Here is a 1,153,433-nt window from a genome sequence, read left to right as displayed (position 1 = left end):
CATGTGATAATCGTTTCAATGGCACATGCAAGTTCAGTCATCATGCTGCACACCTTAAACTTATACAAGTCTGTATGTGAATTATATCTCAATAAAATTGGTATAAAATTAAATAAAGAAGTAAATAAATAAAAAGACCAAAGGTAAATAAAATCCACTGCAGGGGACAGTATGCGGCACTGGATGATCTGTAGTGAGAAGCTCTTGGTTTCCTGCAGGGCTGGGTGGCAGCAGCACACAGGCCGTTCCTTCCTCTTACGGGAGAAGCTGAGCAAAGCCAAGCATGGCAGCTCTCGAGGTAGGAGCCTTCAGATGTGTGGGTCACCCACCCTCTGGAATTTGAGGTCTGTCCCGCATCATCAGGATGGGCCCTAAGTGTGGCAGAGATTAAAGGCACAGTCTTGGGAAGCAGCCCCACATTTTGCCATGTGTTCACTCTGGGACCTTGTGCATCTCTTTGTATTCACCTGCCGCTGAGAAGATGCTGTGGACAGTGCTAAGATACCCAGCACTGAGTCCCTGTTCTTTAGGAGCTAGGAGTCCATGAAGTTGTCTAGGATGCAACGTCAAGAGGGAACCGTCTTTTCTGGAAAGCCGTGTTCAGGAGGCATCAGGGAATATTTACTCTTTGCATTTAGAGTTTTTGGTCTTGCTAATGTTCATGGTGAGAACAAATAATGACTAAATCATTATTTTAATGCATATCTTTGGTTCATTTATTTTGTGTACCTGTTTCCTGGTTAGGGAGCAACATCGTTAAAGGCAGGAATATAATTTTTAAACCTGTTCTCAGGTCTTAAATTATTTTGAAATCATCTGAGAAATGTATGTTTAACATATTGAATAATCTGTTGAATATATATTCAATATATTGGGATACATGTTTCCTCCACTAAACTATTAATGTATGAAGGGTAGGGTATACATCTTATTCATCTTTGAAATCATAGCATCCTGTTATATAGTAGGAAATGGATAAATGTCAAACTGAGTCAGGTTTAGAAATGTGATATGTGATCTTAAGATCAATGGAAAGCACAGCTTTGGTTTGTGATTAAAGGAAAGCAGGGTCAGGTTAAATAGGTTTACTGTTTATAAAGAGTCACATTCCCACTGCCCAGGAGATGATCAAGGTGGCTTTTGTCCGATTATCTAAGAAGCTAGTTCTCCAGAGAAGAAAGAGAGCAAATACCATTTTGTTTCGTTGATCAGTTTTTTCTTGCCTGGCGAGAATGTTATTGCCTTGCCTGTTTGGTCGTTCATCTGCCACAGAAGAGAAGATTCGTACATACAGTGAGCTTCGGTGTCTCAGTGTATTTATTTCCACCTAATCTTTTTTCCTCCAAGATTTGAGTTGAAAGACTCCAGAATTATGTACCCAGTCACCATGCTGGCCTGAGTTTTCTGGTCTTCTTACCTGGTGTTTCTCTAAGAATCTGTACTCTTAGCTGGTTTCCAACTCTAGTTGCTAACAACATGTCAGGCAAATAAATGAAGCAACATATGTATTTCTTATGTGCCATGGAAGACTTACTTTGAATAAATAATAAAGCATGCAGAAGACAGCAAAAAGTTATGAAAGATTGTTTCCACAAGGCTTTCCAGCCCATCTGCTGTATAACAAAGTTCACCCAAGCCAGTTCTTTTGTCACCATGTATTGTTCTTCCCCACCCTCCTCAAAGAGTTCCATGTGGTTTCTACCAGTAAGTTCAGAAAAATGCTGACAAGTGACAGGAAGTTCAAGAAGACAGGATTGAAAATACTGTTACTCGGGGATGGTTTTGTTGTAACGCTCACTTTCTGCTGTTGTGTCTTTTCAGAAGAAACAGACTGTAAGAAGTTTCACTAACCTGAATTCCCTTAAATCTTGAATCATCAATTTCACATTCTTAATAGTGTATGTTTCCCATCACTTCATGGGAAATAGAGGGGAAACAGTGGAAACAGTGTCAGACTTTATTTTTGGGGGCTCCAAAATAACTGGGGATGCTGATTGCAGCCATGAAATTAAAAGACGCTTACTCCTTGGAAGGAAAGTTATGACCAACCTAGATAGTATATTAAAAAGAAGAGACATTACTTTGCCAACAAAGGTCCATCTAGTCAAGGCAATGGTTTTTCCCGTGGTCATGTATGGATGTGAGAGTTGGACTGTGAAGAAAGCTGATTGCTGAAGAATTGATGCTTTTGAACTATGGTGTTGGAGAAGACTCTTGAGAGTGCCTTGGACTGCAAGGAGATCCAACCAGTCCATCTTAAAGGAGATCAATCCTGGGTATTCATTGGAAGGACTGATGCTGAAGCTGAAACTGAAATACTTTGGCCACCTCATGCGACGAGTTGACTCACTGGAAAAGACTCTGATGCTGGGAGGGATTGGGGGCGGGAGGAGATGGGGACGACAGAGAATGAGATGGCTGGATGGCATCACTGACTCTGTGGACATGAGTTTGAGTGAACTCCGGGAGTGGGTGATGGACAGGGAGGCCTGGCGTGCTGTGATTCATGGGGTCACAAAGAGTCAGACTTGACTGGGTGACTGAACTGAACTGAACTGAATAGTGTATGTATATGTGTGAGTTAGACAAGGCTGTGGTCCATGTGATGAGATTGGTTAGTTTTCTGTGACTGTGGTTTTCAGTAGGTCTGCCCTCTGATGCAGAAGGATAAGAGGCTTATGGAAGCTTCCTGATGGGAGAGACTAACTGAGGGGGAAACTGGGTCTCCTTCCGATGGGAGGGGCCATGCTCAGTAAACCTTTAATCCAATTTTCTGTTGAAGGGTGGGACTGTGTTCCCTCCCTCTTATTTGACCTGAGGCCAAACTCTGGTGGAGGTAATGAGGATAATGGTGACCTCCTTCAAAAGTTTCCATGAACACACTGCTACACTCAGCTCCCCCAACCCTGCAGCAGGCCACTGCTGACCCACGCCTCTTCCGGAGACTCCTGGACACTCAGGGCAAGTCTGGTCAGTCTCTTGTGGGGTCACTGCTCCTTTCTCCTGGGTCCTGGTGCACAGGGCTCTGTTTGTGCCTCCAGGAGTCTGTTTCCCAGTCCTGTGTAATTCTGGCGGCTCTGTGGTGGGTTGATGGCGCCCTCCTCCTAGCGGGCTCGTGCCACACCCGGGTCTGCGCCCAGAGCCCTAGCGCTGCGGCAGCCACTGCCGGCGCCCCTGCAGAGCTGCGCTCATGCAACCCACTCAGGCTCTGCGGGGCTCTGCGTCCTGTCGCTCAAGGTGTGTGTGAGCCTCTGAGCATCCCTGGCGGGAAGAGGGCTTGATTCTAAACGGGATTTTGCCCCCCTGCAATCTTACCGGGGCTTCTCCTTTGCCCTTGCATGTGGGATATCTCCTCGCAGTCACTCCAGCACCACGCAGACACCACTCCAGCGCCTACCGTCTTGCTGGGGCTTCTTTGCCCTTGTCCGTGGGAAGTCTTCAACTGATGAGAAGGGGAGTGCTCTGCAGACTCAGCAATTAGACCGATTGTGGAATGCAGTGTGAGTCCAGGACAGGAAGGCAGTGTCTTGAGGGTCAAACGGCAGACTCAGGACTTTTGGAGTCAGCAGAAGCAAGCCCACCTAGATTCTAAGGCCCATCTCAATTCCTGGCTCAAACAGTATCTTGTTTGACTGAAAGGCTGGGTCAGGAGTTAACCTCCTGGTAATGTCTGTTGAAAAGCTAAAAGGTTGTCCTGAAGATCCTAGACAAGTCCCTAGATGATAGCTTATGGTGGACAGTGTCGGATTTGTGATCTTACAAGAAGATTTAACTTTGGGACCAGGGACCAGACTTAATCACTCAAGAGCTTTTGTATAGCAGAGTTTTATTAAAGTAAGAAAAGGGGCAGAGAAAGCTTCTGACACAGACATCTGAAGAGGGATGGAGAATGCCCCCCTCTATGGTGTTAGCAAGGGAGTTATATACTTTTTAAATTACTTTTAAATAAATGAGCCATAAACTATGAGCCATGCCACGTAGGGCCACTCAGGATGAACAGTTCATAGTGGAGAGTTCTGACAAAATGTGACCCACTGGAAAAGGGAATGGCAAACCACTTAAATATTCTTGCCTTGAGAATCCCGTGAACAGTATGAAAAGGTAAAAAGATACAACACTGAATGATGAAATCCACAGGTCAGTAGATGTCCGATATGCTACTGGAGATCAGTAGAGAAATAACTCAAGAAAGAATGACGAGACGGAGCCAAAGCAAAAACAACACACAGTTGTGGATGTGACTGGTAATGGAAGTAAAGTCTGATGCTGTAAAGAGTAATATTACATAGGAACATGAAATGTTAGGTCCATGAATCAAGGCAAATTGGAAGTGGTCAAATAGGAGATGGCAAGAATGAACATTGACATTTTAGGAATCAGCGAACTGAAATAGACTGGAATGGGTGAATTTAACTCAGATGACCATTATATCTACTACTGTGGGCAAGAATTCCTTAGAAAGAATGGAGTAGCCATACTAGTCAACAAAAGAGTCTGAAATGTAGTACTTGGATGCAATATCAAAAAAGACAGAATGATCTCTGTTCATTTCCAAAGCAAACCATTCAATATCACAGTAATCCAAGTCTATGCCCTGACCAGTAATGCTGAAGAAGCTGAAGTTGAATGGTTCTATAAAGACCTACAAGACCTTATAGAACTAACACCAAAAAAAAAAAAAAAGGATGTCCTTTTCATTATAGGGGATGAAGTCAAGAGATATCTGAAGTAGCAGACAAATTTGGCCTTGGAGTACAGAATGAAGCAGGGCAAAGGCTAATAGACTTTTGTGAAGAGAAGGCACTGGTCATAGCAGACACCCTCTTCCAACAACACAAGAGAAGATGCTACATATGGACATCACCAGATGGTCAACACCGAAATCAGACTGATTATATTCTTTGCAGCCAAAGATGGAGAAGCTCCATATACTCAGCAGAAACAAAGCTGGGAGCTGACTGTGGCTCAGATCATGAACCCCTTAATGCCACATTCAGACTTGAAGAAAGTAGGGAAAACCTCCAGACCATTCTGGTATGACCTAAATCCAATCCCTTACAATTATACAGTGGAAGTGACAAATAGATTCAAAGGATTAGATCTGATAGAGTGCCTGAAAAACTTTGGACGGATGTTCGTGACATTGTACAGGAGGCAGGAATAAAGACCATCCTCAAGGAAAAGAAATGCAAAACGGCAAAATGGTTGTCTGAGGAGACCTTACAAACACCTGTGAAAAGAAGAGAAGCAAAGGCAAAGGAGAAAAAGAAAGATATACCCATTTCAATGCAGAGTTCCAAAGAATAGCAAGGAGAGATAAGAAATCCTTCCTCAGTGATCAGTGAAAAGGAATAGAGGAAAACAATAGAATGGGGAAGACTAGAGATCGCTTCAAGAAAATTAGAGATACCAAGGGAACATTTCATGCAAAGATGGGCTCAATAAAGGACAGAAATGGTAGGGACCTAAGAGAAGCAGAAGATATTAAGAAGAGGTGGCAAGAATACACAGAAGAACTGTACAAAAAAGATCTTCATGATCCAGATAATCACAATGGTGTGATCACTCACCTAGAGCCAGACATCCTGGAATGCAAAGTTAAGTGGGCTTTAGGAAGCCTCACTATGAACAAAGCTAGTGGAGGTGATAGAATTCCAGGTGAGTTATTTCAAATCCTAAAAGATGGTGCTGTGAAAGTGCTGCGCTCAGTATACCAGCAAATTTGGAAAACTTAGCAGTGGCCTTAGGACTGGAAAAGGTCAGGTTTCATTCCAATCCCAAAGAAACACAATCCCAAAGAATGCTCAAACTACCCCACGATTGCACTCATCTCACATGCTAGTAAAGTAATGCTCAAAATTCTCTAAGCCAGGCTTCAACAGTATGTGAACTGTGAAATTCCAGATGTTCAAGCTGGCTTTAGAAAAAGCAGAAGAACCAGAGATCAAATTGCCAACATCTCTTAGATCATCTCAAAACCAAGAGATTTCCAGAAAATATCTTTCTGCTTGATTGACTATGCCAAAGCCTTTGATTGTGTGGATCACAATAAACTATGAAAATTTCTTAAAGAGTTGGGAATGCCAGACCACCTCACCTGCCTCTTGAGAAACGTGTATGCAGGTCAAGAAGCAACAGTTAAAATTGGACATGGAACAGCAGGCTGGTTACAAATCAGGAAAGGAGTATGTCAAGGCTGTATATCGTCACCCTGCTTATTTAACTACTATGCAGAGTACATCATATGAAACGCCAGGATGGATGAAGCACAAGCTGGAAATAAGATTGCCAGGAGAAATATCAATAACCTCAGGTATGCAGATGACACCACCTTTATGGCCAAAAGCACAGAGGAACTTAAGAGCCTCTTGATGAAAGTGAATAAGAAGAGAGTGAAAAAGCTGGCTTAAAACTCAACATTCTTACAACTAAGATCATGGCATCTGGTCCCATCACTTCATGGCAAATAGATGGGGAAACAGTGGAAACAGTGACAGACTGTATTTTGGGGGATTCCAAAATCACTGCATATAGTGACTCAGCCATGAAATTAAAAGACACTTACTCTTTGGAAGAAAAGTTATGACCAACCCGTGTAGCATATTAAAAAAGACACATTACTGACAAAGGTCCATCTAGTCAAGGCTATGGTTTTTCCAGTGATCGTGTATGGATGTGAGAGTTGGACTACCAAGAAAGCTGATCGCCGAAGAATTGATGCTTTTAAACTGTGGTGTTGGAGAAGACTCTTGAGAGTCCCTTGGACTGCAAGGAGATTCAACCAGTCCATCCTAAAGGAGATCTGTCCTGGGTGTTCATTGGAAGGACTGATATTGAAGTTGAAATCCAATACTTTGGACACCTGATGCGAAGAACTGACTCCTTTAGAAAACCCTGATGCTGTGCAAGATTGAAAACAGGAGGAGAAGGGGACAGCAGAGGATGAGATGGTTGGATGTCATCACTGACTCATTGGACCTGTGTTGAGTAAACTCCAGGAGTTGGTGATGGACAGGGAGGCCTGGCATGCTGCATTCCATGGGGTCACAAAGAATCAGACATAACTGAGTGACTGAACTGTGTGTGCGTGCATGGATGTTTAATTAATAGCTAAGTACAATAAAGTCCCTTGAGGGTTAATTGAAGTACAGATTTTAACTTTGTTTATAACACTTGTATCTTTCTAAATCAGGGGTTCACAAGTTTTTTCTGTAAAAGACCAAATAGTAAATATTTTGTCTGGGTGGGTTGTACCATCATCTCTGTTGCAGCCACTCCATAATATACTCGACCATGTGAAAACAAATAGACATAGTTGTGTTCTGATGAACTTTTAAAATTATTATTACAAAACCAGGTGGCAGCCTGAATGGGCCTATAAGCCTTATCTACTAATTTACTCATCCCTAGGAGAATCCCATGGATGGAGGAGCCTGGTGGGCTGCAGTCCATGGGGTCGCTAGGAGTCGGACATGACTGAGCGACTTCACTTTCACACATTGGAGAAGGAAATGGCAACCCACTCCAGTGTTCTTGCCTGGAGAATCCCAGGGACGGGGCAGCCTGGTGGGCTGCCGTCTATGGGGTCACACAGAGTCGGACATGACTGAAGTGACTTAGCAGCAGCAGCAGCAATCTAATGAAAGGTAAAGTGAATAAATATGGGAAGGAAGCCACCTGTCTACCCCACAACCAGTTCTCTCTATGTGAACACATTTACAAGCTAGTCCAACTTAAAGAAATATTTAAATTCCTAGAGTACAAGATGTTTTTCTCTCCGGGCCACATGTGCTTCAGTTGCCATTACTAAATAAGAAAATAATGTCTTTGTCACAGTGAAACTTCACCCCCACACACACACGCTCCCCCCCAGCACATGCTGCTCTTATACTCAGCTGCTCAGTGATAAACCTCACCAGGGAGAAGGGCCAGAGCGGTGCCACTGGGATGACTTAGCATCCTCAAGTCCCCGCCTGCAGCTCTTGAAAGAGCTCCAGGCTCAGCTGGCCTCCTGTTACTGTAGGTTAGCATGGGTATCACATTTCTAATGGATTAGCTGACTACTGGGAATGCAGAGGGGTTTTAAAGTCTCTTAACTTCTAAATGCAGCACATAAATGGAGTTCTATGAATATTTAATTTCAGTGCAAGACCTGAAGTTCTTTGCAATTAGTTTAACTGTTGCTTTCAGGGGAGAAAGAGAGAATGAATTTTCTTTGAGTGTTTTCAGATTCACCATGGACTCTGCTTTTCTCAGTTTGGAACTTTTCATGAGCTGGATCATGACCACTTTTATATAATAATCAGAATCCATTTCTTTTGAAGTACATATAGCACATGTCTTTTCTCAATCATTAGGGAAGAGATGGAGTTTTCAGGTACAATATCTCTTACATCTTTTGTTAGCAAGCTGCCTGGTGCATCTCGACAGGGCTCAGGGACTCCAGTTTGCCTAATGGACTAGTGGTTTCTGCAGCAAAATCCACTTGCCTATCTTTCCAGTCAAATAAGTAGCTTTTTAGAAACACAATCTGGCCTGAAATTCCACATGATCGCTTTTTGTCTTTTGAGAATAATGCCCTGGTCCATAGTAGGCCCTCGAAAAATGCTTGACTGAATAAATTCCGAGGTTTTAACCCTCATTCTTTCTCTAACAGTGTAATCTTGAGTAGGACTCTTAATATTTCTGAGTAAGAGTTTCTTCATATATAACGGAATAGATTTTATAAGGTGATTTTAGGTCCCTTAAGACTCTTAAATTTGATGCTTCTCTGGGCTCAACATTTTCCTAGGTTGAAATGCAGATTATGAGAACTCCCCAAAGTCTAGGAAGCCTAACATTAGTTAGGAAGGCAATGAGCACACGTAAATAGCTAGGAAAACAAAGGTATATCATGTAATCAACGATGCCTGATATTGTTTTCAGTAGAGATAGGTTATTGTGATTGTGGGACGACCTCATATAAAAGGAGAATCTGAAGTGGGCATGACTATAGAAAGCAGGCTACTGAAAAGAAGACATTTCCAGGACAGGCATTAAGGGGAAAAAGCTATTAAAACAACATATGGAAACCAGGAGAGGAGATGGTGTGTACTGAGACAACTGGGAACTTGTTCAGTTGCAACATTTAACTCCGGTGCTGCAGACAGGCTCTGCTTGTCTGCCTGTTTCCTCCCTCCTTCTCTCTTCCCTTTCTTTCAGTATGTGAAGGGTGGAAGAATCCTTCAGATTATTTTTATTTAGCAAATATCTTGGAGTACCTAGTGGATGCATGAACATAGGCCCTAATTTTTTCTTACCTCGACTGTTGAACTGTCTTCTCAACTCGTCCCCATCGTCCATCCCCAGTTTGCCCCTCCAAGCCCTCTACCCAGCCTGTGCCAAAGTAAGGAGCGTATCTAAAATTGCTGAAATACACATTGTATCCCGACATCTGAGGACACGGGGTAGGTACTTTCCGTTGGCATGAGCAGCCCTGCAAGCCTGGCTCTGTTGGTAACAGACTCAGGCCACGCTGTGGCCTTTCCCACGAGTGCATCAGGAAAGGCTGATCTCACTCAGCTCCCCAGAGTTGACCCATTGCTCCCCACACTACCTGGCCAAGTCCTACATCACCACTTCTTCATTTCCTCCTTTCCCCAGCAAAGCTAATGATTCCTTGTCCTGGCCACTCTCTGTGTTGCTTGGTTAGTGATATTCTATTTATCACACTCTGACATTATTTAGTTGTCGCAACTAGAAGGTAATTCCGTAAGAGGAAAGTTGCATCTTCCATTTTTTAATTTCAAGTATCCAGCAGTCTTTGCACATAACAGACAAGCAGTGAATGTTGAATCCAATTCTTCATATTGACGTGCAGAGTTTAAGAGAGAGCTCACATTGTTTCTCCTGTACATTGAATTTTTCTGTGTTTTAACAATGGTTTATCATTTGAGTTGTTTTTTTATCCCATTTGAGTCTCATTTTGAGCATATCTTTTCCTCTTGTCTATCAGCTAATGTCTGTCTGGCCCCATTATTAATTTTGAAAATAAATGTGCTAATATATTCAACATATGATGCCTTTTAACAATTTTCTGTAATTGGTACCATTACCATCTGCTGTCTTGTGGTGGTGGATTCTGGGAAATGTGTGTTGCCATCTGTGGGAGAGCCTTCACACATTAAAGCTGCTCTGCCCTTCTCCTTCAGGATGCACTTGCCGCAAGCACAGGGCAGCATCAGGCCTCACATGGCAACATCTGATGAGAAATACATCCTTCCATGTGTGGAACCGTGTGTTTCCCATACGTGTATAAATGCTTAGAACGTGTCTTTCCCAGTATCTTTGATTGTCTAGTACAGATAAATCTATTTTCCATAGGAGAACTGGAGATATATGACTATACCTTTTACACCCCCGACAGGCTTCACATGTGAGTAGAGGCTGAAAGCACTTTGCATCCGTGATTTATTCCAAGTTCGTGACCATCTGATGCACTTTGGTGATGGTCTTTGACATCAATAAAATGCGTATGTTGCCTCTTTACTACTTTTTATTTTAAATTATTTTGTTTCACTTTTATTCATTTACTTTCAGTTGACATAGGACTCCCGTGCTGCAGACAGCTTCTTCTTCTTTTCTGCCTCTTTCTTCCCTCCTTCTCTCTCTTCTTTGCTCTTCCCTTTATTGCAATATGTAAAGGGTGGGCGAACCCTTCAGATTATTTTTATTCAACAAATATCTTTGAGGACCTAGTGGATACATGAACACAAGCCCCAATCTTTCTTGCCGTGACTATTAAAATATCTTCTCAACTCGTACCCACTGTCCATCCCCAGTTTGCCCCTCCAAGTCCCTCTACCTAGCCTGTACCAAAGTAATGTACAGACAGATGTGAAAGCTGGACTATAAAGAAGGTTGGGCACTGAGGAATTGATACTTTCGAACTGTGGTGCTAAAGAAGTCCCTTGGACAGCAAGGAGATCAAACCAGTCAATCCTAAGGGAAATCAACCCTGAATATTCAATGAAAGGACTGATGCTGAAGCTCTAATACTTTGGCCACCTGATGCAAAGAGCCAACTCATTGTAAAAGACCCTGATGCTGGGAAGGATTGAGGGCAGGAGGAGAAGGGGATGACAGAGATGAGATGGATGGAAGGCATCACCAACTCAGTTGGCATGAGTTTGAGCAAATTCTGTGAGTAGTGAAGGAGAGGGAAGCCTGGCGTGCTGCAGTCCATGGATCACAAAGAGTCGGACATGACTGAGTGACTGAACAACAACAAATATATATTTTATAGCTTACTTTTCACAAGTAACATCATATTTGTAAATACAGATTAATATGATTTTCTTTAAAACTATCAAATAATATTCCATGGTATGTCTAACAGAGGCATCTGGCTGAGAGTTCAGTTCAGTTCAGTTCAGCTCAGTTCAGTCGCTCAGTAATGTCCAACTCTTTGCGACCCCATGAAACACAGCATGCCAGGCCTCCCTGTCCATCACCAACTCCCGGAGTTCACTCAAACTCATGTCCATCGAGTCGGTGATGCCATCCAGCCATCTCATCCTCTGTCGTCCCCATCACCTCCCACCCCCAATCGCTCCCAGCATCAGAGTCTTTTCCAGTGAGTCAACTCGTCACATGAGGTGGCCAAAGTATTAGACTTTCAGGTTTAGCATCAGTCCTTCCAATGAACACCCAGGATTGATCTCCTTTAGAATGGACTGGTTGGATCTCCTTGCAGTCCAAGGGACTCTCAAGAGGCTTCTCCAACACCACAGTTCAAAAGCATCAATTCTTCGGCGATCAGCTTTCTTCACAGTCCAACTCACACATCCATACATGACCATGGGAAAAACCATAGCCTTGACTAGATGGACCTTTGTTGGCAAAGTAATGTCTCTTCTTTTTAATATGCTATCTAGGTTGGTCATAACTTTCCTTCCAAGGAGTAAAAGTCTTTTAATTTCATGTCTGCAATGAGCATCTGCAGTGATTTTGGAGCCCAAAAAAATAAAGTCTGACATTGTTTCCACTGTTTCCCCATCTATTTCCCATGAAGTGATGGGACCGGATGCCATGATCTTTGTTTTCTGAATGTTGAGCTTCAAGCCAACCTTTTCACTCTCCTCTTTCACTTTCATCAAGAGGCCTTTGAGTTCCTCTTCACTTTCTGCCATAAGGGTGGTGTCATCTGCATATCTGAGGTTATTGATATTTCTCCCGGCAATCTTGATTCCAGCTTGTGCTTCTTCCAGCCCAGCGTTCCTCATGATGTACTCTGCATAGAAGTTAAATAAGCAGGGTGACAATATACAACCTTGATGTACTCCATTTCCTATTTGGAACCAGTCTGTTGTTCCATGTCCAGTTCTAACTGTTGCTTCCTGACCTGCATACAGGTTTCTCAAGAGGCAGGTCAGGTGGTCTGGGATTCCCATCTCTTTCAGAATGTTCCACAGTTTATTGTGATCCACACAGTCAAAGGCCTTGGCATAGTCAATGAAGCAGAAATAGATGTTTTTCTGGAACTCTCTTGCTTTCTCCGTGATCCAGCAGATGTTGGCAATTTGATCTCTGGTTCCTCTGCCTTTTCTAAAACCTGCTTGAACATCTGGAAGTTCACGGTTCACATGTTGCTGAAGCCTGGCTTGGAGAATTTTGAGCATGACTTTACTAGCGTGTGAGATGAGTGCAATTGTGTGGTAGTTTGAGCATTCTTTGGCATTGCCTTTCTTTGGGATTGGAATGAAGACTGACCTTTTCCAGTCCTGTGGCCACTGCTGAGTTTTCCAAATTTGCTGGCATATTGAGTGCAGCACTTTCACAGCATCATCTTTCAGGATTTGAAATAGCTCAATTGCAATTCCATCACCTCCACTAGCTTTGTTCGTAGTGATGCTCTCTAAGGTCTACTTGACTTCACATTCCAAGATGTCTGGTTCCACGTGATAACAAAGCTCCTCTAACTGGATTCAATTATATAGACACATTCAATTTCATTTACAAGAATACCGAAGGGTGGTGTTTTTAGAGTGGATTCAAGGGCTCCGCAGCATCACCCTGGGACCCAGGGACTCTTCCTCTTCCTACTCATCCTCACACATCAGCTCTTTCCCTCATACTTTGTGAATACTTCAGTCTTGGCATCTGCTCACGCTGCATTTAAGAGCAAGAGCAAAGGGCCAGGACAAAGTAGTTTCTCCTCCTATCAGGAAGCCGGGCCCTTACATCTTACTCACCAGAACTGGGTCAGTTCTGTACTAACTGCAAAGGACATGGGAACAGGGATGTAGAGCAAATGGGAGCCACATGGTTATCGCTGGATTAGATCTACAATGATAGATCATTGAGTCTCCACATATCACTGCAAATATAGCAGTTCTGGTTGTAAGGAAGAAGAAAGTGCTGACTGGTGGATGGGCGGCTTGGACAGTCTGTTGTAGAATGTGGTTATTTTCCAGGTTCATGGAATATCATTAGATATCCAGATGATATCTAATCTTTGCTGTCAAAAACAGTGCAAGAGTGAAAACTACTGTACCTGTTTCCTTGTTCATTTATGGGTTTGCGTTTCTTATGGAAAAAAAATTAAAGGAAATTGATGCAATAGCATATGATATATTTTAATTTGATTTTACCTGCCACAGTGTTTCTTAAATGGTTGTACGAGTTCATTTTCCTTCCAGCAGCATGTCACAATATCTGTTTCACATACCAAACTGAACTTCCTAGGGGATTGTTCAAGCCTCTGCCTTTGTTCACAGGGGCTCCCAGTAGTGGGGCATGTGCCAAGACTCCGTTCAATGTGTGTATTTTGTCATTTACCTGATGTGTAGGATTCACACACCAGTTCTAAATGTCTTTCGGAAGCAGTTATTCTGTGTGTAGCTGTAGATTCGGTGTGTCCAAGGGAGGAGATAAATTCAAGCCTCCCCTGTCACATCCTGATCAGAGCTCAAGGATTTCCAAGGTCATGGAGGCTGAGTACTATCATGTTGCACTAGGGTATTCTTCCCTCCTTGGAAGGACAGAAGCCCCCTTCTTCAGTTGTTGTTATTGCGGGTGTGTTTACACACAAAATTTATTTCAATTCACCAGGATATTTTTAATGGTAAAATATAATCTTATTTTTACTTTTTTCACAAAATAGGCACTTGTTTCTACACTGGTTATTCAATGCTAAATTATTTTCATTAAATTTTTAAATGACATCTTTGTCATAATCTTAATATTTGTGTACACAGCTGCTTTTTCAAACTCTCGTCTGATCCTGTAACCTGTTTTCCTACCTTTGTTCCTATGTCATATAGTTTTAAAAATTAATCACCCTTCAAATTAAGTTGGTGCAAAACTAATTGCAATTTTGCATTGTTGAATTTTACCATTTGGCATTGGAATACATTCTTAAATAATTGTGGTTATGTTGTACATCATTTTAATGCAAATTTCTCACTTTATGATTTTGCTAATGACTTATTACTTGCTGTTTGTTTTATATTTATTTTTAGACTATAGAAATGATGTTAGACAAAAAACAAATTAGAGCACATTTTTTATTTGAGTTCAAAATGGGTTGTAAAGCAGCGGAGACAGCACACAACATCAATGATGTGTTTGGCCCAGAAACTGCTAATAAACACAGTGGTACAAAATGCAGAAGTTTTGGGAAGGAGAAGGGAGCCTTGAGGATGAGGAGTAAGTGGCCAGCCACCCAATGAGAGCGATCATCAAAGCTGGTCCTCTTACAATCACAGGAAAAATGAAAGTGAAGTCGCTTAGTAGTGTCCGACTCTTTGCGACCCTGTGGTGTGTGGCCTACCAGACTCCTCCGTCAGTGGGAGTCTCCAGGCAAGAGTACTGGAGTGGGTTGCCATTTCCCTTTCCAGGGGATCTTCCCAACCCAGGGATCGAACCCGGGTCTCTTGCACTGGAGGCAGACGCTTTAACCTCTGAGCCACCAGGGAAGCCAATCACAGGAGACGTTGCCAAAGAACTCAGCGTCAAACATTCCACAGTCATTCAGCATTTGAAGCAAATTGCAAAGGTGAAAAAGCTCAGTAAGTGGGTGTCTCATGAGCTGACCACAAATCCAAAAAAATTGTTTTGAAGTGTCATCTTCTTACTGTATGCCACAGCAATGAAAACGTTGCCGTGAAGTGTAGCCATGGCAAAAGTGTGTTGATTGTAATGGTTCTTATTTTGTTTAATAACGATGTATTTGAGCAGCCTTCTAATGACTTAAAATTCAGTCTGAAACCGCAATTACTTTTGCACCAACCTTATAGCAGGTTCTATTATGACCAACCTTGATAGTATATTAAAAAGCAGAGACATTACTTTGCCAACCAAGGTCCGTCTAGTCAAGGCAATGGTTTTTCCCGTGGTCATGTATGGATGTGAGAGTTGGACTGTGAAGAAAGCTGATCGCCGAAGAATCGATGCTTTTGAACTGTGGTGTTGGAGAAGACTCTTGAGAGTCCCTTACACTGCAAGGAGATCCAACCAGTACATTCTAAAGGAGATCAATCCTGGATGTTCATTGGAGGGACTGATGCTAAAGCTGAAACTCCAATACTTTGGCCACCTCATGCGACGAGTTGACTCACTGGAAAAGACTCTGATGCTGGGAAAGGTTGGGGGCGGGAGGAGAAGGGGACGACGGAGAATGAGATGGCTGGATGGCATCACCAACTCTGTGGACATGAGTTTGAGTGTACTCCGGGAGTTGGTGATGGACAGGGAGGCCTGGCGTGCTGTGATTCATGGGGTCGCAGAGAGTCGGACACGACTGAGCGACTGAACTGAACTGAACTGAACTGATTCAGTAGAAACAATTTCCACTCATTATTTCTTTTAATATTGCTCAAATGTTCTTGCATCTTTTTCCCTCTGTCTGAATATTGTAATTACTTTGTTAAAATCTATTGAAAATAAAACAGTTTAAAAAAAATTATTGCCATTATTTCTTCTCCCATTTTCTACTTAGAGTTTTGTGGCTTTTTAAGACATGTTTGCTTATTTATATTTATTTTTGGTGTACTAGGCCTTCATTGCTGCTTGTGACCTGTCTCTAGTTGCAGTGAGCAGCAGCTGCTCTCTAGTTGCAGTACATGGGCTTCTCATTGTGGCAGCTTCTTTTCTTCTCCTGCTGCAGAGCATGGGCTCTAGGCGTGCGGGCTTCAGTAGTTGTGGTGTACAGACTTAGTTGCTTTGCGGCATGTGGAATCTTCTGGGACCATGGATCCATCTCCCATTCCCCACATTGGCAGGCAGAATCCCAACCACAGGACCACCAGAGAAGTCCAAAATAAAGCATTTTAATTTGCCTTTTTAAGGTATTACATACTTCCTGATGGGTTTATTCCCTGAGATTTTCTGCTTTTTCTCATTATAAAAGGTTGTTTTTCTCAAGAAGTTTTCTAATTGAATATGGTGAATACATGGGGGCTTCCCAGGTGGCACATTGGTAAAGAATCCACTATTGCCAGAGACACAAGAGAGGCAGGTTCAATCTCTGATAAGGGAAGATTCCCCTGGAGTAGGAAATGGCAACCTGCTCCAGTATTCTTGGCTGGAAAATTCCATGGACAGAGGAGCCTGGTGGGCTACAGTTCATGGGGTCCCAAAAGTCCAACGCAACCGAGCAATTGAGCATGCATGGTGAGTATATATGAAAACTGTTAATTTATGTAACTCAATTCTGAATCCATTCATCTTGCTGAAATCTATTCATATGTCTATAATTTTAAAGTTAATTCTATGGGCATGGATATGTTATCCTGACATAGAGGTTGATCCGTTTTACTTTTATAACTTTTTTCTTGTCTTACTGGAATTTCTGCCATATCCAATTCAGTGATGAATAAGTAGCAGAATTCTTATCTAGGTCTAGAATAAAATGGGATCACTTGTATTATTTAGCCATAATATTGTTGTTGTTCAATCTTTAAGTCACGTCTGACACTTGCAACCCCATGGACTGTAGCATGCCAGGTTCCTCTATCTTCCACTACCTCCTGGAGTTTGCTCAAATTCTTATCCATTGAGTCAGTGATGCTGACTAACCATCTGATCTTCTGCCACCCCTTTCTCCTTTTGCCTTCAATCTTTCCCAGCATCAAGGTCTTTTCCAAGGAGTCAACTCTTTGCCTAAGGTGGCCAAAGTACTGGAGCTTCAACTTCAGCAACAGTCCTTCCAATGAATATTCAGGGTTGGTTTCATTTAGGATTGACTAGTTTGATTTACTTGGTGTCCAAGGGACTCTTGAAAGTCTCCTCCAAGACCACAAATTGAAAGCAGCCATCTTTGGCACTCAGCCTTCTTTATGGTCCAACTCTCACATCTGTACATGACTACTGGAAAAATCATAGCTTTGACTATATCGACCTTTGTTGGCAAAGTAAAGTCTCTGCTTTTTAATATAGTATCTAGGTTTGTCATAGTTTGTCTTCCAAGGAGCAAGCATCTTTTAATTTCATGGTTGCAGTCTGTCTGCAGTGATTCAGGAGCCAAAGAAAAAATCTGTCATTCCTTCTTCTTTTTCCCCTTCTATTTGCAATGAAGTGATGTGACTAGATGCCCTGAGTATTGAGGATTGAGTTCTTTATGCCAGAGACTGTTCTAAGTAATTTACATGTAATCTCTCATTTATTTCTCAGTTGTCTCACCCATGAATAAATTAGGACACAAAATTGTCATATGACTTGCTCAAATTTACATAGTTGGTTAGTGCTGCTGCTGCAGCTAAGTCGCTTCAGTTGTGTCCGACTCTGTGCGACCCCATGGACTGTAGCCCACCAGGCTCCTCCGTCCCTGGGATTCTCCAGGCAATAACACTGGAGTGGGTTGCCATTTCCATCTCCAAGTTGGTTAGTAACAATATGTAGATTATATTAGTTAGATTTCAGTTATTCTGAAACCCCTAATTTATCTTCAAGTGCTCTTTTAGAATACAGCTGGATTAAATTGTTAATATTTCATTTAGTAGTTTTGAGTTTATGTTCATAAATGAGTTGAATTTCAGTTGCCTATACATCCAACCTGTGTAATCTGTTGTGTAGTTTTCTTTCTTCTCTCTTTTATAAGATTATGTATATGTGGATATAATGATATGTATGTGAAATAGATACTATGCTCATTCAAGTTTTGATGAAACCAGTATCTACATCTATGTGGGGCTATTGACCTTGAAAGGTAGAGTTTTGCTTCTTTTTATTGTTCTTTGCAAGCCAATAATAGTATATATAGTATATAATACATTTTTCTCATGTAATATTATTTGTTTAATATACTGGTTTAAAATGAAAATAATTTTTCTTTCTTTCTTTATAAAAAGTTTTATTCAAATAACCCTCTGCAAGTTTTTTGCTTCTTTCCCCCTTTAAACTTGGCTTCATTGTGTCTTTTCTTTTTTCCTCAAGTTGATGGCTTTCATCCTTACGAGGAAATCATAATTTCAAGTTTTCTTTTGCCTCTCTTTTAGTGAACTTTTAAGAAAAGTGACTTTCAACTTTAATAAATTTCACTTTTTATTTAGTGTGTATTTCACAACATTCTCTCATTAATTCCTTTCTCCTATTTTATTTAGTTTGTTTCCTTCCTTTTCAGGGACAGAGGAGAGATTTTTATGCATGAATTTCCATTTTCTTTCCACTGTGACATTTGAGAATAACTTAAAGCCCTCTTCTTTTTGGTGATCTAAGACAAAGTCCATTTTAGTCAATAAAATAGATGTCTTATGAAAATTGTATATTCTATTTTTGGAGCATAAATTATTATACATGTCTTTGTTAGTCTAGCCTCTTTATTATGTTTAAGTAGTCTATAGCACTCCCATTGTTTGGCTTATTTGATCTGTTGATTTCTTAGATAGGCAAGTTAAAATTTTCTGGTCTAGCTGTGCATTTGCCCACTTTCCCTTTCATCTTACTTCTTTTTGCTCTTAAAATACATGTCAGTATACACTTAAAGTTTCTAAGGTTCCATCTATTAGGTAGGTTATGCCTTGATCTTTAGGAAACATCTATCCAGTTTTCCCCATTTTGCTGATTTTAGCCTTGAACTCCCTACAGCATTGCTTCTCTGGGGATGTATTCTGTTTGTTTTTAAAAGGTGCTCACTCCTTGGAAGGAAAGTTATGAGCAACCTAGACAGCATGTTAAAAAGCAGAGACATTACTTTGTCAACAAAGGTCTGTCTAGTCAAGGCTATGGTTTTTCCAGTGGTCATGTACGGATGTGAGAGTTGGACTATAAAGAAACCTGAGTGCTGAAGAATTGATGCTTTTGAACTGTGGTGCTGGAGAAACTCTTTAGAGTCCCTTGGACTTCAAGGAGATCCAACCAGTCCATCCTAGAGGAGATCAGTCCTGGGTGTTCATTGGAAGGACTGACGTTGAAGCTGAAACTCCAATACCTGGGCCACCTGATGCGAAGAGTTGACTCATTGGAAAAGATCCTGATGCTAGGAAAGATTGAGGGCAGGAGGAGAAGGGGATGACAGAGAATGAGATAGTTGGATGGCATCACTGACTCACTGGACATGGGTTTGGTTGGACTCCGGGAATTGGTGATGGACAGGGAGGCCTGGCATGCTGCGATACATGGGGTCACAGAGTCGGACATGACTGAGTGACTGAACTGAACTGAACTGAAGGGTTACTTTTATTTATATGTGGTATCGCACACATAAATAAAATTTACCATCTTTAAACAGTATTAGATGCATTTGTATTGTTGTGATTACTTTCTTTTAGTGTAATGTCCTCAAAGTCCATGCATAGTTAACATATGTCAGAATTTCCTTCCTTTTAAAAGCTGAGTAATATTCTGTGTTTATGTTTAAACCATAGTTTGCATATTCATTCATCTGTCTATAGACACTTGGGTTGCTTCTGTGTTTTACTATTGTGAATAATGCTGCTGTAAACATGGTTGTGAAAATATTTCTTTGACCCCCTGCTTTCAGTTATTTTGAGTATGTACTCTCAAGTGAAATTGCTGGATCATATGGAAATTCTATTTTTAATTTTTTAGGATGTGAGGATACCACAGTGAAGAAAGCTAAAAAGATCCGTGCCTTCATGACTCCACGTTCTAGTGAAGGGAGAGAGATAATACATTAAAAAGTCAGTGGATATTTCACCAGGTGGAGATAGGTGCTCTGGAGGAAACTTTTAAAGGTTTTATTCATTCTCTGTGGCTGTGTAAGAAATTATCACTAACCTATCATCTTGAAATAAGACAAATTTATCACCTTTCCTTTGGTCAGGAGTCTAGCATGGCAAATCAAGGTGTCTGCTCTGGAATCTGAAGGGTGGGAGCCTCTTCTAAGCTCATTCAGGTTGTTGGCTAACTAAATTCAGTTCATTTCATTTATAGGACTAAGATCAGTGTTTCTTCACTGTATGCCTACCAAGGGTTGTCATCAGCTCCTAGAAGCCACTACCCATTTCCTGCCATGTAATCCCATTCACAGCCTGGCAGTTGCTTCTTTAAGATCAGCAGGAGAAAATCCCCTTGCAGTCCAGTGGTTAGAACTCCGAGCTCCCACTGCAGGGGGACAGAGGTTCAATCCCTGCTCAGGGAACTAAGATCTCACAAGCTTCATGGTGAAAAAAAACGTCAGCAGGAGAAGCTCTGTGCTGCTGTGAAGCTTTTTCTTTCTCTGTCTTTGACTTGTTAGACTCAGATTTAAAGGACTCACATGGAGAGGTCAGGTCCACCCAGATAATCTTCCTTCAGTTAAAATCCTCTGTGCTATAGAACAACCTAATCAAGGAAGTGAGACCCATCATTTTCACAGCTCTGGGAGGCACACACACTGTATGGAAGGCATATACACCAAGAGGTGGGGATCGTGAAGACCATCTTAGCATCATGCCCACCACACAGAATAAGGGAGTGGAGAGCATTGTGTCATTTTGTACAGGCTGGCAAGTGACATTTAAACACAAAGGTAAGATTTCTGGAGGAAGAGTTTTTTCTAGGATAAAGGGACAGCCAGCACCAATTCTCTGAAGCAAGAACATACTGAGGATACTTTAGAGACAGCAGGGAGGCCAGTATGGCTGGAGCAGAGTGACTAAGAGGGAGAGTTGGGGGAGAGGAGGTCAGCCTGGGAGGTCGAGATCAAGGAGGGCCTTGGAGGCCATCAAAAGAACTGTGGCTATTACTCCACACTGTTGTTTGTTTCCTTGTGTATTACCATAACTAAATGTATGCCTTTGAAAAAAAAATTTTAAGTTGAGATACATTTAGAAAACATTTGTGAACCCCAAACCTGAGTACGAGTGGATGAACAGAAAGAACAAAGGTTCATAGTCTTTGGTGGAAGCAGTTACGTATGTGGGTGTGGAGTGAGGGAGTGTACAAGCTCAGTGTTTTACAACAATTAACCAAAATTGTACACTTTCCTGTACTGAAGCTTCTAGAGGAAATAAAAATGTCAGGGCACATACACACACGTACACCCATAATATTCACAATACTTAATGACATTTTCAATTAGACTAAATATATGCCATTTTTAAATTTAAAGACTTGTAATTTCGATTTATGCAGACAAAATTCATGGCTTGCTTAATTTTAATCATGATTTACTGAAGATTATTTTGATTTTTTTCAATTTATGGGTTTGATCCTACAAAGTTGGGATTTACAATATGACAGGAGATGTGAGATCAGCTTCTTTAATTGAGCGACATATATTTCCTTTTATGATGGAAATATCTTCAGTACCTGCTTGTCTTCTGTACCTGCTTAGCCATCCCAGAGAAGAATAAAAAATAAAAATCTTCAAAATAAAATTAGCAAATCAAAGTTTCTGCCTGAAAGTGTTGCTGATGTATAACCTGCAGATCATTTCGCAGTCCTGGCAGTTCTCAGACTATGGAGATACAGATAGTTCCCATTTATCTTTCCTACTCACACAGCAACTTTCAAAGTGATATGTGCTGAAATTTCAGGCATTTCTCAGACACTTACCTGGATGTTTCAGGGCTGCTCTAAGATCTGACCATTTCTCCTTCTCTTCGAGTCTCTTGTCTGCCAGATCCCCTTCTTGCTGAGAGTCACCATCTGCTGCAGGTGCAGCAAACAGGAGCTTCGCTGAAACTTTTCTGTCAGTTTTATTCCAGCTTCCCAATGTTTGCTAGTTTACTTTTGAAGCAGTTTCCCCCTTGAAAGCTCCTCCTGTAAGCTCTAGCCTTCCCTTATGTTAGTATCTGCCAGTAAGGACCTACTGTACAGCACAGGGAACTGTACTCAATATCTTATAATAACCTGTAATGGAAGAGAAGGTTTTATATATATATATTTATTTATTTATTTATATGCATGTGTGGATGCTCAGTTGCTTCAGTCACATCCAACTTTTTGTGACCTTGTGGACTATAGCCCGCCAGGCTCCTCAGTCCCTGGGATTCTCAAGGCAAGAATACTGGAATGGGTTGCCATGCACTCCTCCAGGGGATCTTCTAGACTCAGGAATTGAACCCACATCTCCTGAAACTCCTGCATTGCAGGCAGTTTCCTTGCTGCTGAGCTACTGGGGAAACCCTAAAAATATATATACACGTATAACTGAATCGCACTGCTGTAAACCCAAAACTAATACAGCATTGTAAATCAACTATATTTCAATAAAATTCTTAAAACTGTGTCTGCAACCTCAAGGCAGCCATTCTGGAAGCAGCTTTCGCTACTTGCCTCCCATCAGCCATGAATGTGCCAGCAGAGGGTGAATGGCCTTCCATTGTCAAGTACAATCAATGCCTTCCCTATTATTTCAGTAGGAATGTTGAAGCCTGGAGGAGGGGATAGACTGGCAAAGGGTCAGAGAGTTAGAAAACAGCAGTTCCTCACCCCGTGAGCACAGAGCATCCCCAAGAAGCTGCTGTCACAGGATGAGTAGGATTGGTCAGCACTGTCCAGTCACAGGCAGCCGCTAGCTCCCTTACAGTAAATCCTCAGATGGGAGCTTGGTTCGTGAGGACCCTTTCCCATCGATTTTTCTTTTTCTCTCTCTCACTTTCTCTCATTTGTTCAGCACTTTTTGATCCTTCTGGTTACTTCTCCTACTTCTGGTTTTGAGATTTCTCCATTGAGCTGGGGGTACTATAGCTAAGAGGATGAAGAACATGTGTGATGATGTTGGAGGTAACACACACATAGATAACAGCAAGGACCTACTGTATAGCACAGGGATGATACTCAATATTCTCTGATAACTTACATGAGAAAAGAATCTGAAAGAAGATGGATATATATATAGGTACAACTGAAATACGTCTGCTGTACATCTGAAAGTAACACAAGTTTGTAAATCAACTCTAGTCCAATAAAATTTTTAAAACTTGTTGAAAAATAACTTAGTTTCACTACTTGCTAGCTCTAGCCTCAGAGTCCTCAACAATGACCTCACAAACAGTTGTCATAGAGATGGATTTCATAATGTTTACAAAATGTTAGACAATGACAGTACGTTCACTTTCGCCATCTTTTTTTACTCTGTGTTTTTTTTTGAAAGTTTGTCTATGTATGTTATATGCATATAAGTGTTAACACACAGATAAAGAGAACGGTGCTTCTTTGCAAGTTTACTTACTTCTTTTTCTTATATTCTTGTCTTCGAAGAGCCTACTCACTTCTTTCTTATTCCCTGGAAACTGAGGATAAGCAAACTCTCACTATATTATATCTGAAGGAGCAGAAGAGATGAAGAAAACTGTCCTTATGAGTAACTCTGGGTGGTGTTGTTTTACAGTTGCTCAGTTGTGTCTGACTCCTTGTTGACCCATGGACTGCGGCACGCAGGTTTCCTTGAGTTTACTCAAACTCATGTCCATTGAGATGAGTTTGTCCACTCAGATGTCCAACCATCTCACCCTCTGTCACCCCCTTCTCCTCCTGCCTTAAATCTTTCCCAGCATTAGAGTCTTTTTCAGTGAGTCGGCTCTTCACATCAGGTGGCCAAAGGATTGGAGCTTCAGTTTCAGCATTAGTCCTTCCAGTGAATATTCAGGGTTGATTTCCTTTAAGATTGACTGGATTGACCTTCTTGCTGTCCAAGGGACTCTCAAGAGTCTTCTCCAGCACCACAGTTCGAAAGTATTAATTCTTAGATGCTCAGCCTTCAACTTTGCATGAATCAGACCTAATTTGCAGGCAGAATGGTAAAATTGTATCAGTTCAATTCAGTCACTCAGTTATGTCCGACTCTTTACAACTCCATATATACATATATAGTATACTGTGTATCTACACACGCAGGTGAATTTACATTCTTATACCTAAACCTTAAACTCCATTTCTCATATTTGCAAGCATCGTCTCTAGTGTGAATTGGATTTGTGGCAGTACTAAAGAAAGAAAACAAGAAACTCAAATTTTTTTTCCCTTTGTTGAGGACTAAGATACGGTTGTGAAACACTTATAAAAATTTTAATTATACTTACAGAGTGAGATTCCATTAAAGGTGAATTTGCTAGTTCATATTAACTAACCCAGTTTTCTCCTCTATCCCTATATTAGTCTGCTCAGGCTACCATAGCTAGACATCTCGGTTTGAGTGGCTTAAACAAGTCACCCAGGACTGTGTTTCTCACAGCCGTGGAGGTTGAGAAGTCCAAGATCAGGATGCAGGCAAATTCTGTTCCCTGGTGAGGGTCCTCTTCCTGGCTTGCAGACAGCTGCCTTTTGGTGGTGTCCTCACTTGGTACAGATAAAAAGAGGAAGTAAGCTCTCTGGCCTCTCATATTGTGAAGATACTCATGGGGAACACACCCTCATGACCTCATCTGAATCTGATTACCTCTCAAAGGCCTTATCTCTAAATACAATGGTTAGTGGGGACTGGGGCTTCAACATATGAATTTGGGATGGAAACAATTCAATCCAGAACAGTCCCATAGTTGAAAACTGACTTTTCCCTAAAAATGACCCCAGGTTCTCAGCCTTCTGATTCTTTTTTATTTCTATCATGTTCATTTATTTATTGACTTAGTTTCTCAGGAATATGATCTTATAAAATAATCTCAAATATTTTGCTTTTGCTCCAGGATCACAAATATACCACTCTAGCCTACAATTCTCCAACTTTATGTTTAGACCTATTCATCTTTGTTTCAGTAGGATAGATGTATGGAGCAAAATGGGCTTCCCTGGTGACTCAGTGGTAAAGAATCCACCAGCAATGCAAGAGACATGGGTTCAATCCCTGGGTCAGGAAAATGCCCTGGAGAAGGAAATGGCAACCCGCTCCAGTATTCTTGTCTGGTGAGTCCCATGGACAGAAGATCCTGGTGCGCTACAGCCCATGGGACACAAAAGAGTCAGACGTGACTGAGTGACTCAGTCACCACCAAATCATGAAGCAAAATTTGATATATTAATTTTTCCACCAAAACACTGTTTTCTTTTTCTCTGTCAAGCTCATCAATACCACTGTTTTCACAGATTCATCATCTTGGAGATTGTTCCTTCCCTGTGAATTTCAGAATCATCTGCTTTGTATACTTACAGAAATCTGTTATAAAGGACGGACAGACAACGAAGTTCTACTGTATAGCACAAGGAACTGAACTCAATATCATGTGATAAACCACGAAGGAAAAGGTTGTGAGAGAGAATACACATGTATTCCTGAATCACTTTTCTCTATAGCAGAGATTAACACAACATTGTAAATCAACTATACTTCAATGAAAAGTTTTTTAATATATTAATTGATTCAAAGCCCTTTCTTCCAGTGCCTTCTGTTTCACACTATTATGCTAGTTTTCAGGGAAAGTACAGAAATAATGAAAACAATTGACTAAAATAAGGTTCAGCAAATTATAGCAAGCCACATCCTGCTCACTGCCTGATTTTGCAATTAAAGTTTTATTGGCACATACTTCTGTCCATTCTTTTCCAGATTGCCTATGGCTGCTTTTATCTTACAACAGCAGAGTCGAATGATGATTGCTACCAAGACTGTATGGCCCAAAAGACTATAATATTTACTATCTGGCCCGTAACAGGAAACAAAACAAAACCAAAAATAACTTTCCCTGCTCCTGACCTAAAAGATGATAGAATGTGTGTTTCTGTGTGTGTGTGTCTGTCTGTCTGTCTGTAATGGGTAAGATATAAATGTTTAAATGAACATATATGCTAATAGTTTTGAACTTTGATATACATGCCACCAAAAACACCCAACAGCTATTAGTTCCAAAATGATGTGATGATAAAGATGTAAGAGCAATTGATATTTGCTGCTAGGCTACACATTGAGTAACACTTCATAGAACAGCTCACATTTCAGTGGAAGATTTGAAAATTAGTGTAAGTTTAATGACAAGAGATTAGCAGAGGCAGTTTGTTTTCCAATAAATATTTACTGAATATCTACTGAATGGCTTGCCAGTTGGCACAGTGGTAAAGAATCCACCTGCCAATGCAGGAGGCATAAGAGATACAGGTTCGATCTCTGGGTTGGGAATATCCTCTGGCAGATGGCAACACACTCCAGTATTCTTACCTGGAAAGTTTCTATGGACAGAGGAGCCTGGCAGGACTGAGTGACTGAGCACACACATCTACTGAGATATTCACGTAGACCATAACTAGCATGAGAATCAGTCACTCCCTCGTGACTTGTGCAGGACCCAGCACAGCACCTTGCTCATGGTACATAAACAGTAAATACCTGTTATTTAACTAGCTGATGGAGGAGTGTGTAACAAATGCATGATAGCATTCTACAGCACACATGGTAAAAGTGCTGAGGAGGCATAAAGTCAGGCAGGATTTCTTGGAAAGTATGCATTGAAGGGTCATTGCCACTGAAGTGGTGTAGTAGGAGTACAGTTCCTGGGTGATGATTACAACTTTTTACTAAGATTCATTTGTTACTGCAGCCTTCATTCTCCGACACTCAAGTCCAGCTTTTCCATCTGTGACTTCTTTCATGGCTGGTAAGAGAGTACACTGTTTTCCTTAGAATGAAAACTACCCATCATCTGTGTCCTTTGAAGTGGGAACTCAATGAGTGGTATTAATATTAGAATGAGCTTGATGCCAATGATAAATGACTCTTGGTACTTTGCCATACTTTGCAGCATGGAAGCAGTAATTTTATAGAATTTTCCACTAATAAACTACTCCTTATGTCTTTGGCTGATGAGAATTCTTTTTTTTTTTTTTTCGGATACTGGGTCTAATTGAATTAGCTCATCACCGTAAGCTTATCCTAATAACTTTGATGATAGCTTTAAGATTTATGCCTTTGCAAAGCAGTCCATTTGCATGCTGTTAGTTACTCAGGACTTCTCAGTCTCCAGTCCAGAATTTTCTACTGAATGCCAAACCCACAGTTCTCCATATGGTAGACACATACACATCTCAGCTTCAATTTGCTCAAAGTTATTTTTTCTCATCTTTTCATTGAAATATAGTTGATTTAAAATTTTATATTTATTTCAGGTGTACAGCATATCAGCTCAGTATTTTTATAGCTTGTACTCTATTATAAAGTTATTATAAGATAATGGCAATATTTCCCTGTGCTCTCTGGTGTAATAGCTTTGTTATCTATGCTATACATGATTGTTTATATCTCTTAATCCCATCCCCCAAATTTGCTTCTTTTCCCTTTTCTCTCTACTTTGGTAACCAGTAGGTATTTTTTTTAATTAATTTATTTTAATTGGAGGATGATTACTTTACAGTATTGTGATGGATTTTGCCATACATCAGTATGAATCAGCCATAGGTATACATGTGTCCCCTTCAACCTGAACCCCCCCACCTCCCTCCCCACCCTATCCCTCTAGGTTGTCACAGAACAACTTTTCCCTATATCTGTGAGTCTGTTTCTCTTCTGCATTGACATTTATTTGTAATATTTTTTCAGATTCCACATATAAGTGATATAATACAATGTTTGTATTTCCCTGACTTATGTCACTAAACATTGTACTCTCTAGGTTCATCTGTGCTGCTGTAATGGCAGTATTTTATACTTTTTTATGGCTAAGTAACCTTTCATTGTATACACATGCCACATATTCTTTATCTGTTCCTTTGTTGATGAATACTTAGGTTGCTCCCATATCTTGGCAATTGTAAATGATGCTGCAGTGAATGTGGGGGTGCTTGTATCTTTTTGAATTATTGAGAGTTTTTTGGATATATACGTAGGAGTGAAATTGCTGAGTCATATTGTAATTCTGCTTTTAGTCTGTTGAGAAACCTTCAGACTTTTTTCACATGTTCAGTTCAGTCGCTCAGACATGTTCGACTCTTTGCGACCCCATATACTGCAGCATGCCAGGCCTCACTGTCCATCACCAACTCGCGGAATTTACTCAAACTCATGTCCACTGAGTCGGTGATGCCATCCAACCATCTCATCCTCTGTCATTCCCTTCTTCTCCCGCCTTCAATCTTTCCCAGCATCAGGGTCTTTTCAAATGAGCCAGCTCTTCACATCAGGTGGACAAAGTATTAGAGATTCAGCTTCGACATCAGTCCTGCCAGTGAACACTCAGGACTGATCTCCTTTAGGATGGACTGGTTGGGTCTCCTTGCAGTCCAAGGGACTCTCAAGAATCTTCTCCAACACCACAGTTCAAAACCATCAATGCTTCAGCACTCAGCTTTCCATATAGTCCAACTCTCAGATCTATACATGACCACTGGAAAAACTTCGCCTTCACTAGACGAAACTTTGTTGGCAGAGGAATGTCTCCACTTCTTAATATGCTGTCTAGGTTGGTCATAACTTTCCTTCCAAGGAGTAAGCATCTTTTAATTTCATGGCTGCAGTCACCATTTGAAGTGATTTTGGAGCCCCCCCAAAAAAGTCTGACACTGTTTTCACTGTTTCCTCATCTATCTCCCATGAAGTGATGGGACTGGATGCCGTGATCTTAGATTTCTGAATGTTGAGCTTTAAGCCAACCTTTTCACTCTCCTCCTTCACTTTCATCAAGAGGCTTTTGAGTTCCTCTTCACTTTCTGCCATAAGGGTGGTGTCATCTGCATATCTGAGGTTATTGATATTTCTCCTGGTAATCTTGATTCCAGCAAGTGCTTCTTCCAGCCCAGCATTTCTCATGATGAATTCTGCATATAAGTTAAATAATCAGGGTCACAATATACAGCCTTGATGTGCTCCTTTTCCTATTTGGAACCAGTCTGTTGTTCCAAGTCTAATTCCAACTGTTACTTCCTGACCTACATACAGATTTCTCAGGAGGCAGGTCAGGTGGTCTGGTATTTCCATCTCTTGAAGAATTTTCCATAGTTTATTGTGATTCACACAGTCAAAGTCTTTGGCATAGTCAATAAAGCAGAAATAGATGTTTTACTATTTCTTGCTTTTTCAATGATCCATCAGATGTTGGCAATTGATCTCTGATTTCTCTGCCTTTTCTAAATCCAGGTTGAACATCTGTAAGTTCTCAGTTCACGTATTGCTGAAGCCTGGCTTAGAGAATTTTGAGCATTACTTTACTAGTGTGTGAGATGAGTGCAATTGTGTATGTATGCAATTGTGTGTGTATGCAACTGTGAATGATCAAATGTAGTTTGACCATTCTTTGACATTGCCTCTCTTTTTTTTTTTTTGGTAATTAATTTATTTTTTATTGGAGGCAAATTATTTTACAATATTATATTGGTTGGTTTTGCCATACATTGACATGAAATTGCCCCGGGTTTACATAAGTTCCCCCTCCTGAACCCCCCTCCCACCTCCCTCCTCCCTCTATCCTCCCTCTGGGTCATCCCCGCATGCCAGCCCCGAGCATCCTATAACATGCATCGACCCTGAACTAGTGATTCGTTTCACATATCACAACATACGTGTTTCAATGCCATTCTCCGAAAACTGAAATTTGCAATGTGTTTATATCACTCACTGAATATATGGCATTTAAAAACAACATCATTACAGAAAGATAACAAAAATACAAAGTCTTAAAACTTACGGGATATGGAAAACATTATCCCATAGTATACATTTATGTAGTATACATAAAGTCTACTACATTTAAGGCCTTTAATGTAGTAGACTTTACATAAAAAGGAAAAACAATGAGTATACAAGTATACAGCCAGTTTAAGAGGTTAGCAAAATAAACAGAATAATCATAAAGAAAAGAAAGCAACTAACACATACCAGGTATTAATGCGTTAAAAATAAAGATAAAATTGAGAGGCCCAACAGAGTCAAAACTGCCTTAAAAAGCTTCTCTAAAAAGGGAAACATCAGGTAACAATAATCACCAAGAAAAATCTTGCAAATAAACAATATTCAAAATAGGAATCACTCATAGAAGCATTAAGAATATAAATAATAGAAACAACTTTATGCCTATACATTCAAAGATTAGTTGTCTCATATACACGGTTATCATTACCACCTTTCTAAATTCCATATATATGCGCTACTATACTGTATTGGTGTTTTTCTTTCTGGCTTATTTCACTCTGTATAATAGGCTCAGGTTTCATCCACCTCATTAGAACTGAGTCAAATGTATTTTTTTAATAGCTGAGTAATACTCCATTGTGTATATGTACCAAAGCTTTCTTATCCATTCGTCCACAGATGGACATGTACGTTGCTTCCATGTCCTGGCTATTATAAACAGTGCTGTGATGAACATTGGAGTACATGTGTCTCTTTCAATTCTGGTTTCTTTGGTGTGTATGCCCAGCAGTGGGATTGCTGGGTCGTATGGCAGTTCTATTTCCAGTTTTTTAAGGAATCTCCACACAGTTCTCCATAGAGGTTGTACTAGTTTGCATTCCCACCAACAGTGTAAGAGGGTTCCCTTTTCTCCACACCCTCTCCAGCATGTATTGCTTGTAGACGTTTGGATAGCAGCCTTTCTGACTGGTATGAAATAGTACCTTGTTGTGGTTTTGATTTGCATTTATCTGATTATGAGGGATGTTGAGCATCTTTTCATGTGTTTGTCAGCCATCTTTATGTCTTCTTTGGAGGAATGTCTGTTTAGTTCTTTGACCCATTTTTTGATTGGGTCGTTTATTTTTCTGGAATTGAGCTGCAGGAGTTGCTTGTATATTTTGGAGATTAATTCTTTGTCAATTGCTTCATTTGCTATTATTTTCTCCCATCCTGAAGCCTGTCTTTTCACCTTGCTTATAGTTTCCTTTGCTGTGCAGAAGCTTTTGATTTTAATTAGGTCCCATTTGTTTATTTTTGCTTTTATTTCCAGTATTCTGGGAGGTGGGTCATGGAGGATCCTGCTGTGATTTACGTCAGAGAGTGTTTTGCCTATGTTCTCCTCTAGTAGTTTTATAGTTTCTGGTCTTACATTTAGATCTTTAATATATTTTGAGTTTATTTTTGTGTATGGTGTTAAGGATTGTTCTAGTTTCATTCTTTTACAAGTGGCTGACCAGTTTTCCCAGCAGCACTTGTTAAAGAGACTGTCTTTTCTCCATTGAATATTCTTGCCTCCTTTGTCAAAGATAAGGTGTCCATCAGTTCAGTCAGTTCAATTCAGTCACTTAGTCGTGTCCGACTCTTTGCGACCCCATGAATCACAGCATGACAGGCCTCCCTGTCCATCACCAACTCCCAGAGTTCACTCAAACTCATGTCCATCGAGTCGGTGATGCCATCCAGCCATCTCATTCTCTGTCATCCCCTTCTCCTCCCGCCCCCAATCCCTCCCAGCGTCAGAGTATTTTCCAGTGAGTCAACTCTTCACATGAGGTGGCCAAAGTATTGAAGTTTCAGCTTTAGCATCAGTCCTTGCAATGAACACCCAGGACTGATCTCCTTTAGAATGGATTGGTTGGATCTCCTTGCAGTCCAAGGGACTCTCAAGAGTCTTCTCCAACACCACAGTTCAAAAGCATCAATATGTGCATGGATTTATCTCTGGGCTTTCTATTTTGTTCCACTGATCTATATTTCTGTCTTTATGCTAGTACCATACTGTCTTGATGACTGTGGCTTTGTAGTAGAGTCTGAAGTCCGGCAGGTTGATTCCCCCAGTTCCATTCTTCTTCCTTAAGATTGTTTTGGCTATTTGAGGTTTTTTTGTATTTCCATACAAATTGTAAAATTATTTGTTCTAGTTCTGTGAAAAATACTGCTGGTAACTTGATAGGGATTGCATTGAATCTATAAATTATTTTGGGTAATATACTCATTTTCACAATATTTATTCTTCCAATCCATGAAGATGGTATATTTCTCCATCTATGAGTGTCCTCTTTGATTTCTTTCACCAGTGTTTTATAGTTTTCTATATATAGGTCTTTTGTTCTTTTAGGTAGATATATTCCTAAGTATTTAATTCTTTTCATTGCATGGTGAATGGAATTGTTTCCTTGATTTCTCTATTTTCTCATTATTAGTGTATAGGAGTGTAAGGAATTTCTGTGTGTTAATTTTATATCCTGCAACTTTACTCTATTCATTGATTAGCTCTAATAATTTTCTGGTAGAATCTTTAGGGTTTTCTGTGTAGAGGATCATGTCATCTGCAAACAGTGAGAGTTTTACTTCTTCTTCTCCAATTTGGATTCCTTTTATGTCTTTTTCTGCTCTGATTGCTGTGGCCAAAACTTGCAAAACTATGTTGAATAGTAGTGGTGAGAGTGGGTACCCTTGCTTGTTCCCGACTTTAAGGGAAATGCTTTCAATTTTTCACCATTGAGGTTAATGTTTGCTGCGGGTTTGTCATGTATAGCTTTTATTATGTTGAGGTATGTTCCTTCTATTCCCGCCTTCTGGAGGGTTTTTATCATAAATGGATATTGAATTTTGTCAAAGGCTTTCTCTGCATCTATTGAGGTAATCATATGGTTTTTATTTTTCAGTTTGTTAATGTGGTGTATTACATTGATTGATTTGCGAATATAGAAGAATCCTTGCATTCCTGGGATAAAGTCAATGTGGTCATGATGTATGATCTTTTTAATGTGTTGTTGGATTCTGATTGCTAGAATTTTGTTAAGGATTTTTGCATCTATGTTCATCAGTGTTATTGGCCTGTAGTTTTCTTTTTTTGTGGCATCTTTGTCAGGTTTAGGGATTAGAGTGATGGTGGCCTCATAGAATAAGTTTGGAAGTTTACCCTCCTCTGCCATTTTCTGGAAGAGGTAAGGTAGGACAGGTGTTAGCTCTTCTCTAAATTTTTGGTGGAATTCAGCTGTGAATACGTCAGAACCTGGGCTTTTGTTTGCTGGAAGATTTCTGATTATAGTTTCAATTTCCATGCTTGTGATGGGTCTGTTATGGTTTTCTTTTTCTTCCTGGTTCAGTTTTGGAAAGTTATGCTTTTCTAAGAATTTATCCATTTCTTCCAAGTTGTCCATTTTATTGGCATATAATTGCTGATAGTAGTCTCTGATGATCCTTTGTTTTTCTGTGTTGTCGGTTGTGATCTCTCCATTTTCATTTTTAATTTTATTGATTTTGTTTTTCTCCCTTTGTTTCTCGATGAGTCTGGCTAGTGGTTTGTCAATTTTATTTACCCTCTCAAAGAACCAGCTTTTGGCTTTGTTGATTTTTGCTATGGTCTCTTTTGTTTCTTTTGCATTTATTTCTGCCCTGATTTTTAAGATTTCTTTCCTTCTACTAACCCTGAGGTTCTTCATTTCTTCCTTTTCTAGTTGCTTTAGGTGTTCAGTTCAGTTCAATCGCTCAGTTGTGTCCGATTCTTTGCAACCCCATGAATCACATGAATCACAGCACGCCAGGCCTGCCTGTCCATCACCAACTCCCGGAGTTCATTCAAACTCATGTCCATCGAGTCAGTGATGCTATCCAGCATCTCATTCTCTGTCATCCCCTTCTGCTCCTGCCCCCAATCCCTCCCAGCATCAGAGTCTTTTCCAGTGAGTCAACTCTTCGCATGAAGTGGCCAAAGTATTGGAGTGTCAGCTTTAGCATCCGTCCTTCCAATGAATACCCAGGATTGATTTCCTTCAGAATGGACTGGTTGGATCTCCATGCAGTCCAAGGGACTCTCAAGAGTCTTCTCCAGCACCACAGTTTCAAAAGCATCAATTCTTCGGCGATCAGCTTTCTGCACAGTAGAGTTAGATTATTTAGTTGACTTTTTTCTTGTTTCTTGAGGTGCACCTGTATTGCTATGAACCTTCCCCTTAGCACTGCTTTACAGTGTCCCACAGGTTTTGGGTTGTTGTGTTTTCATTTTCATTCGTTTCTATGCATATTTTGATTTCTTCTATGATTTGTTGGTTATTCACAGCGTGTTGTTCAACCTCCATATGTTGGCATTTTTAATAGTTTTTCTCCCGTAATTGAGATCTAATCTTACTGCATTGTGGTCAGAAAAGATGCTTAGAATGATTTCAATTTATTTGAATTTACCAAGGCTAGATTAATGGCCCAGGATGTGATCTATCCTGGAGAAGGTTCCGTGTGTGCTTGAGAAGAAGGTGAAATTCATTGTTTGGGGGTGGAATGTCCTATAGAGATCTATTAGGTCTAACTGGTCTATTGTATCATTTAACATTTGTGTTTCCTTAATTTTCTGTTTAGTTGATCTATCCATAGGTGTGAGTGGGGTATTAAAGTCTCCCACTATTATTGTGTTATTGTTAATTTCCCCTTTCACACTTGTTACCTTCTGTCTTACATATTGTGCTGCTCCTATGTTGGGTGTATATATATTTATAATTGTGATATCTTCTTCTTGGATTGATCCTTTGATCATTATGTACTGTCCTTCTTTGTCTCTTTTCACAGCCTTTGATTTAAAGTCTATTTTATCTGATATGAGTATTGCTACTCCTGCTTTCTTTTGGTCTCTATTTGCGTGAAATATCTTTTTCCAGCCCTTCACTTTCAGTCTGTATGTGTCCCTCATTTCGCGGTGGGTCTCTTGTAGACAACATATATAGGGGGCTTGTTTTTGTATCCATTCAGCTAGCCTTTGTCTTTTGGTTGGAGCATTGAACCCATCTACATTTAAGGTAATTATTGATATCAATTTGCATTGCCACTGACAGTGTAGAAGGCTTCCCTTTTCTCCACATCTTCACCAACATTTGTTGTCTGTGTTCTTTTTAACGATGACCATTCTGACTGATGTGAGGTGATACCTCATTGTGGTTTTAATTTGAATTTCTCTGACAGTTAACAATTGAGCATATTTTCACATGCCCATTGGCCATCTGTGTTTCCTCTTAGGAAAAATACATGTTTAGATCTTCTGCCCAATTTTTAATTGCACTGCTTTTTTGATATTGAGTTATACGAACTGTTTATATATTTGGGGTATTGACCCCTTGTCAGTCGTATCCTTTTAAAGTATTTTCTTCAATTCAGTAGGTTGTCTTTTCATTTTTTCAGTGGTTTCCTTTGCTGTGCAAGAGCTTTTAAGTTTAATTAGGTCCCATCTGTTTATTTTTGCTTTTATTTATTTGTTTTAGGAGACAGATCAAAAAAGAATATTGCTAGTATTTTTGTCAAGGAGCGCTCTGCCTGTATTTTCCTCTAGGATTTTTATGGTTTCTGGTCTTACATGTAGCTCTTTTGTCCATTTTAGTTTATTTTCATATAAGGTGTCACACCGAACCTCCCACGTGAGCTGCCCTCTTGCACATGCTCAGGGCCATTCTTTCAGTGTCTCCATCTTCTCTTCATCTCAGGCATTACTTTCTGTCTTCCAGATTTTATCTTAAAGTCAGTTCATCCAGTCTAAAGCCAACAGCTTCCTCTGCTTCGTCCAAGTCATGATAAGGCCTGCTATATATTCTCATTTTATTATGTCTTCCCCCTTTAAAACAATCAGTGATTTATGTGTTTATTCAAATGCTTATCTCCCTTGCTAATTATTAATCTCTATTAATTATTTTCTCATTGTTATGGCCCCAGCCTCTACAGAGTACCTGGCCCTCATTAAGAAGTGTGTAATGAATGGATGGATGGATGGATGCTTCATGATGGGCAGTTACTGTGAGCTCAATGTGGTTCCAGTTGCAGAGATAAGGAGATGATTAACTCCTGCCCTGGCATCACTCACTGTCTGGCATGGAAATTCCTCTTCAAACAGACAAACTAGCTTCCCTCTTGATGTTCATCTATTAGAAGAGTTGTAAGAATCTTTTCCATTCGTCTTATTGTCACTTTTATAGGCTAATTTCATTTTGGGGAATCAGCCCATTGCAGGCTCAGTCACTCTGGGGCTGTGGACGGTCCTCTGGGGATGTTCTATGTGATTCCAGCCTCCAGCCACTCATGCAGGAGCAATAGTGGGGGTGGGCTCATTGGGTGTGCGCTGAGCCAAGAATGAGCTGTAAAGTGACTTTTGGTGGAGAAGAAAGATAAGTTTGAGACACAGTTACTCAGATTTAGCTTTTGCTAGGTGGACTTTTTTTCATTTAGGAGAAAAGAGAGAGAAATATGAAGGGAAGGGGGAAGAGAAAGAAGGGAGGGGAGGAGGGCGGAAAGGGAAGGAAAGAGGGAGAGAAAGAAGGCTTTCACAAATTCCATTCCCTGAATCTATATGCTTGCTTGATTTTAAAAAATAAAGAGTAGGGGTTTTTTTTTTTGTTTGTTTTTGTTTTTTTGGTCATGTGGCTTGTGGATCTCAGTTCCCTGACCAAGAATTGAACCTGGGCCTGGCAGCATGGAAGCCTAACCACTGGGCTACTTAGGGAACTCCCAATAGTAGGATTTTAATTCAATAATAATTACTAGTAACATCTGGTGAGCATGACACTCTATTAGATGTTTTATTAACTTATTTATTTTTTGCATTTTTTAATGTGGACCACTTTTAAAGTCTTTATTGAATTTGTTACAATATTGCTTCCATTTAACATTTTGGTTTTCTGGCTGCAAGTAATCTGACGCTCTTAGCTCCCAGACCAGGGACTGAACCCGCAACCCCTCCATTGGAAGCTGAAGTTTTCATCGCTGGACCACCAGGAAAGTCCCTATTAACTTATTTAGCACCAGTAGCAATCTTATGAGGCGGTTTCTGTTACAAGTTCCACTTGGCCTTGGAGGGTGCTGAGGCACAGGGAGGGCAAATGGGAAAGCACACCCCCACCTGTCCCTTCTTGTCCACCCGCACAGGGCACTACTTGGGACACTGCAAGTCACCAAGTGCATGACAGTTTTCCCCTCCAAGCGATTTGGTGACGCCCGCTGGGTGTCCTATGTCTAACTCCGTTCTGACACTGTGTCCTTGTGAATAATGTCAGATTCTGCAGGTTAAAAGCTCAGTCCTGCAGGCCCGTCCCCCACCCCGCCACACACTTTGGATGCCAGTCCTAAGTCCACATTGTCACCTGTTCTTCTCGCCCACTGCTGAAGGTCAGAGGAGCCCATGGCCCCTCAAGCTCCGTTAGTTTGATAGAGATGCTCAGAGAACTCAGGAAAAGAGTTACATACTAGGTCAGTGATTCATTATAAAAGGATTTAATTTCAAAATGCAAATGAACGTCTGGATGGAAGAGATGTACAGGGCACGGTCCGTGGTGAGAGGCGTGAAGTCTCCACGTCCTCTCCTGGCGCCTGCATGTGTTCACCACCCGGAAGCTTCCTCGTCTGGGTTTGTGGGATTTGTCATGGAGGTTTCATCACACACACATGGTCCACCATCAACTCCATTTCCAGCCCCTCTCTGGAGAATGTGGGGTGGAGCTGAAAGTTCCAGGGCTCTCATCACACATTGGTCTTTCTGGTGACCCACCAGACTCACCTCATTAGAACAAGAGACATTGCTGTCACCCAGGAAATTCCAAGGGGTTTAGGAGCCCTGGTCAGGAACCAGGACCAGAAACCAACATATAGTTTCTATTATTCAACAACCCCTCCCCTATCCCCCCCACCCTCTGTCTCTGGCCATGGACCCCTCACAGCAAAATGATCTACAACTCACAAGATCCTGCCATGTTGTAGAACCTCATTTGGTCATTAATAATTAGTGCAATCCATCATCATATTGTGGAGAAGGCAATGGCAAGCCACTCCAGTACTCTTGCCTGGAAAATCCCATGGATGGAGGAGCCTGGTAGGCTGCAGTCCGTGGGGTCGCTAAGGGTTGGACACGACTGAGCGACTTCACTTTCACTTTTCACTTTCACGCATTGGAGAAGGAAATGGCAACCCACTCCAGTGTTCTTGCCTGGAGAATCCCAGGGATGGGGGAGCCTGGTGGGCTTCCGTCTATGGGGTCACACAGAGTCGGATACGACTGAAGTGACTTAGCAGCAGCAGCATCATCATATTGCGTGAAAACTGTCTCCCTGGAGGAGGCCACTTGGGTTGGCAGGCTTCTATTTGAGCTTTTCAGTTTCCAGAGAACACAAGCAGTCTCAGCTAACTTCATAATTTGAGACATTTTGTGTCCTTGATCTAGAGATGGTATCTTCCCTTACTTTGAGCCTCTTCTGCCACATTAATGTGGTTCAGTTTGTTCTTCTACCTTGGCTGCTACTCTTTCTACTCTGTTTATGCCGAAGTTTTACCACTTTGGGAAAGGGACACTGTGTTCAGCCACCTTGCTGGACTAGTTTGAAGACAGCAGTGCGAGTCTGTCAGCTAACTCATATCAGTCCACTCCCGTTGAGACAGGGTGAGTTCCCAGGGATGCAGAGTGGGTGGGCTGCTTTCACCATCAGACAGTGGTACTGCTGTTGCCCCAAACATGCAAACAGGGGGAAGCACCTCCCACCCTGTCAGGCCCTTAGAAATCCCTGCTGCTGCTGCTGCTAAGTCGCTTCAGTCGTGTCCAACTCTGTGCGACCCCATAGACGGCAGCCCACCAGGCTCCCCCGTCCCTGGGATTCTCCGGGCAAGAACACCGGAGTGGATTGCCATTCCCTTCTCCAAGGTTAAAAGACATAGTTGCAGTTTCTAAGGGCTTCCTAGGTGGCGCTAGTGGTAAAGAATCCACTTGCTAATGTAGGAGACATAAGAGACATGGATGAGATCCCTGGATCAGAAAGATCCCCTGGAGGAGGAAATGGCAACCCACTTGGCCAGTACTTTTGCCTGGGAAATCCCATGGACAGAGGATCCTGGCAGGCTGTGTAGTCCATGGAGCCACAGAGAGTCAGACACAGCTAAGCATGCACACATGCCAGCAGTCTCTTGCTTAGAAGCCATCGCTGTTTCTAGCACTTTTAGCTGCAGCCCTGGTTCTATGGCCACCCATCAAGCAGGGGAATATCTAACCGCTGAAGTGATGTGAGCAAGAAAGGAAAGAAAGTACAGTCTTTGTAGCGGCAGTCTCTCCTCTCGGCAGGAATTGCACCTACATACCAGCATCCTAAGAGTACAAGACCCTCCCAAAGTTAGAAAGCTGGGAGAGAGCTGAGCACAGCTCTGGCTTACCTGGTCCTTTCCCAAATAAGTGTGTGAAAACGAGTGAGAGAATGTGGAAGTTTCTCTGTTCTCACTCATGCTAACCTCAGGTGGCCTTGGCCTGCAGCAGCTTGAAGTGGAGCTTTGGTTTCCAGTCAGAGATTGAGGCTGGGTTGCAGCAGTGAGAGCACAAAATCCTAACCACTAGACCAGTGATCAGTGACAAGGCCCTGGCTGTTCGGTTGTGCACAAAAAGAATTCCCACAACGACAGAAAGTAGTGGAAACAAGTAAGGTGTTTATGAGGAGGGAAAGAAGAGTACATGTGGGTAGACACACTGGCAGACTCAGAGAGAAAGCTGTGCCCTCGTGATAGTTTACATCCTCATACGGGACATTTCTTCCGTACCTCCTTTGGCCGGTCATCTTGCTGTTCCTGCTTCTGAGTCTGTATTTGGTTTATCTCAGGATCCTCCCATGTGTGCACATGCCTCTCTCAGCCAAGATGGATTCTGTCACAAAGACCTGTGGGTAGTAAGCATCATGTAGCATCACTCCCTTTTTGGCAGGGCCCAGCCTCCTCTCTCTATCATCCTGCTATTCTTTCCTTGGAGTATCTACCCTGGATGGGGTGCGGGGGCATCTGCCTCCTGGCTCAATGCCAAAAACCCTCTTTCCAGTCACCAAGGTGATGAGTCATTGTACTTTGTCATGGACAGGGTTTCTTCTAGTACTCTCCTGAGAGGCTTCTTCGTCATGAAGCGGCGGTTCTCGGTGTCTGTGAGAGAGCCTCTGACGAGGGTGGGCCCCAGAACACAAGTGAGCCAGGAGTCACTGGTGCAGCCTTGCTGTTGTTACCACATGCATCTTCGTGCGCTTGTGTTGCACAGGGAGGCCAAACAAATCAAAACGTGGCAGTGTGGAGCAGAGAAAGGTTTACTGCAGGGCCAAACAAGGGGAAGGGATGGCTTGTGTTCAAAAACCTGGAACCCTCCAGTGGGTTTCAGCAAAGCATCTGTAAAGTCCAGGTGAGGTAGGGGGACTGCAGGATATGTGATTAGCCCTTGCACAGTTCTCTGATTGGTTGATGGTGAGGTCACAGGGGTTAATATATCAATCCTTAGGCTTCTGTAGGTCTAGAGGCAGCATGTTCATGGTCATCAAGGAGTTAATGTCTTCCAAATGGTGTTTTTTAGCATCCAAAAAACTCAGGAAATATGCATGAGATACTATCATCTGGGTACTTCACAGAGGAGCTAAAGCAGAGTATATAGGGGAGGGGTCTGCTCCAGGAAGGCCTCCTCAGGTCCTTCTGACTTACAGTCTAGGGAAAGCCCTCAGTGGGAACTGGGAAAGCCCCGGAGTGGCTGGCAAGGGCCCTAATGCAAGCCTGTAGAGCACACAGGACGTTCTGTCAGATCCCACCCTTTGAAGGCTTGCAGCTTGACATTAACAGTGGAATGAAGCACTCGAAAGCACTATGTTTTACGATTATTTTATAAAAGGGCCTCTGATAGGCAAAGCTCCCTCAGATACTTGATATTGACAAGTCTGAAAAAAGAAGTGTTGGAAAAATAAAGACAGTCCCCATGTCGGGGGAGCAACAATAAAAAAACAACCAAAAAAGCCCAATTTCCTCAGAGTAGCAAGTCTGTAGAGTCTGAACAACAGATGCCAGACACATCATTGAGGAATGTTACAAAAGCCAAATGCATCATCTTTTTAGATTCCACATATGAAGCAGAAACAGACTCAGAATTCAAAAGCAAATTTATGGTTTCCAAAGGGGATAGGTAAGGGGGAAGGATACACTAGGAGATATACACAGTACTATATATAAAATAGATAAACAATAGGCACTTACCGTACGGCACAGGGAACTCTACTCAGCATTCTATAATAACCTGTATGAGAGAAGAATCAGAAACAGTGTAGACATGTGTACACATTCAACTGAATCACTCTGCTGAACACCTGAAACTAACACAACTTTCAAATCAACTGTACCCTAATATAACATAAAAATTAAATTAAAAAACAAATATTATTTGTACAACTCCATGTTAAAAAAGAGCTTCCCTGATAGCTCAGCTGGTAAAAAATCCACCTGCAATGAAAGACAGCCTGGTTCGATTCCTGGGTCAGAAAGATCTGCTGGAGAAAGGGATAAGCTACCCACTCCAGTATTTTTGGGCTTCCCTTGAGGCTCAGCTGGCTCAGCTGGCTCAGCTGGTTAAGAATCCATCTGCAATGCAATGTTCGATCCCTGGGTTGGGAAGATTCCCTGGAGAAGGGAAAGGCTACCCACTCCAGTATACTGGCCTGGAGAATTCCATATCCATGGGGTTACAAAGAGTTGGACACGACTGAGTGACTTTCACTTCACTTCATGTTAAAAAAACAAACAAACAAACAGACAAAAGCCGAGACATCAGAGAAGAGGACATCGTCTGTTCCTTTGGGGAAGTGGGGTGTGGGAAGGACTTAAAAGTTTCTCCCCATGTCCTTCTGCAGCCTCCTTTCTTTGAGTGTCATAATTGCGATCCACTTAAAAGGATTGATGTGAAAGCAGCTTCTTAGACCACAGGGCAGTTTGTCTCTCTGTCTCAGCCTTTGTAAGTGAACAAAGTCACCACTTGTCCCACACAGGGAGCAGAGAGGGCCTTGAGCTGGGTTTGCTATCCATTCAGGCTCTGTTTTCTGCAACTTGTAAGTGGAATCTTTAGAACCACACAGCAGGAATCCTTTGTTTGGAGCATGGGGTAGGGAAAGGACTTTGAAAAACCTATTGAAACCCTGAGAGCTGTTGGGGAGAAACTGTTCTTTTTAGACTTCCTCATGGGTTGTAAGGGAAATAAACATGCACAGGAAGTCATTTAGCCTTTCTGTGAACTCCATATGGACATTTGCTCACCAAAAAGTTCATTGTGGTACTTAGGAAATGTATGTGTGTGGGTGTATATACATATATGTGTGTGTGTGTTTATGCACAGATAGGTTTACGTGTGTGAACATTTCCTAATCCTGCTGGACCACAGTGTTTATGATGTGATGCTAAAAATATTAACAATGGGGGGAAAATAGCCCAAAAAATATAGGTGTGTGTGCCTTTGGGAGTAGAAACTAGATATAGATAATGCATTTCTTTTTAATATTTATTGTATTTATAATTCATTTGGCAGAGCCTGGTGTTAGTTGTAGCATTCAGGATCTTAAATCTTAATTGTGGCATGTGGGATCTTTAGTTGCATCAGCTTAATTGTGGCATGTGGGAGCTAGTTCCCTAACCAGGGATCCTGGCCACTGCATTGGGAACACAGAGCCTCAGCCATTGAACTACCGGGGATGTTCCTTAATGAAACGAGTCTTGAACAGTGTGCTGAATGGTCTTTCTCATACGTGGTTTGTAGTGTTTTACATTAATTGCTTGACCTGGAATGTCATTATTATGTGTAATTTTCAGTTCACACTTTTTATTTGTATTTGTATGATTCTTGCTTTATGGTTTGAAGCAACTTTAAAATCTTCAGTGAAAGGTCACTGAATCTCTAAAGTCAACTGGAAATATTGACTAAAACAGTCAGAGGAGACAAACAATAAATGCATTTTATAGGAGAAAATGAAGGTGCACCGATGAGAGGCAAGCACGCCCATGCACTCAAAGTGACCATGTGGTTGTTAGAAAGAGAAACTGCCCAGATGAGTGAAGGCACAGGTGCTATCAGTGGGCTCCTGTGAAACACGTCATTGGCATTTTGGCTCAGACAGCCCTTGGTTTCTCGCTCCATCAGGGTCAGGTGGTCACTCAACTCTCCTTCTTTCCGCACATCTGCTTCTTTCACTTTGTGTGGTCAGTGAACATTTAATTGCAGTGTCTTCTCCAAATCACCAAACCAGGAAAGAAGGATTTAATCTGGACCCAGGAATACAGGATCAGGAGTGCAGCCAGGTTCTGAGAGAATGGCACCAAAAGCTATGAAGGTCACTCAGACCTGAAACAATCCTTCCACCTCCCTGAAGCAAGAGTGTCTCTTGTTTCTTTTCTCCATCACTCTGTAGACTTTCATTTCCCCTAGCCCTGCGCTCGCTTTCACAGTTTCTTTTCTCACTCTTCCCAGATGGGCTTTGACTCTTTTGTATTCATACAACTAAACTCCTGTTCTTCCTTCACGTCACTTAGTTCAACTGCCCAATGGAGATTCACAAGTCACTAGAAGGGATTTCTCATTTCCAGAAGTCATCTGATTGACCCAGATTGGGTCAAGGGACTGCTGGTCCAACTGGACTCCGGCTGGGGAGGCCACCTGTGATAACCGAGTCTACACAGGCATATGCTGTGTTCAGGAGGACCCATGGGAAGGCCAGCTGGGCTGCCATGCTGCTGAAACACATCTGCTGCACTCATTATTATTGGCCTCTCTGATCCTTTAGTTCATGCAGTATATTTCAAATATTTCAGTAGTGTTCTTTATAAAGGACACATTCTCCTTCAGACTAACTTGAGCTATATTTTAGGTTACCATGGAAATATACCAAAAGTAATTTCAGGGTAAATTTATTGATGGTATTCCTAGAATTACCTTGCAGTTTCTTCCAGTTGAGAAGCACATTCATTGATGGAGACTGTGCAGCTTTTAAATGTGGGCAGTTTGAGTTGGCTATTGTGTCACCATGGTAATTGAGCCTTGAGTTAACATGATGATGATGTCACCAGCAGGGAAAGATGATCTTATTCCAAAGAGTGGATAGTGCTCATGCCTGCATCTTATGCTCTTTTGGATTGTTGAGTGTCTATATATATTTAAATTAACTTATACCTATGATGGTTTATCTTAATCTCGCTTTCAGATAGAGTATGTGGTTCATCCCTAAGCCTTATTCTTTGGAGATGACAAGTTGTTAATCACATAACCAACCCTAATTCTGTATTGTTCGAACTTTTCATCCATAGCTCTGTATCTTTACTAGCAGTGTGTCCTTAGGGAAGTTGTCTAACCACTGTATATCCCCGTTTCTTCATCAGTAAAATGGGGATAACAACACCTTTGTCACTGGACTGTGCTGAGGATTTAGAGAGACAGTGCCTCAAAGACACACAATAGCAGATGTCAATAAACATTGCTATTGTGATCATTTCCCTTGTACTTACAATTCTTAGAGATGTGTTTATAGCAGCTTCCTCTGATGACTAATCAGATCCCCACAAACCCATCCCTGGCTCATCTCTGATTTCAGCTGCAATTGTGATGGACAGTTTTACTCACCAAGCACTGATAGCATCTTATCTGTCTTATTTACCTTATTTATTTTATTTATCTTATTTACCTGTGTGTCTCTCCACCTTCTGCCCCAGGCCCTTCTCTGCTGCCAAGAGAGCTCAGCCTTCTATGCCCAAACACAGCTTGAAGATGCTGGGGCTGATGATTTCCAGTGCAGCACAGAGGCCAGTCCACAAACACTCCAACATCTTTCTGTGGGTAATTCTCAGGAGCATTTTGAACCCTTCCCAGTGGTTCCAGCAGAATCCAGCACCTTTTACTTTATAATATGCATCTCAGCAACACACATCCATACAGATTTCTTATTCTCATTTTCTGACTCAGTCTCACTTCTTCTTTCCTCCCAATTCTTTATAACCCTCCAAACAAGCAAGCAAACAATGCTTGCCTTAGAATCTGTGTCAGAGAAAATCCAAACCAAGAGTGTAATGGTCAAGTAGTTGAGAGCATGGGTTATGGAGTCGCTTGTCTGGATTTGAATCTCAACCCAACTGCTTAGTAGTTATGTCACCTTAAGTTTTCAACTTACCTTCTTTCTGCCTCAGTTTCCTCACCTATAAAATGCAGATAATAGTAGGAACTGTCTCCTGACAGCAGCAGTAATACATGAGCTATAGCAGTGTAAACACTAAACACTGAAAGCGCGTCTCACGGGGGAGACATCGCGTGTGAGCCTTGAGTCTCCCTGTCTCCACCCAGCACTCATTCCGTCACGTCTGTAGATCTGGCGCTGCTCTTCCGCACGTCCTTATTGCATGTTTCCTACTGCACCTCCTTCCGCTCCTTCCTTCCTTTCTCCTCTTGTTTGCTGGTGCCGAGTACGTAGAAGAGCAGGTGCTCCCCAGAGCTCCCACCTTCCGGAAGCATGCCAGAGAGCCCTTCTTTTGTGCCGGGCCCCTTGATGTGCCGCAGACACCAGATGATTCTGCCAGCTCCCGGTTAGTCAGTCTCTCCATCCAGACTCTCTGCTCCTCTTTCTGGCTGCCTGCCTTTTGGCTGTCAGATGCTCCCTGGCTTTGCTCTCAGAGGCCGCGCCAAGGGGGAAAAGATAGCAGAACTCAGATTAACCAATTATGGGATCTAGAGAATTAGGATTTGGGGATCACTGGGCTTTAGTTTTCTGGGCCATCTCTGCCTTCGATTACCATAGAAAATTCAGAATCAGCCTTCTGCAATGGCAGTGTATTTTTCATTGATTAAGATCTAATTGGGACATAATAAAATGCACAGATATCAAGTGTTCAATTTGATGAGTTATGGCAAATGTATGAAGTCCCTCCAAAATAAGATGGTAAGCCTTTCTATCACCCGAGAAAATTACCTTATTCCCCTTTTTAATCAATTCCCCTCCACTCCCCAAGTAGCCACTTTCTTATTTATTTTTTAAATCACAGTATTGTATTAACTTCTGTTCTACAGCAAAGTCTCTCAGTCATACACTTATAAACATTATTTTTTAATATTCTTTTCCATTATGGATTATCACAGGGTATTGAACATAGTTCCAGGTACTAAACAGTAGGGCCTTATTGTTTATCCATCCTGTGTATACTAGTTTGCATCTGCTAATTCCAGACTCCCAATCCATTTCTACCCTATGCACCCCCCCACCTTGGCAGCCACAAGGCTGTTCTGTACGTCTGTGAGTCTGTTTTTGTTTCATAGATAAGTTCATTTGTGCCATATTTTAGATTGCATGTGTAAGTGATATTATACGGTATTTGTCATTCTCTTTCTAACTTACTTCGCTTAGTAAGATAATCTCTAGTTGCATCCATGTTGCTGCAGACGGCAATATTTTATTCTTTTTAAGTCTGAGTAGTATTCCATTGTATATATGTACCATCCATCTATCAGTGGACATTTAACTTGTTTCCATGTCTTGGCTATTGTGAATAGTGATACTATGAACATAAGTGTGCAGAGACCTTTCTGAATTACAGTGTTGTCTGGATATATACCCAGGAGTGGGATTGTTAGATCATAAGGTAATTCTGAGTTCTTCATAGTGGCTGTACCAACTTACATCCCCACCAGTGTAGGACGGTTCTCTTTGCTCCACACCCTCTCCAGCATTTGTTACTTGGGACTTTTAATGATGGCTACTCTGACCTGTATGAGGTGGTACCCCACTGTTCTTTGATGCCAATTTCTTATGTCTGTTACTATATATATTTTCCTTATCTTAGACTTCTCATACATGAAATCACAAGTAACTTTTCTTTAGCATGATCTTGAGACTCATTCATGTAGTTGTGTGGATTGGAAGATTATTCCTTTTTATCATTGGGTAGTATTCTACTATATAACTATACCATTAAAAAATCCATTTACCTGTTGATAGACACTTGAGTAAATTCCATCTCAGTGCTATTTTGAATACAGTTGCCATGGACCCTCTTTTTTTTTTTTTTGGCCATGCTGTGCAGCATGGCATGCAGAATCCTAGTTCCCTGACCAGGGGTCAAACCTGCACCATCTGTTGTAGTGAAAGCCTGGAATCTTAACCACTGGACCTCCAGGGAAGTCCCCAGGGTCACCCTTATAAAAGCATTTTTGTGTAAAAATATTGTCTTGGGATTAAATAACTGGGTGTTGAATTGCTGCACCTTAAAGTATTAGAAGTACATTTCAGTTCAGTCACTCATTCGTGTCCAACTCTTTGTGACCCCATGAACCACAGCACACCAGGCCTCCCTGTCCATCACCAACCCCCAAAGTCCACCCAAACCCATGTCCATCAAGTCAGTGATGCCATCCAACCGTCTCATCCTCTGCCGTCCCCTTCTCCTCCTGCCCTCAGTCTTTCCCAGCATCAGGGTCTTGTCAAATGAGTTAGCTCTTCGCATCAGGTGGCCAAAGTATTGGAGTTTCAGATTCAACATCAGTCCTTCCAGTGAACACCCAGGACTGATCTTCTCTAGGATGGACTGGTAGGATCTCCTTGCAGTCCAAGGGGCTCTCAAGAGTCTTCTCCAACACCACAGTTCAAAAACATCAATTTCTCAGCTTTCTTCACAGTCCAACTCTCACATCCACACATGACCATGGGAAAAACCATTGCCTTGACTAGATGGACCTTTGTTGGCAAAGTAATGTCTCTGCTTTTTAATATGCTTTCTAGGCTGGTCATAACTTTCCTTCCAAGGAGTAAGCGTCTTTTAATTTCATGGCTGCAATCACCATCTGCAGTGATTCTGGAGCCCAGAAAAATAAAGTCAGCCACTGTTTCCCCATCTATCTGCTATGAAGTGATGGGGCTGGATGCCGTGATCTTAGCTTTCTGAATGTTGAGCTTTAAGCCAACTTTTTCACTCTCCTCTTTCACTTTTATCAAGAGGCTCTTTAGTTCTTCTTCAATTTCTGCCATAAGGGTGGTGTCATCTGCATATCTGAGGTTATTGATACTTCTCCTGGTAATCTTGATGCCAGCTTGTGCTTCCTCAAGCCCAGCGTTTCTCATGATGCACTCTGCATAGAAGTTAAATAAGCAGGGTGACAATACACAGCCTTGATGTACTCCTTTTCCTATTTGGAACCAGTCTGTTGTTCCATGTCCAGTTCTAACTGTTGCTTCCTGACCTGCATATAGGTTTCTCAAGAGGCAGGTCAGGTGGTCTGCTATTTCCATTTCTTTCAGAATTTTCCACAGTTTATTGTTTAATTGTATTAAAGAAATCACTTCATGGGAAATAGATGGAAAAACAGTGGAAACAGTGTCAGACTTTATTTTTTTGGGCTCCAAAATCACTGCAGATGCTGATTGCAGCCAGGAAATTAAAAGACGCTTACTCCTTGGAAGGAAAGTTATGACCAACCTTGATAGCATATTAAAAAACAGAGACATTACTTTGCCAACAAAGGTCCGTCTAGTCAAGGCAATGGTTTTTCCCGTGGTCATGTGTGGATCTGAGAGTTGGACTGTGAAGAAAGCTGATCGCCGAAGAATTGATGCTTTTGAACTGTGGTGTTGGAGAAGACTCTTGAGAGTCCCTTGGACTGCAAGGAGATCCAACCAGTCCATTCTAAAGGAGATCAATCCTGGGTGTTCATTGGAGGGACTGATGCTAAAGCTGAAACTGCAATACTTTGGCCACCTCATGCGACGAGTTGACTCACTGGAAAAGACTCTGATGCTGGGAAAGATTGGGGGCTGGAGGAGAAGGGGACGACAGAGAATGAGATGGCTGGATGGCATCACCGACTCTGTGGACATGAGTTTGAGTGTACTCCGGGAGTTGGTGATGGACAGGGAGGCCTGGCGTGCTGTGATTCATGGGGTCGCGGAGAGTCGGACACGACTGAGCGACTGAACTGAACTGAACTGAACAATCAAGAGCAATACCATTTTACCCTTCCGCTGATAAAGTATGAGAGTTCTAGATCATCAATAACCTCATCAACACTTAGAGTTGTCAGTCTTGTTAGTTTCATCTTCTAGTAGGTATGAACTGGTATCATATGGCAGCTTCATTTTTATATTTTCCTGATTTTTAATTATTTGGAGCATCTTCTATTATGCTTACTCATTATCCCAACATATGTTTGTGTATTGTCCTTTCAAGTCTTTTATACTAGTTTAGTCCAGCCAATTTGACCAATATTTTTGGTGTCCTGCTCTTAGTTGTTTGAACGGAAAATGAGTCTCTGGGGTTCTCAGGCAGATATAGAGGGATTCATGGAGTGCTGTACTCAGCAGTAAATGGTGCTGCTGGTCTGCCTGATTTCTTGTCACTTACTTTCCAAAAACAAGTCAACAACATCCTGGAACTCTATACATGAGAACTTTCTTTTGGCCTCTGTGTGGGGCAGGCCCAAAAAGGCAGGGGATTAATGTTTCCAAGAACAACCCTCACTCAATGACAAATTGGAATTGTATGTTAAATATATCATCTTCCTTGCACTTTGGGTAAAATAACTCTGAAGTGTGGTTTACACTGTTTCCTAGGGCCTCTCAATTAACTTGAGCCTTAGTTCTCTACAACAATCTCTTACGCAATGATGGTAACTTATCAGCTCCTCCTTTCTCTGTCACATTTCCCATTCTCTGACTTAGTTTCTGTTAAATCACTTCCAAAATGAACTACTTGTACTCAAGTTCTTGCATTGTGATCTCTTCTAACACAGCTAAGACAAATTTCCCCAAAGATGCATATTAGGACATAAGAATTATATGTCGGATTAGAAGGGTTGATGATGTGCTTAAGAAGTTATGGCACTGATTTAATGGGTAGCCACCCAAAGGAAAGGACTAGATGAATATGACAGAAAGTCAGTCATGTAAGTGCCTAGTAGAAGCAGAAGTCCCTATAGGCTGGTGACTGAGGGTTTGAATAGGTTTTCTAGAAAAGGTAGAATCTGATAGGGTCATGGAAATGTGAGCTGAAAGGAGAGGAAGGCATTCTAGGAAGGAGGTATGTTACAACAATGGCATGGTTGTACAAATCATATTTGGATTTATAATGTACTTGGAGCCTAAGTGTATATGAAAAGGGACAAAAGTAAGATTTGCAGTGTTGATTATGATCAAATTAGAAAGAGTCTCAAAGGAAACACTAGCAATTTTGGACTTTGTCTCTTAGATAGTAGTCATTGAACACTTTTTTTCAGCAGGAAGTAACACAATAAAGTAGGTTTCTAGGAAAAAAAAAAAAAACAGTGATGTTTTGAACAGTTAATCAAGGCTAAAAGCAGAAGATTCTTGATGTCGTTTTAGTGATTCAGATATAAATTGATAAAACCCCAAAAGTGTGTAATGCTTATGGGAATGGAAAGGGCAATATCAATTCAAGAACTGTAAAGATTCAGTAGGATTTGGTGACACTGATGATGGAGCCACAGGACTGGAAAAGGTTAGTCTTCATTCCAATCCCAAAGAAAGGCAATGCCAAAGAATGCTCAAACTACCGCACAATTGCACTCATTTCACATGCTAATAAAGTCATGCTCAAAATTCTCCAAGCCAGGCTTCAGCAATATGTGAACTGTGAACTCCCAGATGTTCAAGCACATTTTAGAAAAGGCAGAGGCACCAGAGATCAAATTGCTGACATCTGCTGGATCATGGAGACAGCCAGAGAGCTCCAGAAAAACATCTATTTCTGCTTCATTGACTATGCCAAAGCCTTTGACTGTGTGGATCACAGTAAACTGTGGAAAATTCTGAAAGAGATAGGAATACCAGACCACCTGACCTGCTTCTTGAGGAACCTGTATGCAAGTCAGGAAGCAACAGTCAGAACTGTACATGGAATAACAGACTGGTTCCAAATAGGAAAAGGAGTATGTCAAGGTTGTATGCTGTCACCCTGCTTATTTAACTTATATGCAGAGTACATCATGAGGAACGCTGGGCTGGAAGAAGCACAAGCTGGAATCAAGATCGCTGGGAGAAATATCAATAACCTCAGATATGCAGATGAAACCATGCTTATGGCAGAAAGTGAAGAGGAACTCAAAGGCCTCTTGATGAAAGTGAAAGAGGAGAGTGAAAAGGTTGGCTTGAAGCTCAACATTCAGAAAACAAAGATCATGGCATCTGGTCCCATCACTTCATGGGAAATAAATGGGAAAACAGTGGAAACAGTGTCAGACCTTATTTTTTTGGGCTCCAAAATCACTTCAGCTGCTGATTGCAGCCATGAAATTAAAAGACGCTTACTCCTTGGAAGGAAAGTTATGACCAACCTAGATAGTGTATTAAAAAGCAGAGACATTACTTTGCCAACAAAGGTCCATCTCTAGTCAAGGGGTTTTCCCGTGGTCATGGATGGATGTGAGAGTTGGACTGTGAAGAAAACTGATCACCGAAGAATTGATGCTTTTGAACTGTGGTGTTGGAGAAGACTCTCGAGAGTCCCTTGGATTGCAAGGAGATCCAACCAGTCCATTCTAAAGGAGATCAATCCTGGGTGTTCATTGGAAGGACTGATGCTAAAGCTGAAACTCCAATACTTTAGCCACCTCATGCGACGAGTTGACTCACTGGAAAAGACTCTGATGCTGGGAGGGACTGGGGGCGGGAGGAGATGGGGACGACAGAGAATGAGATGGCTGGATGGCATCACCGACTCGATGGACATGAGTTTGAGTGAACTCCGGGAGTTGGTGATGGACAGGGAGGCCTGGCGTGCTGTAATTCACGGGGTCACAAAGAGTCGGACACGTCTGAGTGACTGAACTGAACTGATGATGGAACTGGGAAACAGATAAATGAGTCAACGTTGTTTTAAATCTTCAAGGCTATTGGTTTCAAAATAGTGCCAGAATATTAACAAAATTTAAGAAATTATAAAAGATCTTAGAGTAAAACAATAAGTTCATTTAAACACTGTAATTTCAACTTTAAGTCCCTTTGTGGTGATTTTTTAATAGTTATACCTTTATATCTAACAAATATTTTAAGATCTGGAGCTAGAATTTAGTAGAGAGTTGGTGCTGTTAAATGATATCTGAGAATCATCATTTTAAGCTGTTGACCATATATGAGATCACAAAGGAAGGAAGCTAAGAGAGTGAAGAATTAAGCCCCGGCAAAAGACCACATTTAGGGCAAGGAGAAAGAGAAGCGAGGTTGAGATGAGGTACAGCTAAAGGGGTTATGAAGGGTTGTGAAGTCAAAGGGAAAGATGATTGCAATGTTGAGGGGATAATCATGATTAGAGGCTTCAAAGATCAAATGGTTTAGAGGCTCCAAGGAGGATGAAAAGTCCTTGGAGCTATAGAAAAGGTAACACATGATCTTGACCTCATTAGGCTGTCAGCCAGGTTGGAGAGCTGAAATTTACAGAGAAAGGAGACAATACGAAACAACATAACCACCTTACAGTGTTTTAGTCACACTGTGATGACTATGTGAGAGCAGGAAAACAAGGGGTCAGCAAAAGACACAGGCATTAGCAATTTGACCAAGTCCAGGTGCAACTTGAGTGTAAGCTTTGCAAAAGAGAGAAATGAATATGTAGGAGGAAGACCCCATGCATAAAAATCACTGGGTAGAGACTTATGCTATTTGGGAGTTTAATTAAACTGAGAGATGAGGGTATTTACACACTTACATATGCATATATTGCCTGCTTCTCTTAATTTAAAAATCTCAGAACTAATCTAAATGTGAAAACAGATAAAGTAACTAAACATGTCTAGTCTTGAAAGAGCTACCTATAGAATCAAATGAGCCAGTGAAGGTGATTAATTCTAGGGTCCACAGATATGGAGCAGAAACCAAGACATTTTCAGGTCAAAGATAGTTTTGTTGGTGGGCTCATTTAGTCACTGAAGTGACTGTATATGTGGTAAAAAATAATTGGGAATTTTTATGTAAATATGGAGCATCTGTACCTAGAACCAACCAAGCACAACTATCTTAATTTTATAAACGTCCAGTACTACTGCTCCTGTAAGGGTTTGTTCTAAGGAGGTGTGTGTTAGACTATGCTTTTGTGCTTCTGCACCCAGCCATCTAGTTGAGCTATCTGTTACTGAACGCAAGTTTGTATGCCCCTTGCATGCTGCTGCTGCTGCTGCTAAGTCACTTCAGTCATGTCCGACTCTGTGTGACCCCATAGAGGGCAGCCCACCAGGCTCCCCCGTCCCTGGGATTCTCCAGGCAAGAACACTGGAGTGGGTTGCCATTTCCTTCTCCAATGTGTGAAAGTGGAAAGTGAAAATTGAAAGTGAAGTCGCTCAGTCATAGTAAGGCTCAATAAACCAGTCCCACTCGCTTTCCTCCTTTTCCCTTCTTTCTTTTTGATCTACCTAGTGATGCATGATCTCCATAATCTTTTCTGCTGGTCTAGCAGCCAGTGTTGTGTGGAGCCAACTGTTGCATCTGGAGATGTATTCTTGATCCATCCATGGAGAGAGATGTACTCCACATCCAGCTGCTTCTCTGCCATCTTTCAAGGCCAAACAAAGCAAAAAGCCAGAAGTTGGAGCAGAGAAATTTTATTGAAGGGCCATGCAAGATGACAGATGGTTCATACTTCAAAAGCCCCAAACCCTCAAAGGTTTTCAGCAAGACAATTTTAAAGGCAAGATGAGGGAAGGGCATGGCTAGTTGTTGCAGATTTATTGGTGTGGGAATCCTTTGTCCTTACAGATGTCCCCATAGGTCAGGTCATGATTCTCCAGTAAATCTCCAAAAAGACAAATGTTATTCTCTATTCTGTAACTTTTTCATCTCTACTTGAATGACATCTTAAAGACTGTAGCCCAGAGAATGGGCTGTCCTGTGTATTTCATGCTGTGGGCAACATTCTTTCACAAAATGTGCAGGGCCAGTATGACTGAGCACAGGAAAAGGAACAGATCTAATAGGGAGTCAAATTTGTTCTTCCCTATTACATTCTGAACACTTGGGTAGTGCACATGGTTAGGCTGATGGCTGGGATGAGACTGGGGACAGAGAGGCAAATATGTGTCTATCTTAAAAAACTAACTGGTCCTCTGATTTTTGCTTTAAGTATTTTCAGTTCAGTTCATTTCAGTCACTCAGTCATGTCCGCCTCTTTGCGACTCCATGAATTGCAGAACACCAGGCCTCCCTGTTCATCACCATCTCCCGGAGTTTACCCAAACTCATGTCCGTCAAGTCGGTGATGCCATCCAGCCATCTCATCCTCTGTCGTCCCCTTCTCCTCCTCCCCCCAATCCCTCCCAGCATCAGAGTCTTTTCCAGTGAGTCAACTCTTCCCTTGAGGTGGCCAAAGTATTGGAGTTTCAGCTTCAGCATCAGTCCTTCCAATGAATACCCAGGACTGATCTCCTTTAGAATGGACTGGTTGGATCTCCTTGCAGTCCAAGGGACTCTCAAGAGTCTTCTCCAACACCACAGTTAAAAAACATCAATTCTTCGGCGCTCAGCTTTCTTCACAGTCCAACTCTCACATCCATACATGACCACGGGAAAAACCATAGCCTTGACTAGACGGACCTTTGTTGGCAAAGTAATGTCTCTGCTTTTTAATATGCTATCTAGGTTGGTCATAACTTTCCTTTCAAAGAGTGAGTGTCTTTTAATTTCCTGGCTGCAATCAGCATCTGCAGTGATTTTGGAGCCCAAAAATATAAAATCTGACACTGTTTCTACTGTTTCCCCATCTATTTGCCATGAAGTGATGAGACCAGATGCCATGATCTTAGTTTTCTGAATGTTGAGCTTTAAGCCAACTTTTTCACTCTCCTCTTTCACTTTCATCAAGAGGCTTTTGAGTTCCTCTTCACTTTCTGCCATAAGGGTGGTTAAGTATTTTAAATCATCTATAAATAAATTATTTATTTAAATTTTCTTTTCCCTTGCCAGATATTTTGAAGCCATTGTGAAATAGTTCTGACTACTGTCCTTAAATTGCTGAGGTCCTTTAACGTTTTTTTAATTTTTTTTTATTTTAAGATGCTTAAGTCTGTCTTCAAAAATGTTGCTCCTCTAAGTATTTAATGGCATAACAACCTCATGCAATGGGAAATACAATCTTGGATAAAAATTTCTCCCCCCTAGGTTTCCTGAATATAAAGGCAATGAGATTAGCACATTTCCCAGTGATTGAGTTGGCATGTGCCCATAGATTTATAAATAGAATTTATTTGAAAGTTACTGTGCTACTTGGGTAAGTAGCTATTTCAATTTGAAGATAGAAAGTGTTCTGTGAAAAGGAACTATTATATGCTTTATACGCCATGGCCATCTGAGGACAAAGAAGGACAGAAGACACAAGTGAGTCCATTCTATCCCATATACAATTATGAACAATTGGATATATTTAACATTTGGCAATTTGATTGATATTTTCCTGTTCCTTTACTTTTAACTACTTTGGACTAGTTGGGGTAAATGATGATTTCAAATTTTAATCATTTTGCTGTTACTAGGTAGTATAATAGCGATGTGCTGGAATGTGTCCTGATTTCTGCTGATGTCTCCCATAGGAGAGCAATAGACTCATGGAATTTAAAGACCATTTGGAGTCAGGAACCAACCTGCACCTTGTTCCTACCTTTGTAAACTAAGATATTTGTTTACCACATTCAGATAAAAGTAATGGTGAATTTCTAAGGTGAACCTTGAGATGAAAGGACATTTATGTAATTGAAAATATCACCATTGCTGTCACCAGTGGAGTGTATCTTATTTTTGAAAGATGGAGTTACATGTTACGACTAGGAAAAATTGTTTTCAATAAGATTAATTTCAATGAGCTTTTGTGCTTTGAAATCCAGTCAAAATTCTAATAGTGAGAAAATACTTCTCTCCCAGTCAGAATACTATTTTATGCCTCCCCTTAAGAAATCAGGCATTTCCTTTAAGCAGCTAAATCCTGTGCCATGATTATGCATGGGAGTGTGCAGTGCTATACACTGCTGGCTTAGGTTCTATACAGAACTGTCTTTACATTTCATTTCTTTCTTTTTGATAGTCTAGCTCCACAGTGAGAGCCTATCAATCCAGTAAATCTCGAGTGACCATGAGCCCTGGCTTCAGCTCCCAATGGAACAGCAGCCAGCCAGCCTGGAATACATACTCCTTTCCAAGAGCAAGCTTGCACTATCAATCCCACTCCAGCTATACCTACTGCACTGGACACCCTGCTGTAAGTACTCCAGTCTTCTGTGTTTAGTAAATTGGATGCTTAAGCAGGTACATTTTGAATCCATAGTTGATATCTCTCTATTAAGTGAGCACTATTCCCAATGTTATGTCTTCTATAAAAAGAATATGCTACTATTGAGTAAAAGTGATGAGAAATGGAGAATGTCTTAAGCATTTAAATGACACACTTGGATGATCTTTGCTGAAAATTGGTGTCTTATTTAAAGTTATTTCTAGGTGAAATTGGTTGGCAGAATTTTCAGAGTGGTGTTGGTGTGAAGGCTGAATGTACATAGGTCTCTGGTTTTATCTTCTGACTTCCTCCTGGCTTTTCTTATGAATTTAGTTTGTTGTTTTTGCACTGGAGAGGGTGTCTTTCAAAGTGACAATCCCATCACTTGCCTGGTTAGTATAAACAAATACTAACAATTATAAATTCATTAGTAGGATATTTTTCCAGTTACTCCTACATAGAACTCTGAGGTTCTTGGCATAAATGACTCAAAAGGCAAGAGAAAGAAACATTTAGTGAAGAGAAATAAGCTCATGGAATTTGAGAATCTTTTAGAACAGAGTACCTGTTTCTGCCATTGTTTTCTGTGTCTCAATCCAGTTCTCATACACTAAGATTTTTGTTGTTGTAAGTTATACTTACATGCTTTGAAAAATTATGATGAATGCTGATTAGGAAGACATCTGTTTTCTGCTAAAAATGTAAGTACAAGACTCTTGGTGAATGAGAGACCTTTAAAAATAAGTCACGTCTGTTTAAAACGAGTATACTTATAGGCCGATATATATGAAGTTTATGGTAACTACAAGCCAAAAATCTACAATAGATGAATATAAAACTAAATAAAGAGAAAGGAACCCAAACTAAAACTGAAGAAAATCATCAAATCAGAAGGGGAGAAACTAAAAGAAGAAAGAACAGAAAAGAACTACAGAAATACCAGAAAATAAGTAATAATATTGCAATAAACACATGCCTCTCAATAATCACTTTAAATGTCAATGTACTAAATAATCTAAAAAAAAAATGAGTGTCTTAATGGATACAAATAAACAAACAGAGAAAAGACCTAAGTCCCATCTATATGCTACCTACAAGAAAAAGAGAAAGAAAAAAAAAAGTTCACTTCAGAGCTAAAGACACATAGAGACTAAAAGTGAAGGTATGAAAAATATATTCCATAAAATGGAAAAGAAAATAAAGTTAGGGTAACAACACTCATATCAGACCAAGTACAATTTAAAGCAAAATGTGTAAGAAGAGACAAAAAGGGCATTGCATAATGAAAAGTTGGGGGTCAATCCAATAAGAGTCTATCACATTCACAAGCATGTATGCACCTAATACAGGAGAAACAAAATACATAAAGCAAATAGTACAGACATAAAGGGGAAAATTGACTGTAACACAGTGATAGTAAGGAACTTTAACACCCAGCTTACGTGAATGGATAGATCATCTAAACACAAAGTCAATAAGGAAATGGCTGCTTTCAGTAACACATTAGACAAGGCAAACTTAATAGATATCTACTGGATATTCTATCCCCAAACAGCAGAATATACATGCTTTTCAAGTGTAAGTAGAATGTTCTTCAGGATAGATTACATGCTAAGACACAATTCGGTTCGGTTCGGTTCCGTCGCTCAGTCGTGACCGACTCTTTGCGACCCCGTGGACTGTAGCCTACGAGGCTTCTCTGTCCATGGGATTCTCCAGGCAAGAATACTGGAGTGGGTTACCATTTCCTTCTCCAGGGGATCTTCCTGACCCAGGGATCGAACCCAGGTCTCCCGCATTGGAGGCAGATGCTTTAACCTCTGAGCCACCAGGGAAGCCCTAAGACACAATAAACCACAATAAATTTAAGATTGAAATTATGTCAGGCATTGTTTCCAAAAACAAGGGTAGGAAACTAGAAATCAAATACAGGAAGAAAAGTGGGAACAGACATGTGGAGACTAAAAATCTTGCAATTAAAAACAATGGAGCCATGAAGAAATCAAAGAGGAAATCAAAATGTACCTTGAGCTGAATGACAATAACAGCATAACTTCCTAAAATCTATGGGATGCAGAAAAGCAGTTTTAAGACATAAAGATTATAACAAAGCAGACATATTCCCAAGAAATAAAAAAAATTCAAAGCAAACAACTGAACTTTCCATCTAAAGGAATTAGCAAAAAAAGAACAATCAGAGCACAAATTCAAAAGAAACAAGAAAATAATAAAGATCAGAGAGGAAACAAATGAAATAGTGGCAAAATTAATAAGCAAAGATCAATTAAACTAATAGCTGTCTTTTGAAAAAATAAACAGAATTGATGATCCAGGTTCATTAAGAAAAAATGTGAGTGCCCAAATAAAATTAAATATGAAAGAAGAGAATTTACAGGCAATATTGTTTTTGTTCAGTTGCTCAGTTGTGTCTGACTTTGCAACCCCATGGACTGCAGCATGCCAGGCCTCCATGTCCTTCACCATCACCCGAAACGTGCTCAAACTCATGTCCATTCAGTCAGTAGTGCCATCCAACCACCTTGTTGGCTTGTCCCTTTCTCTTCCTGCCTTCAGTCTTTCCCAGAATCAGGCTCTTTCTGATGAACCAGCTCTTTGCATTAGCTGGAAAACATACTGGAACTTCAGCTTCAGTGTTGGTCCTTCCAATGAATATTCAGGATTAATTTCCTTTGGGATGGATTGGTTGGATCTCCTTGCAGTCCAAGGGATTCTCAAGAGTCTTTTCCAACACCACAGTTCAAAAGTATAAATTCTTGGGCTCGCAGTCTTCTTTATGGTACAGCTCTCACAACCAGACATGGCTATTGAAAAAAACCATAGCTTTGACTGTATAGACCTTTGTTGTCAAAGTGATGTCTCTGCTTTTTAATACGCTGTCTAGGTTGGTCATAGCTTTTCTTCCAAAAGGCAAGAGTCTTTTAATTTCATCACTAGAGTCACCATCTGCAGTGATTTTGGAGCCCAAAAAAACAAAGTCTGTCACTGTTTCCATTGTTTCCCCATCTATTTGCCATGAATTGATGGGGCTGGATGCCATGATCTTAGTTTTATGAATGTTGAGTTTGAAGCCAGCTTTTTCATTCTCCTCTTTCATCTTTATCAAGAGGCTCTTTAGTTCCTCTTTGCTTTTGGCCATAAAGGTGGTGTCATCTGCATACCTGAGGTTATTGATATTTCTCCTGGCAATCTTGTTTCCAGCTTGTGCTTCATCCATCCTGGCATTTCCTATGATGTACTCGGCATAGTAGTTATAAGCAGGGCGACAACATACAGCCTTGATATACTCTTTTCCCAATTTGGAACAAGTCTGCCATTCCATGTCTGATTTTTTTTTTAAGTAATTAATTTATTTTTTATTGGAGGCAAATTATTTTACAATATTATATTGGTTGGTTTTGCCATATACTGACATGAATTCGCCCCGGGTTTACATAAGTTCCCCCTCCTGAACCCCCCTCCCACCTCCCTCCTCCCTTTATCCTCCCTCTGGGTCATCCCTGTCCGGTTTTAACTGTTGCTTCTTGGCCTGCATACAGGTTTCTCAAGAGGCAGGTGAGGTGGTCTGATATTCCCATCTCTTGAAGAATTTTTCATAGTTTGTTGTGATCCACACAGTCAAAGGCTTTAGCATAGTCCATCAAGCAGAAATAGATATTTTTCTGGAATTCTCTTACTTTTTCTATGATTCAGTCGATGTTGGTAATTTGATCTCTGGTTCCTCTGTCTTTTCTAAATCCAACTTGAACATCTGGAAGTTCACGGTTCACATATTGTTGAAGCCCTGCTTGGAGAATTTTGAGCATTATTTTGCTAGCATGTGAAATGAAAGCAATTGTGTGATAGTTTTAACATACTTACAGAAATATAAACAATCATAAGAGAATATTATAAACAATTATATTCCACCATATTGGACAACCTAGAAAAATGGAGAAACTCCTAGAAATATAGAATTTTCTAAAACTGTAGTTTAGTCACTATGTCATGTCTGACTCTGTGACCCCGTAGACTATAGCATGCCAGTATTCCCTGTCCTTCACTATCTCTCAGAATTTCCTCATATTCATGTCCATTGAGTTCATGAGGCTATATATAATTGTCTGACTCTCTGCCACCCCCTTCTCCTTTTACCTTCAATCTTTCCCAGCGTCATGTCTTTTCCAGTGAGTCAGTGCTTACATCAGGTAGCCAAAGTATTCTAAAACTGATTCTGGAAGCAATAGAAAAACAGAATAGACTGTTTACTAGTTTTGACATTGAATCAGTAATCAAAAAACTTCCAACAAACCAAAGTCCAGGACTGAAGAGTTTCACAGGGGAATTTTACTAAACAATTAAAAGAAGGGTTAATATCCTTTATTCTCAAATTGTGCCAAAAGTTGAAGAAGATTGAACATTTCCAAACTCATTCTACGAGGTCAGCGTTACTCTGAAATGAAAACTAGACAAACTACTAAAAAAAATAAATTTAGAAGCCAATATCCCTGATGCATATAGACATAAAAATCCTCAGCAAAATAGTAGCAAACCAAATTCAACAATCTATAAAAATTATCGTACATCATGGTTGAATGGGATGTATTCCAGAGATGTAAGGATAGTTCACTATCTGCAAATCAATCAATGTGATATGCCACATTAACAGAACTAAGAGTAGAAATCCCATGACCATTTCCATAGATACAGAAAAGGCATTTGATAGAATTCAACATCTATTCATGATAAAAGCTCTCAACAAAGTTATTGTAGAGGGAACATACCTCACCATAATAAAGACGATTCATGACAAAGTCACAGTTAACATTATCCTCAATGGTAAAAAGTTTTAAGGATTTTCTTCTAGGATTAGGAACAAGAAAAGGATATCCACTCTTGCCATTTCTATTTAATGTAGTATTGGAAGTTCTAGTCACATCATTCAGACAAGAAAAAGAAATAAAAGGCATCTAAGTTGGAAGAGAAGAAGGAAAACTTTCACTATTTCAAGATGACAAATATGTAAAAAACCCTAAAGTCTCCACCAAAATCTAGTAGAACTATTTATGAATTCAGTAAAGTTGCAGGATACATGATTACTATATAGAAATTTCTTTCATTTTTATATGCTAATAATGAATAATCAGAAAGAGAAATCAAGAAAACAATCACATTTACAAATGCATCAAAAATAAATAAATCAATCAATGCCTAGGAATGCATTTAACCAAGAAAATAAAAGACTTGTACTGTGAAAACTTTAAAATATTGATAAAGGAAATTCAAAACAATGCAAATAAATGAAAAGATACCCTGTGTTCATGGATTGGAAGTATTAGTACTGTTAACATGTCTAAACTACCCAAAGCAACTACAGAATTAATGTAATCCCTAACAAAATACCCATGAAAATTGTCATATTATAACTAATAATCCTAAAATTTCTATGGAATCATAAAAGACCCCCAAAAATCAAAGTAATCTTGAAAAAAAACAAAGCTACAGGGTATCATGTTCTGTAACAGATTATTCTACAAAATTCCAGTCATCAAAATAGTATGGTTTTGGCGTGAAAAACAATGTGTTGATCAATGGAACAGAATAAAGAATTCAGAATAAACCCACACAGATATGGTCAATTACTATATGACAAAGGAAGTGAGAATATACAATGGGGTAAAAGACCACTTGTCTTTAACAAGTGGTGCTAGGAAAACTGGACAACTATATGCAAAAGAATCAAATTGCACTTCTTTCTCACACCATATACAAAAATAAACTCGAAGTATATGAAAGACTTAAATGTAAGGCCTGAAACCGTAAAAATCCTAGAAGAAAACTTAGGTAGTATGGTCTTTGACATGTGTCTTAACAATATTTTGTGCATATGTCTACTTAGTCAAATGAAACAGAAGCAAAACTAAGTAAATGAAACTGCATGAAACTAAAAGGCTTTTGCATAGTGAAGAAATTATCAACAAAATGAAAAGACAACCTACCGAATGAGAGATGTTTGCAAAGTATATGTCTGATATGGGTTAATATCCAAAATATCTAAAGAACTCATACTACTCAATGCAAAAATAACATGATTTAAAATTTGGCAGAGGATCTGAATAGGCATTTTCTAAAGAACATTTACAGATGAAATTCTTTGGGGGTTCTGTACTTCCATTGCAAGGGGCTCAGGTTCCTTCTCTGTTTGGGGAACTAAGATCTCACATGCTGCATAGTGTGACCAAAGGGGAAAGAAAAGAATACATACAGATGGCTAATAGTTAACATGAAAAGGTATTCAATATCACAGATAATCAGATACATGCAAATCAAGACTACCATGAGCCATCACCTCACACCTGTCAGAATGGCATCATCAAAAATAACAAGTGTTGGTAAAGATGATGCGGAGAAAACTAAATCTTGTGCACTGTTGGTCAAAGTGTTAACTGGTGCAGCCACCATGAAAAACTGTGTGAAGTTTCTTCAAAAAAGTAAAAATAAAGCTGTCATATGATTCAGCCATATCATACCTGGGTATTTATTTAAAGAAAAGGAAAATGCTAATTTGAAAAAAATATATGCACCCTAATGTTCATATCAACCTTATTTACAATGGCTGAGATATGGAAACAACCCAACTCTTCACTAACATAAGATGTGAGATATATATACTTACACATATCCACAATGGATTATTACTCATCCATAAAGAATAAAACTTTGTCTTTGTGATAACACAGCTAGACTTGGAGAGTGTCATGCTTAGTGGAATAGGTCAGAGAAAGACAAATACTGTATGTTTTTTCTTATATGTAGAATCAAAAAAATAAAACGGAAACGTGCTCACAGATACAGAGAGAAAACTAGTGGCTATCAGACAGGAGAGGGATTAGGGGAGAAGCAAGATAGTTTAAGGGGATTAAGAGGTACAAACTGCTAGGTATGCAAGAGACGTTACAAGACGTAAGACACAGAGCAAGGACTGTTGACTATTTTATAATAACTTCATTTGGAGTGTGAAGTGAAGTGAAAGTCATTCAGTCATATCTGACTCTATAGTCTGTGGAATTCTCCGGGCCAGGATACTGAAGTGAGTAGCCGTTCCCTTCTCCAGGGGATCTTCCCAACCCAGGGATCGAACCCACGTCTCCTGCATTGCAGGTGGATTCTTTACCTGCTGAGCCACAACGGAAGCCCAGGAATAACGGACTGGGTAGCCTATCTCTTCTCCAGCAGATTTTCCCAACCCAGGAATTGAACCAGGGTCTCCTGCATTGCAGGCAGATTATTTACCAAGTGAGCTATCAGGAAAGCCCTATTTGGAGTATAATTTATTGAATCACTATGTTGTATACCTGAAACTTATATAATATTGTAAATTAACTATACTCCAATTTAAAAAAATTAAAGATCCTATATGTTTCTCACAATGACTCCTTTCAGTTCAGTTCAGTTCAGTCACTCAGTCATGTCTGACTCTTTGCGACCCCATGAATCACAGCACGCCAGGCCTCCCTGTCCATCACCAGCTCCCGGAGTTCACTCAAACTCATGTCCATCGAGTTGGTGATGCCATCCAGCCATCTCATTCTCTGTTGTCCCCTTCTCCTCCCGCCCCCAACCTTTCCCAGCATCAGAGTCTTTTCTAGTGAGTCAACTCGTCGCGTGAGGTGGCCAAAGTATTGCAGTTTCAGCTTTAGCATCACTCCTTCCAATGAACACCCAGGATTGATCTCCTTTAGAATGGACTGGTTGGATCTCCTTGCAGTCCAGCGGACTCTCAAGAGGCTTCTCCAGCACCACAGTTCAAAAGCATCAATTCTTCGGCAATCAGCCTTCTTCACAGTCCAACTCTCACATCCATACATGACCATTGGAAAAACCATAGCCTTGACTAGACAGACCTTTGTTGGCAAAGTAATGTCTCTGCTTTTTAATATGCTATCTAAGTTGGTCATAACTTTCCTTCCAAGGAGTAAGCGTCTTTTAATTTCCTGGCTGCAATCAGCATCTGCTGTGATTTTGGAGCCCCCAAAAATAAAGTCTGACACTGTTTCCACTGTTTCCCCATCTATCTGCTATGAAGTGATGGGGCTGGATGCCATGATCTTAGCTTTCTGAATGTTGAGCTTCAAGTCAACTTTTTCACTCTCCTCTTTCACTTTTATCAAGAGGCTTTTTAGTTCCTCTTCACTTTCTGTCGTAAGGGTGGTGTCATCTGCATATCTGAGGTTATTGATATTTCTCCCGGCAATCTTGATCATCAGTAAATGTAAACATGGATTCTTCAGTGCTCAGAAGGGTCATTGTGACTTCTGTGTTTTAGCTCTTCTTTTTGCATTTCAAGGTTATGGAATCATGAAGTGTCCCAGGATTCTAAATTGAGATAATTTGTCTCCAATATCATGACGTAAAGTCACTTAAGGGAAGACACAATGAATTCACTCATTATGTAAATTGGTATAACTTTGTTATAAGATGGTTTGGAAAAAAAATCAAAATTTAAATTGCACATAGCTTTGACTCAATAATTAAATTTTTGGCATTTCACTGGACATATACAAGATATGTATTCTTGAGAGTCCCTTGGATTGCAAGGAGATCCAACCAGTCCATTCTAAAGGAGATCAATCCTGGGTGTTCATTGGAAGAACTGATGCTAAAGCTGAAGCTCCAATACTTTGGCCACCTCATGTGAAGAGTTGACTCACAGGAATAGACTCTGATACTGGGAGGGACTGGGGCGGGAGGAGAAGGGGACGACAGAGAATGAGATGGCTAGATGGCATCACCAACTTGGTGGACATGAGTTTGAGTGAACTCCGGGAGTTGCTGATGGACAGGGAGGCCTGGTGTGCTGTGATTCATGGGGTCGTGGAGAGTCGGACACGACTGAGCGACTGAACTGAACTGAACTGATACAGGATATATTCCCAAGGATGATGCTTGCAATAATTTTTTACAAGTACTTGGAAAAAGAACCTGAACAAGCTTCATTCATTTTCATTCATCCATGCTTTCAAAAATGTGTGAAGGATGATTATGCAGTCATTGTATTCCATCATTCTTCTAGCTGAAAGAGGCTCAGCAGTGAAAGCAAAAGTCTTAATCTCAGGGGGCTTCCATTCTAGGGATTAGGGAAGCTGGCAGCTACATAAATAGACCTGTGAATTAATAAAAGGAAGCAAACCAGAAAATAATACAGCAAGGTTCAGTGTTATGTGGAAAACTCAAAATAGGTTGAGATGATGGAGAACAAGGTGGCTCCATGAGTTGTATTTTCAGCAGGTCGTCAATTGGGAGCCGGGTTTCCTCTGAGATCCAGATAAAACGTAACCTTAGTCTTGGCATTGCTTCCATGGATATGACATCAAAAGCACAGGAACCAAAGCTAAAACAAACAACTTGGGTTTCCCAAATTGAACTACTTCTGCAAAACAAACAAAAACAAATGTGAAAACAAACAAAACCCTGAAGAAAACAATCAATAGAATGAAGAAACAACATATTAAATTAGGGAATATTTTCAAATCATAATCTAATGAGGGGTTAATGTCCAGAATATATAAGGAACTCAAACAACTTAAATAACCCTGTTCAACAAATGAAGAATGGATCTGAATAGACATTTCTCCAAAGAAGACATAAAAATAACCAACAGATAGAGGAAAAGTTGGGGCTTCCAAGGTGGCACTAGTGGTAAAGGATCCCCCTGTCAGTGCAGGAGACACAAGAGATGAGGGTTTGATCCTTGGGTCAAGGACGATCCTCTGGAGAAGGAAATGGCAACCCGCTCCAGCATTGCCTGCAAATTTCCATGGACAGAGGAGCCTGGTGGGTTATAGTCTCCGGTGCCACAAAGAGTCGTGCAAGACTGAGCAACCGAGCACACACACAGAGACACAAAGGAGAAGGGTACTGAGCATCATTGGTCATCAGGGAGATGCGAATCAAAAGCACAGAGGGATAGTACTTCACACCTGTTAGAGTGGCTGTTACCAAAAAGAGAAGAGGTAAATGTTGGCAAGAACGTGGAGGAAAGGGAAACTTTGTACACTGTTGGTGGAAAAGTAAATCGGACCAGTCGTAATGGAAAGCAGTATGGTAATTCTCTGAAGTAATAACAATAGAGTTGCCCTATGCATGTATATCCAAATGAAATGACGTGCATAGTATTAATTAAATTTATTAGCAAAAGAAAGAAAGAAAGAAAGAGCTCTAACTACGCAGAGATCACCAAGAAGAGCACAGAGCACGCCAAACAGAGGAAACAGAGCCGAGGCCCTGAGCCAGGACTGAGCCTGAATGTCCTCCACCCAGAGAGGGCCGGTGTGCCCCGAGCTCGGTCTGTGAGGAGGGACGGAGGTCAGGCCCCAGAGAAAGGCAGCGGCCAGAGTCTGCGGCTCTTTGCAATGCAGAGGGGGTTTGTGTTTTATTTAAGTCCGGTGGAAAACCTTTGGGGTGTTGGAAGCAAGGAAATTAAATTACATGATTTAGTATATTATAGGTGGAGAAGGCAATGGCAAGCCACTCCAGTACTATTGCCTAGAAAAATCCCATGGATGGAGGAGCCTGGTGGGCTGCAGTCCATGGGGTCGCTAGGGGTCCGGCACGACTGAGCGACTTCACTTTCACTTTTCACTTTCACACATTGGAGAAGGAAATGGCAACCCACTCCAGTGTTCTTGCCTGGAGAATCCCAGGGACGGGGGAGCCTGGTGGGCCTCCGTCTATGGGGTCACACAGAGTCGGGCATGACTGAAGTGACTTAGCAGTATATTATAGGACTCGCGAAGAGTCAGACACGACTGAGCGACTTCACTTTCACTTTTCACCTTCATGCATTGGAGAAGGAAATGGCAACCCACTCCAGTGTTCTTGCCTGGAGAATCCCAGGGATGGGGGAGCCTGGTGGGCTGACATCTATGGGGTCACACAGAGTCGGACACAACTGAAGCGACTTAGCAGCAGCAGCAGGGCTGAGTTGCAGCAGGACTGAGTTGGGCTGCTGAGTGAAGAATTTCTGGTAACAGAAAAAGAAGGAAATCAGGAAGTCAGATTAGGGTAACATTACATATACACACATAGAAAAGCATGTGTGCATGTCTGTGTACAAGTGTGTGAGTTTACTTCTGTAAAACGGAATTGAAGACCTATAGTAAGAGGATGACTTTTTCTTATATATCCTTTGATTTGTTGGATCTTCAAAAATGTTTGCAACTTGTTTTCATAGTAACAAAAGACAAGTTGCATAAATATTACATAAACTTTTTTAGTAAATGGTTGCCTATCTAAATTGTCTCATTAGCTTTTCCCTTCAGTCATTATTTGTCAAGCCAAATTATAATAAATTCTAATTTAATGCAGCATTTCAAGTCATACTCTTATTGTCCTCAAGGCCATCTGTAAGTAGCTGACACTGAGCACTTCATATTTTTCCAACTCTGAACTGAGCACCTTTATGCATATTATATGCATATATGTATTCAAAATAGACCCAGGATGTAGTTACTAGTATTATCATTGTTTTAAGGATTAGTGAAATAAAGCCTAGGAAAATTAATATCTTGCCCAGAGTTACATAGCTAGTAGTGAGATTTGAGATTCAAATGTTGGCAGTCAGGTTTCCAACCTTCATTCTTATCCTTTATTTTGTATGTATTATATTCCTTGTCATTAAGTCCCTGTGTCTTTATTTACATGTTGAAAATGTTTCTGTGACTGTACCTCAGATACAACTCTTTTTAATCATTTAATTTAAATATACATGTACCTCTCAATACTCTTGAGAGATATACTTGTATCTGTAAGATATTCCATTGTAGGCCTGGAGTTTGGAATAAAGAAAATAGGTGTTATTCTGTCTTGGAAACCACTGGGATAATTACAGGATGTCTAGCCACTTTTTTGTACTTCAGAATCCAGAAACTGATACTTTCTTTTGTTACTCCACTGGGAGTAAAGTGAGTCAAATAAGTAGAAGAAAAAGATTAGAATATACTTTAAAAAAATAGTCATAGGTGTTGTACTTGTGATTTCAAGGATACACTAAGGATCGGTTTTAAAGCCTACTTGACATCCTCCCATTATTTCAACAGTTAAACTTTTCTTTTGCGTTTTCCTCCCTGCCTAATCAAACGGCACTGAACTCTTGACTCCAAGATCAGTGGCCATATAATTCTGCCACTGCTGTATAAAAGGAATTATGTTATCTGATAATAAACCAGATGGCCAATATAGGGAGACTTGGAAAGCTAGCTTATGATGACAACATACAAAAACGCTGACAGCCTCCTAACTTTAACTTGGGTCCCTATTGCAATCAAAATACTAGAGAAATCATTTGGGCTCCAAAATGTGACAGTGTATCCCACAGCTGCCATGTGTAAGATCCACAGGGGTTTTGTGGTTCAAACCACAGAAACAGAATTCCGGTCTGAAGAACTGCCCGTGATTTTCTTGAGTCATATAATTTAGTAGCCTTTAATGAAGCTGTAAATGTTCTGCCTGCCTTGTGAGAGTCTGGCCCTTTTTCCTAAGTTTCTGGTTTGATTGAAGATTTCCAGCTCTTCAGTGTCCTGGGTTTATGAGGGTGTCAGCCAATGCAATGTTTATGTAGTCAGTAGTTGCTTCACTCCTCTGCTACTGAGGAGTGCTGATACCCTCCGAGTGTCTGGTTAGTTAACTTGCTATCAGTAGCCCATAGAAATCTCAGAATACAACCAGGCCTCTTCCTGACTCAGTAAACCCTCTGTACACTGTACACCTTTCCTATGGCTGCCTAAACTAATTACCATAAGCATGAGGGCTTTAAACAACACAGGATTATTCTCTTACACTTCTGGAGGTTGGGAGTTAGAAATGGGTTTTCCTGAGCTGAAATCAGGTATTAGCAAGGCTGCACTCCCTCTGGAGCTTCTAGGGGCAAATCTATCCCTTGCTTTTTCCAACTTCTAGTAGTGTGTTCCTTGTATACCTTGGCTCTTGGGTTATTCTTTCATTTTTAAGGCCAGCATAATAGCATCTTTATAACTATTTCTCCTTCATCTTCAGTCTGCCTTTTCTGTAGTCAAATCTCTCTCTCTGCTTCTTTTCACAAAGATACTTGTGATTACACTTAAAGGCCCATCCAAATGATGCAATAATCTCCTCACCCAAAGATCATTAACTTAATGACATCTGCAAAGTTCTTTTGCCACATAAGGTAACACATCTTCCAGGAATCGGGTTTTGAACTTGTGGATGGACTATTATTCAACTACCACAATAATACTCCTCAGTCACTCAGTGGCAAATTCTGAGCCATTAGGTAATTAATCAGGGCTTCCAGAAGTTTATGAGACTTTTCATGAGGGATATAATGTGAGAGGGGATTTTTTAGGGATCAGTTCAGTTCAGTTGCTTAGTCATGCCCAACTCTTTGCGACCCCATGAACCGCAGCACGCCAGGCCTCTTGTCTATCACCAACTCCTGAAGTCCACCCAAACCCATATCCATTGAGTTGGTGATGCCATCCAACCATCTCATCCTCTGTCGTCCCCTTCTCCTCCTTCCCTCAGTCTTTCCCAGAATCAGGGACTTTTCCAATGAGTCAGCTCTTCGCATCAGCTGGCCAAAGTATTGGAGCTTCAGCTTTAGCATCAGTCCTTCCAATGAACACCCAGGACCGATCTCCTTTAGGATGGACTGGTTGGATCTCCTTGCAGTCCAAGGGACTCTCAAGAGTCTTCTCCAACACCACAGTTCAAAACCATCAATTCTTCGGTGCTCAGCTTTCTTCACAGTCCAACTCTCACATCCATACATGACCACTGGAAAAACAATAGCCTCAACTAGACAGACCTTTGTTGCCAAAGTAATCTCTCTGCTTTTTAATATGCTGTCTAGGTTGGTCATAACTTTCCTTCCAAGAAGTAAGCGTCTTTTGATTTCATGGCTGCAATCACCATCTGCAGTGATTTTGGAGCCCAGACAAATAAAGTCAGCCAATGTTTCCCCATCTATTTGCCATGAAACGATGGGACCAGATGCCATGATCTTACTTTTCTGAATGTTGAGCTTTAAGCCAACTTTTTCACTCTCCTCTTTCACTTTCATCAAGAGGCTTTTTAGTTCTTCTTCACTTTCTGCCATAAGGGTGGTGTCATCTGCATGTCTGAGGTTATTGATATTTCTCCCAGCAATCTTGATTCCAGCTTGTGCTTCTTTCGGTCCAGCATTTCTCATGATGTACTCTGCATATAAGTTAAATAAGCAGGGGGACAATATATAGCCTTGATGTACTCCTTTTCTTATTTTGAAACAGTCTGTTGTTCCATGTCCAGTTCTAACTGTTGCTTCCTGACCTGCATACAGGTTTCTCAAGAGGCAGGTCAGGTGGTCTGGTATTCCCATCTCTTTCAGAATGTTCCACAGTTTATTGTGATCCACACAGTCAAAGGCTTCGACATAGTCAATCAAGCAGAAATAGATGTTTTTCTAAAAGTCTTGCTTTTTCCATGTTCCAGCTTATGTTGGCAATTTGATCTCTGGTTCCTCTGCCTTTTCTAAAACCAGCTTGAACATCTGGAATTTCATGGTTCATGTATTGCTGAAGCCTGGCTTGGAGAATTTTGAGCATGACTTTACTAGCGTGTGAGATGAGTGCAATTGTGTGGTAGTTTGAGCATTCTTTGGCATTGCCTTTCTTTGGGATTGGAATGAAGACTGACCTTTTCCAGTCCTGTGGCCCCTGCTGAGTTTTCCAAATTTGCTGGCATATTGAGTGCAGCACTTTCACAGCATCATCTTTCAGGATTTGAAATAGCTCAACTGGAATTCCATCACCTCCACTAGCTTTGTTCATAGTGATGCTTCCAAAGGCCCTTTTGACTTCACGTTCCAGGATCTGGCTCTAGGTGAGTGATCACACCATCGTGATTATCTGAGTTGTGAAGGTCTTTTTTTATAATAAAGATCTAAAATTGTCATAGTCTATGGCAATTTAAAGTTATTGATACTCACTGGCATATATTTGTTCTGAATCCACTGTTTTTCTTCTTATAAAATGAGATGATAACCACTCTAATATATATCTTAAAAGAAAATGTGAAGACAAGATGATTAAAACTCTACTAAGATGTAATCCATAGCACTAGTGAAAAAATCATGCAAATGAAGAAAAAAGATCCAGATATCTAGAGTGGCCTCTTCAACTTGAGGTATAAAGTGGCAAAGAATAATATTCAAAATGTTCAACTTGTGTAATAATATAATTGACAATTATATGAAATATACCATACTCTTTTTATTGACTACAGATGTTTATGATATATCGTGTACATTTCTTACTTAATCATAATATTTCTACTGCATTTCATTTGTAAATTTATTCCAAGAATGTTCAAATAGTATATTGACTCAGGTGCTGGTTTTGATCTTTCATTTGATGCTTTTGTCAGCAGCTGAGTGATAACCCTGTTTGCTTTATGATTTGCCACAGGGAACTACATCAAATTTGTAACAACTTCCTACGACTTGAGGGCCATGAAGTGGCTGGGGATCATGTTCCTGGTAAAAGAAGGGGTTTCCTGGGCTACCCTTCACAGAAGCTCCCTGGGACCCCACCTCTGCTCCTCGCCTGCAGCTTTCTGTCCCCACACCTGTAATGGTGTCATTGGGGTGATGCTGGGCACATGGAGAGGAGAAGGGAAGTGGGAACAGATAAAAAGTGGACGAGATGTATCTGAACCACACTGCTGAGCCCAGGAGCCTGTGTATTATTCTTTGTGCCAACCACAAGGCAGTATGACCAGGTACAACCGAGCTAGTCATGGAGACAATGCAGAAAGGGCTAAAGAATAAAAGAGATAAAGTAAATTAAAAATAACAGCTGTGTGCTCAGAGGCTGACGCTGCCCGGAAGTCGTGAAGAGAAACTGCTAAGGTCCTGTCTCTCTTTCAAGAGAATACCAGACAGGTAGGAGAGGAAACGTGGGCAGCCTAGGCCTAGAGTAACCTTTCTAAAAAATTCTGCCAGGAAAAGGGTGGAGACCACAACACTGCCTGCTAGAAGACTCTCTCTTTGGATTGGGGGCAGGAGGAGAAGGGGACGAGACAATGAGATGGCTGGATGGCATCACCGACTCAATGGACATGAGTTTGAGTGAACTCCGGGAGTTGGTGATGGACAGGGAGGCCTGGCGTGCTGTGATTCATGGGGTCGCGGAGAGTCGGACACGACTGAGCGACTGAACTGAACTGAACTGACTGAACTGAGGGTTCCAGGAGGTTCCCTCTCTGGAAACTTTGTTTCTAAATACAAGAACAGCTGCCTTCCATCAGGAATTAACTTGTCAAATAAAATGAGGGTTTCACAAACTTATCAGAGAGGACATTAGCTCACATTGAAGGCATTTATTTTCTGTGTCCATGACACCCAGTTGTCTTACTAATTGTTCCTTGAACCCAGACCCACCCTGGACAGAGACAAGCATTTCTTTGGGAGATGTATAGAAGACATTAGAAAAGGTGCCAAGTCTCCTTTCTCCTAGACAAGGACTTTGTGTTCATGGCAACCCAGCAACTTTGGAAATAAATGGAAAACATTTCAAGGAGTACTGAAAATTGACAGTTTTCAGTCAAATAATGACCAGATCTTCAGCTTCCATGACTTTACTTTTGTAAACAGATTGCCCTGTAAATCACCCATATTCCAATAGCTGGGTTACCATCTAGCCTGATTTTCCTGGTTTATGTTTATTTCTTAGAGCTGTTATTAACTAGTGTTCCCTTTTGCTTTCAAAAATGTTCAAGTTGAGAAAATGTTATCTATGATCTCCCTATCACAGCCTAAAAAAAAGCATATTCCTTGCACATAATCTTACTTTGGTCTGTTCCCTCAGGATGTGAAAACTTCCCAGGAGGGTACCAGTGAAGGAGACTCCTCATGTGATGATTAATCAATCTTCTTAAAGCAGGGGGTCTTCTAGTGTTTCCCAGCTGTGTATGTGTCTCTGTGCTATTTTATTTAAACTCATAATGAAACTTCTAGATAACTTAAAAACGGGAAAAAGAGAACAGAAGTTTTCAAAATTCTTCTGGGAACATGTCACCAGAGTTTAAAGACTACTACTCAATACTATTTTTTTCTTTTTTTTCATATCATGGAGGTTGTTCACAGCAAGGAAAGCTATTCACAGCTCAGGACTCAGACCCTGGCCTTGTCCAGTTGTCCTAAAGGCCGAAAAATTGCCTCTCTCTACACATCTGTTTTGTTTTCACATTATATCACTTCGAAAGTGATCGGTCTCCCCACACTCATAAAATCTGCTGCAAGACTAAATATACAAAGCATATACAACATGGTTACCTTTATTGATGTTGGGGTAAAGATCTTTATCAATTAGAATACTCCTGCTGTAGATAACAGAGAATCCAAGTGGCAGTGAATTCAGGGAGGTGCGTGTTGACTGTCTTAGCACAAAGTCTGGAAGTAGATGTGTGTGCTTCTGTGCACCAAGATGGCTGCAATAACACATCATCCCGCATGCCTTTATTCAGTGTGACACTGCCATTCTCTTACCAAGAAGTGGGGCCCAAGTATCTTTGAACCTGAACTTTGTGACTCACTTTTACTCAACAGAACGTGGCAGAAGTGATGCTGCATGACTTCTAGATCAAGTTGCTCCTTCCAGATTGACTATTCTTCTCCTTTAGCCCAGGGGTATGTGCATACAGCTGGGAAAGAAAAGGGCATGCACTTTTACCTAGCTCCCTTAAAAAGCTTGGTTTCTGAATTCCCTCTGTCAGGACACCCTTTCTGTCTGACTCTGCAACCCCATGAACGGCAGCAAGCCAGCCTTCCCTGTCCTTCATCTCCCAGAGTTTGCTCAAAGTCATTTCTGTTGAGTTGTTGATGTCATCCAACCATCTCATCCTCTGTTGTCCCCTTCTCCTCCTGCTTTCAATCTTTCCAGCATCAGGGTCTTTTCTAATGAGTCTGCTCTTCACATCAGATAGCCAAAGTCCTGAAGCTTCAGCTTCAGCATCAGTCCTTCCAGTGAATATTCAGGATTGATTTCCTTTAGGATTGACTGGTTTGATCTCCTTGCAGTCCAAGGGACACTTGAGAGTCTTCTCCAACACCATAGTTTGAAAGCATTCATTATTTGGTGCTCAGCCTACTTTATGGTTCAACTCTCACATCCATACATGACTACTAGAAAATCTGTAGCTTTAACTATATGTACCTTTGTTGGCAAAATGATTTCTCTGCTTTTTAATTCACTGTCTAGATTTGTCATAGTTTTTCTTCTAAGAAGCAAATGTCTTTTAATTTTGTGGCTGCATTCATTGTCCACAGTGATTTTAGAAACCAAGAATATAAAATCTGCCACTGTTTCCACTTTTCCCCCATCTATTTGACATGAAGTGATGGGACCAGATGCCACGATCTTAGTTTTGAATGTTGAGTTTTAAGCCAGCTTTTTTTAACTCTCCTTTTTCACCCTCATCAAGAAGCTCTTTAGTTCCTCTTTGCTTTCTGCCACTAGGGTGGAATCATCTGCATATCTGAGGTTGTTGATATTTCTCTTGGCAACCTTGATTAGACTTTTGATTCATCCAGCCTGTCATTTTGCATGACGTACTCTGCACATAAGTTAACAAACCAGTCAGTTGTTTCATGTCCAGTTCTAACTGTTGCTTCTTGACCCACATACAGGTTTCTCAGCAGGCAGGTAAGGTGGTCTGGTATTCCCAGCTTTTTAAGAATTTTCCACAGGTTGCTGTGATCCACACAACAAAGGCTTTAGCATAGTCCGTTCCGTTCCGGTTCCGTTCAGTCGTTCAGTCGTGTCCGACTCTTTGCAACCCCATGGACTGTAGCCTACCAGGCTTCTCCGTCCATGGGATTCTCCAGGCAAGAATACTGGAGTGGTTTCCTTCTCCAGGGGATCTTCCATAGTCAATGAAACAGAATTAGATGTTTTTATGGAATTCCCTTGCTTTTTCTGTGATTCAGAGGATTTTGGTGATTTGATCTCTGGTTTTTCTGCTTTTTCTAAATTCAGCTATACATCTGGAAGCTTTCAGTTCATGTAAAACAAGATGGCTGTAGTTTTACATCACCGAAGCTTGAATGGTTTGTTGCTCAGAAATAGCAGCTGGAACAAGAGGTGTTTCCAAGTTGGTACCGCAGTCAGTCAGTACCATTAAGGATATAAGCTTTTTCTGTCTTTCTTCTCTGCTACCCTCAGACACAAGACAGCATCCACAATTCCAAACAGGTCACTTAATCTAGCAGCATCTCAGAAAGGAGTTGTCGTGGTCCAGGGGGCGTTGGAAAAGAATTTCCAGACATGAGACTGAACGAGAGGGAAATAAAGTTTATTGGAGAGGGAGACACTGTTAGAGCAGTGGGCCAGCTCAAGGGAGAACCAACGTTGAACCACTTTTATAGCCAGGGTACAAGGAGTGGGACAGGGGTCTTGCGGGTGGTTTGCTGATTGGATGAGGCAGTATACTGGGTGGGGGAAGAGTAGGGCAAATGCCTCCTCCCTGTGGGGTGGGAGGGGAGACAGGTTACACTGTTCCATGAATAGTTACAACGTGGGGGAGGGAAGGAGGATAGGGTCTGGTTTTTCCATTCCCGCATTCCAAGACCCTCCTCGGTTCAACCTGCTCTTTCGTCCTTGGGTCACCACATTCTAATTTTTTGCCCCCTTTTGATACCTGCTCATCTCTAACTCTCTACTTATTTCCCTTCTCAGGCGTTTGGGAAAGGGGCAATGGCCACTGGCTTCTTTAGGCTGTACTGGGGCATCGCGGGGCTCTGGGCTCCCTTTGCCTGTTCTCTGCCAGGATGCATTTACGGAGGGAGATGAGAGTCACGGAATGATAAGGAGGCTTGTTTCAGCGTTGTCGGGGTGTTGGCCAGGGAGTATTCTTGTCACACTACCACTTGGAGGTCTGTTGTATTCTAGAAGAAACAAACTTAACAAGAAAGTTAAAGATATATGGCCCAAAGATTAACAGAAATAGAAAAGCTGCTCAGGGGCTACCAGGAGAACCAGGACCAGATATTGGTTCATGACGTGTTTCTCTAGGTACGAGAAGATGCAAGAATTTGGGCTCATAAAATCTTTACCTGAAAACATCTGACTACCTGAAGGCCGGTTCTTCTGGGCTTTTCCCAGAGCGCAGGGTGCTTTGTTTCTGATCTCCATCCTGAGCTCCTTTCAGGGGGTGTTGAAGGTCAGCTGCTTGCAGTGGTCATGATGTAATCTTTGCAGAGGCAGCTGGCGAGTGCCGACTTCCAGTCCCTTCATAGCCCCATATTTGACCATGCTTTGGGGGCATTTCCTGGCCACCGTGTCCCGCGGTGCTGGGAACGGTCATTCCAGGTTTAATGATGATTCCATTGACAGGCCCATCGGTGTGCTGTTACTGGACCAGGCACTGCGAGCAGCAAAGGTCTCTGGACCATACCTGTGTTACCAGCCTCTTGGTCCAGGAAAATACTCCATCCTGTTGCTTCTTCCCATATCTAGAGTTACATTATTACAATCACTGATCTCGTATGGAACTGCACATCAGCCTTTTATCACAGGCTTAGTCACACATTTGGTAACATAAGAAACAGTCTTCTGAAGCAAGTGACACAGAAAATAGTACAGTGAGCAGTCATTAGTAAGGTCATAAGCAAGAACTTAAGTCAAGAACCTTCATTAGGTAGAGCCCAGTATACCCCAGGTCATCTGACTTCACTTGTTAAATGCCTATAGCCTGCTGTTAATCTCCTGGAGGTACATCATGGAACATCTGATCTTTATCTGAAAATTGGTTACTGAGATAAACTTTAGAAACAAACAGAGTGTCTTCTTTAATAACTTAATTAAATCTTTTAGCAATATAGCACAACAACAAGGAACTATCTCAGAAAGGAGTCTTAGTAAACACTGTCCCTTAATTAACAAAATTAGAAACTTAGTTTAACAATTAACAAAACTTAATATTTAGTGAGACATGATTTTTTCATTATGAGGGCATTAACCCTGTAGCCAGGGAAGGCTTTAACCCATCCAAAAAAAAAAAAAAAATGAGGTTTGTCAGGGAGCTGGGAAGAATCCAAGCAGCTGTCTTGGATATCCCATAGCCCTGACTCTGATTTACAGCTCTTGTTCACCCATTTTTAATTCCCCAATTTAGGAGTAGACTGTTGCCATGGTTTAAGGACATCGGGATAGCAAAAGTCTAACGATGAGGGCTTTTTTTTTTTGTAATTTCTAGGATATCTATATAAGTAACATCAGCCATATACTATAATCTGAGAAGACCCATCACTCCTCCAACAATACTTCCCATGTAATTTAACATGTCAAATGAACTTAGGTAGTTTAATATCTCTCTTTGGGATGTTTCAGGGGCTCTCTGAAGCATCCCAAAGTTAGCTAGAAGTCAAATGATTTAGGAAGTGTTTTCAGTAAATATCAAAAGTTTTTATAACGCTCAATCAGACAGGATCATGTAAGTCACTGTGAAACAATAGTTATTCACTCACTTAGCCAAAGTGAACAAAAGATTTCAAAGGTAAACATAGAACAGATCACTTCAGAGGTAAAGAAACTTAAAATCCATTATCAAAGTCAGTTCAACATCTCAAGAAAACTTGTATTTGTTTTCTTGTATTTGCCCAAAGGCAAACTCTTGCCTTTGGGTCCACTTTGCATAAAATCTCATCACTCTCTGCACCCATTCCTCTGTTCTCTCATCCTGAAACAGCCACGCGTAAGTCAGACCTAGTTCCCTTCCCTTCATAAAATGTAATTTCATTCCTCATACCTTCTTTACCGAAAACACACATCCTACTTTCCTTAAGCAACCAAGAACTGACCTTTATATTAGCATTCTATAGATTGGTGAACATAAATACCAGTGATAATTTCCTAAAAAACATTCTAGAGAACATCTCAGGATGGCATCAAACATTATTCATTAATAGTCCAAAATCTCTAGTTTCTCTGTAAGAGGAAGTTTGTGTTCAGTAATGAATGTTTCACAATCTTATTTTATTTGGAAATGACCTAGCTATTCAATAAATTTCCATCACTTAGTTTAACACAACTGTAGAAATTCAGGTTACCAAAATCTGGAGAGACTATTTTAGACAGACCATTTCTAAAGTATAATTATTCTTAATAGAGTTTATCTAAAAGCTCATATCTCATTTACATTTATGGAAGTTTCTTCACTTGAGGTACATGCTGCCAAACTTGTAACAGATATAATAATATAGCAATCAGTTCAGTTCAGTTCAGTCGCCCAGTCGTGTCTGACTCTTTGCGACCCCATGAATCGCAGCACGCCAGGCCTCCCTGTCCATCACCAACTCCCGGAGTTCACTCAAACTCATGTCCATCGAGTCGGTGATGCCATCCAGCCATCTCATTCTCTGTCGTCCCTGTCTCCTCCAGCCCCCAATACTTCCCAGCATCAGAGTCTTTTCCAGTGAGTCAACTCGTCGCATAAGGTGGCCAAAGTATTGCAGTTTCAGCTTTAGCATCAGTCCTTCCAATGAACATCCAGGATTGATCTCCTTTAGAATGGACTGGTTGGATTTCCTTGCAGTCCAAGGGACTCTCAAGAGTCTTCTCCAGCACCACAGTTCAAAAGCATCAATTCTTTTGCAATCAGCTTTCATCACAGTCCAACTCTCACATCCATACATGACCACTGGAAAAACCATAGCTTTGACTAGACGGACCTTTGTTGGCAATATTGAACTTATAATAAACCTTGGCAAAATGAGAACATTATGCTTAATGTTAACGACTCTTAGACATGTCTATATTAGATTAGCAAACAAAAATTAATACTGGATATTTAATATTGAATATTTCCCAGTTCACGTGAATCTGAAATTCATTTAGGTTAATTTCTTTGTATTTAGAATTGTCTGATTTGTAAGCACTTACTTTTCTTTAGGCCAATTAAAGTAGAACTCATTTGCAACTTCAGCAATATTATCAAAAAGACCAAATAACACACACTGAGACATATATAAATCAAGACAGACAGAGGTGTCATAGTTTTCTGCTTGAGATTTAAAACGTCTCTTTGACCCTTTTTCTTTTTTTTTCTTTTAGCTTGAAGTACTAATTTGCCCAAGGCTGATTTCTCAGACAAAGTGGACTGTGTATTTCAAGGACATGGAAAGGGTTAACTTCAAGCTTTTCCCTAGGCAGGCCTTTAAACAAGATAGCTGCTTTTAACTGCATATGCAAAAATAACCGGTTTTGCAATTTCCAAGAAAAAAAAAATTCACTTTAACCAGTTTTCTCTGGAGCCTAAAGAATATCATGGTCATACTCTGTCAAAAAGTTGTCTTTCCTTTCTATAGTCACAGTTTTATAGCTAAAATATAGACCAAATAGTGCTCAAATTAACTCTGATATCAGGGGCAGATCAGCTGATAAAAATCTTGGATTGTCCTTCTAGTGGTAAGTGAGGTCTTTGTCCCATCAGAAGAATCTGAAGGGTTTAGGGAATTTGCAGGAGTTGGGGAAACTGGGTCCTTCCCCACCCCGAGAAACAGGAGTAGTTAGAAGAGAATTCTTTAGGATGTTAGAAGAGTTTTTGATCCTTCAGGCTTTTGAATGTAGGACCTGGACCAAAGGGAGCCTCAGAATCCTTTCCTAGAGAGCATGTGGATATGAAAGGTCCAGTAGGGGCGGTCTAGGAAATCTGATGGAGAGACACAGAGGGGGACAGGAGATGGGAGGCACCTGAAAGACATGAGGCATGAGCCCCTCAAATCCAGATTCTGACTGAGGGCCATGAAGGACTGAACGTAAGGAAATTCTGAGTCCTTTCCCTGCTTTTGGCAAAAGCTCGTGTGCCATTCAGAGGCCCTTTTTTGGGGGTCCCCCAGTTTGTATTGGGGCCAGGCCTTTTGCAGGGTCAAATATTTCCTGTTTCTGAGAAAGGAGCCAAGGGGTGAGTCTGAGAGAGGCCCCCAGGGCGTACCAGAACCCACTCTTAGCCTACCTGCCATAGAGTGGGGGCACTGAGAGTCACCGGCTGACAGAAGGGTGTCCCTTTGTCCCAGTGAGCTCTCCGTGCGACTAATGGCACAAAAATGGCCCACCGTCCCAACAGCAGCATCTGACAGTGAGAGGTGACCCCTGAGAACCGTGCGGCCAGGGCACCAGGTGACCCGGGCAGAGAAAGACAGATTCCCGGGAGCAACGGGTGACTCACCATTCGGAGATTCCCTGAAACATGGAGGGCACCCTTGGGATGGCTCAGAGGCAACACCTCGGCTCCTGTAAATCAGTCCGGACTGAAAAGGGAGAGACGTGAAAGCGACAGGGAAGAAGGCTAAGGAATCCGCTTACAATCCTATGGGGAGGCGGGGGCCAGGGGATGGAGGTCTCTGTTTTGCTTCAACCACTGGGTGCCTGACATGGTGCACGGACGTTGTCTTGCTGGGGGTGGATGCCCTCGGGGCCTGATCCGTTCCGTGTCCCCCTTGTCCTCACACGGGAGTCTTCATGTGGCAGGTGCCCTAATGGCTTCTAAATACCTGACCCATACCCACACAATATTTCCTGGCCTAGTCCTCAGTTGGAAAGAAGACAGCGGAGAGACCCTCACCCATTCCAGCACCCTCACCCGGCAGCTACTGGGCGCAGTGAGCAGTGGGCCTTTGGAACACACCAGAGGGTGACCTGGCCAGAGTTGCTGCCACAGCGCTTGCCGGTTCTCAGAGGGTCCCTATGAGAAAGGAGAAGGGAGGAGGTGGGGAAGAGACCCCAAGTTTCCACTACGGGCCACCAAAAATGTTGAGGTCCAGGCACAGGCTGGAAAAGAATTTCTAGACATGAGACAGAATAAGAGGGAAATAAATTTATTAGAGTGGGAGACGCTGTTAGAGCCTCGGGCCAGCTCAAGGGAGAACCAGTGTTGAATGGGAGTTCTTCGTCCACTTTTATAGCCAGGGTACAAGGAGTGGGATAGGAGTCTTGTGGGTCATTTGCTGATTGGATGAGGCAGTATACTGGGTGGGGGAAGAGTAGGGCAAATGCCTCCTCCCTGTGGGGTGGGAGGGGAGACAGGTTACACTGTTCCATGAATGGTTACAACGTGGGGGAGGGAAGGACGAAAGGGTCTGGTTTTTCCATTCCCGCATTCCAAGACCCTCCTCGGTTCAACCTGCTCTTTTGTCCTTGGGACACCACAGGAGGGAAGTGAGCAGGGGCTTTCATCTTGCACCAGTTTTGTTGAGGAGGAAACTCTTCCCTAGAATTCCTTTGGTAGATTTGCCCTTGCATCTCATTGACCAGAACTAGTCTTCCTGTTCAATTTTAGACTAGTAAGGGCAAAGGAATACAGACTTCCCAACATGGGTCTAAACCATGAGCATTCTCAAGTCGTCTGGGACTCTCTAATCCCAAGCTCCCAACCTATCCGCATGACTACAATCATAGTTGAGAATCACTGGCTTGGAGCCTGACTACTTAGGTCTGGGGACCAATGTAAAGCATCACATGGGGACTTTAGTCTCCAGCTATGAAATAAGAATCTGTTTTATTTACATCCCTATTTTATATGTACACGAAAGTTTGAAAAGCACCTATTTAAACAAGCTATAATTTATCCCCTGAGGCTGGCATATCAACCCCTGGAGCTAAACAAAGTCAAGGTTCTATTGCAGAGAAAGAGGAAAATGACTGCTGGGAAAGCAGTCAGCAGTATCTGCTACAGAGGCCCAGACTCAGGTTGTCTAGCCTCCCCTGGCATGCCCTAAGGCATCTGCCTGGAAGATTAAGTCTCCTTAGAACACAGCTCTAAAAATCATACACGAAAGCCAACTCCTGCCTTTATTACAGTGTATAAAACCAAGCTTAAATCAACTGTGCTGCTTCTACTTCACTGTGAGGCTGGTGGGTGACTGCCATTTGCACCTGTCTCTTGGAATGTATTCTTGGTCTTACTAAACTCTCTTCCTTCTTGTGCATAATCATTCAGGGGCCTAAGTGTGCTTCTTCCTGACTATATAGTTTTGGTTGCCTAGTGTTTGTGCATGCTACCTAGAGCAGCTGTGTCTCATCCTTGACCCAACATCTTAAGCATTGAATGAGATCATCTTTTCATTCAACAAACATGAACTGAGCCCATTCTGCAAGCTAGACATTGTGGTGAATGGGATAGTGATAGAAGGAAGGGTAGAAAAGGAGGAAGAATACAAAGTGTCTTTATTTTCAAGATGCTTACAAGCTAGTGGGGAAGAGATCTGAGGAAGCAGACTGATCTTAGATAATGGTAGCAAAGTTCTAAACCAGTGGTTCTCAAATATTAATGCTAAATGTGGATCCTTGTAACACAGTAGGTTGAGGAAGCAGCTAAATGTTTGGACTCAGGAATCAGACTAGCTTGGATTCATACCCCAGCTCTATCACTTAGTAGCTGATGACCTCAGGCAAGCTTATTGAGCCTCTAAATCAACTTCCTTCTCTATAGACTAGGATGCTTAAAACCTACTTCATGAGATCATTGTGAGAATTTAATGAGATACATACATAGGTGTTTAGTGCAGGCTTATCCCTTATAAATCACTTCATAAATAGAAGCTATATGAAAATAGGAAAGAAATCAATGTTACTTTGGGGCATTCATAGAGGGCTTCCAGGCTCCCCATTTGTACTATTTGGATGGCTTCTTCTTTAAGACCTTGGTGCTCAAGGTTTGAATCAGGGAGAGCCTATCTGGTACATGTGTCTGTCTGCACATCTCAGCCTCTCTCCTTCCTTGGCTGTTGAATATTCTGCTTTAGTAAATCAAGACCAGGACAGCATCGTGACTTTGCCCAGGGTCTGGCATTTCTAGTGACGCAGAGATCAAAATGTCAGCTGTTTCATGTGGCTTTCTCCCCAAAGACGGTGTTTTCCAGATAAAGCTGAGCATCCTGATCTTTATTTTCTCTCGATATTTCCCAGAGCTGAGGAAATACATTTCATCTGGTGTATTTTATGTCCTTTTATTCAGTTCCCAACCTGTCCCAGCTGCCATGGTCTCCTTTCCCGTGGCCACACCTCTCTTCTAACCCCCTTACCCCACTATCATAACACATGGCTTGACCACTTAGTTCTGAGCATCAAGAACAGACATTCTGGGGAATGGATTCAGCCATCCATCTGGGTTTGGTTCATATCTCCTGCAGCAGAACTTGAATTCCTCAGACATTGTAGGGACTCTGGATGGACTCTGGGTGGGATCTCAGGCCCAAACTTACCTCCAGCATCTCTCAGGTTTGCGTGTTTGATTTTTTTAAAAAACAATTCCCTGCTTTGATAATGTTTTAAAATTAACATTGACATTGATTAAATGCAACATAGTATCACAGTAAATAGTAAAATTTAAAATCATCAACAAATCAGTTGGTTATAGAAAAACCTCCGTTTGAGATTTTAGTTGACTGGCCTCCTTCAGATTTGATTGTGAGTACTGGAGTGAGATTAAACTCTTAATAACAAGGAATAGGACACACAAATTTAAATATTGTAATGGGAAAAAAAGGTGATCAATTTCAGTTCAGTCGCTCAGTTGTGTCCGACTCTTTGCGACCCCATGAACCGCAGCACGTGAGGCCTCCCTGTCCATCACCAACTCCTGGAGTTCATCCAAACTGATGTCCATTGTGTTGGTGATGCCATCCAACCATCTCATCCTCTGTCGTCCCCTTCTCCTCCTGCCTTCAATCTTTCCCAGCATTGGGGTCTTTTCAAATGAGTCATTTCTTCCCATCAGGTGGCCAAAGTATTGGAGTTTCAGCTTCAACATCAGTCCTCCCAATGAACATCCAGGACTGATCTCCTTCAGAATGGACTGGTTGGATCTCCTCGCAGTCCGAGGGACTCTCAAGAGTCTTCTCCAACACACAATTCAAAAGCATCAATTCTTTGGCGCTCAGCTTTCTTCACAGTCCAACTCTCACATCCATACATGACCACTGGAAAAAAGATGATACCATTGGTACAAAAAAGAACAGGAGATGGAAAGATTTTGGTTTGCATTCTAAGTGCTGGGGCTGAGGAATCGCCAGACTTGTCTGTTTTCTGTTATTCATGTGAGCAAAGGAAAGTGAAGTCGCTCAGTTGTGTCCAACTCTTTGCGACCCCTTGGACCGTAACCTACCAGGCTCCTCTGTCCATGGGATTTTCCAGGCAAGAGTACTGGAGTGGGGTGCCATTTCCTTCTCCAAGGGATCTTCCCGGCCCAGCAATCGAACCCAGGTCTCCCGCATTGCAGGCAGACGCTTTACCATCTGAGCCACCTAAAACATAAACATGTTCAACTGAGACTTTGAAAGACACAAAGGCAAAATAGGCTTCCACTGTAATGAATTCCCCTGGAAAAAACAAATAATGATTTTAAACTTAAAAACAAAATGCTCTGATGAGTTCCCCTCACCCTTTCAGGAAATGCAAATATTCTGGATCTTAAGGCCAGGCTTTTCCCTGATCACAGGCAGTGAACTTGGATGGCTTTAGCGTTATTAGCCCAGCTCCTTGGAGCAGCTCCCTCATCATTTATGTATGAAGACCCATTAAGGCTGGGTCTTTTCTTTTCAATGACTAGATTAGCACAGCTACCGTGGGGATAAATATTCAAACTTTTGGGATGTGTCTTAAAGTGAAAATTCCAACTTTTTTCTTTCCTAAGCCTCGAAGATAGTCATTTGTCCTTTCAGACACTTTTTAGTTATGAATGCTCTCTCTCCTTCAGTAGCTCTACAAACATAGATGTGTATTTAAATATTAGTGGAGAAATAATCACAAAACATGTAACAAAATGCTCACTTCTAAATCCAACAGCTAGCTTCAGGAATAACATGTTACCAATATTTTTGAAGCTCCTTTAATTCATCTTCTTTGTAACCCTGGAAGAAACCATAATCCAGGATTTTAAGTATTTCCTTGCTTTTTTCATAGCTTTGCCCATTTAGGCACTTAAACATATCATTGCCTAATTTGGAACTTTATATAAATGTGAAATGTACTGCATGTGTTTTGCAATTTGTAAAATTTTTGTGCAACACTGTTTTTGAGATCCATTTACTGTCATTCGCTAGAGTTCATTCTGTTTCGTTGCTGGATTATGAAACTGTTTGAATGTGCAGTTACATTATCCTTTTACACGTTGATGAATACACGGGCTCTCTCTTGTTTTTACTACAATGAGCAATGCTGCCGAGTTCCCATCTCCTAGCTCACTTGTTGCCATACCAAGGCGTAGAGTTGCAGGGTTGTAGGGTGTGATATATTCAAGCTGCATATGCTATACCAGACGGCGGCTGTACCCCAACTTACATTGGAACATGAATCTTTCTTCTTTCCTCTTGTGTGAAAAAACTGTACTGCCTTTACTTTACTTTTCTAGTGAGATTTTTTTCCCTCATTATGTGTAGAATATCTTTCTATAACTAGATGATAATCTTTTGATAATTGTGTAAGTAGCTTCTTCTCTGTTTGATGCTTCTATTTCAGTTTTTATGGTATCCTTTTGTGACACTGTTCTTAATTTGAATGTGGCAAAATAATCAATCTTTTTTTTAAAAAATGGGTAGTACTTTTTTTGTGTTGTTTGAAAAATTCTTCTTTATCAAAAGCCAGACAAAGGCTGTCTCTTCTCTTCCCCTTCCCTCTTCTATGATAATTGGAACAAAGAAGTCAAATTTTATTTTATTTGTTTTAGGCTTTTTTCATTGGCCTTTTGAAGGATGGTTGATGCTAAAGCTGAAACTGCAATACTTTGGCCACCTCATGCGATGAGTTGACTCACTGGAAAATACTCTGATGCTGGGAAAGGTTGGGGGCAGGAGGAGAAGGGGACGACGGAGAATGAGATGGCTGGATGGCATCACCGACTCTGTGGACATGAGTTTGAGTGAACTCTGGGAGTTGGTGATGGACAGGGAGGCCTGGCGTGCTGTAATTCATGGGGTCGCGGAGAGTCGGACACGACTGAGCAACTGAACTGAACTGAGAGGGGTCACACATTCAGTGCAATGGGTTGCTGTGTACCCCACTCTAGTAGCTTCTGTTCTCAGCCTTTCTCTGAATGATCTATAGAGCCACCAACAAGTTCTCTTGGGAAGAACAAGGATGCATTTACTTGGGTCCCCTTGGGACCTCAAATTCTATCCCAGACAAGTCCATAAAGGAATTTCTTTGGAACACATGCACTGTTATCCCTGCAGGAATTATCTTGAGGTCAAAATAAACTTAACAGAGATGGAAGCTTGTTACACTTACAGTTCTTAACTTCCCACTTAGCAATGTATCATGACCATCCTTTCCTTGCTAGAAATAGAAAAGGAAAGCTAGGAAAGGACTAGAAAAGGAAATGTGTCTCCTTTTCTTTGTTGCATAAAATGTGATAACACGGCTTCATATGAAGTATCTGAATCTTGCCTATTGGGGTCATTCAAAGTATCAACATTGTTCTTCATTATCCTCAGAGTGAATATGTGGGTGTGTGTACACACACACAGCATGTACATGGGTGCGTGAGTACATACATCCCTATATAGCTGTAAGATTGCTTCCTGAGTATTGTTCAGAGAAACACAATTGCTGTGACTAATGATATTTTCTTTTACTATGTTGATTGCAAGGTTGCCTTCCCACCACACTCTAGCCAATATTGCCCATCAGACTCTTGTTAGTCTAAGTGAAAATAATATGCTATTTTTTTGTTGCATTTCTTTCATCACTGGAGAGGCCAAATATCTTTTGAATTGTTTATCAACCATTGATAATTTTATAATGAAGTTAGCTCCTTCCCTAAATAAAAACAGAATGATACTATAAACCAGAGTAACTGAAGAGATATTTACCATCTTACTGAATTGTATTTTCATCATAAAAGCAATAGAATTATATTTATATCTCCTGCAAATTGGTATTTTTGTGTAGCTGTTTGCACCTAACCTGAAACATCACTTAACGATGCCAAAAACTAATGCATTTGTTTGGGTTTGTTGCCTGAGAGCTTTTAATGTTTTAAGATAAGAAGAGATTTTCAAAACTCTTTCACCAGTGTTATCTTATCTGATTTGTCACATGTTAAATATTTTAAAATCAGCAGATATAAATGAAACAAAACAAAACACAGCAAAATACTTACTAATTTAGTACTGCAAAAGTTTTTCAACAGGCATTATATATTCAGGATTCTAAGCTCTGTTTCATAAATCAAGCTTTTAGTAAAAAATACTTGTAAATGTGAATGACAGAATCATAGAAAAGCATAAATAAACCCAGGAAAATTACAAAATTCAGAATATGAGGGGAGCATTTGGGAAGATACATGGGACTTCAGCTCTCCTGGTAATATGCTATTTCTGAAGCTGGGCAATGTGGACATCAGTATTTGCATATACGGCTTTTCTCATATTTTAAAAATATTTCTTAAAAATTAAAAGCTTAGTACTTGCCTTTTCCCAGCTCTGTAGTGGCACGTAAAAAAGGATTACCGCTCTAAAGCTTAATGATCACATCTGAGGGGTTTCACGTGCCAGGATATTTGGCAGTCATCTTGTGCAGGGACTTGGAGCCAAGGTACCGACTCTGAGTGGCCTGGATGGCGGTGCTCAGTCTGGCAGAGACCAGCATGCCAATGACAGCAATTACTAGAATTCTTTTAGTTCTCATGGCACCACAAGTAATAAAAGTTCTTAAAGGCATCTGCACAAAAGAATGAAAAATGGAAATGGTTCATGACTCAACAAATCTACCCTCAAACCCCACTGGTAAAACGTTTTTTAAAAATGAAACCAAATGTTTCTTCTCCTTCATTCATAGTTTGCATCTATTATAATTGAGATCTGAAGCTCATACCTTGTACTTCTTAAACTGAGACGATGAGTCTCTTAAATCAAGTCTTCTAGGTAAGCGTCATGGGCTTTGTGTGGTCACACATCTGAACCTCAGACTCACTTTGGAAGATAATAGCTTAAAGGCTGATGATTGTCACTTTGAGATTTAGTAATGAAAATGCACAGGAATATTTCATGAAGCGAAGCAGTCTTTTCATGGTGGGGGAGCTCTATTTCATTTCAAAAAATACAGCTTTAGTTGGCCAAGCAAGCTGTTGGTGGCAGGAAGGAGAGTGTAGCCTCAGGTGGGGGTGGGCTGTGTTTAATACCCACCCTTGGCCATGACACTGGGCTTTGCTGCTCTAAGCAGAGATGCCCCCGTGGAACCCTACACTAGAGCCGCCTCCGCACTGCTGTCAGGGCAGTTAACATTTACTGCACAATTCATTTAGATTTTTATGGGGCCTTCATATTCCCTTTATGACACCAAACAGGAAATGTCCGTGCAGGGGATGAGCAACACTTCTCACCAAACCTCTTTTAGCTTCTTTTTTATGTTAATATTCACTAAACCGCTAAGCCCAGGAGGTGTCGTTTCCTTAGCCACTAAGGTTGTACACCCCTCCCGGCGCTTCTAGCATCATCTGAATGGAACTTTTAATGGCAAGAGTGATGTTTTCTTCAGCCCACTTTGAGACAACATATGCAGGCACAGAGCCCCTACAGGATGGCATGGAATTTCACTAATGTAATTATTTTTCTTGTTTACCTGATACTTGTGACCCACTTATTGTGTACCTACTGTCTTAGCAGGCTTGGGCCGCCACAGCAAAATACCATAGGCTGGGTGGTTTGAACAACAGATGTTTACGTTTCACTCAAGAAGCTGGAGTTGGAAGTCTGAGATCAGGGTGCCAGCTGCTCGGATTCTGGTCAGAGCTATCTTCCAGACAGCCAGCTTCCCCTCTTGTGTGGTCACATGGCTTTTTCTTAATGACTGCTGAGAAAGAGAGGAGAAAGAGGGAGGGAGGGATGAAGGGAGAGAGGGAAGGAAGGAGAGAGATCTTTCTCTCCTGTTCTATTGGAGTGTAACTGACGGACGTGCTGTGTAGCTTCTGCTGCATGCTGACATGAATCAGCTATCTCTCTACTTGCATCCCTCCCTCTGGAGCCTCTGTCCCTCCCCATCCCTCCCCCTCCCCTCTAGGTCTGCACAGAGCACCAGGCTGCGCTCCCTGTGCTGGAAGCAGCTTCCTGCTAGCTGTCTGTTTTACGCATGGTGGATATATATTGTCAATCCCAGTCTCCCTGTCCTGCCCTTTCCTTCCCTCCACGTCCACATGTCTGTCCTCTGTGTCTGCATCTCTGTTCCTGTGCTGGAACTAGGTTCATCTGTACCATTTTTCTAGATTCCACATACATGTGTTAATATATGATATTTTTTTCTCAGAAGATGTCTCTGACTAACTTCACTCTGTGAGACAGATTCTAGGTTCTCCCAAGCCTCTACAAATGACCCAGTTTCATTCCTTTTAATGGCCGAGTTGTGTATATATTCCACATCTTCTTTATCCATTCCTTTGTTGATGGGCACTTAGGTTGCTTCCATGTCCTGGCTGCAAGAGTATCAATCCCTCATGGGCACTACCCTCATCACCTAATTATACCTAATTGCTCCAGGAGCCTCTGCATCCAGCTCACCAAGAATTAAGGAGAGAACAGAGAATTGCAGCTGGGAGGTCTCTGTGGGTCTAGCCTGGAAGGGCAAAGGTCACTGTCACCCCAACCAATTTGCTGGACGCTCAGTCACGTGGTCATGCTGGGAAATGTGGCCACATTTCTTGAAAAAAGAAAATACATGATTGACCATGAAACCGGTCTTTGCCAGAAGTGCTCAACATTAGACCAGACAGGTAAGGTTCTCACTTGTTTGGAGCATCCATTCGGTTTCAGCATACAGACAGCAGACATGTTTGTGGGTATGTGGGTAAGAATTACAGACAGTGGCAAATTCAGTGCAGAGGAGACCAAAGGAAATGGCCTTCAAGGCAAACAACCAAGGAAAGGGAGCTCTTCTAAGGAGCACACTGAGAGAAAGAATTTCTCTTGAGAGAAAATTCTGAAACCTGAATGTAGGGAAAGAGTCAGCGATGAAAACCCTAAAGAAAAGCTGTCCAGACAGAAACCAAATGGCAGAGGCAGAACAGGCTAAGTGTGTTTGAAGCTCAGGAAAAGACAGAGGCTCTGGATGAAGCTTATGGACAGATATTGGGGGTGAGGTGTGTGGAGAAAGGGAAAGCGGGGGACCACCTCACACAGAGCCTGGAGGTCTTCCCTGATTCTGAGAACAGAAGTCTTTGCTAAGCATTCTGGACACATTCTCTCATTTAATCATTTCTACAAATCTGGTAGGTGAATTTTATTGTTCTGTCTTTAAAAAAGTGGGGAAATGGAGCCTCAGGGAGTTCAAATAACTCCTGTAGAGTCCTAGAGCCATTGAAGAAGAGTCAGATTTATACCACAGCCTGGCTCCAAAACCACATTTCTGGTCACAATGGAACGATGTTTGCAACCAAGTTCTTAGTCAATGCTGAGGACTTTTTTCCTAGTTCATGCTTGAAATGATGTGGAACAATGTGTTCTGCCTTCTTAAAATTTCAGATAAATCAAAACCACTTAGATGGTTCCTAAACCAATGCATATTTAACAAAGAGACATAATATTTTTTATTTAAAACTTTCTATAGTATGTTTTGCTCTTACATTAAGAACTTTTAGTTCAGTTCAGTTCAGTCACTCAGTCGTGTCTGACTCTTTGCGACCCCATGAATCACAGCACACCAGGCCTCCCTGTCCATCACCAGCTCCCGGAGTTCACTCAAACTCATGTCCATCGAGTCAGTGATGCCATCCAGCCATCTCATTCTCTGTCGTCCCTGTCTCCTCCCACCCCCAATCCCTCCCAGCATCAGACTCTTTTCCAGTAAGTCAACTCATCGCTTGAGGTGGCCAAAGTATTGGAGTTTCAGCTTTAGCATTTAGTCATATCTAATTATCAATAATGAAATTATTGTGATGCAAGAAAACTTATGGACCTTAGTGTAAATTATTTAATATAAAAATATTACTTGCAAATGTTCTCCTCTCCTAAAATGTATGGCAACCTTATTCCAAATTTGTCCTAGGATCATCCAATGCACCATGCTTTTTTTCTTTGTCCTGCTAGCCAGCGTACTATTTTTAGCATTTATATTTGTTCAAAGTGCCCCTATTTTTGTTCTATTTTCTTGGCATCTAACTTCCCTTAAGTTAAGCTAAGTGTTCTGAAGCCTACCTTAATAGATTAAATCACTGTGAATCTATCTTTTCCTTAAAACCTAAGCCACTGAAAATCCTCAGCCAATTAAGGATGAAATATCACACAGATTCCTGTTCTAACCCTGTCATTCCATTTTTTTTTCAATGCCTTCTTGTTCCTTTCATTTTATTTCATGCTCATGGCATCTTTTGTCTGTCTAAGGAGGACAGGCACAAACTCACTCTTGAAACCTGGGAAATGAAAGGAATCCAACACAAGACGTGTAGGTAGAGAAGTTGGCCGCTGATTTTTCCTCCATAAGTGATGTGAGATTACTAAGAACAAGGGCCCTACAGTGTGTCGGAAACCTCTACTTGGGAAACTGAGTTGGTGGAACTTTGAAATTGTCACATGACATGTGCATCTCAGGGTAGCAAATTTTGTTCTTCCTCATTCACTAATACATTAATCATTTAAGAAAAGCGATGCTTTTTTTTTTTTTCTTTCTTTTCAGGATAGGTAGAATTCTGTAATTATTTTCAGGGGAGATTAAACGGATATAAACACTCCATATGTCTGAAAGAAGGAACTGAGTGACTTTTTTAGAAGAAAACTTAAGGCATTTAGACCAGGTAATCTCTACCAACATCCTGCTGTTTCCTCTTTAACATCCAGCTTTCCTATTGTGTCTTGTGAGGCTGACGCTGTACCAGGAGCAGAGAATACAGTGTCAAAAGACCTATTGTGTGTCTGGACTGCCATTTACTTGTTTCCTTATTCTGGGAAAATCATTTGTGAATTTTGACTTGTTATTCTCTGCCAACTAGGATAACATAGGTGAAAGCACTAAATGTTATAATATTATAATATTTAACCTACAAGATTATTACATTTAAAATTATATTTATATTAATATTTAAATAACATTATGTTTAAATAAAATATTTCAGTTCAGTTCAGTCGCTCAGTCGTGTCTGACTCTTTGCGACCCCATGAATCACAGCACGCCAGGCCTCCCTGTCCATCACCAGCTCCCAGAGTTCACTCAAACTCATGTCCACAGAGTCAGTGATGCCATCCAGCCATCTCATTCTCTGTCGTCCCCTTCTCCTCCCGCCCCCAACCTTTCCCAGCATCAGAGTCTTTTCCAGTGAGTCAACTCATCGCATGAGGTGGCCAAAGTATTGGAGTGTCAACTTTAGCATCAGTCCTTCCAATGAACACCCAGGACCACCTCCCAAAGTTTGCCCAAGTTCATATCCTTTGCCTCATTGTTGCCATCCAGCTATCTCATCCTCTGACACACTTCTTCTGCCCTCAGTTTTTCCCAGCATCAGAGAGTTTTCGAATGAGTCAGCTGTTCGCATCAGATGACCAAAATACTGGAGTTTCAGCTTCAGCATCAGTCATTCCAAGCAGTATTCAGAGTTGATTTCCCCTAAGATTGACTGGCTTGATCTCCTTGCTGTCCAAGGGAGGGCTCTCAGGAGGCTTCTCCAGCACCGTAGTTCAAAGGCGTCAATTCTTTGGCACTCCACCTTCTTTACAGTCCAGCTCTCACAACTGTACATGCCCGCTGGGGAGACCATAGCCTTGAGTGTATGGACCTTTGTCAGCAGAGTAATGTTTCTGCTTTTCAACACACTGTCTAGTTTTGTCATATCTTTTCTGCCAAAAAGCAATTGTCTTCCGATTTCATGACTGCAGTTACCATCCACAGTGATTTCAGAGCCCAGGAAGAGGAAATCTGTCACTACTTCCACCTTTCACCCTCTATTTGCCGTGAAGTAATGGGGCCAGATGCCATGATATCAGTCTTTTTAATGTTTAGTCTTAAGCTGGCTCTTTTACTCTCCTCCTTCACCCTCATCGGCAGTCTCTTTAGTTCCTTTGTGCTTTCTGCCATTAGGCCTGCATGTCTGAGGTTCTTGATGTCTCTCCCTCCTATCTTGATTCCAGCTTGTACCTCATCCAGCCTGACATTTCTCATGATGGTCTCAGTGTATAGATTAAACAAACAGGGTGACAGCAGACAGCCCTGTCATACTCCTTTCTCGATCTTGAACCAATCAGTTGTTCAATACAGGGTTCTAGCTGTTGTTTCGATCTGTATACAGGTTTCTCAGATGACAGCTAATGGTCTGGTATTCCTATTTCTCTAAGAGCTTTCCACAGTTTATGATCCACACAGTCAAAGGCTTTGGCATAGTCAGTGTAACAGAGGTAGATGTTTTTCTGGAATTCCCTAGCTTTCTGTATGATCCAGCGAACATAGAGATCTCTGATTCCTCTTCCTTTTCTAAACCCAGCTTGGACATCTGGAAGTTCTTGATTGGTATAATGCTGAAGCCTAGTATGCAAGATTTTAAGCATGACCTTACTGGCATGGGAGATGAGTGCAATTGTCTAATGGTTCGCACACTCTTTAGTACTACCCTTCTTGGGAATTGGGATGAAGACTGACCTTTTCCAGTCCTGTGGTCACTGCTGGGTCTTCCAGATTTGCTGACAAATTGAATGCATCCTTTAGGGTTTTGAATAGTTCTACAGGAATTCCATCACATATCCATTTTACAGGTATTCACGTCATTAAAGACAAAATCCTTAACTTTGATGGTTTGTCTTTTTAGCAGCCAGACTGATGTCTGTAAGACAATAAAAGTGGTTTGGAGTATGCAAAAAGGAAGCTCCTTTTAAAGTACCTTGGACAAGTGGATGAATTAGACGTCACGTGTTCTGGCAGCCTCTGATCCATCAGGCTGTTCTTCGTTTGCTCAGCTGTGTCTCTCCCCCTATGACCCCATGGACTGCAGCATGGCAGTCCCTGTTGTGATGTGTGCTCTTAGAGGGAAGGAACCGCTGAGTCAGAATGGTGAGTGCTGTACTCTAGCTGCTGTAGTCTAGGAGGTCACACAGGTGACAATCACTACGTAACTCTGCCTGAGAGCTGAGTGAAAAGGGAAAAGCTCCCTGCATAATGTGTGTAACTTTTCAGCTGTCAAGGTAGATAGAGAAAGTTCTCATCTGAAGATCATAAACTTGATGAGATAGAACGCCAGATACTTGACTGGAGCCGACAATGCATGAGGAAGTTTAGAAGTGATGTTATTTCAGAAACCAAACTTTATGAATCTTGCATATAAGCAAATGACAAGCTGGCTTTTAATTTACACAATGGACATGAATATTTAAGTATTCATAAAGACCAGTAGAGAAATAGAAAGTTATTCAGATGAAGTGAAATTTTAAGTGCAAAGAATGAATATATTTTATAGACTTATCTCCATGTGTAACAGACTTTGATGAATACAGTGTAGACCGCAGGTATGGACTCATTTATGCAGATTCTTATGGTACAGTGCATCAGAATTCTTAAAATACATTTAGCCCATGTTTAATAAAAACACCAAAATTTACGATTTTCTTTTGTGCCTCTGTCTTTCCATTTTTATCTTAGCCTATTTATATAAGATGGGCTATTCTTATCATTTGAGAGAAATTCTGTTATTCATTCAACTGTTGAGAGAAATCTTTCAATTCTAGGCAGTGCTCCTTTCCAGGCAAACTCCATAATCTTTTCAAATTAGAGGCCCATTTTTGCCCTCACCAGAGTAACAAACTTCTGTTTAAGCTAACGGTAAAGTGTCTGCTTGAATGCAAGGCACCTGGGTTCACTTCCTGGGCTGGGAAGGTCCCCTAAAGGAGGAAACGGCAACCCACTCCAGTATGCTTGCCTGGAGATTTCCATGGACAGAGGAGCCTAGTGGGCTACAGTGCATGGAGTCACAAAAAATCCAGACATGACTTAGTGACTAACACTTTCACTTTTGTAGATAAAAATATTGATAGTAAAAACTTCAACTTAAGTGCTTATTAATTATAAAGTCAGCCTCTTCATCTTCAAAATACAGCAAAATATTTGGGATTCTATTGCAATTGCTTTTCAGGAAGTCTCTTATTTTCCTTTTCTATCCCAAGTTTAGTATTTCACAGAGATCTAATGTAGACCTCCTGCTATGAGATAGAGATATAATGAGGTCCCTTTATCACTTCCAGGCATAAATTCCTTTGGATGGGTTCAACACAAGCACCATTCCAAACTCTAATATAGAAATGCTTTTGTTATTTGAATATTGCTTGAATACGCAAATCTATTTGTAATACATTTTATTAGTAACCTGATTTTAAAACAGCAACAATTATATTCTCCAGAATTACCACTTTCTTACCTCAGTGTTTTGCATTTGTTTCTTTGGCTAATCTGGTGTTAGACCTTTGAGAGTCCACAGGCAGAATCAGTTAATGTGAAAAAAAAGTACTGTGAGAGATTGCTAGAAAGAATTAACATGAAAAGACTTGACTCACTGAATGACTCATTTTCTAATACTCCTTTCCCGGAATTTAAATCCTGAACATTTTGGGATAGAGATAAGGAAGTTTTTGAGCTTGGCTCTATTTGAGGAGTTTAATTGACAGTGGACTGAATATATTTCTTTAAGATGAAAATTTTAAGTATTTTCTTTAAGCATAAAAATGGTCCAGGAGTCTACTTGCCCATGGAATTGTTATGATTAAATATAATGAGGATTTTTTTCTCCACAGAGTGAATAACCTCTTTCCCGTGTGTATATTGATATAAACTCTCAGTACGTTTGTTTTATGGTTTAGCACAGATGGTTTCTCCCTTGTTTGAGGCTGAAAAATGGATTTCCTTTTGACTCCCCTGGAGTTCTTTTTCTTTGATGGTTAGAGAGAAGGTGTTAGCGTTTCCTGCAAATCAAGCTTAAAGAAAACTAGGGCTATTCCTTTAAAACTTTTTTCATTTGTGTATATTTCATAAAAGAAATGCATAATAGTATCTGTTGTTAGCACATGTTAGAATTTATGTTTTCATGATAAGAACAATTCCCAAAGAGTCAAAGAAAGACAGACAATTTTATGAAAAATCACATGAAAACCTATTACATTAAAACAGGTGCTTGGCATTTATTGCACTGTTTATTTCACAAATTTTGTTAGTGTCAGTGTAACATTTGAAAGCATATTTTTAAAATCTGTTTATCACTTTTAGATAGAGATAATAAAACTAATCAAAATAAGTTGGCTGCAATCTGAAAATCTTTAGCAGTATGGTGCTAAATAATCCTCCATTTTATCCAAGCTATTCATAATTGCCAAGTATGTTTCTTGGTCAATATCATTTAGTCTGGCAAAAATATTCTGTAATCCATTTAAAGTCTTTACTTCATAATTATCAGGACAATACCATGAAGTACACAGTGTTATAGTCTCAGATACGATAGATGCAAAATAGCAAGAGGTTTAAGTGGCTCACCTTAGATGATCCATGATTTGGGGAAAAGGAATTAAGTAAATATTAGTTGATAATTTTTTGATTAGTTTTGCTTTTGTGTGTGTGTGTGTGGTGAGGGAAGGATGTGGAATTCTGTTTTGTGTGGTGTGGCATTTGAACAGATTTTCTCGTTCTTTGCTGTTTGTTGCCAAATGGGAACATTGTCTCTTTGGACTCATTGTGTCTGAAAGAACCTGATAATAATAGTTGGAGCAACAGCTAGCATTTCTTTAGTGCTAATTATGTTTGTCAATGAACAAAACTTTTTCAACATGACTTTAATTCTATTTGTTGCCAATGAGATATAGGCTATGATCAGCATTTAATAGATGAGGAAATCTAAGTTTAAAGACTAGAACATGACAAAGTGTCCTAAAACTGACATATATGAAAGATAGCATCACATGGTATGGTTTTTACCAATAGACTGTGTCACAAGAAGGATCTGGCTGAACTGGAAAACAAGAACAAATGCCTGGTTAACCGGGATTTTATAAAAACCCACTTCTAATCCTTTGAGTTACTGTTGGACAAATATAATTAAGATTAAAAGTAACTCATCAGATTAAGACTCTATGTTATAGCTTAATCCTTTGGGTAGGTTTTGATATTGCTTTAAGTACTGAGCTGTTAAAAAAAAAAATGTGGGGCTTCATAAATCTAGTGAATGGATAGTTCTGATTTGGGATTTGTTTATCAAAGAACCTGAGCAAACATCCACGTGGATCTCAGCTAAGCTGGCTGCCTCCTGGTGCCGGTACCTTTGCAGAAGCCCTCTTCCCGCGGCATGAGCTGCTTTCTCCATGCTTCCCACCTTGTCCTGCTAACCCCGCTCCTCCAAGCCTTTGTGCCCTACTTGCCTCCACTTCAGCTTCTGTTCATGCCTTTTCCCCTCTACTTACTGCCCTTGAAATGTCCTGCAAATCTTTAATGATTCTAAATGTAACTGATAGTGATTGGGGCGGGGTCTATGAAGTCCATAAGGCTAAGGTTTTTAAAGCCAACCCTGCTGCTGCTGCTAAGTCGCTTCAGTCGTGTCCGACTCTGTGTGACCCCATAGACGGCAGCCGACCAGGCTCTGCCGTCCCTGGGATTCTCCAGGCAAGAACACTGGAGTGGGTTGCCATTTCCTTCTCCAATGTGTGAAAGTGAAAAGTGAAAGTGAAGTCGCTTAGTCGTGTCCGACTAGTAGCGACCCCATGGACTGCAGCTTACCAGGCTCCTCCATTCATGGGATTTTCCAGGCAAAAATACTGGAGTAGCTTGCCATTGCCTTCTCCGAAAGCCAGCCCTAAAAGTGCTATAATTCAAAGGTGGAGGAGGAAAGGAATGAAAAGCTGCACTGTGAATTAAAACTTGATCTGCACGTGCTAAATGAACAGGCATCTGTGCTCTTTGTGTAGTTCTGTCCACCTCCTTCATCTTGTTCTCCTGCAGCTTCCCATCCATTCACCATGTGGCCTCCCAAGTCTCCTCCTCTGCCATCTTACAATTTTTGGATTTGAGGTACTTCTGCTCATTTTATTAAAGAGCAAAACAGTTTTGCCAAGAAATCCTATCTATCAATAGAAAGTAATGAGATTCTTCTGGGCATAATACACTGGGGCTTTCTGCTTCCACCATACATTGCTCATAAGCCACACATACTGTCTTTCCCAAGTTGGGTTGAATTTTATTTGCATTCACTCTGCCATAGATGAACTCTATCAGATTTTAAAATCAGAAGCCCCAGATGGATTCCCTGTGTGAATAATATTAAAACTCAAAAAATAAAAATGCAGTACTTCAAAATGGGAATAATGAAAAAAAATCATGTTTAATGCATTGGATAATTATTGAATTAATAGATTCCACCGATTTCACTTGGATTTGTCAGAGGACACAGCAAGTCAAAAGAAATCCAGCTTCATTCACCGAAGAACTCAAAGCTCTGGAATGTTGTTTAATTCTTCCTACTGTTTTGTTTCTTGTGTGCATTCCCACCACTTACATGTAATCTAACAGATTAATCCTCATACATATGTATCAGTGATAAAATTGGAAACACAAAATGTTAATCAAACTCTAATCTCTCTGAAATTCTTATTCCCTGAACTATGGGTAACAGTATCAATATTGCTGAAGGATGGCTGTTCTTATTACCTGTACATCCTTAAAGTGTTCCCCCTAAATGTCTCCCACCACTTTTCTCATTCCCAGATGACTAACATATGTTGCTGTATTTTTTTAAAAGTATGATTTCACTGATCTTAAAATACTGACTAAATAAAGAGAACCTGGAAATAGAAAAGTCATGATCTATGAAAGGAATGAATTAGAGTAACACGAAAGATTCCCCTCATCCCCATACGGTTCTAAGGTATAACCTGCTTCTGTTGATCAGTACAAGGAAAGATGCTACTCTAAGTACATAAATAGTAGATGTTTTGTGTAAATTCTGTGCCCTTCTCTGTAAAATAGTCCTGCCTTGATAAAAGTGATTAGTCACTGGCAGTTTTGCTTGACAGAATATAGCATGTAGATAAGCTACTGTGATCATCGCAATACGCATGTGATGAAATAGATGTAGTTTTTCTTCTTTCAAGAACTTCCCTCATCATAGGTGGCTGAACCCACTTCCTTTTTTTCTTTATCCATGAGCATGACTAGAACAGTGGATATCAAGGTGTTACTTTATCTCACTTTTTCAGTAAGTACTTCTTTTATTCGCAAGCTAAACATATAGACATAAACATAACACCTGCTACAAGAATTCAAGTTCTATGTGATCACTCACCTAGAGCCAGACATCCTGGAATGCGAAGTCAAGTGGACTTTAGGAAGCATCACTACAAACAAAGCTAGTGGAGGTGATGAAAATCCAGTTGAACTATTTCAAATCCTAAAAGATGATGCTTGTGCGAGTGCTACACTCAATATGCCAGCAAATTTGGAAAACTCAGCAGTGGCCACAGGACTGGAAAAGGTCAGTTTACATTCCAATCACAAAAAAAGGCAATGCCAAAGAATGCTCGAACTACAGCACAATTGCACTCATCTCACACACTAGTAAAGTAATGCTCAAAATTCTCCCAGCCAGGCTTCAACAGTACATGAACCGTGAACTTCCAGATGCTCAAGCTGGATTTAGAAAAGGCAGAGGAACATAAGATCAAATTGCCAACATCCATTGGATCATTGAAAAAGTAAGAGAGTTCCAGAAAAACATCTACTTCTGCTTTATTGACTATCCCAAAGCCTTTGACTGTGTGGATCACAACAAACTGTGGAAAATTCTTCAAGAGGTGGGAATATACCAGACCACCTTACCAGCCTCTTGAGAAATCTGTATACAGGTCAAGAAGCAGCACTTAGAACCAGACATAGAATAATAGACTGGTTCCAAATTGGGAAAGGAGTGCATCTGGGCTGTATATTGTCACCATGCTTATTTAACTTATATGCAGAGTACATCATGAGGAACGTTGGGCTGGAAGAAGCACAAGCTGGAATCAAGATTGCCGGGAGAAATATCAATAACCTTAGATATGCAGATGATACCACCCTTATGGCAGAAAGTGAAGAACTAAACACCTCTTGATGAAAGTGAAAGAGGAGAGTGAAAAAGTTGGCTTAAAACTCAAAAAAAAATGAAGATCATGGCATCTGGTCCCATCACTTCATGGCAAATAGATGGGGAAACAATGGAAACAGTGACAGACTTTATTTTCTTGGGCTCTAAAATCACTGCAGATGGTGACTACAGGCGTGAAATTAAAAGACACTTGCTTCTTGGAAGAAAAGCTCTGACAAACCTAGACAATAAATTAAAAAGCAAAGACATTACTTTGCCAATGAAGGTCCATCTAGTCAAAACTATGATTTTTCCCGTAGTCATGTAAGGATGTGAGAGTTGGACTATAAAGAAAGTTGATCACAGAAGAATTGATGTTTTGAACTATGATGTTGGAGAAGACTCTTAAGAGTCCCTTGGACTGCAAGGAAATCAAACCTGTCAATCCTAAAGGAAATCAGTCCCGAATATTCATTAGAAGGACTGATTTGAAGCTAAACCTCCAAAACTTTGACTACCTGATGCAAAAAAGTGACTTAGTGAAAAAGACCCTGATACTGGGAAAGACTGAAGGCAGGAGGAGGGTTTAACAGAGGACAGGATGGTTGGATGATATTGCTGACGATGGACATGAGTTTGAGTGAGCTCCAGTAGTTCATGATGGACAGGGAGGCCTGGCGTGCTGCAGTCCACGGGGTCACAAAGAGTCGGACATGACAGAGCAACTGAACTGAACTGAACTAGGAATTCAGATTCTAGTAGGGGAGAAAGATAAGAAAAAGATAGCAACACTCTGTACAACATAATAACGGTTAGAAAAGAGGTGTTTTTGTGGTACAATGGATACTCCAGGGAGAATATAGAGTCAACTTCCCTGGACAGACACTGGAGGCGGGGACCTGAATTTGACTCAATTGCCCAGGCCCCTGCATGGTGAGTACTTAAGGATTTATCCTAAAATTTTAACAAATTTCTAAGACTTTACATCCATACAAATAACCTCCATGTTCAACTATGTTCCTACTTGCTCAGTTTCTGTTTTATTTCATGTTAAGTGGAAGACTCAATTGCCCAGGCCCCTGCATTGTGAGTACTTAAGGATTTATCTTAAAATTTTAACAAATTTCTAAGACTTTACATCCATACAAATAAGCTCCATGTTCAACTATGCTCCTATTTGCTCAGTTTGTTTTATTTCATGTTAACTGGAATTGGAAATTCAGCTCCTTCATAACTTTCCTAAAACTGTTTAATCACGTGGCTTCAGTTTCTCTGACCATGAGTAAGTTCACTGAGTATTCACAGCCTTCTACCATCTTTCTAGTTTGCTCCATCTTCATTTGTTTTTCTCCCTCCTCTCTTCTTCCCTCCTTTCTTTCTTTCTGGCATCCAAAAACTCTGGCTCTCTTCAGTGTCTTTTTTTTTTTTTTTTTAATTTTGGCAGCAGCATTCTCTCTTTCAACCCTCACAGAACTCACCTAGCTCAACTGAGCTTGTAGAAACATTTTCTCAGTTCTCCTTCAAGCAAGAATTGCCACACCAGCTGCAAAAATAATGAAACTTGTATGACTAAAGGAAAGCTTCACTGCATGATGAGAACTTGGAGGAATGGATGAATGGGCTTGGGGCATTCCTAAATAAATAAATTCGATAATGCCTATTGATTGACACATAGTGTTCTAAACCTGTTAGCAATAATAGTTCACGGCATTTAGCGGGCCTGAGTGGCAGCACTCGTGCTGTTCCAATCTTGCTGAAAGCACAGAGTCCTCAGCTGATAAATGGTACACTAGGACTCACATTCAGAAACAGATCTGCGCCTGTGCTCCTGAAGATCATACTGTATCACACATGAAGCGAGCACAGGATGCTGTGTTCCATCTGATATCACTCTTGGTATATGGGATATCAATTCAAAAGTTGTAAGATTCATCCAAATAATAACACTAACCCTAACCCTAACCCTAGAGATTACTTAAGGTAACCTTTTAAAGGTTGACCTTTTAAAGGTAAAGAAATAAATAAAAGGTTTACCTTTTAAAGGTAAATAAATCCTTTAAAAGGCAAAAAAATTTTCAAGGGCTAAATTTGGCACTGTGGGACATCACTTGTGTATAATGGCCTAAACTAAGTAATTTATAAATATACTTCATCCATATAAAGGCCTAAGAATAAGTCACAAGTTGACACATTGCATCTCACATCTTTTGGCTAGAAGGTGGTCATGTGGCAGTATTTTCTTATAAAGGCAGGCTGAAAAATGAAGTTTTATCCTGATGATCATGTATCAACACAATTCAAATAGCAAATAAAAAGAGAACAGCTGTTGGGAGCAGCAACCTGTGCTAAAGATCATTAACTCTTCTTATTTATCCTTAAATTTGTTCAAGGTCCATTCCTTCTCTAAATAACTTTTCATGATACTTGAGTTGGAGAACAGTGTCAGTAGTCCTCAGAGATAGCAGATGCATCCTTGTTTCATCTCTGCAGAACATAGACGTGTGGGATCATTTGAGTGAGATCTTTAATTAGGATATGGGCATCTTTTGTGTTGGAAACAGCATCACAGGAGAACAGATGTGCTAACAGTGCTACAGATACAACCTCGTTCCCTGGCAAGGACTAGCCCATGGTTTTGCTCGAGTTAGGGACAGAAGTGCAGGATGACTGTTTTCTCAAGGAGATAAAGATATCAACCAGAACTTGACAAGCTGACAGTATTGAGAGGAAGGCTTTGGACTTTCAGCACTGTTGGGACACTAGTTGCTCATTCCTTTCCATTGGGTTCTGATCCAAGAGCTAGTAAGTAAATAAATCCTTTAAAAGGCAAAGAAAATTTTCAGGGGCTAAATTTGGCACTGTGGGACAGCAGCTGTGTGTCACTAATCAAGTGATGAATCCAGAGCTATAATTAATAATGTGTTCATTTACCAAGGTCAGATATTTGGAGGACCTGAACATATGATAGCATTAAATCCTTTGATTGCTTCAAAAGTGAATATTGGGTAGGTAGGTAGTGCTAGATAAAAAGTATCCTGATTGTGGTACTCTATGCTAGACATTATATTAGGCAGTGGAAGGAGATACAGTTGTGAGCAAAAAGAACAACTTTGCCATTGTGGATCTTACATCCTGGAGAGGGAAGAAAAGCAAATAAATAATGTTATTAAATAATATTATAGCAGCAAGTGTAACAAATGAATAATAATAACTAATATTTTAAGTAAAACAAAATATTAAGAGAGAATATTAATATTATATAGATAAATAGGTAATAAACATTTGAGCTGTCATGTGGCGGTGGTACGTGATCAGAAGAAAAATATATAGAAGGTAAGCATTATGGAGAAATGACATGGGATGTTTAGAGTGAGTGGTCAGAAAAGCCCCTCTGATCAGGCATGCTTAAATTAGGAGGACATTGCAATGCCAGGGTGGGTCAAGCAGAGGTCACAGCATGCGCAGTGGCCCTCAGTAGGGATGGGTGTCCTGAGAGCTGCTGGCCCTAGCAGAGTGAGCCTGAGGAGAGTGGTCAGACATAGGGTCTGAGATGTTTCTGGAATTCAGAGCTTGTAGAGACTGTGAAGCCAATGCGAAGACTCTGCCTTTCATCTGAAGCAAGGCTGTTGTTGACATCTGTCACCCTCCTTTGGCTACTCATTGCATATTTCTTATTTCACCAGCCAGTCCTTCATCTCAACAGTTTCTCGGTTGCTGGGTTAAGTTAGGCCTTCATCTCTGAAAGGTTTGAAAACGTTGAGTGATCAGTGTCTGTGCTTGCATGCTCTCCTAGAGTTTTCCAATAAGTTATACTATTGGATATGAAATGACTAAGAGATATTTCGGAAAATCTCCTTGCTTCTTTATGCACTCCTCCCTGCCCCCATTATATAACATCAACTTGAATTCCTCTGGGCAAATGACATCGGTTACCTAGACAATATTTTCATCGCCTTCACCTGCTGCTTCAGTGGCACCAGGGGCCCCAAATTGGCTGGTGATGGTGTCGGCTTCCTCTCCAATGGACCTCTTGTTGCATCGCCTTGACCATCTCTTGCCTTAGGAATTGAAACAACTAAACAAGCAGAGTAACATCTGAAGGAACAGAAAGCCAGTACCTTATGAGTGGAATATTAGTTGTAACAGTGACAGGACCCACTCTTCCTTTCACCATAGTATTCTGACTATGAGAGAAACAGCATGTCCCTGGTTTCAAAGCTATACTTCACCCTCTAGGTAAATGCTCTGAGTTTTTCGGGTGTTGTGGCCAACATGTGTCATATCTGAGCCTTCAATAGCTGACTGTACTGATCTGCTGGATCAGCTCCTTCTGGATAATGTATAGGTGGAAGGGCTTCCCTAGTAACTCAGATGGTAAAGCATCTGCCAGCAATGTGGGAGACCTGAGTTTGATCCCTGGGTCGGGAAGGTCCCCTCAAGAAGGAAATGGCAACCCACTCCAGTACTCTTGCCTGGAGAATTCCATGGACAGAAGAGCTTGGTGAGCTACAGTCCATGGGGTTGCAAAGAGTCAGAAACAACTGAGCGACTAACATACATATGTGGTAGGTTTAGAGTCCATGGGTCCAAAGCCATGGCTGGGCTTTTGCTGCAAAATGAGTTCTTTAGTCAGAAGTGATGTTGTGTGAGGTGGTCCTATTCTCAGAGGCATTGCAGAGTGGAAATGCATATCAATATGACAAGTGTTTGTGCCTATGAAGACACATGGCTGCCTCCACTGGGATGGGAGGATCCAGTTTCCAATCCAGTAGGCCTCTTGTTGCACCACCTTGACCACTTTGTCTCTTGGAACTGAAACAACTAAAGGAGTTGTTGGCTCCGCACGTGGTTGCTTGGTCTCCCTGTAGTTGGTGTCCTGTAGGAGGCTCTGTGTGGTGACTACTGCTCTCAGGTTATTGCTCAGTGATGGTGAGAGCCATACCAGCTTAGAAGAGGAAAGTCCGTGCTTCTGATCAAACGAGGACCTTCAGTCTCTGCTGCCTTGGCTGCTTTTTAAACAAACACACCAGGAAGTGCTACAATAGCTAGAGAAGGAGGCTGATTGGCCTCCACTGAGTGCATCTCCCCCTACTCCAGTACTCTTGCCTGGAAAATCCCATGGACGGAGGAGCCTGGTGGGCTGCAGTCCATGGGGTCACTAAGAGTCAGACACGACTGAGTGACTTCACTTTCACTTTTCACTTTCATGCACTGGAGAAGGAAATGGCAACCCACTCCAGTGTTCTTACCTGGAGAATCCCAGGGACGGGGGAGCCTGGTGGGCTTCCGTCTATCGGGTCGCACAGAGTCGGACACAACTGAAGCGACTTAGCAGCAGCAGCAGCAGGGCCTCCTCAGCTGTGGACGGCGTTTGGTTATAATTCATAGAGGACAAAAGTATCTTTGCATGTGCCTTTCTCATAGAGCTTTATTCATACCTTCTCCCCAGATTTCCTGGTCACCGGTCTTGAATTCTGTTCTTTCCAAGTCACTGAGCATTCAGCCAGACTCTCGGTCACTGCTGATGAATCCGAGTAGAGGCTTTTCTTGAGCAGATTATCTGTGAATCTAGAGAAGGAGACAAGAGAGTGTTCTGCTTAAAATTTCTCCAGCAGGATGTTTTCCTTTTATTTATGTCTTTAAAAAACTCTATGAGAATTCCCTGGTGGACTAGGGACTCCACCCTTCTGCTGCAAGGGGCCTAGGTTCAATTCCTGGTCAGGGAACTAAGATCCTGCAAGCCAGGATTTTATGAAAAATAAATACAATAAAATCATGAGACTAGATCAGCTCACCTAGAAAGTGAGTGTAGAAGAAGAAAATAGGTAGAAAGATAAGAAGTCTGTTGAATAAAAGTAAATGTTTACCTCTCATATTTAGACGTCAGAGATGGGGCTGGACCACTCAGAGGTGCTGAGAGGAAATACACAAGGATCTAGGAAGAAAACCAGAAGATACTGGGAGCCCAGTAATTAGGCAAAGAAAGTGTTATAAAGAGAAGGTATTGATAGACATCTGGAAATTTTGCTGAAAGGTAGAGTAGAGTAAGCATTGAGAACTGAATGTTGAATTTGCCAGTGACTTGAAAACGGCAGTTTCAGTGGGGTGGGGAGCCAGGGCCAAATAGCCTGATTGGAATAGATTCAAGAGAGAATGGGAGAGAGTCATCGCAGAGGGCAAATGTAGAAAGGTCTTTCAATGAGGGTTCTTGTAAAGAGTGTAAACTGGAGGGAGTCAAAACAGCATGCTTGTATGCTGGTGGAAATGATCGAACAAAAATGGAAAAAATTATGTCAGGAAAAAGGGGTGAATGAAGACAGGACATATGTAAGATTCAGAAAAGTGTTCTATAGTTAAAGGCCAAAGATGAGCCACAGTCAGGGTTCGTAAAAGGGAGGAAGGAGGGAGAAGTTTGAACTTAGCATACTTGGTCATTCTGCAAGAGGTGGGCTCAGAACGGTCCCCCCTCACCTCCACCTTCCCAACAAACACACACACACACACCCTCCATGAAGACACAAATACATTAACAGTGAAGAAGCGTGGGAAACAGGAAGGCCAGGTGGATGCTCATAAATATTCATCAGAATATTGTGTTGAAGTTCCCTGGCATTCTGTCCCCAGATAACAGTCATGTTTCAGAACCAAGTATTTTTAATCTTAAATTTCAAATTATCCCCAGACCTGAGGAAGACTCTGAGCAGTTTGAAAATATAATGTGCATTTCATGATTTAACAAAACAAACACAAAATCATTTAAAACTACAGATGCCATGGATGGCTTGTAGGGACAGCTGCTGTAACATTATTGAGTCAGGAAAAAGAATGTCTTGCTTCTGTATATCATAGGGTGGGATAATTTTTTTACCTGGAGTCACAAATACAGTTTGCATTTGTGACATAAGGGATAAGAAAACTTCTTTTTTAAAGGGACAGACAATACTATTTTAGGTATATGGATGCTATGATAACTGCCTCAACCACTCTGCTCTGCTAACTGCGTCACGTTGGCAAAGCTCTATGCCTCTCTGTGTCTTGGCGTTCTCATCTGTAAAGTAGGGATACTGATAGCACCTGCTTCACAGGTGCAAATTAAAAATGGTATCATATTTAACGCTTGGAACTGGATTTGGCAGAAGCCACTCTCTCAGCCCGTGACGGCCCTTATTGTAGTATACTATGCTGAGTCACACAGACGGCCCTTATTGTAGTATACTATGCTGAGTCACACAGACGGCCCTTATTGTAGTATACTATGCTGAGTCACACAGACGGCCCTTATTGTAGTATACTATGCTGAGTCACACTGCTGCTAAGTCACTTCAGTCGTGTCCGACTCTGTGTGACCCCACAGATGGAAGCCCACCAGGCTTCCCTGTCCCTGAGATTCTCCAGGCAAGAACACTGGAGTGGGTTGCCATTTCCTTCTCCAATGTGTGAAAGTGAAAAGGGAAAGTGAAGTCGCTCAGTCGTGTCGACCCTTAGCGACCCCACGGACTGCAGCCTACCAGGCTCCTCCATCCATGGGATTTTCTAGGCAAGAGTACTGGAGTGGCTTGCCATTGCTGAGTCACACAGACGGCCCTTATTGTAGTATACTATGCTGAGTCACACAGACGGCCCTTGTTGTAGTATACTATGCTGAGTCACACAGACGGCCCTTGTTGTAGTATACTATGCTGAGTCACACAGACGGCCCTTGTTGTAGTATACTATGCTGAGTCACACAGACGGCCCTTGTTGTAGTATACTATGCTGAGTCACACAGACGGCCCTTGTTGTAGTATACTATGCTGAGTCACACAGACGGCCCTTGTTGTAGTATACTATGCTGAGTCACACAGACGGCCCTTGTTGTAGTATACTATGCTGAGTCACACAGACGGCCCTTGTTGTAGTATACTTGCTGAGTCACACAGACGGCCCTTGTTGTAGTATACTATGCTGAGTCACACAGACGGCCCTTGTTGTAGTATACTATGCTGAGTCACACAGACGGCCCTTATTGTAGTATACTATGCTGAGTCACACAGACGGCCCTTGTTGTAGTATACTTGCTGAGTCACACAGACGGCCCTTGTTGTAGTATACTATGCTGAGTCACACAGACGGCCCTTGTTGTAGTATACTATGCTGAGTCACACAGACGGCCCTTATTGTAGTATACTATGCTGAGTCACACAGACGGCCCTTGTTGTAGTATACTTGCTGAGTCACACAGACGGCCCTTGTTGTAGTATACTTGCTGAGTCACACAGACGGCCCTTGTTGTAGTATACTATGCTGAGTCACACAGACGGCCCTTGTTGTAGTATACTATGCTGAGTCACACAGACGGCCCTTATTGTAGTATACTATGCTGAGTCACACAGACGGCCCTTGTTGTAGTATACTATGCTGAGTCACACACCTGCTCCTTTCTTCTATTGCCCATTTTCCAAAATCCACCAACATAAGGTGATTGTTTTTGTTATTTGCATGTTCTTATGTCCTTTATGGAAAAATAAGCAAACAAAAGTCTTTTCATTTTTCCCTCATTTTTATGCAAACTGTGCACAAAATATCATCTTACTTTTAAAAACTTAATGTGTCTTTAAAATCTTTATGTGTTAACAGTTAAATAGTGTCTTCATTTTTTGTACAGCTGGATAATATTCCATTTTACCCATACAACATAATCTATTTGTCCACTCCTCTATTTATGGACATCATATTTATTTCTAAATATTTGCTATGAATAAGCAATAACCTAGTACATATGCCAGTTTGACTGTGTAAATATACCTATAAGATAAATATCCAGGATTGAAATTGTTAGGTCAAAAGGTTGATGGCTTTGTAACTGCGGTAGACGTAGGTTAATATTTTAGCAAGGGGAGATAAGAAACCCTTCCTCAGTGATCAGTGCAAAAAATAGAGGAAAACAATAGAATGGGAAAGACTAGAGATCTCTTCAAGAAAATTAGAGATACCAAGGAAAAATTTCATGCAAAGATGGGCTTAATAAAGGACAGAAATGGTATAGACCTAACAGAAGCAGAAGATATTAAGAAGAGGTGGCAAGAACACACAGAAGAACTGTACAAAAAACATCTTTACAACCCAAATAATTACGATGGTGCAATCACTCACCTAGAGCCAGACATCCTGGAATATGAAGTCAAATGGGCCTTAGGAAGCATCACTATGAACAAAGCTAGTGGAGGTGATGGAATTCCAGTTGAGCTATTTCAAATCCTGAAAGGTGATGCTGTGAAAGTGCTCCATTCAATATGCCAGCAAATTTGGAAAACTCAGCAGTGGCCACAAAACTGGAAAAGGTCAGTTTTCATTCCAATCCCAAAGAAAGGCAATGTCAAAGAATGCTCAAACTACCACACAATTGCACTCATCTCATACACTAGTAAAGTCATGCTCAAAATTCGCCAAGCCAGGCTTCAGCAATACGTGAACCATGAACTTCCAGATGTTCAAGCTGGATTTAGAAGAGACAGAGGAACCAGAGATCAAATTGCCAACATCCGTTGGATCATGGAAAAAGCAAGAGAGTTCCAGAAAAACATCTATTTCTGCTTCATTGACTATGCCAAAGCCTTTGACTGTGTGGACACAATAAACTGTGGAAAATTCTGAAAGAGATGGGAATACCAGACCACCTGACCTGCCTCTTGAGAAATCTGTATGCAGGTCAGGAAGCAACAGTGAGAACTGGACATAGAACAACAGACTGGTTCCAAATAGGAAAAGGGGTACGTCAAGGCTGTATACTGTCACCCTGCTTATTTAACTTATATGCAGAATACATCATGAGGAACGCTGGGCTGGAAGAAGCACAAGCTGGAATCAAGATTGCCAGGAGAAATATCAATAACCTCAGATATGCAGATGACACCACCCTTATGGCAGAAAGTGAAGAGGAACTAAAGAGCCTCTTGATGACAGTTAAAGAGGAAAATGAAAAAGTTGTCTTAAAGCTCAACATTCAGAAAAGTAAGATCATGGCATCTGGTCCCATCACTTCATGGGAAATAGATGGGGAAACAGTGGAAACAGTGGCTGGCTTTATTTTCTGGGCTCCAAAATCACTGCGGATGCTGATTGCAGCCATGAAATTAAAAGACACTTACTACTTGGAGGGAAAGTTATGACCAACCTAGACAGCATATTAAAAAGCAGAGACATTACTTTGCCAACAAAGGTCCATCTACTCAAGGCTATGGTTTTTCCAGTGGTCATGTATGGACATGAGAGTTGGACTATAAAGAAAGCTGAACGCCAAAGAATTGATGCTTTTGAACTGTGGTGCTGGAAAAGACTCTTGAGAGTTCCTTGGACTGCAGGGATATCCATCCAGCCATTCTAAAGGAGATCAGTCCTGGGTGTTCATTGGAAGGACTGATGTTGACTGTGAAACTCCGATACTTTGGTACCTGATGAGAAGAGCTGAATCATTTGAAAAGACCCTGATGCTGGGAAAAAATGAGGGCAGGAGGAGAAGGGGATGACAGAGGATGAGATGGTTGGATGGCACAACCAACTCAATGGACATGAGTTTGGGTAGACTTCGGGTTTGGTGATGGAGAGGGAGGCCTGGCGTGCTGTCGTTCTTGGGTTTGCAAAGAGTCGGATATGATTGAGCAACTGAATGAAGCAGAACGAAATATTTCTAAGGTTGTCTAATTTATTAAGATCCTGGTGCTGGAGTCAAACTGTTATGGATTCACATCCCAGCTTCACCACTGCTGCGGCTATAACATGAGCATTTCCAGGTGCTTCACAGTGCCCCACCTGGAGCTTTGGCCATTTAGTTGGAATCAGAATCCAGTACTAAGTGGATAGTGGATTTTTTTTAAGTTATTTGACTGCACCAGGTCTTAATTGGGGCATGCAGGATCTTTGATCTTCATTCTGGCATGTGGTCTTTAGTTGTGACATGTGGAATCTAGTTCCCTGACCAGGGATCAAACCCGGCCCTCCTGAATAGGAGCACCAAGTCTTGGACACTGGACCACCAAGTCCCATGGAAGAAAGATATAAATATTGAATTTGGAGTTAGTTGTTTCAAATAGTTTGTCTATGAAATGAAGGAGAGAATGAAGGAGTTTGGGGCAATGGGTGAAAGGACTCTTTCAAAGGGGGAGAGATGTGAGCATATTTAAATTTTGATGGGCATGATTTGATTAAGAAGTATTGATTGAATTTACAGGAAAAAAGAAGCATAAGAGTTCATGAGAAGGAAGAGGGTGATAGGACGTGAAAGGAAGAATGGGCTCAGATGATGGGAAGAGCCTCCCTTGCAGTAACATGAGGAGTCACGAAGGTCAAAGACAAAGAAAGCTGTAGCGTCTACAATATTAGTAGAAAGTAGGGAGGGCTTTTCCATCTGGTCACTACAACTGTTTTCACCAAAGTAAAAGACAGTCATCTTTTGAGATTAAGGGAGAAAGGGGGGGGTGGAAGGATTAGGAGTGGATCTTTGAGAAGAATAGAAAAGGTTGAAGCTTCTTGCAGAGGATGAGAAGTTGAATTGGTAAAGAAATGGACCACAGTTGCCAATCAATTCTGTGCTCCTATTTGAATTTGGTGATGGTATATCCTCAATGGAACCTGGCTGTCTCTCTGTGGGAAATAAGCTGAGTTTAGTACTCAGGTGCATCACTTGTGTTAATTATTTGAGTTTCTAGGTAAGCAGCAAGTGGAGGTTATAGCTCACCAAGTGCATTTTTTTAAAAAATGAAGTGAAGAAAGCAATAGACTGGGGTGGGGGGGGGCGGGAAATGAAGGATTCAGGAGGGTGAGAGCAATTTAATAAGCAAACAGGAAGGAAAAATCGTAATAATAGCTGTTTTTAATATTAAAGCAACTATTTAAACGGGCTTCCCTGATGGCTCAGCCAGTAAAGAATCTGCCCACGGTGCAAAAGACACAGGAGTCTCGGGTTCGATCCCTGGAGGAGGAAATGACAACCCACTTCAGTATTTTTGCCTGGAAAATTCCATGGACAGAGAAGCCTGATGGGCTACAGTTCAAAGTGTCTCAGAGAGTCTGATAGGACTGAGTGCACACACAGTATTAAATGAGATAATGAGCACAAATCATGCAGCATCACCCACCACCTAGTTAGTACATTGTGATTGTGAAAGTCGCTCAGTCGTGTCCGACTCTTTGCGACCCCATGGACTATACAGTCCATGGAATTCTCCAGACCAGAATACTGGAGTGGGTAGCCCTTCCCTTCTCCAGGGGATCTTCCCAACCCAGGGATCGAACCCAGGCCTCCTGCATTGCAGGCAGACTGTTTCCCAGCTGAGCCATCAGGGAAGTTAGTACATGGTGATCAGTAAATGTTAGCCTCTGTCATAAACACAAACAGAATTATGGCCTACATTTGTCCAACCTAGTACTTCTCTTTGAGTCCAAAGAGTACAAGAATCTCAAAACAGAGGAAGGAGGAGAGTCTTCAAGTCAGCTGGTTATTTCAAAGGTATAAAATCAATCCACTTTATTTTTTTTTTTAAATCTGAAAAGGCAATGGGGCAGTTCACTTTTTGTTTTCTTTATTTCAATGGCAAACACGTTGCACCAGCTTTGAGAGTGATAAAAGAACAAGACAAATGAAATTTGACCTGGGCAACTCGTGCATTCCTGTGATTGCTTTAAGAAGCTGCCACAAATTGGGTATCTGATTTAAAGCAAGCAACCTTCCTCTCACCTCCTGTCTTTGGTAAGGTTGGCTTGTGGAATTGGACCTAGGCGGGGAGTAAAAGGGTGAACACATCAGGCCGTTTGAAGTTGCCAGAACTGGGATGTGTATTGATCAGCTTCAGTTATTTAATCCTCTTGTAATTCTGCTGTTCTGAAACAATGAGGCTCTGAGAGCAGGCTGTCTTGCTCGGGGTTCTCTTGTTTTCGGAAGACCAGTTAGAGGGTGTGGGAGGACAAACACACACCGCTAAATCCAAACAAGGAGAAGAACACACTGGAAATCATCTAATTTATTATCTTTATGAATGTAAAAGCATGGAAGAGAGCAGAATTTTTAGCAGTTCCAGATGAAATATTAAAATAATTCAGAGTGATTTGTTGTAAACTGTGCGACAGGTCAGCACATTTGAATCTCATTTGAATTCCACAGTGATTGTAGGAAGAGGTGTAAGCAGAATATCTTTGGTTAGCCCTGCGTGTCTTTTACTGGCAGCATGAAAAATAAAGCTAGTTAGCTCTACGCTGGCATAGAACTTCCGGTGGGCTGCTCTGAGATGCTCCGAGCTTTCAGTGGTTGTCTTTATCTTCCCTGTTGATTCATTTTTATTTCGTTCATTTTGTGTTCTTTCTTGTCTGTCTCACCTGCTAGAGGGCACGGCCTGTGTTCCTAGAATAGTGCCTGGAATATATTATTAGGTCCTCAAGATAAATATTAACTGAATGAATTAATGAGTGAATGACGAACGTCTAAATTGCGCTTTCACCACATAAGTAAATTCTGGGTTTTTTTCAAGAAGATATTTGATTGAAACTTGGTGTGAGAATTTACTACTTTCGAATCACCTTCACAGGGCGTCAGTTGAAGGAGATTTAGTGGGTAGCTCCAAGGTAGGTGTGTGCTTCCCTGGTGGCTCAGAGGATAAAGTGTCTGCCTGCAATGCAGGAGACCCGGGTTCGATCCCTGGGTTGGGAAGATCCCCTGGAGAAGGGAATGGCAACCCACTCCAGTATTCTTGCCTGGAGAATCCCATGGACAGAGGAGCCTGGTGGGCTATAGTCCACGGTGTCGCAAAGAGTCAGGGACACGACTGAGCAGGAAAAATCAATCAATCAAATCAATCCAAGGTAGGTGGGGCAGAGGACTGAACTGCAGTTGGTGGTGTAGAAAGCCTACCACCTGAGCTTGTTCGAGCGAGCACCATGGCCTGTCGTTCAGAGTTATGCTTGCTTGATCAGAGTGTTGGCTGACACTTTGCTGGAAAAAGTAAGGCTTCAAGTAAAAGAATCTGGTAGAATAATATTCCAATCACTATAAAAAAAATTTTTTTCCATTAATTGAACATGAGCTAGGAAAACACCCGATTTTCTTCTTTTAATTGTAGAGCTGCTGGCAAATTCTGATTTCAGGCCTCATGGTTATGCAATATACAAAAGTCTTTAAGAACATAATAAATAGTGTGCCTTAGAAAGAAGAGCCTCTTGACTTATTTCCTCATAGTTCTTTTTCTTTCTCCAGTGAGTTCTTGACTCTGTAAAGTATTACATTCTGATTTCTCAACATGAATAGCAGATATAATTCTGGATCTTGTTTTTTTGCTTATGTATGGGTAGTATTTATATTACACCTGGAGGATAGTTTTTTGTGCATTGTTCTTTTGAAAACTCTGAATAATCCATTCTTATAAATGACTTGGAAATGCCAATAAGAGTGGGAGAGGCTGGCAGGATAATGTTCCTTTTTAGGTGGAGATGAAGCTCTTTGATTAGGCAGGGTTGCCTTTCCCTGTTTTGGACTATGTTGTCTGCTGTCCTTGGCCCTGACTTTCTGTTTGCACTGGTACTGTGTGTCATGAGGCCTGGCTTGGGCGTGTCAGGGAGGGGACTAGAGAAGGGAGAGCGCACATCAGACAGTCCTGGTCTGACATGCAGCGTTTCCCTCCATCATCCTTATCTTCTTACTGTACTTCTGTGACTGCGCATTCTCCTGTTCCCAAAGCCGACACAAGACCTGCAGCTCCTATACTACAATGATATATTTTAATGGCACACCATTGTTATCTATTTAGGTATATGCCATGAACTAAAGAATGGAATCGTTTTCACTGAATGTCTAAATACATTTCCAAGACTTAGAGTCAATTGATTTAAAGGGACACTTGCATTCCTGATCTTCTTTGAGGTGACTTTCAAAGTCTAGCTCTAACTAGCATGTATGGGATGGATAAACAAGGTCCTGGGACTTCTCTGGCAGTCCAATGGTTAAGAATTTACCTTCCAATGCAGAAGGCACCAGTTCGCTCCCTGGTTGGAGAACTAAGATCCCACATGCCATGTGGCATGGCCAAAAAAGAACAACAAAAAAACGATGTTTTACTGTATAGTACAGATAAGTATATTCAATATCCTATGATAAACCAGAATGGAAAAGAATATGAAAAAGAAAGCATGTATGTATAACTGAGTCATTTTCTGTACAGCTGAAATTAAACACAACACTGTAAATCAGCTATACTTCAATAAAATTTAAAAAGGACAGTAACAAAGGCTAGCTCTTACTATACTTTGTATTTATATTCTTTTCTTTATCTTTCCAAACTCCTAGCATTTGCTTCCTAAATTTTACTCCTAGAATTGCTCAGAATGTTATTTTAAAAACACTGCTTCTGTTTTTAGGGGAATAATTTTCCTAGCAGATTTGTTATATTCATATGCTTGAACATATTCATAGAAAGGCAAAGTTTTGTAATATGAATAGTAATTTATTTTTATTTTTTATGAGGGCATAATCTACATGTAGTAAATACCATCCCTTGTAGTGTCCAGTTCTGTGAGTTTTGAAGTGGCTCAGTGGTAAAGAATCCAGCTGCCAATGCAGGAGATGCTGGTTCGATCTCTGGATCAGGAAGATCCCCTGGAGAGGAAATGGCAACTACTCCAGTATTCTAGTCTGGAAAATCATGTGGACAGAGGAGCCTGGCAGGCTACAGTCCATGGGTTCACAAAGAGTTGGACACGACTGAGCAGATGCACAGAGCCGTGAGTTTCGACAAGTATACACAGTGATGTAGTCACTGTCACCCCAGTTTCCCATGCCCCTCTGTAGACAATGCTGTGTGAACATGGTGTGCATGTATCTTTCTGTGTAGGTGTTTTGTTTTCTTCAAATAATTATCCAGATTTGTTGCATCATATGATAGTTCTATTTTTAATTTTCTGAGGAAACTCCATACTGTTTTCCATAATGGCTATACAAATTTATATTCCCACCAACAGTTCACAAGTGTTCCTTTTCCTCCACATCCTCATCAGCACTTATTATTTCTTGTCTTTTCGACAAATAGACATTATTACAGTGTAAGGTGATATCTCATTGTGGTTTTGGTGTCCTTTTTCCTGATGGTTAATGAACATCTTCTCATGTACCTGTTGGCCATCTGCATGTCTTCTTGGTGAAAATGTCTATTCAGATCTTCTGCCCTTTTTTAAATCATTTTTTTCTCCTTTCTTTTCTTGCTTTCTTTTTTTTGTTTCCTTTTTTGGTTTGTTTCCTTTCTTTGTTTGCGTGAGTAGTTTACATATTTTGAATATCAACCCCTTATCACACATATAATTTGAAAATATTTGCTCCTATTCCTCCCATAAAATGTAAGTTGCTTTTTATTTTGTTCCTGGCAGAAGCTTTTTTGTTTCAGATAGTCCTACTTGATTATTTTTGCCTTCATTGCCTTGTGTTTGCTGTCCAGTCCAAAAATTTGCCAAGACTGATGTCATGGAGTTTATGGTCTACGTTTCCTTCCAGGAGTTCTATGGTTTCCAGGCTTTCATTAAAGTCTTTCATTCATTTTGAGTTAATTTCTGATTCTGGTGTAAGACCGTGGTCCTGTCTCCTGCTTTGTTGTCATATTTTCCCAGCACCAATTATTGAAGAGACGTCCCTTTCCCCAGGGTGTACTCTTGCCTTCTGTGTCAAAAATTTTAAGGTATTACTAATTTTTCTTTTGTCTACCAGCATTCTGCTAAACCCTTTTTATATACCACTTCACCTAATTCTCAGAGAATGCTATGACATCTTCCTGAATATCCCGTTTTTCCTAATAAGGCGACTGAATACCTCTGAGGTTAGTAGGATTTCATGAGGTAACATAGAGATAAGACCTGGCCTTTGTTCAGGGCTGTCCTACCTCAAAGACCCTGTCCCTTTCTCTAGGCCTATAACAACTCTTCCAGCTTGACATTTTAAGTCAGAAACCCAGAGATATTGTGTTAAGTCAAATTGGTGTACTTAATTACCATTTTTTGAGGATTTTTAAGTGACTTGCAGACCTGTTATAAAACATCTGTGGACAGATTGCTCCATCAGATGAACTTTCCCAGCTGGAAGTGTCTTGCTGATGTTTTCATGGATCTGCTGTAAAACAATCTCTTATTTTCATAAGAGTCCCTGAGGCTTTTTCTTCCATGTTCATTTCTGTTAGGAAGTGGTACAAAGAGCTGCTGGGAAGATCAGAGGCTGCAGATTTAAGTTCGGCGGTCTTTCATCATTGCGAAAGGCTTTCTTTGTTGAGCAGTGTTTGGCTTTGATTTGCATCCATAGACGATGTGCACGCACACCTGGGTCCACATGCATGTCCATACACACGTGACTGGTCACACCCATGTGACCAGCACTCATGGCCTGATACCAAACTGTCCAGGGGCCAAGACTCCAGCTCCCAACGCAGAGGGCCCAGGTTCAATCCCTGGCGGGGGAACTAGAGCCTACACCATGCAAACTCTTAGTTACAACATGCTGCAACTAAGACCTGTAAAGCCAGATAACTAAATAAACATCTTTATCTCCCCAGGAAGCTCCCTCATCCCTTCTCTAGTCTAAAGAGACCCATCCCACCCTGAGCCCCCACATCACACATGTACATATTTAGAGGTGACGCAGTCTCTTCACTTCTGTCCCCATGGATAAGTTTGCCATGTTTTACTTGGTGAAAGTGGAATTATGTGGAATGCATTCTTGAAGTGTGGCTTCTTTCACTCAACATGATTTTGAAATTCACCCATGATCGTTTTCATTTATTATGTATTTGCTTTTTATTTTCATAGCTTTGCAGTAGTTCATTGTCTGAATCTCTTCCAGTCTCATTATCCATTTTTCTGTGGATAGATACTTTGAGTAAAGCCACTAAGAACATTCTTGCCAGAGTCTTTATGTGGACACAGGCACTCATTTTTCTTGAGTGTGTACCTAGGAATGGTGTTTTGGGGTTATAGGGTCAGGTTTACACTTTCAAGAAGTGATTTGGAATGCTGTTCAGCATGAAGGACAACAAAGCAAATAATTTAAATTAAGTGAAATAGTACTTTTGATTGGAGGAAGAGGAACTAGGGTTATTCAGTGTAGAAGATGTGGCTAAGAGGAGATTTCCTAATTTTCCTGAAATATAAAGGGTAATTTTAAGGGAGAAAGGAACATACTATCAATTTATATAAAGTACAATAAGAGAGAGAATGGGATTAAATTTCAACAAAAGAGTTCTTGGGCAGAATATTATCATAATTAACATAGAAATAGGTTATGTTTCCAGGGTGTCTTCAAACTGAATGCTCTCTCCTAGGGTAGGTCAGTTCAGTTCAGTCACTCAGTCGTGTCCGACTCTTTGTGACCCCATGGACTACAGCACGCCAGGCCTCCCTGTCCATCACCAACTCCCAGAGTTTACTCAAACTCATATCTATCAAGTTGGTGATGCCATCCAACAATCTCATCCTCTGTCATCCCCTTCTCTTCCCCCTTCAATCTTTCCCAGCATCAGGGTCTTTTCAGTTGAGTCAGTTCCTTGCATCAGGTGGCCAAAGTATTGGAATTTCAGCTTCAACATCAGTCCTTCCAATGAATATTCAGGACTGATCTCCTTTAGAATGGACTGGTTAGATCTCCTTGCAGTCCAAGGGACTCTCAAGAGTCTTCTCCAACACCACAGTCCAAAAGCATCAATTCTTCGGTGCTCAGCTTTCTTTATAGTCCAACTGTCACATCCTTACATGACTCTTGGAAAAACCATAGCTTTGACTAGATGGCAGAGAAGGAAATGGCAACCCACTCCAGTGCTCTTGCCTGGAAAATTCCTTGGACTGAGGAGCCTGGTAGGCTATAGTCCGTGGGGTCACAAAGAGTCAGGTACGACTGAGTGACTTTTTACTTTTACTTACTAATATACTATTATTGAGAAGGAACTGACAACCCACTCCAGTATTCTTGCCTAGAGAATCCTGTGGGTGGCGGAGCCTGGTGGGCTGCTGTACATAGGGTCGCACAGAGTCGGACACGACTGAAGCGACTTACTGTGTGTGCATGTGTGACTAGATGGACCTTTGTTGGCAAAGTAATGTCTCTGCTTTTTAATATGCTGTCTAGTTTGGTCAAAACTAGAAGTAGAAGGTGGTAGAAGGTGGATGGAAGCAAACTCTTCTGTAATTTCCTGAGTCCTTATTCTTGTTTTGTCTTCTGGAAGATGCAGTTTTCTTGCTAATGTTTCTTATGAGTAGGGTGACCTTTTTTTTTTTTTAATTCTTGAAACCTGAAAGCTCAGTTCTATACAGGAAAATGCTGGATTGGATCATATGCCAGGAAAAAGGCTTCCATCTGGACCCTCAGGTGACACTTGGACACATTTGCCAATAGTGAAGCTAGGAATGATTTCTGCTTCCAGTACAGTAGAGCAGCTTGTATCAGGCAATCTTTCTATTGATAACACTCACCACTGGGACTTAGACTGTAAAGAATCTACCTGCAATGCAAGAGATCTGGGTTCGATCTTTGGGTCAGGAAGATCCCATGGAAAAGGGAATGGCAACCCACTCTGGTATTCTTGCCTGGAGAATTCCGTGGACAAAGGAGCCTGGTGGGCCAAAGTCCATAGGGTCACAAAGAGTTGGACGTGACTGAGTGACTCACAGTTCACTTCACTTTTTTGCCTCTTGGCAAAATGTAAAGAACAACTAACAGAAAGCACTGAACAGAAAGGACTTTCCTGATGGTCCAGTGGTTTAGAATCTACCCTGCAATACAGGGGACTCAGGTCTGATCCCTGGTTAGGAAAGTAAAATCCCACATTCCTCAGAGCAACTAAGGCAGCACCCCACAACTAGAGAATGCGTGCACGCATGGCATGACACCACAAAAATCCCTTGTGCCGCAACTGAGACCCCATGCAGCAAATACACAAGTAAATAAATATTTAAAAAAAAAAAAAAAAGGAAGGAAGAAAGCATTGAACAAAGACACAAACCAGAAAAATTCTGGAATTGTTCTGAGGGGACTGTCCATTTTCTTGCCTTCTAGCTTGAGCAGGACTGTGTGATACACCATGGAGGGTGCCTAAAACTCCTGAAATTTTATTGAGGTTCTGTTTGGGACAGAGACTTAAAACTTGTGTAAGGTTTTGTGAGATTGGGATGCAGAAGCCACTTTCATTTCACTGCATAACCATTTGCAAACCCAGATTTAGAGTCCTTTTTCATTTTTCTGTATCTGACTACAATAACATAAAAAGTCAACACTATCCTCTATCAGACTGAAGCAGAGCCATGTTAACATACTTGTTGCCACTGTAAGAATTAGAAAACACCAATCTTAGGGAAGATGGTCTGCATGGAGGATTATAGGCCATCAAACTACAAAACTGTGTTTAGGGCCACTGCAGAGCACATCTTCAGGTGATGCTGTTGACTTTGTGTGTATATATTCAGATTCTTTGCCGTTATAGGTAACGATAAAATATTGAATGTAACTCCTTGTTCTATACAGTAGGTCTTTCTTGATTGTCTATTTTTTATGTGATAGTGTATATCTATTCATCCAAACTCTCACTTTCCCGTTTGCGCTTAGTTACTCAATTGTGTTCGACTCTTTGTGACCCCATGGACTGTGGCCCAACAGGCTCTTCTGTCCATGGATTCTCCAGGCAAGAGTACTGAAATGGGTTGTCATTCCCTTCTCCAGGGAATCTTCTGGACCCAATGATCGAACCCAGGTCTCGTGCATTTCAGGGAGATCCTTTACCATCTGAGCCACCAGGGAAACCCTAATTGATAACCACAAATTTGTTTTCTATGTCCGTGAATCTGTTTCTGGCTTTGTAAATGAGTTTAGTTGCATCGCGTTCAAATCCCTCATATGCATGATATCCTGTGATATTTGTCTCTCCTGACTTTTTCCACTTAGTGTCATAATCTCTAGGTCCATCTATAAAATGTCCTTCTTGGGCCATTGTTTGTGGTCCTTTTCTGCTAATCTCTGACTGAGAGGAAAACTATAACTCAGAAATCTCCCTGAAGTCACAGTTAGTCTTCAAGGGCATAAACATTTGAAACACATTTCAAATGCTATGGATGTATAGATTTTTTTATAGGACAACTTGTTGTCCTGGGACACTCGATGTCCTAAGATTCAATAAACCATCATCATTTTGGAAAATGGTTTTATCTAAGTTTCATTCTGAAAGAACACTTTTGTTTCATCTGTAAATGTAGCTGATTTTCTATCTGTGTATGTCCTTTGCAAAAAAATGTTGAGGTTGTACTCTCAGAATTTTGAGGAAGGTCATTTTCTTTCGGGTCGTGGGAACCCAAGGGGAAGTCACTTTGGCCTGCCTTACAAGGATATTGTGAGTTCTGCATGTTTTCTGTTGTTGCCCACAACAAATTGCCACAAACTTAAAGCAACACAAACCTTGTCGGTCCAAAGTCTGATGAGCGTCTCACCAGGCTGAAGTCAAGGAATTGCCATGACTCCATTCCTTCCGGGAGGCTCCATTTCCTGCTCATTTGAGCAGCTACTTGCAGGACTCAGTTCCTTACAGTTAGTTGTAGAAACTGTTTCCTTTCTATAGAAAGGAAACAGCTCAGAGCTCAGAGCTGTCCCCAGCTTCTAGAAATCTTCACATTCCTTGGCTCTTTTCCCATGCCTCCTTCTTCAAAGCTGCTGATGGCAAACTGAGTCCTTCTCAAGCCCTATTTCTGTGACTCCAGCTTTCCCCTCTTCTTCCACTTTTAAAGCCTCAACGTGATTAAAACATGCTCCCCTGGATAATCTAGTGAATTTCCTCGTCTCCAGCTTCTTAAACTTAATCACATCTGCCAAGTTTTCACCTTTGTCATCTAATGGAGCATTTTCACTGGGGCTTCCCAGGTGGCTCAGTGGTAAAGAATCTACCTGCCAATGAGGAGACACAGATTTGATCCCTGGGCAGGAAGATCCCCAGGAGAAGAAAATGGCAACCTGTCCAGTATTCTTGCCTGGAGAATCCCATGGACAGAAGAGGCTGGCAGACTATAGTCCAAGGGGTCACAAAAGAATTGGACACAAATGAGTGACTGGGCATGCATGCACATATTCACTGGTACCTGGAATTAGGATCTGGATATACGTAAGGGACAACAAACTTTGGAAAATTCTTAAAGAGATGGAAATACCAGACCACCTTACCTGCCTCCTAAGAAACCTGTATAAAGATCAAGAAGCAACAGTTAGAATGAGACATGGAACAACAGAATGGTTCCAAATTGGGAAAGGAGTACATCAAGACTGTATATTGTCACCCTGCTTACTTAACTTATATGCAAAGTATATCGTGCAAAATGCTGGGCTGGATGAAGCACAAGCTGGAATCAAGACTGCTGGGAGAAATATCAGTAACCTCAGATTTGCAAATGACACCACCCTTAATGGCAGAAATCAAAGAGATACTAAAGAACCTCTTCATGAAGGTGAAAGAAGAGAGTGAAAAAGCTGGCTTAAAATTCAGCATTCAAAAAATTAAGATCATGGCATCCGGTTCCATCACTTCATGGCAAGTAGATGGGGAGATAATGGAAACAGTAGCAGACTTTCTTTTCTTGGTTTCCAAAATCACTGTGAATGGTGACTCCAGCCATGAAATTAGAAGATGCTTGCTCCTTGGAAGGAAAGCTAAGACAATCCTAGACAACATATTAAAAAGTAGAGACATCGCTTTGCCGACAAAGTTCTGTATAGTCAAAGCTACCAGTAGTCATGTATGGATGTGAAAATTGAAAGGCTGAGCACTGAAGAATTCATGCTTTCGTACTGTGGTGTTGGAGAAAACTTCTGAGAGGCCCTTGGGCAGCAAGGAGATCAAACCAGTCAATTCTAAAGGAAATCAACCCTGAATATTCATTGGAAGGACTGATACTGAAGCTGAAGCTGCAATACTTTGCACCTGATGCAAAGAGCTACTCACTGGAAAAGACCCTCATGCTGGGAAAGATTGGAGGTAAAAGGGGAGGGGGCAACAGAGGATGAGACAGTGGGATGGCATCACTGACTCAGTGGGCTGAGTTTGAGCAAGCTCCAGGAGACAGACAGTGAAGGACAGGGAAGCCTAGTGTGCTGCTGTTCATGAGGTCGCAAAGAGTTGGACATGACTGAGTGACCGAACAGCAACAACAACATACATGGGGAAGGTAGGGGGTACATTATTTCCCTTCCAAAACCCTCAGACATTCTGCCCTAATTACATTCTTAGCTTAATTTATCTGGGAAACATTTAATGAACCTTGAGTGTGCAATAATATATATACAGATGAGTGCATTCTAACTCCTTCCTAGGTGCGAGGAACCAGAAACCAGAGTGATGCTTACAGATACACACTGAATTCATTATAAATGTCAATTTCCCTGGCCAACCTTCTTAAAAATAGAGACAATGGCTTTCATCACAGATCCCTAATTCCAGGCTGTCTATGTCATACATAACAAGCACTCAGCAAGTATTGCTGAATTTATTAATTCTAAAAATATAGATTATGCATTTACATAATGCCAAATATGTGTCAACTAAAAAAAACGTACAACCTAAAACTTGAAAGTTGTTTTTTATTCGGTGGATAAAACCGAGGACTTAAGCCTTGGACATAGCATCTCAGATCATATCACTCTGAGAGTCTGCTCCAAAGAGGCAAGGTGGAGAGTCGGGGCCTGGGGGAAGGCAGGGAGGGGCTAAGATATAAACAAAGATCAGGTAGTCAGAATGTCAAAAGATTACTGTTAATTAAAGAAAATCAGGCATCCCAAGTTAAGGAATTTAGCACTTTTCCACATATGGGAAGATGCAGGAGTCTAGGCTCACTGAAAGTGTTCCTTTGATATGCACCTCGGCTGTCTGGGCCAGTACCCTGTGCTCTCTCATCCTGATCTTTCTCGGGTTCACCGTGGGGTGAGGGGTGGCTGCAGTGTGTGGTGGTTTGATGGGGACACTATGTTTCTATCTTGAATTCCCTCATGGCTCACCTTTGGGGTGGTTGTAATGTGAGGGCTGGATGGCTGCAGTGCCCTTTGTTTACTGACATAGCCAGGAATATTTTTCATTGACATATGATTCTAGATGTTTAGTAGGTATTAGTGAAATAGATAAGCAGAATCTATGCCCTTGTGGAGCTTGCATTCTACTGGGCACAAAATATTTTAGTGAGGGCACACTCATCCTATTGCTCACGGGTGTAATGAACACAGAAATGGATAAGGCTGAGTAAATAAATTAACAACTAATTATCAGAGGTGGTGCTAGTGATAAGGAACCTGCCTGTCAATGAAGGAGACATAAGAGACCTGGGTTGCATCCCTGGGTCAGGAAGATCCCCTGGAGGAGGGCATGGCAGCCCACTCCAGTGTTCTCGCCTTGAGAATCCCATGGACAGAGGAGCCTGGCGGGCTACAGTCCAGGGTGTTGCAAAGAGTCAGACACGACTGAGGCAATTTAGCACACATCTACGTCTTACGAGTGTTGGTGGGCTTAAATGAAATAGTAAGATGAGATATCAGAGATTCTGAATGCCATGTCAGGGTGTTTACATCTTTTTTCATAGTTAAGGAAACAGGGAAATTTTTTAAGCAGTGGTAAATTGACAAGATCTGTTTTTTAGAAGGGCTTCCCAGGTGGCACTAGTGGTAAAGAACCCACCTGCCAATGCAGGAGACATAAGAGACGTGGGTTTGATCCCTGGGTCAGGAAGATCTCTTGGAGGAGGGCATGGCAACCTACTCCAGTATTCTTGCCTGGAGAACCCCATGGACAGAGGAACTTGGTGGGTTACAGTCCATGGGGTCACAAAGAGTCAGACATGACTGAAGTGACTTAGCAGCAGCAGCATTTTTTAGAAGCATTTGCTGGTAAAGTAGAAAATGGATCTGAGAATGGAAAGTGTAGAATGGGTTGCCAAAAGTTTGAACTGAAAAAATGACATTTGAAATAGAGCAGAGGGCATGGGCTCAAGAGATATTTACAAGACATAAATCTGGAGAAGGGAAGCTGGTCTGGTATATGGTATACAGGCTGCAACAAAGAACATACTTTTACAATCTATTTGAATATAGGTGATAGTAACTTTCCTTAAATTAGCTTAATGAACAATATTTTTTTCCTGTTAACATATTGTGCATACCCAGAGACACCTCCATGTAAAGTATTCCAACATTTTGTATCATACTACTAACATAATAATATATTGAGCATCTGTGAAACATATAGTATCCTTCAACTTTCAAACAGGGAACTTAATTATTCTTTTGGAAAGCAATAGAATTTATGTGCAGAGCCATCAGAACTGAAAGCTTGACATGGGGAATTCAGCAGTTGAAATGCAACCAAGAACACATCAGAGGTGACCTACATAAAGAAACTTAGTACGAATGATTCCTCCTTTGGGGAATCTACTTTTGTTCTTCCTTGTTCAACTGGGGAGAGGGGGAAAAAAAAAAAACCTGTCTGTAAAAATGCTGAGAAAGAAACTAGGATGGAGAATTCAGGAGCCCATTTGCATTGTGTCTGTGAGAATTTCCAATAGTTAGGTTTTAGAATGTATTGATTTCATCTGACTATGTTTCTTTCTTTAATGACTTTGCAACGATGGCTCTCTGGGGACTGTCTGGCCCATGTCCTGCGGGTGTGAAACCATCGATCAGGAAATATTCCTGCAGCAGGAAGAATCTGGAAGCATCCAGAAAATCCAGTGAAATCTTTGAAATGACAACCTGTCTCCTTACCCCTCTACTGACAGTTCAGAATCTTTTCACACTGAAAGAAAAAAGTGACCACATTTAATGGTGTATTTGCTGAGATACATACATGCACATACTCAAATGTATCAGTAAAATCCTCAGGAAGCATTGTTAAGTGGTAACCAAAAATTCAAACGCATAAAATGTTTGTTCATATCATTGAGCACTTGGGGATGACCGGAGATGCTTGGGATGGCCTGGCTCAGCTGGCTGACAGGGAGTGGTTTATTTGTTGGCTGTGTCGCGTCTTAGTTGTGGGTGGAGTTCTTCTCTAGTTGTGGCGCGAAGGCTCAGTAGTTGTGTGCAGGCTTAGTTGCTCCTCGGCATATGGAATCCTACTTCACCAGCCAGGGATCAAATCCCTGTCCCCTGCATTGCAAGGCAGATTCTTAACCTCTGAACCACCAGGGAAGTGCCTTTCTGGGAGTTTTAAGATCCAAGAATCAATTGCCAGTAGTCTTATGTCAAAATTAAATTTATTGCAGAATAAGAGATGGTGAAGTTTTAATATTTTCTATATAAAGCTGCACACACATACTGCTTAGGAAGTAAGCACACAGCATCTCAGGTTCTTCCAAGGCCACGGAGATATGCTGTACTCAGTAGCAATGGGCTGTCAGGAAGTTCTTTTCAGCTTCCAGCTTTGGAGTTGTGACACCTTAGAGCTGAAGCTGGGTTAGTCTAATCCCCTCCTTTACAGATGCATAACGGTCACCAGAGAACTTTCTAAATTCTGAGAACCTGAATAATGTCTGAGCTGGAATATAACTCAAATGTCTTCTTCTGTCTGAAACATGTCTATTCAGTTTTCTTGTATTTATTCAGTTTTCAACTAATGCTAATGTTTACAAGGGGGTAGAAAGGGTGGCATTTCAGGAACTCAAAGTCCAGAATGAAATTCAGGAATCCATCTGTCTTTCTCTAGTCTTTATCTCTTGTCCTATTCTCTCCTGCTGTCACTCTGGCTATTATGTCACTCTGGGAAGTTTTATTCAAATAGTCTGCATATCTAGGTTTTATTCCTCCCAAGTATCAAAACCCCTGGCCTTTTTCTTATCAAATAAAGATATTATGATAACCAGAGAGCTGACTTTTTTAAAGAATTGGAAATCCTTGAGGGAAAATTCCTGTATTTTTAAATTAAAAATTTAATATTTTATAAACACTTTATCTGTTTGCTGATCTTAATGCTCTAAGGAAGACAAACAGTCAAAACAAGCAAAATCAAAAGACTGCAAAGCACTGATTTTCTACAATTGAAAGGCGAGGGAGCTTGAAGAGTGAGGGTTATTTTTTTTTCTTTGCCTAAAACTTCTTATTATTGTTGTATAACCCATGAAGCTGTAATATTCCAAACATGTTAGAAAGTGAGATCAAAAAACAAACTGATTGCTCCAGGAAAATACTCAACTTACTTTTATAATTTAAGTCTTCTACTTTCACCACTTGCTTAAAATTTGTCTTAAAAGGCACAGTTCCTGAGAAAGTTGAGGAAGATTGAAGAAATGACATGATGTCATTTCTAAGTCCCAACATAATATGTTGAAAGAAATGTTGTTGAAATAGTTCTTGCAATTATTGCTGGATCAAGAAATTAAGAGCTAAATAGATCATGAACCACTTAAGGATAAGAGCCACGTCTTATTTAATTCTATTTAGTCTCTGGATTTTTACAGAGAACGTTCAACAGTTGCTGTCATCCTCAGCAACTGGCCATTGGCCCGTATTTCAGTGTAGTAATTGGAAAGAATGAGAAAGTACTATTTCTGACAGTTTTTCCACTGCCCTCGATTGTATGGACCAATTTTCCATAGACCACTCAATGACTTTGGATTTAAATGCTAAACCTTTAAATGGATTTAACAATACTCACTAACTATCAAGGATTGTTTCTAGGAATTAAAAATTATAGGAAAGAATTTTACAGAGAAAACTATGAAAAAAATTTAAGTAGCACTCGCATTCATTATAAAATATACTTTAACACACTTTGAAATTTTAGCCACGGTGTTATAATTCCAGTTCTCACTGAGTAATTATTTATAATTTTTCAGAAGGTATTATAGTTGAAAGGAAAAAAGAAAAGAAAACTTCTTTTCTCACCTTTCTTTAAAGTATGAAATAAAAGCAAAGTATTTCTGTATTCTAATTCATTTCTTAATTTATTTCTATCCCCTTTCATGATTATAATCAAGGAAAAGTGTGATGACTGTAAATGTCACTAAAGGATGTGTTGTGTGGAGTTGCCTAGCACGGCTGGAAAGTATATCCATTTTAGACATAGATTCAAATGCTAAATTGGCTCATATTAACCTTGAGTATTTGAGAATTGATGCTGAGTATTACATTTGAGAATTTGGACTACTGAAACTTAAAGGATATCCCCGAGTCTTCATTGCTCCTTACAAAATAACAAGATTTTCTTGAGGGTTAATTGAGAAAACAAATACAAGAATATCCAGCATTTTGTCTGGCATAAATATTTGCTCATTACATGTAAGTTTTCTTTCCCCAAATTAGCTAGGGGCATTTATTTCAAGCAAATGATTGACACTATGCATGGAAGAATCCACTTTCTGTGATCATTGAAATACATGTCTGTATATCATTTTCTGCTCACATTATGTCTGACTCTTCTCCCAAGGAATTCTCACTGATGGAAACTGGCTCCAACAGCTTGTTTAAGATGAGTGACACACACACAGTGTCATCTTTCATTGTCACTGTTACTGATTTCCTCATAGTTCCAAATAGTCTTCCACCTTGAATATAAAGTTCTTAAAGGGAGTGGACATTTTTTATGCACATTCTGTAGAGTGGTGACTCCCACATTTTAAATAGCAATAAGAGATTAAAGAACAGTTAAAGTTGGAAGAGGCTGGTAAAGGCTGTTAAGTGTTGGGAGTCCAGTAGCTAAGACTCAAAGCTCCCTGTACAGAGAGCCCATTAGGGAACTAGATCAAACATGGCACACTAAGTGTTCCCATGCAGAAAATAAAGATCCTGCATGCTGCAACTAAGACCTGGTGTAGCCAAATAAATAAATAAATATTCATCAACAACAGCAAAAAGATCTGTGCTAGTTAAAACCAAAAGCCACTTTTTTAACTAAGTGATCAGACTTAGCATCACCCATAATCAGATCCAAGTGCCTCTTGACTGATACTCTAGGAAGGGCAGGATATCACCTAGGTAGTAATCCTGCCAAAAAAGTTGCCTTCAACCCAATCATGAGGAAACAATCAAACAAATCCCTAATGAGGAGCTTGTAATGGGTTTGGACTGTTCAAAACCAAAAAATAAAAATTAAAAGTTTTATGTTCAATTAAAGGAGGCTACAGATACATGAGAACCAAGTAATCCTTCGCTACTGGAAGTTCAGTTTCCTTTTTTTTTTTTTAGTGCCCTAAGGGCTTCCCAGGTGGAGCTAGTGGTAAAGAACCTGTCTGCCAGTGCAGGAGACATAAGAGAAATGGGTTTGATCCCTGGGTCGGGAAGATCTCCTAGAGAAGGAAATGGCAACCCACTCCAGTATTCTTGCCTGGAGAATCCCATGGACAGAGGAGCCTGGCGGGCTACAGTCCATGGGGTCACACAGAGTCAGACACATCTGAAGTGACTTAGCACACTGAGGGCTTCCCTGGTGGTTCAGTGGTAAAGACTCTGCCTGCCAATGCAGGAGACTCTGGTTTGATGCCCAGGTCGGGAAGATCCCCTGGAAAAGGAAATGGCAAACTACTGCAGTATTCTTGCCTGAGTAAATTCCATGGACAGAGTCTGACGGGCTATAGCCCATGGGATCGGAAAAAGGGGTCACACTTAGTGACTAAACAATAACCAGGGCTACATGGAACAGTGTTTTTTGTTTTTTTTTTTTTTTGAGGAATATCAGGGAATTTGAATGGGGCTGTGTGTTAGCTTGGAATGTCACATGAAAGTAACAATTCTTAGGAGCAAATCATACACTCTACAGAAAGTCCTTGTTCTTCAGAGTTTTATGCTGAACAATCAAGAGGAAAAGTGGCATTTGCTGCCTCTTTTAAATGTTTCAGTAAAAATCTGCCTGTGTACGTGTGGGAGTTCAGAGAGAGAAAGTGAGGTAAGACAAAATAGATGTAGCAAAATATTGAGAAGGGTGAGCCTAGGGAAAGTAAAACGTGGATGTTTATAGAACTGTTCTTGTAACATTCCCAGAGGTTTGAAAGTTTTCAAACTAACACATTGGGGAATGAAACAAATATTTGTTTATGTTTTATACTGGTTAATATTCATGTATGGATGCTTTTCCAGAAAAGAAAGCTAATTCAAGTAAGGTCACAGAAATATGATGAAGAGTGGAGTGTGGTTCAGTCCCCATCTAACTGTCCAGTCGGACGCCACAGTCATTTTGAGGTTTTATACACAGAATGAATAAATGAGGTCCTGCTTTTGAACTGTGGTGTTGGAGAAGACTCTTGAGAGTCCCTTGTACCGCAAGGAGATCCAACCAGTCCATTCTAAAGGAGATCAGTCCTGGGTGTTCATTGGAAGGACTGATGCTAAAGCTGAAACTCCAATACTTTGGCCACCTCATACGAAGAGTTGACTCACTGGAAAAGACTCTGATGCTGGGAAAGGTTGGGGGCGGGAGGAGAAGGGGATGACAGAGAATGAGATGGCTGGATGGCATCACCGACTCTGTGGACATGAGTTTGAGTCAACTCCGGGAGTTGGTGATGGACAGGGAGGCCTGGCGTGCTGTGATTCATGGGGTCGTGGAGAGTCGGACACGACTGAGAAACTGAAATGAACTGAACTGAACTATATCGTATAGGGCATCCCAGGTGGCTTAGTGGTAAAGAATCTGCCTGCCAATGCAGGAGAGACAGGAGATGTGGGTTTGATCCCTGGTTGGGGAAGAGCCCCTGGAGGAGGAAATGGCAACCCATTCTAGTCTTCTTGCCTGGAAAAATTCCATGGACAGAGGAGCCTGGAAGGCAACAGTCCATGGGGTAGCAAAGAGTCGGACATGACTGAGAGAATGAGCATACACGAATGTGTGCACTATACAGCACAGAAGACTGTGTTCAGCATCCTGTGATAAACCATATTGGAAAAGAATGTTTAGTTTCGTTCTTCCCTTATCCTTTCCATCAGCACCCCATGTGCTGCCCCTTCTGACGGTGTTTAGGTGCCCTTCCTCCCCACCCCTATCCAACCATCACCAGCAGGGTCACCTGACAACAAAGGTGACCCTCTCTCCACTGTCACCTCCCTTAACCTGCTCCCCAAAATGCAGTCACAGCGATTTTCTAAAACTGTCAAGTACTTGGAACTTCCCTCGTGGTCCACAAGTTAAGACTCCATTCTTCCAGTGGTAGGGGCTCAGGTTTGATCTCTGGTTAAGGAACCAGGATCCTATGTGTGGTTTGGTGTAGCCAAAAAAAAAAAAAAAAACTTAATTTTTTTTTTAATTTAAAAAAAGAAAAAAATTGAAAACAAACAAAAAGCCACTGCAGTGTCTTTAGCAACTAGAATAGTCCCTGCCCCATGCAAGTTCTCAAGAAATAATGAATTAAAGAAAAATGAGTGTTCTGTAGATGATATGGTGCTCTATCTGTGAGAGTCCAGAATCTATGCTAAAAAAAAAAAGATCATGACATAGAGAATTAACCACATAGATGAAGCAAGAACCAAGTAACCAAACGTGACTCTGTGAGACTGTCAACATCAGGACATCTCCACTCCCCTGGCCGAAGCAGATGGGAAAACTTAACTGCCGTGGCCCTGCACCCGTGCCAGTGCCAAGCTGTAGGAGCTGAAACACCAGAGGAGCTCTTTGCTGATCGAAAAGTCTCCAAAAGTGAGGAAGAGGGTGGGACTGATATTTTTCTCCTCCTTGCTGTCCAGTCTGCAGCCAGATGGAAGCCAGGCAGAAGCCAGCAGGCCCAGGAACCTGGGAAACAGAGTCAGTGCACCAAGGCACTCCTCTTTTGGAGGCCTAGGGCCTGCAAGGGACCAACAGGAGAGCAGCCTGGTCGGGGACCTACCTGCATAGGAACCTTGCACTGAACAAGTGAAAACACATCAAACTCAGGAGCATTTGTTCTCCATCAGTGCAGCTCTTTCACGTTAATAGTGGAGGGGCCAGGATCACTTAAGAGTTTCCAAAATACCTGATACTGGGGAAAATGATATATCCGTTGTGTTTTTTCCAGAAGAGCAATTGACCCATTGCTTTTTTTTTTTTTTTAATATTTTTTAAATGCTTCCTTTATTTATTTTTAAACATTTATTTCTGTATGTATATGTGTGTATATATATAGACACATACAGCCAAACACAGGCTGCACGCGGTGTTAGTTGAGGCACACGGGATCTTTGATCTTTGTTGCAACATGCAGGGTTTCTTTTTTTATTGTTAGTTGCAGCATGCAGAATATTCTTTAGTTGTGTCATGTGGGATTTTCTTTTAGTTTTGGTATGTGAGCTCTTACTTGCAACATGTGGGATTGAGTTCCCTGAGCAGGAATTGAACCCAGGCCCCCAGAATTGGGAGTGTGGAATCTTAGCTACTGGACCACCAGAGAAGTCCTCCATTGTTTTAAATTTTGAGCTGCTTTCCTGAAAAGATATCTAGAGGTTAACGAAAATCATAGTTATCATCTTATTACAGAAATGTAACATGTTTTAAATCCTGTGTTTCCTGACTTGTTGAGTACCCTGTGGTGTTTTGGCCCACAGCTTTCTAAATCTAAGTAGGGTCATCATTAGCAAGTGAAAATCACCAGGTGGGGATTATACTTAATCATATATTGCATTTATTCCAATCCACTTGAATACTAGAATGTGTTTTTATTATAATTTGCAAGGATAAAAGTCAGTGATTGGAGGCCATGTGGATCCTGTCTGTTTCATGTCCTTAAAGCCCCTGGCCCAGCTGTGAGATGGGAAGGGACTAAAGCCAGTGGAGGCTCAGCCCCTTCTAAGAGTTTCACACCAGCTCTCCTCTTCCCTCCACACCTGCCTCCCCACCCAGCCCCCCAATTCTCACTGTCCCTTTACAGATGCCAAAAAAATAGAATATTCAGGGTCTCATTTCCTCCTCGTGCCATCTTTCCAGAAGCTACTCTCATCCCTCTCAAATATCATGAAAGAAAGCAAAATTCAGAAAACATCCCGAAGAAGCAGCTGTTTCAAGGCAAGGTGAAAGTGAAAGTTGCTCAGTCGTGTCCGGCTCTTTGCAACCCCATGGACTGTAGCCTGCCAGCTTCCTCTGTCCATGGACTTCTCCAGGCCAGAATACTGGAGTGGGTAGCCATTCCCTTCTGCAGGCGATCTCCCAAGCAGGGATTGAACTGAGGTCTCCAGCATTGCAGGTGGATTCTTTGCCAGCTGAGTGACCAGGAGAGCCCAAGCATACTGGAGTGGGTAGCCTATCTCTTCTCCAGGGGATCTTCCCTACCAGGAATCGAACCAGGATCTCCTGCATTGTAGGCAGGTTCTTTACCAGCTGAGCCACCAGGGAAGCCCCCAAGGCAAGGACATTTCTACAAAAAGAAATACATGAGTTTCTGTTTTGGGACTAAAACTGAATCTAGCCTCTGTACCCTGACACTGAATTAAATCTCAGAGTGAGAGAGTTTTGGGTGAAGCAGAAATGAATAGCTTTATCGCTTTGCCAGGCAAAGGGTGCCACAGCAGGCTCATGCTCCCAGAACTATGTGTCCTGACTTGGAGTGGGCAGGAAAGAGTTTTACAGGAATGGTTCAAGGTTGTGTGATCAACTAATGGACACTCTTCTGAATGGCTGGTGTTGAGGTAATCGGGAGTCAGCATCATCCATCTTCTGGTTTTGACCGGTCTGGGGTCCCAGGGCCCATGGGCCTCGTACAGTTACTTCTCCCACCTGGTGGGGGTTTCAGCACCTGCAAAACAACTCAAATATATTGTTCCTACTCATATCCCTTGAGGGGGAACCAGGACCTGACCCAAGGCTGCGCTGCTCCTTCTTGACTGCTCCTCCCTTGTCTCTGCAACTTCTCTCTTCCCTCATGAGGAACGATTCAGATCTGCCAGTTGGAAGGTCCTGACACTGGAAAGGTCCTGGAGGCTGAATAAAGCCCGTTTCCTGTAATCAAGAAATGGGGGCACAGGAAGGCTTTTGTGCCCAGAAGGCCTACGGGGTCCTGCTTAGTACCCTGTGATGTTATAAAGGACAAGCACAGAGTCTCCATAAGGGTCCACTTCCCCTGGCTCAATAAAGGAGGGATGGGCAGATAGAGGAGACACCACTGACAGGGGCCATTAATGTACATTTTAAAGTAATGGGGCGACTTGTATAAATCATGGAAGGAATGTCATACAAAATAGTGAATGAAATATTTATATATTCCCCTGAAGCTTAGCTTGTGTTCCAGAGGGCGCTTCTCCAGAGAGATGGATCTCCCCTTTGTTCTGAATCTATTTTTTCGCTTGCTCTGATACAGCTGTCAGCTTCACAATCTTTCTGAAGTTGATTAGATCAGAAAGCAGAGACGGCCCTGTCCAGCGTGACCAAAGCCAAACATCAAGGTTGTGGGGATTCCAGGCTTTCAGTCTGTATCCTGAAGTTGCTCTTGTTCTGCGGGCCTCTGGGTGGATCTCTGAATTTTAGTGCTGCTGCATTTGTATGTTATTTGTGTTCCAAACAGGACAGCAGGATGTGCATACACTTCCATAAAATCTAGCTTGAAATTGGCAGTCAGATTCATGGAGCTTGGTTATAATTATGTTCCCATCAATGCTTAGCTAAAAGCAGGACCTTGTTACCTTTGTTTTGCTTGTTTTAATAAAACCAAACATTTGACTTTAAGGAAGTAAGTTGTTACCTGTTGAGAACATCTTTGGACCTGCTGTTGGAATGATTTTTTATTTCTAAAACATAGGTGCAGGTGAACCTCCATGCAGATTCTTTTCTGTCTGAAAGTCAGATCTATACAAACTGCTAAAAAAATGAGATTTTATGCTAAATGATTTTCAACCACTATTTAATTTAACTTTCAAAATTAAAATTTCAAAATTAACAACTGCCCTGAGGAGGGCAGTTGTTCTCAGTGTCATCTCTCAGATATGGAGATTGAGGCTTACACATCTTCCCCACACCTTGTTTGGCTATCAGGATAGGTTCTGATCCAAGTCCATCTGAGCACAAAGCCACAGAGAGGGCAGCATTTTAGTGAGCATTACTCTCATTCATCCCATTCATGGATCATTGCCTTGTCATGGTGAAGGGTTTGTATGACTCAATGAACTTATGAGCCATGCCATGCAGGGCCACCCAAGATGGACAGATCATAGGGAAGGGTTCTGACAAGACATGGTCCACTGGAGGAGAGAATGGCAAACGTTCCAGTATTTTTGCCACGAGAACTCCCATGAACAATATGAAAAGGCAAAAAGATGTAATACCAGAAGATGAGTCCCCCAGGTCAGAAGGCATCCAGTATGCTACTGGGGAAGAGTAGAAGGCAATTACTAATAGCTTCAGAAAGAATGAAAAAGCTGGGCCAAAATGGAAATGCTAAGTTGTGATGTGTCTGCTCGTGAAAGTAAAGTCTGATGCTATAAAGAACAATATTGTATAAGAATGTGGAATATTAGGTCCATGAATCAAGGTAAATTGGGCATGGTCAAGCAGCAGATGAACTTCCCAGTTGGTCCTCATGCTAAAGAACCCACCTGCCAATTCAGGAGACATAAGAGACATGGATTTGATCCCTGGGGTGGGAAGATCCCCTGGAGAAGGAATGTATAATATTCTTACCTGGAGAATGCCATGGACAGAGGAGACTGGTGGGCTACAGTCCATGGGGTTGCAAAGAGTCAAACATAACTGAAGCAACTTAGCACTCATGCAAAAGCAGTAGATGGCAAAAGCAAACATCAACATCTTAGGAATCACTAAACTAAAATGGATGGGAATGGGTGATTTAATTCAGATGACCATTATATCCATTACTGTGGGCAAAAGTCCCTTAGAAGGAATGGAGTAGCCCTAATAGTCAACAAAAGAGTTGAAATGCATACTTGGGTGCAATTTCAAGAATGACAGTATGATCTCAGTTTGTTACCAAGACAAACCATTCACCATGATAGTAATCTGAGTCTGTGCCCCAACCACTAATGCTGAAGAAACTGAAGTTGACTGGTTCTATGAAGACCTACAAGACCTTCTAGAACTAACATTAAAAAAAAAAAAAAAAAGATGTACTTTTCATTGTAGGGGACTGGAAAGCAAAAGTAGTATCAAGAGATACCTGGATTAACAGGCAAGTTTGGCCTTGGAGTACAAAGTGAAGCAAGGGAAAGGCTAACAGAGTTTTGTCGAGAGAACACACTGGTCACAGCAAACACCCTCTTCCAACAACACAAGAGACAGTTCTACACATGGATGTCACCAGATGGTCAATGCTGAAATCAGATTGATTATATTCTTTGTAGCTGAACATGAAGAAGCTCTATACAGTCAGCAACAATAAAACCTGTATCTGACTGTGGCTCAGCTTCTTATTGAAAAATTCAGGCTTAAATTGAAGAAAGTAGGGAAAGCTACTAGGCCATTCAGACATGACCTAAATCAAATCCTTTGTGATTATATAGTGCAGGTGACAAACAGATTCAAAGGATTGAATCTGGTAGACAAATTGCCTTGAAGAACTATGGACACAGGTTTGTAACATTGTATAGGAGGTAGAGACCAAAACCATCCCAAAGAAAAAGAAATGCAATAAGTCAAAGCAGTTGTCTGAGGAGGCTTTACAATTAGCTGAGAAAAAAAGTGAAGCAAAAGGTAAGAGAGAAAGGGAAAAATATATCCCATTGAATGTAAAGTTCCAAATAATATGAAAGAGAGAGAAGAAGGCCTTCCTAAGTGAGCAATGCAAAAAAATAGAGGAAAACTATAGAATGGGAGAGATGACATATCTCTTCACAAAAACTGAGGCTATCAAGGGAACATTTCATGCAAGCATGGGCAGGATGAAGGACAGAAATTGTAAAGACCTAACAGAAGCAGAAGAGATTAAGAAGAGTTGTCAAGAATACACAGAAGAACTATACATAAAAGATCTTAATTCCTGGATAACCATGATGATGTGGTAACTGACCTAGAGCCAGACATCCTGGAGTGTGAAGTAAAGTGAGCCTTCAAAAGTATGACTATGAACAAAGCTAGTGCAGATGACAGAATTCCAGATGAGCTCGATAAAATCCTAAAATATTATGTCAGTAAAATGCTATCCTCAATATGTCAGCAAATTTGGAAAACTCAGCACTGGCCACCGGACTGGAAAAGGTCAGTTTTCATTTCAATCCCAAACAAGAGCAATGCCAAAGAGTGTTCAAACTACTGTACAATTGTGCTCATTTCACATGCTAGCAAGATTATGCTCAAAATCCCTTAAGTTAAGCTTCAGCAGTACATGAACGGAGAACTTCCAGATGTAAAAACTGGGTTTAGAAATGGCAGAGGAACCAGAGATCAAATAGCCGACAATTGTTGGATCATAGAGAAAGCAAAGGAATTCCACAAAAACATCTGCTTCATTGATAGAGCTAAAGCCTTTGACTATGTGGATCACAAGAACTGGAAAATTCTTAAAGAGACAGAAATGCCAGACCACCTTACCTGTCTCCTGAGGAATCTTTATACTAGTCAAGAAGCAGCAGTTAGAACTGGACATGAAACAACTGACTGGTTCATAGTTTGCAAAGGAGTATGATAAGGCTGTATATATATCCTTGTTTATTTAACTTTTATGCAGAATACTTCACGGGAAATGCCGGGGTGGATGAATCTCAAGCTGGAATCAAGATTGCCAGAAGAAATAACAATAACCTCTGATATGCAAATGATACCACTCTAATGCCAGAAAGTGAAGAGGAAACTAAAGAGCCTCTTGATGCGGGTAAAACAGGAGAGTGAAAAAGCTGGCTTGAAACTCAATTTTCAAAAAATTAAAATCACAGCATCTGGTTCCATTACTTCATGGAAAATAGAAGGGGAAACATTGGAAGCAGTCATAGATTTTATTTTCCTGAGCTCCAAAATTACTGCAGATGGTGACTTCTCCCATGAAATGAAAAGACATTTGTTCCTTGGAAGACAAGCTGTGACATATCTAGACATCGTATTAAAAAGCAGAGACATCACTTTGTTGACAAAGGCCTCTATAGTCAAAGCTATAGTCTTTTCAGTAGTCATGTATGGATGTGAGAATTCGTCCATAAAGAAGGCAGTACATGGAAGAATGAATATTTTCTAATTGTGATGCTAGAGAAGGTTCTTGATAGTCTCTTGGACAGCAGGGAGATGAAAGCAGTCAAACCTAAAGGAAATCAACCCTGAATATTCACTCCTAAAGAAAACCAAACCAGGCTTCAACAGTAGATGAACTGTGAACTTCAGATGTTCAAGCTGGATTTAGAAAAGGCAGAGGAACCAGAAATCAAATTGCCAACATCCGTTGGATCACTGAAAAAGCAAGAGAGCTCCAGAAAAACATCTACTTCTGCTTTATTGAATATGTCAAAGCCTTTGACTATGTGGGCCACAACTAACTATGGAAAATTCTTCAAGAGATGGGAGTACCAGACCACCTGACCTGCCTCTTGAGAAATCTGTATGCAGATCAGGAAGCAACAGTTAGAACTGGACATGAAACCCAGAGTGGTTCCAAATCGAGAAAGGGGTACATTGAGGCTATATATTGTCACCCTGCTTATTTAACTTCTATGCAGAGTACATCATGAGAAACGCTGGGCTGGAGGAAGCACAAGCTGGAATCAAGATTGCTGGGAGAAATATCAACCTCAGATATGCAGATGACACTACCCTTATGGCAGAAAGTAAAGAAGAACTGAAGAGCCTCTTGATGAAAGTGAATGAGGAGAGTGAAAAAGTTTGCTTACAACTCAACATTTAGAAAACTAAGATCATGGCATCTGGTCCCATAGCATCATGGCAAATAGATGGGGAAACAGTGGAAACAGTGACAGACTTTATTTTTGTGGGCTCCAAAATCACTGCCGATGGTGACTTCAGCCATGCAATTAAAAGACACTTGCTCCTTGGAAGAAATGTTCTGACCAACCTTGACAGCATATTAAAAAGCAGAGACATTACTTTGCCGACAAAGGTTCATTTAGTCAGAGTTATGGTTTTCCAGAAGTCATGTATGGATGTGAGAGTTGGACTATAAAGAAATCTAAGCACCGAAGAATTGATGCTTTTGAACTGTGGTGTTGGAGAAGACTCTTAAGAGTCCCTTGGACTGCAAGGAGATCCAACCAGTTCATCCTAAAGAAAATCAGTCCTGAATATTCATTGGAAGGACAGATGCTGAAACTGAAACTCCAATACCTTGGCCACATGATATGGAGAGCTGACTCATTTGAAAAGACCTTGATGCTGGGAAAGGTTGAAGGCAGGAGGAGAAGGGTACAACAGAGTATGAGATGGTTGGATGGCATCCCCGACCCAATGGACATGAGTTTGAGTAAACCCTGGGATGTGGTGATGTAAGGGAAGCCTGGTGTGCTGCAGTCCATGGCGTCACAAGGAGTCGGACATGACTGAACTGAACTGAAAGCAAGTCAACTCTGAATATTCATTGGAAGGACTGATGCTAAAGCTCCAATACTTTGGCCACCTGATGCAAAGAGCCCACTCCTTGGAAGAGACCCTAATGCTGGTAAAGATTGAAGGCAGGAGGAAAAGGGGGTGACAGAAGAAGAGATGGTTATATAGCATCACTGAGTCAATGGACATGAATCTGAGCAAACTGGAGATAGTGGTATGGGGAGCCTAGCATGCTTCATTCAGTCCATGGGATCACAAAGAATCAGACAAGACTTATCAACTGAAGAACAGCAACACTGTCCTTCACAAAGCTGTCTGTGGGTCATGTGACTATGGGTGCATCCCAGAATGCCTAGGGGCCTCTTTGATGGTTAACCATACTGCATACCAGCAGTTCCCCTAGTTTTTGATTTCTCCTCCATCTTTTACCTTGTTGGTTCTAACCAGTTTATCTTGTATCCTTGAGCCATGTCATTCTTTTCAAGGTTGTGCCCTGTGTCTTTCCTATCTCACTACCTCTTTCTAGGAATTTTGGTTAAGAATCCAGAGGCCAAATCCAGGTGCACAATTCCTTTAAACTGATATGATTGCAACAAAAATGAGTAGGGGATCCTGGGGGGTGGGTGGGTATCATATCCTAGATATTGACTATTTAAATGGCAGAATTCTCCCTATAATTGTAGAATCTGCCCCTTAGTTCATTCTGAGAATCTGACACTAGATTTCTGTTATAGCTCTGAAAAAAACTCAATTTAGAACCAACAAAATGACTTAAGAAAACACAGCATTTTTTTTTTTCCTGAAATGCTCAGAGACTATACCTTCTGTTTTGTAGTTTCCAGAGGCATCCTGACTGAATGGGATATGTATGAGTCCTTTTCATTTGCCAGGGGAAATAATTGAACAATTATGTAAATGCCTCAATGTATGTGACTGTTGTATTATTTTCTGTTTAGAGAAACTGGCTATTCAAATTGTTTTCTCTGCAGGAAAATGTTGTTTCCAATATGTGATATGTCTAAAGCACTCTTAAAAAACAATGGTACTCTTTCTGTCTTTGGGAATAGTTAAAGTGGGGTTTGGGGAAAGCAATGAGTTCTTTTCGAGAGACTGAATTCTAAATAAGGTGCAAGAGTACAAAATACCATGCAAAGTAAATCCAGTCTTTCAGGACCATTCTCTGGAGATTAGGGTTGGAGAAGTAAATGGAGAGAGAGTGAGCAACATTTCCTCCAATTTGTAACATTGGCTCAGTCCCATTTTAACTGTGGTAATTTATTCTTCATTGAACCATAGAGATTAATTAATCCTTTGTTTCTCTGGATTAATGAGTGATCAATATGCCAAAGGGAAGGAAAAAGAGAGAATGATTTCTTCTCAAGGAACAAAGCATTTCAGGTGGCCACGTCATCTTATCTTTTATGTTTACAAAGCACACCGCAACCCAGATAAAATGTGTGGCATCAAGGAGATTTGAGCTCTTAAAAAAAACCCAGAAACTAGGATATCCTTGGTTTGTGTATTTCAGGTAGATTTAAGCCAGTGGGACAAATACACTAAAATAACCAATGCATTGTGGCTGGACTCTGGTGGTCTACACTCTTCCCCTAAAACTTGTCAGTTTGACAAGTTCTTTGACACGTTTATAGAATAAGAAGTCAGTGCCTCTGAGAGTCCCTCCCTAACCCACAAAACCTAATTTTAACCATCCTCTTTTGCCACCAGCCAGCCCCTCTCACCCAGTGCTTCTTTACTTTCTTCATTGTGCTTCTTACTATTGGAAATTGTCTAGTTAGCCTGTTCATGTACCTGCTTTTTTGCCCATCCCACCCCCAAATGTAAGAGTAGGGACTTTGTCAATTTTGTTCCCCATTGTATTCACTGAGTCTAGCTGGGATTCTTGCACATAGCTGCCAAGTGATAAATATCTGAATGAATGAGTATCAGTGAGTGAATGAGTTTGTAATGGAATGGATTTGATCTCAAGTGGTTTATCTGAGCAAAACCAAAGATGGGAGAGATCAGGAAGGGCAACTTCAGTGGCTTAAAACCAAAGTGAGAGGTACTGAGAATGTCAAAGCACCTTAGGAAACTATACTCTGTCTCCAGAATACCATTCAGTTGAGTTCAGTCTCTCAGTCATGTCCAACTCTTTGCGACAGCATGGACTGCAGCAGGCCAGGCCGCCCTGTCTATCACCTGCTCCTGGAGTTTACTCAAACTCATGTCCATTAAATTGGTGATGCCATCCAACCATCTCATCCTCTGTCGTCCCCTTCTCCCGCCTTCTATCTTTCCCAGTATCAGGGTCTCTTCAAATGAGTCAGTTTTTCACATCAGTAGAAATGCCAAAGTATTGGAGTTTCTGATTCAGCATCAATCCTTCCAATGAATATTCAGGACTGATTTTCTTTAGGATGGACTGGTTGTAGTCCAGGGGATTCTCAAGAGTCTTCTCCAACACCACAGTTCAAAAGCATCAATTCTTTGGTGTTTAGATTTTTTTATAGTCCAACTCTCACATCCATACACAACTACTGGAAAAACCATGGCTTTGACTAGAGGGACCTTTGTTGGCAAAGTACTGTCCTGCTTTTTAATATGCTGTCTAGGTTGGTCATAACTTTTCTTACAAGGAGAAAGTGTCCTTTAATTGCATGGCTGCAGTCACTATCTACAGGGATTTTGGAGCCCACAAAAATAAAGTCTGTCACTGTTTCCCCATCTATTTGCCATGAAGTGATGGGACCCAGATGCCATGATCTTAGTTTTATGAATGCTGAGTTTTAAGCCAACTTTTTCACTCTCCTCTTCCATTTTCATTAAGAGGCTCTTTAGTTTTTCTTCACTTTCTGCCATAAGTATGGTGTCATCTTTCTATCTGAGGTTATTGATATTTCTCCAAGCAATCTTGATTCTAACTTGTGCTTCTTCCAGCCTAGTGTTTCTCATGATGTACTCTGCATATAAGTTAAATAAGCAAGGTGACAATATATAGCCTTTGACGTACTCCTTTTCTTGTTTGGAACCAGTTTGTTGTTCCATGTCCAGTTCTAACTGTTGCTACTTAATCTGCATACAGGTTTCTCAGGAGGCAGGTCAGGTGGTCTGGTATTTCTATCTCTTTCAGAATTTTCCAGTGTTACTTGTGGTCCACACAGTGAAAGGCTTTGGCATAGTCAATGAAGCAGAAATAGATGTTTTTCTGAAACTGTCTTGCTTTTTTGACAATCCAACAGATGTTGGCAATTTGATCTCTGGTTCTTCTGCCTTTTCTAAAACCAGCTTGAACATATGTAAGTTAACGGGTCACATAGGGTTGAAGACTGGCTTGAAGAATTTTGAGCATGACTTTGCTAGCAGGTGAGATGAGTGCAGTTGTGCAGCAGTCTGAACATTCTTTGGCTTTGCCTTTCTTTGGGATTGGAATGAAAACTGATCTTTTCCAGTCCTGTGACCACTGCTGAGTTTCCCAAATTTGCTGGCATATTGAGTGCAGCACTTTCACAGCATCATCTTTCAGGATTTGAAATAGCTCCACTGGAATTCCATCACCCCCACTAGCTTTGTTTGTAGTGATGCTTCCTAAGGCCCACTTGACTTCACATTCCAGGATGTCTGGCTCTATGGTAGTGATCACACCATCGTGATTATCTGGGTCATGGAGATGTTTTTTGTACAGTTCTTCTGTATATTCCTGCCACCTTTTCTTAATATCTTCTGCTTCTGTTAGATCCATACCATTTCTGTCCTTTATTGAGCCCATCTTTGCATGAAATGTTCCCTTGGTATCTCTAATTTTCTTGAAGAGATCTGTAGTCTTTCCCATTCTATTGTTTTCCTCTATTTCTTTGCATTGATTGCTGAGGAAGGCTTTTTTTTATCTATCCTTGCTATTCTTTGGAACTCTTCATTCAAATGGGTGTATCTTTCCTTTTCTCCTTTGCCTTTCACTTCTCTTGTTTTCATGGTATTTCTAAGGCCTCCTCAGACAACAATTTTGCCTTTTTGCATTTCTTTTTCTTGGGGATGGTCTTGATCCCTGCCTCCTGTACAATGTCACGAACCTCCATCCATACTTCTTCAGGCACTCTCTCTATCAGATCTTATCCCTTGAATCTATTTGTCAATTACACTGTACAGTCATAAGGGATTTGATTTAGGTCATCCCTGAATGGTCTAGTGGTTTTCCCTGCTTCTGCTGCTAAGTTGCTTCAGTCATGTCCAACTCTGTGCGACCCCACAGACTGCAGCCCACCAGGCTCCCAAACCCTGGGATTCTCCAGGCAAGAACACTGGAGTGGGTTGCCATTTCCTTCTCCAATGCGTGAAAATGAAAAGTGAAAGTCAAGTCACTCAGTTGTGTCCGACTGTTCACAACCCCATGGACTGCAGCCTTCCAGGCTCCTCCATCCATGGGATTCTCCAGGCAAGAGCACTGGATTGGGGTGCCATTGCCTTCTTCGGTGGTTTTCCCTACTTTATTTAATTTAAGTCTGATTGTAGCAATCAGGAGTTCATGATCTGAGCCACAGTCAGCTCCTGGTTTGATTTTGCTTACTGTGCAGAACTTTTCCATTTTTGGCTGCAAAGAATATAATCAATCTGGTTTCAGTATTGACCATCTGGTGATATCCATGTGTAGAGTCTTCTCTTGAGTTGTTGGAAGAGGGTGTTTGCTATGACCAGTGCGTTCTCCTGGCAAAACTCTATTAGCATTTGCCCTCCTTCATTCTGTTCTCCAAGGCCAAATTTGCCTGTTACTCCTGGTGTTTCTTGACTTCCTTCTTTTTCATTCCAGTTCTCTATAATGAAAAGGACATCTTTTGGGGTGTTAGTTCTAAAAGGTGTTGTAGCTGTTCAACTTCAGCTTCTTCAGTATTACTGGTAAGGGCATAGACTTGGATTACTGTGGTATTGAGTGGTTTGCCTTGGAAATGAACAGAGATCATTCTGCCAATTTTGAGATTGCGTCCAAGTCTGCGTTTTAGACTCTTTTCCTGACTATAAGGGCTACTCCATTTCTTCTAAGGGATTCCTGCCCACAGTAGCAGATCTAATGGTCATCTGAGTTAGATTCACCCATTCCAGTCCATTTTAGTTCACTGATTCCTAGAATGTCGATGTTCACTCTTACCATCTCCTGTCTGACCACGTCCAATTTGCCTGATACATGGACCTAGCAGTCTAGGTTCCTACACAATACTGCTCTTATGGCATCGGACTTTACTTCCATCACCAGTCACATCCACATCTGGGTGTTGTTTTTGCTTTGGCTCCATCTCTTATTCTTTCTGGAGTTATTTCTCTGCTCATCTCCAGCAGCATATCGGGCACCTACCGACCTGGGGAGTTCATCATTCAGTTTCATACCTTTTGCATTTTCATACTTCATGGGTTTCTCAAGGCAAGAATACTGATTGGTTTGCCATTCCCTTCTCCAGTGGACCACGTTTTGTCAGAACTCTTCACCATGACCTGTTCGTCTTGGGTGTCCCTACACGGCATGGCTCATAGTTTCATTGACTTAGACAAGGATGTGGTCCATGTGATCAGATTGGTTAGTTTTCTGTGATTGTGGTTTTCAGTCTGTCTGCCCTCTGATGGAGAAGCATAAGAGGCTTATGGAAGCTTCCTGATGGGGAAAATGGGTCTTGTTCTGATTGAATGGCCATGCTCAGTAAATCTTTAATCCAATTTTCTGTTTATGGCTGGGGCTGTGTTACCTCCCTGTTAGTTGACCTGAGGCCAAATTATGGTGGAGGTAATGAAGATAATGGTGAAGTCCTTCAAAAGGTCTTGTGCATGCAATGCTATACTCAGTGCCCCCAACCCTGCAGCAGGCCACCACCGACCTATACCTCTGCTGGAGACTCCTGGACACTTATGGGCAAGTCTGCGTCAGTCTCTTGAAGGGTCACTGCTCCTTTCTCCTGGGTCCTGTTGCATTCAAGGTTCTGTTTGTGCCCTCTAAGAGTCTGTTTCCCCAGTTCTATGTAAGTTCTGGCAGCTCTGTGGTGTGATTAATGGTGGCCTCCTCCTAGAGGGCTTATGCCATACCCAGGTCTGCTGCACCCAGAGCCCCTGCCCCTGCGGCAGGCCACTGCTGACCCGTCCCTCCTCAGGAGATGCTCACACACAGTCCGTCTCAGTCTCTGCGGGGTCTCTGTGTCCTGATATGCTCAAGGTTTTTTTGAGCCCTCTGAGCGTCTCTGGTGGGTATGGGGTTTGATTCTAAACGTGATTTCAGCCCTCCTGCCATCTTGCTGGGGCGTCCCCTTTGCCCTTGGACGTGGGGTATCTCCTCACAGTCACTCCAGTGCATACAGCTGCCTCTCCAGCGCCAGCACCATGTAGCCACCAGAATACCATAGGCTTCTACATCTCCTTGGATCAGGAGCATTCCTGCTAAACATTCCGTGAAGGCCCTGATGTGTTTATTGCTTGTCTAGTCTAAGCATATTCACATGCAGCTGAAGGGTGGCATTGCATGTTGGAGATCAGGGTGGGGTAGATGAAGGGCATGTCTAGAAGGATGCTTCTCTTAATTGTGAGAATCATCCCACTACTACTCAGGGTCTGCTGGTACCATATTAATTCCTGTTTGGCAGATTAACAGTACATACAAGACATACACTATAAAACTGCATTGTCAGCTTCCTAGGAATTCATCTGTAATCCAAAGATCTGGGATAGTCTTCCATTCTGCCTAACTTAGTTATACTTTGACAGTACTATTAATATTTGTATTTCCAACCTGGAAGGTAGGGATATAAAGTCTGTTAATATTTTAATTTTCAGTTTGAGCAGAGGTTTGTGTTATAAAACACATCAATGAAATATGAAAGGAGCATAAAGCAGTATCTGTGTACTTGTGTAATGTATTTCTAGTGTCAGAGATGTCTAATTAAGATATATTATCCATTGGCATCAAGACTGGCAAGGGATTCTATTACATCATATACATTTATGAGTAAGTGTGATATTGATCCCTTCAGTAAAGTTAAGAGTGGTCTCTCCATTGCCTTTTCTTTAAGCCACTCTCCTTTAGAATGTAAATTTATAAGTCTGTCTTCCAGGACGTTTTGAAAATATTAGATTCTTTATTAGAGTCAATATTAGAGTCATTTTATGTAGGTCTTTTTGTCACAGGCAACAGAGACTATCTGTTGTTATGGCTAATAAAATAGAAGCAATTTATTGAAATGATATTTAGGTTGGAAAACCAAAAACCTGTCAAAGGGAAGCTGAAACTGAGAGATCAAGGAACAAGAATTAATAAGGACTGTCTTCTGGGCATTATGGCAGTCAGGAAGAAATACCACACATTGTCCAGCATCATGTCACCTGAGACAAGCATGTTTGAGAAATGAATATGATTGGTTCAATTGAGTCAGTGATCAACCTTCCTGTAAGTAAGAGACCATATTTAATAAAAATTTTAAAATGAAAAGGCACTGTTTCCCAGAGAAAAATTAGCATTCTATTACCAAAGCAAACTAAAAAATTAAAAAATACAATAAATGGACAAGTAAAATACAAGTGTCCACTACAGTAACTAAGCTAGTCCCATCTCTTTCTCATATTTTTTCCCCAGAAGCATGAGAATTAGTCACTTGTGCTGATCACATCTTGAGCAATGACGGAATAAACTTGGATTAAATATTAGTGTTGATTAAGCTATAATAAGCCAGTTCATTAAAAAGATATATTAATTGATGGTGACAAGGTAGGAGAGTGGAAGGAAATTAATATTTGGAGAGAACGAGGCCCTGTACTAATTGGTTTTTGGGACCCTCTTACTTAGTATTCATCCTGAGCATAGAAGGAAGGTATTCATATCTTACTGATAGGGAAACTGGGGATCAGAGAGATTAAGCAACTTTTTTCCAAGGTCACATGCTTAATGACATGCAAATATGATGGTGCAGTGTATTACTAGAGATAGAGTTGCAAAGGAAAACAGCATGTAATTGTTAGTTGGCTTTGCTGATGGGAAGTTGCTGTTGTCTTGGATAATTAGTACATAACACTTCTCAGTGGGACCATCATGTTATCTTTAGACCTAATCAAACAGAAACATCTCTTTTTCTTCCAGTACTGTTAGGATTATGACTATCAGCACTAAATAGTGTTCTCTTTTCTTGCTAAACATCTCTTGCCAATTTTTATTTAAACCAGTCATCCTGTTTTTAACCCATTTGTCTTAGGTCCGATTTCCTAGAAGACCTTGAGGCCGGAGTTTGGGTTAAGTGATTTATGGCAGGAATGTTGTTCAGGAAACAACTACTTTAAAGACAGTGAGGGTGACAATAGGAGAGAATCTAGCAAGGATGTGTCAGGGTCGGAAGAGTAAGCCCTAACCTCATTGTCAGAGGACTCCAGAACTTAAGTCTCACTGTGAAGTCCTCATTCCTGACAGTGAGGAGTCACCTGTGGGCTGGGACACAAAACTGAGCACCCATGCACCTTTAGCAGATGACATGCAGAGAGCTGAGGCTGGGGTTACCAGTTCCGTATAAGGCATCTGGGCCAGCCGTGAACAGTCAACTCTCATTTGACATTCAGAGGTTGAGTCATGGCCTCTGGTCAAAGGGAGGACAGGTCTTGCTTGCTTTGTCCTTGAAACAAAAGTTTTCACTCCGCAGCAAACTTCCTTTCTGACAAAAGGAGCTTTTCGCCGAGTCTGCTTACGGGGTATGTGTCATTGGATACTTATGACAATGCTTAGCCATTGGCTGGGCTTGGACTGCTTTCATAACTGTCCTGGGATATGGCTTCACCAAGAGGACAGTGGAGGAACATCCATGCTGTGTAGCAGGAACTTCACTCACTGTTTGAGACTTGAACCCAACCGAAACTCAGACTGGCCCTTGAACCCACAGTATCTGTCTAGGAGGGGACATGAGCCCACTGTCTTTTGTTTAAAACTGCTAACCTGATATCAGGATTTACTGAAACTCACGTTTGTCTCATCACAGAAAGAATTTAGCATGAGGCAAAGCTCCAGGCAAAGAATGAGTTTATTTGCATAGGTCGCTTGTGAGAGATGTTAACAGAATTGGGCAGGCAAGAGACTGCAGCTCTAAGAACAGAGAGGGTTATGTTTTTATAGTCAAAGAAAAAGCGTGGAGGGGAGAAGACCACCTTCTTCCTCATTTTTAGGTAGATGTCAAGGTTTCTGTCATTAGTTCCCCCTTTGACTCTTACATGGTCTAACCAGGACTATCAGAGTGCTATTTAAATCATACATGTATTAGCAGAAGGGTGGTAACATACACTTAAATATGATAATTCATCTCAGGTTTTGATATAATGTCCCCTTTCACTGTGCTTCTTTCCCTTTTCACCTATATTCCTGTCTAGGCTACAGGCAGAAATGCTTCTCTTCAAGGACTATTAACTCCCTGACTTCATGTAACAAGATTCAGACCCCATATCTGTCGTCTTGTGTTTTAACTATCAGGGGTTGTGGCTTAAGTGTGTCTGGCACTTGGATGCACCTGGTCTTCTTTCAAAGTAGTGTAGATTGTTGCTAGGTTACTGGATTCTTGAGTGGTCATTAACTTACAACAGTCTCCTAAACTCCCTTAAAATTATCTTTCTGTCCTTAACCTCCTAGTAGGATTTCTAATCTGACCATTTAATTAAGCTATTCTACCCCTACCATGATTTACAGCTATAGTTAGTGCACCAGTAGTTTAACAATGAAATTTTGTATGGGAAAAAATAATATTCTTCTGTTTGGTTCCTAGTTCACCAGTATAGCTTACACATTTGTATCCTGCTTTTATGGCATAGGTAGATAGCTCTTATTCTGTTTCCCTTTTCCTTATCTGTCCCTCTTGAATGGAGTTTTGTGAGATGACATACTTTTGTGGTTTAACAAATGTTACACTATTTAGTATCATTTTAGTGGGTGAACACTGAGGCATTTTTGTAAAGTTTTATTGGAGTATATTTGCTTTACACTGTTGCATTAGTTTCTGCTGTACAGCAAAGTGTATCAGTCACATGTATACATATAACCCCTCTTTTTTTGGATCTCCTTTCCATTTACGTCACCACAGAGCAGTGAGTAGGCCTTCCTGAACTACACAGTAGGTTTTCATTAGTAATCTATTTTATACATAGAATCAATAGTGTATATAGGTTAATCCCAGTCTCCCAATTCCTCCTGCACCATCCCTGCTTTCTCCCCTTGGTATGTTTGTTGTCTACGTCTGTGTCTCTATTTCTGCTTTGAAAATAGGTTCACATGTACCATTTTTCTAGAGTCCACATATTCGTGTTAACATTTGATACTTGTTTGTCTCTTTCTGACTTCACTTTTAAGCATTCAAATTTTTAAGATGGTATAAATTGATATTTGCTGCTTTTGTCTATCTTTCCTTCAAAGGATAGTCCGTTTGCATTTATTTCGTTTTTTCCAAACAGATCTTTCTATGTTCTCCCTACACCTCCCTCCCTTTCTCCTTCCCTCGATCGCTGCCTTAGTTTAGACCCGTATCACTATCACTTCTTCTCTGGGCTACGTGCTTGTCAAAAGAGTGATGATGATTTATAGAGAAATAAAAACTACAAGTCTCTTTAACCTAGGAAGAGATGAAAGTTCAGTCGTTTCTCCTGATCCAGGGCCTTACTTTCCTGAATTTCAGTTACCCACAGTCAGCCATATCCCTAACCTAGCACATGGGAAGGTTCAGCAATAAGCAGCTCACCAGCTTTGCCTTGGGGGTGCTCTGAGCCTCGTGATGAATCTTGCGCCACCCTGTGCTGCCCCACGCAGTGTGTGAAGGCCCCTGCGCCCGCCTCTCCTGCCCTCAGTCACTTAGTCTTGGCTGCCAGATCCGCTGTCTCACTGTCGCAGTGCTTGGGATTTTCACCCACCTTTTCCTCGATAATGGCCCCAACGTGCAAGAGCAGTGATGCTGGCAGCTTGGGTTCTGCCAAAGAGAAGCCCTGAGAGGCTCCCTTTCAGTGAAGAGGTGAAAGCTCTCAGCTCTATAAGAAAAGGGAAAGAAATCATATGCCGAGGTGGCTAAATCTAGGGTAAGAACGAATTTTCTTGTGCAATTGTGAAGAAGGAAGAAGAAGAAATGTGTGTTAGTTTTGCTGTCGCACCACAAGCTGCAAAAGTTACGGCCACAGTGTATGGTGAGTGCCCCGTTAAGATGAGGAAGACCTTAACAGTGTACAATAACATATTTCGAGACAGAGACCACGCCCACGCAACTTTTAGTACAGTATTCACTGCAGGACTGAAGCTGAAGCTCCAACACTATGGCCACCTGATGAGAAGAGCGGCCTCATTGGAAAAGACCCTGATGCTGGGAAAGATTGAAGGCAGGAGGAGAAGGGGACGACAGAGGATGAGATGCTTGGATGGCATCACCGACTCAACGGACATGGGCTTGAGCAAACTCTGGGAGACACTGAAGGACAGGAAAGCCTGGTGTGCGGCAGTCCATCGGGTCACAAAGAGTCGGACACGACTGAGTGACTGAACAACTGCAATTGTTATGATTGTTCTAGTTTGTTATTAGTTATTGTTAATCTCCTGCTGTGCCTAATTTGTAAATTAAATTTTATCACAGTCATGTACACATAGGAAAATGACCCGAATCCATACAGGTTGTTGTATGACGTGCAGCTTCTGTGTCCACTGGGGGATCTTGAAACATATTCCTCATGATGGCGGGGGCGGGGGAGGTGGCAGACAGTGACTCCATTGACTACGTGGACATGGCTTCACTGGGTGAGATAAGGCTCAGAAAAGATCCGCTTGGGCGTAGAGAAAAGGTTCTCTTCAGAAAGGGGCCTGACACTCATTATAGGGCTGACGGATGGGTGAGCCTGGGCTGCCCAGGTGGCTCAGGGTTAGAGCCACCGGCTCCCAGTGCAGGAGACATAAGAGGCTCTGGTTCAGTGCCTGGGTGGGGAGGGTCCCCTGGAGGAGGGCATGGCAACCCACTCCAGTGTTCCTGCCTGGAGAATCCCAGGTCAGAGGAGCCTGGCAGGCTACAGTCCATGCGGTCACAAAGAGTTGGACATGACTGAAGTGACTTAACACGCACACACGTAGGAGCCCGTCTCTTCCCTGAGAACATATTCTGTCCTTTCTGCATGGAGTTACTGTCCTTTTCTCCTGGCCTTGCGTGTCATAGCATGTCTGTCTCTGTACCTGCCTGCTTAGCTACTGCCTACAAGAGACAGTGTAGCCCCAACACGCACTGCGTGCTTGTGAGCAGAATGAAGGACACCCTAGTCCCTGGGGACCTGGGGCTCCTCCGTCCTGAGGTCTGGGGACCTCTGTCCTCGCAGGAGCCACTCTTTATCCACACATTCTCTGTGCTGCACCAGAGTCCTCTTCATCAAACCCAATTTTTATATCTTTTTGCACCTCTTGAGTTTTTTCTTGTGTGTATGTGCCATACATTAAAGTCTTGAAAACGTCAAATGATGTCATTTTCTTACTTACATTTCACTGTAAGATCAAGTCCATCATGTAACTGATCATGAATTGTGCAGAATTCTGTGTGTGTATTTGTGTGTGTGTATATAAATATACTCACACACTCACAGCAGTTTGCCTCTTATATCCCGCTCTCCAAATGGCGCTTGAATCTGAGAACAAAGCGTGCTTCCTCAGCCCTCTGACCGTCGCCACGCGGCATTTTCTCTCTGATCGCGCCTCTTCTCTCCTGAGTGCCTGAGCCGGTCGCAGCCGTCTGCATGTCTTCGCGACTGAACTCTCATCCACCCGCTCAGTTCAGCTTTCCATGGCGTCACAGGCAGTGTTGTCGCTGTTTCTCCTGTGTCTCCATAGCACGTCTGTACGTGTGCATTTTACTATTTGTGTTTGCTTATTTACATATCTCTTTCTCCCCTGAGACTTTGAGGGCAAACTTATAAACACATTGGGGTCCCCAGTGTTCAACTCGCTGTTTTCACAGGATTATGGTGGCCAAACATCTTGTGAAAACCAGTAGAAATACTACACGCAGCTGAAACCTGAGGAAATAGCCCTTTACGCGGGACTCTCTCCAAGTACCCTGGGCAATTCCTTCATGAGTCATTTATTGAAGGCAGACTCTTAAGAGAAACCTGTAAGGGATGGAGTTGGAGGGAGGTATGGTTTCAGGAGTTCCTGTTCAGCCTGGCCCCAGGGGAGTCTCTAGTCATGAGTGAGTGCTGCCTGCCTTTACGCAAATAAGCTGGGCTTTTATATCTTTGGTCACCAGTCACCCCAGGAAGAGGGGTGGATGTAACCACCCAGCAACCCTGGGGAAGGTGCCTCCTGTAGACTGAAGGCAAAGCTCCAAAAAGGTGAGAGTGTGGGAACACAGGTTTGGTAAAGGAGATCCGGGGGGTACGCAGAAGCAGCATCAGCTGCATATACTCATCTGAATGCAGAGTTCCAAAGAATAGCAAGGAGAGGTAAGAAAGCCTTCCTAAGCGATCAATGCAAAGAAATAGACGAAAACAATAGAATGGGCACAATAAAGGACAGAAATGGTGTGGACCTAACAGAAGCAGAAGATATTAAGAAGAGGTGGCAAAATACACAGAAGAATATACAAAAGAGAACTTAATACCCAGATAACCATGGTGGTGTGATTACTCACCTAGAGCCAGACATCCTAGAGTACAAAATCAAGTGGGCCTTAGGAAACATAGTTACAAACAAAGCTGGTGGAGGTGATGGAATTCCAGCTGAGCCATTTCAAGTCCTAAAAGATGATGGCATGAAAGTTCTGCACTCAGTGTGCCAGTACATTCGGAAAACTCAGCAGTGCCACAGGACTGGAAAAGGTCAGTTTTCATTCCAATCCCAAAGAAAGGCAATGCCAAAGAATGTTCAGGCTACTGCACAATTGCACTCATCTCACACATCACCAAACTAATGCTCAAAATTCTCCAAGCCAGGCTTCAATAGTATGTAAACTGAGAACTTCCAGATGTTCAAGTTGGATTCAGAAAAGGCAGAGGAACCGGAGATCAAATTTCAACATCTGTTGGATCATACTGAAAACAAGAGAATTCCAGAGAAACATCTACTTCTGTCAAAGCCTTTGACTGTGTGGATCACAACAAACTGAAGAATTCTTCAAGAGATGGGAATATCAGACCACCTTACTTGCCTATTGAGAAATCTGTGTGAGGTCAAAAAACAACAGTTAGAACCAAACATGGAATAACGAACTGGCTCCAAATTGGGAAAGGAGTACGTCAAGGCTGTATATTCTCACCTTGCTTATTTAACTTTTATGCAGAGCACATCATGTGAAATGCCAGACTAGATGAAGTGCAAGCTTGAACCAAAATTTCTGGGAGAAATATCAGTAACCTCAAATATGCAGAAGACACCACACTTATGGCAGAAATTGAAGAGGAACTAAAGAACCTCTTGATGAAAGTAAAAGAGGAGTGTGAAAAAGCTAGCTTACAACTCAGCATTCAAAAAAATGAAGATCATGGCATCTGGTCCCATCACTTCATGGCAAATAGATGGGGAAACAATGGAAACAGTGACAGACTTTATTTTCTTGGGCTCCAGAATCACTGCAGATGGTGACTGCAGCCATGGAATTAAAAGACACTTGCTTCTTGGAAGAAAAGCTATAACAAACCTACACAGCATGTTAAAAAGCAGAGACATTACTTTGCCGACAAAGGTCCATCTAGTCAAAGCTGTGGTTTTTCCAGTAGTCATGTATGGATGTGAGCTGGACCATAAAGAAAGGTGAATGCTGAAGAATTGATGCTTTTAAACTGAGGTGTTGGAGAAGACTCTTGAGAGTCCCTTGGACTGCAAGATCAAACCAGTCAATCCTAAAGGCAATCAGTCCTGAATATTCATTGGAAGGACTGATGCTGAAGCTGAAGCTCCAATACTTTGGCCACCTGATGTGAAGACCTGACTCATTGGAAAAGACCCTGATGCTGGGAAAGATTGAAGGCAGGAGGAGAAGGGGACAACAAAGGATGAGATTGTTGAATGGCATCACTGACTCGATGGACATGAGTTTGAGCAGGGCTCGAGAGTTGGTGATGGACAGGGAGGCCTGATGTGCTGCACTCCATGGGGTCGCAAAGAGTCAGACACGACTGAGCAACTGAGTTGAACCGTTTCATACTCAAATATTTGATGAAAATCAAAGAGGGCAATAATTCACATGCGTTGAGATCACAACTTCTGCCAAATGCTGTGCTGAGTGGCTTAAGTGTGAGGCTTGGTCTAGCTTGGATTCTATTTAACCAACTTTCAGCTAGGGATAATATCGTACAACAGATCTGCTTACTGAGTTGGAAAACAATGTCTATTCTTGTATTTCATTGAATTCAAGAAGCATTGATTGTAAAACATGTCTTTGTTTTATGTTCTACTCTTCTACTAGGAAGGAAAACACAATAATTCCTATTAAGTTATAATACAGTACTTCCTTAGCTTCCTTTACATGGCACAGCCTGCTTTCAGAGATGTTCCAGTGTGAAAACAAAAATGCACATGAAATTTAGAACTACACAAATCTTGATAGCCAAATGGCAAGTAAGAAGAAATCTTCATTTCAACTCTTAAAGTAGTTAGATTATTAATTTAATCTCAAATTAATTCACAAATGGGTTATTTAAAATGACTTTAAAAGTAACATAGTCCATACAAGTCATTGTGAGAGTTACTGTTCTGGTAAGTGATCACAAGGATAGACTATTGATAGAATCTGCATATATTTTTCTGAAACTTACTTGTCAAGGACAAGTATATGATATTCTCATATATAATTATTGTATGTCATATATGAGAAGAGGTTATTAACAACATTTACCAAAGTTAGTCAGTGACTAGCCATTCCCTTCTCCAGGGATCTTCCCAACCCAGGGATCAAACCCAGGTCTCCCGCACTGCAGGAGGATTCTTTACCAGCTGAGCCACCAGGGAAGCCCAAGAACGCTGGAGTGGGTAACCTATCCCTTCTCCAGGGGATCTTCCTGACTCAGGAATCGAACTGGGGTCTCCTGCATTGCAGGTGGATTCTTCACCAGCTGAGCTACTAGGGAAGCAATGATTTGCTAGAATGATATGTACAGTATTGAAAATAGTTTTTTCTTGTGAATATATTAATATTTTAACTGAAATATAGTTGATTTTCAATGCTGTGTAATTTTCAGATATACAGCACAGTGATTCCATTTTATATACACATATATATGCTGCAAAAGAATCTGCCTGCAATGCAGGAGACTCAGGTTTGATCTCTGGGTCAGAAAAATCCCCTAGAGGAAGGAATGACTACCTTTCCAGTATTCTTGCCTGGAGAATCCCATGGACAGAGGAGCCTGGTGGGCTCCAGTCTCCGGGGCTGCAGAGAGTCGTACGCGGCTGACCCTGTGCTGACACAGCAGGACCCGGTGGTTTCTCTGTTATATACAGTAGTGTGTGCATGTTAACCTCAAACTCCTAATTCTGCCCTCCCCCCTTTCCCCTTTGCTAACTGTAAGTTTGTTTTCTATGTCTGTGAGTCTCGTTCTGTTTTGTAAATAAGCTCGTTTGTATCATTTTTTTTTTAGATTCCATATGTAAATGGTATCATATGATATTTGTCTTTCTCTGTCGGGCTCACTTCACTTAGTATGTTAATCTCTGAGTTCATCCATGTTGCTGTAACGGCATTATCTCATTCTTTTTATGACTGAGCAGTCTTCCAGTGTGTGTATATACGTATGCACATTTTCTTTATCCATTTATCTGCTGAAGGACCTTTAGGTTGCTTCCATGTCTTGGCTATTGTAAATAGGGCTGCTGTGAACATCGGGGTGCACGTGTCCTTTCCAATTATGGTTTTCTCTCCAGGTATATGCCCAGGAGTGTCACTGCAGAGTCATATGGTAGCTCAATTTTCAGTTTCTTAAGAAACCTCCATACTGTTCTCCCTAGTGTCTACACAGGTTTACGTTCCCACCAGCAATGTGGGAGGGTTCCACTTTTGCCACACTTTCTCCAGCATTTATTATTTGAAGACTTTTGGGTGATAGTCATCCAGACTGTTATGAGGTGATAGCTCATTGCAGTTTTGATTTGCATTTCTCTAATAATTAGTGATATTGAGCACCTTTTCATGTGCCGTTTGGCCATCTGTGTGTCTTCTTTGGATAAGAGTCTATTTAGATGTGCATATACTTTTTAATCTTCAGCATAAACCATAAAACCACGAGGCTTTTGACTTCAAAAGATGGGTGTCAAGCACATGACCTCATATGCTACACCATCTTCAGCCCTTGCATGTTACTTCCTTGGCACCTGTCTTACTTCAGGGGGTAAAAAGCCAAGGACAACACCCTTAATTCAGTAAAAACATGACTTTTTTGGCTGATGTAATGGGTCATTCTATTACAGATTGATGTTTTTCTAATTCTCCAATATTAGTGTGAACATTATAATATTAGTGTGAACATTATAAATATTAACAATGAATCATTTTTAAAATGAACCTCTTTAAGCAACAGCCAAATGAAATGAAACAGTCACCCTCATTATGGTTTGGTTCAGTTCGTTAGTTGAAATATGAGAGATTTCTTTATTTAGTCTGTGTTAAAAAGGGCTCATTGCCTTAGCCAGCTAGTTGTTATTACCAAAATTAAAAACTGTATCAATTATACGCAGCTATTCAATGAGGCTAGCATCAAAATTACTGTCCCTGCTGAGGACAAGATGATGTCTTTGGTTGAACTGCCAGATACAAAATAACAGCAAGAGATAAATCATTTTCTGGACCATTGTTAAAGGATTAGCAGTGGATCCCAAGTCTCTGTTGGCCAGACTTATTTTCTCCTTTACAGTTGGTATATGTTTGCTTGGTTTTCAGTTGTTATTATAGAGGAAATTGCTGCCATGTTAAATAGAGCTAAGAACAGCCGAGAAGACAAATCTCATTTATTATTTTCTGTTTTTTGGCTTGGTTTTATCTACCATTATCAGACAGTCAGCTTAGAGATATTTTACAAATTAACAAAATTTTCAATTGTTCATGTCTAAGATGATAAAAATAGTATTTAAAAGTGGATTTAAAGATAGGTTCAAATTCATTTGCAATCATTAATATTTTTAGGACTGAACGTGTAAGTCTCGAAAATTGTTTCTACCTGGGGTTAAGGCAGGAAGATTGGTATCAAAGAAAAACTTTTCATCTCATAGTTTTGTTCTCAGAAGTTTCAATTTTTCTCCCATCTAAGAAACAATATCTCAAAGAAAACCAAAAGGATAACCTTTTAAGAGAATGTGAGAGCATCTCTCTGCTGGACTCTTTGAGTTGGCTCAAGATAGAATTGTATTATAGGAAAATTGAATAGCTTTAGGTGTTATGAAATTGTGTCATCTCCCACCATCATGATTGATCAGAAACTACACCAAAGTCGGTGGGATTGGGAAAACCCATGGAAATAACCACAGAGCTTAGGTGTGTTTTATTGGGAGTTTGACTCAACAATGGTTTAAACAGGTATTCTTTAGTCATTCTTTAGTTTGAGTTCAGGAAATTTATTTTCCAGGCTAAGAAAAAGGATCAACATTATCCATTTTTCTTTTTATATTTTTTCTGGTTTTAAAAATAATAGAGAACATATCATCATTGACAGAATAAAAGAAATATCGCTTTATTTCTACTACCCTGAGATTTATTCATTCATTTGATGTATGATGTGCCAGGCCTTGGTCTGGGAAGTGAGGCCACAGCAATAAATGCAATCGTGGTTCCTACCCTCCCAGAGCTGACAGCGCTGTGTGGGGAGACAGCAACCAGAGCAAGGGGTGCACGTGTTAGAGGTGGTGACAGCGGTGAAGAAAAGGGAAGGGAGCTCTTCACACTGCCTGCAGATGCAGAGGGTGCCATCCGCATCCTGATTTGTGGGAATCTCATTTTCTGGAACGATGCCACAGGGCCGTAGGAAGGCGGGCTGAGGATCCGTGGTGCGCGTAGAGGGAGGAGCGGGGCTTGGGGCAGTGTAGAGTCGCTCCAAGGATGAAGTGAAAGCCTTGAGAGGGGTACTGTTTAAAGGAAGACGGTTCCAGGCTGCACGAGACCAGCCTATGGAAAGAGAAGAGGGTTTTGGCAAGTGTGAGGCCCAGGAGGGAAGCTGGAGTGATTGAACAAGAGTCAGACGAGGACAGCAGCTGGAGATGGGGTCTGGCAACCACTAGAGTGGCTCCTGCAAGGAGCCGAGCAGCAGCCCCTGGAGAGTTCCTAGCAGAGGCATCTGGCTTATGTTTCAGTGGTCACTCTAGATGCTGTGTGGAGAGCAGACGATGGGGCGTGGGGTGCCCAGGAGGGGAGTCAGGTAACCCATCAGGAGGTGGATGAAGGGATCTGATGAGGATGGTATGATCTGCGTGAAAATGATGGTGGTTCAGACCAGGGTGCAAGATAAAATTGAACCAGAATTAAAACACGTTATATTAGTTAGATAGTATTACAATTGTATGATGTGTCTCGTTTCTCTAAGTTGGAACTCACCTTTTATTTCATGTTAGAAAGATGACATTTTAGATCCACACTGTTTAAATTTCAACATACACAGCTCATCCTAGAAAATGAAGGCCTTTCCCAGAGGGAAGTAGGTGAAATAAGGGAAGTATTGACTAACCTGGACTTATAGGCACCACTTATTATGACAGAAAAAGATGCCTGTACAGGATTATTGACTTCTGCTTTGATCTAGGTTAAGCAAGAAGAACATAACCATTTAAGCTTCGTGTTGCCAACATACCCATCCAGCCACCAAGTCATTCTGCACATACAAATGGAATGCATATGATATATTAAACACTGTTCAAAGCTCAGAGGAACTGACAGTAAACTAAACATAAATCTAGCCTCATGGAATTTACTCTCTGCCTAGGAGAAAGACAATAAACACACATATACCATCTCAGGTGGTTATAAGTGCCTTTAACACCCATAAAGGTGGGTAACAGGGTGAAGTGAAGGTGCTGTGTTCTGTAAGATGGTTAAGAAAAACCTCTTTATGTGCAGAGAGCTTCAGAAGTGAGGGATTAAATCAAGTGACCATCCAGGGAAAGCCTGTTTCAGGCAGAGGCTCCGGGATGAGAGTCAGCTGGCGTATCAGCAGAAGGGCAGGGGGAACAGGGGAGCAGACAGCAGTGAGTGAGGTGGACCACACATCCTTCTGTGCCTGCCAGACCCCCAAGATCTTATAGATCTTGAGTATGTTTCTATCTTCCAAAGCTTCCTTTTAGACTAGAAATGCCCCCAAGGAGACTGAGACTTCAGGGTCATTCTCATTGCCATGTTCATTGAAGATTCATGGAGAACCAGCAAAGATTTGATTTAAGGAAAATAAAGTGTCTAGGTGGTGAATTAAGGAGGGATAACATTGTAAGCCACTCTAGTACTCTTGCCTAGAAAATCCCATGGATGGAGGAGCCTGGTAGGCTGCAGTCCATGGGGTCGCTAAGGGTCGGACACGACTGAGCGACTTCACTTTCACTTTTCACTTTCACACATTGGAGAAGGAAATGGCAACCCACTCCAGTGTTCTTGCCTGGAGAATCCCAGGGATGGGGGAGCCTGGTGGACTTCTGTCTATGGGGTCACACAGAGTCGGACACGACTGAAGTGACTTAGCAGCAGCAGCAGCAGCAACATTGTCAGAGAGAAGAGTGTGATACTGTGGGTGAGAGGGTACAAGTTAATTTGATATTGGAGACAGTTGTGTTTTGCCTGCCTACCTAATTAATTTCCCTTAGTTCCCTCTTTCTTTCCTGGAGGAAATTTTGGTTGCTAGTACATACTACAGGGGCTTCCCAAGTGGCGCTAGTGGTAAAGAACCTGCCAGCCAGTGCAGGAGGCATGAGTTGCAGGTTCGATCCCTGTGTTGGGAAGTTCCCTGGAAGGAGGCAACCTGCTCCAGTATTCTTGCCTGAAGAATCCCATGGACAGAGGAATCTGGTGGGCTATAGTCCATCAGGTCATAGGGTTGCAAAGAGTCAGACAGGACTGAAGCAACTCAGCATGCACACATGCACACACTCCATTCCTAAGGCACAGCTGTTTGCTCTGAGAAAATGATCTTCCTTCCAGGTTCAGGAGGGTAGTATGTCTTTTGCAGTTTGAGCAAATCATGTTAATTTCATTTTCATTCTGTCCAATAAAACATGAAGAAAAGACTGCTTAGGGCAGGAGCTTCTAATAAAGAGTATTTAAAAGATAGTATGAAAAGGTGGTTGATTCCAGATATAGCTGGGTGAATATAAGGTGGCTACTGCAGCCATCTTGTGACCATGAGGACAGTTATCAACGTGCTGAGGATGGTTTGCATGGTTATGTGATTAACCCTGGCACCATCCACTGATGGGGATTTCTTGCCTCGTGCTGCAGAAAAGAGTTCCAGGGTCCATACCAAAACGGAATAAACCCCAAGAATATATGTTATATACTTGTGATAACAAACATAAGAAACAACCTATGTATCTATCAATTTGTGCTTAGTTGCTCAGTTGTGTCTGGCTTTTTGTGACCCTGTGAATTGTAGTCTGTTAGGCTCCTTTGTCCATGAGATATTTTAGGTGAGAATACTGGAGTGGGTTGCCATTTCCTTCTCCAGGGGATCTTCCCGACCCAGGGATTGGTCATTCCTGACCCTACATTGCAGGCAGATTCTTTCCCTGCTGAGCCACCTATAAAGAATCATAAAATATTATAATTAAGAAAGTAAGTAAAAATCATGAAATAGTATAATTAAAAATATAATTAAAATTAATATTACATAAGAGTTGTTTTCAAAGAAAATGCTTACCATATGTTCTTGGAAGAAATAGACAAGAAAATATAAATACAATATTTTCTCCAGATGTCATATATATGGATGGAGACAGAAATGGACAGAGACAGAGAGAGATGGAGAGACATATATTTTCATTATCCATACAGAAAAAATCCAGAAGCAAATAGACCAAATACTAATAGCAATTGCCTCTGAGCAGTAGAACCAGTTGAGGTGAGATATGTAAATTTGTATTTATTTTTGAATAATTTTGCATTTCATCATTTTATAGTGACAAAGTAGAACTTTCATAGTCAGATAAAAAGTATTAATTTTACAAAAATCGAAGTAGATTCATGTGCCTTTGTTAGCCTTCTCTAATACAACTTTAAAGGAATTGTTTTTGGCTGCACTGTACAGCGTGAGGGATCTTAGTTCCCTGACCAGGGATTGAACCTATGTCACCCTGCATTGGGAGAATGGAGTCTTAACCCCTGGAAAGCCTGGGAAGTCCCTCTAATGCAACTTTTAAAGTGTAAGAGTCCTTCCCATGAACTGAGAGCCTCTTGGCCCCTCAGTCTAGCTTTGCCTCAATCTGGCTGCTACATCGGGCTCTTGCCTCCACTGAAGGCAGTTCAGTTCAGTTCAGCCGCTCAGTCATGTCTGACTCTTTGCAACCCCAATTTGAAGGCAAGGCAGGGGTCAAAGCACCAGTGCCTCCGAAACTGACGCGCATTCCTTGCACACTACCTTTCTGTGCCTCATATGCGCTAGCCCTAAGCGAGTGCAGCTCTCTGCCCTTGGGTTCCCTGACTGCCTGGACATATGATGGTGGCCTCTGGGCTCATCTGTTCCCCTCTTTGGTGAGGCCACTACACACTGACGATCCCCACAAAGCGCGATGGCAGTGACTGATCCTCCTGCATAACTCTTCCTCCAGCCCATGGGCCAGGGTAGCGTGAGACTAGTGCACGCGTGCAGATGGCATCAGCAAGCTCACTGCAGAGTCAAAATTAGGATGCAAGTCAGCTGGAGTCATTACGAAGGCTTGGGGCCTCTAAGCTAATTTACGGTGACCTGCGGAGGCTAAAATGAGGCAAAATCTGGACTGTTCCACCATTATGAGACTCTGGGAATGACTCCTGCGTCATTGGTGAGACAGGATATTTAGAGCTGAAATCTAATATTTCAAGAGACACATCAAGGCAGTCTTAGTGCTCCTCCGTATTTCCTGGCATCAACATTTCCTGTAACCTGTCAGCCTATATATGTTGGGGTGCATTGTTTATCTGACCTAGGGCAGGGAAAGGAAACAGAGGGTGGGGCCCCCAGCCTCCAGGATCTTAATGTCTGAGGTGGAGCTGATGTGATAGTACTAGACATAAAGTTTCTCAATAAATGTAATGTGCTTGAATCATCCTGAAACCATCCCCCCCACCCTGGTCCATGGAAAAACTGTCCTCCACAAAAGGGTCCCTGGTGCCCAAACGGCTGGGACTGCTGTCAATCATACGGCACGTGTGGGTGGCGTGACTGTCAGTGTAGGGCTGTCCCAAGTTGTCACCACCCAGGTTCCCCCCAGTTCAGCCCGAGGCAGGGGCTGGGGTGCAGAGAATGTGTCTGGGGGTGATTCCTCCCCCCAATCAGGAGGAGAGTGGAAGGAGGAACGTCCACAGGGTCATCAAGGTCACTGCTAACATGTTTGTAGGAAAAAAACAAAAACAAAAACTGAGGTTGGTCAGTGGGAATCCCTTTCCCTGAGGCATCCTGAGAAGGGACAGACAGCCTATAAATTATCTCCCTGGAGGCTGAAAGCAGGAATATGTGCCTACCAGCTCCTGTCCTCCAATACTCGGCACGGTCGTGGTGTTACCAGCTTGGTCCTGGGCTGCCCTGGCGCAGCCATTATGTGGACAGCCTGTGCCGGCAGGAACCACCCCCAGAGCTGAGGTGGCCATCACCATGTGACCTGGACCCCCAAGTGCCCAGGGTTTCATCAGGTGTGTGAGCCTGAAAGCAAACATGCCTTGCTTCACAACCCTTAGAAGTAGTGTTTTTTGGGTCAGAGCTTAGAAATTAGGTTTGACCTCTGCGGTCTGTATTTAATTCATTTGTTAAGTACCTATTATGTTTTTGGTGCTGGTGTAATAAAAATGGATGGGATAGTTTGTTTTTTTTTTTAAAAAAAACTCTATTGAATTTTTTATAATATTGCTTCTGTTTTGTATTTTGGTTCTTTGGCTGAGAAACTTGTGGGATCTTAAGCTCCCTGACCAGGGATCGAACCTGCACTCATTGCATTGGAAGGTGAAGTCTCAACCACCGGGCCTCCAGGGAAGTCCCTGAGATAGTTTGTAAGATAGTTTGGTGCAGGAGATAAGCTCTCAACAGTTAAACGTGTCACTTTCTCAAGTGAGGTGTGCATAGGCGCCTACTGTAGTTTCACTTAGAAAGTTGCTTTTGTTTTCCAAACTGAGCAAGACTCTCCAGAGAGAGGTTAAGGGTTGGGATATACATGTATTATGTGTGTATGTGTGTATAGATTTGCATAAAATTCTTTCTTTCAGAAGGGGAATGGTTATTTACTTCATGTTATTTATTTCTTCTTACTGTCAAATCTAGAAGCATGGAAAGATTCATGGAGTGCAAAATGATCACACAATAAACTGGTTTTAGTGAACGTGTATTTTTCTTCCAATTCAAGTTTATGCCTTAGATACTTTTGTATTTTTGGTTTCCCAGGAGTTACTTGCATCCACTGAAAAAATAAAGAGCATCCGTGAAGCGTATTCCTAGGTTAGAATTTGTATTCAGCCAAAGAAAACCTTTGCACCTGCCACTAAAATGTGTCCACTTCTGGGTGGAAAGCGCCAGCTGCTCCCCAGCCTCCGACGGCACGCCAGGCAGCTCAGGGCTGAGGGCGAGGCATCAGAGCCCAGGCAGATGAAACTGGTGGGGAAATTTCAAGTTGACAGAATGCAATTACCCACATTGAAATGAGGCCAGGGGCATATCAGGAGGCCCTTCCCATCTGTTGGGGAGAAGGATCACCAGATATTTAACAAGGGCAAGTGGTCAGGGTCTCAATTTTAGGAGTCATTTTAAAGGCAGGCACTTAAAGACTAAAGGAAAACTGTACCTGTTATAAAAATCGTATCTTTTCATTCAAAAATAAATAACATTAAAAAGTGACATCTTCCCCTACTCAAAATAAATAAATTAATTAATGGGGAAAAAAAGAAATGACACAAAGTCTTGAGAAAATCAACCGTTTCTTGCTCTGGGAGGATAGAAGTGTTTATGGATGGAGAAGTTGAAGTGCTTTTACATCAGCACCTCTTAGCAGCAACAATTGGTTATTCTGGAACTGACAAAAAGAGATTTCCCAAACCAAACATATTGAATCCAATACATTTATCCCCAGTCATAATGGACAGACCCGTCCATTACCAGCTTATGGAACAACACTGTATGAGCTTTCTAGGGGTTTTGACATAGCACTGTCTCTTTAACAAGAAACTAAACTCATTTTTAGCATTTCCAGAAAAAATGAATAAGCTGGGGCTGGACAGCAGCCTCTAACAGCTACAGTGTGATGGTTGCTCATCAGAACCATGGAATCCACAAGTCCATTCCAGTACCCGGGCTCCCTGCTTGTCTCCCCGTTCCAAGTAACATGTATATCTTCCTCCTGGAGAGAACAGAAGAGTCTGTCCCAGTCTCCAAGCCTCTATGAATGCAAACATTGACACAAGCTCCCTACACCCCTCATCAGATAGAGATGAGGGGTGAGGCATCCTGCACCAGATCTGGTTGATGGGAATCCATCACCCTGAGAGAAACTGGCTTCCCTGTTTTCCTCTTACTAATTTCTTCTCTTTATGGACCGAGAACTCAGCATTTCCAGCCTCAGGGAGGAATAATGGAGCGGCATCTCTGGGCCAGATGTCTCCTTTTCCAGCCACTGCTTTGCAGATATGTGCCTTCCCTGGGTTTCTTTGTGCCTCTTTCCAAAGAGAGGTGCCACAAGCCATCTCTGTACCCTCCCTGCAAGGGACTGTAGGATGGTGCACTGCTAACCCTGAAAAGCTCTCACTTCTCTTCCCCATTGGATGTAGAGAGGAAGGGAGCGATCACTCAGTAAGGGGTCATATTCAGCACTTAAAGAAAAATTTTCCTTTGTTGGATTGGCTCACTTTTAACTTTCTCTCATAAAGACAGCCATCTGGGGAGACGGGGAGATGGCCGAGGCTGGCGGCGGCTGAGGTAGTGAGCTGTTGTGTTTACTACCGCTTCCACCATGTGAGGGAAAACCCCACAGGCGGCCTGACACGCCGAGTTAGTTGCAATGTTTCTAAGTGTCACCACCCCTCCCCTCACCCCCAGCACACAAGGGAACCATCTACCTGTCACTGCAGCAGTTAAGGCAGGAGATCAGGGGTCCCAAACTCCCAGGGTCTTCACACTTTTCTCCACCCTGAAATTCTCCTAAGAAGAGTCTGCACTGACCAATGGCCTATCCCAGCCATCAATGAGCACTCTTCTTAAATTCAAAACTCTGAAGATGTGTGGGTAGGTATTCAATGCGTGCTCAGTCACTTTAGTTGTGTCTGACTCTGCAACCCCATGGACTGTAACCCATCAGGCTCCTTTGTCCATGGGATTCTCCAGGCAAGAACACTGGAGTGGGTTGCCATTTCCTCCTCCAGGAGATCTTCCTGGCCCAGGGATCGAACCTGTGTTTCATATCTCCTGCATTGCCAGGCAAGTTCATGGTTCTAGCTAAATTCTCACCTGAGCTTTAATCACTTTTTAAAACTAATTGGTAGAACAGATTTCTTAAATTCTACTTTTTTCTTTCTTGATAATTTATAATAGCATTTATCTCTCACAAAGGAAAACAGAATTTATTAGTAAATGTTGACCCAGAGCTCTGCAAAAGTTAAAAACTTGGCATTATTATTTAGAGGTTTAGCTTGTACTAATTACCTCTGAGTTTTACTAGCCCTATATAACAAGCTACCTTCTGCACATTTTATGTGAAAGCCTCTTTCCTGAAAGGATGAAAGTTGTCGGAGCAGGGAATGAATTAGGTGCTAAGTTTTATTTCTGACTAAATAATTCTCCTCCAGGTGGGGAAACTTTTCGTAGTTAAATTGCTAAAAATGAAGATTCTACACGACAAAAACAAATCTCCGAGCAGCAATTATTTGTCTGTGTTCTTAGCATTTATGAGTCTCAGTCAACAGTCAGTACATTTATGTTCCACCCATTACCTTCGGTCATAAACTTGCTTAAAGAAAAACGAATAATTATGCTTCCTGACTGCAGAAGGAGCATAAACAGCCAGAAGAGTCAAAGCCCCCGGGGAGATGGATGCACATCCCCACTTTCCGGGATTAAACTATTGATATTTTTGAGATACTGACTAAAGGGTCAGGCAGCCATTTGGCCTTAATTTAGTTCTACTCAGGGATGTCATCTCTAGAAGTCATAATCCACGTGGGACTGTCACAGAAGGCAAGCATGTGTACCCCGATGCACAGTGGGGCAAAACAAACTGGAATGTTTGGAGCCAAGAAAGGTTTATTTCAGGGTTATGCAACAAGAATGGGAGGAAACCCCAAACTGCCTGAAGGGTTTCAGCAAAGCTGCTTTTTAAAGGACAGGTGAGGGAGGGGTGTGGTTAGTGGTTGCAAAATTCTTAAAGTCAGAATCCTTTGGTTCTTGTGTCTGTCCTGGTAGGTCGAGTGATAATCTTCCAATAAACCTCCAACAAGGCAAGTGTTATTTTCTGATCTACAACTTTTTATATCTACATGAATAGAAAAGTGTTACACCCTTAAAGGTCAGACCCTTGAGAATGTACTGTCTTATCTATTTCAGGCTATAGGCAATATTCTTAACTTAAAGCAAAGTCAATAGGTTTGAGTTAAGGTTAAATACAAAGGTTAAAGTAAAAGACACAGATCCTGTGTGGAATACAATTTGTTCTTCTCCATGACAGGGATATTCTTAGACTTTCTCAGCTTGTAGGAATAGCTTGTTTAGTTCAGTTCAGTCGCTCAGTCATGTCAGATTCTTTGTGACCCCATGGACTGCAGCACTCCAGGCTTCCCTGCCCATCACCAACTCCTGGAGCTTGCTCAAAGTCATGTCCGACTCAATAGTCGGTGATGCCATCAAACCATCTCATCCTCTGTCATCCCCTTCTCCTCCTTCCTTCAATCTTTTCCAGCATCAGGGTCTTTTCCAGTGAGTCAGTTCTTCTCATCAGGTGGCCGAAGTATTGGAGCTTCAATTTCAGCATCAGTACTTCCAATGAATATTCAGGACTTATTTCCTTTAGGATGGACTGGTTGGATCTCCTTGCAGTCCAAAGGACTCTCAAGAGTCTTCTCCAGAACCACAGTTCAAAAACATCAATCCTTCAGTGCTGTTTTCCTTATAGTCCAACTCTCACATCCATACATGACTACTGGAAAAACCATAGCTGAGACTAGACGGACCTTTGTTGGCAAAGTAATGTCTCTTCTTTTTAATATGCTGTCTAAAAGACTGATGCTGGGAAGGATTAGGGGTGGGAGGAGAAGGGGACAACAGAAAATGAGATGGCTGGATAGCATCACCGACTCGATGGACATGAGTTTGAGTGAACTCCGGGAGTTGGTGATGGACAGGGAGGCCTGACGTGCTGTGATTCATGGGGTCGCAAACAGTCGGTCATGACTGAGCGACTGAACTGAACTGAATTGAGGTTGGTCATAACTTTTCTTCCAAGGAGTTAGCATCTTTTAATTTCATGGTTGCAGTCACCATCTGCAGTGATTTTGGAGTGCACAAAAATAAAGTTAGCCACTGTTTCCACTGTTTCCCCATCTATTTGCCATGAAGTGATGGGACCAGATGCCATGATCTTAGTTTTCTGAATGTTGAGCTTGAAGCCAACTTTTCACTCTCCTCGTTCACTTTCATCAAAAAGTTAATTCTTCTTCGCTTTCTGCCATAGGAGTGATGTCATCTACATATCTGAGGTTATTGATATTTCTCACAACAATCTTGATTCCAGCCTGTGATTCATCCAGTCCAGCATTTCTCATGATGTACTCTGATGCTGGGAAGGGTTGGGGACGGGAGGAGAAGGGGACGACTGAGGATGAGATGGCTGGATGGCATCACTGACTCTGTGGACTTGAGTCTGAGTAAACTCTGGGAGTTGGTGATAGACAGGGAGGCCTGGCGTGCTGTGATTCATGGGGTCACGGAGAGTCGGACACGACTGAGAGACTGAACTGAACTGAACTGAACTGAACTCTGCATATAAGTTAAATAAGCATGGTGACAATATACAGCCTTGATGTATTCCTTTCCCAATTTGGAGCCAGTCTTTTGTTGCATGTCCAATTCTAACTGTTGATTCTTGACCTGCATACGAATTTCTCAGGAGGCAGGTCAGGTGGTGTGGTATTCCCATCTCTTGAAGAATTTTCCACAGTTTGTGGTGAGCCATACCGTCAAAGGCTTTGTCATAGTCAATAAAACAGAAGTAGATGTTTTTCTGGAACTCACTAGCTTTTTCAGTGATCAAGTGGATGTTGTCAATTTGATCTCTGGTTCCTCTGCCTTTTCTAAATCCATCTTGAACGTCTGTAAGTTCACGTTTCACATACTGTTGAAGCCTGGCTTGGAGAATTATGAGCATTACTTTGCTAGTGTGTGAGATGAGTGCAATCATGCAATATTTTGAACATTCTTTGACATTGCCTTTCTTTGGGACTGGAATGAAAACTGACCTTTTCTAGTCCTGTAGCTACTGCTGAGTTTTCCAAATTTCCTGGCATATTGAGTACAGTACTTTCAGAGCATCATCTTTTAGGATTTGAAATAGCTCAACTGGACTTCCATCACTTTCACTAGCTTTGTTTGTAGTGATGTTTCCTAAAGCCCACTTGACTTCACATTCCAGGATGTCTGGCTCTAGGTGAGTGATCACCCCATCATGATTATCTGTGTCATGAAGTATTCTTGCCACCTCTTCTTAATATCTTCTGCTTCTGTTAGGTCCCTACCATTCTGTCCTTTATTGTGCCCATCTTTGCATGAAATGTTCCCTTGGTATCTCTAGTTTTCTTGAAGAGATCTCTAGTCTTTCCCATTCTATTGTTTTCCTCTATTTCTTTACATTTAGAATAGCTGAGTGTCACACAAAACCCATGATGCAGGTGGGATACCTCAGGTGTGATACTGGTGTGATCCAGCTGGTGTGATCCCATCCACCTTGGTGCAGCTTCTCTTAAAGTCAAAAAAGATGCAGTCTCAACTTAATTCAACAAGTGCATCCTGGCACTGTGGGATCTGAGTAAGACAGGGAACTTAAACAACCTCATTACAGCCTGCATTTAATACCTAAGAAAACTGGGACTCCAGCTAGAAAGTCCATTTCTCCAGTCAGTCACTCACAGCCCAGAAGCGCTGTGCATCCTCACTTATTCTTGGTACTCGTAAACCATCATCCCTGGGGTCAGGAAAGTGGCATTGGGTAGAGGGTAAGGAATAGACGAAGAAAAGAGAGTGTTAGGAAATTTGCAGGAATGTATACTTCCTTTGTAGTTCATGTGGGTTTCAGTATTCTTTGTAATTACAATCAGAAAAGACGTCAATAAAACGTTTTCACCACAGAAATGTGCAGATGGAAATGAAAGGACATGAAGCAATTGTGCATTTCCTAGATCAGCACTTTTCAAACTATCTCTAGTGTGAGAGTGGTTTTTTATTTCTAATTGACTAGCTGATATTTCTGCAAGTTACTAGAAAAATGAAATGCAAAATGCAGATTTTCAAACTACCAGCCCAAACTTCTCACTTCTTAGAGATGAGACACGATTCTTCAGACACATTCCTGTACAGTTGCTGGACACTCAGCTTGAGCCCTGGGCTTGCAGGTCGTAGACAAGGAGGCTTGGTGCATCAGCCCTTGTCTAGGGACCACACTTGGATAACCTTGTCCCTCATTGCCTTTTCCCTTGTATTTTGCACAGTGCTCTGATTTCTCTGAATTGTACCTTTTTGATATCAAGGATGGGGGTCTAGGCATGTGTTATTCTGGACAGGCACTTCTTGTGTTGAATAACAATTTTGGAAAAATAAATTAAATATGCCCTCACGTTAAAAAGAAACAAGTTCATAATTAGTTTTAAAAAAACAGTGATGCTGTATGGATTCATATTAGAACACTGTATGGATTCATACTGGGAACAGAACTGTGGTTTAAATCTTTTGAAGGGAGACTTAATTTGGGGACATGTCTGTTTCACTGGGTTTGAGTATAAAGAGGATTGAAAATATTAGGCATACCATTTGTCATTAAATCTAAACTCTCTATCAGTTCTTGTGTCCTCTGAAAGGCCTGTGAACTGTGTCAGTGCATCCCATTAGGAGTAGGTTTGTCAGATTTAAGAAATTAAAATACAGAACACCTAGCTAATTTGAATCTCAGATAAGCAATCAAAAATTTTTGTAAGTGTGACACAAATATGCCTTATGACATATCACATGTGATATTTGGGATATAGTCTTATTAAAAACGTACTCACCATTTGTCTGAAATTCAAATTGAAGTGGGGGTGTTGTATGTTACAGTGAAGTGAAGTGAAAGTAACTCGGTTGCGTCCGACTCTTTGGAACCCCATGGAAATGAGTCCATGAAATTCTCCAGGCCACAATACTGGAGTGAGTTGCTTTTCCCTTCTCCAGGGGATCTTGCCAAACCAGGGATCAAACCCAAGTCTCCCGCATTGCAGGTGGATTCTTTACCAACTGAGCCACAAGGGAAGCCCCGTATGTTATATGATAACTCTAATTAGCAGTAGCCTTTCGGCTTGGACTTCTGCAACTCTGGATTTTTCTAGGAAGAAGCATCAGTCCGGCCAATCAAATCTGTCCGTATCGACCCAACTTGCTTAGCTATTGGCAGCTGGAAAGTGGATGGTCAATACAAAGTGATGATCTTTTTTTAGAAAAATGTATTTCCCATGAAACAAATGAAACTGCTTACCTTTCTGTACTTTGAGGCTTTTAGTTTGGGATTTTCCAAAGCTCTGGCACCACTAATGGCAAAAGTCATTGCTGCCAATGTACTTTAAAATTTTTATTTTATTTTATATTGGAGTATAAATTTTTAATGGGCTTCCCTGCTAGCTCAGTGGTAAAGAACTCACCTGCCAATGCAGGAAGTGCAGGTTCGATCCCTGGGTCAGAAAGATCTCCTGGAAAAGGAAATGACAATGCACTCCACTATTCTTGCCTGGGAAATCTCATCGACAAAGGAACCTGGTGGGCTACAGTCCATGGGGTCGCAAAAGAGAGACGATTTAGCAACTAAACAGCAACATAATAGATTAACAATGTTGTGATAGTTTCAGGTGTACTGCAGTGATTGAGTTGTACATCTACATGGATCTATTCTGTTTCAAATTCTTTTCCCATTTATGCTATTACAGAATGTTGAGCAGTGTTCCCTGTACTTTTAAGAAGGGCCACTAGAATCTGCCAGCTATATCATGACCAAATTTTCTCAAAGGATTGGAAATAGTGACATTCTTTGTTTGGAAATATAAAGGGAGGCATAATGATAAACCAAAATAATAATAAAAAAGTCTTGATTTCTACATTATGCAAATAAGTTGGCAGAGATACATCAATATTTTTTATAAGTAAATTCAATAAGAAACTTAGAAGTACAAAGGCAGAACTTGTTGAAATTAAAAATAAAGTCTTAGATGTGAGGAAGGTTAATTTTGATCCTTTTGAATCTATATCCTCTGCCATTGGTTGCTGTTATTTTTTTCATTATTCTCATTGGATAAGATAATAGGTCTTTAGATCTTAAGTGAGAGTTTTGACTTTTTTAAATATAGAATTGATGCTTCTGGATTTAAAAAACTTAAACTTTTCTAAAATTAATGTCACAGGTAAGGAGTAAATGGCTCCTTAAAATACACATATACTTTATTTTGATATCGTCACTTGTGTTTGAAAATTTCCTGTCAACTAATAAAAATAGTCTTTAGGAATACACGCTTTTATAAACAATGTTTATTTCACTTAATGAAATATATGCTGACTTTAAGACAAATTGGAAAATGCCAACCTTTATCAAAAAGAAAAGTAAAATCACCAATAGCTCCACCAGAAAGGGAAAGTTTCATGGTTGTTATTTGATACATTTCTTCTGTTGTCTATGGGCTTATATTCCGTAGTTGACAACCTGCATATATAGTGTTCTGTTTTTTTCTGAATTTTGACTTTTCCTATTAGCTATTCAGATTAAGCATTTTCCATATTGTTAAAATGTTTTCTAAGAATCATTTCAATGGTTGAATCATACTTTATATTTTAATTTATTTAATCATCTAGTTGGACATTCAGGTTTCTCCAGTTACTTACTATTAAAATGCTAATGATGATCTGTTGTAGATTCTTAGAGCTGAAGCAACACTAGGTGAAAAGGATGGAGATTCTTAAGGCTCTACATTTTGTTAAGCTGTATTAGAAAGCATTATACAACATTTATTAAGAATGTATACTTCCTAACACCATACACCAAAATAAACTCAAAATGGATTAAAGATCTAAATGTAAGACCAGAAACTATAAAACTCCTAGAGGAGAACGTAGGCAAAACACTCTCCGACATAAATCACAGCAGGATCCTCCAAGACCCACCTCCCAGAATATTGGAAATAAAAGCAAAAATAAACAAATGGGACCTAATTAAAATCAAAAGCTTCTGCACAGCAAAGGAAACTCTAAGCAAGGTGAGAAGACAGCCTTCAGAATGGGAGAAAATAATAGCAAATGAAGCAACTGATAAAGGATTAATCTCCAAATTGTACAAGCAGCTCCTGCAGCTTAATTCCAGAAAACTAAGTGACCCAATCAAAAAATGGGCCAAAGAACTAAACAGACATTTCTCCAAAGAAGACATAAACATGGCTAATAAACACATGAAAAAATGCTCAACATCCCTCATCATCAGAGAGATGCAAATCAAAACCACAATGAGATACCATTTCACACCAGTCAGAATGGCTGCTATCCAAAAGTCTACATGCAATAAGTGCTGGAGAGGGTGTGGAGAGAAGGGAACCCTCTTACACTGTTGGTGGGAATGCAAACTAGTACAGCCACTATGGAGAACAGTGTGGAGATTCCTCAGAAAACTGGAAATAGAACTGCCATATGATCCAGCGATCGCACTCCTGGGCATACACACCGAGGAAACCAGAATTGAAAGAGACACATGTACTCCAATGTTCATTGCAGCACTGTTTATAATAGCCAGGACATGGAAGCAACCTAGATGTCCATCTGCAGACGAATGGATAAGAAAGCTTTGGTACATATACACAATGGAGTATTACTCAGCCATCAAAAAGAATGCATTTGAATCAGTTTTAATGAGGTGGATGAAATTGGAGCCAATTATACAGAGTGAAGTAAGCCAGAAAGAAGAACATCAATACCGTATATTAACGCATATATATGGAATTTAGAAAAATGGTAACCTGAACCCTGTATAAGAGACTGCAAAAGAGACATAGGCATTTAGAACAGTCTTTGGGACTCTGTGGGAGAGGGTGAAGGTGGAATGATTGGAGAGAATGGAATTGTAGCATGTATATTATCATAAGTGACCAGTCCAGGTTCGACGCATAAATTTTCCTCTGTTCATTTCTTTGCATTTGTGCTTTTTTAATAAAATTCTTTTTTAGAAAAAAAAAAAAAAAAAAAGAATGTATAAGAGTGTCTGTTTCATTGACCTTCACGGCTGCCATTTTTCCTTTCATTTTATTAATACAGTCTTCAGAGAAACACAAGTAGCCAGATGTGTATTTGCATGTATATATATATACATACATATATACATACATATATATGTATATATGTATGTATATATATATATATATAGGTAATCACTCACCTAGAGCCGGACATCCTGGAATGTGAAGTCAGGTGGGCCTTAGGAAGCATCACTACAAACAAAGATACTGGAGGTGATGGAATTCCAGTTGAGCTATTTCAAATCCTAAAAGACGATGCTGTGAAAGTGCTGCACTCAATATGCCAGCAAATTTGGAAAACTCAGTAGTGGCCACCAGACTAGAAAAGGTCAGTTTTCCTTCCAATCCCAAAGAAAGGCAATGCCAAAGAATGCTCAAACTATTGCACGATTGCACTCATCTCACACGCTAGCAAAGTAATGCTCATAATTCTCTAAACCAGGCTTCAAAGGTATGTGAAACATGAACTTCCAGATGTTCAAGTTGTATTTAGAAAAGCCTGAGGAACCAGAGATCAAATTTCCAACATCCATTGGATAATTGAAAAAGCTAGTGAGTTCCAGAAAAACATCTATTTCTGCTTTATTGATTATGCCAAAGCCTTTGACTGTGTGGATCACCACAAACTCTGGAAAATTCTTCAAGAGATGGGAATACCACACCACCTGACCTGCCTCTTGAGAAATCTGTATGCCGGTCAAGAAAAAACAGTTAGAACTGGACATGGAACAACAGACTGGTTCCAAATTGGGAAAGGAGTACGTCAAGGCTGTATATTATCACCTTGCTTATTTAACTTATATGCAGAGTACATCATGAGAAATGCTGGACTGGATGAAGCACAGGCTGGAATCAACATTGCCGGGAGAAATATCAATAACCTCAGATATGCAGATGACACTACCCTTATGGCAGAAAGTGAAGAAAAACTAAAGAGCCACTTGATGAAAGTGAAAAAGGGGAATGAAAAAGTTGGCTTAAAACTCAACATTCAGAAAACTAAGATCATGGCATCTGGTCCCATCACTTCTTGGCAAATAGATGGGGAAACAGTGGAAACAGTGACAGACTTTATTTTTGTGGGCTCCAAAATCACTGCAGATGGTGACTGCAGCCATGAAATTAAAAGACACTTAATCCTTGGAAGGAAAGTTATGACCAACCTAGACAGCATATTAAAAAGCAGAGACATTACTTTGCCAACAAAGGTCTGTCTAGTCAAGGCTATGGTTTTTCCAGTAGTCATATATGAATGTGAGAGTTGGACAAGAAAGAAAGCTGGGTGCCAAATAATTGATGTCTTTGAACTGTGGTGTTGGAGAAGACTTTTGAGAGTCCTTTGGACAGCTAGGAGATCCAGCCAGTCCATTCTAAAAGAGATCAGTCCTGAGTGCTCTTTGGAAGGACTGATATTGAAGCTGAAACTCCAATACTTTGGCCACCTGATGCAAAGAACTGACTCATTTGAAAAGACCCTGATGCTGGGAAAGATTGAAGGTGGGAGGAGAAGGGGACGAAAGAGGATGAGATGGTTGGATGGCATCACCGACTCAATGGACATGAGTTTGAGTAAGCTCTGGGAGTTGGTGATGGACAGGGAAGCCTGGCGTGCTGCAGTCCATGGGGTCATAAAGAGTCAGCCATGACTGAGTGACTGAACATATCATAATATATATATTTACATATATATATTATGAGATGGCATAGGTGTGTGTCTGTGTATTATATATATACATATATATGTATGTGTGCATGTATGAGTTGACTGGATGGTATCACTGATGCAATGGACATGAACTTGGGCAAACTCCGGGAGATGATGAGGAACAGGGAAGCCTGGCGTGCTGTAGTCCATGGGATTGCAAAGAGTCGGACAAAACTGGGCAACTGAAAAATAATATATACATATATATAAAGAGCTGACTAATTGGAAAAGACTCTAATGCTGGGAAACATTAAAAGCAAAAGGAAAAGAGAGTGGCAGAGGATGAGGTGGTTAAATAGCATCACCCACTCAATGGACATGAACCTGAGCAAACTCCGGGAGATAGTGAAGGACATAGAAGCTACTGATGTGCTGATATGCATGCAGTCCATGGCGTCTCAAAGGGTCAGACATGACTTAGCAACTGAACAACATCTCATAGAGAGAGAAAGCAATATATTTTAAGGGGTTGGCTCACATGCTTGTGGGATCTGGCCAAGCATGAAAGTCTAGAGTGGGCTGGGAAGCTGGAAATGCAGAGAAGAGCTGGTATTAAGTCTCCAATTCAGCTAGTCTGGAGACAGACTTCCTTGTTGAGGAACCTCAGTGTTTACTTTTAAAGTCTTCAGCCGATTGGATGAGGCCCACCCACATTATGGCGGGTAATCTGCTTTACTTATAGTCTACTGATTTAAGTGTTAATCACATCTCAAAGACACCTGACAACAACATCTAGATTGGTGTTGACCAAACAACTGGGTCTCATAATCTTGCCAAGTTGACACATATAACTGTATTAACAATCACAGCTGTCATCCAAGCAGATTTTATGCCATGTGTTAGACATACGTGCTCTTTCTTTCTGGTTTGCTAAGAAGGCATAACTGACTTATTTAGAGTGTTACTATATACCGTGCATTTTATGTTTTAAACACAAAGTTTTTCTCATCCAGTTTTGGAGTAAAGCATATAAGATTTCCATCAAAGACTCTGAGGAAAGAGCCTGAGTTTGAAGCTTATACAGAGATGAGACAAGAGTGTTCCTGTACTATGTGATAACTGGATGATGTGGGTCAGGTAGTTAAACCTGCTCTCTCTCAATTTTCTCAACTGTATAGTGTGAAAAGTCATACCCTATTCCCAGGTACTTGGTTTTGTTTTGTTTTTTTTATTGAGGAAACATTTATTGGCATTGCCTACAAAGTCTAGTATGTAGTTGGCCATCTGTATCTCAGTTCTTTTACCTCTTCACCATGTTTCTTTCTTAACTAGATAATCCAGCACCCAAGTGCCCACTCCAAGTGGTCAATGAAAAAACCCTTTCATTCTGAATGTTGAGTATGATAGAAATTTTCCTCCCATGGAGAGAGACAGGTTTGATCCCTGGGTGGGGAAGATCACCTGGAAGAGGAAAAATGGCAATCTACTCCAGTACTCCTGCTTGGAGAATCCCATGGACGGAGGAACCTGGTGGGTTGCAGTCAATGGGGTCACAAAGAGTTGGATGTGACTGAGAAACTGACACACACATATGTATTGATATGTGTGTGTGTGTGTGTGTGTGTGTGTGTGTATACTTTTTTCATATTCTTTTCCTTTATGATTTATCATGGGACCTTGAATATAGTTCCCTGTGCTGTACAGTAGGACCTTGCTGTTTATCCATCCTGTATATAATAGTAATCCAAAACTCCCAACCCACCCCTCCCTCACGCACTCCTCCTTGGCAGCCACAAGTCTGTTCTGTATCATAGAGTCTGTTTCTATGTCATAGAGAAGTTCATTGTGTCATATTTTAGATTCTGCATGTAAGTGATATCATAAGATATTTGCTTTTCTCTCTCTGATTTACTTCACTTAGTGTTATAATCTCTAGGTCCAACAATGTTGCTGCAAATGGAATTATTTCATTCTTTTTCATGGCTGAGTAATATTCCATTTATTGTATATGTATATATACACAAATACATACACCACATCCTCTGTATGTTTATTTGTTGATTGGCATTTAGGTTGCTTCCATGTCTTGACTATTGTGAATAGTGCTGTTATGAGCATAAGGGTGCATGTACTTTGAATTACAGCTTTGTCTGGATGTATGCCCCAGAGAGGGATTGCTAGATCAGTTTTTTGGGGAAACTTCATAATGTTTTCCATAATGGCCATACTAATTTACATCCCTACCAGCAGTGTAGGAGGATTCCCTATGAAACTTCAGTTTTTACTTTTTGTATATATGTCTCATTTCCCCATCTATGATTTCCTGTAGTATGATGCATTAACCACTGATAGATAAAGGAGATGTTTTCAGATAAACATTTATTCATTTATTTAATACACATTCATTAAGTTCCAAGGACTGTTTAGGTGCTGGGGATACAACAGTGAACAGATTAGATATATCCCTTCCCTTGCGGAGATTAGATATTAGTGGAGGGGATACTCAAACAAAGAAACCAATGAATATAGAATCAAGCTACAAGTAATGTGGGCTTAGGGTGGGCTGGGTGATGCTCTGGTAAGTTACTAGATCTCAGTAATATAATCTAGCCAAGGTTTACTTCTCACACACGACAAGTCAGTGGCTGGTCCAGGTGACTGTTCAAGGCAGCTGTTCTCAGTCGTCTGCAATGCTTCCTCCATATCAGCACTTGCTTGCCCCATTGAAGAGTGTACTGCAGAATCAACCAGCAAGCAGCAGTTCAGCTTTTATGAGTGTCACTTGTACTTTGTATTTTATTGTCCATAGCAAGTCACGTGACTATTCCTACTTTTAATGGAATGGAGAAATGTGAGACTTGCTAATCCTAGTGGTAAAGGAGATCCACACAGTATTGAATGATATGAAAAATATATGTTGAAAGGAGGTCCATAGTGTGCATTTTCTTAAAAGACAATAGAAGCAAAATAAGCATAAACTTTATGTATATCATTGCTTAGAATTCTCATAAAGTTCATATGGATTTCCGAAAAAAGTGAATCAACTTAAAAATCTGTAGTAAGTATTGTTTCAAACTGGTACCCAAATATGAGACAAAACAGTAAGGTTGTTAGTAAGGGGTTGATGTTTGATAGACAACTGATTTGTTAAATCTACTTGAGGACAAGGGCAATGAACTATATTTATACTGGCACAGTTTTCTTAGGCTTGGGCCTCAATAAAACTTTGTTGAAGTTAGTAATGTTCATTGTCTTAAATTGTTCTTGCTTTTCCAGTCAATTAACTATCTTGAACTATAGTCCATTATAATTTTGTCTTGAGTCTTGAAATTTTCTTCCACGGCCAATTGTGGAAGAAATTGTCTTTCTTCCAAAGACAGTAAAAATTGTCTTTATCCACATCAATATTTTTATATGCAATTATACTTTAAATTTGGACCACCCATACTTGAATGGTAGTCTCTTCCTTTTAATTTGTCTCAGACATTTTCTTAAATGTAAGATAAAGATTCAGTGGGAGAGAGGAAAGTTGTAATATTAATGTTGGAATTTGCAATTGAGGGTTTTGTCTTTAAAAAAAAAAAAACAACTTGTATGTTTCATACTTATTTGACAGCTGCTGGGATGGAGAAGTATTTCACAGACTTGAATAAAGACAGCAGGAAATGCCACAATGTTTTTCTTTTAAGCTTTACTTAAGGTCATGGATGCTTTTCTTAAAGATAGAAGAACAGAATACTCGCTTTCGAAGATAGTATGATTATGGTTTTTCCTTATATTTCTACTGTTCTCTTATTTTTAACTAAGTCTTTGTAATTTATAAAAATAAATCATCCAGAGAGAGGACCTAGTTCTTCACTGAGTGGCTAGGTCAAGGGCATACCAAGAGTCTGTGTCTGTACCCGATTGACCCTCATTTCAGTACCATCACTCTGCCTCTGACATGTGTCTGAAGCGTCCTCTCAATTCTCGTAGCCAAGAGGTTGTCTTAAATGAGTGTCTCTAGTCTGCACTGTGAATCATGCGCATCTGTAAGAGTCCACGCCCTTTGATGCAGTTTGCTGCTTTTGGATTTGTACAAAATTTGTTTGGTAGTTGGCAAATGGGACACAGCTGGCTTCTGATTTAGAGAGTGCTTTAAACTCGTTACCTCCTACCTTAACTTGATCATTTAAATGGAAAGTGCTGCAGCTCCAACAGAGCAGACATGATATAAAAAACTATTTCTGACATGACTATCTTGCCTCCCGAATTGCCATGGCTACTGGGATCTCTGACGGAAAATAAAACTAAAGAAATGAACAAAACACAGGTTTTAGCGTTCTCCCAAGGGCGAAACTGTCTTTACATTATTTAAGAAAAGCTTTAAATGTTCAATGAATGTTTTTAAGCTAATGACAATTGATGCCCAGAAAATACCAATAATCCAGTGGAATAGAATGGATTTTGGAAAGTGGCAATTTGTGTGGAAATTGCTCATAGTATTGACATGAGCTGGGAACTCTGCATATCAGCGATCTGTGCCTGCACTGGGAGGAGTTATCTATTTGGTCTTTTATTCGTAAATAAGTCCTTTCCCTTTAAGGAGCATCTGTGCGTTTTATTATGAATGAAAGAATACTGCTGTCCTTTGTCCAAAGTGGCCATGTTGGCGGAAGTCCTCTAGGATCCTGATCTCATGGGTCTTGCAGTGGGAGGAACCCCAGCCTGTCATTTAGGAGGCCATCATTCTGTAGTTGAAGATGGCGAGGTTTAGAATCTGCTAGAGTCCCAGCGGTAGTGTAAACTGTAGTAATTTAACTTTCCCACCAAATTCCACCAAGGCTTGTAGATCTGACTGCAGCCTCGTTCCCTTGTCTTTACTCTCACTTGCTCGCTTTCAGCCCCTGAACGATTTTTGGAACATTCCAAAGACACATGCTTGCTGCCAGCCTTTCTGTTCTTGCTGGTTTCTCAGCTTAAGATGCTCTTCCCTTAAGATGCTTACTGCATCTCTGTTTATGCAGGCTCTGTTTATTGAGCAGATCCAGTAAGTGCTGAGGTGTTGTCAGTGCTTCCCATGCTTGTCTTGGTGAATTCTCTTGATGACAGCATGAACTGGGCCGTGGCACTGCGTGTACGGGGCACCTTGTTCTCATCTCTGTAGCAGTGCATCCCCTGAACCCAGAGACGTACTTACAGATGGGTATGATTTGCCTTAGTGTTGTTCCTCACGTTTATCTTATTGGTGGTGCTAGTGGTAAAGACTCTGCCTGGCAATGGAGGAGGCCTTAGATCTGGGTTCAGTCCCTGGGTCGGGAAGATCCCCTGGAGGAAGGAATGGCAACCCACTCCAGTATTCTTGCCTGGGAAATCCCACAGACAGAGGAGCCTGGTAGGCTATAGTCCAGGAAAGGGTTGGAAAGAGTTGGGCACGACTGAAGCAACTTAGCATGCACACATTCATTCTTCAAACATGGGGCATCCCTTTGGTGCCAGATGCCATGCCAGTCTTTAAAAGATGAAGGTAAACAAAAATGATGAGACTCCTCTCCTTTCTTGCTTTCCCTGATGCTTCTAGAGCATCACAGAAAAAAAAAAAACAAACAGCAGTTCATAGGCAGCAACATTGGATAAACATAAAATTAGGGCAAATAACAGGTGCAATGGGGAAGCCAGGGTTCACGGAAAGCTACTGGGCAGGTGTTATCCATACTGCGACTAGAGGGTGGGCCAGAGGGTCTGGTGGAGGTTGGTCTCAGGAGAGGCCTCGGCAGAGGGGGTGATCAAAGGCCCTGAGGGCCCAGCCCAGTCCTGAAAGCCAGTGTCACTCAGGCATCAACAGCGGCAGGGTCTCCTATTTGCATCTGGAGAAGATGCTGGGTTTTCAAGTGACCTGAAAACTATACCAGAAGGCAGGACTCCATTGTCTGAGCAGTGAGATGCTGCAAGCGATTTTGAAATCAGTGGGATTTCTCTTTAGTACTTGCTTCTGTTGACTGTCTGCAGCCAGGTGAGTTGGAAGAAGTTCCATTTTCTAGATGAGACAAGTGAGGCCCAGAAGAGCATATAAACAGTGGCAGAGATTTAATTTTCTCAGTGACAGGGCTTCAGGGCTTTTACCCCTACTCTCCACCCTTTCCCCTTCCTTTCTATGGGCGTTCTTGCCCAAAGTCAAACATAAACTTCTGTATACACCATCCTGATTTTGATTTTGTCTCCAAAGACCCTGTGTGCACTCACAGGGCTCCCAGAAACCAGACCCCCGCGGGAAGCTCACTGCCCACAGGGAGGTAGGGCTTGTGAGTGGACGGACACCGGATTGTGTGTGGGACCACATCCTCTGATCTCCTTTTCTAGGAAGCTGGATTGGTACCAGGAATCTTTTATCTGAAAAGGCGACTCTGGGCTGGGGAGAAGAGAGCGGGCTTGACAAAGTCGAGAGGAGTTCAGCGCTGGTCTGTCTGCCCACGCTCTGGGCATGCGTGAGCCCTCAGCAAAACACAGCTGGCATGTCTAATTTTAGCTGTGCCTGCCTTGAAAAGGGACCCTTTAAGGAAATATATTTTCTCTGAAACAATTTGTATTATAATGTAGCAGCTGATAGACATATCAGAATACTACTTGCTATTGGTGGAGAAACACTCTGCCAAGTGATGATGATTTTTGTTCTTTTTTCTCTGTGTGTGTATGTGTGTGTGTGATGTTATCAGGAAAGTGAGCAAAGGACCCGTGAATCATAAAGAGATACACAGTAAGAGAAACATTGCTTTTATTTATTAAGATAATGATAAACCAAAGGTTTATCTTTTGATTTTTACAAAATGGATGTAAGGATCAGAAGGACTATATCTGCTATGATAAGTTGGCCATGGCGATCTGACGATGCCTGGCTTGTTAAGAGCGGTCCTGGAGTCGACTCCAACATTTCTTCAGTACTTAGCGTCCTCCATAACCTAAGTAAAAGGTTAGTTTCTAAAGCAGGTCTTGGATTCATTTGGCTTTAGTGTGTTCACAGGTTTTGAAAGCATCCGGGACACACTTTTTTCCATTCTCACCAGCGAGCTCAGTCCGTCTGCCTGGATTTTCCCCCTTTCTGTCCCTTCCTCCCTGCGTCCTCTGGTCCCTCCCAGGGTCTGCCGTGTTTTGTTTCGCAGTGTGGCTTACCTTGAAACTTGGCAAGCAGAGCGGAGAAGGCAGCTCTCGTGCGGGGTGGATGGAGGGACGGATAAGGAACCATCCACCGCCCACATTTGAGTTTCCTGGGTTCAGCGGCAGCGGCAGCAGCTTTGCTACAAAAGCCGCTTTGCTATTCGAGATAGCCAGCAGAGGGAATCGCAACTTTGCTGGCAGCAGGGGTTGAAGCAGCCTTTTTTTTTTCTTGGAGGAAAGACTGCAGCCTTCTGGACTGCGTACGCTGCTCCCTGGAGGGGCTCTCCGGGTCCCACCCACTGGCTGGAAGGAGGGGACGTGAATGAAAGGACAGGACAAGCCCCGAACACCATGTCACTCTGGGAGGGACACAGCAGCAACTGAGCTGTGCAAGGTTTTTTTTTTTTTTTCCTTTTCCCTTTTCTTTTTCTTTCTTTCTTTTTCTCCCCCTCCCTTTTTGTTTTTTTTCTTTTTCTTCTTTCTCTTTCTTTCTATTTTTTTTTCTTTTTCTTTAAGGTGGGGAAAGAGACACACAGGAGACAGGAAGCTGATCTGCAAGATTTCCGAGTTCTGCTAAAAGGACTTTGATTTTTTTTTTTCTTCCTTTACAAGCGCTGGCAATTGACATCACTACGGACAGCCCGGTAGAGAACAAACTGCCTCCTCCCAAGTGGACCCCAGGCGTGATCTGGGGAGACTGTGTGGGGTTTTTTCCTACGGATCCCCGCCTCTTTCTCTTTTTGGTGTGTTTCTTTTTAAAATTCTTGCTGTGTTGGAACTAGCGAGTGCTGGAAGACTCTCGGAAGCCTCATCAGTCATCGGGACTGTCAGGAATAGTGGTTCCAGAGGAAGCTCGGCCTGGGGCACATAGCCTGTCATCCAGTTCCCTGCCTCGGAGATAGCGATTCCAGCTACATGGGCAAACGCCTGGATCAGCCACAAATGTACCCCCAGTACACTTACTACTACCCTCATTACCTCCAAACCAAGGTATGGCGTGCCCCACAGCCTGGCAGCAGTGGGGCGTCCTTCTGCACTTGGGGTGGGAAGCAGACAGGCGTGTGAATTATGATTAACCGCCCCCTCCCCATATCCCCACCAGCCCTTCCTGCTTCTTTGAAATTAGTGACATAGCAATGGAGTTAATGAGACCGAGAAGGGGAGAAGAAGAAAGCGAGCCCAGAACTGGGGCTTCCTCTTTAAGCAGAGATAATAGTTGCCCTTGAGTTCCTTTGTTGTTGTTTGGCCATCTCGATGTTCCTGATGCCCGCCGAGCCCTCGGCAGATGGGCAGGGTTGTTAAAAGGAGATCATAACAGTGATGATCGGGCACGACAATACAATTTCAGGCGCTTTTCTGGTGAGCTGTTCTTTGTTTGTGGCTCTGAAAGGGTTCTTCCCACTGGATAGGACATGCCGGGGTTGGGGGGGACTCAAACTTTTAATCGTTAAGTGTAGATTGAAAGACAGGAGTGGGAAGGTATACAGCAGCTAACTCAAGTCTCAGAGTTTGTTTGGGCGCATTTTTGATTTTTCTATGGTCTCAAATATTTTATTTTATATTGAAGATGGTCAGAATGCCAGAGAGTACATTTAGGAGCTTCACCATAGATGTTCTTTACTTTTAGAAGCTTGGTGTTTCTGTGTTGGCTACCATCAGAAGGCCTGGGGCTTGAAAGGGGATGAAATAGAGTGATGATAATTAGACATGAATTGGTTAAATAGTTTAGGCTTTCCGTGTGTGCTCCAGCAACCGAGAGGGGGCCAGTGGTAAGCCCACGTCACTGAGCAGTGGGTCGTGCCAACCGTGAACTTTATCCTGCAGTTCAGACATGGTAGACTCTCAGGTGTGAAATCACTGCTCCAATTTGTCAATTACGTCGGACTTGATTTTGGGGGAGGGGTGGGGATGTTGCCTGTTTCCCCTTGAATGCATGGAGTGTATTTCTTCATGCATGATATTATTTTGCATTGCATTAGCCGTACTCTACTGGGCTCTTTATAATAAATAAACACGCAGGGAGTGAACAAGGAGTGCCTGAGTGATCTGAGCTGTCACCGGGTCTGGGTGCCCTGGTTAAGGTTTGGTGATCATGCCGTGGTTAACTCTCATTTACCCTCTCTCACCAAACAATGCCTATTTGTAAACCAAAGCAGGCAGCAGACTTTCAGTATTATATTAAAGATTGTTCTTTTTTCACCTTCCTTCCTCAGTCGCTCTATAATTTGCCCTGCCCCTGCAAGGTCGACTCACACTGCTTTTTGCCTTTGTGAGCGTTTAGTTTGGGCTGCTGCTGAAATAAATAGACCAGCCCTCCTGCTCCATCGGCTGGAGTTTTAACCCTTTGGGGGATTCCTTAAGGGAATGGCAAAGCAAGGACAAGTTACAAACAGGAAATTTATAGTCATTTCTCATCCCCCAAAGAAACAAAAACAACACACTCAAGGGTTGCATGAAAAATATCCAACATTCCATCCCTTTTAGTCATTTGGCTAAATTTTTCCAAATGTTTCAAAATTCATGCTTTCTTTTTTGGTTCTTATTTTCTACCATGAAGTCTATTCAGAAAAGAAACTTTGCATCAAAATGAATGGAATAAATGGAATAATGGCTTTTTGACTTAAGATTTCTTTTAACCTATTACTAGCAAGAAATGATGTCGGGCACCTTATGGTAAAGATACACAGCCTCACTGGGGGGAAGCATGTGTGTGCGTATGTGTGTGCATATGTGTTTGGGGTAAAAAGGAAACATGGGGTGTTGAGGAAAAGAGATCCAGAAAAACAGAGAGGGAGTTTACAAAAAGTAGTCTGATTTGGGATCTTTTGCAGTTTAGTGCTGTGTAGACAGGGAGCATCTGGATCTTGTTACTTTCAAGTGAGTCAAAGCCATCAACTTCTGGAACATTTTTAGAAAAGTTAGATCCATTAGGCGACCTCAGCTGATATTTGGGTAATCAGGTCAGGGTGGTAGAGTGTATAAGATCAGTTACTCTGGCTATCATGGTGGTTCATATTGATTATTACATTGTAAAATTCTGACAGAGCTGTGAAGTTGTCAAGTATTATTATGGTGGTTCTGAAATGATGGGCGTTAATGACATTCCTGGAAGCTGAAGATATGAAAATATGCCCTCTATGGGAACGTGGGCATTCAGGGAGGAGGAGGAATGGTCAATGTACAATATTTTAAAATATAGGAACTTTCCAGCGGTGTGAACGCAGTATAATAAAGTCTCATCATGCTCCAGTATAGTGTGAAAATAACTGGGCTATCTTAGTAGCACTTTTTTGCTCCCTTTTCACTTATGTCCAAAAATATAATCTATAGTAATTTGAAGGAATTGCATGCATCTTAGATTTATTTGGTAAACATAGGTGGAATTCCATAAAATCCACTGTCCTTCCTGCCTTAGCTTGTAGGAAGAATCCAATTTTAAAATCATCTCTATTTAAAATCACACTGATACATAAAGAACATTTATGCTTGATAAAATTAGAATTCTATGGTTGACAACAAAAATCATATTGTGGTGACACCATGCCTTAAAATATTCTCTAAATGCAGGTGCTTTTAACTCAGGCACAAAAGCCATTTGCTGACATTAGTTTTGGGTGGAAAATCTTCATGGGATTTTACAGAACTAAAATGTTTATTATTGTATTCATTTAGAAAATGCCAAAATACTGAGACTTCGTTTTCTACCTAAATATGTATGTCAGATGCAGCTACTATTCTCTTATGATAAAAGAAAATGAAAATGGATTTTGAAATAAATGCATTTGTCTTCCATTTCCTCAAATGCACTTAAAGTTGTAGAAAAAACTTGTGATACTTCCCCGCCTATTCTGTTCCACTTCTTATCTATCACATTAGAGTCAATCTCTTCACTTTGTTGCTTAGAAAAAAAGAAAGAAAGAAGATATTTATGCTTTTCTTTCTTTGAATAAATTTCCAGATGCTTAAAATGTTATATTAGAAAAACATGAGTCAATCAAACAAACGGAAAATCCATGGCTGACTTGTAGCTATACCTTACTCTCCCAGACCTACACTTAAAATTGTCACTTGTCAATTTTCTTTTTGACCAATTTTTTTTTCCTACCCAAAGAAGAAATTTCTAAAAAGAACATTACTTTTGTTTAGAAGTAATGAAGAAATCTTGGTGACATGTCACTATATTTAAATAAGAGACATAACTGGATTTCTAAAAATAAGTTTTAGGAAACCAAATTTGCTGTTGGAAGACCACCCAGAATAATTAAGTTTTAGAGAAAAGAGAACACAAAATTGTTTCTTAGCTGAATGATATGTAATGATGTGTGATTAAGTTGTCTTGTAATATTTCTCAAGGATTTTGTTACACCTTATTTCCAATAGCCAACCTGTTGCTCTTATCTTATGATCTAGGGTGAATTTCAGTCTGAATTTGAGGTACTTTGTGGGAGGGGGTTTCTTGGAAGAACAAGTTGAATGGGGCAAACTAAAATGAGTTAAAATATGGTCACAACTTGGTCAATCGATATTTTGTAGTTGAGAAATAGATATTTCTCTCATATGTGATATTTGGAAGACTTTAGTCATCATGAAACTTTAAAATTCATCCAGGGACACACGAAAAGTTTGTCTTTTCTTCCTTTTCCACACTTACACCAAATCACTACATTTCTCCCAGTTTAGTGCAGCTTCCCATCAGTCTGCCCCCTGACTTTGGCCATCTGCTTCCCGAGAAGACCTTGAAGAAAGGGGTTCAGACTGCAGTACCCTGACAAGGGTTCCCTAACTGGTGGGTCTCAGATTCTGCTCAGAGCCTGGTGTGAAGTTGGGGTCAGGTGGAAGAACAGTTCTCCACCAGCACACTGACTTTGAGCTGAATTTCCAGCCATCTGCAGCTGGACAGCTGCCCAGCTCTGAAAGTCTAGCTGGAGCCCAGTTGTGCCATGAAAAGAGCAGATGCTTGCAAGCACAAGGCTCAGGAGGTCGGCAGAGAGAGGGAGGCTCCTGTGGGGCCAAGATACTCTTACAGATGTGAATGTACAGATCCTGCAAAAGCAAAACAAAACAACCCTTCTTCACACATTCCTTGCACATGAAAACACAGAAAATCTTGCAGAGGGAGGGAAGGAGTTTAGAATTTCCTTCGTACTTCCTGTCCCAGATCTGCATTGATAGTTGGAGTTGGTAACTTGCCAGTTACCAACCAGTTTTGTACATTTCAGCCTTGAAAAATCCCAAGTACTGTTTTCCTTTGAGAGGCTGAAATGTACAAAACTGGTTTTCTAAAAATCTTCCAGCAAAAGAATTTTTAGGAATAGCTCCAAAAGTTTCTTTCACTGTAGGAGGGTGATACAATAGTGTGAAACGATGATCCATTGTGCCTCGTGTTAGAATGTATACTATTATAACTGGTTAAAAAGAATGTATACTATTGTAACTGGTTAAAAAGAATGTAAACTATTGTAATTGGTTTTAAATGAGAGAAACGGAATAAGAAGCTACCCTCTCTTTTCATTTTCTTTTTTTCTTTTACAAATCTTTGTTACTGTTGAAGTTCTTTTCTCTAGTGTAGTCATCGTTTTCACAACACTAAGTCTGGTGCCTACTGAAAGGAGTAGAAAGGTAAGAAAGTTCATGATTTTTTCTTTTCCGGAATAATCCCAGACTTAAAAGAAACACCATGTATATTGCTTTGAACAGTATCTTTCCAACACATTTTCCTTTCACTTTCTCTCAATTTGGAGAAAAGAAAAAACAGAATTTCAACTCAAAAATATTTCCATGAAGTAGTAAAATGTAGTTGAGTGTTGGAGGTAGAGGCCGTGTGAGGAAGAGGCCAAAGAGAAGGGAGGATGCACGTCATTTCAGGTCTCTCTGGCTCCAGGGATTCTGAAAAGCTTTGTTTTTGTACTAATATGATTTACACAATCCTTTCTGACATTATCAGTCTCTTTGGCAGAGAGAGGGCTCAGTCACAATGATACCCAGGCCAGATTCTAAGAAAACCAGGCTTTTCCTTTAAAAGAAAGTCTTTGGAGTGTTGGACTTCTTATTCAGAATAAATGGTTGATGTTTATCCAAAATTGGCTTCGAGTACTACATTAAAATTGTGTTTTGTAACAGTCTCATAAGCCACAGCTGTATGTGATTAAATAGTGTAATATCAAAAGCATGTGAAAAGAGACATTTTTATGCTATAGCTGTTCACAGCAAGAGTACAGATGGGGCTGAGGGGAGACGAGAGCAGAAACGCACTTGTGTGTTGTGATAAGTGTGTTGTTGAGGATATGAGTTATGATACGTGTGTGGAGGGTACGTGCTGCTATTTTTGGCAGCAGTGGGAAAAATGCTGAACTATTTTGGATGTGATTAAAAATATGCTCTTTGAAAATGGAAACTGACAAAATACCAACTTTAAATATGGAATGTCATTTCGTCGCAAAATGCATAGTTACTGAATAAATGTGAAAGCAATGCAAATGGAAAGATAAAAGTTATTCTCATGAAGCACACATTCAAAAAGCAAAAGTGAAGAAGTTTTCCTTTTCTGAAATAATAAATACTTCTCTTCTTCTTCTTTTTATTTTTTTGCTACTTTTAATATATGGAAATATTGTAAGAAAACCTGCAGGCCATTTATCCCTAAACAAAAGAGTGATAGCAAGGATCCTCAACTAAGAACAATATAGGTGGCAGTGTGATTCTTTTCTAAGATGTCTGAAAATATGAAGTTAGGGTATGAATATTAATCTTTTGTTGCTGGTGTCAAAAATTACATAGTCACACAAGGAGACACAACTTTTGCTTCTATTTCTTTAGCAGATATGTTACAGTGAAGAGGCTTTAGCTGTAAATTTTTTGAAAGAATGTGTGTTCATGGAAACTTTAATCTCTAGTCTTCTAGAGATTATCAAGCTACAGGACTACCAATACTAAAGATTACTAAATTAAGTGATCATTTTCAGGGCCTTGAAAAAGCCTGTAGAATTGGCTGTTGATTTTCATATGTCAAACATTCAAAAGCAGTTTTAAAAAGTCAAAAAGAGGGGTGGACCGAGATAAGTTGAAATCAGTTTTTTTTTTTCTTTTTCAAGGTGGTATTGGCAGAGAATTTGTTCACATAGCATTTTTTTTCTGTGTGGGTTTATTGATCAGGAAATACATAGCACATGGACTCATAACTGAATGCACTTTTGCTGTTCAGAACATCAACACTAAAGGTTCTAGAGAATGGAGAATGAATTTTAAGACATTCATCCTGCTTTTCTTTGGGGGAATTCTCTGATTTGTGTGTCAGTGAGTTGGTTTCTGGGACAAGTTCCCTGCGATCCCTTCTAGGGATCCCTTAGTGTCTGTGGCTCTTGCTTGGAGATCAATGAGGCTGCTTCAATGTGTTAGGCGTGTTTAGCAGATGAGCTCGGATTTGTGCCACTGATTTTTGTTCGGGTCCTCAGTGCTTTCTACAGAGCAGATCAACTGCTGCTTTGTCGACTCTGGAGACTTGGCACACATAATTACCTGCATCCTCCACCACATCTAAATCCAGTGAACCCAGAGAAACAGCCCCGTCACCATCACCCAGGAGTGGTTGGAGAGCAGTTCCCAGGGGTGGGGCCAGGCTACAGGCACTATTTAATCGCCCTTGTTGGCTTTGTAGTGGTTCAGGTTTTCTTTCTTGAGTGCGTAAGATTAGGCCGTATCCAAAGACTTGCTCTCTCCAGGGATCATGCATGTTTGGCTAAATCAGTTGATCTCATTAAGATCCTGACAGCCCTAGTTTCATGAATGAGTCTAGGAGCTCCTGTCCATGTGGAAATAACAATCGATAGAGGAAACGTTGTTTTGACTAGAGTTTGCCAGTCCCTGAATTTCTGAATAGTAGGCTTTAAAGCATGACGGGAAAAATGATTTAGTAATCAGAATGAATGGTATCGTAGGAAAAAAATCATAACTTCTCCAGGACACATAAACAAAAGCATTCTCTTTTCCTCTTCTCACTGGGTACCCTTCTGAGTCCTCCCCAAGTCCCTGTGAGCTGAATTAATGAAAATAAATGGAACCTTGAATTTTGTTTTTATGAATGACTGTGCTATGCTTAGTTGCACAGTCATATCCAACTCTTTTCGACCCCCTGGACTGTAGCCTGCCACACTCCTCTCTCTGTCCATGGGGATTCTCCAGCAAGAATACTGGAGTGAGTAACCTATCCCTTCTCCAGGGGATCTTCCTGACCCAGAAATTGAACCGGGGTCTCCTGCATTGCAGGCAGATTCTTTATCAGCTAAGCTACCAGGGAAGCCTTTATGAATGACTAAGAAATACCAAAATTAAGCTAGACTACATACACAGTCAAGGCAACTTTGATAATGTTCTTCCCTGTTGTGTGGAAAATAAGGTAAAACAGAAGAAAACTGAATCTTATGATATTCTAAATATTGGTGGTAATTGTTTTGGGCAACTGATTTTTAACTTGTTCTAGATGGTGCTTTCCCCTCATTATACTGTAGGGTTAAGACATTGGCATGTATTACCAGATGCAGGGGACCTTTTCATTGTCTCATCCCTAACTGGTGGTTTTCAAGCTGAGTATGGATCACATACAGAATTTAATGAGGATTTGGAAGGATTCTTCCTATTTTTATCTGGGGACTGCTGTCTATTTATCTTAGTCATATTTCTGATGGATGACAATTTAGTGAAAAGGAAAATGGAAAACAGAATGCTAACTATCTGGTTTTCTGGAACTACTGAAGATTTCTTGAAAGCGTTTTGTATGTAGGCGAGTCATATCTGAGGCTGTAATGATGTCTGTACACTGTTCAGTGATCCCCTCAAAACAGTCACAGAGATTGGATGGTGGCACCCTGAGTATCACTTAGAAATAAGATAACTTAAAATTCAAGAAAATATACTTCTTTTTTCTTCTTCTTTATTTTTTAATTTCTTTATTTTCCTCCCAAGCAAATAGTCCCAAACAGATTTGAGTGGATGAAGTATTTGAAGCAGTGTGCACAAGATTAGACAAAAACTGGAGACCATTTTCAAGGATAGCATACAAGGAAAACCTATGACATATCCATGATGTTGAATTTCTTCCTGAGAGATGAGAAAAATACTTTTTTTTTAGCATGGTGCTAGTCCCTTGAAGGGTTATGACACTCCTGGGTTAGTCTTGCTCTTGGCTTTGAGCCCGCAGGTGTCTTGTCAGACACACCAGTCAAGACTGTGCCTTCAGAAATAAGGATGCTGTGTTGTAATCTAGGTAACAGGGAAATCTGAAAAGAATAAATTTCTGTTGTTCTTTTCTTGATTTATTCCAAACAGTTAACAATTGAATCTAAACTCTATCATTCATCTGTTAGGAGACAACTGGGCTTGTGTTAGCAATAGGAAAATTTCCCTTTCTTGCCAGAAGGGGAAAATTTCTCTGTTTAACTTTGTTGATAAGTTAGAAAAAGATAAGGAAAAAGTGCAAGGGGAGAGTTCAGTGAACAGGGAAGAATTTTGATGTTTTTAAACAATTTTATTGAAGTATATTTGATTACATGTTTGTGTTACTCTCAACTGTATAGCAAAGTGGTTCAATTATACATAAATATTCTTTTTCACAGTGTTTTCCATTATGGTTTATCACAGGATATTAAATATAGTTCCCTGTGTTGTTTATCCACGAACAGGGAAGAATTTGTTTTCCAAGTCTAGAGATATCCTCTAAGAATGAGAGAAGTGAAGGGTCATTCGAAATTCTTCATATTCTCTGAACACATTAGGAAGCCCCCACTTCTCAACAGATATATTAAACATATTAAAGTGTACTCATATTCCACATCAAATTAGATTTTTTGCAATGAGATGTTGAACGAGTTTTTGTAGCTTTGCTGCTGAAACTGTCTAGGTGTAAGTAAATTAGTTTGTGTGTGCTCGTGAGTTTATGTGCCCTTATCATCTTGCATGTGCAGGTGTTCTTGCAAAATGGAAAAATCTAACCTACAGATAGATTTTCTTGAGGTACAAAGAAGGATTATTTTGGCCTCTACTAAATAGAACAATGAATAAAGTTGACAGTGCATTATGCTTTATAGAAACAATTGTTTGCTAATTCTGGTTTCACAGTTTTTGTTTGGAGGCAAGATATTTTTCTCATCTTGCCAGTGCTTTTGTGGGTCCTTAAAGTGTTCAGAGAATCTGAAAAGCTGGCCATATCTCTGCCTACTGTGACCTTTTGACATTCAAGATATCTCTGTATTTTAGTAATCCCAAATTTCCGGGGCGGGACATGTGTTTAAACAACACAGTCTATTGGAAAATGTCATTAACATTCTTTGGCTAAAATATGTCACAGGCAGACACATTGCATTGACCCTTGGCAGTGACTGCAATTGAGTGTTCCAGATCTGGGTGCTGGGTCACAGAGTTGTTTCATTATGTAGTTGGTGGAATTGTTTATCAATTGGAAAGAAAGAGAGCTTGACTGGTACAGGTGTTTCCATGGGCTCCCAGCTTAGGGTCCAAGCAGGAGGCAGGTCCCTGGCACAATAGTTATTTTATGGCATAATCTTTCTAAATAATCATAATATTTCTTCTTTCTCTAAATAGGATCGTGGGATTTTTACATGTATTGAAACGGCCACCTCCTCCTGTTCCCCAAGTCCATGGTCATTCACATTTAATGACTTCTTTTTAGTTTGCTTCCAGAGGCCCATGTCAGCCCAACAGCATCTATGTGCCTCTGAAAGCGGACATGCCTGCACAGATACGTGCCCCAGTCAGACCCCTCATGACCGTTACAAGTGAGGGGCATCCTGAAGACACTGCTTCTCTAGCCCTAAGCCACATATAATACTCCCTTCAATTTTATTCTGATTGTTATTGTTTTTAGTAATAAAAAACAACGACAATAAAACAGGTCCAGAACATGGCCTTCTCCCCTCACCTCGGTCAAGAAGGAGTTTTCTCTGGCTCTCCAGCCCCCTGCATATGCTCACACATGAAAACTCCCTCCCCTCCACAATCTTGAAGGACGAATTCTCATAATCACCCAATGTTTTGATTCTCCACCAAATTATTCATTTTTTCCTCTGGCATTCTAGCCAGACTCTCACCAAATTTCATCAGCAGATTCAACAAATAAGCTTAGATTTCTCACAAACATAAAACACACACATATTTCTGGAAGCTCTAAGAATTGCTACAGTAGTTCTGCTTTTCTCTGAGGCTAGATGATCACTGAGAAATATGGAGGGGCAAATAAGGAGATATACACCTGTTCTTTTCAGGTCTAGTAAATTTTTTTTGCTACCAGTGGATGGCAGAAAGGGATGAGTCTCATCAAAATATGGATCACTAATAATTTTCACTTTCTTTCAGAAATGTGGTATCTTCATCTGATCTAATAAGATATATTGAAAATATATTATGCAAGATAGATATAAATTCTTTGTTCTCCATTATTTGTGATAGATTTTTTTAAGAAATATCACTGATAGATTGACTCTAATTTCCCCCCAGTTATTTCATAATTATTGGTTATATCATGGAAATTCTAATGATCCTCAGAGCTTGTACTGATGAGGCTATCAACAGTTTGATAGAAAAAAAAATGTCAGTTTCATGATTTTAATTTTACAAGTGATTTATGAGAGGCACCAAGAAGATAAAACAGAAGAAGAAATAGAAAATAAAAGGCTGAAATTACCAAGCTCTAATTTATTTTTGGAAATTTCTGGAATCTATTTTCCTTTCCAAAGGCAAAGGGTAAGGGCTGTTTGACAAAGTAGGGATTGAAGAACCATCCTTGGGGGAGAAAAACACTTTAATATGACTATATTAATAGAATTAGACTTGGAGGAGTCATGTAGCTGAGATTTTTGGTGTCTTGTGAAAAAGTGAAAAATCAGTGCTTCTGAGGACAGCTTAGTGCTTTGTTCTGCCTGCACATATTAATGCACTTGGTAACATACAGCAGCTGCTTTTCTCGTTCTGATTTACTCATCACTCATGCCCACGGATGCCCTGGATAAAAGCCTTCTTGATGCTTTGGACTGGATAGAAGGGTGTTTTTTAGAAGGATTTTGGGATAAAATTTTTGCATGTATTCTGGAATTTCTGTATATAAACTGTTCACATAAAACATTTTTATCTGCTCAAAAATATAACCATGAGTGAAGTTATGTTGTCCTGTGTAGAAGGGATCTGGCTTTGAGTGGAGTAACCCAACAGCATAAGTGATAAAACCAGCAAAACTGTATTGGCATGAGAATCATACAATGCAGAGTGCTAAGCACATGGCATGATGTCTGAGGGCGATGATGTGCCCAGGGGTCCATGGAGCCACTGAATTGAAGATATGAGTGCAATGATGTTTCAGTATCCTGGCTATCAGCACATTTGTAGGTTACAGGGTAGGTCCTTTTGAAAGAGTGTCTAGACTTCAACATGGTCATTGAGGTTTAGATCAGTAGAGGTCCAAGAAAGACTGGCTGGTGCTGTTGCTGTTATTCATGGTCTGTCTCTTCTGCCAAGTTCCTTGTACTGCTTTCTCCATCCTTACTCCATGTCGGACGTCTGCCTGCAGTGACCTCATGTTTACACTGCATTCTCTCCGTTTCCCTACCTTTCCCAGCTCCTCCTCCCTGGGAAACTGCCCTTTCCTTTCTGTAGCACAGCTTCCAGTGCCCTTGCCCTTCACTTTCCCTCTCAGCCCTTTCCCCTCCTCAGCTTCTCTGGTGTGATCCGCCTTCCTGGCTCCCTACCTTTAACTCCAAAACTTCTGCTTCTTTGTGTTCTCTCTCCTCTTGGTTCCCTCTGATCATTTTCATTATTGCTTTCTGTGTTTTTTGGTTGTTGTTGTTTGTTTTTTCTATTTGTTTCCAAGGCAGTTGGATTGGATTTTGACTTCATTTTCCTGCTTGGTTGTACATTTATTTCTGGCTTTCAAATGTATCTTTGCTCATGAGGATCAGATTTGTGTCGGGGTTATTGTGTGAACGTCCTGAGGACTAGGATCACAGGGTCTTCATCTGTGCATGCCGCGCAGGATGCGGCAGAGTGCCTGGTGCAGGCTGCGTGGGCGACAGAAGGATTTTAGTGTGCGCTAACCCACGTCATTCAGCGTGTCTCATGTAGTCCTCTGTTGCTGAAGGAAGTGATTTTCAAAACCAGAGATGCTGAATGTTGCTTTCACCTCTGCAATGCTTTTATGTCAAAAGACATTTTGTGTACCAGAAGTAAGTCTTACTAAAGAGCCGCTTTTTATTCAATACTTATATCAGTTGATGTACCCTACTGCACCTTCTCCCCCTGAAACTTGGACTGTTGGCTGGAGATAGGTTGTATACCTAGCTAACGAACATACTGTGATGGCTAGCAGGTGAGCTGAATCAGAAGCTAGTAGAAAAGATGAGCAGAGAAGAGAAGGGAAGGGAAAAGCTGCCGCAGTGTGGCTTCCCAAGACACTGGCAAGAACATCAGAACATGTGCCAATTTGGAAGGGCAGACATGCATTTCAAAGACAGTGTAAGTAACCTAGCCAGTATTTGGAAATTGGGGATGAGTAAAAGCAAGGAGGTCAGGAGTAAATGGCAGTGGTGGTGGTTTGAGGGAACTGGAGAGGCCATTCCTGCCAAGAATATCCACTCATATATGTGGCTTCCTTCCTTGGGTTGGTGGAGAGTTAGATGTATCAGGAGATGAACTCAGCAGACGCAGCTAGGAGATGGGTTGAGTACTAGGCCCATCTTTTGCTCTATTTTTTTCCTTATTCAAGACAGATAAGGACTTTCCGGTGGCCCAGTGGTTAATACTCCATACTCTCATCTCAAGGGGCCTGGGTTCAATTCCTGGACAGGAAACTAAGATCCTGCATGCCACCCAGTGTGGCCAAAACAAAACAAGACAGATGATCTTGACTGTAATAGTCACCTGTTATCTCCCCATTCCATGTGAATATCCACAGCAACATTCTTTTTATAATTAACATTTTGAAAAGATAGCTTCAAAGATCAAGTAAGAATGACAAAATTCCTATTTTGGGGAAAAGAAAGCCCTAGTTTCCCTTTACAATTAACCAAGCAGGTATGAAGATATGTCTAAAGTAAGGATAAATGATATAAGATGGGATTCTGAGGTCAACTTCAAAGCCTTCCTCATTGACAAATCTATGGAAACAATAGCCCAGTTGTGGCTGCGAGAACAAACTGTGTTTTTGGTTTGGATGCTTCTTGATTTTTCCAAGTTGTACTGATTCTCTTACGTTTGTTTGGCAGGGTTTTTTTTTTTTCCCCCTCTCTTTTATGTCAAGGTTCTTATTACCATTTGTTGAAACAGTAGTTTCTATATATGTAATTTCCTCAACATGTGGTAAATTTTTCTATTGCAAAATAATCCTGCCTCATCATTTCTAGTGAAACAACTCAAGAAAAATAATGAAAATATTAACAGTCTTCTTCTGCACACCACATGATTCTGTGACGAGATCTCAGAAATAATGTATGCTAATTACAAAGTCATATGTGTTCTTGTATAGCTTTCCTTATGCTCATACAAACATACTATCTGATCTATGGTGTCTGAGATCAGACTGAGCAGGTTATTTTACTCCCTTTTCAATGATAAGCACAGGGCACTAAGCTTGTCTTTTTTTGTTGTTGTTGTTGTCAGGGCAGTTGTTTCTAACATGTTTGCATCACATTTTATGCAAGTGTTACCCATCAATGAGCATGGATTTTTTTGCCCCTGTTTTTCCATTCCGAATAATGCTACAATATATGTACAAGATATTCATTTCAAATACTGAAAATTAAGTCATTGATCTTCTGAGCAGGGTTGCTTCCTTTTAAACTCTGAAAAAAATGCCTTATTATACAAAGATTGATATCAGTGCTTAGATTCTTAACCTAAAGAATCTGCATCCCGTGGGATTGACCCACCCCTTTGTGTTGGGCTGAGAAGGTTTATTCAAGTTTACTGCTTTTGGTGAGAAGATGAACCTTCTGACTGATATTTCAGCTGAAAGGGAACCTTTCTCAATTGGCAGAAGCAGAAATGTCTCATTTTTTGGTGACACTCTCATGGGGATCCCAGCAGAGCTTAGGGTCAGCAGGGCTACCATCTCATTGCTTCTTGTCCATCCCATGAGGTCACTCTTATGTTTCCAGATTGATCTCATTTGTCTGCCACTCATATTCCAAGTTGAAAGAGCAACAGCAGGTGAGGAGCCCAAATCTTCCTAAGTGATTAGAATCCCACTGAAGCATTTTGGTACTTGAGCAGATATTTTTGTCCCCAAGGGTTTGAATATCAGGATTTTCTTTTTTATGTCATGATCTTGGGAATACTGGAAAATTGTATTTTTTGATAGCCTTCATCTACTGGACGGGTTTGGTATTACTTGACCATAAGGGGAAATATCATGGTTTATTAATTGAGCTGGAGAAGCTGACTCTGGAAAACGCTAATGAACCTTGGTGAAATATGATTGTATTTCTTTTCTTCCCATGTACTTGTCCAGTTTCTCATTGCCAATATCAATTTTAATTAAAGTTAAAATGTGGATATAAAAAAGCATAAAACAAAAGTTTACCTGCAGAACATCTCTGCTGGATTGATAGAGACATATTTACCAGCTGAAATCTGTCTGGAAGACAGTAGATCACAAAGCCTCAGCTGTTTGCTTTTCCTATAAAAAAAAGGTAGATCAAGGACATGCATTTCTAATTACAATTCTCTTTCATGGATTTTTATTTCTTAGAATTTAATTACATCCTACAAAATTTGATGGCCGAATTCCACATGCTTCTTGGGAAACTCAGGGAGTTTCCTAAACACAGACCTGCAAAAGTGAATTTTTTTCTCTTACTTTGTGTATGGGATAAGATGGAGAACTTAGTTCAGCACAGGAAGGCAAACTGAACATTTTCTCTTTCTACAACTAGAATACTGACCATTTTTTAATCCATGCTTAAAAATCAACAGTATGTCATACTTTATATATATTTGATGCAGGTAGAAACATTTCAACCAAGTCTGGAAAAAGAATTTAATAATCAGAAATGAACACAGCACTTTGGTTTGGTGAAAGGACTCTGAGTGGTCTGGGAAGCCTAAGTGTTTGATTCTAGGACTTAATACCATTTCCCTGGGATTCTCTTACCTTTTTATATTTCTGTTTCCTGCCATCTCTTCCCATGACAAGAATATTTTAGTTATTTGATAAGAAATGTCTTGACAGTCAGTATTATACTAGTAGTAATATGTTTCGGGGTTCTGCAAAGAATGCCGATATATTAACATATTATGAAGATGATAAAATATAAATAAGAACCATTAACTCCAAGAGATTGTTATTAGTGATAATGTAAGAAGAAGGGGACTGAGAGGCCTGAAATTGACTTGATCCATGATTATAATGGACCACAAATCCTTATGAGAGTTCAGATCAAGGCCTTTCATTGAAACATTTCTTTGTACATGCATTATGTTTCTCTGGCCTCCATCTCTGCCATCCGTTGGACTGAAATCATGTGGAGAGATTTGCTTTCAGTATTTCTCATACTTCTTCCATGATTTTTTTTATTGTGGTTTTGTTTTGGAAAGCAATGCAGATATTTTTCAGTGCTTCATAGAAAACTCACTGCACAGTCTGAGATGAATCTATGCAGAAATTGTCTGGTTTTTACATTGCTGTATTTCACAATACTTGCACTTTCCCCATTTACATTCCCTGGATGCATTTTGTCTCCCAAAGTAACTAAATTGGAGGAGGGAGGGGTTCTGTTTTCTTCCAGCCGGCTTATAGAGAACCAGCCCTGCTTTCTGAGAGCTGGAGCTCGTGTTTAGGAACACTTTGAGCGAGGCCTGCACTGGCTCTGGGTGTGGTGTTGGATTTTAACCAGATAATTTCCCAGACTCTTCCTTGTGGAATGAAGGAATTGAGGTTTCTTAGTTTCTCCAGTTTACACTGAGTTTTCAGATATCCTCAAACTCGCTCACAGAGAACATTTCTGAACTTATTTGTGCTTATTTGTTAATCTTCTTCCAACTGTAATAGCTTCTCTCTCCTACATCTGCATGCTGAAAACACAAGGACCATCTCAAAGGTCTTTCAGCTGAGTGGCCCTCAGTCCTTGCCCAGCATCTGGTAGGTGCTTGATAAGTGTCGACTAATGGCGTGGAAGTTGTTACATGTCCTGAACTCTAGTAACACTTACTGATGGACACTTTCTGGGCACTGAACCATTTTTATTTCTTTAGGTTTTCACAGAAAAATCAGCCCCCAGAGGAAAGAATCCTTGTCCTCTTCTTCCTCATCTTGCTTTCAGAACCTGCAGCAATGACCTGCACGTGGCAGTGCTGGTCAGTTTTCCATGAGGGAGGAACTGATGCTCTCATTCTCAAAACATCCTTTCATTGATGGTACAATCTTCTGAAAAGCTGAATGAAACTAGTCCGTATTTATCTGTGCTTCTGCTGCACTTTTTGTTGTTCCTTTTTAATTTCAAAATAATATTGTACTTTCAATTCCAAAGATACACAAAAACTAGGAAGGAAATGTAAAGGTGAAATTCTCCTCTGTGTTTAGCATTTTTTGTTGTTGTTGTTCTGTAAAGTATGTGCTTTATTCTTGCTCATTCTCATGTTTGCTCTCAAGTCAACATTGACTTAGTTAAAAAACAAGTGTCTGTTTACACCTGCGAGACCCACACCTCCATGTATGTTTGGTCTGAAGACTCTTTAGAAAAGAAGGAAATAAGATTTTTCAGTGTTTGTACATGGTCGAATTGTAATATAGCCCAGTGCTATACCAGTTTATTTCATATCTTACAGCTATTAAAGAGGGATTTGGAACACGGAAATTCTGCATGTGAAATCCAAGGTGTCAATCAATGCATGTTCATGGAGCGTTTCCTTAGGCTGGCTCTGTGTGGGGATAGGGGGGGTGCGGTTTGAGATCAACTGGGACCAGGGACATTTTACTGCAATACTTGCATCTGGAGTCTCCTTAAGCAACAGGATACGTAGAAACCATACGTGACTAAAAAATAATTGTGTGCATGTGCAGTTAGGACAGGAGAAGGAAATGGCAACCCACTCCAGTGTTCTTGCCTGGAGAATCCCAGGGACGGGGGAGCCTGGTGGGCTTCTGTCTAAGGGGTCACAAAGAGTCAGACACGACTGAAGTGACTCAGCAGCAGCAGCAGCAGCAGTTAGGACAAATTGCAAACAAGAAGACACAAAAAGACCACAAACTAGGGCCGTTTCTGAGGCTCTGGAAGCCAAAGCGGGGAACTGCACATGTTGCCTGCACACAGCACCACTGAGGGGTGGGCAGACCACCCAAACCACCTCTGCTGCCCCACTGAACCCCCGCCCTGTTGTTACCCTGCCTAAGGACCTGAGCAGGGGAGGGGGTGTGCGCTCCTGACTCTTGCTTCAGCTCCCTTGAGCCTGGGCCCTTGTGTTTAGTCACTGAGTCACGTCCAACTCTTTGCGACCCCATGACGCCTGCTAGGCGTCTCTGTCCATGGGATTCTCCAGGCAAGAATACTGGAGTGGGTTGCCATGCCCTCCTCCAGGGGAGCTTCCCGACCCAGGGATCAAACCAAGGTCTCGCATGTTGCAGGCGGATTCTTCACCATCTGAACCACCAGGGGTTGAGCCTGGGCCCAAGCCCCCTTAAAGCCTTGCCTGAAATTCTCCAATGGCCTCTCATCAATTTCTATTGATTAGAGAGTCTTAGGACCCAGGTCATAACAGTTAGTTCAAAAAGGTTTATACCATGATTGTTGCTCTTCAGACACTGATCTTTTTTTTAAGAAAACAGAGCTGACACATGGAATAAAACGAGGTAATTAGATGCTAAATTCTGTGGCGTTGACTTAAAGATAAAGGTCAAGGGAGAAGAGACTTTGGGATCAGTCTGAAGGAGAACAGAGGAATCGGGCATTTGGCTTATTGGCGAAGTTGGGGAAGGATGGGCAGGCATTTCTGCTGGAATTAGAGCAAGGACATAACAGAGGTGTGAGGTATGCCTAGGGAGAGACCAGAGAGCCAAGAGTCAAACTTTGCTGAAATAGAGAATTGGTGGGAGATGGAATTGGTTTGGTTCCCAGAGCTCAGTACTACTTCAAGCCTTTGAGGGCAGGGGAAAAAAAAAAAAGCGAACCATTGTTTAATCTTTGTACTGGGAGTAGATTTATAAGATTCATTCTCAAGGTGTAAACCATAAATGAATGATAGAATTAAAATTCCTTATTTTAAATATAATTCCGACTTTTTGACTACAGGTTTATTTATACATCTTCATTTAGCAAAATTCTACTATAATTTAAAGTAAAAAGCAAGTAAACATTCTTATAAAAGTTTGCAACATAATGTTACAAAGGTTTAACATTCTGGAAATAAAATAGGCTCCTACTATTCAATAGGACAAAAAGAAACCACTCCAATAATAAAAGGGACAAAAACTCACAAATGAAAAAAAAAAAAGATATAGCTAACAGGCATGCAAAATTATGTCACTAATAATTGAAGAAATGGTGACCAGTGAGAGAAAATAACAGTGAGAGATTATTTTACAAAAACATTTCTTAATAGCCTGGGTACATTGAGTCACAGAGAGATAGCGACTCCTAACACACTGTTCATACTCAGAGGAATATCAACTCAGTTTTTGGATCTCAGTTTGAAAGGATGTATCAAAAGTTTTAAGAATGTGCATACCTTGTTATACAGTAAGTTCAATGCAAGAAATAGCTGCGAAGGGGTTAAAGCATATTTGTACGTAGGTGCTGCATTGTTTTTAATAGGCAAGAAAATATTTGGAGTAGATTAAATAAATGTTGGTTTATCTTTACAAAAAACCTCTATGCAGCCGTGAAATCGATGCATACAGATGTATTGACTAGAGAAAATGGCATACTGTTAGGCTTTAAAAGGTATAAGACAGTGCTGTAATGTGATGCCAAACCTGCCTTTAAAATCTGTGTATGTCAATGTGTGCATGTTCATGCTTGTCCTATGTTTACCTGTTCCTAGAAAAACATAGAAATGATTTTTTTCTGTGTTTCTGAAGTGACACATATTCTTAAATACTTTTGAGAGTGAGCTGATGATCACTCAAATAATTAACACTGGATGTTCAGTTATTTCCAAGAAACAATGATGACAAGTGAAGAGGAAGCCACAGAAACTAGTAAGTATCTTGATGCGGTTAGCAGAAGGAAGCAATTACAAGTTGTTTCACTGGCAGTGAAGAAACCTACAGAGAAAGAAATGTTTGGATTGATTACTAGTATTTTGTAAGGGGCAGTGGTGCAGAAAGGTAGCACTTAGCATGTCAAGCTAAACCTGAGTGAGCATAGACGGGAAAGCACAAGCTACCAGGGACTAGGAGAAGGCCAGAGCAGTAGATGATGCAGAGAGGGCGGAGAATGATCTGAAAATAGGCACTCCTCCAGTTTGGGACCTAACTTTGGGGTGACAGCGGACCCCTAGGTGAAGACGTGCTGTGGGCAAGGAAGAGGAGCTGAGTGGGGAGTGAGTCCAACGGCAAACACAGGTCTAGGTGAGGTGACGCTTGCAGTGACACGTGTGAGTGTGACAAACGGGAGTGAGGACCCGCAGCGATGGCAGGGGGATGCTCAAGAGGGTCAGCGTCCTTCCCTCCTTCCACCCCGTCTGTGCCCTGCGCGGACTTCTGGCTTAAGATCGTCTTCAGTATGGTGAAGCTCTTGTTAGGCAAAGAATTCTTTACTATCAAGAGTATTTGAGGAATAAACCTCAGGGAGTTTAGAAAACTGGGCTTGCAGAAACTCAAACTATCTTAAAGTCTGAAATCATCTTTTCCGGGTTTCGATTTTATCCTCACACACAATTGTCCTTGGCCACTCACTTCTGATTTTGTTGCTGTGATCCTTTCGTGTGGACTCATTTTTGAAAAGTTGTATCTAGAGATAATGAGACAGTTGGGGATGTTTCATTTGTTTGTGGGCTTGCTTAAATTATTGGTTTTTATTTATTGGTTTATTTTCATTGTTCAACCAACTGATTGTTTTGTATGGGATTTCTTTCTCAAGTTGTCCTTTAGGGCACTGATTCTCAAACTTTTGCTTACATAAAAATCCTCTGGTGGGCCATTCTCCCTCCCTCCTCCCCTCCCTTCTCCTTTCTTTCTTTCAATTCAGACCCAATAGGTTTAGGGTAGGGCCCAAGCAATATTTCTCAAGGTCTTCAGAGTGAAGCTGATGCTGCTGGCCTGTAGACCACTCATTGAATAATACTGTTCTAGGAAACATGATTCTGAAGCTCACTTTCATTTTCCCTTTGCCAACTTTCACAAAAAGCCGTCTGACTACATCACCAAGTACTCTAGTGAAGTTTACTGATGGTGGCACTTCCTGATTCTTATACTCTATAGCCATTCATTCAGATTTAAATTTGCCTGTAATTTAAGTAATTCAAATTGTTTTTGTGCTCTCTTGACCCTTGTGCCTTCAGATATCCATGATATGATTGGAAAGAGACTTCAAGGGGAACACAGTGGGTTATCCCCAGGATCTTGGCCAAAAAAAAAAATAGTTTTCTTTCTGATACTTAAAATTAACTGATCTTCCCAGTACATACAGAAAAGCAATATTTATTCAAGTACGCATGGCTCTTTTGTTTAACCACTGATTTACCAAAGCTATCTAGAGAAAAAAGCTGTTACAGAAAGGAATAACAGTTGAGCACACGTGTGTTGCCTGTCCAGCGGGGAGGGACTTTGAATTCTGAAATCCAAGCATTCTTGCCAATACAGAAAGGATCTCTGCTATGTGACTCAACCTGGTCTGAGAAAAAAAAATCCCCTTTGTCTGTTTGTTTTTCCATTTTTAAGCTGCATTTTATCAGCAAACTTCCCATGTTTTTATTTCTGCAAAATGTGAATATGCTGATCATAATATGTGTATTATCTAAGATAAATTGGCCTTCTGGTTTGTACATTAGTTTCATGTGAGTTGAGTCAGGTTTCATCTGTCTCCAGAATTCTGATCATCCCTGTGTGTGCTGAAAAAGTCCAGTTCCTATATCTGCAAGGCTGGGGGAACAACCATGTTCTACCCTAAATTCACCGAGACAGCAAAATGGTGAGTCCTCTGAACAGCCAACACGCAGGCCTAAATGGAAACTTCTCAGCTTTCTTCTGAGCACTTTACTTCTGAGCAGTGCGTCTGTTCATTTACTAGGAAACAGATCAGGATAATTTCATAAAACTGAAAAGAACGTTGAAATCATTAGGGCTAGCCCTTTCATTTCATCCCTTCCGCTGGAGTCTGATTAGCTCTTAAACCAGGCAGTTGACAATATTTAAAGGCTAGGTTCACTGTCAAAATATTCCACTGCCTGTGGGGTGTTTCTGCTTTGTGGCGTCTTAGTCTGGAGTGTAGTGTTTGGCATTGGGTTTCGGTGCTCAAGTCTGAGCGAGAATCCATCAAACCTTAACCTCAAGGCCCTTTCCTGAGTTTAATTTAAGAAGCACATATTTGCATTAGAAAACCTGTCTGTTTTGCTTACCTTTGAAAGTGAACTTCCTTTCATTGAATTACTCTTTTTAACCTTTGTAGCACAGGATGACACTTTTTGATAGAAACCTCAAAGAATAAATCCTGTTGACGTGAATATATTCTTCAGAATGTACCAGAGGGAAAATATACATCAGAGTCCCAAATAAGGTTGAATGGATTGTGGACTTATTGTACTAGGTCTAGACACTTGAAATTATACTTTCAAATATGCATTAGTTGATAGAGGAGAACAGAGTCTTTTTTCTTTTCATAGGGACTCCATATTTATTTGCTTTTATGTTCTGTTATCATGTGAAAATATAGCTTCCCAGGTGGCACTGGTGGTAGAGAGCTCGCCTGCCAGTGCAGAAGACATAAGAGACATGGGTTCGATCTCTGGGTCAGAAAGGCCCCTGGAGGAACACATGGCAATCCACTCCAGTATTGTTGCCTGGAAAATCCCATGGACAGAGAAGTCTGGCCAGCTCCAGTCCATGGGGTTGCAAAGAGTTGGACACGACTGAAGCGACTTCGCATGCATAACAGGAAAAAGTGATCATAAACACTTGATTCAAATCATTCCCCATCATTTTGGGGTTTTGGTCTGTTTCCTGTCTATAAGAGCTGGATGGAAGGATTGGGAATAATGTTTGCCACTTGCCTAGTATATGGTAGTTGGTATGTACTTGAGTAATGGTAGCTATTCTTAAGGAGGATGTTTTAAAGCAAACTGGTATTTAGAATGGGTGGGGAGACTCCAAGCAGAGGCTCCAGGACAGTCTGTGGACTCACCGCCCGTTAGTGCGTTCTCCACCTTCTTCAGCTTCTTACAGTTGGACCCACGGAGACCAGAGCCCCACAGACAATCCTGCCCTGCTCTTGACTCGTTTAAGAGGGGTGTCACAGCTCTTGGCTCACCACTTGGCGGATACTGGAAATCAGCTGCTCACCCAGGTGTGGGCTGGGGTCAACTGACCGCAGCCCTGGCAGTGCCCTGGATTTCTACACAAGACCACCTCCGGTTAGAGTCTGCAGATTTGTGTGCTTCCCTCACCCACCCGCCAACTAGGTGTCCGGTTATTCTACCCAACCTTCCTGTCCTCCTAGGGTGCTGTGCGGTTCATGGGGAGGCTCTTGATCTCCAGCGAGTTTAGATGCATCCTCCTTATGGAAATCTCATCTTTTACTGCATCCCCGGGTCCCGGCCCTCCCTTACCTCACCTCTCAGATTCACAGATATGGCCTCTACTGACTTGACCTTATTTCCCCCCACCTAATGAACATCCACAGTGACTGCTTCTGGAAACACCCTCGGAGCTTGCCCTGTAGAAACCACCCTTATGACCAGCCGCCCACCTGTGACCTCATCCCCTCCCCCCTCCCCCTCACCTTTTCCTGTTCTGGCCACAGTGGCCTCATTTCTGTTGCTCCAGCACACCGAGGCCTTGGCAAAAGCTGTCCCCTTCGCCTCGCCTCTGCCCAGTCTGAACAGGAATGGTATATTCTCGCTGGTCAAGTCCTAGTTTAAACCCTTTTGCTGACCATCTAGTGTACAGGCATCCCCCAGTCAAGCTCCACTGCTTCACATTGCTTTTATTCCCATGACACACAGAGCTCTTACTGTTACTGGATGTTTTTCTTCTTTATTTTCTTCTTTCTTTACTCTCTGCCTTCTCTATTAATAATCTCTGCAAGAACACAGATCTGTTCTATCTTGTTCTCTGCTCTGTCCCCAGAACCTAGAACCAAGGGATACCACATAGAAGGTGCTCAATTAACATTTATTGAGTGAGTGACCAGTTGCCCATTAGGTTTCTTTTTATATCTGGCTCTATTTTCCCAGTGCCTCTGCTGGATTATATGCCAAGATCTTGTTTCCTTTGTCTGATGACAACAGTGTGCCTGTGTACCTCAGATACGTTGGCCAGCTTCACCATCCCATCCCTCTCAGCCAGCAAGACACTGAGCATTCATAGCAGTTTCTGCCACCTCCGTGGGCCCCTCCTCATGTTCCAGGAGGCACTGCCAGCTGACCGGAGCAGGAAATCCAAACACCGTGTCCCCTTGATTCTTAAAGTTGTTTCTGGGTTTCTACTCTACCAGAATTGGACTGATGGTACCTACCGTGGATTATCTGTGGCTTCCCAGGTGGCTCAGTGGATTGCCTGCCAATGCAGGAGACACAGGAGACCTGGGTTCCATCCCTGGGTCAGGAAGATACCCGGCAGGAGGAAATTGTAACCCGCTTCAGTATTCTCGCCTGGAACATACTGTGGACAGACAAACCTGGTGGGCTACAGTCCATGGGGTCACAAAGAGTCTGGTATGACTTACTGACTTATTATATAGCACAGTATATCCACATTCCTTTTAAGGAAACTGATTTTTCAGAAGAAGTTGTTTAGGGAAAGTTTGTTCTTTATTTTGAAACCACCCGAAGCTACCAAGGGAAAGATAAAATGCAGAGTTTGGGTCCTGTTAGAAGACACAGTGGTGCAAAGACAGCATGGACCTCAACAGACCAGGGGGTGTTCACCAGCTGATCTAAAAGCATGAGGGAGCAATGGCACACACGTGTGCACCCACATGTCTGTGTGTTGTTTGACACTTCTTTTCGCTCTCTATTCTGAAATTTGCATGGTGTGAACCATCAGATTTTGCCAGCCCAGCAACCCATTCTTCCTTGTTTTTTATGATTTCACCCCAACTTCTTATTGGGAAACCCATCTATTGGATATGGTTTTGTTCAAGTTACTTATCAAAGGGCCACAACATCTGAGTAAGGTGGACTCTTGACCCAGTCTAAGAACAGCAGATGTTTCCTGAGAAAACGCATCTTAATTTGTCTGTGTTGACTTTAGCTAACTGTCCATCAGTGTCTTCAACTTAGATTTTTGCAGCCTGTCTCGTCCCTGTCTTCTCAGACAGTTGCTTTTTTTATGTTTGACTTTTGTCAGTCAGATGTTTTTGCTTTGACTAATAATAATCAATCACTGTTCCTTGCAACCATGGAACCCTAACTCACGCAGAGTAAGTATTTAATGATTGTTGACTGATAGTAGGACAAAGACTTGATGTTTAATATTATGGGGAGATAGAGTAGAACCTCAGATTCCCCCTCCCTTCCTTCTGCATCTCTGCCTAAACCAGAGCCACATGATTGTGATTGAATGCTTACACAAGGAAGAAGCAGACATTACTTACAAAGGGTGAGCCTCTTCCTTACCAGAAGGGTCCATTCAGTTGATGAGACTAGAGTTCTGTCTCTTTGCTATACCGTCTCCCTTGTTTGGAATCTTCCTTAGCCCCAACTCCATCTTCCAAGTCCTGTTCACATCCTACCTCCTAGAAATACAGCTTCAGCGATGAAACCAAATCCCCCTTTCCCTGCCCTTCTCTCCTCCCTCCGCCCTCCATCAGGTCTCCTCTGCTCTGTAAAGGGTACAGTGCACAGCCATGGGCCTTTTGTCTTGCTGCTAGACAAAAGCCACATTTTAACCTAATCTGTTAAATAAAGAGGAAACGCACAATTAAGAGGAAACACATTCTTTCAAAAATATATTTGCTGCTCTACATGTTGACCTTGTTGAAAATAACTGCAGGTTCTGCTGCCACACTTTCCATTTCATTCATCAAACTCTGGCAGCATGAGAGCATCCTCTCCTCTTTCCCTGACTCGACGCCGCTCCCCAGGTGTCTCCACCTGTATCTGCTTCCTTCCCACGACTGGCCACGAAGCTGATCGATGTGCTTCATCGAAAGGAATCATAGGTGGAGGTCTGGAGGAAGGTCACTTTCTCTCCAGTGTCAGTATGTTTGCATTGCTCATAAGCAGTTGTGCATGCATGTTAGTCCTATTTTGAGGAATTCGTTTACAGCTGGGGCTGCTATGAGTAGGCATGTGAGTATCTGTAAAGTAGCTCCCAGTCTCTTCCACACTTCTTTGTGGTTTATACTGGGAGAGGGGTTTTCTGGGGTCAGAATTGTGCTGGGAAGGGGCAGAGAAATCCGGGAGGATCAGGGTTACTTGTCACAGCACGGTTTGCATTCCCCGGATGGTAATGCTTTTCAGTGCAAACGGGAAGCTTGAGCAGAACGGGGAACGGTTCCATTCTACACTTATTGACTCAGTGCCTGTCATGTCCTGGAGCTATGCTTGGTTCAAAGAGCTGTTTCACTGGAGAAGCCAGATTTTCATATTCCATTTCCAGAGTCTGTCGTGGAAAATATTCTATCAAAATTACATGAACAAAGGGGATGAATTACTAGATAAGACCTCACCCTACAATTTGGGAAAGAATTTAAGATGTGAGCTTATTGTCTTGTATGTGATATAGAATGGATTTAGTCCTACAGCAACCTGCTAGGGCCAGAGTTTAATGATTATGTCAATCTGGAACCATTGGTAAAAACATCACGGAGGATGGGTTCTTTGAGATGCAAACCATTGCATACAGGATGGGTCCTACTGGAGAGCACAGGGACCTGTATTCAACATCCTGTGATAAACTGCAATGGAAAAGGATATGAAAAACAGATACGTATGTATAACTGAATCATTTTGCTGTACACCCGAAACTACCACAACACTGTACATCAGCTGGACTTCAATAAAGTATGTTTTTTAGAACAGAATTGGTTAGAGACTTCCCTGGCAGTCCGGTGGTTAAGAATCCACCTTAGAGTGCAAGGGATGTGGGTTAGAGCCCTGGTCAGGGAACTAAGATTCCACACACCGCGGAGCAACTGAGCCCACATTCCTCAACTACTGAGCCCTCACGCCTCAACTAGAGAGTCCAGTGCTCTGCAACAAAAGAGTCCACATGATGCAGTGAAGACCCTATATGTCACAGCTAAGATCTGACACAGGCAAATTAAAAAAAAAATAAGAATGATGGAAAGAGATGGAAGAAAGAGAAATGATGGTGTGCTCACTCACCTAGAGCCAGACATTCTGGAATGTGAAGCCAAGTGGGCCTTCGGGAGCATCACTATGAACAAAGCTAGTGGAGGTGATGGAATTCCAGCTGAAAGTGAAGGTGAAAGTCGCTCAGTTGTGTCTGACTCTTTGCAACCCCATGGACTGTACAGTCCATGGAATTCTCCAGGCCAGAATACTGCAGTGGGTAGCCTTTCCCTTCTCCAGGGGATCTTCCCAAGCCAGGGATCAAACCCAGGTCTCCAGCATTGCAGGCTGATTCTTAACCAGCTAAGCCACAAGGGGAGCCCAGAATTCCAGTTGAGCTATTTTAAATCCTAAAAGATGATGCTATGAAAGTGTTGCACTCAATACGCCAGCAAATTTGGAACACGCAGTGGCCACAGTTCAGTTCAGTTCAGTTCAATCGCTCAGTCGTGTCCGACTCTCCGCGACCCCATGAATCACAGCACGCCAGGCCTCCCTGTCCATCACCAACTCCCGGAGTACACTCAAACTCATGTCCACAGAGTCGGTGATGCCATCCAGCCATCTCATTCTCTGTCGTCCCCTTCTCCTCCCGCCCCCAACCTTTCCCAGCATCAGAGTCTTTTCCAGTGAGTCAACTCGCCGCATGAGGTGGCCAAAGTATTGCAGTTTCAGCTTCAGCATCAGTCCCTCCAATAAACATCCAGGATTGATCTCCTTTAGAATGGACTGGTTGGATCTAATGCTCAAATTTCTCCAAGCTAGGCTTCCACAGTACATGCACTGAGAACTTCCAGATGTTCAAGCTGGATTCAGAAAAGGCAGAGGAACCAAAGATCAAATAGCCAACATCCGTTGGATTATCAAAAAAGCAAGAGTTCCAGAAAAACATCTACTTCTGCTTTATTGACTATGCCAAAGCCTTTGACTGTGTGGATCACAACAAACTGTAAAAAATTGTTAAAAAGATGGGGATACCAGAGCATCATACCTGCCTCCTGAGGAATCTGTATGCAGGTCAAGAAACAACAGTTAGAACCGGACATGGAACAACAGACTGGTTCCACATTGGGGAAGGAGTGTGACAAGGCTGCATTTTGTCACCCTGCTTATTTAACTTATATGCAGAGTACATCATGTGAAATGCTGGGCTGGATGAAGCACAAGCTGGAATCAAGATTGCTGGGAGAAATATCAGTAAAGATATTAGAAGTTGTCAATAAGCAAAAGTATTTAGTTAATGTGACAGAAAGTGTTAAGGTGTGATTACCCTTCTGTACACAAGGGATGTAGGCTCCAGAACGCCTGGAGGCATGCACGCCTGGAGTGCTCAAGGCTCTGACAGGGACTTAGTCCTCCATCTCTACAGTTTCCACATCCACAGGTTCAACCAACCGCACAGCTAATATTTTCTTTTAAGTTTCTTCCATCCAAGCTTGATTGAATACAGAGGGCCAACTGTATTTGAAGACAGGAAACAGTGCATTGCATTGAGTAATTTGAGGTCATTGTTGACCTTCAGGGAAATAGTTTCAGCCTGAGGGCAGGTGAAGAAGGCTTTGGAAATTTATTGGGAGTCACATTAGTATAGCCCACGCTTTCTAGAAGTTTAAGATTGAACACTGGGAGATAGGCAAGCCCTGCATGAAGGAGCTTTTGAAATCAAGAGGCTTGAGAGTATTTGTGGTTTAAGTGAAACGAGGAGGGAGTCGGGAGGTATTAGAGGTGTAAGAAAGTGTTAAGAGATGCCGTTCAACACACATCCTGAGACTTCCCTGGTGGTCCAGTTGTTAAGCTTCCCGACTTCCACTTTGTGGGGCGCGGGTTCGATCCCTGGTCAGGGAACTAAGATCCTGCATGCTTCATAGCCAAGAAAAAGAAGATTTCTTGAATTGAATAAAGATGAAAATGCTACATATCAACTTTTAAAAGTTATATGGGAAAAGTAACAAATCATACACACAGACACCCTGAATCCAGAGGGCAGATATGGCACAGATCAAGGGCACCAGTGGGACAGTTGGCCTTGGAGACCTAGTCCATAATCACTTCTTCCTCCAAGAAAGAACAGAGAGGGCAGATGAGGACAGAGATGAATGTTGCGCTTGGACCAAGTAGAAATAGATCGTGTCTGAAAACTTTAATCTCAGAAAAAGTAGGTCATCTTCTGTGAGCGAGCCAGGAGGGCCTGGGAGAGGTCACATCTGCAGAGGCAAAGGCAACGTTTTCTTCCTAGTAGAACTTCTCGCTTTACAGTTCCAATAATTGAGGAATTTTCAAACAGAGGGAACTGTTACTAAGAGCGCAGGAAACGCGTGTGGTGGAATTGGATCCTTTCCATGAAATCCTTAAAAAACAGTTGATTCCAAGAATTTAACCTTCTGTATTTTTTTAAGACGCCTTTATTTTCAGTGAAATTCTCAAAGCCATGATTACGAATGAGAGACTTAGAAACCATATTTGTGTCTGAATATTTTAATATTAAGATTTATTTTATGTCTGTTTGTGTTATGGGAAGATTTTTCTCTTCCTGGGGAAATGAAACAAAGGAAAGTCACAGGAACCGTCTCCCCCAGCCACACCTTCTCTCATTGTTCTTAGGCTCAACCTGGAGGGAAAATCCCTCAAGATAGACTGCTTGGAGTGAACTGACAAGCCGAAAATTTACGGTCGTGTGGCGTTTTCAGAAGCAGCATCTGGCATATTTGCTCATGTTTATGGCTCTGACAGTCCTGATATTCTATTTGTTTTATATAAATTAACTAGTGTTTTATCACACTGAGTTTTTCTATTACTAGATAAGAGTGAAGCAAAGCAAAACAAAGTATAAAACCTTTGACTTTGTACAGTGCAACTCCCAGTGAGTCCGAGTCTACGTCTGATGTTCTATCTCGATGGTGCCCCTGTGTTAAAAAGACTCCTGAGTGCTGCCATTTCTGTGGCCTAAGACACAGACATTTCTTTTCAAATCTCATCCCTGATTCTGTAGGCTAAGGAGGCTGCTGAATGTGGTCCTGGTTGATTAACAGAGCTAATAAGCAAAGCCAGACATTATCTGTTATGTGCAAACAGACTGGAGGTGCATTTGTTTGTTGGGTTCTCTTATTATCTCTTGAGAGCCTGGCCTGTTCTCTCACATGGCTCTTCTCTTAATTGAAATTGAGATCTCTGATCATTCTGGGTTGGAAGAATGTAATGACATTTTCTGTAGACTGGTTTCCAGACTCAGGAAGGAAGGACACAGGTAGGACAGAAAATTGGGCTGAGGTCTGAGTGTGATGGGCACCCCTGATTGACTGAGGAATGTGGGCTTGATATTCTAAATGTGTTTCTCCTATCACAATATATAAGCCATCGAAGGAAATTGATATTGAGCCAGAAGATTTGTGAAGCCAGGGAATAGGTGTGGTGTGCGGTGCTGGCTTCTCTGCTATTTTAGGCATTTGGGAAAGTTCGAGACTTATAGTTTTAGGCAACTGGAAACCCTAATAGAGTAAGAAGCCTGGGAACATGCAATGAAATGTCCATTTAGGAGCATTAGCTTGATGACAGTTTGTTTACTTGGCTAGTAGATGGCAAGGAAGGAGACATGAGAGGGCTTGTGTTGAATCAGAGTTTCCCGAAGTGTGTTCCCCAGTGCCCTTATGCCCTGAGGAGTACTTCAAATAAGACAGGACTCTCTGATTAAGCTGTTTGGCCATGGCTGCACAATTCATCAGCCGAGTCCACGGAGAAGTCAGTGTCCATCAATGTATGGCCGGCTCTGAGAAAGGCTGAAGGAAGGAAGCCTGTTGCAACTGGGCAAACCCACTCTTTCCTAAACTTGTTGACCTCATCATCTTGTGCAGAATAAGATCCCCAGGGTTATAGTCTAACAGTGGGGTCACATTCTAAATTATAAGGCAACGATCAGAAATTTAAAATCCTACGTCACCAGCTACTTTTTTCCTCTAGAATTCTATTTCTTTTTTTGAGCATAAGATAATTAACTTGTATTTAGGAAACCCATTTTTTGAACAGTATAAGCTCTATTTTTAGAAACCTGCTCTGCTCAACTTGGCAAGAGGTTCACTTACACAGAGACGTAAGGGAACCAAGGATGACCAGGGGAAGAGAAATTCCTCTCCCAGGACCAGAACTCATCCTCTGTTATGTGTTCATTATGGTCTGGCCATATGTAGCAAGTAACCACGAACGTAGATCACTAATCCATCCTCCCTCCTTCTGCTTCCTCTCTCTCTGCGTTTGCCTCTGTGTGCCTTTTCTGTCTCATGTCCTGTATATTCCACATCCTGTTTATTTCTGTCTCTTCATCTCCATCTCTCAAGCCCTTTCCCTCTCTCTCCGTGTTCTTCTTTCCCCCAAAATAGCACATTGACAAGCATGGAGCTGAGTGCCCGTGTGCTCTAACTCCCTGTGTTTCCTTTTTGCTACATGCTCTTCCCTGAAAACTATGGATCTTCTAGGTCATCCCGAGACGCCGTGCCTTTGATCTGCCGCCTCTCCTGGGCTCTGCTTTCCTGGACCCTTGCTCCCTCCACCCCCAGCCTGCCATCCTACAGCGTCATTCTCCTGATTCAGAACAGAGGCACCAGAGGGACAAGAGACCGCCTTTGTTCTCACCCCTTTGCAAATAATCTCCATGTTTCTCAACACTGACCTGGAAGGCATTTTCTCACCATCTGTGGATCCTATAATTAATGACTTTCTTGAAAGAATGTCCACATTTCTTATCTCGCTTGTTACACATATCATTTTTAAAACTTCGGAGCGACACGCTGGCATTTCACGTAAGGGTGGTCCCACAAATCAAGTGCAGGGTGACTGGTTTCATTTCTTTGCTGAAACATCTGGTCCTGTTTAGTGTATGACAAGCCAGAGGTAGGAAGCACGTAAAGGCCCTCATTCCTGATGTCTTCTCTTTCTGCAATTGCATTATGAAATTTAACTGCCTCCTGAAGAGAAACAAGGTTAATTCTATGGCCACAACATTAACCAAGCCTCATTTCTGTGTCTCGGCCTGCAAGCTCTGTGTGGCCAGTTTTTCCAGGCTCCAGTCTAGGCCCCCTGGCTGGAGCAAGGAAGGCTGGGGCACAGGTCACGGGCATCTGTGGGGACATGATTTACTTGAAACAATGTCACATTAAATGTCATGACGTTCATAAGGGAGATGTGAACTATCGCCACCTCCCGAATTTGCTAGACGCAAAGCAGTACTTTTCCCTGCAGGGATCCTAATACTCTCTCATGGGAGTATCTGTAGCTGCTGGCACGTAGACGTCAGGAAGACGGTATTTTGTCATTAATAGAAAGGCACGATGCCCATTAGAAGGAGAGCTTCTATCTTCAGAGTGAGAAGTGGGTAACAAGTGATGGGTTTATGGATGGACAGTGTGCTTAATATCCATCCAATCTCTTTAATAGAGATTCTCTTTTAAATGCCAGCCCCAAGTCTTGGTCCTACTCCTCCCTGCCCCAGAGTTTATTGGTTTATAGCTTTTGGCAAAAGGAAAATTCAGGATGAGTGGAGAACAGTCAGTAAAACCTAGAGGGGAGACCCTTGAACAAAGATGTGGAAGTCTCCTTTCTGTTCCTTCTTACTGTCATCTTGCTGCTTGTTCACTGACAAATTCTTTTCCTTTGTCTACTTGGGGTGGTGTAGCAGCAGCTACGTGAGGGTCATGATCATGGTAGAAGCTTACACAGTGGTAATAACAAACATTGTCTGTACCACTGACTCAGTAACAGGCCCTGCTCTAGGCATTTGACATTGTGGTTGTTTAGTCATTAAGTCAGGTCAGCTCTTTTGTGACTCCATGGACTGCAGCCCACCAGGCTCCCCTGCCCATGGAATTTCCCTGCCAAGAATATTGGAGTGGTTTGCCATTCCCTTCTCCAGAGGATCTTCCCAACCCAGGGATTGAACCTGGATCTCCTGCTTTACCACTTAACCATATTAACTCATTATTGTCCAGGGCATTTTTGCAGAGACTAGAAGAAAGCTGATCGCCAAAGAATTGATGCTTTTGAACTGTGGTGTTGGAGAAGACTCTTGAGAGTCCCTTGGACTGCAAGGAGATCCAACCAGTCCATTCTAAAGGAGATCAGTCCTGGGTGTTCATTGGAAGGACTGATGCTAAAGCTGAAACTCCAATACTTTGGCCACCTCATGCGACGAGTTGACTCACTGGAAAAGACTCTGATGCTGGGAAAGGTTGGGGGCGGGAGGAGAAGGGGACGACAGAGAATGAGATGGCTGGATGGCATCACCGACTCTGTGGACATGAGTTTGAGTGAACTCTGGGAGTTGGTGATGGACAGGGAGGCCTGGCGTGCTGTGATTCATGGGGTCGCAGAGAGTCAGACACGACTGAGCGACTGAACTGAACTGAACTGAACTGAATGCTAGTGGTTGGCAGTTTTTATTTTGGCCAGGCAAAAATTAATTCTGTTATTTCACTAACACTTTGTGAGTTATTATATTCAGTAGTTACACCTGAAATTCCTGTAAAGTCTTCTCCAGAGCCATGACTTTCATTCTCATTTTCCATACTAGAATCAATCACTAGGGTTTTTTGTCTTCTTGTTGGTCTAATATTCACATTGTCTGAATCAGAACTGATTCTGAAGAGCTGTCTGAGACACTAGTATATATGTTGCTCAGACAGAGAAAGAATCTGCATAGAATTCACCAAAAGTTTCTTCTTTACTCAAAATTTTCCAATTCATCACTTCTGAAAATTTTGCAGTAATAAATTTGTGTTTATAATGTACACAAAGTTGGAAGAAAAACCTAACAGACCAAAATGTGAATAATAGCAACAATCATAAGTCGTATAATGAATCCTTCATCAATTTTAAGCTCTAACAACTTCTCACAGTGATATTAATTGTTTCCCTCTCTAAACATGTGTTGATACATCTCCCGTCAGTGATGTAACTTGGTCCTCGCAGCAGACTCATTGCTGTGACATGGTACCCTACAAATTTGGACCTAGTGTGATGGGGGTTGGCTCCAGGATCCTTGGAGCTCTCAGCCAGCCAGCTAACTGGTCATCCTGTGATTCTCATAAGGATGCCTGCTCATATTTTTTTGGATTGCATATTTGGATCCCATTTAAAAGGATATGACAGGGGTTTACTATCTTATTGGTATCCTTAGCTTACAGTTGAGGAGACTAAGGTACAGAGTGTTTAAGTAGCTTTTCCAAGTTTACAGAGCTGCAAGGCAGGAGGTCCATTGGGTTGGGGCGGCTTCTGAGCCCATGTTTTCCACCACTAGGGCACAGCCTGAGATTTATTAAAGGTATCTAGGGATATAGTTGCTGCCTAAGGGTTGGGAGACCATGGCCCTGACCTTGGCCTCATTACAGATACCCTGTGTTTCAGCCCTGCGTTCTGCATTTCCAGAGTGCATGAGGGTGGAGGGAACCAGATGCCCACAAGCCCTGAGCTGGCCCAGTGAGGGGCCTCCACTTTGAACTCGAGTTTCATGTTATATCTCAGAATGAGTTTTATGAACTGGAGGGGTTATTTTAAACCTAACTCAATGATTACAAATGATGTCTTATGTTCCCTGTTTCTGAATTAGAGTCTTTCTTTCCTAAAGTGCCACAAAAGACATAGGTTTTACTTGGTAAAGTGATTTCTGTAGCTGTCATAGAAGATCAGCAAGAAATCTACCAACATAGCCTTGAATCCTCTATCTGCACTTGACTTTGGGGAATTCTGGACTGGGAAAAATTCTAAATGCCTTTAGTCAGAAATACAGAGCTTGAATGTTTATAGTCTGAAACTTTTAGCCCTAGGAGCAAGGCCATCTCTGGTCTAGAAACAGTCCTTGCTAAAATCTAACTTGAAGTTTGATTTGAAAGAGAAAACATATAAATTAGACTTTTTTGGCACCATAATAAAGCAATGTGGCAATATTTAATATAACCTTAAAATGTTCATAAGCCTTTGTCTAATTATCCTATAAGTAGGGAGGAGGCATTTATATTCTATCCATCCATCCATCATCTACATATCTGTTATCTATCTACCTTGCTAAGGAAAATATTCTAGTTAAACATAATTAAAAGTAGTCAAACAAGAATATATATAATAAAACACCAAAATGATCCTCACTCCAATTCTACTACCCATAAGTCAATCACTGTTTTTCCCCAGTTTTATTGAGGTATATATAAATTGTATGGATAGTGTGATATATAAAAATTATATATATATATATTTATGTATATATAGGTATATATTAAACATGTGTAAACTGAACTGATTACCATGATCAGGATGATTAATTTATCTATCATTTCACACAGTTCTATTTCTGTGTGTGTATGGTAAGAACATTTAAGATCTTCTTAGCAAATCCCAAGTATACAATACAGTATTATCTTTTATTCTGAACCATGCGATACTTGGAAATGAGGTTTGTGTAAATGGCTGTGTGAATTGAACTTTAATCCCTATGCACTCAAGACATGTTGATTGAATGAGTGAAAAATACTAACACCATAATCACTCATCTGTAGAAATGTTAGTGATTCTAACATGAACCATGAATATTGATGTATTGATACACCAAAATAAGATTTGTCTAAGATTCTAATTTGGTGAATGATTTTTGTGTTTTTATTGCTCCTTTGCTTACGTGCCAAATTTAGTTTATTCTTTGAGATTTGCTCTTTTTTTCATAATAACTTTTTTTATTAAAGGAACTTAGAAAAGATTTCATAACACAATTGATATAAGCCCTAAATCAAAATATAATAGGTCTAAAGATAGCCTATTCAGTTTGAGCATGGTAACATTGATTCTTATTTAGAAAGGTGTGGGTTGGTTACTAATATGTTTTTGGCTTATCTAAACTAAGTTGTGATACATCTAAAAGTGATACATTCAGAAAGCAAATGCAACATGATGAATTTTTACCTTTGTGTTTTAAAGGGTAAAATGGGGTGTCTGTTAGGATAACTACAGTAGCATGTTGAGTTTTGTTCATTCTGTCTCATTTAGGCTTTGTCTGAATCTAAAAGCTGTAGATGATGTTAGTGGAAAATCTCAACTGTTGTATGCTGGTGTAATAAGCTGCGTGTGTGTGCTAAGTCACTTCAATCGTGTCTGACTCTTTGCGACCCCTTGGCCTGTAGCCCACCAGGCTCCTCCATTCATGAGATTGTCCAGGCACGAATACTGGAGTGGGTTGCCATGCTCTCCTCCAGGAGATCTTTTGGACTCAGGGCTAGAACTCATGTCTCTTGCATCGCTTGCATTGGCAGGCGGATTCTTTACCACTAGCACCACCTGGGAAGCCCAATAAGCTGAGGAATGTGGAATGAATTTGCAACTGTTCAGAAGCCACAGAGACAACGCATATAAACTAAAGTTTATATTTGGGTAGAAAAGACAAGAATCAACAAATATGTATAATATACACACACAGAGAAATACCTGAAAATAAAGGAAGCTAGACATAAATAATTAAGGTATTTAAGAAATTAGGAAATGTGAAAGGACTTTGTGTTTATGTACTAAAGACTGGAGAAGGAATACTTCTCCCTAATGAATAAAAGGTCACAAGCATAGTGATGTCATATCACCTACACTACAGAGTTCATCTTCCAGAAACAGTGGAACTATGTTTTATTCACCTTAAGTTTTCTTCCTACAAGACCACACTTGTTCCCTCCACTCATGGAAAGAACAGCTAGTCTTATTACCCTCCAGTGGAAATGAGTAATGAGCCTTTTATCTGGAGTTTACAGGGTGACTTTAACTTCTTTATAGTTGAATTTCAGTGATGAATGAATATAGTATCTTATTTCATCTTAGTTAATTTTTTTCAAGAATTCCTTTTCCTGTTCTGATTTGTAGGTACATACAAGATAATAATGGGGAGGATCAAATTACCCTGTTTGGGATCCTGTTAAACACTTCTCCTTTGTCCTGAGAATCTTCAGCATTAATTTCTTGTTTTTTCTTCTGTTCATGTCAATCCAACTAGAAAAAACAGGCATTTGAGACATTCATAAACGTTTGGTGTCTTTATGAGATTGCAAGCAAAGCTTGTATTTTATACCATACTATCCCTCTTGGCTCGATTTGGCTTTTTCATTAGATTTGTAAAATAGTCAGGAATCTTGTGAATTAGGACTATAGGAAGTGAGGTTACTTGGGCATCAATTGCAAGTTGAAATGAAGATGCATAAAGATGCAGAAGATCCTAGCATGGGTACCAGAAACAGCACCGTTAGAAAAGGGAGATGTGCTGTGCAAGAAAGGTGGGTGGCCCTGCGTGTCAGCTGGCTGGCTGACATCACACTTTTTAAAAGCCCTCAAAAGACAAGGTGCTCATGGTTTCAGCCCCTCAAATATAAGAATCCCTTCCCATGAAATATGTCATCCCTTGGCATGGATTCACAATTATTTCTGAATAATTGCCTACAGATGATCATACAGAGTTTGTGACTTGCCCAGAGTCACAACAAACATAGGCAGTCACAGACCAGCCTCTTCCTTTGGACGTTTCACTACTTCATTCATCATTTGTCAAGTGCCAATGGTAGGCTATGTATGGTGCTGCATGCCAGGGATGCAAAGTTGAACAAGGCATGATCCCAAGCCTCCAGCGGCATACAGTGAGTAATAAATATGCAAGTTAATGACTGCATTAGAGTTTTCTCAATTCTCTAATAGAAGTAGGAACAGAATACTAGAAGAGCGTAAAGGCATCAAAATCAGGAATCAAGCAGAATATCCTGGAGAAACCTACATTTAGACTGAATGTTGAAGCACAGCTGGAATTTCTAGTTAAAGAAACCATGAGTTGGCCCTGAAACCTGTAAAAAGTGAAGAGACAGGAAAGTGTTCTAGATGTCTGAAGAATAGCAAACACTTTTGCTGGGCTTGAGCTGTGGGAGCTGAAGGTCAGGCTAGGTGTGGAAGCTGAGGGCAGTGCCAGAGGCCAGATCCCCAAAGGTTGGGATGCTCAGCTTGGGGACGCTCCCTTAACTGGGAACAGAGTGTGCAGGTTAAGGAAAGGGTCCACCCTGCCCCTTCCAGAGCATCATGGGGACCCTGGAGCCACAAAGCTCTTCCCTCACCTCATTCAGGGTATTTCCTCGGGGTCTGGGGTCTGACTTTCAAAGTAAAGGCAGATCTCTGTCTAAATAGAATTCACAGCCAACTGCTGAGAGAGAGCTCTTCCTTTCATTTCACTTTTATCTTCCTCTCAAGCTGAGCTCTGGGGGTCCACCCTGCCTGCCTGAATTTCCCTTGATCGATATTCATTTGACTGTATATGAAAAGGGGCAGAGATGCCATCAGGGAGGTGTAGGAGGTAATGACTCAGTCCCCATCAAATACTGTCCTCTGAAAAATACTCTGGCAGGCACGTGGTCAGAAAAATCAGTTTTGAGATTCTGAAGACTCAGGTTTTAAATCTGACACTGCCTATAACAATCTTTGAAATTGGATTCAAGTCAGTGAAGCTCTCTGGACTTCAGTCCCTTCTGTGTGAAAGAAACTGACTTGCCTCATTAAGTCCATGGATTTTGCTTTCTCAGATGAGACATCTGATTGTCTGTCTATATCGTCTTTGTACAAGATGCTAGGTAACAAAGAGATACTCTCATGCCAAGATTGGGCTTCAGCTGATTGTGGGCAGGAAGGGATGGGGGTTCCACAGAATAATGTTGTTGTTTAGTTGCTAAGTCATGTCTGACTCTTTTGCGACCCCATGGACTGTAGCCCACCGGGCTTCTCCGTCTGTGGGATCTCCCAGGCAAGAATACTGGAGTGCGTTGCCATTTCCCTCTCCAGGGGATCTTCCCAACCCAGCGATCAAACCCACATCTCCTTCAAGAGCAGGTGGGTTCTTTACATCTGAGCCACCAGGGAAGCCCACAGAATAATAGGACTTAGTAAAGTCAGAGTTCTGTGAAAGGTTCAGAATCCCTGGTTTTAACTCTTAAATATGAAACTCCTTAAAAAATGTTCTCAAGTTATGTCATGAAAAATGTTCTCTCCAAAGGTGAAAGGAGCCATTCATTGCTTAATAAACTGGATCATCTTCCTTCTTAGAAATATTCTATGGCATATAAATGGAGACATTTATACCATCACAGAGAAAAATTTACAGACATGCCATGCATCATTTGAAGATGCCTAATTCCTGGGAATAATAACCAGAGAGATTTTGGTTCACTTGTGAGGAAATATTTTTAAAAGAAACTTTTGATAACAGGTGAATTTTTCTGTTTTATTAGCTACTTCTTGTCAGGCATGATTTTGCTGCTTGGAAAATTTGGATTTATCTGAAATGAACTGGAGAAAGGATGTTATTTTCAGTTATGAATTAAGACTTTGAATAAATAACTGAATGGATTTTTTTTTTTAGTGGGAGACTTTTAAGAGATTCTGAAATGCCAGATAAAAATAGCCTTTCATAGAAAGGTGAGGTAAATATAATGTGACACAGTGAAAAGAATAGACTTTGAAGCAGAGAGGGTAGAATATAAACACGAAGGCTCTGGTGTTCTTTATTTCTAAGACCCTGGGAAAACCTTTGAGCTTTTTCCTCTGTCCTGAACTACCAGTATGTGTTGAAGAACAGATGAGTTAAGATATAAAATATTTAGCCAGTGCAGGTGCCAATGACCCCTAGATGTCCTATTCATGTCATAGGGCAGGAATCTGAAGAGAGAATTCCCTTGAGCTTTTCTCTCATTTACAACCTGAATAGCCACCAAACAGTCACTTGCCTTAAAAATTTTATTGCACAAGATAAAAGTTTCCCGAAATTTTTAATACAATAGCCCACTTCCTTGAATAAATGATCCTAAGAATTTCCTTATGAATTAAAAATAATCATTTTGACATTATTGTGTGGGGCAAAATGTAATGAAATAACATGACAATTTCTTGCTGTTTCCCATTTAAATAATGATGTACCCTGTTCAGTTACCTCAAAGTTAAAAAAAAAATTTTAATGTATAGAAAATATGAAAATATAGTAATAACTTGACCAAAACAGATTTCATATTGTAATAGGTTTCATAAGACTAAATTCTACAATTTTCACAAGTTGTTACTAAATGACGAGATAAGGGACATATTTTAGGTTGTGAGCTTAACTTGTAAATGCATATGTAGCTTTTGATTCCTTACAAATGAAGATCCAAATTGGAAATATATCAACCTGCATTATTTCTTCTTGCAGTTGACTATGAACCAGTAGATCCATCTTGGAACCAGTAGAGCCATCTTGATATATTAATATTATGTAAGATGAAAGCAAATTGTATCTCAGCAGCAATACTGATTCCATATGCTTCCTGCCATGTAACTAAGTTCCTTCATGGATACAAATAATCAGTTACATGGCTAGAAATGAAAGCAATTTATACATCTATCAAGGTCAAAACCACACACATACACACACAGGCTTGAAGTGTTCAGTTTATGGCAACAAATGCTGCAGCTTGAATCCTGCATCTTTGTCATATCTTTGTCAACTGTTCTATCCTACTCAGTAATGCTATATGATCTTGCATGATTTAAGGTAAAATAGCATGTTTAAAGCATTATTTTATTTATTGATTTTTAATAATTAGATATTACTATGGATCCTGTAGTGGTTTTAATTATAAGATTATCCAGGAACACATGATAAACCATGGAGTTTACAGTGATCAACCAAGTTTATAGTGATTTTGCCAGGTACCATCACTAGTGTTTTATAGCATTTTCTACAGGACATTCCATTTGTGAAGAGTTCTTCTTCCTTTTCTTCTTTGCTTTCCTTCCTTCCCTTCTTTCTTGCCTCCTTTCTTCTTCGAGTAAAGCAATATTTACTGTATCCTCACCAAGAGCCAGACATCATATAAGGCACCAGGGAAATGAGAAGTTAGAATTTCTAATCGAGGGAAAATGTTTCCTGTTTCTTTGCTTTTAATTTACCCAGGAGTTGTCTTTATTTACATATAAACATATGAATTCTAATTAAACTATAATCACATTGGGTACTTCACAATGCAGTAATATTTTGGAAATTTAATTAATGTAAGTTAAGCCTCCACATGCCATAATCAGAAAGTTCATTCTTTAAAACATAAAAGTAAAAGACAACAACAATAATGAAAGTTCGTTCTTTAACATTCAGATAGATCTAGTGAATTTAAGATGTACCTTTTATGCGTAGAAAATCTGAGTCTTTCGATTTCTTGATTACAGTTCTCTTAAACCACCCTGTCCAAATCAAGGCAGTTCCCTTGTTAATAATTTTTCATATGTGGGCAAAAATGGCCATACTCTAGCCACGGGTCTTTGTATTTCAGGAAATATGTCACATAAGTGAATCCCACTCTACACAAAGGATTTATAGATGGTTCCTTGGAGTTAATTTTCATGGACATTAGAAGGTACTTAAACCTCAAGCCAGGCAGAGGGTTTATAAATGATTGCCATAAGCTCTTTAGCTACTTAAGTTAAATAGAGTAGCACCCCTCTGCCCCTGAATGAAGAGTGTGCAGAATTGTTGGGACTACTTGGAACTCTGGAGCAGCCCATTGTTCAAAGATTATGTTTTTGATGTTTCTTGCTAAAAGTCATTCATTCTTCTAATAGGTGTTATTTAAGAGCATACAATGTGCCAAGAAGTAGACTTGGCATTGCTATGGAAACCATCAAATTCTAGTCTAATTTTTCAGAACCACACAGGAGTTGGTACTGGCAAGTCAAGAAGGACTGAGGCTCAGACTGGATGTCACTTATGAAATATCTGATTTTCAGTGTGCAAATATTTTATACACACACACACACACACACACAGGTGAACCCACACCTACGTGTGTGCGGATTCATACTCACCTACGTGTGTGTGTGCACTCAGTCATGTCCAACTCTTGGCAGCCCCATGGAATAACCCGCCAGGCTTCTCTGTCCACAGAATTTTCCAGGCAAAAATAGTGGAGTAGGTTGCCATTTCCTACTCCAAGGGGTCTTCCCGACCCAGGGCTCAAACCTGAGTCTCTTGTGTCTCTTGCATTGGCAGGCAGATTCTTTACCACTAGTACCACCTGGGAATCCCATATTCACCTATATATGGGTCAAAGTGATGATCAAATAGCAGATATACAACTGATATAGATATAGAAATTATTTTTATAAATAAATATACTGCAGTTGATTCTTTGTAATACACATGTGTGACACAACGGAATTTACAATAATCGCAGAATTGTAATTACCATTGTGAAGAAATCAAAACTGTACACTAGCTCATGTTACTGCCTTGATCTTTTGAATTTTTGGACAGAGCAGTGTTGATCTTTTGACAAACTAGGGGCTGGGGTAACTGAAAGTTGGAAAACGCTGAGATTTGAATCTTCTGCTTTTTTACATTGTACTGATCTTTACATGACCTGAAATGCGTGTTTAACTCCAGTGCTGAAGTCAAATCAAGGACAGAAGGAAATGAAAGTTGGAGGCCACTCGTAACATGTTTGTTATTTATTGGATCCCTTCTTCCTTTCTCTGCTGAAATGTGTGCCTCTTCTTAGCCGAGTGACTTTGAGATGAAATTTTTTAAGTCACTTTTTAGTGTCTCTTAACATCATTCACACCCTTCCTTGCCATTTCCCCCATGACTTTAAGCAGAGCAGCAATTTCAGGCATGAAATAAACTTTTTAAGGCATTATGCTGTTGGAGGCACTTTGGAAAAATGTGAATGAAGCCAACAAAATAGCACAGTCGGTCAGAGGTTACCCTTGTTCCAACAGGGTTCTAAGATGGGGCCTGTTTTTCTAGGGATTTGCCTGGTCTGTGTGGAAATAGTTTTGCTGTTTAAAAGAAAAAAGAAAAAAAATCAGTATCTTTAACAATACCTAGAGATTTTTTTTTAATTTTGTTTTTATTTTTAACTCTGGTCTTCATTAAGAAGACAAAGAAACTCAGTGGCGTGAGGATGATGTAGATTTTACCATGCGCTGAACTTAAATGCACTCACTTCCATAAAGCATGTCATGAGCGCTGCCTCCACCCTCTCATTGCCTCTGGGGGGCCTAGTGGGAAGCATTACTCACTGATGCTGAGCAAACAGCGTTTTGTTCTGGTCCGGGTTCTTTCTTCTTCTTCAGCCTCTCCTTTAGCCTTTTCTCTGTGAGCCGTTCTTGTGGGTTTCTTTTATTTTATTTTTTTAGAAAACTGAAACAGTGAATAACTTTTCAAAGGCTGCATGGCTTGTAAGTGAGTTACTAGTAGGATATGAACATATTAGTGGTTTTGGAGCCAATGAAACTGTGGAACTAGCGAGATGAGAACTTAAACTTCTGGTTCCATATGCCATACTTTATTATTATTGTTGTTATTTTTTATTTTTTATCAGGGTATAGTTCATTAAAAATATCGTGTTAGTTTCAGGTGTACAGCAAAATGGTTCGGTTACACGTGTATCTAAAGAACAGATGCTTGTGAGCACATTTTATTTAAAAATTATTTAATTAATTAATTTGTTTTATTTTTGTCTGTGCTGGCTCTTCGTTCCTGCGTGCGGGCTTTCTCCAGCTGCAGTGAGCTGGGGCCCCTTTCTCGTTGTGGAGTGCGGGCTTCTCATTGCCGTGGCGTCTCCTGCTGCAGAGCGCAGGCTCTGTGGCGGGCAGGCTCAATAGCTGTGGTGCACGGGGTTAGTTGCTCCGTGGCGTGTTGGATCCTCCTAGACCAGGGGTCGAACTCCTGTCCCCTACTTTGGGAGGTGGATTATTAACCACTGGACCGTCAGGCAAGTCCCTGTGAGCTTCTTATAAAGCCTCCCAACTATTTATAGCTTACGCAGAGTTTTGACTCATATGTTTCACTTTGACCTTTAGAGCCAGGTTTTCACATGCAGTTGGTTCTTTTTTAAAACGTTTGCGTTGGTCTGGAAGGCTCACTCTTATTGCTGGATAACCTGGAATGGCCATGTCCCGGGCTCTGTGGGCTGTATTTTTAGCCTTGGAGCATATTTCTCGTGTTGCCGTAGTGGGTGGGATGTTTGGACAGGAGGAGTGGCTTCCTTGCTCTGTTCTCCCGGCACCGTAGGACTCCCTGAAGTTTCCCACGAAGCCCCTCACCCGGCCCTGCAGCTGCATCACTCTCCTTCTAAGGTCTTTCCCCGCTTCTTTCTTGTATTCTCTCCTTTCCCTGCTTTCTCGTTCCTTTCTTTTGTCTTTCCTCGTCTGCCTGCCTGACGTCTTTCCTTCCTCTCGTTATGTCTTTCGTTTCCTTTTTTCTCTCTCTTATGCTCTTTCTTTTACTTTCATTTCTTATTAATTCTGAAAATGAGATCCCAGCTTATGGGACTTGACCCTGCGGATATACTTGCACACAGGTGAAAGGTTGCATACTAGTGATTATGAACAACAGCATGATTTGTAAGCAGAAAAGATGGCAAACAACTCGAAGGCCCATCAACGGAGGACATGTGGAGTAAACAATAAATGTCTGGCTAATGAAACTTTATGCAACTCTAAGAAAGAAAGTGCTCTGGAAGTATCTGCAAGACATTTTGTTAAGTGAGAAAAAAAAGTGCAGAACAATTCAGATTTTATATTTCCTTTTGTGAAAAAACATGGTTGTGGGGAATCAGATTCTACTTTTGCTTTTTTATTGTAACTAGTAAACACACAAAAAAATCTCTGTAGGAAATACAGGAAGCTACTCATAAGTGACAGGGGATGGGTCAGCTGGGGAGGAGTGAGGGGGGGACTTCATTAGTATGACTTTTTGTATATATTAAAATTTTTGGAACATGTTGCTACTGCTGCTGCTAAGTCACTTCAGTCATGTCTAACTCTGTGCGACCCCATAGACGGCAGCCCACCAGGCTCCTTTGTCCCTAGGATTCTCCAGGCAAGAACACTGGAGTGGGTTGCAGTTTCCTTCTCCAAAGCATGAAAAGTGAAAGTGAAGTCGCTCAGTCGTGTCTGACTCTTAGCAACCCCATGGGCTGTAGCCTACCAGGCTCCTCCATCCATGGGATTTCCCAGGCAAGAGTACTGGAGTGGGGTGCCATTGCCTTCTCCATTGGAACATGTTAGTTAATAACTAATTCCAAAAATAAAATCTAATAATGTAAACTTCAAAACCAAGGTAAGATTCAGTTGAATGAATCTTACTAACGACCCAGTAATGCTAAAAATGTAATAATAATAACAAATTACCATGTCTAGGACACATGTCCAAACTCATGGGTGCGCTGCTGGCCTCCTGGTTGCTTATGGCTTGAATCATGTAAAATTGCAATTTCCATAGACCAACTTCTATTAGCAACTTCATATATTTGAATAGAATGTTAATCTTAGTGAAGGCATCCAAAAGCTGCTTCCAGATCGCCTGTGCTGTGATGCCCCTAAAGTACGATTTCACTTCTCTTCTGTGCTCTTGACACCCTTGGAGTCTTCTTTCATCACTTTTGCTGGGCCACCTGGGTAGGACTCTGAGGTGGGACACTTCCTCTCTGGAATCCAATCCTCTTTGATCCAAGCTTTATGAACTTTGCACGTAGGTTAAGCCTTCATGATCTACCACTGGGATTATAGCCTTCTTCTGAAAAGTCACTCTAAATTCCAGGTTTTCCTTGTGGGGTCTAACGTTCTCACTGCTCCCACATTTGTCTTCCAACAGGTCAGTTTGGATCATGTTTCTCCTGAGTGAATTCATCCTGTGTTAGTCAGGGCTCTCTAAAGAAATAGAACCAATAGTATTTGGAGAAAAATTCATAAGAGGGATGTATCTATTATAGGAATTAGCTCAAGCAGTTTTGGAGGCCAAGAAGTCCTGGAGATGCAGGCAGGCCTGTAGGATGGTTCAGTCCAAATGTGAATACAGAGAATCAGGGAAGCCCATGATGTAATTCCCAGCTGGTGGAGAGACATGGAGGTCAAGGAGAGAGAGAGAGACTTTCCCCTTTTCCACCTCTTGTTCAATTCTGGACCTAAAGAATGGGATGATGTACACCTACATAGGTGAGGATGGATCTCCTTAGTCTGCTGAATCAGATGCTAATCTCTTCCAGAAACACCTGCACAGACACATCCTGACATGACATTTTACCGATTCTCTGGGCGTTCCTTCTTCCATGCAACTTGACCTATGAAATGAACCATCACTCATCCCATCTCTCCTCACTGTTCATAGAATAAGTACAAACTCAACTCCTTAGCAAGACATGCAACTCAGCCCCATTCTCACCTCTACCCAACTGATTGGTTTTCACAAACACTCTATACCTTTCTTTGCCCAGACTGCACTCCCCCGAAGGTCACGACTTTGAGGATGATGTTCTATTTACCAAAAAGAACCTTCTCCAACTCCTGTGCCTTTCAAACATCCACGTGAAGTTTCCACACAAATAAGTCTTCTCACTGTGGCTCTGACCCCAGTCATCCAAAATTAATTTTCTCCTATTTATATTCCCATGGTCCTGCATACCTACCCCTACTGTGAAGGTGCTTATTAGAGTGTATTCCAGATAATTGTTTATGATGTCCTGCTACTGACCAGTGAGTTTTTGACATCAGAGACCTAGGTCCTAGTTTACCCTGCACCTGCTCTGCTCAGCCCAGCATCTGGTCTGTAGTTTTACACTTAGTAAATATTAGCATCAGGGACAGCGGAGCCTGGTGGGCTGTCGTCTATGGGGTCGCACAGAGTCGGACACGACTGAAGCGACTTAGCAGCAGCAGCAGCAATGCTTTAGCCTTTCTCCAGGACTCCCTTTCTGTAAGGAAGAAGTTTTTTTTAATCTTTTTAAAAAAGATGGAGACTGACGTTCTGGATGATCTTTGGTATGAGGAAAGAAGTGCCTTTCCACTATGGCCTGAAGGTTCAAAGTCTAAGGCAAACTCTCCCATTCTTTGCTATTTGCAATAAGGTCAAGATTTAGTCTTGAATGTCATCTACAAACTCTGTTTGATCATCTCTTTTGCTTCATATTTGTGATGATTTTGATGATGATGAAAGCAGTGAAGTCATATGAATTGTGTTGAGTCTTCTTGGTAATTATGTCTTTTTGTCAACTGGTTATTCCTGTAGTTTTGAAGGCCTGTGTTAATATTGTAAAAATTCAGTTATTTCGAGACCATAAACAGAACTGAGTGTTCTCCAAAAAATAAGTCTAAAAATTCTAAGTGAAGAGTAAATGAGAAGTTTTCTTCCTCCTACTTCTCTCCCTCTTCCTTTTCCTTCATTTTCTATTACTTAATATTATTGTTATTGTTGTTTATTTTCTCTAATCTGGAAAAATAATAGCTTGTTAGCCTAGCCTGTCTAAGTGGGACTTTTACCTTTGTTAAAAAAAGAAAAAACATTAAGTAGCCCCTGTCCTAGGATGTGAATTCTTCCTTAGTGTGTGGGTCCCATTGATTGCACAGGTATATTAGTACATGATACTCAGGGTTGGAGAGTTTTACTGCCAGAGACTGTTCTGGTCACTGCATCTTTTTCTCACCCAAGGATTGGTTGGGTTCCCTGTTTCGTAGTTCATAATATTAATAAAAGCAAATATTTGTGTGTAACTCACTATTGCCTTTGCAGTTAATCAGAATTAGCACAAAAGAACTGTCTTTCATCGCTTGAGAGTGTTTTTGGAGGATGAGAGAGAGTCATGTCAGGGCCTCGGCTGATCCTGCTCCTGACACCAGTTGCGTCCTTATTCACTGTGTGCACACTGCTCACTGAACTCAGGGTAGGCAAGGTGCCAGCTAAGAGGCTGCAAGAAAACGCGAGCAGCCACAGGCACTGCAGACGTGTCTATTCTCTCCTGGTTGGCACAGCAGCTGAAGCAGCAGACATAACATAACACAGCATAACCACACGCAACCTTTCCCGGCTTTTCCACGTGAAGCTTATGTAGGCCAACCGCACAAAGTAACCCACAAGCCTGCGGCATCTCGTGACACGCATGCGCAGTGCCGTCAGCAAGCGCAGCGATTCCGTAATCATCCACAGTCACTGCTTCCATTACTTGGGGCGGGAGGGCCTAAGAGCTGGGGTGAGAGAGCACGACTGGGGCCATCTTGTTAACTTCCCCACATCCCTGCTTCTTGGCTTTTGGGTGCTTTCCTTCTTCTTTTATCAGTAAATGACTATTGATGAACAAAGAAGGGAGAAAGGCGTCAATATGCAGTGTTCTCCCTAGGAGGGATCTACTCGGATATGGTCTATTATAGCATCAGTCTGTCTCACCCATGTCCCTTACCCTGCAACTGCACTTCAGTGGTTTTCACAGTGCCTCTTCAGGTAAATCATGAGCACATTCAAATAGTTTCATTGTACCATGAAGTCTTTGGCTTATTGTCATAACATTTTTAAATGAGCAATTTTTTTTTTATATCAAAACCAGGTGTATATGAAAGTGGGCATGCCTTTGTCGAAAAGTCTGCAAGAATAGCAAGATCGTGATGGTTTGTTAGAAGTAGTTACAGGGATTACTGTGAATGTGAATAAGTACAAATGAAAATATAAAGTTATAAGTTTGACAAAAAATGGATATTTGGTATTATACTGTTCTTTTTAAAGTCTATCACCCCCCACCACTCAATTCTTTACCCCAGAATTAGGATTGATCCTTTGCTTTCCGCAGATTCCATGCAGTAGTTAGATGATTTAAGAACTCTGGAATCTGTCTTCCTTCTGCTCAACCTCTAGGGAAGTGTACTGGCAGCTAGTGCTAGCAGTGTGCCCACTGACTGGAAGGTACCCTCCCCTTTCTTCACGTGTTAGCATCTCTGTCTTTCTCATTTCAGCCGAGTCTCCCGTGCATCTGCTAGCCTTCCCTGCCCTCTTTGGCTTGGGCAGCTTCTCCAGCGTGGAGTTCAGAGCACTGCTTCCTTCCTAGCACTTGTCACAACTGCAAGTTCACAGCCTCAAGTTCACACTCATTTACATGATTATTTGATTCCTCAGTAGTCCAAAGCCTGTGAAGCTGAGGACAGTCTTCAACTGCTCATCATATCATCAGTTCCTAGTCTAGGGCTTTCCACATAATAGGCACTGAATCAATATTTTTGAAAAATGAAAGACAGTTCAGATCTAAAAAAACTCACTTTGGGTTTATCATTTGAGGTTTCTTTATCATATGTATGCTGAGTGATGATTTTATCAATTTTCTGAAATTCAGATCATTTCTTTACTCTGAAAAGTAACTTGATGTTTTCAATGCCAGTATATAGGTAATATAAGTATATTTTAAATTTTATTTTATTGAAGTATTCAGTTCAGTTCAGTTCGTTGATATACAATATTGTGTTAATTTCTGTTGGACAACAGAGTGATTCAAGTATTTATGTATGTTCATGCATACATAGTTGCTCAGTCATGTTCAACTCTGAAACACAATGGACTATAGCCCACAAGGCTCCTCTATCCTTGAGATTTCTTCAGGCAAGAATACTGGAGCGGGTTGCCATTTCCTACTCTAGGGGAACCTTCCCAACCCAGGGATCGAACCCACGTTTTATTTATATACGTGTGGTCATGTATGGATGTGAGAGTTGGACTGTGAAGAAAGCTGACTGCCGAAGAATTGATGCTTTTGAACTGTGGTGCTGGAGAAGACTCTTGAGAGTCCCTTGGACTGCAAGGAGATCCAACCAGTCCATTCTAAAGGAGATCAATCCTGGGTGTTCATTGGAAGGACTGATGCTAAAGCTGAAACTCCAATACTTTGGCCACCTCATGCGATGAGTTGACTCACTGGAAAAGACTCTGATGCTGGGAGGGATTGGGGGTGGGAGGAGACGGGGACGACAGAGAATGAGATGGCTGGATGGCATCACCGACTCAATGGACATGAGTTTGAGTGAACTCCGGGAGTTGGTGATGGACAGGGAGGCCTGGCGTGCTGTGATTCATGGGGTCGCAAAGAGTCGGACACGACAGCGACTGAACTGAACTGAACTGAATACATATTTTATATATATATATATATATATATATAATGCATATAATGTGGGCTTCCCAGGTGGTGCTGGTGGTAATGAAGCCGCCTGCAATGCAGGAGATGTGAGTCATGGGTTTGATCCCTGGGGAGATAGGCATGGCAGCCCACTCCAGTATTCTTGCCCTGAGAATCTCATGGACAGAGGAGCCTGGCAGGGTACTGTCCATAGGGTTGCAAAGAACTGGAGCAACTTAGCACAACACACACATGTGCACGCACACACATACAACATATATATATATATATATATATGTATATATTTCTTTTCCATTGTGATTTACCACATGATATTGAATGTAGTTCCTTATGCTACACAGTAGGACCTTATTCTTTAGCCGTTCTAGGTATTCTGGGGTTTTAATTCCAGAATATATTATATCTTTTCTCCCTACTATAAAATTACAATTTCTGCAAGTTTTTGAATATAACCCTTTTGGTTTCAGGGCATCATCACATCAACATCTTCATGAACCAATTACCAGTATAAGCATATGGGCTTTAAAATATATATACAATTCTCCAGAGCTCATAGTGTAATTAAAATTTGGAAGGGCAGGTGGCTGAGAGGTTTCAGTAATTTACTGTGTGGCTCTAAGATCAGAATCAAAAATTTAAAAATCACTGTGGATTCTATACTTAGCATTCATCCAATGAATATATACAATGAAAGCCGCAGAATTAGTTCCCAGCAAGAGGATTTAGAGAAAGATTTAGAATGAAACTGAAAGAAATAATTTATTGAGTTGTATCACAGCAGAGCATAGAGAAAGTGGGTAAAATGTAGAGAATCTTTTAGTCTCTGCTCTTCTTTTGGCCTGAGGCCACCACAGTGAGTTAAATAGGTAGATTTACCTTTGTCTCAATTCACTTGTTCAAAGAAAGTTGAGTGCTTCAGTGTGCTGAGCTCAGAGCCAGTGTCTTGGTGGGGAGCTGGTCCTTCCCTCTCTAATGGAATTTTAAAGTTTTGTTCCTAAAGAGACCATGATCAGATCTAGAAATTTGAACCCCTTCTCACATTCCCAGAATGCTTTAAAAGCGTATTCATTCCTCTGCCTTCCAGAACAGTCTGTCCTCTGCAACCCTTCTGATCTTTGTGAAATTCAGCTTGCCCTCTAGGACATGACTAGGCTCTGTCAGGACAGACTAGGTCTTCAGAGCTCTACGTATACATGAGAAACATCACACAGTGTTTGAACAAAGCATGGACTCAAAACTCAAAATTGTTACTTCAGGCTCCAAATACCTGAAGCTCAAATTCGCCATGATGTGGTATTTTGGTCTGTATTTCTCCAATATAAAAACCTGCCTTCCTGGATTCTCCCGGTTCTGTTTCCAGAGTGGGTGTTTGCTTCTAGGTGCTGGCCACGTTTATCATTCCAACAATGTGTGTCACTCAGTTGCTTCTGCCTCCCACCACCACTGTGCTGGATAAACTTTGGGATAAGTCATACTTAATAAGTGCTATTTTAAACTCAGTGGCTTTATCTAATTTATGAAATCATTTGGGTTGTAAGAGATCTCCAGTGAAACACACAGCTCATCTCCTTCCGTTGAAGAGGGGGATAGATTTTTATTGTCTATAAAATCCATTCTGGGTGAGTAACTATTCTCAGCCTTCATTATCTCCAGTGATAACAGTTCCACTGCCTCTTTGGCCAACTTCCCTATTGCTGAACTAGCCTTGCTTATTAATCCTGTAATGGTGCCTTCTGGTCTGTAAATATTGAAGCCTTGCTGAAGTTTCCCCTGCTAACCCTTTGCTCTCTGCCCATCCCATGGATGCTCCTAGAAGGGATGTAGTTACGGGGCACACAGCACCAAATGCCGTGTTGTACAGCCTTCTTCTGAGCCTGCTGGGATGGACGTTGTCAGTCCTTAGAAGAAGCAGCTGTGAAATCTGGCACCCAGGGTGGTGACTGAATGGTTGGTGCCACTGGCATGCAATTGCTTCACAGACGTGAATTTCACTGCCAGTGGTGTTCCACCCTTCCTGTGCGTTCTAACTGTAGCGTTAAATGAACACAAAGGTTTCGGGGCTATCCTGGCATGTTTGTGGTCATGCTGGGACAAGGACATTGGCTGGACCTGCCCTAGGAGAGTGTGGCCCAGGGATCATCCCAGGAAAGAATTGGACGTGGAAGCTGGATAAGGTGCTTCCTCTCTTATCTTTTTATCTGCTTGTGCTACCCAGGGCTGGCACTGAACCCACATCTCCTCGAATTCCTTTTTGCCATTTCTGAGCTCCCATCACCCGGACTCTGGAAGCTTCATTTGTGTGGGCCAGAGTTTAAAGACTTTGTTTAGCAGGCTGCCTTTGGGCTGCTGGAGGGCTGAGGTGCCTGGGAGTTCATTTCCCCTCTAGAGTGTGTGAAAGCCCCGCATCCTTGCTTTTAGTTGGGACAAGCCCTAACACGCAACCTGAAGTCCTCAGGTCTACAGTGGGATCAAACTGACTACTTCCTGTAGCATTTCCCTAGAGAAGTAGCCTTGCTTGGTTTCTCTCCCTTCCCCTGGCAGGTTTCCCCTGCTCCCTTGCCAGTTAATCCTGGGAGCACTTCTTCAATAAATCATGCCATCCTTCTCGTGTACTTTACTCCTGGGGAACCAGACTCAAGACAGCCATCGTTGTACTGCGATGAACTGAGAATGTGAAATCGGGCTCCTCCACCTAGCGTGGTGACTGGTCTGATGTCCATGCATGCTTTCCTTGTGATAAACCCACCTGATCCTGTCCCTGGAAATCACAGGTTTTGTTCTGAGATTGATAGAGGCTTCTCCATAATACAGAGGTTTACACTTTTTTTTTTTTAATTGCAAAGCTTGCATGGTATTCAAACCCAAAGTAGGTCCCCTTTCCTGGAGTTCTCCACAGGTGACACGTTCCTTGTGCTCCTTCTGAAGTCAACTTGTCCATGTGTTAGAGCTCAGGCTGCCCCACCTCCAGCCGTGGCAGCCTGTCTTCTCACTTGACTGTGAATTCTCTAGGGGTAGCTGGTTGTCAGAACTCCCGACAGGCAACTCATGGGGTGTCTTCTACTCTAAAGCTGCCCAACAGTTGTTTGCTGTCTTCTACTGATAAAAGAACTTACGTGTGTCCATGTTGGTGGTAAAGTCCCCATGAACGGGTTACTGATTTGCCACTTTTGTTTCCGTCGACTTAGCTCCTAAAACACTGTCTGACTTACCTCTTTTAAGTCTAATAAATTTTACAACCCCAATATGTTTTTAAAGTATCTTTGAGATTAATTTCTCATTTGAATGTTTTCTTCTCTGCAGTCACCCTCTGTGTTTTTTCAGGCTTCTAACTTTACTGACGCTTTCAGTGGCTAAGTGAAAGCTCTCTCTCTTGGTAAATGTCTCATTACATTTGAAAATATGTGGGTTATTTTCAAATATCTTTTGAAATCGATTTCTAATGTAATTCCACAGTGATGAGAGAACAGCCTCTATGATTTCAATATCTCTAGACTGCGAGATTTTTGCTCCTTGCTTTCTGTCCCTGGTTGTGTTCCAGTGTCCCCTGGTTTCTAGTCTGTGGGAACTTGAATAGAATTTGTATCTGCTCTTCTGTGAAAATTTCATAAATCTTAACTATGTTGAATTGGTTCATAGTGCTTTTCAGGTCTACTGTATCCTTCTATTTTTCTATTCATTCTATTAATTTTTGAGAGTTTGATACTGAAACTCTACTAAAATTTTATCTATTTAAAAGATAATTGTTATATATAGTGGAACTATAGGTAATGTTTTTCTGTATTTTCCAAGTTTCTTGTAAATGTGTGTTATCATACTTTCATAATTAAAAAAAATAAAAAAGAAATAAGAAAAGAAACACAGATAGTTGAAACTCAAAGAAAATTATAACCCCAATAAATAAATGTCAGAATATCATCATCATCAGGGGTCAGTGGCAAGGTAGGAGGAGTGTTGTATCTGTAAAAGCAGTAAGAACCAGTCATGACCCTTCTCTCACCTCCTTTGTTCTTTCCTGAGGTCTTTATCCACAAATAGAACTGTTTCTATCACAAATAGAACTTTCTCCCCCAATCTGTTTCCTCTCCCTTCTTCCATCTCTTTCTCAAATATTTTAGATATATTAACTGAGAAACATGCTTTATCTAGAAATGAATATCTTTCCAAGAATGAGAGCTGACTTGACCGCAGTGTTAATCTAGCCGGGGGCCACCAGGAACAGCTTGTCTGTTGGTGAATGTCCCAGAAGCTGCTGCTGAAGCTGAGAACAGCTCATCCTGTGGTGTCACTGCCCCTCTGCTCTCAGCTCCTAACCCTCACCCTACACGAACCAGTCAGTGAACTGCCCTCCTGTGTGTGTCTTGCACACAGTCGGAGCTCCATAAATGTTTTCCAAATGGATGTTGAATAAATAAAGCAAGGAGCACATGAACTTGGGACCTTACTTCTTGTAAGCTCAAAAAGCTATTTTTTTCTGAATACATAATTGATAATACTGAAAAATAAATAAGGAAGTTGTATTTACGTTGCATGATCCTGCAATCATTAGCAGGCTGACACTGAAATGAGAATTCAAAGTATAATTAAATCATGACATTGTTCTAGGATGACTTCATACCCTTGCTGTAGACTAGCATATGATTGTGCTTATTATTATCTTCTCAGCTATTATTTTAAATATGAAAAAATTCAGTAATGAAAAATAAATATTGAAGAAATTTAGTACCTGGGAAATCTAACCTTTTATTCAATGACTATGTATTTTTTTATTTGGGTGACATCCAATTACATTTATATATGTGTATGAATATGATAGTGAAAGTCACTCACGTCCAGCTCTTTGCAACCCCATGGATTATATAGCCCACAGGGTTACTCTGTCCATGGAATTCTCTAGGCAAGAATACTAGAGTGGGCCATTCCCTTCTCCAGGGGATCTTCCCCACCCAGTGATCAAACCCAAGTCTCCTGAATTGCAGGCGGGTTCTTTACCACCTGAGCCACTGGGGAAGCTGTGAAGTCGTGTGTGTATAGTAATATTTGCATATGTTGCTTTTACATCAGAGAGGAATTAAGGGAAATGGTCTTGGTAAAGGTGGTCTAAAAAAATGGTCAAAACTACAATTCGGACTATCTTTAAATCACTTGTCTGCCCCTTTCATAGCATGATACTACCTGGTAGATGATGTCCATTATTCTTACGTGTGATAGTGAGTGACCACTGGCATCCAAGGTATTCTCAAGATTTTCTGCCCAAGTGGAAGTCAGGACACGTAACATTCAGTGCTGGGGAGCACTATAGTGAAGCTACACTTAAGGCAAATTAGCAATGGCCCCTGTTCTTAGTTGGAAATTTCCCCTGTAATTGGTGTGGATGAGACTTAAAATATTCAACAGAGTGATGCGTGTGACTAGCTGTGTCTCACCAAATTGTCATTGAATAAGACATGCAACGTAAATACAACTTCCTTATTTATTTTTCAGTATTATCAATTAAGTATTCAGAAAAAATAGCTTTTTGAGCTTACAAGAAGTAAGGTCCCAAGTTCATGTGCTCCTTGCTTTATTTATTCAACATCCATTTGGAAAACATTTATGGAGCTCTGACTGTGTGCAAAGACATAGGGCTACATTAAAAACATACAAAATTCCACTACATGAAAAAAAAATTCCACTACATGAACCCATCTTTCTTGAACTCTAGACCATATTGGATAGAGGGGATTCAGAACAAAACACCTTTCAATCTGTTAGAAAATTGAACTCTTAAATTTATAGTGAAGCTACACTTAAGGCAAATTAGCAATGGCCCCTGTTCTTAGTTGGAAATTTCCCCCGTAATTGGTGTGGATGAGACTTAAAATATTCAACAGAGTGATGCATGTGACTAGCTGTGTCTCCACCAAATTGTCGTTGAATAAGAACAGAGAAGCAAAGTTGTCTTTGTTATCTTAGTATGACTAGGCTACAATTTTTGATAGTCTGACAACCCTGTCAACCCTGACAACCCTATTAGTTTTCATTTGTGTGAGGAAATACAGTTAAAGAGTAGTTACGAGGTCAGTGCTTCAAGAATCAGAGATTCGGGTTTGCATGTAGCCCCATGGCCTTAGGCAACTTGCATAAGTCTATGTCTGTTTTCTCATTTGAACAACAGCACTGAATTAGAGAGTTGGTATGAGAGTGAAAAAAAAAAGTGTCTCCATTTCTTAGCTTAGTACCTGACACCTAGCAAATGCTTATTAATGGAACTAGTTAGTGATATTTATAGTAGAGTCCTAGTTGTTGACGTATCTTTTTGTTTTTCTTACACATAATTATCTAAGCTTTTTACAATTCTTGTTTGCCATACAAATATAACTTAGCATTTTTAGTTCATATCAAGATTGAGCATAAAGGTGTCTTCAAGAATATGAGGAAATTAGGAGACTAGTCTGCTTGAATTATTTTCTATTCCCAATTTTGATATCATGCATTCTTAAAGTAATCTTTGGCATTGTTTAATAGTTTTTTTTTTTCCCCATCATTCGAGAATGTTTATAAAGACTTTCATGTCTCTATATTTTTAAGAAACAAAAAAGCAGTCTGTTTTTATATCCAGTTTAATAGCTTTTTTTTTTGCAGCTGTGAGACAGCAAATGATAAATCAAAAACTAATATTTCCAACTACTTCAAAAAATTAAAGTCTGTGGCAGACTAAATATGGGCTCAATGAGGCTTATGGATGATTTGTTCTAATTAGATATAAGGTAAATGTTCTTGCAATTGTGACTTTTATTAAAGTCAGAACATGTGGCTGTTCTGGCTTTCCTGCACTGGCCTTAAATAAAAAAATCATTTGAAAATATTTTGGGTCTGTTGTCGCTGAGACAATATGGCTTGGCAGTGTGTTGGTAACTTAATAAGCTCACCACATTTGTCATGCAGAAACTGTTCTTTATATGCAAAGCTGTCAGACAGATTGAGTATATAAGTCTTCTTCGCATGAAATAATATGATAAAACTCCAGTATCAAATTGAATGCTGTACTATCGTTTGGAGTCTTTCATGCATAGGGTGAAATTGTTTTACAATGGAAGCATTGTTTAATGACAAATATTCTTTTTGTAACATTCATCAGTTATGTTTTAATAGCAGGCATTATCTTTCTGACTATAGGTCTGCACTTCACGCTGTTAACATACGGGAGAGTGAGTCGGCTTCTAAGTTATGCTTGGCATTTTTTAAATGGTTGACGGCTGCAACGAGGCTACACTATGGGTGTTGTAGGTGTTTTCATTCTTCCTTTTTTGTCAGGTTTGTGACAGAGCCAACAATACTTGCCTCTTTCCTGGTTTTGATTTAATCCCCTACGAGAATGCTTACTAATATAATATTTCAAGGCTCAGCTCCCCACAGAGGAAAATGTGGAATGTACGCTTATAGGGCATGTGGCCCTGGACAGCAGGAGAATCAGTTAGCAGAAAGCATGGACACAGCCCATGGGGCAAATTCTAGGTCAGGCATTTGTCTTTTGTTCAGTGGTGGACGTCCTCAGAGAACCGGCCCACCCATGTCAGTTTCAAGGGGCTGGACATGAAAGAAATGACTCCAGATACACACATAGCAAATGTGTTTCAAGCAGTTCTGTGCCAAGCAAGTTCCTGTTACAGGGCGGCCCAGAGCCAGAGCTCTTCCAAGCACTCCAGGGCTACTTCATGGAGTTGGTATGCGGGAGAAACTTGTAACTCTGGGACTGCCCATCGTACAGAGCCTGTCACGTCTGATGTGTGAGCATTCCAGAGTGCAGCGGTGCAGCCAGCAGCTCGGAGATCAACAGGGAGACGTTTTCATGGGGGAGGGTTTAAACGGAGGCGGATCAGACTAAAGAACCCTGAAGTTCCCTCACTGTCTCCCTCCCTCCCAGCTTTTCTCTCTCTCTCTCCACCCCTCCCTGTCTCCCTCCCTCCTTCCCTTTCTCTCTAACTCCTTCCTCCTCTCTGATTTTGTGTTTTCTCCTTTTGTTTTATTTTTTTTGAAGGGAGCTCTGTCCTAAATGTATGAAAAATGATCATAAATATTCATGGACATTCTCAGGCCTGGGCTTGGCTAACCTGAATTTTTCAGTTGATCAGGCTGTCTGGTTTTTCTTAACAAAGGAAAACCAACTCTTTTGCATCCCATCACTGCACCATGAAGCCCTCCATCTGGAAGGAATTCTGCATCTTTAATAAATGTGTGTTCCCTATTCAAAAACCATCTAAAACTAGTGCTCCAACAAGTAGGAAAAAAATATTTTGACATTTTCTTCATGTCTTGTGGGGTAAGCACAGTTGGAAGCAGGCTTTCTGTTAATTTTCACAGGCTTAAGAGTTGATGTACTTTTGTGTACAACCATCGGCTCAAGGTTCATTTCTGATCCAAGATATAACATAGTGAGTATTTGTTATCAAGGCCCCACTCGAGTTAGCATAAGTCAACCTTCACATGAGTCTCTGATTCAGAGATCCAGAAATGATCAATTGAGGTCTGCTGACCTATGCCAATGCTGATTTTTCTTATGCAGCTGTAAAGTTCTACGTGAGGAACAGCACAGCCAGCCTGGGAGGTTTTGTTCACAGCCTGATCAACAAACAGTCCTGGACAGCAGTGACTTTGGTACCAAACCAACAAACAGGTGGCTTCTGGGGAAACTGAGCCCTTGTAAGAACAGTAGCCACGTCTCTAATTTAATTATTGACCATCACGAGTTAGGTATCATGAAAGGGAATTATATGTGGCTCAGATGGTAAACGTGTCTGCCTATAATGCGGGAGACCCAGGTTCAATCCCTGGGTCAGGAAGATCCCTGGAGAAGGAAAATGGCAACCCACTCCAGTATTCTTGCCTGGAAAATCCCATGGACGGAGGAGCCTGATAGGCTATATATAGTCCATGGGGTTGCAAAGAGTCAGACACGACTGAGCGACTTCACTTCACTTCACTTCTTCTCACTTAATCCTATAAAGATTAAATGATAGTATATTCAAGTAAATTAGTCACCAGAATGTTAGAAAAAAGAAACTCAGAAAGTTTAGCAAATTGTCAAAGGTAAACTGGCTGATAAACACTTGCCAAGACATTCAAACCCAGGCCAGACACCTTCCTCTTTGCCTTTGAGTTTACCCTTGGAAGAGGAAAAAAATGACAAAGTCTTTTGGGATAAATCCATTTTTTAAAGAAATAATTTTCTGTATTTTAGCTGTTTTTGGCTGTGCTGGGCCTCCGTTGCTGCGTGCAGGCTTTCTCTAGTTGCGGTGAGCAGGGGCTGCCCTCAAGTTGTGCTGCGTGGGCTTCTCATTGTGGTGGCTTCTCTTGTTGCAGAACATGGGCTCTCGAGCATGAGGGCTTCAGTAGTTGCAGTTCATGGCCTTAGTTGCTCCATAGCATGTGGGATCTTCCTGGACCAGGGTTTGAAGCGGTGTCCCCTGCATTGCAAGGCAGACTCCCAACCACTGGACCACCAGAGAAGTCCTGGTCAAATCCATTTTTATGTAATTAGAAAAAAAATGAAGCTCGTAATCTGTGTACCTTCTTCCTTTTTCCTAGTCTTCTAGTACTATTTGGTGTTTCAAAGTACAGAGTTTCAGGAAATCTGAAACTGTGCTTTTAAAAAATATTATCATGATAATTTCATGGTCACATGCTTGAAGTTCTAAAATTAACCCTGAAACAATAATATAAATAATATCTTTGATTATTTTTAACTCCCCTACACCTATCCTTTTTGTTGTTTTGTGGTGATGATGAAAGAAAATATTTCAGTTTAAAGTTCATAGGCATTTATAGGGATAGAGATGTTTACAAGTTAATGAAAACATTGTATCACAGGATTAATTTCCAGCATTCCAAAATATGATTCTCGGCATATCTGATTTAAAAAATGTTGAAAAATTACCCCCAGTAATCAACTGTTTCTTCTATCATAGAGAAACGGTCTCCGTGAGGCCCAAGCAGTCCATCATCTTTACGGACATACTAGGAAAAGTTCTGTTTCAGATTTCCACATGTGTTCTGATGTCATTCGTAGCTGCGCAGAACCTAGGACAGATGTGATGCTAAACCTGCCTCATAAACTTAAAACACAAGTACAAAGCGACCTCGCAACACTGATTGTCTCTACTGGCGCGTTGTGTTCCTAGGAGCAGAGTTAAAGGACATGTCTGCTAAGGGTTATCTTTCCAGATTGCATTTATGGTGCAAACTGGTATCTGGTGATTGTGTATTAGGAAAGCGATCTGAAAACAAACAGCTCCACTGGCACCCAGTGACCCAGGTTAGAATGGTGCCCATCCTGGGAATTTAGTTATTCTGCTCTGACCTTCCCATTTTTCAGATGAGAAAGCTGAAGCTGACGGCAAAAAGTGACAGGCCCAAGACCTAAGGCCCATCAGTGATGCACAGAGTGGGGCAAAATCCACACGTGTGGGCTGCACTCTTTCCTATGTGTCCTGGTTGGCTGTTTGCAGGCTGTTTTGAACAACCATCACATCTATTTTGTCTTTGATTTGCATTCTTTTATGTGCCAGCTATAAACTATCAATTCCAGCATCTTAAATATCATAAATAAGGCTTAACATGTTTTATACTTCATCTGTGGGTTATATAACAGCAAATAAAAGGTTTTGTACTCTGCAGATTGACGTCAACCGAAGCATACACACGAAAAAAGAGTAATTGGCTTGCCTCCCACCCAACAATATGTCCTTTGTAAAAACTATAGAATAGAATATCTCCTATAAAAGATTAGAGTGGTGATTCTCAGAGTGTGGTCCCTGGACCACGAAGTTCCTCTCTTTTATTTCCCTCTGTCCCTCCTCCCTCCTTCCTCCCTCCTTCCTTTTTTCTTTCTTATCACATTTAAGTACTTTAGTTTTGGGGTTTGCATACATTTTGTGTGTTCTTAGTCGCTCAGTCATGTCCAGCTCTTTGCAATTCCATGGACTATAGCCCACCAGCCTCCTCTGTCCATGGGAATTCTCCAGACTAGAATACTGGAGTGGGTTGCCATGCCCTCCTCCAGGGGATCTTCCCAACCCAGGGACTGAACCTCAGTCTCCCGCATTGCAGGCAGTTTCTTTACCATCTGAGCCACCAGGGAAGCCCATACATTAAGACCTTCTACATCAAGAGTTATTAAGCAGTCACCGTATCAGCTATTATTCTGGACTTCCCCAAAGCAGTTTAGATCCAGTTTTGTCACCCCTTTGTGAATGAGTGGAACAGCATCATCAGTTTCAATACAGTTCTTGGCCAGTGTTTCCTCTGTTAATTTCAAATGATCACATCTCCCATTTTTTTCAGCCACACTTGTCAGTAACTGGCATCTCTTTGGTAAGGCCCCCGCGAGACCAGCCATTGCAAACCTAGAGACTCCAGGATCCTCTCTCTCTTGCCCTTTCACCCTGCCCGAGACCCTCCTGGACAGGGGTGTGGAGTGGGATTAATTGGTTGGGAATACCTGCCGCTCGAGAGCCCAGGTTATAATTCTTCTGGAAGTGAGAAGGGAATCTAGACCTGACTCCCTTTCACCAGCCCTAGATGCACTTCATTATCCCTGTCTGGTGGAAGAAAGACGAAGGCAAATAGCACTTGCAAATGACACCATCTTGGGAGCAAGGGCTCTTGAGCATGTCTGATGAGAGACCAGTTGTTCTTTCTGTCCAGTTGCAGGTGCGGATGGGGGCACCTGGAAGTGTCTGCAGTTCTTCACAGATACAAAACTGCTGATCTTTCAGTGTCCAAAAATGGCCGGAGAGCGCTATGCAGCAGAGTCATGAATCATGATTATTAAGCATTTGCAGAAGAAAGCTGCATGGCTGTTCCTTAACTCCTGGCAGCTCCATGAAATACCTGGGTCTCACATAAATCTATCACTTTTTAAAAAAAGGACAGAAGGATGTTGTCAGTAAAGTCACATCTTTCTAGTGAGGGGGCCAGTGGTATTAAGTATGCAGTTTCTTCACAACTACAATTCCAAGAGTTCCTGCAAGAAGCTGTATCCAGAGTAGGACATACCTGACAGTCACAGGTGGCAGAAATTTCTGTTACAGAGAAAAGAAATTTAAAAAACAAAATTATTGATGTAGAGTTGATTTACAATGTTGTGTTAATTTCTGCTGTACAGCAAAGTGATATATATATATATATATATATATGGATTATATAAAGTGAATATATATATAAGGTAATGTATATATATATGATATAGATATATAGTGGTTTAGTCGTTAAGTCATGTCCGACTCTTGTGATCCCATGGACTGTAGCCTGCCATGGTCCTCTGTCCATGGAATTCTCTAGGCAAGATTATTTGAATTATACATGGAGATATATATATATATATATATATATATATATGGATTCTCTGGTGGCTCAGACAGTAAAGAATCTGCCTGCAATGCAGGAGACCCGTGTTTGATCCCTGATTCGGGAAGATCCCCTTATGCACGTTATTTTTCATATGCTTTTCCGTTCTGGTTTATCACAGGATGTTGAAGGTAGTTCCTTGTGCTGTTCAGAGGGACCTTGTTTATCCGTCCTGTATATAAGTCCTCATCTGCTAACCCCCATCTCCCAGTCCTTTTCCCCCCTGGCAACCACATGTCTGTTCTCTGTGTCTGTGAGTCTGCTGCTTTTCTGTAGAAAGGTACATTTCTGTTGTATTTTGGATTCCACATCAGATGATATCATATGATATTTGTCTTCCTTTTTCTGACTTACTTCACTTAGTTTGATCATCTCGAGGTCCATCTGTGTTGCTGCAAATGCCATTATGTCGTTTTTTTATATGGGTGAGTTGTACTCCATTGTGTATATATTCCACATTTTCCTGGTGAAATGACATAAAATAATTCGACATGACCAAACTGCTGGTTGACCTGGTTTTACATGTTTCAGATGATCTTTTTTTAAATGTTTTACCTTATATTAGAGTGAATTTGATTAATAACATTATGCTAATTTTAGTTGTACATATAGATGTATATATTCTTTTTCAAGTTCTTTTCCTGTTTAGATTGGGAGAGCATAATACTGGGCAGCAGCACAGGGAACTCTTGGTTATCCATTTTAAATGTAGCAGTGTGCGCATGTCAGTCCCAAACGCCCTAACTGTCCCTCACCCCCCCTTTCCCCAGGAACCACAAGCCTATCTTCTAAGGCTGTGAGTTCCTAAGTCATCTGTTCATGGACATTTAGATTGCTTCCATATCTCGACTATTGTAAATAGTGCTGCAATGAACATTTGGGTTTATCTATTTTTTCGAATTATAGTTTTGTCTGGATGTTTGCCCAAGATTGGGATTGACAAATCACATAGTAGCTCTATTTTTAGAATTTGAGAAAACTATGCTGTTTCTATAGTGCTACACCAATTTACATCCCCAGCAAGAGTGTAGGAGGGTTTCCTTTCAGATCAAAGAACTTATAATAAACTAGAGGAATACCTGAAGTAGAAATGCCTAAAGTGACAAGCTGTTGACTGCAAAGCACAAAATAGTGCAGAGTTCTGATTTCAGAGTATTCTCTCCAGTAGGGCAAGGGGCATATTGTGTTGGTTGCAGGAGGGAGGAAACCAAGAGCCCCTAAGAAGATGCCGACCGAGGGAGAAGGGGTGCAAAAGATGAGACAGAGCTGGATATAAACAGTCTCGTGTTTTTGTTGAGGACTGGTCTTTACTGACAGATTCTTTTTCTGTCAAGGCAGAGTTCTCCAATCATAGATGCCAATCATGCGTGCATGCTAAGTCGCTTCAGTCATGTCCATCTCTTCAGGCCTATGGACTGTAGCCCACCAGGCTTCTCTGTCCATGGGGTTCTTCAGGCAACAATACTGGAGTGGGTTGCCATGCCCTCCTCCAGGGGGTCTTCCCTACCCAGGGATCAAGCCCATGTCTCCTGCATTGCAGGTGGGTTCTTTACCACTAGTGCCACCGGGGAAGCCCAGGTGTCGTCAGGAATCTTCAAGCCCAACTAGGAAGAGATTTTAGCATTTTCTCTCTCTTCCCTCAGAACTGGTTAAATAATTTGAAGAGTTCAGTGAAAAATGATAATGTGAAGCTCTTTCTTCAAAAACTATCAAGGATTTCTAGATAGCAGCAGAAATATAAACCAAAGGTGCTGAGTGTGCTTCTGAGTCATAGCCTTGTGCACAAGTCTCGTGCCCGTGGATTTGTCTTCTTTTATTATTTTTTTCAAATTGTTTGTCATCTTTTTTGACCAATGTGCCTGACCACTGGAGTGTCATCTTAGAACAAAATGAAATTTTGTAAAGTCTTTTTTCAACATTGTGTATTCAAAGTTCCCTCTTGACTGAATGGAGGATCTTGAGAATGGAGAAATGTATTCTTTCAGCTCAGTTCAGTCACTCAGTCTTGTCCTACTCTTTGCGACCTCATGGACTCCAGCACACCAGGCCTCCCTGTCCATCACCAACCTCCGGAGTTTACTCAAACTCATGTCCACTGAGTTGGTGATGCCATCCAACCATTTCATCCTGTCGTCCCCCTTTTCCTCCTGCCTTCAATCTTTCCCAGCATCAAGGTCTTTTCAAATGAGTCAGTTCTTAGAATCAGGTGGCCAAAGTATTGGAGTTTCAGCTTCAGCATTAGTCCTTCCAATGAATATTCAGGACTGATCTCTTTTAGGATGGACTGGTTGGATCTCCTTGCAGTCCAAGGGACTCTCACGAGTCTTCTCCAACACCACAGTTCAAAAGCATCAATTCTTTGGCGCTCAGCTTTCTTTATAGTCCAACTCTCTCATCCATACATGACCATGGGAAAAACCATAGCTTTGACTACACGGACTTTTGTTGGCAAAATAATGTCTCTGCTTTTTAATATGCTATCTATATATTCTTTAATGGCCACATAAGTTGAAAGTTGAACATGTCTTAAAATCTATCCCCTCTTTACAGTCTTTCTAACATTAATTTCAAGTTTGTGCCAATGAGATTTGGCAAAATGCCAATTCCTTTCTTTTGTTCAAAAATCATGTCCTTAGAAGAGAGGACATGATTGAATCCTCTCTTCAGACAGACTGAATCTGTCTGAATCCATCCTATCATCAGCAAAGCTGGTTTTATCACAAAATCATCTTTAAGCAATTCTTCTTGTTGGTCGCTACCAAGTGTCTCAGTTTGTTTTATGTGCTTTCGTTTTGTTGTTGTTTTGATTTGACAAGGTAATTACATCACAGTGTTTCAGTGGTGTAACAGAAATGGTAGCAGATAAAGGGCATTTTGTGTTTTTGATCATCCTATTCCATTTTATATATTCTTTAAAAATTAGAATAAGCTAAATCCTTTTTGAATGGGTAAAGGGTTATCTTTATTTGATTTTTTAAATTCATATTTATCTGTTTATTGGTTTGCAACCTGGGAAATACTGTTGTCACAAGCTACACACCACCTTGCAGTGAATAGGAAGAGCTGACCACTGGCAATATTTCTATTGGTTTGTTAGAGAAAAATAAATAAGTTACCCATTCATCCATCCATCCTCCATTTGCAACACTCTTATACATATGCATGTATAAAGTAAATAAAGCAGCAAAGTCTTTCATCAATATATGTAATGAAAGTGATAACTAAGAGTGGCATAAGAGTGATACTAAGAAATACAAATAAAAATGTTTAAAATGGTTTCTCCCTTAGTTGCTAAAGTTCTGTGAAGTCGATTTTTCACTTTTGTGCAAGTAAGGACAGATTCAGGGAAATTGAATTATGTTGCCTATTTTCATACGTTGGAGAGTTCAAAATACAGGTCTATATTAATTTTAAAAGCCTTCTTGTTTCCGTACAAACAAAAACATTCTCAGTCTCAAACAAAACATTTTGAATTTTTCTAAGTATTTTTATTCTATGAACTCTCCTTACCTCTAGTCTTTCATATGAAGTAAGCCATGTAATAATTATTCAATTTGATCAACCAGATTATTGAAGCTCAAGAAGCTAGTATTTCTTGCTCAGTCAGGAGCCCATCAGAGACCAGGACCCTGTACAATGACCGGCTCTGGGTTCTTTTCCCTGGACCAGTCTGGCTTCTCCTATGGTCACTACTCTAGTAACAGCATACATTTATCCTCAATAGTTTATAATCCTTTATAAATCTCCACCTAGTTAACAAGTATAGAAGTATGATTTTCCATCTCCAACCATCTAAAATAACAATAATCTTCAAACAAGGAAGTGAACTAGTCATTTTCATTCTGAAAATGTGGAATTCAGCTCTTTATTTTAAGCACTATGCCAAACACTGCTAACTGGAATCCCTTTAACTGGATTAAAACCAGAGGCATTTTTTACCCCTTTCTATGGTACCTCACCTCTTTGTTTGGTAGGACTGTATCCCTGGGGATATGACTGGGGGAACTGGGGGTTCTATAGAAGGCTGAAGGATTTCAGTGCGGTAGGGTGATTCATTTTCACAATAATAATGTATAATAAATCGAGAAGAGACTCTGCTGAGTTTTGAGTCATTTCCTAGGATGGAGGTTTCACATGTGAGCAGAAAATAGATACTTGTGCTCTTTGCAAAGGACTTACTGGCTCGTCCACGGGGATTTGAGCCCTGGTTCTTTCTGCCACTTCTCAGGGGCATACAGCAAAGCTGCCCAATGTAAAATCAGCTTTGAAGGCAATTTCCAATGGATAGAAACTTGTGACTCTTCTATTGGTTGTATTATATTTTTAGCTGGTTGCTTTTTTAATTCAAAAATTAATTTTCCTTTTCTTTCCCCAGTGTTGTTTGCTAATCTGTAATTCTGTCTAGTTTCTATTTGCCTGAGGTATTGAAAGTTAAAAATCATTGGGAAAAAAAGTATCTTTTAAAGTTTATCTTTAAGGATCAGAGTATAATAAATAGCTAATCTAAGATTTAGATTACAGAAATGTAGTGGATCAGTTAACTGTGCCTGGATATTACCAAATGTGTGAGGAATTTATTGCCATAATTGTCAAAAATACAATAATATCAGGCCTTATGTTCTATTCATATTTTGACCAATTGCTTAGTTAGATAAATGTACATTAAAACCTACAAATTTGTATTTAATCAGGAAGTTTTCCCCACGTTATAGAAATAGCTCATGCATTTGAGGAAGAGTTGGAGATCAACCCCCCTGAGTCCCTTCTCATTGTAAAATTCTACTAAGTTTGTAAGATGAAGAAAGTGTTGAGAAGCCAGTAACAAACTTTTGTTAGGCTGATTTACTGGTGGAAAAAACTGATTTATTGGCTTGTGTTAAAGTGGGGACTGAAATTCTAATCAGATGAATTTTGTATATTATATGTTTAAGCTATTTTAAAAGCTGTGCTGTTAGGAAAGAATTTTAGTGCAGCTAGTTTCTTATAGCATGGCTATTCAGTAGGAGAACAATTTCTGAAAAGCTGAAAAGTCTGTATCTGTACTAGATTCAATAATGTGCCTCCATCCATGATTTTATCTAATAGAGTTATATATTTATATCTGTATATACACAATTTAAGAAAGAGCATGCATGAGTCCATCAGTGAGTCCAATAATCAGAGGTTATTGTTTCTGTTATGAGTGAACTATCTTTGGGAAATGGACCTGAATGATGCTGTATTGAGACTTCTTTTTCTCTTAAAAGATAGCCAGGTGCCTGAGGAAACCACGTGTTTTCTGCTTAAGCCTAAATACCAACGTTGATAAATGTAGTTAAGTCTAAATAAAACACTGTAACAGGCAAAGGAAAACAATGGTATTTAGAATCTGTGCTTAGTTTGAGTGAATAATTTGAGAAACTTTCAAAATAAAACTTATGATTTGAAAATTATTTTACACATCATTATAATTAATATGTTTAGTTTCTCTTAAGTAAATGGCTCATCTGTTCCCCTTACTTATGAGCAAGTTTTTATTTTGTATAAAATATCAAATCACGGAAAACTTTTCCTAACTTCCAAGGTACTTCCTGCGTTGGAATAGCACTTAGGTCTTGATAGGAGTGTTGATGAAAGCACCAGGGAAGTTCATTCTAACTCACTGCCTCTCAAAAACACCTCTATTTTTAATGGTTCCTTGACAAAACAAAAGCATCTGTTATAGAGGCATAAATTTGACTTCTCTGCTGCCTTTGATCCGACAGTTACCGGTGGTAAGTGGTAGAGCCCAGACCTGAACTGGGACCTCCACTCCAACCCCAGTTGGCTGTAATAGTAGCAGGTCCCTTTGTCTCCACTGTTCCTATTCTTTACTGCAAGGATGCATTGCTTTGGGGCAGCCCCACAGTGTAAGCCGCAATATTCCCATTTCACAGCGGTATGATTCCCAAACTCCTAATTTATCCCTTTCTCCCTCTTCCCCCTCCCCCACTGCTCTCCCCTTTGGTAACCGTAAATTTGTTTTCTGTGAGTCTACTTCTGTTTTTAAATAAGTTCATTTCTATCATTTTTCTAGATACCACATATAAATGATACCATGTGATATTTATCGTTGTTTGAAGTACTTCACTTAGTATGATTATCTCTAGGTCCATCCATGTTACTGCAATTGGAAAAGGAAATGGCAACCCACTCCAGTGTTCTTGCCTGGAGAATCCCAGGGACAGGGGAGCCTGGTGGGCTTACGTCTATGGGGTCACACAGAGTCGGACACGACTGAAGTGACTTAGCAGCAGCAGTAGCAGCATGTTACTGCAAATGGCATGATTTCATTCTTTTTTATGGTAGCCATCTTTTATTTTTGATGGCATGCCAGAAACCAAGAGCTGTCCTAGGCCCCAGGGAGGCTAAGCAGTTTTGACCATACAATGTGGTCAGTAGAGTTTTATCACATGGCAGTAGTTGGTTGATTCCTGGAAAGCATAGCTGCTGCTGCTGCTGCTAAGTCGCTTCAGTCGTGTCCGACTCTGTGCGACCCCTGCGAACAGCAGCCCACCAGGCTCCTCTGTCTACAGGATTCTCCAGGCAAGAATACTGGAGTGGGTTGCCATTTCCTTCTCCAGTGCAAGAAAGTGAAAAGTGAAAGTGAAGTCGCTCAGTCATGTCCGACTCCTAGTGACCCCATGGACTGCAGCCTACCAGGCTCCCCTGTCCCTGGGATTCTCCAGGCAAGAGTACTGAAGTGGGTTGCCATTGCCTTCTCCAGGAAAGCATAGCAGACACTCCTAAAAACTTACATTTCCCTTCATTAAACAACTAGAAATTGTCCTTGGTTTTACTTCAGTTCACCAGTCCCGAATCTTCTTTTGGAAATTGCTGACAAGAGAGCAAGTTTCCAACCAGAGCTACTATTTTTAATTTTGTAAAGACTGTAAATGGTATTCCCCTTGTTGAGGCTAATGTCTTAAATGCAGCCCCAATCAATTAGCTTTTATGTGCAACCACTCTACTGACTAGAAAGGTAACATTTTCTTTTATGTATGTTACCAATGCTTGGCACCTTTTCTGGAACTAACTTAAGCCAAAATTTTCATGTGTGTGGTTTCCTTTCTCTCTTTCCAAAAAGGATAATTTAAATTTTTCAACATGAAATCACAGAGAAAATGAGTAAAACAAATTATTTTGCCTTCTTTCCATAAGGGGCTTCTCACAGACATTCCAGTGACTACTGTCTCTGACTCCCAGCCCAGGACCTGAAGACTTCTCTTGAAGAACTTCAACTCCAACTAGAAGTCTTTTTTTTTTTTTGGCTGCAGTGGGTCTTCGTTGCAGTGTGTGGGCTTTTCTCTAGTTGTGGCAAGTGGGGGCTTCTCTTGCTGTGGAGCATGGGCTGTAGGGAACGCAGGCATCATAGGCTTAGCTGCCCAGAGCATGTGGGATCTTCCAGGACCAGTGATCGAACTTGTGTCCCCTGTATTTGCAGGCAGATTCTTAACCACTGGACCCCCAGGGAAGTCTCCAACCAGAGTCTTTTCAAAACAGTCTGTAGAATTGTTAATTTCCTGATGTGGAATTTCAGCCCTCCTGAAAATACAGTTTAGGCAGCTGTGATGGCAGCAGTGTCTGTCTTGCTTCATTGTTTTCCTGCCAGGATAGCTTCTTAGTTATGGTGGAAGCAAACTATTGCTTGGACCCTCCCGTCCATCAGGGCTTCTTTTACGTATTCACTCAGTTGTGTTCAGTTCTTTGCGACTCTTTGAACTGTAGCCCACCAGGCTCCTCTGTCCATAAAATTGTTTTCAGGCAAGGGTACTGGAGTGGGTTGCCATTTCCTACTCCAGGGGATCTTCGTGACCCAGAGATCAAACCTGTGTCTCCTACGTCTCCTGCATTGCAGGCAGATTCTTTACCCACTGAAACATCTGGGAAGACTTTTATGACTGTAAATGATCTCATGAACTGAAAGACAGTAATTTTCATTCTTTGTTCAATGATCCTACCTGTGAGAAGAAAAGAAGTATTGAGAATGATAAATTGTCCCCTGAAGTTGTGGGTTTATCTAATTCTATCACAGAAAGCTGTAGGTTTAAATTTTCTTGACTGAAGAATGTTTAGTAATAGGAAGTCCCACATTCTAACATTTTTGATGAAAGAGGGATATTTTTTTCTTTCTTTCCTTCTCTTTCACTTTTTGTTTTGGCTCTCCGTTATGATTGATCTACTAAAACCTTAGATTCTCCTCTTTCTTTGATGGGGATTCCACTAAAAGAATAAAGTGTCTTTCCCCAGAGGAGGCTCTTTCATTGGACCCAGCGCTTTCTGTCTGTGTTTTATTTGACTTGCCTGAATTTCTCATCCAAATATAAAGCTCATCATACTGTAAGGAAACTTACTAGAATATCCTTGGAAATGCATGTTATCAGGCATATGTGTGGGTTTGATGTTTTAAGGGACCGACTGGCAGTCCATGGCCAGAGGGGACCATTAAGGAAATGAGTTTGATGGAAGTCTTGACACAGAGGTTGACAGCAAAATTCAAATGATTAATTTGGAGTAAGAGAAGTGTTTCAAACTAATGAGAAACATGGTTTGGGCTTACCCGCAGACTGTACATATGGCTAGGGGAAACCAGCTTCTTAATACAGAGGGAGGAAAGTGATGACGAATGTTCAACTTGGGTCATTCTTTTATGGCAAGGATGCTACAAAATGAAAAAGTGTTAAGCTACCTTTATCTTGGCGGTTTTTCTGTGAGTCTTTGGGTCTTTGATTCAAGCCCATTTTGCAAATTTGCTGACTGGATGATGGGTACAAAAACAGAGAGAATATTTGCACCTAAAGAGTTGGCCCATATTAATATAAATTAATTCTCAGTCAAGAGGACCACATACTTACTCGCTGCTACTTTAGAGGAATCCAAACGCACAAAACTACTATCAGGAGACTGGGCACATAGTAGGGGCTGGATATCTGTGTGCGCCGAGGCAGCCAGCACAGCGCTTCTGAACGAAGCGAAAAGGCTATGGACGTTTTCCTTTCAGTTCCTATTTCGCTTCACTGGCCTTTTCTGTTCCGTGAGATCTAGCAAAGTCAGTTCCACCTTACACGTTCAGAACCCCTGAGCTTTCAAGGACCCATCGTGTGTGGATTGCTAATGAGCCTTAGGGGAACCACATTTTCAGGTTTCTTTACACACACAGCTTAGTTATAAATTGTCTGAGCTTCCAGAGAGGCTGGTGTTTGACACTGTGGGGCTGGAGCTTTTAGTGCAGGAAAAAAAGATTACCAGAAAGAACTTTTTAGGCGGCAAACATCTCAGTTGCTGTTGACTGGAACTTTGTAACAAAAAGTGTATGAGAAGTGAGTTCTTGCCAGACTTCAGGCTTTCCTGCTCTTTGTGTTCTGCAAAACCTCACTGTGGATTTTCAGTGAATGCCTTCGGCTACATGAAAAAGGAGTTTCTCCAAGAATGTGGGGAATTCCTTTGGTGCCCAAAAGGAAATATGAGGACTCTGGAGACTGATGAGAGAGACTGAAAATAGGGGTGCCGTAATCATCATGTCAGTTCCTGCCATTTATTTCATTTTCTTTTTAAAATAAGATCTGAAAGTGTTTGACAATTTTTTATGAAGCCTAAGTCAATTTTCTAGCACTTTCAAGTTGAATGTAAGTTCGTGTTCTTCAAGTGACAAATAAGTGTAGGTAAGTCCACTCACTCCGGGTCTGTAATTTTAAAAGATAATTAATAAATAGTTTCGATCTTTTACTTACAGGATGCAGACAAAAAATCATCAGAGAAAGAGTGGTCTAGGGATGTGTTTAATTTAATATAACTAAACACACTTGTAATCTTGTTAATTATAGTCTATTTGTATATTCTTGATAATTAAACTTATCTATGGTATGTGTGTGTGTGTGAGTGTCGGTGTGTGTTCATGATGGGGGAAAAATGGCCTCTTGGGAAGAATGGCATTTTGATGAATCACAGGAAATAGTAAATTATGTGGATTCCACATAGTTCCCAAGGCTGTGACCAGGATTTTACCTCTGAAATTCATGAACCAAGGTCTGAAGGGAGATTGCCTGGATTACAATTCAGATGTTTTACTTTGGGAGGAGTGCAGGGTGGGGACAGAATTAAATTTTCAGTTATTTCTCCAAACAAAACCTGATGTGACGGCCACCCTTAAGAGGGATAGAATGCATACTTTTGTGATAAAAATTTCTAACAGTGTGAAGCACAGAGCATTTATTTTAGATAACTGTGGGAAGCCAACCCATTTTAGATAATACTGGCTTTAAAAAAGTTTTGGTGGGTGATCATAATATTAGCATTTCAAGATAGAACCTAACTGCACAGTACAAGGCTGATCAAGTACATGAAATGGTAATGAATTCAGTAATAAGAGAACATTCCAGATCTGTGCATACTTGCTACACCTCAAGTTTCAGGGGCTCTTTATAAATAAAATGGAAACCTTATTTTTTTCCCTCAATATTCTTGTTTTCCTCTAATTTTAGTTCTCTTGGTTGCCTTGTCAATTAAGTTAATTAAGGCAGAAAATAATCCCCCCAAAGGGACATTGAACTAAAACATTTCAGGCAAAATCATTTCTAAGACTTTTAATCTAGTCAGGAAATATTAATAATATGCAAGTGGGGTTATACATAAAAGGAACACTATAAAATGCTGCATTGTTCCTGGTGCATATATTCAGACAAAACACTGCATTTACTGTCTCCAGAAAATGCAAGTTAACTGATGCACTTCATCAACAGGCTTTATTACAGCACTACTTATTTGTGGTGGCCCTTAGGCTGTGGGAACTTTTCACTTGACTCCACTCTTTTATAAAAGGTCAAGTTCTGAAAAAGAATGGATATATCTATGTGTACAGTGGAATCACTTCATTGTACGCCTGAAACTAACACAACATTGTAAATCAACTATACTCCAACATATTTAAATGTATTTATACATACAGATTGGTTTTTATAAAGCTAAAAAAAAAATCAAATCACTCTTTATTTTTTAAAAGGGGTATCACACAATAATGAAAATGTAGTTGAGTCTCAGTTTTTTATTAGTCAATTGAGTAGCAGTTGGAAAAAAAAATCTTAAATTCTCTAAGCTCCAATTTCCTCCTCGTTCAATGAGGTCACAGGGAGGCAGGATGGGTTTTGACATATTGAGGCTTTAGAATATACTGATCCCATCCAGTAATTAATCTTTAATAACAATGTAGATGCACTTTGATTGCATCCCTTCCTCCAGCCCAAGTCTGTAGCGGATGGACTCTTCAGAGTAAAGAAAGAGGCCCAGTGCTTCCGTCTGTGTTTTCTTCCAGAAGTCCTTTCTGCCCTGACCTGCTGGTGTCAGCATGAGAGGGAAGGGAGTGAGAAGGACAGAGAAGTCTCACTTAACCCCTGTCTTGAGACAGCTCTGCATTCTCTTCCCGAGACTTGGGAACATTCCCAGTATCTTCAAGGGCCTCCGCCATGAATGTTGGAAAGCCCAACTGTGACACTGATGATCAGTTCTGCTCCAGCCCCCTGCTTCCCGCTCAGCGCCTGGAGGTCCAGCTTGGACAGGAGGTAGAGATGCTTCCCCTAGCTCTGCCCCCCTCTCCTCTGGAACCCACAATTTGTCCAGGCATGACTGGCATCCTTGGCTCTGATCTCCGGTGGCTTCGGCCTAGAGCATCTTGAAGCAAGGTTTTGGTTTCCAGTCCGAGACTGAAGTCAGACCACACAGTGAGAGCACTGACTTCTAGCCGCTAGACCACCAGGGTCCAGTGGTCAGTGACAAAGCCCTGGCCCGGCAGCTGTGTTGAAATGAATTTCCACATGGAGATGGAAAGCGGTGAGGCAAGTGAAACGCTCATTATTAAGAGGAAAGGGGTGCGAGTGAACAGACATGGGCCGACTCAGAGAGACAGAGTGGCCCTCGTGGCAGTTTGACCCACTTTTATGGGAACTTTCTTCCAGGTTTCCTTTGACCAGTCGTCGTGCTCTGCCTGGTTCTGAGTCTGATTTGGTTTATCTCAGGGTCCTCCCAGATGTGTGCTCCTCTCATAGCCAACATGGATTCTCATGAAGAGGCTTATAGGTAGGTTGACAGCACCTACTATGAGGTGGTGCCCTGTCCGTTTTTGACTTCCAAGGAGCCTTTCTGCTGTGCAGTCAGGGAGGTCTCCATGACTTTGAAAATAAGGACTATGTGGTGTTTAAACTCATATCAGGACAGGGGCTCAGCACTTCTCCCTCCTGCTGTTTTGGGGTATCTGTCCACAGTGAGAAACCCCAGCTTCTTAGCTGGGATTCATTTATCTCCTGCCTTAGCTCCAACAAAATGAATGTGCAAGTCTGTCCCCAGGTCTCCCTCCGCCACCTTGACCCAGCACTCAAAGCAGCTTACCAGCTGCCCATTCTCTGGACTCTCTAAGGGGGGACCATGCACAGTCCCTGTGGCCCTGTCAACGCAGAGCCAAGACAGGCCTGCTTCTGAGGCTCCTCTCCCTGCTTGAGTTGAGAGGTTAGCAGAGAACTATTTTCTCCAAACACATTTTCTCACAAAATTTTCTTCCATTTCGGTTTCCTTGACCTGCATCACTTTTAACCCTCAGTATACATTTAAGGCCATCTAATTTGATGGTTGGTTGATGAGATGGTTGGACGATATCACCAACTTGATGGACATGGGTTTGAGCAAGCTCCGGGAGTTAGTGATGGACAGGGAAGTCTGGTGTGCTGCAGTCCATGGGGTCTCAAAGAGTCGGACACGACTGAGCAACTGAACCAAGCTGAACTGAACCAGCTTCCTGTCTTCCTGCTCTGACATTTTACAAATGTTATTGTAGTGTTTGCCTTACACCTTACCCAGCAGTCTGCTGTCTATTTCACCTTGGTGCCTCAGTTTTAAAAGAGTATATTCTTTTTCTTTAAATTTATTTTTACTGAAGTATGATTGATGAATAACGTTACATATAACAGGTACAATATAGTGGTTCACAATTTTGAAAGGTTTTACTCCATTTATAGTTATAAAATATTGGCTATCTTCTCCATGTTATACAATACATCCTTGCAGTTTGTTTTCTTTTTGTGTGTTTTTTTAATGTAATTTTTATTTTATTTTGGAGTATAGTTGATTTACAGTGTTGTGTTAGTTTTGGGTGTACAAAGTGATTCAGTTATGCTTATACATATATCCATTCTTTTTCAAATTCTAAAAAAATATAAGTTAACACAATATTACAAATACTCTAACTTCTGATAGCTTTCAAAATTTCTTATTCCATTCTGTCTTTGGAGTCCCTGTTTATTCATATAATTCTAACACTTCATTTCTAAACATTTTGAAAATAAAGTAATTTTTAAAAATTATCAGTATAAAACCATGGTTAAGAATTAAGGGATGAGTGTTCTTATTCATTAACACTGCTGATTATTTGTTGTGTTTTTTATAAATTGAGTAATCAGTTGTTTTAGGACTGAATCACTTTGAAGGTTACTAATTTATTTACAAATGTTTCCTGGTCTAGATTCATGGAACAGAAAATTTTATAGATAGGTTTCAATTAATTGACCACATATAAATTAATGGAAACTTAGTACTATCTTAAAATGTCTTCATTTGATGGAATTGCATTCAGCGAGCATCTTGTGTAAGCAGGGCCATGAAGATGCAAAGAACTAACAAAGCTCACACATGGTCTGTTCTAGGACAAGGGGATTGCCTGGGATGAGCCTTAAGCAGCATCACGCCTGTGGGGCAGCTTAGTCTCATTTGGATAGTAATCGATTATTTGGAGAATTAACTTTAAACATAATATTAAGTTTAGTGTTAAGGAATATAAAAAGAGAGCATCAGAAAAATGGTCCATAATCCACTGCACAAATAATGCCTTTTGACCAAAAAAAAAAAGCTAAAACAAAACTAAAATATACGTGCATGTTAAGAAAATTTTAATAGGATGAGAAGCTGTGAAAGGAAATGTGAGCGTCTTCTGTCCTGTGTCCTGTTACCTCTTTCCAAATCTCACTATGCACTTCTGACAGTCCTTGCCTGTGCTCCTGGAGAATGTAATGTGTATATATTTGTATTTGGGTGTGTGTATATAAGGTTATCATCAGAGACATGTAGAAACCAGCTGCTGCCTCTTTTCCTCATTTCTTCACCTTTTCTGTTTCTCCTACGTCTCCACCTCCTGTCATCTCCTTCTCCTTCTTGATAGCAATAGGCAATCCTTTTGTGGCTTTTTAAGGAACCTCTATACTGTTCTCCATAGTGGCTGCACAAATTTATGTTTCCACCAACAGTACAAGAGAGTTTCCTTTTCTCCACACCCTCTTTAGTATTTATTGCTTGCAGATTTTTTGTTTTTTTTGATGATGGTCATTCTGATCAGGTTGAGGTAATAACTCATGGTAAGTATACATCACTGGACCTGCATTTCTTGAGTATCATAAAGGGAAAATAAGTATATTAACACATGCATGTGAAATATAGAAAAATATACAGATGTATAGCACAGGGAACTCTTCTCAGTGTTCTGTGGCAGCCTGGAGGGGAGGGGAGCTTGGAGAGAATGGATGCTTGTGTATCTATGGCTGAGTCCCTCTGCTATGCTCCTGAAACTATCACAACGTTGTTAACTGGCTATGCTCCAATAGAAAATAAAAAGTTAAAAAATACATTTAAAAAACTTAGCATGTACAAACTCATTATTTTATATATGTGCTGTGCTTAGTTATTCAGTCTTGTTCGACACTTTGCAACCCCATACACTGTAGCCTACGAGGCTTCTCTGTCCATGTGGATTCTCCAGGCAAGAATACTGGAGTGGGTTGTGATGCCCTCTTCCAGCAGACCCCAATTAAAAAAAAAATAGTGTATTCCTTATTATCTGAGTACCAGAATATAGTCAATCTGTGCATTCTTCGTGACTGCTTGTATTGCTAATACAAACAAGGATGTGATGGACATTATTGTGCGTATATCTTTATGAACCTTGTGATAAATTCCTAAGTCTCAACACTGAGTCAAAGGAATGCTGAGTTTTCTGTTATTTCACAGATTGCCAACTTGACTGTAAGAAGTGATCCACACATTTGTACTTTAACCAGGAGCATCTGTTTTTTCTCATAACCACTCTAGCATTTTGACGGCTGAACTTCCAAATATTTTGCCAATCTGAATGGTAAAATATGCAACCTGAATTTTTTATACATTTCTTTCATTATAAAGGATCTTAGATCACCTTTATCCATCATTTGTATATTTTCCTAGCAATGTACTATTTTTCCAGATTTTTATTTTAGATTATATATCTTTTTATTGATGTTTCTGAGTTCTGTATAAATTAAGAAAGTAACGTATCTGACATAGCACATTCTCCTCAATTTCTTTTCTACGTTTTGATTTCATGGTATTGTTGCCATATAGAAGTTTAAAGTATGTATCTACAAAATCTAACATTTTTTCTCTTTTAAGCCTTCTAGGTTTTTAGAACTCCTTAAAATAGCTTTCACATTAAAAGATTATAAATAAATTCAATCATATTTTCTTCCAGACTTTTTGAATTTTTTTTCATATACTAGTATAAGGGATAGAATACAAAAACACACATGTACATATACATGCATATATTTATGTTTATGATATATATGCATGCTTACATACACATATTTTATATGTATAATTTAAAAATCCAGTCTACTGGGTCTATAGTCTACACGTTAATTATTGAATACTTCTTCTTTCCCCAGTGATTTGAAATTTAGTTGTACCATGAATTTTATTTCCATATGTTTTTGGTATATTTTTGAAATCTTCTAATTTCATTCTGTATAATGCAAATTAATTTTTCCCAAAAAACAAATGTAGTACTTATAATTTGGTAATTGTATATTATTAGGCTGATTCTCCTTTCTTAATCTCATTTCAAAAATTTTCAAGTTTTTATGTCTTTTCTTTGAGAGATAAACACTTTGTTCATTTTCACCAGCATACACACAATGTTTTATGGATATTTGGGGAGACCACTTTGTATCCATGTGTTAATTTTGAATGATTCATCCTTTTTATACTATCATGTCTTCTTTTCATGGCACCTCTATTTACTCGCCAAAATATGCCATGGTATGTAGTGGAATTTTAAGTTTTCTTCACGTGAGAGATATGGATTTATTTTAGATTTATACCAAGTAATTAATATTTCTGTTTACTATTAAAAATTGGTTTATCTTTTAATTGTTGTTTTCTACATTTAAATTATAGCTTTATATATCACACTCATGCAGAATTCTAGTGTTCTTAATATTCTTAATATATTTTTAAATTAATATTTCCTTGAAGCATAATCATATTACCTAAGATTAATGATAATTATCTCTTGATATCCTGTTTTTATCCTTTTTATTTATTTTATCTGATTACATTGTCTAATACCTACAAACTACAAAGAAGTATAAAATTATAGCACATTCTTGATATGTTTCTAATTAAATGTGACTAATTCTTTTTACCCTATGAACAGTGATGACGACGTTTGACTCTGTATGTAGTATGTGTGTGCACGTGTGCCCTTTTGTATTGGTATAAAGAAAGCAGATATTTCTATTGTTGAGGCTGTTTTAGCATCAATACTGGACTTGAACTGTGTGCCTTTTTTGTGTTCATTAAGGAGTATAGATTCATAGGAGCATTTATTTCTTAAGTGGCCACCAGTTTTTTGTTTTGCTTGACTGCATCTGGGCACTTTTCCTCTTCCTTCACTTACTATAATTAGGCTTGTGGGAAGGAAGATTTTGAAATCATGCTTCATTCTGCCATCTGAAACCAGCAGTCCTGGTGAGGATGCTTTAATTATTCATCGTGGAATCTCTGTATAGAAAATCAAATAGAGTTATGTAGTTTTCACTTGATGATTTTGCTAATGGGATTCTAATCTTCACAACTTAAGAAGCCCAAATAGCCAATAATATATTAAACAACACAATTATTTGTTGCCTGAAAGTTTCTACCAAAGGGCATGTGGACTTCAATGAGATACAATTATAAGCCAGGAAAAAAGATTAACACTTGTGTGTTAATACATATGCAGTTTTTTATTAGGAAAATCTCACTGATAAACATATGCAGACATATTTCCTAAGTTGTGGACCAGCTTCCCTGGTGACTCAGACAGTAAAGAACCTGCCTGCAATGCAGGGAACCCAGGTTTGATCCCTGAATTGACAAGATCCCCTGGAGAAAGATATGGCAGTCCACTCCAATATTCTTACGTGGAGAGTTCCATGGACAGAGGAGCCTGACAGGTTACAGCCCATGGGGTTGCAAAGATTTGGACAGGACTGAGCAACTAGCACTTTCACATACATTAATCAGGCTTTTTTTCAAAGTCCTTTAGAGGTAGATAAGTTCTTACTCTGGACTTTATGGCATTTAAAATCTGTCAACTGACACAGGTTAGTAAGAGACCGGAGGTTGAGCCATTAGGTCTAGTCTCCAGGAAAAGCGAGAGGGGTTTTCAGTTGTTTTTTGTGTGTTTTGTTTTTGGTTTTGAATTTTACTTAATGGCAAGTTTTCTTAGGAAATATCTTAAAGCTGTTCTTACCATTTATTGCTCAATCATTGACATTTTCCACTTTTGTTAGAGTTCTTATCCACACTCTAGAATTAGCAGATAAGCCCACATTTGAACACTCCCTTGCTCTCTTTCATCCCACATAGGTGCGTGTGAATGGTGCACATTTACATGTATGTGCGTGTTCATGGCTACAGGGACTTTGCCCACAGATAGTCACACCATAAGACAACTTTATTCATTTGTGGTGCGAAGTGGAACTCTGGAGCAGGCCATAGCCATGGTTCTCGCCGGCACACCGTCTCTGGCTGCCTTTCCCTCGGCATCTCTGTTTCTCGCTCTCTGTGTGTCTTGCTGACTCTGCTTCTCTTATTCTCTCTCACACAGAAGCAGTCGGCCAGGTGAAGCATGTGTTAGAGAAGCATAGGGTTGACTTTCTGTGTTGGCTTTTCTTAACCAAATTTCATCTTTTCAAAGTTTACTATGTGCTGTGTTGTGCCTAGTAGCTCAGTCAGGTATGACTCTTTGCAACCCCATGGACTGTAGCCCACCAGGCTCCTCTGTCCATGGGGATCCTCCAGGCAAGAATACTAGAATGGGTTGCCAGGCACTCCTCCAGAGGATCTTCCCAACCCAGGGATTGAACCCAGACCTCCCACACTGCAGGCAAATCCTTTACCCTTCTGAGCCACCAGAGGCATAAGAATAGGGGTGTATCTGTCTGTCTCCGTCTTTCATTCTCTCTCTGTCTGTATATATCAACTACACACGTTCTCAGGGATGTCCATGGAGTTAACACAAGATGCTGCTGTTGAGCGGTGACCGACTCTTCAGTCACACTTCTTCATCGCCAACATCATTGCCTCATCAACCTGGTGGAGCAGACACTGACCAAGAGGAAGTGCCCTTGGCGGTCACATGTCTTCCTGTTGCTTACATAGCGCTCGCTGTCTGCCAGGTTGTGTTCTAAGAACTTTACATCTATAAACGTACTTAATCCTCACAAAACTTCATGAGACAGATACTGTTTAACCACTCCATTTTCAGACATAACATTGATGCACAAGGCATTTAAGCAACTTGTCTAAGATGATACGGCTAGTAAGTGCGAATAAAATATGACCCAAACTGTTTAGTTCCAGAGCCCATACTTTTGCCCATGACAGCTCTGCATCAGTTTTCCTCTGTGCTGTATTTATTCGTTTTGTGGCCTGGGCTTCTGCTAGACTGCTCGTTCTCTGACTAAGGAAACAGTCTTTTCTGCCATTTTATTTCTGGTGTTACCACAATTCCCACCACGTATAGGGAATACATAATTGGTTTTGTTTTCAATTGAATTAAAGTTAAAAAGCTATCTCTATAATACCCTTTTTCTTATGCCTCTTAATAAAGAGCCTTCATAGTAAACTTTGAAAAGAAGAAATTTGATTCAGAAAAGCCAGGAGAGAAAGACAACCCCGCGTTTTTCTAACACGTGCTTCATCTGGCCAACTGCTTAATTCTCATTTGTCGTCAGTATGCTTAGAACGTCCATGACAAATGGCCATTCTCGTAACTGGAGCTTTCTAACCCCTTACTCATTCCTTTAGCCAAGCAACCTTGCTCTTACAGTAACATCTGCACATTAAAAAAATAAGATTTCTGGCCATCTTTTTTTTTTTTTTCTTTTTTTTGTTCCTTCTATTCCCACCTTCTGGAGGGTTTTGATCATAAATGGATGTTGAATTTTGTCAAAGGCTTTCTCTGCATCTATTGAAATAATCATATGGTTTTTATTTTTCAATTTGTTAATGTGGTGTATTACATTGATTGATTTACCAGTATTGAAGAATCCTTGCATTCCTGGGATAAAGCCCACTTGGTCATGATGTATGATCTTTTTAATGTATTGTTGGATTCTGATGGCTAGAATTTTGTTAAGGATTTTTGCATCTATGTTCATCAGTGATATTGGCCTGTAGTTCTCTTTTTTTGTGGCATCTTTGTCAGGTTTTGGGATTAGGGTGATGGTGGCCCCATAGAATGAGTTAGGAAGTTTACCTTCCTCTGCAATTTTCTGGAAGAGTTTGAGTAGAATAGGTGTTAGCTCTTCTCTAAATTTTTGGTAGAATTCAGCTGTAAAGCCATCTGGACCTGGGCTTTTGTTTGCTGGAAGATTTCTAGAAATCTGGCCATCTTCTGATGTCACATCCCAGAAAAAACATACTCCTTATTACAGCAATATTTAACCTTCTAAAGCATCAGTGACTACATACACCGTGTGCTCCTTTGTTTCTGACTTCAAGGGAAAAGTTTTGGATAACCGGCAATTACTTTTTTTTTTTCCCAAAGAAGAAATCCTGATTGAAATTACACTAAAAGAAAATTGATATAAAACAAAAAGCACAAATCTTATGTCTACAGTTCGGTGACTTTTGGTAAAAGTATTTAACCTTGGGTTTTCCTGGTGACTCAGAAGGTTAAGAATCTGCCTGCAATGCAGGAGACCCAGGTTTGGTCCCTGGGTTGGGAAGAGCTTCTGGAGAAGGGAATGGCAACCCACTCCAGTATTCTTGCCTGGAGAATTCCATGGACAGAGGAGCCTGGCGGGCTACAGTCCATAGGGTAGCATAGAGTCGGACATGACTGAGTGACTAACACACACACATGTATAACCTTAACTACCACCCCATTCTGGCTTCCCAAGTGACTCACTGGGTGAAGAATTCACTTGCAGTGCAGAAGACACAGGAGACGCAGGTTCCATCCTTGAGTCAGGAAGATCCCCTGGAAAAGGGCATAGCAACCCACTCCAGTATTCCTGTCTGGAGAATCCCATGGACAGAGGTGCCTGGAGGGCTACAGTCCATAGCGTTGCAAAGAGTTGGACACAACTGAAGCAACTCAGCCTGCAGGCGTGCGTGATGTCAGTCGACATAAGGGAAGTTCTTTCCTTCCAAAACCTTCACAGGTTCCTCCTTCCAGGCAATGCTCTGTATCCCACCCTTCTGCAGGCCCTGATACAATTTCTATCAGGATATCATAGTTCTGTATGTTCTTTCTTGAACTTTATGTGAACCTTGTAAACACAAAAGTTACTAAAAAGTCCTGTTAATCCTGATCACTTTTAGTTTTGAAAGGTCCACTTACTGGTTTCATGGAAGGTAAGTCATCCAGAGAGAAACACTGGTGAGGCAGGACCAGTGTTGAATTGAGCTGAATTCACAAGTCAAGTGATGTTGAACACAGACATGTAAGGGTGCTTCAAGATCATTCTTTTTATTTTTTAAAAACTTTTTATTTTGTGTTAGACTATAGCTGATTAACAATGTTGTGATAGTTTCAGGTGGATAGCAAAAGAGCTCAGCCATACATATATCTATTCTCCCCCAAACACCCCTCCCATCCAGGCTGCCACATAACATTGAGCAGAGTTCCCTGTGCTATAGAGTAGGTCCTTGTTGGTTACCCATTTTCAGTATAGCAGTGTGTACACATTGATACCAAACTCCCTACCCCTTTCCCCCATCCTTCACCTTGGCAACCGCAAGTTTGTTCTCTAAGTCTGTGAGTCTCTTTCTGCTTTGTAAATAAGTCCATTTGTATCATGTGTTTTTAGTCTAGATCATTCTTAAGAAGCAGGCCTTACACAACAGTTTCTCTCACCTTCTTTTGATTTCACAACTCTCTCCATAAAATAGTGATGAAAAATTCTATTTACTCTGTGTTACTGTCCTAGTGGCATATTTTGTGGGGCTCAGCTGTCAAGCAATTAGATCATAATTATCACTTAGGAGGATATTTCCTTAAGACAATTTATTGGGCTGAAAAGTCCTCTGGAAAAATAATAGTATCTCTTAGTTTCAGAGAGTTTGGTTAACCTTCATCCACCTGGCAAAACTAACCAAAATGTGGTCTTAATGATTCTCATTCTATTAAATAAGTATTCATGATTGTTCTAGCCATTATTGTTCTTACTAAATATGCATGTGAAAATATTTACAAATCACTGTGATTGTTAAGTGCATCAATTTTTCTCCATGACTTTCTCTTTAAACAGTAATTTGTACACATTCCTGTGATCAGTCTGAATTTTACATGGTGAATAATACTTACTGGGAAATACATATGTGTGTTTCAGTGAATGTGATTATGCATTCATACACCTAGTACCTCCTATGTGATAAGAAACCAATTTTCCCCCCCAAATAGAGCATTGATGATAGCACTTATAGTAGCAAGTTCCTTGGAGGACCAAATGAGATAACGTACTCAAGAAAAGATCAGTATTACTTTGTTGGAAATGTATGAAGAGGGCTGATCTTCTACGGGGTACAGCCTTTATAAGATCTTATACATGAGTGACTGCATACAAATACCCAGTTTCAAAAGGGGAAAAATAGTGTGTATGGTCACTGGTCACAATTTTAATCATATGGATACTTTCCAGATACTAAAGTTTATTTTCTATGTGGCACCATGTACAGTGTACTATGCAAATTATGTCGTATTTTTCGTGTAGCTTTAACCAGTTCAGTTCAGTCGTTAGTCGTGTCCGACACTTTGCGACCCCATGAACCGCAGCACTCCAGGCCTCCCTGTCCATCACCAACTCCCGGAGTTCACACAAACTCATGTCCATCGAGTCGGTGATGCCATCCAGCCATCTCATTCTCTGTCGTCCCCTTCTCCTCCTGACCCCAATCCCTCCCAGCATCAGAGTCTTTTCCAGTGAGTCAACTTGTCACATGAGGTGGCCAAAGTATTGGAGTTTCAGCTTCAGCATCAGTGCTTCCAATGAACACCCAGGATTGATCTCCTTTAGAATGGACTGGTTGGATCTCCTTGCAGTCCAAGGGACTCTCAAGAGTCTTCTCCAACACCACAGTTCAAAAGCGTAAATTCTTCGGCGAACAACATTCTTCACAGTCCAACTCTCACATCCATACATGACCTCTGGAAAAACCATAGCCTTGACTAGACGGACCTTTGCTGACAAATGGACCTTAATACTGACTTTAATATTTTGAAGACTTTATTCTTTCTTTATTGGCTGCATCAGTCTTAGTTGTGGTACACAGGATCTCTCATTGCAGGCTTTGCTGCAGTGCATAGTCGTCCCTCTAGTTGTGGCACATGGGCTTCAGAGTGCATGAGAGCAGTAGTTGCAGTGCGTGGGCTGAGTTGCCCTGCATCATGTGAAATCTTAGTTCCTGTACCAGGGATGGAACCTACATGCCCTGATCTGGAAGGTGGATGGATTCCTAACCACTGGACCACCAGGAAAGTCCCTAACCCTGACTTTTGAACTTACTCCCAGGTAGGGAATAATTCCATCCTATTTGCTGTCCATTGGTCCTTTGGGTGTAGTCCTGTTGGGCTTATCATTTCAACATCAATACTTTTTGAAATCCTACTATGTGAAAAATAATAAGTAAATGGTTCCCTTGCTTTTACATCCTGAGCCACGTAGAAACTCTGCCTCTCTCATCTGCCCCAGAAGACAAGTCTGTTCTAAACATATGATAATGGATTATAGAGAGTAGGATCTTATGTTCAGTGACTCAGTCCTGTCCAACTCTTTGTGACCCCATGGACTGTAGCCCACCAGGCTCCTCTGTCCATGGAATTTTCCAAGCAAGAATACTGGAGTGGTTGATACTTCCTATTCCAGGGAATCTTCCCAACCTAAGGATTGAATCTGTCACCTCTTGCGTCTCTTGCATTGGCAGGTGGATTCTTTATCATGAGTGCCACCTAGGAAGCCGTCAGCATCTAATTCTGATCTTGTTATGTCCTCATGCCCTGGCCTAAATCTCGGAATGCCTCATTATAATCCCTAAGGAGCTTACTACTTAATTCAGAAGGAGTGGGACAGGATACATTGAATTTGGAATACAGTTGGGCAGACATGAGCCTGGAAAGAATTAGGAACATACTGTTTCTTATTTGGATTTGCCTGCTTTGTGGACCAGGATCTTCATTGCAAATAATCACAAACACGTTAGCAAGGCCCGATTACTATATAAAGTCATCTGTACTGAGGTTCTCTAACCTCGGATTTTATGAGACATCAAGATGTGAAAAGAATGACTGAGGTTAATTTCAGTTCCAATTTAAAATAGCGGTTAATAAACTTTTTTCGTTATCAAATGGATAAAAATTTATAAGACTGGTATCAGTGTGGATGATGAGATCTAGGAATGTTTACCTTCATGGACAACTAAGTTTAAATCAGAAAAGTTCCTTTGGGTGGTCACTTGGAAATGTTCAGAATTTCTTGGGTCCAGAAGTTCTACTTCAAGAAACTATGTATATGTCGACAGAATGATATATGCACAGGGATGGCCTGTCTAGACATGTTGGGACCTACAAAAGGTCCAAAGTGGAGGCTGGGCTTCTTTAAATGTGATACAGCTATTCAATACATATAGAACTCTGAAAATCTCAGCTATGTTTTTTAATGAAGGAAAAAAAAAAAGCTAACCCAGCGAAACAGTGCACATAGAATAACCACATTATTATACAAAAATATATTTATAGGTATATGTCCATAAACACTTATTATAATTGCATAGAAGGGCTGATAAAGTGGAAAAGGATGAACTTGAAGGGACCTAGATGTTTAAGAGCTAGTTAGAAATGCCATGGAGGCAAGATGTTCCCGCAAATCTGACCTAGGATTTGTCGTGCTTCAAGAGGAAAATATGAATAGGCATTTAAAATAACTTGAATAGTTTAACTGGAGCTTGCTGGCCCCAGATGGCTTCATTTCTGGGGGATATATATATATATATGAATGTAGCTAGCAGCGGAGCAGCGTAGAAACTTCGGTTTTTTTCCCCCATCCATAATGGCTGCTTTGGAAGCAGCTGTGGGAGTCCTTTAGGAATCGCTAGATCTCTGCAGCCTTATTAGATGCACAGACATGTGTCTCCTGGTGAGAGTCTCATGCTGGGAAAGTCATTAGGATAATAAATTTTACTTCTCTGTGCGTTGGCTTTCTAAGCTTCAGGTGCATGTGCGTTTTATGCTTTTTCCATTTTCCTGTGGCTTTAAGTCCTGGGATTGCTGACCTATCCCTTCCTCCAAAGTTTTGCCAGCTTCATGAGTTCATGGAGTCACTGATGCTGAAAATAATTTGTGGAGTTCAGATTGCCATTGCCCTGCACAGTTCTCTTTATTCTCGATGCTGAGGAACTCAGTGAAAAATAAGATATAATTAATGAAAATAGACTTCACAAGGGATGTTAAGGAGGATGCCATAAAATGCTTTTTGATATTTTGTATTAGAGTCTGACCCCAGCTTCCATTAATACCACTATCAAGATCATCCGATAGTATTTATTTTGGATGGAAATGACTGCATTAAATTGCAGTTTTCAAACAGAGAGATTCTGGAAAAGGCCTTGCCATACTAAATGGCAGTTTCTATAAATGGAACAGTATTCGTGAGGGAGGCTTCAGAAAGCAATACTATGTAAATTCACCATTAAGGTTTGCTTTTTCAAAGGTTATCAAAAAGATTTAGGAAAGGTATACCGAATTGTATATATTCCTTTTATAATTTTAAGTAATTATCATTCAGTAAAGAAATTTAGCATAACAGCATTTCCCTGCCATTCAAGGAGAGATCAAACCCCTTCTCTGTATTAAAGAAGGAAAAAAATATGTATATGTGGTAGTAATATGTGGATCTTCAAAAATAATGCTAAGCTAAAATTGGAGAAAGAATATTTTGCTTAAATACAATAATATGAAACAAAAAGCATTTTATTTCTTTGTGTTAAATCTCTTTATATGGTCATTTCTTCCAGCCCATGTATTTAGAAAAGGCATCTCTTTGTTTTATGTATCTATGTGTTCCTTTATTTCACTTCCTGATGCCATATTACAGTCATGGACTTCCTTTCAAAACTTTTTCCTCCAATTCTGCCTTTAAATATGTGGACTATTTATTGCATTTTCTCTATTTCTGAATGTGAGGGTGTGTGAAAACCCCCCAAACGAAAAAGAACCACAAAAAGTTAACTGCTGACTGTCCCATTGACTACTTCCCTGTAGTTTACTTTTAAACTTCTTGAAGCCTTAACTTCCACAGACTTTTCTCCAGTTCTCAAACACTGTTTCCTTAAATTTTGTGAGCTGTGGGTGGTTCTTACTACATTACAGTTTTAGGAAATAGGACATGAAATCAGAGTTGAACCAACTTTCGGATTTAAGAACATGCTACACTGTCATATGCATCTAAATTTGGGACAGGTAAAGAAATCGCTCACTGTAAAAATGTAACAGAATTCAGGTTTATGTCTTTTAATAAAAAAATTAAATTAGAATTACAAAGGTGACATTTCTGCTGTGACTACCACGTAGATATTACTTAACCACATAGATCTTAAAGAAATACATTTCTTAAAAGCCTAGGGTTCTTACGAAAGTTGCCTCCAAATTTGTTTTTCTGAGTCCAGCTAGAAGGAATTTGGTATTTTGTGGGTCAAGAATTGTCTAAACACTCCACAGAGCAAACCAAGGACTTGGACAGAAATAAAATTAAGCTCATCGGCCTACAGTGTTTATCCTTTGTGAGGTGAGCTGTGATACTTGTTGATAACTTCCCTGTTGTTTCTGTGGCTTTAAAATGAAAATAGAAGTCAGTCTTTATTAGAAAATCATGTTGATCCTTGATCAAGTCATCAAAAGCAATTGTAAAGGTTAATTAGCAGCCCAGATGTCCAACAGTGGGGGAAATGTTTTGTAAAAAATAAAATGATGTTTGGAAACACATGGAAAAGCTGAAAAAGAATATACACTTGTATGTTTTTCTCTGGTGAAAATTGTGTAAAAACTATTCCTGAGTTGAATATACAATATTTACTTCATGGTTAATAATTTCATTTGGTATTCCAGTTTATGGATAAAGTTATAATTCAAAAAACTGAAGTTTATTCCAAGAAAAAATTCCACGAAAAATAATTTAATCCTAAAATGTAAGCATTCCATTACTTTACATCTATATGATGAAGTATTGAATCTCCACTAAAACTCATTTTCAAGAAAACCATCAATAACCTGAAAAACTATTGTGATATTTTCAGAAAGCAACATACAATGTGCGTGTGACAGAGAGATAAGTGACAGAGGGGAGGCAAGACAGAAAACAAACATTTAAGTAGATGCAGAAATGCAGTCTGTCAAAATAGTAACACTGCTAGAATCAACATCATTTATATTTTACAGAATTCTCTATATTCCATGTTTTCTGTTACAGACATTACTTTTATAATCAGGAAAACACAAAAAGTATTATTTAATCACCAACTAAACATAGGAAAATTTAAAAGAATGGCAGTCCACTCTAGTACTATTGCCTGGAAAATTCCATGGACAGAGGAGCCTGGTAGGCTACAATCTATGGGGTCGCAAAGAGTCGGACACGACTGAGCAACTTCACACACTCACTCATGTAACTTTTAAAACTTGTGGTTAAATTTGCTTGATAGGAATACAACCACGGTTTCTTTCCTTCTTTCTATATTTTCCTTTTTTTTTTTTTTCCTATAAGGGACATGTATTGCTCTTAGAAGAAAATATTTTTTTGTTTTGTTTTTCACAAAAGAGACAAATAATGTTTCCCCATTCTTAATCAATTATTTTGGTGAAACTAGAAAAATAAAGGACGGTAATGCACTTTCTCTACAACTAGATTATAACAATCAGGAAGGATAAGAGTGCACTTTATTATGTTTCTTCCTGTGTTGTAAGTCAATAAATGAAAAGAAGTATTGAGGATGATTTGTTAAAACATCCATAAACCAGTGTTCAAGATGTCTACTTGGATGGAAATTAGAGAGTCACTGTCACATCTTTCTTTTAGACTCTGAGACTACTTTGAGTTTGGAATTCATTGAGACTAATTCTTCAGACCCTGTGCTCCTCAGAAAATTGCAAAATGGTCTCTTTGTGTGTAGATTTCCAATACTAAGGTGGCCATCAGCTGAGTTAACTTTATTCAGCCTGAGCTAGCTTGCCATTATAAGTTAGAAAGAATCCTGACATTGTATCATTTGGCAAAAAGGATCACCAGGGTCCATGGAAGGATGCATAGGGTGAAGCTGGCTCAGCTTCTGTGGACAAGCAAGCCCTGTTGTTGACTTGCTCACTGGGAAGGATGGGCTTGTCTTTGCTGAAATGTGGAGAGCCAAACGAGCAGCTTGACCTGGGTTCACAGGAGGGATGCCTGGGGAACCGACCTGTCATCAGTTTTTCCTCAATGCCTGGCACACTGCCTGGCATTTAGTAGGTGCTCAGTAAATATTCTTGAAGGAGTTCATGAATTCTAACACTTCAATCTGAGCTATCTTTTAAGTCAGTACCGAAAATGGGGGCTCACCATGTGCGTGCATGCTCAGTCGCTTCAGACATCTCCGACTCTCTGTGACCCCATGTAGTCTGCCAGGCTCCTCTGTCCATGGGATTCTCCAGGCAAGAATACTGGAGTGGGTTGCCATGCCCACCTCCAGGGGATCTTCCCGACCCAGGGATCGAACCCACATCTCTTATGTCTCCGGCATTGGCAGTCTGGTTCTTTACCACTAGTGCCACCTGGGAAGCCCGCGGGTTTAGTAGAAGCTGTTAAAAAAGATAAAGCTTCATTTAAATTTAAATAGAACACAGCAAAAATACAAGGACCATTCTAAATTTATTGAGTCAGCAGTATCCCCGGTTTGTTTTAGTTTTTCCCAATCTCACAAGTCTTTGGATTCATTCCAATGAAACTTCTTAAGCCACTGACCTCAACATACACACAGAGAGTTTAAATATGGGGACAAGAGAGGGAGCAATGAAGAAAATGTCTTTGTATAAATTAAGGAAACTGTTGAAAAGTCCTTTCGACTTGTCCTGGTGATATTTGGGGCAGCGTCAAGGAAGGAGGGGTTTTCAGCAGAACCAGAAAAGTGTCCTTGCTTCCAGAGCTAAGTGGCAGGAAAGAGAGGACTATGGGAATCTAGAGTAGAATGGAGTATTGGTGCTGGAAATGAATGTAGCTGAAACGATTCTTTCTGTCCAATAGCAAGGTCCCCACTTGGTGACAGTGAGAATTGTAAAGGCAGCCATTCCTGTCACACCCCTATTGCAGCCCTGATTTACAGAGATAACCTTGCTCAGTAAAAACGCAGCTCTGTCTGAAACTTCAGTGCCAAACCTCCAGGGCTCTGGCTTAATTAATCTGGGGATACAAGGCAGGCCCATCTCCTCTTTCATATGTCATTTTCTTGAAGCCTACAATTAACGTCTCTCTAACAAATAATCCAGAGAAATGGCTTTGTGGTTTTCCTTTCATGCTTTTGGAGATGACGGACAGACAGGCCTTATGACATGTGGTTCTGGGAAGTCTTTTTAATTGACTTGTCTCCAGCTGCAAACAACTTGAGCAGCTAAATAGTCTGCTGTTTCCTCTGTTGCTTTTCTGATGGGCTTTTCTCAAGAGAGGGTGAGCACATTATGACATCATTTGTTGATTTCACCTGGGCATCAATTGAGCTAATTTGGAGTATTATCATAATTGATCCTGCATCTTGTGTCTTAAGTTAAAATTTACATAAACAAATATTTTATCAAACGTGCCCTTCAAGTTGGACATTCCCTTATCATGTTCAGTTCAGTCGCTCAGTTGTGTCTGACTCTTTGCGACCCCATGAACTACAGCACGCCAGGCCTCCCTGTCCATCACCAACTCTGGAGTTCACTCAAACTCATGTCCATCGAGTCGGTGATGCCATTCAGCCATTTCATCCTCTGTTCAGTTCAGTTCAGTCGCTCAGTCGTGTCCGACTCTCCGTGACCCCATGAATCACAGCACGCCAGGCCTCCCTGTCCATCACCAACTCCCGGAGTACACTCAAACTCATGTCCACAGAGTCGGTGATGCCATCCAGCCATCTCATTCTCCGTCGTCCCCTTCTCCTCCCGCCCCCAACCTTTCCCAGCATCAGAGTCTTTTCCAGTGAGTCAACTCGTCGCATGAGGTGGCCAAAGTATTGCAGTTTCAGCTTCAGCATCAGTCCCTCCAATGAACATCCAGGATTGATCTCCCTTAGAATGGACTGGTTGGATCTCCTTGTTAGGTAATCTATTTAAGGATTCCTGACTTCTTCTAGAGATACTGCTTTGGGTAATCTGTTGGACTTTGAAAATTTCCATATTTTATTTCTATACAAACTCAATGCCACATGCTCCTTGGATTTTACTACTTGGTTTTTAGGACATTTGCAGACCAGAACCTTTCTCTTGGTTAATGGTGATATAAACCTACATCTTCTACTTATGCAGTTCCTAGATTCAGACTGTCTAATAAATCACCAGAGGAGGAATAATTAAAAGCTTCTTTCAATTCTATTAGTAAATTACCAAGGATGACTGGGTGCTGCTTCTAGATGCATTATGATTTATACTATTAGCGTGGATTGTTTTGGTTTTCTAAAAATAATAAATGACCCAATGAATAGCATTTGGCTAGAGGCATACAAGAAAATAATCCATATTATATAGATTTGCTCAGTGGCATTTAAAAGACCTTGATTAGAATTCAGTCTGTGCTGGAGTGATGAGAATGCAGTTTACTGATGGCTGTTGAAGTCATTCTACGTGGCAGAGGCTGGAGGGAGTCACAAACAGAAACATTTCTTACCTCCAGTGGCTGCATCCAGCCATCTGGCATTTGAAAGAGAGAGATGAAAATGTCTGAATGTCACGATCCCTGAAACCATTTTCGAGTTTTGATTTTCATGTTACCTTTGTTGGCTCAGAGTGTCAGCAGTGAGCTGAATCGGCCTTCCCAAGACGCCATGTCCTCACAGCTCCTTAAGCAGAACGCTTGTGTTTTGTACGTGGAGCAGGAAGTGTCTTCTCTGACATACTGATTCACCTACACCCACGTTCCTCTCAAACACCCCAAGAATCATCACAACAGGCTTAGTATTTTGGGATTTGGAGGGTTTACTTAGATGGTGCAGGGATATGGACTGGGAGAAAGGCAGGTGCAAGGTGATAGTTTCAAATACTTCCATATTTCAGATGGCAACAGACATTTGATGGGTTTCGTCAATGGATTGGTGAAATGTAGGCTATGGTTTTTCCAGTGGTCATGTATGGATGTGAGAATTGGACTGTGAAGAAAGCTGATTGCCGAAGAATTGATGCTTTTGAACTGTGGTGCTGGAGAAGACTCTTGAAAGTCCCTTGGACTGCAAGGAGATCCAACCAGTTTATTCTAAAGGAGATCAATCCTAGGTGTTCATTGGAAGGACTGATGCTAAAGCTGAAACTCCAATACTTTGGCCACCTCATGCGAAGAGTTGACTCACTGGAAAAGACTCTGATGCTAGGAAGGATTGGGGGCCGGAGGAGAAGGGGACGACAGAGAATGAGATGGCTGGATGGCATCCATGACTCGATGGACATGAGTTTGAGTGAACTCCGGGAGTTGGTGATGGACAGGGAGGCCTGGCGTGCTGTGCTTCATGGGGTCGCAAAAAGTCGGACACGATTGAGCGACTGAACTGAACTGATGGTGTTGGAAAGCCAAAAAATTTGCTGGGCAAATTTATTCACCAGGATCAGGTTTAAATATCTCTCCATAGAATCATGTTGAAAACATGATTTCACACATACATACAGACATCATTGAACAAACATCTGGTCACCGCTGTTAGAGAACTGAGAGGTAATGTACACAAAAGCCACATTAAACTATGACCGATATTCTTAACTTTGTGTGTGTGTGTGTGCGCGCGCACGCGTGCGTGCACGTGCATGCGTCATACAGAAGGGTGGGCCTTCGACAGATCATTTTGCCATGGTGGGTTCAGGGAGGGCACTACATTTAATCTAGGTTCAGTAGGAAAGGTCTAGCATACAGGTAGAGATGATATTCTGAAGGAGAGAGAGAAAAGCCAGAAAAACTGACTAATCTAGAGTTGGGAGAATCAAGTACTGTTTCAATCAATTCCAAGTACAAAACGGTCTTTTTTAATTATTCTCCCATAGCCTCATCACCTTTAAAAGATTCCTTCTTTCATTCATTAATCCTTTAAGCATTCTATCTGATGTGCATATATCAGTGTTCTCTTTGGTGTGAGGGATTCAAAGATAAGCATACAAAATTACAAAATGAAAGACACTTCCCCAAAGAATATAGTAAGGAGATGGCACCACCGAAACAGTTATAATCTTCCAAAGATCACTGCTGGTACACAAAAGTGTATTAAACAGTTAAAGCGTGAAAGTTAGGCAAAATGTCACTTTCGTTTTGAGGGAAAAGATTAAATGTGTTGTTTAAAAACTTTATTAATTCTTGATTGTATATGTTTTTAATAGGATAACTAGCTAACAGGCTTTTATTTTTCTTTTCTGACAAAGAAGAAAATATCTAGTGAATAATCAAACAGGAATATTTCAGAAATTTAAGTTGTAAACTATTGAAAGAAAACAAAATTAAAATTGCCTTTGTTAGGAGCCAGAGTTCCCAATGTCTCCCTGAACTGATAAGCAGCAAAATAATTCTACTTGCTTTTTAAAATTAGTGATTTTGAACTGTTAAATTTCTGTTTCATACTCTGTTTTACTGTGGTTCCTCTAGTAATAATTGTCTCTGGGAGATGAAGAATATCTGTCTTTCTGATGGGAAAAGAGAAACCATTAATTGGCCTAGAATTACTATTGTGAAACATGAAAATAAAAGAGATTTATCTTCAAATTTACCCATCTATAAAATGGGAATGATAGTAGGATGTACCTCACAGCCTTACTGTGATGTTTCAATGAGAAAAAAAATGCACTTAAAGCAACAGAACAGTGCCCAGAATATAGTAAGAGCTCAATTATGTTCCTTCTGCTATTTTTGTTTATACATTAGCAAATATAATCTAAATTTAAAAAAACTAGCAGGTGACAGTCTAAGATATGGGCACACCTATGTCAACTTAAAAAAAGATTTACAACCTAAAAGTTGAGTTATGTTTTGTTCAGTGAAAATTTTTAGAACTTCAAGCCCAGGAAACAGCACCTCAAGTGACCTTGGGAGAACTGCTCCAAAGAGACAAGAGGAGGAGCCAGGTTATATAGAAGTTTTACCACAAAGGTCAGGTAGTTTTAACCTCAAAATATTATGATGAAAGAAAACCAGATATCCCAAGTTAAGGAATATAGGACTTTTCTATGTATAGAAAGGTGCAGGAGTCTGGGCTCACTGAATTAATTTCTTTCATATGCATCTCAGCTATCCTGGGCCAGTCTCCTGTTTTTTTCCCATCCCACGCTCCCTTGGGCTCACTATAGGGAGAGACTGCACTCTGATGACTGCTAGATGGCAGGTATTCTTCTCCTTCCTGAGGGCCCTTATGGCTCAGGAGCTCATATGGAAGGGCTGGAATCGCTGATAGTTGTGACATCCTTGTTTTCTAACATGGCAGAGAAAACTCCATTTCTCAGGCTTCTCCAGTGGCTCGGCGATAAAGAATCCACCTGCGATATAGAAGATTCAGGAGACACAGATCTGATCCCTGGGTTGGAAAGATCCCCTGGAGGAGGGCATGGCAACCCACTGCAGTTTTCTTGCCTGAGAATCCCATGGGCAGAGGAGCCTGGCGGGCTGCAGCCCACGGGATTGCAAAGTCAGATAAGACTGAGGCGACTGAGCGCGCATGGACTCCATTTCTCACCTAGCTTCCTCTGAATGTTTAATTCCATAAGTCAGACCTCTTGGACTTATTTTCTGGATCAGTGTCTGGGGTTTCTTCTGTTGGAATTTCTCTCTGGAGGCCATATGCCTGCAGTGGTGATGGCATGGCCCTTTGTGAGTTAATATTGAGTCTCTTCTGTTTAACCCAATGAATTCACAGCACTGCTAGTCTGGGTATAAACAGCTTCTGCAATTAGGCAAAAAAAAAAAAATGATAATGCTGGGTCATACCAAGAATGCTCTTTTCCCTAAAAGACATTCTGGCTTCCCAGTAATACCAGCTGGGTGTTCTCCCTAACCTCCTGGCTGCACATATGTGACGAATAATTGTGATTTAGTGGAAAAAAAAAAGTGAATGGGAATGGGACAAATTGAAGCAATTAGCTAAAAGATGTAAGAGAGAAAGGAGACTCAGACTTAGCTCCTGGACCTTGTGGGTAGGAAGCCCTGGTGCTGGTTAAAGTCATGGTAATGACCACTTACCCTGTTTGCAGACTGTTATCAGTGGTTAAGGGCCTTATGATTTTCGCTAGAGACTGGGAAGGAATGCTAACATATGAAACCAAGCAAAGAAGTGGCAAATAATTGAGCCTTGAGGGATCCTTTGGAGAGGGCCTGTCATTTAGGGGAATGCACTTTTGATATTCATCTAGCTGGTTTCTGAGCGCCTGTTAGCAGGAAATGAAATGCTAGATCTCCATGTTTGCAAAGGGGAGGAGAGGAGTGGGTAGTGTACTCAGAAGTGTAATCAAAGCCTTTTTAGCATTAAAAATGACTGAGGAATGTTTGGAGCTGGAGACACAATGATGCAAATCAAATGTTGTAATAGTATTATGCCCGGTGACCCTGGAAGCTTTAAACATTCTGCTTGGAAGTGGGTGGTCAGCATCAGAGCTTCTGACTCAGTGCAGGGAGGCAAGGAAACCTGGTTGCTATGCAGATGATGGGAAAGATGGTTCAGTACTGGGGTGAGGTGTGTGACCCTGGACTAGAGCCCTTCTGAATGTGCTTCATCCCAGTGTTACAAGCCTTCCAGAATGATCGAGGTCAGCAAGAACAAGACCCCAAGTTTGTGAAGGTGGGTCTCTACAACCCGAATCAAGATCCCTGCAGTCAATGTGAGTTGTTTTCTTCATTTTATTTTTCCCATGAGATATTTTAATCTGCAATGTTGTCAACTTCTGCTGTGCAGCAAAGTGATTCAGATATATGATGTTCTTTTCCATTATGGCTTATCACAGGAGATTCAATACAGTACCCTGTACTAACAGTAGACCTTGCTGTTTATCCATCCTGTATATAACCACTTTCATCTAGTGAGCTGCTTTATAATCAGAATATATCCATGAAGTTGTCAAAGACATCCGTGATGTCCTGCAGAGATCTCCTCCTGTTTTGAATTTTCCAGGAATTTTGCAAGATGGTTTTTAAACATAGTCATTCTTCTGCTATATGCATGTGTACTTAGTTCTTTGATCGTGTCCAACTCTGACCCCATGGACTGCAGCCCAACATGCTTCTCTGTCTATGGAGATTTTCCAGGCAAGAATACTGGAGTGGATTGTCATGCCCTCCTCCAGGGGATCTTCCCAACCCAGGGATCAAACCCAGGTCTCCTACATTGCAGGTGGATTCTTTACCATACTATAGAAACTTGTAATTAAATAAATTATATTTAAGAAAAACAACACTCAAAATTCACCTCTTCATAATGATTTTACTGGATTTTGGTATTATCTGGGCTATTGAGGTTCTTAGCATTTATTATATCCATATGGTTAAAATATCATAAAACAGGGTACAATGGCTCATTTCTCCTGACTCTGCATTTTGTGATGTGATGTTGGTAGCTTGAAATTGGCTTTCTGCTCACCACTTCAAAGGCCTTACTCCCAGCAGCCGGGCAGTTATTCTGAAAGATTCACAAAAGCGGTTGAAAAGACAAAGTGTGTATAAGGCAATGCCCTTTAGGTCTTCTGCCCATTTTTTGATTGGGTGGGTTTTTTTTTTTCCTTCCTTGTTTTGTCAAATCGTGGTGACAGGCTCACAGAGAGAACAGACTTGTAGTTGCCAAAGAGGGTATGGGGAAGGATGGGCTGGGAATTTGGGTTGGTAGATACAGACTATTACGTATAGAAAAGATGGACCACAAGTGCCTACTGTATAGCACAGGGAACTATAGTTAATGTCCTGGGATAAACCATAATGGAAAAGAATATGGAAAAGAATGCATGTATGTATGGTTGGGTCACTTTGCTGTCCAGCAGAAAGTAGCAAAACATTGTGGATCAACTATACTTCAGCTTTAAAAAATGCAATGCTATCTGCTAGCATCTGCCTCTCGGTCAGCCCTCCACTGGCTTCTCTCTTAGTGACTCCATTTCTTAATGTTTAAGGGCCAACTTCTGTTACCACGCAAAACCTCTGCCAGAAGACCCTGGATCCCACAGTGATCAGACCTGCTGAACTTAGATGGGACCATGGACGTGGGCAGAACTCAAGTTCTGGTTTCACTAGCCTGGAGTGAGGTTTGGAGAGTGGGACTCTGTAAGACTCCCGGGTGAAGCTCCTATGAAGGCAAGGTTGAAAACCACTAACTAGTCCAGGGAAACCACTAACTAGTCTTTGGGTATCCTCTTCCCCTGGTTACCCTGCTACCTTCCTATGTCACTTATGTTCACCTTCTTAGTCATTCTTCCCTCACCTCTGACTCGATGGTGCAGTTTCAGGATGGCACAAGCCCCAGAGAGGCTCATCACCAAACCAGAGAGGGTGTCTTTCCCAAAAGTTCCATTACAAGCTGCAGGGGAGGACTTGAATGACTGTGGCTTGGAGCCCATGCATTCACCTCACAAGCAATCACTGGACGATCATTCCCTGTCCTGTGATGGTCCTATACCAGGGCCAACCCCACAAAGACAGGTGCCAAGCACACCTGTGTACATCTGCTCCACTGGCTTGGGGTGGTCCGTGTTGGAATCATGTGTTAAAGGCTTCATTTAAATATATATATATATATTTATTTGTTTATTTTTGGCTGTGCTGGGTCTTCATTGCTGTTGAGTGGGTTTTCTCTAACTGTGACGAGTGGAAGCTACTCTTTATCACAGTAGGCAAGTGTTTTCATTGTGGTGGTTTATCTTGTTGCAGAGCATGGGCTCTAGGCACTCGGGCTTCAGTAGTGATGGCTCGCTGGCTCAGTCACTCTGAGGCATGTGGGATCCTTTCAGATTACAGGTCGGACCTGTGTCCCCTGCATTGGCAAGCGGGTTCTCAACCACTGGACCACCAGGGAAGTCTCTTAAGACTTCACTTACTAATCACTGAAAACATGGTGGTAGTCCTAAAATCGTTACCAGTTCGAGTCTAGTCTTCCGTGAGGATCTTACTAGAATGAAAATGATTCTTTTTGCATATATATTTGATTAATAATTAATGATATTAATAGATTAATATTATTTCAAATATTATAACGATAACACAAAGACATCTTGATTCTTCTTACTGAGCATTGGTGGCCAGGGAAAGTCAAAAGTTACAGTGGAAAAACTAAGATCTCATCTCTGATCTGTCTCTCACTCACTTTGCAGCCTTGAATGAGTCCCTAAACAGTTCTCTATCAACTGACTTGTCTGTGAAACAGAGATTAAAATACCTGTCTATTTATCTCACAGGGGTATTATGGGGATTAAATGAGATCATGTTGATGAGATAATTTTGAAAAGCATCTCAACCTACAGCTGTAAACGTATTATTCATATACTGGCTCACCAAATGGTATTAGCTGTTACAAGTAAAGACAGTAAACATGCAGATGCATGTGTTCAGATGATTATTTGTGACATAAATACATTTTCTCTGATACATATTCTTTCAGGTGCAGGTCTGATTTGGTTTCAGATTTCAGTCAGAATTTTATTGAAACTCTTATAATGATTTTTTTTCTAATTTTATCATTCTTAACTGGTAAGTATGTCATCAAAATTGAACCACAAATTTGAACCACAAAACTGAACCACAAATTAATATGAAATCAAAATGCAGGCATATAGGAATAGACAGAATGTACTTTCCAAATAACCTCATTTGGGATTTGGAATAAGATCACTCATTTATTTTATGATTTCTTTGAAGTGGGTTTGCTGGTTTAATACCTTCAACACCCATTTCTCAACTTAAGAGTATCTTCTTTGTCCTGCCTGCCGAGATACTTTCTCTCAGAGTGTTAGTCATTCAGTCATGTCCGACTCTTGTGACCCCATGGCTGTAGCCTGCCAGACTCCACTGTCCATGGAATTCTCCAGGCAAGAATACTGGAGTGGGCTGCCATTCCCTTCTCCAGGGGAGCTTCCTGACCCAGGGATTGAACCTGGTCTCCCACATTGCAGGCAGATTCTTTACCTTGTAAGTTACCAGGAAAGCTCACTATTTCTCAAGGTCAACCTCAAATCTGTAGCCTTTTTTGAATCACAGTGATAACAGATGACACCACCCTTATGGTAGAAAGTGAAGAGGAACTCAAAAACCTCTTGATGAGAGTGAAAAGGTTGGCTTGAAGCTCAACATTCAGAAAAAAAAGATCATGGCATCTGGTCCCATCACTTCATGGGAAATAGATGGGGAAACAGTGGAAATAGTGTCAGACTTTATTTTTTGGGGCTCCAAAATCACTGCAGATGCTGATTGCAGCCATGAAATTAAAAGACGCTTACTCCTTGGAAGGAAAGTTATGACCAACCTAGATAGCATATTAAAAAGCAGAGACATTACTTTGCCAACAAAGGTCCGTCTAGTCAAGGCTATGGTTTTTCCTATGGTCATGTATGGATGTGAGAGTTGGACTGTGAAGAAAGCTGAGCACCGAAGAATTGATGCTTTTGAACTGTGGTGCTGGAGAAGACTCTTGAGAGTCCATTGGATTGCAAGGAGATCCAACCAGTCCATTCTAAAAGAGATCAGTCCTGGGTGTTCATTGGAAGGACTGATGCTAAAGCTGAAACTGCAATACTTTGGCCACCTCATGCGACGAGTTGACTCACTGGAAAAGACTCTGATGCTGGGAGGGATTGGGGTCGGGAGGAGAAGGGGACGACAGAGAATGAGATGGCTGGATGGCATCACCGACTCGATGGACATGAGTTTGAGTGATCTCTGGGAGTTGGTGATGGACAGGGAGGCCTGGCGTGCTGTGATTCATGGGGTCGCAAAGAGTCGGACACAACTGAGCGACTGAACTGAACTGAACTGAAAATTCCTTGTGCCAATCTCTGTGTTTTTCTCTGGGTTTTCTGAGAATCTTTCTGTCTCACACACACATACGCACACAAGCTCACATACGGAGCACATGTCTGTTTTTACATGGTTTATTTATTCATCATTTCCCCCTAACACTTGAAAGCAGTGCCCCATGTATTTTTCCATCCCCTGGCACCTAAGAGTGCTGATATGTGCCCATAACCTAGTGAATACCGAATGACTGACTGAATCAGAAAATACATTTTTTGAGGGTGGAGAAAAGTTAGAGTTACAAGAAAAAAAAAAGATCAAAGAGAAATGTCTAAATTTTATTTCAGATTCATAGAGGTTTGTACCTCATCGATCAACAGGATTTTACTGAATTTTCACTACATGTCAGATATCGAGGTGCAGATTAGGGTTAGCAGTGACGACCACAGATCCTGTGTGATCCGCAGTGAGATAGATAAACACAGGATAAATTGTTTCAGTGTAGGGAAATTCATTCAGTTATCACGGAAGGACACGGAGGAGATGGACTTTCATCTGAGACCTGGGGAGGCAGGAGTAAGTTTCACAGGACCCCAGAAGGGAGCCTTTCTGACGAGAAGGAGTAAGAGAGAAGAGGCCAGAAAGAAGAGGGAACGGATGAGCCCCAGTCCTGAGTGGGCGCCCTGCCTCCCGGGACCTCTCAGGCAGACTGCAGAGGACAGGCACTGGGGATGAGCTGGGCTTTCAGGTGAGGAAAGGCGCCAGCACTGTGTGGGTGTGCAATAGATTTTTAAATTAAATTTTATTGCCGTATACTTGCTTCACAATGTTGTGTTAACGTCTACTGCGTGCAAAATGAATCAGCCGTACATATATGTATATCCCCCCCTTTTGGATTTCTCTCCCGTTTAGGTCACCGCAGAGCATTGAATAGAGTCCCCTATTATATACAGTATATTTTCACTAGTTGTCTATTTTATGCATATTTATCAATAATGTATATGTGTCAATCCCAATCTCCCAATTCCTCCCCCCTACCTCTTTCCCCCATGGTGTATATACCATGGAATATTACTCAGTCATAAAGCAGAGAAATTGGGTCATTTGTAGGGACATGGATGAACCTAGAGATCATCATACAGAGTGAAGTAAGTTAGAAAGAAAAAACAAATATAATATATTAATGCATATATGTGGAATCTAGAAAAATTGTATAGATGACCTTGTTTGCAAAACAGAAATAGAAACCTAGACATAGAAAATACCTTGTGTTTTAAGAAGCTATTATCTCATCATAAATATGGCTTCTTCTGACTAGTGGCAAGGGTTACTTATTTTCTACCATCTAATTTGTGGCTCTGCGCCTGGTAAAGCTTACAGGTGTCCAAGCCAGCCACACTCTGGATGAAAGTACACTAGAAATTGAAATCTCACACTGAGGGGCTCCTGTGTACTTGGTTCTGTTGTAGTTAATCTGGTGGCTTTGCTTTGTCAGCTCATTTCAGTCCTCACCACAAGCCTAGATTTTTGTCCCCTTTGCACAGATGAAGAGATGGAGGCAGAGAGGATAAGTAAACTGTCCACATCACACACGTTGGTAAGTAAGCCACAGAGCCAAGGTCGAAGGCAGGCAGTGAGACTCCAAATCTCATACTGAACACAGCACCGTGTGTCTGTGAGCTGCCTGTCTGAGGTCTGCAATGAGTACACGTGTGATCAGTGGTCCTGTCACCTTGGGCAGAGGGTTATGGGAGTTGTGTGGTCTTGCACATGACCTGAGTACAGTCCACACTATGCCTCCGTGACGGACTGGGAAGAAAATGGCCCTTCAGGTGGTCCCAGAAGCACAAATCTGAAGCATACGCTGCCCCGCCCTAGATGAAATACAGTGATAATCTCCCGTCTTTTGTCTCTCAATAACCCACATGGTACATCACGTGTGAAAGTGTTATTTGTCATCTGCCTTGTGGAAGCGCATCCTATTTCCTTCCTGTCCCTTGGGGCTCTAAGGAAGTAAGAGAAAAGTCCAGAAGGGGAAGAGGTCGTGTGACCCTCTGCTCTTCACCGACATGGGCACTCTGGTTTCCAGAGTGTGCCCATCACCTTCCTACAGCCCCTCTTGGAACTGAGAGGAGCGTGGCACTCTAAGTGCTGGATGCTCATCAAGGTCGTCTCTGGTCCCGGGGCCCAGGAGGCGGTGTTCAGTGGATGAGGGGTCTGTGCTGACTCTTCTCTACTGAGGCAGAAACTGGGAGCAGGCACAGCCTCCCTCCATGTTTAGAGGGACTGGGTATGAGTCTGGATGGATTCCTGAAATGCACCTCCATGGGGTGGGGGGCAGGGGGATGTGTTATTTTGAAAATAATAAGAAAGGAACCGGAATAGTAATGTTCTTAACGTCATACAGCAAATCAGTGCCCAGAAATCTTAATCTTTTAATCCAGTGTGATAACCCTTGAATCATACCCCCCCAAACCCCCCACCCCCACCGGCTTTAACTGGAGAGGTTCGTTTTGTTTCTGAGCAGATGACTCTCTGGGTCAGATATCAGACACGTGGTACCTGGGTGGAAGGAATGTGTTCATTTTAGTCTTAGATGTTGTGATTAAAGTTATGTTATGTGTTTGGTACTCTGTGTTGGCTGTGGAAACAGATTCCTTCCTGTTCCCTGAAAGAAAACAAAACAGTGCCCACAGCCTATGTGGGGAAATTCTTGTCCATCTTTCCATCCTAACTTCCTTCCTTCCTTCCCTCCTACATTTTTTTCCTTTCTGTCTCTCTTTTTTTCAACTGTGGAATTAGGAAAACTTGTGATTAAAAAAAATTCACAAGTGAATGTTGCCATTACACAAGCATTTCTTTGCAGTTTTGAATAAAATCACAGCCCCAATAAAGATGTTCTGAAGACTCACAATACTCTCAAAGTCCAGATGCTTCCACCAACAAGTCACACACAGAGGGAAATTGAAATTTTTAGAAGACATTTAATTATCATGTTATCTTTGAAAGACAACAATGCAAATTTCTTTTCAAGTAAACTACCTACTATGCCCATAGAACAGACATTTGCCTAGAGTGGCCTGCTTCATGGATAGTAAATGGAAACTAGTGCTGTGTGGTGCGTGGTGACATGAATGGTCTCACACTTATGATAGCATATGTGCAAAATCATAGACTTGTACTTTATTGATTTTTTCCCGAATGTGTATTCCTTCCTGCATCTTCAAGATTGCAAGTTAGCTGCTGCTTTATCTAAATTGCCTCGCTTAAGAGATTTGCCCTTTTTGTGTGAGGGAGAAGAAAGGACATATGAAAGATGTCCTCTGAAGTATTAAAAACCCTTCAATGAACCCTTGGGAGCACTAAAAATCAAACACGTTTCATCAGATGACTGCTGTGTTCACTGGCGTCTTGGAAACAGCACATTGTTTTGACTTGAGACAACACCTAAAGTACAGTCTCAGTGTGATCCATTAAAATACCTTTCCAATTTTAATATAGATTCTAGATGTGTGGTGATTCAGTTTTTTGTTTTTGTTTTTTAATTATGTCCCCTTTCTATTCTATCACCATTTAAACAAACTAATATAAACTTTTGCAATTTTAATAGACAGTTTAGATAGATATTCTGAATGTTATTATTATTCTCTTATTTCTTTTACTAACCCTCTTTAAGCAAATAAACAAAAAATGCGAAAGTGATAGTAACTCAGTCATGTCCATCTCTTTGTTGACCCCATGGACTATAGCCCACCAGGCCCCTCTGTCCATGGGATTTCCTAGGCAAGAATACTAAAGTAAGCAGTCATTCTCTTCTCCAGGAGATCTTCCCGACTCAGGGATAGAACCCAGGTCTTCTGCATTGCAGGCAGATTCTTTACCATCTGAGTCACCAGGGAAGCCTCATACAAAATCTAGGGTTAATCAATAATAGAAAAAGTCACACACACATTCATTATTAGATGATCCTTATGATGAAAAAGCAAAACAGAGTAGTTAATGTACAAAATGCAAAAGAGATTGGCTTAGTGAAGCTAACCTTCACCTCTCTTTAGGTCTCTAGGCTGCCATGGCATAGATGATGTATTCTGCCAAATTAACAATGCCTTAAATTTGGGGATGCTACTTGTAAAAGATGCTACTCATAAAGGGAAGCTGATCTCTGCCATGACAGCTGTTACATTCTGGTTTCACAGATGAGTCAAGGTTGTGTTTTAGTTTTGTGTGTTTCAGTGAGACATGAAACCATTAAGTGGGAGTAACCCTGTCTTAGGAACCGCACGTGTCCTCTCACAGCTCATGGTTCCCTCTGGAAGGCATCCCACTCCATCCTTCCCTGACTCTGGTCACCTACTCCTGGCTGTCTGTCTTAGCTGAAGATACTGACTCCTTTAAGATGGGGAAAGGCTGCAGAAAGTTATTTCAATGACACTAATGATTCTTTTATGACACTCTTAAATTGATTTGCCAAGAAGGATTCCTCTCAGCCTACAATGATTCTTTAAAAATCAATGTTGATGGCCAGTTACATTTATTGTGATTCCAAATGTTGTGTGTGGGTATGTGCCTGGGGGTCAAATGGTAGCATGACATTGTTAGCATAAAATATCTGATCCCATCTTGGACTGGGAGTTCCTTTGTGTCTGTTGACTTAATGAACTTCCCTACCCAGTGCCTAACTCAGTATCTGGTGGTGTACAATAGTAGGTAAGAACTTGTATAATCAGGAATCAACTACCCAAGTTCAAATTCTGGCTCTGCTGCTTGCTAGAGAATACTGGGATCAATGTTTGTAGTGTCTCAACTGCAAAGTGTGATCAATATTATTACTTACCTCCTAGAATCAAATAAGATAATGCAAATAGGGTACTTAGCCCAATACATGTTAATTTAACCATATAATATAGCTGTTACCCTGAGGTGGTTGGTTACTATGAAATTACAATGTCAAAAAATCTAAATGTGAGATGGAATTCTCACGTTGCCTGAAAAGTAAAAACACGTAAGCCAGAAAGACTCCAGATATGTTCAGTAACCCCTGTTAGGATCTGAAGGAGGGTCGTGAGTGATGCAGAGGCCCACAGCGACTGCTTTCTGCTCTGGAACGTTTGTTAAACCACCCAGGCCTTGAAACATAGAAGGAAGTTTTGCTATTGAGGACAATCTTTTGATATCTTAACCATGTTAACATACAAGTGTGATCCTGTTCCTGTGTCTGGAGTCTAAGTGGGAAAGTTTGGAAGGAGAGGGTCATTTCAGAGGTTAGCGCTAGGCGACCAGTGGGGGGTGTCCATCCCCGGCTGCTCAGCATCACCATCCTGCTGCAAAGGACTTTGAACATTCCTTAGTCTTGAGAGCCTGGAGGAGAGACATGCTTTCTTGCTGGCTCAGATTTCCTTGTTCTGGTTAAATGAAAAAGTATGAGCGTCCGTTCCTTGTCACCACAATTCCAGCCGTCGAAGGCAATGCTTGTGGAGCAGAGATATATGATCTGGTGACTTCTGAGGTTGAAAAAAAAAAGAAATGATGTGTTCGCCAAGGGGGAGGGGGTGCAGGAGGGATTGACTGGGAGGTCGGGGCTAGCAGATGCAAACTATTATATACAGGATGGATAAACAACAAGATCCTACTGTGTAGCACAGGAAACTATATTCAATATCCTGTGATAAGCCGTAATGGAAAAGAATGCAAAAGGAATGTCTATATATGTATGAGTGACTCACTTTGCTGTAGAGCAGAAACGAGCATGACACTGTACATCAACTCTACCTCGATAAAATATAAATAAATAAATATTTTAAAAACGTTGCAGAGCAAACCTCCCCATCTCTGACACGGGGCTTTCTACCTTCTGTGGGGCCAGAAAGGTCAAGGGAGAGGGCCCTAAGAGCAGATGGTTTTCAGTGAGTGCTCAGCCCAACCCACTCCAACTGTGAGCACAGAGCTCTGCCATTCAGAGGGACAGGTTCGGAAGATAGGCCCCTCAAGGAGAAAAGCGGGCTGGAGTGCTTGGTGTCTGCCCCTGAGCATGTGTTACAGTGACCACAGCAATGCCCAGACCGTCAGGGCTAACACGGTTGTGCACACCACCCTAGGCTGTCTGGTTCACACTTACACCCTTGTCCCTCAGAGCCTTATCCACTTCTCTTTCTGAGCCTGACCCAACTCCTTTTCGTTGTTCTCCAGAACTCCAGAGTCAGAGACAGCATCTCTCTAATCAAACTCTTCTTGGTCTTTCTTTCACTTTTTCCCTGAAACCCAGGTATCTCGGAAGCAGTGCTTCCCTTCAAACCGTCTCACACGGGGGCCCGCACCCCACTAGCTCCAGAGGGCCTTCCTTGATGCCACTGTCAGACCATTCTCTCCCCCTCTTCTGTAAACACCCCCACTTTCGAGTCTCGTGAGTCTTCAAACGGTGTCACCCACCTCCCATCCATCCTTCGGCCTTTTACCTTCCCTTCCAGGTCGCTCACACATCCCACGTGAGTCCTGCCATGTTCCTTGTGACCCTGGCCTCTCTGTTCTTGACTGCAGTGGTTCCTGCTCCGGTGAGATTCGTCTCTCTTCCTCCTTAACCACTCATCCAGCAGCCATCACCTGGACCTTTAGTCATTACCAACTTCCAAAATCCCTCCATAATCCCAATTCCGGTGGTCCTCCTCTTGGGTCACGTCTGTCTATTTTTCTGGCTCACAGTCTGGGGATTCTGATTCCAACGCTTCGAGCAGGATCTCATAGAATACCGAGCCAGTGCTTCAGCAGTTTTCCTTTCTTGCTCGTTTTCCTCATCCCCCCATCCTCTGCTTAGGTTTCGTGGGAAGTCTTTGTAACTCTAGTATGCAAGGATGCAAACTTCTTGCCCCACACTTCTCGCTTTGGATAACTCTGGTGAGATTCTAACCCTGGCCATGTCCAGCCGTCTCTCTTTTTTTGTTTTTGCTGTATGGGCTCTTGGTCGTGGCGTGCAGGGATTCTCCAGTTGTAGCACATAGGGACTTCTTGCGTTGTGGAGCACAGGCTCAGTAGCTGCAGCTCATGGGCTTAGTTGCCCGGAGGCATGTGGGATCTTCCTGGACCAGGGATTGGACCCATGTCCCTTGCATTGGCAGGTGAATTTTTAACGCCTGGACCAGTAGGGAAATCCCTTCTGTCTCTCTTTTAACGCTTGTGACCTGGCTGGAGAAAAACATTCTACCTGTTACCTGGTCTTACTTGAAATTCACAGCACCACCCCACCAAGCCATCCTTTAGTGCAGCTATGCAATATAGGATTTCTTGATTCCAGTCGATGTTCCCCCTCTCCTGGATAACTAGTGGGTGCATTTTATCTTTTCCTTGCTTATGTTTCACTGAAAACATAGAAGTGAAGTGAAAGCCGCTCAGTTGTGTCGGACTCTTATGCAACTCTGTGGACTGTAGCCTGCCAGGCTCCTCTGTCCATGGAACTCTACAGGGATTCTAAAGAATCCACCTGCAATACAGGAGACCTGGGTTCGATCTCTGGGTTAGGAAGATCCCCAGAAAAAGGAAATAGCCATCTACTCCAATATTCTGACCTGGCAAATTCCATGGACAGAGGAGCCTGGCAGGCTCGAGTCCACGGGGTCTCAAAGAGTCGGACGTGACTGAGCGACTTTCACTGTCACTTTATGCAAACACAGAAACAAACAAGCAAAAGAAAAATTTAAAAATGCTCCCACTATCATATCTTCTCAACACACAGACATGCTGTAGGGTTTCTCGTCTTAAGTCCATTTTGTTTTTAGTGACTGCCTAATCTCTCTGCTCAATTTTATTCATTATTTAAAATTTTTATTTATTTCATTTTTAAATTATTGTTTATTTCTTAACTAGATGGTTTTCTCTGCCTGATTTTGACTTTTTATCTGTTTATTTTTGTGGAGCATTTTTAAAGTCTTTATTGAATTAGTTATAATATTGCTTCTGTTTTATGTTTGGCCACAAGGCATGTAGGATCTTAGCTCCCTGACCAAGGATCAAACCCACAGCCCCTGCATTGGAAGGTGAAGTCTAAACCACTGAACCACTAGGGAAGTCCCTCTCTGCCCATTTTTAAAGCCAAACCCCATAAGAGTCAGATCTCTTCACTGGTCCACTCGCCAGCCTCCTACACTCCTGAAGCCACTCTCATCACGTGCTCATCGCCCCCACGGTGTCAGGGTCACTGAGCATGTCTTGTCGCCCCACCCATGAGCCATTTCCATCTCATTGTACTTTAACACTGGGCAACATTTGACACACTTGACTGACTCTTCCTTCTTAAAAGGAGGATTATTTGACACTCTTCTCCTTTTTGTCCTCACCAGCTCCCTACCTGCTTCTTCTATGCCTTCCTAGCTGAGTGTCTCCTATTTCCATACTGGAGGACTCCAGAGTGAAGTCCTGCAATCTCTGGATGCTTTGATTATGTCCTTAGTGAACTTATCAAAATTTTCATCTTTAAACATCATCTATATATTGATGATTCCCATATGTATCATCCTAAGCCTGGTTTGCAACTAAACAAAAGAATTTGTAGAAACCTGGAAACCAGCATCTCCATTTTTGATGTTAAATAGGAATTCCACAGTTAACCTGTTCAAAGCAAGTCATTCTTTGCCTCTCGAGCTTGCTTTATCTTTAGTCCTTCCAGCCTCCATAAAGGGCAGCTCTGTGCTTCTGCTTGACTCAGGCACAACCTTGGCTTCTCTTTCTGTCTCACATGGCACATGGACACAATCAATAAATATCAATGGCTGTGTCTGATCATTTCTCACCATTTTCATCTCTACAAACCCACTCCAAATCAGCATAATCCTTTGCCTATATTATTACAATAACTTTTGAACCAATGACCCTGTTTCTGCTCCTTTAAGATCTGTTCTTCACTTGTCGGCCAAAATAAAACTTTTTCAAATTTTGAATTTTTATTGGCATATAGTTACTTTACAATGTTTTGTTAGTTTCTACTGTACAGGAAAGTGCATCAGCCATACGTCTACATATATCTTCTTTCTTTTGGATTCCTTTCCCATTTAGGTCAGCACAGAGCACAGTTCCCTGTGCTATACAGTAGGTTCTCATTAATTGCTTATTTTATACATAGTAGTGTATCGGAGAAGGCAATGGCAAGCCACTCCAGTATTCTTGCCTAGAAAATCCCATGGATGGAGGAGCCTGGTAGGCTGCAATCTGTGGGGTCGCTAAGGGTGGGACACAACTGAGCGACTTCACTTTCACTTTTCACTTTCACACATTGGAGAAGGAAATGGCAGCCTGCTCCGGTGTTCTTGCCTGGAGAATCCCAGGGATGGGGGAGCCTGGTGGGCTTCCGTCTATGGGGTCACACAGAGTCGGACACGACTGAAGTGACTTAGCAGCAGCAGCAGTGTATAGGTGTCAGTCCCAGTCTCCCAACTCATCCCACCCACTCTGCTCTTCATCCTTTGTGTCCATATGTTTGTTCTCTGTAACTGTGTCTCTAATTTCTGCTTTGCAGGTAGGTTCATCGGTACCATTTTGCTAGATTTCACATATATATGTTAATATGTGATATTTATTTTTCTCTTTCTGACTTATTTCCATATGTATGGCAATCTCTTGGTCCATCCACAGTTCTGCAAATGACACAGTGTTGTTCCTTTTTCTTCCATTGTGTATATGTGCCACATCTTCTTTACCTATTCCTCTATTGCTGGGCATTTAGGTTGTCTCCATGTCCCGGTTATTGTAAACAGTTCTGTGATGAACATTGGAGTACATATATCTTTTTCAGAGTAGACCTTTTAAAATACATATCTGTTCATGTCATTTTTCTGCCCTGAACCTTCCAGAAGTTTCTCATCTCATTCAAAATAACAGCAGACTTTTTTTTTTTTTATAAACATCTATGAGGCTCTGTTACTTTTCCACCTTGCCTTCTCCTTGTCTTCTAATTAATGCATCTCAGCTACACTGGCCTCTTACCTACCCCTTGTGCTAAGGGGACCTCAGTCCCACCCCCACCTCCAGTGATGCTTATTTGTCCAGGTTTCTAACACAGTGTCCCCCTGCAGAGAGAACTTCCCCAACCGAACTATATACAACACACACGTATTCTTTGTTCCTTGCTGGATTTCTGGCCCCTGGAAGGGTGCGTGGCATGCAGCAGGTGCACAATAACAGTGTGTTGGATGAATAAGTAACAAATATTTGTGCATAGCTTTGATTTTTGTCTTTTTCGTCTTTTTCCAGTGAAGCTGAGTTTTTTTCTTTTTCTCAATATTTTTTTTATGTAACCGAGCTGGGTCTTACTTGTGGCATGCGGGAACTTTTAGTTGCAGGGATCTGTTACTAGTCCGTGACCAGGGGTGGAACCCAGGCCCCCTGAATTGACAGCAAAGAGCCTTAGCCACTGGACCACCAGGGAAGTTCCTGATTTTCTTGTCTTTTTCATCACCTCAGTATTTAACCACTACTTTTTTTTTCTTCCAGGAAGGCTAATTAAAAAATACTAGTTTGAGTGAACACCATTTTATGTCTCCTTCCTCATCTGCAAAGTGGTGAAATTTTTCTGCTACAACAAGATACCTTTGTTTTTTTTTTCCCTACAGAAAGAGCCTGCAGACTGAATGTCTCTTTCTTGTTTTGTTCGAAATATTTATTTCTTTGGCCGTATCGGGTGTTAGATGCTTACAGCATTGAGTCCTGTGAGATCTTTCATGTGGTTTGTGCACTCACTGTTGTGGTGTCTGGGCTCAGTATTTGCGGTGCTGGCTTAGTTGTTCTGAGGCATGTGGGATCTTGGTTCCAAAACCGTGAATCAAACCCGTGTCCCCTGCATTGCAATTCAGATTCCTAACCAAGGACCACCAGGGAAGTCCTTCCCTTTCTTTTAATGTGGACACATCATTAGACAATTTCGTGGTCAGAAAATTTGAGAGGAATTGCATTAAGGTGACATCAGTTCACTTCAATTCAGTTGCTCGGTCGAGTCCGACTCTTTGCGACCCCATGAATCGCAGCATGCCAGGCCTCCCTGTCCATCACCAGCTCCCGGAGATCACTCAAACTCATGTCCATCGAGTCGGTGATGCCATCCAGCCATCTCATTCTCTGTCGTCCCCTTCTCCTCCTAACCCCCAATCACTCCCAGCATCAGAGTCTTTTCCAATGAGTCAACTCTTCACATGAGGTGGCCAAAGTATTGGAGTTTCAGCTTTAGCATCAGTCCTTCCAATGAACACTCAGGACTGATCTCCTTTAGAATGGACTGGTTGGACCTCCTTGCAGTCCAAGGGACTCTCAAGAGTCTTCTCCAGCACCACAGTTCAAAAACATCAATTCTTCGGTGATCAGCTTTCTTCACAGTCCAACTCTCACATCCATACATGGCCACTGGAAAACCCATAGCCTTGACTAGACAGACCTTTGTTGGCAAAGTAATGTCTCTGCTTTTTAATATGCTATCTAGGTTGGTCATAGCTTTCCTTCCAAGAGGTAAGCGTCTTTTAATTTCATGGCTGCAATCACCATCTGCAGTGATTTTGAAGCCCAAAAAAATGAAGTCTGACACTGTGTCCACTGTTTCCCCTTCAATTTCCCATGAAGTGATGGGACCAGATGCCATGATCTTCGTTTTCTGAATGTTGAGCTTCAAGCAAACCTTTTCACTCTCCTCTTTCACTTTCATCAAGAGGCTCTTTAGGTCTTCTTCACTTTCTGCCATAAGGGTGGTGTCATCTGCATTTCTGAGGTTATTGATATTTCTCCTGGCAATCTTGATTCCAGCTGTGCTTCTTCCAGCCCAGCATTTCTCAAGATGTACTCTGCATAGAAGTTAAATAAGCAGGGTGACAATATACAACCTTGACGTACTCCTTTTCCTATTTGGAACCAGTCTGTTGTTCCATGTCCAGTTCTAACTGTTGCTTCCTGACCTGCATACAGGTTTCTCAAGAGGCAGGTCAGGTGGTCTGGTATTCCTATCTCTTTCAGAATTTTCCACAATTTATTGTGATCCACACAATAAAGTCAAAGGCTTTGGCATAGTCAATGAAGTAGAAATAGATGTTTTTCTGGAACTCTCCTGCTTTCTCCATGATCCAACGGATGTTGGCAATTTGACCTCTGGTTCCTCTGCCTTTTCTAAAACCTGCTTGAACATCTGGAAGTTCACGGTATTGCTGAAGCCTGGCTTGGAGAATTTTGAGCATGACTTTACTCGCGTGTGAGATGAGTGCAATTGTGCGATAGTTTGAGCATTCTTTGGCATTGCCTTTCTTTGGGATTGGGATGAAAACTGACCTTTTCCAGCCCTGTGGCCACTGCTGAGTTTTCCAAATTTGCTGGCATATTGAGTGCAGCACTTTCACAGCATCATCTTTCAGGATTTGAAATAGCTCCACTGGAATTCCATCACTACCACTAGCTTTGTTCGTAGTGATGCTTTCTAAGGCCCACTTGACTTCACATTCCAAGATGTCTGGCTCTAGGTGAGTGATCACACCATTGTGAATATCTTGGTCATGAAGATCTTTTTTGTATAATTCTTCTGTGTATTCTTACCACCTGTTCTTAATATCTTCTGCTTCTGTTACATCCGTACCATTTCTGTCCTTTATTGAGCCCATCTTTGCATGAAATATTCCCTTGGTATCTCTAATTTTCTTGAAGAAATCTCTAGTCTTTCCTAGTCTGTTTTTTTCCTTATTTCTTTGCATTGATCGCTGAGGAAGGCTTTCTTATCTCTCCTTGCTATTCTTTGGAACTCTGCATTCAGATGCTTATAACTTTCCTTTTCTCCTTTGCTTTTCACATTCTTCTTTTCACAGCTATTTGGAAGGCCTCCTCAGACAGCCATTTTACTCTTTTGCATGGGGATGGTCTTGGTCCCTGTCTCCTGTACAATGTCACAAACCTCCGTCCAGAGTTCAGTCAGGCACTCTATCAGATCTAGTTCCTTAAATCTATTTCTGACTTCCACTGTATAATCATAAGGGATTGGATTTAGGTCATATCTGAATGGTCTAGTGGTTTTCCCTACTTTCTTCAATTTAAGTCTGAGTTTGGCAATAAGGAGTTCATGGTCTGAGCCACAGTCAGCTCCTGGTCTTGTTTTTGCTAACTGTATAGAGCTTCTCCATCTTTGGCTGCAAAGAATATAATCAATCTGATTTCGGTGTTGACCATCTGGTAATGTCCATGTGTAGAGTCTTCTCTTGTGTTGTTGGAAGAGGGTGTTTGCTATGACCAGTGTGTTCTCTTGGCAAAACTCTATTAGCCTTTGCCCTGCTTCATTCCGTGCTCCAAGGCCAAATTTGCCTGTTACTCCAGGTGTTTCTTGACTTCCTACTTTTGCATCCCAGACCGCTATAATGAAAAGGACATCTTTTTTGGGTGTTAGTTCTAAAAGGTCTTGTAGGTCTTCATAGAACCGTTCAACTTCAGCTTCTTCAGGAGTGCTGGTTGGGGCATAGTCTTGGATTACTGTAATATTGAATGGTTTGCCTTGGAAACGAGCAGAGATCATTCTGTCATTTTTGAGATTGCATCCAAGTACTGCATTTCGGACTCTTTTGTTGACCATGATGGCTACTCCATCTTTTCTAACGGATTCCTGCTCACAGTAGTAGATATAATGGTCATCTGAGTTAAATTCACCCATCCCAGTCCATTTTAGTTCACTGATTCCTAGAATGTCTATGTTCACTCTTGCCATCTCCTGTTTGACCACTTCCAATTTGCCTTGATTCATGGACCTAACATTCCAGGTTCCTATGTGATATTGCTCTTTATAGCATCAGACCTTGCTTCTATCACCAGTCACATCCACAACTGGGTATTGTTTTTACTTTGTCTCCATCCCTTCATTCTTTTTGGAGTTATTTCTCCACTGATCTCCAGTACCATATTGGGTACCTATCGATCTGGGGAGTTCCTCTTTCAGTATGGTGTCATTTTGCCTTTTCATAATGTTCGTGGGATTCTCAAGGCAAGAATACTGAAGTGGTTTGCACTCCCTTCTCCAGTGGACCACATTCTGTCAGACCTCTCCACCGTGACCCGTCCATCTTGGGTGGCCCCACACGGCATGGCTTAGTTTCATTGAAGACAAGGCTGTGAGCCGTGTGATCAGATCGACTAGTTTTCTGTGATTATGATTTCAGTGTGTCTGCCCTCTGATGCCCTCTCGCAACACCTACCGTCTTATTTGGGTTTCTGTTACCTTGGACGTGGGGTATCTCTTCACAGCTGCTCCAGCAAAGCGCAGCCGCTGCTCCTCACCTTGGATGAGGGGTATCTCCTCACGGCTGCCCCTCCTGACCTTGAACGTGGAGTAGTTCCTCTCCAGCCCTCCTGCGCCCGCGCAGCCACCACCACTTGGACGTGGGGTACCTCCTCTTGGCTGCTGCCCCCACCTCAGGCGAGGGGTAGCTCCTCTTGGCTGCCGCCCCTGACCTTGGGCAAGGGGTAGTCTGTCGCAGCCGGCGTGCTTCTGCATGAACCTAAAACTTAAATCCTCTCTCAATTTTTTTTTTTAATATTTGAAAATGTTGTTTAATTGAATCCCTTTGGAGAATTATTCTGCCTCAGGGAAAGTAGTTATGTGATCACAACAGAATCAGTTTGACTCTCCCGCTTGATGAGAACAAAATTTTAAATGTGCAAAAAAATCAGCTCTCTGCTTTTCTTCCTCCCAGTGCCCAAAGATGCCCCCAGCATGGCTTCTTATTTCCCCTGTTTGCCCTCAGCGTGGCTTTTTATTTTGTGTTCCAACAGCATACTTCTGAGTATTCTGGAGCAGTGATTCAAATCTCTGAGAAGACAAGTTCACAGATTTAATAAGAAAAAAAAAAAATGAGGGAAATGTCACTCAAGGCACCGCAGAGCTCCTTGGCCCTGTGTTGGCTCTGCCTGTGCTCTGGTGTTGACGTACCAGAATGAGTGTTTCGTCACCGAGACAGAACTGCTGAGGGGTGTACACAGCCCTCTGAATGTCCTCAGATGTAATTTCTCTGCGGACCGACACAGGTCAGATAACCAGGCTGCAGGCCCCACTCCCTGTATTGACTCAGCATCTCTGGTCAAGTCAATGAATTTCATACTGAGTTGGATGGTGACAGATGCATCGAGTGAAGGCTTCTTGCTTCTGAAGTTCTCTGTAGTGACAGACACAGGGTGGGACTCAGAAGGTCCCACATGAAGTAAGAGACGCCACCCTCCGAGTTTTCGAGCAGTTGCCGCCTCCACTCTTGTCCACAAGTGAAGGATGTGGGATAGTTTTGTTTCTTGCTTTGGGGGGCTTCACCATGGGAAGTTGATCCATACTCGGTTACAGGCTCCAGAATTGCTCCCTGGGGAGAAGCTGGAAACTCAGGGCTCTGGCTGGTGGAAGGAGTGGAGGATTGCTGTTGAAATTGGTTGGCACACTCTCTTTGTTTACTTTCTCATGGTTTTGGTGTGTGTTTTTTTTTTAATAACTATTTAAAAAATTACTTATTTGGCTGTGCTGGGCCTTAGTTGCATCACACAAAATCTTTTTAGTTGAAGCATGGGGATCTTTAGTTGTGACATGCAGACTGTTAGTTGCAGCATGTGGGACCTAGTTTCCCAACTAGGAATCAAACCCAGGACCCCTGCATTGGAGGTGCAGAGTCTTAACAACTGGACCACCAGGGAAGTAATGCTTTGGTGGGTCTTGATGGGTAGTGAGATTGTAATGGAGGTTATAAGATTTTAGGGGACTCCTATAAAAAGGCACCTCAGTTCCACCTCTGCTAAAAAAAAAAGTTTTAATTTATACTTATACAATTATATCTCAGATTCTATTCTGAATGAATAATAAAGCTGTGGAGCTTTTTAAAATTCTCTTGAAAATTTAAAATTACAAAAATCCCTCTGCCCCTGTTTCTCCTGCCATTTTAGATAGGTTGTGGATTTCCAAATTCAGGATGAAATGTCATTCCTCTAAAATAAATTGTTCTAGGAAATACAGCTTTTACATGGTATTTCCCAAAACATGTTCTATTGCCACATATTCAAAGAGGTATGCTGTGATGTAATATAATTTCATAGTCAAATAAGCTTGCAAGACATTGCCTATTAATGTGTTTTATTAAATCTAAGATGCTGTTAATTGTAATCCAGACCACTTTTTAATGTTCTGCCAAGAAAAAAAATGAAATGCTACCAATTAAACAATGACTTGATTATAGAAGCATTTCCATATCAAAGGTTTTTCTGTAGGAAAAAAAATGTATGTTTTCAAGTTAAGGTAAACATAAATGTATGCAACCTTATGGAGAGACACAAAATACATTAGTTTGTCACAGTTGAGAGGCACTGCAGTAAAATTCTCTGCTGAAATCCTTTAAGCCATCTGAGTTTCTATCACATCACCCAACTTCATAATTTTGTTAAAAATTATCTGATGGCTTATTATCCAATATAAGCATGGCAGAGATAGATTGAAAGATTTGAATAAATAGTGAGAAAAATAGAAGAAAGACTACCTTGAAAGGAAATACATGCAACAAGTCCAGTAGGATGATTTTTAAGGATATGGAAAAAACATGAAGGGAAGCATGAATTTGGGCAAAAATATACCTTTGATTTTACTAACAGGAGTTCAACTAGAAAGAGGGCAGAAAGAAGGTTGTTTGAGTTTGTGCTTGGTGAGAGAATATGGGAGAGAGAAAGGTACTAAAGGTCTCATTGCAATTAATAAAATATTAGTTATGATGGTAGGATGCTTCTTGAAATGCTGTTTAAATCTGATGTCAGTTGGCGACCCAGTTATATTTGTAGCTGTTATATGGGCATGTTTGTAGGAGGAGAGATATGGTTCAGATCCTTGGAAAAAGATGTTCAGCTCTGCAGTTGCTGCTTCCTCAACTGTCAAGAGTGGAGGGGTGAATGAAGTCACGTAACTGCGGACCTCAGCATGCAACATGCTGAGTGACTCACACACGTCACATGGCCACACCTGTCCTTCTACAGCTCGTCAGACTCTCTACAGGAATCAAGATCCCCTGGAGGAGGGCATGGCAACCCTCCCCAGTATTCCTGTCTGGAGAACCCCCATGGACAGAGGAGCCTGGCAGGGCCACAGTTCAATCCATGGGGTCGCAAAGACTCGGACACAACTAAAGGCGTTATGCCGTTGCTGGCAGCTTAATATGAAGTATAACCATGAGACAGATGTTGAGCAGAATGAATGAGTCATACCTATGACAAATAGAATTAAACTGATAAAATATAGAGAAAAGTTAAGATTAGGTGGACCGTGAGATATAATCATGGAACATATGGTTTCCTAACAAATGGAAATGTGTATTTCCATATCTGGAATTACCTTTATTTTTCGCTCACTTGTTCCATCTCTGTTTCATCCATTTGGAAAGTAAAACTCATGAGAGTAGACTGTCTTTTTCATCGTTGAATCCTGGCTTTCTTATGTTAGTGCCTGGATTATAGGAGTCTCTCAATAAATATTTACAAAATACTTGCAAAGTGAATGAACAAACAGATGTCATTTAATATATCACACTTACTATGACTAATTAATAGTGTATCGTCTTTAAAGCTTGCAAACCTTCCTCTACTGGATAATATTCTTCTAGGTAACTTATGAAAATTACATATAATATATTTTAGACCTCAAGCCATGACCATCACCGTGGGGGAAATGTTATAGGTGTGCATTAATTGGCTTAATGTGATCTGTTATTACTACACATGTACACTGGCAAGGGTATCAGAAAAGGATCTGCTGTGACCTTCCCTCAGGTGGAAGAGGTCATGCTAGGCATCAGCAGTGCACAGTGCCATGGCATCTGCAGAGAAACCGCAAAGGGCCTTCTCTTTTCTTCCAAAGCTAATGATGTTTTTCTTCTTTTTTTGAAAGAGCCACTATTTCCACAGAGTCCTTAACAGCGAATAACCTTGTGATGGTTTATGCGTGAAAATTACACCACACAGGTGAAGCAACATCTCCAGTGAGCATGAAATGCTGTCTTGGCATCCCAAGGAGCCACATTTTTAGCATTAAATTTTGAATTGTAAACCTCCAATAAGTGCTCATATAAGAATATGTCACTTTGTATTCTAATGCAGCCTCACAAGAGGTGAGCCTTTTCAGAGTTTTCCTTTCTTTTTACAAAACCTGGAAGTTGATCTAAAATTTAGCATTTTTCAGTGACAATCCTCAAAGCAATCTTTTTTCAAAAAAAAAAAACACATGCATTTTATTTAACATTTTGCAAAACAGAAGATTTTCAATGGTAACTTATAATACAATATGTGGATTATATGTATCTCTCTCTGCTAAGTCACTTCAGTCATGTCCGACTCTGTGTGACCCCATAGACGGCAGTCCACCAGGCTCCCCCGTCCCTGGGATTCTCCAGGCAAGAACACTGGAGTGGGTTGCCATTTCCTTCTCCAATGTATGAAAGTGAAAAGTGAAAGTGAAGTCGCTCAGTCATGTCTGACTCATAGCGACCCCATGGACTGCAGCCTACCAGGCTCCTCCATCCATGGGATTTTCTAGGCAAGAGTACTGGAGTGGCTTGCCATTGCCTTCTCTGGGATTATATGTATAGATAGAGCCTATGTCTATGAGCTTTACTTGAAGCTCAGCTGGTAAAGAATCCGCCTGCAATGTGGGAGACATGGGTTTGATCCCTGGGTTGGGAAGATCCCCTGGAGAAGGAAAAGGCTACCCACTCCAGTAGTCTGGCTGGAGAATTCCATGGACTGTATAGTTCATGGGGTCGCAAAGAGTCGGACACGACTGAGCGCCTTTCAATTTTCACTTATGTGTAGTCATTCACTTAATATTAAGAGACTCACCTGTGACCCAGAAGCTATTATATTCTAAGAATTGAAAGATGCATGGGACTAGCCTCAAAGAAATTATATCCTTGATACAACGCCAACACATATACATATACAGCGTATAATACAGTAAGGAAAAGGATGGACCTTTTCAAATAATTGTGTCCGAGCAAATGACAAAGTTGAAGAATAAATAATTAAAGTAGGGATGATAAATTTGATATATATCCCAAATTCTATGCATGTACACACAGAATTAAGTTTAATTATGGAGAGCAAAAGCATCAGGATAGAGTAACAGTTATCTACCCAAATACCACTTAATATTTTCAGATTTAGCAAAACTAGGTTTATCATATAAAATGACATTATGAACCCTACTTGTCCTATTAAAATGTAAGTCGTCAGGTCATGTGACTTGGATGCCCCAAACCCTTTAATGATTCCCTCACACCCTCACATTGATGTCTAAGCCTCTCGAAGAGCTCTCCGCCTCTCCCCTCGCTGACTACACCTCCTGGCACCTTCCTGGTTCATCCACCAATGGCTGCCTTGCTGAGCCTCAAGCATGGCTTTGCCACAGTTCTCCCACACTGTCTATCCCTTGCCACGCCTGCACCTTCTGTCAATCCCAGCTTACTCGAAGACCACAATTTACCAGTTTACCCTTCAGTGGCTCAGAAACACATGCTTAAGAAGGAGGGGTGGTTGGATGAACAGAGAGGTCTAGGCTGAGAGAAGAGCAAATGGGGTAGAAAGTGACAGGTGCGAATGAGGAAAAGGCAGGGCTCTTGGACATTCTCTTACAACTCTTGTGCTACTCCTACAGCTTCTCTGTATTTGAAATTACTTCCAAAAAAATTCATTAAAAAAATAATGAGACACTCGCTTACCACGTGGGGCTGCAGTGGAGACTTCTAGGCTCCTCTGAAGGAGTTTATTTTCTTTACTAAATACCTAACTTGCAATCAGGCAGGGACTTCATCTCTTGGGAAAGGAAGATGTTGCATGCATAAAAATAGCACCACAGAGGTGTTTGATATGTTAATATTTTACTGCATTTTCATTTTTATTATTTATTATTAATGAAACGCAGTTGTCTTTGAAGCCTGCTGCGTGTTTAATAATGAAATTGTGCAAAGTTCATTTTCAAATGTGTGTGCCCCATATGTGTGAGGAACACAAATGCAATACTGCACTTGAAACCGCTTTATAAGGGAAGGACTGCTGACAGTGTAAACCAGCGGATGCTCCGTAAATGCCTAGCTGCACACACAGCGGCCAGGTGTCTTGGCACCGTCCAGGTTTGCCTGCTCTGAGTGCCCATTAATTAACCTTTGCCTCCGTGGTCTAAGGTATCCAGTTCCAGGCTCATGCTGTAGCATGAGTTACCATCATGTCCCCCTTGGGCCACACTTAAATGTACTTCAGTCCTGAGTATGTTTTTCCATGACCACCCTGGGCTCTTTGTGTGAATCAGTGAGCCCTCAGGCTGCGGCGGTGCTGTCACAAAGGCTGGCCTGGGTCTTCAGGGGTCCTGCGTTGAATGCTCGCCCACAGCTTTGACCACTCCTGCGCGGCGTGTGAAAGCGATCGTTGCCCTGGGCTAGTTTGGAAGGAGGGAGGCAGCCTAGCTTTAGTCCTCGAGAGAAGCGGGTGGTCACTAGGCAGCTGCACCCCCAGAGTCCTCTCCCTCCTTCCTTCATACCCTCCAAGTGCTCCACTCAGCTCTTCTCTTCCACGCTTTTCTTTATTTCAGTCACAAGAGAGCTACGAGCAGGCAATCCCATAGCCGCAGGGTCTAGCTCTGGGATCAGGGACAGAATAAGCAGAAGGAATGACTTCGTGATGACCACGTCCTCAGAGTGTGGTGGGAAAGGAAGGGTGTGGGAGCGGCTCTGAACTCTCCTCGTGAGTTCCCCTTTGGGGATTGCACACACCACTACTCCAGTGCTGTCAATGAGTGTGGGAAATCTGTAGGCTCAGATGGACCTGAATTTGTGTCCTCTGCGCCTCTATTCGGAGAAGGCAATGGCAAGCCACTCCAGTACTCTTGCCTTGAAAATTCCGTGGATGGAGGAGCCTGGTGGGCTGCAGTCCATGGGGTCGCTAAGAGTCGGAAACGACTGAGCGACTTCACTTTCCCTTTTCACTTTCACACATTGGAGAAGGAAATGGCAACCCACTCCAGTGTTCTTGCCTGGAGAATCCCAGGGACGGAGGAGCTTGGTGGGCTTCCGTCTATGGGATCGCACAGAGTTGACTGAAGCGACTTAGCAGCAGCAGCAGCTCCTCTATTAGCTGGGTGAGCTTCCTAAGCCAACTTCTCTGAACCCAAGCTCCTCATCGTCAAAGGGACGTCATGACAGTATCATTCAGAGGGTTCTGGTGGAGATAAAATGAGATGGCACACGTATCACAGATCCTGCCTTGGCTGACATGCTGTTGTTTTATTCTGCAGTGTTACCTCTTTAATTATTGAAGAGTTCACTCTCCAGCTCTAATAGCATTTTGGAGTTAGTGAAGGAGCTCACGGACAAGTGAGGCTCACCCTGCTCCCCTCTCTCCAATCCTCAAGACGAGGGCAGTGAGATCTCAGTGGCCAGCTCATCAACTGCACTTCCTAGAACCATGTGCCAGCTATGGGAGTAAACACGGTCTTCTTTTAACTGACAAAAACCAGACCCTGGGTTGGCAAGGGCCAGAATGATTTTTGTGATTTGAAAATTCTTCTGAATCAGAGATGAAAAGATCTTTCTCAGCTCTTCTGTGTTGGCAAAGTTCCAGAGAGAACACATGGCCATTGCCCACATGACAGTTTATAGCTAGAATTCTGAAAATGCTGTGAAGATGGGTATGCAGTAAAAGCCTGTGCTTAGTGCTTGAAAGACCCCTGCCTTCCAAGACTGTCATGTGCAAGTGTCAAGTGACCCGAGAAATGTTTACATAGCACAAATAAAGCCAGGAACTGTGGGTCTCCACCAGGCTGGTTTGTTTTTATGACGTGTCAACACGCAGGAGGACACTTGTAGGAGAGAATATGATTTAAGCTGTTGGAACTCAGCTTTGAAGAGGAGGGCTTTGCCATTTTTGTGGCAATTTTCTGCTGTACATCTGGGAATTGTTTGTTGAGAGTGTGAATCGCCATGTAAATCTCAGGCATTTCTGTTTTCCAGGCTCCCAGGCTGCTGGTACGAGGCAGTGTTTCTGGCTGAATGCCAGCTTTGGAAATTCACTTCTTCCCAGATCAAGCCTCTTTGCCCCTCCTAGGCCTGCCTCATCCCCTTTTCTTGTCCCTGGAAATCTGAACTTCCTTTCATAAATTACAAAGCATAATTATTTGGAACAAATATATAGACAAGGCCGAAATCTCAAATAGCTGTGGCCTTGCATTCATGTATCTCTGTATATATACATGCTGCTACTGCTGCTAAGTCACTTTAGTCGTGTCCGACTCTGTGTGACCCCATAGACGGAAGCCCACCAGGCTCCCCCATCCCTGGGATTCTCCAGGCGAAAACACTGGAGTGGGTTGCCATTTCCTTCTCCAATGTGTGAAAGTGAAAAGTGAAAGTGAAGTCGCTCAGTCGTGTCCGACCCTTAGCGACCCCACGGACTGCAGCCTACCACGCTCCTCTATCCATGGGATTTTCCAGGCAAGAGTACTGGAGTGGCTTGCCATTGCCTTCTCCGGTATATATACATATGTATGCATTAATTATGTATGTATGCGTGTGTGTATACACTGGAGCCTGGCATGCTCCAGTTCATGGGGTTACAAAGTATCAGACACAACTTAACACATAAATGTACACACACATTTGTACATATGGTCTCATCTCACAGGCTCAAATCAGTAATAATCTGGTAGTAAAGCACTTGTATTTGAAGGTGGGCTTAGATACAGTTTAACGAGTCTCCTGCTTAAGAAGTAAATGCTTTTGGTTGTAAGTAAAAGAATGTATATCAGGAGCTTTTAAAATTGAGGTTTGGCTCTTTTATAAAAGGAGGTTGAAAGAAACACCTGAGGAGTGAGGAGATGCTTAAAAGTTTCAGACACCCATAGCACAACTGGCTTTAGCCTCAGAGCCTCAAAATAGCTACAGAACTCCAGCCATCAGACCCTGATCACCTGAGTTATCTTGCAGTGACCTGGTTCAAGGCCTCACTTAAGCCAAGAGGAGAGGAACAAAAGCCAGAGATTTGTGCCAGCTGAGTCTATTACCTTGATTGGGAAAGTAAGATTCTTCCTGAATAGTTACTTGCTCCCCTGACTTCCAATTATACCTTGGCCAGAACTGTCCTGAAATCAGTCCCAGCTGGAAGGCTGCTAGTCAGGGAAAAAGATGGAATGAAGGGTGGGGACCTCGTCAGGTAACCGATTGTGTTTGCCACATGTCCCAAGACAAGAATGAAGAAGTATGTATGTGTGTGATTGTGTGTGTGTTCAGTCGCTTCAGTCATGTCTGACTCTTTGTGACCCTATGGAGTATAACCTACCAAGCTCCACTGTCCATGGAATTCTCCAGGCAAGAATACTGGAGTGGGTAGCCTTTTCCTTCTCCAGGGGATCTTCCCAACCCATTGCAGGCGGATTCTTTACTCGCTGAACCACAAGGGAAGCCCAAGATACTGGAGTGGGTAACCTATCCCTTCTCCAGCAGATCTTCCCGACCCAGGAATCAAACTGGGGTCTCCTGCATTGCAGGCTGATTCTTTACCAACTGAGCTATGAGGGAAGCCCATATGTTAATTTAAGAATATATATATATAAGAATGTTTGGGTATATGGATTATAAACGGGAAAAGAATTTGGGGGGGTTCCTATACATGCACCAGGTTATTATATTCAGGTTTCAAAGAAATAGAGCAAAAAGACAGAAAAATTTTTGACTACTCAGAAGCAGAAAAGTTGTATTGGGCTGTCCAAAATTTCGTTTAGGTTTTCCCTTAAGATGTTACAGAAAAACCCGAACGAACTTCTTGGGCAGCCCAATCCAAGCAGAACACTCAGCTCTAGGAATGATTAACTTTCTAAAAATGTCTAGTTTCCATCTCTTCTGGGGCGAAAATCTTGATAAACCTACTAAGTCAATGATATGTTGTCTGTAGTTAATTCTGAAGCAAATAGTGAATTCGAGGACTATTTATTGACTATTTTATTAAGTTTGAAACACTGTGCTAATGCCACGGGAATTCTGACACATGCTACAATACAGATGAACTTTGAGGACATTATGTTAAGTGACATAAGCCAGACACAAAAAGACAAATACCATATGAGTCCAGTATATAAGGTTCCTCGTGTAATCAAATTGATAGAGATGAAAAGTGGAATACTGGTCCCCAGGAGCTAGGAGGAAGGAGGATGGAAAGGTAGAATATAATTGATGCAATGTGTCAATTTGGGATGATAAAAAAGTTTGGGAGATGAATGGTTCTAGTGGCTGCTCAACAGTGTGAATATACACTTAAAGTGGTTAAAATGGTAAATTTTATGTTACATGTATTTTACCATAAAAAAATAAGACCGAAAAGTGGTGGGGGGTACAAAACTAAAGCTAAATGCCTTCTGTCAAGGAGCTTACAATCGATGAGCTTTTATTATCTGATACATCTAGATAATAGAATATTATTTGGTGCCAAAAAGAACTGAACTACCAAGACAGGAACAGACATGGAGGAACATTAAGTGCATATTGCTGATGAGAGAGCCGGCCTGAAAAGTCAGCTATACTCTGTGATTCCAACCACATGACATCTTGAAAAAAGCAAACTTCGAACATAGTAAAAAGATCAGTGGTTCCCAGGGGTTGAGAGGAAGGAGGAATGGACTGGTGGAGCACAGAGAATCTGGGGGCAGCGAACCTATTCTGTGTGATATTACAATGGCAAGCGTACAGCATCAGATATTTGTCAAAGCTCGTGGACTGTGGAGCAGCAAGAGCGAACCCACATGTAAACGATGGGCTGTGGGTGGCAATGACTCGCCGATGCAGGTGTACCGACGGTAACGACCCTTTCACTGCGGTGCGGGAGGTTGGTAACGGGGAAGGGGTGCATGTATAGGCCAGCTGGCACGTGGGGTTCCGTCCTTTCTGCTCAGTTTTGCTGTGGACCTAAAATTCTCTAAAGATAAAGTCTATTATAAATAATACACTGTACTAGATATAAATAAGTAAAATAGAGTTTCCTGAAACATCTATCACTCATTGTCAAAAATAGCCCATATTCATTACAAACTGCTAAAAGCGTTATCTTCTGCATTTAACACTGTTTCATCATATATTCCAGCAAGATTCCATCAAGTTACTGATAAGTTATAAACTAGTATGTGCACTTGTGTGAAAGAGACAGGAAGTCTGACTAGTGCCTTTGCCCTTACAGTATGTGCATTTTCAGACGAACATTTGTCGGGCCAGGAGGAGGGTTGCAGAACAAAGTATCTTTTCATCATTAGAAGGTATCTGATGCCCTCGTGGATGTAGAGTTACAGGAAGGAGGTAAATTACTTATGTTTACTTCTATTTATTTAAAACCCTGGGTAGAGTTTAAAAAGAAAAGATATAACCAGACTAGGCTGACTTTTAATTTAGACAGTGATAACCACTTTCGTGTCATAAAGGAGCATCAGTTGCTAAGTCATGTCTGACTCTTTGCAACCCCATGAACTGCAGCATGCTAGGTTTCCTTGTCCTTCGCTATCTCCCAGAGTTTGCTCAAACTCATGTCCATTGAGTCAGTGATACCATCCAACCATCTCATCCCCTGTTACCCCCTTCCCCTCTTGCCTTCAGTCTTTCCCAGCATCAGGGTCTTTTCTAATGAGTCAGCTGTTCAGGGGGCCAAAGTATTAGAGTTTCAGCTTCAGGATCAGTCCTTCCAGTGAATATTCAGGGTTGATTTCCTTTAGGACTGACTGCTTTGATCTCCTTTGCACTCCAAGGGACTCTCAAGAGTCTTCTCCAGCATCACAGTTCAAAACTACCAGTTCTTTAGTGCTCAGCCTTCTTTATAGTCTAGCTCTCAGATCTGTACATGACCACTGGAAAAACCATTGGAAAGATAAAGGAGCACAGATGTGTATAATGACATCATGGGAAGTTCTAAATGAAATTGGGGGGTAGAAATCTTTCCTTCTTCCATAAATGGTTTTTAAGTAAGACTGAACTTGAATTTAACCTTCCTTAAGCTTTGTTGAAGAGAGAAGCTCCTTTTACAGAAAACTTCAGTGCTGAGATTTTATTCTTCTGTGTGCTCAGACAGCCTGTATGACTCCTTTCTCTCTCCTGGTTATGGTATGATGGTTGATTTTTTTTAACTGGAAAAGGGGAAACTGGTTCAAATTAAAGAAAGACAACTTTGAACAGGGAATTCCAGAGTGAAGCATTTTAAACACCCAGCGCGTTAGTGGAGCTGCTACACTGTAATTTCGAGAAAAGCACAGACACCAGGCTGGTATGTGCTAGCTGTTGTATGGTAGCCACTTTCAGCGTGCTCCAGTTTCTGCCTCAGTGACGACGACTATGACAATGATGAAAAGGGCCCTGAATAATACACTGAAAACTGGACTTTTGGATATATATCCAAAAAAATAAAAGTAAATGCTACAGCCCTACAATCATGAAAAACAGGGGTGCAAGGAAACTAATTCTAATAAAGAAAGAACTTCTCTGGAATGTTATAAGCAAGAATTCAAGTTAGGACTGCAGGTTCCAGCAGAATCATGTATTAAGCCAAATACACAAGCAACTCAATGTGCCCATCTTTGAAATCACGCAGAATATTTCCAGGGATTTCTTCTTACTTATTTTTGTATTCCATGCAGACACTTTTGTTCAATAAACATTCCTTAAGTGAACAGATTAAGCAGTGATGTAGGTTTTTCTAATGTCGGAAACCAAAAATGTGAGTAACATAATATAGTAGTTGTGAGACGTGCTTTGACGATCTTTTTTGTTTTCTCATCATGACAGGCGTGAGTTAGCTAAATTGGTTTGATTTAGCAAAGTAGTCCTAAAGAGAAGGATAACTAATTAGAGATCAGAAGATTTTGGAAACCCCTCCTGTGTGACCTGTACTGACTTCAAAATGGAGCATCATTATGGATTTGGAGCTGAGCTTAACTTCTATAAATATATCTGGCACAGAGCTCTACACAGAGTTCGTAGCCTGTGGCACAGAACTTTGTGGTGGAAGATCGTCAAGCTGGGTCTAAGCATTCAGGTGGAGGCTGTGAAGACGGGTTTATTGCCCAAAGTGACCCCACAGCTCCGGAGGGGGAAAAGGCCCCTATGCTCTCACACAGTCGCTGTCTATGCTCTATTTACTGAGCGTTTAATGTGTGCAGGGCCCTGGGACAGTCAGAAAAGTCTAAGAGCATTCTTTAGTGTTTCACAGTAGGAGAATAAGAGGGAGCAGGGGTTGAGCTCTCGATCATAAATCAATCAGGTATGTCTTCAAGGAAAGTAAAAGACTGGAGTTAGAGATTCAAATAAACAGTCCCAGTGTTCACAGAAGCACATAGTAGCCGAGACATCGAAGCAACCTAGGCGCCATTGGCAGATGAGTGGGTAAGGAAGATGTGGTGTGAGATATATATAACGGAATGTTACTCAGCCATAGATAAGAACAAACAAGGTCATTTGTAGTGATGTGGATGGACCTAGAGTCCGTCATACAAAGTAAAGTAAGTCAGAAAGAGAAAAACAAATATCATATATTACTACATATATATGTGTGTGTGTGATCTGAAGGATGACACTGATTAACCTGGTTGTGGAGCAGGGACAGAGACACAGGCATAGAGGACAGACTTGTAGACACAGTGGAGGAAGGAGAGGGGGGATGAGCTGAGCGAGCAGCACTGACATGCATGCGCCCCCATGTGTGAAGCAGACAGCTCATGGGCACTGCTGGACAGCACAGGGAGCTCAGCTTGGTGCTCTGCGATGACCTAGAGGGTGGCCTGGCGTGGGAGAGAGGCTCAGAGGGAGGGTCATATGTGTAAACACCGCTGATTGACTTTGCTGTATAGCAGAAGCTAAGACAACTTTGTAAAGCAATTGTACTCCAGTATAAAAAGCAAAAAAACAAGCGTATCTCATCTCCTACTTTCCTATAGTTTGTTCAGAATTGCAGCTGTGTTTGAATATATCCCCTGTGCTGACAGGGAAGTGCCCAGCTGTGCCCAAGCTGAGGTTTAGGAGGAGAGGTTCAGAAAATGAGTCACATGACATGAATGGGTTCATTCCTTTTCCCCAAAGCTACTGGTCTCATGAATTTAAGGTACTTGTTTAGAGGGGTAGACTTGAAGCGTTTCTGTCAGCTTTAGGTTGAGGTGTGGCTGAAGGAAGTAAACATTGTGTGTATTCGACCAGCTCTGCTCTAGGAAGAAGTAGCAGAACCGCTCCAGTGGCTAGCCTTACCCATCCCATCACCTGGTTACATGAGCTGGGAGAAAACGGATCTAGGACTTGTAAGAACAGCACCTCCAACCCCTTGTGCGGGTCACAGGAAAGCCTAGACTTGGAGAAGCAATGGGATTTCTAGAAGGACATTCCAGGGCTGTTACAACTTTTTTCCCTGGGCAATATGATGATTGCTGGAAGGTGGATGAAACAATGAAATCCAACTGAAGCTGAGGAAAATCTTTTTTTTTTTACTTTTTTCTTTTTCTGTCATTGATAAAATGTGATTGCAGCTGTGAAATGAAAGACCTATACTGGTAAAGAAATAAGTTCCTTACTTCTAACCTTGAGAAAACTAATCAAACACATTTTACAAGGTATACAAATCCGACCTCAAATACAGAGTGATGTAGTTCCCAAACTGCTCAGTGATTTCTCTTTTCTCCCACCTGAAACTTCTGGATAATAGACATTTGCATTAGTTTTATGTTCATGTTCTCTTCCTACTGACATAAAGTTATACCTGAAAACAACATTCTTCTCGACTGGATTATGCAGTATTGTCATAGCCTGGATTTCAGTTGAGGCCAAGAAGATGTGCTGGAGACACTGACATCCTGGGAGTTGACATCCCCAAATCGAGATGCTGATTCCCAGCTGTGCTTTTGTGAGCATCCACGGTGAACATGGAGTTTTTGTTAATTTCCAAGCCATTGAAGCCCGAAGCTGTCATAAAGCATAAAACCAGACATTTGATTTTGTGAACTTATCACGCTTGTTGGAGAAGGCAATGGCAACCCACTCCAATACGCTTGCCTGTAAAATCCCATGGATGGAGGAGCCTGGTAGGCTGCAGTCCATGGGGTTGCTAAGAGTCAGACATGACTGAGCGACTTCACTTTCACTTTTCACTTTCATGAATTGGAGAAGGAAATGGCAACCCACTCCAGTGTTCTTGCCTGGAAACTCCCAGGTACCCACATTTGTAAGCATGTGGTCTCACCGTCTGTAACTTACCTTGCAGCATGCTGGACTTGGCTCGTAGACCGGCCTCTGCCCGCAGGCCATGGTTGGACCCACACGCATTTCTAGTGCTCTGCAGTTTGTTTTGGGGATGGTTATTCTCCCTCTCCAAAATCCTTTTTCCTACTTATTTCAATGTGTTTTATTTAAATTCCTACGATTCTGTCCTTTTTAGTTTTCTTTTTACTAGTTGCCATCTATCTAGCCTGTAGTCTAAATGGCCTCTGTTAGACTCCATGTAAACAAATGAGCATAGAACATGTTTCAGCAGAGGGTTGACAAACTCTATTTTTGCAGAATTGCTACTTAATTGTCACATCATCTGCAGGGTAGTGGCTCTTCAGATCAGCTACTTTGAATGAGGACATGACTGAGTCGCTGTGGACTTTCTAGTGACACAACCCCCACCCCATTTGCTCCTTGATGTCCCCCGAGGGCTCCAAATGGCATAAAGATGGTGCTGGCAGGCCAGCCCCGAGTGGTGGGACTTCAGTTTGCTCCGCTGACAGAGGTGGGAGTACTGAGTTACAAGTAGGTCAGCTCTGAAGATGGCAAAGCGTCCTATAACATGAGGTTGCTGACTGCCTCTTGTTTCCCAAAACCTGCAGTGAAAAACACACAGCCAAAGGTGGCAACAAAACCGTCACTCTAAAAGCTGTTAACTGTGTAGTCTTGGATAAACATTCAGCTGTGGAATGATTATAGAGCTAGGCTATCCCTGCACCCTCTCTGAATTGTAATGAACGATAATGAAAGTAGGAATGGAAGACAACATTTATCTAGACTTAAAAGTCACAATAATCATGGGTGAAGGATTGTACTTCTTCATTTTTGTGCCCAGAGTTTATGTTTTTAGAATGTGTTTTAAGCTCTAGGAGTGAAATCTTAAGTTTTTGTGAATTTTAAACAGTCATTTTTTAAAAAGAAAATTTGGTCTTAATGGGAAAGTTGGGTATTCTTCATGAACAAGTTATTTGAAAGTCCCCTTGCTGTTTCTACAATTCAAGACGGTCAAAACTTTCTTTGAGAAAACATAGACTGCAGGCAGGAAAATCACTGTTGGTGCTTCTCGTCACTGACTACCAGACTTTGTGCGTCGTCTTGCACCCACAGTAAAAAATATCACAGAAAATCTATTTGCCAAGTCTTATTTTTTAAAAATTCTTTTTTTCTTAAGCATCTCTAAGAAAAGAAAAAAAAAAATCACCAATACTTCTTACTCCATAAATCTTCTCATCCTTGTTTTATTGGTTTTGTGGCAAATCAGGGTATGTGATTTTCATACTGAGCCCCATTGATTTCTTTTTTTTATATATTGTAAGTGTGACTAAGCATATACGCACTCTTGGCCACATGTGGTCATCACATATTTTGAGTAAGGTAGGAACAGAGGGACTGTGTACTAATTAGATGAATGAGTCACGCATGAACACACACACACACAGACTTGCTTAAATACATCTTGCTTAACTCAATTGGCAAATTGTATGTCTATTGTTCAACTGTCTGCTTCACTTGTCACCAACATTTGTGGGGGAAATTTAAGGCCTTTCAGCTATATTTGAAGTCACTCAAAGTGTACCTGGTCAGCAACTGATTGATTTGGACTGTCTATTTTGTGGTTTGGGTTTTCCGAGTTTCCAGTTTTCAGAAGAGATGAAAACAACTTTGGAAATTATATGCCGTTTTTAAAGAGATGTGTTAGATTAGATTGATTAAAGCAGTACTTAAATGTCCTCACAAAAATTCTAAGGGAACAAAGACATAAATTTTTCCTGCTGCATATCCCAGTTGTTGAATTTTAAAAAAGAATGTAATTTCTAGACTATCTTCCAGTGAGAGGCAAATAAACACCAGACAATGTTTAGCAAACCTTCAAGTTACACTGTCAGTCATTGTGATGTTTGCCTAGAGGCAAATTAAAGTAAATATCTTTAGCGTATTTCTGAAGGAGTCATTCAGTCAGCATCGTGATCTGTTAAACAGTTGAGGCTCACAGTTATGCTATCTTCAAATTCACTCTGTTGAGCCTGACCTTAAGATAATGTAAGAAAGCAATTAGTTTTAAACAGTGGGACTGCCATCAGTGTGAAGGAAACAAATTACATGGTGGGGTGATATTTTAGTGATTTTTAAGGAGATTATTAAAAATGAAATCTGTGCTAAAAGCTGTGATTGTAATCCTTAAAGCTGACACAGAGCAATGCATTCTTTTCAGATAGTTATGCTCCCTCAGTGGCATGCTAAGCCCCTTTCTGTGTCCTAATGAAAGGTGGTCTGGCTCATTAAACCACATCACGACTCCCCCTGGATAATCAAGCCAAACATTTCTTATGCATGATTTGTTGAATTCAACCCCTTTGCCTTGTCACTCAATATTTTAGCAAATATTGATAGTGCATGCATCAGAAATGAAAACCTGGCTTCACATTCTGAACTGTTGCTGATAACCCTTAACTGGAGCTCTAACTGTGTTTAAAACTTATGGTTACCAAGGGGAAAGGTAGGGGAAGGGATAAACTAGGAGGTTGGAATTGAAAATTAGAGATACCAAGGGAACATTTCATGCAAGATGGGCTTGATAAAGGACAGAAAAGGTATGGACCTAACAGAAGCAGAAGTATTAAGAAGAGGTGGCAAGAATACACAGAAGAACTGTACAAAAAAATCTTCATGACCAATATAATCATGATGGCGTGATCATTGACCTAGAGCCAGACATCTTGGAAAGTGAAGTCAAGTGGGCCTTAAAAAGCATCACTACGAACAAAGCTAGTGGAGGTGATGGAATTCCAGTGGAGCTATTTCAAATCCTGAAAGATGATGCTGTGAAAGTGCTGCACTCAGTATGCCAGCAAATTTGGAAAACTCAGCAGTGGCCACAGGACTGGAAAAGGTCAGTCTTCATTCCAATCCCAAATAAAGGCAATGCCAAAGAATGCTCAAAACCGCACAATTGCACTCATCTCACATGCAAGTAAAGTCATGCTCAAAATTCTCCAAGACAGGCTTCAGCAATATGTGAATCGTGAACTTCCAGATGTTCAAGCAGGTTTTCGAAAAGGCAGAGGAACCAGAGATCAAATTGCCAACATCTGCTGGATCATGGAGAAAGCAAGGGAGTTCCAGAAAAACATCTATTTCTGCTTCATTGACTATGCCAAAGCCTTTGACTGTGTGGATCACAATAAACTGTGGAAAATTCTGAAAGAGATGGGAATACCAGATCACCTGACCTGCTTCTCGAGAAACCTGTATGCAGGTCAGGAAGCAACAGTTAGAACAGGACATGGAACAACAGACTGATTCCAAATAGGAAAAGGAGTACATCAAGGTTGTATATTGTCTCCCTGCTTATTTAACTTATATGCAGAGTACATCATGAGGAACGCTGGGCTGGAAGAAGCACAAGCTGGTATCAAGATTGCTGGGAGAAATATCAGTAACCTCAGATATGCAGATGACACCACCCTTGTGGCAGAAAGTGAAGAGGAACTCAAAAGTCTCTTGATGAAAGTGAAAGAGGAGAGTGAAAAAGTTGGCTTAAAGCTCAACATTCAGAAAACAAAGATCATGGCATCTGGTCCCGTCACTTCATGGGAAATAGATGGGGAAACAGTGGAAACAGTGTCAGACTTTATTTTTGGGGCTCCAAAATAACTGCGGATGCTGATTGCAGCCATGAAATTAAAAGACGCTTACTCCTTGGAAGGAAAGTTATGAACAGCCTAGATAGTATATTAAAAAGCAGAGACATTACTTTGCCAACCAAGGTCCGTCTAGTCAAGGCTATGGTTTTTCTAGTGGTCATGTATGGATGTGAGAATTGGACTGTGAAGAAAGCTGATCGCCGAAGAATTGATACTTTTGAACTGTGGTGCTGGAGAAGACTCTTGAGAGTCCCTTGGACTGCAAGGAGATCCAACCAGTCCATCCTAAAGGAGATCAATCCTGGGTATTCATTGGAAGGACTGATGCTAAAGCTGAAACTCCAATACTTTGGCCACCTCATGTGACGAGTTGACTCACTGGAAAAGACTCTGATGCTGGGAGGGATTGGGGTCAGGAGGAGAAGGGGACGACAGAGAATGAGATGGCTGGATGGCATTACCGACTCGATGGACATGAGTTTGAGTGAACTCCGGGAGTTGGTGATGGACAAGGAGGCCTGGCGTGCTGCGATTCATGTGGTTGCAAAGAGTCAGCTACGACTGAGTGACTGAACTGAACTGATCAATAAAAATAATCAACAAGGATATATTGTGTAGCATAGGAAATGGTACTCTGTATTCTATAACAACCTATAATGGAAAAGAATCTGATTAAGACTAGATATAAAGGATAGTATATGTAAAATTGAATCACTTTGCTCTACACCTGAAACTAACATATCATTGTAAATCAACTATAGTCCAAAATTATTAAGAAGTTAAAAAAAAAAAAGTCACATCTGTGTGCATTCACACACATACACACACTTATGGTTTACTCATTTTGTTTTATAAAAGTGAATTTCTACTTTTTGTTGACAGGATTAGCAAAATGTCATTCTCGTCTTTTGAAATTTCACTTCATTTATTTAAGTTGTGGAGCTATAGTTGAAATCAGCAGAATATTTAAATGTAAAGTTCAAATTTGCTGCTGTATTATAGTCACCTATATGCATGTTTCTGTTGCCAAGGAGGAAATGACCTTGATGTTGTAAGTGTTCTCACCATTTAAAAATCATATTTGTGAAAATCAGACACATGCTGATTTCACAGACAGTGTCTTGAGTGGAAGCTTTCACATGGAGAACTGTCTGGTACATTCTAAAACCAATGCAGATACTGGAGCAGTTCAAAAATAGTTTATGAGCAAGAACAATGCAAAGGATCAATAACAGTTACATCCTCTGGCTCAGTCCCAGAGACCCTTCTAAGTCATTTGCATCTGCTCCTTTCACTGAAGCAACCCAGCAGTCCTCAGAGGCAGATACTGTGTGTGCTACCCTCAGTTCTCAAATGTGGAAACTGGGGCTCAGAGAGATTTAAGAGCCTTTCCAGCATCGCATGACCTTGAGGAAGCTTGTACGTGAACCTCGGCGGCTTTCAGGCCCCATTCTCTACTACTGGCTCTGGGGTTAAACAGTAGGGGCAATTTTGCTTATCAGTATACTCAACATAATTTGATTAAAGTATTCATTATCAAATTATCTTAGTACAGACAGATACAGTATACCAGTTACAACTGAATTCACATATGCAGAATTAAAAGTTGTTATATAGGCCTATGTGATATCTGAGTGTGATTATGTTACATAGAGTCAAAGATCTCAGTCTAGGAAGATGCTTCTAGAGTCCCTATTTAACCAGCAGTTAAGCATTCCTACGGCCTCTTCCTCCTTCCTCATAAGACATAACTGAGTTAGAACTGGGCATTGAACTTGCTTTTGCGGCTAAAATAGCTCTTAGCACAGCCCTCTTTACAGTGGGTACAAATTCATGTCCTCAGAGTTAATCTGCATAAACCAATATCATGAAATCAGGTTGTTTGGATTTTCTGATATGTGTATAAATATTCTAACATGGGTAATAGTAGGATAATTCACATTATTAATGGAAATAAAATTAGTGAATAAATATTAATGTCTTTAAGAGACATTGCAGAACATAGAGAAAGCAGTTCTAATAGATGCCTTTTTGAAAATTGAGTAAATGGATACATATGTATGTCTGGCTGAATCCTTTCTCTGTTTACCTGAAATTATCACAACATTATTCATTGGCTATATGATAATACAAAATAAAAGTTTTAAAAAAAAGATTTTCATTAAAATTAACTCAAACTCACCTGTTGTTAAATTGTGACTAAAATCTGATTAGATTATAATCACTTTGTTTTCCTTCAAATTAAAAATATTTATATAGAAAAAATAAAATAATTAAATATTTCAGTTTAGTGTGTATCTGAATTGCAGATTTGTTTTGGCTTAAGTTAGTAATACTTTTATAACCCTAAACAGTTCTAACATACTTGTTTAACATTTTCCGTATAACTACCATGTTAATTAGCTCACTTGGTCAAAATTTGGCTCACATGACAAGGTGATACTGGGTTTTCTTCTCATATGGGTGAGAACAGTGCACTTAAGTGTAAGGATAGAGGCTCTGTAGCTAGGCTGCCCAGGGTGTGAGTGCCAGCCATGCACTTAATCTTTATATGCTTCCATTTCCTCATTTGGAAAATGCTTGGAACAATGCGTGCCACAGCACAAACGCTATAAAAATGATGGTTAAGGAAAAGCTCTCAGGCTTAAGAAGCAATCATAATCTCGTTGTTGGTACTAAATTAGTATAAAATAAACATTTGATAGGGCTTCGCAGGTGGTGCAGTAGTAAAGGAACTGCCTGCCAATGCAGGAGATGCAGGAGACCCAGGTTCAATCCTTGGGTCAAGAAGATCCCCTGGAGTGGGAAATAATAACCCAATCCAGTATTCTAATAAAGAAACATTACTTTGCTGACAAAGGTCCATATAGTCAAAGCTGTCATTTTTCCAGTAGTCATGTATGGATATGAGAGTTGACCATAAAGAAGACTGAACACCAAAGAATTGATGCTTTTGAACTGTGGTGTTGGAGAAATCTCTTGAGAGTCCCTTGAACTTCAAGGAGATCAAACTGGTCAGTCCTAAAGGAAATCAATCCTGAATATTCATTGGAAGGACTGATGCTGAGGCTGAAGCTCCAATCCTTTGCCACCTGATGTGAAGAGCTGACTCATTAGAAAAACCCTGATGCTGGGAAAGATTGAAGGCAGAGGGAGAAGAGGATAGTAGGATGAGATGGTTGGATGGCATCGCCGACTCAGTGGACATGAGTCTGAGCAAGCTCCCGGAGAGAGTGAAGGACAGGGAAACCTGGCATGCTGTAGTCCATGGAGTCACAAAGAGTTGGCCATGACTGTGTGACTGAACAACAAAACCGGTATTCTTGCCTGTAAAATTCCATGGATAGAAGAGCCTGGTGGGCTACAGTCCATGGGGTTGCAAAGAGTCGGACATGACTCAGCACACACACAAACATTTGATAATGGTGTTTTAATTACCCTGTAACTTTAGGGAACTGAGGTGTAAATAGATAAAATTTTTTATTCCCCAATGTCATCATATGCATTATATTTGTATTTCTTTTCTTTCTAAATAGTTGAATGAACTTACATCAGCAGATCCTAGCTCTTTTGAAAAGTACACATCTTGTTATATTGTGTAATCACTAACACAAAACAGTTATTGTTTTCTTCACAATATATGTAATAGAGTTGAAGACTCTATATCAAAAATGCTCAGCTGTAATGAGGCTGAGATAGAAGCCCTTTTCACAAAGGATGTTTTGTTATCTGGTGGATTTATATTAGACCAAGGCTGTCAACTGAAGTCCTTCCCTTGATGGTTGCAATGGTGCATAATTAGTTTGCTATTGCAATCTGATGGCTCACAACCTTTAATTCCAATATAGAATGAAGTAGACTCTTAGAGCTGGAAGGGACCTTGAGGTTACCCAGTTCAACTTGCTCATATTATAGATGAGAAAACAGCCTCTGACAGGTTAAATGTCACACAGCAAGTTAGTTAGCTGTCCATCAGGATACCAGGAAAAAGTTGCATTTCTGAGTGGTTATTTCAGGTATCTATTCCTGCAGAACAATCAGCAAGGGATAACCAAGTGGTTAAAAATGAGTCTGATGTATTGCTTATTAAGTTGTTGATTTATTGATTAAGGTCACGGTTCTTTGCATTGACCTGGCAGGCTTTCTGCTCCACGTAGTGCCAGCAAGGGTTAGTTGCACAGATCCATTTACACAGAGAGCTCTGTGGGGCCCCTCAGTTGGGGCACCTTGGTTCTCCTTTCCCTGGCCTCTTTCTCTACATGCTGTCTTGGCCTCCACTGAATCTCCATGGGCCCTCTTGTTTTTGTAGAATATTCCATGACTAAAATGGCACTTGTTTTTAAATTTTTTTTCTTTTTATTTTATTTCTTAATATTTATTTATTTGACTATGCCAGGTCTTAGTTGTAGCATGTAGGATCTAGTTCCCTGATTAGGAATTGAACCTGGGACCCCTGCTTTGGGAGCTTGGAGTCTTAGCCACTGGACCATCAGGGATGTCCCTTCAGCCCTAACTCTTTTGTGTTTTCTTCTGCTGGGCTGGGTCTTTGTTGACACAAGAGCTTTCATTGTTGTGGTGCATGGGGGCTTCTCTAGTTGTGGAGCACAAGTTCTAGAACATGCTGGCTCAGTATTTGAGCCATGCAAGCTCTCTAGTTGCCCTGTGGCATGAGTGATCTTAGTTCTTCAACCAGGGATTGAACCATGTCCCCTACATTGGAAGGTGGTTTCTTAACCACTGGAACACCAGGGAAATCCCTTCAGCCCTAACTCATAGCACAGTCTTTCTTTCAATGAGAACACATTATTGTCTTTAAAGCTTATCTGGATAAACCCACTTCAAGAAATGCTGGTGGAATAATTTCCCTACAGCATGGTGTCTGTGATACAAATCAGATCATCTCAGAGGAGTAAATCCCAATATGTAAGTGGCTATCAAAATGTAACTTGTGGATAGCCATTGGTCAAAGAAAAGTATTATGGTCCAGACCAGAGATAATGTGGGAGAGCATTATAGAGTGTAAATTATGGAAGATATGGCTCATTTAGAAGCTACCCATGAGCCCACTGACCAAAGTAGCAGATAATTTATGTGTTCAAGGTCGAAAGAGCAAGTTGTAAGAACACAGTATATTGAACACAGAACTGATGCTACTTTAATGGATGTCGTGCATTGGATGTCGTGCAGTGTTCAGTGCACAGTCAATGAGTACTGGAACATTGCTACAGTAGATGGGAGGATTAGGGTGAAACCTTGCAGCACATCATGAGCAACAGGAATATTCACACTGGCTTTGACAGTCAGTGCTTTTTTTTTGTTTTTTTAATTGAGATACAGTAGATTTACATTATTAGTTTCAGGTGTCTAGCATAGTGGTTATGTCCGCAGATTATACTCTGTGAACCCCGGGAGTTGGTGATGGACAGGGAGGCCTGGCGTGCTGTGATCCATGGGGTCACAAAGAGTTGGACACGACAGCGACTGAACGGAACGGAACGGAAAGGTTATCACCAGATAATGGCTGTATTTCCCGGTGTTACGCAGCATATCCCTGCGCCTATCTTTTCTGTACATAGTAGTTTGTGTCTCTTAGTCCCATACTGGGGTCTTGCCCTCCTCCCTTCTCTCACCCCCGTGGTAACAGAGTTTGTTCTCTGTAACTGTCAGTCTGTTTCTGCTTTGCTCTAAACTTGACTTTTATTTTTGTAGATTACACATGTGAATGATAGTTTACAGTATTTGTCTTCCTCTCTCTGACTCATTTCACTGAGCACAACATTCTCTAGGTGCATTCAGATTGCTGCAAATGGCAGAATTTCAATTCTGTTGAATATATGAACCACATCTCCTTTACCTGTTCACTGTTGATGAGTATGTAGATGGCTTCCAAATCTTAGCTGTTGTGACTAATGCTTTGAATATTGGGGTGCATGTATCTTTTCAGATTAGTGTTTTTGTTTTCTCCCAGATAGAGAGCCAGGAGTGGAATTGCTGAAGCATATGGAAGTTCTGTTTTCAGTTTTTGAGGAGCCTCCATACTGTTTTCCATAGTGGCTGCACCAATTTACATTTCCACTAATAGCACATGAGGACTCCCTTTTCTCTACAACCTCAACAACATTTGTTATTTGTAGACTTCTTGATGTCTGTTTTGACAGATGTGAGTTGATTTCATCATGGTTTTGATTTTCATTTCTCTAAATAATTAGCAGTGTTGTGCATCTTTTCACATGCCTGTTAGCCATCTGTATGTCTTTTCAGGTCTTTCACCAAATTTCTTTCTTCTGCCCATTTATGATTGGATTGTTCACTTTCTTTGATATTAAGTTGTGAGAGCTGTTTATATATTTTGGATATGAGCCACTCATTGGTCATGGTTGTTCAGTTGGTCAGTCATGTCCAACTCTTTGCAACCCTATGGACTGCAACTTGCCAGGCTTTTCTGTCCTTCACCATCTCCCAGAGCTTGCTCAAACTCATGTCCATTGAGTCAGTGATACCATCCAGCCATCTCATCTTCTGTCTTCCCCTTCTCCTCCTTCCTTCAATCTTTCCCAGCACCCCAGTATCATGGTCTGTTCCAGTGAGTCAGCTCTTGGCATCAGATGGTCAAAGGATTGGAGCTTCAGCCTCAGCATCAGTCCCTTCAATGAATATTCAGCATTAATTTCCTTTAGGATTGACTGGTTTGATCTCCTTGCCATCAAAGGGACTCTCAAGAGTCTTCTCCAACACCACAGTTCAAAAGCATCAGTTCTTCAGCACTCTGCCTTCTTTATGGTCCAACTCTCACATCCATACGTGACTCCTGGAAAAACTAGCTTTGACTACATGGACCTTTGTTGGCAAAATAATGTGTCTGCTTTTTAATATGCTGTCTAGGTTTGTTATAGCTTTTCCTCCAAGGAGCAAGCATCTTTAAATTTCATTGCTGCAGTCGCAATCTATACTGATTTTGGAACCCAAGAAAATAAAATCAGTCACTGTTTCCATTGTTTCCCCATCTATTTGCCATGAAGTGATGGGACCAGATGCCATGATGTTCATTTTTTGAATGTTGAGTTTTAAGCCAACTTTTTCACTCTTCTCTTTAACCTTCATCAAGAGGCTGTTTAGTTCCTTTTCGCTTTCTGCCATAAGGGTGGTGTCATTTGCATATCTGAAGTTACTGATACTTCTTCCGGCTATCTTGATTCCAGCTTGTGCTTCATCCAGCCCAGCATTTTGCATGAAGGTCATATCATTTGCAATTTTTTCTCTCCCATTCAGTAGTTTGTGTTTTGTTTGGTTGATGGGTTTTTTTTTTTTTTAGCTATGAAAATTTTAGGTGCTCAGTCATGTCCAAATTTTTGCAACCCCATGGACTATAGTCCACCAGGCTCCTTTGTCCATGGAATTCTTCAGGCAAGGATATGTGAGTATGTGAGTGGGTAGCCATTCCCTTCTCTGGGCATCTTCTTGGCCCAGGGATTGAACCTGGATCTCCTGCAATGCAGGTAGATTCTTTTCTGTCTCAGCCAGTATGGAAAGCTTATTTAGCTGTGAAAAAGTTTTTAATTAAGTTAGGCCCTATTTGCTTATTTTTATTTCTTTTGCCATAGGAGAATGAGTCAAGTAAATGTTGCTGCAATTTATGGCAAAGAATGTTCTGTCTTTACTTTTCTTCTAAGAGTTTTATGATTTCAAGCCTTATATTTATATTTTAATCCATTTTGAATTAATCTTTATATATAATATGAGAAAGTTTCCTTATCTCATTGTTTTACATGTAGTTGTCTAGTTTTCCAAGCATCACTTATTGAAGAGAATGTGTTTTCCCTATTGTATATTCTTGCCTCCTTTGTCATACAATTAATTGTCTGTAGGCGCGTGGGTTTACTTACGGGCTGTCTTTTCTATTCCATTGATATATGTGATATGTGTCTATTTTGTGTCAGTATCATAAATTTTGATTACTGTAGCTTTGTAGTATAGTCTGAGGAGTGGGAGGGTGATATCTTCAACTTTGTTCTTTTTTCTCAAGATTTCTCAGCAATTCAGGGCTTTCTGTAGTTATACTTGAATCTTAGAATTTTTTCCCCAGTTTTGTGGGAAAATTTATGGGTATTTTGATATAGGAGTTGCATTAAATTCATAGATGGGTTTGCACAGCATGGGCATTTTATCAATATTAGCTGATAGGCCCAGACCATGCGGCATCTCTCCATCTCTTTGTATCATGTTCAATTTCCTGCATCAGTGTTTCAGAGTTTTCAAAATATAGCTCTTTCCTATCCTTAGTTAAATTTATTCTCAAGTATTTTATTCTTTTTGATGTAATTTTAAATGGGATTGATAATTCATTTTTAGTGTATAGCATATCAAAAGATCAAAATATACTTCATCTTGTACCCTTCAACTTTGTTAAATTCATTTATCAGTTCTACCAGTTGTTTTTTTTTTGGTGGAGACTGTAGGGTTTCTATGTTATGCATCATGTCGTCTCCACATAGTGACAGGTGTGCTTTTTCCCTTTTAATTGGATGTTGCTGTTGTTGTTTGGTTGATCAGTCATGTCCTACTCTTTGTGATCCCATGGACTGTAGCCCTCCAGGCCCCCCTGTCCATGGGATTCTCCGGGCAAGAATACTGGAGTGGGTTGCCATTTCCTTCTCCAGGGAATCTTCCCCACCCAGGGATCAAACCCACAGATAATTTAATTTAGATACCTGTTATTTATTTTTCTTGTCTGGCTTTGAACCTAGAGTGAACTGCTACAGCAAGTAACTCAGAAGGGGAAAAAAGCACTGCCATCAAACTGTGCCCTGCTAACAAATTTTGCCCATCAGCATGCACACACATCAGTCATGAAGCCATGTCTTGCATGAGGCTTCTCTTGGCTGCTCTCAAGTCCTTGACACACACCTGTGTCACTGACAGCTAGTATGCAAATACAGGCTCCATTAGGCTGATCTATGCAAGGGAAGCCCATCTGTCAGTTCTGTGACACTTTCCATCTTGTATCCTCATGTGGGAATATGTCCTTGAGACACCCAGATGGATAGATTTGTGCTAGTGTCTGGAATCACCAACCTTGGAGGAAGTTGTCACTTCTACTTTTTTAAATGGACTTCAATACTTTATCTCATCGTTCTTCTGCTCCTAAAGCATAAAATTTTACAACTAAAATTTTAATGGATGTGAAAGTTTTCTATTCTAAATAAAAGGGACACATTTTTTCATTCATAGAAGAAGGAACATGATGAGCCCTCTGTTTGGGGAATCATCACTGGATGTTTTCCAATACTGTGTGTGGTCTGATATTCACAGGAGAGAACACACAATTTCACATTATCTGGAGCTTGTCAGTTGTTGCTGATAGCATTTGGAAGTTTTGGGAAAAGATAGTGACATGACATTATTTCAGGAGACCTGCCTATTAAAGACATTGATTTGAAATGGCTTCATGATTCCTATCCCCTTTCCTCTTAAAAAAAAAAAAAAAGGCACAATTACATGTAAGCACATGGAAAAAAAGGTCCACTTCCTTGTTTTGATGGTTTTATGAGCAGACTCAAGTCTCTTTCCCGTCTCAAGTTAAATCCCAAGAGAAAAGTTAGAAATGGCAACAACAGATTCAGTAAAGCAGCCATAACTTTGATCACTGATATCTTGTCATTTTAATCAGACTTCATTTATCCATCTGGTACACCAGAATGGTCCATTCCTGTTTCTTTCTAAATGGAGGTAGATTGGCATAAAAGTAGTAATGCCTCACCATACTGGGAAGAAAAATATTTCATAGAAATGTACAGTAAATTATAATCTAGAATCAGAAAGGTAAAGTTTCTTCTTTTTGAAAACTTAACAGTTCTGTGTCGGGTGATGTATGCAGATATGTGGAAGGTTTACAGCAGGACAGGACTGACACTTTTGATCATTTTGGCACCTAAATGGTTAATTTCATCAGATTTGGGTCCTGCTTTCCATGTTTCAGGAAATAGTCCAAAAGATGGACTGTTGTTATTGACAAGACTTCCAAACTAGTTATTATTCGCTAATAATGTTGTGTTAAAAGTCTGAGCAGAGTCTCTTGCCAGAGAGAGAGTAAAACTTTGATGCCCAACGGTGTTTGGATGAACAAGATAATTATCCCCTTGTCCATAGCAGATGCTCTGTTCTTCACTTGGGCAGTTTCCCTGTTCAGTGTGCAAATAATTTTCTTCACTGAAGTTGGTGGCTATTTGTGACAAATATAATTTCTTTTCCAGCAAAAAATGGCTCTTTTCCATCATCACTCACACATAGCAAGTGAATTGAGTTTTTATTATTTTAAGCATACACGCAAATCCGATATGAAGTAGAAAGATATATTTGCACATTCCATATACATCAAAGGATGTGATACTAAGAAAGAAATTATATACCAAACTAGTGGGGAAACTACATTGTAACAATTATTTCAATATTCTTATCAAAGTCAAAATTTTAAAAAATAAGTCTCAGTGTTGATAGGCAAATGAGTTAATTCAAATAAACATAAGTTCAATTTATAATAAAGACTTTTATTTACATGTATTTATAAAAATCTTATAAGCTCTCTCTATGTATTTTTGTAAATCAGAACTTGCTTGATATATAATGAGACCTAGAATATGGAGTTCACTCCTCTCACAGCTCTAACACAACTGTGTGACAGTCCTGACAGAACTGTGACAGTTCTGTTTGAAAAAATGAGTGTATTCTCCTTGGCCAGTGATGAGTAAATGTATTTCCATAGCCCACTGTGTTTTCTTCTCTTGGGGTAGCCCAGCTGCTATAACTCTGTCTGCAGGCACTGGGACAGTGGGTGTTTGGAAGAGAGTTGCAGAAGAAGACAGGAGGATTGTCTCTTTTCTAAGGTTCCTGCTTTTCTGTTCTTTTTTCTGTTCAGCAGTAGAAAGGCAGGTACAATCTCTCTTCAAGATGCCATGTTTTCACAACCACATAATACAAAATATATTTATCTCATAAACCTAAGAAGATAATTATGGGTTAGGTTTCTGGAGTATCCATGGATCTACCAAAAATAATCACTGTTGACAAAATTTTTGTGGTAAAATTCAACATCCAACAAATGACCAAGTACCAACTGAAAGACTCATCCTGAGTAAATATGTAAGTGTTGAGTGTCAGGATGTACCCCCATCCCACACCCTATCCTCAGCTTTCCCTGAGCCAAGGTCAGGGATAGCTACTGAAGCACAAATTTGGATAGAATATGAGGAAAAGTTCCCGTAGAACTGTAAACAGGTAGGAGTTAAATTGGCCTATGATACAGGTTTCTCAGAGGAGGAAGAATTTGAGTCAGGGTCTACAGGTTTGGAGTAGGAAATGGCTACCCACTCCAGTATTCTTGCCTGGGAAATCCCATGGACAGAGGAGCCTGGCAGGCTATAGTCCATGGGGTCGCGGAGAGTCAGACATGACTGAACACATACACATATACAGGTTTTGCTCCTACCAGTGGGAGCCAGAAAGAAGGCATCCCACATAGAACGAGAGACTCCACTTTCTCAAACACCAAGATTAGGTGAGGTGGTACAAAAAAAGGATAAGTGGCTTGTTTTGAACATTGACATTATTTCTTTCCTCTTCAAAGTTGCAGCTGAAAACTAAGGAGCAATCTAGTATAGTCTTCAGAAAACACCAGCCTATGATATAGAGTCCTATTCTAATTTGCTGCTTCTAATGTTGCACCTCGAGTGATAAATAACTCAGCCAATTGTGTGTAAATTTGGGACCTTCCTTCCCAGTGAATGACTGATAAGGAACCGAGGACATGGACATCATGCCTTTCACTTAGCTTTCCCCCTATAGGCTGCTCTTCTGTCCTCTCATTTCTTCTTCTTTTCTTAAATTAATTTTTATTGGAATATAATTACTTTACAATATTGTGATTGTTTCTGCTGCACAGCAGAGTGAATCATTTATATATGTATATGTACACCCTCTCTATTTTGAGATTCTTTCCCATATTGGTCATCACAGAGTATTGAGCAAAGTTCCCTGGGTTATATAGTAGGTTCTTATTAGTTATCTATTTTGTATATAGTAGTGTGTATATGTCAATCCCAGTCTCCCTATTTATCCCTCCTTTCCTTTCCCCCCTGGTAATTAATCGTAAGTTTCTTTTCTGCATCTGTGACTGTATTTCTGTTCGTTTGTACCTTATTTTAGATTCCACATGTAAGTGATGTCATATGATACTTGCTTCTATCTGCCTGATTTACTTGTCCTCTCATTTCTAATCACGTACTTGACACATCCATTCTTCCACACCCTGCCTCTGTGGGAATGAGCTTATATACATTCAGTGTACACTACCAACTCGGGGATATTGTTTTCTCTTTGTTGAGAGTTTTTTCAGGTATTTTGATAAGGTTGTTATTCACTTGCTCGTTCATGTCCAACTCTTCGTGACCCCATGGACTGCAGCACACCAGGCTTCTCTGTCTTTCACAGTCTCCCAGAGTTTGCTCAAATTCATGCCCATTCAGTTGATGATGCCATCCAGCCATCTCATCCTCTGTCACCCCCTTATTCTCTTGCCCTCAATCTTACCCATCATCAGGGTCTTTTCCAGTGAGTTGGCTCTTCTCATCAGGTGGCCAAAAGTACTGGAGCTTGAGCTTTAGCATCAGTCCTTCCAGTGAGTATTCAGGTTTGTTTTTGATTAGGTACCAGTGTTTATTGCTATCATTGTTGAATCATTTTTGTGGTTTCCGGGTTTATCCTTGTGTCTGGTTTTTGCAATACTTAAATACATACATAAAAAGATGGGACTGTAATCATGTACACAGGAATTATCTGGTTAAGAAAATTTTACAAAATATTACAGAAGAAATATATCCTTCTCATGAGATAGCTCAGACAAGGATGACACAGTTTTTCCATTATGTGTATATAGCTGAATCTGCTTCTCAGCTCACTTTCATTCTTTCTTTTTTTCTTATTATTTGTTGATTTTTTGAAGGGTCCACACACATGCAGGATTGGGGAACTAGTCCCCCAACAAGGGGTTGAACCTATGCTCCCTTCAGTGAAAGTGCAGAGTCTTAACCACTGGACTGCTAGCAAAGTCCCACTTTCATTCTTCAGAAATTACCACCATGATCTTTCAGTTTAAAAAAGTGAGTTTGAAACCAAAACAAAACATCATTCTCCCGCAAATAGTTTAATTACTGAGAAATGCTTTTTGGCAAAACACAGTTTCCAGCATCTTCCATCTCCCTGCTATTTATCCATATACTAGATTACCTCATTCATTCGTTCTGACAGAGGACTGTATTTGTATCATTGCCTGACAGATGTGTTACATGTTTTAGTATTAAAATATTCGACTCTGAGCTCAGGGCTGCATACTTGGGGGATGATGTTAAATCAGCCTCGGCACCCACCATTGCGATCACGCCAGATAACTCAGGGGAGAATGATAAGGGTATAAAGAGATCAATAAGGCAAGAGAATCCATGCTTTCAAAAGTAAGGCAAAATGGGAGAAAGGCTATCAATCAAGCATCAGGGTGTAAATAAAGCAAGAGCACGCCATGTTCACAACACCCTTAAACTACAGTGAACCATCACCCTGTGAGTAGTAAATTCCTCTTACATTTGCCTAACTCCTGCAATACAGGGCATGCTAAAATACAGCCATAAGACTCTCCAGCACATCGATCAGCCTGGCACTGCTCTCTCACGCCCCTTAATAGAATAAAATGGAGAGATGTCTGATGAAAGCAGACAAGGACAATCCCAGATCATTTTAATGTGAGCGGTCACAGTAGAGCAGTCTCCCTGCTTAAAGAAAATCTGTATAACTCAGTTCAGTTCAGTTCAGTCGCTCAGTCATATCCGACTCTTTGCAACCCCATGGACTACAGCACGCCAGGCCTCCCTGTCCATCACCAACTCCTGGAGTTTACTCAAACTCATATTCATTGAGTCGGTGATGCCATCCAACCATCTCATCCGCTGTTGTCCCCTTTTCCTCCTGCCCTCAATGTTTCCCAGCATCAGGGTCTTTTCAAATGAGTCAGTTCTTCTCATCAGGTGGCCAAAGTATCAGAGCTTCAGCTTCAGCATCAGCTCTTCCAATGAATATTCATGATTTCTTTTAGGATGGACTGGCATCTTTGTAAATATGAGTCATGCAAATACACTCCTGCCTGTTGAGCTGATGTCACCCAGTGGACCCTCATAAATGCCTGTCATGTTGGATTTGTTGGTGGAAAACCAGCAAACTCTAGAAACTGCAAATTGGAAATGACATCCTTTACTGAGTCATATGGAGAAGGAAATGGCAGCCCACTCCAGTGCTCTTGCCTGGAGAATCCCAGGGACGGGGGAGCCTGGTGGACTGCCATCTATGGGGTCACACAGAGTCAGACACGACTGGAGCGACTTTGCAGCAGCAGCAGCAGCATTGAGTCATAGGTACTCAGACATGCATCAAAAAGCAATCTTCTTCTTTTTTTTTCAAGCCTTGTATTATTCTGGATTTGCAAAACAGATATAAGATTATATATAATGTTTCCTTCACTTCATGGCAATTAGATGAGGAGGCAATAGAAACAATGACAGATTTTATTTACTTGGGCTACAATCGCTGTGGATGGTGACTGCAGCCGTGAAATTGAAAGACACTTGTTCCTTGGAAGAAAAGCAATGGCAAACCTAGACAGTGTATTAAAAGGCAGAGACATTATTTTACCGACAAGGTCCTTATAGTCAAAGCTATGGTCTTTCCAGTAGTCACGTTTGGATGTGAGCTGGACAATTAAAAGGCTGAGCTCCAAAGAATTGATGCTTTCGAACTGTGGTGCTGGAGAAGACTCTTGAGAGTCCGTTGGACAGCAAGGAGATCCCATCAGTCCATCCTAAAGGAAATCAGTCCTGAACATTCATTGGAAGGACTGATGCTGAGGCTGAAACTCCAATCCTTTGGCCACCTGATGTGAAGAGCTGACTCATTGGAAAAGACTCTGATGCTGGGAGAGATTGAAGGCAGGAAGAGAAGGGGATGACAGAGAATGAGATGGTTGGATGGCATCACTGATTCAATGGACATGAGTTTGAGCAAACTCTAAGAAATGGTGAAGGACAGCGAAGCCTGGCATGCTGCAGTCCATGGGGTCACAAAGAGTTGGACATGACTGAGTGACTGAACAACAAGAAAAATTTTAATCGGAGGATTTTAATAACAGCTGGTTAAGACTCTGTCCTTTCCCATGTCACCTGCCCCAGCCTCACTTCTCCCAAGTGGTGGTGGGCATTTTGGAATTCTGCTGAGGGGAAGAGTGTAGAGATGAATTTAGTCTGGATTTAGTGAGGTGCATGCATGTTTGTGTTACCACTAGCTGGCCTGTGGTAAGAATGGTTTCAAGAACCTCAGATTACCCGCTGTGTGATGTCCTGGACATTGTGGCCACACGGGCCACAAGATCCTAGTGTGGTAGGCAAGTTGCTTTGGGCACCCCACATTGCAAGTATATGGGAATGGGAAGAAAAAGACTTATTTGCAAGATTTGAAACCAAAAGATAAATCTATGCAAAATTCTTCCAAATTGTTGTCCCCAAATTTTCCATCCCAACCATTTATAAGTCACTACAATGAATGAATTGTGAGGCTGAAGACTTTGTCTTCTAGTGCAGGGGGTGTGTGTTCAGTCCAAGGTCAGGGAGCTCAGATCCCTCATGCCTCATGGCCCAAAGGCCAAAGTGAAACAGAGACAGTGTTGTAACAAATTCAATAAACACTTTTAAAATAGTTTCCTTCAAAAAAATCTTGAAAAAGATGGGGGAGGCCTTCAGTTCAGTTCAGTTCAGTCGCTCAGTCGTGTCCGACTCTTTGCTACCCCGTGAATCACAGCACACCAGGCTCCCTGTCCATCACCAACTCCTGGAGTTCACTCAAACTCATGTCCATCGGGTCAGTGATGCCATCCAAGGGGCGCTTAAGGAGGTGCTTATATCATGACAGTGGAGCCTGTATAAATGGATTTAAAACCCTTATAAAGACCCCATTTGAAAAGACCCTGATGCTGGGAAAGATTGAAGGCAGGAAGAGGAGGGGACGACAGAGAATGAGATGGTTGGATGGCATCACCAACTCAATGGACATGAATTTGAGTAAACTCCAGGAGTTGGTTATGGACAGGGAGGCCTTGCGTGCTACAGTCCATGGGGTCACAAAGAGTCGGACACGACTGAGCGCCTGAACTGACCTGAAAGACCCCACAGAACACCCTTTGCTCTTTTCCCTGTGAGGATACAGGATAATCTGGGAATTGGGAGAGTGTCTGCACTCCAATGTGCTGTCCTCTGATCTTGAACTTCCACCTTTCAAAACTGTGAGAAATAAATTCTGTTGTTTATAAAATACTTGGTCTATGGCAATTTGTGAAAGCAATAGAAATGGACTAACAGTTTTTGTTGCTTTCAACTTCTGTGTTCACCCTTTTTTACATTCTGCCATCTAGCTCTAGTCTATAATATCTTCATCCTCTAACTATCATAATTAAAGGATATCTTAGTGGTTTATATATTAGTGGAATACGCTAGTATTTCCTAATACTCTATATCCCAATCTAATTTTTAAAAGTTCTGTTTTCTTCATAACTGTATTTAAGAAATATATTTAAGCAGAAAGTTAAAACAGGTTCAAATCAGAGCTATCTGGTTCAAATCAAAACTGCAATAAAATATAAACAAAAGTCAGAGAGGTACGTATGTATGTATGTAACACTGTTCCATGTAGAGAGTTTTGGGAATTATAACTGGTTTCACTTTGTTTCACTTATTGTGAAAAGTTCACAAATGACCTTGAATGGAGAGGGATCATCTACCATGGATCAATACTCCATTGCCAGTAAAACCAATGTTAAACACAAATGGAGTTATTTTGTAGTGCAATATTTAAGTCCGTGCATGGTGTTCATTGGAGGGACTGATGCTAAAGCTGAAACTGCAATACTTTGGCCACCTCATGCAACGAGTTGACTCACTGGAAAAGACTCTGATGCTGGGAAAGGTTGGGGGCGGGAGGAGAAGGGGACAATGGAGAATGAGATGGCTGGATGGCATCACCGACTCTGTGGACATGAATTTGAGTGAACTCCGGGAGTTGGTGATGGACAGGGAGGCCTGGCGTGCTGTGATTCATGGGGTCGCAGAGAGTCGGACACGACTGAGCGACTGAACTGAACTGAACTGATGCTCTGTCACTCAGCTGTGACTCCTCAGATTGTAGCCTATCAGTCTCCCCTGTCCTTAGAATTTTCCAGGCAAGAATACTGGAGTGGGTTGTCGTTTACTCCTCCAGGGGATTTTCCCAACCCAGGGATTGAACCTGTGTCTCTTGGGTCTCCTGCATTAGTAGGCAGAATCTTTACCCATGAACCACCTGGGAAACCCAATATATAAGATGTGTTCTAATTCACAGGAAGGCCACCCATTGAAATAAAAATTTGTATAATGAACAAATTTGAAATGTCAGTGATCATCTTTCTGAATTTTCCCAGTTCCTCTGTCTTTTACGAAAAAGAATCTGTAAGATTAGATAGAGATAGGACATGAGGATATTGACTGGTCAGTAAAATAATGTGTCAGCGATAAGCCTAATTTTCATTCCATTCGTAACAAGCTTTATCTTTATTTGACCTCAGGATACTTACGAAAAGCAGCTCAAAGTAGATGGCACACGTGGAGTCACCCTCATTTTCAGTCTTCTAATTACAAGGAAGCAAATGCAAAGCATGCATCTTCTTGTCTTTACCTCTGTGCTCAAACAAGATGGTAGTAAGTGTGCACAGTGGGAACTGGCGGCCAAGATGAGAGGTGTGACTGGCTGTCTTTCTCAAATTGCTAACGAAGGACACGAACTGGCCTTGCCAGATGCCTTGGCACCGATCAAAATTAATGATTAGTGGAATCCAAGTAAATGAAAGGAAGCCTGTTTTTGCACATAGCACAGCCAGTCACTCAGGGTGAGTGGCCAGTCAGCAATGTCGAATACTGTACTAAGTCACCCCTTGGTACCCAGCGGGATGGGTTCCAGGGCCCCCTACAGATACCAGAATCCACAGATTCTAAAGTTCCTTGGATGGTGTGGAAGTGGTGTGGTGCACAGCCCTCCTCTGCGTCTGTGGGCTCTGCAGCCTGGGACATGGAAAGCAGGCTGCGCCTCAGACAGTGCGTCTTGGCCAGTGGTGGATGTGTTAGGGGCTCATTCTTCCGTTTTCCTAAACTGGGGGTCTTTAAGCATTAAGCAGGGGTTCTGTCACTGTGATGTAATCTACACTTTGGGCATCTTTACTTTCCACTGTTGAAATCAAAACCCAGCACCAGTGCATGTTGACTTTCCCTGGTTAAAAAATATCCCTTTGCCAAAACTTGTCTTAAATGTGGGCATAAGTCATTTGGCTAAAAGTCACCACAGTGGGAGAGAAAATTCCATGTGCTTAAGTAACTTCTCTCATTTTATTTTACTTCTATTATTATGAAAGTAATTTTCTCTTATTTCTATAAACCACTAGAAAAAGCAATCAAATTAATTCATTTATTGTCTTTGAGAACTCTGGTTATAAAATTGACCATTTCATAGTTCTATTCATTCCAATACTTAAAATGATCACCTGAGTAGTAAAAGAGTTTTTTTTTAATTTATTATGAGAAGTGTAATTTACAATAAAAGAAACAGATGTCCTCATAAGAATTAGCATCGGTACTCTTTCCTCTTATACTCTGATAGATATAAACATAGACCACATTCTGGTATATATCAACTTTCCTATCTTTTATTTACTTTCTGTCCTGCAATTACATATGTTCAGAACTCTATGTTAACTTTACCTCCCTGAAATGTTTCTCTATTATTTTTTTCTTTTTAACACTTGAAGAGTGATTGTCACTAGATATATCTTATCTTTTAAAATATCTTCTCATAATAATATTTAGTTTTATATAATATTATTGCATTTACATGGTGAATTCTCCTGTTCTGTGCTACATATGTAGCACAGATATAATTTATACTGATTATCTAAGAATTAGAACCCTTTGGTCTTTCTTTGGTGTAATATAAGTTTTCTCTAAATAGGCCCCCTCTTCAAGTCGAAATTCTAGACAGAAATTTTAAAGCTAGTCACTTCAGGAATTCTTTGTATACAAAGAAATAGCTTATTTGCAAAACTCTGAGGAGCTGTAATTCTGTTTTATAAATGTGAACAAATTGTTTATGCATTACCTGCCAAAGTTTTGGGTTCTCTGTGATGTTGGTTATAAGCAGAAGTGGTGTTGTGACGCATATGTGTTTTATCTTATGTATATAAGTTAATATGTAAAGCTGGCTTATTAAAATGTTTAACTCCACAAACTGATGATGAGACCCATTTACTGAATTAAGGCATACTTGGGAATTACAGATACTGTGATTTCAATGAGGCGCATTTCCACTGCTGCTGTAGTGCTGTGCCTTTTCCTTTGGTGATGGATGTTGTCTTAGTTTGATGTTGTGACATTTGGTTGTCTCTCTTTTGGTGCTGCATAAAATGTAGTCAAATTTAATGGAATTAACAATCTGCCCTTAAAGAACAGAAATGGGTCCTGAATGACCATCAAGAAGTAATGACTTAAAAATACTTACTTTTCTTACTTTTCAAAGAGTTCTCTGTCAGCTAAGGAGAGGCAGATTCTCTTTGAGTCCATCATTCTCTGAGGAAGTCCTATGTTTCTGTCCCGTTACATCATTAGATCATGGAGGTTCGCTAAACGTGTCTGCCCACGCTGCCCACACACCCTCCTAGGCTGTCCTCTGGTCCTCGGTGCTGAGACTAAACCAGTGTCCTCCCAGGATATTCCCAGCCCCTTGATTACATGCACAGAAGCCCCCTTCTTTGTTTATGTCTTCTAGGATGTCGGGCATTTTGTCTGTGGTCACATCTGTTTGTGACGCAGTGGGGTCCTGGCTTTGGCTAGAACTACTTGTGAGAGCTGGTGACTAAGTTCTCAGAAATCTTGCCGGCCAGTTGTTGAACTGTCAGTAGGTGAAAGTAAGGCAAATAGAATAACGCATGTGAACAAAATCAGAAAAGCTACACACTGGGGCTTCTTAAAACTGTTTTTTCCTTAAGAATATCGGCATAGTACAAAATTGGAGTCAGTTTATGTTTTGATCCCCACTCCAGCACATTTACCTTCTACTGAATAGGTCAAGAATTGTGGCTTCTTTTGGAGAAGCGAAGCAATGGTTACTCTTCAAAAACTCTTCAGTGACCCTTTAGAAAAAGGCTTTTATCTCTGCCAGGTTACACAGTGTTCTTCAAACTGAAGCAAAACAAAACAAAATCATTCTCTGGAATATTGGAGATGTGTAGTAAGTACTTTGGAATGTATAAATGTATGATGACCCCATTTGTATACAATAAGCTATTTGCTCCAGTTACCCTAGGGCACATATCATAGTTGTTCGAAATTAAGGAGATAATTAAATGGAAATAAGCAGTTTAAGCAATTGTTTACCCACACAGTCTTCTTGCAGGGCAACAATTTTTTAAATCCTAATTATTTTTAGTGTTAGATGCTATGAAATTGGTATAGTTTATTTTGTGTATATAAAATTCCTTGTAAGAGGCTGAACATTTATTAGTTAGTGTGTTATTTAAACCCACACGGTTTTTTTCCCCACTGGCAATGAGATAGATCTTATTTTAATGAGCACTTTCACAATTTGTAGATATTTTCTCACAATTTGTATATTCCAAGAACAACTTCCCTTGTGAAAGTTTATCTTAAAAAAATTCCTTTGAGGGTTGTGTCATCAGTTTATCTGAAGGCAGTTATTATCGGTAGCTGAAATAGTACTAACTGAACTTGGTGTCTCATTGAAGAATGACACTTCTTGGTTTCTCACTGAGAGACTTTCAGTTTGGCCAGCATCCGTGGACTTTTTACTTTGCATTGGAAGATTTTATTTTTTTATTTTATTTTATTTTTTGGTAATTAATTTATTTTTTATTGGAGGCAAATAATTTTACAATATTATATTGGTTGGTTTTGCCATACATTGACATGAATTCACCCCGGGTTTACATAAGTTCCCCCACCTGAATCCCCCTCCCACCTCCCTCCTCCCTTTATCCTCCCTCTGGGTCATCCCCGCATGCCAGCCCCAAGCATCCTATAACATGCATTGACCCTGAACTAGTGATTCGTTTCACATATGACAACATACGTGTTTCAATGCCATTCTCCCAAATCATCCCACCCTCACCCTCTCCCACAGAGTCCCAAAGACTGTTCTATACATCTGTGTCTCTTTTGCTGTCTCGCATACAGGGTTATCATTTGCATCTTTCTAAATTCCATATATATGCGTTAGTATACTGTATTGGTGTTTTTCTTTCTGGCTTACTTCACTCTGTATAATAGGCTCCAGTTTCATCCACCTCATTAGAACTGATTCAAATGTATTCTTTTTAATGGCTGAATAATACTTCATTGTGTATATGTACCAAAGCTTTCTTATCCATTCGTCTGCAGATGGACATCTAGGTTGCTTCCATGTCCTGGCTATTATAAACAGTGCTGCAATGAACATTGGAGTACATGTGTCTCTTTCAATTCTGGTTTCCTCGGTGTGTATGCCCAGGAGTGCAATTGCTGGATCATATGGCAGTTCTATTTCCAGTTTTTTGAGGAATCTCCACACTGTTCTCCATAGTGGCTGTACTAGTTTGCATTCCCACCAACAGTGTAAGAGGGTTCCTTTCTCTCCACATCCTCTCCAGCATTTATTGCATGTAGACAGCTCCTGCAGCTCAATTCCAGAAAAATAAATGACCCAATCAAAAAATGGGCCAAAGAACTAAACAGACATTTCTCCAAAGAAGACATAAAGATGGCTAACAAACACATGAAAAAATGCTTAACATCCCTCATAATCAGAGAGATGCAAATCAAAACCACAATGAGATACCATTTCACACCAGTCAGAATGGCTGCTATCCAAAAGTCTACATGCATTGGAAGATTTTAAATCAGGCAAACCCAAGCTCACTAGACCGTTCAAGAGAGCACCCAGTATAGACGATGACTGCTCATGACAACAGCGCATTGAGTGAAAGTGCTACAGGATTGATGTAAAAATACTAGCTAGCCCCTGAGAGGGTTTACTATGTTCTGAGTTTTATTCTTAGTACTTTCCACATAATCACTCATTTCACCTGTTTAACAGTCTTCTAAGGTAGTTATTATCCCCAGTTTTACAGATGAAGAGACTGAAGCGAAAGCAGTTAGGTGATTTTCCCAAGGTCATCCGGACAATGAGGGGTACAACAGGAATGAAACCTGGGAGGTGCGGTCCAAGACCTAGGGGCTTGGTGGCTGTGTGTGACAGTGACATTTCCTCCTTCATCTTTGGAGAGTCTCCCAGTCAAGGGCAGATACCCTCTGTTTGCCAGTCTCCGAAGTTTTCATCACTTATTTGAAAAGGGCAAGAGTAATTTGGAAAAAGAAAAGCAGTCCTGTCTTATGATTCAGAATAGTTCTTTCTCTTGGTCGTGGAGAATACCTCTGCACAAAAAATCTCCAGTAATCACACAACAAAGAAGATGCATCAACTATTGGATTTGGTTTTGGAAATTCTCTAAGGCACAAGGTGGATTGACCGAAAATTCACTGTGGAAAGTAATCCTTGTAGAGGTTTATGGTGATGAGAAATAGAAGTTTGAGTGTGTAATATCTCATAGATTTCTGGTTGAAAAATTACAATAAATGGGATAATGATGTAAATGTCTAATATTCATTTTTATTATCAGGTCATTTTTTTCTTGAACTTGAGCATTCATTTATTCTCATACTTACCATCTCACGGCCCCAAATGCTATAAATATTGAAATTATATTCATAGCAAATTATCTGCAAGTGTTTCTTCCAATTTTTATAACGTAGCAATTACTTTGCAGGTATTAATTGCTGTCACATTTTTGATCTGTACTCTAGCTTTGTCTTCTTGAGGAAATTATTGTGTTTTATAGTCTAAATTTGTTAGATTTAGGACTTTCAAAGTGTAGGTTCTGTTCACATTTAATTTTGCTTCATCAATAAAACATGAATGAATTGGCTAATAAAACAAGACAATTATTTTATGTCATGGAGTATAAGTTTTTGTTTATGAATTTGCTGAATTGCCTCAGTAGTTCACTGTACGAAAGCATTCTCACTTTTCATCTTGGTCCAGTCTACAGACAAATAAAATCGGTCGGATAGCAGACATCATGGGGTAGGGGCGCTGTTTTGTGGGGGATATGAACATAAAGTAAATGATGTCATATTGAAAATGCAAAATTTCCTTTGCAGACATGAAGCTTGACTGCCAAAACCAGAGACCTTTATTCTGTACCAGCAGTTTCCCTCAATTGCTCTCTTGTCTCTCTTGTCTTGGTATTTAGCAGTTTTGCAATACAGATGACACTTCATTTTTATTAGTTAAAAGTAGATAAAATACATCTTGTCCTTCCTACAGATTATATTTGACTTCCTGGAAATTTCTTTTAATGATGTCCACTATTAGGTCAGGGGAGGGATTAGTTGAAAGAGAGATTTTATATGCCAAAATCTAGACCCAATCATGACGGAGAAAAAACTGAAATGTGGTCTGTACTGAAAAGAGATCAATGACTCTTTTAAAAGTATGAGGAGCAACATAGAATCTGTGGCCTTTATTTCGCTCGGAGCGTTGTGGGAGTCAGAGCCTTGGAATTTCAAGGATGATCTCCACCAGCATGTGCAGAACTTCCTGCCCTGACAGTGATGGGCTGCGCCTGCCTTTTTGACATACGCTTAGTACCAGTGGCTCTGACCATTGGATGTGTGGGTAGAATGATGGAGAAACTGATTTTTTTCTTTCATTTTATTTGAATTATCTTTCCGTTTAAATAGCTACATGTGACTAGTGGCTGCTGTCTGGACGACACATATCTGGAATGAGCTGGATGAACACTGCCCAGCTTCAGGTCCTGGACCTGCTGCAGAGTAACTGCACAGCCTTGGAAAGCCCTGTTATCTCACAAGCCTCAGTATTCCCAGCTCCAATGTGAGCATAATAATAGGATCTACCTCTAAGAAATCTGTGTGCTTGTATGCTCACTCACTCAGTCATGTCCAATTCTTTTGTGACCCCATGGACTGTAACTCCCAGGCTCCTCTGTCCATGGTATTCTCCAGGCAAGAATATTGGAGTGGGTTGCCATTTCCTCCTCTAGGGTCTCTTCCGGGCCAGGGTTCGATTCGATGTATCCTGTACCTCCTGCATTGAAAGGTGGATTCATTTACCACTAAGCCACCTGGGAAAGCCCCCCTAAAAGTTCTTACGTGGTTCAGTAAAACACTGAATGTAAAGCTCTTTGAGCTGTGCCTGGCATATAATACACAGTCAGTGAACATTAGCCTTTGCTATTCTCGTTTCTTATTTTATGACCTTTTGTAGATTTTAAGAATGTAGAAAATGAAAACGAGAGAGAAATTAAATAGGTCTAAAGCAATAAGCAAAAAAAACTCTATGACATGGGATGGAATTTTAGGTTTTACTGGAGGAATATGTGAGATGTAGAGAAGGTAATTATAGGATGACTGTATATTACAATTTGCTTTGGATGGTTTCAGTTTATACATTGTGACCTAGTTTAATCCTAAGATCTCATTCTTTTATTCTCAAAACTGTCCCTAATTAAAAAAAAAAATTTTAAGTGTCCCGAAGGTGTTTGTAAGATATATTTTAGAGCCACCCTAGAATAAGATATGGGAATGCAGCCCAGTTATTCCAGGTGAAGGGAAGAAGACAAAATAAGGCAGAGATACACATGTGACTATGGCATAGCATGACTGGTCCCTGAAAGTAGGAAATAGAAGGAAATAGAATCAGGAGTGGGCTGCAGGGACTTTATGGAGGTGGGATGGGAGCTTGGACAAGGAAAGGAGATAGGACTTACATGATATTTGGTGATTATTGCATTGCTCTCAATTCATCACAGATCTACTTTCAGAAAAACTAAACCCCAATTTAATTGGCCAAAACCATTTTGATGTGTCAGAAAAGCCTTATGCCATTTGATGTTCTTGATTGGCCTTCTGTAATCGGCAACAATTTGTGTCAGACACCATTTGAAACAAAATGCTTTCTTGTTATTACTGATTAGCTGCCAGTCACCCGATCAGTAATGTGATTGGTTAATATGGAAGTTAGTCATTTCATGGAAAAATGGCTTGTTTTGTTTCATGACGGAAACTTTGAACGTGTTGATTGAGTTGCAGTAAAGAACTAGGTCAGCATGTTTTATAGCAGGTGTTCAAGCTATGTCTGTTGGTCTCTATTTTATTTAGAACGGCATGCATGAGAATGCTAGAAAATAAATTCTTGGCAGTATCGCCAATTGTGATTTCAGGGAAACAGGGTATATTAAGTGTGAGACATAGAATATAAAAATGAAGGAAAATGTCAAAATTAGAGATTATCGAGGAAAAACTAAAAATTTAAGTAAACATATAAGGCACAAGAGCAAGTCCCTTCCCTCCTCTGTCTCTAATTTCTTTCTGAATTGAGGAACTGGCCACTGTCACTCCCAAAATTCTCCATCAGCAGCTGATAAGGACCTGTTTTAGATTTTCATTCTTTTCCCAGTGATTCTAGCCCATCATGAAAGCAGAGGTTTGAGTTTATCGCCGAAGTATTCCCCAGAGAGTATAGAGGTACCATACAGGGATTAGTCACTCTCAGCATTTCCAGGGAATTCTAATTATTACTGATAAATGTGTAACTTATGGACATTGTAATCTCTACCTGAGGAACCAATCATGGCTCAACTTTTGCAGGAGGAACCAACCATTATCAGTATTGGAATCATGAGCTGTCTGGGTTATTTTCAAAATGAAGACTTGAAGTGTGTCGTAATTGTGTTTCTTTTTCCTTGAAAAGATCAAGAGTTGGCCACATTAAAAGAGGGGTTGGGGCAGAGACCAGATGCTATTGGCATTTGGAGAGCTGAGCAATCTTTATAAATGGCTGTTCCGTTGTTCATAGCAGTTACTCATCTCTAGTTTGTAAATTTATTAATGAAACTCATTTATAGCTGCTTGAAGTGAACAGTTACTACTTTGCTTGTGTTTCCAAGTACCATGAATTTTAAAATGTCACTTAATATTGAACCCTCTGAATGGAGTTCGATGACTTCAGACTGTTTATAAATAGCACAGAGCAATCTTCTATGATGCAATCTGTGGGAGTGTTCACACATTACTAATATTTAGAGCAAAAGTGAATCTCATCCGAACAGAATTTTAATCAAACCTCGGTGAAAAGTGGAAGTGTTAGTTGCTCAGTCATGTCCGACTCTTTGTGACCCTGTGGACTATAGACTGCCAGGCTCTTCTGTCCTTGGAATTCTCCAGGCAAGAATACTGGAGTGGGTAGCCAGTAGTGTTTAGCAAATACCTTGAAATTAATCATCTGTTCTAACCACAGTGATTATTCCATCTGCTTAGTGTTGTTTGTTCCTTGATAAAAAGTGGCAAACCCCAGTTCTAAAGACATAGTTTCATCTGATGGCCATGCTTAAAAAAAGATTAACTCTTGAGCTCCCCCTTAAAGGTCAGTTACTCCAACCTGGGGGCTTCCCTGGTGGCTTAGTGATAAAGAAGCTGCTGACAATGCAGGAGACTTGGGTTTGATCTTTAGGTCAGGAAGATCCCCTGGAGAAGGAAATGGCAACCCACTCCAGTACCCTTGCCTGGGAAATCCATGGACAGAGGAGGCTGGCGGGCTACTGTCCTTAGGGTTTGGGAAGAGTCAGATGCGACTTAGTGACTAAGCAGCTACTCCAACTGGGACTGAGAGATTCCTGTTCATTCTAAGGATCTGCCCCATGATGATAATGTAAATGATAAAAACAAAAAAATTATTTAGTGTTAAATCTGTGCTAGACACTGGGCTAAATGTTTTATATTTAATTTATATGTATTAGGGCTTCAAAGCCTCACAACTGTCCTATGCAGTCATATGAACATAATCCATCTTTTGCTTGAGACCAGGGGCTTAAGTGCCTAGTTGGTGGTGGCATGGATTCTCAGCAGCCAGTTTAGAGCTCCTAAGCAGTCTGGTACTATTGCTGACAGCAGTCATTACTTAGGCCAGTAGACAGAATGTACACATGAATGCCTTCTGTGGGGACTTTCATCCTTTAGTGCTCATTTCCATAGCTGAGCTCTGGTTGCGGAAAGAGAAGAGAGGCAGGTTTTCTCCAAACTCTATTATAAAAGGCATAATTGAAGTGATTGTTTTCTACAGTCATAGTCTTCAGAAGGGAGAGACAATTGCCTCACAGAAAATTGCAAAGCCATCCTATAGGTGGTTCATGAAACTCTGGCCACAGTCGCATAGCTTGCCTTAGATATTAATTTAGCTGTGTTTCTTATTGCTTGCATGGACAGTATTCTTCTTCACCCTCATTTGAGGCTCTCATAAGCACTGTAGCACGTGCCATGATTCCTGTCACGTCCACTGTCTCATGGAGTGTTGATACCAGAGGACAGGTCTGCAGAAATGAGGTTACGTGGAAATTACCCTGCCTGGGGGAGGACTGCAACAGCCTGCCTCAGCAGCAGCAGCCACTGCGCGATGGATTGCATGTGTACGTGCAGGCTAAATAATGTATGATTCAAGACAGGAATGTGGTCTGTATTCATTTTTGGAGAGTAAAAGACTTGGCATGTCAGTCCCACAGGAGACTTTATCCAGGGCTTTACCCTTGAGTGGATAAAAGAGTACAAATTCTCTTGCACTGGAGATGAATGAAAACAAATTGGGGAGACCATCCGCAGAGCAGACTGCTGCACGATGGAGTCCAAGGCTACCCCAAACCACCAGACCAACTGCTTCAGGATCCTGCCAGCAGCCAGACGCTGCAAAGAGAATTGACTGAAGTTTGGCATCGAGACCCCATGATTCCCAGCCAAGGAGAATTGCACGCAGAAAATATTTAAAATTCTCTTTGTAAAAGAGTTATGTTTTCAATCAAAGGGAGAAGTAGGTTTCAGTTTCAGACCACGTCTGCTGAGACGTAAATGTGGCAGTGTTAGTAGCAAAGGGTGGAGGTGTGGGGAGGTAACCAGTGTATGCACTGCAGGGCAAGAAGCTGAATTTTGGTGAGACGAGAGGGTGTTCAATGAGTAGTTTTAGGCCATTGAGTTATTGTCATTATTCCACAATGGGGACTTTACTGGTCTTGCTAGGAGAGAGGATGGATCTGTATGAAGCAGTGGTTCTCAACCAGGGGTGATGTCATAGCTCCAGGGCACCTTCGACAATATCTGGGGACATTTTTGGTTGCCACAACTTGGGGGGAGGATAGCACAGCTGGCCTCTAGTGGTAGAAGATGGGGATACAGTTAAATATCCTGCAATGCACAGGACAGCCCCTCACAACAGAGAACTATCCTGTCCAAAATGTCAGGAGGGTCAGGGAGGGGACCCTGGTTAAAAATGACCTGGTTAAGATCTGTGCATTACAGCGCCACCTTCAGCAAGGCACCCATCCAATATTGCGTGACTTCATGTAAAAGATGGTTTTTAACAATTTGCTTTACTCTATCGGTATGTAAATGTTTATTTGAGGTACCAAGTGCTTTCTGTCCAAGCAAACAGGAAAACAAGCAAACAAACAAAAACACAACTGACATCCTTCTCCAATTTATCTCCAAAATATCTAGCTAAGGGCTGAAACCACAGATGGGCCGCCCTCCAAGCCACACATTCTCCAAGATTGTAGGAGGACCTGGTTGATTCACTTTTCAAACTTGAAAAATGAGGCATATTAACAAAGCACACTAAATGAATCAGCTGCTTGGGATGATCTACAAGCCAGTTCATTTTCCTGTTATTAAATAACAAAGCATGAATCTTGACAAATGAACCCTCTCGTTTGACATTATTTGAAAAACTCAGAACACGCTTGCTTCTGATGGTCACTTCCCCTTTGAAATTAAATTTAAGGTGAACTTCATTTAAATTCTGATGGGGGGAGAGGGCTTGTGGACCTTCCTTTGATTGTTTACTGTTTATCATCATTGGTCTTTCCATCTGCCTTTGTCCTCGGACAGGCCAGAGCTCCCGGCAGGACGCCATCCTGCAGAGTTCTCTGCAAGGAGGGATTTTGTGTTTCTTGGTGCCCCTACCATGAAGAGGCAAGGTTCTGAGGAGCATCCTGGGGAGATGTGTGGCTTCTGCAGTCAGGCCCCCGAGGATGAAACTGGGGCCCAGCTGTGCGACCTTGAGCAGGTCACTGGTCCTTTCTGTGCCTCAGTTTTCTCATCTGTAAACCGTGAAGGAAATGGTTTGCCTCCTTGGACTGTTCTGAAGATAACATATAGCACGCTTGGCAAGCAGATGGCAAATGGTACCTATAATTATTAGAGTCATTAAGAATAGCATCTTCCAAAATGAATGCTAGGTAATTTTATTTAACTTCCTAAAGAGGACACTGGTGCCGATCAACTGATTTTAGCAGTGCTGACATGTGGTTAAGGGGGCTTTTGCCCTCATGTTAGAATCCCTAACAGACCCTTCCAGCAATGCCACCATGAACAAAAAAAACGTCTAAGAAAGACTTACTTCCCAGGCACATGCAGCTTCATGCCAAGCTCTCCGTGCCCCTCCTCAGTGGAGTGCTATCTGAAGCCCCTCTGCTGAAAGTGTGCTGTTGCTATCAGTTCTAACAGGCTGACGCTGCAAATTCACAGCAGTGCCTTGCCCTGGTACAGCTCAGTGTAACAATGTTCTGTATCCCCAGACTGCACGTCCTCACCCTTCCTAAAGAGGATCTATAAAGTCTGACTTTGAGGTGGCAAAGCCAATTTTATCTGAAGGAAATAATTTTTGTTTCTTAACATTTTAAACTCTCTTACTGCCTCAAAATGATTTAAATGTTGATCAATGATAAAATTGCAAATCCATCTAAAAAAGAATTGGAAATGGAATCAGAACCACTTTTAATCAACAAAGTGGCTTCTCTGACCCATTGACCCCTAAAGGTTATTGACGCTCCTTTTTTTCCTTTTTTTAAAGAGGCTGTAGTTCAGTCATTTGTCCTTGGTAGCCAGAGTATGCAAAATCGCTTTTGCTTTTCACAAATTAATTCATTTAAGCCTGTGCATTTGTCAGACATTCTGGGAAACTTCTGCCAACATTTCGTTGATTAAAGGATATGTATTTTGAAAATGAGTACAGAGGAAGGAATTTATAATATTTTAAACAAAAGCGATTTATAATGTAGGGTGCTACCTGAATCGTTCAGTGTATCAATGGATAAATGAAAATATCAAGGATTAGCAAGAGTGTTGGCACTGGGTCTTAAAAAACTGTGCGATTGTTGATTCAATAAGACTGAGAAAGCCTACATCTTTCAGTAGAATTTCTAGAACTTACAAACAAGAATAGGACATAGAAAACCACAGATGTATAGAACAGTCTTTGGGACTCTGTGGGAGAGGGTGAGGGTGGGATGATTTGGGAGAATGGCATTGAAACATGTATATTATCATATGTGAAATGAATCACCAGTTCAGGATCAATGCATGATACAGGATGCTCGGGGCTGGTGTGAGGGATGACCCAGAGGGAGGATAAGGAGAGGAGGGAGGTGGGAGCGGGGTTCAGAAAGGGGAACTCATGTACACCCGGGGCGGATTCATGTCAATGTATGGCAAAACCAACCAATATAATATTGTAAAATAATTAGCCTCCAATAAAAAAAAAAAGAAAAAGAAAACCACTCTTCATTGTATGTATTTTTCAAAAGGTTTTTGGAAATACATCTCTCTCTACAAGAATCTGGTGCTTCTACTTCCATTTCTAAATTATATATGTCTCATTTCCATGCATACAAGTTCTCTCTCCTTATTCCCACTTTGATTCATTTTTGACCATTTTGTTTTAATTTTTCCCAGTGAATACAGTGTGCCCTTTGGAGGGCACATTAATGGTTTTAAGCACCATGCAATCTACTAAATGATGTCTAGTTATGAAGATGCTCGCAAAGACCCCTGGGGCGAAAAAAGAATTAAGTCAACACAGATTGATCACCCTATAGTTGGTGCATTCTTATTTGATCAGTCAGGGACTCACGTGGTCTGAACCGGTCCATCTGATCTGTGATACATAAAGCTGGAGACATTTTTCTGGCTCCCTGGTGGTTTTAAAGGTTCTGCAATGGGAAAAGTGCTTTAAACAAAGCCTCATTTTAAAGGAAGCCTGAGTACAGAATGGAATTCAAAGAATGTGGAGAGAGGGGAGGTGAAAGTGGTAAGAAACAGCCTGAAAAAAACTGGGAAGTTTGAGAGACTAGCGCACAGGAGGGAAATCAGAAATAAATCCCCTCTGTCTGGTTGTGAGATACACTGACCAGAACGCAGCTTCAGCAAGGCCATGTTAAACACCTACTGAGTGCAGGGCTTGTAAACGGGGAGAGCTTACGTGTTCCCGGGTGTTCGAGGCAGGAAGTAGAATTTGTAGGTCAAGAAGGAATTTTTTTTTAATGTCAGCCAGGAAACTTTATTCAGCTTTATGCAGATATGACATTCCAAAAGACAATGAATAGTTGTTATTTTATTCAAATATTGAGAACAGAAAGCATTCTCCCATTTCATTCACTTTCAAATTCTATGTTAAGCATGTTGCTCTTAGATTAAGTCATACTGAAGAAGTGGTTGAATGCAGCTAACACCAAGGCTTCCAGCATGGAGACTGCAAGAATGCAGAGAGGCAGAAAGCAATGTGTCTTTGCAATAGATCACTGTGCAGGGAACGGAGAGCAAAGACCCAAGGGAATCAGCTATAGCCTTACTTTCCATATCCAAGAGGCTTTGTCTTAGAGCCAGTTGGGAATAGAGACTAAGGCACATCTGAAATCTTGGAGGGTGTAAAATGGATTATTATCGCAAGAAACAAGACCAGACAATGCCTCCTGTCTTTATGGGCCAAGTGCTGTGATCACTCAATTTTTATTGTGCGGGGTGTAGCTTGAGTGTTTAAGAAACCCCCACTGGCTGTTGGATAAGTACTCACTTCTCACCCCTGATAGAACAGCTGATGAGTATTCAGGTTAGATGTCTCCAACATGTCCCCACTGGAATCATGATGGATACATTCACTGTATATTTATATAGCATTCTAGATGATAGTTGAGAGAATCTAGGATAGATTTAAAGGTTAAGATCACTGGGACTTCCCAAGTGGTGCTAGTGGTAAAGAACCTGCCTGCCAATGCAGCAGATGTAAGAGACACGGGTTTGATCCGTGGGTTGGAAAGATCCCCTGGAGGAGGAAATGACAACCCACTCCAGTATTCTTGCCTGGAAATTCTGCCACAGAGGAGGCTGGCAGGTTACAGTCTATGGGGCTGCAAAGAGTTGGACATGATTGAGTGCACACACAAAAGACAGATATGACTCACAAATATCATGATTGTGATTATTATTATTCAATTTTTGATATTGCTAACATTTATTGTGCAATTAATGATGCCCAGGAACCAGTCTATTTGCATTATTCACTCACTGAGTTTTTGTAAAGACCCTATGACATAGGAGGTGGGCTAATTTTTTCCTCCTCATTTTCACGAGACTGTTGCATCTCAGAGAGGTTCAGGTACCATCCAAAGGTCACACTTTCAATAATGGACACATCAAGGACTCAAACCCAGTAGGTCAATGCATTTTCAGAACTTTTGAAGGTATGCCTGTTTGAAAAGGAAATAAAGAATAATAATGTCTGCTAATTCAGGCATATATAGGTATAAAGATCCTAACATTGTATTTTCCCAAGTCATTGAGGGTCATCTTATCGTTTCCATTTTGTCATAATAGTGTGACAAGTTAGACCAATGGTACTTTCCTGAGAAAGATTTCTCTGCCCTGGAGGATACTTGGCAGTGTGTGGACACACTTTTGACCCACAGCTGGGAAATGGCTACTACTAAAATCTGGTGGGTACAGGCCAAGGATGCCGCCACGTGCCTGCAGTGAACAGAATAGCCCCCACAAGAAAGAATTATCCTGTCAGTTTGTCAGTAGCGCCTAGGCTTAGACTTTGGATCAGAGTGACTCCAAGGAAAGAAAACAGTGACTCCAGTCTGCAAACAGAGTGTTCACCATGAAGGAGCAGATCTGGGAATGGGAGAACAAGATAAGATTCATTCTTTGTTTCATTCATAGCATCTCTATTTATGGAGTGATCACAGTGGAGAGGAATGGTGAGGAAAACAGTATGAGCAAGTTTCATTGGAGAAAAGGAGGGAAGGCAGAGTAGAGGCAAAAGCAGAGATGTCTTACTGTCAAAGGTGAGCTAGGGGCAGACCCCAGGTGCACCAGGAGGGAACCATGCTGGGCTGATCCAGAGGCAGAGCCAGAGGGCGGGAGAGAGCAAAGGATGTTCTCGGAAGTGCCCCGGAGCAGAGTGTGCATGTGTGGATTGGAGAGGCCGAGAAACTTGCATTGCTTTCGAGTTGCTCTGCTGGCCTGGGAATAGGTTGCTGGCTCTGTTTTTCCAGTAACAGCCTTTTCTGTTTCCAGCAGTCCTATGCACCAGCTCCCCACCCCATGGCTCCTCCCAGCCCCAGCACAAACAGCAGCAGCAACCACAGCAGCAGCAACAGCAGCGGGGAACAGTTGAGTAAAACCAACCTGTACATTCGAGGCCTCCCACCAGGCACCACTGACCAGGACCTAATCAAGCTGTGCCAACCGTAAGTGCCCCCGTTCTCTGCGCCATCCCACCTGCATCCGTGCCTGCCCCTCGGGGCTTACCCATGTGGTACCCCGTGAGAAAGACTCTGCCGCACAAATGGGACTCATATTTGAGATCTGAGTCTAGCTTATTTGGGGGAATGGAATTTGTTTGCTTTTTGCTTTGAAAGAGAAAGGTTTTGAGCAGAGGGAAATAGGGGTGCTGGCTGAGGTGTACATATTGGCTGGAAAGATGAGCAGTCATGAAGTTGGGATCTCACACCTGCGGCTGGTGGGATCTCACACCTGCGGCTGGTGGGATCTCACACATTGTGTTGGTGGGACTTCACATGTTGTGGTTGGTGGGTTCTCACACCTTGTGGCTAGAGGAACCATTGATGAATCTCATGAAAGAAACTGCTTTTATTTTTTCTTTTTTTTAAGTGAGGTATTAGTGATGGGAATCACAAAAACTCAGAAGTTGCAGATTTCAGGATGGTCACTTGCTAGTTGCAAAGCTTTTCTGGCCAGTTCTTGTTTGGTAAATATAAGTTCAGCTGGGACCAGGTAATTGGAAGATTAGAAGGCTAATCCTTTCGTATCCTTGAAAACATCTATTTCCAAGCCCACTAAATATATTTCTCACCAAGGCCAAGAACCGCAGTCACCAAGTAGTTTTGTATTTCCCAAGAAATATGGTAGCGATTAAATGCCCTTCCAAAATGTCTTCATTCATCTACTGCCTACCAACACTTACGTTATCAACTCTCTTATTTCTGTGCAAATCAATTAAACATATTGAAGCTTATCCTCCAAATAATATGAATAATGGATAATGAATTAAGAATTGTAGTCCTTAATTTTAGGTTGCTGATTATTTTCAGCGCAGCTATTTGTTATTTGATTGTGCCTTAGCTGGGTATTTTTAAATTAGGGAAACTATTACTCAGTTTTTCTTTTGCTCTTTTGCAATGCTTTTACAAGGTCGAGAGGATATTTATTTTGTAAATTTTCCAACTTCTAAAATATTGGAAGAGGAAAACAAGGCAGATAGTATTTATTTGCCTTTGTACTGGTTTTGAAGATTGGGAACAAATACAAAACAACAGGAAATGGCAGATTAGACAAAACAAAATACTTAACATAATCATACATAGTCAGTTGACAGGGCAGTATGTAGATTAGGGAAGGGCCTCCCCCACCCTGCTACTATCAATTGCCTTGATTTGTGAAAGAGGTAAGACAGAACATTGGAAAATAAATACTTATTTGAAAGCAGTTTTTTAAAAAAGAAAGATGCCAGGGCTAAGACATACAAATATGTTAGGTTTTGGTCAATAAAATGTTGAAGTTGGGAATTGGTTGGTAAATCACTCACCAGTTTTTTTATTCTTGCTACTGTTAGGAAAAACTAAACTATTTTGAAAAGTAAGGTCATTGAAGAGGTGAAAAATGATAGACTTTACATTAGAAGCTTCAGATGAAGAAGCTCCTGGAATGGATACTGATGTGAAGGAGTAGACTGGCTATTTGTTTGTGAATCTCATTCATAAAAACAGTGGTAGGTATTAAGGAAAGATTCTTTCCTACTGCTCTCTACCACTCAGAGAGCTTGTGGAAGCACAGATGTCTGGGCCCCTGAGATTGCAATTCACTGGTTCTGGGCTGGGGACTGAGAATGTGAATTTCAGCAGTTTCCCTCCTGTTATCATGAGGCTGCTGGTTTTCTGAGAATCGCTTCTTGGGGGAAAAAACAAACAAACAAACACACACAACCTAAAAGTTGAAAATTGTGTTTCATTTGGTGAACTTCCTGAGGACTCAAGGCTGAGTGAGTGACAGCCTCTCCGGTAGCTCTGACAGACTGCTCCAAAGAGACAAGAGAGAAGCCAGTTATATCCACAGAGCTTTTGCAGCAAAAACCCAGTAGTCAGAACATCAAAAGATTACTGTTAATTAAAGAAAACTAGACATCTCAAGTTAACAAATTTAGAGTTTTTCTGTGTACAGGAAAAATGCAAGAATCTGGGCTCCTGGAAATCACCCCTTGGACAGGCTTCTTTCCTCAGGGTCAGTATTCTGCTCTTCTCCATCCTGAATCCCTTCAGTGTACACAGTCAGGGAGGCTACAGCAGCTGATGGCTTGGCGTCCAAACAGTTACTGATTTGGCAGGCAATGCTTTTCATCCATGTCTCTCTACAATAATATAAAGACCACTGAGTATTCCTACAGCAAGAAGTCTCACTTAATACTTGAAGGCATTTCAGGTGGAACCCTGTGTATTAAAACCTGCTTGGCCACTTTGTGATCTTGTGGCAGATTGCTTACTGTCTTTGAGCCTCTGTCTCTTCTTATAAAAGAGTGCATTGAATATGAATATTTCTAGGTTCCCTGTCATACCAGTGGTGTGCTGCAGCTGCCTCTGAGTAGGGCACCTGAGCCAGTGGTTAAATATTCACAGATTCTGTACATGATTTGTTATAGTCTCAGTATCTGAAAATCAGCCATGATGGGAGTATTCATATCACAGGAATCATCAAGGCCTGTAAATGAGGACTCTTGAAAGTCTAGATATATAGTTTTTTTGAGAGCTGGTTTATGAACATACAGCATATAATGCTGTAGCATTCTCCTATGGAATTCTGTATCTATGTCCATTTCTGCAAAGAACACTGCCAGAAATGTATAAATGGGAAGTGTTGCCTAGGAGTCTGCATTGGCATTATTAACTCAGGAAGAGATGCAGTGGCACAAGAACATTATGTTTGAGGAACAAAAAAAGATTTTTTCATGTTTCTTCTGTGCATTTGAGAAACATAAAGAACCCTAAGGGCACCAAGGGTGATGGTTGCTTGTTCGTATTAATATTTTGCTGGCTAATAAGATCTGGCCTATACTATTGTTATTGTGAAAATGTTTGTGAGTTCTTTGGTTTACTAAAGTGGTCTGGACCTGGGGTTTATTGCTGAGATTTGCTTTCCTGGAGAATCTTAGAGAACTAACGTGACCAGGTAGGATGATGTGGAGGAATTAGACATGTGCTGAGAGTTTGGCATTTCACTTCTGGTTTGCCATCAGCTGACATGTGGCCCTAGGCAAGTGACTCGTTCCCCCTTACTTTTGGCTTTCCTCATACATAAAATGAGGGCTGTAGTCCATGGGGTCACAAAGAGTCAGACACTATTGAGCAACTAAGCACATGCACACAAATTTTATGCAGATTTTCTTCAGAATGTTTTTAGACATGTGAAACCCTTTAAAATGTTTTTTAGTTGTATTAGTTTCCTTTGGCTGCTGTAATAAATTACTACAAACTAGGTGACCTAACATATCAGAAATTTATTCTCTTATGGTTGTTGTGGCCATATGTCCAAAATCAAGGGCCATGCTCCCTCCAGAGGCTCTGGAGGAAAATCTTCCCTCGCCTCTTCCAGTTTTGGGTGGCCATTGGCATTCTTTGGGTTATGACCACATATCTCTCTGTCTGATCTGTCTTCACATTTCCTTCAGCTCTGTGTACTTAATCTCCCTATGCCTCTCTCATATAAGGACACTTTTGTTGTAATTTCAAGCACACTGAAATAATCCAGGACAACTTCATGTCACAAACCTAAACTTAGTTACGTCTGTAAGACCCTTTTTCCGAATAAGGTAACATTCAAAAGTTCTGATGATTGAAATATGGACATATCTTTTTGGAGGTGAACTTTAGCCCACTACAGTCTGCCTTCTGGATGCCCAAATTTATGTCTGTCCCGTGTGCAAAATATATTCATCCTACCCTAACATTTCCCAAAGTCTCAAACCTAAAGTTTAAACTCGCATCCAAACGTCATCAGTTCGACAGTCCCAAATCTCATCTAGATCATCTAAATCAGCAACAGGTGAAAACCCTGGGGCAAAATTCCTTTGCATCTATGAATCAGTGGAACAAGACATCAACAGGGCTCCTGCTTCCAAAATGCAGGGGTGGGACAGGCATATGATAATAGTTATAGACATTCCTGTTCGAAAAGGAAGAAAACAGAACAGATATAGAAAGGAGTTCCCCGTCCTGATGATTTTAAGAATTTGGCCAGGCAGAATTCCCTTCCCTAGTGGCTCAGATGGTAAATGTGGGAGACCAGGTTCAATCCCCGGGTTGGGAAGACCTCCTGGAGGAGGGCATGGCAACCCACTCAAGTGTTCTTGCCTGGAGAATCTCATGGACAGAGGAGCCCGGAGAGCTGCAGTCCATGGGGTGGCAAAGAGTTGGACACCACTGAGCAACAAAGCACAGCACATATATAAAATAATGAGTTTGTATGTGCTAAGCTTTTTAAATTTATTTTTTAACTTTTTTATTTTCTATTGGAGCATAGCCAGTTAACAATGTTTGATAGTTTCAGGAGCACAGCAGAGGGGCTCAGCCATAGACACACATTTATCCATTCTCTCCAAGCTCCCCTCCCCTCCAGGCTGCCACAGAACACTGAGCAGAGTTCCCTGTGCTATGTATCTGTGTGTACCTATACCAGTCCTTGTTGGTTGTCCATTTAAAATACAGCAACATGTACATGTCCATCCCAAACTCCCTAACTATCCCTTTCCCTCGTCCTTCCCCCTGGCAACATAAGTTCCTTCTCTAAGTCTGCTAGTCTGTTTCTGTCTGGTAAATATGTTCATTTGCATAATTTCTTTTAGATTCCACATAAGGGGTGTCATAGGATATTTCTCCTTCTCTGTCTGACTTACTTGGTATGACACTCTCTAAGTCCATCAGTGTTGCTGCAAATGGCATTATTTCATGCTTTTTAATGGTACACTGATAATCTTTTATATTTTTAGTTTAAAAGTTCATTGAGGCTCTCAATAGTTAGCAGTAAAACCCACCCTGGCCGCCTTTCACCAAGCCCCTTTTGCAGTGTTGGCAGAGCCACTGCCTGAACTGGTTCCTCTGCCTGAGTATGACCTGAGGGCTAGGGGTACCTTTGCTAGAGACCCTCGCAGGGCATTTGTAAAATCATGGTTTCCTCTCCCGCAGTGGTGATTTCTAACAGTGTGCATCAGTATTTTAAATTAGCATTCTTCTAAAGATTCAAATTATTTTGCATATTTTGCATTTGTAATACTCATCCAACACTTTAAAATAATTTCACCTACAAAACAGATAATATTGGTAGGTTTCCATGATCTTGTCATCAGGATCAATTTTTCATGGTTATTCCTATGAAATTACCAGAACTTGCAGAGTTACTGTTTCTTTATATTAGAGGAAATGCAATATTTGCTAATATCCAGAGCAGTAAAATGATAGAAAACAGAGATATATTAAAAAGGCATAAGCATATCAAATTATCTGGCATTAGAATATAATATCCATATGAATACTAATGAACAGCAAGAAAATGACATTACAGAAAAGAAATTGGATTATTTCTCAATGTATAATCTGAAAGCAAATTCTTATTAAGGGATTCCATTCACATTTATCATCAATAAATGCTGCTATGGCTGGATCACAAGTAAAGTCAAAGGAAAGAAAGCATAGACATGAAGAATGGTTTTACTGCATGGAAAATCTCTTTAGTTATATCTGGAGTCCGAATGTATGCGTTAGAATATGATATTTATCTTTCTCCTTCTGACTCTCTTCACTCTGTATAATAGGTTCTAGTATTTTAGATGAATACATGGCTGTGTGCCTTGTAGGAAATACTAGAGGTAAAGACCTTGTAATGTCTTTATCTTCTTTTTCTTGAGAAAACTCAAGGAACTTTGTCTTTTCAATCATGGAATATTCACAGAGCACCTATGTTGCATTGAAGGCTCAGTGGTGAGTCCATCACTTAGACAAAGGTGTTGCTTTAGCAGAGATTATATTTTAATGGGGAAAATGGAAATCAATGAAATGATTGTATGATTTGATATAAAATTGCAACTGTTCCTGTTCCGTCGCTCAGTCGTGTCCGACTCTTTGCGACCCCGTGGACTGTAGCCTACCAGGCTTCTCCGTCCATGGGATTCTCCAGGCAAGAATACTGGAGTGGGTTACCGTTTCCTTCTCCAGGGGATCTTCCCGACCCAGGGATCGAACCCGGGTCTCCCGCATTGGAGGCAGACGCTTTAACCTCTGAGCCACAACTACAAGTGCAAAAAAAGAGAAAGGAATGTGGAAATAAGAGGATTTGTAACACGGGATAAGGATTGTTAGGGCAATGGGCAAAGGATTCTTTGAGCTAAGATCAGAAGGAGTAGGAATAGGTATAAGGAAATGAGGAAGGCAGGAAAGAACATTCTAGGCAGAAGCAACTCTGTGCAGAACCAATGGCTGGAGAAAACACGGTGGTTTCAGCAGGGGCAGGGGTGGGGTGGGGACCTGAGACAACATCTGGAAGCATGGAGGGCTAAGGTGATCCCTTTGTATGTCATGTCAGGAACTTTGTTTCAATTAAGGAAATCTTTGAATTGTCATAAACAGGAAGGTAATAGAGTCAGATTTTTTATTCAAAAAGATGATTCTGACTGCAGAAAAGACACTCTGAGGTCAAGGAACAGAATAGGATAGTTCAAGAGTGAGCTGGAAACAGAATAACTTAGAGAAGAGGGTGTAAGAATAAATATTTGTGGTGGGAAAAAATTGTATATAGTGAAAGATGTCTTTTCTTATGTGCATTTATTGTTCCAGTAAAAAACGAGGACTTGAGAGACAATCAAGCGAACTCCAAAGAAGCAGCAGAGTAGCACAGAAAAGGACCCAGGTTAAGCTGATGTTTGGCTAATTTCTTGTTCTTACCTTATCGTGAATGGGTCATCAGTATACTATTAAATATTTAGTGGCTGCAGTATTTAAAGGACTTAAAGCAAATATAGTGAAAACTGAAAATCCAATTGATTCTACAATTATATTCATGGGCTGGGTTATCAGTTAGATACTCTAGGTGGAATACTTGGGTTATGCACCATTTATGCATAGCTCAAAGGGGGGATATGGAAATAAAAGTAAATTGGCTTAATAAAAAGAGAGCATTACAGCTTTTTTGTATTGAGTAAAATAGTGGTATGATGATTTTTCACATATTAAACTCTATTTCCTACCTCAAAGAAACTGGTCACTTCTACAACATGATTCTTAACATCACCTTGAAACACATTGAAATTACTCTTGGGACTTCCCTGGTAGTCCAGTGATTTGAGAAAACACCTTCCAATGTGAGGGATGGGTGATTCGATCCCCAGTCCAGGAACTAAGATCCCACATACCAGGGGGCAACAGAGCCCGTGCTGCAACTACTGAGCCTGTGTGCTCTGGAGCCTGCACCTCATATCGAAGACCCAGTGCAGCCAAAAAAATTCCGTTCCGTCGCTCAGTCGTGTCCGACTCTTTGCGACCCCGTGGACTGTAGCCTACAAGGCTTCTCCGTCCATGGGATTCTCCAGGCAAGAATACTGGAGTGGGTTACCGTTTCCTTCTCCAGGGGATCTTCCCGACCCAGGGGATTGAACCCAGTTCTCCCGCATTGGAAGCAGACGCTTTAACCTCTGAGCCACCAGGGAAGCCCAAAAAAATTACTCCTGAAAAATAAAGCCACATATTTGACATAATGGACAGAATTTTTAATGGAAAGTAAAATCATTAATGTGTTTGTTTTCTGCATCTACCTTTTATCTAACGATTCTCATCACTTATACATTTTAATTAACACGATGCTTTCAGAAAGCCCCAACCAGATTGCCCTCACTGCCAGGTGTTTAATCAGGAATTAAGGCCAGCATCAGGCAGCATAGTGAACTGTTCTCACGTGAAACAGAGTGGAGGAAAGGCGGCAGAGCTCGAGGGTGGATGCGCATGCGCCTCCAGTCACCTCCAAGGACCAGGAAGCCGGCTTCCCACCCTTCATTTTCCTGGGTAAATGTTTCCCCTGTTCAAGCTCTGACATCCTCGCATTGCCCCCTTTAGAAGGAAGCTGTAAATGTCACTTTAACATTTAACAAGAGAGGAGGAACTCCCGCAGTGGAAAGCCAGGGGGGCGAAGTAGGAGTATGTGAGCCCCAGCTCATCTCCCTGATATTGACCCAACCCTGTTGGATATCTGGTTAAGCTGTGAACGCGGAATAGTAAGAGGAAACTCAAGTGCCATCGGGGCTCTGAGTGCAGGGTCCATTATATGTGGTGTCAGACAGTTTTGACAAATGCACTGACACAGTCAAACCTTTTATTAATTTAAAAGTAACCTTGTCACAGGAATATGTCAAACTGTTCAGATACAACTAAAGGAAAACAAGTCATCATACACTCCAAAGAAATTGAATAAGAAAAAAGGTGACTGGAACTTTTGTTTTTAGTTCTTTCTTCCCATGTCAATGAAGATTTAAAAGTTCCTTCTAATAAAACCTAAGGAAATTTATGAAGTTTGTTTTCTCCTGAAAGTCAGACTCCAATGGCGCAGCTGCTTTCCTGGTATAATTTATCTTTGGGGGCCAGGTGTGGGGAGGAGGAGGGCTCTTTGAACCCTGCCTCTGTGTAATTTAAATTAGAGAATGCTTCTAAAGCGAAAACTGAGTGCCTGCATTCCCTGAGTCAGCACAGATTTGATAGCTTGTTACCTGTGATAATTCATGTTTAGGCAGAGTTATAGCTGCCAAGTATGTATTAGAAACTACACATTAGTATTTGGTTTGTTATGAATAAATAATTAATTGTTAATATTACATTGTTATATTTACAGGGATTATTAACATTTATTGTGTATTACATACCAAGTAATAAAAAAGTAGAAGTTTTTTATTACCTTATTTAATGCTCAGAACAGCCCTGTATAGAGTGGGAATGGTAGTTACTGAATCATAGTTGAGTTTACTGAGGCTCTGACATATTAAGAGGCTTGTCCTAGGCTATACAGTCACCAGAATTCCAACTCTGACTTCGAAGCCCTTGCTCATAACAATAAAACATCCATTTAATGAAGAGAAGGTGGGCGTCCCTGTGCCTCAGCAGTAAAGAGTCTGTCTGCAATGTAGGAGATGCAGGACACGCGAGTTTGATCCCTGGGTCAAGGAGATCCCCCAGGAAGGAAATGGCAACCCACTCAGTATTCTTGCCAGGAAAATACCGTGGACGAAGGAGCCTGGCAGGACGAAGAGCTGGACGTGACTGAGCGACAGAGCACACACACAGTGAAGAGAGAGGTAGCTTAAGTCCTGAGTTCCCAAATCCGTGGCTGCCCAGGGGAATCCTTGAAGAGCTTTAAAAAATACAGATGCCTGGATCTTCACACTAACCAGAAAGCATAAGTTAATCTTCTGTTTTAACTCTTTCAGAGACTCTACAATTTTCATAAAATTTACCAGTTTGCTTTCAATGATTCAAGAGACTTAAATTCTATTAAGATAGTTATGGGGGATAAATTGGATTTTCTGATCACAAAATGGGATTTTTAGATCAGACACATGAAAAATGAAGTTCTTAAAGTGGTACCTCAAAGTTCTTTAAAAAATAATAATTTTCGTTAAGTCAACCATTTCTTCAATATTTGTTTTTAACCTTTGCATTTAATTGATGATTAAGAAAGAAGTTCTTCCTGTTTTGACTCTTCTTATTAAACTTCTCTACACATGTACTTTTTCCTTACTGATCCAAAAAAAAAAAAAATGCTAGCATCTGCTAACATTTTGGGGACATCCTGGAAATTATTGTTCCACTGACTCATTATTTCCATAATTTATTTATACTTAAATTGCAGATAGCTAATGATAATCTTTATCTCATTTATCCACAGATAGAGGAAAAAATGAAACCACTGAAAGCACCAGTTAACTTAGGTTACTGTGTTGGTACTAGCACAAAAAAGCTGGATGTGCCAAGTCAAATTTTAGAGATCTGGGAGAAGCAGAATTCCAGGCAGATATTTTACTAAGTGCTTGAAAGTTTGATGACTTGGAATTCAAGGGCAAGACTCTGGCAAGTTCAGATGGCATCTTGGTTTTCAATTTGTCCAATGATCTCCTAATTACTGAATACAGCTGGCTCCTTTTAGAACTTACTTTATTCAATCTCTCTGTTACTTGATCCTGTTGACTTTGCCTTTCTTCTAGAAATTTATTTTCTCCTTGGCTGGCATATCCTAATTCCTGGGTCTCCTCCCGGGATTTTGTCTTCTGGCTTCACTATTTGCCTCTTGAATAGTTTTGGTGTTTTAAGAATTTAGACCTCTTCTCTTCTCACTCAGTAAACTCTCTGCTCTCCTCTACTTAAATAATTTTAGCTATTCTGATATTCTGAAAGAGATGGGAATACCAGACCACCTGATCTGCCTCTTGAGAAATCTGTATGCAGGGCAGGAAGCAACAATTAGAACTGGACATGGAACAACAGACTGGTTCCAAATAGGAAAAGGAGTACGTCAAGGCTGTATATTATCACCCTGCTTATTTAACTTATATGCAGAGTACATCATGAGAAATGCTGGGCTGGAGGAAGCACAAGCTAAAATCAAGTTTGCTGGGAGAAATCAGCAACTTCAGATATGCAGATGACACCACCCTTATGGCAGAAAGTGAAGAGGAACTAAAGAGCCTCTTGATGAAAGTGAAAGAGGAGAGTAAAAACATTGGCTGAAAGCTCAACATTCAGAAAACTAAGATCATGGCATCTGGTCCCATCACTTCATGGCAAATAGATGGGAAAAAAATAGAAACAGTGACAGACTTTATTTTGGGGGGCTCCAAAATCACTGCACATGGTGACTGCAACCATGAAATTAAAAGATGCTTACTCCTTGGAAGAAAAGTTATGACCAACCTAGACACCATATTAAAAAGCAGAGACATTACTTTGCCAACAAAGGTCCGTCTAGTCAAACCTATGGTTTTTTCAGTATGGATGTGAGAGTTGGACTATAAAGAAAGCTGAACTATGAAGAATTGATGCTTTTGAACTGTGGTGTTGGAGAAGACTCTTGAGAGTCCTTGGACTGCAGGGAGATCCAGCCAGTCCATCCTAAAGAGATCAGTCCTGAGTGTTCATTGGAATGACTGATGTTGAAGCTGAAACTTCAATACTTTGGCCACCTGATGCTAAGAACTGACTCATTGGAAAAGACTGATGCTGGGAAAGATTGAAGGCAAGAGAAGAAGGGGATGACAGAGGATGAGATAGTTGGACGGCATCACTGACTCAATGGGCATGAATTTGGTTAAACTCCGGGAGTTGGTGATGGACAGGGAGGCCCTGGCGTGCTGCAGTCCATGGGGTTACAAAGAGGTGGACACGACTGAGTGACTGAACTGACTGATGATTGTTAAGTTTATATCTCCAGCCTATAGAGATATGCTTCTCATTATTCTTTGTACAATTCCAGTTTCATATCCCTAGAGATATCAATGGCAAGCCACTACAGTACTCTTGCCCGGAGAATCCCATGGATGGAGGAGCCTGGTAGGCAGTCGTGGGGTCGCTAAGGGTCGGACACGACTGAGTGACTTCACTTTCACTTTTCACTTTCACACATTGGAGAAGGAAATGGCAACCCACTCCAGTGATCTTGCCTGGAGAATCCCAGGGACGGGGGAGCCTGGTGGGCATCCGTCTATGGGGTCACACAGAGTCGGACATGACTGAAGTGACTTAGCAGCAGCAGAGATATCAAAGTCATTGTCCAGAAAGAGTTATTCCTAGACTTTTTCCTTCATTGTTCTCTTTCTCTGTGAATGACACCATCATCCATCTGGTCATCCAGATAAGTAATCTTAGGATGAGTCCTTTTCCCAACCTAGAAATTGTTTCCAAGATAAAAAGGTTTCAACTGCTGGTCTCTTTTGTTTCACTATTGCCATAGTTTATTTTGGGGCTTCCCTGGTGGCTGAGATGGTGAAGAATCCATGCAGAAGACACAAGAGAGGCAATTTCAGTCCCTAGGTTGGGAAGATGCAATGGAGAAGAAAAACGGCAGTCTACTCCTATATTCTTGCCTGAGGAAGCCCGTGGACAGAGGAGCCTGGTGGGCTACAGTACGTGAGGTTGCAAGACTGGGGTGCAACTGAGCGACTGAAGCACCACTGCCACCGTACTTTATTTGCTCATTAATTCCAAAGTACTTATAGAATGCTATCTGTATGCCAGGGCTTCCCATGTGGCTCAGTGGTAAAACACCTGCTTGCCAATACAGGAGATGACAAAAGACACAGGTTTGAGCCTCAGGTCGGAAAGATCCCCAGGAGTGAGAAATGGCAAACAACTCCAGTATTCTTGCCCGGAGAATCCCATGGACAGTGGAGCCAGGTGGGCTACAGTCCATGGGCTCACAAAGAGTCAGACAGGACTGAGCTACTGAGCACAGCACATATCTATATGCCAAGCACTGCAAATACCCAAAGAACTGGTCAGTCTCTACATAGAACTTGCATTCTAAAGGAGAAAGCTAATACATGATTGAATGAATATAGAATAAAACATCAGAATATGGTATGAAAATGAGGTTGAAATACCATGAAAAGGATGTCACAAGTATTGCAAGGAGGTTACTATGAACTGAGGAATCTCTTTGAGATGTCAGTTTGAAGAAGGAACCAGACATAGGAAGTTCAGGAAAAGAGTACTACAGATAAATATGAGACCTGGTACAAAACCCCAAAGGTGGAGATGAGCTCTGTGTTTTTGAGTAACATAAAGAATGTTGGGATTTCCGAAGAATAGCGAATGGAGGAGGTGGGGGCGGTAAAAGATGAAGTTAAAGAAAGTATCCCAGGGCCAAATCAATAGAGTTTGTTAATCAGAGTACAGGGATTGGGTTTTATCCAAATGTATTTATTATTCTTAGAAAAGATATTTTGACAACTGTAAAGAATGAATTTTAGGCATTTCAACTTAAAAAAGTGCATAACATGGGAGTTGTGAGTTAAGATTTATTTGGAGCAAAATGAGAACTGTAGCCTGGGAGACAGCATTTCAGATACCTCTGAGAGACTGCTCCAGAAGTTTAGAAGTTCCCTCAGTAGAGATGTGATTTTGGTGAAGGAAGAGTGCATGCAGTCAGGCACACACATATATGTGTGTATATATATATATATATATATTTTTTTTTTTTCCCAGAAGGGTATTGCTAGTCATGAGGAGTTAGTCATCAGCATGAAGGAGTCTAGTATTTTTCTAGATACAAGAAGATCCAAAAATAAGGCTCATAAAATCTTCTCCTGAAAAATATCTAAATATCTGAAGATCTGTCTTGGCAAGTTTTCCCTGAGCACAGAGTGCCTCATTTCTGCTGTCTACTCTGAACTCCTTTCAGGAGGGTATTGAAAGCCAGCAACTGTAGCCACACATGATTTAATCCTCGGAGAGTGAGATGGCAAGTGCCGATTTGTAGTTTACAAGGAGTATGAGAGAAGAAGCATTCAGTGAGCAAAGATCTACTGTGGGATTCCATTAAGGAGATGGTGATTGCTTGGATTAGGACCATATTGGTGGAGGAGGTTGGGTGGGATGGATTCACAGTGTATTTTGGAGAGATTTTTGATAGAAGTTATTGATGAATTCTATATGGCAGGAGAGTTCAGGGAAAGAGAAATTAGGAATCATTCTTAGGTTTTGACTTTAGCGTCCAGATAAAGTGTCACTTAATAAAATTGGGAGGATTGTGGAAGTTATAGTTTTGAGTGGAGAGAAATCAAGTGTTCTTCTCAGTTTTGTTATTTTTGAGATGTTACATCTAAACTGAGATACAGGGCCTGCCCTAATGGTGCAGTGGTTCCAATGCAAGGAGCACAGGTTCATCTCAGCTCCCTCAGGCCAGGGAACTAAGAGCCCACGTGCCCTGCAGTATGGTTCCTCCAACCCAGCCCAAAGAAAGAAACTAAAATGAGATAAGAAGTTCAAGTTCATAGCTTAGTATATGACTACGTGTCAAAGCAGAGGTTAGAGTAAAAGACAGAGACTATCAGTCATAAGCATTTTAAATAGCATTTAAACACATACTGAAAACAACACAATGCCTAAATATGTTAGATAGAATTGCTCTAAATATTTTACATGTGAGTACTTCATATCGCCTGTGTTAATTCATTTGTACTTTGTGATAACCCCCACTTTATAGGTAAAGAACAATATGACACAGAAAATTTAAGTGACTTTCCTGAGTTTACACAGGTAATAATTGGCAAGTCCAAGGTTTATTTATTTATTTAAGTCCAGGTTTTAAAATAAGGAGTCTGGGGCCTTCCCTGGAGGCCCAATGGTTAGAACTCCACAATTCTAATGCAGGGAGTGTGGGGGTCTGTCCCTAGTCAGGAAACTAAGATCCCACATGTCTGCCAAAAAAAAAAACAACAAAAAAGTGGGGAAAAAAAATGAAGAGTCTAGTTTGAATCTCCTTTCTTAACTCTGATTCCTATTATAGGGTATGCACATAGCATGGAAAGAAAAGTGGTCCTAAACTCAGCATTCTGAGAGGAGGAGCAGCCAAGAAAGGAGTCCACAAAGGAGCCAGTGAGATAGAGGAAGCCAGAAACCCAGGAGTGAGTGATAAGATAGAAGCCTAGCGGAGACAGCATCTCCAGCAGGCAGAATGAATACTATTCAGACATACAGAATACTATTGAAACGTTAAGGAATGCATTTGTAGAGGAGTTGGCGATGCCAAGGTCATTTGCAAGATTGACCAGAACAGTGTTTATAGGGAGTAAAAGCTAAAAGCCATTTGGTGGGCCTTTCTTTGGGGTCATCACTGGATAATCCTTTCAAGTGGAAATGCCCATCTTTCCTTTGTGCCCACACTATAACCGGTCATCATTTCCACCAGTCTGCTGGCTATTCTCTTTCTTTTCTCTCGCACTCCCACCCTCCGCCCTCCCCCTTTCTCTCTCTCTTTTAACTCTATTGCTACTTTTGTCTCTTTCTCAATTTCCTCTCCCACTTTCTCTGTGAGCTTTGAAAGACAGTGTATTAATCTTGTTCATTTTTGTACTCCTAGTGCATAGTAAGAGTTCCCAGTATTTAAGTCATAACTAATCAATATTTATTGATCGAATAAAGCCTGAATTCATCAGTAATGTAAAAATGATTTTATTGGATTTAATCATAAAACTTGTTTCAGGGTAGGCTTTGTGCTTACAGTAGGAGATACAGGAAACACCGTTTTAGAAACTGCATTTAAAGTTGTAATACTGGAATGAATAAAACTGGATATGAAGGTTTCTTTCTTCTCCCTGTAGATTCCAAGGAGATTTCTGGAAGGAAGCCTTAGGGTAACCTGAGACACATGTATTTAAAGAACAATTAAGGATCAATAGTTTGATTATTCACTCAGTATTGCTACTGAGACAGGAAATAACTATTTACTCTGGCCTGAGCTATCAGATCTCTCCTGTCAGACAGATCACAGTGTGCCAACCGACTGATAATTCCATAGCGAATGCAGAGTAATTTGGGCTCAGAGAATGGTTTTTGCTGGTAATTTTTGGCTCTGGAATTTTTCCACAGATTGAGCTTTGCAACTAGTGATTTCTGAGGCCACAATATTACAGACTATTAATGAAAAAAAAAAAAAGCACAAAGCATATCTGTGTATTTGTCATATAAAAGACAGCTTTTAATCTGAAATTGCTAGGAGAGTGATTGATGTACATTATTTAATCATATGATTACAAATAAGTTATAATGACAATTCATTCTTTTTTATTATAGTTCATTTATTATATACTGAAGTCTGACTTTGGGAATTTTGAGCATGACTTTACTAGCATCTGAGATGAGGGCAATCGTGCGGTAGTTTGAGCCTTCTTTGGCATTGCGTTTCTTTGAGATTGGAATGAAAACTGACCTTTTCCAGTCCTGTGGCCACTGCTGAGTTTTCCAAATTTGCTGGCATATTGAATGCAGCACTTTCACAGCATCTTTCAGGATTTGAACTAGCTCAACTGGAATTCCATCACCTCCACTAGCTTTGTTCATAGTGATGCTTTCTAAGGCCCTCTTTACTTCACATTCCAGGATGTCTGGCTCTAGGTGAGTGATCACACCATCGTGATTATCTGGGTAGTGAAGATCTTTTTTTGTATAGTTCCTCTGTGTATTCTTGCCACCTCTTCTTAATTTCTTCTGCTTCTGTTAGGTACATACCATTTCTGTCCTTTATTGAGCCCATCTTTGCATGAAATGTTCCCTTGGTATCTCGAATTTTCTTGAAGAGATCTCTTGTCTTTCCTATTCTATTGTTTTCCTCTATTTCATTGCACTGATCACTAGGAAGGCTTTCTTATCTCTCCTTGCTATTCTTTGGAACTCTGCATTCAAATGGGTATATCTTTCTTTTTCTCCTTTGCTTTTCACTTCTCTTCTTTTCACAGCTATTTGTAAGGCCTTCTCAGACAGCCATTTTGCTTTTTCGCATTTCTTTTTCTTGGGGATGGTCTTGACCCATGTCTCCTGTACAGTGTTAGGAACCTCCATCCATAGTTCTTCAGGCACTCTGTCTATCAGATCTAGTCCCTTAAATCTATTTCTCACTCCTACTGTATAATTGTAAGGGATTTGACTTAGGTCATACCTGAACGGTCTAGTGGTTTTCCCTACTTTTTTTCAATTTAAGTCTGAATTTGACAATAATGGGTTCATGATCTGAGCCACAGTCAGCTCCCAGTCTTGTTTTTGCTGACTATATAGAGGTTGGACTGCAAGGAGATCCAACTAGTCCTTCATAAAGGAGATCAGTCCTGGGTGTTCATTGGAAGGACTGATGCTGAAGCTGAAACTCCAATGCTTTGGCCACTTGATGCTAAGAACTGACTCATTTGAAAAGACCCTGATGCTCGGAAAGATTGAAAGCAGAATGAGAAAGGGATGGCAGAGGAGGAGATGGCTGGATGGCATCACCGACTCAATGGACATGGGTTTGGGTAAACTCCGGGAGTTGGTGATGGACAGGGAGGCCTGGCATGCTTCAGTTCACGGGGTCACAAAGAGTCGGACACAGCTGAGCAACTGAACTGGATTGAAGTGAATTTATTATTAGCTTCAATCATACAATTAAGTGATTCTGCACTTTTATATTTTATACTAAGTTTAAAGTTATAAAATATTGGCTATATTCCCTATGGTGTACAATATATACTTCTAGCTTATTTATTTTATACATAGTATTTTGGCCCCCGTAGCCCTTTGCCCTTGTCTTATTCCTTATCCCAAAAAAGAATATTTGTGTTTTTCTGTGTTTACTTACTAAGCCTAATATCCTCCAGGTCCATCCCTCTTGTAAAAAAAAAATGGCAAAATTTCATTCTTTTTAATGACTGAGCAGTATTCCACTGTATACAATGTATATACATCACATCTTTATCCATTCTTCTGTTGGTGGATACTTAGTTGCTTTCATATATTGTCTATTGCAAATGATGCTGTTATAAACATTGGGGCATATATATCCTTTCAAATTACTGTTTTTATTTTCTTCTGGTATATACCCAGGAGTGGGATTGCTGGCTAATTGGTAGTCCTACTTTTAGTTTTCTGAGGAACATCCATACTAGCTTTTCCTGGTGACTATGCCAGCTTACATTCCTGCCAGCAGTGTCCTGGGGCTTCCTTTTCTCACACTCTCTCCAGCAATCTTATTATCTGCGATGTTTTTGACAGTCGCTGCTCTGACAGGTATAAGGCGCTATCTCACTGTGGTTTTGCTTTACATTTTTGTGATGACTATCGATGTTGAGCATCTTTTCATGTGCCTGCTGATCATTTGTATGTCTTCTTCAGAAAATGTCAATCAATCCCAGTCTTCTGCCCATTTTTTAATTTGTTTTTTTTTTTATGTTACCGAGTCATGTCTTATTCCTGATTTTAGAGGAAGAGCTTTCAGCTTTTCATCGTTGAATATGGTGTTAGCGGTGGGTTTGTCATAAGATTTCCTTCATTATATAGAGATGGATTTCCTCTTTACCAACTTTGATGGGGATGTTCATCATGAATGGGTGTTGACTTTTGTCAGAGGTTTTTGTGTGTCTATTGACATGTTCGTGTGATTTCTGTCCTTTATTTTATCAGTCTGTTGTAACTCGTTGATTGATTTGGGGATGGATTGCAATTTGCTCTTTAAAAGAAAAATTTCTTAAATTGCTTAACTTTTTATTTGTTATCATATTCATTATATCTCTAACAATGTGCTGTCTCTTGACAAATGGGGACCTCATTTTATGGTTTAGATATGCCTATCAAATTTTATAAATAAGTTTATTGTTTTAGGTTTAAATCAGCATTATTTAGGAGTAAAGTGAAATATACTCATTTTAAGTTTTGACACGTATATGTACCTGTGTAGGCACCACAGTAATCCAGATAAAAAAGATTTCCATCACCCTTAAAGATTCTTAAAAATACAGTCAGTCTGCTAAGAAATCGCAATTTAAGGTCATGCTGCTAAAAAAAGCAAGGGGGTGGCATGGGACCATGAGAGGAGAGGTTGTGTAAGTTTGAGAAAGTCATGTAGCCCTCACGAGCGTATTAGCGATGGATAGACACATTAAACCTGTAATAAATGCTAGATATTATTGTTCACTTATGTAATGGGAAAATGCTTTTTGTCATTCATATTTATATATAATAGGACTAAATTAAGTGGAGCTCACCTGCAACTTTAAGGGTTCTGTATTCAAACAAAAACACATATTTTGGTTTTATATTATTTGTGTCTTATTTATCTCTATATAACCATAAATTCTTGTATGATCTTGTAGTATTTTGTATTATCATTGCTTTTCATTGTGCAGTGGTATAGTCATGGTGTAAACAGTCACAGTGTCTGGACAAATACATACAATTTAAGCTCTATTTAAATGATTAAAATAGTGCTAAATAAATTTAAATGCACTGTAGTGCTTAAACATGGCATAATGATATGCTTTCACAAATAAAATGGAAGGTTTTGCGTGAAAGTGATACCCAGTGTTTTATCTCTTCAGTATAATTAAGTGGTTAAAACATATTTGGTAATCTTCATCAGTGTGTGTATATTGATGTTATTCTGATCTCACTTAGTCTATTGCTGAACCAATAGTTTGAGCTGGTTTTAGCTTGACTCAGTTTTTACCAACTAAATTTTCTTCCAAAGTATATATTTAAAAAGTGTTTTCTCTGTTTCTATTAAACAATTTTATAGAAAGCCCTTTTGTGTTTACTAGAAAAAAAGTTACACTAAATTTGGAATCAGGGAGATAGATCTCGCTGCTACTGCTGCTAAGTCACTTCAGTCGTGGCTGACTCTGTGCGACCCCATAGACGGCAGCCCACCAGGCTCCCCCATCCCTGGGATTCTCCAGGCAAGAACACTGGAGTGGGTTGCCATTTCCTTCTCCAATGCATGAAAGTGAAAAGTGAAAGTGAAGTCGATCAGTCATATCCGACCCTCAGAGACCCTATGGACTGCACCCTTCCAGGCTCCTCTGTCCATGGGATTTTCCAGGCAAGAGTACTGGAGTGGGGTGCCATTGCCTTCTCCAATAGATCTTAAGTAGTATCAATTACTGAAGTACTCATTGTAACTATTTAAATTCAGATGCATTTCAAATTTGCCTTAACTTAGGTTATTTCTCAGAAAATCCAGAACCTATGACAGGTTACCTTTTTCTCTGTACGTTGATTTGAGGACCACTCTGGGTTCAGATCTCAGTCTTACTTTATCAACTGTGTGCCCTTGGACAAGTGACACTACCTCTCTGTTTCCCAGTTTCTCTTTCTATGAAATAGATACAGTCGTGGTAACTCACTTTTAGAGCTGTTAAGAGAATTAAATGAGTTACTACATGGGATGCACTGAAATAGGACCTAGCATGGAGATAGCACCTAGAGAATATTGTGCTTGCAAGAGCTCAGCAAACTGAATAGTTTATGAAACTGGAGAAACTGAAGTTAGTTTGCTCCCAATGTAAACATTCTTTGGGAAGAAACTGGTCATTTTGTTCAAGTGATTTCTAGCTCTGTACTGAAACTGTGTATGACAACCCTCTATCCCAGGCCCTTACCAGCTCTGGAGTTCTTGTAGCCTTGATCTATGTGAACTCGATTGCCTTTATTATTCAGGACACAGACCATGGTTGTTAAAACTGCTGCCTTCCATACCAGTTCTGCCAAGGCTCTGAGCCTCAGAGGTGGTGCTAATGGTGAAGAGTCCGCCTGCCAGTACAGGAGATGCGGGTTCAGTCCCTGGGTCTGGAAGATCCCCTGGAGTAGGAAATGGCACCCCGCTCCAGTATGCTTGCTTGGAAAATTCCATGGGCAGAGAAGCCTGGTGGGCTACAGTCCATGGGGCCTCAAAGAGTTAGATATAACTGAGCGACTGAGTACACACAGTGAGCCTCACGTGGATTTGTTACCTGTAGAACTTGGCGTTGCTGATTCTTGCACAGGAATCTTGGGAAAGCAACCAAGTTTAAGATAAAAAGCTGACCTGGTTCACTGATTTACACTTCAACATCCCAGGGCAAGCCAGGAACATAATCTCTGGGTGATCTGCATGTCTCAACATGGAACCAGGGCATGATCACATGGAGGACTCCGTGGTGTTATGATTACCTGCCTGCTTTATTGGATAAAGGGTCCTTAGCATCCTGTCACAACCAGGAAAAGGCCGTAAGCAGTGCAAGTAAGAACTAGAAAGGAAGTTATCAGAGAATTGTGAAAGCCCTCTCTCCCCCAAATTAAAAATTTAAAAGAGGAGGCATCTGGCACTAATAATGAATGACAGCTCTGAGAGAAGGAAGACGGCGTGTTTCCAGGGGACGCTTTCACGTCAGGATCATTTTGTCTGAGCGGAAAGTGATTTGCTGTGGGCCTTTACATAAACAGTTCCTGGTTCTCTGGCTCTGATTGTGACTCTGTTTTAATTCTAAACTGAAAAGGTAGTATTTATGAAGCTACAACTTCACGCTAATCCTGTGAACCATGAATGTGTTCACATTCATGGCATTTTTGAATTGCAGTGAAACGAACAATGTGCGTGTGTGCATACTCAGTCGCTCAGGCCTGTCAGACTCTGCAACTCTGTGGACTGTAGCCCACTAGGGTCCTCTGTCCATGGGGTTTTCTCAGCAAGAATGTTGGAGTGGGTTGCCCTTTCCTCCGCTAGGGGATCTTCCTGATCCAGGGATTGAACCCGCATCTCCTGGATTGCAGGCAGATTCTTCACTGCTGAGCCACCAGGGGAGCCGGAAATAAACAACAATGGCAGTGAAAATGATATCTCAGTGAGTACCCTGTCCCAAGTACAGCTGCAAGCGCTTTGCAAGTAGCATGATCAGCATCTTCTGGCTTGTCAAGACTTTCTCAGTTTCAGCATAAATATTCACATCCTGGGGACACTCCGATTCCAGGCAAACTGAGACTCTACTTTCAAGTATTAATTTCATTTAATTACCAACCTCTTCCTTTACCAGTGAGCGACTGTTTTCTCTTTTGCCACTAAGGGAACTGAGATCCAGAGAGGTAAAGTCATTGACACATACTCACAGTGGTTGAGTGGGACCTCAAACCCAGATAGGGGAGCCGTCTTTCACTCTTTTCCTGGGTTTAGGTTGGAATAAACACATAAGGTGTTGAAGTAGACCCTTTTCACCAAAACTCATCCCAGAACTTGAGTACTTCAATCCCTATGGATATTGGGAAAGTGAAAGTGAAAGTCACTCAGTCGTGTCCCACTGTTTGTGATCCCATGAACTATTATACAGTCCATGGAATTCTCCAGGCCAGAATACTGGAATGGGTAGTGCAGAGGAGGACAATTATTTTTTCTGCCATTCTTTGGTGACACCAAACCATATCACAAACTCTAATTTCAGAAATGCCTGTCAGTGGGCATGAAGGAAGAACTTTCTGAGCCACTATAGAAATTGATGAATGACTTATCCAATTCTGCCAAATCAGCACACCTGTAACTGTACCGTCCGTAGCACCTTGCATAATAACCACTTAAGGGATAGTGCTAAGTGTCTAATTTGGGGGTGAAAAAGCACTTTAGCAAAATGTGTCCTATGTATGTTCCAATCCTTTTCCTTGTCTTAAAAAAACATGAAGAACTCTTCAGACAAATTATGCTATCTGACATTATCAAACCATGTTTCAAATGGGAGTTACTATTTCCTGAATATTATTGAGGTATGCGTGCCTTTTGACAGAGTTTTATTCCTTCTGTCATTCTCTGACCATGTGAACTGCTAAATTCTCTGAGGAGAGTAGTATTAGTTATAGTTCACAGACTTTCAAAGTTAGATAAGTCATCACATAATGAAACTGGGAGGTGGGCAGCATGGTATTACCAGCTTTTCAGTTTATTGAATAATGATACTGAATAAAACGCCTGTTACTGGTACATGGTGACTTACCAGCACACAGCTCGAGTATCACTGGCACATTTGTTTCCCAAAATCTCATTTTAACACAGAATGGTCCATCATCTCAGTGTAAGATATGGAAGTTCATCTCAACATATAGTAGGTTCCCTGCATACGAATGAATTCAGTTCTGAGAGTATGTTCAATTTGTTTTTAATTCCAACAAAGTTAGCTTAGGTACCCAGCTAACACAGAGGTGCTGAGGAACCACAGCTGCCATGCCCATGCCAAGGATGGAAGAAGCTGCAGCAGACCAGAATCTGCTCAGCACACCCCTGGTGGGGGCAGGTCTCAGCTCAGGGGGCTTCCTGCACACTCCACCCCTCACCACCTCACCAGGAAGGAACAATAGGGGCTGCATACGAAAGGCACACATTGGACCTGGGAAACTGGTGCTGACGGTTGTCCACCATTGTGGTGACTGGGGATCAGAAGATCTTAATTCTTCCCAGTTCTGCCACCAAAGAGCTCCAGGGCCTTGGCAAGTCCTTTGATATCACCTCAGCCTCAGTTTCCCCTACAGCCGTATGACCTTCCAGGCTCCTTCTGTTGTAAAACACACAACTCTTTGATTTCCAGTACTCTGAGACCCCTGCCTTCTGCTAATGAACAATACATCCTAAAATGTTAATCAGTCTCAGTGAGTTATAAGATTCATCTCTTCAAGTAGGACATTAGTTTTATCTGGACTCAGGTGACAGTGGTTTTCCCTAAATTCAGAATCCCATGTTGTGTGTGGAATAGCTCGGCATCAGGCTAATCGTTAAAACACTGAAATCATTAAAACACATGACTGCAGATGTATTCCTCCTTTTTAGTTTCTGTGTGCCTTGATCACAGAGGTCACTTTGCAGCCTGCTGGAACGTACATGCCCTAAACCACAATGCTGAATAGGAAACAAGCATCACGTCAAATGTCAGGTGACACGGGAAAGCGTGTGCTAAGTATGCCCCAAAATAGTGTGGCAAATTGGACACTTGCAGCTGATTTTCCAAAGCAAGTATTGATACCATGGCCAGGATGTAAAGCACATCACACACACAGACACACACACACAATCACACATGTATGCACGCGGTGTCTATAGGTTTCTGAACACTTCTATATTTGGAAATAGTTTCCTTGAAAGCAAGGGAGGTGTCTTTTTCACAGTTCCCAACATTTCCCTCAGTGACCATCACATATCCAGGGCCTAGTCCCAACGTGTGGCATGAAAGATTGTTATCCGTTGGGGTTCTATGAATGCTTCTTACCTCTTAAGCTCTTATCATTTTTACCCCGTATGGAAGAGTGGGAAGAAATGGCTTTCTCCGGAATCAGACTTTAGGGAGTAATGTTTGTTAATACCCCAGTGCATATTAAAACTATAGGGCCAACCTTTTTATAACTATAAAATGTTGAGTAGGTAGTTGGAAGGGTACAGGTTAAATGAGAAAGAAATTCTTATTTATTTTTTATAAATTTTTATTGGAGTATAGTTGATTTGTTAATACAATGTTGTGTTATTATTAGGTATACAGAAAAGTGATTCAGTTATTCATATACACGTACTCATTCTTCAGATTTTTTCCCATATATGTTATTACAGAATATCAAGTGGAGTTCCCTGTGCCATACAGAAAGTCCTTGTTGATTGTTTATTTTATATATGGTAGTGTGTGCTCAGTTGCTAAGTTGCTCCTGACCCTGCAGTAGCGTGGACTGTGGCCCACTAGGCTCCTCTGTCCTTGGGATTTCCCAGATGAGCATACTGCAGTGGGTTGCCATTCCCTTCTCCACTGTACAGTAGTATGTGTGTGTTAACACCAATCTCCTTATGTATTGCTTCCTCCATGTGTCCTCTATGGTAACTAAATTCATTTTCTATGTCTCTGTGTCTATTTCTGTTTTGTAAGCTTATTTGTATCATTTTCTAGATTCCACAGATATGTGATGTCACATGATATTTGTCTTTGTCTGACTTTACTTAGTATGATCATCGTTAGGTCCATCCATGTTGCTGCAAATGGCATTATTTTGTTCTTTTTTATGGCTGAGTAATGGTAACCCACTCCAGTATTCTTGCCTGGAGAATCCCATGGACGGAGAAGCCTGGTAGGCTACAGTCCACGGGGTCACAAAGAGTCAGACACGACTGAGCGACTGAACGGAACGGAACGGAATATTCTTATAGGATGTTGTTTTAGGAACTTTCAGAAATCAGTGCCAGCTCCCCTCTCTGGGCTCTTTACAATAAAACGACTGTAAAGGCAAACATTTCATGATATCAGAAGAGAATAAATAGTCAAAAGACGTCTCCACCAGCTTTTTAGTCTCTCTCCATATTGAATATTAAGAAAATATTAAGTATTACCCACAATGGCCCCAGCCCTCAGCTTATGAGAGGGGTTTTGTTTTATTTTCTCCAGATAGTCAAGAAGATCAGGATCCCTCATTTTTTGAGAAGGCAGACATGGCAGATTTTGCCCAAAAATTCTGTGAGAGGAAGGGCACTGAACATCAGTGAACATAACTGAACACAGAGAACATCTTCATGCTCTCATGCATTGGATGGAGACTGATTACTGATGTGCCAGTTCACTGTTGCCTGCGGCCTCATTTGCAGTGGGTCGATGGACAGGTGCCTGGCTGTTCTTTGCTAGCCAGCTGAGACAGGAAACACACAACTGCTTTTCAAGAAAGTTGCTCCCTGAGACCCTGCACGCATACTGTGGTCACGCTGGTGCACAGAATACGTGAACAATGTGAACAAATCATGGCTTAACTCACGTAAGTGTAAGAGCACTGTGTGCTTCCCTGCTTTGTTTACCCTGTAAACGGAAAAGATAATTGCATAATGAGTGCTAAGGATATTTTGAGCAAACACAGAGAAACTGGGCCATGAGTGTTTCAGAGGAGATGTTTTCTGGATCCAGATGTGTTCATTGTGTTTACAGGATGCCCAGTTATCCGTGTAGGCGAGACCTCAGAACATCGTGGGATTTTCCTCTGGAAGGAGTTAGTAGCCTTTAGCTGCGGTGTGTACCATATTTAGCTCCCTAAGAGGAAGTGTCCTCTTAGTTGAGTCTTAAGTTATTTCCCTCTCTGTCACATCGCTTGCATACTATACCCCTCAGGGATGTGTGGGTTGTGTGTGTGCTAAGTCCCTTCAGTCATATCCGACTCTCTGCAACTATATGGACTGTAGCCCACCAGGATCTGCTGTCTGTGGGGTTCTCCAGGCAAGAATACTGAAGTGGATTGCCATGCCCTCCTCCAGGGGATCTTCCCTACTCAAGGATCGAACCTGCATCTCTTATGTCTCCTGCATTGTCAGGCAGGTTCGTTACCACTGGCGCCACCTGATTAGTCCTAAGCAAAGCATAAATCTGCTGCTTTGCAATCTGGACCAATAGAAACAAACTCAGATGTGACAGGCCAGAGGCTTATTAGCTACCATATTCAGTTCAGTTCAGTCACTCAGTCATGTCCGACTCTTTGTGACCCATGAACCACAGCATGCCAGGCCTCACTGTCCATCACCAATTCCCGGAGTTCACCCAAACTCATGTCCATTAAGTCGGTGATGCCATCCAACCGTCTCATCTTTTGTTGTCCCCTTCTCCTCCTGCCTTCAATCTTTCCCAGCGTCAGGGTCTTTTCTAATGAGTCAGCACTTCACATCAGGTGACCGAAGTATTGGAGCCTTGGCTTCAACATCAGTCCTTCTAATGAACAAGGGACTCTCAAGAGTCTTCTCGAACACCACAGTTCAAAAGCATCAATTCTTCAGTGCTCAGCTTTCTTTATGGTCCAACTCTCATATCCATACACAACTACTGGAAAAACCATAGCCTTGACTAGATGAACCTTTGTTGGCAAAGTAAGTTCAGTTCAGCTACCATATTAGCTACCTTCTGTTTCGAAAGCCCTTGACATGACTCTATGATGGACATCCTCATAGAACTTACTCTGTGATCTAGGATCAAGCATTTCCTTAAAACTGATATCAAAGTTCAGATTTCTTGAAGCAACTGCCAAAAAGGAGGTCTGTGATTCCAGGGTGTCATCGTGATGAAAAGTTAAGTTTTTCTGACACTAGGATGCCCATAAGCCAGTGTTAGTAACACAATGGATGAGTGAAGTTAAAGTGCTCTGCAAAGAATCAAAACCAGCCTAGGAGAGAAGGAGCAGTTCAGCTATTGAGCCAAAATCATTATTGATGTCCCACCAAATTATTTGACCTGTGCTCTATTTTCTGTAGGGAATCTAAGTTATGGTTTACAAAAACAGGTAGTAAATAGGCAATGAAAAGGAGAGAAACATACATTGGTACTCCTATTTTCAAGAAGTTCAAACCAAGCATTTTATATTAAACAGATGAAATAAAGCTGAGTTCTCAGAAGCCACTAAAATGCATGCAAAATTTTGAAAGCAGGCTTGAGTCTACATTTTTCCGGGTGAAATTTACATAGCCTGAAAATGTTTTCAAAATTGTTAGACAGTTTAATAGATTCTTGAATATACAGCAACCCTGTACATGTAATCTTGCTATTAATATGTTTATAGGTGGGAGGAAATCTCCATATTCATGCAGTTTTCACTGAAAGCTCTTTGAATTCCTCCTGCCTCTCTTGCTTGCTAAGACAGAAGCCTTGGGACAATGGCAGCTGCTGCAAGACCACCAAATTTAGCTCATCTCAAATGTTTTACTTTCAATCCATTTGGAAGAGAAGTTTTAGTAGGTAGCATTGACTTTTCAGCCATTTTCTCTAAAATGCTTTTACTGCACTTAGGCAGGAAACACTCAGACTTAAAGCTTCCCCAGGAAACAGATAAGCACAGCGCTGGCTTGCAGACAGGGCAGGTCTCTGTATCTCTGAGTTGGCACAGCCTGGTAAAAATCGTTGAACTGCAGCATTTCCATCATGGTGCCAGCCTGAGGCATGGCTGGATGCCAAGATTGCTATTTGGCAACAAGCGTCCAGACAAGCAGCTGGTTATTGCAGTGAATCTGAGCAGCATGCCTGGGGCCCTGACTCTGGTGCCAGACCCTCCAACCCAGTTAGCAACTGAACCCTGGAGGCTTTTTCTGGCTCTGTTCCCGTCTCATCTTGGGACAGGCTTTGCCCTGGCAAGGGATGTCTCCAGCAGGTTGCTTGGTCCTGGGCTGGAGAAGATGCTTTAGGCCACCAAGAGCTGAGGGAGCAGGGGGCACTAGAGCTATCTGGAGAGGGCAGAGTCCCTGTGAGCCGCTGGCATTCCGCTCCAGCTAAGGGCGAGGAGGCGACAGCCTGCTGGCGTCTGCTTTTGGCCCTGATGGCATCTATTTTGTGTTGTTTTTTTTTTACTGCTAAGACTAAGGGACGTGGTGAGCAAACTTGTCAAGAGGAAATTTTCGGGAGGAGATGAGGGAAGAGAAATTGGCCCGGGAGATACAGCCACGATCAGGGAGTACTGTGATGTTCGCCGTGGGCGAGCAGTGTCTCACTACTAAATGTTCTCTTGAGTTTTCAAAGTGGGGAAAAAAGAAATTGCGTCCTTGGGCTTCTGAACTCCCTCTCTCTACCAGAACTTCTGGAACCTTGAGACTTGTTTGATCTCTGGCTTTGGGAAGGGAGGATGCACAGCTTTTCAGGAGGCTTTGTCTGTCTGTAGGTGTTCCCCTCCTGGGGTCTGCCACCATCTGCAAGTTACTGCAGCTGCTGGTGAATTCACAGAGTGAGCTGGAGCTGGTCACGGCATGTCTGGAAAGCATTCAGCCTTCTTCTTTTTTGTTGGGGTGAGTGTGCAAAGGGATTCTGGCAAGATGCTTTTCCCACTTTTCTCTAACCAACACCACCCTACAGTTTGAAGCTCTGTGCCCTCCACAGTGATTGCCTGGGACTCACAGAGCCATTCAGAATGGTTCAGGATCAAGCCTGACAATTTGAACATAGCCATCGGGTAATTCTCAGCATCTTTCAAATGATGCCTGTAATTTCTCCCAGGAAAGTTGCAGTATACTACAATGGTGGAATTATTGAAAATGTTGGCACAGAGGACCAAAGACTCCATTGTGTTTAATTGCTGGGATTCCCGCCTCACCAACAGAACAAGTACCCACAGGATGCTTTCTGTGAAACTTGTCTTTTATTATATTTGGTGACTTTCTGGAGCCAGGCATATGACTACTAACAATATATCTATCACTTTCTTTATTTTTTTAATTGAAGTATAGTTGATTCACAATGTTGTGTTAATTTCTGCTGTACAGCAAAGTGATTCAGTTATCCATACATACATATGCTTTTTCATGTTTCCTCCCATCATGGTTTATCACAGGGTATTGAATAGAGTCCCTTGTCCTGCACACTAGTTGATTACCCATCCTGTATATAATAGTTTGCATCAGCCAACCCCAACCTCCCAATTCAGCACTCTGTCACCCCACCTTGGCAACTACAAGTCTGTTCTCTACGTCTGTGAGTCTTTCTCTGTCATAACTATGTTCATTTTTGTCATATTTTAGATTGCACATGTAAGTGACATTATATGGTGGTTCTTTGGTTCTCTGTCAGAATTACTGCACTTATTTTGGTAATCTCTATGTCCACCGATGTACCCGCAAATGACATTATTTCATTCTTTTTGTTGGCTAAGTACTATGCCCAGTGTATATATGTACGAAACCCTCTTTATTCATTCATCTGTTGATGGACATTTAGATTGCTTCCATGTCTCTGCTACTGTGAATAGTACTATTTTGAACAAAGGGATGCATGTATCTTTTTGAATTACAGAGTTTTTCCTGCATGCCCAGCAGTAGGATTGCTAAATCATATGGTAACTCTATTTTTAGTTTTTTGAGGAAACTCATACTGTTCTCTATAGTGGCTCTACCAATTTACATTCTCACCAACAATGAAGGAGGGTTCTCTTTTTTCCACACGCCAGCATTGGTTATTTGTAGATTTTTTAAGATGAAGTAAATAGAATGGGAATATCATTCTAATGTTTTACTGCAACTGTAAAATTTTCTCTTTCTTTTTTAAATATGGTCCAATGGCATTCTTTTACTTATTTGGTCCTTTACCCAGGACACGTAATTTACCATGTACAACATTCCTCAGGACTGGGTACATCAAGCACTAATCAAGCTCACATCCACAGTGTGAAGGAAGAATCTGTGATTAATTTAACTAAGGTATATTTCACTTAAAAGTAATTTCACAGTGATATACATGAGGGTTCTTCTTAGGTTTTTCTTAGGTAGAGATTCATTTCAATTGTTAAAATAGCGTCCTGGTATTGGACGTTTTTGTTCATGGAATCCTGCTTGGGTAATTTTTGTTAGAGCTTTCCTGCGTCCACTCTGTCTGCTTCCTACCTATCTGCTCAGTTCAGTTCAGTTCAGTTCAGCCGCTCATTCGTGTCCGACTCTCCACGACCCCATGAATCACAGCACGCCAGGCCTCCCTGTCCATCACCAACTCCCGGAGTTCACTCAAACTCATGTCCACAGAGTTGGTGATGCCATCCAGCCATCTCATTGTCTGTCGTCCCCTTCTCCTCCCGCCCCCAACCTTTCCCAGCATCAGAGTCTTTTCCAGTGAATCAACCTATCTGCTGGACCCCTGTTAATACCTGAGAAATCAATTCAGATACTTTGCATCACACATCCTGTATACCTTATCCAGTCTTCACAAAATCACTTCCAAAGCAGCCATCTGTGTTCCCATTTCGCCTTATTGATAGGTTGATTATCATGAGCATCACCCTGTGTTCTAGTTCATTATGTCCGCTCATCTCTCCTACTAGACGGTGAGCACGCTGAAGAGTGTACTCTTCCTTATCTATGTTTGTATGCATTTTAATTCCAGTGACACTAATTTTTTTTTTTTTAACATTTATTTGTTTATTTGCTTTCACTGGGTCTGAGTTGCGGCATTCAGGATCTTTTAGGTGTAGCATGCAGGCTCTTAGTTGAGGCTTGTGGGGTCCAGTTCCCTGCCCACGGATCGTACCCAGGCCCCCTGCATTGAGAGATCAGAGTCTTAGCCAATGGACCACCAGAGAAGTCCCTTGGAGACAATGAATTATATAGAGAAGTGAAGTTATCACCATTTACATCAAGAACATTGTTTTGTCTCTGGATCCAGAAGTACAGTTGATTCTTATTATTTGTTGTAGTTATTCTGTGAAGTTACTAAACCCTGAGTTAGGAAATAGTGAACCATTGCTCCTAACAGAGAGTTAGGCTTCAAACTTTGACTGCATATTCATCAACCAATCAGTACAAAATCTTGTTTTATGTGTGTTGTTTCAAGATACACATTTAATATATACTGTTAATTCATTAATATTGAACACATGGCTGAAGCACTGTAACTCAGGCCCGAACAAACTAACCTAACACAGTTGTTTTTTTTTTTTTCTCTATAAGGCACTGTCAAAAATCCAGAAATAGTAAAATAAAACCCACCAAATCAGTAAAACTCTATTCAGGACGAGTTCATTGTGTAAGTAAGCATTGTTTATGATTTGGGAGCTTTCATATTCAAAACTGACCAGAAACTTGGATACCTGCCCTGATAGGATGGCTTATGAAGTAACCATGAGGATGTTGTATAATCTTTGGTTATCATGAAGGTGTTCCCAGAGGCATGGGGTTAGTCAAAAGTGATGATCTCATAGCCCTTTTAGGAAGGTGACGTAAGTGTCTTTTAGGACTACCATAGGCATTTCCAAGAAATCACCTAAGTGAAGGCTTCCTCAAAGTCATGAACTAAGCTAGGTTTAGCTTTACATCCATGGCTTAAATGATTTTGTCTCCTTGGGAGATTTTTAATCCCGATCTCTACTTTATGTTAATGGCGTGTTAAACCAACAGCGTGTCGCACTAACGAACACTGGAGAGCACTCACATGCTAAGATGGGGTGGGGAGTAATTTTAAACAGGAAAAAAAGTACAAAAATGTGAAAAATGTGCCATTAAATAGATGGCCCAAAGGACCTTCTTTCCAGGATGCGGCTGAGCCAGGACTTGTTTCCGGGATGAGCTGAAGCAGAAAGGCAGAGTGCGGCCTTGCTCGGTGTCAGCCAAGCACGTGTGTCAGGGAGCTGTTGGTTCACTTCTTTATTCACCGTGCCGCAAATGACCAGGAAACCACTCCAAGCGCTGATGCTGGAGTTACCAATGCAGTTTAGCGACTGAGTAAATTCTCAAACACTGAATCTGTGAAAAGCAAGGATGGACTACTTTAAGAATCACTCCTGTTAAATCTGATAGCTAATATTTTGTTTGATCCAAACTGGGTGTGTGGTGGAACAGAGAATTAGAAAATGCCATTTCTATCTGGTGTTTTATAAGTAGTGGTTAGGATTCTGTCATTTGAAACTGTTGTTGTGTTCAGTCACTAAGTCATGTCCACCTCTTTGTGACCCCGTGGACTGCAGAACCCCAGGCCCGGTCCATTCGGTCGGTGATGCTATCCAGCCATCTCATCCCTGAAGCCCTCTTCTCCTTTTGCCTTCAGTCTTTCCTAGCATCAAGGTCTTTTCCAATGAGTTGGCACTTCACATCATTTGAAGTAGATTTTATTATTTATTTTTTATTAAATTATAAATGACTTGCAATGTTGTGTTAATTTCTGCTGTACAGCAAACTGATTCAGTTATACATACATATATGTATATATACATTCTTTTTCATGTTCTTTTCCATTATGGTTTATCACCGGATATTGAATGTAGTTCCCTGTTCTATACAGTAAGATCCAGTTGTTTACCAGTTCTATATATAATAGTTTTTATCTACTAATTCCAAATTCCCAGTCGATCTACTCCCCCTTCCCCTTGGCACCACAAGTCTATTCTGTATGTCTTCTAGTCTGTTTCTGTGAAGTACATTTTATTTTTTAAATATTCTACTCCGTATTTTTTTTTAGCTATGCTACGCGGCATATAAGATCTTAGTTCCACAAAAGGGATCAAACCTGAGTCTGCATTAGAAGCGCGGAATCTTAACCACTGGATCGCCAGGAACGTTCCTAATCCACTCTTTTTTTTTTTTTTTTTTTATCTTGAGTGTTTAATTCCAATAGAAGAATGAGGGCATGCAAAAACATGTGTTATGCAGAAGTTACTCCATATCCCTTATAATTTGCCCTATTCTAGAAGTGAATGCAATATTAACTACAAACGAAGTACTGAATACATTAAGATACATCCACAGCATGAATCTCTGCACAGCGGATTTTCAGTAGCAACAATGAGCTTGACTCAGAATAGAATATAGATACACATGTAGCATTGATGATAGTCCACTCTGGGAAACTTCCCTCTGCAATGTATTTAATCCACTATGTACCACTGGCTACTGTACAGGCATCTTTTTATTCATCTTGTGTGGGACTACAAACAGCACTAGAAGGATGCATTCATTAAGATTCATAGGAGAGTAATGACTGTGTTCATAGAAATAGATTTTTTTCTAATAGAAAAACATGCATATTATACTTTCAAGGCATTCATCACGTAGGGTGAATGTGTAAGTCCTTAAGAAAGTCAAAAAATTTTAAACTTTTACATCTTTACATAAATACACTCAATGAAAGAATCAAGAGTTTGTGTGTGGAAGGTGATATAAGAAATACATAAGACATCTGTCTGCTCTCTGCAGCCCTGACAGCACCTGACAACACTGGAGTAAAGGGAAACGTAGCCCAGGGGCTAAGCCAGTATACAGAGGTGCAGTGGGTGAAGGGTCTCAGAACACTCCTTGTTTTAAAAAAGTGAGTGTGCAGCCTGTGAATCCAGTTCACAACATTGTACTGCATGTTTGAAAGTTGCTAAGATTGTGCATTTAAAAAATTTTCATCACATACACGCACAGAAGACAAGTATTGAAATAACTTTCATATAAGGGTGATAGGCTTAAGGGTGTGATAAAGAAGCCACCAAACCAGTCCATCCTAAAGGAAAGCAATCCTGAATACTCACCGGAAGGACTGATGCTGAAGCTGAAGCTCCAGTACTTTGGCCACCTGATGCGAAGAACTGACTCATTGGAAGAAACCCTGATCCTGGGAGAGGTTGAAGGCAAAAGGAGAAGGGGCTGGCAGAGGACGAGATGGTTGGATAGTATCACTGATTCCATGGACATGAACTTAGGCGAACTCCAGGAGACAGTGAAGGACAAGGAGGCCTGGCAAACTGCAGTCCATGGTGCTGCAAAGAGTCGGACACAACTTAGCGACTGAACATCAACAAGAGATGCCGTCAGAACGAGGAGGCCTAGAAAGTCTTTCTTGGGACAGACCTTGCGTGGGCAGTGTTGTGACTGTGACCCTGAGCAGACTTGGGGTCACACCTCTGTCCGCGCTGACCTGCGTGTGGGCAGTGCAGGGCATGAGCCCCCATGGACGGGATTACCTCACTAGATCTCAGAATCTGGGGACCATCCTTGACTCTGACTTTCTCCACCTCCGTGTGCAATCAGTTGCCACATCCTGCCACGTCTGTCTCCTGAATTTCTCCTGGGTGTTCATCCTTTGCTCCTATATCCTTCCTATCACTGCTCTCACCCAGGTCCTGTTCTCTCTTTCTGGAAAGGCCTTCCTGAAAAGCCCTGGCAAAGGCCCCTGAGCTGTCTTTTGCACTACATCTAGAATCAGTTTCCCCTTGTGTGTGTTAACTGCTTAGTCATCTCTGACGCCATGGACTGTAACCCACCAGCTCCTCTTTTGGGATGAATTCCTCGTGGAATTCTCCAGGTGAGAATACTAGAGTGGGTTGCCATTTCCATCTCCAGCGGACTTCCTGACCCAGGGATCAAACCCAGGTCTCCTGCATTGCAGGGAGATTCTTTACCATCTGAGCTACAGGAAAGCCCCTTAGTCAACCAGATAAGGTCCCCTTGAAGCCCAGAGTCCTTCAAGCTTTCCCTCGTCCCTTGCCTGCCTTGAAGGCCTCTCAAGGTCAAGAGGTTCCCTCTTTCCTTCTCCAGCCTCACTTCTGACTACTCAGCACCTTACCCTGTCTGTGTCAACGTTAACAAACTCAAGTTGCTAAGGTTGCCCTACAGCTTTTCATACCTCTGCCTGGAGCATTCTCCCTTCCTTCTGTAGCTCCTAGACATCGGTTCAGGTATCAACTACATCAGTTCTTCTAGGAAGTCCTTCTCAACTCTTAGATGAGACCAGATGGTCTTCCGAATTTCTCACAGAGAAATGAATGAATCCACAGTGTATTATAATTGCATTTTAAAACCTTTGACCTACCATCGAACTACAGCATAAGCTCTTTACATACAAAGATTACATCTTATTTACCACTCTATATTTTCCAGCATCAGTTGAATGAATATAATAAAGGGCACACAGGCCAGGGAAGATTTTTGGAGGAAGGATAGACATGTTATAGCCAGAGATAAATACATTTATCTGTGTATTGCATATTTATATACTCATAGTTCATGGTTTGGAGAAGGCAATGGCACCCCACTCCAGTACTCTTGCATGGAAAATCCCATGGATGGAGGAGCCTGGTAGGCTGCGGTCCATGGGGTCACTAAGAGTTGGACATGACTGAGCGACTTCACCTTCACTTTTCACTTTCATGCATTGGAAAAGGAAATGGCAACCCACTCCAGTGTTCTTTCCTGGAGAATCCCAGGGACGGGGAAGCCTGGTGGGCTGCCATCTATGGCATCGCACAGTCAGACATGACTGAAGTGACTTAGCAGCAGCAGTTCATGGTTATTCATGGTGAGGTCTTTCAATTATATAGAAACCATAATGGAGGAATAATGAAAGACCAACTTAAGTTCTTGGAAGGACAAATGGAAGAGGAGCTGTTGTTTAAATGGTTTTTCCAAACACATACATTGAGTGTTGCCTGTCTTTTTTGAGTCCTTGGGTGGGATCAATATTAGCACCATACACTCAGCTAAGCATAGCCTATTGTATGAGGCTTCCCGGGTAGTGCAGTCGTAAAGAATCAGCTTGCCAATGCAAGAGACACAAGAAAGGTGACTTCAGTCCCATTGTCGGGAAGATCCCTTGGAGAAGGAAATGGCAATCTATTATATAATGTCTCATAAATAGTTTGGGCTATTTCTTCTTTTATTCAACTTCCTTAAAACGTTTATCTGTAATTAATTTCCCTTTTACATCATGAAGTGAGGGATCCTGGGTGGCGAAATGAACAGTTATGCAATCAGGAGATTGTGTCCCTGAGCCCGTTGCCTTGGGTGAGTTGCTTTGACTCTTTGGGGGAAAAAAGCTACGGGGATGAGAAATTGCCAGTCATTTATTCCCACAGAAAAGGGAGTCATTAACACTCTTTTATGTTCAGGGCACTTTGCAAGGTCCACTGATAAACACACATCATCTTTTTTCAAGCAAGTACAATTGACAGGGCTAATTTGCGTGGCTGAGAACTTCACCGCCATCCTCCCCACCATGGCTTTCTCACCCCAAAGCACACGGGATGGTGAGCCGCTGTTAGCAGGAGACCTTCTCGTTAACAGTGAATCAGGCAGAGTGCGTCTAGAATCTGAAGACTTGATTTGTACTCTCTTTTTGTCCTGCTGCCAGCTGAACACTTAGGTAAGCACATAGCATTCATCTACAAAAATAAAAAATGGCATTATTTGTCATCTACCTGTTTCATATGTCATAAAGACAAATTATATTCTTTTTTTAAACCGTCCTCCCACTTCTTGGGAATCAGTGCTTATTATCATGAAAGATATGCATTCCTTCAGTCGGGAACTCACTTAGCAAACTGACTAATCACCAGCTATGTTTAAGCTGCTGTGATAGGTGCTGAGAATTAAGAACCTTTATTTTTTTGACACAATTTTTATTTTTAAAAACTTCTTACTGGAGTACAGTTGCTTTACAATGTGTTAGTTTGTGCTGCAGAGCAAAGTGAGTCAGCTATACATATACACATATCCCCTCTGTTTTGGATTTCCTTCCCATTTGAAAGTGAAAGTACTAAGCACTCAGTCATGTCCAACTCTTTGCAACCCCATGGACTGTAGCCCGCCAGGCTCCTCTGTCCATGGAATTTTCCAGGATAGATACTGGAGTGGGTTGCCATTTCCTTCTTTAGGGGATCTTTCAGACACAGGAATTGAACCCAGGTCTCCTGCATTGTGGACAGACTCTTTATCTGAGCCACCAGGGAAGTCCTAATGAGGTCACCACAGGGCATGGAGTACACTTCCCTGTGATATACAATAAGTTCCTATTAGTTAACTGCTTTCTACATAGTGTTAAAAAAGTCTTTAGAACAAAGACTCAGCCCATGAGGACCTTAGAGGTGAATGGTGGGGTGGGGAGGGGGTGGCCAGGAGAAGAAATGATTACAGTGGTGTGCTGACTGCTGAGTGCCTGACTTCTAACAACATTCCTGCTTTCTGTGTATCTCTATTATACAGGCCCTTTGAGTAAGTGCACATAGGGAAAAGAGACCATAAATGTGCCAGTGTGAAGCAAGGATCCAGAAAGAGAACCATAGAATCACAGAGTTAGAGTGGACACTAAAACACAAGTCCAAACTATTTCCTAAGGCTTGAGTTCCATCTAAAACCCAGGTGCCTAGAGGCTCACTAGCTTAGTTGGAATATTTATACCGAGATGGACTCCCCACCTTTTGATATATTTCATGTCACTGTTGATCAACTCTCATTGTTTGTGAGGTATTTTCTTGTAACAAGTCAAAATACATCTTGCCATACTGAGCAAAGCAAATTCTTCAGGATAACCGTCTTGAAACTATAACAAGGTAATTGTCAGCGCCCTTGGGTCTTTTCTCCAGGTTAAATAAAATCAATACAGTATTGGTAGAAGTCTGTTAGCCATCCCAGTCTTTCTGAATGTAAACAATAGAATAATTTTTCAGTGTTCCAGTTACAATTTCATGGGTCATAAGAGCAGTCTTGTGGGTAACAGTAAGAGCAGAGTAGAATAGACTACAAAATGCCAGAGTGTTTTACACACGGGAAGCATAGCTGTTGTTTTGTGAAGTGTTTACTTCAGGGGTGTGTGCATGTCTGTATTTCTGTGCACCTGTGTTAGTATATACTGAATCCCAGATTAAAATGACTTCTTTTTAAACTAGCTGATTTACAATGGTGTGTTAATTTCTTCTGTGCAGCAAAGTGATTCATATATATATATACACACACATTATTTTTCATATTCTTTTCTGTTTTGATTTGTCACGGGATATTGAGTATAGTTCCTTGTGCTATACGGTGATAACTTGTTTTTTATCCATTCTTTGCCTAATAGCTTGCATCTGCTAGCCCTAATTTCCCACTCCATCCTCTGCCCAACCCCTTCCCCGTGACAGCCACCGCTCTTCTCTCTCCATCTGTGTTCTGCTTCTGCTGTGTAGATAAGTTCATTTGTGTTATACTTTATATATTCTACATAGAAGGATATCATATGGTAGTAAAATAATTTCTTAATGTGAATCACAATAAATAAAATAAAACTAAACCTCTTACACATCACCTCAACAGGTTTCTCACACTTCAAGAGTTTCTTAGAAGTCAGTGTGCATAAGAATGACCTGGAAAGTTTGTTAAATACCGATTTGTTCCTTCCCTTCCTTCCTCTTCTCCAGATTCTCATTCAGAGTCTCTGGGGTGGGATGAGTTGCACTGCAGTTTTAATATAAATTCCACCTGACAGGCCCCTGGGCTCTTCACCTACTGATCTATGGAGACCACCCTCAGTCCCCCTGACCTAGTGGCACCTGACTAATTTACATGAGAACCAAGTGATGGCCAGAGTGTGTCAGTCTATAGAGTCAGTGTGTGTAACACTTGATTTCTTTTATATTTTAAAATCAAATTAAATATTTTAAATAATTTCTCCTCACAGCCCACTTTGGAGACCCTTGGAGAATCGGCAGTAGTCTTTGCAGGGGGGACCAGGGTTAGAAACGCAAACTCAGGGAGGACTTGGAGAGGAGTGTCTGACTCCCAGGAGGAGGCTCGCTTGTGCAGACCGAGCTCAGCAAGGGTTGAACCTGTCTCAGCTCGCTTGCCGCGTCTGCCTGCGCTGTCCTCAGCCCACCAGGGAGGACTTCCGCTCAGTGCCCTCAGCCTTCCGCTATGATCCCATCAGGGGTTCTGCTTCTCGACCCAAAAGCGATTTTCCTCGCTAGAAGTCCCTAGTGCAGATCAGCCAGAAACGGTGCTTCCTACCTGTCGGCTCCAACTAGACCCCAAGCTTCAAGCCCGTGTCCTGTCTTGATTTTCTCGTTTCGTTGCGTTTCTCCTAAACGTTCCGTTTCCACTTCTTCCTTTCTTGTGTTTCTTGTTTATCGTAGAATTGTGACGCCTCCCCTCTGAGAATGCCGATCATAACGTTTCAGTCTTGAGGGGATTTCTCCACCCTCTAATGCCATCTCTGCCTTCAGAGACTCACACATCCGTGTCTCGCCCATGCCTTTCACTTCCCTGTATTCTTGTCTCCCTTCTAAATGCAAAGCCTGTCCTGGGCTTACCTTTCCCAGGACTTCAAGAGCCTCCTCCCTCCGGCCCCTCTCTCAAAGCCTCTTCTGCCATGCAGACAATGACGGCAACAATGACAATAAAATGGCATCCCTAGGCTCCCAGGACTTCAAAAAAGTCTAATGGTTGCAAAAGGTAGCTTTGACACACAATGATTGGAAGGATGTACATCTTGTTGATATTGCAATGTTGGGCATTAGGAGCTTTTGGAATGTGTAGGTAGAAGCTGGATGTGATCTTCTCTGAGAGATACTCTCCTGAGTCATTAACATTTTGCACTGAAAACAGTAAGTCTACATATAAAAAGGGAGCCTAACCTTCTAAGTTTAAATCTGCCACTTTATAGATTTGTAATATTGGGCAAACTACTTCATTTTCTGAGTCTCTATTTCTTTCTCTTTAACATGGGCGACAATACATCCTGAAACAGAGCAATTTAAACCATGGTCAAAAATAAAGAATTACACTCACAGAAGGCTCTGTCCTAATTACCGCTGTTAATCTGATTCCTGAATTACAGCTTCATTTGTTAGGTTAAGTCCCATTTCTCTACAGACCCTTTCTCAAGGGTGTGGCGTCAGTGTCAGGTTGAGCTTCCTTTTAGGAGAGGCTGTCTTCAATCTATGATATTTCTTCATTGAATATTGTTGTCAATTTGAGTATTATTTTTAAATTGACATATAGTTGATTTACAATATTGTGTTAGTTTCAGGTGTACAGAAAAGTGCTTCAGTTTTATATATGCATATATATAATATATATATGATATATACGTGTCATTACAGGTTATTACAAAATATTGAGTATAGTTCCCTGTGCTATACAATAGGTCCTTGCTGTTTACCTGTTTTATATATATTAGTGTGTATGTGTTAATCCCAAACTTCTAATCTATCCCTCCTGCCTACCTTTCCCCTTTGGTAACCGTGGGTTTGTTTTCTAAGTCTGAGTGTGTTTCTGTTTTGTAAATAAGTTCATTTGTGTCAGTTGTTAGACTCCACATATAGGTCGTATCGTATGTCATTTGTCTTTGCTTTACTTCACTTAGTGTGAGCATTTCCAGGTTGATCCGTGGGGCTGCAAATGACAGTGTTTCATTCTTTTTTATGGCGAGGTAATGTTCCATCCTCTTTATCCACTCAATCGGAGATAGACACTTAGATTGTTTACCTGTCTTGGCTACTGTAAATAGTCCTGCAGTGAACACTGGGGTGCATGCATCTTTTCAAATTAGAGTTTTTGTCTTTTCTGGATATTTAATAAATCACTGGATACTTTCTTGTTTCTACATTGTCCTATATCACCTCCTATGCAGAAGGCAATGGCAAGCCACTCCAGCGTTTTTGCCTGGAGAATCCCAGGGACGGCGGAGCCTGGTCGGCTGCCATCTATGGGGTCGCACAGAGTCGGACATGACTGAAGCGACTTAGCAGCAGCAGCAGCAGCAAGGGGATGTCATTATATATTCTCCTTTACTTCTATTGTCCAATTATTCAACTTTCTGGGCAGTCAGGGCCATGGTGTGAGCCGCTGTCTGTCTTCAGTCTCAGAGCTACCCCTCACTTTCCTTGATTTTTCTGAAATGTCAGTTCTGGGATGAAGCCACAGACTCTGCTTTCTGGAGTGTACTCAGTCCTTACAGTAAATGTAACACTTAGTTTATCCCAGCTTCTCCTATTTTAGCAGTTTCAATGAAGCTATTTTTAATGCTGTGCCAAATGTGTATTCACAGATTGCAACCATGGCTAGGTTGTTGGGAAGGATAAATCTGCAAGCTAGGAGGACGGATTGTGCCCATATGGTTTCTAACTTACTGTTTTTACTTAGAAACAGAGAATGGCTTAAGAAAACTAAGAGTGCACCTCACTCTGGTCAGAATGATCATCGTTAAAATATCTACAAACAATAATGCTGGAGAGGGTGTGGAGAAAAGGGATCCCTCATGTACTGTTGGTAGGAATATAAATTGATATGGTCACAGTGGAAAACAGTATGGAGGTTCCTTAAAAACCTAAAAATAAGACTATAGTATGACTCAGCAATCCCACTCCTGGGAATTACCCAGAGAAAATCATAATTCAAAAAAATTCATGCTCAGTGTTCATTGTAGCACTGTTTACAATAGCTGGTACACGGAAGGAACCTAAATGTGCTATCCACCAATAAAAGAATGGAAAAAGCAAAATGTGGTGTATATATGTATATATACACAATGGAATATTACTCAGTCATATAAATGAATGGAACTGTGCACTTTGCAGAGATGTGGGTAGACCTAGAGACTGTAATATAGAGTGAAGAAAGTCAGAAAGAGTAAAACAAATATTGTATTATACTGCCTATATGTGGAATCTAGAAAAATGATGCAGATGAACTTATTTGCAAAGCAGAAATAGAGACACAGATGAAGAGAACAGCTGTATGGATGCCTGAGGGGAAGCAGGGGAGATGAATTGGAAGATTGAAATGGACACATATATACTATTGATACTGTGATACTGCAAGGAGATCAAACCAGTCCATCCTAAAGGAAATCAACCATGAACATGCAATGGAAGGACTGATGCCAAAGCTGAACCTCTAATACCTGAGGCAAAGAGCAGATTTATTGGGAAAGACCTTAATGCTGGGAAAGACAGAAGGCAGGAGGAGAAAGGGACGACAGAGGACAAGATGGTTGGATGGCCTCACCGAATCGATGGACTTGAGTTTGAGCAAGCTCCAGGAGATGGTGAAGGACAGAAAAGCCTGACGTGCTGCAGTCCATGGGGTTGCAAAGAGTCAGACATGACTGAGTGACTGGACAACAACATCTTTGTATAAAATAGATGGCTAATGAGAACCCACTGTATAGCACAGGGAATTCTACTCAATGCTCTGTAGTGACCTAAATAGGAAAGAAACTCAGGAAGGAAGGGATGTATGCATATGTATAGCTGATTCACTTTTCTGTACGGCAGAAACTAACCCAACATTGTAAAGTAACTATATCCCAATAAAAATTAATAAAATTAGAACTGAGAGTGGACTTGAAATATTCAATCTTTTTTTTTTTTTTTAAAGACAGCTACGGTATTTTAGACAGAGCTCAGTCACTGATTCAACAGAATCTCAGTAAGTGCTTATAACATGACTGGAGCTGTGCTAGGTGTGGGGCGTGAAAGGGCAGCAGGACAGATGTGAGGATGAGTGTAAAGAGGGGAATGGACAGGAAGTGACTGAAAGCTGTGGAAGGAAACGCAGGGTATTATGGGTCGATGTTAAAAGGACCTGATTTGAGCTGCAGGAGAGGAGCTTTGGGGAAAGGCTTCCAGGACAAGGTGACATTTGGGTGATTTGTGTTTCTAGAACTCCTATGTGGTAAATCACAGTCTGTTAACGTTTAATCTGCTTTTAGTAAATGTTGGGGCATATTTGGTGTGTCAGTCAATACCTGAGGAGCACATGTACTTAATGCATAGAATCTGGAATTAGCAAAGTCACATGGTGAAATGTCCCTTGTCTACAGCCGTCCCTTGCTGGGAAAGCCTTCCCAACAGTGAGCTTAAATGTGCAGGAATGTAGCTTTGATGTGGTTGCAGTTAATGTGTTGGAATTCTTGACAGTTCTTCCCAGACCAGTTTCTTCCCAGGCCTGAAATCTCCCCACTGCTCCCTTTTAGTAGTGCAAGGAGCATAATTCTCTCAGGACCTTTGGTCCCAGAAAGATCACAGGCCCACTTGTCAAAATACCAAAATTCCAGGATTCTATGTTTGTGGTTAAAGAACAGCCTGAAAACAGAAGTGCTCTTAGCTCACAGAGGGGCCTCTGAGCGCTAGTCTCTGCTGTATCGGCTGGAACTCCGAGCCATTGTCCAGAACCAAGTGTGTGGAGTGGACACATCACCTAGAAATCCTCAGCGGTGAGGACTCTGTACCTCTGCCTCCTTTTCTCCCTAACCTAGCTCCCAAAAGTTTGGGTTTTTGTTGTTGTTTTTGCTCTAAAGCATATCTTCTCAGGTGGCACTAGTGGTAAAGGACCTGCCTGCCGATGCAGGAGACCTAAGAGATGTGGGTTCAATACCTGGGTTGGGAAAGTTCCCTGGAGAAGGAAATGGCAACCCACTCCAGTATTCTTGTCTGGAAGATTCCAAGGACAGAGGAGACTGTTGGGCTTCACAGTCCACAGAGTCGCAAAGAGTTGGGCATGACTGAATGCACACACATACAAAGAAAACCTTACTTCCCTGAGCAGGGATTAAACCCATGTCCCTTGTATTTGAACTGCGGACTCTTAACCACTGGAGCACCAGGGGAGTCCCCAAATGTTCTTTTATTCACACACGTTAAACTATCACAAGGAACCTAGATGAATAAAATAACAAGACAGTTTGTTTCCTGTTGCCCTCTGTATTCTTAGGGCGCTGGACACAGCCCCACCTACATTCCACCCATCAGAGTACAGAGTGCAGCCAGCCAGGTCCCCTCACTGCCCTTGACACGTTTTCTACATAATGTGTTACTGCCTTCGAGTCCTTCAGCATCTGTCATGATCTTGTTTCTACTTCAACACCTGCAGCCTTTAAATAATTTAATGTGAAAATGGACCTCAGTTCAGTGGACACTCAGCCTGGCCATTATCTGGGGTTCCAAGAGTTTCTCAAATATAAGGAAATATAAGATGAAGGCAGCCACGTACATCTATGGGTTGTGGCCGGTGAGGCCAGGCACAGGCGGGAAGGGCCCGTCTACAGGGGGTGAGTGGCCATGTGTAGGGTGTTTATCTGGCTCAAGATTGTCAAAAGGGCCATTGGCCATATATACATTATTGATACCATGTATAAAATATTAATAACTGATGACATCCTACCCGTTCAGGGAACCTACTCAGTGCTCTGTGGTGACCTAAATGGGGAGGAAACTTTCTTTAAAGGGTAGGCTATATATGTGTAGCTGATTCATTTTATTGTACAGTAAAAAAGTCAGCACAACATTATAAAGCATCTATACTCCAATAAGAATTAATTTAAAAAACAATAAAATTGGGGAAAAGGGCTGTTTTTTCCAGACAATTGAGGGTTGCTCTCCTCCTCTGCCTCCTGGACTCACAGCCCCTCTTTCAAATGATCAGATTTGATTATTATCAGCCTGCCTAGCCTTTCAAATGAGCTATTCAAGCCACAGTTACTCTCAGCTGAACTAGAAACAATTTAAAGCCAGGACTTTGAACCTTTCTGTTTCCCCACATGTCTTCTATGGCACTTGTACTTAAAAGGCATTGAGGAAACGTCTGGCTGACGGCTTCAGCTCTCTGTGACCGCCAGATTCCACAAGGCTTTCAGTGGATATCACGGGTTGAATGGTGTTTGTCAGGAAAACAAATGAACAAACAAAAATAAACATAGCTCTGAGGTTCAGCTCAAGTTTACTTCCTCGGGGAAGGAATCCTGTGAGGCTTGTCTCCCTCTGCTCACCCCACCCTTCCCTGATTCCCAGCATAGTTGTGTCCATGCCTGTCCACGTTCCCCAGGATGTCAGTCTGGATGCTTCAGTCACAGCCACCTGGTACCAAGGACACTCTTTGAACAGATTTATTTTCATGGCTGAGGTCGTGTCTTAGTCACTGAGCACTTTGGAGACAGAACTCACACCCGATTCACCTCTCTAGTCCCAGGACAGTGGTTGGAACACAGAAGCAGCCAGATAGACAGTTATGAAATACACATAGAAAATAAGAAACACGACAGTGATAAGCACCTTTATTTACCCATCTAGCTCAGTCTCACGTCTCTGAAAAAGTGTGCCAAGTCCACAAGAACAATGCAGATAACAATGCAGGGTTTTTAGAACAGGAAATGGAAAATGGAAATCTGGCTGGTTCTTTTCCTGCTTTCTGAAAAGCCACGGCACAAGTCACGTGAATAAAAGACATAAATGTCAGCGAATGGATTTATGGGTGTTAAGCATGCCAACTTCTTGGTGTAATGTGCCAGCATTAGTAGTTAGGCTATCCATTTCACTGACTGCTTCTAACATACAAGTGTATATTTAGAGATGGAAACACGATAGCCCTTAAATAATTAATAATAAATAATTGATATGTACCTCCAGAGAGATGGTTTCTATTATTTCTGGCCTACTGGGTGGTCTCCATTTATCTTTTTTAAAAGGCTTTATGATTTGGCATCAGAATAGAGGGGAATATGCATTTCCTTTGAAACAGTTTTTCCCCCTGCATATCTAGTGAGACCTCGAGCCTGGAAGTCTTTTAGAAACACACACTTTGTATTTATAGGCTCAGGTATCTATATGGTGAAAATTCTCTTTAATTGGAACACTTTATGTAAAGTCCCCAAAGAGGTGTGTTTGAAGATGGAAAGCATTGCTATTCAGAGGATTGACTTTTTCAAAGTAACTCATTCATATTATTGACTTTTTAAAGCGAAGTTTCTCTGAGTGTTTGTTCAGCACTGCGGGTTCTGAAATCACAGGAAGACTGTTTTACACATATGTTTTGTGATCGTGCTTCTTCATTTTAATTGGGTGGAGTTGACTGGGAGAGAAAGCTTTGGTCACTCTGGTCTGCCCTGGGCCTTCTAAACAGCTGTGTAAGCAATGGGCCCTGGAAACACTGGGCTCATGACGTTTGGATGTCATTCAAGAAGCAGTGTGACTCCACGGCAGGACCTCACTCGTTGCCTAACCCTGTCACTGTTCCTCTGTGGTCGTTCTGGAAGTCAAAATCCAATAGCAAGGCCACTGGAGAAATGCTTTTAATAAACTATGCAAATCAGTCGTCTGAAGAGAAAGCCATCTCAGATACAGTGGTGGTATACTTCTGCACAGCGATGCCCAGTACAGGCCACGGGTATATGACAAGGAGGGGACGCGGCGTGGTTGCAACCACAGCTGAATTATAGCAACCGGCAGAAAACACACCTGGAGGTGGGTGATTTCTCTGTGAAAAGCAGAGAGCAGCCTCCCCTGCTTCACACCCCTTCTTCAAGTGTCCTTTCCATGAACTTTCCAGATGCTTTGATTTTCAATCATTGTTTTGAATTCACCAACATAGTGATTGTTTGATTATCTTTTTATTTTTTATTTTTGGCTTCTTTTTGGAAGATAAACTATTTAAAACTTTCTTTTAGATTATGCATTTACACAAGTTTTGCATTCTTTGGAAATAGAATCACTCTTAATGAAACATCTGAAAACATGAACAAACAATGAGCAAGTGGAGTTCTGTCGAATAATGGTGCTATTGTTAGGTGACTGAACACTTGGGAGATTACTATCATGGTATACTGGCATGTTGGTTAATTCTAGCCATAATTTAACAGTAAAACCTACTTAGGAAGGCAGGAGGCTGAATGGCTTGTCAGACACAGGCGTACACATGCGCGCGCACACGTGCACACACACACACACAAACCCAGCTCACACAATGACAAATTAAGCACTGTTTATACACAGATAGAGTTGGCCTTATTTTTTTCGTAAACTGTGATTTAGGTAATAATGGCACTGTAATTTTAACTTTCTGTGCAGCTTGAATGTTTGCTTAATTATTTTATCACCATTGTATTTAGTGATACTAATGCAGGGTGCCAGCGGAATTTGGCTCTGCGTCCCTAAGTCTTTATTTACAGAAGGCTGGCATTGATTTAGACTTGATAACACAGATCCCATTTCCACTAGATTACTCTCAAATTGTTTGACCAAAGGCTACGGGGACATTTTAGGCCAAGCGAAAACATATAATTAAATTTCCAAGGAGTTTTCACATTCTCTAAGCTGAGGTTTTTGTTTCTTTGCAAGTTTCACAGATTTCCCCAGATGAGGCCAAAGTGCATTTCACTGCAGTGTTGACATGACTTGTCTGCGTGTATTAGCTATAGACTATGAGCTCATGGCAGCTGAAAGTGTACAAAATATTGGAAAAGAAGAAGAAAACAGGAGTCTCACATAGAGTTCAAATCTACCTTTTCCAACTGGTCAGCTTTAATAAAGACAGAGTTTTGGAAACTGGAAAAGTTACCTTGATTCTTAACACAAAATTAATTTCTTTAAGTGCCTAGGTTCAACAGAAATGTGTAGAATTTCATGACTTTTGTGTGTGAATGCCAGTACACACTGTGTTTACGACAGTGATGTGTATATGAAATCCTTGGGGATCTTGTTAAAATGTACATTTTCTGAGTCAATAGGTCTGGAGCCGGGTCTCACATTCTGCTGTCTGAGGAATCTCAAGGTGATGGCCATGCCATGCTTCATAGATTGTACTTTGAACAGCAAGATCACAGAGCAGGAGAATTAAACTCAAGACGTCTTCTGTAGGTGAAGATTAGGCTTCAAAAATATATACAGGTGTGAGACTGTTGCTGCTGCTGCTGCTAAGTCACTTCAGTCGTGTCCGACTCTGTATGACCCCATAGATGGAAGCCCACCAGGCTCCCCTGTCCCTGGGATTCTCCAGGCAAGAACACTGGAGTGGGTTGCCATTTCCTTCTCCAATGTGTGAAAGTGAAAAGTGAAAGTGAAGTCGCTCAGTCATGTCTGACTCGAAGCGACCCCATGGACTGCAGCCTACCAGGCTCCTCCATCCATGGGATTTTCTAGGCAAGAGTACTGGAGTAGCTTGCCATTCCCTTCTCCGTGAGACTGTTAAGGAACTGAAAGTCTAGGAGGACTTTTATCAGGGGAAAGGAATAAATACTGTTTAAACTCTTTGCCTTTTAGCTAACATTTAACCTTTCAAGGAATGTTATGCATACTTTCAGCTATTTTCTTTCTATACACTAATGTGGTCTTGTATATGGATAATTATACAGAAATATGTATGACAGTGAAAGTGACTTCAAGGTCATAAAAGATTCCACGGATTGCCTAGCTTTTGCTGATTTTGTGGTTTTAACTGAACTTGAGTCTGCCAGCAGTGTGCCTGCTACATTGTTGATGTTCTTGAAATTTTCCATCCTTCACAAAGGAGGGGTGGACCAGAAATCTGCATATCCTTTGGCTTTTGTGGTGCCTGGTCCCCCAGAATGCTTGTGGCTTGATTAAACTTCAGCTTGTTTTAGATAACCACACGCAAGACCCGTGTGTTACCTTCAGAAAGCTTTGGCTTTTTATATGACCATTATACTTGGAAAACATCATGTGGCATTAACCTGATCTGGAATAACTTAAGGCTGATCCTGAGTGCTTGGTGAAATATAGTAACTTTGTAGGACTTGAGTCTGTGACTTTTCAGTATAGAAAGTACTCTAATAGCTTATGTAATGTTGAGAAATGACTTGAAACAAGGGGGACATTTAATTCAGCTCTTAATTTGGCCTCTATGGTAACACCAGAAGACATGATTTTATTTTGACTGTCAACTATTTACTATTGGAACTATTTTAAAACCCTCTTAAGTAGTTTATTTATTTTTTGTATGGCATCATTTTTCTAAACTATAAGAGTCATCTCCAGACCTAATGTAAAAGGCCTCAAATTGACCAAAATCTTGTGAAGAAAGAATCTTCTAAGGAACAAGTATTGGGAAACATGGATACTCTCTAGATAATGCCATTCTAAGTTGCTGACACTGCCTGTTTAATATTCAGAGACACACTCATGCACCTACACACATACACAAAGATTCAAGATCCTTGTTCAAAGGATGGTGAGCTATAGACACAGAGTAAGACAGAACACTACAAACATTTTCTCTCTTCTGAAAGTCAGACCCAGTGTTGGAAGTAGTTCACCATGCAATAGAATCACAGTGTATTGATTTCTCACAAATAGCTGGGAGGCATGTTGGGAAACTTGGCCTAATGTAGTCCATCACATCTCACTAAGGCAGTTTACTAATCTGTGAAATTTAGACATTTTCTCACAAAGAATGATATTTTAAATTCAATAGTTTTGGAAATATTAGAGAAGCCTGCAACATGGAATACTGGTAGGGTTGTGGGGAACCCACATCTGTGGGTGATACACCACTTTGAAAAACAACACGTGCTCTCCAGGCGGCAGCTGCTCCCCTCCTGAACATAAGGCCTCGTAAAACTCCTGCACATCTGCACCAGTGGATGTGGAATATGAATGACAGTAGTATTCATAGGGTCAGAAATGAAGGGATTCATGTGGATAAACCTACGTGAAAATAGATAGGGGCTGTGATAAGCAATTATGAATTGTCTGTTAAGAGGAACATTCTACTCTAGTGAGAATAAAAGAATCCCAGTCTGTGTACCAGCCTGGTTGGATTCATGATTTGAAATGTGAAATAAATAAGTTGCCGTTATCCATGTAAACTGTGATTCGTCTAAGTAAAGTTCTAACGTGAGTAAAACTAGATAGAATATGATAAAAAACCCTAGAAAAAACAAGGGGTGCTTTATTACAGCGGAGAAGGCAATGGCAAGCCACTCCAGTACTCTTGCCTAGAAAACCCCATGGATGGAGGAGCCTGGTGGGCTGCAGTCCGTGGGGTCGCTAAGGGTCGGACACGACTGAGCGACTTCACTTTCACTTTTCACTTTCACACATTGGAGAAGGAAATGGCAACCCACTCCAGTGTTCTTGCCTGGAGAATCCCGGGGAAGGGGGAGCCTGGTGGGCTTCCATCTATGGGGTCACACAGAGTCGGACACGACTGAAGTGACTTAGCAGCAGCAGCAGCTTTATTACAGAATACAGGCCAGGGGTTATCTATGGAGGAACATGCAGGGAATGGGGCTGGAAACAGGCAAATAAGGTACTTCACAATTATAACCAATCATTAATTTCTTCAGCTCTGTGATGTATGTTCATCTAAAAGCTTTTTACATTTTTTACACATGTTATAATCTTTCACATATTCAATACACATTTACATATGACTACCTAGTAATTTAGTTATATAAATTAATATATAATTTAGTATATTTATTTTATGAAACAATGAGTAATTTAATGTAACAACAATTATGTAAAATATACAATTATTATATAATTCAATGTATAATTAAAATAGACATATTTATTATTTCCAATTTGAATTATTAAAAATTCAATTTTCTGAATTCTAATACAAACAAAAGACAGAGTTTGGATATAAATAAGCTTCAATATAAAAAACATCCAGGACTATCCGTAAACATTTTGAGCAAAATATAGAAAATAATATCAGAGTAAAATATAGAAAATAATGTCAGAAAGTGATGCCTATGTTAAGTTTTAAAAATATGTTTGTCTTTAAACTTCAGTTTGCTAGTAAATACTTAACTGCCATAGACTGAGACATTGGTTTTCTAGTTTCAGAGATTCCTTTGAGTGTTTGGAAGGCCTGTCCCTTATCTGAATCGAATGCATTCTCTCACCATACGGACAGCTTGAAGTCGACATATTAGTTCTTTCTCAAACAAGATTAAGTCTTGACTCTTAGGGACCCTGTCGTAGGGACTGTAGGGAGTGGCCTTTCTACAAGCGCACATACACAAGGACACACACAGAAACACAGATCTGGATGTTTTTTCTAATGTTCCTTTTTTGAGAAACATATAATTTGCAGGAGGAAGCAGTAAATGTTGGCTCAAAAACAGCTGCAATATCAGTCCAAAATGGTGAGGAGACACATGAATGGGCAGGTATCAGCCCTCAACACCTTTATTCTTTTGCATTTCTTTGATACAATGGCAAATTCTGAAATGATGCTATACTTGGTATAGGAAGGCAGTAGAAATTCAGTAAACAAACTGCCACCCTTAAATTCCAAAGGACATCCTTTGGTACTTGGTGACTATTCACTGAGGGGGTTCCCAGGTGGCATTAGTGGTAAAGAACTTGCCTGCCAGTGCCGGAAACATAAGAGACGTGGGTTTGATCCCTGGGTTGGGAAGATCCCCTGGAGGAGGGCATGGCAAGCCACTCCAGTATTCTTACCGGGAGAATCCCATGGACAGAGGAGCCTGGTGGGCTGCAGTCTTATAGGGTTGCAAGAGTTGGACACGACAAAAGTGACTTGGCACGCAGGCACAACTATTCACTACAATTAGATAATTAGTTAACTCAATAATAACAATAAACATTCCTTTGTAAATGTATAAATTGCAAACCTCTGAATGAAGATCACTACTTTTTCACATCTGCTTGTTTGTGAGTGGCTTACACTGTTCTAACAGAACTGAAATACTTTTCTATTATCTACTACATCAGGGGTCCCTAACCTCTGGGATCTAATGCCTGAAGATCTGCCATGGAGTTGATGTAGTACTAACAGAAATAAAGTGTACAATCAATGTGATGGGCTTGAATCAGCCCAAAACCATTCCCCAGCCCCAGTCTGTGGAAAAACTCTCTTCCATGAAACCGGTCTCTGGTGTCACAATGATCGGGAACCACTGTACTACATTGATTTTGGCATTGCCTATACTTAAAAGCCCGGAGAAGGCAATGGCAAGTCACTCCAGTACTCTTGCCTAGAAAATCCCATGGATGGAGGAGCCTGGAGTCTGTGGGGTCGCTAAGGGTCGGACACGACTGAGCGACTTCACTTTCACTTTTCACTTTCACACATTGGAGAAGGAAATGGCAACCCACTCCAGTGTTCTTGCCTGGAGAATCCCAGGGACGGGGGATCCTGGTGGGCTTCCGTCTATGGGGTCGCACAGAGTCGGACACGACAGAAGTGACTTAGCAGCAGCATACTTAAAAGCCACATGGAAATTCTCTGAAAGTGTTAGTGCTGGATAAGAAATCATTTAAGTGGTGTGACATGTGAAACCCATGAACAAGAAAACCCATACGTAGGAAAGGAAATTAACCCACCTAGCAAGAGTTTGTGTGGTGAGATTATGAATAATTTCTGTCTTTCTGCTTTTTTCAACGTTTTCCAAATCTGATTTTATGAGATATATCCCTCATAATGGAAAAAAAAAATCACTTATTAAAGTGTCAGTGCTCAAGTGGAGAAGACTGTTTATAGAATTTCAGTTGTATGGGCATGAAGTGTGGCTTTTCATTACATTTAATGTTAAGGAAAGTGGAACCAATTATGTTCCCATGGCATATGAAAAGTTCATACCATCTAAGCATATCAACTTTTACTTTGGCTTCCTGGTGGTTAACTTTGAGACAAGGGGACAAGGGGCTACCTCCTGAGCAGAATATATTACACCTTCTTTGTGGGTGAATTCCCGTTGCGTAACGCACATCTGTAAGCACAGCACAATGAAACCCATGCTAATCCAATTGGGAAAAATCATGCAACTTCAAAGGGAAACCACCTGGCAATGGAATCAGGCTTATTTGCAAGAAACAAATATATGTCTTGGGATACAGAGTGTATGTTATGTTCTTCTCAGAACTACTATTTTTATTGCTATTATGAATTTCATATCAGGGGCTGAAGGAATTTTTTTTTTCAAATTATGATATGGGTAAAAGTCTCTTTACACAATGAAAACCAGTATGCTGCTGACAATGTATTAGCACTTCTATTTGTATTTTGTTTGTGTATTTCTTCTTTATTCAGCCTTTGGCAAATGGTTCTAAATTAAGGATTTTAGAGTCTTACAAGGAAACAGTAAGATTTCCTCAGAGAATGGATGGATAGGAAGATTTTTTGCCACTCTATGTCTGTGCAGCTCCTTTTCATTACAAATATCATTAACTTCTGCCACCAATGCTAATGTTCTCTAAATATTTTGTAGTGGAAAACTCTCTATAGCAGAGAATACCGCTTGGTAGAAGAGTGCATTGATTGTCCATTTCCAGTTTTGTGGTGTGTTTTCACAAACTAGACACACCCATGTCTCCAGCAGCCAGTTCACAGAGAGACCAGCACTGCAAACCCCTCATGCCTCTTCTACTTACTAACTCATTCCAAGGATAAGTCCCACCCTGGCTTGCAATACATCAGCTTACATCAATAGAATCTTGTAATATGTGCTTTTGTCGTCTGCTGTCTTTTGCTCAACATGGACGATTCCTCCATACTGTTTGTCGTTCCCATCACACTGGGTATTTTATTGTTTGAACGAACCCAATATGCTTTCCTTGTTTTATTGTTGGCCATTGGGGTTGTCTCCAGTTTGAGGCTGCTGATGAACATTCTTATAAACCATTTTTAATACACGGAAAAAGAAGCATGGCTTCTCTACTCATTTCTTACGTTGTCAGTCTGACAGAACAAGGAACGTTTCCAGTTTGTTTTCTTGAAGCAGGTTTTTTACATGGGAGTCAGCATCATCAACATTGTCTATTCGACCGCTTTTGTCGTGCCCCTGCTCTCCGCTGTGTTCTGTGTGATGTCTGGATAATACAAACATAGAAGATGTTTTTTGTTCTTAGGTAACTCAGGAGTAAGCCTGTGCTTACACGCAGAGCTACAAGGAGCAAGCACCAGACCCCCTGACAGAGGGAAGACTCCTAATTCAGCTGAAAGAAAGATGATGAGTGAAGTCTTTCTGGAGGAGACACGCTGATAGGAAGCAAAGGAAGTTGTGAGCATAGAGGCAGGAGGAAAGGAAGACAGTTGTTGACTGACAGAATTGCATTTTAGCAGTGAACAGTTTTGAACTTTCCAGAAATCACCATGGTTGGATCTGGGTGCTCTCACTGGAGGATAATGAAACTGGAAACCAGAAAGAAAACGTAGCTTGCTATGTTCCCTGACAGATGTGCTGCTGCTGCTGCTGCTGCTTAATCACTTCAGTCGTGTCCTACTCTGTGTGACCCCATAGACGGCAGCCCACGAGGCTCCCCTGTCCCTGGGATTCTCCAGGCAAGAACACTGGAGTGGGTTGCCATTTCCTTCTCCAATGTGTGAAAGTGAAAAGTGAAAGTGAAGTCACTCAGTCATGTCTGACTCGTAGCGACCCCATGGATTGCAGCCTACCAGGCTCCTCCGTCCATGGGATTTTCCAGGCAAGAGTACTGGAGTGGCTTGCCATTGCCTTCTCCGCCTGACAGATGTAGCAGAAATAAATTGTATAAAGCATCATGAGACAAAAGGATTGTTAGAGCACAAAATTTTTCTTGGATTTTTTTTTTACTGCAACCCAGTCTAGTAGCATTGTATCTGTAGTGTAGTGATAATGAAGAGTTTCGCGGGGTGTGACTAGTGTCTGTAATGGATTCCTAAGGTATGGAGTCTCCCCTTCAGTATTATTGGATATGATCTGTGCTTATACATAAGACCACACACATGGTCATAGGTATTTTGAGAAAATGTGCTTTGGGTTATGATCTATAGATGTTATTTTACACTGAGAGCATCATACGTGGCTTCATAGTGGACATTAGAGACCATACATTCAAGTTTTGTTAAATACGAGTTGATCAGTTTAAAAAAAAAAAAAAAACCTTCAAGAAGACATGATATTCTTCCTGACTTGGGAAGCAGCAGAATTTTCATTGCATTTTCCGTTTAGCCCTTGACCTTCCCAGGTGGAATCCACTAAAAGCAACGCAGAGGTGTGTTCTTTGTCATGCAGAACACTTTTTCCAGGCAGAAGGAGACGAATGCACTCAGAGGTGTGTGTCTGTGCACACCTCGTCTGAGGGTCAAGGTAAATGAACCAGCAACCACTGCTGACTGAAGGCAGACAGCATGGCGCACAGTTTGTAATCTTCTCACTTCCTTAATTATGGTTTTTGGAATCTATTTATACTATCTGCCTGAATTTTCTGACTATTAAGTAATTGAAACATTGAACATCACCCCAGCAACTACTGTTTTGGAAAATCTACTGCTGTAAGCTTATCATTAAATAAGCTTAAGAATGTTAAGAATGTTTCACATGCATTCTTTTATTAGGTCTTTTCATTTACCTAGTGAGATAGTTATATATTTTTACATTCGGTTTTTAAAATACTATGAATAATACAGTGAATGTATAAAACAAATAATCTTCACCTAAGTAATTTGACTGCATCATTGATTTACGTTATCATGAATTATCTGAACATCCATTAGTCGGTGAGTTTTCTGCTATGTTAACGCAAGGACTGAATCTTTTGGGCTGATACAGAGAAGTTTTATGGATAATATTTTAGATTATATTTACTTTTGGATATAAGACTTATATAATAAGATTATAGTAAGGTTATATAATACTTTTGGATAGTATTTCACATGTATATAGGAAAGTTTATAACTTTCTCAATATGTTATGTGAAAAGATTGATGTATTGACAAAAACGGTTTTATTCTCATCCACTTGGATTCCTGTTTTATAAGCTTTGAAATTAAGGATATGAGAATTATTTTAAAGTTTGACTTGATTTTCATGTTTTCTGTTTCTGGTATATGTGAGCTTCATGGAGCCACTTCTCTCTGCATGATGTGATTTGTCTATTTTCCCTCTGCAAGTTCTGACTCATTTAAATGAAGCAGTAGCATTCTTGTATTTAAAAAGCTTAGAGTAGCTGCTCTACTGTATGAAATTCCTCTTTCATTATATTACATCAATTCTTTTTCTCAAGTGTCTTTGCCAATTTAAAATAATACAATACCATAAAACATTTTACAACAGAGACTTTCAAACTCTTTCTTATTTTGGCTATTGAATGACATTAAAAGTCATTCTCTTCTCAAAATGAAGTGAATGTGCTCAGTATAAAATATAAAAAGTGATGTATCATTGTCAGTAGGATATGCACTTTGCCATGCTGCAAAGTGGAAGATATATCTGTGCTTAAATATACTTGACTTTGCCTCCCTGGTTGTCTTGTCTGATGTTAGAGATGTGATATATGGTATTCAGCCCTTTATTCATTCATTCAACAAATCTTTATTGAGTAAGCCCTGTTTGAAAGGCCAGGGATATAAAATAAATAACACCTATGCACTACCCTTGAAGAACTCACCAATATTAGGATGGACAGTACAATGCAGTATTGATGAAGAATTGCATTTTTGTCATTAACACAATTGATGATAAAATGTACTTTCTAATAGAGATAAACTCCATGACATGTTGGATCATAACTGGAATAAAAATAAGCTTCTGGGGGAGAGAGAAACAGCATCAGAGAGAATATATCAGTTGAGTTGAGGAGGAGGAGAAGAGTCGTGACAAAGAAAATGTGGGGAGAAATTAGAAGCAAAGTGACCTGGGTGAGGATTGGGCAGTAATACCTTATTAGTTGGGCTTCCCTGGTGGCTCAGATGGTAAAGAATCTGCCTGCACTGTGGGACACCTGGGTTCGTTCCCTGAGCTGGGAAGATCCCCTGGAGGAGAGCATGGCAACCCACTCCAGTATTCTTGCCTGGAGAATTCCATGGACAGAGGAGCCTGGCGGGCTGGAGTCCATGGGGTCACAAAGAATCAGAACGACTGAGCAACTAAGCATGCACATACTTTATTAGTCACAAATCATTTATGAGAACCTGATTAGGTGGCTGTGGTACTGAGAGATACAATCGAAACCAAGTGTGTGCTCTAAACAGCTTAATTCCATGGACACTAGAACACAGCTCTCAAAATGGTCACATATGCTGCATGTTTGATGCAGTTTTATTTTTAATACTGTAAAATCAATAGATGATGTCACGATTTACAGAATCTGAGGTTTGATGTCTTCTCCAAATGACAAGTGTACATTCTTTTATTTTTGTGGAGGGGTAGAATTCCTCTATTTTTATAGTGTAATTTGAAACAGTAGTTTTGGTGTCTGACAACATGTAATTAAATATAAACCTATGTATTTTTCTTTTCTTTTTTAAAATTAATTTTTATTATAGTATAATAGCTTTACAATGTTGTTTTAGTTTCTACTGTACAGCAAAGTGAATCTGCTTTATGTATATATAACTCTCTCTTTTTTGGATTTGCTTCCCATTCAGCTCACCATGGAGCATTGAATACAGTTCCCTGTGCTATACTGTAGGTTTTCATTAGTTACCTATTTTATACATAGTATCAATAGTGTGGGTTTCCCAGGTAGTGCTAATAGTAAAGAAGTTGACTGTCAATGCAGGAGACAGGAGATGCGGGTTCGATCCCTGGGTTGGGAAGATGCCCTGAAGGAGGGCATGGCAGCCCACTCCAGTATTCTTGCTTGGAGTCTCCCATGAACAGAGGAGCCCAGCGGGCCACAGTCCATAGGGTTGCACAGAGTTGGACATTACTGAAGTGACTTAGCAAAAACACACGCATCAATAGTATATATATGTTAGTTCCAATCTTCCAATTTATCCCACCACTCTCAAGTATAAATTCTTCTGCAAAGCCACGTCTTCCATTTTGCATTCAGTTTGCTGTGGAGTCACACTTGTAGAATGGGCCACATGTTGTAAAATCAGAAGCTTATTTAAGGAATGAGTCACTCTAGAAGTGATTTCTAAAAATCCATGATGAATGTACAGCTATACTATTTCCAAAGACTTTTGGTCATTTTTCTGCCTTTTGCAGTTGAAGTCATGTCCAACACTTACAAAAGACTTACAAATGCTTTTGTGGCCCCAGGACTGATGAGGGGACTGACTTTTATCCAAGCTTTTTCACTAGGTATTGAGAATGGAATAATATCAAGGAAAGAAGAGGGATTTTATAGCCAAATGCCCCTGAGTTCCAATGTAAGCACGTTAACTCAATAGCTGTGTCACATTGGGTAAAGTCACCTACTGTATCTAAGTTTACTTTTTCATCCTTAAAAAATGAGAACAGTAATATCAGCTTATTGGAGGTTGTGAGAATTTGCACAGTGCCTTGTGCAGTCTGGGCAGTAACTGGCATATAGCAGGTGCTCCATTAATGGTATGTGTGCATTTGTTTGTGTATAAGTGTAGTCTACTACCTGTCTAGCCTCTGCCACAGAGTTGTTTTCAGAGAAAGAGAAATATGGTGACTTCAACATTGTTGTGCTTTTGAGGTCGCCATTCAACATCCAAAGGGAAATATCCAATATCTCTAATTTTCCAATTTAAGACTCTAATTGGAGACTCCAGACTGAGGTATGATGGTGAAGACAGATCCAGAGAAAGAAATATGAGAGGGAAACAAAAAGAAATGGAAATTTAAAGTGTGGTAAAGAATGAGATTTCTAGTTAATGATTCTCTCAATATGTTCTTGCTTCTTACCTGTGAGTTTGTTAGACATTCAAATTCTTTTGTCTCCTTCCAGACAAACAATAAAAACTGATGTTGGGACACAGAATTGCAAGAAGCCACCCAGATGATTCTGACGTATGCTCTTTTAGAGTTATCAGACTCATGGATATTGTAGCTCCAAAACAGAAGTGGGCTAAGAATTATGTTTGAGGTACACCCACTTTCAGAAATCTAGAAGAAGAAAAAGGGCAAGTAAAGGGGATAAAGAGTAATAATCTGCAAGGAAGGACAATAACAACTGGGTTAATGTGCTGCATGGGACCCAAAGGAGAATGTTTCCAGAGAAAGGTTTTCAAGGCAGTTGAGTGGTAGTCAGAACTCAAGGATGATGATAACTGATATCTTTTTACTTATTAAGAATGGAGTATTACTTTACCATTAAAAGTAATGAAATTGAGTGATTTGTAGAGATGCAGATGGACCTAGAGTCTGTCATACAAAGTAAGAAAGAGAAAAACAAATATTGTGTATTAACACAAATATGTGAAATCTAGAAAAATGGTACAGATGAAACTTTTTGCAGGGTGGGAATAGAGAATAGATATAGAGAATGGACATGTGGACACAGAGAAGGGGGAAGGGGTGAATGGAACAAATTGGGAGAGTAGTATTGACACATATTCACTACTCTGTAGAAAACAGATAACTAGTGGGAGGCTGCTGTACAGCACAGGGCGCTCAGCTCGGTGCTCTGTGATGACCTATTGGGGTGGGATGGTGGTGGGTGGGAGGGACGTTCAAGAAGGAGGAGAGGTATGTGTACATATACTTGATTCATCTTGTTGTACAGCATAAACTAACATAACATTGTAAGTAATTATACTCCAGTTTTTTTTAAAAAAAGAAGTTACATGATTTTCAGTTATGTTCCAATAATGAAAGTCAGTATTTAGGAAGTAACTAGAAATTAGATAATGAGAAGAAAGAAATCATATGAGCAGAGCAATCATTCAAGAACATTCTGTCAAGGAACAGAAAGAGAGAAACATGATGCCAGCCAGTATATTGCGGAGGCAATGTATGGCAGAAACCCATCATGATATGGTAAAGTAATTAGCCTCCAATTAAAATAAATAATTTTTTTAAAAAGGATCTGAAAATATTTAAGGAAAGTCAGAGGGGAAAATGCCCTTGCATTGGGGAGAAACATTGTTTCAGAATACATAGATGGTATACAGTAAGTTCAATATGAATAAATTCCCTTTTGAGAGCACATTCATAAATCCAATTTGTTCATAAGTCCTACAAAGTTAGCCTAGGTACCCAGCTAACGCAAGCAGCTATACTTTTCATTCAAATAATACATAAAGAACTAAAACATGCTTAATCTTCCCGTATAGCACCTTGAGAATTACAATAGTACCGCTGAGCAACCGGCACACAGGGCCTGGCACTGAGGGAACAGGCAGGAAGAGTTACTGAGCGGAGGAGGGAGAGGAGGTGGAGGCGGCAGAGCTGAAGGGTCGGCAGCAGCAGAGACGGAGGGCGGCTGCAGCTTCACTCACACCTGACGTTGACAGCACAGGTGCTTATTCCTTGCTGGTTTCAGTTCTGTCTACCATCCTGGAAAATGATGCAGTGATGTCTCTTTTTCTCTCGTCATAGTTGACATGGTAGCACTGAATTATGTTCTGAACAGCGTCTGCAGCCTTCACGCACCATTCTACATTCAGGTCCTCTGCCTCAAAAAGTAACAGTGCCTACTTACATAAACAAAGGGGATCTTCGTTCCCCGCATTAAGAGTCTCTTCAGTTCTTTAGTTACTTCTTGTTTCTCTTCATCCTTTCTGTGGGCACGTTTGCATCTTTGAAATCTCTCAGCTTGAAGGTTCTTATGTGGGAGACTGTATGGGAAACAAGGGCACAGATGTTGCAGGGATGAATAGGAGTTGGAAAAGAAAAAAGGAGTCGTGGCTTCTTCTTGAGACAAGAGGGTGGCAAGAGGCACTCGAGCTGAAAGGCAGACTCGGTGCTCTGAAGCCAGATAGGCTGGGGCTCTGCTTCTGCCACTTCCTGGTCACGTGACCTTGAGGAAGTAGCTTCAGGGGACCCTGTCTCAGGGCCCTCACGTATAACACAGTCACGGCGCCTGCCTCCCTGGGGTTGTTGTGATGACTGACAAGAACAGGTGTACACAGAGAGCTCATAGAAAGGGTTATAACAGTGTCAACCAAATAAAATAAATAGAGATGGACATTAAAGAGGTTTTGAAGGGGAGACCCATGAATTCCTGACACAATGACATTGTTTCTGCTGAGAGACATATTTAAAATCTCCGAAATCTAGAATCCACTTGCAGAAGACTAGGGTGGGGCCCATGAAGACCAAATGGTACCAGTGTGGATTGCTCTTGACAGCTGACTATGCATGGAGGCGCTAGCAGTGGACAGCGGTGAGAACCCAGGAAGGCCAGGGTCATGATGTGGTCCACCATGTGCTGTGGCCTGTTGCCTGCTTGCCAGGAAAGGGGGAACTTGGGAATGAGTGGGCCTGGGGTCTTGGTGGGAGGTTAGATGCAGAGGCATCTGGGGAGGTAATGGGGGAGATGTGGAAGGGGCTGAACTTAGAGAATAGACTGAGCAAGAGTTAGGTGTCGCCAGGAGAAGATGGGGTGAGTGGAGGAGAAACTCTGAATTGCCTTCAAGTATAAATGAGAGGTCATATGTGCACTAAAGTGTATGCTTCCTAAGGGGTCTCTGCAAGCATGGGACTGGGACATGCAGGCTCTATCACATAAGCAAGAGATGTTGATATCCAAGATATTGTTTGTATGCTAGACAGTAAATATATAGGTAATAGAGTATGAGGCAGGCTTTAGCAAGATAATGAAAGAAATTTCAACATGACACCCAGTGTATTAGGAATGTCAGCACTCACTCTTTTATTTCATCTTTATACCCTCTATAAACAAGAAGCAGTTCTAGTGATTATACTCTACAGGCCAGGAAACTGAGATGCCAAGGTGCTGAGTAGTTGTTTTATACGCTATGGGTGGTACAGGTCAGATTCAACTCCATATTTTTTTTTCTTTTTATTTTATGTTGGAATATAGTTGATTAGCAATGTTGTGTTAGTTTCAGATGTAGAACAAAGTGATTCAGTTATACTATACATGTATCTATTCTTTTTCAAATTCTTAGGTCCATATCAGTTGATTCCAAATTCCATTCTCTTTTCACGTTGCTGCTGCTGCTGCTGCTGTTAAGTCACTTCAGTCGTGTCTGACTCTGTGTGACCCCATAGACGGAAGCCCACCAGGCTCCCCCGTCCCTGAGATTCTCCAGGCAAGAACACTGGAGTGGGTTGCCATTTCCTTCTCCAATGTGTGAAAGTGAAAAGTGAAAGTGAAGTCGCTCAGTCGTGTCCGACCCTTAGCGACCCCACGGACTGCAGCCTACCAGGCTCCTCCGTCCATGGGATTTTCCAGGCAAGAGTACCGGAGTGGCTTGCCATTGCCTTCTCCGCTTTTCACGTTAGCAGAACAAATACTGCAGGATGTTAAGCATGCTAAAATGCCCTATGATCAGTTGTAGGAAGTACTCAAAAGAATGGGGCTGCCATCCCATTTTTTTTTAACATGGAAATCCCTTTCTCTCTAGCTTTCTTTAAGGCGACAGGTTAGATACTCTAATTGGACAACACAAATATACAACCTAAAGTGTAACCCAAGAGTTAACAACTAAGTGATTTTCGTTTTGTTTTGTTTTGCTTTATAATTTGGAAGCATTCATTTTTGGACTGGTATATCCACTCCAGGTTTATATCCATGTCTAATTAAAGAACCAACAAAGACTCTAACCTATTAATGATCATGATTTGCCTGCCAGTTATCTTTGTTCATATTAGTACTCTGATTCAATCTAACTAGGAATTTGCAACTAGTTATATCAAGTAAAAGAAGAGAGTTCCATAGACATTGCTTGTGTGTTTTCTTTGAGAAAGTCCCTGACAAAAATGTCAAAGCCTCTGTCCTTGTGTTGTAAGTTGTCCTTATATTGACTAGATGAAAAAATATTACTAAGCAAAACCTCTGAGGAGAATTTATAGTCAACCTTTTCCAACACAGATTATCATTTGAACAAAATCAAATGCTGTTTGCAGTTTTGAAAGGATGCAATAGTTCTCCATGGCTTAGGAAAGTTCCCTAAGCCTGTGAGTCTTGCAGATGACAAAGTGCTCTGTTGTTTGTGTTATTCCCTTTCTTGAGGTGATGGTTCTCAGAACAGTCAGCAGCATCAGTGTCACCCAGGACCTCATCAGAGATGCAGATCCTTCAGGCCCACCTCATTCCCGCTGAGTCAGTATTTCTGGGAGTTGGGCCCAGCAATTTGTGTGTCAGTAAGCCCTCCAAGAGATTCTGGGGCACATCAAAGTCTGAGAATCATTTGTCTTGAAGTTGGTCAGATTGTAAATGCAGCACAGCAGTCCTGGCATCCTAGTGAATCTGTAACTTACTAAATAGTAACTAATACATTGGAGAGGGCAATGGAACCCCACTCCAGCACTCTTGCCTGGAGAATCCCATGGATGGAGGAGCCTGGTAGGCTGCAGTCCATGTGGTCGTGAAGAGTCGGACATGACTGAGCGACTTCACTTTCACTTTTCACTTTCAAGCATTGGAGAAGGAAATGGCAACCCACTCCAGTGTTCTTGCCTGGAGAACCCCAGGAATGGGGGAGCCTGGTAGGCTTCCGTCTATGGGGTTGCACAGAGTCGGACAGGACTGAAGTGACTTAGCAGCAGCAGCAGCAACTAATACATAGATCTATAAAAGAAACTTTTTTTACAGTTGTTTTTCTTATCCCTAAGACATGTAAAAAGCATTTCTGATTGTCAAAACATTGCTCCTTCTTTATTTCTTTTAAGTTTGTGTATTTTTGGCGATACTGGGTCTTTGCTGCTGTGTGTGCGCTGTCTGTGGTTGCAGCGAGCAGGGGCTACTCTCTAGTTGTGGTGTGTGGGCTTCTCATCATGGTGGCTCCTTTTTCTACTGAGCACTGAGCTCTAGGACACTTTGGCCTCAGTAGCTGGGCCTTGGGCTTAGTTGCCTCAAGGCATGAGGAATCTTCCTGGGACCAGAAATTGAACCCGTGTCCCCTGCATTGACAGGTGGATATTCCACCACTGGACCGACAGGAAATCCAATTGCTCATCCTTTAAACACTTCCTCCTCTTGGATATTTTCTTCAGTTCTCCCAGCTAGAAACTCTTATATCGTATTCTTTGTAAGTTTAAAAGGAAATTTTGCTTTGTGCAATAGACTTGTGAAATCTACTTGGTGTGGATTCAAGAGCTTAATTACCTCTGGAGGGATAAAACAAAATACCCAGATTACAAGGCCAAGAACAAGTTTCTAGAGTATCAGTTGTCTGTTCTGGGTGACCCTTGTTATTACACACGGGTCTTGGGTCACAGAGAGCTCGGAGTTATTGTTTGACAGCTTGGCGGGACCCACTGCAGAATCATTGCACCAGGCATTCAAGGAAGAGTCTTGTCTGGATAGTCTCACCTTGGTTGCCTTTACCAAAACTCACTAGTCCTCGGATAAGAGGTGACTGTGTTAGATTGCTAAGCTGCCATAGCTAAGTACCACTTAAGAAACAGAAATTTATTTTCTCATTATAAAATGATATGAGAGGAAGGTGTCACAGGGGTGATTTATTCTAAGGTCTCTCTCCTCAGCTTGTAAATGACTATCTCTTCCCTCTGTGCCTTTATCCTAATTTACGATGTTGGTTGGTTTAGGGCCCACCCATAGGACTTGGTTTTACCTTACCCTTTTAAAAGCTATCTGTCCATATATTTACATTCTGAGGTGCAAGGTGTTAAGACGTCAACATATGAATTTTAAGGGAATATGTTTCTTTCCACAACAGTTATTTATGGTTTTGACCGCTCATTTTATATGCACACACACACTTGCATACATACGTTGGCTGCACTGGGTCTTAGCTGTGGCATGTGGGATCTTTAGTTGCAGTATATGGGATCTAGTTTTCCTGACTAGGGATCGAACCTAGGCCCCCTGGATTGGGATCATGGAGTCTTAGCCACTGGACCACCAGGGAAGTCCCCGGACCACTTGTTAGTAGAATGAACTTGTAAATGCTTCAGAACGTTAATGGATTATGAACTTGTTCTCTTGTAGATGGAACCCAGTTGATGTGGTCCCTCAAAGGACTAGTCCCACCACATTCCTACTGGGTCCCCAAAGCCATCCATATACCCCATTAGCATCCCCAGATGCCAAAGAATGAATGAGCCATCTAGAAATAGGCAAACGATCACATTGGCTGAAAGGATAATATTCCATCCCATAAATAAACATAGTACCTTTGTTCTTGTCTTGGAATCAGTATGGAAGGCACGTGAAAAATGAGTTAGCTGGGAGTTAATTGACTGCAGAACCTATTTTCAGTCTCTGCTTGTATTTTTTGAATTATAATACACAGTGGGTGATTCAGCAAAAGGCTTCAAAAAGAAATTCTTTAAAGAAAGATCTCACTGAATTGATGTCTTCATAATTCAGGAAGAGTAGATCCATAATAGCCCTATTTTCTCTTCAATTTTGAAAAATAAAAGATGCCATTAGTTTAAATTAGGCTCATATGTGGAATATTCAAGGGTATCAACAAATGACTCCCATGCTATTCAAGAATGAGAATAAATGACAAAAAGAACAGATATTTCTTTAAAAAATTAAATGTAAAATCTGTATTGATGGGTTTGGGTAAACTTATTTTGAAGAGTTGATAGACAGCATATGAATTTGTAAAACTCAGTTGTGTAAACTCAAAATATAGTAAGTGGGTAGTTGCTGCACAGTGGCTTCTGTTTGTGATTGCAGAGTCCTCTCAGCTATAAACACGATGTTATCTGGGACTAAGGTGTGTTTGGGGAATGCACTCAGGACATTTTTTGGTGACTTTATAGATATGATGGGAGTTTAATTTTTATATTAAAAGATGTCCTGGCAATGCTGTATTAGCTGCTTCTCATACTGGCTGGAGAAAGCACTAGCCCAGATGGAAAGAATTAGGGTAAAAAAATGTGTTCATTTATTTGTTTCCCCCAAGAAGCTGAAACCCCAGGAAGTTGACTATGGGTAGTATTTTATCTCTTCTAGCTACAGGAAATGAAAATATAGAAAAGAGAATTGGGAACCCTGCTGAGATGTCTATTTCCAGGCATTGTTCAGTAACTCGGTCACATTTTTTCCTCTAATATCAGATTTTGCTTTCCACTTGTGGGTGGCAGTAAAAAAAAAAAAGAATTTTTCTGAACACAAATAAGTAATATAATGTAAGTTTAAGAGTAACTTTATCTGAGAAATAATTTTTTTTCAGGGTGTATAAAGATGTATTATAGGTGGTAGTTTTTACATTACTTTGACAAGACGTCAGTAAGAGTAATTTAATATAATTCTTCACAAGTATATTACACGGATGACTTTTGTCTTTATGGTGGTTTTAGATCTCTTCTCAAAAATAGTCTAAATTTGATTCACCTATATCAGGAGTTGACTTTGCAGGGCACGGAAGATACAAAACCAGTCATGCAGAAAGTACCTGTTTGTCATTGTGAGAGTTCAGACATGAACTAGAACCAATGGCCCATTAAATACCCACTCTTGTTGTTTAAAGCATATTCTAGCTTTGAGAAATAATTGTTAATACAGAATCTTGTAGCTGAGCCAACGACTGGAATTCCTGTAACTCTAGTCAGAGTAGAGGCTAAATTAAGCAGTTGTGTTCAAGGGTTTTGTGATTCTGCTCCACTGGAAAGTCTCGTCTAGAGGGTAATTAGGAACAGGGGCAGCCAAGAAATAGCATACTTTGCTTTTTGGTGTGTGTGTGCTTGTGTGTGTGTGTGGTTATCAGTTTTCCATGTAAGGTAGTATTGTAATACTTTCTGAATTATAAATTATCTTTTTAAGAAGTCTAGAGGGATGGGAGGGGTGAGAGGAAGGAGGTGACGTGTGTATAATTATGGCTGATTTGTGTTGTTGTATGGCAGAAACCATTATGACATTGTAAAGCAACTTTCCTCAATTAAAAAATAAATTTAAAAAAATGTTGCTTGATAAAGGAGTCACAAAAGTTTTCTATGAGAAAGTGTTTTGCCTTGGGGCTGTAAAAAACTGAAAGTGATTCTTCCCATATACTATTGATACATTTAATGAAAGAGAAATCTTCCTTGTAAAAGCATTATAGGTATATAACATAGGTATATTATATAGGATGGAAGGTATATCATAGGTTAAAATTCTCATTGTCAGAGGGAATTCACTGAGATACAGTAATTTTCAATTTCCTCTTTAAAACACAGCTAAATTTTCATTTAGAGGGTACTTACATGAAAATTTCAGAAGTAGCTTTAGAAACCAATTAAGAAGGCTTTTTGTCTTATGGGTTTGTGTGCCTGACATGAGATGGTCATAAATGCTCTAAATTCTGTTTCTTCCTCTGGATTTTACTTCTCTCATATTGTATTGATGGGTGCTTTGTGTGGGGGGAAAATTTCTGCAGATGTTCCCTTTTCTCTTTGTTTTTGTTTTATTCTCTAAGATATGTACAGTTTTGCAAATGTTCACTTCCCTGAATAGTCCAAATCTAGCAAACATCACTGTAGTTAATGTGTATGGGGATAGGTACTTTTAACCATTGTCTACAGAACACACTGTTCAAAGATTATATTATTGTCCTGGCTATTTTCCTAAAGGAAAATATTTTACTCTTGGGGTGAAATAAAGCTGTCAAGCAAGCTTGTGTTTCTGTGCTCCACGGTTGGGGAAGGTGGAAGGAAGCATTAAGAATTTGGGGAATGGGGAGCGGGCTGGTATACATACAAGGTTGTAAAGTCAGTTCAAAGAGCATTTGAAAATCTAGATATCAATAGGTATTTTGTAAAGGAATATTGGGCTTCCCTGGTGGTTCAGATGGTAAAGAATCTGTCTGCATGCAGGAGACCCCGGGATCAATCCCTGGGTGGGGAAGATCCCCTGGAGGAGGGCATGGCAACCCACTCCAGTAGTCTTGCCTAGAGAATCCCATGGACAGAGCCTAGAGGGCTAAAGTCCACAGGGCCACGAAGAGTCAGCCACAACTGAGCAGCTAACACTTTCACTTTCTCTCAAAGGAACATTGGGATAAGAATATTGGTTCATGTACAGGCAGATTTGGCCTTGGAGTACAGAATGAAGCAGGGCAAAGGCTAACAGAGTTTTGCCAAGAAAATGCACTGGTCATAGCAAATACCCTCTTCCAACAACACAAGAGAAGACTCTGCACATGGACATCACCAGATGGTGAACACCAAAACCAGATTGATTATATTATTTGCAGCCAGACATGGAAAAGTTCTATACAATCAGAAAAACAAGACCAGGAGATGACTGTAGCTCAGATCATGAACTCCTTATTGCCAAATTCAGCGTTAAATTTACAAAAGTGGGGAAAACCACTAGACCTAAATTCAGGTTGATTCAGGTATACCTAAATCAAATCCCTTACGATTATGCAGTGGAAGTGAGAAATAGATTTAAGGGACTTGACCTGATACGCAGAGTGCCTGATGAACTATGGAGGGAGGTTCGCAACATTGTACAGGAGAAAGGAATCAAGACCATCCCAAAGAAAAAGAAATGCAAAAAAGCAAAATGGCTGCCTGAGGAGGCCTTAAAAATACTGTGAAAAGAAGAGAAGCGAAAAGCAAGGAGAAAAGGAAAGATATACCCATGTGAATGCAGAGTTCCAAAGAAGAGCAAGGAGAGATAAGAAAGCCTTCCTGAGTGATTAATGCAAAGAAATAGAGGAAAACAATAGAATGGGAAAGACTAGAGATCTCTTCAAGAAAATCAGAGATACCCAGGGAACATTTCATGCAAAGATGGGCTCGATAAAGCACAGAAATGGTATGGACCTAACAGAAGCAGAAGATAGTAAGAAGAGGTGGCAAGAATACACAGAAGAACTATACAAAATAAGGTCTTCAAAACCCAGGTAATCATTATGGTGTGTTCACTCACCTAGAGCCAGACATCCTGGAATGTGACGTCAAGTGAACCTTGACTTGTTCACTACGACCAAAGCTAGTGGAAGTGATGGAATTCCAGATGAGCTATTTCAAATCCTAAAAGAGGATACTATGAAAGTGCTGCACTCGATATGCCAGCAACTTTGGAAAACTCAGCAGTGGCCACAGGACTGGAAAAGGTTAATTTTCATTCCAACCCAAAGAAAGACAATGCCAAAGATTGCTCAAACTACCACACAATTGCACTCATCTCATACGCTAGTAAAGTCATGCTCAAAATTCTCCAAGCCAGGCTTCAACAGTACATGAACTGTGAACTTCCAGATATTCAAGCTGGTTTTAGAAAAGACAGAGGAACCAGAGATCAAATTGCCAATATCCGCTGCTGCTGCTGCTGCTAAGTCACTTCAGTTGTGTCCGAGTCTGTGTGACCCCATGGACGGAAGCCCACCAGGCTCCCCCGTCCCTGGGATTCTCCAGGCAAGAACATTGGAGTGGATTGCCATTTCCTTCTCCAATGCGTGAAAGTGAAAAGTGAAAGTGAAGTCGCTCAGTCGTGTCCGACCCTTAGCGACCCCACGGACTGCAGCCTACCAGGCTCCTCCATCCATGGGATTTTCTAGGCAAGAGTACTGGAGTGGCTTGCCATTGCCTTTTCCGATCGAAAAAGCAAGAGAGTTCCAAAACAGTATCTATTTCTGTTTCATTGACTATGCCAAAGCCTTTGACTGTGTGGATCACAATAAACTGTGGAAAATTCTGAAAGAGATGGGAATACCAGACCACCTGACCTGCCTGTTGAGAAACCTGTATGCAGGTCAGGAAAAAACAGTTAGAACCGGATATGTAACAACAGACTGGTTCCAAATAGGAAAAGGAATACGTCAAGGCTGCATATTGTCACCCTGCTTATTTAACTTATATACAGAGTACATCATGAGGAACACTGGGCTGGAAGAAGCACAATCTGCAGTCTAGATTGCCAGGAGAAATATCAATAACCTCAGATATGCAGATGACACCACCCTTCTGGCAGAAAGTGAAGAAGAACTAAAGAGCCTCTTGATGAAAGTGAAAGAGGAGAGTGGAAAAGTTGACTTAAAGCTCAACATTCAGAAAAGTAAGATCATGGCATCCAGTGCTGTCACTTCATGACAAATAGATGGGGAAACAGTGGCTGACTTTATTTCTTCGGGCTCCAAAAATCACTGCAGACGGTGATTGCAGCCATGAAATTAAAAAGTGCTTACTCCTTGGAAGTAAAGTTATGACCAACTTAGACAGCATATTAAATAGCAGAGATATTACTTTGCCAACAAAGGTCCATGTAGTCAAGGCTATGGTTTTTCCAGCGGTCACGTATGGATGTGCAAGTTGGACTGTGAAGAAAGCTGAGCGCTGAAGAATTGTTGCTTTTGAACTGTGGTGTTGGAGAAGACTCTTGAGAGTCCCTTGGACTGCAAAGAGTGTCAACCAGTCCATCCTAAAGGAGATCAATCCTGGGTGTTTATTGGAAGGACTGATGCTAAAGCTGAAATTCCAATCCTTTGGCCACCCTATGCAAAGAACTGATGCATTTGAAAAGACCCTGATACTGGGAAAGATTGAGGGTAGGAGGAGAAGGGGATGACAGAAGATAAGGTGGTTGGATGGCATCACCAACTCAATGGAGATGAATTTGAGTAAACTCTGGGAGTTGGTGATGGACAGGGAGGCCTGGCATTCCCTGTTCCGTGTGGTTGCGAAGAGTCGGACATAACTGAGCGGCTGAACTAACTGAACTGAATTAATGTTCAACATGGCAATAAACTCTAACCTTAAGGTTATCTTCTCCACTGGACAGAATTTATTTACATCTCTGCTCAATAAAAATCCACAAGTTAAAAAAATGGGGTAATAGACATTCAGCAGTGATAAACAACAACAACAAATTGAACCTATGGGTAATTGTATGATTAAATACATCAAGAACCTAGTTAATAAAATCCCAAAGGTTATAATAAGATCAACATTAATTATAAATGTAAATTATCCTTTCAGCAAGTAACTGCCTGAGAAGTTTTTTGTGTGGAAAGTTTTGACAGTCTAAATGGTGGTATTTTGTTTAGTTTTGTTGTTGTTTGGGGGTTTTTTGTGTTGTGCAGGATCTTTGTTGTGGCATGTAGGCACTAGAGTGTGTGGGCTCAGAGTTGTGGCATGCGGGTTTAGTTGCCCCATGGCATGTCGTATCTCAGTTCCTCGACCAGGAATTGAACCCGTGCCCCCTACATTGTAAGACAGATTCTTTACTATTGGACCATCAGGAAATTCCCAGTAGTCGTTTCAAGCTGTCATTTGGGATAGAACCTCCTTCCACTACTTATCTGCTTCAGAGACTGCGAAGGACTAGAGATAGTTCTACATTGCAGATAACAGCAAGAAAGTGATTGCAAGTAAAGATAACTGAGCACTTTCTCTATGTCAAGCAGTGTTATCAACACTCTAGGTAAATCCCACTTACCCTCACAACAACCCTATGAAGCAGACTATTGTCATCATTTTATAGGTTTATAAGTAGATATATACAATTTTAAGTAAATAAATCAATATTAAAATATAAATTTATATCATGATAGCTTCCCAAGTGGTGCAGTGGTGAAGAATCTACCAGCTAATGTAAGAGAACCCAGACGCGGATTTGATCCTTGGCTCGGGAAGATCCCCTGAAGGAGGGCATGGCCAACCATTCCAGTATTCTTGCCTGGGAAATCCCCTGGACTGAGAAGAGCCTGGCAGGCTACATTCCATGGGATCATAAAGAGTCGGACATGATGGAGAGCTTTTACACTCCACTTATATCATGATAGATGATGAAATGATGCAAAGACTTACTTAGCCAATCAAATATACCCAGGCTGAACTGAGATTTGAGTCTTGGAGGTTTGTCACCACAATATATTCTTTAAATAACTACACTGTATTGCCCTGGAGGTCAAATATTTGGATCGCCAAAGTAATGAAAGTTGATGAAACAAGAAAATTGATATGTGTAGCTTTTCTATTCTAGAAGCTGCACACTACATTATTTAGATCAGTTTAGTTGCTCAGTCGTGTCCAACTCGTTGCGACCCCATGAACCAAAGCACGCCAGGCCTCCCTGTGAATCACCAGCTCTCGGAGTTTACCCAAACTCATGTCCATTGAGTCAGTGATGCCGTCTCATCCTCTTTCGTCCCCTTCTCCTCCTGCCCTCAATCTTTCCCAGCATCAGGGCCTTTACAAATGAGTCAGCTCTTCTCATCAGGTGGCCAGAGGATTGGACTTTCAGATTCAACATCAGTACATCCAATGAACACCCAGGACTGATCTCCTTTAGGATGGACTGGTTGGATCTCCTTGCAGTCCAAGGGACTCTCAAGAGTCTTCTCCAACACCACAGTTCAAAAGCATGAATTCTTTGTCACTCAGCATTCTTTATAGTCCAACTCTCACATCCATACATGACTACTGGAAAAACGACAGCCTTGACTAAATGGACCTTTGTTGACAAAGTAATGTCTCTGCTTTTTAATGTGCTGTCTAAGGTGGTCATAACTTTCCTTCTAAGGAGTAAGCATCTTTTAATTTCATGGCTGTAATCACCATCTGCAGTGATTTTGGAGCCCCCCCCCCCGCCCCAACAAAGCCATTGTTTGCACTGTTTCCCCATCTATTTACCATGAAGTGACAGTTCCGGATGCCATGATCTTACTTTTCTGAATGTTGGGCGTTAAGTCAACTTTTCCACTCTCCTCTTTCACTTTCATCAATAAGCTCTTTAGTTATTCACTTTCTGCCATAAGGGTGGTGTCATCTGCATATCTGAGGTTATTGATATTTCTCCCGACAATCTAGATTCCAGATTGTGCTTCCTTCAGCCCATGATGTACTCTGCATATAAGTTAAATAAGCAGGGTGACAATATACAGCCTTGCCGTACTCCTTTTCCTATTTGGAACCAGTCAGTTGTTCCATATTCAGCTCTAACTATTGCTTCCTGACCTGTCTACAGGTTTCTCAAGAGGCAGGTTGGGAGGTCTGATATTCCCATCTCTTTCAGAATGGTCCGTTGTTTATTGTGATCCACACAGTTTGGCATAGTCAGTAAAGCAGATGCCACAGTTTTGGCATAGTCAATGAAGCAGAAATAGATGTTTTTCTGGAACTCTCTTGCTTTCTCCATGATCAAGCGGATGTTGCCAATTTGATCTCTGGTTCCTCTGCCTTTCCTAAAACCAGCTTGAACATCTGGAAGTTCACGGTTCACGTATTGCTGAAGCCTGGCTTGGAGAATTTTGGGCATGACTTTACTAGCGTGTGAGATGAGTGCAATTGTGCATTAGTTTAAGCATTCTTTGGCATTGCCTTTCTTTGGGTTGGAAGAAAACTGACCTTTTCCTGTCCTGTGGCCACTGCTGCATTTTCCAAATTTGCTGGCATGTTGAGTGCAGCACTTTCACAGCATCATCTTTTAGGATTTGAAATAACTCAACTGGAATTCCATCACTTCCACTAGCATTGTTCATAGTGAGCAAGTGAAGGCCCACTTGACGTCACATTCCAGGATGTCTGTTCTAGGTGAGTGATCACACCATCATAATTTTCTGGGTCGTGAAGATCTTTTTGGTACAGTTCTTCTGTGTGTTCTTGCCACCTCTTCTGACTATCTTCTGCTTCTCTTAGGTCCATACCATTTCTGTCCTTTATTGAGCCCATCTTTGCATGAAATGTTCCCTGGGTATCTCTGACTTTCTTGAAGAGATCTCTAGTCTTTCCTGTTCTGTTGTTTTCCTCTATTTCTTTGCATTGATCACTGAGAAAGGCTTTCTTATCTCTCACTGCTCTTCTTTGGAACTCTGCATTCAAATGGGTATATCTTTCCTTTTCTCGTTTGCTTTTTGCCTCTGTTCTTTTCACAGCTATTTGTAAGTTCTCCTCAGGCAAACATTTTGCTTTTTTGTGTTTCTTTTTCTTGGGGATGGTCTTAATCCTTGTTTCCTATACAATGTCACAAACCTCCATCCATAGTTCATCAGGCACTCTATCAGATCTAGACCCGTAAATCTATTTCTCACTTTCACTGCATAATCATAAGGGATTTGATTTAGGTCATACCTGAATGGTCTAGTGGTTTTCCCTACTTTCTTCAATTGAAGGTTTAATTTGGCAATAAGGAATTCATGATTTGAGCCACAGTCAGCTCCCCATCTTGTTTTTGCTGACTGTGTAGAGCTTCTTCATCTTTGGCTGCAAAGAATATAATCAATCTGATTTCGTTGTTCACCATCTGGTAATGTCCATGTTAGAGTCTTCTCTTGTGTTGTTGGCATTCTCTTTGCAAAACTCTATTAGCTTTTGCCCTGCTTCATTCCTTGGAAGGAAAATTATGACCAACCTAGACAGCATGTTAAAAAGCAGAGACATTACTTTGCCAACAAAGATCCATCTAGTCAGGCTATGGTTATTCCAGTGGTCATGTAGGGATGTGAGAGTTGGACCATAAAGAAAGCTGAACCCCAAAGAACTGATTCTTTTGAACTGTGGTGTTGGAGAAGACTCGTGAGAGTCCCTTGGACTGCAAGGAGATCCAACCAGTCCATCCTAAAGGAGATCAGTCCTGGGTGTTCATTGGAAGGACTGACGTTGAAGCTGAAACTCCAGTACTTTGGCCACCTGATGTGAAGTGCTGACTCATCTGAAAAGACCCTGATGTTGGGAAAGATTGAGGGCAGGAGGAGAAGGGGACAACAGAGGCTGAGATGGTTGGATGGCATCACCGACATGATGGACATGAGTTTGGGTAAACTCCAGGAGCTGGTGATGGACAGGGAGGCCTGGCGCACTGTGGTTCATGGGGTTGCAAAGAGTCAGACATGACTGAGCGACTGAACTGACCTGAACTGCTTCATTTTGTACTCCCAGGCTAAATTTACCTGTTACTCCAGGTGTTTCTTGACTTCCTACTTTTACATTCCAGTCCCCTTGAAAGAAAAGGACATCTTTTTTTGGGTGCTAGTTCTGAAAGGTCTAGTATGTTTTCATAGAACCCTTCAACTTCAGCATTACTGGTCGGGGCATAGGCTGGGATTACCATGGTATTGAATCGTTTGCCTTGGAAGCAAACAGAGATCATTCTGTCGTTTTTGAGATTTAAGCACTGCACTAAATTCAAAAATCTTTTATTCAAGTGCCTACTATTAACGTTCAAAAATTATGAGATTTTGATCGAATTACTGATCTTTTAGAGCATACTTTCTTCTTCTGCACAATAGTCGTAGATATTTTCAATCATAGCTGTCTTTGATTTTGTTTTATATAGAGTTATCATTGTAATGATGCAGGAGAAGAAGGGGTACTAAGTATACAAGTGACTGAAGCTTCAGGGCTATGTGAATGAAATCTGCCTGGTTCAGCATTGGACAGGTCCAGCCCAGTTCTCCCTGACTTAACAAGGGTGGAGCTTGTAGATGAGAATCATTGCAGACCCCTTCCACTGATCGCATTCCTGTTTCTCTTGTGACCTACTAAGAGCTTAGCTCCTATTGGAATGATTTTCAAGGCTATCGGTGGCATTTTTATAATAACAGTGAGAGTAAGTGAAAGTGGAAGTTGCTCAGTTGTGTCCAATTCTTTGTGACCCCATGGGCTGTAAAGTCCATGGAACTCTCCAGGTCAGAATACTGGAGTGGGTAGCCTTTCCCTTTTCCAGTGTATCTTCCCAACCCAAGGATTGAACCCAGATCCCCTGCACTGCAGGTGGATTCTTTACAGCTTAGCCACAAGGGAAGCATTCTTAGCACTATGCTATTTTCAACACTAGAATTTTAATAAATGACCAAAGCATCGATGATATAGTAAACGGTATTTATAAATGCAAAAGAAATATTGAAATGTTTAATATTCATTAAACACAGAATATTTCATGTTTATCCTATGTCCTTAATACATGGAGTTTTTAATATTTAGCCAATGTTCTTATGCTTCCTTGTTGTTGATGTTCACTTACTAAGTTGTGTCCAGCTCTTCACAACGGTAGCACGCCAGGCTCCTCTGTCTTCCACCATCTCCCGGAGTTTGCTCAAATTCATCTCCTTGGAGTCTGTGATGCATCCAATCAACTCATCTTCTGCTGCCCACTTCTCCTTTTGCCTTCAATCTTTCTCAGCATCAGAGTCTTTTCCAATGACTTGACTCTTCACATCACGTGGCCAAAGTATTGGAGTTTCAGCTTCAGCAACAGTCCTTCCAATGAACATTCAGGGTTGATTTCTTTTAGGGTTGACTGGTTTGATCTCCTTACAGTCCAAGAGACTCTCTTAAGAGTCACTTCCAGCACCACAGTTTGAAAGCATCAACTCTTTGGTGCTCAGCCTTCTTTATGATCCAACTCTCATCTCTGTACATGACTACTAGAAAAACACAGCTTTGACTATGCGGACATTTGTTGGCAAAGTGATGTCTCTTCAGTTCAGTTCAGTTCAATTCAGTCACTCAGTCATGTCCAACTCTCTGCGACCCCATGAATCACAGCACGCCAGGCCTCCCTGTCCATCACCAACTCCCGGAGTTCACTCAAACTCATGGCCATCGAGTCGGTGATGCCATCCAGCCATCTCATTTTCTGTCGTCCCCGTCTCCTCCCGCCCCCAACCTTTCCCAGCATCAGAGACTTTTCCAGTGAGTCAACTTGTCACATGAGGTGGCCAAAGTATTGCAGTTTCAGCTTTAGCATCAGTCCTTCCAATGAACACTCAGGACTGATCTCCTTTAGAATGGACTGGTTGGATCTCCTTGCAGTCCAAGGGACTCTCAAGAGTCTTCTCCAGCACCACAGTTCAAAAGCATCAATTCTTCAGCAATCAGCTTTCTTCACAGTCCAATTCTCACATCCATACATGACCACTGGAAAAACCATAGCCTTGACTAGACGGACCTTTGTTGGTGAAGTAATGTCTCTGCTTTTTAATATGCTATCTAGGTTGGTCATAACTTTACTTCCAAGGAGTAAGGTCTTTTAATTTCATGGCTGCAATCAGCATCTGCAGTGATTTTGGAGCCCCCAAAAATAAAGTCTGACACTGTTTCCACTGTTTCCGCATCTATTTCCCATGATGTGATGGGACCAGATGCCATGATCTTCGTTTTCTGAATGTTGAGCTTCAAGCCAAACTTTTCACTCTCCTCTTTCACTTTCATCAAGAGGCTTTTGAGTTCCTCTTCACTTTCTGCCATAAGGGTGGTGTCATCACTCCAGTGTTCTTGCCTGGAGAATCCCAGGGACGGGGGAGCCTGATGGGCTTCCGTCTATGGGGTCACACAGAGTCGGACATGACTGAAGTGACTTAGCAGCAGCAGCAGCAGCAGCAGCAGCAGCATCTGCATATACAAAATTACAGGAAAACTTGTCAGAGATTTTCTGACCATACCTGAAATCTTGAACATTTTAAACTTAGTACTTAAATTTGCATTATAACTTATCCACGTCTTCCGTTGATTCAGAAGCATCCTTCATGCAATCCTAAAGAAAGACCAGGTTTTAGGAGTTATCTTCCTTGTCCCATCATTTATACTTCATAAAGGGGCTTGACAAGATTTTCTCATTCCCCTTATTCCCTATCTTTAAAAAAAACCTGACAGTAGATTTTCTGCTAAAGTTATGAAATAATTAATACAGATACAATGTATATAGATGTATATGGTAGAAACTTTGTTGTAGAGGAAGCACCATGGATAACATATATCATTTGTTACTTACTGCAGATCTTTATTAAGCTTCTATTACTGATGCGCTAGGCATGGGGAATACAAAACTCAGTCCTTATCCTCTATTAACTTACAGTAAAGTTAATACCGTTTTAGTAGCGAAAAAACAAAAGTCCTGTCTGTCCTAGGACCTACTAGGAATGACAGCATTTCAATGTAACGTTCTTGCACATCATTCAAGGTGATTGTTCCGGTTCTCATTTTTATAAATGAGAATGTGGGCTTGGAGAAGTTATGCTGAACTGCTCAGAATCAGAGAGCTAGCTAAGCGCCAGAGTTGGATGCAGGCGCTGATCAGTCTGGTTCCAAGTTCTGTGCATTTTCCCATGAATCCACGGAGTGTAATTTTCTTTGATCACAGTCACACACAATCCCCTCTCAGCCAGCTATGACAGCCTGACAGGTTTATTTTTGAAGGTTCAACCCAGTGATTATGGAGGGAAGGAAGCCCATTCTCCAGCTGTAAAGAGGTGCTGGTGAAAAGAGGTTATCCAGCTGTGAAATGGGGATTCAGAGCTTGTTTGCTTGGTTTATTATTGCTTAAATGTGTGTGCACCGATGTTCATCACAGTGTTTTAAGTATCCATTGAGTTACAATAACATGGATTTTTCTCTCTCTCTTTCAGGTATGGAAAAATCGTATCCACAAAGGCAATCCTTGACAAAAACACAAATCAGTGCAAAGGTATGTGTCAGGACATCTCTAAGTGAACTCACACCTGTGTGTCCCACCGATGCCTCCTGCCAGGCGAGACCTGGGCATCAGCTGCACGAGGATCTCTGTGCACAGTATACAGCAACCTCTTTATAATGATGCCTGGGCTTTGATCAGTTGCATTTCTAGTAACATTACTCATTAATTTTTTTTTTTTTCATTAACGAACAAAATTAAAATCACAAATCAGAAAAAGTATCAGATTGTTTCAGCGTAAGACTAAATTACCTCCTAACAACTCTGGGTTATCTGATTTGAATGATATCATCAGTGATGCAAATTGATTTCCTATATAAAAATGAGGAACTCTGTGGAAAACTTTCCATGCCAAACACATTTTCATTTATCTGTTGTTTAAGGCTTTAGCTACATTGTTTGACTAGGAATGGATTTACTGGTGGGCCCATTGTGTCTAAGCTTCAGCTGTAAGCCTCTCACGGGACCTCAGAATTTGTATCATATCAAGGCTTTATCCTTTTCCTGGAAATATTTCTGAAGTTATTTGACTATATCTGTGACTCATGTATTTTTCATGTCTGAGAATCCATACTCTTTTAAGCGTGGCATTCATTTATTCATGAAATCTAAATGGTCTCTCTTGTTTGACTCAGTTTTTACTGGAAAATTAGAATGCTTCTTGTAACATGTGTTATTTGCTGTTTCTCTAATCCAGTCGTTTTTATAATACCAACATCAAGAAATATGTTAGATACAGGTCATTCTAAACATTGCCCCTGTTTCTCATACAAATGCAGTGTATACAAATTTTCAGGACATTTAAACGCTGCAGGTATATCCTAACTTAATTGGAGAATGGTCAGATTCAATTCATCATTTAAAGAAAAAGCGACATTCCTTTTCTCCTATAAACTCACAAATGCCCTCGGAATTTAGTTACTACAAGACAAAAAGTGGTAAGACAACATTTCTATCGTCTAATAGTTCAATTTCTAGTTGAAAATGAAAACCAAGAAAACCAAGAAACTAATCTTAATATATGTGTTAGGACCTGTAAGCCTAATACATGTGAGAGTATGGCAGAGATGGCTACATACAGGAATCCACAAAATACGGTGAGAGGAGAGTATGAGGATTCCCTTCTGGAGAATGAAATTTGAAAAGGCAGAATGAATGGGCATGGAAAGGTTGATGTTCAGGAGGAAGAATTTCAGAATGTAATTGAGAAGACTCACATACCAGAAATAGAAAAATGCCCCAGTAAGTGTATCATTAGAAGGAAGGAACGGGTCAGGATTTTGGAGGCATTTTTAGAGTTATCCTGAATGTTTTTTTTTTTAACTTATTTATTTTTTATTGGAGAATAATTATTTTACAATATTATATTGGTTGGTTTTGCCATACATTGACATGAATCCACCCCGTGTGTACATGAGTTTCCCTTCCTGAGCCCCCCTCCCACCTCCCTCCTCCCTTTATCCTCCCTCTGGGTCATCCCCAAACACCAGCCCCGAGCATCCTGTAACATGCATCGACCCTGAACTGGCGATTCGTTTCACATATGACAACATACATGTTTCAATGCCATTCTCCCAAATCATCCCACCCTCACCCTCTCCCACAGAGTCCCAAAGACTATTCTATACATCTGTGTCTCTTTTGCTTTCTCGTATACAGGGTTATAATTTACATCTTTCTAAATTCCATATATATGCGTTAGTATACTGTATTGGTGTTTTTCTTTCTGGCTTACTTAACTCTGTATAATAGGCTCCAGTTTCATCCACCTCATTAGAACTGGTTCAAATGCATTCTTTTTAATGGCTGAATAATACTCCATTGTGTATATGTACCAAAGCTTTCTTATCCATTCGTCTGCAGATGCACATCTAGGTTGCTTCCATGTCCTGGCTATTATAAACTGTGCTGCAATGAACATTGGAGTACACGTGTCTCTTTCAATTCTGGTTTCCTCAGTGTGTATGCCCAGGAGTGCGATTGCTGGATCATATGGCAGTTCTATTTCCAGGTTTTTGAGGAATCTCCACACTGTTCTCCATAGTGGCTGTACTAGTTTGCATTCCCACCAACAGTGTAAAAGGGTTCCCTTCTCTCCACACCCTTTCCAGCATTTATTGCATGTACACTTTTGGATAGCAGCCATTCTGACTGGTGTGAAATGGTATCTCATTGTGGTTTTGATTTGCATTTCTCTGATTATGAGGGATGTTGAGCATTTTTTCATGTGTTTGTTAGCCATCTCCATGTCTTCCTTGGAGAAATGTCTGTTTAGTTCTTTGGCCCATTTTTTAATTGGGTCATTTATTTTTCTGGAATTGAGCTGCAGGAGCTGCTTGTATGTTTTGGAGATTAATTCTTTATCAGTTGCTACATTTGCTATTATTTTCCCCCATTCTGAAGGCTGTCTTTTCACCTTACTTATAGTTTCCTTTGCTGTGCAGAAGCTTTTGATTTTAATTAGGTCCCATTTGTTTATTTTTGCTTTTATTTCCAATATTCTGGGAGGTGGGTCTTGGAGGATCCTGCTGTGATTTATGTGGGGGAGTGTTTCGCCTATGTTCTCCTCTAGGAGTTTTATAGTTTCTGGTCTTACATTTAGCTCTCTAATCCATTTTGAGTTTATTTTGGTGTATGGTGTTAGGAAGTGTTCTAGTTTCATTCTTTTACAAGTGGCTGACCAGTTTTCCCAGCACCACTTGTTAAAGAGACTGTCTTTTCTCCATTTTATATTCTTGCCTCCTTTGTCAAAGATAAGGTGTCCATAGGTGCGTGGATTTATCTCTGGGCTTTCTATTTTGTTCCATTGATCTATATTTCTGTCTTTATGCCAGTACCATACTGTCTTAATGACTGTGGCTTTGCAGTAGAGCCTGAAGTCCGGCAGGTTGATTCCCCCAGTTCCATTCTTCTTCTTCAAGATTGCTTTGGCTATTCGAGGTTTTTTGTATTTCCATACAAATTGTGAGATTATTTGTTCTAGTTCTGTGAAAAATATCGTTGGTAGCTTGATAGGGATTGCATTGAATGTATAAATTACTTTGGGTAGTATACTCATTTTTACAATATTCTTCCAATCCACAAACACGGTATGTTTCTCTATCTATTAGTGTCCTCTTTGATTACTTTCACTAGTGTTTTATAGTTTTCTATGTACAAGTCTTTTGTTTCCTTAGGTAGATATATTCCTAAGTATTTAATTCTTTTCGTTGCAACAGTGAATGATATAGTTTCCTTAATTTCTCTTTCTATTTTCTCATTATTAGTGTATAGGAATGCAAGGGATTTCTGTGTGTTGATTTTATATCCTGCAACTTTTCTGTAATAATTGTTTAGCTCTAGTAGTTTTCTGATAGAGTCTTTAGGGTTTTCTGTGTAGAGGATCATGTCATCAGCGAACAGTGAAAGTTTTACTTCTTATTTTCCAACTTGTATTCCTTTTATGTCTTTTTCTGCTCTGATTGTTGTAGCCAAAACTTCCAGAACTATGTTGAATAGTAGTGGTGAGAGTGGGCACCCTTGTCTTGTTCCTGACTTTAGGGGAAATGCTTTCAGTTTTTTACCATTGAGGATAATGTTTGCTGTGGGTTTGTCATATATAGCTTTTATTATGTTGAGGTATGTCCCTTCTATTCCCACTTTCTGGAGGGTTTTTATCATAAATGGATGTTGAATTTTGTCGAAGGCTTTCTCTGCATCTAATGATTTGTGGATATTGAAGAATCCTTGCATTCCTGGGATAAAGCCCACTTGGTCATGATGTATGATCTTCTTAATGTGTTGTTGGATTCTGATTGCTAGAATTTTGTTAAGGATTTTTGCATCTATGTTCATCAGTGATATTGGCCTGTAGTCTTTTTTTGTGGGATCTTTACCAGGTTTCGGGATTAGGGTGATGGTAGCCTCATAGAATGAGTTTGGAAGTTTCCCTTCCTCAGCAATTTTCTGGAAGAGTTTGAGTAGAATAGGTGTTAGCTCTTCTCTAAATTTTTGGTAGAATTCAGCTGTGAAGCCGTCTGGACCTGGGATTTGTTTGCTGGAAGATTTCTGATTACTTCCTCTAGTTCCGTGCTTGTGATGAGTCTGTTCAGATTTTCTATTTCTTCCTGGTTCAGTTTTGGAAAGTTGTACTTTTCTAAGAATTTGTCCATTTCTTTCAGGTTATTCATTTTATTGCCATATAATTGCTGATAGTATTCTCTAATAATCCTTTGTATTTCTGTGTTATCGGTTGTGATCTCTCCATTTTCATTTCTAATTTTATTGATTTGGTTCTTCTCCCTTTGTTTCTTGATAAGTCTGGCTAGTGGTTTTTCAATTTTCTTTACCTTTTCAAAGAACCAGCTTTTGGCTTTGTTGATTTTTGCTATGGTCTCTTTTGTTTCGTTTGCATTTATCTCTGCCCTAATTTTTACAATTTCTTTCCTTCTACTGACCCTGGGGTTCTTCATTTCCTCCTTTTCTAGTTGCTTTAGATGTAGAGTTAGGTTATTTAGTTGACTTTTTTCTTGTTTCTTGAGGTGTGCCTGTATTGCTATGAACTTGCCCCTTAGCACTGCTTTTAGAGTGTCCCAGAGGTTTTGGGTTGCTGTGTTTTCATTTTCATTCATTTCTATGCATATTTTGATTTCTCTTTTGATTTCTTCTATGAATTGTTCATTATTCAGCAGCGTGTTGTTCAGCCTCCATATGTTGGCATTTTTAATAGTTTTTCTACCGTAATTGAGATCTAATCTTACTGCATTATGGTCAGAAAAGATGCTTGGAATGATTTCAATTTTTTTTAAATTTACCAAGGCTACATTTATGGCCCAGGATATGATCTATCCTGGAAAAGTTTCCGTGTGCACTTGAGAAAAAGGTGAAATTCATTGTTTTGGGGTGAAATGTCCTATAGATATCTATTAGGTCTAACTGGTCTATTGTATCATTTAAAGTTTGTGTTTCCTTGTTAATTTTCTGTTTAGTTGATCTATCCATAGATGTAAGTGGGGTATTAAAATCTCCTACTATTATTGCATTGTTGTTAATTTCACATTTCATACTTGTTAGTAATTGTCTTACATATTGCAGTGCTCCTATGTTGGGTGCATAAATATTTATAATTGTTATATCTTCTTAGATTGGTCCTTTGATCATTATGTAGTTTCCTTCTTTGTCTGTTTTCACAGCCTTTGTTTTAAAGTCTATTTTATCTGATATGAGTATTGCTACTCCTGCTTTCTTTGGTCTCTATTTGCATGGAATACCTTTTTCCAGCCCTTCACTTTCAGTCTGTATGTGTCCCTCGTTTTGAGATGGGTCTCTTGTAGACGACATATATGGGGTTCTTGTTTTTGTATCCATTCAGCCAGCCTCTGTCTTTTGGTTGGGGCATTCCACCCATTTACGTTTAAGGAAATTATTGATAAGTATGATCCCATAGCCATTTTATTTATTGCTTTGGGTTCAAGTTTATACACCCTTTCTGTGTTTCCTGTCTAGCGAAGATCCTTTAGCATTTGTTGGAGAGCTGGTTTGGTGATGCTGAATTCTCTCAGCTTTTGCTTGTCTGTAAATCTTTTGATTTCTCCTTCGTATTTGAATGAGATCCTTGCTGGATACAGTCATCTAGGCCGTAGGTTATTTTCTTTGATCACTTTAAGTATGTTTTGCCATTCCCTCCTGACCTGAAGAGTTTCTGTTGAAAGATCAGCTGTTATCCTTATGGGAATCCCCTTGTGTGTTATTTGCTTCTTTTCCCTTGCTGCTTTTAATATTTGTTCTTTGTGTTTGATCTTTGTTAATTTGATTAATATGTGTCTTGGAGTACTTTGCCTTGGGTTTATCCTGTTGGGGACACTCTGGGTTTCTTGGACTTGGGTGATTATTTCTTTCCCCATTTTAGGGAAGTTTTCAACTATTATCTCCTCAAGTATTCTCTCATGGTCTTTCTTTTTGTCTTCTTTTTCTGGGATTCCTATGATTCGAATGTTGGAGCATTTGACATTGTCCCAGAGGTCTCTAATATTGTCCTCATTTCTTTTAATTTGTTTTTCTTTTTTCCTCTCTGTTTCATTTATTTCTACAATTCTATCTTCTAGCTCGCTTATCCTGTCTTCTGCCTCTGTTATTCTACTGTTTGTTCCCTCCAGAGTGTTTCTGATCTCATCTATTGCATTATTCATTGTATATTGACTCTTTTTTATTTCCTCTAAGTCCTTATTTTTTTGCAAAAGTAGGAAGTCAAGAAACACCTGGAGTAACAGGCAAATTTGGCCTCGGAGCACAGAATGAAGCAGGGCAAAGGCTAATAGAGTTTTGCCAAGAGAACGCACTGGTCATAGCAAACACCCACTTCCAACAACACAAGAGAAGACTCTACACATGGACATCACCAGATGGTCAACACCGAAATCAGATTGATTATATTCTTTGCAGCCAGCGATGGAGAAGCTCTATACAGTTAGCAAAAACAAGACCAGGAACTGACTGTGGCTCAGATCATGAACTCCTTATTGCCAAATTCAGACTTAAATAGACGAAAGGAGGGAAAACCACTAGACCATTCAGATATGACCTAAATCAAATCCCTTATGATTATACAGTGGAAGTGAGAAATAGATTTAAGGGACTAGATCTGATAGATAGCGTGCCTGATGAACTCTGGACGGAGGTTCGTGACATTGTACAGGAGACAGGGACCAAGATCATCCCAATGGAAAAGAAATGCAAAAAAGCAAAATGGCTGTCTGAGGAGGCCTTACAAATAGCTGTGAAACGAAGAGACATGAAAAGCAAAGAAGAAAAGGAAAGATATAAGCATCTGAATGTAGAGTTCCAAAGAATAGTAAGGAGAGATAAGAAAGCCTTCCTCAGCGATCAATGCAAAGAAATAGAAGAAAACAACAGAATAGGAAAAACAAGAGATCTCTTCAAGAAAATTAGAGATTCCAAGGGAACATTTCATGCAAATATGGGCTCGATAAAGGACAGAAATGGTATGGACCTAACAGAAGCAGAAGATATTAAGAAGAGGTGGCAAGAATACACAGAAGAACTGTACAAAAAAGATCTTCACGACCAAGATAGTCACGATAATGTGATCACTGACCTAGAGCCAGACATCTTGGAATGTGAAGTCAAGTGGGCCTTAGAAAGCATCACTATGAACAAAGCTAGTGGAGGTCATGGAAGTCCAGTTGAGCTATTTCAAATTTTGAAAGATGATGCTGTGAAAGTGCTGCACTCAATATGCCAACAAATTTGGAATACTCAGCAGTGGCCGCAGGACTGGAAAAGGTCAGTCTTCATTCCAATCCCAAAGAAAGGCAATGCCAAAGAATGCTCAAACTACTGCACAATTGTACTCATCTCACACGCTAGTAAAGTCATGCTCAAAATTCTCCATTCCAGGCTTCAGTAATATGTGAACCGTGAACTCCCAGATGATCAAGCAGGTTTTAGAAAAGGCAGAGGCACCAGAGATCAAATTGCCAACATCCGCTGGATCATGGAGAAAGCAAGAGTTCCAGAAAAACATCTATTTCCACTTCATTGACTATGCCAAAGCCTTTGACTGTGTGGATCACAATAAACTGTGGAAAATTCTGAAAGAGATGGGAATACCAGACCACCTGACCTGCCTCTTGAGAAACCTGTATGCAGGTCAGGAAGAAATGGTCAGAACTGTACATGGAACAACAGACTGGTTCCAAATAGGAAAAGGAGTATGTTAAGGCTGTATATTGTCACCTTGCTTATTTAACTTATATGCAGAGTACATCATGAGGAACACTGGGCTGGAAGAAGCACAAGCTGGAATCAAGATTGCCGGGAGAAATATCAATAACCTCAGATATTCAGATGACACTACCCTTATGTCAGAAAGTGAAGAGGAACCCAAAAGCCTCTTGATGAAAGTGAAAGAGGAGAGTGAAAAGGTTGGCTTGAAGCTCAACATTCAGAAAACAAAGATCATGGCATCTGGTCCCATCACTTCATGGGAAATAGATGGAAAAACAGTGGAAAGAGTGTCAGACTTTATTTTTTTGGGCTCCAAAATCACTGCAGATGCTGATTGCAGCCAGGAAATTAAAAGAAGCTTACTCCTTGGAAGGAAAGTCATGACCAACCTTGACAGTATATTAAAAAGCAGAGACATTACTTTGCCAACAAAGGTCCATCTAGTCAAGGCTATGGTTTTTCCAGTGGTCATGTATGGATGTGAGTGCTGGACTGTGAAGAAAGCTGATTGCTGAAGAATTGATGCTTTTGAACTGTGGTGTTGGAGAAGACTCTTGAGATTCCCTTGGACTGCAAGGAGATCCAACCAGCCCATTCTAAAGGAGATCAATCCTGGGTGTTCATTGGAAGGTTTGAATCTAAAGCTGATACTACAGTACTTTGGCCACCTCATGCGATGAGTTGACTCACTGGGAAAGACTCTCATGCTGGGAAAGGTTGGGGGTGGGAGGAGACGGGGACGACAGAGAATGAGATGGCTGGATGGCATCACCGACTCTGTGGACATGAGTTTGAGTGAACTCCGGGAGTTGGTGATGGACAGGGAGGCCTGGCATGCTGTGATACATGGGGTCGCAGAGAGTCGGACACGACTGAGCGACTGAACTGAACTGAACTGAACTGAAGTCCTTATTAAACATTTCTTCCATCTTCTCAATTCTTTTCTCCAGGTTTTTTATCTGTAAGTCCATTTTGCTTTCAAGATTTTGAATCATTTTCACCACCAAAATTCGAAATTCTTTATCATGTAGATTCCCTATATCTTCCTCTTTAGTTTGTGTTGGTGGGCATTTATCTTATTCCTTTACTTGCTGGGTATTTTCTGCCTCTTCATCTTGCTTATATTGCTTTGCTTGGGGTGGCCTTTCCCTCTTGTGGCAGTTTGTGGAGTTTTCTTTATTATGTAGTTTCCTTGCTGTGAAGCACCCCCGCTGCTAATGGCGTATGCAGGTGTCTGCGCTGCTTCTCCGCTGGGAGTTACCATTTGGCGGGTAATCTGTGGGTTTTAAAAAAATCTTAAAAAAAAAAGAGGGTTATGTGGCTCTCTGAGTTTCCAAGGCTCACCACAGATTCACCAGTGAGAGTGATTCCTGGTGTTTGAAAACTTCTCTCTTTTTAAAGCCTCCCTTCCCAGGATGGAGTTCCGTCCTTACTGCTTTTGTCTCTCTTTTAATCTTTTATGTTTTTTCCTAGCTCCTTTCGAAGACAATGGGCTGGTTTTCTGGGTGCCTGATGTCCTCTGCCAGCATTCAGAAGTTGTTTTGTGGACTTTACTCTGCGTTCAAATGTTCTTTTGATGAATTTGTGGGGGAGAGAGTGGTCTCTCAGTCCTATTCCTCCGCCATCTTTTTCCTTCTCCTGTAAAGGCCTTACATGACTGCTGCTGCCTGGCCATTCCCTATCCTGAATGTTTTGAACTTAATTATCTACATAACTGTTGCTTTTTTTTTTTTTTTTGAGCAGAAACGATATGATTTTATCTTGAGTTCTAGTTATTTTGCCAAAGCGAGTGAAACTGAGTTACACAGGGAGGAAACGGGAGGCAGAGAGAAAACAATGCAGATTTGAAATACATAGATGCCCAGGAAAATGAAGAAGGCCCTCCAGGCACTGGTATAGAAATGGAAAGGGAGATACCATGAGGTTTCAAGGGTTTATTCAGTTCAGTTCAGTTCAGTTCAGTCGCTCAGTCATGTTCGACTATTTGCGACCCCATGAATCACAGCACGCCAGGCCTGCCTGTCCATCACCAACTCCCGGAGTTCACTCAAACTCATGTCCATCGAGTCGGTGATGCCATCCAGCCATCTCATTCTCTGTTGTCCCCTTCTCCTCCCGCCCCCAATCCTTCCCAGCATCAGACTCTTTTCCAGTGAGTCAACTCGTTGCATGAGGTGGCCAAAGTATTGCAGTTTCAGCTTTAGCATCAGTCCTTCCAATGAACACCCAGGATTGTTCTCATTTAGAATGGACTGGTTGGATCTCCTTGTAGTCTAAGGGACTCTCAAGAGTCTTCTCCAGCACCACAGTTCAAAAGCATCAATTCTTTGGCGATCAGCTTTCTTCACAGTCCAGCTCTCACATCCATACATGACCACAGGATAAACCATAGCCTTGACTAAACAGACCTTTGTTGGCAAAGTAATGTCTCTGCTGTCCCTCCAGGCACTGGTAGAGAAATGAAAAGGGAAGTACCATGAGGTTTCAAGGGTAGAATTAGATATTTTCTATGAAGGTGGAAGGACATGGGCAATGAAATTCACATACTGAACTGTTGTGACTGGGGAGGAGGGCTGTGTCAAGGACTGAGGCAGGAAGTCCAGAAGGATTATGAGTGAGTCTTGGGGAGAAGTGCTGAGGTTATGTAGCAGGTGCCCTGATCTAGAGGTCCTGGGGTAGCATCCCTGAGGGAGAGGTCAAGGCAGAGCTACAAGGAAGCTCAGAGTTGCTATGCTTACCATAACCAAGGGAGTATGTAATGACACCAAAGGATCCTTGTAGGGGAGGGGATGGAGTGGGGGGCATGATGTAGGCAGCCAAAAACTGAACCTTGGATGATGTATATGTACAGAGTTGGGCCACGACTGTGCGTAACTCTTAACTCTCATCCTGTGGGAAGCTTGTGTGTGTGAGAAGCATTAGACTGCTAATTACATTGCTTCCAGACATGCCTGACTGAATGATTCCCAAATTCTTTGGGGTAAAAATATTTATCGGAACAGGCTCCCCTGGTGGTTCAACAGTAAAGAAGTCATCTGCAGTGCAGGAGCCACAGGAGACATGGGTTCGATCCCTCGGTCAGGAAGATCCCCTGGAGGAGGGCATGGCAACCCACTCCAGTATTCCTACCTGGAGAATCCCACGGACAGAGGAGCCTGGCAAACTGCAGTCCATGGGGTCGCAAAAGAGGTGGACACTACTGAAGCAACTTAGCACACACACACTCGTCTACAGGAACAATCAGAGAACACTGAGGCACCCACCTCAGGTGGGTTTGATTGAGCCCCTCTCAGAAAGGCAGATGCTTCACAGACAAGTGAGTCCTGCAAGCCACAGTGGATCCCATGACATGTCTGATTCATGGAGTGGTCTATATGAGGGGACCCTCCACTAGGCAAAGGTTTGCTCAAGAGTACAGGCATCTCCTATCAGTGTACAATACTGGGGATAACAAAAGCATTGATTGCTAACCTGGAAAAACTGTATTCTTGTACTGTAATAACAAGTTTGAAGAGGAAGAAGATGTAGCTGAAATGGATTGTCAGAGTTTCCACACGCAGTTATATCTTAATTGTGGAATTCTTGATCTGGACAAATGCTGTGGGTGTCCTTTTCTGAACCCCTGAGACTCCTATCCACATTATCCTCTAACTGCTTATTTAATTGCCTGACCTTAAGTTAATGAAGACAGGACCTGTGTATTCTAGAAAACATTATCTTCAGAGCAAGGAATTGCAGGGGAATCTGTCATTGTCTATTGGAAATACTTGAAAAAAATATTAGAACATGTCTCTGTTTTAAAGTCAACTTTCTGTGTGTGTTTTATAATGTACATATCAGTATAATTTTGCAAATTCTTGTTTTAAACACATAAATATATAAATATTGAGTTTACTATTCCATGATATTTTTATTCATAAACATATGGATATAAAAAGTAGTTTTGCAGAGTACTTGTCTCAAACATAAGAAGCACTGATAAATTTGAAAAGGGGAAGAAAGGAGAGGAGAAAGGAAGGAACCACCTGGGGCCATCCCTGGAGGAAGGGTAGGCAAGGATGATTTCATGAGAGGTAGATCCTTTGTCTTGAGGCTCATGTGAAAAAGTTGGGGTCATCATGTAGTCTAAGACTCCAGGGGCCTTTTCTGGCCTCAGTGTTTTGAGCCTGTGGATGGCAGTGATAGCCAAAACTCAACTTTCACCAAGCACATGGTGGGGGCAGGGGTAGCCTAAAACTAAACCTTCGTTACAGAGAGGTACTACTGCCACTTCCCTGTTGGGGGAAAAATACTACTTTAATGATATTTTTGAGTCATGTTTAGAGTAATTTGTTTTTCAGAAATATGGCCCCTAAAATAGTTACAGATAGAAACTCCTTAAAATTGGAAGTGAGAGTGCACTTGCATTTATGGAAAATGGTTTATATTTGTTGATGTGTGCAAGCAAGTTGCTGAAGTTGGAAGGAAGGTCACTGTGATATGTAAGGAGTTGATGGGACCGGACCCCAGAGCAGCACTGAAGTATTGATTTAAATAGCCAAGAATTGGAGCTGGTGTAATGTTGGAAAAATGGACCGATCCTAAAAGTATTTGTGGGGAAATAGTAGGAAAGATACCAAGAGTCTGAAGACCATTGGTAACATGAAGGTGTGTTGGTTATAAGCTGTTGTGATGTGAGATTCCAGTTGGAGATTTGAGGTAGGAGGGAAGCCATTCAGAGTTAGGAGCAACAAGGGCTCCCTGCTTATACATCCAATAAGAGAAGGGGTGGTAGGGGGAAAACACATTTGGGAGGGCTACGGAGGCCTTGTGTCCCCAGGATGAATTAGTTAATGATTGGAAAGATACAAATCAAAGCAATTTGCAGTGATAGTTCACATCCACTCACGTTACAGACATAACTTGCAGGCCCTCCAGTGCTGGGTGCTGAGAAACTGACTCACCTCTTCTTTATTTATTGTGCTCAGTCATGCAGTCATGTTTGACTCTTCACTACACTGTGGACTGTAGCCCACCAGGCTCCTCTGTCCAAGGGGTTTTTCAGGCAACAGTATCGGAGTGGGTTGCTGCTGCTGCTGTTAAGTCACTTCAGTCATGTCCGACTCTGTGTGACCCCATAGACAGCAGCCCATCAGGCTCCCCCATCCCTGGGATTCTCCAGGCAAGAACACCGGAATGCGTTGCCATTTCCTTCTCCAATGTGTGAAAGCGAAAAGGGAAAGTGAAGTCACTCAGTCATGTCTGACTCGTAGCGACCCCATGGACTGCAGCCTACCAGGCTCCTCCGTCCGTGGGATTTTCTAGGCAAGAGTACTGGAGTGGGTTAGGACCATGCTAATTTGGTAGCATCTTTTAAAAACTCAATATGAAAGAGCAATCAGAGATGTACTGTGATGTCAGTGATTCTAGTGAGACGTCCCAAATATTGTATTCAGACATATTTTTAAAGATGTTTTATATGCTGATGCTTAGCACCCCTTTATTCCCTCTATGAGAGCAAATATGGGCATCTACTACTGTTCTATGGCCATTGTTGAGAGGACTAAACTATGGTACACCATGGGATTGTTTATTAGAGGAAGTTAAATGACTATGGAAGAATGTGAAATCATGTGTATGGTAAATATGGGGCTATGGAATATTTGCTTACGGTTAGGCTTCCCCAGTGGCTCAGCAGTAAAGAATCCATCTGCAATGCAGGAGATGCAGGAGATGTAGGTTCAGTCCCTGGGTTGGGAGGACACCCTGGAGGAGGGCATGGCAACCCACTCGAGTATTCTTGCCAGGAAAATCCCATTGACAAAGAACCCTGGTGGGCTACAGCCCACAGGGTTGTTTGCAAAGAATCAGATGTGACTGAGCACGGCATGGCACATTGCTCATGGTTACGTCCGGGGTAGGGCCAGAATGCCTGGTGTGAACACTGCCCACTTTGTAGCCTTGTGACCTGTGGTCAGTCTTTCAACTCTGCTACGTGCCTCAGTTCCCCCGTCTATAAAACAATAACAATAATAGGGCCTGCCTTGATAATCAAATGGGCTTTCCTTGTGACTCAACTGGTAAAGAGTCCGCCTGCAATGCAGGAGACTTGGGTTCAATCCCTGGGTTGGGAAGATCCCCTGGAGGAGGGAAAGGCTACTCACTCCAGTATTCTGGTCTGGAGAATTCCATATAGGGTCACAAAGAGTTGGACGTGACCAAGCAACTTCCACTTTTCACTTTGATAATCAAGTGAGTTAATACATGCATAATGTTCAACAATACATCATATTGACTGTTTCCATAAAACACTGTGAATATTAAGCAAAAAAAAGCTTGTATTAAGGTGATAAATTATTATTAACTTTACACTTCTCCAAATGTGTTTGTCTTTTCAGACAAAAACAAAAATAAACAAAAAGCTAAGCAAAGACAGCTCTTGGAAAAATTTAAGTGGTTTCAATTATATTTCCAATATTGTGACTCTTTCTGTGATTTCTGAGTAGCACATAACTATGCTTGTTTTTTTTTGCAAAATAACATTAGCTGAGAATAACTGAATACAGAGAGGATGTTACTTACTCTCTGCTTCTTTAGTGAGAAGGTCAAAGGGAATTCTTCTTGACCATTGCTTTCTTAAGGAAAGAAATCGAAAGGTGTCTGAGGTGACTTTTTAATTTAGTTAATTATTGTTATTGTTTTTACTTTTGACTCTGATGGGTGTTCATTGCAGTGTGCAGGCGTTCTCCAGTTGCAGTGCCAGTTGGCTTTTCCTGTTGAGGCTGCAGACTCAGCATTTGCTCTGTGGCATTGGGATCTTAGTTCCCTGACCAGGGCTTGAACCTGTGTCCTCTGCACTGCAAGGCAGATTCTTAGCCACTGGACCACCAGGGAAGCTCAGAGGTGGCTTTTTTAAACAAATCACTAAGGGCCTTGAGCCTGTCATTAGAAAATTAAAATTGGATTTGGTCTTCTTGGAGACATTTGCTTTTGAATCATTTGCAGTGTGGCCTCCCAACTCAGGCTATGCAATCAAAACCAAGTATTATGAAGACAGGATTTATTGATTTTGTTTTTAAAGATATGATATGAATTCAGTTTTTCATGAGCTGATGAAAGCAAGGTATGAGATGGTGCATGCACTAGTCTCCTTAGAGGTGAAAAGAAAAGGCATCAAAATTAATTTTGAGATATTAAACCAATTTTAGATACTTCCTGTATCTTAGCATCCGAAAGAAAGGTTGTTGTTCCCTTCCATACTGCGTCACCCCCAACCCCAGTTCCTCTAAGTCTGTAAGGTAGGCAGGCCCAGATAAACACACACTGTATTCTGGAAGGGGTCTCGGGGAACTCTTTCAACATAACCTCTCATTTTCAGGATTGTTCTTTCTTGTTCTTTCTTGGGTGGTGGCTGCGGCAGCTTTCATTCTGTATAATATGGCAGCATAAAACAAAACAGTCACCAGCAGGCCCAAATGACCAGAAATTGATGAACAAAGCAGGCCGCAGCTCCAGATGGAGCGTAATGAAAAACAGACCACAGTTCATTCAGCCACTCAAACACCAGGACCCAATAAGAGCTATTGTACAAGTCACAGAGATTTGCATGGCTTTGTTTTTGTTTTTTCGTTTTTCCCCATGTGTTTTCCTCCCAGGTCCAGTGTATTTGCTAATTTAAAAAAGTCAAGGGAAATGAAACGAAAGAAGCCATTGAAAACAAGGTATAAATCTTCCATGAATTGACTTGTCTCTGCCTTTTCCTGCTTTTTAAGTTTGGCTTCCTCTATACCACCCCCCACCCCTGCCAGCCATTTTTTTCCTGACAGGCTATGTGTTTAGAGCAGAGGGAATGAGTAATGGATATTCCATAGAAAGTTTCCATGCTTAATAGCCAAAGGATATAAGAGCCGTGAGAGTGTGCCAAGCATACCGACTTCTAAGAGCTTGAAATACTCCCTTCTTGTCTTTGTTGTCACAGGCTGGTTGAATTATATTTATGGAAGATTTTGTTGCCTTTACCATTTCATTGGACCCTTAAAATCAAAGTTGAAGACAATAATCCAAAAGTTCTGAAATCATCCATGAAGTTTATTCATTCTTTATTAAATGAAACCATAAATTGTTATTCTTCTCTAAAAGAAATAATTCTGCATACTCGATTCATTTGTACAGAGAGGGATATAACCCACCTAGATTGTTTCTGGGAGGGGTGTGAATAAATCCATTTAGCAGTTATAGATTCATAACTGCGTTACCTGCTTTTTAAAAGTATTTCTGGGGACTTCACTGGCAGTCCAGTGGTTGAGACTTCATCCTCCAATGCAGGGGGTGTGGGTTCAATTCCTGGTCAAGGTGCTAAGATCCCCCATACCTAATGGCCAAAAAGCCAAAACATAAAACAAACAATATTGTAACAAATTCAATAAAGGCTTAAAAAATGACCCACATAGAAAAATCTTTAAATGAAAAAAATTTTTTTAAAGTATATAAAAGTATTTCTGGGTAACTAAGTAGGAGGCGGTGTACATGAACAAAGTTGGCATTAATCCATTTTATTTATTATTTAATTTTCTCTCTTACTTACTGACGGGGAGTATTTATATAGCAAGTGGGGAAAGTGTAGGAGATTTGTATTACACCCCATGAACCTAGATAGGGGAATAGATGCTCTATTTTGTCATATTTTTATGTAGCCTTGGTCTCAGGTAGCCTCAGCCTGCTTGTAATGGGTTTTTGGTTCCCAGCCAGAGAGTCAGTCCAGGTCATGGCTATGAGAGTGCTGAATCCTAGCCACTAGACCAGTGGTCAGTGACAAGGCCCTGACTCTTTGACTTTGCGGGAAAGAATTCCCACAAAGATAGAAAGTAGTGAAGCAAATATTTATTAGACAGAAAACAAACAAACATGAGTATGGTACCTGTGGATAGACACACATGTCTATCCAGTCTCCATGGGCAGACTCAGAAGGTTTGTGCCCTTGCAGTGGTTTAAATTACTTTTATGGGGCATTTCTTCCAGTTTTCCTTTTGATTTGCCTGGTTCAAAGTCCATATGTGGTACATCCCAGGATTCTCCCATGTGTGTACACGCATCTTTTAGCCAAAATAGATACTGACACAGAGGCCTCTTAGAATCACTCCCCTTTGACTTCCAAGGAGCCTACTGTGTGTGTCATCGGGGAGGTCTCCTGATTTCCAGAAAGAGAAATATTGGTTTGGGCAGGGTCCGCCCTCCACTCTTAACTGTCCTGCCGCTCGCGTTTTGGAGCTTCTGTCCACGGGGAATGAATCTCCAGTCACTTTACTCGGGTTGGGAGCGAGCGGGCATCTGCCTCCTGCCTCAGTCTTTAGGGTATGCAGTGGCCCCCACCGAGGGACCAGTCCTAGTGAGTGACACTGACGCGCGCCTGGGAGGAATGTGTGTGTGAGTAGAACCATTTGGTTTCCAGAAAAGAGCGTAGCTACTTCAGGCTGATCCACCAGGAAACAAGTAAAGGAAGAAGCTCAACACCATGCAAAGTCTCTTTTCTAGTACCTATCATTCCCCAATTCAGTGCGAACTAAAGTAAATGCTGTGAAATTTATGAGGTCTGAGGAATTATATCTTGAGAGTCATAGGCTCCTTCCTTGGGGTGGGACCACAGTCTCTAGAGCAAGGAGCCCAGAAAGCAAATTGACTTGAAAAACACATTTATTTCATTTCCAAATATTGGGATGAGGTTACCAAAAAAAGATGAAAACACTTCTGTTTAGACAACCGCATTTCCCATTTCCCTTTGGGATATATGAAGTATGTGATTTTTTTCCCTGCACTTCTTTTGTGAATTGTACTCTCATCTAGTCCAGTATTAATTTTACATCCAGGCACAGGTGCTCAATATATAAACAGGTATTGGCTTCCTTTGGTATTGATATTGAGTTTGATTTTCATTTCAGAAAAAGTTAGTGTAGGAACTTTGGTAATTTCAGTCAGAATTTTCCTATAGGTACCTTTTTATCAATATGGGGAATTTTTATCCTGGGCTTCTTTTGAGAAAATTCCAATGTTTATCATCTTATAGCCAGACTTAAGAGACAATGCCTACTTTGAGGGTAAATGGTCACCATGTGTTGTTTCCAACTTAGCCAGACAACTGAAGCTAAAGACATTTCTCCTGTTAAAGATAATCCTTCCAGGGGACTTCCCTGGTGGTCCGGTGGTTAAGATTCCAGGCTTTCAATGCAGGGGCCATGGGTTCCATCCCTGGTCGAGGAACTAAGATCCTGTATGCCACCTTGTGACCAAAAAAGGCTGAAGATAATCATTCCAAACTTGCTAATCTCAGTTCAGTATGTTCAGTATTTTAGAGGGTCCTTTTATGAAAATGATGATGTTGTGAAGGTGCTGTGTTAACTTTGAGAAGTCTTTGAGATAAATGTAAAGCAAAATATCTACTCGTGTTCTGGGAGTCACACAAGTGCACTTTTCTTTAAGAGTCTTATAACTCTATGTTTACCCAGTATTTGCTTATAATTACCATTGATTATATATATTAGGCAAAAGAAATCTCTCCACCAACATTAATATGTAGCACTGCTGTTTTGAAGTGTAAATTTGTATTTGGTATCATTTAGTACACATTGGAGAAGGAAATGGCAACCCACTCCAGTGTTCTTGCCTGGAGAATCCCAGGGAAGGGGGAGCCTGGTGGGCTGCCGTCTGTGGGGTCACACAGAGTCGGACACGACTGAAGTGACTTAGCAGCAGCAGCAGCAGCAGTATCCTTACCTATCTCCCTATCTGTTTTGCATATGAAGAAATTATTTTATTGGAAAAATATAAATAATTTGCATGCAGTTTAAAATGGCTTAAAAATAAAATGGTAGCCTACATTGGAAAGGAATTTGAAAAATAATAGATACATATATATATAACTGAATCAGTTGGCTGAAATTAACAAAATACTGTTAATCACCTATACGCCAATATAAAATAAAAATCAGGAGTTTCCCTGGTGGTCCAGTGGATAAGACCATGCTGCCAATTCAGGGAGCCTAGGTTCGATGCCTGGTCAAGGAACCAGATCCCGTTTGCTGCAACCAAGAGTTTGCATGCTGCGATTAAAGATTCTGTGTGCTGCAACTAAAACCCAGCACAGCCACATAAATAATAGAATAAATACATACACACATACATAGATAAAATAAAAATTAAGAAGTAAAATGGTAGAGTTACTTTGCTTTCAGCCATATCTGAACATGATTGTCACAAACCCACATCTTACAATTTCACAGAAATCCTTTTGTTCAGATACCCTGCTTGTCCTCCTGCTCCTGTCTTTCAGTTTCCGGCGTTTAGAGTTTGATGTCTGTTGAGAGCTATGTAAAATGCTCGTTCTTCTTACTCTGCTAGCGTGCCAATGTTCTCCTTCATAATTCACCTCCCCAGGAAGTCCTCAGTAGACTCTCCCCATTCTGTTTACACACTTTGCAAGCCCACCTCCTCCGAGCGCCATCTGTGAGCAAAGATTTTATACCCCTTTGTCACTTGGGCTTTTGTGATTAGTGGGCATCTTCATCTAGATTCTAAACTCCTCAGGCTTCTTGTGGGACTTACTTTCTACTGCCGAAGTGTGGATGAAATGGGACAGTTCAGAGTGGTCTTAGATTCCAGGGGCTTTATCTTTCTCTCTGGGAGCCTTTGATGTCACATTAATGGAAAGAATGAACTTGGTTGAGTATGTATTCCACAGGCCTGTAGAGATACTGAGGGTACCAGAGACATAACACACGCATCCCCCAGTTACTCTTTAAAGTGAAAGTGAAGTCGCTCAGTCGTGTCTGACTCTTTGCGACCCCATGGACTGTAGCCTAGCAGGCTCCTCCGTCAATAGGATTTTCCAGGCCAGAATACTGGAGTGGGTAGCCTTCCGCTTCGCCAGGGGATCTTCCCAACCCAGGGATCGAACCCAGGTCTCCTGCATTGCAGGTGGATTCTTTACCAGCTGAGCCACAAGGGAGGTTATTTATACCTATGATGAAAAAAGTATTTTCAAAATTATACAGAACCCTGTTTGTAATGTCTCTGGCAGTTCTGCAAGAAAGATTTTTCTGTGACCTTGGACTTGGATTTTTTTCTCATAGAACCATATTGTCAAGAGTGCTTACTTATCTTACATTAATGCAGTTCTGTGTACTTTTGAACTGTTCAAGGAATGTGTGTTTCATGAATTGACATGTGTTTATTGAGACTGGCATTTTTTTATTTAATTTTATTTTTTAATTAATTGAAGTGTGGTTGATTTACAATGCTGAGTTAATTTCTGCTGTATATTACAGTGACTCAGTTATACACACACACATATATATATTCTTTGTTATATTCTTTTCCATTGGAGTCTATCCTGGGATATTGAATTTAGTTCCCTGTGCTACACAGTAGGACCTGTTTGTTTATCCACGAGACTGGCTTTGTTTATAGTAAAAAGTGTAAGTACTTCAAGGACTTTTTTTCGTACTTTTTGGTGATGGCTATATGATAGCCCTCAGGATTTTTCAAGGCCTATAAACCTGATGTCTTTGAGGCAAAGTGCATTCTGTCACAGTGGCAGGTGGTGGAATTCATTTTTAGTTGGTAGGTTCTGAAAGGAGAAAAAAGGGTGCCTTTGTTCACCCTCTGTCATGATGTTCACTCTGTAGCATGGTTTTACAAGTTAAGAGGTAAAGGAAATAGCTGAAGATTCTTGCTTCCTTATCTTCCTTAGCTTTGAAACCACAGTAAAAGCATAAAGTAAAAGTGTAGCTTGTTTACGGGATGGTGAACAGTCATTGGATTTGATGCTTGCCATTGTTCTTATTGACTTCATAGGTATTCATGTCTTTCTTAAAATAGCTATTTTTCCTTTTCTTCAGTAAAGGAATGAGAACTCTGGAGTAGTAAAGAGAAAAATCCATGCACATGACTGAAAAAAGTACTGAACTATAAAAACTGAAATTGAATTTGAAGGATGAATGTATCATTTGTTATGATTCTGTAAGTGGCTGTAAGTGGGCTCACATGTCTCTTTATCCATAAAATATTGGTGATATAAGGTCTCTATTTCATAGGATCATTTTAAAAACCAGCTTGGTTTCCCCTGTGTGTTTTGAAATGGAAAACAGCAAGATTTGCATTTAATTTGTACTACTTCTCTTAGAAAATGGCAGTTTAATTGCTAGGCATCTGAATAGACCTACTGGTCATTAAGCTGACATTAGCCCTGGGTTGGAAGAAACCTGTATTCATGAAGCATCGATGGAACACCTTATCTGTGCCGCTTTTGAAGATACAGTTTCTCTCAAGAAGAAATAACAAAACGCTAAAGCTGCAGATATAACAGCTGTTCACATCCACGGGGCTTGTCCACTCTGGGAAAAGCAGGAGCTGAAACAGAAGATTTTAGAGAAGCCAGTGCTAAAAACCACACTAGGTTTTGTGCTTCAAGTTAATGTGAAAAATAACTATGTTTGAGATTGTACTAAATGCAACCAAGTGGCAAAATTCCAGGAGACACATTTGCCCACACTTTTAACCCCTTATTACTCAAAGGTGCTCATGAAATATTTTTGAGTAATAAGGGGTTAAAAACTAGAAATATCTTTAATTTCATGTATACAATATAAAAATTATGGCTAGTACTTTATTTTTCATGGAGAAGCAACTGATGAAATTAAGAATCATTTGACTATGGAAAGCTATTTGAATTTTATTTTTTAAATAGAAATTACATTATTTAAGGTGAACAGCATGGTGATGCAATATGCATGAATGCCGTGAAGTGATTACTGTAGTCAAGCTAATTAATAGAGTTGTTATTAAGTTGTTATCAAGTTACCTCATAGAGTTGTTCAGCCACTCATTTGTGTCTGACTCTTGGCGACCCCATGGACTATAGCACATCAGGATTTCCTGTCCTTCTCCATATCCTGGAGTTTGCTCAAACTCATGTCCATAGAGTTACCATTTGTGTGTGCGTGTGTGAGAGAGAGAGAGAGAGAGAGATGAGGGCACTTGAAATCCACTCTGTTAGCACATTTTCAAGATCCAGTTCTGCAGGATTAACTATTTTCATCTAGACACGGTCAGCTTACAAAGCAACAATTTTGAACCCTGAGACCATCTTCTTTCTCCTCATTCCCCACACATTTCTACTCTCTGTTTCTGTATATTTGATTTTTAAGTTCCATATGTAAGTGATATGATGCAGCATTTGTCTTTCTGGGTATGACTTATTTCATTTAGCATAACGTTCTCCACATTCATCCATGTTGTTACAAGTGGCAGGATCTCCTTTCTTAAGGTTGCTATATATATATATATATATACACACACACACAGACACACACCATATTTTCATTGTTCATCTGTTGACACTTAGGTTGTTTGCATGTCTTGGCTGTTGTGAATAATACTGCAGTTAACAAGGGGGTGCAGGTATATCTTTGAGATACTGATTTCTTTTCCTTCAGATAACTACCCAGAAGAGGCATTGCTGGGTTATTTGGTATTTTTCTTTCTAGGTTTTTGAGGAACTTCCATACTTTTTTTCCAGGATGGTGGCACCAATTTACATTCCCATTAACAGTGCGTGAGGGTTCCCTTTTGTCTACATACTTGTCAGTATTTGGTATCTTTTTTGATAATAGTTATCCTGACAGATGGAGCTTTCCACTTGACACTAGTGGCAAAAAACCCACCTGCCAAAGCAGGAGACATAAGAGACTCGGGTTTGATCCCTGGGTTAGGAAGATCCCTGGAGGAGGGCATGGCAACCCACTCCAGTATTCTTGCCTGGAGAATCCCATGGACAGAGGAGCGTGGTGGGCTACAGTCCATGGGGTTGCAGAGTCACGCACGACTAAAGTGACTTAGCATGCATGCCCATGCATCCTAACAGATATGAGATGACATTTTGGTTTTGACTTGCTTTTCCCTGAGGATTAGTGATGTTGAACATCTTTTTACTATCTTTAGCCATCTGTATTCATATATTTTCTTTGGGAAAATATCAATTTGGATCCTTTATCCATTTGTTAATAGGGTTGTTTTTGTTTGTTTGTATGCAATTAAGTTGTGCGAGTCCTTTAAATATTTGGGATTGTTGTTGTTTAGTCACTAAGTTGTGTCTGATTCTTTTGACCCCATAGACTGTAGCTCACCAGGCTCCTCTGTCCATGGGATTTCCCAGGTAAGAATACTGGAGTGGGTTGCCATTTCCTTCTCCAGGAGATCTTCCAGACCCAGGAATCCAACCCGCGTCTCCTGCATTGGCAGACGGATACTTCACTGCTGAGCCACCAGGGAAATCATATATTTTGGATATTGACCTTTTATCAAATATAAGTTTTTCAAGTATTTTCTCCCAACTAACAGAAACCCTTAACAAACCAAAGATTACCATATGAAATCTGGAATTTCCTTCAGTGTTACTCAATTTTTAAACATTGTTTTAAATCAAATAATAGCTTCAAGTGAAATATGTATGTGCATATATAACTTTCATATGTATTAATATATTCATTAATATATAATTTATTTATTACATATATTATTAAATGTGTGTATTAATCAGGGCTTTTGTGTATGTGTAAGACAGTGGAAAATATTTATGAGATACTTGTATCATGAGAGACTTTAAAAAATCATCTTATAAAGACTTATATCTAAGTTTATTGGGCTTCCCTGGTGGCTCAGATGGTGAACAATCTGTCTGCAGTGCAGGAGACTGGGTTTGATTCCTAGGTCAGGAAGATCCTCTGGAGAAGGGAATGGCTACCTGCTTCAGTATTCTTGTCTAGAGAATCCCATGGACAGAGAAGCCTGGCGGGCTACAGTCCATGGGGTCTCAAAGAGTCAGACATGACTGACTAACACTTGTAGTTTAATAGAACATAATTTCCTTAAAAGAAGCTTGAGGTAAAATCCTCACCATTCTTTGTAACACATTCTTCTTCTGTGTTATATAAACTATAGAAGTTCAGGGGAGGTTCTGCCTTAGATAGTGGTTGGCTGCTTTGCAATTTTCTTCTGTTGTGAGAAGATAATGTAAGACAAGTAATAAGATATTAACATTTCATATATAATTATCAATACAAACTTGATCAAGCATTGATATAATGTGTATATGTTAGGGTTAAGGTGAAGTCTGTGTAAAAGTTTAACATTTCTTCTTGCATCATCGTATTTGCACCTAGCATGTCCTATGAACATGGACTATCAGTACAAACCGCACATTGTATTAAGTTGTCCAAGTCAGCCTATCTTTCCTCTATCTTTTTAAAGTTACTAATCTAGAGCTAGTTCTTTGGCTCTGCTTCTTGTTTCAGTAATTATTGGGCTGGTCAAAAATTTCATTTGGGTTTTTCTGTAAGGTGTTACAGAAAAACCCGAGTGAACTTTTTGGCCAATCCAATATTTTTAAAAATCATATAAAAGGTAACTTTTCAGATAAAACAGTTTACCAGTTTATAAGTGACCTTCAGTGGAAAACCAAAAGCCATTATGGTCCATGTGCTGGTGAAATAATCAGCCATGAAGACAAACTGAAGGGCAGTTGATCTGTTTAGTGAGGAAGGCAGATGGTTTCTTTATTAACCCACAGTCTCTCATAGCATCAAAGGCTATCAGATCTATTGGCATTTGCCAACACTTTTATCTTGTGCATCCCACCTGAATTCCCTTAAGTTCAGGAAGCAAAGTCTTCAACCTGTTTCTACAAAATTACCCACCAACCAATCAATTCTTAAACCAAGTAAAACAGACCGAATGACCAAGGCAGGAAAAAAAAAAAGGGAAGTGGATCTCAGTGGGGTCAGGAATGGTGTCTTTGGTTTATTTGCCCAGGAGAGAAACCCTGCTTTGATGAAACCCTGAAGGGTTCTCAGAGGTACAGTGAATAGTGACTGTGGAGGCAGGAGACATGTTTATATGCTGTGAAGTTCAGCCTTGGTCAAATAGCTGTTCAGTATCCCAGAGTCTAGAAATCTCTTAGAACATTCCTATAATTCATCAACAGGGAAAATCTGGCTAGTGAAAGATTGTTGTTTAGCTACAACATTGCTTAAAAGTATTAAGATGTGAATAATTTTCAGTGGTGCCTAAACCACTCTCCTGTTTCCATAAAAGCAGCCCACTTCATTCACTTGTGTACCTGTTTGGCCCCAGAAGGCAAGCATAGATTCGATTTGTAATAGCTTATGGAATGAGTATCAGGTAATTCCAAAAGTTATTAATATTTCCATTTTACTGGAGATGAAACAAACCTGGAGATGGGGATAACTTGTGGACCACTGTTACCAGAATCCAATGATAGTCTCTCGAATCTTCACTCCTCACTATTTGCAATTCCTCCTGCAAAATAATCCCCATAAGTAAGACTAGCAGGACATGGGGCTTCCCAGGTGATGCTAATGGTAAAGAACCTGCCTACCTGCAGGAGATGTAGAGATGTGGGTTTGATTCCTGGGTCGGGAAGATCCCCTGGAGAAGGGTATGGCAGCTTACTCCAGCATTCTTGCCAGGAGAGTCCCATGGACAGAGGAGCCTGGCGGGCTACAGTCAGTCCATAAGGTTGCAAAGAGTGGGACATGACTGAAGCAGTTTAGCATGCATACAAGACTAGCAGGACAGATCCTGGGTGGTAGTATTATTAAGCAGATAGAGCACGGTGTTTTGAGTTTATGTGCAGGTGGAAAGTTTGAAAGAAGCATGCTTTGGTTCTCACCCGCCCCTCCTGCTCCATTATAACAATATCGATGGGGATTCTAGCTCGGTTGTGTCACCTGACACATATGTAAAAGAATGTGCAGGTTGTGCCCTGAGAGCATAGGTACCTTTTGAAAATATCTTGATCATTTTGTTTCATCTAGAGCTATTTTCTTTTTTATATCTATATTTGGGGAATCATTTTCTGTTCACTTCAATTTTACACTTAAGTGATATTGACCAATGTCAAGCCTTCCATCTGTGTTAACTTTAATGTGAGTAGCAGTTTAATCAATTTTAAGTGGGAAATATCACAGAATTATGGATGCTGGTAGGCGGGCACAGTGTAGTTGATAATTTCTCCTACTCTCAGGATTCAGAAGGAGGCATGTGCTTCCTTACAGGCCCATGTGGAAGGGTTTCACAGCAAACGTTCTCTTTCATCTTCTTTAAGTTCTGTTTGGCTGGACTCCCATGTTTGCTCATAGGAATGGGTTAAGACCTCTGAAGAAGCCACTTCGTTACAATTACTTACCCAGACTCCATTCTTTTCTTTAAATAGCTTTCCCTTAATTTTGGAGAATGTTTTGGGGTCACTGTCTCCCTGAAGGATGAACCTGGGGGTAAATGACTATTTTCCACTTGGATTCTAAAGGTCTGATCAAGTTTAATCAAAAAGGCTTTTAATATCTTGAATTTATCCATGACCAGTTCTTGCAGCAATATACCCAAATTCCTGTTCAGGTCAGTTTTTCCTTTTTCAAGCTGGTTTTTCTCCAAAGATTCTTCCCTAGCCACATAGTTTCCTATCGCCTGAAGTTGCCTTTGAGTCTCTGACTCCATCCTAAGGTCGCCTCATCTCTCATTCTCTTGTGTTTTAAAGAAACCTTGAGCATCTGTGCCGTTTAGTGAACAGGTACTTGCTTTATTTCCTCTCTTTAGAATCCCCTGCTCATATCTGAGTCTGAATTTTTCTAAGTCTTGGATAGTAACTCTGTTTCTTTCTGGTCTAGTCCCTGAGGGTTACGTGTCTCAGGCCGAATGTTCTCCTTCCAAACACAGACTTTAAATGTAGGTCCTACTTACTGGGACTGTTGAGAGAATCAGTTTGCTTCTCCAATACCACTGTCTGCATTTAGCCTGTTTTTGTGGCTGATATTTTTGTAGGAAATGTAGCCATTTCCTACTTGTAACCAAAATTAAGTCATTCTGAGGAAGGGCATGGATGTTTTCTGGGATTTCTTGTCAAGCTGAAGATTGTTATACTAGGCAGCCAGGAAATCGCCTTGCCCTGGAAACTATAACGTCCAACATTGGCACAGCGTCCGTGTTTCTCCATAGTAACCAGTTGACTTGGCCATTGCCAGAGTTCCTTGAATATTTTGGACAAACAATGAGAAAAAAAGGGAAAGCTTTCTCATTTGGATTTCACTTGAGAGTTCAGGTGTTACCTGAAGTTCTGTGCTGCCAGTGGTTTCATTCAGGCTTTGTTCTCTGAACAATTTGTAGATGATTGTGCTCAGAGTTCCCAACTGTCACTAGCTAACTGCACACGTGTGGAAACCCTGGGGCTATGACCGTCAGATCCACTCCAGAAATACAAAGTCAGTCTCCAAGTTTAGAGAGGAAATGCTTCCCTGTCTCCAGCCAGGAACTGGGGCTGATGCTCTGCCCAGGTCATGCAGACGTTGGCCCAAACCAGTGGTAACATGTGCGTCGTTAAGACTGAGCCGTGTCCTTGGTCCATGACTTGGCGGCTTATTTAAAGTGCAGAGACTGGTAGGATTCTTCTAAGCCTTAAAGTGTAGACCCAAACAGAGTGGAAATGAGTGATAATTGATGAAATTATTGATGATTTATGTGTAAGAAGCAACCAAGAGAAAAATTAAAGGGGCCATAGAGATGCCTCATTTTTATCAGCCTTTTATAAAAGCAAAAGTTGTTTGTTTTATTCTTTGATGACTGCATTTCAAGAGTCACTAACTTTTCTAGTCTTTTCAGTAGAATAAATTCACTCTTGTCATTTTTTTTTTCCTAAAAATGTTTTCTTTTATGGTTAAGCTAGACTCATGAATATGTCAGCTTTGCTTTGTACTGCTGAAAATTTGGAAATAAATTAAATACTCTAAAGAATGACTAAACTCGGATTAAAGCAATAGAGTAATTGATACAGAATGGAATAACAAGTCATGGGCAGGTTTTAACCAAGCAAGAGGCATGATGAAAACACTGTTTACAGAATGCAGTGAATCAGAAAAAGTTCCCTGGACTGTAGCCTGCCAGTCTCCTCTGTCCGTGGGATTTTCCAGGCAAGAATTCTGGAATAGGTTTCCATTTCCTCCTCCAGGGGATCTTCCTAACCCAGGGATCAAACCTGCATCTCCTGCTTTGTCAGGCAGCTTCTTTACCAATGAGCCACCTGGGAAGGCATATGTGAACGGATGACAGCATAAAACCAGTTCTGTGCTTGGGTGTCTTGTGTGACTTTAATATTTAGGATGTACATATCAGAGAACAGTTTCTACTCTCTTCTGATGGTTGTTGGTGCCTCTTGAGTTGCTATTTTTGTTCTACTGATCACCTCATGTCCAAAGACCTCACCCTGTGTTTAGCCCAGCACGAGGCCAATGTCTACTGTTGGTTAAAAAGGGAAACATGGGGAAAGGTTTTGAATGGGTAGGCAAAAACAAGAAAGCAAGCATGGGCCCTCCTCACAGGACCATCATATATAAAGAATACCCTTCTTGCCTTTATTTGCAGAGTATGCCTCCATCATTTTACCATTTTATAGAAATAATAACAAAATGGGATTTTCATATTATGACTTAAAAGTTGAGGGGTCCCTCTGTGTCTTAGGAATGAATGAAAACACATGTGTCACAAGACTAACTGAAAACAGAAATTTCATAGCTGGCTGTGTTCAGAGTCACTTCGCTGACAATGTGCTCCTGAGTTTGGAATTCCTTGGAGAGCAGAAGTTGGAAAGGAAATGGCAAGCTATTCCAGTAACATTTGGTTTAAATTTACATGTAATTAAAATTCTGATGTTATGGTACTAATACTTTTCTTTACTTGGTTTCAGAGACATTAGTTTTTTGGGGTTATTTTTGGATACATTTTGCAAAAGCCTCCCTTTTGCCATAATTTCTAACTAATTATTAAGATTATTGAAAATAAAAGGCAAGAGAGTGTAAAACATGAAAAAGTCTATAGCTTCCCTATCTCTCAAGAGATAGTCACTAGGCTTTTTTAGCAAGTGGAGGTTTGCCCTGTCACTTTATATTATGCTGGTTAGTAAATAAATACCTAAGTCTAAGTTTGGAATATGAGTGTTTGAAAAAAAAAAGTAATTTATTCTTTAGCTGCAACAGGGTGATGAGCACAAAGGGGGGCTTTTGATTAACCTGACATTGTAGTTAGAATTAATTATCAAATGACTATAAAGATTACATGACTCCTTCTCACAGTTGATCATTAAAATACATGACTATCCTTTAGAATTCCTGGAATAAGGAAATTAAATAGTCTTGAAACTTTATGATTTGCTATCAAGATATAAAAGTATTTGCACTTCTTTACATTTTCCATTTGATATATAATCTAGCTGCTTTATGGTTTCAGCCAGAAACTGACCCAAAGACTTGAGAATTAATACCACGGACCTTGCAGGGAAAATAAAAAAGAGAACACAGTAAACAAAACCACGTGGTAGTGAGGCAAGAGTAATGTTTCCCTGCAGATCCATACTGGACAAGAGCAGCCTCACATTTCAAAGGCCATGACACGCAAACCACGCTACAGACATGCGCTTCAGCATCAATGTCTAGAATGCAGGCCTATGAGCAGAGGGCCATTCTGACTTCCCATCTGTTCATCACAATCTCTGTAGCGGTTCCAAAAGGCCTTAGTTGGAGGATAGATTTGGAGACTGCTGCTTCTCTGTTCTCCACACATTCAGGTAACCATTCCACAGCTGCCAAAACAGCACTGGAGAGGGACCTTGGGCACTGAAACTAGCAGTGCCCTATGGTCCTCCCCACCGACACCCTCGTGTCCTCAGCCTGCCTGTTGTCTACAGTAGAGTTTTAGCCAGATAATCAGCTTAATCAGAGACGTGCAGAGACAGAGGGTAACAGTGCACCAAGACTAAAAATAGTTCAGTCATCAAGCAAAGTCAAGATGTTTAGTTGTTCTTCATGGGCTATAGATATTATTCGGAGTCATATCCTCTGAGCTGCCTTATAGAGACTAAGACCTCCACCAGGTGGAACAAGTTAACTACATGGTGATCAGACTGTAGCCGTAAGCTGCCACGATTCTAAGGATCGGCTTGAAAGAAGTGGGAGCAAACCAATCCTGGAAATGAATGTTCAAACTACCGCACAATTGCGCTCATCTCACACGCTAGAAAAGTAATGCTCGAAATTCTCCAAGCCAGGCTTCAACAGTATATGAACCGTGAAATTCCGGATGTTCAAGCTGGATTTAGAAAAGGCAAAGGAACCAGAGATCAAATTGCCAACATCCACTGGATCATCGAAAAAGCAAGAGAGTTGCAGAAAAACATCTGCTTCTGCTTTATTGACTATGCCTAAGTCTTTGACTGTGTGGATCACAAGAAACTGTGGAAAATTCTTCAAGAGATGGAATACCAGACCTCCTGACCTGCCTTCTGAGAAATCTGTAGCAACAGTTAGAACTGGACATGGAACAACAGACTGATTCCAAATTGGGAAAGAAGTACTTCAAGGCTGTATATTGTCACCCTACTTTTTTAACTTATATGCAGAGTACATCATGAGAAATGCTTGACTGGATGAAGCACAAGCTGGAATCAAGATTGCTGGGAGAAATATCAATAACCTCAGGTATGCCAATGACACCACCCTTATGGCAGAAAGCGAAGAATTGAAGAGCCTCTTGATAAAAGTGAAAGAGAATGAAAAAGTTAGCTTAAAGCTCAACATTCAGAAAACTAAGATCAATTCTTATTTCCTTGGTGTGTATGCCCAGGAGTAGGATTGCTGGGTCGTATGGCAGTTCTCTTTCAGAATTTTCCACACATGAGTTTGAGTGAACTCCGGGAGTTGGTGATGGACAGGGAGGCCTGGCATGCTGTGATTCATGGGGTCGCAGAGTTGGACACGACTGAGCAACTAAATTGAACTGAACTGAACTGATGGTAGTTCTATTTTCAGTTTTTTAAGAAACGAATTGCCAGTCCAGGTTTGATGCATGATACAGGATGCTCAGGGCTGGTGTACTGGGATGAACCAGAGGGATGATATGGGAAGGGAGGTGGGAGGGTGGGTTCAAGATGGGGAACACATGTATACCTGGGGTGGATTCATGTCAATGTATGGCAAAACCAATACGATATTGTAAAGTAATTAGCCTCTAATTAAAATAAATAAATTTTTAAAAATTAATAAAAAAAAAAAAGAAAACTAAGATCATGGCATCCCATCACTTCATGGCAGATAGATGGGAAAACAGTGGAAACAGTGACAGACTTTATTTTTTTGGACTCCAAAATCACTGCAGATGGTGATTGCAGCCATGAAATTAAAAGATGCTTGCTCCTTGGAAGAAAAAATTATGGCCAACCTAGACACCATGTTAAAAAAGCAGAGACATTACTTTGCCAACAAAGGTCCATCTGGTCAAAGCCATGGTTTTTCCAATAGTCATGTATGGATGTGAGAGTTGGACTATAAGGAAAGCTGAGAACCGAAGAATTGATGCTTTTGAACTGTGGTGTTGGAGAAGAATCTTGAGAGTCCCTTGGACAGCAAGGAAATCCAACCAGTCCATCCTAAAGGAAATCAGTCCTGAATATTCATTGGAAGGACTGATGCTGAAGCTGAAACTCCAGTACTTTGGCCACCTGATGTGAAGAACTGACTCATTTGAAAAGATCCTGATGCTGGAAAAGATCGAAAGTGGGAGGAGAAGGGGACGACAGAGTATGAGATCGTTGGATAGCATCACTGACTCAATGGACATGAGTTTGAATGAACTCCAGGATTTGGTGATGGACAGGGAGGCCTGGCATGCTGCAGTCCGTGGGGTCGCAAAGATTCAGACACAACTGTGCGACTGAACTGAACTTAATAAAACAAGATGATGCTGGTCAGATCACTGCATGACCAGTTTCAAAATGACTATGCTGTCTCTATGTGTAGCCCCCTCCCACCATCTATACACCTCTGAAACTACCTTTTAAACACTTTTGCACAGTGATTGTCAGTCAGGGTTGGGGGCTGAGGGTTGGGTCTTTGAACTGGAATGTTTCCCCACACCTGGGTGCTGGACTTTAAAGCAAATTTGCCTTTCCACCGAACTTTTCTTTATTGGCTTTGGAGCCGGGAAACTTGGCCCCACTTTCACTAACAGATATTAGCACCCAGTGAGGCTGCGCTCTTGCGACATCTGGCTCTGAGAGTTTTCCCCACGCAAAGCTGCTACCAAGATGATGTGGTGAGAAGGCTTCAAGGAGCCAGTGCTCACAGCCAGCTGGCCCCGGGAGGAGGTTTGGAGGGATGTTCCTAGTAGCTGTCGATACCATTTGTTTTGGTGACCCTCCCTGTTTCTGCCCTGCTCGGCCCTGGCTGCCAACCTGTGCTTTTCCTTGGTGGAATGGAAAGATGCCTCTGGACAAGCTGACAAGCTCCTAGACTCAGTAAATCCACCAGTGTGCACCCAGAGAACTTCTCTTTGGAGGGTGAAGTGCTGTTTGGGCATTTTTTGCCAATTGGTTCTGACAGGTGTCTGCCATTGAGGCCCCTTTATGAGCACTGGGTGTTATTCGGGTGTTGGTAGTCAGTTCTCACGTGTATCTGATGTTGAGGCCTATTTGTGTTGGGAAGTGTTTCTTTTCAGACTTCATGTGGGTAATCTTCTGGAGCGTTTGTGACAGTTCTGTCTTCTGCTATGTGAGCGTGTATTTCCTTTGTGTGATTGGTATTCTTGTTGACTTTTGAAAAATGAGAAATTCTGTTTCAGTTCTTCTTCAAACTCTGAAAAAACTGGTTGAGATGAGTAAAACTCTTTTGAAACTCCAAAACTGATTCCTTTTGCATATTCAGTCAGAGAAAGCTTGATTGATAAAATCCTTTTTTTTTCCCCCAGAATTCTTACCCCAAAAGAAGAAAACTATTTTTAAGAGAAAGCTTGAAGCCACCTCATACCATGACCTTGAGATAAAAATATAGCATCCCCCTCCCCAACCCTTCCTAGTTGCCAGCCTCTGAAATAAAGCAAACTTTCCTTTCCACCAGCCTTGCCTCTTTATTGACTTCAGAGTGGCAAGCAGCTGGGCCCACTTTTGGTAATATTGCTGTGTGTTCTGTATTTTGTAAATGGACCTTATTATTCTCCACAAGACCCCTTAGCAGCAATTCCAAAGGAGCGGGCTCAAGATTTGATTATCCAGGTCCCTCTCCTAAATACATATTTCACATCTGACATTTACACTGGTTGTGTATAAAGCAGTGTGAACCTTAAAAATGTGTGTGTCTTCCTAGAATACTCTGGGCCAGGAAAGTCTTTCATTGGACTTTGTGCTTTGAGTTGAAATCTTGTCTGATTGGAAAGTGTTTCGGGGAAAAGATTTTGTTATTTTTCTAAGCCAGGCTGCAGGAATTGAGCTGGAGATATCACTAACCAAAAGGAATTTTTTTTTCCTCCCCCTCAAAGAGCTGAGAACCAAAGGAAATGACTCCAGTGTTGAAAATCCTTTTATTTCCTCTGTGGACTATATCTGTGCAGCTGAGATGAACCTTTCCAGTTGGCCCCCTCCCAGACATTATGGGAACTGAGATTAGGAAGTGGTGTGGTCAAAATAGTCCTTGGACAAATTGCTTCCAGTCTACAAAACCTCAAAGTTCTTGACAAAGCCATTTTTTTTCTTGCCACGTTTTATTTTTTTTCACATGGGTGACTGACCTGTCACTCGTTAATTACCCTGCTAGGATTTCTGCAGTTCTTTTAGTAATCTCTTCCCCCCCCCCCATTTCTTTTGGGAGGAGGAAACAGAGTTTGTGAGAGAAGTAGGCAGAGTGTCTGTAAAATTTCTCTTTGTGAGACACCGCACATTTTGCCCATTTACATTGCCTTCCATTTGACGTAAAAATATTGCCGGTCACAGTCAAGCTTATAAAGATGTGCTTTCTTCCTTCCCTGGTGGCATTCTACACTTTTCTTCTTGCTTTTCCATATCTGAAAATAATAAATGCTGGATGAACCCTCAAAATTCAATATCCATAATTCCCTTGGACATGATCCTGCCCCTGGGAAAGAGAAAGATAGCCTTCACTCTGTGAGATATGATGTGCCCTTGGCTTCCCTACGCATCCTGGGATCTGACTCCTCATTGTGCTTTGGGTGCCCAGCATAGAGCTGGTATGTTTTGTGCCTTCAGACATATTTACAGAATGTAGTGGGCTCGCGTGGGCAGCGTGTCATACCATTGGCATGCATAGAGCAGGTAAAAGACATATTTAGGACGTACTTTTACAAAGTCAGGAACTGTTCTCTAATTAAAGACTGTGCTGAGGGAATAGCAGTGGACCCAATACTCTGTTCTTCCAAAAATGCTTAGTTCTTCCGTGTATCTTATCTACTTCATGGGAAACTATATGGCAGACACTCCCTTGCTAGGATGAACAATTTTGTACCAGCCTAAAGCCTCTCAGACTTTCACAGAGGTGGTTGTTCCTTGTCGCAGTGGCTCTCTTCCCAGGAAGTATGTGGATTGAATGGGGACTGGTGGTGGTTCTTATTTAACACACATGCTACTTTATTAAAATGAAATTCAGTAGATGGATATTTAGTACTGAATGGAGTTTATACATGCTAGTTAGTATAACTTGATTTGACCCAAATTTGTCAAATATGATGACTTTCACATTTTTTTAATGAAGTATAGTAGACTTACAATGTTGTGTTTGTTTCAGGTATACAATGATTTGATTACATGTATTTTTTTTTCAGATTATTTTTCCTTCAGTTCAGTTCAGTTCAGTCGCTCAGTCGTGTCCAACTCTTTGCGACCCCATGAATCACAGCACGCCAGGCCTCCCTGTCCATCACCATCTCCCGGAGTTCACTCAAACTCATGTCCACAGAGTCGGTGATGCCATCCAGCCATCTCATTCTCTGTCGTCCCCTTATCCTCCTGCCCCCATTACCTTCCCAGCATCAGTCTTTTCCAGTGAGTCAATTCATTGCATGAGGTGGCCAAAGTATTGGAGTTTCAGCTTTAGTATCAGTCCTTCCAATGAACACCCAGGATTGATCTCCTTTAGAATAGACTGGTTGGATCTCCTTGCAGTCCAAGGGACTCTCAAGAGTCTTCTCCAACACCACAGTTCAAAAGCATCAATTCTTCTGTGATCAGCTTTCTTCACAGTCCAACTCTCATATCCATACATGACCACTGGAAAAACCATAGCCTTGACTTATAAGTTATTTAAAAAATTGGGCATAATTCCCTATGCTATACAGTAGGTCCTTGCTATTTATCTATGTTATATGTAGTAGTGTATATATGTTAATCTCAAACTCCTAATTTTTGACCCCCTTTCCTCTTTTGTAAACATAAGTTTGTTTTCTAAGTCCGTGGGCCAATTTCTGTTTTGTAAATAGTTCGTTTGTATCATTTTTGTGTGTGTTAGTTGCTCAGGCCTGTCTGACTCTTCCCGACCCCATAAACTGTAGCCTACCAGGCTCCTCTGTGCATGGAATTATCAAGGCAATAATACTGGAGTGGGTTATCATGCTTTTCTCCAGGGAATCTTTCTGAAGAAGGAATTGAACCTACATCTCCTGTGTCTCCTGCATTGCAAGCAGATTCTTTACCATCTAAGCTCCCAGGGAAACCCAGATTCCAAATAATATGATTTTTGCCTTTCTCTGACTTACTTCACTTAGTATGATCCTCTCTAGGTCCATCTGTGTTGCTGCCAATAGCGTTATTTCATTCGTTTTTATGACTGATTATACTTCAAATATGTATTTTTTGACAGACACTGTGCTTCGCACTGGGGTAGGAAACAGAAAAGGTGTACTGGCTATAGTCAGAGAGTAGGACAGGCAGACTCTCTATACATGTGTACAGAAGACTAAAACATAAAGTGAACACAATAGCTGATAGTATGTAATGGCCAGTGAGCACTTTTACATGTCAGACATTCTTGTATGAATCTACTTATCTGAGTTCATTTAATCCTCCCAATGACCCCCCCATGAAGTAGGTATAAAGGTTATTAGCATTTCACAGGCGAGGATAGCCCAGCACTCTTCTCAGCATCACTCACCTTCCTATCCATGCAGCCGGAGTCCAGACAGTTCCAGGATAATGCTCTCACCCGCTATGCAATCAACTCGAGTGCTCTTGGGCAAAAATGAGGAAGTAGTTACATTTACCCTCAGTTTAGAAAAGGCACACAGGAAAGTTTCAGGGAGGAGGTGATATTTGAGCTTGACTCTAAAAGGTCAGTGGGAGCTTATGCAGTAGAAATGGCAAAGAGAGATTTACCTGGAATAGGGAAGAACTGGCAATGGCAGAAAGTTCCAGTACAGCATGGTGTTTTCTGATGGTTTAAAAGTTCAAGGCTTGCATGTATGGGAACAGGAAGTGAGTTAACCTGAAATGCAAGCTCAAATTCTCTTGTGAAAGTTTCATGTATAAAAGCCAGAGTAAAGAAACTATTGCCAAGGAAATGGGGACCAAAGAGAGATTTATAGACAGAGGAAAATAAATGTGGTCAGAGCTACCTTTTTGGAAACTCAATTCTAGCAAAAGATCTGGGGAGGAGAACAGCTAGATAAAGGAACACAGAAGGATGAATCCTTTCTCTTGCATCCATTTCGTAGCAACAGAAAATATGGCCGAACAGGGATGCAAGCTGTGCTTCTCATAAGCATAAGGAGGAGGCTGAAGGAAGGTGGGCAACCCAGAGCCAATGTTGAGATTCCATCATTAGGAACCTGTCCTTGGCATATGCCCCTTATCTTCAAGCCTTCCACCTGTGGTTGTAGACCTCCTCCCTTCTTTTTTTTATCAGCGTATTTGCATCTCAGGAAGATTGTCAGAACTAAAGGGCAAAGGACAAGTGGCAGCTGAGTGTGTCTTTGTTCCACATATGTGTCATTGGCCCCAGACTGTAACAGAGTCATGGTTCAGGATACTTAGGTGAGGCTGGAAATGGTAGTTCATGTAGCTGGGCACATTGCCAACCATTGATAAATACTGATAAATAATAAATAGGAACAGAATTCTATCACAGTGGATATTACTACAGTCTCTGTGAGAGTTTTCTTTTTAAATATGTTCTCTTTCAACCCACTTTGAGAGGTTTTTTAAAATCATAATTAGATATTAAATTTCAAAAGCTTTTTCTGCATCTATTGAGATGGTCATATAACTTTTCAATTTGTTAATGTGATTTATCACTTTGATTTTGCAGATTTTCCCATGGTGCATTATTTTTATTATTTTTTAATTTATTTATTTTAATTGGAGGCTAATTACTTTACAATATTGTAGTGGTTTTGCCATACATTGACATGAATCAGCCATGGGTGTACATGTGTTCCCTATCCTGAACCCCCTTCCCACCTCCCTCCCCATCCCATCCCTCTGGGTCATCCCACTGCACCAGCCCTGAGCACCCTGTCTCATGCATCAAACCTAGACTAGTGATCTGTTTCACATGTGATAATATACATGTTTCAATGCTATTCTCTCAAATCATCCCACCCTCATCTTCTCCCAGAGTTAATGTGTTACTGAATTTGGTTTGCTAATATTTTCTTGAGAAATTTTGCATCATTCATCAGTTACAGTGACCTTTATTTTTCTTTTTTTGTGATAACTTTGTCTAGTTTTAATATCATGGTCCTTGCTGGCCTCATAGTATAAGTTCAGTAACATTCATTCCTCTTCAGTTTTCTGAAATAATTTGAAAAGGAGGGGCAAAGGGCTTTGGAAATAGAAAAGGTGAAGTAGAGACACATTTTAAAGGTGAGAATCCAGAAGACCCAGGTACCAATAAGATGAGGCGGGCTGGGGATGGGGAGACATCAAGGAAGATGCTTTATTTGGCAAGTGAATCAGTGATAATGGTTTTAACTGACATGAGGAGAAAATAAATCAGTTTTATGGACAAAGCAGTGCATGTAATTCAGATATGTTGAGTCAGATATAGCACTGGGACATCCCTTGTAAAAGCTGGTATAAATAGACTTAAAGTTGTGGAGATGATGACATGGATGTCAGTTCACTATGAACCACAACAGCTGATTAAGTCACCTAAGGAGAGCATACAGGGTGGCATATACCACAAGACCAAAGGGATGAACTCTTTAAGGGCAAAGCAGAAAAAGTCAGGGGAAACAGACAGGGAGCAATGCCATAAAAGTGAAGAGTAGCACTTCTAGAAAGAGATGCTCAACAGAGTCAAGTACCTTGAAGATTCCAGATTCCAAGGAAGATAGTGGGTCAGCAATTAGATCATTATTTGTTTACAACAGATGCTGGAAAAATAAGTGTGTTGATATATACACTTCTTAACTTTTTTTTTCTTTTTATTTTAATTGGAGGCTAATTACTTTACAATATTGTGGTGGTTTTGCCATACATCCACATGAATCAGCCATGGGTGTATATGTGTCCCCATCCTGACCCTCCCTCCCCATCCCATCTCTCAGGTTCATCCCAGTGCACCAGCCCTGAGCACCCTGCCTCATGCATCTAACCTGGACTGGCGATCTATTTCACATATGTTAATATACATGGTTCAATGCTATTCTCTCAAATTATCCCACCCTCGCCTTCTCCCACAGAATCCAACAGTCTGTGCTTTACACCTGTGTCTCTTTTGCTGTCTCGCATATAGAGTCATTGTTACCATCTTTCTAAATTAAATATATATGCATTAATATACTGTATTGGTGTTTTTCTTTCTGACTTACTTCACTGTGTATAATAGGCTCCAGTTTCATCCACCTCATTAGAACTGATTCAAATGCATTATTTTTAATAGCTGAGTAATATTCCATTGTGTATATATACCACAGCTTTCTTATGAATTCATCTGCCGATGGACATCTAGGTTGCTTCCATGTCCTGGCTATTATAAACAGTGATGCAATGAACATAGGAGTACACATGTCTTTTTCAATTCTGGTTTCCTCGGTGTGTATGCCCAGGAGTGCGATTGCTGGATCATATGGCAGTTCTATTTCCAGCTTTTTAAGAAATCTCCACACTGTTCTCCATAGTGGCTGTACTAGTTTGCATTCCCACCAACAGTGTAAGAGGGTTCCCTTTTCTCCACACCCTCTCCAGAATTTATTGCTTGTAGACTTTTGGATAGCAGCCATTCTGACTGGCATGAAATGGTACCTCATTGTGGTTTTGATTTGCATTTCTCGGATAATGAATGATGTTGAGCATCTTTTCATGTGTTTGTTAGCCATCTGTATGTCTTCTTTAGAGAAATGTCTGTTTAGTTCTTTGTCCCATTTTTTTATTGGATCGCTTATTTTTCTGGTATTGAGGTAAAAAAAGATCTTCATGACCAAGATAGTCACGATAATGTGATCACAGACCTAGAGCCAGACATCTTGGAATGTGAAGTCAAGTGGGCCTTAGAAAGCATCACTACAAACAAAGCTAGTGGAGGTGATGGAATTACAGTTGAGCTATTTCAAATCTTGAAAGATGATGCTATGAAAGTGCTGCACTGAATATGCCAGCAAATTTGGAAAACTCAGCAGTGGCCACAGGACTGGAGAAGGTCAGTCTTCATTCCAATCCCAAAGAAAGGCAATGCCAAAGAATGCTCCAACTACTGCACAATTGCACTCATCTCACACGCTAGTAAAGTCATGCTCAAAATTCTCCAAGCCAGGCTTCAGTAATATGTGAACCGTGAACTCCCAGATGTTCAAGCAGGTTTTAGAAAAGGCAGAGGCACCAGAGATCAAATTGCCAACATCCACTGGATCATGGAGAAAGCAAGAGAGTTCCAGAAAAACATCTATTTCCACTTCATTGACTATGCCAAAGTCTTTGACTGTGTGGATCACGATAAACTGTGGAACATTCTGAAAGAGATGGGAATACCAGACCACCTGACCTGCCTCTTGAGAAAGCTGTATGCAGGTCAGGAAGCAACAGTCAGAACTGTACATGGAACAATAGACTGGTTCCAAATAGGAAAAGGAGTACATCAAGGCTGTATATTGTCACCTTGCTTATTTAACTTATATGCAGAGTACATCATGAGGAACGCTGGGCTGGAAGAAGCACAAGCTGGAATCAAGATTGCCGGGAGAAATATCAATAACCTCAGATATGCAGATGACACTACCCTTATGGCAGAAAGTGAAGAGGAACTAAAAAGGCTCTTGATGAAAGTGAAAGAGGAGAGTGAAAAGGTTGACTTGAAGCTCAACATTCAGAAAACGAAGATCATGGCATCTGGTCCCATCACTTCATGGGAAATAGATGGGGAAACAGTGGAAACAGTGTCAGACTTCATTTTTTGGGGCCCCAAAATCACTGCAGATGCTGAGTGCAACCATGAAATTAAAAGACACTTGCTCCTTGGAAGGAAAGTTTTGACCAACCTTGATAATATATTAAAAAGCAGAGAGATTACTTTGCCAACCAAGGTCTGTCTAGTCAAGGCTATGGTTTTTTCCATGGCCATGTATGGATGTGAGAGTTCGACTGTGAAGAAAGCTGATCGCCGAAGAATTGATGCTTTTGAACTGTGGTGTTGGAGATGACTCTTGAGAGTCCCTTGGACTGCAAGGAGATCCAACCAGTCCATTCTAAAGGAGATCAATGCTGTGTGTTCATTGGAAGGACTGATGCTAAAGCTAAAACTGCAATACTTTAGCCACCTCATGTGATGAGTTGACTCACTGGAAAAGACTCTGATGCTGGGAAAGGTTGGGGGCGGGAGGAGAAGGGGACGACAGAGAATGAGATGGCTGGATGTCATCACCGACTCTGTGGACATGAGTTTGAGTGAATTCCAGGAGTTGGTGATGGACAGGGAGCCTGGCGTGCTGTGATTCATGGGGTCGCGGAGAGTCGGACACGACTGAGCGACTGAACTGAACTGAACTGCACTGAGCTACATCAGCTGCTTATATATTTTTGAGATTAATTCTTTGTCAATTGTTTTGTTTGCTGTTATTTTCTCCCATTCTAAAGGCTGTCTTTTCACCTTGATTATAGTTTCTTTCATTGTGCAAAAGCTTTTAAGTTTAATTAGGTCCCATTTGTTTATTTTTGCTTTTATTTCCCTCACTCTGGGAGGTGGGTCATAGAGGATCCTGCTGTGATTTATGTCAGAGAGTGTTTTGCCTATTTTTCCTTTAGGATTTTTATAGTTTCTGGTCTTACATTTAGATCTTTAATCTATTTTGAGTTTATTTTTATGTATGGTGTTAGAAAGTGTTCTAGTTTCATTCTTTTACAAGTCGTTGATCAATTTTCCCAGCACCACTTGTTTGAGAGATTTTTTTCTCCATTGTATATTCTTGCCTCCTTTTTCAAACATAAGGTGTCCGTGGGTTCATTGATTTATCTCTGGGCTTTCTATTTTTTTCCATTGATCTGTATTTCTGTCTTTGTCCCAATACAATACTGTCTTGATGATTGCTGGTATGTAGTATAGCCTGAAGTCAGGCAGGTTGATATTCTTCTTTCTAAAGATTTATTTGGCTATTCGAGATATTTTATAATTCCATATAAATTGTGAAATTATTTGCTCTAATTCTCTGAAAAATACTGTTGGCAGCTTGATAGGGATTGCATTGAATCTATAGATTGCTTTGGGTAGTATACTCATATTGATTCTTCTGATCCATGAACATGGTATATTTCTCCATCTACTTGTGTCATCTTTGATTTCTTTCATTAGTGTTTTATAGTTTTCTATATATAGGTCTTTTGTTTCTTTAGGTAGATTTATTCCTAAATATCTTATTCTTTTCGTTGAAATGGTGAATGTAATTATTTCCTTAATTTCTCTTTCTGTTTTCTCATTGTTAGTGTATAGGAACACAAAGGATTTCTGTGTGTTAATTTTATATCCTGCAACTTTACTATATTCATTAATTAGCTCTAGTAATTTTCTGGTGGAGTCTTTACGGTTTTCTATGTAGAGGATCATGTCATCTGCAAACAGTGAGAGTTTTACTTCTTCTTTTCCAGTCTGGATTATTTTTATTTCTTTTTCTGCTCTGATTGCTGTGGCTAAAACTTCCAAAACTATGTTGAATAGTAGTGATGAGAGTGGGCATCCTTGTCTTGTCCCTGACTTTATGGGAAATGCTTTCAATTGTTCACCATTGAGGATAATGTTTGCTGTGGGTTTGTCATATATGGCTTTTATTATGTTGAGGTATGTTCCTTCTATGCCTGCTTTCTGGAGGGTTTTTATCATAAATGGATGTTGAATTTTGTCAAAGGCTTTCTCTGCATCTATTGAGATAATCATATGGTTTTTATCTTTTAATTTGTGAATATTGAAGAATCTTGCATTCCTGGGAAAAAGTCCACTTGGTCATGATGTATGATCTTTTTAATATCTTTGTTGGATTCTGTTTGCTAAAATTTTGTTAAGGATTTTTGTATCTATGTTCATCAGTGATATTGGCCTGTAGTTTTCTTTTCTTGTGGCATCTTTGTTTGGTTTTGGTATTAGGGTGATGGTCGACTTATAGAATGAGTTTGGAAGTTTACCTTCCTCTGCAGTTTTCTGGAAGAGTTTGAGTAGGATAGGTGTTAGTTCTTCTCTAAATTTTTGGTAGAATTCTGCTGTGAAGCCACCTGGACCTGGTCTTTTGTTTGTTGGAAGATTTCTGATTACTGTTTCAATTCCTGTGCTTGTGATGGGTCTGTTAAGATTATCTATTTCTTCCTGGTTCAGTTTTGGAAAGTTCTACTTTTCTAAGAATTTGTCTATTTCTTCCAAGGTGTCCATTTTAGTGGCATATACTTGCTGATAGTAGCCTCTTATGATCCTTTGTATTTCTGTGTTGTCTGTTGCGATTTCTCCATTTTCGTTTCTAATTTTGTTGATTTGATTCTTCTCCCTTTGTTTCTTGATGAGTCTGGCTAATGGTTTCTCTGTTTTATTTATCCTTTCAAAGAACCAGCTTTTAGCTTTGCTGATTTTTGCTACAGTCTCTTATGTTTCTTTTGCATTTATTTCTGCCCTAATTTTTGTGATTTCTTTCCTTCTACTAACCCTGGGATTCTTCATTTCTTCCTTTTCTAGTTGTTTTAGGTGTAGAGTTAGGTTATTTATTTGATATCTCTACTGTCTTGAGGTAGGCCTGTATTGCTATGAACCTTCCCCTTAGCACTGCTTTTACTGAATCCCATAGGCTTTGGGTTGTTGTGTTTTTATTTTCATTCTTTTCTATTCATATTTTTATTTCTTTTTTTATTTCTTCTGTGATTTGTTGGTTATTCAGAGGTGTGTTGTTTAGCCTCCATATGTTTGTATTTTTCATAGGTTTTTTTTTTTTTTCCTGTAGTTGACATCTAATCTTACCACATTATAATCAGAAAAGATGCTTGAGAAAATTTCCATTTTTTTTTTGAATTAACCAAGGCTCGATTTATGACCAAGGATATGATATATCCTGGAGAAGGTTCTGTGTACACTTAAGAAAAAGGTGAAATTCATTGTTTTAGGGTGAAATGTCCTATAGATGTCAATTAGGTCTAACTGGTCCATTGTATCATTTAAAGTTTGTGTTTCCTTGCTAATTTTCTGTTTAATTGATCTATCCATAGGTGTGAGTGGGGTATTAAAGTCTCTCACTATTATTGTATTACTGTTAATTTCCCCTTTCATACTTGTTAGCATTTGCCTTACATATGTGGTGCTCCTATGTGGGATGCATATATATTTATCATTGTTATATCTTCTTGGATTGATTCTTTGATCATTATATAGTGTCCTTTGTCTCTTTTCACAGCCTTTGTTTTAAAGTCTATTTTATCTGATATGAGTATTGCTACTCCTGCTTTCTTTTGGTGTCTGTTTGCATGGAATATCTTTTTCCAGCCCTTCACTTTCAGTCTGTATGTGTCCCTAGGTTTGAGGTGGGTCCCTTGTAGACAGCATGTATCGGGGTCTTGTTTTTGTATCCATTCAGCCAGTCTTTGTCTTTTGGTTGGGGCATTCAACCCATTTATATTTAAGGTAATTATTGATAAGTATTATCCCTTTGCCATTTACTTTGTTGTTTTGGGTTTGTGTTTATACACCTTTTCTGTGTTTCCTGTCTGGAAAAGATCCTTTAGCATTTGTTTGAGAGCTGGTTTTGTGGTGCTAAATTCTCTGAGTTTTTGCTTGTCTATAAAACTTTTGATTTCTCCTTCATATTTGAATGGGATCCTTGCTGGGTACAGTAATCTGGGTTGTAGGTTTTTCCCTTTCATCACTTTAAGTATGTCCTGCCATTCCCTTCTGGCTTGAAGACTTTCTATTGAAATATCAGCTGTTATCTTTATGGGGATCCCCTTGTGGATTAATTTTTGTTTTTCCCTTGCTGCTTTTAATATTTGTTCTTTGTGTTTGATCTTTGTTAATTTGATTAATATGTGTGTTGGGGTATTTCACCTTGGGTTTATTCTGTTTGGGACACTCTGGGTTTCTTGGACTTGGGTGGCTATTTCCTTCCCCATTTTAGGGAAGTTTTCAACTATTATCTCTTCAAGTATTTTCTCATGGCCTTTCTTTTTGTATTCTTCTTCTGGGACTCCTATGATTCGAATGTTGCGGCGTTTGACATTGTCCCAGATGTCTCTGAGGTTGTCCTCATTTCTTTTAATTCTTTTTTCTTTTTTCCTTTCTGCGTCACTAATTTCCACCATTCTAGCTTCCACCTCACTTACCCTATCTTCTGCCTCTGTTATTCTACTATTGGTTTCCTCCAGAGTGCTTTAGATCTCAGCTATTGCATTATTCATTATTGACTGATTCTTTTTTATTTCTTCTAGGTCCTTGTTAAACTTTTCTTGCATCTTCTCAATCCTTGTCTCCAGACTATCTATCTGTAACTCCATTTTATTTTCAATTTTTTGGATCATTTTTACTATCATTATTCTGAATTTTTTTTCAGAGACTCCCTATCTCCTCCTGTTTTGTTTGGTTTAGTGGACTTTTATCATGTTCCTTTACCTGCTGAATATTTCTCTGCCTTTTCATCTTGTTTAGGTTGCTGTGTTTGGGGTGGCCTTTCTGTGTGCTGGAAGTTTGTGGTTCCTCTTTATTGTGGAGGTTCCTCCCTGTGGGTGAGGTTGGACAAGTGGCTTGTCAAGGTTTCCTAGTTAGGGAAGGTTGCGTCAGTGTTCTGGTGGGTGGAGCTGGATCTTTTCTCTCTGGAGTGCAATGAAGTGTCCAGTAGTGAGTTTTGAGGTGTCTACGGGTTTGGTGTGACTTTTGGCCGCCTGTATTTTTGTGCTCAGGGTTATGTTCCTGCTTTGTTGGAGAATTAGCTTGGTATGTCTTGCTCTGAAACTTGTTGGCTCTTGGGTGGAGCTTGGTTTCAGTGTAGGTATGGAGGCTTTTGGATGAGCTTTTGTCGATTAAAGGTCCCTGGAGTCAGGAGATTTCTGGTGATCTCAAGTTTTGGATTCAGGCCTCCTGCCTCTGGCTTTCAGTCTTATTCTTGTGGTAGCTTCAAGACTTCTTCATCCATACAGCACCAAAACAAAACATCTATGTTAATGGTGAAAAGATTCTCCACAGTGAGGGACACCTGGAGAGGTTCACAGAGTTACATGGAGAAGAGAAGAGGGAGGAGGGAGACAGAGGTGACCAGGAGAAGAGGGGGAATCAAAAGGGGAGAGAGCAAGCTAGCCAGTAATCACACTCCTAAGGAAAAATGGGTACTGGAGATTGGATTCTTAAAGGTACAAGATTGATAACAAAAAGCAAAGATTAAAAATCTAGAGTAGAGGTTAGATTCTCAAAAATATAATATTAAAAAAAAATCACAAAGGTTATATTAAAAAGAGAAATTTGCTTTAAAAATAGGGTCTTTTTTTCAAGGTTATAGTAAGTTTTAAAAATGAAAATTAAAGGATTAATAAAAAACTTAAAAAGAAAAAAATTAAAAAGAAATTTAAAAATGATAATAGTAAAATATATCTAAGAATTTCTCTGGAGCTGCTGAGGGCAGTGTATGGTCAGTTCAGTTTCAGATAGTTCTTTGTTCCGCCTTGTGCTGCTGCTGCTGCTGCTAAGTCACTTCAGTCGTGTCCGACTCTGTGCAACCCCATAGATGCAGCCCACCAGGCTCCCCCATCCCTGGGATTCTCCAGGCAAGAACACTGGAGTGGGGTTCCACCTTGTACTTCTTCTCAAAGTCTATAGGTCCCTTCCAATGTAGTCAGTGTTAATTACAGGGTTTTAATATGTTGCACCTTTCACTTCCAGAGCTGTTCCCTCTTGTTTTATTTTGGCTTCCTCTGGTTGCAAGTCTCTTCAGTGTCTAATTTCTGCCCTGACACAAGGGGGCAAAATTGGTCACTTATTTAGGCTAACTTGTTCAGTTGTGCTGTGGGGAGGGAGGAATACTGCAAACAAATATCACTGTCATGTGTGGTGAGTGCCCGTAATGTCTGGGTTACATTGGGTTTGCCTCCACTCATGGCGTGTGTGCTTTCCAGGTCCACACTGCTCAGGCTCCAGATTGCTCTGCAGGGGAACTGTCTAAAGTGGGCCCTGAGTTGCAAGCACTTCCCAGGTCTAAGCCTCTCAGGTTCTCGGGTACTCCATAAAGGCACAGACTTAGTTGGGCCTGCGTTTTGTGCCCTTCCCAGGTCCAAGCAGCTCAGGCAACCAGGTGCTTGGCGAAGGCACACTCCCCAGGTGGGGGTGCATCTTATCACCTCCCCGGTCCCAGCCGCTAGGCTTCCTGGGTGCGCAGCTGCATCTCAGGTGTGCCGTGTGTCTCCTTTGGGGAGCTGATCTCTGGCTGTGATCCTCCTGACAGATGTCAACCGTCCAGGATCCCAGGAAGGCTTGGTTAGTGACTGAGAACCTGCTCACAGTTTGGTAGGGGGTGCTGTTTCTGGGGCCGAGTTTGCCGCTTTTCTTCCAGCTCTGGGTGCTGCCCGCCTGCCTCTCTGCCTCTGGTGGGGGATGGGCTGGTCCGCAGCCGGCCAGCTCTCCTCTGGTGTTCACTCAGCCCTTTGTTCAGCGAGCAACCCGGCAGTGCCTTAGGTTAGAGCTTTTCGGGGGAAAGTTCTCTCTCTCTCTCTTCCACTCTTTCTTCCTTTTTTTTTTTTTCCTCTCTGGCCATCTCATGGGTTGCTGTCTCACATTAGTGCTCTCAGATTACTCTCAGGGCATTCAGACCCGACCCTTACTCTAAGCAGTGCAGCCCGTGCCTCCCTGTGCAGTCCCTGCTTGCTGGTGGCTGATGCAGGTATCTGGGCTACTTCTCTGGGAGTTGGAGTTAGACCCGTAATCTGTGGGTTTTATTTATTTATTTTTTCCTCCCGGTTCTGTTGCCCTCTGAGATTCCACAACTCCCCACAGACCCGCTGGTGAGTCTGGTGTTTGGAAACTTCTAAGACTCCCTCCCCTAAACGGGTCTCCATCCCTAACTCTTATCTCTCTTTTTATCTTTTATATTTTGTAATACCTCCTTTCTAAGACAATGGGCTGCCTTTCTGTGTGCCTGGTGTCCTCCACCAGCATTCAGAAATTGTTTTGTGGTGTTGCCCAGCGTTCAGATGATCTTTCGATGAATTTGTGGGGGAGAAAGTGGTCTCCCCATCCTATTCCTCCGCCATCTTAGGACCGCCTCCTCTTAACTTTGTATATAGGTTGATTTCATATTCTTTTAAGGATTAGTTGTGTTTGGAGAAGAAATCACATGGAAGTCTAACTGTTCCAAAATCTATTGAAAGACAAAAATGGTATTAGGGGATAAAAAACATCAAAGAAATATTGGCACGTACTATGAGTAAAGTCCTGCAATGCAGGAGACCCACGTTTGATCCCTGGGTTGGGAAGATCCCCTGGAGAAGGTACTGGCAACCCACTCCAGTATTCTTGTCAGGGAAATCCCTCCTGACAGAGAAGCCTAGTGGGGTGCAGTCCATGGTGTCACAGAGTCAGACATGGCTGAGCGACTAACACATTCTACTTTTTCTGTGTGCTATACAGTAATCCCTTGTTTTGTATCCATTTTATATGTACCAGTTCACATCTGCTAATCCCAAACTCCCACTCCATCCCTCCCTACCCCATCTCTGCTTGGTAACCACAAGTTTATTCTCTATGTCCCTGATTCTGTTTGTTTCATAGATAGGTTCATTTGTATCATATTTTAGATTTCACATCTAAGTGATATCATATGGTAATTGTATGATAATTTCTAGTTGCGTCCATGTTGCTGCAAATGGCATTATTTTGCTTTTTTAATACAGAGTAGTAGTCTATTGTATGTGTGTGATATCTTTATCCATTCATCTGCTAATGGACATTTAGCTTGTTTCCAAGTCTTGGCTTTTGTGAATAATGTTGTTGTGAATATTGGGGTGCATGTACCTGTTTGAGTTATGTCTGTGTATATGCCCTGGAGTGGGATTGCTGGGTCACATGGTAATTCTATTTTTAGTTTTCTATGGAAGCTCCATATTGTTTTCCACAGTGCCTGCACCAATTTACATTCCTACCAAGAGTGTCGGAGGGTTTCCTTTTCTCCACACCCTCCCCAGCATTTGTTATTTGTAGACTTTTTAACCAGTGTGAGATGGTAACTCATTGTAGTTTTGATTTGCATTTCTGTAATAATTAGTGATTTTGAGTATCTTTTTGTGTGCCTATTGGTTATCTCTATTTCTTCTTTGGAAAAATGTCTTTTTAGGTTTTGTGCTCATTTTTGATTGGGTTTTTGTTAAGATGTTGCACAGAGTCGGACACGACTGAAGTGACTTAGCAGCAGCAGCAGCAGCATGAGCTGCTAAACACCCATTTTTGTAGTTTTTAAAAACTGTAACTTGTAGAACACATGGGGTAACTTTAAGTTTAGAAAGCAACCCTGTTGTGAGTAAGTAAAAGTAACTTGCAAAGTTTACAGTTTAAAATAGTCCTTGCCTCTTACCTCTTTTGGAGTGTAGAGCTTTCATCCGTGCATTTACAGTATATGCTGTGTGACCATCCTGTGTCTGCCTACACCAGTATTATAGACAACTCGGTCCATAATGACTCATCTTAGATCATTTCTGAGAAATACTAAACAAATATCCACTTTTCTTACATGGACCCACTGCCGCTTAGAAATGAGTTCTCTTAAATTTTAAAGACAGAAAAGCCATTGTCTTATGAGTTATTTTATTGTTTATCTTATTGAGATTGTACTGGGCACAATCTCATGCATCTCCTGGCTATCAAATGATAGTATCCTTGTTTTAGGCTATTAAGTAGTTGGCTCCATGCATGGAAACATGCAAATAATGAAAATACTGCAGGAGAAATATAAGAAGACTCTGTTGTTAATAAACCTGTATGAATAACATCTCTTGACCTCTTCCATCTCAAGAGAAGGTATGATTAAAGATGCATCATTTAACAGAGATGAGTATGAAAACATTTATAATTTTCATGGTCAATTAGTAACTCTGTTTTCACCTTAGCAGGAAATGTCAAAAGTTTAAGTGACCATTTTCATCTTGTTAACACACTTTGGACCACTTCGTTCCTCTTTCAAACTCAGTGAGACTTTGTAAGCTTATTCATAGTTTGTAATTCACTGAAGCAGGTGACCAGTTATACATTGTGTATTTCAAGGTGATAAAGATGACACTTTGGTGTCTCAACTGATATTCAGTTCTTCCATAAGGAATTTATTATGATGTTCAGAAATAAAAACAACAAAACCAACTGGAGAATGATAGGAATACCTATATGGGCAAGGCTGATAGGTCACTGGGATAGACAGGTGGGAAGGGAGAGCTTGCCTTACATATGTTTCTATGTTCTTCAAGTAATAATAGCCTAAACTGACAGTGTTGCAAGGAAATTGCCATAGCTTTTATTAGATAGTTGCAAAGTACTTTGGTACAACTCTTCTAGAAAGCAATTTGTCCATAAGTTTCAGGCCCTTAGACATATTTCCTCAACCTTTATACTGTCAGTTCAGTTCAGTTCAGTCGCTCAGTCGTGTCCGACTCTTTGCGACCCCATGAATCACAGCATGCCAGGCCTCCCTGTCCATCACCAACTCCCGGAGTTCATCCAAACTCATGTCCATTGAGCTGGTGATGCCATCCAGCCATCTCATTCTCTGTTATCCCCATCTCCTCCCGCCCCCAATCCCTCCCAGCATCGGACTCTTTTTCCAGTGAGTCAACTCATCGCATGAGCTGGCCAAAGTATTGGAGTTTCAGCTTTAGCATCAGTCCTTCCAATGAACACCCAGGATTGATCTCCTCTAGAATGGACTGGTTGGATCTCCTTGCAGTCCAAGGGACTCTCAAGAGTCTTCTCCAGCACCACAGTTCAAAAGCATCAACTTTTTGGCGATCAGCCTGTGGTGGTGGCTTAATTGCTAAGTCATGTCAACCTCTTGGCTACAGCCCACCAGGGTCCTCTGTCCATGGGATTTTCCAGGCAGAAATACTGGAATGGGTTGCCATTTCCTCCTCCAAGGGATCTTCCTGACTTAGAGATCGAACCCCAGTCTCCTGCATTGTAGGTGGATTCTTTACCAACTGAGCTACCAGGGAAGCACATACTACTGGGAACTAATCTTCAGACAGAAATTAATCCAAGAAAAGAAGAAAGTCACCTGTTAGCTAAAAATGCGACATATGAGGACTGAGTAAGGCAAGTCTGTGTGAATGGAGAAGATGTAAGAGATTCAAGAGATATTAGAAGGTCAATCTGACCTAGTCAGGTGATATGGGGGATAAGTGGAGGACAGGAAAGTGAAGAAGAAGAGAGAGCCTAGAATGACCTCCAGGTCAGCTGTCTTGGCTCACTCATTTAAATACAAAATACACAAGGAGAAAACCATACTGGAAAAGTTACCCAAGGTTTGCATTGAGTATTTGTATTGTATTTGAAAGATCTATGTGACAAAGATGCTGAATAGAGAAAAAAAAGAAGAAAACAGGTCTCGGATTAGAAGATACAGATTTGGTAAGTAGTCACTGAGAACCAACCCCCAAGAAGTGAAAATGTATTTATTGAGTGGAATAATGGTACATAGTAAACATTGTGAGGGCTGTGTTGATGCTTAGGAAAATTCTCATAAGATTCAGTAAAAAATGGGTATAAAAGACATCACTGCTATGATTATAATTGTTATGATGTGGACAAGGACAATATGCAGACAATAAAAATGAAAATATTGTCATTTGAATGAGTGGTATGATGATGAAAATGTTTTTTTCGATTTGCTATTAACATTGTTTTTACTATGTGCAACAAGAATTTCTTGAAAATATTTATACATTTAACCTACATGTTGCTGTAGAATTACAAGTTGAGGACCATTCTTAGAAGCTCAGATATGGTCTTATGGGGTAGATTTTATAGCTGCAGTCCCAGACCTAGATGTAATTTATCCCTCCAAACATTATCAAACTTCTGTATTGTTATTACAGTGGAAGTTTTACAATGGTATAAAGTATAATCATTTATTTTTTTGTATTTAATGATAGCTTTCTCTGCAATTTATTGGGTGAATGGCCAACAACTTCAACTTGACCCTTCTGTTCTTTTTTAATTTAGGCAATGTTGTATTAATTTATGCTGTATAGCAAAGTGATTCATATATATACACACATACATACACATACATGCATTCTTTTTTGTATTATTTGCTCTTATGGTTTACAACAGGATATTGAATATAGTTCCCTATGCCATACGGTAGGATCTTCTTGTTTATTAATCCTATATATATAATAGTTTGCATCTACTAATGCCAAACTCCCAGTCCGTCCTTCCCCCGCCCCCTTCCCCCTTGGCACCCACAAGTTTGTTCTCTGTGAGTCTGTTTTCATTTCATAGATAGGTTCATTTGTTTGATGCTTCTGTTCTAATTAGAGTTGCCAGATAAAATACAGGTTCTCCAGCCAAATTTGAATTTCAAATAAACAACAAATATATTTAAATATAAAAATATTTAGTATATGCAGTTTTAGTATGTCTCATATAATTATTCTTCACTCTTTATCTGAATTTCAAATAAATTGGACATCATGATATTTTTTCTTCACTAAATCAGACAACCAAGTCTCAGTATTAAGAAGGTGAAAGTGAAAGTGAAGTCATGAAGTCATGAAGTCATGTCCGACTCTGCAACCCCATGGACTGTAGCCTACCACACTCCTCCAGCCATGGGATTTTCCAGGCAGGAGTACTGGAGTGGGTTGCCATTTCCTTCTCCAGGGGATCTTCCCAACCCAGGGATCGAACCTGGGTCTCCTGCATTGTAGGCAGACTCTTTACCATCGGAGCCACCAGGAAAGTCCTATTAATTAGGTACTTTTATTCTAATATGAAAACCTAGATTCAACAGGCACTGGCCAGCTATGACAACTGAGCACTTGGAATGTGGCTCTGTGAGTGTAAAACATACTCCTGTTTGTGAAGAACTACCATTAAAAAAGAGCATTTTTATTAATGCTTCATTAAAATTTCAATATTGATTACATTTTGAAATGATATATCATTTTTGGACAGGTTGGGCTAAATAAAATATAATTACTTTCTCCTGTTTCTTTTACTTTTTATTAATGCGATATTAGAAAGTTTACAGTTACACTTGTAGCATACATTAGATTTTAGTTGGACAGTACTACTTTTCTAGGCCTAGGGGAAATACTGGATTTTAGTTGTTTCCTCTTAAAGAAGGTATTTCCAAGAAGGCAAATAAATACCATCAGAAGAATAGGCTGAGTAAAAGTTATACAGGATTTATACAAAACACACCTTGCCAGAGTCCAGTGAAAAGATGAGAATATGTCTTTATGTTGGTGAAAGTAGTTGGATGTAAACCCTAACTCTGTGGATGCATACCTACTCTGCACAAATTAACTGAACAGCTGGTAGCCTTTGTTGCTGTTTCTCAGCAAAACAATGAAAGTGCTGATTTCTCTGTAATTTCAAAGATCCAGTGCAACCCTTCCTCAGGGAGTTCTCTATAACTCATTAGTGTTTAACTCTATCCGTCGAAGTTAGAGATTCATACCATACATGAGCGCTCAATCACATCTGACTCTTTGTGACCCCTGAACTGTAGCCCACCAGGCTCCCCTGTCCATTGGATTTCCCAGGCAAGAATACTAGAGTGGGTTGCCACTTCCTTCTGCAGAGAATCTTCCAGACCTAAGGATCAGATCCACCTCTACTGCATTGGCAGTCAGATTGTTCACTACTGAACCATTTGGGAAGCCCTGGAGACTTAAATCACAGACACCCAACTTTGGGAGGGATCACAGTCTATTACATACTAAGGCCAATGTTCATGTCAGAATTAATATCAATTATTACATCTGCCTGTAACATATATAGCAGAGAGGCCCCAAGTCAGTCTTTACTGTTAGGTCTCTGCTCAGATGTCTTCTGTTCAAGAGGGCCTCTCATGACAGTATTATCTGAGATGCATCCTATCATTTTCCCATGCTTACACACTTTTTAAATGTTTATTTACTTTGTTTATTTTTTCATTGCAGTTTGCAGGGTCTTAGTTCCCTGACCAGAAATCAAACTTGTACCCTCTGTAGTAGAACTGTAGAGTCTTAACCACTGGACCGCCAGGGAAGTCCCCAGACTTTATTATTTTTTTCATAACACTGGTGTTCTATTTTATTTCATTCCATCCTTCATAGTACTCAAGGTTTTAAATTGTTATAAGTAGTGTATATACTTTGTCTTCCCAGCTAGCATAAAGCTTCATGATGGCAAAATTGTTTACTGCAGTAGCCACAGAACCTAGAAGAGTACCTGGATTGTAAGTTAGCACTGGGATTCTGTGGTTTTTTATATTTCCTAGTACACTTATTTCTAATTGTTCCTTGTTCTTTAATAACGTGTTGAAATCTCAGAAACTACATTTGAATTGGTCTTCCTCACTTTGAAAGTCAGCAGAACAGCTCCTGAATGCTGCTTCGCTTCCTCCTTTGCAACTCCTACACTGAATCAGGCAGGTAATAGGTGCTGAGAATACAGTGGAATTCATGGCAAGCTTGCCTTCCTGTGAACAAGCTCACTCTTAATGTTCTTAACCGTTTTGAACTGACATGCCAGAAAACTGAGTTTGGTGTATCAGTCTGTGGTGACAAACTTGTTTGCTACTTTGTAGTGGTATCAACAACATATGAGTCACTTACTTTGCATGGGAGCCAGTTGTTAGCTCTTGATGTGAATGAATTCACTGATCCTCACTGTAACACCAGTGTTATAAATATCATTACTCCTGTTTTTCACATGGGGTCACTGAGGCAAGGAGAAGCACATAATTGAAGAGATAGGCTGGCTCCAGGATGTTTTAACAACCCAATACCTAATACTGATGCAGCTAACTCATTCATGTACTTACCAAAATAGAATTACTGCTGACCTCCTCAGTGAAGTTTCAGATCCTGGTTTCACTCCAGTTTGGGCATGCTCTTGGTTTGGAATGCCCTTTGACTCCATCTTAGCGTAACACAGTCTTACCCATTTCACAAGACTAAGCATGCTGTAAAATCCAGGCCAGCCAGGAAAGCGAACATGCCTCTAGGCTGCTCAGAAAGAGGGATTGTTTGCATAAAGATGGAAGAGCCAAGAAGCTGAACCCGCAGGTGGGGACACAAGGCACTGTCACACATCCAGGTCTGGAGGGAGGCAGAGGAGGCGGGCTTACCGTCAGCAGAAACCCCCTTGTCCAGAGAAAACGAGAAGGGCCACCTGCTGGGAGCTGAGGCAGGAGACACTGTTGCAGACAGAAGTAATGCCTTATATTCCCTGCTGCCTATTCTTCTGCCAACGCCTCCCGTTGGCCAAGCCTACTGGAATACACTTGACAAAGAAGCCTGGGAGGTGTAGTTTCCAAGGATACAGAGCAGAAGGATTCTGCAGGATGGTGGATGTCTTCTGACATCAGAGCTCTGCTGGCCTGCCCTTTCCTCTTTTATGGAGTGACAGATATTAGCGTAGTCCAACACCATTATACTATGTATTACATAGTATGTTCGGCCCTGTTTAAGTACTGGTCACACAGTAACACTGCTAACCTCAAAAGAGCCCTAGAAATTAAGCAAACTATTTTCTCTGTTTTCCAGAAGGGGAAACTAAGGCACAGTAATGCCCCAGCATCACATAGTAGGTGGCAGAATCTGATTTTTGTTCCAGGCTGTGTGGCTCCAACATCCATTCTCTTAACACCATAGTCCTCTGCCTCTCAAGATCCCTGCCCTTATAGTTTCAAAGTATCTTGTGCAGGGCACTGCATGGAGCAGGGAAACAGTAAATACTCATTTGAAATGATTTCCTGATTTTACTATTATGTAGTCGTCAATTACGTGTTTAAACTTTTATAAAAACTTGGGTTGGTTTGTTTTTTGAAGTGTTATTTCCTTTTTTTTAAATGTTGCTATTGTCTCATATTCCATAGTCTGACTATCCAATTCTTTTTCATCTCCACAACTGCATGTTATTTTCTGGAAGGCAAATTCCTAGGATCAGATATCCAGAGATGTCCTTTTTAGAAAGTTCTTCAGTGTTACCCAGGGAATGGATATTGTCATAAGCCGTGTTCCTGGGAACATAACCAGCTTGATTCCTGGAAAGTTAACTTTGATGAAGCAAAATTCTTACAGCAGCTGCTTTCCATTATCAGTCTGCCATTGCTGGCTTCCTATACTTAAGAAGCTTTACATATGTGATGGCTTTCAATGTGCACACCAACCTTGTGAGCATTCCGATAAAATTTTCCAGGGCCTTTACTTTGCATGCTTGTTTGTTCCCTGTTCTTTTTCAACTATTGTTATGTCCAGTTTCAACATGAGGACATTTTCAAGATGTGGAAACTCAAGCTCAGGGATCACACCCAGGTTAGCAGCAGAAAGGGGATTTGAACTGTGTTCGCCCAGAACTTACAGAGGTTTAAGTGACACAGGATACCATACAGTACAAAAGCAAGCAGAAATGAAGGGGTTGAAGGGAAAGCAGATTCTTTTTGATGCCTGAGGAATGTGGATGCACCTTTAAAATGCACATGGATTATACAAAACCTTCAGGCTTGGAAAGGATGGCCTTTACATTTTTTTTTAAACTTAATTTTTTATTGGGATTCAGTTCAGTTTAGTTCAGTCACTCAGTCATGTCCAACTCTTTGCGACCCCATGAATCACAGCACCCTGTCCATCACCAACTCCTGGAGCTCACTCAAACTCATGTCCATCGAGTCGGTGATGCCATCCAGCCATCTCATCCTCTGTTGTCCCCTTCTTCTCCCGCCCCCAATCCCTCCCAGCATCAGAGTCTTTTCCAGTGAGTCAACTCGTCGCATGAGGTGGCCAAAGTATTGAAGTTTCAGCTTTAGCATCAATCCTTCCCATGAACACCCAGGACTGATCTCCTTTAGAATGGACTGGTTGGATCTCCTTGCAGTCCAAGGGACTCTCAAGAGTCTTCTCCAACACCATAGTTCAAAAGCGTCAATTCTTCGGTGATCAGCTTTCTTCACAGTCCAACTCTCACATCCATACATGACCACTGGAAAAACCATAGCCTTGACTAGATGGACCTTGGTTGGCAAAGTAATGTCTCGGCTTTTTAATATGCTATCTAGGTTGGTCATAACTTTTCTTCCAAGGAGTAAGCGTCTTTTAATTTCCTGGCTGTAATCAGCATCTGCTGTGATTTTGGAGCCCCCAAAAATAAAGTCTGACACTGTTTCCACTGTTTCCCCATCTATTTTCCATGAAGTGATGGGACCAGATGCCATGATCTTTGTTTTCTGAATGTTGAGCTTCAAGCCAACTTTTTCACTATCCTCTTTCACTTTCATCAAGAGGCTTTTTAGTTCCTCTTCACTTTCACTTTCTGCCATACGAGTGGTGTCATCTGCATATCTGAGCTTATTGATATTTTTCCTGGCAATCTTGATTCTAGCTTGTGCTTCTTCCAGCCCAGCGTTCCTCATGATGTACTCTGCATATAAGTTAAATAAGCAAGGTGACAATATACAACCTTGACATACTCCTTTTCCTATTTGGAACCAGTCTGTTGTTCCATGTCCAGTTCTAACTCTTGCTTCCTGACCTGCATACAGGTTTCTCAAGAGGCAGGTCAGGTGGTCTGGTATTCCCATCTCTTTCAGAATGTTCCACAGTTTATTGTGATCCACACAGTCAAAGGCTTTGGCATAGTCAATGAATTGGAAATAGATGTTTTTCTGGAACTCTCTTGCTTTCTACATGATCCAGCAGATGTTGGCAATTTGATCTCTGGTTCCTCTGCCTTTTCTAAAACCAGCTTGAACATCTGGAAGTTCACGGTTTATGTATTGCTGAAGCCTGGCTTGGAGAATTTTGAGCATGACTTTACTAGTGTGTGAGATGAGTGCAATTGTGCGGTAGTTTGAGCATTCTTTATTGGGGTAGAGCCGATAAACAGAGTTGTATTAATTTCAGGTGGACAGCAGAGGAACTCAGCCATACATATACATGTTTCCATTCTCCCATAAACTCCCCTGCCATCTATGCTACCACTTAACACTGAGCAGAGTTCCCTGTGCTATACAGTAGGACCTTTTTGGTTACCCATTTTAAATATAGCAGTATGTACATGTCCATCCCAAACTCCCTAACTTCAGAATGACTGCTTGTGACCACCAGCAGCAGAAGAAAGTAACTGAAGAGTGGATTTCTTTTTACTGAGCAAAATCTAAATGCACATCTGTTTTAACTGAGGCATTCATATCCTCATCTTGCTTCTTGCCCTTCTTCCAGTTGGATTTCTGTTTGTAACCATTTTGGGGAACTGTGTCTTTAAAGATATATTTTAAAAAGCCCATGGTTAGCCTGTGAGCACATTATCCTGGCTCTGACCTCAGGAACTGAGTTTGACTAGGCTCTGTATCCAAATAAAATCCAGAGAGGCATTCCTAAACTTGGACCTTTTGTCCAGGCTCACTTCCTGCTGACCCTGTGACAGCCTTCCAGCTGGCCGGTGCTCCAGCCGTCCACACAGAATAGGGAGCTGTGTTCTCCAGGGCAGCAAGATCATCCAGCTGATTAGAAGGAGCATGGATTGCAACTAAAATGCCAGCTCTCTTTCCTTTCTGGGTTTGCTCAAGTGCAAAGGTCAACAGGAAGACAGAGCAGCGCAGTGTGTTGGCTGGTAATTCCACCCTCGCTAAGGCTCAAGGATGCAATCCATTCCCATGCCCATCTCCTCAAAGAGTCCTTCCATCTCAGATCTTTTTCCCCTAAACACCGGCTTGTGTGAACGTGCTATTAGCCGGCAGGGTCCAGTTTCAATATTAGCAGTTCCATTCACTTTCAAGGTCCTCACAGTTGTCTATGCTGGGTATGAATCTGACATTGCTGCCTGCTTTCTTTGGGGGCATTTTAGTATCATTATCTCAGTGCTTATGTTATTATCTCTGGAAGTGTTGTTTTCCAGCTGTTTTCTGCCTCTAAAAAGACAGGGTGGTTTAGCTATTTTATCAATGAAACTTGAGTGTGTAGAGTAGCAAACTCCTGATTTGTGATTTCCTGTATTTCTGTTATGTCACTACCTGACAAGGAAACACTCAATATTTTCAGTGAAAATACACCTTAAGGATCATCTGTTTTCTAGTGATTCAATGTGTGTCCACACAGAAGCAGCATGACTATCTCCTGGGGCTTGGTAGAAACACTCTATCTTAGCATCACCCCAGATCTGCTTCCCAGGATCTGCATTTTCTCAAGTTCTGCCCCCACCGCCCTCCAGTTGTTTCCTGTGCAAGTTAAAGTTTGAAAATCTGTACAGTTTGGCTCAGATCCACACTGCAAATGCCTATTATAAGCAGTTCTGAGAGGGATTTTCCAGTCTCTTTTTGAGTACTTCCAATAAAGGGAATTTCACTTTTGCAAGAATTATTGGAGAGCTGAACTCTGCCTCCTTGTCATTTCCACACATAGACTTTGTTTTTTTCTCTTTAGAGCAAACGGGATGTCTAATATGATTTTTCAAATATTGAAAGTAGCTAACATGTTTCTCAGGTGGCACCACAGTAAAGAATCTGCCTGCCAGCGTAGGACATGAAAGGGGTGCAGGTTTGATCCCTGGGTTAGGAAGATTCTCTGGAGGAGGAAATGGCAAGTTGCTCTAGTATTCTTATCTGGAAAATTCCAGTAGCCCACCAGGCTCCCCTGTCCATGGGATTTCCCAGGCAAGAATACTGGAGTGGGTTGCCATTCCCTTCTCCAGGGGATCTTCCTGACCCAGGGATTCAACCTAGGTCTCCTGCATTGCAGGCAGATTCTTTACCATCTGAGCCACCAGAGAAACACGTTATCAGATATATCATTTGCAAAAAACTTCTTCCATTCAGTAGTCGGCCTTTCTGTACTGGTGGTAATTCTGTTCACAGTGCAAAAGCTTTTTAGTTTGATGTAGTCCCGTTTATTTTTGCTTCTGTTTACTTTGGTTGAGAAGGCAGATCTAAAAATACATTGCTAAGACCAGCATCAAAGCACATACTACCTGTGTTTTCTTCTAGGTTTGTGCTTTCAGGATATACACTGAAGTCTTTAATTCATTATGAGTTTATTTTTGTATATGGTGTGACAAAGTTCTCCAGTTTGATTCTTTTGCATATAGCTGTCAAGTTTTCCAAATACCATTTATTGAAGAAGTTGTCTTTTCTCCACTGTATTCTCTTGTCTCCTTTGTCCTAAATTAAATTACCATATAGGTACATGGGTTTATTTCTAGTCTCTGTTCTGTTCTATTGATCTATGTTTCTGGGTTTGTGCCAAAAACATACTGCTTTTATTACTATAGCTTTGCCATGTAGTTTGAAATCAGGGTGAATGGGACCTCCAGATTTGTTCTCTTTTCTCAAGAATGCTTGGCTATACAGGGTCTTTGTGTTTTCGTATAAACTTTAGAATTATTCTAGTTTCATGGAAAGTATCATTGGCATTTTAATGAGGATTGCTTTGAATCTGTGGATTGCCTTGGGTAGTATGGTCATTTTAACAATATTAATTCTTCCATGATTATGATATGTAATTCCATTATAATCAATGAGCACGATAGATCTTTCCATTTGTTTGTGTCATTTCCTATATCTGTCATGAATTATAGCTTTCAGTGTACAAGTCTTTTACTTCTTTGGTTATTTATTCTTAGGTGTTTTATTCTTTTTGATGTGGTTACGAATGGGACAGTTTTTTTATTTCTCTTTCTGTTAGTTCCTTTTACATAAACACAACAGATTTACATAAGCATTAATTTTTCATCCTGCAGTTTACTGAAAACGTTTATTCTTTCTAATAGTTTTTGGTCTGTGCTTAAGATTTTCTATATATAGTATCATGTCACCTGCAAATAGCAGCAGTTTTATTTCTTCCTTTTCAATTTGGATTCCTTTTATTTCTTTTTCTTTTCTGATTGCTAGGACTTCCAATGCTATGTTGGATAAAGGTGGCAAGAGTGGTCATCACTGGCTTGTCCCTGATCTCAGAAGAAATTCTTTCAGCTTTTCACTTTTGAGTGTGATGTTACCTACGGGCTTTTTGTATATGTTGAGATATTTTCCCTATGTGGGGCTTCCCTGGTGACTCGGACAGTAAAAAATCTACCTGCAATGTAGGAGACCTGGATTTGTTCCTTGGGTCTTAAAGATCCCATGGAGAAGGAAATGGTTACCCATTCCATTATTCTTGCCTAGAGAACTCCATGGACAGAGAAGCTAAGTGGGCTATACAGTCCATAGGGTTGCAAAGAGTCAGACATGACTGAGCAGCTACCAATTACACTTTTCATGTTTGCTATGTACTTATTTTGTAAAAAGTTTTTATCATAAATGGATGCTAACTTTTTTCAAAAGCTTTCCTGTTTCAATTGAGATGCTAATGCAATTTCCACCTTTAATTTGTTAATATAATGTATTACATTGATTTGTAGATATTGAAATATCCTTGCAACCCTGGGATAGATCCCAGTTGATCATGCTGTATGATCCTTTTACTGTATTGCCGAATTTGGTGTGCTGATATTTTGCCGCTTTGTCCATTAGTGATATTGGTGTATGTATGTATGTGCTGTCTTTGTTGTCTTTATATGGCTTTGGTATCAAGATGATGCTGACTTTATAGACCAAGTTTGGAAGCATTCCTTCCTATTCATTTTTTTGGGGGGAGGGGAATAGTTTGAGAAGTATAGGTGTTAACTGCTTAAATATTTCATAGAATCCACCTGTGAAACTGTCTGGTCCTGGACTTTTGTGTATTGTAAGTTTTTGATACTGATTCAGTTTCATTCACAGTAATTGTTCTGTTCATATTTTCTATTTCTACCTGTTCAGTCTTGGGAAATTGTATGTTTCTAGAAATTGATCCATTTCTTCTAAGTTGTCTATTTTTTGGCTATTTTTTGTGGAACTCAAAGTTTAAATTTTGAGGATTTAAGATTAAATGAAAATTAAACCTTAATCACCATCCCACTAGAGATGGATGATGAGTATTTTGTGGCCATTTTCTAGGGAATGTATTCCATTCTCTTGCTATTCAAAGTGTGGTCTAAAAACCAGAAGTCTCAGCATCATCCAGGAGCTTACCAGAAATACAAAATCTTAGTCCCAAAGCAAAGCTCCAGAATCAGGATCTGCTTTTTTTTTTTTTAAACCATGCAACAAAATGTTTATTAACATTTTGAACAGGTTCAGGTATTACTGAAACTGGTAATTTCTAAACTTAAATTGGAACAAATGGCTAGAGTGCAGAATGATACCACCTTTGGGCATTATGAATGAACATCTGAAGAATTAATGGCCACCCTTCAGATGAAGGACAAGGTGCAGGGTCAGCTCTTTCTGGATGTTGTAATCAGAAAGAACGAGCCCATCTTCCAGCTGGGCATTTGTATTTTTCAAAAAATTCCAAGATAATTCTGGTGTGCATATGAATTTTAAAGATTGATTATAGATTTTTCTATTAAATGATACTTTTAGCGAAATAAAATTCTTTTATTTTCTGTTGACCAATCATGATACAATGATATTAAGTGAATAATAGTTACCTGTTCACAGTAGTAAAAGATGTTTACCAGTTTTCACAATCAAAAGCCAAACAGAAAATAAAAGATAATTACAACTGCAAACCAAAATGGAAGCATGATACAATTTCGGAGGTTAAGTAGAGTGATGTGGTAAGTGGGAGTGCATACATGCACGTTTTCCTCCACCCTGCCAATCTATGTCTTTTGATTAGTGCATTTAATCCATTTACTTTTAAGGTAATTATCCATATGTATGATCCCATTACCATTTTCTTAATTGTTTGGGTTTATTTTGTGTATGTCTTTTCCTTCTCTTGTGTTTTCTATCTAGAAAAGATCCTTTAGCACTTATTGTAAAGCTGATTTGGTGGTGCTGAATTCTCTTAACTTTAGCTTGTCTGAAAAGCATTTGATTTCTCCATCTAATCTGAATGAGAGTCTCGCTGGGTAGAGGGTTCTTGCTTGTAGGTTAAGATAAAATATTAAAAGCAACAAGGGAAAAATGACAAATAGCATGCAAGGGAACGCCCATAAGGCTATCAGCTGATTTTCAACAGAAACTCTGCGAGTCAAAAGAGAATAGCACGATATATTTAAAGTGATGAAGAGGGAGACCCTGCAACCAAGAACCTGCATTTTAACCAGGTCCCTAGATGATCTGAGATGCACTAATCTGTTCTTCTTATTCTTGTTTTTAATTTTTACTTTTCGTTTTTGGTTGTGCTGTGTAGCTTGTGGGGTCTTCGTTTCCTGACAGTATTGAATCTGTTCCCTCAGCAGTGAAAGCGTGGGTCTTAACCACTGGACCGCCAGGGAAGTCTCACTAGTCTGATGTAACGCTGCATCAAACAGGCTTCAACTGCAGGCTCTACCTGGGTTGTTTTCCAGTTTCTGTTTGTTTAAACTACAGAGTACTTATTGATACCACTCACCTTTATGCTTGTGCAAAGGGCTATGTCTTTTGTTCCTTACTTGTTCTATTTTCCACTTCACTCGGCACATAAACAATGTAATTTGAGAAAAGAACTTGTGATCTCTCTTGGAGTTGAATTTTCTCAGTCAGGATATTTACAGAATAAGAGACATCAGTGTTCCATGCACTCTGTTTCCACTTGTGATGTTTTTGTTGCTAATAAGCGCCCTTCCCTTGGTGTTTGAGCATCTCTAGTGTTCTTGCTGAGGCAGCAAGGAAAATGCAATTCTGTGCTTGTGCAGGATGTCTTCCTGGTAATGAGTATGATGCTAAGCCTCTGTGCCTCTCAGCATTTATCAACTATGGACACAAACTTTAAGAACAAAAATAGAACTTGGACCACTAGGGTCTGAACTCAGCCTGGCGAGCTCATTGGGGGATCCTTGTATATTATCTTGTGTGAAACGAATCGCCAGTTCAGGGTCGATGCATGTTACAGGATGCTCGGGGCTGGTGTGCGGGGATAACCCAGAGGGAGGATAAGGGGAGGAGGGAGGTGGGAGGGGGGTTCAGGAGGGGGAACTCATGTACACCCAGGGCGGATTCATGTCAATGTATGGCAAAACCAACCAATATAATATTGTAAAATAATTAGCCTCCAATAAAAATAAAAAAAAAAAAACTGTCTCTGGTCACGTAGCAGTTCCCTACTACTTTCCTTCTTTTTCCATTGTTGTCTATTCTTCTATAAGCCAGGTTTATGAACTATTTTTGTCCCCCATCATTTTACTCTGCACCTTGGAATAACAGAATGAGTACCATTCTGAATCTCAGGAGGCTTTTAGGTACCATGCCTGCTAATATTGCAGCTTTCCAATAAATGTTACATCATTTCTCTCTTCTGTTATTATTAATAATTAGAGATAGCACTTAGAGGTACTATTTAGCTCTTTCAGCTTGCATTTTCCTTATCAAAATAAGACTTAGACTGAAAGACTGTCTCGGTACAGAGAGTTCATGGTTTTCAGGATGGCCTATCTTAAGACCAGCATCCCTTGGACTCTGACTTTTGATGGAAGTAACCTCATGCCATTTTGTGTCATGGGATGCTGAGGGAAGGTGAACACAGCTCCCTGTTTCCGAGCACTGGGACCCCTCATCTACTGTATATACTACACTTCTTCATAAAGTTTTTTATTGAGAAAAATTTCCAAGCTCTTAAAAAACAAGTGTGATCCTATAAGATATAGAAACAATCGATAGTGCACAGCAAACCAATGTCACTCTAACAGGAAGTAATAAAGTACATTTATCTATGACCTTCTAGGTTTCACTTTGTGCAGTGACAAAAACCAGAGAAGCATGGCTCCTAAAAATATATTGCGTGGATGAAGCTGCTGGAAACCAGTGCATGTTTATTCTCTGGATTTGGAGATATCTATTTAGATTTTATTTTTAAAGTTACTATCTTGAAGACTTCTAATGATTACTTTTCTCTCGGGTGCCTTTCTCTGATTTTGAGTTTTTAAATGGTTATTTTAAGGTTATGTTTTATGCCAGTCAATCGTGAAGTCATCCCAAGCTATAAGCATTTAAGCCTCTGTGGTTGGCTGAGATATCCTCATACCAGTATCATTTTATGAGTTATTTTTTAACTATTATCATCTATTAAATACCCCTTTGGAGTCTCTGCTTTTGCTCAGTTCTCACTGTAGAGGTTAAGAAGATCTGTTTATAATCTATTCCTTCTGTCAAGCATTCAATGTCCTGTGATTAAAAAACCCAGCAATTATTTATCAAGAGTTTCTCTATCAACATTGTGGATCATTCCTTAAGTCTCTAGTATGTGCTGTGTTTTCACATTTGTTTTATTGATGGGGATGTAAATGGAAGAGCAGTTAAACTCCAGGTCTTGAATTAAGAAAAGAGACCAGGACTTGAAACTTGGAGTTTCATTCCCTGTCTTAACAAGGCATGATCCATTTTCATGTAATATCACCTGCCACCTGTAGATTCAGCACGTTTTGCCCAAAGACTTTAGCTTTCATTCTTCTCAGCAGTCTGGGGACAAAGATCTGTCCACACCCTGAGCAAACTCTTACCCCCCAGCACATTCTACTTTACTTTTATTTTGTATTGAAGTAGAGTTGCAAAATCACTGCAGATGCTGGTTGCAGCCATGAAATTAAAAGACGCTTACTCCTTGGAAGGAAAGTTATGATCAACCTAGATAGCATATTAAAAAGCCGAGACATTACTTTGTCAACCAAGGTCCGTCTAGTCAAGGCTATGGTTTTTCCAGTGGTCATGTATGGATGTGAGAGTTGGACTGTGAAGAAAGCTGATCGCCGAAGAATTGATGCTTTTGAACTGTGGTGCTGGAGAAGACTCTTGAGAGTCCCTTGAACTGCAAGGAGATCCAACCAGTTCATTCTAAAGGAGATCAATCCTGGGTGTTCATTGGAGGGACTGATGCTAAAGCTGAAACTTCAATACTTTGGCCACCTCATGCGACGAGTTGACTCACTGGAAAAGACTCTGATGCTGGGAGGGATTGGGGGCGGGAGGAGATGGGGACGACAGAGAATGAGATGGCTGGATGGCATTACCAACTTGATGGACATGAATTTGAGTGAACTCCGGGAGTTGGTGATGGACAGGGAGGCCTGGCGTGCTGTGATTCATGGGGTCGCAAAGAGTCGGACACGACTGAGCGACTGAACTGAACTGAGCTGAACTGAGAGTTGATTTACATTGTTGTTAGTTTCAGGTGTACAGCAAAGTGATTTCAGTTACACATATGCTTTTTTCTAATTCTTTTCCCATTTACCTTATTATGGAATATTGAGCAGGGTTCTCTGTACTGTACATTAGGGCCTTGTTGATTATCTACTTTGTGTATAGTAGTTTGTGTCTGTTAATCCCAGCATCCTAATTTATCCCTCCCATCTTTCCTGTTTGGCCACCAAAAGTTTGTTTTCTAAGTCTATAAGTCTGCTTTATAAATAAGCTAATTAATATCAATTTTTTGATTCCACCTATAAGTGACATTGTATAATACTTGTCTTTCTCTGACTTACTTCACTAAGTATGAATATCTCTAGTTTCATTCATATTGCTGCTGATTAATTATTTCATTGTTTAATAGCCAGTTCACATTCCACTGTATATATGAGCCATATTTCCTTTATCCATTCATCTGTCAATGGACATTTAGGTTGCTTCCCTGCCTTGGCTATTGTAAATAGCAGCACATTCTACTTTTAAAGCCATCAATTTTCCTTAAGTCAGAAATCTGAAGTTTCTGCAGACAGAAAGGAAAGTCTGGCTGGATCCTTTATCTCCCAAAGTGGGTAACTAAGAAATGGCTGCAGTGAAACAAAGCCATGGGTTTACCTCATTCCTTTATGAAACATCTCACTTTGTAGAACACGTAAGTTCATACTCTGTAATAGGGAAAAAGCAGCACAAATGTTGTCTTCCTTATAGACATGTCATAGGTGGGAGATGATCCACATCTATTCAATATAAAAGCATGTTTTCTAAAGCTCCTCTGCACCTTGAATTGGCATTAAGAGATTTTAGATGGCTAATTTCAGATTTATAGATTTTGCTAGGATGAGTTTAATCTTTTAGACCATGAAGAAATTTAGCAGTGGGAATTTAGAAGAACTTATTTCAAATCATCTAGGTGGTGACAAATTAATTATATCTTAAATAAGCTTTGCTTATCCATCACCCTTCAAGAATAGTTCTACCACTTTCAACAGTACAGTTGACATATTATTCACTCATACTGTATGTCTTCAGGAAAGCTTGGTGAAGAACTATAATACTTTAATTAGTTAAAAGTTTTTTGATGAGAGGGATTATTGTTTCAATGGAAGTATTTGAAGAAAGGAAAGCCAGGCACAAATTGAGAAAATAAAAGCCCAGTCAACATGGTGATGTATGTTGGCAGCTGGCTTTATGGAAACTGCCCAACTGAAATATCAAAGGTGTATTTTATTCCTATGAATGACACTGACTGCAAATAATGAGGTAATTTAGCACACAACATGCAGGATCTTTTACCTCGCATTCCCTATTAGGGACATTCCACAGTTAGATAAAGGGCTTCATGTGTTTTTGCTGACTTTCCATAGGGATTTTCAGAGAAATTTTGAATATAAGCAGTAAAACAAACCTTCTTTTTACAGCACAGATATTTGTCTTATAGATGGTGGTGAAAATATCCTGATTTTACAAATGTCACTTAAAGATTGCATTCATCTTGACAATTTATTCTCACTACTGTGAACGTATTACTCTGTAATCTCATTTGCTGAATCTTAAAATCACTTGCGTTAAAAGTGTTCCACTACATGCCACTGTTTTAACGTTCTTTGGTTAAAGAGGAACTAATTGCCATCTCTGCTGCTGCTGCTGCTAAGTCACTTCAGTCGTGTCCGACTCTGTGTGACCCCATAGACAGAAGCCCACCAGGCTCCCCCATCCCTGGGATTCTCCAGGCAAGAACACTGGAGTGGGTTGCCATCTAGTAAGTTCATTTTGCCCTTTGGGTATGCAGCTCTTCTAGTTAACTTTTTCTACCCTCTGGAAATATTTGAAGATTCGGGATCATGGCCTGTCCTCAGAGCTGAACTTTGACAAATTTAGTCTACATAATAGTTGCTTCTACAAGCTTTCCCTTGATGCTCTAGTCACAAGCATTTGTGATGCCATAAAATAGATGCATAGCTAATAAGGCACTTAAGTATGAGATCAGTGGTTGATGTCATTGCTCTCCTTTTATTGCTAGTAAATAGCAATTTTATTGGGCTCCAAAATCACTGCATATGATGACTGTAGCTATGAAATTAAGACACTTGTTCCTTTGAAGGAAAGCTAAGATAAACCAAGACAGCATATAAAAAGCAGAGACATCACTTTGTCGACAAAAGCTCCATATAGTCAAAGCTATCGTTTTTCCAGTAGTCTGGTATGGATGTGAGAGTTGGACCATAAAGAAGGCTGAGTGCCGAAGAGTGGATGCTTTTGAACTGTGATGCTGGAGAAGACTTTGAGAGTTCCTTGGACAGCAAGGAGATCAAACCAGTCAATCCTAATGGAAATCAACCCTGAATATTCATGGGAAAGACTGTTACTGAAGCTGAAGCTCCAATACGTCCCTTCCTTGATGGGAAAAACTGACTCATTGGAAAAGACCCTGATGCCAAGAAAGATTGAAAGCAAAATTAGAAAGGGGTGGCAGAGGATGAGATGATTAGGTAGTATCACTGACTCAATGAATATGAATTTGAGCAAGTTCTGGGAAATAGTAGAGGACAAATGTGTCTGGCATGCGGCACCCCATGGAGTCGAAAAGTCAGAAACAATTTAGCAACTGAACAACAACAACAAAAGTAGCAATTGAATTGGAACTGATCAAGAAGTATCCAGTGTGGTGGGTTTGGATTGCATGACTCATCTCATGGACTGATTTAAAATTCAACCAAGGATTCTATAAATTTATTTCTCTCAGAACAGTAAAGTGATCTACTCCTGGTCTATACATAGCCTATGGGTTTGATGTATCAGCAATATTTGATTATAAACCTTTGACAATAAGTAACAAATAGCTGCTCTATTAGTCTCCAAAGTGTACTAATCTTATTCCTCTTTAATTCTCATGCGAAGTTTGGAATTACTGCAGATTAGCTAGTTTATGTATAGACTACCAAGGAATGACCTCTGAACAAGGGGGGACAGAAACACCAGAACAGTTAACATTGTTGGTTTCTCTCTGATTTATACTGCTTTTCCTAAAAGAGAATGTCTGATGGCAATGCCATGAATATCTTGGTAGGCATGCACACACATGAAGTAGGATCCAGGCAGTCATTATGTTAATCTCATTAACAGAAAGTATGGCCTTAGGAAAAAAGCTTGGTTTGTGTGTGCTTCAACAACCAAGTGTCTTAAAATTTAAAGTATGCGGGATCAGCATATTTAATTTTTTCAGACTTGCCATTGAAAAAGGAAATTCTTCCAGGATTACTGACTGATTATTAATATCGCCTCTACTTTCCTCAGCATCTGCGCCTCATGTTGCGTCAGTTTTGTTATAGTTGCATGTTCGATCCTGATGACCACTGATTTGGACCATATGCTGGTGTAACTGTGCCATGATCTCTGTTGTGCTTCGCCAGTATAACCTTGCAAGGGCCTAGGACATCTTGGAGCCCTTTCAGAAGAGCATCCTAGCCTTATCCGTTAGGGGCTGCCCAGCAGTGCTGCAGAAATGAGTTGTATGCTACAAGCAGCCCAGGGAGTGTGCAATTGATGTGTTTTCTGGCCAGGTAGATCCATTACCTCACCGGGATGCCACTCTGAATTGCCATAGAAAGAGAGAAAAATGCATCATCATGTCCTGCATCCCATCTCTCTCACCACTTAGGATGAACACAGAGCTTCCCCCTTGAATCCAGGTGATAACCAGAATAGGAGAATTGGGCAGGACGCAAAGGTCAGGTATCTCAGATTCAGTTTGAAATTACTTTAAAGGTATGGTGCTAACACTCGTTTTCATAACTTGTAGGTTCCTGAGAAGAGTATTCGTCTTTGTCAGTCAGGACTACTATAACAGAAGTACTATAGACTGGGTGGCTTAAACAACAAACTTTTATTTTGCACATTTCTAGAGATTGGGAAGCCCAGGATCAGGGTGCTGGGGGATCAGGGTGCTGGGAGATCAAGGTGCTGGGGGATCAGGGTGCTGGGGGCTTTGGTGTCTGGTGGGAGAACTCATCCAGGCTTGTGGGTGGCTATCTTCTGGTAGTGATGCTCTCTAAGGCCCACTTGACTTCACATTCCAAGATGTCTGGTTCCAGGTGAGTGATCACGCCATCGTGATTATCTTCGTCGTGAAGATCTTTTTTATACAGTTCTTCTGTGTATTCTTGCCACCTCTTCTTAATATCTTCTGCTTCTGTTAGGTCCATACCATTTCTGTCCTTTATCGAGCCCATCTTTGCATGAAATATTCCCTTGGAATCTCTAATTTTCTTGAAAAGATCTCTTGTTTCTCCTATTCTATTGTTTTCCTCTATTTCTTTGCATTGATCGCTGAGGAAGTCTTTCTTATCTCTACTTGCTATTCTTTGGAACTCTGCATTCAGATGCTTATATCTTTCCTTTTCTCCTTTGCTTTTCGCTTCTCTTCTTTTCACAGCTATTTGTAAGGCCTCCTCAGACAGCCATTTTGCTTTTTTGCATTTCTTTTCCATGGGGATGGTCTTGCTCCCTGTCTCCTGTACAATGTCACGAACCTCCGTCCAGAGTTCATCAGGAACTCTATCAGATCTAGCCCCTTAAATCTATTTCTTACTTCCACTGTATAATCATAAGGGATTTAATTTAGGTCATATCTGAATGGTCTAGTGGTTTTCCCTCCTTTCTTCAATTTAAGTCTGAATTTGGCAATAAGGAGTTCATGATCTGAGCCACAGTCAGCTCCTGGTCTTGTTTTTGCTAACTGTATAGAGCTTCTCCATTTTTGGCTGCAAAGAATATAATCAATCTGAATTTGGTGTTGAGCATCTTGATGTGTAGAGTCTTATGTTGTTGGAAGAGGGTATTTGCTATGACCAGTGCGTTCTCTTGGCAAAACTCTGGAGGTGATGGAATTCCAATTGAGCTATTTCAAATCCTGAAAGATGATGCTGTGAAAGTGCTGCACTCAATATGCCAGCAAATTTGGAAAACTCAGCAGTGGCCACAGGACTGGAAAAGGTCAGTCTTCATTCCAATCCCAAAGAAAGGAAATGCCAAAGAATGCTCAAACTACCGCACAATTGCACTCATCTCACACGCTAGTAAAGTCATGCTCAAAATTCTCCAAGCCAGGCTTCAGCAATATGTGAACCGTGAACTTCAAGATGTTCAAGCAGGTTTTAGAAAAGGCAGAGGCACCAGAGATCAAATTGCCAACATCCGCTGGATCATGGAGAAAGCAAGAGAGTTCCAGAAAAACATCTATTTCTGCTTCCTTGACTATGCCAAAGCCTTTGACTGTGTGGATCACAATAAACTGTGGAACATTCTGAAAGAGACCACCTGACCTGCCTCTTGAGAAACCTGTATGCAGGTCAGGAAGCAACAGTTAGAACTGGACATGGAACAACAGACTGGTTCCAAATAGGAAAAGAGTACGTCAAGGTTGTATATTGTCACCCTGTTTATTTAACTTATATGCAGAGTACATCATGAGGAACGCTGGGCTAGAAGAAGCACAAGCTGGAATCAAGATTGCCAGGAGAAATATCAATAAGCCCAGATATGCAGATGACACTACCCTTATGGCAGAAAGTGAAGAGGAACTCAAAGGCCTCTTGACGAAAGTGAAAGAGGAGACTGAAAAGTTTGGCTTGAAGCTTAACATTCAGAAAACGAAGATCATGGCTTCTGGTCCCATCACTTCATGGGAAATAGATGGGGAAACAGTGGAAACAGTGTCAGACTTTATTTTTTTGGGCTCCAAAATCACTGTGGATGCTGATTGCAGCCATGAAATTAAAAGACGCTTACTCCTTGGAAGGAAAGTTATGACCAACCTAGATAGCATATTAAAAAGCAGAGATTACTTTGCCAACCAAGGTCCATCTAGTCAAGGCTATGGTTTTTCCCGTGGTCATGTATGGATGTGATAGTTGGACTGTGAAGAAAGCTGATCGCCGAAAAATTGATGCTTTTGAACTGTGGTGTTGGAGAAGACTCTTGAGAGTCCCTTGGACTGCAAGGAGATCTAACCAGTCCATTCTAAAGGAGATCGATCCTGGGTGTTCACTGGAAGGACTGATGCTAAAGCTGAAACTGCAATACTTTGGCCACCTCATGCGACGAGTTGACTCACTGGAAAAGAATCTGATGCTGGGAGGGATTGAGGGTGGGTGGAGATGGGGACGACAGAGAATGAGACGGCTGGATGGCATCACCGACTCAATGGACATGAGTTTGAGTGAACTCCGGGAGTTGGTGATGGACAGGGAGGTCTGGCGTGCTGTGATTCATGGGGTCGCAAAGAGTTGGAAACAACTGAGTGACTGAACTGAACTGAACTTATCTTCTGGTAGAATCCTCATCAGGCAAATACAGCAGGCTTTAGCCTCTTTTTCTTTTTATTTATTTTTTCTTGACCACACCACATGGCATATAAGATCTTCGTTCCTTGATGAGGGATCAAACTCGTGCCCTTTGCTTTGGGAGCATGGAGTCTTAGCTACTGGACCATAGGGAAGCCCTTTCTTTCTCAAAAGAAGGCTAATCCCCATCATGGGGGTTCCACCTTCATGATCTCATCATGACCTAATCATCCTCCAAAGGTGCCATCTTTGAATATCATCCCGTTGGGGGTTAGGGCTGTTACATAGGAATTTGGCAGTGGGGGGCGGGGGTGAGGGGCGGTGGATACAAACGTGTAGTCCATAACACTATTATAAGGCATGGAAAGGGAAATTAATAATTTTTATTTCATGCTTATTATAATGTGTGTGTCCTTTCTTATAAACAAAAGGAATGGCCCCTTTCCTAAAATTTCAAATATAAGTTTTCAAATTGATTTGTCTTGGTCATTGTGTTATATTAAAAAAAAAAAGTCTCTAGATTTTTTGTTGGGAAAATGAGATACTAATAAGAAAGACAAAGCTGACACAAATGGAAAGTGGCAGCTTTTCTAGTAAAAGATGAGGCATCTAGATTATTCATAGAGGAATTTCTACCCCTTTAACCTTTGTAAGTGGTTTCTCTTTTATTCCCATCCTGAAAATATATTTAATTTGGCAGAATGGACCATAGGCATGTTTTCATTTCAAGTAGGATTTGAAATGGTTTATCAGGACCTTAGCTTTGGCCCCAAAGGCTGTTTACTAGGTTAAATACTATTTTATTTTGCTTGGAAAGAATAAATATTTTAATAGAATATTCTGGCTTCTAAATCTGACCCCTTGGCAACAGCAGTTTTAAGTCAGTGTATGCTAGTGGATACCATAAATTCCTAAGAAGTTGCCAAAATATCTTAAACTGAATTTCTTGGATGAAAGTTGTTTAAAGAGAGTCTTGTACCCTCTTCCCAGGAATTACTCAGGAGCCCTCATAAAAACAAATTCTGCCTCTGATACTGTGAATTTGATTCTTTTTCTGGTTTTGGTTCACATCTTGAGTTATGACTGGCTGTGAACACATCAGTGGCAAGTCTTTCAAGTCTCTTTATTGTGTGTTTGTGTGTGTGTATGCATCTAAGTTTTATCACTTTTGAAAATCGGGACAGTTGATTCTCTGATACTTAATAACATAGGCTGTACCTGTGATGTTAACCCACTGTAAATGCCTGGCTTTTTATTTGGTGTGTGTGAATACAGATAAATGTGAATTAATAGGTATGCAACCAAATGCTGGGGCATTTCTGTTCAATTAAGTACATGGACACAGAAATTGTCTCAACCTCTGTAAAAGGATGTACCCTGGATGTTCCCATAAAATGTTTGAGGTGACATACAAAAGAATGCTTTACAATGAATAGGATAAACTTGAACTAGAAATAGAAAATGGAGACTGTTGACAGGAAGTGGAATACTGAATACTTTCCTGGTGACCCAAACAGAAAGGGCGGCAAATAGGGACATCCTTATCCTTATATGACTGAGGAAGTTCCATGGGAGAGGCCAGAGTTTTTTCTAGCGGAAAATTCTAAAAGAAATGTTCTTAATTTACTTAACAGTTGCTTAAAACAGTTGAGTTTGAATTTGATGTTTTAAAACAGTACTATAGGTAGATTTATATTTTCAAATATGAGGCATTGGATTTTTTCAGTATTACTTTGATAAATGTCCTATTAAAAAGAGGAAAATAAATAGGAACTGGTTCACTCTGGTTGGCTTTGCCATTGTGGTCAGTGGAGACACAGACCGACTGGGAGGACGTGCAGTGTCCCCCTAACCTGGATTCACGTCCAGCTGTATGTCTTGGTCGAGTTCTGTGACCTTCAGGCTTTTTTTCTCCATCTATAAAATTAAAAATGTTAAATTGTAGTTAGTGAGATTACATGAGAAAATCTAAAAAAATAAAACTAGGATCACCATAGTGCTGTCTCCAACATTGTTGCTAAAGATAAAAGCATATATTTTCCTCATTCTTTTGTGTGTATGCATTCATACATAATTTTCACCTCCATAATCAAGGAGTATGATACACGAATGAAAATAATCATAGAAATTATAACTGACTTGGGTGGTTCCATTCAACATCCACTGCTGTAGTTATCTGGGACGTACAGGGAATGAGTTATTATGGATATGTGAGTTTCCAAAGCTATGGAGCTGACCTTTTGGGAACAAAACATACTATTGTTTCAAACAATAAGGATAACTTATTCATACTGAGGGATTTCCATGGTGGCTAAGAATCAGTGCAGGAGACCCAGGAGTTTGATCCCTGGGTTGTGAAAATCCCCTGGAGAAGGGAATGACAACCCACTGCAGTATTCTTGCTTGGAGAATTCCATGAACAGAGAAGCCTGGTGGGCTACAGTCCATTGGGTCACACAGTCGGAAACGACTACGTGGCTAACACCATGGACACATTTGCATTCATAATGAAGGTCTTCCCAGGTGGTGCTAGTGGTAAAGAATACACCTGCTAAGGCAGGAGACACAAGAGACACAGGTTTGATCCCTGGTTCTGGAAGATTCCTTGGAGTAGGAAATGACACCCCACTCCAATATTCTTGCCTGGAAAATTCCGTGGATGGAGGAGCTTCATGGGCTATAGTCCACAGGTTGAAAATAGTTGGGTACAACTGAGCATGTGCTACTACTACTATTCATAATGGAAATCTTTATCAAATTAGATTGCACTGTCTCTTGCTTTTAAAGGTGAATAGGCTAAACAAAACTAAACTCTTAGAGCAATTTAGGATTTTTAGATTTTATTCTGCTTCAAAACAATGCTAACTCTGAGGGGCTTTGTGATTGTTGGAATGTTTGTCCTGCACAAGTAGCCCCAACCTCCTGGGCATCCGGAATCCGTGAGCCACAGTTCTTTTTATCAGCCTGGTGGCCCCTTATTTCCCTCTAATGTGTGATTGCTAATCTGCTCAGCATTTGAAAATCAGATAATCAACTTAACTTTAACTTTGAATAAAATAAGAATAAATAGAATCTCGTCATCTAGGTATCAAGTATCTGGCTTTTTATACATGAACTCTGTGCCTTGTCTTTTAGTTCCTTGGAGCTCTGTTTGATTTAATTGGTGGTTTTCACTGTGTTCTGGAAAGGTGAAATGTTATTCTACTTTCTGCAAGTGTTATCAAAAATGACAAGACCTCAGGAATGCCCCACAGGCACAAAGTTCAAAGTCATTAAAATGCTGGAATACTTGAATGCTCAGTTAAAGTCACTAACAGAGAATCACAGCTCTTTCCTCAAATTTACTTTGGAATTGTACACAAGAGACAATTGTTTATCCCTTAATGAGTTTGGGGTGGCAGGGGGACACTTCTCTGCAGGTGGAGGCCAGGGTTTAGCCACGTTCTTCAAGATTTCCTTCCTGTCTTTCACCTACCTGTCTCTTTTTGTTTTGGGTTTCATTCACACTGAAAAGATGTTCTAAAATGTTTCAATTAGCAACAGTAATTTAAAAGTATTTTATTTTTATTTTTTTAATTTTTATTGGAGGCTAATTATTTTACAATATTATATTGGTTGGTTTTGCCATACACTGACATGTATCCACCCCGGGTGTACATGAGTTCCCCCTCCCGAACTCCCCTCCTACCTCCCTCCTCCCCTTATACTCCCTCTGGGTCATCCCCGCATACCAGCCCCGAGCATCCTGTAACATGCATCGACCCTGAACTGGCGATTCGTTTCACACATGATACTGTACATGTTTCAATGCCATTCTCCCAAACCATCCCACCCTCACCCTCTTCCACAGAGTCCCAAAGACTGTTCTATACATCTGTGTCTATTTTGCTGTCTCGTATACAGGGTTATCATTTGCATCTTTCTAAATTCCATATATATGCGTTAGTATATTGTATTGGTGTTTTTCTTTCTGGCTTAATTCACTCTGTATAATAGGCTCCAGTTTCATCCACCTCCTTAGAACTGATTCAAATGCTTTCTTTTTAATGGCTGAGTAATACTCCATTGTGTATATATACCAAAGCTTTCTTATCCATTCATCTGCAGATGGACATCTAGGTTGCTTCCATGTCCTCGCTATTATAAACAATGCTGCAATGAACATTGGAGTACATGTGTCTCTTTCAATTCTGGTTTCCTCGGTGTGTATGCCCAGGAGTGCGATTGCTGGATCATATGGCAGTTCTATTTCCAGTTTTTTGAGGAACTTCCACACTGTTCTCCATACTGGCTGTACTAGTTTGCATTCCCACCAACAGTGTAAGAGGGTTCCCTTCTCTCCACACCCTCTCCAGCATTTATTGCATGTAGACTTTTGGATAGCAGCCATTCTGACTGGTGTGAAATGGTATCTCATTGTGGTTTTGATTTGCATTTCTCTGATTATGAGGAATGTTGAGCATTTTTTCATGTGTTTATTAGCCATCTTTATGTCTTCTTTGGAGAAATTTCTGTTTAGTTCATTGGCCCATTTTAAATTAACTTTTAAATATCTTTGAGTTTTCATTTCAACTAAATCACATTTAAATATTTCCTCGTCCATACACCATATTTTTGAGTACCTTGCAAAGGGGATATTTTATTTCCATTATTCTGTAAAGATAAAGTGACAAGAAATAGAAATGAGTGCTTCCCACATGACAGTCTGGAAGGAGATCATTGCTTTATATTTTTTCTGACACAAAGGACTACATAATTTTCTCTTCCTTTAATTTGGTTATGTATCACCTTTATTGACATTGTCATTAGGCCGTTAACTTCTTTTCCTTTTACTCTAGTGTATAAAATTCTGTATTCTGCACCACATTTCTTAACAATCAGTAGTTCCACCTGATCTTGCTGTTAAGTTTAAACATGTTGAATAGTATCTAAAATGCTTCTGTCAGTTCTACTAGCTGACATTTATTGTGCTCCTAACTTGCCCTGAGTTCTAAGATCCAGATGACACACACGATCTTATATAGCTCCATCACAAGTCTTTGACACAGATTAAGTTTTAATCCCCACTTTACAGATGAGAGAACTGAGCCTGGCAATGTTACTTGATTCAGTCAGCTAATAGACCTGTGAACCAGAATTGCATGCAGGAAAGTTGGACTTAACTTCTTTTTTAAAAAATTGAAGTGCAGTTGACTTACAATGTTGTGTTAGTTTCAGATGTATAGCAAAATGATCCAGTTATACATACATATGTATCTGTTTTTTCAGGTTCTTTTCCCTAATAGATTATTACAAAATACTGAGTATAGTTTCCTGTGCCAGACAATAGGCCCTTTTTAATGATCTATTTTATGTAGAATTGTGTGTATATGTTAATCTCAAACTCCTGATTTATCTTTCCCTCTCCTCCCTTTCCCTCTGGTAACCATACATTTATTCTCTATGCAAGTGGTTCTGTTTCTGTTTTGCATACAAGTTCATTTGTATCATTTTTTACTTTTTAGATTCTACCTATAAGTGATATCCTGTGGTATTTGTCTTTGTCTAACCTACTTCACTTTGTATGATAGTCTCTATTGCGGTTCAGTTCAGTCGCTCAGTCGTGTCCAAGTCTTTGCAACCCCCTGGACTGGCAGCACACCAGGCCTCCCTGTCCATCACCAACTCCTGGAGCTAATTCAAACTCATGTCCATTGAGTCGGTGATGCCATCCAACCATCTCATCCTCTGTCATCACCTTCTCCTCTCACCTTCAATCTTTCCCAGGATCAGGGTCTTTTCAAAGTTCTTTGCATCAGGTGGCCACAGTATTGAAATTTCAACTTTAGCATCAGTCCTTCCAATGAATATTCAGGACTGATTTCCTTTAGGATGGACTGGTTGAATCTCCTTGCTGTCCAAGGGACTCTCAAGAGTCTTCTCTGGATAGTCTCTAGGTTCATCCGTATTACTGCAAATGGCATTATTTCATTCTCTTCTATGGCTGAGTAATATTCCATTGTGTATTTGTACCACATCTTTATCCATTCATTTGTCCATGAACAGTTTAAGTTGCTTCCATGTCTTCAAGGAATAGTGCTTCAGTGACCTTTAGAATATATGTATCTTTTCTGGTTATGGTTTTCTCCAGGTATGTATCCAGGAGTGGGACTGCAGGATCATCTGGCTACTCTATTTTTAGTTTTTTGACGAACCTCCAAGTACTGTTCTCCGTGGTGGCTGCGCCAGTTTACATTCCCACCAACAGTACTCTTCACAGCAGTACTACGAGTGCTGCCCCTGACACAGAGCCGTGGTCTGGATTGATGCCTGGGAGCAGTAACTGCTACCCACATCCATAGTATTTCTTTCAAAAGGAATAGACTCATAGACTTGTGCTCATCTCCATCTGACCCAGGGATCAATTTCTTCACAACCTATGAAGTTTCTTGGAAGTGTTTCTCTACTCTGCCTAATTGCATTGTTACTCTCATACAAATTCCAGCAACTAATCTCCCCTCAATTGCCTGCTCTTGCACGTGGTTTCAGAGACATGAGCTGAAAAACGGAAAACTACAGAGCCTCTGTGTGCTTGTAGGGACATGAACATGACCTGACCAGAGCTGTCTGCACCTGCTTTAAGTGGATGAGCTTAAACTTTATACTGTTAACCACCAGATGAATATAAAATATGGCTTTAACTACCATCCAAATATGTAAAACTTCCAAAATGTATCCTCAGCTCAGATCCCCAAAAGTGCAGCCTCACCTACCCAACTGCCTATCACTTATTCTAACAAATAGGAAGTATTCTTTGTCCCAAATCAGGAATTAGCATCTCTGATTTTTACATGGCAAGATAGGTGACAGTTTTCTCCCTGTTAACCACTCTGTTCCCTCTAGTAAGTGTTATACATCTTTTTTAGGGTGGCTGACAGTTAGTTGTAATGTCTGAATAATTGTCTCTTCCTCTGATTTTACAGTTCCTGAGGGGCATTGATGCCAAAGACAGCTTCTTTTCTTGCCTTTTGGGAAAAAAAATCAGAGAATCTCTTAAGTCATCTATAAAATTCCGCTTACCATCTTTGGTAAAGGTAAAATTTAATGGTCTGTAAGAATCTTCAGAAGCAATAAAAATATTTTTAAATGATTTAAGTTTAATCATGACAAAGCATCAGGATGGTCACTCTGAGAAAGAATCTCAGAGTGATGTCCCTTCTCTGGGCGTGGGAGAGTTTCTGACAGAATCCACCACGTGGCAGGAGGTGAACAGCTTGAAAACCACATTTCTTCTGGATCTCTGAGAGACAATTCTATGAAACTCTTGATTAGAGCTGTTACTGTCAAAAGATAAACCCAAGTCCTACTGTATGTACTGGGCAAAAGTTTACATTTTCTGAATTCAATGTGAAGTAAAACCAGAAAACTCTGAAGCAAGATGAAATGGCTAACGAAACCCACAATCCTAGAATAATGTCTTTTGGAAAGTAAATCACATGTGATATGACAGTTCATATTTATCAATAGAGTAAAAAGACCCTAAAACACTTAGTTAATTCTCTGCCTTGTCACTGAAAATGTTGCAACACTCTACTTAAGATGCATTCTTTTTTTCCTGCCTCCCTTCCTCCCTTCCTTCCTTAAAAGCATGTTCCATGCAATACTTGGCGTATAGTTACACTAAAAAATATTTGTCTTTTATCTGAGGTTCAATATTTTAGAAAAAAAATAGTAGAATAATAGTATGTTTTCAGTATCCAAACAGAAATAGCATAATAGAATAATAATTTAGCATATGGTATAAAACATCTTTTATAAAAAATTTTAATGCCATGCAAAGAGTTGACTCATTGAAAAAGACTCTGATGCTAGGAAAGATTGAAGGCAAAATGAGAAGGGTAGTGGAAGAGGATGAGATGGTTAGATAGGATCACCAGCTCAATGGATATGAAACTGAGCAAACTCTGGGAGACAATGGAGAACAGAGGAGTCTGGTGTCCTGCATTCCATGGGGTCACAAAGAGTCAGACATGATTTAGCCACTGAATAAAAATAAACATGTATGTTATCTGGCAAGCCTACACATTTAAACCAATGCCATCCAATTGCCAGCAACCAGGAGAAGAAATAATCTAGAGGTCATACCTGGTGCTTTGCCTTCTTTTCTGCTCACAGTCTTAGCCAGAACCTGTCATGTGATGTCAGTTTGTCTGCAATGGACACTGGAAGTTGAGGAAGACTCTTGGATAATTGGTGACCAGGAAAGGCTCTTTTAGATTTGCCCAGTGATATTTGTGCATCAGTAAAGAAGAAGGGTGATTACCTAACAGTAGAGAACTCTGAAAGTACTGTGGGCATTAAAGGAATGAGCAGTCTCTTATCTGGGGGTGCCATGTGGAGATGGGCTCTAACCTGAGTCTTGATGGGCAGGTAGAGACAAGTAAAAGGGAATTTTATGAGCAAAACAGCATAAGCGCTACCATGGAGGCAAGAAAGAGCATAGAGGAGATGAAGTGGACATCATTCTCCTGATCATCCTTTGATTAGCATATGGATCTCTCAGGTCCACTATTCCTATTCTTACCTTATTCAAAAGAGAATTTAATTTTAAATTGACTCATAATATCCTATGAAGATGATCAGAAAAACTGGGGAGAAAGAAGATTGTGGATTTTGGATACATTTGCCAAGAGAGGGTTCATATATGACAAATAAAATTAGAGGGTAAATCCTCAATTTATATGATTGGCTTATACGTTCCTCTATGCAAGACATCTTGTCAGATTAAGAAATCTGAAGTTTCTGGAGGTTTTGGAGATGCTTTAAACATCACAAAGATACTATGGAGATAAAAAACAGAGACTCAATTGTATTTAAGATTTCACCTTGTATATTTATTTTTAGTGAATTCAGTAATTCCTAAGTGATGAGCTTTGTTTGTAGGGCATTTGTCTGGTTCTGAAAAAATCATGAGAGAGACAATAAGGGACATATTGGAAGAGAAAGACAAACACTTTTTACTCTGTCAAAAATTTAAAAGTGAATTGACAGTTTAAACATGAAGAACTATGCAGATTCTTTTCTGGAACCATTCAGTGTATAAATAGAACATAGAGGGGATTCTCATTTTGAAAGACATCTTGGAAGATGTTCATCTCTCTGTGAGCATAAACTCTCTGCTTCTGGAAAAGAAAGATTATGATTCCCATTCACTATTGCAGACTCAGTCCTTACAAAAGTTAGTTTGCTTTAATGAGATATATTTGCACTGTGTGTATGCATGCTCGGTTGCTCAGGCATATTCAATTCTTTGCGACCCCATGGACTGTAGCCTACCAGGCTCCTCTGTCCATGGGATTCCCCAGGCAAGAATATTGCAGTGGATTGCCATGCCTTTCTCCAGGGGATCTTGCCAACCCAGAGATGGAGCCTGCATCTCTTATGTCTCCTGCATTAGCAGGCGGGTTCTTTACCACTAGCGCCACCTGGGAAGCCCATAATTGCAATATCCCCAAATAAAAAAATTGTTCAAGCCCATTAAGAAAAAAAGGAAATGAAACAGTGCTTGAGAGATTTACTTCTAGCTTTGGAAGCCAAATTGTAATGTTGAGTACATTTCAGGAGTTAATTGTTGAGATTCTGAATATCAGAACTGAAAATCAAGATCTTGATATAGCCCATGATGGCTTTGGGGAAGGAAAGGAATATTTACTCTTGCTAAGATTAGTGGACAAGTCTGGTCAGAACATCATGAGGAAAACATATTTCTCTACAGAACTGTGTTATCTCCATGTTTCACATTCCTGCCCGTTTTGGAAGCTGGAGTTATTCCAAACTCTCAAGAGGTTTGCTGTAAGATCTAAATTGCTAAACTCACCCTTCTTAACTAGGCATCCATAGTCAAGGCATGAATTTGGAAAAAAAAAAAAAAAAGACGTATTTTAATGAAAACAGTCTTTTTACTCTAGAATCTTCCTTGCTGCATGACTCTGAAAATTGACTGGTCTTCTTTTTACCTGATTTTTGTAACCCCTGAAGCATGGAGAGGAGCCATTTATTTCTCTGTAAAACACACTGAGAATAAAGTCAGCTGGTAATAAAATTCAACAATCGTCTTCTCTAAGCAAAAAGTGAATAGCAGTAGTGTTGAAGAAGAAAAGAAGAAAAAAGAAGAAAAAAAAAATCCCACTGTTCAGCACCTCAGAGCTGAAGGATCTTGTTTAAAGTGGTCATGACACTAAATGGAAATGGGAAATCTGATTTCTTTTGCATGTTCGATTTCTTACGGCTCCATGCATAGTGTATAGTAGAAGCTCAATGCTGTGACATGCCCCTGAGTTCTTCCACTAACCAGTTCTTGGGCAGGTAAACTCACTATTCTAGGACCTAGTTCTCATTTTCAAACAAGCCTGACAGGGAATAGGATCAGCCTCGTAGGGTTATTGTGAGCATTTAGTAGGTCAATATCTGTAAGGTGCTTGGCACTCACTGTGCCTTGGTTGTAAGTTCTTAGAAAATGTGAAAGAATATTGCTTTTATTGACAAATGACCAAAGAACATCTCAGAGAACATATTTTTTTTCTGTATCTGATTATTTCCAATGTTCTAGGTTTTAGACTGATTTAATAATATGCTGTCTCAGGCCAGGTTTCCTAGGGAAGAGGCTGAAGTGGAGATTTGCAGGCAGAAAAGCGTGTGGGGGGATGGCCTTGGGATGGACTGCGGTGGGGAGCGAAGGAAGGAAGCAGGCAGAGGAGAGGAGGGCTGTCACAGGACCTGGCCGGCACCTGGCTCTCAGGGAAGCTCTCGAGCTGGACTGGTTCTCCAGGTTACCCCAGTTTACAGAGAGGGGACCAGGTGCTTGAACACCCCTTCACACTGAGAGCTTCCGGGAGGCAAGCTGCTGCTCTGGGAGGAGGGGATATAACCTTAGGTCAGGGGTTCTGTGGGGCCGAGAGTGACTCACCTGGCTGCTGGCAGTCAGCAACAGCTGGGGCGGGGGGAGCCCCACAGTCCCGAAAGGCCCTGGAATGACATCACTGTAGCCTTCATATGTGCACATGTATTCATTTTTTCATGTCGCCAGTGTCTTAATTTGCTCTGATACAGATTTTGCATGCTCAGATTGAAGATAATGGAAAGCAATTTTCTTATAGCATGAAATAACTGACCAATACCGTAAAAAATCACATTTTTCCCAAGTACTTGCTTCCCTATGACCTTAAAAATCTACCATGTGAATTTTAATGTTTCAGCTTGCCATCTGGTTAGAGTGTAGGTACAGTTGAGTTTGTAAGTAATGTTTGAACATTTTAGAATTGTTATAATCTTCTTCCAAGCCTAGCTTACTATGCGGTTTTTGTTTTCATTTCTGTGGCATAAATTGCATTCTAAAAAAGATAAAAGTGATTTTAAATATACCCGGCATTAATCCATGTTTAAGATGTCAGCTGTATTTTTTTTTTGAATTGGTATATTACATTTCCTAATATGCAGATATATTTTACATCAGCCTATTTATGGTAGGTTTATATTTTTCACTGTCTTTTTTTTCTTTAACTTAACATTGCATCATAAATATCTTCTTGTGGCTCCACATTTTCTCAATTATAACTTTAATAAAAACACAGGTTTCTATTGAGTTGCTGTACTATAAATTGTTTGGCTTTCAGCTTGATTCCTGATTGTCCCTTTCAAATCATTCTATAATTATAAAATTCTAATCTCAGCAAATCATTTCGATTCAGTAAACAGGACTGAAGCTGGCTCACGTTAAAGGGCAGATATAACAATGACGATAGTCTGTGCCTGGAAGCAGTTTCGGGATGGAAGTGAGGCCCGTCATATAAAGGAGTAGGCACAGAATGAAACGTAGCCGGGAAGGCAGTGGGGAGGAGGCAGGAGTGATGGTTTCTAACTGTGTAAGAGGGAAGGCTATCAGTCCTGGGTGTTCATTGGAAGGACTGATGCTAAAGCTGAAACTCCAATACTTTGGCCACCTCATGCGACGAGTTGACTCACTGGAAAAGACTCTGATGCTGGGAGGGATTGGGGGCAGGAGGAGAAGGGGACAACAGAGAATGAGATGGCTGGATGGCATCACCGACTCTGTGGACATGAGTTTGAGTGAACTCCGGGAGTTGGTGATGGACAGGGAGGCCTGGCGTGCTGTGATTCATGGGGTCGCGGAGAGTCGGACACAACTGAGCGACTGAACTGAACTGAACTGAAGAGGGAAGGACTCACAGAAGAGGAGGGTTTTAAACTGTACTTCGCAGGATAAGTGAAATGTAGACAAGAAAAGATGGTCAAAATGTTTTAAGTCAAAGGAAAAGTAGCAACAAAGAAAAGATATGAAAGTGATTTATGGATATCAGCAACTGCGAGTCATCTGGGGTGGTAACTTTTAAAACATGAAAAAGTGATGGAAAAGATCACTCAAAGTCATGCATTCCAGGAACATGGCACTAATAAGAGTCTAGAACTAGTGAGTGATGCTGGCAGGAAACACATCCCAGGTGGGGTGACAGTGCACTAGTTCAAGGAAGGTTTACTAACTTGCTCTTGCATTTTTGTCCTTTCATTCGTAATTCATGAATATATATAATCATTTACCAGGCTATTAGGCCTGGGACTATTAGAATCAAGACCTATTTAAAATTATACATTCATTCAACACATACGACTTGAAAGGCTACTTTGTGTAAGGGGAGAGGGGAGTCAGAGCTGAATTCATCTCAACCCTTGAACTCAAGTTCACTCGCGTTTTCCGCTGGGTTGTGAATAGGGCGTCTCAGCTGCTGATGACAGACTGTCACGTTAGTGATATGAAGGGAACACCGAAATCCTCACCAAGTACTATGTCACAGAAGAGATGAGATGGACTCTCTCTAGAGAGTCCTGACTTTTTAAACGTATTTATTTATTTATTAATTTGACTGTGTTGGGTCTTATTTGTGGTACACGGGATCTTCATTGCCTCGAGTGGGACCTTTCATTGCAGAGCAGGGACTCTCTAGTTATGATGCACGGGCTCAGGAGTCGCCCTGCCCGGGCTCCAGAGCACACAGGCTCATAGTTGCGGCATGTGGGCTTCCTTGCTCCATGGAATGCCGGGATCTTAGTTTCCCAACCAGAGGTCGTAACCCATACCACCTGCATTGACAGAGGGCTTCCTAACCACTTGACCACCTGGGAAGTCCCACCCTGACTTAAAGAGACAGTGCATCACTCTCTTCTCCCATATTTTCAGCTCAGTCTAGACACAGAGAATCAAAATCCAGACCCAAATAGAACAACACACAAGCCCATCATCTGACTCTGGGGGTCAGGAGAAATTAGACTACCTTGAAACATTCTGTTAGTTTCCTCATTCTGTTAGACACTCTCACTTCTATGAAAAATCCAGGGCCTCGAGATGGTGCCCTGCCTTTTTAAACTGTTGTTCTGCATCTTGGCAGGGCTTTGGGCCTTTTCTGCTCCTCTCCTTTATAGGCTTCCCTCAACCTTGTCTCAATCAGGCGTACAACCTGATATCAGCCTGTGGTCACTGCACCACTTAGACCTCATACTGACAGAGGAACAACTGCACTAGACAAAAATGCTTTGTTTGAAACGACAAGGCATACTCTCCAAATCCTTTTTCAGAACTAAAGTGATTATAGTAATTAATTCTTATATTTTACCTACTATAACTCCATCAAGTGCTTGATAAAATATAAGAAAGATGAAACCAGATTATACTTGAAATGTATCATTTGTGAAAACATGTTTTAATTTGAAGACATGGTTTAAGTCATTACTTACATTAGAGATTTCCAAATATGAATTTTATGATTCTGCTGCAATCAGAAGTTGTCTGTCAACTAATATAAACTTAAATCAAGAAAAAGCATAAGACCTGGTAAAGCATCTTCTGCTTTCAGAGGACAAAATTATTATCTCAGTAATATTGTTTAATCAATATATTGTTATTTGATGGTTTCAGGCAGGAGTTAGCAAACTTTGAGTTGGTTTGCTTAGTTTTCCGTGGCCCTGGCAGGTCAGGGTGGGTTTAGGTAAGAAGCAAATTGAAAAACTGACAAGATGTTTAGACCAAACACTGTCACTGCCTCATTTCCCCAGCTCCCTTTTATCTGTTCTCACACCTCTCCCTAGACTTGGGTGTGCTTATTTCCAACTACTAGTGTCTCTACTCCCCTTGCTGGGGTAGCCCTCCCACTACTCAAATTGCTTTGCCTGCAGGTGTGCAAGTCAAGTGCCCGGACATCTGAGATTCTTCTTCCCCACCAGGGGCTCATACCCAGTACCTATCTGCTGCCTGAATATGAAAGCCTAGCTCCCTTGCTTGGGTTGGGACAACTTTGAGGTTGTCTTACATTTCCAACTTACACTCTCAAACTCCTCTGAAGGGTTAGAGTGACGCTGCTTTTCATAAAACTTGGTCTGAAATCATATGTTTGCTTGGTTTCCTCTCTTTTGGCCACTTGCTTGGTTGGTTGGTGTTAGTCACCCAGTTGTGCTTCTGTCACTCCAAAACAGGATTACCTGTGAACCCTTCCTTAATAACTTTCCTGTAAAGACTTGTCCTAGGGACTTCCCTGACAGTCCAGTGGTTGAGACTTCACCTTCCAATGCAGGGGGCAATGGGTTGATCCCTGGTTGGAGAGCTAAGATCCCATATGCGTGGTGGCCAAAAAGCCAAAACATAAAACAGAAGCAGTATTGTGACATATTCAATAACCACTTAAAAAAAAAAAACTTGTCCTGAATCGAAGTTGAAGATAATGCTTCTGTATAAAGCATCTCTTTCCTATAATCCACCTTTTAGAGATATATTCTGGGTAAATACATCCTTTAGGTTGTGCAGATAACCCCAAGAGAGATATGTTTAATGAAACAGGACATTCCCAACCACATGAAAGTGTGTATAGTTCCACTAACCAGGATTTACAGAAATAGGAGGCAACAGTCGCCTGTGTGGGGTTTGCTTTGTGTGGGACCCAGGGCACTGTGACCATTGCCACCAACCTTGTTATTTCTATGTCTAAACAATGATTGCAGTTCCAAATGCAGAAAGAGTCCCTAGGACAAGCTTGCTGAGACCAAACTTTGGCTGGAGGCCTGGTTACCTTAAGGAGGATGCTGTATGTCAGAAGGGAGAATTCATAGAAGGCATCCTGGGACGTGAAGGAGGGTTCAAGGACCCTAATGAACAGCAGATGGTGGATGACCCCACCCTTGCCCAGGACACTACACAGATCGACTGTTAGACACCAGTCCAGCTGAATGCCAGCTTAGATCTGATTGGGATTTTAACCCAGATATTTAAAAAATAATCATAAAGCAAGGGGATTCCACTATTTATAAACACAAAATCTGGATAATTTTCTTCTCTTTGGTCAGTAGCAAAAAAAACAACAACCCTACAAAAATGATCCTGTGGCAGAAGTGACCCTTAAAACCAGAGGAAGAGCAGACCTCTGAGCGCTGTTTATAACAGGAACCAGAAAAACTTTAGATGACTATTTGTCATACTTAATCTGATTTCAGAAGACACTGCCTTTGGTAAACAGGAAAAGAAAGTCACAAAATAGAATCAGCTGAGCTGAAGGGATGACGGGATGAAATGGAGAGGGGCGGGCTGGGATGGGACGGGAGCCCATGAGATGAAGGAGGAGCCCAGGCCCGAACCACAGCTTCAAAATGAAGACCGCGCTGGACTCAGTGCTCCACACCCACAGCGCCCATCACCGCACAGAAAAGAGTGATATTAGAGGAAGTGAGTGTTACACAAGAGAAAGGAGACAACACGAACTCAAAATGAAAAGTTTTCTTGAAGGAAACTAGATTATTTGGAAAAATCACAATTAAAGGATCCTCCTCAAATCTAGGGGGTTGAGAGGAAAGGACAAGAGGCCTGAGATGCAGCTGAGAGTGTTTGCCACGATCCAGGGAAAGCTTAAAGAATTAGACACATACCCTTATAAATTTTATTTGTACTCATTATATTCCATTACAGTTTATTACAGGATATTGGATATAGTTCCCTGCATTATAAAGTAGGACCTTGTTCTATATATGATAGTTTGCATCTGCTAATCCCAAACTCTCAATCCACGCCTCTCCCTCCCTTCCTCCCCTTTGTGATATGCTTTAAAATCACAAAGAAAAAAAATTGACAAACATCCAGAACAAAAATGCAGGTTATCTCTAAAGGAATTAATATTAATTTAGCCCCATGGACTTAATTGCATCACAAAATTTCAAACGATGATGAAACAAATTTAGGGAAGCTGCTCTTTAATTCATTCATTTATAAAGTGGTATATTTACTAAAAATGCAGCCATACACTTTTACAACCTGAAATGATCCTTGTATGGAGTTTAAAAAAAGATCATCTCTATTACATTGAAAAATTTATGTGAAGCTATAAACTTCAAAATGATTTATGCACTGAGCTCTCCCCCTGATGTTTCTGATTGAGTGGAGGTGGGGTCAGCCCCAAGAATGTGTATTTCTAAGGAGTTCCTGCTAAATGCTGATGTGGTTGATCCAGGAGCCACATATCAAGAACCAGTAACTTATCCATTAATAACTGGATATTGGGGAAGAAAATAACAAAAATGTTCAGCTGCATTGGAATGATGACATAGTTGTAGTTGCTGAAATATTTTTAAAGATTATTCAGTACTATAGAAAAATCCCAATATTACAGTACTGCATAAAGTCCACCTAAAAATGTATGTACTGTGTTCTTTATTTAAAGAGATACAATTAAAATGGAAGGAATAGGTGTCAAACATCAGGAAATTCAAAATGAATTAATAGTTATTCTCCCTAGGCCATGTCCTTAATAGTTATTTTTAATTTTATCACTTCCTATATTTTCTAAATGAATATTCATTAATTTTATATTGAGAAAAAGTGAAACAACCTCCCACAAAGACTTAGTTCAAATGCTGTCTTCTTGGTAAAACTCCTACCAGTTAAGCTGAATGTCATCTGTGAATTCTTCTGTCAGCACCTCCTGAAAACATTCATCACCTTTTACATCATTCATTAAAATCTGACTATGTACATTAGTATTTTAAAGGCTCTGAAAAGTCTTAGTTTTTTAAATATTATATTATTTGCTTCAGGATTTTCCCAACTTCCTTGTCCATAGCAAAATTCAGAACATCTATTATTGTTCTCAAGAATAAATGGTTCATAATGGTTTCCTCAGATTATTTAGGGCTTCCCTGGTGGCTCAGAGGTTAAAGCGTCTGCCTCCAATGCGGGAGACCCGGGTTCGATCCCTGGGTCGGGAAGATCCCCTGGAGAAGGAAATGGTAACCCACTCCAGTATTCTTGCCTGGAGAATCCCATGGACAGAGAAGCCTGGTAGGCTACAGTCCATGGGGTCACAAAGAGTCGGACACGACTGAGCAACTGAACGGAATGGAACAGTGGCATTAGTAACTCTTCAACATGTATTGAATAAATGGATGAAATCAATGAATTATTGGCTAATATGGGCAGAAGAGCCTGGTGGCCTATAGTCCACAGGGTCACAAAGAGTCAGACACTACTGAAGTGACTTCGCATGCAGACATGCACACACATGTTACTTATTAACATTTTTCCAAGGGGTGAGCCTAAAATCAAAGTTTTTTATCAAAGTCCATTAGCATTTTTATTGATACATACTTAAACTTCAAATTCCCTAAATATTGAACTCAACAAACACTATAAAGTGCCAATGGCTGCAAGATACCTGTGACATGCAAAGAAATATTTCACATGGTCAAATCTCAACCCAGTATGAATTCTTCATATACCCCATCCTTCCAGATATTTAAATCACTTTTCATAGATGCGTGTGTATCTACATGATTACTGTTTAAATTTAACCAAGAGTGAGAATTTCATTTAATATGAGTGAAAATGACTTTGGGAGAATCCTAGCTTCCTCTCCAAGAAAAGCACAAATACCAGATGGAGTTTGCTGCCTTTTGAAAGTGGGTGACACTATCCCTCCAAACAAATGTTGTATTCCGAAAATAAGAGCCCATCTGTATTTTATAATTAATTATTTTCTGTGCCTAAGAATTTGTTTCTACTGCAGTGGCTACATTCCATCCCATTATAACCTTAGATCATAGGACTTTTTTCTTTTTAATTGGAGGATAATTTCTTTACATTATTGTGTTGGCATCCACCAAACATTACATGAGTCAGCCATAAGTATACACGTGTCCCCTCCCTCTCAAACCTCAATGCTGTAGAGAAATCCCAATATCACAGTACTGCATAAAGTCAGCATAGACCCCCCACTCCAGCCCACCCCCATTGTCCCAGAGCATCGGACTGAGCTCCCTGTGCCTATACAGCAGCTTCCCACTGTCAATCTGTTTTACACGTGGCAGAGAATCCCCATGGACAGAGGAGTGTTGTGGGTTACAGTCCATGCGGTCGCAGAGGGTCACTGAGCCACTGAGCACGGCGCGGTGTCTGTGAATGTGCGTGTATGTCCGTGATGCCCTCAGTTAGTCCGCCCCTCCCCCACTGTGTCCGCAGTCTGTTCTCTGCGTCTGTGTCTGTTCCTATAGGGTCAGCAGTATCATTTTTCATTCCATATATATGTACTAATATACAAAATTTGTCTTTCTTTTTCTGACTGACTTCACTCTGTATAACAAGCCCTAGGTTCCTCCATCTCACTGCTGCTGCTAAGTCACTTCAGTCGTGTCCAACTCTGTGCGACCCCATAGACGGCAGCCCACCAGGCTCTGCCGTGCCTGGGATTCTCCAGGCAAGAACACTGGAGTGGGTTGCCATTTCCTTCTCCAATCCTCCACCTCACTAGTACTAACTCAAATTCACTCCTTTCTATGGCTGAGTAATATTCTATTGTATGTATGTACCACGACTTCTTTATCCACTCCTCTGTTGATGGACATCTAGGTTGCTTCCATGCTATGGACACTGGGATACATGTGTCTTTTTCAATTGCGGTTTTCTCAAGGTATGTGCCCAGTAGTGGGATTGCTGGTTCATATGGTAGGCTTACTCCTAGTTGTTTTTTTTTAAAGGGTCTCCATCCTGTTCTCCATAGTGGCTGTATCAATTTACATTCTCACCAGCAGTGCAGGAGGGTTCCCTTTTCTCCACACCCTCTTCAGCACTTATTGTTTGTAGATTTTTTGATGATGGCCATTCTGATCAGTGTGAGGTAACACCTTATTGTTGGATCATGGGACATTTTATGGCCCTTTATTTTTGGCAATTATTTGAATTCTATAAAAATATGCAAAAATGTTTGGAAATACTTGGTAATTTAACAATTAAAATAGTATGAAACATTATGAAATGTATAAATAGTAAGCTTCCCAGAACACATATACACATCATCAAAAATAAAAAGTGGAAACAAAAGTATCTGAAATAAGAGAAGAATCATTCATAAAAATTAAATTTGTTGTTTTCACGTGAGGATTGCAGAATGCTTTCCTTCAGTGCTGCTAGAGCAAAATGGTCTGTTCAGGAGCCTATAATAGAATTAAAAGATGCAATTTTGAAATGGAAAGAGAATCTAGTGGTGACTGGAATTAAGGATGGCATTTTATTATATAGACTATGTAGGTTTAGAGTGAAGATCAGTGAGTTAGAAGAGAAGGGAGTACAGCTGACCTGGTCATCTGCTCATGTGCATAAATACTGATCTTGATGTGTGGGTATTAACTCAAGCATTGCTGGGACTTACCTGGGCCACACCTCTTTGTAATTGATAAAGTAATTAAAAATATGGCTTTTAATCAGCAAGCATTTGAGGTCTTTGCTGACAAAAATAATAATTGATTGCTTATTTTAACATGTCAGGCATTATTTTAGGTAACATACATATATTACTTCATTTAATCTTCACAACAGTATCAGTTCAGTTCAGTTCAGTTCAGTCGCTCAGTCGTGTCCGACTCTCCGCGACCCCATGAATCACAGCACGCCAGGCCTCCCTGTCCATCACCAACTCCTGGAGTTCACTCAAACTCATGTCCACAGAGTTGGTGATGCCATCCAGCCATTTCCTTCTCTGTTGTCCCCTTCTCCTCCCGCCCCCAACCTTTCCCAGCATCAGAGTCTTTTCCAGTGAGTCAACTCGTCACATGAGGTGGCCTAAGTATTGCAGTTTCAGCTTTAGCATCAGTCCTTCCAATGAACACCCAGGATCGATCTCCCTTAGAATGGACTGGTTGGATCTCCTTGCGGTACAAGGGACTCTCAAGAGTCTTCTCCAGCACCACAGTTCAAAAGCATCAATTCTTCGGCGATCAGCTTTCTTCACAGTCCAACTCTCACATCCATACATGACCACGGGAAAAACCATAGCCTTGACTAGACGGACCTTGGTTGGCAAAGTAATGTCTCGGCTTTTTAATATGCTATCTAGGTTGGTCATAACTTTCCTTCTAAGGAGTGAGCGTCTTTTAATTTCATGGCTGCAGTCAGCATCTGCAGTGATTTTGGAGCCCCCAAAAATAAAGTCTGACACTGTTTCCACTGTTTTTCCATCTATTTCCCATGAAGTGATGGGACCAGATGCCATGATCTTTGTTTTCTTAATAATGAATTGTAAATAGGTACTGTGATTATCTTCATTTTATGATGAGAGATGGAGATTCAGAGATTGATAGTCAGGATTTGACACCAAGTCTGGCCTGAGTTTAAGTGCTTAACTGGGCTGTTCTGCTGGGTGTTTCTCAAACAGTGCCCTACATGTATTTGGGCAAGAAGTTGAGATCTGCGTATACACATCCCTATAAAATAGATTGACCCAGGGCATGGGGAGGGCAGTGAGTGTCAACCGATAATAAAGAGAAGTATGCGTCAAGTCGGTGTTTACATCTTCAACATAATCCAGTTATTCTGTCATTCTCAATTTTATGAGCTGGAGGCATTTGAATATCAAAAATCCAACTTTTGGACTAAGTTTTGTGTGTCGGTGTCAGCCAAGAGTATTCCAGGCAAGATATGGAAGTAAGTGAAAGGAAGTGTGGGAAGATGGGCACTCTGGAAAACAAATGTGATGGTGACCAAGCTAAAGAAGATAGAATTAACTGTTTCCACACAAGCCCAGTGCTGCCCCACCTTCTGACTGTTGAAGAGAACCTGGAAAATCTGATTCTCATCTGAAACAGCTCAAATTTGAAAACATATTGCAATGAACTAAGTAAATAAAAAAAAAAAACAGAAATAGAGCAACTTAAATCCCATTCCTTGGCTAACTCTACCGCATGGATCGCTCATCAATCTAGAGGAGGTTGTGGTATTGACTAAGAGGCCACATGTGTGACATGACAACTTCTTCCCTCTGGGGATGTTCCAGAAGATCACTCCAACCTTCTCTCTCCTTCTACACGCAGCTAAGGAACTGTTTTCCCCCGCAATCTACCTTATAGTACTTGGCACAAGATTGCTGTGGGTATAGAACTGCACACACAATGTTAGAACTTGTGAGGTTCTACCTTTGGTTTTAATTGCAGTGCAAGGAGGGTCTTTCTCCATTCCTCTTTCTTTATAGATTTTACATTGTGCAAATATTCCAGCTCAGGTCCATCCTCTGCTAACCCACTCTCCCCCATCATGAGCCTGGACCACCTTTGAATAAAACACCAAATCAGTTTCTAGGGAAAGTTACTGCATGTTACAAATAAGGTTTCTTCGGGGAATCCACTCTTAAGATTTCTACAACTTACCTGAAAGTGAAAATCTCTCAGTCGTGTCTGACTCCTTGCGACCCCATGGACTGTACAGTCCATGGAATTCTCCAGGCCAGAATACTGGGATAGGCTAGAAAGGTAGCTTATCCCTTTTCCAGGGCATCTTTCCAATCCAGGGATTGAACCCAGGTCTCCTGCATTGCAGGCGGATTCTTTACCAACTGAGCTGTGTAGATTCATTTGTGATTTGAACATAAAGGTGTGACTTAAAGAACTGGAGGATGGAGATATTTCTGGAAGAGAAACCTAGAAGTGGGGGAGGGGGGAGAGCCAGCAGGAACACAGTCAAGAATTTCTTAAGTAGTTGCTTTAATGGTTTGATCCAAGAAAGACAGAACAGCGCCAGGTCTCCTATAGATGATAATCAGGTAAACCTCTAGAAGAGCAGATCCTTGTACAGGACCTCCCTTTTCCATTCATAATGTCTCCTCTTTCCCATTCCTGAAAGCCTTCTTGGAAAGGAACCTACAGGTCTATGCTGTTGATTCATACATCTAAGCTAGGACTATATCTTTTAGTCCTGATGTAAAAGACGTAGAGGAGGGAAGAGACATATTCATTGATAAACCACTCTCTTAAAGCCCTAAGAATTCCCCTGCTTTAACTCTGCTGAGTACCCCAAATGGCCTGTGACTATCCTGGGTCTGTCTGTCCTTCACCCTTTCTAGGGTCATTCGTTAATTCATTTCTGCGATCAGTATTTCTCTAGTAATTGTCACACCCTGGGCACCGCTAGGATAGCATAGGGAGCGCGCTCCTAGCTGAACCCTCAGCCAGGATGCATCAGTAGTAAATTCTCACATCTTCATCTTCATTACTAAAGGGGGAGCCTCTGGCACAATTACACAAGAAAAGAATATTGTAACGTCATACTTTCACTCATCCAGCTTCTCTCTCTCTATGTACGTGTGTGGGTATAATGGAAGTGGGGCTGATTTACAGTGCTGTCTTAGTTTCGGGTGTACAGCACAGTGATTCAGTTATACACAGCTAGCTATTCTTTGTCAGATTTTTCTCCCTTATAGGTTATCACAGCATACTGAATACAGTTCCCTGTGCTATACAGTATGTCCTTGTTGGTTATCTATTTTATATATAGTCGTGTGTGTGTGTGTTAATCCCAAACTAGACATTGGTGACTGATGGATGTGATTTTTTTTTTTTAATCCTTGGAGGTCAGCCTGAGGATCTTTTTGGTACTTTGTGGCCTTGGAGGTCCCCTTGACCACAAGAAGGAGGAAAATGTGGTCTCCTTAGCTTTGACACAAGCAGGGCTCTGCTCCTATTGTATCTCTATCTTAAGGGTTAACAGGACCCTGCAGCTGCTCCACCTGGGACCCGGTATCTCCTGCCTCACAACTCCTCTCCAGCCCCACTTTCTGTATTTTAGGATGGAAGTCGCCTTCTGTAATGTTGCGTCTACTGAGCGTGTCAGCTGCTGGAAAGACAATGCCATCACCTTTGATCTAGATACAAGTCAACACTACCATTTCCAAGAAAAGAATATCCTTCAAAAATTAATCTCAAAAGATCTGGTGTTATTGAAACTGTCACTGCTTTGTTTCCTAGAAGAGGGAGCTTTGGGCAGCAGAGGAGTTTCCTGTAGTTTTATTTGTTTTTCATCCTTGTTCATACAGACAGAAAGAAAGCTCTTTTAGGTCAATCTTTGTGGATTTTTTTTTTTTTTTTGCATGTGTATTACAAAACTTCCTGTTAATTTGCAGAAAAAGAAAATGATATAAAATGAAAAGGGAAATGTATTCTCTCCTCACCAGTAGTTTGGAAAAGAAAACTTAAATTATGTCCCCAAACACTTGTTTACCTCATATGTGGTATTTGTTGAATGGATAAAGAACCTTAGGGAACAGGGAGAGGAAAGCTTTTAGGAGCTTCTAGAAAATGAGTTCTTATGGTAATATTACTATGTCATAGAGAAAATAAAAACATCTCTGGCTTGTGCCACTGTTTGTGAATTTTTGAAAACATTTCCAAGGTCAAGTTTCTGAGAGCAGGACTTGAAACGGTGGTTTCACTCCCTTAGCCGTGATCTCGTTTCCCTACAGGGTCCTGGCAGCCTCTCAGCTGCAATTCTTGGTGAACATCATTGGTCCAGGTATCTTTTGGCCCCTTCAGATGAGCCAGCAGCTCACTTTTTTCCCTTCTGCTGAGCAGTATTGTTCCTGGGCTCTTTTGTTAAGTCACAATACATGTGGTGAGCAACCAGCAGGCTGATGACACAAAGTCATTTATTGATTTGAAAACAAACCAAGGGCTCACTTCACCTTAAAATCCTAGAGCACAAAACTCCAGTTCCTCAAAAACAGCCAGCGCATTAACACCAAAATACTTCAGTCCTGTTGTCAGGGCACTTTGGACATATTTAAAAATGAGAACTCTGCCTTATTGTAATAACAGCTAGTGTCATTTTAGTCTTGGTGACTTTGACATCTAGCATCTTCCAGGTCTTTCTGGATGTTAATTATTTTGTCTTGTTGCCCCAAAATGCATAAACACAGATCAGGCTGATGCTGCCATTTGGGAGTTGGTGTTGCAAATTTACAAGACTCTGTTGCTTTTAAATTATATAATGACACAAGGGCATTTTAGGAGAAGAGAGGTGGAGAGTTGTGTGAGTTACAGTGCCCGAGGTGACGCATGTGACTGTGTGAAAGCACAGGTACTTAATTTGTTGCACATTTCCCAGTCATTCTTTCACCCACTCGCTTCTTCATTCCCTCAGTGGCTGAGATGAAGGAAACCAGAAAGCGTCTCTCAAGTCTTGGTGATCTGAGAGCAGAACCATCCTGTTCTCTATTATCTGGTCCTTGACAGTCTGTTTTAGTAAAATAGATAAATAAAATAATGCAGAGATTGTGCCTAGTGCCGTGAACAACATGTGGTGATAGAGGCTCCTGGAGGAGAGGGAGAATCCAGGTGTGTGCAGTCTAGGAGAGGACCATTCCAGCCAGTGGGGACAGCACGTGCAAATGTCCTGAGGCAGTGTGGTCTGAGTATCATGAGAGAGCAGGAGCGTGGTGCAGGGTGGTGTAAAGTTGTTCACAGGTTCTAGGCTGCGCAAAGTCAGATGGCTGGGTCATATGTCTCTCTTCTCAGGCCTCTTTAGTCTAAGTTAGCTGTCCCTGTAATCCTTGAACTCACCCCTTAATTACCTGACCCTAAATCTTTGCTCACACTAAAATTTCCTTTCCTTCTCATGTCTAAAGATTATCATTATGCTGAGCAAAAAGCAAAAACAGAAAAGGGTACATGCTTGTGATTCTGTTTGTGTGAGTTTCTGGGACAGGCAACATGCATCTGTAGTGACGGGGGAGTTCGGGGTTTGGGGGGTTGGCAGCTGGGGATGCGTGACTGCAAGGAGGAATGAGGACCTTTGGGGTGATGAAAGCGCTGAATCTTGGTTGTTATGCTGGTATACAGGTGGACATATTTGTCAAAACTCATCAGACTGTACACGGAAATGGGGCATTGATCAGATGTAAATCACACATCAATAAAGCTGAGCAAGGCGTTATAGAGTAAGAAAAAGGGACATTTTATAAAGCTCAGATTCATCTCCGTTATCTCTCCCCTCAGAAGTGAGCCCTCCTCTCTCTCCAGCATTCTGCTGTGTCCTGTAGGTCTCTGTGGTTTGACACACACAGCGCGTGCAGCACTTCAGGAGCATGGGGGTGTTACAGGCCGCTTCTCCTCTGGGCTTGCTTGTCCCCTTAGGAGGTAATCCGCATCTTGTTTGTCTTTTCTTCCACATAGCGCCGTCCTCAGAACTCGGAAGAGGACCCCACTGAACACTTGTTCAATCAATGGCACAATTTTCATATTTACTTCCTGCCTGGTTCCCAAAAAGGATGAACAGGAAACAAAATTGATTTCCAGGAGCTGATGAATGGATGGGCTCTTCTCAGCCCTGGAGCCCGCACCCTGACTCCATGTGTAAACACTGGGAGCAGAACGGGCTTTTGCCTCACCTTCTTCACACCCATGCTTGCTTACTGACCTAGGGAGACACATGCGACAGCTTCTCTGTTCTCCAGTAGGTAAATGCTGCGCTGACCCTCTGCATTAGGCGTCTTAACGATCCATTGTTCCCCTGTGGATGGACAGTGGGAGAATCAGTGCTGGCAAACAGCACCAAGTGGGCACGGCAGTGTGATAGAAGGCGGCTGTTAATGCCCCATCATTGCATCGTGTGAAGGGTAAGCAAAGGATCATGTGGTCTGCCGCAGACCTGCCACTCGCCTTGTTGCGGGGAAAGATCTTAAATCAGCCCTCTTGTGCTTGCTCTTCAGAAATCTTTCCCCTTCTCTTACACTCTCCTTGTGCAATTTCTGATGCTTCAAACTGGCCGATTACCTGGAATACCAGCTTTGCAAGACGTGACACAGAAGTTCACCCATTCCTTCCAACTCATAACACTTTCAAATTGTGGCTCCAAATGATTCCTGTAAAAATAGCCGATCTTTATGACTCCTGGGGGATTTCTTATTTTAATCTGAAACTTTCTGAAATGGTTCAGTTTTGTGGAAATGATGGGGGAGTGTCTGCTCCTAGCAGTTTTTGTGTTCAAGGGCAAATCAACCTCTGTGCTTGCTAACTCTAATTTTCCAAGGGTTATGAGACTTTAATTTGATTCTTTATCCAATGTGCATAAAATGTTCACTGGAATTTGCATAATACATTTATTGTATAATCACTCTTCACATTGGTTACCTGCTTCCTCAAATGAACAGTATTTTTTTAAGGGAATATATTCATGTAGGACCAATTTGAACTTTGAACAGAATTAGGTATACCTCTGAAGGACAAATCAAAGAGAAAGAGGGGAGGGCATGCAATTGTCCTGAAATTGGCTATTATGTAAAAATAGCCTCAGTCCTATATTTTCAAATATTCATTTTTGCAAATACAAGCAGGGGCAGGATTGCTGTCTTTAAACATGTATTTAAAAATTGTTATGTGGAGAATGAAATACACCTGCCGGTCTTGTCCCAGAATGTATTTAAGGTGAGTGGATTTCATCAGGGTACAGTACAGTTTGAGAAGCTGAGGGCGCTGGAAAGGGATGACGACTTAGGCACTGGGCCAGGTGCTTTGAAGGCATTTATATTCATTCACTACCCAGAGCCAATACATAATTGAGGTAATATTATTAACCTTAATTCTAACTTTGTGCTCTGTGCCTTTGGACTCTGCTATCGCATGGCATATTTCAAGATCAGATGGAGGTTGAATGACATGATCCCCATTTCTCCTTCTGTTTTATGAGGATAGTCTGTGCAGGCCTGATTTGAAAGAGTGTCTGGTTGCAGGCCAGGGTGTCTCAATCTTTAATATGCCCTCAGGTACTTGGAAATCTTGTCAACATGAAAGGTCTGAATCAGTAGCTCTAGGGTGGGCCTGAGAGTCTGATTTCTGACCAACTTCCAGGTGATGTCATTGCTGCTGGTCCTCAGTGACCACATAAAGTAGCAAAGAAGGAAGCCTTTCAAGGTAGGCCTCTCCAGGCTCTGCTTATAGAGCTATGTCCCTAATGATTCAGGTCCTAATCCTATTTAGGACCATTGTACATCCTGGTCAAGGTTCCCCAAATTGCATTTCAACCAGCATCTCCTAGGATAAGAAATCCTGGTCTCTTCTGATGACTAGGATTTTTCATGGAAGCTTTGCCTAGATGAGGGAAGGCCTGGGCTGGAAGTCATGGGTCACCAGCTATCAAAGGACCCAGAAGAGTTGGTGCCATGAAATACCATACCAGTTTACAAATTACAGTCAAATTACTTTGGGGAAAATGCATCTTTGATTGTTGAAAAAAAATGCACTATCAGCTTATAAATGAATGTGCAGTCATGAATATAATGACATGAATATTCAAACTCTTGGCCTGCTTTCTGAATCACAGATCTGAAATGTTTTCTCCTAAGATCCTGATGTATTTCCCAAATCCCTTTGAGAGAGATCCAGTTTCATCTCAATGAGATGGAAAATGGGCTTACAATCCTTATATTTCAGGATATTGTGTGAATTTGATTTCACTGGTTTCTGATATCTTTGGTTTGTAATGCCTGAAGGTCCTTTGGAACATCTTTGAAAGAAATTAAAAACTTAGTAAAAGTCACTCTCTAAAGTCTTCAAGGCCTTGAAAGTATTGCCTATTACTATTTTATTAATTTAAAAAATCTTTTAAAATATTGGAATAAATCAGTTTGGCAAAGTAGGAAACATTTGGCTAAGGCATAATGTAGAGCTCATAAATCTTTAACAAGTGTTGAAGAAAATCTTAACTACAAATGGTTTTCATTTCATCATTTTTGATAGAAATTATTTCTATATGAATCCCTAAGTGCTTCTAATACATACACAAATAAGAGCTCAAGAATTAGTTTCAGCTATTTTTTGTTTGTTTGTTTTTCAGTTAGAACACAGAAGGAATCATTGGATAGTTTCTTGGGAAGTGGGACCAGAGCCCTAAAATCTAGATTGAAAAGGGCTTACATTTCACTGAATATTGTTTTATTTGGCATGATTTTTATATTTTATTAAAAAAAAATTTTTTTCAACCACATGCATGAATTATTTTCAAGGGTCCAGGCCATTGACTGGAGCCATTGAGTGAATGTGGATTAAAGTACTTGATGGTGGTGGTACAAAGGAAGGGGGAGATTGTCCTTCCATTGATTCTCACATACTGAGGTCACCATCTCTGCTCTTCCATATATATATAGATTTGTGTATTTATATATACACATTTATTTATTTTTATTTGACTGCACAGGGCTTCCCTGATGGCTCAGATGGTCAAGAATCTGCCTGCAATGCAGGAGACCCGGGTTCAATCCCTCAGTCAGGAAGATACCCTAGAGAAGGGAATGGCAACCCACTCCAGTATTCTTGTCTGGAGAATTCCATGGACAGAGGAGCCTGGCAGGCTACAGTCCATGGGGTCGCAAAGAGTCTGACACAACTGAGCAACTAACAGACTTACACAGAATTGAACACCAAGTCTTATTTACAGCATGCGGAATCTTTAGTTACAGCATATGCGATCTGGGCTTCCCTGGTGGCTCAGCTGGTAAAGAATCCGCCTGCAATGTGAGAGACGTGGGTTTAATCCCTGGGTTGGGAAGATCCCCTTGAGAAGGGAAAGGCTACCCACTCCAGTATTTTGGCCTGGAGAATTCCATGGACTGTATAGTCCATGGGGTTGCAAACAGTCAAACACGACTGAGTGACTTTCACTCACTTGTATGCACTCTAGTTCCCTAACCAAGGAACAAACCTAGGCCCCCTGCACTGGGAGTGTGGAGTCTTAGCTATTAGATCACTAAGGAAGTCCCCATCTCTGCTCTTCTGATGGAGAAATAGTCCACAGCGTACCTGTCTATAGAAAGAACAGAGAGAGGGAGGGAAAGACGAGCAAAGGTCTAAGGTCATAGTTTTGGCTGCCCTTCTGTGCACAAGGTTTGAAGCGCTGTAATCAGAGTATTCAGTTGTAGCTTGCTTCCATCATAGTTACAGACTGTATGGAATTGTTTTATCAACACTCTGGCTGGCTTCTGCAGACCCCATGCATTACACGCTTAAATCTCCCACTGTTCTTGATGGCAGAGAAACTTAGGACCAGCAGTTCACATGAGACATATATTTTATTTGTATCCTAGAATGAAGGAAAGGAAAATTTTGCAAGATGATTCACAGAAGTTAATCTATCCACTTATAGACAAGCAGGCTGCTCCCTTAATCTCCACAATATTATAATAACATCATGACTGGTTTAGTCGAAGACCTTGGCAAATCATTGAGTTTCTTTAATCTCACTAAAGCATAATGATCTCGCTAAGCCCATAAATAATGATCCTGATCCTAATTTTGACTTTATTCAGTAGATAGAAGCCATTTCTCTCATTTAAAAATCAATTGAGTGGGGTGAGAAGGGAAGTGAGTTTTGGGATTTGAATTTGTGTTTGGCTTAATACTTTCGATGCACCTTAAATGGAATAAGCAGTGTCCCATTTTCAAGCGGCACGCCACTGAATATGCTGCTCCCTGAATTCGTCCATCTTTGTAATTGTTTTATTCTGCCAGGGAATGCCACTAGGGACCCAGTTTCTTTTCCTGAGTCCTCATGTTGTCATTTGCTCATACAACGTACAGGGTTTGCCCCCACCTGGAAGGAATATTTGCCATTTTAGAATACAAGCATTTTATTCTCAGTTTTTTTAAGTCTTTATTGAATTTGTTATGATCCTGCTTCAGTTTTATGTTCTGTATTTTTGGCCAAGAGGCAGGTGGGGCCTTGGCTCCCCAACCAGGGATCAAACCTCCACCGCCTGCCTTCGGAGGGGGAGTCTTAGCCACTGAACTTCCAGAGAAGTTCCTGTTTTCACTTTTTATGTGACACTGATTCCTCCCTCTGTTTTGTATTTAACTTACTGTGTGTCTATTAGGCACATAAACAGGAAAGCAGAAAGACAGACTAATATACACATAAATGTGGACTGTGGATAGTTTTGCCATCATGCTGCTCACTGACAGGGAACCAGACCGGGTATTCAGCTCTGATGAGCAGGGCTGTGCACACTAACCCATGCCTATTAAACTAAATGAAAACATGCCATTCTGCGTGTGATCACTGACACTCCCCCGTTTCGGAGGACCGGGGTGCTCACTCACTCCCCCATGTTGGAGGACCCCCTACTGTATTTAAATGTATCTATCTATCCTCCTAGATCAGAAGCTCCCTGACAGGAAGGGATGGATGTCACAGTATCTTAATTTTCCCTGCAGCATCAAACACACTGTCTTCCTTGCACATAGTGGATGTTTAGTAAATTTAATAGTAATATATACACATTGTCTTTATACAATGAATATTACTCAGCCATAAAAAGGATGAAATAATGCCATTTGCAGCTACACGGATGGACATAGAGATGATCATACTAAGTGAAATATGTCAGAAAAAGAAAGACAAATATATAATATCACTTATATGTGGAATCTACAACAGTGATATACATGTGCTTATTTACAAAACATAAATAAACTCACAGACATAGAAAGCAAGCTTACAGTTATCAAATGTGAAAGGGGCAGTGGAGGGATAAATTAGTGGTTTGGGATTGGCAGGTACACACTAATATATATGAAATAGGTAAAGAACAAGGTCTGACTGTATAACACAGGGAACTGTATTCAGTATTCTGTAATGTCCTGTAAAGGAAAAGAACCTGAAAAACTGTGTGTGTGTGTGTGTGTGTATTCTGAACACTGTGCTGTACACATTATAACTAACATTATAACTAATGTTATAAATTATTTATATAAGTTATAATTATAACTAACATTATAATTAATCAACTGTACTTCAGTAAAAAGTAAGTAAAAAGCTAAGATTAAAAATAGTAACAGTAAAGTCACATGATGATTCAAAAGTCTCTTTCCTCACAGGTCAGTTCTATTGCAAAACCTCATGTCTTATTCTACTGTTTATGGGAGTAGAATATCAGAATTAAGTAATTAAGCTCAGAAATCAGGGAAGAGTGAAGCAATCTGTTTTCTGTGGGTGGACCTTGGTACCCGTCTTATTTGCCTCTGCCTGCTAAGCATCTGATGGGGAAGGCAATGGCAAGCCACTCCAGTACTCTTGCCTAGAAAATCCCATGGACGGAGGAGCCTGGTAGGCTGCATTCCATGGGGTTGCTACAAGTCAGACATAACTGAGCGACTTCACTTTCACTTTTCACTTTCACACACTGGAGAAGGAAATGGCAACCCACTCCAGTGTTCTTGCCTGGAGAATCCCAGGGACGGGGGAGCCTGGTGGACTGCGGTCTATGGGGTCACACAGAGTCGGACACGACTGAAGTGACTTAGCAGCAGCAGCAGCAGCTAAGCATCTGAAGGTTGCAGCCCCTTGCATGAGAAGTACTTATGCTGTTCTTTTCTGTATGAAACTGTTCCATCCTTTTTTCCAAAGATGCTTCAAAGAACAAATCATTTCAGATTGTAATGGTTTAGATTCTTTTCCTTCAAAAGCAGCCCAGTTTGGCCTTTGCATTTTTCTCTCACCCTTTTTTTTCACATCTAAGTTAGGCTGTAGGCCTGTTGTATTGTGGCATCCTTGCTTCATTGTAATGATCAGTCACAGGACATCAGTGGGAAAGGAAATATTGAAGAAATGATTAGGTTCTCTTGTTAGTCTGGTTTTACAAGCATTATGTGCAGCAAAGAATTTGTAAGTGCTGTCCTTCAGCTACCTCCTTTGATCAACATAATGCAGAGAACTAGGGAATCCAATAATAAGAGAAGACATTTGGCGGTCACTCAACAATTTAGTAATGTACAAAACGTTGAGCTGAAATACAGATGCCTGGAGGCGGCCTTGAGCCCAGCAGACTTCCAGGAAACCTGCAAATCACTTCTCCTTTCCTGCAGGCTGCCTTCTCTCCCTGCAGTTTAGTTTTCCCACTCTGAGCTCAGACAACATCCATGGCATGTTCTTAAGCCAAAATAGAAAGTGGGGGATTTATGGCAGGGTGATTCTTAAATATCAGCTGTTTAAGCTTGAGTAGAACTTTAGTGGAATGTGTGATTCCTAGACAAAGTGTTCACTTCTTCTTTATAAAAATCACATTTGACTCACAGCTGGATTGTCTTTAGAAGAGGTTGGGTGTGTGTGCTTTAAGTGGGCTTTTTGGCAGTCCTCCTACAGAAACATCAGCAGAAGGCAATGGCAACCCACTCCAGTACTCTTGCCTGGAAAATCCCATGGATGGAGGAGCCTGGTAGGCTGCAGTCCATGGGGTCCCACAGAGTCGGACACGACTGAAGCGACTTAGCAGCAGCAGCAGCTCCAGAAACATGAAATGTAGTGTGAGGCTACACTCTGAAAGCAAGTCTTGCTCAGCTCATGGGCTCATGCCACCACGCATCTGAGCCACCAGTCCTGGTTTGTATCACTTCCCCACACAAAAAAACCATTCAGTTGGTAAATAGGTAAGCAATTTACATAAAGGATTTAAAGAGCCAGTAGCAATTCCGAAGTATGAAAAAGATTGTTGACTATGATAAATGATACCAAAGGAGAAATGTGGATGAGGGATGAATTAGGAGATTGGGAACTGACCTTTACAAAATGTCTATATGAAATAGATAACCAGGGTCTTCCCTGGTGGTTCAGTGGTAAAGAATCATCCTGCCAATGCAGGCCTCACTGGTTCGATCCCTGGTCTGAGAAGACCCCACATGCTGGGGAGCAGCTAAGCCATGTACCACAACTATTGAGCCTATGCCCGACAGCCTGGGAAAATCAACTACTGAACCCACGTGCCTAGAGCCTGTGCTCCGCAACAAGAGAAGCCACTGCAATGAGAAGCCCGTATACCACAGTTAAGAATAGCCCCCACTTGCCACAACTAGAAAAAAGCCCAGGCAGCAGCGAAGACCCAACACAGCCAGAATAAATAAAATTATAAAATAGATAATCAACAAGGCCCTGTTGTATATAGCACAGGCAGCTCTACCCAATGTTCTGCAATAAACTGTATGGGAAGGGAATCTGAAAAGAGTGGATGTATGTATGTGTGTGACTGAATCGCTTTGCTGCACACCTGAAACTAACGCATCATCGTGAATCAACTGTCCCCCTCCTTGCTGCTCGCTCAGTCATGTCCCGACTATGCTCCAAACTAAAATAAAACCTAAACTTAAAAAGAGGATAAAGATACTTTCAACAGAATTCAAATGGATGGTCACACAGTTGTCCAGTTGAATGGCAAAAGTCGCAAGAAGCTGCCTACAGATATACTAAAGAAAACAAAAACAAAACCCTTTGGCAGTACCATTGTTTGTAGAACTGTGTCACAGTTTCTAAATGAATGCATTTTTGCTTCTTTATAAAGTCACTAGGCTTGTAGTGCAATACAAAAAAAAATAGCAAAACTTTAAATAAACACACCAAGTTTCAAGCATTTCAGGAAAGCATTGATTAGATCTGCCAGTGGAATGAGTGCATTTGGCGAATGACCTAATTAGCGTGGAGCATGGAGTTCTTTCTCACTGCTCTCTGCTTCCTGCTAATTGCAGAGCTGCTGGCCTTCTCCACCTGACAAGGAAGCAAAACAAGGACAGGGGTGTATGGAGGAAACAGTGGCATACAGTTTTCATTCATCTGAACCTGCTGCCAGGCTTCATTATGTAATTGAAGCAGTGAGACCAGTGGCCTTCCAGCCTCTTGGGCGGGTGTTTCCAGTGGGTCCCATTTTATCAAGGATTTTAGCAGTTACCATAAAGCATTATTAGCTGGAGCTGAACTCATCTCTCTATGCTGCCCCTCACCAGATGTAGGTATGGAGGTTTCTGTTCCCAGGCTTGATGATTTGTCATTAAGGAGAGCAAATTGAAACCAAATTGGCGTTGCTTTATTCCTTCATAAATGCATCATTATTCTCTAGGGGCAGCTTCGTACTTCATTCTATTTCTTTGTGATTGTGATATAGTATACGCTGTCACATAAAACTCAGGAGTGCAGTGTTTTCCTCCAGAATCGTGGTGTTTTGGGGGGAATTACTTGAAATGTTTTACCTGTACACGTTCATTTTAGTGAAAGTAAGTTCGTATGAAAAACGGAACTTAGTGAAATGTATATTTTTTAAAGATTTTCTTGGTGTGGACCATTTTTAAAGTTTTTATTGAATTTGTTATAATACTGCTTTTATTTTCTGTTTTGGTTATTTTGGCCATGAGGCATGAGGGATCTTAACTCCCGGTAACTAGGAATTGAACCTACACCCAGTGCATTGGAAGATGAAGTCTTAATCACTGAAACACCAGGAGAGCCCCCAAAACATTGATTATTTTATAACTTTGTTTCCCATGAGTCTTCAAGAGAGATGTTTTGTACTAAGGAGCCACTCTCCTTGCTGGCACGATGGCTCTTTGGAAAGACACTCTTCTCAAAGTCACCCATCACCTCCCTGATTCAGAGGAGGCTCAGGGTGTCTCCTGCCCTCACAGGGATTTCTTCTGTTTGGACTGGAGTTTAGCCCTGGAGCTCAGCATCATGATTTTGTACTGTCCTGTGCGATGTGTGGGGTGGATGAAACGGAAGAAGCCACACTGTTTTAGTGCCCAGGAGTCGTGAAATCCCTGGGGCCTCAGTGGGTGGCAGCGTGGCTGAGTGAACCATGGCTGCTTGGTAGAGTCAAAGTGTATTCAGTTCAGTTCAGTTCAGTAGCTCAGTCGTGTCCAACTCTTTGCGACCCCATGAATCATAGCAAGCCAGGCCTCCCTGTCCATCACCAACTCCCGGAGTTCACTCAAAGTCATGGCCATCGAGTCGGTGATGCCATCCAGCCATCTCATTCTCGGTTGTCCCCGTCTCCTCCCACCCACAATCCTTCCCAGCATCAGACTCTTTTCCAGTGAGTCAACTCATCACATGAGGTGGCCAAAGTATTGGAGTTTCAGCGTTAGCATCAGTCCTTCCAATGAACACCCAGGATTGATCTCCTTTAGAATGGACTGGTTGGATCTCCTTGCAGTCCAAGGGACTCTCAAGAGTCTTCTCTAGCACCACAGTTCAAAAGCATCAATTCTTCGGCGATCAGCTTTCTTCACAGTCCAACTCTCACATCCATACATGACCACGGGAAAAACCATAGCCTTGACTAGACGGACCTTGGTTGGCAAAGTAATGTCTCTGCTTTAAGACACTTTTATTAGTTAATCTCCACATAAGTCCCATGAAATAACTTAGCAATCTTTTTAAACATGGTTTCAATTAATTTCGACAAATGTTTGTTAAGCTCAGGCTGTGTCCCAGAAACAAAGATATACAAAGAAATAACACCTGGAAAAAAAATTTTTTTCCTTCCTTCCAGTTACTATGAGCAAAACACCAGGTCCCTATTTTAGCAAAGGACAGCACTTCAGTCATGCTCTGCTGCTGCTGCTGCTAAGTCGCTTCAGTCGTGTCTGACTCTGTGCGACCCCATAGACGGCAGCCCACCAGGCTCCCCTATCTCTGGGATTCTGCAGGCAAGAACACTGGAGTGGGTTGCCATTTCCTTCTCCAATGCATGAAAGTGAAAAGTGAAAGTGAAGCCGCTCAGTCGTGTCCGACTCATGCTCTAGAACCCCCTTAACTCTTCCACTTTCTCAGGAACATTATCCTAAAAATTATCTGTCTTTCTGCCTAAAGCTTTAATCTCTTGACTTCTGCTTGATCTTTCTTATCAGCATTCAAAAGTACTAAGAACAGTATCTGTCTCATAGCAGGGCAACAGATGTTTAATATTTTGAATGAATACTCAGTAGTACTGTAACCTGGGAATAGGGTTAGGGAATACCGTAGGCTGGGGAAGAGATACACACATGTTGTGCAGACAACTGGGCCACATTCCCAGGATACTTATTTCATTTCTCCAGAGGTGAAAAATGAGTGTTGGTCATTTTTTAAGCCCGCAAGAAAGTGCATCTAGCATATAGCTAAGGTTCGAAACCATGGACCAGGGCATCTCCCGTCTTACAAGCAACAAACATAAACAGCTCCTTAGCCTCACATACCCCTCAGGCTAAAGCTGGCTCCTAACTCTCCTTCCCAGAAACAGAATAGCAGACAAGACTGTAAACACTCTCTGCTTCTCCATCTCGCTGTTGCTCTTCAACCACTCAAGCAGCCTCCGGTCCCATCCGTGGCCTGTGGCTGAGGATGATAAGAATACATGATATATATGTATGTACATATATATATGCTGTGCATACAATAACCTACCGTACAGCACAGTGAACTATAGTCAATGTTGTAACAAGCTATAATGAAGAACAATCAGAAGCTGTGCCCCTGAACCTAATCCAATATTATAAATCAACCGTGGTTAAAAAAGACAAGTGCGCATTCCTAAAACACTGGGCGTCTCAAGCTCCCATCTTGCTCTCACAGTGACACTGGACACCAGTGATCTCTCTCTCTGTCTCTTTGGCTTTGAGACACCTTCTTCCCTTTGCACTTCTTTCTTTCTGTGGGGTTCTTCTCCAGTATCCTTTGAGATCTCCTTCTCTCATCTCACTAACACTTCAGTGGTGAAGTTTTAGCTCCAAACCTGTGCTCCTTGTTTCTGCTCTTTTGTCTTTTTCCATTTCCAGGCACTTTTGTCTTCTTGCATTTCTGCACGTCGTACCTTCATGCTGTTGACCTCCTAGGTTTTATTTCCAGTCTTGTTCCCCTTTCTGAGCACCAGCCTAATATATCCAGGTACTACTTGACATTTTTACTTAGATGTGTCACAGGCATTTCTGGCTCACCATGTCTCAAACTGATATTTTAATTTTCCCTCTCCCCTGTTGGTTCCTCCTCCATGTTCCCTGTTTCTGTGAATCACATCTCTACCTACCCATTGGCTTATGCTGAAAAACAGTAGTAATCTTTGTCTGTTATGTTTCCCTTATTCCCAACCCAGTCCATCCATCACTGGGTTCTGCCCCCAGCATGTAAGTCAAACCATCCATTTCATCCTTTCTATTTCAAGGCCAGTTGCTATTTGTCCAGATTACTGTAATAGCCCCTAGGTCATCTCCCGGATCCGACTCCTATTGCCCACCTCCCCTACAACCAATCCCATCTTCAGGACAAGCCAGCAAGAGTGATATTATAAAAATGCAGGTCATCTCATGCCACTGCTTTCTTAAAACCTTCAGTAACAGTCAATCATCAGAGTCTGTGGTATATGCTCTCATTTTCTTTTGAGGAAGGCAAACCAATTTGTTACTATAGATTCATTTTTGTGGTTATTCATTTTATGTTCATCTCTCAACTCAACTGTAAGCTGAGTAAGGATGCAAACTGGAACTAGCCTATACTCTGTACCTGGCAAAATGCCTGCAATGGAATTTCATTATTGAATGAGAAAGCAGCCTGTGAATGAGTGAGGAAGATTGACCAAAGCATGAGGTGGAAAAGGTGACTTGTCAAACCTCATGTAGCCCATTGTGCTGAGAACTCAATCACCCCCGGATAAGTGTACTGACTGAATGAGCTGGGTTGCATTTCTTTATGGGATTGTTATATTTCATGTGCTAGTCTCAACATCTGAGGGATTTTGAAGAATTGTGACCTCTCTCTGGTGGGCTTCAGAGGCTTCTACAAATAGGTTGCAAAGTAAGATTATAAAGTGGTTCGTTGTACAGTGTATTTGGAAAGGCCTGTGCAGATTTGGCTTCAAACCCTGCTCTACCAATTAAGCAACTTGTGATTTGGGGGGTCAGTCTTGTCACCTGGCTTACACTTTGGTTTCTCTATGTAAATACATAAACAGGCATGAGGACAATGGTATTGAAACCTGTATTATTATCATTTCATCAGGTGCCAACACATCGCCCACCCAGGGCAGTTGTTGGCCCATAACAGATAACGTCTGCATTTTATCATATGCTCCCTCTGACACTACTTCTAGACTGATTTTGCTCTTTCTCCTTTTTTTCTTCTTTTTCCCTCATTTTACTCATCTCAGGGGATGGTAATCCTCGTATTACTCACATCGTTTGAATTGCGTGGGAAGAGAGGAATTAGTAATGCTAACAGAGCAGGCTTCCTTGTGGATTTGAGACACAAACTTCCCAGCTTTTCAAGAGCATTGGATGGTAGACTGATGAGTAACAAGTTCGTTTTTGTTGGCATGCTGGGAGGGAGACAAAGAAGACAAGATTCAAGGGGAGAAAACTAAAAAGTTAATTACAAGAAACAATTTGGTAATTGAATTCCTGTTCACTCTTTAGTTATTTCGGGGAAGAGGGTCACAGTTCATGGTTAGTAGCCTTGCCTTAGCGGTGCTCCTCAAAACTTCTCCATGAGAGCACCTAGGGGAGACAGAGCTGAGCCCTGCCTGGCAGTGGAGAAGAGGAGCAGGGTGCACGTGGGGTGGGCTTTGAGGGCCCTACACACGTTCTTGATCATCTCTAGTTTGAAATATTTTCAGCGGCTGAAATTACTCTCAGCTGAAGCCCTGACTAATGCAGCTATATTTCACAGGCATGCAAAATCCCCCTTTTCCATTTGTTACGTTTTACTGGCTATTTCCTTGGCCTCACTATACACACACACACAGAGGCACACGAAGCACAATATAGGCAACTTTGGGGACTTCCCTGGCGGCTCTGATGGTAAAGAATCTGCCTGCAATACGTAAGACCCGGTTTGATCCCTGGGTTAGGACAATACCCTGGAGAAGGGAACGGCTACCCACTCCAATGTTCTTGCCTGCAGAGTTCCATGGACAGCGGAGCCTGGTGAGCTATAGTCCATGGGGCTGCAAAAAGTCAGACATGACTTTTTCCCTTTCATATGTAACTTTTATGCTCTTTTCAGATTGTACTTAAGCTTTAAAAAATAGCAAATAAGTGACATGGGTCTTTGTTTCTTATTTTTAAAAGACATTTGAGTATGTGTCTATCATAAGTTCCTTAACAGTCAAAATTGTTTATTTAGGATGTTATCTTTGAGACAGACACGACCTATAATGAATTAACATGGACTTGGAAATCAACTGGAACTAGGCTCAAATCTCCCTGAACTCATTCATCACCTTCATTCATCCATTCAACATGCATTAATTGAATGACTGCTTGAATGCCAGAAACAGTTAAGTTTGCCGGTACTAACTTCATGCAGGTTCTAGCACTGCTTTTAATACCATCAGGTTTTTTGACGGTTAGAAAATTACCTTTTGAGATAAGCTTTTCTACATTTTCCAGCATTTTGTGTTCCTAATTCTTGCAATAAAGTCATTGAAGAAAGAAATGATTAAATAATGCTACCTTATTCACCAAATTAATATAAATCAGCTTGCTGATTGAATAGCCGATCTCCAAAGCAACCTCTAGAAAATAAGCACTTTACTCTTTTACGTTTAATATTGTGGTCTCTTTCCTGACATACTAAGGGCCATGGATTGAGGTCTATGGCTCAACCTGGGTCATGAGTGCGAGTCTGACCACAGACACCCATTGCACCAGTGACACAGAGCTGCTTGCAAGCGCTAACCCGGGGCTTTGTGTCTTCACAGGGTATGGTTTTGTAGATTTCGACAGCCCAGCAGCTGCACAGAAAGCGGTAGCCTCTCTCAAGGCCAATGGCGTGCAGGCACAGATGGCCAAGGTAGGAACACTGTTTCCTTTATTACTTTATTACTTTTTTCTTTTGTGATCATATGTTTTTCCGTTCCTCTGAGGTGAATTGAAATTGGAGTTTGTGACCATTCGGATTACATTTGTTAGCAGGGAAGAAGAAACCTCATCATAGACTTGGCTTGGAAGAATCGGGCTGGTTTATTTCATCGACCGTTTGTGTATATATATTAATGTTCTCTTTTATTATGGTTAGTTTGTGTATATATATTAATGTTCTCTTTTATTATGGCAATTCAAGGGCACTTGTGAAATGCTCTGTTTTACCCCAGATAGGAGAGGTGTGTGTGCACGCATGTGTAATCTGGGGCTCTCACCTATAAACAGTTTTGGAAGAGTACAGTTCTCAGTAAGATGTTTTTGATAAACTATGTGTTGAAAAATTGCTCATTGTCATGCTGGGGAGAGACGATCCCTGAATGAGGGGATGGTCTGATCTGTGCAGGGAAATGAGTTTAACCCAAGTGTATATTGTCTGTATTACTAGGATGTCACTTTGCCCATTATAAATAGAGTTTTCCTAGGTAACAGTCTCCCATACATTAATAATTTTCAATACACTGTTACTGTAAAACAAGTAGTATGGAACTTTCTACCTGAAATTATAATGCATTTTTATATTCAAGAAAATATATAAAATCATTTATAATAATTTATTATCCTGATATTGCAGTGGTAATTACAAGAATCTACACATATAAAATGACATAGAACTACACACACATATTGTTCACTCAATGGCAACTTCCTGGTGTTGATATTATACTAAAATTAACATATAACCTTTGGGGAAACTGAGTGGAGGCCTCAGGGGGAATCTCTGTATACTATCTTCCTGTAAATCTATGATTATTTCCAAATAAAAATGCTTTAAATATCAGTTAGAACAGAGGAATGCTCAGTACATATTTGTTTTAAAATAATGGTCGTTTTGGAGTTACTCATATGTAACTTTAGTTTTCTGATTCCTATCAGTGAATGTGTAGATCTTTGGCTTCTCAAAAGTTAGGTGGAAAGTCAATAGGTCTTGAAATACTGATCTAGTGCATTTATGTCATATTTATATATATATTAGTACTTACTCTTAACTTTTCCCAGAGAGAACTGAGTTACACTAAGTTGTCAATTATTTGGTAATTAGGATTTTATTCGGAGAAGGCAATGGCAAGCCACTCCAGTACTCTTGCCTAGAAAATCCCATGGATGGAGGAGCCTGGTATGCTGTAGTCCGTGGGGTCGCTAAGGGTCGGACGCGACTGAGCGACTTCACTTTCACTTTCACACATTGGAGGAGGAAATGGCAACCCACTCCAGTGTTCTTGCCTGGAGAATCCTGGGGACGGGGGAGCCTGGTGGGCTTCCGTCTACGGGGTCGCCCAGAGTCGGACATGACTGAAGTGACTTACAACAGCAGCAGCAGGATTTTATCATTGGGAAACTTCTTTGATGACATTTTCCAGTTTCAACACCTGATAACTAGAGGTGGGCTATTTGGTTTTCTTCATCTTCTAGCAAGCTGGTACCTCCCATATCTGTTAACCTTCCACTGTGGGTCACTGCCCATAGAGATTACTTTGGTGGACTCGTTGGCCTTAATGACACATTAATTGTTTTTCAAGGTGGGATAAATTAGAATTTGAAACCTTTCAGCAGTGTAATGCATTGCTCATCATGACTGTGACTAAAAGTTTTGAATTTGGTCATGAACTAAGACAGATGAAGTTAATCTTTGAATTAATAAGGGAATTACATACATGTCTTGGTTTAAAGGTTACCTGACAAAAGAATCAAGTTACTTGGCAACTTGAGTAGTGGCTTCTTATACCCAGCAAACATGTGATATAAAATATAGTTATTAGGTATATGCAAAAGAGAAATTGAATTTTGAATGAAAGGCAGAACCTATGACAAGAAAATGAGGATACACATGCTTAGGTAAAACCCTTGTTATTGGCATATCTTTGATCTGTTCTCTGGATACACTGCCAAAGTTTGCAAATTGCTAGATTGTGGCAGTTTAGAAATAATGATTACAGTCTGTATACTCTCCACTGTTCAAATGTCTCTCAGAAAGAGACAGTTATTTGTTGGATAAAATACTTGTATCTTGCACAAGAGGAAAATAAAGTTGCCTTTGATTTTATAACCACTGAGAATTAATTCATTGTGAATATTTTCCTTTTGTTTCTGAGCATTTTGGTATACAAGGAATCTCTCTCTCTTTTATATACACACACCAATCACTGACATCTCAACTAGACAGGAAACTATCAAAGGGAAACTATTTTCAAGAGCTTCTAAAAGTGATTAATTATAGTCAGCATCGTGACCCTTGCCCATGCCCCCTGTACACATTAAGGAGATTCCAACTGGGATGCTTAAAGGCACTTATTTCATTTCTGGAGCTGCTTAAAGATCTCTGCCTTATCAATTATGCTGTATGAGGAGGTTCTTATTCTCTTTTTCTTCACTGATTTTGAATCTAAAGCCCAGAGCTATAGGTCCACATCTGCCTTCTGGAAAACTTTCAGCAGTAAATGACTCTGTAATCGAACTACCCAGAAGCAAATAAATAGCCTCCCTTTGACAATGAAATGGAACAAGCTTGACCACCTGTATTAGCAGATTTCTCACTGAGCTATTGGATTTCATGGCCTTTTTTTTCTTTGTCCTGGTGATAACTGTTATTTATTATTATATAAACCTGCAGTCTGCAGGGTGTGGAAAAGTTGCACTATATTTTTTGCCATTCAAGTACCTGGTGAATTGCTGCCTGCATCCTTATTCTTATCAATATCCTACTATGCAGGTTGTGGACTCAGAATTTAATGACTCCAGGATTTTCAAGCAAAAATACCACAAATAACCTAGGTTCCCAATAGCAACCTGGAGCAAACATGAAACATTCCAAGTGAATTGCTTTATATAGCTAACTCCAGTGTGTTCATATGAAAAATTCAGCTGATTTGTCAGCAAACAGGAATTAAACAATAAATCCTCCAGTAAGTGGTAATTGATTAATAATGTATAACCATTAACACGGACTATCATTTTTTGTGTACTTGCTGTTCTGCCAAAAAGGGTTTTTAGGGATCAAAGGATATGTTTCTTTTAGAAGAACACATTTAAAATATTTTATTAATACACAGCAGTTAAGAGCATAGGTTTGGAGGGAGATAAACTTGGCTTTGAATCCTGGCTCCTGTACCACCTGGCTGTGTGACCTTGGCTAAGTTTTTAAATATTCTGAAATTCTCCAGTAATAATACTTTGGTTATAGGACTGCTGTGAAAATTAACTAAAAAGATAACAAAGAATTTAGCATAGCACTTAGATTATATTAAAATTCAATGAATGTTAATTATTCAATAAATATTGTTATGCATTAAATATAAATTTGTTACTGAACTTTCCATAAATCATGATGCTTCAAGTTTTACTTTATTTAAAAAGTGTTCTGAGAAATACAATCAATAGGATCAATCAACAAATGTTTTAATTGCTTGCTACGTGGCAGGCACTGTGCTAGGTGTTGGAAAATCAAGATTTAATAGAACTTTCTTACTCTGAATTTTCATCATGTAGCTTATCTCTTGGGATAGCTACAGCTCTGGGTTAAAACTATTGACTGTTGCTGTTCTTGCCAATTTTAGGGTATTTAGGAGAAAGCCATTAATAGGTCTCAACCATAAAAGGAAAAGAAAAACAAACAAGCTCACCACAGTTTTACCTCGTAGGTGTTTGTTTTACTCATTAATAAGAAAGTTGTAGAAAGGCAATGAATGTTTTGAGTGCCATCAAGTTTAAGGCTGCTCTGCAATTCTTCATATGTGGTGTTCATCAATATATTTGCATTTTCTTTTCTAAAATGCTGCTTATTGTACCCACATTTAAGCTAGGAATATGAAAAGGGCAAAAGGTTGAAGGACTGTAAGATTGATTCTGAAATTTTAAAAGCTTTTCCAGACTCCTAGCTCAGGAACTTGTGTTTATATCTCAATGGCCAAAACTGAGTCATATGGTTTCTCCCTTAGCTACAAGAGATTCTAGAATGATGAATATTTTAGCTTGTTGACCTGTAGTGGAGAAAAGCAAAAATTGCTTATCTCCCTGGCTATTTGAGCAGCATGCATTCATTCTTTCCTGAAGGGAGCCCACTTCAAAGCCTCACCCTGTCATCTCATGCGGGGACAACATCATCTCCAACAGGCCCAGAGTCAGCTGCTTAGCAACTCATAGCTTTTAAAAACAAATTATCAGGACTTCCCTGGGGATCCAGTGACTAAGACTCTATTTTTCCGATGGAGGGTGTCTGGGTTCGATCCCTGGTCAGGGAACTAGATCCCCCATGCCACAGCTAAAGAGCCTGCACACCACAACAAAGATTGAAGATCCCATGTGTCACAAGTAAGACTCATCACAGCCAAAAATAAATAATAATGAAGTTATCTGTGTTCCCACAGTACAGAGTGACAGAGAAACAGGAAACATGGATCTAAGGGAAACTACCACTTGGGAACAGAGAGTTTGGAAAACAGAAATCACTGATAGCTAATACATATAGAATTCAACTGGGCAGGAGGAATTCTTGGGTTGTCAGTGTAGGAGTTTCCTTGGTTAGCCAATCACATCATACATGTCTGCCATCCAAGATTTCTCTTGCCCACTATTTCCCAGGGTTTCTTGGAGGCCTCTCTGAAGGGCTGCACAGCTTTAGAAACTGAGTTTTTCCTGTTATAAAATTTGAAGCTCCAGAATGGCTCTATATACTCTGCAGTCAGTAATTACCACCAGTCAAGTTTTGGTCATCCTCAGCTTAGCAGGTGTCTTTCTGATTTCCCACATGTCAATTACAATCATGAGGAAACAGAACACAGCTTTTTCCACCACAAGGAAGAAGTCACCCCCTCCTCAGGGCCTTTAAATCAAGTTTTATCAGGTCTATGACTATGACCGCTGTACCAGTTACCAAAGGTGGTTCACCCCACTGTGGCATATCTAGAATAAATCAGAGTTAGGTGATCACCAAGGAGACCGAGTGTCCAAGAGGATGTCAGATCATCAGGAATAATGTAAAAAGTACTGTGTCAACCATTAGGATAACATAAAAATGCCATGTCATAGCATAAAAATGCCATAACATAAAAATAACCATTGTGGAGAACCAGGTTAGTACCAGAGGAAAGGAATTCTTTTTTATAAATCAGTGAACTTAGTCTTGATTTTGGGGGGAAAATCGTTTATTTTGAGATCAGAAGTGAAAATTTTAAAAGTCAATGCATAAAGGAAAATAAATTCTGTAACCTCAAATGTGTATATGCATACAATTATTACTATTATTATTGGCCACACTGAATAGCATGTGGAATCTTAGTTCACCAACCAGGGATAGAACTCAGGTCCCCATCAGTAGGAGCTCAGAATCTTAACCACTGGACTGCCAGGGAAGTCCCCATATAATTAATTTTTAAGAACTCATCACCTCTGTGGAGTCCTAACAGTTACATCCCAGGAGGAGAAATTTAGTGAATGAATGAGGGACCTATTGCGTATAATATTCTAGATCTTTTAAAAAGTTCAACCACTAGCCACATGAGGTTGTCTACCAAAGTTACTCTTCTGAATGCAGAGACACATAAGCAGGCTTCCTCATCCAGACTCTTGTGGTCTATAGCAGTATTAATATTGCTTTTAATCTGCTTATATTGCTTTGCTTTTACCATTTCTGGGAATACGAGAGTCAGCAGGCTATTTGGTGTCCAGGGATCACTACATTGGTGGGGCCTACTAGTAACTCACCAACCCAAGAAGTTTCTCAAAGGATCTCATGTCAGAAGGAGGTGATAGGGAAAATGTTGCTTCCTGTGACTAGATGGAAAAGTCAATCAATGCATTTTATTTATTCCTACCTGTTACATTATTCTTGATGCTAATGTGAATGGAATTATTTTCATTATTTCTTCTTCAGATATTTTGTTGTTAGTGTATAAAACAGCAACGGATTTCTATATATTGATTTAGTATCCTGAAACTTTACTGAAGTCATTTATTAGTTCAAATAGCTTTTTAATGGAGGCTAGCGATTTCTGTAATATAAGATCATATTATCTGTAAACAAAGACAGCTTTACTTTTTCCATACCGTTTGAATGCCTTTTCTTTTCCTGCCTAATTGCTCTGGCTAGGACTTCCAGCACTATGTTGAAGAAGACGAGTGGTGAGCATGCCCGCCTGTGTCTTATTCCTGATCTTAAAGGAAAAACTTTGAACCTTTACCACTGAATATGATGTTAGCAGTGGGCTCGTCATGTGTGGCATTTATAATGTTGAAGTATGTTTCTTCTATACTCAGTTTGTTTAGAGTTTGTCATGAAAGGGTGTTGTTTTTCTGTTATTATTGCGCTAAACTTCTCTTAGAACTACTTTTTTCCATCCAGTGAGTTTTGGCATGTTGTGCTTTTATTTTTGTCTTTTTCAACATGTGTTTTTTTTTTTTATTCTACTTTTGATTTCTTCTTTGACAAATTGGTTTTTCAGGAGTATGTCGTTTAATTTCCACGTTTGTTATTTTCTTTGTTTTCCTTCTGTTATTGACTTCTAGTTTCATAACACTGTAGTTGAAAAATATACTTGTTATGATTTCAGTTTTCTTAAATTTTCTTATATTTATTTATCTGACCTATCCTAAAGAATGTTTCTTCTGTGCTCAAGAAGAAGGCATATTCTGCTACTGTGAGATGGAATGGTCTATGTTTGTCTCTAAGTTTCATTTGGACTAAGGTATAGTTTAAGTCCAATGTTTCCATATTGATTTTCTTTCTGGATGATTTATTTGTTATTGAAAATGGAATAATGAAGTACCTTACTATTATTTCATTGTATCTGTTTCTCACTTCAGAAATTAGGATTGTTTAATATGATGTTGGTGCTTTGATATTTTTGATTGCTATATATTCTTGATGAATGACCCCACTTTGTCATTCAGTTCAGTTCAGTTCAGTTCAGTCACTCAGTCGTGTCCGACTCTTTGCGACCCCATGAATCACAGCACGCCAGGCCTCCCTGTCCATCACCAACTCCCGGAGTTCACTCAAACTCATGTCCATCAAGTCGGTGATGCCATCCAGCCATCTCATTCTCTGTCGTCCCCGTCTCCTCCTGTCCCCAATCCCTCCCAGCATCAGAGTCTTTTCCAGTGAGTCAACTCATCGCAGGAGGTGGCCAAAGTATTGGAGTTTCAGCTTTAGCATTAGTCTGACTTTCTTTGTCTCTTGTTACCATTTTTATCTTAAAGTTTACTTTCTTTGGCATATGCTAATGCTATGCTATGCTATGCTAAGTCACTTCAGTCGTGTCCGACTCTGTGTGACCCCATAGACGGAAGCCCACCAGGCTCCCCCTTCCCTGGGATTCTCCAGGCAAGAACACTGGAGTGGGTTGCCATTTCCTTCTCCAATGTGTGAAAGTGAAAAGTGAAAGTGAAGTCGCTCAGTCGTGTCCGACCCATAGCGACCCCATGGACTGCAGCCTACCAGGCTCCTCCATCCATGGGATTTTCTAGGCAAGAGTACTGGAGTGGCTTGCCATTGCCTTCTCCGTTCTTTGGCATAAGTATAGGTATTCCTGTTTTCTTTTGATTTCCACTTGTATCAGATGTATTTTTTTAACCCTTCACTTTGAGAGTATATGTGTCCTTAAAATTGAAGTGAATCTCTTGTAGGCAGCAGTTAGATAGGTCTTTTAATCCCTCCAGTCAGTCTATGCCTTTTGATTAGGGAATTTTATTTCATTTACATTTATAGTAATTATTGATAGGTAAGGACGTCCTGTCATCTTATTGATTTTTTTAGCTATTTTGTAGTGCCCTTGTTCCTTTCTTCTAGCTGCCTTTCTTCATGAATTGATGATTACCTATAGTGATGTGTTTTGATTCCCTTCTCTTTACCTTTTATGTATCTAATATAGGTTTTGCTTTGTGGTTACCATGAAGCTTACATAAAGTATCTTATAATAGTCTATTTTATCCTGATTACAATGTAATTTTCAATTGCACACAAAAAATATTTTCTCCCTTTTATATTTTTGATGTCACAATTTACCTCTTTTTATATGGTGTAGTCATTAACAAATTACTATTTAGTAGGTTTTTAATATCTTCTTTAACTTTGATACTAGAGTTAAATGGTTAACACACCACTATTTTATAGAATTAGAGAATTCTCAGTTTGACTACATGCTTACATTTACCAGTGCATTGTATATTTTCAAATGTTTTTGTGTTACTAATTAGCAGCTTTTCATTTCCGCTTGAAGAACCCCTATGACAAGTCTAGTAGTGATGAACTCCCTAAGCTTTATTTTGTGAGGAAATCTTTATTTTTCCTTTTTTCCTAAAGAACAACTTTGCCAGATAGAGTAATCTTGATTGGCAGTTTTTTTTTTTTTCCTGCAGTGTTGATTGTTGAAATAATTTTCAACTCTGATAAATTGTCATAATCTTAAACCAGCTTTTACCCAGGGATATTTCTTTAATTCATTTCCCAGCCAGTTACCTGGGAGGATGTAATTACAGAGTCTGCCAAAAATGGTTCAAGGTAATCATTCTACCTATGGACTGGAGGTGATGGTTGTGATTGGATAAGATGGACATATTTATTTCTTAAGAACACATGCACCAAGGAATTGAAAATGAAGATCAGTAGCACTTACGTTTGAAAAGCTTTAAGGGAGTTTAACATACAATTGAATATGCATACATACATGCACACATATAATCTAGAAAATGTCTATTTTTTGAAGTTTAATTATCATTTTTCTATACAATTACTCAACAAATATAAAAATGTTTGACAGCTTCACAGTCAATTTAGCCATTGCTTGAAAATGGAGATTAAAGTTAATAATAAAATTAAATGATAGGCTTCTGCCATCTCTGATTTTCTCTGCATCCTATATTTATTACAATATGATTTATATCAATTCAACATTTGTGGAAGCTGTTCACAAATACATTACACCAGGGAGGTAGAAATTGGAGTGCTGTGAATGAGCCAGCCTAATACAGAGATGGGCTCCCTTCCTTCCCACCTCTAGGACACACATTTTACCCACTCCTTGAATTAATCAAACTCAGGGTCTCCTGGCCAAACCATATTTGAACATTCTCCATATCTAAAAAGCCTTCCGGACAAAAAGGCAATGTCCAACTTCAGGAAAGTGGTGAAATTCAAAGCAAATACAGACTTCTTTCCCTATCTTTCTCTATTGAAATTATTATTATTATTTTTAGCATCCTGGAAAAGTGACTTAAGCAATTTTATGCCTTTCACTAAAAGGAATAAACTTTTAGGTGAAGTGATACTGAGGGCTCATTTTCTTAGTCTGATGAATAACTTTTACTCTTTTTTTCCCCCCTATACTGATGAAAGACTTTAGGCTTTTAGGATCCATTTGGTAATAATATTTCTATATCAAACATAAACTGTCTTCCCTGTTATTTTTGTTTAAGATAATTAAAGAGAACTGCTTGATAAGCCCAGTGCCAAATTAATTTTACATGTAGGTATTTTCTAATTCAAAGGTGGATTGCAGGAGAAGTGAAAGACCTTCTGAAATCATTAATGTTCAAAAATATAATTCATATTCCATGAAAATAATGGCATATTGTAGGGGTACTAACACTCACATTTATATTCATATGGATCTGACTTTAGAAGAAACTGGTACTTTGTGTAAGAAATTACACCAATTTTTAAAGATACAATATCAAACAAGGTAAGAGTATTCCTGTTGGAGAATACTTTAGTGTTGAATAAAATGCACAAAAGTATGTATTCTAAATTCCAAGAAAATAAAAATAATGATTTAGTGATGTATCAGTTCAGTTCAGTTCAGTTCAGTTCAGTCGCTCAGTCGTGTCCGACTCTGTATAAGTCATTCAAAATAACTACCCAGCCCTAGTTTTATAATCCCTGAAGTAGATATTCCACATTTCCCTATGAGATATGCAAGCTACAGGAAAAAAAAAAATCAATGAGTAACTTCAAAAAACCAAGATTAACAGAAAATGAATTCCCAGAAAGGTACAAGTATACAAGTCTCTACTTATACCTTGGAGCAGAATTGAGATTCTTAATACCCCACTACCTTATTAATTAATTTACGCAACTAAGTCTAGTTTTCCTTGGTTCTCTCCTTGCTTAGCTTTTGGAAGAAAACATTATATTCAAACACACAAACAAGCCCACATTATACATAGCATGTTGTCAAATACCAACACTGCTATAGTGATTGTCCCTGCTAACCATCATATTCAAGACTTTTTTCATTCTTTTAATGTTTTCAATTAAGAGTGTCTAGAAGCAGAATATGTCTGAGAATATGTACTTTTTAAAAAAAGATTCTCCAGTCATACTGAAGGTTAACCATATTTGTGATCAACTTCTCTAGAAGACACAAAATGCGCTGTGAAAGGAACAAAAAAATCTACAAGAATAGAACAAGTTTGAGTCCAAATTCAATAGAGAAAAATCCAGAAATGTTAAATCAAGGAAAAAAATGAACTGAGTGTACTAAAGAAATATTGCAAATAAAAATAGTGTGTTAACAAAACTGGATTCAATATTGGTGGTAGCAGGGACAAAACTGAGCACAGAAAATAAAATATATGTCTTGAAGATCTGACTTTAAGAAGTTCTCTCAATACACAGAAAAACAAAATTGTCAATTGTTTTCAAAAACTGAAGGAGAATATGATGCAAAGAACCAACTCATTAGAAAAGACCCTGATGCTGGGAGAGATTGAAGGCAGGAGGAGAAGGGGACGACAGAGGACGAGATGGCTAGATGGCATCACCGACTCAATAGACATGACTTTGAGCAAGCTCCAGGAGTCGGTGATGGACAGGGAAGCCTGGTGTGCTGCAGTTTATGGGGCTGTAAAGAGTTGGACATGACTGAGCGACTGAATTGGACCATTATGTACATGGAGCCTAGACAGTAGAAACCAACGTAATTATCAGCACATCTTCCAGAAAGAGAACTATGCTGAAACAGAAGCAATAATCCAACATGTCAAGTAAAGCCATTTTTCCAGAACTGATACAGCCTTCATGGAGATTGAAAGAACTGACCAAATTCTAAGCAAAATGGAAAGATACAATAGCTACAGATATTTGGGGATTATTTAAAATATGTACAAACACCCATGCAGGGGGAAAAAGTGGTTAATTAACAAGGAAACAAAATTTAGCTTTTTTTAATTTATTTACTATGGGGTTAAAAATCAGAAGGCAATGGATTGATGATTACTGATTTTTGGAGGTAAGATCACAAAGTTTTATATTCACCCTACTGAATGAAGCCACAGAAACACTATCTACTTGAAGTGCAAAGCTGATCTTCTTAATATACATAGTTATTACCTCGTTTAGTAAATATTACCTTGTTTAGTAAATTTAAATTTAATAAAAGACATAAGCAGACAAATCACAGATGAAATGTACATGACCAGTAACTTTAAAAGTAATAATAAATATTACTAGTAATAAAAGAAATATAAACAAAACAAGATATTATTTTATGGTCAAATCTGCAGTAATCTGATTAAAGCAAATAACAGTGACTTACTTCCCTGGTGGTCCAGTGGTTAACCTTGTCTTTGAAGGTTCCACGTGCCAAGACACAGCTAAATCATGCACCACAACTACTGGGCCCATGCTCTAGAGCCTGTGCTTTGCAACAAGAGAAGCCACTGCAATGAGAAGCCTGCACACCACACCACAACTAGAGTGTAGTCCCTGCTTGCAGTAACTAGAGAAACCCTGTGTGCAGCAATGAAGACCCAGGACAACCAATAAATAATTCATTAATTTTAAATGTACCACATTTTGGCAAAGTTAATAGCTGTTGAATGCAAATTGGCATGACTTTTCCAGAAATTAATCAAGCTCTGTGTATTCATTTCTTTCTAGAAATGTAGCTTTAAAAAATTCCAACATGCAGACCAAGACCTATTATAGCAATAATTCTAAGTATGAAAAATTTGAACATCAAATAGGCAGGAATATTCTTGGTAGACATAGCTTTGTAGAACACTGGTTTGATAGGTAGGAGCAAACCTATAATCCATCTGCTATTGATAAAATGGTATTTTTTGAAGTATATTTAATCTTATGAGAAACACAGTTCTAAAGTGAAAAGTAAAACTGTTAGTCACTCAGTCATGTCCGACTCTTGTGACCCTATGGACTGTAGCCCGCCAGGCTCCCCTGTCCATGGGGTTCTCCAGGTAAGAATACTTTAGTGGGTTGCCATTTCCTTCTGCAGGGGATCTTCCTGATCCAAGGATGGACGGAATGGTGTTTTTGAAGAGTACTTAGTCTTGAGAAGCACTGAGTTCTAAAGGAATCCCTAAATGCTGCCTGGGAGCTTTATGGTGATTCATTCTGTTCCCCACTGCTCTAAGGTCCCAAAATGTTCATCGCTTCACCAGCGTAATTATACTAGTATACCACCAGGTTTCCTTTTTTACCCACTTCCCTCCACTTGAACTTTCTGGCCCTTTCTAATATGTATTTGACTAAAGAACTACAGATAGAGAGTATTATTGCATCTTAGATGGAGGAAATGGCCCATGGATTAATGTACTGTGCAGTCTTGGCAATTGAGGCTCACCTCAGCCTTCGCTGGGACACAGGAAACCAGCTAATGGCTGATAATGTCCAGGAAATTAGTAACTTGTGCATATGGTAAACGCTCTGTTCCCAGCCAAATGATTTGTTTAACTAGTGGCTGGAGTTCTCATTGGGATTGTTAGCAGAGTGGAATAGTAGGCCTTTATTACCCAGACTATGTGCTAATCCTTGTTTTTCCCTGCTTAAGGAACTTTACCATCAGACACAACACAACAGAAAAATGTATAACCAAACAGTCAAATTGTTAAAGGCACCAACATTCTGTAGTCATAAAGGAACTTTTTTTAAATTTTAACCCTGCTATTCTTACATAACATGGTTCTCTTAATTAGCTTAAAATTCTGTAAGATGAAGTGTGAATATTTATTAGTTGTAAGAAAAATATTAAATTGGATGTCACTTTGCTTAATGTTCTGTTCCTATCTGTTCATTTTATCAGTAATGGTGCTGATTATTTATCATCTGTTGTTTTCATTCATTGATTTCCTACAGAGCATCAGGCCAGCCTCATGATCTGTATTTTTGTGTACATATTGTCTCATTTAGTCTCCTCATCGCCTTTTCTCTTCCTGCCCTGTTTTATAGTCAGCAGTCATGTTTCTTTCAAGCCATGGTTCACGGGCTAGCTCTTCAGGAAATCTTAATGACACTCGAGTCTTTGTATATGTTCACATAGAACCATGTTCAGCCTCATAGACACTATATTCACAATTTATAATTTAAATCTCATATAGGAGAAAATTGGATACAGTCCTTCTGCCACCCAGACTATAAAATTCATGGGGGAAAAGACCATAATGGCTCCTGCCGCCACCATTGCACAGGTTCTGTCCATCAGATGGCATGGAATAGTAAACATTTGTTGAATGAAAGAACTCTATGTGGAGTTACCATTGTTTAGGTATTATCAGTGAAGAAATTAAACCTCAAAAACGTAACCTAACGAAAGTCATACAACCATTACCACATCCATTTTTTTTTGATTCAGTAAGATAATGAAAGCACTGCAAAATATATTATTTCCTTTTATATCAAAACTGAACTTTATTAACTATTTACCACTTCTCTGTACAGTCTTTTAGACTGATTCTCAGCCAGAGACAACGTTTTGCCCACAGGGACCACTTGGTGATGTCTGGATGTCTGAAGACGTTGCAAGTTGTCGCAGCTCAGGGCAAGGGTCTTGCCAGGATCTGCTGGCCGTTTTTGGTACAGGATGGGGCTCCTCCCCTCTGGGTCGACTGCCTGACCTACTTACCTCCTTCCTTTCTTCATCGAATCACTCAGTATATTTCCATAGACTGCTTTGTATGTGGAGAACCAGTGGTGAATCAAGCACAGTTCCAGGTGAAGGGGAACTGATAATCTATCGGGAGGCGCAGCGGCACATAGTGGAAGCCCGTATGCTTCCTCCGGGATGTTCTCCTGGGGAAAGCAGAATCTACGCTAGTGTCTGAAGGGTGACTTGAAGCAGTGGTTCTCAACTGCAATCTCTAGAAGTATTTTCGGAACTCACACCTGTGGTAAGGGGCTGACATAGTAGCTAAAGAGTAGACATAGGCCAGGGGAGCCGCTGAACATCCTTTATGAAACATTACCTGAACTCCCCCCTCACACACACAATAAGGAATTGTTTGGTCTAAAATACCAATAAGGTTGAGGTTGAGAAACCCTCTTTTAGAATGATAATATCAGGTCATTGCGATATCATCACTGCAGTTTTAAAACCCAACGTAACTTTGTCTTCAATTAATGTTTTTCTAAGTTGCAGTTGAAAATAAAATAATATCTACCTGTCAGTTTATCTATCTATTCACCATCTACCTGTGACTTTTCATCTTACAAGTCATGGGAAACTATGTGATTACTTAATGGAAGCAAGTTAAAATGTTAATGCCTTTAATGACATGTCATACTTAATAATTTGTCATACCCCCTTTCTATCACAGTCCTGTCTTAAGTGTCTATGGCATTTCCATTTTTGGTCTGGTTCTATGAAGCCAGAGTCCATGTCTGAGTCAGTCTTCATTTTTCCCTCATGGTGGCCTTTTAGATTTTTCATTGGACAACCCCATACAAGTTAATTCTCTTGGAGAGGGTAAACAGTTAAGTCTGCTGAAAAGTAGAGATCAGTGGATTAAATATATTTGCTATACTCTAGTACATATAAATGGGCCCACATGATTAATTTTTTGATCATTTAAAATTCTTTCAATTAAGGCTCTGAAGTCATACATGATTAAGCTCCTTTTGGATAATTTGCTCTGAATATTAGAATACTTCTTCAGAAAATGCCTCCTTTTATTTTTTAAGAACCATCTTTGTAGTTGGAGATCATTTATTTTCCTTCAGGGCTGGACAACTAGAAGAGCTGAAATTTGATTAGCATTTGGCTACCAGCATGTCCTTTTAAAAAGGAGAGAAAATGATGATTAATTAAAATTCAGGTGCTTTCAGATGTATTTTCACATATTGTCTATGCTCGCATACTCTCCAAAAGTAAAGCAAAAATAAATTTTATAATTTTGTTTCCATTTTACCTTCATGTCAGTATTTTATTTTGAGACATTTTCTCCTCTGTGCAGTCACTATAGCGTTCTCATAGCTGGTTTTTATAACTTGCATTGAAGATGATTCTATTTCTTCTCTAAATATTTTTACTGTAATATTTACATTCTGCTTTTATATTTGCAAGACTTCCCTGGTGGCTCAGATGGTAAAGCATCTGCCTACAATGCGGGAGACCGGGTTCGATCCCCAGGTCGGGAAGATCCCCTGGAGAAGGCAATGGCACCCCACTCCAGTACTCTTGCCTGGAAAATCCCATGGACGGAGGAGCCTGGTAGGCTACAGTCCATGGGGTCGCAAAGAGTCCGACACGACTGAGCGACTTCACTTTCTTTATATATTTTTTAGCTGTTTATCTTCATTTGCTTTTTCTTCTTTAAAATGCAGCCTCAAAAACACATTGTGGATTAAGTGGGACGGCTGTGTGTGTATGTGTGTGTGGATTAAGTGGGACAGCTGTGTGTGTGTGTGTGTGTGGATTAAGTGGGACAGCTGTGTGTGTGTGGATTAAGTGGGACAGCTGTGTGTGTGTGTGTGTGTGTGGATTAAGTGGGACAGCTGTGTGTGTGTGTGTGGATTAAGTGGGACAGCTGTGTGTGTGTGTGTGTGGATTAAGTGGGACAGCTGTGTGTGTGTGTGGATTAAGTGGGACAGCTGTGTGTGTGTATGCTCGCACGCACGCATGCGCGCGTGTATGAGCAAGCACGCATGCTCAGTCATGTCTGACTCCGTGACCCCATGGACTGTACCTGCTAGGTTCCTCTAACCATGGGATTCTCCAGGCAAGAATACTACAGTGGGTTGCCATTACTTTCTCCAACGGATCTTCCCGACATAGGTTCTGAACCCACATCTCTTGTGTTTGCCGCATTGACAGGTGAATTCTTTACCCCTGTTCCACCTAGGAAACCTGTGTGTGTGTATGTGTGTGTGTTAGTTGCTTAGTCATGTCCGACTCTCTGTGACCCCATGGGCTGTAGCTTCCCAAGCTCCACTGTCCATCGGATTTTCTAGGCAAGAATACTGGAGTGGGTTGCCATCTCCAGAGAATTTTCCTGACCCGGGGTTGAACCTCGGTCTCCTGTATTACAGGCAGATTCTTTACTGTCTGAGCCACCAGGGAAGACCAGGAAGCCCATACAGCTTATACATTTTTAAGCTGAAGGAAAAAAGGCACTACAAATGTTTATTTTAGTGGTAAACACAGTCAACAGTAAAAAGGTCAATGCACCAGTATAAGAATACAGAGTTTTGAATATAGACAAGTCTCCACTTCTAGACCGTTATACATTACAATCTACAGAGTAGTATTGTGTAATTTTATGGGATTCCTTTGCATTTTTTAGAATTATAAATGAGTTAATAAAAGCTCTGTATTCCTCTTAACAATGATGATTCCAGATTATAGCGTGTATTGGGGAGTCATCTTTATACCTAATGTACATCACGGCAGATCCTTGTAGAAGAGGAAATGGGGTTGAGACGGGTTGCAGATAACAAGGGTTATCCAAGAAGCCTATAAAGTAGAAATGAGAGATGAAATTACATCACTTCCCAAGTTGATGAACTAACAAAAATAAATCATGGATGTCTATTAGCCTCAGTCTTGGCAGTTCAGATTCTGCAAGTGGAAAAAAACAGTGTAGCCTTCTGATACCTTTTCCATATTTTCCGTAATTTAATTTTAATGAGTGGGCATAATGCATGGTGTATCCTGCAGGCTCCACTGATTTATCTCCGCTCACATTAATATGGCTCACATGCTCATTGCACTTCCAAAGATTTTGTAACAGCTAGTTAGGAGGTGGTCTGCTATGGCAATTAGGTCTGTTATTTGGTGTTCTTGCTGTTCTCCCCTCTTTGGGGTTTTGTTAGAATATGGTGCAGAGCAGTTTTCCTTTTTGCTGCTTGGCAGTGTGTAGATAAGAGTTAAGATACTAGCTTTGGAGAAACTCCCAGTTTTCAGAGTTCCCAACTTACTGAAACTATCGCTAAGTAGGAATTTTGTTGATTCATGTATCAGTGCTATGAGGTTGTGAAGTGCCTGTCTTGCTATCTGTGAGATAGATTATGATAAATGAGATCACAGATCACTCCTACTTTTCATTCAACACAAACTCAGTGGTCTCTACAGCACTCCATTTGGATGGATGTATAATTGATAGTTAAAACTGTATTGTTGGGACCTGATTCACAATAAGGTGTGTGCAAAGGTTTTTCACACCAAAGAGTTCTTTTCAAGGGTGTCTAAGTGTGTTTAACTTCCTTTGATCATTGATGTAAGTCTTACTGGAGCCCAGAGTATTCAATAACCCATAGAATCTTGCATCAGAGCTAGAGCTGGGTATGGTTTGCTCATATGCTAAGAATCTTTCCTCAGACTCTCAAAGTACAAAGCATCTATGAGAACCTGCCATGGGTAATTTCTTATAATAACTAAGGGGGATTTTATGAGCAGAACATATGTTGGCATAAGTGGACATGAGAAAAACCAGCAGCCAGATTAAACACTCACATCTGTTCCTGAGTTTTCCTGTATTATTCCTTTTCTACTTATTTATTCTTTCATCTGCTAGAGCTCACTTGCAGACAAATGTTGCTGATGCCAATGTTTAAGAAAAATAAATGGGCAGAAACACTCTCTCCATCAACATACTATTTTTTTCTTTAATTTGGGAAAAAATCTTCACTATGTCAAGGGAGGGCAGAATTCTTTCGCATGAAGCACAACTTTTCCATAATATGCAATCCAAGCAATAGACAAAGGACACAAGATATAATCATTTTTAAAAATCTGAAAGAGAAACAAAAGTCCACCTTTTTTACAGCTTGGTTTAGCATAAATACTCCAATAAAGTCCATGGGGTAAGATGTTTTGGGAAATAGCAGCTGTCCTATTTGGGACAGCAGAATTGCTATATCGGGTATATTTCCAAGATACTGTAAACTGGTAAATTTATTATAAGTTTTAGATATTCATGAGCTACTTATCAGTAGAATATATAAATAGTAAATCATTAAATTTTTCATTATATTTAAATTTAATTTCAAGGTCCCCCTTTCTTTGCTGTACAATTGTTGGAAAAGATTTCCTTTTTTTGGTTTTTTGGATTTTGAAGTTTTCCCTAAACACCTTTTCATAAAGAAATAAAGAAAACTGAAACACTTTACATTTTTACTCCACTTTCAGCAAATTCATATCTTACATTTGTATTTTTCACGTGATTCTATACATGAGGTTACCAATCACCTTATATTAAAACTAAAATTTATAAAAATTAACAGTTCTAAATATTGTACTTATACATTTTAGTTTATCATTTTTTATGATATTAGTTCCTTGCTGCTGGTTTAATGAGGAAAACAAAATTTGTTGAAAAAGTATGCCTACATATATTTTATATATTTTTCACCTTTATTTTAGAATTTTAAAAATCACACACACATGCAGAGAAAATAGTGTAATAATAAGTATCTTTAACAAGTCCATCACCTAATAGCAACATTCTCCTACTGTAAGCCCTGTTTCTTCCAAGGTTTTTCTCAATTTCCTCACACCACTAGACCACATCCCACTAAGTATTTCATCCTTAACTAATTTGATCCTATTTCATCCTATAACTAATTTGTATATTACCTATGAGACCACCTCCCAATTGAGCTTTTTTTAAAAAAAAAGCTGTTTTAATTTTTGTGAAAATATTTTTATAAGCTTGATATAATGCTCTCAGATAACATTGCATTTAAATCTTTCCAACAAAATCACTGATGATTATCTAGAAAAAATGACTTAGAACTAAGTGTAATATTCTGATGAGATATTAAAGGATAAGGCAGAATATGTTTCATCCTACATTTTTATCGTCATTGTTTCTGGGTCATTTGCTGCTTAACTATGAAGACTATACAGTTTTGCAGAAAACTTCCCAAGCTAGTCCGCTGGGGGTGGGTATTTTGGTTCTGCGGTGGGTATTTTGGTTCTGCTACGCCATTGTTTAGATGATAGGATGTACTCTGTCACTTAAATGCATCACTCACCTAAGTTGTATACACGTTTTTTAAACATATAAACTGTAAAGACTAGGAGAAGAATGTGGTCACAGTAAGCACAGTTGAATACTTTCACCAAAACTGTTCAACGGGAACACTGCTTAATTACATTTGAAACAGAACAGCTGAGAGGCAGAAGGCCCAAATGTTTCCTGAACTAGTGAGGAGATTGAGTGCGCACATGCCTTTCTGTGGTCTCCCTTGCGTGGCTTGGGAGGAATGTTAGATGGCAGCAGAAGTCTGCTCTTATGCTAATAGAATGCTTGGTTGTGTGTTCTTGTGTTTCATTCATATTCTCTACATGCAGTGTTCATTGTAGTGTTGCTATTAGCAGAATACTTGCTTCTCAAAGTACTCTGTATATTTCAGAACCCATGGTTTTTAGTTCAAACCTGCTATAGATTTGATGCTTTTATAAAATAAGAATGAATCCAGAAAAGTAGAATAAAAGAAAGCAGAGACAAAAATACAAACTCAATTTTATTATTATTAGGTTTAACATATGTCAAACTAGTCTGTCAAATTACTGCAAGTGTTTTTCCTTTTCTACGACTTTATTGTAGTTGATTTATAGTGTTGTGCCAATCACTTTATATAGCAGTGACTCATTTTTACACATATAGACATTCCTTTTTAAAATATTCTTTTCCATTATGGTTTATCCCAGGAGATTAGATATATTAATAGTTCCCTGTGCTGTACAGAAGGGCTCCCTGGTGGCTCAGTGGTAAAGAATCCACCTGCCAAGCAAGAGACCTAGGTTCAACCCCTGGGTTGAGAAGATCCCCAGGAGAAGCAAATGGCACCCTACTCCAGTATTCTTGCCTGAGAAATTCCATGGACAGTAGAGCCTGGCGGGCTGTAGTCCATGGGGTTGCAGAGAGTTGGGCATGACTGAGCGACCAAATAGCAGCTGTACAGTAGGTTCGCACCCCAAACTCCCAGTCCATCCCTCTCCCACCTTGGCAACCACAAGTTGCTTCTCTATCATCTGTGAGTCTGTTTCTGTTTTATAGGTAGGTCCACTTGTGACATACTTTGGATTCCACATATACGTGATATCTGGGAATTGTCTTTCTGTTTTCTGACATACTTCACTTAGCATGATAATCTCCAGGTCCGTCTGTGTTGCTGCAAATGGCATTATTTCCTTTTTTTGATTGCTGAATAATACTCCACTGTGTGTATGTCCCTCTTCTCTATCCACTCATCTATGGGTGGGCATTGAGGCTGTTTCCGTGTCTTGTCTATTGTGGATAGTGCTGCAGTGAGCATAGCAGTGCATGTATCTTTTGAATTACAGTTTTTTCTGCATATATGCCCAGGATTGAGATAAATTGTTCTGATTTATTTATTTTATTTATTTTTTATTAGAAAACTGAAATTTACAATGTGTTTATATCACTCACTGAGTACATGGCATTTAAAAACAACATCATTACAGAAAGATAACAAAAATACAAAGTCTTAAAACCTATGGGATATGGAAAACATTATCCACTGAGGCCTTAGATGTAATAGACTTTACATAAAAAGGAAAAGCAATGAGTCTACAAGTATACAGCCAGTTTAAGAAGTTAGCAAAATAAACAGAATATTTATAAAGAAAAGAAAGCACCTAATACATACCAGGTATTAATGCAATAAAAATAAAATTGAGAGGCTCAACAGAGTCAAAGCTGCCTTAAAAAGCTTCTCTAAAAAGGAAACATCAGGTAACAATAATCAACAAGAAAAACCTTGCAAATAAACAATATTCAAAATGGGAATTATTCATAGAAGCATTAAGAATATAAATAATAGAAACAACTTTATGCCTATACATTTGAAGATTAGTTGTCTCCTATAAAGGGTTATCGTTACTGTCTTTCTAAATTCCATATGTATGTGTTAGTATACTGTATGGGAGTTTTTCTTTCTGGATTATTTCACTCTGTATAATAGGCTCCAGTTTCATCCTCCTCATTAGAACTAATTCAAATGTGTTCTTTTTAATTGCTGAGTAATATTCCATTGTGTATATGTACCAAAGCTTTCTTATCCATTCGTCTGCAGATGGACATCTAGGTTGCTTCCATGTCCTCGCTATTATAAACAGTGCTGCGATGAACATTGGAGTACATGTGTCTCTTTCAATTCTGGTTTCCTCAGTGTGTATGCCCAGGAGTGTGATTGCTGGATCATATGGCAGTTCTATTTCCAGTTTTTTGAGGAATCTCCACACTGTTCTCCATAGTGGCTGTACTAGTTTGCATTCCCACCAACAGTGTAAGAGGGTTCCCTTTTCTCCACACCCTCTCCAGAATTTATTGCATGTAGACTTTTGGATAGCAGCCATTCTGATTGGCGTGAAATGGTACCTCATTGTGGTTTTGATTTGCATTTCTCTGATTATGAGTGATGTTGAGAATCTTTTCATGTGTTTGTTAGCCATCTGTATGTCTTCTTTGGAGAAATGTCTGTTTAGTTCTTTGGCCCATTTATTGATTGGGTCATTTATTTTTCTGGAATTGAGCTGCAGGAGTTGCTTGTGTAATTTTGAGATCAATCCTTTGTCAGTTACTTCATTTGCTATTATTTTCTCCCATTCTGAAGGCTGTCTTTTTACCTTGCTTACAGTTTTCTTTGCTGTGCAGAAGCTTTTAATTTTAATTAGGTCCCATTTGTTTATTTTTGCTTTTATTTACAATATTCTGGGAGGTGGGTCATGGAGGATCCTGCTGTGATTTATCTCAGAGAGTGATTTGCCTATGTTCTCCATTAGGAGTTTTATAGTTTCTGGTCTTACATTTAGATCTTTAATCCATTTTGAGTTTATTTTTGTGTATGGTATTAAGGATTGTTCTAGTTTCATTCTTTTACAAGTGGCTGACCAGTTTTCCCAGCACCACAATTTGTATGGAAGTACAAAAAACCTCGAATAACCAAAGCAATCTTGAGAAAGAAGAATGGAAATGGGGATATCAACCTGCCGGACTTCAGGCTCTACTGCAAAGCCACAGTCATCAAGACAGTATGGTACTGGCATAAAGACAAAAATATAGATCAATGGAACAAAATAGAAATCCCAGAGATAAATCCACGCACCTATGGACACCTTATCTTTGACAAAGGAGGCAAGAATATTCAATGGAAAAAAGACAATTTCTTTATTTTTTTAATATAAATTTATTTATTTTAATTGGAGGCTAATTAAAAGCTTACTCTACATTTTTGTTCCTTACCTCTTATCAGACAAGTAACAAATGTTTTGTCTTATGGCCTTAAGTCTGCAGACTTGATGGGACTGTGGCCTGTAGGCAGAGATGACAGTCACACTATTGAACTGCCAGTATGGCACTGTCACTGATCAACAAGCCTAGACCCCAACCAAAGACCTGTAGAGGGGTTGTGGATGCCCCCTTATCTGTGCCAGGTTTTGACTGGATTGCAAGATTATTCTAGGGGTCCTAGAAGAAGAAGACGCAGGGTAACCAGGGAGTCTGGGTTAGAACTTTTAAGTATGGGCTGGGGTGATTCAGTAAGACACTGTTTTCCAAGAGACATCACGGTGTTCCAATATGCTAACAACCTGCACAAGCAAACACCGGTACCTTTCAGTACCATCGTGACATCGTAGTTGATGGTACATATGTGTTGAGTGAGTGAGTGTTTGATTGAATGAGGTTTATAGAAGGAGCAGTTCTCCTTTAAAGTTTTTATTAATGGCAGTTCAGACACAAAGATAAGATGTGTGTCAGGACATGCAGAGTGTTCTCTCTAATTAGATATAACAGGACCTGAAACTCCAATACTTTGGCCACCTCATGAGAAGAGTTGACTCACTGGAAAAGACTCTGATGCTGGGAGGAATTGGGGGCAGGAGGAGAAGGGGACAACAGAGAATGATATAGCTAGATCGCATCACCGACTCGATGAACATGAGTTTGAGTGAACTCCGGGAGTTGGTGATGGACAGGGAGGCCTGGTGTGCTGTGATTCATGGGGTCACAGAGAGTCGAACACGACTGAGCGACTGAACTGACTGACTGACAGAAGCATAAGAAAAAGGGGACATGGATCATTCAGGAACCCATATCCAAATCAGAGAATCTTTAGAGCACCTTTGCTTTGAGTTCACCTGGAGCTTTTCTCTTTTATGTGACCTCATCCCCAGTTACATGTTTGCAGTTGTAATAATTTGGATTTCTTCTCATAAGTAGAAACTTTCATTGTAAAAAATCAAATTGACTTTGAGTCAAGGCCTATTCTAAAAGAATTTTATTTTTTGAACTTTAAGTATTTTCTAGATGATTTATTTATTGGAGAACAACCACTGAGATGGGTTTGGGATGTTGACTGATGAAGGTGGATACAAAATACATGAAGACCCTATCATTAACACATGTACACTCTAGAATGAAAATGGCAGATTAATGCATAAACATTAGCAAGAGAATAGGGACAAAGTAATATAAGGCTCAGTGCCCACAAGAAATAGATTTTATACAGCAGTCCCCACAATTTGTCATGTTCTTCTCAAATCCTGGCTTATGCATGAGATTTGCTCTCAGCATCCACTCTTACCCCTCCTTGGTGAAGAAATAACAAAGCTGTTTTTCAGATCTCAGGGTAGATGACACTTATTTTAGAACCACTTTGATGGGCAGTGCCTCCAAGAATCTTGAGTTATATGTCCCTTCTTGGAATCCTCCCAGCCTCCTATAATTATCCTGTCAAATGACTAAAACATTTGATACCTGCCTTTACTTCTGATCTCTCCCATAATATTAGCCCCTGTCTGCCATGCTCAAGAAATAGATGCTGACTGGTTAAAAAAAAAAAAAAAAGAGATTCTCAATCTCTTAATGAACATTCAGAAACCAAGCAGCCTTATTTTAATTTCCTAGAAAACACTCCTTGCAATAAAGCATGGCCTCGTATTTTGGAAGGAGAAATGATGCATGAGTAAAAAACTCATGCATCTTGGTGGAATTTTATATACATATTTTTAAAACTTTTCAAGAATGAATATTCCTATGCACATATTTTCTACCCAACCTCCCTGACCTTTCTACCTTTCTTCTGAGAGAAATAAAACCCATTCTTCTTTTTGTATATTTCATGGGATTTGCCAAGTCTTGGGTGCAGACATGTTTTATTTCCTGAATAATGAGATACTTCCGTTTATAGGGCACCTTGTCCTTCCCTAAATGAGGTATGCCAACCCAAACATGAATTGGAACACCAAACATGGTGTGTCTGTTGTATGTCTGTTGGTTGTGTGATCTATTTCTGAAAACCAAGTGCAATGCAATGCCATATTTTACTGTTTGTGAACTTTACCTTCTGTTAATATGATTGAGGTAACTGGAAATGGAAATTGTCAGAACAATTTAGCAAAGGAGCCCTGTAAAACTTGTTATAGTCCTGGTAGAAAAAAATCAGTTTAGAAGGCATATTCTTCAAACCTGGTTTTATTTGGTAAAACACATTGGTGCCTGACCTTTCCACAAACATGCCAAAGAGGAGTCATTTAGAGGTCTTTGTCTTAAATTATAAACAGCAGGCTGATCAAATTCGGCTGTATTTTGCTCACAGTGTATGACAGAAGGCATAAGTACACCACACAGACAGCTAAATGACTGGCTATTTGGATGAGTGTGATGTGTATTATATGAAATTGCATACTTGACAAAGCAGTAAAAAGTCAATCTTAAGTACTAGAAGAATCTAAGGATTGAGTAAATCAAAGAATCTTCACAAGTTTGTAATTCAGACTCACCTTTCCAGGCTGAAACTAGAGAGTTTTACGCTCTTGGGCAACTTTTAAATTTCTGAAGTTGTGTTTTCAGGGTAGAAAACCAGAAGCGTTACACGTATTATGCATTAAAGTGTATTTTCAGGGAGTGCATTTTCAATGTAAAAAGAAATGTAGTTTCATGAAGTATGCAATGTAAAATAAGCTCCAATTCCTCATCCATCACCACAGGTGGTAACTGTTACGAGGTACCACACGTGTCTTGTGTGTATCCAAACACAGGTATTCCTCAGGTGTACACCTGACACAGTATAGCTCAGGGGCTTTGAGTAACAGGTCTGGACCTCATCTACCAGTTGTGTGACCTTGAACATGTCACTGACCCTCTCTTCTCAAATTTTTCCTTTCTAACTTTAGGATGATTATAGTACCTATGTCATAAGATTGAGGATTAACTGATATTTTACGTTTGGAAGAATACCTGCCTTCTTGAAGAAGCTTTCAAATTTAACTATTAATGATTTTTGTTGTTATTATGAATAATAATAAAAAAACTATTTAAATAAAAAGAATTAGTATATATGTACATAAATAGATACTTGCATATATTTTTTCATATTTATACAATGTCTTTCTATAGACACCAGTGGGCATTTATCTTGGACACACTGTCATGTTAATATACTTAAAGGTTTGTTTGTTATCACTGTATAGAATTCTATTTCATGGATAGACCATGATTTATGAGTCCTCTATTGATAGAGATTCAGATTCATTCCTATCTTGTCCTATGACCACAGGGTTGTCATAACAGCTTTGTATATGATTGTTCTTATAAAACTTTATCTATAGGATAAATGGATCAAGGCAGGCCTGTGAACAAATACATTTAAAATATTGGTGAAAATAAAAGTGTTAGTCACTCAGTTTTGTCTGACTCTTCTACCCCATGGATTATAGCCCTCCAGACTCCTCTGTCCATGAGATTCTCCAGGCAAGCATACTGGAGTAGGTAACCATTTCCTTCTCCAGAAATCTTCCTGACCTAGGAATTGAACCCGATTGCAGGCAAATTCTTTGCAGGTCAAACAGAATCAGATAGATTCTTTACTGTCTGAAAAGTCAGTGACAAATATGTTACAAAATTTTGCCAAGCTTTTCTTCCACCAACAAGATAAAGAAGTGGTCTTGTAAGGGGAATATTTTGAAGACTTTTTATTTAGGGTCTGCAAGGAGATCCAACCAGTCCATTCTAAAGGAGATCAATCCTGGGTGTTCATTGGAAGGACTGATGCTAAAGCTGAAACTCCAATACTTTGGCCACCTCATGCAACGAGTTGACTCACTGGAAAAGAGTCTGATGCTGGGAGGGATTGTGGGTGGGAGGAGACGGGGAAGACAGAGAATGAGATGGCTGGATGGCATCACCGACTCGATGGCCATGAGTTTGAGTGAACTCCGGGAGTTGGTGATGGACAGGGAGGCCTGGCATGCTGTGATTCATGGGGTCACAAAGAGTCGGACACGACTGAGTGACTGAACTGAACTGAATATTTTTTTTAAAACAGCCTGTAAAAGAGACATCAAGAGGAAAGAAGCTACACTGATGTTGACAAAAAGATTTAATTGGTAGCAGGTAGCTTTTGATTTTTTGACCAGTCATTGCATATCATAAACCAAAGCTGAAGTAGAGAATTACAATCCACAGATACAATTTTATTGAAATCTAAAGAAATATTGCAAATAATTTTTACAGTCTTATTTTGAAATTGTAGAGTGAAATTTTGAAATTGTAAAATGGCTGGATTAGTTTCTTAATGTATCTGTTGTAATTTATAGGAATTTTAGTCAAATCAATTTAACGCCCTCTTGTTAACCTTATTACCACTGAGACCCTCCTCCATGGTTCTGTGATCTATAGAAGCACCCTGGTCTCCATGCAAGGTTTACACTCTATTATCTCCATCTCGAAATTCTTCATAATTTTTGAACAAGGGACACCTTATGTTCTTTTTGCTCTGGGTCCTACAAATTAAATAGTGGGTCTTGGTTCAGTTCAGTTCAGTCGCTCAGTTGTGTCCGACTCTTTGCGACCCCATGAATCACAGCACGCCAGGCCACCCTGTCCATCACCAACTCCCGGAGTTCACTCAAACTCATGGCCATCGAGTCAGTGATGCCATCCAGCCATCTCATTCTCTGTCATCCCCGTCTCCTCCCACCCCCAATCCCTCCCAGCATCAGACTCTTTTCCAGTGAGTCAACTCGTCACATGAGGTGGCCAAAGTATTGGAGTTTCAGCTTTAGCATCAGTCCTTCCAATGAACACCCAGGATTGGTCTTGGTTAGCAGTAATTAAATTCCTTATTAATTAGGCCTGCTCAGTTGAAACACAGTATATTTGTTTGTCTTCTGGGAAGTGCCTCATGATTGTGTTCATGCCATATTTCTGAGAAGATGCAAGATTTAATGTTCAACAGGATATCAGCAAAAGTGTTATCAGCCAAATATCTGATACAGAGCTGTGAGAATATAATTATGAATGAGACTTTTACACAAACCTATTTCAAGGGATCTTATTTACTGAAAAAAATAAAAAAGCCTGTGTTTACATAAATGCATATCATGTAAGTCTGTGGGAGAATATCACTATCCACAGATGGGATTCCTTTCCCATTCAAAGTGTTAAGTCAAATGGGAAGTTGCTCATTTTGTGCTAATGTGCTGATGATGTATACTTTAGAGATCTAATTGCCTGATAACACCAATTTAGCAAGGAAACTAGCTCAGGCAAGATTAATGCTTGTTTTCAATGACATTGACCTCAGTAACCAATCCCAAAATTGAACTGAGTCAGTGTTCCCACCTTCTCCTACTTCCCCAGTCCAGATTTTCCTTCAGCCTTTTGATAAATGGTTCTAATTGCAGACAATCACTACATCATAATATTCCATAACTGGGTTCTCCTATCTGACAGACATATCAGAACCAATTAAACATGGATTTTCCAATCATCTGTGGAAGAGGAGAGATGCTCAAATCCTGGAGATAAACCACTTGACTTAAAACATGTGACCTTCAAACTTTGAGAGCTTCTCTAAGCTTGGCTTTCTTGATGGTAAACACGGATGATGATAAATCTATGTCATAGAACATTTTTAAGATTTAATAAGATTATCGATGAAGAACCTGAACCATGTGAGCTCCAAAGAAAAGACTATTTAAAAAAAAGAAACCAAAAAAGTGGTTTCACATAAATAGATTATCATATATATTGGATAAAATACAATGGGATAGATGTATTTTAAATACAATTTTTTTCATTTTAGTAATATACTCCTGATAAGTCCTGAGTAAACAGAAATGAAAAGATCAGCTAAATTATACATTTCTGATTTTATCATGATGTATAACAGTGTTCAGATGCTATAAAAATAGTAGCTTTAAATTACCATGTTTGACTGACATTTTAGAGTATTAATAATATATGAACTTCCCTACACCAGTATTATGTTGGATGAACAGAATGTGAGTTGACTCACATGACCCTGGGCACCTGGTCAAAAAACCCAGGTTTTGGGTTCATAGCATGTTCTGTAAGATGATTTTTTTTTATAACAGTAAAAGATATTATGGAGCATTTATTCCAGAATCTTCATTTGTAACTGAGAAAACTTGAGTCCCAGAGTGACTATTCAAGTGTTAAATATTGATCACCCACAAAGGTGATCCAAAAACCTAGCAACAACCTAGTCCTAGTTTGGACTGCAGAAATAAGAAAGCCTTCCTCAGCGATCAATGCAAAGAAATAGAGGAAAACAATAGAATGGGAAAGACTAGAGATCCCTTCAAGAAAACTAGAGATACCAAGGGAACATTTCATGCAAAGATGGGCTTGAAAAAGGACAGAAATGGTATGGAACTAACAGAAGCAAAAGATATTACAAGGAGGTGGCAAGAATACACAGAAGAACTATACAAAAAACATCTTCATGACTCAGATAATCACAATGGTATGATCACTTACCTAGAGCCAAATATCCTGGAATGTGAAGTCAAGTGGGCCTTAGGAAGCATCACTATGAACAAAGCTAGTAGAGGTGATGGAATTCCAGTTGAGCTCTTTCAAATCGTAGAAGATGATGCTCTGAAAGTGCTGCACTCAATATGTTAGCAAATTTGGAAAACTCAGCAGTGGCCACAGTACTGGAAAAGGTTAGTTTTCATTCCAATCCCAAAGAAAGGCAATGCCAAAGAATGCTCAAACTACCGCACCATTGCACTCATCTCACACGCTAGCAAAGTAATGCTCAAAATTCTCAAAATCAGGCTTCAACAGTACATGAACTGTGAAATTCCAGATGTTCAAGCTGGTTTTAGAAAAGGCAGAGGAACCAGAGATCAAATTGACAGCATCTTTTGGATCATCGAAAAAGCAAGAGAGTTCCAGAAAAACATCTACTTCTGCTTTATTGACTATGCCAAAGCCTTTGACTGTGTGGATCACAATAAACAGTGGAAAATTCTTCAAGAGATGGAATACCAAACCACCTGACCTGCCTCCTGAAAGATCTGTATGCAGGTCAGGAAGCAACAGTTAGAACTGGACATGGAACAACAGACTGGTTCCAAAACGGGAAAGAAGTTTGTCAAGTTTGTATATTGTCACCCTGCTTATTTAACTTATATGCAGAGTGCATCATGAGAAATGATGAATGGGATGAAGCACAAGCTGGAATCAAGATTGCTGGGAGAAATATCAAGAACCTCAGATATGTTGATGATACCACCCTTAATGGCAGAAAGTGAAGAAGAACTAAAGAGCCTCTTGATGAAAGTGAAAGGGGAGAGTGAAAAAGTTGGCCTAAAACTCAACATTCAGAAAACTAAGATTATAGCATCTGGTCCCATCACTTCATGGGAAATAGATGGGGAAGCAATGGAGACAGTGACAGACTTTATTTTTTGGGCTCCAAAATCACTGCAGATGCTGATTGCAGCCATGAAATTAAAAGACGCTTGCTCCTGGGAAGAAAAGTTATGAACAACCTAGACAGTATATTAAAAAGCAGAGACATCACTTTGCCAACAGAGGTCCATCTAGTCAAAGCTGTGGTTTTACTAGTAGTCATGTATGGATGTGAGAGTTGGACTATAATGGAAACTGAGTGCTGAAGGATTGAGGCTTCTGAACTGTGTGTTGGAGAAGACTCTTGACAGTCCCTTGGACAACAAGGAGATCCAACCAGTCCATCCTACAAGAAATCAGTCCTTAATATTCATTGGAAGAATTAATGCTGAAGCTGAAACTCCAATACTTTGACCACCTGATGCGAAGAACTGACTCATTGGAAAAGACCCTGATTCTGGGAAAGATTGAGGGCAGGAGGAGAAGGGGACGACAGAGGATGAGATGGTTGGATGGCATCACAGAGTCAATGGACATGAGTTTGAGTAAAGTTTAAGAGTTGGTGACAAACAGGGAGGCCTGGTGTACTGCAGTCCATGAGGTCTCAATGAGTTGGACATGACTGATCAACTGAACTGTACTGAGATCATTGTCATCTTTAGCAATGAACACAGAGAACTGAACTCAATTCTTATTTTCTTTTACCACTTCCTCATATAAATTAGAAGTCTATCCTGTGTCTTTCTCTTTTTTTTTTTTTGGCTTGCTTGAGTTTTAAAAGCCATAGAATGATGGGAGAAAGCGATAGTGTTCAAAATGGGTGATAAAAGTACTTGCTTGGGGATTTACAAAATGAGGGTTTGCAGCTTTGGTTGAGGAGAGGGAGATGGAGCAGCTGTAGTAGCCCTGGTTCCCTTCCGTGTTCACGATGAGTTCACAAGCACAGGGAAAAGAAGAGGCTTTTAAGTGTAGGAAAATTCAGCTCATTCTCTGCTCTTCCAGTTTTCTTCTTTTAAGTCAATGCTAGTGAAGTATAATTTATGTTCAACAAACTGCGTCCATTGGAAATGTACAAAGTGATCTGTTTTGACAGGTGTGTGCAACTGAGCGGCCGCCCACCAGCACACAAGGCTCAGGGCCTTTTCTGGCTCACAGCTGGGTTTCTGCAGCGTATCCCCTACCCCAGGGTACCCCAGCTGCCCCGGGGGCTGGAGCCTTGCAGCCTGATCTTACCACTTCCCATGTCCCCAGAGAAGCTCATCAGCTGTTTCCCGGGAATTATTATTTTTTAATCACTCTATTTTCTCACTATATTCCTGGGGAAATAAAAAGAATATATTTTATAGTCAATTGGCCAATTTCATTTAATAACTGGAAATAATTATGCACAAGAAACAATATTCACAATTTTAAATGAGCAATAGGAAAGCCAAAACAAAATTAGGCTGACTTTGCAAAATCCAAGCTGATATATGGGAAAAATGTATAGGTGAAGTCCCAGGAAGACCAGTTTTTAAAGAATAGCTCCTGGATTCTTGTAGATATGTCAGGAGTAAAGTCATTTTCATTCTCCCTGCAGTGCCTGTCTGAGAGTGGAAAAAGGGTATGGCAAAGTGGATGGAAAGATGGGTAGATGGTGGGAATGAGGAAGGTAGGAGGTCAGGGGAGACCGCGTCCAGGTCACCCATGACTGTTGTAGTGGTATCCAAAACTGAAGGGCTGAAGGAGAAAGAATGTTTTCTTATGACTGTGCTGCCTTATTTTAGTGCTGGGGAGACCCAGTTTCAGAGCCAGCTCTAATACTTGGTGTCATGACACGGCCCCTCTCTCAACTTTGTTGAACATCATTTCTGTGATTTGTAAAATAGGAATGATATTGTTTGTGTTGTAGGGTTGGTTTAAGAATTAAATGAGATCATACATGTTGTTATAACAAGTCAGACACAAAAAAGAACACCCATTATGATTTCTGTATATGTGAAGCTGGAAAAGAGCCAACACTGAGCAATGATCATGACAGAGTGAGTGCCGCCTCTGGGTGGAGGGTGATAAGTAGGAAGAAGCACAGGTGCTTCTGGGTCACTGATATGTGCTGTTTTCTATTCAGGGGATAGTTGTGTGTGTGTTAAATAATACAAGCCACTCTTTTATGTTAGAAAAGGCAAGATATACCTTTTCTTGTATGATGATCTAAGACTGCCTCCAACGTGTTTTGGGGTAGAGAGATGGGAGATGAGAGTGGAGGACTTTACTCAGAATATCTCCTATTACTCTTTTTTTTTATTATTATTATGGTTGATTTACAGTGTTGTGTTAGTTTACACCATATAACATCCTTTATTGTTAATTTTATTTTATTATTATTTTTTAAAATTTATTTATTTTAATTGGAGGCTAATTACTTTACATTATTGTATTGGTTTTGCTATACATTGACATGAATCTGCCCTGGGTGTGTTCTTAATTGAAAGACAATTGCTTTACAGAATAGTGTTGGTTTCTAGTATATAAATGTATTAGAAATTTAGGAAATTAAATACATTTTAAGAAACACGGGCCTAAGCCCAAGTTTCCCCACCTTGTCATTTCTTGATAGGTCCTTGGTGATAAGGAACTGGTGACGGTATGATGATGAAACATCTAAGATGCTCTAGTGCAAAAAGTCAACTTTTAGATGTAAAATGAAGTCTTCTTTTCCTGAGATCCATAATGTTACCAAAAACATGTTGGTTTCTAGAGATTTCTGTCAGGAACATCAGATAACTCACCAAGCATTTTTAAATACCACAATAGTTGTAGAGAATACCTACCATTGTCGTCTGTATCCAGCAACTGAATGCTACTTGAACTTCCTTTCTTTCTCTCTCATCCCGGCAAGAACATCACAACGGCAACAAATATTAGAGCAGCATCTGCTAGAAGAGTGGTGATTCTTTTCAAGCCCAGAGAAAATTAGATAGGGAAAGAATTATGAGAAAACTTTTTCAGATCTTCTTGTAAAGTGTGTGGGAAGGCATGTAAGAAGGAAAATGCACATGTAATTTTTTTTTATTATTATACTTTGAAAAGGATAGGGAGGCGAGAGTATAGAAACAGTTTTTAGAAGAGAAAAAAATCTCCCGCCAAAAATTGTGATGTACTGATTAGGACTGAGGAGTTGTAAATCACTTACAGTCTCAATGACAGCCATGATATTGTCACTTTATGATAGTGAGGACCATGTTGTTCATTTCTTTGGGGCCCCTGCTGGTATAGATGGAGGCATATAGTAAGAGAACTTTATGAAGACCAGATGGGCAATGTGGCAGTGGAGAAAGCAGGGAATGATGAAAGAACCTCTCTGCTGACCTGGGCCAGTTTCTCATCTTATCAGTCTGCAGTGTATTCGTCCTTTCACTGGGCACATTGCTCAAATTAATGTCTGTCAATAGATTGTTAATACAACTCACTTGATTCACTTGAAAACTCCAAAATTTCCATGTTAGAAGATTTGGTAAATCTTCTGGATGATGTTATTAACAAAGCAAAGTTTAATGTTTGATACCACCTTTCACACACCTCTGGATTATGTGTCCAACTTAAGGCCACATTGCTGAATGTAGTGTGTTCTGGTCCAGTGAAGTGTTTTGGCGCTTGAGGCTGTTTATTCTTGCCTTCTCAAGGATCATCTATTGAATATTTTAACTTCCCAAGAAACCGTGGTATATTGAGTTGTATTCACTAAAAGCCCATGAATCCTGGATCTTAGAAAATGAAAGCTGAGCACAGGATAATAAACTTACGTATGCTTGGAACCCTGAGAAAAGTTTTCTGGGAGTTAAATAAGAGTGAATTATGGTGAAGAGAGATTTCACAGTTCAAAAAAACAAATGAAAATGTTGAGTATGCCAATGGCAAGACTAAATTTTATAACTTTTTCACCCACCATGAAATTCTGTTTCCTAAACTGGGCGCTTCAGAAGTTAGATTTGCATGCCATCCTTCTTATTTTTGTTGATATTCCTGTATATGCCCCTTATTAAGAATTCTAGCATATAAAGCGAATGTTTCATGCATTTTGAATTACCTATTTAATGCAATTGGCTATTTCCCAAATACTTCTTCGTATTATTTTTGGAAAAGTTTTTACTTTTGCTACGAATGATATCTCTTTCATATGTCCAAATTCACAGCTTATATCTCACTTTCCACCAAAGCCAGACTCGTGTCACCAGTAAACTTAAGTCATAGTAACAACAGTTTTAGAGGCTTTCACTTGGATAAAGCTCATGTGACATAGGCTGTGGTTCTTTTTTAATTTCGTTTTCTTCTTTTGCCTGTTAATTTATGTCTGGCTGTTTGGGCTCTTTGCTGCTGCAGGCATCCTCTAGTCGTGGCGAGCGGGGCCTCCTCTCCAGCCACAGTGGCTTCTCTTGTTGCAGAGCGTGGGCTCTAGCGCAGGCTCAGAAGGTGGGGCATGTAGGCTTCATTGCCCCGCAGCATGTGGCATCTTACGGGACCAGGGATCAAACCCATGTCCTCTGCATTGGCAGGTTGCTTCTTAACCACTGGACCACCAGGGGAGTCCCACAGGCAGTTGCTTTCTAACCAAGGTGGCCTGCTTACTATATAAATGCTGTTAAAAAGTCAGTTAGCAGAAAAAATTTTAAGTATAATATCTTTGTGTACTAGATTTCCATATCTGCTTATGGAAATGCAAAGTGAGACTAAATTAGAAGTTTTTTTGACAAACTTGTAGGTAAACCTTAGCATTCTTAAAAGGACTTTCATTTAGGGGGAATAATGGTCTTTATTAACTTTCTTCCTAGAGATGTTTGTTAACAGGTCATTCTAGGAGCCAATCCTTGGCTATTTTGAGGTGCTAATCTCTGTAATGTAAAGCCACCAGTTTACCCTTTTTAAAAAGGTCACTGTTTTAGGGAATTGCATTAGGTGGTTTTATTCATAACTGAAATAATGTGATGAACAAATTAGTTCAGTATTACTATTATTTTAAATATTGGTAAAACACAAGTCAATTTGTTAAATGTTTGAATGTATCTATTAAGTCTAAGAAATGTAATAGTGATTGTTGTTAAGTGAAGTGCTCCCTCCAGTGCCTCCCAAACATAGCCCTGGACCCACAGCTGGTATGGCTGCTGGAAGATGCCGGCCCACATGAGAGTCAGGCTAGTGTTGCATCCCTGAAGTCTGGTCCTTATCCTCGTAAGCCCTCTGGGTTCTGTATTCATGTTTTCTTGCTCCAAACGCGTGCTTCTTTATGCTTCTATTGGTGAGAGAGAACATGTTAATTCTATCTCCTTAAATGCAACTGATCTGTCACATAGAATTTTAAACTCTTTCCCACTCCAAAATCATTGAAGAGGCTGGAATGGAAACATAAATCTGTACATACTTGTGTAGTTATAAATGCTGAACTTTAAAAAATTTAAATGTCTCCATTTCAGAAGCATGTGCACAGAGGTGGGAGGGGCAGGTGGCATGAACTGGGATAGCAGCACTGACATTTCTACACTACCGTGTGTAAAACAGACAGCTGGGGGAAGCTGCTGTGTGGCACAGGGAGCTCAGCTCGGTGCTCTGCAATGACCTGGAGGGGTGGAATGGTGGCGCAGAAGGCACAAGAACGAGGGGATGTACGTATGCATACAGCTGATTCACGTCGTTGTACAGCAGAGACTAACACAACACTGTAAAGCAGTTTCGCTCCTATAAAAATAAATAGCGGCACAGTGGTAAAGAATCCGCTTGCCAATGCAGAAGACGCAGGAGACATGGGTTCAATCCCTGGGTTAGGAAGACCCCATGGAGGATAAAATGGCAACCCGTTCCAATATTCTTGCATGGGAAATTCCATGGAAAGAGGAGCCTGGTGGGCTACAGTCCATGGGGTTGCAAAGAGTTGAATATGACTGAGTGTGCATGCACACATGCACACTCATGTGTGCATGCACACGCGTACACACACACACACACACTTAAATAAACAAACTGGGGAAAATTTGAAGAAAAGAAAAAAGGAGAAGGATGTTCACAGATCAATGGGAAAGATAGGGACTCCTGACTGTCTTCAGGCTGCAGATTCATTCTGATGATCTTTGTCGTTACTAAGGGCTTCCCAGTTGGCTCAGTGGTAAAGAATCTACCTGCAACGAAGGAGAACCAGGTTCAATCCCACAGTCACAAAGATCCCCTGGAGGATGAAATGGCAGTCCACTCTAGTGTTTGTGCCTGGGAAATCCCATGGACAGAAGAGCCTGACGGGTAAATTTGTTGGGTCGCAAAGAGTCAGAGGAGACTGAGCATGCACACACATCATTAGTAAAATAATAAACACAGAGGATAGAGGTTGTATCTATAAAAAGTCTACAGTGTTTTGTATTAAACTCTTTAGTAAATTTGACTAGCATTTTATCTCCATTTATTGAGAAGGACAAACTATAACCTATGAGAAAAGTCTCTGGCAACTTACTATCAAGTTCTGGAGTGAAGACAATATTTGTGTTGGCTGAGATTAAGGTTGCCTGGTTCAAGCATTCAACTTTGTTGTGGCAGTAAAAAGTATGCCCTGTGCCATTTTTAAAAGAAAGGAAGAAAATCCCTCAGATAACAGAGGAAAATCCTAATTGTAAAACCACCATGTACCTGTGAAAAATAGAAAATATAGCTTATGGAATTAGTTCCAGTTTTGAAGTTGAGACCCTTAATTTAGCTCTGACTTTATCATAAGTTCAGTTCAGTCGCTCAGTCATGTCCGACTCTTTGCGACCCCATGAACCACATCACGAAAGGCCTCCCTGTCCATCATCAACTCCCGGAGTTCACTCAAACTCATGGCCATAGAGTCGGTGGTGCCATCCAGCCACCTCATTCTCTGTCGTCCCCGTCTCCTCCTACCCCCAATCACTTCCAGCATCAGAGTCTTTTCCAATGAGTCAACTCGTCGCATGAGGTGGCCAAAGTATTGGAGTTTCAGCTTTAGCATAAGTCCTTCCAATGAACACCCAGGATTGATCTCCTTTAGAATGGACTGGTTGGATCTCCTTGCAGTCCAAGGGACTCTCAAGAGTCTTCTCCAGCACCACAGTTCAAAAGCATCAGTTCTTCGGTGATCTGCTTTCTTCACAGTCCAATTCTCACATCCATCCATGACCACAGGAAAAACCATAGCCTTGACTAGACGGACCTTGGTTGGCAAAGTAATGTCTCTGCTTTTTAATATGCTATCTAGGCTGGTCATAACTTTCCTTCCAAGGAGTAAGCATATTTTAATTTCATGGCTGCAATCAGCATCTGCAGTGATTTTGGAGCCCAAAAATAATAAAGTCTGACACTGTTTCCACTGTTTCCCCATCTATTTCCCATGAAGTGACATGACCAGATGCCATGATCTTCGTTTTCTGAATGTTGAGCTTCAAGCCAACCTTTTCACTCTCTCTTTTACTTTCATCAAGAGGCCTTTGAGTTCCTCTTCACTTTCTGCCATAAGGGTGGTGTCATCTGCATATCTGAGGTTATTGATATTTCTCCCGGCAATCTTGATTTTAGCTTGTGCTTCTTCCAGCCCAGCGTTCCTCATGATGTACTCTGCATATAAGTTAAATAAGCAAGGTGACAATATACAACCTTGACGTACTCCTTTTCCTATTTGGAACCAGTCTGTTGTTCCATGTACAGTTCTGACTGTTGCTTCCTGACCTGCATACAGGTTTCTCAAGAGGCAGGTCAGGTGGTCTGGGATTCCCATCTCTTTCAGAATTTTCCACAGTTTATTGTGATCCACACAGTCAAAGGCTTTGGCATAGTCAATGAAGCAGAAATAAATGTTTTTCTGGAACTCTCTTGCTTTCTCCATAATCCAGCGGATGTTGGCAATTTGATCTCTGGTGCCTCTGCCTTTTCTAAAACCTGCTTGAACATCTGGAAGTTCACGATTCACATATTGCTGAAGCCTAGCTTGGAGAATTTTGAGCATGACTTTACTAGCGTGTGAGATGAGTGCAATTGTGCAGTAGTTTGAGCATTCTTTGGCATTGCCTTTCTTTGGGATTGGAATGAAGACTGACCTTTTCCAGTCCTGTGGCCATTGCTGAGTTTACCAAATTTGCTGGCATATTGAGTGCAGCACTTTCACAGCATCATCTTTCAGGATTTGAAATAGCTCAATTGGAATTCCATCACCTCCACTAGCTTTGTTCGTCGTGATGCTCTCTAAGGCCCACTTGACTTCACATTCCAAGTTGTTCCAGGTGTGTGATCACGCCATCGTGATTATCTTCATCGTGAAGATCTTTTTTGTACAGTTCTTCTGTGTATTCTTGCCATCTCTTCTTAATATCTTCTGCTTCTGTAGTGAAATGTAAATACATTTATGGAACACTTGTCTTGTACCAGGCACTGTAGAATACCCTAGAGATAAAAACTAAGTTATGGCTTTCGTGCTCTTTATTACCAGAATGTAGTTCCTTCATTCATAAAGTGAAAGAAACTGATCACCTCTATATTCTTCCACCTCTGATGTCCTATGGAAAAAAATCAATGAATGTATTCATTTATTCTATGAATGTTTATTATGAATTAGGAGTTGTGCTGTAGGTACTGGTGATAAGGTAAACAAGACAGAGGATGGTTTACATCTGAGGAAGAGAAGAAGAACCTAAAAAACATTAACAAATAAAGCGCAATTCCACAGAGTAATAACTGAGTGACATAACGGAAGCGCACAGAATGATATGACAGCGCTTGGGAGAGCTGTGTGCGCTGGTAGAACAGAGCTCAGAAGGCAAAGTGGTACTGTTGAAAGTGTACATGTGCAATCAGTTTCATAATATGAACCTAGGTACAGTTCATACAATAAATGGATCAAGATGTATTGAGAGAAAGCTTTAAATATTGGAACTCAGAAATATTATGCAGCAGAGTAGTTTTCTGTCAGATGAAGTGTGCCATGATATTGACCTGTTAACCTCACTGTCCCACATCGCAGAAACATCCAAAGTGAAAAAATTAGCAAGTGCCTAGGACAGACCCTAAATCTTAAGTAAACAATAAGTACTATCCAAATATAGTTGATTGTAGGGAATCCATGTGTAGTGATGTAAAGCATAGATTATGGAGACAGAACACACTTTCACATTCCAGCTATAGAAGCTTCACATTTACGGTAGAACTTAGGCAAATGACTTCCTTCCCCTGTGTTTCAGTGTCCTCCTGTGTAAAGTGGAGTTAAAAAGCACCCCTCGGACTTCCCTGGTGGTCCAGTGGTTAAGACTCTGCACTCCCAATGCAGAGGCCACGGGTTCAATCCCTGGTCAGGGAACTAGATCCTATGTGCCATGCAGCATACCCAAAATACAAAAAAGTAGACTCTAGTCTATAAAGTTGCTTGGGGATGAATAGGGTAATCTGCTATTTTAGGGAGTTGTTTATTATTAATATCCTAGTTTAATATATTTAATTTTAAGCTGGTCCTAGTATAATAGAATCATTACCCTTAAGTAGGCACTGAATACTAGAGAATGAATGAACATTATACACATCAGTTCTCTTTTTCCCTCCTTCCACAATGACCTTCTCCATTACTGAAAAGTATCAGTTTTTAAAAGGCTATATTCAAAGCAAACGAGTGGAGAAAGCATATGCTGGAGTATGCTGGAGAAAACGATGAAAACCCACTAGAGGAAAAATAACCCAAATGCCCTTCATCATCTTACTGGAAAATGGAATGCCTGCTTGCAGATGCCAATGGTGTGATGGACAGCTGGGTGGGGGAGAGTGGGCTGAGCAACGAGGATGAAGGATGTCACTCCTGGAACTAACGGATGCTTTTATGTGACATGTCTGGTAAAGGAATTGTCTTGAGGGTAGTTACTTTTGAATACCCTGAACATAGAGCCTTGATTGGCCAGATTCCTTGTCTCTTCCTCTTATTGTATTTTAATATTGTTTTAAAATCTTTTTTTGACTACTGCAAAGAGAAGCGAGGTGAGAGAAAGGGATAATATAACAGGCAGAGAACCCCGATGGGCCACCGTCCATTTTTGCTTCTGATGATTTTCTATCTCTTATTTCATTTAGAAACTTAAGAATTTTTCAAAAATGTTATGGGGATATGGGTGATTTACATTGTTATGTAACTTCCTGTTGTACAGCAAAGTAAATCAGTTATGTACATACAGATATCCATTCTTTTCCAGATTCTTTTCCCTTATAGATTATCACAGAATAATTGACTATAGTTCCCTGTGCTATACAGTTGGATCTTGTTGTTTATCTCTTTTGTATGCGGAGGTGTGTATATGTCAACCCCAAACTCCCAATTTATCCTTCTTTTACCTGCCAGTAACAAAGAGTCGCACACAACTGAGTGACTGAACTGAAAACTGAACCATTAATTTGTTTTCTACATCCGTGACTATTTCTATTTTGTAGATAAGTTCATTTGAAAAACAAAAGGAGCATAAATATGAACATAAATAAATATGAACATACTATTTTGATTCCCTCAAAAGACTCAGTGTACGATGATTATCTTCTGACAGAAAAGAATGTATTTCCTGCTTCCGTCAGAATTACAAATTGTGTAAATTTTTCAGCACTGAACAAAGACTGTGGTACTGCTAAACACAGGCTTTTTTATTTTCCCAAAAATTTTTGTGATATTTCTGTAACAGACCCCATGGAACCAACTTAAAACAAGTGTAAGCAAAACCTTTGATCCTTGGGGAAGACAATTTGATGCAAGACATGTTTTCTTGATGACGCCTCCATATACCCAACCCTTCATCAACTTTGACAGCTTTCTGTGATCTATGGCCAATAATCTCTGCTTTATCTACAAAGTACACACTTTTCCCAAGCTGCAAATGTGCTCCCAGGTGTTAAGAAGGTCACCAAAGCAGTTCATTTGCTGAGTTACATGAAGATATAGTCCTGTGCCCCACCCAAGTCATTGGTAAAGAATTGTTTCCAAATAGTGACTGAATTACAGATTTCAGTGATGAAGAGAAAGCCCTTAAAAACATAATAGTGTGTGTGTGTTGAAAGCCTGTGTATATCTGTGCTTAGCTGCATGAAGATTTGGTTGTAAAGAGGAAAGGATAACTTAGGCTGCTTTCCTGATCTGGAAACTAAATGGAATACCTTGGTGTGTGCAGAGTAATCCAGACCGAGCAGCCCTGCCATCAGCTAGCTGTTTGGTCTTAGATAAATCAGTGGAAACTCTGCGTTTCAGGGTCATTGGAAAAATGAAAAACCTACTACTTAGCTTACTTCCATCTTGAAAATTTGTCTGTAGTTCCAAGAAGAAAGAATGTGAGGGTAAAAATCACAGGAGACTCCATAAAAGTCAGGAACTTCTGCTTGAACGTAAAAGCCTTTAGATTTTGACGAAATGTGGTCATGCTCTCACAAGCCTAGACATCAATATAGGTCCCCCCCACTTTTTGAAAATTCTCTTTATGCCATTTCACTTTTATGAAAGGACTATGTCAATACTTATTTTGGGTAACCAAGATAAATCCAAAGATGATGTTTGCTTTTCTGAAAAAGCGAAAATACCCTTCAGTGTTTGTTTGCAGGGAGTCTTTACCAAGGCAGCACCCCCACACCTTCTCCCAGCAGTGAGAATGGCCCCACTAAGCTCCTACTTCAGTTCTGCCTTCAGCATCTCAGCATCAAATTGCCAGAGCTTTGAACTGTATCTCTGAGCATCTGTGAGTTATCTCAATTTATAATGTGCATCAATATCAAGGTCTTCCTAAGGTAATCATTTCTTCGTTTTATGTCATTTGGGCTTATGAAAGGTTTCATGGGAATGCTCCGCCTTGAGATAATAGGGGAAACAAGTATTAGTCCATGGGACATACAATTTGAAGTGTGAGTCTTGCAGATGACCTACATCTAAACCATTAGACAATAAGTATTTACCTAAAGTAATGGTCAGGCAGATTTACTGTTAGTTACGAATGGTGTTTTGACCATTCTTGTCTGGCAATCCCTGAGCTATAAGATGTTAATATACCAACATTGTAATAGTAATACCACTATGAGGAGTGAAAAACACAAAGCACCTGTACTATCAGTAGACCTGGATGTAAATGCCAGTGTTTAATCAACGCCATCAGGAGGGGCACAGTGACTCAAGCAAGGGTATGATGTTGAGATGAGGGGCACAGACCCCGGAGCCAGAGCATCTGGCTTGAGCAGCTTCACCACTGCCTGAGCCGGGGGATGCTCCTTATCTATCTCTGAATATCTTTATGTGTAAACTGGGAACACTAATAGGATTTAATGTTAATACAGTCGAAGTGACCAGAACAGTCCCTAACACACAGGAAAGAGTTGGCTACCCCGTTGCTATTCTAGAGAATAAAAAAGCCTGGGTTGCCACCCTGGTTCTGCCACTTCTTTTGTTTGAATCTCAGCCTTTTTATCTGAAAAAAAAAATGATAATAAGATATTTACCTCCCTCATCATGAAAGATTGAGTGGGATGCTGCCTCCTCCAGGAAGCCTTCCTGAGCATCTGTTATTGTCTCTTCAATTGTGCTCACGTATGTCCACCTTGAGCCATGTTTACCTGTGTGCTTTTTCATGTCCCTGTGTGGACTGTAAGTTTACTTTGACCAGGAATTTTTCTTTCTCACCGTTGGTTTAGGTACTCGATGCATACTTGTTGAAAGAATTTGGGATGGAGGGAAGGAAAGAAGGAAAAGAGGGAGGGGGAGGAAGGGCAGATGACAGGTAGATAATCTGGCCATGCCAGTTCTTAAGAGTCCTGGAGGAGTCAGTTAGTCTGAGTCTGTTTTTTCATCTGGAAAATGGGATGCTGGTCCTGGCATTGTCCAGCATCCACGGCATGCCTTGCCAGGCCCACACTGTGGCAGAGAGGCAAGGGGTAACTACATTCCTGAGGAGTTAGTGTGCAGAGCTCTCCATATACTCCCAGAGAGAAACCCAACTTCTGCAAAATCCTGACTCATTCTTGTTACATGAGCCTCCATCCTCTGATAGCAGACACTTTCCATCCCTGGATAAAACAGAACAGAACCTGGAAGTAGCCCTGGATTCAGAGGGATGTTCAAGGAATAACACATATTTTGTCTTCCAAAGAAGACATAAAGATGGCTAACAAACACATGAAAAAATGCTCAACATCCCTCATAATCAGAGAGATGCAAATCAAAACCACAATGAGATACCATTTCACACCAGTCAGAATGGCTGCTATCCAAAAGTCTACATGCAATAAATGCTGGAGAGGATGTGGAGAGAAAGGAACCCTCTTACACTGTTGGTGGGAATACAAACTAGTACAGCCACTATGGAGAACAGTGTGGAGATTCCTCAAAAAATTGGAAATAGAGCTGCCATATGATCCAGCAATCGCACTCCTGGGCATACACACCGAGGAAACCAGAATTGAAAGAGACACGTGTACTCCAATGTTCATTGCAGCACTGTTTATAATAGCCAGGACATGAAAGCAACCTAGATGTCCATCTGCAGACGAATGGATAAGAAAGCTTTGGTACATATACACAATGGAGTATTATTCAGCCATTAAAAAGAATACATTTGAATCAGTTCTAATGAGGTGGATGAAACTGGAGCCTATTATACAGAGTGAAGTAAGCCAGAAAGAAAAACACCAATACACTATACTAACACATATATATGGAATTTAGAAAGATGCAAATGATAACCCTGTATACGAGACAGCAAAAGAGACACAGATGTATAGAACAGTCTTTGGGACTCTATGGGAGAGGGTGAGGGTGGGATGATTTGGGAGAATGGCATTGAAACACGTATGTTGTCATATGTGAAACGAATCACTAGTTCAGGGTCAATGCATGTTATAGGATGCTCGGGGCTGGCATGCGGGGATGACCCAGAGGGAGGATAAAGGGAGGAGGGAGGTGGGAGGGGGGTTCAGGAGGGGGAACTTATGTAAACCCAGGGCAAATTCATATCAATGTATGGCAAAACCAACCAATATAATACTGTAAAATAATTTGCCTCCAATAAAAAATAAATTAATTACCTAAAAAAAAACAAAAAACAAAACAAAAAAAAATAAAAGGGAGTTCAGAGAGTATCCAAAAAAAAAAAAAAAACCACATATTTTGTGAGGGAACTCAGCATAGCTCAATTGTAGTTGTTTCATTAATGCTCACCAGCCAAATGAAATGCACGGGCTGCCTCAGCTGTTCCATGAGTCCATATTTTTTATCAAAACAACAATTTTTAAAAATGGGCTGAGGTCCACAGTTGATATCAATGCAACTGGAACATTTCTCCCCGGAGAAAGGGAGGGATTGAGGCCTTCCTTGCACAGGACTCAGGCTGGTGTCTCCTTGCCTTTCAGATGTGACCTCAGTGGGGATGAATTAGGGAGGGGCCTGTGGTCTCTCTAGGGAGCTGATACTTCTACATCCCAACCATCAGAGGTTACCGAGAACTTAAACAAATGCACTAGCATCTTCCCCTAAATCCCCTGGATTTAAGAATTTAAAGGGTCTGATTCAGGTATTTCATCTACTTTAATAGAGATCATTATTTCATATACCACAAGAAAACACATTATCTTTTCAGCTGACAACACAATCTTATAGATCATTTTCATATAACTCTTTAGACTTATTTAAGTAGAGAGTTTAAAAAATTATTCTTCTGCACCCATAAAAAAGAAAATACGATAAACTACTTAAGTTCTAAACAGTTGTTCACAGTTCGATCTAATTCCGATTAATTTTATGGCTAAGAATTGTCATATCCCATGTCTTTCCCCACAAAGCATGCCCTTGTATGCCATCAAGAGCATTGGTGGCATAGCATTGCTTAGAAGGATGCTCCACTGATGTCTGAGGTTTTCCTCTGAATCACCATTCCCAGGCCTTTTGAAGTTCACATGTGGGCAAATATGGTTGCATCCTGATTATATATGGCTGACAGCTACTTTAAGAAGGATCCTAATTTTAGAGTCATTAAAATATGAAATAAAAATTTGCATTTTAGAACTGATGAAATAAGGAATTCACACCTTAATGATGAGAACTGTCTTTTTCTGAAGACTTGACAGAATTCAGAGTGCAAAGTATGTAGATTTTATAGCCCAGCAGAGTGGGGTTCATATTCCTCTATCTACTGGCTGTTTTAATGAGGGCAAATTCTATAACTCCTCCAAGTCTGTCTCCTCATCTGTAAAACTTGTCTGAAAGAATTATTGGGAATAATAAATATAAACAGGCCTCCTTGCCCTGAGTAGTTATACAAAAATATATTCTTTCTGTGAAAAAAGATCTCAGTTTGAACTGGTCTTGTCACCTCAGTTCAGTTCAGTCGCTCAGTCGTGTCCGACTCTCCGTGACCCCATGAATCACAGCACGCCAGGCCTCCCTATCCATCACCAACTCCCTGAGTTCACTCAAACTCATGTCCACAGAGTCGGTGATACCATCCAGCCATCTCATTCTCGGTCGTCCCCTTCTTCGGTCGTCCCCTTCTTCTCCCGCCCCCAACCTTTCTCAGCATCAGAGTCTTTTCCAGTGAGTCAACTCGTCGCATGAGGTGGCCAAAGTATTGCAGTTTCAGCTTTAGCATCAGTCCTTCCAGTGAACACCCAGGATCGATCTCCCTCAGAATGGACTGGTTGGATCTCCTTGCGGTACAAGGGACTCTCAAGAGTCTTCTCCAACACCACAGTTCAAAAGCATCAATTCTTTGGCGATCAGCTTTCTTCACAGTCCAACTCTCACATCCATACATGACCACGGGAAAGACCATAGCCTTGACTAGATGGACCTTTGTTGGCAAAGTAATGTCTCTGCTTGTCACCTCACTTGAACCTTTTATATTTGATATTTACAGATGGAGATTATTAAAATTGGTTAAGTTGTTGTGTCTTAATAATGAACTGATTACTTTTAGAAGATGAAGTTTATATTCAAATATCCTGGTTTGTAAAATATTTCACCTAACAGAGAGCCCATCTATGGTTGTGTCGTCTGTCAATTTTTAAAATTCCTCCTATCAAGAATTTGACTTTTGGCTGAGGTCACATGTTGCATCATCAGTAGATAAAATACTTGATTATATTCTTTCTCCTCTACCCATTTTCAGTCCAACTTTTTAAACAGAGACATGGCTAAATCAGAAACATGGCTTAAAATCCAGTTGACTTGCTAAGGCTATTTCTATTTGACACTAATGTGTATCTCCTAGTACAATGCTAATAAAACTTGTACCTCCAGAAATAGGCTTGAAAGTTCAAATCAAGGAATGAGCATTCTTATTCCTGGTGACAATTGTGTATTAAATTCATAGTAGTTTGCAGAATAGCATGCTTCTTATTTTATGAAACAGAAAAGGATAGGAAGGCAGAAACTAAAAGCAGTACATGGCTACTCCCTGAAGGTAACTAAAGCATGGGAGCAGCTGGCTAACCTTGGTGCTTTATTTTTCTTCCTGATTTCTAATGCTTCTTCATCTTGCCGACTCTTAAAGAATCTAGAAAAAGCATCTCATTTTTTATGGAGCTAGATACAGATTCTAGTTTCCTTCACAAAGTGTAAAGTAAGACTTTCATTGAACAACATCTTCTTTTTGTCTTCTGTCTCCTGGGATAGACAAGCTGGTGAATGTCCTTATGTTAACTAATAGCTACAGTTCAAGTTGGGAGAATTTTGAAGAAACAGATTATTGATTCATGTGCATTTCATTATGCTATCAATTTTCATCATCCCTAGAATGGCAATGAGCAATCTAGAAGCAAAGGTTGGATATAAATTCACTATCAGCTTCACCCAATACCTAGTACAGGACTGCCATGTGGCAGGCATTCAGTAATTCTTATTGCATAGCAAGAGAATTAGTAACAGCAGGATGGGAAAGGGAAGAGAGAGGAAATTAGCTATTCAGAGAATATGCTTGAATTCTTTCTGAATATCACCAGTAGGACAAAGCAGCTGAGTTAGTCATATGCACATCACCTGAATGTATGATAGGAAATGATTCTTGAGCTCCACTCCAGGCCCACTGAATCTGAATCCTCAAGAGCACGGATCGGAAAACTGTAATTTATAAAAAATAGTGTGGCAAGCCACTCCAGTACTCTTGCCTAGAAAATCCCATGAATGGAGGAGCCTGGTAGGCTGCAGTCCATGGGGTCGCTAAGGGTCGGACACGACTGAGCGACTTCACTTTCACTTTTCACTTTCACACATTGGAGAAGGAAATGGCAACCCACTCCAGTGTTCTTGCCTGGAGAGTCCCAGGGACGGGGGAGCCTGGTGGGCTTCCGTCTATGGGGTCACACAGAGTCGGACACAACTGAAGTGACTTAGCAGCAGCCGTGTAATTAAAATATAATTTATAATTATCACTCTTGGTGATTCTTATGCTTGAGTACTTTTTTTAAAATTCCGCAAGACAATATTTTTTTTAATCGCTTAAGTTGATAAAATATGTTTGGATTCACTTCTGACAAATATGGAAACATGGTGCTTGGCAGCAAAATGAGAGGAAGTTTCATTGTTTTAAATTTGGTTCTGAAACCATCATTCTGTTCTTCTTCCTGAGCTGTCTATTCCCTCTCATTGGGCAGCAGAAAAACATTCAATTTTATTCTTATCTGAGGACCTATTATCCTCCAGTGCTCAGGAACTTGAGTATTTTTTAAAGGAGTTAAGTTGATATTGACTCAGAGAAGAAGTGATCCAGAAAATCATTATCTTTTCTATATATGAATTATACCTATTCCTGTAAAGAGAATAAATAATTATTTTAAAATAATATATGATAACATAAAAATGAGAATATTGAAAAACAATGAGCACATTCCTTAAGGCTCTACTTGATAACAGCTTTTCATTGCAGTGACTAAGGCAGGCAGAGTCACCTTGCCAAACTCTGTTTGTGTACATTTCTGATTTCAAACACATATAACTTTGGTACCACCATTTCATCTCTGTTAGGGTCTGTATCAGATGAAGCATTCTAAATACTATTGTAAAAAGCACTATAAACGCTGAGTGATCTGATTGCTTGATTATAGAGGAAATAAGAGGTGCAAATTCCCATGTAACGTTTGCATAAATAGAAGTAGAAGTTTTAGATGATTACTTTCTCTCAGTAAGGCATGGTGATCCTCCATAGATCAAATAGCAGCATCCCACTAGAACAGAAGTTGATCAGAGCCAAAATAATCACACATATCCTGTATCACACGTGGCTTATCAATTCATGTATAATGAGATTTTTGGCAGTGAATAGCCCTGTCTGAGCGTGTTTCTTCTAGTCCCTGTAAATTACTATTTGTCTATCTGAAAACCTATTTTGTTCTGTTTGCTGAGCACCTTTCACTTGCTAATGATCTTTGCAAAATAAACAGTAGAGAAGAGGCAAGGTTAGCTTTTCAAAGCTTCTTTATACTGGGGGAATGAAAAGCAAGAAGCGACCATCAACAACATTCTCACTAATATCCCTCTGCCCCCCACAGACACCAGAAAAACGTGTCAGCCCCAGGGAAGAGCAACAGATACAGACACAGCCATGTGCACAGCACCCAGAAGAGCAAGCAAGTAGGAAGGGAAGTCTGTTCACAATACCTCCTTGGGAAAGATTAGCCCTTAGATAAGGTGCTTTCCTGCTCCTGTTCCGCTTGGTGTCCCCTTGCTATGGAGCTGCTTCAGTTCAGACCCTGGACATGTGCTGTGATAAGGTTTTCCCCAGTATCATTCCAGGAGAGTGAAATTCCACACCAGCAAAGTTTTGCATGAATGTAGGCACTGCGCTCCAAAGACTTAGCAAGTCTCCCAAGACTGTTGATCAATTAACAGTATGAGAATTCACTCAATATGAGAAATCAAAATTTTGATTTTTCATGAAATTACCTTTGTTCTGCATTATTTCTTGTTTTCTTGCTAATAAACTTCCTTAACAATCTTGGTGGGAGAAGAGACTAAGAAAAATAGAAAAAGGTCTTAATGTTTGCAACTGAATATGCTCATAGTTATTTAAAACTTGTTGGTTTATGATGACAAGTTTTCTTTTCTAATTGACATAATACAAGTCTTTGAATTCTCTTTCATTTTGAGACTGAGAGCTGCTAGGCACTTGGGCACCTGAGTACCTTGGGGTTTGAGAATTCTTCCTTTGTGGAGTGTGGCTAGGATTTTTTATGATAATTATTAAAAGGATTCTGTCATGCCTTTGAAAATGCTCAGTGTTGTAAATAGTATGTTCCGTTCCAAAAGCCAGGGGACATGACTAAGTGGATCTTTGCTCGTTTTAAAGACACTGGATGATAATTTCTCTAAAATGAGATTAATGGATGTGTAAAACTTAATACTTGCCTGGTGGCTCAGTGGTAAAGAACCCGCCTGTCAATGCAGGAGACACAGGTTCAATCCCTGGGTCAGAAAAGTTCCCTGGAAGAGGAAATGGCAACACACTTCAGTATTCCTGCCTGGGAAACCTCATGGACAGAGGAATCAGGTGGGCTACAGTCCGTGGGGTCAGAGTTGGATATGACTTCACAACTAAACAGCAACAACAAAACTTAATATGCAAGGAATGTATCTTTATGTACATTCTTCCCAGCATTGAATTTAGGAGGTTTTCTTTGGACGATATGAGAGCAAACCTGTGGATTTTCCTCTTCTGCTGATTTCTCAACACCTTATGTAGTTTCTGAGGCTTAGGAAAGCTTCAGATGCTAATCTGAGGTGGCTCAGATGCTAATCTGCCTGCAATGCAAGAGACCCCGCTTTGATCCTTGGGTTGGGAAGATCCCCTGGAGAGGCAAATGACAACCCACTCCAGTATTTTTGCCTGGAGAATCCCATGGACAGAGGAGCCTGGCAGGCTTCCGTCCTTGTGGTCACAAAGAGTCGGACACAACCGAATAACTAACACTTTCACTTTATGTAGTTTCTAATGACAATATATATTTTCTTATGAATAACTGGCACAACTGTTTTAATTTTTATTCCAGTGAGATTTCAGTTCAGTTCAGTTCAGTCGCTCAGTCGTGTCCGACTCTCCGCGACCCCATGAATCACAGCACGCCAGGCCTCCCTGTCCATCACCAACTCCCGGAGTACACTCAAACTCATGTCCACAGAGTCGGTGATGCCATCCAGCCATCTCATTCTCCGTCGTCCCCTTCTCCTCCCGCCCCCAACCTTTCCCAGCATCAGAGTCTTTTCCAGTGAGTCAACTCGTCGCATGAGGTGGCCAAAGTATTGCAGTTTCAGCTTTAGCATCAGTCCCTCCAATGAACATCCAGGACTGATCTCCTTTAGAATGGACTGGTTGGATCTCCTTGCAGTATAAGGGACTCTCAAGAGTCTTCTCCAACACCACAGTTCAAAAGCATCGATTCTTCGGCGATCAACCTGCTTCACAGTCCAACTCTCACATCCATACATGACCACGGGAAAAACCATTGCCTTGACTAGACGGACCTTGGGTGGCAAAGTAATGTCTCTGATTTTTAATATACTATCAAGGTTGGTCATAACTTTCCTTCCAAGGAGCAAGCGTCTTTTAATTTCATGGCTGCAATCAGCATCTGCAGTGATTTTGGAGCCCAAAAAAACAAAGTCTGACACTGTTTCCACTGTTTTTCCATCTATTTCCCAGGAAGTGATGGGACCAGATGCCATGATCTTTGTTTTCTGAATGTTGAGCTTCAAACCAACCTTTTCACTCTCCTCTTTCACTTTCATCAAGAGTGAGATTTACTGTGTGCTAAAAGCAATTTTATAAGCATCTCCATGCAAATCCTACACTATATCTCTAGAAATCATAATTGACATTGCAGGGAAATAATTGAGGACATTACAGGTTTTCACTATACTCATTTTGCTAAAGCATGATCTCTGCTTCTGCTTTTTCTTTACAATTCATAGTATGCACTTATCCATAGCTCTTGCTCAGTCCACTTGGGCTGCTATAACAGAAACCACAGAGTTGGTGGCTGATAAAAAATATAAATTAATTTCTCACAGTTCTGGAGCCTAGGAGTTCCAAGATCAAGGCAGCAGCACATTCTCACTCTGATGGGTGCTCTAGCCTGGTTCACAGACTGTGTAGAAGAGGCTAGGGAGCCCCCAGGGATCTCTTTCATAAGGGCAGTAATCCTATTCAGGAGGCCACCACCCTCTTGACCAAAGCACTTTCCAAAATGCCAACCAGCCCACACACACTGTCCCCCCAGAAATGTCATATAGGGTATTAGCATTTCAACACATGAATTTGAGAGGGGGGAGTCACAGACACTGAAAAAATAGCTACATTTGCCTCCATGTATCAAATCACCAAAAAGTGAGTTTTCTCTGTGGCTGTCTAAAAATTTGAATATTTAAGAATGAAGAAATAAAAGTCAGTTTTCTCCTTGAAATTTGTAGTTAGATTTATACCTTATACCTTAACCTACAGAAAACCTTCTCAAGGGTGTTATGTATACCATGGGAATAATGCAGCTGGACAGTAGGAGGAAAATAAATAGAGTAGGCAGACGGTGTTATATTTTCATATCTCCTCTAGGTAATAATGGTAGAGTTTGGATGTTAGGATTATGGCATACCAAATTATTTTTACATAATATCATATTGCTGTTTCCTTTCCAGTGTCTTGTATTTTGAAATCCAGAAACAAAATTAGTGCTAATACAAATTTACTACCATGTTGGGCATCTGGATAGCATTTTGCTATTTTTGCTCAGCCTTACAAACCACCAAAGGAGATATATATATATATATATATATATATATATAGTTTCCAAGTTGTTTTTTTCTTAAGCAGTTGCCGGATTGGTCAATGGCAAAAACTTGATTCTGACTTGAAAATTACAGTGAACCATAGACCTACTCAGAGAGCAAGACAAGGAAGAATTCTTTCTCTTTTTGAGTTCCCTGGAGAAGAAGGAGGAAGATGAACCCACAGATGAATATGCCAGGTCTCCACTATGTTGCTGTAATCAGATGAAAAATCCAGCTTATACTTTTGGCTGATTTCCTGGCTGGTTCTGATTCTCAATCCACATTTGATCGCTGAATATTAACACCTCTCAGTGGCCTAAGACTGCATTTCAATCATCCCATGCATTAATCTTCATTTTCCTGCAGCAGCATTGGCAAAATGGAGACAACTATCTCATAAGGAAGTTTCATAGCAATGTTTTAGTATCTTGTTGTTCATTTGCTGTCATGTCTGTTTTAGTACCTACGGTATTATTTCTTCTGACAAAGGAAGATGTTTATATTGCCAGAATAATTACAATTAAATGGTCTCACAGGTATTTACTAATCACTGCTTCCCTGGTGGCTCCGATGGTAAAGAATATGCCTGTGATGCAAGAGACCTGGGTTTAATCCCTGGGTCAGGAAGATTCCCCTGGAGAAGGGAATGGCAACCGACTCCAGTACTCTTGCCTGGAGAATCCCATGGACAGAGGAGCCTGGCAGGCTACAGTTCATGGGGTAGCAAACAGTTGGACATGATGGCCAAGTATGCTACTATTGCTACTAACAGTGTTTAGCACTGTCCTAGCCATTGTTGGGGTACAAAAGAAGGAAAGAGATATGTTCTTTCTTTGATGCTGCCCTTTTTGAGGTGACTTATTACTACTTGGCATTTGGGTCTATAGCATTTTGACCTATTAATGAATTCTTTTAATATGCAAAAGCATATTATGTGTAATTGCCTGTGTTAATGCAGACACTTTTATCATCTAAAAGAGAGATCATGGGTTAACTTCATCAACCAAATTTCCCTTCTCCTCCTTCTATTTAGCAACCTAGCAGGCACTGCTGGTACTCTTGCTAGACCTATTCTCTTGTCTGCATACCTCTGTTGTTACTGTTTTTGTTCAGTTTCTAAGTCGGGTCTCACTTTTCTACCCCATGGACTGCAGCACACCAGGCTTTCCTGTCCTTCATCTCCCAGAGTTTGCTCAATCTCATGTCCATTGAGTCAGTGATGTCATCAAACCTTCTCATCCTTTGTTACCCCCTTCTCCCGCTCCCCTCAGTCTTTCCTTGTATCAGGGTCTTTCCTAATGAGTCAGCTCTTTGCGTCAGGTGGCCAAAGTATTGGAGCTTCAGCATCAGTCCTTCCAATGAATATTCAGGGTTGATTTCCTTTGGAGTTGACTGGTTTGATCTCCTTTCTGTCTAAGGGACTCTCAAGAGTCTTCTCCAGCACCGCAGTTTGAAAACATCAATTATTTGATGTGTGGCCTTCTTTATAGTCCAACTCTCACATCCATACATGACTACTAGAAAAACCATAGTCTTAACTATATGGACCTTTGTCAGCAAAGTAATGTCTCTGCTTTTTAATATGCTGTCTAGTTTTGCCAAAGCTTTTCTTCTGAGGAGCAAGTGTCTTTTAATGGCTGCAGTCGACATCCACCATGATTTTGGATTCCAAGAAAATAAAGTCTGTCACCGTTTCCACTTTTTCCCCATCTATTTGCCATGAAGTGATGAGACCAGATACCATCATCTTAGTTTTTTGAATGTTGAGTTTTCAGCCAACTTTTTCACACTCTTCTTTCACCCTCATCAAGAGGCTGTTTAGTTCCTACTCAGTTTCTGCCATTAGGGTGGTGTTATCCGCATATCTGAGGTGGTTAATATTTCTCCCGGCAATCTTGATTCCAGCTTGTGATTCATTCAGCGCAGCCTTTCGCATGATGTGCTCTGCATATAAGTTAGACAGAAGACAGTACACAGCCTTGACGTACTCTCCTCCCAATTTGGAACCAGTCTGTTGATCCATGTCTGGTTCTGACTGTTGCTTCTTGACCTGAATACAGGTTTTTCAGGAGACAAGGAAGATGATCTGGTATTCTCATCTCTTTAAGACTTTTCCTCTGAGGTCAGTGACCAACAGATAAGTAAAGACTCACCCCTACTTTGGGACGGTTTTCAGACGTGGGTTCTGTACGTGTCACAGAGCTCCTCACTTTCCCACAGTGGTCACAGTGGTCACTCCCTTGATGAAGTACTTTCCTGTGTGGGGCTGCACTGGATCCTCATTGCACACACAGCCCTCTCCACTTGGGCGTAGTTGCTGCACGGCATGTGGGATTTTAATTCCCTCAGCTGTGATCAAACCTGTCTCCCCTACATTGGAAAATGGATTCTTAACCTCTGGGCCACCAGGGAAGTCCCTTGATCATGTACTTTTTATTGACTTCTTTTCCTTGTCTGATTTATATCCCCTACCTCCACTGGGCATTTCCTGGTATCACCTCCCAATTCATATACTTGTACTCACATTTTTGTCTCAGACTCTGTAACTGGGGGAATCCTAACCAAAATAATAGCCTTTTCTAATACAATATGTTCAGATGAGAGTCATTCCAAGACTTCATCATTTCCTTCCCCGTGTTCCATATTCAGGACATCACTAACATTTTCACAGCAAGCTCACCTTGCCATGGGACACCAGTTCTGGTAGTCTTCTACATATGCTTGGATCACTGCAGCACTATTCTTTTTTTGTTGTTTTGTTTTTGTTTTTTCTTTTTTTTTTTTTTTTTGCAGTTAATTTTTTTTTTTTTACTTTACAATAATGTATTGGTTTTGCCATACTTTGACATGAATCCGCCCTGGGTGTACTTGTGTTCCCCATCAATATTCTAACCAGATTTTACATCTTTCAGATAATCTTGTAAACCACTGCCAGACAAGTTTTACTAATTATCTATTGGTTGCTTTGTCCCAGCATCTGAGAATCTTACCGGTTCCTATAGACACTACTGTAGCAGTGACTACAATATCTATGTGCCACTGATGCCCAGTAGTTATATTTCTCCGTGAAACCTTTGTCTCAAATGCCAGTCTTTTAGGTACCCTGCCTACTTCACCGACATTTCAAATTTGCAATGTCAGAGCTGAGTCCCTGGTCTCCCCACCACAAACCTGCTCGTCTGCAGTCTTTCCCATTTCAGTGATGGCAGCTCAATTCTTCTCATTTTTTAGATCCAAAACTTAGGAGATACCCTTGATTTATCATTGCCCCCTTCCTCATGTTTCACTTTTAATCTTCTCTTTCTTCTCAGAGCAGAAGACAAAGTTCCTTTAAAACTCTTGGGTCAGATCATATCCCCCAATTGCAAAAAGCCAATCAAGGAATTCCCCTCTCACTCAGGGTACAAGGCAGACTCATTACAGGGATATCAGGGCTGATGTGAGGACTTGCTTTATCACCCTGACCCTCATCTTTACTACTGTCCCCACTTCTCACATCACCACTGTCATATGAGTTAGTCAGTCGTCTCATTCACTCAACAGATGTTTCTAAGCATTTGGTCTGTGTCTGCCGTATTCTAAGTGTTGGGAGCAAATGTTGAACAAGAAATGTATGGTTCCTCTCCTCTTAAAGGTTAGGTTTTATTAGCTTTTACAGTGTAGTAACTGTACAGTTACTACAGAGATGGCTGGATGGCATCACCGACTCTGTGGACATGAGTTTGAGTGAACTCCGGGAGTTGGTGATGGACAGGGAGGCCTCGTGTGCTGTAATTCATGGGGTCGCAGAAAGTCGGACACGATTGAGCAACTGAACTGAACTGAACTGTACAGTGTAATCCTAATTAATTATATACCTCATTTGCTTCAGGCTTGGCAAAAAAAAAAAAAAAGCAAAATCATTCCCATAGCTAGAAAGAACAACTCTTGGAAAAATTCATAACCTTTTGGCTTACTCTTCATTGGCTAAGCACTGTCACTCTAGCAGTAAAGGATGCTGGAAATGCAAGTGTTTAGAAAGGTATGTTGCTGCCATGAAGAAAATCTAATTTTCTTTGTTTTGTTTTCAGTTAAAGTAGAAAGGAAGAGAAAAATAAAAAGAAATGGAGAATGTCTACCGTGTAGATAACTAGCAATTTCTAACACAGCTGGTGTAGACTTTCCTGTGGTTTATAACAGGTCTGGGTCCTGCCTATTTCTGAACATTTTAATCAGAAATGCGTAACTACACTCACTTGTTTTTATACTAGAATAGGGCTATTTATTACCATCGGCTCAGGAAATGACCCAATCTGGCCTTGTAAGACAGAATTAATTTGCAGTGACTCCAACGGAAAGTTGGCTGCCTTTTAACTTAATAACTTGAAAACTGTCAGTATCCTTTGAAGTTAATGATAGTTGTAAAGTGCAAATAAAAATTTTCCTAAAGGAAATCAAACTCACTAAGACTCATACATGAATGCCCTGTCACTAGCACCACTAGTGTGTGTGAAGGGGGAGTGAGGTGTGAGGGACAGCACCACGTTTAGAATTTTGGTGTTTTTGGTCTGATTTTGTTTTGGTTTTTGAATTATAGAATGCCTAACAAGTTTTAACCTTGGAAATAAAATCTAAAGCATTTAATGGGTTTCTTCTGGTTGTCAAGTGGAATATTAAAAGCAGAGCTATTTTGTGTGAGAATTTGTGCTGGGAATACTTAAAATATGATTGTCATCTCTGGCATGTTGGCACCAGAAGGCCTCACCAGGTAAATAAACAGTCTCTTACTTCAGTCTTTCTGCCTGGCAGATGATTTTATGAATTAATATATGGATCCCCATTTTAATTAGCTTTTATTTTCTTTAGTGAGTAAAGCTACTGACTGAAAGAAGCATAAAAAATTCATCTATGCAGAAACAGCAAGCAAATCTCATTCAAGTTATGTAAAGTAAAAAGCAAACCATTTCAAGGAAACAACAGCAACATATTTTGCATATGTGATATATAACTAATTTCAGTCCCAACTTAAAGCAGCAAGAAGGTTCCAACAAGGATGGGGAAGCTTTCTCCCCTTGGCACATCCCTGCCTTTCACTTACTAATCAAAGTTTGTTTCAGCAGGAAGTAGCACTTTTTTTTCTCTCTCTTATTGCTCATTTGTGGGTTTATTCCTATTTAATTTGTTGATGCAAAGAGATGCCAGATTGACGTCCCTGGGGACTGCAGGTTCCTGTTGGTGTCTGGCAGCTGAAGGCAGCATGCAGGAGCTCTGTGTTCGCTAAATTTGTGGTGACTTTAGGTTTCTGGAGGAAGAACTGTAAAAACCCTCCTGAAACCTGGGTTGGCACCTTCTGCCCACCACCAACCCCAAAAGACACAGCAGTGAAGTTAATTTCATTAAGGTTGGTTGGAAGAAATTAAAGGATTCTTTTTTATTAATGTCTTTCTCAAACACAACCTTTCAGGCCCTCAATTTTTTCTATAACTCAATGATTCTAAATTTGCCTGATTATAAGAGATACATATGTGGTTAAAACATTTTCTTTAGGATTCTTCCCTTGGAAATTCTGTTCTTTAAGGCCAGGTGGTATTCTTATAACAAGTACTGCTGATTGTTCTTATCATCAAGGCAAGCTGAAGAAGGCTTCTCTTGTATGAATGGGTATGATGGATCGTAGACTGAAAACACTAAGTTTAAGATTATCTCTAAAAATCTGCTTCCTGATTATGCAGTATTTATTACTGAAATACATTTATAAGGCGTTTAGTATCCATAACAACATGGGCAATAGAGTAGACCATTTCTCTCTTCAAAAAGTGGAAGTAATAGCTTTAAGAGCAATAAAGCAGCTTTCCTAGCAGTGCCAAACTCTGCAAGTATTTAAAGACCCTTAGAAGTCACTGGTGGTATACAGATGCCCTCTTCCTTGGGCTTTGCCACTAGGGAAAAACCAACTCTTTGAAACATTCATACCATTCAGAGGAGTTGTGGGTTTCAAAAGGATACTTTCCTTAGTATCAGAAGGATACTTTCCTTATTAGGACCTGTGGGAAAGGTGTGTATTGATAGGTAAGCAGGTTGGGATTGTGTTCTTGGAAAGTAGAGGAGATAGAGTAGCCACCCTCCACTTCTGCCAGACAAAAAAATTCCAGAGCCTAAACACAGGTTTAATATGACTATAAGCAGTATGCTGATAAGTTTCACAGTAGTCAATTTCCTGCATGTTGTAAGTACTTGGAAAACTTGCCGGGACAGAATCTTGAGGCATGCGATTCTCCTGCAGTAAAACCATGTATTAAAATCCAATCCAAGTTAACAATAGATTATGAACCTATCTTAGAGTAGGTGATAGATACCTATTTAAAATCACTAAGCCACCATGCCTGTAACTCATAATTTTTGATACTCTGATATTATCCTGAGAATTTCATGTAATCTCTCTGGATCATGTGGCTTAGAAGATTTTCATACACAGCTGCAGAATTACTTGATAGTTTATATGTAATCATCCTCTGCTACACAACACAGCCCAGAGATTGTTGATGTGTGTCTCCCAGTCACTATTGGACTATGATTCCCAGCTTGTTTCTCATCCTGGAACTACTAAAATATAGCATCTGTTCTTAGATATTCAATCAGCTTTCAAGTGAATGATTTGTGAAGCATTTGAAATCTGCAAAAATCTGCAAGGAAGAGACAGGCCAACACATCCAGTTCCTCCTACTCTAAAATTTCTTGGCATTTCTTGACTTGCATTAGAAAAGAAAAGTTGACAAATGTTCCATTTTTAAAGACATGTTTACATTAGGTCATTTTTAAGCTGAATAAGTCTAGACTATTTGGTTGTTTATGTCTCGTCTTACAAATTAACCCTGTTTGTTGCTTCAAACTTGGAAATTTTCTTAACCTATCTCAATATAAATAAGACTACATTCTTTTAATTTCAGAAATTGGAAAACACTTTCAGATTTCTGTATCCACTAAAATATTAATCAGAAAAACCTCTGCCCCAAGAGTTAAAATTTTATTGTCATTTATTTTGAAGTCTTACAAATTTCCTTTCAATTTATTTACTCCAGTTGATTTATAAAGTAAAGATACAAAAGTGCCATTGTAAGTAACAGTCCAATTTGGAAAAAGTGAGATTTGGGGCATGTTTAGAGGGTCTACCTCAGCTGAATTCCGAAGTGGTTTCACTTAATCTCTGCCCGAAAGGCTATAGAATTCATTATTATTTATCTGCATTAGCAAAAATTTGGAAATAAACTTCATGTCTGAAAGAAAGGAAATGGTCATACACAGAAAAAATAACTTGGAGGCATTTATTAAGTTCAAACTCCTAGATTCTATTGCAGGCAACCAAATAAAAATACCCTGAGGGAAGTTTCTGGAAATTGTAGATTTTACAAATACCCCTTGTGATTCTTACATTTCTGCAAACTTTGGAAGCATCACACTATTGCATTTGTAAGGTAGAATATTATTTGGCCATTAGATTCTGCTCCCAAAGAATTTGTAAGAAGATGACGATGAAATATTCACAATAAAATACAGAATGATGAAAATCCCTACAAGTACATTCAGAAGGCAGACCAGAATAAATAAAAAAGATCATTGTAGGGAGTTCCCTGGTGGCCTAGTGGTTAGGATTCATCACTTTCACTGCTATGGCGCGGGGTTCAATCCCTGGTCAGGGAACTAACAACCCACAAGCCTTGCATCCAAAAGTAAAAAGTGTCATGTTAAAGCTGGCCACGGGTATCCCCTCTTCATTTAGGAAATACCCAGATGTGAATGTGCTTTAAAAAAGAAGGACCAGCAGAAGACAGAGCACAACCAAAAAGGTGGCAGGAAAGGGGCAGGGAGTTTTAGTTCCCTGCGTGTGTCCTTGGGTCAGAACAGGTGTGTCTGAAAGAAAAGGAAGGGGTGCTGAGCAGAGAGTGGAGAGATTGCTGAGGTCATGAGTCACTGAGTTACTGCAGACTCTGAGGCTAACCAGGGCACAGCAGCAGGAGGCCCAGGGCTGAAACTGAAACCCTGTACGCGCAGCGCCGTCCTGGACCTTCCTGGACTTCCCCTCCCACGCCCTGAGCTTCAGGAAGCACGCGCTGCGGGATTTAAGAACGGGCGCCACTGCAATCCACAGACATCCGGAAGCAAGGCGGGGAGAGAGAACGCTCAGGCATCCGCGTGGCACGGGGACACGTGCAGGGGTGTGAGGCGTCTCAGTGATTCCCCGAGTACACGAGGGACCCCAGAAATCCAGAAGACCTGGGTAGCCCTATGAAGGTGAACGTTTTGGTTACACACACAGGAAAGCACTAAACAACAGAGCAGGAAAGGCAGAAGTGTCATCTCTGCGTGTTGAGATTAAACGTGCTTCGTGTCTTGTTTGGTTCTTGTCCTCCACTGGCCATATACGGTCTTTATAACAAAGGAAACAGTGGTTAAACTTTGATAAGTAAAGTTGATTTTTAGATTTTTTAACAAAAAAGTTCTAAATGTGGGGGGAAAAAAGAAAAAAACACCAAATCGAATACCCAATTTTAAATCCCGCAGTACTCAGAGCTGTCATTAGCTAATATTTTAATAAGACCCGCATTGGTCTATCATGAATAAAACCCAACTCCTGGACTCAAATACTGGCGTGCTGCACACAGTAATTTGCACTGAACTGTTGCATCATGCAGCATGACTGAGCGACTCAGCACAGCACAGCATTGATCTTGCATGGATTCCACAGGATCCAAGTGGGGGAAATATTTTTAATGTTTCTATATTCATCTGTACAATTCGTTTTGCTATCAATCATACAGTGACTTATGGTTTCTTTTCCTTCTTTTAAAGAACTTCTTTTTTCTCTATTTAGAGAATAACACGTATGAAACCGTATTATATTTAGTCCATAAACATGTAGCTTCTGCTGTTGGGTAGACTGAGTTTGAAAGCCACCTGTACCCCTACATGTGTAACTTTGCATGAGTTTTTTCTTCTCTCCACAGCCATATTTACCTGTGAATGGTAATAAAGATCCTCTTATTTGTAGGCTTTTGTGATGATCACATGTAAAGGGCTGACTGTAGTCTGTAGCCTATGTGCAAAATAAATTAAGTTTCATTGGTATTTGCTCATAATAAAAACTTTAGGAGGAAAAACATTAAAAAGGAAGTAAATCTGATCTGAATTCTTGCCTCAAAGGCAAGAAGTACTGTCATTTTGCTGACTTCTTATCTTCCTTCTTTGTTTAAACAAAACATAGAAAAACGGACCCCTACATACTGTATTATTGTTAACTTCAGTTCAGTTCAGATCAGTTCAGTTCAGTCGCTCAGTCGTGTCCGACTCTCCGTGACTCCATGAATCACAGCACGCCAGGCTTCCCTGGCGTTCACTCAAACTCATGTCCATCGAGTCAGTGATGCCATCCAGCCATCTCATTCTCCGTCGTCCCCTTCTCCTCCCACCCCCAATCCCTCCCGCATCAGACTCTTTTCCAGTGAGACAACTCGTCGCATGAGGTGGCCAAACTATTGGAGTTTCAGCTTTAGCATCAGTCCTTCCAATGAACACCCAGGACTGATCTCCTTTAGAATGGACTGGTTGGATCTCCTTGCAGTCCAAGGGACTCTCAAGAGTCTTCTCCAACACCGCAGTTCAAAAGCATCAATTCTTCGGCACTCAGATTTCTTCACAGTCCAACTCTCACATCCACACATGACCACGGGAAAAACCATAGCCTTGACTAGACAGACCTTGGTTGGCAAAGTAATGTCTCTGCTTTTTAATATACTGTCAAGTTTGGTCATAACTTTCCTTCCAAGGAGTAAGCGTCTTTTAATTTCATGGCTGCAATCAGCATCTGCAGTGATTTTGGAGCCCCAAAAAATAAAGTCTGACACTGTTTCCACTGTTTTTCCAAATATTTCCCATGAAGTGATGGGACCAGATGCCATGATCTTTGTTTTCTGAAAGTTGAGCTTCAAGCCAACTTTTTCACTCTCCTCTTTCACTTTCATCAAGAGACTTTTGAGTTCCTCTTCACTTTCTGCCATAAGGGTGGTGTCATCTGCATATCTGAGGTTATTGGTATTTCTCCCAGCAATCTTGATTCCAGCTTGTGCTTCTTCCAGCCCAGCGTTCCTCATGATGTACTCTGCATATAAGTTAAATAAGCAAGGTGACAATATACAGCCTTGATGCACTCCTTTTCCTATTTGGAACCAGTCTGTTGTTCCATGTACAGTTCTGACTATTGCTTCCTGACCTTCATACAGGTTTCTCAAGAGACAGGTCAGGTGGTCTGGTATTCCCATCTCTTTCAGAATGTTCCACAGTTTATTGTGATCCACACAGTCAAAGGCTTTGGCATAGTCAATGAAGCAGAAATAGATGCTCTTCTGGAACTCTCTTGCTTTCTCCATGATCCAGCGGATGTTGGCAATTTGATCTCTGGTGCCTCTGCCTTTTCTAAAACCTGCTTGAACATCTGGGAGTTCACGGTTCACATATTGCTGAAGCCTGGCTTGGAGAATTTTGAGCATGACTTTACTAGCGTGTGAGATGAGTGCAATTGTGCGGTAGTTTGAGCATTCTTTGGCATTGCCTTTCTTTGGGATTGGAATGAAGACTGACCTCTTCCAGTCCTGTGGCCACTGCTGAGTTTTCCAAATTTGCTGGCATATTGAGTGCAGCACTTTCACAGCATCATCTTTCAAAATTTGAAATAGCTCAACTGGAATTCCATCACCTCCACTAGCTTTGTTCGTAGTGATGCTTTCTAAGGCCCACTTGACTTCACATTCCAAGATGTCTGGCTCTAGATAAGTGATCACGTTATCGTGACTATCTTGGTCATGAAGATCTTTTTTGTACAGTTCTTCTGTGTATTCTTGCCAGCTCTTCTTAATATCTTCTGCTTCTGTTAGGTCCATACCATTTCTGTCCTTTATCGAGCCCATCTTTGCATGAAATGTTCCCTTGGAATCTCTAATTTTCTTAACGAGATCTCTTGTTTTTCCTTTTCTGTTGTTTTCCTCTATTTCTTTGCATTGATCACTGAGGAAGGCTTTCTTACCTCTCCTTGCTATTCTTTGGAACTCTGCATTCAGATGCTTATAACTTTCCTTTTCTCCTTTGCTTTTCACGTCTCTTCTTCTCACAGCTTTTTGTAAGGCCTCCTCAGACAGCCATTTTGCTTTCTTACATTTCTTTTCCATGGGGATGGTCTTGTTCCCTGTCTCCTGTACAATGTCACGAACCTCCATCCAGAGTTCATCAGGCACTCTATCTATCAGATTTAGTCCCTTAAATCTATTCCTCACTTCCACTGTATAATCATTAGGGATTTGAATTAGGTCATATCTGAATGGTCTAGTGGTTTTCCCTACTTTCTTCAATTTCAGTCTGAATTTGGCAATAAGGAGTTCATGATCTGAGCCACAGTCAGCTCCTGGTCTTGTTTTTGCTAACTGTATACAGCTTCTCCATCTTTGGTTGCAAAGAATATAATCAGTCTGATTTTGGTGTTGACCATCTGGTGATGTCCATGTGTAGAGTCTTCTCTTGTGTTGTTGGAAGAGGGTGTTTGCTATGACCAGTGCGTTCTCTTGACAAAACTCTACTAGCCTTTGCCCTGCTTCATTCCGTGCTCCAAGGCCAAATTTGCCTGTTACTCCAGGTGTTTCTTGACTTCCTACTTTTGCATTCCAGTCCCCTATAATGAAAAGGACATCTTTTTTGGGTGTTAGTTCTAAAAGGTCTTGTAGGTCTTCATAGAACCGTTCAACTTCAGCTTCTTCAGTGTTACTGATTGGGGCATAGGCCTGAATTACTATAATATTGAATGGTTTGCCTTGGAAACGAACAGAAATCATTCTGTCGTTTTTAAGATTGCATCCAAGCACTGCATTTTGGACTCTTTTATTGACCATGATGGCTACTCCATTTCTTCTAAGGGATTCCTTCCCACAGTCATAGATATAATGGTCTTCTGAGTTAAATTCACCCATTCCAGTCCATTTTAATTCACTGATTCCTAGAATGTCTATGTTCACTCTTGCCATCTCCTGTTTGACCACTTCCAATTTGCCTTGATTCATGGACCTAACATTCCAGGTTCCTATGCAATATTGCTCTTTACAGCACCAAAATATTTTAAAAGGCTTAAATATCTATGTATGTACAAGAGAAAATAATCGGTCATTTTTTCTGAATCTCAACAAAGCATAAACAAAAACGTTAAAATACATGAACCTTTCGGGGAGCAAAACGAGATACTGAACCAACTGTTTAAAGAGTACTTTCTATTTTATTAGAAGTAATCATTGTCATAGACTTTCTACAAGGCATGCTAACACTAACTACAAATATGTGCTAAACACATATTAAACATACACTATTTTTTTCAGTAATTTGAATTCTAGATATTGATTCTAGGGTAATAATCATGGATATGCACAAATATTTAGTTTTGAGAGGAGTCAGTGCAATTCCTTAAAATATCAATGATTAGAAAATAGCCATTAGGCTCACCAATATGATATTTAAATAAAGTATCTTTATTTAAATAAAGATATTTTCTTACAAATGGAAAAGTATGTTGCAACAGAAAATAATATGCTTTGGAAGCATATTTAAAAACAGAGAAAATGATTTAGTTTAGCTCGATAAAGGACAGAAATGGTATGGACCTAACAGAAGCAGAAGATATTAAGAAGAGCTGGCAAGAATACACAGAAGAACTGTACAAAAAAGATCTTCATGACCAAGATAGTCACGATAACGTGATCACTGATCTAGAGCCAGACATCTTGGAATGTGAAGTCAAGTGGGCCTTAGAAAGCATCACTACGAACAAAGCTAGTGGAGGTGATGGAATTCCAGTTGAGCTATTTCAAATTTTGAAAGATGATGCTGTGAAAGTGCTGCACTCAATATGCCAGCAAATTTGGAAAACTCAGCAGTGGCCACAGGACTGGAAGAGGTCAGTCTTCATTCCAATCCCAAAGAAAGGCAATGCCAAAGAATGCTCAAACTACCGCACAATTGCACTCATCTCACACGCTAGTAAAGTCATGCTCAAAATTCTCCAAGCCAGGCTTCAGCAATATGTGAACCGTGAACTCCCAGATGTTCAAGCAGGTTTTAGAAAAGGCAGAGGCACCAGAGATCAAATTGCCAACATCCGCTGGATCATGGAGAAAGCAAGAGAGTTCCAGAAGAGCATCTATTTCTGCTTCATTGACTATGCCAAAGCCTTTGACTGTGTGGATCACAATAAACTGTGGAACATTCTGAAAGAGATGGGAATACCAGACCACCTGACCTGTCTCTTGAGAAACCTGTATGAAGGTCAGGAAGCAATAGTCAGAACTGTACATGGAACAACAGACTGGTTCCAAATAGGAAAAGGAGTGCATCAAGGCTGTATATTGTCACCTTGCTTATTTAACTTATATGCAGAGTACATCATGAGGAAGGCTGGGCTGGAAGAAGCACAAGCTGGAATCAAGATTGCTGGGAGAAATATCAATAATCTCAGATATGCTGATGACACTACCCTTATGGCAGAAAGTGAAGAGGAACTCAAAAGCCTCTTGATGAAAGTGAAAGAGGAGAGTGAAAATGTTGGCTTGAAGCTCAACATTCAGAAAACGAAGATCATGGCATCTGGTCCCATCACTTCATGGGAAATAGATGGGGAAACAGTGGAAACAGTGTCAGACTTTATTTTTTGGGGCTCCAAAATCACTGCAGATGCTGATTTCAGCCATGAAATTAAAAGACGCTTACTCCTTGGAAGGAAAGTTATGACCAACCTTGATAATATATTAAAAAGCAGAGACATTACTTTGCCAACCAAGGTCCATCTAGTCAAGGCTATGGTTTTTCCCGTGGTCAAGTATGGATGTGAGATTTGGACTGTGAAGAAGGCTGATCACCGAAGAATTGATGCTTTTGAACTGTGGTGTTGGAAAAGACTCTTGAGAGTCCCTTGTACCGCAAGGAGATCCAACCATCCATTCTAAGGGAGATCGATCCTGGGTGTTCATTGGAAGGACTGATGCTAAAGCTGAAACTGCAATACTTTGGCCACCTCATGCGACAAGTTGTCTCACTGGAAAAGACTCTGATGTTGGAAAAGTTGGGGGCAGGAGGAGAAGGGGACGACGAGAATGAGATGGCTGGATGGCATCACCAACTCTGTGGACATGAGTTTGAGTGAACTTCGTGAGTTGGTGATGGACAGGGGGGCCTGGCGTGCTGGGATTCATGGGGTCGCAGAGAGTCGGACACGACTGAGCGACTGAACTGAACTGAAAATATTTTACTTCCTAAATTGTCACGCTCACTGAGAAGACACTGGCTGACCACCTACTGAAGGAAGGCACCCTGCAGGGCGAGCAGCCGACAGACACTAGTGCTCAGTCAGTGTATCTAAGGGGGCGAGGGCCCGGTGCACCGTGCCTGGGGCCTCTGGGGCTTGGGGAAGTGTCTCAGACTTTAGAAGCCAAGGGATCCCTCTCGGAGAACCTGGAATAGGAAAGTTTGACAAGTCCCACCCAGAGAGAACTTTCGTATTTTTTAACAGGGCTGTGGTTGATGTACAATGTTGTGTTAGTTTCAGGTGTAGAGCAAAGTGATTCAGTTATACACATTACATAGATTCATTCTTTTTCAGATTCTTTTCTCATATAGGTTATTATAGAAAATCAAGTAGTTCCCTGTGCTATACAGTAGGTCCTTGTTTGTTATCTTATGTATAGTAGCTATATATATATACACACACACACATATATATATCTGCTAAGTCACTTCAGTCATGTCCTACTGTTTGCAACCGCATGGACTTTAGCCCACCAGGTGCCTCTGTCCATAGGATTCCCCAGGCAAGAATACCGGAGTAGGTTGCCATTTCCTTCTCCAGAGTATCTACCAATGCAGGGACCAAACCCGCATCTCTAACATCTCCTGCATTGGCAGGCAGGTTCTTTACCACCGGTGCCACCTGGGAAGCCATATCGTAGTGTGTGTATGTTAATCCCAAGCTCCTGATTTATCCCTCCCCCTTCCCCTTTGGTAACAGTGAGATTGTATTTTATGTCCGTGAGTCTGTTTCTGTTTCGTAAATGAATTCGTCTTTGTCAGTTTTGTAGATTCTACATATAAGTGATATCATGTGATATCTGACTTTCTCTGGCTGACGTCCTTAACTTAGTACATTAATCTTTAGGTCCATTGCTGTTGCTACAAATGGTGTGCGTTGGTGAGATAATAGTGAGCATAGCTGACTTCCATGTTACTTCCAATGGCATTATTTCATTCTTTTTATTGACTGAGTAATATTCTGTTGTGTGTATATACCACATCTTCTCTATTCATTCACCTGTCGATGGGCATTTAGGTTGTTTCCATGTCTTGGCTATTGTGAACAGTGCTGCTGTGGACATAGGGGCGCACGTATCTTCTCTGATTAGAGTTTTCTCTGGGTATGTGCCTAGGAGTGGGATGATAGGATCTTACGGTAGTTCTATTGCTAGTTTTTGAGGAACCTCCATGCTTTTTTCCATAGCAGCTGCAGCAGTTTGCATTTCAAGAGGTTAAAGGGGACTGACATTTCTAGAGCACTTTTCACAGAGATAAAGATGCCCAGTTTTCCTTATTTATAACCATAACTGCTTTCATCTTCTGATGTCTTACTACCCACCTGTAATCAGAAAAGGCATAACTCCTGAGGCTGCCAGTGAAGTGAACTAACTTGCCTAAGAGTTTGCCATGACAAGTGGACATGCTGGCTTTACCCTTAGCTCTGCCTCCCAGCTCCACTGTAATTTACACCTGGGTTTTCAACTTTCTTTAAAAAGTCTTTGATACATTTGTGAGTTTTTCCATGGCTGTATGCTTCTCTTCCTTAAATTGATCTCATGTTTATTTTTCAAGGTTTTGATTTTTTTTTACTAATATTTATTGAAATAAATAAAAGCATATGCTTTCATGTGTACCACATAAAATCACTTTACTCTCTCAACCCGCTCCTTTTGCCAGAGAAGAGGACACTCTGCAAGTGTCCATCTGGGGACACTCACTCCACGCCCAGTGTCCTCAACAGGAACAGTGCAGGCTCTGGAGATGGCAGAACAAGTATTGGGATCTTGCCTTCCTCCTGTTGGTTTCTCTGCCCTTGTTCTATTCTCTGTGGTCCCAGGAGGAACTGGGGAGACCTCTTTCCCGTGTGAAGGGTGAGTGTCCTTGTCTCAGAGGGGAAGAAAGAAGAGCCTCAGAGGTTCTGCTCCTGTTCAGAGAAGGTGCTTAGCACACCCTGTTTAACTTCACTTGAACAAAGGCCTCGTGACTCAGAGCATCAGCCTTGCTTCAGCCAAGTGGCTTCATTCTCTGGGAGATTCAGGCCTCTTCCATCAGCTGGTCCAGCCTGGTGATTTGCAGTTGCCAGCACAGGTTAAGCCTGTGTGGTCAGGCTTTGTCTGGTAACATTTTCTTCACCAGCTATAATGACAATATGAATAAATGCTTCCATTCAAGGAACGCTTTTTATTATAGAGAAAACAGAGGCACTCAAATTCTTTGAACATCTTTTAAAAAGGTGGTCCTCACTGTGTCAGCCTCTGTTTGTTATTGTGGGACGTGACAGTTATCTGAAGAGAACCAGCCAGATTTACCCTGACAGCCCCAGTCAGGGGAGAGTGCTCTCAATCTAATTACCTGGTAATCTAGTCAGGACAGGAGCAATTCTAGGCCTTTCTCAGGCAGCTAATCACATTGCCCAGGCACTGGCGGCCACTCGAAGGGAGCTTTCAGGAACAAGGTTTGGGCCAGTGTGGGCTTCACTGTGCTGAGATTTCCTTGTCAACATCCCCACACTGAGTCCTTCAGACTGGTTGCTGTCATGGTTCGTGTTGTGTTTTTCTTGTTCCTTCACTGCGTGGTTAAGACAGTCCTATTTCAACCTCAAGGTCTAAGGGCGGCAGGCTTCCGGCCTTATTTCTGAATACAGCAGGAAAGGGACCCTCAGGCCCACTTCTTTTCTCATGCAAGGATAAATGAAGGGTGCTACACAGTTTTCAGGGGAAACAAGAAAGGCGAAGTACTTCTTTTCCTACAAGGAGAGCCCTGAGACTTGTGGACTGTTTTATAAGTCATTTCTCTGTTGGTGTGGATGATTTTATAGAGGTTTTATAGAGAGAAGAGACAATGAGCAGATATTTAGTCTGTTGGTGACTCTGAATGTCAAGCTCTAAGGCAATATCAATCATGAGTCATTTCCGTCATCACCATTTTAATAGAGAATTTGAAGACTGAAAAAAAGGGAAGGAATAAAATACATTCACTGAGCAGGAGAACTTGTGTCGCCACGGTAATTAATACCCTGCCATTTTCATTCTCTCTGAAAACCCTCATTTAGGATAATTTCATATTATTCCTGTAAATCAGAATGTTTTTCTAGTGCATGGCTTTCTGACACTCCCAAAACTGAAGTGTCTCGAGAAAATCATTATACCCGCACCAGATCCCTTTTCTTCTCCTGTGTTTTGAACATTTCTCCATCTTTGCATAATCACTGCCTGGTCATTCTGAATCCAAACATTTGAATCTAAAAGAGGGGAGCTCCAGGCACTCTTAGGTTTATAATGCAGTCATTTCCCCCAAGCTACCAGTGGCAAATGGGCTTCCCGAATAGTGTCTAGCAAACGTAACATAACATATTAGGTGGACACAACGAAAAAGAGGAAACGTAGAAGGCTGTGTTCAATTTTTGGTAATTTTTGAGCAGCTTGCCACCACAATTTATTCTTTCTCACTTGAAATATTTATGTACTTAAAAGAACATGCCTCTAGGAGTATGTGCCTTTATGCATACACTGAAACTGTTGTTGAACCACAGGTGTGTTTGGACCTAGAGAACAAACCACATTGGCCTGGAGACTGGTGTGTCTGGGATGGAGCCCACAGATTGATCTCAGACCCATAATTCTGCTTCTAAGGATCTCACCTCTGTGTTTTGGATTTAGATTCCACAGAAACTACCACTCTGAGTTTATCTATAGAGTTCATGCAAACAGCAAATAAGCCCTAGTTTGGCACTCTTATCCAATATAATATACACATTTTATTCCCTGATTGCAATAACTATAATTATTTGATTCTAAAGTATGGATAAAAGTAGTATTACATTTGAAGAGTAGTTCATGCTGGGCATGTATATCAATCCTTCCTTGACTCAGAATGTGTGTTTCCATTCAGATGAAATGTATTCTTTAGGTCACTCATTGAAATGTTTACCCAATGATTTTATTTAAATGTGTCAATACTGTATCACTCTATATAGCAACTTTCATCTGAAAATGAAAAATGTTCATGAGAAATTAATGCCGTGGTGACGAATCCTTACAGAAATGTTGCTTCTCACAGAATCAAAATGAGGAAAAATACATCGTGATGACTTGCAATGATCCCTGCATCTCAATATCTCATTGGCACAAAAAAAGAACATCAGTTCTTACATTTTGCAAGGCTATTTCTCAGTACAAGGCTATTTCTCAGTAAAACGACTTGGGAATGCATGAGACCCACTAAGGACACTGCATACTAAGAGTTTATCTGAGCAATGGAACCACTAGGTATTTGCAAATGTGGCATCTTTTCTCTCTTCTAAACACTAGGTCTTGAATGACACAAGTGATTATTATCTACAAATCAGTATATATTATTGATTCATTTGCTCAAATTAATATCTGCTGATATCTGGCTTTGTGTAAGTTCAGCTTTGTGTTTTATTCATTCCTTGCTAGGGTATCTGATGCTCTCTAAGGAATCTCCCAGGGCAAAAAGGTCTCTATATAAAGAACAATAATAAAATCCTTTATTACCACATATGAATGATCAACCTGCCCTCAATCAAGTTAGACTTTTTACAAAGAATGCTATCAACTTTGAACTTCTGTTAAATCACGAAGCAATTATTTTGAGATTTGATCCACTGTGTATTTTTGATCTTACAGTTTCACTCTATCATTTTTAATACTGTTTATTCCTCATCAGTTTTGTTTTGGATTATTTTTTAAAAAGTCAATTCATTTGATGTATTTTAGTTTTGAGTCAAAATCTACTTCAAACCAGTGATTGTTGTACTTCTTTACCCAATTAGGAACTTCTAAGATGATATTTGGTGTTTTGCGATATGAAAGGCATACTATCCGTATTGGAATCGTTCAGTGACTTTGTGGAGATTTTAAAAAATCGACAGTTTGGGTGAATCATTTAATATTACTGGCCATTATCAAGGCCCTCCGTCTCCTCCCCAATATATAGGTTTTTTTTTTTAATTTATGCTCTCTAATTATGTGCAGTTTGGCATAGCTGACATTTGGGGGTTCTTGCAAAGCCCTACATTACTTTTCGTCTGTTCAATATGCTGGGTACTATTTGCTGGGGTGTGCCTCATACTGTATGACACTAACACATGATTCTGTTGTCTTCATGATGTTCCCTTATATCTGTACTGTCCAATAGGGTAACCATTTGTCATATGTACGTCTTTAAATTAAATTAAAAATTCAGTTTATCAGTTGCACTAGTCACATTTCAAGTGCTCAAGAACTCTGTGTGAGTAGCAACTTCCCGACTGGACAGGCGGATGTAGAATATTTCCCTCATTGCAGGAAGTGCTGGTGGCCAACAGTGCCTTAAATGCTTAGCAGACTTACAGAGGAGAGACCTCCATTGACCCAGAGGCAGAGAGCAACTGTAGCCAGACAGTTCCAGGTTCAATACCAGAAGCAGCAAAGTCAATACAAGCAGCAGAGACTCTCAGAGGTACACATGTGTAATTACACCTCATCATGTGTTCTCACTGCAATTATATGAAATCATTCAAATGTTGGTTTTATTCATTCTTTAAAAGGCACAGGGCCAGCAGCCATTTGACAGCTCTGTCTTTCCATTTCACTGCTGTTAACATATCACCTAAGGACTCTTACAAATATGTCCACCTTCAAATACTAGTTAAGGCTTCTAAACGATGCTTCTGTTTTCTGTCCATTCAAAGTCACCTCTGTCCCATGCCAGCCAAGGACTCATTTTTCCTCTTCTTCTCTTTCCCCAGTCTTGCCCTGTTCCTGCAGTTCTGCTTTTATGATGTTTAGTTATCAAAGGAAAGAAAGGGGGGGAGACTTAAATGTGTCTTTTACACTAGATATTCTGTTTTCAGAATCTCCCTCGTGGTATAAGTGGGAAAGGCTTTGAGGCAAGTCAGCTCCCTTCTGCACTTCCGTCCTCCTTCTGAATTGTGTGTACGTAGGATTACCTGGGAGCAGACATCTGGCCTCTAAAGCATCCTTTTTTATCAAATGCTGGACCCTGAATAAGCTCACAGGACTGTGGGAGCCCCTTCCAGGAAGTGTCTTCACTCTCTGTGGACACGTATTCTTGTTCTTGAAAGCTGAGACTCATCAAACCAAACAAAGAAAAAAAAATGAGCAAACTTTTCCCATCAAACGATCACAGGAAAGAAAACTAAATGTCGCATTGTCAGTAGAAGGGAAAATTCAAGACAGTAATTTATTGTGAAAGTGAACGTCACTCAGTGGTGCCCAGCTCTTTGCAAACTCATGAACTGTACAGTCTGTGGAATTCTCCAGGCCAGAATACTGGAGTGGGTAGCCTATGCCTTCTCCAGGGGATCTTCCCAACCCAGGGATCAAACCCAGGTTTCCTCCATTGCAGGCGGATTCCTTACCAACTGAACTATCAGAGAAGCCCCTGATAATTCATTGTGGAAGAAAAGAAAATGAACAAAATAAAAGAGGTTGTGTCTTCAAAAGCTTAGGAATTTGAAGAACTCAAGATGATTAGAAATGTGTTATATTTGACCAGACTGTGTATTCAGGTAACCTGTTCTACAAACATGCTTTGAGACAACCCTGAAAGGGTAAGATTTGGGGAATTCATAGCACTCTGATATAGATAAATGAGTTTTTAAACTTAATTCTTGGCATAATTTTTTAATTAATCATACCCATTTCTCTTAAAATGTAAATGCTATTACATATATATATATATGTCTCTGTATGTATATATATTTTTTAATCCTCAAACTTTTTATCAGTGTTTGCTGCTCGCCTTTACTTTCTTATCTGCTACCTCCCTCCATAAGCACCTCATATTTTAGCAATATTTAGCGTACTGCAGCTCCCAGAGCAAGCTGGGCCCCACTCTTACTATAACTAGAATGCACTCTTACCATCAGCTACCTGGAGAACTTGGGTTCATCACTTACCTCTGCTCCGGATCTCCATCTGTAGTGAAGTGTCCATGGCTCCATGAACAGTGACCCCAACACTTAGTGACATACAGCAGCCTTTATGAGCTCACAGTCTCACTGGCTGAGGAATCCTCAGGTGACTTGGCTGGACATTCTGACTTAGGGTTTCACAAAGCTGTACTCAGAGTATTGGCCAGGACTGCACCTGAAGGAGTGTCTGCTTCCAAAATCACATACCCAGTTGCTGGAAGGACTCAGATTCTTGACACATGGGCTTGCCCATAGGCCAGCTGGCAGTATGGCAAGAGAGCAGAGCCAGAGAAAATGTAAAGGCAGGATCACAGCCTTATGTCACCTAATCTTGGAAAGGCCATCCTATCCCTTTGGTCCATCCTATTTATTATGAATAAGTCACTAAGTCTAGCCCTCACTCATGGGGACGGCGTTACACAGAGTGTGAAGACCAGGAGGGAAGGCCTTGGGCAGTCATGTCAGACGCTCCTTACCAGATATCCCCCTGGCCCAAATGATCTCAGGGATGCTAAATATGGGGTCCTGATACTACCTCAGACCACACTTCCCCACTGAATTCCAGTGACCACTTTCCATATCTTACTGGTGTTCATATCCTTGGTGCAATGGCTCCATGGGGAGAGGTGTATGAATACTAGTTGAAGGACTGAATGAATGAGTCCACTGTGAAGGTTTATATGAGGATGACTGAAATCCATTGGATCTACCAAACATCATACAGAGGGTTTTCTGATATAGCAGTATGTGTGAGCTCCTTAAGGACCTCATATTCTGCAAAATCATGCACTAAATATAATGAAACTTGTGGAAGAAAAATAGAGATATGACAGTCTACACAAAATCTATGAAAATTCATAACCCCAGCACTTATAAAAATAGCAATGCAAGTTTCCACCCTGGGGTGAGTATGTGCACCTTCCAGATGTAGGTATTGGAGGGCATTCAATTTTCTCAGAGACTCCTTATAGTAGAATTTTAGAAACTAAGTTCATCTGCCTTAAAAAAAAATTATCTATTGTTTTAATACAAGAAAAAATGTCTTTGCAGCTTCTTGACCTGTGTTCACAGCTTTGTCAGATGAATTAGTAGAGTAGAAAGCAGAGAGGTTCTTGAAGATTCTAAACCACCCTGAATGCATGGAAGGCAATTTTGCAGAATTCTTAACTTTTTCCTGAAGATCTCAAAGTGTCTACTTTTTTGGCTGCTTATTTTGCATTGTTTCCTTTTATTTATTTATGTTTTACTTGTAAGAAAGCTTACCCCTGCTCACTTCAAAGCATTAGCATGCTTGGGAGAATCTCAGAGGAACCAACACACTTCCATGTTATCCTTACATCTTTATCTTATTTTTCAATTGCATACGAGTTCATTCTTGTCACTGAAACACCACATACAGGAGAACAAGCTGTCTCATTCTTCCAGCTTTAGGAAAATCCCTTAGGAAACATCCAACTTCATCACTTGTTTTGAGAGTACAGAAGGCATCCTTAGGCCTTTTGATGCAACTCACATGGTAACTTTGTCCTAATTTCTAATTTTCAAACTAACTGTGATTTTAAATTAAGCATAACTTCTTTCATTCAAACTTCTCAACATCTATTCTTCCGTCATTCTCTCCTTCCCTTCATCCCTTCTGTTCTTATATTATTTTCCTTTACTTCTAATTTATTTTGAATTTGTATTTTATTTACTTTTTGAATAGATAATATGTTCGCATGGCAATATATGTCAAGAAGCATCTCCTTCTCATCTCAGCCATTGTTAAGATAATTTCTATCCTAAAGTTTAGGGGATGTTGCTGTCCTCATTTGGAGTTGAGCAAAGGCCATGTTACCAATCATTTTTTTTTTTAATTGGAGGCTAATTACAGTATTGTAGTGGTTTTTGCCATACATTCACATGAATCAGCCATGGATATACATGTGTTCCCCATCCTGACCCTCCCTCCCACCTCCCTCCCCGTCCCATCCCTCAGGGTCATCCCAGTGCACCAGCCCTGAGCACCCTGTCTCAATTTTGTCATCAGATTCTAACACATGACATTTTTAACTCATATAAATATATTCCTGTTTTATTTTAGCTAACTAGAACCTTTCTATGTGTTGGCATATCCCCATTGTCCTAAACATGCAATACACAGGAATGGGTGTGGCTATAACTTCCTCACTGTAATTCCATCCTGTTTAGTTTTTATAAATATAAATTCTCTTATAAAATTTTTTACTCAAATCTATAAATTTTCCAATAATTTTGTAGGGATTTGGGAAATGACATAAAGAGAAAACCAAAAACTCATAGAAATGACAATTATTTAATATATCACCAAGGTGCTTGTCAAGGTATATGGAACCCAGATTAAGTAAGAAATCCAAGACTTAAATTTCTATGCCTTCCATTAGCTAATTAATATTTATTCGCAAAGCTGTAATTTTAGGTTCCCCTGCTAGTGATCTTATAACTATATACCTGACATGTATTTGAGGAGGAATTCACTAAGAAGCTGTGGCAGAATTTTGTTGCTCACATATATGAAACAAGAGACAAAACTTCTCAACAGAAGGTGTTTTTGGAAGTTTCTAGGTTAATTCAGGTAAAAAAAAAAAAAAAGAAAGGTTAATGGTGTTTTACAGGCAAAACATTTGGAGTCTATTTCTTAAATACTTCCAGAGTTTGTCCTGTGACAGCCCTCTTATCTCAGAGGTGTTGAGGAAACTTCTATACTGAGTCACATGCTCTCTTGTGAATTTCTGAACTTGCCAGAAATGCAAACTTCATTTGCTACTAGTGGCTGAGCTCTAAATTCCAAAGTCTACTTTATTCCCTTTGGACGGGGCACATGTGAAAATTAGAAGAATGGATTTGCAGGAAGTAAAGAAACATAGCAGCAGGAGTCTGGAGGTGGGCATGTGGACTAGAAACAGCCTCTGTAGTCACATTCCACGGGAAGGAGCAGATTAAAAAGAGGACAGATATTTGGAGATACTGGTTAGAAAAGAGTCATAATTTGGAAAAAGAAAAGCCCTCATAAATATTACTTGTTAAGATTTGCTTAGAAGCCTTTTTAAAAGCAACATCATGGCAGAACATTAGATCCATGTAGACCTGGTGTTTATTTCCAGACCCGCTGCTTAGTTGCTATGAGATCTCAGTTAAGCCACTTAAACTCTCCAAGTAACATCTCGGCATCTGTAAAACTGAGATATACATACTTACATTTCCTGGTTATTCTGAATACTAAAGATATTGAATAGGTAATTTTAACGTAAAACCTGGAAAAAACTAAGTTATAACCACTACTGTGACTTTTCTTATTTATCCTCCTCTTCTTCGTCACCGGAGAGGCATAATTCTGCTGAGAATCTCAAAGATGACACAGAGCTGAAGGAAGACATCTCTGAACCATGTTTAACCACTCAAGGCCAGAGATGCAGTAATTTCAAGACTAATCTTGCTTCCTTGTAGCTGAAGGATTCTAAGCCCTGGACGAGGATGAGAATGTGTATTTATGGGCTTCTAGGTGATAATATTCTTTGTGCCTAAATCTTGATTAACATAAGCATCGTAACACGGTAATAGCACTTCCATTGTGGTGTTTGCCCATAGCAGTCAGGGGTATATTTTTTCACCCAATAAGCCTTGTAGATACTCCTCCAAACCACCAATATCAAGCACCATAATATAGCTCTAGTAATCATCCTGATACAATTCTACTTCTCATGACTTTGCAATGAGTCACGTTTCTTGGCCATGATACCACGCTTGGGAAAGTCTAGTGTTTTCCTTAGAACAGCAGTTACAAGTGTGCTTGGTCAGGCCCTGTTTTCAGGGTCTCCGTAAACCTTGTTACGCGTTCACTCACTTGGCACATATTTACTGTTCTGTGATCAAGAATCCCCAAGTGTGTAGCACTTTGCCTTCTTTCCGAATGGCCTTCCTTCCTGCTCCATCTATGCAAGAAGGAGGGGTTGACATTGAGTCCATTTGTAAGTAACTTAACTGCTACCTCTGCCCACCCACTTTCGCAGCTGCTGCCACAGACACAGTGTTTAAGTCAGACAAAAAAAAAACAAATACCATATGATATCGCTTATGTGTTGAATCTAAAAAATGATACAAATGAACTTACCTACAAAACATATAGAGTCACAAATGTAGAAAATAAACTTATCGTTTAGTTAGTTAGTTCAGTCGCTCAGTCGTGTCTGACTCTTTGCGACCCCATGAATCACAGCACGCCAGGCCTCCCTGTCCATCACCAACTCCCAGAGTTCACTCAAACTCATAAAAACAAGTATGGATAAATTGGAAGATTGGGGTTGAAATATACACACTATCATATATAAAATAGGTAACTAATCAGAACTTATTATATAGTACAAGGAACTCTACTCAATGATGTTTAATAGCCTATATGGGAAAAGAATAGAAAAAAGAGTGGATATATATGTATGCACAACTGATTCACTTTGTTGTACACTTGAAACTAACACAACATTGTAAATCAAAGATACTCCAATAAAAAATTTTGAAAACAGGAAAAAGCTGGAAAAGTGGTGGGGGAAGACTGACAGAAGAAACAGTGCACATAATCCCACTTCTGATCATTTTAAACCCATTTTTCAAATGATAAGCTTGCATGTTGTAAGGGAAGGGTTTGCTGATGAAAGAATCAAGATCTCTTACTTCTTTAATGACATGTAAATATAGGGCCACAAACTCATATGCCTTCAGAGTGCCCAGGGATTACAGGCCACAGGCTGTCACATGGATGCTGCAGCAAATCCAACAGTGAAAGTCTGGAGAACAGGGGAGCATCTCTACTCTAAGGGGCCCTGAGATGCAGAAATATTTGCTGGATGTGACCCCATCTTCTGATTTTCCAAAAGAAGTTGAAATACATAAATTGGTGTGTGTGTGTAAATGTATGATTTTTAAACATTAACAGCCATTTTAATAAGGCACCATTAGATCACAAAACCTGACCTCATTGACTGTGGTCCCAGAAGACTGAAATTTTGCCTCTAAATCCACATGCTTTGCTCCATATAGCCATTAAACTGTAGCCCTGTTGTTTTATTTTATTATTTGCCTCACACTTTCTTCCTCAGTGTATTCACCCGTGAAATAGGGGTAAGAGCATTTGTTTCTCTGTCTCCAAAGAATCAAGGATCATGGTGCCTGGAAAGATGAATGAGGTCATTTGGTTAAGCACTCCTTGCTGGGTGGAAGAGCGATGGCTCATAAATGCTAATAGTGTCTGAATTATGTGAGCTTTCATGGAAAGAGAGTTGGACCATTTAGCTCCCCCTCTGCAGGGAGTTATAAGAGAGGAAGCCAAGGAGGAAGAGACTGGAAATACTTCTTCATGACTGCCTCCTGGGATGAACTACAAAATGACATTGGGGATGCCATGTTTGTGTCCATGGTACTGTAGAGTGCAGTGTAACCTGGAGACAGCAAAACTCTCACTGTGTGAGTTTGTAATTTTGTATCTGTTGGAAGAGTGGGAGCAAACGCGGATGAGCTGTCTGCCTAAGCGGCTGGCTCACAGTCCTTTTTTATGCTATGATCAAATTGTCCTTTATTCACTCATACAATAGCTAGAGTAGACTAGCTACTGACAAAACCCCCACATATCACTGTATTCACCCAATGACAGCTGATGTGTCTGTGAGATACTCCTAGTTGGTGGGTGGCATGTCCCATAATGATTCCGAAAGCTGACACTTTCCCATCCTGTGGGTCTCCATGCTCTGGGCCTCCCCCATTCGCTGTCATTACCTGTGAACAACGATTATGAGCCTCACCTGAAAGCCATGCCATTTCTGCTCACATCCCCTTGGCTAGAACTCGGTCACCTTGCCGCACAAGGGAGGCTGGGAAGTACAGTCACATCCCCCCAAAAGAAGAGGAAATCTCTGCTACTGTCCACGGTTACGGCCAAGCTTCAGATGTTTTCAGACACTTGTCCTCCTGTTTATCACCTGCTGTTGATCCCTTTAACACGAGGCACCAGCGTTAGCGTCTGCTCTTCCCTTTATTCAGGTGCACCTCTGCAGCTGGGTTACTGGCTTCTTGGGTTTTGTTACACTAAAAAAAGACACTTTAAACCGTTGTGTCAGCTTGTTTCGTTCTGTTTTAACCCCTGTGTTCTTTCCATCTGCTAATTGCATTTTTAATCTTGTTACTTAAGAGGGAAGTTTCTTCTCCATTGAGATTTTTTTTAATATTTATTTGTTTTTGACTGAGTTAGGTCTTAGTTAGAGTGCACTATCTTCTCTCTGGTTGTGGCAGGCCAGTTTCGTTGCTCTGAGGCATGTGGGATCTCAGTTCCCTGACCAAGGATCGAGCTCACATCCCCTGCACTGTAAGGCAGATTCTCAACCCACTGAACCAGCAGGGAAGTCCCTCCATTGAATGAGGAGTATTGAATTTGAATATTTCTGTTGTCAAGAAGCATTGGCAGCCGCTAACATCACCTGAGACTGTCTATAATGTTCGTAGCTATGGCTCCTGATAGAAATTATTAATCCCTGGGCAGAAACAAAAATACCTGTTCATTATTTTTAGTGTTTGATTCTGAGACTGTCATGGAGGCAGAGTTCTGTTTGGAGTGCTGCGTAATGTAAAAATAAAATGACTGAATACTATGGAATTATACAGCAACTTTGATTAGTATAAACAGTCAATACTAATCAATATATAGAAAGCAATACAGATGTTCTTGCTGTTCTGTAATAGCACAGTTTTTATGGCATGGCTGTTAATGCTTGATAAATGATAAGGGAAAAGAAGATAGATACATTCTCACCCAAGTTGGTGCTTTTTATGAGGATTGGGAATCTGAATAGGTATGAAAAATAGAGGCTTAATTAACCTTTGACAGAGCTTCTGTTAAAAAATTCATGAAAATGAAAAGCTTCAAGAAAGTAAATAAGTGACAAAAATATCCTCTAATAATTGTCTATCTATAGGCAGTTGTGGAGAAGTCAATGGCAAGCCACTCCAGTACTCTTGCCTAGATAATCCCATGGACAGAGGAGCCTGGTAGGCTGCAGTCCATGGGGTCGCTACGAGTCAGACATGACTGAGCGACTTCACTTTCACTTTTCACTTTCACACATTGGAGAAGGAAATGGCAACCCACTCCAGTGTTCTTGCCTGGAGAATCCCAGGGATGGGGGAGCCTGGTGGGCTTCTGTCTATGGGGTCACACAGAGTCGGACACGACTGAAGTGACTTAGCAGCAGCAGCAGCAGTAGCAGTAGCAGCATAGGCAGTTGAGTACAGGGATTAAGAGCTCTAGACATGGACTCCCCAGGTTTCAGTCCTAGGCACATCAAATCCCGTCTGCATTTCCCTGCAAAAAAATCTGTTTCTTCATCTGTAAAAATAAATTATAACAAAAATAAAACTCCTAATACCTTAGCAAGGATAAGTAAGTGGATGTTTATGAAGAACTTGTGACAAGTTATGACAAGTTAAGAAGCGCTTGTTAGGTTAGTTGTTATAAGTGTGCAGAGAAAGAAAAACATCTCCTTACAGAGAAAAGTGATTTAAAACAATACTGCTCAAAATGTCATGGGCATACATACCAGTACCTAAATATCAAGTTGCTATGGAGATCTGGTTGATTAGGTCTGCCATGGAGCCTGAGATTATGTATTTATTCCAAGTTTCTAAATTACATTGACTTTGCTTGTCCTTGGACTACACTTTAAATACAGAGAATTAAACTTTATAGTGTATCATAATCTAAATATTGAGTTGTCTGTTGTTTATCTAGGAATGTGATGAACTGATTCCTGGAAGTTGATGAGAAAGAGAAATTGCTCTTCATGGTGTAAAATATCTGAAAAGCTTCAATAAATGGGCCACAGATACCGTTGAATGAGATGCTTGAGGAGCAAAGGAAGTAATCCAAAATCTCATGTGTGTCATATTTTGTATCAGGAATTATTACAGCCTGGAAATGTTACCTTAAGAGTCAGTGATACATGGCTGATGGACTTCAGCATTGATGGAACTTTTTGTTATTCTGAATTGCAGATTTTTTCTTGTTTTTTTGTTTTTAACATGATTCCTTTGGGCTATTGTCTACCATTAGCTGATCTGGCATTATTATTTCTTCAACATGCTGAAGAAAAGATTGAAAATTTAAGGACAGTAGTTGACTTTTGAGTTTGTCTAGTCTTTTTGGCTCCTTTCTGTAAATGTTGCTGCATCTCTTTTTCAGAGCAGTGTCTTGGGATTCCTGCTAAATTACTAAATTTAGATCACTGCTCTTTCCATTAATATCACCTTTTCCCCCTGATTGTCTACTGAGTAATGCATTATCCTGCTTCATGTGTGTCATGGTTAAAGCTTCAGATTCTGAACCTTTTCATACCTGTTGGTCATCTCTCTAGGTATTCCATGTTTCCTCTTTCCCTTTATCTTTATTTAAATTAAATTAGAGTATAGTTTATTTACAATGTTGTGTTTAGTTTCAGGTGTACAGCAAAGAGAATCAGTATATATATATATCTCCACTCTTTTTTAAGATTCTTTTCCTATGTAAGCTCTGCAAGATTATTGAGTATAAGTCTCCTGTGCTATATAGTAGGTCCTTATTAGTTATTTATTTTATATATAGCAGTGTGTATATGTCAATCCCAATTTATTCCTCCCTCTGGTAACCATACGTTTATTTTGCACCTCTGTGACTCTACTTCTGTTTTGTAAATAAGTTCATTTTTACCCTTTTAGTTTTGGATTCTACATATAGGTGATATCATATATTTCTTTCTGTCTGACTTCACTCAGTATGACAGTCTCTAGGTCCATCCATGTTGCTGCAAAATTCAGTATTTTGTTCTTTTTAAGGTTGAGTATTATTCCATCGTGTGTGTGTGTGTGTGTGTGTGTACCCCACACTTTCTTTATCCACTCATCTGTCTATGGACATTTATGACCTGGCTATTTAAAGGTTGTTTCTGTGAACACTGTTGTGCATGTATCTTTTCAAATTATGGTTTTCTCTGAGTATATGCCCGGGAGGGGGATTTCTGGGTCATTTGGTAGTTCTATTTTTAGTTTTTTAAGAAACCTCCATACTGTTCACCATAGTGGCTGTACGTTCCCACCAAGAGTATCTTTCTCCATTGTATGTTCCTGCCTCCTTTGTCATAGACTAGGTGACCATTGGTGTATAAGTTTATCTCTAGACTCTCTATCCTGTTCCTTTGGTCTATATTTCTTTTTTAATGACAGTACAATGCTATTTTGATGACTGTAGCTTTGTAGTATATTCTGAAGTCAGGGAACCTGATTCCTTCAGTTCTGTTTTTATTTTTCAAGACTGCTTTGGCTATTCAGGGTCTTTTGTGTTTCCATACAACTTGTGGATTTTTTTTTTTTTTGTCCTACTTCTGAGAGAAATGCCATTGGTAATTTGATAGAAATTGCCACTGGAAATTGATAGAAATTTGATAGAAAATCCACTGGATCTGTGGGTTGCTTTAGGTAGTATAGAGATTTTCATGGCATTGATTCTTCCACTCCAAGAACAGGATACATCTCTCCATCTATTCCAGCCATCTTTGATTTCTTTCCTCAGTATCTTATCTTAAGAGTTTTCTGCGTAAAGTCTTTTGCCTCCTTGTTGTTGTTGCTCAGTTGCTAAGTTGGGTCCAATTCTTTGCAACCCCATAGACTGTAGCACACCAGACTCCTCTGTCCTCCACTGTATCCTGGAGTTTGCTCAGATTTATGTTCATCGAATTGGTGATGCTATCGATCCATCTCATCCTCTGTCACCCCCTTATCCTATTGCTTTCAATCTTTCCCAGAATCAAGGTATTTTCCAGTGAACTGGTTCTTCACATCAGGTGACCAAAGTATTGGGATATTTGCCTTCTTAGGTAGGTTTATTACTGGGTATTCTATTCTTTCTGATGCAGTGGTAAATGGGATTGTTTCCTTAAGTTCTCTTTCTGATCTCTCCTTGTTAATGTTTAGGAATGTGAGAGATTCTGTGTACTCATTTTGCATCCTGCAGCTTTACCAGATTCATTGGTGAGCTCTGGTTGTTTTCAGATCACATCTCTAGGACTTTCTGTGTATAATATCATGTTCTCTGCCTATAGTGACATTTTTACTTCTTTTCCAATTTGGATTCCTTTTATTTCTTTTTCTTCTCTGATTGCCATAGCTAGATTCTCCAAAACCATGTTGATTAATAGTGGCATGAGTGGACATCCTTGTCTTTTTCCTGATCTTAGAGGAAGTGCTTTTTTTTTTCACCATTGAAATGACGTTTGCTGTGGGTTTGTCACATTTTACCACTATAATGTAGAGGTAAGTTCCCCCTATGCCCACTTTCTGGATAGTTTTTAGCATAAATGGGTGTTGAATTTTGTCAGAAGTTTTTTTTTTTTCCTACACGTATTGAAATGATCATATGGTTTTATTCTTTAGCTTGTTAATATGGTGTATCATATTGATTTGCATATATTGAAGAATCTTTGCATCCCTGGGATAAATCCTCCCTTTATTTTAATAGAATTGTACAGCTTGGTCAAGGTTTTGGATGATGTTGGCAGTGGCCTGCTGGGCTTTGAAGACCCTCTACAGAGGGTTGAACTTCCACTTTTCCCTTTTTTTTCCTTGCATTTTTCCTTCTGTATATTTCCCCATCAAATGATATAAGCATACAACTCAGAAGCAGACAAGTAAGCTTCCAGTAGCTAGGACTCCAGGGCACCTGTCTAATAAAAATCTCTATCGGGGACCAGCCTCTATATGGCCCAGGGTATCCTCGGGATGAACGGCGTCGGCGTCAGCGAGAGAGAGAGAGAGAGACAGGGGCTGATGATTCCTTTGTTTATGCAGGAAACCAATAAAACCCCAGCACGGGGTTTGCTCTGTTTACGTAGGCCGCAGGCACCCTCTCGAATCACTGGAGGCACCCCACCAGGGCACCCCCTCGAGTGGGTCTTAGAAGCCCAGGCAGATAAGTAAATGCAGAGGGCCCAGAGCTCCAAGGATCTCAACCAGAAAAAGGAGAATAGAGAAAAGGACGGAAAAAGAGAAAGAATGACACGGGGAGACCAAGCTTCAGTGAGCAAGGCCCAAAACTTTATTTTCCAGTGCTGCTTTTATACCCTAAGTTGTGCACATAAGAAATAGAGAAAGAGAGGTATAGAGTCACACCAAAATCATGCAGGGTCAGCAGTCTTGACCCTTATCAGGATCAGGGCTCATTTTTGTATGTCTCGTGATATGCAAAAGTTTTGGGTGGTTTACATCATCTTCTGGCCAGGAGGCCTGCTAACAGTTTATGGCCCTCTCTCCTAACAAAGGTTAGTTAGCTAGAAAAAGTCTTATATTCTTTTAAAGTGATTTTCTTAAAGTCAGGTGCTAGACACATGACAAAGTTACATTCCTATAAGGCACAGGTGTAGTGAGCTACAAGAAAGGAATTTATTAACTTAAGATCTGATGTGGTTAAATCAAAGGCTACTACTTATATTCTCTATATGTGATTAATATATTTTCAAGGATACAATAGATAGAGGAAACTTTGCAGCAAGCATTGATTCAATAATGAAATCTTTTTTAGTACTATTCTAATGATTTTAACTTCTTCAAGAGATTCCTGTATTTTAGAATATAAGGCTTTCTGTCCTTGCATGGCTGGGAGGCTATAAACAGTCACACTCATAGTTGTAAGAGCCGGGACAAACTTGTCATGCAAGTTAGAAAGCTATCAGAGAGGCTTGGATTGGAACACTCCTATTAAGCCGAGGAGAACTTTTAAACTACAGCTCTGAATTAATGTTTTCAGAGAAAGGTGGTTGTGGGGAAGCCCCCGTAAGTATTAGAGAACTTGATAAGAGGTGTAAGATAGTAAGACAGTCAGACTCCGGTTTTCTTTGGGGTAGATGCTCAGGTAAGTCCAGGGGGTTCCTCGAGTCCTGATTAGCCTTTGCCCGTCAGGCCTCTTCCACAATTGACCTTTGCCACGGGTAGGATTTCCCTCGCTGGCTCCCGGCAAATCTCAGCCCTTACTTCCTGTCAAAGGTCTTGTGGCCCCTGTGTGCCCTCAATACACATATTTTCAGTTCACAGTCAACCATTCTCTTTATTATTTTGCATAATTATCAACTGAGCAGTGTACATATCTTATAATGGCGTTTATGTGTCCTATTTTAAGGAAAAGAAATCTATACTTAAGGGTTTGTTTCATGGGATTGTTCATTTAAAAATGCAACATATGGAGAAAAAGAAAAGGCATGTGATAATTGTGATTATAATTAACCATAAATGTATAGAATTATGAGTCATGACTTTTAAAAATGGGAACCATTGAAAGAGAGCCTAATTATATACTTTGACATCTTCTAGTGTTTTCAGCAAAAGTAGCAGTTTATATTACCTATTTCCGAGTATTGGATAAAAAGAAGGGGACCTTTAGATAAGGTTTCCCAGGTGGCACAGTGGTAAAGAATCCTCCTGCAAATGCAAGAGACATGGGTCTAGAAGATCCCCTAGAGAAGGAAATAGCAACCCACTCCAGTATTCTTGCCTGTGAAATCCCGTGGACAGAGGAGTCTGGGAAGCTACAGTCAATGGGGCCACAAAGAGTATTTCTGAGCTTTGGAAAAGAGGGGACATTAAGATTAACTGACAGTAAACAAATGTATTTTTCTGGCTAACAGACAATGCCATGTATATATAAATATTAACCCATTTCAAATCTATGCAGTAGAGTAAAGCCAGATATTCTCCAGGTACAAAATTTGACAATGAAGAACAAGCAGGCATTCCCAGAATGACCAAAATTGACGATAGGGCCAAGATGTCAACACGAACTGTGACAGGCTGAACTGCAACACCAGGAGAAAACGGAGATTGAAAGTAAGGGCTTCACCCCCCAAAATTATCTCACCACAGTAGACTGTTGATGGCTCTGCCTTTGTCCACATGACTGTTACCTCTAAATTCTACCAACATAATTCTTCTCACATCTTGAGGTTTCTTTTCCCTGGGAAGCCAGGAATGAAAGACATGGAAATGAGAGATTTTTCCAGATGAGAGCCAACAGGTTGACCATACAAAGCTTGTGCTACTATGGCATCAGCTCTATACTTTATTTATTAGCATAAATGATATAATACATCTGGTCCCTCCAAGAATATCTTTAGCTGTGACTATAAATCTGACCTAGTTTTAATACATGTCTGGGGTTTTTGTTGGTATAAACTTATTATCAACCAAGATGGAAGACAGTGAGATCTTTCTGAGCAGAGGTTCCTGCCTAATGGATAGTTCTTCAGAGACAAAAGTTGTGTTTTATTTTAACATTCTTGGTGATATAATGCCTCTCAGAGAGAAGGAACCAAAAAACCCCAAACAAACCTGAGATTGAATTAATGCTGTCTCACCACACTTTCCCCCTGTGATTTAATGTAATAAATAAAAAGCAGTTTCTAGTTATAAATCATGTCCATGAACATTTCATGAGAGAGGTGGAGAGAGAAAGAAAAGAGATTTAATGCCTATCATACCTATGAAGTACACAAAGGGCCACTGACTTTTAAAATTCCTTAGTAGTCAATGGTAACATAGTCCAACAATTATAATTGAATTTTTGCACATTGAAGATTTCTACTCTGGATCAGTAGTACTATCTGGGGATATATAAAGAAAAACAGTTTTCTATACTTTGAGTTATTAAGGTGACTATTTAACATATGCAGAGTACATCATGAGAAATGCTGGACTGGATGACGCACAAGCTGGAATCAGGATTGCCGGGAGAAATATAAATAACCTCAGATATGCAGATGACACCACCCTTATGGCAGAAAGTAAAGAGGAACTAAAGAGCCTTTTGATGAAAGTGAAAGAGGAGAGTGAAAAAGCTGGCTTAAAGCTCAACATTCAGAAAACTAAGATCATGGCATCTGGTTCCATCACTTCATGGGAAATAGATGGGAGAACAGTGGAAATAGTGGCAGACTTTATTTGGGGGGGCGGGGCTCCAAAATCACTGCAGATGGTGACTGCAGCCATGAAATTAAAAGGTGCTTGCTCCTTGGAAGAAAAGTTATGACCAACCTAGATAGCATATTTAAAAGCAGAGACGTTATTTTGCCGACAAAGGTCTGTCTAGTCAAAGCTTTGGTTTTTCCAGTAGTCGTGTATGGATTTGAGCGTTGCATGATAAAGAAAGCTGAGCGCCGAAGAATTGATGCTTTTGAACTGTGATGTTGTGAAGACTCTTGAGAGTCCCTTGGACTCTCCTAAAGGAAGTCAGTCCTGAATATCCATTGAAAGGACTGATGCTGAAGCAGAAATTCCAATACTTTGGCCACCTGATGTGAAGAACTGACTCATTTGAAAAGACCCTGATGCTGGGAAAGATTGAAGGCAGGAGGAGAAGGAGACTACAGAGAATGAGATGGTTGGATGGCGTCACCGACTCAATGGACTTGAGTATGAGTAAACTCTGGGAGTTGGTGATGCCTGGTGTGCTGCAGTCCATGGGGTCGCAAAGAGTTGTATACAACTGAGCCACTGAACTGAACTGAAAGAAAAGCCGTTTTCTATAGTTTGGGTTATTAGGGTGGCTATGACAATATTTTTGCAGCCTTTAATGAAACAATTTTTATAATTCTCCTAGTAGTGTTACAGCATTTTTCTCAAAAGGAACAGCAACAACAAAATACCATCTCTTGGTGCCTGGACTAGTGCAACAGCCCTGAGCGAGCAAGGGTGTGTAGTTACCAGAGGCAGTCTTGGGAGATGTAAGTACTCCAGTGGCTTCAAGAAGTCAGTGCTACTCAAGAACTCCTGTGATTAGTCTGACAATACCATGGAAAACTCCTCACAATATACTATGATCGGTAATAGTCATAGGTTGTTTCTTTTTTAAATTGGTATTTCTGATAAAGAGAATATTAAGGTTTTGATTAGCTCCTTGGGAGGAAATTCTTAGTTGATTTAAAGCTGTGTTGCCAGTGCCTAGAATGTACTTGGAAAAGTAGGAACACAATACATATTTTGGCTGCATTAATGGATTAATTATTCTGTTGGATAATTTCTATGGCTTTATCTTCCTAATTTTGATAAACTTCAAAAATCTGTTAAAATTGTTCTGTACTAAGTACTGCAGTTGAATTCATCTATAAGTAAACATAAATCGTCTTGAAAATGATGAAATTATTTAGAACTCTCTTTGAGCATGAACTTCAGCACTTTAAAGACAGATTAATATGTCTAATTTGAATTCAGAAATTTGATGTTTAAGGGGATTGGATGCCAACTGCACTTGTTCATCAAAGTTATTTTTAGCCTATATATTTATGATTTGTCATTGTTTTCTAAAGTTAAGCCAATGATTCTTTATAAATATGTTAAGGAACAGGTCAGTGGAATTGGGATGATACAGTGCTGTGCAGAGAGATAGAATCCAGCCAGGAAAGTCTCTCTTACTAAACATCAACAGATAATAGACCCAGATGAGGAGAAAGTATTTTACATTTCTTTGGGGTCAGTTTTTAAGCTGAAAGCATCTTTAGAAGCTACTTAAACATTTTTAACAAGAGCCTTGCTAATTGAAGCCCAGCTGTATATGTGGATTGAAGCATCCTTTAGGACACTTCTAGGTTAATAGGGTTCATTTCTGAGCACAAAATAAGAAATAAAGGCCACATTTACAATCATTCTGGATTGCTATACAGTGTAAGAAGTAAATGGGTAGGAAGAATAAGAAAAAGAAAGAAAAGTAAAGGAATTACTATTCAAGCTGGCTAGAGGAAAAAGAAAGTAATAATATTCCAAGCCCAAGTTTAAGTAGGAACAGTAACAGTAGTTTTAAGGAATAATGTTTAGTGAAAATAACATCCCAATTCTCTAGGTTGTACCAGCGAAGGAAACACTTAGAATACATGATGAAAATGCTAGTGGCTGTAATTAGGCACATCCAAACTTTTGGAAACCAGTTCTTATCAGATTTCTGAAAGATAAATATTTAGCAATATCATTCCATGTGTGAGAATCTAGGTAGATTGGACCTCTTCTTTACTGGTATTTTATAAACAAGAGGGTCACTGAAGAAAAATAAATTCTGTATCGCCCCCTAAGAAAAACACAACCCATTATGTATCAATGATTCATATAATAACTGAAATCTGTCATTTATTCTTTGTAAAACATTAATATATCTTGAAAGTGAAATCGTTTGCATATTTTAATCTTAGCTAGATTTGATGATTCTGTTATTTTATGCCAAGAGATATTTCAGTACCTTAGGTTTCTTTTTTCCTCCTCCTCTTTGCATCCTCTCTCCCTTTCTTCCCTTCTCAGCCTAAAGTAGTCAGTTTTCAGGAATAATACTGTGAACATAAACATTCTGATAATAGCTCTCTTCTTTGCAAATGGAACCGATGGCAATATAAGAAGTTGCTCTAAATAAGTAAGCACTTAAGTTCTTCAACTTTTGTCTATTAGGTTTTGTATCTTACTCAGAACCTATTTCATTTTGAGAACAACTTGTTGGTTCAGTTCAGTTCAGTTCAGTCACTCAGTCGTGTCCGACTCTTCACGACCTCATGAATCACAGCACACCAGGCCTCCCTGTCCATCACCAGCTCCCGGAGTTCACTCAAACTCAAGTCCGCAGAGTCGGTGATGCCATCCAGCCATCTCATTCTCCGTCGTCCCCTTCTCCTCCCGCCCTCAACCTTTCCCAGCATCAGAGTCTTTTCCAGTGAGTCAACTCGCCGCATGAGGTGGCCAAAGTATTGGAGTTTCAGCTTTAGCATCAGTCCTTCCAATGAACACCCAGGATCGATCTCCCTTAGAATGGACTGGTTGGATCTCCTTGCAGTAAAAGGGACTCTCATTACAAGTTAGAAAAACAGCAAAATTTTGTAAAGCAATTATCCTTCAATAAAAATAAATTAATTTTTAAAAAGTCTGATCTTTTTCATTTTGTATGTTTTGTTTGCTCCAAGAAGGAAAAAAGTATTAATTGTGACTCATATCTGGTACTGCGGTGGGGACTCTATTTTAAACTGTCCAACTGTACAGCACAGATAAAGTTTCTAATCTTAATTAAATACCAGTGCCATTATCCGAAACTACCAGTTACATCTCATATTTAATAAAATTATCTTCAATGGCTCCCATCTCACTCAGAGTAAAAGCCAGTCTTTAGAATAATGGACAAGGCCTTGGACTGTCTCTGGTCCATGGTTAACCCTCTCCACCATCTTCCCTCTGATCCAGTCACACTGGGTTCTCTGCGGTTTTGCTGACCCCATAAATACAGGCTGGTATCAGGCCCTGAGTGCGTGGCATTTCTTCTTCCTGAACCCATATTCTCCCACACACACATTCACCTTCCTCATCTCTTTCAAGGGTTTCTTCAAATGCCGCCTTCTTAATATGGCATTCCCTGAATGCCCTATTGCAAATTCTATTAGCCCTACTTCAGTGTCTTCTATCCGATGGGCTTCTCTGGTGGCTCAGCCAGTAAAGAATCTGCAATGCAGGAGACCCGGGTTTAATCCCTGGGTCAGGAAGATCCCCTGGAAAAGGGAATGGCAACCCACTCTAGTATTCTTGCCTGGAGAATTCCATGGACAGAGGAGCCTGGTGGACTGGGCTACAGTCCATGGAGTAGCAAAGAAGTGGACACAACTGAGCGATGAACACTTTGACTTGATTTTCACTCCGGTATTTTGTAGCCTTCAGTTCAGTTCAGTCGCTCAGTCGTGTCTGACTCTTTGCGACCCCATGAATCACAGCACGCCAGGCCTCCCTGTCCATCACCAACTCCCGGAGTTCACTCAAACTCATGTCCACAGAGTCGGTGATGCCATCCAGCCATCTCATTCTCTGTCGTCCCCTTCTCCTCCCACCCCCAATCCCTCCCAGCATCAGAGTCTCTTCCAGTGAGTCAACTCGTCGCATGAGGTGGCCAAAGTATTGGAGTTTCAGCTTTAGCATCAGTCCTTCCAATGAACACCCAGGACTGATCTCCTTACCTCCACTTTTTTTTCTTCATAGCACCTGTAATATATTGACTAATTTACTCTTGTTTATGTCCACCACCTGAATGAAGCCTTGCTGATGGTAGGTATCTTTGTCTGCAACTGTCCTGTATGTCCAGGGCACAGTGCCTGGAACCCAGTGGGTATTCAATAATTGCTTAGATATCTGTTCAGTGAACAAATAAATGCATATTTGCTGCATGTTACATTTCCACAGGGCTCTTGAACTTTTTCACCTATGTCAGCAATGTGTGTTTCTGAATTCTGGAATCTTGTCTGGGAAAGAGAGGGGAGAGAGGGAAAGGTTAACTCCTTTGTTTGACATAAGCAAGCATAGGATTATGTAAAGCAAATACTATCTTTTAATCATTCTCTCTATCAGCTGAATATTAATATAATTAAATACAATGCTGTTTACCTCACTGACATTAATATCATAACTTTGTATAAATAGCTATTTAAATCTGCCAAGAAAATATATTTATTTTTCAAGCTTTTTACTTTATATAAAAATATTTTAATATTTACCATTCTTGTGTCAATAGAGATTTGTCCATTATAATTAGTACTCACTAGCTCTCAAAACATTCTTTAGCTCTGAAATTCAATAATTTCACCTAAGCCCTAATGACCTGTCCATTTAATAATCTACTAAAACCAGAGAGTATCCTGCTGGCAACTAACAGAGCAAATAAGAAAAAAAAGAGAGAGAGAGAGATTTTATAGCCCTACCTTGTACTCAGTAAGTCAGTTTCTAAAATTATCTGAACACGTAAATTGACATTTAATATTTAACCAAACATACCCCCTGCCTTGAAAACTCTGGGAAACATTGTGCTTGTCCCTCCTCACTCCCAAAGAAATTGGAAAGATAGCAAGTAGAATATATGGGTGATAAATGAATGAGGTCTGGCAGCCTGTGTGTGAGGGAATATAGTTTTGAAAAATAGAACTTCTACCTATTATCAGGTTGGCACTGACATAGGCTGGAAATATCCATTTTTCTTGGGTAAGAAGCCTTCACTTGGATGCACTTAACTCTCAATGTGTTTTATAATCTATCCCAGTGGTTTCCAAAGTGTGATAGCTGGACCAACAACATCAATATCCCTGTGAACTTGAAGTGTCAATTCTCAGGTCCTCATTCCAGACCTCTGAGTGTGGAGCCCAATCACTCAGTTTTTTCACAAGTCTTTGAGGTGATTCAGATGCAGCGAGTTTGTTGTTGTTATTGTCCAATCACTAAGTCGTGTCTGACTCTTTGTAGAGTTTCCATGGACTGCAACATGCCTGATTTCCCTGTCCTTCACTATCTCCCAGAGTTTTCTCAAGCTCATGTCCATTGAGTCGAAGATGCCATCCAACCCATTTCATCCTCTGTCATCCCCTCCTCCTCCTGCCCTCAATCTTTCCCAGCATCAGGGTCTTTTTCAGTGAGTCCACTCTTTGCATCAAGTGGTCAAAGTATTGGAGCTTCAGCATCAGTCTTTCCAATGCATAATCAGGGTTGATCTCCTTTATTTCCAAGGGATTCTCAAGAGTCTTCTCCAGTACCACAGTTCAAAAGCATCAATTCTTTGGCACTCAGCCTTCTTTATAGTCCAGCTCTCACATCTGTACATGACTACTGGAAAAACCATAGCTTTGACTATATGGACCTTTGTAAATAAAGTGATGTCTCTGGTTTATAACATGCTGTTTAGGTTTGCAGCTAGTTTGAGAAATGCCAGTTGATCCTATTCGGTCAATATGTATAGTGCCTTTTTAATATATATAAAACACTGATTCAGTATCCTGTAATAATAATAATGGAAAAGAGAAAAAAATACCCTATGTGTGGTGGGGCAACAAGTATGTAAAATGCATCTTCTCTCATAGAGGAAATTATGCTGAAGACTCTAACTGGCAAGACTCTGAAGGAAAGTCTTCTGAAGTATCTTCACTGGCACACGTGGACAGTCTCGGTGGAGATCCACACCTTGACATGGTCTTGCCCTGATACTTGGTTTTAGTTTTATCTGCATAAAATTAAATTCATGTTGGTAAATTTTGTTTGTAAAGTGAAAGAGTATAAATAAAATAGAAAAATTTCAGTAATTCTCTACAGATAGCAAGTCATATTCATGAAAATTGTAATGCAAAACCAGTATTCTCTTTTATTGATGTCCATGTGAATTTTGAGTTAAGAAATGGAGCAAGGAGTAACTGATTAGAATAAGGATAGCAGATGCTTCCCCCTCCATCTGGCAAAACCCTTGCGTTTTTTTGTTTCTGAGCTCTGCAACTAACCACCTCTGATGTCATTCCCATTGAAAACCATATTACTTTCTTCATGGATAGGGAATCTGTCAGTAATCAGACAGGTAAAACAGAAACCGCTCTAGGAATTTCTGAATGAGAACCTTTAATACAGGAATTGCTTATGAAATGTTAGAAGGACTGGAAAAGAAATTAGAGGAGAAGAATATAGTAAGTCAGAGATTAACAAATAAAAGAAACTGAAGGTACGCCTCAGGCTGGCCAAACAAAACTCAGGAGTGGTGTCAGCATATGTGAAGTCCCTCACACACCGGTCCCTAACACCCCTGGAAGACTGTGACTGTTGAAAGGGCCACAAGTCCCTCTGTGCGAGCTGCCTGATGCTATGGCTAGGCTGGCCAGTCCTGCCATTTCCAGCAATAGTGCTGGAGCCAGCAGCTGAATTAGAATTTCTGAAGGTTGCTGGAACATGTAGCTGCCTGCCAGAGCTGGTGACACCTCCTGAAGCCAAGAGGAAGTTTGCTTTTCCTTCCTCCTCTCCTTTAGTTTCCCACCGGTACCTCCCATGGGCTGACCCAAGCAGAAGACAGCTTGAAAGTCTGACCGGGAAATGTAGTTTTCAAGGTCCTAGTATCTGGGACACTGAGTAATACACAAAATGGGGCATGAAGCTGGAAGAAAGGGGGCAGATGACCTGCACAGACATGAAATGTGGGAGAAAGTGCTAGCTGCTCAGTCGTGTCCGACTCTTTGTGACCCCGTGGACTATAACCCACTAGTTCCCTGTCCATGAGAATTCTCCAGGCAAGAATAGAGGAGTGAGTAGCCATTCCCTTCTCCAGGGGATCTTCCTGACCCAGGAATTGAACTCAGGTCTCCTGCATTGCAGGTGGAATCTTTACTGTCTGAACCACTAGGGAAGGCCTGCACAGACATGAGGACCCATCTTTAAAAATCATTTGGAACACATGGAAGCACGGAATTCAGAACTACAGGGACCCTCAGCATTCATTTGCATGTGATATTTTTTTCAGATAATGTTCAGCTAGGGAACTGAGGGTTTGACAGGAAATCTGTGAATTTGTTCATTATAAAGTAAAGACATAGCTGTAGCAAAAGATGGTGTTGGAAGAAGAGACCGCTACGTGGTGGGCTGCTCTCCATCTCTCTGTGAGGCTAGGACCCCCTCCCCTTGTGGCTAGCAGTGCTTCTTGCTGCTGGCTCAGGACTGCCCTGTTCTCTGGAGCATTGCCCTGGGCTGATGGGGTTGCCTCCTGCACTCCGGAACCAGTTGATACATGTGTATGTAAAGCCATTCGAAGGGCTCAAGCAAGACAAGCCAGTGGTGTGGAAGATGCTCCAGAGCCCTCAGTGGAAGAGATTGGGGCTGGACTCTGCCTGAGTCCACAACTGTGGCCGGCTCCTCCCTGTCTCCTCTCCTGCTTATCTTTCCTTGCACTGGCCCCTCAGTAAAACATGAGGGGAATGTTTTACTCAAGCCCTGCTCTGAGGGACACAGTCTAACCCTAATCCTAGGATATTGGCTGCTACTCTAATCTTCACCCTCATCTTTGAGCTGTGCTTGAGTTGACAGGGTGAGTCCCAGGAAGCCAACTGTCTGAGTGCCTTGTCCCAGGGGGTCACATGCTTGGTGGGATGCTCTGACCCTGGAGTCACCGGAGCGACTGACCCAATAGTCCCCCTTTCTGCTCTCAGGAAAATCACACAATTCACAACCACTTTGACTGTTTCTGTCATTTTCCCTTAGTAGGTTAGTTCAGTCACTCAGTTGTGTCTGACTCTTTGCGAACCCATGGACTGCAGCACACCAGGCTTCCCTGTCCATCACCAACTCTTGGAGCTTGCTCAGACTCATGTCCATTGAGTCCATTTTCCCTTAGGCCCCACCAAAGTGAGATTCCGAAGCAGCTGGTAGATAAAAACTAACAATTTAAGAACAGAGGTCTCACTAGGGTATTAAGGGTCCTGACTCGCAGGCCATTTCCAGGGTTCTGTGGGTGATTTGTTAAACCTCAACATGATTCTTTATTCTTTACTCCTTCCACTTTCTTCGACTTTTTTATTTCCTTTCCAGTGTTACTCTGTTTTGTTTTATATTTTCTTTAATGTTCTTATTGGGGTTTAGTTGGTTTACAATGCTGTTAGTTTCTGCTGCACAGTGAAGTGAATTAGCCATACATATACATATATCCCCTCGATTTGGGGTTTCATTTTCACTTAGGTCCCCCCCTTAGGTCCCCCCCTCAGAGCACTGAGGAGAGTCCCTGTGCTGTGTTAGTTATCTATTTATACATCGGTTCAGTTCAGTTCAGTCGCTCAGTCGTGTCCGACTCTTTGCGACCCCATGAATCATAGCACGCCAGGCCTCCCTGTCCATCACCAACTCCCGTTCACTCAAACTCATGTCCATCGAGTCAGAGATGCCATCCAGCCATCTCATTCTCCGTCATCCCTTTCTCCTCCCGCCCCCAATCCCTCCCAGCATCAGAGTCTTTTCCAGTGACTCAACTTTTCTCATGAGGTGGCCAAAGTATTGGAGTTTCAGCTTCAGCATCAGTCCTTCCGATGAACACCCAGGACTGATCTCCTTCACAATGGACAGGTTGGATCTCCTTGCAGTCCAGGGGACTCTCAAGAGTCTTCTCAAGCACCACAGTTCAAAAGTATCAATTCTTCGGCGCTCAGCTTTCTTCACAGTCCAACTCTCACATCCATACATGACCACTGGAAAAACCACAGCCTTGACTAAACGGACCTTTGTTGGCAAAGTAATGTCTCTGCTCTTTAATATGCTGTCTAGGTTGGTCATAACAGTAGTGTACATATGTCAGTTCCAATCTCATAATCCACTCCCACTCCATTTCCCCCACCGCCCAGTATCCTTAAGTTTATTCTCTATGTCTGTCTCTATTTCTGCTTTGCAAATAAGTTCATCTATGCCATTTTTCTAGGTTTCACAAGTATGCGTTAATATACAATACTTGTTTTTCTCTTCCTGAATTACTTCAGTCTATATAACAGTCTCTAGATCCATCAGTATCTCTGCAGATGGCACAGTTTCATTCCTTTTTATGGCTGAGTAATGGTCCGTTGTATATATGTACCACTTCTTTATCCATTCCTCTGTTAATGGAAATTTAGGTTGCTTCCATATTCTGGCACTGTTGTAAATAGTACTTCAGTGAGCATTGAGGTATGTGTATCTTTTGGAATTATGGTTTTCTCTGAGTGCATGCCCAGGAGTGGGATCGCTGTATCATATGGTAGTTCTGTTTTTAGTTTTTTTTAAAATAGGGACTGTTCTCCGTAATGGCTTTACCAATTTACATTCCCACCAACAGTTTAAAAGGGTTCCCTTTTCCCCACACTCTCACCAGTGATTTTACTTTTTAAACCACGTGTGCCAAAGAAGAAGGATGGACTTCTTCCTGGAGCTGACTGGATGCACTAGTCCCCGTCCATCCAGCCCTGTTTCACGTGGAGTCAGCTGGCAAGGGCTCCTTCATAGTATCGTGTCTCACTGTCTTTCTGAAGACATTTTTCAAAGATTTTCTTTGCCAAGCTTCAGATTACATGGTCTTATAAAAGGCCCTTTAACCTGCCATTTGTCAGGTTTTTTGTTTTGTTTTTTCAGTTTCTGACCTATTCTAACATAGAAAGACCGTACAGTCATCACTGGCAATTGCTCCTTGCTCTCTGGTAATGGCCAAAATCTTTCATTCAGAGTAAATAGTATTTAATATATTTCCAACTGCACACAAGACTGAAAGGGAACTTATTATAAGTTGGATTATGTCCTCTTGAAATTTATATGTTGAAATTCTAACTTCCCATTATAGCTCTTACATTCCCTTATTGGGGAGTGCGGTTGTGGCAGGCGTATTTGGTTAAGTCAGCCTGAGGTCATGCTTGGAATAGGACAGGTCCCTAATTCAATATGACTGATGTTTTTTATAAAAGCGGGTATTTGGAGACAGCCATGCACATAGGGGAGCAGCATGTGAAAGTGAAGGCAGAGACTGGAGAGATAATTCTACAAACCCAAGGAACACCAAAGATTGCCAACTTTTTTCCTAAGAGCCAGGAGGGAAGCAGGGAGGTTTGCCTTCAGAGGCCTCAATAAGAGCCAACGCTGCTGACACCTTGATCTTGAACTTCTAGCCTCTGTAACAATACAATTCTTATGTTTAAGCCATACAATCTGTAATATATCATTATGATAGTCCTAGAAAACAGGCCTGAATTCACCCCTCCTGCTACCTGCATTTTATATGAAACTCCTTTTATTCAGTCAAGTTCTACTTCAGGACATTGCTTTTCAATAGAACATCTCAGTGTTTAAATATGTCTTCATGCTTATGTATCCTGTTTTAAATGCTTTTGTTGTATTTATTTTGTATTATGTATTTTTAGTTGTAGTGGTGGTGTTTCTCTTGTTTGTTCTGATCATTCGGAAGGTTTTTACTGTTTTTTAGCTCTTGTATGCATTGCTTTTTAAAATTAAATAATATAGATATATCTGTTGTTTACACAGTTTGAAAAAGTAAATTAGCAAACTTATTTTGCTGAGCATTACCTCTCTTCTCCAGTTTCCAAATTTATTTATTCATGTTGCTTTTCTATCTAGCTTTGTGATATTTACATTTTGTTGTATAATATAGTCAAATTTATTCAGTTTTAGGTCTACATTTAAACAAAATCAGCACTCATTTCCAATCATTTTATATAATGGCTGTGCAATTCTTGAATTTTCATTTTTACTTATATCACAATATTCTGAATTCCATAAACTGGTAGTTTCTAGAGAAACTATTGTGAGTGTTATAGTTCAATGTCTGTGCATATTTCAGACTTTATATTTCACATGGGGCTTCCCAGGTGGCTTGATGTTTAAGAACCTGCCTACCAGTGCAGGAGACATGTGTTTGATCCCTGGGTTGGGAAGATTCCTTGGAGTAGGAAATGGCAACTCAGTATTCTTGCCTGGAGAATCCCCTGGGCAGAGGAGCTTGGCAGGCTACAACCCATGGGATTGCAAAGAATTGGACACAACTGAGAAACTAAACAAGAAAATAAATGACAACTGTACATCAGGTATAAAATTCATGTCACTTTCCTCTTCAAAACTCATCGCACTGCAATTGTTTTGTTTTTGCTTGCTTCATTGTTTTTTCCAGTACTGGTGTTGCTAAAGTAACCCTGATTTCCTATTTGATTGCTAAATTTCTTGAGGATGAGTGCCTCAAGGATTCTCTCTTTCTTTCCCTGAAATGTATTTGTTATTACTTTTTCTGTATCAAATGTTTCCTAAAATATTGGTATTCCATTTTGATGTAGGTTTATGGAGGTCTTTATTGATTTTTTAAAGAAATATTTAATTAAACCTTTTGAATATTTTTGTTAGGTGGATTTTCCTGAAGCCAGATCTGTGACTTGGTTTTCAGAAACATCTATTCTGCTTCTCATTCCAAATTTCTCAGTTTTTGGCAGATAAACCTCAACATCTGTTGTCTAGAGTTTTAGTGTTTTCCCAGTCTTGTTATAAAGCCTCAGCTTCCTGGATTTTTTTTTTTTTTATTCTTTTCATCTTATTGGGTTTTCTGGAAAACGTGCTCATTTTTCTACAGGCAGTCTGAGATGGATTTTCTTGAGGATTAGATCCAGTGAAGGGTATTCCAGTGAGAGCTGTCACACTCTTGGGTTAGTGAGGGAAGTACCCCAGCCCCTGAGTGGAAGTCAGGCCCACATAGAACCAGGGTTCTGTCACCTACCAGCTCCCCAAACCCCAGGAGACAACCAGAACACTGTGAACCTCTGCTTCCTTCCAGTGAAGGAAAATAAGCTCAAATCAGTAACCTACTTGAAATGAGTGGTGAAAATAAATAGAAGTGCAGGTTACTTCTTACTGAAAAGCAATTGGGACTTCCCTGGTGGTCCAGTGATTAAGACTCTAAGCTCCCAATGTAGGGAGCATGGGTTCAATCCCTGGTTGAGGAATATCCCACATGCCGTGTGGCATGGCCAAGAAAGTATTTAAAAAAGAAGGAAAAGCACCCTCAGGCTATAGAAAGTGATCCATCCATTCAGGACAGACAATAGTCCTTCCAGTATGCTCAACTCTTCTCAAGTCTGTTTGGAAGTTCTCTTTTCCTGTTCTTCCCCTGCCATTGTGTGATTCGTTGCAGCTCTGGTTGATAGAAAGTATTCTATTGGATTGGGGATGGTGGGAGAGAGGTAAAGACAAGGATTTAAAAAAATATATCACATCAGAACTTGGCTTTCAAGTCCTTACTTGCAGTCAATTTTGAGAGGATTCAAAGGAGATTTATAAATATCATTAGGGGTTATACCAGACACTAAAGAAGCTGATAGGATTTTGCTTGGAGAAGAAAGTCAGAGGTGAGATTTAATACTCTACCACTTGTGATACAGACGGGATTAATAACCAAATGAGATTCTTTGTCTCCAGTGATTATGGGGCAGATGAAAATTGACTTTGGTTACATGATGATAAACTCCAGACAGTGGAAGCATGGTTTGGCATCCTTGCAGTGAGGGGTTACCCCCGTGGGGTCTGGGGAGCGTGGGAATGGCTGCTGGGGAAGGCAACAGGACACTGGGTTCCTAAAGAGGGAAGAAATTCACATCACCTCTGAGCGGAACAACTACAGCCTGTGGAGTCTGGGGGCCCACCTGCCTCCCTTTGTTGAGACCTGACCCTCCACAGGAACTGTTAGCCACCGACTGCTCCGTGGGAGGGTGAAGTCACCCTCTGCTGCTGTTACTAAGTAGATCTCTAAAACCTGGAAGAATGATTTACGCTGACCTTGCGGTGTTCCCTGAACTTTCCAACAGCCACTTTGCTGTGCTTACACACATTAAGCTCTGCTCCAAGTGTTCTCCTGGTCACAGCATCAGCATCGCCCAGGAGCCAGTGAGAAATACAGATTCATGGGCACTGCCCAGACCTCAGTCAGTGTCTCTAGGGCTGGCATCCAAGGATTCTGCCGTTTAACAAGCCCTTTGGGTAATTCTTATGCATGTTAAAATTTGGGAATTGCTGAATTTTATTGCTCTTTACTGGTTAAGAACCCACAAATTTATTTTCTTCAAGTGTTTTTTTTTTTCCCCACCTCTTAGCAGCTCACACCAAGAGTTGTGTGCTAAAATATTTCTTGCAGCATCCTTCCACTTTTTGTGTGCTAAAATATTTCTTGCAGGATCCTTCCATTTTTTTACTCATCAGCAAGCCTCTTAATAGTGTTTATTAGAGTCCATTTTGCCCTACAATAGAGTGCCAAGATCATGATTAAGAAGCTTATTCAAATGTATTTAATATGTTTAAATGGAAACAACCTGGAGATGTAATTGCCTAAATTTAATCATGGATTTAATTTGTAGCTCAGACCAGCCAAATGGATTTTCCCAGTTTTCAGTTCCCTGTTTGTACAAGGAAATTAAAAAGTATGGACTCACAGGCTGAGCAGTGACCCTCTGAAGCATACAGTAGTGTACCCACTTATTCTCATCAGCCATATTATATCATCCTGCTCTGTGGGACTTGGAGTTCCCAAAGTCAGACTAGAGCAGTTGGAGGGGAGAAAAGAGCTCTTTGAATTTTTCTGGTCAAAGGTTATAAATTATTTCTAGGCTTATTAGCTTACACATTGCTATGAAAATTAATAGAACAGGTTAAATATCCTGTTCTTATTTCTGCTTGGTTAAAAAAATGCCCTTGTTTTAGCGTGCCCTGTCCAGCTGCCCTCAACCCACTAAACTGGGATGATCATTAGAAGATATTTCATGTGAATTTGATGCTGGCCAATGCTGGTGAAGGGCCACTTGTGGTGTTGTCTCCATTCTCTCAGCAATGGTAGGTGTTCACTGAGCTCTTTGCACTTGTTTTACACAAGCCTGAAGTTGAATACTGTGTGCCCCACAATGTCCCTCTTTTAGACCCTGGAATCTCTGGACTAGGTTTGACAGAGCAGCGGTATATCGACCATGGTCTGGCAAGTCAGCGTCAATACTCTCTCAGACAAAAAGATAAACAGCCAATGTCCCCAGTTCTAATCAAGGTGGGCAATTTGCATGTGAGTGATGCTTTGCCCATTAAAAGTGCTGGGTTAGGATGCATTGGGGTGGGCCCCGTCATTGCTCTGGGTGTGACGAGGACAGCAGAGTCTGGGTAACATGTGTGTCTTCTCCCCTGGCTAGAGTTACTTAGGTACATCCCAGTCCTTCTTTAGAGGACAGTCAAGACATTTCAGTAACAGGTCATACATGTAATTATGTTGTGTGAAAAGTGGGCTACTTCTTCCAATCAGAAAGAAGCAGAAGAAAGAATACCTAGATTCCATACTCTTCAAAAAAAGCTATATATTGTAGTTTTTGCCCATATTTTATTATGAAAATTTTCAAATATACAGAAAAGTGGAAATCAGTTTACAGTGAACTCGCTGTCTAGAATCTGCAGTTAATCTATTTTTAATTTTTCATTTTATTTTTAAATGTTTTCTTACTGACATAAAAGACACATAACACAAAATATACTGTTTTAACCACATATGTACAGTGGCACTGAGCACATTCACATTGTCGTGCACCTCTCCCCATCATGCACCTCTTGATGTTTTCATCTTCCTGACCTGAAACTCTGGCCCCATTAAACACTAACTCTGGGCTTCCCTCGTGGCTCAGTGATAAAGAACCTGCTTGCCAATGCAGGAGACACAGGTTCAATCTCTGATCCTGGAAAATATCCAGGCTGCGGAAAGACTCAGCCCATGTACCACAACTATTGAGCCTGTGCTCTGGAGCTGCAACTGTTGAAGACCTTACACCCTAGAGCCGTGCTCCACAGCAGGAGAAGCCAGCACAGTGGGAAGCCCAGCACTGCAACTAGAGTAACCCCCATTCGCCGCAACTAGAGTGAAGCCCACACCGCAGTGAAGACTCAGCACTCCGCGCAGCCAAAAATCAAATAAATACATGAAAAAACACTGACCCCATCCCCCCTCCCCATCCCCTACCCCTGGCATCTACCAGTGTACTTTCTGACTCTATGAAGTTGACTATTCTAGGTACCTTGGGTAACAATTGTTATTTTTTTTAACAATTATTCTTAACAATTTTTTTTACTACAATTGTTTTACTGTATGCTCATTCCTCTATTCAGTTTTTTATTTTTTTCAATAAGATGTCAGTTGCAAGCAGCAATACACTTTAATTCTAAACCCTCAACATGCGTGTCATTAACTAGAATTCAGTACTTGTTTTTTGTTTGTTTGTTTTTGAGGTGAAACTTTCATAAAATGAAGTACACTGACCTTAAGTATGTCATTCAATGAGCTTTGCCAAATGTATCCATCTGTGTCATCCAAGCCCTATTCACATATGGAATATTGCTCATTACCCTGGAAATTAATTATGTATTCTGAATTGATATATACATATTGCTAGACCTCTGACACTTTTCTTAATTTAATGAGGCTCCCCAAGGGCTGTACATGATAACTGTGGGGGCTTATATGTTTATCTTCTCTGCTCCTTTACTTAATGAAAATGACATGCTACTCAGTCTAATTGCCATCCTGCATATACTACACTCAGCTCATGATTTCTTAAATTCTCTAATGCTCATCAAAATCAGTAGAAGAATGCCCAGATACATGGGTGAGCTTCATTCAACTTTCTCCCCTCACCAGCCACCTCCTATAAAAGTAAATAGACACATGATGATTGAGCCACAACTTACTCTAGCTCTTTGCATCTCAGGACAGATGGCCAGATCAGGAAGGCAATTTGATGTTCTGGTTCATTGCTGACGGTTGATGGTTGCTGGGAGTGCTGTGTTAAGAAGGATGGTTCTGTCTTTACTTAGTGTGAAGGTACCACAGTTACTTGGTGATGTCTGCTACAGTAGAAGCTGGGACCACGAATCAACTGCAGGCATGTCCTCCCTTTCACCTACTAGACATGAGTGAGCTCCTAGAATAGTCCATGTAGCCACTGAAAAACACTGCTAGGTTCAACAGACAACTGAAAAGGGCAGAAGGACACTGAGTGAATCTCTGTCGTAGTTCATTTTGGTTTTGTTAAGTTTCTCTGGCCATGTTCTGCAGCATGAGGGGCCTTCGTTTCCTGACTGCACTGGTCTTAACCAGTTGACCACCAGGGATGTCCCGTAGTTCATACTTGTATCTTATTAAAATAATCAGTGTTGCTTTGTGACAGTCCTACCCACAAACAGAATGTCTAAATAGGATTAAAAACACAAGGTAGGGGGTAATTCCCTGGCAGAAGAGTGGTTAAAACTCTGAGCTTTCACTGCCAGGTCTGGGTTCAATCCCTGGTTGGGGAACTAAGATCCCACAAGCTATAAGATGCAAAAAAAAAAAAAACAAAAAAACAAGGCAGGCAAAAAAGAAGGGAAAAAAAAAAAAGGGAAAGATGGGGACTGATGCCTTCTGTAATTCTAAGAATGAAAATGTGTCACTATTTGCCTTAAGGCTGATATACTCCAGGGATCACCCTTCTTATGCAAAGTGTAAAATTCTAAGTAGTGAACGATTTGAATAACTACTACTACTGGGGGTTGACAATACCCAGTTCACTTGACTGCTTTTCTCTAAGAGGCAAATAGATATGGACGGGACGGAGCCAGTCAAGATTATTCTTTGTACGTGGGGGCCAGGACCGAAGGGTGAGGAATCCAGCTTTGCTTTCATCTTTTTACTCGCCAGCTTTATTTATAACACCTCAGCAGATGTCGGAGAAGGCAGTGGCACCCACTCCTGTACTCTTGCCTGGAAAATCCCATGGACAGAGGAGCCCGGTAGGCTGCAGTCCATGGGATCGCTAAGAGTCAGACACGACTGAGCAACTTCACTTTCACTTTCACTTTTCACTTTCATGCACTGCAGAAGGAAATGTCTACCCACTCCAGTGTTCTTGCCTGGAGAATCCCAGGGACGGGATAGCCTGGTAGGCTGTCATTTATGGGGTCGCACAGAGTTGGACACAACTGAAGCGACTTAGCAGCAGCAGCAGCAGATGTCAGGAGCTGTGTTTGCTGCTCGTAGCTCCGTGCGATCCCTCTTCACTGCAGTGTTTCCCCAAGTGTGACTTGCTTGGCCCAGAAGCATTTTTTGAAGACTTGATTTTTAAAGCAAATACACACACACACACACACACACACACATCAGTAGTAGTTTCGAAAACAAAGTTTATCACATTTTTCCGAGGCAGACAGATGAGAGAAGGGAGGATGCTGAGATGGAGTGTGAGTTTATTTCGAATGCCAGGTCTCAAAAAGATGACAGCCATAATGCGCTGCCAAATTGAACAGCAGCAGAGGGGAGGGATGCGGGGTTGGTAAGGGAAGGCTCAGATGGGAGCAAAGCTGAAAGAACCATTTCAGGGAAGTATGAAGTTGAAGGAGGCATGCCTAGAGGCTGGCTTTCTTACCAAGTCTCCTGTGTGAACTCCTGACCAGAAATGCACAGGAGGGGAAAGAGACCCCACCCCCCACCTCCTTGAAGGGAGAGCATTTTTATTTCATCAGGATTGCTGAGGAATGCTGCTGCTGATAAGGCTACAGAAAATATTTCTGGGAGTGCATTTTCAGAACTTGGGAACAGAGACAGTCTGTCTGAACCCAGCTCAACTTTTCTCTCTTATCGCTTCTTAAAAGCATGTTATCTTTAAGAGCCAAATTAACATTTCATGATAGGGCTTCTCAGCAGCCCATACGTGGGCATCCCAGGGCTAGACAGGCATGACTAAGCAGTTTTGGAAAATGACAGCCCCCAGAGCTGCTAGCTTGACAGTTCCCTTGTCGATCAGAGATGGAGGCTGTTGTTCCTCTCTGGATGTCTGTGCCTCTGTAAGCAGTCAGCCCCTTGTTCCAGGGAAGGTGTGAGGAGTGTAATAGACAAAAGGAGCCGCAAACTATATTCTTATGCGAAGCCAGTTATCTGCATCGATGTGTTCAAAGTACGGTTCGTTTTCCGTTTTGAATTGTGCATGACATAGAATTTTCTCAGTGCATTCAGAGATATACTTAGTAATATGTCAAATGAACATATTAATAGTTGTGTGCCCTGCTGGGCAGTATACAAAGTAAAACTCAAAAACAAAATAAGTTCAATACTTATTACTTGAAAATGAGTCCTAATGTTTACATTTTTACCTCTGCTGCCTTTTTCAGTTATTCTTGACACTCTGAAGAAGAATTTCAAGTGCCATATTAGAATACACTTTAATGTTTTAAAATAGAGGTTTTCAGAAGCATACAGTTCTGTGAAGTGAGGTAAATCAATGTGTTTTTCTGAGTATCTCTATGATAAGAAGTTTTACCATATGGTTAAAGTATTTTTATAATCAAATGAAACTGTGCCTGGTAGAAGATCACTTCTAGTATATTTCTTAACTACGTATAAATTTACATCAGAGAGTTGTAAGATGACCATTTTTCCTGGAATGCATTGTTAGTATTCTGTTTGCAGGATAAAGGCACTTAAATTTTTTTTTCTCATAAATTCTCATATTAGATTATTTTCATGTATGATTTTTGCCTTGTGTTTTTTTTAATCATAGGGTAACATTTTTTAAATATTACCTTTTATCAAAAATTTTAATGTCTTTAATCCTACATGGCTTCTGATATCAGAGGATACCAGAAAAATTTACAGAGGTGTACCTGTTGACTAGAATTCAAGCAGCTAACATTCAGGGTTTATCATGAACGTGCGCACACACACACACAGTAAGATAAGTAGGCTGATTTCTGTGTAATTTGAGGAATAGCACTTCCTTTTCTTATTGTTTCTTGAGGAAACCCAAATAAAATTCTCTTTATTTTACATGTTTTATTTTCTTAGCCTCCAATTTTCCTTTTAGTGTATGTATGTAACTGTTTATATCTTTCAATGGTAAAAACAACTTCCAGGTTTTTTTTGATAAAGGGAGTTCTATTATGCTTGATACAAGTTTTTTTTTATATCCGTATGATAAAATACTCAACTACTTAACCTATTTTCCAAGTTTGTTTCCCATTCCCCCACCTCTTCATGGGAGTTCACACAAATGAAACCTAGTTTTTTTCTATTCCATTCTCTAAAAAAGGAAAAAGCATTCATTGCCAGTGCTCTTTAGCCATTATTTTAGCCATCTGAGTCATGAAAAGAGACAGATAAGGAGACAGATCAAGAGATATTGATATTTAAAAAGAAATCATTCACAGAGCAGGCATATGAACTACAGGGTTTGACCTTGAACAAGCAGGCATAATAGCCAGGAAAAACCTAGTTTTGTTAAGTCAGCTTTCTTTAGCAGCTTGTATGCATTATTTGGGCTTCCCTGGTGGCTCAGATGGTAAAGAATCTGCCTGCAATGCGAGAGACCTGGGTTCGATCCCTGGGTGGAGAAGATCCCCTAGAGGAAGGAATGGCAATCCACTCTGGTATTCTTGCCTGGAGAATCGCCATGGGCAGAGAAGCCTGGCAGGCTACAGTCCATGGGATCACAAAGAGTTGGACATGACTGAGTGACTCAGCACACACATGCATGATTTTAAGATGTACCTAAGCCTCGCCGTGCTTCATGGGGTCGCAAAGAGTCGGACACAAATGAGCGACTCAACTGAACTGAACTGAAGCCTCGCCTGCATCTAAATATTGAGAAGAACTCCAGGGACATTTCTGGGCTCTTTTCAGTGAGCCTGGTTACTGCGCCCTTACCCCCACCTTCTGCACAACCACCCCACTGCCACCACCACTGCCCTGCTTCTACAGCTGGCGGACTCAGGAAGACTTATTATTATTTTTTTTTTTTTGAAGACTTCTCATGTGGGTTTTATCTTCCTTTTATCTTACATAGCCTTCACGGTACATACAAACTGCAAAATAACAGGATGTAACTTTAAACAGTTTAATCTGCAATTTTAGCTTTTTTCCCTCAGTTTCTTCAATTTATTATTTTTTTCTTCAATTTCTTTGTGCAACAGAATTCTAAGGTTTAGGGGAAATGAACGCATTCTTTTGATTCAAGAGTAGGTGCCTGCTGTCCATAGTAAACATGGCAATTATCTTTCTTCCTCTGAGATAAAACGGCAGGCTCTGCCTAGGTGTTCCCCTCTACAAGTATATATCATTGGTTTTGTTTGCAGTCCATGGAGTACTAGGAAAGAATGAGGTCATACGTTTTGAAACTGCAGCATATTTTGTGGATTTTCTTTCTCCATGGCTTCTTTTTTGAGTCTGATTTTTTTTTTCTTTTCCTTTTCAGGTCTCAATTATACTTTTACACAGAATCTCATAAATTGTGTCAGTTGAGGACATGGTTACAGATAATATAAGTGTTTTTTAAAGCCACTAAACAAAAAGAGATTTTTCTAAGCCCCCCAAACAGTTAACTGTTTAATTCAGTGCCTTTAGAATGTAACGCATGCTCCTGATATTTAAAGCCATATGGTCATCTGCAAATAATCAAAAGGGAAGACTCTTCAAAGAATCCAGTCCATAGGCAACATGCATTATGTTATTTAGTTAGCTTTGACAAAGTCATCTAGGTATTTGAACATTATTATCTACAGGAATTCTCTTTCAATATACAGATTCAGTTCAAACTGTGGAACAAAAAATGTTTTCTATTTGACATGAAGTATCTCAACTTAATCCCCATTTTACTTCATTATACAGGCATTGAGCTAATTAATTTTTGAGAAATAAATGATAAATAACAACTGGTAATTAGGCACAAAGGCTTTGCAAGGATGCTGCGTTGCCATTGATTTTGTTTCAAGGGCCAAGAATGGGCTTTTATCTAACACTCCAAAAAGAACTGTCCAAGGAGACACCTGTAGTGACAAAGCAAGAGAGAGGCTTTATTGGGAAGGGGTGCCTGGGCAAATAGCGGCAGGGTAAAGGAACCCAGGAGGACTGCTCCGCCACGTGACTTGCAGTCTTCAGTTTCGTGGTGTTGGGATTAGTTTCCAGGCTGTCTCTGGCCAGTCACTCTGACTCAGGGTCCTTCCTGGTGGTATGCACGTCTCTCAGCACACAGGGACTCCAGTGAGGAGGATTCCAGGAGGTTGGTAGGATATATGGGCTGCAGTCTCCTCTCTCCTTTGACCTTTCCTGAATTCTTCCAGTGGATGGTAACTTTTTAGTTCCACGCTCCTCACTAGGACCTCCTGTTTAAGATAACTCATGCGAGTGGCTGTCATGGTGCCTGGTCAAGGCAGACGATATTTCCCCTAACAGTCAGTGTTTCCCTAACAGCTCTGCCCTGAGAGGCTTCACATTCACGATTCATTTAGTGAGTCGGGTTGGAGGTCCCTTTCTTCTGTAACTGCTTCCAGCTGAGAGTGGTAATAGACCTGCATCTTCCCGACCCAGGAATTGAACCCATGTTTCCTGCATTGCAGGCAGATTCTTTGCCAACTGAGCTATGAGGGAGGCCCCATAGACCTGCCTGGGAGAGTAGAAGTCTCTCTCCAACTTGATCTAAAAGTATTTACTGTGGTGCCTGGCCATGGTGGACAGTTTCAGTGATTTAACTAACAATTTGAGGGAAAAAATTGCGGCTATCAACTTTGCATTCCCATTTTCTGGGCTACAGGGAAAATACCAATTTTTCACAATTGTGATTTGCTAGAAATAAGTTGTGAAAGATGATAACATGATATATTACCTCCTTAGTTGTGGAGACAACCAGCCTTGAAGGGCTTATTAGTTCTGTGAACTGAAGTCAAGCATGTAAAATGTAGATTAATAATTACACATTTTAGAACATTTCCAGATTATAGATATTTTAATATTTTCTTTCCATAGAAGCCAATAGTCACATTATTATTTTATGATACTTAAAACTGCATGGAATAGAAAAAACAATTATAGCATGGAACATCCAGATGGATTTTGTTTTCACTCAGCTCCACCATTGTTATGCAGTGCTTTTCCCAGAACAAAAACCATCTTTATATTTAATAAGTGGTTTCTCCAGGCTTCACTTTTTTTTTCTTTTCATCTCCCTTCTCCTATTGTACTTAAGTGGTATCATATTCTCAAACAATGAATAGTCTTTTCAGTGATTTCATATGCATTCATTTTATTTCCCTATTTTTAAGGATAGAGGGCGTAATGCCTTCTTGTTGATAAGAGTTCTTTGGTCAGTTTGGTAAAGAACATACAGAAGGGACATTTTCCTGTATTCAAACAGTAATGCTTTTAAAAATAAATTATCTGTGCTGGGTCTTAGTTGCAATACACGCAGCAAGATCTTTGACCTTTGCTGTTGCATGTGGGATCTTTAGTTACACCATGTGGAATCTTTAGCTGAGACATGTGGGATCTAGTTCCTTGACCGGGAATCGAACCTGGGCCCCCTATATTGGGAGCATAGAGTTTTAGCCACTGGACCACCAGGGAAGTTCCCAAATGGTGTTGCTTTTAAAGGCTGCATATGCTCTGGAAGAGTAGAGATTTCCACATTTTAAATTTAATGTTTAGTTTTATATATTAGCATTTTCCCATGTGAATAGATGGAGACAGTCAAGTCAGGCACAGAAAGTCACAGGATGTTTCTTGATGAAGAAATCAGAGAACTGAGAATTTGTGAAGAGGAGCTCATGATTCAGTCTTGGTATTGGGGAGACTCACAACTCTGTGGTCTAAGAACCCTGTCCCAAAATTCCTAGAGCTTATCTTTTTGTTTATATTATATTGGTTTCCTGCCTTTCCTAAGAGTTTGTGGGTTTGGGCAAAATAATAATTTTTAAGGGATGGATTGCTTTAGGAATTTAAACTTATTTATTAGAATGTCCCCTGGATATTCTTCTTGTCTTACAGCAAAATGCATCATTTTGAAGGAGGACTGATATCTTGTTTTTGTCATTGCTTCTATGCTCTCCATGATTACAGAGACGGATTTACATAGATATTATTTAGGACTCTTTTTTTTTTTTAATGGTTTTAAAATACACAAATTAACTTATGTGAAAACATAGCCTTGAGCTTCATTTTATGACCCATACATTTTGAATATTTAAAGTCAGGCTAATAAAAAAAAGCAGAAGGTATTCCCAGGGGTTTAATTTTATTCATAGGGCGAGAGTTGAAGGTTTATGAGTTTTACAACATTTCATTAGGGAAATTTTACCAAGGAAGCATAGTGGAATATATACCAGGTTTATCCCACAGGGGCAAAATGGAACCCTCAATAGAGTTTGTTTACACATCCTGATATAACTTGATTGCTTACCTTGTGAGGAAACAGTATGCAAATGATTTTATTTTCTGGGTTATCAGACCAAGAAAGAGACAGAAAATAACTTTTATGACAGAGCAATCTTTGCATCCGCATGTTACATCTTTATAAGAACCTCTCGAAAGGCAAATAGTACAAGATGAGTGCTTCTTTGATAATCTAGACACTAGTCACCCAAAAGAAATAAGATACTTTGCTTAATATGCTGCTTTTATGGTGCATTTGGGAATATAAGTCCTATTTTCATGTCTCTCACTATATAGAGAGTAATATAAGCAACATTTAAGGGGAAATAACATGACATAAATGGGGTTTCTTTGTTTTTGTTTTTTACATTTTGATTTAAAATCGCCTTTCACCTCCTAGGAATCTTTAATGAACTGATCCTTCTTCCATGTCATTTTTAAATTTTTATTTATTTGGCTGTGTCAGGTCTTGGTTGCTGCATTCAGGATCTCCATTGTGTCCTGAGGATCTTTCATTGCAGCTCGCAGGCTTCTCTCCAGTTATGGTGCTTGGGCTTGGTTGCTCCACAGGACGCGGGACCTTATTTCTCCAAATAGTGATTGAACCTGTGTCCCCTGCATTGGAAGGTGGATTTTTAACCACTGGATCACCAGGGAAGTCCCTTGCTATATCCTTGAAACTGGAGACATATACATATATGGCTCAGCTTTGAGAATATTCAAGTTTCAAATCATCTCTTTTCACATCATCAAAAGAGTTTTGAAAGTCATTGCCATGAGCTAGTGGTATCCTCATCAGAAAGGTTAAAAGGTCAGAATCATCTTTCAATTTATGTGCTTCCTGTACCAATGCTTGAATGTTGTGTTTGTGTTTTGTCTAAACACTTTTACTTTTATGCCCTGCCACTAAACTTCTGTATATACTTTTCTGCCTCTCTGCTACCGTTTGAGTATCTGGGCTAATTTTACCATGAGAACACTGACCAGAAATTGATGTTCTTTAGGTATTGTTGCATCACTATAGCTCATTAAACTAAGTATCTTATTTATCAATCCAAAAGCATGGGATTATTTTTATTTTAAATTTCAGAATTAGCATCTACTTTAAAGAGTTTCTATATTCTTCATGTGCAATGTTTAGCAAGGTTTATATATGTTTAGCGGAGAAGGCAATGGCAAGACATTCCAGTACTCTTGCCTAGAAAATCCCATGGATGGAGGAGCCTGATAGGCTGCAGTCCGTGGTGTCGCTAGGGGTCGGACACGACGGAGCGACTTTACTTTCACTTTTCCCTTTCACACATTGGAGAAGGAAATGGCAACCCACTCCAGTGTTCTTGCCTGGAAAATCCCAGGGACGGGGGAGCCTGGTGGGCTTCCGTCTATGGGGTCACACAGAGTCGGACACGACTGAAGTGACTCAGCAGCAGCAGCAGCAGCAGCAGCAGCATATATGTTTAGAGTATTAGGTGGCCATCCCCAGTAACTCAGATGATAAAGAATCTGCCTGCAATGCAGGAGACCCAGGTTCAGTCCCTGGGTTGGGAAGATCCTCTGGGGAAGGGAATGACAACTCACTCCAGTATTCTTGCTTGGAGAATTCCATGGAAGAGGATCCTGGCTGGCTCTCCAGAATCCATGGGGTCACAAAGAGTCAGATGTGACTGAGCAACTGCCACTTTCACTTTTTCACTTTCAGAGGATTAGGTACCAGAAAATACAATCTACCAGAGAGGTGTTCTATTATCTTGTGGTTTGAAGTAAAGTGAAGTCGCTCAGTCATGTCCGACTCTTTGCGACCCCATGGAGTGTAGCTTACAAGGCTCCTCTGTCCATGGAATTTTCGAGGCAAGAGTACTGGAGTGGGTTGCCATTTCCTTCTCCATGTGGTGTGAAAGGCAAGTCTAATTCTACAGAATTGCAGGCAGGAAGAGAGATTACACAAATATGCCAGTCATAGTTTGACATCAGAATCTTGTGTTAGCACTTCCCTCAAAACGTGAAAGAATAAAGCATTAATCTTGATGCATAAGTTCCTATAAGTGTTTTGCAGAGCAAAAGTTTTCTCTTGTATTTAGACCAAGTCTTCTCGGTCACAAGAGGACAAAGGAGAGAATAGTTAGGCTCTGTATCTCCGCCCAAAAGAGCTGCCCTTGACATGAGGACTACCACTTTCTCCCCTCGTGAGTTTGGCCCTAAATACGGCTGAAAGGTGCCCTCTCTCTCTGCTCTGCTGTTCAAAAACGATCACATCCGCCCCGGGTACTTCTCTTTCCTGATATGCTTGTGGGTTTCTGGCAATACCAGTCCAGCAGTTCTTCATAACAGGCAATCACTTATTTAGTGGTTCTTTATTTTCACTCATCTAGGGAAGAAAAGTTGAGAAGTCCTACAGAAATACTCAAAAGGAAAAACAAAACTAAACAAAATGGTCTAATTCTTGATGCTTGTGATTTTCAGAATCTCCTATCATCTGTCACATGAGAAGTGCCAGGTTAAATTTTTATTTCTGGTCCGGTTCCTCTGACAGGGACTCATACTTCTGCCGTAGAGTTAACTCTAATGGAAAAGACACTTATTGAAAGTAAATGGCATGTTTTTATCTACAAAAACTGTCTTCTTCCCAACACAGATCAATGTGGATGTCTGCTAGCAGTTTCTGTGGATAGCCATCAAATGCTGGTAGCGATCAAAACAAAATTTTAAAGTCTTATTTATATGTGGCTCTTCATTATATTCTTTAGAAGGTCATGTTTCTAAAACTTAAAAAGGTATAATTTTTACTCTCTAGTACCTCTTGTCTAGGTCTTATTTGCAATGAGGTATAGCAATAACCATTAAAAGCTTTAATGAGTTGAATATGAATATGTCTGAGTGTCCTGACATGCTGACATTAAAAATGGAACAACAGAACAGAAGAAATACACCAGAACCATGTCAAGACATTAATGAAACCTCTATACTAAGAGAACTTATTGGGTAGCCTATTAAAGGATTGGTTATTTGTAATCCACTCCTGCTATTTCTTAGACATCAATCAGTGTGGTCCTTGGACTCCTTTTCAACCCTTCTTTCAGTGGGAGGACAGGAGGAGAGAAGGCAGTCTATAGTAAACCGTTCCTATCATCCTTTGTACTGACTACCTAGTAATATCATTGCAGAGCACACGCAAATGCAGCTAGCTGCATTGCTTCCACATAATAGTAACTAATCTGCCAGTAACTCCAGAAGGCCTGCTGTTAAGATGGGTCTTTTGCAAAGCAGACAACATAATATTGAGAGCAATTACACTCTCTTTTCTTTAGGGTAAGTGATGAATGTTCAGGTTCAATACTGACATTTGCTTCCTAAGAAGTGCATTGTGCTCATTTATTTTTTGGCATAAGATGCTTTAGAAGATCGCTTCATTCAGTACTTTTAGATCACTGGCTAGAGATCATGATTTCCATCTATATTTTCATAAGCATTTACCATAACTCATTCTGTTCAATGGCCGGAACACTTTCCTATAATCATTTTGAGACTAAAGTGATCTTCTGCTGAGACGCTTGTATGACAAGTCAACGAAATGGTACCTGGTAAAAACACAAGACTCTTCTTTTCCTTTTTCATCCAATTTCAAATGAATTAAAGACATCTGCTCACCAGAAAACGTTCATTAAGAATGCCTGATTGTAATGTGTGATGACAAATTCAAACTAGTACATGGATCTAGGATTCATAAATATGATTTTCTCTGTCCAGTTGATATATTAATGTAGTCTAATGACTGAGGAATAATGGCATTTATTGATTTCGTGTTCACATCTATACACATGGGTACCTCTGGGGGGATGCTTCTTTATGTGTAGCTCTATAGACGTGAGTACAGATGTTAGCTTTTTAAAATGAGATGCTGAAACTACTGGAGACAGTCTACACAGAAGAGTCTAATTACTTTGCTTCAAAAGTATATCCAGGAATATTTAGATCAAAAAAAAATTTTTTTTTTTAGTCAGCTCATTCACTTGCTCCAAATGGTCCTTCAATGATCGGCTGCTATATAGCCACCATTTGCAGTCCTAAGTCTAATGAATAGCCCAAGTCATGAGCAAATAGGTATCCAATAATGAGGGTGCATGTATGCTAAGTCACATCAGGAGCATTCACCTCTCTGCAACTCTGTGGACCGTAGCCCGCCGGGTTCCTCTGTCCATGGGACTCTGCAGGTAAGAATAGTGGAGTGAGATGCCATGCCCTCCTTCAGGGGATCTTCCTGAACCAGGGATCAAACCCGCGCCTCTTCTGTTGCCTACACTGGCAGGCAGGTTCTTTACCTCAAGGACCACGTGACAAGCCCAATAGTGAGGGCAGGGGACCAGAAAAGGACACAGATTGTTTTTTCCATTGGGTCATTTATTGACCGTGATCTGACACAAATGACTTTGGTTTCTTGAATCTATGTTTCCTTATGTATAAAATAGACCATGTTACTTCCTAGGATTAGTGCAAGGATTAACTGATATTAACATATATGAAAGCCTAAGATACGTCACTTGTATATTGACTTTTTTAATAAATCTTCCCTACTTGGTGGGAAAAAGATTGGAACCAATGTCTTAGTAAGCTAACACAGTCTTTGGAAAGACTTCCCTGGCGGTCCAGTGACTAAGACTCCATGCTCCCAGTGCAGGGGCCCGAGTTCAATCCTTGGTCAGGGAACTGAATCCTCCATGCCACAAGTAAAAGTTCAAACGCTGCAACTACAGATCCTGCATGCCACAACTGAGACTGAGCACACCCAGATGAGCTAATTAACTTTTTTTAAAAAAGAGCAGTCTTTGGAGAGTTGGAGAAAGTGACCTTGGGTTGTCATGGCTGCCCTGGTCACCTCTACTTCTGAAATCTACTTTTCACTAAATTTTGATTAATTATAGCATCTCTTCATCACATACATTTTAATCCAAATGTAAAACTATGTTTGTTTTATTTCTAACTCCGATCCCCGCAAATCATTCACAGTTGCATTTGTCTTTATAACAAACTTCTGCAGATTGAGCGAGACGGCTTCATACCATCAGTAGGCAAATCTCTTGCCACTGTTAATCCACAAGAAAAGAAAAAAACTGTCTTAAAATATATAGGGAAAATCTTGTGTGTGCTCAGTCGCTTCAGTTGTGCTCAATTCTTTACAACCCCATGGACTGTAGGCTGCCAGGCTCCTCTGTCCATGGGACTCTCCAGGCAAGAATACTGGAACGGGTTACCATGACCTTCTCCAGGGGATCTCCTTACTCAGAGATTGAACCCATGTCTCTCAAGTCTACCTGCATGGGCAGGTGGATTCTTTACCAGTAGCACCACCTGGGAAGCCCAGGGATGACTTAGTTAATCTTATTAAAAAGTTATGACGATAGAACTAGTTTCAGAGAGGTAGTGCGTTCTGGGTTAATTGAGACACATTGTTAGCAGAGGCTGACAATTAGCCTGGCAATCTGTATACAAAGTGGTCAAAATATAAAGTATTTTCTTGCTTGAGTGTTTTTTTTTAAATATTTTGTCTTATTTTTATTTAGTTGACTGCATCGGGTCTTAGTTTCTGCTGGGATCTTTATTTGTGGCATGTGGGATCTAGATCCCTGGCCAGGGATCAAACTGAGTCCCCTGCATTGGGAGCATGGAGTTTTAGCCACTGAACCACCAGGGAAATTCCCCTGCTTGAGTTTTAAAATGCTAATGAATATGAGTGGTTTTTTTTAATTTCTAGGCAATGAAGGATTTGCATGAGGTTAGAGTTCAGCTGTGTTTCAAACTCATTCTCTGTGTAAGTCACTGTCCCAGATGCTGTGGCTACAGAAGAGGGAGTATTAAAAGAACAAAAACGAAGTTCCTGCCCACCCCATGCCTCTGAATTAAAAAATCTATCGCAGTGAAAGATGCATACAAATGAAGAAATGGAAAGAAAACAAAGCAGATGACTTCATATTCATGTAACAATTGTTGGACATGGAGAGTATATGGATACCACTTCCTGGTGTGGTTGTCATAACCTTAGCAAGCCTGCTGCTTGCCCCTGCCCTACCACCTGCTCACTCAGCCCTTCACTTTGAGAGCAAGTTTGGCAGTTGTTTGAAACAATACCTTTGCTCAAAGGAACAGAAAATTCCTCTTTCAGTTTTACTGTTATTGGTACCAAGATGCAATTTGCTCATCTTGGGATTCTGGATGATACAGGGAGGATGAATTCTTACTCTGGTTGTGCGAAAGTCTAGTATAAGAAAGAGTAAATAAGACAAACTTGTAATAATCAAAATAACATGGCTCAGGTCTTAGCTATATGGCCTTTTCTTTATTCTGAAGGATGGCTAGTGCTATTGACTTTATTAGATTCCCACCATGGCTCAATAAAATAATGTGGGCATTTGGCTGGACACATAGTAGGCACTCTATAAATGCACGTTTTCTTCTAACTTCTTAGAAACCTGTACCAACTGTTCTATTCCTAATGTTGATTAAGGAGGCAGCATTTCACTCCATGTGTAGAACTTAGTTTTTATTATTGACTCTTTGAATGTGAGTCCTTCTCTTCTAGAGGTTTTATTCTGGTGGACTGCCTTTCTTTCCTTCTCTTTTTTTCCCCAGTAACTTTTGAGTAACTTCTCAGGCAGTCCTCCGGTAACACTTTAATGTGAAAAATTAACAATAATGTCCTATCAGAGTAATGCCAGGAAATTATGAGACATTGCTAACTTACACTGAAAGATGACAAAATTTCTTCCTTTTTTCTTTTTTTAATTCAGAAACTGTATGTAGGCAGCAATGAAGAACAAACTCTGCTTGTATGCATTGCCAATTCTTGCTTAGTCTCCCAACAATCACAAACTTAATTTTTCCCCCAAATTTTAGCCAGTTTCCACAGCAAAAGTTTTACTAATTTCCAATTTGGTTTTTATTTATTGCCCATTTCTTTGTTGATGGAGTTCATCAGATTAAGCAACAAGATAATAATGCGACAAGCAGTAGGATCCAGGGATCACTGGCTGCAGGGTTTCCCCTAAGCCAAGACCCCTCTCTTGGATTCTAATGTTTCTTTCCTCCTACTTTCCTTAGATAAAGATCTCCTCGGCACTTTGGCACTGGTATTTTAAAAATTCTTCTTATTCTCTTTTTAAAAAAACTCCCTTATAATCTTGACCTGATCAAGTGTCGCTGACAGTGATACTTGATTGTGGAAGCTTTGTAGGCATCCAACTCAACTAATCCTGCCTCTAGGGCACAGCTCCGCCCCTTGCTAGCTGTGTGGCTTGTCCTGAGTTAGGCTCTCACTTTTCTTCATCTTTAAAATGGGACTATAGCACTTCCCTGGTGGTCTAGTGGTTAGGTATACTCCTGCCAATGCAAGGGGCACAAGTTCTACCCCAGTCCCAGGAGGATCTCACGTGCCTCAGCCTGCGCTCTGAGCCTGTGAGCTACAACTGCTGAAGCCATCTGTCCTGAGGCCCATGCTCCTCAACACGCCCATCTGCCACAAGGAGAAGCCCACACCCCACAACGAAGAGCAGCCCCCACGAGCTGCAATGAGAGAAAGTCCTTGTGTAGCACCAAAGACCCAATGCAGCATAAAGTAATAAATACAATTTTTAAAATCTATTAAAAAATTGAAATGGACCATAATAGTGCCTGTCTCATAAGTAAAATTATCTTAGTACACACAGAATGGAGCATAGTAAGTGCTGGATAGATGATCAGTCAGTTCAGTTCAGTTCAGTCGCTCAGTCGTGTCCGGCTCTTTGCGACCCCATGAACTGCAGCACTCCAGGCCTCTCTGCTGCTGCTGCTGCTAAGTTGCTTCAGTCACATCACCAACTCCTGGAGTTTACCCAAACTCATGTCCATTGAGTCAGTGGTGCCATCCAGCCATCTCATCCTCTGTCGTCCCCTTCTCCTCCTGCCCTCAATCTTTCCCACCATCAGGGTCTTTTCAAATGAGTCAGCTCTTCGCATCAGGTGGTCAGGGTATTGGAGTTTCAGCTTCAACATCAGTCCTTCCAATGAACACCCAGGACTGATCTCCTTTAGGATGGATTCCTAAAGTTTGGATCTCCTTGCAGTCCAAGGGACTCTCAAGAGCTTTCTCCAACACCACAGTTCAAAAGCATCAATTCTTCAGCTCTCAGCTTTCTTTATAGTCTAACTCTCACATCCAGACATGACTACTGGAAAAACCATAGCCTTGACTAGATGGACCTTTGTTGACAAAGTAATGTCTCTGCTTTTTAATATTCTGTCTAGGTTGGTCATAACTTTCCTTCCAAGGAGTAAGCATCTTTTAATTTCATGGTTGCAATCACCATCTGCAGTGATTTTGGAGACCAAAAAAATAAAGTCAGCCACTGTTTCCACTTTTTCCCCATCTATTTGCCATGAAGTGATGGGACTGAATGCCATGACCTAGTTTTCTGAATGTTGAGCTTTAAGCCAACCTTTTCACTCTCCTCTTTCACTTCCATCAAGAGGCTCTTTAGTTCTTCTTCACTTTCTGCCATAAGGGTGGTGTCATCTGCATATCTGAGGTTATTGATACTTCTCCCAGCAATCTTGATTCCAGCTTGTGCTTCTTCCAGCCCAACGTTTCTCATGATGTACTCTGCATATAAGTTAAATATGGATAGATGATACCTGCTATTATTGTGAGATAATACATGGCAATCATTTAAACTCAACAGTTAAGCTTTTACTTTGCAGAAGCTCTTATAAACATGGCACACACTGTATGAGAATGTGGAAAGAGGACTCTTTTGTCATATCAGCCACATTGCATCACAGGTGACTGCCAGCTCTTCCTTTCTGGCAGATGGAAGATGAACAGAAGCCAGAGGAAGATGGAGAGTTAGGTATTTACAAAATAACTTCATTAACATTGGGTTGGCCAAAAAGCTCATTTGAGCTTTTCAGTAATATGGAAAAACCCAAACAAACTTTGGCCAATCCAATAATACTTTAGAGTTGATGGTTTTGTTTTATTAGCTTCAGCTCCCTAAGAAGCACATTCAAATAAAGATTCAAAAACAAGTATTCATCTGGGAAGAGAATGAAACAGCAAAGGTAAAGTGGAGAAAGTGACAAGGGAGAATGCCTTATCAAACCAGCTGCCACTGGAGCTTAATGGCAGGCAAGCAGCTCCGTGATACACGTTATAGTCATCACATGCAGGGGCGCAGGAGCTGACGTATTTACACACCAGCCCCTGGCAGTCACCAGTTAAGGGTCACACCTAGCAGTTAGTTCACCAGCTCTTCTAGGTTGGAACAAAGGGGGACAATGTAGCTCTGACCATCCGGGGAAGTCCTTACGTAAAGAAATGCAGGGTCTGTATGCCCAGTGGTTAGAAAAACAAGAGCATATAAATGGGCACCAGAAATGTGCTTCAATTACTTATTTGTATAAGATTTTAATGAGAATCTTTCTGGGACTTTCCTGGTGGTCCAGTGGTTAAGGCTCCAAGTTTCCAACACAGGGATGCTGGTTTGAGCCCTGGTTGGGGAACTAAGATCCCACATGTCTCATGGTGCAGCAAAATAATAATAATGATGATAATAAAAGTCTTAATGAGAATCATCCTGAATATATATTTTTGAGGATACAGAGGTTTATATTGAAGTTTGATGTGGAAACAAACATAGTTTTCATAATGAAAAGCTATAACGTGCCTACGGAGTTGTAGACAATTGTTCCAAACCATTCATCCTTGAGTGCTGGCTTCTCAATGGATCCACTGTTCCATCGTCTTCATCAGTTTTACTTCACATGCCTGATCTCTCTGAAACTTTGGGGGAACCTGACCAGAGCTTCACCCAGGTTCCCTTTCTTTTCATTCTCTTCTCTAAACCTCCTAAACTACTTTGCATATCAATAGGTTATCCATGAACTGGCAGGGCAGAGTTTATTCCATTTATTATTCTGCTTCACAAAGGAGGGAACTCAGATAACTCTTCTGCTTCCTGATCCGTCTGGTAGTGCGTTCACTTGCAGCTTCTGTCCTTTTGTTATATTGCTGATAATCGGTATTCCTCTGACATGTACCATGTGTACCTCAGTCTCAATTACTAAGGAAGAAAAGCAACACAGAACTCTTCATACCTGGTGCTTCATTTTATGTGGGCTCCCTGAAGGGACAGGCTTGTGGCTGTGCCCACATTCCTGTGAAATTAATGTTCCTTTTTCAGATTCCTCTTATTCTATTTATAGCCACAGGGCTTCAGTTTTATAAGAGTCCAGAAAGTTCTGAGTAATGCACAGAATTCTACACACACAGCAAATGCAACCTTGGCAAAATGGAATCCCTGGTGAGAGAAAAACAGAGAATCAACAATCCATTGCTTTTATTGGAATAATAAAACTGAAGCAGTTTGTGTCTAAAAGTGCTGTAAACTAGATTTTATTTTTCATATAAATTCTATAGTCAGGATATAATGGGCATTGTCATCAAATTTGCAAATGGAGAATTACAGTATTTTGGAGAAAATTTCTCAACACTCCTTCTTTCTTTATTTACTCATTGAAATGTACCTACTTTTATGAATGGTTGGTCAAGGAAAGTAGAAGTCCAACTCTTTGAGACCCCCTGGACTATAGCTCTGCCAGGCTTCTCTGTCCATGGAATTCTCCAGGCAAGAATACTAGAATGGGTAGTCTTTCCCTTCTCCAGAGGATCTTCCAGACCCAGGGATAGAACCTGGGTCTCCAGTATTGCTGGCAAACTCTTTACCACCTGAGCTACCAGGGAAGTCCCAAGACGTGGCTTAAATGGAACAGTATTTCCTGTGAGCAGGAAGACAGTTTGTGTATGTCTACCGATACATTAAGGGAAAATGAGTACAATCGTTTACTTTTACTATATTCCCATTCGTTTTCACTATATTAAGAACTTTAGAAGAACTCCATATGGACTATACTATTCCTAAGATTTATTGAGGGGAAGATATCTTGATCAATATACAGAACCTACTATAAAGTATTGTTTTGGCTGTTTAAATATAATTACACATTTTCATTGTAAGAAAAATTTATAGAATTATGTGAGCATATTAAAGAATATTATAAAATTCTATCTTCACTTGCTACTGTATTTGGCTTAAGGATAAGAGCTGGACTTTCAGGATAGAGTATATAATGGGATGGATCCTGATCAATTAATGAAATGATCTAGACATACCCATAAATGCAACCAATCAATGAAAAAACTGCATCGTTCACAAGCTTGAATGTGACTGTTTGAATCCCATTGGCCCTTGGATCTGTGGCTGTGTTATCTGCGCTCTGGTAGCTCTTTGACAAAGATTTAACATTCTTTAAATTTCTTTCTTTCTGTCCAATATGGATAGTTCATATTTCTGTTCATTATATTGTCTTATAAGCCTTCAGAATCAAGTCATTTCCTCATGAAGTAACAAAAGGTAAAATATGCCATTTGCAACAAGCTGCAGTTAAAGTTGGCAATTATGTAAAGTAAAACTTAAAAAGGGGACCCTGATGAGAGACTTAGTGGCTATTTCAGGGCTAGCATTTGTGATGGTGTGGACATTTGCTCTCAACCATATTCATGATACTGGTAATTGCTATCCCATTGAGGCCTTTATGTCTTCATTCAGCAACAGTTTGGTAAGGCACGTGTATCATAGAAAAACCTGAGATTGTGTGTTCAGAACCTAGCTTTGAAATCACCACTTATAAAAAAAGATTGTTTGTTTTTTTTTTTAAGTAATTTATTTTTTATTGGAGGCAAATTATTTTACAATATTATATTGGTTGGTTTTGCCATATATTGACATGAATTCGCCCCAGGTTTACATAAGTTCCCCCTCCTGAACCCCCCCCACCTCCCTCCTCCCTTTATCCTCCCTCTGGGTCATCCTCGCACGCCAGCCCTTGAAGGATAATTGCTTTACAATATTGCATTGGTTTCTGCCATGCATCAACATGAATCAGTCATGGGTACACGTGTCCCCTCCCTCTTGAGCCTCCCTCCCACCTCCCAGCTCATCCGGCACTCTAGGTTGTCACAGGGCTCCGGTTTGAGTTTCCTGAGCCATGCAGCAGTTCCCCACTGGTACTGTATATGTTTCCATGCTGCTGTCTTTCGTTCGTCCCACCGTCACCTTCCCCTCCCCTTCCCGTGGCCACGTGTTCACTATGTCTGCATCTCCATTGCTGCCTTACGAGTAGGTTCATCAGTACCATCTTCCTAGAGTCCATATAAATGTGTTAATATATGATATTTGTTTTTTTCTTTCTGAAACTTATTTCTCTATAAGTCTCTTCTGACTTATAAAAATCTCTCCTTTTTATTTGTTTATAGGTGTAAACAGGTTCTGGTCTTAAGTTACACTTTTCTGTAAATTGATATTAGTCTTTTACAATATATGTATTAGCCGTTTGATTCTGTGAGTTATTTGTTCATGCGCTTCGTTCACTTTTCTATTGGTTTTTTACGTGTCTTTCATTTTTGTTATATGTATGTCAGATTCAAAGGCAGCGAGTGTCATATAATGAAGACTCTGGCCTCCATCACCCAACAAGTTTCATTTATAATTCCAATTATTCTCTTTCCTTCCAAACTGTTTTGAAGCAGACTATAAATTTATTATAACAACTGTAAATATTTCTCCATGTATTTCTAAAATATAAAGCCCCAATACCAAAATTGAAGCCTAAATTAATAATTTATTAATGTAATTAAATGTTCAGTGTTCAGATCATCTCTTAAAAGTTTCATTTTGTTTGAATCAGCATCCAAAGAATGTCTAGGCATGTAATTAGATGAAATATTTCTTAAATCTCGTTTTAGTTGTAAGTCATATCTTCTTGCTTTTTTCCCCTGAAATTTTTTTTTTAAGAAGAAACCAAGTTATTTATTCTGTAGAGTTTGCTTTAGTCTGAATTTTGCTATAGCATCTGTGTGATGATGTTTGAAACGCTCCTCTGACTCTGTTTCCTGTGGATTGTTAGGTAGATTTCACTTCTTGGAAAGATTACTTCGTAAATGGTGGCAGGAGGCATGAACTGTCTGGTTATCCAGTTTTTTTGTGAAGCGACAGTATGGTGGTTATTATCAAGTTCCGTTTACCCATTAGGAATGGCAGAATGATTGTATTCTAATTTTGTTATTCCTGTCTTGTTTATTAGCTGGGATACTTGTATAAAGGCCCTGTTTCTACTATTTAGTGACTCTGTAAGATTGTTTATATAGGAAAGGCAAGATCAAAGCTTAATTCTTTTCCTTTGTAATCAAATATAACAACTTGCCTCCCTAATACTTTGTAATGGTGATTGGTAAAGGTTTCTTTGGTTATGTTTCATTTTATTTTGTTTTAAAGATCATTTTGAAGTCACAGAAATAAGCATATTTGCTCTGTTTTTATCTATTACAGTTATTTTTTTTTAATGATGCTTAAATTGTCCTATGTGAGAGATCAGTGAGGACCCCTGCAAAGTGGCTTCTGAGTCTGGGTGGTTTACACACCAAATTCATATTTTACATTTCTGGAAGACTGAGGTCTGGAGTCCAGCATGCTTGGGTCTGTGTGAAAGCCCTCTTTGTCAATGGCCACTTTTCTCTCTGTGTCCTCATGTGGCCAAGGGAGAAGAGAAAAAAAACACGAGTGATCAACCCTCAAGATGTCATTCTGACCTAGTAACCTCCTAAAGGTCCCTTTCTAAATGCCATCGCATTGAGGGTTAGAGTGTCAATGTTTGAGTATCGGCAGACACAGTTTAGTACATAGCAGTCATTTTGACACAATACTAGGAGTATCCGTTTCTTTGCTTTCAGGTAGGGTAAGATAATCCAAGTTCATTTTATACTTTTCCTATCTCAGCACTGTAGTTAGCTAATTCTGCAAGGAGCTCTTGTTCTGTTTAGTGGGAAATGGTCATTAAAAGCCAAAATCTGGGCAGTAAGAGTGCTCACTGCTTTTGTTTTGATCCTTCATTCGATGCATTTATGACAGACAGAAGCAGAATTTTTTCAGGATAGACTATATTATGATTTTATAAATATACTTCCAATTCAAATTCAGGATGGTTGGTTTTTTCTTTAGCCTCGTTGATTTTATATCTGTATTCCTTTTCGTTATACTAAAAGTCGCCATTTTTAAGGTAGCCATTAATTGATCACTCATTTGTAAAATGACTCTTAGAATAACGACAAATCCATGCTACCTGCAATATGATATTGAAAGTTTAGAGCACGTTTGTAGTTCTTTTTTATTTTCCATAAGGTGCATACCCCAGTGGAGATTGATAGCAATATTAAAGTGCTGTGTATTAAAAGCACTCTGTATATTATAAACTATTCTCAGCATGCTGGTGATACTAGCTGTATTCTACTTTGGGCTTATTTGTTTTCTTTTACTTTCAATTGTTTGAGATTGCTTATTTAATTCAATTTTTATTACAATTACATAAAATATTAATATGATTGATTCCAAAGTAAAATTCATATGGTATATTCAAGTAAGTCTTCTTTCTATCCTTTTCCTCTCTATCCTCCTCCCACACTCAAATAATTTTTCAAATTACAGTTTATGCTTTCTTTAATAGGAGCAAAAACATATGTGTGTATTTACACCTCCTCCCCAGTTTTTAGATAAGTGACAGTATACTACTCATTTTTTTCCATCTACTTTCTCCACATAACTAAATACCCTGGTGCTTCCTTTATAATAGCACATGTAAACATTCCTCATTCGTTTTTGACAGATGCATAAAATTGCAATTTGTGAATATATCGAACTCAGTTGCTAAGTTGTGTCTGATTCTTTGCAACCCCCATGGACTGTAACACACCAGGCTCTGTCCATGTGATTTTCCAGGCGAGAGTACTGGAGTGGGTAGCCTTCCTTCTCCAGGAGGATCTTCCCAACCCAGGGATTGATCCTGCATCTCCTGTGACTCCTGCATTGGCAGGCTGCTTCTTGACCACTGAGCTACCTATAATATGGGCTTCCCAGGTGGTCCTAGTGGTAAAGAACCCACCTGCCAATGCAGGAGATGTAGGAGATGTGGGTTCGATCCCTGAGTCAGGAAGATCCCCTGGAGGAAGGCATGGAAACCCATTCCAGTATTCTTCCCAAAGAATCCTACAGAGAGAAGAGCCTGGCATGCCACAGTCCATAGGGTCACAAAGAGTCAGACATGACTGAAGCGATTTAGTACACATGTACCTGTGATATATTAAATTGTTAATATATCACAATTTAATAAAGCAGTTCCCATTAGAGGGACAGTTGGCTTGCTTCCAGTTATTTGTTATGAAAATACTGTTCCAATGAAGAGCTTTTAATATACTCAAAGAATTTTTCTACAAGTACCTTTTGATTTTAAATATAGAGCCATTTTCTCATGGCTAAAATTGGAAGGTACAAAGACAAAAATGACTGTTATCTATAATCTTACCACCCAGAGATGATGACTTTTAGTTAACCTCATCCTTCCAGCTTTTGTTCTGTTTGCAAATACACACAACCTTAAGAGCACAAGAGACTAAGATATACACAGACTCTTGCAGCCTTTCTTTCCGTCAACATTGTGGTTTAAGTATTACCAGTGTCAAAAACAGTTCTCCATAAACATTATCTTAATGTCTGCGTAATATTGTCAGATAATTAACTTTTCCATAATATGTAGACACATTATGCCTTCTGATACACATTGCTCTGTTACAATTAAGGAAAGACATTCTGATTTGTACTGTAAACAACAGTGCATTTATACCTATGCTGACTGCCTGGGAGACCTCTTTCCAGTTGTAACCCAGCATATGTGGAACAGAATCTGAGATTCTGCATGCATAACAAATGCTGAACAGTGCTGCTGACCCCTGAATGGCGTTTCAGCTAGTACTTGTATGGAAGATGATGATGGCCCCGTAGTTTATTTTACTTCCTCAAAGACAGGACAAGGACTTCAGAAAATGGAAAGACACCCTAGTACTTAATCGTTACTGAGTTTCTAAGGCATCTTCTAAGGTGAAAGTGGGTAGACACCCTAGTTCTTACATTTATTGAGTTTCTAAGACACCTTCTGAGGTAGAAACTCAGTTTAGGATATTTTAGCTAAATCCTAAATAAAATCAGACTCCAGGACAGTGTGACCTCTGGATGTTCTTTCTTCCTCCTGAGACTTTAACTGCAGGGACACTTTTGTCTGATGTTTCAGTATCTACCCTTAGGTCTGTTAGAGATATGTTACAGTTCAACAGACAAATATGGAGGGTCTTTGCTGTGATAAGTCAGGGGATAATCTGCCTTCTCACTCTGCTCATATGTTGCTGAATGAACCCCAAACTGTGTTGTGTTTGAAGCCCTTCCAGTGAGGCAGGTGGTGAGATACGACTCCAGAATTTGTGTGCAAGACGTGTTTTCCACGTCTCTTTCAAGGCCCATGTTCCCAAATTTTTATTATCCAAATATTTGACTGGCTGGTTCTAGGAAAACAAATGTGAGTAGCAAATTATAGCTGTTCTCAAGGATCTTGGATTTCAGGAGGTCAGACCAGCAGGATACTTGGTAATTATAGAGCTTTATGGAAGGTAAATGTCCCTAGTATGTTATAAGTAGTTTAACAGAGGGGGGAATCATAATTCACTATTGTAGAATGTTTTTCCATGAAAAGTGAAAATGAGGTTTAGGAAAAAAGAAAGTGAGTCCTGGAAGGAAGGGATATCTTGCAGGAAGGCTTAGAGGTACAGAATAGAAAGAAGAGGGGAAAAGCAAATTGGGAACCGAGAGAAATCTGGGCCTCGAGGATACGGGGGAGAGTATGAGAGAGAGAGAGTGGGTGTGGGGTGGGGTGGGGCTAGGGAGCATTGTGTTGTGGAAGGAACATGAAGAAAGTTGTAGAGGCAATTCAAGGCCTTACTAACCCAGCTTAAACTTTTGAAATTAATAGTTAAGACTTTGGAGACCTCTTAAGTTTCTAAACAGGGAATGTCAACCCCCACTCTCCAAAAGACACAAAAACTTTAAACAAAAGCCACTCACTACAGCTTGGAAAATGAGTTCCTGAGTAGCATATCTGAAGGATGAAAAGACTGATTCAGGGCTCTGGAGGGGTTAATAATGACTAACATTTATGAGTGTTTATGTCGGTGCTGGAGAAGGAAATGGCAACCCTCTCCAGTCTTTCCTGGAGAGTCCTGTGGACAGAGGAGCCTGGTGGGCTGCTCTCTGTGGGGTCGCACAGAGTCGGGCATGACTGAAGCAACTTAGCAGCAGCATGTCGGTGCTAGAGGCCAGTACTAGACACAGGTGCTGTTTTGACACATTAAAATGTATTATTTAACTCTTCAAGCAACCTGTTGAGGTGCATGTGTTTACTAAAATCATCTCCACTTACATTTAAGTGTGCTGTACCAAAACTGTGGTCGAATTACACTTGTGAAGCCGTGAAACGAGACAGGTGTAGAAGCATGATCTGATCTCAGGTGGTTTGGTCCTCATGTTAACTCACCTCAATACTGGATTGTACATGCTTCCCCGTGCAGTCTGAAGATGAAGCAAGCAGGCGTAGCTCTTTTGCTTAAAGTTGGTTAATATGTGTACATATTATTCTCATTCAGTGGGGAGTTGGGGTTTGACACAAAGGCTAGTGAAATTATAAAAAAAATGTCATCCATAGCAGACATTCCAAAGAGATCAGATGCTTCTTAGTGAATGCTGTTTAAAAGTGGCATCTGGTTGTCACCCGTATTATGAGTAGGATTTTTATATATGTGTTCATTTTGGTGCAAGTGTGCTAACATTTCTACCATGCCCAGAATATGTGTACACGTAGTTGCCTTTAAGTTTTACCCAGGCAGTGCCATGTTACAACAAGGTATTATTTTCATCAGGCCATTTCTAGCAAGTTAATCACTATTAAAGTAGGTAGAAACTTACCCGATTAGAATAGATTTTGAAGATTGAGAGTCAATATTCCAGATTCCCAGTCAGAGCCTGAAAGACCTGTATAACTTTTAAACATTAACCTTTACTTCTGTAAGAGTGTTAACAATAAAATGCATGTGTCAGTTCAGTTCAGTTCAGTTGCTCACTCGTGTCCAACTCATTGTGATGCCATGGATCGCAGCACACCAGACTGTCCATCACCAACTCCCAGAGTTTACTCAAATTCATGTCCGTTGAGTCAGTGATGCCATCCAACCATCTCAACCTCTGTCATCCCCTTCTCCTCCCACCTTCAATCTTTCCCAGCAGCAGGGTCTTTTGAAATGAGTCAGTTCCTCATATCAGGTGGCCAAATTATTGGACTTTCAGCTTCAACATCAATCCTTCCAATGAATATTCAGGACTGATTTCCTTTAGGATGGACTGGTTGGATACACTTGCTGTCTCAGGGACTCTCAAGATTCTTCTCCAACACCACAGTTCAAAAGCAACAATTCTTCGGCACTCAGCTTTCTTTATAGTCCAACACTCACATCCATACATGAATACTGGAAAAGCCATAGCTTTGACTAGACGGACCTTTGTTGGCAAAGTAGTGTCTCTGCATTTTAATATGCTGTCTAGGTTGGTCATAACTTTTCTCCCAAGGAGCATGCATCTTTTAATTTCATGGCTGCAGTCACAATCTGCAGTGATTTTGGAGCACAAAAAAATAAAGTCTGTCACTGTTTCCACTATCTCTCCTTCTATTTGAAGTGATGTGACCAGATGCCATGATCTTAGTTTTCTGAATGTTGAGTTTTAGGCCAATTTTTTCACTCTTCTCTTTCACTTTCATCAAGAGGCTCTTTAGTTCTTCTTCACTTTCTGACATTAAGGGTGGTGTCATCTGCATATCTGAGGTTATTGATATTTCTCCTGGGAAACTTGATTCCAGCTTGTGCTTCTTCCAGCCCATCGTTTCTCATGATGTACTCTGCATATAAGTCAAATAAGCAGGGTGGCAATATACAACCTTGACGTACTCCTTTTCCGATTTGGAACCAGTCTGTTGTCCCATGTCCAATTCTAACTGTTGCTTCCTGACCTGCTACAGATTTCTCAGGAGGCAGGTACTCCCGTCTATTTTAGAATTTTCCACAGTTTGTTGTGATCCACACAGTCAGAAGCTTTGGCATAGTCAATAAAGCAGAAGTAGATGTTTTTCTGGAACTCTCTTGCTTTTTCCATGATCCAACAGATGTTGGCAATTTGATCTCTGGCTCCTCTGCCTTTTCTAAAACCAGTTTGATCATCTGGAAGTTCACAGTTCATGTACTGTTGAAGCCTGCCTTGGAGAGAATTTTGAGCATTACCTTGCTAGCATGTGAGATGAGTGTAATTGTGTGGTATTTTGAGCATTCTTTGGCATTGCCTTTCTTTGGGTTGGAATGAAAACTGACCTTTTCCAGTCCTGTGGCCACTCTGAGTTTTCCAAATTTGCTGGCATATTGAGTGCAGCACTTTCACAGCATCATCTTTTCGGATTTGAGATAGCTCAACTGGAATTCCATCACCTCCAATAGCTTTGTTCGTAGTGATGCTTCCTAAGGCACTTGACTTCACATTCCATGGTATCTGGCTCTAGGTGAGTGATCACACCATCGTCGTTCTCTGGGTCATGAAGATTTCTTTGAATAGTTCTTCTGTGTATTCTTGCCACCTCTTAATATCTTCTGCTTCTTTTAGGTCCATAACATTTCTGTCCTTTATTGTGCCTATATTTCCATGTAAAGTTCCATTGGTATCTCTAATTTTCTTGAAGAGATCTCTAGTCTTTCCCATTCTATTGTTTTCCTCTATTTCTTTGCATTATTCACTGAGGAAGGCTTTCTTATCTCTCCTTGCTATTCTTTGGAACCCTGCATTCAAATGGGTATATCTTTCCTTTTCTCCTTTGCCTTTCACTTCTCTTTTCATAGCTATTTGAAAGCCCTCCTCAGACAACCATTTTGCCTTTTTGCATTTCTTTTTCTTGGGGATGGTCTTGATCACTGCCTCCTATACAATGTCATGAACCTCAGTCCATAGTTCTTCAGGCACTCTGTCAGATGTAATCCCTTGTATCTATTTGTCACTTCCATTGTATAATCGTAAGGGATTTGATTTATGTCATACCTGAATGGTCTAGTGGTTTTCCATACTTTCTTAAATTTAAGTCTGAATTTGGCAATAAGGAGTTCATAATCTGAGCCACAGTCAGCTCCCAGTCTTGTTTTTGCTGACTGTATAGAGTTTCTCCATCTTTGACTGCAAAAAATATAATCAACCTGATTTTCCTGTTGACCTTCTGGTGATGTCCATGTGTAGAGTCTTCTCTTGTGTTGTTGATAGAGGGTGTTTGCTAAGACTGGTGTGTTCTCTTGGCAAAACTCTGTTAGCCTTTGCCCTGCTTCATTCTGTACTCCAAGGCCAAATTTGCCTGTTACTCCAGGTATTTCTTGACTTCCTATTTTTGCATCCCAGCCCCCTATAATGAAAAGGATATCTTTTGGGTGTGTTAGTTCTAGAAGGTCTTATAGGTCTTCATAGAACGATTCAACTTCAGCTTCTTCAGCATTACTGTTCAAGGCATAGACTTATGGATTACTGTGATACTGAATAGTTTGCCTTGGAAATGAACAGAGATCATTCTGTCTTTTTTGAGATTGCATCCAAGTACTGCTTTTCGGCCTCTCTTGTTGACTAAGATGGCTACTCCATTTCTTCTAAGGGATTCTTGCCCACAGTAGTAGATATAATGGTCATCTGAGTTAAATTCACCCATTCCAGTCCATTTTAGTTCGCTGATTCCTAAAATGTTGATGTTCACTCTTGCAATCTCTTGTTTGACCACTTCTAATTTGCCTTGGTTCATGGACCTAACATTCCATAAGCCTCTTATCCTTCTCCATCAGACAGACTGAAAACCATAGTCACAGAAAACTAACCAATCTGATTACATGGACCACAGCCTTGTCTAACTCAGTGAAACTATGAGCCAGGCCATGTATGGCCACCCAAGATGGATGGGCCATGGTTAAGATTTCTGATGAAATGTGGTCCACTGGAGAAGGGAATGGCAAACCATTTCAATATTCATGCCTTGAGAACCCCATGAACAATATGAAAAGGCAAAAAAATAGGACACTGAAAGATAAACTCCCCAGTTCAGCAGGTACCCAATATGGCTACTGGAGATCAGTGGAGAAATCAGAAAGAATGGAAAATGCATGTGTATGTTCCGGGAAAAAATTGGCATATATAGAACTATATATTGAATACATGTCACAAGTATAGAAATAGATCCATTTTGACACATACTACATTTTCTTTCATGCCTCACCATTTTTCTAAAGGTAAAACAGGACCCCAGGAACAACAGAAGCAACTCATTTCTTCCACCCTGGGCAAGTGACTTTATCTTCTTTAAAGTCCCCTTTTCCTCATCTGTAAAATGGCAATAATAATGCTTATTTTGCAAGACCATTCTGAGAAAACACATGTGAAGTAGCTGGCACATCGTGGGCACCCAGCTAATTGAAAATTGCTAATTTTATTTTTCTTCCTTGACACTACAGTTATATTGCTACTATTTAAAATGCTGAGATTACTTTTCAAATTGCTTTGCTGATTACAAGCTTTCCAAATGAAATAATTACTAAAGAAAAGTTAATTATCAGTGAAGAGTTTAGATTTTTAAGAGGGAAAAACAAACACACCGCTATACTATATCTCTGTTGAAGAGTTAGCAGTTTAATTATTAAGACAGAATATATCTTTTTTAAATACAAACTATATATTTTTTTTAATTTTAAAATATGTTTTAAATATATGTTTAAGACAAAATATATATATTAAGATAAAATATGTCTTTTTCATAAAAGAGGCCAACTTGCCATCTATTAGCTTTGTACATTGCTTGGCAAAGCTAGATCTTAATTCTAAATTTTGAAAGCTGGCAAGACTCTTGTCACATGACTGCTGGTTTAATTAAAATGTGGCCACACTGTTTTCTAAGGGAACATGTTTCCTGGTGTCAAGTCTCATATGTTTGTGCCTGGAAACTAGGTTTCAGCTAAGGGCTATTTGACTCACCAAGTGAAGACGGAATTTTCTCGGTCATGTTCCAGAGTGAGTGGCAGTCCTGTTGCCCATGGTAGCAGTTATACTGAAGGGTAAGGAGGTAAGAGGTTTGCTGGTGACTGTGATCCCCAGGAGTGGATCATTTAAATCTAGTATCTTCTATAAAGCTTACATTTATTTTTTTGAGGACAGAAAACCATATGGTATAAATCCCCCCATTTTTCCTTTGGATCAGGGCACTTTTTTAGAATTTATTCTTTTTTTAATCAAAGGCTAGTAAATCACCTGGAGAAGGGCATAGAAACTATCTCCATTATTCTTGCCTGGAGAATTCCATGGACAGAGGAGCCTGGCAGGATATAGCCCATGGGGTTGCGCAGAGTCAGAGCTGACTGAAGTGACTTAGCACGCAGCGTGCATAGTTGATTTACAATGTTGTGTAGTTCCTAGTGTACCACAGAGTGCTTCAGCTGTTCATATGTCTATTCTTTTCCAGATTCTCTCTCCTTATAGGTTACCCCAAGATATCAAGTATAGTTCTCTATGTTATATATAGGCTATCTATCTACTTTATATGTATTAGTGTATACATGTTAGTCCCAACAGGGCATGGATTTTAAGAGTAGCCCATTATGCAAATAAAGTTCACTTTCTCGTTTTTTCTTGACTCTTGTAACATAAATGATCACCTGTGGTAGCAACACTTGCTTTTCTTTGAAGCTAGAATGAGAGAAGTCCCTCCAGAGGAGAAGAGAGTATAGCATTTGTGCACAAAGAGTAGTAGAAGCGTATGACATTGTGCATAAGCTTTAAAAATTCCATTTTTAACTTAAACATTTAGCAGAGATCGTTTTGTCATTTATGGATGATTTCTGTGGAAGCCTTCATTCACAGAGAAGCATTATTGCCGGATAATTATATCTCAAGGTTGTGGGAAAGATGGACTGAGACTGAGGGATTGGCGTTGCATTTAGATCTGAGAGCCAGGGGCTTGAAAAGCCACACAATGGGTGCCGCTATCAGCCTAAGAAATGGTGGTGATTTCAGGCTTGTTTACTGCCCAAAACAAGAGAGGGAGGGCCCCCGACTGAGTATTCCCTGATCCTCCCACAAAGCTGCAGGTGTTCCAGCAAGGGTTCTGCCTTCCCTCCTTGGCTGTCATTCCCATCAGACTGGTTCTAGAGACTGTGAGCCACTGATGCGCCAAGGACACGAGGTCACCTGCTGGAGGCTTCCAGTCTGTTGTGACAGAATAATTGGCCCCTGGTACAAAAGAAGCATATGCTGCTGATTGTGAGAACTCTGCCGCTTGATGTCAGGAAGCGAAACCATCAACAGAGGTGAATACACCATCTGCCTAAAATTGTGACGATCCCTCTCCACTCACCATTCTCGTTCTATCATTTATAATTACTTCTCTTCTATAGCATAATCCCAGAGTTGTGTTTTACTGCCTTGATCCTTGTGCACCCCCCGCTCCACCTCTAGTATAATCTCTGAACATATTGAAGCATCTTTAACTGCAGCTTCCTGTTCTTGCTCTGTGGTGATATATCAGGCCATCTATCAAGAGTGACATGGGATGCAGACGTTCAGGTCTGAGTAGCTCCATTGTCTGCAGTCATGTTTGTGGCCCATGCAGCCATGGGTAGGGGTCAAGGGGGAGCTGTCTACGGAAGGATCTCCGAGGATGTGTTTGAGTGAGGTGGGGACTCAGGATTTGGCAGAATTCATCCAGTGTGAAGACAGGTACCCTCTCCACCACTCTCACGCAAGGGACTCTTCAGGCCCAACCACCAGCGAGGGATCTTCAGGGGTGGAGCTGAGAACAGAAAGGATGAGTGCAGATCCACTCACCATCATTCAGATGCTCTCTACCTGACAGAGGGGTGTCTTAGAAAAACTGCATTGGCCATTTTGTTGTTTCCAGAAACTTCTGTGTCCAGGACACTTGTACAGCTGCCTTTCCAAATTACCCTCAGAACAGAAGGTGGCATTAGGAGAGCTGAAGTCCCCAGAATTGTCTTATATTCAGTTTCTTGGATTGGAAGGGAAGACAATTCAGTTCAGGGATGGTTTGCTGTTTCCCTGTTCTTGACATAATCCCGAGGCCTCAGAGAGTTCACTGCCGCGTCCCTTCACAGTGGAAACGAATGGTGAAGAGTCCTCTGTGTACTTGTAAAATTCAAGGCGGGGATGTTACACCAGCTGTCTCTGCCTTGAAGTTAAGGTAGTGTTTCATGAAAGGTAGTGTTTTTCACATCTGGAAAATGTTTATATTAACGTTTCTGTCCCCAAGTCACCATAAAGTTTTATCTTGCCTATTTAAAGGAAATTATACAAATGAATATTTAAATTCTCCTTTGCAGTTTATTACTGTGAGAAATGAAGTAAATTGTATGAAATAAGTGTCTCCTTTTGTGCTGGGGTAGACTGTGCTGATTGGGTTAAGAAACACCTTCAAAAAAAAAAAAAAAACACCTTCATCCTTATAGCTAGAATATTTAGATGGAATACCAGAGATGAGTGACATTTCTGTAAGTTTATAATCCAAGAGCCATCGTTTCTGGACCTTCCTTATTTTGGAGGACAGTGTTAAGTATTTTTTTCAGTTCAGTGTGAAAGTGCTTTCTCATAAGTATAGCAATGAGTCATTAATCACCATCTTCACTATAAAAATAAAATAAACATCCAACAAGAAAGACAGCTAAATCAGTCTTTCACCCCAACCTTTACTCACCTCCCAAAAAAGTTGACTGTTCTTTTTTTTTTTTTTTCTTATTTTCCCATATAAAAAAAAAACTACTCCTTGGTTCTTTTGTCACCTGTTCCTTCAAACTCACGTAAGGAGAAACTAGACACAATTCATGTTTACAGAAATCAGACACTTCTATTTTTGGTCCCCTGCCATTTCTCTCCTCCATGGGACAATTTCTTACTGGATTTCTTGCCAAATGAGAGTAGGAACGGAAAGGCTGTCAGGAGCCAGGAAGCCCATTTGAGAAAAGACAGGTCAAGGTTTTTCATTTTAGAAAGCCTACAAAATACAGAACAGCTTACAGTTATGTGCTGGGATGCTTCCAGCCGACACTTTTATTGTGGTCTGTTTTATTAAGTTCCATTGATGGGCCCAACCTGTGGGATGGCCCTCAAGTGTGACAGTGTCAAACGCTCCTGGTGGCAGGCTTGACATGGGCTGATGACTCCTTCCATTGAGAGAGTATCTTGCCTTTTGCAATAAAGAGCAGAGCAAAGCCCCTGCTGAGTGACAGCCCTGTGAGCTGCTTTTGTTTTGAATTCTTAACACTGGATACCCTTAGAGGGTAGTTCATACAAGAATTCCTTTAGAATTCAAAAGGCAAGAGGACAGATAGAAGATGAATTTACTGGTCATCACTCTGTGTGTGTGTGTGTGTGTGTGTGAGTCATGTCCAACTCTTTGTGACCCCATGGACTGTAGCCCACCAGGCTCCTCCATCCACAGAATTCCCTAGGCAAGAATACTGGAGTGGGTTGCCATTTCCTTCTGCAGGGGATCTTCCTGACCCAAGAATTGACCTCTCATCTCTTGAGTCTCCTGCATTGACAAGTGGGTTCTTTACCTCTAGTGCCACCTGGATTATTACTGCTCTCCATTTAAATGGCGGATGGAAAGGTTAGTTTTGTTGTTGTTGTTATTTGGTTTTAATTTTATTGAAGTATAGCTGGTCAACAATGTTAATTTCTGCTGTGCAGCAAAGTGACTCAGTTATACACATGCATACATTCTTTTTCTATTCTTTCATATTTTTTCCGTTATAGTTTATCATAGGATATTGAAGATAGTTCCCTGTGCTACAGAGTAGGATCTTGCTCTTTATCCATCCTACATACACTAGTTTGCATCTGTTAATCCCAAACCTCCAACCCTTCCCTCTTCTACCTCTCCTCTACCTTGGCAACCACAAGTCTCTTCTTTATTCTGAAAGTCTCTTTCTGTACCTTGTGCTGTGCTAAGTTGCTTCCAGTCGTGTCTGACTCTGCAACCACATGGACTGTAGCCCGCCAGGCTTCTCTTTCTATGGGATTTCCCAGGCAAGAGTACGGGAGTGTGTTGCCATTTCCTTCTCCAGGGAATCTTGCTGACCCAGGAATCGAACTCGAGTCTTCTGCACTGGCAGGCAGAATCTTTAACACTGAGCCACCAGAGAAGCCCTTCTGTTGGCTATGCATGTTTATTTGTGTCATTTTCGATCCCACATATGGATGGTATGTGATATTTGACTTTGACTTACTTTGCTTAATGTGATAATCTCTCGGTCCACCCATGTTGCCACGAATGGCATTACTTCATTGCAGCTGGAAAGTTTTGAAGCCTGCTGAATACATTATTAAATAGTTACTGACCTAAGTCTTGAGAGAGAAAGTAGCCACCACTTTAGGGCATGGCTGTTTTGGGCTCTAAGTGGATACAAGAATATTAATAATGTCCTTACATTTTTATCCATAGCAGATAAAACATAGCAGATGTTCTATTGGAGAAAAATGGAATAGTAAACAGTGTAATCCCTATAGAACTGAAATTAGATCTTGTGAGAAAGGAAAAATTCTCCTTGTTAACATATTAAAGTCTGTGCATATTTGCTCTCTTCATGGTCATTATCTGGGTTTGATGCTCTCACTGGGATGTCAAGAGGAGTCTTGGGGAATGGGGATGATTCTAACAGTGGCCACTGTTCTGTCAGTGGTGGGATGGATGAATCCAAACCAGTCATCTCAGATGGGAAGCAGAGACTTCGGAGGCTTCCCTATCCCTCTTTTTCTAGATCTATCAGAAATCATAACTAGGGAACCAACTAACCTTGGAAGTGCTGAAGGCTGTGGTAACATTGTGACATGCCACCTGAATGCCCCGGAGTGAAGAGCCTGTCCCTTCAACTACTGCAAAGGCTGTGAACTGACACCAGAATTAACAGCGATGCTCAGAGCCACAGAGGACGCTGAGGCAAGCTGATGCCTTTCTTGGGTGGGCACATCCAAGGACTGATGTGTGTGCTGGTTTGCGCACCTAGTTGTCTCGGCCCAAATCAGAGTGACTGACGGCCATTCTAGCTCTGGAAGCAGCCAAGGTCAAGTCTGCATCACTACTCAACCTCCCCCTCCGCCCACTCCTTTTCAGAGGCAACCATCCCAAAGTTTGTCCTTAATATACGCAACACTCTAAAATTCCATCTCTGTCACAGACAAGCCTCCTAGATGGATGAGGAAAAACAAACAAACTAGTGACAGATATCATATTGGCTCAGTGGGTAAAAGAATTTGTCTGAAATTCAGGAGACACAGGAGATGTGGGTTTGATTCCTGGGTCAGGAAGGTCCTCTGGAGGAAGAAGTGGCAACCCACTCCAGTATTCTTACCTGGAGAATCCCATGGACAGAGGAGCCTGCTGGGCTACAGTCCATAGAGTCACAGAGTTGGACGCGACTGAGCAACTAGCACTCACTTTTCATTATGAAGGTTAAGGTTATGATTTAATGTCACATCCTTTCTAGTCAATAAATATTAATGCATTCAAAGAAAGAATATCTATGCATATGTATAGCTGAATTACTTTGCTGTACACCTGAAACTAATATAATATTGTAAATCAATTGTAATCCAATAGATAAAATTTTTAAAAAATTGTACAGCTATACTTCAATTAAAATAAATACTTACTCTTTTTTTTTTTAAAGTTTGCTAGACCATGGTTTTAAATCATGTACTTAGAAAATAAATAAAACTCAATGGTCATCTTCCCAGGGAGCCCAAGCTGCAACCAACAGGCAACCAGGCACACTGAGGATTCTTTAACTGGATGATTTGCAGTTTCAGTTACAATTGATTTTGCAGGACTGTAATTAAAAAGCAGAGACATTTACCAACAAAGATCCTTCTAGTCAAGGCTATGGTTTTTCCAGTGGTCATGTATGGATGTGAGAGTTGGACTATAAGGAAGGCTGAGCACCGAAGAATTGATGCATTTGAACTGTGTTATTGGAGAAGACTCTTGAGATTCCCTAGGACTGCAAGGGGATCCAACCAGTCCATCCTAAAGGAGATCAGTCCTGAATATTCACTGGAAGGACTGATGCTGAAGCTGAAAGTCCAATAATTTGGCCACCTGATATGAAGAACTGACTCATTTGAAAAGACCCTGCTGCTGGGAAAGATTGAAGTCGGGAGGAGAAGGGGGCGACAGAGGATGAGAAGGTTGGATGGCATCACCGACTCAATGGACATGGGTTTGCGTAGACTCTTGAAGTTGGTGATGGACAAGGAGGCCTGGCATACTGTGGTCCATGGGGTCTCAAAGAGTCAGACACAACTGAGTGACTGAACTGAACTGAACTGAATGCTGTTTTACCTATGATAGGTCCTGTTAGCAACACAAGCAACCTCATAGCTAATATTAAAAGGAGAGACTTGTGATGTGAATTTATAGAAAGAAGGTCTCAAAGTTTAACCTTTACTTCTGGGATCAGGCATCAGCACCTGTCTGGACTGGACAAATCGAAAGCCTCTATTCTGTTTCATGAGAAGTGTATTGGTTTTAGTCCATGCAGAAGTTTTTACAGTTTTTGAGTTATGTGTATGACCCTGTAAATTTTTCCCTTTTAACCACTTAGAGCCTTTGATTTAAGATTTTGAAGCATCATTGCCTTCTTTATTAGGACTCAGTGATGCTGGCAATTCAGGCATCTACAGTGAAGGGCAGTGGTGGCCAAGATAAATGAAAACAATGAGTTATCCAGAATCTTTTTTTTCCCCTAAATACTTTTTCTTACATTGGAATACAAACGCCTTATGGAATGCACCTTTAAAAATACAATTTTCAGATAATCTGCCTGTGGACTATTGAAAAAACTATATTGACCTTTGTCTCTTTCACTAAGAAAGTTATAATCAAATAGAGTAATAAGGATGAAGCACAACCTTGCATGAAAGTCAGTTTTGGTATTTTATCAGTCACAAAGGATACTAATAGGCACCAGAGGAGCCATAGGGTCAAGTGAGTGAATGGCTAGTGGAAAGACCCTTGCGGGGAAAGCAGGTTGCGTTTTGCAGGTTGCGTTCAGAATGTGCTTAGTGACTACAAACAGAATGGAAGGAGATGGCTTCTCAGACGGTGCAAGTGGTGAAGAACCCGCCTGCCAGCGCAGGAGATGCAAGAGACGAAGATCCACAGATTCGATCCTTGCTTTGGGAATACCCCCTGCAGGAGGGCATGGCAACCCACTCCAGTGTTCTTGCCTGGAGAGTCCCGTGGACAGAGTCCGTAGGGTCGCAAAGAGCCAGACACGATTGAAGTGACTTAGCACACACTCATGAGTTTGAGTGAACTCCGGGAATTGGTGATGGACAGGGAGGCCTGGCGTGCTGTGATTCATGGGGTCACAAAGAGTCGGACACGACTGAGCGACTGAAGTGAACTGAACTGATGGTTATTGCATGTATGAAAAATTTTAACAGAGCAACCCTTTAAGCCATTTGATTTTAAATATTCACCTATTTTCTATTGGAATTTTTATTTATTTGCTTTTTCAGACTTGTGAAAAATAAGGACTCTGGCCAAATAAATTTATATGCCCTTTTTTTTTATTGAAGGAGAGTTAAATTTAAATTTTCTCTTTCTTCACTATGTCAGCAATAAATAATGATATCTCAGTGATAATCAAAGCTACATTTCATTGCATATATTGCCTGTGCAGGCACAGTGCTTGTTTATCTACATATCTGTTCTCTCGGATTCTCCAGAAATCTTGGGAAGGACACGTTAACCCCTGAGATGCTAAGGTTCAGAAAGGTTGACTAAGTCACCGAAGGTCACAGAGCTAGAAAGGCGCAGACCCGGTATTCAAGATCAGTCTGACTCTGCCATCCATCCTTTTTCCAAAATCCAAAGTAGTCGTGGATATCAGCTCTGTGTCCTCTGAAAGAATAGAACCCACTTCAAGTAAAACCGCAGTGTGTTAGTTCAGAGATGGGAAACCATTGTCTGTCTCATTTCAGTGAATTCTCTTCATCCAGTTTAACTGTCAGACCAGGCATGTCACTGCTTTTGTTTCTAGAACCTCTGAGTCTGTGTTTAAGGAACTACTTGTTCTCTTTGGAGGCCTCTGTGAAGTATTAGCCTACCCCTTGCATGGCTTCATTACTTGACGTGAGTTAATGCTATGCTTTATGGGAATGCCTTAATTTCTCTGCTTTGGTATAAACAATTGTGTAATCATTCTAATATATGCCAAGGAGCACAAGTTCATTCACTTTGCCAGGCACTGAATATAGAATAGTAAAGAAAATAGATATTGTGCCCACTTTCCTGATGTTACATCTTTATATGAAAAGAGGAAAGCACCATGATTTCTAGAAGCCAGTTGATTATGATTTGCTCTTGTGAACTCATCTGTGAGCTGTCAGCATTCTTAACCTGAGCACAGTTTGTACTAAGAGGAATTTACTTCTAAGGAAAATAGTTTTATCATCTCTGCCTTGAGAAAAATGAAACGTGTAACTTTTTTTTATACAATGGAATATTTCTCAGCCATAAAAAGAAATGAAACTGGTTCATTTTTAGAAATGTGGGTGGACCTAGAGACTGTCATATAGAGTGAAATAAGTCAGAAAGAGAAAAGTATCGTATATTAATGCATATATATGGAATCTAGAAAAATGGTATGGGTGATCTTATTTGCAAAGCAAAAATAGAGACACAAACGTAGGGAACAAATATCTGGATACCAAAGTGGGAGAGAGGAATGGAATGAGTTAAGAGATTGGGATGGATACATATACACTATTGATGCTACGGGTAAAATAGGTAACCAATGAGAACTTACTGTATATCACAAGGAACCTTACTCAACGGACTGTAGTGACCCGAATGGGAAGGAAATCCAAAGGAAAGGGATATATGTATATGTATAGCTGATTCACTTTGTTGCACAACAGAAACAAACACAAAATTGTAAGGCAGCTATATGCCAATAAAAATTAATTTAAAAAATACATGAGTAAGTATAAAGTACTGTGCAAATAATAGGATTTGAGGCATATATTTGCCTGTTGACATGACTTAAAACTATTAATTGTTGTAAATATCAGTGATTATTGCATACATTCTATATAAAGTACTAAGATACACAAATGATTGTGTAAGATACACAAATTATTATATTTCCCTTTGTATTCAGTCCTTTCCCCCCCAAATGTTGTACCTCTGTGTTTAACCCAATTGATATAAATAAGATTCACAAAGACCTAGACAGCCTAAGCCCTAAGCTTTTGCAGAACTGTTTCCAAATATTGGGTCATTATCCCCAGCATATTAGCTCGGACTCCTGCCACGTCTGCAAAGAACAGATTCTCACTATAATTTCCTCCAAATTTCAGTGTCATCCTTCCCAGTTATTGGACTTGGATTGGATTCACGACCTCCACCCCTACCATCTTGATGTGTCATTTTGGCCCCTTGTTGAGTGCACCCCTGAGACTGTTCCTGGAAATTATTTTCCTCTACATGTGCTGGCTCTCTGGGCTGTTCTGAACATGTCTGGGAAGAGAGTTTTGATGCTTTGGGTCTGTGGATTTGGCCGCAGTGTGAATAACTGGGTCGTGTTCCTGGCCTCAGAGGAACTTGGAGTCTGGCCTACGAGGTTGCTTGATGAATACAGTCATGGAATTTGGAGCTGAACGAGGCCTTAGAGACAACCTTGTTCAACCATTTCAAACAGATGCAGACACCCCAGAGCCAAGAGAGGTCAAATGATTAACCCAGGGTCTCAGAATGAACTTATAGCAAAAGCCAGACCAGAATTCAATTCTCTCCTCCAAAGACCACCCTCCTCCCATGGCAACATGTGTGTGTGCTCAGTTGTGTCTGATTCTCTGTGACCCCGTGGATATAGCCTGCCAGGCTCCTCTGTCCACAGGATTTTCCGGGAAGAATACTGGAGTGGGTTGCTATTTCCATGGCTACATACACAGGCTGTAATTTTTGGCTTGCCTTGGTCTTAATCTAATAAATAAGATGGAACATTATAAAGATTGGATGGCTTTATAATGAGGATTAACTATTGTCTTTTGTAATTGAGCAAATATCTGGCTTGATATCTGACTGAAGAAAAGGAAAATAATACAGCAAAGCAACTACATTATTGATCAGTAGCATAATTATTAAAGCAGTTAAAAATTTCCATATCTTTGAGTGGCTTGTAAATAACAGAATCACTGTGTTCTTTTTTTTTTTTTTAATTGGTGAAGTGTAGTTGATCTACAGTGTTATGTTAGTTTCTGGTGTACAGTTAAGTTATTCAGTCATGCATATATATACTTTTTTCATATTCTTTTCCATTATGGATTATCACAGTATATTGAATACAGTTCCCTGTGCTATACTGTAGGACTGTGTTTATCCATTTATCTATCTTGTATGTGACAGTTTGCATCGACTAAGTCCAAACTTCCATTTCATACCCCCAAAACCTGCCTTCAACTCAGAAACCACAGCCTGTTCTCTGTGCATCAGTTTCCTAGATAAGTTCATTTGTGTCATATTTTAGGTCACGAGTAACTGGTATCATATGACGTTTGTCTTTGTCTGACTTAGTAGGATTATCTCTAGGTCCATGTGTCTACCAATGGCATGATTTACCTTTTTCATGGCTGAGTAGTATCCCATTTTATGTATGTACCACATCTGTATCCACTCATTTGTCGATGGACGTTAAGCTGCTTCCACGTCTTGGCTCCTGTGCCTTGAGTTCTCTTTCACTCTGCTAGCCACGGCACAAGTAAGGAAATGCTCCCAGGCTAATGCCTGTCCCCATACAGGACCCTTGCTTCCCCCAAGTATGTACGCTATCTTGAGAGCAGTGCAACCAGTCGGTGCTCCAAAACTTTGCTTAAAACCTACTCTTTCTTTCAACAAACATTTATTGAGCACCTATTATGTGCAAAGATATCTTCTAAGAGCTGGAGTCACATTACTGAACAAGGTCAACAAATACCCTGCTCTGTGAAACTTAGTCTTATGGGGGAGAGAGGACCACGTTATTCTGGAGAAAGACAAGGCCTGGAAAGGAAGGGCGAAGAAGAGGTACATGTGTGCAATTCTAAACAGTGTTGTAAGGGGCAGCCCCTCTCAGAAGGTGACATTGTACAGAGATGTGAAGGAGTAGAGGAAGAAAGCTGTGCAATTTTCTGGGAAACGATGATTCTAAGCAGCAGGAACAGCAAACACAGACGCCCTGAGGCGAAATCGGGCCTGTGGTGGTTGAGCATCAGTGAGGAAGCAGCAGAAGCAGAGTAGGGGGACTTGCAGGTCATTCTATGGGCATGTGCTTTTATTCTGGGTAAGACAGGAAGCTGGGTAGATTTTGAGCAGGCTCATGATCTGGCCGTGTTTACAGCTTTGCAAGGATGACTCAGTCTGCTGATAGGCTGAATTGAGAAGCAGGTGTGTAAGTAGGGAGATCAGTGAGGATGCTGTTTATATATAAGAACCTAGGAGAGAGAGGTCTGTGGGCTGGACCATGGGCGTCACACAGAGAGGTGAGAAGTCTGGGAATTCTGAATGATTTTGAAAGCAGGATTTAATGACTGACTGCAGACAGAAAAAGGAAGAGGGCAGCCCGGGATGACATAGAGTTTTATGACCTGAGCCACTGAAGAGATGGAGAGGGCTGGAAAGGAGTGAGTTAGGGTGGAGGGCAGTGCCTGTGGGACTTGCAGGTGGAAATGTTGAGTAGGCAGCTGGGCATGTGCATCTGGAGATGAAAGGACAGGACTGGAGAGATGGCTTGGAGTTGGAATTTAAACTCCTGAGACTTGATAAGATCACCCTGTGGGGACTGTATGTAGGGGTGGGAAGATAAGATCTAGATGCAAGTGAATAATCGCCTCTCTTCTCTGTAGAAACATGAAGATCAGGTATATATTGTGAGTTAATCATTTTACTTTCATTTAATATGGAAGGTGGAATTTTTTTTTAACATAGAATGTAGAATTAGGTTATTGAAAGTTAGGGTTAGTAAGTAAGTTTAGATATTTGGACATGCACATGCAGGCAGGCATGCATACCTGCTTTCAGATGGCTTAGAAGGGGGACAGAATTGAATGGGATCTTTTTGAAACTCAGCCCATGATGAAGGTAATGGCAGTTACAAGCCTTGAGGCAAATCTTTCTTCCTGGGCCTACATCTGGTTATCTGGTGAGTGTGCTGTCTGTTTCCATGTTACAAAGCACAAGAGGAACTTGTGTCATTTCATCAGATACATAATGGAGAATTGTTTTAACTTGGTGGGAAAGAAATAAAAGTAGCGCTTCTTGAAAATTGCTTCATTCTTCTGTATTGTTCCCCCACCCTTTCTGCCTTATTAGTGGTTGTTTTTTTGTTTCGGTTTGGTATTTTTTTTCTTTTTTTTGGGGTGAAACTTTGGTTGAAGAATATTTTCTGGAAAGTGATTCCACTGACTTTTGTGAATTGTAAAATGACATCCTGCAGTCAAGTGAAATTTCCCTTTAATGAACCTGTGTGAAATCCAGGGGCTGCTTGGGGGTGCCTGTCAATGTCAGACACTGTGCTGGCTGTTCCACAAACGACCTCAGCTCATGTACCTCACAGCCCTGTGATACAGTATGGTGAGCTTCATCTGTGGCCAAGAAAAGGGAGAGGTAGAGAAGCTAGGCCAAGTAGTAAAACGAGTATTTGCAACTCAAATTCTGTGCTCTTCTCTCTGTGCGTCACACCACATCTTTTTACAGCTCTACCAAAACTTCCACCTAAGGTGACCCAGGCAGATCCTAACGTTGACAGTGTGCCTGCTGTACCTCCCTCGAATCAGTGCCTTCTCTCTGTCCATTGTGTGACTAAGCACGATCACAGCTGTGTTCCCAGCACCTTCTCCTGGAGAAGTCCGAGCCTCTTCCATGTACAACTACCCTAATCCTCACTGCCCGTTGAACGGCCGTTGCCATCATTAGCTTTTCTCAACGTGTTTTTTGGTAGCTGAGAGGTGAAGAACCAACCTTAAGGTCAGAGGTGAAGCCGTGGGTCCAGTTTTCTAGTAATATATCATTTCTTTGGGGACAGACTGCCTGCTGGGACGTCGTGCGTGTTCCATGAAGGGCTGTTCACGTTGGTGCATCAGATGCCTTACCACATTTGTTCACATTGCTTGCATGCATGTTCATTTGTCCTCACAGATTCCAAACCACTCTGTTACCCTCTGATGCTTTTTCATCTTTTGCTCTGCCTTATTATTCCTAGGAAGTGGGGGAAAAAAAAAAGATCCCAAAGTATAAACTTTCAATGACTCTAAGGATGGGAGGCAAAAATCATCTTTAAATTTAGCAAATAAGTGGGCAAAGATTAAAAAGATGGGTCACACTACTCTAGATGATGTGTAAGGAGCATGGATCTATTATATACTCTTGGCAGACATAAAAATTGGTACAAATTTTATGGAGTACCTGAAACATACTAAATTAGTCTTTCTGTTGATATAGAAATTCTACTTTTGGAGATATATCCGTTAGATATACTCATACAGGCACTGGAATCCTGAACTACCCTTGAAAAGCAAAGACTTGTTGATGACTCCAGAAAAAAAATTTTTTTTCTCTGAATTTATTTTAAGTTTATTATTTTGATATGTAATCAATCTTACCCTTTCTGTATTAAAAATGTGAAATCATGGATAAATAAGAAACAAGGAGAAGGAAAGTATATTCTGGACGCCACTTGGTAAGCAACATTTAAAAGTAATGTATTTCCTTCGGGTTCTTTTCTGTGCAAATGCATGATGTGCCAACATGTTTTTCCCCCTCCTTTTCCCATGTAATTATATAACATTGATACTTTCTTTTATCCATACTTTCTACAAGAATCCATTTTAATAACCACAAGATTCACCATTTTATGGAAACAGTTCACTAAACTATCCCATCGTGTAGGAAATTTGGTTGTTTCCAGTTTTGCTTAGAAGTACTCTGATGATCAGTCAGTTCAGTTCAGTCACTCAGTCGTGTCCGACTCTCTGAAACCCCATGAATCATAGGACGCCAGGCCTCCCTGTCCATCACCAACTCCCAGAGTTCACTCAAACTCATGTCCACAGAGTCGGTGATGCCATCCAGCCATCTCATTCTCGGTCGTCCCCTTCTCCTCCCGCCCCCAACCTTTCCCAGCATCAGAGTCTTTTCCAGTGAGTCACCTCGTCGCATGAGGTGGCCAAAGTATTGCAGTTTCAGCTTTAGCATCAGTCCTTCCAATGAATACCCAGGATTGATCTCCTTTAGAATGGACTGGTTGGATCTCCTTGCAGTCCAAGGGACTCTCAAGAGTCTTCTCCAACACCACAGTTCAAAAGCATCAATTCTTCAGCGATCAGCTTTCTTCACAGTCCAACTCTCACATCCATACATGACCACGGGAAAAACCATAGCCTTGACTAGACGGACCTTTGTTGGCAAAGTAATGTTTCTGCTTTTTAATATGTTATCTAGGTTGGTCATAACTTTCCTTCCAAGGAGTAAGCGTCTTTTAATTTCATGGCTACAATCAGCATCTGCAGTGATTTTGGAGCCCCAAAAAATAAAGTCTGACACTGTTTCCACTGTTTTTCCATCTATTGCCCATTAAGTGATGGGACCAGATAGCAGGTCAAAATTTACCTAAACATTCCTTTCTTATTAATTTATTTGTGCTGTATATTCTGTTAGATTCTGAATTTGCTGAAGCTTTTTTGACAGAGTCCTGGTCAGTATGTATATTCCAATTTGTTTCTCTCTTAGTAAGTCACTTTTATGGCTAGTATAATAAGTCAAGAAGCTACTATACATTATATTGTTGTTCAGTCACTAACTTGTGTCTGACTCTTGTGACCCTGTGGACTGCAGCACACTAGGCTCTCCTTTCCACCATCTCTGAGAGCTTGCTCAAACCCATGTCCATTAAATCAGTGAGGCCATCCAACCATCTCATCCTTTATCATCTTCTTCCCCTCCTGCCTTCAGTCTTTCCCAGCATCAGGGTCTTTTCCAATGAGTTATCTCTTTGCATCAGGTGACCAAAGTATTGGAGCTTCAGCATCAGTCTTTCCAGTGAATATTCAGGGTTGATTTCCTTTCAGTTCAGTTCAGTCGCTCAGTCGTGTCTGACTCCTTGCGACCCCATGAATCACAGCATGCCAGGATTGACATAATGTGTGAGGGTGTGTATATATATATATATATATACATATATATATATGGGCTTCCCTCATAGCTCAGTCAGTAAAGAATCTGCCTGCAATGCAGGAGACCAGGCTTTGGTCTCTGAGTCAGGAAGATCCCTGGAGAAGGGCATGGCAACCCACTCTAGTATTCTTGCCTGGAGAATCCCATGGACAGAGAGGTCTGGCAAGCTACAGTCCATGGGGTTACAAAGAGTCGGACACAACTGCGTGACTAAGCACAGCACATAACATGCATACATATATATATATATGGTTTAGTTGTTAAGTAGTGTCCAACTCTTGCAACCCCATGGACAGTTCCCTGGGCCACCAGGGTAGTCCATATATATGATATATATGTATGTGTGCGTGTGTATATACATATATATATGTGTGTGTATGTATACACCTATAACACATCATTCTTTTTATTACAGCTAGTGCATTTGATTTTAATGCACACATACACTGGACTTTGGGGTGGAATAGTTGTGTCACTGGTGGTCGTCTCGTATCTTTAAAGAGCTGGGGCTCTGGAGTCGCCGGCTTGGAGTTAAACCTGACTGTGGCGGCTGTGTGCCTTTAGGTCAGTCCTCTATCCACTATTCACTCATCTGCGAAACAGTGGTGACAGTAACATCCAGCTCGAAGGACAGGAGTGTTGGAGACAGCACAGGGCAGGGCTTAACACGCTGCAGGTGCCTCTTGAGAGGCAGCTGTCACCACACCTGTTCCCTGCTGCTCACCCTTGACTCTGGTCCTTTGATATTATTGGTTTTTTGTTTAGCTTTCACCACACTCTTTCTCTTCACTTCCAGTCGAGGATCTTTTGCTCAGCTCTACTTTGTGTTAGGTGTTCATTTCTGTGATAATCACATTTCCCCTTTTCCTTTCTCTTCGTACCAAGTATTGTTAAAATATAAATGCTCGATTACTATCATGGAAATGAAATGAAGACAAAGTCAAGAGCCCCAGTTTTGGGGGTCTCTTCACGGATTGGTAGCTTTTGAATCAGAACTACTAAATTGCTGACATTTAAAACCCCTTGGACACTCTGTGCCATGAGCACTGTTTGTGAGTGTGGACAGGAACGGGTCTGTTGACCTACCAGGACTGCAGAGGAGTGTGGGGCTTGGGCTCCTAGAGTCCTCGCACCTTTTGAACAAGGTGACTCCAGTGCAGGCTTCAGAACGAAGGAGACACGGAGACACAGTGTCGTGGCAGGGCCGGTTGATGGTAACCTGGCTAGATCTCTTCATAATCAGTTCAGTTCAGTCCCTCAGTCCTGTCGAACTCTTTGCAACCCTATGGACCGCAGCACGCCAGGCCTCCCTGTCCATCACCAACTCCCGAAGCTTGCTCAAACTCATGTCCGTCGAGTCGGTGATGCCATCCAACCATCTCCTCCTCTGTCGTCCCCTTCTCCTCCTGCCTTCAGTCTTTCCCAGCATCAGGGTCTTTTTCAATGAGTCAGTTCTTCACATCAGGTGGCTTGATGTGAAGTACTGGAAAGTACTGGAGCTTCAACTTCGGCATCAGTCCTCCTAATGAATGTTCAGAGGTGATGAGGACCTGCTGCACAGCACAGGGAGCTCTGCTCGTGCTCCCTGGTGACCTAAATGGGAAGGAAATCCGAAAGAGGGGATGTACGTTTATGGATAGCTGATTGCTTTTGCTGTACAGCAGAAACTTAACAAAAGATTATAAATCAACTGTACTCCAATATAAAATAATTTTTTAAAAAAGAAGAAAATTGTTGGTCCCATTTTGTAGACTCAGCACGTTCTCAGTGCCCTGCCTGCTCTGGGTCCTGCCTACCTTTCCAGGGCGGTTTTCTGCCCCTCCCTCAGCTCACTGTGTCCCAGCCACACTGGCTCCTCTCCTTGGGCACAGGAAGCGCTTTCCTGCTGAGGAACTTGGCCTTTCTACCTGCCTGGAAAATGTTTTGAATTCTATGAATTTTGTAAATTTTTCAGTTAATCTGATATGCACCACTCCTTTCTTTATGTAAATCTTATCCTATTTTATTGTAGTTCTAATCTGCCATTGTGTTAAAGGTTCATAAGGAAACAGTGGTGGAAAGGGAAAAGAAAAATCAGAGGAAGCCATGATTCCTGTCCTTGCTGCCCTTCCTACCTATCTTTTTTGATTTCTGATTTCCTCTCTGCTAAAGCAGACAGTTTTCATAGAAGAGCTATTAATAATAAGTGAAATGCCATTAGCTATAAATAGATACATTTTGATTTAGTGTGCTCCTTAATGTAAGTTTCTGAAATTGATCCAGTTACCTGTTCCCTCAAGTTAAGCTTAATTTTATTTTGTTTAAGTGTATAACAATTGTGTTTCTCATTTACTTAAGAAGAAAATAGAGGCTGGCACTCAGTGAATGTGTATACCAGCTTAGATGAGAAAAAGGTATAGGTGTTAACCTCTGTGAAGTCTCATTTAATCCTCGTAATAAACCTATGAGAGAAGCATCCTTCTTTTAAATGGTAAGGAGAAATTCAAGCAAGTGAACTCACTTGCCCATAATTATAGTGTGTATGTGTGTGTGTGTAATATAATGCATTTGAAACCAAATCAGCCTTGGAAATCCCTGCTAACGTTTCATCATACGGCATTTTTCTCACTGGAGTTTGTGGAAATATTTTTAAGTCTTCATGAATTTCCTATGAGAATTTTTAAATCTGAGATTTTCCTTTCTATGACAATTTTTGAAATGATTATGAAAGCATATCTGAGGTCATCTGGTTGACCAGCTGATGGCACTGCCTGTGTGTTTGTGTCTATAATTGCATGGTGCCAAGGAGCCCTACTGTCACTGTCTGGGGCTAATGAGGAGAAAACGAGGCAGACGTAACAAGTAAATGATGCTTTTAGGCCAAATGAAAACTGTTAGCCTGGCAAACCATGCTCAGATGAAGGTTTCATAGCAATTTAAGTAGAGAAGAGTGATGGGAAAGCATGCTGTCACATGGCAAAAATAACATGAACTTCAAAATACCTGCTGCAGGCAGTAACATGCTCACAGAGCAAGTGGCAATTTAGATTTGGCAAAATGACATCCTCCATGATATCACATTAATGTTTTAATTAATTGTAGTAGTCATCAAACTTTGCTTTTATGTCATTTTACTTTTTAAATGTATTTATTTCGTCTGTGCTGGGTCTTCATTGCAGTGCATGGCTTCTCTAGTTGCAACCTATATGCTGTTATAGCATGTTCCCTGACCAGGGAACTCAGGCCCCCTGCGTTGGGAGTGTGAAGTCTTAGCCACTGGACCACCAACGAAGTCCCACTTTTATGTAGTTTTAAAATGCTCTTGGTTTATTATTTGTATTGGAGCTATAAACAAATAATATAGACATACATAATTGATAAAATATTTACATTTAAGTTCTTAATACAAGTAACTAAATCAACACTAGGAGTCTTATGTATATTTATATAAGATATATTATGATACATAGTGATAGATATGTAATAACAGTATATTTATACCCTGTATATATATATATTTTCCCCACTTTAAAGATGTTTGTACCAGGGTATCTCAAGATTGACATAATAGATACTGTCATGCACAGAACATTCTTTATTGTGGAGGGCTTTCTTATATGTTACTGGATACCAATAGCAGCTTCCTTTCTGCCCATCATGGCAAATAAAAATGTTTCCATATATTGCCAGGTGTCTCCTGACAGGTAGCATTGCCTCATTTCAAAATCAGTGACCTGTGCATAACTATAGCAACCACTGCCTCTTCCCCTGTTGTGTCTGGGGCTTCAGACTCTCAACAGCATCAGCTTTGTCTGCCAGTGCGGGAAGGGTCCTGATGGTGTCTGTGTGGGCTACACTATGGGTTGAAATTCTGCCAGGGCCATGGAGAGACAGTGGTGTGGGAGAAGAATTATGTCTGCCTTTAAAGAGAATTTATCCGGCTCTTCTTTTGTGCTCTATTGTTTCTAGAGACCTGGGATTCAGTTTGAACCTCCATCTTCATTCTCTCTGCTCAGTCTCCTAAATTTTACTAAATCCTTTCCTTGGATAGCAGGAGCTAGGAGTATACATATGATTCCAAAAGATAGGTGCTGTCCATGGTTTGTTTATTATAAGAATCACATGGTATTAGGGGGAACAAATGCTGAGTTGCACATTTTTTGCTCTTTTTATCTTGAGAGAGTGCAGTTTGAATTCAAGATAAAGAATATATCCTGCCTTCTGATTCTTTAGTAAGGTGAAGTACTTACGAATATTTCTAACTTTGGATTTTATATATGTAGACTAATAGCTTGTTTATTTTACTGTTTATTTTAACTTTTATTTTCAAATAATTTTAAAGTTACCAAAAAGTTACACAAATGGCATAACACTTTCCACCTAGATTTTCCACATATTCAATGTTTCCCACTTTTGCTCTATCATTTTCTCTAGAAATATATAAATATATTTAGAAAATATATTTATATATTTATACATATATATATATATGTAGCATTATTATCATTCTAAGATATCTGACAGACTTACAGACTTGGTGCCTTGTTGTCCATAAATACTTCAGTGTACCTCCTAATAATGAGAACTTTCATACCCAGTAAAATGATCAAAATCAGAAAATTAACAATGATATGTGAAAAATGTCTAGTCTCAATAAACTCCTTTATGATTAGCAAGCATTTTATCAGACCAGGAGCCAGGATTCAATCCAGTGTGAGTCCTTACATGGACCTGTCACATCTTTTCAGTGTCCTTTAATCTCTGGTTCTTCAGTCTTTCTCCATCTTGATGTTTTATAAAGATTACAGACCAGTTATCGTATATTGAATGTCTCTCAACTTACGTGTGCCTGATACTTTCTAGTGAGTCCACGCAGGTTTGCACTGTTGGAACGAAGGCCACAGCGCACTCCTCTCCTTCTGATGCATCCCACGGGAGGGGGAGGGGCATGAGGTGTCCACCCACTCAATATCGGTGATAGAACTGATCATAAGATGTTGTCTGAAAGATATCGCCATGGATAAGTTACCATTTTCCCCTTGTGATTACTAACCTTTCAGGGGAAATTCTTTGAGGTTTGGAGGGAAATTCTTTGCGGTTATGTACAGTTCCTGCTGCTGCTAAGTCACTTTAGTTGTGTCCGACTCTGTGCGACCCCATAGACAGCAGCCCACCAGGCTCCCCCATCGCTGGGATTCTCCAGGCAAGAATACTGGAGTGGGTTGCCATTTCCTTCTCCAATGTACAGTTCTTGCTGCTGCTGCTGCTAAGTCGCTTCAGTCGTGTCCAACTCTGTGCGACCCCATAGACGGCAGCTGACCAGGCTCCGCCGTCCCTGGGATTCTCCAGGCAAGAACACTGGAGTGGGTTGCCATTTCCTTCTCCAATGTGTGAAAGTGAAAAGTGAAAGTGAAGTCGCTCAGTCATGTCTGACTCATAGTGACCCCATGGACTGCAGCCCACCAGGCTCCTCTGTCCATGCGATTTTCTAGGCAAGAGTACTGGAGTGGCTTGCCATTGCCTTCTCCGGTATAGTTCCTAGTTCTCATCAAATTTTACTGACTTGTTTTGACATATTCTGATCATTCATGCTTAAGTCCATCGTTACTATTATTGTTTCCAAGTATTGATTGTGTAATTCCAACATTCCTTCCGTGTTTATTATTTTGCATTCTGCTTTAAGGACCCCTCATGTATTTAGTTATTCACTTACATATTAAAAGCCTCATGGAAGCGCCTTAAGTGTGCATTAAGACATGAACGGATAAAGAAGACGTGGTGCATATACAATGAATATTACTCGGCTATAAAAAGAATGACATAATACCATTCGCAGCAACCTGGATGGACACAGAGACGCTCATACCTAGTGAAGTAAGCCAGTTAGAGAAAGACAGATACCATATGATAATGCTTATATGTGGAATCTAAAATAAAATGACACAAATGAACTTATGTACCAAACATAAATAGGCCTACAGATGCAGAAGACAAACTTATGCTTATCAGAGGGGAAAGGGAAGGAGGGACAAAGTGAGAGCTTGCGATGAACAGATACACACTACCAAATAAAAAATAGATGACCAACAAGGACCCACTGTATAGGTTGAAGTGAAAGTCGCTCAGTCGTGTTCGACTCTTTGTGACCCCATGGACTATACAGTCCATGGAATTCTCCAGGCCACAATACTGAAGTGTGTAGCCATTCCCTTCTCCAGGAGATCTTCCCAACCCAAGATCAAACCCAGGTCTCCCACATTGCAGGCGGATTCTTTACCATCTGAGCCACCAGAATACTACAGTGGGTAGCCTGTCCCTTCTCCAGGAGAACTTTCTGACCCAGGAATTGAACTGGGGTCTCCTGCATTGCAGGTGGATTCTTTACCAGCTGACCTATCAGGGAAGTCCACTGTATAGGTTTTACACACACACACACATATACCACATATATATTTGTTATACATATCTGAATCACTTTGCTCCACACCTGAAACACAACATTGTAAATCAACTATACTTCAGTTAAAAGAAAAAAAGAAGAGCCTCATAGATTCTAATTGATGGGTTAAATCCATTACTCACATTTTGCATATTTATTCTGGAATGTTTTAAATAGAGCACGAACAAGGGAAAGAGAAACGATGCTATAACCCTGCTGCTCCTTTCCGTCTCCTTTTCCACAGACAGTATGATCCAGCTCTGCAGTCCTGTCCAGGAGTTAGGGTCATCCAGCAGAAACTGCCACCCTCTCAAAGGCCTGGCACCTCTGCTGCCCGAGGGATGCATGGAAGTGGAGCAAGGCATTCTCTCCTTGGAGGCCTGGAGCATGTTATTGTTCTTCACTGTGCTAAGAATGCCAATGACACTGAAGCTGAGGAAAAAAAGACTCTTAATGAGTTTCAGCATGTTAATATACTGCAGGTTCCCAATTGTATGAATTTAAGAAGCTTAGCAATTCGGTATCTTCTGAATAATAGCATTTATTTTATACTCCAAATACTCCTGGGGAAGTCTGAATAGCATTGCAGCTTCTTTGGTGTAATAGCTTTGGTGGGCTAATTGACTTGAACAGTGGAATTGCTCTTTAAAAAAAAAAATCCACACAGTTTTGATTAATGAGCCTAGTAATAAATCATTAATCTTTTTAGCTCATAAATGATAAGTACAGTGTTCTGTTTCCCCGTGCGATTCATTTCTAGATTCTCCTGCTGATCCAGTGGCCGCATTTTAAGAATCTCATCATCAGTTTAATATGGCCACCTCTATGTAATTTAATATAAGGTCTGGTAAGTTTGCACCCATGAGAAATGCAATGGGACAGATTCTAAATAGCAATAATGGCTGTTTTATGAACACGACTTACATTTAGTTTGTAACTCTCCTTCTACAATGTCCTAAATGCCTTTATTTCTATAATTACTCATAATTATAGAGAGAATAATGAGTTACGGAGTTTCCACCGTGTGTCTGGAACTCCCCTAGTTTTTTAGTATATTGTGTCATTGAATTCTCATGATAACTCTCTGAAGTTATTAGTTATTATTTCTATTTTATGGTTCAGGAAATTTGTTGAGAAATGATAACTAGTTACTGTCATAAAACTCATTAATGCCAGAATCACTGTGTCACTCTTTGTTTACAGGTTATTACTATTTAACATTTTCTAAAGGTTTATACATAAAATTTTTTTGTTGAAATTGAAATATGTAAATAGTTAAACCCACATTGAAAATTTTGGTTGTCTTAGTGGTTAATATCTCCTAGGGGGTTATATATTTCAGAAATTAATTTTATGTTCATAATGTAGCTGAGACACCATTTAGAAATAATTTTGACTGTCTAATCACCATATTGAGGAAAACTCATGTGTTCACTAACAGGAAATAGCTTTTCTTATTGAGATTTAGTTGTAAACTGTCCATAAGTCTGAGCTCTCTGTGGCAGGCAAGAAACATGCCCATCATGTCTCTGTTGTCAGGATTTAGCTCAGTGACTGATAAAGACAAATGTTTGATGAGTGAGTGAATGAACAGCCAATGTGTGTGTGTGTGTGTGTGTGTGTGTGCGCGCGCTCAGTCCTGTCCGACTCTTTGTGACCCCCATGGACTGTAGCCCACCAGGATCCTCTGTCCATGTGACTTCAGAATACTGGAGTGGGTTGCTATTTCCTTCTCCAGGGGATCTTCCCAATCCAGGGGTTAAACCCAAGTCTCTTACATCTCCCACATTGGCAGGCGGACTCTTTACCACTGAGCCACCTTGGAAGCTGAACACTCAATAAGAATGGTATAAAATATAAGAGGATGGTCTGTTTAGTAAAGGGCCTTGAGTCAAGACATGTAAACCCACAAGTGGCTTTGGCTGACAAAGGTACTGTGTCCCTGAGCGCCCTCAGTTCTTCAGGTGCGCTGGCCCGGAGCCCAGGATTCCTGAAGAACTGGGGAGAAACAGATTTATGTGCGCTTTTTTCATCCATCTTCCAGGAAGTCTTGGTGGCATCCTTTTAACTCAGTGTTGAGTCACAGTAAGAATAAGACTGATCACTTTTCCACTGATATGTTTTAAGAAAATTACAATTAATTTATGTGCCCAAAAAAGCTGGCATTGGTGATGGAAGTTAATAGTTTTCAAAAGTAAAATGGTTTATCTGCTTTGAACATCCACAATCCTCTGTGTACATTTTGCTTGCTGTTTTTCTACCAAGCTCGTGATTTTAATACCAGAAATACAAGAAATGAACCAAGATGGTAGCATCCAGGTGACTTCCTGCATTGATAGTGACAGTTTTCATGGCCACACACACGCACAAATTTTCTCCACGGTAATGTTAAGGATCACAGGCCCCCAGAAGTTCTGCAGTCTTCTCAGGCTGTCTTCGGAAAGACTGGGACTAAATACACCTAGGATATGCCATCCTTCACTTAGACTGACAGGATTTACATGTACAGCTGAATTTGTTTTCTTAAAGAAGGTACTGGTGTACAACTGAAAGCATCCTCTTTCTCTATTCCATGTGAAATGTGCATGGCTTTACAAAACCAGTTTCCTGTGAAACTGACATTGGACAATTTTGGAATAAAAGTAGATTCGAGCAAAACAGCAATGTAACAGCAACATTTCACATACCAAGCTGTCATTTTTTCACTCCCTCTATATAAAGCACATAGTTTTAAGATGTATCCTCATGTAATAGAGGTTAGAAGAAAACTAGCCAGATGTGTATTTCTTAGGAACTTGAGAAATATTTGTTATGCCAGCCTTGAAAGCAGAACTTAACTTTAGGTCTTTCTCAAACTCAGTAGGATGAAGGGATTTCCATTCATAGAAAGGTAAATTGTGCTTCCACTGAACACCTGTAGGAATCTGCCCAGTGCTGGCTCCTTCACCTTGATCCCTTAGAAGTTATGAAGCAGCCTTTAAACACATTGCTTTTTATTGGAATCTCAGGTCTCTGAGTCACATAGATCGGGATTTGAATTATCATTGGATTTAAAAGTTGTGTGACCTTAAACAACTGAATATCTTCTTTTAACCTCTGCTTTCTCAAGTAAAATAAGGACATTAACCAGACAGACAGACAGGGGTTGTTTTAAGGAAGAGAACCATATGAATTTAAATAACTTTAAAACCTAGTATGTGGTGCAAAGTAAGCTTAAAAGTAATATAAATCCCGTGTGTGTGTGCTGTGCTCAGTCGTGTCCGACTCTTTGTGACCCCCTGGACTGTAGCCCACCAGGCTCCTCTGTCCAGGGGATTTCCCAGGCAAGAATACTGGAGTGGGTTGCCATTTCCTCCTCCAGGGGATCTTCCTGACCCAAGGACCAAACTTACGTCTCCTGAGTCTCCTGCATTGGCGGGTGGATTCTTTACCATTGATCCACCTGGGAAACCCAATATGAATCCTGTATAACAACAAATAATTTATATGGCTTGATAATAATATTAATCCTTTGTAGCAATTACTATCTTAGTATGAGTATGTCCTGTGCAATATTTGGGACATACTTATGTTACCAGGTCCAAGCCCATACTGCTCGCTGTATGACAGGCCAGTAAATCAAGAGGTGAGTTGGTGGGGGCAAAGAGTCATGACTTTATTGGAAAGTTAGCAGACTGCGAAGATGGTGGATTTGTGTCCCAAAGAACCATCTTACCCAAGTTAGAACTCGGGCTTGTTTTATACTCAGAGGGGAGGGGTTGTGGTTGGTTGTTGCAAACTTCTTGGTGCCAGAATCCTTTGCTCTTGCAGCTGTTCTGGTAAATCTGGTTATGATGTTCTTGTAAACCTCCAACAAACAAATGTTATTCACTGTTCTGTGATTTTTTTTTATCTCTATGCAAATGAAAAAGTGTTATACCCTTAAGAGTCAAAGAATGGGCAATCCTGTATATTTCAGGTTATTGGCAATATCCCTAACTTGCAGCAAAAACAACAGAATAAAAAAGTTAAAATAAAAAGAAGTGGACCCAACATCGAGTCAGATTTGTCCTTTGCTATCATACTTACATTAAAAACTTTTGTGTTGTTTCACACAGAAATTCAGATTTAGCAGAGTACCCTGTATTTTATCAGGATGCGCTACTTTCAAGGGACACAGTGATGGCCACCTGAGTCCTGTCGCACGATTCCAGTAGTCAGCACGTATGGTAGGCGCTGAGGGGTCACTGACACTGAGCCCGGTGGGAATGGTTGCCCTTGAGTGTAATTCTTTACCCTTAACACCTTTATGCTTCACTCGACGACATATTTGCGTGTGCCCCCAACATGCCTGGGAGCCTCAGCAAGGCTCAGCTGTTCTGGGCAGAAGACAGAGGTGATTTGCATGTATTCTGTATGTGCATGTGTTGTGATGATCATACCAGGAGAAATGAATAGGGTGCTGTAGCAAATGTATGGCCATATTCATGCCCTTTCCAGAATGTCAGTCGTTTGAAGAAACATTGTCATTGTCCACGAATCAGGTGATGACATTCTGTTCTAAAACTCATGGCATCGAAAGCCCCGTCAGAGAGATGAATGAGACTGAGGAAGAGGGGTGTAATTTGTTTGCAATATTGAGTCTGTTTCTCTATAGTTTTGTTTCCTGTTCTCATTCTTGACCGTCAGGACTCTGAGTACGAAACCATACGTATTTGTGATATAACAGTACGTTACAATAAAACTATAGAGAGAGCTCAGTATTGTAAAGTGTTAATTTAGCGTTTTCTCACAGGAGAAACCATACCATCAGGTGATACTGGGCTGAGCTCAGGAGGTCCTGTGAAGGGAGAAGTCGAGCAGAGCCAGGACCCCGCCTGGCCCAGGACCACACACAGGTAACTCCGACTCAGTCACTGAGACTTGGGGCACTCACTAAGCCCTTTACTGCTCACCTCACCCCAGGGCTGCTTTCAGCCAGCCCTGACTTAAAGAGCAACTCGTGACCCAGTGTTCAGGTTGTCCTGAGCCTTGGACATGATTTCTCATTCTCTGCTGAGTGTGTTGTCCAGAACTAACCCGTGTCCCCACTTGAACTTGGGGATAAGAACTCCAATTGCCAATGCTGTGCTTACATGAAATCTGAAACAACGAAATCCTTCTTTGCAACATGTGTTCCTTAGGGAAATTGGTCTTATTGATTCTTATTTTATGGAAATTGTTATTATTGGTGCCTCAGGAGGAAAAGCTGCTGGATGCCCTGCTCTGACTCCATCAGTATGTGAGAGCAGGGGAGGAGAAATCACCTTCTCACTTAGCAGAGGGAGAAGACGATTGAAAATAGAGGGCAGCCACCTTCATTGCTTAGCAGATAAGACAGAGGATATCTTCACTGGGCACTATTTAGGGGTGAAAGTCTACCTCTTAGTAGTCTTCCTTTACTTTCCCTTTAATGGTCTCTAACGCATTAGATGCTTCTAGAGGAAGGGGAAGACTCTGGCTCTCTTTATACCTGGTCCAAGACCATGTTTTTGTGGCTCGGGAACAGAAAGGTCCTACTGTGAAGGTCAGAGCTAAGACTGCTCTCATATTTTTATGGCAAAACAGATTTGACAAAATTAACACTTTGTATTAAGATTCTTGTGTGTGTGTGTGTGTGTGTGAAGAGTTCTATTTCATGAAATCTGCCTGATTATTGAGGCTGACAAATCTCAAGATCTGAGGTCAGCAAGCTGTGCTGGAGACCCTATAATAGCCAGTGTTTCAGTATTGAGTTCAAAGGCAGGAAAGAAATAGTGTCCCAGCTTGAAGGTGGTCAAACTAAACTTGAGGGCGATCAGCCTTTTTCAGATCTTCAGTGATTGGATGAGGCCCACTCGTATTAGAGAGGGTGATCTGTTTTATTCAGTAAACAAATTAGTTTAAATGTTAACGTCATTCAGGAAGCACTCTCACAGCTAGATTTAGAACAATGCCTGACCAATTCTCTCAACATCCTGTGGCTTAGTCCAGGTAGCAAATGAAATTAATCATCAGAGAAGTATGTCCAGAATGTCTGGTTTCCTCCGGATCTTGCCGAGAGAAGCTGGAACTCCTAGAGCCATGCATCAGACAGGCTGATGATGTTACTAGAAGGGTAAGAACATTTGTGTACAAAGTTAGTGTTAAACGAATTCTAAAACCTCTGATGCCTTTAAGGGCAGCTTGTTAATTAAGGAGGCTCTGACTCCATGTTTTTGTTTTTGGGGAAAGGGAAAACACTTTGTTTTTTTTATTATTAATTTTTAAATTGCTGAACATTTAAAATAATCTCTTCCATTAAAAAGTAATACCACCACAATATTTTAATTACCCTCCAATTAAAATAAATAAATTTTAAAGAAAAGCAATTGCCGCTTTGTTTCCACATTGATTTTTCATTCTACTAGTGAGATCCACTGAATAGCGATATTTATTGGCAATCCTGAGAGTTGGTGTACTGTAGTAGAAAGGGTACTATCCTGATCTTGATCAAGATCAAAAATATCACTTATGATGTCATTTATTCACTTACTCGCCATGAGTGTTTGGTAACCTTAAAATATCAGAATCGATTTTCTCATTTGTAGAGTGATGATAATAACTCTTGCCTATCTACTGCCTAGGAGTGTTAGAAAGGGCCATATAAAATAAAATAAATGCCCCCAAACACCTTAAATACTGTAAAACTCTGCTCCATTAAGGAATAATATTATTATCTGTAGTCTATATGAACATCCCCTTCAATGTGTTTTTTTTTTTTTTTCAGGCAGACAGATCTTTTATTAAACAGACACTCCCAAGACACAGGAATTGTAACAATCACTCTTGACTTCCCCTTTTTATTTTTTTTATTTATTTTAATTGGAATCTAATTACTTTACATTATTGTATTGGTTTTGCCATACATTTAAAATCATATGTTTGCTTTAGAGTTGTTTCAAACATCTTCAGGATATTTCAGGATATTTTGTCACCACTGCTCAGGACAATTCACCCTGAGACAACTTTGTCCAATTAACAGTTAAGAGTGACTATTAATTGATTGCACATAATGTTGTGCTTTAAAAAAAAAAAAGCTTGATAGTATATAAAGTAGGCAAAGACTGGTAATTTGGTATAGTGTATTATCATGGAAAAAGTAGAAATGTAGTCCCCTCAATCAGTGTTATAATTTGATCTACCAAACATACTTGTTCCAAATGAAGTGCGTGCAGAAATGGAGAGCAAGTATTTAAAACTTTTTATAACAGTCTCACATTAGCATGACATTTAATCCAAGTGTAATTTTGATCTGTTGAATGTGGCAATAAAAATTGCAGCTTGCATTATGTGTCTTTTAATTTCATTCTGTTAGCTTTGGCAAATATAAATATTTCACAAATATCAGTTTGTGACAGATTGGAAATAAGAATGGTTCCCACCACAGGTGGCTTGAGAAACTCTGCTCTAAAATCTCCAATGCCAATAACTGCTTCCTGAATATTTAAATATAATTTCATCAAGCGTGCGTGTTATCAGGTTGAGTGTTGAAATCTTGTTCAACAGTCATTACCTTTTCTAGAATCAGGTGTATATAATAGTTATCTATCCAACAAGCACAGACCAGACATGATATTTGACCGTGACGTGAGCAATAACGCTCTCCTCTATTCGTCTTCATTCGCTAAGCTTCCTCAGAATGTTCTGAAGTTGTTCCAAACCACATTAAAAAGGTGAATGAACACCAACACATCTAACACCAAAACCCATGGAAAGTGAAGTCATGAAATGAATGTTTACATATTCTTACATAAAAGGGCAAGGTCTCTGCTCCTGTTAACAATGGGGCAGGTACCATTCTAACTTTTTCACAATCTTTTGGTGAAGCTAAGTAATAAATCAAGAAGCCCCTATACAGATGAAAAGATACAGACAGACCAAATGGAGGAGTTACTTATGGTGACACGGTCAATTAAATGTAATAGATGCATGAATTATAGTCACATACTTTTATAGGTTATACGCTGCAGAGGGGTCATTCAGTGATGGTACGTGAGATGCCAGCTAAGGCCAGGAACCCCCTTTTTTGGCAGCCTTAACTTGTGTCTAAACTAAGTAATGAATAAGCAAAACTGAATAAAATAAGATATGCAGAGATATTCTTTTCTGTACTAATATTTCTTTGAACTACAAACTTCTGTCTACTATTCTCTGGAGTTTACGAGGAAAGGCAGTATGAAGCATTGAAAAGAACATTAGACTAGGTATGTTGGGACATGGGTTCTATTTCCAGCCCATTACTAATTAGCTGGGTGGCCTTGGGTAAATCATAAGCACTACTTCAGTCTCTATCTTTACCCCCATCTGTTAAATGAACCGATTGGATGAGGTGCCCCTTCAGCTCCATTTCGGAGCTAAATGATCATGAAAAGTTAAAAACAGATTGGTAAAAGATTCTAGATTGTAGGTATCACATGAGTTTGTTTTGTTTTGTTTTGTTTTTTTACAATTTTAAAAGGCATATTCTTTCAGGTTCACAGTGACAAAGAGCCTTTCAAAAGAAACCATCTGTTTATATAAATCTGATACATAAATAAAAATATAGATGTGTATATTATTTTAAAGTTCATTCTATACAGAAATTAAGTTCTATTGTCAAGTCAACAAATATGTTCAAGACTTGTATTTCAAAGGAGAGAATGAGTTCATGAATAACACTGCCCAACACTATAGTCTTTCTATGAACACAAATCAAGGAATGACACTCTCCAATTCTGTACTGTCTCTGTGAGCACAGATTAAGGAGCTGGCCTTGCTCTTTGAATTGGGATTCAGAAAGCAGCTCCCTGGGCAGTCTCTTGTGTATAAGCTCTGTCTGTTTACTGCACTCCGTTTTGAGAAGGTGCAAGTCAATGAATCAGGATACACTGGTCTAATGCTACTTGAAAAATGAAAAGATTGTACAGAATGCTGGCAGAGGGGGATTGTTTGCTCATGGTTGTTTATCCTTATTTAGGACAAAGGGGTGCAGAACATTGGGCAACTTCCCACCCATTCCTGGGACTGCCATATGTTGCAGTCTGCTCTCTGGGCTAAAGCAGGAACTCCCACTGGAACTTGAGTTGACCTGGAAGTGTTAAACTCCAAAAATCACACTATAGGAAAGTTATTCTTTTCTCAACTCTGATTCTTCCCAGGGAAAAGACTGTCTGTTCCTAGTGTGCGCGATACCTCTCTTAATTACAAATCTCGTTTGTAACTAAGAGAGAGTCAACCACCAAGGTCAAAAGCTTCTGCGAAGAAGCAATATCTAATATAATTTAATAACATTAATTTGTTACCAGTTTTGATAGTAACCTACTTATGCCAAGCGATCCTGGCCATTTAGCTACGCAAGCAACATAATGTTGTCTTTTTAAATGGGTTTACTGAAGCCCAAAGGTGTTTTGATGTAAAGAAAAGTTTTAAGTAAATAAAATCAGTACATGGCTGGCACAATTTCTAAGATGATATGCAAATGATTAAAGCGTAGCTAACACTGGACTGGACTAGTGGAAAATGCACTGAGATGGCAGATAGAAAACCTGACTAAATTTAATTTGAACCCTGTCCCTAATTATCAAATTGTCTTCAGGTAAGATGATGAAAAGTTCGTGCCTCCATTTCCTCATTATCCAGTAACTATGATGCTATTTGTTTACCTGCCTTTGGAAAGATGATATGAAGATTAAAATTAAAGGATGGGTAGTAAAATAATATAAAGATGAAAGTTATATGTGCATAGGCTTGTTATTATGAATCTGAAATACCACTTTTTTTTAATCACCCCCATTAGGGGGTGGGGATCATGTCACTTAGGAAGAAATAATATCTCTGTTTTCTCTCTAGGATCATACCATTAATTAGTGATGGGTGTGAGTGAGAGAAACTGACCACAGTTAAGCAGTTTCTCCATTTAAGCTGTATTCCCAGATGCTAAAATTGTGTTGTATTTTTTGATTGATTGCATATTTATTTGCAGAGATTTCTCTGGTGATCAAAAAGCTTGAAAACTAAACTGTGTTTCAAAAAGAACCTAATAATAGATCTTATTCATCTCAAAGCCTAATAAAAATATTATGAACTACATGAATATTTAGAACTGCTAAACATAATGGAGTTTAGTTTCATGCCAAAAGTGTTTCTTGACCTGTAATAGTAATTGGAATCTTGTTCATTGTGCTTAAAACCTCAAATTTCTACAGAAGATATCATCTCTTCACAAAAGATATTTTTACTGTTATATAATCTCATTTGCTACAGACTTCAGAACTGCTTTTCCCAATGTGATTGTGTTTCTTGTTGCTTTAGTTAAAATATAATAGTTCATTTAAGTATCTGATCTGTTTTGATATTAACTAATCACGTCGGGTTTTTGGCTGTGCATTATTTTGAGACTTATAACTAAGTTCCAACATGTAAATTCAGTCTGTGAAGTAGCAAATATTCATGTACTTGGAAATAATGCTGGCAGGTTGTTTGATTTCCCATCCTATTAAAAAAGTGCTTATTAAGCACTACTGCTTCATAATCTCATTCACGTGTAAATATTTAGTTGTGTTCTGTGGCAGTGAGCGATCATTAAAAATCACCTGAAGGGCTTGTCAAAACACAGGTCATTTGGCCCACCCTCAAGTTTCTGATGCGGGGATGGGTCCTGAGAATTTACATTAATGGCAAGTTCCCAACTGATGCTGAGGCTGATGATATTCTAGAACCATACTTCTTTTCCCCCCATTGATTCAGTGGAAAGCAGTATAGTAAGACAGGAAAATCCAGAAACTTGGGGGATACCACCCAGGTTTCAGCCCTGGCTTTTACGTTTAGGAGCTATGTAACTTAGACAAGCCATGGCTCAATTTTGTCCTCTTTAAGATAGTAACAATTATATATACCAGGAATACTGAATGAAATAGTCTATATCAAGGGTTTAAAACAATGCCTAGTGTGTGGTGAAGGGCTTCCCAGGGAGCACTAGTGGTAAAGAACCCATCTGCCAATGAAAGAGATGAGATGTAAGAGGTGTGGGTTGGATCCCTGGGTCTGGAAGATCCCCTGGAGGCGGGCATGGCAACCCACTCCAGTATTCTTGCCTGGAGAATCCCAGAGGAGCTTGGCAGGCTATGGTCTATAGTGTCACAAAGAGTTGTGAGGTTACTTGCTCACACACATGATTATGAACACTCTCTAAATGCAACATTAGTAACTAGTGGTGAAGGCAATTAGAGTGGTTTTAGAACCACCAGTTAATGGTCACAGAATATAGGTGTTTACCTTTGTTCAACCACAATAAAAGTTCATTAGTCTTTTCTAAGGAAGGCTGGACAGAAAGCTTGGTTCTCACAGATGACATTGTTTCTATGAGAAGCATTCTGGCCCATAGGAATTCAGTGAAAAGAAACACTGCCCTTACTGAAAGAATTTGAGCAGAATGTTGGAGGTTGGAATCTAGATGGCAATGTAAGGAAAATGGATCCATTTGTGCAGTGTTTCTCAATATTCAGAACTTACCGCATGTGTTTCTTTTTTTCCCTTAGCAACAAGAGCAAGACCCAACAAACCTATACATCTCAAATCTCCCCATTTCTATGGATGAGCAGGAACTTGAGAATATGCTGAAACCCTTTGGACATGTCATTTCCACAAGAATACTAAGAGATGCTAATGGAGTCAGCAGAGGCGTTGGCTTTGCCAGGTAAAACACCTGCTCTTTCCTGAGTATTCACTTTTAATTCCATCCCTTTCTAGCATTAGAATAGTGCTGGAGTGTAGAATATTCAAAGAAAAGTAGCTTATCAAACTGACTCTGTATCTTTGCTTTGAGTTAGAGAATTATTGGAATGTAACTCTAAATGTAACTATAAATATGTTGTTCTTGCTAAAATAGGTACACAGGATGTTTGTATCTGTCACATGTCATAATGAAATGCCTAACACTTTCCCCGTCCTCTCTATGCCTATAGATCAACAAAATCAGATGCTGTCAATCTCACTAAGGGTAATAAATGCTCAGAACCCCAAAGTCAAAGACCCCCATGGGCTGAACAAAGCATCCACATGATTTAGCATTGATTTCCAAAGAGCTAGATGGTAGAATTTCTCAGCCAGGGGAAGAGAGAAGATTCAGAGGAACAGGAATTGTTGGGAAGTCCCAAGGAACTCAGAAATCTAAGAGGAGGTGAAGAGGGCATTTGCATTTAAGAGGCCCTTGCCGTGAGCTTTTGATGTTTTAATCAAAACAAAAAAGAACAAATTGCACTTTTCTCATTGTTGGAAAAAGACGAGTAGTTTTCTTTTTAACTTTAAGGGAATGTTTACCAAAGGGGATCTCAGCCAGAAATGGAGTTAAAATGGTTGTACCTGCTGTGCTTTCATGAAAAAAACAAAGTTAAGGAAACTGCGGAGAGAAAGAAACTGCTTAATGGCAAAGAAGAAAAGGAAACGCTGTGTCTCCACAGCTGGGTGTGTTTATGTGTCTTCAGCAGACTCAACGTGAATGAATGGATGGATGTTACATGTCATCTGGAGTCCAGCCCCTTACAGACAGGCATGTCTGCCGGTGGGGAACCCTGGCATCTCTTGGAAAAATCATCCAAACCAACTTCTGTGAGCACACTGGAAAGATAAGAAAACACAGTTGTTAACTAATCTCTACCTTGACTTCCTGGAGGTCATGGACCAAGTCTTAATGTCTACAGAATGTTCTACACATACTAGCCTGGGAGACCTATACAGGATGCATGTCTTATGATTTGAAGAGAAGTCAGCAGAATGAAGAACATCTCCCAGACTTGAATATATTCATGAGGCATTCAAGTTTTCAGAACATTATTAACTTGATTTTAATGGTCAAGGCAGAGCTAATCAGACCGCTGGGTCTCTGAAATTTGCCAGTGTAGTCATTCTTGGAGACGGTACTAGCTGCTCTTGGAGACCTGGCAATGCAGGATTCACTGAACGCCTGCTATGCTGCACTTCACACAGCTTATCCCTGCCCCCCAAACCTCTCTCTAACAAATCAGTTTCTCCTTCATGTGTGCTCCTGCTGAGAAAGAAACGCTTCAAATTCATCAAGTGAACACCCTTCCCAAGAAGATCTATGTCTTTTTAAATTATTTTTAAGCAAAAGATTTTTGGTACAAAGTATGAATATATTAGTTTATTCAGACAGTCATAGCAGAATTCAACAGACTAGGTGGCTTTAGACAACAGACACATATTTTCTCTCAATTCTAGAGGCTAGAAGTTGAAGATCAAGGTGGCAGTAGGTTTGGTTTCCTCTCTGCATTTTGTATTAATAGATGGTCTCCTTTTCCTGCATCTTCACATAGTCTGCCCTTTGTGTGTGTTCTTAATCTCGTCATAGTGTCTTCTCATCAGTCAGATTGAACTAGCATCCACCCATTACACATACACAGTTTATAACCAGTCTCCCGGAGTAAACCACAATGGAAAAGAACACTTAAAAAAATGTATATGTGTGTAAAACTGAGTCACTTTGCTGTGTAGCAGAGATTAATATAACAGTGTAAGCCAACTGTACTTCAAGTAAAAAATAAATGAAGTTAATATAAAATGTTTATATACACACACACACACACACACACACACAACTTTATCCATCTATTGTTGATGGACACATAGTTCTTCACATGCCTTGGTCGTCATAAAAATACTACTATGAACGTGTGGAAACATGTTTCTTTTTGAAATAATGTTTTTGCTTTCTTCTGATGTATATACATGAATGGGATTGCCGGATCACATGGTATTTCTGTCTGTAGGTTTTTGAGGAACTTCCATACTGTTTGTCAGTGTGTGTACCAACTGACAGGCCCACAGTAGTGTACAGAGTTCCCTTTTCTCCACACCTTGCCAACATTTGCTGTTTGTGTTCTTTGATGATGGCCATCCTCACAGATGTGGGGTAATATCACATTGTGGTTTTGATTTATGATTCTCTGCTGATGTTTTTTGGCCATCTCTACATCTTTTTGTGAAAAATGTCTATTCAGGACTTGTGTCCATTTTAAAATCTAGTAGTTCAGTTTTTGGATATTGAGGGGTTTTTTTTAAACATTGAATTTGTGTGTTTTGGATATTAAGCTCTTATCAGCCGTATCGGTTGCAAATATTTTCTTCCATTCAGAAGGTTGTCTTTTTATCAATGGTTCCCTTTCCTGTGTAAAATCTTTTAAGTTTAATTAGGCCCCATTTGTTTATTTTGCTATTATTTCCTTTGTCTTAGAATTTTCAAAAAAATTGCTGCGATTTACATCACCGAGTATTCTGTTTCCTTCTAGGAATTTTTATGGTCTCTGGCCTTCCACTTAGGTCTTCAATGCATTTTGTCTATGGTGTGAGGAAATTTTCTAATTTTATTTTTTTTTTAGATGCAGCTGTTCAGGTTTCCCAGCACAACTGTAGGTGAACTGACCATCAGTGTGTGAATAGATTTCTGGGCTATATTCTGCTCCACTGATCTATGTATCTGTTTTTATGCCAGTCCCTCACTGCTTTGATTTCTGTAGTTTTGTACTATAGCCTGAAGTCAGGGAACATGATACCGTCCAGATCTATTCTTCATTCTCATGATTGTTTTGGCTATTTGGGGTCTTTTATGCTTGTACTGCAAGGAGATCCAACCAGTCCATTCTAAAGGAGATCGATCCTGGGTGTTCATTGGAAGGACTGATGCTAAAGCTGAAACTGCAATACTTTGGCCACCTCATGCGATTAGTTGACTCACTGGAAAAGACTCTGATGCTGGGAAAGGTTTGGGGCGGGAGGAGAAGGGGACGACCGAGAATGAGATGGCTGGATGGCATCACTGACTCTGTGGACATGAGTCTGAGTGAACTCCGGGAGTTGGTGATGGACAGGGAGGCCTGGCGTGCTGAGATTCATGGGGTCACGGAGAGTCGGACACGACTGAGCGACTGAACTGAACTGAACTGACTGATGCTTCCCTAAAAAATTTTAAATTATCTGTCCTATTTCTGTGAAAATTGTTATTGGTATTTTGATAGGGATCTCACTGAATCAGTAGATTGCCTTAGGATGCAGAGTGATTTTAACAGTATTAATTATCTCCCAATTCTTTGATCATCTTTGCAAACGTTACCTTGAACTCTTTCTCAGGTAGATATCCACTTAATTTTTCTTCTGGGTTTCATCTGTTCCTTCATTTGGAATATGTTCCTCTGTTGCCTGATTTTTCTTAAATTGCTATTTTATTTCTGTGTATCTGGTAGGTTGGTTGTGTTTCCCAACCCTGCAGGAGACATCTTGTGGGTAGTCTGGTCGTCATGGCTGGACGCAGTCCAGGTGATTGCCAGGCCCTGCCCTTTAGAGCAGTACTCTTGCCTAGAAAATCACATGGACAGAGGAGCCTGGTGGACTGCAGTCCATGGGGTCACTACTAGTCGGGCACAACTGAGTGACTTCACTTTTCACTTTCACACATTGGAGAAGGAAATGGCAACCCACTCCAGTGTTCTTGCCTGGAGAATTCCAGGAACGGGGGAGCCCGGTGGGCTTCCGTCTATGAGGTCGCACAGAGTCGGACACGACTGAAGTGACTTAGCAGCAGCAGCAGCAGCCCTTTAGAGAGGCTGCTGGTTGGCAAGGATGGGTCATGAGATGGCTAGCGGCAGAACCTGATGGGGCCCTGGGGCTAGCGCTGGTTCCCTGGTGGGTGAAGTCAGGGTCCAGGAATCCCAGGACTGGTGCCTGCCTACCAGTGAGTGAAAGAAAGTTAAAGTGTTAGTCACTCAGTGTGTCTGGCTTTTTGTGATCCCATGGACTGTAGCCCACCAGCCTCCTCTGTCCATGGGATTCTCTGGGCAAGAATACTGAAGTGGGTTGCCATTTCCTCTTCCAGGGGATCTTCCTGGGCCAGGGATTGAACCCATATCTGTCTTGTATGTCTTTTACATTGGCAGCCAATTTGTTTACCACTCACACCACCTGGGAAGCAGCAAGTGAAGCCAGGTAGTATGGCCATGCCATCTCACCGGTGGGCAGAGCCATGTCCTGGGGTCCAGCCGTAGGACCCAGGTGCGGTTTCTGAGAGAGCTTGCTGTGGAGTGTGGAGTGTCCTGGAGCTTGTGTTGGTCTGCTGGTCTGTGGGCCTGGACTGGTGCTGACCTGCTAACGGGTGGGTGAGTCCTGCCATAGCAGGCCGCAGGGCTTTGTCGGTCGTCCTGGGACTGATGTCTGCCCTCTGATATACCAGGCTGGATAGCAGAGTCCTTGGCTGCTGGTTCTTAGGGATTCCAGATCCAGTCCCTGTATGTTGGTGTGAAGGACTGGGCCCCAGGATCTCTGGCAGACAGGGCTATGTCCAGGCGTGGCTGTGGGCTCAGAGGTTCTTGCAGCACCTGTTTGCTGGTGGATGGGGCTGTGTCCCATCCCAGTTAGTCAGGCTTCCTGTACTGGTGCCAGCAGGCTGGTGAGTGGGGAGAGAGCTGAATCCTGAGGCTAATATACTAGAGAGAGGCTTCCACTATGGCACGTTCCAGCACCAGTGTTATTAAGGCACAAAGAGCTCCCAGCTTCTGTATCCACAGGGGGAGGCCCAGTTGCCTCCTGTCTGTCCAGGGGGCTCTCTAAGATCAGGGGTTGGATCTGACTGAGGCTCCTTTCAAATGACTGCTTCGGCCCTGGTTCCTGGAGTCTGTGAAATTTTGTGTGCTCCCTTTAAGAGTGGAGTCTCTACTTCCTGCAGCCTTCTATATGTTCTAAAAGCAAGCCCCACTGGCCTTCATACCCAGACGTTCTGTGAGCTCCAACTTGGGGAGTTTAATCTGGGTTTCAGACCACTTGCTCCGTAGTTACAACTGTAGAAGTTCTTGACTATGCCATGACTGTGTCCCTCCTGTTTCATTCTGGTTCCTTCTTTTTTTTTTTTCGGTTTGATTTTTTTAGTTAATTATTGGCTTATTATTATTATTCACATTTTATAATTATAGAAAAAATGATGGCAAGAGAATTTAAAATCCTATATGAAATCTTACAGAAGATAAGCGGGAGAACCTACCTAAAAGTTCAGGTGCAGGTGAACACAAGCCCATGCTCTCAAAATCACAGGGATTATAGTGATTTTGGTGCGCTTCTAGGAGGAAGTGAGCTCAGGGATTTTTTTTTACACTTCTGTTTTGGGACAAAATTCCAGATGTGGTTCCTTTGTTCTTTATTTATTTGTAATTGAAGGATAATTATTTTACAATATTGTGTTGGTTTCTGCTATAGGGCAACATGATCAGCCATAAGTAAGCACACGTCCCCTCCTTTTTGAAACTCCCTCCCACCCTTTTCCACCCCTTTAGCTTGTCACAGAGCCCCAGTTTGAGTTCCCTGAGTCAATCAACAAATTCCCACTGGCTGTCTACTTTACATATGGTAGTGTGTATGGTTCCACGCTACTCTTTCCAGAATTTCTTGAGATCCTGAAATTCCTTCGAATAGAAAGAAAACCCCTCATTGTTATCTTACTTGCAAGCTATACATTCATCTTCTTTGAAAATCACTTCTTCAGAGTAAAGGTGGTATCTTTGTTTTTATGTTTAAACCACTGAACTTCAAAGCATTGATTTGAACACCAGTAGGGTGCAGAGACAGTACAATTACAGGCGTTTGAAAGTTCCAGAAGCACTAGATAGTGTCTGAAATTACAGACCTTTTATTTTATTTTATTATTTTGTTTTTTCCATTCTTGTAACATAAAACAATTTTGTAAGATCCACCCTGCTGCAGGCAGCATTTTATAGCCAAGTCATAAACTCCTAAAAACAAAAGTTTATGGTGGGAATGCTGATACTCAGACAGTCAGAGCCACTGCTGCAGAGGGGGCGGATGCCAACAGGCTACCTTGCCTTCCAGCATGAGGATCTGAGCATAAATCAGCCCGGGTCTAGAGGGACAGGACTATGTGTTCACGTTATCCATTTCCCATTTCCAGAAACATGAGACTGTTTGTCTAACAAAAATCACATTGAAACAGTGTTATGAGGGGCCAGGAAAGAGTGACCCAAAATGGAGACGGGATGAGGAGTGAATGTTCACAATTAATCCAGCTTCAACATCTGGGAACATAGACCCTCTTTAAGGAGTGCCTTTACTGTTCCCTCGTGAGCTGGAGAGCGTGAGAGACCGCTGAGCACAGAGACCTTTCTATTTGGCAGTTTTTCCACCTCTCTCAGTCCTCTTAATTTGATTCTCATGGAGTTTTGTTTGAATGACTTTTAACATCTGGGCAACCCTGTGTTCTATCGCTTCCTACCAAATGGGCAAGTTTTACAAGTAAATCATTTCAGTTCTTCTTTCTTTTCACCAAGTTAAAAAAAAATCATGGTTATAGGAAGACCAGTATCAGCCTGACTATTAAAAATCAGGATAAATGGATTAAAATATTGTTTTTGTAGTTCTTTTAATTACTTTAATTATCATTGCAATTTTATTCACTTATTTTCCTCTCCCTGATACTTCTTACTCCCTATCTTTTCCCACTGATAAACATAAAGAAAATAAAGAAATTTTAAAAAATTACAAGGCAAATGCCAATACTGTCTCTTTAGGCAACTCTATCATGTGAAGAGTTGACTCACTGGAAAAGACTCTGATGCTGGGAAAGATTGCGGGCGGGAGGAGAAGGGGACGACAGAGAATGAGATGGCTGGATGGCATCACCGACTCGATGGACATGAGTTTGAGTGAACTCCGGGAGCTGGTGATGGACAGGGAGGCCTGGCGTGCTGTGATTCATGGGGTCGCGGAGAGTCAGACACGACTGAGCGACTGAACTGAACTGATGATGCTTTAAAATGACCATCAAGCTTATCTAAATGTGATTTTATTGTCTGGAGTATGTTTCGAGTCTATCTACCTTAATTGCATCTTTGTGTTAATATTTCTCCCTTGCTGTTTTGGCAATTCATTCACCATCATTCTCTGAAATGCATGGAACTAGGAAATCAAGTTTGAGCAGAGAAAATCTCTGAAATGTAAACTTAGTGATTACTAACCTCCAAACTACAGCTGTGTTTGCACAGAAACAGGTTAGAATTGTGTTTGCTGAGGTTGAAAAGAAGGAGGACTGTTATTCCTTTTGGTAATTTTCATTCCTCTCTCAATTGCCAGCAGATGTGATCCAAGGAGGAGAAAGCCCCTGGCCCACCCTCTAGCCTCTTTATCTCTATTCTTTTTTATGTGCTAGTCTTCATCTGTGTCTTCACATTGCCTCTGCCTTTCTGTCTTTTAACGTCAGAAATTCATGGTCACCGCTAAAGAAGGCAAAACACTATTCTTGCTCTTTCATATATTTGGTCTCTAGGTTTCAAAACCCAAACCAACCAATCAATCTATCAACTAAATAAAGGCTTAATTTGGAGTAGATAATCTCTGGGCTTCCATCCTGCTGTATACGTGATTTTATAAAAACTTATAGAAGGAGAAAAACCATACAGTTTCTTGTTTTATTATGCTGAAATTGGAATGACGTCATTCCCAAGACAGAGTTGGTGGAATGAGAGAAGGCTTCTGAGTACTGTTCACCCTGTGAAACTAAAATTGGAGAACTTTGTTACCTTGGAGTTGGAAATGGGAGCCATTGCTTGTGCTCAGGGACTGTAAGGTCTCTTCACCCTCTACCTGCTCTAAGTATAAACCATGACAGGCACTCTTGGGCCGTGAAGGTTGTGGGGATTTCAGGTATGCTGTTTGTTTCCGGTCAATAAAGAGAAGCACTTTGCAATATCGTTTGGAAGACATGTGTGACCCTCTTTTATTTAATATCTTTCCTACATGCTCAGCTTTCTGTGAGCTGGAGCATCCTAACATGAGCGCTTCCTGCCTCAGGTAAAGACTCTGCCTGCCAGTGCAGAAGACTTGGGTTTGATCCTTGGGTCAGGAAGATCTCCTGGAGAAGGAAATGGCAATTTCTCCACTCCAGTATTCTTACCTGGAAAATCCCATGAACAGAGGAGCCTGGCAGGCACTGTCCATGGGGTCACAAAAGGGTCAGACACGACTTAACAACTAAACAACAATACCACCCATGAAGTGCGGTTACACACGTGACTTTATGGGTCAGAAATCACTTATTCTGCATCTTTGTTCTGTTCTTCCTGTTTGTGTCCTTAGACTGGTTAAACTCTCTAACTTCCCTTCCTGATATGTAAAATGCACCCATTCACACATCCATTCAGTTCATCCATTAGATACATGGGTACTACTAATACACCAGTGTGAAAGCGTTAGTTGCTCAGTCGTGTCCAGCTCTTTGTGACCCCATGGTCTGGAGCCTGCCAGGCTCTTCTGTCCATGGGATTCTCCAGGCAAGAATACTGGAGTGGGTAACCATTGCCTTCTCCAATATGCCAGTAATCATTCCACAAAAAACATCTCCTTTCACCAACTGGCATTCTGCTGGATTTGGGGACACAATAAGAATTCATCAAATATAAAATGTCAAATGATGAATATTAACAATAGTGTGACAAAAACAAAATAAAGCATATGGGTGCTATAGAGAGTGTGAAAAAAAAAAATGAGAGGTTTGAAGTCAAGGACAGGAAAGCCCTCTGAGGAGAGAGCTTTAACCCAAGATGCAAATGATGAGAAGGAACCAGCATGAGAGTCCCTGGTGGAGCCCAAGAGGAAAGCTCCTTCCCAGAAAAGGAAAGGGAGGATAGTCAAGGTCAGGCCAAGTTCCGCATGTTTGGGAAAGAGGAAAAAAAAGCCAAAAAAAAAAAAAGGAGAAGAGAAAAAAAGAAGAGAGATGTAACAGATAGTAATACCTGGTAATGAAATATGGCTGCAGCTCAAAGAGACTGATCAAAAGTGATAATACATTCCAGTTGCATTGAATGGTGAGACCTGAACATAATACTTATCAACTCCCTCTTTATCTCAACTTTGAATTGATTGTTTTTCCATTCTCTTCACCATGTTCCTTTTGAAAACATTGGTAATATATGGTGAAAAGATAAATTTAGATTATGATGCATCCAGACAAGGATGTTGCCTGGGGGCAGGCAGGTATTCTGAAATAAGCAGCTCCCAGACTAAGTGTGAGTGAACATTTTTTCCTTCCCTTTATCTTGAAAGACACAGCCTCATGTGTAATTTTGTTCCTGGTTGCTTAGAGTTCTACAAGGTAGCCATCACTGTGCTGGCTGGAAACAGAGTCTCATTCCAAATAATCTAACTGAAGATCCTAATGTGGAGGAGGCTTTACAGAGGGGTGACAGAGCTAAGGGAACTGACGAAAGGAAGCTGAGATACCCAGAGATGAACAGCAGAGCAAGCTTTTCCCCCCAGGAGAGAAGAAAACAGGTGGAGGCATGTGCCCTGAGTCCAGGGAGACCAAGGGCCTCGCAGGAGGGACCGCCTGGAGGCACCGTGGACAGGGAGGGATGTAAGCCCTGCAAGACAGATGTGACACCAGAGCAGAGTGTGACCAGGACCCGCCAGGCCTCTGTTTCCAACAAGCCTCCAGTGGTGACACCAGTATAAGCCGTCGAGTGACAGAGTGAAGATAGCATAGTCCATGGAAGGGCCATTTCTTTGGGGCACAGGGCAAAGCAGAGAAGACATGCTGCTGCTGCTGCTGCTGCTGCTAAATCGCTTCAGTCGTGTCCGACTCTGTGTGACCCCATAGACAGCAGCCAACAGGCTCCGCTGTCCCTGGGATTCTCCAGGCAAGAACACTGGAGTGGGTTGCCATTTCCTTCTCCAAGGCATGAAAGTGAAAAGTGAAAGGGAAGTTGCTCAGTCGTGTCCAACTGTTCGCAACCCCATGGACTGCAGCCTACCAAGCTCCTCCATCCATGGGAGTTTCCAGGCAAGAGTACTGGAGTGGGGTGCCATTGCCTTCTCCAGAGAAGACATGGGGAAGGCTAAACAGAAACATCAGTACACATGGAGGAGCCCCCTTGACACCACTGTTAAAATATAAAAATAGGAAACAGTGCAAGTTCAGCAATAAATACAATCTGCTACTCCTCCTTCAGATTACAACGATGGCAAACTGACTGACTTCGTTTAGGAAAAGCAACTGCTCAAACTAGAGTAACTATGCAGTGATGTTTGTTTTATTGACTTCATTTCTGACAACAAATATGTGGATTTTTCTGACATCAACTATATATCATTTTCCTACACCACTTATCCAGTTCTCTAATGCCAACTGAGTGTCTAACAGTCCATTTCCATTTTAACCCTATTTGATCAGAGATCAAATTGCCAACATCCGCTGGATCATGGAGAAAGCAAGAGAGTTCCAGAAAAACATCTATTTCTGCTTCATTGACTATGCCAAAGCCTTTGACTGTGTGGATCACAAGAAACTGTGGAACATTCTGAAAGAGATGAGAATACCAGACCACCTGACCTGCCTCCTGAGAAATCTGTATGCAGGTCAGGAAGCAACAGCCAGAACTGTACATGGAACAACCGACTGGTTCCAAATAGGAAAAGGAGTGCGTCAAGGCTGTATATTGTCACCTTGCTTATTTAACTTCTATGCAGAGTACATCATGAGGAACGCTGGGCTGGAAGAAGCACAGGCTGGAATCAAGATTGCCGGGAGAAATATCAGTAGACTCAGATATGCCAATGACACTACCCTTATGGCAGAAAGTGAATAGGAACTCAAAAGCCTCTTGATGAAAGTGAAAGAGGAGAGTGAAAAGGTTGGCTTGAAGCTCAACATTCAGAAAACAAAGATCATGGCATCTGGTCCCATCACTTCATGGGAAATAGATGGAAAAACAGTGGAAACAGTGTCAGACTTTATTTTGGGGGGCTCCAAAATCACTGCAGATGCTGATTGCTGCCATGAAATTAAAAGACGCTTACTCCTTGGAAGGAAAGTTATGAGCAACCTAGATAATATATTAAAAAGTAGAGACATTACTTTGCCAACCAAGGTCCATCTAGTCAAGGCAATGGTTTTTCCCGTGGTCATGTATGGATGTGAGAGTTGGACTGTGAAGAAAGCTGATCGCCGAAGAATTGATGCTTTTGAACTGTGGTGTTGGAGAAGACTCTTGAGAGTCCCTTGTACTGCAAGGAGATCCAACCAGTCCATTCTAAGGGAGATCAATCCTGGGTGTTCATTGGAAGGACTGATGCTGAAGCTGAAACCAATACTTTGGCTACCTCATGTGGCGAGTTGACTCACTGGGAAAGACTCTGATGCTGGGAAAGATTGGGGGCAGGAGGAGAAGGGGACAACTGAGAATGAAATGGCTGGATGGCATCACCAACTATGTGGACATGAGTTTGAGTGTACTCCGGGAGTTGGTGATGGACAGGGAGGCCTGGCGTGCTGTGATTCATGGGGTCACGGAGAGTCGGACACGACTGAGCAATTGAACTGAACTGAACTGAACTGACTCAGAGTTATCAGACTGCACAGGTTCAAGGGCTCAGTCCACAAGATGCACCCCACTTCAGACAACCATAAATAGGGTATCAGACAACATACGTTTCTGCCCACCCACTACAAATTCAGGGATTCCCTTGAAACTTCTTAGCTCGAAAATTTACAACAACTATCCACAGAACATGGGGAGACACTTAAATATTTACTTGTATTTCAGAAAATGTACAGCTCAGGAACAGCCAAATGGAAAAGATGCATGAGAAAGAGGGAGTAGGGACGGGAGAAGTGACTCAGAGATCCTCTGCCTTCTCTGGTCTCCCAACTTCCCAACACATCAATGTGTCCATCAGCCCATAAGCTCAGCACACCCTGTTCACAACAAACACAATTTGATTGAATCATTGACCATTGCTTGCTCGCTCGAATTCATGTGCGTTGAGTCGATGATGCCATCCAACCGTCTCATCCTCTGTCATCACCTTTTCCTCAATCTTTCCCAGAATCAGGGTCTTTTCCAATGAGTCAGTTCTTCACATCAGATGGCCAAAGTATTGGAGTTTCAGCCTCAGCATCAGCCCTTAGAAGGAATATTCAGGATTGATTTCCTTTAGGATTGACTGGTTTGATCTCCTTGCAGTCCAAGGGACTCTCAAGAGTCTTCTCCAACCGCACAGTCCAAAAGTGTCAATTCTTTGGCAATCAGCTTTCTTTATAGTCCAACTCTCACATCCATACATGGCTACTGAAAAAACCATAGCTTTGACTAGACAGACTTTTGTTGGCAAAGTAATGTCTCTGCTTTTTTAGTGTGCTATCTAGGTTGGTCATAGATTTTCTTCCAAGAAGCAAGTGTCTTTTAATTTCATGGCTGCAGTCACCATCTGCATTGATTTTGGAGCCCCCCAAAATAAAGTCTGTCACTGTTTCTATTGTTTCCCCATCTATTTGCCATGAAGTGATGGAACCAGATGCCATGATCTTAGTTTTCTGAATGTTGAGTTTTAAGCCAACTTTTTCACTCTCTTTCATTTTCATCAAGAGGCTATTTATTCTTCTTCACTTTCTGCCATAAGCGTAGAGTCATCTGGATATCTGAGGTTATTGATATTTCTCGCTGCAATCTTGATCCCAGTTTGTGCTTCTTCCAGCCCAGCACTTTGCATGATGTACTCTGCATATAAGTAAAATAATAGGGTGACAGTATGCAGCCTTGACATACTCCTTTTCCTATTTGGAACCAGTCTGTTGTTTCATGTTCAATTCTAAATGTTGCTTCCTGACATGCAAAAAGATTTCTCAGGAGGCAGGTCAGGTGGTATTCCCATCTCTTGAAGAATTTTCCATAGTTTATTGTGATCCACACAGTCAAAAGTTTTGGCACAGTCAATAAAGCAGAAGTAGATGTTTTTCTGGAACTCTCTTGTTTTTTCCATGATCCAATGGATGTTGGCAATTTAATCTCTGGTTCCTCTGCCACTTCTAAAACCAGCTTGAACATCTGGAAGTTCCCAGTTCACATATTGCTGAAGCATGGCTTGGAGAATTTTGAGCATGACTTTACTAGCGTATGAGATGAGTCCAATTGTGCAGTAGTTTGAGCATTCTTTGGCATTGCCTTTCTTTGGGATTGGAATGAAAACTGACCTTTTCCAGCCCTGTAGCCACTGCTGAGTTTTCCAAGCTTGCTGGCATATTGAGTGTAGCACTTTCACAGCATAATCTTTTCAGATTTGAAATAGCTCAACTAGAATTTCATCCCCTCCAGTAGTTTTGTTCCTAGTGATGCTTCCTAAGGCCCACTTGACTTCACATTCCAGGATGTCTGGCTCTAGGTCAGTGATCACCCCATCACGGTTATCTGGGTCATAAAGATGTTTTTATGTCTAGCTCTTCAGTGTATTCTTGCCACCTCTTCTTAATAGCTTTTGCTTCTTCTAGTTCCATACCATTTCTGTCCTTTATTGTGCCCATCTTTGCATAAAATATTCCCTTGGTATCTCTAATTTTCTTGAAGAAACCTCTAATCTTTCCCATTCTATTGTTTTCCTTTATTTCTTTGCATTGATCACTGAGAAAGGCTTTCTTATCTCTCCTTACTATTCTTTGGAACTCTGCATTCAGATGAGATTATCTTTCCTTTTCTCATTTGCCTTTTGCTTCTCTTCTTTTCACAGATATTTGGAAGGCCTCCTCAGACAACCATTTTGCCTTTTTGCATTTCTTTCTCTTGGGTATGGTCTTAATACTTGTCTCCTGTACAATGTCACAAACCTCCGTCTTTAGTTCTTCAGGCACTCTGTCTATCAGATCTAATCTCCTAAATCTATTTGTCACTTCTACTGTATAATTGTAAAGGATTTGATTTAGGTCTTGGAAACGAACAGAGATCATTCTGTCATTTTTGAGATTGCATCCAAGTACTGCATTTCAGACGCTTTTGTTGACCATGATGGCTACTCCATTTCTTCTAAGGGATTCCTGCCCACAGTAGTAGATATAATGGTCATCTGAGTTACATTCACCCATTCCAGTTCATTTTAATTCACTGATTCCTAGAATGTCGACATTCACTCTTGCCATCTCCTGTTTGACCACTTCCAATTTGCTTTGATTCATGGACCTAACATTCCAGGTTCCTATGCAATATTGCTCTTTACAGCATCGGACCTTGCTTCTATCACCAGTCACATCCACAACTGGGTATTGTTTTCCTTTGGCTCCATCCTTTCATTCTTTCTGGAGTTATTTCTCCACTGATCTCCAGTAGCATACTGGGCACCTACCGACCTGGGGAATTCCTCATTCAGTATCCTATCATTGGCCTTTTGGTACTGTTCATGGGGTTCTCAAGGCAAGAATACTGAAGTGGTTTGCCATTCCCTTCTCCAGTGGAACACATTCTGTCAGACCTCTCCACCAAGACCCTCTGTCTTGGGTGGCCCCACACGGCATGGCTTAGTTTCATTGAGTTAGACAAGAAAGAATGATCTCTGTTCATTTCCAAGGCAAACCATTCAATATTACAGTAATCCAAGCCTATGCGCCAACCAGTAACGCTGAAGAAGCCGAAGTTGAACGGTTCTATGAAGACCTACAAGATCTTTTAGAACTAACACCCAAAAAAGATGTCCTTTTCATTATAGGGGACTGGAATGCAAAAGTAGAAAGTCAAGAAACACCTAAGTAACAGGCAAATTTGGCCTTGGAGCACGGAATGAAGCAGGGCAAAGGCTAATAGAGTTTTGTCAAGAGAACACACTGGTCATAGCAAACACCCTCTTCCAACAACACAAGAGAAGACTCTACACATGGACATCACCAGATGGTCAACACCGAAATTAGATTGATTATATTCTTTGCAGCCAAAGATGGAGAAGCTGTATACAGTTAGCAAAGACAAGACCAGGAGCTGACTGTGGTTCAGATCATGAGCTCCTTATTGCCAAATTCAGACTTAAATTGAAGAAAGTAGGGAAAACCACTAGACCATTCAGATATGACCTAAATCAAATCCCTTATGATTATACAGTGGAAGTGAGGAATAGATTTAACGGACTAGAACTGATAGATAGAGTGCCTGATGAACTCTGGACGGAGGTTCGCGACATTGTACAGGAGACAGGGACCAAGACCATCCCCATGGAAAAGAAATGAAAAATAGCTCTCTGAGGAGGCCTTGCAAATAGCTGTGAAAAGAAGAGAAGTGAAAAGCAAAGGAGAAAAGGAAAGATATAAGCATCTGAATGCAGAGTTCCAGAGAATAGCAAGGAGAGATAAGAAAGCCTTCCTCAGCGATCAATGCAAAGAAATAGAGGGAAACAACAGAATAGGAAAGACAAGAGATCTCTTCAAGAAAATTAGAGATACCAAGGGAATATTTCAAGCAACGATGGGCTCGATAAAGGACAGAAATGGTATGGACCTAACAGAAGCAGAAGTTATTAAGAAGAGGTGGCAAGAATACACAGAAGAACTGTACAAAAAAGATCTTCATGACCAAGATAATCATGATGGAGTGATCACTCACCTAGAGCCAGACATCCTGGAATGTGAAGTCAAGTGGGCCTTAGGAAGCATCACTATGAACCAAGCTAGTGAGGTGATGGAATTCTAGTTGAGCTATTTCAAATCCTGAAAGATGATGCTGTGAAAGTGCTGCACTCAATATGCCAGCAAATTTGGAAAACTCAACAGTGGCCACAGGAGTGGAAAATGTCAGTCTTCATTCCAATCCCAAAGAAAGGTAATGCCAAAGAATGCTCAAACTACTGCACAATTGCACTCATCTCATCCGCTAGTAAAGTCATGCTCAAAATTCTCCAAGCCAGGCTTAAGCAATTTGTGAACCGTGACCTTCCAGAAGTTCAAGCTGGTTTTAGAAAAAGCAGAGGAACCAGAGATCAAATTGCCAACATCCGCTGGAACATGGAAAAAGCAAGAGAGTTCCAGAAAAACCATCTATTTCTGCTTCATTGACTATGCCAAAGCCTTTGACTGTGTGGATCACAATAAACTGTGGAAAATTCTGAAATAGATGGGAATACCAGATCACCTGACCTGCTTCTTGAGAAACCTGTATGCAGGTCAGGAAGCAACAGTTAGAACTGGACATGGAACAACAGACTGGTTCCAAATAAGAAAAGGAGTACGTCAAGGCTGTGTATTATCACCCTGCTTATTTAACTTATATGCAGCATACATCGTGAGGAACGCTGGGCTGGAAGAAGCACAAGCTGGCATCAAGATTGCCGGGAGAAATATCAATAAGCTCAGATATGCAGATGATACCACCCTTATGGAAGAAAGTGAAGAGGAACTAAAAAGTCTCTTGATAAAAGTGAAAGAGGAGAGTGAAAAGTTAGTTTGAAGCTCAACATTCAGAAAACTAAGATCATGACATATGGTCCCATCACTTAATGGGAAATAGATGGGAAAACAGTGGAAACAGAGGCTGACTTTATTTTTTTGGGCTCCAAAATCACTGCGGATGCTGATTGCAGCCATGAAATTAAAAGATGCTTACTCCTTGGAAGGAAAGTTATGACCTACCTAGATAGCATATAAAAAGCAGAGACATTACTTTGCCAACCAAGGTCCATCTAGTCAAGGCTATGGTTTTCCCGTGGTCATGTATGGATGTGAGAGTTGGACTGTGAAGGAAGCTCAGTGCCCAAGAATTGATGCTTTTGAACTGTGGTGTTGGAGAAGACTCTTGAGAGTCCCTTGGACTGCAAGGAGATCCAACCAGTCCATTGTAAAGGAGATCAGTCCTGGGTGTTCATTGGGAGGACTGATGCTGAAGCTGAAACTCCAATACTTGGCCACCTCATGGGAAGAGTTGACTCACTGGAAAAGACTCTGATGCTGGGAGGGATTGGGGGCAGGAGGAGAAGGGGATGACAGAGAATGAGATGGCTGGATGGCATCACCGACTCAATGGACATGAGTTTGAGTGAACTCCGGGAGTTGGTGATGGACAGGGAGGCCTGGCGTGCTGTGATTCATGGGGTCGCAAAGAGTTGGATACGACTGAGCGACTGTACTGAATGAACTGATTTAGGTCAAACCTGAATGGTCTAATTTTTTTCTCTACTTTCTTCAATTTAAGTCTGAATTTGGCAATAAGGTGTTCATGATCTGAGCCACATTCAGCTCCCGGTCTTGTTTTTGCTGACTGTATGGAGCTTCTCCATCTTTGGCTGCATAGTGTATAACTATCTGATTTCAGTGTTGATGGTTGAACTCAAAGCTCTAGCCCCTCAGCCATCACCAGACATTGAAGGACGGCCCCAAACCTCTAGCCCTGTAATTATTGGGTCCTTCTTATTTTAAAAAGCAGAGACATTACTTTGCCAACCAACGTCCGTCTAGTCAAGGCAATGGTTTTTCCCGTGGTCATGTATGGATGTGAGAGTTGGACTGTGAAGAAAGCTGATCGCCGAAGAATTGATGCTTTTGAACTGTGGTGTTGGAAAAGACTCTTGAGAGTCCCTTATACTGCAAGGAGATCCAACCAGTCCATTCTAGAGGAGATCTATCCTGGATGTTCATTGGAGGGACTGATGCTAAAGCTGAAGCTGCAATACTTTGGCCACCTCATGCGATGAGTTGACTCACTGGAAAAGACTCTGATGCTGGGAAAGGTTGGGGGCGGGAGGAGAAGGGGACGACGGAGAATGAGATGGCTGGATGGCATCACCGACTCTGTGGACATGAGTTTGAGTGTACTCCGGGAGTTGGTGATGGACAGGGAGGCCTGGCGTGCTGTGATTCATGGGGTCGCGGAGAGTCGGACACGACTGAGCGACTTAAATGAACTGAACTGAACTGAACCCTCTTGTCCAGCTCTGTCCTAACACTATCTAGGGGTCTCACCTTGAATCATCTTATTAACACAAACTCAGTTATGTTTGAAAGTGGTTCATTATGAGTAGCAGAAGTCATTCCTATCACTCAGAAAATCCCCAGAATTGTCGGAGTCCTATGCTAGGAATCTAGGACAGAGACTAAATTTATTTTTGCTATTCCATAGTTGCCATGCAGAAAACATCTCATTTTTCATTTTTTCCTTTCTCTTGAAAGGGGAATGAGGCATTCACATTTTCATGTGAATTCTCTCAATCTTTGGATGTTGAGAGTCATTTCCAATTTTTCTGAAACTCTTTGTAGCCCAAGCAAATCTATGTGAGGGCTGGATTTGGCCCATGGTCTCCAGTTTGGGGTGACCTGAATCAGAACTTCAGAATAGTCTTTTTTAACCCTGGCTGCACACTGGGATCACCTGAGTAGCTTTGGAAAATTTGTGCCTGGTTTTCACACCAAAGCAATTAAGCCAGAAGCTCCAGGACTGGGTCCCAAACATTGGTATCTAGAAAAAGAAAATATAGTTCCCTAATCGTTTTAAGGGATCCACAGAGGATAATATGGTTAGATGGCATCACCAATTCAATGAATATGAGTTTAAGCAACCTCCAGGAGATAGTGAAGGACAGGGAAGCCTAGCATCCTGCAGTCCATGGAGTCACAAAGAGTTGGACCTGACTGAACAACTGAATAACGACAACTAATCATTTTAATGTACAGTAATTTTTAAAATAAGCCTTTTCAAATTTGGGAATAAATTTAGTTTTATAGAAAGAACGTACAGAAAGAACTCTTTACAAAGAGCATACACAGGTTTTATACACCCTATATCCAATTTTTCCCACTGTCAACTTTGCATTACCATAACATATTTGTCAGAATTAATAAACTGACATCAGTACAGTATTATTCACTAAACTCCAGAGTTTATATGAATTTCACCAATTTTTCCACTGACAATCCCCTTTCTGTTCCAGAATCTGGTCCCTAGTACTATCTTGCATTTGGTTGTCTTTTTCATCAGTCTACTCTGGTCTCTGACAGCATCTCAGACTTTCCTTGTTTTCCATGAGTAGTCCCAGCAAGGTATTCTGAAAAATGTCTCCAGATCTAGGTTTCTGTGATGTTTATTTCATGATGGGATCCATGTTATGTCTAAGTTTTGGAAAGAATACCGCAGCAATTAAGTCCCCTTCTCATTACATCAGCTCAGGGTATAATTTCCATTTCTGAGAACACCTGCCAGTCAGTGGTGCCTGCATGAAGTGGGGATGGGAGGACCCACCCCGCTTCAACAAGATGAAAGCAGATCAGTGCAGGAAATCAGGAAGGATGACAGGAGGCCAGCCATGGAGCCCCATTTCTTCCAAACAAGCCATTGGACTGAGCGTCAAGGGCCAAAGTTCCTTTGCAGGCTCATTCAACAACTTGACTTTAGAGAAGTCACTACCTTCTTCCTCTGTGTCATGTAAAAGTTGATATCTGAGGCTATTTCTAGTCCTGAATATATGTGAATTTAAAACTTTGGAGTCGGTTTTCATAAGCCAAATGTTGTCCACAGCTCCATTCCATAAGATGAATGTGCTGTGATGCTAAGCAAGGATCCACCAAGATGTCAGAGTTCCCTCAAAGGGAAGAGACAGAAAGGCCAGTCTGTGGCACGACTTGACATTTATGACTTCTGTCTCTTAAGGATGTCAAGCACCTCAAAGGAAGAAAACAAATTGCAGAAACAGAAGGAAATTCAACTCCTTCACCCCTCTTTCTTCCTGAAACTCCCTATGATTCCTTCTGCTACTAGGGTTTAAGAAGTCAATGACAGAATTTGCTTTTTTCCAAAAATCTTTTCATGTTGACCCTTTCCCTAAATCTTACCGGAAGCAAAGGTGACTGGCTTGCAAAGCTGTGTAAGCCTAAGTCACCAGTAACTTGTACAGATCTCGTGATTGCAAAACCACAAAAATTTCACAACAGTGGAAGCCTCTCATTAACCATCATAAATGACAGGGCGAATTTGTTTTAACTACATGCATAATCGTGCTTATTGCTTGAAGATAATAAGCTGAGAGATTCTCCGTGGCAGTGAGAAGGACAGGCTGAAAACGGTTGTATACAATACTCTCCACCTCTGTGTGTTAAGTCGGGCCCTGATACTGAAGCAGGCTCTCATCTGGTGCAATTTGCCTGTGAGGATTGCATCGGCCTTGAAATGAGCACCTCTTAGTTGTTGTTAAAAAAGGAATCTTCTCGAAGTCACAATTCGGTGGTGCATTTCAAATGAGTAGAGCCGGGTTCCTAGGCACGGAGACAAGAGAGAATGTCAACCAGGACCTTTAATGTGCGTTTCTATTTAAACCTCAGACCTAACAGAAAACCCTGAGGCATTGTACAATGATTGGAGCCTTGTAGGAACCTAATTAATGCATCGATGGGTGAATGGCTGGCTGGCACTCGAGCTCTTCTGAGGGATGTGAGAGGGTTCAGGTACCACCTAGAAAGAATGGATGCCGTGGCCCATCCAAAGGGGCCCTGTCAGGCAGCTTTGTCTGGCATGCTGCCTTTTCAGACCCACTTGATAAGCTCGGGTCAGTTTCAATTGGAGCACGTGCCAGATTGCAGATGGCTTGGGCTGGCATTTCAGGTAGGCTAACTGTGAAACTGTGAAGAAAATGGGCACTTTTTTCCGAAGGTGGCCCTTCAAATGCAGTCCCTCCCCCAGAGCTCGTGGGTCTCACTCTGAGCCTCTCCACTCCACAGCTCCTCAGTGGTCGTCTTTGCTGGGAAGACTTGCCTTGTTAAAATGTGCCCTGTATATAAAAATGAAATTGTCACTTCTGGGTGGTGCCGCGTAACGGGGTTTGACACTCAGTGCCAGCAGCTACAGAAAACAGACTTTTATTGCATTTATTCTTTCAGAGACAAAAGTCTCTAAAGACTCCTGCAGACATTCACTCAGTTAAATCCAAGTGAAGCCAGAGTGAGCGCTCTGTGCTGCTGTCTTGCGTTCACACCAGCAGCCCCCACCTGGCTTGATGGTGCTGTAAAACAGTCTCCAGAAAAGATGATCATACTAGCATCCAGAAGGGAAGATGTGAGCCTTTCAAACCAGGTGGGTGGACTGGATGAAGGCCCCTGACTTTCTTCTTTGACTTCCTCTGCAGTCCCCAAGTCTTATTATGTAGCATTAACAAGCTCACACACAACGAACCCCCATCCAGTTTCAGTGTTCATTTAGAATTCCATGTCATTTTCAAGACAAAGAGGAAGGATTTGATTTGTAGGACTCTGACAAGCAAGCTTTAGATTCTTAACTGTCTTTTATCTAGATGAGTACCCGGAGAGAGATTGAGCAGGGAGGGGGCCCTGGGGCATAAACTTTTCATTCTGGTGCTCTCCTGGAATAAAAATTCCATAAAATAGCATCTGTAGTAATTAAGGGCTTACATTTCCTCTCCCATTCATGTCTCTGCTTGGAGGGAAGGTTATCTTCCCTAAGAGACAATGGAGAGTTGGTCCTGTGGGCAGAGAGAAAGCAGAATTTGATTTCTTTTGTTCCTAGAAATGGAAGTTTCCTACTTAAAAGAAAGAATAAAAATAACAAGTTGGAAGATGTGAAATATTCCCCTGGAAAAAAAAAACGAGAATGAGTTAGCAAAATTGTACTTAGCTGCTCCTCGGTATTTGGAATGGAGAATGGTTCCTCTTGTCTTTCTAATCCAAATATCCTCTGATTTCGGGAAATCTGTTGTTGAGTTAAAAAAAATAATGTGAGAGCTGCAAGTTAAGTTTTATTTGGGGGCAAATTGAGGACGGCAGCCCAGGAACAGCACCACAGGTAGCTCTGGGACCCTGCTCCAAAGATGTAGAGGGGAAGGTCAGTGTAAATGTGATCTTGGTGAAGGGGCAGCATATGCTATCAAGCATACATTTTTTGCAGATTTTGCTAGTCACAAGGAGCAGTCATCTCCATGATAGATTTCAGTGCTTTTGTAGATATGAGGAGATAGCATTGGGCTAATAACATCAATTCCTGACACTATCTGAAGACTTTTCCTGTCAGTTTTTCTTCCAGCACAGGGTGCCTCATTTCTGCGTTCAGGGGGGTCTGAAAGTCAGCAGCTGCAGTAGCGCCTGATCTAAATCTTGTGGAGTTAGATGGCAAGTGCCAGTTTGTAGTTGACACTGTGATTAAACATTGAAAAAAATGCCATTTTTGTTTTTATTAATTAAAATTGGATATTATTAAGCTTAAAGAGTTTTACTTTTGCATTTGGACACAAAAGTGAGTCACTCTTCAGATGTTCTTCCAAAGAACAGTGTGTGGATCCACTGGGCATCTGATACGTGAATATTATGTCAAATTAATTTCCTGTGCTTTCTTGTCTTAGCAAGACCAATTTGTGGGTCCTAGTGAAAATTAAAAATAGAAGACCCCCTTGTTTAAAATGTATTGACAGTGACAGCAGAGCTTTAAATCAAGTGAAGTTTTCCAGGCTCAGGGCTCCAATAATACATAGGTCTCATGCCCTTGACGTCAGTCCTGCTCTGGTTCACCATCTGTATCAATGCAGAAAAAAGTGCATCTTCTCTATGTTTCCTCAGAATGTATGTACCTTCAAAAATATTCTTTTTTAAATTTGAATCATAAAATAATTAGAGCACCCCAGATGGAATGTGCTTTTGAAAACATCTTCAATTTGAGGTGCCATATGATCCAGCAATACCACTCTGGGGCATATATCCAGAGAAAACCATAATTCAAAAAGATACATGCACCCCAGTGTTTACTGCAGCACTGTTTACAATAGTGAAGACACCGATGCCACCTAAATGTCCATTGACAGAGGAAGGGATAAAGAAGATGTGGTATATATGTACAGTGGAATAGTTCAGTTCAGTTCAGTCGCTCAGTCGTGCCCAACTCTTTGCGACCCCATGAATCACAGCACGCCAGGCCTCCCTGTCCATCACTAACTCCTGGAGTTCACTCAAACTCATGTCCATCGAGTCAGTGATGCCATCCAGCCATCTCATTCTCTGTCGTCCCCGTCTCCTCCCACTCCCAATCCCTCCCAGCATCAGACTCTTTTCCATTGAGTCAACTCGTCATGTGAGGTGGCCAAAGTATTGGAGTTTCAGCTTCAGCATCAGTCCTTCCAATGAACACACAGGACTGATCTCCTTTAGAATGGACTGGTTGGATCTCCTTGCAGTCCAAAGGGACTCTCAAGAGTCTTCTCCAACACCACAGTTCAAAAGCATCAATTCTTCGGCGATCAGCTTTCTTCACAGTCCAACTCTCACATCCATACATGACCACTGGAAAAACCATAGCCTTGACTTGATGGACCTTTGTTGGCAAAGCAATGTCTCTGCTTTTTAATATACTATCTAGGTTGGTCATAACTTTCCTCCTATTAATTAGGAGTTAATAAATACACACTAATATTTAAAATAAATAAGCAACAAGTTCCTACTGTATAGCTCAATAAATATATGTGATATTTTCTAATAACCTATAAAAAATACATACTCCCAGGGATCGAAAACAGGTCTCCTGCATTGCAGGTGGATTCTTTAGGATTCTTTACCAGCTGAGCCACAAAGGAAGCCCAGTAATACTGGAGTGGGTAGCCTGTCCCTTCTCCAGTGGATCTTCCCGACCTAGGAATCAAACCAGGGTCTCTTCCATCACAGGCAGATTCTTTACCAACTGAACTATCAGAGAAGCCATATGTATATATATGTATGTATATACATATATAAGTATATATTTTGTTGTTTAGTTGCTAAGTTGTGTCTAACTCATTACAACCCCATGGACTGGAGCATACCAGGCTTCCCTGTCCTTCCCTATCTCCTGGAGTTTGTTCAAACGCATGTCCATTGAGGCAGTGATGCCATCCAACCGTCTCGTCCTCTGTCATCCCATTCTCATCCTGTCTTCAATCTTTCCTGGCATCAGGGTCTTTTCCAATGAGTTGGTTCTTTGCATCAAGTGGCCAAAGCATTGGAGTTTCAGCATCAGTCCTTCTGATGAATATTCTGAGTTGATTTCCTTTAGGATTGACTGGTTTCATCTCCTTCAGGGTGACTCTGCGTGGCATGGCTCATAGCTTCATTGTGTTACTTTTTTTTTTTTTTTAATTTTTCCCCTTCTGTTTGCCATGCAGTGATTGAGACTGGAATCCATGATCTTAGTTTTTTGAATATAACTGAATCACTTTGCTCTGCACCTGAAACTAACACAACATTATAAATCAACTGACTTCCAAAAAAAAAAGTCCTTAATTGATAACTCAAATGCCCCTGCCTCACCTCTCAGCTTATCTCCAGAAGTTTCCCCAGTGAAACTCCATCCAGCTCCAGCACTCTGCTCACTCTGCCCCATCTACAGGGACATGGCCTTCCGCCTGCCCACCCTGGACCCCTGCCCTAGTTATTTCTCCAATGGCGTTTCTGGCCTCCTGTGCACACTTCTCAGAGTTTTCCTGGCATCTGTAATTCCTCTCACGTTGGAATTCCTGTAACTGTAATAAATGTATAACTCATTTGGCAGTTGTTTATATATATTTTTTCCTTTTCTTGTTTACTCTGCATGTGATATGATCATAAAAACACACATATATTTGGATGCAGAAAAGTTTAACAAATTGTGTCAGAGGGCTTCATTCCAAGAAAGCTCATATTATTGATAAAATCCAGCAGAAAATCCAAAATTATACACTTTGCCTTTTGGACAAATTTTACACATTTCATACTTTTCTATGTATGTGTGCCATTTCTTAAGTCTATTTTTCCTCTGGTGTACTGTTCATGGGCGTTAATTTATTTTGAATAGAATTGACCCTTTAATTTTTACCTTTCCCACCCAATTTTACCAAATAATAAAGGTCAGATATAGTTAAAATTTGGAAATGTTGCTGATACCATTCTACTTAGGAGATGTCAGGACTGCTAATGTTGACAGTGTGATGCAGTGTTAGTCGCTCAGTCATGTCCGACTCTTTGCAACCCCATGGACTGTAGCCCACCAGGCTCCTCTGTCCATGGGGATTCTTCAGGCAAGAATACTGGAGTGGGTTGCTCTTCCCTTCTTCAGAGGATCTTCCCGACCCAGGGATCAAACCCAGTTCTCCTGCATTGCAGGCAGATTCTTTACAATCTGAGCTACAGAGAAGTTCTTCTTTGTCTTTTAGCCACCACCATTTTGGACTGCTTCTTCCTATTCTAACTACCTAACATTCCCCCACAAGAGATGGGAGGCCCAATTCTTTGGGAATAGGGAAGTTGGGGTATCTCTGGCTACTTCCTGCTGAGCTGGAACAGCGAGGAGCATTGGGCCTCCCCCTCTTGCTAGTCTCAAGCCTCAGAGTCCTTATAGTGGTGTCAGTCTAAGGGTGAGTGATGTTTTCCATGGTTGGGTATAGTTTTATATATCCTTATTGAGTTGGCACGGCAAGTTGTAGCTTGCTGACCTTAACTGGAGGCCTTCTGGAATCTGAGACTGACCTGCCTGAGCTTTCTGCTAAGTATATTTTTGTTGTCCCAGTTTCCAGCATGTTAGGCTTCTTGTCACTTCCACTGCACTGGGATTCCTTTGCCTTCAGCTTCTACCATGTGAGCTTTCGCCAAGTTGGGCTTTTGCTGTGCTTGATCTCTGCCTCACTGGGACCAAGCTGAGGTTGTTTCAGCCGGGTTAAATCTGAGACACAGCACCAGATATGTCAGGGGAGTGTGTAATTTCCTCAGTTCTGTCTCGCCGCAGCAAAGATTTGAAACGGCGGACCAGTGTTACAGCTTGGTTACAGCTCAGTTTTATTCAGCAAGCAAAGGAAAGTACACCCTCAAGGCTTGAGGACAGGCCAGCCTCAAAGGAGATCCAACTGCTAATGTTGACAGTGTGATGGTATGGTCCCAAATATTGCTCATGAGCTTTTATGTGAGATGCCAAAATTTGGCAAAAGAAACCAACTCTGTTGATACCTAGTATGAAAAAATAGGTTATCTAAAATACAAACGTAAGAAAGTTCAAGACCTGAGGTTTGTGTATGTGTATTTTTCTAAGACATTTGGGACCTGAAATAACTCCCTTCTGTATCTGTCACCTCATGGATTTTCAATAAAGGTGTCATGATGTAAGCATGAAATGGCATCCTGATGACAACACTACTGTGTGAGAGTCTCTCTTAGGCTGCCAGTTGTTTAAAGCCAGCACACGGCCAGCACACCTTGTTTTGTAGAGACCCTCAAGGTATAGCTTAGTAGCTGCAATGCAGGTGGGTGTCACCCAGGCCTCGGCTACAAGCCCACCTCAACCACTTGCTGCCAAGGCAGTTTGTCTTACTAAGCCTGGCTGGCTTCATGGTGTGAAAGGCAGCAGCAAGAACTGCCTCTCATATTTGCTAACTCAGACATTTAAACGGTGTTTATTGAGCACTTTGAGTGTCCAGATTAAATTCTTGTATGGATTAAATAAGCATTGTTGTATGGATTGAATAAGACGATGCCTTGGGATTCTGTCTGAGTGCTGACCCCACACAGAGCCATCCACAAGGTCAGCCTTCAGTAGAGTAAGCCTTGTTTTTGGTGGCAGTGGGTTTGTGGTGTTCTATCCACTATGGTGGTCATGGCAACTGGCAGCAATTCTGGTAAAATTCTCAAATGAAGCTTGTCTAGGGTTTTCTTAATTTCCTTCTCTTTTTATTTTTCCTGGATATGTACAGCTTCATGAAGGTATATAATCCCCTGTTTACTTCTTTTCCCAGAATGGAGTCTACTGAAAAATGTGAAGTGGTAATTCAACATTTTAATGGAAAATATCTGAAAACACCACCAGGAATCCCAGGTGAGAAATGCTATAAAGTAATCATTAAATAATATCTAGGCTCATTGCTACTCTCAGAATGAATACATGGTAAGGCCTATAGTTTCCTCCACTGGGAGGAAACCTTTTGCCTTTATAAATATGTACTTTTTTAATACTGTGCAACACATCTTTCTCAAAACTACCAAAAACTTCTTGGTTATTCATGTTTGGCCTGTCTTTTTGAATCTCTGCTGCTAATTCCGTAAAGGGAATTAGAAGGAAAATAGCAAAGAATAGTTTAAAATGCACTTGCCATGAAAAAAGTTTGTGACTCATATCATTAATATTGGTATCTTGATTTCTACTTTGTAAAATATCTAAACAGTGATTGACATATTGTAAAAATAATAATAATAACAGTGTAATCCATAGATCGAGACCAGTTCCCAAACAGTTCCTACCAGCCCATGACAAGAAGAATGTAGAAAGGCAGAAAGAGCATTTAGAAACTTTTATAGCAATATGACATTATCATGAAATCTTAATGCATAACTTCATGTTTTACAAAAATATCAAATGCACGTTAAATTTTTTTAGTACACCCATTCATCAGAGATAATCTGGGAAGCACCTGTTTAGACTACTTCAGGGCATTTCATATTTTTGAAGGCAAAATTCTCAATATTTGATATACGTCATAAGATGATATAACTTTATGCTATTAAGAATTATAATCAACACAAAAGAATTGAATATATCATATGTATCAGAATGTGAACTAGGACTGCCTTGACATGATATTAATTTTTAAGAAAAATATATGAATAGTATTGTATATTAAGTAGATTAAAATATCTTACTCATATCTCAATAAAACTGGAAGAAAAAATACATCTTCTCATGCATAAAAATATTAAATGTTGAGTGAAGTTCTAAAAGAGAATAACAGGTAAGGAAATATCTGACACATACATTTTGGTTTATTTGTTGGCTTTTTATTTTCAGTGATTCTTAGGGGGAAAATGTGACTTCTTCAGTCTTATGATATTTTTTTTTTTGATGATTTTATGTTGCATCTTTGTAATGTTTGCTTCATTAAGTATCTACTATTTAAAACCCATGGCTAGAGCATTTAGGGGTTGAGCATTTTGGTTCCTTAAAATATATTGTTATATAGAAAACAAAGTCTGAACAAAAAAAAAGACATAGTTTCCTGGCAGGATCAGGCTCATTTTATGACATGCTAAGTTTTGGGAGGATTTTGGGAAAGAAGAAAGGCCATTCATACTGGCATTTGGATGCTCTGAAAAATCCCAAAGCACGACCCCTGGTTAATCATGAGTCAGCAGTGAAGCTGTGACTCAATTTGGTTAGTTTCCATGCGTGACATTCTCCTGAGAACTAGCTGCATTATGATTCGATTGAAGACATATGGTGTTGTTAGGAAAAGAGTTAGCAGTTTTCATCTCAGCAAGTCAGCTGCCCTTGCATTTTTGGAGAAATACTTTTTCTTTTTCCCTCTAAGATAAAAGACATTTAAAGAAACTCTGCTCAGACCCATCACTGAGTAAAGGACTTACATTGTTAAAGGGTTTTCTGCTTATCATCTTGTTTCATCCTACAGGTGTCTACGTACAGAAGGCATTCAAACTAGATGTGAATTACATGATTCTATTAAAAAAAACTGAGAATGAGTAAACTAGGTGGAATTATTGTTGAATGAAGTTTTAATACAGGTCTCAGTTTTGTATGATTCTTCCTTTTTGGAAAAAGGCATGAAATCCATCTTGATGTGATTGATTTGAAATTGTTTTAGGTTAACCCATGGAACATACAGCTGACTCGTGTAGTTTAACGCTAGAGACAAAGTCACTACAAATCCCCCACATATCTGAGCATCCTTCCTTGAATAAGCAGGCAGTGGTATTAACCTCTCTAATATCATAGCTACACCCAATGGAAACATTGTGAATAGCAAGAATGCCATTATGAGTTTCTTACTTAGTTTTAACTCATGGGACCATGAAAAACAAAATAACTATGCTAAGTTAAAAAAAAATCTTGAGATACAACTTTATGCTTCTGAGATTTGCCTTGAACATAACACAATTAAATATACGGTATCAGTTATCATCAATACTTGAATTAACTTATTTATCCTTACTTTGGAAGTCAAATAGATTTTAATAAAGGTTTCAAATGCTAACAGAAGACATACAATTTTTTTATTGATATATAGTTGATTGACAATGTTGTGTTAGTTTCAGATATACAGCAAAGTGATTCAGTTATGTATATTTCTTTACATATCTATATTCATATATATGATATATATTATTTACAGATTCTTTATATAGATTATATATAGAGATTCTTTTCTCTTTATATATATAGAGAGATTTTTTCCCTTATAAATTGTTATAAAATATTGAATATAGTTCCCTGTGCAATAGTAGGTCCTTGTTGGTTATTTTATATACAGATATACCTTTATATTCAGAGGCCTATTTTATATACAGATATAAATATATAAATATTACATATAGTGTGTATATGTTAATCCCAAACTCCTAAATTATCCTCCCCCTGCTTCCCCTTTGGTAACCCAAGTTTGTTTTCTGTGTCTGTGAGTCTGTTTATGTTTTGTAAATAAGTTCATTTGTATCTTTTTTTTTCTTAGATTCTGCATATAAGCGATATCGTATGATATTTGTCTTTCTTTGTCTGGCTTAGTTCATTTAGCATGATCATTTCCAGGTCTATCCATTATATGTATCTTTATATAGAGATATATCTTTATCCAGTCTTTATCCATGTATCTATATCTTTATCCATTTATCTTTTGATGGACATTTAGGTTGTACCCAGAGGAAACCATAATTCAAAAGGACACATGCACCCCAATGTGCATTGCAACACTATTTGCAGTAGCCAGGACATGGAAGCAACCTAAGTATAGATAATCTTTGATATTTATGTTTGATATGGAATAAAATGACATAATGCAAGAAGTGGGTATTTTGGAATCCACTGCAGTAAAATGACTTGGCTAGGCTCATTAACTCTGTTATGACAAGGATAATTAAATTTGTGTGTATGGTGTTTGCCTTTCTTGGTCCTTGTTGCTTATTTGAAGTAGGTGGTTGAGGTCTTATTTTCAGAAATTCATATCTTAATCCAATCCAATTTTCTATTCTATCTTGAGGCGTGTGAGCAGATGTCACAATGAGCCCTGATATCTGATTAGAAGTGATTCCTTTGATTGTTCAGAAGTGATGATTTTCTTCACTTTTAAAATGCATTGTATCTTTAGAGAGACTGTCCTTGGTAGTTAAAATCACCTATAGGGGACTCTTTACCCCCTCTGTGTCTATGCTGGGACCTTTGTACTTTCTTCCTCTTTAATCAATCCTATTCGCTTGCTACCATGAGTGTCTGCATGTTTGTAAATTCCATCCTTTGGGTCCGTGGACAAGAACTCTGATTCCCATCTCAAAGGCAGCCCTGAAATACGCACTGAGCTGAAATGCCGCCTTCCAAAGGACCTGTGCATTGTTCTGCTGCTGGTAGATGGAGAAGGCTGGTACCCTTCAGTCTGCTGGGGAACATAGAGCCCCACACATTCTCAGCAGGGTTGGGAAAACCTGACAACATGCTGGGCATCAGAAAATAATTTGTCAAAGAGAAAATGCTTCCCTCTCTGAAAAAACTAAATAAAATCACCTATAATTGATGTCGGAGAAGGCAATGGCAAGCCACTCCAGTGTTCTTGCCTGGAAAATCCCATGGATGGAGGAGCCTGGTAGGCTGCAGTCCATGGGGTCGCTACTAGTCGGACACGACTGAGCGACTTCACTTTCACTTTTCACTTACACACATTAGAGAAGAGAAATGGCAACCCATTCCAGTGTTCTTGCCTGGAGAATCCCAGGGACTGCGGAGCCTGGTCGGCTGCCGTCTATGGGGTCGCCCCGAGTCGGACACGACTGAAGCGACTTAGCAGCAGTAGCAGCAGCAGCATGATTGATGTAACTGACTTGCAATTAAAATAGGCTTTTGTTTTTTAAGTTGTAAAAACCTCAGCATTCACTTTAAAGATTTGGCATCTTGACTTCAGAAATTTGTGGGGTTTTAGAATAGCACATGGATGGTTTCAGTACAATGCTTTAAGGTTGTGTGAATAAGGGACTCACAAGGATACAAAAAAGTGATCTGGGATCTTCAGACCCTAAGATGGCTGATGAAAAAAGTGAGTCCTCCTTCTCCCCTCCCTCTAAGCAAGAATAGAGAAATCAGTACCATATTCATATTGCTTCCTTCTCCATTTAGGGATGACTTGGGGAAATATGCCATTTTCGTTCTGTGTCTCTTGACAAAGATTGCTCTTAAGCTGCAAAGTTCATTGATTTCCTGAGATGATAATCTAGTTTCCAAATTCCATCCTCTGTCCTTTCTGTAGAAAAACAAAAAGAAAAGCTACTTCAGCCCAAAACTTTGACATTGATCAAACTTTCTCTTTCTGAGTTCCTCCTAATAGTTCACAAGAGACCTAATTTTAATGAATATATCATGGCTCTCTAATGCCTATAACAGCCTCCCAGAACTAGCTCTGTTCACTATGAATTATAATATTGTCCCCAAGTTTTGGCTAGTTGAAACAATGAAGCTAAGTATACGTGCAAAAAAAAATTTCTAATTATTTGAATTCTGGCATTTGAAGCATGGGAAATTAATACTACCAGTTGGTGGGAAGGAGCAGCCAAAGCTGTATCAAAAAGCAACAGTCATCTTACTGCTCTTAAGAAAGGGATCATCCAGTATTTTCTCCCTCCTCTAGAGGGAAAAGAAAACAGTGTTCCATAAACGTCACATGTCCTGTATATCGATCTTGATGTTTTGCATACAAAGTAAAGCATAATTAGTTGCGTGCTCACCTAACCTCAGACATTTCTTTGTCCCAAAATAAATTGCTCAGGAATCCTGTACAGCCCCAGTTCAGTTCAGTTCAGTCACTCAGTCGTGTCTGACTCTTTTCAACCCCATGGACTTCAGCATGCCAGGCCTCCCTGTCCATCACCAACTCCCGGAGTTTACTCAAATTCATGTCCATTGAGTTGGTGATGCCATACAACCATCTCATCCTCTGCCAACCCCTTCTCCTCTTGCCTTCAATCTTTCCCAGCAAAAATATCTTTTCCAATGAGTCAATTGTTCACATCAGGTGGCCAAAGTATTGGAGTTTCAGCTTCAGAATCAGTACTTCCAATGAATATTCAGAACTGATTTCCTTTAGGATGGACAGGTTGGATCTCCTTGCTGTCCAAGGGATTCTCAAGAGTCATCTCCATCACCACGGTTCAAAAGCATCAATTCTTCGGCACTCAGCTTTCTTATAGTCCAACTCTCACATCCATATATGACTTCTGGAAAAACCATAGCTTTGACTAGACGGACCTTTGTTGGCAAAGTAATGTCTCTGCTTTTTAATATGCTATCTAGGTTGTTTGTAAGTTTCTTCCAAGGAGCAAGCGTCTTTTAATTTCATGGCTGCTGTCACCATTTGCAGTGATTTTGGAACCCAAAATAATAAAGTCTGTCACTGTTTCCATTGTTTCCCTTCTATTTGCCATGAAGTGATGGGACTAGATGCCATGATCTTTGTTTTCTGAATGTTGAGTTTTAAGCCAACTTTTACACTCTCCTCTTTCACTTTCATCAAGAGGCTGTTGAGTTCCTCTCTACTTTCTGCCATAAGGGTGGTGTCATCTGCATATCTGAGGTTTTTGATATTTCTCCCAGCAATCTTGATTCCAGCTTGTGCTTCTTCCAGGCCAGCGTTCCTCATGATGTACTCTGCATATAAGTTAAATAAGCAGGGTGACAATATACAGCCTTGACGTACTCCTTTCCCAATTTGTAACCACTCTGTTGTTCTATGTCCAGTTCTAACTCTTGCTTCCTGACCTGCATACAGATTTCTCAGGAGGTAGGTCAGGTGGTCTGTTATTCCCATCTCTTGAAGAATTTTCCACAGTTTATTGTGATCCACACAGTCAAAGGCTTTGCTATAGTCAATAAAGCAGAAGTAGATGTTTCTCTGGAACTGTCTTGCTTTTTTGATGATCCAACAGATGTTGGCAATTTGATCTCTGGTTCCTCTGCCTTTTCTAAATCCAACTTGAACATCTGGAAATTCACAGTTCACGTACTGTTGAAGCCTGGCTTGGAGAATTTTGAGCATTACTTTGCTAGCATGTGAGATGAGTGCAATTGTGCAGTAGTTAGAGCATTCTTTGGCATTGCCTTTCTTTGTGTTGAAATGAAAACTGACCTTTTCCAGTCCTGTGGTCACTCTGAGTTTTCCAAATTTGCTGGCATATTGGCATCATCTTTTCGGATTTGAAATAGCTCAACTGGAATTCTATTATCTCTAATCGCTTTGTTCGTAGTGATGCTTCCACTTCACTTTACATTCCAGGATGTCTGGCTCTAGGTGAGTGATCACACCATCGTGATTATCTGGGTCGTGAAGATCTTTTTTTTACAGTTCTTTTGTGTATTCTTGTCACCTCTTCTTAATGTCTTCTGCTTCTGTTAGGTCCCTACCATTTCTGTCCTTTATCGAGCCCACCTTTGCATGAAATGTTCCTTTGGTATCTCTAATTTTCTTGAAGAGATCTCTAGTCTTTCCCATTCTATTGTTTTCCTCTATTTCTTTGCTTTGATCACTGAGGAAGTCTTTCTTATCTCCTTGCTATTCTTTGGAACTCTGCATTCCAATTTCTAACCCCTGGTGAAAGCAAAGGGTAAGTTCCCAGGCCCTTCAGGCATCTGTGGGGTGTGAAAAGGAAAGGCTCACGCTCAAAGAGACTGGGGAGAAGAGGGTAGCACTGCCTAGAAAAGGCTTCCATATATAATGACATGTGTTTTTATGCTGGTTTGAGGAGGGAAAATCACATTTTGCTTTCAAATTAGACTTTTTCCCATAAGCACATATACTGATCAGTAGAACAGTCTTTCCAGAAAACAGTGGAATAACCAACCCTCTTTTAGTATGATTTATTTCTCTTTGTTAGGTAGTGTTAATCCCAACTGAAGTCCAAGAATTAGGGAAGGATTGAGAGAGACTGCACCCTTTGGGATCTTTTTATTTTAGCAGGTCTTCTGATGAACAGAAATTGGGACAAATATTTACATAACAGAGGAATCTTATTTTCCTACTCAGTAAAATAAAATGTTGTGCCTTCTTAATCCTTTGACAGATCATTTTGCTATTATATGTTTATGCAAATAAAAATCCTGTAGGATTTTAGGGAGTATCCAAGGCAAAATATTTACAATCTGATAATTTTTTAAATAAAATGAAAAAATTAATGTTGTTTGTGTAAATTTGAAACTTCCTCCAGAGTAAAATATCAAAAATGTACTAAAATGAAATTTAGATTACAAACCTGATTATGTGAGCAATAGACACACACATTTTTATCAGGGAAAATGTTTTATCAGGAAAATACTAACCAGTGTTTTCTCAGTGATGCCAGTCTGATAAGTGACAAATGCAGCTATAATTGAATAAAAGGCAGCAAATAGAAAAAATGTTATGTACAATTTAGTAAAAATATATCTCTGTTTCTACTCATGAGTAGCGTTGCCTAACTTTGAGTTATTCCTCTTTGTGAAACTAAAACATCATCTGCATAACATGCTTTGCAAACACCACGACCCCCAACTGGATGCTGGCTTGGATTTCTCATCAATAAATGGAGTTTTGCAATACTTAGGAAACGACTTTCTGCTGAGCTCCTCATCTTTAATGTTTGTGATGCCTTCTTGATTATTTCTGTCTACCAAACACACAGTTGTCTCATGGTGAAACACTGCTGGAACATTATTAGTGAATTTCATGGAACAAGCTTAAATGAGACTTAAGGGCTGTGACTCCTGTGTTCTTGGCGTCATCTCTTCAGCCACCCTTCCTATGGTGCCACACCTGACACTGCAGAGGCATCTGGGGAGTTGGTAACTAGTAAAAGATAGAAGAAAGGAGACAGAGATGATTGCATTTTGAAATCTGGATAATGAGAGACCAGACAGAGATATACAGGGTACCATCTTCAGGAGATTAAAAGTGGTTCCAACACCAAACTGCAACACTCCTCCCCTGTGATCATAGCTGTGAAAGAGGGGTGCCTCCAGGAAGCATCCCATGTAAAGGATCCACCAAATCTCTCTGTAAATCCGGGCAAAATCTATAAAATCTTGCTCAGCCTGATATAGGTATTTTGCAATCCTTGGATAGTTATCACTTCCTTAGACATCTGTCCATCAAAAGAATGTGAGAATCAGCAGATTCTAGGGGTTTCTCATGGTGATAACAAGCTCAGTGGCACAACTTTTATTGGTTTTTCTTTCTTCCCTGACTTTCTCTTCTTTCTCTATTATGTTTCTACTTCCTGGCATCAGCTCTCAATTAATCTGTCTTCTTCCAGACTCTGATTTGGGTGAATTCAAATTAAGGATGGTGATCCAGTAATTGTGAAATTGTTTGTTTTTAATTTTATTTAATTCCCTTTTTTTCAGTATTTATTTATTTTATTGTTATTTTTTAAGAAAAGGTGTTTTTTTTTTTTTTTGCCACACTGTGAAACATCATGGACATTAGTTCCCTAACCAGGGATCAAACCAAGTACCCCCTACACTGGGAACATGCAGTCTTAACTACTGGACCACCAGTGAAGTCTGGAAAATTATGTTTTGATTTAAAACTTCTGGCCACAGGGAAGCCCAGAGGGAGAAAGTAGATATCGCTAAAGTAGTAAAGTGAATTTCGTGGACCAAACACATTGTTTTCATTGCTCTTAAACATTTATAGCAGTGTTTGTGGACCATGTATTAGGGATGATAAAAATGAATATCAGTGATCCCAGACAGACGGTAGTCAGAGTTTACATTTAGAAAGAGAAATGTGCAGCACAGTACTGCTGAAGTGCCGCCGTGACACGGTCCATCCGAGAACAACTGATGATGTGGAGAGGTTGGTTGTTGACAAAAGTGGGGAGAGAGAGAAGGGCCAGGAAATTGTCACGATGCGAGCAAAGTGAAGGGGAGGGACGGGCACGGGAAATCATGCCACAGAGAAAAGAACCCGTGAAGTTTTGGTCTTAGATAAAGGCAGTGTGGTGGGCATTATTAATGGGTCCAGCGTGGGGATGTCTGGAGTTGACGGAAGTGAAATGGAGATGATCTTTAGCTGAATAACGGGAGACTTCCAATGAGTACTTTGCAAGGTTTTCATCAATGTTGTAGACTCTCTTACTAGCCCTCACGCTTCCCTTCATCTTCCCTAAATTTCCAATCTTCACAGGAGAAGCTTAGGGAAGGGGAAGTGTACTGGAGTGATGTTTTTATTTATGCATGTGCTTCTGAGTATTTAAAATCAGGATTTTGTTTAGGAGTTTTATTGGTTTTCATGTTGTAGTTTCTTCAGGTGCCAATGTTTAACGCAGAGTAGATTCTCAACAGGCTTCCCTCGTGGCTCAGCTGGTAAAACATCCACCTGCAGTGCAGGAGACCTGGGTTCGATCCCTGGGTTGGGAAGATCTCCTGGAGAAGGAAAAGGCTACCCACTCCAGTGTTCTGACCTGGAGAATTTCAATAAGTGTTATTTGAAACTGATACACAATTCCATGAATTGAAACCCTTATACTTATATTTGCTGTTAACAAAATTCCTGAGGGGTTTGGGGGGATGCCTACTTTCTCTGTCATCAACAAACTTGGAGGACAACATTGAGAGAAACATTTAAATCTTTTCTTAATTTTTGAAAAAAATTCTCACATTTCTATATCTAAATACATATGTAAGAGGTATAGGGTCAATCCCTGGGTCAGGAAGATCCCCTGGAGGAGGGCATGGCAATCCACTCCAGTATTCTTGTTCAGAGAATCCAATGAACCAGGAAGACTTAGCAGGCTACAGCCCATGGAGTCTCAGAGTTGGACACAACTGAAGTGACTTAGCACGCGTGTACATATATGTGTTAGTCACTCAGCTGTGTTTATCTCTTTATAACCCGATGGACAGTAGCCTGCCAAGCTCTTGTGCCATGGGATTCCTCAGGCAACGATACTGGAGTTAGTAACCTTTCCCTTCCCCTGAGGATCTTCCCAACTGTGGATAGAACCTGGGTCTCCTATATTGCAGGCAAATTCTTTATCATCTGAGCCAAGGAAGCCCATATGTGTGTACACACACACACATACACAGATCAAGGGCTAAATATTCAAAAGGGGGGGGAAAAAGCAATTCGATTGAGAAAAATTCTGTTACTTCTTGAAAAGTCTCATTTTTCCAAAACTGCTTTTCATTGTGTTTTGCTGACAATCAGATTGTTATTTCTTTAAAGAGCTTTTTCTTGGTTGGGAGACTGATGAATTCTGCTTTTTGATATGGGTGATGTTCTTGCCTAATTTACCTTAATAATGTCTAGATCTTAACTTCTTGCCACTGGATCTAGACAGGCACTATTACTGTGCTGTGCTGTGCACTCCTTTTTGTATTGTCTGCACATAAAAAGGTGACTCTCATGAGAACAGAGAGGGGTTTATTGGTTTACGCTTTGACCTCTTGGGGCATGATGCTGCCGCTCTGTCTAGGGGAAGTGTGGCGTGGGTTTATCAGTCCTGCTGTGATAGAGTGGTATGATGCAGTCTGTGATGTTGGATCAGTGAGGTGTGGTTAGTATCTCTTGCTGGCCATGTGTTCTCTATAATTCCGTGTCACTGCCAGTGAGTTCAGTTCAGTTCAGTTCAGTCGCTCAGTCGTGTCTGACTCTTTGCGACCCCATGAATCACAGCACGCCAGGCCTCCCTGTCCATCACCAACTCCCGGAGTTCACTCAAACTCATGTCCATTGAGTCGCTGATGCCATCCAGCCATCTCATTCTCTGTTGTCCCCTTCTCCTCCCACCCCCAGTCCCTCCCACAAGCCTTAATTTTATTCCTAAGTTGATATTGGACTTTGCCTTCTGTCAGCATCACTAATGAGTAGTTAAACCATGAGTGTCTGTGAATGCTATTAGCAAGCAGAGGGCTGAGTAGCTTAAGACCAATTAAGAGACAAGCCATAGAAACCAGGCTCTGAATAATTAAGTGCTTAGTGCATTTCCAAATCCAAAAATTCATTTAATAGGATTGATTTAAAAATACATCCTAACCAATTTTTGGATACATGGATAGTAGTGTGAATTAGATTCTTGCCACTCCTTGCCAGAAACCATCAAGAAAGCTTGTCATGCACACGTCATTTTTTTATGATCTAATTCTTTAGAAAGCACAAGCTGGAATCAAGATTGTTGGGAGAAATATCAATAACCTCAGATATGCAGATGACACCACCTTTATGGCAGAAAGTGAAGAGGAACTCAAAAGCCTCTTGATGAAAGTGAAAGAGGAGAGTGAAAAGGTTGGCTTGAAGCTCAACATTCAGAAAACAAAGATCATGGCATCTGGTCCCATCACTTCATGGGAAATAGATGGGAAAACAGTGGAAACAGTGTCAGACTTTATTTTTGGGGGCTCCAAAATCACTGCGGATGCTGATTGCAGCCGTGAAATAAAAGACGCTTACTCCTTGGAAGGAAAGTTATGACCAACCTTGATAGTATATTAAAAAGCAGAGACATTACTTTGCCAACCAATGTCCGTCTAGTCAAGGCTATGGTTTTTCCAGTGGTCATGTATGGGTGTGAGAGTTGGACTGTGAAGAAAGCTGATAGCCGAAGAATTGATGCTTTTGAACTGTGGTGCTGGAGAAGACTCTTGAGAGTCCCTTGGACTGCAAGGAGATCAATCCTGGGTGTTCATTGGAAGGACTGATGCTAAAGCTGAAACTCCAATACTTCGGCCACCTCATACGACGAGTTAACTCACTGGAAAAGACTCTGATGCTGGGAAGGACTGGGGGCAGGAGGAGAAGGGAACGACCGAGAATGAGATGGCTGGATGGCATCACCGACTCGATGGCCATGAGTTTGAGTGAACTCTGGGAGTTGGTGATGGACAGGGAGGCCTGGCGTGCTGTGATTCATGGGGTCGCAAAGAGTCAGACACGACTGAGCGACTGAACTGAACTGAACTGAATTCTTTAGAATGAGAAGTCTGCAAAATTTAGGAAAATATTTTAAGAGAAATATAAATGAAAACACTCACTAAGCAAGCTCTGAACCAGGCATGATTTATCTGATAGCTGTTTCCTCTGATTTCTTACCTCTTTAAGCCTGTGAATGATGAACCAATTAGCTTACTATTATTTTAGTCATTTTTCATTTCAGAAAAAGAAATCTTTCAAAGGAAATTGGCGTGTTTATGATCTTTCTTTAGAATTCATATATTTCAAAGACATCTGTCCCATTAGATTGTACATTTTTCTACAAAATTTTGATGTTTATCTTCCCCTGTGCCTTCAAACAACTAATACATAAAGTCTTTGAATGTAAAGATTGTGCCTTGCTGTTTATGTTTTAAGCATCTAAACTGACACCTGTCACATGAGAGTATTGATAATTATTAAATGAATCAATATCAACTTGTGGTAGACAGAATCATCTCCTCATCCCCCAAAGATCTCTAAGTCCTAATCCCCATTCCTGGTGAATATGACAAACAAATTAAGGTTGCAAATAGGGTTAAGGTTGCAAATACATTAATCTTAAAGTGGAGAAATTATTCTGGGTTATTTGAGTGGACCCAGTATAATCACAGGGGCTCTTAAAAGTGGAGGTGGCAAGCGGGCAGAACAGGAGAGCAGAGGGAGGCAACAGAAGGACGTAACTCACCACCAGTGCCCTTGAAGATGAAGCAGTGTGGGCAGCCAGCCTCCGGGAACTGAAAAAAGCAAGAAACTGGATTCTCCCCTAAAGTCTGAGGGGATAGGGAAGGAACTCAGCACTGCTGACACCATGATTTTATCCCAGTGGAATCTATATCAGCCTTTTAACCATAAAAGTATAAGATATGCAGTTGTGGCATTTTATACCTCCTTGTTTTTGCTAATTTATTACAACAGCAACAGAAAGCTAGTAAACTATCATAGAAATCATTTCAACTGAACAGCATTCGGACTATTTCTAAACTGCATTATAAACAGGTTCTGGAGTATTGTCTTCATTTCACCTGTTTTTAAAGCTCTTTGTATCATTTGAGTGGCTTGTTAAAAAGTAAAAGCTGTGTTGTTAATTATTTTGACTTAGTAGTTTCTTTATACCTGCTCACAAGGAAATAGTAGAATTGCAGACTATTAAATATCCAAAAAGATCAACACACAGAAATCCCTTGCATTCCTATACACTGATAATGAGAAAATAGAAAGAGAAATTAAGGAAAGTATTCCATTCACTGTTGCAACGAAAAGAATTAAATACTTAGGAACATATCTAACTAAGGAAACAAAAGACTTGTACATAGGAAACTATAAAACACTAGTGAAAGTAATCAAAGAGGACACTAATAGATGGAGAAATATACCGTGTTTGTGGATTGGAAGAATAAATATTGTAAAAATCGGTATACTACCCAAAGTAATTTATACATTCAATGCAATCCCTATCAAGCTACCAACGATATTTTTCAAGAACTAGAACAAATAATCTCACAATTTGTATGGAAATACAAAAAACCTCGAATAGCCAAAGCAATCTTGAAAAGAAAAACGGAACTGGGGGAATTAACCTGCCGGACTACAGGCTCTACTACAAAGCCACAGTCATCAAGACAGTATGGTACTGGCATAAAGACAGAAATATAGATCAGTGGAACAAAATAGAAATCCCAGAGATAAATCCACGCACCTATGGACACCTTATCTTTGACAAAGGAGGCAAGAATATAAAATGGAGAAAAGACAGTCTCTTTAACAAGTGGTGCTGGGAAAACTGGTCAGCCACTTGTAAAAGAATGAAACTAGAACACTTCCTAACACCATACACCAAAATAAACTCAAAATGGATTAGAAAGCTAAATGTAAGACCAGAAACTATAAAACTCCTAGAGGAAAATGTAGGCAAAACACTCTCCGACATAAATCACAGCAGGATCCTCCAAGACCCACCTCCCAAAATATTGGAAATAAAAGCAAAAATAAACAAATGGGACCTAATTAAAATCAAAAGCTTCTGCACAGCAAAGGAAACTATAAGCAAGGTGAAAAGACAGCCTTCAGAACGGGAGAAAATAATAGCAAATGAAGCAACTGATAAAGGATTAATCTCCAAAACATACAAGCAGCTCCTGCAGCTCAATTCCAGAAAAATAAATGACCCAATCAAAAAATGGGCCAAAGAACTAAACAGACATTTCTCCAAAGAAGACATACAGATGGCTAACAAACACATGAAAAAATGCTCAACATCTCTCATAATCAGAGAAATGCAAATCAAAACCACAATGAGATACCATTATACACCAGTCAGAATGGCTGCTATCCAAAAGTCTACATGCAATAAATGCTGGAGAGGGTGTGGAGAGAAGGGAACCCTCTTACACTGTTGGTGGGAATGCAAACTAGTACAGCCACTATGGAGAACAGTGTGGAGGTTCCTCAAAAAACTGGAAATAGAACTGCCATATAATCCAGCAATTGCACTCCTGGGCATACACACCGAGGAAACCAGAATTGAAAGAGACACATGTACTCCAATGTTCATTGCAGCACTGTTCATAATAGCCAGGACATGGAAGCAACCTAGATGTCCATCTGCAGACGAATGGATAAGAAAGCTTTGGTACATATACACAGTGGAGTATTACTCAGCCATTAAAAAGAATGCATTTGAACCAATTCTAATGAGGTGGATGAAACTAGAGCCCCTTATACATAGTGAAGTAAGCCAGAAAAAAAAACACCAATACAATATACTAACACATATATATGGAATTTAGAAAGATGCAAATGATAACTCTGTATACGAGACAGCAAAAGAGACACAGATGTATAGAACAGTCTTTGGGACTCTGTGGGAGAGGGTGAGGGTGGGATGGTTGGGGAGAATGGCATTGAAACATGTATATTATCATATGTGAAACGAATCGCCAGTTCAGGGTCGATGCATGTTACAGGATGCTCGGGGCTGGTGTGCGGGGATGACCCAGAGGGAGGATAAGGGGAGGAGGGAGGTGGGAGTGGAGTTCAGGAGGGGGAACTCATGTACACCCGGGGCGGACTCATGTCAATGTATGGCAAAACCAACCAATATAATATTGTAAAATAATTAGCCTCCAATAAAAATTTTAAAAATTAAATAAATAAATAAATATCCAGAGAGTCTTTGGAGATGAGTGGTAATTTATCAAAGAATATTTTTGTTTATTATTGAAGTATAGTTGACTATATCTGCATCTCCATTGCTACCCTGCATGGAGGTTGATTAGTACCCTCTTTCTAAATTCCATATATGCATTAGTATATGATATATGTTTTTCTGATTTACTTCACTCTGTGTAATAGGCTCTAGGTTCATCTACCTCATTAGCACTGACTCAAAGACCTTCCTTTTCATGGCTGAGTGATATTCCATTGAATTTATATGTACCACAGTTTCTTTATTCATCATCTGTTGATGGACATTTAGGTGCTTCCACGTCCCAGCTATTGTAAATAGTGCTGCAGTGAACATTTGGTTACATGTGTATTTTTCGATATTTGTTTCCTAGGGTGTATGTCTAGAAGTGGTATTGCTGGGTAGTATGGTAGTTTTAGTCTTAAATTTTTAAGGAATCTCCATACTGTCTTCCATAGTGGCTGTATCAATTTATTTTCTCACCAACAGTGCAAGAGGGTTCCCTTTTCTCCACACCCTCTCCAGCATTTAGTTTGTAGTTTTTTGTTTTTTTTTTATGATGGCCATTCTGACAAGTGTGAGGTGATATCTCCTTGTAGTGTTGATTTGCATTTCTCTAATAATAAGCAATGTTGGGCATCTTTCCATGTGTTTATTAGCCATCTGTTTGTCTTTGGAGAAATGTCTTTTTAGGTCTTTTGGCCACTTTTTGATTGAGTTGCTTGTTTTTCTGATGTTGAGTTGTATGAGCTGCTTGTATAGTTTGGAAATTAATCCTTTTCAGTTGTTTCATTTGCCATTAATTTCTCCCATTCTTAGGGTTGTCTTTTCACCTTGTTTATAGTTTCCTTTGCTGTGCAAAAGCTTTTATGTTTAATTAGATCCCACTTATTTATTTATGTTTATTTCCATTACTCTAGGAGTTGAGTCAGAGAGGATCTTGCTATGAACAAATATGAAATGTTTCACAAATTTGTGTGTCATCCTTGCACAGGGCCATGCTAGTCTTCTCTGTATCATTTCAGTTTTAGTATATATGCTGTGGAAGTGAGCACTCTGATTTTTGCTGTAGAGGAAATGGAGTTCTACACGTATATACATTGTTTTTATATTCTTTTCCATTATGGTTTATCCCAAAAGATTGGATATAGTTCCCTGTGCTATACCGTAGGATCATGTTGTTTATCCATTCTAAATGTAATAGTTTTCATCTACCAACCCCATGCTCCCAGGTCATCCCTTTCTCTCCCTTCCCTTTGGCAACCACAAGTCTGTTCTCTGTGTCCTTAAGTCTGTTTCTGTTTCGTAGATAACTTTCATTTGTGTCATATTTTAGATTCCGCATATGAGTGATATCATATGATGTTTGTCTTTCTGTTTCTGACTAACTTCACCAGCATGATCATCTCTAGTTGCATCTGTGTTGCTGCAAATGGCATCATTTTGTTCCTTTTAAAGGCTGAATGGTGTTCCATTTATATGTGTGTGTGTGTGTGTGTTAGTTACACACACACCACAGCTTCTTTATCCATTCATCCATCGGTGAATGTTTAGATTATTTCCATGCCTTGATTACTGTGAATAGTGCTGCTATTAACATAGGAGTGCATGTATTGATAACATTATTTTTGACCTAATGAAGTCAAATATTATTTCAAGCCATCTGTTTCCATAAAATGTGCCCAGAAAATTGTACATTGTAAATCTAAATTCATGCAAATATGTATCTCTTAGCTCTTAACCTTAATACTTGCTTTCAATAATTCCTGTTTTTTTTAAAAAAAGATCATTAGTGTTTAGAAGGGCTCAAAGAGTTTATAAAGCTTGTATCACCCCTGAGTTTTAGGTGATTAAATCTAAAACATATATGATGGCCTATTATGATTAAATGAAGAGTGTCCTAAGTCTCTGAATAGCTGAGTGCCATAGGAAAGCGTAGGCTTGAGACACAAAGTAAAAGTTCAACGAGATAATTATCAACGTTTATTAAGTATTAACCCAATATACAGTTGTCCCTTGAGGGTTGAGACACTAATCCTTCTCCCAGTTGAAAATCCTTGCATAGCTTACAGTTTGTTCTCTCTGTATGTAATTCCTTCTATCTGCAGTTCTACATCCATGGATTTAATCAGCCCTAGATCATGTAGTAGGTACTTTTTTGCATGCATGCTCAGTCATGTCTGACTGTTTGCAACCCCATGGACTGTAGCCTGCCAGGCTCACTGTCCATGGGATTATCCTGGCAAGAATACTGGAGTGGATTGCATTTCTTCCTCCTGAGGATCTTTCTAATGCAGGGATCAAGCCCATGTCACCTGTGGTTCTGCATTGGCAGGCAGATTCTTTACCACCGAGCCACCTGTGTATCTCTGAGTAGCAGGACAGTATTTCAATTTACTATTAAAAAAATTCTAAGTATAAGTGGACCTTCCTGTTTCAGACCTACATTGTTCAAGGATCAACTGTATATCTTTATTATTCAGTTGATTAAATTCTTATTGATTTGAGTGTTTCTTCTTATTCATGGAATTAAAATACTTTCAAGCATTTAAAAAAATGTATCTGTCCATTGAAGATGTATTACTATTGTAGCAAGTAGCAAGATCAGGCAGCTGTAAATAGGGCCATTTTCTCTTGAACTGTGAGTGGAACTTATTTTGGAATAGAGGTTGAAGAAACAGTTGTACTAGTTGAGTCATTGAAATGCCTAAAGTAAAAGACTCAACAATTTGATTTCTAACTGTTTGGTGGTAGAGCAGATGTTAATCTCCCTGAGTGCTTGCCTGACTTCCGTCAGTCAGCACTTATATCTCTTTCTAGATGGCTTGCCCTCAGACTGGGTCAGGGGGAAAGAGGGCTGGTTTCCTGATGCACAGCAAAAGTTAGAGGGTCTAGGAAGACACATCCCCCTGGTGGGGGCAGCTGGTAAACAGTGATTGACAGGTGTTGGGCTGTCTGCATCCCAGTTCTTTTACTCCTGATGAGAACACCTGGTGTAACCAATACGATCGCCAAAGTTTCACTGACTTCCCTAGAGACAAACATGCTACCCACTCTAAGCAGTGTAGCAATTGTTAATAGTTAACAGGTTTCTCTGGATAAAGCAAAGACAGTTTGACTATGGGAAAGACCTTTGTAGTGGTGGATAGAACTGCAATCCTGTGTCCTACTTGTGAACAGATCACTGGTTGGTTAACAGGATTCAGCCAATCCTACTTGTTTTGATAAAGGTACATCCTAAATATTCAAAACTGTACCAATATTTAAGATAATAGGGTTTTAATTCAAACATTCTCAACAAAGCATAAAAGTATAGGAATGAAATATTGAAAGGAACCTATTTTTCTGAGCAATCACTTTAAGATAGTGTAGTGTATTTGAAGCAAATGGTGGTCCAGAGACCTGTGGGGTCCCTGACATTCTCCCCCTTTCTGGTGGTCTGCGAGGTCAACGTATTTTCATAGTATGGGCTATTATCTGTCTTTTCAGTCTGACTCTCTCCTGAGTGTAGAGCTGAGTCTCCCAGAGGCTACATGATGTATGACACAGCAACAGATTGAACGCAGAAGCAGAGGCAAGAATCTGTCTTCCGTTAAGCCCCAAATGACAGAGATTTGCACAAATGCAAAACAAGGCCACTCTTGTGCATATCTATTTTGTTTTTGAAATTTTTATAAAAAATATTTTGCCTGTGGCATCACGTGATGTCTTTTTTTTTTTTTTTAATTATTGGAGTATAACTGACTCACAATGTTGTATTAATTTCAGGTATACAGCAAAGTGAATCAGTTACACATACACACTTACGCCTTTTTTTAGCTTCATTTCGCACACAGGCCATTACAGAGTATTGAGTAGAGTTCCCTATGCTATAGTGCAGGTCCTTACCAGCAATCTATTTTATATATAGTAGTGTGTATGCGTTGACCCCAATCACCCCGTTTGTCCCTCCCCATTCCCTTTTCTCCTGGAAACCATGTGTTTCTTTTCTACATCTGTATTTTAAAATTAGTTATTAAGGAAGCGTCTAAAATTTTGGATTTTTAAATGGTAAATAGCTTTAACCTATGTAAACAAAAGTTATTTGCACTCTTAATACTTGTTAAGAGTATAAAGAGGTCCTGGCGCAAACATGGAACCGGTTAACAAACAATGTCCCTGATTTAGCGTAAAACTCAAGATTCCCATTTTTTCATCTTCTCATAATTAGAAAAGACTAAAGGAGATAGCCATGATAAAGATGAAGCTTAAAATGTCCTCTCACCTTCCTGATCTTAGGTGAAACACTGGATGTGTTCTAGAAGCTATTTTAAGGGGAATGATTAAGGAATGCATTTCTGTCAAAGGAGTTGCACTACCATACTTTGGCAGCAAGCACTAGATTCCTTATGGTATAGTGGGCATTTTGCTTTCTCAAATGCTGAGGCAACGGTTATGTTTCCAAACATATGCTTTATCTTTTTAATAGCAAATAGCTTTTTATTTTAATAGCAAATAGCAACTTGAGTATATGGGTGCTTTGTCAAAACACAGTGCATACACAGTGTGTGTGGTGTGCGGGGTTTCTAGGAATGGAACTGTGTGATTTGTGAGCAGCATGTGAGTCTGTCAGAATGTGGGGAGAGTTTAAAGATAATATTTAAAAGCCAGAAGGGTAACCACGGATGTGTCATCAGTTAATTTCAGTTGCTCAGTCATGTCTGACTCATTGTGATGCCATGGACTGAAGCTCGTCAGGCCTCCCTGTCCATCAGCAACTCCCAGAGCTTGCTCAAACTCACGTCCATCGAGTCGGTGATGCCATCCAACCATCTCATCTGCTGTCATCCCCTGCTCCTCATACCTTCAATCTTTCCCAGCATCAGGGTCTTTTCCAATGAGTCAATTCTTTGCATCAGGTGGTCAATGTATTGGAGTTTCAGCTTCAGAATCAGTCCTTCCAGTGAATATTCAGGAATTATTTCCTTTAGGACTAACTGGTTGGATCTTGCAGTTGAACTTGAGAAGACTCTCAAGAGTCTTCTCCAACACCACAGTTCAAAAAGTAATGTCTCTGCTTTTTAATATGCTCTCTAGGTTGGTCATAACTTTCCTTCCAAGGAGTAAGCATGTTTTAATTTCATGGCTGCAATCAGCATCCACAGTGATTTTGGAGCCCAAAAAAATAAAGTCTGACATTGTTTCCCCATCTATTTCCCATGAAGTGATGGGACCAGATGCCATGATCTTTGTTTTCTGAATATTGAGCTTCAAGCCAACTTTTCACTCTCCTCTTTCACTTTCATCAAGAGGCTTTTTAGTTCCTCTTCACTTTCTGCCATAAGGGTGGTGTTATCTGGGTATCTGAGGTTATTGATATTTCTCCCGGCAGTCTTGATTCCAGCTTGTGCTTCCTCCAGCCCAGCATCTCACATGATGTACTCTGCATATAAGTTAAATAAACAGGGTGGCAATATACAACCTTGACGTACTCCTTTCCCCATTTGGAACCAGTCTGTTGTTCCATGTCCAGTTCTAACTGTTGCTTCCTGACGTGCATACAGATTTCTCAGGAGGCAGGTCAGGTGGTCTGGTATTCCCATCTCTTGAAGAATTTCCCACTGTTTGTCATGATCCACAAAGTCAAAGGCTTTGGTTTAGTCATTAAAGCAGAAGTAGATGTTTTTCTGGAACACTCTTGCTTTTTCTATGATCCAGTGGATGTTGGCAATTTGATTTCTGGTTCCTCTGCCTTTTCTAAATCCAGCTTGAATGTCTAGAAGTTCATGGTTCATGTACTGTTGAAGCCTGGCTTGGAGAACTTTGAGCATGACTTTGCTAGCGTGTGAGATGAGTGCAATTGTGCGGTGGTGTGAGCGTTCTTTGGCACTGCCTTCCTTTGGGAGTTCTGTTATCATAAGAAGCACTGCCCTATGCCCTTCTTTCGGTCTCTGCTCATTCCACATCGTGCTTGTCTCCTAACTGGACTGTACGTCAGTGTTCTACTCACCTTTTAGATGCATCTTACAGACTTCCAGGTTTGCTAGTCAGTGTAAATAATCACACGGATATAATAATAATAATAATATCATGTATCAATAACTAATTGAATACTACACACTATTAAGTTTCACATATTTTTTTTGTAATTTTCACAGATGGTAAAGTCTCCTGTTCTGGAGTCCCCAAATCATGATTCTTTTAAGCTTACTGCCTCTTAACCTAATATGAAAGATCTCTGAGGAAATAGTTTCCTCAGTCAGTTCAGTTCAGTCCAGTCGCTCAGTCGTGTCCGACTCTCCGCGACCCCATGAATCACAGCACGCCAGGCCTCCCTGTCCATCACCAACTCCCGGAGTTCACTCAAACTCATGTCCACAGAGTCGGTGATGCCATCCAGCCATCTCATTCTCCGTCGTCCCCTTCTCCTCCCGCCCCCAACCTTTCCCAGCATCACAGTCTTTTCCAGTGAGTCAACTCGTCGCATGAGGTGGCCAAAGTATTGCAGTTTCAGCTTTAGCATCAGTCCTTCCAATGAGCATGCAGGATTGATCTCCCTTAGAATGGACTGGTTGGATCTCCTTGCAGTATAAGGGACTCTCAAGAGTCTTCTCCAACACCACAGTTCAAAAGCATCAATTCTTCGGCGATCAGCCTTCTTCACAGTCCAACTCTCACATCCATACATGACCACGGGAAAAACCATTGCCTTGGCTAGACGGACCTTTGTTGGCAAAGTAATGTCTCTGCTTTTTAATATACTATCAAGGTTGGTCGTAACTTTCCTTCCAAGGAGCAAGCATCTTTTAATTTCATGGCTGCAATCAGCATCTGCAGTGATTTTGGAACCCAAAAAAATAAAGTCTGACACTGTTTCCACTGTTTTTCCATCTATTTCCCATGAAGTGATGGGACCAGATGCCATGATCTTTGTTTTCTGAATGTTGAGCTTCAAGCCAACCTTTTCACTCTCCTAGTTATCCTTAATAAATGATTATGATTTTAATGCAATGAATTCATGTAAGAGTTATAACAATTTAAGATGTAATGTCACAACTTACTATTTTCTACATCCTTTCACAGCCCAAGCACTTTTCTCATCCCAGCGACAGTGTTATGCCTTTTGCTGCACTTAGCATGGTGAATCTTCCCTGGTAGCTCAGTTGGTAAAGAATCCACCTGCAATGCAGGAGACCCTGATTTGATTCATGGGTTGGGAATGTCCACTGGAGAAGAGATAGGCTACCCACTCCAGTGTTCTTGGGCTTCCCTGGTGGCTCAGCTGCTGAAGAATCCACCTGCAACACAGGAGACCTGGGTTCGATCCCTGGGATGGGAAGATCCCCTGGAGAAAGGAAAGGCTACCCACTCTAGTATTCTCACCTGGAAATTCCATGAAATGTATAGTCCATGAGGTCGCAAAGAATTGGACATGACTGAGCAACTTTCACTTTAGGATTGTGAAGAAAAGAGTAATGTCCATTTGCTTTATGTTGTGCTTTGTATGAGAGTCCACTGGAGGGTATGCTCCTTTGCCTCTGTGAACTTAATTGGCTAGAGAACATATTCTATAGAAAAAACTATCTTCTCCCTAATTGGTCTTGGTTTGAGTTTTGGTTCTGTCTCTTGTTACTTTTGAACATAGGCAAGTTATTTCGTCTCTTTCTGGGTTCATCAAGGAACCTCATGAGTCCATTAGATGTTTATAATGCCTTCTTTACAGAAATGTTGCACAGATTTTGTACAGTTACACAAAAGTGCTGGTAGGAAATGGTAGATAATCCTATTATAAGTAACATTTGTTTGCATCATAAGAATCATTTAATCAACATCCAGCCTCTAGACTGGAAATACAATTTCACTTTTGAAATCTATAAATTACCATCATTGATGGACTTATCTAGTACATGAACTTGTAAGATGTACCTTATATAGTGAAGATATACCCTTATAGTGAAGTTAAGACCATTCTTCAGTTTCCAAGCTTTTCACATGGTTGCCATATCTCATTCTAGAATGGCATCCAGTTAATGAAGTATCTCAGCTGGAGCTCAACAGTTTTCTAGCAGGGTTAGAAAGAGTAGCACGCCAGATAAATGTTTGCCTGAAATTTGCTGTAGTGGCTCCTTGATTCGTAAATACTAGTCACAATGCTGATTGGACCAAGACAGCTATCTTAATGCAGGCAGTCATTATTTTAGGTAAAACAACTACAGAAGCATGAATGACTTCCAACTTCTATGACACATCTTAGCACCTCCACTTCCCTCACTACCCTCATTTCCCAAAGAAATGTTGCTCAAATATAGATGTAGCATTTTTCATGCAGATTTTTCCGATCTTCAATTTCTCTTCTCTTAACTTTCCCTGCAGTTCATCAAATCGTTTTATTTTGTATTGGGTCTCTATTTGTGACATGTAGCCTTGGGACTTACATTATCCCACTGGATGGCAGAATTATGCCTTTTTTAATCCTTATATCTCCTCTAGGACCAGCATTTAAACATAGGAAATGTTTAATATAGATGCACTGAATTGAATTTTGAAACATTGAGCCCACTGTTTGTGGTTTATCAACCACACTATGTCTTAATACATTCAATCAGTAAATAGTTATAATGTGAAAGTAGAAACCAACTACAACGATTCCATACAAAAATATTTTACATACTGTGTTCCTCTTTGTAAATTTTTAAATATTTAAATAGCTCTCTTTGGATAAAAGTCAGTGTTCAGAAGAGCATGTATCATTTTCTTTCTCATAAATTTTAAATTATCTCTTGATTCTACCTCATACTTTCCATTGCTCCTATCTCCAGATTTTTTTTTTTTTAAGTAACGGGTGATGAAAATTAAAAGAAGCAAAAATATTACAAAACACAAAATGTGTTAGAATACCACACATCCTGTTGGTTGTTGCAATTAATTAATTCCACAATGAGCAATTAGGCCTGTTGTCTTTCACTTACAGAGCTCGAGCCCTGGCAAAGGTTTCTTTCTTCATGAAGTTCTGCAGTTTCTGTCCTTGTCCGGCATGGGGGCTGCAGGGCCTGTGCCATCAGCAGAATGGACTCATTAACCTTTCCATTGATTTGAACTGCAGTTTGAATAAATATTTATGCCTTTTCTCCCTGATGGCTGAGTGAAGTCCTTTATCAACAGCACTAAGAGCTTCTCCCTTTGACTTCTCGTACCTGTTCGTTCAGAAAATTTTTATCAAGCTGTTTTGTTTACATTTTTAATCTCTTGCTGCCTTAGGTTAGACACAAAAACACATTCATTCTGGATTTAGTAGATTTATTTTATATTCATTTGGCTTCTGCAGTGAAAGTAATTTTTGCCTTTGGGTGTACTATTTTAGCTTTAGGATGTAAGCATTTCCAAATTCTGTTTGTCTGTTTCCTGTCTGCCTGTGGAGTGTTTCTCTGGTTACTGTTTGTATATGACTACTTCAGATTCACTTTTTGACACTAGTATCTCCTAAAAGATAGAGAAGGCAGTGGCACCCAACTCCAGTACTCTTGCCTGGAAAATTCCATGGGCGGAGGAGCCCATGGGGTTGCTGAGAGTCGGACACCACTGAGCGAATTCACTTTCAATTTTCACTTTCCTGCACTGGAGAAGGAAATGGCAACCCTCTCTGGTGTTCTTGCCTGGAGAATCCCAGGGACGGCAGAGCCCGGTGGGCTGCCGTCTATGGGGTCGCACAGAGTCGGACACAACTGAAGTGACTTAGCAGCAGAATCTCCTAAAAGATACAGTTAGAGGAGGTAATTACTAACACTATGGAGGTAATCAAACCAATATATGCATGTATTAAACTGACACTTTAAACACCTAAGCTAAATGTACACATTACGTGTTAATTAAATCTCAGTAAAGTTGGGAGACAAGGAGATAGTTAGAGGCAAGAAATGTCTGTGTTCTTATGTCCTCACATTCTATCAGTGAGCACTTGTTTTCTGGGGAGAATGAAGTAGGGCTTACTGTAAGCCGACCATGGTGCTTAGTGCATTACGGATTATTCCATTTTATTCCCAAAATGCCCTTAGTGAAAAAGCACTGTCCCATTTTGCAGATGAGGAGGCTGAGTTACAGAATTTATGTAAATTGCTCAGACACATAGTAAGTGGACTGACTGACTCCAGGATTTAGTTCTGCCACTTCCTAGACATGTGATTTGGGAAAATTGCTTAACAACTCTCTGGGACTCGATTCTCATAGGCAAAATGGAGATGATCATAGTTCCTTTGTGTACTATCCCTGTAAGGTGGCTGTGGACTAAATAAGTCGCACTATGTAGGGTCTGTGGGATGCTCCTGGTATATGTATGTGCTGTTTAGGTGTGAGTAGTTATACTAAGTCATAATTTTTTGTTGTTGTTAGATCGAGAGAAAAATACTCTCGGAGAGGAAATCCCATAACTCTTCCTCTACATATGTTTTCCCTCCATTCCCAGCTTGGAGAACCATGTTTCCTCTTTATTTGCTAAATAAGATGAGTATTCTCTATTGGCTTAAATGTGTCATACCTTTAGTACATTTGAAGCCTTCCGCTTTGAGATGCAGTTGCTCACTTCAATACTTATTCTAGCTTTTGGAAGAATAGCAATATTTGGCCACCACTTTCAGTAAACCACATACTTTGCTTTTTATTTGCATGTGTGCTAAGTCGCTTCAATCCTGTCCACCTCTTTGTGACCCCGTGGACTGTAGCCCACCAGGCTCCTCTGTCCATGGATTCTCCAGGCAAGAATACTGGAGTGGGTTGCCATACCCTCCACCAAGGGATCTTCCTGATCCAGGGATCGAAACTGCATCTCCTCCATCTCCTCCATTTGCAGGCGGGTTCTTTACCACTAGGAGTACCTGGGAAGCCCAATTAGTATATATAAGCAACAGGGCTGCCCAGGTGGGGCAAGTGGTAAAGAATCCCCATGCCAATGCAGGAGACATAGGAGACACAAGTTCAGTCCTTGGGTTGGGAAGATCCCCTGGAGTAAATTTGGGCTCGCAAAGAGTCAGACATGACTGAGCATCTGAGCACATCGTAAGTGGTTCTCCTGTTATAAAGGAAAGGTAGCATGTTTATTGGAGAAGGCAATGGCAAGCCACTCCACTACTCCTGCCTAGAAAATCCCATGGACGGAGGAGCCTGGAAGGCTGCAGTCCATGGGGTCACTACGAGTCAGACATGACTGAGCAACTTAACTTTCACTTTTCACTTTCACACATTGGAGAAGGAAATAGCAACCCACTCCAGTGTTCTTGCCTGGAGAATCCCAGGGACGGGGGCCTGGTGGGCTGCTGTCTATGGGGTCGCACAGAGTCGGACACGACTGAAGTGATTTAGCAGCAGTAGCAGCAGCAGCATGTTTATAGAAACTCCCTTTAGAGAAAAAATCTTTCTTCAAAAACGACTCTGTAGAATGACTTTCTTTTAGTTTTTGCTGTTTTGAGTTGCATATAAAGAGCTGGGTCCAGAAGAAAAGGCAGTTTGCTAAAAAGCCTCATTAAGAGGAATTACAGATTTGTTTTTTTCTCCTTCTGTCTGGTATCCGTCCACTGAATGGACTGAAGAAGCCATGGAAACTTAGTGAGATTTGATAATGTTTTTTGTTCCTTGCATTCCTGAGATCCCAGAGAAGGTGTCTTGCTCTGGGAACTTCTTTTAGACTGAAAAGTACCACTTAGAAAAGCAGTTGCTACAGGTACCAAATTCAAAGAACTGACTTGAATTCCTTTTGTGGTTACAAAGGGGTTATGAATCTCAAAATCATAAAAGAATATCTACCGCAGTGAAAAACATTTCAGCAATCCTAGATTAAGGCCAATGATAGCAAAATCTCAGTGACATGGTAGACAGTCTGTGTAGTTCAGTGAGTGGAGGCACAAAAAGAGGCATACTCTTAAGTTTTGGTTTCTGCCGCTGCTTTTTAGTCAGTCAGTTGTGTCTGACTGTTTTGCAACCCTATGGACTGTAAGCTCCTCTCAACATGCGATTTCCCAGTCAAGAATACTCAAACAGGGGCTCAGTATCAATCTAGAGGGGTGGGATGGGGTGGGAGATGGGAGGGAGGTTCAAAACAGAGAGGATATATGTATCGCTATGGCTGATTCATGTTGAGGTTTGACAGAAAACAACAAAATTCTGTAAAGCAATTATCCTTCAGTAAAAAATAAATGTTAAAAAAAAAAAAAAAAGAGTACTGGAGTGTGTTGCCATTTCCTTCTCCAGAGGATCTTCCCAGTTCAGGGATCAAACCTGTGTCTCCGGTTTGGCAGACAGATTCTTTAACACTGAGCCACCTGGGAAGCCCAAAGCCTGGTTTATCTGATGTTAACTCAAGCCCTTTACACTAGTAGACATTTAATATTGTTTCTTTATTAAGAAAATGTTCTTGACTGTAAAGTAGACCCAGGAATATATTTCTGGGGTGAGGGATAAACATACAGAGGAAGAAGAGTAATGAAGGGGCCAGAGGATGGGGTAAAAGGGAATGATCCATTCCACTTGGAGGAAGGATGCCCAGATCAGAGCTTGGGGAATCCTTAGAACTGGGTAGAACTAGAGGGGTCTTGTTTGGCCTGTTTTGGCTCAAACTAGGTAATTGGGTTATGTTCCATCTGGTTAGATTTTTAAAACCTTGAATTTGGTCAATTTTATTGTTTCAGTTGCTTCTATATTAAAATATTAAGTAGTTGTCTATCACATTTCTTACAAGTGTTTTGATCTAGTTTGCTGTTTAAGTGTCAGTTCAATTCAGTCGCTCAGTTGTGTCCGACTCTTTGAGACCCCACGAATCACAGCACACCAGGCCTCCCTGTCCATCACCAACTCCCGGAGTTCACTCAAACGCATGTCCATCAAGTCGGTGATGCCATCCAGCCATCTCATCCTCTGTCATCCCCTTCTCCTCCTGCCCCCAATCCCTCCCAGCATCAGAGTCTTTTCCAATGAGTCAACTCCTCGCATGAGGTGGCCAAAGTATTGGAGTTTCAGCTTTAGCATCAGTCCTTCCAATGAACACCCAGGACTGAACTCCTTTAGGATGGACTTGTTGGATTTCCTTGCAGTCCAAGGGACTCTCAAGAGTCTTCTCCAACACCACAGTTCAAAAGCATCAAGTCTTCGGCGCTCAGCTTTCTTCACAGTCCAACTCTCACATCCATACATGACCACGGGAAAAACCATAGCCTTGACTAGACGGACCTTTGTTGACAAAGTAATGTCTCTGCTTTTTAATATGCTCTCTAGGTTGGTCATAACTTTCCTTCCAAGGAGTAAGCGTCTTTTAATTTCATGGCTGCAATCAGCATCCGCAGTGATTTTGGACCCCAAAAAAATAAAATCTGATACTGTTTCCACTGTTTCCCCATCTATTTCCCATGAAGTGATGGGACCAGATGCCATGATCTTAGTTTTCTGAATATTGTTTAAGTGTAACTTACATTAAAAAAATAATAATAGTTTAACTTTTAAGTGAAATAAAGTAATCTTCTCCACTATACCTTTTTAAAGTTAATTTTTTAAATGGGCGTATAATTGCTTGATAATGTTGTGTTAGTTTCTGCTGTACAAAAAAAGTGAATCAGATATACACATATATACACATCTCCCTCCCTCCTGTACCTGCCTCACATCCCCACCCCACCCTCTAGGTCAGCACAGAGCACCAAGCTGAGCGCCCTGTGCTGTGCAGCAGTTTCCATTAGCCATCTAGTTTACACGTGGTAGTGTGTATATATCAACCCTATTGTCAATTCATCTCACCCTCTTCTTCCCCCGCTGTCTGCATCTTTATTCCTGCCCTATAAATAGACTCATTAGTACCGTTTTTCTAGATTCCATATATATGCATTAATATATGAAACTTGTTTTTCTCTTTCTGACTGACTTCATTCTGTATGACTCTAAATTTTTTTTCTTTATTTTTTTTTATTGGAGGCTAATTACTTTACAATATTATATTGGTTGGTTTTGCCATACACTGGGAGAAGGCAATGGCAAGCCACTCTAGTACTCTTGCCTAGAAAATCCCATGGATGGAGGAGCCTGGTAGGCTGCAGTCCGTGGGGTCGCTAAGGGTCGGACACGACTGAGCGACTTCACTTTCACTTTTCACTTTCACACGTTGGAGAAGGAAATGGCAACCCACTCCTGTGTTCTTGCCTACATTGACATGAATCTGCCCCGGGTGCACATGTGTTCCCCGTCTTGAACCCCCCTCCCACCTCCCTCCCCATCCCATCCCTCTGGTTCATCCCAGTACACCAGCCCCAAGCATCCTGTATCATGCATCAAGCCTGGACTGGTGATTTGTTTCACATGACTCTAGATTTTGGATCTTGACTCAGGATTTTGAATACACTATACTATAAAAAAAAAAAAAAACCTTAAGATGTTAAGAGATTTCATCAGCATGCACTTGTATATCTTTTACTTTTTCTCTGTATTTAACTTGTAGTATATTTGGTATCAACTACATATCAAATTGATTCTTCGACAAGGTATCTCAGCAGTACTTAGAAATTAACCCGTCCCTTCACACTATTAGATATTACTGTTCACTGTATGAGGTTAATTACCTGTGACACGTATGCTTACTTTACATCAAGGTCACACCAGCACATGCATCTGACCTTATATTGTATCTCACAGAACTAGTTCCTGCTCTGTATCTGACTTTCAGTTTTGTATTTTTTATTTTTAGCTATTCTCGCTTCCAGACCTACTTTAAAATCACTTTTGTCACACTGTCTCCAAAAATGCAAATGACATACTATTCGGGTAACTATATCAAGTTAAAGAATAATTCCTAAACATTCTCCTGCACTGTCCCTTTGTAGTCAAACCATCCCTTTCCCCTTTGTTCACCGGAAATCACGACTTTGTTTTTCATCCCCATAGGTTCATTACGTCCTGTCGCTCAGTTGTGTCCGACTCTTTGCGACCCTGTGGACTGTAGCCTACCAGGCTTCTCCGTCCATGGGATTCTCCAGGCAAGAATACTGGAGTGGGTTACCGTTTCCTTCTCCAGGGGATCTTCCCGACCCAGGGATCGAACCCGGGTCTCACATTGGAGGCAGACGCTTTAACCTCTGAGCCACTAGGGAAGCCCCTTTCATCCCCATAGTTTAGCTTTTTGGAGAATGTTAGATAAATAATATCATACCGTGTGACGTCTTCTGAACCTGTCTTCCTTCTTAGCCTGAGGATTTAGTCGATGCATGCTGTTGAATGATCGTAGTTCACTTCTGCTAATGCTGAGTGAGTGGTATTTCTTTCAATTGTACCTCATTTTGTTTATTCTCCAGTTGAAAGTCAGATCAGTCTTTGAAAACTAGATACGACAAAGTACCCATTTTTGATACCAAACCAGTGCCCTTTATTTAATTTTTTTTTTTAAATTTTGGTACTACTAATTGGGAGTGGATCCTAAATTTTATGTTATACTCTGGTTAATCACTATATAATTCTTGATTTGCTTGTTATCTCTTAGGAAGCTTAATTTTAAAATAGTAAGCCATTTAGTTTCCTGGAAAATTTAAAACTTGACTGTGATGGATTCTTTTTTTAATGTACATTTGGTTGGTTATATTTTGAGTTGTTAACGTATGGAAATAGTTGCAACATTCAAAAAAGCTTCACAATGAAAAATAGTTTCTCTTCTTTTCCTGTGGTGGTCACCCTAGTTTCCCCCCTTGAAAAACTAATGTCAGCATTTCTTATGTTTCCAGAGGGTGTGCATGAAAATGTACATTTATATTTTCACTCCAGTGGAGGCAAGTAAACACTCTCTTGTAATCCTTGATATTTTTCACTGAACAATGAGCCTGAAGGTTGTTCTCAGTACAAGGAAAGTTGTTTCACTACTTTTGATGATTGCTTTGTATCCCATTTTAATGATACACATACTTTTAATAAAAATCTTCTAAGTTCCTTAAAAATCCTTTTCTGTTACAAATAGCACAAAAATTAAAATTGATATTTGTTCCTTTTCATATAAACACAACCTATCTATAAGAAAAATGTGTGAAGCGGACTTGCTGGGTAAAATAGTATTCTTGCTTACTAGATTTTGATAAATTTTGCCAAACTCTCATGTTATAGGTTATCATAACTTCAGTATACTTGCCTTGAGAACCCCATGAACAGTATCAAAGGGAAAATTGATAGGATACTAAATGAGAAATTCCCCAGGTCAGTAGGTGCCCAGTATGCTACTGGAGATCAGTGGAGAAGTAACTCTAGAAGGAATAAAGCGACGGAGCAAAAGCAAAACCAATACCCAGTTGTGGATGTGACCAATGATAGAAGCAAGGTCCGGTGCTGTAAAGAGCAATATTGCATAGGAACCTGGAATGTTAGGTCCAAGAATCAAGGCAAATTGGAAGTGGTCAAACAGGAGATGGCAAGAGTGAACATAGACATTCTAGGAATCAGTGAATTAAAATGGACTGGAATGGGTGAATTTAACTCAGATGACCATTATATCTACTACTGTGGGCAGGAATCCCTTAGAAGAAATGGAGTAGCCATCATGGTCAACAAAAGAGTCCGAAATGCAGTACTTGGATGCAATCTTAAAAACAACAGAATGATTTCTGTTCATTTCCAAGGCAAACCATTCAATATTACAGTAATCCAGGCCTATGCCCCAACCAGTAACGCTGACGAAGCCGAAGTTGAATGGTTCTATGAAGACCTACAAGACCTTTTAGAACTAACACCCAAAAAAGATGTCCTTTTCATTATAGGGGACTGGAATGCAAAAGTAGGAAGTCAAGAAACACCTGGAGTAACAGGCAAATTTGGCCTTGGAGCACGGAATGAAGCAGGGCAAAGGCTAATAGAGTTTTGTCAAGAGAACGCACTGGTCATAGCAAATACCCTCTTCCAACAACACAAGAGAACACTCTACACATGGACATCACCAGATGGTCAACACTGAAATCAGATTGATTATATTCTTTGCAGCCAAAGATGGAGAAGCTCTATAAAGTCAGGAAAAACAAGACCAGGAGCTGACTGTGGCTCAGATCATGAACTCCTTATTGCCAAATTCAGACTTAAATTGAAGAAAGTAGGGAAAACCACTAGACCATTCAGATATGACCTAAATCAAATCCCTTATGATTATACAGTGGAAGGAGAAATAGATTTAAGGGACTAGATCTGATAGATAGAGTGCCTGATGAACTCTGGACAGAGGTTCGTGACATTGTACAGGAGACAGGGACCAAGACCATCCCCATGGAAAAGAAATGCAAAAAAGCAAAATGGCTGTCTGAGGAGGCCTTACAAATAGCTGTGAAAAGAAGAGAAGTGAAAAGCAAAGGAGAAAAGGAAAGATACAAGCATCTGAATGCAGAGTTCCAAAGAATAGCAAGGAGAGATAAGAAAGCCTTCCTCAGCGATCAATGCAAAGAAATAGAGGAAAACAACAGAATGGGAAAAACAAGAGATCTCTTCAAGAAAATTAGAGATTCCAAGGGAACATTTCATGCAAAGATGGGCTCGATAAAGGACAGAAATGGTATGGACCTAACAGAAGCAGAAGATATTAAGAAGAGGTGGCAAGAATACACAGAAGAACTGTACAAAAAAGATCTTCACGACCAAGATAGTCACGATAACGTGATCACTGACCTAGAGCCAGACATCTTGGAATGTGAAGTCAAGTGGGCCTTAGAAAGCATCACTACAAACAAAGCTAGTGGAGGTGATAGAATTCCAGTTGAGCTATTTCAAATCCTGAAAGATGATGCTGTGAAAGTGCTGCACTCAATATGCCAGCAAATTTGGAAAACTCAGCAGTGGCCACAGGACTGGAAAAGGTCAGTCTTCATTCCAATCCCAAAGAAAGGCAATGCCAAAGAATGCTCAAACTACCACACAATTGCACTCATCTCACATGCTAGTAAAGTCATGCTCAAAATTCTCCAAGCCAGGCTTCAGCAATATGTGAACCGTGAACTCCCAGATGTTCAAGCAGGTTTTAGAAAAGGCAGAGGCACCAGAGATCAAATTGCCAACATCCGCTGGATCATGGAGAAAGCAAGAGAGTTCCAGAAAAACATCTATTTCTGCTTCATTGACTATGCCAAAGCCTTTGACTGTGTGCATCACAATAAACTGTGGAACATTCTGAAAGAGATGGGAATCCCAGACCACCTGACCTGCCTCTTGAGAAACCTGTATGCAGGTCAGGAAGCAACAGTTAGGACTGGACATGGAACAACAGACTGGTTCCAAATAGGAAAAGGAGTACGTCAAGGCTGTATATTGTCACCTTGTTTATTTAACTTATATGCAGAGTACATCATGAGGAAGGCTGGGCTGGAAGAAGCACAAGCTGGAATCAAGATTGCTGGGAGAAATATCAACAACCTCAGATACCCAGATAACACCACCCTTATGGCAGAAAGTGAAGAGGAACTCAAAAGCCTCTTGATGAAAGTGAAAGAGGAGAGTGAAAAGGTTGGCTTGAAGCTCAACATTCAGAAAACTAAGATCATGGCATCTGGTCCCATCACTTCATGGGAAATAGATGGAAAAACAGTGGAAACAGTGTCAGACTTTATTTTTTGGGACTCCAAAATCACTGCAGATGCTGATTGCAGCCATGAAATTAAAAGACGCCTACTCCTTGGAAGGAAAGTATTGACCAACCTAGATAGTATTCTAAAAAACAGAGATATTACTTTGCCAACCAAGGTCCATCTAGTCAAGACTATGGTTTTTCCCATGGTCATGTGTGGATGTGAGAGTTGGACTGTGAAGAAAGCTGATCACCGAAGAACTTTGAACTGTGGTGCTGGAGAAGGCTCTTGAGAGCCCCTTGGACTGCAAGGAGATCCAACCGGTCCATTCTAAAGATCAATCCTGGGTGTTCATTGGAAGGACTGATGCTAAAGCTGAAACTCCAATACTTTGGCCACACATGGTAAGAGTTGACTCACTGGAAAAGACTCTGATGCTGGGGAAGGTTGGGGGCGGGATGAGAATGGGACGACAGAGAATGAGATGGCTGGATGGCATCACCGACTCTTGGACATGAGTTTGAGTGAACTCCGGGAGCTGGTGATGGACAGGGAGACCTGGCGTGCTGTGGTTCATGGGGTCACAGAGTCGGACACGACTGAACGACTGAACTGAACTGAAGTCAGATTCACAACAGTCAGTATAAGAAGTTCATCCTCCTGACACCTCAGCTAACATGATGGTTATGAATCTTGTTCTTCTCTAATGTAATAGATGAAAATTTACCATATTTTAGTCTTAATAAAAGAAATATAAGTGAAGTTTGGGCCTCTTTTCATGTGTTTAGAACTTTGACATTTTCTCTTTTCGAGCTCTCTATTCATATTGTCTGTTCAGTTTTCAACTGACCTTCTTCTTATTCATTTGTAGAAGAGAAAGCTGGTGTTTGCATGAAAGAAAACAGGTTTTTGTCACTTATTTTTTGCCTTCATTAATGGTGATTTTTTTGTCATTTCAGATTCTTGTAAAATTTTATATACAGATACATGCATATATATATGTGTGTGTACATATAATTAAAAGTATCATTTCATTTAAAAAAATCTGATTATAAAATTATCTAAAATAGATTTTTGGCATGAGATACCAAAAGGGAGAAACTAGTTTATTTTTCTTTATTTCCTGATAGTCAGTTGTTCCAACACCATTTATTGAATGATATATTCCTTCTCATTGAATCAAAATGCTACATTTTTCATCTAATCAGTTACCATGAAGATTTTTTTAATTTTCTTGGAATTTCTTTCGTTTTTATGGATCTACCTGTCAAGTCAGGTGTTGAGTTATACCTTTAATAATAAGTATTTTCTATGATGTTTTAACACCTGGAAGGGCTCTCCCCATTGCCACCTGATAGTTTTCTTCTTTTAAATAATATTTGTGAGTTTTTTCCCACAATAACTTTAGAATTCATTTTTTTACCCTCTTCCCACCTCACAATATATGATCATTTTATGATTTGTTCATTTGTAATTTTAAGTGAGACAAACCCATTGTTTTCAAAAGGAAACTTTCAACATGAGGGCTTGTTACCAAAGCAAAATTATTACATCATCTGGCAGCCTTTCCAAATTATAGCCATGTGTTCCAGAATTGTTTCTTGCTGTGCTAGATGGTGTGACATAAATCTCCTCCACTCTATAGGCAATGCTGTCCATTTTCTTCATCTTACAACTCAAAATCTTAAAGGCAGAAAGTATTATGGTGTCTTATAGCTCTGCCTACAAACAAGAAACACCAGCAATGCTGAGATCCTTTTCCAATTTTTTCAACTGTAAACACATTTTTACTAAAACGAAAGGCTCTCTTCTGCACTGATAATGAGAAAATATTTCGTAGTCAATATTTCAAACACAGTTAAAAAATCTACTCTGGGCAAAAAATGGTGGAAGAAAAGCAGTATATGAAAGTTAAAATATTATATCAAAACATATTAAACAGTTGTGCTGTAAAGGTTAGATCTCATATGTAAAGAATGAAAACACGTGCATTGTGCCACTTATTTCTGAAGTGATTCTAAAATTTGGCCAGCCACCAGTAGGACTCCATTCCAGTTTACCTTAGTGTAGATGGGAATTATGAATGCATTTTGTGAACTTTGGCTCCGTGGCTTTCCAAAGAGTGTGATTCATTCCTGAGTAATCTGTAACCCATCCTCCTGTAGAATCATTAGAAAAGCCTGCCTTGATGATTTTTCATTGAATATCAAAACTTTCAGAAGTGTGCCTCTGGGAATGACCCTCTGCAGATGTAGGAGCGTCTCCAAAATGACCCAGGTGTTCCCCTCCCCTTCAGTCCCTCTGGTAATGTCTGGTATTGTGATTTACCAAGCGTCTAACAGGAAGAAATTAAGCCTTCCGGAGAATTACTTAATTTTCAAAAGGACTGCTTTTTGTGTGTGTGCCTGTCCCATTTTCTTGCTTTTTGTGTCAGTCATGGGGATTTTGAAGTTGAAAATATTGAGCTATTTTAGAGCTTCCATAGTAAAATATTCCCACTTTGATATGGAGTGAAATTTCCCCAATTGCATGATCTTTGAAATACAAATTGGATTTACATTTACTTTTCAAAGCTTTTAATTCTTTTTTAGCGAACATCCTCTGACACTGAGCTCCCCAGGCTTTCTGTTTGTTTAAGTTTGCCTCCTCCTTTCAGTGAGTGTGGGAGACAGTCCAGGAAATCAGGGAACCCTCGCACCAGCACTTTGTAGAATATGCACCTTATTCCTCTGCAGCCTGGGTTTATGAAATTATGTAACATATGCTGCTTTCAGAATGCCTTTTATTTATTTTTTAAAGCCTCTCATACTTAACTGGGGTGAGTAGGTGAATAGCATTGATTTCTCTCAAGAAGGGTGTTATGTAAATGCTGCCTGCTAGAATTGCATTTTCATTTCCTGCATTGATCTCATCTTAAATCCTTGGAGTCAATCCTATTTTGTTGTGTATATTCCTATTTTCACAGAAATTCCATATTGCAAAATGAAAGTGAGTGACTAGAGATGTTGAAATCATGCTTAAAAGCCTCTTATCATATCATCTGTGGCATTTCAGGATGTCATTTTTTTTTAATCCAAACAAATAAATGATAAAAGTAACAAATAGTTGTGTACTTTCAGTTCAGTTCAGTTCAGTCGCTCAGTCGTGTCCGACTCTTTGAGACCCCATGAATCACAGCACGCCAGGCCTCCCTGTCCATCACCAACTCCAGGAGTTCACTCAAACTCATGTCCATCGAGTCGGTGATGCCATCCAGCCATCTCATTCTCTATCGTCCCCGTCTCCTCCCGCCCCCAATCCCTCCTAGCATCAGGCTCTTTTCCAGTGAGTCATGAGGTGGCCAAAGTATTGGAGCTTCTTTAGCTGACCTCATTATTCAAATAGCTTCTTAGTGGTTTCTTTTCTTTTTTTCTTCCTGAAAATCCATTTTTGGAAGATGGCTTTGAACTAGGCCCAATATAAGGACTAGATCTTACTGTTTATCATTAAAGAAGGAGGATTTTCTTACCTTAGAGATACCATAGCTGTTGTTTAATAGCTAAGTCATATCCAACCCTTTTGCTACACCATGGACTGTAGCCCACCAGGCTCCTCTGTCCGTGGGATTTCCCAGGCAAGAATACTGGAGTGGGTTGCCATTTCCTTCTCCAGGGGATCTTCCTGACACAGAGATGGAACCTGCATCTCCTGCGTTGTCAGGCTGATTCTTTACCACCTAATCACATAGTTGAGCCAATCAATAAATGGCTAGAACTGTCCTCTAGTCCAAAAACTCCCATCTACTCAACTAGGAGAACCAAGACAGAACCTTTCTCTTCTAAGATATCCTGGCAGGTCCACTAGCAACCTGCTGGCAGATGTACCAGGAAGGACTTCTTTAACAGAGCTGTGACAGACACAGCAATGCATTTTGCACTTACATGTCAATATCTTGGACACATAAATAGGAAACTTGAATTGGCACTAGCATATAATGGCTATTTCTATACTTATTCCTCACCAATCTATTTTTTTTCCTATAATGACCAGATTCTACTTTTTTTAATTTGAAGATACTGTTATGCCTTAATTTCCAAGTTGTTTTAAATCCTGTTGTAGTTTATTGAATCTTTTCAGTTAACCAGAAACATCACTGAGCTCTGTCTCTGGTGATCTAAAGTCTAATGACATATTAATGTAAATTTTAGCATCCAAACCGGATTCAGTGTTGTATCATCATAGTTTTCTGTTAACCATATAATGCTATGATTTCTCTTTTGCGCCTTTGGAATTCTCAATCTAAGCTATAAATTGTATAGGGAACCATGACAAGTAGTAAAAACAAGCAGAAAGCAGAAATAGGAAGTGGTATGTGGGGTTGAGTGGGTAGTGGTGGGACGTGAGACAGTTGCTTTTTATTTTAAGATCTTTTTATACTGCTTGATTAAAATATACAAATATTGCTTTAATAAAACTTAAATCATAAAAGGAAAAGTAAAGAAATAAAAGTAACAGAGGAGTAAAAAGAGGGGGAAAAATGGATTTAGAACAATATCCAAACCTTGGTTCCCGGATTCATCCATAATTACCTTTCATTTTTCACAGCTTCAATTCTAGTTATCAAAAACTATGCACTTGATCCAAATCCCACTTTACCCTCTAGGACAGGCACCCCCAGATAGTGTCATACTCCAGCTGAAGCTCTTCTGTTGAAGAGGGGCCCCTCATGCTTTTGTCTCCACACCCTGATACTTCCCCGAGCTTCCACACCCTGTCCTCTACCGCCACGCGCTCCTCACAATCAAAAGTCTGCGTGAGCTGAACCTGAGCCAGCGGTCAGAACCCCAGCTCTGCCACCTACTAGCTGTGTGACTGGGGGGCAAGCGGCTTTACCCTTCTGTGCCTCAGTCTCTTCACCTGTATAAGGAGAGCGGTAATACCACCTACCTCACAGAATTATCGGGGGATTCCCAGGTGGTGCAGTGGTGAAAAACCCGCCTGGCAATGCAGGACACACAAGAGATGCCAGTTGGATCCCTGGATTGGGAATATCCCCTGAGGAGGGCACGGCAACCCACTCCAGTATTCTTGCCTGGATAATCTCATGGACAGAGGAGCCTGCTGGGCTACAGTCCATAGGGTCACAAAGAACTGGAAATGACTAAAGCAACTCAGCGCATACACACACATAGGATTATTAAGTTAGATGAGGTTATAGATGTAAAGGCCTTAATGGAGAGTCACCTCCCAGTAAGTACTCAGTATTTGTATAGTAATAATACTTATCATCAGGACCAACACGAACAGAGGTCAGTATCATTTACTCACTGTCACCTTGCTTTAACATATCCTAAACTCTACCACTCAAAGTTGTGGAGTGGAGTGCTAGCAGCCCTAATTACTTTCTGATCTAGGCAAGACAATTAAACAAAAAAAACAGGAAAAACATATCTGGTGAAATCGCTTGAGTGAAACTGTGCTGTAATTTATTCCTTTACTTTAAGAAATATTTAGTGAAGCTCTTGGAAATATGGTGGCAACCAAAATAATTATCATCCCTGAACTCATGAAGCTAATGTCTGAGTGGGAGATAGTTGATGATCAAAGAACCCCCAGATGTGAATGCTATAAATAAATTTGAAAAAAAAAACACAGAATACAATAAAATAAGATATGACCTATTAGAAAAGACCCTGATGCTGGGAAAGACTGAAGCAGGAGGAGAAGGGGACGACAGAGGACGAGATGGTTGGATGGCATCACTCACTTGATGGACATGAGTTTGAGCAAGCTCCAGGAGTTGGTAATGGACAGGGAAGCCTGGCATGCTGCAGTCCATGGGGTTGCAAAGAGTTGGACATGACTGAGCAACTGAACTGAACTGATTTTAGTTCTCAAAAGAAAAAAAAAAAACTTTCTGGGTTGACTATTTAATTTGAGACCTGAAATGGACATGGATAGGTAGAGTGGGGGTGAGGGGAGCATTACAGGTGGAAGGAACCCATGTGCAAAGCCCTGAGGCAGAAGGAGTGGGGTCTGTGCAACTGCAGACGACCGATGCCCGTGGAGCCCAGGAAGGAGGGAGCAGGGCTTCATCACAGGCTGGGGTCAGCGCTGGTCTGATTCCTCAGAGCCTCAGGCCTCATTAAAGTTTGGGACTGGGGTCTAAGTGCCCTGGGAAGTTTTAAGCAGGGGACTGACACAGTCCCATTTATATCTTTAACAAGTTATACTGATTCTTGTCAGAAATTGGATTATAGGGGAAAAAAAGAGTGGAAATTGGGTGACCGTTAGAAACTATTGCTGGGCCCAGGAAAGAGCTAAAGATGGCCTGATGGTGGGTGGTAGAGACACTCATCTCCCAGATTATGTTTATTTATTGTTACCAATATCTGACATTAATATTATATTTATTGTTAATGTTAATGAACATTTGCGGTTACATTCTGAAGTAGAGAATACAAGATCTGGTGAGAGGTTCTGTGTTAGTTAGGGGAAAAGGAAGGTGTCCAGAATGACTCTCAGATGACTCTTAGGTTAATGATTTAAGTAATTACATCCTCAGAGTACAGATATAAACAGATGGCATCCATCATCTATGAAGGTAGAAAAGATGGAGAATGCTTTCAAAGTTGCTGAATAGTTTCATGTTTGTTTCTGATTGGGAGTCAATATAGATGCTTGCTAAAGATAAATCAAAGGATTCATGTGAAGAACCACTAAGTGTTCAGTAAAAAGGTAAAACTGTTTACCCGTAAGATTTAGGCTTGGAGCTCAGGTCTTTGACACGGTGCCGAGAGGGCCTGTTAGCATCAGCGGCCCTCCATTCACTGTGCTGTGGTTTGGTAGGGCCCTTTACTGTGCTGGTAGAGGTGAAGGCGCCTCATTCGTTGGGAGCACAGTTAATACAAGTGATTATATTTCAGTGCTGGTCACATGGTTCTGTTGATTTACAGCACATAGATGGGGAAGAGTAAGGGAAACAGTAGCCTGCAGGGTGATGTTTGTGGACTGACTCTTGTCTTCTGCTTCTCTAGACAAGTGCGGGCAAGCACTCCTGCTGTTGGCCTTGCAGCAGCTCCTCTGAGCCACTTGTCGGCACCAGGCAGTAAGTCAGGATGCTGAGGCCTGTACTCACTCAAACTGTCTCTGTGACAGTGTCCCAGGGAATTTCTGCAAAGTTTTCTCTGAGAAAAGCTTCTGCTTTCACTTGGAAGGAAAATTGTTTTTTAAATCCCTTAGAGATACTTTTTGTAAAAAATTGAAAAAAATAAATACTTGGATAAAATATTTTCTCTTTTCAATGATGAGGGAGTATATGGGAGGGATTAAAAAATCAATTATTTTGATTGACTTTGTTGAGTAAAAGGTGATGCAAGGGGAAAACACAAGTCTCTAAGTTATTGTCACCTCCAGGGATAATGGTCAAAGGCCACATGATGAGAAACTCTTGAGTTCCCTAACCCCGGAAACCAGGAACTCTCCACTAAGTATCCAGTGGATTGTGTGATCCTTAAAGTTATTATATTTTTTCTCTTATTGTGTTTTTTTGCTTTAATGTCTATAATTATTTAGCAAATGTTTCAGACAGGTTTATCTTACAAAATGCCATTGAGGGAATTCCTCACTTGTCCAGTGGTTAAGACTACACATCCTAACTGCTGAGGACTCAGGTTCAGTCTCTGGTCAGGGAACTAAGATTCCACAAGCTGCACAGTGCAGCAAAAAATAAACAAATAAAAATTTTAAAATAGCAATAAATGCCCATAAGAGAAGCCAAATCTCATTAAGGAAATAACACTTGAGTTCTCTTCAAAAATGGAACTTGACTCAATGACTTGAAAATATGTTTCAAGATTAGAAGACCACCAAAGAAGCTTTGAACACAGATGAGTAAATGATTCAGATTTCATCTTCTGTCTTCGACCACCAAGTAACCGGTTTCAAATGGTCCATCCTCTTACTTATTTTCTGAGATATCTGAGTGATACAATATGCTTGAGTTTCTCACATTTCAAATTTTCTCTCTCAATGCATAATCGGTGCTCACACAGCTACACTTAATGAATATTCTCTGCAACTTTCATAGCACATCAAGACAAACTATTTAATACTATCCTACTTAATGCCAATGGCACATCAAAAAAAAAATTCCTGGAAGGAAATATTCTTTTTCTCCAAGTAAATTTGAAACCTCTTTATTCATTTTAGATATTTTATCGCATTAATTTTTCAAAGCAACAAAACAAACATTCATCAAGTGAAACTAAGCATGACCCCCCTCAGATGGATACATCTGTTGCTTTCCTGCTGTGTCCTTGAATAATTCATGTTAATACATTTAAAGTATACACTTCATTCAAATGAGCTACCCTCATTTACATGTAAAATTTACATTGATGGAAACAAAAGTAAGAACTGGAAGAAAGCTGACCCAGGAATTCTGTGATTTATGACTAGCTGCCTCTGTCCATTTGTCTCTGCACGGAGAGTAAAGAAGCGTCTCCCCTCCCCTGGACCCTTGAGAGCTTTGGTTACATCAGCAAATATGTGGAAGATGCTGCCCAGATATTTTGATACCTTTTCCTGTAGCCTGCTTTCCACGTGAATACCATCTACAAGATTTGTAGTCACTGCTGTTCCCTTTTAGCTCTGTCTGCTCACATCACATGATAGATGCTCCAGGTACACTGAATGACATCTAGGAATTGAAACCAACACAGAGAATACTAATCAGCTTTAGCTTCTTGAAAATTAATCAGTGTGAGCTCATCTCAAGCAGAGTGGGGGAAAAATCTTCAGTGGTATTCCCGCCCTATCCCTATCAACTCTGTTAACTGATGGGTTGAATGGTTTTGGAGAAGGGACCAAATTTCTAACCAAGACAGCATTTTCTGCCTCCACCATCCCTCTAGTTTTGTGTTAAGGCTTAAAAAATTAAGATTAAAAAATAGAAAGGGAAGGAGGAAAAAAAAACAGTTTAGCAGTTAAAGACACAATGCTGAGTCTTCTCTTTCAAGGAGCTTGCTTTCTTTAATTTTTTCTCAAAAAAAGAAATCTCCTGTAAGTGTAGCAAATAAAATTTCAAATGATACAGAATCCAGAGAATAAAGTAATTTATGAGGTGTTTTCTACATAATACTTGAGCCCAATATTTGGCAATCATCACTGTCCTTGCTTATTTGAAAAATCTCTACATCATCAGATCATCCATCAGACCCTAGGGTTACATAACCAAACTACACTACTATGTGTAATAAAGCATAATGATGTAACTTAAAGATTCTCTAATGTAATTTTCTGAGAAGCCAGAATGATTTGTATATATTCCATACTGCCCATATTTTAATAAAGATAAAGTATATTTAACAAATTGTTTTAATAGTGACTATTTGACACTTTTTGGAAATTACAGCAGAGAACAAACATATAGATTCTTCCGCATCACAATATTTTGATATTTTACAGGGTTTGTCAAACATCCCCAGTCCCTGGGACCCTTTTGTTAAGAAAAAAATTGTCCTAGAACTTCCTCGCTAACATAACACTGTTCATTTGCTTACCTGTTTAATCCCTTCCTCCCTTACCTATAACCAAAATAAATTAGCAGGCCTATATAGTCTTCTGTTGAAAAATAGTATATTCTAATAGGTCAGTAATTAAGGATAATAGAAACCAGTTTTCCTTTATTTATTGAAGGCCAAATTGAAAATCAAAACTTTAATGTATCTTATATTCAAACTGTAACAGAGGTCAGTGCACAGGGCATTTGCAGACCCCACTGCAGCTTACCTGTGTCACAGGTACTACAGGACCTTGGCACTTAATCTTGATTTCCTATATTCTGTTTTAGATTAAAATTTGATGATGGCTATAAAGATCCTTCACAAAAAGACTAAAGTACTGAAGAACCTTTCAGTACGTGAATAAACATAAATAATCCTCTTTAATGGCAGCATAAAGTGCCTCCATTGGAGCATACCTGCCTCCATTCATCTCTCATCACTGTGGGTTTCTGTGAATGGTTTCTATGGAGAGGAAGTTAAGGACAGAGGAGTGTTGAAGATGAAAGCTGCAATTGCTAGGAGCATCCATCAACTTAATGCGGTCTTTAGAGTCTGCAGGGTGACTGGCTGTACTGTCTTAGAGTGCAGCGAAAGAGTGTATCACATCAACATGTTGAGGCAATTTCATGTATATGTATACATATCTGTATAGATAAATAGACATATAGCAATCTCAAGCTCCAGAGAAACTGCAAATAAACAAAGACTATAAATTGTTGTCCTGGCCCAGTCTCCATAAATGATAATTATTGCAATTATTATCAAGTGAATAATTATTTTTGAGTAGATTAACATCTAATGTGGCAATATCTGTATATGTAAACAATGAACAAGTTCTTCTAACATTTCTGTTTTTCTTCTAAACCATATCTGATTTATTATAAAAGTACATAAAAATCCTCAGGGCACACCTAATTCAAACCCATGATTTTAGATAAGGAAATCCCTATCTAGTTGATTCACTTACCTAGAATCACCAGGATGCATATAAATTTATTTATGTGAGATTTGAGAAAACTTGGTCTTTTACCTTTACCCTCAAAAAAAGGCAGCAAGACTGAAATTATTTATTCATCCTTTCTGATCAAAGAAGGGTGGCCATATTTATGTATTCATGTTTGACATAGAATTGATTGAGAAGAAAATTCTGATGGAAAAGAGTCATTTATTGTTGTTTAGTAGCTCAGCCGTGTCCAACTCTGCGACCCCATGGGCTGTCGCCTACCAGGTCTCCCTGTCCACGGAATTTTCCAGACAAGAACACTGGAGTGGATTGCCTCGCCCTCCTTGAAATTACATAGATATCAGTCTAAAATCAGTCAAGGGGCTACTTTTGACTTGATTTGAGAAATTAATGAAGGAAAAACAAGATCACAAAACAGTCTCAAATACTTTATAATTCAGTTCAGTTAAGTCACTCAGTCATGTCCAACTCTTTGTGACCCCCATGGACTATAGCACGCCAGGCTTCCCTGTCCATCACCAACTCCCGGAGCTTGCTCAAATTCATGCCCATAAAGTCGGTGATGCCATCCAACCATCTCATCCTCTGTTGTCCTCTTCTCCTCCTACCTTTGATCTTTCCCAGCATCAGGGACTTTTCAAATGAGTCAGTTCTTCACATCAGATGAACAAAGTATTGGAGTTTCAGCTTCAGCATCAGTCTTTCCAATGAATATTTAGGACTGATTTCCTTTAGGACTGACATGTTGGATCTCCTTGCAATCCATGGAACTCAAAAGAGTCTTCTCCAACACCATAGTTCAAAAGCAGCAAGCTAATTTATAATTATGTATGTCCTATTTTGTTCACAATATATAGATACATGTTCTCTTTGGGTTAATATAATTTGAATACATTCCAAGTAATTCAAAGATAGCCTGCTGCTGCTACTGCTGCTAAGTCGCTTCAGTCGTGTCTGACTCTGTGCGACCCCATAGACGGCAGACCACCAGGTTCCCCTGTCCCTGGGATTCTCCAGGCAAGAACACTGGAGTGGGTTGCCATTTCCTTCTCCAGTGCATGAGGGTGAAATGTGAAAATGAAGTCGCTCAGTCGTGTCCAACTCTTTGCGACCCCATGAACTTCAGCCTACCAAGCTCCTCTGCCCATGGGATTTTCCAGGCAAGAGTACTGGAGTGGGTTGCCATTGCCTTCTCCGGTAAATGGTAAAGAAAAAAAAAAAAAGCTATGTGTTTTAAGATCCATCACATTAACTCCCCAAATTAGATAAACCATATTCCGATAATTGAGGAGCAAGTCTGCTATTTTATTACTTTTAAGAAATAGTAATCCAGTACTCTTGCCTAGAAAATCCCATGGACAGAGGAGCCTGGTGGGCTACAGTCCATGGGGTCGCTACTAGTCGGACAAGACTGAACAACTTCACTTTCACTTTTCACTTTCACACGTTGGAGAAGGAAATGGCAACCCACTCCAGTGTTCTTGCCTGGAGAATCCCAGGGATGGCGGAGCCTAGTGGGCTGCCATCCATGGGGTCACACAGAGTCGGACACAACTGAAGTGACTTAGCAGCAGCAGCAGCAACACCTATGATACAAAGTGCTCTTTAACACTCTGAGCTTTATATGTTTTTAAAAATGCTTCTTTTGTTTTACTGATTATTTCTAGAGACAGTCCATGTTTTTCATAGAAAGACTCTATTTCTGAATTCTTTCCTGTTGAAAGCCATTTTGTTCACTTACATAGACTGCAATGAACCCTTAACTTGCAGTATGCCTTAAAAAAGGGACAAGATGAATCTTTGATGTTTTTCTCCTCATACATGAATGAAGATGCCAATTGCTTCAACTAGTCTAATAACTAACGTACATTACTACATTGTATCAGATTTTCTTGGCAAAGGAGTGTGTGTGTGTGTGTGTGCGCGTGTGTGATATCTGTGGCAAAATTCTGTTGAAATTTCTAGGGATACCTCTTGAATCCATTTAATTCTCTTATTTTGAAACCATTAGTAGTGTTAAATCCCTTTGTTTATTATCTGGTCTGTGACTGGATAGTTGGGTTTCTAAGTATATTAAAAATGAACAAATGGAAAGAGACTTTGGTTCCCTCTTGTGTATCCAAACTTGACTAAAAATTCTCTCCCTCTCACATTCAGTTCAGTTCAGTCGTGTCCGACTCTCTGTGACCCCATGAATCACAGCACGCCAGGCCTCCCTGTCCATCACCAACTCCCAGAGTTCACTCAAACTCATGTCCATCGAGTCGGTGATGCCATCCAGCCATCTCATTCTCTGTCGTCCCGTTCTCCTCCCGCCCCCAATCCCTCCCAGCCTCAGGGTCTTTTCCAGTGAGTCAACTCGTCGCATGAGGTGGCCAAACTATTGGAGTTTCAGCTTTAGCATCAGTCCTTCCAATGAACACCCAGGACTGATCTCCTCTAGAATGGACTGGTTGGATCTCCTTGCAGTCCAAGGGACTCTCAAGAGTCTTCTCCAACACCACACTTCAAAAGCATCAATTCTTCGGCGATCAGCTTTCTTCACAGTCCAACTCTCACATCCATACATGACCACTGGAAAAACCATTGCCTTGATTAGACGGACCTTTGTTGGCAAAGTAATGTCTCTGCTTTTTAATATGCTATCTAGGTTGGTCATAACTTTCCTTTCAAGGAGTAAGCGTCTTTTAATTTCATGGCTGTAGTCAGCATCCGCAGTGATTTTGGAGCCCGAAAAAATAAAGTCTGACACTGTTTCCACTGTTTCCCCATCTATTTCCCATGAAGTGATGGGACCAGATGCCATGATCTTAGTTTTCTGAATGTTGAGCTTGAAGCCAACTTTTTCACTCTCCTCTTTCACTTTCATCAAGAGGCTTTTTAGTTCCTCTTCACTTTCTGCCATAAGGGTGGTGTCATCTGCATATCTGAGGTTATTGATATTTCTCCCGGCAATCTTGATTCCAGCTTGTGCTTCTTCCAGCCCAGCGTTCCTCATGATGTACTCTGCATAGAAGTTAAATAAGCAGGGTGACAATATACAACCTTGACGTACTCCTTTTCCTATTTGGAACCAGTCTGTTGTTCCATGTCCAGTTCTAACTGTTGTTTCCTGACCTGCACGTAGGTTTCTCAGGAGGCAGGTCAGGTGGTCTGATATTCCCATCTCTTTCAGAATGTTCCACAGTTTATTGTGATCCACACAGTCAAAGGCTTTCAAATTAACTTCCCTCTAATATATGGTTTTAGCACACATTTGTCTTCAAAATGTATGAGAAGTAAGAGTGACGCTGAGATACATATCCTGTTCTGTTTCATTTGTAGCATAATAGATTTTTTAAAACTAAAGCTTTGATTCATGACCCATATTTCTCTTCTCAAACAAATTGGAAACCTATAGATAGAAGAAAGAACGTAAGTACGGAGAAAGAACCCAGGGAAAGAAATAGCATGATGCTTTCCAAGAGCAGAATTTATGTTTTTCAACCACTGGTTTTGTTTCCTGTCACTCTGATATCACCTTGTCACTGTGCAAGGCTTTCGAACCAGGCAAATGACAGTGCTTCATCCACGTGCTGGCCTCCCCATTGTCTCAGTCAGTGAGGAAGAAGGCAGGCACAGAGAGTCTGTTGGGACAGAGTCCAGAAGGCATCCAGGGGGCTTCCCTGGTGGTCCAGTGGCCAAGATTCTGTGCCTCCAGTGCAGGGGGCCTGGATTCAATCCCTGGTTAGGGAACAAGATCCCACTTGCCACAGCTAAGATCCAGAGCAGCCTATATATATATTTATATGTATATATGTATGTATATGTATATGTGTATATATGTATATGTGTGTATATGTGTGTATATGTATATGTGTGTATATGTATATGTGTATATGTATATGTGTGTATATGTATATGTGTGTATATGTATATGTGTGTATATGTATATGTGTGTATGTATGTATGTGTGTATGTAATTTTTTAAGTCACCCAGGACAGTGTGCTGTATAATACGTGATGTTTTGTGGAAGGATTATCCTGCAAAATTCAGAATAATTTTACACTTTATTTTGATCATACCAGCTGGCCGAGTTTTGATGGATAATGAGGAAGCCGACCCAGCATTTAAACCTACATGGGTAATTCTCACATCAGGTCAAAGACTTAAAGACTTAACACAGAGTTTACAAGTAAGTATGAAGTGTCCTAGACAGACAGAGACCAGTGAGGTCAGGGTTCTTTAGTCCTTCACTACCTCAGGTTGTAGATTCCATCTAGAATAACATCAGTCTTTAATAATTGTTACAAAATAATGTCAGATTTCTGGACCACGGTGTATTCTCTCACATTTGATTAAAGTATACATCATGAATTCTATTTCTTTTAACACCTACTGATTTTTTCTATATTGAATCCTGAATATTGATCAAAGATCTACATGCTTTTTAAGCTTATTGTTTTTTACAAATTAAGTATTTGCAGTTGCTTTTTCTAAAAGGATTTGAGTTATTTTGCGGTGCAATCAAAGTGGATTTGTTTTTCAAATGTTACAGATATCTGAGTCATGAACATCTGTATTCACTTTCAAATGTCACAGTGAATCAATTTTGACTATAGACATTATCAAGCTGTAAATTGGGTGTTAGTGAAAATATATGCTTTAATTTGTTAATGGACAATTAAGCAGGAAAACCTTTAGAAGAAGAGAAATAAATGATGTCTTACTTCCTTAAGAGGACACTGTTAAGAAGTGTCTGACTGAGGGGGACCTACAAGTACCTGTAATGAAATAGTAAGAACGTAAAACTGTCAGCATCAAGATTGCTTTTTCCTATCACACTGTGACAGAAATGCTACTGCTTCAATAACTAAGCCACGATCTCTTTCTGCTCTGCATACACTAGCTCCTAAGCTTTCCCAAATCCTCTCCATAATGAATCAAGAAACCTAAAACATTAATAAACAAAATTGTTCTTGTTGTCTAGTTGCTAAGTCATGTCCAACTTTTGGTGACCCCACGGATTGTAACCCACCAGGCTTCTCTGTCCATGGGATTCACCAGGCAAGAATACTGGAGGTGCCTCCCATTTCCTTCTCCACGAATAAACAAAAATTAAGTGAAATTAAATATTTTGTGGGCTTCATTGGTAGCTCAGATGGTAAAGCATCTGCCTATAATGCAGGAGACCCAAGTTCAATCTCTGGGTCAGGAAGATCCCCTGGAGAAGGAAATGGCAACCCACTCCAGTATCCATGCCTGGAAAATCCCATGGACTGAGGAGCCTGGTGGGCTACAATCCATGGGGTCGCAAAGAGTCAGATACGACTGAGCAACTTCAGTTCAGTTCAGTTCAGTCACTCAGTCATGTCCAACTCTTTGTGACCCCATGAATCGCAGCACACCAGGCCTCCCTGTCCATCACCAACTCCCAGAGTTCACTCAAACTCATGTTCTTCGAGTCGGTGATGCCATCCAGCCATCTCATCCTCTGTCGTCCCCTTCTCCTCCTGCCCCCAATCGCTCCCAGCATCAGAGTCTTTTCCAGTGAGTCAACTCGTCACATGAGGTGGCCAAAGTATTGCAGTTTCAGCTTTAGCATCAGTCCTTCCAATGAACACCCAGGACTGATCTCCTTTAGAATGGACTGGTTGGATCTCCTTGCAGTCCAAGGGACTCTCAATAGTCTTCTCCAACACCACAGTTCAAAAGCATCAGTTCTTCAGTGATCAGCTTTCTTCACAATCCAACTCTCACATCCATACATGACCACTGAAAAAACCATAGTCTTGACTAGACGGACCTTTGTTGGCAAAGTAATATCTCTGCTTTTTAATATGCTCTCTAGGTTGGTCATAACTTTCCTTCCAAGGAGTAAGCGTCTTTTAATTTCATGGCTGCAATCACCATCTGCAATGATTTTGGAGTCCAAAAAAAGCCTGACTCTGTTTCCACTGTTTCCCCATGAGTGACTTCACTTCACTTCAAATATTTTGTACAATTTCTGCCCGACATAAAATCTAACTGGAGTGATCTTGTACTGTGTGTTAGCTTATCAAACATGCATAATCCTATATGGAGAATATACGCATACAGGTATTTATACAAAGATACTCATTGCAGCACTACTGCAATATATAAAAAACTGATACTACGACTCACATGTCTCTCAATAATAAATTTTTTTATATTATTTAGAAAACTTTACAATGTACGGTGGAATACTATGAAGACATTTTAAAAAAGATGGTGATGTGATGGCTTGTAAAGATCTTCCACAGTATATTTTTACATGAAGCAACACATTTCAGGATCACTAGATGTAGGTCAGCCCCACTATAAGAATACAATATCATGTGAAGTGGTGTGTGTGTGCGCGCATGCATGTGTGTGTATGCGTATGTATATATGTATGTGTCTAATACCTGAATGTATTGGTTTGTGTAATGGGAAAAGTGATATTTTCCTATTTTCAATTTCTAACCATTTTCTTCCTCTCTCCTGCAGCTTAATTCCAAATTTCAGTTTTTGTTTATGTCAAAGCAAATGCAGATTTTCTTTTCTAAATTAGCATCACCAAAATTTGACTGAAAGCATACCACATATCACATTGGCTTTATTTTTAAATATAAGTTACTGAGTTTCTCTAACAGTAGTGTATAGTAAAGTGTAGGAACCTGTGGTTTGTGTAACTTTCCTTTCAAGCACAATTAACAAGTCAACACTGGGTTATCAGCCAGTTCAAGCCTTCATGCTGGCTGGGAGCATTGCTGTCCTTCATCGTTTTCATTAGCTATGCAGAAGATAATATTCATATTTTAATGTGTCTGTGGTGAAGCAACAAAGCACCACAACTTACCCAGCCTTTCTCCTTCCTGCCATTGCTCACTGACCTTTTACAAATTTAATTATTTATACCCAATTGGGCTTCTTCTCTTTCCTTCTGCTTGCTAATGTATCAAATGTAGAATTGATATTGTCAGCCATGCAATGGAATATGCTGTAGGAAACTCTTGCCTTCTAAAGCCAAGTGATAAATGAAAAGGAAAATGCCAAAGGAGCTTGCAATTTGAATCACAGAGGGTAAAATAAAACACATTGTTGAAGTTACAGTGTGACACATCACTTCTCCACTACAGGAAAGAATTTTATACCCTACTTGGAGCAGATCTTCTGATCAGCTGTTCAGTGAAGCACCCCGGAATAAGACTGATCCCCTAATCCCACATCACTCTAAGGATGGGTTAAATAAATTAATGTCTACTGGACCCAATCCTTATAATAAGATATCATCATGGGGCTCATCCTGTTACATGTTTGACTGTCACTTAGACATATTCTCTCATCTTGAAAAGAATTTAATTATAAAAGAAGAAAGGAATAAGAAAATTGTGAGAAATGGGAAGGATCAAACGTTGGATAACAGTTTAAAAGCGTTATGATAACAATAGCAATTTTTATATTTTAATAAGTGGAGGCTATTTGGAAAAGTATTTTAAATACCATATGATATAACTTACACGTAGAATCTAAAATATGATCAGTCATTGCTGTTCTATTTTTTTTATTGGAGGCTAATTATTTTACAATATTATATTGGTTGGTTTTGCCATACATTGACATGAATCCGCCCCGGGTGCATATGAGTTCCCCCTTCTTAACCCCCCTCCTCCTACCTCCCTCCTCTCCTTATCCTCCCTCTGGGTCATCCCCGCACACCAGCACCGAGCATCTTGTATCATGCATTGACCCTAAACTGGCGATTCGTTTCACATATGATAATATACATGTTTCAATGCCATTCTCCCAAATCATCCCACCCTCACCCTCTCCCACAGAGTCCCAAAGACTGTTCTATACATCTGTGTCTCTTTTGCTGTCTCGTATACAGGGTTATCATTTCCATCTTTCTAAATTCCATATATATGCGTTGCTGCTGCTACTGCTAAGTCACTTCAGTCGTGTCCGACTCTGTGTGACCCCATGACGGAAGCCCACCAGGCTCCCCCGTCCCTGGGATTCTCCAGGCAAGAACACTGGAGTGGGTTGCCATTTCCTTCTCCAATGTGTGAAAGTGAAAAGTGAAAGTGAAGTCACTCAGTCGTGTCCGACCCTTAGCGACCCCACGGACTGCAGCCTACCAGGCTCCTCCATCCATGGGATTTTCTAGGCGAGAGTACTGGAGTGGCTTGCCATTGCCTCCTCCGATATATGCATTCAGTTCAGTTCAGTCGCTCAGTCGTGTCCGACTCTCTGCGACCCCATGAATCACAGCACGCCAGGCCTCCCTGTCCATCACCAACTCCCGGAGTTCACTCAAACTCATGTCCACAGAGTCGGTGATGCCCTCCAGCCATCGCATTCTCTGTCGTCCCCTTCTCCTCCCGCCCTCAACCTTTCCCAGCATCAGAGTCTCTTCCAGTGAGTCAAGAAAGTATACTGTATTGGTGTTTTTCTTTCTGGCTTACTTCACTATGTATAATAGGCTCCAGTTTCATCCACCTCATTAGAACTGATTCAAATGCATTTTTTTTAATGGCTGAGTAATACTCCATTGTGTATATGTACCACAGCTTTCTTATCCATTCGTCTGCAGATGGACATCTAGGTTGCTTCCATGTCCTGGCTATTATAAACAGTGCTGCAATGAACACTGGAGTACATGTGTCTCTTTCAATTCTGGTTTCCTCGGTGTGTATGCCCAGGAGTGCAATTGCTGATCATATGGCAGTTCTATTTCCGGTTTTTTAAGGAATCTCCACACTGTTCTCCATAGTGGCTGTACTAGTTTGCATTCCCACCAACAGTGTAAGAGGGTTCCCTTCTCTCCACACCCTCTCCAGCATTTATTGCATGTGGACTTTTGGATAGCAGCCATTCTGACTGGGGTGAAATGGTATCTCATTGTGGTTTTGATTTGCATTTCTCTGATTATGAGGGATGTTGAGCATTTTTTCATGTGTTTGTTAGCCATCTTTATGTCTTCTTTGGAGAAATGTCTGTTTAGTTCTTTGGCCATTTTTTGATTGGGTCGTTTATTTTTCTGGAATTGAGCTGCAGGAGCTGCTTATATATTTTGGAGATTAATTCTTTGTCTGTTGTTTCATTTGCTATTATTTTCTCCCATTCTGAAGGCTGTCTTTTCACCTTGCTTATAGTTTCCTTTGCTGTGCAGAAGCTTTTAATTTTAATTAGGTACCATTTGTTTAATTTTGCTTTTCTTTCCAATATTCTGGGAGGTGGGTCATGGAGGATCCTGCTGTGATTTATATCGGAGAGTGTTTTGCCTGTGTTCTCCTCTAGGAGTTTTATAGTTTCTGGTCTTATATTTAGATTTTTAATCCATTTTGAGTTTTTTTTTGTGTATGGTGTTAGGAAGTGTTCTAGTTTCATTCTTTTACAAGTGGCTGACCAGTGTTCCCAGCACCACTTGTTAAAGAGACTGTCTTTTCTCCATTTTATGTTCTTGCCTCCAATGGCAAGCCACTCCAGTACTCTTGCCTAGAAAATCCCATGGATGGAGGAGCCTGGTAGGCTGCAGTCCGTGGGATCGCTAAGGGTCGGACACGACTGAGCGACTTCACTTTCACTTTTCACTTTCACACATTGGAGAAGGAAATGGCAACCCACTCCAGTGTTCTTGCCTGGAGAATCCCAGGGATGGGGGAGCCTGGTGGGCTTCCATCTAAGGGGTCACACAGAGTTGGACACTACTGAAGTGACTCAGCAGCAGCAGCAGCTCCTTTGTCAAAGATAAGGTGTCCATAGGTGCATGGATTTATCTCTGGACTTTCTGTTTTGTTCCATTGATCTATGTTTCTGTCTTTATGCCAGTACCATACTGTCTTGATGACTGTGGATTTGTAGTAGAGCCTGAAGTCCGGCAGGTTGATTCCCCCAGTTCCATTCTTCTTCCTCAAGATTGCTTTGGCTATTTGAGGTTTTTTGTATTTCCATACAAATTGTGAGATTATTTGTTCTAGCTCTGTGAAAAATATCATTGGTAGCTTGATAGGGATTACATTGAATGTATAAATTACTTTGGGTAGTATACTCATTTTTACAATATTTATTCTTCCAATCCATGAACACAGTATATTTCTCCATCTATTAGTGTCCTCTTTGATTACTTTCACCAGTGTTTTATAGTTCTCTATGTACAGGTCTTTTGTTTCTTTAGGTAGATATATTCCTAAGTATTTAATTCTTTTCGTTGCAACAGTGAATGGAATAGTTTCCTTAATTTCTCTATTTTCTCATTATTAGTGCATAGGAATGCAAGGGATTTCTGTGTGTTGATTTTATATCCTGCAAATTTACTGTATTCATTGATTAGCTCTAGTAGTTTTCTGGTAGCGTCTTTAGGGTTTTCTGTGTAGAGGATCATGTCATCAGTGAACAGTGAAAGTTCTACTTCTTCTTTTCCAATTTGGATTCCTTTTATGTCTTTTTCTGCTCTGATTGCTGTGGCCAAAACTTCCAGAACTATGTTGAATAGTAGTGGTGAGAGTGGGCACCCTTGTCTTGTTCCTGACTTTAGGGGAAATGCTTTCAGTTTTTCACCATTGAAGATAATGTTTGCTGTGGGTTTGTCATATACAGCTTTTATTATGTTGCGGTATGTTCCTTCTATTCCCACCTTCTGGAGGGGTTTTATCATAAATGGATGTTGAATTTTGTCGAAGGCTTTCTCTGCATCTATTGACAGACTGATCATAAATAAAAATCATAAATACAAAAAATAAAAATAAAGATGAAGAAATCTGAAAAAAAAAAGAATCTAAAATATGACAGAAATGAACTTATCTTTGAAAGAGAAACAGACTCACAGACAGAGAACAGACTTATGGTTGCCAAGGAGGAGGGAGTTGGAGGAGGGACGGAGTGGGAATTCAGGATTAGCAGATGCAAAGGGTTATAGAGAGAACAGATAAACATGGTCCTCCTGTATAGCACAGGGAGCTATATTCAATATCCTGTAATAAACCATAATAGAAAAGAGTATGAAAAAGAATGTTTGTGTGCGTGTGTGTAACTGAATCTCTTTCTTCTATAGTAGAAATTAATACAATATTGTGAACCAACTATACTTCATTTAAATATTTTTTAAAAAGATATTCTAAGAATTCCTTCTGAATTCTGCTAAATAAGAATGTTAATTAAATGGTTAGTGAAGAAATACTGATTTCAAATGTGATTTGTTACAGTGACAGAAAAGAACTTAAATGTGGCTGCTTCTTGTTTGTCTTTAACTATGGAATGATCCAAAGATCTAGTTAGCACTGATCTACATTTATTTCCCAACAGTCAATGAAGAAGATAAAACTTAAAGCCCAAAAAATAGTTGTTTGCCACCATTTCAGACTTCAAAAGTTGAATAGAATAATATTGAAAGAAAAAAAGGGCCAACTTTTTTGGTGTACCAGTGAAAGACATGAAGAATTTATCTAAAAGTTCTTTTTAAAATTTCAGTTAATGTTCAGAAATTTATTAGCTTTATTTTTTCATATTTTGGGTAATCAGTTTAAAATAAACTTTCCTTTTTCATGATTGATTATCTTGTTTTACACACACACACACAAAGTATGTGTATGATGATGGCACTAATATATCAGAAGTATTTAAATATCCATTTCTACACCCTAAGTTTGATTATTTTTCCTCTTGGTACTCTCAAGTTGGAAATGAACAGAGGAATCAATGTTTAAAGGACATGATCAAATTTTATTTCATTTTACCATAGCATTGACACAGTGTTTAAGGAATCTGCTTTTTCTTAAATCCAGGAAACATCATTTTCAATCTCTTTGTCAGTATCAAATAAGCCATTTTGTTAGAAATATGAAGAAACTGCATAGTTCCTGGATTGTAGTTAATAAAAATAATTCTTTTCACCCTGATGATAATTAGGACAGTGTTTGCTTATAAAGATAGTAATCTTGACGAGGTAATTTGAATGGATAAGAACAGGAGATTTGATGAGTAATGTCTAACTAGAGACAGGTGATCTCTTTAGCACTCAAATTCTCTAGATCTCAAGTTATAATTTTTTTTATTCCTAATTTAAAAGTAAAACTTTCTAGGCTTCCTTTTTGTTGTCCCAGGAGCATTACATACTTATGTGCCATAGCAGGTTATAATGATTGACATATATTGCATTGGCCAAAAAGTTCAAACAAATTTTGTAGCCAACCCAGTACAAACTATCTTGTAGCAATTTTGCATTTCACAAGTCTTCTTCCAGGTGACATTTCAAGTATACATACACACACACAGGTGTCCGTATGTGTGTGTGTGTGTGTGTGTGATGTTTTATTCTCAGAGAAGACAATAATAAGAATTAAAGTAAGCAAATTCATATTTCTCATTTCATTCTTGAAAGCTTTTCTCCTCCCAAATAACAGAGTCATGATGCACTGAGTTTTGTTTTTGATTTTTGATTACTTTTGATTTGTATAACACCTAAATTATTTATTCAGATATATGTTTGTGTGTGTGTCTATACACACACCTACATAGTATAGCTCAGTTGGTAAATAATCTGCCTGCAAACAGGAGACCTGGGTTCAATTCCTGGGTTAGTAAGGTCCCCTGGAGAAGGGAATGGCAACCCACTCCAGCCAGTATTCTTGCCTGGAGAATCCTATGGACAGAGAAGCCTGGCAGGCTGCAGTCCATGGGGTTGCAAGAGTCGGACCCAACTGAGTGACTAAACCCCCACCACATAGTAAAACAAATTCTCCCTATAGAAATGTAGTACTTACTTGGGGAGAGGGTATATGTATTTTCCTGAATTCACTTATTTGATCATGAATATTTTTCATATACATGTATGTGTCAATAATTTCATATAGTATACGTTTTTATAGTACCTGCTATTTTGTAGAGTAGTTCATCATGAATTCCTTTACATGCAAATATATCTCTTATAGTTTCATTTGCCATAAAATTTAGCTAATTTCCCTGTTATTGGACCTGAATGCTGTTTCCAGTTTTCATTACTGTTAATAATGCTGTGATGAGCATACTTGTGGCTCTCCTTTTCTGCAGGTCCTTAATTATTTGCTTAGGGAAAGTTTTATCAAAGTCATTCTTTGGGTTTAATATGTCTTATGGGTCATCATACTTCCCTGGTGGCTGAGAGGATAAAGCATCTGCCTGCAATTCTGGAGACCCGGGGTTCGATCCCTGGGTTGGAAAGATCCCCTGGAGAAGGAAATGGCAACCCACTCCAGTATTCTTGCCTGGAGAATCCCATGGATTCTGATATGCTACATGGTAGCATGGTATGCTACAGTCCACAGGGTCACAAAGACTTGGACATGACTGAGCGATTTCACTTTATTTTCACTTATGGGTCGTCACAGATACCTAGTTCAAAAAGTGATAAATCTTTTACAACCAGCTCTGGAAAGCTTTATATTTGTTGTTAAAAACTAATATTTCCATAAGATTCTTGGCATAACATCCCCAAAGTGGCATGAGTTAGGACATTTTCCTAGAAAGTTCCCTCAGAAAACTATGCTGTACTGCATAGAGATCTGAAATTGACATCTCATTTTCTGTCTTTTGTGTCACAGTTTGCAGTAAAGCAAAAGAGCTTAGAAATCACTTGTGTTAGAGAGTCAGATAGTTATTATTATCTTCTATGTGCTCCTCCCTGTAGAAGACAAAATTTCAGAACGAGTGTGTCCTAGAAAAATTCAAGTGGCTATTTGGAAAGTAGATCTGCCTGGCTGCCAGTTTAAAATTAAAGCAAGATGAGCTTGGAAATAAGGCCCTAAGGTTATAGTTTAAAAATTTCCCTTTTATTTACATAATTCTATCTGTAAGAAATTAAAACATCTGGCAGTACATGAAGTTGTGTGTGTGTGTTAGTTGCTCAATCATGTCCGACTCTGCAACCCCATGGACTGTAGCCCCCAGGGCTCCTCTGTACATGGGATTCTCCAGGCAAGAATACTGGAATCGGTAGCCATTCCATTCTCCAAGGGATCTTCCCAACCCAGGGATCAAACCCAGGTCATATATACATCAGTTCAGTTCAGTTCAGTCGCTCAGTCCATATATATATATATATATATATATAAACAATTTCCCTTTATATATAATATATTTATACATATATATCCAAATATTTTCTATGCCAAATGAAGCACAGAGGTTTGAATTATAGATGGAAAGACATTATAAATATTTTTGACAGCTTGATTTTTATTGGCATTGTATAATACAGATCCAATTCATTTAAAAAATATACTTGTTTATTTATTTGGCTGTGCCAGATCTTAGTTGTGGCATACAAATTCTTAATTACAGCATGTGGGATCTAGGTCCCTGACCAGGGGTTGAGCCCAGGTACCCTACATTGGGAGCATGGGATCTTAGCCACTGGACTGCCAGGGAAGTTCCAAGATCCAATTCATTTTTTAAAATGGTTTCACAATATTCTGTTGCATGGCTATATCATAATTTTCTTGTCCATATAGATATTTTGGGGCTTCCCAGGTGGCATCAGTGGTAAAGAACCTGCCTGCTAATGCTGGAGATGTAAGAAACTTGGGTTCAATCCCTGGATTGGCAAGATCCCCTGGGGGAGAGCATGGCAACCCACTCCAGTATTCTTCCCTAGAGAATCCCATGGACTGAGGAGCCTGGCGGGCTGCAGTCTATAGGGTCACAAGGAGTCGGACATGACTGAAGTGACTTAGCACACATACAGTACCTATTTTACTATGAAAAAAAATAGTATTTTTTTAAACTTTAATTTTTGAGGGATTATTTTCTTTATGTATACTGTTGACTCTTGAAGAACAATGGTTTGAACTGTGCAGTTCCATTTACATGCAGGTTTTTTCAGTAAATACATACTGATGTCCTACACAGTCCGAGGTTAACTGAATCCACAGAAGAGTAACTGCATGTACCAAGGGCTGACTGTAAAGTTATACGTGGATTTTCCATGCTCCCAACCCGGCATTGTTCAGGGTCCACTGTATGGTCTCACTTAAGCCCTAGAAGGAAGGAACAATACTTAAAAGGGTTTCTTTACATACATATGATGATATCTTTTCTGTCTGGGACACTGAGGGCCAAGGGTAGCTACAGTTAACATGTATACAGTGCTGATTTACTCCTCCAATCTACCCAAAATTTAAAACTAGAACGTTTCGTTTCAGAGGAATTTGTTCTTCTACAGATAAACATAGAGATGAATTTTTCAGGATCTTTTCCATCATTAGAAATTCTTTAAAAAAAAAAAAAAAACCCTTTAGCTTTGATGTTCTCCCAATAAAGCAGAATAAAATGACTTCCTGGGATTATTTGCCCTTGGGAGTTCAGTCAGGTATTAGTCATAACCCTACAGGCTCTTCCTCTCTTCTTGGTTGCATTTACTACCCACATGCTCCCAGGGAATATCTGTTTAAAAGATTTTAAAAGCATTGATTGCATATTCTTCTCACAATTCTTATGAGAATTGATGTTGGGAAAAGACACGATGAGAAGTAGTATAGCAGTACCTCTTGTGATGATGGACAAAATGGTCCAGGCGGGACTAAGTAGACACCCACTCATCCATCCCCATTTCCCATCTTCCAGGCACTTCTCTGCAGCCCTGGGGTCTCATCTCCAACGACAGTCAAGCTAATAGATGTGACGGGCACTTTACTAGATGCAGGGACTCATCAGCCCTGATCACAGAAGATAATTGCCAGGTTCCCAAGTCTCCTCCCTACACTGTTTCCCTCATACGTCCCAACCCTGAGACCGCCTGCTTCAGCCGCCCTGTACAGCTATAAATTACAGTGTCCTTTTTCACAAATTCAAACGCCAAAATCACGATTGTAGCTCCTTTCTCTGCTTGCTTGCCTCCACATTTCTTTTAAGGGAACGATACACTGTCATGTTGAAGAGTACACCCTGACATCTAGCCAGAAGTTGAAGGCAGTTATTTCTCCCTTCTAAGTCTCAGTTTGTTCTTTGTGACAGTATGGTTAACATACTGAAAATGAAGAACAGGTTGTTGTGAGGATGAAATTAGATAAATGTGTTAGCTATTATAGTAGCTACTGTTAGCTCCCCATCAAAACTCAGTAAGGTTGACTTTACATTTTGTTGTCATGCAGTGTGGTCAGAGCATCAGGCATGTGGATTCTAACCCATGCCCGCACTCAGCAAGTCACAGGAATCAGGCCTCTGTCATCATATGGCTTGACCATTTCTAAGGCCTCTGAGTCCTTGTCCCATTCTATTCAGAGAGCAGGCGGGGGAAGAGAGAAGAGGAGATGGCCTGTGTACCTACTCCACAGTCACGAGCGTTCCTCTCACCTTCCACTGCACAGAGCCCCACCACGTGACTCGGCTCCCTAAATGCAGAGGAGTGGGCAGGTGTCTGTGTGTGTGCCTAGGAGAAACAGAACACAAATGCTAGTGAGCGTGTCAGCATGCCTCTGCTGCGACTATCATTTGGGTATAAAATTAGCATATTTGTGTTAACTGGCACTACCTCTAAGCATTCCTCTGATGGTGATTTGCTTTGTTGAAGTTTAACAGTCAAGCCCAGATTTTGCAAGGATTCAAAAGAATTTAACACAACGTTATTATTGCAAATGACTGTAATTTACAGTTCTTTTCATTTTTAACAGCAAAAAAAAAACCTTTTAAAAATAGTCATTTCCATATCCCCAAAACTGTGGTAAGCCATAAAAATTGGCATAGAGTACATAGTCATGTCTGATCACAGTTAGCACCTAAATAGATTTTTTTTAGTAATTGGGATTGACACATATATACTATTGACACAACATATAAGACAGATAACCAATGAGAACCTACTGTACCACACACAGAACTCAACTCTGCTCTGTGGTGACCTGTAAGGGAAGAAACTCCAAAAGACGGGATATATGCATGGCTAATTCATGTTGCTGTGCAGCAGAAAGTAACGAAACATTGTAAAGCAATTATACTTCAATAAAAATTAAGCAAAGGAGAAAAGGAAAGATATACTCATTTGAATGCAGAGTTCTAAAAAATAGCAGGGAGAAATAAGAAAGCCTTTCTCAGAGATCAGTGCAAAGAAATAGAGGAAAACAATAGAATAGGAAAGACTAGAGATCTCTTCAAGAAAATTAGGGATACCAAGGGAAAATTTCATGCAAAGATGGGCTCAATAAAGGACAGAAATGGTATGGACCTAACAGAAGCAGAAGCTATTAAGAAAAGGTGGCAAGAATACACAGAAGAACTGTACAAAAAAGATCTTCATGACCCAGATAATCATGATGGAGCCAGACATCCTGGAATGTGAAGTCAAGTGGGCCTTAGAAAGCATCACTACGGACAAAGCTAGCAGAGGTGATGGAATTCCAGTTGAGCTATTGCAAATCCTAAAAGATGATGCTGTGAAAGTGCTGCACTCAATATGCCAGCAAATTTGGAAAACTCAGCAGTGGCCACAGGACTGGAAAAGGTCAGTCTTCATCCCAATCCCAAAGAAAGGCAATGCCAAAGAATGCTCAGACTACTGCACAATTGCACTCATCTCACACGCTAATAAAGTAATGCTCAAAATTTTCCAGGCCAGGCTTTAGCAATATGTGAACTGTGAACTTCCAGATGTTCAAGCTGGTTTTAGAAAAGGCAGAGGAACCAGAGATCAAATTGCCAACATCCACTGCATCATCGATAAAGCAAGAGAGTTCCAGAAAAACATCTATTTCTGCTTCATTGACTATGCCAAAGCCTTTGACTGTGTGGATCACAAGAAACTGTGGAAAATTCTTCAGGAGATGGGTCAGGAGCCAGACCACCTGACCTGCCTCTTGAGAAATCTGTATGCAGGTCAGGAAGCAACAGTTAGAACTGGACATGGAACAACAGACTGGTTCCAAATAGGAAAAGGAGTACGTCAAGGCTGTATATTGTCACCATGCTTATTTAACTTATATGCAGAGTACATCATGAGTAATGCTGAATGGGATGAAGCACAAGCTGGAATCAAGATTGCCAGGAGAAATATCAATAACCTCAGATATGCAGATGACACCACCCTTATGGCAGAAAGTGAAGAGGAACTAAAGAGCCTCTTGAAGAAAGTGAAAAAGAGAGTGAAAAAGTTGGCTTAAAACTTAACATTCAGAAAACAAGGATCTTGGCATCCGGTACCATCACTTTGTGGCAAATAGATTGGGAAACAGTGCCTGACTTTATTTTTGGGGGCTCCAAAATCACTGCAGATGGTGACTGCAGCCATGAAATAAAAAGATAGTCTTTGGAAGAAAAGTTATGACCAACCTAGATAGCATATTAAAAAGCAAGGGCATTAATTTGCCAACAAAGGTCCATCTAGTCAAGGCTATGGTTTTTCCAGTAGTCATGTATGGATGTGAGAGTTGGACTATAAAGAAAGCTGATCGCCGAAGAACTGATGCTTTTGAACTGTGGTGTTGGATAAGACTCTTGAGAGTCCCTTGGACTGCAAGGAGATCCAACCAGTCCATCCAAAAGGAGATCAGTCCTGGGTGTTCTTTGGAAGGACTGATGTTGAAGCTGAGATTCCAATACTTTGGCCATCTTATGCGAAGAGCTGACTCATTTGATGCTGGGAAAGATTGACAGTGGGAGGAGAAGGGGATGACAGAAGATGAGAAGGTTGGACAGCATCACCAACTCAATGGACATGAGTTTGAGTGAACTCTGGGACTTGGTGATGGACAGGGAGGCCTGGTGTGCTGCACTCCATGGGGTCACCAAGAGTTGGACACTACTGAGTGACTGAACTGAACTGAAAAATTATTTTGAAAAGAAAAAGAAAGTTGACATCAGCATAATCCCCCAAAATGAAATAAAATAAAAATAGTGGAAAATGAAACAGGTGTCAAATATCTCCTATTATCCATCTTTTTATTATTATTCATTTTTTAATGAAATATGTTTTAATTAAATTTTTTAAGAAGTACATTCTGAAAGATACAAACTGAGTTTAGTAATTGTGTGTTCTGTTAACTTTTCATTATTTCTGATTGAATCTAAATGTAAAAATCAGTGTGCATTTGGGAAGAAAACAGCAGGAGCAAGAAATACTTTCAGACAACCTACTTAGTATAAGAAAGTTAAATTTATGAATGCCATGTTACCTTCCATTTTGGAAGATGATATCCTAGTGCACATGATATTTATGGATGCCGACGAGGAATGAGAATAAACCATTGGAAGCATCTGTAAGAAGAAACAGCATACTAAAGAAACAGAGACCCCATAGAGGACCCAGTGGCCCACTTCAGTACTGTTCCTAGAGTCAGTATAATATCGAACCATGGCTGAGTCATTTCCAACCAGCATGGTTGTGATTACCAGTAAGTTCTTCCTCTTTTCTCCCCTTTGCTTTCTTCTTTCTTCTGGCCACATCAGATTTTGATGAAAGTGGGAACTATGTAATTGTCACCAGGAAATGGAGACTTGAAAACAGTTTATCGGGAATAGATAATGTCTGACTGTGCTTCTTCAAAGTCGATTGTCACTTGACTCCTGTGGAACACTCTTTCCCCGTGAGGTGTTCGTTCATGAGTCCTTAATTCAGACTCATACATGTGATCATGCTTTACAGACTGCACAGGAGTGTGCTCCTTAGGCTTCCTTGTGTGCATTTGTCTGGCAGGGAGGTGCTTTCCTCTTTCTCACACCTGCTCAAACATACTTCACTCATCTGTCATTCAGTGCCCTTTGCCACTTCCTAATTCTGAGTGTGTGGCTGTAAGAATTTGACAGTTTTCTTCTTCCCTTCCTTTAGACCAATGAAATGCCTAATTTTCAGCAAACTATTTCTGCCACTTTCCCAGTTTAATCCCTGTTGCCATGATTAAGTAGTCCAAAACATTCTTCAATGACATCTGAGGTTTTTGGAATTTAAAAGTAAATTGCTTCTGGGGAAAACAAATCAAACTTGCATTGCAGACCTACAGAAAGTGCATTAAAACATATTACGTTGCACTTTCTCAGTGGAATAAATTGAGAGTCACAGCAATGTTTCTTCTAGCAATGTCAGATTCTGAGACACTTCGATTAATTTTGGCTTTAGATTGAGTTTCTCTCCGACACTCCAGTCTCTGTTTGATGTGCCTACATTTTTCAATGTATCCAATGACAATATATGCCATAAATTATTGGCTTTGGGACCCAAAACGCAGAGTAGAAATGTAAAAGCGATATACTGGAGAGCGCATGAAGGAGATGTGGATTGGATTGGATTTTCCATGACTGATGCTCTGTGTGACATTGGGCAAACTGTGTAACCTTGGCGTGCCTACATGTGACGGTGTGTGGTGGCTACCATATTACATCTGAGATGTCTTCTGGTGCCACGTGGTGGGTTTGGTATTTGACTAAGAAGTTCTCTAAAATCCTCCACTGTCTCAGAGGCATCTTATGTGAAGCATTTGAAAATGTTAAGGACAGATGAGTCAAGTATGGTACCAGGAGGAACCCATTGTATTTTGTTGATTAATTCAAGTAATTAACCATCTCACTCTTTCTGGCAATGAAGTGAGACTGTTAACATTTTTTATTTAATGTTTATTTTATGTTGGAGCATAGTTGATATACAATGTTGTATTTCTTTCAGGTGTACAGCAAAGTTTTACACATACATATATTCATTTTTTCCAGATTTTTTTTCACATATAGGTTACTACAGAATATTGAGTAGAGTTCTCTGTGCTATACAGTAGTTCCTTGTTGATTATTCTACACTCTTAATTCATGCTAAGAGTTGTGTTACAGCTTAACTTGAAAATTTTCTTTTTATTAAAACATAATATATGTATGTGTGCGCTTCCCCAGTAGTTCAGCAGTAAAAGAATCTACCTGCAATGCAGGATACTTGCAGAAGAAATGGGTTCAATCCTTGGGTCGAGGAGATCCACTGGAGAAGGGAATGGTAACCCACTCCAGTATTCTTGCCTGAGAGATCCCATAGACAGAGGACTCTGCTACAGTCCATGGGGTTGCAGAGAGTCGGACATGACTGAGCAAGTAACACATGCATCCTCCCTGCAAGCCTGCTGCTGCTGCTGCTGCTGCTAAGTCGCTTCAGTCATGTCTGACTTTCTGCGACCCCATAGGCAGCAGCCCACCAGGCTCCCGTCCCTGGGATTCTCCAGGCAAGAACACTGGAGTGGGTTGCCATTTCCTTCTCCAATGCATGAAAGTGAAAAGTGAAAGTGAAGTCGCTCAGTCATGTCTGACTCTTAGCGTCCCCATGGACTGCAGCCTACCAGGCTCTTCTGTCCATGGGATTTTCCAGGCAAGAGTACTGGAGTGGGGTGCCATTGCCTTCTATACTTTAACTCCATGAACTTTCTGTAGTTTATTCAATGGACCAATCTCTCTTTTCCCCTTTTAAACTTTGTAGTGTGCTCCCTCCTGCCTGGAAAGCCAGCCTTCATTTCCTTTCCTAGTCTTTCCTGACTCTACTTTGTCTGCCATTCGTGTGAGCAGCAGTATCCTCCCCCAAGTCTCAGCTTCAGTGTCACCTTTCTAGTAATGCTGCCCTGACTGTCTGTACAGATCTTCCCTCTCAGGTTCTAACCCCTTTCATCTGGTTTATCTCTTTCTAAATTACTATCACTACTTATCATCATTCATCGGGTTTTTGGCTTACTTTTCTTCTTGTCTCTCGCTCCCACCCCACTAGACTATAAACTGTATGATGGTAAGGACACACCTCCTCTGCTCACCCCCCAAAAATATCCAATCCTAACCCCTGCCTAGAAAATGTTATGCTTTGTGGCAAAGGGAAGTTAAGGCAGCAGATAAAATGAAGGGTGCTAATCCATGAACCTTAAATAGTGAAACTATTCTGGGTTGCCTCCATTAGCCCAGTATAACCATGAGGGTTCTGAGAAGTGGAAGAGGAAGGCAAAAAAGAAGGTCAGAGTGGTGTTATGAGAAGACGTTGACCCAGTGATGCCAGCTTTGAACAAGGAGGGCTGGGGATCAGAGCTGAGGGATCTGAGTGACTCTGTAAAGTGAACAAGATGAGGGAGTACATGTTCTCCTAGAGCCTCCAGAAGAGAGTGGCAAGCCCCGGTGACATCTTGATTTTAGCCCAGTGAGACCCATGTCAGAATTCTAACCGTCAACTACAAAAGAATCCATTTGTATTGGTTTTAGCCACCAAGTCTGTGGACCTGTTACCAATAGAAAACAAACACAATACCTAACTAGAATATATACATTTAGAAGGTAATGCAAGAAAGAGCCAAACAGAAGGGATAACAAGAGACATTTTCATACAAGAGGCCTATCTGATGGGCCATGGGCTGTGTTTGCTCTTACAGAGATGTGTAGCAAGAACCATTCAAACCAGAGATACAGTGTGTGAAATAATTAGACAGAAGGACCCATGCAGTAGTCAGGTAAGCAACAGCTGTAGGAGACTCATGGCTTGTGATGCTTAAAATTGTAGCCAGCATCTTAAACTAATGTTATTACTACAAACTGAATTACCTAACTAAGACTAAAAGTCATCATTCGATCCATCTCATCTCTGAGCTTGGCATCATCGTATATACCATGGACAAGCCAGTTGGGGTCTTAATGACCAATCTGACTGATATCAAAATGGAAGAAAAGTACTTAGCTTTCAGAAATTCCCAAGAGCATTATACTAACAAGTATAAGAATAAAAGCATGCAAAAGAAAATAAGAAGAAATATTTGATGTTTATTGTGTATAAGGCATGGCGTTTTCTAAACACTCTTCCATTTAATCCTCAGAACTCCTTGCAAAGGATACTCTTCTTAATCCCATCTGTAAACTAAAAATAGAACTGAATCTTAGGATAGCTAAGTAAATGGCCAAAGGTCTTCCAGGTGGTGGGTGGCAGAACTGCGTTTGAACTGATGCTTTATGATTTTGGAAGGCAAATTTTTAGTCAGTTAATATCTTTCATGTACAACAGATTAGAAATGAATGATGATACAATTTATCTTTTTTGGAGTATAATCGCTTAACAATATTGTGTTATTTTCTGCTGTACAGCAAAGCAAATCAGCTATTATGTATATATGTTTATCCCCTCCTCTTAATCCTCCCTCCTATTCAAGCCAGTCCTACCCCTTTAGGTCATCACAGAGCACCGAGTTGAGCTCCCTAACAATTAATTTAATTTCAACAACAGTTTGAAGACTCCAGAGCGATGGAGAATGTCCTAGTTCACTATCTTCCAATTGACTAAAAATGAATACGATGTGTTTAGTTCATATTTCTTTGGGTTATTTTTAAAGAAAAGCTAGTAACAGAAAGAGACAACTCCCTTAGTTCATAATAAAAGATAAAACAAAGAAAATGGATTGTGCTCTCAAGGCTTTTACACCACCTCACCAGAGGAGTTTTTCCCAGACCCAGAATTTACACTAGATCTCGAATCGTGTAAGTTCATTTCATGTTTTCAAACATTATCTAAATTTACATCGTCAGAGACCAATTTATTATCTCAGGACAACTTGCTCTAATGGACAAAATAGAGGCAGTTTAGTAAGAGTTTTACATTTTGCAGAAAAAGAAATGGTATCTGGAGAGGTGGAAGAATTTCCCAGGTTGCCCACTTCCATCATGCTATGCCATGGGTCACTGTGCACAGGCCTGTCCAAGATCCTTAAATGGTGGTTGATCCTGAGAGGACATCCTTTTCAGAACAAGCTACAGAAGTACAGCTCAGATATCAAGAACTGACTCATTGGAAAAGACCCTGATGCTGGGAAAGATTGAAGGCAGGAGGAGAAGGAGATGACAGAGGATGAGATGGTTAGATGGCATCACTGACTTGGTGGATAGGAGCTTGAGTAAGCTCCGGGAGTTGGTGATGGACAGGGAAGCCTGATGTGCTGCAGTCCATGGGGTCACAAAGAGTCAGACACAACTTAGTGACTGAACTGATATCAAGTAGTAAAAATTTTCCCCTGTAAGTTTCATTGTTACCCCTATGATAGACTGTGGGAAGACCCAAAGACATACTTAATGAAACCTGTTGGTACCCCAACCCAGATCCCCGTCATCAGTCTGTAATACCGACCCCCCAGCCAGCCTCTGTGGATGCTGACAGTTCATGCCTGTGCTCTTCTCGTAGGAATTACTGTTGGCAGTAGGGACCTACTTTGATCAGAAATTCCTTGGAGATTATTCTCTTCTCCTAGAAGAAGTCAAGAGTCAGTGACTGACCTACATAGGGTATAAAAGACCAGCCATCTTTCTGCAAGGACAGACACCTTGATGGTGCCACTCCTGCTGTCCAAATCCTCCAAGGACCAGGCTGAGGCTAGACTCCAGCCTGAGATAACATCCTCACTTAGCATCTTTGCTGCTCTGCCCCATGGCCCATGGGGCTCTCTTGAGAGCATTCACTTCTGCCCCTAGCAAATGTCACATTTCTATAGTTTTCCTGTATGACTTCCAGATAAAACTTTTTTTGAGACGGACCATGTTCCTTTCACTTGTTCTAGAGAAAGTGTATTGATGTGTCTGTGTCACTCTTCACCTGGTGAAGACTTCACCAGGTGAAGAGTTAAATTTATTGCTTCAGAGGAAGATAGTACTTTGGGGGGAAAATGAAACCAAAGGAGTTCTAGCAGAAACCATTATGGAAGGCACCATGGCACAGGCTGTCTGAGAACTTTGGAGATCGATGGAGGGGAGCTGGATCCATGTGCTCCAGATCTTGTCCCTCAGCTTCCTCACTCCCTCTCTGAGTGTCATTATTAGGATTTAGCATGAAGCTCTGCATGGTTCTGAGTAAAATTGTTTACATGGTAAGAAAGATAATTGTTGAACTGTTCCCAAGCTTATGGAACAAAGTTTACAGGAACCAGAAAAATCTGCCCATGAAACACTGGCCCTAAGCAGAGACTGAAATCTTCACAATTAAAATTATGCTGCAGCAACGTGATTTTTTCTTCAAGGAGGTGCATTGACCAGAGTAAGAGAGAAAACATACAGCCTCCTCTCTTGAAAGAATGGACACATGAATAAATAAGTGACTGGATGGCTGGAAGGCTGGCTGGCTGGCTGGATGGATGAACGGATGAATCAGTGGAAGGATGAGTGAGTGAATATTCTTGCCGCACTGTCCGTGAGGAGTAAGTTCTTTGCTTTTGTCTGTTCTTCAGTGATAAAAAGGTGCTAACTAAAAACCTAACTCAGAACACAGAGGTGAAAGGCAAACTCATATCTCGTTTCTTTCTCTTTACTTTCTCTTTTCTTTCTCACCCTCTTATGGTAACAGAATGTGTGAATTATTTGGGGGTATTCACTTAGGAAAATGTTATGCTGGGACTTAAGCAGTCTCTTCTCAAGATGCCTGCTGACTTTTGAGGAAGTGATTCACACCAATTCCTTCAGAGACAAGATTTCTGTTCCTTGGGAAACTACAATGTTTTGAAAATTTAGCAAGTTTGAGAAGGAAACTTTTGCAGCTTCCAGGAAACTGGAGAGATATATTTTATTTAAAAAGTGGTATGACATACATATGTGTGTTTATACATAAAACAATGAAAATATATTTATATATAAGATTTTAGTATTATATTTGAGGTTATTGATTAGCATACCTGAGGAACCAGTGATTAAAGCAATTTATTATTTTTGAATGAGATAATACAAAATGAAGCAAAGGTTAATCCAAGTGAAAAATCTGTGCATAGAGGAAATTTATGTTGAAGTCAGGGTAGCCTGGGTTTTACAAAATTTTTTCTTCCATATACTTGGAAGACAGTGCTACTTTGCATTGTTTAATTCTTAAAATTGTCAGGTACTTTATCATGATACCTCTGGGATGCCATAAGTTTGTCTCTGTTTTTTAATTGCTGACTTGAAGAGTTAGGGGAAAAAAGTGACCAACTGACTCTGAAATATCACTAAAGTAAAATGACTTAAAGAGAAATTTAAATATTGAGATAAAATCTTAGAACATAAGATATGTGTATTATGGCAGTTCTGAATGAACTCTCTCTCCCTATAGAGATAGATATCACATATGTCAGAACAGAAATAACATGGTAAGTGCATAACACTGTCTCCCACAGTGGGAGAGCTCCCATGAGTTTCGAAAGGCAAGCAAGTTCTGAGGAAAGCCAGCCGGGCCTTCTAACACGGGTCCTCATCAGCTCCTTCCGTTCATTCGTGCTTTCATTTTGTTCCTTCTCATTAGAATGAGACACCCAGGTTTCAATGGCTTACTTGATTGGCAAATGATGCTATAAATGAATAAACTATCTTACTCTGATCTTTCCATTTATCTCCAATTTAAATCACTGCTTTAAGATTTCTACCAGTTACATCATTGACAAACAATAAAAAAAAGTATCAGAATGGACAACCATTCAAAACAAGACTGTTTAAAGATATTGAACTGATACCTTATCCTCAGAATCCATATTATAAGAATAGCGGGTAATATGGAAATGTACTGATTTGAGAGTGAGAAAAGGAAAGAAGCAGAGAATAATCCAGTTGTGTTTGATATACTAGTATTGTTGAATTTCAGAAAAGACCTAGTAAAAATTTTTAAAAAGTTCTGTGTCAAATTAATCACACATTCTTTGATATGAATTTTTGGTTTCTTGGTTCATCAGGAATTCATTGATATATCTGAACAAACAAATGTAGCATCCTCTTCCTTAAATTAGAATGTTTTTGTCTTGTTGGATTTCTGAGCTGAAACTAAATTGGAATTTTTATAGGGTTATAATTGCCAAATAATTTCAAGTTCACTCACACAGGGGCTGCTCAGGTGGTGCTAGTGGTAAAAAAAAAAAAAAAAAAAAATCCACTTGCCAATGCAGAAGACACAAGAGACACAGGTTCGATCCCTGGGTCAGGAAGATCCCCTGGAGTGGGAAATAAGCACCCTACTCCATTATTCTTGCCTGGAAAATCCCATGGGCAGAGGATCCTGCAGGGCTACAGTCCGTGGGTTCATAAAGAGCTGGACACGACTAAGTAACTGAGCACACATACACACAGCCTTCAGTAACAGCAGATATACTGGAATCAACTTAAACCAGGTGTAGATATTCCGATGCTGAAATTGCTGTGAAATTATCACAATAAACAAAGGAGTTGCCATATTTTCTCCTTGGAAGACTTCCATGTGGCTCATTTTTCAACTCATTTAATAGTTAGATAAATGTGCAGTGACATCTCTCCTTTGAGTTTTTTTTGGGTTTTTTGTTTTGTTTTGTTTTTTCTGTCTGCAGTGCAATAGAGATAGTCACAAGGATCAGAAGTTTGTTGTGGAAAAGTAGTCAATGACGAAGTATGGTGAAGCCACGTTGTTCTTCTGGAGTATCAAACTGTCTTAAATATCTTTACCCAGTTGCTTGGTGGGAACAAAGCTTTAAAGAGAAACAAGGAGAGGAGTTTGTAATTAGAATATAATAGACAACGATATCCCAACAAGTAGAGGATTTTTGTTTTTCTTTATAAGATCTAAAATCTTAACCATTGTTATATGGTCATAGAAATTAGAACCTAGTTCACCTTTCTTGATTGCTAGAAATCACAGAGGCCTCCTGTGTTTCTCTCTGAAGATTCTTGTAGACGCACTCTCATTTGAAGCGCCATCAGTCCAGTTCAGTAGGAACAATTTGTAGTGAAAAACAGAGCGAATGGGATCTGTGGATCCAGTGTTTCTTTCTTTCTTTTTTTTATGGAGCATAGTTGCTTTATAGGGTTGTTAGTTTCTGCCGTACAGCAATGTGAATAACACACACACATATATACACGCACACACATACATATCCCCTCTTCTCTGGATTCCCTTCCCATTTAGGTCACCACAGAGCACTGAGAAGAGTTCCTTGTGCTGTGCAGTAGGTTCTCATTACTTATCTATTTAGTTGGGCTTCCCTGGTGGCTCAGACACTAAAGAATCTGCCTGCAGTGCTGGAGACCTGGGTTTGATCCCCGGATTGGGATGATCCCCTGGAGAAGGGAATGGTTACCCACTCCAGTATTCCTGGAGAATTCCATGGACAGAGGAGCCTGGCAGGCTATATCCATGGGGTCACAAAGAGCCCGACAGGACTGAGCAGCTAACACTTTCGCTTTGTCACACAAAGTATCAATAGTGTATGTGTTTCAATCCCAGTCTCCCAGTTTATCCAGCCACTCACCCCTTTTTCCCTTTCTGTGTTTCTTTCAAGGCTACATGACTGCCAGATGGTTCTCTGTCTGTGGTTAGTTCTCTTGTGGTGACTATTGTCTTGCTTTCTCTTGCAAATACATTACTTCAGTAGATATCCTAGAATCATAGGCATTTTTTTTTTAGACCAGCAGCATTCTTATATTTTATCCCATCTTTCCCCTTCATTGTATAAATGCGCAGGTTGACAGTCAAGAAAGGTAACAGGTTCTCCATGTCATGTGTCCTTTGTGGCTGAGTCAGGGCTGGGATTCGCAGTTGACTTACATTCAGAGGCTTTCTCTCAATGCCATACGGTGTTACCAAAGCTGTTAATTACTGGAGTAAACCTCATAGAATCAGAACCGTCAGTGATATATTATTTGAATATCACATTGCATTTTGGGCATAGCTGGCACAAAATGTACTGCCTAAGAAAGCAGTGAATGAATCCCAACTCAGTCTATTCACTGGGTAACCCACAAGTTGGCCAAAAGTTGGCAAGCTGAAAGAAACAGACCGAAAAGATGACAGGGATAGGCTATAGGAGTGGCACAATGAGATTTGCTATTGTTATTTAGTCGCTAAGTGGTGTCCAACTCATTGCGACCCCATGGACTATATATATAGCCCACCAAGCTCCTCTGTCCATGCAATTTTCCAGGCACAAGTCCTAGAGTGGGTTTCCATTTCCTTCTCCAGGGGATCTTCCCAACCCAGGGATCAAACCTGCATTTCCTGCATTGCAGGTGGATTCTTACCACTCAGATAACTGGGAAGCCCATATTAGATTGAACTGAAGTCGCTCAGTCGTGTCAGACTCTTTGCAACCCCGTGGACTGTAGCCTACCAGGCTCCTCCGTCCGTGGGATTCCAATTGTGTCTCTGTTAAATCCTTTGGCGAATACTTTGCCTGCTGGTAGCCTCATAGCGTCGGAGAAGGCAATGGCAAGCCACTCCAGTACTCTTGCCTGGAAAATCCCATGGACGGAGGAGCCTGGTGGGCTGCAGTCTGTGGGGTCGCTGGGGGTCGGACACAACTGAGCGACTTCACTTTCCCTTTTCACTTTCACACATTGGAGAAGGAAATGGCAACCCGCTCCAGTGTTCTTGCCTGGAGAATCCCAGGGACAGGGAGCCTGGTGGGCTGCTGCCTATGGGGTCACAGAGAGTCGGACACGACTGAAGTGACTTAGCAGCAGCAGCAGCCTCATAGCGTCTAGAAACCATGAGTCGTTTGTCGTCTTTCCCCTTGCTTTTCAGTAGTACCTCAGTTCTGAACAGTTCTCAGCAGTTCAGCTGCCAGCCCAAACCTATTAGCTGCACTGTCCTGGAAAGAAGATAAAGACCAAAAGAAGACTGGTGGATCGGCAGGTCTGGAGAAGTGAGATGGCAGACTGGAGTCAGTGGTCAAAGGAGAAGCAATTCCACCAGTGAGACGGGAAGTGTATTTACTTTATATTGGCAGGATAGTCAAGCAGTTTATCATGAAATGAGAAAAGAAACTCCAAATGAACATTGTGGCCTACAAAGCGTGTTCCCTGACAGTAGTCTGATGCCACAGACACAGTATATCTTGACCCTGTGCTCCGTTGCGTGAATTATTACTGAATAGACAACTGTATTTAGGTTGGGAATAGACAACTCAAGCATGTGAGCTGATTGCAAAGAACACAGATATTTCCATTCTGCATTGCTAAGGTCATTAAACATACACACAGGGAGATAAAAGCTATACACTGTTTCAAGCGCGCATTGAGCGTGTTACTTTTTCTGTTCGTGTTCATCATCTCCTTAGTGTTGATGCTGATGAAACCTGGCATATTAATTTTGGCAAAGCAGTTGGATTAAAAAGTCATTTGCAACAGATTTCATACCAATTCCTAGAACCACCCCAATATCAGACATTAAGATGGAACATAGGTCCAAGACTGGTTTCCACAGGACTCTGAGCTGAGGAAAAACTGGACAGTAACATCGAGTGGAGACTGCCTCCACTTAGAGGGATTTTCTGTTTACATGCACTCTGGTCCCATTCCCCACGCTCAAATCCCTAGCATGTCTGGTTACAACTCACAGAATTAGCTAATCAAGGGCTTCCTGCCTTTCACTCAAAACTTCAGTCAAGGAAATTAATTTTTTTTTAATTGCTTTATTTTTGAGCTGCTTGTGAATGTCTCATTTCAGTTAAATAGAAGTCAATTTTGTTAGCAAGCTGTGCTATTTCTTTGGGTTACATTTATGTATATGTATCAACTAATTGTGGCGTGTATATATTTTTATCTTTTTAGTAGTTGACAATCTTTTTTCTCCACTTGTCACTTCTGTCTTGGGCATTTTGAGAAAGCTCTGCTGGAGGCAACTTGCTAAGGGTCATTTTTCTATATTAAATCTTTAAACAATTTGACTCAATGACGTTGTGCTTATGAGGCTAAAACCAAAGGTTTCATTTAAGAAGGTAGCAGTTTAGTTTTTGCATAGAAAACTTTGTTCTGGAGCAGATAGGAGGCAACCCAGTTAACCCATCTTCAACCCTTGTTTGACCATGTGCTATGTATTTATTTATTTACTTGACTGTGGTGGGTCTTATTTGGGGCACAGAGGGCCTTCAGTCTTCGTTGCAACGTTTGGGATCTTTAGTTGCAGCACATAAACTCTTAGCTGGGGCATGTGGGCTCTGGTTCCCTGTGCAGGGACTGCACCCCAGCTCCCCACACAGGAAGCGCAGTGTCTTAGTCACTGGACCACCAGGGCAGCCCTGCACGTGAGGTAAGTTAACACTTACCTCCCAGATAAAGTCAACAGCATGCAAGACACTATCGGGAAGGTTCAGGGCAGGCTGCAGCACTGAGAAACAAACGAGAGAAATTTCAAAGCACGAGTCCTTTCCATTGCAGTCAACAGATCACTTTGTTCATAAAAATTTGACAAAATATAATCCACAGAGTGACTGTGTATGTAATATACACACAGGCACACAGACCCCCTGGAAAATTTCCCTCATGAGGATTTCAGTATTTAACTTAAAATTGTGGCTTTAGAACTCTCATTTTTTTTCCCCTTTTCTGATGAGCACATCAAATACGAAAGAACTTGTTTAGCTACCACCCTTGCAGTTGTGTATTCATTTTCAGTAAGGTTTGCAACTCCCTTTGTTCTTAAACATTCATCAGAAAATAGAGGTACAGAGAGGTAGAAATTACCTCAATGAGTCTGGACAAGAAAGAATTAAACTGACCTTCACTTTAGATTTCTCTGTCCTTCCTTAAAGTAGGGATATACAGAGGTGCTAAGTTGATTTATGTTAAGTTAAAGCCATTTCAGTAAAGCAATGACCTTGTGCCAATAAATGTTTAAGTATCTAGTTCTTCAGGGATCAGTGAAAAAATATCATTCTTAAAATAACACAGGTCTTCCGTGAAAGCTTTTGACTGCCAGAGGATTGACCCAGAGTGTTCTTTAAACAACCTTCCTACATGAAGAAGCTAGAACATGGCTACAACGTGCTTCTGCTTCATTTCCAGGCTGAATGGTGCCAAAGAGGAATGAAAAAAAGAAACAGGAGAGAGCAAGCTACGTTTGTTTGCTCATAATATACTGACTTTATGAGGGCTGGGTAGACATTAAGGGCATGGGCTTGCACTGCACTTTTCCTCTTGTTAAAGCCATGTTGGACACCGTCTCTCCTGGTGGGACCTCTCTGTACCTTGGTTTCCTTGGCTGCAAAATAAAAGTAGAGGAAGAAACAATGTGCAAGGTCTTTTAAAGCTTTGAAAATTCTGGATTTATACCTCAAAAGGATTTTTAAATGATCCGTAATTCACGGTATATATATATACACTAAGATCTTTAATACAGGCAATTTAAAACTATGGAGAAGGGATATAAATTCAGTAGATGAATATTTTAGGTTCATATAGTTACTATAATTAATTATTGTAATTCACTCAAACCTTGCTGACATAGAAGGTAAAATACATATTTCCAAACCCCTGAAATACTTTGACTAAGAAAAAGTGGAAATGTGTAGTAAATCTGTTAGAGGAGTTTTTCTTTTCAGAATTCTGTATAAGATCCTGATTTACCAAAGGCTCTTTGACTGATCTGTTTTCCTCTTGTTTTTCTAGGTAGTAAATTGATATCGAGTTTTGTTTTTCTTTTTTAAAAAATTTTATATTTTTATTGAAGTATCATTGATTTACAATGTTTCAGGTGTACAGCAAAGTGATTCAGTCGTACTTAAATGTAATATGCATTATATAGACACTGTTTTTCAGGTTCTTTTCACTTATCGGTTATTATGAGATGTTGACTATAGTCCCTGTGCTATGCAGTAGTCCTGTGGTTTACGTGTTTCATGTATAGTACCTGCATCTGTTAATTCCAAGTGTGTCCCGTCCCTCTTCCTTTTGGTAAACATAAGTCCGTTTTCTGTGTCTGTGTGTTTTGTAAATATGCTCCTTTGTATCACTTCTTTTTTTAATTTAGATTTTTCAGTTCAGTTCAGTTCAGTCGCTCAGTTGTTGTTGCGACCCCATGAATCACAGCACGCCAGGCCTCCCTATCCATCACCAACTCCCGGAGTTCACTCAAACTCATGTCCATCAAGTCGGTGATGCCATCCAGCCATCTCATTCTCTGTCGTCCCCGTCTTCTCCCATCCCCAATCCCTCCCAGCATCAGAGTCTTTTCCAGTGAGTCAGCTCTTCACATGAGGTGGCCAAAGTATTGGAGTTTCAGCTTTAGCATCAGTCCTTCCAATGAACACCCAGGATTGATCTCCTTTAGAATGGACTGGTTGGATCTCCTTGCAGTCCAAGGGACTCTCGAGAGTCTTCTCCAGCACCACAGTTCAAAAGCATCAATTCTTCTGTGCTCAGCTTTCTTCACAGTCCAACTCTCACATCCATCCATGACCACGGGAAAAACCATAGCCTTGACTAGACGGACCATTTTTTAAAGGAGTATTAATCCTTTTTTGATTCACCCTGAGAGTAAACTTTCACCTTAATTAACGAATTAAGGCAGGAGATTTAGTACCATATGACATAATCTTTCATAGATGATAACAGGTATTCTGAATAAGCTCTGATGAAAATGGTAAACCACTAGTAGAGGAGTTAAGATTCTGTTGTTCTAGAATTTGAGAACTGCATTTACTGGTGCTGCTTAAACCCCAGTAGGTCAGATTCTGTACTTTAATGTTGCCTTGATCTTAGAGGCCTTCCCTGAGGTCTCAGGAGAAGGCAATGGCACCCCACTCCAGTACTCTTGCCTGGAAAATCCCATGGATGGAGGAGTCTGCTAGGCCTGAGTCCATGGGGTCGTGACGAGTCGGACACAACTGAGTGACTTCCCTTTCATTTTTCACTTTCGTGCCTTGGAGAAGGAAATGGCAACCCACTCCAGTGTTCTTGCCTGGAGAATCCCAGGCACTGGGGAGCCTGGTGGGCTGCCATCTATGGGGTTGCACAGAATCAGACACGACTCAAGTGACACAGCAGCAGAAGCAGCAGCATCTGAGGTCTCATCTTCAAGTCTTCGGTACTTGGAGTATGACATTCATTCTCCACTGTTGTTCACCCTCTGTTATCTACCATTCTGCAAAAGTGTGTTTTTCCTTTATCGATCTCTCCCTGGATCCACTGTCTTATCATCAGCAAGGACAATATACCCTCAGCATTTACTCAGAGTTTCCGCTCCCATCCTGCCAGCATCAAATCCAGGTTCTTCCCCAAAGACATTGCTTCATTTTAGCTTCGCTGGGCTTTGCTGATTCTCAGTGGTACAGTGGCTGTCATGCCCTTTATGGGTTCTCGATGCAGGGTCCTCTTCCCACGTGTAAGCACTCTGGTTTATCTGAGGCTCACAGAAGACCACACTCTCCACCCATCATCCATTGGCCTTAGGTAATTTGCTCTGTCACTGAAGTTTTGGCATCCAGATAAGTTTTCATTTCTAACACAGTTCCTGCCAACACAATTCCCTAGGTGTTGTTGATAGTCATTTATCATAGTGAACCATCCTGGCCTCTCAACATTTTTAACCTCATCCTTGGCAATAACTTCCTCTTCAATCTTCTCAGCCACTCACTGTCAGAGTCAAACTCAAAATCAGCAACCTCAGGAAACTGCTTTCTCCAAAATCACGATGTCAACTTCCTACTCTCAGTTTGTAACCTTCTGTTTTCTAGCATGGTTGTTGAATTAATGATCTTCCTCCAACGTCTTGGCTAGTCCATCAGGCCCTCTTTCTTTAACCTGTCCAATAGCTTGGGCTTGTCATCCTTGTGGTTCTGCTCTAACTCAATCCCAACCACAGATACACTCAACTATCTGCTTTTTTTCTATCTCCAGGTAAACCATAAAATAAACCAGAAGAGAAAAATATATTGCTACACTATAATCAACAACCTTAGCTACATCTCTGAAATTTCTCTAAAATCCTTCCCTGATCAACTCAGTTTCCAGTTCACAATGGCTACTGCAAACCACCTTCACCCTTCTGAAATCACTGCTGCCATACCTCTCCAGACACTCAGCAAATGACATCCCTTTTCACTTAATTTGGAAGCTAGCAGTTATGTGATGGGAACTCCCTTCACCTGCCACCATCAAACATACAAATCTATCATTGTCTTCTTTCTTCCTATTGCAATAACAGAGGTGTCTCTCTTCCCTCTTAGGCTAATTTCCTCCTGCTTTGGAATCCATTCTTCCCTGTTCTCTAATTCTCATTAATGAATATCCCTTTGATCACCTGTTATGTGACCCTTCTCTCTCTATTGGGTCTTTCTCAGTATCTTCTGTATCCATATAGGAATTATTTTCCCCAATTAAAACTGAGGCAGAGGACTTCCCTGGTGGCCCATTGGTTAAGAATCTGCCTTCTAGTGCAGGGAACACAGCTTCTATCCCTGGTCCAGGAGCATAAATCCCCTATGCCTCAGGGCAACTAAGCCTGATGTCAGTTACTGAGCTTGCGCACTGCAACTACTGAGCCTGCGTGCTCCAGATAGGACCCATGCTCCCCGGTCAGAGAAGCCCGTGTGCCACAGTAGACACCCAGTGCGGCCAAAAAGCAAATAGAAAACAAAAGATGTGGTGGAACAAAGCAAACACTTCCCTCCATCTCTCTTTCCTTTCTCTACCACATTTCTTTTATAGTGCACTTTCTGGAAAGTTTTTAAGAACCTTCTATATACATCTCAGCCGTCTGCCTTCCACCTATACCCATTTGCTGTGATGTTTCTTGTCAGTACCTTTGATGGTCTCATGCACCAAATTCATTGCTCAGTTTTTGTTTTTGTTTCATTTTACTTACTAGCATCCAATCACATTGTCCATTTCCTCCTTCTCTTCTAGGCTTTTGTAACCCCACACTCTTTTTCCAGCTTCTCTACTTCTTCCTATAAATCATGGCATCCCTCCAGGTTAGCCCTCAAAACTCTTTTTTTTTCCTACAGTATATTCTGTCTCTAAACACCTAAATCCATGGTCAGACTTCAGTGTTAGTTTGTATGACCCTCCCATTTTTTTTTACCTCCAGTCCAGCTTCGGGCTCCAAATGTGAATGACCAGCTACTTATTCAATATCTCCTCTTAACTATTCCAGAATTACCTCAAAGCTTGAATTAAAACGGAAATAATTTTCCTCTTCCCTCCCCAATATTCTCTCAAGCTGTCCTTACTTTCTTTTCCCCACTGGAACCAGTCTAATCTTTAAAAACAAATAAAAACAAATATTCCAACCCAAGTTCTTAAAACATCTTAAAGATTTTCCTTTCCAAATATTGATGTGTAGCACTAAATTTATTTAGCCGGGTCCAGGAGCCCCTGTAAGATCGAGTCGTTCCTTTTTGCTGTCTTAACTTACTCCCTGGCTTCCCACGGTTCAGTCAGTGGGCATTTTCCTTTCCTTCGAATGTTCTGTGTTTTTCCTTCATCGTAGCTTTCCATGTGCTGAGTCATTTGCTTAGAATTCTCTTTCTTTTATCCTTTAAATTTCTGCTCAAGCTTCAGAACCCAGCTCAAAACTCCATCCTTATGGAAGATTTTCTGAGACTTGTCATGATCATATTGGACCATTTCCTTAGCATTTTTAACATATCACAATTTCAACAAAATGATAATTTCAGTAAGGTATTATTCTATGTCTTTCTTACCTACTAGAATGTAATCCTGGTAGGCAAGGAATCATGCTTTTTATTCCTAACACCTAGCAGACTTTTGTTTATTTGTTCCTAATGGATACGAAACAAATATATTTTCAATGGAATGAGTGCTTTGGTACTGAACCTAAACCTCTGGATTTTAGTAGCAATTACTTTTTTAATACTCTTTAGTTTAAGAGCAAAATTTCTTGATGGGGAGAAAATCCACTTTTAAGTTATTAATGAAAGTTTGGTATGTAATCATAAGCTTTTTAGGCTTTAAGTGGCTTATTTAATTGTTGTATGATCTACTCTTTGTTTTCTATGCCATTCCTTTGTGGGTTTTTTTTTTTTAATCACTTTCTATGCCAGGAACAATGCCATAGAAATTAATACCTTAATTTCTTTGAAATATTTACTAAAGAAGATAGATTATTTGAAGGAATTATGTTGTCTCTCTATTCAATGCCATGTTAAGTACTTTAAAAGAATATGTCTTTTTTTTCTTATAAATTCATAGACTATTTAATCTCTGTTTTGTGGAATAGAATAAGCTTTACTAGCTCTGAAATAAGCTTAGAATCCTGGCTTCTGTATTTATCTGTAAGTTTGGTGGGTTCCTTCCAACTACTTACTCTCTCATCTTCCCTTTTCCTACCTGTGAAATTGTGCAAACACCAGTGAGAATATTTGAGTGACTTTCCTGAAATATCTTCTATCCTCATCACTCACGACTGCTTTCTCTTCCTTTATTGATAGTCATATTCATATGAGACCCTGTAATGCTTTGAACGTTGCACTTAGCATATAGCAGCCTTCAAGAAATGCGATTGATAAATTGAAGGAGAGAGAGAAATATCACTTGTGATATATTTTTGCCTAATGCAAGTTGTTTCTTTTAGACCAAGCAGATAACCAGGTGGTAAAATCTAAACTCTGATGATTAACTCATGTATAATTGAAGATGTAGCTTATACTTTCAGATCTCATCAAGATGCAGTGTCTTCATCCCCCTAACACCTCGAGATAATGGTGACCTTGCCCTTGGAGTGTGCAGAGAAGGAGAAATGACTTTTCAGATCTGGCTTTTGCCTTGAAGTCTGTCCTTGAATAGTTTTGTCCTCAGATAATGGTTTTCATCACATTGGAAGATTGAGCCAATCATCATTAATACAGATGCTTTAGTAATTTTCAATGCTGTAATGATAGTTCCTTTCCTTAATTATAGTGATTATGAGTCTATTGAATAGAAGCTGTATCCTAGTGAGCATATAGTAATATGTATATTTAATGTTTTGGTATTGTTGTTTATTGATGTTTCTTAAACACTTATGAATTGTATACCTTTTATGTCCTGAGTGTTCAGGTTTAACTTTCTTGGTTTTCTTCTTTACACTTTTTGCTGTTGTTCAATTGCTAAGTCGTGTCTGACTCTGCAACCCCGTGGACTGCAGCACGCTAGGCTTCCCTGTCCTTCACTATGTCCCGGAGTTTGCTCAAACTCATGTCCATTGAGGAAGTGATGCCGTCCAACCATCTCAGCCTCTGTCACCGTCTTTCTCATCCTGCCCTCAACCTTTTCCAGCACCAGGGTCTTTTTCAATGAATTAGCCCTTGGTATCAGGTGTCCAAACTTTAATTATAATTGAATTATAAAAGTATAACATTAAACTCTAATTACTATTTTATTCACTTAAATTTGTCAAACTTTCCACGGTTTTTAGGCCTCTATCCTTCTTACGTATAGATCTGAATCCGAGTTCGATGCAGTGCTCTGCCACCTGGCCTGGCTTGGCATGAGCTACTCATCATTTTAATTAATGCCACAAGTAAAAAGTGTTTCTGTTCCATGAAAATAAGTAAAATCATTGAAATGAACATTTCTGCTTCCATATTTTATGAAACCAAGATAGAATAGTTATTTCATTCCCTGGTCATCAGAATTGTTCCTGGAACTTTGGTCAACAAAACATTGAATTTCAAGGAAATGTGGAATCTAAGGCCACAGTGACAGTGACTGAAACACCAAAGCTCAGATCAACACTTTCGTGTCCTTGGTTTTGTGTGTCTGTGGGCATGTGTGCCTGCGGGGGTTATCTGGTATCTTCCACTAAATGGTGTCCTCTGTCATTCCCTCATCCTTCCAGAGGTCTTCCAGGTGATGGACACAGCCCATATGACCATACTCTGGTGCAAACAGTGCTGCACAGGCTTCTTTGTGGTGTGTGACAGATGCTAAATTGTCCCTTCCTAACTTTATGTCACAAAGTAGGTGTCTGTAACCCTTAGTCTCCTACTTCCTTCTGGATACTTGAATATTGCAATGGGCCACATTGTAGAAATAGAACTAATGCTTTCTGCTATGAATTTATCCATTATTTATGAATAACACTTTGATTATGGTGAGACCACTGGACTCCTAAGCAATAATGTTTTTCAATGTTTTATTGAACTGGTCCCACCTGAATAGGGTATTTCAAACACAGGTACCAAAGTGGAATACCATAGAAGTCTAACTGACAATAATAAGAAACATACTACATTATGAATTTCCTGCTTAGTTTTTTAAAGTGTGTTTTAGTTTATTTTGTGCAGTATGCTCATATTTTTGTTACCTGATGCACCTTAATGTTGAAGGGTTTTCTAGTGCTATATATGTGCTGAATCTGGTGTAGTCAATTATTCTTTTAGTTTAAATTGGCAATTTATTAGTCTTAGTTTTATGTAGTAATTAATCAGAAAAATTGAATACAAATGAAGGTATCCATTAGTGTCAAGTTTATATTTCTTTTTTTAACAACACTTAGAAATGTGACAATATTATTATCAGGGAAATTTTCACTAGAAAATATTAACTGACTAATATAAGATAACACATCAGATTGTTTCAGATATAGTTCACCATTTTAATATGTTCTCATTTGAAATATTTTGGGTTCCTTGGTACTTTTTTCCCCAGTTTTATTGAGATACAATTTACAAACATCACTATATAAATTTAAGATATATAACACAATGGTTTGACACATATATTGTGAAATGATTATTGCAGTAGGTTTAGTAAGCATCCATCATCTCATATAAATATAAATCTAATCCATTTCCTCCCCATCATGTTTCAGCATGGAATTATACTTCATGTGCATTTTGGTTTTCATTGTTCTTTGCTCTGTACTTTCCCAAATATTTTATTATAAAAATTTCCAAACATTCCAAAAATAAAAAAGAGCAAAAAAGAAAAGAAAACTTATTTGTAATGAAAACTCTCACGGTTTACTCAAGTTTATATTTGTGTTGTCAAGCAGAATGTTTTCATTACATACAAAAATCTTAAAAACAGGTTCATAAATTCTGTAAGATTGGGTTTCATGAGGTAGTTCCCCAGAGATATGGTAATAAAGAGGAGTGGAGTATTTGACATTGACTAGTTTATGAACTGTGGTGCTGGAGAAGACTCTTGAGAGTCCCTTGGAATGCAGGGAGATCAAACCAGTCAATCCTAAAAGAAATCAATCCTGAATATTCATTGGAAGGACTGATGCTGAACCTGAAGCTCCAGTACTTTGGCTACCTGATGTGAAGAGCCAAATCTTTGGTAAAGACTCTGATGCTGGGAAAGATTGAAGGCAGGAAGAGAAGGGGATGACCGAGGATGAGATGTTGGATGGCATCACCAACTCAATGGACATGAGTTTGAGTAAACTCTGGGAGTTGGTGATGGACAGGGAGGCCTAGTGTGTTGCAGTCCATGGGGTCGCAAAGAGTTGGACATGACTGAGCAACTGAAAAACAACAGCTTATGTTCATGAGCATGCTTATAAGACTGTTGGTGGGGGGCAGTCAGCTTCTATTGGAATTGTCCTCTGTGAGTGCTCCTGATGAATGCCTAAGGCTTTCTTAAAGTGAATGGTTGCCCCTCTTGAAGCACTGCAACGTCAACCGTAATGAGTAGATTTGCTAGTGCTTTCTTCCAGGTAGCCCACGTCCTTCATCTGTAGGTATTAATTTGATTTCGAGCCAGTAATTATTCTAAGTGGCCTGATGGTGAAATAGATTTCTTCCTGTGTGGTACAAGGAACACGTCTAAGTTTCTGAGAGATTTCTGTCACTCCCCAAAGAAATTCCTGTCAGCAATGACATTTGGCCTCATAATTTATTCTCTGTTTCTGAGGGCTCCCTTCAGTGGCTCTGAGATTGGAAAGCATCTGTTGTCTTAGAGCCACTGCTGTCAACATCTGCTGCCAATATTTTGCTTGAAGTGTCCCAACTTCTCTCAAAACCAATAAGAACCCCTTCATTCATAGGACCCCCTGCTGGGTCATTTTACTGGAAATAATGTCAAACTTATAAAATTTCATAGGGGCACAATTTTCAAAATTATTAATGAGGAAACTTTTTAATATATGATTGGAATGACACTGAAAAATTTGATAAAGTGTTACCTTAAAGTAATAAAAGAGAATGCATTTTTATTTCATAAATAATTAAACTATAGTATAAAAACACCCAGAAGGAATACATCAAAATTATGACGGTCATCGGACTCAGTATTTAGTTACAGGTTCCTTTCCGGTGCATTGTATCTTGCAAATATTATAAAATAATTACTTTTGGAAAAAATCTTAAAAATATGAAAGTAATTGTTATACCCATAAATAAGAAACATAAAGCTATTATAAAAAGAATATCTTTTGAAGACTCTAACCATATAATATTAGTATAATACTCATTTTCTCTATGACATTTGCATCATTTACCCATTACTATCTAATTTACTTTGTAGTTATATAGGGATCCTTTTCCCTTCTTCATGATTTCAGTTCTTTTTTTACATATTTATTTGTTGGCTCTCAGTTAAGGCAAGCAGTTCAGTAGCTGAAGCTCATGACCAGAGGTGGAACCTGCATTCCCTGTATTCGAAGGCGGATTCTTAACCACTGGACCTCCAGGGAAGTCCCATGACTTCAGTTCTTGGAGGTGTGTGTGTGTGTGTGTGTGTGTGTGTGTGTGTGTGTTTGTACACACGTGTGTCTTCCCCTTGCTCTTCTTTCTGTTTGTCTGTACTTTAATATGAAGGTGCAAACAAAAGAAGACATTGGAAAGATCTGCTGGGAAAGAGCATGTCGGTTGAGATTAATCCTTTTGAAGCTTTTTGATTTCACAGCTCCTTTACACTCTTCAAAACTATCAAGAACTCAAAAAAAAAATAAAGTTGGTTATACCTATTACAGTTTACCGTATTTGAAATTACTGAATTTGTTTAAAGGGCTTCCCAAGTGGAGTTAATGGTAAAGAATCCGCCTGCTGGATTTCTCTTTCAGGAAATGCAAGAGACTCAGGTTCCATCCCTGGGTCAGGGAGATCACCTGGAGAAGGAAATGGCAACCCACTCCAGTGTCTTTGCCTGGGAAATCCCATGGACAGAGGAACCTGGTGGGCTACAGTCCATGGTGTCACAAAGAGTTGGATATGACGGAGCGACTAAGCCCGATTTGTATAAATAATAATAAAACCGTGGAAATATTAACCTAAATGATATTTGTGACAATAATCACATTTTCCAAACAAGCAAAAAACTAGCAAGAAGGATAGAATTGTCTCATATCTTTGAAGCTGTCTTTAACGCTTTATCAAATGGAACACAGCTGGATTGTCATACATGCTTCTACTATTGCTACATCACACATCATGTTGCCTGTGGAAAAACCTACACTTAATCTGTTGGAAATGAGGCTTTAAAAAAAAGAATGAAAAAATAACAATAGCATCTTAGTATTATGAAGTAGTTTTGACCTTGTAAACTCCTTGAAAGCTCTCTGAAATACAGACCACACTTTGAAAATTGCTGACCTAAGACAGATATATTTTATTTTGGTAGCTGTATGATAGTCCATGTTAACGAATGTACTCTGTTTATAAAACTGCTCTTCAGATGAATCTTTTCATCACTTTGAGGTCTCCTTTTGCTTACAAACAATGCAGCAATGAATATCTTTGTAAAGAAGTATTTGTCATATAAATGCTTGGGTATATGTAAAGAATGACTATATAAAAGTGAGTTACTGTGTTAAAAGTCATGCATACTTCACACAGTATGATAAGGCTCATCCATTTTGCTGCAAATGGCATTATTTCATTTATTTCATTGTTTTTTCTGTATGTCTATGCAGTCGTGTCCAATTCTTTGCAACCCCATGGACTGTAACCCACCAGGCTCCTCTGTCCATGGAATTTTCCAGGCAAGAATACTGGAGTGGGTTATCCTTTCCTACTCCAGGGTCCATTCTTTTTGTGGCGAGTAATATTCCATTGTATATATGTGCCACATCTTCTTTATCCATTCTCCTGTCAGTGGGTTAGGTTGCTTGTGTGTCTTTGCTATTGAGAATAGTGCTGCTGTGAACATAGGAGTGCACACAGCCAGCCGAGAAAGACAAACATATGATATAATTTATAAAGACCCTGATGCTGGGAAAGATCAAAGGCAGGAGGAGAAGTGGGTAACAGAGGATGAGATGGTTGGATGGCATCACCGACTCGATGGACAAGAGTTTGCGCCAGCTCCGGGAGTTGGTGATGGACAGGGAAGCCTGGCGTGCTGCAGTCCATGGGATCGCAACGGACACAACCGAGTGACTGAACTGAACTGATGTGTGGAATCTGAAAAAGTTACACAAATAACTTTTTATACAAATGAACTCACTTACAAAACAAAACAAACTAATTAATAAAACAAAAAGAGACTCACAGAGGGAGAAAACAAACTTATTACCACCAAATGGAAAAGAAGGGGAGAGGAATCAATTAGGAGCATGGGATTAATATAAAATAGCTAACAACTTCCCGCTGCACAGCACAGGAACTATACTCAATAGCTTCTAACAATCTATAAGGAAAAGAATCTGAAAAAGCACATATAAACATATACATATATATTTGAATCACTTTGCTATTCACCTGAAACTAACACATTGACTATACATTTTTTTAAGTTATGCATATTTTAAAGTACAATGCATTGACCCTTTAAGAAAAAGTTTTTGTAAATATTTAATTTAGTCAAAACAATATCACTCTGTTTCCCTAGCTCTTTGAAATACTAAGGGAGAATACTTGTGGTCGGTGTATGTCTCAAAAATATTTTTCCTAATCAATACATTTACAATTTTTGATAGGTTTTCCTCAATCTGATGACTTGGAATTTCAGTACTGTCTAGATTTTATAGACTATGCCTCTCCTCCATTGTTTTTAATATTTTGGGAGCATCTACAGCAGTGCTAATCAAATGCTCTTTTTCTCCATTTCTATTTACTGGAAATCCCAATATAATACATTAAGATATACAAATTTTTAAAGACTATGCTGTGGTTTTGAAAAGTTCATCAGGAAATGATAGTTTCCATAATTGGAATTATATATCAAAGTGGATAAATTCCAAAATTTTAATAATTCCAAAAAATGTCCCGAGGCAAAATCTGTTCTACTTTCATAAGTGTTTCCATTTCTTGTTAGGTAGAAGAGACACAATCTGAAACCCAACTCTAATTTCCCCCAAGGCCTAAAATAGAAGACCTTAGTAATTAGTTGTCTTTTTTCAGCCAACCACTTAGTGTCTTCCTTTTTTTTTTTTTTTGCCACTGAATGCAAAAAAAAATGTAGATCTCCATGAGGAGAAAATTCTCCTCTCAAATGGCTGTTCTTAGACCTTCCATTACACTTCAATTCATTCTTTGCAATATTGCAACCTTTCCACAGTATAAGAGTATTCCTTAGTTAAAACTTATTTAAACATATTGAGTTTTCCTTTTTTTAATTAATTTATTTCTTATTGAAGGATAATTGCTTTATAGAATTTTCCTGTTTTCTGTCAAACCTCAACATGAATCAGCCATAGGGAGATGGGACAGAGTTTCAAAAGGGGTTGCCTTTTTTGAGAACTACCCATGTTATGGCATTATTGAAAGCATCCTGGGATCAAATATTATTAAAAATATATCTTTTATCACATGTTGAAGAAATTGTATAAGTGAAACTTCTTTAAGACTTGTCTTTAAAGCTTTGTTCATAGTAGAGCTTATTTCTTAACACTCAGTCTGGACATTGAGATATAGAAAGGCCATGAGCATTTGAATAGGTGATGAGTGTAGCTACTGTACGCTTGCTATTTTAGTTTGTCTACCATGTACTGGATCTTTTTTTTGGCCATGCTGCATAGCATGCAGGGTCCTAGTTCCCTGACCAGGGATGGAAATCGTAGCCCATGCGTTGGAAACAGAGTCCTAAACACTGAACTGCCAGGGAAGTCCTCCATGCGCCAGATATTATTTGACGTGATTTAATGGCTCAAATAGATATTTGCTGAATTAATGAATAGTAAGTACTGCTACTATTATCACTGTTGTTGTTGCTGAGTTATGCCAACACTAGCAGGTTCTCTCCCTCTTTTCCTTTTTCGTTTGCTTACTTCCCTCTGCAGTAAGCGGAATAATAGCACTTTACAGGCTTCCATGTCCTAGTCCCCAGAACTTACAAACATATTACCTAGCCTGGTGAAAGGGACTTTGTTGATGTGGTTAAGTCCGTATCTTCGGATGAAGAGATTACTGTGGATTTTTCTGATGGGTCCAATGTAATCACCAGGGTCCTTACGAGATGGAGGCATGAGGGCCTGAGGATTAGAAAATGTGCGGGAGGGACTACAGGTCAAGGAATGCAGACAGCTTCTAGAAGCTGAAAAGACAAGAAAACCAATGTTGCAGAAGCCTCCAGAAGGAATTCGGTTCTGCTGACCCTTTGATTGTAGAGTTTTGACCTTCAGAACCATGAGAGAATAAATGTGTACTGTTGAAGCCACTGAGTCTGGGGAAACTTGTTGTAGCAGCAAAGGGCATCTAATACTCCCCTTAGGCTTGTATTTCTTTCTGTATTTCATGCCATTAAATGTTGCCTCCAGAACCAAATGTCTGTGGCAGGACTTAAGACTTAGACTAGTGATGTGTGGAGTTCACATTTTAGTTCAAACACTTTGCTGTAGGATGTATTCTGCTGTTTGTACAATGAGTGAGTTGTGCCTTCCATCAGCTCAGAGACCTTTCCTGTCCGTCACATGAATGTAAATACATGCAAATCAAAGCATGCCGCCCACTTTGAGAACAAGTTGTCCTTGAGTTTCACACCTGCAGAACTTAGCCTCATGTCTTTGTTGGAAAATAACATTAAATTTAATTTAAAATTTAAAGATACAGAATCATGAAGATAAGCAATGCAAGGCTCCAGTGATTTTTGTGTTGTCAATATAGATTTAATCTAAAATACTGAAATGATGTTCATAGGTATATATTTAGCTTATGTATGTTCCTTCCAGTTGCCACTGAGGTGTATTTCATTGTCCACAATCTATAACCAAAATCCTTTTGCTGTAGTATACATATAATTTATCAAAACCATTGACATTAACTAAGATTTTGTTTTATTTCTTCATTAATGGAAAAGGAATTGTTCCTGCTTTTGTTTATCCTATGTGTCTTGGCGTATAGAGAACCAAATGTTAATGACTGGTCTCAATTAGTCTGCTCACAGAAAGTATAATTGATTCCTCTGAGGGGTGGGGAAACTATTGACCAAACACATGGATGCATTCTTCCTTTGGTTCACATTAAAAATATGTCTTCTTACATTCTTTATTCTTCATAGTCATTCCATCTATATCAGGAAGAACACAAATAGATGTGGTACAAATTCCCTGGTTATGTAAATATTGTTCTAACTGTAAAATAACTGACCATTTTTACTGATGGGCTGAGAAGACTCTTTGCATTACTTTGCTTATAATTGGTTCCCACGGGGACCTGCACAATCCTTGATTTCTGACAAAGTGCAAACCAGTGGGGGAGTTATAAATTATAATGCAATTATGACTGAGCCAGGCAATGCAATCTCATAAGAAGCTATTAGAGCACTGTGTCTAAGGGTTGTTAGGAAACAGAGTCCAGAAATATCACCATGAACTAATGTGTGACTTGGTCATATCTCTTGGTGAGATAATAAGATTTTAGTTGTCCTTTAGTCCACACTTTCTCTAGGGGTTATGCAGTGTAAGTCAATGTGATGAATATCACCACTGAATAATTTAAAATATTTTCCTCTAAAGAGAAGAGCCCAGTAGTGGGACTGAATACAGTCGTCAGAGAAACATTTAGACTTTGGGTTCAGATACCCTGGCATTTCCATCCGCTTACTGACTGTGCGATTTTGAAGGACTGATTTGTCACTAAGACTTATTTATATGTCTATAAAATGGAGGGAGTAATACACTTCATTGAATTGTTTTAGGAATTAAATGAGATGGTGTATCTGAATTGATTCAAGTCAGATGTAGCATGAAGTGGTAATGAGTAAGTTATCAAATATCAGTGGTTTGACTCCTAAAAAATGCCATCCCTTATTGATGTTATAAAGTAGGGTGTTGGGGGCTTTGGTGCACAGTGAGGAGAAAGCAGAGTGAGGAGAAGCTGCACCACCTGTAGAAACTCTGGCCTCCAAGGGTTGTCTCTGATGACAAGGCATCGTCAGTCCAGAAGGCTGGTTCAGAAGGCACACGGGTCTCGTTTGTTGGTACTTATATATCAGAATTGGATGCTGACGGCTTCTAATGGCGGCACGGGTGGGAGAACATGCCTGCCAATGCAGGAAATGTAAGAGACACAGGTTAGATCCCTGGGTTGGGAAGATCTCCTGGAGCAGGAAATGCAACCCATTCCAGTATTCTTGCCTAGAGAATCCCATGGACATAGGAGTTTGATGGGTTACAGTTAATAAGATCACGATGAGTTGGACACGACTGAAGTGACTTAGCACACACATGCCAGACAGACTTGGAAACAGAAGAACGCTGGAAATACGGGTATTTATAGGCGTGGTCTTACCCATAGCATCTGAAATACCTAGCAAGATGCCTGGCACATAATTAGAATAGCCTGATAAATGTTAGTGATTGTCCTTGCTGCCAGTCAGCATCATCATCATCATTTTCACCGCACCGCCATTGTCACCTCCACCGCCGCCACCACCACCATCATCATCACGATTGCTTGGCAGGACGTTTGCAGTTAAGAATCTCCCACTTACTCTATGACTTCAGGCACGCTTTTAAACCTCTCTGAACCTCCATTTCTCCCATTGTAAAATTGTATCACCTCATCAGACTATTATATGCACTAGCTGAAATAAAGTGCTATCATGTAGCGCTCCCTCCAGAAAGATGGAGGTTTTGTTGTCACTGAACATTTTTACTCTTCATTGGATCTGCCAGTTGATTCAAACCATTTAAATGGTTATTTGTGAGTGCTTTTAATATAATGGTGTTAAGACCCCCTTGATTCATTTTAGCATTTATAAGCTAATAAAATACTGATTTCTCCATTTGTGGCAGATATACACAATTATCAATTATTCTGTTAGCAGATGTTTATTAAGTGTTCACTGAATTCTAGAGGCTAGGGATGAACAATAAACAAGATAGACAAAGTCGTTGCCTTCAGGGAATTTGGGTTCTGGAACAGTGAAAAGGGAAACAGGAAATAGGTAAGCAATGGTAAATGAACTGTGTAATTTCTGATCATGATAATTCCCTTGAATATTAAAAAAACAGGAAGATTTGCTAAACACTGGTGAATATTGCATTTTGTGTAATCTGGGATGGACTTTCTGAAGAAGCAATGTTTCAGCTGAAATGCAAACGACATAAAAGTATTTGGCGGAAGAGCCTGCCTGGCTGAGTTCTGAGTGCAGACCAGCTTCACTCAGTAAATGTCACCAGAGCAGAGAGAGCGGTGGGCACAGTGCTTAGAAATGAATTCACAGTGATAAGTAGAGACACTTGCTATGAAAAAAGTTTGATTTTCTTTTTTCTCAATTTGATGAAAAACTATCAGAGGTTTTCAATCAAGAGAAGGACTCACCCTGATTTTTACTTCACAAAGATCACTGAGTAGGTCATGAAAAACCAGGAATAGGGGCTGTTGCAGAATCCCAGAAAGAGACAGTGGTACTTTAAAAAAAATTGAATTATAGTTGATTTACAATGTTGTATTAACTTCTGCTGTACAGCAAAGTGACTCATATATATAAACATATATATAGATATGTTCTTTTATATTCTCTTCCATTATGGTTTATCATAGACTATCAAATATAGTTCTCTGTACTATTCAGTAGGACCTTCTGGTTTATCCATTCTATACATAATGGCTTACATCTGCTAACCCCTTATTTGTTGTTTCGTCATGTCCACCTCTTTGCAACCCCACAGACTGCAGCATGCCAGGTTTGTTTGTCCTTCGCTATCTCCCAGAGTTTGCCCAAACTCATGTCCATTGAGTCAGTGATGTCATCCAATCATCTCATTCTCTGTGGTCCCCTTCTCCTCCGGCCCTAATCTTTCCCAGCATCAGGGTCTTTTCCGATGAGTCGGCTCTTTGCATTAGGTAGCCAGAGTGTTGGAGCTTCAGCATCAGTCCTTTCAATGAATATTGAGGGTTGATTTCCTTTAGGATTGACTGGTTTGACCTCCCTGCAGTCCAAGGGACTCTCAAAAGTTTTTGTCAGCACCACAATTCAAAAGCATCAATTCTTCGGCATTCACATCCATACATGACTACTGGAAAAAACATAGCTTTGACTATATGAGCCTTTATCAGAAAAGTGATATCTCTGGTTTTTAATACTCTGTCTAGGTTTGTTATAGTTGTCCTTTCAAGGAGTAAGCATCTTTTAATTTCATGGCTGCAATCACTGTCCACAGTGACTTTGAGCTCAAGAAAATAAAATGTCACTGTTTCCACTTTTTCCACTTAAATTGCCATGAAATGATGGGACCGGATTCCAAGGTCTAGTATTTTGAATGTTAAGGATTTTGTTTTTTTAATTAATTAATTGTTTTATTCAAGGATAATTGCTTTACAGAATTTTGCTGTTTTCTGTCAAACCTCAACATGAATCAGTCATAGGTATACATATATCCCTCCCTTTTGAACCTCCCTCCTGTCTCCCTCCCCATCCCACCCCTCTAGGTTGATACAGAGCCCCTGTTTGAGTTTCCTGGGACAGACAGCAAATTCCTGTTGGCTCTCTGTTTTACATATGGCAATGTCAGCTTCCGTGTTACTCTCTCCACACAGCTCACCCTCCTCCCCTCTCCCCGTGTCCATAAGTCTGTTCTCTATGTCTGTTTCTCCTCTGCTGCCCTGTAAATAAACTCTTCAGTACCATCTTTCTAATTTCCGTATATATGCATTAGAATTTATTTATCTTTCTCTTTCTGACTTACTTCACTCTGTATTAATAGGCTCTAGGTTCATCTACCTCATTAGGACTGACTCAAATGTGTTCCTTTTTATGGCTGAGTAATATTCCATCACCGACTCTGTGGACATGAGTTTGAGTGAACTCCGAGAGTTGGTGATGGACAGGGAGGCCTGGTGTGCTGTGATTCATGGGGTCGCGGAGAGTCGGACACGACTGAGCGACTGAACTGAACTGAACTGAACTGAATATTCCATTGCGGAGAAGGCAATGGCAAGCCACTCCAGTACTCCTGCCTAGAAAATCCCATGGATGGAGAAGCCTGGTGGGCTGCAGTCCGTGGGGTCACTAAGGGTTGGACACGACTGAGCGACTTCACTTTCACTTTTCACTTTCACACATGGGAGAAGGAAATGGCAACCCACTCCAGTGTTCTTGCCTGGAGAATCCCAGGGACGGGGAGCCTGGTGGGCTTCTGTCTATGGGGTCACACAGAGTCGGACACGACTGAAGTGACTTAGCAGCAATATTCCATTGTGTATTTGTACCACAGCTTCTTTATCCATTTATCGGTTGATGGACATCTAGGTTGTTCCCATGTTCTAGCTGTTGTAAATAGTGCTGCAATGAACAATGGGGTACTTGTGTCTTTTTCAACTTTGGTTTCCTCAGGGTATATGCCTAGGAGTGGGATAGCTGGATTATATGGTGGTTTTATTCCTAGTTTTTAAGGAATCTCCATACTGTCTTCCATCATGGCTGTATCAATTCACATTCCCACTGACAGTGCAAGCACGTTCCCTTTTCTCCACACCCTCTCCAGCATTTATTGTTTCTAGACTTTTTAATGATGGCCATTCTGACTGGTGTGAGGAAATATCTCTTTGTAGTTTTGATTTGCATTTCTCTAATGACGAGCAATGGGACCATATGCCATGATCTTAGTTTTCTCAATGTTGACCTTTAAACCAACTTTTTCACTCTCCTCTTTCACTTTCCTCTAGAGGCTTTTAAGGAGATCCAACCAGTCCATTCTAAAGGAGATCGATCCTGGGTGTTCATTGGAAGGACTGATGCTAAAGATGAAACTCCAATACTTTGGCTACCTCATGCAATGAGTTGACTCACTGGAAAAGACTCTGATGCTGGGGGGTATTGGGGACAGGAGGAGAAGGGGACAACAGAGGATGAGGGCTGGATGGCACCACCATCTCGATGGACATGGATTTGGGTGAACTCCGGGAGGTGGTGATGGACAGGCAGGCCTGGCGTGCTGTGATTCATGGGGTTGCAAAGAGTCGGACACGACTGAGCGACTGAACTGAACTGAACTGAGAGGCTTTTTAGTTCCTCCTCACTTTCTGCCATAAGGGTGGTGTCATCTGCATATCTGAGGTTATTGATATTTCTCCCGGCAATCTTGATTCTGTGCTTCTTCCAGCCCAGCGTTCCTCATGATGTACTCTGCATATAAGTTAAATCAGCAGGGTGACAATATACAGCCTTGACGTACTCCTTTTCCTATATGGAACCAGTCTGTTGTTCCATGTCCAGTTCTAACTGTTGCTTCCTGACCTGCGTACAGGTTTCTCAAGAGGCAGGTCAGGTGGTCTGGTATTCCCATCTCTTTCAAAATTTCCCACAGTTTATTGTGATCCACACAGTCAAAGGATTTGGCATAGTCAATGAAGCAGAAATATATGTTTTCCTGGAACTCTCTTGCTTTTTCCATGATCCAACGGATGTTGGCAATTTGATCTCTGGTTCCTCTGGCTTTTCTAAAACCAACTTGAACATCTGGAAGTTCACAGTTCACGTATTGCTGAAGCCTGACTTGGAGAATTTTGAGCATGACTTTACTAGCATGTGAGATGAATGCAATTGTGCAGTAGTTTGAGCATTCTTTGGCATTGTCTTTCTTTGGGATTGGAATGAAGACTGACATTTTCCAGTCCTGTGGTCACTGCTGAGTTTTCCAAATTTGCTGGCATATTGAGTGCAGCACTTTCACAGCATCATCTTTCAGGATTTGAAATAGCTCAACTGGAATTCCATCACCTCCACTAGCTTTGTTCATAGTGATGCTTTCTAAGGCCCACTTGACTTCACATTCCAAGATGTCTGGCTCTAGGTGAGTGATCACACCATAGTGATTATCTTGGAGTGAAGATCTTTTTTGTACACTTCTTCTGTGTATTCTTGCCCCCTCTTTTTAATATCTTCTGCTTCGTTAGTTGGGAAAACAGTGGAAAGAGTGTCAGACTTTATTCTGGGGTGCTCCAAAATCACTGCAGATGTTGATTACAGCCATGAAATTAGAAGACGCTTACTCCTTGGAAGGAAAGTTATGACCAACCTAGGTAGCATATTAAAAAGCAGAGACATTACTTTGCAATAAGGTCCATCTCAAGGCTATGGTTTTTCCAGTGGTCATGTATGGATGTGAGAGTTGGACTGTGAAGAAAGCTGAGCGCCAAAGAATTGATGCTTTTGAACTGTGATGTTCGAGAAGACTCTTGAGAGTCCCTTGGACTGCAAGGAGATCCAACCAGTCCATTCTAAAGGAGATCAGTCCTGGGTGATTTTTGGAAGTACTGATGCTAAAGCTGAAATTCCAATACTTTGGCCACCTCATGCGAAGAGTTGACTTATTGGAAAAGACTCTGTGCTGGGAGGGATTGGGGGCAGGAGGAGAAGGGGACGACAGAGGATGAGATGGCTGGATGGCATCACTGATTCGATGAACATGAGTTTGAGTGAACTCCAGGAGTTGGTGATGGACAGGGAGGCCTGGCGTGCTGCGATTCACGGGGTTGCAAAGAGTCGGACGTGACTGAACTGAACTGAATAATGAGTGATGTTGAACATCCTTTCATGTGTTTGTTAGCCATCTGTATGTCTTTTTTGTAGAAATGTCTAAGTCTTTTTCCCACTTCTTGCTTGGGTTGTTTGTTTTTCTGGTATTGAGTTGTATGAGCTGCTTGTATGTTTTGGAAATTAATCCTTTGTCGGTTGTTTCATTTGCTATTATTTTCTCCAATTCTGAGCATTGTCTTTCCACCTTGCTTATAGTTTCCTTTGCTGTGCAAAAGCTTTTAAGTTTAATCAGGTCCCACTTTGTTTTTGTTTCAGTTACTCTAGGAGGTGGGTCATAGAGGATGTTGCTTTAATTTATGTCATCGCGTGTTCTGCCTATGTTTTCCTCTGAGAGTTTTATAGTTTCTGGTCTTACATTTAGGTCTTTAATCCATTTTGAGTTTATCTTTGTGTATAGTGTTAGGAAGTGTTCTAATTTCATTCTTTTACATGTAGCTGTGAGTTTTCCCAGCACCATTTCTTGGAGAGGCTGTATTTCCCCATTGTATATTCTTGCCTCCTTTGTCAAAAATAAGGTACTCATTGGTACATGGGTTTATTTCTGGGCTTTCTATCTTGTTCCATTGGTCTATATTTCTGTTTTTGTGCCAGTACCATACTGTCCTGATGACTGTAGCTTTGTAGTATAATCTGAAGTCAGGAAGGTTGATTCCTCTAGCTTCATTCTTCTTTCTCAAGACTGCTTTGGCTATTCAGGGTCTTTTGTGTTTCCATATGAATTGTGCAATTTTTTGTTCTAGTTCTGTGAAAAATGCCGTTGGTAATTTGATAGGGATCACATTGAATCTGTAGATTGTGTTTGGTAGTATAGTCATTTTCACAGTATTGATTCTTCCTACCCAGAAACATGGAACATCTCTCCATCTGTTTGTGTCATCTTTGATTTCTTTCATCAGTTCAGTTCAGTTCAGTCGCTCAGTCACATCCGACTCTCTGCGACCCCATGAATCACAGCACGCCAGGCCTCCCTGTCCATCACCAACTCCTGGAATTCACCCAAACTCATGTCCATAGAGTCGGTGATGCCATCCAGCCATCTCATCCTCTGTCGTCCCCTTCTCCTCCCACCCCCAACCTTTGTCTTATAATTTTCTGTGTACAGTTCTTTTGTCTCCTTAGGTAAGTTTATTCCTAGATATTTAATTATTTTTGTTGCAATGGTGAATGGGGTTGATTCCTTAATTTCTCTTTCTGATTTTTCACTGTTAGTATTTAGAAATGCAAGTGATTTCTGAGTATTGATTTTGAATCCTGCAACTTTGCTTAATTCACTGATTAGCTCTAGTAATTTTCTGATACTATTTTTAGGGTTTCTATGTACTTTGTCATGTCATCTGCAAACAGTGAGAGCTTTACTTCTTTTCTGATCTATATTACTTTTATTTATTTTTCTTCTCTGACTACTGTAGCTAGGACTTCCAAAAATATGTTGAATAATAGTGAAGAGAGTGGACACCCTTGTCTTATTACTGATCTTAAGAGGAATGCTTTCAGTTTTTCACCGTTGAAAATAATGCTTGCTGTAGGTTTATCATATATGGCCTTTAACTTTGTTGAGGTAGGTTCCTCCTATGCCCATTGTTTGAAGAGTTTTAATCATAAATGGATGCTGAATTTTGTCAAAGGCTTTTGTTTCATCTACTGAGACTATCATATGGTTTTTATCTTTCAATTTGTTAATATGGTTTATAACACTGATTGACTTGCATATATTAAAGAATCCTTGCATTGCTGGAATGAACCAAACTTGATCATGGTGTATCAGTTTTTTGATGTGTTTCTGAATTCTGTTTACTAGAATTTGTTGAGGATTTTTGTATCTATGTTCATCAGTGATATTGACCTGTAGTTTTCTTTTTTGTGTTGTCTTTGTCTGGTTTTCCTTACTAATTTTCTGTTTTGATGATCTGTCCATTGGTGTGAGTGGGATGTTAAAGTCTCCCACTATTTTTGTGTTACTGTCCATCCTTTTATGTCTGTTAATGTTTGTCTTATGTAGTGAGGTGCTCCTTTGTTGGGTGCATATTTACAATTGTTATGTTTTCCTCTTGGATTGATCCCTTGATCATTATGTAGTATCCTTCTGTATCTCTTATAATATTCTTTATTTTAAGGTCTATATTGTCTGATATGAGGATTGCTACTCCAGCTTTCTTTTGCTTCCCTTTGCGTGGAATATATTTTTCCATCATCTCACTTTCAGTCTATGTGTCTTTAGATCTGAAGTGGGTTTCTTGTAGGCAGCATATATATGGGTTTTGTTTTTGTATCCATTCAGCCAGGCTGTGTCTTTTGGTTGGAGCATTTAATCTGTTTACATTTAAAGTAATTATTGATATATATGTTTCTATTGCCATTTTCTTAATTGTTTGGGGGTTGATTTTGTAGATCTTTTTCTTCTCTTGTATTTCTTGACTCTTAGAGAAAAACATAGAACACTCAATGACATAAATCAAAGCAAGATCCTCTATGACCCACCTCCTAGAGTAATGGAAATAAAAGTAAAGAAGTGGAACCTGATTAAACTTAAAAGCTTTTGCACAGCAAAGGAAACTATAAGCAAGGTGGAAAGACAACCCTCAGAATGGGGGAAAATAAAGCAAATGAAACAACTGACAAAGGGTTAATTTCCAAAATATACAAGCAGCTCCTACAACTCAATACCAGTAAAACAAACAACCCAAGCAAGAAATGGGAAAAAGATTTAAACAGACATTTCTCCAAAGAAGACATACAGATGGCTAGCAAACACATGAAAGGATGCTCAACATCACTCGTTATTAGAGAAATGAAAATCAAAACTACAGTGAGATATCTCCTCACACCAGTCAGAATGGCCATCATCAAAAAGTCTAGAAACAATAAATGCTGGAGAGGGTATGGAGAAAAGGGAACGTGCTTGCACTGTCAGTGGGAATGTGAATTGATACAGCCATGATGGAAGACAGTATGGAGATTCCTTAAAAACTAGGAATAAACCACCATATAATCCAGCTATCCCACTCCTAGGCATATACCCTGAGGAAACCAAAGTTGAAAAAGACACAAGTACCCCATTGTTCATTGCAGCACTATTTACAACAGCTAGAACATGGAAACAACCTAGATGTCCATCGACGGATGAATGGCTAAAGAGGCTATGGTACATATACACAATGGAATATTAAACCATAAAAAGGAACGTGTTTGAGTCAGTCCTAATGAGGTGGATGAACCTAGAGCTTATTAATAGAGTGAAGTAAGTCAGAAAGAGAAAGATAAATATCGTATTCTAATGCATATATATGGAATCCAGGAAAATGGAAGAATTTTCTTAGAGGGCAGCAAAGGAGAAGCAGACAACATAGAGAGTAGACTTATGGACATGGGGAGAGGGGAGGAGAGGGTGAGACATATGGAGAGAGTAACATGGAAGCTGACATTGCCATATGTAAAACAGTCAACGGGAATTTGCTGTATGTCTCAGGAAACTCAAACAGGGGCTCTGTATCAACCTAGAGGAGTGGGATGGGGAGGGAGACAGGAGGGAAGCTCAAAAGGGAGGGGGTATATGTATACCCATGGCTGGTTCATGTTGAGGTTTGACAGAAAACAGCAAAATTCCGTACATCAGTTATCCTTCAGTTAAAAAGTAAATAAATTTTAAAACAATTAAATTTAAAAAGAAGAGAGATTCTTTAGTTCCTCTTCACTTTCTGCCATTAGAGTGGTATTATCTGCATATGTGAGGTTGTTGATATTTCTCCCAGCACTCTTGGTTCAAGCTTGTGATTCACCCAGCCTGGCATTTCACATGCTATACTTTGCATAGAAGTTAAATAAGCAAGGTGACAATAAACAGCCTTAACTCACTTCTTTCCCAATTTTGAACCTGTCCATTGTTCATGTAAGGTTCTAGTTGCTTCTTCACTGGCATAGAGGTTTCTCAGGAGACAGGTAAGTTTTTCTAGTATTCCCATCTCTTTAAAAATGTTCCAGTTTGTTGTCCACAAAGGCAAAGGCTTTAATGTAGTCAATGAAGCAGAAGTAGATATTTTTTCTAGAATTCCTTTGCTTTCCTTATGATCCAACAAATGTTGGCAATTTGACCTAAACCCTGATTCTTTTAAACAAATTAGATGTGTGCGGACATGGAGTAAAGTGAAAAGATTTGGGATATATTTTGAAAGTAGAGCTAAAGGTTAGTAAAGATGTGGAGATAAAGGAAGGAAACCTCTTAGATTTATGTACTTAGAACTTCATAAATGCCCTCAAAGAATCATCTGATAGAATTTACAAAGACAGACTCATCAATGGAGGTAAGTAAATACATTTTACTTGAAGGTCAAACAGAAAATTCATTTCCCATTGAGGATTCATTGAAGGCCCAAATGAACTGATTAGCCAGGAAGAGTAGGTTTTACTCTTATTAGGTTCTATATTTTCTTTATTTTAAAAAAGAACTATGTCAGGTTGTTTGGGTTTTTTTTTTCCAATGAAATAAAATATTAGCCTGAATTTGTCAGTCATTTAAGTATAGTATGCTGCAGTCTACTACTGCCATGCTCATCTGATACATTATCCAGGAAGAAAGAAGAGATACAAGAGGTTGTATTGCATGACATACTTGATAACAAGGAGCAGAGGGTAAATATATTTGTCACTTCAGAGAAGCTTTACCTGACATAATCTGGGGAAAGCCTATTTTGGAGAGATAAATGTAGAAGCCATTTAGAATGATGGATTAAACCTGCCTTTTATCTTTCCAATCGTGTCCAATAAAATAGTTTATATTAAGTAGGAGGTTCTACATCCCTGATCTAAGATATAATGTTGTACAAGATATGCATTGTGTGGATAAATAATCTGATCTATTACATGTTGATTTCCATGTAACTCCTGCAAGTTCTGGAATCTCTCTTTTTTAGCTTATTAGTTATGACTTTTTATCTCAGAATCGGAGTTTCAATTTCAGCACACAAAGCCCTTGCCTTTGGCAACTGAAGGTCTCTTATTGGCAGAGATGAAAATTTCTCTGAGCCAAGGTCTATAATTTTCTATATTAAGTCTTGAACCAGTGCCAGAATTCTAGTAAGTATCAGTGACTCTTTAAAATTCTTTTTTTTTCATGAAGCTGTCAGATTATAATTCCATTAAGTCCAGTAAAGTGGATACATTCACTCACTCTGATTTTGTGTTTTAAATAAAACACTGTGAACCCACAGAGTGGGATGTGGTTTTCTTCTTATATCATGTAGTATGTCAGGACACTGTCCTCAACACAGAAGAGTGCCGACTGTGTTTGCCTCTTTCCTTGATGCCCTGCTATGTCTACAGTGAAGGAGCCACATGCAGAGTTTTTTAGTAGCTGATGGCCATTTCAGGAGGGAGAGAAGTGTCACACCCAGACACCCTTCCCTCCAAGGGCAGCTGAGTGAGGTCCTCACAGCAGGATAGCCAGAGCATGTGGACAGATGCCAGCAATGGCTTCATGGCCTCTTCCTTCCTTCCATTGCCACTTCCCTTCCTATGTCCAGATTTTATGAACTATGCCACTTAGAGTTCTGGTGTCCTTTACTCTGTTTTAACTCATGTTTAATAGCAACTTGATGCTTCGTCTTGTGCCTTCTCTTTGACTTGAAGCTTACATATACTTTTATAATGTACTTCAGATTTTCTTCAGGGATAACTGTAGGTTCTAGAACAACTAACTATTGCCCAGCAAGAAAATCCAAGGAAAGTACAAGGACCTAAAAAATAACCTAGGGTTTTTAGGCCTTCTATAGTCTGTGAACTGCCTAAAGGTACATAGGCCAAAAATAAAACAGCAGAAATGTTAGGTAAAGCCATGTTGATATACAACGAATGATGGTTAAAACTGGGGAATTCATTGTAGTGTTGTCTCTCTTGTGTGTGTTTGAAATTTTTCATAAAGATAAGTTCTTTAGGGGCTTCCTTGGTGGTCCAGTGATTAAGACAGTGTACTGCCAACACAGGGAGTATGGGTTCAACCCCTCTTTGGGGAACTAAGATCCCACGTGCCTCACAGCCAAAACACCAACACATGTTACAGAAGCGATATTGTAAAAAATTCAATGAAGACTCTTAAAAAGTCTACATCCAAAATTAAAAAAATCTTTGAAAAAAGTTAAGTTCTTTAGAAATAAATAAGTAAATGAAAACAGACCTATTGGGTGATTGAACTTTTTTTTTTTAACAAACTTATAAGAGGTTTTATGTTATTGATATATAAGGTTCAAAATGTAAGGGGACAATATAGGGGCTTCCCTGATGACTCAGTAGTAAAGAATCCGCCTGTCAATGCAGGAGACATGGGTTCAAATTCTGACCTGGGAATATCACACATGCTGTGGAACTGCTAAGCCCATGTGCCACAACTACTGAGCCTATGCTCTAGAGCCCACAACTCCTGAGCCCACAAGCCACAACTCCTGAAGCCTGCGCACGCTAGAACCCAAGCTCCACAGGAAGAGAAGTCACCACAGCGAGAAGCCTGCATGCTACAGCAAAGGGTAGCCTCCATGCGCCGCCACCGGAGAAAAGCCCACCCCGCAGCCAAGACCCAGCACCGCCGAAAATAAGTCGAATTATTAAAAGAAAATGTAAGGGGACAGTCTAAAATCAAAGTGAAGATTCAGTGAAAAATGCTACAGTTACAGAACTTATTTCAGTTTCCTATTGTGAGTGATGGAATTTACTCATAGAAGTGTAATTGACATCATTTTTATTTGATCAGAAAATCACACCTAATATTTTTGTGATTGTTAACATATTTGCAGGCTCTTGGAGACTGTTTGATGTTCTTTTCTGTCATAATATTCAGAATTATGAATAGATTTAAAAAAAAAAACTTCAATCTATTCCTTTTTAAGACTATTCTCTTTCACACATATGTATACACATGTCCAGCCCCTCGAATTCCTTCTGCCTCTGCCACTAATGGAATGTGCATGAGTGTGTGTGTTTGTATATGTGTCTCACGTTTAAAAGCAGGTCAGTTTAAGGGTTGTTTTATCATTATAGCATTTTTGTTAACCAGGTAATGCTGAAAATTATCTTTCAAATCCAGATGTTTATATAGGTAGATACCTATTTAAACATTATCCAAGAAATAGGAATGTCCAATAATATTAAACAAAACCAGCAGACACCAAGATCCTTCATACACACACACACACACACACACACAAATGCGTGCGTGTTAAGTCGCTTCTGTTGTGTCCAACTCTGACTCTGTGGACCATAGCCTGCCAGGTTCCCCTGTCCATAGTATTCTCCAGCCAAGAGTCCTGGAGCAGAGTGCCATACCCTTCTTCAAGGTACCCTCCCGACTCAGGGACAGAACCCAGGGATCTATTACGCCTCTTGAGTTGGCAGGCAGCTTCTTTACTACTAGCACCACCTGGGAAGCCCCCCACCCCAACATACACACATATATACACACACACGTTTATACTCACACACATACACACACACACACACACACACATTTACATATAACTAAACAGAAAGTAATTTATAATGCATTTCCATTTTATGACTACTGTAATGATGCTGTTAGAGTGAATCCCACCTATTTAATTAAAAACTCCTTGATTTCACTTAATTTCACTGGAGGGATAGTAGCACTGGAGGGACAATCAGTAAAAATAGCATTTAAGCGGGAGAACAAGAGAGTGCCTGAGTGTCTACAAACCTTATTCTCCTCTGTTTCCTGAAGAATATTTTATATATCTTTTTTGTTTGTTTGTTTTTGTTTTGTTTCTCTGATTAATGCTTGGGCAGAGCTACAGATTTGCAAGAAGGAGCTGGGACAGACTGGCAACATTCATTGTTTCGGAAAAGTACTAGCAAGAGATAAGATTAGATCCTAGATGATAAGAGGGAAGCGGCAAAGACAGACATCTCTGAAGAGAGAGAATGTCCTGGAGCAGGTGGGATATTCAGAGAAAGCAAAAAGACTGAGATGGAGTCTTCTTGCTATTTTTTTTTTTTAAAGACAGTAGGGAAAGCTTGAATTGCTTTCTGATGTTTCTTAACTGGTTTTCTTTGCACTTGATTCTCTTCTGAGTCTGGACTGTGAGGTAGCCAGTTTTGTTCATGCTGTATAATCTAACGCACGTGTAGTGTTTGCTCTGCTTTCTTGACGAATGTTCCCTGAAGGTCCGAGGATGAAGGTCCACAAGGGGAAGCATCTTCCCTTCTTCTACTTCCATCTTCTCTTCCACTGAAACTCTGGTCCCTTTAAGATGATATCATCCCTACCTTTCTGGACTCCTTTGGACTTCATTGAAGAGAATTTCTACCCTAAGCCCTGGGAATCAGATGGAAGAAGGACAACTTTCATTGATTTAAAAATGAAGGAAGGCTGCTATGCTCATCACCGTACCACCAAAAACATAGGGTAGTGGGATGAATTGGGAGATTGTGATTGACATATGTGTACTATTGATATTATGTATAAATAAATGACTAATGAGACCCTACTGTATAGCAAAGGGAACTCTACTCAGTGCTCCATGGTGGCCTAAAAAGGGAGGAAACTCAAAAAAGAGTGGATATACATGTACATATAACTGATTCACTTTGCTGTACAGCAGAAACCAACACCACATTGTAAAGCAACTAAACTCAAATTTAAAAATTTTTAAAAGGAAAAGGGACCTTCCATAGCCTCTTCTCCACACTCTTGTTTAAATCTGAAGTACTTATTCCATAGTGGGGTTGCTATCTTTACGAACAAATAAAACCCTACACTTCAGATTCGGCAGTGGCAGTACTTCCATATAACTAGGGACAGCTAGACCTGGAAATGGGATTCTCAGTTCATGAGATGCATCTTGCCTTCCATGATCCTTTGCTGTCACCCTGCTGACCTCTTGAGATAGCAAATCCACTTTCACTCTGACTCAAAAGAGCTAACATGGGAACCCCGGTGGCTCTCTGGTCTCCTCTCTCATCACCCTCTTCTCACCCCCTTGGGTTCCTCATGTCACTGTCATTCTTCCAAAGAGTCAAGCACGCGCTCAGCTCAGGGCATTTGTACTTCTGCCTTTTCTCCTGAAATGTGTTCCTCTTACATAGATCCAAAACATTCTCCTTTCTTTCATTTATGTCTTTGTCTAGATCTTTCCAGATTCCTGTATCTAAGATACCTCTCCCTTTTCCGTCACCCTCTGCCCCTTAAATTGCCTTGGCTATTTCTTTTTTAGTATGTATCACAAATGAAGTAATGTGTGTATATGTCCTTGCTGAGTCGCTCTCTCTCCCTCGACTATAATAAAATGTCTGTGATAGCAGGGACTTTGCTCACTGGCTTAGTTCTGTAGAAGCTAGCATAATACCTGACACATAGTAAGTGGTCAGTAAATAATTGCTGAATGAATGAAACTTCTCCCCTTACTGTTGAAAATGACTGTGATCCTTCAGATTGTGATAATAGTGATGAGAAATGTGGAAGAGAGGATAATATGATACAGGACGCAATATAGAGCGAATTGTAGACTATCAAAGACTTGAGAGTAAATCTTGGACATTTATTAGCTGTGGGTAATTATTTGATTTGCTTAAGCTTGCTACCTTTAGCTCAAAATTATTTTATCACAAAAACAGATTTATTTTGAGAACTAAATGTGATATCGCACTAAAGCATATAGCACAATGTCAAACACAAGAAGCCTCATTTCAAAACCGATAACCATATAATTCACCTTACAAACGCTCATCTGTTCTTTAGATCCCACAGTTTTAATCAAATCTTAAATTACAATTTACTTTCTTTTCATTTTATTCTGTCAACAGGAAAATGTTCTGATATATTTATTCTCATTATATTTTGGAAAATCAAGAGGTTCACTCTTCTGACCATCTAAAACCAGTGTTCTCAGAACCAACTTCTCATATGAGGAAACAGGAGTTTGATTTTATTTTATTTAAAATTATTTATTTATTGACTGCACCATGTGGCATGTGGGATCTTAGTTCCCTGACCAGGGATTGAACCCCCACCTCCTTCCTATAGTGTAAGTGTGAAGTCTTAACCACTGGACCTCCAGGGAAGTCCCATGATTTTAGATATGACCCCCTCCAGATGACTTCCTCTCTACTTTTTGGAAAGCCTTGGGGCATTAGCTAAATAAGATCAGAAATTGAGATGCCCAATACCAAGGCATGAACAGTTCACCAGACCTACTAAGAGCCATGTTTAATTCCATTCCCATCGAGACAGGAAAACAGATATTAGCTTGACATTAGCTACTCTTTTTAAAGAGCATCCAAAATGGAAAATGAAAATAATACTAGTACTTTTTCCTTCATATATTTTGACAAACTGGACAGGGTCTCGCATGGGCTATATCTACAAGAGTGAAACAAAGCAGAGTGTTTTACAGTAATTCAGCAAATTGAGGTCTTTTCCCAAAGTCAACCCTGGTAAAACAGATCATGCTGCTGCTAAGTCACTTCAGTCGTGTCCGACTCTGTGCGACCCCATAGACGGCAGCCCACCAGGCTCCTCCATCCCTGGGATTCTCCAGGCAAGAACACTGGAGTGGGTTGCCATTTCCTTCTCCAATGTGTGAAAGTGAAAAGTGAAAGGTGAAAGTGAAGTCACTCAGTCATGTCTGACTTGTAGCGACCCCATGGACTGCAGCCTACCAGGCTCCTCCGTCCATGGGATTTTCTAGGCAAGAGTACTGGAGTGGCTTGCCCTTGCCTTCATCTATATAAAAAGAAAGCTCTCCTTTTTATCACTTTAAGTTTTAGAGTCTGAAATAGAATCTGTGAACCCTCCGTACTTCTGAAATTCATCACTGTGTTGCCTGCAGCTTGGGGTCTATTTTCAATTAACAATACTATTTCCATGTTAGGCACAAGAGAGGCAGGGAAATGGCTCTAAAAGTCATGCTTTTTACGTGTGCACCAAAGATTTTAATAACACCACCTCACATTTGTTTTGTATGCTTCATGGTTCATAAAAGCTATTTCTCTGCCCGTCTTACATATTTGTCACACGCTAACTCCCATTCATTCATTCAGCTAATACTTAATCTGTGCTGCTATATGCCAGGTTTAGGGTTAAGCACTGAATGTAAAGTCATGTGATCTGCCAAGGCAGGAAGCAGCCGCAATTTGAAGTAAGTTCCAGGAAATGTGAGCAGTTAGTCCAAGATTTACTAATAAGTAAATGGTAAAATAGAGATGTGAAAGTAAACTTCACGATCAGCAAAGCAGTCAAATACATCACACCTCCAACTATCCTCAGTTTGTGCGAATTATGTCAAATCTATGGCTTTTTCCTTTCAGGAAAGCTTTTATATGTTCCTGACTGGTGACCACTGCTACATGGTTTTGTTTCATCACTATGTCCTACACAGTGTGTTCAGTACTTACTGATTATAATTATTTTTAAGTTAAAAAAAATATTACCAATCCTCATTTGTTAAGGGTAGACAAATTTGCAGTGATCATTAGGAAACTGGGAAAAGGCTTCAATACCTACTATAGGTTAAAAAAAGATTTCTTTGCAGACTTATTGGACACTGAATGTTGTTGCTGTTCAATTGCTAAGTTGTGTCCAACTCTTTGTAACCCCATGGACTATAGCATGCCAGGCTTCCCTGTCCTTCACTGTTTCCCGGGGTTTGCTCAAACTTATGTCCATTGAGTCAGTGAGGCCATCCAACCATCTCATCATTGCCTTCTCCTCCTGCTGTCAATCCTTCCCAGCATCAGGGTCTTTTCTAATGAGTTAGCTCTTCGCATCAAGTGGCCAAGATATTGGAGCTTCAGCTTCAGTCCTTCCAATGAATATTCAGGGTTTATTTGCATTAGGATTGACTGGTTTGATCTCCTTGCTGTCCAGGGGACTCTCAAGAGTCCAACACCACAGTTCAAAAGTGTCAATTCTTTGATGCTTATTTTTCTTTATGGTCCAGCTCTTATATCCATACATGACTACTGGAAAAACCATAGCTTTAACCATAAGTACCTTTGTTGGCAAAATAATGTCTCTGCTTTTTCATATGCTGTCTAGGTTTGTCATAGCTTTTCTTCAAGGAGCAAGCCTCTTTTAATTTCATGGCTGCAATGACCAACTATAGTGATTTTCGAGTCCAAGAAAATAAAGTCTGTCTCTTGTTTCCACTTTTTGTCCATCTGTTTGCAATGAAGTGATGGGACTGGATGCTATGATCTTAGTTTTTTGCATGTTGAGTTTTAAGCCTGTTTTTTCACTATCTTCTTTCACCTTCATCAAGAGACTCTTTAGTTCCTCTTCACTTTCTGCCATTAGGGTGGTGTCATCTGCTTATCTGAGCTTATTATATTTCTCCTGGCAATCTTGATTCCAGCTTGAGCTTCATCCAGTCCAACATTTTGCATTATGTCCTCTGCATATAATTTAAATAAGCAGAGTAACAGTATATAGCCTTGATGTACTCCTTTCCCAGTTTTGAACTAGCCCATTGTTCCATGTCCAATTCTAACTGTTGCTTCTTGACCTGCATACAGGTTTCTCAGGAAGCAAATAAGGTGGTCTGGTATTTCCATTTCTTAAAGAATTTTCCACAGATTGTTTTGATCCGCACAGTCAAAGGCTTTAGTGTAGTCAACGAAGCAGAAGTAGATGTTTTTCTGGAATTCCCTTGCTTTTTCTGTGATCCAACTGATGTAGACAATTTGATCTCTGGTTCCTCTGCCTTTTCTAAATCCAGCTTGCAGTTCTTGATTCAAGTACTATTGAAGCCTAGCTTGAAGGATTTTGAGCATTACCTTGCTAGCATGTGAAATAAGTGCAATTGTATGGTAGTTTGAATATATTTTGGCAGTGCCCCTCTTTAGGTTTGGAATGAAAACAGGTCTTTTCCAGTCCTATGGCCATTGCTGAGTTTTCCAAATTTGTTGGCATTTTGAGTGCAGCACTTTAACAGCATCATTTTTAAGGATTTGAAATAGCTCAGCTGGAATTCGATCACTTCTACTAGCTTTGCTCATAGTAATACTTCCCAAGACCTACTTGACTTCACATTCCAGGATGCCTGACTCTAAGTGAGTGATCACACCATTGTGATTATCTGGGTCATGAAGATCTTTTTTGTACAGTTCTTCTGTGTATTCTTGCCACCGCTTCTTAATATCTTCTGCTTCTGTTAGGTCCATAACATTTCTGTCCTTTATTGTGCCCATCTTTGCATGAAATGTTCCCTTGGAATCTCTAAGTTTCTTGAAGAGATCTCTTTTTTTTCCTATTCTGTTGTTTCCCTCTATTTCTTTGCATTGATCACTGAGGAAGGCTTTCTTATCTCTCCTTACTATTCCCTAGGACTCTGAATTCAGTAGGGTATATCTTTCCTTTTTCCTTTGTCTTTCGCTTCTCTTATTTTCTCAGCTATTTGTAAAGCCTCCTCAGACAACCATCTTGCCTTATTGCATTTCTTTTTCTTTGGAATGGTTTTAGTCACCACCTCCTGTACAATGTTACAAACCTCCATCCATATAAGTAAGAAATTTAGAAACTCTTTTCAGGCAAAAATATTTTAGAAACTGAATTGAAGTATCAGTTCAGTTCACTTCAGTCGCTCAGTCGTGTCCGACTCTTTGTGACCCCATGAATCACAGCACACCAGACCTCCCTGTCCATCACCAACTCCCGGAGTTCACTCAAACTCAGGTCCATCGAGTCGGTGATGCCATCCAGCCATCTCATCCTCTGTCGTCCCCTTCTCCTCCTGCCCCCAATCCCTCCCAGCATCAGAGTCTTTTCCAGTGAGTCAGCTCGTCACATGAGGTGGCCAAAGTATTGGAGTTTCAGCTTTAGCATCAGTCCTTCCAATGAACACCCAGGATCGATCACCTTTAGAATAGACTGGTTGGATCTCCTTGCAGTCCAAGGGACTCTCAAGAGTCTTCTCCAGCACCATAGTATGAAATTTTCTTCGGCGATCAGCTTTCTTCACAGTCCAACTCTCACATCCATACATGACCACGGGAAAAACAATAGCCTTGACTAGACGGACATTGGTTGGCAAAGTAATGTCTCTGCTTTTTAATATACTATCTATATTGGTCATAACTTTCCTTCCAAGGAGTAAGCGTCTTTTGATTTCATGGCTGCAATCAGCATCCGCAGTGATTTTGGAGCCCAAAAAATTAAAGTCTGACACTGTTTCCACTGTTTCCCCATCTATTTCCCATGAACTGATGGGACCAGATGCCATGATCTTTCTTTTCTGAATGTTGAGCTTCAAGCCAACCTTTTCACTCTCCTCTTTCACTTTCATCAAGAGACTTTTGAGTTCCTCTTCACTTTCTGCCATAAGGGTGGTGTCATCTGCATATCTGAGGTTATTGATATTTCTCCCGGCAATCTTGATTCCAGCTTGTGCTTCTTCCAGCCCAGCCTTCCTCATGATGTACTCTGCATAGAAGTTAAATAAGCAAGGTGACAATATACAACCTTGATGTACTCCTTTTCCTATTTGGAACCAGTCTGTTGTTCCATGTCCAGTTATAACTGTTGTTTCCTGACCTGCATACAGGTTTCTCAAGGGGCAGGTCAGGTGGTCTGGTATTCCCATCTCTTTCAGAATGTTCCACAGTTTATTGTGATCCACACAGTCAAAGGCTTTGGCATAGTCAATGAAGCAGAAATAGATATTTTTCTGGAACTCTCTTGCTTTCTCCATGATCCAGCGGATGTTGGCAATTTGATCTCTGGTGCCTCTGCCTTTTCTAAAGTATAGTCTTAGCTTATTCACCTGAGTGGATGCAGAATGATCCTCTGTGCTTTGTTGTTGTCAAGTCATGGACAGTTTTCTAGGTGTTCTCTACCCTAATAACAAGATAGGCATGCATACTAAAATTGTATGTGTGCATATGTGTGTCTGTGTGTGATCAAATGTATGCTTGTGTGTATGTGCTCAATCATGTCCAACTGTTTGCAACCCCATAAACTATAGCCTACCAGGGTCCTCTGTCCATGGAATTTTTGACTTATGTTCCAGAAACTACATTATGCTTGGGGGGGGGCAAAATGATAAATAATACAGGGACCCTACCTTCAAGAGGCTTTTGATTTAGTAGAGAAAAACATGTAAACCTGAACAAACAGGTGTTTTGCACATGCCAAGTTAGATGTCTGTATTGCAGAGCACACAAGAAGAGATTGAAATTGGCTTGTGAAATTTTTAATTACTTGTTTAATGTCTGCTTTTCTATCAGAAAGAAAACTCAGTAAGTGCTAGAACTGTGTCCATTTTATTCCCTTTTAAAATTTTTCATAGCTAGCACAATACTTGGTAGACAGCAGTTATGAAAAGTGAAAGTGAAAGTAAAGTCACTGGGTCTTTTTCAGCTCTTTGTAGCCCTTTGAACTGTAGCAAACCGGACTGCTCCGTCCATGGGAGTTTCCAGGCAAGTGGATTACTGGAGTGGGTTGCCAAGATCCAATAATGGATTTTGGGTTGTCTTCTCCAGGGGATCTTCCCAATCCAGGGATCAAAGTCAGGTCTCCTGCATTTATATTTCAAATTAATTTTGAAAGAATTTCAGGCAAGGTTGAATGAATAAATGAAATGAATAATTAAAACACTAATGTAAGGTCTCTATGGGAATTGGGGTGGGGGTAAAGAGATCAGGAAAGAGTCTACGAAAATAGTTAAGTGAGGATAATGGGAAGCCAGTCAGGACTGAAGGATCATTATGAGCAAATCTAGGAAGGTGTGAAAAGTCTCTGCCCTTTTTGAGTAGTCCTAAACTTGGGTGTCCCTGGTGACTCAGATGGTAAAGAATCTGCCTGCAGTGCAGGAGGCCTGAGTTTGATCCCTGGGTTGGGAAGAACCCCTGGAGAAGAGAATGGCTATCCACTCCAGTATTCTGGCCTGGAAAATTCCATGGACTATACAGTCTATGGGGTCGCAAAGAGTCGGACACGACTGAGTGACTTTCACTGAAACGTGGGAATATTGATGTGTATATTTGGATCGTGAATCTGGATGGCATTTTGTGCTAGGGAGTTTGGACTTTACCCTATAAGTGAACGTGTGGAACATTAACATGATAAAATCTGCTTCTTAGAAAGATCTGTAGGCAATTGAAATCCATATAAAATACCTTTAATGTCCAGTCCCAAAGGAAGAATTGATACCTACCTAAGAAGTATGAATTTGGAATAGTTCCCCAACATTCCCTTGGTGTAGTCTAGCCCTAAACTGTTATATCTCTTGGCTTCTCGAGCAAGAACAAATGGATATTCTATTTTAGAGCCATCTGTATACATGGTGTTTACACTCAACTCTTCCATAAGGGGGACTGACTCCATAGATAGATTTTTGTCCATAGATGTTTGCAGCACATATGGTCTTTAACATGTCTTTTAAGAACTCAGTTTCTTGTGTCTCAGTTAAAGTTATTTAGTATCAATCAGTAAGCAATTCAAGCAACATGAAAGCACTCTCCAGATTGTCACAGCTTCGGTTCCTTGAATCTTAAATTAGAAAAAGCTCAATCCCAAGGCACTTCCCCTGTAAATCCTTCTCCCACTGAAGGGAAGTTCTCCTCAGCTGACACATCAGCCCAGTTAACTAATCCCTACACAGTTAAATACAGCTTTCACTTTGAAACTCGAATACAGTGAGTCCCCTACATATGGACCATCGTGTTGCAAGCCTTCAAAGATGTGATCCTGGGTTCTGTCTACGTCAGGTGTGAGTGAAGCTGCAGCCGCCCTCCGTCTCTGCTGCTGCCGACCCTTCAGCTCTGCCACCTCCCACCTCCTCTCCCTCCTCCGGTCAGTAACTCTTCCTGCCTGTTCACTGGACGCCAGCCGAGTGCCAGCTGCTGTGCTGTCCTACTGTCCTTTTCAAAGTACTATACTGTGAGACTAAACATGTTTTCTTTGCTTTTTGTGTTGGTTTTTTGTGTGTTATTTGTGTGAAAAGCCTTTTAAACCTATACAGCACTATTAATATATAGTCGATTTTGTTAGTTGGGTACCGAGGCTAACTTTGTTGGACTTACAAACAAATTAGACTTACGAATGTGCTCTCAGAATAGAACTCATTCATATGTAGGGGACTTTCTGTGTATTTATTTCTACTAACTCAGTTCACTGCAGCTTGGGAATTTGCTCAATCTCCAGCCCAGGTAATATATGCTTAGAAATAACATGTCAGAAATTGACATACATTTTCTTGACCTGAATTTTGGGGTGCATGTGTGTTTACTTCCTTGGTGGACCATCAAAAGTGGATACTGGGGAAATTCCTGATGTTTTTCATCATAAAATTCCTCACTCCATATATCCTCCATTAGTTTTTTCCCCAGGGCAGGTAACATGAGCTCCACGTGAAATTAGTTATACCTGAGACTTGAAATTCTCTCTCTCTCTCTTTTTTTTTTTTTTTTTTGGAGAATGAATTCTCATTCTCTCCTTTTTGCTTTTTCATGTAGGCTGGCTGGTTATATTTAAATATGGAAATTATGGGACTCTATGCTCACTTAAAAGGAAAAGATAGTGTTCTCACACTTAAATCCACTAGAACTTCATTAATATAAGAAATCTAAAGAAGTAATTTTATCTATCTGTCTGTATGTACTTAATAATTTGATCAGCAGATAATGAAATGTGTTCTAACAATTTGTTAGGCCACGGGGGTAGATGCCAGGCAAAGGTGAATCTGACCCAGCTCCTGACTCCAGTCAAATCAAATTCTCCTAATAGTGGAGAAGAACATAGATGTGCATTATGGAAATTTAATGAGATTTAGCTGGTCCCCTGTTGATAGACATTTATAAATTATGGTATGTGATAATTATGCTACAATAGGAAGCAGAATTTCAAAAGGATGATATGTGCTGATATAGAAAGTTCTTCATATATAATTAAACAAATAATAAAACACACATTCTGAGCAAAAGTATACCCTTTGGAATTAAAAAGAGCCAGACAGATGGAAGATGGATTAGTAGATAAATATTTATGCATTTTTCTGGAAATATGAGGGGGGAGTTGAGTAGAGGTCTTTTTATTTTTAAACTTTGTGTAATTTGAATTTACTAAATAAAATGTCCTTCTTTGGTTTATGTGTTTATTGATTTTTAATATCAAAGGGATATCTGCACTATAAGGTTATAGCTGTTTATTTTTCTCCTTTGTGCCTCTTTTAAATAAAAAGTGCCATGTTCCATAGTGCATGGAGTAATTTACGAAGACCGCATGTAGTATGCAAAGAGCTCTACCAGGGGCAGTACAGCACCTTGGAAGCTTGAGGAGTTAGAGGGGAGGAAGACAAGACCAAATATGGTCTATCTTGGTCAGTCAGTAAGACTGTCTTATTTTTAAGACTCTTCATCTTAGAAACATGCTCCTTAATGCCTTGCCTTCTAACCACAAGAGTTTATCCTATCTGTTGCTGGATAGGCGAGTCAGCCAGTTGCAGACAAGTCAGTTGGTGCTTTTGGGAAGTGCCACTGCTTTCTGCATTCTTGTTGTCACTCAGCACAGATAAGGTTTCAGTCATATCCCCACAGAAGGAACCTAACCCTCAGCGTGTTCTTTGTGTCTCATCCATTTGAAACGTTAACTTTCTCTGTGATGTTATTCCCCTTAAGGGGTGTGGTTTCTAAGAACAAGCTTTTTCTATATGGAAAGAATTATAGGAGAAGTGTTACAGAGAATTAAAAAAAGTACATTTTTGTTTGTTTCCTTTTTTAACTTTTAAAAATTTTAATTGAAATATAGTTGATTTATAATTGTTAATTTTTGCTGTACAACAAAGTGATTTGGTTATACATATATATTTTTTCATATTCTTTTCCTTATGGTTTATCACAAGATACTGGATATATTTCTCTGTGCTATACAGTAGGACCTTGTTTTTTTTATCTTTCCTAATATAATAGTTTATGTCTGTTACTCCAAACCTCCCACTCCATATCTTCTCCAGTACCCTCCCCGTTGGCAACCAAAAGATTGTTTTAGTTTTTTTATTTTTATTTTAGTTTTTTAATTGCTGATGATTCCCCCCCCAAATTCTCATTCTTTTTCCATATTCTTTGCCATTATGGTTTATCACAGTGTATTAAATATAGTTCCCTCTGTTATACAGGAGGACCTTGTTTATCCATCCTAATATAATAGTTTATATCTTGAATCAGAGAGATGAGCTTGAGATATTTACTCAGCCATAATATGATTTATCAAAAACAGCGTCTTTCCTTTTATTTCCTAGACAAACAACTGTTCCACTTTTGTTGTTACTCTGGAGCATTTTCTTTTTCTGTAAGACTGTTTCCCATAGTAGAGAATTATATTTGTAACTAAAAGTGAAAGTGTTAGTTGCTCAGTCCTGTCTAACTCTTTGCAACCCCATGGACTGTAGCCCACCAGGCTCCTCTGTCTATGGGATTATTCTGGCAAGAATACTGGAATAGGTTGCCATTTCCTTCTCCAAGGTATCTTACTGACTCAGGGATCAAACCCTGGTCTGTTCCATTGCAGCAGATACTTCACCATCTGGAATATAAGCCACCAGGAATATAAGCACTAATCTGTTCAGTTCAGTTCAGTTCAGTAACTCAGTCGTGTCCAACTCTTTGCGACCCCATGAATCACAGCACGCCAGGCCTCCCTGTTCATCATCAACTCCTGGAGTTCACTCAAACTCATGTCCATCGAGTCGGTGATGCCATCCAGCCAGCTCATTCTCTGTCGTCCCCTTCTCCTCCCGCCCCCAATCCTTCCCAGCATCAGAGTCTTTTCCAGTGAGTCAACTCATCGCATGAAGTGGCCAAAGTATTGGAGCTTCAGCTTTAGCATCAGTCCTTCCAATGAACACCCAGGATTGATCTCCTTTAGAATGGACTGGTTGGATCTCCTTGCAGTCCAAGGGACTCTCAAGAGTCTTCTCCAATACCACAGTTCAAAAGCATAAATTCTTCGGCGATCAGCTTTCTTCACTTTCCAACTCTCACATCCATACACGACCACTGGAAAAACCATAGCCTTGACTAGACGGACCTTGGTTGGCAAAGTAATGTCTCTGCTTTTTAATATGCTCTCTAGGTTGGTCATAACTTTCCTTCCAAGGAGTAAGCATCTTTTAATTTCATGGCTGCAATCAGCATCCGCAGTGATTTTGGAGCCCAAAAAAATGAAGTCTGTTACTGATAAATAAAATTAAGAAAGTACATGCAAATTACTCTTTCTCTAAGTATTATTAACTTTTATTAGTTTCCACAATTTTACATTTATTTGCTTACTTTGGCCTAAATGACAGGAATACACGTGTCTGACATTTGTAAATATTACTCATATAATTGGTTTATTCTGTTAAATTCATTTCAGTCGCTCAACTCTTTGCAACCCCATGGACTGTAACACTCCAGGCTTCCCTGTCCATCACCAACTCCCAGAGCTTGCTCAAACTCATGTCTATCGAGTCAGTGATGCCCTCTAACCATCTCATCCTCTGTCATCCCCTTCTCCTCCTGCCTTCAGTCTTTCTCAGGATCAGGGTCTTTTCCAATGAGTCAGTTCTTCGCATCAGGTGGCCAAAGTATTGTTCTGTTAAAGTAAACTGTGATTAGAGTGGCAGCATAAATCATCCTAGCAGATATCATCGGGTGTTTGATCTTCTAACCTGTGCACAGAGAACCATCGTAATCTTGTCTTAGTGAATGTCTAGTCTTTTTGCTCCATCTCCAAGTTATGGGTCAATCACAAGAACTGCCTAAAACTCATTTCCATTTACCACAATGGTAAGGAAGGTAGAAAATAAGTAGTTAGAGACAGTGTTTGATTGGACATTCAGAATACATGGTTCTGGATGTGATATTTCCATCACCTACCACAAATTAGCTGGCAATTCATCAAAGTTGTATTTTCCTGATTGGCAAAATAAAAAGTTGAAATTAAATACATTTTAAGATCAGATGACTGATAGTGGCTATAGCACTTCCAGGATGGAAGTTTATTTCAGCTGTCCAAATAACTATACCACACTTGCTATATTAATAGTATATATAAAACATAATTAAATGGTAAACAAGCTGCTAGAAGTTGTAAGGAAATGTAACCAAATAGCTTACTTTGTCATCTGCAAAAAACTTTCTAACTCCAAAGTATAATTATTCTGTGTTGTAACCTTCGAGTAATTTTTGCCATATCAATTATACTCTGTATTTGGGACTTATATAACTATATGCTGTGCTCAGTCGTGTCCAATTCTTCGCGATCCCATGGACTGTAGCCCGCCAGCCTCTTCTGTCCCCAGAATTCTCTAGGCAAGAATACTGGAGTGAGTGCCATTTCCTCCTCCAGGTGATCTTCCTGACCCAGGGATCGAACCCACATCTCTTGCAGCTCCTCCATTGTCAGGAGAATATTTTTACCACTGTGCCACACACATACATATAATATATTATGTTTATCATTATAAAGCACGTGTGGAAGAAAAGTAGAAAATTATTTGTAGACAAATCATAGGAATCCACCCTGCAAAATTTCCTAGATGTGTCAGTAAGTATATAAATAAATAAGGACAGGGGTTCTAACATAGAGTTGGAACCACACTTATATCCGTAATTTGTTTGTTTATCTTTGGTTCTGCTGCATCTTCATTGCTACACTCGGGCTTCTCTAGTTGTGGTGAGAGGGCTCTAAAGTATGGGCTCAGTAGTTGCAGTTCATGGACTCAGTTGCCCCATGGAATGTGGGATCTTTCCAGACCAGAGATTGAATCTTGTCACCTGCATTGTTGGGTGAATTCTTGACCACTGGGCCACCAGTGAAGTCCTTTATATCCATAATTTATACATCATTATTTATCCAATATCAGTATATGCTACTTCTGTCTGCATATGAAGGAATTAGGGACACTGTTCAGGTAGAAGACAGCAGGAAGATTAAAGATGGGAGAATTGCATTAAGGGCTGAAAGTTCAAATATTGGGTTGGCCAAAATGTTCTTTTGATTTTTTTCTGTAAGATGGGAAAATGTGAACAAAGTTTTTGGCCAACCCAGTGCATTCTTGTGTCAGCTTAAAGAAAACCACACAACCTAAGTGTGTGGTTTAATATTAAGTTTTATTCAGGGTCCTTGCTGAGGACTGTAACCTGGGAGACAGCTCAATAGCTCTGAGAGAACCTTTACAAAAAGGCAATGGAAAACCATCTTCTATATCGAGTTTTGGCTGGAAATATGTGCAATCAAGCATATATCTCAGTAAGAGATTACTACACGAAGTCACAAAGAACAGACTATGAATGTATATGTCGCCCTGAACATCACAGGGATAGTTTGCTTCAAATAAAAACTAATTCATATCTATACCTGAAAAAAAAAATGGTTTCTAGATTTAAAATTTATCATATATAATCTTAGTTCTTTTAAAAAATATCTATTTATCTGTTTGGCTCTGTCATTTCTTTAGTGGTGTGCAGAAACTTTAGCTGCAGCATGTGGGCTCTAGTTCCCTGACCAGCTGTGGAACCCAGGCCTCCTGCATTGGGAGCACAAATTTTTGGCCACTGGACCACCAGGGAAGTCCCTTTATATTAGTTCTTGAAAAAAAATTTTTTTTAAATCTCCTCCCTGTACTCTCACTCGAAGATTTTTTTATGCTCACCTTTCAATAAGCTGCTGCTGTGGTCACTAACATACTCTCAGTTCAACTCTTCCTACCCCTTGTTTCCCCAAAGACTTACACTCTGAGGTGAGACACTTAAATTTAACACTTAAAACACCAGAATTGTAACTTAGGTAATAAAGAGATATTTCTTTAAAAGCCTGACTACAAACCCAATATAAATATTAGAAGAGTTTATATAAACTGCGTGCTAAAGATTAAAAATGCTCATCTTCCTTGAGGGACAGCAGGAATTCTGCTTTTATTAGCCATTCAGTTCAGTTCAGTTCGGTCGCTCAGTCGTGTCCGACTCTTTGTGACCCCATGAATCATAGCACACCAGGCCTCCCTGTCCATCACCAGCTCCCGGAGTTCACTCAAACTCATGTCCATCGAGTTGGTGATGCCATCCAGCCATCTCATTCTCTGTCATCCGTGTCTCCTCCCGCCCGCAATCCCTCCCAGCATCAGAGTCTTTTCAAGTGAGTCAACTCGTCACATGAGGTGGCCAAAGTATTGGAGTTACATATTAGCTAAAGCCTATGTCCATATCTACTTATAGGATACAATGTTAGAAACATTTTTAGTGAATCAAAACTGAAGGTGTGTTAAGTTTTAAATAAAAATCAATATATAGTGTTTTGCATTAATTTTACTAAGCAAAATATTTGTTATTGGTTTGTTTGCTTAAAATACAATAGCAAATCCTGTAAACCATTAGATTATTTTATCAGTTTATGCATCCAGTGTTTTATGTTTAATGCAAAGTTTGAAAGACTTGAAATACTCCACTAAGCAAGCAAATTGTAATTACTCCTTCATAATTACCATGCAACTTTATTGCCATGCATTGTTATAATTATATTTTAAATTCCCCCCATTTATATGAGAGACCATAATGTCTTCTGGCACATTGCAATCTGTGACTTATAACTGCATCTCACTTCCACAAAGGCCTTTTCTCCATTTAGCCTCTATTTTAACTACTGTTAAAAGAGACTAAACAAAATTAATTGGCATCGTAATACTGCAGTAAGGAAATTGTAGATAATATATTTCTCAGCTACTGAAATCATTTCATTATTCAGAGGATCCGTGCTTGGCCTCTGAGATCTGTTCCTCCTTCCTTAAGGAGTCAGTCATCCTCACATCAGCGCTTCTCAAACTTCAGTGTATACAGAAATCATCTTGGGATCTGGTGCAAACACAGATTTTAATTCAGTGTATCTGGGAAAGGGCCCCTGACTCCGTATCCCTAACAGGCTCCCATGTGCTGACACCGTTACTGCTGGTCCTTGGCCAACACTTTGAATAGCAGCACCGTCAAGCGTCTTGTAAATCTATGTGCAAGATGCTGTTAACAACTTTCTCTCTCTCACACACACAAATACACACACAAACTTCACTCAGACCTCTACTCCAATCACTTCCCACCTTCAAGCCTGGAAATTGTTACTATTAAAAGACTTAACACAAACAGAAACTGTTACCAAACTCAGTTTTGGCTGTTTGTTGCTATAAAGCCAGTACTTGAGAAGCAAATGTTAGGTAAGGTTAATTTATTCAGCAAGCCGGCACCTGGGGAGAAGGCAGACTCATGTCCAAGAACCAACTCCCGAGATTCTGATCAACCATGAAAGTTCTTTGTTTTTGTTTTTAAATACTTATTCATTTATCTGTTTGGCCGCCCCAGGTCTTCATTGTGGCATTGTGGCTCGTACACTCCTGGTTGCAGCACGTGGGATCTAGATCCTGACCAGGGATTGAACCTGGGCCCCCTCCATTAGGAGTTCGGAATCTTAGTCATTGGACCACCAGGGAAGTCCCATGAAAAATTTTAAAGAAATTAAAAGTTAATCTCTGTTAATCATTTGGGGAAGGGGTCAAAGTCTTTGTTATTTTCCACTAGGCACAAGCGGTTTTCTGATTGGTTGGTGCTGAGATAATAGGGTGGTATCCAGGAGTTTTGTGCCCAATCTGAAGTTACCATCCTCCACCTGCATGGGGGCCTTAGTTCCTACAGAAGAGCTGGAGATACGTTATCATCTATATTGCTATGGTGGAACTAGGACCCTGCCCCAGGGTGGATGTTCTGTCGTTTCTTGGCTGTTCCTCCCTTGTCTTCATATTCCCCCCCTTCTCTGATTAGCAACTGTTTGGACCTGTCCTTTGGATCTCAGGGAAGGTCAAGGAGATGGAATGTAACCTATGTCCTACAAACAAGAAATAGGGGACAGGAAAAGGATTTGTACCCAGTAGGACCCCACAGGGTCCCACTCAGTTTCAAAATGTCATTCAACCTGTGAAAAAATTTGCCAAGTAAGCCCTAGGTAATTACACTGTGAAATGGCATGGTTTCCAAAAGGATATGACATTTGAACTACATTTTGAAGGTTGCTTCATAATTTGCCAGACAAATAGAGGGACCAAGGTTGGGGGAGCCAGGAAAGAAAATTTCAGGCAGGAGAAAAAAGCATTTATAGGTGAGGGATCTGTAAACACCTGGGGGACGGGAGGAGGCTGATGAAAGGTAAGATTAAAGACACAGATTCTTATCTTCTAGTTGAGTTTGGATGTTTGTATTACAGGTGTTTAGAAATCACATGAGGACTAGAGGATTAGATAAATCTGATTAATATTAGGTACTAATGTTTTCTCTTCCACTCTCAATAAAATGGTCCCTTGGGAAACTAACAGAATGACATGCCTGCAATTCAAAGATAATATTATTGATATTCCATCTTATTTTAATGACACTTTTGAACATTTGTTTCTGGGGTTTTATTTCTTTAATTCATTTAATAAATCATTGTGGCCCTATCTTCTTTTCCATGAAAATCTGCTTCAGATTACTGAAATGACAGCAGATGTTTCAGCTTAGCAATGTCAATAAATACAAGTAGGTCGTTGTCAGCATCCACAGCCTAACACTCTATGAAGATCCTAGAATATCAGGGTGGCTAAGACTTCAAGACTCTAAGATACTGTAAAACATCATTTGCAGAGATATCTCTGTTAGGGCTTCCCTTGTAGCTCAGTCCGTAAAGAATCTGCCTGCAATGCAGAAGACCTGGATTCAATTCCTAGGTTGCGAAGATTCCCTGGAGAAGGAAATGGCAACCCACTCCAGCCAGTATTCTTGCCTGGAGAATCCCATGGACAGAGGAGCCTGGCAGGCTGCAGTCCATGGGGTCGCAAAGAGTCGGACATGACTTAGTGACTAAACCACCACCGCCTCTGTTGAAAGCTAAGAAAGTCTCACTCTGCGACTTTTTAAACTTCCCTTAGTGTTAAAATATTTTTTGAAAGTTCTCTTTTCAGTAATGGAAAACTTAAAGATAGGTTGAAAATCCAGAATTTTCTAGTCTGTCTATCTTTGGTCCTTGTCTAGCTAGATTATCGTTGTGTGTATGTTAATCACTCAGTAGCATCTGACTCTTTGTGACCCCATGGACTATAGCCCACCAGGCTCCTCTGATAGGTCAGTGGTAAAGAATCCACCTGCCAATGCAGAAGATGCAGGTTCAATCCCAGGTCAGGACAATCCCCTGGAGAAGGAAACAGTCATCCACTCCAGTATTCTTATCTGGGAAATTCCATGGTCAGAGGATCCTGGCAGGCTTCAGTCCATGGGGTCACAAAAGAGGCAGACACAACTTAGTGACTAAGCAACAACACACACATATAGTAGGACAGGAAAATACTTTTCTCTCTACCCCTTTGAGATCTTGACTGAGACAACCCCTGTACTAAAAGGCAACTTAACAGGAGAAAGACAAATAGAAGTTTAATACTATGTACGCTTCCTATATACATGGCAGATACTCAAACACTGAGTTTATCGGTCAGCAGCGCTGCATGGGAAAAGGCAAGGATACAGAGAAGAGCAAAGAATCAGTGCCACATGTGGGAGCTCACAAATGGGGCAGCATCCCAGCCAGCAGAAGACAGAAGCTCCCCGGAGCTGTAAAAATGAAAACTGGAAGGCATTCTCGCAAAAAGTGGATTGGTTCTGGACAAGTCACTTTCTTTAAAGGGAAGTCTACCAGGCAGGTGACCTCTAAGTTGACCAAGTCATTTCTGATTGACTGGTTTCACATTGCACTTCTCAGAGAGGCTGAAACTGTACTTAAGTCTGTTCAGTGACAAGGGGTTTAGCATAAGTGACTCCATTTGGGGCTTGTTGTCTTGCTTTTAACACCATCATGATCAGAAGGGGTTGGTTCTTGTCTTCTTACTATACCTCTAAGGCAAGTGCACATTCTGCTTAAACTGATTATTTTTTCAACAATATTTGTTATAGTCTTTGATGGTCTGCCAGTACTTTTTTGAAGCCCAGTTAGTTAGAACAGCCGCCAACAGAGTTGAAACTAAAAGGGGGCCAAATATCTCTCCAGAAGCAAAAAGACTTCAAAAGATATGCATTACAAAGCACTACTGTGACTCACATAATTACTTATTTTAAAGGGGATTTGCTAATGTAAAATTGGTTTCTTATCTTCCCAGCCCCTAGTGAGCCTTTACTGTGCAAATTCGCTGATGGAGGACAAAAGAAGCGACAGAATCAAAGTAAATACACCCAGAATGGAAGGCCTTGGCCCAGGGAAGGAGAGGTGAGTCCTGACTGACCTTTGCTCAGAAATGTGGCCACAGACATCCCTCAGAAGGCTGGCAAGACAGACACGGGGTCATGAGGAAACCAGGTCCCATTGAAAACCAGATGGCTTCAAAGGGGGGCAAATGAGCAGACCTATATTGATTTTGTCAATATGATTAGTTGAGAAGGAGAATAGGACTTCCAGACTGACCCTAGTTCTGCACTCATTAAATCCTCTTTCAGCAAATGTGAAGCCAATAGATATCAGTAGTTCCTGGAAGACTTAGCCACAAAGAATTGCTCCATAATTGTGTCATAGTTATAAAATAAAGCTACGATTACTTAAGAAAATACTTTCAGTGATGTCAACAGTGAGACTTACATGTTTGTGTTTGAAAGAAAACTCAGTTGGATTTATTTCATTCCACCATTAAGATGTTCTAGTTTTATTTATACGTGTACTTAGAGATTACCCAAATGCTCATACATGTGTTGATCTGTTTTTCATATGTACCTATCAACATAAAATGTGACATTTTCTGTTGGTCAAGGAGAAAGAAAAGCTGGTACACACAAGGTTCTACTTTTCACAACAAGGAGAAAAGCATTTAACAGTTAATTACCCATCTAGTCTCCTTACACAAAGCAGGAGAAAAGCAAGCTTATTGCTCCAATGCCACTTGGGGATGATTCCCTTTGGTTATTTTTGTTATAAGAAGACAAGGAAAATGTGTCTGGGCTTCTAAGAGGTCTTTTTATTCTTTGTGAAATAGAATGGAGTTGTTTGAATGCCTTGAATAAATGCCATTTGATACCAAGCCCATCATTTCAACAGAAGAGCTTTATTTAGTATTTCTGTTCAAAGCGTCTACTTCATCCATTCAGGCGGCATCCTACTTGGTGCAGCATTTTGTGCTTTCAATACTGAGATTACAGTTGTAAGGAAAGAACAGAGGCTGAGTTTTTTTACTCAGCAAAACTTTTAGCCACGCTTCAGTTTCCAAAACTGTAGTCTCTTTTGAGTATTTCCATGTAGATCTCAAAACCCCTCGTAAAGTAGACAGCTATGTTCAAATACTATGTAATCTGTAACGCATTACCTTAAAAAGAGAATTGCCATGGAGCATTTGAAAAAGCATAAAAAAAGGAGGGGGGTGTCAGTATTTGAATTTTAGAAAGATGTCTATGCTGTGTCAAAACAGAAGAGGCGGGGTGTGACCATGTGCTTTTAGTGGGCAGTTTGTGATCAGCGGGTAGCCCCGCTGCTCCCAGAAGACAGCTAATCTATGATAGCATTTTTTCACACTGGTCCCATGTCAATCATCCATGGTCTAGAAGGACTCATTTGATCTTTCAAAATTTGCTTGAGTCAAATGCTTGCTGATTAGAGATTTCTGGATCACAGACCATAACCCCAAAGCATCAATTTTTAACTCAATAACTTAGCACTGATGACTGGAATTACAGTTCCTGTATTATTGCGTTCACTGAATAGACGGCAGTTGTGGCGGGACTCCTCACTTGAGTCTACATTTCTTAGAAACCAAACTAATAGACGTAAAAGAAATGTAAACTTAGAGAACCCTCTCTGCCACTCTGTACAGAATCTGGGACTCTGGGTTTAGACGTGACAAAGACCACATGTGCTGTTGTTGCCAGGGAAGCACTGTGGGGCCAAGTTTAGGAGCCAGAGCACTTGTAATTTCAATGTAAGTTTTGAAGGTGTCTTCCTCATATTCATTTTCTAAAGTTGCTTTTTAAGCGCTACAGGTTTTCTTATTGAATGTGAGAATCAAGGGACCATCATAAATATATCTGTGATGAATAGAAGCATATTCCAAGTAGGTAGAGACATTCAGATGCAAGAAATCAGAAAAAAAATGGCATGAACTAAAAGTACACTTATCAGATATTTTGGTTTTGAGATGAGTGTTTTAATTTTTACCCCATGACTATGGTCTTAGAAGTAGATACACCAAAAATATTGGATTACTTTGCCCATTATTATGTTAATATGTATTTTTTCTTGACTTCCCCTTTGCATTGTACTTGCTAAAGTAAAATACGTGTGTCTGTAAGTATGGTGTGTATGGTATGACATCATACAAGTTAATCCTATGTAAGCAATATTTAATCATTTGTAGAAAGCCATCCATTCTAATTATTGTATTTCATTGTTTCTAAGACACACGTTTTTGTTGTTGTTTTTCCATATTTTAAACCTGCTGAAAGCTCTTATTATAACTTATTATAGTATTACAAAACAGTTTGCATTTGCTCCTATTAGTCACCTGGGGGCACTACCTACATTCTCTGCTTTAGGTCTTTGACCACATAGATTGTATCCATTGAAACTCTAACCAAAGCAAGGATGTGGGTCAGATTCTTGGGGGAGATTTTTTTTATTTGCTTCCTTCCCTCATCCAGATTGAGACATGCATCTTCCCTTGAAGTCCGTTTCTGGTGGGAAGTTTTGTTTATCATTTGTCTTGTAGCCCTTGTAGTCTCCAGCTTTATAAGATCATTTTGGATGTTTGTTTCTGCTTGTTTGTGTTATTCTGTAAAATAATGGTTGCCTTAGAATCCACCTGCAAAGAGAGAGAACCCAGGAAGATCTGGGTTCAATCCCTGGGTTGGGAAGACCCCCTGGAGAAGGGAATGGATAATCACTCCAGTATTCTTGCCTAGAGAAGTCCGTAGACAGAGGAGCAGAGTCGGACACAACTGAACAACTAACATTAACACTAGATAAAATTTAAAAATTATAATGTAGGTTCTGATGCTTTAGACCGTGAGATCATAGTGCAGATTGAGGCTACTCTTTACTTGTCCTGTCTCTAAAGTCAGGTAAAAAATGACAGTGTGATTTCTGAGCCAGTGCTTCAAACACAAAACCGGTGGATTGCGAGGAACTTCAAAGTACCTTAAACATGACAATTGATAGGCTAATTAAACTTTTCGTTTATGATGTAAAGCTATTTTATTCTGGGTGGCATTTTGATAACAGTTATTTTAGCATAGTTTGATGAAATGCTAATACTGAACCCATCGTACACATTAATTAAATTAGCCAGGTTTTGAAATATAGGTACATGATGGTGGACCTATTTTTGCATAAGTGAAAAACACTGAAATATTTGAAAGTTATTAACTAACCTCTCAAGTGACACCCAAAGCTGGAGCAGAAGGGTCGGGAGTGGGACTGTGAGCCTTCTCTTTCCAAGGGCTCAAACAGTCTTACCATTTTCTAAAAATGATTTCATTTTATTTATTTGTGGCTGCACTGTCTTTGCCGCTGCACACCGGCTTTCTCTAGCTGCAGTGCTTGGGCTTCTTGTGGTGGCTGCCCTTGTTGCAGAGCACGGGCTCCAGAGGGTGGGCTCAGTCGTGGCGTGCAGTCTTAATTGGCCTGCAGCATGTGGGGTCTTCTGGACCAAGGATTGAAGCCCTGTCCCCTCTGTTGGCAGGCAGACTCTTAACTACTGGACCAAAAGGACCACCATTACAAATAGGTGATCAGTGATCTTTGATACAATTATTGTGATTGTTCTGGGGCACCATGAACTTTGCCCACATAAGACAGTGAACTTAGTCCATAAATAAGTGTGTTCAGGCTGCTCCACTGACCAGCCATTCCCCTGTCTCTCTCCTCTCCTCGGGCCTCCCTGTTCCCTTAGACACAGCAGCACTTAAATTAGGCCAATTAATGGCCTCTACGTGTTCAAGCGTCCCATGTCCCTCACTTTAAATCAAAAGCTAGAAAAAAAATTAAGCTTAATGAGGAAGGCATATTTAAAGTCCAGATAGCTGGAGAGTTAGACCTCTTGTGCCAAACAGTTAGCCAAGTAGTGACCACGAAGGAAAAATTCTTGAAGGAAATTATAGCGCTACTGCAGTGAACACATGAATGATGAAACACACAAAAAGCAAACCGTCTTATTGCTCCCAGGCAGAAGTTTTAGTGGTCTGGATAGAAGATCAAGCCAGACACAACATTCCCTTAAGCCAATACCTAATCCAGAGCCAGGTCCTAACTCTCCTCAATTCTAGGAAGACTGAGAGAGGTGTGGAAGCTGCAGAAGAAAAGTCTGAAGTAAGCATAGGTTGGTTCATGATGCAAGTTTAAAAAAAAAAAAGAAGCAGCTGTCTCTCGCTAAGATAATTCATGAATATTGCTATACTAAACAGATTTTCAGTGTAGACGCAACAGTCTGCTATTGGAAGAGGCTGCCATCTAGGACTTTTCATAGCTGGAGAAGAGAGGTCAGTTCCTGGCTTCAGAGGACAGGCTGACTCTTGTTAGGGGCTAATGCAGCTGGTAACATGGAGTTGAAGCCAAAGTATCCAAGACTGGATACTACAGACATGATGGAGGCATACAGACAGATTCCCTACCCTCTGGGAACCTAAAATGGCAAAGTAGGAGATTCAAAGTAGAATCAAATATCATTTAGTGTTTCAGAAATAAAATCACTCCCTGTAACTGGCTTCATACTTATAAACACGTTAAGAAAACCAAAGCCAAATAACAACAAAAACAAACAAACAAATAACAACAAAAACAGTAGTCACTAGAGTGTCAACTCACATTTGTCTCATTACTAACCATTAACTATTCGTTTGATTGACTATTTTTCAGGGTAAGTAGCTGAGCAATTGATTTGTATGCATTTAAATCCCCCACTTCTCCCAAAAGTTGAAAAGCTCTACCTTGTCACCTGTCTAGTGGAGGCATCCATGTCCTTGGGTGCTGAGTGGCTCAGAAAGAATAAAGTTAAGAGAAGTAACTTAAGCTTTGGAGTGTTATTTAACAAATTTTCGGTCCTTCTCTAATGTACCCGTTTAAAATAACAATTCCTCCTAAATTTTAAGGAATCATGTGTGTCAACATCTGTGATATGCTCAAAATTGTTTGCTTTTGGTCATAATTTACCAGGCATGCTCCTTGAGTGACTAAGGGGCAAGCTCCAGTCCTCTCAAGCTGAGTGACAGTCTCTGTTCCTTCATCAGTAGGAGGAGAATGGTTGACAGCACAGCCTTGGTGAACGGGAGGATTAATGAGGTGTTGAAGGTGCAGTAGTGGGCACAGTGTCTGGCAACATGTGCTTACTCGAGTATGAGCTACCATCACAACTGCCATAATACCATCACACACACAACTCAGGGCTGTTTAACCTGAAAGCCAACCTCACTGTGCATTTCACGTGACTTGCCTGTGTCAACACTTAATTTCCAGTTTTATGCTATCTCTCTTTATTTTCCCAATGTTATTATTGTTAATGATGTAACATGTTTGAAAGAAAATCTACTGTTCGTATAACTTTCCAGCTGAATTTTTGACTTAAAAATATATCCTAAAACAAGTAGAAATTAATTTTACTTTGACCAATGTTGTTAATGTTTCATAAGATCATATCCACAATCATTATTTGCATTCAAGAATTATTTAGCACTGAAGCGTCACGTGGTTTTCAAATTTCTAGCCAGTTTTCTCTTGAAGTTCATGAAATCAAAAAAGCCAAGAGCTGGCAAGGGGAGGGGACTTGGATGGAGAAGATGAAAGAAAAATGCAAAAGTAAAAGAAAAGCCTGAACCCTTGCTAGATACCAAGGAGAAGACTGAGCTACTGAGAACTGATGGATTATATGGTTGGTGTTTTTAAGGGGAAAGAGGATAAATTATTAACCGACCTAGTCTGCCAAATAATGGCAATTATGAATGTGTTTATGCAACCTCAGTGGTTATGAAGAGTACATGCTCAAGTACTTTCCAGTATCTTTCAAAACTATTATCTTCAAAAGAAGAAGTATTCTGATACCACAGTTGGTGACTTTCTAGACTTAACAAAGAATTAGAGGACTTCCCTGGTGGTCTAGTGGCTAAACCTTCAAGCTCCCAATGCAGGGGCCCAGGTTTGATGCCTGGAAACTAGATCCCATATGTCACAGCTAAGACCCAGTGCAGCCAAATAAATAAATATTTAATCTGAAAAAACAAAGAATTAGGAAGCAGGAATTTTCTTGCATATTCTACAGGCTTCATAGTGCTAAATGTAAATAATCTTTAGGTTTCTACACCCGAATCTATTTCGAGGGTGAGGTTACCAAATTCTTCTGTGTAAGGAATCTTTAGAGTCCTTATAAGTAGTGGTATTAACTTACAAAATTTCCTTTTGTTTAGTGAAACACTCAGACTCATGAGATAATCAACAAAGAAAGACACAATTTGTGGGCTCCAAGTGTGTATATTTATCCCACTTACTAAAATTTATTTCCTACCCAGCATCAGTATTCCCAGTGCTTTCATGGTCATTTTTTAAAAAATATTTATTTTATCTGTTTGGTTGCACCGGGTCTTCGTCACAGCATGTGTGATCATTGATCTTCGTTGCAGCATGCGGGAATCTTGGACTGTGACATGTGAACTTTTTGCTGCAGCGTGTGGAATCTCATTCCCTGAACAGGGGTCAAACCCAGACTGCCTGCATTGGGAGCACTGAATTTCAGTAACTGGACCACCAGGGAAGTCCCCTTTCTTAGTCATCTGAATATGTGCAGAACAGCAAAAAGTTTGAGTCACCAGATGCGCGCTCCCAGCTGAGCTTGAACACGTGACACTTTGCCTTCTTGGTTCAGTTCTTATACTATTAAACAGTGTCCTTATTTAGGGCGACATTTTTTTTTAAACTTTTAAGTTTGTATTGGGGCAGATGCTTTTGAACTGTGGTGCTGGAGAAGACTCTTGAGAGTCCCTTGGACTGCAAGGAGATCCAACCAGTCCATTCTAAAGGAGATCAATCCTGGGTGTTCATTGGAAGGACTGATGCTAAAGCTGAAACTCCAATACTTTGGCCACCTCATGCGACGAGTTGACTCACTGGAAAAGACCCTGATGCTGGGAAGGATTGGGGGTGGGAGGAGACAGGGACAACAGAGAATGAGCTGGCTGGATGGCATCACCGACTCAATGGACATGAGTTTGAGTGAACTCCGGGAGTTGGTGATGGACAGGGAGGCCTGGCGTGATTCATGGTGTCGAAAAGAGTCAGACACAGCTGAGCGACTGAACTGAAGTGAAGTGATAGCCAATTAACAATGTTGTGATAGTTTCAGGTGGACAGCAAAAGGTCTCAGCCGTACATTATACATGTATCAATTCTCCCGGAACTCCCCTCCCATCAGGCTACCAAATAACACTGAATGGAGTTCCATGTGTTATACAGTAGGTCCTTGTTGGTTATCCATTTTAAATATAGCAGTGTGTATATATTCATTCCAAACTCCCTAACTATCCCTTCCCTCCCCCATCCTTCCTCCCAGAATCTTAAGTTTGTTTTCTAAGTCTGTGAGTCTGCTTCTGTTTAGTAAGTTCATTTGTATATATATTTTTTTAGATTCCACATATAAGGTATGTCATATGGTATTTCTCCTTCTCTGACCTGCTTCACCTCTAAGTCCATCCATGTTGCTGCAAGTGGCATTATTTCATTCTTTTTAATGACTGAGTAATATTGCATTGTATATATGTGGCGCATCTTCTTTATCCACTCCTCTGTCAATGGACATTTAGGTTGCTTCTATGTCTTGGCTAATGTTAACAGTGTGCAATGAACATTGGGGTACATGTATCCTTTCAGATCAGCTTTTCTCCTGATATATACTCAGAAGTGAGATTGCAGGGTCATATAGTAGCTCTATTTTTAGTTTTTTAAGGAAACTTCATACTGTTTTCCACAGTGGCTGTACCAATTGACATTCCCACCAACAATGTAAAAGGGTTCCCTTCTCCCCACACCCTCTCTAGCATTTATTGCTTTGGGGCTTTTTGGTGATAGCCATTTTGACTGGTGTGAAGTGATATCTCATTGTAGTTTCGGTGTGCATTTCTCTAATAATTAGAAATGTTGACCTTTTCATGTGTCTCTTTGCCATCTGTATGTCTTCTATGGAGAAATGTTTATTCAAGTCTTCTCCCCATTTTTTGAGTGGGTTGTTTGTTTTGCTGCTATTGAGCATCATGAGCTCTTTATAAATTTTGGAGACTAATATTTGTCTGTCATATTATTAGTAAATATTTTCTCCCAATCTGTTGGTTGTCTTTTTGTTTTATTTATTGTTTCTTTTGTACTGCAAAAGCTTTTGGACTTATTTATTTATTTTGAGGCTAATTACATTACAATATTGTGGTGATTTTTGCCATACATTGACATGAATTAGCCATGGGTGTACTTGTGTACCCCATCCTGAACCCCCCTCCCACCTCCCTCCCCATCCCATCCCTCAGGGTTGTCCCAGTGTACTGGCTCTGAGTGCCCTGTTTCCTGCATTGAACTTGGACTGGTGATCTATTTCACATACAGTAATATACATGTTTCAGTGCTCCCATATGTTTCTTTTTGTTTTTGTTTCCATTATTCTGGCAAATGGGTCAAAAATTATATTGCTGCAATTTATGTCAGAGAGTGTTCTACCTTTTGTTTCCCTCTAAGATTTTTATAGTGTTCAATCTCACATTTAGGCCTTTAATCCATTTTGAGCTTATTTTTGTATATGGTGTGAAGAATGGTCTGATTTCATTTTTTACATGGAGCTGTCCAGTATTCCCAGCACCATTTGTTGAAGAGACTGTCTTCCCAACATTGTGTAATCTTGCCTGGTTTGTCATAATTTAATTGATGATTGGTGCATGGATTTATTTCTGGGTTTCTATCCCATTTCATTGATCTGTATTTCAAGTTTTGTTCAAGGACAATACTTTTTTGATGTCTATAGCTTTGCAGTATAGTCTGAAGTCAAGGAGCCTGATTCCTCCAGCTCTGCCTTTCTTCCTCAAGATTGTTTTGGCTATTTGGGGGCTTTTGTGTCTCCATACAAATTTTAAGATTTTTGTTTTCAGTTCAGTTCAGTCACTCAGTCGTGTCCGACTCTCTGTGACCCCATGAATCACAGCATGCCAGGCCTCCCTGTCCATTACCAACTCCCGGAGTTCACTCAAACTCATGTCCATCGAGTCGGTGATGCCATCCAGTCATCTCATTCTCTGTCGTTCCCTTCTCCTCCCGACCCCAACCTTTCCCAGCATCAGAGTTTTTTCCAGTGAGTCAACTTGTCGCATGACGTGGCCAAAGTATTGCAGTTTCAGCTTCAGCATCAGTCCTTCCAATGAACACCCAGGATTGATTTTTGTTTTAGTTCTGTGAAAAAACATGCCATTAGTAATTTGATAGAGATTGTATTGAATCTGTACTTTGCATTGGGTAGTATAGTCATTTTGACAATATTGATTCTTCCAATCCATGAACATGGTATATCTTTTCATCTGTTTCTGTCTTCTTTAATTTCTCTCACCAGTGTTTTATAGTTTTCACAGTACAAGTTTTTGTCTCCTTTGGTAGGTTTATTCAGAGGTATTTTATTATTTTTGATATGGTGGTAAGTGGAATTGTTCCTTGAATTTCTTTTTCTGATCTTTTATTCTTAGTATATAGAAATGCAACAGATTTCTGTGTATTAATTTTGTAACCTGAAACTTTGTCAAACTCAATGATGCGCTCTAGTAGTTTTCTGGTAGCGTCTTTAAGATCTTCTATGTATAGTTTTATGTCATCTGCAAGCAGTAAGAGTTTAACTTCTTTTTCAGTTTGGATTCCCTTCACTTCTTTATTTCTCTGGTTGCGATAGCTAGGACTTCTAAACCTATGTTGAATAAAAGTGGTGAGAGTGGACATCCTTGTCATGTTCCTGATTTTAGAGGAATGCTTTCAGCTTGTCCCCATTGACATTGATATTAGCTGTAAGTATGTCGTATACGTCCTTTATTAAGTTGCAGTAAGTTCTCTTTATGCTAGGGCTACATTTTTGCTTGGTCATGCTTTTTACTGGTGTTTTCCATTTTTGAAGTAGCCCTAAATTGTAGTTTTGAAGTGCTATCTGGTGTTTTTAAGTGAAAGAAATACATAATGTGCCTTATGGAGAAAATATGGGAAAATGAAGATAGGCTTCATTTAGGCATTACTTAGAGTACTGTTGCCCATGAGCTTCAATGTTAATGAATAAACAATATATATTAAATATGGTGTCTTTAGACAGATATAAAACAAGGTTTTTTATTGATAAGTTGGTGAAAATGTTGTGACTTGACCTGACCCTATATTTCCTCTAAGAGCAGTGACTCAGTATTCACTAATTCAGTGTTCATGGTGACTTCATAGAATATAATTACTTCAAATAACAAGAATCCATTATATCTTATTTTATATTCACTATTGTTAAGTGGGATCCAGTCTCTTGGTTACATTTTTGTCTCTCCCATTCATGTAAAAAGCAGTTTGCTTGGATATGAAAATTAACTGCTACCAGTGTATGAGTCAACTGTCTTTATTTGAAGAGTTGTGTTACAGTCTATCATCAGTTTTTATATATTTAAAGACATTAGTTCTTACTCTACTCAACAAATATGTATAACACTTTCTAAGGAATTTGGGGTAAGTTCCAATCCAATGTTCATTAATTTATTGGATCTATGAGTGACTAGTAGACTTGGAATTATTTCATAAAGATCCTTAAAGATTTGACCCAATGTAGAGATTTACATTCTTGCCATCTTCCTTAGCAAGAAAAATCTGATACATTGAATTATTTCTACTATCATTTGTATCATTATTATCTACTCACCTGTTTGCGTATGATAAGAAGGGCATGTTGTTCTGTCGGAACCAAATCCAGTCACATTTATATAGCCAGTGTTGATGCTGATGGGCACATAGATGTCTGTGGAAGTAACAGCAAACATGTTCCATAAAAACTGGAGAAAAGAGGCAATCCTTCTAGCCACCATTCATAGGGAGCCCTCACAACAGAACATTTTGTTGAGTTTCTTGAAAGCGTTTGGTTGTCACTAGGTATCACCAATGTTACTGTAAAGCACATGCCTGGAGACACTCCTAGCAGAGAGGAAGACAAGGCAGAACTCACATACATGGTCCCCCGGCCTTTAGTTGGCTCTTTTATGACCAGTGCATCCTGCTTAGAAACTATTTGATCAATCACCAGTCCTTCATATTAACTCACTATTGATCAGAGATGTATTAATACATTTTTTGTTACCTGAGTGTTATTGACCAGAGATGTTTCAATATTTACTTACATAACATCATTGGCCACAGGTGTTACTTTCTTTAAAAATTCCCTGATCAATGATGTGTTAAGTATAAGAAGAACCTGACAACAGGCCCAGGATTTCACCATTTCCGTTAGCTTTCAAGCCATATTGACTGCAATATTATTTTGCAATACTGAACATCAGAAAATTTGTTTCAGAGATACTGAATTAAAGTCCTGCCCTGTTGAGCTATTAGAAGTAATACATTGAAGAGAAACTGAAGTACAATTATCTGAAGAATTATTTTAAAAACTTAGTAATAATTGCATGTAAAATTCAGGTTCTATTCAGCTATATTTTATGAAAGTAGAAACATCAGCTATATAATTCACTAGTGTTTCCATTGGCTATGTCACAATGCATGATGGTTACTTGTCCAATTCTTTTCTTTAATGAAACCTTGGGGGAATAGTTAAGATGTATCTATCAACATACCTAGGTTCTGCAAATATTCCTTTTAACTTTGAAATAAAGAGGATTTTGACATATATGTAAATTTTTACATATATATATATATATATATATATGATAAATTGTTAGGAGACATGACACCACTTGGAGTTAAGTGTGATAACCAGCCTACCAGATGTAGTTTTTTTTTGCATTTCATGTGTTTTGCCTGCAATTTGGAGAGCAGACTCAAGGTGAACGACCCTTCTAATCTCAAAAGAATTCTTCCCATTGGCACACAAGCTTGAATTCTCAGTCACTCAGCATGTAACCTTTCTTAGTTAAGTGTCCTTATTTTAAAGCTGCCAGGTCTAATATTTACTAACCTATGATCACTAAAGGTAAAAGGCAAATCTTGTAAATTCCTGTGATAGTGTAAGTTAGGATAAAATATGATTGACGACGAGCTCTAGTCCTCTGCCTTCTCTCTACTCCCAAGCAGGAGGCTAGAAGAACTCACTTGTATTCTGGGGAGGAGGAGTGGGGGAATTAGGAGGGGCTCAAGGTTGGGAAGATTACATCAAGCATTTACAAGGAGAAAGGCTGATGGTTGATCACCATGACTCCTGTGGACACTTGATGCAGTCCCCATGGATAAGGGCAGCTATGTGGGGTACCAGTCAACTGGGTGACTTCTTGAATGGTGCAGAGTGGTTCCCATCAACGTTTTTTTAATTTATTTATTTTACTTTTGGCTGTGTGGGCCTTCACTGCTATGCAGACTTTGTCTAGTGTGGAGAGCAGGATCTACTATAATTGAAGTCATGGGCTTCTAATTGCTGTGGCTTCTCTTGTTGCAGACGTGGGTTTTAGGGCTTGTGGACTCAGTAGTTGTGAAGCACGGGCCTAGTTGCCCTGCAGCATGTGGAATCTTCCCAGACCAGGGATCGAACCCATGTCCGATGCTTTGGCAGGCAGATTCTTAACCACTGGACCACCAGGGAAGTCCCCTATCAATATGTCAACTGAAGCTTACAACTTCCACGTGACATCAAACCATATCTGGGATCTGGAAGGATACAGATTATTTAGCTAGGTACCTGAGACTTTCACCTGTCTAGCTGCACGGGCTCGCCCTGGAAGCAATGTCAACATCTTATATTTTTTACCTGATTTGCCTGTGTGGGGTTTAATAGTATGTACACTGCAACACTGACTCTAAAGCAACAATCAATTAAAGACAAAATACTATTTTGCTGCTAAGTCACTTCAGTCGTGTCCGACTCTGTGTGACCCCATAGACGGAAGCCCACCAGGCTCCCCTGTCCCTGGGATCCTCCAGGCAAGAGCACTGGAGTGGGTTGCAATTTCCTTCTCCAATGTGTGAAAGTGGAAAGTGAAAACTGAAAGTGAAGTCGCTCAGTCGTGTCTGACCCCTAGCGACCCCACGGACTGCAGCCTACCAGGCTGCTCCATCCATGGGATTTTCTAGGCAAGAGTACTGGAGTGGCTTGTCATTGCCTTCTCCAAATACTATTTTAAATACCACTAAAAAAGAGGAGAAACCTGCCAAACTCTCGAATGCCATCAAGCATCCTGTTAGCCTCGATTTCACAGATATTAAAAAGTAAAGCAAAACTATATCTTGAAATCTACGAAGATCAGTCATTTCGACTGAGGTGAAAACAGAAGCACCTACATAAAATATGGCAATGTTCTCTTGTCTCTTTTATGATTATCAGTCAAGGCTTCATTTAACTTTGGTTTTAACGACAAACTCAGACTAGATTTCCCCAGACTTTGAGACCTTCAGCTACATGATGCCATGAAGGTGGCGCTAGTGGTAAAGAATCTGCCTGCCAGTGCAGGAGACATTAGAGATGCAGGTTCGATCCCTGGGTCAGGAAGATCCCCTGGAGGAGGGCATGGCAGCCCACTCCAGTATTCTTGCCCGGAGAATCCTGTGGACAGGGGAGTCTGGCAGGCTACAGTCCATGGGGTCGCAGAGTCAGAAACAACAGAAGCGACTTAGGGTGCACCCACGCACATAATGCTACGATACCTTTTATTCTGCTTCCCTTTGAACAATGCTTTTCGTGTGTGTGCAGTCATAGATTTTTGCACCCTTCCAGTCTTAACTCTGTCTGCATCTTTTTTATCTTGTCCTTTTCTACTGCTGCATAGGGGACAACATCTTTGTCTGATGTGAATGTTATAGCAAAAGCTGGAAAGAAGAAATATGATGGCAAAGTGCATAAGCAGCAGCATAACTCCCCTTGATGGTCTTTTCTCAAACACAAGGAGGCAGATCTTCTCTATTCTCTGTGTATTTTTGCTATTTTTTTAAATAAGTGATCCGTCTCCTGCATTTCATTTGATTGATTCCTGACACCCCTCTGGAGATTTCAAGATGACTTTTAACAGTCTCCTATTCTCTGCTTTCAGGGTCAGGCACCTGGATAAGGAGGGGCCTCAAGTCCCTCTTGGATTCCTGCTGATTTTATGGTTCAAGTGCACGAGCTACCCTGTTGCATCAGGAAGCTCTCTCAGTGACCCCAGTAGTCACTTTTCTTCTTCCTCTCTCTGCTCGTCAATCAAGGGCTGAGATACTGTCTTTAGAAGTTCGATTGACTTCAGTTGAATTTTTTTTTAAGGAAATCTTACTGGTAAAACAAAAATTCAAAATACCCCAGTTCCATTTTCAGATACAAGTTTGGGACTTCTCTGGCATTCTCATGGTTGGAGGTCTGCACTTCTGCTGCAGGGGGCACAGGTTTGATCCCTGGTGGGGAGACAAGATCCCACATGTGGTATGGCACAGCAAAAAAAAAATAAAAGCCAAATAGAAGTTTAACTGAAGTCCAAATTCAAAATTTTCAAGTCATATATTCATTTACTAATTCACTGAACAAACATTTGGTGAGTCTGTTATGTTCCAGTAACTGGCCTGGGAAGAGGAGATACCAAGGTGGGATCAGCCAGGAGCCCATTTAGGAGGGCATGTGTGGTCATGTTCACGCCCGTCCTGTACCACGGGGGTAGAGCAAAGGCAGGGGGCAATGCTTCATGGAGGCGATGGCTTTCAGAGGCCATTCCATTCAGTCTGAGGCTGGAGAAGGGAATGTCCACATTCCCTCAGTGCTATAGTTTCCAGCTAACCTCTGTAGCCATCAAGGCCCAGAGGTCACACTACAGGACAGGGTGAGTATCTGTCTGAGTTGGTGAATGATGGGGTCTGGAATCGCTCAGGAAGGTGGTGGAGGTCAGAGGTACATACACATTTGATCATGAAGGGCTCTGTAAGCCGTGAATTATCCCTTAGGTGACACCATGCTGGTTGGATCTGCCCGTCGTAAGAACAAATTTCACAGCACAGTGTTATGACTGGTGGATTGAAAGGAAGGTGCAAGCAGAGGCTGAAGAGAATGTTTTTTATGAAAGGATAGTAGTAAACACCCAAATAAGAAGTGATAACTTTAGACGATACTGACAATACATACACTTACTAATTAATCTTGGCAATGATTGTCTGGAGCTCAGTTTAGATACTTGATTTTGAGACCAAGATTTTGGGCTTCACTGATAAACAGTAGTTGGGATCAGAAGGTGAATGTCGTCGTGACACAGAAGGAGAGAGGAGCAGGGAAGCCCTAGTCCTGAGCACTGGCGTCTCAAAGGCAGATGGGACGAGCAACGCCCAAGGAGAAAAAGCGCTCTGAGTGATCAGAAGGAACTTAGGGGAGAGGCTCTCAGTGCTTTGAGGGTTCAGGAATTATGAAGATTAGAGAGTGTATTGTGAGCCAGTTCACAGGCTGGTTGGCCTCTTGTTCGGGACAGTTTCTAGGATTTCTGTCCCATCCAGGACCATGCAGGATTGGCTCCCTTCTGTAGGTTTGGACATTTTCCTGTCTCCCATCTCATTTGTTTTTCACCTTCTCTTTAGAGGGACTTCCCTGGTGACTCAGACAGTAAAGAATCTGCCTGAAATGTGGGAAACCAGGGTTCGGTCCCTGGCTTGGGAAGATCCCCTAGAGAAGGGAATGGCTACTGACTCCAGTGTTCTTGCCTGGAGATCCCGGGGACAGAGGAGCCTGCCGGGCTACTGTCCATGGGTCGCAAAAAGTCAGATGCGACTGAGAAACTCACACATTCACACATTTCTGTTCAAGAGAGGGTCTGGTTGCTCACAGCCCAGGGAGCATCCCTTCAGCAGGTGAGAGCAGACACCGGCCTTACATGGTTGACTGCCTCTCGCAAGAGACACAGACCACCCAGTGGCCATGTATCCATGGCAGAACTGTTCCCAGTAAAGCCCCATCACTTGCCTCTTCTGAAAGCCAGGAGGTCATGCTCTTACATGTCCATTCAACAAGAGCCCTTGACCTCAGTTTTGCCCTGAGCATATTATATCCTAGGATTAGTGCCTCTCTTAACTGAAGAAAGTGAAAAGTCCTTTCTTTGGCCAAAAGCTTGACTGGGCATTGATGATTTTGTGGTTTTCTGGTGATTTTTATTGATTGCTCTGAATGGCTTGGATATCCACACTTCAAGGATCACATGTGACACCTTCAACTTCTCAGTCAGTTTGTGCTTTGGATTTATAAAATTTTACTGACTTCCACCACTAGAGTCACTGTACCATTAACCTTGTAGTTTCAGCCTTTATTCTTGACCCTCTGCCATTCTCAAGCTGGTAAAATATAAATATAACAAAATATACTACAAAGATGTTACTTTGCCAACAAAGGTCCATCTAGTCAAAGCTATGGTTTTTCCAGTAGTCATGTGTGGATGTGAGCGTTGGACTATAAAGAAAGCTGAGTGCCAAAGAATTGAAGCTTTTGAACTCTGTTGTTGGAGAAGACTCTTGAGAATCCCTTGGACTGCAAGGAGAACCAACCGGTCCATCCTAAAGAAAATCAGTCCTGAATATTCATTGGAAGGACTGATGCTGAAGCTGAAACTCCAATATTTTGGCTACCTGATGCGAAGAGCTGACTGATTTGAAAAGACCTTGACGCTGGGAAAGATTGAGGGAAGGAGGAGAAGGGGACAACAGAGGATGAGATGGTTGGATGGCATCATCGATTCAGTGGACATGAGTTTGAGTAAACTCTGGGAGTTGGTGATGGACAGGGAGGCCTGGCGTGCTGCAGTCCATGGGGTCACAAAGAGTCAGACAACTGAGCGACTGAACTGAACTGATACTACAAAGGTTTCACTACAGTAGCCATACCTAAACATTTATAATGCATTATAATTTAAGTCATTTTCACATATCATTTTTGTTAGTGTTGTTTAGTCCCTAAGTCATACCTAACTCTTTGCAACCCCATAACCCACCAGGCTTCTCTGGCCATAGGATTCTCCAGGAGATCTTTCCAACACAGGGACTGAACCCAAGCCTCTGCCTCAGCAGAAGGATTCTTTATCACTGAACCACCAGGGAACCCTCTGCTGTAAAGAAACCGCCTACCAATGTAGGAGACCTGGGTTGGGAAGATCCCCTGGAGGAGAGCATGGCAACTCACTCCAATATTCTTGCCTGGGAAATTCAATGGACAGAGGAGCCTGGTGGACTGCAGTCTATGAGGTTGTAAGAGTCGGACATGACTTAGCAACTAAGCAACAAATATAATTTTTAAATCGTTTTATTTCATTTATTGAATTCTTATGATAACCAGCTCACAGTTGCAAATAGGGTTTAAATTAGTTGCGAGAATTAAACTCTTTAAAAATGATACCCAGAAAACCAAGTTATCCTTTTCTTCTTGGGCTTCCTGAACTTATCTGTTGCTTCCTGAACTTATCTTGTGCTAATTCAGTACACAATAGTAACTAAAATACATGATGACATTTACTACCTATTTATTAAAGGTTGCCTTAAATCTGATCTTAGAAAATTGGAGATTTTTGTAATTATTCATTTGTAACTAATCCAGTTACTTCTCTAGTACTTCCCTCAGTTCAGTTCAGTTCAGTCGCTCAGTCGTGTCCGACTCTTTGCAACCCCATGAATCACAGCACGCCAGACCTCCCTGTCCATCACCAACTCCCGGAGTTCACTCAAACTCATGTCCATTGAGTAGGTGATGCCATCCAGCCATCTCATTCTCTATCGTCCCCTTCTCCTCCCGCCCCTAATCCCTCCCAGCATCAGGGTCTTTTCCAGTGAGTCAACTCGTCGCATGAGGTGGCCAAAGTATTGGAGTTTCAGCTTTAGCATCAGTCCTTCCAATGAACACCCAGGATCGATCTCCCTTAGAATGGACTGGTTGGATCTCCTTGCAGTCCAAGGGACTCTCAAGAGTCTTCTCCAGCACCACAGTTCAAAAGCATCAATTCTTCGGCGATCAGCTTTCTTCACAGTCCAACTCTCACATCCATACATGACCACGGGAGTACATTTTAAGCAGTATTTCCATAATTATTACCTCTTCATTTAAAGTGATCAATATCAAATATCTAGCTCCTAAGTCAAACTGACATGTCTCAATGTATCCACTATGTTTATTGGAAATAATTTTGGTATCCTGTGTTGACCAAGCAAGATGTAGAACCTAAAAGTTGAAAATTATGTGTTATTCATTGGACAAAACTGAGGACTTAAGCCTGGGACACAGCATCTCAGATCACTCTAAGAGACTGCTTCCAAAGAGCAGCCAGGATATACAGAGATTTTTGCAACAAAGATCAGGTAGTCAGAACATGAAAAGATTACTTGTAATTAAGAAAAATAAGATAGCTCAACATAAGGAGTTTAGTGCTTTCCTCTATATGTGGCGTGCACGCCATGCTTCAGTCGTGTCCGACTCTTTGTGACCCCATAGACTGTAGCCCGCCAGACTCTTCTGTCCATGGGATTTTTCCCAGCAAGAATACTGAAGTGGGTTGCCATGCCCTCCTCCAGGGGATCTTTCTAACCCAGGAATCGAACCGGTGTCTCCTACATTGCAGGCAGATTCTTTACTGCTGAGCCACTCTAGAAGCCCCCTTCCTCTATATGGGAAGATAAAAAACCCAGGGCTCATTGAAATCACCCCTTTGATATGCACCTCAGCTGTCTATGGTCAGTATCCTGTGCTGTCTTATCCTGAGTCTCCTCAAGGTGTACATTTGCGGCTGGCTGCAGTGGCTGATGATTTGATGATGGGCATCCGGTTTCATCCTGAGTTCCCACAGGAGTCACCAGGACAGCTGTAATGTGATGGCTTGGTGGTTGCAACATCTTTGTTTACTGATATGGCAGGCAACATTTTTTTTTTCATTGGCATCTAATTGACTCCTGTAAACTACATTTCAAAGTTTCTATTTAGTTCTTACAGACTCTGTCTGGAAAGACTAGAAATAACGCTATTATGACTGAAATACTGAGCCAAAACTCAGCTGCTACTGGAAAATGACCCCCTCATAAAAACTCCCTTTCTTTTTGAAGTAAATCATAAATGCTTTAATCCACAAATAATGTGAACTTAAAATATGGAAAATATCTGTGAACCTAATAAAAATCCTTTTCCAAAGAGAATGACAGAATTAAACATCACTTTCCTACTTACATGGTGTGACATTTTTGTTTTGTTCCAAGTTATTTTACCTTTTTCGTGACTCCGGAGTTTGTAAACATGCCATAAAATTTGGTAATTACATAATGACAATTTCATGGTTCTAGTTCAGTATAAAGGTGGCTAGACAGAGCAGCAAAATCGATTTTCTTTTTTACCTTGTGCAAAGGAACAAAGGAAATGGAATGCAAAATCTGCATTAGGACCATGTTAGAATTATAACTCAACCATCTGTTACACGTGAAATGAAAACCAGGTGCAGCCCGTGTCAGCTATTGCGCTGTGACATTCAGCCAGCGGGTTGTGCTCAAACACCCCTTTGTTTAACCCACGTCTTGCCTTGCAACCCAGTGCTCCAAATGCTGATCTCTGGTGGTGACCCTCAGAGGCAGGACTGACCCCAGACAGGATCATGGCGTGGAGGAAACGTGGTCCCCCGTGCCTTGCAACCCAGTGTTCCAAATGCTGGCCTCTGGTGGTGACCCTCAGAGGCAGGACTGACCCCAGACAGGATCATGGCGTGGAGGAGACGTGGTCCCCCGTGCCTTGCGTTCTCTCCACCTCCCTGTCCCCAGCGTCTACCCTAGTCACCCATCACTCGGGGCTTTTCCTCTGTTTTCAGGGGGCTCATGCTATTTCCTGTCCAGTCTCTCATTTTAAGCGATATTTGTTTATCTATTTGATGGCATCAGCTGTTAGTTGTCCGTCATGTGTGAAGTCTTCACTGTATCAAGCAGGCTCAGCAGTTGGGCTTGAGGGCTTAGTTGCTCCACAGCATGTGAGGTCTTAGTTTCCCGAAGCAGGGACTGAGCCTGCGCCCCCTGCGTTGCAGGGTGGATTCTTCACCACGGGACCACCAGGGACGTCTCCCAGGCCCTCTTTCTATCATTTTTCTACCTGAAAAATGATCAGTGATTACCCAGTAGGAGCCTATCAATCAAGACCTTCCTCCTTTCCTTCCAAATCTTACTTTTGACTGTTCTCACCAATGTTCTACTCCAAGTGTACTATCCACCTTGCCCTTTTTATTCACAAGACTTTTTCCATGGTAACTCTTCTGCCTGAGCTGGCCTCCACCTCTTATCTCCATCTATGGAAATCCTAACCATCTTCAAGATTCCACTCAACTCTGCCTCCTGCAGGTGTCTTCCCCTGGCCTGGCCACTCGACACTTTCTCCATACTCTCACAGGGTGCTTACCATGTCTTGCTTTGTGTAATAATAATATTGACATGTGTGTCTTGTGTCTAGGCACTGTGCAAGGCACTTCACAAATGTAATATCTTTCACATTTTACAACAATTGTATGACATAGGTGCTGCCATACCATATAACAGTTAAGGAAACTGAGGCTCAAATAAATGAAATAACTTGCCCAAGGTCCTAGTGCCAGAAAGCAATAGAGCTAAGACTTGAACCCAGGTCCAAAACATGTATCCTTTCCACTGAATCATATGGCTTTCTATTTAATTCGTTTCATCTTCTAAAAGATAAATGGGGATTTAAGATGGAGGAAAAGGCCAATGTAAACTTTCTGATTATCAAATACTATCCAACAAAGGAATAGAATTTTGTGATAATTACCATATTCTTCGCTAGACCTGATTGGTTAACTATAATCCATGAGGAATTCAAGTCAAATGTGAAAGGAAAAAAAAAATCCTTACTTAACATTGTCAAAACAAATATACACGGCATAAAAAGAGAATATTGATGACAATTTACAAGTCAAGAAAGCCTGGGGAGCATTGATATTTGAGCACTACAGTTCAAGGAAAAGGAGTAAACTTGGCTACCTACAAGTTTCCTGGGATTTAAACAATTCGGTCTGAAAAGACAATGATCATCTAAATCTCCTATTAACTAACACTATCTTTGCTGAGTACACAGTCTGGTTTTTTTCATTCTGTCTTTTGTCTGACATCTTGGATAAGTTACAGAAGAGAAGCTTAGGGTTTCTGAGCAGGAAATCTCATCTCAGACGGATCATCTTGAGGACCCAGAACCCTGGAGGCTAGCCTGGACAGGTCGCCTCTGGGGGCTCTTTAGCCTCGGGCCATCCTCCACCCATCACAGGGTGGAGGCCCATCCAGGGGAGAATTTAGACTTAGAATCTACATGCTTTGACATCAGTATCTTTTCTTCTCCCAAGGTGGGAGAAATCTGTCTTCATATCTATTCTTTTATTCTCATCTCATTTCCAGGGCCTCAGCTTGTCACACTATCAGATTGTATTTCTTTAGCCAGAGTTATCAGTAATCCTGTGTTCCCAATGCATCTCTCTCTCGGCTTTGTTTGCAAACTTCGCTTCCTCTATGCCAGTTCCATTTATAGATGGTTCTACATTTTTGTTCCTCATACCAATCTTAATAATAAGTTTTAAATTATTATTCAGGGACAACAATGCATCTAAGCTCAATGTAGCAGGCCATCCTGGACTTCAGACTCCATCTTATAAAACCTGAGAATTTTCATTTTGGTTATGTGTTAAATCTTAGGGATTCAATGAACTGAATAGGAAAACCACCTTCAACTGCACTGGAAAAGAAACTCAAACACAAAAGCTCTTTTTTCTTTTAAGTTTTTATGGTTTTCTTAGTCCTCTACAAAAGTATTTAAAGCTAGTTTATTTTTTTCTTACTTATTATATTGAAACAATTACATATTCATAGGAAATTGTGAAAGAAATGAACAGCAAGTCCTGTTTACCCAACACTCCACCTCACCCAACGATTACATCTTATATAACAATAGTGCATTATCAAGCCAGCTTCCCTGGTAGCTCAGCTGGTAAAGAATCCACCTGCAATGGAGGAGACCCTGGTTTAATTCCTGGGTCAGGAAGATCTGCTGGAGAAGGGAACAGCTACCCACTCCAGTACTGTGGCCTGGAGAATTCCATGGACTGTATAGTCCATGGAGTCGCAAAGAGTCAGACATGACTGAGCAACTTTCACTTTCATCAAGCCAGGCGTTCCATCTTGGACTAACTTACTTTTAAGTTTCAAAAAAGGAAAAAAGAAACATGTCCAGCCTAGACAGCCTAGTCAGCCTTCGGTTTCATCCTATCTGTCTCTGCCCACAAGCAATAACTAGGCTGACAGTCCTGGAAGACAGAGTGGTGGGTCCACACGGCCACAAAGAGATGATCCTTGGGGCTCATGCAGTGTCCTAGTCAGTGTCACAGCAGGGCCGTGGAAGGGCACGCCCAGCAGAAGAGTTGGGTTGGATTCTGGTTCTGCCTCCAAGCCTGCAACCGTGAACAAGCCACTTGACCCCTCCAGGCCTCCATGTCTGCATCCACCAAATGGAGAAAAGGTTTCTTCTGCCTATTCATAGAGTCCTTGTGGAGAAGGGAAAGGCGACCCACTCTGGTATCCTGGCCTGGAGAATTCCATGCACTGTATAGTCCTTGGGGTCACAAAGAATCAGACAGAACTGAGTGACTTTCACATCACTTGTGCTGATGAGATGTGATGGTGTGCATGAAGGGGAAATGTAGATGTCAGTCAGCGATCGTCAAATTTATATTTCTTTCTGGAATGACTGTCAGTTACAGAAATGTAGTTTTTCAGTGGCGGTGTTACCTTGGAAACAAAACAAAACTACCTCCTTGTTAGCCGCGAGGACAAGAGTTTCCATCACATGCAAATGACCTTCCCTTTCTACCCTCTGGGTGGGACAGGTGCCAGCAGGGTGTTGGACAGCACCCTGTGATCCATTGCCTGCATACCCTGGGGCATGAAGTCTATTTTAAAATAAAGATTTCCTAATGGTAACCCACTCCAGTATTCTTGCCTGGAGAATCCCATGGACGGAGAAGCCTGGTAGGCTGCAGTCCACGGGGTCGCAAGGAGTCAGACACGACTGAGCGACTGAACGGAACGGAACACTTTCTTTTAAAAAGTCAAATGCTTTTTAAGTAGCATTTATTTTAACTCTTCCCCTGGATCCATTCTTACCTTTTTCCCATGCTTGGAGATATGCAATCAGTGTTCTTGAAAAGAATAAGAGATTATAAGGACACCAGCTTAGACAGTGCGTGGCATATGAAGTAGAAATCACCCAAAATGCATTTTCTTTGGTTTGTCTGGATAGATAATATGAATTCCCTAACTCAATGCTGGATTCTGGTGTTCAGGTAGTAAAAATGCTTGTTTTGGCAGTAAGGAGTGGGGGAGAAATATATAGGAATAAGTAAACTTAAACCATAGAGTGTAAAGGTAAAAAGTCTGTGTGTGTACTGAAAGCTTTGGACATCACTATAAAAACATTAAGATCCATTTTCTCCCTTCTTCCCCCCGTTATACAGGCTGGCATGGCCCTGACCTATGACCCCACAGCTGCCATACAGAATGGGTAAGTAGATCACTTTTTCTATGTTTTAATTGCTAAGGTATCTCTGAACTCTGAAATCAGTACAGGAGAAAAATGTTCAAACCTTTCTTTTTGTTTTAAACAAAAATGTTAATCAAACCTTTCTCATCAGTGTATTTCTTTTCTTCCTGCGAATGCCTCTGATTTCAGTGGCTTCACGCGTGCTTACAAAGCTTCTGTCCATATCCCATCTTTCTCCCCCTCTCTCACCTGAGAAAGAGCGACGTGAAGGGAGGAGTGCAGACTGGTCTGGGAGAAGTGTCTGTGTTTCTCTAGGGTTAGAGTGTCGCTTCTGCTGGGTAATAATCATAGACTGTGCCCAGGCTCGTTTCTACATTAACAGAGCTTCTGTGCTTGCCTCTGGCTCTCGGAGGAAGGGTAACACACAGAATCAAGTTAGTAACACGGTGATTGTGTTTTCATACTCCGCTTTAATAAGCATCTGGAAGTTTGCAAACTCTTACTTAGAACAATTAATATAGCCTAAACTTTTCCTCTGAAAAAAATCAAACTTAAGCTACATAATCCAGCATCTTTGAAATTCTGTCATTCTGAATATTCTTTGGTTGAAACTTTCTTCTTACTTTCCAATTTCTTTCCTTTACCTTGCCTATTCTGCAATGAATCAACAAACTGAAGAATAATTATTATTCTTATTTTCACAGTCTTTTATCTTAGATTTCTGCATGGCTTTCAGTTTTCTGTCTTTCAGTATCTAAAGAATTAGTCAGAATGAAGGTTTCATTTAAGATCAACCTAGAGAATAGAAGGAATGTAACTCCATTTTCTGTTTGGTCAGCTTAGAGGGTCATTTATTCAGTCACTCAGTAAACATCCAGTAAGTCTTCCAAGCACAGTACTATGCTCTATAGGCTTTAAAAAAAAAACAATGCATCTGTGTAAAACAGGAGCTCAAGAAACTCTTGGTCTACCTTCCATGAAAGAGTCAGCACAGATGATAGTCTAGGGAGAGATCTATTCCTTTGTCTCATATTGATTAAAACTTCTCTAGGGGCAAAAAGTAATGATATCTCTCCATTTATCCAGTAAGCCTTCTCTTATATCCAACAAGGCACTCTAAACATGGTGGTCAGAAAGTAAAGACAAGAAGTAAAGATACAGAGAATAAAGCCCTCTAGAGTCATACTGTATAGCTGAGAAGATAACACAGTTAATTCAAAAGACGCAGAATACGGCATCATATGCTCAGAGAGGGTGACAGAAGACAGGCGTGCGACGTAAGGGAATGACATTCATTGAACACATACTGTGTACCAAGTAATTTGTATTTGTGATTTAATAGCACATGTTCTTGGAGTCCAATGTATGTAAAAATACTTGTAATTACAATTAGAAATGAATATGCACACTGGAAAATAGAAAGAATTGAATTAATACACATGTTCATTAACTAAATTCAGCAAGTGTTTGTGTTTGCATACATGTATATGTGTGTATAAATATATGAATCCATCTACCTGTCTGCACTATATATCCATACATCTGCTTATTATAAAGATCTTCTTGCCCAAGGTTTGAGGTCAATTATTAGAGATGCCCCAGTGTCCTAGGCCTGGGCTAGAATGAGAGAATGCTTTGCTTTAGTCAGTCATTTTTCCAATGCACAATTTAAAATCTGAATCTTTCCCCAAAGACCTAAGTGTCCAGACTTTCACTGTGACTCATGACAAACCTGAAGAGAAAAAGTTGGGGTTTCGACCTGTAATCTGAGCAGCCGCGGTCAGAACTTTGGTGGTGCCCTGTCAGACGCCATGAGGACTGCCTGGCCCCCGGGGACTGTGTCTCCCTCCCAGGTCACCATCTACACTGACCCGAGGTCAACTGCAGGCATATACGTCCACCTTCCAGCATCCTCTCTGTGATGTCTGGCTCTGTGTACTTTATATTAACAGGAGAACACTGTATCCTTTGAACTATTTCAACAGTTGCAAAAGTGGTTCATCCTCTCCCACTGCCCACTTAGACTTTAACAACAATGAACATTTCCCTCAGGAAGCAAATTGCAGTTAAGATGCTCAGAATAGCATCTTCTTGATTTTATGTACTCTCATCTGATGAAGAACTTTGTATCATCCAGCAGTCCCTGTCTTCAGCATTGCCTTGTCCACTGACTATTCCTTTCAGCCTGTAAAAGCCAAGTCTCTCCCACCTATAAAGAGGGTAGAAGCAAAACTGTCCTTTTCTGAACTTCCCTGGTGGTGCAGTGGCTAAGACTCCATGTTTCCGGTGCAGGGGGTACAGGTTCAATCCCTGGTCAGGGAGCAAAGATCCCGCAGGCCGTGTGGTGCAGTCAAAAACAAATCAATCTTTTTCTGCCCACAGCTTGTAGAGACCACACTATTTTTGCTTTTTCTTTACTGGTAAGCAGTTTTACTATTCTTTACACGTTGGCTTCCTGCGTTGTCTCTAATTGGGCTTCCCCAGTGGCTCAGCAGTAAAGAATCTGCCTGCAGTACAGGAGCCGCAGGAGACGTGGGTTTGAGCCCTGGGTCAGGAGGATCCCCTGGAGGAGGAGATGGCAACCCACTCTAGTGTTCTTGCCTGGAGACTCGCAAGAGGATACCATGGACAGAGGAGCCTGGCCGGCCACCGGCCACAGGTCACAGAGTTGGATACGAATGAAGTGACAGCACGTTGCCTCTAGTTAAGCCTATTAAAGTGTGAATTCTGGTCTCAGACTTGACTGGAATTTTCCCTGCTGCTGTCTCCAGGGATCTCTAAATTTGTCAGTTGTGACTGACACTTTCTTAGTTCTTGTACTGTTTGAAATCTTGCCTCATTTGACTTTGATGTTGTTGTTGTTACCATTTATATCTTCTTGAAAGCTTCTTCTTTCTTGGATTTCATGACTCTGTCCTTTGCTGGGCTTCCTATGTGGCGCTAGTGGCAAAGAACCCACTTGCCAATGCAGTAGATGTAAGAGACGTGGGTTCGATCCCTGGGTCAGAAAGCTCCCCTGGAGGAGGGCACGGCAACCCACTCCAGTGTTCTTGCCTGGAGACTTGCAAGAACAGGTACGGGCCTAGGGTTGCAAAGAGTCAGACATGACTGAGCGACTTAGCACCCACACACATCCTTTGCTGATCCTCCTTGCCCTCCCCTTGCACTGCTCCCCCAGTGCCTGTGAATTCCTCTTCTGCCCACTGTTACTAATCTTCCTCAGGGCTTAGCCCTTCTCACACCGTTTCTCATCCACTCCTCCTGCTTTTAGGAACTGAAGACTCCCGAGTTCAAACTTCAAGTTTATAACTAGACGCCGGGAACCCTCACCTGTGTGTCTCATTGCACTGGCTGCTGCTCCTGGATGTCCTGACCCAACTGAGGGCTTTCTTCATCAGTCCTTCATAATACAAACCAAATGAACGAAAAGCATCAAGTTACTTCTTACAGTTTTTAAAAAGTTCACTCTAAAACCATTTAAGTCATAATTCCATTTCTCTGGGCCTTCTCTCCTACAACATTCCTAATGATAAAATTGGTCATTAAGACTTCTTCTATCGCTCTTTGAACTACATCTTCAAACCAGCTGTCTCCCTGCCACTGGTTGAGTTCATTCAATCACTATTCCCTACCTGTACTAAGCTTTTATCTGCCTTTGATATAATTGAGTACCAAACCATTTTCACATTGCTTTCTGAATATTTTTTTTTAATTTTCAAAATGTTTTATTAGAAAACTGAAGTTTACAGTGTGTTTATATCACTCACTGAGTCCATATCATTTAAAAACAACATCATTACAGAAAGATAACAAAAATACAAAGTCTTAAAACCTACGGGATATGGAAAACATTATCCACTGAGGCCTTAAACATAGTAGACTTTACATAAAAAGAAAAGCAATGAGTATACAAGTATACAGCCAGTTTGAGAAGTTAGCAAAATAAATAGAATAATAATAAAGAAAAGAAAGCAACTAATACGTACCAAGTATTAATGCAATAAAAATAAAGATAAAATTGAGAGGCTCAACAGAGTTGAAGCTGCCTTAAAAAGCTTCTCTAAAAAGGGAAACATCAAGTAACAATAATCAACAAGAAAAATCTTGCATATAAACAATACTCAAAATGGGAATTAAAGCAAAAGGTAATAAGTAATCAGCTACCTACCTGGCTTAAAGTATTACATGGACTTTATTAAATGCAGAACAAAACTCAAACTTTCCAGAGTGGCACCAGAAGAATTTCATGATTTGGTTCCTGCAACTGAGTTGGACCTTTTATTGATTCTCAGAGCATCTCATGTTGTGTTAGCCTGTGAGTCTTGTTGCTCATGCAGTTCTCTCTGCCTGCAGAGAATGGTGATATGTCTTCCTTTCCTTCTTTCTTTTATTTCTCTCATTTAGAGAACACCATTAAATCATACCAGGCAGAGCGAATTACACAATTAGTCACAAGAGAAACAGTGTAAGCAGTGGTTAGAAGTGCAGACTCCAGAGCCAGCCTGAGGCGTGCATTCAAATTCTGTCATTTTCCACATATAGGCAAGTTGTCTGTGCTTTAGTTTCCCCCTCTGTGAAATGGAGATGACAGTAAGAATAACTTTTCATAAGACACTGTAAAGGATTAAAGGACCCCCCTGTGGCACAGTGTGGCCGTTGTCAATACTGACACGATGTTGCACTGCATTCCATGTGACTGGTGATGCAGCAAAGCGAAGTCGCTCAGTCATGTCCAACTCTTTGCGACCCCCTGGATTGCAGCCTAAGAGGCTCCTCTGTCCATGGGATTTTCCAGGCGAGAATACTGGAGTGGGGTGCCATTTGAAGGGCTTCCCAAGTGGCGCTACTGGTAAAGGACCCACCTGCCAATACAGGAGAAATAACGAGACACGGGTTAGATCCCTGGGTTGCAAAGATCCCCTGGAGGAAGTCATAGCAACCCACTGCAATATTCTTGCCGAGAGAGCCCCATGGACAGAGGAGCGTGGCAGGCTGCAGTCCGCAGGGTCGCACAGAGTTGGACATAACTGAGCGACGTAGCACACGCATGGACGTGATACAGGGACAGTCTTTCTATCACACAGCTGTTGACATCATATTTATTTCTCTGATGGACCGGTAAATCTGAAGGCAGGTTCCATGTCTTATTTTTCTTTCCAGGCTGTTTAACTTAGTACTATGAATGCCAAATCAGAAATAGAAAATGTTACTGAAGACATCTGCTTGACTCCAGAAAAGTGGCATTAGGTAACCCATCCCCCTTCCTGGTATCAAGCCACTCTGTTCCCATGTAACACCCTAATCTGATTATCTTTAAATGCAACCTCCAGTTTCATTCAAAGGAGCCAAACTGCACATGAGTTGTTCATGTCCTGGATTAAAAGTGGAGTTTTGGAAGCATTAGATTATGCATTGTGTTGGTACCAAGAAGGTAGAAATTTTATATCATGAAATGGAAGGAACAGCAAAATTGTAGCTAATTAACCTTATTCACTTGGTATTTCTTCATATACATGACTTTTTAAAATGTTTTAGTCTTTTGGGTTTTAATTGCCTTATATGGCAACATATATCATTTCTATGATATTTCTATGGCGGTTAAGATGTCAAAATAGCCATATATGTTTCCTCAATATCCTGTTTCTTGACTTATTGTCAGCATGTACTTCTTAAAGATGTAGAAACTGATTTAGAAAATTCAGCATATGAAGGGATCAAATATGAATGTCCAGAGTAAAGTATTTATTCCAAAATTATACCCATGTATTCAGTCCAGTGCCTGCGTGCATGCTAAGTCACTTCAGTTGTGTCCAACTCTTTGTGACCCCATGGACTATTTGTAGCCCACCAGGCTCCTCGCTCCATGGGATTTTCTAGGCAAGAATGCTGGCATGCGTTGCCATGCCCTCCTCCAGAGGATCTTCCTGACCCATGGGATCGAACCTGCATCTCTTATGTCTCCTGCTTTGGCAGGCAGTTTCTTCACCACTAGCGCCACCGTGGAAGCCCATTTGATCCAGAGGCAAACCTAACTTAGAGGGAGAGTAATAAGCTAACAGAAGCATAAATACTGATTGCTGTAGAGAAGAAACTGATCCCATTTGATGCAGGAAAAACATATCCAAAGATACAATTGCATCCAACTCCAGTTCAGTTAATATTGTTAAAGATGGCTTAAAGATGACTCAGTTCCACAGACTGCTTTTCTTCTGTATCTGCTGTACTGTTTAAAATCATGTTGGTGATGCAGATTCAAAAAAATGTTCCCATCCTGTCAGGGACAATGGACATGCACACAAATTCTAGACATAATGCCAGTAGTATTGTGAAGGAAGCGCAGAGTGCTTTGAGTTTTATGTATGTCTTACCTTTCATATGTATAAAATGTTTCTGAAGGAAGACACAAGAAATGCTGACAGTAGTTCTCTGGGGAGGGCCAACAGAGTACTGAGACGTAGGGGTGATAGGGAGACTTATTTTTCACTGTTTGTATTTTTCTATTCTTTTCACAAAAAAAGTTAAAATAAATGTCACAGGACCACAGAGTAGCAGCAGTTGCATTCCAGTAAGAGATGCAGAAGGCCTGTTGTGGAGCAGTGACATGAACCCGTCCTCCTGGTGGCATGTCACATCTAAAGACCATGGCTTATCTTTTTGAGTGCTAGTTTTTTCCAGATATATGTCCAGGAGTGGGATTGCTGGATCATCTGGAAATTCTATGTGGTTGCCAAGGGGGAGGGAAAGTGGGGGAGGGACAGACTGGGGGTTTGGGAGTGGCAGATGCCAAGTATTATATATAAAAGGGGAAAACAAGTTCTACTATAGCACAGGAAACTATATCCTGTGATAAGCCATAATGGAAAAGAGTACTGAAAACAATGTGTGTGTGTGTATATAACTGAGTCACTAGGCTATACATTAGAAATTAATGCAACATTGGAAATCAAGAATACTTCAATTTTTTTTTAATAAAAGGACATATTTTGTAATCCTGGAGCATCCTATAACTGCGCTCAGTCATCGGGGTTTCTGAGTATCAAATTCAGACATGTGTTTTGGTTATTTGGTAGCTCTGTTGTATAAACTATTGAATGTTCTGAATTCCATAACCTCAATGTAAATACAGCAACATAAAACTGAAATAAGTACTCCCAGATTTAGCTTGATTTTTCTCTAATGAAGAACAAACAGTTGTAAATGTAAATGTGGACCATGGTGTCTCTGAGCAGTTTGAGTGTAGGTGGCAGAAAATGTCAGTTGTGTCATCTGCTTGAATCTACCCAGATGATCACTACAAAAATCAGTTCAATGTCACTTGTAGCTAAGGCTTTGAAGGTTACAGTGAAGAAGTTTCTTGGTTGCAATGGAAAAGGAAACCACTTGGTACTTTTTTACTGTAGGTCAACTTAGGAGAATAAAAATGCTCATTCTTCTTTCAGAGCTATCTAGCATAACTGTATAATGTGTTATTACTACTGGCCTATTGCTTTTTTAACAGTCCAATATGAAATCCCATCACTTTCAAATATGAGCATAAGAGGTGGGAAATAATTCCTTCCCCAGTCAAAATCTCATCTTTTCCCGTGTGCCCTTTTTACTAAGGTCTGCTGTGTAAATGCCTTTTGGATTGTTTGATTTGAATAAAATGTATTCTTGGGAGAGATGTGGGGGGAAAATGTTTTCTGCGGCCTTGGTTTGCTAGCTGTTTTATATGGCATTTGATATTAAGTGATACAGAAACCAGATCTTATTACACTAGGAAAGGAATGTAATGTGAAAGATACGTGGTATTACAATAAAGATGACCAATACCTTATTAATCTTGTGCTATAGGGCTGCCCCGAGGATTCATGGTTCTGACTCCAACAAAATTGCCCGTGGACGTGAAAGACAAGGCAGCACTATTTATTTCAGTGTGCACATAGGATTGTGTGTGATTTTTTAGAGTAAAAAAATAAAAATTCTACCCTGGGGTTATTGATACATTTGTGTTATTTTTATTGTCAGTGAAATAAGATTTCACTACTGACTGCCGAATTCCCTGGAGATGGCTCTTCTGCAGGTAAAATAATGTCCTGTTAGTGACCTCGACTTCCATTCTCTGGACTTCTGGAGCCCACTTGCTTTAAAAGCCAGAAAACCAAATAACCCTTTTATTCCTTAAAAGTATGACTTTTTTCAGAGGCCAGCTCAGAGTTCTCCAGATAGATCATGCTTAATTAAACCTCTCAGGCCCTTTGACATTTGGAAATTTTTCACATGAAACCTCTCCAGAGTAACTAGTCAACATTCCCAAGGAAAGTTTCTCAACCTTGACATGAGTGTCATTTTGGACCATATCGTTTTCTTGGTGGGAACTGTCCTGTGTTTAGCAGCATCCCAGACCTCTACCAACTCGATGCCAGTAGCAGCCCCCTGACCCAGTTGTGACAACCAAAAATATCTCTAGGTCCTGGGAAGAAAGCTCCTGTTTATGTTTGGGACAGTGTAGACAAGAGGCACTTGTCACACCTGTGAATTTACTATGTGCATTTTGTCAAATAAATATCTTAGTAAACTCTTTCCATGAAAAAAATGGTTAGTTAAAAATTCATTCCTAGTTTTCTGTAATAGCATTTGCAAGGCATGATGTACCTATGCATGTGTGCTCAGCCATGTCCGACACTGTGACACCATGGCCTATAGCCCTCCAGAATCCTCTCTCCATGGGGTTTTTCCAGGGAAGAATATAGGGTTGCCATTTTTTTCCCCCAGGGGATATTCCCAACCTAGGGATCGAAACTACATCTCCTGTATCTGCTGCATTGGCAGGCAGATTCTTTATGACTGAGCCACCTGGGAAGCCCATAATGCATATATTAATATAACCAGATATAAAAATGTAGTCACATGTTTCAAATGACCTTAGCTTTCTTATTATAGCCAAAAAATTAAAGTGTTGTCAATTTCACCTTTCCTGTTCCCCTAAAATAGGACGGCTATGCTTGAAGTTTTTATTTGGATGTTCTTTCTTACTTCTCCTTTTAAAATGTGGAGGCTGTGTGAACTATGAAGGATACATGGCAGGGATTGAGAGCAAGTGATGAGACTGGGAAACTCATTCTGCCACTCTCTCTTTGGAGGCCGGCTTGGTGCATTTTCTTTAGACATGATGACTCTAAGCCTCAGATGCAATAACAGCCTCTCTTGTTGTGGTTTAAGCAAAGCTTTCCTGTAAATTCATCTGGTTTATGTTTGGACTTGGGGAGAGCGTATTTCAGAATACCGGAATTAGGGGATCAAGATAGTGTGCTGAGTCTGATCTTTCCAGTCCATTTTCTGTTCTAAATGACTCCCTGATTTGAGTGGCAGACAGTATTGGAACTTGCTAGGGAGTATGAAATATCATTCTTGTTGGACGGATAGGATTAGAGCAAATAGGACAAAAACGCATGAAAATTTCCCCTAAGGGTTCTCTTTGTTAGTATCCGTTTACTTGGCTGTTTTTCTGTTTCTGCTCTCTTTTTTTCCTGTAAAGTTCCCTGTAAATGGTGTCTGCCCATCCTGTCCTTATTGCTTTCATTTTTAATATGCCACTTGGTACATTTTGCAAAATAAACCAGCCACTCTAAAATGTGAAGCATGATTTATGCTGTTGGTATGCAAGGCTGAGACTAGCTTTCTAAGAGAAGTTAAACCTACATGGAGAAAGGCTGTTAGTGGAGTGGTCATGAGTGCCTATTAGGTCATTATGAGCCCCACATAAATCTTTCTGTTCACTGCTTCATAAGTAAGATCTAAGATAAAACCTGAAGGGTTTTGTGTGTGTGTGTGTGTGTGTGTGTGTGAGTTTTTTCTGGATGTAAACCATGATTTTCGTAGAAAAGGTCTGTTTTCTCTGATTATCAATTTCTCTACATGCTTACAAAACAGGCATTGGTTTACGCTTTGACTGAGGTGCACAGAGGTGCAGATAGTGGTTTGTGACGCAGGCCAGCTTTCTCAGCTCTCGCTTCCCAGCGTCCTCTCTGAACAGATGGCGTCTCTGTGTGCCCACACGTTTGGCACTGGCCACCCTTTACTGCGATCACTGCTCGTCCCCCTAAGCTGTTTTGCACTCACTCAGTCAGTCAGCCGTCAGGTATTAAGCATAGAGACACCTTGGAGACACTGTGAGTTCAGGTCCAGACCACTGCAACCAAGCAAGTATCTCAGTAAAATCAGTCACACAATTTTAAAAGTGCATATAAATGTTATGTTTAGACTAGGCTGTAGGATGTTAGTTTGCAAAACATTATGTCTATGAAAACAATGTATATACCTCAATTAAAAATATCTTATTATTCAAAACACTAGTTATCATTTCACAATGCACGGTTACCACAAACCTTCAATCTGTAAAAATCACAGTATCTTTGAAGTACACTAAAGCAAAGCACAATAAAATGAGGTATGCCTGTGTTTATTATGCCCCAGGCTCTGTCCTAGGCAACAAAGACCAGGTGTCCTCAACTCTCTTGCAGCCAACATTCTAGAGGGAGGAATAACCAATAAATGCATTCCATTAGTCAGCTCAACTGCTGTTAAAAAAAAAAAATGCCATTGATCGTGTGGGTTTAAACAACTGAAATATATTTCCTCACAGTTCTGGAGGCTAGAAGTCCATGATCAAGATCTGGTGATTAAGTCTGGGGTGAGGACTGTTTTCCTGGCTTTTATAAGGCTGTTTTCTCACTATGCACTCACATGGCCTTTCCGCTGTGTGCACGTATGGAGAGAGAGGGAAGTCTCTGGAGCATCCCTTCTTATAAGGACACTAACCCTGGGAGATTAGGGCCCCACCCTCATAAGCTCATTTAATGTTACTTTCTTCCTTAGAGGCCCCATCTCCACATACGGCCATTCTGGGAGTTAGGACTTCAACATATGAATTTTAAAGGGACACACACATTCAGCCCATAGCATATATATAAAGACATTTTATAAAGGCTAGTTCAAATAGTGATAATGACAATGGGGGTAAAAATACAGTCAAGGAAAGGAATAGAGAACAATTGGGGCAGGGATGGTGGTTGCTACTTTAGCTATAGACCTCTCAGAAGAAGGGAAAGCTGAGTGAAACCAACAATGCAAAAGAGGTCGTTACAGGGAGATTTGGGGAAATAAGCATTCCAGGTACAGAGAACTGTAAGGTCAGTGGCCCAAGATGAGACTGACAGGCTCATGTGATGGAACGTCATTGTGGTTGGTTGCATCCTAGTTGGCTCAAGGAAGAGAGATGGACAGTAGCCATACTGTGCCAGCAATAGTTGATAACAGGAATTCAGATTTTGTTCTCATTGCAGTGTGGAAAGCCATTGGCTGGCTTTAGGCTGGGTAACGAACAAAGGAGATTCAAGTTAAGTGGTTAAGGAGAGAAACTCCAATAAATGCCTTACCCACCTTTGGTACACATAGCAAATCCTTCAATACAGTTTTCTTTAAGTGGAAGAATAGAGGTTTTCTTGCATAGTAATGGTCTTTTTAAAAGTTGGATTTGTTAAAAGTAATTCATATATACACGCTTAATAGGGTAGTTTTATGAGGTCTGAAAAGCACACAACGAAGCCATGAAGAAACAGAACAGTTAAGTCATTACCCAGAATTCCCTCATGTGTCTTTGTGATCAGACTCCTCCCTTCACCCCACCCTTTGGCATCCATTATTTGGTTTTGGTCTGTATCAGTTCAGTTCAGTTCAGTTCAGCTGCTCAGTCGTGTCTGACTCTTTGTGACCCCATGAATCACAGCAGGCCAGGCTTCCCCATCCATCACCAACTCCTGGAGTTCACTCAAACTCATGCCCATCGAGTCGGTGATGCCATCCAGCCATCTCATTCTCTGTCGTCCCTGTCTCCTCCCGCCCCCAATCCTTCCCAGCATCAGAGTCTTTTCCAGTGAGTCAGCTCATCACATGAGGTGGCCAAAGTATTGGAGTTTCAGCTTTAGCATCAGTCCTTCCAATGAAGACCCAGGACTGATCTCCTTTAGGATGGACTGGTTGGATCTCCTTGCAGTATAAGGGACTCTCAAGAGTCTTCAATACCGCAGTTCAAAAGCATCAATTCTTCGGCGCTCAGCTTTCTTCACAGTCCAACTCTCACATTCATACATGACCACTGGAAAAACCATTGCCTTGACTAGACGGACCTTGGTTGGCAAAGTAATGTCTCTGCTTTTTAATATGCCATCTAGGTTGGTCATAACTTTCCTTCCAAGGAGCAAGTGTCTTTTAATTTCATGGCTGCAATCAGCATCTGCAGTGATTTTGGAGCCCAAAAAATAAAGTTTGACACTGTTTCCTCTGTTTCCCCATCTATTTCCTGTGAAGTGATGGGACCAGATGGTCTGTATAGTTTTTCATTTTCCATACTGTTATACAAACAGATATAAAATATAAAGTCTTTTGAGTCTGAGATCTCTCATTTAGCATAATCCATTTAAGATCCACCATGTTAAATATACCAGTGTTTCTTTCCTTTTAATTGTTTAGTAGCCGAAGAATCGATGCTTTTGAACTTTGGTGTTGGAGAAGACTCTTGAGAGTCCCTTATACTGCAAGGAGATCCAACCAGTCCATTCTAGAGGAGATCAATCCTGGATGTTCATTGGAGGGACTGATGCTAAAGCTGAAGCTGCAATACTTTGGCCATCTCATGCGACGAGTTGACTCACTGGAAAAGACTCTGATGCTGGGAAAGGTTGGGGGCGGGAGGAGAAGGGGACGACCGAGAATGAGATGGCTGGATGGCATCACCGACTCTGTGGACATGAGTTTGAGTGAACTCCGGGAGTTGGTGATGGACAGGGAGGCCTGGCGTGCTGTGATTCATGGGGTTGCGGAGAGTCGGTCACGACTGAGCGACTGAACTGAACTGAACTGAGCCTCCCAGTGTATGGATGGACTATACATTGTTTATCACTTCAGTTGAAGGATATTTGGCTTGTTTCCAGTTTTTAGCAAGTATCAAAGCTGCTGTAAATAATTGCATCAAGGTTTTTGTATGAACTCAAGTTTTCATTTATCTTTAGTTGCTATGTATCAGTGAGATTTTTCAGTTATATGCTATGTGTATTTTAGCTTTGTATGAAACTGCCAAGCTATTTTCTAAAAGGGCAGCACCATTCTGTATTTCCACCAAAAATGAAAGAGAATTCCACCTTCTCTAAATCGGTGACAGCTCTGATTGCTGTTTTTTTTAATTTGATCATTCTAATAGGTACATTACATAGTCAATATTCATTTTTCCTAAACTACACAACAGTAGATTTAGAGATGTGGTAGATGTAGGTGTGGACAGTAAGGAGAATGCAATGGGTAATGGAGTAATTTTTTCAACTACATTTTTTTAACCAAAAGACCCTAACCTTATAATCCTTGTTGAAACCTATATCAATTTAAGACTCTAGTTCTATAATCCTTGCTTGCAGACTTGTATAGAATCTAAGCTTAAAGAATTTACTCTTTGAACCCTGGAAACATTGAAAGCTAGCCTCCCTACACTCAGTGGGGTTCTCATGGAATGCTTCTTTAGAAAAGTGACTCATGAGATTCTCTATTCAAAACATCAGAGGCCTCTGAGAGATGATGACGCTTTTGTCTCAAAATTCCAACCTCAGTCATAAACTATTTTTAAAAAGAAAAGAAACTAAACTAAAAGTAGTAATTCAATTGACTTTGCAATGCCAAGGGAACACTTCATGCAAAGATGGGCTCAGTAAAGGTCAGAAATGGTATGGACCTAACAGAGGCAGAAGATATCAAGAAGAGGTGGCAAGAATACACAGAAGAACTGTACAAAAAAGATCTTCACGATGCAGATAATCATGATGATGTGATCACTCACCTAGAGCCAGACATCCTGGAAGGTGTCAAGTGGGCCTTAGGAAGCATCACTACAAACAAAGCTACTGGAGATGATGGAATTCCAGTTGAGCTATTTCAAATCCTGAAAGATGATGCTGTGAAAGTGCTGCGCTCATTATGCAAACAAATTTGGAAAATTCAGCAGTGGCCACAGGACCGGAAAAGGTCAGTTTTCATTGCAATCCCAAAGAAAGGCAATGCCAAAGAATGCTCAAACTACTGCACAATTGCACTCATCTCGCACACTAGCAAAATAATGCTCAAAATTCTCCAAGCCAGGCTTCAGCAATACATGAACAATGAATTTCCAGATGTTCAAGCTGGATTTAGAAAAGGCAGAGGAACCAGAGATCAAATTGCCAACATCCGCTGGATCATGGAGAAAGCAAGAGAGTTCTAGAAAAACATCTATTTCTGCTTTATTGACTATGCCAAAGCCTTTGACTGTGTGGATCACAACAAACTGTGGAAAATGCTGAAAGAGATGGGCATACCAGACCACCTGACCTGCCTCTTGAGAAACCTATATGCAGGTCAGGAAACAACAGTTAGAACTGGATATGGAACAACAGACTGGTTCCAAATAGGAAAAGGAGTACGTCAAGACTGTGTATTGTCACCCTGCTGATTTAAATTCCATGCAGAGTACATCATGAGAAGCGCTGGACTGGAGGAAGCCCAGGCTGGAATCAAGATTGCTGGGAGAAATATCAATAACCTCAGATATGCAGATGACACCACCCTTATGGCAGAAAACGAAGAAGAACAAAAGAGCCTCTTGATGAAAGTGAAAGAGGAGAGTGAAAAAGTTGGCTGAAGCCTCAACATTCAGAAAACTAAGATCATGGCATCCAGTCCCATCACTTCATGAGAAATAGATGGGGAAACAGTGGCTGACTTTATTTTTCTGGGCTCCAAAATCACTGCAGATGGTGACTGCAGCTGTGAAATTAAAAGACGCTTACTCCTTGGAAGGAAAGTTATGACCAACCTAGATAGCATATTAAAAATCAGAGACATTACTTTGTCAACAAATGTCCGTCTAGTCAAAGCTATGGTTTTTCCAGTAGTCATGTATGGATGTGAGAGTTGGACTGTAAAGAAAGCTGAGTGCCGAAGAATTGATGCTTTTGAACTGTGATGTTGGAGAAGACTCTTCAGAGTCCCTGGGACTTCAAGGAGATCCAACAGTCCATCTTAAAGGAGATCAGTCCTGGGTGTTCATTGGAAGGACTGATGTTGAAATTGAAACTCCAATACTTTGGTCACCTGATGGGAAGAGCTGACTCATTTGAAAAGACCCTGATGCTGGGAAAGATTGAGGGAAGGAGCAGAAGGGGACGACAGAGGATGAGATGGTTGGATGGCATCACCGACACATTGGACATGAGTTTGGGTGAACTCTGGGAGTTGGTGATGAACAGGGAGGCCTGGCGTGCTGCAGTCCATGGGGTCACAAAGAGTCAGAAACAACTGAGCAACTGAACTGAACTGAAGTTATGGCAAAATGAAAACAATGATTCCATAATCCCTAATTTTTCCAGTCTATCCTCATAACAGGGAAATAGTCCATCTCAGGCATCTTGGTTTTGTGTGCATGTTCACTGGTTAGTCACTCTAGACTTTCCCTTACCAGTGAGATATGAAGAAGGAAACATGATTTAAAATTCTTCTGAGGAATCTGATCACTGGATAACTTATGGGCTCCAGGGTATAGTCTGAGTGGAGATGGAGTGTCAGTGTTTTCAATACCCTTTGAAAGTAGTGAAAATGTTAGTTGCTCAGTGGTGTCCAACTTTTTGTGAACTCATGGACTGCAGCCCACCAGGCTCCTCTCCATGAAACTCTCCAGGCAAGAATACTGGAGTGGGTAACCATTCCCTTCTCCAGGGGATCTTCCTGACCCGAGGATTGAACTCAGATCTCCTGCATTGCAGGCAGACTACAGTCTGAGCCACCAGGGAAGTCCTAGATCTCTGTTAAATCTGTCCTTTAATAGATACCCAGAAGAATCATCCCTCCTCTTATTTGTGGAGCTCAGCTCTTGCCTAGGGGCTTCCCAGGTGGCACGATGATAAAGAACCTGCCTGCCAATGCAGGAGACATAGGTTCGATCCCTGGATTTGGAAGATCCCCTGGGGGAGGAAATGGCAACCAACTCCAATATTCTTGCCTGGAAAATCACATGAACAGAGGAGGCTGTCCATGGACTGGGCTACAGTCCATAGCATTGTCAAGAGCTGGACACGACTGAGCAACTGCGCATGCACCCACATATGATCTTGCCCAGTGTTTTTCTATACTTGTTCACTGCAGGACCCTGGAGGACTAGAAAACTCAGTGCTTTTTAGAGTCTACAGGAGAATATCACATAGGTCCAGAATCTCCATCAGTGCCTTGATTAAATTCAGAAAAGATTCCTATCCTCACCTTGACCCAAATTGTCCACAAATTGTCCTTTTCTTTTCATGGAGAAAGTACTTAGGTTAGTTTTTGCCTAAGGGCATGGACTCATGCCTAGTATAAATTATCCAGAACTCTCTAGAAGCTGATCCTCTTTCTTGAATGAAGAAATAAATGCAATTAAGTCTGTGTAACACCAGCCACTTTCATAAAGCTTAGTGCTACCAATTCACCTTTCTTCTAAAAAGCTTTATAGTAGTGTTGCCTTAAAAACAAACAAACACAAACAAGACACACAGTTTTTCTCCCCTGTTGATTAAACATACTATTACCCTCACCTGGCCTAAGAGATTTTGTTGTAGTCACGCGTTCTGGGAAACAAACTCACTGAGAAGGACAATGCAGATGGTGGAGTACAGTTTATTACACCGGCGGGCCCAAGGCAGAGTCTTCTCTTAGCCAAGGACCCCCACCAGTTTTTGTGAAAACCTTATGTACCCTAAGTGTACGTTTCCAAACCCACCTCCCCAAATGCCCTGAAACTAGTCTGAACAAAGGAAGAGAAAGATACAATCAAAGTTAACCCGTGATTCGTATGCCTTAAGCCTAGGTAGTTAACAGTGGACAGTTATCAATAGGCCTGTGGTCATACCCCAATAAGCACAATAGAATTCATGATTCTATTTGGTTACACAGATAATTAGGGTGTTCTTTTAGGCAATGGAGAGTCTAGGTATGAGCCCTGGGGTTCCTCCATCTGGGGGGCCTGGTTTTCCAGTTGGTATGTCTTTTCCATAGATACTGGGTATACAGCTCAAAGTCCACAATCCGGCCCAAGATGGAGTCTTGCTTTCAAGATGGAGCCTGTTCTGTCTGTTTCCGCCTTCATTTTCTGCGTGGCCAATCTTATAAGAGGACTCAAAGTTGTCGTTTTGTTTAGAACAGTTTCTCAGTGGAGTCAAAGACCATCCGTCTCTCATCCACTCCTGTTAACAGTGAACGGGTGACACGAGGGTGGAAGTCAATCTTCTTCAGACACGCGTGGCAGCGTTTGGTTAGCAGCCAGGCGTGCATTAGCTTCACAAATCTATGAATCTTCTTTTTTTTTCTGTTCGCAGATTTTATTCTTCACCGTACAGTATTGCAACCAACCGCATGATTCCACAGACATCCATCACGCCATTCATTGCTGCTTCCCCTGTCTCCACATACCAGGTATGTCCGATTTACCTGCACGTCCTGAGAGGCCTTTCTTGCCAGGAATAGACTATCTCAAGTCAAAAAGGACACAGTAGAATTTTTAAGTTGTCTTCCCTTTAGTCACATCTTAATGTCATAATATTCAAACTATCCATTGAGCCTACACTTCCAAGAGCTTGTTTGCATCTGTTTCACTGAATTATACAAATCCACTGTGCTTCCATTCTTCCTGCTGAGTTTTCATGATTTTGCTACTTTTCAGCCAGCCTTAGTCCAGCTTTCTTACCACTGAGAGGTTACTTTGTGCGTTGTCTGTCATTTTGGTTGTCACAGTTCCCTAGCCTATCTTTCCTGAGAACACATTTCAGGCAATGCCTTGCACTCCCTTTAGGATACGGGATCATTGCCGTGCCATTTTCTCACAGTTGTTCTGTGTATCCATGGAAAGCTACATGGATGGATGCTAAGTCATTGGCTCCAAGAAATAGGGAAAATTATCAAAGGGGTAAAAGTAATCCCTCCTTCCTCCTCTGACTTCATTCTCACTTCCAAAGAGCCCAGAAGAGACCTCAGGGGTTCCACATGTTGAAACACAAGAAAATCTGAGACTCAGTGTGTGTCCTAAACCAGACATTGTCGCCAGTTAATGTTAAGTGCGCAGGTGGAAAGAAATAGCCATCCTTCCCCTCAAACAGGGCTCCTTATCTTATTCCTTTGCGTTATCACAAATATTTCTCCCTCCTCTTTACCTCATGGAGTTCTTTAGACAGTTCCTCTAATTCTAATTAGAAACAAAGTTGCCTATGAGTGCTGTCTAGAGTGTCGAGTGGCATTGTTTACAGCTTTGGATAGGGAGTGAGAGTGTGCATGTGTGTGTTTCCTTACATCACGCACATGGTGGTGGTGGGCGTGGAGGTGTGGGGTGGGGATGGTGATGTTGCTGATTGCTACGAATTCAGTGAAGTTTCACGTTCTTCATCCGCTACCTATGTGTGTCAGGTCAGGAGATCCCCGCTGTCAGAGCATCACGCCTGAGACTATGCACATTTTCCCTTAACAGATCCCCCTCACTCCGAAGCAGATCACGTTGCTTCTGTGTCTGCACTTAGGTTCTTGATACATGTCAGTGGGTGAGTGGAACAGACTTTTGTGTGAATTGCATTAGAGGGTCTCTGGATGGCTGATTTCTTAAATGCCTTTCCTTGGGACCCACGAGGCTAAGTGCAGATGCTGTTCAGTTTTTGTTCTTCCTACGGGCCTGCCTGGTTGTAATGTGTGCTTTTGGGTTTTTTTACCCATTTTTTCAAATCTTGGCCTCTGTTTCAGCCAAGACCACCCAGTGAGCTCCATTGTAGAGCACTTTGGTGTCATGAATAAAATCTCCACAGAGCTGTCATTTCACCTGGGAGGGCCCATAAGTGGAATTTAACACCAGCGCTCTTTTCTCAAAAAGGAATTAGAGCAATTTCCTACGTTGCTGATTCTTGCTTTTCACCACTTTTTTTTTTTTTTAATCTAAGGTTCATTGGCAGTCTCATTGATGGGAGTCTATTGAAACCAAAATCTTCAGGGCTATCTATGTCACAATCAGCTCTTAGAAGCTGACGTTCTCATTTGGCTGATGGGGAACAATCAGAACATTTTCCTGGCTCATACACTCATTTTTAGTCACCATACCAATTACTACAAGAGAGAAAAATCACAGACTTACTTAACTGGGGTTTAACCCAAAGCATTCCCCCAAATTTCTGGTTGATCTCTCTAATTCATTCCCCAACTTTTACCACTTGGATTTATTTCCAAGATGGGATCACTTGAGAATTTGAGGTTAGAACCAGTGACAGAAAGAAGAGGAAGTCTTAGCAATCATGCTAAGTATTGCTTCCTTCTTTATTCACCTGGGTCTTCCAGCGTGTTGACCTCCAAACAGCAGATCCCTGAAGCCTTCTAAGACTTTCGTCTCCAATACCAGCCTCCAGATGTGCCCATGGTGTAGCCTGGCCCATGTGGGCATTACCACCAGCCCCACTGAAGTAGGGATTTGGTCTCATTTTACCATGTTTCAGGGACCAAGTGAATCAGGTCCAAGCGTTTCCTTTCTAGCCTCAGTTTTGAGCACTGATTTGCTGTAAGTCAGATGGACTCCACTTCCTTATGACCTAGTGTGACTCCACTGAACGCAAGAACCGAGTTCTCTCTGTGATTGCTTTGTGCTAATAAATGCTGTTTGATGCATAGGTCCAGAGTACTTCATGGATGCCTCATCCGCCATACGTTATGCAACCAACAGTAAGTGTTCTCAGTCACCTGAGGCTCGATGTTTCTATTATCTGAGTGCAAGCTTTTGTAACGTGTAGCAGCTCTGGGGTAAAGCTTTTGTTCTGTTCCATGCCTTTTTCTGGCAGCCTTATTTTCCAGATATAAAGCTGTTCTTGAAATTCTGCAAAAGCGTGTACAGTAGACAGAGATAGTGACAGTGATGGAGAGAAAGAATTGAGAGAGGAAGGGAGAGGGAGGGAGAGGATCAGCTTGATTGGAGGAAATAGCAATCAACCTCTGACATTGATGCCTACCATTTGTCATGAAGAGGGAAAGCCTACATGTAGTACTGTGTGCTCTGGACGGTTAAATCCAAGCCTTTCTGTTGTCCTTCTCCTTCTGTTATGCTTTCTTTTCTTTGGATGCTTTGGGAATGATTTTGCTCTGTTATGCTTTCTTTTCTCTGGATGCTTTTGGAATGATTTTGCAAATCATGGCTCAGAGTTGACTCAAAGCAACATATTTGAAATAGGAAAGTATTCATCTATTAATAGGTACGGCTAGATAGTAGATTGTAAGGTTGGTAGATTACTTTTATGTTAACTAGCCAGGGTCATTCTCTTCTTTAGTGGAAAGTTTCTTCCCCAAATATTCAAATTATGTTCTACCAGCTAGCTTTTTCTATTTTGTGGTACAGTGTGACATTAGTCCCAAAGGAAAAGTATTATGTATTCCATTAGAATACAGGCTGAAGGCTAGTGATTCTGTGTATCTTTATCAAGTTCTTGCATGTTTTCTAGCTCTTGAAAAGAAGAGGACAGGAAGATTTCTAGAACAATACACTCATGAGAGTTTGGAGAAGGGGAAAGGTCCCCAGTGGGAAGTTGTGTGACAGGGTCTCTGGTGTCCTCTCCTGGGTCTGTTCAAATCTGTAACTTTGTTTCCTCTTCTGTCACTATACTCACCATGGCTTTGGGGAGGATCAAAGCCAGGAGAATATATGAAAACAATGCTTGAAGTATGACATGTTATACCTTATTATGGTCATCAGTCCTTATTAGTGAATGTATCAGTCAAACAAAGAAGAAGAATGCTGCATTCTGACTCTTTTCAAAGCTAAATATAAATAGTCATGCATATCAAAAACAGGGAGTTACATACACAGGCATCCATTTCCTGGACTCAAAGGATCACAGCACCTGGCTTTCATAATTGAGTTTTGTCCAGTTTTTTGGGTTTTTTTGTTTTTTTTCTTAAAAAGGAGCATGTCACGTTGCTTCTAGTGTTTTGATAGTTTGCTTTGTATTTAAAAAATAAAGTATATGGAGCTTATGACAACAGAACTTTAGACCCTATTTTGCAAATATCCTTGTTTACTCTTATTTGCCTACCTTGGGGGCTTTGTGAATTCATCTGGTCTGTGTTGTGGAAATCAGACCAACAGGCAAGGAATCCAGGCTGTCCTTTTCTGTCCAAGTCATCAGGTAGAATCCAGTAGAAGCTGCCAGACCAACATACAGCACAAACTGAGCCAACACAGGAAGAGGGAAGAAGGCTTGCCAAGTTCTAAAGAGACTTTCTAGAAGGAAGCAACTGCCTTCTAAGGGAATAACATGTGTGTGTTTAGAGAGAGCAAGGCTAGCTTGGTCCTCATGCTGAGGTCAAGCATCATCTCATTGCGACCTAAAGGAATGCACATCTGGCAAAATCTGAATTTTTTTCTCAGATACCAAAGGTGTCTGAGTCTACAATACTTGTGAAGCTGTAAGGAGAAGGGAAGACATTTGTGTTTTATTTCAACCGTCATTCAGGACCCTGGCAAAGTGTTTCATGAGCACCACCTCCTCCCCATCCCAGCTTCACCTGTTTTGGGATGTATTATTTCTAGTATTTTTCTCCCTAGCAATAGTTGTGTGTGTGTGTATGTGTGTGTGTGTGTTCACTTGTCCCTACGAGATCTTCCTGCCATGGCTACTGCTCCCTAATATCCCTTCTCCTGACTAGACTCTGCATGATGTTTGAGCTTAGGTCATCCTGTTTAAGACCGCAGTCCCCAGCCTTCTGGCACCAGGGACTGGCTTTGTGGGAAGATAATCTTTCCATGAACCAGTCGGGCAGGGGATGGTTTCAGGATGATTCAAGGGCATTGCACTTATTGTGCACTTTATTTCTATTATTATTACATCAATTCCATCTCAGATCATCAGGCATTAGATCCTGGAGGCTAGGGAGCCCTGGTTTAAGATGTAGCACTTGTGCCTGGGACAGATTTCCTGGGAACAGGAGTGGCTGGGCCACCCACCACTTTGTTGTTTTTAACTTGGAAACACTGGCTAAACAGCATTTTGGAAACACATTACTTGTACCATCAGTTGTTTCCTTATAACAGTTTTGTTGGTTGTTTTATTGTATAAAGAACCTTGATGCAACTGATCTTGGTTTTATTATCAGAATGAGGTTGTTTAAATTAATTGCTCTGTAATATTAAAACATAAAAATACATAGGTGATGATCTAGGGCAAACAAATAAAATCACCTGGATGTGAAGGGAAGGAATGAATGACTTGGTGATTAATAGCATGGATTCTCAGGCTCTTTGGGAGAGGAAATCCTTTCTGATCTAGGACTTTGGGCAGTTAAACTTCCTGAGCCACAGTTTTCTCATCTGTAATATGGATACAATCATGACTAAATTATTATACTTTCAGTTGATTAAATGAAGTAATGCTTTAAAGCTCTTAAAATAGCACCCGAGAAATATCAAACACTCAATAAATTACTGTTATCATTACTCAGTTATATGAGCAGATGACTGCAAATTCTGCTTTCGATTAGGCCAATTATGTCAAATGAGTGTTGGTGCAGGAAGAACTGGAGAAAAAGCAGTAATCAGCCATGTCTACCACATGCACCCTGCTCATTTTGCACTTTACTAATGAGTTTGGTGGAGGTAGCCTCTGTGGCTATAAATAAGATGAATCGCTTAGATTGGTGCTTCTCTGATTTACTTGCTGAATCTTTCAACACCTATAATAAAAATAAATACAAGTAAAGAAAATAAGAATCAAAGGCCTACTGGGTTACCTCTTGTGTGGCAGTCCCTGGAACCTGCTTTACAAATAAATTCAAGGTGTGAATAGCTGCGCATCTCCCATAGGTTGCCCATAATCATGATTTGTTCACAACTTTTCTCCTTTCTCGTGTCTTCTCTTCCACAATTTTGAGAAACTCTCACAGATAAGGTCTCTGTACGTAGGTTAGAGACATGCTTCCCCCATCGTGATGAAGCTCACGGACTCCTACACTGCAGCCAGAGTCCTGCAGGTTCTGTGTAGGCTTGACTTGACGGCCCCACGGTCTCAAACAGGCTTGTATCTGAAGCCAGTGCTTCGGTCAAGGATTAACACAGAGCACGGTGCCTCCGGTCTTTTCCTGCCTGGGAGGGGTAATGATCTGTGAGGGAGACATGAATTGGTGGAAAGGAGGATGAGAGACCTAGAGAAATCCTGAGTGTAAAGCCACAGCTGGATTAGGCTTTCTTCTTCAGAGACTAAATTTCTGAGTTGTGTGCAGTGTACCTTTTCGTAACTTTAGAAGAAAGACTGAGAAGCGTTTCACTTTTAAGGAAAAGGAGCTAAAAGTTTCCTTGCTTGGATCCTGTCTCTCGTACTGGTGTTTCTGCAAGGAAACGATTGTGTGTCTGTCTGTTGGACTCTAGGACTTGATCGGGCCAAATCCTGCTGATGGCAGTCAGAGCGTTTTTATTTGCGCTTTATTTTTTGTTCACCGAAAGAGAACACTGCGAGACAGAAGCAGGAATGCACTCTTTGCTGACGTTGCCAGTGCCATCAGGTACGTGTTGCCGATTGCCAGTGCAAGGTTTCTTTCCTAAACTCTGAAATTTCATCAAGACGCTGGCAGGATTTTAATAGGTGATGGATTGAACTAGATATCTACTTTGCTTGGCAGCTTGTCACACTGGAATCTTCTATGAATGCACAATTGAAATCCCCATTTTGGGATACATTGGGCATTTTGTTAAATCTGTGCTGACAGAGAAAAGATAGCTCCCAAGAAAAAACAGAGTTCAGTTCTCTTAAATTCTATTTAGGCTTCTGTGAATCATAAATTTTCTGTTCTTCCTGTGTTTAGTATTATTTATTCTCAAGGATAAAGGTCAGTTTTCATTTTTACATAATTACAAACAGGATAGCTAACTACTGGGTTTCCCTGATCTCTCAGACAGTAAATAATCCACCTTGCAGTGCAGGAGACCCAGGTTCAATCCCTGGATTGGGAAGATCTCCTGGAAAAGCAAGGGATACCCACTCCAGTATTCTTGCCTGGAGAATCCCATGGACAGAGGAAGCTGGAGGGCTACAGTCCATGGGGGTCACAAAAAGTTGGACATGATTGAGTGACTCTACTAATACTATGCTATCTAACTACAGGATTCTAAGAAATGCAAGATGCTTTTATGAAACCACTGTGTGATTTATTGCTATACATGACTAAATTATAACCCTTCTGATGAATAAACCTTACATTTACAGCTGACATGTCAATATAAACTTTCCCACTATAACAACAAGTTCAAGAAAGCTCCAAGAATATTTCATCGGTAATCGGTGATTAGGTAAGGCTTAATTTTAAGGGCTGTGTCCTCCAAACTTGCAGACACATTTCCCCTAAAAGCACATCACCGAGTTTGGAAAGGACATTGAAGTCATTAGAATTCTGTTCAGAAAGCAGTGCTTTCAGATACTATCTTTTTATTCCAACTGCTGAGCTGAGCAAAAATTCTAACCTTCTGAGTTTCATTGTCAAAGTACCAAACAAAGACAAAATGTGTTTGCTATGTAGGGACTTTACCTGGCGGATCTACTGGCCAAATCTATTTAAAGTAACTAGCAAACACAAAGCAGTAACTTTAGCCCATAGACACTGTTTCTACCAGAAGAGGATTCAAGAATGCTTGAAAATAAATTCAGAAGGAATATCTTCATATGGGTGTCAGCTCCCTGTAAGTAGGTTTCTGGGGTAAAGTAAATACAGACCCTTACACACAAAGTCTCTCTGATACCCTAACTACTGTAGCAAGCACTGCTGGTCTTGCCATTGTTAAATGTAACTTCAAAATTCTATGGCAACTTAAAAAAAATAATAATCTAAAATGAACTTGGGGCAATAAACATTCAAACAGTGACATTCAAAGCTCATGATTCAGAAGTGCCCACACAGCCACTATGGAGAACAGCATGGAGGGCCCATGTAGCAGTGTTATCGCTCAGTCATGTCTGACTCTGTGCGACCCCACGCACTATGGCCTGCAAGGCTCCTCTGTCCGTGGGATTCTCCAGGCAAGAATGCTGCGGTGGGTTGCTATCCCCTATTCCAGGAGATCTTCCCCACCCAGGAATAGAACCTGGGTCTCCTGCATTGAAGGCAGATTCTTTACCTTCTGAACTAGAGGGAAGATCCAAGTTAAAGTCACTCAGTCATGTCTGACTCTTGCGACCCCATGGACTATACAGTCCATGGAATTCTCCAGGCCACAACACTGGAGTGGGTTCCCTTCTCCAGGGGATCTTCCCAACCCAGGGATCTAACCCAGGTCTCCCACACTGCAGACGGATTCTTCGTCAGCTGAGCCACAAGGCAAGCCCAAGAATACTGGAGTGTGTAGCCCATCCCCTCTCCAGCGGATCTTCCCCACCCAGGAATCAAACCTGGGTTTCCTGCATTGCAGGAGGATTCTTTACCAACTGAGCTACCAGGGAAGACTCCCCCAAAGTGAAAGTCCCTCAGTGGTGTCTGTTTGTGACCCCATGGACTGTATAGGCCAGAATACTGGAGTGGGTAGTGTTTCCCTTCTCCAGGGGATCTTCCTAACCCAGGGATTGGACCGTGGTCTCCTGCATTGCAGGTGGATTCTTTACCAGCTGAGCCACAAGGGAAGCCCAAATGAAAGTGAAAGTCACTCTGTCCGGTCCAACTCTTTGCAACCCCATGGACTAGTTCTGCAGACCAGAATACTTTAGTGGGTAACTTTTCCCCTTCTCCAGTGGATCTTCCCTACCCAGGAATCAAATAGAGGTTTCCTGCATTGCAGGAGGATTCTTTACCAACTGAGCTATCAGGGAAGCCCCCCCAAAAAGTGAAAGCCCCTCAGTTGTGTCTGACTCTTTGTGACCCCATGGACTGTACAGGCCAGAATACTGGAGTGGGTAGCGTTTCCCTTCTCCAGGGTATCTTCCCAACCCAGGGATCGAACCCAGGTCTCCTGTATTCCAGGTGGATTCTTTACCAGCTGAGCTATCAGGAAAGCCCCAAAGTCTCCATATGATCCAGCAATCTCACTCCTGGGCATATATCTGGAGAAAACCGTAATTCGAAAGGATACATGCACCCCAATATTCATTGCAGCGCTATTTACAATGCCAGGACGTGGAAGCAGCCTAAATGTCCACCAACAGAGGAATGGGTAAAGATGTGGCACATATATGTAATGGAATATTACTCAGCCCTTGTATATATGTATATGTGGTACATATATACAATGGAATATTTTCAATATTGAGAAAAGAGATAATGCCATTTGAGCAACATGGGTAGATCTAGAGACTCACACTGAGTGAAGTAAGTTAGAAAGTACATAACATATAATATCGATTATATGTGGAATCTGGAAAAATAGTACAGATGAACTTATTGGCAAAGCACAATTAGAGTCACAGGTGTAGAAAACAAGCTTATAGTTCCCACAGTGTGGGGGGAAGGGGATGAATTAGAAGATTGGGATTGACATATATACACTATTGATACTATGTATAAAATAGATAACTAATGAGAACCTACTGAAGAGTCCCTGATAGCTTGGTTGATTAAAAATTCGCCTGCAATGCAGGAGACCCCAGTTCAATTCCTGGGTCAGGAAGATCCCCTGGAGAAGGGATAGGCTACCCACTCCAGTATTCTTGGGCTTCCCTTGTGGCTCAGCGGGTAAAGAATCTGCCTGCAATGCGGGAGACATGGCTTCGATCCCTGGGTTGGGAAGATCCAAGCCCACTGGAGCGGGCTACCCACTCCAGTGTTCTGGCCTGGAGAAGTCCACGGACTGTATAGTCCATGGGGTCACAGAGAGTCAGACAGGACTGAGAAACTTTCACTTTCAGCACAGGGAACTCTACGCAGTGCTCTGTGGTGACTTGAATGGGGAGGAAATTCAATAAGGATGGGATATATTATATGTGTCGACTTCCCAGTGGCACTAGTGGTAAAGAACCTGCCTGCTAATTCAGGAAACTTAAGAGACATGGGCTCAGTCCCTGAGTCTAGAAGATCCCCTGGAGGAGGGCATGGCTACCTACTCCAGTATTCTCGCCTGGAGAATCCCATGGGCAAAGGAGCCTGGCGGGCTATGGTCTATAGGTTCACAAAGAGTTGGATACAACTGAAGCAGCTTAGCACACATATGCACACATGTATACATAGAGCTGATCCACTTTGCTGTACAGCAGAAACTAACAGCATTGTAGAGCAACTATACTCCAATAAGGAAAATTAAAAAAAAAAATAAAACACACAACATGTATATACAGCATAAAGCTTTCCTTGTAGGGCTCCTTCACCCATCTGCTCTATCCTCCAGGAAAAACCCTTGTGAGTTAGTTTGTGTATCAGCATGCAGTCAGTTGTTATGTATCCAGAAGCGCCTGTGTGCTAACGTGTGTGCTTTAAACATATACAAGGTCTCTCTGCAAATCCCGTATCGCAGGTGGATTTATTTTTCCTGACAATAGAATGTGCTAGAGGTCATTACATATGAGTCACATGAAGATCTATGTCAACTCTTTTTAACACATTATAGCATGTCATTACATAAATGCACCAGTTTCCTATTCATAGTGCTGTGAAAAGAAGAGAAGCAAAAAGCAAAGGAGAAAAGGAAAGATATAAGCATCTGAATGCAGAGTTCCAAAGAATACCAAGGAGAGATAAGAAAGCCTTCCTCAGTGATCAATGCGAAGAAATACAGGAAAACAACAGATTAGGAAAAACAAGAGATCTCTTCAAGAAAATTAGAGATACCAAGGGAACATTTCATGCAAAGATGGGCTCGATAAAGGACAGAAATGGTATGGACCTAACAGAAGCAGAAGATTTTAAGAAGAGGTGGCAAGAATACACAGAAGAACTGTACAAAAAAGAGCTTCACGACCAAGATAAAAACGATATTGTGATCACTCACCTAGAGCCAGACATCTTGGAATGTGAAGTCAAGTGGGCCTTAGAAAACATCACTACGAACAAAGCTAGTGGAGGTGATGGAATTCCAGTTGAGCTATTTCAAATCCTGAAAGATGATGCTGTGAAAGTGCTGCACTCAATATGCCAGCAAATTTGGAAAACTCAGCGCTGGCCACAGGACTGGAAGAGGTCAGTCTTCATTCCAATCCCAAAGAAAGGGAATGCCAAAGAATGCTCCAACTACTGCACAATTGCAGTCATCTCACACACTAGTAAAGTAATGCTCAAAATTCTCCAAGCCAGGCTTCAGCAATATGTGAACCGTGAACTTCCAGATGTTCAAGCAGGTTTTAGAAAAGGCAGAGGCACCAGAGATCAAATTGCCAACATCTGCTGGATCATGGAGAAAGCAAGAGAGTTCCAGAAAAACATCTATTTCTGCTTCATTGACTATGCCAAAGCCTTTGACTGTGTGGATCACAAGAAACTGTGGAAAACTCTGAAAGAGATGGGAATCCCAGACCACCTGACCTGCCTCTTGAGAAACCTGTATGCAGGTCAGGAAGCAACAGTTAGAACTGGACATGGAACAACAGACTGGTTCCAAATAGGAAAAGGAGTGTGTCAAGGTTGTATATTGTCACCCTGCTTATTTAACTTCTATGCAGAGTACATCATGAGAAACGCTGGGCTGGAAGAAGCACAAGCTGGAATCAAGATTGCCGGGAGAAATATCAATAACCTCAGATATGCAGATGACACCACTCTTATGGTAAAAAGTGAAGAGGAACTAAAAAGCCTCTTGATGAAAGTGAAAGAGGAGAGTGAAAAGGTTGGCTTGAAGCTCAACATTCAGAAAACTAAGATCATGGCATCTGGTCCCATCACTTCATGGGAAATAGATGGACAAACAGTGCGAACAGTGTCAGACTTTATTTTTTTGGGCTCCAGAATCACTGTGGATGCTGATTGCAGCCATGAAATTAAAAGACGCTTACTCCTTGGAAGGAAAGTTTTAATAGATAGTATATTAAAAAGCAGAGATATTACTTTGCCAACCAAGGTCCGTCTAGTCAAGGCTACGGTTTTTCCCGTGGTCATGTATGGATGTGAGAGTTGGACTGTGAAGAAAGCTGATCGCCGAAGAATTGATGCTTTTGAACTGTGGTGCTGGAGAAGACTCTTGAGAGTCCCTTGTACTGCAAGGAGATCCAACCAGTCCATTCTAAAGGAGATCAATCCTGGGTGTTCATTGGAAGGACTGATGCTAAAGCTGAAACTCCAATACTTTGGGCCACCTCATGCGACGAGTTGACTCACTGGAAAAGAGTCTGATGCTTGGAGGGACTAGGGGCGGGAGGAGAATGGGACGACAGAGAATGAGATGGCTGGATGGCATCACCGACTCGATAGATATGAGTTAGAGTGAACTCCGGGAGTTGGTGATGGACAGGGAGGCCTGGCCTGCTGTGATTCATGGGGTCGCAAAGAGTCGGACAAGACTGAGCGACTGAACTGAACTTGTTGTACACTTAAGACTGTAATATTGAACACTTGTGAAAAAATAACCTGTGATATATTTTCTGGAATAAAAGTTATGTGTGTTTTAAAATTTGATATAGTTATTGTCAAATTGTACTTTAAGTGAGAATGTTTATCTCCCCAGGCCTCAGTTAATACTGGGTGATCCCAACTTTCAAATATGTTGTTAATGTGATAAAGAGTCAGTGGTATCTTACCAATGTCATTTATTTCTCTGAGTCCTAGAGAAGTTGAGTTACTTTTATATGTATATTGACTAATTTTTTTTTTTTTCTGAGCTCCAAGTTTATTTGTTTTGCTCATTTCTCTTTTTGAGTAATGATCTTTTTTATTTTTTTAAGGAACTTATTACAATCTTTAAGTTAACATTGCCAGAGATATTCTGGATATTTTCCAGTTTATTTGGAATTTAATTTTATGGTGTTTCTCATGCATGACTTTAGTATTTAGTGTTATGTATTTCATATTTTCCGTTTAGGGCCACGATCAGCAAACATTTTCTGTAAAGAGCCAAACTACAGGATTTTCTGTGTTTTGAGGCATGTGGTTTCTGTCACACCCACTCTGTCCTGTGGCTGCAGTATGAAGGCAGCCACGATTCATAGATGGATTGCCAGGGCTGAGTTCCAATAAAGCTTTATTTACAGAAAGAGGTGAGGGCTGCATTTGGTTCACAGGCTATATTTTGCCAGTCTCTGATTTAAAATACCTGGACTCTATGCAAAATGCCTTATTAACTGTATGATTTAAAGCACTATTTTTTTGTTGTTATTGTGTTTATAGTAACTTTTATTTTATTTTTTTTTCATTTTTGGAGTTTATTTTGTAACATGAAATGAGACCGTGATCCAACTCTTTTTTTTTGCCCAAACGAGTAACCAGTTATCATAACAGTGTCTACCATATGAGTCATCTATATTTTCTCTACTGATATAAAACTTTATGCCAATTGTTATAATAGGATTTTTATATCTTTGGATCTTTTTCTAAATGCTATTCGATCCCTCCTGTTTCTTTGACTATGCTCTATTATTTTACTTACTGTCACTTTATAATAGCACCACTTGCTTCAATTGTACATTTTGTTGTTTCTCAAAATTTTTTCAGATCATTTTATGTTTTTAGATTATATTAAGATGAGTTTAATGAGTTTTTTTTTAATTCTTCTATAATTCTGGTGGGGATCACCATAAATTTATATATTAAGCAATAGGAAAGTTATGAACATCATACATTTACAACATTAACTTTTTATCTAAGAAAAAAATATGTCTTTCCATACTCATGAATTATTTCTTTTTCACTTATATTGAAGTATATTTGACAAATAAGTTTTTAAGATAATTAAACATCCTGGTGATTTGAAATATATGTTATATATACATGGAACTTTCCTGGTGGTCCAGTGGTTAAGACTCCTTACTTCTAATGCAGGAATCATAGGTTTGATCCCTGGTCGGTAAACTAATATCCCACATGCGAAGAAGTACAGCCCCCAAAAATGAATTTATTATGAAATAATTCCCACCATCTAGTTAATTAATAATTAATTAACTTTAAGTTTTTAATTAAATTTCATCACCTCATATATTTATCCTATTTTTCTGATAAGAAAATTTAAGTTCAACTTTCTTAGCAAATTTTGGATATTCAACATAGTGTTGTTATCAGCTATAGTTTACATGATTTATATTAGTGCTTCAGATCTTATTTATCTTATAGTTGAAAATTTGTACCCTTAACCAAACACCCGTTTTCCCCAGCCCACCCCCAGCCCTTAGCAACCAGTTTCTATTCTGTTTCTATGAGTTTGAAGGTTTTCGTCTTTCTCTATCTTGCATATATAAGTGATACTATGTAGTATTTCTCTTTACCTGATATATTTCACTTAGCTTAATGCTTTCAAGGTTGTTCAGTCGCTCAGTCATGTCCGACTCTTTGCAACCCCATGAACTGCAGCATCCTAGGCCTCCCTGTCCATCATCAACTCCTGGAGTTCACTCAAACTCATGTCCATTGAGTCGGTGATGCCATCCAACCATCTCACCCTCTGTTGCCCCCTTCTCCTCCTGCCCTCAATCTTTGCCAGCACTGCGGTCTTTTCAAATGAGTCAGCTCTTGGCATCAGGTAGCCAAAGTATTGGAGTTTCAGCTTTAGCATCAGTCCTTCCAATGAACAACCAAGACTGATCTCCTTTAAGATGGACTGGTTGGATCTCCTTGCAGTCCAAGGCACTCTCAAGAGTCTTCTCCAACACCACAGTTCAAAAACATCAGTTCTTCAGCGCTGAACTTTCTTTACAGTCCAACTCTCATATCCATACATGACTCATGGAAAAAACCATACTATTGACAAGACGGACCTTTGTTGGCAAAGTAATGTCTCTGCTTTTTAATATGCTATCTAGGTTGGTCATAACTTTTCTTAAAGGAGCAAGCATCTTTTAATTTCATGACTGCAATCACTATCTGCAGTGATTTTGGAGCCCAAAAAGTAAAGTCTGTCACTGTTTCCACTGTTTTCCCATCTATTTGCCATGAAGTGATGGGACCGGATGCCATGATCTTAGTTTTTTGAATGTTGAGTTTTAAGCCAACTTTTCCACTCTCCTCTTTCAGTTTCATCAAGAGGCTTTTTAGTTCCTCTTCACTTTCTGCCATAAGGGTGGTGTCATCTGCATATCTGAGGTTATTGATATTTCTCCCGGCAATCTTGATTCCAGCTTGTGCTTCTTCCAGCCCAGCGTTCCTCATGATGTACCTGCATATAAGTTAAATCAGCAGGGTGACAACATACAGCCTTGACATACTCCTTTTCCTATTTGGAACCAGTCTGTTGTCCCATGTCCAATTCTAACTGTTGCTTCCTGACCTGCTACAGATTTCTCAGGAGGCAGGTCATGTGGTCTGGTATTCCCATTTATTTCAGAATTTTCCAGTTTGTTGTGATCCACACAGTCAAAAGCTTTGGCATGGTCAATAAAGCAGATGTTTTTCTGGAACTCTCTTGCTTTCTCAATGATCCAGTGGATATTGGTAATTTGATCTCTGGCACCTCTGCCTTTTCTAAAACCAGTTTGATCATCTGGAAGTTCACAGTTCACATACTGTTGAAGCCTGCCTAGGAGAGAATTTTGAGCATTACTTTGCTAGCATGTGAGATGAGTGCAATTGTGAGGTAGTTTGAGCATTCTTTGGCATTGCCTTTCTTTGGGATTGGAATGAAAACTGACCTTTTCCAGTCCTGTGGTCACTGCTGAGTTTTCCAAATTTGCTGGCATATTGAGTGCAGCACTTTCACAGCATCATCTTTCAGGATTTGAAATAGCTCAACTGGAATTCCATCACCTCCAGTAGCTTTGTTCACAGTGACGCTTCCTAATGCCCACTTGACTTCACATTCCAGGATGTCTGGCTCTAGGTGAGTGATCACACCATTGTGATTATCTGGTTCGTAAAGATCTTTTGTCTATAGTTCTTCTGTGTATTCTTGCCACCTCTTCTTAAAATCTGCTTCTGTTAGGTCCATACCATTTCTTTCCTTTATTGTGCCCATCTTTGCATGAAATGTGACCTTGGTATCTCTAATTTTCTTGAAGAGATCTCTAGTCTTTCCAGTTCTAATGTTTTCCTCTATTTCTAGGCATTGGTCACTAAGAAAGGCTTTCTTATCTCTCCTTGCTATTCTTTGGAACTCTGCATTCAAATGGATATATCTTTCCTTTTCTCCTTTGCCTTTAACTTCTCTTATTTTCACAGGTATTTGTAAGGCCTCCTCAGACAACCATTTTGTCTCTTTGCATTTCTTTTTCTTGTGGATGGTCTTGACCACTGCCTCCTGAACAATGTCACAAACCTCTATCCATAGTTCTTCAGGCACTTTGTCTATGAGACCTATCCCTTGAATCTATTTGTCACTTCAACTGTATAATTGTAAGGGATTTAATTTAGATTATACCTGAATGGTCTAGTGGTTTTCCCTACTTTCTTCAATTTAAGTCTGAATTTGGCAATATGGAGTTCATGATCTGAGCCAGTGTCAGCTCCCAGTCTTGTTTTCGCTAACTGTGTAGAGTTTCTCAATTTTTGGCTGCAAAGAATATAATCAATCTGATTTTGGTGTTGACCATCTGGTGATATCCATGTGTAGAGTCTTCTCTTGTGTTGTTGGAAGAGGATGTTTGCTATGATGAGTGCATTCTTTTGTCAAAACTCAAATAGCCTTTGCCCTGCTTCATTCTGTACTCCAAGACTGAATTTGCCTGTTACTCCAGGTATTCTTGATTACCTACTTTTGCATTCCAGTCCCTTATAATGAAAAAGACATCTTATTTGGGTGACTGGAGCTACTTTGAGGAGATATCCCACGTCCAATGGCAAAGGAGGAGCCCTAGGAAGACAGTAGGAGGGGCAAAATCACACTTAGAATTAAACCGCATATCCACCAAGATGCTCAGAGGGCTCAAAGAAACCTTGTGTGCATAAGGACCCAGAGACCCCACAGAGACTGAGACAGAACTGTGTTTGAGTGTCTCCTGCAGAGGTACGGGTCAGCAGTGGACTGCCACAAGGCAGGGGCTCTGGGTGCAGAGACCTGGGTATGGCATAAGCATTCTTGGAGGAGGTCGCCATTAACCCCACCATAGAGCCACCAGAACTTACACAGGACTGGGGAAACAGACTCTTGGAGGGCACAAACAGAACCTTGTGCACCAGGACCCAGGAGAACGGAGAAGTGACTCCAGGAGATACTGACGCAGACTTGCCCATGAGTGTCCAGGAGTCCAAGGTTATCCATGTTGTCACAAATGGCAGGGTTCCTTCTTTTTGTGACTGAATAATATTCCAGTATGCACACACACACGTGTGTGTGTATGCATATACATATATAATAAGTATATAAAATGTCACTCTTTCTTCCATTCATCCATTGATGGAGACTTATGTTGTTCCATATCTTTGCTATTGTGAATAATTCTGCAGTGGACAGGAGAGTGAAAATGCCCATTTCTCCTTGAAATAGTCACTTGATTAAGTCTTTTTCTGTGCCCTGTTATACCAGGCATTGACTGTTCATTTCAGGAAACTGAGAATATTGATTTCAATGAAAAAATCAACAGAAAATATACAAATATTTTTAAGCATTAAATATGCACAGAATATTCTAGGTACTGTTTGAAATGAGGGAGAGTAAGGAAGGAAACACTCTGTCCTCAAGGCTTACAGTCTCTTTGTGGAGTAATTATTACATGCTCAGAATGATTCAGTTTAAACTGTACAGCAGAAAAGGTGTGAATTGTTTGGCGTTTATATAACATTGAAAATGGCAAAGTAACTATGAACAGCTAAGGGCATGGAAGAGCAGAGATGAAAGGAAGAACTTGGAGGATGGGTATGCTGTTGAGGTTAAATAAATGGAAAGGGGACCTTTTCCATGAAATTAACACACAAAAAGTCTGAGGGGGGTCCACAGATTATTTCAGGAGGCAGCAAGGCAAATAGCCTGCGTTAAGTGAGATGTCTGTGCTTAGGGAATAAGAGAAAGGTTTGGTTCAAAAGGTACATTGTTGTCTATTGAAATGCAACTATTGTTCATAAAATATGGCATGCTTTCTTATGCACTTTTTAATTTCTTTAGAGAACTTTTAATTTTTTAATTTTTTGGGGGCTCTGCTGGGTCGCCGTTGCCACATGGGGGCTTTCTGGAGTGTGATGAGTGAGCCTGGGCTACTCTTGGTTTTGGAGTAGGGGCTTCTCACTGCAAAGGCGTCTCTTGTAGCTTGCGGGCTCAGTAGCTGTTAGTTGCTCCACAGCATCTGTGATCTCCCCAGACCAGGAATTGAACCTGTGCCTCTTGCGTTGGAAGGTGGATTCCTAACAAATGGACCATAGGGAAGTCCCATGGAATAGTGTACTTTTTAGAACTAAAGGCGTGTCACTCTGAATAAAAGTTGACAGGTGCAAAGAGAAAAAGTTCCAACGATACATCACCTTCGATACGTCCAATATGTACTCCGAATTTTTGTCGGGGCTTCATCACTAAACTGGAATTTGCCAATTCATCTCCAAACGTGCTGACAACATTACAATCTTAATAGCCATTTCGCATATCAAATATAATTAAATGTTCTAAACGTTGGATGAAGTGTTTATCATCTCTCTTAAAGCCTTATTTTCTGTGGATTATCTCTAGAGAAAGCAAGTATGCAGCTAAAATAAAATCCATATCATACTTTCTAGGAAACAGTGAGTTACCAGGGCAACCCAGTCATATATAGGTACAGTAAATAATTTATTTTATAAACATTGCCAGGGCAACAGAAACTACCTATGAAATCAGTGGAGGATTGAGGATTAGGCTTCAGATAATCTATGGGACTATTTGTTCTTTTGTAGTACATTGGAATCAAATATTCCAGTGTTATATCTGAAACCTTCACAGTTTTGTGAAGTATGTGAATATTCATTAAACAAACGATAATGAGTAAGTTTAAATATCAAGAGTATTTCTAAATATTGAAAGGTATAGTATTCACTATTTCTTGCCTCACAGAAATGTCATAGGGATATTTTAGTTTGCTTTAAAGATTAACCCTTGCTGGGTTAGCCTTGGAGAGCCCAGTTATTGCCACCTAGGCGCTATGTTTGCAGTTTAGGGTCATCATCAGCTGTGTTGACTAGTGTAGGTTTTGTTAGAGAAATAATCAAGATGTAATGGATGGGGGGAGGGGACATAGTCATATATGATCTAATGAGGTATGTTTGGGGAAAAAAGGCAATATTTTAGCTTCAGTAACAAATGTAAGAAGTTATAAAATTTATAGTCTTATTCTTAAAAATACTAATACAAATGCTGGTAAAGTGCCTTCAAACTTTCCTACTGCCTACGAGGAATATTTTCCAAAGGTAAGACTTGAATTCACACTTTCTCCCTGTTTTAATATAGTTTGCTTCTCTCTTGTTCAAGCTCCCTCTTAGAAAATACTTATATTCAGCTATGGGTGGTCAGGTGTGCAAAGCATATAATTGGTAAAGAAGATGGAGTTATTCACTGTGCCAGGGAGCAAAGGAATAAGGACAGGCTTCACAGAGGAGGTAACTCCTGAGCTTGGCTTCGCCTATTAGACTTGTCCCCGGGTTGATAGAGATGAGAAGGGAAAGGTTCCCCACTAGAGTATTCCTATTTAGATGACTCTTTGAAACTATAGGCTTTGTATGCAGTGTATTCGGTGCTATTACATGTATGTGTAGTGGACAAAATTAAATCCTTATTTGAAACATCTAGTCCTTCTAGAATGGAGAAGGAAAAGGCAACCCACTCCAGTGTTCTTGCCTGGAGAATCCTGGGGACGGGGGAGCCTGGTGGGCTGCCGTCTGTGGGGTCGTGCAGAGTTGGACACGACTGAAGTGACTTAGCAGCAGCAGAAGCGGTCTTTCTAGAAAGTAGAGACGTTAATGGGCTGCCGTCTATGGGGTCGCACAGAGTCGGACACGACTGAAGTGACTTCGCAGCAGCAGCAGCAGAGAAGTTAAAGTCTTTTGAAAGTAGACAGTTAAAGTAAACACCTCCTAAGTATTTTTTTCTATGAATTCATAGGAATGATTGTATTGGGGAATGGAATTGTCTTAGAGAGTAAGTTGACTGTTCACTGAGTGGTGGGGTTGGGGAGGAGACAGGAAAGGAAGTGCAGAGAGAAGGACTCAGTGCCCATCAGTCTTTAGACACGTTCGGATTATCCATCCATTGTTCTGTTTGCATTTTATTTAATATTTCTGTCTATTGAAAAAAAAGTTTTTCAGGCACAGTGTTGGATGTCTGGCAGGAAGAGTGTTCTAAGCAAACCCCAGCTCATAGCCAAGGCTTTGATTTATATACCACATGTGACAGCGGAGAGCATCAGAGAGGGCCAGGACTTTCTATAGGCTACCAGGTACCTCTGATGCTGCATCTGCCATGGACATGGCATGCATGCAACCTTCAACAGGGGGCCACAGGAGGTGTCACTTAATCATGAATTAGGGCTGTCCTCCCATCATCCCACTCCATTTGAGTGGCATCTTCCCCTGGAGACGTGCCCACATCTCCGGGCAAAGCTTACCATCAGACCCTTCACAAGCTCTCCACTCAGAATTATGTGAAATGTGCAAAGCGCGTGTTTACTATCACTTGGGTGTCACGAAATAATTGCTGCACTTCCTGAACTAGGCTGTCTTAGGTCCAGTCCCTGAGCACTCCCAGTTGGAAGTGGAACTCCCACCCTCCTTAGAGCCCAGGAGAGTTTTGTGTCTCAGCACTCAACTGCCACCAAATGCTTCTTGTCATGCTATTCAGATGATAAAGTCAGAGGGTTGGCATGCTAAGGAAAAACATATAGCAGGACTTATATGTCTACTTGAGGGGTTTTTATTTGCCTTTGTGTTATTCCTTGTTTTTCTACTATGGAATCAGTTTGGGAGGAATTTTTCAATGATGTCATCTTCAGTTCAGTTCAGTTCAGTCACCCAGTCGTGTCTGACTCTTTGCGACCCCATGAACCACAGCACGCCAGGCCTCCCTGTCCATCACCAACTCCTGGAATTCACTCAAACTCATGTCCATCAAGATGCCATTCAGCCATCTCATTCTCTGTCATCCCCTTCTCCTCCCACCCCCAATCCTTCCCAGCATCAGAGTCTTTTCCAGTGAGTCAGCTCTTCGCATGAGGTGGCCAAAGTACTGGAGTTTCAGCCTCAGCATCAGTCCTTCCAATGAACACCCAGGACTGATCTCCTTTAGAATGGACTGGTTGGACCTCCTTACAGTCCAAGGAACTCTCAAGAGTCTTCTCCAACACCACAGTTCAAAAGCATCAATTCTTCAGTGATCAGCTTTCTACACAGTCCAACTCTCACATCCATACATGACCACGGGAAAAACCATAGCCTTGACTAGACGGACCTTGGTTGGCAAAGTAATGTCTCTGCTTTTTTAATATACTATCTAGGTTGGTCATAACTTTCCTTCCAAGGACTAAATGTCATCTTAGAATAGAAAATTTTAAAAATTTCCTTTTGGGAATAATTTTCACAAAAAAATTATTATTCATATGAGGAAAACGAGTTGATCAGTTTATATTCACAAAATAGACTGAGGTAAATGATATATGATAGCTGCATAGGAAAATAGGTAATGGACACCTTATCTTGGGGCATTTGACTGGTTCTTTCTCAGCTAGAGTATAATTTTGCTATTTGAGAGCTTATCGCATATACTTCACAATACCTCTCCCTTTTCATTTAGTTTCTTGTGCAGATTAGGTACTGACTATTTGTTGATAGACTACACTGCATGAGCAATTTCTGCATTGGCAGTTATTGATACACTGCGAGCATTCAGCTCTTGTTAGACAAGGACGCTGACAAAGTTTCTGAGGAAAGCAAAGGGTACATCCTCTTTGAATCCGAGTCTAATACTTAAGGGACATTGATGCTGTTATCAAATTTGTCTTTGTAGATTTGTTTATTAAATCGTGTCATTTACAGTCAACAGATTTGTTCAAAACTAAAATTTCACTTATTCCAATTGCTTTTCAGTTATAGATTTGTTTATATTAGCTTAAGCAAACTGTGTTAATCACCAAAGATCTTTGTTGTCTTATCTCTGCTCTCCTGCCTTGGGAAATTTGGAAAAGGTTTGCAAGATTTTGTTTGTCCATTTTGAAGCTCTAGAATACAGTGTTTGCAATATACTGATGAAGTTGTTGGCCATGGTCGATCCCTATAGGCAAAGGCTTTATATAATGAAGCATGATTCTTGCCAGTCTCTTCTCCATCTTCTTTTCCTTCTTAAAAACCTAGAAAATCAGTAGATATATTTTTTAGAAGCAGCAACCTTTGTTTTCACTATGATGTAGGAAAACACTCTTCTCAGATTGAATAAAAGAATGAATTTAGAAAACTTCATAGTTTGATATCTGAGCAAGTTTAGTTCTTCTGTTTCCTGTGACCTAATTTTCTATCAGCAAATCTCTTTCTTTTGATATTGAGATTCACTTGAATATAAAAGAGATATCCACCCCCTTCATAACCGAGGAGAATGAGCAATAAGAATTTCTACCTTAACCCACTCTTAGAAAAGATCTGAGGCTTCTTACAATTAAAGACATGCTCAAAAAGATGGTTAACTTAAAAAGGAACATATGGAATATAGCAGACGACATAAAGTTATCAAAACTTTAGGTTGTCTATGGGTAGCTTATATATAATGGACTATTAAAATTTTGTCTTGAGTTGAGAAGTCAAGGCCAAATGGTTAAAATGGAAAAGAAAAATAGGTTATATTGTTTCTTTCACTGATAAAAAAAAAACATATCATAAGGTCAAGGAGAATTTTTTTTTCTTTTTCTGCTGCGATATGCTAGAAAATAATTATAATGGTGTAATGTTATTTCCTAAATAAATGTCTTAGCAATCTTACATTCAGAGATAATAAATGTGGCAATTTAGTTTATTAACTCTCAAAAACACCCAAGCAAATGTTAACTTTAAATTTTGTGATGAAATGTCTAGAGCAGCTATATTAAGATTCTTCACATTTATAAGTTTCTCATGACCTAACTTGATACAACCATGCTACTTAGGAAATCTAATTGCTTAGAATTGGGCTTGTTTGGTCTTTCAAATTTCCTTCACTTCAGTCAGGATTTTATGAAATTTTATGCTATCTGACATCATCACATGAAGTCTTTTTCTCTTCCTCATTTAAGGGGGTAATATGCTAGGTTATCTGTTGTCTGTGCCATAATTCTCGAGAACATCTTTCAGAATAGCCTGAAGTGAAGTGAAGTCGCTCAGTCATGTCCAACTCTTTGCGACCCCATGGACTGTAGCCCACCAGGCTCCTCCATCCATGGGATTCTCCAGGAAAGAATATTGGAGTGGGTTGCCATTTCAGAATAGCCTAAACATGCCCTCAATTGATATGCTATTTGTTTCTTTGAGTGTTTGAGAAACAAATTTCACCTAAATATTGATGGTAGGTGTGAGAATGAATTGGCCAGCATCACTCAGTGGCTTATGAAGTACTCATGATTTTTAGAGGTATTAGGACCTGTTTTGTTGCCAAGTTGAGTCAGGGGTGAAATATATTGATAGGAAACAGAATCAACATAACTGAATTATTTGATATGGATTACAAGAATTTTAGAATAATATGCATAGATTGAAGCGAAATCATGGCATGGTATCTTGCACTCATTCTTCAAGTTCAACTGAATCTGAAAACTGCACTTGAGAAATGATAGCAAAATCAGATCATCAACAGAGAAGACAAAGCATACCTTCCTGCTGGCTTTGATAGGAAGACACACAAATAGTTAAATTGGCATCACACTATTTACGTAAGACATTTTTTGAATTAGTATGGTGCTTTCCTTGTGGCTCACATGGTAAAGAATCTACTCCTGGAGAAAGAAATGGCAACTTACTCCAGTATTCTTCCCTGGAGAATCCCACGGAGAGAGGAGCCAGGCTGACGACAATAAATGGAGTCACAAAGAGTCAGACACTGCTGAGTGATGAACACTTTCACTTTCTTTCTGTTCCTCTTAAAATCAACTAACATAAGTATGACTTCATTGTATGTAATGGAAGCCAGGAGCAAGCTGGGAAATGTGAAAGCAGATTACAAGAAAAAGGATTCATCCTTATCCACATTAAAAATAAAATTGTATTCCTTAGTTCTTAATTCTCATTTAGCACAAAGGAAATCAGCTTAATTATCAACTTGCACTCTGAACAGTAATCTTAAAACTTCTATTTAGAATAGAGGACCAGCAGCATCAAGGAGTTACTCTGAAAGTGTTCTAAATCAATACACATTAGAACTACTTCTGCATAGCAGTAGTGTATATTAAAAATCAATTCTTACTTTCCTATAAACCCTTTTATCTCTTCAGTCTGGTACCTCAAGTATTTTCAATCAATACTAAAAAAATCATTATAATGCTAAGTTTGTATTACATGCTTCATGCAGAAATCCTTAGATTCAGATGTCACACTCTTCAACAAATGATTCTGGGAAAACTTTACAGCTACATGTAAAAAAAAAAAAGAAATCAGATCATTCTTTAACACCAAACACAAAAATAAGCTCAAAATAGATTAAAGACTTAAATGTGAGACCAAACACTATAAAACTCCTAGAGGAAAACGTAGGCAGAATACTCTCTAACATAAATCACAGCAGTATCTTTTTCTTTTTCAGTCCATCTCCCAGAATAATGGAAATAAAAACAAGAATAAACAAACAGGACCTACTTAAAAGATTTTGCACAGCAAAGGAAACAATAAACACAACAAAAAGACAACCCACATTGGGAGAAAATATTTGCAAATGATGTGACCGAATGTCACACTCTATAATTATTTCTCTAACTTCCTGAGATGCGTATACAAAATTTATTTCCAAGAATAGTTTATATTATAAATGACATGGACAGATGGATGGATGGATGGATACCATATATATTTTTCTGTCCACATATGCTGGTCTCCATATGTAAATTATTTCCAAAACACTGACCTATTAATATAATACAAATAGGTAGATGTTTATATAAGCATGTTCAAAGTCTCACTTATATGATACAAAACAATGACTAAACACTGTTGAGATTCATAGTATAAACTAGAATGAGAAAAGAAAGAATGAAAGTTGTGAAGGAGAAGAAATAGAAAAATCGAGGAAGAGAAAAACAGATGGGAAGGATGCCTAGGTCAAGTCTGACTCTAGCTGATTTCCTCCTAGATAGCTATAGAAGGTGATGTTCTTAAATCGAATTAGTGTATGGAAGAGAAGGATTAAGTTCAAGATCAGGGATGCAGAGTTTCTTTTGGGCATGTTGAATTTGTGAAACCAGAAGATGGTTTTCAGTATGTAGCTTTTGGCATACAAAACTGGTAGTGATAGACTGGGGAGCCACTCATTCCCATTGGAGAGAACAGATGGCATTTCTAACAATCCACTTACTTTTCATTAATAGTTACCTCTTAGCAAGAGCTCTTAGATATAAGACTATGAAACAATATGACAATATTACATCTAGTTCACTGCTCTAATGTGCACTAAATCAAATGCTTGCTTATGCTCCTTGCAAGCGAGATTATTTAGCAATTTATATTTTGCTTACACCTATAATTTTAAGGTCAATTTTGCATTTATATTGGGCTTCTCTGATGGCTCCGTGGTAAAGAATGTGCCTGCAATGCAGGAGACCTGGGTTCTATCCCCAGATCAGGAAGATCCTGGAGAAGGAAACAGCAACCCACCATAGTATATTTGCCTGGGAAATCCTATGGAAAGAGGAGCCTGGTGGGTAACAGTCCATGGGATCACAGAAGAGTTGGACATGACTTAGCGAGTCAAAAACAAACATATTAGATGTGTCTCTTTATCAGCTTAAGTATATGTACCTGAGGTTTCCATTTAGGGAACCGACTACCATGATAAAGTAGAGGTCGATCCTTTCAGTTAGAAGAAATCTTCAGTTCAGTTCAGTCGCTCAGTCATGACCGACTCTTTGTGACCCCATGAATCACATCACACCAGGTCTCCCTGTCCATCACCAACTCCCGGAGTTCACTCAAACTCAGGTCCATCGAGTCAGTGATGCCATCCAGCCATCTCATTCTCTGTCGTCCCCTTCTCCTCCCGCCCCCAAACCTCCCCAGCATCAGAGTCTTTTCCAGTGAGTCAACTCTTCGCATGAGGTGGCCAAAGTATTGCAGTTTGAGCTTTAGCATAAGTCCTTCCAATGAACACCCAGGATCGATCTCCTTTAGAATGGACTGGCTGGATCTCCTTGCAGTCCAAGGGACTCTCAAGAGTCTTCTCCAGCACCACAGTTCAAAAGTATCAATTCTTCGGCGATCAGCTTTCTTCACAGTCCAACTCTCACATCCATATATGACCACTGGAAAAACCATAGCCTTGACTAGACGGACCTTGGTTGGCAAAGTAATGTCTCTGCTTTTTAATATGCTATCTAGGTTGGTCATAACTTTCCTTCCAAGGGATAAGCGTCTTTTAGTTACATGGCTGCAATCAACATCCACAGTGATTTTGGAGCCCAAAAAACAAAGTCTGACACTGTTTCCCCATCTATTTCCCATGAAGTGATGGGACCAGATGCCTTGATCTTTGTTTTCTGAAATCGTAGAGTCTGTTTAATCCAACCCCCACTGAAGTTTAGAAGTTGATATAATGGTTTGAAAAATCATGTATGTTCATGCAAAACTGTTTTGTTCCAATCCTTTGTAACATTTTGGGGAAGACATTTTTCATTAAATAACCTTTCCTCTGTAGTCACCAATCAGGCATAAGGAAAATCTGTAAAATTTGAAAAACAGAACAGTAGTCCCCTGCCTGGTACAACCCAAGGAAGCAATCAACCCTGCTGTCAAATGTCCAAAGAGACCTCTGTATATTTAGGTGTATTTATCTCATATGCAGAGTACATCATGAGGAACGCAGGGCTGGAAGAAGCACAAGCTGGAATCAAGATTGCCGGGAGAAATATCAATAACCTCAGATATTCAGATGACACCACCCTTATGGCAGAAAGTGAAGAGGAACTCAAAGGCCTCTTGATGAAAGTAAAAGAGGAGAGTGAAAAATTTAGCTTGAAGCTCAACATTCAGAAAACGAAGATCATGGCATCTGGTCCCTTCACTTCATGGGAAATAGATGGGGAAACAGTGGAAACAGTGTCAGACTTTATATTTTTGGGCTCCAAAATCACTGCAGATGCTGACTGCAGCCAGGAAATTAAAAGATGCTTACTCCTTGGAAGGAAAGTTATGACTAACCTAGATAGCATATTAAAAAGCAGAGACATTACTTTGCCAACCAAGGTCCATCTAGTCAAGGCTATGGTTTTTCCCGTGGTCATGTACAAATGTAAAAGTTGGACTGTGAAGAAAGCTGATCGCCGAAGAATTGATACTTTTGAACTGTGGTGCTGGAGAAGACTCTTGAGAGTCCCTTGGACTGCAAGGAGATCCAGCCAGTCCATTCTATAGGAGATCAACCCTGGGTGTTCATTGGAAAGACTGATGCTAAAGCTGAAACTCCAATACTTTGGCCACCTCATGCGATGAGTTGACTCACTGGAAAAGAGTCTGATGCTGGGAGGGATTGGAGGTGGGAGGAGACGGCGACGACAGAGAATGAGATGGCTGGATGGCATCACCAACTCAATGGACATGAGTTTGAGTGAACTCCGGGAGTTGGTGATGGATAGGGAGGCCTGGCGTGCTGTGATTCATGGGGTCGCAAAGAGTCGGACACGACTGAGCAACTAAACTGAACTGAACTGATCTCATAGTTAGTCATCGTGAACATAGGAAGTCTCTAAACCATTACCGTTGGAAATGGAGGTAATCTCTAAACAATTACCATTATTTACTTTTAGCATAGGATGACCTTTGTTCATGTTCCTGAAACTGTTTCATTTCTTTTGCTCTTTTGACAAGAATGGATTAATTCAGGCTTTTCTGGATTATCCTATCCTTGGCACCATGGGCTTTCAGCTGTAGTTTTCTCTGACATTGTGCTTGATGCCGGTAATAAGAACCATTTTTACTGATCATAAAAGTATGAGCTCAGAGTGACTCAATAATTCCAGCATTTCAAACGGCCAACTTGAAAGGCTACAGAAGGGAGACGTGAGAGCTAAATTGTTGAAGAACATATTTTCCTGTGGGCTTTTTCCATGCCCTGAGGATTTCATACATGCTATTCCTTGGGCTTTTCTCTTCTCCCTGTTTGACATTTTAAAGAGTAGAAAGTTCAAAGAACATTTCTTAAGAATCCCTAGCATATGTCCATATCACTTGACATGTGTTTACAAATTGGATAGTGGCTCAAAGATTTAACTTTCCTGCACATCTTTTTCTCAAAATCAGATTCAGTCTGAAATTGGCAAGAGTGATGATTCATTGGCAGCCAATCAGCAAGAGGGCCCTTTGGTGGAATATTGTGTGTAATACAACAAGATTCGATGTTTCACATATAAACCTTTCATCTGTACCATCTAATTACTGACATCTGAACCCGTGTCAAAAATTTTGTCATTTTTTTTTTCCTTTCCGTCGCTCAGTCGTGTCCGACTCTTTGCGACCCCGTGGCCTGTAGCCTACCAGGCTTCTCCGTCCATGGGATTCTCCAGGCAAGAATACTGGAGTGGGTTACCGTTTCCTTCTCCAGGGGATCTTCCTGACCCAGGGATCGAACCTGGGTATCCCGCATTGGAGGCAGACACTTTAACCTCTGAGCCACCAGGAAAGCCCAACATGAGACTCTCAACTTTTGAGAAAGTCTGGAACAAACAGCTAATGCAAAAACATGCAGCTTCAATATTTTGAGATGGATTAGAATGTATCCCAGCACTTCCTGATTCTGATTTGCCTGGTTCAGCAAGGCTGTCGTTAGTTGTAATCACCCTTTCTTATGAAGTTAAATAGAAAGTACCACGTAAATCAGAAGTGGTTCAGTCATTTGTGCATGTCTGCTTCTATTGCACACAGCCAGGCATAGGATGAGAAATGTTCTGGCTGACACAATTTCTTCCTACAACTGTCCAAGGAAATGAAATAAATTGTCACAGCATTGATTTCTTAGCAGAGTAAAAATTACATAAGAAGGAAAGTCCTGCTTTTATTTATATTCCTTTACTCTCTGATCTTTTTCTGTCTCCATTTACTTTTGATCTGATACAGTTTAAATTCATTAGACAATTACTAAATCTCCCACACTTCTGTTTAAGGTATATTTTCTCTTCTTAAGTTTAATAAACTCCAATGATTATCCATTAGTGAGCATATATGCTTTTTTTTTTTCATTTTAAATGATAGAACTTCCTCAAAATTTGTGACTCTTGAACCTGATATTCCTTGTATTGCTTTCTTTGACAACTTGTTCATTGGTTGCTAAGGATAAGCAGTCTTGATTCCAAGATTGATTGATTTCTTGATTCCAAGATTGGAATCAAGATTGCCTGGAGAAATATCAATAACCTCAGATATGCAGATGACACCCACCTTTTGGCAGAAAGCAAAGAGGAACTAAAGAGCCTCTTGATGAAAGCAAAAGAGGAGAGTGAAAAAGCTGGCTTTAAACTCAACATTCAAAAAATGAAGATCATGGCATCCAGTCCCATCACTTCATGGCAAATTGATGGGAAAACAATGGAAACAGTGACAGACTTTATTTTCTTGGGCTCCAAAATCACTGCAGATGGTGACTGCAGCCATGAAATTAAAAGACACTTGCTCCTTGGAAGAAAAGCTATGACAAACCTAGACAGCATATTAAAAAACAGAGATATCACTTTGCCAACAAATGTCCGTGTAGTCAAAGCTATGGTTTTTTCCAGTAGTCATGTATGAATGTGAGAGTTGGACCATAAAGAAGGCTGAGTGCTGAAGAATTGATGCTTTTGAACTGTGGTGTTGGAAAAGAATTGGACATGACTGAGCGACTGAACAACACAACAACAGGATAAGCATGCCGTTATCTTAAAGTGGGCTTTGAATTGTCACATATCTAACCGAAATTGTGATAGAATACTAGAAGTGGAAATGAATCAAAAACAGGTGGGTTATATTTCCATGAAAATATCGTACATTGGAAAATTAAGGAGATTCCTTCGGGCGAGAAAATATGTTTTAAATTTTATTAATCTCTTGGTATTTAAGAATCTTCCATCGGAGGTTCAAGAGCTTCAAATTATAATTACTGTGTAATTAACTTTTGGAATATCTCCAGTAGAATCAAGAAAACCTCTCTTGTCTGTATCTTGGAAGAATAACAATAGTGAAAAAAATAGATATTCCTTATGCTTTCTTTCCTTTCATAGCACTAAAGATGCTAATTTTCTTTGAAGGCAGTAAACTTATTGGAAAAATCAAATGAGAATCCTTTATCCATTCATGTGTTTGTTTATTCATTCAGCAAACATTTATCAGATGTCTGCTGTGCTAGGCACTTGGAATGCAGAACTGAACCCAAAAGAGATTTCTTCCCTAATGGAACATGCATTCTAGCAGGAAAAAGTAAATTAAGTAACAAAGAATATGCTAAGCAACCTCTTTTTTTTTTTTTTTTTACCAACAAGAAATGTTTGTTTTTTTCTGTAGCATAAAAAATTCATACTTCACTGTTTACAACAGCCAGGACGTGGAAGCAACCATCAGCAGACAAATGGATAAGGAAGTTGTGATACATATACACAATGGAATACTCTTCAGCCATAAAAAAGAATTTGAATCAGTTCTAATGAGGTGGATGAAACTGGAGCCTATTATACAGAGTGAAGTCAGTCAGAAAGAGAAACACCAATATGGTATACTAATGCACATATATGAGATTTAGAAAGACACAAATGACAATCCTGTATGAAAGGCAGCAAAAGAGACACAGATGTCAAGAACAGGCTTTTGGACTGTGCATCAAACTTGCATCAAACTTGCACTGGTCATCTATTTTACGTTGGGTAATATACATGTTTCAATGCTCTTCTTTCAAATCATCCCACCTTCACCTTCTCCCACATAGTCCAAAAGCCTGTTCTTAAGCAACCTCTTAAATAGTCTTCTCCAATACCACATTTCAAAAACATCAGTTCTTTCGGTGCTCAGCCTTCTTTATGGTCCAACTCTCACATCCATCCAATTTTTGATAAAATTATCAAAAAGGTATACTTTGTCTTTGGGAATCTCAGCCATTTATTTCAAAACCCCCTTACAACCCCACCATAATACCCTTTCCTCAAGACACTTCAATATTTGAAAAGCTCATTCTTTCTCTCTTTCACTTTTTTATTTAAACAATATTTGTAAAGAACTGACTATGTGCCAGACACTGTTTGCTGTTCAAAGTTCACTTCTACAATGCATGGTGAACAGATGTGGTCCCTGCCTCCACAAAACTTAGGGTGTGTCGGGGAAGAAAGAGTAATCAAATGAGAGTCTTAAAGGAACATTAAAATAAGCCAGCCATAAATGCTGTTAAAGATTTGCGAGATTATGGTTGTGTCTATCAGTGAGCCCTGACTTACTGTGTGTGTGCATGTGTCTGTGTGTCTGGTGGAAGCCAGGAGAGTGATCATGAGAAACAGAACATAGCCTTTCAGGTCAACTACACTATTTAGTAGGGTGTCTATTTAACAGTGTATACTCCTCCCCAAGCCTCTTCTGAATAAATTGATTTGGTTGTCAGTATCTTAGTGTGGATGAGGTTATCAGTAGTCTTGGGCATGTGTGTTTCCTTCTATCACTACATAAATGAAAAGTTCAACTCCTTAGAGAAATTAAGGCATTGAACTGGTCCTTGAATTTAGAATTTCCAATCTGTGGAATAATGCCCCACCTGTCAAGTTCCCATGGAAGTCCTTTGCATTGTCCTTTTATGAAATTGTTTTATAATATTATATATTATAACAAAATATAAGCCTGAATATTATAGAGTAATGTTTTTATGCATGAGGGAGGTGAGGCTCAGAGAGGTTAATTGACTTTTCTAATGTTACACCAGTTGCTGGCACAGCTGTTTCAATCCAGTTAACATCAATTCTATTTCATTACATCTGGCTTGATTCTTCATTACAGTTTTGTATTTCAAGCTATATAATTTAACCCAAAGTAAATCAAGTTGACAGATTAATCAAAAAATTATGATTGGGTCCTTCTCTATATAGATTACAAAATACTAGTTATTATGTCCATTAATGCCAAATAGATTAGCATAAGTAAAAAATTTAGAATCTTTTAGTGGTCCCATCAGAGAGGGCAGTGGCAACCCACTCCAGTACTCTTGCCACAGTGGTCCCATCATTACATTTTAAGAAGAAAAGAATTCAATTTAGTTAAAAACTTTTATTTTGATAGACACCTTTATCCAAGTTCATAGGATCATTATGTAGTTATTTTTTTCTCAGAATTATACAATGCTAGATCATACATCTGAGGTTAAGTTTATCTTAATTTTAGCCTGTATAATCATTGGAAATGGCTCATATTAATATTATAGATATAGTATATTCCTCAATTTATCAATTTAAATTCACTTCTTGCATTTTAAAAGAGGTGAATTAGATAAAGCACATAATAGAGAAAATTTTATAAAATCAAAATACCAAAAAATATATTGCTGCATTTTCTTAAAGCCTCTATTAACTAGATCACTGTCTGAAACTATATACTAAAATTCTTCATAATTTTTCCACACCTAAGATAGTTTATTACTGAAGTACCATAAGTAACTTGAGAATTATATAATGATTTTTATTTAATTTTATTTTGAAGACTGGATGCTTACTTTTTTTAAAACCCTGACCAGGTATCAAACCTGTGCCCCCTACAGTGGAAGTGCAGAGTCCTAACCACTGGGCCATCAGGGAAGTCCCATATATATATAGATATATATATTTTTTTTTTAATGAGAAAAATAATTATTAATAAACATGGACTATTTCCTATTTTTTTAAACATTTTTTCCTAACTCATTTTTAAAATGACTTAGAAGGTTTTGCTAAAAATCCTGCATTCTTGTAATGGTTTTGAGAATAATTTGCCAGACACAAACATTTTAAAACTATGGAAGCAAATTCAGGGAGTTTCACTGACATTTTTCTGACTCACTGCAGATTAAAGACAAAGATGGGTACCAGTCCACTCCTTTGGGGAGAGAAAAGCAATATTGGGTTTGCAAGAAGATGGCAGTCTCTTCCAGGAAGTCAGGGATAGGTGCGATAAAGGGCCAGAGGAAGACAAACTTTTCTCAAACAGGGAAATAGGAAGGAAGGTTTCATGGGGAGGGTGGGAGATGCAGCTCTCACAGCTGCAGAACCGCTAATTCAGTTCATTCATACAGACTATCACAGGAGTACGAGTATATGTGCCCTCCTACACAAGTATAACCCCTGCCAGCAGGTTGGTGGCATCAGTGATTTCTGCAGGTACAAGTTCCACTTGTAATTTCTCTCAACTGTCCCCCCTACATCTTCATTGTAATTCCCTGTCTCTTAGGAATTATGATCACAATATGCAGGTTTGGGATGTAATTTTATCTTAACACTGTGGTTGCAATGGAGCAGGCGTATGGGTTCCCTCCCAGAACAGTTCAGGGCCCAGCAATTCTACAGAGCTGCAGATATTTTAGAAAACTCCAGGCAGGCCCAGCCGCACGGGGCCAAGTCACCGCCTGAGACAGCTGCACAGGCTTCTCTTGAGCTCTGTGTTCATCAGCTTATCTGAAACTGTATTTATGAGCTCTGCTCTCACATTTTCCACACTTTGACTTCCTTGAGTATCCTTACTCATAGATTCTAAGAAAAAGACTGTGGACTAATTTGATTTGATGTGATTTTAGACTGTTAGGCCTAGCACGCCTCAGAAAGCTTGGTTCTTTCATTATTGACTTGAAAAAAAACAGACTATATAGAAAATGTCCCACTCTGGAGGTCTGATTCATGAATAAGATCATGCATAGCAGTAATACGAAGCAAGGTTTTCATTGACCTGCTAAAAATTAGCCACATAGGTTAAAAATCAAACCAGATCCCCCAAAAGTAAATAAGACCAAAAAAAAAAAAAAAAGAGAGAGAGAGAAAGAAAGAAAGAAGGAAAGAAACCTGAACTGTCATTAGCTTTTGCTGGTAGGTTTAGCATCTGAAATGCATTAGCACGTCTCTTGCTCTCCTGTGTGAGGAGGTGCACTTCTACTTTGGCTTTTGAATTATTATGATATGAGTAAACTAGCAAAAAAGATTACTGGTCTTCACAGCTTAGGTGTTAACGCCAAATTAAGCATTTCATTTTGCTGTTGTTTTCAAAAAGAATGGTGAGTTAAAAACAGTTCTCTATCCTTTTCTGAGATTCTTGCAGACTAGCTTCATCCCCAAAATATCTTTAGTAAAACATCATTTTACCCATCTGAGTCCACAATAGAGCCATACCACATAGTATATGGTAAAAATCATTTCTTCTTACCTGGATACATTCTTGGCATAGAGTTTTTAACTTTCATCCTTGATTTCCTGAGTCATAAAGTCCCAAAATGAATATTTTGTCAGAGAATTGGTTGTTTTAAAGACCACAGGAGCTATTATGAACCAATGAATTTGATGATTGTTCATCAAGTTTGCTGTTTCTGTGTTGTGTAGAAATAATTTTTTTAAATTACTTATACCTAGACCACTGGATATTGATATTTGTTACGTCCATCCTGTGTGAAAACCATGGAATTATAAGTACATGTACAGAAAATTTTATAAAATGCCCACCACAGCCAGAATAGGTAGCAACACAGAATGTGTGGAGTTGCCACACTTACTCTTCCATTGCCGCAAACACTAAAAAGCTATTAACTGAATGGCTGTTCCTGGGGTGCAGGCAAAATTCTTGGGAGGAATGACACAATACAATATAAAATATTGCCAGTCAATTAACAAGTGGATTGACAACTGACATTAGTGAAAGAGCTAAGTAAGCTATGATTGACAACAGAAATGAACACATCTGTAATTACCACCAGCTCTCCTTCAGAGATGAGCCATCCATCCCTAGAAACCTCTGCCTATAATGGCATTTTTGATCCTGATGATTAACATAAACATTGAGTTATTTTTAGACACAACCTACTGTGTGTCCAATCTGAAATTCTGTCTTATTCTTCAGAGCTGTTTCCTTCTCACATGCTGTTCTTCAGCCTGGCACTGGGTGATCTCAGGCTGTTTCCTGGGGACCCATGGCCTCCTGCTGTAAGAAAACCTCCAGGCTTGTTCAACCTGGGTGGCACCTTAGCTTATAGGGGAGACACATGTCCTGGGCCTCACCTGTGACCCCAGGACTTCAGTGTTAGCAGTCAGTCAGCCAACATTACAGGCAGACTGAAGACCAAAATTGACATGGTGTGAAATTGACATGGTATCACCAGTGACGTTGGGAAATTGTAATGTCCTTGATCACTTTGTCTGCATTACCTTTCTGAAACTTGTTTTCCTTATATTTTATTAAAGTTATTTAGCTAACTCAAAGTTTTTTCAAGGCAAGATATAGTACCTCTGTAAGTATTAGTGGGTGAATCACTTAATTAATGTTCTTGTTGCTAAACTCTAAATATCACCAAAATATCTTCTAAAAAGTTATTAACTCTAACACTGCAGACACTTTGGCATATGTAATATAATTTAGGGAGCCTCCTCAAAATCAGGAAGTGATGTGATTCTTACACTAAAAATTTTGCTTCGTTTATTTCAAGCAAGCTAAGACAGACGTTTTTTATGCATAGTAAGTTTTGTTCCTAAAATATATTCTAATATCTGACACAGAGCAGTTCAAGTTCATTGTGTATTCATTGAAGAAATGTTTTAGTCTTTTCACAGTATTTCAAAGACTTGGATGGGTTGGGGTATAAACATGTCCTTGTGGGAACTTTATACAATCAAAGGAAAGGAATGATTGACTGATATGTACCCAGGCTAATTGAAGTGGTTCTGAGTCAACCAGATGTTTTCAGCTGAATCATGGCCGCAGATGCTGTTACTTCATTTTTCCTTAATCTGGGGATTACCCCAACTGGCTCTCTCAGTGACATTTGAGTGTTTCCAGTAACCTGCCTCTCTTTTGTTGCATGCCTTGTGAAGGGCTCTGGTCTGGGGCTGGCCTATCTCCTGCCCTGGAAATGTTTTGAAGGAAGTTATCAGGCTCTTTGTTTTTCCTGCTGTTGGATGTGGTCTTCGGTGAGGTCAGAAGAACGGAATGAGTGTTGCCACAGACGACACCGCGTCTGCTCCCACAGCTGGCTGCGGAGAGAGGGGGTGGGTGGCAGACCCTCGCAGAGGAGTTCGCATGTGGAGGTGGGTGATAGAGAACATCTGTCATGACGGGAATGAGCAAAAACAAGGTCCCTTTGAAGATTGCCTTTGAATGATGAGGTGGGGGCGCTGCCTCCGTAACGGGGATGAAGGATCGAGTTGTTGGCAGGCAGATGGCTTCGGGGCTGCCTTTGCGTGAAATAAAGCAAAAGTATATGTTGAAAACCCCTGAGTAGTCAAATTGCCTGATTTTGCTGAACATTTGTTTCCCCGCCTATTGCCCATCTAACCTACAAGTAAAGGAAGGCGTGCCAACAGACAAAGGCGGGAGTAAATCTAGGAGGAAAAGCTGGTTCTGAATATTTTCTCTTGAATAAGTTTAATACAATAGTATAATTTTGGCTGGGGGTCAAAAAGTCAGAGCATTCTTGTAGAAAGTTTAATGTATTTGCAGTCCCATGTTATCTTTTACAGATGTTTTGAAAAGTAATACAAAGATGGTATATCAGCAAGGCCCTAAGATGATAAACATGTCAAAATCTGAATACCAGTTAGTAGATATAAAGTCATATTTGTTTTCCTTCAAGGAACAATAGAAAATAATAAAACCAAAAACTTCGTGAACTATTTTTAAAAGAATGATACGGGTTTATTTTCTCACCCCATCTATGTTCATAAATAATTAAGCACAATTAAATTAACATGTTTTTATTTCATAGACAAAAATGCTATAGAAAGAAAAATCTTGACTATAAATTAGTCTGATAACAAATAAATGCTGACAATTAGCAGATAATAAATTTCTAGAACACTTGTTACATGACCCAGCAGGGTGCTACTGCCATTAACCCCCAAAACCACATTGCCACAAACCTTGCTTCTGCCCCTGGCTGGACTGCAAAGCGGATGCCACACGCCCTGTCCACATCTCATTTAGAATCATCTTCAAAATCTAAGTCCTGGAACATAGGCCAAAACTTGAAATATTCTTCTGTTATTGGACTTGCTCTGTTGTGCTCCCATTATCAGCATGAGAAGAACACATCCCAGCCATCCTGCAGGCTCCAGGAGAATGAGAAACTGGTAGGTCTGACCCAGACCTGGAGCCCTGCATCAAGCAGAGCTGCCAGAGCTGTGTCCAGCCGGGTGACAGCCAACCCACAGGGCCTTGACAATGAATGATATTTTTAAATCACTGAGTTTTAGAGTGGTTTGTTGTATAGCGCTTTAAAATGGACATTTATTGGCCCTTCTCTGGTGGTCCAGTGGTTAAGAATTCTAATGCATAGGATGCAGATTCAACCCCTGGTTGTGGAACTAAGATCGCACACATTGTTGGGCAACTAGACCCATGCACGGCAACTAGAGAGAAGCCAGCGTGATGCAATCAAGACCCAACATGGTCAAATAAATAAACATTTTCTAAAGACCTAAGTCCTTCACTAGTGCTTCTGGCTAACTCAAGTCATATATTTACATCTTAGAGTAAGGGAGCCTAGTGGAAAATGTAGGGGTTTTCGTTGTTTTTTTTTTTTTTTAACCCTAAATTGAAAAGGCAGGATTCACTTTGGGGGAAACTAATGTTAATAATATGCTGAGAGAGTGTTAGAAAACAAATGTCTCCAGGACTTCACTGGTGGTCCAGTGGTTAAAATCCCACCTGTCAATGCAAAGGACATGGGTTCAATCCCTGGTCTGGGAACAAAGATCCCACATGGCTGCAGGGCAGCTCAGCCTGTGAGCAAAATCTCCTGAAGCCTGCATGCCCTGGAGTCTGAGCTTCACAGGAGAAGCCACAGCACCTGGAGAATAGCCCCTGCCCCCTGCAACTGGAGAAAGCCTGAACGCAGCAGTGAAGACCCCGCACAGCCAAACACAAGCAAATAGTGACTAAAGAAAACATCTCCAGTCACGACCGACTGAGGCCCCACAGGAAGCAGTTGGATTACTCTAGTGATAGATAACAGAGCTCATAGCAATGAACAGCAGAGAGGGTCAGGAGACATTCGTGATACAGGAGTGACAAGACTTGACAGTGGGGTTGTTATATGTGATGAAGGAGAAGGCAAGGATGGCTTTGACTTTTCCATATTAATCCAAGAGTCCAATAGAGGGGAGAGACCATGCTCTGAGGATAGAAAGAGAAAATGTTTACAATGGGACATGGTAGTTTTGAGGTGCCTGAGATTCTAGGTTCAATGAACAGATGAAAATTTGGGTTAACAGTTCAGGGGAAAAAGGCCAAGACAACAAAGAACTTTGGAACTTTCATTTTTAAACTACCTTTGGCACTTTTGACTAATTCCATAAGGGCCTAGCAAGTAATAATATTTTCGAATTTTACTTCTAACATCCAACACCTTGTATGTAGTTGTGCTGTGTACATTGATGCTGACTCTTGATTTTTCACAAGGTATTTGGCATCTCATCCAACAGTTGCCTGCAATGGCCATTTCAAAGTCATCAGTGGACAAGGTATTATTTGGAGAGAAATGGAGTTTTCAGTTTGAGGGTTGCCATGAAAATATGTCATAAGAAAAGAAAGGACATTTTTCTTGGAAAGGAGATTTTTATGGAGGAAATCAGAAACCCTATGGAGACTATTGAGGAACTAAACTAAATGTTATTGGCTGTTTGTGGTTATAAAATATTTGCAGGAGGTATATTCACATTACAAGACTGTTTGAAGCTGCACAATCCTCAAATAGGAGCCAAAAAGGGAATTAACAAAACGATGAACAGAAGAAGAATCTCTTTATAAGCAATGTGACAGAATAATTACTCAACCAGAGTCATGGCAGATATAAAAACCAGAGCAAAATCTCTCACACTTGACCCTGAATATGACTTACCTGGAAACCTTATTGAACTGCAGATTCTGATTCAGTGGGACTGGGGCTGGACCAGACATGCTACATTAAGATTCCGGATGATGCCGTCTGGGCCTGGGCCACACTGTGAAGAACAAGATCCCAGAGAGGTTAAGACAGTTCTATTAAATAAAGAAAAAAGTCACACTTACTGATGTAGTATTCCTGTTTAGGGGAAATGGCAATAAAATGTAAGTATAATTAGATTTCTAACAGAAATTCTACAAATAAAATAGAACACTGAAGAACAGAAAGATAAAGTTGATTTTCATCTCATCTACTGGACAACTTGATGTACATTAATTAACATCACATACACCTCAGAATATATCTTGGTTGGATGCTAGCATGTAACATTTTTTTAAACTTAGGATATGGTCATTCCACCAGGATGTATTTTATATCAGCATTAGGTTACAAAACAGTCATCAATAGGTTATGTACGGAGTTCGAGACATGTTAGTGACAATAGTACTGAAAGAAAGCGAATTCATTTTCAAATAGGGTCATGGCTTCGTACCTGTATCTGAGGTCTCATGAGTTGGCAGCTTTAACCAGGCAAATTCCTAAAAAAGTCTTAAAGGAGAAAACGCATAGCTCAGAAATATCCTCCAGGAACCACAAGATAAAGTGAATTTTGTAACAAATTGCAGAACAAGGAATAGAAGGCTTTCTTAGTAACAGCCAGAATCAAGGGGCCTTGTGACATATTTCAGTAATTTATGCTACCGACATTGGCCATGAGTAGGGTAACAGACAGCTTTGCTTCTTGATCACCCCCATGGTTTAAGAAATGATTCCCCAGGCCCCTTCACCAATAGGCTCCTACAAGGCCTTGGAAATGATTTGCAAGCAGGGTTTTTCAGCATACTTGTCAGCAAAAGAGAAGTTTTTAATGAGAAGTTTTATGACAGCTCACAATCCAGAGCGCTAGTTAAAGTAAGACAAACATTTTACCAGACAAAAGATGCTGCCCATAAATATTCAGACCGCCGCTGGGAATCCTACTTGCCTTATCATTTGGAAGAAGACTGGCCCAGAATCCTGCTTCTGATATGCATTTTAAACTTTCTGTACATTGAAAATCTACTTGAAGTTATACAAAGTGATGGCTGTATGAGTGAATAATGCATTTCTTCTCCTTCATATAGCAAGGTTTGACAAGAATCTTAGGTAGATATATGGCTATTAAAACAGTGTGTGTCATGGTAAAGCCCTCATTTTTTTTTTTTTTAAAGCATATACTGTGATATATAAAGGAAATTTTACAGCATTTGATTGGGTCCTTTGTAGTTCTTACATAAAATGGGAATTGTGTATTGGATCTAACTTGAGAGTTTCTTGGGTGTTGTGAGGCCCTTAGATTTAGAAACCCAGAAATTCTGCTGGTAAATGGCAACATTGTCCAGCTGACAGTGGTCAGACATGGGCATTTTTAAAGGAAAGCAGAGCAATTGAATGACTGGATATTTAAGACCATCTTGCTGTCCAATGAAGACAGTGCTTTTGTGATTTCAACTGAATCCTCTTGTCCAGTTAGAACATAGAGTTGCTATAACATTTTTAAAGTCCTGGCAGCCCTGGCAGATGTGTAAGCACCCTTCGCGCATTTACACATTCAGCACCGTTCTGACCCATTTCATGACAGACACTGTGCTAGGCTCTAAAACCTTTAGAAAATAAAAAAGTATCACGAATTGCACAATGAACTTAGAATTCAGGGGAATAATAAGTATAATCACAATCAGGTGTTTGCCAAATGCTAGGAGACAAGAGAGAAGCAAATAACCAACAATCTGGGTCAGACACAGGAGGTTTTCCGTAAAATGCAGCATTTGATGAGAATGTTAGTGCGCATGTGCAATCCTGCTGTAGATGCCCAGGCAAAGACACCAAGAATTGGACAGCAAGATGGATCATAGAAAGCTGAGTAATTCAGTGTGGTGGAGAAGAGGCTTCGTGTGGATGGTCTTCGGGAGTTAGACTGGAAATGTAAATTGAAAACCACGGGATCTTAATAGAGCTTGGGTACCAGGCTCACAGGGCCATCTTGGATCAATCTGCAGGGGCCTTCTTTTGGAGATAAAATGTGGAAATGAGAAGGAAGGCACAACCTCGGGGGTGACCATCCTGCTCATTCAGCGTGGATGAGACAAGCTGGAATGGAAACTTATTTTGATCTTAGCATTGAATCATCCTATCCCCCTTCTGTAGCCACCCCGGTAGCTCAGCGGTAAAGAACCCACCTGCAATGCAGGAGACATGGTTTGATCCCTGGGTCAGGAAGACTCCTGGAGGAGGGCACGAGGGCATGGCAACCCACTCCAGGATTCTTGTCTGGAAAATCCCAGGGACAGAGAAGCCTGACAGCTACAGTGCATGGGGTCACAGAGTCAGACATGCCTTAGCGACTGTACAACAATCTACCCTTACACTCTTCCAACACAACTCACAGCAGCCATGGCTTATCAGTGCCAGTGTCCTAAACACGGGACATTTCTGCTATAAGACAATATTCTTCAAGATGCTAACTCAGCTGAAAACATGCAATCTAGGCGGCATACTTTGGTAGAGAAGATTGAGTTTCCTTGTTATCTTCTCTTGAAACAAAAATTAAAGGAAATTGGCTCTGCTCACCTTGAAAGTGATATGTGTATTTGAGTTTTTGTTCTTTAAGGTAGGGAGATGGTTGGGAGCTGTTCACTATATTGATAATGTAATTTCCTGCTATGTAATATATATAATAAGTAGATATTAGGAGTTTTGTTACTTTGTAGGGACGATGGTGAAATATAATGTGATTAACCCATTCATTTGATCAGTGCCATAGCTCAGTGGTCCTTATTTTTATATTTATCAAAATCTCTTCTTGTTTAGTTTATTTCTTAATACTTTAGAGCCTTTTGCATAATTTCACTGCTCATGTATCTTCCTTTTTTATTGAAGTATAGTTAATCAACAATGTTGTGTTAATTTCTGCTGTAGAGCAAAGTGATTCATTACACACATATATATGTTTAAAATAGTCTTTTACATTATGGTTTATCACAGGATACAGAATATGGTTCTCTGTGCTGTGCAGAGGGGCCTTGTTGTTTATCCATTCCATATACACATCCAGCTGACAAATCTCTTAAAACTGATTTGGGAACTATACAGTAGACCTGGGTACTGGAGGGTGTATACAGAGGGGCCCTGAAAATGAAGACAAAGGCCTTAGGTTGCACAAGTTCTCCCACACAGATAAAGCGATCCCTTCCATCATCTACCCGACATCACATGGGATTTTATGGTGCTTATGTTTGTGTGGTGGGTCCCCTTGCTGAGAACTAAACATTGATCACGTAGTTGGAGTGGAATGTGATGAACACAGATTCACCCTCCAGCTGCTGAAGCTTAAAACCCTCCGAGGAGGTTCTAGGATTCTTCTATGTACACTTAATATTTTCATTGGCCCAGCAACTATAATCTCTCTAAGTAGAAATATGAAAAGAAGATAGCAGCCCACCTACATGACAAAATTCCTTTTATAGTTTTAACCAGGTATAGGAGTTTAATGATAAAAGAATGACTTGTTCCACTAACAGGCAGTCAACAAAACCGTTTGACCCTTGGGCCCCAAGGTCTTCAGAATGTCAGTTCTCCCTCAACACTGTAATGTACTTAAAAGTCATCGTGCTTGATTAGAATTCTAAAGAAGTTTGTTTAAAACACCAAAAACCTGCTAAACAGATTTCTTTAGTTTTAAAAACAGCACTCTGAAGGACTCAAAAAGAGCATGACTGAGAATACTATTATCTACATACCTGCTTTGGTAACAAATATTTCTATGTGACATATTTACTTTAAATTCTCATTCAAAATGACACTATTGTAGAAACAGTCACTTAACCAGTGGTCACAGTATGTAATTAGGATCTTTTAAAGGGGCCTCCATAATTAAAATGAATTTGGCTTTATTGACTTTTGGGAGTATAATTGCTTCACCGTGTTATGTTAATGTATGCTGTATAACAAAGTGAATCAGCCACATGTATACATGTGTCTCCTCCCTCTTAAGCCTCCTCCCACCCACCCATTGTGATCACCCCTCTGGGTCATCACGGAGCACTGAGCTGAGCTCCCTGTGCCATATAGCAGCCTCCCACTGGCTGGCTATTTGCACACATGGCAGCGTGTATATGTCAGTGCTGCTCTCTCGATTTGTCCCTCCTGTGTCCACATGTCCATTCTCTACATCTGGCCCCTCAAATAGGTTCATCAATACCATCTTTCTAGATTCCATATCTATGTATTAATATACAATATTTGTCTTTCTCTTTCTGACTTATTTCAGTCTCTATGACAGGCTCTAGGTTCATCCACATCACTACAACTGACTCAATTTAGTTCCTTTACATGGCTGAGTGATACTCTATTGTATTAATAATATGTACCACTGTGTCTTCATCTGTTAATGGACATCCAGGCTTCTTTGACTTCCTAGCTATTGTAAATAGTGCTACAATGAACATCGAAGTACATGTGTCTTTGTGACTTTTAATATTGCCTATTTTAATAAAACGTTTCTAATTAATGGCAACTGAAATAAAAAAATAACATGAAATTAATATTTATAAAGTTGATTCATGGGGTCGCAAAGAGTCGGACACGACTGAGCGACTGAACTGAACTGAACTGAACTGAAGAAAAAAAACCTCTATTTTCACAGTTAATATACATACTTTCCTCAGATAAACAATGTACAAAACTCTTCTAAATTTACTTTGTAACAATGGAAATCACCCTACTTCTAAACATGTTACCCCAAGCCCACATGTATACAATCTTAGGTAGCAGTCCAAATGTACCAATCAAATCTAATTTGTCTAAACTTAGAAAAGAGAAACCTAACTCTAATTAGCTGTGTTACCAAAATGAATAGGAATATAAATTTAAACTCAAAAATAACCATATAGATGCTATAAAGTTACATAATATAAAGTCAAATAATAGTTCTGCTTCCTTTTATTGATAAATCATAGAATTTGGACAATTGATTTAAATGTCAAGTTAGAATTAGGGTTAGGATTTAAGAAACTGGTTTATATCATAAATATGATCTCAGTGTACAGTCTAAGCGTTGCTGTTTAATCTCAGTGTACAGTCTAAGCGTTGCTGTTTAATCTCAGTGTACAGTCTAAGAGCTGCTGTTAGTTGTACGGAGCGGTGAGTAGATGCTTGTTTTGTGCCATTTTCTGACTACTACAATTTCAAATCTTTCTCATTTTGTGTAAATGGAGCTTATGAATATATGTTTGTGTACCAGGTTGTCTGAACCCTAGCACTCATGTTTTTGGCTGGATAATTCACTGTTGGAGCAAACTGTCCCGTTTGCTATAGGGTATTCAGCAACACCCGTGGCCTGTGTCAGTGGCCCCCAGTCTGACAACTAAAACTGTCCCCAGTCATTACCAAATGTCCCTTCTAGCCACTGCAGAATAGCCCCTTGGTGAGGACCACTGATGTATTTGCATACACAAATACCTTTTATTTTAATAATTTTCATGAATATGCTATGGTGGCTTTCGTAGAACTTTTGACTTCAAGTGAATTTCAGATCTCATCTCTAAGGATATAGTGGCTGAATATATTAATAAATGTACATATACATGAGGAAAACCATGGTTTTGAAACTGAACCGCCCCCTGTGAGAACAAGATTTTTCATAATCTTTGGACTGCTCCATTTTGACTGTTAATCTCAAAGTAGCATTTCTAAGTAACTTTTAATTGGAATTTTGCTCTTTCATCATTTTCCAGCTAGTATTTATGAAGCATATATTACATTCCTCATCTGCACAGCACCATGATGCTGTAAATGGACAGCTTGAACAAGCAGATGTGATTTCATCCTTCCAGAATGAACAATCTAAGTTCTAAAAGTTGGTCAGTGTTAGCCATTTTTAATTGTACTGACAATTTGTGGTGCCAGTATGAAAAATTAATTCCCAAACACTGTTTGAGTATCTACTGCACATAGTTCCTAATTATAGGAATTACAAAAGGTGTATATAAGCATAACCCTTACCCTCTTGGAAAGTATATTGGAAGAAGCAGGTGGAGAATAATTAAGGGAAGGAAGGGGACTTCCCTGGTGGCCCAGTGGTTAAGAATCCGCCTTCAATGTAAGGAGTGCAGGGGTTTGATCTCTGGTCTGGGAACTAAGATCCAACTTGCTGTGGGGCAACTAAGCCCATGTGCCACAACTACTGAGCCCACGCACTTTAAATAGAGAGACCACGAGCCACCGCTAAGACTGACGCAGCCAAAATTAAATAAATACTTTAAAAAATAAAAGGTAGGAAGGATAGGGACTAACATGGGTTCCTCAGGGCAGCCTGGCTTCCACATGCTCCCAAAGCATTTTTGGAGATCATTCCAAAACACTTTGGGTGGAAGTCATATCTACCAGCTTTGCCACAGTTTTCTAGGTTTCACACACACACACACACACCCACGCACACACGTGCACACACTGCCCTCTCCAAGTTGGAAACTCATCAACATATTTGAGGATGATTCTGAGGATGGGGAAATCTTTCCCAATCCTCTTTTTTTCTCTCCCCACCCACCTTCCTAAACCCCATCAAGCACTCCGGCAGACAAAACCCACACCAAAATCAACAAATGAAAAGGTGAGGCATCTCTACATGTGTAATGTGGAATGTCACACACTCATATCGCAGGGCAATACATTTGGATAGCTGTTTCCCAAGTTAAGTGAAATGCCTTTAAGCCGTTTTTATTATGAAAGCATCATGGCTGCTAGAATGGTATGTGTGAGCATTTTCATTTTCTGTACTTGTGCTCAGTCACTCAGCCGTGTCCAACTCTGTGTGACCCCATAAACTGTAGCCCACCAGGCTCCTCTGTCCATGGGATTATCCAGGCAAGAATACTGGACTGGGTTGCCATTTTCTCCTCCAGGGGATCTTCCCAACCCAGGAATCAAACCCAGGTCTCCCGCATTCAGGCTGATTCTTTACCATCTGAGCCACCAGGGAAGCCACTTCACAGGGGCTAAAAAAAAGTCTGGTGTACACAAACCCCACTAGATATTTATTCTAGAAATATTAAAAACTGAGAGACAGAAAGCACACAGATGAGAAAGAAGACAAATCACTTTAAATTACATTTTTTAAAATCGTGTTGAATAATTACTACTAACAAGCCCTATGGTTTGGCATTAGTGACCATAGGAAAAGATCACAATACAGGCAGGAAACATTGATTTTGAAGGAACATAAAGATCTTTTTCATATTCTTTTCCATTATGATTTGGCATGGGATATTGAATATATTGCCCTGTGCTATACGGTAAGACGTTTTTGTTATCCGTCCTATATATACCACTTTGGACTGCAAACATTTTGACCTGAGACACCTAGATTGGACAAGAGAGAAAGAGAGGGTGATATTTCTTTTCCTTTTTTTTTTTCACTTATGTTAACAAATACTTTTTCTGTCTTTTATTTTCACATTTCTGTGATTTCAAATTCAAGACTCCCTAAGATTCCCAACAGAAAGGATTCTTAAATGTGCCCCAACACAAGACAAATTGATCAAAGAGAAGCATGTCAGGTCATCAGACTGAGGCCTGAATTATTCAGATAATCGCCCCATTTCAACTCATCAAAAATGGTGGCTTGACCTCTTTGCATTTTTAAAGAGGATGTAATCTACTTATTACACAAAGGCTCATGCCCTATCACAGGATTGGTTTAAAACAAATAATTGAGAAACAGCATAAATAAGACCCAAGTGTTTGTAACACTGGCTTATATAGTAGCAGTTAATAGACAGAGCACACTTCTCAAACTTCAGGAGGCATCAGAATCATTTGGAGGGTTTTTTAAAACACTGATTTCAATGCCTGAAGACTAGAGATTCTAATTTAAATTCTTAATCATACTTGGAGTGGCACTGGCCCAGAATATTGGCAATCACAGGAACATTCCTCCACGTAATTCTCATTGTAGGCCATATCTTGGAATTAATGTAGTATTTAAACCACCTATGTGTGTTCTTAATGGGAAAGAGCCTTGCTGGTGTTTTTCCCAATTTGCCAATGATCCCGTATTTCCATTGGAAAATTAAAACATTGTTGAACTCTCCTAGACTTAAAATTTCTTTCAAACATTGGCAGGAGGTTAACACCACAGATGCTTTTCTGGCCTCAGGTCAGATATGTTTACTCCACATCAATGATCTTTGGAAACTTTATCCAAATTCCTGTTGAAATTGTTTATTTCAGAATTAGGGCAAGCAGCTCCACCCTACATCTCGTTAGTGTGAGCTGCTCTGTTTTGCAGAGGAGGAGGCTAAAACAGACCAGACATTCCCGTCAGCTGTCTGGCCATTGTGTTTTTAGTGGAATTGCAGCATGTTACAGCATTTTTCTTTGCAGCTTAAACATTGAGCAAACCCAGACATCCAGAGATGCTAAAATGGAAATTATGTTTCCTTTTGCTCTGCATTCCCCAAGCAAACTCATTCAGACAGCATATCCTATACATTTGAATAAACGAAATTACCTTTAATGTGTTTGCAACATCTGTCACAAAACACTCTTCAATCTATGGCTTAAATGCATCCGATAGGAAGGGATTTGACAGTATATTTAATGAGGCACGATTATAGTTTTGCCTTAACAACCATAGATTTTCATTTCCTTTTTTGTTATTTTTTTCTCCCCCATTCTTTTGTATCTTACATTATCAGAAGAGATTCTATAGTTGAACTATAGTTGATGAACACAGTGGCTGGCAAACCCCACTCTTTGTTATAGATAACCAGTACTTCCTACTCCCTAAGTTGTCTATCCCCAATAAAGTTACCATCAAGACAATGTGTTTCCCCAGGGGTTTCCTGTCTACTATTTCCAACTTGCTCACTGCTTGTAAATATCTTCCAGCCCACGAGACTCTTAAGAAATGTATAATCTTAATCATTTGTGGGAATCTTGAATTTCTTGAACATTTTTACTAAATCGGAACAAGACTATGAGTCCTAAATACCACACCCCACTCCAAGAAGCCTTAGTTTTTTGTTGTTGTTGTTGTTGTTGGCAAAGTGATATCTTTGCTTTTTATTTATTTTATTTATTTATTTTTTTTACTTAGTTTTTCATCCATTTTATTTGCAGTAACTGGCCTGGTTAGGATTGTTTCCCGTACATTGTCTTCCACTGTGTGCCAAGTGCTGTTATTTCCGATTCTAAATGATGACACATCCCTCCCCAGCCTTCCCTTTGATTGTCAGGTTTCTGGTTTATACACAGAAGCAGCACTCTGTGGCATCTGTAATCAAATGAGTCCCCGAACACTCTCCATGAAAATATTCTCTAAAGGGACCAGACAGTTCTTCCAAAATTAATTCCAAATGCAGGCAGTCAATCCTGCTACACTTATCATGCACAGATTTTGATTTACCTGTCTCAGGCTCACGTTACCCCATTTACATATTGCCACCACCAAAAAGACACAAGACTACCTCTCACGCCACTGGGGAATGAGGTCACCCCTAGGGCATTGGGAAGAAACTATCCTGGCCAAACATAATTTGGCCCTTATCTCTGACTTATGATGAGCAATCCTTTATGTGACTAAAGTGAGCCGATTAGAATTGTGGGGTTTCCAGATTGTCACAGATCAGCTGTGTGTCAGAACCTCGAGGGGGAAATAGTCTAGGACGATAGCCTAAATCTCAAGCTCAAGAAGAGTACTGAAGTCTTGCACCTGCTAAGGATTATAATGTGAAAGTGCCACTTTTTGGTTGGAAAAAATACTTTAGGACTTATCAACTCTGAAATTGTTCTATAGTTTATCTCTAAGTGATTTAAGAACATCTTAGTTCTTCTTGAAGTATTTATTGATGAAAAATGAAAGTGAAAGTGTTGCTCACTCAGTCATGTCCAACTCTTTGCAACCCCATGGACTGTAGCCCACCAGGCTCTTCTGTCCATGAGATTCTCCAGGTAAGAAGACTGGAGTGGGTTGCCATTCCCTTCTCCAGGGGATCTTCCCAACCCAGGATTGAACCTGGTTCTCCTGCATTGCAGGCTGATTCTTTCTTTACCATCTGAGCCACCAGGGAAGCCCATTTACTGATAGTTTGGTACAATAAATACCTGAAATAAAGGCTGCTGCTGCAGCTGCTGCTAAGTCGCTTCAGTCGTGTCCGACTCTGTGCGACCCCATAGACAACAGCCCACCAGGCTCCCTTGTCCCTGGGATTCTCCAGGCAAGAACACTGGAGTGAATTGCCATTTCCTTCTCCAGAAATAAAGGCTAGTATGTTATTTATAAGGAAAAAATAAAGATGATTTTGTTAAATTCAGGCAGCAGGAAGAAAAAGTGATGTGTCTGTGAATTACAATTAAGTAAGAGCTTATCTCTCTTGAGAAGTATTCTGATGAATGACAGTTTCTGGAAGCATCCAGAAATTCAAACAATGTAAGTCATCTATTTACAAGCCACAGATTAGAAAATAACCTATTTGTTTTGATTGATTCTAGCTCAAAAGTCCAAATGTTTTTGAGAACAAACCTAGCTCTGTATATCAATCATTTAAAAATATATGGTTCGGTTTCTGTTTTCCTTCTCTAGTGAGGAGGAGGAGCCCATAGGAAGGCTGAGTGATGGTCTGATCCTTTACCAGCCACAGTCAGGGAGCTAGATTTGGATAATATTGTCAGAAACTGATTATTCTAAGCCAAGGCATTTTAGGACATGTTTGCTTGTGGGTAATTACTTGAGGTACTGAGAGCCTGTCATCCACATGAACCTGTCTGTCCTATTTTTATTACTTCAAAATTTTTACTTACAGGGGAAAAAGTCACATAGTGAGAAAAATCAAGTTTACAGAAAAAATGACATTCAGATTCATAATCATTTTACTACTCAGTTCAGTTCAGTCGCTCAGTCTTGTCCGACTCACTGGATGTTTAAATGAGCTATTTTAGCATGAGCTTCGCCTTTATCATCACCTTTAAAATAAAGCATTGGAATTAGATAATCTCAAAAATTCCATCCAACCCCAACTTTTCAATTTCTTTTTAAGAAGATCGTTCCATTCTCTGTGTGTGTTAGTCGCTCAATCATGTCTGACTCTTTGCAGCCCCATGGACTGTAGCCTGCCAGGTTCCTCCATCCATGGGATTCTCCAGGCAAGAATACTACAGTGGATTGCCATTCCCTCTCCAGGGGATCTTCCCAACCCAGCGATCAAACCCGGGTCTCCGGCATTGCAGGCAGATTCTTCACTGTCCGAGCCACCAGGGAAGCCTAAGTTAGTCAATTAAGGCAGAAAAGAAGGAGAGAGGACAATAAGAGAAGGCAGTATGGCCGACTCTGCGCTTCACAGGCCATGTGACACTTTATGTAAGGACAGAAGCTTTTTACAACGTCTGTTACTTCTCACATTGCCGACAATTATGATAAGTCAAAAAGCACATTCTAGATGTAGGCCCTTCCTACCACCTGATGAAACACTTCATATTTTTGCATTTTAAAAACCTTTAGCTGCGTTGCATTTGACCAGCATTGAACAGGGTTCTGTGTCTTTTGTCTTGTGTCAAAAGCACAGATAGAGAAAGTAGGTCAAAAGATGAGGAGGAAAAAATATAGGAGATAGTAACTTTGATTTTTATAACATTGCATTGATTTTAATATGTCCTTTAAAGATATCCAGTTAGGAAGCCCGTGTGGACCAGCATTATTCCCCTGGTGGAAGGTTGTATTGATGTGATCAAGAATTATCTATATAAGTCATGGGTAAATGATAGAAGCTAAAAGTCTTACTCTGTATCAAGAGAAATATTTATATTCGGTTATATTTAGAGAAGCACAGGATGACACGGATGGATGTAAAAATCATATCGGGTTCAATGTAGCCTTTTCAGTAAGAAGCACATGTGATGTTAATGCAGTTTACTCTGTTTACTTTTTCAAGTTTCCCTCGTTATGAGACAGGTTTTCAGATGGACGTTGTGTGTGCTTGTAGGGTGCTGTGATCACGCCAGCGATGGACCATCCGATGTCAATGCAGCCAGCAAACATGATGGGCCCCCTGACACAACAGATGAACCACCTTTCTCTGGGCACCGCAGGAACGGTGAGTTGCAGAGTTTGTTTCCTTTGGTTTCCTTGGATTTCATCAGTAAGAGGCAACACTCTCTGTTCTTACCAGCAAGACCAGCAGAATGGATTCTGCAACACTGACGAACCTGCCTTTTAGGTCCCAGTATGAATAAGCCGCACGCTGCATGCACAGTTCTGGGCACATGTTCTCACATTGACAAGGCTTAAGGGTCTACTTTGCTGCATTTAAACTGGACTTACAGAAAGTTTGAATATGCCATGCCCCAGGTATGTCTGTTTTAGACCTTGTAACTGAATACACTGGAGCCTAGTTTTCCTTTCTCAGATATTTATGATTTCAACTCACAGCAGCCCCAGGTTATTCCCAAGAGGGGAACCAACTTTGATTATAGCTAATACACAGGGCTTTTTATTTGCTTTCAATGTTTATAGCAACAAAATATAATTGAGAACCTCACATAGTTGATATATTTTAATCTTTCTTTTCAATATGTCTACATAGGTGATATTGAAAAAAAGGAAAAGAATCTAATGTTCCTGATGTATTTATAGGTCAGGAAGTTTTTGATTAGCCATTATTTTTTCTTAGGGAACAAAGTATATCAAGAAATGTCCATTGCAGCCTTACTTTTGTATCAACAAGGTATTTGAAATCGTTGGCAAAACTTTGTTTTTTAAAAAATCTTTGCAAAGACAGTTCCCCAAGTGGTCAAGAGGGCACAGGTCCATTACAACATGGAATATTGCAACTTTGTTAATTATAGAAACAATAAAAACTGTAAAACCAATCTCCCCTGTAGCAGTTTTTATTTTTCATAAATGTTAATGCAAATAATTTTGTTATTTTTAAAGAGGAAGAAGCACAAGACGTATCCTCTGAGTGAGACAGCTTTAATACTGTGAGACAGTCCCCTGGTCTCCTGGTCCCTCTTCATATGGTTGAAATATTGAGCACAGGGATCTGTAAGCTACTTAGCCATAAGCCTCTGCGACTTTGTATGTCTCATAGTCACCATTCCTGTGATTGCCCTCATTACACTGACATCGTCTCCAAACACCCGTGTACCTAGGTACATTCACTCTATATTGGAGATTTAACCTTAAAGCAGTGGCTTGCTTACTGCATAGAGATGTCGACTCACAGGCTTTTGAGGATATAAGAAGCTTCTGACATGTCCACTGAGGCCTCACTAATTTGCTCTAAGTAGGAGGAATGTCAATATGCCTAATGGAAAAAGTCCCATAGTTTCAATAAATAAATTTAGTTTTTGGATATAAAGTACCCACCTGGCAGGCCTCCATTGCTGAACTTATAAAAAGCAGTCACTGATACCTCATGTGTCTGAAGGCTTAGACTTAATCAGATGATTCTTTAGGTTTCTGAACCAGACTTTTAAAAGTCATGTCTATGGCTATGTTTCGTTCTGGAATGTGGTTCAGCTAATTTTCATTAGGGATGAAGAATTTAAAGATACTATTTCTGTAGTTTTTAGCAATGTGTGAATTTTTTTTTTTTTTTTGTAGTCACTTTGCTCATTAACAAAGCAGATCCCAGGACAGTATTAGAAGGCCTGAAGTTTCTCATGCCCTACTATTGATTTCCATTTCCCCTCCTAAATGTTCACAAATTATGAATAAATGAGCTAATACACTTTTACTGTAATCGAATGACACATCTGATAAGCGGGGAGGATTATAATGAAAAGCATAAAAAGAAAACACTTTTTAAATTCTACTCATTGGAATCAAAGCAAAGCCTGCTGACTTCCTGAAATGCAAATTTGGAAACTAGAAAAAAAATGTTAATTGAGAACATTACTGAATCCTTTGAGCAACTGAAAAATAAGCTCAATTATAGAGAATGAATTCACAATTACAATAGTTATTGATTCTATAATGTATATTATGACTAGTATTTGAACATTTTCAACAAGAACACAATTTTGCCCAGCTGGTAATAGCCAACTTATTCAATAATGATACATACTCTTTCCTTTCTTAGAAAGCAAACGTTTAAGCATGTGGCTTATATTTAACATTAAATTTCTTCTAGCTTTTTAAAAAATTCTTTTTCTCCTCCACATTTGTACTAATGCTTAAATACATAATAAGCTTTGTATAAATTGTCATTTTAGTTTAAAGTTTCATCAGGTTCGGAAAAGGCAGAGTACAAACAGTATTAATTTGTATATTTATTCCACAAAATATCACTGACAATACTGAGTGTCCAGCATGAAGTTATACTTGTTTCTTAAGCTGTCACTCTTTACTTTGATATCATAGATTCATTTTATCTAAATTTTTGATTGGCATTTAAAGTAGCTCTTATGCAATTAAGGTTGATTCTCTTTAATCAAATTTCACAACCTTATTATGTATTTTCAATACAATTAATCCATTGCTGGGAAGGTGGCCTGATGTCATGGAAAGAATAGTTGGTATTGAAATTAAAGTTGAGTTTAAAACCTACCTCTGCCCCTTATGAGCTCTGCGTGTTCAGGCAGATTACCTCAGCTCTCTGAACTTTTACTTTCTCTTTTGCAAAGTGGAAGAATAATACTTATATCCCAGAGGTGTTGTGAGTGTCAGTGGATGAGATATGTAAACATACGCAATACAGTGTGTTGCTACCAGCAGATGCTTCTCAAAGGAGCCGCACCCCCACCCCTCTCCGTCCAGTGGCTTCTAACTTGTGGGAACCGAGTCCAGGTCACCAGAAGGATGTCGGACACTGTCAAGTCCACAGTTCAACTCTGGCTGCTCTGTTTCATTTGATGTAACTTACTTTTTTCCAGTTTCCACTTCCATAGCCTCTAACATACTCTTTCAGGCTGTAAACCCAAAAGATACAGAGACCAGCCAAGTTACATTAATGAATAAAGCTGATTAAGTCCAAGCCCCAAATCCTGGCAATATATCATCAATTTGGTCTATATTTACCTATGTCACAAATAGCTGTGTAATATAAATACACACAATACTGGAAATCATATTTTAAATTAGAGATTTTTTTATAGGCGTATCAAAGTATTTTTTTTTACTTTGCAATATTGTATTGGTTTTGCCATACATTGAGATATTTTTGAATGCAGTCATCATAACAGCTCTGCCTGCATGTTGGATGAGTAGCTAGCAAGACGCTGCCTCTGGCAGCCAGGAACACAGTTCCTCTTCCAAAGAGGGCAGTCAGACCCAATCCAGATGCTATAACCACATGGGCATACAGACCACAGGTGACTCACCTGCTAGTTCTTGGAACTAGATAAACTAACTACCTGGATTTTAATGGGAAATCTCCCTATATTTGAATATTGGACCAGTTGGTCCTAAGAGCTCCCAGTTGGTGACTCCTGCCCAAGGTTTACTTGGTTCTCCTCTGACCTCTCTGGCTACTGCTTCCTCTTTTCTTTCCTCGGCTGATGGGTAAGTTTTTTAACTAGCTCCTCATTCATACGTACTTTCCTTAAGCAAACTCTTCCACCTCGATGGTTTTGAACTCTGCCTTATATGCCAGAGACTCTACTATCTGAGTCCCCAGGGCTAACCTCATCTCAGAATTTTAGCCTCATTTTACACTACTTACTAAATATTTCCATGTGACCCTCCCCTTCAACATCTCAAAGTCAGCACAACCCAAAGGAACCTCCCGAGCTTCCTCCCCACTGACCCTTCCTTGTATAGGGTCCCACTCCTATTCCTCCTCAAGCTGATCCCGTGACCATTCACCCCAGAAGTCCAGCATTATACCCAGGACCCAGCATAGACCATTTTCTTCTTAATCCCCACCACGGACAGTTACTTTTCAAGTCCCACAGACATTTGTCAGTTACATCCTCACCTCCACGTCCTAGAGTCTCCACCCTGGGCCTTGCTTGATTAAGTGTAATAGTCCCCTACTCTTTTTCCTGTTTCCCATCTCAACTTACTCCATGCCCTGCATGTTGCCACAGCCAGGCAACCTAAAAGTCTGCCACCATGTCTCTCTCCTACTGTTATTTTCCGAAGGCTTTCAGACATCTGAGCTCACTGAAATTCTGCAAAACAAGATATGAACAGGGACATGTCAAGATGAAGGCAGGAACCTCAACTCCAGACATAGTTTACAAGGGCAGAGCAGAGAGGTCCCGGGAATAACCCAAGTAGGCAGGGTTCACTGCTGATAGGACCTGGAGCTACAGTAGAACTCTCCATTTCAGAAGGGGAGCCTGACGCTCTGTCCCACTTTCTTTCCTAAGATCCCTGGGTAACAGAAGTATACTGAGTCAAAAACTTCTTCATTTTCATAAAATTAAATATATTTGGTCCCCCAGAACCGCACATTGTGAAATGGATGCCATGTAGTTCAATTAACCATTCTCCTACCATTTGCCACCTCAAATGTTTATCATTTAATTCCCCACCTCTTTTCTAAGCTGGACAGAATCTGCAGGCCTTAAAAGAAAAATAATTTTATGCAAGCAGTGTAACTGTTTTATTCTAGGGCTCTGCTGACCTTGAAGAATTTTCTAGCTTTTTCCGCTTTTGTTTATTTTTTGTCACAGGATTCCCTCAAGAACCAAAGCCCTGTTATCCATAATTTCTTATCAGTCTATTGTAAGCTTTAGCAGAAATCACTGGGGGTTTTACTGTTATGAGAACCTCCAGATTGCATGACAATCTTGTTTTACAAGTTTCTTATCTCCTTTTCATTTGTTCAGTTGGTGGTCACCAGTGGCTTCCAATGTCACCAGAATCTGTTGAGAGAAATAAAAAGGTTTTGTTCTGCAGGCTCCTTATCTGCAGTTCTGTTTGTGTCTGCAAACCACTGGTGACTTGTGACATCACTGGATTCTGGTGGTATAACCCTAGCTTCACACAAAGATAATCTTGTAATTGTTCTTGACTTGTTCAGCACAGTTCTCTCACAGTTTTCAGTGGCATCATCCTTCCCATAATGCTTTAAATTCTTTCAATTATTATCCAGTAATATAAGAATTGAGGCAGAGCGGTAAAAACCAATACATGATGTTAAATGGACTCATGATTAGGAAACAGTATCATAAATTTGTAAGTGGTCATGAATACATCGCCTGAGATGATTTTTCAGGAAAAGTATCAATCAGTTAAAAATGGTTATACAAGAAAAAAAGTATAGAGGAAAGGGAATAGCTTTTTAAAATTTGTTTAGTCTTATTGTAAGACAAGTGAGGTTTTGAAGTTAGTCTTACAATGTAAACAATAAACAAGTAGGCGTTCAGTGAAAGTCTAGTTTTATGAAAATTTATTTGCAAATAGTAAGGCAAGCTTTCACTGCTTAAAAAAATTGATTCTGAATTCCAATAAATTATCAAAATTACAAAATCCCCAGTATATAAAATGCCAAAGAATGTGATCAGATAGTTGATAGAGGAGGAAATAGAAAACCAAAAAAATATGAAAAATAATTAACTGAACAGTAAATTTATCCAAGACACACAGACACACACACACACACGTGGAACTCATTAAATAAAGTTATTAAAATAATGCACATTGCTGACAAAGGTGTCAGGAGATGCATAGTCTCAGTCATGGTACTCTGATGGTCAGAATCCAGATTTACAAATGTGCAAGCTGGAGAGCAGGGTGGGCCCACAAGACCCATCATAAACACTCTCTTCCCCAACCCAGGGGTTATAGTTTTGAGCACCTATTCTATGTCAATACTCTAGTATAACAGAAACTGTATCTTAAAAATATTCAGCCCATTGTTCATTGTAATATTTAGTAAGGAAAGATTAAATAAATCATAACCCATCCATAAACCAGAATGCAATGCAGCATGAAAAGCTGCATTATAAGCATCTCGAATAATTAGGAGAAGGATTATTTCTCATGTTCAATCAAAAGAGCAGGATGTGAATTTGCATGTGTGGAGTATAGTATCAACTATGAAAAAATACTTGTGAAATAAGGCTGTAACAAATACAAACAAGCAGGATGGTTTCTGAGTGGTGGGATTAGGGAGAGTTTCTATTTCAATCATGATACTTTTCTACATCCTCCAAGTATTCAACAATGAGCATGACTTTTTTATCCATTTTGAAATGTTATAAATATGTTTTTGGAAAATGATTAGTGTCACAGTCTTGTTTGCAGTAATAATATGCAGTTAGTGTCTTTTAAAGATACCTAGAATTTTACTACCACTATTAGTAAAATATTTGGAGGCCCTTTGAAAATGATGTTTATAGATGCTAGATTTAGGGATTATAATCAAGTCACTAGGTTAACGTCAGTGCTGTGAGAAACAGAATCACTTGTGCTGAAGGTTTACTTGCGTTTGAATCTTTGATCAATGCTTGCTTGGCTGGCCTCGCATTGTTCAACTTCTGTTTTCTCACACACCATTCACTCATGAGAGAGTGATCAACATTGTCATTTTGTGTCAGGGAGATGAAATAGAGAAACTTGTGACTGTCCAAATTAAGTGACAAGTAGGTGGAAAAATAAAGTTTGAATGTTTAGTTTTTTAAATGGAATAATGATCATATGAATGGAACAAGGGTCATACAAGCACATCTATTTAATCTTGTTTGGGCAGTATATTTTGCAATACCTGGTCCCTTTTACACAGTTTACCCCTCCAAGGTGAGCTGGAACTATATGAGAACTGTCCGTTTTTAGAAATGGAGGCCTTGAGCCATAAGCCATGTCCCACTTTCCTATTTGAGGTCTCTGGCTAAAGAAATGGTATTAAGGCAAAGCCTCTTTTTTATCATGTTATATTTGGTCCTGCATCACCTCAAGTTTTGAAATGGATGTCTAGTTGTTTAATTAACTCTGATCTACTATTGGCACCTCTAATGTTATGACACTTTGGGAGAAAGACAGTGGTCATTTGTTGAATAGATTCATTTCTATTTATCTCTGTCTTGATGATTCTAGCACATGAGGCTCCTTGGTCTCAATCGACCACCCCTGGGAACAGAGCCAGAGATAAACGGTCAATAACAAAATTTTAGCTTCAAAACATGTCAGCCTCCAGAGATTTGGGGAATGTGCAAATTTTTCACTTATTTCTTTTAAAATCATAGTTATTTATTTTGTTCTCCAAGACTGGATTTCATATTGTGAAAGGGCTCTTCGCCCCTTCCTGATGAGCAGCCTTGTGGGACTTTGGTGTCAGCCAGAGAGGGTACCAATCTCACATTGATAACCCAAGGGAAAGGCCAAAATTACGAAAGAGGAAGATGACAATATTCTGGGGTCAGACAATGCTGTCCTTGAAGGTCACATGGAGCCTAATGACATGTCCAGAGTGGTGGTTGTGGGGGACCACTGTGTCAGCTATCAACTAGGGGGTCACAGTACCCTCGGGCTTAAAGGCAGGCACCTTAGGTACCATGTGACATACAGCGAGCCCGTCCAAGTTGTAGAGCTAAGATTCTATTTTATTTTCTTTTGGACTTCATTGCATTCTTTCTCATGCTCTTTTCATTCAAAGATTCAGTCCCAAGACAGGATTATGATACTCCACCAGCTGTTGTGTCAGGTAGGAAAATTCTAATTCCTTTAAGACTTGATTGGATGGGAGAGAGGGAGCTTGCCTGGTTTTCTCCAAAACTCTTTAAAGCAGTGATTCTCAAACACGGATGCTAAGTAGGCACTTGAATTTCAGTTCTGGGATGGGTGATTCGCATATGCGGTTCAAAAAAGAATCTTTAATATTCCAATCCAGTTTGTGTATGGAAAATAAATATGTTGCTTTTGAAACAAACAGTAAAGGCTCAAAGACTTTTGGTCTTGGAGCCTGTGTATCAGTGAGTCTTGGTATTGGGATATTCATCTGACTTTCTGGGAAGCAGGAGAAGGATATTTAAGTTAATCAAAAGAGGGAAAGGGGAATAAAAATAATTTGAGAAGCACTGCTTTAGAGACCGGAATTCTTCTGAAATCAGAAAGTCACCCCAATTTGCTTGTTCTGCACCCAGCATAGTATCTGACATGTAGTAGGCGCTCAGTATAATTGTTGAATGAATCAAAACTTCACATTTGTTCCAAAATTGGTATTTGGGATATTGAAAGAAAAGCTGCCAATGTTCCATGTTATTCCAAAGTGGCCAAGGTTGATTTGAGAATGCATTAGCAGTGTCTTGAGCATTTTAATCAGCGATATTAAAGTTGCTCCATAAAATCCAGTAGTGCAGTTCATAATAGAGTATATGGATGTGAAGCCATGGGTTTGAATTTTGAACTGCATGGATCTTCTTATGCTTTCATCTTAATTGTGAAGTCTGGTTTCTTGCAGAGAGAAAAATGGGCACAATTTTTCATTTTTGTTGATTTTAACTAAATAAAATACTGGCAGCAAGAAGGGCTTTGAACTCTAATCCTTTGATGTGTCAGATGATGAGGACATAAAATCTAAACCAAGAAAGAGCAGTCAAGGGACAGCACAAGAGATGAAGGCCAGAAACAGAGTGGGAGAGCCCACGGGCAACAGAGTCTGGCCACCAAGTGAGGGTTTTCAAGCAGAGAACATCGCGTTCTTGGCCACCTGGTTTGCTGGGCCTGGTGTCTGCAGGATAATCCTCTTCTCGTGTCTTGTGGACTTGTTTGATTACACTTATAGCTGAATACTCCTCTTAGAAGCTCAGTGGAGAAGCAATGACTTAGCTTTCAGCTGTGAAGTTACTTTGGTCCTCCTGGAAACCTCTGTAAGTTGTCATTAATGAAAATATTCCACTACATCTTCATACACCTGTTTTATTTAGGATAGGGGACCCCTGAGAAGACACTTTCTCTAACGTGTTCAGCCTTTACTGTGCTTAACACGTGATGTCTTTGTTTAACAAGAGGCATCTGCTCCCAGTAATTCACCAATATTGATAATAATGAAAGACACAAAATGGAACTTTCCTTCAACTAGAGTTTCTGATTTCCCTTTCAAGAACACAATAGCAAAGCAAAGAAAACATCAAAAAGCACTTACCAGAGATGGGCCATGGGTCAGGCTCTACACAAATCAATTATGGCAAGACATCAGGTGACAACTCTAGACTCAGAGTTCCCACTTGGTTCACAGTCAGGCACGACCAAGAGCCCTTGACTAGAGAAGCGACTTCATCAAAGCAGTGCTCTGAGCAGGTTCATCTGGCGGTTTGGCGTGTGCTTGAGGAATAAGACACACATTACGTAGAACAGTCAGAAAGCTCAGATATGATATCACTAGACTAAGACCAGTGCTAAGATCTCAGTAGAATACAAAGGGACTAAAATAGAAGTGACAGGAAAAAGAACATTTTGGGAGATTTTACAGTTGTTTTCCCCTGAGGAGATTGAGTTGGTGGTTTGACATCTTGCAAATTTACACAGACTTCTTTGGCCTCCTTAATCTATCTCTAAATGAAAATAGACTTGCCTTCCTATAATGTCTGTGTCTTGTCTGGTGGGCACCACTCAAGTGACATTTGAAAAATGACATATCCTTTGCCAAACCCTTAATTGTATCAGGAAAGTGAAACAGGCATAAGGTCCTGTGACATCCTCTTCAAATGAATCCCAATATGCTTGTGTTGGACCACTTGAATAGGATTGATTCTTGGCCATTGTAGGAGTCAACTAAACTATCCTGATGTATTGGAGCTTGAGATTTCTCTCTGCTAACCTACAGAAACAAAACCCAGCTTAATTTTGTACATTCGATATATGAAACACATTTTGACCATGCTCTGAGTGCTAAAATGAAGATTGGAAACTCTCAGGAATAAAGTGAATTCTGAGCTTGATTTGGAAGGTTGAATATGAGTTTATTGGTTGGACAAGAGTGGGAAACATACATGAAATGTACAAGAAATGAAGCTGTATGGGGTAATTAGATGACTGCAAGTCATTTGGTATTTTGGAGGGGAAAAATGTTATGATGGCAGACGCTGAAGGGTGGTCTCAGGGTAATCAGGGTAAATCTGATTTTCAGCAAGGACTCTTTCCTCTTTGAACCACATGCCACCTTGTTCCTGTAGTTATTGGAAAAGCATGTGTTGGGAGCACACCGTATGACGTCTACGTGTTGGGTGCTAGGGCTGCATCTTCCTTCTGAAAGTCTAAGGTCCAGTCAGGTACCACACAGTGTCATAAGTATTTCCATAGCGACAAGTATATGATGTTTAAGTTTGTAAAATCTGCAGTAAGATAACCTGGGCTCAGAATCAACCTGGGTCACTCACTAGTCGTGGAAACTTGGGGAAATTATTTAAGTTCTCTGTGGCTTGGATTACTTATCTGAGGAAGTATTAATTACCTCCTGAGGTTGTTGTAAACATTAGATGAGGTAAAATATGTAGTTGACTTAGCAGGGAGTCTGGCATTAAATAAAAGTGGGCTTCCCTGGTGGCTCAGATGGTAAAGAATCTGCCTGCAATGCAGGAGATGTGGGTTCTATCCCTGGATCAGGACGATCCTCTAGAGAAGGGAACGGCAACCCACTCCAGTATTCTTGCCTGGAGAATTCCATGGACAGAGGAGCCTGGCGGGATACGGTCCATGAGGTTGCAAAGAGTCAGACATGACTGAGCGACTAACGTAAGTATTGTTAGCAACAACCATGCTAAGCATTCTCGTTACAAGATGCCACGTGGATGCACAGAGAACACTGACCCACAGCTGAAGCCACAAACAGTGACAGGAACCTCTAAATGGAGACACAGGACACACGGGAATCAGCCAAGTGAAAAACAGTGGCGTGGGCAGGAGTTTCAGATCAACGGGGTGGTCTGTACAAAGCTTGTGGGTAGCAGGATATGGCAAATTCAGGGCACTTCAGATGCCTCAGTAGGACGGGGAGGCATAAAGAGAAACTGAAGTAGAAAAAACGTTTCTTGAGAAATAAGCTGGAGCAGCTTCGCTAGCTACAGGAGCTTGGCTCCATCCTGGTGGCAATAGATGTAAACTAAAAGTTAAGTCCGAGAATAATGGAATTCCTCTGGATATAGGGTGAAGAATGCACTAGAGAGAGACAGACCTGGAAAATGGGGACCATAGCACAAGGATCCAAGCACAAAATCAAGTTGATTCGTGCTCAAGGGGTGGGAATAAGGCTGGAGGGTTGACACATCGGCCGAATTGGACAGAGGCAGAACACACAGGACTTGATAACTGATTGACTGTCAGAGTAGAAGGAGAAGAAGGAATTAAAGGAGGCTCTTAAGTTCCCAGCAACTCAGTGGCTTGCAGTATCGCTTGCTGAGCTCTGAGCCAGAGGAAAGAGAATCAAGCTTGGCCGGAAACAGGCTGCGTGCAGCGTCACCGAGTTTGAGGTGCCACTGAGGCACCTGAATGAAGATAATCGATCACTATTTGGATGTGGGCACCTGGAGCTCCTAGGTAGAATGGGTTTTGGAGTAATCCTCATGGACGTAAGCCATGACACCCAGAGAACGTGCTTAGAGTGGAGAGAAGTATGCAGATTGTTGAAAATAAGGACCGGGCAGCAAAGGGAACCTAAAGTAAAGATTGGGAAAGACAGCCATAAGCATAAGGAAAACCGAGAATATGAGTTTTCTGAAGAAGCCAAAGCAAGAGAGGATTTCAAGAGAAGCCTGTCTAGGAAGGCTAGAAGGCTGTCTAGGAACCCTTCTTAGAATGAAGCCACCGGGTTTTGTGACACTGAGGTCACTAGCCAATCTGATAGGGCAGTTTGAAGGGGAAGAGCAGAGACAGTGAATGTCCTGTAAGGAAGCGGATGTGGCAACTGCCACACTCTTCTCTGTTTGACTCACTTCTCTATGATCATCCCTGGGATTCCATTTGCTTTTTGTGAAGTTTTGAGTGACACCTTCTGAGAGCTGAGTGGGAAATAGCATGGTAAGGAACTCAAGGGTGACAGAGATTTGAAAACCTGTGGAGTGAGAAAGGCCAAAGGCCAGCTAGCAGTGCAAGGAAAGCTTCCGGATCCAGTAGTGGGGCTCCCTTGGAAGTTGTAGCCTGCAGATTTTTGTAATAGCGGTCTGAGATGGTGTTTGATTCTCCACTACAGAGCTCAGTTGCCAGGAAGACGGACAGGTGGATTAATCCAGGGCTAAGGTTTGACCAAATGAAGGGGAAAAAGAGGGCAGTATGTGCTGACGTTACTGGCGAGAGAGTGACAGAGCGATAGACTAGTTTCTAGGCTGAACAGAAAGAGCAAAGAAGGCAGTAGGGGTGGCAGAGGAGGCTGCAAGCAAGATCGGGACTAGAGGTCCCAACAAGGTGTACAGAGTGATCAGACACACAGTACCTGGGCTTAAGACTTTGGATAATGAACCATTCTCAGTAAAGTCCAGGTCATGGGAGCAGATGGTCAAAGTGGACTTAAGGCGAAGCTGGTTGGAGGTTAAGGAAATCAATAAACATGAGCAAAAGAAGCTGGTATTTAAGTGGAGTATTTTTGTGTGTCCAGATTTTGTTTTGTTTTGCTTTTTGACACTAATAAGATGTAGGCTAATCACTGAAGACTTGACCTCACAGAATTTTTAGGAATCAAGTGTGTTGTTGTTTTTTTTTAAGGCACGGGGTGCGGGGGCCACGGTAAGCATTTGGACTATACGTCTAGTTAAAGGCAGGAAAGTATACCAGATTAATATTTTTCAGAGTGTGATTTGTGTATCATCATGATACTTGAAGTGATTTTGGGAGGATATGGATCAAAACTTCTTTATTTTTATTTCAGCAACTGTAAAGTTACTTTAATATAGATTTGAATAAGCTAATCAAACGCATGGTTGAAGATCTCTTTGTTTAGGAAGAGTCGAAGGTGAATAGTTAAACAGTTAATACATTAAAAAAAAAAAACTAACAATAATTGAGGAAGAATAGAGGTAAAGCCATAGTGGTGATGTCCAGAGGACATGGCTGGTGTCTGAGAGATGGAGCCTCTGATCTCTTTGCTTTCTCCTCGCCCAAGCCGCTGCCACATGTTATCCTGCTTATTGGACTTCATGCAAACTCATGAGTCTATTCTGTTTTCAATGTTTATTTTCTATACAATTACAACTCTAAAAGATCCTCCTATTTTAAAATGAAGAGTAAAGCATCGTTTTTTTCTGTCCATGGTTGGCTTTTATGAGAAACCTATGAGAACCACAGATAATTTGTTGTCAAATGTTTCTCTCAGTTGCTTTGAACTTAATTTCCTAGAAAGGCATCATGATGTAATCAAACAAAAGACTACTATGAACAGTGAAAAGCTCCATCATGTCCCAACTCTTTGTGATCCCATGGACTGTAGCTTTCCAGGCTCCTCTGTCCATGGGATTCTCCAGGCAAGAATACTGGAGTGTGTTGCCATTTCCTTCTCCAGGGGATCTTCCTGACCCAGGGATTGAGCCAGCATCTCCTGCATTGCAGGCAGATTCTTTATCATTTGAGTCACCAGGGAAGCCCAGACTATAAACAGAGAATGAACCAAAGTAGAACCCAAATTCATTCTCCTTTTCTGAAAACCTTGGAATTGAGAATTGGAGTTTGTGTTTGGAAAAAATTGAAAAAGGACCAAATAACGCACTGACAGCAACCCATGGAACTGCTGAACATTGATTCTCTGCCATGAGCTTTCTACACACTGGCAAACACAGGCCGGAAAGAGTCAGTGTGATCATCGGTCCAACTTCAGTATAAGAGTGAAGTCTTCCCCATGGTACTTGCTCAGATTCAGACAAAATTCCCTGTCAATATATTATGCAGTTTTTCCTACATTGTTCTGCTAGTCAGTGTTCATTGGAAGGACTGATGCTAAAGCTGAAACTGCAATACTTTGGCCACCTCATGCAACGAGTTGACTCACTGGAAAAGACTCTGATGCTGGGAAAGGTTGGGGGCAGGAGGAGAAGGGGAAGACAGAGAATGAGATGGCTGGATGGCATCACCGACTCTGTGGACATGAGTTTGAGTGAACTCTGGGAGTTGGTGATGGACAGGGAGGCCTGGCGTGCTGTGATTCATGGGGTTGCGCAGAATCAGACACGACTGAGCAACTGAACTGACTGAACATCTGTTTGCTTTGGAAAGCCTCCCTAATTTGGAATCAGTGATGCCCCACCAACCCACCTTTGAATTGTTTCTTGAGTGGGAATTATTTCATAAAACTCTTCCATAACTTGGCAGGAGTGGGGGACTGTTTAAGCTAATTCAAAGAACAAAGCCATTTCTTCAAATAGGAGATGTTTAAACTACTTCAAACCATTTTTCAAACTCTAAACATGTGTTTTCATGGATACCATGAGCTAATTACAAATGATTCCAGTCTCTTAATTAAAAATTAGGTCCATTAGTACCTCCCATTAGCAACAATTAGCCATTAAATTGTATTTACTGTAAACGACCTGACACAGTTATAAGAGCTCCCACAAGCCATGCATGAAAACCAGTTTCGTTTCTGTGCTCAGATTCTGTGCATCTACTCTGATTACCAAACCACGTTTGTTTAAGTGTACCTATTGATTTCTTTTCAATAAGTTCAATAAGGACTCTTTGTCCTACTGATTTATTCATTCATTCAACTAATGTTTACTGGACTCCCATAGAGCTGTAAGGAACCAAAGCTAGACAGCCTAAGATAGAGATACATCCCTTCAAAGAACAGGGGTTCTAACCCCTGTTAGAACAAAGGACAGAATTACAGAGAGCCGTGCGACAGATGCCCTCCGAGCTGTCCATAGAGCGGGACTTTGTAGTGACGCTGGTACAAGAGATGCTTTGACACACGGGCCTGTGCATATTGTTCCTGTGATCCTGATGGTACATTTAGATTGTTCCCTACACAACAAGAAATGAATTTTAAAAGACTTCTCCTGGGGGACCACAGTTTTTAGTGCTCTATTCCAGAAACCGATAACTAACAGGAGTGTGTGCAAATAGTCCTTTCTGATATATAAACATCACTGTTGTTTGGTCCAGCTTCTTTTTTGGGAGTGGCGGGGGGCCTGGGATAGGAGGACATGAAATCCTATGCCTGACCTAATCTTTTAAAATGCTATACCGTTTTATTCCTTGATGACTGCAGTAGTGGATGTTTCTTTGTGTGTGTGTGTGTGTGTCTAATATTTTATTTGCTCACTTTTGGCTGTGCTGGATCTTCGTTGCTGCGCGGGCTTTTCTCTAGTTACAGCGATCAGGGGCTACTCTTCTTTGTTGTGATGTATGAGCATCTCATTGCAGTGCTTCTCTTGTTGCAGAGCACAGGCTCTAGGGGCGCAAGGGCTTCCGTAGCTGCGGTTCCCAGACTTTCGAGCACAGGCTCTGTAGTTGTGGCACAGGGGCTTAGTTGCCATGCACCATGTGGGGTCTTCTCAAATCAGGGATGGAACCATGTCTCCTGCATTGGCCAATGGATTCTTTACTACTGAGCTACCAAGGAAGCCCTATGTCCTATCTTCTAATCCAGCAAGCTTTTTGTTTGTTTGGTTTTTCTGTAACAGTCCGGAAGTAAATATTTTAGGCTTTGCCAGGCATTGGCTGTGTGTCACAGTCACTCCTGCCTGCAGGATGAAAGCAGCCACAGACCATGTATAAATATATAAGCATGGTTGCATCCCAATAAAACCTTATTTATGGGCAGCCCTGGATATGCAGACGTAGAGAACAGACTTATGGACAAGAGCGGGAGAGAGGGTGAGATGAATGGAGAGTAACATGGAAGCATATACACTAACATATATAAAATAGAAGCCAGTGGGAATTTGCTGTATGACTCAGGGAACTCAAACTGGGGCTCTGTAATAACCCAGAGGGGTGGAAAGAGTGGGAGGCGGGAGGGGAGATTCAAGAGGAAGGGAACATATGTACCTCTATGGTTAATTCATGGTAATGTATGACAGAAATTAAACCAATATAGTAAAGCAATCATCAATCAATTAAAAATAAATTTAAAAAGATAAAAAAACCTTTATTTATAAAACAAGGAACTGGGATTGGCCTGTGAGCTACGGTTTGCCCACCTCTGTCTGATCAATATATTTCCCAAAGTCTTTCAAATTCAGTACTGTTTTTGACATTCCACATAATAAGAGCATGAAACTTTTTCTTTAAAGTTATTGTTTGTGTGTGTTTTTAATTTCCTGAAAGGCGGGTGAAATGTCAGAAGGGCAGAGGTGGAGATGAGGACGGAGAGAGACATTTCTTGGTGTTTCACTTTGTGTAACACGTTCAATTGTAGTTCCGAGGCATGAAAACACTTTATATATTTTTATTTTTTACATGCTTATCCCATCTTCACTTTCTGGAATGTATGTGTATGAACAAGCAACAGGGGATTATCAACCAGGAAAAGCAAATATATATTCTGTTTAATATCCTCTTCACAGGCTTTAGAATTCTGTTCTTTTAGCAATTTAGAGAAAAGGTTAAAGATACATCGTCCCAACAGACTTGTATTAATAGTAAAATGTATTTTACATCTCTGTCCTTCCACCTGGGCTGGTACTGTAGTTGCTGTTGTGGTTGGTTTGTGTCCACTGAAGTTATCCTTATTCTATCAGAACTCATGATTCTGTTTGCCCAGGTGAGGGCATCGCTGAGCACTGCATTCTGCTTGGCACTCCAGCGGTGAAGGGCAGCTTTCCTGGGTCTGGCTAAAAAACAAACACTACAGAGGGCAGACCTGGGAGGGCTGGGGCTGTGTCTGCCCTTGTGTGGCGAGGCCAGAGCAGAGTGCACGTGGAGACGCAGCACACACATCCGATGGAAAGACGGCGTGCGGGGTGCGTCTCTGCGGTAGAACCCCGCAGTGTGGCAGCGCTGGGCCTCAGGTACCACGGTCACAGCCGATTATGTCCTGAGGACTTTCGGCGCCAGTAAAAGGCAGTACCTACGGAATGGCGACAGAGCAAGAGAGCATTTGCAAGACAACTGTAGGTTTTAAAGGAAGCCAAGTTTATGTTCAGGACTCGGCCCATCTGGCACTGAGAGCACATTGCTCCCTTTTTAATCAGCTCCACAAAGCGGGCACTTGAGGTTCCTGTCAGGGAATCCAACCGTGAATTGACTTATGATGCAGCCCTTGCCAGAGGCTTCAGACACCTGACGCGGGAGAGAGACCACCTTGCAGACATGCTAACATTTCTCTAGGCTCCATGTTAAATTAGTTTATCAGGAAGCAAAACACCTGAACCATGTAATTGCACATCCCTGTAGCAGTGCCTTCTCAGAGTGATTTTCAACATTTTTAACCTCTTCTTTCTTAGATGGGTGTGATATATGACACACACATTTAAGCAACATGACTAGCTTTTTCAAGATGCCACAGTGAATGTAACTGTCCATTGTTTTGCCCAGTTGTTCTTCATGAAGAAACAGTGAATCACTCCTCGAGTTCAGGGCCTGGACAAGTATCTCTCTTCATATGAGCTGATACACTTGTTCTGAACTGGCAATGTAAAATGCACTCCTTAGTCTATTTCTCTTTGGAGCTGGTTGTCAGGACCGTGGGAATCTGGTACATTTCACTGCAAATAGTCCTGGAACCATGTAGTCTGTCTTGCTCCCAACTGTTCACGGAATTGCTGGTGTTTTTAATTGGGCTTTTTAATACAGTGCTTAATTTCATAAACCCTTCACAAGTTTAACTTGTAAGCACAAAAGCTGTAACTCCTATGGTAAAAAGTAAGGGAAACAAATGCTGATAGGCTCAGGGAAGTTTGAGTGCTCCAAAGTCTCAGTGAAAGATAAAATGAAAGGTGATTTTGATGATGTATTGGTCTGATCGAAAAATTTGCCAGCGGGCACTGTTTGTGTTCACTCACACACATGCAGCTCTGAATAAATATGGTAAGATAATTGGAAACAACTTTCAGAGTCAAGAGGATATACATGATTCCTAGTCCAACTATTTAAGAATTATTTAACAATGACCTCCACTGAAACTTTCTGAAGCTAACTTTTCCCCTCTCTTTAAGTATGGATAATAATGCATTGTCATCACATGTATAGAAGGATTCATTGAGATGATGCATCCAAAGTACCCAGTAAGTGCCTGACTCATCCTAGGTATTAAATTATGGAGGATTCTTTTCCTCTTCCCTTCCCCACACTCAGGGAAGTGTGTGAGGACCTTGAAGTGTCACTCAGCTTACATTGACATGATAAATGGACTGAGCCAAAGTCATGTTTTTAAGCACTCTGTTTCTGGCTGCGCTGGATCTTTGTTGCCACAGGCGGCTTTTCTCTACTTGCGATCACGGGCTGCGGTTCCTCGTGGGGCGTGGGCTTCTCACCGCGGTGGCTCCTCTTGTTCTGGGACATGGCCTCTAGAGCACAGGCCTCAGCGTTTGTGCCACATGGGCTTAGATGCCCCATGGCACTTGGAATCTTCTTGGACCAGGGATCGAACAGGTGTCCTCTGCATTGGCTGGTGGGTTCTTAACTGCTGGACCACCAGTGAAGTCCCCAAAGTAGTATTTTAACATAGAGTTTCCAACCCAGTGTGTAAAAATAGAAGAAATCTTCTCTATAATATTTTAAGTGGAATTAATACAATAAAAATTATAAAACATTTTTGACAACATGGAAAATAATATTCTTAATGTAAAGTGAAAATGGTGATAAATTGAATAATCATTAGGAATTTGACTCCAAACGTATATATTCAATACATGAATACAAGATAGAATAAAATGCATAAAATGATTACAATATGTGTTTTTAATTTCTTTTTTCTTTGGGTAAACTTTTGGACATGTTGCTTTGCAACTTGTATAATTTACTATAATTTTAGCAGCACAGTCTTTGAATATGCACAATTTGAGGGAGATATTTCTATACCAGGGACACATGAGTGTATTACTATGAAGATGAGGGTAATGGTGACTGTGAAGATTATACTGCTGATTAGTGGGGCAGTGGTGACCTCTCGAAACGTCTCCACTTCCAACCATTATATGTTAACCCTGTGGCATTTAAGGCAGAACTAAATGAAACATCTTTCTATAGAAATGATATAGACTTGTTGCGTGACCCTGTGGTCTAAAGTCACTGTTAAGTTTTCTGTGAATTTATTATCTGCCTATCATATGTTGCACCTCCACAGCAAGGTGCCTCCTGCCTTTAGCACTTTTCACACTGAAATCACATTTCAAGTGATGTGTATTCTGTTCCTTCCATACAGCACTTGGGACAACCTAAGATCGTCCCAGTTTATTTAACGTGAGACTTCCTGTCTCTTGTGATATCATACATTTGAAATTGGGATCATATTAAATTATAAAATATAAATATAATTTTTATAATCACATAAATTATATATGTGTATACATGAAATATTTTGATATTAGAGATAATTCATTTCCCCAAGTAGTAGATCACAAAATATTTATTCCTACCAAAATTATATCTTTTCAAAGTCCATTTGCCACCCAAGATGTTACTGCTGCTTCTTTCTTTTTTACCATGTTTGGATAATGTGGACTACATCACAAACAGTATTTGTTTCTTATCATGTGAGTCTTTTTGCCCCACTTGTCTGAACCATGCACTCTGGTGTAATCACTGCAATTTAGCTTTGATAAAATATTGATTGAAAAGTCATCAGCTACTTGACCCGGATCCTACATATCAAAACTAGAATTACTTCACATAAGGTCTCCTTAAAAATGGAAAACGAAAAGTTGAAAAGATCTTAAAAGAATGGTGCCCCTTAATTTACATGCAAAGGGCATATTTCAGTTGGCAGCAAAACCATGCTGGACTCAGAGTAATGGACTTCAGGTCTCTATGAGACATAAATGTAATTACTCTATGTGCCTGCCCTGAGTCCAGCTGTCTGCCCAGGAGAATCGAATTTGGGAAAGCAAAGGACTCCAGATTCAGAGAATGGGAACTGCATTCATAATTGAGCAGCTACTTTAGCAAATCAAATATGCAGAGTTAGTTAAAAAAACAAAACAGTGACTGAGATTTTTGAGATGCTCATTTTGGAAAGGTAAAACCTACTAGCCAAAATAAGACGAGAAAGCAACCATAGTTCAGCAAAGTTAGATTTATTAACTTGCAGAAAGGTGGAAGAAGTTCGTTACATCTAAGGGTGAACATCTAAGAAGAGGGAATCTGAAGGGGCTTACGGTGGGATTTGAGCTCATGCAGTGTGACTTTGGTAAACGTTTAAGTGATGTTTTTTCTGCATTAATGCTGTCAGGAAGTCGAAAGAGTGGACATCTTGTTAAGCGTTGTCTAGTAGGTGAGTGAGAAAAAGAGCCGGAGCTGTCATTGGTAAAGACGCAGCAGTCGCTCGCCTGGGGGTTTCCTGCTTTTAGGTGTGCAGAGTGTCCTTCCCTGCGTCTTGTATCCTCCCTAGTCATGGTGTGTTCGTGTCTGATAATTGTCGATAATCTTAAAATAGTTTAATTGGGAATGCTGCTGCTGCTGCTAAGTCACTTCAGTCGTGTCCGACTCTGTGTGACCCCATAGACGGCAGCCCACCAGGCTCCCCCTTCCCTGGGATTCTCCAGGCAAGAACACTGGAGTGGGTTGCCATTTCCTTCTCCAATGTGTGAAAGTGGAAAGTGAAAAGTGAAAGTGAAGTCGCTCAGTCGTGTCCGACCCTTAGCGACCCCACGGACTGCAGCCTACCAGGCTCCTCCATCCATGGGATTTTCCAGGCAAGAGTACTGGAGTGGCTTGCCATTGCCTTCTCTGTTAATTGGGAATACTGTGCCCTTATTAATAGCTACCGGCTCATTAAAGATAATTTGGAAGATTTCCATAAATTATTTCCTTGTCTAAAGGGCAATTGTCATGTTGCCTGACAAAAATATAACTGAATATAAAGTGGCCTTGATAAAACATAAACACAAATATGGGATAGGTCGAATGTGTCTTATTAATCACATACACTGAGTGTATAGGAAGGTATTGTGGATGCAAAAGTGAATATACATACGGATAGAACAGGCTGTGTTCAGGGAAATGAGCTGAGCACATCAGGTGGCTTGATTTGATATAAAACATCATCACAACCACTCTGTAAGGAAGTTTCTGTGTCCTGTACAAACTGATTCGTTATCAGCCCAGCCTGACCCGCCTCCTGAGAAACCTGTACGCAGGTCAGGAAGCAACAGTCAGAACTGGACATGGAACAACAGACTGGTTCCAAATAGGAAAAGGAGTACGTCGAGGTTGTATATTGTCACCCTGCTTATTTAACTTCTATGCAGAGTACATCATGAGGAATGGTGGGCTGGAGGAAGTACAAGCTGGAATCAAGATTGCCAGGAGAAATATCAATAACCTCAGATATGTAGATGACACCACCCTTATGGCAGAAAGCGAAGAAGAACAAAAGAGCCTCTTGATGAAAGTGAAAGAGAAGAGTGAAAAAGTTGGCTTAAAGCTCAACATTCAGAAAACAAAGAACATGGCGTCCGGTCCCATCACTTCATGGCAAATAGATGGAGAAACAGAGGAAACAGTGTCAGACTTTATTTTGGGGGGCTGCAAAATCACTGCAAATGGTGATTGCAGCCATGAAATTAAAAGACATTTACTCCTTGGAAGAAAAGTTATGACCAACCTAGACAGCATATTAAAAAGCAGAGACATTACTTTGCCAACAAAGGTCCATCTAGTCAAGGCTATGGTTTTTCCAGTAGTCATGTATGGATGTGAGAGTTGGACTATAAAGAAAGCTGAGTGCTGAAGAATTGATGCTTTTGAACTGTGGTGCTGGAGAAGACTCTTGAGAGTCCCTTGGACTGCAAGGAGGTCCAACCAGTCCATCCTAAAGGAAATCAGTCCTGAATATTCACTGGAAGGACTGATGCTGAAGCTCCAATACTTTGGCCACCTGATGCAAAGAATTGACTCATTTGAAAAGACTCAGATGCTGGGAAAGATTGAGGGCAGGAGGAGAAGGGGATGACAGAGGATGAGATGGTTGGATGGCATCACTGACTCGATGGACATGAGTTTGAATAAACTCTGGGAGTTGGTGATGGACAGGGAGGCCTGGTGTGCTGCAGTTCATGGGGTTGCAAAGCCTCGGACACGACTGAGCGACTGAACTGTATACTGTGGACCCTTACTTACATTCATGCTCCTTTGGCTGTTTAAAACCTTTTGATCTCAAATTTCAAACACGAGTCTTGCTTTTTATGCTCAGAGAATGGTGACCTCCTCCTTTATGAAAAGATGGAGATGATAATTTTTTGTTTGTTTTTGGCCACACTATGGGATCTTAGTTCCCCTACCAGGGATAGAACCTGCACCCTCTGCATCCTTGCATTGGGAGTGCAGAGTCTTAATGACTGAACCACCCAGGAAATCCCTAGAGATCTTAGCTGATCTCCCACACAGGTGTTCTCTTGACTTCAAATGTCTCTTTATTCCTCTTCTCTTCCTGTATTCCTGTATTTTGTCAGTTCATGATCATCTCTTTGTCAATGTTAACGCTTCCTTTTGTGTTCTTGATTTTATCTAAGTTAATCCTTTTATTTTTCCTTTTGGTTTTACAGCATTGATTATTCTCTAAGCCCCATGCATCTTCTTCATTGTGTATTTATCCATTGGTGACTTTACTTGGCTTCAAAAAAGGTATAGATCTGTTTCGATCTTGTTTTCCTGTTTCTCAGGATGCTGGTCCCAGAGCACTTTGCTTTTCTCTGTTTTCTTCCTAAATGAAGTCATCTACTCCCTCAGCTCAAGCTGTCGTAGAAATGACCTCCGAATCTAGATGGCTCATCCAACCTCTGTTTGACCTCCAAGCCTAAAAAAGCACCTCCTAGTGTCCCCACCCTTGGATGGCCCAAGGGAGTTCAAACTTCATGTTCACAATTTAAGTCCCCTAAGTGTTCCTCCCAATCCAGTTTCTTTTGCAGACTTCCCCTACGATTGGAGCAAACCTCTATAAATGGTATTTCTCTAAGCCAAAATTTTGCAAAGAAACTGTAGTTGTGAGTTTAGTGTTGTTACAGTCTTTGACAGTGGCTTGGAGTAGAGATTTTCTTTCTGGGTGAGAGCCGTGTGATTTAATATTCCACTGAGCTTGGAGTAGAAAGGATAGAAAATTTCTTATACATTGACAAGTGATTTTTATTCCAGGCAATTGTGCTCAAAACGTCAGAGACATTTTGGCTTGTTCTACCCACAGGCAAGCTTCCTTTTTCTCGTAAATTCTACTTATAGAATATATTTCAACTTTGCCCTATGCATTCCATTCTCTTAACCCCCGTCCAGGTTGCACCCTTGTTACCTTTAAATTATATTCTTTCAGTGTCTTCCTAATGTCGACACCTGGCCTTCTCTTTCTTATTCATCCTTCTCACAAATACCTGAATCAGTTTTGAGATTACCATCTTAAAAATTTTATTTGCAAGGATATGGTCTTTTTTAAAAATTTATTTTTTATGGAAGGATAACTGCTTTACAGAATTTTGCTGTTTTCTGGCAAACCTCAACATGAATCAGCCATAGGTATACATATGGTCTTAATAAAACAACTGGGAGTTACCTTAGTTGGTAACTATCCTTCCATATGATTATGGCCAGAAAGAGGGGAGAGATTAGATCTCTGAATCTGAAGTCATCTTTTTAACAAGCCTCCAACATGCTTGCCAGTGTATACCAAAACTACTGCACAACTCAAAGCTGCGGACAGTTTGCATAGATCGCTCTGCAAAGATACTGCGGACCCACAGAGTTATTATGCTGCGTGTTTACAGAACTAAATTTTTTCAGAGAAGAATCTGACCTCCAAATAGAGGGGGTTTATTTTATGTGGAGGAAGTAGGTTTACTTAAATTCTGCTTAGCTTCTTTAATTTGACACTAATCGGAAAAGGCAATGGCAAGCCACTCCAGTACTCTTGCCTAGAAAATCCCATGGATGGAAGAGCCTGGTAGGCTGCAGTCCATGGGGTCGCTAAGGGTCGGACACGACTGAGCGACTTCACTTTCACTTTTTACTTTCACACAGTGGAGAAGAAAATGGCAACCCACTCCAGTGTTCTTGCCTGGAGAATCCCAGGGACAGGGGAGCCTGGTGGCCTTCCATCTATGGGGTCACACAGAGTCGGACACGACTGAAGTGACTTAGCAGCAGCAGCGGCAGCATCCATACAATGCCAGCCAAAAGTGGCCGATGGTTAAAACAGAGGGTTCCCTGTGTAACCAGCAGCAAAGAAAGCTGCATTCCAAGTCCTTGTCAAGACATACAACAATTCCAAAGTCACTGCTATTCGTACCTTCCAGGACCTTGGCTAAGAGAAAGTTTGGGGAGGACCATTTGGATAATGTGCACTATATCCATTCTCCTTGGTTCATGTAAACTATATCCCCGGATTAATCTGTGAAAGCTGTCTTACTTGGATGACTGACCCCCTGAACACCAGCTTTTCCTGAAGTATTCACAGGCACAATGCCATTTACTTGTGTTTGAAGGGGTCTACAACAATTAGCCCTTGGAAACTTGTGTGTTTACTTTAAAGCTGCTCTTCACGAGGTTATGCACTATCTGCTCCTTTCAGACTAATGGGAGAAATGTCTCTCTTGCCTCTACATTGGGAATAATTTTTCTATGCATCTGGTTTATTTTCTTACCTAATGGACACAGGGAATCATGTAATCCATTGCTAAATAATTCTGAAATTTTTTAATGGCGTTTATTAGCCTCATGTATTTCCTTTCTCTTGGTCTCATTTTTCTCACATAACATTTTACATACATTTGGAAGCTGCCTACAATCCTTCTAGGGAGTAAGGTGCGCTATACTCAAATTCTGGAAAGGGATACTCCTAATGTATTATTTTCCCAGTCAAGAAGCTCAACTCAACTGCAAACGTTAAGAGGGAGCCTGTGTTTGAGGCTGCATAATCCTCAAGCTGCTTTAACTGACTGTTATTCCTACTGTCAGCCTCCACAACTCTGTTCTTTCACTGCACAATTATTTGTAGGATGTGTTTGGCTGTGAGTATTTTCTTTCTTGCCTTTGCTCTCGCTGACTTTCAGCCCGGAATTTCTTCCCTGTCACATGTGCAGTTTCTGTTGGTCAGATCTCACCTGTCTGAAATGCTCTCTCTCCCACGAATCCATTTCTGAATTGCATAACCAGATGTGATCTCATTTTATTTCAAACTTTCAGAGTCCTCTGTGGGTGCCTGTTGTATAGATACTTGGTACATTCCTCACTACTTTCTCCCCTATTTCAGACCGTAGGTCCATGGAGATGTGAAAGTCAAGGACTGTGCTCTTCCTATTATTCCTGGTGGCGTGGCACTAAAGCTCAAATTTTTAATGAAAATGAAGCAGTGTTTTTTTAATCAAAGTTTAGTTGATTTGTTCTGCTCATTTCTGCCGTACAGCAAAGTGATTCAGCTATACACAGATATATATTCTTTTTTATATTCTTTTCCTTTGTGCTTTATCACAGGATGTTGACGAAGTTAATAGTTCCCTCTGCTATTGCAGTAGGACCTTGCTGTTTATCTGTTCTCTATATCATAGTTTGTATCGGCTAATCCCTAACTCCCAACACTTCCCTCCTCCACATGCCCTCTGCCTTGGCAACCACAAATCTGTTTTCTATAAGTCTAAAGAAAATAAAGTGAAGTCACTCAGCCATGTCCTACTCTTTGCAACCCCACTGACTGTAGCCTACCATGCTCCTCCATCCATGGGATTTTCCAGGCAAGAGTACTGGAGTGGGTTGCCATTTCCTTCTCCAGAGTTCTTCCCAACCCAGGGATTGAACCCAGGTCTCCCACTTTGTAGGCGGACACTTTACCGTCTAAGCCACCAGGGAAGTCTAATAAGTCTAAAGCAGTCATTAGACTCACCCCCAATTAAAGAAGTCAGTATTGATTATAACTTCAAATCAGTGTGGAAGACAAAATGGGGAGACAGTACTAAGTGAGTCAGATGACTGCATTTTCTCTAAAAGCACAGACATGGTCCCTCAGGAAGTTACTGTCATCCCTTGGCAGGATTAGCCCTCCTTCCATCTGATGGGTCTTGCTGATTCAAGCCGTCACCCACCCTAATCCATTCTCTCTACAACCACCAGAGCTGGGTTTCTACCACACACATGACCTGCCTTCATTCCTTCCACAGCCTTCTAAGCGTCTCCCTCGGCCCTTACCCCATATGTCCACAGCCCTTCCTGACCCTGTCCTGCTGCTCCAGATTCACCTTCTCCTCCTCCTGTGCTCCAGCACTGCTCTCGGCCCCCAGGATGGGCCGAGCGCCCAGGGTCTTCATGTAAGTGAGTGTGATAGCTGTGAGCTGCTCCTCTAGCTGGAGTGCTGTTTCCTCTGTGCTTCAGCTCGAGGCTTTCTCAGCAGGGCTCTGCACCTTGTTTTGCAGGGCTTGTTCCCTTCTCCGTGGACGTGTCCTTCCTCCTTCCATCTTGCCCTAGAGTTACCGATGTCTCTTATTCCCGTAGGTCCCTGGGAATATCTCCATCATAACATTTAATGCACCGTCTTCATTTTATGCTTAATTACCTTTCATTCCCTCTAGAGTTTATACACTCCTTTAGAGCAGGGACTACTTCTGTTTACTTAATTTCTCTATGGCCCAGGAGCATCAGAGTAGGTATTTAATAAGTATTTGTTGACTGACTCAAAAATGCCAACACATAAGAATGCTAGTTGGGGAGAGACACTTCAGTGTCCTAACCTTAACTTCAAAAGATTAAAACAGCCAGACATTTCCCAACAAGTTTGGAGATCTGAATGAATATTGAGAGCTTTCTGAATGGGATAGGAATCTCTCAAGAATAAGAAAGTAAGAGAAAAACTGAAAGGATTTGGAGAAAGCAGAATTATTAGGAGATCTTTATAGGAAATAATTTAAAATATTGGTGAAAATCTATGATGTGTCTGTTAGAAATATAGCTACTACTTTTCAGCAATGCCACTTATCTGAAGTTTCATTTTTGTTCATTGTTTTCCCCAGGTAGTCATCACATTTATTTATCTTTGTAACATCATTATAATAGATTCCCCAGAGTTACCTTCTGAAAGCACTTTTCCGCTTTTCCTTGTTCAGGACCCTCACACAGACACCATTGCTAACATGCTGGCCTTGATGACACAGCATGTTTGCCTCATCTGTGTGTGTGGGTGTGTGTGTCATTTCTTAAATCATTTCTTCAGTGTCCTGTGTCATGCCTTTTGCACATTCTCTGGAAGACATACATCCACGTGCCCCACCATCATTGTGCATGGTAATCAGAACAAGTAATGGCCTTTAGCTTTTTTTGTTCATTAACAAAATGGAAAAGCACCATACCCAATCCATTAGTGATGCTCTATTATATTGAGAGCTTACTGAAAAAAGGCAGCCAGCCAGTGGACATAAGGCCGTTTTCCCTTAAATAGGATTTTCAACCAGGATCAAACGAGATGCCCTTTCATCTAGCAGGAGAGTTTATGCTCTCTGCCCCTCTCTTTCTCATTTTGTTTTGTCCTAATCTATCCTGACAGTCCAAAGGGAATTTAACTGTTTTCTAAATGACATTGAAAATTCTTGCAGATTCACAGTATTCATAGGGAACAAATATCAATTAGTCTTTTGAAAACCTTTCTTTTTTATTATTTCTGTCTGTGAGTTTTAACTTCTTGAATTTCCTGCTCTCAAAGAGATGTTTTCCTCTTGATTTTTTTCATTATAAAACTGAATATAAATGTAAAATAAATAGCCATTTTGGTTTTATTATTACTATTATTGTTATCACTCCTTTAACACACATGTAGTAAAACTTCTCTGTTATTTTTACTCCTTTAGGAATTATGTTTGATTGATGGCCTTGAACTCAGCTACTTCAGGCCAAGACTTGAGGGTTTTTTTAATCCCCTAACCTCAATTGAATTATTTTATCTTTCACTGATACTTTATAAGGTGTTTGCTTGCTTTAAATCTCACACCCATGGCATTTGTACTTATCATTCAAGCCACTTAGACCTCAAGCTCCTTTGAAGAGCTAAATTTCACGCGACACTGAAGTACACACGTGTGTATATGGCCCAGTTTCTAAGGTACCTTCCCTTAGGAGTCTCATGAAGAGTGGAGTACAACTACTCAGACCTCATGGGCCTTTTTCTACTATCGCTAACTTCTGTTTTATGAAAATGAGTATTGACGCATTCAGGCCTGGGGAAGGGCAGCGGGTGCCCTTCACCAGCTCTTCCTTACCTCAGCCCACCCCCAGGGGCAGAGTGAGATGACAAGAGAAACTTAGAAATACAGTTCTCAAGCCCCACACCAGACATCCTATTCATCAGCCTAAAACTGGTCACGAACCCAGCACTATTGTCTTTAACTGCCTTCCAGGTGGTTCTGGAGCTCAGTCAAGTTTGAGCACCACTGCTGCCAGCCAGGCAGCCTGTGAATGGGAGAAGGATGAATCACTTGATAATAGAGGATTAAATTTATGATGAAATAGAAGCTGAATGTTTATTATCCTCTATTATTCTAACGTTTTCCTTCCTTCTAGAATTCTATTTTATATCATTGTTGTCTTGTATGATTTCCTTCCTTCTGTGTGATGTGTTTTTAAAGACCAATGGACTTAGGTCAGAAATTAGATGAGTTGGTCCTTGGTGAGAAAGAGAACTCCCAACTCTGAATTTGAATTTTGAATTCCCAATCTGAATTTATGCAGCACACTCAAGGGGCTTCCCACGTCGCTAAGTGGGAAAGAATCCACCTGCCAATGCAAGAGATGCGAGTTCAATCCTTGGGTTGGGAAGATCCCCGGAGTCAGAAATGGCAACCCAATCTGGTGTTCTTGCCCAGAAAGCCCCATAAGAGGAGCCTGGTGAGCTACAGTCCATGGGGTCACAGTCAGTCAGACGCAACTGAGCACACAGGACACTCAAAACTCTCAGGGCTCACAACCCACCACGATATACGCAGGAATTGCAAAGACAACGGAGCCATGTGAACTGGCACTTGGGTGTAATGTGTGTGTGCATTAAGGCACGGTTAGTTCCCTGAGATACTTTCAGGATTAGTGAGACCCCAAACAGGAACAGGAGCTCCAGATTATCTCTCTTAATCTGGAGGGGAGGGAACCAAACTTGTTGACAAACAGAGCAGCAGCAATTCCTAGGTGTGAAATGCTACGGTCATCGTTTCCCTTTTCTATCAGATTCATACTCACACTCCACACTTCAGGAAGGTCTTACTAATGGCACGAGTTTTCATTCCATTCTTAAAAGGACCAAGGACCAATATAGATTATTTTTATAGAGAATCTTGGTCTTTTTAAAGGGTTCATTGCAGCCCATGAGTCCAGAGAAGGAGTCATATGTTGTCTACAAGTATCTGCTTCCCCAGCACATTCCTTTGAGCCTCTCATAATTAGGACAGTAACTAAATTGGCCTTTTTTATTTTCCACTGGTGTCAAATACAGCTAAGAGGATTTGCCATCCTTGGATATTAAAGCTCTTTTTGTAACTGGCAGCATCTAATCCTGATTATTCACTGTTTGTGTTTCTAAAATACATATAACTAGAAACAAAGCTTTCAGCTGAGCCCCCAGTTTCACGCCCAAGTTGCCCTTGGTTGTCCCAGCCTCAGTGACTCGCGGCGAATGAGGACAGCTGTACTTCTCCCTTGGTTGTCCCAGCCTCGCTAACGCGCGGCGAATGAGGACGGCTGTACTTTTCTCTTGGTTGTCCCAGCCTCACTGACGCGCGGCGAATGAGGACGGCTGTACTTTTCTCTTGGTTGTCTCGCGGCGAATGAGGACAGCTGTACTTTTCTCTTGGTTGTCCCAGCCTCGCTGACTGACTCACGGCGAATGAGGACAGCTGTACTTTTCTCTTGGTTGTCCCAGCCTCGCTGACTCGCGGCGAATGAGGACGGCTACTTTTCTCTCCTCCTCTTCACCCTCCCCGCAGCCTTTTGCCAGGCCTGCAGGACCCTGGGTAGAACTGGGAAGAAATTTTATTGGACGTATACTTACTTATCTCCCATGCCTTTCACAGTTGTTTTCAGTTTCTTCAGGGGTACATATAATTTTCCTGTTTTATTTTCCTTAATCCAAGACTCTCCAAGGAAGAATAGTAGAAGTTCAAAGTACTCAACATAAATCACTTGCATTTAATATTTTGGTTATTTATGTGAATTATAGATTTCCTTGGGGAACATATATAAGCATAATTTTCCAAACACACTCTAGGGTAGCAGATTTAACAATTTTATGGCATATTAGAATTACCAGGTGAGCATTAAATATTAATTCTCAGGCCACATTTCAGGCCAATTAAATCCAGTTCTCTGTAGGTGGGACCCAAGCCTCAGTATTTTGTTCAAAGAGCTCAGATGATTCCAACATAAAGACAGGTTTGAGAACCAGAGTCCACGAGATGACTCCTCCATCTCATGAGATGTTACAGTAGTTAAAACAATTAAGAGTGTTGAAGTCCAGCACATCTGGGAAATTGCATTTCCCTTCTTAGAGATACTTGTAGATTCACAATAAGCATTTGCACACTAAAGATGGAGAAGTACTGATGGGGAAAAAACCATGGATATAAAGAAAGAAGGAGGGAAAAGAGAGAAAGGAAACCTCATCTCCAAGTAAAACAAAAATAAAAGTATCTGCTTAGCTTGATTTACTCCATCATTTTTTCAAAGTTGTTAAAGTAAACAAGACTGTGGAATATGTATAAAAAAGTTCCTTGGAATAGCCCTACATGGAATGTCATTTGAAAGATACTGAATAAAAGAAATACAGAGCAAAATGTTTTGCTGCAATGCTCGTTAAAAACCTGCAGATATTGGGTTTGTTTCATTGTCATGAGGCATTTGTATTTAAAATAACTTATTGAGGGTAGCATACAAGTTTGAATGTATGCAGGGTTTCTGACAGAAATAGGATACTTGGATCACAGGCAGTATATGAGATTTAGTTTAGAAAAGTCAGTTTCCCCAAATCCACAGAACAAACAAGTTAGACGACTGGTACCTAGAGAACTCTCACTTGTAGTAACCCTGGAGAGGTCTGGGAAGTGCAAACCTTATGTAAGACAGTGGGGTGGTAGACTAGCAGGAATGTGCCGGGACACTTGAGATCCAGTGCTTGGTGGCCCATTCAGGGTCAATACAAATAAAGGCACTGTTGGGCACTATTCCAGATTCACACACTCCATTTGATATTTTCTTCTCCTAGGCTTTTCCATAAACCTCAGAACTTTTTACCCCTGACTTTTCCAAACAACTCTAGTTCTACAGTTTCTTCTTTCCTACATCAAAACCAATTTCAGCCTGTTCTCAGAATTCTCCCAGTTCTTTCTTGAGGACTGGTTCCCTCGTGGCTCAGATGGTAAAGAATCGGCCTGCAATGCAGGAGATGCAGGCTCCGTCCCTCAGTCGAGAAGATCCCCTGAAGAAGGGAACAGCAATCCACTCCAGTATTCTTGCCTGGAGAATCCCATGACAGAGACATTTGGCGGGGTACTGTCCATGGGGTCACAAACAGTCAGACACTACTGAGCAACACACTACTACTACTATATGGTAAAAAAAAAAAGACCTCCCAGCTCCATTCCTCCCCCAACCCCATCTTCCTTGGCAACCACAGTGTAGGAGGGTTTCCTTTTTCTCTACACCCTCTCCACCATTTGTTATTTGTAGAGTTTTTAGTGATGGCCATTCTGACTGGTGTGAGATGATACCTCATTGTGGCTTTGATTTGAATTTCTCTAATAATTAACGTTATTCACCATCTTTTCATGTGCCTATTGGCCATTTGTATTTTTTCTTTGGAGAATAGGACTCATAACATATTTTTTGTTTGATTTCATTTTGGGTTTTCTTGTTTGTTTTTATTGGGTTATAGTTACTTTACAGTGAAGACTCATAACATCTTAAACACAGTTGACTTTCATAAATATTTCTGAATGCCGTGGAAAACACAGTTCCTTTCTCAAAAGAAATGAAAACAAAACTTAAACTCTAGAAAAGTGTATAATTGGCATTCTAGGAAGTCAGTGTCCATAGTAACCTGTGAGTTTGTGAAGGAATGTCCCCTGAACAGAAACTAATGTCTTCTGGTATATAGAAATCAAGGTCAGATGATCAGAACAGGCCAAGGAAAATCTAGAGATAAAATTAAGAATAGTCAGTATCTATATAGATTGTTTGACTTTGCCTGACTTCTGTACCACCACCATAAAAGTGTAATTCTGATCTTCCCATTTAGATTTTTAAATAGCCGTTATTTTTATTTCTTTTGGGAACTACTTCTTAGCTGTTTCTCTCAATGATTCAACCCTTTCTTTCTTATTTTTACATTAGATGGAAAATATTAAGACTCGGGGCAACTTTTCAGTCTTTTTGAGTCATCTGTATCCAAGTCTACTTTCTCTGTTTAAGAATGTAACCCAGATGTCACTGGGTCCTAAAATACTTTGAAACCAGATAAGATTGTCTGGAATCTCCAATCCCATGCCCTTTAGGAGTCTACAGCTTTCTGCATTATGTATTTAAGTTTTCAAGACCATATAATCACCTCTTTCTGCGCTGTCTACTCCACACTGTGTTGATTCAGAAATTCACTTCTTTTCCAGTTTTTCCCCAAGTATCAACTCAGAATAATATCAGGGAAGACCGGGTCATGTTCAGTAATGGACACGACGGGCTTGTGAGCAGTTTCAACCTGCATGTACAGATGCATCCCTCTGCTTCAGATGCCCTTCAGCACCTCCTCCCACCCTCCCATCCTCCCCACATGCTCCTGGGCGCCGCGCTCCCCCACTTCCTCCAGGTCTTCCTGGCTTCCTCCCCCTCCCTCTTTCTCAGAAACACAAGCTCCCTCCACTTATAATTATCTCCTCACATGTGTTAAGTGTCTGTTACCCCAGGTTTGAGACCCTCTATTGATACCAGGTGTCTTATTAGTGTGATTACCAAGAGAAAAAATGAACATTTCCTGCCTAAGTTGCATTTCTGACCCTGCCAAACTATTAAGATAATGAAATTTCCATCTTCTCATAATAATAATACCAATAAAAATAAAATCAATAATAATGATGGTTCCTATTAGATTGTTTGTACATACCCAGCTCTATGCTAAGAGCTTTGTATGCATTATTTGACTAATATTTCTCCATAAAACCTTTAGCGTATGAATGTTTGACTCCATTTTATGTTGCACTAGGAGATTTATGGCTGCAAATTGAGATCTTTCTGAACCATCATATAAAGCAACTCAAAGTAAACCATGAGCAGTTGGATTTGGGTCAAGCTGAATATATCTGAGATGGTGTGGGTCACGATGGGAGTGGGCTGAAATCTACCCCAAGATGATGTCCTTTGTCTATCCATTGTTTTACAGCGATTGTCAGACAAATTGTTCTTCACTTTCAGTGGCAATAAGTGGAATCTGGACCTTGGTGCCAGAAAGTCTCTTTCCTTCCAGTCCTCCAGTCTCCTTGCCCCTGGCTCTTTACCCTTCTGAACACAGCCTTGGAAACAGGAATGGGGATCTCTTAGCTCAGCAGAAATGCCTCCGTCATGCTTCTGTGCTGCCAGAGTTATATATGCTCACATGGGCAGGGCAGTGCATTTAAATCTGTCTTTGTCTTTTTCCTCTCCTAAATACATTCAGTTCCTGAAAGTACTTTTCTCAAATAGCTCTCAGTTCAGTTCAGTTCAGTCGCTCAGTCGTGTCCGACTCTTTGCAAGTCCATCGCCCACTCCCTGAGTTCACTCAAACTCATGTCCATCAAGAATGTGATGCCATCCAGCCATCTTATTCTCTGTCATCCCCGACTCCTCCCGCCCCCAATCCTTCCCAGCATCAGAGTCTTTTCCAGTGAGTTAACTCTTCGCATGAGGTGGCCAAAGTATTGCAGTTTCAGCTTTAGCATCAGTCCTTCCAATGAACACCCAGGATTGATCTCCTTTAGAATGGACTGGTTGGATCTCCTTGCAGTCCAAGGGACTCTCGAGAGTCTTCTCCAGCACCACAGTTCAAAAGCATAAATTCTTCGGCGATCAGCTTTTCTTCGGCGATCAGCTTTCTTCACAGTCCAGCTCTCACATCCATACATGACCACTGGAAAAACCATAGCAATAGCTTTATACTCTACTTTTGCAGTTTTCAATTTACTGTTGCTTTATACGTTGTTCCTCCTTATGTAGAACATCGCCCCATCTTTTCTGCTTCTCCTGCTTCCTTCTTACCTTCACTTGTTCCATATGCATCTTAGATCAATATCTAATGTGAATATTCTAACTAGTCCTGTAGGTCAGTCTTCACATCTGAAAGTCTCTTGACTCAAAACCAAACACACAAAACTATGGTTTGTTGAGTCTCTTGTAGAGATTGAAATTTGTTTTACAGGATAATTAGAGTCACCTTTACCATTTCCTCCCGTTGACTTTGCCTGTTATAGTTCACTGGGGTGGTTATTATTTATGACGTGTGGCCCCAGATGATTGAGAGGGAACGTTTCATGTGCAAATGGAGTTTACTGTGTGTGTGTGTCCATCTGAATGAGTGCCTTTTCATTTTGTCAGAAGTGTCTTCACCTATAGCTTGATTTAATGCTTCAGGCACAGACTTAAGTAGAAAACAACACTGCTTTGAGGCACATTGAGGACTTTATCTTCCTGACAAAGCCCTTCAGTTATTTTATTTCCAAAATAAAGATGCAAACTCCATTTCCTGGAAAAAAGATTAAGTGAGCTCTGAGAGTCTGAGGACATTAGTTCACGTACGCTTCTGAGAGAACTATCCAGGTCATTTTTTAAAGTGGTTTCTTCTTGAAGCTTTCAGATTTAGAGACTGATTTAAGTAAATGTTGATTTGATCTCAACAGCTTCTCTCATTTGAAGAGGTCACTGCTTTACAGAGACTTTTAATTCTGTGCAATTAATAAATCATACTGATAAGCAAAAATAATAGAGAATGTTAAGAAGCAACAAAGAGGGTATAAACAGATAGGAGGTTCAAATACAACAAGGGAAGACTAACAAAAGAAAATAATAATAATATAAAATACCAACTTACTCTTCCTGGATACTGTGGTAAATGTAAGATTTGCAATAATGAATAATACATAAAAGTAAATCCTTTATATATTTCAGATCATAAAGGAGAAAGGAAGTATCCAGGGCATCCAGTGGGTTAGTAATGCAATCTGGTTTTTCTGGGCTCTTTCAGTCCTGTTCCCTAACCCGTGCTTTAAGACTGTTGTTTATGCTTGCTTGGTCCTTAGTATGTCCTAGGGTCTCAGTACAATCTTACTGAATGCTGATAACAAGAGAGTTAAGGATATGTATCTATTACTGGGATGTTACAACACAGCCCCTCAGTTTCCTCAGGCCCTCTGGTGACGTTTGGGGATCATTTGCCCCCACTCATGTTCCTTGCCTCAGTGTGCTGCCTATAGTCTCTAAGCAGTATAGAAGAGACGGTGCTGAGTATCATTATCTTGTTCCAAGATTTAAATAGAGAGTGTTTAATATGTCACCATTAACTGTGAGGTCAGACTTCTATTCCTAGTGCACTAAGATATTTTCTCACATACAGATATTAGGTTTTATAAAAGATATTTTAAGTCATCACAATGATCATATAATTTTCTTTATTCTGTCAATATGGTGAATTATGTTGGTTGACTTTCAAATGTTAAACCTACCTTATAATCCTGAAATACATTCCACTTGAGCATTACATATATATGAGATGATTGGCTAAAGTTTCATTTGGGAGGTTTTTATAAATGTTCATGAAAGGACATTAGGTTATAGTTTTTTTTTTCTTCTTGAAATGTCTTTATCAATTTTTGATATTAGGAGTGTGCTAACTTCATAAGATGAGTGGAGTATTCCTTTAGTATTCTCTGGAAGAAATTATACAAGATTGGTGCTATTTATTCCTTAAATGTTTGAAAAATTCTCTAGAGAACCCAGATGAAGCTGAGGATTTTATTTTGGGAATGTTTTGGATTTCTAACTCTTTTTTTTTTATATAAATGTAGAATGATGCAGATTTTTCTTTCTTTTTGCCTCCATCTTAATTGTGCTGTTCAGCAAATATGTGTATTTTATCTCGGTTGTCAAATGTATTGACATAGTTTGCTCATAATATTCTTTACTATTTTTCTACTCTCCTCCCCTCTCTACTAAGTGCAGGGAGTCTTCCATTCTTGCTGCTCCACTGTGAATATGCTTTTATAGTTGCCTCCATTCTAGTTCCCAGTTTTTAACCTGACTTCCTTATCTTTATCTCCTGAGTGGTCTTTGTGGTTCATGAAATTTATCTTTCTCTACATTTTGTGATACCCATCACACACACACAAAAAAAAAACCATTGAGGAGAGGGAAGGAAGGAATTCGTGATATCTACACAGTTGTTTCAAGTTCAGATTTTAAGACACTGTTTCTTAATCAGCTAAATTTCTATAGTACTCTCTTTTATTTTTATTGGCCTACCATAATGATCTGTGCAAGTGTTCGAACTTAACCAGCTTTGGCTTTTTCCAGTACATTCATGAAGATTGTTTTCTCCACACAGTTGAAGACCTCCATAGCCTGTGATCACCTGGGGATGACTGCTTCTCCCTGTGGTTCAGTGGGTAGAGTTTTCTAAATTTCCCATTAAAAATAAAACCACTTCAAGATTCCTCTGTGTCCCCTTATTTGCTGTCTGGCAGCAATAAATGGGCCTCGCTCCAGATTCAACAGTGACCATCTGCATTTTTTGTCAGTTTAATGCACACCTCTCTGGGTTATACTTACTAACTGTTCTGCTGAACTATATAGGATGCTGCAGGCTCTATACTCTGGGCTCCCATTTCTATCAGGTTCACTGACTGGTCTTCTGTTCTCTCCTCTTCAGGCACTTTTACGTCTAGGAGGCAAAGTCTATGCTGCTATCTGTATTCACATCTGCCTAGTCTTTCGGGATAATCATTTTATCACTCACAGCTGTCTACCTTGTACCTGCACTAGTACCTTAAAGGTCACTAGGCTTTAAATTAATAGTAACACAAATCATTACAAAAACATACATGTTCTGTGTGGGGATCCACTTTACTCACCAGCATCTCATTGGCAGCCGTGGAAGCGCAGAGGCAACACTGAGCAGTCGAGGCCCACGTTGGCGTCCATCCCTGATGTCCCCGTTAGTGGGTGGGGGCACTCTTCGCTTTCAAGGAGACCCTCTTCAGCTGTCTTCCTCTCGGCAGACTGCCTCTCATCCTTCGAGTGACATGCAGATTTAGAGGCATTCCTAGAATTATACTCCAGGCAGCTTTTACTACTTCGCCAACGTAAGCGAGTGAAATGGTACTAATTCTCTCCCCGGATCTGAGATGACAGAATTTTGCAAATCCAAGCAGTGTAACTGTCGGAACGCAGGTACTAGGAATACCTTGACCTAATGTACCTCTGTGCCTCCCCAGAGCCACTCAGGCTGTTTCCTTTATCCTCCAGCTTCTTCTGTGAAAGGAAACTTTGTATTAGATGGTCCCAACAGTGATCCATGCCTCAGGCTGTTAGCGTCATCCAGGACCGATTTCTGCTTTCTCTGCTTAACTGCCTTCCCTCTACCCTTGTCAGTGACCATCTGAGTTTGATAAGACCCAAACAACTACTCTTGCTGAAGTTTGTTACACTGATGTTTGAGTGTTATAGCAAGAGCTGGCTCAGATGGTAAAGAATCCTGCAATGTGGGAGACCTGGGTTCTATCCCTGGGTCAGGAAGATCCCCTGGAGGAGGAAATAGCAACCCACTCCAGCATTCTTGCCTGGAAAATGCCATGAACAGAGGAGCCTGGTGGGCTACAGTCCATGGGGTCATAAAGAGTCAGACACCCTTGAGCAACTAACTGTTTCACTTCACATAGCAAGGACTAGGCACACCCATTTACGATCCTACATAATATAACAGTTACTTCAAATGAGCAAGTTTGATTAATTATTTTAGGAAATTTCAAAAATTGAAATGTGGGGATTCCCTTGCTACTCCTTTGCTGTACAGATAATTAAAAGCAAAAGTCTGCAATCAGGAACTATATAAAACTTCCTAAAATTTTATTTTGCTTTGGGAGGGAAGTAAATCAGGGACTAAAAATTTGGAGTTTCATTTTTTTGTTTCTTCAGAAATAATCAACGAGTCCATAGTAACAGAAATATTTTGCTCTAAATTAAATAAGTAAAAACACAATTCCTCTCTAACTTCATCATTTTTTTCTCTCTTCATGTAACTATCTTGGTGATGCAGTGTCTAGACTTCTTGGAACAAGTGATGGAGTCTGGAATTTATTCTGTGGGTTTGAAAATGGCTATTTGGGTTTCCAGCATACGCCATGTGAAAACCCAGTACTTTCAGAATATGTGAAAATCATCAACCTGTTTACCAAAAAAGAAGACTTATCCATGGAATGTTAAAATTTAAGCTGCCACCAACAGGGAAATATATGGATTTATCCATTTTATCTATACCATCTCATTGTAATATGGTTCCCATCAGCCATTGTATCCAAAAAAAAAAAGAAACAGAGTAATTTGTACTCATGAAAGATATTTTCTATTTTTTGAGAAAAAACAGTAAACTAAATTAGCTTAAAGGATAGACATCCATTCTTGTTTTGGTTTTAATAAGTAATCCACAGAAATGTCTGAAGTCAAAGAGCAGAGTTTTTATATCACAGGTTCTTAGGTTTTTGTCATTTATTAGCTGGATAAAAAGAAAGCAGTCTTAGGCACTAAGATCTAAACCATATTTGTGCAGCCTGCATTATAAATTCTGACTGTAGTTTATCTTTGCTCTTAAGGAAACCAAATGGAATGCTTGCAGAGGAAGTTCAGAGGTATTTCTACCAGTTACCCAGAGCTGAGAGTTGATCTTGCACATGGCTGTAGCCATTTCCTATAAGCTCCTGTGCCTAATTTTACAAGTCTTGTCACATCTTGAAGCTTTACCCTAGAAAATATGTCTACCACAGAAAAGTTTTACTGCAAAAGTTTATTGAGAAATAATAATAATCTTACAGAGTATAAAACTCCATAGCTTTGACTTATTTAAAATAAGCCTGTCCCTAATTTTAAAACAACATTCTCTAGCTCTGTTAGATTTTCTGTGACACCAAAAAAAAAAAAAAAGCAACCAGAAAGCTTTTTCTTTTAAATAAAAAATATATGACACACTGAACTGAGCTGATTGCATTTATACTAAAAATTGTCTATAAGTTCTGTTCAGAAGAGCAGCATAAAGTTAAATTATAAAATAAGCATAAGGGTTAGTAGCTCTTCTAGACAAAAATTAGGTATTCAGAGTATAAGGTAAAAATTAAAAATCTATGGAAATGAAATGACAATAAAATGTTAACCAAGGCATTGTTATTCTATATTTCTTAATTGGAACTCCAATTATTAAAGTTACTTTTTTAAGTTGGCATATTATACATGGCCATGGGCTCCCCTGGTGGCTCAGATGGTAGAGAATATGCATGCAGTGCATGAGACCTGGGTTCAGTCCCTGGGTTGGGAAGATCTGCTGGAGGAGGGCATGGCGACCCACTCCAGGATTCTTGCCTGGAGAACTCCCATGGACAGAGGAGCCCGGAGGGCTACAGTCCATGGGGTCGCAAAGAGTCGTACACTACTGAGCGACTAAAGCACACACACACAGTCATGATCATGGAGACTCAGGATTTTATTTCAAAAGTCATGAAGCTGACTGAAGAGTGGACTCACTCCTACATCAACAGAACTGGAGTGCGCTCACAGTATATCCCAGCTTGTCAGTATGTAAATGGGTGAGCCATCCTGCTAACTCAGCATTGTTCTGAAGAGAAGATGCCCGAGAATTTAAACTATGAGCACTTCAGTTTTGACTACTTTCATAACTTCATCAAATGCCATGGAAGGTATGAAGATTTACTGATTCCTTCTACTGAACAGAACAAAGATGAGGTTTTGGATAACTTTGCATGATTTCAAGAAACTTATACAAAAGAATCACACAAAATGCTTTCCACTAACTACACTGCTTGAGAACCCTAGTTTGGCACAAGAGGTCTGAAAGTGAGGTGGATTCTCATGTGAAGTCATGAATAGCGCTCTGTATGGGCCCAGCCCATATCCCTATGTCTGATTCACAGAAAGTTCTTCTTAGCGATGTGGACACTGGAGCAGGGGTGGGTCAGGCAGTATCCAGTGACACTGCCTTCTTATAAAAAGGACACCCACAGTCACTGATGACCATTGCAAAGTTTGGAATTACTACCTCTGGCATAAAAAATACCAAGATCAGTGGGGGAGTATCCTTTGACTGTTGTGTTGTACCTCTTGGAAAACCGTGACCAAAGCGTAGACCATGAGCCACAAAGAGTATTAACTCTATCGGTAAAAATATATTCCCACTCTCTACACATCTACTAGGATTTTTGATATCTAATTAAAGAAACTTTTTCCAAAGTATATTCTTTAGAGGACTAGTTTTAAGCAAAATCAGCAGGTGCTAAAGAGAAAAAGTTTTAGAAACTGATTTAAAGTCCCCTTTCAGAAGGCTTCTGTAAAACCTGATTTCTCAGAGTTTTGAAATTCTATGTCTATAGCAAAGAGAGCTTTCCAGGTGGCACCAGTGGAAAAGAATCCACCTGCCAATGCAGGAGATGCAAGAGACATGGGTTCAGGCCCTGGGTTGGGAAGGTTCCCTGGAGAAGGAAATAGCAACCTGCACCAGTATTCTTGCTGGGAAAATCCCATGCATGGAGGAGCCTGACGGATTATAGTCCACAGGGTTGCAGAGAGTTGGACACGACTGAGCATGCACGCAGTCACATCCAAGAGGCCACATTATGCAGAATTGCTCAAATGCACTGAAACACAGAAAGCTTTTTTTTCCCAGCTGAGCTAACATTCTAAAAAAAAAAAAAAGTGTAGGTAATAGTAAATTAAGAGATGCTTAAAACCTGTAGGACATAAGCAAACCACCCATCTGAAATGGCCAAGGAACTGTTACCTCCAACACTTTCTGAGACAGTTTTGTTGGCAAAGCAGACACTTGCCATGTGTGCTAGATATGAAATAATATTTGCTGAAATGATTCCAGAGGTCTGTACTTTTTTGAAAAATTGACAGCAGTTGGATCCCTGAGTAACTGTCTAAGGACACAGGGACAGTGATGAGCAGAGTGGGTTAATGTATTTGTTTAAAGGTTATATGAACACTTTATAGGGGTGGGGAATTCTCTATACAGAATTCAGAATGATTAATGGCTAAGAGGCATACAAGACGTGTAATTGGAAATGGAAGACTTTCTTCTCATAGCCTTTTTATTCGGCCACTGAACAGTTATTCTACTAAGTACCAGGCACAGCGTTAGGTGTTGGAAGATGCAGCCATACGTAACACTTGGCCCATGCCTTTAGGAAAATGAGAGCCTGGATGATTTTAATAGAAGAGTGATGAACTCTGTGAGAGCACAGAGAATGAGGTGCAGAAATCTCTGATGATTTTTAGCTATGAAGCTAAATTAGTAATATCCCCAAGCCTTGCAGACAGTTGTCCTTAGTCCACATTACAAGGTTGTTTTTGTACTGATAGGAATTGCACGCAGTTGTTATCAGCAGTAACACACGGATTACAGGCAGCAGTTTGGCTTGTTTGATTTAGGGTTGCTTTACTAAGGTTGTCTCTATTTTCAGCAAACAGAATTAGTAGGACAGTGCTCGTTCAGGATGGAGAAGCATTTGTCCGGAGTTGCTCTATTTCTCCATGAATAGTAAACAACATCTGATGAGCCAATCTCCACTCAGATATTTCCCTGGATTCAGAATTATCATGGCTCTTGGATACTGAACATATCTATCAATACATAACATTGTAATTTAGATTTTGTGTATTTATGGGTGCCCTTCTTATGTGAAAGTAGCGACTTTAGAAGAATAAAGAATCATGGGCTTGTCGTTTCCATATGAATTGTTTCAATGAAACTGTGTTTTGAGAAGTCTTGTTTTCATCAGATGATTCTAGCTCTGAAATTTTGCGATGATCAAGTTTAGAAACTCAGAAATATAGTTGATACCATGGAAGATTCCATTCTCAAAAGAGAAGAACTTCAACTTTTCAGAGGATATGTATATTAGAAACAGGAATATGGGCCATGCTTTGTGCTTACAGAGGTGGGCATATAATTTTTCTGCGTCTTCAATTTTTTGTTGCCAAAATACATGCTATCCCCAACACATATTTTACTGAATCCTACAACTTAGTGAAAAGTGATTGAACTATTGTATCATTCATTGAGATGAAGAAAATTTGGAGAATTAAAGGAGTGGAAACGGAAATACTGGCAGTGACAGTATTGAGGGAGGAGGAAAAGGCAGTTTCAGCATGACCTGGAGTATTTCCTTTATTAAAAAAAAGCTATTAAATGACAAAAGAATTGAAAACATCTGCCAACTGTGATTGCTGGGAGATAAGTATTTCTTACATTATCCCTCTTTATTTTACTTAGAAAAGAATTATTTTTCATAATATGATTTATTCATTCAACAAATAATCTGTTGAGAGCCTACTATGTGCTAGCAGTAAAATGGAGGAAAAAACAGAGGTCATCCCTGCCCACCTGGCAGGCATTTGTGTTTTGGATGTGAAAGTGAGATGTCTGGGAGCTAATGTAGTGTTCAGAAGAAAAACATGAGGGGGTGGGAAGAATGAACTTGTGCTCATGTCGGAGATGTGGGCTCCTGTTGGTTCTGAATCAATAAGAGATGGCTATTCTATACTGCTAGAAACTGCATTATTTTCGGTCAAAATAGACTTTAAGTTTAATCACACATTGGTGGGGGCCACACATGGAAAAGTCTTATGTGCTATCACTGTTCTCGCCGGCCGCATGCCCAAGTTCACCTGCATTTCTCTTTGATTTCCTCCAGTACATGACTGCCGCGGCTCCTATGCAAGGGACCTACATCCCCCAGTACACGCCTGTGCCTCCGACAGCTGTTTCCATTGAAGTAAGTCCATCTCTTCTTACAGAACGAGGTTAGAGCAGATAAATCTCAGCCTCATGCACCAGGCTCCACTGTAAACCCCCCAAATCCATAGTTGTGATTTTTGTGCTGCTTGAAAGTTTGCAGTTGAAAGCTCACTCTGTGAAAGTATGGACTTTACTTGAACATGCCTTTCCCTTGCTTTGCATAGGACACAAGCAAATTTGGTATCCAGGTCTCAGAAGAATGCCATTTTTATGCTGAGAGAAAAGACCAAAGATCAAATAACTACTCCATCAAATGGGAGCCACAAACAATCAGAAAGAGGAAGGGAAACATTTGAAGCCTTTTGAATAAGCCAGTTCTCTGATGCCCTGTTACTCCAAGGGCGCTTCCTCAGCCAACATGAGCAGCAGCACCTGTTAGAAATACAGACTTTCAGACTCTACCTGGATCTACCGAATTAGAATTTGCATTTTCACAAGAGCCCTTAAGGATCAAGGCGCACGTTAAAAATTAAGAGGGACTGGATTAGAGCCCTGGTTCTCAAATTTTTCTGCACGTTGAAATTATTTCAAGATTTTTTTAAAAATAGTGACGCCTCGGTCCTATTGCCAGAGATTCTGATGTGGTCCAGGGTGTGGACTGGACCTGAGAATTTTTAGAGGATGCCAGGTGATTCTTTTGTGAACCAAAGATGAAGGACCACTGCTGTCACCAGTGAACCTTGATGGGACTGTGACAGCCTGCAGACAATGGAGGAGAACTTGTACCACTCTGGTTGGTGCAGACCATGAGTAACAGTCACGTTGGCCTTGCTGGAAGCTTTCTCCTCTCCTCTCTTTCCATTGGGCTGAATCCATTTCCTCTATACACTGTTTAACTGGACAGAGCAGAAAGATACTGGATAGGTGGGGCATGGGGCTACGTGGACGGTGGTAAGAATTTGGAGGTCTAGACTTCTCTCTGCTCCCAGTCCCCCTTCACCTTCTCCCGATGCACATTTGCTGTTAGGGTCACAGTGGGTTTCTTCCATCAGCTGGGACTCCCCTGGAGTTCATGCCGTTGCTGCTCCTCACGCTGGACACCAAATGTGTGTGCTTATCCACAGAATTTGAGGTTTTTGAGGACTCTAAAACAAGGAGACACGCTTGAGAGTATTTATTATTGGAAACAGTCTAATTATATCAATAAATCTGAGATTTAAAAAGAAGTATATCACTAAGAACTATATAAGTATACCCTGATATATTGCCTTGAGTTGTGCTTATAATGGAAAGCACTGATTCATTTTCTATGTAAAAACACTCACTGAAAATTCACCAGTATTCATACAAGTCAATGCAGGTAGGAAACTCCAAAAACTGTGTAATACCAAATAGTATATTAGGGGTGAAAAAATATTGAATTCATAAAGGGAGAATTTTCACATTTTGAGGAGCAATTTCAGGGAGCTTTTGTTAAGGACAGTACATTGATCAAAAGCCTGTATCTCTGCAGAAGTCCAAGGCTATAAGTACAACCAGGAGAATGTAGTGATATGGATTCCCTTCCTAGGCTGACTAACTACCAAACCTTTCTCAGAACCAAACATAACTTCTGAGTGAGGACCAACTCAAAAAATCCATTCCTGTTGGCATCTGTGAGAAAAAGGAGCCATCAAAAGGCTAAAGGAAGGAGCAAATCACAACTAAGGATGTTTGTTTCTTTCTCTGAAACCTCTAACTGAATCCCAGTTCATGTTGAGGAAAATAAAAGTAAATAAAACAAATCAAATTCCTTAAGGGAAAGCGTATTTGACAATGTCCTTTTAGAAGAATTCCAAACCTTAATATAGATTTCTATTAATAGTAAGGTCCATTGTTTTGCCAGATCATAGAGACAGGGTAGAGAAATTTATTCCCAGGAAAATGCTCAAATGTAGAAGTTTTTATAGGAATTCTGCACGTTCTTTTTTAATTAAGGAATTATTATCTAGTATGGCTATAGGCAACTGCAATTTAAAAGTTCTAACTTCAGGCAAAATGACTTCTTGATCATTTGGCTGCTACAGGGTCTTCTGATGGCAAGTCTTCTTGGTGACACATGGAGGTAAATTCCGCAAATGAGTTCTGTGGTTTTTCTCCTGGTGTTTATTGTGGGTTTATGTAGCCGAGTGCAACTCTATGCAAGCCCAATGCCAGATAGCACAGGTATATGCCCTGTCCATCTGCAAAAATCCCTTCTGCTCAAGCCAGTGAGGTTCTATGTCCCTGTTGCCTCCACAGGGTGTTGTGGCTGATACCTCTCCCCAGACAGTGGCACCTTCGTCCCAGGACACGAGTGGTCAGCAGCAGCAGATAGCAGTGGACACAGCCAGCGAGCATGCATCTGCGTATTCCTACCAACAGTCCAAGTAAGTCCTGGCCATGCTAAGCTCTGTCCCTGCAGATCTGCCATCTGGACTTCACCCTCTCGTGTGGCATCTGCTAGCTTTAGCTCAGTAGAGACCATGCCAAAGTCAGTGACAGACATTCATTTAGTTCATGATTCTGCGGGTTGGCATTTGGGCGAACCTCAGGCAAATGCTTCTTCTGCTCTTGACTGGGCTTGTGTGAGCATCTGGGCACACAGTTCTGCTTCTGGGTGTCGGTCATCTGATGGGTGTGGGATGGATAACATGGAGCCAGGTGATGCTGACCGTGGAAGTCTCAGAATTCAGAGAACAGCCAGAGAGGGTGCCCAGATGACCAGCATGTTTTCAGTCCCATAGGCCAAAGCAAATCATGTGGCCAACCCCAAAGATAATGTAGGAATTCACTACCAAAAGGGAGGGGCATTGTAGCCATTTTTACAAAAAAATTCTATCATGCATATTTTTGGAAAAACTGCAGTGTTCCCACTTGAAACTGCATAGTGTGCCTGCACTGTGTTCTTGGTGTCATCATTCTTAAATGAAGACAGCAACATGCCCCTGGCAAGAGTGCTTCAAGCTTACCCAGTAAAACAGTTTATGAAAATGAGTATGGTGAAATAGAAAACCATATGGAGTAGAGACATTCAGGAATTAAATGGCAAAGCAAAAATCAGGGAGTCAGAATTACTGCTGACAAGCCTTAAGTCACTTAGAAAGCCAAGTACAGTTGGCTTTGTGTGGAGTATCATGGAGATTAAAATTTGAGTGGTTTTGATTGAAACCAAAGGAATTAACAGAACTTCAGTCTATATACAGAAGTTCTCTCATGGTAACTGTTCTACTTTGTAGGTAATGATCAAAGCCCTGGTGGATAGAGAATTCCCAAAGACTCTTCCTGTGTGCAGAAGAGTGGTGCAAATGAGTGGTGCTCATTTCTTGATCATAAGTTTTCTTTCCTCTCAATTCACATTTAGAGATTCGTTTGTTGTTGAAAGATTTAATCACGTTAATGGCACCTTCTGTACGTGGTTTCACTTCTAAAGTAGACCCTCCAAATTAAATGTGCTACAGTAACAGTCCCCAACCTTTTTGGCACTGGAGACTGGTTTTGTGGGGAGGGGCAGCGACGGGGTGGTTTGGGGATGATTCAAGTACATTACATTTACTGTGTACTTTATTTCTATTATTATCACACTGTCATATATTTACACAACTCATCATAATGCAAAATCAGTGAGAACCCTGAGCTTGTCTTCCTGCAACTAGATGGTCCCTTCTGGGGCAATGGGAATGGCTATAAATACAGATGAAGCTTCGTTTGCCACTCACCTACTGCTGTGCAGACCGGTTCCTAACAGACCATGGACTGGTGCTAGTCCATGACCTGGGGGTTGGGGACCCTGGTGCTAGAATATGACTTAACCTTACAAATACAAGGTATTATTTTATCTTTTCTGCATGGATTTAGGGTTTAATTAGTTAATAAATGGTTTCCAGGTGACTACCGGAGAAGGAAATAGCAACCCACTCCAGTACTCTTGCCTGGAAAATCCCATGGACACAGGAGCCTGGTAGGCTGCAGTCCATGGGGTTGCTAAAGGTCAGACACGACTGAGCGACTTCACTTTCACTTTTCACTTTCATGCATTGGAGAAGGAAATGGCAACCCACTCCAGTGTTCTTGCCTGGAGAATCCCAGGGACAGAGGAGCCTGGTGGGCTGCTGTCTGTGGGGTCGCACAGAGTCAGACACGACGGAAGCGACTCAGCAGCAGCAGTGCTTTATCATTACTGCTACTACTACTATCAATATTATATAATGATTTATGTATATATATATAATATATAAAACTTTCAGGAAATACCTATAGCAAATAATGCATTTTGGTTTTTTTATTAGGTTTTTAATTTTTATTTTATATTGCAGTATAGTTGAATGACACTGTTGTGTTAGTTTCAAGTGTACAGCAAAGTGACTGAGTTTTACTTACACATATATCTATTCTTTTTCAAATTCTTTTCCATGTAGGTTATCATAGGATATTGAGTAGATCTCCCTGTGCTATACAGTAGGTCCCTGTTCCTTATCTGTTTTAAATATGTATATGTATATGTCCATACCAAACTCCCAATTTATCCCTCCCCCTGCCACCATTTTCCCCTTTGGTAACCATAAGTTTACTAAGTCTGTGAGTCTGTTTCTGTTTTATAAATAGGTTCATTTTTATCATTTGTTTAGATTGTGCTAAACTACATCATATGCTATTTGTCCTTCTCACTCTGACTTGCTTCACTTAGTATGATAATCTCCGGTTCTGGCATGTTGCTGCAAATAGTTTTTTTCCTCTTTTTAATAGCTGGGTAATGTTCCACTGTGTATATATATGCATCCTCCTTATCCATTCATCTGTAGGTGGACATTAAGATTGCTTCTATGTCTTAGCTATTGTAAACAGCTGTAGTGAACACTGGGATGCATATATATTTTTGAACCATGCTTTTCTCTGGATATAAGCCTAGGATTGGGATTGTTGGGTCATATGGTAGTTCTGTATTTAGTTTTTAAAGAAATATCCATATTGTTTTCCACAGTGGCTGTATCAATTTACATTCCCACCAAGAGTGTAAGAGGGTTTTCTTCACACCCTCTCCTCTTATTGTTTCTAGACTTTTGATGATGGCCATTCTGCCAGATGTGAGGTGATATTCATTGTAGTTTTTATTTGCATTTCTCTAATAGTGAACAATGTTGAGCATCTTTTCATGTGCCTCTTGGCCATCCATCTGTCTTCTTTGGAGAAACACCAATGTAGGTCTTCTGCACATTTTTTGATTGGGTTGTTTTGTTATTTTTTATATTGAGCTGCATGAGTCATTTATATACTTTAGAAACTAATCCCTTTTTGGCCACATCTTTTGCAAATATTTTCTCTCATTCTTTGCATCGTCTTTTTATTTTGTTTACGGTTTACTTTGCTATGTAAGAACTTTTGAGTTTTATTAGGCCTCATTAAACCATCACGGTTCAATATGAGAAGATTGTACCTTTCTAAGAATTTGTCCATTTTTTTGTAGGTTGTCCATTTTATTGGCATATAGCTGCTTTATTTATATTTGCTTTTTACATCTGTTATTTCAGGAGATGGACCAAAAAAGATATTGCTGCAATTTATGTCTGAGTGTTCTTCCTATGCTTTCTGCTAAGGGTTTTATAGTATACGGTCTTACATCTCTGTCTTTAATCCATTTTGAGTTGTTTTTGTGTATGGTATTAAATAGTGTTCTAATTTTGTTCTTTTACATGTAGCTTTCCAGTGTTCCCAGCATCATTTATTGAAGAGACTGTTTTTTACCCATTGTAAAGCCTTGCCTCCTTTGTCCTAGATTAATTGATCACAGTGCATGGGTTTACTTCTGGGCTTTCTCTCCTGTTCCACTGATCTTCATTTCTGCTTCTGTGCCAGTACCACACTGTAGCTGTGCAGTGTAGTCTGAAGTCAGGGAGCCTGATTCCTCCAGCTTCTTTTTTCTTTCTCCAGGTGGCTTTGACTACTTGGGGCCTTTAATGTCTCCATACAAGTTTTAAGATTGCTTTTTTGTTCTAGTTCTATAAAAATGCTATTGATAATTTGATAGGCATTGCATTGAATCTGAATATTGTCTTGGGAAACATAGTGATTTTGACAATATTGATTCTTCCAATTCAAGAACATGGTATATATATATATATATATATATATATATCTTCATCTGTTAATGTCATCCTCAATTTCTTTCATCAAAGTGTTGGAGTACAGGTCTTTTGCTTCATTAGGTAAATTTATTCCCAGGTATTTTATTATTTTTGATGTGATGGTAAAAGGAAGTGTTTCCTTAATTTCTCCATCTTTCCTTATTAGTGTATAGGAATGAAACAGATTTCTGTGTATTGATTTTGTATTCTACTTTAACGAAATCACTGGTGAGCTCTAGTAGTTTCCTGATAAAGTCTTTAGGATTTTCTATGCTTAGTATCATCTTATCTGCAAAGAGTGATAATTTTACTTATTTTCTAATGTGGATTCCTTTTATTTCTTTTTATTCTCTGACTAATATATCTAGAACTTCCAAAACTTGTGGAATGAAAGTGATGAGAGTGGACATCCTTTTCTTGTTCCTGATCTTAATGATGAGACACTGAAAGCATTTCCTCTGAGTATGATGTCAGCAGTAGGTTTGGCATCTATAGACCTTATTATGTCGAGGTATGTTTCCTCTATGCCCACTTTCTGCAGAGTTTTCATCATAAATGGGTGTTGAATTTTGTCAAAAACTTTTCTGCATCTATTGAGATGATCATATGGTTCTTATTCTTCAATTCATTGATTGATTTGCATATATCAAAGAAACCCTTGAAACCCTAAGATACATCCCACTGGATCCTGGTTTATGATCTTTTAATATATTGTTGGATTCAGTTTGCTATCTAGTATTTTATGAGTTTGCATCTATGTTCATCAGTGATATGGGCCTGTACTTTTCTGTTTTTATGGTACCATTATCTGGTTTTGGTATCAGGGTGATGGTGATCTCATGCAGTGAGCTTGGGAGTGTTCCTTCCTCTGCAATTTTTTGGAATAGTTCCAGAATAGCCATTAAGTCTTCTATAAATGTTTGATAGAATTTGCTTGTGAAGTCATCGGTCCTGGACTTTTGTTTCTTGAGAGTTTTTTAATCACAGTTTCAATTTCAGGACTTATGATTGGTCTGTTCATATTTTCAGTTTCTTCATGGTTCAATTTAGGGAGATTGTACCTTTCTAAGAATTTGTCCATTTCTTCTAGGTTGTCCATTTTATTGGCCTATAGTTGCTTATGGTAGTTGCTTATCCTTTGTATTTCTGTGGTATCCACTGTAACTTCTTCTGATTGTAATTTTATTGATTCGAGCCCTCTTCGTTTTTTTCTTGATGAGTCTAACATTTTATCAGTTTGTTTATCTTTTCTGATATTGTTTCATTTACTTCTCCTCTGATCTTTATGATTCCTTTTCTTCTACTAACTGTGGATTGTGTTTTTTGTTCTTTCTCTAGTTGCTGTAGGCGTAAGTTTAGGTTGTTTCAGATTTTTCTTGTTTCTTGAGGTGAGATTGTATTGCTTTGAACTTCCCTCTTAGAAATGCTTCTGTAATGTCCCATAGGTTTTGGATAACTTTGTTTTTGTTGTCATTTATGTTTATATATTTTTTTTATTTCCTCTTTGATTTCTTCAGTGACCCTTTGGTTGTCTGGTAACATATTGTTTAGTCTCCGTGTATTTGTGCTTTTTTAGAGTTTTTGACTATAACATTTCCAATATCATAGTGTTTTGGCAAGAAAAGATGCTTGATATGATTGATTTTCCTAAATTTACAGAGGCTTGATTTGTAGCCCAATATGTGATCTATTCTGGAGAATGTTTCATGTGGAGTTGAGAACTATATTCTGCTGCTTTTGGAGGGAATGCCCTATACATATCAGTTAACTCCATCTGGTCTAATGTGTCACTCAAGGTTTTTATTTATTGATTTTCTATCTGGATGATCTGTCCACTGAAGTAAGGAAGGTGTTAAATTTCCCCACTATTTTTGCACTCTTATCAATTTCCCCATTTATGGCTGTGAGCATTTGCCTTATATATTGAGGTACTCTGATGTTGGATACATGTATAGTGTTATATCTTCTTGGATTGACCCCTTAAACATAATGTAGTGCCTTCCCTATCTCTTATAATACTCTTTAGTCTCATGTGAGTATTTCTACTCCAGCTTTGACTTCCATTTGCATGGAATACCTTTTTACATCCTCCCACTTTCAGTCTTTGTGTGTCCCTAGCCTGAAGTGGGTGTCATGTACACAGCACATCCATGGCTCTTATTTTTGTGTTCATCCAGTCAGTCTGTTTCTTTTGGTTGGAACATTTAATCTATCTACAGTTAAGGTAATTACCAATGTGTATTTTCCTACTGCCATTTTCTTAATTGTTTCAGATTTGCTTTTGTGGGTCTTCTTTCTTCCCTTATTCTTTTGTGATTTGATGACTATCTTTAGTGTTGTGTTTGGGTTGTTTTTTCTTTTTTGCATGTCTATTGTAGTTTTATGGGTTGCAATTCCCATGATGTTTTCATATAGCAGTCTATATATATACTAGACTGTTTTCAGTTGTTTCTCTTTTAATTTCAAATACATTTCCAATATACTGCATTTGTGTCCTTTTCACAATTGCTGGTTTTGATATATTTGTGTGTGGATGATTTCCTAACTTTCCTGTTGAGTGAGTGAAGTCACTCAGTTGTGTCCAGCTCTTTGTAGCCCCATGGACTGTAGCCTGCCAGGTTCCTCTATCCATGGAATTTTCCTGGCAAGGATACTGGAGTAGGTTGCCATTTCCTTCTCTAGGGGATCTTCCTGACCCAGGAATCAAATCCAATTCTCCCACACTGCAGGCAAACTCTTTACCATCTGAGCTACCAGGGAAGCCTTAACTTTCCTGTATATTACCCTTTATCCAAGGGTCTTTCACTTACAATTTTGTTTCTAGTTGTAGGCTTTTCTTTTCCACCTAGAGAAGTGCCTTGAGCATTTAAGACTGATTTGGTGTGCTGAATTCTCTGAGTTTTTGCTTGTGTATAAAGCTGTTGATTTCTTCATCGAATCTGCATGAAAGCCTTGCTGGTTTGAGAATTCTTGGTTGTAGGGTTTTTTTCCCATTCATCATGCCACTTCCTTCTGGCCTTCAGAGCTTCTGCCAAAAAATCACCTGATAGCCTTGTGGAGGTCCCCTTGTATGTTATTTGTTGATTTTCCCATGTTGCTTTTAATAACTCTGTGTTTAATTTTTGTTAATTTGATTACTGTGTGTCATGGCATGTTCCTCCTTGGGTTTATCTTGTATGGGACTCTTTTCACTTCCTGAACGTGGGCGACTGTTTCCTTTCCCATGTTAGAGAAGTTTTCACCTATAACCTCTCCAAATATTTTCTCAAGTTCATTCTCTTTTTTCTTCTTCTCAGACCCCTACAATGAAAATGTTGGTGCATTTTGTTGTCCCAGGGCTCTCTGATACTGTCCTCCTTGCTTCTTATTCTTTCTCCTTTGTTCTGTGGCAACGATTTCCACTCTACATTCCAGATCACTTATTTGTTCTTCTGACTCAGTTATTCTTCTGATCATTCCTCCTAGTGTATTTTTCATTTTAGGTATTGTATTGCTCATCTCTGTTCCTTCTTTAAATCTTTTCTTTATTAAAACTTTCTCGTACCTTCTCAGTCCATGCCTCTGCACTTTGAGATTTTGGATCTTTACCATTGTTGCTCTGAATTCTTTTTTAGGCAGACTGTCTATCTCCTCTTCATTTAATTGTTCTTTGGGGGCTTTTGGGGTTTTTATCTTTCTTCTTCATCTGCAGTTTATTTCTCTATCATCTGATTTTTGTCTAAATTTTTGTCTTTGTGGTCTCCTTTCCACAGACGGCAGGGTTGTAGTTCCTCTTCCTTCTGGTGTCTGTCCACTCGTGGGTAAGGTTGGTCCAGGGGCTTGTGTAGGCATCCCAGCGGGAAGGACTGGTGGCTTGAGCTGCGTCTTGTCCCTCTGGGGGCAGGGCAGTGTCAAAAGACGTGTCTGACGTGGCTGTGAGCTCAGTAAGACTTTAGGCAGCCTTTTTTTATTTAACCATTTATGGAAAATTTTTTTTCTTAATATTTTTATTGAAGTATAGTTGACTTCCAGTGTTTCAGGTGCACAGCAGGGTGATTCAGTTATACAGACACACATATAGTATTTTTTAATTTATTGTACATTATAGGTTATTACACTGTAGTTTCCTGTGCTATACAGTAACCCTCTGTTTGTTGCATATATATTTTTTAATTAGAAATCTAACATTCTGTTCATACTAAGTCAAGCAAGTAGAATCAAAATGTCATAAGTTTTTTAGACAAAATGCCTAAGTTCTCTAAAATATATATATTATTATATATATTTATACAAAAGTTCTATTACACTTAATAAAGGCTTGAGAAAGAACATAAAAAAAAAGGAGACTGGGAAATTGGAAAACATAAACTAAATGAAATGGGAGCTGTGAATATGAAATAGAAAAAGTGAAACAAACTAGACAATAGTAAAAGATCATCATATAGTCCAGCTGTTTTTAAACGTGGCTGCTCATTAGAAACATATCTGGAGCTCTGGAGGAAAAAAAATCATTACCTAAGCATTTGTATTTTTAAAAAAATTCCAAGATAATTCTGATATGCATCTAGACTTTAAAAAGTGAGTACAGGTTTTTCTATTAAATGGTTCAGTTCAGTTCAGTCGCTCAGTCGTGTCCGACTCTCCACGACCCCATGAATCACAGCACGCCAGGCCTCCCTGTCCATCACCAACTCCAGGAGTTCACTCAAACTCATGTCCACAGAGTCGGTGATGCCATCCAGCCATCTCATTCTCCGTCGTCCCCTTCTCCTCCTGCCCCCAACCTTTCCCAGCATGTGGTGATATAGCATTCTATTATTTTTCTGTTGATCAATCAAGATACAATGATATTAAGTGAGTAACAGTTCCATAATCACAATAGTAAAATACTGTTTATCAGTTTTTAAAGTCAATAGCCAGATAAAAAAGTGAAAGATAATTACAATTGCAAGCCATAATGGGAACATGATTAATTTAACAGTATAAAATAGTCACATGCAATTTGAGGGGTCAAGCAGAGTGATGTGGTAAGTGGAATCGCACACATGCACATATTTTCATCCGTCCAGCCAGTCTGTGTCTTTTGGTTGGTGCATTTAACCCATTTACATTTCAGGTAATTACTGATATGTACGATCCTATTACCATTTTCTTTTTTGGGGGTTATTTTCTGTAGTTCTTCTCCTTGTCTTGAGTCTCCTGCCTAGAGAAGTTCCTTTAGCATTTGTTGTAAAGCCGGTTTGATGGTGCTGAATTCTCTTAACTTTCACTTGTCTGGAAAGCTTTTGATTTCTGCATCAGATCTGAAGGTGAATCTTGCTGGGTAGAGTCTTCTTGGTTGCTGGTTCTTCCCTTTCATCACTTTAAATATATCCTGCCAGTCTGTTCTGGCTTGTAAAGTTTCTGTTGAGAAATCAGCTGATAGCCTGATGGGAGTTCCTTTGTATGTTATTTGTCATTTTTCCCATGTTGCTTTTAATGTTTTATCCTTATCTTTAATTTTTTTCAGTTTGATTACTGTATGTCTCGGTATGTTCCTCCTTGGGTTTATCCTTCTTGGGACTCTCTGTGCTTCCTGGACTTGGTTGATTATTTCATTTCCCATGTTAATGAAGTTTTCAGCTGTCACCTCTTCAAATATTTTCTCAGTTCCTTTTCTCTCTCTCTTCTCCTTCTGAGACCCCTATAATGTGAATGTTGGTCCATTTAATGTTCTCCCAGAGCTCTTTTAGGTTGTCTTCATTTCTTTTTCACTCTTTTTTCTATATTCTGTTCGGCAGCAGTGATTTCCAATGTTCTGTCCCCCAGGTCACTTATCTGTTCCACTGCCTGGGTTATTCTGCTCTTGATTCCTTCCAGTGTATTATTCATCTCTGTTTGTTTGTTCTTTAGTTCTTCAGTAAACTTTTCTGCATTTTCTTCATTGTTTTCCAAAGATCCTGGATCATCTTCACTATTATCATCCTGAATTCTTTTTCTGGAAGGTTGCCTATCTCCACTTCATTTAGTTTTTCTGGGACATAATGTTCTGCTTTTTCATGCTGATTAACTTCCTGTAATGTGGTTTTGTTTTAGTCACTGTTGGGACTGTGGTCCCTCATGCTTCTGTCTGCCTTCTGATGGAGGAGGCTAAGAGGCCTGTGTAAGCTTCTTGATGGGAGGGACTCAGTTCAGTCCAGTTCGGTTCAGTCGCTCAGTCGTGTCCGACTCTCTGCGACCCCATGAATCGCAGCACGCCAGGCCTCCCTGTCCATCACCAACTACCAGAGCTCACTCAAACTCTCGTCCATCGAGTCGGTGATGCCTAGTGATGAGAAAAACTGGGTCTTGCCCTGGTGGGCAGGACATTGCTCAGTAAAGCTTTAATCCAGTTGTCTGCTGATGAGTGGGGATGTGCTCCCTCCCTAGCAGTTGTTTGGCCTGAGGCCACCCAAGCCCGGGGTCTGTGGTCTCTATGGTAGGGTTAATGGTGACCCCCAAGAGAGGGCTTATGCCAAGAGAGACCTTCCCAGACTGCTGCCGCCAGTGCCCTCATCCCCGTGGTGAGCCCCTGTGGACCCATGCCTCCACAGGAGACCCTCCAACATTAGCAAGTAAAGTAGCTTTGGTTCAGTCTGCTGTGAGGTCACTGCTCCTTTCCTCTGGCTCTTGGTGTGCACAAGATCTTATTTGTGTCCTCTAAGACTGGAGTCTCCATTTCCTCAGTCCTGTGGAGGTCCTATAATCTCAAATCCTGCTGGCTTCGAGGTCAGATTCCCGGGAAAGTCCCAGTCCCTCGGGTGGATCCCTAGGCTCGGAAGCATAATGTGGGGTTCAGGACCTTGGCAATAGTGGGAGAGCTTCTTTGGTATTACTGTTCCCCAGCTTGTGGGTCACCCACTGGGCAGGTGTAGGATTTTATTTCACTGTGATTGTGCCCCTCCTGCCATCTCACTGTGGCTTTTTGTCTTTGACGTGGGGTATCCTTTGTTACTGGGTTCCAGCATCTTCCTGTCAATGTTTGTTCAACAGCGAGTTGAGATTTTGGTGCTCTCGCAGTAGAAGATGACAGCACATCTTTCTACTCCACCACCCTGAACCTGAGGTCCAGCCTGTCTTCTGATGGGTGGGGCTGTGTTCCTGCCTTGCTGAGGCTTTCCAGCACTGGAGCGTGCAGGCTGTTGGGTGGGGCCAAGTCTTTGTGCCAATATGGGGCTCTCTGGAAGAGTTCATGCTGGTCAGTATTCCCTGTGGTCTCTGCTATGGTGCCCTTGCCCCCACAGTGAGCTACAGCCAACCATCACCTTCCCAGGGGCCCTCCAAGCTCCCTTAGTAGGCCAAGTCCAGGCTCCTGTGGAGGTAATGCTTTGTGCTGAACCCCAGTGCATATGGTACCTGTGTGCTTCCCCCAAGAGTGGAGTCTCTATCTCCTTCAGCCCTGTAGAACTCCTTCATTCAGGCCCTGCTGAACTTCACCACTAAATGCTCTGGGGGCTCTTGCTCTAAACTTCTGATACCAGAGCCTCAGACTGTCTTGGAGGGCTATTTTTATGATGGAACTTCCCTGTGTAGCCTTCGTGGTCTAATAATTTTTGGTGCAAGTGCTGGTTTTAGTTTGGATATCTGCTACCTCTTTCCTCAGGGCGTGCTGGCTGCTATCCCCTCTGATAAGAGGTGTGACTGATGTGGTGACCAGAGCCTGTACTGGATGTTGAGCAGAGCTTTCCCTTTCCCTGTGTCAGGGGCAGGGTCTGCTTCCTAGTTGTTGCAGTAGAGGCCCCAAGATCTGTTTCTTAGCTGTGTTTCTGATCTCAGTACTAGGTAGGCAGGATTGGAGCTCTCCCAACACTTGGGAGGAAAGCACTGAGTATCCCTCCGCTGAAGCTGTTCGCATGTGGCTGTGATCTCCATGTCACCTGGGTGAGCTCTCAGATTACCCTGTTGTTGGCACGACTCTCAGCCCCACGTTACCCATGTGTATGAAGGCAGGCCCCAGGTGTCTCTCGGGCATTGCTTTTCACCAGGCCACCAGTGTGGATCAGTCGGAGTCAGGTCCCAGGACTGCAATAATAATGGACCTGGACCTGCCGTGGGTGTGTGGAGGCAGCTCAGACTCTGGCCCAACTGCCACGTGCAATGTGCCCACAAAGTCCACAGCTGCAAAAGCTAGGCCATCTCTGCTAGAGACACCCGCTGTCTGCTCAGATGTTCCTCGGGAGCTGAATTTACACAGTTGGCAGCAGGGGTGTAAATTCATGGTCCATGCAGCCATGAAGAGAGACTTCGGCTTTCCTTCATTGCACTGTTCCTGGAGCTCATCTGTGGTTTCAGCCCCACCTCTGCATGTGTGCCATCCACAGGCCTCTGGTCCCAAAGCTGCCCCAGAGCCTGCCCCGGCTGGAGCCCTTCCTGGTGCCCTAGGGAGGCAGCGGGCAGCCCACGGGGAGAGAGGCTGCATTGGTGGCCCTGCCATTCGCGCTCCAACAATGCTGCTTCACGTCTGTGGCTGTGCAGTCTTCCTCTGTGAGCATTCCTGGTCGTGGCTTCCTCACTCTCATCCCTGCAGGCTCTCCCCCCGCAGCCTACAGCTGTTCCCTCCGCAGGTCTCTTTCTAAACCCCACAGTTCCAGCCCCCGTCTGCACCAGCAGACAGTGTCTTAGGCTGGGGCATGCAGGGCTGTGGCACAGACCATCTCTGCAAGTCTCAGTCCGTCTCGCCCGCCACAGCCTGGTTGCTGCACCCTCCTCCAAGACCCAAAGCTCCCCTCTGTCCCAGCTGATCTCCCCACCAGCCAGAGGGCGGCCCAGGGGTGGGAACCTCTCCTCTCCTTCAGTTCCCCACCCGCTTAGCATCTGAAGTCTTCTGCTGGTGTTCAGCAGGTGCTCTGCGAGACTTCTTCCGTTTGTAGGTGTATTCTTGATGCATTTGTAAGGAAAGTTGAACTCCACATCCTCCTAATCCTCCGCCATCTTGACCCCCCCCCGTAATTTAATTTAAAATATCTTTAGACATTACGGTGTAAAATGTATGTGCAATGGGTTAAGCTACTTTTCAGGGGCACTCAGCCACCCTAATCAGAATTTCACACCCCACAGGAGGTCAGCTCTCATTTAACGAGAAAGGCCAGAGGTTTGTACAAGTATTTTAAACTACCCATATCTCAATTTGCATAATGATTGTTAGAAATGAGTTGCCTGATGAAAGCAGTGCCATGTTAATTAGCATAATGAAACTGGAAATGAACTCCATTTGTGAGATTCAGAATATTCAAGATAACGTGAATTGGCTACGGTAGTTTAAGGATGCTCTCCACTCAACCCAGGAAAGATGGAGTAAGGATGAAGGGAAACTTGCAGCCTGTACCGTTAGGGATGCTGCTTGTGGCTTACTCTCACAGCAAGACTGTCATAAAGCAGACTTCTCTATAGGGAAAATAAAGCCCCACCTCTAAAAAATCGTGAGCAGGCAGACCCCCCATGCTTCCTGTGCCTGTCCAGAACCTCTTCTCCCTGCTTGGGTAAATCAGCTTTAGCTGCCCCACTTTTCATGATCACTGTGTGACGCGACAGGAGTTGGGTGGGGGTGTCTCTGCCCAATCCAGAGAGAGCACCTCTCCCTCTGAGGCATTCGAGCGAGAGTCTCCCTGCCCACCTCCATCCTAGACGCAGTCTCACCCCCAGTGCCACTCATCATGCCACGTGCTGTGCTAGGACACCATGCCCGTGCCCGTGAGAGTTTACATTAGAACGTGGGAAACGAGGCTGGAGCGTGGTGATGTAGCTGATGAACAGGAGATAAAGTCCAACAGGCCAAGTTTCATACGCCTTTGGGCCTTGGATATGTAGCTTTGTGTACATCAAGTGTTCTCAGTTTTATTCTAAGAGAGCTACAGAACCTCTGGAGAGTCTGAAGTAAAGGAAGGATGGGATTTGACTGATACTAGATGACTCCTGCTTCAGGTTCCCACCTCCAGATTTTTGAACTTCCTGTTTCCTCTACCTAGAATGCTTTTCCTCTAAGACTCTCCTAGATTAGCTTATAATTGTCTTTCACATGCAGGCCTAAATGAGAGACCCTCCCTGATACCAAATCTTAGGTATTTATCCAGCCACTTTCTATCACAGAATATTTTTTTAAATATTCTACTTTGAGATTCTTTTACTTTTGGATGGTTTGCTAATTGATCCACTGATTGTGAGTCTCCGCCTACTAGGAGATCAATTCAAAGAGGATGGGGGAGGCATCTGCTTCTTCCATAGCTCTTTCCTTAGCATCAGGAATACTGCCTTTCACACAGTAGGCACTCAGTCAAGAATTGTTGATTGGATAAATAAAGGTGTCATTTTCAAACTGTTAACGTGTGTGTGTGTGTGTGTGTGACTCAGTCGTGCCCGGCTCTGCTATTCCATAGACTGCAGCCCACCAGGCTCCTCTGTCCATCGGATTTTGCAGGCAAGGGTACTGGACTGGTTTTCCGTTTCCTTCTCCTTGAAACTGTTAACAAGGAGGGTCTGAATCACTCACTTCCTCACTGTGCCTTGAAGCAACCACAGCCAGTCTCCCGTACTCCCCAAGCCTTGACAGGTGCTTCTGCCCACACAGCACCTCTCACCCCACGCCAGTGCCGCTCACTGTGCTCCTAGAGACAGTCTCTGTTCCCCTCTTACACGTTAGCTCACTGAGTGGACTGAAACAAAATCCAGTACGCTTGGACCAGAGTGCCAGAGATTACCATATTGTTTGATGTGATTCACACAGACTTTAAATTTAAAAACCAAAAAACCAGAGATGGAGACAAGATGACAGAGTAGAAGGACATGAGCTTACTTTTTCTTATGAAAACACCAGAATCACAACTACTGAACAACCATCATCCAAGAAATGCTGGAGCCTATCAAAAAATGATATTCCACCTCCAAAGACAAAGAAGAAGCCACAAAAGGACGGGAATAGGGGCACAATCAGGATAAAATCAAATACCATACCTATGGTGTGAGTGACCCACAAACTGGAAAACAATTATACTGCGGAAGTTTTCCCACCATAGTGAAAGTTCTGAGCCCCATGTCAGGTTCCCCAGCCTGGGGATCTGGCAACAGGAGGAGAAGCCCCCAGAGAACCTGGCTTTGAAAGCCAGTGGTGTTTGATCCTGGCAATTCCACAGGACTGGGGACAACAGAAACACCACTCTTGGAGGCTGTATACAGGTCTTGTGTACACCAAGACCTAGGGAAATAAGCCGTGGCCTCGTGTGAGCCCAGACCAGACCTACCTGCTGGTGTCGAAGGGCCTCCTGCGGAAGCAGGGAGCATCCAAGGCTCACTGTGGGGCAAAGACCCTGGCAGCAGTAGTTCTGGGGAGTTCTCATTGGCATGATCCCTTCTGAAGGTCACCATTTTCTCATCAAGACCTGGCCCCTCCCAGAAACCTGTAGGCTCCAGTGCTGGGACACCTCAGGACGACCAATCAACAAGCGTGGAACACAGCACCACCCATCACTGGAGATCATACTACTACAAACAACCATGCATGAATAAAATGGACAACCCCGATAGAGCAAATGGACAAATTCTTCCAGTACTGAACAGGAAGAAATAGAATAGAAAACATGAACAGACCAGTCATAAGCAGTGAAATTGAAACTGTGATTTAAAAATTCCCAACAAACAAAAATCCAGAACCAGACAGCTTCATGGGCAAGTTCTATCAAACATTTATAGAAGAGTTAACCCTGACCCATCTGAAAATCTTCCAAAAATATCACAGAGGAAGAAACATTCCCACACTCATTCTATAAGCCACCATGACCCTGATAACAAAACAAGATAAAGATGCCACAAAAAAGAAATTACAGGCCAATATCACTGCTAAACATAGACATTAAAATCCTCAAGAAAATACTAGCAAACGAAATCCAACAGCACAGTAAAAGGATCATACACGCTGGTCAAGTGGGATTTATCTCAGGGATGCAAAGATTCTTCAATATATTCAAATCAATCAGTGTGATACACCACATTAACAAACTGAAGAATAAAAGCTGCATGGCTGTCTCAATTGATCCAGAAAAAGATTTTCATGAAGTTCAACACCCATTTATGATAAAGAACTCTCTAGAAAGTGACTGCAAAGGGAACCTACCTCAACATAATAAAGGCCATATATGACAAACCCACAGCTAACATCATTCTCAATGGTGAAAAACTGTTTCCTCTAAGACAAGGAGCAAGATAAGACAAGGATGTCCACCCTTGCCACCTTTATTAAACATACTTTTGGAAGTTCTAGTCATGGCTATCAGAGAAGAGAAGGAAATAAATGGAATCCAAACTGGAAAAGAGGTAAAACTGTCACTGTTTGCAGATGACATGATCCTCTACACAGACGTATAGAGAAAGTATCTGAAAGAGACGGGCAGACCAGACCACCTGACCTGCCTCTTGAGAAACCTGTACACAGGTCAGGAAGCAACAGTCAGAACTGGACATGGAACAACAGACTGGTTCCAAACAGGAAAAGGAGTCCGTCAAAGCTGTATATTGTCACCTTGCTTATTTAACTTATATGCAGAGTACATCATGAGGAACGCTGGGCTGGAAGAAGCACAAGCTGGAATCAAGATTGCCGGGGAAATATCAATAACCTCAGATATGCAGATGATCCCACCCTTATGGCAGAAAGTGAAGAGGAGCTCAAAGGTCTCTTGATGAAAGTGAAAGAGGAGAGTGAAAAAGTTGGCTTAAAGCTCAACATTCAGAAAACTAGGATCATGGCATCTGGTCCCATCACTTCATGGCAAATAGATGAGGAAACAGTGGCTGACTTTATTTTTCTGGGCTGCAAAATTACTGCAGATGGTGACTGCAGCCATGAAATTAAAAGACCCTTGCTCCTTGGAAGGAAAGTTATCACCAACCTAGACAGCATATTAAAAAGCAGAGACATTATTTTGCTGACAAAGGTTCATCTAATCAAGGCTGTGATTTTTCCAGTAGTCATGTATGGATGTGAGTTGGACTATAAAGAAAGCTGAGCACCGAAGAATTGATGCTTTTGAACTGTGGTGTTGGAGAAGACTCTTGAGAGTCCCTTGGACGGCAGGGAGATCCAACCAGTCCACTCTAAAGGAGATCAGTCCTGAGTGTTCACTGGAAGGACTGCTGTTGAAGCTGAAACTCCAATACTTTGGCCACCTGATACAAAGAGCTAACTCATTTGAAAAGACCCTGATGCTGGGGAAAGATTGAGGGCAGGAGGAGAAGGGGATGACAGAGGATGAGATGGTTGGATGGCATCACTTACTCAATGGACATGAGTTTGGGTAAACTCTGGCAGTTGGTAATGGACAGGGAGGCCTGCCATTCTGCGGTCCATGGGGTCGCAAAGAGTCAGACACGACTGAGTGACTGAACTGAACTGACTGATACACAGAAGATCCTAAAGATGTTATTAGAAAACTTCTAGAACTCATTAATGAATTTGGTAACATTGCAGGTTACAAAATAAATACACAGAAATCTCTTGTATATGTATATACCAGCAATGAAATATCAAAAACAGAAATTAGGAAAATAATCCCATTTACCACCGCATCAAAAAATACCTAGGAATAAACCTACCTAATGAGGCAAATCACCTATTCCCATAAAACCATAAGATGCTGCTGAAAGAAATCAAAGATGACACAGATGAAAACATATACTATATTCTTGGGTTGGAAGATTCAGTATTGTGAAATGATTATACTGCTCAAAACCATCTATAGATTCCATGCGATACGTATGGCATTTTTTCAGAGAAATGGAACAACAAAAAATAAATGTCAAAATTTGAATGAAGACACAAAAGACCCAAAGAGCCAAAACAATATTGAAGGAGAAAAACAGAGCCAGAAGAAACAGTCTCCCTGACTTCAGGCTATACTATAAAGCTACAGTCATCAAAATAGTATGGTTGTGGTGCAAAACAGAAATACAGATCGATGGAACAGGAGAGCTGGTCGAGATAATCCACTACCTATGGTCCACTAATCTGTGACAAAGGAGGCAAGAACACACAACTGAGAAAAGACAGTCTCTTCAGTAACTGGTGCTGGGAAAACTGGGCAATTACATGTAAAAGAATGAAATTAGAACACTCTCTATACCAAAGATAAACTAAAAATAGATTAAGACCTAAATGTAAGGCTAGATAGTATGAAACTCTTAGAGGAAAACAGAAAGAACACTCTCTGACATATATTTCAGCAATATCTTTTTTTATAGACCTCCTAGAGTAATGAAAATATAAACAAAAATAATTTTAAAATAATTAAACTTAAAAGCTTTTGCATAACAAAGGAAACCATAAGCAAAATGAAAAGATAATCTTTCCAAATGAAGCAGCTGATAAGGGTTTAATCTCCAAACTATACAAACACCTCATGGAGCTCAATATCAAAAAAGCAAACAAACCAATCAAAAAATGGGTAGAAGATCTGAAAAATAAAATTTCTTCAGAAAAGATATACAGATGGCTAGAAAGCACATGAAAACATACTTAACATCACCAACTATCAGAAAAACGTGAATCAAAACTACAATGAGATATCACCTCCCACTGATCAGAAAGACCATCATCAAAAAACTATAAACAAATGCTGGAGAGGTTATGAAGAAAAGGGAACCCTCTTACACTGCTGGTGGGAATGTAAATTGGTACAACTACTATGGAAAACAGTACGGAGGTTCCCCAAAATAAATTAAAAGTTACCATATGATCCAGAATCCCACCTATGGGCATATGTCTTGCAAAAACCATATTTCAAAAAGATACAAGTAACCCAACATTCATTGCTGCACTATTTACAATAGCCAAGACATCAAAGCAACCTCAACATTCATCAACAGAAAAGAGGATAAAAGAGATGTGGTTCATATAGACAACAGAATATTACTCAGCCATAAAATGAGTGAAATAAATCCTTTTGCAGCTGCACGCACGGACCTAGAAACTGTCTTACTGAGTAAAGTCAGACTGAGAAAGACAAATATTTTAGGATATTACTTATTTGTGGAATCTTAATAATGGTACAAACTAACTTATTTACAAAATAGAAATAGAGTTACAGATGTAGAAAACAAACCTATGGTTACCAGGGGGTTAGAGGAGGAGGGATAAACTTGGGAGACTGGGATCAACATATACACACTGTTACATACTGTGGCCACCTCAAGCGAAGAGTTGACTCACTGGAAAAGACTCTGATGCTGGGAGGGATTGGGGGCGGGAGGAGAAGGGGACGACAGAGAACGAGATGGCTGGATGGCATCACCAACTCGATGGACATGAGTTTGAGTGAACTCCGAGAGTTGGTGATGGACAGGGAGGCCTGGCGTGCGTGATTCATGGGGCTGCAAAGAGTCGGACATGACTGAGCGACTGAACTGAACTGACACATAGGATAATCAATAAGGACTTTCTGTATAGCACAGGGAACTCTACTCAGTACTGTCTAAGGGCATATATGGGAAAAGAATCTAAAGAAGAGTGGGTATATGTTTCCATATAACTGATTCACTTTGCTGTACACCTGAAACTAACAAGTATACATCAACTATACTCCAATAAAAAGTAAAAAACAAAACCACAGACAACACAACAGAAGGTTATGGGACAAAAATTTGAGAAGCATTAATAATGTGCATATGAACAAAAAGGTTATATTTGGAGTCATGGGTCAGCAAAATTTTAATATTCCAAATTCCACTTTTCAAGCTAAAAAAACATTACCTCCTATTTTGTTGTCCCGTGTTTTTTGTTTTTTTTCTCCTATTGTTCAAAGGGGATAGTAATGCAAGAGGCTGATTATTCTTTACCCAAACCAGGAAAATGATACCTCTGCTTTATTTGGGATCTTCTTTGGAAATTCCAGTTTCTGCCCAGTTTATTCCCAGTTTTTCTTTGTGTACTTAGAAAATGTTTTTACAACACTAGGACTTGAAAAGTATGAGTCTGCAAGCAAAGCTGTATTCTAATATACAAAATCAGAAGTCCTTAAAATTCAGTCTTTTCCATTTACCAATTTTTATTCAAGGGGCCTCCCTTAAATCTGTAAAGTGAGAGATTAGATCAGTGTTCTCCACAAAGTATAAGGCAGGTCGGCATAGCTGAGGGAAGACTGACCACCCTTCCCTGGATTTGGGGTGTGGGCTTCTGGTAACTCAGACTGTAAAGAACCCGCCTAACAATGCAGGAGACGTTAAGAGATGTGGGTTCGATCCCTGGGTCAGGAAGATCCCCTGGAAAAGGGAATGGCTACCCATTCCAGTATTCGTGCCTGGAGAATCCCACGGACAGAGGAGCCTGGCAGGCTACAGTCCATGGGGTTGCAAAGAATCAGACACGACTGAGCTACTAAGCACAGCACAGCACAAATTCACTCCTGTCTACCCTCCCTGTCCTAATGAAGTGTGAAAGCACACGTTTATATAATGCTTATGTCATGCACTGGCAGTCATAAAAAAACAGGCTTACAAAATGTCAAGGCTTTGATCAGCAGCAAGAAGAACATTTTAAGTTGGATAGTGAGACTATTTTAAAATTAAAATGAGTTGCACCGTAAAAAGAGGAATTTGTGTGACTGAGAGCATTATGAAAATACAAATAAAATGTATCATTAGTCACAGTCTTAACAGACATGTGTGGGTAGTAATCAAGGGCATATAATTTGCTGATTCCTATATTGACCATGTATAGGAATTGGTGTTATGACAGTCCTTTTAGAGAAGACTTGAAAAATTACAAAGCCCCAGCAATACTGGGGTTGAGACAGAAGCCTTCTAAGGTCAGTGTGAAGTTAGGGGGGCCGACCACATTTTAAGATCACTGAGTCAGTCTGAATGCTGTCCTCTTCCATCCTCCCCGTCCCCCACTCTCTATTCACCCGAAAAAGCAGAGTGAATACATTAAAAAGTAGCAAAAAGTAGTAAATCATCATCTTAGAATTGTAGACTTTCAGGCTAGAAGAAGCCTTAAGATGATTTCAGTTCAGTTCAGTTCAGTCGCTCAGTCGTGACCGACTCTTTGCGACCCCATGAATCACAGCACGCCAGGCCTCCCTGTCCATCACCAACTCCCGGAGTTCACTCAAACTCATGTCCATCGAGTTAGTGATGCCATCCAGCCATCTCATTCTCTGTCGTCCCCGTCTTCTCCCGCCCCCAATCCTTCCCAGCATCAGAGTCTTTTCCAGTGAGTCAACTCTTCGCATGAGGTGGCCAATCATCCCATATTCACCAACGTAATTCCTGACAGATTAACTTCACAGATTTTCATGTGAAAAGATGAATTATGTGATCCAGAGTGTGGAGAAGACCACACAGCATTCTCCTACTACCTGAGTACCCTTAGTAAACTAAACATGCAGTTAGGTTATCAACGAAGAAAGTCATCAATAGGAAAAAAAAGTGTTTTTGAAAACGTGATCTTTTACATTAGTATCAAAATAATTATACTGACAAAAAAATTCTCTTACAGTTTTTTAATAATTTTTTAAAGCATTCCAAAGGAGACCAGAACATACTGCAATCTTTCAGGAAGTAAGTATCTATCTGGCCCTTTAGGGGGTCTGTCCATTAGTATATTAATAGCTTTGAAGAGAGCTACAATTAAACAAGCATTGCGCTTAGGTTAGAGCAGTGTTTCTCTCAGCACCACTTGTGACCACCCTCTCCATCCCAACTCCAGGAAACCGAAAGTGAATCGCAGGCAGATTCTTTACCAGTTGAACTACCAGGGAAGCCCAGGAGTGAATTTAGTTCTATTAAATAGTCTTCCATTCAGACTTCAGCACACCACCATGAAGATGTACAGTACACCATTTATTTCGTCTCATTTGTTTTCATGTAGCAACAAGACCACTTGAAGGATGAAACAAGTGACGGGAGGAGGCTATGGGAAACATTTGTGCAGAAAACCTGAAAGTAGCTCCAATATGACCCAACAGTGCCACTCCTGCGCATATAATACACCCAGAGAAAACCGTAACTCAAAAAGATACACACACCCCTAATGTTCACTGCCGTACTGTTTACAATAGCCAAGACACAGAAGCAACCTAGATGTCCATGGATGGATACAGAGGATTATGATACATATATGCCATAGAATATTAGTCATAAAGAGGAGCAAAATTGAGTCAATTGTACTGACGTGGATGAACCTAGAGTCTGTCATACAGAGTGAAGTAAGTCAGGAAGAAAAGGATATTGTATATTAACATGTATATGGAGAACTCTTGAGAGTCCTTTGGACTGCAAGGAGATCCATCCAGTCCATCCTAAAGGAAACTGTCCTGAATATTCTTTGGAAGAACTGATGCTAAAGCTGAAGCTCCAATACTTTGGCCACCTGATGAGAAGAACTGACTCGTTGGAAAAGACCCTGATGCTGGGAAAGATTGAAGGAGGAGGAGAAGGAGATGACAGAGGATGAGATGATTGAATGACATCACCAACTCGATGGACGTGAGTTTAAGCAAGCTCCAAGAGTTGGTGATGGACAGGAAGCCTGGCGTGCTGCAGTCCATGGTGTTTGCAAAGAGTCAGACACGACTGAGGGACTAAACTGAAGGTGTATATATGGAATCTAGAGGTGCTTCCCCTGTGACTCAGTGGTAAAGCATCTGCTTTCAATGCAGGAAATGCAGGTTCGATCCCTGGGTCAGGAAGATCCCCTGGAGGAGGGCTTGGTAACCCAGTTCAGTTTTCTTGCCTGAAGAATCCCATGGACAGAGGATAACCCTGGCAGACTGCTGTCTGTAGGGTCGCACAGAGTCAGACACAACTGAAGTGATTTAGCATGCATGCTTGGAACCTAGAGAAACAGTATTGATGAACCTATCTGTGGGGCAGAAACAGAGACAAAGGTGAAGATGATGGACTTGTGGACACAGAGGGGAAAGGAAGGAGAGGGTCAGATGCATTGGGAGAGGAGCACTGACATATACACACTGCCATGTGTGCAATTACAGCTTGTGGGAAGCTGCTGCACAGCACAGGGAGCTCAGCTCAGGGCTCTGCGCTGACCCAGAGGGAGGGATGAGGAGGTGGGAGGGTGGCCCAGGAGGGAAGGGATATATGTACACACACAGCTGACTCACCTTTTTGTATGGCAGACACTAGAATAACACTATAAAGCAATTATCCTCCAACAACAAAGCAGGAAGGTAGCTGCAGCCTCACTCATACACAGGGATGCATGGAGACTAGCCCAGCTGACACCCCTGCGCGATGAGGGGCTTCTGTGTCATGCAGCCCATTGACTGAAAGCATTAGCTGAACGTATTAGGCATTTTCTGCTCAATGCACAGTAATACCAGGGTGCAAGATGGAAATGGGAACAAAGAATAGACCTAAAACAAACACAAAAACACACAGCAAATGTGGTTCCCATAACAAGACAGAGTTTTAGAAATAAACGGAATAAGGATATACTTTGCAAAGGTATATATAGAGAGATCAAATATACTCCATGGCTCCCATGGTTCCCAGGATGACAAGGACTAAAATTTCCCTTTACTGTTGCTGCTATTATGACAATTTTGATGGCTTTCATTCTAAAAAGGAATGCCACTTTCTTTCATAACACAGAAAGATAAGTGTATTTCTAGAGACTTAAACTCTGGTTAACAATGGAAATAATCTATCAACAAGTTGCTTTCCTTACATGATCCTAGGAACAAGTTAGGCAGGTTTCTAAGAGCCACAGCTGAGTCATATGAGGGCTTTTGGCAGACTAGGAAAAGAAAACCCTCTGGGTCATCCCAGGCTAAGTCTTATCTAGTTCAAAACATCACTGAGGGCTTTTTGTGAATTTGAGTAAGGGCCACGTGCTGAGGGCAAATGCAGCCCTGCTCTGGAGTACACAGCTTGGGGAACAGACTGTGCGGGAATTAGCCCTGAGGTTCTCCTGCATCAGTGCATCCCAGTGGCAAAACACCTGGACACCTTAACACAGCAACTCTGAGCTTTCTTTCTCAAAGCAAGCAACTGGGCAGCAGAAGAACCCACGGAGCACTGAGGGAAGACGGTTTCATGAAATAGGACCTGAAGAAAGTTTTGAAGAATCTTTATTTGTAAAAGATACCCCTGAAATTCTTGAACCAAATTCTAATCTGAGGGTGGAAGAGATAAGAGTAAAGATCAACCCAGTGTTAGCTTAGCCCTGCCATATAGATGGGGCAGAAGCAGAAAACATGTGGGCTGGGCTGGCAATGTGGCATGTAACAGAAATGGCATTTGTCTATTTAAACACCTATGATGTGCATATCAGTCTCCCAGACTCCTGCAGAGTAAAACACAGAAGTAAAGTACAGTCCCTCCTCTCAAGATTTTAACACCTTGTTGAGATAGAGGAGCAAGGAAGAAGAGAAGAAACTGGAGCGTGAACAGAGCTTCACTGCTCTCTCACCTGTCTTCAGTAATAAGCCTTCGGCTCATGTGGATACACTTGGTGAGCTCTGTTTGATAACACACAGTACACTGCTGCTGATGTAAGCTCTTATTTATGGGATTGGATACACAAGTTCCTACTGGAGAGCACAGGGAACTGTATTCAGTATCCTGTGATAAACCATAATGTGAAAGAATATTTTAAAATGTATACATTTATATGTAACTGAATCACTTTGCTATACAGCAGAAATTAACACTACGTTGTAAATCAACTACACTTCAATTTTAAAAAAAATTTCTGTATCCTGGATATACAATAGGGAATCAGAGATTTATTGACTGAGTTTGTGATGGATCTCACGGGAGTTCTGGAAGGACAGAATTACTCAAGGGATTTCCTGGGGAGCTAAAACATAAGCCAAATTATTGAAGAATACATTCCATGAACATAGGAAATATTACCTGTCTAGATATATTTGTATATTTAAAACTTTGTAATTAGATATTCCTGATCTATTAGCCAAGGTCTATTATATTTAATATAAACAAGCTGCAAATATATATCAGTATGAAAGTGGCAGAACTTGACATGCTTCTAAGCCCACTGTGTCCTGACAACTTCCTTGATGACTCTTACGTTGAGAGACCTTGGTAGCTTCTAAAGAATGCTCACAGGAAAGGTCACAGAAGGGGACTTCAAAATTGCTTTGGTGTAATGACCACTCCTCCTCCATTGTTTTCACAGACCATAAACAAGACTGAAGAATGTCCGTCTGAAACTCTGCCTTGAATGAAGAAACTTCATTAAACAAGAAGTTGGCTTCCAGTTTTGCACAGGCGTCGATGGAATGCTGTTTTGTTTGTTTTTTTAATTTTCTACTTTACCCAATGAAAACAATATGTTTTTACGTGCTGTGCAAATGGTTCCTTCATGTGGTCTGACAGTTTATTTTTGCATCATTTTTTTAATTAAAGAAAACAATCCCAGAAGAGGATAACAACTACTACAAACAAAGCAAAACCTGGAAGGTTGACATTCATGTGGAAGAACATTTGAATTCAGAATTTATCTGAAGGTGTAGATAGATTTTTTTTTTTTAAACAGGAAATCTGATGTCAAGAGGTGGGCAAGCAGAAATGGAAACAAATTGTCTTCCTCAGTAATTAAGCTACTCTTTCTTTTTCCCTTCTTGTTTAAATTTAGTGGGTTGGGTTTTTATTTTATTTTTTTCTTAGAAATATTTAGGTAAGGTTTATCTTGACTCTTAATTGCCTTAATTTTAAGGACGTCAAAGGCTCTCGAGGCAAGCTGTCAACGTCTTGTTAAAACCAAGAAAGAATTGAAATATTGTACCGGTTTTCACTGGTACAGAAGTTTAAGACTATGAGTTTTTAGGGTGGAAAAAAAAACTGTACAGTTTTAAAGAAAATGTTTTTCTTCATTTGAAGAAAATTTGCTGATAAAAGAAACCATGGCAACTGCAAGAATTGGGGAAATGCTGGGACTTCTCATGAACTTTGTCTTAAGTGTTGAATCGTTCTAGAAGGCTAAAACATTTTAAGGTAAAGTTATTAATGTTGGTTTAAAAACAACTGCATTAGAAATAATGCGTGTTTGGGGGGCAGAATGCAGATTTTTTTAATTTCCAAAGCGTGATCGCTAGCAAAATCATTAGTGCTTTTTATCTGCAGTCTTTTTTATGAGCTTTACAAACTTTTTAGTCAGCTTTGCTTGTCACATTGCAAAATCTAGCTTAAGAGCATTAAAAAAAAAAAAAGGTAGATAGGAGCTTATTGTCAAAAAGTGCAAAAAATAAAAAAACAAACAAAAAAAAACAACAAAAAAAGCAATAGATAGAGAAATTGTTGACAATTTCTGTAGTCTTTCCTAGTTGTGATCAAATTCAGCCTATGGATGGCCTGTTTTATACCAAAGATGAAGTGGCACCCTGTTGCAGTCCAGAAGATAGAGGTTGCTTTTCTTTTCTTCTCTTTTCTTTTTTAAAATTTTATTTGACCTACATGGCCGGACCAGTCCTTACTTTGTTTAAACTACCGTCCACTGGTGTTTTACATACTGCAAAAAAAAAGTTTTTATTTTAAATGTATATTTGTGGATAGTAGAAGCTTGTTCCTGTGGTCAGCAATATTAGCACCAAGAGTTCTGGATTCCAACCAACAGAGCCAAATGGCTTTAAATTCCACGTGCTTTTCTGGTTCTTTCCTAGTGCTCTTGAATCATGAAGTCCGTATCGATGGCCACCAGTGAGCTAACACACTTGTTTAACAGGTTGAAATTTCATTATGTGAATTTTGGACTCAAGATACTTCCTGAACTGGTCTGAAAGATCACTTGTTGAGAACGCTCAGTGATGCTCTGTTGAGCGGTGAGTGGTCTCCTGAAAAGGCCTTGCGCGGTATCTGTAACAATAGCCTTCCTTCTAAATCCCTGCACCTCTAGATTTTGTCTGCTTGCCTCAGTCTTGTCATCATCTACCATGAATAGCCACCTTGACTCTGCAGTTGGGGAGGGGGTATCTTTTTTGTGTGTGCCTCATTTCATTGTATTTTCATATCCTGGTATCATCAGGAGAAAGACAAGATAGACTTTTTAATTTCAGTTTAACTCTCTGAGGCAAATAGGACCAATAAGATTGAGGATTCTATTAGTGGAATTCAGGTAAGCTTTTAATGCTAGTTGACAATCAAGAAATTGTATGATTTATATGAATAAGAACCCAAATAATTAGATTTGATCGATTTTTAAAGCCAAAGGAGATATATATTACATTGAGAATGATGCAAAACTTTATCTAAAGTGAATTAATTTGACTTACCAAACACCTCTGCATATTTGACTCATAAAATCTATATTCAACCTGTACAGTTTTACCTGAAATGAAGGACAGTGGAACTCTGTTAATTGAACCATGCACTAGAATGGCTTTCTAATGGCTTATTAGAATCAATAGTTGAAACTCTTTTCACAAAGTCACAGGAACCTGTCTCAGTCCAGAAGGAAGAGGCACTGTAAAAGAAAACAGGGTAGGCATTTAAAAACTAACATATTAAAAGGTAAATCATAGTCCCATTAGGTCAACATGAATAATGAGTTTGAGTCATAAAATTCATCAACATTATACTATGTTTGATCTATAAACAAAGGTCTAGTGTTAAAATATACCTAGTTCTCTTATTTGAAAATCCCATGAATTGAAAACTCTTATCTGGAGGGTGATTCCATATCGTTGTAGTCCAATCAGAGGCAAAAATATAGCCAAAGCAGTGTAGCATGTGCTACAAAAAAGTCCCAGCTGGCCACAGCCATCCCTATGGTTCCCAAGGTTTAGGGAGAATACTAACTTCTGTTTTGTTCCATTCTTCAGTTCTCATGTATTTTAAGGATGGCATTTTCTCTTTGAGAAATGGGCCCCTGAGTTACACGGGGATGAGCAAACCCATATAGGAGCTGTGCTTTCTGTTTCTCTTTTTCAGTCTCTGAACTCTGTGTATAAATAAGGATTATCCTGGGCATAATTCATTTGAGTATGAAATCAACATACTTTCTTTGTCTTCTGTAAAAACAAAATCAAAAAATCAAAACGTAATGTGATACTAAGAAAGTCTCATTTCCACAATCAACAATGAGGCGAAGAGGTAGTTACCATGTGGCTGATGAATGTGCCTAGGTAACTTCCTGCTTCTATTCAAAACTACTGCTTTATTTATATATTCAGCAACACTGTTTTTCAACTATAAAATTTCAGTAATCTCAATTTTTTTAAGCCACTTCAGGCAAAAGAAAATGACTTGCCATTTTATGTGTCCATTTGTGGTTTATGTTTGGATTTTTTTTATATTTTGCCATCCTATAACATATCTTATTTTAAATCAAAAAAGAAGGAAAAAGTGGCACATGTTCAAATTTGCATATATCATTTCTAAAATTTATCACCTAAAAATTAATTTTAAGAATCAAGCCTGCAAAAAAAAATACATCAATAGTTAGGCAGCATTACATTGTATGAAAAGTAAAACAAACCAAAACATGCATTCAATATACACTGACATCGGAATCCTAATTTAATCAACAGTATAGGTTATGGAGATTTTAACTCAATTTAGGACTGCAATCATTTTTAAAAGTATTCTGGTTCACTATACTTCAAGCATTTATTCAGATTTTCAATTTTTCCTCTCATCTGCAATCGCCAAGACTTAGCCTAAGTATCAGTAAGCAAAGTAAAACCACAGTCCAAATGGGATAAACATTATTTCCTCCAAACTCTGTTTCCATGGTCAGTGGAGAAGCGGGTATTCTTTTAACAGGGAGGAGGTATTGTCAAGGAAGTCTGCATGGTGACTGGGAACTCCTCAGAGCATGACCACATCTTCTGAAGTCATCAGGGACCATAGGTAACACTTGCATGGTGGAAGACTGTCCTTCAACATGGGCATGTCTTAAATATTGCAAGTTACATGCTATTCTATCAACAGTAAAACATTTGACCCAGCTGTGGTTTGGTCAGGGTTCGTTTGTTTCCCTGGTAGTTTCGACCCCTCAAATGTCGCTGCCATGCTTCACCACTTGAATCAACTCTCCTGTGACCTTAATAGAACTGCTGCATTTGAGAGCATATATGACGCACTTCCACCTCCTCTTAATGAAAAACTACATGATGTTAAAAGCGCCCATATCAGAGATGGAAAGCCCTAGGAGGAAGCTAGATATTACAGGAGGTCCGCTGAACCTACAGAATCCATTAACTGCTTGAAAAATCTTTTATAATCATTTTCCATCTATGGGTAAGAAAATAAAAGTACTTAGTTTTTCTAACTCTATTTGAATAATTGGGGTGTCTATTATATGCATATGGACTTCCTAGGTAACCCTAGTGGTAAAAACCTGCCTGCCAATGCAGGTAGACATAAGAGATACAGGTTTGATCCCTGGGTTAGGAAGATCCCCTGGAGGAGGGCACAGCAACCCACTCCAGGATTCTTGCCTAGAGAATCTCATGGACAGAGGAGACTGGCAGGCGACAGTCCATAGGGCCACACAGAGTCAGCACAACTGAAGTGACTTAGCACATGTACACATACACACACACACAATCCTCTAGGTCTTTCACAGTGGCCTAAAATTCCCATTAATGAAAGCTGAGATCGTATTAGGACATTTGCAGCCTTCTTTATGCTTGAGGAAAAGTTTCAATGGACTGACTAGACAGATGATAATCTTAGTAGGAGACTGAAAAGACACTTGACAATTCAGTCTCATTCTTAATTTGAGTGCAGGAACCACTGCAAGATGAGATGATAAGCAGGGAGACATTTTTAAGTGGGTTTCAGTGATAAATGTTTTTATATGGTATGAAATCAAATGAAAGGGTATTTATATAGGTATATAATGGCATGCAGCACATTGGAGGAACCACACTTCATAGTTAAATTTAAACATGTCATAGAACCCTGATCTTAACTTTGTCCTCAGTAAAAGAGTAAGAATGAAATTTTGTTTTTCATGTAATTGAAAAACATGACTGGCAGGCTTCAAAATCCTGAGCTGGCTGGGACTGACAGTCCTTCATTCCAATTTAAGGAACTGACAGGGTTGACACCCTTCCCGTGACAAACTAATAATGAGATTCCAGTAATGAAGCCATTTGTTTTGCAAATGACACCTACCATGGCATTGGAAGACAGCCGAGTCTAACTCAAATTGAACATTTCTTACCAAATATTCTGAAACATGAAGTTGGTCCCTTAATCCAAATGTTCTTGGTCATGGCTGTCCCTTGTGGAATACAGAGAGTTCAGGAAAGTACAGAAGCTGAGAACAAAATCCCTGAGTGGCCGAAACAATCTTTTTTTGATGTAAGGCAGGGAAGCTTAGCCCAGATTGGTGATTTCTGGTTTTTTACCCCCAACATATATGCTAACTGTCACGTAAAAAAAAGGATGAATAGCTTCTCCTTGTTTATGTCTTTTTATTTCTGGGAGGGAAAATAATGATTTTAGAATAGCACTGTCTATGCAGCAGTTCTAAAGCTGGAGCAGGGCGAGGCAGGTCTTGGAGTCTCTGGAAGAACCACTAGGCCACTGGGTCCATATTTGCAATCCATCGTATTCCCTCCAGTTAGCGACTGCCCTGAAGCCCCAGTCCTGCAGAAACACAACCTCTCCCAGTGTTTGCAGGGCTAATCATTTACTTCTGTGTACCTTGTTTATCTTCTCTTTTCAACTATTAGGACTTCTCTTTCCTTCTATTAGAATTTCACCCTGAGGATGGAAAACAGAAAACATTTGGAAACAAAATTCAAATCTAGTTTGTTTCTTGTTAAGGACTGATTCATTGAAGCGGTTTGAAATCATTGGTAAAATGAATGTCAGTGCATTATATACTGTGAGTTTTTAATATCCATAATGCCCCTTTCCCATCCACTGCAAACAATTGCAAGTTGGCTGTATGCTTGCAGAACATAAACGAAAAAAGTATAGCAAAGAATTTGGCTTTCCTCAAATAAAGCTATTTTGATTTTGTTCACTACTGAAACTTGAACCAGAAGAACAGGTCAACTCAAAATTGAGTTTTGGGAATATAGTAATAGCTCTTGGTTAAATATGCACTTTTATCCCCATCTTAAATCTTTGACCAAAAAATTGCACTGTTTTATAATTTTTTGACTTTGTTACACCACATTAAGGCTGAATGACCTTGAAATTCCATTGGATTTTGTAAAAAAAAAAAAAAATTCAAATTTAAATAGTATCCAAAGTGTAACTTCAGTGTTATGCTTTGTATTGTTAACCCTCTAATCTTATTAAGAAAGATGCTCTGTCCTCCTCCCCAAAATAGGTTATTTCCTCATATGTGAAACAGGAGTTATTCCATTTTTCAGAAACAGGAAAAATATTTCACAGAGATACTTGAAAAACTTTTCTCCATTCTGGGAATTAATGCTTCCATTTATTTAAAAAGAAGAAGAATGTAATTGGAATCTTAATTTAAAATATATATATGTAAAAGTGTACTTGCTATGAAATACTCAGTTTCTAAAAAGGAAGAAAAAGGGACACAGCTTCTTTTAAAACTGTTGTTTCAGGCCATATCTGATGTCACAGAACTTCTGAAACATCATTCAATTCTGAATTTTACTTAAGAGCATTTTGTACTGCTGTCTTTGACTGTCATGGAAAATTCTGTAATTGAGCAGTGTTTCTGGTTTTATTTTTAACTTTTTCATCTGTACCACAGTCAAATTAGCTACCATTTTCCCTGTTCCTTGAGCTTTCTGTAGATCAGTGGATGTTAGGTTTAAACTTCTGTTTTCTTTGATGAAGCTTTCAATAAAAAATGAAAATAAAATCAACCAAGCAGGGCTGTTGTGTTTTTCTTCAAGCTTATTGGGAGGAACAGTCTCTATATTTAATTGGCTTCCTACAAAATTTATCAAAAAAAAGAACCCTCCCTGGTAACAAAATGTGAGAGAAGAGGGACCACTGTGCTCATGCAAACAAAGGAGCCCGTTGAGGAGTTTTGGGGGTGTGGGCCACTTAGGTCTCCCTGCGACCTCATACATTCTTTCTCATTTTTACGCATAAGAATCCAGAGATCATCAGCTTCTAGCTCTAACACACGCCCAACATCTACCAATAATGCTTTCTTTAAAGGGATGTGACAAAGAGAACATTTAGCTGCAGTCCAAAATTAGTAAAGTGAACAGTAATATATCTCAGACTTAATCCCACAGGGTTTTATTATTTCTGGATTTTTTTTTATAAAGGAGCATCATTTTCTATAATAATGAAAATGTCTCTCAGCTATCAAAAGGCTATCTTTTGTTAAATCCTTAGAAACAGAGGGAGCAGTCTTCTCCCCCGGGTTCCTTCTCCTGCCTTTAGGAAGTTGCAGGTTACCACTGTGACAAAGTAGTCACCTGGTGGAACTGCTGTGTTGGTCTCCAGTGGATTCCAAATCCAAATCCTAGATTCTGAACAGAAGCATCATGTGAGGGATGGCTGTACTAGCAAAGGCCACCACAACCTGAGCTGAGCCTTCACCATGTGCCAGAAACTGCCAGGGGCCCCCACACTTGAGTTCACACAACCTCACACACATGCTCTCAGGTCAGTACTGCCATGGCTCCATTTTCCACATGAGGCTTGGAAAGTGGGCAACCTACATCTTTGAAAGGCTAGAGTATGCTTTTAAAAAACAGCTTCAAACTCTCAACCCCTGTGGGACTGTTGGTCCAGTGGCTAGGACTCTGAGCTCCCAGTGCAGGGGGCCCAGGTTGGATCCCTGGTCAGGGAACTTGATCCCACATGCCACACCTAAGAGTTCATGTGCCAAAACTAAAGATCTTGTGTCCACAACTACGACCTGGCTCAGCCAGGTAAATAAATAGTTTTTTTTTTTTTTATTTTAACCTTTGGTTCTAAGGTTTTTTCTTCTTCAGAGGCTTTGGGAAATGCCAATATGGAAGGCAACTCTTTTTCAGTTGTTTTTTTTTTCCCAAAAGTTTGCCTCATTTGGACTGAGATTCTGTGATTTCTATAGAAGAGGGAATTTGGACATTCATTCTAATCACCTTGGTCACAATTCACATTTTCCACCCCAGAAATAACTTGCTATTTCCATCATCTCTGTGATTTGTTCTGGAAGGAAAAACCCTATCTACCAAATAGATAGGCGGAACTTTTCATTGACTATTTCATTGAGCAGTATGCAGTCCATGGACACTCTGTAAATATTTTAATGTTACAAAGATAGAGTAGACACTTCTCATCAACAAGGATTTCATAGAATATGATACGACAACATTTTAGCATGAAATAAGATCAAGAGATTTTGCGAGCAATACACTTAACCCTTCCATGACTTGATGCAAAGTGGATGGAGAGACTACCTGGTCTGAATGCAATCATATCTTCTCTCATCCACACACAGGATGGACCTTCCAGACCCTGCACTGCTGCTTCTCCCAACTTCATACACTTCTCAGAGAAGTCAGATATTTTACTGTTGCCCTTTTCTCAAATCATCTGGGGGTATTTAACTCTTTTGACAGCAAGAAGGATGGAATATGCCATTCTGAAATGGGTGGGACTCTAGTAGAAGCTGATAGTAGTGCAAATCCTATGTTGCCATTTCAACAACCTTCATAGCATCTTCACAAGGAGTACATTCCATCTCAAGAAACCGCTTTCTTCACACATAACAAGAGTAACTCCTGAAGATGGCAGAATAAAAGGACATGACCTCACCTCTTATAAAAACATCAAAATCACAACTAATTGTTGAACACCCAGCAGCAACAACCACCACCCCACCGGAACCTACCAAAACAGATGCCCCACATCCAAAGACAAAGAAGAAACTGCAGTGAGACAGTCGGAGGGGCACACCACGATAAAATCAAATCCCATATCCCCCAGGTGGGTGATCCACAAACTGGAAAAAGTTACATTGCACAAGTTTTTCAAAGAGAGTGAAAGTTCTGAGCCCTACATCAGGCTCCCCAGGCTGAGGGTCTGGCAATGAAAAGAGGAGCCCTCAGAGAATCTGGCTTTGCAAGTCAGTGGGATTTGATTGCAGGACTGAGGAAAAGAGAAACTCCACTTTTGAAGGGCACACACAAGGCCTCATACACATCAGGAACCAGGGGAAAAGCAGTGGCCTCATAAGCGCCTGGGCCTGGGTCAGACCTACCATGTGGTATTGGAGAGTTTCTTGTAAGGTGGTGGGGGGGTGTTTGACAGGCATAGCTGTGGCTCACTGTGGGGACAAAGACACTGGCTGCAGTAGTTCTTGGGTATTCCTAGTGGCATGAGCACTCCTGGAAGCCACCATTTTCTCACCAAGACCAGATTCCTCCCACAGCCTATAAGCTCCAGTGCCGGGACACCTCAGGCCAAACATCCAACCAGGGCAGAAGCATAGAAGACAGGTTGCTTAAAGTCCTCATGAGCTCACAGCTGCCCACTAAACATAGCCCTTGACATAGACCCAGTTCCACTCACCAGTGGGGAGGAAGCAGTCCTTCCCACAAGCAAGCTTGTACAAGTCTCTTGAACAGCCGCATCCACCATGGGATAGAGTGCATAAACAAGAGCTACAACCCTGCAACCTGAGGGATGGAAACTGCAATCACAGAAAGTTAGACAGCAGAGGAAAATGTCCCAGATGAAGGAAAAAGATAAAACCCCACAAGAACAGCTAAGGGAAGTGGAGACAGGCAACCTATCTGAAAAAGAATTCAGAATAATGGTAGTAAAGATGATCCAAAATCTCAGAAGAACAATGGAGGCACAGATTCAGAAGATAAAAGAAATGCTTAACAAAGACCTAGAAGAACTGAAAAATAAAAAACAGATGAGCAATAAAATAACTGAAATTAAAAAATATACCAGAGAGAATCAATAGCAGAATAAAAGACACAAAAGAATGCAAAAGTAAACTGGAGGACAGAATAGTGAAAATCGCTGCCATGAAACAGAATAAAGAAAAAAATGATGAGAAATGAGAGGCACAGAAGAGACCTCTGGGACAACATTAACTACACCAATATTCATATTATATGGGTCCCAGAATGAGAAGAGAGAGAGAAAAGACCGGAGAAAATATTTGAAGAGATAATCAGCCAAAAACTTTCCTAACGTAGGAAAGGAAATAGTCACCCCATCCAGGAAACACAGAGAGTCCCAGGCAGGATAAACCCAAGGAGAAACACACAGAGACACACAATAATCAAACTGATAAAAATTAAAAGCAAAGAAAAAAAATATCAAAAGCATAAAAGAAAAGCAACAGGTAGCATTCAAGGGAACTCCCATAACATTATTAGCTGATTTTTCAGGAGAAGCTCTGCAGGCCAGAAGAGAGTGGTGCAATATAATTAAGGTAATAAAACACACTCACACATAACTGATGTTCTACTATGTACCTGTTACAGATACAGTGTAACATGGCTAAAGGAATGATGAGATTTGATGCCAAATTTGAAGTCTGAGCTTGAATGCTCACTTGCTGTTTCGCCTTGCACTTTGATGTTACGGAGACAGCTTCTTTCCTTAAACCTCATGAAGCAACCTCTGCAGCCTTCAGACTTCTCTTCTGTAGCTTCCTCACTTCTCACAGCCTTCCTAGATTTGAAGAAGCTTAGGGTCTGCCTCTGGATTAGACTTTGGCTTAGGAAATGGTGTAGATTGCTTGGGGAATGTTGCAGATGGCTTGATCTTCTTTTTAGACCACTAAAACTTTCTCCATATCAGCAATAAGGTTATTTTGCTTTCTGATCATTCCTGTGTTCCCCAAGTAGCACTTTTAACTTCCTTCAAGAACTTTTCCTTTGCATTTACAATTTGGTTAACTGCTTGGCCCAAGAGGCCTACTTTTCAGTCTATTATGGCTTTCAACAAACCTTCCTCACTAAGCTTTATCATTTCTAGCTTTTGATTTAAAATGAGAGACATACAACTTTTTCTTTCACTGACACTCTTAGAGGTTTTGTGTGATTATTAACTGGCCTAATTTTACTATTGTTCTGTGTCAGGGACTAGGGAAGCTCAAGAAAAGTTTGAGAGATAGGGAAATGGCTGGCTGGTGAAACAGTCCGAACACATGCAACATTTGAAGTTTACCAACTTGTATGGAATGATTTGTGTGTCCAAAAGAACTACAATAGTAACATCAAAGATCACTGATCTCAGATCACCATAACTAACATAATAATGATGAAAAAATGGAATTCTTGTAAAAATTATTGCTAAAATGTGACACAGAGACACCTGGAAAAAATGGAGCTGATAAACTTGCTGTAATCAGGATTGCCAAAAATTTTCAATTTGCTATTAAAAAAAACTCAATATATGTGAAGCACATTAATATATGTCCACAGCTCAAAACCTGAGAAGATATCAAAGCTGAAGGTAGTACAGCGGTAAGTCAAGAGGAGAGCTGACAGCTAAGAGCATCGCAGTGGATGAGATGGCTCAGGAGAGGATGACTAATGTTCATAAAACTGGGCAAAGAAAGAACAGTGGTTAGTCACACACTCAAAGTCGGGGCAGACTAAAGGAATTTCAGCACAGGAAGTGGAGAAGAAATTGTGTGCAGCTAGATGGAAAAACAGGTAGTAAGACAGTAAGAGAGAAATGAGTTTCAAGAAGACAGAATACAGACTTCCCCCGAGGGGTTGGGACTCTGGATTTCCATCGCCATGAGGCTCAGGTTAGTTCCCTGCTCAAGGAAACAGCATCCGAGATGCCGCATGATGGCAGCCAAAAAACCAAAAGTTCAATAAAAACCAAATTCATTAAATTAAAAAAGAAGAAGAGTCAGAATGATACTACTGAACACTGCAAGGTGAGCAGTGACTTTGAGAGGAAAGTCTTACTTTTGTTGGAAATTTATCCTTAAGCTAATAATGACATTCATGGACCTCAACCACAAGTAGACCTTAATACAATATGCAGGCCTTAATGCATATTTAATGAGGATTAGTTTCCTAATTAATGGAGTAGCATATATAATGGAGATTAGCTTCCTCTATTAGAGCCCGTTTATAATTTTCTTTAAACAAAATCTTATAGATTACTTTAATACCCTATATATGAAATAAAGACTGTCTTCAGATCCTTACTAATATCTGATTCTTAAAACAGTCATGAATGTAGAGGCAGCAGATGAATTGGCATTCAAGCTCAAACTTCAAATTTGGTATCAAATCCCATCATTCCTTTAGCTATGTTACATCATATTGGTAACAGCTACAAAGCAGAATATCAACTATGTGTGACTGTTTCTATGCCTGAGTAGCCAATGAGTCCATTTGATCTCTGAGAATCACTCTGGATGTTACTGAAGGCAGACAAGAGACTTTTGGCTGTAACTCTCTTTTATTGCATCTGTTAAGCTGAAATTTAGGTAATTTAGTATGAAGGCATGGCAAAATGAGTTTCCCACTCTGTGTTTAGCTTTCTAATGCTTTGTCTAAATGTTTAAAAAAAATGATGTTCTGGCAACATTGAATTCACTCAAAAACCCTCTAACAAAATGAATCCAGTCAAAAACAATTTTTAAAAGTTGTTGAGAGACTATGGTGTTTGCACTTGTAAGTGCAGAAATTCTGACAACAGTTTGGAAAGCAAAGAGAAGGAAAGTCCAGAGTAGGAAAAGGAATATTTCCATTTCTTTCTCTACTGTCTTTCTGGTTATGATATGCTTTCTCTGGTCATGATCCACTATGACAATGAATGCTAAAATACTGGTATATGTTGGTGTATGTCCCTTCTACTTTTTTTAAGAATACTCATATATAACTTTAAAAATGTAATACTATTTTTCTGAGTTACATTTAAAGCAACATTTTGTACTCTATTTAGTTTTTTCTACAAGTGCTCCTCAAATTATCTGTGATAAAGAATTAAATTTTTCGTTTTTTAAAAAAATTTTAGTCTTTTGTAAACCAGTACTTTTAAAAACACAAGAAAGGCTTCTTACTAGAAGAAATAAAATTAAATGAATACACAAAATGTAAATTCCAATTTAAAATTTTTAATTCAACTGATATTAAATAACCCTCAAATTACTATGAAAGTTTTAAAATCCTGATTCTCACATTTTGTACTTAGGATAGGTCAATAATAAACAACTTATCAAATGGTACATGTCCCCAGACCACACTCTGAGTAGCCTGATATTACAACATCATTTAGGACGTTTTATGTCCCCTATACCATTGTTCATATATACCAAAATTTGGCCTACTGGTCACTTTTGCTTTATTTCCTTCTTATTGAACCTAGGCAGGGACGGATTTTATAAACACAAGACTTTGAGGGAGCAGTTATCATCAAAGATGAACTCTATTATGTTGGAGATGTGCAAGGTATAAAATTTAGTTAGCAGAAATAAGATGAGTAAAATGCAGAAATTTGGACAAAGTGTCAAAGTAAATGGCTGTTTTTTGAGAGACAACCAGAACAATCTGGCAAACAGTAAAATGGTTTCCATTCTTTAAGCTTAGAAATGAGAAGAACCAAAAACACAATTAGTCTGTGACCAGGGGGAGTTCTCTCTCCCACAAGTTTCCACCATACCATTGTTTTCCAAACTGGGACACATGTAACGTGGGTAGAAAGCAGCATATTATTTTGTGGTACATAGATAAGTGTGTTTCATTTTCACATGTATCATTATTCATGATATTTGAAAACACTAAGCATCAAAATTCTGAAATCATAGCTAGCATCACTTAAGGCTATGTAGTGAAGAGAGTTAAAAGAAAATAGTAACAGTACAGATGTCATGCAAATATAGTTCTATGGAAAACATCACATCTAGGGGAACTCTGAATTCAATGTAATTTAAGCTCCTATTCTGGACAAAAAATAGAATTACCATATGATCTAGCAATCCCATTCCAGGGCATACATCCAGACAAAACTATAATTCATAAAGACACATGCACCTCTATGTTCACAGTATCACTGTTCACCACAGCCAAGACATGGAAACAACCACAGGTGAATGGATAAAGACGTGGTACCTATAGACAATGGAATACTACTAATTATAGTAAAATAATGTCATTTTCAGGAACCGGTATGCAATTAGAGATTATCATACTAAGTGATATAAGTCAGAAAGAGGAAGACAAGTGCCATATGAAATCACCTGTATGTAGAATCTAAAATATACACAAACGAACCTATCTATGAAACGGAGACAGAATCACAGCCCCAGAGAACAGACCGGTGACTGTCCAGGGGGAGGGGTGGGGTTGGAGGTTGGGAGTAGCAGATGTAGCTTTTATATACAGGATGGATAAACAACAAGCTCCTACTCTATGGCACAGAGAACCATATTCAATATCTTATGACAAACCATAATGGAAAAGAATACTTTTTAAAGGAACTTTTATATATATAACCAAATCACTTTGTTGCATGGAAGCAATTAACACAACACTGTAAATTGACTATAATTCAGTGGAAAAAAAATAAGATTCTGTGTATTTTCAGCTACTGTTCTGCAGCATAATGTATATCACAGAAGAATGCTGGGCAGTGGGAAAATGAGTGTAAACACAAAAGAGGGAACTTGGTTTTGGTTACTACTGTTGTAAAACAAACCACCTTAAGATGAGTGGGCTACAGCAGCCACTTTACTACGTACGTGTCACAATCATGTGGGTTAGGAAATCAGCAAGCCAGCAGGGACGGCTTGTCACCCGCCCATTGTCTGGAACCTCAGTTGGGAAGATTCCAAGCACCTGGGCCAAGAGGATTTGAAGCCTGGAAACCACCACCAGGCACTGCTGATGAGACACACATCTGTACATTGTTCAGTGGGTCTAGACCGGGGAGTGGGTCAAGGATAGACAGAGGCTCTCACATCAATGCTGCTGGTCCCAGGGCGACATGGTGAGGCGCCAGCACACAAAGACACAATGTATTTGGGCTTCTCATTCACGAGAAGAACTTTTTTAAAAACCCGAGTCATAATTGGCTTTACATAGTGTTTTTCCACACACTGCTGCTGATGCTGCTAAGTCACTTCAGTCGTGTCCGACTCTGTGCGACCCCATAGACGGCAGCCCACCAGGCTCCCCCGTCCCTGGGATTCTCCAGGCAAGAACACTGGAGTGGGTTGCCATTTCCTTCTCCAATGTATGAAAGTAAAAAGTGAAAGTGAAGTCACTCAGTTGCGTCCGACTAGTAGTGACCCCATGGACTGCAGCCCACCAGGCTCCTCTGTCCATGTGATTTTCTAGGCAAGAGTACTGGAGTGGCTTGCCATTGCCTTCTCCATTTCCACACACAGACTGGTTCAAATAACTACTATTGGTCAATTCAAATAAAGTCAATTTATGATCAAGTGGAAACTTTCCAGTCTTTTCCTAGAAACACAAGATTGGCAATATCAAGAGAGTGTGAGGAGATGCAGGGTGACGTTAATGAGAAGTGGCGAGATAACTACAATGTTTACCAATATTTGATTCATTCATTTGAATGTACAGTTGGAAGGCTAATGTCTCTGATCTATGTTTTCTCCTTACACACAGGCCAGCATGTTCTTAACCTTGGAACAAACCAAATGTTTAGAGAAGCCAACCACACACAGACACACAGGCACACACTGAAGTCAATTTACTCTGAGCCAGCAGCATCCCCAAAAGTGTGTGAAGAAACCAGCTAGATATTTCTATCAGAGCCCCAGCCCTGGGCTAATTTTCCAGCTAACTCTGAGGGGAAAGGAAAAGCCAATAGTATGTAATTAAAGAACCCTATGATTTACACATTAACAAGCAAGGCAGTGCAACCCACAGAGGGGAGAAGGAAATTGTGGCCAGCTAATAAGTGTCAGTACTTATTAAGGCTAAAGAAACAACCTATGAAACAAATCTAATCCTTTCCCAAATGGTGCGGGGCAATTATATTTGGCATGAGTTCCACGGGGAAAATGCAGCTTTAGAAATATAAAGAACTGAGTAATGAGAGGAAGAAGACCAGCTGGAGATACAAGGAAAACATTTATCAGATATATCGCAGGCAAGGGAAAGGACAACGGTGAGGAAAAGGAGACTTTGGAGGCCGTGGGGAAACGGGGGTGGGGATGAAATATGCCTTTTTAACCTCAGCATTCATTCCAGAAGATGACAGAAAAATTTAAATTTCAAAGTCATCCACAAGAACTTGGAGAATAACCTTGGTGGAAGATTTCCAGCAGTACTACAGAGACCTTTAATGCCCCAAATCAAAAGAAACAGATTTGAACAGTCCCTTGAAGAATGTATTTCTTTCCTGATGATAACTTTGTTAAACACTGACTTTTTACTAGAAATGATGAAACAAATATTATTTCTGCCTTCAAGAAGTTTCCATGAAGTGGAAAGTCTAGACACACTTGAACATACACTCTAGCAGTTATGTATACAAAACTCCTTTTCTCATTGAGTCCTCTTGAGTTTAGAGTCCAAATGCTCTGCTTAGGAGAAGAAAGGATGATCTTGGGCAAGATGTTGCTCCCCGTTGAACCACTGACTATTGGTCTTTAAAATGGAAATGTTAGTGTATATATATAACTCAAGGCTGTTGGCGCCCACATCATAAATATATAATACTGCAGAAGGTCATGCTTAAGAACAATGTCAGTGACATTCAGGTGGTCCATGTGCTTTTGCTAGCTTCCCCTCTTCCTCTCTCTTTACCCCTTTAGTTGTAAAATTATTGAGCAAACAACAACAATGAATAACATTCCTGGGCTTGAAGAGCTCATAGTAGAGAAGAAGAAACAAACAGAACTGTAAAACATTTCAGTGCAATGCACTAAGTTCTGTGTCAAGAGAAGTCCAAGCTACTGGAGGAGAATCAAGGATAATACTCTTGATTCTGAGCAAGGAAATGCAATGGAAAAGCTAATGGTGATAGAAGCATTCAAGAAAGGCTGTCTAGAGGCAGGGGCAGTCCTGATAAGTTTAGAACCGCCAAAAGGGCCTAGTCTTATTCACTGTCTCACCACTAGTTTCTAGCATGATGCTTGGGATGTAGTTCAAAGTTAATAAATTGGAGAATAAATGGATAGATGAAGGCAGAGGGCAAGGACAGAGAGAAAACTGAATTCTTGAGAACAGTATTATGAATCATGGGCTGAGCATCAGAATAACTACAGGAGATTCTAACACCATATTTCAGGGATGGGGTAAAGGACAATACTTTTTAATAAATCTTCACAAACAATTCTGTTATCCATGTTTGAAAGGGATGATGTGTTGAGGTCCAGCAACACAAGATATCTTGTTATCAACAGATAAGAATTAAGCAAGGAAGAGGCAAGATGGTAAGGTAGAAGAACACAGCTCACCTCTTCTTATAGAAACACCAAAATCAGAACTGCTGAATAACCACCACCACCAGAACACTGAAACCTACCAAAAATGATGCCTATATCCAAGACAAAGAAGGAGGCACAAGGAGACAGTAGTCGGGGTGCAATCAGGATTACGTCAAATCCCATGCATGCCACGTGAGCAACCAACACACTAAAGGGCAACTGAACCTCAGTTCTCCCACAGGAGGGAGAGTCCTAAGCCCCACACTGAGCTCCCCAGCCTAAGGGTCTGGCAATGGGAGGAGGCCCTCCATAGAGACTGGCTTTGAAGGCCAGCGAGGTTTGACTGCAGGAATTCCACAGGCTTTGGGGAAACAGAAACTCAAGTCTTGGAGGGTGCACACAAGGTCTTGTACACAACAGGACCCAGGGGGTAAAAGAAGTGACCTCATAAGAAACAGCTGAACTTCCCTGTCTGTGTTAGAGGGTCTCCTATGGAGGTGGAGGGCAAATGTGGCTTACTACAGCGACAAGGACACTGGCAGGGGTGGTTCTAGTGAGTGTACATTGGCACAGACTCTATAGGAGGCTGCCATTTCCTCACCAAGACCTGGCCGCACACAAAAGTCTATAGATTCCAGAACTGGGACACCTCAGGCCAAACAACCAATAGAGCAGGAACACAGCCCCAACTCACCAGAGACAGGCTGCTTCAGAAGTCTTTCTCAGTTCATCAGTTCAGTTCAGTTCAGTCACTCAGTCGAGTTTGAGTGAACTCTGGGAATTGGTGATACCGTCTCTAAATACACTGCTTGCCATGGCTCTGCTCACCAGAGGGACAAGATCCAGCTCCACACACTAGCGGGAAAGTGACAGTCCCTTCTACCAGGAAGCCTCATCCACCAGGGAGCAGACGGCAGAAGCCAGAAGAGCCACAACCCTGCAGCCAGTGAAGCAGAAACCGCAAAAACAGAAAGTTACACGCGATGAGGTAGCAGAGAAACATGTCCTTATGGAGGAACAAGGTAAAACCCCAGAAGAATACCTAAAGTGGAGACAGACAATCTACCTGAAAAAGAATTAGAGTAATGATAGTAAAGATGACCCATGATATTGGAAAAAGAACAGAGGGACAGATCAAGAATATATAAGAAATGTTTAACAAAGACCTAGAAGAACTAAAGAACAAGCAAACAGAGATGAACAATATAATACCTGAAATTTAAAAACAAAAATCACTGGAAGGCATCAAAAGCAGAATAAGTGAGGCAGAAGAATGAAAAAGTGAGCTACAAGACAAAATGGCGGCAATGACTACCCGAAATCACAATAAAGATAAAAGAAGGAAGTGAAATAAAGGGAGTTTAAGAGACCACTGGAACAACTTTAAATGTGACAACATTTGCATTACAGGAGTACCAGAAGGAAAAAAAGAAGAAGAGAGGACTTGAAAAAATATTTGAAGAGATAATAGCAGAAAACTCCCTTAACATGGTAAGTCCAGGAAGCACAGAGAGTCACAGGCAGGCTAAATGCAAGGAAGAATATGCCAAAACACATAATAAACACATTGACAAAAATTTTAAAAAAAGAAAAATATTAAAAGTAACAAGAGAAAAGCAACAAATAATGTACAAGGGAATTCCCATAAGGTTATCATCTAATTTCTCAGCAGAATCTCTGCAGGTCAGAAGAGACTGGCATGATATATTTAAAATGAAGAAAGGGACGAACTTACAACCAACAATACTCTACCCAGCAAGGCTCTTGTTCAGATTTGATGGAGAAATCAAAAGCTTTACAGACAAGCAAAAGCTAAGAGAATTCAGCACCACTTTGAAACAAATGTTAAAGGAACGTCTCTAAGTGAAATAGAAAAGGCTATGTAACTACAAACAAGCAAATTGCAAATGGGAAATTTTACTGGTAAAGGTAAATACACAGTAAAAGTAGGAAATCATCTGCACACAATTATGATATCAAAACCAGAAATTGTGAGAAGAGGCAAGTACAAATGCAGGATATCAGGAATGCATTTGAAATTAAAAGACCAGCAACTGAAAACACTCTCCTCTGTATATATAACGCTACAGCAAAACCTCATGGGAACCACAAATTGAAAATCTACAATAGATACAAACACAAAAAAGAAAAATGAATCCAAACAGAACACTGAAGTTAGTTATCAAGCCAAAAAAGAAGAGAATAAAAGAGGAAGGGAAAAAGAAACATCTACAAATCCAAATCTAAAACAATCAGCCAATAGCAATCAGTTCAGTTCAGTCGCTCAGTCGTGTCCGACTCTCCGCAACCCCATGAATCACAACATGCCAGGCCTCCCTGTCCATCACCAACTCCCGGAGTTCACTCAAACTCATGTCCACAGAGTCGGTGATGCCATCCAGCCATCTCATTCTCGGTCGTCCCCTTCTCCTCCCACCCCCAACCATTCCCAGCATCAGAGTCTTTTTCAGTAAGTCAACTCGTCACATAAGGTGGCCAAAGTATTGCAGTTTCAGCTTTAGCATCAGTCCTTCCAATGAACACCCAGGATCGATCTCCCTTAGAATGGACTGGATGGATCTCCTTGAGGTACAAGGGACTCTCAAGAGTCTTCTCCAACACCACAGTTCAAAAGCATCAATTCTTCGGCGATCAGCTTTCTTCACAGTCCAACTCTCACATCCATACATGACCACAGGAAAAACCATAGCCTTGACTAGATGGACCTTTGTTGGCAAAGTAATGTCTCTGCTTTTTAATATATTATCAAGGTTGGTCATAACTTTCCTTCCAAGGAGTAAGCATCTTTTAATTTCATGGCTGCAATCAGCATCTGCAGTGAGCAATAAGAACATACATATTGATAATTACCTTAAATGTAAATGGAATAAATGCTCCAACCAAAGACATAGATTGGATGAATGGATACAAAAACAAGACATATACATATGCCATCTATAAGAAACCCATTTCAGACCAAAGGACACATATTAAATGAAAGTGGGGGGATGGAAAAATATATTCCATTCAAATGGAAATTAAAAGAAAGTAGGAGTAGCAATATTCATCTCAGACATAATGGACTTTAAAATAAAGTCTCTCACAAGAGACAAGGAAGGACACTACACAATGTCAAGGAATCAATCCAAGAAGGTATCACAGTTGAAAACATTTATGCACCCAACATAGGAGCATCTCAATATAAAAGGCAAATACTAATAACTGTAAAAGGAGAAATAAATACCAAAACACAATAATAGTGAGAGACTTTAATACCCCACTTATACCAATGGACAGATAAGATAATCAATAAGGAAGTACAGTCCTTAAATGACACAGTAGACCAGATAGACTTGATATTTATAAAGCATTTCATCCAAAAGCAGCAGAATACACATTCTTCTCAAGTGAACATGGAACATTCTCCAGGATCAACCACATTCTGGGTCACAAAGCAAGCCTCGTAAATTTAAGAAAACTGAACTCATATTAAGGATCTTTTCTGACCGCAAGCCTGTGAGATTAGAAATCAACTACAAGAAAAAAATTAAAAACAGTAAAAGCCACAAACACATGAAGGCTAAAAATATGCAACTAACCAACCAACGGATCACTGAAGAAATCAAAGAGGAAATCAAAAAATACCTACAGACAAATGACAATGAAAACAAAACCTACAGCACTCAGCAGAAGCAGTTGAAAGGGAACTGTATAGTGATACAAGCTAACCTCAGAAAAAAAGAAATATCTCAAATAAACTACCTAAACTTACACCTAAACAAACTAAAGAAAGAACAAAGAAAACCCAAAGGTAGTAGAAGAAATCATAAAGATCAGAGCAGAAATAAATGAAATGGAGACAATAGAAAAGATTAATGAAATGAAAACTCGGTTCTTTGTAAAGATAAACAAAATTAATAAACCTTTAGCCAAACTCATCAACAAATACAGAAAAGAGCTCCAATCAACAAAATTAGAAATGAAAAGGAAGAAGTTACAGCATACACCACAGAAACACAAAGAATAACAAGATACTATTACAAGCAACTATATTCCAATAAAATGGACAATCTGAAATAAATGAACAAATTCTTAGACAGTTATAATATCTTAAGACTATACCAGGAAGAAATAGGAAATATGAAACTGTGATCTTAAAACTTCAAACAAATTAAATTTCAGGACCAGATTGCTTCACAGGCAAATGCAATGAAATGTTTAGAGAAGAATTAACACTGATCCTTCTGAAACAATTCACAAAAATCAAAGTTTGAGAAAACATTCTCAAACTTATTCTATGAGGTCCCCATCACCCTGATACCAAAACCAGTAAAAGATACCACAAAGAAAGAAAATTACAAGCCAATATCATTGATGAACATAGATGAAAAGACCCTCAACAAAATACTAGCAAGCCAAATCCAATTTTTCCAATCTTAAGAAAGAAAAATAGAGCTGGAGAAAGCAGGCTCCCTCAGTTCAGACTATACTACAAAGCTACAGTCATCAAAACAGCATGGTACTGGCATAAAAACAGAAACATAGATCAATGGAATAGTATAGAAAATCCGGAAATAAGCCCACAAACCTATTGTCAACTAATCTACAAGAAAGGATGCAAGATTATACAATGGAATAAAAGCAGTTTCTTAACTAAATAAGGCTTGGAAGGCTGGACAACTACATGTAAACAAATGAAATTTAAACATCCTTTAATACCATACTTAAAAATAAAATAGATTACAGACCTAAATGTGAGAACATATACTATAAAACTCAAGAGGGAAATATAGGTAGAACACTCCCTGACACAAATCACAGCTATATTTTTTTTATCTGTCTCATAGAGTAATGACAATGAAAGTAAACAAATGGCCTAATTAAACTTAAAAGCTTTTGCATAAAATAAAAAACTATAAACAAGCTGAAAAGACAACCCACAGAATGGGAGAAAATACTTGGGAACAATGTGACCAACAAGGGATTAATCTTTAACATTTACAAAGAACTCATGTGATTCAATATCAAAAAAACAAACAAAAACAAAAAATAAGCAGAAGACCTAAATAGACATTTCTCCAAAAGAAACATACAGATGAACAAAAAGCACGTGAAAAGACACTCAACATTTCTAATTATTAGAGAAAAGTAAATCAAAACTGCAATGAGATATCACCTCATACCAGTCAATATGCCCATCATCAAAAACTCTACAAACAGTAAATGGTAGAGAGGATGTGAAGTAAAGGGAACCCTCCTACACCACTGGTGGGAGTGTAAAGTGGTACAGTCACTGTGGTGAACAGTATGAACACTCCATAAGAAATGAAAACCAGAGCTACCATATGATCCAGCAATCACTCTTGGGTATATATCCAGAGAAAATCATGGTTTGAAAGGATACATGCACCCCAGTGTTCACTGAAGCACTGTTTACAACAGCCAAGACATGGAAGCAACCTAAATGTCCATCAGTAGATGAATGGATAAAAAAGATATGGTACATATATGTGATGAAATATTACTCAGCCACTAAATAGAATGATATAATGTCATTGACAGCAGTGAGGGTGGACCTGGAGATTATCATAGTACAGTGACATAATCCAGACAAAGACAAACAGCATATGATATCACTTATACAGAGAATATTAAAAAATGATACAAATGCACTTATTTATAAAACAGAAACAGACTCACAGACTTAGAGGACCAACTTATGGTTGCCAGGGTAGAAGTGCAGGGGAAGGGACAGACTGGGAGTTCAGCACTGACAAGCACACATTGCTATATTTAAAATAGAAAAGCAACAGGGACCTACTGTGTAGCACAGGGAACTCTGCTCAATACTCTGTAATAACCTAAATGAGACAAGAATTTGAAAGAGAATAGATACACGTAACCCCTTCATGGATCACAGCCTTGTCATGAAAAAGGGGTTTCCATAACTCAATGTAGCTATGAGCCATGCCATGCAGAGCCACCCAAGATAAATGGGTCATAGTGAAGAGTACTGACAAAATGCAGCCCACTGGAGAAGGAAATGGCAACCCACTCCAGCATTCTTGCCTGGAGAACTCCATGGACAGTATGAACAGGCAAAATGATATGACACTGGAAGATGAGTCCCACAGGTTGGAAGGTGTCCCATATGCTACTGGGAAAGAGCAGAGGGCAGTCACTAATATCTACAGAAAGAATGAAGTGGTCAGGCCAGAGTGAAAATGATGCCCAGTTGTGGATGTGTCTGGTGGTGAAAGCAAAGTCGGATGATACAAAGAACAATATTGCATAGGAGCCTGGAATGTTAGTTCCGTGAATCAAGATACACTGGAAGTGGTCAAGCAGGAGATGGCAAGACTGAACATCAACACTGTAGGAAACAGTGAACTAAAATGGATGGGAATGGGTGTATTTAATTTAGAAGACCATTATATCTACTACTACTGTGGTCAAGAATCCCTTAGAAGGAATGTAACAGCCCTAACAGTCAACAAAGGAGTCTGAAATGCTATTACTTGGATACAACCTCAAAAACGACAGAATGCTATGTTTGTTTCCAAGAAAAACCATTCAAATCACAGTATTTCAAGTCTATGCCCCAACCACTGATGCTGAAGAAGCTGAAGTTGACCAATTCTGTGAAGACTTAAAGACCTTCTAGAAGGTGATGGAATTCCAGTTGCGTTATTTCAAATCCTGAAAGATGATGCTGTGAAAGTGCTGCACTCAATATGCCAGCAAATTTGGAAAACTCAGCAGTGGCCACAGGGCTAGAAAAGGTCAGTTTTCATTCCAATCCCAAAGAAAGGCAATGCCAAAGAATGTTCGAACTAACGCAAATTGCACTCATCTCACACGCTAGGAAAGTCATGCTCAAACTTCTCCAAGCCAGGCTTCAGCAATATGTGAACCGTGAACTCCCAGATGTTCAAGCTGGTTTTAGAAAAGGCAGAGGAACCAGAGATCAAATTGTCAACATCCACTGGATCATAGAAAAAGAAAAAGAGTTCCAGAAAAACATCTATTTCTGCTTTACTGACTATGCCAAAGCCTTTGACTGTGTGGATCACAAGAAACTGTGGAAAATTCTGAAAGAGATGGGAATACCAGACCACCTGACCCGCCTCTTGAGAAACCTGTATGCAGGTCAGGAAGCAACAGTCAGAACTGGACATGGAACAACAGACTGGTTCCAAATAGGAAAAGGAGTACGTTAAGGCTGTATATTGTCACCCTGCTTGTTTAACTTATATGCAGAGTACATCATGAGGAACGCTGGGCTAGAAGAAGCACAAGCTGGAATCAAGATTGCCGGGAGAAATATCAATAACCTCAGATATGCAGATGACACCACCCTTATGGCAGAAAGTGAAGAGGAACTCAAAAGCCTCTTGATGAAAGTGAAAGAGGAGAGCGAAAAAGTTGGCTTAAAGCTCAACATTCAGAAAACTAAGGTCATGGCATCTGGTCCCATCAATTCATGGGAAATAGATGGGGAAACAGTGGAAACAGTGTCAGACTTTATTTTTTGGGGCTCCAAAATCACTGCAGATGCTGATTGCAGCCATGAAATTAAAAGATGCTTACTCCTTAGAAGGAAAGTTATGACCAACCTAGATAAAATATTAAAAAGCAGAGACATTACTTTGCCAACCAAGGTCCGTCTAGTCAAGGCTATGGTTTTTCCAGTGGTCATGTATGGTTGTGAGAGTTGGACTGTGAAGAAAGCCGATCGCTGAATAATTGATGCTTTTAAACTGTGGTGCTGGAGAAGACTCTTGACACTCCCTTGGACTGCAAGGAGATCCAACCAGTCCATTCTAAAGGAGATCAATCCTGGGTGTTCATTGGAAGGACTGATGCTAAAGCTGAAACTCCAATACTTTGGCCACCTCATGCGATGAGTTGACTCACTGGAAAAGACTCTGATGCTGGGAGGGATTGGGGGTGGGAGGAGAAGGGGGCGACAGAGAATGAGATGGCTGGATGGCATCACCAACTCGATGGACATGAGTTTGAGTGAACTCCAGGAGTTGGTGATGGACAGGGAGGCCTGGCGTGCTGTGATTCATGGGGTCGCAAAGAGTCGGACACAACTGAGCGACTGAAGAGAACTGAGAACTAACACCAAAAAACGATGTCCTTTTCATTATAAGGGAATGGAATGCAAAAGTAGGAAGTCAATGGAGTGAAAGCACTCAGTCATTTCCGACTCTTTGCGACCCCATGGACTATAAATTCCATGGAATTCTCCAGGCCAGAACTGGAGTGGGTAAACTTTCCCTTCTCCAGGGGATCTTCCCAACCCAGGGATCAAACCCAGGTCTCCCACATTGCAGGCGGGACGATTCTTTACCTGCTGAGCTACAAGGGAAGTCCAAAAATACTGGAGTGTGTAGCCTATACCTTCTCCAGGGGATCTTCCCGACCCAGGAATTGAACCGGGGTCTCCTGCATTGCAGGCGGATTCTTTACCTACTGAGCTATAAGAAAGTCAAGAGATACCCAGAATAATAGGCAAGTTTCGCCCTGGAGTACAAAATGAAGCAAAGTTGAGTTTTGTCAAGAGAACACACTGGACATATCAAACACCCTTTTTCAACAACCAAAGAGATGCCTGCACATCAACAGATGGTCAATACTGCGATCAGATTGATTATGTTGTTTGCAGCCAAAGATGGAGGAGCTCTATTAAGTCAGCAAAAACAAAACTTGGATCTGACCGTGGCTCAGATCATCAGCTCCTTATTGAAACATACAGGCTTAAATTGAAGAAAGCAGAGAAAACCAGCAGGCCTTTCATGTATGAGCTAAATCAAATTCCTTTTGATTATTCGGTGGTGATGACAAATACATTGAAGGGTTTATATCTGGTAGACAGACTGCATGAAGAACTTATGGACGAAGCTTCGTAACTTTGTCTAGGAGGCAGTGATCAAAACCATCCCAAAGAAAAAGAAATGCAAGAAGGCAAAGTGGTTGTCTGAGGGGGCTTTACAAATAGCAGAGGAAAGAAAAGTGAAAGGCAATGAAGAAAGGGAAAGACATACCAAACTGAATGCAGAGTTTCAGAGAATAGCAAGGAGAGATGAGAAGGCCTTCCTAAACCAACAATGCAAAGAAACAGGAAAACAACAGAATGGGAAAGACTGGACATCTCATACTGTATGATTCGACTTGTACGAGGCACATAGATCAGCCAAAATCACAGAGAAAGAGTGAGACAGTTTCCAGGGGTGGGGAGAGGCTGAGGGTTTAGCTTTACCTGATGAAAAAGTTATGGAGATATGATGGGGGCATGATGCTATGAATGTATTCAATAGCACTGAACTATATACTTAAAAGAGTTAAGAGGGTAAATCTTATATGTATTTTATGACAGTGATTTTAATTGAGATATAGAGGTTTACAATACAGTAATTCACAATTTTTAAAGCTTACGCTCCATTTGTAGTTGTTATAATTATTGGCTATATTCCCTGCACTGTACAACATATCCTTGTAGCTTATTTATTTTATACACAGTAGTTTATATCTCTTAATCTTCTACCTCTATCTTGCCCCACCCCTTCCCCCTTAAAAATTTTTTCATTTATTTTTGGCTGGGCCATCCAGCTTGTGGGATCTTAGCTCTTTGATCAGGGATCAAACCCATGCCTAGCAGTGAAAGCACTGAGTCCTAACCACTATACTGCCAGGAAATTCCCCTAGGCATGCTTCTAAAGGATATAAGAAGGGCGATTTACAGTTTGCAAAGATTATATCCACGTATAGTTATTATAATTACTGGCTATATACGCTGTGCTGTATTCTTACAGCTTATTTAGTTTGTATATAGCAGTTTGTACCTCTTAATCCCTGACTTCTATCCTGCTCCTCCCTCATTCCCTCTTTAAAAATATTTCTGAAGAAAGGAAGGGTTGGGGACAAGGATTTATGAATACTGCATAAATGTTGTTTGTCACGATAACATAGGAAAAAAGAAAAAGGGGAAATTTGAATAAATGTCTTGATTGCTAATGAGTAACATATGGGAGACAAAGCACATTTAAATTTTGTAAACCAAAGATTCTACAATTCTCCTGTGTTTCTATAAGAACCTTCATTTATAAACACATTTCCTTTCATCTTCAAGCCTGGAAGGGAGGCCTCTCCCCCACAGCTTTGCCTTCCAGAAGCAGTACCTCCCAAGACTGATACCTTTGACTACATGCGCTCTCAAGTCCTTTCCAATTGACCTGCCATGTATTTGGTGTGTATTTCTATGTAACAAATTACTCAAAAATTATTAAAAACCTAATGACTTAAAACAACAAACATGTATCACAATTACCATTCCGGTGGGTCAAGGATACAAGAGTGGCTTACGTGGGTTATCCTCATGCAGGTCTTTCACGAAGTGGGAGTGGTGTCAGGGAGAACCGAGGTTTCCTGAAGCCTTGATTGCAGCTCATTAATGTACCTTTGGCAGGAGTCTTCTCCTCTCCTGGTATTGGCTGGAGGCCTCGCTTCTTTACAGGGCTGCTTGAGGGTCCTCCCAGCGTGGCACGTGGCCTCCCCATAGTGATCTGGGAGAGAAAGAGAGGAAGAAAAGAGGATGCTACCTTGCTCTAAAACTACTGCTTTTCCTCTGTACCCTTCTCTTTCCTTTGTAATATCTGCCCCTGAAGTACTTATATGTAAATTGAAAGTTGTAAGTTCTTTAAATCTCCTTAGCATGTTGTAATGATGGGTTATAATTTTGTTTGTTTTTTCTTTTCTAGATGATCTATATGGATTTTTGGAGGTAAAGTAGAATAATTCTTATTCAGGCAGCATAACTTAAAGGAAACAGGAAGTTCTCCAATAAATAATCTTTAATGTGACAAGGAACAAATTGGTACAAAACCAAAATACTGATTCATTGAATAAAATGATGCTGATCATCCACCATGGAGCCAGGATTTCCATGACCGTATTATAACCAGACGGTGTTATAACCAAAGGGGCCAGCCAACATTATGACCAAAGAGTTCTCGGGTGATAATAGAATGTGTAAGAGTGGAATCCGTTGTAAAACTGGAATGTTTAGTGGCATAAGACCTCCTTGTGTGACCTGTGGTTAGCCTGGCAGGGTGGGCTCATGAGCAAGCTAAAACTATAGCCTGTTGACTGTAGCCTGCAGGCTGAGTAAAACTCAGCCTTCTCTGCACAGTTATACAATCTCAAACACACTCACACTGTTTGGGAATATGCATACACACCAGCATATAAACAATGGAGATGGAGCCCGTGTCTGCCAGCATACCTATTCACCCTTGCAGAGAGAGGCATATGTGTCTGCCTATTCAAATACGCTCAGCCTGGGGTCTTATTGAAAGGGATCCTGGCGGATCGCGCAGTGTTCATATAGCAGTGTCAGCCCTGGGTGCCGTATCCCACAGGGAGACACCTTCCTCACGATCTTCACTTCTCTCAATCTCAAGTCGTTTGTCTAGACCCTTAAGACAATTTTGAATTTTCCTATCGATATTTTCTTAGTAATACTTTTGTTTAGGAAGCAATTGTTTTTTGTAGTATTGACTTCAAATATTTCCAAGTGTGTTTGGTCAAACTTCCTTATTACCATACAATTGCAAAGACATCTTTTGCATTTCTAAGGTTATTCGGGATGTCATATTCTGCTGAATTGCTTCTGATCAACTTCAAAAATTTTAGAAAGTAGATAATTTTCTGTTAAGCTAGGCAGTATAATGGAGTATGTTTTCTTTAACTGTATTTGAGAGGTGTCATTCTATAAAGAAAAATGTCTGGTTTTGAGTGAAGAAATGAGCATTCTGTTTTTCTAAAGCATGTCTTTGCTCCTGAAAATAAAAGTTTAAAGAGGAAAGAAAGAAAGCACTGTTAATTGGTGTGGAGATTCCTTAAAAAATTGGAAATAGAACTTCCATATGACCCAGCAATCCCACTCCTAGGCATACACACCGAGGAAACCAGAATTGAAAGAGACACGTGTATCCCAATGTTTATCGCAGCACTGTTTATAATAGCCAGGACATGGAATCAACCTAGATGTCCATCGGCAGATGAATGGATAAGAAAGCTATGGTACATATACAAAATGGAATATTACTCAGCCATTAAAAAGAATGCATTTGAATCAGTTCTAATGAGGTGGATGAAACTGGAGCCTATTACACAAGTGAAGTAAGCCAGAAAGAAAAACACCAATACAGTACACTAACACATATATATGTAATTTAGAAAGATGGTAACGATGGCCCTATATGTGAGACAGCAAAAGAGACACAGATGTAAAGAACAGTCTTTTGGACTCTGTGGGAAGGCAAGGGTGGGATGATTTGAGAGGGTAGTCCTGAAACATATATATTATCATATGTGAAGTGGATCGCCGGTCCAGGCTCAATGCATGAGACAGGGTGCTCAGGGCTGGTGCACTGGGATGACCCGGAGGGATGGGATGGGGAGGGAGGTGGGAGAGGGGTTCAGGATGGGGAACACAGGTGCACCCATGGCTGATTCATGTTGATGTTTGGCAAAACCCACTACAATATTGTAAAGTAATTCAGTTCAGTTCAGTTCAGTCGCTCAGTCGTGTCCGACTCTCTGCGACCCCATGAATCACAGCACGCCAGGCCTCCCTGTCCATCACCAACTCCCGGAGTTCACTCAAACTCATGTCCACAGAGTCGGTGATGCCATCCAGCCATCTCATTCTCCGTCGTCCCCTTCTCCTCCCGCCCCCAACCTTTCCCAGCATCAGAGTCTTTTCCAGTGTCCAATTAAAATAAAAAATTAATTTAAAATTAAAAGAAAGCACTGTTAATTGATAGACCCCGAAGCGACAGTTATTGGGAACATGGGAAAACACGATGCAAATCGAGGTTGCAGACGCTAATGTGCATGCTTTTGTTGGCATTGTTCTATTTGTTTCCTTGAGCATCATCATTTCTTAAGATTAAGCATTTCTTTCATTGGTAGTGATTTTATATAGTTGGTTAACGTACCAAAACAAATCATAAGGCTAAAATTTCAAACTATGCTATTTGAGATTATGGGAATTATTTTCAATTAAATTTTTAAAAGGGGAGAGTATCTCAGCTCACTTTCTATGAAAGTCTCGAATTCTAGACAAACCAACATAGAAAAAGAAACGAGTATTCCAAAGTAAGGGACCTTCTGGACACTGGAGGAAAAACGAAACAAAAAACTGGTTGCTTCCTAACTTCCAGCAGTCTTGCATATCATAGGGCAACTGCATGAATTGAATCCAACCTTTTTTGAAAACACACTCAATTTTAAGAACTAGGGATCATGATATTGATTTCTTTCCACCAGAGGGCGCCATAGACTATGCTCCAGCAACCGTGCCTGTCCTGGGCACATAAACACAATAATCTCAAATGGGTCCTTAAAGTCAAGATGGCAGAATAGGAGGACATGGAACACGCCTCAGCTCACAAACACATCAACAACACATCTAAAAATGGAAAAAATCTTACAGAGCTCCTGCTGAACAGCAGCAAGGACATGGGATACTTGAAAGGACAAGAAAAACCCCTGCACAACCAGATAGGATGAAAGAAAGAAAAAAGAATAGAGGACACGAGACTGCCCAACACCCGTGGTGGGAGCTGAAGAAGAAATATTCCCACATCCGGGGAAGCCACCTTGTAAGTGGGGAGATCAGCTGGGACAGAGGGCAGCTTCAGGGGCTTGGAGGAGAGCCTATCAACCAGCCTGTAACAGGCAGGTCAGAGTGAGATGTACACAATGGCCCTTGCCACAGTCGCGTGTGCCCAAACCTGGGACATGTGTCTCCTGGAGCAGATAAGGGCTGGGTGCTGGAAAGTGGGGTATGGAGAATAGACTTGGCTGTGAGTGTGAGTGGGCAGGAGTGAGGAGCTCCACAGCAGGGCTGCTCATGGAGTAAGTCGGAGCTGCCGCTGCAGCCTCCCTGCTCACTTGCTACCACTGTCTCTGTAGGCACTAGGAGGGGCTCCTACCTGCATGGGTATGCACACGCTGCCTGCCTCTGCCATCTCCACCCCCAAGCCCCCTGTCCGCCACAGCCTCCACCCCCACCACCCTGGGTAGGCTTCTGTGCTCCAGGGCAGCCTCAAGAGCAAACACTTGAGGGTGACCCACACACAGATCTGGGGGCTTCTACTCCATCCCTGATGGGGTAATGACGACCACAGAGCAAAGGGGAGGAAGGGCCTATTCAACATCCAGTACAGGCTCTGGCCACCACACCAGTCACACCTCTTATCAGAGGGGATATACATACAGCCAGCATATAGAGGAGAGAGGCGGCAGTGATCTATACTAAAAAGAGCCCTCACACCAAAAAATATTAAACCCATGCAGGCTACACAGGGGCATTCCAACATAAAAAGAGCCCTCCAAGAGAGTCTGTGGGTCTGGTATCAGGAAGAAGAACCTCAGAGCACTTAGCTATGAAAGGAGATGGGTTCAGGAGGTCTCAAGGCTGGGGGGCAGGGTGGAGAGACTCCACTCTTGGGGGGCACACGCACAAGGTCTCACGTGCATTGGAGATCAGCACAATGAATTCCCTTCATTACAAACCTGGGTTAGACCTACCTAGGGTTTTGGAGGGTTTCCTAGGAAGGCGAGGGTTTGCTGTAGCTCACTGTGAGGGCAAGGACACTGGTAGCAAACGTCACAGGGAATATTGATCAGCATGAACTCTTCCAGAGCCCCCCATATCGGCTCAAGACCTGGACCTGCCCAACAGCCCAAGGACTCCAGTGCTAGAAAGCCTCAGATCAAGCAACCAATAAGTTACGAACACAGCCCCACCCATCAGAAGACAGGCTGCCTAAAGGTGGACAGAGCTCACAGCCACCTCACAACATACCCCTTGACGTGACCCTGTCCATCAGAGGAACAAGATCCCAGCTCCACCCACCAGAGGGCAGCACCAGTTCTCCCACCAGAAAGCTGGCATAAGCCACTAGATAGCCTGTTCCACCAGGGCACAGATAGCAGAAGCAAGAACTACAGTCCAGCAGCCTGCAAAATGGAAGCTGCAATCACAGAAAGACAAAATGGGATGGCAGAGGAATATGTCCCAGATGAAGGAGCAAGATAAAACCTCCATCTGAAAAGAATTCAGAGTAATGATAGTAAGGATGATCCAAAATCTCAGAAAAAGAATGGAGGCACAGACCAAGAAGATACAATAAATGTGTATAAAAGAGATAGATTTTTAAGAACTAAAGAGATGAACAGCACAATAATTGAAATGAAAATACATTAGAATGAATCAATAGCAGAATAACTGAGACAAAAGAAGTGACCTGGAAAACAGAGTGACAGAGATCACTGTCACAGACAAGGATAAAGAAAAAAAAGAGCAAGAAGGACAGCCTAAGAGACCTCTGGAGCAATATTAAAAACATCAACATTTGTGTTACCCAGGTCCAAGAAGATAAAAAGAAAGGGAAAGGGCCTGAGAAAATATTTAAAGAGATTATGGCCAAGAACTTCCCTAACATGAGAAAGGAATTAGTCACCCAAGTCCAGGAAGTGCAGAGAATTCCATACAAAATAAACCCAAGGAAGAACACACCAGCAAACATAGTAATCAAATGAACAAAAATTAAATACAGAGAAAAATATTGAAAAAACAACAATAACATACAAGGGAATCCCCATAAGGCTATCAACTGGTCTTTCAAGAGAGACTCTGCAGGCGGAGTGGCATGATATATTTAACACAACGAAAGGGGAAACCTACAACCAAGAATACTCTGCCCAGCAAGGCTCTAATTCAAATTTGATGACAAAATGAAAAGCTTTACAGATAAGCAAAAGCCAAGAGAATTCAGCACCACCAAATCAGTCTTTCAAAAAATGCTAAAGGAACTTCTCTAGGTAGGATAAAAGAGGCCACAATTAGAAATAAGAAAATCATAAATGGGAAAGCTCACCAGTAAGGGTAAACATACAGTAAAAGTAGGAAATCATCTAGACACGAATATGATATAAAAACCAGAAATTGTGAGAACAGGAGAGAACAAATGCAGGAAATGGGAATTGCATTGAAATTAAGAGATCAGCAACAACAGATCACAGTGTGTACACACTGAAGCTAAAGTTCCTTCAGTCGTGTCTGACTCTGTGTGACCCCATGGACTGTAGCCACCAGGCTCCTCTGTCCAAGGGATTCTCCAGGAAGGAATACCGGAGAGGGTTGCCATGCCCTTCTCCAGGAGATCTTTCCAACCCAGGGACCAAACCCAGGTCTCTTAGTCACCTGTGGTTCTTTACTACTAACGCCACCTAGGAAATCCATATATATATATATATATACAGAGAGAGAGAGAGAGAGAGACTGCTATATCATCACCTCGTGGGAACGTCAAACCAAGAAAATACAATACATACACACGCACATACAAGAAAAAGCAGCACAGCACACCACTAAAGATAGTCATCAAAACACAGAGAACAAAAGAGGGGAAGAAAGAAGACAGACAAAAACAAAGTGAAAACAACTGAGAACAGGGCAACAGGAACGTGCGTGTCAATAATTACCTTAAATGTAAACGGGTTAAATGTTCCAGTCAAAAGACGCAGACTGACTGAGTGAGCATTGAAAGCAAGACCGATACATGTGCTGTCTACAAAAGAGTCGTGTCAGACAGGAACACAGACTGGAAGTCAGGGATAAAAGAAGGCATTCCATGCAAATAAAAACTGGAAGAATGCTGGTGTACCAATACTCACATCAGACAAAACTGACTTTAAAATAAGGACTGTTATAAGAGACAAGGAAGGGTACCGCATAATGATCAAAGCATAAATCCAATAGTAAGACATAAAACTTGTAAATATAATATACTCACCCAACAAGGAGCAGCTCAATGTATAAGACAAATGCTCACAGCCATAAAGGTGGAAATTAACACAAACACAATAATAGCAGGGGAATTTAACACACCACCTACATCAATGGAAAAATCATCCAAGCAGAAAATCAGTAAAGAAACACAGGTCCCAAATGACACTTCAGACCAGGTGGAATTAATTGATATTTATAGGGGATTTCATAGTGTTGTGGGCTTCTTTGGTGGCTCAGACAGTAAAGAATCCACCTGCAATGCGGGAGACCTGGGTTCGATTCCTGAGTTGGGTGCACATGGAACACTCTACAGGATAGATCGTGTATTGGGCCACATATCAAACCTTGGTAAATTTAAGAAAACTGAAATCACATCAAGCATCTTTTCTGACCACAACACTGTGAAACTGAAATTGAAAGTCGCTCAGTCGTACCCAACTCTTTGTGACCCCATGGACTGTAGCCTGTCAGGCTCCTCTGTCTATGGAATTCTCCAGGCCAGAATACTAGATTGGATAGCTGTTCCCTTCTCCAGGGGATCTTCCCTACTCAGGAATCAAACCCAGGTCTCCTGTATTGTAGGCGGATTCTTTACCATCTGAGCCACGATAGAAGCCCACAACACTTTGAAATTATAAATAAATGACAGGGAAAAATGTAAAAATATAAATATGTAGAGACTAAACAATATGTCACTAAACAAAAAATGGATCACCAGAGAAAATCAAAGATAAAATGAAAAAATACCTAGAGACAAATAACAGTTAAAGCACAATGATCCAAAGCCTATGGCATGCAGCAAAAGCAGTTCTGAGAGGGAAGTTTATAACACTATATTATCATCTCAGGAAATAAATGAACAAAAATCTCAAACTACCTAACCATTTACCTAAATCACCTAGAGAAAGAATAACAAACAAAATCCCAAGTTAGTAGAAGGTAAGAAATCATAAGGCTCAGAGCAGAAATAAATGAAATAGAGATGAACAAAAGAACAGCAAAGATCAAATAAAATAAAAGCTGTTTTTTTTTTAAATATAAATTATACTGATGAAACTCTAGCCAGATTCATCAAGAAAAGAAAAGGAGAGGGTTCAAATCAATACAATTAGAAATGAAAAAAGAGAAGTTACAAAGAACATCACAGAAATACAAAGGATCATAAGAGACTACTACAAGCAACTATACACCAATAAAACTGACCACCTAGAAGAAGCAGACAAATTCTTAAAAGGATACAACCTCCCAAGACTGAACCAGGAAAAAATAGGAAATATGAACAGATCAACTGCAAGTACCGAAATTGTGATTAAAAAACTCACATCAAACAAAAGTCCAGGACCAGATGGTTTCACAGGAGAATGCTATCAAACATTTAGAGAACAGTTAACATCCATCCTTCTGAAACTCTACCTAAAAACTGCAGAGGAAGGAACACTCCCAAGCTCTTTCTACAAGGCCACCTGATAACAAAACCAAAGATCCCACAAAAAAGAAAATGACAGGCCAATATCACTGATGAACATAGGTGCAAAAATTCTCAACAAAATACTAGCAAACCAAATCCAACGATGTGTTAAAGGATCATACACATGGTCAAGTGGGATTTATCCCAAGGATGAAAGGAATCTTCAATATACACAAATCAAACAGTATGATATACCACATTAACAAACTGAAGAACAAAAAAACCATATGATCATCTCAATAATTACAGAAAACCTTTTGACAAAATTCAACATCCATTTATGATAACAACTCTCCAGAAAGTGGGCGTAGAGGGAAACTACCCCAATATAATGAAGGTCATATATGACAAACCCACAGGTAACATCATTCTTAATGAGGAAAAACTGAAAGTACTTCCTCTAAGATCAGGAGGAAGACAAAGGTGTCCACTCTTACCACCTTTATTTTTATTTTATAGTTTTAGAAGTCTTAGCCATGGCAATCAGAGAAGAAAAATAAAATAATTAAAAATTGGAAAAGAAGTAAAACTGTCACTGTTTGCAGATGACATGATACTGTACATAGAAAATGCTAACGCTGCTACCAGACTGGAAGAATCAATATTGTCAAAATGTCCATACCATCCAAGGCAATCTATAACATTTCCAATGGCATTTTTCACAGAACTAGAACACAAAGTTTTACAATTTGTGTGGAAACACAGGACTCTGAATAACCAAAATAATTGCGAAAGAAAACTGGAACTGAAGGAATCAGACTCCCTGATTTCAGACTATATTACAAAACTAAAGTCATTGAAACAGTATAGTACCGGCACAAAAGCTGAGATGTAGATCAATGGAACAGGATAGGAAGTCCAGAGATAAACTCGTGCACCTGTGGTCACCTAATCTATGGCAAAGGAGGCAACAATATACAAGAAAAAAAGACCGTCTCTTCAATAAGTGGTGTTGGGAAAACCAAAAAGCTACATGTCAAATAATGAAATTAGAACTCTTCTTAATACCATGTGCAAGAATAAAGCCAAAACAGTTAAAAGACCTAACTATTAGGGCAGAACACTGTCTGATATAAATCGCAGCAATATCTTTTTGGTCCATCTCCTAGAGTAAGGAAAATAAAAACAAAAATAAACAACGGGATGTAATTAAACTCAAAAGCTTTTGAATAGCAAAAGAAATCATAAACAAAATGAATGGGAAAAAATATTTACAAACTATGCAAAAATCAAAACTGCAAACAACCCAACAAAAAATGCGCAGAAGATCCAAAGAGACATTTCTCCAAAGAAAACATACAGATGGCCAAAAGCACATGAAAAGATGCTCAACATTACTATCAGAGAAATCCAAATTAAAATTATAATGAGATATCACCTCACATTGGTCAGAATGGCCATCATCAAAAAATCTATAAAAAATAAATGCTGAAGATGGTGTGGAGGAAAGGGAACCCTCCTTCACTGTTGGTAGAAATTTAAGTTGGTATAACCAACATGGAGGACAGTATGGAGGTTCCTTTAAAAAACTAAATATAGAATTACATATCACCCAGCAGTCCCACTTTTCATCATGTATCCAGAGAAAACCATAATTTGAAAGTATGCATGCATCCCAATGTTCACTGCATCACTAAGACATAGAAGAAACCTAAATGTCCTTGGACAGATGAATGGATAAAGAAGATGCAGTACATAAATATATACAGTGGAATACTACTAAGCCATAAAAAATGAAACAAAGCCATTTGTAGCAACATGGATGGGCCTAGAGATTATCATACTAAGTAAGTACATTAGACAGAGAAAAAAAATCATGTGATATTACTTACAAGTGCAATGCAATGATACAAATGAACTTATTCACAAAACAGAAACCGACTCACAGATCTTGAAATCAAACTTACAGCTACCAAAGCAGAAACGGGGCAGGGGGAGTGATAAGTTAGGAGATTCTGATTAATATATATATACTACTATATACAGAATGCTGCTGCTGCTGCTGCTGCTAAGTCACTTCAGTCATGTCCAACTCTGTGTGACCCCATAGACGGAAGCCCACCAGGCTCCCCCATCCCTGGGATTCTCCAGGCAAGAACACTGGAGTGGGTTGCCATTTCCTTCTCCAATGTGTGAAAGTGAAAAGTGAAAGTGAAGTCGCTCAGTCGTATCCGACCCATAGCGACCCCATGGACTGCAGCCTACCAGGCTCCTCCATCCATGGGATTTTCTAGGCAAGAGTACTGGAGTGGCTTGTCATTGCCTTCTCCGATATATAGAATAGATAACTAATAAGAACCTACTGTATAACACAGAGAAGTCCACTCAATATTCTGCAGCAACCTGTATGGAAAGAGACTCTGGAAAAGAACATATATACATTGGCTTGGCCAAGAGATTTGTTTGGGTTTTTCTGTAACATCTTATAGAAATATCTTCAGCCAATCATATATATTACATATATAACAAACTTTTCAGCCAACCTTATATCTATGAATATAAACATATATATATATATAATGATTCACTTTGTTCACCTGAAACTAAGACAGCATTGTAAGTCAACTATGGCCCTATAAATTTTTTTTCTTAATTGGAGGAAGAAGAAAGTAGCTCCTTTTAGATTTTTATCTCAAAGAAAGGGTTCTTTTTTTTTTTAATCGAATGAGCACTATTAGTTTTCAATAAGGTAGGACTTATGATTAAAACACTGACTTGACTCTATACCCTCTGACATTTTTACCCTCTAGATGGAAAAACAAAAAACAAACCCAAAAATTACAGCAGAGGCTTCATCTTATACATTTATAGGTACTTCTGCTGGACTGTTTATTTAGAAATTGGGTGATGGAAAACTCTGTGCTCCTGGAACTTTAGGATGTTGTTCGCCTACAATGCTGTTTGCTGGGACTCATCCAGCAAAGTGTCTGGAATCTGTGGAAGCTGTGGAGGTGTCCGAGGTTCTGGTTTCCAAGGAAGCTGCCCGGAAGCAGGGCCCTGCCCTCCAGGCGTTTCTCTAGTTCTGGCAGTGGTGTGCAGTCATTCACTTCCAACCCAGGAGTGCAATCCCCATTCCGCTCCACACAGACGTTGCCCCAGCTCCCACTTACAATGTACCGAAACCCAGGCTTTGCCCCCGAGCCTCTGACACTCAGATGCTGGCAAGCTACCCTTCCGTTTGCTTCAAACGCTGGATCTGCAAAGACAGATTTATACTTCTTTTTGTGTTCTGAGGGGTAAATTTTATGAGCTTAAAACTGACTGGCAGTCTCCTGTGTGTGTTCAATAAGGCAAAGTGCTTGTGAAGCATCACCCCCATGGCTGTGTTCTGCCAGCTGGTGAGGACTGAAATAGTGCATTTGGAAATGGAGCACCATTGGAAATGCATGGACCAGCTGAGATCACAGCCCAGCATAATTTTCATGTGAAGATGTGATCTCCCTCCCCCTGTTTCCTCTGGTTACTCTGCTGAGAAGCATTAAGTGCATTTCCTAGCCTGTGACAAGGGATTTCTGCCACGGCACTGTGGGGGAACACAGCGCAGAGTAAGAATGGCACCAGGTTTCCAGAATCTTAAACTGACCAGGGGATGGCTCTCAAGCTAATGGAATGATGACTCCTGAATGTGGAAAAAGCAATGCTTCGGAACAGTTTAAGCCACTTCCTAGTTTTAATATGGGATTTTCCACAGTCACTCTGTATCCGAGAAGTGTGTCTGATGGAGACACAGCTTTGACAGCTGAGTGGACCTCTGAGGCCTGCAGGACACGCCTGTCTTCCCAGGACTCTGGATAGTGACTGTAATTGTTTCTGTTTTCATATAGGAATTTAGGCACTACTAAACCATTTTCAAAATAAAGAAATAGACATTTCGCATAGCATGAATTATTTTGTTAGCAAATAAAACTTTTCTTGTGGCTTCCTTCCCCTCCCCTATAATATCATGTTTTCCTTTTACTAATCTTTCTCAGTTCTATTTCATGTCGCCTACAAACCTTAAATCACCCCCCTACAGAATTTAATAAGGAGAACGCATGACAGCCAGAGGTTTGAACACTTTACTGGGAAACATGGACTTTCAAACTAGGGGCCCCAGTTTAACGTAAATAGTAAAGAGGATGGACAAATTCTAATCAGTTTAAAATTCTTACTGGGGATGCGCAGTCTAAGTAAAGCAGCATATTTTTTGCACTGCAATTATACCAACATAGTCTGGTTACATAGATCAGAAGTTTTCTGGCAATTAAGCATTTCTGACTAATACAAGTAGGAAATAAAATGGTTTCTGAATAAAGACACAGAGTTCTCTTTCACCTAGCATCCCTGCTCAAATCGGTGCCTCCTCTCCTTTTCTCTTCAAAGCCCTCAGGGAATCCAAAGAGATACTGATTATCCATTCTTCTCATTTCCCATTTCCTCCACAACGCTTGATCATTGTTTCCTGCCATCAAACCTTTACTGAAACTGCTTGTGTTAAACTTATCAATGGATTTCTATTTTCCAAGGTCAACAGCTGTCCTGTCCTTAAGTGATTCCCCTTCCCAACTTCCTTCTTTACTCAAATGGTTCTCCCACCTGGTTCAACTCCATCTCTGGCCATTTCCTCTCTGTCTACACTTACACACACTCTCAGCTTTCACTCACTTTCCTTCTTTCTCAATCTATAGTTTCCCTAAGTCTCCTCTCCCTCAATTCAACTATCATTTATATGATGATAATGTTTTAGTCTTTTCTCTGGTTCAGACTTATAAGATCTAGCCTCTCATTTCTGTCTCCTGAGTATCCCTGCCTGGGTGTCTGGCATGGAGCTAGTACTACATGACAAACAAACTGCTGTTTCTCCTTTTGTATGTTACCTGGCAAATAGTTGCAGCCTTCTCTGCAGTGATACGGGGCCACGTGATAGGCTTACGGCCAATGGAATATGGGTGTGCTTGACACAGATCAGATTGCTTTCATTTCTGGTCCCTGTAGTGCTCGGCACAGTCCTCTAAGGGTCTCCTCTTCCCTGACAATATTGGAGGATGGTAGGGCATGAGATCCACCAGCCGGCAACATTCGGTCCACATGTATCAGAATTAAGAATGCAGGTGTCTCAGGCCCTTAAGAACTGGGGTTGTCAGTTGCTGCAGTTAGGTTGTCCTGCTTATTATGGCACCTCCAAAGTGAATCTCGGGTTCTCCCACAAAACAAATTCCCCATCTCAGGAAATGGGGCTCCAACTCGCCCAAACCAGGAGCTTTAAGGTCCCCCAGAGCTTTCCTTACAAGCTCATCTCACATCTGTCCTCTCCCCAGGCCGCAGTCACTTGACCATGTTGATGATTCCATGGACGAGACACTCCGGGTCAGCCCTTCATGGCTCCCAGTGCACACAATGACAACTGTCTCCTAATTGTTCTCTCTTCCACTCCTCCCATCTTTGAAGGATAATCTTCTTCACCATCATCTGTTTTTCACCTTAAAAATAAATGACACCAACGTTCTGCTAATAAATAAATGTATATGCTGCTTTAGAAATTTTGGAAAACTCAGAAAAATATTAAATAGAAAATGTCAATAGCAATTTTATTATTAATACCTCTATATAAGCACTGTTAAACATTTGGTTCCCCCTTTATAGATTACAGCCTTGTTGTAGCAAAGGGGCTTGTTAACTCAATGAAGCTATAAGCCATGCAGTGCAGGGATGGCTAAGAGAGATGGGTCATAATGAAGAGTTCTGACAAAAGGTGGTCCACTGGAGGAGAAAGCATTGTTGCAAACAAGCCAGTGGAGATGATGGAATTCTAGCTGAGTTATTTAAAATTCTTAAAATATGATGCTGTTAAAGTGCTACACTCAATAATTCAGCAAATTTGGAAACTCAGCAGTGGCCACAGTACTAGAAAAAGCCAGTTTTCATTCCAATTCTGAAGAAGAGCAATGCCAGAGAATGTTTAAACTATCATACAATTGTGCTCATTTCACACTCTAGCAAAGTAATGCTCAAAATCCTTCAAGATAGGCTTCAGCAGTATATCAACTGAGAACTTTCAGATGCAGAACCTGGGTTTAGAAAAGGCAGAGGAACCAGAAATCAAATTGCCAACATTCATGGAATCATGAGAAAGGCAAGGGAATTCCAGAAAAACATGTACTTCTCCTTCGTTGACTATACAAAAACCTTTGACTGTAGGATCACGAAAAACTGTAGAAAATTCTTAAAGGGATGGAAGTATCCGACTACCTTACCTGCCTCCTGAGAAACCTGTATGTGGGTCAAGAAGCAACAGTTACAACAGGACATGGAACAAAGGACTGGTTCCAAATTGGAAAAGGAGTACATCAAGGCTGTGTGTTGTCACCCTGCTTATTTAACTTCCATGCAGAGTACATCATGCAAATGCCAGTCTGGATAACTCATAAGCTGGATCAAGACTGCTGGGAGAACAACCTATCAGGCAGATGATACTACTCTAATGGCAGAAAGCGAAGAAGAACTAAGAGCCTCTTGATGAGGGTGAAAGAGGAGAGTGAAAAACTGGCTTGAAACTTAACATTCAAAAAACTAAGACCATGGCACCTGATCCCATTCAGTTAAGTTCAGTTCAGTTGCTCAGTTGTGTCCAACTCTTTGTGACCCCATGAAGCACAGCACACCAGGCCTCCCTATCCATCACCAACTCCTGGAGTTCACCCAAACCTATGTCCATTGGGAAAGATTGAAGGCAGGAGGAAAAGGGGATGACAGAGGATGAGATGGTTGTATGTCGTCACCGACCCAATGGACATAGGTTTGGGTGAACTCCAGGAGTTGGTGATGGATAGGGAGGCCTAGTGTGCTGTGCTTCATGGGGTCACAAAGAGTTGGACACAACTGAGCAACTGAAATAAATCATAAAAATTAGGGCAGAGATAAACGCAAAAGAAACAAAAGAGACCATAGCAAAAATCAACAAAGCCAAAAGCTGGTTCTTTGAGAAGGTAAATAAAATTGACAAACCACTAGCCAGACTTATCAAGAAACAAAGGGAGAAGAACCAAATCAATAAAATTAGAAACGAAAATGGAGAGATCACAACTGACAACACAGAAATACAAAGGATTATTAGAGAATACTATCAGCAATTATATGGCAATAAAATGAATAACCTGGAAGAAATGGACAAATTCCTAGAAAAGTACACCTTTCCAAAACTGAACCAGGAAGAAATAGAAAATCTGAACAGACCCATCACAAGCACAGAACTAGAGGCTGTAATCAGGAATCTTCCAGTAAACAAAAGCCCAGGTCCAGACAGCTTCACAGCCGAATTCTACCAAAAATTTAGAGAAGAGCTAACACCTATTCTACTCAAACTCTTCCAGAAAATTGCTGAGGAAGGGAAACTTCCAAACTCATTCTATGAGGCCACCATCACCCTAATCACAAAACCTGGTAAAGACCCCACAAAAAAAGAAAATTACAGGCCAATATCACTGAAGAACATAGATGCAAAAATCCTTAACAAAATTCTAGCAATCAGAATCCAACAACATATTAAGAAGATCATACATCATGACCAAGCGGGCTTTATCCCAGAAATGCAAGGATTCTTCAATATCCACAAATCAATTAACGTAATACACCACATTAACAAGCTGAAAAATAAAAATCATATGATTATCTCAATAGATGCAGAGAAAGCCTTTGACAAAATTCAACATCCATTTATGATAAAAACCCTCCAGAAAGTGGGAATAGAAGGGACATACCTCAACATAATAAAAGCTATATACGACAAACCCACAGCAAACATTATCCTCAATGGTGAAAAAGTGAAAGCATTTCCCCTAAAGTCAGGAACAAGACAAGGGTGCCCACTCTCACCACTACTATTCAACATAGTTCTGGAAGTTTTGGCCACAGCAATCAGAGCAGAAAAAGACATAAAAGGAATACAAATTGGAAAAGAAGAAGTAAAACTTTCACTGTTCGCTGATGACACGATCCTCTATACAGAAAACCCTAGAGACTCTACCAGAAAACTACTAGAGCTAATCAATGATTACAGTAACGTTGCAGGATATAAAATCAACACACAGAAATCCCTTGCATTCCTATACACTAATAATGAGAAAACAGAGAAATTAAGGAAACTATTCCATTCACTGTTGCAACGAAAAGAATTAAATACTTAGGAATATATCTACCTAAGGAAACAAAAGACTTGTACGTAGAAAACTATAAAACACTGCTGAAAGTAATCAAAGAGGACACTAATAGATGGAGAAATATACCATGTTCATGGATTGGAAGAATAAATATTGTAAAAATGAGTATACTACCCAAAGTAATTTATACATTCAATGCAATCCCTATCAAGCTACCAACGATATTTTTCACAGAACTAGAACAAATAATCTCACAATTTGTATGGAAATACAAAAAACCTCGAATAGCCAAAGCAATCTTGAGGAAGAAGAATGGAACTGGGGGAATTAACCTGCCGGACTTCAGGCTCTACTACAAAGCCACAGTCATCAAGACAGTATGGTACTGGCATAAAGACAGAAATATAGATCCATGGAACAAAATAGAAAGCCCAGAGATAAATCCACACACCTATGGACACCTTATCTTTGACAAAGGAGGCAAGAATATAAAATGGAGAAAAGACAGTCTCTTTAACAAGTGGTGCTGGGAAAACTGGTCAGCCACTTGTAAAAGAATGAAACTAGAACACTTCCTAACACCATACACAAAAATAAACCCAAAATGGATTAGAGAGCTAAATGTAAGAGCAGAAACTATCAAACTCCTAGAGGAGAACGTAGGCAAAACACTCTCCGACATAAATCACAGCAGGATCCTCCATGACCCACCTCTCAGAATATTGGAAATAAAAGCAAAAATAAACAAATGGGACCTAATTAAAATCAAAAGCTTCTGCACAGCAAAGGAAACTATAAGTAAGGTGAAAAGACAGCCTTCAGAATGGGAGAAAATAATAGCAAATGAAACAAGTGATAAAGGATTAATCTCTAAGCAACTCCTGCAGCTCAATTCCAGAAAAATAAATGACCCAATCAAAAAATGGGCCAAAGAACTAAACAGACATTTCTCCAAAGAAGACATAAACATGGCTAACAAACACATGAAAAAATGCTCAACATCCCTCATAATCAGAGAGATGCAAATCAAAACCACAATGAGATACCATTTCACACCAGTCAGAATGGCTGCTATCCAAAAGTCCACATGCAATAAATGCTGGAGAGGATGTGGAGAGAAAGGAACCCTCTTACACTGTTGGTGGGAATGCAAACTAGTACAGCCACTATGGAGAACAGTGTGGAGATTCCTCAAAAAACTGGAAATAGAACTGCCATATGATCCAGCAATCGCACTCCTGGGCATACACACCGAGGAAACCAGAATTGAAAGCGACACATGTACTCCAGTGTTCATTGCAGCACTGTTTGTAATAGCCAGGACATGGAAGCAACCTAGATGTCCATCTGCAGATGAATGGATAAGAAAGCTTTGGTACATATACACAATGGAGTATTACTCAGCCATTAAAAAGAATACATTTGAATCAGTTCTAATGAGGTGGATGAAACTGGAGCCTATTATACAGAGTGAAGTAAGCCAGAAAGAAAAACACCAATACAGTATACTAACGCATATATATGGAATTTAGAAAGATGCAAATGATAACCCTGTATATGAGACAGCAAAAGAGACACAGATGTATAGAACAGTCTTTGGGACTCTGTGGGAGAGGGTGAGGGTGGGATGATTTGGGAGAATGGCATTGAAACACGTATGTTGTCATATGTGAAACGAATCACTAGTTCAGGGTCGATGCATGTTATAGGATGCTCGGGGCTGGCATGCGGGGATGACCCAGAGGGAGGATAAAGGGAGGAGGGAGGTGGGAGGGGGGTTCAGGAGGGGGAACTTATGTAAACCTGGGGCGAATTCATGTCAGTGTATGGCAAAACCAACCAATATAATATTGTAAAATAATTAGACTCCAAAAAAAAATTACCAAAAAAAAAAAAACTAAGATCATGACACCTGATCCCATTCAGTTAAGTTCAGTTCAGTTGCTCAGTTGTGTCCAACTCTTTGTGACCCCATGAAGCACAGCACACCAGGCCTCCCTATCCATCACCAACTCCTGGAGTTCACCCAAACCTATGTCCATTGGGTCGGCGACGACATACAACCATCTCATCCTCTGTCATCCCCTTTTCCTCCTGCCTTCAATCTTTCCCAGCATCAGGGTCTTTTCAAATGAGTCAGCTCTTCACATCAGGTGGCCAAAGTATTGGAGTTTCAGCTTCAACATCAGTCCTTCCAATGAACACCCAGGACTGATCTCTTTTAGAACGGACTGGTTGGAGTCTTCTCCAGCACCACAGTTCAAAAGCATTAATTCTTTGGTGCTCAGCTTTCTTTATGGTACAACTCTCACATCCATACATGACTACTGGAAAAACCATAGCCTTGACTTGACTAGATGGACCTTTGTTGGCAAAATAATGTCTCTGCTTTTTATTTTTTTTTAATTTCTTTTTTTTAAATTTTTTTTTTATTTTATTGGAGGCAAATTACCTTACATTAATATATTAGTTGGTTTTACCATACATTGACACGAATCCGCCCCAGGTGTACATGTGTTCCCTTTCTTGAACCCCCCTTCCACCTCCCTCTTCCCCATATCCTCCCTCCAGGTCATCCCCATGCACCAGCCCCAAGCATCCTGTATCATGCATCAAACCTGGACTGGTGATCCATTTCACATATGATAATATACATGCTACAATGCCATTCTCCCAAATCATCCCACCTTCACCCTCTCCCACAGAGTCCCAAAGACTGTTCTATATACCCCTGTCTCTGCTTTTTAATATGCTGTCTAGGTTGGTGATAACTTTCCTTCCAAGGAGTAAGCATCTTTTAATTTCATTTAGGATTGACTGGTTTGGTCTCCTTGCTGTCCAAGGGCCTGATCCCATTATTTCATGGCAAATAGAAGGGGTAAAAGTGAAAGCAGTGACAGATTTTATTTCCTTGGTCTCCAAAATCACTGAGGACAGTGACTGCAGCCATGAAATTAAAAGATGCTTGTCCCTTAGAAGGAAAGTAATGACAAACCTAAACAGCACATTAAAAAGCAGAGGCATCACTTTGCCAACAAATGTCCTATATATAGTCAAAGGTATGGTTTTTCCAGTAGTCATGTATGGATATGAGAGCTAGACCTAAGAAAGCTGAGCTTGGAGGAATTGATGCTTTCAAACTGTGGTGTTGGAGAAGAGTCTTGAGAGTCCCTTGAACAGCAAGGAGATCAAACCAGTTCATCCTAAAGTAAACCAGTCCTGAATATTCATTGGAAGGATTGATGCTGAAGCTGAAACTCCAATCCTTTGACCCCCTGATGCGAAGAGTCGACTCACTGGAAAAGACTGTGATGCTGGGAAAGATTGAAGACAAAAGGAAAAGGTGGCTACAGAGGATGAGATCATGAATTTATTAATAGCACCACAACTCAATGAACATGAATTTGAGCAAACTCCAGAAGATCCTGTAGGACAGAGGAGCCTGCAGTCCACGGGGTCACAAAGAGTCAGACCCGACTTAGCAACTGAACAACAAAAAAAAAACCATTTGGTTCACAGGCTTCCTATGCCATTTTTATATGTGTGCATTTTATAGGTTTCTTACTAATACTACACGAAGGGGAGCAGAATATATACCCAAAATACACATCTTTGGCATAAGAATAATTTTAGGCTGATTATTTTTAAACAATAGCATACACAGGAGAAGCTCTAAGAACCAACGAGAAGGTGCCCTTTCGTAAGAGACAATCCCCTTATCAATGTAAGGGAAATTATTATAGGGTGGGTTCAGTCAAGAGTCTAGAAAAGTAAAAAGAAAACTTTCTTTCTTATACATATATCCTTCCTACACACACACACACACACACACACACACACACACAATGAAAAATGACAGCTCCCTATCTTAGCCCTCTCAATTTCCAACTCCACCTCTTAGAAGATTCAGGGGGTTTTCTCCATATTTTTAAATGACATGCTTGTACTGCTATTCCTTGATTACGTATGTTATCAACTGACTTTGGTATTAGGAAAATGAAGATCAAGTTCTGTTACATCCACACAAACCTTCTACCTAATAAAATTATGCCACCTTTTTTGGTTAAATCAATAATGGCACTTACATTATTATTACTCTGCAAATGTTATTTAAAATTAAACTTCATATTTCTTTTCTTGCTCAAGTTTTTTTCTAGAGTTTAATAATTGTTTCTACTTTCTTCTTAGTATTCTCTATCACAAATGTATCTCTATATCCTCAAAAGAATTAAATTTGCTTTTCTCTACATAAAAACACGTTCAGTTCACTCAGCCATGTCCAAATCTTTGCGACGCATGCCAGGCTTCTCTGTCCATCACCAACTCCCAGAGCTTAGTCAAACTCATGTCAATTGAGTCAGTGATGGCATCCAACCATCTCATCTAAAAACACAGTGACATTTATTAACAAAACTTCTCACTCAGTCCTGATTTTTCTGCATGTATTTCATTTTGGATTGAACGCATCTCTGCCGTGGATTGTCAATGTTTTCCACTGTGATGACTGAAGAAGGGCGACAGGCATGGAAGATTAAAGGGGGGACTTCCCTGGTGGTCGGTGGCTCAGACTCTTTGCTCCTAGTGCAGGGGGCCCAGGTTTGACAGCTGGTCAGGGAACTAGATCTCATACGCTGCAACTGAGAGACCGTATGCTGCAACTGAACAATCCCACATGTTGCAATGAAGATTGAAGATTTTGCATGTTGCAAATGAGACGCGATGCAGCCGAAGAATATATATATATATATATTTTTTTTTTTTTAATAAAAAGGGTTAAAGGGATTATGTTAAGCTCCAGATCCCATCACAATGCTAGAGGTTCCTGTGTGTTACTCTGGCCTATGTTAAAAGGGGTTCTGTGCTGTTCTTCAGGGAAAGCAATACACCAAAATGAGAGGTTTTAAATTCACTCCAAATTTTATTAACTTACTGTCTTGTGCTGCGGAAAGTAATTCCCAATCTCTAGGCTTTACATACTAAACTGCTGAAAGATTTACAGCAGTCACAAAGGTAGAATAAGGCTTACTAGATGTTTAGAAATGTCTACTAGTAAGTTGCCTTTCTTCTAAAGCATTCTAGATTCTGACACAAATTAGGTGTTGTCTACTTATTAAGTGCTAGATGATGAATGTTTTTACTGAGTTTTGAAGTTCTAGGGAAGGAAGTATGAGGCATAATCACTACTGGCAGTGAACAACACACACGATGAAGAGAATGATAAAACTCTCAAGATATTTCTGTAGCATATTTTTAGCTATTTTCCTGGTGGGACTGGAAAAAGGTATCTAAACTGAAAGGTACAACCAACATAAAGAAACACTGAAACATCTGAATTTTCAGGATGGATCTTCAGGATGTCATGTGAGTTGTGATTTAGGAGGAAATGATAAGTTACTGTATTAGCTAATTTGTATCCAGAAAAGTCAATTTCCAGAACCATAGTCAGTCTGCCCTAGAAATATTCTTCTGACTCAGGAAGACATATAAAATCTGCTCTATGGTTAGGAAAAGAATGGTTAAGGACTTGGAAGAGAATAAAACACTGTACCCAGCACTTCAAAGCATCCTTTCCCAGCAGTTTTAGAACTATTTCCTAAAGTCTATAGACAGTGCCGGGGCACCAAAGCAGCAGTCCTGGGCACACCCCCTCCAGGCAGCTTCCGTGGCAAGACGGCTGAGTTCTCAGCCTGTTCATGCCAGTACCCACACACCCAGACATTGTGAACTTTGTTTTAGAGACATTTTTCCCTTCCTTATGTCTCAGTTCAGTCCTTATGTCTAGGTGGGTTAAAAACAAACAACTTTACCGATTATAGGAAACAACTTCATTGCACTAGAAAAAAAAAATGCGTTTCATTGATTACATATAGCTGCTAGGTAAACCAGAGAATGATTATCCTCCATACTTAGAAGGTGTTCTCATAATCTGTTGATTCCAAGTTAGAAATCAAAGAATTCTAAGTCAGGAATCAGGAACCAAAGACCCATTTTTATAGCAGTTTTTCCAGGTAGATGTATAAGTATTTGATTTTTTCAAAGTGACTTACGTATGCTAAGAACAATCTCAGTTCAGTTCAGTCGCTCAGTCGTGTCCAACTCTTTGCGACCCCATGAATTGCAGCAGGCCAGGCCTCCCTGTCCATCACCAACTCCCAGAGTTCACACAAACTCATGTCCATTGAGTCGGTGATGCTATCCAGCCATCTCATTCTCTGTCATCCCCTTCTCCTCCTGCCCCAAATCCCTCCCAGCATCAGTCTTTTCCAGTGAGTCAACTCGTAGCATGAGGTGGCCAAAGTATTGGAGTTTCAGCTTTAGCACCAGTCCTTCCAATGAACACCAAGGACTGATCTCCTCTAGGATAGACTGGTTAGATCTCCTTGCAGTCCAAGGGACTCTCAAGAGTCTTCTCCAGCACCACAGTTCAAAAACATCAATTCTTCGGCACTCAGCTTTCTGCACAGTCCAACTCTCACATCCATACATGACCACTGGAAAAACCATAGCCTTGACTAAACGGACCTTTGTTGTCTAAGTAACATCTCTGCTTTTTAATATGCTGTCTAGGTTGGTCATAACTTTCCTTCCAAGGAGTAAGCATCTTTTAATTTCATGGCTGCAATCACCATCTGTAGTGATTTTGGAGCCCAGAAAAATAAAGTCAGACACTGTTTCCCCATCTATTTTCCATGAAGTGATGGGACTGGATCCCATGATCTTAGTTTTCTGAATGTTGAGCTTTAAGCCAACTTTTTCACTCTCCTCTTTCACTTTCATCAAGAGGCTCTTTAGTTCTTTGCTTTCTGCCATAAGGGTGGTGTCATCTGCATATCTGAGGTTATTGATATTTCTCCCGGCAATCTTGATTCCAGCCTGTGCTTCCTCCACCCCAACGTTTCTCATGACGTACTCTGCATGTAAGTGAAATAAGCAGGGTGACAATATACAGACTTGACAGACTCCTTTTCCTATTTGGAACCAGTCTGTTGTTCCATATCCAGTTCTAACTGTTGCTTCCTGACCTGCATATAGGTTTCTCAAGAGGCAGGTCAGGTGGTCTGGTATTCCCATCTCTTTCAGAATTTTCCACAGTTTATTGTGATCCACACAGTCAAAGGCTTGGGCATAATCAATGAAGCAGAAATAGATGTTTTTCTGGTACTCTCTTGATTTTTCCATGATCCAGCGGATGTTGGCAATTTGATCTCTGGTTCCTCTGCCTCTTCAAAAACTAGCTTTAACATCTAGAAGTTCACAGTTCACGTATTGCTGAAGCCTGGCTTGGAGAATTTTGAGCATGACTTTACTAGCATGTGAGATGAGAGCAATTGTGCGGCAGTTTGAGCATTCTTTGGCATTGCCTTTCTTTGGAACTGGAATGAAAACTGACCTTTTCCAGTTCTGTGGCCACTGCTGAGTTTTCCAAATTTGCTGGCATATTGAGTGCAGTACTTTCACAGCATTAGGAGGGCCGAGAGGAGCTACCCCACATTCAAAGTCAGGAGGGGCGGCTATGAGGAGATACCCCTTGTCCAAGGAAAGGTACAGCGGCTGCGCTTTGCTGGAGCAGCTGTGAAGAGATATTCCACGACCAAGATAAGAGAAACCCAAATAAGACGGTAGGTATTGCAAGGGGGCATCAGAGGGCAGACACACTGAAACCATAATCACAGGAAACTAGTTGATCTGATCACATGGACCACAGCCCTGTCTAACTCAATGAAACTAAACCATGCTGTGTGGGGCCACCCAAGACAGACGGGTCAATGGTGGAGAGGTCTGACAGAATGTGGTCCACTGCAGAAGGCAATGGCAAACAACTTCAGTATTCTTGCCTTGAGAACCCCATGAACAATATGAAAAGGCAAAATGATAGGATACTGAATGAGGAACTCCCCAGGTCGGTAGGTGCCCAATATGCTCCTAGAGATTAGTGAAGAAATAACTCCACAAAGAATGAAGGGGTGGAGCCAAAGGAAAACAATACCCAGTTGTGGATGTGACTGGTGATAGAAGCAAGGGCTGATGCTGTAAAGAGCAATATTGTATAGGAATCTGGAATGTTAGGTCCATGAATCAAGGCAAATTGGAAGTGGTCAAACAGGAGATGGCAAGAGTGAACATTGACATTTTAGGAATCAGTGAACTAAAATGGACAGGAATGGGTGAATTTAACTCAGATGACCATTATATCTACTACTGTGAGCAGGAATCCCTTAGAAGAAATGGAGTAGCCATCATGGTCAACAGAGTCCGTAATGCAGTACTTGGATGCAATCTCAAAAACAACAGAATGATCTCTGTTCGTTTCCAAGGCAAACCATTCAATATCACAGTAATCCAAGCCTATGCCCCAACCAGTAACACTGAAGAAGCTGAAGTTGAACGGTTCTATGAAGACCTAAAAGACCTTTTAGAACTAACACCCCCAAAAAATGTCCTTTTCATTATAGGGGACTGGAATGCAAAAGTAGGAAGTCAAGAAATACCTGGAGTAACAGGCAAATTTGGCCTTGGAGCACGGAATGAAGCAGGGCAAAGGCTAATAGACTTTTGCCAAGAGAATGCGCTGGTCATAGCAAACACCCTCTTCCAACAACACAAGAGAAGACTCTACACATGGACATCACCAGATGATCAGCACTGAAATCAGGTTAATTATATTCTTTGCAGCAAAGGATGGAGAAGCTCTATCCAGTCAGCAAAAACAAGACCAGGAGCTGACTGTGGCTCAGATCATGAACTCCTTATTGCCAAATTCAGACTTAAATTGAAGAAAGTAGGGAAAACCACTAGACAATTCAGGTATGACCTAAACCAAATCCCTTATGATTATACAGTGGAAGTGAGAAATAGATTTAAGGGACTAGATCTGATAGATAAGAGTTCCTGATGAACTCTGGACGGAGGTTCGTGACATTGTACAGGAGACAGGGACCAAAACCATCCCCATGGAAAAGAAATGCAAAAAAGCAAAATGGCTATCTGAGGAGGCCTTACAAATAGCTGTGAAAAGAAGAGAAGCGAAAAACAAAGGAGAAAAGGAAAGATATAAGCATCTGAATGCTGAGTTCAAAAGAATAGCAGGGAGAGATAAGAAAGCCTTCCTCAGCGATCAATGCAAAGAAATAGAGGGAAACAACCGAATGGGAAAGACTAGAGATCTTGTCAAGAAAGTTAGATACCAAGGAAACATTTCATGCAAAGTTGGGCTCAATAAAGGACAGAAATTGTATGGACCTAAGAGAAGCAGAAGATATTAAGAAGAGGTGGCAAGAATACACAGAAGAACTCCACAAAAAAGAGCTTCATGAGCCAGATAATCACGATGGTGTTATTACTCTCCTAGATCCAGACATCCTGGAATGTGAATTCAAGTGGGCCTTAGAAAGCATCACGACGAACAAAGTTAGTGGAGGTGATGGAATTCCAGTTGAGCTATTTCAAGAACAAGCTAGGGCTCTCCAAGTCTTAGATTTTTTTTTTTTTTTACAACATTTAAGTGTGGAGAATCTAGAAAATTCAAAAAAGTCCTTTTTGAAACCAGAATTGTTTTGACTCCAAAGTAATAAAAGTCAATTTTATATGTCTTAAGTGCAAAGGAAGGGATATATTTTGGTGAAAAATTGAGCAGCAGGCAGGGAAAGGATGCAACTGAGCTCAGAAACTCTCTCCTTTTAGGCCACATACTACAATGCTGATTTATGTCTAATTCCTAATTTTAAAAAAAAAGATACCTAAAAGACCCAGAGGAAGGGCTTTGATATGCTTGGAGTGAAAGGGAGGATGAGAAAAGTAAGAAAACCTAGCACTCCAAGGAGAATTAGACAGTAACCACACAGATAATAAGTTGAATGTCATGCTCAGAAGAAACGGGGTTTGAAGCTGAGAAAGCAAGAGTTGTCCGTGGTGAAATCTCACTGAATCCTTTAACATTTGCAATGTGTAGATGATGAAACGGATTTCGAGAAGGGCAGTGATTTGTTCTGGGTCATGCAATTCCTAAGTGAGGGAACTGTGACTGGAATCTGGACTTTTTCTCTCAGCCCCTTCTCTTCTCTATATCATGTAATCTACTGGCTTCTTGGGCTCCAAAATCACTACAGATGGTGACTGCAGCCATGAAATTAGAAGACGCTTGCTTCTTGGAAGGAAAGATATGACAAATCAAGACAGTGTTTTTAAAAGCAAAGACATCACGTTGCTGACAAAGGTCCATATAGTCAAAGCTATGACTTTTCCAGTAGTCATGTATGGATATGAGAGTTGGACCACAAAAAGGCTGAGTGCCAAAGAACTGATGCTTTCAAATTGCAGTGCTGGAGATGACTCTTGAGAGTCCCTCGGACAGCAAACCAGCCAATCCTAAAAGAACTCTACCCTGAATATTCATTGCAAGGACTGATGCTGAAGCTGAAACTCCAGTCTTTAGGCCACATGCTGCAAACAGCCAACTTGCTGAAAAAGACTCTGAGGCTGGCAAAGATTGAAGGAGACGAGGGCGACAAAGGATGAGATGGTTAGACAGCATCACTGGTTCAACGGACATGAACTTGAGCAACCTCTGGGAGATAGTGGAGCACAGGGAAGCCTGGCCTGCTGCAGTGCACGGGGCTGCAGAGAGCTGGACACGACTTATTGACTGAACAACACAGCCGACTGGCTAGCAGTGCGGGTGTGTTACTGTCTGTCAGACGAGGCTGCAGCAAGTGTCAGGTGACACTGTGAAGCTGTAAGACCTGGGGGAGGACTCACGGAGGTTCTCTGTGGTCTCGGGTTTGGGGTTTGCCTCAAGGAGTCTGTGAGGAATGCCAGCGAGGCATTTCTTCTCTAAGATGTAGGCCATGCTAGGGCTTTGAATTACAGAAAGGAGAAAAAGAAATGGCATGACTAATTAACTAATTATCAAGTATTAAGCATGCAAAAAGGAAAACTACCTGATGCCATCAGAGTATGTAGAATCATATAAGTTGTGCTTGTTTTGTGTGTGTGTAATGATTGGGGATGTGCACTCACAGAAGTTTTCCTTGTGGATGATTCTAAGGTTACTTAAGTCAGAAGTTGGTTAATGCTGAGTCAGCTCCTAAATGTTCTTGGTTTTCTTTCTGGGAGTCATCAGATTTTAGGACTCATACTCCGAAGTGTGAGAAACTTGAATTCATTTCCTGGGAAACACATTCATTAAAGGCCAGTGAATGTCAGTTTCTGGACATCAGCTAGCTACTGCTGTGGAGCAAACCAGCTCCAGGAAAGCCAGCGGCACAGGTCCAGTCGAAACTCAAAGGCCTGAAGACTGGGAAAAGCAGTGGTAGATTGCTTGGTCAGAGTTCAAAGGCCCAAGAACCAGGAGCTCCAATGTCCAAGGATAGGAGAAGATGATGTCCCAGCGCAAGTGGAGAGCAAATTTTCCCTTCCTCTCCCTCACTGTTCTATGTATCTATCTACCCAGGCCCTCAGTGGACTGGGTAATGCCCACCCACATTCGTGAGGCTGTTCCTCTTTAGTCTATGAAATTAAATGCTAATATCTTCCAAAAACACACTCAGAGACACACCCACAAATGCATCTATAGCCCACTCAAGTTGACACCTAAAATTAGCCATTATACCAAGTGATCATCTGATTTTACTGTGTCTTCATTATATCCATTATAATTTTTCCACATGTCAGGGGAGATTAAGACTATTTCAAAGTGATTTGGCCCATTGTTTCCCTTCTACAAATCTTAGATTCAGAGTTGACTTAATGATTATTCTCAGTTTAGGCCACATTTTTATCATTACTTCATGTAGGTCCTTTGTTTTGTATTAAAATTGTTTTGTTCTCCTTAATTCTCATAACTCAGTCTCCATCTGTTCCTTCTCTTCCTTTGGCAATGATTCTGAATCTTAAATGTACAGTTGTCCCTTGGTATCTGCAGGGGATTGGTTCCAGGAGTCCCTGTGGATACCAGAGTCTGAGGATGCTCAAGTCCTGTATATAAAATGACCACAGTATTTGTAGACAACCTATGCACATCATCCTGCACACTTTAAATCATTTCTAGATTTCTTATAATACCTAAACAATATAAATGCTATGTAAATAGTTCCCAATGAATGGTAAATTCAAGTTTTGCTTTTTGAAACTTTCTGGAATTTTTCTGGAATATTTTTTATTCCTGGTTGGTTGAATCCATGGATGTATAACCCCTGGTTCCTGTTTGTATCTGTTCTTTCAAATGTGCATTGATAGTTTTGTGCTAGTGTATTTTTTAATTATGTAAGTAATATTGTTATAGATCTCATTTTATTATTTTGCACTCAGCAATTCTCTAATTACATTCATTCATGTCACCATGCATATGTATCATTCATTTCTTATCATTGCTTTTACTATATAGTGTTTAGGGGTTTGCACCCACCACTCGGTTTGTTTCCTATCCTCCCAAAGAAAGAGACTCAAACTGCTTTGAGTTCTCCATGAACACAAATAACCCTTAAAAGAAAATATACATATTCTCTTATGTGCCAAATCTTAAGGTACCATTCTAAGCAGTCTGGTATGTCTATATGCCATTAATACAGCGTTTAAAGGCTTAAAGCAGGGGAAAGACTTGACTGTATTTTTAGAAGTGACTCGATGTCATGTGTAAATGATGTTAAGCTTGGCTGAAAACTCTGAAAGCAAGGTGGTCACTTAGGGTTCTGTTGATCACCCAGGCAAAGCTGATACAACCAGAAACAGTCAGAGAGCAGGAAGAGGGCAGGATGGAGGGCCTGAGAGGAGCTCAGGGGCGAGAATGACGGGCGTGACGCTTCTCCTGGAAAGGGGAGGAAGGAAGAGCTTGGGATCTAGGACAAGCCCGACATTCCTGCCTGGGTTGGAAAACGCCTGGGAAAAAATGGTTACATTCCAGGATGGTTCCTCCCCCAGATGAGGAATGCTGGAAAAGAAGCAGGTTAGGAGAGTAACGAAAACAAGCACATTCATCAGGGGCTTGGTATCAAACAAGAGCTCTCAGAGCTGCGTGTGTGTTCATGTGTGTGTGTGCGTGTGTGTTTTAATTCCTTTTCTCCGAAAGCAGTGTACATTTTCCCTAATATATCAGATCTGAGAGCCTGTTCTATTTTGTACTTGACATCTAATATGTGTATCTATGTTTTTATTAAATTCTAAATATATCCAGAGGGTTTGCTTATTAATTGAATTTCCTGAGGCATAACTCATTCCCATGAGGTGCTAATAATCTGATACTTTCAGGTCTTTAATGCTAGAAGTGTTGATGAGAGCAGTTAAATAACTTCTTAAGCACTCTATTAGTTATATTTGTCTTTTAACTTGGCTAGAGTATGAGTTTCTTTCATTATCCCTATCTCGTATACATACACACACACATCTTCCTGTTTTAGGAAGCCTTCAACCATAACCATCTGATGTGTTACCCTTCAAAAACAGACTTATCAGATCTAAAAGCATCACCTCGATCACCTTGCTTCTAGTAGAAAACACCTGCCCTCAGCTTTTGAGAGAAGGTTAAGTGAAGCCAGAAGGCTTCTGTGTTCTATCTCATCGACCTCCCCTCAAGGCTGTCTCTGCGCACTCCCACTGGATTGAATCAGTACCTCCTATTGTGCGAACTCTCCGATGTGAAAGAATCAGCATCCTCTTTCAAGCAGGGGAGCAGGCTAGGTGAAGCCACCACCCAGCATCCCGGGGAGCAGACTTCCTGGGAAGCAGTGGTGAGGCTGCGCCTGCTGGGCCCCCGGTACCCAAGGCAGAGCATTGCTCCCCACTGGAAGAGAGGCTGTCAGGGAGAAAGGTGATAGGGTCATCACGACAGAAGAGTGACAGCAATTTAAATAGGGGTGATGGGATGACACCGCAGAGGAAGTTCTTCTGAGAACGACTAGCTCTGACAACAATTCAAACAGTGCAGCTCTTAGATTTCTGCAACATCTGGGAAAATCTGAACATGGTTTGGTTTGTTTGATTTGAAAACTGACTAAACGCTGTAAGGGGTTTCATGATGGAAAGCCTCCAGCATTTGTATCAATCATGTTATTGTTACAGATCCATTCCAATGGAGTTTTGTGTTGTTATTGCTATTTATAGCATTTATTCTTTCTGGGTGACTTTGGGTGTATCTGATGTTCTAAAAACCAACTTGCAAATTCAGCACCATATGAAAATTCTGACGTGAATGCTAGTTTCTGCTTCAGGGAGTTACTATGTGTCAGATACTGATTAATTCTAATAACACTGTAAGTTAGGTGCCGTTACAATGATTTTTAAAATTAGAAGATTGAGCTCCTGGAGGAGGAGGGAGTTTTTCCCAGTATTCTATTACTACTTATACAATAAAATACTGGGCCTGGGACTTACAGTCTGGTTACAACAGTTTTTCTTTGATTTGTCTTCCTGCTTCTTGTATTTCTAAAAAACAAGTCCGGGTGATTTTAAACCTTTGTGGTGGAGCATAAAGATCCCGGGAACATCAAAGTCAAGCCATGCTTAGAACTTCTTCCTGGGATGCTGACAACCCACACGAAAGTTTTCAGATACAACATCATGTACTTAAACAATACAGCTTAATCAACTTGGGAAACAAATCTTGGGATCAAGGTTTATATATGAAAGCTGGATTTTTTTTTTGAAAGCTAAGACTTTCAAAGCTTGTGAATAGATCAATCCAAATAGTATGACAGCTTGAAAACTCATATGATTAAATCTTTAGATTTAAGTCCAAGTGAATATAAACATGGAAGAGGAGAGGTATTTTATCAGCCCCAGAATCTAGAAAAATGATTCCAGCCAGGGAATAGAAACTTCAAGGAATTTCTATGACACAGAACACAGATCAGGAGCAGACCTGGGCACATAACATTCAACAGGTTGGTAATTTAGTGCACCTTCAAATCTATGTTCTCTAGTATCTGGTAAGAATTTATTTGTAAATGACATGAAGGATTGCCCAAGCTGGGGGCAGGGGTTAGGGTTAGGGGTCTTAGTCTCCCCCAAGTTCCAACATGTGCTTCCCAGGTAGCAATTAATAGGAGCCTCCCCATAAAGCCTTCCCCTTCCCAGAGCTGTTCAATGACCACCTCTTGTTACATGAGCAGGTTTCTCATGGATTTAGCCCTACTTTAAGTCAGGTATTCCTTCTAACCATGTAGTGCTGGTCTTTCCTGCTGCATCCCTCTGTCTTAGGGTTTAGAGATTAGGACTGTTTCCTGCATTTCTGGTGAGCACTACTTTCTCCCCCAGGGAATATTGATAAATACAGTTGTCTTCTTTTGCATGTTTCCAGTAATATTTTTGTTCCACATTGATGCACCTCCCAGCATTTGAGCTGGGTGACCCTTCAAGCCTCCACTGACCCAAATGACACTAATTTGAAAGTTACAGGATGCTCGGGGCTGGTATGCAGGGATGACCCAGAGGGAGGATAAGGGGAGGAGGGAGGTGGGAGGAGGGTTCGGGAGGGGGAACTCATGTACACCCGGGGCAAATTCATGTCAATGTATGGCAAAACCAACCAATATAATATTGTAAAATAACTAGCCTCCAATAAAAATAAAAATTTAAAAAAAAAAAAAGAAAATACAATCTGTACCCCCACCTCACTGCTTGCAGACAGCAAGCAACTGGAAAAAATATTAAGCTAGAGGCTATCGTCTTTTCTGATTTGAAGTAAATATGCACTGGAAGTGAGCGGGAAGTGTGAGGGGTAGGCAGCGAGGCACACTGTACTCTCACCAAGTCTTGAGGATGCACTGCAAGAAATGCAGGGCTGGAGGAAGTCAGGACCTGGTATGTCACACAGTCTGTATTTGCATATAGCGCCTTAGAGAGCATCAGGGCTGCTGCCAGGAAAGGACAGGGTGCCAGGAAAAGGCTGCCAACACAATGGAAAAGTCTCTGCAGACACACATGGTGCCCTTCAGCCAAACCAAAACAAGTCAAACAAAACCAAAATACTGCTCTTATCCCTTCTTCTACCACTACCTTCTGGATGCTGCACCATATCAAAGTTCAATAAAAATAACCTTTCCCTTCTTTCTCCACACTGATCACCTTTTCTAGACTCTCTCTCTCATCCCAGTGCTAGGGAAAAAAGTCTCTCTCAATAAAAACTCACAGAAGAAAAGGTGAGACACTTAAAAACTACATTTAAATTAATAAATAATTTAGTGATAACCCAATTAAGATAATGAATCAAAGCAAATTTATTACTATCAGTAAGAAGTACTATAAGAAGTACTATAATAGGAAGTACTATATAGAGGGAACAGACTGGTGGTTGCCAAGTGGGCCAAGGGTGGGGGGATGGGTTGGGAGGTTGGGATTAGCAGACACAAACAGTTACATACAGGATGGACAGACGACAAGGTCCTACTGTATAGTATGGGGAGCTATATTCAATATCCTGTGATAAACCATAGCGAAAAAGGGTATGTATAACTGAGTCACTTTGCTATACAGTCAAAATTACACACAACATTGTAAATCAGCTACTGTTGTTCAGTAACTCAGTCGTGTCTGACTCTCTGCGACCCCATGGACTGCAGCATGCCAGGCTTCCCTGTCCTTCACCATCTCCTGGAGGTTGCTCAAACTTATGTCCATCGAGTCAGTGATGCCATCCAACCATCTCGTCCTCTGTTGTCCCATTCTCCCCTACCTTCACTCTTTCCCAGGATCAGGGTCTTTTCTAAATCAACTATAGCTCAATAAAATAAAATTTAAAAGTACTGTAGGAAAAATGAGAAAAATCTCTAATAAGTATTCTCAAAGACAACAGATACTGTATCTATGAAATTTCAATACAAAAAGGAAAAGTTTGAGTTAAAAATGTTCATGGTTATAACTGCTACATGAATATGACTGACAAATTAAAAAATATGATGAAGCAATGGAAAACAGCAGAATGTTTAGAAATTTAAATCAATGAAGAAGAAAAAAGCACAAGACCTCTTGTCTAAGTAATAGGCAGAAAGGGAATGATCACCAGTGCTCTTTTCTAAATATTTTTAATTCTCTGCTCAGGTCCCAAGATAAAACCAAGAACACCCAGTTAAACTTGAATATCAGTTAAATGATGAATTTTTAAAAATATATTATAAATATGTCTAAAATATTACACTGGGGCATATTTATATTAAAAGTCACTTACTTAAATGAAATTAATATTTAAATGGGAATTCTGTAGTTTCATTCGTTAATTTCCAGCAACCCTACTCTGTCCTTGAGGGTTGATAGGCTATGTTTCCCCACCTCCTGAAGAAGCTAGGTGTGACCATGCCACCTGCTCTGGCCAAGGACATGACAGTGCTGGGGATCTGAGTCACTTCCAGTGGGAAAGTGCTACAAGCCAGTGAACAACTTGTCAGCAGAAAACCCAATCAACACACCTAAGACAATTAGTAAGAGGGGGAAATAAACCTTTGTGGATTTAAACCACTAAAATCTGGTGATTATTTCTTACTGCAGCATAATCTAGTCTAAAATACTAGATAGATTATGAGTAAATACATAAGAGCTGACTCATTAGAAAAGACCCTGATGCTGGGAAAGATTGACGGCAGGTGGAAAAGGGGACGACAGAGGATGACACGGTTGGATGACATCACCAACTCGGTGGACATGAGTTTGAACCAGCTCCAGGAGATGAAGGACAGGAAAGCCTGGTATGCTGCAGTCCATGGAGTTACAAAGAGTTGGACACAACTGAGTGACTGAACAACAACAAAATACAAGAGTAATGACACAGTTTGGAAACAGATATACGTAATTAACATTGCAAACACACTTGCACCCACAATTCATTGAGCAGACCAAGTCACAGGTCCCACTCAGGAGCAACAACAGGTGCAACCCTACTCTGCCCCTGAAAGAGGGGAGAACCAGGAACGAAGTGAACACTACTAACATGCTTACACAGAGATGAAAGGATGCAGCAGGGAAGAAACAATCTCTAAAAAGGTTTAAAAGTCTGACAACAAAAGTTAAAGAAATGTAAAAGTCTAGGTATTAGTAAATAGGTTTAATAAAATAAGAACATTTAAAAACAGAAGGTAAAAACTAATTATCTTCAATATACAAAAACATGTTCAATTTATGGCCGTTAAATTATTCCTTCCTGTCATTATGAGAAACCTGGTTTTATTTTGGGGGTGCCGGGAACTCTGTAACTCTAGTCTTTTTTCCAGCCTCTTTTTCAGAGCAAAGCTGCCAGGTGACGTCATTCTGACCAATAGGAAGTATTAATAATTGGAAGTCACTGTGAGTGGGACCCCAGGAGAATGGTGTGAACTCCAAAGAGACAAGTCTTTGCTTTTTGTCCTTTCCCGGCCTCTTACCTGGAGCACATGTATGATGCTGGAGGTGGCACACCCATTTGTGACAATAAGGAAATAAGCAGGAGACTAAAAGCTGTGAGCTAAGGATGAATGAGTGGAAAGACAGAAGGAGCTTGGGTATGGATTTATTTTTATGATTAAAATAAAAGCTCTAATTACTAAAGGCACTGTAGGACAAACAGTCTTTTAAAAGAAGCCGTTATCTGTCAAAGGGGTTCCTCCGGTCCTTAAGAAAGCTTACTCTAGAAGTTTATCCGAGGACCCCACTATTAATGCTTTATAAGTAATTCCCTGTAGTTATGCTGACAAAAATTTTGGAGTAATTATTTCTGGTTCTTATTCCAGAATGATGTGTTATTCATTTTCAACGTTTCAAGTCTTTCTGAGTATCTCTATAATGTCTACTTTTGAAAGAATTCTTGTAGATGTTGTAAGTTTAATTTTACCACAAGTTAAATAAAACATCAAGTGTGTATTTGTAATGCACATAACATATAAAAGAAGTCAAATATAATTCTTAGCAGATACACACATCAAAAAGATAAATTTAAAATGCTAAAGTGGGTGAAGTATATCAATAGGCACATTTGCCTTTATAAAGACAAATTCAAATCTATAATAAAATGAGAGAATATCCTGTATTGATAGTGGGGGTGTGTCTTCTGGAATTACAGCTATAACTGTGCTGGGAGTAAAATGTGGTTTAATGTTGGTGAAAACTGTTTTGGGGAGTACACAGAAACTTTTTATATTATGCATGTTTCTGACAAGCAATTCCATTCTCTAAATTTATCCTATGGACGCACTCAGCATAGGTGTAACAGAATGTTTTGAAGGTCTTTATTAATAATAATGAAAGTGAAGCTGCTCAGTTGTCTCCGACTCTTTGCAACCCCATGGACTGTAGCCTACCAGTCTCCTCTGTCCATGGAATTTTCCAAGCAAGAGTACTGGAGTGGGTTGCCATTCCCTTACTCCAGGGGATCTTCCCGACCTAGGGATCAAACTCTGGTCTCCTGCATTGCAGGCAGACGCTCTACCATCTGAGCCACCAGGGAAGCCAAAATCTTGAGGTAAATTTGCCCCAAATCAAGGTCTGTGAGAGTCATTTTATCAGTTTAAATTTTACAATTATATACATAAAGAATTAAATTAGAAAAAGTTGCAGCTACGGTGTTTGAATTAATATGCAGAAGTCCAGGCTATAAATACCATATATAACACACATTTATGCATATGCATACTTTTCGGAGCACAATCATACTATATGTAAATCACTATATTAAATTAAATATAGGATACTCCATCATTTAGTATATTTACATTTACCACATACTTTATAATATTAAGTTTCCTGGCATTCCCTACAGTTTTTGTAAAGAGAAGTCTTACAGTGGTTTAGCTCATCTGTTTTTTGTGCTTGTTTCTCTTGCTTTTAATTTTTCTTCCTTCTCCCCATCCTGAGGTTAGATATACATATAACTGAATTTTATTCCTTTAAACACAGTTTTGGGACTTCCTTGGTGGTCCAGTGGTTAAGAATCTGCCTGTTAATGCAGGGGACATGGGTGCAATCCCTGGTCTGGGAAGATCCCACATGCGATGGGACAACTAAGCACCTGCGCCACAACCACCGAGCCCAAGCTCTGGAGACCACGTTCCACGAGGAAGAGTAGCTCCGCGCACCACAACTAGACAAAGCCCCCGCAGCAATGCAGACCCAGCAAAGCCAAAAACCAACACACAAAGAGTTTTTTAAGCTTCACTTTTTGTCCCCCAACCCTTTCAATACTTCTAGGATGTGTAGTATGGGGTGAGGTAAAAATTAAGATTTTTAAAGTTGATTTATCAGCCAACTTTCCTTATTCACCTTTATGAATGAAATATTATTTTGTACACATCCTTGTATGGGCATATGTTAAATTGGCCATGTACCTGGAAATCAGAAATCTGAGTAGAATAATAAAACCTTCCAGTGTTTCTCCTAAATGACTTTAGGCAGGTCTATCACTGGCCAGGATCCTCCATCCCACAGCTGTAAGATAAAAACATCCCTTGCTTTTTCATCTGTCAAGGTTACACGAAATAGAACACTAGCTGCATTTGACTACAACTGTCAAAACAAGATAATGGATGGCTTATTTGGACAGATCAAATTGTGGTAAGATTTCCTGTCTTCCCAGTAACTACCTTTCTTACTCCACTCTAAAGCCCAAGGGATACATTTGATGGGCGGATAGAAAATAATCAAGGAAGTAATATCAAGGGATGACAGGCTGGGGGGTTGGGGTAGGGGGATGAAGACATATTCCCGTGGATCCCTTTGATGTGTGAGAAGCTGAAGTGCCCTCTGGATCAGAATGCTGCAGGGCAAGCCTGCAAAGGCAGAGTCCAGACAAACCAGCCGCCACTGGTGTGGGGACGGGTGGACACTCCAGGTACATTCAGAGTTGTGTCTCCTTGTTATTCAGAAAATGGTCTCTAAAAAGTGGTGGAATTCCGTTTGCATTTTCCTATTCATGTCCAGCCTCATGACTCTTGATTCCTGTGTAAACCTAATTCTCTCCCTGGCCACAGAGGTCACCCACATAAGCCTGATGTGACAGGATGATACACCATTGGAAGTCATCTTTCTAACTGAGAGGCCTGCCTTAGTCCCAGGAAACCCTGACATCACAGAGGGAAGAGGTGCATTTGAAGTGGCTGAAAGGTCATTCCTTCCTACGCAAGGCTTTCTGGAACTACAGTCTGGGGGAAAAATGGCTTCTAGCCAATTCTAATACATGTTCAGACTCAAAGTGCAGCCTCAGATGTCCAGATGATAGAAAGGGTAAAAAGCATACCTTTGATGACTGTTCTTCTTTTTCCCTTTTGCCTTATTATTTTATTCTATTTAGGAAATAAAAAGGTTTCTTACAAGTAACCAAAGAGGAAATGGTGAAATATATAACATTAGCATTTTTATTAGAATTTATGGATTTTGCTAACTTCAAGTTTCAGTGATTAAGTTCTAGACAATCACAGAAATCACTAAAATAATTACAATTGTGGTATATAGACAGGGCATTTAAAGGTACGAAAATTCAATTGCTTTTTTTTTAAATACTGCCATTTGGGCAAGCATCATACCTAAAGAAAAGCTCATTTAACTTACATGCAGAGTGCATCATGAAAAATGCTGGGCTGGAGGAAGCACAAACTGGAATCAAGACGGCCGGGAGAAATATCAATAACCTCAGATATGAGATGACACCACCCTTATGGCAGAAAGTGAAGAGGAACTAAACAGCCTCTTGATGAAAGTGAAAGAGGAGACTGAAAAAGTTGGCTTAAGGCTCAACATTCAGAAAACTAAGATCATGGCATCTGGTCCCATCAGTTCATGGCAAATATATGGGGAAAGAGTGGAAACAGTGACAGATTTTATTTTGGGGGGGGTCTAAAATCACTGCAGATAATGACTGCAGCCATGAAATTAAAAGATGCTTGCTCCTTGGAAGAAAAATTATGACCAACCCAGATAGAATATTAAAAAGTAGAAACATTACTCTGCCAACAAAGGTCCATCTAGTCAAAGCAATGGTTTTTCCAGTAGTCACGTATGGATGTGAGAGCTGGACTATAAAGAAAGCTGAACCCACGCTCCTATGGACACCTTATCTTCGACAAAGGAGGCAAGAATATAAAATGGAGAAAAGACAGTCTCTTTAACAAGTGGTGCTGGGAAAACTGGTCAGCCACTTGTAAAAGAATGAAACTAGAACACTTCCTAACACCATACACCAAAATAAACTCAAAATGGATTAAAGATCTAAATGTAAGACCAGAAACTATAAAACTCCTAGAGGAGAACGTAGGCAAAACACTGTCCGACATAAATCACAGCAGGATCCTCCAAGACCCACCTCCCAGAATATTGGAAATAAAAGCAAAAATAAACAAATGGGACCTAATTAAAATCAAAAGCTTCTGCACAGCAAAGGAAACTCTAAGCAAGGTGAGAAGACAGCCTTCAGAATGGGAGAAAATAATAGCAAATGAAGCAACTGATAATGGATTAATCTCCAAATTATACAAGCAGCTCCTGCAGCTTAATTCCAGAAAACTAAGTCACCCAATCAAAAAATGGGCCAAAGAACTAAACAGACATTTCTCCAAAGAAGACATAAAGATGGCTAATAAACACATGAAAAAATGCTCAACATCCCTCATCATCAGAGAAATGCAAATCAAAACCACAATGAGATACCATTTCACACCAGTCAGAATGGCTGCTATCCAAAAGTCTACATGCAATAAGTGCTGGAGAGGGTGTGGAGAGAAGGGAACCCTCTTACACTGTTGGTGGGAATGCAAACTAGTACAGCCACTATGGAGAACAGTGTGGAGATTCCTCAGAAAACTGGAAATAGAACTGCCATATGATCCAGCGATCGCACTCCTGGGCATACACACCAAGGAAACCAGAATTGAAAGAGACACATGTACTCCAATGTTCATTGCAGCACTGTTTATAATAGCCAGGACATGGAAGCAACCTAGATGTCCATCTGCAGATGAATGGATAAGAAAGCTTTGGTACATATACACAATGGAGTATTTCTCAGCCATCAAAAAGAATGCATTTGAATCAGTTTTAATGAGGTGGATGAAATTGGAGCCAATTATACAGAGTGAAGTAAGCCAGAAAGAAGAACATCAATACCGTATATTAACGCATATATATGGAATTTAGAAAAATGGTAATCTGAACCCTGTATAAGAGACTGCAAAAGAGACATAGGCATTTAGAACAGTCTTTGGGACTCTGTGGGAGAGGGTGAAGGTGGAATGATTGGAGAGAATGGAATTGTAGCATGTATATTATCATAAGTGACCAGTCCAGGTTCGACGCATAAATTTTCCTCTGTTCATTTCTTTGCATTTGTGCTTTTTTAATAAAATTCTTTTTTAGAAATAAAATAAATAAAAATGAAAGCTGAGCGCCAAAGCACTGATGCTTTTGAACTGTGGTGTTGGAGAAGATTCTTGAGAGTCTCTTGGACAGCAAGGAGATTCAATCAATCCATCCTAAAGGAATTCAGTCCTGAATATTCATTGGAAGGACTGATGCTGAAGCTGAAATACCAATACTTTGGCCACCTGATATGAAGAACTGACTCATTTGAAAAGACACTGTTGCTGGGAAAGATTGAAGGCAGGAAAATAAGGGGACAACAGAGGATGACATGGCTGGATGGCATCACCGACTCAATGGACATGAGTTTCAATGAACTCTGGGAGTTGGTGATGGACAGGGAGGCCTGGCGTGTTGCAGTTCATGGGGTCGCAAAGAGTTGAACACAATTGACCAACTGAACTGAATTGAACTGAAAGGAAAGAAGAATAAAGGAGTCATGGTTCCTGCCCTCTCAAATGTTTCAATATGGTAGTTATAGAAAGAATTTAAACTGAGTACCTTATATGTTAGTTAAATGTGAATGTTCCTGTTATATCAGAGTACCAGCTAAGGGCGCCAAGCTAAGAGTCAGAGGAGCTAAGCAACCCCACATTATAAAGTAAGTTATAAGACTGTGTTCAGTTCACTTCAGTCACTCAGTCATGTCCGACTCTTTGCGACCCCATGAATCACAGCACGCCAGGCCTCCCTGTCCATCACCAACTTCTGGAGTTCACTCAAACTCATGTCCATCAAGTCGGTGATGCCATCCAGTCATCTCATCCTCTGTCGTTCCCTTCTCCTCCCACCCCCCAATCCCTCCCAGCATCAGAGTCTTTTCAAACGAATCAACTCTTCACGTGAGGTGGCCAAAGTATTGGAGTTTCAGCTTTTGCATCAGTCCTTCCAATGAAACCCAGGATTGATCTCCTTTAGAATGGACTGGTTGGATTTCCTTGCAGTCCAAGGGACTCTCAAGAGTCTTCTCCAGAGCCACAGTTCAAAAGCATCAATTCTTCGGCAATCAACTTTCTTCACAGTCCAACTCTCACAACCATACATGACCACTGGAAAAACCATAGCCTTGACTAGATGGACCTTGGTTGGCAAAGTAATGTCTCTGCTTTTTAACATGCTATCTAGGTTGGTCATAACTTTCCTTCCAAGGAGTAAGCGTCTTTTAATTTCATGGCTGCAATCAGCATCCCCAGTGATCTTTAGGCCGCAAAAAATAAAGTCTGACACTGTTTCCACTGTTTCTCCATCTATTTCCCATGAAGTGATGGGACCAGATGCCATGATCTTTGTTTTCTGAATGTTGAGCTTCAAGCCAACTTTTCACTCTCCTCTTTCACTTTCATCAAGAGGCTCTTTAGTTCCTCTTCACTTTCTGCCATAAGGGTGGTGTCATCTGCATATCTGAGGTTATTGATATTTCTCCCGGCAATCTATATTCTAGCTTGTGCTTCTTCCAGCCCAGCATTCCTCATGATGTACTCTGCATATAACTTAAATAAGCAGGGTGACGAGATACAGCCTTGACATACTCCTTTTACTATTTGGAACCAGTCTGTTGTTCCATGTCAAGTTCTAACTGTGGCTTCCTAACCTGCATATAGATTTCTCAAGAGGCAGGTCAGGCGGTCTGGTATTCCCATCTCTTGAATAATTTTCCACAGTTTATTGTGATCCACACATTCAAAGGCTTTGGTATAGTCAATAAAGCAGAAATAGATGTTTTTCTGGAACTCTTTTGCTTTTTTGATGATCCAGCAGATGTTGGCAATTTGATCTTTGGTTCCTCTGACTTTTCTAAACTGAGCTTGAACATCTGGAAGTTCATGGTGCACGTATTGCTGAAAGCTGGCATGGAGAATTTTGAGCATGACTTTACTAGTGTGTGAAATGAGTGCAATTGAGTGGTAGTCTGAGCATTCTTTGGCATTGCCTTTCTTTGGGATTGGAATGAAGACTGACCTTTTCCAGTCCTGTGGCCACTGCTGAGTTTTCCAAATTTGCTGGCATATTGAGTGTAGCATTTTCACAGCATCATCTTTCAGGATTTGAAATAGCTCAACTGGAATTCCATCATCTCTACTAGCTTTGTTCGTAGTGATGCTTTCTAAGGCCCACTTGACTTCACATTCCAAGATGTCTGGCTCTAGGTCAGTGATCACACCATCGTGATTATCTTGGTCATGAAGATCTTTTTTATACAGTTCTTCTGTGTATTCTTGCCACCTCTTCTTAATATCTCTGCTTCTGTTACATCCATACCATTTCTGTCCTTTATCGAGCCCATCTTTGCATGAAATGTTCCCTTGGTATCTCTAATTTTCTTGAAGAGATCTCTTGTCTTTCCTATTCTGTTGTTTTCCTCTATTTCTTTGCACTGATCGTTGAGGAAGGCTTTCTTATCTCTCCTTCCTATTCTTTGGAACTCTGCATTCAGATGCTTATATCTTTCCTTTTCTCCTTTGCTTTTCACTTCTCTTCTTTTCACAGCTATTTGTAAGGCCTCCTCAGACAGCCATTTTGCTGTTTTGCATTTCTTTTCCATGGGGATGGTCTTGATCCCTGTCTCCTGTACAATGTCACAAATCTCCGTCCATAGTTCATCAGGCACTCCATCAGATCTAGTCCTTTAAATCTATTTCTCACTTCCACTGTATAATCATAACGGATTTGATTTAGGTCATATCTGAATGGTCTAGTGGTTTTCCCTACTTTCTTCAATTTAAGTCTGAATTTGGCAATAAGGAGTTCATGATCTGAGCCACAGCCAGCTCCTGGTCTTGCTTTTCCTGACTGTATAGAGCTTCTCCATCTTTGGCTGCAAAGAATATAATCAATCTGATTTTGGTGTTGATCATCTGGTGATATCCATGTGTAGAGTCTTCTCTTGTGTTGTTGGAAGAGGGTGTTTGCAATGATCAGTGCATTCTCTTGGCAAAAGTCTATTAGCCTTTGCCCTGCTTCATTCCGTGCTCTAAGGCCAAATTTGCCTGTTACTCCAGGTGTTTCTTGACTTCCTACTTTTGCATTCCAGTCCCCTATAATGAAAAGGACATCTTTTTTGGGTGTTAGTTCTAAAAGGTCTTGTAGGTCTTCACAGAACCATTCAACTTTGGCTTCTTCAGAGTTACTGGTTGGGGCACAGGTTTGGATTACTGTAATATTGAATGGTTTGCCTTGGAAACGAACAGAGATCATTCTGTTGTTTTTGAGATTGCATCCAAGTACTGCATTTTGGACTCTTCTGTTTACCATGATGGCTACTCCATTTCTTCTAAGGGATTCCTGCCCACAGTAGTAGATACAACGGTGATCTGAGTTAAATTCTCCCATCCCAGTCCATTTTAGTTTACTGATTCCTAGAATGCCAATGTTCACTCTTGTCATCTCCTGTTTGATCACTTCCAATTTGCCTTGATTCATGGACCTAACATTCCAGGTTCCTATGCAATTTGCTCTTTACAGCATCGGACCTTGCTTCTATCACCAGTCACATCCACAACTGGGTATTGTTTTTGCTTTGGCTCCATCCCTTCATTCTTTCTGGAGTTATTTCTCCACTGATCTCCAGGAGCATATTGGGCACCTACCGACCTGGGGAGTTCCTCTTTCAGTATCCTATCATTTTGCCTTTTGATACTGTTCATGGGGTTCTCAAGGCAAGTATACTGAAGTGGTTAGCCATTCCCTTTCTCCAGTGGACCACATTCTTTCAGACCCCTCCACCTTGACCCACTCGTCTTGGGTGGCCCCTCACAACATGGCTTAGTTTCATTGAATTAGACAAGGCTGTGGTTCATGTGATCAGATCGACTAGTTTTCTGTGATTATTATATCAGTGTGTCTGCCCTCTGGTGCCCTCTCGCAATACCTACCATCTTACTTGGGTTTCTCTTAGCTTGGACGTGGGATATCTCTTCACGTCTGCCCCAGCTAAGCGCAGCCACTGCTCCTTACCTTGGACGAGGTTTATCTCCTCATGGCTGCCCCTCCTGACCTTGAACGCAGAGTGGCTCCTCTCGGCCCTCCTGCGCTCGCGCAGCCACCACCACTTGGACGTGGGGTAGCTCCTCTGGCCGCCGCCCCTGACCTCGGTCGAGGGGTAGCTCCTCTCGGCTGCACTTCTGCGCGGTCCATCACAGAAAGATATAGTTGTGCCAGATTAGTTCTCCCAATTATGTAAGAAGAAAATGAAGAATTCAGAGGGACATATTTCTCAGAATCCCCCATGCAGACCATTGCTCAGCTCTCATTCTGAGATCACCCTATAATTGCAAGTAGAATTGAGAAAGTGATTGTCTGGCTTTTCAACACTGGTCATGAGCCTTGGGCAAAGGAGAAAAGGTTGGAAAAGGCTGTTTAGTTAGCCATACAACAAGGTTTTACCCAGAAGATATTCCCATAGCCTTAGAGGGAGATGACTAAGGCTTGAAATGGAGTTGTGGAAATTGAACGAGAGAGCGGGACATGTGTTAAAGGTATATTTGGATGGAAAAAATCTGTAATGTCATGAATGAAAGATGCAGGTTGGCTAGAATAAAAAGCCACTGATGTCTTTCAAGTTGGGTGATTGTTAGGTAACGATGAACATTAAATGAATTTAGAAATAGAAGAGATAAAACATTTTTCAAAGCATGGAAAATCACAGGTAAGTTCAAAGCTGAACATGGCAGTTTTGTTCTGAAAGAGGTAGAAGCTAGCAGATGGCATGGAACTGTGAGATGTCTATTATATAATTATTGTTGTTGTTATTCATAATAAAATATGTTTGCATGGAATCTTTATGCTTCTGGGGAAAAAAACTAGTAGTCACAATACAGTTTCAGATACAAGAGGAAATTTTGTGGATTAAATCTGCAGAAAATATAGAGAGTTCAAAGGGTCTGACAATGAAATTAGTACTGAACAAGAGGAAGGATATTACCCCTAAAGTCACAGCTGAAAACAGTAAAATCCCTAGACTGTTCAGTTATATGAGTCAATAGTTTCCCTTATTTATGTACATGTGTATTAGTCACTCAGTTGTGTCTGACTCTTTGTGACCCCCATGGACTGTAGCCCGCCAGGCTCCTCTATCCATGGGATTTCACAGGCAAGAATACTGGAGTGGTTTGCCATTTCCTCCTCCAGGGGATCTTCTGGACCCAGGAATTGAACCTTCCTGAGTCTCTTGCATTGAGGGCAGAGTCTTTACCATCTGAGCCAGTCATACGTTTTTATGATAATAAAAATAAAAGACTGCTCCCAAAACATGTGCCCTGATTTCTAAGAAAAGACACAAATTTTGGCACTGCCAGTTATGAGCTGAATGATCTAGAAGTCATTTAAGTTCTCATCTGTGTCACGACGGTGACAATGACTAGCTCAGAGAACTGACGTCCAATCACATGAGATGAGAAGGTCCAACCAGCAGAAGCCTCAGTGAGGCTTAATCATCTTTGTTGCTATTACCCGTCCTCACTCATAACGAGACCTGAAATATTATATTGCACTCAGTACCTCTCAGCCGCCCTATGTCTATACACAGGTTAATTGTTCTTATCACATAGCTTGACAACGACTGAAGAAAACAATAGGTGAAAAGCTCTCAGCAAAATGTCAGAAACATCACTAAGCACAAGGCAGTCACTATTATTGTTTGCCTAAACTCCTAACGGTAACCTGCTCCAGTATTCTTGCCTAGGAAATCCCATGGGCAGAGGTGCCTGGGGGGCTACCTCCATGGGGCTGCAAAAGAGCTGAGCACCATTTAATGACTAAATAGTAACAACAAAATTCCCAAACACCTCTCTCCACTTCTCCTGAAGTATTTTCCTGCACTCCAGACTTTTAAAGCCATATGGAATGAAGCCACTGTCACTTCTTAAAATCTGTAATAATTTCCCAGTATATTAGGAGGAACACCTAAAGTCATACTGTGGCTAAAGAGGTCTGTAAGCAGACCTTCCTGGTGGTCAAGTGGTTAAGAATCTGCCTGCCAGTGCTGGGGTCACAGGTTTGATCCCTGGTCCAGGAAGATCCCACATGGCACAGAGCAACGAAGCCCACACTCCCTAGAGCCCATGCGCCACAACAAGAGAAGCCACAAAAATGAGAAGTCCGGGCATTGCAAGTGGAGAGTAGCTTCTGTCACCACAGCTAGAGAAAGCCTGTGCACAGCCACAGAGATCCAGAGCAGCCCCAAACAAATAAATAGATGAATAATTGTATATGCACACATGTGCGCGTGTGAGGCCTGTAAGGATTCAGGGAAGCAGGTGCAGGAGGAAGCAGGCTGCTGTCCTGTCCCTGGGACTTGCTGACTCTCTGGGCTCCTGCCTGTTTAATCCAATGAACAGACCTGTTTTCTCCTGCCCTGATTCTGTTCTTTGTATGTGCAGTTCCCAGAGGGGGTTGTGGGGTGGACTAGAGAAGGCCTAGTTATCCTCAGGTATCAAAACCTAAAAATTTGTAAAAGAGGTTGGCAATTCTGTGCAGATAAGTGGTTTTTCCCCTAACAGAAGGCTCCACTTTCAGAGCATGTTTTCAGGTCGGAATGAAGGACCACAGGAAGCAAAGCAGACTACTGAGGGGTTTTCCTGAAATCAGCTCTAATAATAGCTTAAGCAAGAGAATTGAGAATTCTGTTATCCCTTTGTTTATTTTTATCATTCTCTCGTGTATTTCTTCCCCCAAATAGCTCTCAGTATTTCAGTTCTAAGTGTGAGTATTTACTGGAAATGTTTCTGATGGGACTGGAGCCATCTGTTTCTTGATGTGTATGCTGTAGAAGACCACTCTTTTTACCTATTATCCCTTCATTTAGGCAGAGACTGTTTCATCTGTACTTGGCCCTGCCTTCAGTGACTGGGTTGGCCCACTTCACCTCAGTTGCCAGACATGTTTTTCTGTTTCCTTTTTCTTTTTCTGTAGCAGTGCAGAAATAATCTTAATGTATCACTGTGTTTTAATAGTCAATTTAGACTGACTATTAAGATAAAATAGTGCACTATAAAACCACAGCATAGATGAGCAACCTCTAAAGGATGGATTCCCAAGGAAATGGTCTTTTTTTCAAGGGACAGCAGAGGGCACAGGGTTTGACAGAGAAGAGAGGATTGTCTGTCCTGGATCATGGTCCTAACATTCACTCTGTTATTTATCTTTCATGCTGGTGTCTGTCTGTTACTCGAAGGAAAATTACTGACACTTGTTAAACTGGTAAGGAACACTCTGTCCAAAACTATAGTGATAAGGGCACTGCAATAGAGGAGAGAAATCAAGTTCAATTCTGAACACAACAAAGACAGCTTGGGGGGTTACAGTCAGGAAGAAGGGTGAAGGGGGTCGGTGGGCGGAAAATTACTGAGAAGAGACATCAAGGGCTTGGGGAGAGTCCCTCACAGGATTTGTGTGAAGGACAGATCATGGACATAGACATCAAATGCAGGTGATCTGATAGAAGATCTGATGATGAGGGTGGGGAAGACTCTTGGCAAAGACTGTGCTGGATAGGGGAATGTTGGACCAAGCTGAAAAAGAGGGCTCAGAGGAACCTGACTGAAGTCCAATCAAGGGGAGCATTTGTAGCCAGGTGTCTTTGTAAACAAGACACCACTGGGACTTCCCTGGCAGTTCAATGGCTAAGACTTCACCTTCCAGTGCAGGGAGTGTGGGTTCCATCCCTGGTTGGGGAGCCAAGATCCCAAGGAAGTGCCTGTGTGCTCAGTCGCTTAGTCGTGTCTGACTCTCTGTGACCCCATGGCCTGTAGCCCACCAGGCTCCTCTGTCCATGGAATTTTACAGGCAAGAATACTGGAGCAGGTTGCCACTTCCAACTCCAGGTGATCTTCCCAGTCCAGGGATCAAACCCACATCTCTCGCATCTCCTGCATTGGCAGGAGGATTCTTTACCACTAGTGCCACCTGGAAAGCCAAGATCCCATATGACTTGAGGGCAAAAAAACCAAAACATACAACAAAAGCAATATTGTAACAAATTCAATAAAGACTTTAGAAATGGTCCACATCAGAAAAAAAAAAAGTCTTAAAAAATAAAAATCAAGATACCATTAAATGAGACAATGTAAGCCTGTTATCTGGTGTGGTGTTATCTGAATTCCAGCTCAGTCCTGCCCGGAAAGCACTGAAGAATCAATTCCACAGGGCATTTCCAAGTTTGGTATGACCTTAGGCAAAGCACTAGAACTGCCTTCATGTTAATTTAGACCTCGGAGACACAGTGAGATCCTTCCCTTGCTGGTGCTCATTAACAACCCAAGTAAACCTTTAGCAAAATTTGAAACAGAGTATGTTTTCATTTTTGCATTTCACTTTTGCCTAAATGTTGACCAAGTCCCATGCTGACCTCACACTACTTCCTGACTGCTCTCCAAATTTTAGATTTTTCTCTACGTCTCCTTCCAAAAATTTTTGAAGAATTTTTCCACAATCCCTCACAGACACCAAGTGACAATTTGCATATAAAAAAGAACCCCCTGGATGGGACACTTGAACTGCAAGATACGTGCAATGGAGTAGTATGGTAATACTGTCAGAGAGACAGCTTAGGTACTGGGAAGAGGGAAGGCTTTGGTCTCCTATAAATCAAATCATATAGGTTTCGGCCTACTCTGTGAATTTACAAAATTGATCTTGATCTAGACTCCTGAAATCTTTATCTCAGAGAAGACTGAACAGTCAAGAGCCTTCAGAAAAGATCATTTTATACCTCATCCATACTCTTTTCTTCTAAAATCCTGGCTCAGGCAATACCATATCAAGAGTTAATAAAAACAGAAAGGAATCAGGGAAATTCTAGACAAGCTCATACTTGACAAGTCTGAAGTTGGCTAGAGGTTTTTTCATTAGAATATTTTTCTGAGTTGTAATCTGTCAATTATAAATTTCATCAAGTTGCGAGACTTTGCACTGAATAAATCTATAAGCCAGACTTTACAAGAAATCGGATTGAGCTTGTGCATGTGACCCAATGTTGATTCTATGCAGCCGTGTTTATGTATGCTTGATGAGGAAATGCTAACTACAAATCTTAAATTAGGTCCTCAGAGAGGAGCAGCTTAGGATGTGTTCACAGTCTTCATCTTCAGGAAATGCTCTTGTTTTAGAGATAGTATATGCTCTGATGTCATGTGTCTGCCTCAACCCACTTTCTATGAATAGTTCTCAGTCTCTTACCATCCCTTTGAGAGAAGAGAAGACGAAAGTTCAACACAAAGTGAGGAGACGTTGAAAATGCCAGTGCTAGAGTAAGAGGGCGGAAGAAAAGTTAAAAACAACCCAGGAGATTTCCAGGGGCTAATGGTGACACCTTCAGTGACCCTAATGGGCTGTGGATAATTCCTATTGTCTACACGAGGCGGGGGGTGTTTCTCCACCAGAGCTCAAGTGAATGAGTCAGCTCCGCACGCAGGGACTTTAAGTGCTGACGTCCTAATGAGGTCTATAAGCCGCAGAGACAGGGTATGGCTTCTTCTACACTGAATATTAGCCGTGCTCTCAAAAGCGATTTAGCAGTCAGCAGTTGCCAAACAGGAGCTTTCAGACTGTGTTTTGTTTCCTTTAATCACAATAAGATGGAAATTGTGGGAAAACAAAGAGCAGAGAGCAGTCCTTCCCGTGGCTTTTATTTCCTACTAAATGCAGTGAGAGGCAATATCCATATATTAGTTGTCCTGCCTGCAGCACTTGGCTTCCAGGGGGTCGCTTCAACTCTCTGTGCGTCCCCAAGTCCAGGGTCAGCACTTCTCATTCCGTGATCAGGAGCAGAAATCACGGGACTGGGCCCCGTGCCGGCCTCGGGACCTCTTAGAGTCGTTCGTTCCAGCAAAGGGACAGCCATTCCTGGCAGAAATTATAGGAGCCACAGTGAAGCAAAATTACAACTTCCTTTTCTCTATTGACATATTCTCCCCTAATTTATCAAAAAGTTCAAACAAGTAAGAGTACTGTGCAAATAGGTGCTTCCTGGAGCTGGGTGTCTGTTTCTTTTCTGAGGTTAAAGAAATGTTTTCAGCTGTCTTGTTGAAATATATTCTCGACCCTTTTATCTCTTCTCCTTCTGGGCCCCCTATAGTTTGAATGTTAATGTGTTTAATATTGTTCTAGAGGCTCATAAGCTATTCTCATTATTTAAATTCTTTTGGAATTTTTTTAATTCAGATTAGGTGGTTTCTACTAATTTTGACTCCAGTTTGCTGATCTGGTCCTTTGAATGATCTAATCTATTACTGATTCTCTCTAGCGTATTTTTCATTTTCTATTAAATTTTTAAAAATTGCTATATTCTTCAGCTTGGTTTAGCAATTTTTTATATTTTCTAACTCCTCATTAAACTTCTGACTGTGTTCATCCATTCTTCTCCTGAGTCCACTGAACATCTTTATGACTTTGAATTCTTTGTTGGGTAGATGGTTTATCTCTGCTTCCCTTAATTCCTCCGGGGCTTTCTTTTTTCTTTCATCTGGAAAATACTCTTCTGTTTCTTCTTTCTGCCTAATTCTCTTGTTTACTTCTGTGTATTGGGTATAGGAGTTCCATTTCTCAGTCTCAGAGAAGGGGCCTCATGCAGATGTTCTGTGGAGTTTAGCGACATGCCTCCTCCGGTCACCAGTTAGGTGCTTTAGGGGAGTCCTCCCTGTGGCCGACGTAGTCTCTGTGTTGCAATGAGGGGCTGCCCCAGGCCTGGTGGGCTACCAGCTTGCTGGTGGGTGGAGCCAGATCCTGGTGCAATCGGTGGTAAGTCCAGGTGATCTTCGAGTCTGTGCTGACCCACTGGTGGACAGGTGAACCCCTGATGCTAATAGGCTGGAGAAGGGAATGCAAAGTAATGCTCATTTGCACCAGTGTTCTCATGGGAGAGAGAACTTCCAGAAATGGCTACCACCAGTGTCTGTGTCCCCAGGGCAAGCCCCAGTTGCTTCCTGCCTCTCTGGGAGTCTCTCCAAGATGAGTTAGTAGGTTAGTAGGTCTGACCCAGGGTTCTTTCAAAGCACTGCCTGCTATGCTAGGACTTGAAACATGTGAGATTTTCTGTGCACCCTTTAGGTATGGAGACTCTGTGTCTTCCAGTTCTTCCTTACATAAGCTCTGCTGGCCTTCAAAGCCAGATGTTCTAGGGGGTCTCTTCCCAGTGGGGCTTGGACCTCTTGCTCCTGGGGAGAACCTCTGCCATTGTGATCATCCTCTCATTTGTGGGTGACCTTCCCAGGGGTGTAGGTCTTGACTAGACTAGACTCCACCCATATCATTTGGCTCATTCTTTATATATTTAATTTTGGAGAATCTTTTCTGCTGGTCTTCAGACAGTTCTCATTGATAAATGCTCTGTAGACAGTTGTAACTTTGATGTGCCCATGGGTGGAGGTCAGCTCAGAGTCTTCCTTCTGCACCATCTTGGTTATTTGTTTGTTTTATTTTTCTTCCTGCATTTCATTGTCAATGTTAAACGAGCTCAAAGCTCTCTTCATTGTTTCCAACCTAACTTGGCATCCTTCTGGATCAAGCTTATGAGATTCTTTGGATGTTCAATCAAGATAATAGTGGAAGAGCATTCAGTGAATTTTAAAGTGATATAGAAACATAAGAAATTATTATTTTCTCTGGGCTAGACTCAAGTTTTTCATTTCAATCTTGGTGCCATTATGAGACAATCATGTACCATGATCCATAATTCTAAACTGGAAGGCACTCCCTTTTCCTTACAATTAGAAGATAAATAGCATACACATGTGATTCAAAATAATCATAACTGAGATGACTTTTTCTCAGAGCTAATAAAATAATTAAAATTTCTCAGACACACAGACATCTTTTCCCAGTAATTCCATAGAGAATCAAGTGCATTACTGACTGTCTTCAACTTGTAGTGAATCTTAAACTCTGTCTCAAATTATATTCAAGAGATTTGGCTTGTAATTCTGGTCTGGGGTTTTAAAAGTCTGCTGATGTCCCTACTGCCAAGTTTTAATTACTTCCTGCAGGGGGTCCTTCTCTTCTCAGTCCCTGAGATTATTCAGAAGAGACACATCTGCTCCATACTAAACTGAAATGAACTTCCAGCCACAAAGATTTTTTTACTCTCTCACTTTATTTTTTCCCCTCCATCCACTGAAGAATAAGGTCTGTATTCTTTCAAAGCACTTGCTTTGCCTCTGAAACAATAAAAGCCCCTTACCTATCTTCAAAAATCCCCAAGAGAACTTTTCTTGGTATAATCTTAGAAAAGTGGGAGGTTTCATCTGTATGTAATGACCGAGATTAATTAAATAAAACTCCATGGCCAGATTTGCCTGGAAAACAGAAAATGGTGTATCCTTTGCAACCTGGTTCATCTAAAGAAGTAAAGTGATGGACTCTACTACAACAGAAGAGCTAATTAAGCTGGAAAGTCACTATTTGCACCCCAACATTGTTTGCAGACAAAGTACTAAATACTTCTGCACAGGCAATTAGGAAACAGGAAACTCCAAAATGCGTTAATTCTTTCAAAAATATAATCACTACAAGGAAACTTGTGAAGGAGGGGTGGGCAAGGGGTAGAGTCGTAAAGCGAGAATTCATTGAGCATCAGGAGAGTGAACTTTGTCAGAAAAGACTTGTCCCTTCCTGGCTGGGGCACTGTGGGCAACTCATTTTAAATCCTGTGGCTAAAAAGAAGGGAAAAGAAAAACAAGCAAACAACAGTGAAGACGTGGAAAACAGACACGTGCACACATAGGGGAAGGGGACGGACTGGAAGAGCAGCACTGACATACGCACACCACCATGTGTGGAAGAGCCACCCAGTGGGAAGCTGCTGCACAGCACAGGGAGCTCAGCAGAGTGCTCTGCGATGGCCTGGGCGGGGGGGGGCGGGGGGGGGGTGTATCGGGGGAAGGCTCAAGAGGGAGGGGACATATGCATACACATAGCTGATTCATTTTGCTGTACTGCGAAAATGTAACATTGTAAAGCAAGTATACTCTAATTCAAAAAAGAAAGAAAACAAAATCCTGCGGCTCGGTCTCCTTATTTCTAGATGGGAATGGTATAATGACCACTTTCAGTTTTCTAGCTAAAGTAAGATACATATAGCTTTTTTCCTATTTTTAACTCCTTATTTTATATTGGGGAATAGCCAATTAACAATGTGTGATAGTTCAGGTGAACAGTGAAGGGGCCCAAGATATACATAGCTTTTGATAGCACTCTGAAAACTGCCTAGTGCATAGCAGATCTGAGCTTTGGATTGTTTATAGTTGTCTCCTCTGTTTGCTTTGGATTCTTTCTTCTCTATCAAAGACTGCCTTCAAATGGCTGATCATAGTTTCTACTTCAGATCCAGATACCAAAAAGCCATGTGGAAGCACTTTGTGCAGAGATGGGCTTCAAAACAAAGTGATGGCTTTGGACCAGCTTTTGGCTGAGAGACACTCAAAGGTTAGTCTGAAGGTCTTTGCTCGGAGGCATTTCTGTTTTTTCAGAAGATACACCCAACTCCTGCCTGACTCATGATGCAAGGTGGCAGATGCCTAGCAGCCAGTAACAGGCCTAGGAGACTTGATCCTCACGCTTTTCATCTCACATTCCATGTCCATCTTCCATTTTTCCATATGTCTCAACTTCAGGACATCCGCTCCAGAGGGATGTCTTTTGGGGAAAGAAAGCTAACCTGGCTTATTAGGGGGAGAAAGGGGCCCAAGTTTATAAATGATTTATATAAAGTATTCATTATTGATTTGGTTCAATTTTGATTTATGCATTCAACTAGCTTGTGGGAAATGCTGTAATTGTTATTTTCCCCATACTCACTATTTTAAGAAAATCTTGGCAAGATTTTGTAATTTTCATATGGGGGAGGTGAGAGTAAGAGGGTTTTCTGACACTTATAGAAAAATACAGAGAATAATCAGAGATTAGCTCAAAAAGACAAATAGAAATTTGGAGGATGTCTTTATTTTAGGCCTGGATCTAAATAGATGCACTCTCAAAATCCATTATTAATATTTTTTTTCATGAAAAAAGACCTCTTTATGCTTGTTCATTCCTTCAGAGAATTCCGTGCTAAGGTGGTTTTGTCTGTAAATTTTTTAATGTTCATCCTAATGAGAGGCAGTGTCACTTTTCCTCCCCTGAAGTAGAGCCTGATATTTCTGACATTTAACTTACATTTTTTAACTTGATATTTCTGACATTTAACTTATATGCAGAGTACATTATGCAAAATGCTGGGCTGATGAAGCACAAGCTGGAATCAACATTGCCAGGAGAAATATCAATAACCTAAGATATGCAGATGACACCACCCTTATAGCAGAAAGTGAAGAGGAACTAAAGAGCCTCTTGATGAAAGTGAAAGAGGAGAGTGAAAAAGTTGGCTTAAAGCTCAACATTCAGAAAACTAAGATCATGGCATCTTGTCCCATCACTTCATGGCAAATAGATGAGGAAACAGTGGAAACAGTGAGAGACTATTTTCTTAGGCTCCAAAATCACTGCAGATGGTGATACAGCCATGGAATTAAAAGACGCTTGCTCCTTGGAAGAAAAGTTATGACCAACCTACAGTTCAGTTCAGTTCAGTCCAGTCGTGTCCGACTCTTGCGACCCCATGAATCACAGCATTCCAGGCCTCCCTGTCCATCACCAACTCCCGGAGTTCACCCAAACTCACCTCCATCGAGTCGGTGATGCCATCCAGCCATCTCATTCTCTGTCGTCCCCTTCTCCTCCTGCCCCCAATCCCTCCCAGCATCAGACAGCATATTAAAAAGCAGAGACATTACTCTGCCAAGAAAGGTCCGTCTAGTCAAAGCTATGGTTCTGGTAGTCATGTATGGATGTGAGAGTTGGGCTATAAAGAAAGTTGAGCACTGAAAAATTGATGCTTTTGAACTGTGGTATTGGAGAAGACTCTTGAAAGTCCCTTGGACTGCAAGGAGATCAAACCAGTCAATCCTAAAGGAAATCAGTCCTGAATATTCACTGGAAGGACAGATGCTGAAGTTGAAACTCCAATACTTTTGGCCACTTTATGTGAAGAACTGACTGATTGGAAAAGACCCTGATGCTGGGAAAGATTAAAGGCGGGAGGAGAAGGAGAAGACAGAGGATGAGATGGCTGGATGGCATCACTGACTCAATGGACATGAGTTTGAGCAAGTTCCAGGAGTTGGTGATGACAGGAAACAGTGTCAGCACGCCAATCCATGGGGTCGCGAAGAGTTGGATACAACTGAGCAACTGGACTGAACTGATCTCTGTTGGATAATTGAGGTTTGGGGGAAGGGTGGTTATGTCTGTCCACATAACCAAATTAATAGCTTAACATTTTATTGTATATAAATGTTTTTTTCTAAATAAATGCAATTGGTATGTACCAAGGAAAATGTCAATAACATGCAGGAATGGAAAGGTGTCTGTGTGCGTGTGTGTGTGTGCATGTGATCTCGGTTTTTCAGTGTTGTACAACTCTACAACCCCATGGAGGTTGCAGAGGAATCCAGGTTCCTCTGTCCATGGGATTCTCCAGACAAGAATACTTGAGTGAGTTGTCATTTCTTATCCCAGGGGATCTTCCCAACCCAGGGATTGAACCTGCGTCTCTTGAGTCTCCTGCATTGGTAAGCGGATTCCTTACCACTGTGCCACCTGGGAAACCAGCAATGGAAAGATAGGGGCATGTAATTACATCTGTTCTGAGAGCCCAGCAAAGCCTCGTGATTGAAGATTGGATGTGCTTTTCATGGAATATCAGCATTTATGTCACCACGATATGCATTCCTAATGATCAGATCACTTGCCATTACATTCATACATTGTTTTTACTTTTTGTTTGTTTTTTGAAGTATCAAGGAGGGATCTGCAACAATTTCACAACAATTTACAGAGCGGTCTCAGTGATTTGGAAAAAGGAGCAACAATACAGTGTGGCAGGTTTAATGTGTCTCTTTATGTCATCGGTGCTTCACAGACCTTGTCTCTCACTTTTGGAAGGTGACCTTATTGCCTAAAATGCAGTGACGGTTAAACATTAGTCAGCACAAGAATCACCTGGAAGCTTGTTAAGGCACAGATCCCTGGACCCCATCCCCAGAATTTGAGTCAACAGATCTGCATGATCTGAGGATCTTTTTTTTCCTATTAAGCTTCCAGAGGATGTTGATGCTGCTGTTTCTGGACCACACGATGATGCTCACCAGTATTAAGATGAAAAAGTCAGATTTGCCTATATCACTGAGAGTCTAACTTATCTTAGGAAAAGGTTTCCCCACAAGAAACCCCATTGCTCTGTACCAAACACCAAGCAAATGTGGAAGGTGATTCCACAAGGATTTCAGAGAGAAGGATAAGTGCATTTCAGGATTTTAGCTTTAATAGGCCCGAAGTCATTCATTCATTTGCTATATATCAGTATCAGAAACTATCAAACAAAAAATTAAAATGTGACTTGGATAGAGAGAAAAGCTTTGTTTGCTCTTTCTCTATCTTCCCATTCACAGGATGGAGCACACGCCCCACCCAGTAAGAAAAAAATATAGGTTTTCCCAACGCTTTGAATAAACGAAAGCCATCTCATTGCCCTTACCCTAGTCTGAAACAACCACCAGCAAATGTACCATCTCATTTTGCTCTGTATACTAAAGAGCTAAAGAAACCGTGAACAAAACTGTTTCGAGGGGCAGACACTGGCCACCCCATCCGGCTATGAGCTCCCTCTATCCCTCTCTGCCTCTCTCTCATTCTCTGCCGGCTACAGGCTGCACATTTTACAGCTCCCCCCTGCACATCCAACCCCCTTATTCCACAGGTTTCTGTGGAATCTGTTAAGCCTGTGTCACGTGGTTTACTGGATTGAAATATACTCTCTATTAATGTGCAGTATTTGGGAGACGAAAGAAAGAGGAACAAATACTATATCTGCTTGATAATGAAAACTGACAAAGTGCTTTTTGAAATAAAGAGCTAGACTTCTCTGACACACACACACCAGAGTTCCTCACTGCTCACTCCGAGGTCCTCTGTCCCTCTTTCCACTCCATTTGGTCTTATTATTCAGCGTGGAGGCTTGACTTCAAGAGCGATCCCCGAATGTCCGGCACCCTTGTGTTCTAGGAGCAAATGTAGCCACAAAGGAGAACACTAGCCTTAGAGTCACACATACGGGTTAAAATTCTGGCTGCGCCGCATTCGGACTACATGAGCTTGGTCAAGGCACGTCGCTTAGCCACGTGACCTAAATCCTCTGCTTCCGTAAGATGGGGCTGATGGCAATGATGATTTGTGCCTCCCAGCTGTGGGGATCAGCAGTGCGTGTGAGCACTGAGCACAGCATCTGCACAAATGCTCAGAGCTTCAGAGCGGTTGTCATTTTTTCCTGCGTGTTCTGTTTCTCCTTCTTTCCTGCCATTTTCTATCTCCGTAGAGATGAAAATCTTTTCTTGGCCACTAGGTGGAGAAAGCAAGCCTTCTACAGTATTTGAATTAAACAGAAGGCCAAATCATCCTGACCTAAATACTACAGACATTTCAGGAGAGGTGATTTTTTTTTCCTTCCTCTTCTTTAGAACTTCACACAGCATTAACAGGGGATCCGGAGACATGTCTAGGGAATTTTTCAGCAGTTCACAATGAAATGTTTTGAGTTTTGAGTGTGGTTCTGCCTCGAGGCACTAGATTTTACCCAGGAAGAAGTCCACAATTCTGCTTTCCAGCACCTTCTCATCCTCTGTGCCCTAATCTCTTTTTTTAAACATTTTATTTTAGATTGAAATATAGTTGATTAACACTGTTGTGATAGTTTCAGGTGTACAGCAAAGTGATTCAGTTATACATATATATGTATCTATTCTTTTTCAAATTCTTTTCCCATTTGCATTATTACATAATATTGAGCAGAGTTCCCTATGCTATACTGTAAGTCCTTCTTGGTTATCCATTTTAAATATAGCAGTGTGTACATGTCAAACTCTCTAACTATCCCTTCCCCACCACCCTTCCCCTCTACACTGTAATCATAATTCATTCTCTATGTCTATAAGCCTGTTTCTGTTTTGTATAATAAGTCCATCTGTATCATTTCTGTTTAGATTCTGCACGTAAGTGACATCATAATATTTGTCAGTCTCTGACCTATTTCACTCAGTGTGACAATCTCTAGGTCCATCCATGTTGCTTATGCCCTAATCTCTTCTCACCTGCATTTCAAGCAGGGACTTGCTCAGTACATTTTTTTCCCTCTGGGGTATTTCATAGCTCCTGACTCCCAGGGACCTTGGCATTTGGACGTGAACTCTCCTGATAAGTTACCTTTCTTTAGTCTGATAAGGGTAGTAATGGGAACCCACTGGACCTTCTTCATTTAAGGGTTGCAAGGGTCATTTAGTTAATGCCTGTGCAATCATACATGAACTTCACAAATACAAATAAAAATTATTTTTATATTGAAGATATAAATTTCTTCCTTTAAAGAAAAAAGTTGAGAGTCCAAAACATTCTTGAGAAAGAATCAGCTTGCCCAGGGACGTGGCCATCCTTGTAGGTAAAGCCACTGGGACCCTCTGCATGTGAGCGCAGGTAATGCTCCACACTCCGTATTTCTTGCCTAATACTCCTCATCTCTCCTCCTCACCTGGCAAGAAACATTCAAAGAATTTTTCCCTTTTATCCATACTTTCACTTACAAATTTTCTTCTTTCCATGATGGAAAATAACCAACCTGCATACCAAATTTTTAGCCTATAATTCATGTAATTATATTGCAAAAAATTCATCCCGTTTGCCTTTCCACTAGTGCTCTTTACAGGCACTTTTGTTGTTGTTTTGGTTTCCTGTGTTATTTGAGGAAGGAAAAACCTAGGGAAACATTTTAGTTTACTTTCAGTAAATTTCCACTCTAGGATCTGAGTTTCCTTCAAGCAACCAAGAGAATGGCAGGAGCCCTGGAATGCTATTCCATTTAAATGTGGTCTGAAATAGCACACCTATTTCCACTAAATTTACTTTTAATGCATCTCACAGAAAGATCATTTTGCATAATACACACACACAAGCTCCAAGACCCTGAACATAGGATACAAATGTAAATTCCATGCTTTTCCCTTACAAAATTTTCTGATTTTCAGTTTATATGTCAATTTGCAATCACTGTGTCCCATAAGCATAAGATTATTCATATATGATACTACATATGTTATAAGGAGCTTCCCACCAAATAGACTGAGACATAGTTTTGAAAACAAGCAGATTATCAGGAAATACAAGTAACATGGGGAGGTGAGGGACAGAAATACAGAGAAGAAAAACACAATAGAGTGGGCTCTTGTATAGATAACCGGAGCTTAATACTTGGCAGAAACTCTAGAAGTGATGTAAAACACTGTCTTTAGTATTAACAGGGGAAGAGTGAGGAAAATGGGGTATTTATATCCCTATATCTGTCAGGCATTGGTTACTGACTTGTGGAGGAGGCATGATCTTAATTCTTAGCCCCTTTCATAGACCTTGAATGCGAAGTCCTCCAACAAAGATGCAAGTGCTGGCCTTTGGAAGACAGGCTGTCAAACACAGAAATGAAAGATCCAAAATGAAAAGGGTAGAGGATTGATCAGTTATGCCAAATTATTAGCAAAAAGAATGCTACTCATTTATCACAATTCATATTCATGCCTATATTTATATCAAATCCCCAAACTAAGGGCTTCCCTGATGGCTCAGCAGGTAAAAAATCTGCCTGCAATGCAGGAGACAAAGAAGATGAGGGTTCAGGTCAGGAAGATCCAAACCCTAGGTTGGAAAGATCCCCTGGAGGAGAAAATGGCAACCCACTCTGCTTCATGGACCACAGCCTTGTCATGGTGATAGGGCTTGCATAACTCAATGAAGCCATGAGCCATGCCTTGTAGGGCCAACCAAGACAGATGGATCAAAGTGAAGAGTTCTGACAAAACATGGTCCCCTGGAGGAGGAAATGGCAACCCACTCCAGTATTCTTGCCCGGAGAACCGATGGACATGAGCACATGTATGAAAGGCAAAAAGATATGACACCAGAAGATGAGCCCCCCAGGCTGGCAGGTGTCCTATGTGCTACTGGGGAAGAGCAGAGGGCAATTACCAATAGCTCCAGAAGGAATTAAGCAGTTGGGCCAAAGCAAAAACAATGCTCAGTTGTGGATGTGTCTGGTGGTGAAAGTAAAGTCCAATGTTGTAAAGAACAATATTGCGTAGGAACCTGAAACGTTAGGTCTATGAATCAAGGTAAATTGGATATAGTCAAGCAGGAGATGGCAAGAGTGAACATCGACATCTTAGGAATCAGTGAACTAAAATGGACGAGAATGGATAACTTTAATTCAGACAATCATTATGTCTATGAGCATGAATCCTTTAGAAGAAATGGAGTAGACCTCACAGTCAACAAAAGAGTCTGAAATGCAGCACTTGGGTGCAACCTCAAAAACAACAAAATGATCTTGGTTTGTTTCTAAGGCAATCCATTCAGTTTCACAGTAATCCAGTTTCACAGTAATCTTCCCAACCCAGGGATTGAAACCGGGTCTCCAGCATTGCAGGCAGATTTTTTACCTGCTGAGCCATCAGGGAAGCCGTTAGTTTGGGGATTTGATATAAATGTAGGCATGAACATGAATTGTGATAAATGAGTAGCATTCTTTTTGCTAATAATTTGGCATAACAGATCAGTCCTCTACCCTCTTCATTTTTAATCTTTCATTTCTGTTTGACAGCCTGTCTTCCAAAGGCCAGCACTTGTGTCTTTGTTGGAGATGCCCCACAGTATTTACTGCCCCACAATAATCCATTACTGCCCCACAGTAATCCACAGTAATTTCACCACTGATACCAAAGGAGCTGAAGTCGAACGGTTCTGTAAAGACCTAAACACTTTCTAGAAAGTGAAAGTCGCTCAGTCATGTCTGACTCTCTGTGATCCCATGGATTATACAGTCCATGGAATCCTCCAGGCCAGAATACTGGAGTGGGTAGCCTTTCCCTTCTCCAGGGGATCTTCCCAACCCAGGGATCGAAACTAGGTCTCCCGCATTGCAGGCAGATTCTTTACCAATTGACCTATCAAACACCTTCTAGAACTAACACCAAAAAAAGATGTCCTTTTCATTATGGGGGGTTGGAATGCAAAATTAGGAAGTCAAGAGATACCTCAAGGCTAGTTTGGCCTTGGAGTAACTATTGCAAAATTCAGGTTCAAAATGAAGAAAGTAGGGAAAACTACTAGGCCATTCTGGTATGACCTAAATCAAATCCCTTATGACTATACAGTGAAGGTGACGAATAGATTCAAGGGATTAGATCTGTTATACAGAGTGCCTGAAGAACTATGGATGGAGGTTCATAACTCTGTATAGGAGGCAGTGACCAAAACCCCGCTAAAATAAGAAATGCAAAAAGGCAGAGTGGTTGTCTGAGGAGGCTTTACACATAGTTGAGGAAAGAAGAGAAGAAAATGGCAAGGGAGAAAGGAAAAGAGATACCCAATTGAATGCAGAGTTCCAGAGAATAGCAAGGAGAGATAAGAAGGCCTTAAACAAACAATGGAAAGAAATAAAGGAAAATAATGGAATGAGAAAGACTTGGGCTATCTATCAAGGGGACATTTCACGCAAGGATGGTCACGATAAAAGACAGAAACCTAAAGAACTAATAGAGGCAGAAGAGACTAAGAAGAGGTAGCAGACTTGAATAACTCAAACTCTACTGGAAATATGACCAACCATTCTCTATTGGTTACACTGGTGGAAGGCAACCAGATCAAGGACTTGGGGCAAATATTATTGTTCAATTTATATCCTTTATATTTTTCAGATTTGCTTTGATTATGTACATATATTACTTAAAATAATGATAAAGTTAATTTACAACAAACAAAAAAGAGGTAGCAAGAATACACAGAAAACTGTACAAAAAAGGTCTGAAATGGCCTGGATACCCATGACGGTCTGGGCACTCACCTAAAGTCAGACATCCTGGACTGTGAAGTCAAGTGGGCCTTAGGAAGTATTACTACAAGCAAAGCTAATAAAGGTGATGGAATTCTAACTGAGGTATTTAAAATCCTAAAAATGGTACAGTTCAGTTTAGCTGCTCAGTCGTTTCCAACTCTTTGCAACCCCATGGACTGCAGAACAGCAGTCTTCCCTGTCCATCACCAACTCCCAGGGCTTGCTCAAACTCATGTCCATTGAGTCAGTGATGCCATCCAACCATCTCATCCTCTGTCATCCCCTTCTCCTCCTGCCCTCAATCTTCTTCAGCATCAGGGTCCTTTCTAATCAGTCAGATCTTCACATCAGGTGGCCAAAGTATTGGAGTTTCAGCTTCAGCACCAGTGCTTCCAATGAACACCCAGGACTGATCTCCTTTAGAATGGACTCATTGGATCTCCCTGCAGTCCAAGGGACTCTCAAGAGTCTTCTCCAACACCACAGTCCAAAAGCATTAATTCTACGGCGCTCAGCTTTCTTTATGGCCCACTCTAACATCCATACATGATTACTGGAAAAACCATAGCTTTGACAAGATGACCCTTTGCTGGCAGAGTAATGTCTATGCTTTTTAATATGCTGTCTAGGTTGATCATGGGGTCGCTATGGGTCGGACACGACTGAGCGACTTCACTTTCACTTTTCACTTTCACACATTGGAGAAGGAAATGGCAACCCACTCCAGTGTTCTTGCCTGGAGAATCCCAGGGACGGGGGAGCCTGGTGGGCGTCCATCTATGGGGTCACACAGAGTCGGACACGACTGAAGTGACTTAGCAGCAGCAGGTTGATCATAGTTTTTCTCCCAAGGAGCAAGCGTCTTTCAATGTCATGGCTGCAGTCACCGTCTGCAGTGATTTCAGAGCCCAAAAAATAAACTCTGACACTGTTTCCACTATTTTCCCACCTATTTGCCATGAGGTGATGGGACCAGATGACATGATCTTAGTTTTCTGAATGTTGAGCTTCAAGCCAACCTTTTCACTCTCCTCTTTCACTTTCATCAAGAGGCTCTTTAGTTCTTCGCTTTCTGCCATAAGGGTGGTGGCATCTGCATGTCTGAGGTTATTGATATTTCTCCTGGCAGTCTTGATTCTAGCTTGTGTTTCATCCAGCCCAACATTTCTCATCATGTACTCTGTATATAACTTAAATAAGCAGGGTGACAATATACAGCCTTGATGTACTCCTTTCCTGATTTGGAACCAGTCTGTTGTTCCATGTCCAGTTCTAACTGTTGCTTTCTGACGTGCATACAGATCTCTCAGGAGGCAGGTCAGGTAGTCTGGTATCCCCATCTCTTGAAGAATTTTCCACAGTTTATTGTGATCCACACAGTCAAAGGCTTTGGCATAGTAAATAAAGCATAAGTAGATGTTTTTCTGGAACTCTCTTGCTTTCTCAATGATGGCAATTTGATCTCTGGTTCCTCTGCTTGAACATCCGGAGTTTCTCAGTTCACATACTTTTGAAGCCTGGCTTGGAGAATTTTGAGCATTATTTTGCTAGGGTGTGAGATGAGTGCAATCATGCAGTAGTTTGAGCATTGTTTGGCATTGCCCTTCTTCAGGACTGGAATGAAAACTGGCCTTTTCCAGTCCTGTGGCCACTGCTGAGTTTTCCAAATTGCTGGCATACTGAGCACAGCACTTTCACAGCATCATCTTTTAAGATTTGAAATAACTCAACTGGAATTCCATCACCCCCACTAGCTTGGTTCGTAGTGATGCTTCCTAAAGCCCACTTGAATTCGCATTCCAGAATGTCTGGCTCTGGGTGAATGATCACACTATCGTGGTTCAGGGTCATGAAGATCTTTTTTTGTATAGTTCTTCTGTGTATTCTTGCCACCTCTTCTTAATATCTTCTGCTTCTTTTAGGTCCATACCATTTCTGTCCTTTACTGTGCCCATCTTTGCATGAAATGTTCCCTTGGAATTTCTAATTTTCTTGAAGACATGTCTAGTCTTTTCCATTCTATTGTTTTCCTCTATTCCTTTGCAATGATCACTAGGAAGGCTTTCTTATCTCCCCTTGCTATTCTTTGGAACTCTCCATTCAGATGGATGTAGCTTTCCTATTCTCCTTTGCCTTTCCTTCTCTTTTCTCAGCTATTAATAAGGCTTCCTCAGACAACCGTTTTGCATTTTTGCATTTCTTTTTCTTGGGGATGGTCTTGATCACTGCCTCTGTACAATCCATCCACTGGTCTTCAGGCACTCTGTCTATCAGATCTAATCCCTTGAATCTATTTGTCACTTCCACAGTACAGTCATAAGGGATTTGATTTAGGTCATACCTGAATGGTCCAGTGGTTTTCCCTACTTTCTTCAATTTAAGTCTGAATTTGGCAATAAGGAGTTCATGATCTGAGCCACAGTCAGCTCCTGGTCTTCTTTTTGTTGACTGTATAGAGCTTCTCCATTTTTGACTGCAAAGAATATAATCAATCTGATTTCATTATTGACCATCTTCTGACGTCCATGTGTAGAGTCTTCTCCTGTGCTGTTGGAAAAGGGTGTTTGCTGTGACCAGTGGGTTCTCTGTTAGCCTTTGTTCTGCTTCATTTTGTACTCCAAGGCCAAATTTCCCTGTTACTCCAGATATCTCTTGACTTCCTACTTTTCCAATGCAGTCCCTGATAATGAAAACGACATCTTTTTGGGGTGTTAGTTTTAGAAGGTCTAATAGGTCTTCATAGAACTGTTCAACTTCTACTTCTTCGGCATTACTGGTTGGGGCATAGACCTGGATTACTGTGATATTGAAGGGTTTGCCTTGGAAACAAACAGAGATCATTCTGTCATATTTGAGATTGCATCCAAGTCTGCATTTTGGACTCTTGTTGACTCTGAGGGCTACTTCATTTTTGCTATGGGATTCTTGCCCACAGTAGTAGATATAATGGTCAGTTCAGTTCAGTTGCTCAATCGTGTCCGACTCTTTGCAACCCCATGGATCACAGCACGCCAGGCCTCCCTGTCCATCACCAATTCGCGGAGTTCACTCAAACCCATGTACACTGAGTCGGTGATGCCATCCAGCCATCTCATTCTCTGTCGTCCCCTTCTCCTCCTGTCCCCAATCCCTCCAAGCATCAGAGTCTTTTCCAGTGAGTCAACTCTTCGCATGAGGAGGCTAAAGTATTGGAGTTTCAGCTTTAGCATCAGTCCTTCCAATGAACACCCAGGACTGATTTCCTTTAGAATGGACTTGTTGAATCTCTTTGCAGTCCAAGGGACTCTCAAGAGTCTTCTCCAGCACCACAGTTCAAAAGCATCAATTCTTTGGCGATCAGCTTTCTTCACAGTCCAACTCTCACATCCATACATGACCACTGGAAAAACCATAGCCTTGACTAGTCGGACCTTTGTTGACAAAGTAATGTCCCTGTTTTTTAATATGCTATCTAGGTTGGTCATAACTTTCCCTCCAAGGTATAAGCATCTTTTAATTTCATGACTGCAGTCAGCATCTGCAGTGATTTTGGAGCCCAAAAAAATAAAGTTTGACACTGTTTCCACTGTTTCCCCATCTATTTCCCATGAAGTGATGGGACCAGATGCCATGATCTTTGTTTTCCGAATGTTGAGCTTTAAGCCAACTTTTTCACTCTCATCTTTCTCTTTCATCAAGAGGCTTTTGAGTTCCTCTTCACTTTCTGCCATAAAGGTAGTGTCATCTGCATATCTGAGATTATTGATATTTCTCCCAGAAATCTTGATTCCAGCTTGTGCTTCTTCCTGCCCAGCGTTCCTCATGATGTACTCTGCATATAACTTAAATAAGCAGGGTGACAATATACAACCTTGACATACTCCTTTTCCTATTTGGAACCAGTCTGTTGTTCCATGTCCAGTTCTAACTGTTGCTTCCTGACCTTCATACAGGTTTCTCAAGAAGCAGGTCAGGTGGTCTGGTATTCCCCTCTCTTCAAGAATTTTCCACAGTTTATTGTGATCCACACAGTCAAAGGCTTTGGCATAGTCAATGAAGCAGAAATAGATGTTTTTCTGGAACTCTCTTGCTTTTTCCATGATCCAGTGGACGCTGGCAATTTGATCTCTGGTGCCTCTGCCTTTTCTAAAACCAGCTTGAACATCTGGGAGTTCACGGTTCACATACTGCTGAAGCCTGGCTTGGAGAATTTTGAGCAGGACTTTACTAGCGTGGGAGATGAATACAACTGTGCCGTAGTCTGAGCATTCTTTGGCATTGCCTTTCTTTGGGATTGGGATGAAGACTGACCTCTTCCAGTCCTGTGGCCACTGCTGAGTTTTCTAAACTTGCTGGCATTTTGAGTGCAGCACTTTCACAGCATCATCTTTCAGGATTTGAAATAGCGCAACTGGAATTCCATCACCTCCACTAGCTTTGTTCGTAGTGATGCTTTCTAAGGCCCACTTGACTTCACATTCCAAGATGTCTAGCTCTAGGTGAATGATCACACCATCGTGATTATCTTGGTCATGAAGATCTTTTTTGTACAGTTCTTCTGTGTACACTTGCCACCTCTTCTTAATATCTTCTGCTTCTGTTAGGTCCCTACCATTTCTGTCCTTTATCGAGCCCATCTTTGCACGAAATGTTCCCTTGATATCTCTAATTTTCTTGAAGAGATCTCTTGTTTTTCCTATTCTGTTGTTTTCCTCTATTTCTTTGCATTGATTGCTGAGGAAGGTTTTCTTATCTCTCCTTGCTATTCTTTGGAACTCTGCATTCAGATGCTTATATCTTTCCTTTTCTCCTTTGCTTTTCACTTCTCTTCTTTTCACAGCTATTTGTAAGGCCTCCTAAGACAGTCATTTTGCTTTTTGTATTTATTTTCCATGGGAATGGTCTTGTTTCCTGTCTCCTGTACAATTTCAGGAACCTCCGTCCATAGTTCATCAGGCACTCTATCTATCAGATCTAGTCCCTTAAATCTATTTCTCACTTCCACTGTATAATCATAAGGGATTTGATTTAGGTCATATCTGAATGGTCTAGTGGTTTTCCCTACTTTCTTCAATTTAAGTCTGAATTTGGCAATAAGGAGTTCATGATCTGAGCCACAGCCAGCTCCTGGTCTTGTTTTTGCTAACTGTATATAGCTTCTCCATCTTTGGGTGCAAAGAATATAATCAATCTGATTTTGGTGTTGACCATCTGGTGATGTCCATGTGTAGAGTCTTCTCTTGTGTTGTTGGAAGAGGGTGTTTGCTATGACCAGTGCGTTCTCTTGACAAAACTCTATTAGCCTTTGCCCTGCTTCATTTCGTGCTCCAAGGCCAAATTTGCCTGTTACTTCAGGTGTTTCTTGACTTCCTACTTTTGCATTCCAGTCCCCTATAATGAAAATGATATTTTTGGGGGGTGTTAGTTCTAAAAGGTCTTGTAGGTCTTCATAGAACCGTTCAACTTCAGCTTCTTCAGCATTACTGGTTGGGGCATAGGCTTGGATTACTGTAATATTGAATGATTTGCCTTGGAAACGAACAGAGATCATTCTGTCGTTTTTGAGACTGCATCCAAGTACTGCATTTCGGACTCTTTTGTTGACCATGATGGCTACTCCATTTCTTCTAAGGGATTCCTGCCCACTGTAGTAGATATAATGGTCATCTGAGTTAAATTCACCCATTATAGTCCATTATAGTTCACTGATTCCTAAAATGTCAATGTTCACTCTTGCTGTCTCCTGTTTGACCACTTCCAATTTGCCTTGATTCATAGACCTAACATTCCAGGTTCCTATGAAATATTGTACTCTACAGCATTGGATGACACACACCATTTCCATCACCAGTCACATCCACACCTGGGATCTGTTTTGCTTTGGCTCTGTCTCTTAATTCTTTCTGCGGTTATTTCTCCACTGTTCTCCAGTAGCATTTTGTGACCTACCAACCTAGGGAGTTCATCTTTCAGTATCATATCTTTTTGCCTTTTCATACTGTTCATGGGGTTCTCAAAGTAAGAACGCTGACGTAGTTTGCCATTGCCTTCTCCAGTGGACCATGTTTTGTTAGAACTCTCCCACCATGACCTGTCCATCTTGGGTGGCCCTACATGGCATGGATCATAGTTTCATTGAGTTAGACAAGGCTGTGGTCCGTGTGATCAGATTAGTTTTCTGTGATTGTGGTTTTCATTTGTCTGCCCTCTGAGGAATAAGGATAAGAGGCTTATGGAAGCTTCCTGATGGGAGAGACTGACTGTGGGAGAAACTGGGTATTGTTCTAATGGGCAGTGCCATGCTCAGTAAATCATTCATCCAATTTCCTGTTGATGGGTAAAGCTGTATTCCCTCCCTGCTGTTTGACCTGAGACAAAACTATTGTGGAGATAGCAAAGATATGGTGACCTCCTTCAAAAGGTCCCATGCAGGCACTATGAACTCAGTGCCCCCGACCCTGCAGCAGACCATTGCTGACCTGCACCTCCACTGGAGACTCCTGGACACTCAGAGGAGTGAGTGATACTAATTAAAATATCAGCAAATTTGGAAAACTCAGCAGTGGCCACAAGACTGGAAAAATCGGTGTTTATTTCAATCCCACAGAAGAGCAATGCCAAAGAATGTTCAAACAACTGTACAATTGTGCTCATTTTGCATGCTAGTAAGGATATGCTCAAAATTCTTCAAGCTAGACCTCAACAATATGTGAACTGAGAAGTTCCAGACATACAAGCTGGATTTAGAAAAGGCAGAGGAGCTAGAAACCAAATTCCCAGTGTTCACTGGGTCACAGAGAAAGCAAAGGAATTCCAGAAAAACATCTGCTTCACTGACTACACTAAAGCTTTTGACTGTGTGAATCACAGCAAAGTGTGGAAAATTCTTGAAGAGACAGAAATAACAAACCAGCTTAATTATCTTCTGAGAAACCTGATGTGGGTCAAGAAGAAACAGAGCTGGACATGGAACCTCTGACTGGTTCAAAATTGGGAAAGGAGTAAGACAAGGCTGCATATTGTCACTCTGCTTATTTAACTTATATATAATGTACATCATGTGAAATGCGAAGCTGGATGAATCACAAGCTGAAATCAAGACTGCCGGGAGAAATATCAACAACCTGATATGCAAATGATACCACTCTAATGGTAGAAAGTGAAGAGGAACTAAAGAGCTTCTTGAGGGTGAAAGAGGAGAGTAAAAAAGCTGACTTGAAACTCAACATTAAAAACACTAAGTTTATGGCATCTGGACCAATCATTTCATGGTAAATAGAAGGGGTAAAAGTGGAAGAAGTGACAGACTATATTTTCTTGGGCTCCAAAATCACTACAAATGGTGACTGTAGCCACAAAAATAAAAAACACTTGCTCCTTGGAGGGAAAGCTATGATGGACCAAGACAGTGTATTAAAAAGCAGAGACTTCACTTTGCTGTCAAAAGTACATATAGTCAAAGCTATGGTTTTTCCAGTATTAATGTACAGATGTCAGAGCGGGACCATAAAGAAAGCTGAATGTCAAAGAATTGATTCTTTCAAACTGTAGTGATAGAAAAGACTCAAGAGTCCCTTGGACTGCAAGAAGATCAAACCAGTCCATCCTAAAGGAAATCAACCCTGAATATTCATTGAAAGGACTAATGCTGAAGCTGAAGCTCCAATACTTTGGCCACCTGATGCAAAGAGCCAACTCACTGGAAAAGACCCTGATGCTGGGAAAGACTGCGGGCAGGAGGTGAAGGGTGGGGCAGTGGATAAGATGGTTGGACAGTATCACCAACTCAATGGACATGAGTCTGAACAAACTCCTGTATGTGGGTCAAGAAGAAAGATAGTGAAGGACAGGGGAACCTAGCATGCTGTAGTCCCGAGGGTCATAGAGTCAGACACAGCTTACTGTCTGAACAACAACCACTTCAAACTAAAATTCGATAGCCAATTAGATAAAGCTGGAAAAATTAATAATACATAACCCCCCAAAAGAAATGTTCATTGGATCACTGAGAAAGCAAAAGACTTCCAGAAAAACACATGTGGGATGTTTTCATTGGAGAATTTCTACAAAACATTTAAAGAAGAACTAAAAACAATTTTACCTGATGTTTTCCAGAAAACAGAAGAGGTAAAACACATCCCAGTACATCTTATGATACATAATTGCTAATATCACAAAAGTTAACCATTCTATATACTAATGATATGTAGGAGTTGAAATTAAAACACAATTATCATTATAATTATTTCAATACTTAGATACACACTCTAAAAGTATATTCTTAGAAAAGGTCCAGGGTTAGTATGCTGAAAATTACAAAATGCTGTTAAGTCAAAGAATAGAATATAAATGTTCATGGATTGAAAAATCCAACATATCAAAGATGTCAATTCACCAAGTTCATATATATATATTAAGTACAATTCCTCTCAAAATCCTAGTGAGTTTTTTTTTTTCTTGAGACAGGCAAGATTATTATATGATTTATATGGAAAGGCACAGCTAACAGCTAGAACAGTCTTGACAAAGAAGAGTGCAGTAGAAGGAAGACCTCTCCCTGACGTTAAGGCTTACTGGCCAGCTGGAGTAACTGAGTGTATGTGGTATTAGTGGTGGAACAGGTACACAGATCAACAGAACCAAATGCAGAACCCAGAAACAGATGCAAGCAAGTGTCCAGTTGACTTTCTACAAAAGTGAGAGATAAAGTGGAGAGAACAGCCTTTTCAACAAATGATACAGGAACAATCAGACATCCATAGGCAAAAAAAAAAAAGATCACGAACTTAAAGGCAAAATGTAATATGACCAACTAGATAGCATATTAAAAAGCAGAGACATTACTTGGCCAACAAAGGCCCGTCTAGTCAAGGCTATGGTTTTTTCCGTGGTCATGTATGGATGTGAGAGTTGAACTGTGAAGAAAGCTGATCGCCGAAGAATTGATGCTTTTGAACTGTGGTGTTGGAGAGGACTCTTGAGAGTCCCTTGGACTACAAGGAAATCCAACCAGTCCATTCTAAAGGAGATCAGTCCTGGGTATTCACTGGAAGGACTGATGCTAAAGCTGAAACTCCAATACTTTGGCCACCTAATGTGAAGAGTTGACTCACTGGAAAAAACTCTGATGCTGGGAGGGATTGGGGGCGGGAGGAGAAGGGCATGACAGAGAATGAGATGGCTGGATGGCATCACCGACTCGATAGACATGGGTTTGAGTGAACTCTGGGAGTTGGTGATGGACAGGGAGGCCTGGCGTGCTGTGATCCATAGGGTCGCAAAGAGTCAGACACGACTGAGCGACTGAACTGAACTGAACTGAAACAGATAAGTCCTTGGGAAAAGCAAAATCATTCCTCTATTTTATGCAGTGTAACTAACATAGGTCACTTCCCCGTCTCTTGACAACAGTTTACTTGCCTCCATTTCTTCTGAGAAGCAGGAGAGAGTTTGAGTGAGAATGGTAACAATAGCCTCCATCTTGAAGGGAAGTCAGAAGGATTAAGCACATATACAGCTGATTCATTTTGCTATACAGCAGAAACTAACACAACATTGTAAAGCAACTATACTTAAATTTAAAAAAAAATTCAACAAAAGGTGGAACAACAAAAAAATAAAAGATACTAGTTTATTTTTTTAAAAGATGAAACTGAAGATGAATTTAAGTGTTAGTTTTAACTATATGAAATACAGAAACTTCTGTAAATTAAAAACAATGCAAAATACAGGAACATGAGGAGTAGCTCCCAATCCCTGAGAAGAACTCTAAAAGTATTAGAAGCTTTATAATATTAATTCTGAATATTTTCTTAAAATTATCACCAGGAAAATGCTTCCCAAATCCATATGTTGAAGTTCAGTTCAGTTCAGTCGCTCGGTCATGTCCGACTCTTTGAGACCCCATGAACCACAGCACACCAGGCCTCCCTGTCCATCACCAATTCCCAGAGCTTAATTAAACTCATGTCCATTGAGTCGGTGATGCCATCCAACCATCTCATCCTCTGTCATCCCCTTCTCCTCTCACCTTCAATCTTTCCCAGCATCAGGGTCTTTTCAAATCAGTCAACTCTTCCCATGAGGTGGCCAAAGTATTGGAGTTTCAGCTTTAGCATCAGTCCTTCCAAGGAACATCCAGGACTGATCTCCTTTAGAATGGACTGGTTGGAGTCCAGGCTCGACGCATGATACAGGATGCTTGAGGCTGGTGCACAGTGATGACCCGGAGGGAGGATAAGGAGAGGAGGGAGGTAGGAGGGGGGTTCAAAAAGGGGAACACATGTATATACGGGGCGGATTCATGTCAATGTAAGGCAAAACCAATACTTAAAGTAATTCAGTTCAGTTCAGTCGCTCAGTCGTGTCCGACTCTCTGCGACCCCATGAATCACAGCACGCCAGTCCTCCCTGTCCATCACCAACTCCCGGAGTACACTCAAACTCATGTCCACAGAGTCGGTGATGCCATCCAGCCATCTCATTCTCGGTCGTCCCCTTCTCCTCCCGCCCCCAACCTTTCCCAGCATCAGAGTCTTTTCCAGTGAGTCAACTCGTTGCATGAGGTGGCCAAAGTATTGGAGTTTCAGCTTTGAACACCCAGGATTGATCTCCTTTAGAATGGACTGGTTGGATCTCCCTACAGTACAAAAAAAATCTGAAAAATTGGAAAAAAAATATAAAAAAACCCTAACAAACAAACAAAAAAGGAATCTAGTTTGTTTGATTTACTATTTACCATGGGTTTGTGCCTAGATTTTGTGAAGTGAAATATTGATTAATAGATTTGTATGTTATAAATGATTTTTGTCCAAAAGGAATGTAATAGTTTTCCCACTAGTAGAGAAGATAATCCCAAATGTTAGTTTTATTGCACCATAAGACATTAATTACCTTAATATTTTATGAGTATCTTATTTAAGGATTCTGTCTTTCATTAATTATAAATACTTCCATTTCTTCTATATGCTTTTGAACCAGCTTTACCAATCAATCTGCCATTTCCCTCATTATTGCCTTAAATAAATATTTGACGCATGTGAAAAAAAAACAGAATGGACTGGTTGGATCTCCTTACAGTCCAAGGGTCTCTCAAGAGACCACCAACACCACGGTTCATCAATTCTTCAGCGATCGGCTTTCTTCACAGTCCAACTCTCACATCCATACATGACCACTGGAAAAACCGTAGCCTTGACTAGACAGACCTTTGTTGGCAAACTGATGTCTCTGCTTTTTAATATGTTATCTAGGTTGGTCATAACTTTCCTTCTGAGGAGTAAGTGTCTTTTAATTTCATGGCTGCCATCACCATCTGCAGCAATCTTGGAGCCCAGAAAAATAAAATCAGACACTGTTTCCACTGTTTCCCCATCTATTTCCCATGAAGTGATGGGACCAGATGCCATGATCTTCATTTTCTGAATGTTGAGCTTCAAGCCAACTTTTTCACTCTCCTCTTTCACTTTCATCAAGAGGCTTTTGGGTTCCTCTTCACTTTCTGCCATAAGGGTGGTGTCATCTGCATATCTGAGGTTACTGATATTTCTCCCAGCAATCTTGATTCCAGCTTGTGCTTCTTCCAGCCCAGCGTTCCTCATGATGTACTCTGCATATAATTTAAATAAGCAGGGTGACAATATACAGCCTTGATGTACTCCTTTTCCTATTTGGAACCAGTCTGTTGTTCCATGTCCAGTTCTAACTGTTGCTTCCTGACCTGCATACAGGTGTCTCAAAAGGCAGGTCAGGTGGTCTGGTATTCCCATCTCTTTCAGAATTTTCCACAGTTTATTGTGATCCACACAATCAAAAAGAAATTAAAACCCTGCATTTTGATCACTTGCTTACACAGGGAAGTGATGGACACTTTTTGTTTTTTTTTTCCCCAAGGGAAACTTGTTTCCAATCCTATTCTGCCCAGGAAATAGCATATTTGGCTTATTAGAAGAACACAACAGACACCCATCTGAGGTCTCAACTTGATAAAAGAGTGGAACTGGTTAACAACAGAAATCAGAGTGGAGATATAAAGGCAGTAAAGATTAAATATAGATAATATAACTATGTACTAGGAAGAGAACAATACCAACAACAATGGCGCCTCAAAATAAGGATTTTCCCACTCACATTGGAATTAATTCCTGAAGTTTATAATGTAGCAAGACATGTAGCTCCCAAATTAAATCCCTCCTGCCAAGGGAAGTTTTGCTTTTTAATTAAGGATTTATTTCCCAGAAATAAGTTGTTATTTTCAGTAACCACCAAAATCTATGAGAAAATGTGATTTATTCTCAAACCATGGTTCAGTCAATGCATTTTAGGGATTTTTATTTTCTTTGGCATCTACCCAGTAAAAACGTATGACTTGACTGCATACATATTATGAGAGTTTAAGGTAAATTTCTATTTGTATTTTGCATAATCAACTTCATGCCTAATCCTTTATGGTCTCTTTGATTTTAGCATGATATTTCTTTTTCTGAAATGCTGATCAACTTCAAATTTATCTGTGAATTTTCCCAACTTATAAACCTTTTTTTCTACTCAACTCTGCTGTTATCATTGCCAAGTAAGAACACATTTTAGAATTGGCATTATATTGACAACAATTATCTGCTGTCAGTTTTATACCATCACCACTAAACTCGACGGGTAGGAACTGTATTTCCTGGAATCCTCTTCAATGTATGGTTCCAGGATGGTGTTTGCCAATGAAGGAAACTCATGTCTGATTTGAGAGGTGGAAGCAAAGAGGAAGGCATTATTACCTGAAGGCAGGTACAGCCAGATGTGCAGCAAGACAAGAGTTTACAGCAACTTCCTGGGGGCCTCCAAAATATGACCCCCTTTTCAGCTAAAGCAAACAGTGGGAGCTTCTCAGTGATTCTCAAGAGTTATAACAGCCTCTAGGAAAATGCTAAAAAATCACCAAATTTGGTGTTTCATGCTGAAATCTTTAGCATCAGTTCCTTTGACTTCTGTTAGTAGTTCCACTGTTTTTCTACAGCAGTTTTACAGACATTCTTCTAAGTGCCACATAAATCCCTAATTCTGTATTAAATCTGTAATGCCAGGAATACATAAGAGTCATTCTGTTTTCTTAATTGAACCCTAACTGATAACAAAGACTTTCAACACCTTGAAAATAGTATCCCAAATATAGCCACAAGTCCTCCTCAAGAATCCCAACTGAATTCATTAAAAAATATTATCTGTTGCATGGCACCTACCATGTTGCTCTTCTCTTAAGATCACTCCATCACTTCCAAGATTGCGCTGCCCACAAGGATGTCCCTGGACCCCAATGATGCCTGTGCAAAGTTGACCATCTCCAGATATCTCTAAATTGCTGAGAACGATGTTCGAAAAACCCAGAGAGTGTCAAGACTAAAGCATAATTCATGTAGAAGGGGAAAAAATGCCATGGTTCTCCCGTTTAAGGTCAAACTTCAACACAAACATCAAATTCAACGTCAAACATCAGCTCCTAAAGCCTATTTCCAGTGTTTCATAGATTTACTCATGATAACGTCAAAGAGATCTGGCGTGCTGCAGTCCATGGGGTTGCAAAGAGTTGGACACGACTAAGCCACTGAACTGAACTGAATGTCAACTTTAATTTCCACTGTTCATCACTTTTGCAAACTCAGCATACATAGAAGCCCTACACTGTATTATCAGCCCTCTCTCTTGAGCAGATTTTCCTCCCCCATCCCCATTCCTCTCCTCCTGGAAGCTACTACTAGTGGTAACTGTACTCAGAGGGGCTACACCAGTTGCAGTGTGTCACAGCACACTGTCCCAGCCTTGAGCAGAACTTAAGCCAAAGTGCCGCTTCTACTGAGGAGAGACTATCATTTTGACTTCAGTGTTCAGAAAATTAAGGGGCAATAGTGAAAAGAAACCTTTCTGGAACCCACCCCTCAAAAAACACAAAATGGTTCAGTCTAGAAACTTTAGAGCACACTGCCAAGGCTTGAATGCCACCTGAAGCACTTACTCATTGTGTGTCTTGGTTAAGTTTTTTTTTTTTTAATTAATTTATTTTTTATTGGAAGCAAATTATTTTACAATATTATATTGGTTGGTTTTGCCATACATTGACATGAATTCGCCCCGGGTGTACATGAGTTCTCCCTCCTGAACCTCCCTCCCACCTCCCTCCTCCCTTTATCCTCCTTCTGGGTCATCCCCGCACGCCAGCCCTGAGCATCCTGTAACATGCATCGACCCCGAACTGGTGATTCGTTTCACATATGACAACATACATGTTTCAATGCCATTCTCCCAAATCATCCCACCCTCACCCTCTCCCACAGAGTCCCAAAGACTGTTCTATACATCTGTGTCTATTTTGCTGTCTTGTATACAGGGTTATCATTTGCATCTCTCTAAATTCCATATATATGTGTTAGTATACTGTATTGGTGTTTTTCTTTCTGGCTTACTTCACTCTGTATAATAGGCTCCAGTTTCATCCACCTCATTAGAACTGATTCAAATGCATTCTTTTTAATGGCTGAATAATACTCCATTGTGTATATGTACCAAAGCTTTCTTATCCATTCATCTGCAGATGGACATCTAGGTTGCTTCCATGTCCTGGCTATTATAAACAGTGCTGCAATGAACATTGGAGTACATGTGTCTCTTTCAATTCTGGTTTCCTCGGTGTGTATGCCCAGGAGTGCGATTGCTGGATCATATGGCAGTTCTATTTCCAGTTTTTTGAGGAATCTCCACACTGTTCTCCATAGTGGTTGTACTAGTTTGCATTCCCACCAACAGTGTAAGAGGGTTCCCTTCTCTCCACATCCTCTCCAGCATTTATTGCCTGTGGACTTTTGGATAGCAGCCATTCTGACTGGTGTGAAATGGTATCTCATTGTGGTTTTGATTTGCATTTCTCTGATGATGAGGGATGTTGAGCATTTTTTCATGTGTTTGTTAGCCATCTTTATGTCTTCTTTGGAGAAATGTCTGTTTAGTTCTTTGGCCCATTTTTTGATTGGGTCATTTATTTTTCTGGAATTGAGCTGCAGGAGCTGCTTGTATATTTTGGAGATTAATCCTTTATCCGTTGCTTCATTTGCTATTATTTTCTCCCATTCTGAAGGCTGTCTTTTCACCTTACTTATAGTTTCCTTTGCTGTGCAGAAGCTTTTGATTTTAATTAGGTCCCATTTGTTTATTTTTGCTTTTATTTCCAATATTCTGGGAGGTAGGTCTTGGAGGATCCTGCTGTGATTTATGTCGGAGAGTGTTTTGCCTATGTTCTCCTCTAGGAGTTTTATAGTTTCTGCTCTTACATTTAGCTCTCTAATCCATTTTGAGTTTATTTTGGTGTATGGTGTTAGGAATTGTTCTAGTTTCATTCTTTTACAAGTGGCTGACCAGTTTTCCCAGCACCACTTGTTAAAGAGACTGTCTTTTCTCCATTTTATATTCTTGCCTCCTTTGTCAAAGATAAGGTGTCCATAGGTGCGTGGATTTATCTCTGGGCTTTCTATTTTATTAGATCTCAATTACGGGAGAAAAACTATTAAAAATGCCAACATATGGAGGCTGAACAACACCCTGCTGAATAATGAACAAATCATAGAAGAAATCAAAAGAGAAATCAAAATATGCATAGAAATGAATGAAAATGAAAACACAACAACCCAAAACCTCTGGGACACTGTAAAAGCAGTGCTAAGGGGGAAGTTCACAGCAATACAGGCACACCTCAAGAAACAAGAAAAAAGTCAACTAAATAACCTAACTCTACATCTAAAGCAACTAGAAAAGGAAGAAATGAAGAACCCCAGGATCAGTAGATGGAAAGATATCGTAAAAATTAGGGCAGAGATAAATGCAAAAGAAACAAAAGAGACCATAGCAAAAACCAACAAAGCCAAAAGCTGGTTCTTTGAGAAGGTAAATAAAATTGACAAACCACTAGTCAGACTTATCAAGAAACAAAGGGAGAAGAACCAAATCAATAAAATTAGAAATGAAAATGGAGAGATCACAACCAACAACACAGAAATACAAAGGATTATTAGAGAATACTATCAGCAATTATATGGCAATAAAATGAATAACCTGGAAAAAATGGACAAATTCCTAGAAAAGTACAACTTTCCAAAATTTAAGTTATTTAACCTCTCTGTGTCTATCCAGAAAATAGAATAATAGGATTCGCACAGTGGGTTGTTAAGAAGACTCATTTAATTAACATGATACTCTCTTGTGTGTTCACACTAAGTAACTTTGGCAAAATCCTTTTGCACTGACTCTTTCCGAATCCCAAAAATGGGGATACTATTGAGCAATTCTAGCTCTAATAGTCTATGGATCTATGTGTACACTTTTCATTAGCGTGACTTTAATCCAATTGGAAAACAGCAACAATGAGAAGCGACACTGATTTTATCCAAGGCCAGGGCACGCTGCATCGAAACCACTAACCTGCCCACTGAACTGCATGCTAGGCAGTAAATTCTGAGAGTAAATCTTGAATAGTGAAGGGAAAAAAAGTCTCTCAATTGAGAATGTTCTCTTACGTTAAGTGGTATGTAAAACTGTTATTTTTTCTTTTTAACTTCTAATGCCCTATCCCCACTTCCAACTATGAAAATTGCTAAGTGGTGACCTTGTGTTCCCCTGAGACCAGGGCAGCGTTCCTGGTAACTGTGATCAGAATCGGATTTCTAACTGCAAACATACATCACTCCTTGCATTTTAACTTCTTAGAAGGCAGTAAGATTATTAACTCTGTGTCATAAAACAAAAACAGGGGCTTATAATGTACTTTTTTCTCTCTTCAGCATGGTTTACTTATGAATCAGAAATCTAATAAGAAGTTATAAACTGCTGAGTTTACATGGTATCCTATGACTTTGGGTATGTCAGACTTCAATTACATAAAGCACAAACCTCTCTAGATAAGCCAAGCAGAAAGAAATTTAATATAGAGAACTACACTGAATAAAAATTAGTACAAGGGGGACTTCCTTGGCAGCCTAGTAGTTAAGAATCCACCTTCCAACGCAGGGTACGCAGGTTCAATACCTGTGTGGTTCATGAACTAAGATCCCCCTTGCTGCAGGGCAACTAAGTCCACGCTACGCAACTAAAGAAGCCTGCATAAGGCAACTGCTGAGTCTGTGAGCCACAAGAAGAAAAGGCTCCGCCCCACAACTAGAGAAGCCCGTGTGCCGCAATCACGACCCAGGGCAGCCACAAAGAAAAAATAGTAGAAGGACTTGGGTCTTGGGCTGTGCCATGAATATCTCTCAGAAAAACACTATGGAATTAGTTCATGAGGGCAGCGATCCAGAAAGGCACTGGCCAGAGTGCCTTTGGAATGTGAGCTCCAAAAGCAAATCTGCTTGCTGTGCCCCTAGAGCCATGCCATGCTTACCAGACATCTACTGTGAAAATACTGCTCCTTACCTGGCCTCTTGACATGCATAATCATTCTGAATTCAGTGCTGTTACAGGAAAAAAAAATACCTCATTCCAGCTATGTCTGAGCCCCAGTTTCCTGTTCCAAATCTCATAGAGGTAAGTCTGATTCGATGAAACTAAAGACTTGGAACTCTAGCTACAAAGGAGCAGAGAAATGTAATTATTGGCTAGTTAGGCTGTGTAGTACACTGGGGCATTCTGGAAGGAGAGTGAGATTCTTGTAGAAAGCTAATCCACCATAGCCATCACAAGCATTTATGGAGGAGTTTGTTTTTTTTTTTTTCCTGATTGCAAAAGTAAAATGTTCTTATTAAAAAAATGATAGGCTGAAAAATGTGCAAAGAAGAAAACAGTCTCCACTTATACTGAGAACATGTTAACATATATTTGTCTATGTAGAATTTTTCTACAGATTTGTCATTAAAGGCTCTTACATTTATTTGTTGTTTTTTAAGGCCTCTGCCTTTTGGGGATTTATGTTGGGGTGGGGGGCAGCAATGATTTTAGTGCCTGTTTCCAATCAGTCTATATTGTATTTCAAAGTATCACTTAGAAAAAACTTCAAGTTTCAATTCATCTGGAGTCTCTGTTGTAAGTCAGAGCAACAATACACAAATATATATATTTTTAAATAAAACATCAACTGTTTTTATTTCAACAGGTAAGATTAATAATCTAGCATTTTTAACTTTGCTGTGCAAAGTGCTACAAAATACAGAAAAATATTAAATGGTGTGTATAGTATTATATAGTGGGTTGGCCAAAAAGTTCATTCAGCTTTTTCCGTAACACCTTACGAACATTTGGCCAACCCACTATTTTAATTAGCACATATAATGAATTAAGTGTAACGCATTGAAAAAATAATGTAAGGAAGTCTGTTGACTAAAGGAAAAATGATTAAAATGAATTGTAAAAAGTAGAATTCAAGAATTTCTCTATAATCAACCCAATCTCCTAAGCTTTTGATTGATATTCCAGATTTGCTGCAAATATTTGTAAAACAAATAAATATTCCTGTTTCCTATGAACTATAAGAAAAAGAATATTTGTTAAGAACCTTAGCATGAGGTAACACCTCTGAATGATCAAATCTCACACTGATTCTGCCATAATCAATGTGAAAAATCTGATCAAAAATAAAACGAGCTAAAACAATGAAACATTCATTAGCTGGCTGTACCCCAGGGGAGGGGATGGGCGGTTTAAAAAGCCAAGCCTGTGATACCATCTATTGCAAACTATCTCCTGTTCTTCTTTAGGAACTGAATTGCTTGTCACCAGAATCTTCCAAAATGTTTAATTACTCAGGGAGCAATAGGGACTGAAACTTGTACCCCCACCCCTTCCAAATTTGTATGTTGAAACTCTAACTCTAGAACTTTAAAATGTGACTATATTTGGAGGTAATTAAATTGCAGTGAGGTGGTTAGGCTGGACCCTAATCCAATCTGACTGGTCTTGCAAGAAGAGATGAGGAAGCAGTGTCAGCCTCCAGGGAGACGTGTAAGGCCGAGTGAGAACACAGTGGGAATGACACCCTCTGCAAACCAAGGACAGAGCTTTCAGGAAAAACCCAAGCATGCCAACACTGAGATCTGAGCCTTGGCATCCAGAAGTATTAGAAATAAATATATGTGTTGTTTAAGCCAACTACTTTGTGGTATTTTGTCATGGCAGCCCTAACAAACTAATACAGGGAGAGAAAAATGAAATGTAGAATTTAAACAAATAAGTCTGATACTCCTCTTGGTAGAAAAAGTTGTTCTCAGAACGTCGCTGGTGGTCCAGGGGCTAAGATTCCGAGCTCCCAAGGCAGAAGGCTTGGGTTTCATCCCTGGTGCGGGAACTGGATCCCATATGCTGCAACTAAGAGTTTGCATGCCCCAACTGAAGATCCCACACGCTGCCACGAAGACCTAGCGCAGCCAAATAAAGAAGTACTAAAGAAAAAAAAAAAAGAAAGTTGTTCTCAAACAGGAAATTCTGCTCCACCTAGGAGATATCAAGCAATGTCTGGAGGCAGCTTGACTGTCTCATTGAGGGGCGGGAAAGGATAGGGTCTACTGACAGTGAATAGCAACTGTGAGATACCCCACAATGCATAGAACAGTCCCCCTCCTTCATCACAAAGAATGATCGAGCCCAAGCACTAAAGTTGAGAAATTGTACTATAATGGCATGAATTTGCCTGGCAGGTTTGTGATTTGAGGATGAGGAGATTTAACTTTTTTTAATTTTTTGCTGGTTGGGCCTACAAAGTCATTTCTGCAACAGCTAATTACCTTGTGCCAGCCACTTTGAACAGTTAGCTAGAGGATGTTTCACTAACGATCTCCATCAGGCCAGTTGGCCCTACCTGTGATGAACATATTGAACCAGGGAACTTTCCACTCCACAATTAGTAGAATGGAAACATTCCCGCTATTCCATTCTCACAAAACACAGAAGGCAGAAACTAATTCCATATGTCAAATGTATCTTCCTTTAAAGATGAAGGACAAATAAGCCCATTCTTTTTACCCACAATGTACTGGACATGAATTATTAAACCAATTAATCACTGAAGTGAATTTTTAAAAGCCTTATTTAGTGACAAGGAATATTAAAACTGATTTAGGACAGTTTTTTTTTTTAAAGAGAATGAGTCACTTGAAGCTTAATTCCTGTCATTTATATCCTCTGACATCGCTCTCCTTTTCTCTTTTCCTTTCACCCTCATCTATAACTAGTCACCAAGGAAGAGCAAGAGAGGCCGTGATGTTAAAACCTGAGAAGGTGGATTAACGCAAGGATGCTCTGTTCCTCCCTCGATGAAGTTGGACCTCTTGCTTTTATGGGCTACTTGATGCTCTTTGGTTAGAGTAAGCACACAATGTTCTTTGCCTGGGGACACACAGGGATGATGGAGGGTGCCTGGCTTGACTGACCTCTCAGAATTCTGCAGTGTAGGATTTTTTTTTAAAGTCCTTTGGATTTAAAATTGATAACCAACCAAGACCTACTGTATAGCACAGGGAACTCTGCTTAATGTTACATGGCAGCCTGGGGGGAAATGGATACATGCATATGTGTAACTGAGTCTCTGCTGTACACCCGAAACTATTACAGCATTATTAATCAGTTATACTCCAATAGAAAACAAAATGTTTAAAAGAAAAACTTTAACTGTTAAACCTTTGTAGACTTTTTTTCCTATATCTTTCTTTGTCTGATGCTATTTTAAAATTATCTCACATTTTCTATAAATGATTATTAGCTAATAAAACACAGAGCAACCTACATGCAATAACAGATCCTATTTTGTGTGATATAATAAAAGGTTTTAAATTTAAAAATAAGAAAAGTCCTTTAGGATCACAGAATCACGTAACAATGGAAGGCTCCATGAATTCAGCTGACACAATGGCTCCAGCTGGTATCGTATGTCTGGCTTTGATGTGGTAATGGTTATTTAGGTGATTTCAGTGATGAGAGACCCCACAGACCACCAGCTCTGCTTGTCCCCTGCTTCTTTTCCTCATCAAAGTAAATCAAAACTTTAAGATTCACAATTCATTAAGCTGACTCCGTGAGTGCATGATAAATTGGGCAGCTTAGATTTTATATACCTTCAGCTCCACAAATCATCATTTATGAGTCCCACTGTTGGACACAGAGTGATAAGAGAAATATGGAGAAATATGGGGACCAGGGTGAGATAATCTCATTTGAATTAGACAAATGAGGCCCTGCTGGAAAGGAACACCCAGGGTCTCTGGACAAATTTATGAAGTCAAAACAAAAAATAATTACAGTGCTGAAATGGCTGGTGCTGGATGAACCCGCTTCATTCCTAATGTTGGTTGGCAGCTCTTCATCCTGATTATTCCATCTGGAGATAATTGTGTGATATCATCCATAAAATTAAATCATAAATCAACCCAACTAGTGAATAGGCCAGCAAGCTGCTGAGAAAGCCATGCGCAGGGGAGGCAAGATTTCTCATCTTCGTGAGAGACATGGGAGCGAAATTAAGAGAAGACCTACGCCCAGCCAAGTCCTCAGGTTCACTTGCTGACAAGCCTCCACCAAAGTCCACGTCTCAGCAGAACCAGGACAGCCAACCTGTTGTCTGCACACATTTGCTGATGAGGGAAGTAGGTCCTGTTCATGAAGGGAACCACGTACTGCTCTTCAAGGATCTCTGCTGTGAGTTGTTATGTTCAGTTGCTCATTCGTGTCCGACTCTGTGATCCCATGGACTGTAGCACCCCAGTCTTCTCTGTCCTTCACTATCTCCTGGAGCTTGCTCAAACTCATGTCCATTGAGTGGGTGATGCCATCCAGTCATCTCATCCTCTGTCAGCCCCTTCTCCTCCTGCCCTCAATCTTTCCCAGCATCAGGGTCTTTTCCAGTCAGTCAGCTCTTAGTCTCAGGAGGCCAAAGTACTGGAGCTGTTGTGAGTTGGGGATGTCAAAAATGGAACACTTTATTTCCTTTCCTGATGAAATGTTAATAGTAATAGAAAGTTTATAAACACTAAGGAAATCTTAAGTAAGAGCATATAATCAAACAGCCTCAGAGGCTTAGTGTTTAGAGAATTAGAGAGTACACTATGATCTCTGACTTAGTAAACTGTGGTTAATCTGCATGGCTATATTTGGAAAGCGTTTCTCACAGGACAAGATATGCTTTCAAAGCAGTGGTTATGATGCATATAAAAGAGTAATTAGGATAAAGATAAACATTGTTTAAATGGCGACTACTGATTTCTGTAAGTGCCTTTGTTGTGGCCGGTAAGTTGGAGGGAGTCAAAAATCAAAGATGATCCCAGATTCCCTAAGAGCTCAGGCTGGAGCAAATGGCTGAAGGGCATTTAATACTTCTTCCAGTCGAATCATTTGAGATGATAAATCCCACTGGCTTCGGAGATTCTGCTTGTGATCGTAGTAAATGTAGAGTCCAGCTGTACACTGAGCTTCTGAGCTTTCAAGTGGCAACGGTAGGAGATGCTGGGCTGGTAGCAGATCTGCTACAGGCTGGCGGCCTGTGAGCACCTGCAGGAGGACAGTCCCTGTGCTGCTCAGCAAAGACGCCAAGTGGAAAGATGATAATAAAGATAAATTCTTTCTTGTCCTTTTCTTCCCCCTCTGAATAATATAAGGATCAGCAGAGCAAGAAAAGCCACCAGCTCTGGAAAATGCTTATTCTTTCGTTACATTTCCAATTGTACTCTGTCCATACACTGCATATATACAGAACAAAATATTTGTAAATATAGAAGTCTGGTGGTTTTTTGACAATTCTAAAGTGTAGGCAAACCGAAAAATGAAAAAAACCTTTGTAGGAATAAATACTATTTGCCTGTTTTTAATGACTCCCTTTCCCTCATCTCTTAACCCCGAAGAATGTTTATTTTCTATTATTCTTTTTAGCCAGACTCAACAAGAAACCAGGAAACCACATACATACACCAATGTGATGATAATGAGCAGCACTGTAATTCTGTTTTATCAGGTTTATTCAACTGGCCGGAGATCTTTCAGTTGTAAACCTCAGAAACCCAACTCAAACTAGTGCATGTAAAGAGAAGAAATTTATTGTCTTATATCAGTCAGTCAGTTCAGTCACTCAGTCATGTCTGACTCATTGTGACCCCATGGACTGTAGCATGCCAGGCTTCCCTGTCTATCACCAGCTCCCAGACCTTGCTCAAACTCATGTCCATCAAGTTGGTGATGCCATCCAACCATCTCATCCTCTGTTCTCCCCTTCTCCTCCTGCCTTCAATATTTCCCAGCATCAGGGTCTTTTCAAATGAGTCAGTTCTTCACATCAGGTGACCAAAGTATTGGGGCTTCAGCATCAGTTCTACCAACGAATAGTCAGGACTGATCTCCTTTAGGACTGACTGGTTTGATCTCCTTGCGGTCCAAGGGACTCTCAAGAGTCTTCTCCAACACCACAGTTCAACACATCAGTTCTTCGGTGATCAGCTTTCTTTACAGTCCAACTCTCACATCCATACATGACCACTGGAAAAACCATAGCTTTGACTAGAAAGACCTTTGTCAGCAAAGTAATACCTCTGCTTTTTAATATGCTGTCTAGGTTGGTCATAGCTTTTCTTCCGAGGAGCAAGCGTCTTTTAATTTCATGGTTGCAGTCACCATCTTCAGTGATTTTGGAGCCCAAAAAAATAAAGTCTGTCACTGTCTCCACTGTTTCCCCATCTATTTGCCATGAAGTGTCTTATATAAATGTATCTATTCATCTGTCTATCCATCCATCTACCCTTCATCTAGTCATCTACCCATCCATTGATCCATCTATCTGCCCATCCATCTATCCATTTATCTTATCTATCCATCCATCCATCCACTCATATATCAATCTATCCATTCATCTGTCCATCTATCTATCTATCCAGCCAACCATTCCTCTATCCTTCCATTCATTCGTCTATCAATCTGTCCATCCACCTGTCTATCCATCCACCTACCCATCTATCAGTGCATTGGTTCAGAAATGGCAGCATCCAAGTCTCAATTAATGCTCTCTTGGTCCCTCTCCATCTGTATCTCTTGATTCTACTTTTCCCCTTGGTTTTATTCTCAGTTATGTTTTCTTTCTATAAAAACAAAGCCCAAGTGGCTCCACACCTATATATGCCTTGGGATCCACGATTTCCCAGTGGAGGAGAGACTCTCTCTCCCATGAATTTTAGAAAACCTAGAACAAAGTGGTATAAAGTGGAGGAAATTGTGGCTAGGCAATCTGATTGGAGCCAGACTGAATGTCTTGCACTTAGCCTACAACAGGAAGTTTGCTGAAGTTTTAAAGTTGCAAAACAAAAGCCCAAATCTTTGTTTTAGAAGGATTACTCTGTCAACGATGTGAGAAATGAAATAGCATTGGAGAAAACTAAATTTTGGAAAAGGAGCGTATTCAGCATAAAGTGAGGGGAGTAGTGGTAGAAACATTCAGTTCAGTTCAGTTCAGTTCAGTTGCTCAGTCGTGTCCGACTCTCCGCGACCCCATGAATCACAGCACGCCAGGCCTCCCTGTTCATCACCAACTCCCGGAGTTCACTCAAACTCATGTCCATCAAGTCGGTGATGCCATCCAGCCATCTCATTCTCTGTCATCCCCTTCTCCTCCTGTCCCCAATCCTTCCCAGCATCAGAGTCTTTTCCAGTGAGTCAACTCGTCGCATGAGGTGGCCAAAGTACTGGAGTTTCAGCTTCAGCATCAGTCCTTCCAATGAACACCCAGGATTGATCTCCTTTAGGATGGACTGGCTAGATCTCCTTGCAGTCCAAGGGACTCACAAGAGTCTTCTCCAGCAACATTAGAAAGATGAAAAACATATCGCAAAGGCCTCTAAGGGATACAATTGGAATAACTTAGTGACCAACTGAAGTGAACAAATGAAGAAAAAGGAAAAATGAAAGACAGAACAGATGTTTCCAGTTTGGATGATTAAGTGGATTTTTAAGATCCTTCATTTATATTTATGTTGAGACAGCTCAAAGTACAGAGTTTGAATTCATTCTTTCCTTGCAGATATGTTAAAGTAATTTTTCTATCCCTAGGTAGAAATGCGAACAAATCTAGTATTACTACCTCTTATATTCCACTCACAGCAGAGAAATTATGAACAGATTTTAGGCAATGTTCAAGACTGAAATTAGAGTAATGCTTTTATCAACAAGGCCATTTAGTTAATTCTTCACACTAATTCTATAAAAAGACCTCAAAGTTCAAATATTACTTTTCAGCTTTTAATAATTCACAGTATTGATGTTATAACTGTTTGACTTTTCTTAAAATAACATATGGGCTTCCCAGGTGGCGCTAGTGATAAAGAATCTGTCCGGCAATTCAGGAGACACAAGAGATACAAGTTTGATCCCTGGGCTGGAAAGAATCCTTGAACTATGATTTAAAGACTTTTTATATGTTAGTTTATTGAAGGCTGCTTTTACCTGGTAGAATACAATTACCTGGTAGAGGATATGCAGGAAGTCACAGAGCCCATAAGTGCTGGAGTGCCCACAGTGTAGGTAAGGAAGAATCAGTTCAGTTCAGTCGCTCAGTCGTGTCCAGCTCTTTGCGACCCCATGAATCACAGCACGCCAGGCCTCCCTGTCCAACACCAAATCCTGGAATTCACTCAAACTCATGTCCATCGAGTCGGTGATGCCATCCAGCCATCTCATTCTCTGTCGTCCCCGTCTCCTCCCACCCCCAATCCCTCCCAGCACCAGAGTATTTTCCAGTGAGTCAACTCATTGCATGAGGTGGCCAAAGTATTGGAGTTTCAGCTTTAGCATCAGTCCTTCCAATGAAAACTCAGGATTGATCTCCTCAGGGATGGACTGGTTGGATCTTCTTGCAGTCCAAGGGACTCTCAAGGGTCTTCTCCAACACCACAGTTCAAAAGCATCAATTCTTTGGCCAGCAGCTTTCTTCACAGTCCAACTCTCACATCCATACATGACCACGGGAAAAACCATCGCCTTGACTAGATGGACCTTGGTTGGCAAAGTAATGTCTCTGCTTTTTAATATGCTATCTAGGTTGGTCATAACTTTCCTTCCAAGGAGCAAGCGTCTTTTAATTTCATGGCTGCAATCAGCATCTGCAGTGATTTTGGAGCCCAAAAAAATAAAGTCTGACACTGTTTCCACTGTTTTTCCATCTATTTCCCATGAAGTGATGGGACCAGATGCCATGATCTTTGTTTTCTGAATGTTGAGATTCAAGCCAACCTTTTCACTCTCCTCTTTCACTTTCATCAAGAGGCTTTTGAGTTCCTCTTCACTTTCTGCCATAAGGGTGGTGTCATCTGCATACCTGAGGTTATTGATATTTCTCCCGGCAATCTTGATTCCAGCTTTGTGCTTCTTCCAGCCCAGCGTTCCTCATGATGTACTCTGCATATAACTTAAATAAGCAGGGTGACAATATACAACCTTGACACACTCCTTTTCCTATTTGGAACCAGTCTGTTGTTCCATGTCAAGTTCTAACTGTTGCTTCCTGACCTGATACAGGTTTCTCAAGAGGCAGGTCAGGTGGTCTGGTATTCCCATCTCTTTCAGAATGTTCCACAGTTTATTGTGATCCACACAGTCAAAGGCTTTGGCATAGTCAATGAAGCAGAAATAGATGTTTTTCTGGAACTCTGTTGCTTTTTCCATGATCCAGCAGATGTTGGCAATTTGATCTCTGGTTCCTCTACCTTTTCTAAAACCTGCTTGAATATCTGGGAGTTCACGGTTTACATACTGCTGAAGCCTGGCTTGGAGAATTTTGAACATGACTCTACTAGCATGTGAGATGAGTGCAATTGTGCCATAGTTTGAGCTTTCTTTGGCATTGCCTTTCTTTGGGATTGGGATGAAGACTGACCTTTTCCAGTCCTGTGGTCACTGCTGAGTTTTCCAAATTTGCTGGCATATTGAGTGCAGCACTTTCACAGCATCATCTTTCAGGATTTGAAATAGCTCAACTGGAATTCCATTACCTCCACTAGCTTTGTTCATAGTGATGCTCTCTAAGGCCCACTTGACTTCACATTCCAAGATGTGTGGCTCCAGGTGAGTGATCTCGCCATCATGATTATCTTGGTCATGAAGATCTTTTTTGTACAGTTCTTCTGTGTATTCTTGCCACCTCTTCTTAATATCTTCTGCTTCTGTTAGGTCCATACCATTTCTGTCCTTTATTGAGCCCATCTTTGCATGAAATGTTCCCTTGATATCTCTAATTTTCTTGAAAAGATCTCTTGTTTTTCCTATTCTGTTGTTTTCCTCTATTTCTTTGCATTAATCACTGAGGAAGGCTTTCTTCTCTTTCCTTGCTATTCTTTGGAACTTTGCATTCAAATGGGTATATCTTTCCTTTTCTCCTTTGCTTTTCACTTCTCTTCTTTTCACAGCTATTTGTAAGGCCTCCTCAGACAGCCATTTTGCTTTTTTGCATTTCTTTCCATGGGGATACTGGGACCCAAAAACAGGTGGGCAAACCGAGTTTGCCAATTTATTTTTTTCATGTTGAACTATAACATTGTAACATTCTCTATCTAGATTCCTGAGTTTTTTGGCATCTCCCTAATTTTTTTCCTCAAGGATAGTGCTTCAGTTAAGTCCCATTTAGCTGGCTCTAAGCCAATAGGAGAGCCAACCAGTCCATTCTAAAGGAGATCAGTCCTGGGTGTTCACTGGAAGGACTGATGCTAAGGCTAAAACTCCAATACTTTGGCCACCTCATGCGAAGAGTTGACTCACTGGAAAAGACTCTGATGCTGGGAGGGATTGGGGGCGGGAGAAGAAGGGGACGACAGAGAATGAGATGGCTGGATGGCATTACCAGCTCGATGGACATGAGTTTGAGTGAACTCCAGGAGTTGGTGATGGACAGGGAGGCCTGGCGTGCTGTGATTCATGGGGCCGCAAAGAGTCGGACACGACTAAGCGACTGAACTGAACTGAAGCCAATAGGAATTTATTACCAAATACAAGCTCAGGGCACTGGATTCAGGAGGGAGACTGCGCGGGGGGACTGAGAAAGAAGAGAGTTTCTCCATCAGGTGACCAGCCTAGAATCCCAGATCTCAGGCAAGCCAGACTCGTTTGCAGAATTTTGTAAGAACTACAGACCTGTTTTGGGACATCATCTTTCAAACAAAGCCCACTGAACCACAGCGGCATGTCTATGAGTCCTTTGGTAGGTTTTCATGGGCCAAGAATGTACTCTTAAATTTTCTGAATTTTGTTAAATAGGAGGAAATAATTTCTAAAATGTGATATTTTATTTTCAGCCTGGCTTCTAAAAACTGTGGTCTATGGATCAACATCTCAATATCTCCTGCTTGCTTATTATAATGTATGTTCTTCGGCCATATCTCTGGCCCACTGGATCAAATCCCCATTTTAACAATATCCCCAGGTGATCTGTATACACATTAAAGTGTAAGACATGGCCTCCAAAGTGGAGTGCAAAATTAAAACCACAGAACTTTTATTTAGTATTGTTTGTCTCATACCAAGTTCAATAATATTTTATAATTTATATCACTATAGTTCAGTTCAGTTCAGTTCAGTCGCTCAGTCGTGTCCGACTCTCCGCGACCCCATGAATCACAGCACGCCAGGCCCCCCTGTCCATCACCAACTCCTGGAGTACACTCAAACTCATGTCCACAGAGTCAGTGATGCCATCCAGCCATCTCATTCTCTGTCGTCCCCTTCGCCTCCTGCCCCCAACCTTTCCCAGCATCAGAGTCTTTTCCAGTGAGTCAACTCTACGCATGAGGTGGCCAAAGTATTGCAGTTGCAGCTTTAGCATCAGTCCCTCCAATGAACATCCAGGATTGATCTCCTTTAGAATGGACTGGTTGGATCTCCTTGCAGTCCAAGGGACTCTCAAGAGTCTTCTCCAACACCACAGTTCAAAAGCATCGATTCTTCGGCGATCAGCTTTCTTCACAGTCCAACTCTCACATCCATACATGACCACAGGAAAAACCATTGCCTTGACTAGACGGACCTTGATTGGCAAAGTAATGTCTCTGCTTTTTAATATACTATCAAGGTTGGTCATAACTTTCCTTCCAAGGAGTAAGCGTCTTTTAATTTCATGGCTGCAAACAGCATCTGCAGTGATTTTGGAGCCCAAAAAAATAAAGTCTGACACTGTTTCCACTGTTTTTCCATCTATTTCCCATGAAGTGATGGGACCAGATAGTTAGTGCACATCTATTATTATTGGAGTTATGTTTATAGACTTTTAAAAATATAAATACAGAAACAGAAATTTTTGGAGACCACTGCTTTGGAAGGTTGAAAGTGTATCATCTAAGTGCTTGAAGAGGAAAGAACAAAGCTTGGAATATTCTAACTGTCTGGAGTCACCTTCAACAGTAGTCTGTTATCTGTTATCCCAAGGTCATGATGACTAATTACTGTATCTATGAATTAAAATGCTCGTATAGCCCTCCAGGAAGCTTCTTAATCTAACTCATCCTCAAGTGTTTTTTTCTTTTCCTGTAATACCTGATCCCAGAACACAAAAGCAAGTTGAATCCACAAATCGATGCTTAGAAAATTATCAAGTAATAAACAAAGCAAATTCAGAATCTGCACAATCCTTTCTTAGACTGATCAAGGGAGACATAGTTATCCACTTTAAATTCCTTTCATTGCACTGGATAAACAACGAAACGCAAGAGAACAGATATGTGGTTGCCAAGGGTGTGAGGAGTGGAGGGAAGGACTGGGGGTTTGGGGTTAGCAGACCAAAACTAGTACACATAGGGTGGATACACAGCAAGGTCCTACTGTGTAGCACAAGTAGACTGCATTCAATACCCTGTGATAAACCAAAATGAAAAGGAATATGAAAAAGAATGCCTATATGTGTATAACTGAGTCACTTCACTGTACAGCAGAGATTGGCACAACATTGTAAATCAACTATATATCAATTGAAAAAATAATGAAATGTAAACGCAGACGCCAGAGACGCCGGCCCCCGGAGGCGCAGACGCCAGAGAGCCGGCACCCGGCGCAACCGACCAGGCAAAGACGCGCGGCCGTCAGGAGCTACCCCACGCCTGAGGCCAGGCCCAGCGGCCGAGAGGAGCTGCCCCACGTCCAACAGGGCTGCGCGGGCGCGGGAGGAACGAGAGGAGCTACTCCACATTCAAGGTCAGGAGGGAGATACCCCTCATCCAAGGTAAGGTACAGCGGCTGCACTTTGCTGGAGCAGCTGTGAAGAGATTTTTCCACGACCAAGGTAAAAGAAACCCAAATAAGACGGTAGGTATTCCGAGGGGGCATCAGAGGGCAGACACACTGAAATCATAATCACAGGAAACTAGTCGATCTGATCACATGGACCACAGCCGAATGTGGTCCACTGGAGAAGGGAATGGCAAACCAGTTAGGTATACTTGCCTTGAGAACCCCATGAACAGTATCAAAGGGCAAAATGATAGGATACTGAATGAGGAATTCCCCAGGTCGGTAGGTGCCCAGTTTGCTACTGGAGAAAAGTGGAGAAATAACTCTAGAAGGAATGAAGGGATGGAGCAAAAGCAAAACAAATATCCAGTTGTGGATGTGACCAGTGATAGAAGCAAGATCTGGTGCTGTAAAGAGCAATATTGCATAGGAACCTGGAATGTTAGCTCCACGAATCAAGGCAAATTGGAAGTGGTCAAACAGGAGATGGCAAGAGTGAACATAGACATTCTAGGAATCAGTGAATTAAAATGCACTGGAATGGGTGAATTTAACTCAGATGACCATTATATCTATTACTGTGGGCAGGAATCCCTTAGAAGAAATGGAGTAGCCATCATGGTCAACAAAAGAGTCCGAAATGCAGTACTTGGATGCAATCTTAAAAACAACAGAATGATTTCTGTTCGTTTCCAAGGCAAACCATTCAATATTACAGTAATCCAGGCCTATGCCCCAACCAGTAACGCTGAAGAAGGTGAAGTTGAACGGTTCTATGAAGACCTACAAGACCTTTTAGAACTAACACCCAAAAAAGATGTCCTTTTCATTCTAGGGGACTGGAATGCAAAAGTAGGAAGTCAAGAAACACCTGAAGTAACAGGCAAATTTGGCCTTGGAGCACGAAATGAAGCAGGGCAAAGGGTAATAGAGTTTTGTTAAGAGAACGCACTGGTCATAGCGAACACCCTCTTCCAACAACACAAGAGAAGACTCTACACATGGACATCACTCGATGGTCAACACCGAAATCAGATTGATTATATTCTTTGCAGCCAAAGATGGAGAAGCTGTATACAGTTAGCAAAAACAAGACCAGGAGCTGACTGTGGCTCAGATCATGAACTCCTTATTGCCAAATTCAGACTTAAATTGAAGAAAGTAGGGAAAACCACTAGACCATTCAGATATGACCTAAATCAAATCCCTTATGATTATACAGTGGAAGTGAGGAATAGATTTAAGGGACTAGATCTGATAGATAGAGTGCCTGATGAACTCTGGACGGAAGTTCGTGACATTTACAGGAGACAGGGACCAAGACCATCCCCATGGAAAAGAAATGCAAAAAAGCAAAATTGCTGTCTGAGGAGGCCTTACAAATAGCTGTGAAAAGAAGAGAAGTGAAAAGCAAAGGAGAAAAGGAAAGATATAAGCATCTGAATGCAGAGTTCCAAAGAATAGCAAGGAGAGATAAGAAAGCCTTCCTCAGCGAGAAATGCAAAGAAATAGAAGAAAACAACAGAATAGGAAAAACAAGAGATCTCTTCAAGAAAATTAGAGATTCCAAGGGAACATTTCATGCAAAGATGGGCTCAATAAAGGACAGAAATGGTATGGACCTAACAGAAGCAGAAGATATTAAGAAGAGGTAGCAAGAATACACAGAAGAACTGTACAAAAAAGATCTTCACGACCAAGATAGTCACGATAACGTGATCACTGACCTAGAGCCAGACATCTTGGAATGTGAAGTCAAGTGGGCCTTAGAAAGCATCACTACGAACAAAGCTAGTGGTAGTGATGGAATTCCAGTTGAGCTATTTCAAATCCTGAAAGATGATGCTGTGAAAGTGCTGCACTCAATATGCCAGCAAATTTGGAAAACTCAGCAGTGGCCACAGGACTGGAAAAGGTCAGTCTTCATTCCAATCCCAAAGAAAGGCAATGCCAAAGAATGCTCAAACTACCGCACAATTGCACTCATCTCCCACGCTAGTAAAGTCATCTCAAAATTCTCCAAGCCAGGCTTCAGCAATACGTGAACTGTGAACTCCCAGATGTTCAAGCAGGTTTTAGAAAAGGCAGAGGCACCAGAGATCAAATTGCCAACATCCGCTGGATCATGGAGAAAGCAAGAGAGTTCCAGAAAAACATCTATTTCTGCTTCATTGACTATGCCAAAGCCTTTGACTGTGTGGATCACAATAAACTGTGGAACATTCTGAAAGAGATGGGAATACCAGACCACCTGACCTGCCTCTTGAGAAACCTGTATGCAGGTCAGGAAGCAACAGTCAGAACTGGATATGGAACAACAGACTGGTTCCAAATAGGAAAAGGAGTGTGTCAAGGTTGTATATTGTCACCCTGCTTATTTAACTTCTATGCAGAGTACATCATGAGGAACGCTGGACTGGAAGAAGCACAAGCTGGAATCAAGATTGCTGGGAGAAATATCAATAACCTCAGATATGCAGATGACACCACCCTTATGGCAGAAAGTGAAGAGGAACTCAAAAGCCTCTTGATGAAAGTGAAAGAGGAGAGTGAAAAGGTTGGCTTGAATCTCAACATTCAGAAAACAAAGATCATGGCATCTGGTCCCATCACTTCATGGGAAATAGATGGAAAAACAGTGGAAACAGTGTCAGACTTTATTTTTGGGGGCTCCAAAATCACCGCAAATGCTGATTGCAGCCATGAAATTAAAAGACGCTTGCTCCTTGGAAGTAAAATTATGACCAAACTTGATAATACATTAAAAAGCAGAGACATTACTTTGCCAACCAAGGTCCGTCTAGTCAAGGCTATGGCTTTTCCCATGGTCATGTATGGATGTGAGAGTTGGACTGTGAAGAAAGCTGATCGCTGAAGAATTGATGCTTTTGAACTGTGGTGTTGGAGAAGACTCTTGAGAGTCCCTTGGATTGCAAGGAGATCCAACCAGTCCATTCTAAGGGAGATCGATCCTGGGTGTTCATTGGAAGGACTGATGCTAAAGCTGAAACTCCAATACTTTGGTCACCTCATGGGACAAGCTGACTCACTGGAAAAGACTCTGATGCTGGGAAAGGTTGGGGGCGGGAGGAGAAGGGGACGACCGAGAATGAGATGGCTGGATGGCATCACCGACTCTGTGGACATGAATTTGAGTGAACTCCGGGAGTTGGTGATGGACAGGGCGTGCTGTGATTCATGGGGTCACGGAGAGTCGGACACGACTGAGCGACTGAACTGAACTGAAACACGAGGGTCATTAATGACCTGTTAAGGGTTTCATACCCTTGGAACAAGGAAGTTCATGCTAGGTTTGGCCCATTTCTGAAATGTATCCTCCTGTGTAACTAGTGATCCTTTGAGTCGGCCACCGAGGCCCAGATCAGTTTCCTGTTTTTTAAGATTCTTTTGATGTGGACCATTTTTTATAAAGTCTTTACTGAATTTACTACAATACTGCTTCTGTTTTATATTTTTGGGGTATTTTGGCTGTGAGGTACGTGGGAATCTTAGCTCCCTGACCAGGGATTGACCGCACTCCCTGTATTGGAAGGCAAAGTCTTAACCACTGGACTGCCAGGGAATTTCCTTTTGTTTCTTTCTTGCTTCCTAAATCTCTATCCTTCTCTTTCTCTTTTTTTCTGTCCTCTTTGCCACATATTTCAGGCTACAGTTGACTCACATTAACAGAGAAAAGAAAAATCAGTCAAAGGCTCTTCAGTTCAGTTCAGCTGCTCAGTCGTGTCCGACTGTCCGCGACCCCATGAATCACAGCACGCCAGGCCTCCCTGTCCATCACCAACTCCCGGAGTTCACTCAAACTCATGTCCACAGAGTCAGTGATGCCATCCAGCCAAAGGCTCTTGGAAAGATATTAATAGTAACATTTAACTTGAGAACTACCTGAGGATTGGGTAAGCAGACATTTCTTTCAAGCAATGTTTATATTTATTACTTTGGTATATCTCAACATGGCATTTAGGAGAAATTCAAACACCAAGTCCTAGGCCAAACGATTTTCTTTTCAGCCTTTGTATTCAAGATGCTCAAGAATGTTTGTTTACAGGGCAAAGAAAACACATATAAGATTGCCTCTGTCATCCCTTCCAATGATCTGTATTGTGCTTGACCCTTGCAGGCGCCCACTTGGTGCACAGGTGACTCTAGTTTATGGAAGCTTTCTTTTCCAGTGTTTTCCCCGCATCACTATCTCAAACCATGAACAGAGAATATCCATTCATTGGATTTGCTTTGATTAAGCACTAACAGTGTCATCAAAGTCAGTGTTAGACTCTAGCTATGTAGAGTAAAAACTCTGAATGCCTTTTATTTGCATTATCCCCGAAGCAGTCCATAAGGCTAGGACTTGGATGCAGGCAATATTTTGAAGGTGATCTCAACAAGCACAAGCAGGGGTTGTGGGGGGGAAGTAAAATAAGAAATCTGTATGAGTCATCTGTTTATGAGTGAATCCTTGCTGTGGGCAGCTGGGACTCAGTCCTGCTGGGGACACTTGAAAGGATAATGCAGAGCATACTTCAGAACTGTCCAAGTGAGGGTTGAGGAAGTTGAGTGTGTCTTATTTCCCTCCAGATATGTCCACAACAATGTCCCCCAGGCCATATCCTCCTCTTGTGATATGACCTTGAGGTTCCTTTATTAAAGGACTTGGGGCAGATTTTTGACTTTGGTGGAGGTGGTGCTGTATGACATCAGAAGCTTGGACGTAAAAGGCGATACAGCTTCTTCCTATTACTCTTGAGATGCTCATGCTTGTAGGAAGCCCTAAGGAGCCCTCACAGAGAAATTATATGGTGTTCCAGCCATCAGACCCATCTGAGGACCCAGCTACAGCCAGCACTGACCCAGAATTGGGACTGGGCAGTTCCTCCGATGGTTTCCTTCCACTTTGGGTCATCAAGTCACTCTGAGCCTTTGCATCCTCCCCAGTGAGGCCCACACATCATGGAGTAGATGCTCTATGCTGTTTCCAGCCCCTGACCCCCAGAACTGGTGGGCTCCCAGTTAGGATTGATGCTGTCTTTCAGCTCTGAGTCTGGGGGCTGTGCTATGTGGCAGTAGATAACCAGGCACCAGGGCCCTCATCCATCACACCCTGTGTCCATTACGACGCACCAGGTTCCCACACACCCAGGCTGCCCTGTGTGGCCAAGGAAGCGCCCGCAGCCTTGTGCAAAGACCTCAGGCAGAGAGTGACACTCACAGTGGGAGCCACCAGCTGCACAGTCCCCACCTGGCAGTTACAGCTGGGACTGAGTGGACACAGGGCTCGAGAGCAGAGCACCGCCACCTCTGCTCAAACGGCTCACGTGGTGGGTGAAAGACAAGCAGGTAAACTGAGAGATCTGATGCCAGAGTTAGCGGAGGGCACTCTGCAGCTCCACGGAGACCCACCACCCCCGGCCGCTGAGGACCAGGGAGGTTCCCCAGAAAAAGAGTTAAGTGAGCAGTTTAGTCTCCAAGGTTAAAACCGGGAGAGGTTTCTCCAATATGCCAAACCCCTCTGGAGAAAACATTTACAAAGACATCTGTTTTTTAGGATAGCGTTATGTTGGCCTAAAAATGAAACCCTCATAGGTAACAATTAAATATACAATCACTACTGGCTCTCCTTTTTAAGAGAATGAGGTCTCAGAATGGACAAAACTCATTTCATGACCCAGCTAGCCTTAAGATGCGGAAGGACATCTTTGATGTTTTGGGAAGTGAAGAAGACATGCTCTTTCAAATTGATATTCTACAAACACTTGCTTAATTCAAGAAGGTATCTTTTCTAGGGGACTTCCTTGGTGGTCCAGTGGTTAAGACTCTTCACTCCCAATTCAGAGACCCAGTTTCAATCCCTGGCCAGGGAAACAGCAACTAAAATTCCCACCAGCCACAACAAAGATCAAAGACTCCAAGTGCTACAACTAAACCTCAGTGTAGCTAGCCAAATAAATATGTTTTTAAGAAAAGAAGTTATTTTTCAAGATGAAGATAGAGAAGAAACAAAAAATGTCGTTTTGGTTATCTATCTGAATATGAAGGCTTTATTAAACACGGCTCTTTTCGACAAATTCTGAGCCCCTATGCACCCAATTTTTCCGACAATTTCCACATGCGGAAAAAACTTCTCTGTGTGCATCTTTGCGTGAATACATTTCTTAGTGTTTATCTCCTGACTCTTAAATAAACTTTTCATCTGAGTATAACATACAAAGAAGTACACAAATCATTTTAGCTCAATGACGTTTACAAATATGTACATTCATGTAACCAACACCCAGGTGAGTAAGAATAAATAGAACATAATCCAGCACCCCAGAAATTCCGATCCGCCTCCAGAGACAATGCCCCCAGAGGTGATCACTCCCCCGACTTCTGACACAGACGAGCATTCCCTGCTATAAATGCCTTATGGATGGGATCACGCTGTGTGTACTAAGCTGGGCTGCCTTCTTCCACTTGGAATGACTTTAGCGAGATTCATCTATCTTGTGTATAGTTGTTCATTTTACCATTTGATCTTAACTGCTATTTATTAAATTTTTATGTTACTGGGAAAAAAAAAAAACAGGAGGTTCATGGTTATCATCTGATATCCTGACATTCTGCTTCCAACTGAGGAAAGCCTTTATTAGCAAGAAATAAAAAGAAAAAGAACTTTGTGAAACACACTGCATGAATTAGTGTTTCCTCCGGAAGCTTGGCCAGGATATGGGATATATTAGTCATTCTGAGTATTGTGTCCTCAGATGTCCTGACTTGCAAGTTGAATAACTCCCATTGTAAACTGAGATTAATGCTGTTACAGACTCTCTGTGTATGACTCTGTATTACAAATGTAAAAGTTAGATTTTAAGTTCTAAGTGCCACCAGTGATGTTATTTGCTTGCATTATCATAGTTTGGGCTCACTGTCCCTGTTAGGGCTGGGAATTTGGAGTCAAAGGTATAGTAAATTTCCCTTCTAGCAGAAACATCTCAGGGCTTTAAAAAAAAAAAAAAAAAGACAATCTTAACCTAGTGATTTTATTACTAAGTTCTACAACGCTGCAGTAAAAGTGCAGAACCTTCATCTTCCCTGCTCAGAAAGCAGCAGCATGCTGGGATGAGCCTGCCTCCAAAGAGGAAAAAAACTACCTTAAAACGTACATACAATCAAAATTGCAAAAGCAGTTCCTCCAGGAAGTGGGTGACCATCACCCAAGCTGTGCAAGCAAGACCTGAGTTTAGTCACAAACGGGTAAGAGCATGGGCGCACAACTCAGGCCATGTTTCTGGACTCCCTACATTCCGAAGTTCCTCTCCGCAAGGACACCCCAGCTCAATAGTCTCTGTACGTATCTAGAGTCGGCTACGATGCTCTGAAAAGCTAGAAGGTGCTGGGTCTAGTTCAACAGCAGGAGCTAGAAGGCAAGGAGGGGACTGAACTGCCCCTGGTACACTGGGTTTCACTGTTGTTATCCTCTGCAGGAGAGTTATTAACAAAACTGAGTAGCTTTATGAGTGAAGTGAAGTGAAGTCGCTCAGTCGTGTCCGACTCTTTGCGACCCCATAGACTGTAGCCCACCAAGCTCCTCTGTCCAAGGAATTTTCCAGGCAATAGTACTGGAGTGGCTTGCCCTTTCCTTCTCCAGGGGATCTTCCCAACCCAGGGCTCGAATCCGGGTCTCCCGCATTGTAGACAGACACTTAACCATCTGAGCCACCAGGGAAGTCCAACCACAATAGTGAGAGGCCTCAAGATGCCCAATAATGGTCACTAGCATTTGTGATGCCTTCATGGCACGCTAGACCTTCTCCATGGATGACGGCATCTGAACATCTCAATAACTCCCCCGGTGGTCACATTACTATGTCTGCATTTTCACAAATAAGATAGTGAGACTTAGGGAGATTTCCCAAAGTCACAGAACTGGTAGAGCCGGCTTTGAATTTTAAGGGGTCTGACTCCAGGGTCAGAGCTCAGAGCAGCACACCACATGACTCGTCGCTCAAGGACTCTGTAACACACAGTGCCCCAGACTTAAAGGATCCTTGAGGCATATACAACCTTGATAGTATATTAAAAAGCAGAAACATTACTTTGCCAACAAAGGTCCGTCTAGTCAAGGCTATGGTTTTTCCCGTGGTCATGTATGGATGTGAGAGTTGGACTGTGAAGAAAGCTGATCACCGAAGAATTGATGCTTTTGAACTGTGGTGTTGGAGAAGACTCTTGAGAGTCCCTTGGACTGCAAGGAGATCCAACCAGTCCATTCTAAAGGAGATCGATCCTGGGTGTTCATTGGAAGGACTGATGCTAAAGCTGAAACTCCAAACCTTTGGCCACCTCATGCGAAGAGTTGACTCACTGGAAAAGACTCTGATGCTGGGAAAGGTTGGGGGCGGGAGGAGAAGGGGACGACAGAGAATGAGATGGCTGGATGGCATCACTGACTCTGTGGACATGAGTTTGAGTGAACTCCGGGAGTTGGTGATGGACAGGGAGGCCTAGCGTGCTGTGATTCATGGGGTCGCAGAGACTCGGACATGACTGAGCGACTGAACTGAACTGAGCCATATAAATGAGATGACCATGTACAGTGCTCACCTGAGGTCTTGACCATAACAAAGGCCACAGTAGGGACTTCCCTGGTGGTCCAGTGGCTAAGACCTCATGCTCCCAATGCAGGGGGCCCAGGTTCAATACCTGGTCAGGGTACTAGATCCCACATGTTGTAACTAAGAGTTCGCATGCAGTAATGAAAGATCTTGTGTGGCACAACAAAGATCAAAGATCCTACATGCTGCAATTAAGACCTGGAGCAGCCATATACATATATTTTTTTAATTCTAAAAGTAAACAAGCAAATAAAGTCCACAGTAAACTCTGGCCATTATTACTATGAACAGAACAGTAGTGACAGAACGATTGACCTGGAGAATTTAGTGGGTCTTCCCTGGTGGCTCAGATGGTAAAGAATCTGCCTATCAATGCAGGAGACGAAGGAGGTACGGGTTCGATCCCTGGGTCAGGAAGATTCTCTGGAGAAGGGAATGGCAACCCACTCCAGTATCCTTACCTGGGAAATCCCAAGGACAGAGGAGCCTGGCAGGCTACAATCTACAGGGTCGCAAAGAGTCAGATACGACTGAGCAAGTAACAACACAACTCTTAGTATAAACAGAATAGTAGTAAGAGACTGGTTAGCCTGGAGAATTTAGTGGGAACATGGCAGTAGTCTTAGAAGTAACTTCCTGTGGGTGGTGATGCATACATGGCAGACAGCATGGCACTGTGGGAAGGCCATTCATTGCTTTAGATCTAGGGCACTGCTGATTCTTTTTATAACTGACTTTTGGCAAATCACTTAACCACCTTGAATCTCTTTCCACATCTCTGTGATGGAGACAATAATTGCTACCTTTCAGAATTCTTATGAAGGAGATGTAAAAAGTGCCCTAAAAATGTCTGGCACATAATAGAAACTTGCAGAGGTTAATTTTCTTCTCAACAACCTCTGTGACTCAGGACTAGGGGATGGAATTGTGATCAACCAGAGGAAGTTGAGATGCTGTCCAAAACTCATTGTCTGAATGAGCTTCCTCAAGAGAAAGTACTGGCTTGCAGTGGAAGTTGCTCAGTATTCAGAAGAGGGATGGGCTAGTGAACAATATTTGACCCTTAGTCCTTCAAATATCATGGCACCAGGAAAATATTCACATGGCTTTTCTGAAAGTTCCCTTGAGGACACCACAGACAGCTCTTGGTTAAGCTCAGGATCCATTAACCTTGCTTACAGCCAACAGTGGTGATGAGAAGACCATCAGAGCCTCACGGGCCCTGCTCACTCGTCTGTTTCTTCGTTGTTGTGCAATTGCTCAGTCCTGTCTGACTCTTTGTGACCCCATGGACTGCAGCACGCCAGGCTTCCCTGTTCTTCACCATCTCCTGGAGCTCGCTCAAACTCATGTCCATTGAGTCAGTGATGCCATCCAACCATCTGTTCCTCTTCTGTCCCCTTCTCCTCCTACCTTCAATCTTTCCCAGCATCAGGGTCTTTTCTAATGAGCTGGCTCTTTGCATCAGGTAGCCAGAGTGCTTAAGCATCAGTACTTCTAATGAATATTCAGGATTGATTTCCTTTAAGATTGACTGGTTTGATCTCCTTGCAGTCCAAAGGACTCTGCTTCTGGCAAAGCTTTGTTTCCTTTGCAGTTCGAGGTGGTGATGATTTGTGTTGATTTTCTTCGTGACAGCATCAAAGATGATGCTTTATTAAAATGATTTTTAAGACCTTCTGCTCATTCTATAATCATCCTTTCTCCTTCTCAAACCAGGAGCCAGGGGCTTTGCCTTTTCTCTCCTTGCTGCTACTGCTGCTAAGTCGCATCAGTCGTGTCCGACTCTGTGCGACCCCATAGACAGCAGCCCACCAGGCTCCTCTGTCCCTGGGATTCTCCAGGCAAGAACACTGGAGTGGGTTGCCATTTCCTTCTCCTTTTCCTTTCTCTCCTTAGACTTTTGCTAAACCAAGGCAGCCTGACAGAGGCAGGGGCCCAGTTGCAGGCAATAGAGGGGAGACGATGTGTGTCCATCTAGGAGGGGCTAGGAGGCTTCCACCCCGTGAGCAGGGAGGACACACCGGGCCTCTGCCGCGAGCAGCCCCAGGGAGATGGGGAGACTTCAGAGGGTGCTTCCAGTGGCTGCAGGGAACCAAGTTTCCCCAAATCAGCCACCATCACAGTGAGAGCTCTCTCGTGAACCAGGGAGTCAACACCGTGACAACAGCAGCTGCCTCCACCCATGCCAACATCCTGGAAAGTCCTGAACCCCGATGGGGAGCAGCAGCCGCTAGGGCTGAGACCAAATCCTCCTTCAGCCTAGTGAGTCTGGAGTCTGACTTAGGTTGATCCTTAGAAAAGGAATTATGTTTTTTTTCTGCCACATCTGATTTTGTAGTGGTGAGTTTAATCTTCCAAAAAATAAAACCATTTGAGAGTTTTCAATCTAAGGTCATAGCATCTGGGTCTCTCGTTTTGATTAGAAAGTGCTGCCCTGTTAACCCAGTCAAAGGTGAGGACTGAGGGACCCTGAGAGTATTAAGTGATTGATCCAAATGCATCTACATGAGTGAAATTTGTAGTTTTAGATTTCCCAGCTCCTAATTGCTCCCTCTTCAGGTCTGAGAAATGCTGTCTTGATATGATAGCCATTATTTCAAGCAAGCTTTTATTTCTGCTTGTGATATTTATGGAAACTGCGCGGAAGATGGAAATGCAAGGGTGCCCTCCGGGTGCCTTTAAGAACCTGGCCCCCACCCTTCATGCACAGCTCTCACGTTGCCTCTCCCTGGTGCTGGGAGCAGGGGGCTTAAAGAAAGCGCTTCATGATTGAAAAGGACTTTAGCATCCTTAGATGAAAGCGCTCCGTGAGACTAAAGTGCCTCTCCTTGAAGGATTACCTCTGTTTATGCTTTGGCTGCCACTTGGTCGTGTTGAAGGGAAAGGCTGATTTCAGAAATTGATCCCTTTACCCTTGAGCGAGCTAAAGTGGGCAGCATTGAAAAGAGATTTCAGGCTGCTGCTGGAGGCTTTATTGTGGAGGCTGTTATCACCATGGCATGGGGACAGTCTCAGGGGCTTGGCTGGACTCCAGGAGTTAATGAAGGCCCCTGAAAGTAACCTGTCTCTTTGCTGCTGCAGCGTGCACCCTTGAAGGTGGGTGAGAGAAGAGCTCCTGAGCAGGAGGAAAAGGGCGCACCTGCCCAGCCGCCTACCATCAGCTCGTCTACTCCCACTTGGGTCAGGCTGCTTTCCAGCCTGAGATAACCAGGCAGTGAGTGCCCGCATGGTGGGCTCAAGTGGGATGGAGACTGCCTTAGCTCAAGCGGGGACAGGGAGAAGCAACAGGAGGGAGAATGGACTCTAGGAAGATGCTCCTGACCCCTGGTCACTGCGCGGGATGCTACTGTCTGCAGTCCTACGAGCTGAGATACCTGGGAGGCTGCATCTCCCTGTCTTCCATCCGCTTCATCATCACTCCTCATCCCACACCGGCTTCCTGGTCTTGGACAACCTTTCTTTTCTTGAAATTTTTACTTTTCTTCCTAATGTCTCAGTATAAGTAGAGATTGTTAGAGCTTTAAAGGACTTGAGCAACCATCTCCTCAAATCTCTCCCTACAGAGAAACTGAGACTTGTGGGGACTAGATGAGCCAATGACAGAGCCAGGAGCACAGGTCTGGGCATCCCACCCCATCTCCGGGGCTCTTCATAGGCTGCCCCAATGCCTCCTCCCCATCCCATGAAATGGCATCAGTAAACGGGAAATCAGAGTTCTTGTCCTGTCACTGAACGACTGTGTGATGTGCTGAAAATCACGCAGGCCCAAGTGTTAAGTCTGCCCATCTGTGAGATGAAGGATTGAATTAAAGGGTCTCAGTGATGATCCCATGTGTTCACCAAATCCAGCCTGTTTTCCTTTGGGGCGTATGGGAACACACACTACATTTCCTGGCCTCTGTTCCATCATTTTGGAAAGAGGACTGAGATGGGCCAATAGAAGTGGAGTGTCTGGCTCCAAACCTTGGTCAGCACCCACCTCCTCACTCTTCTTCCACTTTGTAGTATTAATACCTTGAGCCTCCAAGGGTGTCAATGCGCTTACAAGATGGAGAATGACCATACAGAGTATTACATCCCACGACCACCACAAGCCCCTCTCACATCCCCTACCTAGACCATGATGACACAACACTGAGCATTTATCATGTGACTGAGAATCCACGGTTGTCAGTTATTGCAGTTAGCTACCCTGGATAATAAAATCTCCCAGACCCCTCTCAGCCAAAATGTTCTAAGAGTTTCCTGATCCTTCTCAGTTTATATTATTCTGCTTTACTCAGCATTTATTAAGCACCTCTGAGCTACCAGAAATCACGTTATGCTGTAGTTCCTCGTCTCTGTCCGGAACCTCAGCCCGAAATCCAATTTGAAAACAACTGTGGGGAGTTTGGTGTGCAAACTATAACCTACATTTAATTTCTCTTTCTTCACATGACAGTGGTAAAGAGGACCCAGGGAGGAACGACTTTCAATTGCCATCATCCAGCACCATGGTAAGGAATTATCAAAACAATGATTTAGTACCAATGGGCCAAGTGACAAAAGAAGGAGAGGCAGAGGTGTTTCAAATGATGGGGCTGGTGGGGCCGAGTTGAACTGATTTCCACACCATCCACTCCAGGGGCCTGGACTCCATGACCCCATTTAGAAATACCTGTATTGAGCCTTTTGGGTTCTTTTGAAAACATCTTTAAATCAGGCAAACCATCTATCCTCATTAGAACCGCCCGTTTCCTACTGGCTCTGCTGTCCACCGCTGCTCTCAGATTCTTTAGGCACATTTTTCTTCTCAGCACTGAAGCTGAGCACACCCATCTGGCCAGGGAAAGGATATAATAGGGCATATTTTCAGCATGACCAATTAGATGTGCAACTCCCATGAACAATAACAGGACTTAGGCTCCAGATTCTTCCTCAATAAATCTGGCCTTTCCCCTTATGAGCAACAGATGGGTTTCTCACAATGGCTCATTACCTCCTGGCTCAGCTCTGCTGCCAGAAGTGAAGTATAAAGTTATTTATGGATGGAGAAAGATGCATAAGTCACCACAGAGTACTTTCCGCCATCCTTTCTCATTTATTTAGTTAGAGTTTTCTCCCACCCGAGATGAGTAAGTTAGAGAAGATGGCGGTGTCCCTGCTGGGAACGGAGATGAATGTTGCTCTAGCCTCATGACTTTTCCAGAAGGCCGAGGATTTCTGGGGGTGAGGCTGTGTCTTCCACAAGAAATGGTAATTGGGATATTTCCATAGAGAAGACACCCATTCCTCAAAAGGTCCTCTCGCCTGTGACAGGCCATTTCTGTGAGATTTGGGCAGCAGGGGCACACGTCGGTGCCACTTAACCACACATGGCACATTTGAGAAGAGAAAACAAATTGCTTCTTTAAGAAATGCCAGTATTTTTCAGTGCCTGACATCTCAGCCAGATGGACAGTATTCCTCGGTCAACTGGGGGAGGACAGGGAAACAGGCCAAGAGACTGGCAGGCTAGATGTTACAGGGGAAATACACTGTAAAAGGGAGCAGGGGAATAAGGATGAGGAGAAGCTCTGAGTGCAACGGTCTCAGACTTGGGGGTTACTATGCCGTGTGAACATACTTCTATTCTGTCCAGCTCCTGCCTGGGCAATTCCTTAAATGCTCTGTCCCTGAGCTTCCTCCTCTCGCAAACGAAAATAATAAGAGGATGGCCTAGGGTTAAAGTGAGTATGAAATGAATTAATACTTGCAGAGCATTTGTGATAGTGTCTACCAATCATGATGTGCTGTGACTTTCTTATACAGAGAAACTCAAGCTAGCAGCGAACATGAATTGATTTGTCTTTCCAGGTGGTTCAGCGGAGTTGCTAATTCTGGGAACTTTCTTCCCCCCTCAGGCCACTGGAATGGATACAGATCAACCCAGGTTCTTTCTGAGGATTTTTCAAATGGATTCAAAGGAATGATGGTTGGTTCCTCTCCTAAGAGTAAGTTTCTGAGTTATAAATCTTGACAGAGGCCTTGTGACCAACTCTGTCACAAGCTGATTAGGAGTAAGAAAGATGAATCTAGCCCAGAGGGAAGAAGAGACAAGAGATGGAGGGTCCTAAGCTGTACTCCAGTCCCTGGTTCATTAGTTTCTAAGCTAGCTATACCCTTGTTCTTCCTACAGTTTGCTTACAGGAATCAAGACAGTCCCTTTCCTGAGAGAGGAGGAAGGGGATAATCACTTCAAACTGGGTTTCTGTCCCAACCACAACAAACCAAAACTTAGTGGATAAAGACCAACATTTACTGGAAAATATAATTCTCTGTGCTTTAACTCTTCCCCTTCCCAAGGAGTGCTTGGTGTGGGGCGGGGGGTGGGGAAAAGAGGAAGGGAGACAGGTCCTGAGGCATGGGGATGATAAATTTTTTTTTTTTAATTTTTATTGGGGTATAGTTGATTTATAATGCTGTGCTAGTTTCAGGTGTACAGCAAAACTATGGACAAAATTCAATACCCATTTATGATAAAAGCTCTCCAGAAGGTAGGCAGAGAGGGAACATACCTCAGCATAATAAAGCCCATACAGGACAAGCCCACAGCAAACATCATTCTCAGTGGTGAAAAACTGAAAGCATTTTCTTTAAGATCAGGTAAGGTGCCTCCCTGGTGGCTCACTAGTAAAGAATCTGCCAAAATAGGAGACATGGGTCCGGTCCCTGGTCCAGGAAGATCCCATACGCCACAGAGCGACTAAGCCCACGCACCACAACTACTGAACCC

At 40.6% G+C, this 1,153,433-nt stretch overlaps 1 protein-coding gene and 2 non-coding genes across 9 annotated transcripts; 2 read left to right on the top strand and 1 right to left on the bottom strand.

Annotated features, from left to right (window-relative positions):
• The first annotated feature begins 183,025 nt into the window (after positions 1–183,025).
• Positions 183,026–1,024,088, top strand: RBMS3 (RNA binding motif single stranded interacting protein 3). Of its 7 annotated transcripts, none has more exons than XM_055414762.2 (15): positions 183,038–184,017; positions 350,867–351,036; positions 428,375–428,433; positions 539,993–540,084; positions 705,957–706,114; positions 732,940–733,019; positions 856,975–857,081; positions 880,490–880,536; positions 897,921–898,017; positions 900,241–900,291; positions 948,823–948,933; positions 956,386–956,433; positions 991,748–991,828; positions 994,072–994,199; positions 1,019,071–1,024,088. In XM_055414762.2, the coding sequence occupies exons 1-15, from the start codon at positions 183,943–183,945 to the stop codon at positions 1,019,075–1,019,077; spliced, it is 1,311 nt and encodes a 436-aa protein (XP_055270737.1). In that variant the 5' UTR covers positions 183,038–183,942; the 3' UTR covers positions 1,019,078–1,024,088. The 7 variants fall into 7 exon arrangements, with proteins under 7 accessions (XP_055270743.1, XP_055270737.1, XP_055270735.1 ...); XM_055414760.2 differs by having other exon boundaries at positions 183,040–184,017; positions 350,864–351,036; XM_055414766.2 differs by lacking the exon at positions 900,241–900,291 and having other exon boundaries at positions 183,040–184,017; positions 350,864–351,036.
• On the top strand, positions 579,321–579,393 carry TRNAG-CCC (transfer RNA glycine (anticodon CCC)). Its single transcript has one exon. It is a non-coding gene; the product is annotated as a tRNA-Gly (tRNA).
• Positions 749,265–749,370, bottom strand: LOC129548225 (U6 spliceosomal RNA). The gene has a single exon (XR_008684303.1). It is a non-coding gene; the product is annotated as a U6 spliceosomal RNA (small nuclear RNA).
• Positions 1,024,089–1,153,433: the final 129,345 nt, after the last annotated feature.

Source organism: Moschus berezovskii, chromosome 24 (assembly GCF_049115385.1).
Source record: "Moschus berezovskii isolate FMDL1 chromosome 24, NW_MosBer_1.0, whole genome shotgun sequence".
NCBI lineage: Eukaryota > Metazoa > Chordata > Mammalia > Artiodactyla > Moschidae > Moschus > Moschus berezovskii.
This window is presented reverse-complemented; position numbering and strand designations above follow the sequence as displayed.

What these genes read in the sequence shown, in the direction of transcription:
- RBMS3 (XM_055414760.2), top strand. Translation starts at nt 183,943, where the DNA reads ATGGGCAAACGCCTGGATCAGCCACAAATGTACCCCCAGTACACTTAC. An exon ending in CTCATTACCTCCAAACCAAG is followed by an intron (nt 184,018 to 350,863) that starts GTATGGCGTGCC and finishes TTCTGTTTCCAG; the next exon opens with CAGTCCTATGCACCAGCTCC. An exon ending in CATACGTTATGCAACCAACA is followed by an intron (nt 900,292 to 948,822) that starts GTAAGTGTTCTC and finishes GTGTGCTTGTAG; the next exon opens with GGTGCTGTGATCACGCCAGC.